Genomic DNA, 1,153,433 nt, shown 5'->3' on the forward strand with positions numbered 1-1,153,433 from the left:
TCTGACTGCTCCAGCCCAGGCTGCCCCTTTCCCTTCAAACCCTCATCCCCAAGTGCAGAGGGTGCTCACAGACCAGCATGGCTCTCAAGTTGCTTCATGTCATTTTCCAAAAGCAGAGACTGTGACTTCTTCCCTCGAGTCCCCCCACAGCATACAGAACAGGGCCCTGAGCAGGCAGAAAACTGCCTGCGGAAATAGGGATGACGCACCATGCTTCCCAGTCTCAGGCAGTTGCCAAATATTAATATTAGCTTGTCTTCCTTCACCCATCTTCCTGTTGGTGGGTCTCAGTTGTCTCACAAAGATCAGCGCCACTGCTCATTTTCTGTAAACTATTTAATAAATACTTTGTTTTACATCATGTAGCCCATGATAAAGCGACAGGAAACAAGAGCCACCAGCGTTGGTAGGATCAGAATACTTTAATAAGATATCAGTGTCAAGATACATTTCCTTATAAAGTTAAGCTCCCATATAGTAATAATGTCAGTAGGAATTCGACAATATAATAATGTTCATGAAATCATTACATTGACAGGTAAGGTTAATATGAAGCTTGGAATATTTTTCAGAGTTTTTAGTAAAACTGAAAGGGTAAAATGCCCTTAACAATGAGGCAACACACACAGGAAGTCAAACACCAGCGTTTACATGTCAGTAACCCTTCCAGTTCTGCCACCACATGTGGGGCAAAGCTGTGGTGCCAAGGTGTGACTTGGGCAGTGACTAGGTCATTTTTCTCATATAACCTAGACTTCTTTTGAAATTTGAATTTTTATTGTGTTTCTGGCAATAAGTAAGTCCATCCAGGTTTACCAAGTTCTTGGCCTGTTGTGCTTTGTTTCTAGAACCTTCTTTATTGTACCCTTGACCGGTATTTAGAAACAAAAAGATATTGTCCCTCTTACCCAGTGAGTTACAAAGTGCTCTGAGAACACTATTTTCAGTGCTTCCTACCTGTACAAGTCACTTCAAGTGACAGATAGACCTCTGGGAGGGCCTGAGGCTAGGGGCTGTCCCAGAGGTCTGCCTGCTGCTCTCCAGGGGCGCGGCGCCCTGGCCTTGCAGGGCGATCTGATGGCAGGCTGCAGAGGGGGTGGGCGATGGGGCTGGCCAGGGCCAGCCGCCCCCTTTCCACACCTCTCCATCCGGCTCATGTGCTCCCAGGTGGTAAGCTGGGAGGACGTGGACTGGATCACTATACCGTTTCCTTCATGAATTCCCATCCAAACCATCTCATGGTAGCTCTGGAAATACTCAAATGTGCCATGTAAAAGACCATTAGCCACATAGCTCAGTGCACTGGAAGGGCCAGCAACGAGACCTTGAAAATGAAAGCACTTCCCTGCTCTTAGATTCGCCCCCCTCCCTTACCCCAAGATGCACCGTCAGACCCTCTGGGCAGCAGTAATCATACATACATACAAACATGATACATATAGAACATGAGGAGGAGACTGCTCGTAATGCTCCCACTTCGGGATTCCACTTCTCGGGTGCTGTCATGCCTGAGGCACATCCCAGAAGCAAAAGGCCAACAGAGAGAGACCTGTTAGTACAGGCCCATGGGAGTTCTGTACAATTCTGCAGTGTCAGTGACACCAGGAAAAAGAAAACAGCTAGAAAAATCTTAAAGTGATTTTGTGAGCAGGATTCCATTTCCGTTTCTTAGTTTTTAGATATTACAAAGTACCCATATATATGATAAAGACTTAACCCAGATATAAATTTTCTTTTTAAAAAAATTGTTTTTGAATAATAATAATTAAAAAAGAATCCACTGGCTGTGGGGGGAACACACCAAACAGTTTAGGAAAAGCCACATTGTGCAACTTTCACAGATAACCACATCCACTGGAGTTCACCCTTCACATTTCTTTTTTCTTTTTTCCCCAGAAGTCATATCAAAGAGTCAGCTTTAAAAAAGATCGAAATTTACAGTATAGTGATTAGTTTTTAAAAAGAAAGGAGAAGGGCTTTGAGAGGGAGAGGCCACAAACCAAGCTTGGAAAGCAAAATTACTTTGTTTCTCTTTGGCAAAACAACAACAAAAACTTTTTAGTTAAATGAAGCCAAAGCTTTCCCTCTAGAACAAACACACACCAAACTTATTAGTGTGGATGGTGTGTGTGACAGACTGAGAGAGAAGCACCTATGGAGAGTATAAATTAGAAATAATTGAAGCTGGGGAAAGAAAAATCTTACAAAATTTAAGGAAAGTTTCACTGACACAGCAAAACATAGCACGTAAAACAACTGTGTATTTAAAAAATATAGTAATCTGAGGGTCTTCAGAAAAAGGCCACTACTTGGAAACCTGGGCAGGTTTGCCAGGTAAGCACATCTTGTAAAAAGTGTGTTGGTGGTGTTAGAAATACCTAGTAGCAAAAACAGACGTAGAGAGTGAAGCTGGTGGGGCGGTGTTGGCAGGGGCCTGCCCGGCGGAAGGTCCTGGCTCAGGTGGCCTGGTCCAGGGCCCTGAGGAGGTCCCCTCCTTGCAGGAGCGTGGAGCTTCCTGGTACAGGAACGTTCACCTCACAGTCATATCTGGTCAGTTCGGGCAGCAGGTAGGGCTCAAACGAGGGCCCAAGCAGCCGGCTTGCCATGCCTGAAAGAATGATTGGTACCATATTTTTTAAACCCTAAATCAACCATTCAGAAAAAGGTCTATTCCAGAAGTGGCTAGCAGGGATGAAAGGGCACACTCAGGGATCAAGGGGCATTTCCAGTTTTCATGACAAGGGCACGTATGAGGTGAAAACACTGATGCAGCGGGAGGCAAGGCCGTGCAGAGAGGGCATCTGAACCAGCTGGCCCCTGCACGCATGTGCACACACACAGGGGTCCTCTAAGTTTCAAAGGCCTGAAGGGCAGTTTCAGGACCACCAGCCTTGGCAGCCTCTACTCTGGCCCCTGCACCATTCTTCCCTAGAGCAGGACAAGGGGTGGGATAAAAGGAAAACTCTCAGCATTCAAACCCCACTTCTGGGCCACTTCTGGGAAGGGAAGGCCCAGGCATCCAGAGAACAGCCTGGAAGCCCCTCATTTCAACCCTCTAATGTGAGGTGCCCGCTTTCCCCACCCTTGACTTATGGGCAAAGCCTCATCCCTGGGGCCCTCTCCCTCCTCAGTCTCCAACCCAGAACCTTCCTGGGCCCACACCTGTCTCAGCCAGGCAGTTTTCAGTTGCAATCCCCTGTGGATGGGGCGGAGTCCCTACACTCCCACAGCAGCAAGGGAATACATGTGCACTGGCCTTTCTAATCCCCCTTCTTTTACTCAATGTCAGAAATGGGTTGACAAGAAGATGACTTCCCCCGGATTCTATAGTTCAAGGAAATGTGGGGTTCACGGCAGGCGTGATAATGCTGGCTACCATCCACTGAACACAAACGTATAACAGAACTCAACACTTGGCACGCAAACCTCTCATTTACACATGTGGCTTGCTCAGTCTTCCAGCAAGTATGAATTTAAGCCCAGGGCTATCCAGTAGCTCTAAAGCCTGAACTCTGAAACATTCAACTGAAATTTGCCCCAAACCACTAATTACATTCATGCCAAACAGCAACTTTTTCATGACGATATCTGTTTTGCAAGATGACAACAGACTAACGAGGCCCAGGGTGGAAGGCAGGTATCATGTTGTTAACCCTCCCAAGACGACAAGGTGCAGTGGGGCAACCCCTCCCTGAGCACTCCAGGCCTCCTCCCAGCAGTGCGTTCTCTGTGCATCCTTAGCCCCTGCACTCAAGGTGCCCCTGGTAGGTCAATGAGGCAGTAGACAATATATGGCAACAAGAAAAACTGAGCAAAAGACACAGGCTCGGGGTCTCTTAGGGTCTAAAGAGCCCTGGATGTCCCCTGATCATCTGTGGGTTCCTTCTAAAGGCCTGGGGACAGCTGGCCTGCCAGCCCCTGCTACAGTACTTGCAGGAAGGAGGGTTTGCCCCTCTCAAGGAACCTGCCCTTCCTGGCAGCCATCTCATGCTCATACTGCCCTGTGCTGTCCTTCTCCTGGCCCTTGCACCTCCCACACGTCAGAGCTTGGCACAGGGCCTCCAGGGCCTGTGGCCACTTACCTGACACCTTGTTAGCAAGGCTGTAGTCCTGGTACTGGGGCGTGAAACACTGTGGGGGCAGCCCACTCTTGGGGTTCTCCCGGGGGCTCACGGCGGATGGCGGCTGCTGTGGCGGCAGGTATCTCAGGGGCTGGCACAGGCCCCGCCTGGGATTTTGGGCGAACTCATCTGAAAGACCAACTCTGGAGAATGAGGGCCATGCTGGCCCAAGGGAGGGGAGAGACCATCAAGCCCCCAGCATCTCTTCCCAGATGGTGCTCAGAGCCACCAGGACCAGAGCAGCCCTCGGAGCCCAGAGCCTTCTCACAGCGGGGAAAGGAGGAAGCTGGCTCCGTGGAAGGGCGGGGTGGAGGACACCATCCTGTTCTAACAAGGCTCAGAGAGCAGGGCAGGCAGGCGGTGAGACTACAGAGGAACCAGGAGGGGCCTGAGCCAGCAGTCCTTCCTCTGCAAATGCCCGCCCCCTAGACGCCGGGAGGCCCGGGCCTGCTGCTCACCACTGGGGACGTTTGCACTCAGTGGCCTGTTGGCAAGCAAAGGACAGTTTCCGCCGCCCCAGAGGCTCTTCATTCTTTTCCACATCAAATGCGAAGCGTTGCTTCCTGGTAGATCTCCCTGGGGGTGGAAAGGCCAGATGTAGCCGGGAGAGAGCCGGAGAACCTGGTCTTTGGACTGTGCCTGGAATCGGGCTGGTGCTTGCTCTCTGAAAGGCCCCATCCCCATCCCTCCCTGCTACCCCTGGCAGGGACTCTGAGCGCCCACGGCCATGGGAGAGTTTCCCTGGCTCTCTGCTCTCCGCCCTGACCCCCTCGCCCACTGAGGCACCAGTCAGGAGATGGCTCACCCCACTCAGGTCCTGGAAGGCTTGCTCCTCATACTCCAGCTGTCGCTTCAGCTTCAGCTTATTGGAGAGCGCTACCATGGCTGGGCTCATCATGTCTGGGCCCTGAGGCCCAAAGCCCTTTGCAGACCTGCCAACCCAAAGGAGAGAGGGCTGTGGGCAAGTCTGGAGCCTCAGGCGACTTGCCTGATCTCAGGGCCCTCCCAGAATGAATACTTCTGACTGTGGTGGCTCAAAGTGCAGAGTCTCAGGAGGGGTGGTGGGCCTGCGCTGCAGCTCGCCTCCCTTACTCGGTTTCCTCCAGCTGGTGAGATGCTGACGGTTCAGGTCACTCGAACCTCCTTCTGCATGTGCCTGCCTGCCCAGCTAGGTGACATCAGTCTCAAGGAGGGTTTCTTATGCCCCATCTCTCCCCTGCCTGATCTGCCCCCCACTGAGGGTGCCCCAGGGAGGCAGAGTCCATGGGCCCTGGAGTAAGAACTCATACCCACCACAGTGCTACAGCCCAATGTGCCCCCAGCTGCTGGAGGGGGGCCTGTGGGGAGTTGCAGGGGCCAGAGGACTGCCCAGAGAAACTGCTGGGACTGGACCCTGGGCAGTCAAAAGACAGGGGGAAAGCATGGACCACTGCGTGCTTTTTTCCACCAGCGTTCCCCAGAGAACTGAGAAAAGAGTCACGCAAATAATTTTGGGGGTTCTGTGGCTCAGTGGATGAGCTCTGGATCAGAAAGATACTGTCAGAAGGGCTCTGAAGTGAGAGACAGGGGTGTTTAAGGCCCTCAACAAGCCATTTCCCTCCTTTTTCTTGTCCTTAGTCCCCTCCAGGTGTCATTCAGCCCTGATGAAAGTGTGTTCCACTCAAGGCATCACCCAGTCCAAGGGTGATTCCCCCCAAGGTTAAGCTCTCAGAGTTCAGAGAAGGGCTGAGTATCAGACCACTGTGGAGGGCAAGGAGGGGATGGGGCAGGGAGCTTTTCTGGGGCCCCAGAGAGTGCCTATCTGTCCGTGCCCTGTTTTGCACAGCCTGCTGATGCAGCCAAGGATCTCTGCCACTTACCTCTTCTTGAACATGGAGAGCCGGGGTGAGGTGACAGGGGGCCCCAGTGGTGGTGCCCCAAAGGACTCAGTGTGCTGGTCCCCAACAGGCCACTTGGTGGGCCCGAAATGTAATGGCGGATCAGGGGGCCACTGTGTGTTGGATCTGCCCCCCATGGAGGAGAGAGGGGTGCTGGCCTGGCTGCAGCACTGTGGCAGGGAGGCCTTGCTCCCGCCATCAAAGAAGATGGAGGACATGGGCCGGTGCTCGGGCTCTGTCTTCTTGCTCTGCAGCTCCTGCTGATACTTGTCCAGGAGGAAGGGGCTGTGAGAGGCCACAGGGGCCAGTGGCTGGAAGATGTTCGTCATGGCACTGAAGCAGTGCTGGGCGGTGGTCTGGGAGTTCTCCGACAAGACGCTCTCCTCTGGGCAGATGGGACTGAGCTGGAAGTCTTCACCGTCCATGGGGATATAGGGTGCCAGGGTCTCCAAGTCCAGCTCATTGAAATCCGTCTTAGCAAAGACACAGCAAAGACAAAGAAGTGGAGAGGCTGTCACCACCTCATGAAAAACTATTCCTGCCCAGCCCCTCATCCTTCCCAGCCCCTGCCAGAGTCACTCATCTCAGATGCAGCATTAACAGTGTCATTCCCCTGCTCCAACAACTCTGTTGGCTCCCTCCTGCCCACCAGAAGAAAACTCAGCCTCATCCACCTAGTGCGCAAGGTCATCTAGCACGTGATACTAGCCTTTCCATGTGGTTCGTCCCCATGCTGGCCTGTACCACTGATGATCTCCATGCTCTGCCCTGTCATCACACTGGGGTTAGCGGCCTCCACCCCCTGAAATGCTATTTAATCTACCTGTCCGAACCCTACAATCTCTCCTGTAGCCCCAACAAGCCCTACCTCTTCCCCAAAGCCATCCCTGCCTGCTACAGCCCACAGTGGCTCCACAAAAGCCAAGGAGAGCTTTGTCCTCCTATCAGCACAGGCGTAAGCATGCCTAAGTGCCCAGGTATATCTGTGGACTGACTGTGGAGCCACGGCTGGCCCCACTGATAGAGGGCTTCCATTCCAAGCAGCAGGTACTGGCGGCCACCCCTTAGGTCCCCAGCATCAGGACAGGCACTGCAGGGGGTGCTCACAAGCAGACACAGAAAACAGTTTCTACCTTCAGAGAATGATACCCCACTGGGGGGATGAAGCTTAGTAATGATTATAACTATAGGAAATGGCTGAAGAGCAGAAGCAGACAGTTATGACCAAGTAGTAAGCAACAAATCCTATAGGAGTTCAGAGGAGAGAAAGGAGATCTGAGAGGAAAGGGAAGAACTAGGGAAAGTTCTGCAGGAACTCAGGCCAGCCAGGAAAAGATACAAGCTAAAGATACAAGCTAAAGACGCAAGCTGAGGAGCAAGGCAGAAAGTCAGAGGAATAACCCAGTCTAAGACAAATGGGGATTAATGATTTTCCTCTGGATTTTGTAAAACATGCACCCATCCATCCAACTCATCCCTGTTTATAGAGCTTTTGCAAGAACAGTTGGCTTTATGAAATAAATGCATTCCAAGAAAGTTGTGTGTAAATGAAAATTTGTCAGTCAGATTCCATTTTTTAAATGCATTTAAGATGACATATGTATTTTGGAATCCAGAGACAAATGTATTTGTGAAGGGAGTAATCGTTCCCTATGCTTATAAATGTCTTATCAATCTGGATATGATTTTTAAGTGCAGGGCTTCTTAAAGAAAGGTTCAGCTGCAGTTCAGGTTTTCATGAGCACTAAGCAAACTGTCCCAGTAAGTAGCTGTAATGAAGCTGAGAGTTGAAAAATGGAAGAGCTGGATTTGACGTGGGTGAAGCAGAGGGCAGAAGGGGGAGGGGACCAATGCCTTGGCCAAGCATCCCCACTTGTCTCTGTAACAAAAGGACTAGGCTGCAAGAATGGATGTGAGCCTGCACCACCCACCAGCTGGTGGGCATGGTGTACCACCCCGATCTTCCCCAGGGCCGCCTACCTGGGTGCTGCACTGGCCCTTGGCCTCCGTATCCATTGTAAAGAGCTTCTCAATCACTTCAATCTTCAGATTGTCATCCAGAGATGTGTAATAGTCTTCAGGGCTGCTGGGCTGAGGACCAGGGAGGAGGGTGACCAAGTTAAGAGTCTGGTACTGGTCTCCCCAGAAGGTGGAAGGAGAAATACATTCCTGGACCCACAGATTCAACTCTATTCCTCCACATTTATAGAAGAATTACTTCCTATGAGCTGTGTGAATTAGGTCAGTTCATCGACCTCTCTGACCCTCAGTCCCCTCATCATAAAACAAGCCTGTCTTGTGGCCAGCAGGGCCCTGGAAGCCATATAGCTCCATAACATGGCAGAACAGTTTCTGTCCTGCACAGCAGCTAAGCTACAGGCTCAAAGCTTTGTGCGACTCAACCCCCGTCTTCAAGGAACTCATCACTTAGGGGAGGGTGGGGATGGATACTAACAGCAAACATCTGGAGCACCTGTCAGATGAGTGTCATGGCCACACTAGGGGCCTTCAGGATAACTTGAGGGGGAGCCAGGCAATATTTCTGCTGGGCTGTGCCAGGAGAAGCCTGCCCTCTCTGTCCTCACCCCAAGGTGGAGGGCTCACCGTGGAGCAGCTGCTGTTGCTGGTGGCACTGGGGGTGCTGCTCCCGGGGGCAGCGGCCTGGCGCACGGTGAAGGCAGGCAGGCTCCCGGCCTCACTCTGAGCACCGTGGCTCCTCAACTCTCTGGCCCACGGCTGGCTTGGGGGCAGGATGGCCTTGCCAAAGGCTGAGGACTCCTCGAAGTTCTGGCTCCCTGTGGAGACAGTGGCCTGGCTGGTTAACACCCCCACCCACTGGGTTCAGCCCCAGGGCAGAGAAAGCACAAGATCTCAGAGGGTCTGAAAGTGCACTGAAGCTTGCCTTGGCAAAGGGGCCTCTGACTGGGGTACAGTCAACATACAGTCTCCCCTTAAAGGGAACACCCTCCCGCAGCACTCAGTTTTCAGAGCCTGCAGGGATTAGGAGCTGTCCTTCCTTGAAGACCAGTCTGGAAGGTGGCTGAGGAGGGTATGGGTGGAGCCCTGGGCAATGTGCCTCAGTATGCCACAGAGCAGGGCTGCTGCAGGCTTCTAGGCCAAGGGCCTCTTGACCTTTGATTCTCTGAAGCTGCAGCTCTCACATGGCCTCTCAACACTTCTCAAGGGGATGAGACAGCCCAGGCCAAGCACAGGGAGGCGTAGCTAGTCCTCAAGCTGAGGGAGGATGATGGTGGGTCATAACCTGGGGAGCTGCAGGCTTCACATCAAGGGTACTTCCAGCACAGGAGAAAAGGGGCCGGAAACTCTGGCTGGGGCCATAAGGGCTCACTCCCACGGGACAGGAGAGTATCGTGAAGAAGTAGTAGATATGGGGCTGAATCCTGGGCCTGAATCTTTTCTCCATCCATGTTCCTGGAATTATTTCCCCTAACATTACTTCAGCCTACCCCTCCCCATAACAAGCAATCTGTCCTTCAAGGCTCAGACAAAGGTCTGCCATCTCTGTGAGAACGTGCCATTGGTATTGGAGCCTATCTTCTGCAGCCCCCCAGCCCCGCCCTCATATCAGACTCCTGTAGCAGAGAGTCAGTCCCCGGGAGTGGGCCCTCCACAATGGCCCCTCGTTTCAGCGCTTCACCAGGTCAGAAATACGACAGATGATCTTACTCTGTGGCAGGAACATGTGTTATTCTTCTGGGCCCGGCAGAGTCCAGCCATGAACAAATGACTAGCGAGACTGAGGGAAGGAGCAGCGGTAGATCTGGTCAAGGAAAACTGTAGCCAGGCAGGCCTGTTACCTTAAGAACCTTGGCTCAGCCAGAAAGGGTTGGAAGAAGCCTCAGGCCAGCTCAGCAGCACCCACCGAAATCCAGGGCGATGATGGCGTCTCCCGCGGTGGGCGCCAGCTGCGTCAGCTCCTCAGGCTCCTCCTTCAGCTTGGCGAACAGGAAGTCACTCTGATCAGGGGCCGCCGCCTTGCCTCTGTTGTCGAAGACGCTGCTCAGGGCCTTCAGGTGGGGCTTGAACAGGGATTCCGTCTGGTCCATGGAGAACACCACGTCGTTCTTCTCGATCTCACTGACGGGACAAGAGAGCCCTTCAGAACGACCCCATTTTCTGGCGACATCCTTTAGCTCCCCCAGACACACGGAAACCCTGACAGCCGAGCCTCTCAGCCACAAGCATGGATACAGACACTGTGCGTTGACATAAAGAACCACACAATGGAAGTTTGGCGTCATGGAGGTAGTGACACCAAAGTGCCCTGGAAGCGTGTATCTGTCTTGGATGCTGACTTACTATGGTGCAATGGGCTGCGTGGGGCACAAGGTTTGAGGGCTTTGTTTTTGTTTGCTTCACCCTAGCAATGACTTTCTCCAGCTTTCTTCCCAGGTGCCACCGAATGAGGGTGTTACATCTTCTCCTGGAAAGCACAAGGGATTCTTTTCCCATTTTCCCCATTCAGAAAATACTTATTATTCAACTGTGTTCCTTCTGCCTCCCCACATGGTCAGAGGCATGACACAGGTGACAGGCAAGGGGAAAAGGGCAGGCAAGCACTGTAAAGGGGAAATCCCAAGCCTCTCTCGGTTCCTGAGCATCCAAAAGTCCTCTGGGTCAGAAGGATTAGCACTGCAAAGAGCCCACCCATGTGGGGCCCAGTACCGAAGGGCCTGGCACTCCCTGGACCAGCTGTCCCCAGGCTGGGGTGCTCAGGCACTGCACACGCCCACGCCAGCGGCCCTCGCACACTCACCTCAGGACATAGTTCACACACATGATGCACTGGGGCTGCAGGTTGCGAGGGTTGTAGATGACCGTCCCCTGGGTCTCCAGCCACACATAGCCCCCGTGCTTGGCAAGCATTCGGTACTGGCTGCTCACCACCTGGCCCTTGGTGCACACTAAGGGAGGGAAAAGAGAGCCTGAGGTCAGGGAGGTGGGAGAGCACGGGGGCTGGGGAGCAAGACCCCCCGGGGAGGACAGGCAGTCTGCGGGGAAACAGTGGGGGCCTGGCTCCCAGATGGCGGGGCCTAGGAAAGTCAGCAGGAAGGGCACTTAAAGATCACTTCATCCAACTCTTCACTTCAAATACAGGAAAAGGAGGCCCAGAGGAGTTCAACGACTTGTCCAAGGCTGGCTGGTGAGGAGTGGCCCATGGCCAAGTCCCTGTTAAGCCAGCAGAACCAAGAGCAGCACCTGTCCTACCTCCCCTGGGTTCGGTGAGGACAACTCCCGCCCCACAGTCACAGGTACTGGCTAGGTCCAAAAGTGCACCCTGGGTAAGGGGGAGCCTCCTCCTCACCCTCCAGGTGCTGCGGTCCTTGCAAGCAGCATGGAGAAAGCATGGGCAGCCCTTTGTAGATACCCACCAATACTCTGCTGTGAATAAAACTTGTTTTTAAAAAACTGACATCCTTAATGTTTCTAGGTCATCTATGAGGCCTGCCACCTTTAGGGCCACATACGGTTTGTGACCTGTAATAAAGGCAGAGGCAAACCACCCCGCCCCCCAGCTGGGGCAGAGAAAAGGCTGGGCCCCCAGCAGCCCGTACACAGCCTCCTCAAAGCCTTGATACGCCCTTCACGCAACTTCTACAGCTGCCAGGAGGGCTACCTGCTTTTCTCTTTTAATACACTCTTAATACTTCTTTTCTCTTCCAGATTGTTCTCAAATGTTCCTTTAACATTTGTTTTACTGTATAAAGGCATTGGGAAGGGGGGTTCCCACATCCCAGATGTCCTCTTCCGCAGTCCAGGGTGCTTCATCTGCTCCCATTAAAAAGGAATTAAATCCCTTTAAATTCATGTTAGATTTTTCTGATATTTTTCTGCACTACCCATTTACATTCATTCCTTAGGAATTCATTCTTCATAATCCCAGCTCAGAAGCCGTCAAATCACTGAGAGTTGAAGAGGCATGGTGGGAGGGTTATGAAATCAGCCTAGTACAGGGGTTTGGGGGCGAAGAACAATCCCTCTTGGTTTTGGTTTCCTCATCTGCAAAAAGAGGTGTTGATCATTGTAATTATCATTATTAGCTACCCAGTACACCACAGCTGTTTGCACTGAGGACCAAATCTGCTTGCCTGGCTTATCAGATACAAAAATATTAACTGAATGTCACCGGCAAATGCTGTAGAGGAAAAGCCACCTCTTCCCCAAGTCACTACCATGAATAGTGCCCAGGCCCTGTCATGTGTACAGAGCATGTCTGTAGGTAATGTGAGGGACCCTTCGGGGGGAACATTAGAACTCTGTAAATAGACCCCCTGGTATGTTTGGGGGCTACCGCTCCAGTCACCACCCCTGCATGGATGAGGAAGGCAGCTTGCTTCCCTCAAATCTGCTTCTGATCCTTTACATTTATGTTTTCTTGGCCCATTTTTCCCTGGGCAAGAATTTAACAAGCACTTCCTAGGTGCAGGAAATACTGGAATTTACATGTGGTAGTGCTCTGCAGTGCTCAAAACTGTCTCAAGGTGAATGCAGCCCTGCAAAGCCATTAGAACAGTGACGGGTACACAAACGTCAGTAAGGATTAGGGTCACCACCTCATGTAATCCACAGACACCTGGAGGTATCTAACAGTGGTCCTGTTTCACAGCTGAAGAAACTGAGGTTTAGAATTATTGAGTGGTTTGCTGAAAGACTCCTTCAGAGGAAATAGCAGACAGGATTATAGTCCCGATGAAAGACTCTTAATCCAAGCTTTTTGGCTTGATTTTCACTTTAAAAAATCAACTTTAGTGAGGTTTAATTCACTTTCAATAAAAAATGCACCTGTTTTAAGTTCAATGTGTTTTGACAAATGCACATACCTTGTAACACCACAAAATATAAAACTTTCCCATTACCTCCCTGCCCCCACCATCAAATTCTTTATGCCTCTTGACAGTCAATCTCTATTCCTACCCTTGGCCCCAGACAACCACTGATCTGTTTTCTATCAGTGTATGTTGAAGTGGTCTTTTCTCCATTTGTGTATAAGTGGAATCCTACAACAGTGTGTACTCTTTTGTGTCTGGCCTCTTTTCACTCAGCATATTTATCAAATTCCTCACAGTGTAGCAGACATTCATGGTTTGTTCCTTTTTGTTGCTGAGTAGTATTTCATTGTATGGCTGGACTATAATTAGTTATTCACCTGCCACGGATGTTTGAGTTGTTCTCAGTTTTTGGTTATTATGAACAAAGTTGCTGTAAACATTTGAGCACATATCTTTGGATGGACATATATTGTGGGTACAGATTATATACCTGTAAGTCTATTCCTTCATAAGAAGCTACCACATTATTTTCCAGTGGTGTATCATTCCAATCTTTTTAACAAAATCCTGGGCTGTAGGGAGGATAGATACAATCTTCTTTTAACATGACTAAACTAACGCCAGAGGGATTATGACCTGTGTGACATCACACTGTGCAGTGACACAGTGCTAGATGGCAGTCTGGCGGCTCCTAGTACAGCACTGCCTCACACCACCTCCCAGCTGCTACTCACTGGGACGCCTGTCTTTGCTATTGCTGGTGTCCTAAACCGTCACAGACTCCTTGGCCAAGAACTTCTGTCCTCCCCAATCTCCCTTTATCTGCCCCACTGAAGCTTCCTTGTTGCAGTAAAATGATTCTTGCACAATTTCAAGGGCCTGGAGTTAACTTATTTAGATGGATCTTAATGCAGACAAAATTCAGGGCTCTTATTCTTTTTGATTAAACAGTGCAGGGAGCAAAGGTCTGAACCACATTTCTAGTGATTACAGGCAAGGGCCTGCTCTGTCAGTAGAATATAATTACACTCACTTTCTAACCATCTGCTCATTAATGCCAGCCTTGGTGAGGAGCCTGCTACTTGGTAGATACGCTTTTTATGGCCTTTAATCTTGTTTTCCTAAAAGCACATAATGTCCTCACACAACAAAGAGAAACCAACTCTCCCCCTCAACTACTACCCTCTGAGAATAACAATGTATAAATTACTAATCCATTTGGAAATGATGGCTTTCAATTATCTAAATCTGGTTTGAGGACAGAGCTTCCCCAGTAATTTCAACAGTAAACCTTCTCAGGCTAAACGACATATGTGTGGAAATTCGGGACACTGATGTCTAAACCTGGACCAGCCTCAAACTTGGGCTCCAATTATTCTACAGCATGAGTCTGTGGTGCAACCTTATTGCACAAACCCAGTGACAGAGAGAGAAAAGACAGGGAGACCCAGAGGCAGAGACAGAAATAGATATTTCTGTTTTAGGTGGCCTTTACCCAGTTTCTAACCCATGTAGGCTTCCTTTTGCTGGATTCGGACTTGCTGGCTGGTATGGGCCTCTGCTCTCTAAGCAACTTAATTCACCTCCATCAGGGGAAGAAGGGAGCCTGTGATTTCTGTTTGGGTTGTGAATTACCTATAAGTGTGCCTAATGCTTAAATATATGGATTCAACAAAAAGCACCATATCTTCTCTGAAGTCAGCAGAAAACTGACACATTTTTATGCCGGCTCTTTATGAAGGATTAAAAATTTTCGAAGGGGGGCAAACGTTTTTATATGCCTAGTGAATAGTCATTTTTGCTCCTTTTGGCAGTCATTTCCTCCGCTTTGTCACCCCAGAAGATACAGTACAATACTGTCCACCAAGAATTCCCAGAAACTTCTACTATTCTCCCCTGCTTCGACTCCACACTCTGCTGAGAATAAAAGCTGGACTTCCCCCCATGTTACATCCAAGGGAAGGCAGGTCCAGAGAGCCAGGCCCTGGGGAATCAGTGAGTTGGCTGAGCCAGAGCCCAGGTCCCTGTGTCCCAGTGCCAGAATGACTTTGGAAGCAGGACCCGCCACAGCCCAGAAGAGCATGAAGGCTAGAACCACAGACTACAGTTCCAAATACTAGCCACATCCATGGGCACACAAGAGTACATCTACCTACCTCCCTCCCCCATCCCTGAGAATGGGGCTGAATCTAGGTCGTTTGCATATTTATGTTTTTTTTGCCAGACACCACAGTCAGAAACTTCACTGAGATATCATAAAGGGCCCTGTTGCACTGTTAGATCAAACCCAAAGACCATGAGGAAGGAGCAGAGAGACCAGTTAGAAAGAGAAGATCTCACTGCATGTAAGAGAATACTAACTGTGGCCATAGATCGTTGCGGTTGCTTGTCTGTTAGCTGCTCTGAACTTCAGCTGTCCTAACCTTGGATAAGATGAATGGCTTAGGAACAATAGACAAATAGCTATGATTCCATTTTCTTCATTGCCATTCCAAACCACAGCTAATCCTGATGGCGAAGACCAGCAGGGCCACTGGGAAACGTCCCAGACTTTACCCATTTTTGGTTCATCTATAATTTTCTCAGCACTGCTGTCTGTACCACTGTGGGTACTTATTTTGAAGCATTCTTTTACAAGTATGTTTTTTGCCTTTGAGTTTAGCATTCCTTCAGTGCCTGTCCCATACTAGAGCCTGAGGCTCACTGTGTGAGCCACCTTGCTCTCCCACAGAGACCACAGCTCTCCTTTTCCCTCAGATGAGATCCCTTAGGGCAGGAAGCAGTCCTATCAATTTCTACGTCTTCCTGTGGGCCAGGCATATGGTTATAAACCTAGAGTCCTTGCACGTTGATGGGCTGAATGGATTCAAGAAAATTGTCTTGATTCATCTGCAAAAGCCTGAACTGGGAACACTGGCCAAGTGGATGCACTAGAACTACCCTGTCTAATATGGGAGCCACTAGCCAAGTATGGCTATTTAAATCTAACTAGAACTAAATGTTTAAAAATTCACTAGATGTATTTCAAGTACTGCATAGGTCATATATGGACCATGCAGATGTAGAACATTTCCAGTGCCCAAAGTTCTGTTGGACAGCCCTATTGTAGATTCCTTTCATAACTTAGGTTTCCTTTCAAGCTGCAAAGCAGTTTCCACAAGCCATCACTGGGTTGCCTAGACAGTCTCCTCCAACTAAATTCTCTTGGTCCAGTGAGCAAGCTCTTGGAGAACCACAGCCAATCTCAACACATCTGTTACATTGGTGCTCTACTACCTTCCCCTCTATTTAGTCCAATCCTCCCCCATCCTTCAAGGTCAACTCAAGTGCCTCATCCCCTTTCCTGAACTCTCCCGGCCCTCTCTTCTCTGAACAGATGTACTTGCTTCTACAACACATACCCCAGGTTGATTACATGTTGTCTTATGTTACTCTCTATAGGGCTGGTCCACAGGGTTGTGCCTACTGTTGACTACACAAGGGTGCTCAATGGAGGTGGTCTGTAGGGACTGAGATTCAACCCACCTTCCACTCTCCAAGCTGTATGCCTTGGCATGGGTGTGTCCCCCTAGAGGAAAGGGCCCTTTTCCTAATTTGCATGAAGCTGTCATAGAGGCTGGCAGCAACCTTGGTTTTCTAACCATCCTGAGGGCATGAGTCTTGTCTGCAACACAAGATGGTGGCTCTGTGAAAGAGGTGACAGGGTCTTCTCCTATCTCACCAGTTAGGCCAGATTCCACAGCCATCCAGGAGCCACATGGGGCACTCCAGGAACTTACAGTTCTGATGACTTTTGGTCATGTTCTCTGAGTCCAGTGCATGGTAGAACTCATAGGCTGAGCGGCCAAGCAGCTCTTCCGGGTGGTAGCCAACCAGTTCTGTTATTCTGTATTTAAAAAAAAGAAAAAAGCATGTGAGGCCATATGAATGTGGACACTGGTTCAAGCAGCGAAATCCAGAAGGTATCAAACACACACTTCCAGATGAAAACACTCCAGCTTCTTAGTCATGTTTTATCCAAGCAAAAAAAAAAAAAAACCCAAACAAAACATGGTGGGCACCCCATAACTATGGATCCAACCACCACTCCTTGTCCTTCCTGACATCACGTTTGGCAAGGAGGGAAGAACACCTATTTAGAGGACTCCCCCCACTTCGCATATACACATAGCTTAGTCTTCAACAGCCATTGGAAGGGGCTCTCACACGCACTCTGCAACTCCCAATTTTTGCAGATCAGGGAGTAGAGATCCAGGGAGGGCAATGTGCTTGATGTCCACAGAGGTACCCAGGGACAGGGCAAGAATGAAAACTGGGGCTCCTGATTACTAGATCAAGTTTATTCTAGTAGAGGGTGATAGAAATGAAAAGTGAAAATTTTGTAGCCTCAGGTGGGTGGGGAAAAGCAGGTACTCAGTCTTTGTGTGTTAACACAAGGGTGAGGAGGAGCCCTGAGCTGGGAGGACCCCTAAACCTTCCATCCTCTTGGTGCTTCTCCTCAGCTCCTGCCTAGTGACCTCAGACACCTACTGGCCATCAGGTATGCTTCCCATAGGTTCTTCTACTTGTCCCTCCCATTTAAGGAGGTGCTGAGAGGAAGAAATACACAGTCATAGTCGTAGAAAAGTGTATCCTTATTACACTCCGATAAACAGGCAGCTCTGAAATGATAGGGCTTGACTGTCCTAAATGTTCCTTTCTTCATCCTGTAAGTTTTTGATGGGCATTGGGCAGAGAAAGGCAAATGGGGAAAAACCACATGAAGAACTTAACACTCTTAGGATCTTTTGCTCGATAGTGCAATCATTCAAATCATCAAGCCCTGCCTGAGAACCACCAGATCCATCACTTTCTCACATCATTCCTAATTATTATTTTTCATAATCTTTGTTATCTCCACACTTTTTTTAATGGGCTCCTTGTCTTGTTAACTTGGCTTATCACAAGTTAGCAATGATGTTATATTCTTATAATTACAAGCTCTATTTCAGAATGTGTGGTTTAGGGTATGGCCCTGTCATTTATCCATGTTGAAGATGAATAATAAGGGGAGGAAAGCATAAGCAGTGGCGCCTTGGTTTCCTGTCTCTATTCTTTCTCCCACTCCAAAGAGTTCTGTACATGACTCTCAGAATAAATCATCCTAAAATATTACTTCCATCTATCACTCCCCTCGTTAAGCATCTACAGCTTTCCTTATTATCAACCACATCAAGAGTAAATAAACTCTGCCCAACTTCGTCTCCCCAAGAATCAAGTCTCCATTTTCTAAGCAGTTTGATTTTCAACCAACCTGTAGCATGTCCTGTAGCCTCCACCCTGTCCAATCCCTCTCCTTGCAGTGCCCTACACCTGCCAAACCCATTCTTACTGCAGAACCTTGATGTTTTCTCTTCTCCCTACTTCTCCAAGTCCCAACTATTGCAGGGCCAGCTCAAGGCCTTGCTTTCTCTATGGAGCTCTAATTCCTCTAGCCCTTGCCAATGTCTCCTCATGAAGTTCTAACAGGCAAACACAATGTCACAGAGAATTATGTATTTGTTGCTCCACGTCCTAGGCTGTCAACCTCTGAACTCAGAGCCTCTTTCTCCTTTGGTCTCCCCTTTGATGAGGGCTCCAGAAACACTTCAGTAGGTGAGTGGTGGATTGATTCTCTGTTAGGACCTAAGGTGCAACCAGAGCCCTGTCTATCCTAGCACTGTTGAGGAATCTGGTCACTAATACTCTACTTTACCTCCTAGAACTTGATTAGCTGTCTCTATGCATGCTAGTGCAAGCATGTGCTTGTGCACGCATGTACACACACACAAATGCACACAGCCCTCAGCAGAACACCTCATGACATTCAATGTATCTCTCCTTTATTCTGGAAGGTGTGTCTGGTATTGATGTGGGTAGAGAAGAGGCAAGTTCTCTACCTAGATGAGACTTGGGGGTTAAAGTCTTTGTCAAATACGGGGTAGCCAAACAGGGCTGAGAAGCTTAGTCTCAGCTGATTCAGCCCAGGGGAGATTTCTCCAGCAAGATTCCAGCGCTCACTGTGCTATCCAGCTGCTACCAGGTCTGGAGGATCTGCCTCGTCACTTGGCCCTGAGCAGAGAGGTCACTGAGCTCATCAGCAACAACCATATTCCTTGGCAGCCTGACTCAGAGGCTGGTGCCCAGTGGCACCTTAGCCAAAGTGGAGACTGGGGAGAACAGAGACAGTAGCAGGGTGCTGGCCCTCCCTTTCCTGCAACCAAATAGCCTCTCTGTCAGGTCCAGTGCCTTTCAAGCTTAACCTGGGAATCAGAATTGTACTGGGGGTCCTGCTGACAATCGGCTGACCATTTACAGATTTGCCAGATAAGGTGCTTCTGTTCCTGTACAGGTCTATAGTCGTCTAGAGATCCTCAAAATTGAAGATATTCTAGGAAAGACTTGGTTGTGAGTAAATTAAATTTTCTTTCAAGATTAGAATCTTTAAATTAAAATGTTCAAAGTAAATGTTTATTATATTATCAGCCTTGTAATAAAATATTTTTTATCTAATTCATGTACCATCCATTCAATGGTACACAATGGGCATATTTTGGAAGTGGAAAAACAAACCCAGATTTCAGAAGTGCCAGTTATCTTCCCAGTAGCAGCCTTCATTTATCTTGTCAACTTAAATAAATATTTAATGTCTCCTCCTTCATTTCTTTAAACAGACTACTATAAAAACTGGGAAATACACATGCCCAAACACAATTGACGAACGTTTGAGTTGTCAAACTTCACAAAGCCAGGAAACCCCAACTTAAAGCTAATGGTCATTCGCCTCCATCAGCAGGCATGCAGACGCCAGTGGGGAGGTTAATGAACCCAGCCTGTTTATAGGGTTGGCTACTACAGCACAGAAAGGCCTTCCCCACTGATTTCCCTTGGACCCAGCGAAGCCTCTGGAGCTCAGCTGTGATAGTGCGATTTCATCTGCTCTCTCCATCAGGGGCAGGGAAACTTATTTTTTTCTTTCTAATTAAGGGCTCCTGACTCACTGGGAAAAAAAAAATCAGTTTGGGTTTACCAGTCAAGTTAAAAAGTCAACTCAGTAGGCCTGTTCTGTTTTTAGAGAAGAGGGAAATGTAAAAAGGGCTTAAGTCACCAGATTTCAGAAATGGGAATAGAGGTCTGTCTTCAATAACAAAGTAGAAGAAGAAACAGATTAAGGATAAAGTGAGGAGAGAGATGTAGACATAGATAGGCAGCTACAGGAGGTAAAGAAAGAAGGAAGGGAGAAAAAAGGAAAATGGAAAATATACAGGGAAAAACAATCATTAAATTCTCAAGTGAGTGTTACCCCAACTAAATATGTGGGTCAAACTGCTGGCCTTTTGATTTCAGAATTATATGCCCTCACAATGTAAAATGACAGTTATTGTTCTTCCATTGCTCTTTACCCTTAAAAGTATTCTGAGGCTCTTTGCAACATGGACTACCTGTGGCCAATGGCTAGGAAGAAAATTGTTCTCTTGGCTACACTGTCAGTGCCAGTGCCTTAAGAGGCAGAAGAAATCCAGCAAAAGCCTCCGATGACTTGCTCCTGGCCCAGTGACATGGCCAAGTTGCACGTTCATATGGGACACGGCAGCAAGCTCCCTGACTTGAGACTCCATTGCCTGGAGTCAAACGAGGTCTGGCTGCAGTTCTTAACCCCTGTTCCCTACACAAGTAAAGGATTTGCTTAGTAAATTAATCATGTAAACAAGATGGTTAGGGAATATTTAAGCTATTTAAAGAGGATAAAAGTTCTAAGTACTTTGTAACCACCTATTTGTTTTCCAAAGAATGCATTTGCTAATAAACCACACTTATATTAAAGTTGGCTTTCTTTCCTTCCATCCTTCTGGCAATGACCTCTCCTACGCAATGCACGATACACCTCATTTTGGTTTCTATATATGTTTATAAGCTTTGAAATTATATTTCCTTAATAATATCCTGTCTGCTCAGTAACTCAGATTTCAGTGCCTTCTGTTTGAATATATTTTCATCCAGATTTTATTTGCTCTACGCAATAGTACTTAATTTAAGCCTTGTGTTTTCCTCAAATATTACATGGCTAAGTGAAATCTATACAATCAGCTCTCGTAGTTAATGGATAATCACTTTCCATCCTGTGTGATGTATAGGTGGGGCAAATTTATATATAGGAAGATTGCCTTGGCTCAACCCTGGACTGACCCTGCTCACTGCCGCCAAATGCCAGGCCGCTTTTCATTACTTTGCAATCCACAAACAGTCAGAGGAAATTTGCCTTGAAGCTGTATCAGGAGAGAAGAAGATGGTGTACAAGGAATAATTTTTGAATTGTGAGGTCTATTAAACTTTGAAATAAATTCCACAGAGGATTTGTAGAACTGCCTTTTCCAGGAAGTATTTCAAACAGACTAGACAGGATAATACATAAGTATTTCTCACATATATATATGCTTAAACTTTGTTAGGGCTGATTTTCAGAACATCATTTGGAGGACGCACAGTTGCACAAAGAAAGCATTTAAAGTTTCTTCTAACTCAGGAATTTAAAGAACACACTATACCCTCTTATATAAGATGTATAAGAAAGACTCATGTGTATGTCTGTAAAAATATTTAGGTTGACTATATACGAAACTAAAAAACTACATGTAATATTTTAATCAACAAGATCACCTTGAATTTAAAGATGCCAACCCATCCATAAAAAAGTAAAATAATTTATTAAATGTATCTCAATGTGCAATTAAAGTATATAATCTTTTATTGTTAATTTGCCTGAAGTCAGCCTATTTTCTTCTCAGACTTCAATAGCTTTGCCTTCCAAGGTGTTTTGATGTGTGTGTGTTTTACAACTCATGACTCTTCATTGACATTCTCTTTATGATCCTCATTTACCTGTCACTATTATCATCTTTGCTATTTTCAACTTTGTTTAAGAAGAATGCATCAAATATATAAAGAACTTAAATACCTCAACACCCCAAAAACCAAAAACCGGATAAAAAAATGTGTGGAGGACCTGATCAGACACTTCTCTGAAAAAGAAATACAAATGGCCAACAGGCACATGAAAAGATGCTTCACATTGCTAATCATCAGGGAAATGCAAATTACAATCACAATGCGGTATCATGTCACACCAGTTAGAATGGCCACTATCCAAAAGACAAGAAATAACAAATGCTGGCGAGGGAGGGTATGGAGAACTAGGAATCCTCCTACACTATTGGTGGGACGGTAAATTGGTGCAGCTACTGTGGAAAGCAATATGGAGGTCCCTCTAAAAACTCAAAATAGAAATACCATTTGACCCAGTAATTCCACTTCTAGGAATTTACCTGAAGAAAACAAAATCCCTGATTTGGAAAGATATATGCATCCCTATGTTTATTGCTGCACTGTTTGCAATAGCCAAGATATGGAACCAACCTAAGTGTCTATCAGTAGGTGAATGGATAAAGAAGATGTGGTACATATACACAATGGTGTATTATTTAGCCATAAAACAAAAAGAAATCCTGTCTCTTACAACAACATGGATGGATTGTGGGCTCAAAGGCTTGCTTGTTCTCCTTACAGTCAGTGATACATGCCTTAGGAACATCTTATCTTGGCCAAGGCCAGTTCCTGCAACATAGTTATCTCCCCCATTGTGTTGTGCTGGGGAATGTTGCAGAAGGAGTTGTGCACTGAGATCAGAATGAGCCAACAGTTGTATGCATGAGATCACCGACTGTCCTTGGATGTATTTGTGTGAAATAAATATGAGAGGTGCCCTCTCAGCACCACTCTTGAGCTGGTATGCCTTGAGTCCCCTGGCTGGTCTACTCAAGTCTTTGATATCTCATCACATCGCCTCCTTTATCTGCAGGTTGGAGACGGGGAGGAGGCCGACAATGGATCTAGAGAGTATTATGCTCAGTGAAATAAGCCAGGTGGAGAAAGACAAATACCATATGATTTCATGTATTTGTGGAATATAAAAACAAAACAAACAGAAGGAATAAAACAGCATTAGACACATAGACACTGAGAAGTGACCAGTGGTTATTGAAGGGGAGGGGAGCAGGTGGTGGCGGGGAGGGGGACTGTTGAACCACTGTGATGTATATTTGACCAAAAAAAAGAGCATTATAAATTGATCCACAACATTTGAAATGCAGGCATCTTATTAAACTTGTGATATTATTATACCTTATGCTGCCTTAATCCAATGACAAAATAGGGTTGTCCTCAAATTCTTTATCTGTAAAGATTACAATGATCCTCTTTGTTAATCAGAAATTCTTACTGTAATACCTGTTTCCTCACAGTGATACTGCTTCTATCCAATTAATTTGCTTTTATAATTTATTTCTAAGATACAGAAAGACTCATAAAACTGACAAAATCACAGTGGGATTATGGTGAATTAAAAAATCCTTCTCACCCTCTGGGATGGTTTGGCTCCCTTCACAGTTAATCTCTTTCGCCACTAGGTGGCACCTACACATGAATTTAAGAACCACCCCGTTTTAAAAATCCAAACTACTTGGGAACGAGTTTTATCTTCCTTTCGTGTGATTGAATGCTCTATTTTATACCACTTACTATGGTATCATTAAGTTGATCATGTCTCAAACTCTAAATTCTTGGAGATCAGGAATCCTGTCTTTTACTTCTTTGACATAATAGTCTATGGCAAAGGGTTAGACACACAGCATATGCTCAATAAATAACCATTTATTAATTGGTTGCTCAGTATTTTAAGAAACAGTATAATGCTCTGTATCAGTCTTAAATGGAAGTGAGATTGTCAATTACACTGATAATCAGGACATTCTTCTTCTTCAACCTGGCTACTCAACTTTGTTCCCTTTTCCAGAGTGGTCAACCATATACATGTAAACATTACTGACATATAAATTTTTATAGAACCCACTTTTAAAAAATATTTAGCATGTTTCATATAATTAATACAGGACTTAATATTATCCTCTGACCCTTAATAAGAGAAGCAGGACAGAGGCATTTCGAACCATGTGCATTCCTTTGTTCAATGTCAGATATTTCAGAATAGGTTGTTTCAGGTTCAATTAATTTTGGAAACAAACCTGAGAGTTAAACACAAGGTTAGAGTCCCCTTTACTCCTTTCTGTTTCCTCTCTGTTCTCCCTTCTCGTTCTCTCCAAGACCCTTGTCTTGTTTATGCTTATGGTCTTAATACATGTAAGAAAAAGTACCAAACTGCTTCAAAAGTGATTTTGTGGATTCTAATTGCCTTATATTATCAACAGACTTTTCCTAATTTTCCTTATGGGAAAATAATCTTTGTGGGAAATCACAGTCCCTCATGTGTGTCAGATTTCATTAAATTTAGTTAATTCCCTGATTAACTGAACGGCCTTACTGCCCCCCCACTCCCCAACACCCCCACCCCTCAACACCCCCCACCTCTCCCCAACTCCCCTTCTCCCCGCCGCAACCCATTAGCTCTTATATGGAAGTGTTGATTTTGAAGCATTGATCTCAGAAGGGTTATATTAAGGAGAATATGTTAGAGTGTGTGTGTGTGTGTCCACCCTCATACAAAGAGTATAAACAAAACAAGCTACCCAAACAAAAAAAACCCAGTCTTCATCAAAGCAGTTGAGAAATAACATTTAGGGATTAAGGACTTAAAATAGTCACTTTATAAACTGTCTAAGCCATGTCAGTGCCCTTGTCAAAACTAATCTGCTAATCGGTTAAATGCAACTTCCATGTGTCACAGCATTCTATGTCTTTAAATCTCTCTGCATTCACCTCTCCAGTCGAAAGGCAAGATTTTGCTGAAAAGGCAATGTGCCCAGGAGAACTCATAAGCAATATCACTCTCACATTGAGTCACAAAGCCCTTAATCACTTCCTTCAAGTCTGTGTCAATTCTGCCTACCAGCTCTGAACCAAACGAAGCAGTCAGCACATGGTCTCACCCGTTTCTGTGCCCATTTCCTGTACAGCCAGTTAGGCACTCAATTCCTCATATTTTACCTCATATCTCCTCTTATTTTACCCAAACATTAGTTGCTTTTAGGAAATGACCTGAAACTCATTCAAAACAAGATAACGAATGAAGGGTAACTGCAAATTACTCTTTCTAAAGGAGATTTTTCTTCAATTTAACAAGAATCAACACCTTAAGCATAAAAAAATCACTTTTTTATTATCTAGAGATGACATCTTTCTAGGACAGTAGGGTTTTCCCAGTGTGTGTGTGTGTGTGTGTGTGTGTGTGTGGAGGTGACCCTAGGGATGTGCTTCATTCACAGGGGCTACCCACAGCTTTCATTGTCCACAGCCCTACAGCTGCTCCTAGGCTGTATGGCTAAGGCATTGAGAGCACCACCCAACCCCAAGGTCAGAGACATGTGTACTGTGCAGTGGGATTCTCTACATCTTCTCAGAAAACTACAGAGAGGGGTGCACATTACAAAACGGTGTCTTTTGCCCATGATGTTCATTTGAAGGCAAAGACTGCATCTGATAAATAACCTTACATGCAACATGGATTTCTCTAGTGCCTCCTTTGGGACAATTTTCATCTCTAATCATCATTATCACAGTAAACAGTATTAACAACTATAATAAATGCTGACTGTGTCAAAGTTCCAGGACAAAAGTCTGCATACATGACATTTTCTCCCTATGAGGTTAAAGTACTTCTTTCTACTTATATAACTACCCACTACCTCCAAGAGTCTTGAGTCCTGGCACCATGGTGGTCAGAACCGGGGACAGGAATGACTCAGGAGGCTGCTACAGAAGCTCTGCAACTGTGCCTGGAGTGGTGCCCAGTTCTAAGGGGCACCAGCCAACACCAGGTCACTCTAGAATCTGGGGACAGAAGCCCAGCCCAGATAGTAGGGCCCCATCCATGAAGAGCCAGATAACCTGGGATGGCCAGCAGGTGAGGGAAAGGTGCAGGCCCACGGAAGGCCGAGCAGGTGCTCTCTCCCCGGGCTGGGGCCTCCTGCTGGAGGGGGAGGCAAGGCAGTTTCTTGCCGGTGGCCCCTCCACTCTCTTCCAGGCCCCAGCCACTGCATGCCTCCAGAAGTGATCTTGGCTTCCTGAGCTTAGTGGGGAGATTTGCTCTGGGGGAAGGCCAGAACGAGGTAGAAGCAGTGACTCAAAGCCTGCCCTGAGTTACAGTGTTTGTACTTTTCAAAGTTCTTTCACAGCCATTATCTTCTCTTACAAGGACCCCATGAAACAGGCTGAGAAAGCATCATCATGTCCATTTTAGAGAAAGGGAAGCCGAGACCTCAGGGTATCCTAAGCAGAAACCCTAGAAAGGGGAGAGGGAAGAGGCTGGAGTGGTGAAGAGTCGCCACAAGAATTGTGACTCTGGGTAAAATGGCAACTCTGCAGGCCACGGAGGACGGGGCTCAGGCTGGGAGGTCTGCACGTGCTAGACTGCGGGCTGCTCTGGCGTTTACTCAAACTAGGTGGACTCGGGCCGGGTCCCTTCTCCTGGCTCTCCCTGCCCCCCCTACGGCATCTCTTCTCTTTCATCCTCCTAACCCCTCCTGCTCCCCTCACTCTCCCAATGCCAGGGCACAGAGGGAGCTGCGCTCCAGCTTTGACACCCCCTCCCACCCTTGCTGCCACGGCCTGAGCTCCTCCCCACCTGTTTCAGCCTCACCTGGAACAAGAACGGGAGCTGACACGGCTTGCACATCCAGTCGCAGTGCTCTTCAGACATCTTTCCAAAGGACACAGTTTAGGAAGAGAATGGCCACCACTGAACGTCACATACTGGATTTGAACCTAGACTGTCTTGTTCTTGATGACTACACCTCCCACAAGAGAATTTCCTCTTGGCCCTGGCTTTGGGGGTTAGGGTCTGGCTCGGCATCTTTCAGTGAAAAGCCTTCAAAACTAGGCTACGGCAGGAATGGGGGTGACCCAGGAAGATGAAAGGCTGATCTCTTTGAAGAGCTCATTCACAGAAGAGAGCAAGTGCCATGCAGTCAGGAGGCAGTTTCCAGGCCAGAACCTGAAGCTCCCAGCCGGCCTATGAACTGGGGGTGCCAGTGGAAATCTCCAGACCGTCATCTCCTGCAGAAGGAGACTGACCTGGCAATTTCCTGGGGAGCCTGAAACCTATGGAAACAATTTGTACACACCACAACAATCACAGTGACAGCAGAGTCACACACTGTAAGAGCTCTGTGGTCAGACCCTGACACTGCCATCAATAGGGAACCACCAAATATGGTCTAGGAGCCCCTCAGTTGCACTGGTGGGACTGAACAGTGACACAAGCCCACAAACTGGCACCCAGCAATACAACATCTGTGCCCCAGACCCATGCCTGTATCACAGGCACGACCACACACACACACAGGTGAGACCCAGCCCTGGTCATGGCACACACACTCGCGGGCCCCCACCTGTCGTCACAGTAGGTGAACCTCATGTCCATGCTGTGGCGGCTCAGGAAGGTCTTGCTGTCCAGGGGGATGTCCATGTGGGACGGGTGCTGGATGGGCTCACACATGATGATGAGGCAGGAGAGCAGGGGCTCCTTGTAACTGCAGACACTACTGTGAGGGGGGCAGCTGCTGTAGACCTTCACCTGGCCCGTGCAGTGCAACACCTGGGGACCAGCCATGGAGGGTCAGGTGTGGGCTGAGAGACTGAGGGGTGGGGGCACACCTAGGACTCCAACCCAGGCCTGGCATCATCCTACCTTCCAGGTGGCCGACTTGAGGTTAACAGTTCGGCCTCTGTTGGTGACTGTGCACTTCATCCTCATGAAGAAGTCCCGCTCTGTGGATATATCTTTGCTTTTCTTCCCAAAACCAGAGCCTGGATGGGGAAGAGTGGAGAGAACTGGCTGAATTTAGTTTTATGTTTATATTCAGAAGAGAGGCTCCACTGCAGGTTTTTTTTTTGGGGGGGGGGCAACATATTGTTTGTAAGGATCCCCTCTCTTAACACCCATGACCTGCCATGAATGCTGAATACCATCTTGGCATGTGGACCAATGCTTTCTCATCTCTGACTTGTTCCCCCCGCCAGGAGTGAAGCTCCTGAAGGGTAGAGGCTGTTCCATTATTTTGTTTCCCATGTACTTCGCACATGGTCAGTGCTCACTTCAGAGCAGCAAGGCAATGAGTGACTACGAGCAGTAATCTCAGCACACCTCTCCTGGGGCAGGCCCAGGTTCCCTAGAAGAAATTCCAAGGGACAGTCTGGGTGAGACTACAATTACTTTAAGGGGCTGAACCTCTTGGGTTAGAAATGTCCCTCAGACACCCCTGTCTTTTCTTCATTCCTGTCTCTCAGGAATTTGAACCCTCTGGTGCCCTATTTTCAACCTGTAATGGCTGCATTCAGAATACTGTACTGTATTCAGCTTTCTCTCTGAAGTGACATATGTCAAGGCTCAAGAGAGACCTCACATCCAAATCTCCTAGGATTTGGCAACCAAGTTCACTTTGGGGATTAATTCAACATGGAACATATTATTTCTAAGCCAGAATTTAATAAATCACCAAAGCAACAAAGCTTCTTTCCTGATAGTTTCCAAATAGCCTGCCCATTCAGAACATTTCCACTCTTTGTGAAACAGTGTGATGAACATACTGAGTGCCAGCTGAGCCCGCCTCATCCATGTCTACATTCTGCCTACTCCACAACCATTTGGAAGCTTCTACTTCTGCACTTTTAGGAGCCCTGAGTTGCCACATAAAGAGTCTGGCTACCCTGGAGACGTCATGTGGGGTGGGAGAGACTCTGAGACCCCATGGAAAGGAGGGTCCAACTGTGCCAGCATCCCAGCTGAGCCCCACCCTCCGGCCATTGGCTGCAAGGTTCCTGGAGTGGGTAAGCCATCTTGGTCATGCCACTTAGTCCATTCACCAGAATATGGAAACCCAGGTGACACTGAGTAGAGCAAAAGAACTGCTCACAGAATTGGGAAAGGAAATAAAATGATCATTTTAGCCACTATGGTTTAGGTGGTTTGTTAGAGCAATAGATAACTGCAACAGTTCCCATGAACACTTTGGCACAGACGCGTTTACTGGTTTGGGCAGCATCATTTGGCAGAGATGCTGGACTCTTAGGTTATGAAACCTTCGAGAAATGGTGTCCTAACTCAAAGGAGTGCTGTAATAGCATGCTATCAGGTACCATGAGGGGCCAGGAAGAGAGATTTCTGAGCACTAGGTCCCTGTATCTCACAGCACAGGCTCTCTGGATATTTTAGGGATGTCAGTCTTTCCTGGATCATGAGGGCCATGACCCATGAAGCCTACATTCATAGGCAAAGGGAATGCAGACCCCCTCCCCGGTGGTATAAGAAGTGAGGCAACACACAAGGAAAAATACTTTACCATTTTTGAGACTCAGGTTCTCACGGATCTCCTCATGGTCACAGGGATGAGTGAAGTCAAAGATACTGTGCCCTGTTAATTCTACCTGTTTCAAAAACAAGGTTGGGCTCCATTATGCCTAACACTGAAGAAGTCTCCAAGAGGAAGCTGAGTCACCTTGCAGTTTGAAGATAAGGAGGTGACTGAATCAGGTCTTCTCATATTCCAACCCAGTGTCAGGTCCCCAGACATATGGATATAACAGAGGATTGCGCTGATGACAGACACTTGATTCACACGGGTTGGCATGTTAGTGTAGCCAGCAGAGCCACCCACCAGGATGGCTGTCAACAATGCCAAGCCCAACGCTATGGGCTGGGGGTGGGCTCCTGAGGCTTGTAGCCTGAGCTCAGAGAGGTGCAGGGTGGGCACATGCAAGAACAGGGCACGAGGGATGTGACCAGATGGATCCCCAAATGGAAACACTCTCCCTTTTTGAAAGAGCTAGAGGAGGGCATCACCTGTGTGAGTCCCATGAACTTGCTGATGTTTTCTGACAGAAAGATCATATCACCGTCCTGGGTCACCACGGCAATGAAACCCTCCAAGGCTTTCAGATACAAGTTGTCCATCTGTTGGTCAGGCTCAGCTTCAGACTCAGTTTCAGAGCAAACTGGAAAGAAAGGAGGGTTGGATGGCATGCACGAATGTGGTGTTAAAACAGCCTGCCATGGACAGATGTCTGCTGGAGATGGCTCAAAGGCATTAAGCGGACTTTTCCAGAAAAGCACACTGCCAATCATTTAAGTGTCCACCACATGCCCAAGCAGTGGGGACTGGATGAGTAACAATAGACAGAGGACAGACACCCTGATGGGGGCTTTGCAGGCAGTACGGCTGTAGGGGCAGCAGTCAAAGATTGAGAGCCATCCTGGTAGTAGTAGAAGCAATAATTTTCACTGCTAACGTATATTGAGCAATGGCTACATAGCAGGTACTGTACTGACTGTGCTATATAATCTTTACAACATCTCTGAGGGAGGTTCTATGCTCTACTCATCTTGTGGACAACACTTAGAAAAGTTAAATTAAGTCATTTGCCAGAGGTTATAAAGTCTGTAGCTAGTGAACTCAAGCAGCTGAATCCAGAAACCACACTCCCAACTGTTTACAGGCTTTGGAGTCAAACACAGGTTCTATTCCTCTTATTAGGCTATGATTTGGGGTAAGTAACAACCTCTTTTAACATCAGTTTCCTCATCAGCTAAACAGGGATAATAATTTCCATTTCATCGAGTTCTAAGGATTAAATGATTAAATGAATAAGAAAATGCCTAAAACAGTACCAACCATTGTGAATTATTTCCCCTTTTTGATATTGTCACTACCCTCAAATTGCTTAAAGCCTAGACAGAATTATAGCAAATAGAGATGCAAGTCTAGGTAAAGACCTAAGGCAAAAGAGATGGGCACCCAAAGAGGAATGTAAACAGTAAGTGTTCGAGGGCTCAGAGGAAGAGGGATCTCTTTGGGATGGTCAGAGAAAATTGTTTCAAAGAGAGCATTTGAGGAGAAATGAAAAACAAGATTTCACAGTAAAGTGAAAGAAGAGCTTTCTGGACTGCGGGGGCTGGGCAGACGCTGGAAAACACCGAGACAGTAGAGCCTGGAGGCGGCTCCCTCCCAGGGCCTGAGAAGGGGCCCGTCTGGCTAAAGTGGAGGGCCCGTTTCCAGTCTCAGCAACTGGGCTGGTCAAGTGGGTCCAGGGTCCTGGAGAGGCGGCATCTCAGACTGCTTTGGGGAGACTGATCACACCACGGCACGCGGATCGATGTGGAGAGCCAGCAAAGCCGCGGGAGGAGGCTACTGAGGTAGAGGCAAGCAGTGGAGGTGGTTGCCAGGGGCAAGCTGGGGAAGGACTCACACCGCACCCCATCACTCTGAGCAGCCCTGGCCTGTCAAGTACACCTCTGCTATCCACAAAATGTATTCTGCTCTTGGATGGAACAAATAAAGCTCTCAGGCCCCAGGCCCTTGGTTGTTATTCTCAGACCACAGACTTCATTTCAGCCCTATTTCTAGCTCATTATTTAACTCTAAACACATGTTTGTATTCATCCAGTATGAACATCAAGCCAAGAATGCCTCACTTAATTTTCAGAACAAGGGGATTAGAGAGCAATTTGTCACTTATAAAAGTTAATATTCTCTTAACTAAAGAGAGTCTTTCAAATTGAGTCCATTTTAGGGAATGCAAAATGCAATTAGATTTATGAGCCACTTGGCAAGGGACACATGGATGCTGTGAAATGAGGTTGAAGGGCCTTTCTCTTGGGCACTGGATTTATTTGGTCCTCTTTTCTCTTTTCCCTTGAGTTTAAGCTCTGGGCTATATGCTGTTACTACTCAAGAAGAAGTCCAAATTAGGAGATTTTCCTGACAAGGGGCTTCAATGGCACCACTAGGGACCATTCCCCTTCAGGACCAGGATCAGTGACTGTGCGGGAATTGCAGATGCTGCTATTTCTGCAGAGCAACAGAGCAGGCCCATCCGGGGACAGGCCAGTGTCTGGAGCCGATAGTGGCGCTGTGCAGAGTAGTATCCTGGTGACTTGCCCTCTGTGTTACTGATGTGGTAGGACAAAATCAGAGGTCTTTCTTCTTCACACCCTGGTGCAGGCAGTTGGGCTATGAGATAGGAGACTATCTGGTAATGGCCTTATACCACACACATACCCATACTTGATCCCTGCTTAGGGTCTTCGCCAACTAAATAGGCAGCTGAACTGATGATAATGAACCAAATTTCAAGTGTGGGTGATGTCACCGCCAATGTCAGCACTACTAAAACAGAAGCTTTAGTAGAGACAGTGACTTAATTCAGCACTTCCAAAGTTGAACATAGGGGCTTGCTAAAATAAGGATTTCTGAGCTCAGGGCTACTACATAATTTGTTGGTCCCAGTGCAAAGTAAAAATGAGGGGCCTCTTGTTGAACAGTGAAGCCACATCCAGAGCCCTTTCTGAGCTCAGGGCTACTACATAATTTGTTGGTCCCAGTGCAAAGTAAAAATGAGGGGCCTCTTGTTGAACAGTGAAGCCACATCCAGAGCCCTTCTAAGTGTGGCATCCTGGGAGACTGCACAGGTCACACACTCATGAAGCTGGCTCCAGAGTTCCTGGTTCAGGAGGTCTCAGCTAGGAGCTGGGGAACCTGCCTTCCTAAGTTCCCAGGTGATGTGGATGCTGTGGGCCTAAGGACCACAGATTGAGAATCACTGTCTTAACTCACAATCCTGTGAGTGACCCTAAGCTGGGAAAATGAACCTATTTAGGCAGGTGGTGACCTATTTTGGGGATGGGTGAGGAGAGATTTTCAGCACCATTTAGATCATACCAGGTAGGTGACTACCTTCTCCAGACAGCAAAGGTCAGCCCTGGGATTGCTGGCCTTTTTTCTCTCTTCAATTTCTTTGATCTCAGTGGCAACACTGACTTCTGAAGTAATCCTAAGACAACTCTACTTGGGTTAGCTAGGCCCAGAGGAAATAGTTCTGCTTAAAATTTCCTGTTTTTAACAGTTCCAACACAGCCAAACTGGTTTCCATCTGTGCCCAGTACACTTGCTTCCAGGAGGTGGCGAAATTGGCTATAGCAGCTGGCCAGCTGGCCTCCGGGAGGGAGAGGGGTGGTCAGGGACCACGAATGGAAACAGGACATCTTGGGACCGAAGTCACAATGGCTGGAGGACCAGGAAGCCAGCAGGCTGGCCCCTGGGGACTCTGGGGTAATGGGGTCTTTTTTGTCTGTGGAACTATTTGCTTGCACAGTGCCTGCTTATCTTCCTGGGGGCTTCCGAAGGAACCTGGCTAGCTCTCTGCCAGCCTGGAGCTGAGGCTGAAAACCAAGGGCAGAGGCAGACCTTCCCTTGAGGGGCCAGGGGCTCAGGCACATCGGCCCCTGTTGACACCTGCTCTGCTTCTCCTCTGCTCTCTCACAGGAACATCACATCTTCCCTGATGCATCATTAATCTCTGACTCGGTGTCAGGCACATTCACTAGGTAGTGATTATACTCCTACTATGCATGTCCACCTTGTGCTGGGTGCAAAGCAGGAAATCAGTCAGGCCCCCCATGAACAAGCATCACCTACTATGTGCTCAGTCCCATCCTAGGGATGATCAGGGGTAGAGAGAGGTGTAAGAGCAATCCTTTTGCTCAAGGCATCTACTGACTGGTGGGGAAGACAAACTGCTGTGAGGCCACACAACAAACCAGGTGAAACCCTTGGTGCCGAATGAAAAAGAGTCCACAGTAGGTGCTTAATGAGCCCCGGGATGGGGTCTCCAAGGCACCTGGGGTTCTAGGTCTCCAACACTTGTTTCCAGGAAGGGTCTGACCCCACAGACACACAGGTCATTAAAGTCAGCGGCACTCTGCTGAGATGAAGCGCACTCAGCCTGGGGACACAACAAGATTCTTTAATGCTAAAAATAGCCCCAGTAAACAGGCTTTGATGACTCCCCACAGCCAGGATATGCGCGGGCTGAGGTTTCGGAGCACTTTTTCCGGAGCACCGCTCATTTCCTTCAGGCGGCACCACCCATGTGAGGTGGGACCCCAGGGACAGCAGGATCTGGGCGTCTGGGATGAGTGGACAGGGCAGCAGGGCAGACACTTCTGACTGGGTCTCTGAGCCCAGACCATCACAGGGTGCTGCTGCTCAGGATGCACTTTTATTCCAACGGGATCATTGTCCCTTTTTGGTTCCTACTCTGAGAGGCTCCAGGATGCTTTGCCTGTTCTTAGAATCATTCTGATGTGATGTTCCTGGTTCAGATTTGCTTGGCAGTCAGTCACCACTTAGTTATCATTGTGGAGCTTCCCTTTTAAACGGATTCCTCCCCTCCAGCTCTTCCAGGTCCATAGACTCACCACTACCCTTATCCTGGGTATGCTGATGGCAAGAGCAGTCCCAGTCAAGACACAAGGAAATTATTTTTGGACCACTTACCGATCATCATCCATACCTTAAACACCACCATTACCGGTAGTAGGCTTGGGCAACCCTCACATCTTTGGCAGAAGGCACTGTGTTATAACCTGAGTCTGCTGGTGTCCCAATGAGCCTTGAAAGCCCACCATGAGTGATTTATTCCTTTGTTATTTATATAATTTATTATCCTATCTTACCTTTCTATATTGTCCTTCCTAAGATGTAGCACAGGACTGAGGTCAGCAAATACCTGCTGATTGACTAGATTTTTTTGGTTTAAGGTGAGAGAATGATGTAAACAAGGTCAGTATCTTTAGAAGAAATTGTAAATTAGCCAGTCTCAGCCACTGATATTGTAGGATGAATCAGCTTCTCAGCTCCTCTCCAGACAAAACAGAAAAAGGCCTTGGTTTGGCGGGTGGGTTGTAGGGAGGGGTAGGACAGTAAAAAAGTAGGGGTGAAAGTCTATAAAAAGAAGTCTGAAAATTGGGCATCAGAAACCGCATCTGCCTCCACAATTTTTCCCTCGGTCCCACTCGTCCTCTATGAAAAGTTCACAGTAAAATCCTTAAAATCACTTGTCCCACATTTGAAAGTCTTCCCCTTAGTAGTAGTCTAGAGATCAGGAAATCATAATCTCTGATTAAGACTGATGTCTTCACTAAGCAAATGCCAATGAATCAATAATAAACCTGACATTTTTCTTTAGAAACCTTGCTTCTTCTCAGTCTCCAGCTGCTGTGTAAAATGAATTCGATTTCACCACATATAAGTGTGAGGAAGCCTAAAATCCACTGCAGAGTGCAGAGCCAGTGTTGCCTATTTCACTGCTCTTTGGTGCCCTCTGAGTGCAGAAGCGACTCTCATTTGGCCACAGTTTGTGGGGTTCATCTTGAAAGAGGATTTAAGACAATTGAGCAGTATTTGCACTGATGTTCCTGTCAGAGTGTTCTGTTCTCGGCCCAGTGTGGAAGCTAATATCATAAAGCTATTGTTTCAGTTTGCTTCCTGTGATATTAATCTCAATCGGCAGCCCAGACTCCCAGCCTGAATTTCTCAGTGTTGGGGTTTCCTCTCCAACATTCCCACACAGAATAGCCTACTGTGAAAATCAAAGGGAAATGTGTTACTAAGTAAAGAAGAAACTTTTCTAAAGCAAAACCTGGTCTTTTTTAGCCTTTTGAACTCTGAGGTATGCAACCAGCTATTTCCTATTAAAAAGGGAGCCAACATGGGTGCTCACCTTTGGTAGAAATGCCTCAATAATGAATCTGTGGTTTGTTTTGACTTGGAAAAGCTTGGCAACTCTGCATGTGGAGAGAAAATGCTGCAAGGTGGGCAGGAAGACAGTAAGAGTTTACACATTGAGGTTTCTCTGACATCATTTCTCCAGAAGCCTATCAATCATAAATCAATTTACTTGTTCCTAACAGCTTTTATTTCTAAGCTACAACTTATTGAGAGCCTAATATGTGTCAGGCAGGAAGGTAAGGGCTTTTGTACTCATCGTTTCAATCCTCAAACTGTATCGCAAGTTAGATACTGGTATCCCCTCTGTGTAGATGAGAAAGTAAAGCTCAAAGACTGTGAAGAGATTCCACAGTGTTGCTGAGAAGGGAGGCAGCCAAACGGAGGTCCCAAAGCAAGTCTGTCTGACCATCAATCCCACTCTCTTTCTGTTACACTGCAACCTCCTCCCCTGGGTGATGCATGTTTTGTGAGAACTGCTCCTTCAAGGACACCAGCACCAGACGGCCAAACGTAGACACTTTTTATCCTTTTCCGTCATACTTTCTCAGGACAGAGAGGACCAGAACGGACGAGCCGAGGCTCTGGTTGGTCCTTGGCCAAGCCCAGCCACAGGGCAGGAAGTTTGTGTCCACAACTTGCAACAGCTTCTGAGCAGACGTGTGATGTCTCGCTGTGGCTAATCTGGTCCTATGTCCCTGGGCGTGTCAGGCACACTGGGGGTTCGTGCCAGCACACACCCAGGGAGACATGTTTAGAGGGCCCAGCCTCTGATTCGCAGTCCTATCCAAGCCAATCTCTGAGCTACTGAGAAGGATGATCTTGTGTGGGAAGACATGGAAACCAAAGCCCAGCACCAAAAGAAAGGACAGAAGCAACTCACTGCGTGTGTGAGGACTTCCTCTGCATCCCTGCTGCTCAGGACCAACCCCCAGGGGTTTCTGTTTAATTCCGTTCCCCTGCCAAGGGAGAACCCTCCTCTTCCCCCAGCTGGCCAGCCATCTTTGCCTACCTAGGTTTGCAGAATGCTCCTCTCCTTCCCTATCTGTCTTTCCCATGGACCAGGATCCAACAGGAATTGAATTCCAGGTACAGAAACACCATCTGCTAAATGCATGACTCTGAGCAACCTTAACTTTCCTCATCATCTGTGATCATCCCAGTGATTTCTCACCTCACTGCTCATCATCTGTGAAATGAGAAAAAATGTTCTACAAGTTCAAATTCAATCAGAGAGTTATCCCAGGATTAATGTATTACTCCTTTCTGGGCTGGTGGTGGAAGGAAGCAATGACTAACCCAGAGGAATTAATGTCTGAGGGTAGAATTTGAAGTACCCCAGTAGGGAAGTTGAAGGACATTTCTGGGTATGAGCAAGGGATCTCCGTCTAGTCATTAAATGCCTATGTTATATATATGTACAGATGATCCCAACACTATCAGACACTGCCCTCACCTATCCAGGAAGATAAGCCTCTTTACAAGGAAGTGTATCTTGTGATGGTATCTCCAGGCCTTTCTTGTACTCCAGCCAATTGCTCCCTCTTTCTGTAGCATCTCTGATGGTGAACCTGCCATTGCCTCGCATGGTTTCTTTGGAAGTATTTGTAGAGCATGGTTCTGCCTTGGTTCTCTCCCTCCTGTCTGCTCCGTCCCAAGACTCTTCAGACTTGCAGTGCAGGGTTAGCCCTCCAATCCTAGGACCCACTGAGCGGTCATCCTATTTTCTGAAAGTCTTTCCCCCATATCCTTCCTGTGCTCCAGGGCTCAGAATAGCACAAGCTGGTCTGGCCTCCCCGCCTCACACTGGATTCCCCCCGCTCAGGGTTTCTTTCCCAGAATAGCCATTTCACAACAGGATGGCAGAATCCACCTGGCTCCGAGGCACCAGGCTCACTCAGGAACACAGAAAACCAAGCCCCAAAGGACCTTCTGCTGCCTTCCCACACACCTCACACTCACCACCTCGGCCACTGTCCACCTGTAGCAACATAGCCGGCTGTGGGGGCATTACCCACCACCCTGTTTCCTTACAAAGCTGACCAACTAGACAGGTCCGTCATAAAGGATCTGAAACTGGAAAACTCCTTGGGCCACCTCCTTCTGGTCAGGACTAACAGGAAATGGTTTTTTGAAGAATGTGAACTGTGAGAAAAGTAGGTTTTGTGCACTTGAGACTTGCAGAGATACCAGGGAGGGTGAGAATTAGCTGGTTCTGTGGAGAGGCTGTTACCCGCCAAGGACTCGCCAGTGCGAATGAGTGTGGCTGGGTCAGCGCGCTAGACATCATCTCAGTTAATTCTCACAGACATCCTGTGCAATAAAGATTTTTAACCCCTTTTACAGATGAGGGAACCAAGAGCAGGGACACTGAATCATCTTCTTGGCATACTGGTTAGTTAGAGGGAAAAAATGAGATGACTACACCTCTGCCCTCCTGGAGAAGGTAGCAGGAAGATAAGCTTCCTAACCATTCAGTCTGGAGCAGAGCATGGGCCTTCTGGTGAGATGGCAAGGCAGCCAGGAAGCCAGCAAGAGCTGCCCTAGCCCTCCCAGTCCTCTCTGTCATCTTCAGCTCCAGGGGCCCATGGACTTCCCTGGTCCTGACCTTGTTCCTTAGCCCATGGCTGCACTCATTCTAAAGGTCATTGCTGGAAAGGAGATGTTCAGCATGAAAGAATAAAGCACTAAGGACGATGTTTCTGTGGGTGGAAGCTGGGCCAAGCGGGAGTCCCTGGTGGGGGGGTGACCTTCCCCACAGCATCCCGACCCTCACCCAGCTGAGCCCCCAGCACGTGAGGGCACGCTGGCAAGGCTGCTGTCAGCACCAGCCTGGGGGAGTCTGCTAGTCTCACCTGAGGACAGGAGCTTGTGTGTTCTCAGGAAGCTGATAGCCAGCCGCATGATGGAGGCCTTGTCCAGGTGGGAACTGATGCTGTGAGGCAGGGGCAGCTCATGGGCCAGCTCATAGAAGACCTCGGTCTCCTTGCTCCGCCGGCACCTTGCAGCATCTCGGGACTTTTCTTTCCTCCTCTCTGAGCTACTCCTAAATTGAGAGAGAAGCGGTTAGTCCCTAAAACATCACTGTCAGCCTGTCACACCCTGGTCAAGACACCTCCAAGGCCCCCAACCCAGGGAGCAGCTAAACTCTCCCACGGAACTGATTTGGGCTCACACTAATCATCCAAGCCACTTTGAGCTTCTGCTTTGTATTGTCAGCTCTGTTCTCATGTGTGTTTTTATCTTCTCAACTTCCTGCCTCCTCCTCTGTGCCCATGGCATCCAGAACAGGGGTTTGAGCAAAGACCTGCTGATTAATCAACTGGCAATGCCTTGGACCTGGTTGTGAGTTATCTGGGACTAGGGTGAATGCACAGAGATAGAGAGGGAAGTGTGAGGAGGCCACGGCCAGTGGCTGTGCCAAAGGCTGTGGAGAACAAGATGAAAAATTGCTTCAGGTTCTCTTTCTGGACAAAATGCACTTAGGAAAAATTAAGCCTAGTTCTGGACCTTAGGTCCTATTTCGTATCAGAGAGTAAAAATCTAAAATGACATTAGAGCTCAAGAAGGAACAGAGTGTGGTGTCCCAAAGTGCACACCTGCCAAGGGTTAAAAAGGAGTGAACATAAACCTGTTTTCTCTCTAATCCTAGATCGCCAGCCTGCCTCAGGCTCATTTTCCTTTCCTTTTCAGGACAGTAGGAAAGATGACACACACCAAGGCCTGCCTCTTTCAGGGAGTCTGGATGAAATCCTGGTCTTCTGATAAAGCTCATGTGAAATGTTCAGCACAGGCCAATTTAAAAATCAGCTGGCCTGGATTGAAATTCTGTCTCCACTTGCTGGCTCTGTACACTTAAATTATTTAAACTGCTCAGCCTCAGTTTTCTCATGTGTAAAATGGTAATAATAGTACTTACCCACAGGGTTGTTGTGAGGACTGAATATGATAATTTATGCAAAATCTTTAGCACCAGACTTATCCCAACTGTAAGCAATCAATGTCAGCTAGTATTATTAACAAATCTGTCCATGAAGAGATGACCACGAGAATAAAAATGTTACAAAGGAGTGCACTATGATCCTATTTCCACGTAAGTGTATTACACATAATACATCCTACACATTATATAGGAAAAATTCTAGAACCCAAACAAAATAATAACAACTATTATTCTTGCAGCCACTGCAGACATAGTGCTTACCATGTTCCAGAGACTGCTTTAAGCACTACTACCCTAGCTTCTTCAATTCTTACAACTACCCTTGGAAGTAGTTATTATCCCTAATTTACAGATAAGGAAACAGCCCCACATAAACTAACTAATTTCACTTGCAGCCTCTGGGCAGGTAACTGGGGAATGGGGCTTTGCACCAGGAAGGTGAGCATCAGAACCCAGACACGTGTTCATAAATGACTGCCTTGCCTTCTGTACTCAAAAATGTTAGCAGTTTCAGGTCACTGAGGCTAGGACTTTTGTTTGTTCTTAGAGATTGTCTGTGTTTTTTTGTGTTTCTATAAATAACCTATATTGCTTTAATAAAGAAGTTTGTTTATTTTTTTAGAAAGTGTAGTCCATCGCTCAAGCTTCACCCAACCAGCTCCAGCTTGCTCTGCCTGTCCTCCCTTCTGTGGTTTCCCAAACCAGGGGCTGCTGCTTCTTTTGTTTGGCTTTAGAGCCTGTTATCTGGACAGAAAAATCAGTATTTTCGGGATTCATGGAATGTTGACATGCCTCTCAAACTCCTCAAGATTTGGGGCAGAGACACTGCTATGAGTTTGTGACATGGTTCATTTTAAAAAATAAAACATCCAGCTCCCTGGATGGATAAGGCCTCATATATTCAGATTGTGGAAGAATGTCCAACAACTGTTGATGGTCAGGAAGAACCTTTAGAAAAATTGTGAAATGGGTAGAATCTGTTTTTTTCTTCTAACTCTTGTTTGCTTCACTCCCTGGACTTCCAACTCTCAGAACTCTTACCCTCACAACACCCCCCCCTTCTCACCCTCTCAGAACCTGTCCTTAGGATCACTGTGCTTTTGCACCAGACCATTAGTGGTAGTTTGCATATCAGTCCCTCTCGTTTGCATTTCAGTCCTGACCTCTGATGGCGGAGCAAAAGCAGTTGTTCAAGGTTGGCAGGCATCCTGGCACAGGAAAGGAGGGCAGGAAGGAATAGGACACTACAACTGTACACATCATGCCTACCTGTTATGAGAGCCAGAATCTTTAAGATGCTGGATTCCATTCTCCAGCACCAACCCTTGTGCTCCTTGACAAAAGCATCATCAACACACGGCCAGTCACTGGGGCATCTAAAGAAGCCGTCCTGGGGTGGAAGCGACCTCCAGCACAGGCTGTGATGTAACACCAATGACTGCATGCATAGAGCTTTCCTTTGCCACTGCCCCTTCTGCACAGCGGAAGGGCAGACAAGGCAGAGAGGAAGAGCTGGGAAGGAAGAGGGCAGTGTAGAGCTGGTGCTCTGTTTGACAAGGGCATCTGAAGTTTGGGTCCTGCCGTGCTCCCTCGACCAGATGTTTACTGGCGCAGACTTTTTGTGCCTGGCACTGCACCAAGAACCTTCCATTATCACCTCATTATAATCCTCCCAGCAATATAATATGGTAGGTACTGTAAGTACAATTTACACGTGTAGAAACTGAGGCCCAGAAAGAATATGTAACTTGCCCAAGGTCACAAAACAATGCCTGTAAAAACACCTGGATAGTGTACAGTCAGTGAGCAGATACTTAGAAGTCCTGAGATACATGGGTGTCCGCTAATTCCATCCTCACAATCTATGTGTGAGATTGGCAAAATAGGTGTTGCTATCATTCCCATTCACAGATCTGGAAACTGAGGCCCAAACAGGTTAATTTACTTACCTAGGGCAATGCAGGTAGTGACCTTAGTGACAGAGCTAGGGCTAGAACTCATCTCTCCTAGGCCAATACTCTTTCCACTGCTTAACAGTCAGGAGATAGTGGCTTTAGGAAGAAATAAAGAAACAGCAACAGCTTAACATTTAGAAAAAGAAAATTGAGAGTCTTATACATCTTCTTGTTTTAAAAGTCGTGAGCTCCTTTTAGCTACCTTGGTTTTACAGCTGCACTTTGAGACTAGCGTGACTTTAATTAGAATGTCCAGTTAACCTTGACACAGCCCAGAGATATCTGTCTAATGTTGAATCTTGGAAAAACAAAAATGTGTAACCCTGCCATCATTTAATAAGCAATGCTGAGAACAAGAACAAGAATAATTAACACTAAGTGTGAAGGTAAAACCTACCTAAGGCCAAATGATGCATACGGTCTACTTCCTCGCACCGACTGATCACAGGGCAGGCCGCTTAGCAAAGAGAACAGGTGACTGGAATTTAGGAGCACTGGTCTTTTGATATACTGGCCACAAGACTACCTAGCTATGTGATTTTGGACAAGAAAACACATTCTCTGTGCCCTGATATCCTCATCTGAATGGCAGGAGAGATGTCTTCAGGATCAAATGAAGTAAGTATACAAAGGTTGGAAGTAAGCTCTCCACAAAAGAAAATCATCATGGCAGATAACAATGGTCCCATTATCTGGCAAATCTGAGCATTCATCACACCTAGACTTTGGCCACACAGCTGTTCTTCATCTCCAAATTAGTGCTCTCTCAGGGCTGGAGGTGTGTGTGTTCATCAGGCTGATCTTGACCAGTTCTTTGTGTCATGTTGCTGAACTTTCTTAGGTCAATAAGGCTCCACTTTCTAAAATACTTATACTTTATTCTGTCTCCCTAGATGCATTCTAGAATTAACTGCAATAGACAGGTATTTTTTAAACAACAATTCTAGACATGGCATAGAATTCTCTGTTTTTTTGTAAAAAAAAAAAAAAAAAAGATTATCCTAAATTTTCCAAGTTGTTAGAAAAGACTCAGAAATTTATTTCTTACTCCAAATTTCTCTCTCTACAGAGTTCTGTCTTTCTTGGTGGCCCTTCTGTGACTACAGGGTGGTCCTGCACAGTATTTTTGATACACGGAATGCACAACATAAATGTGGCCCTAGTCAACTGAGTCCTCATGCCAACCCAAAAGTGTTTACTGAGCTCCATGCTGGACCTCGTGGAACTGCGGAGTGGAGATACACAGTCTTGTTCTCAATGTGAAAGGTGCACAGTCCTTATTCTCAAGATGTGTGCAGTCTAAGTAGGGAGTCAACAACTTGAAACACCCCCACTGACCACAGATGTAAGTAAAAGCAATCACTATAATAGTGGTTAAGGTAAGAAACAAGCTGGTGTGAGGCAACAAAGTCAGGAAGGCTGCTCAGGGAGGCAGGATTTCAGCTTATACTGTAAGGACAAATAACAATACCCTTACAGTGTTTAAGGGGTCACAAACCATGTTTTCTCACATGTGCTCATTTGATTCTCACAACCACCCTTAGAGATAGGAAGTATTGTCCCCATCTACTAGATGAAGGAGGGGAGATTTAGAGATTAAGTAACTTGCAAAAAGGCATCGTCTCAAACCTAGTTCTTCTGGGTCCACGATCAAAGGTTTTTCCCCTAGCAGCAGGGAAACTGCTATTTATTGCACATCTTTGACATGCACCATGTGTGTTAGATACTTTCGCACAAATTGGATGCTTATACACACTACAAAACGAAGAGGAGGGCTAAGATTTGAAAAAGATACAGTGACATAAAGATTTCATGGATGGTGGGGGGAAACATATCCCTAAGTCACCTTGGAAAAAGACCTAGAACATTAGGATTAAGTAGTATTAAGAACCAATATCCGAGGTCAAACAGGGTGTGAGTAGGAAGAAGGGGACCCAGTGCTGTTGGCCTTAGCAGAATGCAGCCTCCATCACTGTAGGGCTGGGGTGTGGTGCGGTGTTATCAGAAGTGACTCAACAGTGTTCCATAAAAGCTGCAGGTTCAACCTGCATGTTCATATCTCTCCATGCTGCAGGTGAAGAACAAGCCATTTCTATCTTTTTTTGAAATTTCAGTATACACAAATTCATACCTATTCTACCCCAGTTGGAAACTCAAATTGTGAAACATTTGATTCCAACTAAGAGAAGCAACCACTTAAGGACTAGGCAGCCAGTCAAAAGATAAAACAAAACTGTCCAAAGCTTTAGCAGGTATATGCAACAACTCAACCAGGAAAAAAACTCTTTGTCCACATCTCATTATCTTAAAAATGTTTCCTTAACTTTTGGGCCATAGCTCCAAGCCTAGCTTAGGGATCCCTATTTATGTCAATAATCAAACCATTACTACCTCTTGGTGGAGATGATCCTAGTTTCTGACATCCGGATGAACCCAGCCCACACTGGAGCCCCAGACTGTTACCAGATGCACCACTGAGGTTCATTGTTTAACTAGCTATAATCTCCTGCCCTTTAGCATGTTCAGAACTCCTTTGCCTAATGCCACTGGGCCCTCAGAGTATTAAAATGATATACCTGTTACCCTATAAGGTTAGATGGCTTAGAAGCAGAATGGATGTCAGCAGGTTAGGGAGAGAGACTGAAGCTAATTAAGCCAGCCTGGATTAGTCTACTGGTGGGTGTTGATATTCTAAGCTGGTGCCAATTCACAGGAGGCTGTGAATGGTGGAAATGAAGGTCAAATGCAATTGGGTGGGCTTTCATGACCCTTCAGTGAGGCTGTGTGGCTGCTGCACAAGGGCTACCTAAACGGAGGAACACAACAGGTTCAGATCACAGAGATCAGGACAAACGGCTGGACAATCATGGACTAAATCAGAGAAGAACTAAAGCCTGTGCTTCTCAACCCTGGCTACTCACTGCCGTCTTTAAACAAGAGAGTCCTTAAAAAAACTGATGTGTGGTCCTGCTTCTACCCCCAGAGAATCTGACTTAATAGGTCTGGAGTTCAGCTTAGGTATCAGGGTTTTACAGCTTCCATTTGATTTTCAGATGCAGCCAGGGCTGGGCACCACTGATGTAAAGCAGTCAGCTTTAAAATAAAAGGCTTTTTTTTTCTTTTCCTTATTTTGGTGGAAGGAAAAGGAAGCGATATTTATGGAGCACTGGGTCTAAGTGCATTTCATAAACAATTTCATCTGATTCTTACTTATGCAGTGGTATTGGTTCTGCCTTTGCAGAGCAGTGGTTCTCAACTCAGCCTGTAGCAGGACCATCTGTAGGGCTTATGAAACCACAGGTTTCTGAGCCTGTGATCACATGTCTTTGGAGGACTGAAACCCAGGTCTTCTTAAAACTAACCTCACTCTTCCCCTCTACTGTGTCTACCTCCGCATTCATTATGGCCAGCAAATCTGGAGTCACCATTGTAAACAAAACAGTTATTTATGGAGCTTGAGTGACCATTGCCGCACCAGATACTATGGCTGATAGAAAAAGGGAGGTGAAAATAAGGAGCCAGACATTTGAATAGATGCCACATAAAAGGCAGTGAGCCCTCATACTTGCCATCTTGGGAGAAGGTATAAACATTATTCCAATGAAATTGCCATTGCTCTAAATATCTTGGAAGGTCTTTTAGAATTAAAGAGCTACACAAGAAAATCAGTCATAATGCTTTCTAGAACAAAACTTTATTTTAAACCTCAAACAATATTATCCTTTTAACCCACCCCTATATAGTCACCAGACTTGGCTGGAGATGGATCTTTGTTGTTTGAAAGAATGAAATGTGCCCTTCTAGATAAGGCCTTGCCACAATTGAAGGCATTCAAAAGAATAGTCTCTGGCCCTGAAGGCAATTCCAAAAGAGTGGCAAAAATGTCTTAAAAGAGGGTGACATTCTGGTGTCCAACTTCCTGGGTATATTCTGATGTTTGTCTAAAGGCAGTGTGATTAATAGGGGAATCTATTACATAGGGGAGGAAAGGCATCAGTGTTAGCCAGTCAAAATAGAAGAAATTAAATTCTCAAATTCGGGAGGAACTGGGCAGATCACACAGACTTCCACAAGGGGAAGAGCGTCAGCAAATGTCTGTCGGCACACTGCTGGCGAGGGGTGCGGGCGCTGCCCACATGAGACAGACCGATCCTACAGACCAGTATAGATGCAAAGCCCTAAAAGAAGGGGCACAAAAAAGGGGTGAGGGCTGGAGTGGCTAAAAGAGAGAATGATGTTTTCACTCACCCCTTCCCTGAGGGAAGAATCCTGGAGAGTTATCTCATACCTCAGCTTCCCAACCTCCCCTCTGCTGAGGCTGAGCCTCTGGCTTGATGACCCACTCTGATGGTCTTTGCCCCTGGAGAGTGTCTGGACTGTATTCAGAGCTGACAGTAATGTCTAGGTTTCACCCAACATGGCCCTTTAAAGCTCAGTTTTGCTTGGGGCCCACTGGAGATGCTTATCTGGTGGCCTTCTTGGCTCCGGCAGCCTCAGAGAAGACAGCAGCAGAGCTAATTACCAAGCAGCCACATGGGTACAGCCCATCTGGGGCTCCAGATAACCCAGCTTCTTACATAATCGGAGGACGTGTGCAGTCCCCTGCCCAGCTGGGAAGAGCTATGCATGTACAAGAGTAACAGTGACGAATGTCCCTCTGCTTAGCTTCACCAGCCCCAAGCCCTAGCAGGGTTCTCTTTATTCAACATATATTTCTATCATTCATTCCAGTTTATAAAGCACTCTTTAAATTAATCTGTAAATCTCACCCAGGGGGATAGAAATAGCAGGTACCATTATTCCCATTTTAAAGATGAGGAAAATTGAGGCTCAGAAAGGTAATGGAATGAGATGGAACACAAAAGCCCTGAGCTCTGAACTTTTCACATGAGCAGAGAGCCCTTTGCCAGCCAGCACTTGATATGCCACACGACTGGAAAAAGGCCTCCATTATTCATTACTGTTTCATATTCTAGCTTAACAGATCATTTCCTTCTTAAAAAAAATGCTTTGGTGGAGGTCAGACTAAAGCATACTCAGTGTAGGCAACTTTGAAGAAACAGGTATAAAAAGGATAAGCTGGGATCTCATTGGACCTAGGGCTTTTAATTAACATTTTATCACATTTTTAAGAATTTTCTAAAAATATTCATAACAACCAACAATATATTGTGAGGGTGGATCACAATGCACTATACTCTTTTTCAGTCACGTTCTCTAATTTCTAGGTGCTATCACTAACACTATGGTGACCAGCTTTCTGTGAGGTGTTGCTTTTTATTTTTTATAATGAAAGAGGACACGTATCCAGCTTGCTGCGGCTCCCCACAGCTTCCTCATGTGACGCCCCTGTGCAAGAGGAGGAGACAGATTTGACAGCATCTGCATTTTCAGGACCACAGGCGTCACTACCGACTGCAGAGCCCCTGAAGGGGAAGGACTACATGATGGGCACATGTCCCAGCCACTCTCCCTGCCCAGTCACCGGCTCTCTGAGGCTTCCTCTTTCCCTCATGCTGTCCGTTTCTGGGTTAAAACCTCCGAAGAGAGATGGCCAACAGATGCCAGTCATGTGAAGATGGCCACTCTTCTTGGTCAGCAGGATCTCGTCCCACAGCATAAAACAGGACTGTTCTTCCCATCTGCCCCGATCCCACTGTGTCTAGTGCATGGGCAGAGACTTGCTGGCATCTGTACCCACGGGAGGGGAGGAAGGCAGGCAGCCGCAGTGGACATTTGCCCGGCTGTCCATGGCTCTCTGGCCTCTGCTGCCTGCTGCTGCCCAACGCCCTACGCTGTGCTGACTCCAGCTAAGGAGTGTGCTGGCCTCAGCAGGCGGAGACACTACCGCCACTGGTCCAGCAGGAAGGAACCCGTGGAGTGCTTGTCAGTTGGTAAAGAACTCTCACCTTACTACCTCTGCTTTAATCCTGAAATAATCTCATGAGGTAGGCAGGGTATCATCCCCATTTCCTACGTGAGGAAACAGCCCCCCAGGATGTTAGTGACATGCCTAGCATCACCCGGTGATGAGGCAACACTCAAATCTATCATTTGGAACTAAATCCCATACTCTTCACTGGATCTGGGCAACCTTCCCCAAAATGCCCACAAGCTAGTTCTCTTACAGGTTCAAAAGATGTCACTGAGCTGGGTGTATTGGGGCTGAAGCCCTCTAAAGATATTGAATATGACCACTCTTGATCTGAGAGGCAACAAACAGGGCATCCTGACCACCCTCTTGCCCTAGGTCAGCCCCTTAACTGACCAACCAGGCCCACTGGGAGACTTTCCTCTACTTGGGAATATCTTTTTAAATAGTTCTTACTTTGCTAGTAGAGTCTATAGATTCAACAGGTTAAGTGTTTCCTTCTCACTAGGCTATTTTCTTTGTTTTTTTAATTTTTTAATTTATAATTGACCTACTAGTTTCACACAACATAATGACCCCATATTTGTAGGCACTGGGAAGTGATCACCACACTAAGTCTAGTTACCAACAGAATACCTAGTTACCATACTATTTTCTTTGGTGACACTGCTGGGCTTGAGGGTGTGTCCTCATACCTAGTCACAGCCAGACCTGATTTAGGGTTTTTCCTCAGGGCTTCTGTCCATCAGCAGCCTTCTACCTTTGGATCAGAAGCTTCCAACCATACAATCTGTGGTTTGGCCCAGGCCGTTCTGTGTGTGGATGCATCCTATTCCTACAACACTGCCTTCAGCTCAGAAAACTGACAAAGAAACTGCACAGCAGAATGATAAAGAAAAAATTGCCCAAGATATAAAACAGACGCCCCAGAATGAAGCAAGCCCTTCCTGGCAGTGGGGAACAGCTTACTGCCCCTTAACCCGGGGGACCTAGCTCCTCCCTGATCTCCCCCCGCCCCATGCCCTTCCTGAAGTACACATCTTCATCAACTTGGCTAAATTGTGCTCATCTTTCAGGACCTCCCACAGTCCATTTTCTCCAAGAAGGTCTCATCTGTGCTGACCTCTCGGCATTCCACTTCAGAGATTCCACACTGCACAGTCCAGTTCTGTGTTATTCTCCATTTATTTCACTTCTATAGCTTTTGTCTCCATAACTAGACCACGTGTTCTGGAGGGAAAGGACCCCATCGCCTGTTCTTTTGGTGTCCTCTACCACATACACAGTATGAAATAGAAACACTGGATAACAACTTAAATGATTTCTGTTCTGCGAATTCCTCAAACTCAGTCACACTTCCAGATCTTTCATAAGAATTCAAATCTAATTCTTAATTAGAGTAAGAGGTTTCCATCTGGGAAGAGCCACAGCACAGACACACTAAAAAATCTGTGTGTGTGTCTCTGTGTGTTCCCTATTCTCTGGACCATATTTAGGGTCTGAACTAGTACTGCTGACAGTTGCCTGTGGGGTCACACAGACCAGCACTTCTCATACTCGACTGTGTGTGCAAATCATGTGCACATGGTACCTTGTTATAATGCAGTTTCTGACTCAGTAGGTACAGGCTGGGGTCTGAGAGTCTGCATTTCTAACCTCCCTGATGATGCTGATTCTACTGGTCTGTAAATCAGTAGAATTCACACTGTGGGTTAAAGAGTACCCAGGGACACAGGAGATCTTGAGATCAAGGACACCGTGGCGATGTTAGCATCTGGCAGGGCTGGTGCTACCCTTCCAAAGTCACCTAACGTCTAACAAGCCAGGTCTCCCTGTCTGCCAGGAAGACTCATACTCCCTTGTTATATTTCCTTATGGGATTTCACTAGGCCCTGCTTTGATGTCCCTCTCCTCTCTCAAACCTTCCCCACCTCTATCAGCTCATCCTGTTTTATTTCTTAAATATCCACCCTCAGGGCCAGTTCAAACCCTGCTTCCCCCAGATGCCTCCCTGGCCACCCTGGCTCTCTTCTCCAAGGCACTTCCTGCCCACATTACTCACTGGCTCTCATTAAAGGCCTCCCTGTCTTGCTGGCTTCTCTAAGCAAATGTCCGTAAGTACCCTGGTGCCTCTGGGGGAGAGGGTACACAGACATATCATCTACTTCTGCACATCCTTCAGGGAACCTGGGTCCAGAGTAGACAAGCTGGATGAGTATTCACTAATTGATTGTAAGGACAATTCAAGTGTGACCTTTACTCTTTCATGGAGGAAAGAAAAAGTGATCTCAGCTGCCTTGGCCTGCATCCCCAGACCCAGGCCTTGCTCCTCTCCTGGGAGCTGCAGCTGGGCCCGGTTAGATTTTATTTAGTCCTCTGCAGCCACTCTTCCCTTTAGCAAAGAGTTAAAGTATTGGGAAGGCCACTTCCCACTTGGAAATCTCCATTTCCTCATGCAGCGTGAACAAGAGAACATCTATGGACAGAGGCTGAGCGAGCCAACTGTGCAGGGAGTGAACTTGCTCTGAATGGGGCTGTTCTAACACCCGCCAAGTCAAGTCATTAAGATGCCATCCCTGAGGTGCAGCCCCCAGCGTCACCTCTAGATATCCCCTTAAGCTTTGGCGCCAAAAAGGATGAATGGTGAGCACAGAGCCTAGTGAAAGTAAGCTCTTTCATGAGCAAGGGGAGAGGGGACCCCGCACTGACGTGGGGGTTGGGCTATCACTGAGGAGGCAAAAGCAGGAGTCCTCTCCCCACTCCCCCTCTTCACCACACCAAACCCAGGTTAACCCCCAGTGTACATGGAGTTGCCCAAACAACTGCTCCTCAAAAGGAAACCACGGGGCAAGGGGCAGGGAGGCGGGGTGAAAACATTAAAGAAAACATGGGCGATGCCAAAAATAATCCCTGTGTCATGAGAAAACAGAACTGGGCAGCCTCAGGGGCCAAAACTGGGTATATTCAGGAAGAAGGGGGCAGAAATCCCCCTGGCAGTGCGGTCAGACATTCTGGATGAAAAAACTTAAAAAGCCGTAACTGGAATAGACAGTGTCAGGGACAACTCTTTCCAAGTACAGAATATGATTTTAAGGATCGGCTCTCTCTTCTTCATTTCAGACACTATAATTTCAAAGAAAACATTTGTTTAGTCTTTTAATCAGGACTGCTGCTTGGTCATATGCTAATAGTGAAATATGCTAGGATCTGCCTTACTAAATCCCAACCTGATGCCAGAACTTCTGGTGCCTGGTACTTAGGGATTTCAAAACAGCAGGGGAAGTGGGGAGGCGGGACAAGGGCTCTCATGTCCCCTCCCCCAAGCCCCTTCGCTCCTCTTTAAAAAAAAGCAGCAAGCAAGCAAGAGACAAAGTCAAAATGAAAGGAGAGAGAAAGGGGCCCAGAGAGGATCTCAAAGACCCTGCCTCTCCTAGGCGTCCTTTAGGACCCCCATTTTTAGTCTGTCTATGTGGGCACATGTCCAGGGCTGTGGGTTCTGATTCATGGCCACAGTGCAAGATTTCTCCTCATTCTGCCCAATGATACTACCATGAGAAGTGAGATGCTCACGCACATTTAGGAAGCTACACTCCATTCCTTTGTTGAGAAGTCATCAAAAGCCAAGGGAAATGCCAAAAAGTCTTTCCCAAGTTATTATCATGCTGTCAAATGATAATACTGAGCAATTTGGGAAATCAGGTTGTGTTTTCTTTCTTCCAGCAATAACTTTTTCTCATCCAACAAATATTTATGAATCCCTCTTCATGTGGTGGGGCTATGAGCAATAGAATAAAACACACGACGACTGTTCCTGACCTCAGGGAGCTTGCAGAGAAGGGAATAGGCAAGTCCTGAAGGACTAGCCTGGTTGTCATAAGATGTGATGGGAGTTTGAGAGGAGAAAGTGTGCAAGGCTGGACAATACAGAGATTGCTCAGTGATGGAGGTAGAATTTGAAGGAGGTGCAGGTGTGGGAAGGCAAACGGGGGCAGGAGGAATGAGGACAAAGATACTGCTGGGAAATGAGCAGGGGTCTAGTGGTCAGGAGACAGGCTGGAGGGCAGGGTACAAAATAGGAAAAGTCAGAGTAGGGAGAATGCATTCATTCAACAAATACCATTGAGTGTCCATAAGGTGCCAAGCACAGAGGAGGGCTTTCAACAACAAAAAGACTGGGAAATAAAGTCAGAGGATCAGATAACTGCCAACTCCATTGACTAGTTAGTGGCCAAGGTGCCAGGTAGTGGGCAGTGTAGAATCCAGCCTGTCTCTCTCTTCTGCTGGCTCTGTTTTTGCCATACTAGACAGCAAGTATGAGAAACCCTCTATCTTGCCAGCAAAGGCAGAGGAAACAAGTCCCTTTGTTAGAAGCACTAAATATGGCAGCAACCCTTGGACCACCACAGGCTGGGGCCTTAGATCAGCCCATGGAGACCTCAGCAAGGCATTCCTGATGAACAGTAACTTATAAATGCTACAAACAGGACGAAAACAAACTTCACCCCATGAATGCCTCCTCTGACTCCATTGCTTTGTTTTGGCTTTTCCCAAAGACTTTAGCCTCCATCTTCAAGCTGTTTCCCCTTGCCTCACCTCCTTGACCACTGATCAAAAATATAATTCTAATCAGACCTCAGGGAGAGATGCAACTCACTGGCCTATCCCCACTTTCCCCCAAACCATTTCAGCATGTCACTCCTCTACTTAAAAATGGGAGTGACTCTCTACTACCCTCACAATGAAGTTCAAACTCGAATGCCTCTTAAATTCCCTCAGCCCTAATCTTGATATCCAACCTTAGCTCCTGCAAGCCTGCAGCCCCCTACGTGCTCCAGCAGGACTATACTCTGCACCACCCGTAACTCAGTGTCCCTGTCTACCGCGCAGTTATTTTTTTCCACCTGGTATGCAATCCTTCCTTTCTTACATTCCCAATACTGATCTCCCATCTCACCCCTGCCCTGAATATCTGGAGAGTTTATCTGTATCACTAACTGCAAGGAAGCATCCTATTATTATTCCTTATCTTAAGGGTCTTCTCTGGAGATAGAGGCCAAATGTCATACTTCTTAGGTACAACAGAGCCTGGCACTGCACCTTACCCCAACAGTAACAGCTGTGTTCAGCTCTTACACATGTGGTGTGGTGAACTGGGGAGCAGGCCCTGATCCCCCAGCTCCAGGACTAGGACTGTAGAGTTACAATGCTCTGGTGCTTTCTGAGTAGAAAGTGGGCTTGTAACCAAGAGGAATCATGGTGGCTGCATTCATCATTAGATTACCAAATACCCGACGACTCCTCACTGTCCACAGGAAACAGATTCCCGTACCCAGAGGATGTTTTCATACAGAAGTTGCTGGCTGTGCCTGCTGTCCACGTCACAAAGAGTCAGATGCCAGCCAGCTTTCACCGACACTGGTGAACAAGCCTCAACAGGGGTGGCCCCCTCCTTCCCCCTTTCCTCCCCTTCCCTCCAGATGAGACCAGGGAGGATTCTGCCTCTGATCCACCTCCTTGACACCACTAAACAATCTGTTGCCCAACAACACCCACTGCCCAAAGCCCTTACATCACATGCGTGGATGCCCTTTTTGGAGTCAGATTTCTGGCAGAAAAGATGCCAGAGGTTGGCTAGGGTTCCACCCCTTTGGAGTAACATGGGTATGAGGACAAAAAACAAAACAAAAAAACCCAGCTACTGAACACAAAGAGCCTGAGAAACAAAAAGCAAACAAATTAAAAACCCATCAACCACCCTAAAGGTCAGCAAGCAGGGTTTGAGAATGACCTGCACTATGGAATATACACTCTCCATCAGCCCAGACTCCAGTGTTTCAAGATCCATTCCCGAAACTCAATCCCACTCCCAACACACACAATAGACCAGGAATGGGTTAACAGAATCCAGCTGCTCCTCTTATCTGGCTAACCTGCTAATGGCAAATCTCTGCTACTGAGATCCTATCAGTGATTTCTGCAAATCACTTTTATGAGAGATAATGTCATTTTTACTTCATTATCCAGCCCAGTAGTCAAAGAGAAAACAGGTTGATTTTTTTTTCCCCTGGGAAATGCCAGTTCTGTCCATTAATGCTGACAGGTGACAGCAAACTGAAACTCTTGGCCACACTTTTTGAGAGACTTTTGGTCAAAAGACTGGGCAGTTTAACCCTTTGCTTCCTAGGCTGAGCAGAGCACCCCACAGCCTTTTCCCGAGCAACTCTAAAGCGAAGGTTGGTTTCTGTGTCTCTCACACTTGCTGCCTGACTGCTCAGGAAGGGACCATTGGCTATGGTGGGCGTCCTGCACATGCAGTTCTGCCCAGCAGATAAAACAGTTGTGTAACACCCAGGCAGGTGAGCACAGTGGCACTGTTAATGCTACTTTGTGGAAAGTGTAATTAACATGTGAATCAGCAGTAGGGAAAGACTTAAGCCTAGGGAAAAAATAGCCCCAAAGTCCTGAAGCCTCAGAGGCTGCGCTACCTGTGTTTGATTAAATGATTTAGAAGATTATCTGGAGTATGGGGAGCCCTGAGTGGAGGATGGCTGTGTAACTCCAGTGGTTCTCACAAGTTATTCCATCTCTGCCTGGGACACACCAAGTCCTGCTGCCAGTGTGTAGAAGGAAAAGTTCATTTCTCCAGAATCAACTAAGAAATGTTCTGTTTACTGCTTAGTTATTTCTCCTAATTATCTTAAAAGTGCCAAATGTGGCTTTGATTTCATCTAAGTGACTGCTCACCACCTTGGAAATAGTGACAAACCCATTTGTCTATTCCACAGCAGTCAGCCGCAGCCACACCTAGAAGAAAATTCTGAAGCAACTGGAGTTCTAAAAAGCCACTGCTGCTGAGGTTAAAGAGCAAATACTCCTTTACATTTTAGCATTTTTTCAAAAAATGTGGCTCTTTGGAATTTAAATCCTATCTGGTGTTCATGTTTGGTGAGCTTTAGCTTTCATTAATTCAACATTTACTGAGTGTCTACACTGTGCCGGGCACTGGGGATACAGTCGGAAAGACAGGTCCCTGCCCTCAATGAGCTGACAGCCTAGTAAGGGAGACAAACAAGCAGACAAGGGCATGTGACCAGATGGACTGCCTGGGCTTGAGGGCCCAGATACTTCCTCTGTGTCCTGGGGCAAGTAACTTAGGTTTTTCTAAACCTGTGTTCTGTAAAACAGTTACTCTAGAAGTCCCTGTCTCCTAGGGCTCTCGTGAGGAATGACTGATACATACATGCAGCATGCTTGGAACGGGGCCTGACGCATACCATGCACTCAGCAGTGTCGAAGTTCTTGCAGCAGACATCAGTAACAAGTGCCCTGGGAGCACAGAGGGTTCCATGACCAGAGGCAGGGAGAAAGGGAGTCACATAGGGGGCTTTTTCGTGAGATATAAAGACAAACAGGAGGAATTAGCCAAGACAAAGAGGTGGTGAAGAGGTCCCAAGAAGATGGAGCAGAATCCCGTATGATGAGGCCTGATAAGAGGCCCTTAGCTCAGGTTTTAGGAGCAGAGGCCTTACTAATCAGGGGTGACCTCAAGAACGATGGCTGGCACAGTCCCTCCGGAGGTGTCCCAAGGTGCCCTCAGCTAGAAGCAGAATCCTGGGTTAGCTGAACCATGGGGCAACCCTGTTGTGGCATTTCTTCTATTTTTTGCATTCCTTTTACTTTGACAATGAGATGATTGTGTGGATATTACAAGAGGTGATTATCTCCATGGGCACTGAGCCTGTTCTAGCGCAAAGACCTTGCTTTGCCAGAGCCAAGACTTCTGAGGTCACAGCTAAGTTGCCAATTCTAGAGAACCTCTGACAAACCCAACGCCACCAGGGAACTTGCTCTTTGCAGGATGGCTTCTTCTAAAAGGTAAGCTTCATTGAACAGGCGCTGGACGAGAGGTAGATGTGCGTGGGATAGCTTCAGTTCTGGGGCTATGTCCTAAACCTCTGCCATGAAGCATGAACAGTTCAGAAACGGTCATCCCAAACTTCTGGATTCCCTAAGGCCTTGCCCCCCAGATCTCGCCATCACAGGAGTGGGGAAGCTCAGAGTTTATGGGATTTTGTCACGATTAAAAGCATTAAGATGGACACTTGGAGGAAGAGTTTCAAGACAAGGGAAACAGTTCAAATATTCCTGATTCTTCTACATGTTACAGCAAACACAGGACAAGACAAACATTCTGGGACTTCACTCAGAATATGTTCAGCAGTTACACATTCTTAGCTGGATTGAAGTCATTCTGTGAATGATTCCTCTTGACTCCTATAGGTGACCTTTTTGGCTGTGAGAGAATCACTAGGCAAATGAAAATGAGTACTATTCCACATGAGGCAGGCAGAGGCTATACTTAGCCAGGGGTGTTTTTATCTTTAGGGAAGTTTTTAAAAAAATAGAAATCTTACTATTCGTATTACTTCTTAGAACTAGACACAGAGATGAGTACAGGTCAAAGAACAGATAAGGTCTCCGGAAAAAAATATTATCTTAGAGGAGGTCTCCTTTAGCTGCCAGCTTTCCCTGAGCGTCTCGGTCTCCCCTTTCCTCAGGGTAGGACAGCCAACATGTTCCTCCCCTGCCTTGCAAAGACCAGGAGAGAATGGGCTGAGTCCTAGGAAAGTAGGAGCATTCTAGAAATGGCACCTCCTGCCCTGCTGTTGCCTAGCACCCAGACGACAATCCCCAAACCAGCATCAGTAACCAACCATAGGTCTCCACTTTTGGACATGGTCTAATCACCCAGGAAGGATTTCTGGAGCTGCCCTTATTAAGGAAAAGAAATGCAATATGTAACTCGACTTTAAAAATACAGGAAGCTCTAACACTCTATCAAGTTCTTAAGGCTTTTTCTTTCCTCCATAATCCTTGGCCAAGTTCAAAGGTGAGCACTTTCCCAGAGACTCATTAGGAATAATGTTTATTTTGTACATTTGGAGGTTGCAAAGTTTGATTCCATCTTGCTTACTTGGGGAAAAAAAAAGTAACTTTTTTTATGAAAGGAAAGGCAGGGGAGGGGAGATGAAACCAGAATAAAAATTTGGAAGAGAAGAAAGGTGCTTAGAATACTGGCCTGGAAGGCAGACTTGAGTTCTGAACATTTTTCATGTCTGATTTTTCTCCGAAGGATTATAGGGCAAATCACTGCCTTTCACTCTTCTGAACCTCTATGACTCCATCTGTTCTCACTACCTTGTGGGTGCTTGTGTGCAGGTGTGTTTTGATGGCACAGATGAGATGTACCTGTGCCTCCACAGACGGTGTTATATAAATAAAATGTATTGACAGGTATTACCAGGATTTCTGGATTCTTTCCTATGAAAAAAACTCATCACAGAGCCCTACAAGGGCTTGTGGTTGGCTCATCTGAAGCCAGGATATCACGAACTGGCCTATCAAGCCAGGCCATCACTGACTGCTTGAGTGATGAGCAAGAATTCTTAGGGACTGGATGAAGCCAGGGAGTTCATTCTTGTGCCTCATCTGACATTTCCATCTCATTTCCTTCCCCCAAGATAAAGCATCAGTTCTAACTGGCCCTGCCACCTCCCATGCTTGGTTAGTTAGGAGTAGTATGTAGTAGTATGGGGGTGGGGAATGGAAGTATTTGATGTCTCTACCCATCTTACCTGACTGCTACTCATTCTTTAAGGCCCACTTAAGCCCCCAGCTCACCCCTTCCAGGAGGTGTCCCCAGTTCCCTGGCCATAATGACCCCAGTTACTGTCTACACCACTCTTCTGTGCACAGCAGTCTCTACCAAGTATTGGTAAGTCCCTTGTCACCAGTGGGTCAGGGTCATACTGGCCCAATGTGCATATCTACCTTGAGAACTATGAGATAGGCTACAGGAGAAATTTGAGGTTTTCCCAATTTTCCTCAAAACCTAAGTTTAAAACATTGCTGGGGAAAGAGGTGGGGAAACCTTAGGGAGCAGGAGAACTCATCTAAGTTAAAGAGCACTCCAGAGGTACGCAGCAAAATTAGGCTCTGGATGGGCTGTGCAGGGCTGCCTCTGTGTGCTGCCCTCTAGAGGAGGGGCTGAGGACACCACCTGGATGCCCAGGACTGTTCAAAGCTAGAGTGCAGAGCACTGAGTTTTTCCACAAGTCATTCAACAGATGACTTGTTTTGGCTGCTTTGTGACAGGCACTATGTTCTACTGGCATGATCATCCAAGAAAATATGGAATACCAGCATGAGTCTCTTCATAGTTTCAGTCCACATTATTTCTTTGGGCAAGAAGTTTTATAAACCCTGTCCCACTTAAACCCTAAATAGGTAACTGTTGTTTTACTACAGTTCAACTTCAGCTTAAACATTAAAGCAATGTTCCAAGCTTCAGAACTCTGGGATTAGGTAAACAAGTCTGAGCTTCTGTCTGCAGTCTTCATGGTTCTATATAGGGACTCATGGTTGCTATCAAATCTCCTGACTACTCTGGCTCACTCTATATACTCTATCCCTATTTTCTTCCTAACCACACCACCAAGTCTTAAATTTCTAGTATTCTCTAATTCTCCAATATGCTCCTGAATAGTAACGTCTTCTCCTCACTTAGATTATAGCTGCTTGAGAGAAGGGACCACACATTCTACTTTTTCTCTTTTCCATCATGCTCAACTCAGTATTGGGCACACAGGAGGAACTTAAATATACTCAATCACAGAATAATAGCATTTTAAAATGAACAGAATGTTCACATTTACCCAATCCAATCTAGTCCCTTTAACATACAGATGAGGAAACTGAGGCCTGTCAGTCATTAACTGACAGGAGCTTGTCAGTCACTAACTCAAGGGCAACACAGCCCCTGCTTTCTGATTTTGGAGCTAAGACCAACTTTATGAGCATTATTAACACACAGCTTCCAACACAGGTGTCATTTTGCAGTTGAGGAAACAGAGGTACAGAGTGGTTTAAGAAACTTATCCAAGCTGCCTCAGCTAATAAGCAACAGGGCCAGGACCTGTGTACAGGCTACCTGGCTCCAGGTGCTTCACTCTTACCACCACTTTATCCTGTTTTCCCCTCTAGAACCCGAGAACCACTTCCCCAGCATGGGATTTACCATCACCTGCCTTAATTGTGGTCACCTGAATGCTCGTCTTCCCCTCCAAGTCCTCCCTAGACTGTAGCTCCTATGGACAGGACCAAAGCTGTCTTATTTTCCTTTAATCCTCCAGAGTCTTCGGCCCAGTGCCTTCCCGACAGTGGACGTTTATTGAGTAAAACTCCAAGTAAATACAAATAATGCATGCTTAACTAGATAAGGCAATCAATTTCTTCCCCCTCAAATGCTGGGCAGAACTTATAATACTTGTTTTCCCCTTGGAGGAGATAGGAATCTATTAGGAGTGCAAATACCTTTGCCAAGGCCTCTCCACCCTGGCCAAACGTTACCCAACTCATACACAACCATGAAGTCACATGGGAGGTTTATCCCCCAGGCAGGTGATCCAGCCACTCCTTTCTGCAGCTTATTCATGGCTTTTATTCCCTTATTCTTTCACTCTGTTCAGAAGACTTCATCCTAGCCCACATACTTAAATCCCTCCAAGATGTTTTATTTCACATGATATTAGGCATCTGGGACTTGAAGCTAAAGTGAAAAGCAGATTCATGGCTCCCCTAGATTATCCCAGGAGCATAAATTGATGCTGTGCTGGTGGGAGGGTCAGCAATGAGTACTGGATTCAAGTGTTCTCCAAAGCAGGAACAGGAAATGGGCTCTCCCCAGAGGCAACTGACTCCTGAGGGCACCGCTCCGACCCATGTGGCACAGACTCATTTCCATTTCATGCTGAATGTCAGTCACCCTTTTCTCAAATATTCAAAATAGCATCCATGCTATTCCAAGGCTGCCCCTTAAGATGACTCACTGGGGCCCCATAATTACAGTTTTCTTTACAGGAAGTAATCACTACAGCTCAGCTATTTTCTCTCTTCAGGATTTAAATGGGGTAGAGGTGAGGAGCTTTCACTAATCTTGTATAGGCTGTTTGCTGTTTCTTTCATGTTTTGTGTCCTTGTTTTAAAAGCAAAAAAAGCCCTCACATGAATTCTGAAATCCATCAAGTTAACAAAATTTCAAGTTTTGCACCAAATTTTTCATCCATGCAGCAGCTATGGATAAATGTAAATAAAACCTATGGAAGTGAAAGTGTACATCCCAATGGAGTTTTTCTGTAACTGATGGCAAGAGCAGAGAAAATGATCCTGGAACTCATCCTCTAACACACGCCTGATGCCACTGGTCCACTGGTCAGAATTCTCCTGTTGAGCAATGGAAAGGCTGACCAGCTACTGTACAATTGCCCTCTACTGATCTAAGTCACCTGGATTCTAAGCTGAACTACCAGGAGGTCACCACCAGAATGAATCATTTTATCCTTCACCTGCTTACAGGACATTCTGACACTGAGACTATTAGGGCTTTTACCATGAAGGAAACACACCCTTGGTGCCTCTCCCAGTCCCTCAGCCCCAAGGAAACACCCACATCAGCAGAACTCTTTATACTCAGTTTTACTTGCTCCTCTCCCATCTCCAATAGATGAGGCAAAACAGCTTTCTCCCCCAAAATAACTATCTAAAAATTATCAAAGGATATTAATATTCTAATAAAACACAATAATGATTTTTAAAACCCCTTATCATCTAGGAATCTGACAGAACACATCCGGAATCACTCCCCACTGGAGAGCAACCGATCAAATATGTCAAAGGGAGCCTTCTCTCTGAGTCTAGGTAGGGAAGTGGGCTCTTCCCAGGAGGAAAAACTGGATCTTTTTTCATCCCTTCAATGTTAAGTGAGTGCAGAACATACCTAAGTATTAAACAATCTCTCTGTCAATGGGGAACTCCCAAACCAATACTATGGCTAAAGCCTGTACCCATGCTAGGCAAGACAGAAGTATGGCTTACGCAGGCTGTGAGAGACTGACTCAAGCTAAATCCATTTCCAGTGCAAAGTAGGAAAGTTAACCAGTTTTGAATTTTCATACCTTGACATTTAACAAAACAGGCTCCAAACAGAGGACTCTGCCTCTCCTGTTAACACTTTTATAAGGTGCAGTCAGTGTCTCACTTACATAGCGGCTTTTAATACACAGCCTTAAAACTTACTGTGGAGAAGCTTTGGCATCTGGGAGCTGCCCAAAGATGATCATTCTTCATTCTAACCAGTCATAGTCTTGCCCACTATGGGACATCATCGCAGCCAAAGTAGGCACAGATTATGTTATTCCTTTTCTTGGCCTCCCAATATCTACAAGCTATTCCTAAAGCATGGATGGATTTCTCAAAGCATGTACACTATTCAGTCAGGACAAGGGGCCAACAGGAAAGAACCTCTTTTTTTCCTCTACAGGCCCTGTTCAAGTTTTTAACCATTCAATAATCTGTACTTATTGATCTATTGAATTTGATCTTATGACCATGGTCAATGGCGTTAAAGGCCAACTGAGTCACCATTGTGTGTCTGCATGAGACTGACTTCCAGGTCCATAAATGGTTTCATTGAAGACTTATGCAGCATATTGGAAAGTTTCTTATCTCTAGACATACTATTGGATGATGTTTTCTTCCTCTTTTTGCCAGTTGGGCTACACAGAAAGTCTTAAAAAAAGAAGAAAGATAGCATGACTACAGGTGTGCTCATAGAAACATGGGCATTAGGAATGTGCAAAGTTGAGTTTTCTACACAAAGGAGATCTGTGAGATGGGGCTAGTCAAATACCACAAAGTCTTTACTGTCAATATCACCCACAAGGCAAAACCTAGGAAGGCCCTTCAACATAATAAATGTAAGGCCTTGGCTTAACTGTAACTGCTTCCTAGACCAGGGTTACTTTACCCCACCTCCAACATATATCTTCCCTATTGATAGATGCTCTTTTCAACCCTGGCACAGATTGACCTCAGCTCCAATCTTCTCCTCAACCCCATCATCTGTCCGATTCAGGTCTGAAATGCAAAGTCCCCCATCACTTAAAAAAATACATACATGCAAATATCCACAGACACCTACCGATTCTTTCTCATATCAGATATTACAGGGTAGATGTATATACACAAGCCTGCCTTACATGTGTGATTATGAACACTACATTGCTTCTTCTTTCCAAGGTTTTAAAGAAAGATCTATATTTTCAGATGAGTATTTATTATCTACTACATGTGGGCCTTACTAAGTACTGTGGGACACTTAAGACATATAAAAACATCATTTATCCTGCCCTTGCTTTTTGCCCTTGCCACTCACAAATAGCAAATGAGACAAGAGAGCTCCCTGTACACACAGTAGCAATATACTAAATATTCATTATTGTTGGTGAAGAAGACCAGACATTGCATGGCAGAAACATGCTGAAGACAGTGGTGGATTATTTCAGAAGACAGGAGAATCATACCTGACACATCAGTTTCCTTTAATCACTCGGGTATATAGTTTAGAAGACTCTTGATCTTTGTAAAACTGTGTTTTTGTGTCCATTAACTCCATTTGGAAAACACATAAGTCAATGTCAGAGGGACACTGTCCTCATCTATACATGGGAATAATATTCATTTCACAGGGTTGATGTAAAGTAGTGGTTCTCAAAGTGGGGTCCCCAGACCACAGCATCAGCATCAGCTGTGAACTTGTTAGAAAGGCAAATTCTCAGGCCCCAGGCCTCCTGAATAAGAAACTCTGGGGATGAGTACCAGCAATCTGAATTTTAATAATTAAGAATTTAATTTTATGTGTACCCTCCAGATGCACATAAAGTTTGGAACCCCTGTTGTAAAGACACGCATATTAAATTATAAGTCATACAGTACTTATTTTAAGGACAGAAGTCAGGTTTTTTATCTGCTACACAGTGCCTAGAAAAGTGCCAGGCTAGCAACACATGCTCAATTAATTCTAGCTTTCCCTTTGTCCAAATACAAGCTGCCAACACAAGAGCGTAGGGGGTGGAGAAAAGAAAGGACATATATGTTGTTTCAGGTGGAGAAATTAGATAGTGCGGGTGGTTCAAAGACCTCAGAAAACCCTTGGCAAGATGTCTGGGGGGCTTCCTCCCCAGGGAGAGGAAAGAGGACGGGCTCAGGCTTCTTCAGTTGATCAGGGAAGAGGGCCACAGGTCTACACATCACGCTGAAGCAGGAAGGATTATCCGGGGCAGGGCTGGCCCATGCAGCGGCACAGAAGGCTTGCCTTAGCTGAATCTTATCCAAAGAGCTGTTATTACTTCAGTTCCCAAAGCCTCTATTTTAAAATAGTCTCACCTGCTCCACAGTACACACTTTGCAAACAGGTTTACTATACTGTATATAAATCACATGGTGCCTCCCTCCCTCCCACCTCTCACTCCCAACAAGTGTCACTGCTTTCTGAGTCTCAGTTGCCTCACAGGTATAAACAACGGTCGGTGATTTCCATTTCCACACAAGCCATCATGGGTGTCATGGTGTATTTTAAAGACAAATAAACTGCTGATCATTAGGGAAATGCAAATCAGAACCAAAATGAAATACCACTTCACATCCACTAGGATGGTTTTCATTGAAAGACCAAAACAAAACAAGAAAACAACAATAAAAAATCCAGAAAATAACAAGTGATGGTGAGGATGTGGAAAAACTGAAGCCTTTGTGCATTGCTGGTAGAAATGTAAACTGGAACAGCTGCTGTGGAAGATACTTGGTGGTTCCTCAAAAAATTAAACAGACGCTCCAGAAATCCCATGTCTAGATATATGCCCAAATAAGTGAAAGCAGAGACTCAAACATATCCGTACAGCCATGTTCCTAGCAGCATTATTCACAATAGCCAAAGGCGGAAACAACCCAAATGTCCATTATGAAAGAAAAAACAAAATTTGGTAAATCCATAAAATAGAATGTCATTCAGCCTTAAAAATGAAATTCTGACACAGGGTACAGCATAGATGCACCTTGAAAACATTATGTTAAGTGAAAGAAGCCAGTCACAAGACAAATACTGCATGATTCCACTTCTGAGGTACTGAAAGTAGTCCAAGTCACAGAGAAAATAGAATGGTGGTTCCTAGGTGCTGGGCGAGGGAGGAAATGTAGAGTCACTATTTAATGGATATAGACTTTACAGTTTTGGAAGATGAAAAAGGTCTGGAGATAAATGTGATGGCTGCACAACAATGAGAATGTACTTTATGTCCCTGAATGGTACACTTGAAAATGGTGAAGATGGTAAATTTTATGTTATAGATATTTTACCACAATAAAAAAAGATCTACCACCTTCACCCCACCACTGCCAGTGAAGGAAAAGACACCACAATACAAATCTTCTACAGAACTTCTAAACTCTCAATACAAAATAAATGTCTTGAATAAAAAGGGCTCCAAAACCTCTCCATGCTTGAAATCTAAAATGATAATGGCAGCTACACCCTTCAAACAGTATTTCTAGTTTACTTCGGCTTGCTATGTTTCAAGGTATCTGATGTGAAAAAGAGACATTGAGCTAAAATGGAGATTTAGCTTTGGCTCTCCTGTGTGTTCACTCGGTGGCTTAAAAATCCCCATCCTTCCCTTTAAAGAGGGTTTGCTTCAACCTTTCCATTAGCCTACAAACTACTATTAAAAAAGCCATTTATCAGATTAACACTGAGTACTGCAAAAGTCATCTGCAAGCGGCATGCACTTTTCCACGTAGGGGTTGCCATGCCAACAGCTGCCCATGTTCGTTGTACAGAAGTATCAATTTTAACAAAGTCCTGTTTCATAATTCTGAGTACCAATTTAGTCTTGTTCCTCCCAACTTCCCAATTGTGCACACATGGCAAAGACCCCACCAAGAACAGGAGCAATTACAAAATCAACTTGCTAAATATTTACATACTGAAAATGTAAAGAAGGTAAATATTATATTATTTCTTCCTATCCCCATCCTAATTCCTCAGAAGTACAGTCAAGGAATTTGATGTAATAAACAGTCTGGCCAATAATTCTAGAAAAAGGAGTCCTGAGTGAATAAAATGAAGGAGAGACAATAACTATATAAATGGTTTTAATAGATTATTTGCTTGGAGGGCAGACAACTAACTATAAATGAATTGGGGTAAAATACTTAGATTCTATTGACACCAAATTTTGTTGCAAATTTTTGTTTTAAACAAAGCCTAAGAGCTTTTAAATAAATGCATTTAAACTGACTAAGCATTATCATGCTTTTTGATATACAAGCCTGAAACAGCTCTAGGAAACAATTTGTCTTGACTCAAGAGTAAACTTAACAAGCAATTTCCAACTACAATCAGCCTCATACTAAAACTGACTAAATAAAATAGCTAATACAGTTTAAAAATGATTCAAAGAAAACAAATGCTATAAACACCCAGCTCCTAGATAAACAGGAGTCATCTTTATGTTGAAGTTTACTGTAAATCTATGTCTCACTTCTAACCACGATCAGCAATGGAAGAGAAACAGCTCATCACAACCCTTAAAAGGACATAGCTTTTGGGGATGGGATAGAAATATTGTTTTGACAGCATCTATTTCAGCTAAAAAAAAATTGTTTTGAGTCTTCTAACAAATCTGAATGATACTATATATGTATTGAAGTTTTCAATATCATGAATACACTGCTGTGTAAACAAAACTGGTATCTTTAAAAGATATGGATCATGCCACTTCAAAGGGCAATAACCAATTAAAATTTCAAATAGAACTTATTTGAAATATTGGACACAGATTGGGCACTGAAGAAAAATCCGTTCCCCCAGCTAATGGCTCCTTGCTTAAAGCAGACACAGGGGCTACCCCGGGAGAACATTTTACCCAAAGTGAAAGCTGGCTGCACCCTGACAGAACTCAGTGCCCCAGCCTCCTCTATGGGATCATGTGAATTATTCTAAGCCTAGAGAAAGGCCTACAAAACCTTTTAATTTGTAGTTATTTCTGGGACACCAGAGCCAACACACTGGTAAGGAATAGAACAGATGCTGCTTTTCAGGTTTGAGAATAATCTTTGGACTGGTTATAGCTTGTTTTCTGAGCCTGGACATGTCAATGAATAGGGATTGCTTGCATTATATAATACATCTATAAGTGGAACTTAATACTCCGTTTATTAAATCTATGTGCTGTGATAACAAGAGACAATTCTGATAGACTGTTGTATAGAAAATGTATTTTTCACAACAGCATATTATAACATTCTGTAATTACATATCCATATTTATTATAGAGAAGAAAGTATGTTCACCAAAGTGTTAACAGTGGCTATCTCTGGGTAGTGGATTTTGGTGATTTTTAGTTTTATCTCAATGCCTTTTTGCACTATGACTTTTTACAGGGACCATGTATACTTGTTATAATCAAAAGAAAACTACTAAGCTACTCAAAACAAAATTTTACAGGAGACAACTTATGGGGACTGGTGTCTCCTTGCGAAAGACACTTTTGCAGTCTCCCTAACTATTCTCATGCTAAACTCTTTGGCCAAGCAATCAGGGGAGCCCTGTCCCTCCTGCTCATGACCCACAGGGCCGAGAGCAGCCTGGGTGACGTCTGTACATCCCTGTCCTCCCTCCACGTCCTGCTTTCAGCCAGCCGAGTCAGTGAGCTGCCCCCGCACTGGGGGCAGCCATTCAAGAAGCAAGGAAATATTATGCAAGAGCACAGGAAGTCAGAGGAGACAGGATTCTGGGCAGGCCTGGCAAGGAGTCTGTGTGAACTCCAGTAAAAAAGCGGACTTTGCTCAGCAGGGCCAAAGCCAACCAAAAGCCTTCCCAGGGCAGCAAGGGAGAACTGTCCACCTCAGGTCTCTGGCCAGTAGGCATCCATCCAGAACTTGATGTACCTGATGAAAGGCAGATAAACCCAAATCCCAATATTTCTACTTAATTGGCCCAAGTTCAAGGTGACTCCCCAACATTCACACACTGTGACTCACCTCTGTCCCACAGTGCACTCCCCCTCCCCCAACACATGACTCCATTCAGTTATTTCCAAGCCAGTTGCTGTAAAGGCCACCAGCTTTCTCAGTCCTTTTTCTTTTTTCCTCAGACTGGAAGACCCAGTACTTTCAGGTAGCTTAGGTCACTTTCCTGTATCTACCCTGAGCATTTCAGATATGTTCATGTGTAACACAGACACATGTATATATGAATATAGTAGTAATAACACCCCTTTTGCAGCAGTTTCTATTTTCCAAACCCCAGTCCAATTGGCAGGGCAGAGATAATAGCAGCCATGTGAAAGATGTGGAAACAGGCTCAGAGGGAGCCCATGACAGGCTGCAGCATGACAATGTGAGAGTGTTGGGTGCCAGGTCTCCTAGTTAAGGGCACTCTCACCTCTCCAGCAGTCCGCCTCTTTCTTCCCCAGCATTAGGAGACAGACACTGCCCCTCCTGAAAATGCTGCTGCTCCCTTTTGTAGAACCAGTGGGCAGTGCACACTCTATTGCCCCTCAGCCTGCCTCCTCATGAAGGGTGGTCCCTCTGCTGTTATGCAAGCGGACCCTGCCCCTTCACTCTGGCATCACGCTGTCCCCAGCAGTGATCGCCAGGTTTCTGCCCCTCTCCACTTTAACAGAACCTCCCCTTGGAGAGGGGGCAGTTGCAGGGGAATTGGAGGGCCTTTCTCCCAGTCCTCACTAATCACCTTTAGCCTCACCTTTTTCCTTCCCAAAAGGAAGCACCTAGAAGCAGGGGTCAGGACCAGGCTCCACCTGGACTTCTCATAATGGAATTGGAATCCTAGAAGGGATCTTTAAGTCTATTTTTTCTGGTTTTCACCTACTTGGCCATTTTAAGATGGAGAAACTGAGGCCAGAGGTCACTAGGCTGGTTAGCACTCCTCTTTCCACCACGCCATCAAATTCCACTAGACGTACACACTGGACAATTCCCAAGCAGAAAGGGCCTGGGTATGAGTGGTAGGATAGACGGGCCTGGGCAGAAATGGAGCTGAGGTCTTAGCACCCCCAATCCCCTGTGCTTCTATCAGGAGCAGGCAGTGGCATTTCAACACAAAAAACCAGCCCTGTAGGGAATAACACCCACCCAGTCACTGCCCCTGGCCTGATAATCGCTAATTGTGGCAAGGACCGACAGTGGTGCTCTCCTGGGACTCTGTTGTGCATTTCCAGACGCCACCAACACACAATGGCCCCTACTCTACTGGTGTAAACATTGCCAAATAAGACAAACAATAACATCACCACAACAGAAAAATCAGGTGCTCAGAGAGAGAGCACTGGTCAGCAGAAAGAGGCTGGGGTTGGGGCCTGGGGTTTATTAACATGGGCTCTTCCACTTCCTGGCTTTGCCATCACACTTCTGTGCCTCAATTGTTTCATCTTTGTGGTAAGAATGTCAACTACTTTAATCTCCATCATGAGCTCTGGGCGAAAAAAGGAAGCACTGAACAAAAGTAAGGAATGATAATGCAGAGTTGAGGATAAAGAGCTAGCAAGCCTGGATTATTTCACTTCAAGTATTTAAGGAGCACCTAATATGTGCCTGACACGGCCCCAAACACTAAGGATATGGCCATGAGCAAGTCAGCATGGTCCCGGCCCTCGAGGTGCTTAAAAATCAGAGGGGAGTGACAGATAATATGCAAGCAAATGATAGCATGTGGGAAGTGTATTTTAAAAGAAAAAGAAGGAGACAGGGATGGAGGGATGAAGGTTAACTGACGAGATGGGGAGAGACTTCCCTGAGGCGGTGACATTTAAACTGAGACCTAAGGCCCAAGTCAGCTGGCTGGCCTCGGGCAGGGCTGAGTAGTGGAAGCTCAGGCACAGTGGGTGTCAGGGAGGCTGCCCATGATGGATCTGAGGCCAGAGCTGAGCGTCCTGCCAGGTCTCATGGTCACTACGTGGCAAAGGCTCTTCACACCCAAGGCCTCTTCCAAATTCCAGTAACACCAGGAGGCCAGCCTATCTTCTAGGCATTGGTATGCCCCTCATTTCTAGATCTCCCAGTAACCTGTCTGACCTTCTAAAGACCCTTAGGTTCAGGCATTTTAGTCCCTTTGGGAGCCCATAAGTAGGCCTTCATTGTAAGGCACAAAGCAGCAAGTGGGACCTGAGCAGTGTGGTGAGATACAGCCCCTTACATCTATAGTTTTGGGGGTGTTAAACCAGAAGGCAAATTCCCACTCCAGATGGCAGCTGGCATGGACCATCCATCTCCACAGGTGAGGCGAGCACAGGCCAGGCATGGAAAGGGCACACTGAGGTCAGACCATTTCTCAGGGATCTTGGAAGGCTCCTTGGTCTCTTGGTGTTATCAGATATCCTTGCAACTCAGAGTATGGGAAAAATATAACTCATAACCTGAAATCACTATTGGCACAAGCCCATAATCCTGAAAAGCCTCAGTGGGGCCTGGGGGAGGATTAAGGCCCAAGAGCGAGTGTCTCCTTTTATATGCTTCTGAAACCCTTCCAGTCAAATCCTCCAACAGGCAATGACATGCTGAAAGATTATATTGCTGCACTTGTTAATGGTGTCTTAACGGTCTGCACTTCATACTTTTCAAAAATCTTTCTCATGAGATAATGGTTGCAAAAATAATTTTTCAAGTGTAATATGTTTTTTAAAGTGCATAGTTTTATTAAAACTGTAACTCATTTCAATCTCATAATAGTACTTTTAGAAAGCAGTGTGTCCAATCCTATTTAGGAATGGCAAACATGCAGATAGGTTAAATTACTTGTTTAAGACCACACAAGTCAGAAAAATATCTAGGACTGTCTTTTATACTCTTAGAGACTTTTGAGAGCTCCTCCGAACCTCATGTGGGGGCCAGCTTTGACAGGGATACAAAAAAGGTGAAGGTGGCCTGGGAGCATTTATAATCTGTTTGGCAAAACAAATGCTAAGAAATATGGAACTCTTGTGGTCATCCCTGAAACTAATTTTGGAGACAAAGGAATTCAAGTGGGTGAAAGTTTGTCCCTTTCCAAAATAAACATGTACTCAGCCTTGGCCCAAAGACCTAACCTGAGGAGAATTCAGCTGTCATCATTACCCTTGTAATATGTGGATCCATACAAGGAGCTACAGGTGGCCTAGAATCACAAGGCTTCTGTTGATCTACATACAGAAAGTGGTTTCAAATGTGGTCAAAGGAATGGCTCAGCAAAGAAGGTGTCAATGTTCTCATTTATCTCAGACTCTTTTCTGCCTGTGTTCCCTGCCACCAGGATTTCCCAAAGCCCAAAGCTGGTCAGCAGCTGTGATGAACACAGCACCACAAAGTGTGCCCAGGTTCCTGCCCCCTCACTGACCTAGGTGGGGAAAATAGTTTGCTAGGAGTTCAGCTGAGGCAAAGTTGGAACTCTTCAAAAGTAACTTTTACTTTGGAAAGGAAGAGGAAAAAAACAAAACAAAATAGGAAGAGACATAGTAAGATTGCCAATTTCATACTCTAGCAGTAGAGTCACAGATTAACTAGTTATGACACCTTTCTTTTCCTCCCTGAATCCTACCTAGAGCTGTGGGAAGGTAGATGCTAGACTCAAATGTCTACCTCTGGCTAGATTTGAATAAACACCACTTTCCAGCCTGTGGAGTTTCTTAAGACATCCCAAGGCAGCTTTCCCAAGAGCCCACGGCTCCAGACAGCCTCATGGCTGGGCTGGCTGCACTGGGCTCTGTAGCTCTCTGTTGCTTAAAGGCCTGCATGAGAAAGGCTCCTTCCAGCTGGCTGCAGAGGTTCCTCCCTGGGTTCAGGCCCAACGTTCAGCACTATGCACAGAGTAGGTACCTAAATGATTACTGAGCACACACACTGATGAATAAAGCAATCCCAAACTGGGAAGCAGTTCCTCAGTTCTACAACTGTTTAATGATTACTGGGTGGATAGAAAAGGAATAAGAGATGAGACATGCAGTTGTCATGATGAGATTAAATTCCAAGCCAAGAACAGTGAGCAGCTACAGCCTCCCTCTAAGTATCACTGAACAGGACATGCTAACGTGACTTGCCTGGCCTCTGCTGGTCCCTGGCATGGGATCCTCTCCAGTGATTTAGGATCTCTAGCCAAGACCCTAATCACATGTGTCCAGCCATGACCTCAAGTGCTTCTAAATACCTCCAGAAGAAAGATTATACCTGTTAGGAGAGGGAAAATGCTCTGGTTGCCCAATCCAGGTGACTTCAGAAAGATGGCTCCTTTACTTTCTCTTCTGGCAGCATCTGACCAAGAACATCAGTGCTCAGGCTTTAGGCAATGGTGTAGCCACAAAACAGAAAGGAGAAGGTTAAGACACAGCTCAGCTACCCTGCTCCGCACAATGAGCAGGACTACAATGAGCAGTTACTGGTAGAGACCAACAGAAGGGTGGTCAGACTTGCACTGGGTTGCCTGTCTCTCCTTACAAATAGTGGAGTGTTGAAGGGACGGTCCCATCTCTCTACAGTGATCAGACTCAAAAACTGAAACCAGGAATTAGAAAGCAAGAAGGGGTAGAATGAAAGCCTTTATCACATCAGCAGAGGGAGACTTTACCATCAGAATGAGAACACAGGATGAGGGTCGTTGCTCCTTTCCTCAGAGCTGGAAGGAAGCTATTACAGAATATGGTAAGCTGTCCTTTCCAGCTCCCATTCTGCACACAGGGAAGCATTTATTGCCCTGAGTGGTGGTACAGTCCAAAAAGAAATACAGTCCAAACTGATTGGGGCACATTTGCAGATGACTAATTTCCTAAGGGATACAGGGAGACATTTTTTGCCTTTTAGGTCATTCTTATGGTTGACTGCCATGGCCTCCTCCAACCACCCCTTGGTGCTCACACTGGAGCCAGGCTCCTGGTTGGAAGATAATGGTGATACCCTGAGCAGCATCCTCGTTCACTAGTTCCCAGGAGAGGCATGCATTGCTCCCGTGGCCCCAAGGCAGCCAAAAGGTTCCATCACAATGTAACTCAGGGAGAACTGTCCCTAAACTTCCCAACAGCATCCCAGGCTCAGTCCTCATCTCCCAGAGCTCTGGACTCAGCTCTGGAAGGAGCCAGCTCACCAGTCCTGGCCTGCATATCCTGCTAATTCCTGCCTCTTCATTTGACTCAAGCTGTTCACCCCAGCTGGAATGCCCCATACCTACCTGTCTATCCAAATTTTGCTTAATCTTCAAGACCTAAATCTTAATGCTTTTCCATTAATCTTCTTTCTAATCTATGCTGATCATCTCCTAATTCTTCAAAGAATGGGAGATTCACTCTCAATTACTGCCAACCTTCCAATGTTTGCTCAATGTTACCTGAACTAGTTTTGACTAGCTAACAAGGTAGCAAAATCTTAAAGCTGGGCCCAGGGCCTACACTGACATAAATACTTGCAATGCTTTAAACAAATAATTTTAAGCATTCCTTAACTCTCCAACAAGACTCTATGCCCCTGCAAGGGCAGGGTCCATCTGATGCCTCTTTGTAACCTCACTGCGTGGCATGGTACCTGAATTTGGCAGGTAGCCTATGCAGGTGTACACACGATGATGATGCCAATAGGCCCACAAACCTCACAAAGGCATGGCAGGTGACCAAGGAAGATGGGTAAGGTGATCTGAGCAAAAGTTTCTTCCTGTGCTTCTAACCCTCTGCACCAAGCTCCCAAAGTTGCTGATAAAGGGTAGAATTACTGAGTTTGCAAATAATTACTGGGCACTTAAATGTGGGTTGTCCATTTTGAGTGCTATGGGAAGAAAGAACAAAAAAAGATAACTGGGTCCCGCCTCTTGAAGAGCTTACCCCCTAAGTGATTATCAGGAACAGATACACATATACCACCATGCCCGCAAAAGCAAGTTGTAAAAGTATCATACAAAAAATAAAATATAGACTGAAGACCATATCGATACAGGGGTAACCAGTGTGCTGCTAATCAGGGAAGGGTCCCAGGGAAGATGATTTCTCAGCTGAGACCCGACTTTTTTAACTTTGAGATTAATCTGGGGTACTTTGTTGTTTGGTACTTGCCTTGATATATCAGGCATTCTTGAAGTTCAGCATTGACATAATACTAGCCTGTTTGCATTTGATGTAAATCATATGTCAACAAGACCTAACTAGGTTTTCCCTTATTTTTTCCCCCTTTTCTTTCTTTTTAAAAGAAAATGAGTACAGGGCTGAAATCTACATGAATGATAAAAGCAGATCCTAAGAGGTAGGATTTCCAGGTGACTCAAGGACATCAACAAAGCAATTCTATGATTTTTTTTAAGTTAAATATGATTTTAGGGACTTAAAATGTGCAAGGTATTACAGGGCACATAGAAAATCAGACATCCTTGCTGTTGAGCAAATGCAATTTTATTGGAAAGACAGAACACATAAAATGTCATTAGATAACAAGGAAATATTACCAGACAGGCTCTTTGGCAAACACAATGAAGAGCCAGAAAGGACTCAAGGGGGAGGTCCCAGTGTGAGAACCACTACAGAAGGTTTTGCAGAAGTTAGAAAACTTGAGCTCACATGGAATAAAGGGGGAATACCTGAGGAGAAAGACAAGAGAGGAGCATCCAAGATGGGGGGACTAGGGTAGGGAGAGGTGAGAATGAGTCCTGTGACGTGGGGCAGAGGGAGGAGGTGTGCATATCTGGAGTTCAGGAGGCATGCTGGGGATGGAGCAGGGGGTGACAGAGCGGGGGCAGGGTCTCTTACTGTCAGTGAGATGAACTCCCACTGTGTTGCTAGCTGCCCTTGGGAAGAAAAATGGACCAAGGATTCATGCCTTCATTCAGACCCTGAGCGTGCCAGGCTAATAATCCTTGGAGATTGTTAAGAGAAACATTCAAATCCACAAAATAAACCCTTTCTCACCCTGAAGACTGTGCCCTGAGAACATGAGAGCCCTGCCTAAAACAGGGGCAGTATCACCACCATGCAAACCTCTTCTGAGAGGCTAGGAAAGCTATTTTGGCAGCCAGGATGCCTCTCGGCCAGTCAGATAGCAGGGAAATGCACCAGGCACTGATTTCCATGGAATCCCAGAAGACTCTGGAGAATGGGGTGGGCTGGACAGTGGGCTACAATTTCCCCTGACTGTTTGACCACACCCCACAGGAGGGGCACATCAGCTAAGCCAGGACATGCACAGTGAAGGCAAGGAAACCAAAAAAATGAGAAAGGCCTGGCTCCCGTGCCCCATCCACCACTAATTCCCCTAAATCATGTATAGCATAAAAAACAGACTCCTGCTGCATGGTGATATGGTTACATTTATAGAAACTCCCTTGTCACCAGCGAAATGTGACCTTCATACTGTTCTTATCTTAATATCTGGGTAAACATTTGTTGTGCAAGCACACAAATAAAGGTTCTAAAGGTGAAATGCAGTGTGTCCAGTGACACCATGCTACTCCAAACTTGAGCACAAGAGAGCCGTCTTGGCTCTGCAGATGACTTCTCTCTCCTCTTACCCTGGGCCCCAAAATTAGCTTCCTCAGCCTCAGCCAGTGCTGAAGTGAATGCTGACATTCTAAAATAGCATCTGAGAACTTTTGGAAACATAAGAAAGAAATACAAGGGTACAATGGTTTACAGGCAGTGAAGAAAGCAATTTCACTGGTGTGTTTTCAAATCAAATATGTAGGAAATGAGTATTATCAGAATTTATTCTGGAATCTTTATAAAGTGAATGATATTTTTTCTAGCTCCCTGAATCCCCACATGGCAGATTTTATACATCCTGATTTACTCTATTAAGTACAATTGTTTTCATTTAGAAAAACATTGTAGAAATCATATGTTCATAAAAGAGTATTTATCAAGTGTCCTGTGTTTTAACTAGAAATTTTACTTTACTAACTTGTACCATCCTATTACTTTGAGAATGCTCTGTAAAAACATTCTGTGCCCATTGGCACAAGAACAGACCCACAGACCAGTGGAACAGAATAGAGAGCCCAGATATTAACACAAACATATATGGTCAATTAATATACGACAAAGGAGCCATGGACATACAATGGGGAAATGACAGTCTCTTCAACAGATGGTGCTGGCAAAACTGGACAGCTACATGTAAGAGAATGAAACTGGATCATTGTCTAACCCCATACACAAAAGTAAATTCAAAATGGATCAAAGACCTGAATGTAAGTCATGAAACCATAAAACTCTTAGAAAAAAACATAGGCAAAAATCTCTCAGACATAACAATGAGCAACTTCTTAATGAATGTATCTCTCCGGGCAAGGGAAACAAAAGCAAAAATGAACAAGTGGGACTATAGCAAACTGAAAAGCTTCTGTACAGCAAAGGACACCATCAGTAGAACAAAAAGGCATCCTACAGTATGGGAGAATATATTCATAAATGACAGATCCGATAAAGGGTTGACATCCAAAATATATAAAGAGCTCACCCACCTCAACAAACAAAAAGCAAATAATCCAATTAAAAAATGGTCAGAGGAGCTGAACAGACACTTCTCCAAAGAAGAAATTCAGATGGCCAACAGACACATGAAAAGATGCTCCATCCACATCGCTAGTCATCAGAGAAATGCAAATTAAAACCACAATGAGATATCACCTCACACCTGTAAGGATCGCCACCATCCAAAAGACAAAGAACAACAAATGTTGGCGAGGTTGTGGAGAAAGGGGAACCCTCCTACACTGCTGGTGGGAATGTAAATTAGTTCAACCATTATGGAAAGCAGTATGGATGTTCCTCAAAATGCTCAAAATAGAAATACCATTTGACCCAGGAATCCCGTTCCTAGGAATTTACCCTAAGAATGCAGCAGCCCAGTTTGAAAAAGACAGATGCACCCCTGTGTTTATCGCAGCACTATTTACAATAGCCAAGAAATGGAAGCAACCTAAGTGTCCATCAGTAGATGAATGGATAAAGAAGATGTGGTACATATACACAATGGAATATTATTCAGCCATAAGAAGAAAACAAATCCTACCATTTGCAACAACATGGATGGAGCTAGAGGGTATTATGCTCAGTGAAATAAGCCAGGTAGAGAAAGACAAGTACCAAATGATTTCACTCATATGTGGAGCATAAGAACAAAGCAAAAACTGAAGGAGCAAAACAGCAGCAGAAACACAGAACCCAGAACCCAAGAATAGACTAACAGTTACCAAAGGGAAAGGGACTGGGGAGGATGGGTGGGAAGGGAGGGATAAGGAGAGGAAGGGAAGAAAGGGGGCATTACAATTAACATGTATAATGTGGGGGAGGGCACGGGGAGGGCTGTGCAACACAGAAAAGACAAGTAGTGATTCTACAGCATCTTACTATGTTGATGGACAGTGACTGTAATGGCGTATGTGGGGGGCACTTGGTGATGGGGGGAGTCTAGTAAACATAATGTTCCTCACATAATTGTAGATTAATGATACCAAAATAAAAAAAATAATAAAATAAAATTAAAAAAAAACATTCTGTGCCCCATTTCCCCATATATTTGATGGCCTAGGATTTTCAAAACTTTGAAGTTCCAGAGAATGGATCCTAAGCACCCCCTCACAAGCATATTTTTCTGTTGTTTCCACATGGAATAAACAGAGCCAACCAAGCAACTGATTTTTGTGTGTTTAAAAGCACTCTTTCCTGCAACTGTGCATGACGTATTTTTCCAGGACAATCTTTCTCAATAATCCAAAGTGCTTCAGCAACCGGAAATCGTAAAGGTAGGAAGGAGGCCTGTAAATATTTGCTGTAATTACTCATTAGTAATGAGACTAGTTAGCACTTAAGTTTGAGTCACCGTCTTTGTGCTCTTGGCTCTTCACTACCTTGAAATAGGAGCACGAGGGGATAAGGGCCTCAGCTCACCATGGACACCTGGGTCCACTTACAGATGGCAGGGTTTGTGTCTTTCAGGGACTCAATTTCTCAAAAATAAAATTAGGATAATGTGTTACTCCTCTTTTCCCCAGTCTCCTACCCAAAGGCAGTCAGGACAAGTCTTCTACAAAATGGTAACAATATGAACATTTTTTATCAAGAATAAAATATGTGTATTTGTTAATATGAATACAACATCAAGAGACAGAGAGACAGCACTGTCTGGATAGACAGGGATTTAAATGATTACTAGAAAAAACCAGATACTTTAGTTGATGTATTTTAAAGGATTTATAAAATGCTCTTGAACTATCTCAGACTGAGCCCAGTACATCCTCTCACAGGAAACTAATGACTCTCCATAGTCACAGGCTGAAGAGCAGGGAGCCTCAAACTGAAAATGAGACCAAGAGTCAACTAAAGCTGTTACAGGGTTGATTAACTTCTAAAAAGACATTTTATAATATTGGCTGCATTTTAATAGCATTTTATAATATTAATATATAAAAATGGCACTTTATAATATTGGCTGCATCTTCAGCGGGCAGCCAGTACAGCAATGAGGGTTACCTCCAGCACCATAATCATGAGTGTTAGCTTAATGGAGCCCTTCTCCCAATTGTGTGTTTTATTACACAGTATAAGCCAATGAAATCATGAATCTGTTTTGATTCCTAGCACTACCCTCTGAGGTTTGCGTTTTTTCACTGGAGGATGCCATGGAAAAGGGGTGTAGGGTATCACTGGAGGAATAGAAGAGAGTTCTTAGTAGTCCACTTACATGGCTTTGCAAATTGGGAAAAATGCCAGATGGTCACATGGCAAATATATATTTTTTAATAGAGTTGCTTTCCTTACTGACAAACCACTCTTTGTGAAATATCTTTCCATGTGAAAAAAGGAACTGCTACCCAAAGTCATTATCTTGCATGGAAGTTACTTGTAACATTCAAACTGAAGAATTTTTCCAAGTTAACCGGGGTAATGTGCCTCCTGCAAACATGTGAAGTTTCTGGCAGTCATGCTCTATAATAAGAGTTTTGCTGATGTACAGGTGGCCCCTGGAAATAGCCTAAGGCAGTCAAGCAAACCAGTACTTCTTGAGAAATTAGGGGGGAAAAAGGCCACTTTGAAGTAGATGACATTCTGGTCTTTTCTGCATCTGTCTCCTTGGCTCCAGAGATCTCAAAGTGCCCTACCACTCTTGTTGACTTTATACTTGCGGACCAGTTCGGTGGTTTTCAATAGCATGACTAGACAACTGACAACAAATTATACCCAATCTCTACTTGGAAATAACAGATGCTGAGAGTGGCACATACCCATGCATGGCTACCACACCTACCGTGACATGCAACTGCCAATATGGCTTGCTTTTCTGTTACATGTGTTGGTGCAATTATGTTTTATAACATGGGGAAAACTCAAGAAGCCTTTCTAGGTTCACAGTGCAGAGGCCAGTGATGTGATGGCTATAAAGGCTTGGGCTCATCAGAAAAAGGGCTCTGTGAAAATGCAACATATTATTACTGCAACAATCATAGTTATTCTTTACTCCCCATCCATCCCTTCTGTCCTGTGCTTGCAATTTCAAAAGATCAAAAGAGCCAAAGGAAGTCTTATGCATCTTGATTTGGAGATGGTTCTCCAGAAACCACAAAGACTTCTAACAGGCTCTTCTGCACTATGGAGTCCAAAGGCTAAAGTAATTATTGAAGTCTTGCCACCAGTTAAGGGTGGGAGGTGGAACACTTTTAACTTATTTGGGGCAATAGAGAATCACCTCCTATCAAAGCTGAGGAAAATCTATGAAAAATGAGAATTTCCAAGATTTCCAAGTCCACTTGTCCGATCTTCAATCTCTCTGTCTGTGTGTGAGGTTCAACACAAGTGATGAGTCACAAAAGAGAAAAGTAATTATAATAAGTATAAACACAACAACAAAAGCAATTATCATTTATAGAGTACTTACCACGAGTCAGGCATGGTACTAAGTACTTTATAGATATCTTAGGGAAGGTAAGGAGGTATGGAGCATTGGTTAAGAGTATAGACTGGAGACACTTTGTTCAGTTCAAATCCCAGCCCCACCCACACTACCTATTTGACCTTTGGACTTCTGGCAGCTCACCTTCCGTACTTAAGCTTTCCCATCAGTGAAATGGGGATACTAACAGGGCTTAGCTCACAGAGCTGTGCTGAGGATTAAGAGTCCATCCATTGAAAGTTCTGAGGACAGTGCCTGCAAAATAAGACTAAGTGTTTCGGTCTTTTGTTTTATCCTTCTAAATATATGACTTCTATTAAGGACACACACACACTCTTAGTGCATAAAAGGACCTCCAAATAATTGAGGATGATAGAATATATGAGGATTAATTTTCTTGGCCATTTAAAACATTAACAAAATGAATCACACCAGAAGTAACCCTGTGCAGGGCACTTGGCTCCCCTTCCTTTCATTATGAAGGGCAGATGTATAGCTGGGTAGACAGGCCACTTAGGTACCAGTGAGGTTAGGCTGCACCACAGAATGTGTACTAGATGCACACACCAACCTCCTCTCTCCATGTCTAAGACTTGGAGAGACACTGGCAGTGAAATGTAGGAACTGTCTGGGACCTAAACAGAAAGATCTTGAAGTGTAAGGAAGTCATAGAATCAGACATCTAAAAGCAAAGACTTGCCTTTTCCAGATCATAGAACGTTTGAAAGCCCATTGAGAGCTGCACAGACTTCCCTCAGAAAACAAATGCTTATATACACAATACCTTGAACCCAGTTTCAGAGGCTCACAGACTACCTGCTGAAGCCCAGGTTAAGAAGCTCCCTCTCTCTTCTTGGCCTTCTTGGTGTCATAGCTGTCTCCACTGTTATCCTCAGTGGGATCAAAAGCTCTGTTCCTACCACTCTTGGGGCCATACTAGATGCCTCCCTCCATGCCCCTCATTCAAAGCAAGTGTATAAAGAACAGCAGTCAACGGTGTGGGCCTTTCTGTCTGTGGTTTGCCAGTGCACAAAGGAATACCCTTAAAACCTCTGTTTTTTCTTTACTCTACCTCCAATGACTACCCCATCTGATCTTCCCTCAGTAGGTCTTTATGCTGGTGGTCAGCACCTACCCTGTGTGATGCCAGGGAAAACTGAGCCAACCCTCTCACCCTGAAACACACGCAAGACTTTTCAATAATTGGGTGTGCTTGTATGTATGATTACTACCCGAAATGCTACTAAGAGCTTCTTATCTTCAGTTCCAAAAGACGAATCCCAACAGAAAAGTCACATGGAAGTGGCCAGATACCTGTATTTTTAGTTAAACTTCCTGTGTGTCTTTTTTTCCCCCGCCATTCAAACTAAGTAACCTGAAGACAAGGACCACATCCCATATTTCTTAGTCTCCTCTTTAGCATTTTATCCAGAGTAGGAGGTGTTCAATACACAATTGTTACCTTATTGACTTACATCACAGTGTGAACAGAAGAACTTGTTTCCATCACCAGAACACACAGCATGGTGTGGGGAGGGTGGCGGTAAAGGGTCTGGAGATCCTTGACCAAACACTGCTAACTTTATAATACTGGCAAATGTCCAACCTGTTATGAACTGTCAGTGAGAGTCAGTACTAAAAGCAAAATTGAGGATTCATTAGGTTGAAATGAAAATGAAAACCCATGTTGGTTTGCAATGGAACTGAGGAAAATACAAGAAAACAACTACTACTGGACAGATTTCCTGATAAGTGGAAAAGCCTAAATCTTGACATAATTAATGACAGCAAATACTTTCAAGTATTTTGGGCTAAAATCCTGCAGTACTAAAAAATCTAATTGGTTCCTTCTACTTGTAACTGTTTTATACAATAATTCCTAGAAAGTTGAGGACCACCCTACACACACACACACACACACACACTGACTGATTTACATTCTAAGTGAATTGAACAGTTTTAGTCTCCCAGTTTTCACTCTTAGTGAAAATGCCAATGCACTCAGGAGAGGAATCAATCTAGTAGCTGCTTGAATGTCTTTGCTGACAGGGAGTTCTCGACTTCACAGAGCAGTCTGAGCCAACAGGGAATGGTTCTTGCACTGGTTTTGTTTAATGAGGTCCACATGTAAGTAATTTCTTTTTTCTAAGTGAAATAAAGGGAGAGCACTGAACCAATGAACTTAAACATCCAAAAGTTTATAGACATTGGAACCAGCATCAACTCTGTTTCCTTTTTTTGCAAAAAGCAAACAGAATCATTCCTGCTGCAGCCTGAAGTCTTTCATAATTATCTAGAAAAGCAAATCTCCTTTTTACAAGATTCGGTGATTTGGTGGAGGTGTGTGGGGAGGGCACTGTAAACCTTCAGAGATCATCCTCACTCTATAGAGACATTTTGTCAATAGGAAAATACATATTCAATTGCAAATAATGAACCAGGGTTCTGATTCTTACCAGCACTGACTTCCTTTCTGACTGAAAAAGTCATTTAATCTCTCTGGGCCTCAGTTTCCTTCTCTAGAAAGAGAAACATTTGACTAGATGATTTCCATGGTCCCTTTTAAAATAATTGGTAGGCTCCCCATCAGCAACAATGAAAAGCCCAATGCTATAGCATTATATTGAACTTTATGAAAGCTGTATAAATTTTAGATACCTGAATGTATAATGTGTTACATCAATTCCTTATCATTTCTGAGTTCTGGTAATGCACTGAAAACAGATATCAAATATTAAAGGAATATTTAATACACTTAAATAAAGAAAAACTGTTCAGCAATATTTTCCCCCTTAGAACTGGAAAAAAGTGGACTTTGATTTTATTCTGGCAGAGGAACAAATAAGTACAGGGGGAGGAGGAGATAGTTTGAAAACTTCTGGTCCAGCTGTCTCTAACTCCCCTCCCACCACTGGCCCCTGCACTAATATAAGCATTAGGAAAGGTGCCCTGAACTGGATCTAGCTTTGCAAATGGACTCTGATCCCTGATTATCCAAGGATCTCATTTATATTTACCAGAATCACTCTCCAATCCCCAGGCACCTAAGAACTTCCAGACTATTTTCTCTCCCAGGGAAATAACCCATGCATTGTTTTATCAGGAGGCGAGTCACCCACTTTCTAGCTCTTCATAGAATCAGATACCTTGATTAATGAGACCTCCACTTCACTGCTGATAGATGAGTGCAGAGAGGTAAGTGAATGTAGTACTATTACTGACCTTCTATGATACCACTGGGAATACCCACTACTACCAAAAGAGTGCATTTTGATGCCCTCTATCAAGGCCAGCCAGCCAATGTTTAGAAAGCAAACTCTATTATTAATCATTAACATATTCACCTAGGTATGAACGTTTTGGAACAAAAGAATCCTGCCCACTTCTTGAAGGGTTGTTGTTAGAAAGTTCATGGCAAATGTTCCCTGCATCCTGAATTTTGGGATAGAAATGGCTCTGCTGAACCAGAAAAAGAACAACTTTTGAGAACAAATGCAGAATCATCATCTGAGGCCCCACTCAGCAGGCGTCACACTGAACTTGTTTGATTCTCAGGGACAGCTAAGGACTGCCACTTACATGAACACACCAACTTTGAATGTTCATATATTTTAATACGTCTTGGTTCCTCAAGAAGCATACAGTCAACAAACTGCCAGACACAAAAATAAGTAAGTCTCAAAACAGTTAAATCAACAGGAATTGGAAAGCCCGTCGTGGGTCTCTGGATGGTCAGGGACATACTGTTCGCCCTGCCAGTCTGCTGCACAAAAATCAAGGCGAGTTGCACAATGCAAACTCTGCTGGTGCAGCCTCAGCTCGTGCCGCAACAGCTCCATAGGGGTCTCACCAGCAATCCCCAAAATGGTTATATCTCGCGAATAATTTGGAGACTGATTACCTTTTTTCCTGCTCCTATTCTTGGTCCCTCTATATCTAACGAAGGAGACACTACAGCCCAGCGTATCGAAATAATTTGTCCCCTACCCTTAAGTTTCTTTTGATGATGAATATACATAATAGCACAAGACCCGGCTGGGCCGTGCGGCGAAACTGACACTTCACACATCTGTCAAGATTATCAATGGGTCCCACCTCCGTGATTGTGACATTCACTGACAGGCATCATGGTTGTAAAATATACAATAAATTTCCTCGCTGGCTCCGGAGCCCAAAGTGCGCTCAGACTATAACTTTCCTTTCTGATTATTCAGTCATTATTATTGGCATTATGCGGCAGACTATATTGGTTTTACACAATGCGTTACAATGTTAAAGTTTTTTCCCTGCTTCAACGCCCTCAAAAGACACAGGACCCCACCGCTACTCCGAAGCCCCCGGGGACGCGCCAGTTGCCCTCTCAGGGGCCAGGCTGGTTGGACCAAGGCTCCCTCATCAGTCTCAGGCCTGGGGCCGCCACAGTAACAAGGGAGGGGGGGAGCTGCGGCCGGGACCAGGGAGCCGGGCTCGGTCTATCCCCGCGGCGATCCGGGAGCGAAGGGCCCGGGTGCCCGGCCAGAATGGGCGCGATTCGCTCAGGTTTATCAAATCTTTATCGGTGCCGGGAGGTGGGAACCGCCGCTTCGACCACAGGATAGACGGTTCCTGGCTCTGGTCCCGCAGTGGAAGTCGGAACAAGAGCAAATCAACTGAGCCTCCGAGCTCTCCGGGCCTGTCAATCCATCCCCGCGCTACTGCCGGAAACCCAGCAGCTGCCGACTCGACGTGCGGCTCGGGCGGTTCAGCCGGCCGCGCGTTAGATTCCAATGCTCCGCAACCCAGCCCCGCCAAGCCGCTCCGAGCGCGGGCTCAAAGCCCCAACCCACTGAGTGGAGACAGGAGTCGGGGGCCAGGAGACGAGCGGCGCGCAATCGCGGGAAGAGAGACCGTGTCTACGTCTGCACCGCCGCGCCGGGCGTTCTCGTCCGAGCTGGGAGCGGGCCAGGCCGGCAGCGGCCGGGAGGGGGCGGGAGGGCAGTGAGAGTTGGCCAAAGTTGCCTCACACCCAGTGCTGACAAGCTCGCAAGGGCATGCGGGCAGATCGTGTCTGCCCTTCTCTGTGCTCTTGGGAGACAGACACCGAGACCAGCCGGCGGTACCCAGTGCCAGTATTCACTTTCTGCACACCGGACACCTGCCCCGAGAGGCAACCCGGCCCACTACCTATTCTCCCGCAGAAACGGTGCAGGATCAGGAAGGTGGTTTCTCCAGGCTTCAGTGGGAGCTGGAGACGCGGAATGGGACCCTTTACTGAGTCTTGTCCCTTCCTCGGCAGCGCATCCCAGTGCTGCGCTCTGCCTCCAACCCTCTGCCAATTTGGGGCGCAGCATGGGCAAAGCAACTCATTTGGAAGGGCCTGAGGGGTCCCAAGGAAAATAGTCGAGTAGGTGTTGCCCTACCCTTGAAGCCTGAGAAAGTCGAAGATGACTTGAGTTCGAAACAGAAACCTCTCAACGTGCTGGCCGCGGGAGTTTGGTCTGACAGGACCGGGGAGGAGGTCGGGGGTCGGAAGGTACCGCAGGAGCACCTCGGACCTCTAGGGCCATCATCCTTGCCCTCCTGGCCTAGCTGCATGGCGCAGATTCGCGATTCCTTCGGGCCACAGAACGCACCATTACGAAGCCGCAGATCCGCGTCCCCGGGGCACCTGCTCTCCCTCTCAAAACTCTCCAAACCGATTTCGGGTCTCAAAGACCTCTCCGCACTCCTCTCCCAGCTGCTCTGGGTCATTCCAGCCCCACACAGCCCCGCCATCCCCTCAGACCATCTCTCCCTAGCCGGCTCGGACGTCCGTTTACCTTTTCTTCTCCTTGTCCGCTGTCATTGTCTCTGTGGCCCTTTGAGACGCCGAGCACCTGTGCTCCCAGGCCGGCGGGGGCTGCGGCCGCTGCCTTCTCTGTGGCCTTGGCCCACTCCCCGAGGCCAGGGCAGGGGTTAAAGATCCTAAATGCTCTCAGGTCCTGAGCGCCCCGGACACTCAGGTGGAAGTTCGCGGGCGGCTGGCTAGGTGCGGGGGAGGTGGGTGGAGAAAGGTGACTGGGAGGAACCTACACGCGGAGGCGGGGTCCGGGGAAGGAGTGGGAGGAGGCTGTCAACGCGAAAAGAGGGCAGCAAGAAGGGAACCGACGTTCCTTTTTCCCTCGAAAAGGAGTAACTTTCTGGGTTACCAAAAAGAAAAAAAGAAGTGGCTCGAACAACGGGAGTTGCAAGAGTCGGGAGCCAGGCGGGCGCGACCGCTGAGATGACCATACAGTCTCAGGACACTGCCGAGGATTGTACGGCCGCCTCAGAAGAGCTGGGGTGAGAGCGCGACGGACGCTGGAGCTGAGCTGCTGGCTGTTCCCGAATGTCCGGCTCCCGGGGCTGCCAACCCACTTTAAAAACTCCGGCGGCAGGCTAAGAGGGGGTGGAACAAGGGGCGCGGGGGGGGGGGGGCGGGCACGCGCCGGCAGGCCCCGCCCCCGCCCGCGCCGCGCGCGCGGGCTGCCCACTGCGTCCCGGCCAATGGGGAGGCGCGGCCGCAGCCTCTGCCCTGACCCCGGCCCGCCCCCTGCTCCCGCGCTCCGCCGCGGCCCGCCCGCCCTGCGGCCTCCGCAGTTGTGGAAGTTGTTTGTAAGGTCGGCGGGACGGCATGGGGGGTCTCCGCGCCGGGGAAGCACAGCTTCTGTGGCACCAATCGGCCGCGACAAGTCGGTCTGCGGGAAGAAATGCCCCTCAGTGCTGGTGTCCCGCACCTCCGCAGTGCTCTTGGGACGCGGGCAGGACCGCGAGCGCCGAGGGGCCGGCGCATCGCTGGCCCTCCCCTCAGTGCCGCGTTCCCGCGTCCCTCGCCCTGCTGCGTGGCCCTTCGGGCTGAATGGGGATAATTACGAAGGCCCCAGTGACCGCGCTCTGGGGATGGGCGATGTGCTTGTTTTCAGCAGAACGCAGCTGACTTTGCGGTCTGGAAGGAGATGCAGGGAGACCAATCATCCTCTCCTGTCAAGGAGAAACGGTGCAGTGAAATTGAGATAGGGTTTCACCTGCTCTTCCTTTCCTTCAACTGGCACATCGGTGGCTTGTGGGACTGTTGGGCAATAAGGCCTTGGCGGGATGCGGGAGAGGAGGGCTGCCTGTCCCGCCGCACCCTGCATCCAACAACTGGCCACCACCGCATGCGTCCGGGCCAGTTCAGAACTGGACAAATCAGTCTGGCTTCCTAGTGTGATCCTGGGATGAGAGTGGACAGCATGTCCTCAAATCACAGGATCTCAGGCCTGCCCTCCGTATCTCCAGCGTCCTATTGAAGCCCTAGGAACGTAAAGGCTGCAGGTGTTGGGTGTGAGGAGATGGCAGATCCAAGGCGCAGGCCGGTAGGGCTCCGGATTTTCCGGCTGTGCTTTAAACGCGCGGGCCTGAGTGCCTTTGCCCTGCCTGTGCTGAGCTGCTCTCCCAAGAACCCCACAGCATTCCCTACCTACATTAGGTTGATCCAGGAGGGACAGACATCTCAGGAAGGGACAGGGAAGACTTCTAATCTTTGAAGCTTTGAGAATGGCCCAACAGTTTCCCAAGTGTGAGTTGAAGAGAAAGCAAGGGGATCTAAACTGGTCAGGCAACTGGTCTGCCAAGGAGCTGGAAACCTTGCTGCACCCTTAGCCTCACCATATTCTACAATAAAATAACCTATATTAAAATATGTATGTCATAAGTACATGAAAATAATCTGTGTAATGAACTTACAGGGCTTTATGCTAAGTGAAATAAGTCAGTTATCAAAGGACAAATACTGTATGATTCCACTCATGAAGTATCTAATTCATAGAAACCAAGTAGAAAGGTGGTTGCCAGGGAGTGGGGGATGGGGTAGGAATTAGTGTCTAATGGGAACAGAGTTAAAATTTTTCAAGATGGCAAAGTTCTACAACTCTTGCACAAAATGTGAATATAGTTAACACTACTGAACGGTAAATTTAAAAATGGGTAAGGCGATAAATTTAATGCACTTGTACCACAATACAAAAATAAATAAGAAAAAATCTACTTAAGTGAAATTTGGGGAGATACAGGTTTGTGTTGCCACCAAATTACAAAATAAACATGTATTTTTCCCTTGCATAGGGTTAGAGGGGTGAGGATACTTTTCAGAAGTCCTTTGGAAGGCACTGGAAAGCAGAATAGGGAGGGGGGATATATCTGCAAAGAACTGGGGAACCAGGCATGTTTTCTCATTTTCCTAGAGCCAACTGAGCACTGTCCACACGGACTTTGAAATCAGACATCACTACTGACAGTCAAGGGGTTCAAAGAAAGATTGCAAATCTCTCAAGGGAGCCATTTCTTGAGGCTGGTGAATTTCAACAGTGGGATGATTTCTCCAGCCAGCTGATCCTAGTGAACACATTTACTTATCTTAATGAGCATATTGGTAAAACACAAGTTCTCCCTTAATCAGCAGAAGCTTACTTACCTCACTTGGCCCTGGAGTGGGAGAAGAAACAGGTACTTGGGCAGCTTCCCGGTGCCTGAAGCCATTCACTGCCAGAACAAGGAGAAAGCTTTTGAGTCCTGGGCCGTGTGTACCAGTCACAAAGCAACATCTCCAACCCACACAGAACATTTCAGCAGAGTTGAGCTATGAAGTTAGCTGTTCAGATGCTTAAAAAAGAAAAGAAAGAGGAAAAGTAAATGGTCTCTCAAGAACACATCAACCATATTAAATGACTCCTCCATGGCCAGCCTGCCCAACTTTCTAACTTGGAATTTTGCCCTCTAAGTGAAAGGTCCCCGAGCTAAGATAAACAACTGGACAGATTTTGTGGAGATCCTGGTGAGTAACTTTGAAAAGTCTAGGATTTGGGCAGTGTCTAAGATTCACCAAAAGCCCTATATAATTCCCAGAAGGATTGGACTACAGCCCTACTTAGAACAGAGCCAAGGCTCCCAATGACCTCTTAAGATTTCTCCCAGGATTCAGTTCAAAAACCCTTGTAGGAAGGAGCTGACAGAGTAAACCAGACTCAGGCTTGTGGCTAGCGTGTCTCATTTTACTTTTTTTTTTAAAGCCATGGAGAACTAAAGGTGAAAAGCTTTTTAAAAAGATGATGGCGGGGAGAGATGGATCCCAGCATTTAGGAGTTTCTAGACACACTGATGTTTTGGCCACAGAGGGCAGCAGAGGGCATGGCTGAGCAAGAAGCTCCCAAGCTCCTTTAAATGAGAGCAATTGCACATCTCCCAGCCAATCTCTCTACCTGGCCCCCAACTTTAAATGGGACAAAGGTTGGGCCAGGAGAACACCCATTTGTTTTAACAAGGAACAAGACTGGGTCTCTACCTTCCTCTCTCCTGTGTAGAGCATACTTTTAGGAGGATGGGAGAGAGAGAGAAAGAGTTAACCCCCACCCAATCTGGACTGTCATTGATTTAGAGACTAGTGTCTTTGCTCATGAATTATCTTGTTCATCATTATGTCATTCCACAATGACATTCACTGGTCCATGGCCACCGTGCTATGCTGCTTCAGGGAGAATGAAAGGCATCAAACTGGTGGAAGAGAGAGCCAGTGGTTCCCTTCCTTTCAGGAGATGTGCACATCCAGATGTGCACACACTGCATTTCCCAGATTATGAGGTACACATTTATTCACTTTTTAAGGCTTTGGAAATCAATAAGCATCTTTTAATGTAGTTATGATTCCTTTCCCCCCCCAAACTATTTTTAAATTGACATACAATTTATATACTCTTAAAATTGTTTAAATATAAAAATTAAGAGCAAATTCATATAGTCTCAATAATAGATGTAAGAGTTTGGTGGAAGTGGGTGGGAGGGTGGAGAGAGTGAGTGGAAAAGGAGAAATGGCTAGAGTCCCGGCCGTGTCCACAGCTCCGATCCAGAGAAGCCTCCTAGGCTGGCCTCCCTGCCAGGCTGGTGGGTACAGCCTCTAGGGTGGTAAAAATCACACCTGTGTTGGAGCAATGGTCTTGAGGAAGGCTGTGCCAACCCCTGCTCATAAAGAAAGACATAACAGAAGTGAAGGTGCTATGTCAGTAGCAGTGGTGACCATACCTCCACCTCCTGTGGCGAGCAATTCATAATGTGTATAACCATCAAATCACTATGGTGAACACCTGCAACCAATATACTATTGTGTATCAACTCTATCTCAATTAAAAAAAGAAAAGAAAAATAAATAGTAAAAATTATGACACTGGGCCACAAGCAGCACTGCCCTGAAGCCTGAATGACTCAGAACAACACAAAGTGGGGTTCAGAAACACCCTCCCCATTCTGATAGTGCGGCTTTGGCCTGTAACAGGGTGCTAAAAAAAGAAAACTTTTGTAGCTCAGGTTTCAGCAGAGGTCCCAAGACAGTAAGGGCCAGCTACCCACACTGCCAAAACACAGTACTGGAGAAAGAGCTTTCTGACCATGGTTTGCATGGGTTGTGCAGGGGAGTGCATGGGTTGATACAGACAAGGACTAGAAGTTGGATATCTAGGGTAGAGCTGCCAATGCCATGGAATTTTCCCTCCCCATACTCCTTATCTCTGTCTCCAAGTCCAGTGACTGGGGCTTCCTGGAGACCATGCAGAGGGGTCCATACCTGTTCCCTGGAGCTTGAGGGACACAGGAGACTGCCTGTGGGGAAGAGGCTGGCTGAAGTGGCTGCTGCAGCCAGGTGGAGGGCGGGTTTGAAAGTCACTCCTTCTCACCTATGTCATAACAACAGTGCATGCCACATGTTGGAAGCTGACTCAAGGGGGAGATTAGTGTGCAGGAGGCAGGTAAGAGAGTGTTAGTGAGCTTAGCACCAGTGGGAGAAGAGGGAAGGAAACAGGATCAGGCAGGGGAAAAGTGAAGCCTCAACAAAGAAGGCAGCCTCAACAAAAGCCTCATCCAAACCCCCAGGGGTTCTGCAGCTAGAATTGCCCTTCCGAGTTGTCCCAAAGCAGGGTGATGGGGCCAGGCCTTTCTCCCTCTGCACTGATCAGTCTCTGGTGCTGGCTGCTCTAGGGACAGGGGTGTGACCTTTGGTACCAGCACCTGTGGGAATATGTCCTTCATTTCTGAATGGGGATCTGAGCAGTGACCACCAAGTCCAACACAGTACATGAAGTTTACAGACCAGAGGGGGGAATGCACAGGAGGAATACCCAACTAAGGAATCCTGTCCAAATGCACTTCTTCAAGGAGATCTCAGCAGAAAAGGTGGAGGTGCTGCTGGAGGCAGAAGCTGAAGGAAGTCACTTCTGAAGCCATGAGGGCTGTGGTTGGAGGGGACCATCAAGGGAACAGCCGAGGAATCCACAGATACCAAAGAGCACAACTGCTGCTGTAGTCTTAGGACCCTCAGTGCCTAACAGGGCACCTGGCATAAAATGGACCCTCAATAAAAGCTAAGCGAATGAATATATGACATATTAAAGAATGAACAAATGAATATATTGGTCAGGAGTCTAAGTTGCAAGCAACAGACACCATCTTTCCTTCTGTCTGCACAGGCTTCCAGGCAGAGTTGGGAGGACAGAGCTTTAATTTGGGATGAAGCTTGGAGTTTTCATTATTACACTGGACTTGGACTTCTATTTAGTATGAGCGAAGGAATTTCTATGTTTACCTTTTAGGAGTAATTAGAAAAGACTTGGGACCTAAAGGAGGCTGTTTTCAAAGCAGGAGCTAAACAATCCATCAAATGGACACTTAAAGGTTTAAAGGAGGAAAAGAATAATGCTGCCTTCTAATTGTACTGTACAAATCCCACTTACTCAACCTATTTCAGGGGTCTATGGGACCTGTGAGGCTGTGCATGTAGATGATGTCAGAGGCCACAGTAATACTGGTGACTCATTGGAAGGGACTCAAGGGGTGACCCAGAAGAAAAAGCAGGCCTTGGGGGCAGTGGCAAGTGGCAGAACACTGACCCAGTTGTGACAGCGGCCTTCCCCGTGGAAATCACAGGAAGTGCTGTAGAAGGCGAGGAAGAAAATTGTAGCTACCAACAGTACTTGTGGAAAATACTCCAAGAACTCCCAGAAATAAGTGATGAAGAGACTGCAAGAGATGGGGGGACATCTTGCAGTAAGAGTCAGCCAAATGGGGGCAAACAGCCAAATGCACAACATTTTTACATTTTGCATTATACATTTTCTTAATTCATTCATAGTAATGGCCATTTTTCTTTCTTCTTAGTGCCTCAGCATCTTTCTATATCTGGGGAGTTTCTGATTCATATTATGAAGCAAGGCCTGCCTTTCACTATAGAAAGTAAAACTGTCAGATACTCTCAGCCTCTCTGGAACCTTAGATTTGAACATATAATTTAAGTTATTTGAATCAGACACATTTATTTAGACTGAATCTGGTGATTTGGAGAAGCAGGCACCTTGCAAAGTGGGTGCCCTTTGGTGACTGCATCTTGGTGCTAGCAGTCCTGGCATCAGCCTCCAGAGGCATAAATTGGTGGGTTGACCATACAAACTACAGTCATCTGCAGGAGTGACTGTGGTGTCCTCATGGTTCCAATTGGGGGCTTCATTCCTGGTGGTGAACCTCTGAGCCTGGCTCTTCAGCACCAACCCCCTGGCCTCTGGCCAGAGATTTTGTGAGATACCAGAACCTTTTTAATCAATCATGTTTCATATTAGCTAGAGATAATTTCTGTTACCTGCAGCTAAGAATCTTGGCTGATACATTCATTCACTCATTCATTCATGTACATTATTTACTTGATCAGCAGATGCTGAATGCTCACTATATTCCAGACACCCTGCAAGGCACTGGTGTTACCAAGATCAATGAGACATGCTCCATTCCCCAAGGAGCTCACAGTCTAATAAGAGGTCCTTGAACAATTAATTTTCTATTTCTGGGCCTCAGTTTCCTTTTCTTTAAAGTGAGAGGGCTGGATCTTTAGACCTGGCATTTGAATAGTCTATGCATCATTGAATTAAGTGGTGGTCTCTACCCCACTGGCCTAGGCTGGCAGAGCAGTGAGGCCATCTACAGATTGCTTGCCACCAAACCATAAACTGTGTCTTCAGGGTTTCCATTTCCCATATGGTAAACTAACCACTCTGGGCATATGGCCTGCATAGGTGCTCTGCTAAAGTTTGACTTGGCAGGCGTTGGTCTCCAGCATTTTCTTGCCTCGTCTTCTCTTGATCTCATCATTCGGAATGGTTTTGGCAGCCTGAAACCGTCCTTGTGGCAGATAACTGAGTGCCTAGCAATGTCTGAAGGGAGTTTTGGCACAAAGAGAAGATCATAGTCCTGTCTGGACCACTCCCCAGGTTTAAATCTCAGATTTAAACTAATAGAGGTGAAAAGGAATATGAGAGGGAAAGGCCTCACAACCTCAGATACAGCTTTCCCCCAAGTCGTCATCATGTCTTCCCAACAATACCCCTGCAGATTCAGATTGGTCAGAGACAGCAAGAGGGGCTGAGGCTTCGGACTGAAGTTAATTGAAAAGGACGGTTCCATGGCATTTAGGGGGTCTGGACACCGCAGGAGTTTGATTTTTTTAAACTTACTAATATACAAAGAATGAGGAAAAAATTTTGTTCCTTTATGATGCCCATGGCTGCGTGAAGGCCTTTTCTTGTGGCATCATTCTGAGCATTAAAAGGGAGTGTGTCAGGGGCAACTTCTAAAGCACACATTCACATACCCCCAAAATGCACTTGCACTTCCGCATACATACATGAACATGTAGCTCTCCAGGTGCCAAGCCAAGAAGGAAGTTCCCAAATAAATGTCATTCATTTAAAACATTTCATTTCTCTAAAGTGCATTTCTTGGACCTCTGTGTCCATCAGTAGATGAATGGATAAAGAAGATGTGATACATATAGACAATGGAATACTATTCAGCCATAAGAAAGAAACAAATCCTACCATTTGCAGCAACATGGATGGAGCTTGAGGGTATTATGCTCAGTGTAATAAGCCAGGCAGAGAAAGACAAATGCCAAGTGATTTCCCTCATTTGTGGAGTATAACAATGAAGCAAAACTGAAGGAACAAAATAGTAGCAGATTCAGAGACTCCAGGAATGAACTAGTGGTTACCAAAGGGGAGGGGTGGGGGAGGGGAGAAGGGGATTGAGGGGTATTATGTTTAGTACACATGGTGTGGGGGATCACGGGGAAAACAGTGTAGCAGAGAGGGCACATAGTGGATCTGTGGCATCTTGCTGCACTGATGGACAGTGACTCCATTGGGGCATGGGTGGGGACTTGATAATTTGGGTAAATGTAGTAACCACATTGTTTTTTCATGTGAAACCTTCGTAAGAGTGTATATCAATCATACCTTAATAAAAACTTTAAAAAATAAAGTGCATTACTCTGTCTTTGCCCTTTGTAGAACACCAGGGATGCAATGCTGAGAATGTGCATGTAAATACATAAGATTTTAGACTTCAGGGATTTTTCTCTTGGTCTCCCTCAGAAGGTTGTGGTTCCTGGTGCATGATTGTTGGAGATGCAAACCTGTTGTAACCAACATGCTCAATGAACTACCCCAATGGAAGAAGGAGGCACAGACATTTCAAAGCCGTTTAGACAATGGGTCTTGGCATGCCCTATCTTAACTGTTAATTTTGTATCATTGCAGATTAGCTCTACTAATATTCAAACATAGGCTAAATTAAAGAGGATCCTGATCATATATTAATTTATGGTAGAGAGATACTTTCTACCCAAAAACACACCTGGGATAAAGTTTTGAGTAGATGACTTCAAGTCAGAGAGTCCAGAGTTCATTGTGCTTGAGAGCATTACAATGCGAAGCCATAATTAAGGCCATAATTAGAAGTGCTGGAAAGGCCCACAGACAATTCCACACTAAACTTTACCTGTGAAGACTAGAAAGTATGTTTTAAAAGTAATAAAACAATAGCCTTTACAAAATGTAACTTTCCAAATTCCTTCTTCAAATTCTGTTGCACTTGCAGCATCATTCCCTTTGACTGTGTGTATTCTCATCTTTAATTAATTTCAGTAATTTGTTCTTCCATTCTTCAGCATTTATTGAGTGTCCAACTCATACCCATCAATGTGGTTGAAACTCAGCTTAGAAAGATGAATAAAACACAGCTCTACCCTACTGTTGGAGACAAACTTGTAAACAGATAAAATAACTCACCTACCAAGTTAAAACCCTGTTCTGGGAGTTCAGAATGGGGAATGATTCTGTCTGCCTGGTTAGGGATGAGGCATGTTAGGGAAAGAGTCCAGAAAAGGTGACACTTTCGCTGGATCTGGAAGGGTGAGTAGGAGCTTGCTCATCAGACAAATGGCACTTAACAACTCTCAAAGTAAAGGACATCCAGAAGCACACAAAAGACCTTTCAAGGAGGCTGAGATATCACTGTCCATCTGAGATTGCCAGCCATGACTGGCTTGTATGGCACTTGGAACACCTGACTTAGTGCCTGATGGGGCCTGTTGAGGATGACAGTGGCACCTGTGCTGATAAGGAATGGGATGTGACCCTCATCTTTTAGCTGTGACATTTCAGCTTTCCCACCATGGGCTTGTTCCCATAATTGAGGTGACCGCCCTGGCAGTAATGACAACAATGTACAGTGGTATTTCTCTACAAACTCTAGGAGCGCCTGTGGAATGAAACGTGGAAATCCTTGACCTGTGCAGCACTTGGCTCAGGTTATCAGGTACGTTTTTCCAATCCTTTGTGAGAATAGTTTATCTTTCCTGTTCAGCCCAATTTTTAAAAAACCTTCGTGCTCTCTTCATACTGAAATTTTGCACACTAGGCATTAGCATCAGAGAAAATTTCCTGTGGGTTCTAGCATCTCCTGAATACATCTAATCTAAGCAAGGAGCTAATTATTACAATCCTGAAGTTGGAAGGGATACTGATCTGTATATGTGGCTTTGGGAGTGTAGAGTGTGGCCATGGAGGCCATAACATCTTGGGGATGTTCAGTAGAGTCAAAGGCAAATCAAAGTCTTGCCACAGTCCAGCTCAGGCATTATTTAGGGGAAAACAGCATGGAGGAGGGCCCTGGAGCTGTGAGGAGTGGACCAAGAGAAAGTCCTGGAGCCCTGCAAGTTTCTGCTACATTTCTTGCTAGGGCAATCCCACCCCCCACCTGCTCCCTGTGCCTGTTCCTTCTCTTCTTTTTTTCCTCTCTACTTCCCCATTCCTCTCTCTCAGTGAATGTCTTTTTTTCTTCAGAAGTTTCTACTGAGTTTGAGGGTTTCAGTGACCAGACTATTCCCAACTATGATGATCACAGAGATAAGAAGGCCATTTCCCTTCATCTCTGCATAAGAGAGAGCAGAATTGAGGCCCCTCTGCAGGCCTGGCTGGACTGTTCGTGAGAAACTGGAGGGAGAGACGTGCCGGAGGTTATACGCCAGCTTCTGTGGCTTTAGGCCACTCAGGCCAGGGCTGAAGAACCCAGCAGTGCTATGCGAGGCCCTGGGGGTGCAGTGGGGTGGGCGTGAACACAACAAATGCTGGAGAGGTATGGCAGGGAGAACTGAGAGAAGGCATCAGGAACACAGAGATCTCATTTCCCAGTTTTTCCTACATTTATTTTTCTTCCAAATTCAAGGAAAGATGAAGTTCATGAGACATGGAATGGGAAAAGTCTGAAGCTCTGTGTAACTACAAAGGCTTGATCTGACTGAAGTGGTCCGTGGGAGCTCAGGTTTTCTAGGCTGGGATGCAGATAGAAGAAGAGACAGTTTAAACACTGCTCTTTTCTCCTCTGGGCCCAGGAGTCTGTGTAGAGGAGGGTGCTGCAGACCCAATGGGATGGGGCTTGGAATCCAAAGCCTGGAATCCGGGTCCTGGTCTCCACTTGCTAGGTGCCCACCGACTCATTCAGCACCTCTGAGTCCCAGTCTCCTCCCTAACTGCAGAATGGGAACACTGATAGTTCCTACCTCGAAGACTTGGGAATGGGTCAGATGCCATACTATGCTCAGAAGTACCTTATAAACTATAATACAAATGTAGCTCTTAAAATCCTATTAATATCATAGTGTTTCTTACACTATTATGGATTTCAAAGAGAGAGCATTAGCAAGATAAAATAGTCTCCAAATGGACTAAAAAAACTAAATTCATCCACTTCAAAACTTAGTGTATGGGATTACTTTAAATCAGTTTATATTACATTTAAGGGCATTTTTTAAAAGAGTCATGAAAAACCCCTAATTTTGCCATTGCTAAATTAACCTACTTCTGGAAGGGTTAATTTTCCACTTTGTCCCCTCCCCACCCACTGGTGTAGGGCTGTTCAGGTGACCTTCCTTCCCTTCTTCCTGAGCAGATGGGTAGGGACAAGGTAAGTCTCTGGTTACATTTTTAGAACAGTGTTGAGAAAGGGAAGGAGGCAGGCAGGAAGGCCCACCTGACAGGAAGGACAGGTTTTTCTGGCTTCCTTCTTGTCTATGGTCTTGAGGCAGGCCAAGCAGCTGAGCCCCACACCCCATCACCCTGTCACCCCAGAAGAGCTATCAGCCCAGCCCTACACAATAGAGGGCACTACACTGGCACCAAACAGCCATTCCAAGAAAACATGTCCTTCCCACTGATTTTCCCCAGGTATCTCCCCCTACAGAAAGAATCCCTTCTCTTAGCTCAGTTGCTGCATCTGGCCCTGGGCAGCCTGTCACTCATCCAGTCACTGGCTAGGAGCTGGCAATACCAAGAAGATGGCTCTGTAGGGGAAATGGACAATGACGTCAGGGTCTGTGCCTGGGTCACCTGGGCATGCCTGAAGTGCAGATGTGGGGCTGTGCTTGGCACTCTCAATGGCCTTGTCCTGGCCGTTATTCTCTATGTTCCAGAGGAATCCAGGACCCTGAGTCCCAGGCATCAGGAAGGGAAGCAGTCAGGCCCTCTGGCTTCCCCTGCTGGCAGCTGAGCCCATGGCATCGCCTTTCCATCCATCTGCATCCATTCCCCATGCCTCACCCTTAGCCCTAGTCATTTTCTTCCTTAGTGGTTGGCACTGCCCCCCCACCCCCACCCCTTGGCATAGACACGACCACATCTTGCTCTTGAATTATTCTTAGATCTACATATATCCTGCCTCTCCTGCCAGACCTCTCACCCAGGCCCTTAGTTAATATTTGCTGGCTGATTTATTATTTGTCTTTTGATGGACTAGATAACAAAGTAGCATCAAGAGGTCTAACCTTGTCTTCAATCATCTCTGGCCTGAGGGGTTCCCAGGATATCTACAGCACTGGCCTTCATGGATAAAATGATGGGAAGGTACACTGAATGCTTTAGGACTGTAAGTCGGAGGACAGGGGCACACAAGGCCTTGGAATCAGGCTAACCTGGGCCCACTCCTAGCTCTGTAACTCATCTGATAGCCTTGGACAAGTCCATTACCCTTTCTGAATATCAGTCTCCTCGTTTGTAAAATAAGGATGACAATACCTATTGGGAGGGATGCTGTGAGGTTTAAGTGAGCTCTCATGCATTTACAGTGCTTAGGACAAAAGTCATCTGGTATCACCCAAAGTGGATGTGCAGATGGAATCTGGCTTTTGTTTGTTTGCGTTTGCTTTGTGCACGTGTCTATTAAAACAAAATGCCTTTCCACTGGAATCTGGCCTGCAGGACCAGGGCTGGGCACAGTGTGACATATCCTGGAGGAGCATTAAAAACCTTCTTGATGTGTCACAGGCTAGCTTTCCCAATCCACTCAGCAGTTCCCTCAGCAGCAGTGATAAAATTACTAACACTCCAACACCTCCCCAGGGGTTTCTGTTGATCCCACAGACCCCTGTGAAGAAGGCAGGCCAAGGTTTTTATCCTTGTTCTCCTAAGAGGCAATCGCTTTGGAGATGTAAAGCAACTCAAGAGTGGGGCCACCTTGAAGCTGGTCTTCAGTCCCAGGTGGTGCTCTCATTCCCTTGCACAGGAGGATGACCACTGGCTGGCTGTGACCAGTGACATCCAATTAAAAGCTGTCTGATCAGGTCATGGCCTAGGAATGGAGGGAAAGAATCTGGCTGGCAGTGGGGCTACTCATTTGAGTTTGGCTTTATTAACCAAATTACCTAACTAGCCCCTGTGCAAGTGAAGTCTCAAAAGCCACAATGTTCACAGAGGAAGTTAACTCAAGTTTTGTCATACAGAACCCACTTGATCAACTGAATTTAGTGAGTGCCTAATATACTGAAAAGGTTAAGAAGATATCATAGTGTGTGCTTTTGTATGGCCCTTTGTTCTTTAAAAGTAACTTTTAATGTTAAAGTGTCCATACCACCCAAAGCAATCTACAGATTCAATACAATCCCTATCAAAATACCAATGGCATTTTTCACAGAACTAAAATAAATAATTCTAAAATTTGTATGGAACCACAAAAGACCCTGAATAGCAAAAGCAATCTTGAGAAAGAACAAAGTTGGTGGTATCACAGTCCCAGATTTCCAACTATACCATAGAGCTATAGTAATCAAAACTGCATACTACTGGCACAAAAACAGACACATAGGTCAACAGAACCGAAGAGAGAGCCTAGAAATAAACACGTGTTTTGGTGGCCAGTTAATCTATGACAAATGGGGGCAAGAATACATAATGCAGAGAAAACAGTCTCTTCAATAAATGTTGTTGGGAAAACTGGACAGCTACGTGCAAAAGAATAAAACTGGACCACTTTCTTACACCATATATTTTTAAAAAAATTAAAAAAGGATTAAAGAACTAAATGTAACCTGAAGCCATCAAACTTATGAAAAGAAATAAAGGCAGTAAACTCTTAGACATCTATCTTAGCAATATTTTTCTGGGTCTATCTCCTTAGGCAAGAGCAACACAAGCAAAAATAAACAAATGGGACTACATCAAACTAAAAAGCTTTTGCACAGAGAAGGAAACCATCAACAAAACCAAAAGGCAACCTACTGAATGGGACAAGATATTTGCAAACAATATATCCAATAAAGGGTTAATATCCAATTATATAAAGAACTCCTACAACACCATAAATATAAACAATCCAATTTAAAAATGGGCAGAGGATCTGATTAAAGATTTTTCCAGAGAAGGCATACAGGTAGCCCACAAGTATATGAAAAGACGCTCAACATCACTAATCATTAGGGAAATGCACATCAAAACCACAGTGAGGTATCACTCACGGCTGTCAGAATGGCTCTTGTCAAAAGGACAAGAAATAACAAGTGTTGACAAGGATGTGGAGAAAAAGGAAACATGGTGCACACCTGATGGGAATGTAAACTGGTGCAGTTACTATGGAAAGCAGTATGGAGGTTCCTCAAAGACTAAAAACAGAAATACCATATGATCCAGCAATTCTACTTCTGGGCATATACCTGAAGGAAATGAAAACACTAATTCAAAAAGATAATATGCACCTCTATAGTCACTGCAGCATTATTTACAATAGCCAAGATACAGATATCATGCTAAGTGAAATAAGTCAGACAGAAAAAAATACTTATACGTGAAATCTAAAAAACAAAATAAAGGAACAAATAAAACAAAACAAAGACAGACTCATAAATACAGAGAACAAACTGGTGGTTACCAGAGGGGAAGGGTTTGGGGAGGGTGAGTGAAATAGGTGAAGGGGATTAAGAGGTACAAGCTTCCAGGTATAAAGTACATAAATCACAAGGATATAAAGTACAACATAAGGAATATAATTAATAATATGATAATAACTTTGTAGGGTTACAGATGGTAACTCCACTTATCATGGTGAGCATTTCATACTGTATATAAATGTCCAATCACTATGTTATACACCTGAAACTAATATTATATTGTATGCCAACTATACTTCAATTAAAAAAATTAAGTGGCCTCCTTAAAAGCTAAAAGAAAACAAAGGTTGTTAAATGTCTGTCTCTGCATCTAAATGTCAGTCTCTCACTAGTTGCCGCAGTGTCTCTTTGACACAAATAGCACAGATTTTACTACTGGCATTTTACAGACAGATAACAAAGAGGAGAGCCTAAATGACGCACCAAGGATCACACACAGCATGTTGAGGAATCCAGGGCACTTATCTCTTATCTTTCATTGTTCTTTTTTGTTTGGTTTTCTCTTGTCACTACTCTAAGTTTTTCTCCAGAGAGCAGTCAGTCATCTTTTAAATCTCAAGTGAAACCATGTCACTCCCTTGTTTACATCCTCCAATGGCTTCCATTAGAAGTGAAATGCAGTCCAGGTGTCTTGCCTGCTGCAGCTCCCCCAAGCTCCTCTTCTGTGCACCTCTCGTGCTGTGCTGCCTTCATTCTGCCAGCCTCCTGGCCTTAGCTTATGCTGCCCCTTCTTCCCCTGGGTCCCCACAGCCTGCCTTGTTCTCAGCGATCACAGGGTCTTCCAAGACTTCCAGACCATTCTGACCTGCTGGCCTGTTGCTCTCTGGAATTTTGTTTGTTTTTCTGTCTCCCACCATCAGAACGTGAGCTTGGTGGGGTTGGGGACTTCCTTGTTCACGCGGCATCCCCAGTACCTAGAATAGTACCTAGCACTTAACAGGTAATTAATAAAGTTTTTTTTTGAATGAATAGATATTACACTGCATTGATAAGAGAAAGAGAAAAAGTCCCAGGAGTGAGCCATTATTGCTGATGGGAAACAATGTGCCTAATGTACATGAGAAGCTGTGGAGAGGGATGGCAGGAGCCCTGCTGGATCCGCCCATCACCTGCCCTAATCTAACGTTCCCCGAGCCCATCTTCTCTCGTCCCATGGGTCTAACCAACAAACCAAATCCAGCAAGAACTCCAGGTGGGCTCTGACTCCACACTGTGCCTTCACCCCAGGCCTAAATGGTAGAGCTAACATCTCCAACTTTAACTCTGCCCCTAATCACTACCTGAACTTGCTACTCTAGTCTCACTGGCAATCTCACAACCACACTCCCCTTTGCTCAGTGCGCAATCAGAGACCCAGGAACCAGCAGAGCCCACTCGCATGCCAATTCGGCTATAACTAGCCCTAACTAATTTGGCCTCAGTTCCATTCAGCAGACACTGACATAGGTGTGGACTAAAATCCGAGAACCCAAAGCTGGAAAAGACCTTAGAGATCATCTCATTTCTTCTCTTTCTGAATAATATTACAATTAATAGATGCTATCACTTATTTTCTATTTGTTCCATTCGTTCTTTGTTCTTTCTTCTTGCTCTCTTTTGGATCAGTTGTGTATTACTTAGGATTTCTTTTTAACTCCTCTATTGGTTTTTTTAGCTAAACCTTTCTGTTTTATTTTTTAAGTCTTTGTTCTAAGAGTTACAGTATGCATACTTATCACAGTCTATCTTGAATTTGCATATGAGAACTTAAGTCAGTATAATTCCCCTTTCCACCCCCCACCCTTTGTTCTACTGTTTTCATGTATTTCTTGAGTATGCTATAAGCCCCAGGATACATTATTGTTATCACTTTAGACAACTGTCTTTTAAAGAAATCAATAACTGAATGACTGTTCTCTCAAGTTACCCATATAATTATAATTTCCTGTGCTCTTCATTCTTTCCTGTAGACCAAGCCTCCATTTGCTATGATTTTCCTTCCACCTATAGAACTTCTCAGTTCCCTTCCCATCTCTACAGACATTAGAGCCTCTCATCCCCACTTCTACAAAGACTCCAAACCGCACATTTCCACCCATTTCTCATAGTGCAGTAAACTGCCAAGATAGAATTTTAAGCATTTCCAAACTCCCTAAGGATGGGCCCGAATGGAGCCACAAGAGAAGAGAGGGCAAATAACAAGGGGCCCCTCTCTCCCCTTCCTCCTTCCTTCACCACCTCCCCCCCCACCTCTATCCTCACTCACCCAGACGCTGGCATCTGTCTGACCCTAGAATGCAAGATTAAACTACTACATATATTTACTGTTTTCACATCTGTTCCTTCCTGGGGAGGAGGAGGGGAGCAGAAAGCCTGCCAGCAGTCGTCTGGCCCCCTGCAGCCACCCACAGGCATTCACGGAGCCCCATCTCAGCGCAGGGGAGAAGGCAGAGGTGGAGGAGGCTGCCTGGGAGTCTAGTTGGGAGGCCATGTACACCCATTCTAAGGAAATCAGCAATCCAGTCTTCTCCCTTTTTCCTCCTCCCTCTTCCTCACCTTTCTTTCCCTGCTGATTAGTAAGGCTTGGAAAGGTGGGCTGGGATAAATATAACTGGGTAAGAAAACATGATTAAACAAGTCCTCAGATTCTGGACTCTGCTGAGGATATTGCCTCCAAGGCCCTTCCATCCCTAAATATCAGTGCAAGAGATGAAGAGGGGTCCTCAAAGCCTTGAGAACCTACGGGTGACGACAAACCAGAAGTTGTGCTCCTGCATACAGCTTTGGGCAGGATAGGGGCATATGCTGGAGGCAGCCCTCTGAAGGATTATGAAAGGATGAGGAACGTTAGGAGCATGTCCCTAAGCTTTGCGGCAAAGACTGGAAAGATGCGCAGCTGGCACAGGTCAGGCCCCTTCCTGGCTCCCGAGTCCCCCAGCACTTTGTTCCTCCTCCTTCTCTGTAAGTATCTCCAACCTGTCCAACAGCTGACTTCTACTCATCCTACGGCACATACTCAAGTTCTACCACTAAGGCTTCCACAGATACTACTATCATTTCCTCTCATCATCTTCTTTTTCTGATCAACAGTTCTAGAGCCAGTATGACCTGGATTCAAATCCCAGCTAGACCACTTGTCAGTTGCATAACCTTGGATAATTGAGTCTTGGTTTACTCATCTGTAAAAATGCAGATATTGTCTTCTTTATTTGGAAAAATGTTCAAGAATATGATAAACATAAGATTAATATCCTTAAAATATAAAGACTTTATCTAAAACAGGAAGCACACCAGGAGAAAAACAGTAAGTGGGTAGGTGTCATGAACAGATAATTCCAAAAATGTAGCTCATAAACATTTCAAAACACACTTTACATCATTAATAATAAGTGAACATTTTAAAAATGAAGCACATTTTGCTTATGAAAAGCTACTATAGTTTTGATCTATACTAGCTTAATAATCTACAGTAGCTTTAATAATCAGCATTACAAGGGTATGGTAAAATGGACAATCTCTGGTTATTAGGAACGTTCTTTGGAACACACTTTGGCAGCATGACCCACAACTTTGACAATGCTTGTATACTCTGACCTAGTAATTTCACTTCTAGGAATCTGTTTGAAGAATATAATCAGAGATAAGTTCAAAGATTAATATTCACAGATGTTCAGATATTCATAACAGAGATATTAATAGGAAATTTTTGGATACAAAAATCTAAATGGCCATGAGTAAAAGAATGTTTAAATTTGTATGATGCATCCTCAAAGTGGAATTGCACACCTATTAAAAATATTTTCAAAGATAATTAATAATATAATGTTTATAATACAATGCTTGCTGATAAGCAGGAGATAGCATTGTGTGAACTGTGTAATACCAATTTTATGTTGCTCTACTTATTTGCATTTATATATATATTGGAAAAAAGACTGAGGAATAAATACCCCAAAATGTTAATAATAGTAATTTGAAAGATTATGGATGATGTTATTTTCTTTTTTTATGTGTTCTAAATTTTTCACAATAGACAACTATTTACTTTTAAAATCAGAAAATAAAACTATTTAAAATCATGGCTTATACTGTTTGACACAGTAATCCCTTTTCCTCAAATCTATTCTAAAAAAATAATCAGAAAGATGTTGGTACAAAGATGTTACTGAATCATTGTTTATAATTTCAAAAGATAGAAAAACAGATGTCTAGCAGTTGGAGAACAGTTAAGAAACTAGTTGTATATCCACATAATGGGGCACTGTGAAGGCACTACAGATACATACATTTTTAGAAATTTTTAATGATATGAAAATATTTTTGTTATAAAGATCAATTAAAAAAGAAAATTGCATACAATGTTATATCATATATGCTTAAAATGCATTTTAAAACAAGAAAATATACTTAGAAATCCTAATAATGCTTACATGTTTGTCATGAGATTATAGTGATTTTTCTTTACTTCCTTGCACTTGCATATTATTTTCATATACCATGTCTATAATGAACACTAATTACTTTATGACCAGAAAAGAAAAGAAAAAAAAAAACAGGAAAAGGAACAATGGAGAAAGGGTGTGAGAGGAAATACACTGTGTTAGGAATGCAGCTGACAATTATCTCAAAAGATGGTTGGAAAGATTAGATGAGGTAACAGATGTGAATGTGACTAGCACAACTCACAGCACACAATAGGTGCTCAATAAATGAAAGTTCATCCCTTCCTCTCCCTCTGTCCCTACCCCCATCTTTCCGGTTCTGAACACTGTCCACCATAGGCTCTGTCCCGCTCAGCCCACTCTCCAACGAGTGATGTTGGTCTTCCCTTTGGGTCTGTCAGCCCAAGAGAACTGAGTTGGCTCCCTCCCACCACTCCTTCTTCTTGCCAAGGCAGTGGCAGAAGCCCCAGGCGGCCTTTCTCATCAGGGACAGAGCAACAGGGATGACACCTGCTTCCCTCCACTCAGACAAGCCATGCCTGAGGTTTCTTCTCAGGGATGAAATCTAGGAAGCTACAGTTTGCATAAAGTGAAGTGAGAGGTTAGCTTCCTTGTAAATGGATAGTTCTTTCCTCCTATTTCTACCCACTGGCAGCACACTTAGGCAGCAAGGCATGGCAGTCACTGTGACTGAATGGCTCCAAGGAAGGTTCCGTGCCAACCATTACTCCCTTGCTAATAACTGGCATTCCACCATTCAAGCTAAATGATAATTCAGTACTGCTCTTTCCAGGCACCTCTTGCAATGCAGGTTCCCGATGGAGGGCAAACACTAAGTCTCTGATCCCTCTGTGTGCATATATGTATCAGCTCTTCTTTGGAAGGCATGTGTGTGATAATCCCAGCACATGGCAGCTGAGCAGGAAACTTCTGAGGATGGGCATATCTGGAGATGGGGGCCTGGAATCTCTTCACCAGCAAACCCATACTGAGTCTCCCCATGAGCCAGGCACTCTTATATCACGGAAGATGCACACTGATAAAGGCAAGGTCTGGTCTGTAAGTCTCTTACTCCATGAGTGGAGAATCAAACTTGTGAAAAATGGCAGCAAAAACACATGGTCAGAATAGAACTGCAGGACCAAAGGAACCTTAAAAGTTTGCAAGGTTGATGGTCTAATTGGTATTAAATGGCTGTAATAGGGAATAAGCATAAATGATCCGGGGCTCAGAGATGGGTTGACCAAGGACTGTGTGGGAAGGCTTTGTACACAGAAGGGTTTGATAGGACTGGTGGGGGTGCAGCACAGGAAGGGCTCCCAGGATGGATGAAGTGCAGAGCTGGGGCAACAACTGAGGGGCAGTGAGTAGACTGTTGGAAGGAGGTTGGTGACAGGGAGGACTAAGAAAAAGTGCACAGAGGGAGTTAGCATCAATTTTCAGAGCACCCAGGACACCAGGTTTGGGTGCTCAGACTTTGTGCTTTGACATTGAGAGTGGTCACCTCTCTGAGCCAAGAGGTGACTTGGAAAACAGCAGTTTCTGAAGATGATTCTAGCATTGGCAGGAGAGGGTAGGAACTGAGAGGGGGTGGAGACAAGGCAGTGAGCCAGAAGACGTTCCCAGACGTCCAAATGTAAAAGTGGGCTGTGGATTAGGACTGTGAGCCTGGGAATGGCGAGACAAGGTCAGGGACTTTCAAGGAAAGACTGGGCAGGCCTGCGGGGGCTGCGTGGTGGCTGGCCAGCCAGCCCACTGTACTCTTTGTAAGTGCTGCTGCCCAAGAGTGCTCAGAGTTCCTTGGGGAGGGGAGAGGAAGCACATTCCAAGGTTTCCAGGAGATGTGTGATCAGCTGCAGACCGGCATCCAGGGCAGGGATGGAGTCAGGGAGAGCGGCAGCCTCTCCTCTTCTCTCAGGCAACAATGTCCCTTGAGCTAGCCATTCTCTGTGGTTAAATTGAAGGTCTTTCTCCCTACCAGTGTTGCACCCACAGGAAATCCCCATTCTGGGAACCTACAGCTATGAACAGACGAGTCAACACACAATTGCAATGTAGCCAGATGCTTGCCAGGCAGGGTCTGTGCAGGGCATCATGCAAGCAGAAGATGGGGCTGGATCATTCAGGGCAATTTAAAAAAAGGCTGCGTGGAGAAGATGATGTTGAAAAGAATCTTAAAGGAAAAGTATGGGCTTGTCAGGTGGACATGGATAGGAGGAAAGTGTACGGCATTCCCAGAGATGCCACGTCCAAGCACAGAGGCAGCATTTGCACCTGGGGAACCACAAGTCACAGGTCAAGCTGCAGAGTATGCTTGGTGCAAGAACAAAGGTCTGGGAAATGGGACTGGAGAGAGAACAAGGTCCAGATCATGAGGATGCCCAAGGTGTATAAACGTTACTCTGCAGGTTATGGGAGGCACTGGAGCACAGATGTCGCTACTCACTGTTAGCCCTGCCTCAGGGCGATTTTTCCCTGGGCTGAGCTCTGAGAGTCCAGTGAGGACTCCCTGAGGAAGAAAACCAACTCTGCATCACTCATAGTGGGCCACGCAGGCTCCCGCTCCAGGGCTTTGCTTCCTCCACCTAGAGCGCTCTTCCCCCAGAGCTGTTGGGCAGCTCCCTCTGCCTCCCCATTACTGATACCCTCCCACTCCTCTTTCTGTCTTTTCAAAGCACTCATCTTCCCCTGTATAATACACTTACTCCTTGTCTTACTCTTCATTGTCTGCCCCTCTGCTAGAATGCAAGCTCCAGGGGACAAGGCTTTCCGTTATTTTGCTGCCTGGCTGATCCCCATCACCTAGAACAGTGCCTGGTACATTCGGAGGCTCAATAACCGTGTGGGGAACGAATGAATGAAAGAAGGCAGAATCAGTAATTCCAGAGCCCAGCACAGAGCCTGGCAGTAAAAAGTGCTGAAATGATTAGGGAAAGGAAGGAAGCAACGGGCCAAGAAGTAAGCACACCTGGCTTTCCACTGCAAACCCCACGGCCTGGTTTGGACCCCTGCGTGGAGCCGCCCCTCACCTCTGCCCAGCGGGGCATCTGGCACGGCCTGAGGCGAACGTGCCACTCGGGAGAATGCGGCGCTTCCTCGAGGGGGCCGCCCTGCCAGGCGGCCCAGCCCGCGTCCCGGAAACGCCTCCCCAGCGCCGGCCGGTGCCGCTCTCGCGCGCGCACAATGGCTCGCAGGAAGGCCGCGCGGTCGCGGAAGCCTGGGCGGGGTCTTCTCGGAAGCAGCCCTGCCTGCCTCGTCCAGCCCAGAGAAGGAGAGAGAACGTGGGGTCTTCGGATCCGCTGGTGCGACCGTGGCCGGGGGGCTCCCCCTCCGCTGCGCGACAGCCCCGTCCCGGCCCCCAGAGCTCCCCGAAAGGGGGTCCCCAGCCCTGAAAATATCATGGTGTCCAGGTCCTCATTTGTAATTTTGGAATGACAGAATTTTTATTTAGATAAACACAAAGCTACATGAACGGAAATGTAAGAATAAGATTGAGACATGAATACAAGGGCACTCAGATCTGAAATGTTTGTTTCTTACAAAATGATTGAAGGCAAACGTGTAAAAAAGCTTAAATTCTAGGTGGTCAAACTGTGGATGATGGTTGTATTCTTTTTGCCTTACTTTAGCTTTGTCTCAAGATTAAAAATAAACAGAAGGAAGAGTGACAAGATTCATATTTTCTTTTCCATGAAGACTACTTGGAGGTTGGCTGAATTAATGAATGTCCTGGTTTCCAGTGGTGGTGCTTCACTGTTTAACCAGTTGGGAGACGCAGGCACCCTGAGAGTTTTGTGCGCAGAAGAGATTTGCAGAGGGTCAGGGTGTGGGTAGCGTTGGGGGTGGGAGGCAGAGACACTGTGTAGGTGTCTCTCTCAAGCCTCACCACACAGCCAGTTCCCACATAAAGGGCAGGCCTACTTCCTTGGCTTCCTGTATGTTTTAGTTTCTCCCTCTGAGCTAGACCTCAATTGCTGCCACATGAATTAGAGGGTGGAGTTGTTGGCTGAACAGAAAAGGGCACAGGAGAGGTGGTCTCTGGCAGAAGGTCTCTCAGCCAATGGCACCTCCTGGAAACTCAGGGCTATCTGTCAGTGCAATCTCCAAGGAGGGGGATTTGTAAGGATGCTCATGAATCATAAGATACAGTGAAACCCAGCACCCCAAAATAGCACCCTCCCCATCTCAGAAAGCTCATGAAAATTTTGCAGAGTCCTGTTTATCCATAATCCAAAGACAGTACAAACCATAGTTGTTTCTTGCTTTTGTAGGAGACAGGGAGAAATCTTTTTTCTCTTTTATAGTGTTCTAGGCATCTCATAGGGTCTCAGAAGGTTTGTATAAACTCAACCCCGTCTCTATAACTTCCATAAAATCAATGACTCTCTGCTAGGGTCTCAGTTCAGGCTGCTATACCACAATACCATAGACTGGGTGACTTAAACAGCAGTCATTTCTCTCTCACAGTTCTGGAGGCTAGGAAGTCTAAGATTCAGGTGCTGGCTGATTTGGTTCTTGTTGAGGACCTGCTTTCTGGCTTGCAGACAGCCACCTTGTCATTTCATGGCAGAATGAAGAAGCTCTGGTGTCTTCCTCTTTTTATAAGGACACTAATCCTACCATTGAGACTCCACCCCATGACCTCATCTAAACCTAAGTACCTACTCAAGGTCCCACCTCCTATTGCCATCACCCTGAAAATTAGGGCTTCAACACATGAATCTGGGGGACACAAACATCTGTCCATAACAGGTTAGGAGCTAACCCTCATGGGTGACATGAATACCCCCTCTGGCTGATGTATATACACAGTTTCCCTTTGAATTTCCCCAGTAGCAGGAAGCTACCTACCTCCATCCATTGGACACCATTCTGCTTTCTGGAGTATATTAGAATTGTCTGGCCTCTACCCACAAGCTATCCCTTCCCATATCTGTAGACTGAATACTCCTTTCTCTATGCTAAGTCCCTGGCTCCTCCCATAGGTCTCCCACACTCTGATCGAACAGGTCTGTGCAATGTGAATGATGTTTCAAAGAGTACTTTTAAATCCCAAAAGATTGATAACTGCCAGCTAGGGATTAACTGAGCTATAAATCACCCAGAGGACCTGGTCAGCTGGATCATAGGGTTGGTTAAAAATAGGGTGACCTCCTAAATTGTTTAATTGTGGGCCCACATGAGGCTCAGAAATATCAGAACTTCCTTACGTGAACATTCATCCAATCACTGCTCTATGGAAGTGTCAACTCCTTGGGGCAATGGGAAGTTAAGAAATCTTCCTCAGTTAATCCAAAAAATAGACAGTTTAGCCTGACCTAAAACCCTTAAAATACATGTTTTATTTTCATTCAGACAGCCCTCCTCATGCCCCCTTGCAGGGGCTGGTACAGAATTCAGCCATAGCAAATGTCTGCTGTGAACAGGAGATGTTGGCCAATAGTCCTCATCTCCGGGGAATCTTGCCAGAGCAGAGAGGGGCACCGGGTGGAGGCTGTAGTCACAAAGGAAGGATGGATGCCAGGGGGTCCTGACTTTCCTCCTGAGATGCTTCATCATCCTTCCTGCCTCACCCAGAATCTGCTCCAGCTCCCTGGTGGCTCCTCATTCTCTCTCTCCCCCACTGCCCACCCCTAGAGATCTCCTTCAGGGATTTCCTTCAGTAGGCTGTGGGCACCGTGAGGGAGAGCCTGAGCCAGGAGCCACCGTTTTGAATCTGGGTTGCCTGCTGACTCATTTTGACTCTGAATAATTACACTGGGCTGGGCATAGTGTCTAATTCAACACTCTGCAGCTCTTGGGACCCAGCCAGGCATCCATACATGTCAGGAGGCCTTAGGGAGATAGAGCAACAGCAAACGGATTTAGAGACCTAAACAGCTACACCTGGAACTGGGATGCCAGGCCCTGGGCACTCAGCTTACCATATGCCTCCAGGGCACAAGACAGTTCTTGAAAATGCCTCTGTGGTTTCTTTCTGGGCCTGCTGGCTCTTGAGGGAGTCAATATATATAACACTTGTGTTTTCTCCACCCAGGCACAGAAATACACAGTCAGCAGATAGAGGTAAAAATGTCAGCTCTATTTCCTGACAGGACCCTGCTCCCCTCTCAAATTCCACTCAGTTAACTCAGCTTCCTTCTGTGGGGAGGGGTAATGGGCAGAGCAAGCAGCAAGGAAGATACAAAGAATTCTCTCCTCATGGAAGCCACAAGAGTGGGAAGAAGGTGTCTACGGGCCCATCAAGTAATTTATTTCTAAAGAAAGAAAGTTGAGATGTGGGGTAAAGAATTTGGTTAGGAATTGGTTGGGGAAGTTGGGAAGGACTCATTGAGGGGGTTCCTTAAATCTCTTAGGTGGGGCAGGGAAGAAGCCCCAACTCAAATCTGCAACACTGTGTGGGCATCCACCTGAGACAGGCACCATGCCAGGGGCTGTGTCTACAGTGAGCAGGGCAAGATCCGCCTTCTACATTCCCCAGGAGTCTGCTCACATTGTGCTCTGGACTTGAGCAATGAGTGAAATGCAGAAAGAGCAGAGAGAGGAGAGAGCAGTGTTTCTCCAGGGAGACATTCTGAAGAAGGTGGGCAGATAAAGGGTAGCCCTAAAGGGGAGGAAAGGTATGGAAGCATAAAGTGAAGCTTAAATGACAAACTGTCCAGAAGCAGGGGACTGTGCTAGTTCAGCCAACGCTTCAAATGCCAAGCTGTAACTGCAGGGGTGTTTAAAGCAATGATCCCTCAGGAAGAGAACAACAATGCCACACAATTCCAAGCCAGCCAGTTTGCGTCAGCCAGCACCTCGGCACCGGCCACGCTGCTACCCGCAGCACTGTACCCTGCTCGCGTGGCGCTCTTCCTGGTTTTCTGAGATGATCTCCCCAGGCATCTTGCAGAAGCTCTGGGAGCCTCTGGTCAGCCTCCACAGAACCTAAGTCATCTTCCCAACCTCTCTGTAAAACTGTTCCACATACATGACCTGGAAACCAAATGGCAAGTCAGGTACAAAGAAGTTTCTCAATGTATTAGTGATCCCTCTGGAATATTAGAATTGTCTGTCATTTTGGGCAACAAATGCTTTCTTCCCAGAGAAAGGACCAACCTTTTCCAGCTTTTCTCAGTTACAACTGTCCCATTTCCAGACTGTGACTGACCAGATCCCCCAGGTTCTGATGAACAGCTCTGGGCTGCCACTGTACCCAGGCAAACCAGGGTGCTGGCTTTCATACCCAGTACATGCTTCTGCCAAGCCCTGAAAAGCCATTATCCTTACCAGCACTCATTGGCCAACTGTGGTCCACCCTGATTTAATAAGATGTTAATGCCTAACAATAACAAGGGATTCATTTAAGCAAATAGAGAAGCCTGAGCTTGGGTACTGGGTGTGACGATTGATTTGCCTCCTTTGGGGTCAGACCTGGGTCCTGGGAGGCCACAGAGTTGGTGCAAGGAGTTGTGTCAAGACCAGCTTCTTAGGGGAGGTGTGCCAGAGACTGTTCACAGAGCCAGGAATCAGTGCTTTCATCTGCTGAGGGATTTGTCTAGTAGAGTAAGTCTAAAGCTAGACATGAAGAGATTTCAGCCAGGAGCTGTGTGGGATAGGGCCAGAGGCCTGATCTTCCCACGTCTCAGTTTGTTCTTCTGGCCTTTGGGCAGGATGATACCTCTGGAAGATGTCATGCAAATGAAATATAATCATATAGCCACATTGTCAACTCTTAGCAGGGAGTAATGGGTGCTAATCTTTCCTTGCATCTTCTATGGTACTTATCAGAGTATTCAGCTCTTAGAAGCCATTGAGCAAAACAACTATTTGTTGAACAAATGAATGAATCTGTTTCCTCCCTGCCAGAAATCCCCCGTCTCAAAAGGGAAGCAAATTTTGGGTGAGTCACAAATATTACAATTGTTGTATCCAAGACTCTCTATTTCCATATTGTCTATAGTTCTAGGAATTTGCTGAGAAATATCAGCACAGTAAGGCTTTGCTTTCTAAAGAAACAATGCTCCTGAAAAGTTGGGTGTAAATCAGATTTTTAAAAACAATTTAGTATTTTAAATGCACAATGGGAACTGGACTATTTTTAAAACAGAATGCTGTGAATTTATATAAAAAGCAAGTAATTTGTTAAATTAGTGTGAAGTGAAATTCAGCTAAGTCACAGAAGTTAAGCGCACTCAGAGATACCCATTCACTGTACCCTCCCACATCTTTCTTTATCTTCTGCTAAGGGACCAACCTCAAAGATTACATTATATTATTCAAAAAGAAAAAAGAAAACTCACTAGGGCTATTGTCCTTAAGGATGCAAATAAGTGATAGGGATTCTCTTAATCTTCCAGGATTGCAGCCACTGATTCCCAGTAGGGGCAAAGGGGAAAATAGGCTGGTTCAGCTGGCTGATTAGCTTCTGGGAAGCCAATGAGTCACACAGCGGCCCCGTGGGCAGCCCACACGTGTTCCTCATCAACGGACATTGAGTTGGCTCCCAGAAGGAGCAGGTTGGGACCCTCACAGCTATCAGGGAAGACCTGGAGTGTGGGAGTGGAATAGGAAATAATAGTCATGGAAAGGACCAACCCACACCTCTAAACCGCAGACAAAATCCCCTAACTGGACTTTGAGGCCTCCCCGACAGGAGGTAGAGGCATTGAGCATTCTTTCAGTGGGGCAGAGTATGTGGGTGGAGGTGGGGTTGGAGTTCTCTCCAGCCCCCAAATTTCTCCCCCAGGGGTAAGTGAAGTGTTGGGTGGTCAGGTCAGTGTGGTGGGCTACATTTCTGTTCCCCAAGGTCAGTACTTTCCCTACAGGAGGACTAGAATTTCCCATCTATTTTAAGTCATGCTGGATCAGTCAAGATGTTTTAGACAAAGAAATGTGAGCAGAAGTGACCTGGGTCATTTCCAGGCAAAGGCTGCAAGAGCCAGCCCCCACAGTCACCACTGGGTTCCTGATTGTGGCCGTGGCATCACCCTGGGCCCAGAGGGACTGTGATCCAGAGAAGAGCCCCAGCTGACCTTCAGGTAGATATGCAGAATGAGCGAGAAATCAACTGCTGATGTTTTAAACCACAGAGATGTGGGGATTGTTTTGCATCACAACACAACTTTGCCTTTACAGATGGGTTTGTGCATAAATACAGGCAGGGTAAGCATAGATCCTGTAGAAAGAACCAAGGAACATGCATAACCTGGCCATCACACACCCTTGGGGGATGGAGAAAGAAGACAGAATAGGGCGTGCAGCTCCCAGATTACCCCTGAGCTCTGAGTAACCAGGCCTCAGAGATCTGAGGGCAGACTTCTCTCTCACTGGGAGATTAAGATAACCTTCAATGAAATCTTGTTAATAGATTCCCCCAAGTAAGCAGAATTTTCCTTTCTGCACTCTGACCTTTCCAGTCTCCTGTCGATCCCTATCTGTGGATTAAGCATGAACTAATACCTAGTGCTGTGGTTCTGCCTTGAAAAACAAGCTGTGCTGGAGACCCAGATCACAGGAAGCCTTGTTGGGAAGAAAAGCCTAACCTGCAAGAGAGATGTAGAAGCAAGAGAGCACAGAGCCTATGACAAACTCTGCAATCCTTGTTTTTAATTGTGGTAAAATAATGTAACAGAAAACTTACCCACCCACTTTTAAGTGTACAGTTCAGTGGCATTAATACAGTCACACTGTTGTGCAACCATGACTACCATCCATTTCCAGAACTCTTGTCATCTGCATAACTGAAACTCCACCCATTAAACACTAACTCCCCATCCCACTCCCTCCAGCTCCTGGCGATGCCATTCTACTTTCTGTAGAATCTGACTGCTCTAGGGATCTGCAGTACTTTTGATCATGCTGAAGGGCAGTGACATCCAAATCTTTTAAAACACGAGCTCCCATCAGCTAAGTTTGCACACATACCACCCATGTATCTAATTATTAATACAGTGTTGTCACTGTCCAATGCCTCATGTGTATTTTAAAACATACAGAGAGCAGTAAAGCTTTCATACCTTTTTTTTAAAAAACTTTCTGTTTTGAAAAATACATTAGACTTACAGAGAAGTTGCAAAAACAGCACAGGCAGTTCCCATCCACTCTTCTCCCAGTTTTCTCTAATGTTAGTATCTTACATAATCACAGGACAGTTATCAAAACCAAGTAGCATGGGTATAATACTAAGCAAACTACAGACTTTATTTGGATTTTCACTAATCCAACATACATTATATACACCAACACACCTTTTCTGTCCTGGGATCTCATCCAGAATCTCACACTACATTTAGCTATCCTGGGGCCTCTGTCTCCTGGTCCAACGGGCGATAGTTTCTGTCTTTCCTTGTCTTTCATGACTGTGACACTTAATAGAGTTTCCCTCAGTTTGGATCTATATGAGGTTTTCTGATGTTTAGGTGGTGGTTCTACATTTTTGGCAAGAATACCACAGAGCCAATATGCTCTTCTCAGTGCCTCCCTTGTGTCCCTGTGTCTCAATGCTGGTGATGTTGACTTCGATCACTTAGCTATGTGGTGTCTGCTGGGTCGTCAAGCTCCAATTTTTCCCTTTGTAAATGATCAGTTTCTCTGGAGGGATACTTGGAGCTTATGCAAATATCCACTTTCTCCTTGAACTTCTGCCCATTGAATTCCAGCATCTGTGTGGATCTTGCCTGCAACAATTATGTCTGTGGTGTACTAACAGTGATTCTTCCATTACCTTCATTCTTTCTATATTTATTAGTTGTAATTCTGAAAGAGGGAGCTGTTTCTTTCACTCCCATTTATTTGTTCAATTATTTATCCATATCAGTATGAATTCATGAATAGCTATGTGGTTATAATCTAAGGTGATTATTATTACTATTATTTATTCTATTCCTCAAACTGCTCTAGCTTTGGCTGCTGGGAGCCCCTTCGGGTTGGCTCCTGCACCCTTCTAACACGCTCACAGCCTTTCCAAAGCATTTCCTTCCTCTTTGCTTCTGCAAGGCGCTTCAGGCTCATCCTGCACATTCTCTGCCTCAGGCCTGGAATCAACAACTTCTCTAAAGAGACCTGGTTCTTCTTATTGGAAAATGATGTTTATAAACCAAGATCTAGGTGCTCTGTGTGTTCATTGCTACTGGAGTATCATTATTTAGGCCCTCTCCACAGACGGAGACAGAAAATTCATGTATGTATACTAATACATTAATACTCCTGTTTCTGTATTTCTGTAGCCATATATTTATGTATTTTAAAAAAAGGAATGTCCATCAACAAATGAAAGGATAAGCTAATGTGGTATATAAATACAGTGGAATATTATTCAGCCTTTAAAAAAAGGATGCAATTCTGACACATGCTTCCACATGGACGAAACTAAAAAGCATTAAGCTAAGTGAAACAGGCAAGACACAGAAGGACAATTATGGGTATGTTTCCACTTACATGAGGTGCCTAGAACAGGAACATACATAGAGACAGAAAGTAGATAGAGGTTAACAGGGACTGACAGGAGGGGGGATGGGAATTATTATTTCATGGTTACAGGGTTTCTATTGGGGATGAAGAAAAAGTTCTGGAAATGAAGAGCGGAGATAGGTGCACAACATTATGAATGTATTAATGGCACTGAATTTTACACTGAAAAATGGTTAAAATGGTAAATGTTATGTATATTGTACCACAAAAACAAACAAGCCTGCATTCACCCTGATACCTCTGAATTCAACTCAACACTGCACAGTTCATTCCAGCCTTCCCCATTCCTCATCTGTAACTTCTTTCTCTGCCTCTGAAAAACCAAGCTCTCCTTATATTTTGTATTATATTACATTATATCTTTTAAATTATATTTACTTATTTGTTTGACCCAAGTATATCCATTTTCAGAATTGCTAATGCATACCCCTGTGAGAAACAAATGCACAAACCACATTACTTGGTTATAGTACATTTCTTCTTTAGCTTTACAATATCCAATCAAAATACTGCTTTCCAAAATTATGTAGATTAGTTCATTTTTTTCTCCACTCCTTTAGCATGGTATTCATTTGCAATACAGTTAAGTTCATTTTTGACTATATATATTCTATTTTGAGTTTACTCCACATCCTACTTATTTTTTCTTAATTTATATACTGTATAATTCATGTTCTCTAGCACTCAGTTCTATGGGTTTTGAAAAATGCACAGAGTGGTATATTCATTGCCTCAAATACTTGATTCAAAACAGCTCCATCACTCCCACCTTCCCTTATGCTGACTCTGTCATCAACTCCTCCCAGCCTCTGGCAGCCACTGATCCGCTCTCTGGCCCTATTATTTTGCCTTTTCTGGAATGTCATATGAACAGAATCTTACAATCATATAATAAGGCCTCCTGGCTTGGCCTCCTTTCATTTAGAAAATACATTTAAGATGCATCTATGGTGTTTGAATCCATACTTTGTTCCCTTGTACTGCAGAGTAGTATTCCTTCCATTTTATGCATGTGCCATAGTTTGTTCCTTCACTAGCTGAAGGACATCTGGGTTGCTTCCCATTTGGGGCAATAATGAATAGAGCTGCTCCAAGCATCTACACACAGGTTTTTGTGTGAACATAAGTATTTCTTTCTCTTAAATAAATACCTAGGAGTAGGAATCCTGGATCGTATAGTAAGCTTATGTTTAACTTTGTATGAGACTGACAAAATATTTTACAAGTGGCTGTGCTATTTGCATTCCCACCAGAAATATATGAGCATTCTAATTGCTCAAATTCATACCAGCACTTGGTGTTATCAAGGTTATGGGTATTTGTGTTTTTGTTTTGTTTTTATTCTAATGTGCATGTGGTGGTATCTCATTATGATTTCAGTTTGCATGTCCCTAAGGACTGATGTTGAGAATCTTTTATTTATACATTCTTTAAGATGAAAACTGATCATGAGTAAATCCTCCATTTATTTTCTATCTTTACCCTAGTAGATAAATTGCTGGTGCTTTGGAGGCCATTTCTGTAAGAGATGAGGAGGGAGAGTGCAGCCTTGGCAGCCAGTGGGTAGGGTGGGTGGGGTGGGGTGGGAGGTGATGGTGGTAAACAGGCCCTTAAGCCATGAGGAATATCTGGCCAGAGAGAGACCAGCCCTGTGCATTCTGAATCCCAGCTTCTGGGATCCTTACTTAAAAGCCTTTCAAGTAAACAAGACAACAATAAGCCTGAGGAGCAGAATCATGTTGTTACCAATTCCTGCCTGATTTTCACAACGAACTCCCATCTCTAAGGTGCTTGTACATTTCACACTCATAATCTCCTTTAATCATCACCCTTTGAAAGAGCAATTGAGATTATTTTTGCTTTATAAATAAGGAAACTGGCTTGGAGACATTAAGTAACTTGGCTAAGGTTACCTAGCCATGAGCAGCAGAACAAGGACTCATGTCTGGATCAGGTCATTCAAGATGGTGGGCTTTTGCCATTATCTCTACCTGATGAAAGGCAGGGGAGTGCTAGTGTTTCCACAACTCAATTAATCCTGGCTTCATTTTCACAAACAGATATATCCATGTATTCTATGAATATTTACTGAGTCTCTACTAAGTGTAGGCAAACCACTTCTAGGTTAGATGGGGAGTTCAAAGATTAATAGGACAGAGTTTTGCCCTGATGGACCTACCCAAACACATAAAATATAAATTCAATAACTTTCATATTTATGTCTTTGGCCTGGACCACTTCCCAAAATTGCACTCTCATAGCCAACTGCCTGCCAGACTTCTCCACCAGGGTGTCTAATAGACATCTCAGACTCAAAATGTCAAAAGCCAGATGCCTGCTCTTCCCCAACCCCCACCAGACTTTCTTGGCTTCTGCCTCACTTAATGGTAACCCTACCCATCTAGCTGCTCAGTCCTAAAGCCTTAGAGTCATGCCCAACTTCATTCTTTCTTTTATATCCATGTTTAGTTCATCAGCAAGACCTGTGGGTTTTGCTTTGGAACAGATCCAGAAGCTGACCACATCTCAACAGCTACAACACAACCATATCAACTTTGGTCCAAAGTGCTGCCATCTCTCCCCAGGTCTCCTGCAGTCTCTCTTCACCACAAGTGACCCTGGTAACATGGAATCAGATCATTGTCACTCCCCCATTAAAAAAAATAAATGCCAGCATTCTTACAATGGCCTCTGGGGTCCTGCATGCTGTGGTCTCTGTGGCGCCCTGACCCCACGTCCTCCTAACCACCCCCCTCCACTGTGGCCACCTTGGCCCTGCCATTCCTGCTGGCCCTCTCATGCTCTGGGGGCTTGGCACGGACAACCTTGGCAGGACCTTTGCCTGGACCACTCTTTCTCCAGATCACCCTGTGGCTCTCTCAGCCTCCTCAGGGCTTCCTCAAACCCATCCTCGGTAAGGGTCCCCGACCCACTCCCACCCTCCACTCACGCACGTTCCCTGTTCCCCTTCCCTACCTTGTACTTCTCCACAGTACTATCACCATCTGACATACATTATGAATATAGGATGCTTTGTTTCTTTATTTATGTGTCTGCGTCTTCCCACTAGAATGTAAGCCGAATGAGGCTTGAATGGGGTAAAAAAAAAGGATCAGATGAACTTGGAGTGGGAAAGATGTTTCCTGGTGAAGAAAAAATTACAGCACATTCCCCAAATAGTAAATCAGTAGGTTTTCAGTCTTTCTTAATATTTTTCAAAACCTTCCTATGTATTACCTTATTCTCTCATGGCAACATCCCTGTGAAGTAGGCAAGACAGGGACAATTATCACCGATCAATCGATGAGGCATATGAAGCCTCAAATGGGTCAAGTGCCTCACCCAACTATGTAGGGTGAGTCAGTGGTAAAGCTGAGATCAGAACTGGGGTTTTCTTGCTCCTCCAAGTGTCAAGGACATTATCCTATTATGATGATGTCATGTGAGGCATGTATGTATATGTGGCTCCTAATTAGATTCATTTTAGCCAATTAGGTGTCATAATCTTCTATGAGGACATGAAATATTGCTCTTGCCCCAGCCAGCTTTCATCTGTGATTGGTTGGCCAAGACGCTGGTCACTATGGTGATGGGTTGGCCCCAGTAGCCCATAGGCTTCCAAGTGAAATATTTTGTTAGGAGTAGTCATCGTGGATGTTGGTGTGCTTGAGATTCCTAGAATGTTAGTTGGGTGCCTGCTGTCAAAGCTGTGTTTCAGCAAACATCTTTCTCTGGAAATAACAAAGGCAGAAGCCAAAGTTCTCTTCTCCTGGAAGCCCTTCATTTGGTGAGGACGGAGCCCTGGGGGGGTCTCTGGTCTGAAGGAGAAGGCTCAGCCCCATCCTCAGTGAGCCATCTGTCTGGGAGGAGCGCCATGGTCCTGTTGTTAGGGGCCTCTTGGTTTGCTTGGCTTTCTAAGGCCTTGTGTCCAGAACTCTCTCCTTCCCCGTTTGGAGCAAAGTGTGCAAATTCTCCATCCTCAAGGCTTTCCTGGCCAGTGCCCCTGAGGGTAAGAGCTTACACATGCATCCTTGGAGTGAGAGTGACTTCTTAAAGCAGAAGCAGACCACTTGGTAGTACCAATTGCTGCCCTGTTGAAAATATGGGCTCAGTATGGCCAGATTTGATAGTTTTCCAAGAGATACTAGAAATTAGATTTTTTGTGTGTGAGATTCTTCAATGTTTAATCATTGGCTCAACATTTTTGAACACTGTAAAGTTAAGTAGTACATTTCTATGGGCTACATTTATTTTTTCCCCCATCTTTATTATGTAGAAAAATTTCAAATCCAGGGAAAGTTGAAAGAAGAGTCACATGAATATCTATATTCCAACTTCACCTCGACCCACCTATTGTTAGCATCTTACCACATTTGCTTTATTTATCTCTCCTAACATACACAGACACACACACACTTTCTTTTTTTTTTGCTAAATGTGTGATAGCAAGTTGCAAACATCATAATCTCTCATGCATAAATACTTTAGCATGTATCTCCTAAGAACAGGATATATTCTTATATTACCACAATAGGGTTGTTGTATTCAAGAAACTAAACATATCCTCATCACAAGAATAAAAAAAATGTTTTGTATCTTTTTTTGTACCATATCATTTCATAATATAAACAAATATTGAATCACTCTGTTGTACACTTGAAACTATATAATGGTGCATGTCAATTACACTTCAATTAAATAAATAAAAATAAACATGATTCAATATCATCTAACCTACAGTCCATATGCAGACTCCCCCAACAATTATGAGAATTTCCTTTGTGTCTCTCTTCTTTTTTTTAGTCCATAATCTAATCTGAACTCACACACATCTTTAGCATCCTTTAGTCTTCAACAGGTTCTCTGTCCTCTTTGTATATCATGACATTGGCAGTTTAGAAGAACCCCAGGACAGCTGGAGATTGTCTCTGGATTGATCTATGTAGCCTTATGAGTAGGCCAGACATTTTTGGCAAGAATACCATATAGATGATGTGTCCTTCTCAGTACATCGCATCTGGAGGCACATGGTCTAAGTTTATTCCATTATTGCTAATGCCAAGCTTGACCACTTAGGTAAGGTGGATTCCTCTAGCTTTCTCCATTGTAAAGTTACTCTTTTCCCTCTGTAACTAACAAGTAATCTGTAAAGTGATATTTTTGTTTATATATGGAGGTTTATTTCACACTTTTGCAGGTATTTTTGGAAGGCAAAAAGAGACAATGGCGCAGCAGCAGCCAGATGCTTGCTTTCTTAACACTGATCTGAGGCCAACGGCACTGGAAACCGGGGGCCTCTGCAGGCCTCCAGGGCCGACGGTGTGTGAGCCATTGGAAATGAGGACTGTACTTTCCACAAAGAGCAGAGCACTGTCAGTCCAAGACACCTGCGAGCCAGCATGGACATAAACCTGAGGGCAACAGCACTGGCAGGACTCCAGCTGCTCTTGCTCACTGGGCCTCCATTTCCTCATCTATGGAGTATGTGACATTATTTCCAAAAGTCCACAGCCACTGTAATGTTTTTATTTTTAAAATTATTAAGCATCTATCATGGGTCATGAGTTTTCCTGTATTGTATCTCACTGAAGTTGCCAAGAACTCGGCCTGTACACGTGAGGATTCTGAAGAGGGCTATGTAACCTTCGTAGCCACGAGCTCATCAGTAGGTACATCAGGGTTTGAATCATGGTATTTCCCAAGTACAAGAATAGTGTGCTTTAATCCACAGAGAAAGCAGATCAGTGGTTGCAGGGGTGGAGGGTGGGGGTAAGGGGAATAGAGAGTGGGTGTGTAATGGGTGCAGGGTTTCCTTCTGGGATGATGACAGTGTTCTGGAACCAGATAGCGGTGATGATTGCACAGCACTGTGCATGTACCAAAAGGCACTGAATCGTACTTCATGTGGGTTTCAATGACAAGTTTATGTTATGTGAATTTAGCCTCAATGATAGAAGAAAAAACAATAAGAACATAAAAGTGTGCTTTTCTCTATACCATGTTGACTTTCTGGTCAAAGATTAAAAGTTAATCAGAAATGTGTGCAGATCTGTAGACGGATGCTAGTCTCATTATTCTTCATTAAGATGATGACTTGGAAATAACCTAAATATCCAACAATAGGAAATTAGTTAAATAAATTGTGAGATAGCCAATAAGGAAATGTTATGGAGCCATTCCAAATTATGTTTTAAAAGAAGTTTCAGTGACATAGAAATATGCTCATGATAAAATGTTAAAGGAAAAAGAACAGGATGCAACACTATATATGATTATATACAGTGTATGTGTGTGTGCTTAAAAGAGAGGTCTATATGGAAATATGCCAAACTGTTAACATTGCATGTCTCTGGAGTGTGAGGTTATGGATGATTTGTTTTCTTCTCTATACTTCTTTGCATATTCCAAGTTTTATCTAGGAAGCATTTGTTACTATAAGAACTTAAAAAAAAGTACAGTAAAAGTTATTAAAACAAATTTAGCAAAGTTTTCCCTGTACTCTCTCTGGCTCTGGGCATAGTTCCCAGGACCTCTCCTCTCCCCTGCACCCTGCCCAGATAAATAACAAGGAGATAAATATTCCAAAAGGTCCTGATCTCAGATGCTGCCCAGTTCCAGCAGCAAATTAAAGGGCCACTGCCCTGCTTACAGGCCCAGAGCTGGTTACGGTCCCGCAATGCCCTATTTTTATGGTTGGAAGCCCAAGAGCACCTTTCAGGAATCTAGATGAGCCTAATGGAAGCAGTGATTCACCACCTGGGTGGAGTATAAAGGGGGTAGATGCAGAAGACCCCCACGGCTCCTCATGTTCAGGGCAGGGGAGGTCCTGTCCAAAGGCTAACTAACACATGACTGTTATCAGTCATTGCCACCTCGGGGTGATGGAGCTTGTCAGTTTCTTGAGAAGAGAAGGAGTCACATACCCCCCAAAATTATAAAATCCAAGTTAAATTTCTTTAGCTCCTTGGACATTACTCTGAGAAGTGACTTTTATAAACATGCAAAATTAGCAAGAACTGAGGTCATTTTAGGGGCAGGGACTCTCAGCCCTGGCTGCCTAAACAAACAGCTGGGAAACTTTTTAAAAAGACCAAAGCCCAGCAGCACCCCCAGAGATTCTGATATGACTGGTCTCAGGTGGGATCCAATCATCGGTATTTTCTTAGCTTCCACCTAAGATTCCAGCCAAGGTTGAAAAGCTCTGGATTTATGTATCTTCTTCCAACAGCCCTTTGCTTTTAAAAATAAAGTAATTTTAATTGCTGCTAATAAAAGCATTCATAAGCACTTGACAATGAGTCAGCTTCTCTTTTCTGAGGAACAATTTAGGATGGAAAAAAAAGAAAAAGAAAATTCTATCTTATACTTGGGCATCATCAGGATTTATAGCCTTAGACCCCATCATTCTGCTGTTAGGAAGAGCGTGAAAGGAAATGATCAGAGATGCAAAGAAAAACATTTCTCTGAAGATGTTTTTTCTATAAAGATGTTCTTTATAAAATAAAAAATTTTGAGACAATATTTTCATCTGTTGTTTCTCATTCCCTGAAACCTCGTGCACGTTGAGGTTGGCCAAGAGAACAAGCAGGTAAATAATTTTAAACACAATCCTGAATTTTTAGACTGGGCATGAGGATGGTTCTATACCTCTCTGTATGACTTAGGTCCTTCTGTTGAAAGTAGAAGAGATATGTTTAGGTTTTAAAAAAATAAACCTAACAGGAAACAACCTCAAATATAACTAAACAGCCAAATCTCAGGGAGCCTGAACTATCAGTTGGAAAATATTTTTTGTTTAGGATACAACACAGTTGCAATGACATGGTTATTTAGCCATCCTCTTAGCAATAGAGGCTGAAGCTCCTTCTGCCCAACTGCATCATTACAGGGACGGGGCCCCTCTCTGTCCTCTGTGCTGACTTTCTGAGCCTTTCCAAGGCAGATTTTAGTAAGGAATTACATTGGTTCTAAACATTTTCTAACTCATTAACTGAACAAATATTTATTAAATGTGTACTGTGTACCAGGATCTTTCTAGGCACCTTTTTAACAGCCATCTTAGGTATACAGAAAAATTGATTACAAATTACAGAGTTCCTACAGATCCTCTTCTCCCAAGTTTCCTCTCTTATTTACATCTTATATTAGTGTGGTACATTTGTTACAACTGATGAGCCAATATTGATACTTTATTATTAACTAAAGTCCACAGTTTATAGTAGGGCTCACTCTTCCCATTGTATATCCTATGGGTTTTGACATATGTAAAACAAGTGATCTATGTTGACGTTATTAAAGGATCACTCTGGCTGCTGTGAGGGGAGGATAGGGACTGGAGATGGGATGGAGCGAGGAAAGCAGTGGGAGGCTGTTGAGGTCTCTAGGTGACAGGAGGTGATGCAGGCCATGCTGGTGGTACCAAGCGGCCAGGTAACGCTGACAAGAGTTGCTGATGGATCACATGTAGAGAATGGTAGACAGAGAAGGACCAAGGATGACCGTAGGCATTTAGGTTGAGAAATTGGAAGCATAAAGTTGCTAAGCTAGGGAGATCCTGGGGAGCAGCAGGTGGGACAAGCCAAGAGTTTGGTTTTCAACATATTTGGTTTGAGATCCAAGTGGACATTTTGGATGGGAATTCAATATATGTGTTTCCTTTAGAGGAAAAGTGTGGACTGAAACACACATTTGGGATTGTCAGGATATTCATGGTTGAATATGGGACTGAATGTGCTCAATTAGGGAATGACTATGGATGGCGAAGAGAAGTGCTGAGGACTGAACTCCAGGATCCTTCAGCATTCAAAGATCAAGAAAATGAAGTGGATCCTGCAAAAGAGATCATGCAGGAATAGCCAGTGAAGCTGGAGAAGAATCAAGAAAGAGGAGTCTTGAGAGGCAGAGCCAAGATGGCGGCGTGAGTAGAGCAGCGGAAATCTCCTCCCAAAACCACATATATCTATGAAAATATAACAAAGACAACTCTTCCTAGAATAGAGACCAGAGGACACAGGACAACATCCAGACCACATCCACACCTGCAAGAACCCAGTGCCTCGTAAAGGGGGAGAGGAAGGCCACAAACCAACAAGAAGGGAAGTTCTTCCAGCCGTCACTCGTTCCAGCTCTGTAAACTATTTCTATCACCATGAAAAGGCAAAATTACAGGCAAACCAAGATCACAGAGGCAACACCAGAGAAGGAGACAGACCTAACCAGTCTTCCTGAAAAAGAATTCAAAATAAAAATCGTAAACATGCTGATGGAGATGCAGAGAAAAATGCAAGAGCAATTGGATGAAGTCCGGAGGGAGATCACAGATGCCAGGAAGGAGATTACAGAAGTGAAACAAACCCTGGAAGGATTTATAAGCAGAATGGATAAGATGCAAGAGGCCATTGAAGGAATAGAAACCAGAGAACAGGAACGTATAGAAGCTGACATAGAGAGAAATAAAAGGATCTCCAGGAACAAAACAATATTAAGAGAACTGTGTGACCAATCCAAAAGGAACAATATCCGTATTATAGGAGTACCAGAAGAAGAAGAGAGAGGAAAAGGGATAGAAAGTGTCTTTGAAGAAATAATTGCTGAAAACTTCCCCAAACTGGGGGAGGAAATAATCCAACAGACCACGGAAATACACAGAACCTCCAACAGAAAGGATCCAAGGAGGATAACACCAAGACACATAATAATTAAAATGGCAAAGATCAAGGACAAGGAAAGAGTGTTAAAGGCAGCTAGAGAGAAAAAGGTCACCTATAAAGGAAAACCCATCAGGCTTCATCAGACTTCTCGACAGAAACCCTACAGGCCAGAAGAGAATGGCATGATATATTTAATACAATGAAACAGAAGGGCTTTGAACCAAGGATACTGTATCCAGCATGACTATCATTTAAATATGATGGCGGGATTAAACAATTCCCAGACAAGCAAAAGCTGAGGGAATTTGCTTCCCACAAACCACCTCTACAGGGCATCTTACAGGGACTGCTCTAGATGGGAGCACTCCTAGAAAGAGCACAGAACAAAACACCCAACATATGAAGAATGGAGGAGGAGGAATAAGAAGGGAGAGAAGAAAAGAATCTCCAGACAGTGTATATAACAGCTCAATAAGCGAGCTAAGTTAGGCAGTAAGATACTAAAGAGGCTAACCTTGAACCTTTGGTAACCACGAATTTAAAGCCTGCAATGGCAATAAGTACATATCTCTCAATAGTCACCCTAAATGTTAATGGACTTAATGCACCAATCAAAAGACACAGAGTAATAGAATGGATAAAAAAGCAAGACCCATCTATATGCTGCTTACAAGAAACTCACCTCAAACCCAAAGACATGCACAGACTAAAAGTCAAGGGATGGAAAAACATATTTCAGGCAAACAACAGCAAGAAGAAAGCAGGGGTTGCAGTACTAATAACAGACAAAATAGACTTCAAAACAAAGAAAGCAACAAGAGATAAAGAAGGACACTACATAATGATAAAGGGCTCAGTCCAACAAGAGGATATAACCATTCTAAATATATATGCACCCAACACAGGAGCACCAGCATATGTGAAACAAATACTAACAGAACTAAAGGGGGAAATAGACTGCAATGCATTCATTTTAGGAGACTTCAACACACCACTCACCGCAAAGGATAGATCCACTGGGCAGAAAATAAGTAAGGACACAGAGGCACTGAACAACACAGTAGAACAGATGGACCTAATAGACATCTATTAGGTCTACATCCAAAAGCAACAGGATATACATTCTTCTCAAGTGCACATGGAACATTCTCCAGAATAGAGCACATACTAACCCACAAAAAGAGCCTCAGTAAATTCCAAAATATTGAAATTCTACCAACCAATTTTTCAGACCACAAAGGTATAAAACTAGAAATAAATTCTACAAAGAAAACAAAAAGGCTCACAAACACATGGAGGCTTAACAACATGCTCCTAAATAATCAATGGTTCAACGAACAAGTCAAAATAGAGATCAAGGAATATATAGAAACAAACGACAACAACAACACAAAGCCCCAACTTCTGTGGGAAGCAGCGAAAGCAGTCTTAAGAGGAAAGTATATAGCGATCCAGGCACACTTGAAGAAGGAAGAACAATCCCAAATGAATAGTCTAACATCACAATTATCGAAACTGGAAAAAGAAGAACAAATGAAGCCTAAAGTCAGCAGAAGGAGGGACATAATAAAGATCAGAGAAGAAATAAACAAAATTGAGAAGAATAAAACAATAGAAAAATCAACCAAGAGCTGGTTCTTTGAGAAAATAAACAAAATAGATAGGCCTCTAGCCAAACTTATTAAGAGAAAAAGAGAATCAACACAAATCAACAGAATCAGAAATGAGAATGGAAAAATCATGACAGACTCCACAGAAATACAAAGAATTATTAAAGACTACTATGAAAACCTATATGCCAACAGCTGGAAAACCTAGAAGAAATGGACAACTTCCTAGAAAAATACAACCTTCCAAGACTGACCAAGGAAGAAACACAAAAGTTAAACAAACCAATTACGAGGAAAGAAATTGAAACGGTAATCAAAAAACTACCTAAGAACAAAACCCCTGGGCCAGACGGATTTACCTTGGAATTTTATCAGACACACAGAGAAGACATAATACCCATTCTCCTTAAAGTTTTCCGAAAAATAGAAGAGGAGGGAATACTCCCAAACTCATTCTATGAAGCCAACATCACCCTAATACCAAAACCAGGCAAAGACCCCACCAAAAAAAATTACAGACCAATATCCCTGATGAATGTAGATGCAAAAATACTCAATAAAATATTAGCAAACCGAATTCAACAGTATATCAAAAGGATCATACACCATGACCAAGAGGGATTCACCCCAGGGATGCAAGGATGGTACAACATTCGAAAATCCATCAACATCATCCACCACATCAACAAAAAAGAAAGACAAAAACCACATGATCATCTCCATAGATGCTGAAAAAGCATTTGACAAAGTTCAACATCCATTCATGATAAAAACTCTCAGCAAAATGGGAATAGAGGGCAACTACCTCAACATAATAAAGGCCATCTATGATAAACCACAGCCAACATTATACTGAACAGCGAGAAGCTGAAAGCTTTTCCTCTGAGATTGGGAACTAGACAGGGATGCCCACTCTCCTCACTGTTATTTAACATAGTACTGGAGGTCCTAGCCATGGCAATCAGACAAAACAAAGAAATACAAGGAATCCAGATTGGTAAAGAAGAAGTTAAACTGTCACTATTTGCAGATGATGTGGTATTGTACATAAAAAACCCTAAAGACTCCACTCCAAAACTACTAGAACTGATATCGGAATACAGCAAAGTTGCAGGATACAAAATTAACACACAGAAATCTGCAGCTTTCCTATACACTAACAATGAACCAATAGAAAGAGAAATCAGGAAAACAATTCCATTCACAATTGCATCAAAAAGAATAAAATACCTAGGAATAAACCTAACCAAAGAAGTGAAAGGCCTATACTCTGGAAACTACAAGTCACTCTTAAGAGAAATTAAAGGGGACACTAACAAATGGAAACTCATCCCATGCTCCTGGCTAGGAAGAATTAATATCATCAAAATGGCCATCCTGCCCAAAGCAATATACAGATTTGATGCAATCCCTATCAAATTACCAGCAACATTCTTCAATGAACTGGAACAAATAATTCAAAAATTCATATGGAAACACCAAAGACCCCGAATAGCCAAAGCAATCCTGAGAAAGAAGAATAAAGTAGGGGGGATCTCACTCCCCAACTTCAAGCTCTACTACAAAGCCATAGTAATCAAGACAATTTGGTACTGGCACAAGAACAGAGCCACAGACCTGTGGAACAGATTAGAGACTCCAGACATTAACCCAAACATTTATGGTCAATTAATATTTGATAAAGGAGCCATGGACATACAATGGCGAAATGACAGTCTCTTCAACAGATGGTGCTGGCAAAACTGGAAGCTACATGTAGGAGAATGAAACTGGATCACTGTCTAACCCCATACACAAAAGTAAATTCAAAATGGATCAAAGACCTGAATGTAAGTCATGAAACCATAAAACTCTTAGAAAAAAACATAGGCAAAAACCTTTTAGACATAAACATGAGTGACCTCTTCTTGAACATATCTCCCTGGGCAAGGAAAACAACAGCAAAAATGAACAAGTGGGACTATATTAAGCTGAAAACTTCTGAAAAGCAAAAGACACCATCAATAGAACAAAAAGGAACCCTACAGTATGGGAGAATATATTTGAAAATGACAGATCCGATAAAGGCTTGACGTCCAAAATATATAAAGAGCTCACCCACCTCAACAAACAAAAAACAAACAATCCACTTAAAAAATGGGCAGAGGAACTGAACAGACAGTTCTCCAAAAAAGAAATACAGATGGCCAACAGACACATGGAAAGATGCTCCACATCGCTAATTATCAGAGAAATGCAAATTAAAACTACAATGAGATATCATCTCACACCAGTAAGGATAGCTACCATCCAAAAGACAAACAACAACAAATGTTGGCGAGGCTGTGGAGAAAGGGGAACCCTCCTACACTGCTGGTGGGAATGTAAATTAGTTCAACCATTGTGGAAAGCAGTATGGAGGTTCCTCAAAATGCTCAAAATAAACTTACCATTTGACCCAGGAATTCCACTCCTAGGAATTTACCCTAAGAATGCAGCACTCAAGTTTGAAACAGACAGATGCAGCCCTATGTTTATCGCAGCACTATTTACAATAGCCAAGAATTGGAAGCAACCTAAGTGTCCATCAGTAGATGAATGGCTAAAGAAGATGTGGTACATATACACAATGGAATATTACTCAGCCATAAGAAGGAAACAAATCCTACCATTTGCAACAACATGGATGGAGCTAGAGGGTATTATGCTCAGTGAAATAAGCCAAGTGGAGAAAGAGAAACCAAATGATTTCACTCATCTGTGGAGTATAAGGACAAAGGAAAAACTGAAGGAACAAAACAGCAGCAGAATCACAGAACCCAAGAATGGACTAACAGCAGTTCCTGTGTGGTGACCTCCAGTAAGTTCTTCACAATGGTATAAAGGGCATATCAAAGTGTGGGCAAAGGGTGTTTGTGTTTATACAGAGGATCAAAGCCTAATTTGGCTACCCAGAAAACGAAATAAGATACAATATGAAGAAGAAGTTCCAACATCAACATACCCTGGAAGAGTCATGCCATAAGATGATCATCAAAAAACGTCAACAAAGATCCTGGCGCTGCTGCAGTTGTAGCTGCATTCATCCCACTGGTTCCTGGACTTGCCATTGGAATGAAGAAGGAGATACCTAAGCTGGCCTGTGCATACAGTAAAACAACAAATTTGACTGGATCTATACTGTTGGAACTCAACCAAGAATTAGGAGAAGTGCAAGTTGCAGCGCTCCAAAATCTTGAGACTACAGACTATCTACTGTTAAAAGAACATAAGGGATGTGAACAGTTCCCAGGAATGTGTTGTTTTAAATAGTCTGATTTTTCTCAAACTATTCAAATTCAGTTAGACAATATCCATCATATCATAGATAAGTTTTCACAAATGCTTAGGGTGCCTAACTGGTTTTCTTGGTTTCACTGGAGATGGCTGGTAATTATAGGTCTTCTTTGGTTATGTAACTGTATTCCTATTATGTTAATGTGTGTGCACAATTTAATTAGTAGTTTAAAACCTATACATGCTTAAGTTACTCTACAAGAAGATATGTCAAAGAAATAATCAATCTTCCCATGTTTTCTTCCGTCTGCTACTTCTATAGCTTTTCTTCTTCCTTCCTAATTACAACCCTTAAATAGAATTCGTGCCTCATATCAAATTTACCAAGTATCATAATTCTTCCAAGTGGTAAAGACACCTCAAGACAAATGCTGGGCATAGAAGCTACAGGGCATAAATATGCAAAGAAATAAAAAGCTAACCATTTCAAACAATAAGGCTTCTCTCTCACTTACCAACTTTACATCTCCCTGTATGGCCCCGGAAGATGACTGGTTAGCCAGAGACGGGTAAGATTCCTCAAGGGAGGAACAACCTAAGACAGGCACAGTCGCAGGGGGGCCATCAGGTGAGAAATTGGGGATCAACAGAGGTGAGGCTTAGAACCTCACCCCCCCTGTTTTGAGAGAAATCTTCTGCATCCGTGGATGTTTTGTTGCCCTTGTCTAGCTTGGATTAATACTTAGCCTATAGGCACACACCTGATCATCTACATTTGCCCTCTTACAGCACTAAACTATGTTTTCTACCTTTATCTTGCATCTACCTACGGCTTCAGCATTTTATTAAAAAAATAATAATAATAATAATAATAAGGGAGAAATGTGGGATTCACATATAAATCAAGTATAAAAATCAAATGAATATTCATATCTGACCTGATTGTTTATAGTTCATAATGCGTGATCAAAAACGAAAGTTTCTGTGATGACTGCCCTTGTACTGTTCACCATGTAAGAACTTATTCACTATGTAAGAATTTGTTCACCATGTAAGAACTTGTTCATTGTGCTTCAGAAGATTGGAGACTGATGAGAATTAGGCTTGGGGTGGATTAATGATTGTGCATTGAATTCTCTGTACAGAATTTTATTGTTGTTAACTGTTAACAATCATTTGATCAATAAATATGAGAGATGCCCTCTCAAAAAAAAAAAAAAAAAAGAGGAGTCTTGGACATCAAAAGAAGAAATACTTCAAGGAAGAGAGAATGATCAACTGTGTCAAACAGCTGCTGAGATGTGGAGGAAGATGAAGATGATGACTGATGACCAATTTCGCAAGATGATGGCCATGGATGGCTCCTTCAGGAGTGGAAGGATGGGAGCAGAAGTCTAGCTGGAATGAACTTAAGAAATAAGGCAAGGAGAAGAGATTCTCCTCTCAAGACACAGTCAGTTTAGACAACTTTCAAGGGGTTTTGAAATAAAGGGAAGCTGAAGAAGGAGGCCATGGCTATACAGGTTTGTGGGTGGCAGGAAGGATTTAAAGGTGGGGATGGACCCACATGCATTGTGGATCACCCAGATAGAGTCCAGTGGAGCACAGCCCTTTCAGGGAGGGGACAGAGATTTCAGACATGCTATCTTGCCAGCCATACTGATTTCCCCCAAGAGAAAAGGCAGCTGCTCTACTCTGGATGAAATCTGGCCTCTGGTGTTACCTCCAACCTCCTTTCCTTTCTGGACCTCTCCAGCTGGCTCCCAAGCCTCTGGCAACACAGGACCTGCTCTCTGCTCTGAAACCCTCCTGCCCCAGCTAAAAGCAGCTGCTTTTTCTCTTGGGGGAAATCAACACTTAGAAGAGAATGGCTAAGAAAGGGCACACTTTCGGAGGGCATTTCAGGTAGCTCCCATGGGCTCTTTGGGGGCAGAGGGCCTTCACTGTAGCTCAGATACTCTGTCCCCATGCCTTCTTTCCAGCTACCCCCTCAGCCTTCATTAGCTCTCTGTCTCTGAGTTCTCAATCTTCCCCTGACACACCTGCCATCAACTAACTGAGTCACTCGGAAAATGTGAGAAACCACTTGATGAAGAATGGCCCTGGGGAAGTGGACAGGTAAAAGGCTTTAAATAAGTGATTTCATCTCATGCTTAATTTAATAAGAATTATGCCCAGTGTATTTCCACTAGCATGGAAGACAGACAGCAGATAAGTGGATGAGGTGAGCAAGCTGTCAGCTCTGGAGCATATAATCCCTATAAGCCTGCATTTCCCTCTCTGGAAGAAAATGAAGCCATGCCTGGGAAGGTGGCTCTCTGCCTTGCCCTGTGGAGAGGAGAAAGAACTAGGAATAGGGTCAACCTGATGTCAGTTCCAGCTCTGTGTGACCTTAAGTAAATTACCTAGCTTCTCTGAGTTGCATCCAAGGAATTGGGGGGTGACAACTACTTAATTTTATTTCACATGTATATATTCCAGGCACTGTGCTAAATGCTGGGGACACTCAGTAAGGACCAATATGTCAGGGACACCATAGACACCATAGGCTGAGGTGAAATGGCAAGAAGAATGCAGTGATGGGGCAAGAGCCAGTTCACAGAGGGGCTGGTCAACCTTTACCATCGAGAGCAAAGCAATGCTGCTGGTATTGATGACGCTGTGGTCAGCAATCCTGGAAAAGCAGAATCCTGCCCTGCTTATCATTTCTTCTTTCTTCTCTCAGCCCAGAAAGTTCCCAGTGGAAGAAACAGGAGCCAGACAGGAATCAAAATTACACTGATTGGCTGCACAAGTGCAGATCTTGAACAAGCTGGTTGAAGCAGGATGCTTACACTCTAAACTGAGTAAGACTTCCTACTTCCCCCAGGCCAAAATCTGAAGTTTGTAAGCTCACCAACTTTTGCCAGGGGCTTTGTGGAGAAAGTCAAGGAGGAAATCAAGGAGAGAGTGGAGTACTATGGCCGGGTTTGTAGAATAAGATACAGCCTAATTTACTGAATCAACTCTGCCCTCCAGATCTCCAGCTGGACAGCGAGCGGTGAAAGACAAGTGGATGCATGTGACCTGTTAATGCACAGTATTTCTGCCCCCTTCTCTATGGGGGCCATTCTCAACTTTAAGCCTTCAGGTTGGTAACCTTGCTGGTGGAGAGCTAAAGAGCCAGTGAAGGAGCAGAGGTGATAATAAGTGAGCTTTCCCCTAAAGGAGTCAAGTTAAGAATCCGGAAAGCCAGGGGGAAACCAGGGATGCTCTTCAGCCAGCTGAGTGACAAAGTAAGATTTGCATATTTAAGGAGCATAGTGTTGGCTTTCTTCCTCTAAGGTCAACCCAGGAGGCACTGTGAGATAGAGAACTGTGGGAACCCCTTGAGATAACAGCAACTGTTTTGCTGTGTGTGGTGGTGACTTTGGCCTGGGGCTTCAAGCTCTCCAGCATGGAGTGCTCCCCGGGAGGCTCCATCAGAAAGAGAACTAGCCACCATCCTCCAGCTCCTCCGCCTTGGGCTCCTTGACTCACAGTGCCTCAGAGGTGAAACAAGGGCAGTCCAGGAGCCCTGGGCTCAAGAGGAGATGAGAAAACCATGTAGGGACCAACTGGACTCCTTTCCTACCCCATCTCCTTCCAACCCCCAGGGCTGGTTAATTCCATTCTGAGTGTCTCTTCCTAATGCACTTCTCTGTCTGGGGTGTTGGGGGGAGGTAGAGGACCACACCTGACCTGAGAGTCATTTTGTAGGGTGTGTGGTGTTTTATGGGGTGGGGATAGAGCTGTGTTCTGACTTTAATGGATCCTGGGACCCTTCCTTCATAAAATATGTAAAAAAAATATTTTGTGACTGTATTAATATAAAGATTAATATAATCCAGGCAAGATTCATCATTATTACATTCATTGTTTCTTGTTACATTAAAATAAATTAGAAATAACACATATCTGTGGGCTTTTAAAAGCATAATGGACCCTACGCATGGTGCCTGCTGTGGCTGATGGATAGGAAACTGGTTTTTTTGGTGCCTGAGGCTCTCCGCACTGCCAAAGTTTATTCAATGGCCATCCCTTGAGCCTTCTGGAATCTTCCTGGATTAGGGTCTGGCCCATCCCCTTTAATCATTGTCTGACACAGTAGCCCAAACTCCTAGGAAAAAATGTGCCCCAGCCAAAATAGCCAGCCATTTAAAGAGCTCCTAAAAACGTCACCAAGTAGGAATATTAGTTACGAACATATAATAAAGTAAAGGACACAAGAGATGGTTAAATAGCAGGATGGTTCCATTGAGAAATGAAGTTATAAACCAGAAGATGAAATTGAAAAAAAAAACCCAAACAGGAAAAGGAGAGAGAGAGAAATATGCAAAGGAAGTTAGAGGAGATAGGGATTTTCGAGGTGGAAATGCTAATATCTGGATTAGAAGTTATCAGAGAGAGAGAGAAATAAAAAGAGAGAAGAGAAAACATAAAATAATAGAGATGTATTTCCTGAAATTAAAAAATAAAAAAAGAAGAAGAGCTAAGCAACCTCAGATTGACAGGACCCACATGGGGCCAAAGAAGAAAAAAATGGAAAGGCTCACACTTATCCATAGAGCAGGGAAAGTGAAGACCACTGAAGACAACAAAACTAAAAACCTAGAAAGTTCACCAAGCTGCCTGAATAGAAAATCAATACTCAAAAGTCAGTTGCATTTCTATAGTCAAATAACTAGAAAATGCAATTTAAAGAAGGTGTCACTTATAATAGCATTGAAGAATATCAAATACTCAGGAATAAATCTAGCAAAAGATATTGAAGACCAAGGAAATGGTATTAAGATATATTTAAAAAGCACAAATAAGTGGAAAAATACTATAGTTGTGCCCAGGAAAGCTGATTGTCATAAGGATGTCAATTCTTCCCAGTCTGACCTATGGATTAAATGTAATTTCACTAAAAGTCCAACAGGATATTTTTCTGGAACCCGAGCAAAGCAAATCTAAAATTTATTTGGAAAATAATAGGGCCAAGAATAGTCAGGGTATTTCTGAAGAAAATGATCGGGAAGGGACTTACCTTTCTGTATATCAGGACCTATTTTGAAGCTATCAGCTGCAGTAGAGCTGTGCAGTTGAGGGATAGACAGGATGACCTATGCAACAGAACAGAGAGCTCAGAAACAGATTCAAGCAGCCTGGGACTCTGCTATGTGACAGACGTCATGCATTCAACCAATGGGGAAAGAGGATTAGTCAATGAATGAAGTTGGGAGAAATGGTTACCCAAGTTGGAATAGATTAAATCAGATCCCTTCTTCATAACTACATGTAGATTATGGATTTAAATGCCAAAAACAAAACTTTAATGTGCCCAGCAGAAAATATATGTGAATATCTTTTGTACCTTAGGGTAGGGAAGAATATCTTAAAACACAAAAAACATTGGCTAAAATACAAAAGATAAATACCCTTGATTGTATTAAAATTATGAATTGTTGTTTTTTAAGAGACAACCTAAAGGGAGTAAAAAGACAAATTATACATTGAGGAAGAGATTTGCAATATATAAAACTGATAAGGATTAGTATCAAGAATATATTCATAGATGTAACAACAACCATTTAAAATAAGAAGATGGGTCCAATCAACCCAACAGGAAGACATAAACAAGGATTTCACAGAAAGGAAGCACAGGTGGCCAATAAACAATCGAAGAGATGCTCAACATCACTGTTGAACACAATTGAGACAAGAAAAACACAAATCAAGACCATAATGAAATACCATTTTACACCATGCATTTGGCAAAATTCCCTAAAATCTAGTGGGATCAGGTTTTGGAATATGTGCCTCCATAGCCACACAGTCTCTTGCACATTGCCAGTGGAAATATGCATTGGTAGACCATTTAAAAAAAAACAGTCTTGCCTTATTTCCTAAAGTTGAAAATAAACGTAACCTCTGCCCCAGATTTTCACTCACTCACATGTACTCAGGAAACATGTGCAAAAATATTCATAGCAGCACTATTCACAACAGCCTAAACCTGGAATCAATCCAAGGTCCATCTACAGAGAGTGGAAGACTATAATATGGTATATTCTCACGAAGAGGTTAAATTAAACTAACTTCAGTGATAGACAACAACATGAATAAAACTCAGCAGTACAGTATCAAGTGAAAAAGTAAGTACCCTCAAATTATATGCAGCATGATATCATTTTTATAAAGTTACAAATGGGTAAAAATTTTTAAATAACATTTAGGAATTAAGTATAATAAGACTCTTAAAGAGGAGTATTAGGAAATAAAGAATGCAGGAATCAGGATTATTATTATCTAATGTGGGGAGAAGGAAGGACAGGTTAGTTGTAAGGAGTGACCATATCATTGGAGGTAAATTCATAGAGACAGAAATAGATCAGTGGGTGCCAGGGAGTTAGGGTAGGAGGAGGGGAGTGACTGTTAATGTGTACAGAATTTCTTTTTAGGGTGATGAACATGTTCTGAAATTAAGTAGTGATGATAGTTGCACAACTTTGTAAAGATGTAAAGTTCACTGAATTGTATACTTTAAAAGGTGAATATTATATGGGAATTATATTGCAATTAAAAACAGGAAAAAACCTTGTTATGAAAACTACAGTAATTAACATTGTGTGTATTGGTTTTAAGGATATGAATAAATCAATGGTATAGTACAGAGTCCAGAAATCAGTCCAGATAAGTGGCCAATTGGTTTTCCACAAAAGTGGAAAAAGGATAGTCTTTTCAACAGATGCTAGAAACACTGGATATAGGTATACAAAACAAAAAACAAAAACAGAGCGCTGACCCATACCTTGATCCATATAATAAAATTAAGTGGATCATAGACCTAAATGTAAAATGAAGTTATTATAAAAGTTCAAGAAAAAAACATAGGAAAATCTTTATGATCTTCAATTCAGTTAGGCAAAGATTTCTTAGCTACACACTAAAAACATGATCTCTTTTATTTAAAAAGTGATTTGAAAAAATAGGCAGGGAGACAAATTGGACTTCATTGAAATTAAGAACTTCTTTTTAAAAGACATTGAAGAGGATGAAAAGGCAAGCCTCAGACTAGGAGAAAATATTTGCAAATCATATTTCTGATACAGAACTTTATCTAGAATATAGGCAGAACTCTAAAAACTCAGAAGTAAACAAACAACCCAATGAAAAATGGGCAAAAATTTCAACAGACACTCTACCGAAGACAATATATGAATGGCAAATAAGCACATGGAAAGATGCTAAACTTTATTAGTCATTAGTGAAATGCAAATTAAAACCACAATGACATGCCACTACTTATTTTAGAACACCTACAATTAAAAAGACTGAGCATATCAAGTATCATGATGGGGAACAACTAACTCTCACAACTGCTGGTGGGAACTATAAAATAGTACAACCACTTTGCAAGAGATCAGCAGTTTCCTTAAAAGTTACATACCCTCGCATGTAACTTAGTCATTCCACAGTTAGGTATTTGCCCAAGAGAAATGAAATCAGATGTGCACAAAGACTTATACTTGAATGTTAATAGCAGCTCTATTGGTAATAGCCCCAAACTGGAAACAATGCAAATGTCTATCAACAGGTGAATGGAGAAACAAATTGTAATATAACCCTATAATTCACTACTACCCAGCAATAAAAAGAGATGAGCTATCTATACATATGGCAACACAGATGAATCTCAAAATAATTAGCTGAAAGAATCCCACAAAAAGTATGTACTGTATGACTTCATTTATATAATATTGTAGAAGAAAAGAACTGTTTTACAGTGGAAGGAAGCACATCAGTACTTGCCTGGGGATGGAGGTAAGGAAGAGATTACAAAAGGGCACAAGGAAATTTTGGGGGTGATGGATGCTCATTAGCTTGATTGCAGTGATGGCTCCATGGGTGTAAACACAGTTCAAGACTTACTGAACTGTGCACTTTATATGTGTGTGGTTTATCACGTATCATTATACATCAGTAAAGCGGATCCAGATATTAGCCTGTATTAGTAAGGAAGCTGGATGATGGGCACATGGGGTTCATTATACTATTCTCTCTGCTTTTGTATATGTTTGAAATTTTCCATTAGAAAGAAGAAAATGTCTGTAACTGTGATGGTTTTTAAATAATTCCACAGATTCTTTGATAATCCTCTCTTCCACAGGTAAACTCTATTCCCCTCCCCTTAAGCGTGGCTGTACCTAGTGACTGGATTCACGTGAACAGAAACAGTGGAAGTGATGGTGTGTGACGGTGAGAGTGGGTCGTCAACGACAGAGCTGCTCCCCCCTTGCTCTGTCCTCCTAGGATAGCAGGCACCATGTCGTGTGGATGCTCCAGTGGCACACGTGGCTGGGAACTGAGGCCTCAGGCCAGTGCAGAATGGAGGCGTCCCGCCAGCAGTCATGGTGGTGAACTTAGAAGTGAACACTCCAGCCCAGTTAAGCCTGCAGGTAACAGTGTGACCTTATGAAGGACCAGAGCCAGAACCACCCAGTCAAGCCACTCCAGTAATGGTGTGATAATAAATGCCTGTTCTTTAAAGCCACTCTATCTTGGCCTAGTTTATTAGGCAGCAATAAGTAATATACCAACATAAAAAAAAATCAAAAGACAGGAAGAAAAATGACCCATATGAGACACGATTAGACATCTTAACCAAGTCAGAAGTTCCATTCAAGCATCAGCTTTTACAATGTCTCCTGGCTACCCCAGACCTCACTGGTCCCGCCCCTGCCCCTCTGATGGGCTGCTGCAGCCCCCGCTGTCTGGCCTGTACAGTCAGGCCATACTGCTCTGGGCTGTACCAGGGCACTATCTTGTCTCCCCAGGGCCAGGCTTTGTGTTTCCAGGGAGGCCTGAGGACTCCAAAGGCCATCCCCTGCTTCTCTCCCATGGGTAAAACTGCAATATTTTCCGAATCTCTCTGGTCTTAGTCCATCTCCATATCAATAGCTGTTTACAAGGGGAGGGTGGAGAGGTGAGCGGCACCCAGTGGGGAGAGAAATGGGAGAGAAACAGGTGAGAATGGCGGCCAGCCAGGGAAGAGAGGCACAGAGCCAGGCTTCCAAATAAAGCATGTGACACAGGGCAAAGCTCATAGGAATAAATACTTTTTGATAATAGAAGTCAGGGAATCTGAATAGTACCATTCTCCATCTCATTCAATTTAGGGAGGGGCAGGTGTTTCTCTTGAGTGTACTACCTCACTCCGAGGAATGATGAAACCAAAAGTAAACCTTCCAAGGTAAGAATTTTCATCTGACTTGCAGAGGAAATGGGCCCGCAGAGAAGTCAAGTAACTATTCCAAGTTTGCACCTCTAGAAGGTGGCCGCATCGGTATTGGACATCAAGTGCATGCGGAGTGGGTGCTGGTGTGCTCACAGGGAGTCCATGCCAGGTCACTGTCAAGCGAGGTTGAACCCAAGAGTTATGGAGACATGTGTGCGTTACCATCGCCCTGATGGTGTTGCTCTTCTTTGCCAAGGATAATCTTCCCGGTGCTCTGAGCCTCTCCCTGGTGAACTGCCACCCCCACTTCCTCTCTCAGTGCTGCCTTCCCAGAGCCCTCTGACCTGCTGGTGTCCAGCACTGCTTTCTGAGTCGATTACCCATGAAGTCATGTAAGCAGACTAGGGGCATGTTGGAGAATTCAGAGACCTCTGGGCCTCGCAGGTGCGAGTACTCTGATGTCAGCTGAGCTAAGTTCCTGGCCCAGCCCCTGTGGCTGCTCTCAGGCACCTCCCAGGCGGCTCCCAGACCCAAACCATGCAGCCTGGCTACCCTCAGGGGTCAGCTCCCCCTGGGCCAAGCCTCTGTAGGAACAGGATTTCTGAACATACTGGAAGGACCACATAGTTCTGCACTCTTCACTCCTTCCCACTTCCTCCCCATGCAGGCCTGTGGAGCGGAAGGCCCCGGGTGGTCGGTCAGAGGTGGAGAGTGGGCTAGAACACAGTCTCCAGAGTGGGGGAGAGCCGTGCTCTCTATCCCTGTCCTCAGGGCTGCAGAAACCCTGGGACAGCCAGGCCAGGGGGCCATAGCTGCCCAGCGCTCATTGTCCCAACCAAGAAACTCTCCTAGAAGAGACACTGCTCCTCATGCTCACTGTGTGTCTGAGGCCACACAAGCTGCCGCCATGGCCCTGTGGCCAGGACAGAGGCCGGGAGGCAGCCGCAGGTAGGGGGATCATTCACCGTCATCATATTACCTTGTAGGCATGAAGAGCTGGGGAACCAGAGAGGAAAAAGACAGTACCTACCCTCAGAACCTAGTCAGGGAGGAAGGCGCAATGCTACAAAAGACATACTTTTCAGACTATGGCTGGGGGCACAAGTTCAGATGGCCGTTGTATATACCAGGATGTTGAGAGCTCAGAGCAGGGTTATGGACGAAGGAGCCTGGGGGCAGGCTCAGCTGAGTTTGATCCCATGGTCTCAGTCAGGTGGACGGCAGTGTGCCCTTGGGAAGTTCCTGGACATTCCTGAACCTTGGTTTTCTTGTCTCAAAACCTGGGATGCTAAAAATGCCCATTCTATCACATAATTATTAGAATTCAGTGAGATTATGTGTATAACACATGCATACGCACCAAGGTCCACAGCGTGTGCAATCATGTTTCCACGGTGCTGGAGCTCGTGAGCGCTCCATGGCAGGTACATGCCACTGTTATTTACAGCCAAGGTGGTCCTCAGTCCTGAAGGGTGGGGCAACATGCCATGAGAGTAGCAGCCCGAGCAAAGGTGCAGAGGCAAGATGCGACAAGAGTTCAGGAGGGGTGAGGGATCTGGCTGGGGTCTCTCAGAGATTCCCAGGTAGAGGGACCTTGGCCCTCTGTATAATGGCCCTGGCCTTTTCCCTGTTCCATGATGTTGCCAGAGGTGCCCAGTCTTTTTCCCAGAGTAGAATAAAGCAGAAGCAGAGATTAGGAGGAGAGGTGGGCCCAGGGCTGTTCTGCTCACTCTTGCAGCCCAGCAATGCCCTGCCATGCTGAGGACAGACTTTGCTGTGTGGACTCCAGGTGGGGAACATGAACAATTAAGGAAGTAGAGAAAGCCACCCCAGAAGGAGCAGGGTAGTGAGTTGTAACTCCTGGGGGAAAATAAGCTCGCAGCCCAGGGCAAATTACCTTTGAAGCCAAAATCAGTCAAAGGGAGAAATAAAGTGGGAGAAACCCATTTATTGCCTGCAAACAGTCGTCCACTTTGGCTCACCTGTATCTGTCACACCCTGGCTGTGAAAAGGGAATCCACCAAACCTCTCTGGTCCAGATATACCCTTGTTCCTTCACCCTTGTAATCACCTATTGATATGGAGATGGACTATTTCTCTCAAACCCTTAGAAACACTTATTAATATGGAGATGCACTAAGAACAGGCGAGAGATTCTAGAAATATTGCAGTTTAACCCATGTGAGGTAATGGCCTTCAGTGCTGTGGCCACACATACATACAGGCTGATGCCCACAAATAGGCAGGTACTGCTCCTACCTCACATGGGTATGGAGGAACCCGGAGACAGTGACACGTGCATGGAGGGATACACTGACATCACACAGTCACACAAGCTGACAGACACAGGCAGTGCAGAGATGCACAGACACACCCACAGCTCAAGTTCTCCGTCCAACAGTAGGTGAGAGTCTTCTTGGGCTGCTGTCTTGAGATGTGCATTTGTTCAATGCACAAGGGAGGCTAGCTTAGCCAAGGGAGGTCAGTGGGACTGAAGTCCAGCCCCACTGCCACTTCCCAAATTGTGGACCTTAAGTTGGGGCTGTGTCTGGCAGGAGGGAAAGGCCCTTTTTTCTCTGTGCAAAAGCCTCATTTATTCACCAAGCCATTAACTCATGGGACTACATTCACAATAGGGGTGCCTTTTTCTAATCTGCACAGATGCCCAACGGGCTAGAGATGGCCCTGCATTTGCCTTGTTCAAGGCTCAATCCCCGGCGCCTAGTACTATGCCTGGCATATAGCAGATGCTCAATAGATAATTGTTGAATGAATTAAAGGTACAGAGGGTAGATGCAAGTGCACACACAGAGGCACACACAACACACACAGACATACAAGCAAAATCCTCATAGAAGCAGGAACAGAGGAGCTTCATAGGGAAGCAGGGCAGAGCTTGATGCTTCAGAGAAGGAGGGGAGGGCTTTCAGGGAGTGGGATAGAGGGACAGCAGGACAAAAGGCACAGAGGGGGCTCTGAGTCCAAAGTCCAAGAGGCTGTGGGGAGGGGAAGGAGTGGGAATCACTCTTGTGTGTGTCATACTTTACAGTTTGCAAATGACTTTCCCAGCTCACTTAACATCTGAGAGCATAAGGCTCAGAGGGGAAGAGACAAGCCCAAAGTCACATGGCTGGGAAGGGGCAGTCTCTCTCTCCTGTGCCCAGTGAGAGTAGATGATTGTGCTAGAGAGGTCTGTGTGTGCCTGCTGTGGAGGACCTTGAATGCCGAGCTGAGACATTCACATTGAAGAATGGGTGGTTTGAAAGCCCTATGGATACCCACTCACCCTATACAACACAATCATTATGCATCCAGAAGCCTGGAGACTTAAGATGCCCTGTTGCCATTTAACAGACACAATAAACTCGGACCACTTTATAAAAAACAGATGCTCCATGACATGAACATATCAAAGACACAGAGATTCACAGGACCCCATGTGGTAGGACACACATGCAGAGATGCCCAGAGCACCACTCTGTTGAACAGCACCTCTCCTGCAACCGCAGAGCGCACCTGCACTCGCACACTATAGCACAGACACACTCATGTGCAAAACAACTGGGGGCCCTGTGGTTTGGGCATGGGGTAGAGAGGCAAGCTTCCTGTCCTTCCATCTCACACATTGTCACAGAGGAATCCATGCGAAGCTCATATTGTCAACAAGCTGGACCCTTGGCCCTGAGCTCCTTTAAGTGAGTCTAAGCCCTTCTCTGCATCACAGTGTATCTCAAACATCCTTGGGCTGAACTTCAGCTTCTGCTTTGCCAAGTCCTTTCCTGTCTCGGAATCTGAGCCCCTAAGCACCTCTGGGAGGCAGTAACATTTTCTGCATCAGCAGAAGAGGAAGGTGGGACTTGGCCCAGCCAAAGTCAAGCGGTGAGCTAGCAGGCCTCTATCCTCACACTAAACTCCGACAGCAAGGCATTTTGCCCAAGGGACTCGGCCAGACTCTCTGCTCCCCTATCTCCCCACACCCTCCCTTGACAAGCCTTACAGAAATGCCACAAGGATGTGGGAGCAACGTCTGTGCTGGGTGGAGGGTTCCCAGGAGAAAAGAGACAGACACGGGGGCCCTGTGGGAGCTGAGCTCTAGACCCCTCTCATACTGCTTGTCTATTCTCTGTCTCGAGAAGCCCTAGGACTTAGGACTGGGAGGGGACTGTAATGACCAGCCCGCTCCCCCTCCGCCCTGTGGCCTCTGCAGTTTGGGGTGCGGAAAGCTGATTAGCACTTTTGTATACATCATGGTTTGCATAAGGCTGGGGATGAGCTGGGCGTTGGCTCTACTACAGCAGGCAAGACTGAAATCAGACGTGAAGAAGGACTTTTTGTCTCTAAAGCTGAAATGCAATAATGTGTGGGTCCAAAGAAAAGCAACAGCTATGATTCTGAAATTCAGCAGGACAGACCACCCCAGGGTGCCAGGCCTGTGGGGTGTCATGCAATTCTATGGCTCTCAAAACTTATTGATAGAAGTGATAACAATTCACATTACACATCTTTGTTTACAAACTATAGTCAGCTACAGTTCATTTTGTCAATTAATATATTCATATGGGAGGAAGAATGGTATGGTGGGTCAAGAGTATGAGCCTAGAGTGTCTGCCTACAGTCAAATATTAACTCTATGATGTTCTGTTTGGCTTGGGGCCAGTCTTTCAATTCCTCTGAGCTCCAATTTTCTCATTTGTAGAATGGGTATAAGTAATAGCACCTGCCCCTTGACTCAAGAGTTGAAGGAAATTGTTAGCAGCATGCCTGGCACCAAAGAGTTCAGTAAATGTTAACTATTTGCATTATTTAATTAGTTGATTGATGCCTTGCTTCTGTCTATATTGGCTACAAATTTGGCTTTAATCCTCCCAGCTGCATGGGTGGGGTCCCCCCACACTCCGTGTAAGGCTAAGGAACCTGCGACTGAAGGGTCGAGTGCCTTCCCCATCACACCACAGCAACCCAGAAGCCTCCCCCAGGTCCTCTGGCCATAGGCACTGGGTTCTCTCCCTGTACAGGGTGTGGGTCCCACGGTCTTGGCAGGCAGCGCCCAGAGCAGGTCTGGAGTAGGGATGCCTGGAGGGAGGGTGGGTGGAGGTGAGGGCCCCTTAGCTTCAGAACTCAGTGTCACTTGGCACAGACACTGGTGATGTCCCCTCCGATGCAGATTGAAGAGTTTTTATACCTAAAAGCTGATCTATGGTAATATAAATCAGTGGCTGAAAGGGGTGGGGGCTGAATGGAAAGGGGCATGAGGGAACTCCTGGCAAGATGAGTATATTCTAAAATTTGAATGGCACTTGCACCCAAATTGTTAAAAATGACTGATATGTACATTTTGTTGGATGTTAGTTATTCAAATACTATCAAGTTTTGATTTGATTATATCAACTATATAAAGAAAGAAGCTCAAGCCTGCCTCTGGGGGTTCTTTGAGCTCAGTAAGGGGCTTATCTCCCTCTCAAATCTCTTCGTGGCAGCCCCCGGGGGATACAGGGACCCCCAGGTAGAGGCTTCATCCGCATCTGCTGTCAGGAGTGTGGACCCTCACCCACACAAACACACATGCACACACGCTCACCTATACACTTAAACCCACATGTGGGAAAGTGACAGGGGCCTGGCAGGGGAGTGCTGGGAACTAGCAGCTGAGCTCCCAAGGTGTGCTCCCAGCTTCTGAGCCCCACAGAGCTGGGCACTGCCAAGGGCACCAGAAGAAAGGGGGTGGGGGCTAGGGGCAAAAGAGAACATGCCCTGAGCTGCAGCTGGAGTGAACTGGCTGTCACCCCAATTTCACTGCCCACCCTGGCCATTTTCCGGGCCTCCCTGCCCTGGGAGCCCTCCAGAAACCCTGCTGGGTTGAATCGCCTCTCTGTCTAGGACCAGGGCATTCATCCACGAACTGAGATGTTGGAGCTGAGTCAGAAGACAGAGAAAGCTTCAAGGACGTGAGGGAGAGCACGCTGGAACCGCCCATGCCTCGCACCCCATCCAGGCCCCCCTGCACTTAGTCAGGAGCTCGGCCCAGAGCCTGTGACCGCACAGGTCCTGGGTGGCCCCGGCTGCGCCCTCACAGGCCACCTGCTGGGATAGCGGGAGGGGTCCTGGATCTGGCTGAGGAGCTGCTGCTGGATGCAGGGTGAGATGGAGGGGTTCTTTAAGTTCTCAGGGTTTTAAATTCTGCACTTGGTGTTTAAAAAATTTTATAAGATGCATCTAAGAGAAAAGAAGTAATTTTGGGATTATTTGTTGTGTGGGTTTATCCAGATCATTTATTCATTTATTTAACCAACACAGTATTAACTGGAAGCTTATTCTATGGGATACTTGGTATTGGGCACTTGGACTATATACAAAGATGGATAATATTGTCTCCATCTTCACAGTGTTTACAATGCAGTTAGGGAGACAGACGGGTACAATTCACAGTAATAAAAGAAAGAAATCAGTGCTAAAAAGACATTATAAGCAACTAGCAGTAAGGGCCCAATGCAGGGGTTTGGAGCAGGCCTCCTGGGAGGGGCAGGAAGGGAGGAGCCGTGTGGATCTGAGCCATGGAAGATGAGCGCTCCTGGTGAGAGGAACAGCATAAGCAAAGCTGAGGAAGGCTGGAGGAGCACCATGGGCTCCCTGATGGCTGAACCTCTGGAGATGGTGGGTGGGGATCTGGCAGGTGAATGGGGCAGTAGGCCAGGCCTTGGAAGGCCCACCAGTCTATCCGGGGATGGGGAGACCAGTTCATCTTCTGACCCTACCTCCCTGCTGTCAGTTATTTGGATCAAGCTGGGCACCTGCTCCAAGTCCTGTCCATGAGGTAGTCTGGCAACATCTCTCTGCCTAAGGAACATGGGGAATAATTGGGTCAATAGATCCTTTCTCTGGGGGTGCGGGACAGGAGGGATTGAATTAAAGATAGAAAAAGAGAGGCAGTTGGCTTGTGGTGAGGGTAGAAGGAAAAAGGCAGAGAGAGAAGCGTGGCGGGGTGTCATTCTGTGACAAGCAGAGCTCAAGAGCTGAGGAGGTAATGAGGTAACCCAGGTCCCTAAACTGAGACCCTGCTGTCCACCTTGGTCTTCCTGGATGGCTCTCCCTGACTTTTACCAAAAGTCTAGCCACATAGTTGAGCTTCCATTGCCTCATGTCCCCGACACCTCACTTGCCCCAGCCACCCTTGCTACAGGAGACAACCTGATCTTTACAACTAAGTTCATAATGAGATGAGCACCTTGAAGGGCAGGCTGAGAAGCTGGAGTTCTAATTTATGGGCAGTGGGGCACCTGGAAGGTTTTTGAGCTGTTTAGAAAGACCCTCTGGCAGCAGTATGGAGAATGGGATAGAGCAGAACAAGAGAGGAGGAAGGGTCAGCGTCAGGAGCTCTCCCTGGCCCCAGCAGAAAGGACGCAAAGTGGACCTGGGCAGTGAAGGTGGGGCTGAGCCCCATGGATGGACTTCTGTGACCTTGAGGAGGCAGCACAGACCAGACTGGGGATAGGTAGATGGGGAATCTGGGGTGAGACAAAATAGTCAAAGACTCCTAGGGGCAGAAACCACAAGGAAGTTTGGGAGAGAGAATGGACTGAGTTTGGGACCTTATAATACATTCAGGCAGACTCAGGAGGGAGCTCTGGGTCGGGACGTAGAAAAATGCCAGGGACGACAAATGGTCCCAACCGCAAAGCACAACCAAGCTCTCAGGTGGGCCGAGATGAAGCCATAGGTGAGTGACACTCTGCAACTCTGTCCCTCCTCTTGGATCCAGATAAGGAGGTTCCAAAGGGCTGAGGCACAAAGATATCCAAGTGCCACTGAGGTGACCCAACAAAAAATGGGCAAGAGACCAGAATAGGAGCTCCACAAAAGAGGACACCCAGAATGCCAGTAAACATGTGAAAGGTGTCACATGCCCACCTCTATGGGGCCCAGAACCCTTAAGTCTGGTGACAGCCCAATTAACATAAGTCTCAATATTTCAGTTATAATTTGAGTAAGCAAACTACTAAGCAAAATATATTCTGCCCTCCTAACTCTGCAAATACACATTCACAATGACATGAAAGGCTAGGTTCAAATTTAGCTTTCTGATTCCTGGAATTCCACACCTGAAGGTGGTGATTTGGGTAGAGCAGGACCACCCCCAGCAACATCCTATACTGCAGAGGACCCCCCAAGCCTGTGTGTCCCAAGTCTGCCAGCATCTAGCAAATTTCTGCCCCATGGCCACCTTTGAGACTACAGACAATGCATGTGCATGCTATAGCCCACTAGGAAAACAGACTTGGAGAAGTGGCCTGTGCAGACACTGGAACCTGGTTTGGGGATATTTGGGTGAGGAATTCCACAGTTCTAATTACCAGCTTCATCCCTAATTGAATAACTTAACCTCTATCAGCCTGTTCGGTCACTGTAAAGACTCAGCAAACCTCCTCTACTAGGTTGTTATGGGGTAAGAACATTATGTAACTCTATATCCCCATTCAAATGTTAGTCCAATAAATTTAACAGTGCTGGGCTGGGCACTAACTTGACAGCTTGGTGTGGGCTTAAGGGTGTCACCAGGCAGAGTGACAAGCTGAGGGGGGCTAGGCTCCAGCTGAACACCCCCTGCAGCCCCACTGGGGAAGGAGAGAAGGCAGCTAACTGGCACCAGCCCCAGCCCCGGGGCCCAGGTGGGCAGGCGCCTTGGCTGGTCTGGTCCCCCTCTGGCCCCAGGGTGACCGATGGCTCTGGCTAGGAGGTCTGGCTGGGCCTGGAGCTCTGGCACTGGCCCTGAGTTGGGTAACAGGATTCTGGCCCCCATAGCATATCTGCCAACTGGGCTTGCTTGCAACTTGGGAAGGGTGGTGTGTGTGCCAGAAGCAGGGAGACCTATTTTTGCTCCAGCCACAGGCCAACAGCTGAAAAGAAAGTCAAATTAGGATGACTGTTTTTTCTTGGCATTTAAAGAGTGCAACTTGCCTACTTTTCAGTAGAAGGGATTGAAGAATCTCTTCAGAAAAAACGAAACCTACATGTGTGTAGGTGTGCCATGAGGCTGGCAAAGTGGGAGTCAGAGTAAGGATTGAGGGCAGAAAGAGAAGAAGTGAGGAAAAGAGGAGGGAGGAGAGGGACGAGAGGCAGGGAGGAAGGAAAATGGAAGGAGGAAGAGGAAAGCAGTGCAGAGCACAGGGATGCATCAGGGTGCACCTGAGAGGAAGAGAGACAGAGAAAGAAAAGATTGAGTGGGTTTTGAGAATGTGGTGAAGGTCATGGGGTGATGGTCATTTGAGGGTTCACCCATCATGGGTAACCACTGTTCAAGGTCTTCAGTTACTGCTCTGTGAGCCCACAGAGGGTCCGTTCTCAGTGACCTAATCCAAGCAGCCAGACCAGAGGAAGCTATTCTGGGCCACCCCATGTTGTCTCAAGCCAAGGGGGCACATTCCCTTGCAGTGTCCCTGTCATTTCCCAGAAGAGTTAACCTGGAGCAGACCCTGCTAGGCAGTGCTAGCCTACCTGTGGCCAGGACAATCAGAGGAGAGGTATCTCCTTCCAAATAGCTTTCCAGAGCAGCAGGGTCCTAGGTCCAGCCAGGGCAGGCCTGACACCCAGGTCCAGTGGGCAGGTGCTGCCCAAGATGAGATTTGAGAAGTGCCAGGGAGTCAGTCCTACCCCAAAATATCTCCCCGACTGCCTGGCAAGGCTCTGACCTCCACCTCAAGGTAACAGCCTCAGCTGAGGCTAGGCGTTAGGAAGCCTAGTGGGGTTTCCTGGAAAAGCTTTCCAAAGCCTGATTTCCCATATTAAATGAGGTTCAGGTCCTGCCCAGTTCCCAGGATTGCTGTGGGAGCCAGCCTGACAATGGTATGCAAGGTTATGGCCTGTGTTTGAATCTGGCCCTGCTTCTAACTAGCCAGGTGATTCAGGCCCTGTTTCCTCACCTGTAATATGAGAAGAAATACGGTTGTTGTGACAATGAAGAAAAGCAGTATTTGTAATCATCTAACACCAGTTCATGGCCAGCAGAAAGTATTTAGGTACTTTCCCCTTATGTAAGCTGTGAAACGAAGACATTATTATGATTCCTTTGCATGTAGCGACCCATATCACTTTCCAGACCCAAATGCATATATTCCTGGAGAAATACATCTAACCAGTTGTTAATATCTTTTCACAAATATTTTCTAATAGGACAGGCAGCTGACAGCCTTCAACACACAGCACAGGACAGTTTGATAAAGTCTGTAAGAAACTTGTCCAAGGTTGGGCACTGCCTGGGTTCCACCACACCAACAGTCAGTTCTCCAACCTGCAAATTCTAACATGTTCTTTAAGACCAACCCAAATGTCACCTTTTCAGTAATGCCTTCCCAACCAGAGTTACTCCTCTGCATCCCACCACTCTTGATACTTGTTCTGTTGCATTTCTCACATTTTACTGCAATTATTGGTTGCCTCCCCTACCAAACTGAATTCTTTGAGGGCAAAGACTGCATCTTGTTCCACTCTGGCCACTAGCTGCTGGCGTAGTGCCTGGTCCAGAAAGGCACTCAAGGTTTATTCAATAAATACTCAGGCTTGCCTCTCCCCAGGGGAAACCAGACAACAGAAATGCTTAACCTCTTTATCAAAATAAAAGCCCTTTCATTTGCAGGCTTTACAGATTGCCAGTTCATAGACCCTTTACTTCATTTACTCCTCAAATGGTCCCACGGGTGGATAGGAAAGGTTCTGTGCCCCATATAAGAGCTGAGAAAAGGAAATAAAAAACGCTACAGGATTTACTCAAGGTCATCCAGCTAGCAAAGAGCTGAGCCAGGACTGGCACCCAGGTCTCCTGAATTCTAGTCCAGGATAAATCTGCTGAGGTCTTATTGGGTCAGGAAACTCTAGGCCAGCTGGGGAAAGAAAGAGGGATATTATTTTCTAGGTATTTTTAAGCTAAAGAATTATGTGCTTTTTAAAGGAAGCTTGTTTAGAAAAAAAACCCCAATAGGTCAAACAGCTAAAAGCAGAATGTTATTTGAATTTCTTTTCTAAGTTCACATTATTAATTTAATTAAGTCAATGAATGAGAACAACAAAGCTGTTACAAACCAAACCACACAAAAATGTAAACTCAAGATTAAGCATGACCTCTGCGGCCAGGAGAGCTTCATTGTCAAATTAACTTTTGTATTTTGTTTTGAATCATAATCACTGCTTAATTCTACAGCTTACATCAGGGAAAGTAGCTCAGGACTTTCAGTGGCATCAGTAGGTGCCAGAGCATTTCCAATACTACCTTTTTCGTTTGTCACACAAATAGACTGCTAGAAACTTTTTTTTTTTTTAACTCATTTTGTCATCTCTTCAATATGAGCACGCAGAGCAGCCTCTCTTCCTGGTCAGAGTGTTCCGTGTTCTATAGGCTGCATGTTTGGGTCTGTCTCCGCCCCACCAATTCATATGTTAAAACCTAATCCCAAATGTGATGGCGTTTGGAGGTGGGGCTTTGGCGAGGTGATTAGGTCATATGGGTGGAAATTTAATGCATAGGATTAGTGCCCTTATAGAAGAGACCCCAGAGAGTTCACCCCTTTTGCCATGTGAGGACCCAGAGGAGGGCAGCCTGTGAACCAGGAAGCTGGCCCTCACAGATCTACATCTGCCAGTGCCTTGGATCTTGCACTTCTCAGCCTCCAGATCTATGAAAATCAATTTCTGATGTTTATAAGCTATCCAGTCTATGGGATAATGTTATAGCAGCCCAAATAGACTAAGATACCATAAGAAGGATCATTATTTGTTTAGCTAGTCCTATACTGAGAGACATTTGTGTTACTTCTAATGAATGCCTTAGAACACAGAATGCATACTTGGGCAGTATAGCCATAGGATAAAATCCCAGAAGAGGGGTTCTCATTCAAAGAGCAGGTACATTATATGTTTTCATAGGTATTTCGAAGTTGATCTTCAATGAAGTCTGCCCCAAGTTACACTCTCACCTACCTGGTAATCTGCCCCTGACTTTGCCAATGATGAATATAACATTTTAAAATTCTGCCAATATGCTACAAAAATTGACATGACATTGCTTTAATTTGCATTTCCTTAATTATGAATGAGATGGAGCATTTCTTCATGTTTCTGTTGATATTTTTCCCTCTGTAATGTCTATTCATATTCTTTGCCTATTTTTCTCTTGGTTTTATCTTTTCTCCCTTTTTGACTGATTTATCTCTTTGAAGATTAAGGGGGTGTCCACCCTCCACTATCAACCAAGAATCCTATATCCAGCAAAACTGTCCTTCAAAAGTGATGGAGAAATCAAGGCATTCCCAGATTTAAAAAAGCTGAGAGAGTTCAGCAACAACCTGAGGAACCACCTTGTAGGCAATGGCTCTTCTGGCACAAGAAGGATGCAGAGTGTGCAGGGGCTGAACTCAGTGACCTCCCCTTCAACAGGCATGCTGTGCGGAAGCTGTCACTGACTTCCTGGAGTCATGCTCTTGGCTGTACAAGATTGGAGGAAGTACCCCTGGTGCCTTCTGCAACTTCATGCCTTGTGATCCATCTTCTGTAACCTCCAGTGGGAGCTGTATGGATGGGGACCTAGGTGCAGGTCCCTCAGAACCAGCCTTTCAAGACTTCTTATACATTAAGGCTCTTATACCCTTAGATGAGCCTGATTCTATGTGTAATAAAATGTGCGAAACATTTTGTACCCTAAGTGGCCCTGAGCCCCATCTGCAGACCAGCACCTAAGTACCCCTATTCAAAAAAAATTTTTTTTTCAAAGGTTTTCTGTCTCTTTATTGATACTTCCATTTTGTCTATACATGATTTTCTTGTCCATTTCATTTTTAACATACTCCTTTGCTTCCTTAAATTCCTTTCAGTTGCTTTAAAATCTTTATCATCAGGGCTTTTTCAGGGACATTTTCTGTTGACTTTAATTTTTTTCCTTTGAAAGGGCCATACTTTCCTAATTTCTGGTATGCTTTGTGATCTTTTGTTGTTTTTGTTGAAAACTGGACATTTGGATCTAATAATGTGATACCTCTGGAAGTCAGGTTCTCCCTCTTCTCTAGTGTTTGCTGTTTTTTAAAATTGTTATTGTAGTCTGTCTCCATGCCACACATGTAAGATTAAGGTTTTCTCAAGTCTTTTCTGAGCCTTTTCCTAGGCATGCATGGTTACTTCCTCACTTTTTCCACATATGGAGAATTTATTTGAAAATATCATCTATTTGAATACCCTAATCTTTAATATCTGGCTCCCAAGAGTGGAAAAAGAGAAAATTAAAAGGAAGGGGAAAAAAGGATGCTAGCCCTTTAATCCCCCAGGAAGTCACAACAGTGGCCACCTGCCTTTTTGTCTGCACCACTGTGATCAGAGGCAGCAGTCAGCTATCAGAGCACAGACTCCTTATTTGAAGAGGACAGGGTCCTTTTTGTCTGTCCTGGTTACCACAAACTTCATGCAAGCTATTCCTGCTGTATGTGCTCAGCTGGGACTGGGGCTGGGGCCATGGGGCTGGAAATGGGGCTGGGAGTGGGGCTGGGCGTGGGGCTGGGGTCATGGGGCTGGGAGTGGGTTTGGGTAGCTGCAACAGTATTAAAAAGCAGAACTTGACTGATTACTCTTTAAACCTTTCCCTAGAAGTTGCAGGCCTTCAATAGACTCCAGAGTTCCAAAACAGATTTTGTCAGTGCATTTGTGATGTAGGTAGGGAGAAAGATTCCTGGTGCTTTCTACTTTGCCATCTTTTCAGAATCCTCTCTACTTAAGTCTTATTTTGTACATTTACATAAATATAGTTGAAAGACACCAGTTATACGAGGCTTATTAGGAGAATAAGCACCTCTACTCTGATACCCTCCACTAACTGCTGCTCCTCAGAAGAAACCAGTTTCAACAACTTTAGCTAATTCATTTGGTATTTACTTCCACATCTCTAAGGAAAATGCTGCTATTTATTGAGTTTTCAGTTCTAGATATTGTCAATCAATTTCCCACTATAGAAAACGAAGATTTAGCTCTTTCAGCTTCTGGCCTTCCCCATCATTCACCTGCATACTTTTCATTCCTCTGTCTTCCCAGTACAGTTATATAATAATATAGTTAGCCCACTATTCTGTGTTAACAATTTTTGTGACCTTGTAAATGCCAGTTCCAGCTGAGACATATAGTAAACTCTGATTTTAACCTTTCCTACACAGTGTTTTGTTTTCTCTAGGATTTAATACTTGTTTTATTTTCCCATTATCTTACTTTTTGATGAACTCATCACTAGCTCAACTTTAAACTCTCTTCCAGTTGGTAAATCTCTCAATGCATCCAAACACATTAGGTGTTCTATCAATTTAATCTTCTCATGGAACAATCTCCTCAGTCTTCTGACCTGTTCACGTCCCTTCTCTTTGCCCTCTGCATGTGGCACACGGCTGCCACCCTTGGAATTTCTCTCTCCATTATTTTGGGGATTTCCTTCTACTCTTCCTTGTATTGAATCCCTTGTTTCCTGGATCTTCTGTTTTCTTAGAATTTCTGAGAAAGGGTGTGTGGGAGACATTTTTTAAACTTGAATATCTAAAAGTGACTCTATTCTACACTAAAACTTGATTGATGATTTATCTTGGGTATAAAATTCTATGTTTAAAATATTTTTTTTATTGTACTTTCAAAGACACTGCTTCATTATACTCTGTCTTACAAACGAGCCTTTGAGCATTATGATGTCATTCTGATTCTGAATGCTTGTAGGTGACATATTTTTTCTTCCCTCCCAGAATCTTGATATTTTCTTTGACTTTCAGTGTTCTGAAATATCATGGCATGCACTGGAGAGCATCTACTTTAATCCATGTGCTAGAAACTTGAAGAGTCCTTTAATCTGGAATCTCATGAATTCATCTAGGCAATTCTCTTCTCATAGTCCCGTATTTTTGCCCCTTTCCAGTGATCCCCTTCTCCTAGAACTCATGCTAGCACAGTCTCCTCCATACTGAAAGGGGGCGACCTGTGCAGCCAGGTGGATGCTGTAGAAGCGATGATGGATACTATCCAAAGCTGATCATACAAACCGTCTCAGCCTTTCCCTTGGTCTACTGGAGCACTCACTTTGGGAAAGCCAGCTGTCATCTCAGGAAGACACTCAAGCCACCCTGTAAAGAGGCTCACATGGTGAATAACTGAGACCGCCCATCAATAAAGAACATAAATTTGATAGTCATATGAGTGAGCCACCTTGGAAGCAGATTCTACAGCTATATTCAAGCCTTAGGAAAACTGCAGCTCTGGCCAATGTCCAGCTGAACCTCATTAGAAACCCAGAGCCAGAACCCTTCCGCTAAGTCCCTGCTGACCTCGTGGCCACATTACCTAGGTAGTCCTCATTAATGGGAGAGAAGTTTGAAGAGTTTCTCTATACTAAACATCTGTTGTTTTACTTGCTCAGCACTTCTTCTTCTGGCAAAAGAATCTCTCTTCTCTGGAGAATCATCTGTGTGGGTTGAACAGGACTTGCCCCCTCTCCTGACCCCAGCTCAAAGGATAAGCCGTCCTGTCAATGAGACTCATCATCAGGACTTTGCTAGAACTATCACACTCAGTCCACAGAAGGTAAAAACCTGGAGCTGCTGGTGGCCATCCCGTACTTAATGGAGGGAGACTGCTTGAGAATGAAGTCAACAGAACAAAGCAGAGCAGCGGAGAGGTACTGTCTTGCTGACGCTGCTGGAGTTTGGAATTTAGCCATTACTAATGTTAATATCACCCCTTGAACTTCCCAGATACCTGAACCAAAATGTTTTTGATTTTTTTTTTTTAAAAAAAGGAGACCTGTACCTTTGTGGGACTGGGTCTACCTCTTTCCTGCCTCTCTTGTTAAGTGCTTTTATCATAACAAGATGTTTAACACATACTTTTCTGCAGCTAATGAGATTACTATATGAGTGTTGGCTTAAATTATTAACACGGTGGATTGGTGTGGTAAGGTTAATCATTGATTCTTAACCAGGCACAATTTTTCAGGGCACATTTGGCAATGTCTGGAGACATTTTTGCTTGTCACAAATGGTAGTGGTGGTGCTACAAGTATCTAGTGACAACAGGCCAGTGATGTCCCCAAACATCCTAAGTGAACAGGATAGTCCCTCACAACAGAGAATTAGCCAGCCCTGAATGTCAGTAGTGCCTGGGTTGAGAAACTCTGTGTTAGACCAATCTCACATCACTAGTATAACCTGACTGGCTTGATGTGTCTCTTTTAAAGAGATGGATTCTCTTTAAATGGCTGGATTCAGTTTGCTTTTACTTTGTGCAGGACTCTTGCATCTGTGTTTCTTGAGTGAGATGGGCCTATATTTTTCTTTTCAAACTATATTTGTCTATTTTGATATCAAGATTTTGTTAGTCTCATAAAATAAAGGGGGGACATATATTCTTTTCCTGTTTTTTAGAAGTTTGTATAACAATTGCAATTATTTGTTTCTTGGATGTTAGGTAGAACACATCATTTACATGTGGCTGGTGGCAAGATTGTAAACTGCTGATTCAATTTATTTTACGCCTATCTGATTGTTCAGGATTTCTATTTTACTTGTGACAACTTAAGTAAGTTTTGTTTTTCTAGGAATTTGTTTCATATAATTTTCAAGTGTATTGACAAAATTTTCACAATAACACTTTACTATCATAATAATGTCTATAGAATATGTAATGATCTGTCTTTTAAAATTTATAATGTTATGTATGCTTTCTTTTATTCTCAATTGATAGAGCTAGAGATTTACCAACTTTTTTAGTCTTTCCAAAGAACCACTTTTAATTTTTAATTCCTCTGTTTTGCATGTTTTCTATTTCATTAATTCCTGCTCCAATATTTCTTCTTTCTTCTTTCTTCTTGTATTGGCTTATTTTGTTGTTCATTTTCTAATTTCTTGAGATGGGTGATCTATTTCTCTTGTCTGTTCTTTAAGTTTTCACTCTCTTGTTCATGCACCTATTTTTGATTGAAGTCTGGTAGGCTATATGAAAAAATTATTTTCAGGAATAGTTTTACACCTAGAATGATGATACCTTCCTCAGCAATGGACTTTTGCCTGCCAGTTTCCTACACGTTTCCTCCTGTTTAGGACTACCTTGATCCAAATTAAAGACTTGAGATACCCTAGACCTCCGGATAATAGGAGGAAGGGTTGCAAGTTGGTGCCAGACTGATTTATTCCTGGTTTATCTCACCCTGAAGATACAGTGAGGAGTGTTTTGATCAGAGTTAAAAAGCTCTTGGCTCTGACTTTTGTCCCCTTCCCCTGGCTCCACAAGGCAGCTAGGAACTCAGGTCAGCTTCACAACTGTTCACCCAGGTTTATTATCTCACAGTAAATGTGGTTTAAAGTGGCTTCGCTTAACTCTCTCGGTTCTTCTTGTCTCTCAGTCATTCCTCAGCATTTGGCAAGTTGTGATGCTTGTAAGACTATTCTTAAAAATAGTATGTCATGCTTCTTTAGATGTTCTCAGCAAAAGGGTAAATTGGAGTTACCTAGTCCCCCATTATCAGAAGTGACCTCACATTATATAATATTTCATGTCTTTTGATTTGTGAGCATTGTGAATGCCTCTGTTATTTAAAGTAAATTGTTTTTTTAAAACAGAGATTATGACTTCCAGTTTCTGGTTCCACATGTAAGGAATTTGGAAGTTGCTATAATCCTAACAAGGAAAAAGTTGAAAAGTCAACCCTTCTTGGGTCCATCGAGTAGTGAGGACACAAACGGCTGCCCACGAGACTTGAGAGACAGACAGGTAAACACAGGAAGTCTCTGCTTACTGGAGTGGAGATTCATGAATAGAAACCACAATGAGAACAAATGCCAAGGGAACAAACCTCAACTGTGACTGACAAATTTCTGGAGGCTCAGTGCAGACAAGTTTGAGAGTTCAGAAATTCAGGGCATTCAGCCATATGGTGATCCTACACTTTTGTAAATTTTACCTCCAGGAGCCCCACCAGGTTTTCCTAGTAAGTGTGAGAGAAAAATAATATAGATCAGAAATCCTAATATACATGAAGAAAGGAAGAGCACTGAAGAAGGAGTAAGTGAGGGGAAGGAGGAAGTAGGACTATTTGTTATAATATGGTGCTCATGCTGTGTGTGAAGCAGTTAGTGTCATTTAAAAGGGGACCTAGATTAGTTGCAAATGTATATTGCAAACTCTAGGACAGCCACTAAAAAACAAGCCAACAAACAAAAAGTATACGCTAAGAAAGGAGAGAAAATGGAATAATATGAAATGCTCAATTAAAACCACAAAAGGCAAAGAATGAGTGGGAGACAAAAATAGGGCCAAGAACAAAGAAGACAGTAAGAAATATGGTAAATATTAATTAAACTAGGTCAATAATCACTTTGAATGTCAATCTAAATGCACCAATTAAAAGACAGGTTGACAGAATGAATAAAAATTCAAGACCCAGCTATATGTTGTCAGCAAGAAATCCATTTTAAATACAAAGACACATATAGATTAAAAATAAATGGATGGAGGAAAAAAATACCATGCTAACACTAATCAAAAGAAAGCAGGAATAGCCATATTAAGTTCAGATCTAGCAGACTTCAAGAATCAAGAAAACATATCAGAGATAAAGAAGCGCATAATGATGAAAGAGTCAGCTCCCCAAGAAGGCATGGCAATCCTTAATCTGTATGCCCCTAGCAACACAGCATCAAACTATGTAAGGCAAAATTAACAGAACAGCAAAGAGAAATGGATGAACCCACTAACAGAGCTGGAGGTTTTGACACCCCTCTGTCAGAAATGGACAGACACAGCAGGCAGAAAATCAGTAAGGATATAGTTGAACTCAACAACACCACCAGTCAACTGGATATAATAGACATCTGTAGACAGCAGAATATACATCCCTCTCAAGCTGACATTGAACATTCACTAAGACAGACCATGTTCAGCACCATAAAACACAACCTAACAAATGAAAAAAAAAAAAGAAATCATGTACTGTTTGCTCTCAAACCACAATGGAACTAAACTAGAAATTGACAATACAAGGATAACAGGAAAATCCCCAAATACATAGAGATTAAACAACACTTTTTAAAATAACACATGGGTCAAAAATTCAAATCAAGAGAAACTTTAAAATATTTTGAACGAAACTAAAATGAAAACACAACTATCAAAATTTGTAGGATGCAGTGAAAGCATTGCTTAAAGAGAAATTTATAGTATTGAATGAATATATTAGAAAATATGTAAAGAATGCTAAAAAAATTGAAAACTAGAATGAAATGAATACATTTCTAGAACAATATAAATGGCAATGACTGATTCATGAAGAAAAATTTAAAAACAAATAAACCAATGAACCTAAAAGGAGGTGAATCAGTAACCAAAGCTTCCTTCTCTCAGAGGATACAGATGGTTTTGCATGGATGCTTTGTTTGAGAGAATAGAAAAATATACAAATTGTTTCAGACAATAGAAAGTGAAGCTATCCAGCTTATTTTACAAAGTACATTAGTCAGATTTTGCTGTGATAATGCCATGCAACAAGTTAACACCTCAAATCCCAGTGATTTATAACAACAAACAATTATTTCTGGCTCAGTTGTCTATGGATCACTATATCCCATACAGTTACATCAGTCAGTATAGAAAACATATTTAACAAAAATCAACACTCACTCATGATAAAACAAACCTGACCTCATACAAACTGATACTAGAAAGTAACAGGAAAGAATGTAAGCAAATAACATTGCTTTCAAAGACTTATAGCAATTGTTATACTTGATGTTGAAGCTATAGATTTCCCATTAAAACCAGGATCAGATTAAGAAAATTCCCTCTAATGGCTCTTATGCAAATCATCCTGGTTGTCCTTACCATGGTAGGTAATGAGGCGGGAAGATAAAGAGTTCTTTGACTGATCACTTTTATTTTCCCCCGTGAAGCATAAGGTAAAGTCATCAGGGAAAAGTGGTGGGATGGGAAGGAGCTGTCTGAGATTTGGCGAAAGGGGAAGGTTTTAAGTAATCATAGCTAGAAGGGGAGAGCGAACTTGTTCGGGACCCATCCAGGGACTGCCAGAAGAGTTAAATGTTCACTGTGTTCTGTACTTGTGAACTTAAGGGGAAACCTTAAGTTAGTTTGTAAACCTTGAGTTAGTTTGTAATTTTTCTCGAACAATATTTAGCTGCTCATGGGTAGGCATAGCAAAATTATTGGATTTGACCAAGTTTGGGATTTTGCCAGATGATAATGCTAAGTCCTGGGGAAGCTGAGTGTGCTTGAAGGTAGTAATTAAAATGAGGATGGAATCTAAAGCAGACCAAGAGAACTGCAAAGACGGATGTGAAGACAAAAGGATGACAGATGGTGAGAAAGTGACGGGCTCAGCGGACTGGAATCGCAGTGAAGCCGAGGGCTCCCTGATGCGATACAAGGCAAAGTCACTTTTGGTGAGTAGGCTAGAAGGCTGCGGTAAGGGAGTGAGAGCCTTGTGGTTGAGTATGAGGTGCTGCAGTGCCTGGTGTCCAACAGGCATGGGTGAGCACAGGGGTGACGGTGGCTGGATTGCAGTAAAAGAAGGTTAGAGCTGGAGGCAAGGAGGGCAGGGAACTGGGAGTCAGGGTGTTCTTTGCAGTGGATACGATACATGGTTGTTAAAGTCTCTTCAAATGAGTCAGGAATGAGAAACAGTGAGCTGAGAACTTGTCTTCAGTGAATTCAGAGGGGAAGAGCTGGCAGGCAGTAGAGAGACAGCAGTTACAGATGGTATGGTGAGATGGATTCTATGTCACAGGAGCTGGGATTTTGAAGGAAGGAATAAAAGGGCTTGGAATATCAGGGGAGGGCAAGGAGAACACCTACCCCAGCTCTAGACCCATGGAAACGTGCTTCTACTTGCGGGCTCAGGGGACAGGCAGATCTGTGAGGGCCTGAAGGTTGGGGGCCCAGGAGAGATTGTTTAAGGTGGGTTTAAGGTTAGGAAGGCCCATGGGAGGGCTTGCAAAGGGGGGAGTAGCAGGGGATTGGATGAAAATGGGCCCAGGAATGATCAGGGCAGGAAGACCTCGAGGACTCTGGTGACGGCTAAAGTACACAGGGATTAGTATCTTGGGAAAAAGAGAAAAAAATTTTAACTACTATCTTGAGTAGTTGGCTTCTGGGTCTGGGGGCCTGGGATGATGAGGGCTTTATCAATTCAAATGAAGACAGATGCTGGAAGTTGAGCTGGTTGGGAGGAGGTTCCCTCAGTGAGTCCTGAGGGAAGTTTCCTGAGGGGGCAGCAGGGGAGGCAGGACACTCCCTGGGGGAGAGCGTTGGTCGCAGGCCCCCAGGGTGCATGGTGCCTCCTCAGGCTGCATGGTGCCTCCTCAGGCTGCAGTGGCTTCAGAGGGCAGCAGCCTCAGGGACAAAGGTGTCTGGGGAGGCTGCGTTTAAGGTGCTGGGCAGAGATCAAGTCCAGAGTTGGTTTAACCAGCAAGTGGTGTCCTGCCCTCTCATCCCTGTTTATAAACAGCAGATTCCAGGAATGCTGCTTGCTTGGGCTGGGCCCAGCGGAGCAATCCTGGCTGGTCTCATGAATGCTTGGTTAGTTTCATGGAGACCCTTCAGGCCAATGCTGGGGAGGAAAGACCCTACAAAATGGTGGATGCTGACCCCGCCCTAGGTCCTGAACACAGGCTGAGAGGCTCTGCATACATACTGCCCTGAGGTACTTCAGTATTGCCACAGCCCTGTGAGGGGCTGCCCTGGGACATCTCTCCTCTCCCAGCACAACCCTGTGAGGTAGGGGTGGGTGTCTCTACTTTGCCAATGCATGAAACTTGCCCAGTGGCAGATGCTTTAGGCTCAGAATCAGTGCTCTTTGCACTGAATCTCCCTGCCTCGCATTCAAGTATTTATGGGGCACCCACCACGGCAGTCACCCAGAGCCACCCTGTCCACAGGAGGACAGTCTTACAGACGACCTTTAAAACATCCCACTCTCAGATCTGACTTCATACGCTGCGGGGTGGAGCCCAAGAGTCCACAGTTTTACTTGAACAATATTTGGAAATGGCCATGCTAGTTCCCGTTTGTGTGGGGGCCCTCTTGAGCCACCAGCAGGTGATGGAAAGTGGTTTCTCTTTCTAGGCAGGCAAGAGAAGTCGAGTGGTCTAGCTTTGATGGCTTGCAGCTGGGCTCAAGGCCTAACTGAAGGTTCCCTGCAAACCTACTACCCCCCATCTCCTCTAGGGTGCCTGAGTCAGAGAAAGATTTGTTCCTTTGGGTTAGGTTTTATCTCCAGCTAAAATGCAAATCCTCCGGAGGAGGCGGCAGTGGGTAGAGGACATCAGTTCTTTGGTAATTTGAATATGGGTGAGTTCATCTTATCAGTGCACTGGGAGAGTAAACAAGGAGAATAAATCCTTAGTGGAAAAACAATGCGATTGTGGTAGGTCACAGCCCAGGCCAGTGACAGTAAGACAACCAGACTGAGACCTGCGCTCTGGGAGCATCTAGAGGGGAAATGGGGAGAAAAGGGGTATAGGTTCAGAGCCCAGGACACTGCCCGGGGGGAGCAGGTCTGGGGAAGGCGAGCAGGCACGGTGCGGAGTGGTGGGGCAGCGGGTGTGCTGGAGCACACAAGAAATCCAGAGGGTTGGCTCAACCACTGGACTGGCTACTAGGACAGGTGGTGGAGAGGGGGCATTATGGACAAAGCTCTCCCCATGGCCTGAGAGTGCCAGGGAAGGTGTCTGGAGTCCCAGAAGCCTTTTGATGGCAACTTGAAAGAAGAATCTGATGCAGTGGAGTGTGGCTGAGAAATGAAGGGCATGAGCAGAGGGGCCCGTTGGGCTGGGCCCAGCGGAGCAATCCTGGCTGGTCTCATGAATGCTTGGTTAGTTTCATGGAGACCCCTCAGGCCAATGCTGGGGAGGAAAGACCCTACAAAATGGTGGATGCTGACCCTGCCCTCATGAAGGGCATGAGCAGAGGGACAGCAAGGGCGTGGGCACGAGGCTGTGCAGAGGACCCTCCACTGGGGCAGCAGGCTGACCACAGGGGTGTGGGGCCTGGCTGGACCAAGCTGCCGTTGAGCTCTGGCCGCTGGCTGAATTCTTTGCTGGCTGTGGTCCCTTCAGCAGCTCCAGCGGTGGCAGAAAAGCGAGCTGAGGGCGGACTGATAGGGTACTGCCCTACAAACCTGGGGCACTGCCCCAGCCAGGCCCCCTGACCTCTGGGGAAATCTGCCCAGAAGCGTGCAGGGAAGGAAAAATGTTCCATTCTAACCCTCTAGGTTCTGTGGCTGGTCAAAGAACCAAATGGACCTAAAGCAGATTAACAGGAGGGAAAAACCAATTTAAATTACAGACGTATGTATGCACAGGACCTCCACAAAGAGAGGAGACTCAAAAGGCGGCCAGTGTCTTGAGGCTTATATATCATCCTGAGTTAAGAAGGCAAAGGACAGGGGCCTTCTGCGGGGAGGAGGCAACTCCAGGGAAGGCGTGAGGAGGAGACATAAGGAGACAAAGTGTGTGACCCTAGGAGGGAAACAGTTCTGTAGGCTGCAGCCCCCTTCTCAGCTCTGAGAGGGAGACACCTTTACAAATGGAGATTTCCTTTACAAATGTGTACTTCCCTACAAAAGCGGAATTCCTGCTGTTTTCAGAGCTTCTCCAGTGCCCACAGTTTCTCTATATAACCAGCTCAAAATGAGCCTTTTGCCCAAGAGGCATTTTGGTGTGGTGTGTTCTGCTCCCTTGCAGGCCTCTTTCTCTCCCACTGCTGCTCACACTGAACATCTGCAAATTAAACTTTCGAAAGACTCATTCCACTTATGAAAAGAGGAGGTTTTCCCTGTGCTCAATTCTTGGGAGCCTTTAACTGCAACCAAGGCCCCAGCCTGCTCTGGCAGGATTTCTTCCTCTCAGAGGTGGCTGGGGACCACAGTGCCTCTCTGGGCAAAATAAAAAGGCTGATTAAAGAATTACAACCTTAACAAAAAAAAATAGAAAAAGAAAAAAAAGGCCAAGAACAACAGGAAGCTGAGCAGGAAGTTCCCATAGAAGATGGAAATATTTGAGACTCATGCTGAGAGCAGAAGCTGAGGGCAGAGGGGATTTCAGGGACACACAGCCCTGGCAGCCCTGGTCTGTCCCACCCAACCCCCCGGTGCTGCTTCCTTTGGCAGGATGCCCCTGACCTGTTGGCCAGCCCTGCCCACTCCCAGGGGTTCCAGGCACACCTGTGCACAAACAGGCACATGCACACATATGTACACACACATCTTTCACACATGCTTGCCCAGATACGCCCATGCATGCATATACACACATATGCTAATGCCAACTGATATGTGTATGTGGTGAACCTATTTATACACATAGATGCAGAAAGGGCACATACTCAAAGGCATTTCGTGTATAAAACTACAACGAAAGTGAAAGTGAGACCATAGGCCCTTCCTCTCACTTGCTGTATTTGACCACCTCTTTCCCAGGCATCCAGGCCTCTGATGAGGTTTGGTGGCTGGGAGGCTTCCAACATGCATGTCCCCCACCTCCATCCCTACCCAGAGCAGCCCTCCTTGGGCAGTACCTAATTCTATCTTTCTAGATCTGTAGTTCTCAAGCTTTTTGATCTCAGGATCCTTTATTCTCTTAAAATATCATGGGGACCCCAAAAAGCATTTATTTATGTGGGTTATATCTATCAATATGGTGGCACTGTTTTCAGTTTTTTAAGATCTCTTTAATGTGCAGCTCAATAGAGGACACCTGGATTCTTACATGTGCTTCTGCAATAATTCTCTTTCCATGTGTTTTGGCTGAAGTATACAAAGAAAATCCAGCATCACAGAGATATGCAGTTGGAAAACAGGGACATCATGGCAGGCCAGCCTCGGGCAGCCTCTACAATGTCCCCCAGTGACCCCACCTTCTGATCTTCATGCCCTTGTAAAATTCCCTCTTGGGTGTGGGCTGGACCTGGTGATTTGCTTCTAAGGAAAACACACAGCAAAAGTGATGGGATGTCACTCTGAAGATGAGTCACAAAGACGGTGGCTTCCACCGAGCAGGCTCTCCCTTGCTCTGAGGGAAGTCAGCTGCCATCCTGCAAACTGTACTGTGGGGAATCCTCCCTGGCAAGGAACCACGGACGGGGTCTGGCCAATATCGAGCAGGGAGCTGAGGCCCTCAGTGATGAACCGCATCCTGCCAGCAACTGCGGCTGTGAGTTTGGAAGCAGATCCTGCCCTTGTGGAGATGTCCTGTGAGACTGCTGCCTGTGGGAGACCGGAGAGGCCTCCAGCTCAGCCCCCCTGGAGTCCTGACTTACTGTGATGTGCTATGAGGGATAAATGTTTGCTGTCTCAAGCTGCTAAATTTGGGGGGTAATGAAATGTGCAGCAATAGATTACACCCCATGGAAGATCTTGGAGGTCCCAGGAGTCCTGAGACCTCTCTTTGCTAACCACTACTCTAGATCTGCCTCTGTTCAGCTGCGGTGTGAAGTTCGCAGTCGGTATCTGCTCGTCTTTCAGGGTGCTATTCTCTCAGCTGATATGGGGAAGAGAGCAGGGAAAGGAAGTAGGTCCTGCACAGGCGACCAGCAACAGGTAATGTGCAGGTGAGGAGCTGGGCAGTGCCTGCACATGAACTTGCTCCTGCCTGATAGTGGCCTTCCAAGCAGTGTGCAGCTAACAAGGGATCAGCAAAGTCACTAGGTTAATGATGGCAGAGTAAGGGCAGGTTTCTAGGTAGTCCATGCCCTCCACAGCCAACCCACACTCTCAGCACCCCATCCCTGGGCTCCCTGGGAGACAAACTGTAAACAGTGTGGGGCCTTGGGTGGTCTTAATCACAAATTATCCTATTTCCTCTACCTTTGGGTCAATACATAGAGAGTGAGAATCTGACTCAGTGAAAAGTCTTCTGTCTGAATTACCCCATGTTCATGCAGGTCCATTCAAATGTCTGCCTCCAAAGTTTCTGAACTGCTGGTGGCACAGATCTTTGTACAATTGGAAAAGCTGAGAACCAATGGTATCTAGGGCTCCTCTGTCTGTGGTGGAACCAGAAAACCAAGGTTCAAAGGAGGAGGGATTCCTTAAACTCTGGTCTGCCATGAAGATGTGATAGTGCCTGATCTCTTACATCCTCCCAATCCTGATGATGATGCCTCATATCCTAGACCACTTCAGGCTTTCTCCACTGGCAAGTGTATGTGTGATTGAGAATCAGAGCCCCAGAGACCATCTGGGCACATCATCCCATTGCAGAGGGATACACGACAACCCCGGTCCAAGAAGTGATGTGACCAGTTCAAGGTCACCCAGCAAGTTGGAGAGAGTGACAGCATCAGGCTTTTGGATAAGCCCCCCACCCCCTACCCCAACCCCAATCTGATTAGAGCATCGTGTGTGGGGGCCTACCTCCTCCCCCAAGCTGTAGGGTCTGTGCAGGCTGTGCTGGGCTCACAGCACTTGGCACTCAGTAGAAGCTCAATGAATATAAATGGAGGAGGAGGAGGCTGACAAGCATTCAAGTTTGGTCTGTGGTCAAGCTTAGGAAGCTAAGCTGTGGTTAGTATTAAAGGTTAGTTTCTGACAAGGTCAAGGTTAGAGGGTCGGTCAGGATGGGGAAGTCAACCATAGGAAGGGGCTAGGAAGTCAGGCTTTGCTGGGGGTCAGCCAATCTCTGAAGGAGTTTAGAGGTCAGTTTGACAGGGATAAGAGGTCAGCCTTTGGCTGCAGTATTTGCTCCCTGCAAAGCTAATTGGCCTCTCTGGTACTTCATGTAGCCTCCCTGCTATCCCAAGGGCTCTGCCTAGTCCAGAACGTCCTGAGCAGGGAATGAAGTCAGCTTGTAAGTGGTAGCAAGAGTCACACTCTCTGGGCTGGGGGTTGGGGTGACCTTGCCTCCAGGGCTGTCCCCAGCAGCTGGCCTGGGATGTAGACCCTGCATGAAGGGGCAGTGATTAAAAGACTTCAGACCCTTGGAGGCATTTCCTGTTTTCCAGTGAGTTGAAAACTCAGTTTCCTGCTTAGAAGAGTCCATAGGGATGGATTCTTTTTTTGGTGGTGGGAGGGCTGTCTGAGGCTAGAGGATGCAGGCTTTGCCAGGCTTGAGGACCAGCCCACAAGGCTCATCTGGGAGGTGGCACAAGGTGAAGGGTGGGAAAGGAGAGGAAGAGTCCCCAGATGCCTCTGCCCATTTCCTGGCTGAGCCTTAGCTCACCCTGACAGCCTTTAGAGAGAGCAGCCCAAGTCTAATTCTGTCAAACAACTGGATCATTTCACATGGAGAAGGAATTTCTCTGGAAAGAGAAAGCAAAAAGCATGTAGGATCTGTGTTGGGACAGCAACCAGGAGCCCGGTGGCAGAAGCCAGGTCTTTGTTGCCAGGGGGATGCAGTTTCAAATCACAGGCTTGAGTCCTGGATCTGCCAGAGGCTGGCTGTGTGACTGGGACAATTTCCTGAGCTTCAAGGCCTTCATTTCTCAAACAGGGGCCCCACTGACCACCTCCCAGGTGGAACAGTGCCTCGCTGGCCCCTGGTAGGCACACAGGAGGCTAGCCTCTTTCCCTCCAACTGAGCACAGGGGTACCTGGACAGGAAAATAGCCACACACCTGTCCCCACAGCAATCTCATCATCTCCTTCGCTGCCAAAAGACACTCCCAGCTGTGTCGGCGGCTCCCCTGCCCCGCCTCCCCTCCTTCCTGGGCTCCAGCAACTCATGGCACTCTTGGCTTTCTCACACTGCCTCACGACCGGCCGTTTGGGGGGACAGGCTTTCCTGCTCAGCCCCACCCGCCTTGCCTTCGGCTGCTTTTATCCTCCTCATGCCAGACTGTGTGCTCCTCTCCCCCTGCCGTGGATCACCCAGGATCCGCATATTAAACACCCCTGTGCACAGCTGGGATGGCTGGAGAGGAAAGCAGGGCCATTTAGGGAGGAGATTAGCATGGACCATGACATTCGAGGAGGTATTGGCCAGGACAAGACTGTGTGACCCCATCCCCTGGTGGGGTTAACTCAGCTGGCCTCGGCTAAGTGGCTAAGCAAGGGAGGATGGGGAGGGGCCATCCAGCCCAGCCCTCGCTCTGATTTCATCTGTCTCTCATGTCACCACGCTCGTCTCTTAGTGAACAATGCCCACTAGTACGGGCCCTTGGGTGTGGACCCTCTTAGAGCAGCTGAAATCGCTGGAGGCAGAGTCACCTGACTAACATCATCTAGGCCAGGGACATCGCCAGGCAGCAAGCGGCCTCACACCGCCTGCTACCTACTCCTCCCTCCCGTCTCTCTCCTCCTTCATTCTGCCCTCCTCTCTCCTTCCTGCTCTTGAAATTCAAACCTGGTCTTCCAGGTGGTCATTAAGGTATCTTTGCCAAGAGATGGGGCTAGAACACATTTTATTTAACAGTAGCTTGATTTCTAACTTAAAAAATACATAGCCATACAGTCTGGACCTCCATTTGCATTCTTGCTTCACACGTTGGGGCGGCCTGGGTCTTCTAACACATTATATAATTCACATGATGGTCTTACTTACTGCTGTTGTCTGTCAACACCCCACCCCCATGCCCTGTAAGTTCTGTAAGCACGTAGCTTTTTTGTTTTTGTTTACTAATGTCCAGGTGAATATATGTCCAGGTACATAGTAGGAACTCAGAACATTTGTGAAATAAATGAGTGAATGAATAGTTCTATGTCCTCTGTCCTGTGTGTAAATATTTTCTGTCCTGTCCAAATAGACCTAAATTATCATTGGGTCTGAGAGTTTGGGCAATTTAGTTTTCTTATCTAGAGAATGGGCATAAGAACATGACAGTTTCATGGAGTTGTAAGAACTAAATACATTATATAATCTCTGAGAGTCAGTTTCTTCACTATAAGATGGGGATAATTAGAGTATTTACTTCATGTGATTTTTGTGGGGTTTAAGTAGATTGCTTATGTGAGGTGCTTAGCGCAGTGCCTGGAACAAGGAGGATAATGATAAATGATTAAAAACTAAAGAAGGAAGCATGAATGGTGGGATTCTGCAGTTGGTGCCAGGAAGGAGCCTGTGCAGAGCCTCACAAAGCAGCACCTGGGTGGTTGCCTGCTCCAGTGAGCAGAAGGCCTGAGAAGCGGAGACATTTGGAATTGTTTACTTGGCATTTGGGTCCCAAAGCCAGGGCTGACCTGCTCTCAACCATCAGGCAGCATATACCTGCTCGATGGGGAAGCGCAGGTCAAGAAGCCTGCATTCTCCCACCATTCACGAGGACAAGGCTGCCTTTACTAAAGGGCTGGGCTGGGCACTCTTGGAGACTGTCCCACCTGCAAAGACCAGCAGCCTGCTGTGAAGGATTCCCATGACCTTGACAATCTCACGTTGCACAGTGTTGGAGGCTACAGCAGTGCTGCCCTGGAAAGCAGGCCTCCCTCCCTGCTGCCCTTCCAGGGCACGGGAAGCTGAGTGGCCACCCAGAAGCCCTTCTGCCCTTTGCCTACCCTCATCCTCCTCATCCTTTAGTGCCTCTCACCACTGCCTCCTCCAGGAAGCCCCTGGATAATGCAAACCTGACCCCTGTGGACTTTCCTGGTGTCATTGGCAAGGTTTCTGTGTCCTTCTTGTCTGCCTTATGCTGCTCTTCCAACAGGCTAGATCACTTGGGCTGAAGTACTTTAAAGTAAAAAACAGACTTAATAATGTGGCTTCAATGCCTTCTTCCCACTCTCTGCCACTGTAAGCACCATGACAACACAAGCCTTGTGGTCCAGTAATTTTATTGCATGGGGATCTTGAGGCGCCCGGTAACCCAAGCTCTGGACTACTCAGATACAAGGCAACAGAGAAGGTGCAGACTCCCCATCGATTCCTTCTGCAAGAAATCTGTTAGACTTGCTGTTTTTCAGTTCAGGGGCACAGCCACATAGACAGGCTTTCCTGAAGCAGCTCAGAAGCCTCCTAACCCCAGCCAGGCCCAGTGGCCATGGCTTCCCTGGAGCAGGCCTGATGATGGTGGCTTTCTCTCCTGGAATGTGGTTGGGGGTGGGGAGAGAGGTTCCATACTGGGGATGCTGATGCTTCAATGTGACCTGTGGAGCATACAGATTTGGGAGGATGAGTTCCCTCACTTCCAGAACTTCAGACCTATCTCTTCTGGGCCATTAGGCAAGAAAGGTATAGACTGGTCATAATGTCATTCAGTGGAATGCTTGGAGATGTCTTCTGACTTTACTGAACAGTTCTTTGGTTTCTCCTGATTTTTATTTAAATTAATTGGCAAGAAGCTTGCTTCTCCTTGGGAAAACATTTACTTAGAAATAATTGCCTGAATCAGAGAGGAAAATATATGATAAATACAACCTTGTTCTTGGGGTGGGTCTGGAGGTCCATGCATGTCATCTCCAGGTAGGCAGGCGATGGTGCTGAGAGGGGTAAGCTGAGAGGAGGGTACTTTCAGGATGATGAGGGCAGAGGGCTTATGGAAGTGATTTTGAAGGCTGAAATGGTGACTAACAGGTTAGGCCATCCCCTCACCTTAGGATGACAAGCAGTAAATTGTAGTCACTTCTGTAACTCTTGAGGAATAGGGAGTTTGGCTAATTGACATTTCTGGTGTACTCAGGAGTGTTCTTGAAAACTGTGTTGGATAAAGAAGAGGAGAAGCCTTGCAGAACCAGTGCAACATGAGTGGCAGAAAGGAGTCCCACAGTGAAGGAGGAACCTGGACAGAGTAGAAGTCACCGTGGTGGTCAGGAATACCAGCTGCACAGGGAAGGTGGGCGTGAGCTAAGCACAGAGACTCAGTGGCCAGTCTGTGCTCCAGACCCAGCCTGCAAGGGGTTCCCATCCTAGGAGTTTCTTGGACTCCAAAGGCCTGAAGTCTGAGGGGCAGGTGAGAAACTGAGTCCTCAAGAGGGCTTGAATGGGCACTGGCTGCAAGAAGATTCAGTGTTTGCTCCTCTAGCCAGACAAAAACAAAGGTGCTGCCTGCTCTGCTTGCCTGTCTCCCCGCACTTGAAAGCAGACAGGACAGTTTCACTCAATGGCAACACAGCCCAGAGCCACATCCCATCTGCTCAGCCCTCTTCTTCCCTTTGGTGGTGGTCCCAGGAGCACAGAGGTGAGGCTGTAGGGGGCAAATACTGCTATTTGCCTCCTTTGTGCATCTTCAAAGAACATGGGGAGAGTTGACGCCATGCCTAGGGCTTGGAATTTGTAATCTCTAATGTACAAAAGGCAAAGAGCTTCATCAATGCCACCATGCCATTCACAAAGGAGACAAAAATGCTCGCTGGGATTGAGAACTAAGATTTAACATCATTGTATTTATTAGGTTCTGAAACAATACACATTCACATCCTTTTGAATACAGTACATTTGGCACAATAATGTTTACAATGAAATAACACTAATAAATGGCAAGAGATTAAAATTACATCCGGAAAGGGAAAAATAAAATGTACAAATGAAGCATCACAATACAAAAAGCCCCCCAAAAACAAAACCAACAACAAAAACCCTAAAATTGAATATATTTTATTTAGCCAGAATTATTTTGCACATAATTTAAAAAGAGGTAATTTTTTTAGCCTTTTTATTTTTTATTATTTATTTTTTTATTAAAGCAAGAATGCATTGTTTCCACCTTTGGAGGAAAAAAATTATGTTTCCACTTCACAAAGTCCATAATGAGGGAACACAGGAGAACAGCTATCCTTCATATATTTTTTTTGGCAATTTTTTTTTTTTGCACTCTTTTTCTCTAACAGGGAAAAAAAAAAAGAGCTAGGAAGATTAGAAAGAATCCACAGAAATGTAATGGTATGTCTGCTTCCAAACTCTTGTGAAAACTGAAATGAAACAATGGCTACTCAAGGAACACCTGGCCTTTTTTCTCTACTACAGGGGATTTGAATTGGCCTGTGTGAAAACCTGGGCAGCTCCAGCCAGGCTTTGGGTGCTGCATGGTGGTATCTCTGGCCAGCTGAGCCCCTAATTTACTGCCTAGAGCTTAGAGCTGCTGGGTGGAATGTAGTATTATTTGACTTTGCAGCAAAAGTGCAGGTGGTCCTGTAGGAAGGAACCAACCCCTGTGGACATGGGGATACCACCACAGCCTTGGACAAGGCCAGGGGGCACTGCAGTTAGAGCCTTTGCTTGGCTGTTCCAAGTTTATCCTGGGGAAGGAAGCAGAGGAGAAGCAGAGAGCAGTAGTGATGCATGAGTGTCGTGGGCAGGACTGTCGTGTCTTCTTAAAAAATGAGATGATGCCACCATGAAGATGTCTCTGTGCTTGTACTCGACTTTAGAAGAGTCTCTCCCCAGTATGTCAAGTTACCGAAGATGAATTAAATAAATCTACTGTTTTTCAGCACTTCACTGGTATGCCAAACACACAAATTGATACAGCATAATATTTGAAATGATCGATCATAAGAATGGATAGTAATTGCACCTGAGTTTTTAAAAAGGAAAAACAAAAATGAACTGACTGTTATCATTAGTAACAAGGCTATAACCAGCCGGATGCAAATATGGACACCACCTCTCTGTGGGCTTGAGCTAGTCGCTGTCCAAGCTTTGAAACCACTATCAAAAACATTCCTTTCTCTTCCCCATCTCTATCAGGGCATAATAGAGCACAGGAGAACTATATGTGAGATTTAATATAGCTTAATATTTGTTTACATCTTTTAAGATAAACCAAAATCAAAATGAAATAAACAATACAAAGGACCCCTCCTCAAAAAAAAAAAAAAAAAAGAAAGAAACACATCCTATCTCTTGGTAACTTGAACCAATACACTTACAGAGTATTGCACCTGGACATTATTATAATTATTCTTTCATAGACTAAAGTTTTATAATATGCCTGAACATGCAGCAGTTGATACCTCTAAAGTCAATGAATTAATTCCACAGGCCTTGCAGCAAACACTATATACAAAAATCCCAAATGTACAAAAGGCAAAAAGCTTCATTAGTGCCACTTTGCCAGTCACAAGTATATATATTTAGGGGCAGCTGGGAAATCCACGTGCAACAGCTGGAATGGATTCCATTCCCTGCTAAATCAGCTCAGTAAAATAGGGATTCAAATGACCTCCAGGAAACATATACACAAAGCCACAGAGAACCCTTGGAAATCAAAGAATGTAACACTGTCAGCGTATCTACAGGAGGTAACATCACGTCCATTAAATAGTGTCCCCATGAGTTGTGCTGCTTGTCACACAGAAACAAAACTCCCAGTCATCTTGCTACACTGTCAGTTTTCAAGCAAGTTGCTCTTCAGTCTCTTGATACCCTCTGTATAACCCATGTTTAGCCTTATTCTGCTTGTTCCAAAAGCAGATCTTTCATATTTAACTTTACATGTTTAATGTTTAAAAACCACAACACAGTAGTACTACCATTGTGTAGAAGTGCGCAAAAATTAACACACTGCTGCAGGAAATAAATAGTTAATGCTGGGAGTTTAGGGCCAAACTGGAAAGAGAACTTGGGAGTGGAGTTTTGCTAGAACCCCAGGGTCATGGCCATCAATGCGTGGCCTGTGTTCAGGCAGACCTTTTACATTGCGGGGCACTGCTTGCTTCCCTCCCCCAGGTCCTACAGCCCCCACGCCACTACAGCACTCACAGCAGCCACCGTGGACAAGTGGTTTCACACTGTGTATTAGCCCTTTAATATCTACCTGTATTAATACTGGAATTCTTTTCTTTTGGCCAATTAGAAAGCAAATCTGATTATATAGTTTTCAAATGTTAATAGAGTTCAAAGTCAAATTCCATTTTCTACAAAATTTCTTAACGAGATACATGCTTATACAACTTTGGCATGCCCCAAAGCTAAAACCAAAGCAAGGAAGAATCAGCCATTCCGGAGCAAACCAACACAGGTAGCCAACTGTGCACCTCTCCATCTCTCTCCTCTGCAGGTACACCCCGAGGGCATCCACCCTCATGCTGAAGAATCACCAATTTCTTCTCCTGGACAGAAGGGCAGAGGATGGCAGGCGGAGGACTGGAGGGCTGACTAGTGAGGGCTGACTAGTGAGAGCTGTTGGGACTCTCCATTCAGAAGCAGAGCCAGAGCCTTCCTGTTTCCTTCCGTTGTTGGGTCCAGTGAGAGAAGTGAAGTGGCTTCATGGCTGGGGCCCTCAAGGAGCAGAACAGGCTTTTTCCAACAGGGCCGTGTGTCCTGCTAGCTGCCGACCCATGGCGATTCTGCATTACTGGTGAGACAAGAACTGAGAGTGCCTTCTGGTCCTCAGGTGGGAGCAGGGAGGAGCCGGCCTGGGGTGGGGGATGCAATAAATAGAGGGTGGACAAGGCGTTGGGCTCTGGGGAGGAGAGGCAGTGCCGGCCGTCAGCCCCTGGCAATAGGCACCCCTTCCTGCAGCATCACCGAACTCCACCTGCAGCCACTTCTCAGGGCATCAGGTCTTCACCAAAGTAGGAGAAGCCTTTGAATTCCTCCTGGTTGATCTGCTTCACAATGGCTTCATCTACGAGTGTGAGTACCGGCTCCTCCCGGGTAAAGTCTTGGTCAAAGTTGTTGACATCTCTTTTGGTTTTCTGTGAGAAGAAAAGAGAAAGCACTGACTCCAGGCTGACCTTCCTCCCCAGAGCCCCCACAGGGAGTGGGCACTGTGCTGACCAGCCTCTTGCCAAAGCAGGCCTCTAGCTACTGAGAGCAGACACGAGCTGTTCCAATGAGGTAACGATGGATGGCCCCAGGACCAGGAGGTGACAGAGCACTTGGAGAAGAATGAGTCCAGGTGAAAAGGAAGAAGAGGTGAAAGGGATGATGGAAAAGCAGGGAAGTGGGATTCCCACAGACTGTGCTGGGGGGTGGAGGTGTGTGCATATGCATGCGTGTGTACGTGTGGGAGGGTGGGATGCAGCACTCCCGGCTGACTCCCCTTCCGGCACCTGCCCTAACCTTCTGGCTCCAGTGAGATCTCCCTCCCTGAGACCCAGGGAACAAACCTGAACCCCTTTCCCACTAAGAACCCAGTGGTCTTTCTTCCCTGTAGGTAGACCCCATAACTTTGCCATGTCTGCTCCATATGACACCCTCCCTATAAGCAGGAGTATGGGTAGGAGGGCAGGACCGTTATCTGGAAGCCTGCCTTGATCCCTACCTGTACTCACCATGAATGCTATTTTGTGCTCCCACATTACTGCTATTATTACATTCAACATGCTGACTTGCAAAGAAATGTTTATGCTTTTGTCTCTACCAATAGCTCCTTAAAGGCAGGGACCTTATTCAATCTGGGTCCCTAGCAATAAGCATCTTCTGAATGAATGAACATGGGAGAAAATCCACCACTGACTCCCCAGCTCAGAAGAACCTACACCCAAGTGTGGGCTCAAGTTTCCAAGAAGGGGCTTATGGTTCACTGGGGTAGAAGGCAACAATCAAACAAATCCTAGGTTTGGGAGAAAGTCAGGAAGTGTGCATAATGCTCTCTGATTTTAGGGGCTTCTGGTTGAGGAGGGAGCCAGTATTCCTGTCTAGAACACACTGCAGTGGTTAGAAAAACTTCCATGGAGAAGTTGGGCTTGACTGGGACTTGAAGAATGAGTTATAATCATGTTGGTAGAGAAGGAGGAAGTCACCTGGGCAGGGAGAAAGATGGGACAGAGGTGGCGGGCAAGAACATGAGAGATGTATACGCAGGCTAATGGGCTCTCCAAGATGCCTGACAGAGTCCAGCACGGGGATGACAGGGGTAAGGGTGGAGGCTGACTGCGGAGGACTGCATACCCGGCCCCCTCCTCCACCAGGCACAGCACAATGCCGAGAAGTCTGAAAGAGCTCTTACAATACTTTTTCAGACACTGCTTAACTGATGTTCCCCAGGAACAGTGACTTGGATGATGGAGTAAGTCATGTGGGAAGATCATTATTATGTGTAGGAAGACTAACATTAATATATGCTATATTCTAGGGAAACCATTAACCTAAAAGATGTTAATAAGTAGTCTATGAAAAAGGTGGTTCTCAGACAAAGGTTTATTTTGTACCCTGCTCTTGGAGATTTGCCATGTACATTGGCAAATTAAAGACTCCAAGATGTCCTGGCGTCAAGAAACCTGGTTCCCTTTGTTTAGGTTAGCCTTCTTCAAACTTGACGTAACACTTTTTTTTCCCCTTTTTTTGAATAGCTTCTTAACATCTTTCCCCAGAGGAGAGTTCTGTAGAACGTGGTTTGGGAAGTGCTGCTTTACAGTTTACAAAGCACCTTCACACGCATTTGCCCATTTGATCCTTGGAACAAGCAGGTATTATTAACCTGATTTTACAGGTGAGGAAACTGGCCCAAAGAAGTGTGGTGATTTGAAAGCAGAGCCAGACTCAAATCCAGGTCTCAGCATGATGCTTCTGATGGTGTGGGATGTCTGGAGAGCTGGGCACCACAGAGAGGGGAAGACATAGCAAGGGTCGACGAGAAGACACGTCAGTACAGCTGCTAGGCTGAAATAAAGCCAGCAAGGCCAGTGTGGTGGAGCAGGGCTGGGGGCTGGGGAGAGTGGGTAATGTGGACTGGGTGAGCTTGGCAGGGGAATCTGGTTTCAAAGTGTCTTGGCCTGAGAGCAGAATCAGATGGATGGCACAGAGTGGGAATGAGCTGATCTTTCCAGTCCTTCTGTCCCTCACTCCTGCTTGACATCTTCTCTCTGGGCTTGAGCAGCATAGTTTAGTAGGTCTCAGAGACCTTGGATGGGAAACAGAAGGAGTCACAGAAAACCCCAGGGATGGAAGAAGGGCCTGCAGCTGAAGGATGTGTGGGTTGCCCTTGAGCAGGGTAAGCAGAGGGCTGACCCCCAAGCCGGCTCCAGTGTGTGCTGAGCAAGGAAAAGGGGGGTCCTTCATGGCCTGGGGCTTCAGAGAGGAACCACAAAGCCCATCTCCGTAGTGACACACGCTGGATGGAGGCCATTGAGGGGAAAGGCATGGTGCCGCCTCTTCTGAAGAGCTCTATCAGACGAGGGACGGGCCGCTTTGATTGAGGAATGGCTGCAGAGTACGGCTGGCTGTGCTGAGTGCGATGAGTTCAGGAGGGTTGGGGCAGAGAGGAATGACTTGGGGAGCACAGAGTATCATCCCAGAAGGCAACCAAGGGACATCCTCAATGGGGGTGGGGAGCGAAGGGGACCAGTGGGGAGGGGGCGTAGCTGGGTGAAGAAGAGAGGCAAGGAATAGGGCAGGAGGAAAACTCAATTTGCAACATCCAAGGATGGGCCATGCCCGGGTCTCCTGCATTTCCAGGGGCAGGACCACTTCCTTCCCCCCTCTCACTGGTCACTAGTGAGGAGCATGTGTAAAGAACCTTAGGAAATCTATAAGTGTTCTGATTTTGGCTCTGCCTGTCTACCTGCTTGTCTGTGCTTCAACTTTCAGTCATTAGTGCCCATTAGTCATGGAAACTGGTTTCATTTCCTGAGGTCAGCTGAGCATAGTGATGGAGCTAGATTTCACAGGATGTCCGAATTTCATGGCTTGCTGATGTGTACCAGGGAACCAGGCTCAGTCAACACAGACAGGGATGTCTTCCCAGAGCACCTCTGGCTCCACTGTGGGTTAGCCTGGGGAGCCATCTAGCTCAGCTCTGGGCTTTCCTGGGGTCCCAGAATCACTGGTGGCACCTGAGAATGACATTCCTCAAGAGCTCTATAGAAAAACACACTTGACTCACCCACTCCCTTACACAACCTGGCCTAGTCCCTATTTTCCTTGGAGACATTTTAGGTGCATATTAGTTATTCATTTACAATTCAAATCACCAACATTCCCACTATGTATAATTCCTGACTATATGCAATTCCTGACTATTTAACCTTAGGGATTTAGGAAGTTTTCCAAATCAAATACCTCTGGGACACATCATCTCCTATTCACAGCATGTAGATAGCGCACCATCCTCACATTTGAAGAGGTTCAGGGATTATATATTCTTGACTCACTGATTTTGAAGAGCTGCTGCTGGCCTCAGAGCAGGTGCAAGACTCAACTCCAGCATCCCAATGGGCAAACTCCCAGAGATTCTCCCTGCTTACCTGATCCTTGGTCATCCTATATGCCTCTCCTAAAGTTTAAATGCCAGACTCCTAACCCACACCGAATGACCTGAGAGGTGACACTGAGACACTAACTGTCTCATCTTTGGATCATCTCTTTTCCATGAAGCCCTCCTCACATCCTTTGGCCTCCCCTTAAGGAAGGCTACACGGAGTAGCATAAAGAGCACTGGCTGACATTTCATCCTGTCCCTTCCTAGTTAAATGACATTGTGTGAAGTTACTCTTTGAGCCTTGGTCTTTCCATCTGTAAAACAGGAGTGGTAACAGGCACCCTACAGATTGCCTTGAGGAGTGAGATGCCAGATGTACTTAAGTGCAGACCTGACATATAATGGGCACTCAATGAGTATGAGGTCCTGCCCTGCCTCCAAGTGCACTGTGGGCATGCATCATGCACAGCTTGGCTGTGTTACCCACCACCATCTATGTAACCTGTTCATCAATGCCAAGAGCATCCTGAAGGCAGGGACTGAGACTCATACGTCTCTGCATGCCTCCAAATTCTGAATGAGTGCTGAGCTGGAGCCTTTCTGGACATCCTAGGCTTCCTCTAGCAACTAAGAATCTCTAACAGCACCTTGCTGCTCTTGGGCAAAGTGCCAAGTTCTGACACTCGCCCACTTGGAAGGACCTCTGGGATCTTGTCCCTGCTGACGTGGCCAGCTTCACCTCCCAAACCCTGCTGAACCATGAAGTCCTCTGGACTCACTGGCCTCCTGCCTCCAAGACTTTGCATAGCTAATCCTCTGCCTGGAACACCCACTCCTGCTTCCCTCCGTGCCTTCTGTCCCATGTCTTCCTCACTGAGCTGGCTCCACTCACCTTTCCAGTCTTGGCTTAGACGCCCTTCCTTCAGGAAGCCTCCCTTATCCCTCCAAGCCTCTCATGGGTGCCCCATAGTCTGTCCTAACTCTTATCACAGCATTTATCACACTGGATGTCCTACTATCCACTCATCTGTGAACTCCTTGGGGACTGGAACTTGACTGAACTCACCATTCCATCCCATCCTAGCAAAATGCCTGGTACATAGTGAGTGCTCCATAAATATCTGCTGGAAAAATGAATGAACATACTGCTCTTGTGGCTACGTTATTTGAAGCCAGTAAAGTGACCTGGGTTCAGGACCAGGGGCAGCTGTCATGCCAGAGAGGTTTTTCATCTGGGGAAGCACAGGCAGAGTGGGGAGAAGGCTGAGGGCTGACTCACACAGGGCCCGGAGCCAGGCAGCCCAACCCAGCAGCCCCACAGGGCCCTGAGAAACTGGCAGGCATGGGCCTAGTTAATGGGTTTCCTCTCCCAGCAGCCATCAAGTTGGGGCACTAGGGTTCCTTGACTGCTGGTATAGGATGGAAACAGAAACAGGCTTAACCAGAGTTTGGGAAAATTGCATCAAGACAGATGGGCTAAGGGGTGTTTAGGGATTTGGTGGGTATGTCCCTAACCCTTGTGGTTGATGTTAAGAGGAAATGACATTCCTATTCCCTTTGGCATTCTTTCCAAAATAAGGTCTTGGATTTCAGAGGTCTGGCGCTAACCTTGCAGTGGGGGAGTAAGACAGCATTTATGGAAACAGAGTTATAGGTCACTCCAGATCCTTCTGGGAAATTGCATCTGAGGAGCAAAGCCAGTGGGCCTGCCTTATAGATTACCCAATACTGCTGAGGGCTGGGGGCTCAGCAGGCTGTGGTGGTGTTTGGACCCCAGTGTGGACACAGGCAGAGGAGCCTGCATACTTGCTTCCTGTCTGGCTGGCACAATTCTTCCCTAGCCCTTACTGTGCTGAAGTCATAAACACAAGCCTTTAGAGAGCCAGTTATTTCTGTTTCTGTCTTCCCCTAATTACAGATCAACACATGACTTTGTTCTAAAGCATAGAGAAAACTCCCTGATATTATAGGTGGGGCCCCAGGGTTGGTTTTCACAAAGCCACCTTGCTCATCCCTGCCCACCCCTTCATCTCTGCTTGGAGTGCCAGCAGAAGCATAGGTAGCAGAGTGGCCACAACCCAGGGTTCCTCTGCCCCAGGGATGCGACAGGAATGGGGGAGACACGCCATCTCCATATGGTCTCCAAAATGCCAGCTTCCTTCTATGTCCCATGTCAGGTTCCAACATCTCTTGTCTTCCCTGACACCAGTCTCACCCCATCCCACCCTCCTCCATCCCCACAGCACTTATTGGATCACACATCTGGCCCCTTCTCTAGCATTTTATGTGCATCATATTCTTCTCTCATAACCTGCCAGATAGCTCCTGCAAGCAGGGTATGTATGGCAGGGTTTAATATACATTTGCTCAAAATAATTTTATTTACTGAACCAGTCAAACCCAAAATTCTCCTAAGCTTTGAAATGTCAGTATTCTTATCTATGTTCTATGTACCTCTCTTAAATATTCTAAAAGAAAAAGTAAGAAACTTAAATAATTAGACTGCTTGCCCAAAATCATTTAACTGGAGCATTATACCCACACATTCTAATTATCAGAGTATACACGAGTATGTTTATACACATATGCGTACATGTGAAGTTAAATGAAATACAGAGTGTATAACTGTGTAGTGTGTTGCCTGGCAAAAATGTGGATTGGAACAGAATTCAAGTTAACTATCATTTACCTAGATATTTCTCTAAACATAATCCCCAATCCCTTTCCCTGCCTTTGATTTTGTTAACCAAAAACTGGCCATATTTTTGGATTTTCTTTATAGAAAAAAGAGCAAAACATACAGAAGTTGGCTGGCACTGGGCTGTCCATGGAACATTCTATAGCACTTATCTTGTCCCAAGCCACTGAGGGCTCCCTACTTTTCATCCAGCTGCTCCTTCAAATGTGGTGGTCAGAGCTGACTGTTCGATCCCTGACTCTGGTCTGAACAATGCCATGTGCAGGGGCAGGATCCTCTACTTGGTGGGAACTCTTAAATTAAACTGATGTCTAAGATACTATCAATGCTTTATCATTTCTTAAATAGCTGTGATAAATTATTGGTGTTCTTAGTTTTATGAATCCAATTTAACTCTGGTATGGGTTGAGTTGTCTCTCCTGCAAAAGATGTATTGAAATCTTAACCCCTAGTACCACAGAATTGACCTTATTTGGAAGTAAGGTCTTTGCAGATGTAATCAAATTAAGATCAAGTCAGTAGGGTGGGCCCTAATCCACTACGGCTGGTGTCCTTCTGACAGGGAGAAATGCTGACTCGGAGACATGTGCACGGGGAAGGCTGTGTGGAGAGACACAGGGAGTTGGCCATGTGGAGAACAGGGCGATGCCGCCACAAGCCAACAGGCACCTGGGGCTACCAGGAGCTGAAGGAGGCACAAGAGGGTTCTTCCCCTGCAGGTTTTAGATGGAGCACGACCCTGCGGACAGCGAGATGGAAGACTTCTTGGCTCCAGAACTGGGAGACGATACATTTCTGTGGTTCCAGACCACCCAGTCGGTGGTCCTTTGTTATGACAGCCCTAAGGAACCGATATAAATCCCAATATTCCGAAACTGATTTTTAGAATCCAACTGTAACCCTTTACATTTAAGCTTGATTTCTTATTTTGGTATTTATTTCTAGACTGTCAAAATCACCATAAATTACAATTCTGTAATTTACCCCTCTGCATCTCAGTTTATTTACCAAGAAAGTGGGGATAACAAATACACCTAGCCTGCCAAGGGTTGTGTGAGAACATATACATCAAGCTTATGCAAACTCTAAAGTACTATGGGAATGTCGTTTTATGTCTTTTTGTCATCCTGAAATTTGATTGGCATGCCTGCCACCTCTCTATCAAGATGTGTATAAAAGTATTATGTAAGGCAGGGTTGGGCTCAGAGTCCTTAGACCTGCCCTCTACAAACAGTCCTCTTGCAAAGCTGACACCCAGCCCCACCAGCACACTTTAGGGGTGTGGTTGTTAAATTCATTGTGAATTGACCAGCCATGGTCACTTTTTTCATCTTATTCAGGAGGATGATATCAGAGACTTTCAATGGCTTTCCTGGAATAAAGACACACAATGCCTGCAGTGTTGCTCTGGTCTATGGGTCTAGAAATTAAGTTCATTGGCTCTGAGTGATGACCATTTTCCCTTAAGTGTCCACAAACTATCTCTACATCAACACTTCTAGAAACTTGCATTAATAACATTGCTTTCAAAGTATCTTGAATCCATATTTTTCCTATTTCAAATACTGGGGAGACTGCCCACTTCCCATCATTTGGTATCACTGCTCTGTTCTGTCAAATCTGAATTACCAAATAGTGGGCATGGAAGATTTTTCATTAACCTGAGATATAATTCATCGGGGCCTAGAGCAGAGGCTGCACCCTGGAATCACCAGGGAATATTAATAATGAGGCTGGTCCCGCCCCAGAGATTCAGTGAAATTGTTTCAGGACCCGGCTTGGACATGAGAGTGTTATAGTTCCCCAGGTAAGCTTTAATGAATGAGATTCATTAATTCACCTCTCTTGAGTTTCAGTTCACTCTTAGTGGTTACTGTCCTCGTCTGTGTATACTTTGAAGATATTTCCTTTTGGGGAAAATAAGTTAGAGGCAAAATAACATCCTTGCTTTTTGTCATTGTTTAACACAGTGGTTCTTCATCCTGCCTGTGCATCAGAAAAGAACATGCGTGTATATGGACACTGGGCCTCACCCCACCCTCATGAATTGGCACATCAGGGTGGGGCCCAGACCTCTGTATTTTTTGAAGCTCCATGAGTGATTCCAATGTGCAGCCTGGCTGAGTCTCTCTGAGTAAAGGGGCAGTGGGTCGCTGTCTTCCTTCTTTTCCTAGTAGCTTCAAGAGGCTTTTTTTGCTGTGGAAAAGCCTGTTCAGAAAGAGCCTAAGGCTGTTCTGGATTTAGTTTCCTCTTAAGTTCACACTGGATATCGGCATTCCTTCTCAATGTCACGCTCTTTCTTACCTATTTTATACTGGTCTTTATAAAATCAGGGCACCTGAGAGCCCGCCGGCGAACCACGTCTCTGAAGATGGCGCCCTCCGAGAGGGAGTGCGGCTTAGCGGGTCGGCATGGATTCTCCGCGGCCACACTGCCTGGATGCCAGTCCTGGTTCTCTCAATCTTTGTGGCCTTGGGCAAATCAGGCTGCCTCTCGGTGCCTCAGTTTCCTCATCTGTAATGGGGATATCGGTAGTCTTTCCCATGTATATCTGTTCTAAGGGCTAAATGCAATGTTGCATTTACGGGGTGAGAACAGTAAGTGGCCTAGAGTAAATGGAAGGTATTGGTACTACTTCTTCCTCAATACTTTCCACAACTCTACGGCTAGAACAAGCAGCACTGTCTTTGGGATACTCCTTGGGAGAGGTCTCTTCCTGATCTCAGTTCACAGAATCATCGCTGTTTCACCCGGGCAACTTGTGCACCTCCATCTCTCTGCACCCTCTGTCTCGGCCTCATGAGGCTTCTCGCAAAGGCTAACACTCAAATGTGCGACCCCCTCCCCCCAAAGGGATGGCCCAGATTTTTTTTTTGCCTTCCTTCTCTTGTTTTTCTTTCCTCATTTTCAAACATTATGTTTACGGCATGTACTTTATATATGCTGGTAGGTTATCTTTAAACTTCCTGGGATAAAGCTGGAGAAGGAAAACAAAAAGGAAGAAAAACTAATTCTGCTTTTAGCACTGTGATGATCACACTGCCTTTTCTCTACAGTGAGTCCTGTGTGTGCTGGGATGCCACAGGGAGCTGTAGAGACTGGGACAAACTGGGCAATGCTTGCCTCCCTGGCTGCTGCTGCCCTCAGGAACACAGACCCAGGGTCTGCAGGTGTTCTGGAATTCTAAGAAATGCTCCAGATGATTTTCATGTTAGATCTCTTAATTTTTAAATATTGCCAACTAATTTTAAAAAATTGTTTTTAATGGTAGCCTGGCTGAATGGCTTGCATAATCCTCCAGTTTGTGACCCTTATTTAGTAAAATTGCTTCTACCTTTTATGGGAGAAGAAAAATCAAGACCCATTTGCTTTTCAAGCACAAATGATTAGCTTCATGACATTTAAAAATGGGAAGCACTTGGTCCCTGGCCATTCCCTGATCCGAAGAAGAGGGTCCAGGCAGTGCGGCGGCTGGCCTCCGGGACTGAAGGGGAGACACCCAGGCTTCAGGTGGTGGTCTCAAATGCCCCCTCTCCTATCATCTGATCCACTGCCTACTGTCTAAGCTGCTTTTGAGGGAAAGCTGCCTCACTCCTGAGGTGGTCAGTTTACAGAAATTATTTTAAAAATGGACCAAGTCCCTCAGCCCATCAGGCATTCTGTACAAACAACCACATCTGAATTCTGTCAAATCAGCTGTTTGAAGAAATTCAAGTATTTCCCCTCTCTCCTCGTCCCCTCCTGTTTGCTAGACTATAAACAAATAGATGCTTTTACAAATTCCACTTGAAGAGCTTTTGGTAACTGTCATTAGCTAATACCACCTTCTCCCTCACACCCAGCAAATACTTCAGTGATTCAAGGAGTTGAGCCAGCGGCCTACGGGGTCCACAGAGTCAGCCTCCTGGACTCACTACAGAGGAGGGTGGGTGTCCCATTACAAAGGCGTTGTTACCGAATTTTGAACACTTGTTACTATGCTTTTTAAACAAACTTCAGCGCAACTACCCAAAGGCTCATTTGGAAGACAGTGCCAGTTTAGAACCCTTCTGAAGCCTGGAAGGAGAACTCAAAACCCAAATGCCTGGTATCCCTGCTCCCACAGAATCAGGCAACACAGTCCTTCCTGTCCCTGGTGAAGTGGGGAGCTTGTCAAGGTGATTTTCAAGGCCACTACAACCTCTAAATTCTGTGGCTCCATCATTTTAAGTAGAAGTAAAGTATTTCAAGCAAGCTTTCTTGACTTGGGTTCCCACTCTTAGAGCAGTGGTGGCACATTTTCTGTGGAGGTCCAGATACCACATGTCTCAGGCTTTATGGGCCATACAGTCTCTGTTAAAACCACACTACTCCACCACTGTGGCTCAAAAGCAGCCATAGACAAGACGTGCATGAATGTGCATGGCTGTGTTCTGGTAAAACTTTATTTATGGACGCTGTCATTTGAACTTCCTACAATGTTCATGTGTCATGAAACACTCTTCTTCAACCACTTAAGAGAAATGTAAAAACCATTCTTAGTTCAAGGGCTACATGAAAAGAGGCAGTGGGCTGGATTTGGCCTGTGGGTCACCCCTGTGCTATAGAAAAGACACCAGGGTTTCTGTGAACCTTGTAAAGCATAGCACAGCATGTAGTGTGTATGGGCACATTTGATTTTCCTCGAAAGAGTTCACTGTATCAGATTCTTGAAGGGTGTTGACTTCACTGCTAAGTTAAGAACCAGAGATTTAACTGTTCCCCTCAGACAAAGCAGGGTAATTCTCTTTGAGGAATCCACATGGAGGAAAAAGCCCTGAGAAGCATTCTCAGGACCTGAAATGTGCCCTTTTGCTCAAGTCCCTTGGATCACGGAGGTCCCCAGTGTGAGGCGTTCCCTCTGGCCTATTTGGTGCTTGCTGGAAAGGCTGAAGTGAAGGCTGCAGTTGGGAAAAGTCTGCCGGATATAGATTGTGCATCTAAGGCTCTGTCCAGAGGGGTCTTTTAAAACCAGGTGATGCCATTTGTCTTGAAGCTTTAGCTCCACAGACACAGAATTTTTCTTCATTCCTCTTAGGGAAGGCTTTTCAGGGAGTTCAGGATGGTGCTTACAGCTGCTTTCTCAAAGCCTCCCAGCCCAGCACCCTCCCAGTCCTGCCCATGTCCACACATATGAACACCACGGATTGTGACTATTCGACTCTAAAATTTGGCCACAAAGGTATAAAGCATACATTCCAGCCAAGAGTTATTTCAGACCACTTGGTTATGGATGAGTCCTCACCATCTGCATGGTGCACACTGGCCCTTGATGACATTCCACTTGGAATTTATAAACAGCCCTGAGGTGTCTCTAAGTGCCTCGTGAATCGAGGCTCCGCAGGCAGTGAGGCAGGCAGCATCCCAGGGCGAGCCCGGCCACTGTGCCTTCCATCACTGCCATTGCCCAGGGCACAGCCTGGCCTTGCTGGCTCCTGGTTAATTAAAAGGGCCCTGTTGGGCCCCAGGGGATGGCAGAGAGCAGCTTTTCTCACACAGTGGAGCCCACGACCCCCCAAGATCAGATACGAGAGTAGAGGGTCCAATTCCCTCTCAAATGCTGCACAGGTGCTCTGAGACCATGCCTGAGGCTGCCAGGCCTCCTGACGCTCAGGAGAAGAGTCTGGCACTGCTATGTGGGTTAGGAAGTGCCTTTTCCTGGGGAACCTTTCTCAATCCAGGCAGGCCCTCGTCCTAGACCTTGACTGCCCCATGGCTCTCTTTCCTAGCACTCCTGGTGACTGAGGCTAAATAATAACTTACTGAGTATGTGTCTGGTCTTTCTAGTATCTGCACAGTGCTTGGCACAGCCTGTTTCTCCAAAAGGAAACATCTTCAAAAAGCATGGACTGAGGCTTCCCCAGGTGCCAGGCACTGTACGAACAGCCTCACCTGTCTGATTCACTCAACCTTACACCCTTCCTGCGGGGAGCCAAGGGCTGCCACAGCCCCCAGCATGAAGACTAGGATGCCTTCCCGAAGTGCCGCCAGCAAGAGGTGGAGCCATGACTGAATTCAGCTTACCCTGACCCCTGGCCCAAGTCCCTGGCATGTGCCGTCCTGCCTCCTGCAGGGAGGCATCCATGCATTCATATGTGCAAAGGGCTGAAGCTCTGAGCCCAACACAGGCTACCAGGCTAATGGCTTCTGCCAGGATCATAGTTGCTATGTTACAAACAAATTAACAAGCAAACAAAAATCTACATCCTGCTCTGTATGGGTGCTTACAACGCAAGAGGCCACCAGCCAGACTATGACTTTGTGGGTCATTTCTTAGATGTCAGGGGTGAAGAGGGGCATAGCCCTTTGAAAGTTTTATTATGATCAACCATAAGAAATACATTATATATGATCTAGTGCATATCACCTCATTCTACCACCCCAAGAAAAGATTCAGCCAGCTATGCCTTACCTTTATGTGATACATTCTGTGGTCTAGTCTAATATGCTACTTTGTTCTCTTCTCCCCTGTCCTATTCTTTATTAATTCTTTTTCTACACCTGACCCACTAAATTGGTTTTACAACCCCTTCCTGGGTAGGCCCTGAGGTAGGGTAAAGGGCATGCAGTTGGGTTGTCTGGAACCAAATGTGTAAAAAAACACACTATGGACATCCAGGAATAAAAAGCCTCAGGAGGAGACAGCCTGGCCTGCCATAGCTTGCCTGAGACCTGAGCTCCGGAGCAGGGCTCTGCGGAGCGCTGCCCCCACGCAGAGGGACATGCAGCAGCAGGTGCCCTCCCTGGTGGTGAGGCAGGAGCCTGCCTCTCCAGCTGAACGTGGGTAGGCACCCAGTGGCAAACCTGGTCCTCTCTGCTTTCATTTGTCATCTACTTTTCAAAGCAGCGTCATTGTTGACAGCTGTTGTGATTAGCTGCCCCAAAGAAGAAACTTTCCAATCTCATTTGGGCAAAAGCCCTGTTCCTCCACTCACCAATTTTCTTCTCTTATTTATGAAAAAGTTCTTGATAGTGATCAGTTCTTTAGGTGTGGGATTTACTACTGTTCTGCCTGCCGGCTTTAAAACAGGAACTGTAAACACTCTAATATATGCCTCTCAAGTCAAGATGAGGTCACCAACATTCTCTTACCATTCAACAATTTCAGGCTTCCTAACATAGGATCTTATAACCCCGAATTCCCAGGAATAAACTGGAATAGAGCTTGGGCCATAAGAAGTGAGAAGAGAATTTAGAGATAGAGCTGAGAGAAAAACTAGATTTACAGAATTCATTCAGTCATTCCATAAATATATACTGAACACCTACTATGTGCCAAGGTTTGTTGCTAAGGATATAACTGTGAACCAAAGAGATAAAAAACCTTTCCCTTAACACATTAACCAGACCTTGCCAATTACTGATGCTGGGTGCTGGACACATGGGGATTCTACTTCTCCCTCTACTTTTGTACGTTTGAAATTTTCCATAATAAAAAGTTAAAAATGTAACTCTCAAATCTCAAACACATGATGCCGAGTGAAAGAAGCCAGACATAAGAGTACATGCTACCTGGCTCCATATACATGAAGCTTTGGAAAAGACAGATTTACTCTCCAGTGACAGAAAGCAGAGCTGGGACTGCCTGGGGCAAAGGGCACCTGGGAACCATTTGGGGACAGAGATGTTCTATATATTCATTGTGCTGGTGGTTACATGGGAGTAACCATTAAAATGTACACTTTAAATGAGTATATTTTATTCTGTGTAAGTTTTAATATAATCAAGTTATTTAAAAAACCCTCTAATCACTGACTTCATAGAGCATATTTATATGGAGTAGCTGGGGCTGGAAATCTTAGGGATGATGTAAGTCCCTCATTTTACAGGAAAGGAGCAGAGAAATTCAGTGACTTTCTCAGGGTCTTACAGACACTAACAGCTCTGTTAACAGGAACCAGTACCCAGCTCTGCCCAGCGTTTTCCTCTTAGCTCACTGTCTGCAATGCAGGGTGGGGGGCTACTTTCTGGAATCCCATGTTTTAGGATGACTGCATTCTGAATCACTCGACGGAAGACCCACATCCCAGGCACTTGGGTACCTGTCGCCTGAATCTGCCCTGCTTCCCCAGGAAGACCACAAATCCTGCTGTTTCCAGACTCTAGCTGAGATGTCAACTGCTGAGTGGGGGAGGGAGTCTGGCTGGAGCCCCAAGTCAAGGTGTGGTTTATTTCATAAGTCATCTCAGTTGATAAGCCCCACTCCGGGGTTATCTTTTCATCTCCCTACTTAGGGCAAGTTTCATACTTCACAGTCCCAGCCATTTTCAGCCCTCTCCCACACCTGAATTACTCCACTGACATCCAAGGTCTTTGCTCCAAGAGTAGAGGTAGTCCCAGAGGGGAGTAGCCAGAAAAACAGGGAGGGTTGGAGGGCTGCAGGCATATAAGCCAGGCCTTCTCATTTTTAAGAGACTAAGGTTGATGTGGAATCTTAATGAAGCTTCACAACCTAATGTGTGTTTGTCAAATCTCTGAATTCTAGAATAATGTCTGAGTGTCAAGTTTAGGCCAATCCAATTCTGTTCCCACCCCTTGCTCCAGCACAAACAATGAGGAAGGAGTAAACAGGGCACCAATTCCTCCAGATGCAAAGCTAGGTTTTCAATTGCTTCTTTTCTCAGTGACAGACATACCCTTAGAGACTCAAGGTCCTGGACTTGGAGGTTGCTGTGGGCAGGGGAACCTTGCCAGTTTGCAAAATTTCCCTTGGTGCTGGCACCCTTCCAAGAGCAAATGCCAGCTTAAGGGCCGGACGACCGAGCCCCTCTGTGGGGAAAGTCTGAGGTTCTTTCTCCTTTTACTTTGATGCACATTATTCAACTTCTGAGCTCTACCCTTCTCCTCCTGGGCTGAGCTCCTGGGTGGGCTGCCAGACCACCCGTTAGCCTTCTCTGCAGAGATGGGCAGGTGGCCCCACCTGGACAGGACCTTCTGCAAAACCGTGGGTGGGAAGGGGTCCCCCCGAGGCCCTGCCTCCCGGCCTGTGTGAGGAGGGCCTCTTTATTCCATCTCTCCCCCTCTGCCCTCTAACCTTGGGAAGCAAACCTTAAGACTGTCTTCTCAAAGCCTGCGTTCCACCCTATGGCCTAGTATTCCTGAAGTGTTTCATGTTACAGGGTCTCCTTCTGCCATCTAAACATCTCAAGATGGTGAAGTTAAGGAGATGCTCAGGAATTCTTTTTCTTTTATGTCAGCCTTCCCCTCCAGGGCCTCCCAAATGGCACAAAGTACATGCTCAATAAATACCTGATGTTGAAAAGAGCTGATCGGTATCCTGCCTCTGCCTTTCCCCTTCCGTGCCTTTCCCCAGGTAGCTGTCTCTTCCTAACCCTTCTGGCTTTCTCTGCCAAGGCCCTGCCCCTCCAGGGTACCTTCCCTGGGTACTCTGGCTCTTCCTTCCTTCAATCACATAGGGCCTCATGCTCCCAGGTAGCTTGTGTGGGGGGCAGGGAGATTAAATTTAATGTGCCCTCATTTCACGAACTCATAAGGGTAAATCTCAACCTAACAGCTATTAGGTCATAAATGAAAGCTCCGGGGCTTATAGAAATGCCCGGCCCAGGGCTCCATTTCTCTCCTGGTGTTGGGGTGGGGAAACCAGAGTGGTGTGTAGGCCAGCACTCCAGCCCCAGGCCGCAGGTGTGCTCAGAATGTTGGGATGGAGAAACCTCAGAGACCACGGAAACTGTGCAGCTTAGAGACCCAGGAGCTGAGCTGGCTGTGCTGGCAGAGTAGCCCCTCACCTCATGATGGGCCACTGAGCCACACACAGCTGTGCTTGGCATGCTGCCAAGAATGAAGGCAGGGAACAGGAAAGTGGTGGGCAAGCTCCCAGAATAAAGGGGGCAGATGAGGTGGGAACTCAGGGCAGCCCAAGGGGCACAAGAGCTGGGAATGCTGGCATCTGGGGTAAGTCCATTGCATGTGGCATCTCCCTTCTCCCAGTGGCCCCCAGCTCGGCTCAGGTGCTGTGCCAGCCTTCGGCCATAGAAGGCCATCCGGCTGAGTCTGAATTGTGTCCTCTGCCAGGCTACAGATGCCCTTCTGCTCTGTAGTGGTTGCTGCCCTGGTTGCATTTTCCCTCATCTAAGCTCTGGCCTCTGCACCCCTTCAGAATGGGGTTTTGTCCAGTGCAGCCTCCCTTGGCTGAGACCCCTTGGTCTCCATCACTGTCAGCGTCAGCAGGCCTGGCACTCACTGTGTATCAAGGACTGCCCTAATCCTCCACAGAACCAGTTTGTTTTCTCACTCCTTACAGCAATCCAGTGTGCTACCCCCACTCTCTAGGTCAGCAGACCGAGGCACAGAGAGATGAATGTCCCAGTATCTACCAGCCCTGATTGGAACCTGGCTGCATTGCACAGCCCAGCCTCCAAACATCACACCATCTCCTGCAATCCTTAATTCTTGATTCCTGGAGTCTTGGGATGAGAGGAAGAAGGGCATTAACAGATTGGGTGGGGAGTGCTAAATGGAGAGAGAGGAATTCAAATTTAGTGAGAGTCTACAGTGTACAAAGCATTTGGGCTTGTTATCTAACCCTGTTAATAACTCTATGAGTGGGTTCCCTCATCCCCATTTTACAGATAAGGAGGTTGCAGCTCAAGGAGTCCAGAGGTCTGGGAGTGAAGTGAATTCCCAGGTTCACCTGGCTGTCCTGTAACTGCAATTTCATTCGGACCCAAGTCTTTCTGAGGTCAAAGCCAGTACCCTGTCCACTATACCATACCACTACCTGAACCAACTGTCAAAAACAGGTTCCTGGCCTTTTCCAGCACCCTCCAGCCCTAGGCCAGCATCCTGGTTGAGGAACCCTGTAGCCTGTGGAGGCTAACGGCTCTCACTGGCAGGACACAGCGCAGGCTGATATCCTCACTGACACCTGCAGGAACTGGCGAGGGCCCGTTCCTGCTGTCTGGTGGGGGTGAGGACTTGGCTTCTGTCTTCATAATCCACGCTAGCGGGCGTGGTCTCTGAGCAGGTGCTCTGGCTTTAGGGGAAGGGGCTGCCTGCTCAGTAGGGCTCCTCCTTAGGCCGCTAAGTTGGTGAGGGTGTGAGGGTCTCAAGCCCACTTCCCCGTTTTCTCTCAGCACGGCCCAGTCATGCAGGAGCATGCAGGAAAGGCCTCCCTTGCGGGGCCCGCCATGCAGTGTGGATGGCTAGATGGAAACGCATCATGAGGTTGAAGGGGCCTCCATGTCACCAGGCCTGAGGGCTCACCTACCTGGAGAGACTCCCCACTCTGGAGGCCTTACCTTAAAGAGGGACATTCACACTGAAGCAAACTTGAAAAGAGAGAACACGTACACAAAGAGAAGTTTACTTGGCTGGCATTTCCCTCATTGCTTTTGGCTTTCACTGAGGATAGCTAGGTTTCTGGGGAGGCAGATCTTTCCCTCCTCCTCTGGCCTCCCCCTATTCCAGCACTGAAGTCCTGGGAGCCATAATCTTAGAGCCTAATGCCTTTTGGGGGAAGGGAAGAGAATCAGGAAGGAAGCTAGGAGTGAGAAAAATACCCCCAAGATCTGCAAGGTCACATGATGCTCTTCAACCACACCAAACATGTCACTTCTGCCCTCTATGGTCTCAAAAGAAGGCAAGCCCACCAGTAACACAAAAGCTAAATGTGCTACATTTCTTGGAACTAGATGATGCTACCATCTTGGAACCAAATCTCCAGTGGGACAGACCAATGAATTCTAGGCTTGGAGATTTTGTTTCCCAGCATCAAATGCCTTAGCTCCAGCCTTGCTGGCTTTTCTATTCCCCCATCCCCTCACTGCTAGGGTGCCCTTGCTCCGAAGCAAGACACCTCCAGAAAAATGATTGAGAACATGGTGGCACAAAGTCTTTGTTCTGGTGTTGATGGCGCATTGTTTGTGCAAAATAGTTGAATATGTGGCTGGATGGAGGGTGGACAGGAGTGTAGAAGGGAAAGCAAAGGAGGGAGAATGTATAAGATAGCTGGGAGGACGAATGAGAGGAACCTCTCCATGCTGAAGCCCAGGCCACTGAAGCATGTCCTGGCGTGGGGGTCAGTGCAGAGGGGCATAAGCCTGATGGCACGAAACCCAGTGGGGCTAATGACAGCTGGGGAGGCAAGGCAGGGGTCAGACAGGGAGGCTGAGGCACGAGGGAGCAGAAATGTCAGCTTAGCAAACATCTCAAGAAGGCAAAGGCCTGGAGGGGACAGCAGCCGACTGAGGTATGTTATGGAACCTGACCAAAGGCCAAATTCCAGCTGCAAATCTGGACAGTCTCCTTGGGGATATCTGCAGAGGCAAGAGGCTTCCTGCAGAGCGGCTGGAAATCAGGCCTGGGAGCTGTGCTTCTGCCTTATCATCAGCCGCTGTTGGGGTGATCCAGGGACCCTGGCCTCCAGCTGAGCCAGCCTGAGCAGAACAAGCAGGTCCTACATGGGAGGGGCTCCACCAGTGCTGGGGTGTGGGGACTGTCAGGAGCGCTGCAAAACATGCCACTATGTCTCACATGACCTCACCCAGCCTTACCTCTAGCACCTACCACTAGACAAAATCAATTTCTTCCTGAATCAGACAGGAAGGGCGCTCCCAGGGGCCTCAGATCCACTAGGGCCAGCTGAGGAGCAAGGCAGTAGCTATTCAGCAAGTTTCTGGGGACTGGTGGCATTCTTGGGTGATGTCAACAGGGCATGGGCACAGAGCACGTGGAGCCAGCCCAAGACAGAGGAGACCTGGAGTTCCCTCACGGGTCACGGGCCCCTGGCTGAAGGCTCTGGGGATCTCCAACCTGACGAGATCAGGGAATTCTGCGCATCTGGTTTCCTTGCCTGCTGAAACACATGCCCCGTGTCTTCCTGAGGCCACAAGCAAATTACAAAGCTGGTGGTGTTTGTTCACAGACTTGTCCCCTCCCTTTTCACAGTGGCTTTCCTTTAACTCAGAGTCTGCCCCTAGTATCCAAGAACCTCACACTGTCCCTGGCTGCTTGTGACCCAGTATCCTGCCCGCTTCTTTCCCAAGTCAGGCTCTAAACCAGCTTTCCTTCTTCGCTCTGCCAAAAACTTTCTTTCTCAGCTCTCCTTGGAGGGCATCTGATGCATCCTCAAGTTATGAGACACCTTAAGCACAAGGACAGCCTCACTTCTGGCATCTGAGGCAGGCTCCTGCACCCCCAGGGTTGACCCAGAGCTGGTTAGATGTGGGTGATGGCTTATAGAAACCTTGTGTGAGTTTTCACATTGATCCCGCAAGGCTTTCAGAGATGAGAAATACAGTATGTTCATCATTGCGGTGGGCTTTAATTCAGCTTAAAGTTAATACCTGCTATATACAAAGCCCACAGATGACTTAGGGTGGTGCTGTTAATATTATTCAGAAAAGAGCTTTCAACTTAGGAACCGGCTAACTAGACATAGATTACTCTTTTCTTTACCAGTTCTGATATTTCTCTGGAGGGACATCCTTAATCTCAAGGATATACATGTGATCAGACATTTAAATAACTTGAATGTCTTTAAAGACCTGTACTGAGAACTCTTTTAAGGATCAGCATTATTCTGCTCAAAATGTGACCAGAAACACCACTTGCACAATGTAAGTTTCCCTTTTTATCCTTCGTTCAGATGTTCTAATTCTCTTCTCCAAGATGAATTCAAAGCAACAGAATAAACACCCTTTTCCCTGACCCCCAACAGTGTCAAGGAGAACTCCGGAGGTCTCTGCAGGTGAGTGGGAACACACACAGATGATTTCCACGGCAGTGGTGTACTCAGTCTTTAGGAACGCTAAGACAGTTATGGAATTGGTGGGAGCTCCTGGACGGCCCATGCCCTCTTTGCCATCCTCTCAGGGGGTGTTGAGGCCCCCAGAAGCCTACCTGAGGCCCTCAGTGGAAAGCAGACAGAGTCCTGTCTTCCAGCCCCAGGCTGGGGGCTCCTGAGGAGAGAAGCACAGGTCTCTGGTGCTGTAGGTGGAAGTGGGGTCCCACCTGAGCCCCAAGTGGGCCTGACTCCCTGACCCAGGGACCTACCTGTGCTGGCTCCCCGGGGCCCCTGCCACCCCTGTCTACAGGAGCACCTGCTCTCCCAGATGGGGACAGCTTCCCAGTGACCCTGCCTGTCTGGGCTGGGCAAGGCCTTCACACTCGTGGATGGTGTCAGGTGCTCGGCTTCCTAATGTATTCTTCACTCTTTCCTGCTTCCTGTGTGCCTGGGACTTCCCCATCCCTCAGGCCCACAGAAACCTCACACCTGTTTTTATGCCCTTTTACCCCTGGGGAAGCCAGATATTGCTCAAAGTATAACTCCTATCAGGTCTGCACTTTCATCTGACTCCGAGTTCAGAGTGATGGTTGAAGCCCCAGTGAGGAATGCCCAGTATTACTGAGGCTCTGGGAAGGGCTTTTGAAAACCAGAGCTTCTCAGACTCCTGCAATCTCAGAGCACTCTCCTCTGCAGGATTTGAGCAATGTTCTGCCATCTATTCTAACCCAGTGAGAGACTCTTCTCTGTGAATCCATTCTTAAAAACTTTGCTGTGCCTTTTTTCATAAAAGATCTTTCAGAACTCCTTGCTTCCCTGCGGCCTCTAAGCAAAGAATGCTGCCTGCCGCTGCCCCACCCTGGGCCCCTATTCCCTTCACTTCCCTTGCCGACGGTCCCCCTGGGGCTTGCCCTGTCCTCTCTGCCCTGCACCTTGCTCCAGCGCTCCACTCGCTTAGCTTTATGTCATTCTGCTGACCTGAGTCTAGGCAGAAATTTAAGTCATTTTGCAGATTTACACCGGCCACTCAGTCCCTGCTCTTGTCCTGGGTTCCCGGTTGTTGGGTCTGGATTCTTTACTTAGCGCTACTTCCCAATTTTCTTTGGGTTCATTAATTTCAATTAAATCTCAAATAAAGATCTGAGTCTTCAGTTTCTCTTCCGATCCCTGGCCTTTGGTTTCCTGCTTCCCCTTACTCTGTCTGCGGCTGGTAATCTTGTCCTTCAAGACCACCTGCAGAGGCCCTGGCTGGGGGCAGGGGGCCATCTTTGGGCAGGCTGGCATGCGCAGTAGCCCTGTCCGAAGCCACAGCACAGGCTTGGTACCGCAGGCCCCAGAGCCGGGGGCAATGGGCAGGAGTGGAGGGAAGGGAACAAAGAAAGAGATGAACTGACAGCTGCCTGTTCCAAGCTGTGTGCTGGCCGGCACACATCATGAAAACCAAAGGAGGAAGCAAACGAGGAATGGTAACAGGATTGAGTTTCCCGGGATGCTCACCCCGCCATGCTCTAGTCTGGCTGAGGCCGGGGCCATACCCTTCAGCTGAGTTACCCCACGACCTGGAGCACTTCTGAGAATCCCAGCACTATTAATAATTGCTCCCCAGAAGACCTCCTGGGATACAATGGAATTCCTCTCTGATGAGTCACAAGTACAGGAGGGTCTTTTCTGTACTTGGAAGTAAGGGAGAAGGGGTTACCTGCCAGAATACAGGGTGACTGAGGGCTGACTGGATGACCTCAGGGCTTCTTTACCCAGTATCCCAACCTCACTACTCTGGGGCTCCTGCCCAGTAAATTTCTGTATTATACATTCCCTTTCATGCCCAGTAAGCTAGCCACCAGGTTACCCAAACTTTCAGTCCAAATGATTGCCTCATTCTGTCTAAATGATTAGCCCTCATTCTGGGCTAAAAGCCAACAGAATTAAGATATTTCCCCCTGCACACATGCATGTACACCCACACCCACGCTCACTCTAATTTGAGGGCACTGCTGACCCTCCTCCCATCCAGCGGAGGCCATTGCCAGGACATGGTCTTTGCTTTCTGAGTCAAGCCCGGACTTGACAGTTTGATTCCTCTTTCCAACCTATGAGCTTTAAACACCCTTTATTGCAGCCCCTCTGCCTGGCATCACCACAACAGGCCTAAGGACCTGGAAGGGAGTGTGTGCTGAGGCTGGAGAGAGGTCAGAAGGGGGAACAGGGCGGAGGAGGAAGAGGAGACCTCAGACCTGCCTGAGAAAAGGCCCTGGTGGCCCCACAGGACAGTCCTCCTCAAATGTCACTCAGTCTCGACTCCTACCCTGTGCTAGTTCCATGTAAGGACTATGAGGATTATTTGGTTAATATTTTTCTTTAAACTGACTTATTTAGAAAATGAATCTGTTTATACAGAAACATTCTATCTCTACCACAAAGGGAAAACTAGTATCATGTGTCATTTTTGATCAAAATAAAATGAATAAATCTCTATTAATAATATTCTTCTGTATCCCATATAAGTCACCACCTTGGTTATGGCTGTGTGTTATGCATGCTCAGGAGTGAACTCTTAGAGCCTAAGGGAGTGGCTTGACTACCTCCTGCCCGTGTCACTTGGCTATAAAATGTGCCCAGACCACTGTTTCTGTGCATGGGGACCTGGGCCAGACCCACAGTGTGCAATCAGCTCTGGGCTCTACTTACAATTCGAGGTTTGAAGGGAGGCTTGATCTTCTTCTGCTCCAGGAGCACCCAGTCGATCTCCTTGAAGAAAGGGTGCTGCTTGATGGCGTCCTCGCCGTTCTGGGCTGCCACACAGCCCAGGCGCTTGTTGGGGTTCTTGGTCATGAACTGTGGGGATGAGGACATAGACACAATTAGTGACACGCCTGGCAGGCACAGTCTGTGAGGGAGACACAAGTCATCCAAGGCCACATCTTTGGTAGCACCTCCCAAGCTGGTTTTCTGCACTTTTAGGGTCTTTGCTCCTCAGGGACTCCTTAACTCTTACACAGACCTTACTATATGCCAGCCACCACTCTGAGCATAGCATATGTGTATTAATTCATTTCATCCAAATGCAACCCTCTGAGGTACTATTATTATCCCTATTTTATACGTGAGTTTGTTGAGGTGTGCACAGAGAGGTTAATTAACTTGACTAAGGTCAAACAGCCAGCAAGGTACCAAGTTGGGATTAGGAACTGAGGCTCTTTCTAACTTCCTGATTCCCCCTCAGATTCTCAAGTCTTCTCATCATGGAGACTGAGGTCTGATAAGCTCACTCAAGGTAAGGGGAGAGGACCAGATACTCATGTAAAGATAAATTATTAAAGGCACCTTCTGCCCCTTTCCTTTTCCTGGACCTGGGCCTGCCCATTTTCAAAAAATCTGAATTTGTAATCTCTAGCACAAAATACCCATGTAGATCAAAAGATAAAAGACAAGAAAAAGAAAGGCCTATTGCTTCACTTGTCTGTAAAAATCACATTGATGTGTTTTATATTTCTTGGCTGGTATCTTGTGACCCCAAACTTATCCCTATTAAATGATTCATTCCTGATTGCAAACACTAATATGATAGAGCAGATGTAAATCAGTATAACCTTGGGAAAAATCAGGGCCGGCAGGTGGGAATATTTCTGATGAACACCCAAACTAAAAGAATAAAAGTAGGAGTGTGTGTGTGTGTGTGTGTGTGTGTGTGTGTGTGTGTGTGTATGCATGTATGTTAGAGATAGCGTTAATTTCACAGGACAAAGGCTGAGAATCTGTATTTAAACAAAGGAATTTAAAAGAACAAACTATAATCCAAAGGAATAAATCTACACTGATAGAACTTCAGGCTTCATAGCAAAGGAGATTCCCTGAGGCCGGGACAGCCCCCTACCATTCTTTGCCTGGTGTTCCTGAACCAAAGCACACAGATCTGGCCTACATACTACTGGAGGGGACGAGCCACAGAGGAAAGAATTAAGGGGTGCTGCGAAGACACAAGGTAGGGATGGTACCAATACACTTCATCTTTTTGACCTAAAAGTTGGCAGAGGCCACCCCTGCTTAAACCCTTAATTCCTATCACCCACTAGATGAAGTCCATACCCCTTAGTTTTGGTACAAAGAAACTTCTCAGTCTGAACCTGGACTACCTACCTGGCCTTCTGTGTCCTTCAATTCCCCTGGTCAAGTGCCCCTCTCTAGTTTCTATGAGTCCTCTAAGAACCAGTCAAAATATGGTCCTCCTGCACCCCCCCTCAGGTGAATACCTGGGACCTCATGTTTCTTGTCTATTTAAATTATAATTTGTCTAAACATCTCTTTCCTTTGGTGAATTCTATGATACAGGAATCAGTCTTATTTTCTCAGCACCTGGCTGGGGGCCTGGCTCCTGCAGTGCACTTGGTCCCCTGAAATGATTGAATAGCGGGGCTGAAGGCTGGGTGTCAGGGTACCGTGCGGAGGATGAGAGGCAGCAGGACCGCCACCTACTGCTACACAGGTTGTGCACTGCATGATCCCATTATGCAAGCAGCCTCCCTAGAGTTCTGCACCACGTTTAGGTAGCCACCAGCTCTTAGAGGCACAGCTCAGTGGCCAGAACCATGGAAAACCTGGCCTGGCCCTAGAATCAAGGGACACTTGAGGAAGTGAAGTGTTCCAAGGCTAACGGAGTAGAAGCCTCCTCCTCGCTTCCTGTCTTCCCGCTCTGGGAGGGGAAGTGCCCAGGCTGTGGGTAAACATACAGACTTTAAGGTCTCAGGAAGCTGCCCCCAAACCAGAGGCACTTTGCACAGGGAAGATGCCTTCTGTCAGAGACTTCACGTTACCAACCAGCTGACAGGCATGACCTCCAGCTTCTGAATCTCTGAAGGCCACAGTTTCCTGTCCTCTGTGCTGACACTGGACTGGATAAGCCCGTGGAGGGGGGAGCTGTGCACTGCAGGGTGTTTGGCAGCCTCCCTGGGCTCCGCCCACATGATGTCAGGAGTACCCCCCGCCCCCACTTCCAAGTTGTGGCAACTAAAAATATCTCCAGACATTGCCAAAAAGAAATGTTTCCTGAGGGAGGGGTGTGGGACAAAATCGCCCCTAGATGGGAACCACTGCTCTGGATCTTCCACAATCAAAGGTCCCAGCTGGGGTGCCAGTGGGGGGCTCAAAGGAAAGCATGTTGGGCTGGCGTCCAGGGCCTGGGGCGAGTGACCAGCTCTGCTGTATTGTGTCCTGGCTGCCTGGGGTGCTTCAAGTTCTTCCTTAGCTGACACCTGGCATGGGGCCGGGCACATCCTAGATGCTCAATAAACACATACTGAAGAAATGAATGAGTGACTGAACATACTCTGTTTGCTTCCTTCCCCACTCTTATTCCAACTGTAACTACATAGAGATGCACTTTTTATTTGTTGCCCACCTTCTGCTGGACTGCAGTCTTCACAAGGTGGGGACATGGCTGTTATATTTACCAATATTCACTTAGCACTCAGCACAAATAGTACTGGCAACAGTAAATACTAGTTAATTGAATTAATGGATGGGAGGGAGGGAGAGAAAGGCAAACAGATTAGCAAGGGAGGGCAGGGATGTGATGGGGAAGGAAAGAAGGATAGAGGAAGAAAGGACAGAACTGCAGAGAACAGTGACCTGTTCTGGGGGGGCATTTCCCAAACCACAGCATGTGGGCTCCTGGACACCTGTAAAATGACTGTAGGTCTTTCACCATTTTCATAGGATGATTTATGTTAATTAATTATGGCAAGAGATCCTGATTTTCCATTTATGATAGTAATATAAAATTTCTTTGTAAAATATATATACTGATTGAAAGAACAAGAAAAGTAAATCATGGTAGAGAGGGTACTTGGATAAGGCAAATTTTGCAAACATGGCATGCCAACTGCCAAGCTTTGGAGCATTCTGATGGGTGAAAGAAGCTGGGACGGGAAGGTAGGGTGCCTGGATGGTCACCCTGGTCCTGCCTCAACGTAGCGGTGTGACCCTTCTCAGGTAAACTGGCCTGCTTACCTTCCCTGCCCCTCAGCTTCCACAGCATTCCAAGAGGTGTAGGGAACTTTGCTAACCTGCCTCAGTTCAGGTGCCATACACTGTATTATAAATGGCTGTGTGGAGCAAGTAGGAAGCATTTCACATGTGAGGGCTTATTTGTAGGGACAGGGACAGTCTCTGTCTTAGACGTCTGAGTCAAGCATGGCTGCACTTCATTTCTGATTAGCTCTCTAGCCACAGTGATACTGTCCCAGACACAGGTGCACGCACTCGCCCCTCTCTCCCCTCCTCTTTTTCTCACTTTGCAGGACCCAAAGGGAGACAGGCCACCGGTGGCAGATAAGGAAGGAGTGTCAGCAGCAGGGGCAATCCCAGGGCAGCCTGGGTGGGTCCTGCCCCCTCTGAACCCCAGCAGGACACAGATGTGTGCAGAGCTCCCACAAGGAAACACAACATGCTGTCCCTTTCCCACAGAAAAGCAATTTGTCCCACGCCCCATTCTCTTGGCAGCAGCCCTTGAACTGGGCCTGAATGCCATGCGATGACCACTGTAAGTCCTCCCATTCAGTGTGGGCAGAGGTGGGACAGAGAGGCAGGGAGAGACTGGGAGAAAGGAGTGGGGCAGGGACAGGAGCGAGAGGGACTGTGTGAGAAGGAAGCAAGTGATGGTGGGAAGGCTGGGGGAGCAGAAATGTGGCTGAGGGGTGGTGACTCACCGCCTTCAGGATGCTGACGGCCTCCTTGCTGAGCCAGACTGGGTAGAGCACGTCATCATGGAGGATGGACTCAAACAGGTCGTCCTCATTGTCGGCTTCGAAGGGGGGCTGCCCAGCCATCATCTCATACATCAGCACCCCCAGGGCCCACCAGTCCACTGAGGGGCCGTACTCCAACTCCTGCAGGATCTGTTCGGGACACAACAATGTCAAGGCTCACCCACGCCCTGCCTAAGGCCCCAGCTGGGCCACGGGGGCCCTTGGGAAGCACCGCTTCGTTTCCAGCTTGCTCCTCCATAGAGCCTGTGTCACATATTTAGATTCCAAATGAGCAAATTCAGCGAAAATTGAGTTTGGAAGGCACTATGTTGGGGGCCAACTATGAACTCTCCAAAGTCAACACGTCTGGTCTGTCCTCCAGTGGGAACAAATGGCTGTTTGTTTGAGAACCAGATGAAGCTCCTGACTTGCATTTACAGCCATGTTAAGAAAAAAAAATGCCTATTTTTGACCCTAAAATCAGGGTCAGAACAGCAAGTTGCAGACTGAGAGAGACACAGCCAGGCTGTGAGTGACTGAATGCAGCAAATTCAGGTCCACCTCATACTCAGCCCAGGTCTCACTGGGTGAAAAGGTGAGCAGAATCTCAGTCTTCTTTAATTAGTGACAATATTGAATTTACCTGAACCCTGTGCTCTTGGACAAGAAACTATATTTAATAAATGCCCCCAACCTTTTGTGTTCTACCCACGAAATACCCCATTGCCAATGTTTCTCATGACTCCCATAAAACTCGCTGGGCAGCCCCTCATTTGCCTGCCTCTATAAAGCCACAGGCCCCCTTCTTTCTACCTGAAGCATTCCTCACTAATGGAACATTTTCCCTATTGTAATAGCCCAAATGAAATCATCTCCTGATTACCTGGTGCATTTTGTCTTTGACAATGGTCGCTTATTTATGTCTTCTTTCTGTTTTTTTCCTCTGCCCAAATGTGCAGAGTCAAATTCATTTAGGTTAAACGCAAGCACACAATATGCTGCCAACAAATACTCTATGCCGTCAGCTTGCTGCAGAATGATGTGTGAGGACTGCTGTTTCACAAAATGAATCATCCCAGTATATGGGAGGACTTCTACCTAAAGTCAAGAAGCTGTAGAACCTTTTGAAAAGTAAGCAATTGTCCCTTTCCTAATTGTTCTGGGGCACAGGCCATGTGTTAGGTAGAAGAGATAGATGACCAACCAGAATATTTCCATTCCATCCCCAGTTTGGTGCTAAATTTTCTGGGTGATCTTGGGCCAGTCACTTGACTTCCTTGTTTATTAAGTGAGGTTCAAATTCCCAGCTCAACTTTACAAGTAAGTTAAAGTGGAAGATTTTGAAAACATACTGCAAAATACAAAGCTCTGTATAATTGGAAGGTGGTATTAAATCCCAGTTTTCTTCTATCAGGTTTGGTCTCCATGTATACATAGTATATAGCAAGTCAATGATGTATGTTTGGTTCAGTGTAGAAACAAATGCTGATCTGTCCCCACTGCTAAGAAAGGGATTATGAAGGGATGTTCCTATCCAACAATTATTTTCTCCTCTTATCAGAGCAGGATTTGGCATGGTGCTACCCAGAAACAGGAGGGTGGATGAGATGACCTCTCCAGTTGCTGTCATGTTTTATAATTCTATAAAGAATTCCAAAAAGGGAAGGGTGTACAACAGAAGCATGGCTGGAGTGCATGTCCCTAAAGAGGCTGTACTTCCAGGACTCCCCACAAGGCAGCAAAGGCCATGCCTCATCATTCCAGCTTGCGGGACACCGCAGGCAGGGAACTTCTCTGGTAACTTGTCCCAGAACAGGTGAACTGGAGGACCTGGGCTTTCTGAGGTCTACTCAAAACACCCTTCTACAGAATACAGATGGCTTGGGATTAAATAAAAGACTCAGGGAGAAGCATTTTGAAAACAGTAAAAACACACATTTTTGGAATCTTTCAAGTTTAGAATGAAAAGGAATGCAAGCAAATGTGGCTGGCCCTAACATATTTGGGGCTGTGATCTGTTCAGTGAGTACCTTTGGTCTCTTACCCAGGAGGCAGCATGTGGCATCAGGAAGGTCAGAGCTCTAGACTCCACTGTCCTGAGGAGCCAGGAACGCTGCTCTGTTGTAAAGCCAAAGCCAGCACCTCCACCAGCCGTGGAAGATCCAGCACCCCAGCCTGGCTCACCAGGGTACTGCCCTTCAAGGTCATGTTATCACGCATGACCTCTAGAAAGCTTTCTGGACTTCCCCAGCCTTTCTCTTATCCACTGACATTCTAAGACCCTTGCCTGTCCCTATGATCTGCTGGCACTTTCCACATACTACTGTGATCTTAGTTGCTTTTTCACAATCAGCTCTCTCTCCCCAGGGCATCCATAAGTCACCAGAGGGTAGGGGCTCTGGCATTCTTCTGACTCTCGGGAGTCTGGCTGCCTCACGTGCCCACTCTGTGTGCCTACTGGGTGTGCCACCTTCTCTCCTGGGCTCCTGGGACTCTTGGTGCCAAAGTGGCCACCCTCCAGTGTCCAGGAGGTAGCACAGCTGGGTTCTGTGCTGGCACAGTGTGGTGGGAAGGTGGCCTCCAGGTGGCCTGTGTGTGCTCAGACAAGCTGGCCCTGCCGAAACCACAGAGTGGCCCTGCCCACCCTTCCCCAGGCCCACTCCAGAGCCTTCCCGTCTTGGGTGGCATCTTTTATAAAATTCCTTTTAGGCTTTGCCCTAATTGTCTCTTCCTAATCAGCTTGTCAGTGATGGAGCTGGTGAGAAAGTTTCACACGCCATGGGAGGGCACCTGGCATGGCAGCCAACCCGACTGGGTCAGGGCTGGGGCAGAACAGAAGGGCAGGCATTACCCAGGGCTGGCCACAATGTCCCGGGAGTGGGCACTGGGTGGAGAAAGGAAAGGGGGTGCCACAGGGGTTAGCCAAGGGCACACGGTGGGAAGAGAAGCCCTGGGGCAGAGCCAGTGATTTGGTATGTGTCTCTGGTTTCGGGGTTAGCCAAGCACTTTACAACCCCTCCTATTTGAATAGAGGCTTATGCTTTCTGAAGCATTTCCATGCTCTAATCTCATTAGATTCTCAAAACAGCTTGATGAGGTGGGGCAGGAATTGTTCCCATTTGAAAGATGAGGAACCTGAGGATCAAAATTGCTTGGCAACTTGATCAAGGTCACATGTGGGCACTGGTTAAATCTGGCCTGGAATCGCAGCTCTCGGGACTGTGTGTTCCCACCCCCTTGGCACAAACTGCATCGATAAGGATAATGATGGAGTCACCATTTATTTATTGAGGCTTACTGTGGGCCAGGCACGACGCTAAGGGCTGGAGAGGAATAATTTCCTTTCCTCTTCCCAGGAGCCCATGATAAAGGCAGCAATACCTTTACAGCTGTAATTTACCTACAGTAAGACCAGGGGCTGTTTGCCATTTCTCGGGCAGTAGTGATGCTACGTGGCAGGCACAAGGTGGAATGCGAAGGAAGAGTGTGCCTCACTATAAACACACCAGAGCTGTTCACTGTGAGTCTTGTCAATGGATTGCCTTTTGAGAAAATGATGTGGGAGTTTTGTTCATAATAAACAGAATATTTGGCTTGGGCTGTGTCCTCAACCACTACACTGGTCTGTCCACCCTTTGACTCTGGCATTCACTCACAGAGGGACTGGAACCAAGCATTTGGATGATAAAGAATGAATGAGGAAGACAGTGAAAAAGCAGGTCCCAATCGAAAGCCCAGTGTTCCTGCTAAGGGAACACACTCATAGAGATAGACTTACATCTCTACTCTTCAGATATCTTAGAAGATAAAGGTTCTAAAGAGAAGTTACGTATTACTTAGTATCCTCACTTCTGTGATTCTCCGTAGGCTTCCCCATGTCTCCCCTGGTCTGTGAAAACTCTCAACTGGCCATCCCTTACTCTGCCTTCTGATCCACTGATCCACCCTGTGGCCTGTCTTCCTGGGACAGGTCTGCTGATGACATTCCTCCTCTGGGAAACCCTTAGTCGATCCATAGATCCTACAGGATAAAAGCCACTTTCCTTGGTCCCTTTTCCTAATCTTACTCATTACTAGGAGTAATGAGATAACAATCCTGTGTTCTAGCTACACTAGTTCCTTTTCCAGAAAAAGGCCAAGAGCGTGCTCATCCCTTTGTCTTTGCTCATGCTGGAGTGCTACAAGTTCTCATTCATTTATTCATTCAACAAAGTGTTACTAAGAGCCTGATTTGTGTGTTGGATCCTGGGAGTACTGAGATTAGAAACACAGGCCCTGTCCTGAAGAACTCAGGGCCCAGGGATACTGAACCTCCGTGCCTGCCCCACCCCCACTCCAGTCCTCCCTGTTGTTCTCACGAATGCTCCCCACCCCTACGGAAGGAAGTCCCACTTACTCTTTACAACTGGATTCATCTACCAGGTGCTCCAAGAAGCCTTTCCTGATATCTGAAGACACCATCCTGTGTCGCATACCTATTTATTCTGCTTAATTAGTTGTTTGCTTATCTGTTACTCCCTCTAGACCAAAAGTTCTGTTAGGAGAGTGGGAAGTGTCTTAGTCAATTCTTTATCTCCACACTGCTTTGTGTCTAACAGATGCTCAAACAATGTCCCCCAAAAGGAAATGAAATATAGGGGTAGGCTATGTCTGCAATCTGAATCATATCACACAAGGTATCTCTCAGTTTGGGTGAGACTGACCTGGAGAAACTCAAAGCGAACTAACACTTTATGATGAGCAAGACATCTAAACAACTTTCATGAAAGGCCACCCACCGGTGAGGCTCACAGTGACCATGTCTAATCTCCGTTCATAGTGAGGCAGTCACCATCCTCTTCCTGCTCGACCCTGAGTGCCCGCTATGTAGAATCATCACTGCAGCAGAAGTGACGAGCAAGTCCTCGTTTTACTGTAGGCCAACGACTGCTGATGAAGCTAATGGCCGTCCTTATCAGGGTGCACCTTTATTCTGGCCACCAAGAAGTGAAACAATGATACAAAGCAACAAATTTTTCTTGGGCTTGGTTTTATTAGTAATTCTGGAGTGGGATGAGAGTGTAATGTTCAGTGAGGACCTGCCTAGCTTTGGGGAATGGCCTGTTATTCTCTGTTCACCAACTATCTCCCCTATCACTACTACCTCCTTATGGAGAAATCAGCAAGCCTTTTACCTTCCCGTTTCCCTGGAATCCATCCTGGCTTTCCAGAGCCTTCCCCTAGCACCACTAGATGACTCCAGTGCGTGGAGATGGGCCCCCACTTTTGCCCTGGCAGGAGGAGGAGGTGGCCCTTTGCACAGGTCTTACCTCGGGAGCGATATAGTCAGGAGTCCCGCAGAAAGTGGTGGTCGTCACTCCATTCAGAATCCCTTCCTTGCACATTCCAAAGTCAGCCAGCTTGCAGTGACCTTCTGCATCCAGAAGGATGTTATCCAGTTTCAAATCCCTGCAAGGGCCAAAACCACATGGTTAATGCTCCAATCATCCCAACATGGGCTTCTTCTGTTGAAGAAAGGCATGTCTTCGAGGAGGCCTGAGCTTCTGCCAACCACCCTCAATCTAGGGCTCTCACCCCTGCTGGCCAATCCCAAAAGGGGCCCCTCCATGTTCCCCAACATGAGGGACGAGCTTCTGTAGCCCCAGCAATATCTCAAGACTGCTGCAGCTTAATAGGTCAAAGTCAGTAGCTATTTAATGAAGCCCTGCTATGTATTGAAATTAGTGTTATTTAGACTTTGATTATGAGAGAAGGAAGTGACTTATCCCCCTTCCTTTGTGCATTAAGCATGGGAACCAGCTGAAGGGACAAGACTAAGATATATTAATATCAATGAATCAGATAAAACCATGTAAGAATCAGGTGCTTCTTTACAGGGCACTGTGTTTCATGGGGGAGACCACTGAAGGCTAGAGAAGACAGGGAGGGCCTCCAGAAAACAGTGACTCTCAAGAAAATCTTGGAGATGGTAAAGGTAGGAGAGAGGGGAAGGCCGAGATAGTAGAAGCAAAAGGCAGTGAGGAGATCAGAGAACTGGATCCCAGGTGAATGATGAGGCAAGACAAGTATGTTGAAACCAGCCATGAAGAGCCTAGAATGCCAGGAAAAGGGGTTTGAAATTCACACTGAGAGTGATGCAGGCCCTGCTGGCAAGAGCACCACAGATGTGCAAGATCAATCTTCTAGGGACAAGCAGGCCGAGTTGGGGAAGGGCCTGGGGCAGGAAGGGGGACTCACTGGTTGCAACAGCCAGGACCTAAGGGCCCAGGAGGTGCTGTGCAGTGAGTGAGGGCCACCTGGGCATGCCAGCTCTAACCAGCGCAGCTCCCTGGCCACCTGTGAACAGCCTGGGATTCCATGTAAGATCTTGTATTAAAACCTGGGGTTCCGGGTAAGAATGCCTCTACCAACTGACTCTGCAAACCTCAGACCTGTCCTATTAAAGGACCCAGACTGTCAGATGGGGGATCCCATCCTGAGGCTCCCTTAGTAGCCACTCTGGGGTGAAGGGACTTGCAAAGAAGGCTCCTTCCCCTGCACACAAAGCAAGAGGAGGCTTTCTCACAAGCCTGCTGGTGTCTGGACTTGAACTCCAGCCACCATCAGGAATCTAGGCCTAAGTGCAAAGGTGGGGCAGGAAGCACTCACAGGGCCTGCCTGCCTTATACCCATGGCCCCATTTCTGCTTACAGCTGGGACTTTTTTAGAAAAGAGAAAACACATAAAATGTGCTGCTCTAAGCAAATGCTCATGAACTACAGAAAGAACAGTGAGCCCAACCAAGCCAAGTCACTTGGGACTGGGGCTCCCTGACCCTCCACCTGGTCACTGTGTGTGGTCAAGGCTCAACTCCAGCTGGGGTGGAAGAGCAGTGAGGACAATGCTAATTTGGGCTCAGGAGGCCTGGGTTTTAATCCCTACTGTGGCATGGCCCTGCTGAAGTCATCCTGCCCGTGTGTAACCTTATCTGTCAAATTGGGATGATACATTCCTGCTTGTTTAAAGGGTTAACGAGCTAAAATGTATGATGAAAGCAGCAGGACTTTAATACTGTTACACCCACTTTCTTCATAAGGAAACTGAGTTCAGGGAGCCAGATGTCCTGTCTGGCCACCTGCAAAGTTTGGCGTCACTGAGAGGTAGACCTGTGGGCCATGCTAAGTTTTGCCCCTTCAATGCTTCTTAATCTACATGGTATAGACTTTCCAAGTCCCCCACCCCCACCCACACAGTGATCTTCATTGCAACACTCATTGTAATAAAACAATGACTATGACCTGTGAAAAGCACCACTGTGGTCTACAAACCACATTCATGTTCTAAACAACACAGAGTTAGGAAGAGTGTGCTGTGCTTACTGTGGCAGAAATAAGTAAATGGAAGTTGGAAGAAGGTAAGCGATTTCTGTGAGGTGACAAGGGCGATGCTGACACGAGGGTCTGCACTCGGGCCTCCTGCTCCACAGCTGGGGTTGCCTCTTGTGTAGCTGCTCTACCTTCCTGCTCTGCGTTTGTGGACTTCTTTCAACACCAGCCCCAACTCCAACTTCATAAAGGACCCACGTACCACCCCTCCCAGCACTCTTTTACAGCCTTTGCATGTCATAGGAAGACATGTTCTAATGTGTATGAAAGGAATAGATTTGGAAGATTCCAAGTCAGCCTCAACCTTACCCTCGCTCTGAAAATTGCAACCAGCATTTCTGGCACTTCAGGTCAGCCTTTCCTCTGCTCAGGGTTCCTACATAGGCAAGAGAAGGTGCAAAGTCTTATTTCTCCCCATCTCCTGCTCTTTTTGCCTGCCTTTGCCTTGGCCCAGATGCACACCATCCCTTTGCTCTCTTCCTCCAATTCTCCCTGGGCGAAGAAGCCACTCATGTAGCAGGCCCAGGGTGGCCCCCGGGCCAAGCATGTTTCATAGGCAGTACACAGGCAGCTCCCATCTGCTACTGTGAACGGAGGCCCCAGGGCAAAACACATCTCCTGCCATCCTGCCACTCATGACTGAAATCTCGTCAACAGTCATTTCCTCCAATTCCCTCTCCACTGTCTATTTCTCCAAAACGCTAACTCCTCACATGAAACCAAGGCCCATGGAAGAGAGAGTGACTTAACGTTCCTTTTCTTTGTGTAGGAAAAATTAGTACTGCTTGAAAGATCCCCGGTGGGGAGATGCAGGGGGATGGGGTGGCCAAGAAAGGCTGCTAATAGGACTTTATTCCTCTGGGGGTTTTCAGTTCCACTAAAAAAGAAAAATATTGATACTGCTGGTACCAAACCTGTCTGAGTTCCTAAGTGGGATTTCAGTGGATGTGAGAGCTTGGGGAAGCCCAGCACCGTGCTTGTTCAGGCAGAGAAAAAGGAGAGAGCAAAGGTCCGTTTCTACAAGGGCACAGGGGACGGAGGCTGCTGGAAGATGGTAGCCCAGAAAGGCCGCTTGCTGCGTAGCCACGGAGGGCTGTGGCCCTCGTGTCCCCTCCCTTCTCCTCACCAGCATTGCTGCCCCAGGAGCCCTAAGCTTCTGCTTCCAGTTCCTGCCCCACGGTTCTCCCACCTGCTGGCTTTGAGTGCTGCCTATTCACCAGGGGCCTCCAAAGCCTCTGTGAGAAGGAGGGTAAGGAACAGTTGTTTCTCAGCTTTGCCTGCCCTGAGACCCAGCTTGCAAGGCAGAGTGAATGGGCTTTTCTCATCCTTGAGAGTTTCCATGACGCCTGGGCCATGGCCAGGCACATAGTAGGTATTCATCAACTTGTGAACGGACAGATTTGTGAAGAGGGACTTCTGACAAGATATTAATCTCTACCTGCTCAATCCTCAAATAAAAGGCCAGGGCATTTTTGAGGACTGGGGACATTTTTAAAGCTGTGGATCATTTTGTTAATAGTGGGAAAAAAAATTTAGCAAAATCCTTTTCCCTATGTGAGAGTCAATGTGATTAGCCTCTACTTACTAATCTATGAATAGTTTCATTCAATTTTTTTCAAAGGTAATGCTTTCATGAGTTCATAAAACCCAAAGTATAAAAAGGCACAGAGTAAATATTCTTCCTCCTGCATTTGTTCCCCTTGCTGCCTCTTTTCCCTACAGGCAATTTGCTTTTTATTTATTCTTTGCATACCTCTTGGTCACACTTTTTATGTAAGTAGGAAAATGTGAAAACATATTTACCTCTCCTCTTTCAACTGAGAGTTTACTACATGCCCTCTTTTGCACTTTACCTTTCCCACTGCACATATATTGGAGATCTTTCTGTTTGGGCACATAAAGAGCCACCTAATTATTTTTTATGGTTGCAAATACTCCACATATTTATGGGGGAACATTTAGAATGCTTCAAATACTGAGCTATTACAAACAGTGCCACTGTGAATAAGCTTATACATATGACATCTTGCACACATATGAAGGTAACCAGACATATTTCCTAGAAGTTTTGACTCAGATAAAACAAGAATGTGGATTTCACTGAATGTTGCTAAACTGCCCTCCTTAAAGGTTGAATGAGTCACACTTCCCTCCGCAGTATATGACAGTCCTGTTTGCCAGCCTGGTATGTTATCAAGTGTCTGACAGTCTGATGGGTGAAAACAGTATCACAGTATATTCTTAAGTTTCTCTCTAAGTTTGAGCCTTCTCTCATATATTTAAGTGATTGGCATTTTTTTTTCCCTGTGAACTGTTCCCATTTTTCTTTTGTGGTGCTTTTTACTGATTTTTTAGGAAACAAATTTAGTGTGGCATAAGAATTATAAAAACTCATCCCAGTTTATTGTTTGACTTTTGACATTGCTGATGGTAGCTTTATCATGCTAACATTATACATTTTATGTAACTGATGTTTTATTTTATCATTTTTGGATTTTATGTCTCAATCGGAAAGGCTTTACCCATTTTGAAGTTATAAAAGCATTCTCCTAAGCTTTCTCCTAGTACTTTTATGCTTTCACTTTATAAACGTTAAGTCTTTGATGTATTTGGAATTTGTCCTGATAAAAGGTATGAAGTATAGACCCTCTTTGTTTCCAGACATCTGGTAAGTTGTCCCAATCCCACATGTTGAATAATGCCTTGTTGACTGAAATGAGGTAGTCTTGCTGCTTGTCCCAATATCCATCCTTACTTTCTTGCTTAGTAAGAGAATTTTTTTCTTTTTAAGCCATGCACACGGTGATGCAGCTATAAACTAGATTTCAAAGCCTTCCTTAGTGCTGGGTGTGGGTATAAGGCTGAATTCTAGCCAATCTGATGTGTGGAGATTTCCTTTTCCTCACTGACTAAAATACAACCTTTATCAAATACTGGTACTAGATCCCACATATATTGGGATGTATTTCTGTACTCTTCATGCTACAACATTGAGCTATACTGCACTTTTAAAATTATTCTAGGTTTATAATATGTTTTAACATTCAGTAAGTCTGGTCCCCTCCTCTTCCGTTTTCAAGATTTCCTGGCTACTCGCGCTTGTTTATTTTTCCATATGAACTTTAGAATCATCCGTCTAGTTAAAAAAAAAAATTCTGGTGATGTTTTTATTGGGAACATGTTTAAAGTTATAAATTAACTCAGGAAGAACTGATATTTTTATGATGTTGAGTCTTCCTATTTAGTTGTATTGTTTGCCTTTCCATTTGTTCAAGTCTTGTCTGTGTCCTTTAGGAGCATTTTAAAATGGTCTCCTATAGATTTTGTATGTTTCCTGTTACATTTTTTTGGAACATGATGTTTGTCCCAATACCCATTCTCCCTTTCTTCCTTAGTAAAAGAATGTTGATTTTTCTGTTTTTGTATAAGCTATGAACACAGTGATGAAGCTATAAACTGGAATTCAAAGCCTCCCTTAGAGCTGGGTGTGGGTATGTGACTGAGTTCTAGTCAATCAGATATGTGCAGAAGTCTCCTTAAAGGAAGGAGCCTTACTTACTCTTCTTTCTCTTTCCTTCCTCTATCCTATTGCTTATGAGATATAATGCGTGGAGTCCTAGCAGCCACCTTCAACCATAAAGGACCACACCCCAGGAGTGGTCGCTGGACTGCCCCCTTCCAGATAACATTCATATAAATAAGACAAACTTATCTTATTTACACCACTGTTGTCTGGGTTCTGTATGTTAATTGCAACTACATTCACTTCTTAATAATCTAAGTTTTGATTTTATATTTTAAGTTCCCACTGTAACTGGGATCTTTTCTTCCATTACATCTTCTACCTGATTGCATATGGACATACAAGCAATTGATTTCTGCTCACCATTCTACGCCCTGCCACTATACTGATTGCTCTTTATTTTTGCAAAGGAGTTTTCTATGATTCTCTGAATTTCCCAGATTATCTGTAGTCATTGATCATTTTGACCTCCTCTTTTTTAGCATTTATATTTCTAACTTATTTCTTTTGTCTGATTGTGTTGGCTAGAACCTGGAGAACAATGTTTAATAATGGAGAAGGTGAGCATGTGGTAGTCCCTGATTTCAGGGATTCCCCAGGCAGAGGGCCTTTATCACAGCCCTTGCCACCTGGCACCTTGATGGTAGGCTACCTTACTGAATTAGGCTGAGAAATAGTGAGAACTTCCGTGGAACCTCCCTTCCTCCCCCAGCTTCCAGAGGGCCAAATGGGCTGTGAGGAAGAGGGCAAGGAACAGATCTGGCAATGTCTCTCTAGTCCAGGGCTTCTCAACCTCAGCTCATTGGAGCTGGACATTTGTGCCAGGATACTTTTCTGCTGTGGTGCTTTGTTTAGGGACCATCTTATGCATTGCAGGACATTTAGTAGCAGCCCTGGTTTCTACACTTTAGGCACTATTAACAACTATGTCCACGCTCCAGCTGACAACCAAAAATGACCCTATACATTACCAGACATCTCCTGCAGGGCCTCTGGTGGACAACTATTGCTTTAAGTCTTAAGCAGTGATCAAGGTTCTAAGGTGGTTTTCCAAGATCATTAAGTCAAGTATTTGGAAGCAATTCCCTGGCTATCAGGAAAGGGTGCATTTGCCTGGGGTGTCCTCCCCTATTTTATCCTGGGAAACAGGAATCCTAGCCTTACCAACCCTTCTGAACTTTGCTTTCATCAACTTACCTTTTTAAACAAATGAGGAAATGGAGCCTAGAAAAGGTAAGTTACTTGCTTAAGGTTGCGTGGCTGGTAAGAGGCAGCACTGGGCTAACTCCACATGACTGCCCAGGACCACATTTTAGATCGAAAGTAAGACCTATAAACTGGAAATCTCGATCTGCTGATTGGACCCAAGTTCCTTTGGGCTGGAAGGACCCAGATCCCCTTGGGCTGGGAAAGGAAGGTTTCGTTGTAAGACAGGGAATGCAGAGGCTAAGAGGTCACAGTCACTGACAGGGAAGGACTGATTTAGAGGCAGGATGGTATAACCAAGGCTCTCTTGGGGAGGGAGCACACTTCTCTTCCAGAAACTCAAAGACATCAAGAAAGGAAATTCCCTAAGCAATGTACCTTTTTTGTTGTTGTTGAAGTCTATAAAACCTGTCTGACGGGGGAAAACCCTACCAACTAGTTTCAGGAAGGAAAAAGAAAAAGCTTATCTTTTATAACCAACTGTGCTACTTTATAGGGTGGCCAAAGGGAAAGGGATCTGTGAGTAAAAGCAAAGATCCCTCAAATGAGTTTGCTGTGAAGTGGAGAAGAAACAGTCGAAAGCTAAGGGAGAAGTGATAGGTAGAGGTAGCATCAGGGACGTGGGCTGGTGATAGGGTGAGATCAGTAGTAGGTCAAATTATACTTTTAACAGAAGTATACTCATGACAAGAAACCAACTATTGCTATCTCTAGAAATGTGTCCACAGCAATCTGAAATACATATTTTGGCTTCTAAAGAATAGCCTCCCTCACCCCCATGGCTATTCACGTGTCTAATGGCTCTTGTGTAAGCAGTTGTCAGTGCCTCTGTGTTGTGATCTGAGATGCTGGCTGGGTCCCCTGACTTTTCTTTTCCTGAGGAAGTGAGGTGGTTCTGAAACTGAATCCTAAGCTTTGCTGCTTACTACCTGGATGATGTTGGAGTGATCCAAAATATTTTTGGGACTCAGTTCCCTTATCTGCAAAACAGGGATAATATTGCCACAAATGAAAAATGTAACCAGTGTGATAGCTCTAGTACAGTGCCTGATACATGGTAGTTACTCTGGAAATTCTGCCCTCCCCAGGCATCTCTAACAGGATATTTCCTAAAATACCCACGCCCTGTGAGGAAGGTCTGTCACTAGATTCCTGACAACTCTTATTACTTATTACCTCTGACTGTGTATAAGCCATGGAGACAGACACTATGGAATGAAATATAGGAAACATATACACAAATGTAACATCTGAGAGACAGTGATGAATGATACTTAAATGAGAGAGACAGAGACTGAAACTTTCAGTTCAGCCCAGTGAGAAAAATCACTGGTTCCTTTCTCCAAGTTTGGGGAATGACAGAGTCTGGGAACACACGTGACTCGGGGGAGAAAATAAAGTGCAGGGGTGGGGGAGGGGTGGGGGAGGTAGGGAGCCAGGGCCGGGCTGCACAGGTGTTACTCATCAGGATTAGGGGCAGCTTCCAGACCCTTATTAGCAAGTCAGGACCTGGGATGGCCAGGCTGCGAGCAGGGCGGTCTGCGGCCGCTGCCGGGCCAGCAGCTTCCATCTGTCCCTGTGCTCCGCAGCTCCCCGGGGCTGTCACGCACCTTCTCGTTCTTACTCTCCACAACAGCCCTGAGCACTGGGTATCATCATCCCCAGCTTATAAAGAACTTGGGGGCACACGGCTCATGAGGAGAGCTGGAACCTCAACTGCAGAAGTTGGATGGAGTCCTGCTTGCCTCCCACAACACCTCAGCCATCTCATCTGAAAGTTCATCCTTTCCCAAGTCTAAAATTGTATTTTCCCTATTTGACAGATTCCCCAAGAATAAGGGCCAGAAAACTCTTCTCCTGTAAACCACACAGTATTTAGCAAAGGGTTGGCATACATGGGACCCTTCACATGTAAGAAAAAATTGAAAACCGTTTTTTTTTGCTTGACTTGAAAACTCACCCTAAAGGAAGTGACCCATACACTCCTGTCTGCCTCGGCCAGGCTCCGCGCTTTGAGTGCCCTCCCCTCCCTGGTACTCGCGCCTCTGGCATGCTGATTCCACAAAGCTCAGGCCTGAGTGCCACACACATGACAGCAAATTCTTCCATTTACTTGATGATAAGAGATTAGAAAGATTACTTCTTGGGATGCCAAGTATTTGGATCACCAGAAAACAGGCCCCAGGGGGAGGTTATGAAGAAACTCTGCTTGTTTCTGGACAAATAGTAGAGACTTACACATGATTGTGCTTTATCAGATAGGAATACAGGTGCTTCTGACAGACATTGCCAAACACCTCCATATAATCCAACGATATATGCAAGAGAAAGACAACTGTCCTCCTCAGTAGAGTCAGCATTGTGGTAAATGTGGACTGGCTGGTGCCCTTCCAGCTTCCCTGTGGCAGCCACCTCCCAGTGGCCCCAGGAATGCCAAGCCACTCAAATGCCACCCGATGGCATGTGGGGAGCTTAGGAAAGTGCACTTGTGCCTCTCCATTAAATAGAAAAGCATAATTTTCTTCAAAGCCCAGGTAAATGATTTAAAATGTCTCCACTGCAGTGCTGATACCTGAGTTAACGGTAGTATTTCCCCTGGGTCAGTCTACAAGGAAATCTTTCTCCAAGTCTTCTTAGAGGAAAAGCCTAACTTAGGAAGAAAATAGTAACTACCTTTTTTTTTCAAATGCTTTTGTGTGCTAGGCTCAGTGCTAAGTCTTTTATATGCATTTTCTTACTTACTCTTACAATAGTCTATGAATCTGGTAGGACTGTTATCTCCATTTTAAAGATGAGGAAGAAGGGGCTGTGGGGTTATTTACGTGGCCTGGAACAGACACACATGGTGAGTGACAGAGCTGTTTCTGAGATCAACTCCAATGCTCTTGATCACTTTACTGTGTTGCTTGAAGAGGGGAAAAAAAATTGTAGCTACACTCTTGTCCTTTTATGGGACTGAGAACACAGCTGTTGTTGGTGGTTGTTTCTGATGTATGGCAATATGGTTATAAGATGTAATTGATAAGTCAAACAATGCTATTTTGACCAAGCAGATGACCTCTTCTCTGTAAAAAGCAGACGTTCAGCTACTACACGGAAAGCTGGAAACCAGAGGTGTGAAACAGCATCCCTGTTCACAGCCAAAATAAATGGCCCAGGGCTGTACCTGGGCATTAAGACTTGGAATCACCACAGAATAACTTATCTGATTGTATGACTGTCCAATTACTTTTTTTAAATCCACAGTAATGAAAGCAAATTCTTCTCCTTAATACTCATGGACAATATCCTGACCTCCACTGATGGGAAACAGGCCTTGACTTGTGTCTCCAGCAAGTGGCGTGGGCTGCTTGAACCATCACATGAACACTTACACTTAGTCCCCCCATTCCTCTACAGGCTCTCAATCAACTTGCTCTTCAAAATGGCTATTTTTGACTACAAAATAGTTCAGTGTACAGACTGGGGCCAAGAACGGTGGTGACCTCAAACCAGTTACTGTCCTCAAATATGAAATGGGGCTGCTAGATGAGTTAATCTCTCCCCAAGGATCCTTCTTGTCTAAGACCCTGGGAGGGGAAGGCAGCCAGAGCCCATGAAGCCTGAATTTGCAATCTTGGTGGCTGCACAGCAAATATCTCCCTCTCCACTTGGGAGAAAACCCCTGCCAGCAGGTGTTTTTATATAAAATATAATCAGACAATGTTCTCCTCCTGCTTGCATTCTTTAATAGCGCCCCAAGAACATGCTTCCTAGTGTGACATGAGAGGCCCTCTGTGGTCTCCACAAGCCTATTAGCCTCATCCCTCACCCCAGCCCCTCACAATCCCAACCCGCAGTCTGTGGACCTTTGGGTAACTCGCAGATGTGTGAAGCTGTCTCCTGCCTCAATGTCCTGGCACAGGCCCCACTATGAGCATCTGTCTTCCACAAGGGACCACTCCGTGAGGGCAGGGCCTGGGAATACCCCCAGTGCCTGAGGCGTCCTCGCTTCTCAGTACCACTTGGTCAAATGGATGAAGGAATGAGTAAAGGGGTGAGTTTGTGGATGATGGCCTCAGGTAGCCAGATGACCCAAAACACATTTTCATATAACATATGAAACGTATTATTAAAAACAAGGCCAAAACCATCAAAGGCAGCTAAATCTGATGTTCTCTAGAACCTTCCAAAACATATTCACATTATACTCAGGAAGATCCCCTTTGCTAACCAGCAGCTTCCAAGGCAGTCAGAGTGGAACCTGAGCATCCTACACTGGCTCTGGGGCCGGCCCTCCTCTCCCCATAGTTTGGTGCCACCTCCCCCTCTGTGTAGCCACAAGGATCTCCAATAGCTACTCAAGCTCACTAAGCACTTTCCTGCCTTGAGACCCTTGCCGCACAGCTGTTACCTCTCCCTGGAGGACAGACTCCTTGTCATTCAGGTCCCTGCCTTGATCCTCTTTCCTCAATGAGGCCTCTCTTGGCCACCCTCTCTGAAGTAGCCTGCTACCTCCTACCCCCACTTACTTTAATCTCAGTCACCTTGTTCATTTCTTTCCCAGTGACAATCACAACTTGTAAGTACTTTCTTTCCCTGAGAATATGGTTTCCCTCACATGAGTTCCATGAGAACAGGGACTGCAGCTTCGGGTTCTCGGCTTGGTCCCCCAAGCACAGTGAAGCACCTAGCACCCAATATCCATTGAGTGTCTGAATAAGATACCGGGCAGGATCTGTACTAAGTCCATTTTAAAGGTATTCCAGTTAATGGCATGATTACAACTCCCGATCCATCCATTGCCTACCTGGTCCTACTATGTAATAATATTCTCCAATATTGACTGAGTTGGCCCTCTGAGTCTGCTTTTGTGCTAGGCCTTGAGGTACTGAGAGGGATGACACAGTCCTCAAGGGCTCTCAGGGAGGGGTTTGAAGGGAGAGGTGGACACGAGGCCAGAATCCCTGGATGGCAAGTTCAACACCAGAGGGACACACAGGACACCATGGCTGCCCTTAGAAGGCGAGGGCTGCTAGCCTTGCCTTTTTCTGGGCCCAGCGATTTGCAGCTCGAAATCCAGCCAGCATTCTGTCATTGCAGAAAGGGCTACTCTAGCTACAGGGCCAAGAGTAATCTTTCCGGGGGTGGGCCTGGAGCTGACAGAAGTGGACTACAGAGCCCTATGCAGGGCCCAGAATTCCAGGACAGGATGGCCAGAAAACCACTCTTCAGGCTCCTTTGTCAGGACAAGAAGCTGCCGAAACTAGTGAGTGTAGGTCTTCCATGTCCAGCCACACAAGGATCCGCGTGCTAGGAGAGTGGTCAGCACCTCGTAGGTCACCCCGACCCAGATAAAGAGCTGAGGAAACACAAATGTAACTCTGCACAAGTAGAGGGGGGATGTAAGGAAAGCACGTCTTCTTGCAAAGTGGGGGTCACCCAAGTTACTTGGAGGATATCACAGGCCTCAAACAAGGCCAGGAAGCTGAAAATGGACTGACCTCTGAAGAGACAGAAAACAGATTTTATTATTCTCAAAAAAAAGAAGTCTTATATTTGTATTTGTTTAATTTGGCGATAGAAGGTATTTGCTTTAAGACCGTGTGGTACTTTTCAGCTGATCAGAGATGTGGATGTGCGAGCATGTGAGCATGTGTGTGTACGCGTGCGTGGCGCTGAGGAAGGGTATAGGCTGTGTTCACGCCCACGCGTGTCTTTGTGGGCTGAGGCCTAGGGCTGCTGGATGAGTAGAACGCACAGTCCAGGAAGGTGACGCAGGTTAAGAAGACCCTTCTTTTTCATCAGGAAGGATACAATCTGGCAGAGTTTAACACAGCAAAGATAATTAGAGCTAATGACAGCCTCCATTTCTCCTCTTGATGTATGTACATTTACTGGGCACCTACTCTGTGCCAGGTGGGTCCAGATTTTGGAGTGAGGGGAGGGGTCTACCAGTAGTGTACCAACAGTATGCGCACATGTTGTGTCTAAGGAGCCCTGGAGATACCTAACTGGACATGCTGACTGGTGGTGATATATAAAGGCTTGGGTTGGAGAAAAGAGTGTGGCTGGCATCTCCTGAGAGGAGGAAATAGTGTGAGAAGAGGACTAGAACTCATCTGTGAGCAAGCCCAACATTCAATGGGCAGGACTGGCAATGGAACAGCCAGACTGGAAACTCAGGAGACTGGGATGTCCAGGAAGCCTGAGGAGAGAATCTCAGCCAAAGGGCATGATCAGTCACGGGCATGCTGCGGAGGGCTCTCAAGTCGGAGATTCAGCAGCTCAGAGACCTTTGTATCCAACTGAGGCTCAGGGAGATAGAGTCACTTCCTTTATTTATATTTATCGGTATTTTCTCTTTATGCTTTGAGATTCCTATTTGCAAATAATAAAAAACTGTATTTTTCAAGAAAAGACTTTCCAGATCCATAGAGGTACTATGAGCCAGACTCAGCCCAGTGAACAGTATTAGTAAAGAAAAGAACTGTAAACTTCAAACCCACCAATGAAAAAGAAGGAATGGGTTTCCAGAATCCCACTCAGGAAAAAAAGAAAAGCAACAGCTCTGCAAGTCAGTGGCTCCGGGAGATGCGCCCCTGGCAAGACAGTATCTGTCTCCATGCAGAAGAACCTCCATTCCAGTCTCCAGCCAAGGACCTGGTGGCTTCTCCTCCTCCTCCTCTGGGTTAGCAGGATCACTGTACTCCAGCCCAATAGCAGTTCACTGTCCGGGCCCCTCTCTCTCCTCTCCACTAGGCCAGTTGCCTTTGGGCTGCTCTCCCTGGTACTGCCTACCTACTGCTCCATCTGAGGCAGTGACTGTACGCTGAGTATTTCTTTACTTCCTTCTTATTAAAAACCACCTTCACCCAAACTCGGAGCCCTTATGAATTACTTACAAATCTGCTCAATGTCATTGAGCTAAGTTGAGCACTTACAGCCTGATAACGCCACTTACCCCAAGGACCCCGCATAGTTTGATCAGAAGGCTCTGGAGAGTCAGTGGAGGCGACTGTGCACAGGACAGTCTTCCACATCACTTCTCAAACCTGGGATGGAGGGGTCCTAGATCGCCCCCAAGGCCCTCCAAGTGGCCACTGCCTTACTCCTGCCTCTGAGTCCAGCCACTTCCTTTTCTTTTAAAACCCTACAGCCATTCTTGGAGAAGGCTTTGTATATTTTTGTCATTCAGCTAAAATTCAGGGTGCTGCTCATTCCCTGACTTGACTGGCAATGATCAGCTGAATTTATCCTCATGCTAGAGCAGGTTGTTTGGCCATAAACGTGGATGAAATGTAGTAAATGATGTTCAATGGGAGGGAGGTACTTTAAAAAGGTTGACCCATCTCTGCCTTGGGAAAAAGTGATACCCAGCTTTTAACAAAGTCTCTCTCATTATAGTCAAGGTCATAGAAGTATACTGAGGGCACAGGAATACACACAGAGCAGGGAGGACCCTCAGATGTAGCATAAGTAGCTTTGCTATCCTTGAGCTACCCTGAGGGTCCATGACAGGTAGCAACTTCTACCGGTACAGTGTACATATTTTGTTTTTTAGTGAAACCAGTGAGTGGTATATATACACAAGAAAGTACATATGTGATAAAACATGTACTGATCAGTCTTCTGATCAATCTATGAAATACATGTAACAAATATTTAGTATAATTATTTGTATATGTATATTTATATTTTATATATGTATATATAGTATATAGTATGTGTACATACAGTGTATGTTTTACATAAAATCAATAGGAGTTTAAGTGATTTTTAGGATTATATTTGGTGTTGTTAGGTCTATTTCTAATTTTGCAATTTGTTTTTATCCACTGGTTTTTGCTAACAGAACTGGAAACAACATTTACTCTTGAAGTCTCAGGAGTGTACAAATGAAAAATCTGTCATCATATCGGGCTAAAAAAAATCACTATTTTCATGCACTAACAGCCCCAAATAGAGTTTAATTAAATAAACGCAAGTTTCCTAATCTGTTGATGACTGTCAAGCAGCTTTTATTGCCAGAGATTAGCTGTTAAGATATGTATACCCGCAACTATACCTGCTCTTTTCTGAAACATAAATGTTCTGCTTTAATGGAAAATCACTGCAGGGCATAAGTATAAACTATAAAACAATTAAAATCATAAATTCAAATGGCAATGACTCCCAGTGAGTCTTACAACATCAACGAAGCAGCTGCTGACCTGGAAAGCTCCGCCCTGGGACTTGCAGGTGAGCTGGAAGGAATGGGGGCAAGGGGCAGGCACAGGGGCTTCCCATTGGTGGCCTCCTGCAAGAACCCAAGGCTGGCTGGAGTCCCCATGGTATGGTCAACCCCGGGGCTCAGGAGATTCCAGGGCAGAGGCTGCCCATAGGTTTCTAAGCCAGCTTACTTCTCTTTCACAGAAAAAGCCATAGCCATTCATTCATGCATTTAAATATTTACTGAGCAACTACTGTGTGACGTGTACTGTACTTGGCATGGAGGAAACAAACTCCCTGCCCTTGTGGAGTTTACATTCTAGTGAAGAAAGAGACAATCAGTTAATACATAACAATAAGTAAGATGTTAAAGAATGAAAATGTTATGAACATTTAGGCTGGAATTAACTCTGGCCCATGCTCTTGTTTCTTTTTCTATTAAGCAACAAGTATTTATTGAGCACCTTCTAAGTGCTCTGGACTTTCAAGAAACAGAATCCGAAGACTTGACTTCTGCCATCCACAGGTAAAATGAGGAGAAAACTGAAAAGCATTTGGTGAGTATTTACAGTGCAGCTCACATGGTCTCACTTAATTCTCCCATAAACCCTCTTCAACAGGCACTACCATTGCTCTCATCTTATAAGTAACAAAACTGAGACAGACCCAGGGTGACCACCTTGCCCAGATGCCCACTGGCAGTACAGGATGGGGACCCCATTTGCATGCACACAGCAAGCTCCTAACCATGCCCTCCACATGGGGCTTAAGTGGCTAGTGGGGACAAGTGGCACTGAAGGGGCTCCCAAGCAGGTGTAGGCTCCTCAAAGGAGCCATGTCTGCCACACCACCCATATTCTCCCCAGGCCCACACTGCCTGCACCAGGGCCAGGAGAGGTCAGCAAGTACTGACTGTCTGGTCATTCCTCAGTGGTCTCACTTCAGAATCACCCAAGTTTCCAGCCCAGGAGGTCTCTGGCTGTGTGGTCATCCAGCCCTGACTTCTAAATAACATTTCATTGGCTTTTTGATGTTATTTTTAACAGTTCAGAGATCTGGGATGTCTCGGCCCTTGGAAAACTGGTTAATGTTCAAGGAAAGAAGGATTAGGGGACGTTTACCAAAACAGAGACTCTCCAAGATGTCATCTACATGTTAGTAAAGCAGGGAGGCCTCAGAAAGAGCAGGAGACTATGATGTCCCATGAACTGAGACTGAAGATTATTCTGGTTCTGACTTGGTGTTAATGACAGGTGAATGCAGTGACTTAACCTCACTGAGCCTCAGGTTCCTCACCTATACAATGTGGATAACAATACTCATTTCAAAAGCTTATTATGATGCTTAAACAAGATAGCATATAAAGAATTAATCACAGCTCCTGACACAGAGTAGGTGCTTGACAAAACTAGTTCTGATTCACCTTCATGAGCAATTTTTGAACTTGATCAATCAAACCACCAGCTTCTTACTCTTCATTCACCTACAAAAAATGACTGCCACATAAATAGAGTTGAACGGTTTTTTTCTGGCCACATTGCAAGTGAGACCCTAAGGGATCAATACAATGGCCAACATCAGCCACCACCAGAGGGGAGGCCAGAACAAGGAACTCCAAACAGGAGCTGTAGAACTTGTGGCTGTCCCTTGTCACTGAGATTTTATTTTTTTGTTTTCCACTGGGGCTGACTTTGTCATGGGTCGGGGCTACCTCAGTGTGTGAGCTGTGGAAGGACATGGGGCACCAAGTCTTGGCCATTTTGCTTCATCTGTGACTTCTGAGGCAGAGGCCCAAGGGTGAAGGGATGGTGAGCTGATCGGGCTGTGGTTTCTCATGGTTGCATCTACGGGACATGACTGTGTTCAGCCTCCTCAGTCCCTGCCCATTTATCTGTTGATTTTCCAAGTTGCCCACTCTAGCTGTGACCCGCACCCTCTCTGCCCAGCAAACTCCTTTTCTGAGTTGGCCAGAGCTATGCTTACTACTAAGACCCGTGACTGCACCCCCAGTCTCAGGCCTGTCTAAAAACCTCTGCTCATCAGTGGTAGCAGACTGCCTGTAAAGACAACCCCTGAAAATATTAAAGGCTTAACACACTTGGAACTATCTCAGGAGCCAGGCCAATGTATTCTGAGACTGGAGAGGCCCTGCTGGTCACCATACATTCACAAGTACTTGCTGCTCCCCTCCTATGTGTGCAGCACCAGTTAAGAGCAGAGACTAATACTGTGAGGAGCAGTCAAGGGCAGCAGAATGGGCAAGAAGACCATTGCCTAGAAAGCTAGGCAAACACTCGTTACTCTGTGTACACTAACACGGCCCACAAATATCCAGGAGCTGAGAGGTGAGGATCGGGTGCTGGTTTAGGGCTCTTTTTAAAATAAAGAGTCTATACAACTGTTTCTACTCCCAACTTCAAAATAAGAGAATACATTAAGCATATTATTAAAACCTGGGAAAATCACTGTGAGGGACACTATATTAAAAGGATTCTAAGAAACCAGGGGTTTAGCACTATGCAAAGAAAGTATCAATGATGAATTGTTCAAGGATAAGGATCAACAATTCTGAACTGAACAAACCTGGAAACTAACTAAAGAATCGAAACTGAAGCAGCAGAGCAAACCCGGAAGGCCCAAATCTGTAGGCTTTTGGCCCTGAAGTCTTTCTCTTCCTGTACTTTGCCCTTCAACTCCTAGGCTAAGGGCCTGGGGTTTAAAATAGCACAAGCTGACACTAATTTTTAAAGGTCAACAATAATACCCGTATTTCAAAGGGGTTTATCTAGGATGAATCTATAAGTGCTGGGCCTTGAGAAAGCCACACATTAGAGAGGTGTGTCTTCACTACCCGTAGCCTTTCTTCTTCTTGCCTTGCCTCTCCTCAGAGAGCTCTTCCCGGTCTCTCCCACCGGCCCCAGGCAAGACCACGGCAGCACTACACATCCCAGGGGGGCCGCTCTAGGGAAGAGGGAAGGGAATTCCCACTTGCCCAGTGCCTACCGCAGACCCGGCTCTGTGCTGGGGTCTGTGGGAGAGGCCCAAGAACTCTAAGCATTTCCAATGGGAAAAATACTTTCAATCTTACATTAAAATGGGAAACATATTTAAATACTAGCAAACGTCAAATAAAATGTACACATATGAAGTGTTCACTTTAAGGCTTTTGCAGAAAAGCTTCTCTCTCGCTGAGCCCTCTTTCCCCTCTCTGCTGGCCAGCCCCCATGTCGTGGGGGCTTCCCCGGCCCTCCCCCAGGAGGCTCGGTGCCCCTCCTAAGGGGTTCCAAGGCACCCAGACCTCCCCTGCCTCAGAATTTCTGAAAAGGGAATGTAAATGCCTACTCAGCTGTCTGTTTATCTCACAAGGTATGAAGAAGAGATCCCCACTTTATCCCCATAAGACCTCACATAGTGCTGGGGATGTTAAACTTAGTATCTGGTGGCTAAGAATGAACACAGTCACTAAGAGGAGACCCAGAGAGGTCTCTGTGGGCTGAAGGGGGTCAGCTTCCAAGATAGCAGACTGCTTAAATTACTTACTAAAGAAAGATCCACTAAATAATGTATTTGGAAACACAGTGTTGCCTATACCACAGCTTGGACAGCAGGCGGATAAAACAATATTGCCTAAAGCCATCCTACATGAACCAACTTGTTAGGTTATTAGTACCCTGGCTTGGCAACCCCAAACTTGTTGCTTATATCTGCTGTGCTGTTTGCACAGATTAACTCGCCTTAAATAATTTTTAATCATTTTAAACATGTATAACCTGATTTTGATTCATAGTCCATTTTGCTATGGCAGTAATCATGTGTGGAATGGACTTTGATTATCATGCTTATTTAATCCTCATGTGAATTAGGAATGATTCACTGTTGTAGGCTGAACATTTGTTTTTCTCAGAGGATCCTTACTTATTATGTACCTACTAAGTGTCTCTGCGCTGTTGATGTTTTTAAATTTATTTAAATTTATGTTAATAAATTAATGTTAATGCATTTATTGGCACATGTCAGTTTAGGAGAAGAATTATCCTAAGATACTAAAGAGTGGAAAAATTCCATCATTTAGTTGTATTTGGCTAGATGAAGTCAATGACTAATTCATTTCCCTCCTGATGATGTATAGTTCACCCTATCCAGGAAATTTAACTTTCCTTCCCCCTTCCCTCCTGTAAACCCTGCATCATAATAGCCAATCTCTGCTCCAATATACAAACTTCAGAAAAGGTACCTCTGTCCCAGATAAACTGATTCCCATAAACTTTAACTCTTATTTTAAGCCCAGTCATTAACTAAAATGTCCCCCCAAAGTTGCTACTGTGTTTTCTCATTAACTGGTTCCACAGAACTTTCCAGAGGAGCACAGTGTATGAGAAGCCAAAAATCCTCTTTGTTAACCACATAATGGGGACCATGCCTGGTTTTCCTTCCTTTCAAAATCTGGGTTGTTGAGTTGTGCAGAATACATGAATTATAGTACTGACCACCAATTGATTTTCCCAAATACTCTTTCCAAAGTCTTTTTTTTTTTTTTTTACTAATACTTAGGTAAATGTAAGAGCAAATCAATTTAATTCCAATTTTCTAAAATTTATTTACATATATATGACTAAAGCAAGGCAATGAAGAAAAACTTGAGAGACTGCTACAGAGAGAAAGTATTGGCTAATTAGTGGCTGAAGTAGGTAACACAACATTGCAAGTAATTACCAAATGGTCTTACTTGTGCCACAGTGAGATAGTCCAAGTGAGATATCCCTTTTTCAAGAAAAGATTTAACTATGTGTATAAAGCTCAAGACTCACCATATTTGCCAATTAGGTGGAGGCTGCTAGTAGAGAAATATTTTTAATTGTTCAGGGCCACCTGACATGTAAATATGCAACATAACCATCCTTCCCATTCATGACATTATACAAAGATCTTTGCCAGATGTAGTGGAAGATGAGAGAGCTTTACAATGTGTTCCCAGTCCTTTAGGACTTTGTAATGTGTCCAAGTTAGATCAGGGAGTAAAGTGTTGGGTACAAAGAATATGATCTCTTTCCTCTACCCAGAAGCCCTAATACCAATGCAGAGCCATGGATTTACATGGTCATTTTTTAATATAAGTTGGGATCTCCAATTGGAGAGTGAAAATAGAGTTACAGGGCAGTATAAAGGATCCTGATCAAATAAGGTTCATAGTGGAGGAGGTACGTGATTATATTATGATCAGATTAGACTGAATTATTCTTTAAAAGACAATTCTCTCTAGATGGTTGTCTATTCATATTCCTTACGATGCCTCAGAAGGCAAAAACACCATTATAATTAGAAATGAGAATAGTGTTCATTGCTTGACACTAACATCTCCTCATACAAGCGAACATTTTAAAAGCACTTTTCAAACTAGCGTGGTGTGGTGAAGTTGTCCGCCCCTGCCCGCTACATGAGCTCAGCAGTGCCTTTGGCCTGCCTCCTCCTCAAATCCTGGTGCACCTCATAAACACTTGTCTCTTTATTCATTGTTGGCAACTTGAATTTCTTTATGCTTAAAAGGCACTAATCCCTAATACCAAACACCCAAGGGGGTGGAAGAAGGAATAAGATACAATATAACATAAAAACCAATACATTTCTTTTTGATCTGTTTGATACAAAACAGAATTCTTAAGAATTCTAAGAGTAAGCAGGTGAAATCATTAATTCCCCCAGTAAGATTTCTTGCTTGAGGATAGTGCTTTTGACTCCCTCCCCAACTCTTTAATCATTACCTCACTGAATCTTACTTCAGTCTCACTACTTCCCAGTAACTGTCCCACAATTGGAGGTAATAGTTTAAGACATTAAAGTGTGTGACTTGCTTATCTTTTTACTCTGAGTTTCCTTTAAACACTAAGTAGGCAAGAAAAAGTGGCGGGGGAGGCTCAAGGGTTTTCCTTTGTAAGGCTTTCCCTTTCCTTACATTTGCACATTTTTGCTAGTGAACTTGAGAAACTTTCTTCTTAAATACACATTCCAGAGGTTTCAGAAATCATGACCATTGGGCTGTAAATATTGCCACAATGACCAATGACAAAGTGGTCTGGTAAAGTTTTCTAGAAATCTTCTAAAGCTTTACTAGGGAGGACTGAACTCTGTTTTATATGAAAGCAAACCTGGCTCTGCCAGGAGTCTTCTAAATATAAAGGATGCAAACATTTGCTAACACGATGCCAAAGAAAACAGACTATGGTGTTAGAGCCAGGTTCCCGCACTGCAACACCCACTTCCTGGCTCTGGGACCTTTTTGCTTCATGTCACAACTTAAAGTCTCAGTTTCTTCATCTGTAAAATGGGACAATACTATCTACCACTTAGGCTGTGTTCTCAAGAGTTAGGTTAGCCAACGTATAGAAAACACTTACTGCCAGACACAATTTAACCCCTCAAGAATAATTCTTACTCTCTAATAGTTTTCTTAGTGAGGACCTTTACTTATCAACCCAGACTCAGTTGAGGTTAGAGGGCACAGTAAGGGCTATTGAGGGCATTTTGCCACTACCAAAGTTCTAAAGAGACCTCAGTGTGTGAAACCTACCTGTGGCTGCTGCTCAAGGGGAGAGGGTGCTACTGATTGGAGGGATGTCAGAGGGCCTGCTGAGGTGCTAGAAATAGTCCGGATCTCCATCTGAGTCACACAGGTGCACATTCATGTAAAAATCTGTTAACAGCTAAGAATTGTGTACTTTACTATGAGACTACTATACATCAATAAGAAAAAAGAAATAAAAAGAAAGGAAGGGAGGGGGGAAAGGAGGGGGAAAAAAGGAAAAGAGTGGAGATATAAATTATGTTCCCCTCGATCTGCTTTGTCCCTTTTAAGTTATCCAAAAGCCCAGTTCAGGTGAGGCTTGGTCAGTGAGTGAGCTGACTGGTCAGAAATAATCATGCTGTCTTTTCTCCATAATCAAATCTTCACTCCTGTACAGAGGCATCCATAGGCATCATTTCTGGTGTACATTTGGGTGTACGAAGCCAGGAGGGTATGCGTTCAGAGACAGCACATTGGTCTGTTTTTAAACCAAATGTGCCTATTGACGTGATGAATGCCTAGTGTTATATGATCTCTGTACAGAAACTGGTGAACCCGACCGTCACCTGGGTGAATATCCCATCAACAAACTGGTCACCATTTCCTACCATCCCCTAACAAGCACCGCACTAGGCTAGGCCCTGTAAGTTCCCTGTGGGCACCTGTGTCATCTCAGAGCCCACGGGGTTGTGCTGCAGAGACCCTGCTGGCAGGTACTTGCACGTGCCCACCACTGGTGTCACCAAGTCAGAGTGCGAAGGCACTGGGCACCCTCGTGTCAGAGGGAAGCCTACCAGGAGAGTCCTCAGTGTGCAGGGCGGAGCCCATCTCAGGGCATGAGAAGGTACCTCCTCAGACAAATTGCATGCTATAAAACACTCAAGGCAGTCTGGTCCTAAGGGGCCATAAACAATACAATGTCTACTTTATGATGGAAGTACTGAGGTGGAATTGACAACTGTGAAAATTGTCGACACAGGTAGGTAATTTTCATGGGATCCTTTTAATCCCAAGAATACCACACCATGACTGGAATAAACCTCCCCATAAAAGATATCAGTGGGTGGGGTGACACTGAGGTACTCTGGTTAGATGGAGTTACAATGGTAAATGACTTTTCAAAAAAAAAATGTGTTAGAAAGAAGCAGTTTCAATGTGGGAGTGGATCCCAGCAGTTCAAAAGCATAAGGCCACATATCCACGCTCCTGACACAGGCAGCAGGATGTCCAGCAGCTCCCTGGGCCTCCACCCACTAGATGCCAGCATCAGAACCCCTGCCTCTCAAGTTGTGACGACCGCACACATCTCCAGACATTGCCGAGTGTCTCCTGGGAGCAAAATCACTGCCAGTTAAGAACCACTGTGCTAGAGGAACATCAAGAACCAGCCAGTCCAATGTCATCAGAGAGGTGAAGAAACTGGCCAATCAGTGTGCTGAACCTGAGCTCAGTCCTCATCCCCCAAGAGCGCCACTGCTTAAGAACCAAGTTCTAGTGTTTGGTTCCTCAGCTCCATGCTGGAGAATGAGTTTCCGAAGTCTGCTGTCCAGAATAACAACACATCCTGGAGCCTTAGAAACAAAGGGGCCTCAAGGCTCTACAGAGAGAGTGAAGCATCTCCCAGTTGGTGCTTGAGGGACACCTGCAAACTCCCAGGGACCCATCAACTGAGAGCCAGGAGAATCCACAAATTCCCAGGCGGCTTTTTAAAAGGCACATTGTAACTACATACTTCAAGTGTTTCATTCAAATTCCAGCAATAGGAATTGAGAATCCTAAAGTCAAAATTAAGACATGCTAAATGAACTGCACCAACAGGCTGGGGGTGGGGGGGTTCTTGCTAGCTCTCTCTGCTGCTGGCACATCGGGAGTCTCTTGATTCACTGGTTCAAAAGGTCTCGCTGCAGAAGCGTCCTCACTTGCTAAGAGATGACAGTTTCTGGGAAAATTGCTGGAAAGAGTATCACCTCTCCTAGCACTAATGTCAACCACACTGTAAAATGAGGCATTTTGCTAAAAACTAAATTCATCCTGTTCAGCCTAGACAGATTAGAATTGGAGGAGTTCAAAAAACATGAACTCCCAGGGCAATAAACCATATTTAGAACCATTTGAATGTATTTTATACTTACAGGAATTTTATTATGATAAGAATTTGAATGTCTTCTTTGCCCCTCCCCCATCCTTTATTTATAAAGATTAAGTGATGTCATTTTGCTAGTGTAAAGAATGCCCTAAAAAGAACTAATTGGCCAAGTTATTTCTACCACTTAGGAAAGAAAAAAGGGCAAAAAGAAAGCCAAACCTACCAAACCCTGTTTTTTTTCTCCCCTTCACAAAAATAACAGAAGGAAAGCTGCTACTGTAATCAGCAGTGATTACAGGCATTTCCTGTGTTTTTATATCAAGCTGGCTGTTTTTTTCCATTACATACCCAGTGAACTTCAGTTAGGTCAAGACTAGAGAAAAACAGGACTAATTATGCCTCCAAACCCACCAATCTGCCTACTTAGTGCTGCTGATTTTATGGTGTTGACGCTATGGTTTCAAGGAGCCATTCTCTGTCCTCCTCCAGGAACCAAATCCCTGAACATCTTCCCCCAGACCTCCTTATCCCATTTAGTTTTCAGCATCCCGAGAAGGAACTTTTGTCCCACTTGTTCCAGGCTGAGATTCAATCAGGTTGTTCAAACGAGAGGGTCTTGGGTTAAATACTACGTTCCCAGGAATCCTCAGGCACCCAGGCTCTCTGGGGTCAGTGCTTCAGGCCTACCTTTGGATAGGTCGTGCCTGAACCTCCCGGTCCTACGGCCACTCTTGCTTTACCCCCAGGTCCTATTGCTTTACCCCCAAGAAGGGCAAGAAGGTCTTCCTTATGCTTTACCTTCCATCTCTTTGGATTTGATTAAAGTTCGCTGCTTTCTGCTTTGTCTTCTGTGGTTCCAAGAGAGAGTTAGGAACCTTCTAATTGAAGCCAATTATGAGGCAGTGGTAATCAAATAGGCTCATCTCTGAATTTCTTTTTTGTTACATCGAGGCTTCCCATGAAGGGCGTACACTGCTGTGTCTCTGCCTTTTTTCCCCCTAATTTTTAATATCTTGCTTATAACACACCCAGGTTTCTGCAGTCAACAGAGTGGTTTCACAGCTGCCAGTGTCTATTCTCTTTCATACCTTCTCAAACGCTGTGAAAACCTTCTTTCCCAATTTGAGATCATTACACAATAGTGACAAGATCTCTGCCACCTTGGGCAGTTTTTCTTTCTCCAGCCTATCCTACAACTACCCAAGTGCCCACTCTCCTTTGTTTGCGGAACCTGAGGTAGCTTTTCTTCTCAGTGATGCCTCTCATGCCCAAGTTAAACAAATTACTTCATCTTGACGAGGCCACAGAGGAGTCTTTCCAGTTGACAATTCCACGAAACTGTCCCGAGGACATTTTCCTCTATATAGGGTTACTTGACTCTCTGACAGTTTATTCTTCAATTATCCATGCTGCTTAACATTTTTTCTTATTGTTCCTATTAATTCCTTGATGTAATACTCCACTCATAGACTATTACAGCCGGGGTGGACCTTTGCGGTAAATAAATGCCATGCTGGAATAGTTTTACAGGATTGAGGATTAGAAACGTTTTCTTAGCCCTTCTGCAGTTACCTCAAATGACCCCATTCTTCAAATACAGGTATACTTTCAAGTCAAAACCTGACATCTTTAGCTTCAACCTTACAACCAACAGACTAATATTTAGTGATAACCTACCACAAACCTGTCTCCACATTAAGATATTATAAGGGAATAATAGCAATAAATAATTACTAAGCCCTGCCTATGTGTTTTTCAAGTATTACCTCATTTAATATTCATAATGATCACATGAGCCAGGTATTATTATTATCCCAGGTTTTTACATGAGGAAACGGAAGCTCAGAAAGGAAAAAGAACTGGCTGGCATGCAGGGCCAGGAGCCCAGCCATCCCAGGTGCAATCGCTCAGCCAGGCTGCTGCACGCTGGGGTCTCTGAAGTCCTGTGGAAAGCACTGGGGCCGCTGCTTCTGCCCACTTGATTTCGGAACCTCATGTTGAATTTCTTCTAGAATCCATCATTTCAAAGTCACTCAGAAAAATCGGCGTTTTTCCATTATAGGTGCACATTATTTTTGCCACAAAACGATTTTCAGAAATCAGCTTTACCTTAAAGGAGGACTACTAAACACAACAGAGACTATTCAAAAAAAAAATACTACAGAGTGTTAAAATATTCTAAGTAAAAGCAGTAATTTCCCTGAGAATAAAGCCTCCCAGAAGCACTCTTTTAAAGGACATGACAACACTTATTTGGATGTGTAAACTCTGGCATGTTTGCTTGAAAACAAAGCAAAACAAAACTGAATCATTCTAGTTCCTATGGCAGAACTGAGAAATTCCCAGCCTCTGATACCCTCACGTGTTTTTTGGAAGAGCTCATTTGACAGAGTTCTATACTACTTTCGCTAGATAATTTTACCCCTACTTTCCTTCAAACATTAAATTGGGTTCTTGACTATTCAAGATAAAATCCTGTCTTATGTTCCTTCTTCTATGAAATCTGACCTATAATTTTCTTCACTGTTAGCTTCCCCTTAAGCAATAGCTAGAAAAATCACTACTAATTCTGTAGATTCTCAAGTGAAATGTTCTGCTATCTAGCTGGTTTTCCCCTCTCCAAACCTAACCACTGAATTACATTTTCATCTGCTACTTCTTCTTTTTCCCCTAATTTCAGCATAGGATGTTTTTAATGTTTTAGAGGACTGATAAATTTATGGACCATAAACTGGGTGAGTAAGCACATGAAAACTGTGGGTCAGTATTGTTACCAGCTCTGATCAAAGCCCATCAATTAGAAGGACCACTTGGTTTTGCTTAAGGGTAGACAGGGGAAGGAATACATACTCAGGATAACCCAGCCTTCTTATTTCATACTGTCAACAGTACCAGCAGCTCTCTAATCTCCTTTCTCCCCCTTTTCTTCATCATCTTATTTTATTTGAAACTAGGATGAAAGCATTCAGGTTACAGTTACTGAACTGCTTATTATTCAGCCATGGGGATGTTTCAGATTAAATCCTGAGCTGTACCTGTGGGTTGCAGTTGTAAAGCAGCTCCTTCCTACATGTGCACACTACTGAGAAGTTCTGAAAGACAACTCATTTGACGTTGTCCACCTGCAGAAGTGTGCCCACCTGCCAAACAAGGATATCGTCCCTGAAGTAGGCTTACCTCAGTCACAGGTCCATGCTGGGCACCTTAGAGGATCTGAGAGGAGGAGATGTCAGAGTGTCTGACCAAGGGCTAATAATTTAGTTGGGGAGACAAGACTAACAAAAGTGAAACATCTTGAGACTGAGCAAGCACAACATCCCTACCCACACTCTGAAATCCCATAAGCCACTGGGTAAATACTCATTCACCTTTTGGGGAAATCTCACCCTGATCTTCCTGCCTCTGTAACATTATAAAGCAGTATCTTTCCCCTGTAACTTCACGCCTTTGGTTCCGAATAGTAAGGAATTTTGTTTGTCTTATTGAAAAGGAAAACGAAGAAGAGTCATGTGCAAAGATAAAATAAAAGGTAAATGATGGGAAAACTCTCTCTGAGTTGTGTTCCCCAGGGTACCCTCTGCAACGGGGTGCTTATTACAGAGGGGAAAGGAGCCCATGTCTGATTCCACGCAGGTTCTAATTATAGCTTTTGCATCTTGCTTCCATCAAAAACATGATTTGTAATTCATACACAGACACAAAAAGAACTTTGAAGCTTTGAAGCAAATACTGATGTACATACAGATAGCTCCAGATCTGATCTCATGCACGCAAAGATGTCTCTCATCAATGACCAGATACTGTGTTGTATGCACACAAATACACTCTTAGAAATTAAAGGGTCCTCACTGGAGAATGCTGTGGCATTTCAGAGAAGCAGGGCTTCTGAGTTCTTTACACCCCTCAGCTTGTTCTTCTAGCCATGTGTGTGGCAGCTCAAATTTCTTGACAAGACAGACTGGGTGGACATTTGTCACTGGAGATTTGGGTTTCAAGAGATGTGCATTTCTTTGTGTAAAAAATGTTAGATTTTCAGACTCTCACCAATAACAATCACCTGCATTACCTCATAGGAACCTGGAGAGGATGGGAAGCAGTGTCTGAGAACAGGCTGTATCTGTGGGAAACTTGCAAGGTTAGGCAGCAAGAGTTTAAGGTGACGGGCTGAGCTTAGCACCTTCACTCTGCTTTGGATAGTTGATTACTTGTGAACTAATACTTCCCTACCACTTTATCCAAACATAACCTTTCAGTGCGTAGAACTAAGGTGTAAGCTCCACTGTGGTCAAGGAGGGGCATTAGGTGAAAAATTCTCCAGGAGTATGACTCATGTGCAGTGACTCTCAGGACAGGCTGGAAGCCTTTGTGGAACTGTCCCTGCATTTCCTCAGCAGTACAGACTGGATTTCCTGGGATCTTGTAGAAGACATTATCTTAGGAAAAGGAGTCCCTAAATATATATTATTAAGGCCCCAAATCTTTCTTTCTCCAAATCCTGCCTTTTTCTTGGCTTAATTAATCTAGATAATTGCTCTTAGTTCACGATATTTTCCGAATTCACGTCAGTGTATTATAGAATTATCACTGAATCATAAAGCACAGCATAGGGCCTCTCTTCAAGGAAAAGGTTTTAGATTCCTCTAGAAAACCAACTATGTTGGCCAGGTGATGCCCAGCCACTGAAGGACTGTAGCCTTGACTCAGAAAAATCATGAACAAAGCCCTCTGACCACAAAAAATGAAGACACAGAGATTTCCCCTTTGGCAGGCCTATCTCACACGTTAGTTTTATGCTGTTCGACATACCACCAACACTGTGGAACAGAGCCAAGCACTACAGGATTCTTCTGTGAATGTACTTCTGCTCATCTGAGTTCAAAGGCCAACCTGGTAGTTTAATTTTAAAAATGTGTCTGGGGAATGAAGAGAGAGAGAGAGAGTGATTCATTCCCATTAACCCAGAAGATTCAGGAAGACAAAAATTTAACAGAAAAATAAATAAGGAAGTAAAAGAAAATGAATAACTTGTAGTACCTAGAATATTCTTGAGGCAAAAACCACAGAGATCAGAGATGAAGCACAGTCACCTTTCTGCAGTCCCCTAACAGCCAGGACTGAGAGGAGCACACAGCTGTGTTCCACCAGGACTCACTGCTTTACAATGAACGTGAGAAAGGTGGTTACTGTCATATTTCTCCCATTGCCTGCATCAGTCGGGAATCTCTTTTTTGGCTAGAGCTAGCCCTATCCGGGGCTGAGTGGGAATCCCTCATATGAGGCATGCTTGGAAGTAGCCCCACCTCTTTTCCCTACTGCCAAGTTTATCAGGAGAGATTCGAACTTGTGGTTCAAGTCATTTCCCCTGCTAATTTTTAAATCCTTCTATGCACCTTCTGCCTTCACTGAGTCTAATGTAGAGTTTCCAGCTCAAAAAGGGAGACTGAGGCACAGGGAACATCTTAGAGGAAGCAATATAATAACTGATGATAATAGTATCTATGATTAGGCACCTACTAGGTCCTGGCCATACTCTATGAGGAAGGTGTTATTAGAAACAGTTTATAGATAACTGAGACACAGAGGTTAAAAAATTCCCTAAGGTCATACATCTGTAAGTGAAAAGTCTGGAATTCAAACATGGGGCTGTCTGATCTCAGGGTTCTGTATTTAACTGTGAACTACAGAACAAACAGACCAAGAGAATACTTGGAGGAAGTGACCACACACACACACACACTCAGTCCAGAACTGTGTTCCTATGTATTTTAGGGTAATTATTCTCAACTGTGATGCAGTGACGGAACTGGGGCATCTAGATGCGCTGGGAAGTCCATGAGGTAATTGGGTAGTAGTAATACAATCATTACTATAATGGGTAATAGCTGCTGCTCACTACCACACCAAATACAGGGGAGCCTTGAACAAGGTGGGGATGAGTGGCACCAACGCCCTGTACAGTTGAAAATTCATGCACAATGTTGGCTCCCCAAAAACTTACCGAATAGCCTACGGTTGATTAGAAACTTTATTGTTAACACAGACAGGTGATCAACATATTTTGTATGTTATATGCATTATACACTGTATTCTTAGAATAAAGTAAGTTAAAGAAAACGTTTTTTTCAACTTGTCAAAAATCTTCAAAAAATTTTCTAACATATTTATCGAAAAAAAATCCCTATGTCAGTGAACCCACGCTATTCAAGTGTCGGCGGCGCTGTGCCGAGCGCTTCGATGCGTGGTCCCACTCAAGCTCCACGGACTTCCTGTGAGGGGGACTATGACCATGCTTCAAAGATTCCAGAACAAACTTTTTACTTTCACATTTTAACAGTTTTGAAGATGTACCTTACAACTGCAATTGGCAATTTTTCATTTTAGTATGAAAGCAAAAAAAAAAATGGGGTAAGGAAACAAAGGACAAATGCATAAATAGAAAAGTTACCAAAATGGTAGATATTAATCCAACTATATCAATGTGAATGGTCTAAATACACCAATTAAAAGAAAAATATAATCAGAATGGACTGAAAAACAATAACAAGATCCAACTATACATTGTCTATAAGAAACCCACTTAAAGTGTAAAGATTCAGATGGATTAGAAGTAAAAGAATGGAGAAAGAAATGCCACGCTGACACTAATCAAAAGAAAGCTGGATTACCTGTAGTAATTTCAGACAAAGCAGACTTCACAATAAGGAAAATGATCAGGGATAAAGAGGCACAGTATATAATGGCAAAGGGGTCAATTTTTCAAGATGACCTAAAATCCTCAACAGGTATGCACCTAATTAACAACAGAGGGTCAAAATAGAGGCAAAAACTGATAGAAAACTCAAAACCACAGTGGGATACACATCACATCTGCTTGGATATATGATACAAAAGACAGACATAATTAAGCGTTGGTGATGATGTGCAGAAATTTGAACTATCATATGTTGCTGGTGGGACTATAAAATAGTACAGACACTTTGGAAAGCAGTTTGACAGGTATTCAAAAAAGTAAGTATAGTTCCCATTTGACCCAACAGTTCACTCCTAGGTATATAAACAAGGTAGATGAAAACATATGCCCAAAGGCTTGTAAAGTAATATTTATAACAGTAGATGGACAACACAGGCACATCAACAGATGAATGAATTAAAAAAATGTCCTTACAAGGAAACATTATTCAGCCATAAGAAGGAACAAAGTTCTGATACATGCTACACCATGGATGAACCTTGAAAATATGTTAAGTGAAAGAAGTGAGTCACAAACCACACATGGTATGACCCCATTTATATGAAATGTCCAGAATTGGCAAATCTATAGAGATAGGAAGGAGACAAGTGATTGATTGCCTAGGGCTGGGGGTGACGAGGTGGGAGGTTTGGGAGATGATGGTTAAAAAGAATGGAGTTTCTTTTTGGGGAGTTTCCAAAGTGATTGTTGTGAGGTTGCACAACTGTGTGAATACATTAAAAACCATTGATTTGAACACTTTCAGAGGGTGAATTTTACTTGAACTATCTCTCTATAAAGTTGTTGGAAAAAAGAGTATTGTACTCAAAGGAGAAATGGAAAAATGCTGTCTTTCAGTGATAACCGGGAAATCAGTGAGGGTCGAGTTGACCTGATCAGCACTGCTAACTTAACCTATAAATTCATTTTACAGTGGTGTACTAGCAAATGTTTGACAACAGCTCCCCGAGGGAACAAACCTTGATCTGCGACCTTTGCTGATTCCCATGGTTTAAATCCTCTCACCATGACTGATCTCAAGCAACCAAAAGGTGTCACTGATCACAGGACTGGAAAGAGGTGCGCACAATCAGCTCCCCCTTTGGTGTTCTGTAGCCGGCTCGTACCAGCTCACAAACCAGATGGTTAAATTTTCAGGAATTTTGTTAAATATGGGTAGCTTGAAAGTGTCCTCAGGGGGAATATTTACATGGAAATCAGTTACAAATCAGGTTTTTCTGTTTGTTCTGAACCAGTTCACCAGCACATGCTATCAAGAAACAAACCCAACTCTAGTTCTGCCTGTGTCTCCAAGACACTGAATGACCTTGGACAAATCACACAACCTCTCTGAATTTGTTTAACCACCTATAAAATAAGGAATTGGAGTAGCTGACCTACAAGTTTTCTTCTACCTCTGAAATTCTATTAAATAGTAGGCCCCTTCCCCACAGTTGCCACATGTATATAATTCAATCTAAGACCCTGTGTGTACTTACTTTATTTTTTACTGTAATTCTATGGCTCAGGATGGGGTCTCTGTCCTCACTTCATGCCACGCTGCTCACCAAGCCTCTCTTTGTGCTCTGAGTCCTAGCCATGTAGAAGTTCTTTAGACCCACAGTCCCATCTGGCATCCCCCACTCCATGCCTTCACACATCCTGTTTCTACTCCTTGGCACACCCTCCCACATCCTCTTATTCTGGCCAACTCCTATGCTCCGCATAGGGCCTCTCTGGGAGTGGTCACTTCCCCCAGAAAGCCTTCCTTGATTTTCTCCAACTAGATAAGGTATCTCTGCTCTGTGAGTCCCTGGCATCCTATCCTTTCTCTATCATCATCCTTACCAGGTTTTATTGTTATTGCGTATTTTATTGTCTGGCATCTCCATCCAAACATAAGTGTTAAGAGGGCCAACAATGTGCATCTTCCTTTTCCTAGCATCTCAACGGCTTACACTTGACACATCAGGGGGCTTAACTATCATTGTTGACTGAATAAATCAACTATACATTGTCTATAAGAAACCCACTTAAAGTGTAAAGATTCAGATGGATTAGAAGTAAAAGAATGGAGAAAGAAATGCCACGCTGACACTAATCAAAAGAAAGCTGGATTACCTGTAGTAATTTCAGACAAAGCAGACTTCACATATATTCACAATAAATGAATGTCTGCTTAAACAATTGGCTGTCTGAACAACAGAATTTTTCTTGGTTGCTCCTCAAGAAAAGGTACAAACCCAAACAGAAATCCCCTTTGGATGAATGATTTTACATAAGCAGATTTTCAATGAGGGAGGAAATTCATCTGAGAGATGCCCACTTCTGAGAGGGCTTTGACCCACTGTGAGATTCTTAATCCCAATAGGACTATGATTTCCTAAGCAAGTAGCCCTGCTCCTTGGCCAGTTCTTGCCCATATGATGGGTTTTGCCCTCTAGAGGGAGCTCTGCTCACCATAGGGATTGGCACCTAACTGGGCAGTATTTTGAAAAACTATTGAGCCTTGAAAAACTATTCATTTTGATTAAGAGGGAAAACTGTGAATACATTAGATGGGGGAACCCACAGACAGTGATCTGATACTCAGAGAGCAGAGCATGGGACCACCTGCCACTGAAGTCTCATGTTCCAAGAATCACGAGAATTGTGGGCCAGGGCCTCTAAGTCCTGCCAACAGGCACCAGGCAGTCTTGCTAGTTGGATTCAGTTTCTTCCAGTGCCTCACCAAGGTCATTGGAGATGCCCTTTACAGAGATTCACTTTCAGATTCTGTCCAAGGCATTCTCAGACCAACACTCTCAGAATCACAAAGCTAGATTTTCCAGTCAAGCTGTCATGCAGCGAACTGAGGTCCAGAGAGAAGTAATTTGCTTACAGGTGAGGCAGAGCTTTGTTAGAGTGCTGGCCTCTGATTCCTCGCTCTATGCTCTTTCCACTACAGAACTTCATCAGCCAGACGTTGTAAAGAATAAAAAGACCCATGGAATGGGGTGGAGTATACAGAAAGGAGATCCCAGGGAAATGTTCATCCAGCAAGAAGTCCATCCGAAAATGCATCCTGTGGCCAAATATGTTTAGAAAATTCCCCCACCACCCTAGAGATGTTTTCTTTATACATTTGAGTAGGTTGGTTAAGAAATCAAAGGTTGTTGGGTAAAACCATACCATTAGCATAACCCCTGGAAGCTCTGTAAGATCTTTCAGCTAAGAATAGTTACAATACAACGTGAGAAATGCTATAGTATAATGTAGCCAATGCAATCCCAACAGGTCACGATGGGACTAACTTTGCTTGAAAGGGCCGGGGGAAATGAGCTGGAGCTGAATCTTAAAGGATGAAAAGGGGTGGGCGGGGGGAAGGTATGGTGCCCTAGGGAAAGGCAGGCATTCTTAACCAAAGGGAGCAGTCGTGCTGTGGCTGTTGATATTCAGGATCTAGGTAATAAACACACTGTGTGTGGCTGTGTGACTGAAGATTGTAAGTTAGGCTCAAGGGAAGATTTAAGGAGGAGCTTGGCAAGAGAAGCACTGGGAAAAGGGAGTACAAAGAGACGTGTGTGCAAATCCAGGATGAAGCTAGAGAGTGGGTTTAGCTTGTGGATGGCTTCGGGTTAGGAACAGAAGAGTCTAGACATTATCCTGAGATAACAGAGATACTGCAGGCTTCTGAGCAAGAAAGTGCTCCAACTCTTTGTTTTATGACAATTAATCTGCAGGGATGATCAGCCTGTTACCCAATGACCAAAGACGCAATGCCACTAAGTGTCACCCCTATAGCTTCCATGCACTAAGGTTCCCAGCCCTCCCACCCTGCAGCCTGAGTCATCTTGGGCTCAGCCAGCTCCCACAGCTCAGACATTCACACAGACTCTGCTTACCACATGGCAAAGCTGCCCATTGTTTGTTAAAACAATTCCCATCTTTAGCAGTTCAATCACTAGCTAAAGGCATTGAAGAAACAAAACCATATGACTAAACCTAGGAGAATTCAGGTTCTACTGCTGAGCACATTGCAGTAATACATGTTTCAAGATTTTGACTTTTTATAGAATAACACATAGATAGACAAAAGATAAAAGCTAATATAGATACTGAATCCCCCTTTGTAAGGCAGTCCCAACTCCTCCAACTAGCGGTGGGAAGACAGTAACCTGACAAGGTGTTTTGATCAGTTTGCCAAATAGCAGGATACATTCAGTGTGAAGTTTTCAAGACAGACTAAGTGAATCTTATTAACTGTCCATTCAGCCACTTGTGAAATAGAATAATGATGACAGTAATAACAACAGCTAACATTTAGTGAGTCTTACTCTACAAGACACAATCGGAATTACTTTACATGTATTAACATGTATTTAGTTCTCACAGTATCTCTTCGAGGGGGCTGATACCACATTTGACAGATGAGAAACTGAAGTGTAGCAAAATATGTTCTTTGCCCAAGATCATGTATCTAGTGAGCAGTGGAGACAGAGTTTGAGCCCAGGGCTCCTTAACCACTGTGCTGGGTTCTCGGTGAGTTCTATGGCAGGCATCAGGGGAGACACAAAAGTAGATGACATGGTCACTGCTAATTTTTTCTTTGAACACACACTACTAGCTGAAACACTCAAACAAATTTAATCAGGAATTTCCCTCTGCTTCCAAACTTCCTGTTTGCTCTGAACTTCCAATGTCAATGGGAGTCAGAATTCTACTTCTGATCTGGTCAGCAGTAACGTGGCTGCCTCAGAGGAATGTAAACTTGGCTTTCATCCCAACCAGCTCCGTCTCCACGCTGTCCTTCTCCCTCCCCCTTGTCATGTCACAGTGACTTCACCCCATATTGTCATCAGCAGGTAACACTGCAAAAGAACAGTTTTGGGTAATGATGATCCTATGTTCAAGTAAACCTGGACACACAAAGAAGTACTCCTGAAAATCCCGTAATATTTAGCACTCCTTTATCAGGAGGACAAGCCCTTCAATGACACAACATGGTAGAAGGACAGAATAACTTCATTACCAAAATGCACGTTTCTAAAGTCACCTTGTTTGCTGAAGCAGGTCCCATAGCGACTGGGGGTAGAGAGTTCATAAAGATGGGGAGATGCAAAGGGAGCCCAAAAGGGAGGCTGAGGCACCAAGTCAGACTCGGCAGCTGTCCCATGGAAGCCCATCTGTCAGCTGCTCCAGCCCACAGGATCCTGCCATGTGCATTTATCAGTACTTACAATTCTGCCCCAGGATGCCCAAGTACTCACAGTATTGGAATATCAACAGGGAAAGGCTCCTTTCTCTGATATACTGCCTGGCTCTGAGATCTGGGCCCTGCCCTAGATGGGCCTTAGCCTGTGTGGAGGAATTGGCCTCACATACCTACCACCCTGAGCCCCCCAGACAGGGCTATTACTACCTAGTCATCACTGCTGCTGTGTCTACACCTTCCCGGGCCTCACTGGGCCCCAAACAACTTCCAAAGGCCTGCCTATGTCCATTAGCTTATTTAATTCTTTCAATTTATGTGGCTACTACAGGCTTGGACACCTTACTTTGTTATGTTTATTACCAGCTTCATTTTACAGATGAAACTGTAAAGAGAGATTAGATCATTTGCTCAGCGCCACACAGTTAATAAGTAGCAATGCTGGGACTTGAACCTGGGTCCTCAGTATTAGTTCACTAGGGCTGCCATAACAAAGTTTGTTACATAAATCACTGGGTGATTTAAATGACAGAAATTTATTTGCTCATAGTTCTGGAGGCTGGAAGTCCCAGATCAAGGTGCTGGCAGGGCTGGTTTCTTTCCTTCTGGTGTCTCTCTCTTTGACTTGTAAATGGTTCTTCTCCTAGTACATGGTCTCCCTTCAGTACATCTCTGTGTCCTAATCTCTTTTTTATTTTTTTATTAAGGTATCACTGATACACACTCTTATGAAGGTTTCACATGAAAAATATTGTAGTTACTACATTCACCCATATTATCAGTTCCCCCCATACCCCACTGAAGTCACTGTCCATCAGTGTAGTAAAATGCCACAGAGTCACTACTTGTTTTCTCTGTGCTACATTGTTTTCCCCATGATCCCCCCTACACCATGTGTGCCAATCATAATATCCCTCAATCCCCTTCTCCCTCTCTCCCCACCCACCCTCGCCAACCACTTCCCTTTGGTAACCTCTAGTCCCTTCTTGGAGTCTGTGAGTCTGTTGCTGTTTTTTTCCTTCAGTTTTGCTTTGTTGTTATACTCCACAGATGAGTGAAATCATTTGGTACTTGTCTTTCTCTGCCTGGCTTATTTCACTGAGCATAATACCCTCTAGCTCCATCCATGTTGTTACAAATGGTAGGATTTGTTTTCTTCTTATGACTGAATAATACTCCACCTAATCTCTTCTTATAAGGACACCAGTCATATGAGATTAGGACCATCTATATGACTTTGTTTTACCTTTTACTTCTTTAAAGACCCTACCTCCAAATACAGCCACATTCTAAGGTTTTAGGGATTAGGACTTGAGCATAGGAATTTGGAGGGGACACAATTCAATCCACAACATCCTCTGATTCCATAGCTCTATGCTCCCCATTCATCTTACCAATATTTATGAAGTTCCTAGGTGCCAGGGATGGTACTTGGCACTTCTGAAAATGTTTTTTGGTGTAATTCTCAAAACAATCTAGAGAGGTTTGTGTTCTAATTCCCATGGTACAATGAGGAAACTGCATTTCAAATAGTTTAAGTATTCTTCCCAGGGAAAACACAACAAAGATGAGGCAGAGTCAGGATTCAGCCCCAATTCTCTGCCTCCAAACTCAGTGCCATCTCCAAGATACAACTTTGCTTCCCATGCAAAACCAAGCTGGTAGGGGCAGGACAGGGAGCTGTGACTGTGGCACCAGTGGGGTGGGATCTGGCAGGCTCTCCTTCCTTGAAAAAATCATAAGTCCCATGGATAGCAGCAGTATCTACTACATGGGGGTGTTGTGATGAAGTAAGATAAATAGGTGCAAAGTGCTCAGAATAGTAGCTGGTTTGTAAAAAGGCTAAATGAGTGTCCTGGTATCATTCTTGCCATTGTTTCCACTGCTGTGATGATTATTTTTGTTATTGTTATTATTATTATTATTGACTTCTGATAAAGAGGGGAGCTTGAATACCCAGTTATTTCTCTCCCCTTCCCAAGACTATGCACAAAGGACTAAATACACAAAGATGGAGAGAACAAAAGAAGAAATACAGCAACACAGTTTGGAAGCTGGAAAGCAAAGGGATAAGTGGTAAATGACTTGATAGAGTGGAGAAAGAATTGAATCCAGAACCAGCCATGGGTGAAGTCAAGAACAATCAAATTTATACTGCTGATTTTTCTACCTGCTGCTCTACCAAAGCTCAGGAATTTATAGTAACAGTTACCTCTGGAGATGGGGATGATGTGGAGAGAGCTAAAACAAGGATATCTGGCTGGAATATAATTATAAGCTCAGATTCTTTTCTTTACTCTGTGCAGACCCTTCCCTGCCTCCAGAGGTTTCTCCCCTGGGGAAGAACAGAGGGGCCTACAGATCCACCTAGGGTTGAACAAGTAGACAAGGCAGGTACAAGGGAACAGAACTGTCAACAGGAATTAAATGAACACAAGTATTCTAGGTGTGGGGCCCTCCAACTCTCTTCCATCTCTCGGTTCCTATGGTACTGGCTTCCCAGCCTGTTCTCTTAAGGCAGGACACTGGGGGAGTTTTCCCAGGGTACTCTTGCACTCCAAGAGGAATGGTCTAAAAAATATTGATAGTCAGAGGCTCCCCAACTAAGTGGCCAACCATGTTAGTCTACAATGAAGCCCAAATTGACTAATCCAACAACCAAATGACAGTTCCAGAAAGAGTAAATAGAGGAGAAGAATTCATGAAAGAAAGAAGTAAGACATTTTACAGAATTGAAGGACATGATGTTATAAATTGAAAAGATTTATCTAGGGCCCAATGCAACGGATAAAAATAGGCCTTAATAACATCATGTTATTAAGTAATTACCAAGCTTCCAGAAAAAAAGAAATAGGTGCAAAGGATCAAGAATCAAAATAGTTTCAAACTTCTTAATAGCAACACTGGGACTTAGAAGGCAATGGAATAATACCTTCCAATTTTAAATGAAAATGTTTTTCAATCTAGAATTCTCTACCCAGCCAGCTTATTAATCAAGTTTGAAAGTAAAATAAAGATGATTTTAGATATAAAAGAAAAGTCTCAAAAATGTACTTCCCATACTTTTTCTCAGAAAACTGCTGGGGGTGCTTCACCACATCAAAGGGGTATATTGAGAAAGAGGAGACAAAGGATACAAAACAGGAGCTTTCACGGAGCAGGGAGGCAAGAGGAAGCACTGGCAGAACAGTGCGGAGATCTCAGGATGACGCTGTACGGCAGCCAGAGGGCAAGCCAACCACGCAGCCCGGAGCAGCTTAGGAGCCTCTGGGTGGAATTTATCCAAGGATATGAAGTGGACAGACCACCTGCTGCACCTGAATGTCCCAAAGGGAGATGTGGACAATTTGTAGAGGGTTTGTGTTGAATTAACTGTATAGAAAAACAAGTGATGATTATCATCTCCAGAGAAAACAAACAGAATGTGTAGGAAAGGAAAAGTAAGTTTATAGCTTATCATATGGCTCAGTTCCCAACAGTATTTTACAGCCATAATAATGTATAAAATGCATATTCATTTAACCAAGATTACAGTAAACTACTAGGAGAATATGAGATTGGGAAGGATGTGTGGATGTGGTGTGGTGGTGACTGGGTAGTGGGTGGGACAGAGAACTCAATTCTCACTTCTATAGTGGAAAGTCACTGGATACTGCCTAAGATAAAGTTTTTAAAAAGTAACAATAAAAGCATGCTAGTTGAAATACAGAGGTCTATACCAAAGTGTCAGCTAAAAGAACTGAAAGTGGTGGTGATGTGTGGAAAGGAAAATCGCGGGAGAGGGGGGCACTAAATAACTTTTATTTCTTCAAACACTTTATATAACAGCTTGGCTCTTTAGCTATTTGTGGATCTTTGATTAAAAGAACATCTAAGCTTTATAACAACTCATTGTGTAAACTTGGGTGGGTTACTTGCCAGTTTTGGTTTCTGAGTTCTGCATCTATAAAATGGAGTTGGGTGAGATGATCTCGGCGGCCCTCCTTGGTCTGCAGAATTCACACTTGATTCCTGCGGTGGTAGCTGATATCCTCCCATCACACACTCAGCCCTTAGAGCCTTAGGAGTTTTGTATAAAGTTATTTTCTAATGGGTGGGGGAATTCTGACAGCTGAGAACACTCACTGGGGAGAAAGATCCCCAAGTGTCCCAAATGATTTTCTAGAGGCCAGGTCCTAGAAGACTGGGAAAGAAAAAGGAAGAGATCACCCCAGTTCTTCCTCCTCACCTCCTCTATATTAACAGTAGATAGATTGAAAATGTATTCAAAGAAGATAAGACTGAATATCAGACCTCCCACTTACTAACACACAGGCTTTGACTAGAGAGCAGTCATCCAGCCACGAAAAGCTAATTATGCCAATGGCAGGAGATTATTCCAGGGATCGAGGCAGGCTACCATTTTCAAATAAGGCACATGCTTTTCTCTTTTGACTAGCAGGAAGGCAAAACTACAATTTACATCACAACTGGTGTGCATTTCTCAGGGAGGCTTGGAGAGCACAGCAAGAGACCTCAGTAGTCTCCAGCTTTTTCAGGAGAAATCTCACCTAGGCCCTTTGTTTTGGGCTTTCTCCCCAGTCCTGAAGAGGACAAAACATTTAAGACTCAGGTTGATTAAGTGCTCTGAAGTTTTGACTAAATCTTTGTTCTCTGCTCTTAATTCTTATTTGACTTTTTATAAATGACCATCAACAAGGAAAGCCTTTTCTAAGTACCTCTTGAGTACAGAGTGACCTAGACTGTGTCAAAGCAGAAAAACACTTCTATCTCCTCTCATCCCCCTACTGCCCCCCAATTCTGGTTCCAGGCACCCAGGGCAGACTGACTCTCGGTGAGTGACGCCGATGGCTCACAAAAGATTGAAAATCTTGGAGAAGTAAAGGAGCGGGAGAGCTTTGTAACTTACACTTCCTCCTCTGCTGGCTAAAGACCAAATTTCAGTGCTCAAAGTGACAAACGTTAACCATTAATGATACTTTACATGAATAAAATGCCTTGTCATTTCCCACTGGCTTTCCTATCCTTCACCTCCACTTCTGCCAAATGACTTCCAGCCATCATTCTCAACTCCCTCATGAAGGAGACAAGGCAGGTATTGTCTGAACTTTTCAAATGGGAGCCAGTCACCAGGAGGTTCAGTAACTTGCTCAGCATTTCCCAAAGGATTCTCTAGAAACTGCTTAACTGTTCTACCCTCGGTAGCTATGAGGCTAGTGAAAGGAAACTGATTTTATACCTTCTTTTGCTGTTTAAATTTTTATTTTTCCTCTACTACTTTTGTAATTTAAAAAAAAGAATTCAATTTAAGAACCAAGGAAGGAAGGAAGGAAGGAAGGGAGGGAGGGAGGGGGGAAGGAAGAAGGAATTCATTCTTCTAATATGGTTCCAGGAATACCTTTTGGACCCTGAGCTGGATAAAAGTTTTCCAAAGTTCTTTCAATACATCTTAATAAAAATCAATCCAAAATGTGGTAAGATTAGTTAAAGACTCACTGTGTGGCAGGCACTATTCAAAATTACTTAGATACATTAAATCATTAAGTCCTTGCAACCTCATGAGATAGCTACAACTATTCTCCCCACTTTAGAGATGAGGGCACTGAGGCAGTAGTGTCATGACACTGGGCCAGAGTGGCAGAACCCACATTCATCACCGCCCTCTGCTGCACAGCTCCTGGCTTCTGGACTGTGAGGGAACAAGAACATACATTCCTGTTTGCGGAGCCTCTGCTCTCTTCCCAGGGCCCCGGCTGCCCTCTCTGTCTGAGGCTGATCACACAATCTCTCTCCTGTTGCATGGACAGAGGAGTGCTCTCTGAGAGTCAGCTGCTGCTCATGAGCAGCTCAGAGAAAAACGGAGAAGCACTGAGCATGATGTAGAGGAGAAAATTCTCTGACTCAACCTTAGAAAGAAGGCCCACCCTTCAAAACCTCCGGTTCTCACAATGTGTGCCAGCATGTAAGGGAGGGGAAAGAGATTGTTAAAAGCCACTGTAGGAAGAGTGGACACGCAGGGAGCTAAAGCCTTCTGCCACAGCACACAGACCCGTCCTGGGAATGCTGGGCAGGGCACACAGAGACAGAGCCTGTGCTGCCTGGTGTGGGGATGCTGAACCAGAGGAGGACTGAGGAACGAGGGCAGGCCTGACAGCTCAGGCTCCCCTTAAGCATGAGCCACCAGCCAGAGAAATGACTCCTTCCCGTGGTCCCTGAGCAGTGGACAACTAGCTGCTACTTACTCTGTGTATAAATTCCAGTAGGAAGGCTGGATAATTCAATCTCTACTTCAGTGATGAGGTTCTCCCTCCCAAATTTGATCTTGCCAATCTCCCAAATAAACCCCCACATTGCACAAAATATGGTCTCCATGTGGGCTTCATAATAGCCAGAAGCAAACAGGCAAGGACACATGTCCACAGCCTTTACAGCCAGCTGCTGACTGACTACCCCGTATAGCCCTTCTGCTAGCAGCTTAATGGGACACAGAGATCACATGGTCCTCATTAATCCATAAAATGAGAGATATGAAAGAATGGGGGCCTTTTGGGGTCAAGGGAAAAAACTGTGTGTCATAAGTTAGGAATGCTTCCAAGAGATGTTCAAGTTCAGACCTATAAGGTAGCAACTCACTGGGCTGGGAGACTCTGGCGCATCAGAGTAGAAAAATAAATACCGAGCGAGCATTCCCCACAAGCAGGGTACTGCCTTAGGCCAACTAGGTAGCGCTCAGGTATGGCCTTCTCAATGACAAAATAGGTATCATAAATAAAAATATGGGAGTGGCAGAGGGAAGCTGCTAAATGTCTGGTACAGAGAGATGCTAGTCATTCAGGAAAGGCACCATCCCCTCGACAGGCTGGGTGGTTGGGGAAGGCCTCACAGAGAAGGCCACTTGACACAACCCTTAAAGCAAAGAGAATTTTTCTAGACCTATGCTCTCCAAATCACTTTAAAATTGCTTTAAAAAGTAGAGATCCCTGAATCCCACCCCAGATCTACTGAATCTAAGAATGTTATCCTGGAAGCACTATTCTTTAAAAAAAATTACTGTTATGGCAAATTTAAAACATACATTAAAGAAGACAGAACAGTGACCCCCAGCATCAGCAATCATCAACTCACGGCCACTCTTTCCTCCCCTATAGCCTTATCTCTTTCTCTCCTCCAGTATTAGGGAACCTACATAGTTTTTAAACCAGAGACTCTGAGGCAGTGAGACCATGGGTGCCAACTGAGGACTACTCACTGATCAAGACGCAGATTAGGAGCAAGGGAGTTTCGGGACAGTGGGGACAAAGGCTCAGGGCAATGAAAGAAAATGGTATTGGGGGAAAATAGCAAATTATCTGGAGTACCTAGAGGGTGGGAGACACAGGAGAATGGCGATAAGGTTCAAACGGTCATTGGGGCAACCAGGGCCCTCTCAGCACATGTGGTATCTCTGTGAGAAACGCAAAAAGCATCTCCACTGGGTAGGAAAAGCCAGCCATGCACACAGAGTGGGTCAGGATGCCATCTGCCCTCCAGCCTGTGCCCTTCACTCCCCGGCCACCGTGCTGCACCTCCGAGCTGAGCACAGCAAACCCCAGAGGAAGGGCAGGAGGGAGCTTGCAGGCCAGCAAAGGGGACTATCTTATAGGGGCTGAAGGATGCTAAGAAGGGAAGGAAGCATGTGACAATCAGCCCATGCTCTGAAATAATACTGGGCAGCAGTGGAGGGCAAGGGGGTTAGACAGGAGGGCAGAAACCGAGAGGCAGTGAGTGAGTCAGGCCAGTACACTTCTGCAAACTAGCCAGGGAAAAAGGAAGAAGGCCTTGAAGGGCAGGACTTGGCAGTGAGGTCTGATAGAGAGAGAGAGAGATCTTGTTTGGGGTTCTGGGGAGAACTGGACACTGGATACAGCGATGTGGGTGTCGCTGGCAGCCAAGAGTCAGCTGAAGGCACACAAATGTTCAGATTGCTCAGTGAGAGTGCTTAGAGTAAGAATGCAGAGGGACGAAGGACCTGGGAAAACCAGCATTTAAAGAATGGGGATGAAGGGAGAGGGAGCGAGGGGAGGTATTAGAGAAATTGACAAGAAATGGTCAGGGAGATGGGAGGGAAGGAGAGAGTATGACTCATAGAATTAAAAGAACAAAAGTGTTCACAGGTGTGGTGAGAGGAAAGCATCTATTTAGAGAAATAGAAAGGAGAAGCAAATTGGAAATGTAAGGGAAAGTCAAGTTTCGGAGCACGTGGGATGACTAGGCAGTCTGGACTCAGACTTGCATGAGCTCATGGTGCACAGCACAGGCTTTTTGGTCAGCCAGGAAGTCTTCCGAGGTTGGACACTTGGCAGGTACGGCCTTAGGCAAATCATGTGGCAGTCTCTGCATTCCTGCCAGTACCTGCGATGGTTACACCCACTCCAACAGGGGTGGTATGGGGATGACATCTCAGAGAATGACAGTTCTCCTTCTTGTCACTGGCACCTAACAATGCCCTGCCTTGTGTTGGGGTGATCTTTTTTCATATCTAACTCCTGTATCTCTAATTAGCTCGTAAGCAGCTTTGGGGTCAGAGATTAAGTTTTTAAACTCTTTGAAGTCAATGGTCATCTGTTAACTATTTACTATGTGCAAGGCAAGAAGAGCATGTAAAATAGGAAGATTGAAGGGTTAAAAAAGAAGAAATGTCCCTTAAGAGAGTTTGTAACATACTGAAGGATCCCCATGGATGGCTAACCCTAATGCAAAAGAAGAGTGGTAGGCACTGCAATAGTCTCAAATCACCATTCATCCCCAAATTGCAAATGAGTGTGGAGGATGGAGACACTCACTCTGGTGGGTGGGACCAGGCTTTACGCAGGCAGGCAGCATTGAGTGAGGCTTCTGGGCTCAACAGAGAAAGTGGAGAGGAGGGCATAAGCACAGGGAAGTTGGGAATTGACAGGTGAGTTTGAGGAAAGCTAAGAACCATGGTGGGTTCAAAATAAGGCACTGTGGGAAGTGAGGAGAGAAAGGTGTATTGGGTCCTGGTGGACACAACCTTAGGCGACCCCCAGTGAGTTAAGCTCTGCTATAACCCTATAATCCCCTCCCCATGAATATGGTGGAATCTGTGACTTACCTCCAACGAAAAGAATGTGGAAAAGGGGATGTGACATCACTATTGTGATTGTGATGTTTCAGGGCAAAGGGATTTTGCAGATAAAATTAACGTCCCTAATCATTTGATTTTGAGTTAAAGGGGAGATTGTCTTGGATTGGCCAGATTTCATCAAGTGATCCCTTTAAAGGTGGGGGGGTGTTCATATGTTCACTGGCATCAGAGACTCAAAGCAGGAAAGACTTTCTCTCCTGCTGCGTTGAAGAAGCAAGTCACATGAGTTTGACAGCTGCAAGGAAATAATTCTGCCCACAATCACATGAGCTTGAAAGAAGACTCCCCATTTCAGAGAAGAATGCAGGCTGGCTGACACCTCAATTACAGCAGAGACCCTGAGCAGAAGGCCCAGGTACTCCTAACCCACGGAAACTATGAGGTAATAAATGGGTGTTGTAAGCCGCTAAGTGCAATAGGACAAATGCATGGCCATGAATAGCTGGCTAAAAGGTATGAGCTTTATTGTGCAGACCACAGGAGCAAGAGACTATTTTTGAGCAGAAAGACACATAACTTTAGGAAGCTAAGAGATGTCAGTAGGAAGGGAAGCCTAGGGTGGGGGGCAGTTAGAACCCCTTGAAGGTCATTTAGTCAGGGGACTGTTCCCAGAAGCAGGTCAGTAAAGTTCAGGTGAGTGACTAAGTGCTGGCTTTAACCAAGTCAGCTATTCTTCTACCTAATCAACTGAAAAAAAAAAAAAAAAGAGGACGCAAAAATCAAGTAAAGAAATTGACAGTCATTGAAAAAACCTTAAGGAACTTTAGTGTCCTTGTTGCTAATTATAAATATTTACTCCTTCCAGAATTCCTGACCTCACAGAAAAGTCTGCGTAAATAGTTCTGTTCCCTTACTGGAAAATCTGCGTGTGTGTGTGTGTGTGTGTGTGTGTGTGTGTGTTCATTCTATGTTTTCTTGGAAGGGGGACAGGGCAGTAATAAGGGACTGGATGATCTGCAAAGAGTCACTTCCTGTTGGATATTGTCTAGTTCCTTTCCTTTCCTCCTCCCCAAATCATAAACCCTGAGACCCCCAGGCAACTCCTCCTTCCCTGATTCTATCTGCTGGAGACAACGAGGCCAAACAAACTCAGGAAGTGGCAAGAGGCTGGGAAGGGGAGGAAGTTCATGGCACAGGAGGAAAAAGTAAAGAGAATGGCCTGATGGTAAAGGAAGAGGGCGGGACAGAGAGAAGTGAAGTCGCCCCAAGGTCGCTCGGCGCCAAGTCTTTAAAATGTTGTGCTTGGGCTTTCAATCAAAACTGGCACAAACAGTGGGTCAGATCTCCTGGGGCCACTCAAATGTTAACATTCACAGTGATAAACAGCCCCCAGAAAAGTCCTCTGTGGGCAAATTGGAACAAACAACTAAGCTAACATGGGTTGCTAAGAGACCGACTGGGCAGGAGCCAGCGCTGGTTCAGTGTCTGGAGAACTCCCCACTGTTTCACTTCCGGGGAAGAGGAGAAGAGCTACCTGTAGATGACCCCATGCTGGTGGAGGAACATGAGCGCTGACGTAACCTCTGCAGCGTAGAACCGGGAACGAGGCTCGTCGAATTTTCGGGAGCGCTGAATCTGGAACATGAGGTCTCCACCATTTACATACTCCATGACAAAAAAGAGGCGGTCCTGAAAGGGGAGGAGAATATGTCACTGAGCTAATGAGAGAAGATGAGTAAGTGCAGCACATGAATTAGGGTATAAGGCATTATTCTAAAACCTCTTTCACTCTTACTTTTACAGATGTTAGCTTAGTCGTGTGGAAGAAGCCCAAAATTGACAGAGAAGAGACCTGGGTCTTTGATTTGTCACCACCTGCAAGCAGTCTCTGTTCCTTCGGAGGCTCCAGTTAACTTTATACCTGGTGGGTTAAATAGCGACTTGCCCAAAGATATTCATGTCCTAATCGCTTAACATGTCAATGTTATGTCAGATGGCAAAAAGGGACTTCCCAGATGTGGTGAGTGAAGGATCTTGAGATGGGGAGATTATCCTGAACCACTGGGTGGGCGCTAAATGCAGTCACAAGTGCCCTTGTTAGAGGGAAATGGGAAGATTTGAGAAGGTCATGTGCCCTTGGAGGCAGAGACTGCAGTGAGGTAGCCACAAGCCAAAGAACGTGGTGGCCACCGGCAGCTGGAGAAAGCACAGAAGGGCTCTCCCCTAGGGCCTCTGGATGGAGCACTGCTCAGCTGACACTTTGATTGTTTGATTTGGGCCCAGTGACACTGGTTTCACACTTGTGGCCTCCAGGAGTATGAGAGAGTATTTTCCTAATGTTTTAAGCCACCAAGTTTGTGGTAATCTGTTAAGGCAGTCCTAGGGAACTCATACAAAGCCATGCGGACTAATGAGGTTGTGAGGGCCCTTTGCTGTGAGGGCCACTTTTCACTTTGGAGGATGTGCCTTCTGGGAATCTCCCCTTAGCATGCTTCCTATGGATTCTTTCCTCAAGGCAGCATTCAGAAGGGCCAATGGCCACACTATCAGAGCAGGGCCTTCTCATCTGCAATCCATGATACTGATGATACTCTCTTCTGTCGTTTCTTGACTACTGTTTTCTAAGCCCACAGAGTGTGGGGTGCTGTGTTAGGCAGGATGCAAAGAATTACAAGCCAGCACTGTCCTTGTGGTGGGCATATGATCTGGGGGCAGAGATGGGAAATGGGCAGAATGATGAAAACAAAAAAGAAGCAAAGTACCTTAAAGACATTGGATACTAACGGGGTTAGGAGAAAGGGGAACACTTGGATCAGAGTGGGGGGAGAGGCTGGAGGAGTCTGGGTGGGGCTAGGCCCTGAGAGGATGAGAGGGTGGGGGGAGGAATGAACCAATGTGGAGATGTGGGAACAGAATGAGGATGCTCAGGGACCGGTACACTGACCAAATCAGTTGTGGGAGGAGGATTCATGGGCAAAGGGGAACAGTGACGTTTGCAAGGCCAGAGTAGCACAGTACATTCTGAACACAGAGATAAAATCTAAGTGAAGATCCCAGGAGGATGGTAGCATACTGTTTTCAATCAAAATTAGTAGACTCATTTCCATTAAGACTAGGAAAAACCACAATTCATAAGGCAGTTCCGACAGCATACCTACTTTATTATTGGCATCTCTTTGCAAATAAGTCCATTGTTAAGAATTGGTACAAAGTCAGATTGCTTTCTCTTTCTCCACAATCTCCAGAATTATTCAAGCTTTACTGGTATTCACAAAGGGCCTGTGGTATAGCTTCTTTCCACTTATCTTGTGCTTCCCCTTCAAGCCTTGCCTTGCCTTCTCCCCATAGTACAATTTTGTTCTTAAAAGTGAAAAGGCTTCTTTGCCAACTATTCATTTTATCATCCATTCCCCCCTTCAAATTTTCATTTCAAAATCCAATGCTCAGGCTGGCCCCAGCCCAATGAAACCAAAATTTCTGAGGGTGTGACTCAGGCATCAGTAGTTTTCAAAGCTCCCCATGTGATTCTAATGTGCAAGGCAGGGTTGAGAAACACTCTTCCATCTGGTTTCTGCCAAGGTGTTTTACATCTGTGACGTATATGGACTATAAGTTATTTGAATTTTCCTTTTTTTCAAGGATCCCCCAGGAACCCTGGTTGTCAGATTTGTGTATCAGAATCACATGGAGGCTTGTGAGAACATGAATTCCTGCTCCCTGCCTCCTGTTCCCTCCAGGGTTTCTGATTCAGAAGATCTAGGGTAGAGCCAGAGACTTTGCATCTCTAACAAGTTCCCAAGTGGTGGTGACGCTGCCTGTCTGCAGAGCCCCTCTGAGAACCACTGCCCTCGAGCACTCCGGGCGAGCCTTTCACATGGCAAGGATGTCTGTATCATGCATTCAGCACTGTCCTAATCTAGCTGAACCTAATCACACTATCACAAATAGCTGCTACAATGTCATTCCATGGCCACCAACTTGGACTTGAGCTTCAGCAACAATAGAGTATTTCCTTGGCTGTGTTTGAAAGAATCCAAATATCTAAAGAGGAAAAGCCTCCCCTCTCCACTCCCCTTCCTGGTTATTTTGTATTCTCCCAAAACTAGACACACAGCATTTAAGGACAGGGGCTGTGGAATGAAGTGGTGGAGCTCCCACCAGATTTTACTTCTTGGCGGTGTGAACTCAGGCAGATGACTTCATCTCTCTGTGCTTAGTTTTCTCAGCTATAAAAATGAAGATAATAATAGAACCTGCCTTACAGACTTCTTAGGATTAAATTATATGTTAAAATGCCTGTCTCATAATCAGTGCTCCATAACATTGTCTATTACTATTGTTACTGACAGTATTGTGGCTATTATTATTATTACCAAGTTTTCATTTTTCCTGTCCTTTCAGCAGCATTTTTCCCAGACTGGTTCCTCTTCCAACAAAAACTTGTTTCCCTCAGCTTTCAGGCTGGGTCTTTCTCTGTTTCTGGCAGGGTATTTTTTTTTTTTTTTTTTTGCCTCCTCTTAAAGTCTCTTCTCCCCAGCCTTTAGAGGTCAGAATGCCACAGGCTGGTTTCTAGGCCCTCCCCCTTCCTTACTCTGCACTCGCGGAGTGATCTCATCCACACCCGGGGTTTAATGACTCACAAATGTCTACTTGCATCCCAGGCCTCTCCTCCAAGCTGCAAACCCATTTACCCAACTGCATTTCTGACATCCCTCTAGGCATCTCAAAGGCACTCAAACCCAGTATGTTCACAAGTGACTTCATAATCTTGCCCCAGTAAACGGGTCCTTATCCAGAGTGCTTGTCTCAGGGCAGAGCTCAACCATTCAGTCAACTGTGCAAGTCAGAAACCTGAAAGTCATTATGAATACCTCCCTCTCCGCCATCCATCACATCCATCGCCAAGGCCTGTTGCCTTTACTACTGTATCTCTGTACTTAATATTCTTGGACCTGTTACATTTGTCTACTTTTTATTTTTGCTACTTCATGGCCACTATTCTGGCCTAAGCAATTATCATCTTTTGTCTAGATTCTTACAAGTGCCTTCTTACCAATACTCTCACCCTGACCCCAGCCCCTCACCCAATGCTGATCCCTCTATAGGCAGAGTTATTCTGATGACAGCCCATCTTTCCTCCTCTCATTCTATTAATTCTTTTAAAGGTTTCCCATTACTCTTAGAATAAAGAGAAAACTCAATATGCCTTATGGCCTATATGGCCTATCTCTTTTTCTGATCATCTCTCTTCCACTGTCCCAACAGCAAATTCTCTCCTGTCACAGGGCCTTTGCTCATGCTGGTCCCTCTGCTGGTAATGTTGTCCCTCTCCCTTCACCTGGATAATCAATCCCTCCTCACCCTTCAGATTTCAGTGCAGCCATCTTTTCTTCTAGGAAGCTGTCCCTGACTTCTCTGACGAGGTCAAATCCCCCTCTTGGGTGCTAAGTGCTCCACTGTAACACTCAGCAGAGTGGAGGATTTATTTGTATAACTGATTTAAGGCCTTCCCCCCCACTAGTCCATATGCTTCAAGAGGACAGGAACTGTTAGTAATTCTGCCTTGTTTGCAGGAAATTAGTCCAACCCAGAAGAAATGCTACTATAATTTCCTTTAAAAATAATCATCATGCAGGTAGAAGAACTAAAAACAGGGCAATAAGAGAGGAATAGAACCAAAGAGTGCTCTGATATTGTGTCTGCAAATTCTTCTTGCTTAGGGAGCTAAAGATAAGTCAGCCTGCTGCAGCGAGCCTCCATCCTGTGCAGTCCAGAGATGAGTGCCCACTCTACCCATCTCACCCTCAGAGGGTCTGCCTGTATCAGCACCCAGTGTTCACTTACAGCTTTGAGCAGTTCTTTTGTCCTGTGGACAGATGTCTTCACCTCCCAGTGAGATGCTCAGCTACTTGAGGAATATACCCTGTTCTTCCTAGCAACCTCCATCGCCACTAACTCTGAGCTCTGTAGCTAAGGAGGCACTCAATAAAAACCTACTCATCCCATATCCACTCTGTGTGAGCATCACGAGGGAGGGATTTTTGTCAGTTAATTCCTTACTGTATCCCCAGTAACTAAAAGTGAGCCTGGCACACAGTGGTTTCCTAGCACATCGTTGTCAAATGCGTGAGTTCTTGGATATCCACCATGGACAAGGCTCTAGCTGATGGAAATTCAATAGTATAACAGAGTTGGTTTCCCTGTGTTACTTCTATTTGTTAACCTCACCTTGAGTTATTCTAACTTAAGCCCATTTTGAACTCAGTTTTAACCTGATTTCTACTCAATACAACTCAGTGTGCACAGCCCCAAAGAAAGCATAATCAACTCTTTTTACAAAGGCAGGCCCTTTTTTAAAGCAAGGTAAGTTTTTCGCTCTCCCCCGCCTCCATTCAGTGAGTTTGGATTGTTTATGACCTCTACACCTAACACATTTAAGAAGCATGTTTTGATGTAGAGTGAGAACCTCAAGTCATTCTGGGAACTCCTTAATTACATAAACTGAAATCAAAAGAAAGCTGGCAAACCCAGCGGCTACTCATTAATCCCCTCTTGGCATCAGTAGAAAACAAAACAAAAAACCAACTTCCTGGTAAAGTAAGCAAATATGTTTTCTGAGGTCATCAAAGATTTTAAAAGCCTTATTCCTCCTTCTCCTCCCTTAATCTCACCTAAAAAGTTATGGTCTCATGACAGCAAGTAAAATAATAAAATTAGTAAAGAGATTATATGTCATGGCCATTTAGGGTAAGAATAGTTAATAAGGACCTACAAGCCGGAAGGGCCACACCATGTGTTTGAGATCCCCACTGGGCTCCATTTTCCCAGAGCACTAACGCTCCCTGCCTTTGAAGGGAAGACTAGGCCTGCCCTGTTCACCCTTCAAGATGTGACGGATAGCCAGGGGCTTCCTCTGCTGCACGGCATGGCCTGCTAGTTGGGTTTGTTTAGACACACATTCTCCATCTTTTGTTAGCTGTTTATATATGCAAAGATTCTATCGCTTTAGAGTCAATTTCACATGCATGTCCAACAAAAGACTGGACTCAGAACGGCCGGCCTTTGATGTACCCAAGACAGGATGAACGATTTCTCCAATGTACCATTGCAGCGGATCACGGGTCCTCACTTCACACTCTGCATCATCTCCTTTTCCCCTCCACGTCTGCACCACTTAATCTGTCAATTCACCAGGTCTTTCCTGAGTGCCCTGGGTAGATGCGTGGGGGATATGGAAGATGATATAAGCCATGCTTTTGATTTATGGAAACTAGGAATTGAACACAGGAAACCATAGAAAGCATCACAAAATGTTCTATATTATTATGTGCTCAAGTCTCCTTATTAAATCAGATTGTGAAACCTATGTATCTAGATCATTATCTTCTTAGCTTCCCTAGAGAATAAACTGCCTGTCATCCAGGTCTTAGCACTTATATAAGATTATAAGAAAATGGTAAGAAAATCCTTTCTGTATTTTATTCTCCATAATGCAACTGGTGTTGATAGAACTGGCCATTGCTATAGGAACTGGTTGAGGGAGTCTGAATTAGGGTTAGGAGGTGAGGAAGAGAAGGCCTGGCAGTTAAAAGCATAAATGACCACTGCATGTGGGGGTGAGGGGGGTGTGAAGGGGCCAGTGAAAAAGCTGACGGTCACAGGAAACAGCGCCCGCAAACCCTGGATTCAGGGCGCAAGGGGGCAGACTGGGTGCTGGTGGGCCAGAGGAGGCAGTTCGGAACACAGGTGGCAAGGAAAGAGCCCTAGACATCTTTTGAGTTGTAAAATGGCACACTTAAAGCAGAACTGCTCTGGAAGCAGAGTTCTCAAAGGGCTGGAAGAAGGAGACTGAAGTCACTCCATCCTTTTCCTATTTCCACTATCCCAAATGCTTCATTATCTTTGGAAAAGAAGAAAGCGGCAACCCTCCCTTCCTCTCCGTCACGCTTCCTAGGGAGAACCAAAGGAAAGGGTCAACTGCTTTGGGACAGTTTGCCAAATCAATCTTATTTTGCCACACAGAAAGCACCCCCGTTACCAGGACAGCCTGGAACAGTCAACAGTGAGTGGGACCCCCCGGGCTCTTGAGCCGGAACACGCGCGGTGAGAACCCTGGGCACAGCCTTCTGTGGTCGCTGTCACAGGCTGACCAACTACCTGTTGTTGAAAGGGGACATGTAGTTAATAAAAATAGAGGATCTTTCTCCTTCCTGGAGATTTACCTGTCAATTAATAGGGAAGGACAGTGTCATTTGAGTAATGACTAGGATTAGTGATGTGTATTTTCCTATGTAGTAACAATAACAATCATCACCCCCGTAATGTTTAAAAAAATCATTTTCACACATTTTCAGCCCGTCTCCTCATAGGTCTTCTCCTCTTTTCAACTCATTGTTCAAGGCTTCTTTACTCAATTGTAATGACCTTGCCGTGGTCTTCCCCAAAGTCACATTCATCTCAGCCGAGTCCCTCCGGCAGTGGCCGACTCTATTAACACCAATGGTAGTATGGAAAATATAGAATGGCTTTTCACAATGGCTGTTTCTTACATTAATCTTTGATAAGCCATAGAGGGTAGGGTCCACCCTACTTTGCGTAAAAGAGGAGTTGCTCATTTTCTTGTGGGAAAGCCTTCCCATAATCAGAACTGGCCAAATAGTAAGAAATTCACATGACAGTCTATTGGTTGAAAAGGTATAAACTTCATTTATGTGCATTTGATATTTGCTTCTAACTGCTTAAAATTATGATTATTTGACTTACACAGGATGCCCCAAGTTTAAAGTGACCTAAAACTGTACCAAACCAACTCACCCAAAAAACGAGAGCTGCCTTCAGTCTAGGAACAATGTCAAGTTACTGCCAACCTGCCCCATGTATTTCATCTGTGTGTAAAACGGGCAAGGGGAAGAGTTTTGGTTCAATACATCAGAGAACACTTCCTTTTTATAGGAGCCATCAGAATCTTTGGAGAAAGAAGTTTCTATCCTGTGATATAACAGTACCTGTGGAACTGTTACATCTCAGAATGCTGCCCATGAGAGTGATCTACCATGAATAAAGCCGCATCTCGAGTTAAGCAGGAACAATGGCTTGTCATTAGTTTCCTTTCTGAAAATGATAAAATCAAGACACTTTGGATGGGGAACATGGCCATAAAAAGTGCAGTGGTGTGGGTTTGCTGGGACTCCTTTTACTCCACGGCATCATCAGAGCGTCAGTGCCTGTACCTCAGTGTCACCTAGAGCATCGCTTCCTCCTGGTTTCACCCACCGGCTGCTTTTTCCACTGAATGCCACCCCTGGGGTATGGCATCAGACTACCACTCTCTGTCCCTAGCTGTTGACCCAGACTCCAAGAAAGCAGCAAGGTGTCAGGAATCCAACCCCTCAACTCTTTGCCCATCTCAGCAACCTGGTCATCTTGCAGAGATTTCATGCTCTGTGATGTACCCATTGTCCACCTAGAATTTGGTCTGCCCTTTAGGGCAAGGTAGCAACATAGACCAAGTCTGTCTTAGATGATACCAGAGATAGTTTAAACAGAAAGAAAATATCGGTCGCTCATTGGAGGCCACTGTCACCAGTAGTCTGCTGTTTGAAGCTTAAGTTAAGGACCTATGGAATGTTCCTTGTTAAGTGTTTTTAAGCATAGAAATAAAAGTATTCTTGTTTTAATCCCATTTCCCCAACCCAGCCATGGCATATATGACAGTCTTGTCCTTTTCTAACTAACACTCCTTCCATGAACTCAGGCTGTTCATCCCAATCCTGTGTGTGATTGCTTCAAATTCTGATTGTTTCCCATGCACACGCCTGCTGTGTTCCAGCAGGACACAATGCTCAATAGCTGGGGCTCAGGACATCCCTTTCTTGTGTGTCCCACCTCATCCAGCTTAGTGCGTGGGTAGCTCAGAAAAGAACTAGACGAGTCTCTCTGGTCTCCAGCTCAGATGCTAGAGATCCCCCGCACAGAACTGAAGTAGCCATGAGGCCACTCCTCTGATTCTAGAACCTCAGATGTCACCTCATTGTTTCCTGTGTCCAACACAAAAAGAAGTACCTACAGAGGTCAAACTTGAGGCCTGAATTCCAGGAGGCTCAGGCACCTACTGGTGTTGTAAATGGAGCCCATGGTCTTGGGGTAGATCACTCACTCCTTGAACAACGTTATTGCTGTTACCTCTACTGTTCTTGCTATTTGTTCTTTGTTTTTTGTTTCTTTGCTTGCTTAATTCTATTTAGAAAAAAATCCTGCACACCAATCACAGATTAGAATGTGACCCACCTTGATATTAAAATGACCAGTCTATTCAGTGAAAAGCAATCAAGGATACTTTTTTCAATCTTGTGTATATAAAACAACTGACCAGTTAATTGGAGCTGTTCACTTTACAATCGGCTGTCACCATCACAATAGTTCCTCTTTTCTTTTCTTTCCAAAGAATATGCAAAGTTCTTGTGACAGTTTTAAAGATAAGCAAATACCAGGTAGCTGAGCCTAAACAGAGAAGATACATCAACATTTCCCTTTAATTGTGGGAAGGAAACATTAAACCTGTTTAGATAGAAACACAGCTGACCCTTGAACAAGGCAGGGGTTAGGGACATCTACACCCTGCATAGTTGATAATCTGAGTAAAACTTTTGACTCCTCAGAGCTTAACTACTAAAGCCTACTGTTGACAAGGAGCCTTATGGATAACATAAATAGTTAATTAACACATATTTGGTATGTTAGATGTATCACATACTGTATGTTTACTATAAAATAAGCTAGAGAAATTTTTTTTCAAATTGTTGCAAATCTCCAATAACTTTCCAATATATTTATTGAAAAAAAAATCTGCGTATAAGTGGACCCATGCAATTCAAATCCATGTCGTTCAAGTGTCCATGTTGTTTAGGTTGATCACACCATACAGAGATGAAAGAAAAGCTCTGCCCCCTCACACCCCTCGGGTGACCCTGGAGAGCAGCTGGAGTTGATCCTATGTACAAGGAACAATGATGTGGTGAGAGAATCTGTTTAGACCAGATAATACGCACACACTGTGGTCTATGTAGCAATTACCTGGTATTCAATAAAACTTTATTTCTCCAGTTGGAATACTGGAAGCCATATCTCTTTGACTCACTAGGAACAGGGACATGGTGGATAAGTTAAGTCAATGATGATTTCCCTTTCTGCTCTGCTCCAGTTTTCCTGTCTACACCAGTCTGGACCCTTAGTTTTTCTCACAACACTTTTTAGTAGAAGCAGGGCACCGAAGGCAACAGTTCCTGTAGCTCCTCTTGGACTCTGCTGGTCAGACCACATGGTCAGAGGGGTGTCTGACTCTGGGCATCGTATGTGACACTGAGAAACTAAAGTTTGTCCCAAGGAAGGTAAACAGAAGGTGAGGAGAAGCTGGGACCTACAGGGAGCAGCTGAAGGAAGTGGCAGCAGTCAGCCTCAATAAATTCACTTAGAGGATGCCGACAAGTCTGAACTGAATGAATGAATGAATGAACAAAGGAATTAGCTCTCAAACAAAGGCACAAACTGAAGAGGAAGTCTTAGAACATCTGGAGGGTTGCCATGTTGGTCATTACTAGAAGGAGTGACCCATTGGTGAATTCAGTCTGTGTTACTGCAGAGGGCCCAGCTAAGACCGACAGGTAGAAGACACAGTGAGGCCTCTAAGAAAGACTTCTGAGAACTCCAACCCTCTGTCTGACATTAGAACCTGCTCCTTTGTTCTGCAGTGATTTTCTTCCAGCCTGAAGATGCTAGCCTTGGCTAGATAATCATTTTGCAGGGCTTTTAACAGAAACCTTTGTTCACTGAGGGAATGGACCAGATGAGCTGGCCGGGCAGCAGAGTCCCTTGGGAACACACAGATTTCCAGGCCTCTCCATCAGAGCTTCTAACTCTGGAGGAGCCCTGGGAATGTTCTTTTAGTTTTAAATTCCCCAGGCAGCTCTTAATGATCAGTGAGTTTTGGGAACCACTGGACCAGGCAACAGCTGTGGTGCATACTAACATGAAGATTTGGGGATTCTATTGCATTTTGTTCTGCATCTTTAATGAGAATTTCATGTGTTGGTAAATCCAACTAGAGTGTAAGTTCTTGGACCAGTGGTTTCTAGCCTTCTCCACCTCAGCACTCTGATGGATAAGGTGCACACTCATGAACACCATGACTTTCCACAATAGGAGGTCTCTCCTGGAGTGACCGGGGCCATGTTTCCTGCACCTGCCTGTGTCCCCAAAATTCTTAATACCATGCTGGGCTCATCTAAGCCATTTGAACAATACCATAATAAAGCATTTACTGGGCAGCTGAAACCATGCTCTATCATGTGTTTGTAACTGTAGGGTCATACAAAATCAAATCAGGGGCCTGAAATTCCCACCCATGGCTAGAGAGCTATGATTTCACTATGTGATTGCATCTCTGTCTTTTTCTTGCTATCAAACCCACTTGGCTTGACTTTTAGTCATACAGTCACACTGCTGGATACATATGCATGGCTGCCCCAGAACCAAATAAACCACTCCATGATGCAGGAAAGTTGGACTGACATCTCTACTGTGCTAAACACCTTTCATGTTCTGACGCCTTTCGTATAGCCAAAATGAAAATGTGCTTATCTGGGCAAAACTAGCAACTTGGAAATAACACACTACTGTGGATACACAACCTGATCCTGTGGATTCTGAACACTCGATCACATTGTTTTAGATCTTAACTGGCATGGCTGGTGACCAGGATGCTGAAGAGGATTTCCATACCACTTCACTAATACTTTCATTTGATGATAGCTAGAGCGTGAAAGGATTTTTGATTATTAAATTCTTTGATCTTCATATTTTGCCCCAGTTTACTCTGAATGCCGAGCGGTGTTGCGAGGTAAACAAATAGTTGGTGTAATACCAAAGGATCCTCTCCAAGGAACTGTTTAATCACAGTTGTGCTACTTGAAGAAGGTGCTAGATTCCGATATATATTGTTTCTTAGAAGTGTATAAGCACAGACTCCAGTCAACACTATGCAGTCTGTATTAAGCAGGCATAGGTGCTTGTAGAAGCAGAACAAAACCAGCCTGTATTTAATCCTTCACAAACCTTTTGTTCTTAAGGACCTGGAAAGGTGGTGATATAAAGAGAGCATGTCAGTTTCAGGACTGAGTTGCAGCTCTCATACAGACTGAGGGCTGACAATTCGGATAAGTGGCTGGTTTCTCTAAATGTAGAAATCCATTATCTAAACAGATTTGTCAATGCCATGAATGAGAAACAAGACTTGGGAGCTTGAGAACCTCAACTGAAACAGTGCATGCCTTGACTGTAGGCAATCCCTGTTTGTGGCACTCTGTTAGAGGTTGTTTTTAAATGTTCTGATAGGTTTCTCCATCCACATCCTCACTGTAGTGGTCCAAAATCAGCCTCTGGAGCCAGACTGCCTGCTTTTGAATCCTCACTCAGTTACTTCTTGGCTGTGTGAACTTGGACAAAGAGGTGTTGGTTTCTCCATCTGTAAAATCAAGATTCAGTAGTAGTAGCTACTACTATTTCATGGAAAACTAAAACAGATTATCCTTATTTTAGGTGCCTGACCCAAAAACACTGCTTAGGAAAATATTAGTTCTAATTTTCCATTCACAGGTCTTCATTTGGTGGCAGCATATGGTTCGGTGATGGACAAATTTCAAATCAGTCAATTAGTTTGTTTTTAGAGAGGGCTTTCGAGAAGGCTACAATCCTGTTGGAGGAATGAGAAACTCCAGTGAAATGGGAGTTAAACCCACAGGATGGTATTTCATTATTTGTGGAGGAGAGGTGAAGAACTGATGAAAGCAGCCCCTGAAGGGCTGGGACTCACAGTGGGAGGGCAGCAAGATGAGGAGGGCCTGGGTGTTCCAGGCGTGGGGAGCCGTGCAGGCATAGAGGTAGGGGTGTGCTTGGTATGCTTCAGGAACAGTGAGGAGACCTAGCTGTTTGAAGCAAGCCATCTCCATCTCTGCCTTTTTGTTTTTCTTAGAAAATTGTAATCTAAGGCTAATGTGAGGACACAATTAACAAGTAGAGACTAATAATGGCTGTCATTTGTTGAGCACCTACTAGATGCACAGCATGAGCAACTTCTCCACTGATGGAAGAACCTTGAACACAGGTGTTAATATGTGCATTTTCTGCAAAGAAACAGAAACTCAGAAAAATTAGTTTATCTGCCCAAGGTTACAGAGCTAGTAAGTAGTCCTGCTTGAATATGAACCCAGGTCTGTTTGTCCCAAATCCAGGGCCCTTTCCACCACCAGGAGTCATCCTCAGCATCATTCAATAAGGCCGGCAACAGAGCTCACATTTTGTACATCAAAAATAAAGGTGCCTGGGATTAGGTTCAAGACTGTGTGTTCATGTCTTCACATTAAGCCTCTGCTCGGGCTACACTTTAGGGGTGGTCTTGAATCTCTAGAACACAAACTCTGCTGCTTTTTGAAGGATCTGTTCCTCTCTCTGGGACACTTAGCCCTCACCAGAGTCAACCTAGAGTCTAGGTGAACAGAGTGTCATGTCTTTTTATACAGTGATCTGCTTTCTGGCAAACTCACCACCTGGACCAGTGCTGTGAATCTGTTAAGGGGAAAAAAGTACTCTGAGTTGGGGAGGAAAACACTGGTGCCAGGACCCATGTGATCCATGATAACAGAAGCTAACACCACTCTCAAGTCCATGGGCCAAGGATCACTTTGTGACACTACAGGCAAAATTAAGGTTAGGATTTTAAATGTAAGAAAAATCCATTCTTTCTAGCTTATTAGAGCAATAAGGTGAGAAATAAAGGTAAAGGTGACTGCTAGAATTAACCCCAAAATTGCTAATCTGGGGCTACAAAGTAGGAGCAGGAGTCCTAACTTCTTATAAGCCTTGAAGGCATTATTTTACCAAAGTCACCAAGTAAAACTAAAATAATATTCAAAATTCTGTTTACCAAGACTTAAAAATATGTACTTATTTTACTATTATAATATTACAATGCTATTATAATATATTACAATAGTAATGTTATTGGTATTAATAATTATATGATGATAGTGTTTGGAAAATTTTCCCATCAAAAAGGTTTATCTGTTTATAAGAGCCCATATTAGCTTTCTAATATGGAATTTGGGTTTCCCGATAAATGCCCAAAATATGAACTGACTCAAAATAGTGGGAACTGATTTTTTAAATGGTTGGAAAATATAAGAATTTATGTTTTAAACTATAAGGCACCAATAGATATTTGCTATTGCTTTTATGTTTTGCAAAGCAAAAATATCCCTACTTATAGCAATATACCATGCATGCATACCGCACCATTACCCAGACAAAAACCACACTCAGCCTGCAGAAACCAGTTCAAAGAACAGTTAACATGACTGGCAATTTGGAGCTACTTCACCTTTCAGGTGGTGAGCAGCAGGTAGGTGAGAACTGTAACTGAGAACACTGAAGACCCTTCTACTTAAAGGGCAGTTTCCCAATGCCCTGGCTTGTTAGCTCACTAAAGAACATGTCACTTCTCCACTCAAGAGCCTTCAAAGGGTCTCTACTGTCACTTGGAACAAAGCCCAAATTATCAGTAGTAGTGCTTTTCAAATTTTAGCATGCATACAAATCAAGTGGGTACTTTCTTAAACACACAGATTCCTGGACCTCATGCCCAGAAATTCTTAGCCTGTAAATGTATGTTAGGACCTAAGAACATTTCTAACGAACTCTCAGGTGATGCAATACTGCTAGTCTAGGGATCACCCTGAGTAGTTCAGGTTAGAACCTCTCCCAGTCTGTGTTAATCTAAATTTCAACTTATCTCACCAGTTCTACTTGAGTTGGTTTCTTTTTCTATTGCAACTACTCTTTGCTCCCAGTCACTTCTAAACCATCCGGGCAGCTCTGCTCCAAGTCCCTCCTCTCCACATGTCAAACGGGCATATTTTGCAATGAAGACAGCAGTTAGAGAGTGCTGCTTCTTATGAATTCAAAGCAGTTCTTAAACTGCCCATGCCATGATTAATCATATCCTGTACATTAAACCTTATACCACTGGCTTGAATTGTGGAGGCAGAGGGGGGTTACTTAACTGTTACTTTTCTACCCTACTTTTTCAACTGGACATTCTCGTCTTTGACAGCAGGAATTATACCTTGCATTTTATAGTCAGTCAATAAATAATGACTGATTAATTAGACTTGTTGATCAATTTTTTAATATAATTTTGATTCTGCTCAGCTAAGACTCTGAATTACTAAGATGGGTGAGTGCTGTTACTCTAGATATCCCAATTCAACACTGTTTTATGGTCTTGGTTGCCAGAGCTGTCCCTGAGGTCTCTTTCTGAATTCTTTTTTGGGACCTGACAGAGCAGGCATGCTAATAAGTTAAATGGCTGATTAGTTAAGCCACTCAATCAAATAGATTGCTTCTCTCATCTTGGTTACAGCCCAGCTAAGGTTTACATGCATTCACAATCCTTCTTTTAAGAATTCCACAGAGGGAATCTACCCACCAATATTGTAAAGTCAAGCAAACCAGCAAAAACACAAAAGATTTTCCAACTGCCTTCTGACTAATTCCTTGCTCCATGAAATAATCAGTGAACTGGTGAGGAAACCCTGCCTTCAACCACAGTATTATGTAAAAAATGAGACTCTCTTGCAATACTGACCTACATAAAATCCAGTGCCAGGAAGCTCTAAACAAATGCCTGGAAAGGGGGTATATTTCCAGATTCACATGACTTTTACTGTTCTTCTCCTTTGCGTCAGACTCTTAGTTTGCCGTAGTAGAGCTAAGTAACTATTAGGAAGTGAACTAGCTTCATAAGGATGTGCAATCTTGCAACTCTGGGCTCCCAGGCTTTGCTAAAGTAACTGAAAGTTTGGCGCAGGCATTTCACAAATGCCAATCAACCTTTGGCAGATATTTCTTGAGCATCTACCAGATGCAAAGAAGTATGCCTCCAACGTGTAAACTGCTTTTTCTCCGTCTTTCTCTCAGAACTCCAATACATATCTGCCCTTGAAATTACACTTGGTGTTTCATGTTTTACCATGTAGGCTGGGCATAAATCTGAATACGCACTGAATATGCAGAAGAGATGTGCAAGACCACAGGAGAGCACAAAGCTCACGGCAGTAGGCTGACAGCTACACCCTAAGCCCCACCTCCCAGGCACTGTGACCTGGCTCTCGGAGGCCACCTCCGCTGTTTCTCAGGGTTTTAAACCAACGTTCCAATTCCATTCTTCTCCCATGAAATCAAACTTTTGAACCAAATTATTTTGATAGATAGGGACTCACTATATAGTATACTCCATCCATTTGGCATTTGTTCAAACATGGTACTGATATCTTCATAAAGAAATGCATTGCTTGGGAAATTAATAGCTAATTCAAATACACAAAAACTTGTAACTAATATAAGAACACAGATTTTTAAGCACACTGACAGCATCGAACTATTTTGCAGATGAGCTAACTGAAGTACCCTTATCATTTGCTGTCATGGAAGGTTCTGAGGAATCTTCAACAATTGGTTAGCAGTTTCAATTCCTACGTATGCACAGAAGTAATATAATATTTTTGAACATGTATTATGTGAGATTTACCACCAATTCTAATTGCCCAAATTAGTTGTCTTTTGCTGTATAATCTCTATTTGGGTAAGATAAAACTCTGTCAACTTGGTTAAACAAAAGCATCTACAAAAAATAATTAGCAAGAGCTCCACCAACCTGAAGACAGACCTCACCACAGAACTAACTCTTCTCCTCCTCTCTGTGAAGCCCTCAACAAAGTTCCCACGTACTTACAACCCAAGGTCAGCCAGTGACAACAGTTGCCTGTAGCCTAAGAGCACAACTAGAAACTTCTGCCCTGCTCTGTTCACCCAAGTGGAAAATTTACGAGAGCTACAGACCAAGCAGTTCACATACTATGCCCTGAGCACTAGAAATAACTGATTTTCACAATTTATTGGAACAAAATGTACGGGATAATAGAAAGTTGTTAAATGAGTATAAGTCTAGAATTCTAATTAGAGCAGATGATTCTCTGCCCCCTTTTGCCAGAGACTGGAAAATCAAAATAAGACCTACAGCCTTAGCTAATTCAACCTCTGCTCATCTGTTTCCATTCATAAATTTTGGGGAAAAGAAAGGGAAGGAAAGCAAGATCTAAATAAAGATGGGTGAGTCTTATTACTTCAACATTTCCTTTGGGATGACTTTAGCCAACCCAGCACTCAAATGGGTGTGTTTGCAGAAACAGTGGGGAAACAAAATGTAGGACAGGAAGTTTATAAATGCTTCCCCTTCACCTGATATTGCACAGGGCTATCTCATCTCCCCAAAGACCCCTGGAGCCCCTTACCACTTCCATGTCCTTCCTCCAGGTCACAGCCTGCTGCTCCTATATTCTCTCAAGGGAAATGCCAACATTAAAAATGGTAGCTGAGCTATTGGCGCAACCCTTTTGGAGGGTCTGTGAAATAGTAATCTCTGGAGGGCTGCTACTGGATCTTTGAATGGATTGGTGGGTTGGTGGGGAGCGAGCAATAGTCTCAGAAGTCATACTTAAGATGAATTAAAGAAGAGCATTCCACCAGCACCATATGCAAAAGGCAAGGGTGCCTTAGCTCCCAGGAGACAATGCCCTTAGCTAAAGCATGAATCAACTGGTCTGTTCCATTTTCTAAAGTTGCACAAACACTTACCCGGAATCAGCATCATGACTCAAAGCACCTGTGATCATTCATAGTCTGGAAATATAATACAGATATTTCAGATACTTTTCCAATTGAAAAATACTGAAATTTTCTTTTTTGCATATGTGTCTGATCACTAGTGACATGAGATCTTGATCATTAAGATAAAGCAAAGCCCTGTCAGCAGCTTAATTCAATTCTAGAATAGGAAGGTAAAAGGGATTTTGCTAAAATCTGAAAAGTAATTTCTCCAAATTTAGCTACCACAGATTGTCTGAACTGTGAGCCTCACATACAAATAATATTTGGCTATTCAGACGGGAGGAACAACAAAGCATTTACTAAAATGGCTGTTCTTTTCCTGACTGGGAAGCTTAATTTACAGATGATAAGATGGAAGGTATGTTGGTGAAATTAAAGAAAGTCTTTGCATGAAATGAGGTCTGCTTTCACTTGTTGGGAAATAGACTGTTTCAAGAATATATTAGAAACTATGACAAACCCAAACCACGGTTTCTCATTGAGATTCTTGGAGGAGTCGCGTAGCTCACCTGAAGACATGTTATACTCCCTGACCCCGGGAAACACTAAACAGCATTCTTTCAAGGTACAGGTCTTGAGCAGTTGATTCCCCCTTTTCTCTTCCCTTAATAATATGCTTTTAGATTTAAATAAACAGGAGTTACATCAACCCCCACTCCTTTATCTGTCTAAATAAAAGAAGCTTAGAGAATTATTAGCATGTACTCTGTGGTCCTAGCTCCAAAGTGTGAGAGAACTTAAATATTCTGAATGGTCAAGAATGTACAAGAGACAAATAACTTAAGAGCATGGTCTTGCAAGTTAGAAAGCCAACACTTTGTTCTTCATATTCTGGTTAAAAATGAAGAGCAATATTTGGAGAAAGCTTAAACTCACTGTCAGAAGCAAGAGCCCCCTGTGCATCCTCCATTTGCCCATCTCTTCGATCACATGCAAATGGAGATAAACTGCACAGGCCCTGGACTTAGACAAAGAGAGACAAGTTAGCATAAACTTGCAAAATTCAATAATACTAAGGATCCCAGAGACAGCACAAGAGAATTGGAAAAATTTCTGTAAGTATTAACTTTGCCTCCTATAGTAGTTTATCATGCTACCAGTTCTAAGCCGACGAGGCACTTTCCAATTCCCACAGTTTGTACTGTCACCCAAATCAGAGTATAACCAGCCTTAGAAAACTTTTCCTCATATCTCCCTAATTCTTCTTTCTATCTTATCTAGAAAAGATAGCATTCAGTAAGACTCTGCTTCTGGTACAGGCTGCTGATGATAATCTAAATCCCTTGGGCTACAGTTTAAGCATTTGTTGCCAAGACTGACCTTCCCATTATCATCTAATACTATTTTTTCTAAAGAAACCATCAGTGCAGGGAAGTCTTAATTAATTGGGGGTTGCCAATTATCAATATAAAGAAATACATCGTCAACTGAAATTCATGTGAACTTCATCTGTAAATATATGTAGATGATTTTTGGGTGTCAAAGGAATAAGACTAAAGGCAGTTAACTCTTCTTATATATAGCAAAAATTACCAAATGGAGGATTTGAGGACTAAAACCTCATGATAGTCAACAATTCTTGGGGCTCAGAGAGGAACTAGTATTCTTTCAAGTCATCAAAAATGAATCTTTCACTTTCTTCCCAGGTTATTTATTATCTTCCTATCTTAGAAGAGTTTGATAGGAACATGCTACTCCAGTTTGGACAGAAGAGGCATCACTAGTAAGGCTAATCATAGCAGAAAGCCTGGGGATGAGGCCGTGTCTGGCCAAATGCCATGTAGATTCTTCCTTGCCCTTTAAAGATGTTCACAATCCCAGAATTCTCTGCTCTGGGAGCATGTTTGACTTCCATTTTCAAATGCAGGGGAAAACAAACAAACTTGGGCTGCTTCACATAGCCTCAGATAGCTTTTTCCAAAGATGGGCTTCATTCCTCATCAGGTGGGTTTTTGAGGGCTCAGACCAGAGAAACTGTCTGGGAGTCTGTTCAAAAGTCCAGAACAATTCAGAAATTATTTCAGCTGTTCTCATTTTAGAAGTAAAACAAAAACACCAAGTAGGAACAAACAAACACATGTTTCTGTGTATCTATTTTTAAAAGAAAAGCACAGCTCTACTCCTGACTTTCTGGTTCAATTTTTTCCCTGCTTAACTGCAGGATCTTGCTCATAAAAAAAGTATGGGGCAATGGTAGAAATGGAGGCAATCTCAACATTTCTTCTCCTAGAGTATCACAAATTCACTCACGTAGATAAGCCTAAAGCATTTTAGGTCTTCAATCTGCTTTGTCTGGCCCTGCATCAGTCAAATATAATAACCAGCTGCTATTTCGTCAATATCCCCTGGTCCAATACTGATTGACCTGCTCAACTGTACCTCTCCAGCTATTAACCCCCTCTAGTGGCAAAAGTATGTACTGCAAGCTACTAGGCAACTGGACGAAAGAGGAAAAAAAATGATCCGCTTTTCCCCACTCTGCTTTCTGATGTAATTTCCAAGAATACGTTTAGTAAAATGAGAGACATGCTTGAAGAGTTGGGTGCTATTTTTTTATATGTAGGAAAACCTACATTAATAAGCTGAGTTTTTATCCTTCAACTCCTAGTTAAAAGAATATGTGAACAGGGAGATGGGATGGTCAATCCAAAATAAAGAAATCAGTATCGTACAGAACTTTAGCCACCATTCTGCCCAACTTTCCTATTTACCTTTACCCCATAGTTTGTATCCACTCCCTAGTTCTCAGGGATAGTTTTAGAATCACAGCAGGACTTTCTTGGCATGCTGGGCTTCTCATGGATTCCTAAGGGGAAGCCTTGCATGAAGAGGCTGACTAGATTGGGCCCAACACATCTGCCCAGGAAATACCCACAGGGACCACCTGTGGCCAAAACACACAAACGAGTCCAAGCACTGGGATAGATTTTGCTCCAGAAAGTCTAAAACACTATCCTCAGCAAGGGGGAATGCAATGTCTATCTTACCCATTTTCATGTCACCAGCATCTAACACAGAGCTTTATCCCTAGCAGGAGAGCAAGAAATATTTAGTTTCTGCATGAATGGCAAGATGCTGAAAGGGTGCTCAGGAAAACAAGCGTGATGCTAATCTCCAGAAAGCTCTGATCACTGGTCCTGATTTCCCCCCAACAACAAAAAGAGGCAATTTAAAATACTACTCTAGGAATCACAGATGCCAAAGACAGGAGGTGCACTGGAGGCCAGCCACCAATCAGTGAACTCCCAGCTCACTTAAATAAAAGGGGGTCCCCTTTTATAATTCTATAGAGTGAGCTGCTTCTACAGGTTTCATTTTAAGGAAGAATTCCATTACTATAAAAAGCCTGAAACAACTGGTCTAGGACACTAGCTTCAGTGGAATAACAATGAACTAGAGAGAACAATGCTAATTACAGGAAAAAATTAGAATAAATAGGACACAAAGGAAAAAAAGTAAAACCTGTAAGAGTGACAGGACTATACACAGTATCCTTTGAGTCACTGGGATGGACACACAGATGCAGACACCATCAATGTGAGTATCTTAGAAGCATACAGATGGCTCCTGGAGCCCTGTTCCCACTGGCCCACTGTAGCTCAGTAGCACTGGAGAGACAGGGTGCTTTGTGCAGCTAATACGAGGGGATACTGTTTGCCTTCTCTGGTCCTTGGTTCCCTCTTGGTGTGTATGTGGGCCGCCCAGGGGAAGCAGAACTCTGAGACTCAACCTTCTGCTGCTTTGCCCCCGCAAAGTCTCACTCACAACAAGTATCACAAAACCTTGGATAGGTGTCTAGGTGTCTTCTCTTGAGTGGTGCCGGTTCTTAGACTGCCCAGGCAGTGCTCATGGAAGGGAAGGGCTCTCTGAGCTTGTATGTGGTGACTATATGTGAACTTGCTTGCTCAGTCACTCAGTTTGTTAACGTCAGTTCTGAGAAGCTGAACATGCATTCCTAACTTGAAATAGTATGTTCTCTAGAGAAAACAGAGAGAGCAAAACTAGCCTTGTCCCAACATTTAATAGTACACAATGCAAAGCAAAAATATGCTCTAATGTCTTTAATACAGAATAATTCCTATTCAATTAATTCAATGCCTACTTTTTCTTTAATCCTTTGAAGTTTTTAATTTTGTTTGGTTTTCCTTTTTACAGTATATGTGGTAATAGTGCAAACACATGACCTTGAGCACAAAGCAGTAAGGAAATGTCAAATTAGCAATAAGAAATGCACTTGTTGGCTAATCTCTAAAATGTTCAACGTCTTTTGAACTTCAGGTAATTTAAAAAATAATTCTGTCTTAAATGAGCACATAACAAGTAGCGAGCAGACGGCCCAACCAGACACTGGCTTTTGGGAACATTAAGCTGCAGAGACAAAGTAGGGAATAACCAAAATGATGGAATGCTTCTCGTATTTACTTGGAAACATTAGCAGTCACTAATCCCTATAAAAGCAAGACGAACCCCAATGATCTCAAGGATGAATTTTTCTGAATCAGTTTCTGAGTCACTTGCTCTGTAAAGACTTGACCCATCACTTACAGCAGCCCTGCATATTTAGAGAAGCTGAGTGACAGGGACCATTCTGGCTGATATAATGATGTATGTGCTGAGGCCACTGTGCCCAAGAAGTTGCAGAAGAGAATCTCACTGGCCAAAGGAAACAAAGTGCAAGCAAATAGGCATTAATACTATGTTATATCACTCAAAAGCGTCATTTTAAGTAATAAAGGATTATTCAGTGTGATGAGCCCATGGCGTTTGGTGAACCTTTTGGAACATCTAGAAAACTGGGAGCATCTGGGTGCGTCCCACTTTGGTGGGAGCCAACCCTCCTCCTACCAGCTGACAAGAGGACTGTGTCCTGCAGTAACATCTTTACCACAATTTTCTGCTTGGAAGCAGCAATCATCTCCCCTTCTCCACTGCCTATTGTCTCTGAGCTAGGTTTATGGGACTTAAAATTCAGACCCTCTAGTTTCCTCAGTTGAAGTTTGATTTGATCAAAAATATTTAGCACCCTGAACAATGAGCCAGTTCCTTTGGAAACATTTCATCCCATCCCCAGCCAATCCTATTCCAACTTGCCAGAGGCTGTATGGATGGTGTGGCCAGCAGACCTCCTCTTGTCCTGACCTGCTATAGGCCACTAACCAGGACATTGATGTCTATCAGGAAAGAAAGCTAAAGTCACCTGCTCCCTGCAGAAGCTGCAAACTCCAGCATTCCCTCCAGCTTTGTCTAGCATATGTATCAGCTGCAGCAGTCCCCTTACCTCACAGGAACTAATCTGCATGCTCTCTGTGGTTCCTTCCAGCTAAAACTGTAAAGTGCTGAGAAAGGCATGTATTCACCCACTATTTTGCTGCTGCAAACTGACAAGTGAGGGCAAAGAGAGCTAGAGGAAAGGGAACTGGGTTAGAAGGTAACTCCTGAGGTCTGAATCTAAAGTTTGCATTTCATCTGTCAATCGGCTGGAGAGTGGCCTTAGGCCTCGTCTGTGTTTCGGCTAGTGTAAGAGATGTCCCTGTGAATAACTCAAATAGAGTTATTTACACTCAGGTCTTTTCACAAGTGGTTGCTCTTATGATCCTCCCAACAGTTGGCCAAGGAAACTGCATGGCTATATACAAATCCCCACTTTTGTGGAGGGACAAACTGAACTCCTGAATGCTTGAGTAAAAGACCCAAACCCGAACAAAACAAAAACAGAAGGTCTCAGAGTTGAGTTGTCCAGCAAAATAAAAAAAGAATTTGAAAAAAAGGATCTTTCTTTTCTTATGCTGTCTCACTCTTTCCAATACTTTATATCAATAACTTTATAAACTATGTTTTAAAGAGTCCTACATTGGGAGGAATTGGCCAGGAAGAAGACTGTTTTCCAAATTGCTACAAAACTATTTCTCATTCTCTTGAAACTGGGCTTCTGTGGCAGAAGTGATGCAGTGTGGCTGTGGCGGTTATGCAGCTCTGCCATTGTTCACTGGAATATTATCTCTTGAAATTTTTAGCCACCATGCCTGCCCCGAGGCCACCATGCTAAGAGGAAGCCCAAAGCAGCCTGTGTAGCTGCCCCATAAGATGCTCTGAGACTCCAGGGAGAGAGAGAAGGCCAGCCAGCCCCCAGCTGCCCCAGCCCCTACCACCCGCCTGCAGAGCCAGAATGAAGCGGCCACGCCTCCAGGTTCCGAGGTGATCTCTCTGGCAGTGGTGGTGACCAAAGCAGCTCCAAGTCCCGCCTTTCAGTCACAGCGAAGCGCTTTCATCTGAGTTTTGTCATTAATATTAGAACCATGAATTTCACCACTGAAAGAAAAAGTTTGAAAGCTATCTTTAAGAGTGGCAGAAGGTAATTTCAGCCCTGCCACTACCCACTGGAAGGATGGCGTGATAAGGACAAAACTTAAGACCAGGTGTGGCTAGAATCCAGTAGTTATTTTTGGTCATAATGCATAAAGGACTTGATGAATAGCAGTTCAGGAGGAAATGATCTAAAATCTGGAAACACCTAAATTCACTAATTGCTGCCAATTTTTGTCTTAATACAATACCTTTTGAGAAAGGAAAGAAGAGAGGATTTGGAGAAAGTACCATACAATTGCTCTGGGTAACTCATATGCAATGAACAGCTTTAGCAGAAGGCCTCATGAATGAATGAATGATTAACAAATTAATCCCATCTCACAGTCACTGTGTGCTCGGCCCACAAGTGGGCATGCTCAGGTGAGTAGGAGTTACTGAGCTCAGCCCTGGCTTCTGCCTTTGGGGACAGACATTTGAAGATAAAACACACCGAGAAGCATGAGATTTAAGTGGTGGGCCTGAAAGTCATGAGATGTAGTGAAAGAACAGGTTAGAGAACCAATAGTGAAGAAGATTAAGACAGAAGCAGCCACTGCTTCCACAGATGTGACAACAAACAGCTGTTAAGCTCCAACTACTGTGGCTTGCCTGACACCCTCCTCATCACAGCCTGTGGCCACTTGATGGACAAGGGAACTAAGGCTGAAGGTTACAGAATGTGCTTGTGGCAAAGCCAGGATTCAAACACAGGAAATCAAACTGCTGAGTCCTGCTCTTAATTACAAAGAACTGGTATGCAAAAATTAGGCTTACTGAGCATTGTGTCAGAGGGCAGACCCAGGACTGAGAATGGAAGTCCAAGCAAGGCCAATGTCAACAGGTTCAAAAGGGAGGAGAATTTTCTCACTAGTAGGGATATCAGGTAACTGACAGCTACAAGGTAGTGAGCTTCCTATGGCAGAAAATGTACAAGCAAAAGCTACATAAAGAGTTTCTGAAGCACTTGAGCTCTGATGGAGAGACTGAACCAGAGGATGTCTAAGGGCAGCCTTGAACCCTGTGATTCTGTGCATGGTTGAAACTGCAGAGATTCTAAATTTGGACAGGAGTTACCCTAAGGATTTAAGATTTTTCATTCTTCTGTAATTCTTCTCTACCTAAAACCTTACCTATGTGGGATGTGCACTCTCAGTGGGCAGAGGCTGGGTAAATATGTGATGTAATGGAAAAACACTAGATGAAGTGACGTGGGACTTTCTGTACAATCTTGACCAATTACTTCATGCCCTTGGACTCAGTTTCCTCAATTATCAAATGCAAGTGACAGGAGGCAGTCCCAGGAGTGGGGAGCAGTCACAGCCACGCTGCCTGGATTTGTATCCCAGCTCTGCATCTTACTAGCTCCAAGTCACAAAAATCACTTTTGCCTCAGTGTCCTCATCTATAAAGTAGGAGTGATAACAGTACCCACCTCCTAGGGCTGGTGTGAGACGTCAGCGAGTCTGTGAGCTGTAATGTGCTGGAGCACAGCCTGGCGCCCAGCAGCACGAGGTGTTAGTCAAATGAAGATGATGGTGACTCTATTCCTCTCTCACCAGGGGGTTGTGAGAGTGAAAAAAGGAGCTACACATAGAAGCAAGAAAGATGAAGAATTTGCAATAAGAGGTAGCTGCCTTAAATTAAAAAGTAAGTTCCTTTATAACATAGTAAGGCCCCTTATTAAATTCGAAGTTCTTAGGCTACAAATGATGAGTAGAGTCCAGACAGTGAAAGAATGCTGTGTCCTCCTCAGAGCAGGGCTTCTCACCACATTTGCACTGCTTTTCTCCTCTCACATTCAGTGCTTTCTTTGAAAAACCACTCAAGTTTTTGACAAGAAGATGATGTCAGACTCCTGCTCTTGCTGGTGCCCCAGCCTTTGACATGCTTATCCTTGAAACGTCATAGGAAGTTGTATGACAAGCTTTTGAACAGTTAGGCTTCTAATCCACTCTGAGTTAGTATCAGATATGGGAGGAGGGTCTAAATGTCCCAGCGCCGTTCGTTGGAAAGACCATCCTTTCCCCTCTGAGTGGTCTTCACTCTTGTTGAAAACCAGCTGGCCAGAAATGGCAGGCGTTATTTCTGAACTCTCGACTGTTTCATTGATCTGTATGCTCATCCCTATACTAGTACCTGTTTTGATTACTGTACTTTATCAGAAATTAGGAAATCAGAAAGTGTGCATCCTCCAACTTTGTTCTCTTTCAAGACTCCTTTGGCTATTCTGAGTCCTTTTGATTTCCACATGAGTTTTAAGATCAGACCAACAATGTCAGCAAAGCAGCCTGCTGGGATTTGACTCTGTAGGCCCCTGTAGACCAAACTGGGGAGAAATGCCATTTTAATAACATGGAGGCTTCTAATTCATAAATGTGGGCTGTTCCTCCATTTATTTAGATCTTCCTTAATTTCGCTCAGCAATGTTTTGTATTTTTTAGTATGTAAGTCTTCCGCTCCTTTTGTTAAATTTATTCCTAAGCATTCAATTCTGATGTCCTTGTGAATGGAAGTGTTTTCTTAGTGTCATGTTGGATTGTTCAGTGCTAGTATATTGAAATACGGTTGGTTTTTATAGCTTGATCTTGCATCTTGTGGCCTTCCTCTACTCTTTTTATTAGTCCTAGTAGTTTGTGTGTGTTCATCAAAATTTTCCACATACAACATCATGTTGTCTGAACACAGTGACTTTCTAAAGAGGCCCAAACCTTAGTTATACTCTATCAGAGGCAACAGGAGACCACGTGAAAGAGACACAGCCTTAGATTGCATGGCTTTTCCCCTCTCTTCCCATGCACTGGAAACCAACCCTGAGTATCTCTCACTTTATTTCAGTGAAGCCTTAAAAAATATATACAGAAAACAATGCTTGCAAGTGGCCAAGCACCAAGGAGATAGGACAACCCCTAAGAAGATGATATGCAGCGTGACTTCCAAGTGGGTGCCAGATCCGGAAATAAGCTTCCAGGTTCCCCAGAAGAGATCAGAGGCACCTTACAATCCACAGCTGGTGAGAAGAAAGGCAAATACACAGCCTCACTCGGGATGGGCTGTGCCACAGGCTCTGTAACTTCTCTGAGCCTCCATTTCTTCATCTGTAAAGGTGAGATAAAGACGCCCGCCCTGCTCAAGGTCTCCCAGCCTTTACAGTCAGGCTCAGAGAGGAAGTGACAGCACATGCACAGTACACTGAGGTATGGGGACAGCTCCTTGCCACCAGGAACCACTAGCCCAGGGCCCCACCTCCCTAGGCTGCCCCAGGGCTGTCCCCAGGGCTGACGGGAGCCACATCACAGCATCCCTGTGACCCCTCATGACCTTCCCCTGATTGGGAAGGTCAGATCTGGGAATCAAATGACACGAGCTGAAGGTGGTAAGAATTTTAGTACCAAAGAGAATTTATGATCAGCTCAGTTCTTGTGGGAGTGCCTGAAATCACCTCGGTACTTAAATTTGTGGGCTGCCTGGGAGAGCAGCATCCAACTTGACATGATGCTCACATTGTCCTCACCCATCCTCTCCCTTTGCACACAGGATGGAAATGTGGGGAGCAGGGGAGAGGAGGATCATGGAGAGTCAGAGGATCTCAGAATATGACATAAGAGGCACTTCTGCCCATTGTGGGCATCTAGAAAAATTGTTTGTTTTTTCCTAGAAAAGAGTGCTGCTTTGACAAGAAGGAAGAGAAATGGGAGAAGACATATCCAAAATGTGCCAGCCTGACCCCAAATTGCTCCTTGGACATGGCTACAAAAAATATATATATACATGTATATACATCTACCAAGTCATGTTCTTTCCAAGCCATAGTGGCAGTGCCTGAAATGGCCCCCAGTTACCTCTGGAGCCTAATCAGGGGCCAGTGCTGGGGGAGCGGCAGGGAGGGGGAAACAAAACCTTTGTCCCTTACCAACCTCCAAGGTCACACCTAAGATTTTATAATCCATTCAGCTCACAAGGGAGGGGCAAGGAGCGAGGAGGTGGGGAAGGCAGGAAAGGGAACCAGAAGAGTAGAAGTAATGTTTTCTCTTCACTGCAACCCATATGGTCGAAAGCCATTAAACTCTGAGGTGATTACAGAAATTAGACACCTTCTAAGGAGCGGAACACCGGAGCCTAGGTGTGCCCCAGGACAGGCATGCAGGGACGGCTCGGCAAATAAACACAGCTTCTCACGGCTTGAGGATTAGAAGGAAGACTGTTGACTTAAATTTCATCAACTCCACAGTCACAAAGGGCTCATAAGAAATTACCAGTGCCACAGTCTTGGTGGCAGTGCTCCTGTTAAGCTTTCCTGCTCTGACCCTTTTCTTGTGAAAGGTAAACAGGATTTCAGGGAAGTGACTTCACAGATTTGGGGATGTGCATCCCAGGCCATGAGCTCATCTAAGCTGCCGTGTGAACAAGAGGGCAGCTGAGTGAGCAACAGGAGGCCGTGGAGGAAACGCCGAACCTCCAAGACCTCAAGTGCTCCGAGTTCCTTCACCCGTCAGGGCTCAGAGTTTACCCTCCAGCCTGTAGCACTGTTGCCCAGAGTGAGGCGCCTTCCGGGTGCTCAGGGGCCTGCACTGGGCTGGATTCGGTGGACAGCAGGGCCTATTTTTGCCCCAGGGAATTAAAGTCATGCTGGGGAAATACACATCATAGAACATAAACGGTATGTTCTCAAGAGCTAAGCAGATATGAAGCATGAGGAATTGGACAGGGGGAGAGCAAAGAGGGGAGATAAGATGGGCTTCCTAGAGCAGGTGGGCCTTATGAGACTCACAGTAGAAGAGGGGAGGGGAGGTCCCTCAACCCTTGGTGACCTACATGGAAGCAAGCGAGAGTACTGCCCCACAGCTATGAGGAAACGAAAAGGTATTTTCTGCAGCAGGTATAAAACTTGCTGATGTTTCCCCCTGACCAGAGAACTTCTTGGGAAGAATTCAGGCTTAAACCAACTTGGCTCCTCAAGGCCTGGACTCTGGTCTGAGCTTACAGTTAATTGCAAAATGTGTATGTACAGGGCTTTGCACCAATCTAATGCATGCTGTCCCATCTCACCCTATCTCAGACCACTTTAAGTCAATAGAGGCTTAAAGGATCTGTAGGCCTGAGATAGGCCTGAGAGAGGGCTGGGCTGTGTACATTGTGAGGACTGGAAAGAAACCAGGGCAGCTTGAATCCAGGGGTAAGGGCTTCCATCAGACTCCAAGCCCACTCCCCAACTAGTGAATGTTTGGGAAGCTTCTAAGCAGAAACCTTGAGGCCCCCGGAGACCACTAAATAGGGCAAGGGATGGGGTGAGCAAAATTCCAGGTAGGATGGGCATGGACAGACAATCCTGCCCCACACTCAGTTCAGAAGGGGAAAAAGGGCCCTGTCTTGTCCTCCTGCCCTTCCAACCCTGACTATAAAGTCAACTCTTCTCTATTAGGGCACTCTAACAAAGGCTTTGGGAGTATAGACTGCAGGGAATAGTCAACTAAACTACTCCTAAAACCTCTACTGAGTTCCTTCTATAAAGGTCAGACATGAGGCGTCACTGGAGTCATGTGACCAGCCCCAACTAGTACATGCTGGGATTCCTGCCATGTGGCGGTGTGCAAGGGGAGAGTGTGTTCTTCCTGGGAAGGAGAAGGGAAAGGGCAAGAGTCACACTGAGTTGGGTTTCACAGGGTAAGTGGACGTTCCCAAGGTGGAAAAGGCTCTGAGTTTTCTGACCAGATCCTTTTGTATTCAAAGCTCAAGGCATTTCCCACCCAGAGGTAAAGCTAACCTGTCAGACATTGGTTTCCTTCACTGCCACCAAACCCCCATGCCGAGCAGATCATTTCCAGCTATTACCTGCCTCTCCCTAGAGAAAGGCCAAGTGTTAGGAACAAAAGGTATCAGGACAACTGGACAGATCTTTACCCTGGGCAGACCTTCCCTGCCCTTCTGGGCTGGGAGAAGGTCCTTGCTCAAAAAGCCATCTGTTTGGTGGAAGGTGCTGGCAGAGGGGTGCTGGTGGGACACTAAATGCGGTGAATCCCACTTGGGTCACTTTAGGAGGTAAGGAATCCCTGGAAGTGGGAAACTGATAGGGGAATACATGGTAGGACTTTTCATTTTATTAATATATAGGGCTTTCCAAAATGCTGCTTTTTATGCCTCAGGACACCTCTATGAATGGAATAGGCAAGGCGTGTGACAACATGTCACAGATGAAGGAACTGAGGTGCAAAGGGATCATTTAGCTGCCCTAAAGTCCTCAAACTAGTCAGGAACATAATTCTCCTGGCTTCCCCACATGCCCCTAAGCAAGTCACTAACCTTACTGTGGTGGGCAAGGGGGCTTATCTGTGGTGTTCTGGCCCACTGTGCAAAAGTATATGAATTGAGTTAAAAGGCACTGATCTTATGACTATTGATAACAGCATGTATGTTGGTCTTCCAATTTTCAAAGCACTTTTTACATTTAATGAATTACCCAGCTGGTCTTGGTGAAACCAAAAGAGAACTGCGTTTTAAAATCAAGTTCAATTTTCCAAGATTTGCTCGTTATTTGACAGAAAGTTTCCTGTATGCAGGCTGAAGATCAGCAATCAAAGTAGAAATGCCATGATAGTTTTCTTTGTTTTTTTTTCAGGCCAAGATATCCTCTCTTAAAATTTTTTCCCCTAAGTTTTTGCTTTGAGTCATTTAGCACTCTCACTCAAAAATAAATGAGTTAATTCATTAAGTAAATAAGAGTGGGGAGAAAGGGAATGGCTTTGATCTGAACAAGTGAAACTGACACTGTCCAGTGTGTCCTGATCCACTTCAGTGTTTTTTTATGTACAGCTTCTCAAACACGGAACATCTAAGATGTGATTGCTGGCCCGAGCTTCACGGTGATCTCTGACTCAGCAGGTTACCTGGGGAGCCAATTGAAGCCTCCTTGTACTGCTGCGCAAGCTGGCACAGCCTGCCGGGTGGGCAGAGGGCAGGAGGACCTCCCAGAACAACGCTTTCCCCAACATGTGCTTTGCCTTTTTCTTGCTCTAGCCATGTCCCCCCTGCTAAGAGGGCACCTGCTTCACCGGGTATCAGTTGTATTTATCAACTGCTATGAGACCTTGTTAAGTGCAAGTCTCTGGGTTCCCTTGGCCAACTGGAGATGAGATTTCTGTACGCTTTTTCCAGTAAGTTTTCAGAAAACAGCTGGATAAAGAGTTATCTTTATGTTATAAAGACAGGCACAGCTCAGTGAGAGCCCTTGGCCATGGGCTCACCTGGCCCAGCCTCCTCTTAAACATGGGATAGAAACATGGCTGGGAAGACTGGGTCTCCAAGAAAAAAAAAAATGCCCCGGGATTTCTCCCTCAAATGGTTCTCAGATATCAGACACACCTCTCCTAAGAAGAATTCACTTGAGGAGAAAGAAGAGAAAAAATGGCCCTTCCATGCTGAATTGAGGGGAGTGTGGAGAGCTCAGTGTCAGGCCCACTGCAAGCTTTTTAAGAGCTGCTTGCTAACCGGCAGATGAAAATGGAACTAGGGCTGTTACAACAACATTACCTTATTGGTAGAAATAAACAGAGTGTGGATCTCTTCTGGAATCCCATCCAAGTCCTTGTTGATAAGATGGTATTTTCAAGAGGATTCCCAAAGGGGTCTTACCCAAGGTGTGGGCCCTAAGGGCAGTGCTATACATTTTTGTTGCTGTAGATAAACAGCTGACTTTTTCCCTCCCTTTTGAATTTTCAACCAGTTATGCAATGTAAAAACTCAACCAAGAAGAAGAACCCTAAATTAAGTCATCCTAAATTTTTTGTAATTGTAAAAGAATACACCTTACATGTTTAAGCTTTTCCATCTTTCAGTATGATACGTATATCAAAGAAATCCTAAAGCTGAGATTCTCAAACTTGAACGTGGAGCAGAATCCCCTGGAAGGCTTGTTAACATCACCTGGGAATCAGCCCAGAGGTTCTGCTTCTGCAGGTGATTTTGGTGTGAGCCACTCTGAGAAAGACTGCCCTGTGGAGCCAGGTGTTCCCACATATAGCCAAGAAAAATCAGCTCTGGCCCTAGACATGGGACAAGGCCCAGAGCCCACCCTGCAGGGCTGGAGAATGCCAAGCCAGGCTGACGCCCGGAGACTGGCTGCTCAGCCAAACTCTGAGCAGCCATTTTGCCCAAAACAAAGGAGGGCAGCTGCTCCCACCCCTTTAGGAAGCAGGTCTGTCCCAGGGCCCTCACCCCAGGACTTCTACCAGGAGTGAATCCCAGCAAGCTATGGCATTGTGAGTGGGGGCACTGATCTCTCCAGGGAAAGGGGAGGCATTTCATCCACCACTGGAAGCCATCTTCCCGTGACAGAGCTGAGGATGTCCTCTGTGACTCAGGCCTCCTTCCAGGTGTTGTCAGCCCTCCAGGGATGCTATTTTGGTTTCTCACCTGCTGAGTTAGTTCCCTCTGCCAGGACCCAACACTGCAGGTCAACACCTACAGTCTCATATACCCGACTTTCTAGAGTAGAGTGGACGTCCTGGATACTCCAGAGGAAGAAGGGAGAAGGAATGAAATGCCATGCACACCCTACTCCTCAGAACCTGTGAAGTACCTCCAGTATTACTAGCCTAAGCATCTCTGCAAACCAGTGCATGCAGTGATAGCCTGTGTTAGGCAGGAGTGAGGACTAAGTCAGCATTGAAGCAAAACTGTATATGTCAAGGAGTGTGATCAGACTTGAACACCCCTGAAATCAGTTTTTTAACTATAGCACATGGTGATGAAACCATAAATATGTATGTGTGGACACATATATGGGCAACTTATTCACACATATGAGGGTAGACAATATGGGAGCAAACTCATATTTCTGAATGCATACATGTATATATACATAGAAGTAACTAAAATGAAGTTTCCCAATATAACTGTTATCTTTATTGCATGTAGAAAATATGGGTGCACCCTACTATTTTCTAGGCTATTCTATTCCATTAAAGAAAAAATGCCCATGGAGACCCACTAAATGAATTTCAATGATCTACTAGTGAAATATGGCATGAAGTTTGACAATATAGGATACATGGTTTTGTGTGTACTATTCTATAAAATAAAATGGGAGTACAAATATATAACATAGACAATAAGTCAGTACACTATAGAATTATAAGGTACAAGTACATGCTTTAACATCACTAGACTCACACTCAGCATACCATGAAGCCCTCTCCCTGGCTGGAGAGGCCGGGAGGAGCTGAGACCCCCGAGTGCTGAGCAGGTCCATGGCATGCTTTCCATAATTTATTTGCCAACCAGCTAAAATAAAGTTAACAGGGTAAATGAAATCTTTCTGTGTGTTGACCAGACAGCGTCCCTATTGCTGTCAAGAGTGGTTGGGAGTTTAGGTTTCCATAGGACTCTGCACTGAAAATGTTTAACGAATACAAACCTTATGCTGAGCAACAGCATACTAATCAGCAACCCTGTCATCTCAAGAGCTTAAAGATAATGTTCTGAGTACTGGCACAGAAATGGGGCCACATCACTGCTAAATACAACTGTATTTATTATACAGAACATCTCCAGTCAAAATATAAGCTGTCACACTTGAATGAATGCCCCCCAAAGCACCATGTAAGCTCAGCTGAGGCCACTGATGGCCTCCTCTGAGACCTGACAACAGGTTGGGACAGTGGATGATGCATGGAAGAACTGAGAGCCATTGGCCTGATTATTCTGCAAGGAAAGACACTTGAACCACTACAGGAGAATGACAAGACCATTCCGGGTTGCCATATGCCTGTTAGTGTACATAAATATGGGCCACTACTCAGTCAGAGATGGCATTCGGGACTCACTGATGGATTCACACTTGCTCCTCCAGTCAGCAATCGGGTGGACCAAACATTCCCACTTTGCACTATGTCATCCAAGGAGGCAGCCTTTTTTCCACAGTGTGATCTATGGCCCTCCACCACCTGGATCCAAAGTTACCTCCCCAAACTCTTTTTCTTCCCCCAGCTCTGGTCTGTGAGTGTTCTCACCACCCTCCCTAACCCTGCCCCTATCCACTACTCCACCCTTACCGCTCTCTCTGCCTTTAAGACTTTATGCTCAGCCCCTGGTCTATGGTGTTCACCCCACCTGCTCATCTCTAAGAATTCAAGCACTGCCATTCCGCCTCCTTGACGAATGCCTTCCCTATCCTAGACCAGGTTTCATCAATATCTCCTTTCTCTAATAAATCATGCTATATGATGGGGACTCAAAGTGCCCTTTAGTTATTTCATGTGGCTAAATTTCCCTTGCCAAATATGAATTTAAGTGCCTTAAAGATGAAGTCCAGATGTTCTCTCTCCATTCATTCATTCAACAAATAGTTACCAAATAGTTAAACCACTAAGCACCAAGTTAGCCTTCTCTTATATTTTGAGTCTCTAGGCCAGCGTTTTATAGTCTCCCATCTCCACTTACTGTATTGGGTTGAATTTAATGTGCAAAATTGGTGACCAAGATTAGAAGTGCACTTTGGCCTCAGATCCAAGGTGGCTGGCATGAAGTCCTAGCAAGGAAAGAGCTCGTGATGTCATCCATCACTGTCACGTGCAGGACACTCAAGGTAGCAGGTCCAGACACTTAATGACCCTTCCTACATGGGAAGGATTCCCCCTTCGCAATTCCACATCTGCTGCACCTGCGTCTGCATCGTGGTTGCCACAAGAACAGAAGTGACCCATGTATAAAAAGCCATTATTTCCCTTACAAAAACACCCTACTTGATAAGAGCTTTAATGATTCACAGACACTGAAACAGAAATGCCTTTCTGATTCCTTGCATCTGGAGTTCCATAATGGAGATACCAGGGAATGGTTGGAAGCAATAGAACTTCTCTCTCACCTTACTTTCTCTGATGAATCTTCCCCGTTGCCTAGATCCTTCCCCGTGCCCCCCACCTGCAGCACATCCTCACCACCGAGACGCACAACCAAGGACTCTTCATTTTTTACTGAGAATTAAGCTTGCTGCATGTTTCCTATAGGCAACAACAGCTTTCAGACCCATGTATTTCTAGTAGGGGTGTGCTGTGTAACTGCCCTTCCAGTTAAAAATTTTTAACGGAATATATGTAAAAAAGATATCAACTGGGCATTTCTGATGTTACTTTTAAAAGAACCAAGTTGGAATTATTACCACATGTATGACTCTTACCCTTCACTGTTGGACTGAAAGTTGTTTTTCTTGCCATATAAGCATGTCTATAAGGAGTCCAAACAAGCTCTGGGTTATATAACATATTTTGCATTTTTGGGGGCTATAATTAGAGTGATAAGATTATGGCAATGATCCTAGAACAGATTAAGGACATAATTGTGATGAAAGAGGGCTGTGGGTCAGTAAAAGTACAGATCTGAAACTGTTTTATTTAATGTGATTTTGGCATAAGGAGCAGGAATAATCCCGTATTTACAGAACACCTTTCAAAAACTGTTTTTCTGAAGGCCCTACAAAATTTTCCCACTTCTAATGTTTAATTTGGATAGGAAGTTGCCTCATGAGTTTAGAATAAAGTTATTAAACCAAGAGGGTCTCTCAGGAAACCACTGCAATTTTAAAAGGGCTTGAAAAGGCAGGAACTACAGAGGTCAATATAATTTCTGAAACTTTACTATGTTCTTCTCCTCCCATTAAAAATGCTACACACAAAACAACTGTGTTGGTATAGTGATGTCTACAAATCAAAATGCTGACCAGTCAGTGTCTATGAACAGGGATGTCCGTGGAGAAGCCCTCAGTCAGCGTGGAGTAGCCATACTGGTTACCCTGGGAGAAGGAGGACTCAAGCGGGGCTTTGGGGAGTGAGGCCCAGCCCCCTGCCTCTGGTATTTTATAAGATGGTTAGGAGGCTCCCACTGAGAAGCCTGGGGGAGATTTCCTCTCCCATTGGTTACTTACCAGTATACTGCTCAGGGCTCATGCCACTGGTTGACATTAAACAGAAGGACCAGAAAGAAGACACACTATGGGCTTTCAAGGGGGAGCTTTGGTCCTGGTTTTCCAGAGGCAAAGAGAAAAGAACCACAGGCCTATGCCAGTCTGGCCATTCTACTCTATGGTTAGACCTTATTTAAATTTGGAACAGAATCTTGGACTCTAACCTCTCCTGTTTACATGTTTGTTTTCCCTTCTTACCAATGTTGCTTTTGAAAATCTCCAATTGATCTAGGCAGTAAACAAATGGGAAAAACTTTTTCCTCCCTTCAAGAATAAAAAGGGGGCAATGTTATTTCTGGGGGACTAGTACATTGGGGAAAACAGTGACCAGCAGGGGAAACTCTCAGAGACAGAATGTAGGTCAGCAGTGCAAGTGACTGCCCTTCTCAGCCAGGGGAATCAATGAGATTCCCACACTACAAAGACCAGCAGGCACCAGCCCTCAATAAACTGCTAACTTATCAATTCTGACTTTTCTTCCTCACAATAACCTAATTTTTCAATAATGTTAATATTAAATGGATGGTATTTCCAGTACTCAACTTTTGAAGTTTAGCTATAACTCACATACTAAAAAAAGCAACTAAAAATAAAAATAGGAGTTTCTGGAAAGGAGACTGCCATACCACATTATATTACAACCTGTGATTAGAGGACATACATTTTGATAACTAAAAAATCAACCACAGATAAGAAAAGCTCATAAAATATCATTAGTGTAGAAAGTAAGAGTACTCTGAGCTATAATGTTAAAAAGGAGACTGGCTTTTGAAAAATCAAATAGCTGGCAGCACACTACAGTTTTAGGGGGAAACCCTCCAACTTGGAAAATTTTACATTTAACTAAACAATGTAATTATAAACTGATTTATACTCTGCCATGATGTATATGGAAAGGTATTCACTTCAGTACTATGCTGTTCATTCTACATTAGGCAAAAAGCTTTTATTTGTAACTTGGCAGTTAGCTTAGTAAACCAAAGTCACCGGCTTTATGGTTACTCTGGCCAATACCTGTGAAGCCCCTCCAAGACTATGTGCTGAGATTTCGATAGTTTCTGCAAATGCTGCAACTTTCTGCACTGTAAATTATTCTCTCTTTCTTCTAGAAGGCAGCATGAGTATGACCTGAGTTCAGACAGGTGAAGGGAGAAGTAAGCGTATGTGATTTTCTCTCTTTAGAACCCAGTGTGTTCCCAAGAGGGTATATGTACTCTCCCTGTGAGTGTACATGATTTAATGAAAGCCTGAGCATCAGTTAATGCTTAGAAGGAAAGACTAACAAACTGATCCCTCCATGGAAAACATTTTGTTTTGTTTTAATATTGCTTTAAAATTCTTACTCAGGACATGGATGTACCTGGTATTCTATGATCAAGGGCAATTATTTGTTTGTTTAGGAACTGTGGCTTAATTACTGGTACCAGTATAAGAAACCCTTGAGACCATGTCCTTGCCATGAACTTGAAAACCTGAGGGACACAGACCTACTTATGAAATGAATACCTCATGTCATTTACCCTTAACAGAAATGATTTTCAAAATATGGATATGACAGTTAAACCGGACGATTTATTCTGAATACTGGAAATATAAACAGTACCCTAATTAACTTGCAAAGTTCTCATTCCTGGTACATATGGCAGCTTTCGCTGTGACCTAGATATAGGGTGAAGTCTGAATGATATTTAAAATTGAGATTAGTCAGTTTGCAAGTATTCAGGAAATCAGCAACTTTCAGAGCGCAAGGGTTACAATTAATGGGAGGTAGTGAAGTTTTACTAAGTCTTTATCACTGTCTTCCTAGACTGTTACTAGTGCTATTGCTAATTCTGTCATAAATAGATCTCCTTCACTAAGTTTTATGCAGTTCTTTCTAGGATCACTCTAGAATTCTAAACTCTAACCTGGAAGACTTAGAAGCAGATCCTCTCATTTCTTCAAGATTGTTAGCAATTTACAATAAAAGAGGTCTCATGGTGTGGGACTCTCACCACTTTCTGTAAAATATACAAGTCCTAAGTCGGTGGTTCTCAACACATTCCCAGAACCCTCCGCAGGTCCCACTCACAGCGGTGCAGCTGTAACTGAACTAGGGCGAGGCCAGAAGGGGGTATGTTTTTAAAGTGGCCCAGGTGATTCTAGCCTGAAGCCAGAGGAGATAACATGGTTCTTAGGCAGTCAAAGCACATTGCCATCTGTCTCCCCTCCAGTTACTCTTGTATATAACTGGACTCCAGTCTAATTGTGTTCACCCTTCACAATCCCCATTTCCACTCATCTCCTCTTGTACATGGAAACCTCTCCCTGGAATGGCCAGAGCTCTCCAATTCTTTCAGCTACAATTCTAATCATCCTTCAAGGCCTAGTTCAGTTCAATTTAGTTAACATTCCCTGGGTGCCCACAGTGAACCAGACACTGTGTGAGCCAAACAAAAAGCATAGGACCTGCCTTCAGGGGCCTGCCAGCATGGTTGAAAAGTCAAAATTTTCTGAGATATAAACCCAAATCAAATGTCCTGCCTTCAGTAAGCAAAAACGGCAATTCCAGAAACAGCGTAGGCCTGAAAGTATGGCAGCCCAGAAATACAACCACAATCAACTCAAGTAGATGATGAATAGATCTGAGATGCTGTGGAGACCTACAAAGGGCCCCAATGGGAGTAGATAAGGTGGGACCCCAAACACTGTCTTCTTGGATCAGTGGCAAACATGAGCCATAGAGGAAAGTAGCAAGCAGAGAGTTGGGTCTAATTGAGGGGACCTCCCCTCAATGTTATTTGTCATCCTGAACTATTTCTCAAATAAACAATAAGAATACAGGCCAAAGCAGGCTTCTCGAAGAAGATGACAGAGCCGATCCAGAGATCCAACTTAGACCCTGGGAGCAAAGTTATTATTGCTGTTGTTATAATAACATGAACTAATAATGCAGCCAGAAAAACATGGTCAATAGAGATAAAAGGGACAGCCTAGGTCAAGGTTTACTTACCAACAATTTTTTGACACATCAGTTGGAGACCTGAAGCTCTGATGAGTCAAGTGCAATTATGAAAAGAAAATGGTGGCAGCATTGATGACTGGTTTCCAGGCTTCCTGGAACTGCTACTCTCACAGAGGGAATGTGTGAGAGGCACAGAGGAACTGGGTAAGAGGTAGGAGAGTGAGAGGCAGTAAACTTGAAGAGAATAGTAATAAAAATCAGAGCAAATTATGTGTGTCACATAGTTTACTAAACACTTCACATTACATTCACTTATTTAGTCTTTGGAATTAACCTTATTGCTGTTATCTTCATTTTGCAGATGAAAGGACTAAGCACAGAGTTGTTAAGTAGCTTGACCAAAATCACACAGCTAGTTAAAACAGAGGTGGGATTTAAACAAGAGCTGTGATGGTACCACCACACTAAGCTGCATTTTAGCAGTAGATATGATGACTAAGGTACAAATAAATCACACTTGAAAGAAATTTCCTGAATATGTATGCAAAGCCAGGAAATGTGCTGGCACTTCAGATGTTGATGGTTAAGATCTACTGCCCAACATAAGACATTCAAAGGTGCTAGAGCAGAAAGTACAAAAATTCAAAGTAAATCAGCATTAAAAAGAACCCTAAATAAATCATCTATGTCTGTCATTCTACTCTTTCGAGTTGGTAGAGCAGCTCTGTTTATCATCAATAAAGTATAGCTAAGCCTGGAAGTTTGATGTAATGGAACAAGAACGTTAGTCACAAGGAAATCTCTAGAAAAAGACATCTGGGAGGGAGGTCGTTACCTCTATGCCTTTATTTCATCTTCCCAGATATTTCACACCCTATCACCAAGGACAGTCGCAAATGCTGGGGAACACTTGGGAGGTAGGAGCATCTGTGGGTCAAAGCATTTTTCCAGCCTCTTCTGAAGCCAGTTCATTATAAGTTGACACATCATTTGGGAGCTCACAGGAGTTTGAACTTTTGGCCTGCAAGATATCCTGCCCATTGGTAAGTAAACATGCGGTGGGGACAAACAGTTTTTATACAACTCTTCATTGTGCAAATGATAAGATCTGGGAAAACTTTTTTTTTCCTAGTTTAGATTTCTTTATTCAAATACCTCTTGTCAGAAATTCCCCATCCATTTTGCCAAGACCCGACATTCGCTCCCTTGTCTGGGAACTTCAATAGTTTTGGCATTTGCTACCAGTGTGTTTTTGTAAAAGAATTTTAAATGCTATGCAGCCTCTTGAATTTTTTTTCTCAAAATTAAATTAAGAGTATAATTGGCTTATAAATAAGATAAATATAGAAGAGAGACCTCCAGCTAGTCAGTGCCACACCCAACTGCTCTTCTTGATTTTCCAGCTGATGCCAGATAGGAAAGAAGGAAGCTGGCATTAGTAAGTCACCGTGCTAGGTACTTCCACATACATGGTCACGTCCAAACCTTTAAACAACTAGGGGAGATGGTCATTATTACCCTAACCCAGTTTTTCCCATCTTTACTGAGATAGAACTGACACATAACATTGCAGATACAACATGTTTGACACATTTATATATTGCAAAATGATTACCACCATAGTGTTAGCTAATAGCTGCCCCATTTATTTGCCCCATAGATGAGAAAACTAAGGCTCACAGAGTTTCAATCATTTCCCCAAAGTCAACCAGCACCAGTAACAGAGGTCACACATGTGTCTGGCTTGGAAGTCAGTGATCACTTCCTCTATGCCAGAGCTCAGCTCAGCTGCCATCTTTAAGACTTTCCTTCCAACTCCCAGAGACCTCCTGATACTCCCTGTAATCTGACCGTAACCCAGACCAGTTTCTGTAGGCTGAAGGGTGGCCTGTGAAGGAACAATAGCCCCACAACATCCTGCCCACAGAAGTAAGGTTTGGGAGTTGTGGTCGTTTCCTTCAAAAGTATTATTACTGGGCTGAATAATGGCTTGGGTATTTTCTCCCTCTTTTGAAAATGGCAAGCAAAACAATCCTCAGCTATAGTGTTACCAACCTGGGGTGTAAGCATTAGTCCGGAGGACATTCAAACTCCTCCAGAGTATTTATGTAACAATGCATCTCTAAACCAAATGGCATTAGCCGGTAATCCCTTTTTGCCATGTCATATGGCAACAGTGCCTCCCTGCTTTTCCCACACAGGGGTGACTGCTAAGGGAAGGAAAGAGGTGAGCAAGTCCAGGGTTTGCTTCCAGATAAGCCTGACTTGGAACTGAGAATCCTTATCTTCAGCTCTTGCATGCCTTTTTAGCCCAGAAACTGAGCAACACTTCTCAAAAGAATAGCTGCCCATCCCCTGCCTGTGGGATTCCAGTGGTTCCAGAAAGACAGAAAGAGAATTCCTGAAGACCTCAGAGATTTATGTCTGGGAAAGATGTCTGTGGGTGGGAAGGGACCCTGGCAGAGCAACAGTCACCACTGGAAGGGATACTGGAAAGTCTGAGTCAGCAATGGCAGGGTTGAACCCGAGGCAGGGTGACGGGCCTGGGCCTGGGCAAGGTTTAGAAAGCCGGCATCTCGGCTGGCCTGGAACAAGCTGCCTGCTTGGTGGAACAGGGCATGGGACAGCCAGGTTTCCACGGATTGTTCACAACGTTCTCATCTGCCAGCCAAGGCCCTCTAAGCACAGCTCTCACCTCTGTGTCCAGCTTCATCCTCCATTAGGCCCCTCTACAAACTCTCCTTGGGGCGTCCTTCACGGTTCTCCGGCCAAGAACACCCCCAGCTCCCACCTGACTGTACTGTCCTTCCTTTTGACAGTCAAGCCCCAGCCCTCGCACACTGTCTTCCATGACCACCTCCAGTCCAGAAAACAAGTTCTTTTCTCCAAGTGTTTTATAACTGTCTGTGCCTCTTAGTGTGCTCACCACATCCTGCCTTGGCTAGTTACCTAAGTTTTTATCATGTTCTTTCTTTTCTAGGATGGTCAGGTGACTGCCCACTCTGCCTCGGAGATCATCTCCTCCCACCTTCCCTTTAGCTCACTTTGCCGCACCCATGCTGGCCTCCTCACTGCTCCTCAGAAATGCCAGGCACACTCCTGCCCCAGGGCCTTTGCACCAGCTGCTTCTGCTGTCTGTTACACTCCTCCCCCAGGTAAATGGCTCACTCTACTCCTTTACTTCCTTAATGGCCCTGCTCAAATGTTACGTAATTTATCAGGGAGGCTTCTGTGACTATCCCAGATTACAACAAACAAAAATATCAACACCTACCTTCCCTTGCTTTCTTGGTCTTATTTCTTTCATTACCTTACATCAAAGGTTTTTAGATCTGCTTATTGCCCTTCTTCCTCTACTTAAATATAAGTTCTATAAAGGCAGGATTTCCAGCTGTTTCATTTACTGTTGGATCCCCAACACTTAGGACAATGCCTTGCATGTAGTAGACACATGATAAACAGGGGTTGAATGAATGAATATCTCTATGTTATTATAGCCCCTCTGCCTTGCACAATGCTAGGCCATACATGTGATGTATGTGTGTGTGTTTCTTACATACATAAGGTATATGTCATATATATATATATATATATATATATATACACACACCCCTATATATATGTGTATACATACATGTATATATACCACATCTCATAAATGCTCAACAGATACTTGTTATAAATGACAGTATTATTCTACCCTTGGGCTCAGACTCTTATTGGTCTATGCATTTCATCTGCTCCCTCCCCAAAGCTGGGAGGGCATCCCTTGCTCTGAAGGGAAGTATGGGGGCTGGGGTTGGAGCAGGCAGAGACTATAAAGGACAGTGTCCCACTGTCACTCTATTTCCAAACCTTACAATCTCCCAGCCAGGCTGAGTCCATGCTCACAAGACAGCTGTAGAGTTACCCATTTGACATCTGGCTCTAGGATGAATCCCTGGCTAGGAGCTCTAGGAAGTCAAGGGAAAATTTTTCAAGTTAGTTTGCCTCTGCCTGAAGGAAGCCTCAATGAGAGGCACGGTCTAGTCATACAAAGCCCTGGCTCGGTGCTTCCTGCCCACACAGGAGATCTGGCCCTCGCTCTCTGTGAGAAAGGAGCTCTGGCGCTCAGGGCCATAGGGAGTTTTGGGCTTTCAGCTCAGCTTCAATTCTCATGTTTCTACAGAAGAACCAAAGGAACCCTGAAGTGGGGTCTCATGTGAGACATGGGCAGGCCTGCTGGTGTGTGGGGACCCATCACAGCTGGCCAATGGAGGCTATGAACAATCTCTGCTCGTAAGCCTAGAGATCAAGGTCATCCTGATTTTGCTGAAGCACAGAGAAGGAGACCCTGTCTGAAGCAAGAGGCTAGGTGAGACCTTCTGCTGCAGAAGGACAGCTCATGGGTGGCTTCTGAGAATGGACTCTCTGGGTAAAACCCAGCTTCATGGCCCCCCTCCCAGAACCAAGATCTGCAGAGACCGTGCAGATTTGCACAAGGTGGGGCTACCGGGTAGTCCCTCCAAAGCACAGGTGGCATGTGCCCACGCACCAGCAGTCTCCAAATTTACAAACCTCACGACACATCAGCAGGAAGGAGTTAAGTCTCTGATATCTGACTGGCACTGTGCTGGAATAATGCCTCTCATCTTCCTAAACCCCCTCCAAGGTAGCGCAGAGCAGTAAACTTGCCAAAGGACCCCAGAGGGTTAGGCAGCAGAGCCTACACTGGAATCCTGGTCTGGGTCTGCTTCTCAGAAGCCCAGAGTGCTCCCAGGACCATGCAGGGTGAAGGTTACAGAAATCAGGCTACTTCTGCACCCCTCCAGATGTGGGAGGGAGCTCTGTGGAAAGGAAGCTGTGATTCTGTTACTTCTTCAGTTTTGATGGATAGGTGGCCAAAAATCTATAGACAATGTTTTCAAAATTAAGAGTTTGGTTGGGAGATCCTCTGATGAAGGGAGAACATAATACCAAGTATGCAGGTAGAGGCACACGGCCGCCTCCTTAAGAGAGTTGCGGCAAAGCCCTGGTAACGGCCATCATTTACTGAATGTTTACTATGCACTCGGGGCTGCTCTCAGGGCCTCACTCAAGTTACATCATTTAATCCTCATGACACCTCTATGACATAGGAATTCATATCTCCATTTTTCAAGTGAAGAAACTGTGGCACAGAGAAGTTAAGAAACTTGTTCAAGGTCATTTAGCTCCTAAGGAACAGGGCAGTCTGACTCCAGAGTCCAAACTCTTAACGTCCACGGAGGCTGCCGGACACCCTGAAATACAGAGGACCTCTGCAGTGGTCTGGGCTCTGCCCACCCTGGGAAGTTCACTCAGGCAGCACGGGTTTCCCCGTCTCTGAAAGCAGAAGCTGGATAGGTGACCTCTAAGGTTACTATTTTGATATACACTGACTGACTGGAATTCTTTGCTTCTCCTGAGCTCCTCCAGAGGCAACAAAAATGGGCGAGTCGCCGTCTCTGCTCTCAAGGAGCCCACATCTCGGAGGGATACATTCCAGTCATAGAATCGGAGGCGCCGTCTCCAGAGGACCCTCCCAGGCTGTCTCAGGAAGCCGAACGCCTCCGTGGCTCCTCCAGCTCTCTGGGTCAGGACCCAGCTTATTATCCACCTTCCTGATTCATCTGTGAGCACTAGCCTCTACCAGCCTCCTTGCTGCGGCTCATGCCATTTCCTAAACCCACCCAACATTCCTAAGGACAGCAGATCATCCGAAGGACCAGTCTTAAGGACCAGCAGAAGCCCCGATTCCCTAAGTCCTTCAAGACACAGGCATTTCCTCTTTTCCCAAGCACCTCTATCACTTACTGTGTGGCCCATAGCATTTTACACATTATTACTTACTGGCATATGTGTCTCTACTTATTTTGTATGTTTCAGCCTTGTTTCCCAGATATGGCTTATACTTTCCCCACAGCAAGTAACACAAAGCTACACACATAGAAGAACTCAAAGCCTATCTGTGGGTTCCATCAAGGTTGTCTCTTCACCAAGAAGGGGTTCTAAATTGGCCCACCTTGACTCAAGTCTACTCCTCTCAATGGAGAGCCATGTAACTCTGGGAAGGTTACTTGATTTTTCCAAGCTTCAGCTTCTTCAGATGTAAAATGGAAATGATGATAGCACCTTCCTCACAGAACTGTTGTGAGGCTTAAATTTAAAAATGCATAAAAATACTTGGCATAGTGCTTGATGACAGTGAAAGCTCAACATGAGCTGTGTTCATGACTATGGTAGATGGTCTCCAAAGATGGCCCCATCAACTCCACCCTCCCCTGATGGGCATGCTCCTACCCTCGATAGGTGGAGTTGGTTCCCCTCCCCTTGAACCTGGGCTGGCCTGCGGCTTGCTTTGGACAAGAGAAAGCACAGAAGTGATTTCCACCGTGCTCCTTCTGGGACTAACTCTGGAACGTCTGGCAGCTTCTGCTTTTGTGCTCTCTGGGCAACCAGCCACCATGCTGGTGTAAAGCTTATGCTCAGCCACCAAAGGATAAGGCCCCATGTGGAGGGCACCACACGAAGGGGTGAAGGTTCCTGGTACCTTCCAGCTGAGCCCAACTACCAGCTGAATGCAGCTGAAAGAGGGAAGCCTGCTGACATCGCAGGTAGAAGAAAACCACCTAGCCCAGTTACCTGGGAACCTCCAGGTAAGGAACAGAACCTACAGAATAACGTAAAATAATTTACTGCTGTTCTAAGCCACTAGGTTTTGAGTTGGTTTGTCACATAGTCATGGAGAGCCGAATCAATCAACACGTCTATGGTAATTCTTGTGATTAGGTAGATTGACCTCAATCAGTTAAGTACACAAATAAAGGACAAGTATTTTTATCCACAGTGATCCTAAGAGCCAAAGCAGATGAAAGAGAAAAAAAGTCTGAGTACTACCTACTTCCTTACCTAGAGGCTTTATAGTCTGGTTTGGTGGGAAGTAGTATCACAGACATAAGCATGGCATAAAGAAGGAGAGGGCACACAGCACCACGAAGCAGCAAAGGCTTAGGAGGATAAAAAGAATACTCTTGTTTAGGAAGATTAGATGGGTGCAGACCTCACAGCTATTTGTAAAGAAAGACATTGTAGATGGATCTTTGAAGTTTGACGGACGGAAATGAGATTTTTTACAGAGCGAGAGCCATAAAATGATTCCAAGAACCTTAGTCATCACATACAAACTTTTCATGTGTGGGGCACCAGGTGCACCTTGGCTGGGGGTCAGAAGGCCTGCACAAGAAACCCAATTCCAACTCATATCACTGAGAATTTCAAGAACACCCCACTTGTTTTCTTATCCATTTAAAGGAGGTGATAGTCCCCTAAGACCCACCTGAGGATCACTTAGAAGTTAAGAGTTTTGAAAATCCGAAACACTGTTTACAAGCAACATTGAGGTATAATACTGACCACAGTCTATGGTGCCCCACGACACCCTTATTTCAGAGCATAAGCTCTAGAAGCCCAGAGTGCTGTGTGCCTTCTCCATCACGGTCTGGGCTAAATCCTTACCTGCTACTGTCTGTTCCAGGTTCATTTACACCAGATTTCAGGAAGCCTAGGCCAATGCCCTCTGAGCCTATGACTTTCTCAACACTGAAGCATATGCCTTCAGGCTGGTCAAGTATCAAGCTCACGGCTACCCCACACTGGTGGCCACTCATCAGAAATTCCCCTTTTCCCTTTGGAGTCATCTGTGCAAATTCTGCAGTCCTCCACACTCGGCTGCAGCCACACCTCCCGTGCCCAGGGGCCCTGACTCTCCTGCTCTGGTGGAACCTGCCCAGCTCCAGCATCTGGTTCTGCCAAATCCTGTACTGCCCCTGCCATTTCATACACATGCTTCTTAAGGATAAGGCTCAGTGTTGGAATCTTTCGCAAATCCCAGCAAGCCTAGGACAGGGCCGAGGGCAATCACTTGCTGATTGATTTTAAAGCCAGCTCTTTCCAATGACAGGTGGGTAGGTCACCATTGGGCTGTGTTTCTCAGTGTTGTCAGCAAACACCTTGCACTAAAAAAAATACTAATTCCCAGCCCTACTGAATCTAAATCTCCATGAGCAGGACCTACAATAATTTTCCATTTAATCAGCTCCTTTGGGAGATGCAAATAGTGAGAACCCTGCCATAAGGGATGATACAATAACCAACTTAGAAGTTCTGTCAGAAGGTGATCGGGAGACAGGGTGTAGGCTCTGTCCTGTCTCTGTCTCTGTGGAAACCAATGAAACCTCCCACTTCGGTGGGACTTCCCACCACCATGCCTAGTGAAAAAGATGAGGAGCAATGGCTACCTGACCCCTCAAATGTCAATGTGGTGATGGGCTGTTATTCCTGTAGATGAAAATGATAAGCTTAAGTCCCTTAATGTTAGGTTCCCCTTTTCTCCTCTCTAATCCTCCCAGAAATGACTGATATTTGTAAAGACTACATGTTGATTTCTTGCCATTGCATCATGAATGAGGCCATCTGATCCATGCTTCTACACCATTCTCACTGATTACAGATGAGAAGGGGCTTTTCTCTTCCAACTGGATGGCTCTAGTTCTATGAAAGAAACCTTGACCTTGAGAAGCAGCACGGATGATAGCTACTTCATTTTCCATACTTTCCTGTTTCCAGTACATGATGAATTCTTGGCAAAGACTTCCTTTCTCATAGCCGAAATCACTGTTAGCCCACAGATGTGGAAGTCTGAGCTGGGAAACATGAAATTTCATTAATTTCCAAAAAGCACACACCTTGGAAACATTACCCATGACTAATCAGAGTCACTCTTAATGAGGAAATTATGGAGAGGATTAAAATGCTCCATCCCTTTCTCAGCCTCCTGATTAGGAACTTCTAGGGTTACAGGGCTTTTCATAAATCACTGCTTGCTTAACCAATTTGACTCTGAGCATTAACACACCATCACTGCCTCAGTATTTTTCAGCCTAGCCAATAAAAACTCCCAAGTCATCTGGAACTTTCTCTGATAACTGTGATGCATGAATAATACATGGTACCCATGACCAAATGCTACTACTGGAGGTAAGCATAGAGGAAGGTTCTGGAAAGCTCAGGGTGAGGAGGTGGCCTGCCATCATGAGGGCAAGTCCTGCCAGCAAACCCATGCCCATTTGAAGAGAGGGATGGTAATTTTCTCAGGCAGAAGCCAGGCGCCAGAGTTCACTCCATAGGAAAGGCTGCCTTCTCTCCCCACTGTCCTCCAAAATGAATGCTGCCAGGAGACCAGCCAAAATGGGTGTGGAAGGATCTCATCTGAGTCCTTGATCTTCATAGATCATGGGCCCTTGAACAATTCCTGTCACTGATTTGTGCCTGTCTCCTTGTCGAACAGAGGAAAATATAACACTACCACCCTGTCTACCCCACAGGTTCTGTGAAGACAAAGGTGATACTATGCAAAGGCCTCTGAAAAGCAGTTTGTTGTATGTGTGCCACCTGCCAGGCCCTGTGCTAAAGGTCATATATGTTATCACTGAGTTCTGACAGCAGTTCTTTGAGGATAGCATTAGTACTTGTACTTTGTAGAGGTAAAAACTAAGGTTCATGGGCTGGCAGTTAAAGAAAAAAAACAAAAGACAAAATAATAGGTTTCTGAAACTCAAACGCTTGTTCAAAATGAGACTCGGCTCCTGAGGAGCTGTGAGACAAGTTTGTCTAAGCTGAGGGGAAGTTAAAAAAAAGTTTGGATCCTCTCCCGTGCTAATTGCAACTAATTAGTGGGCGCTGTGAGAAGCAGGGTGCTAGAGTCAAGATTCCACAGCCAGGTAGTGCAAGAGGGAGGATGATGAGTTAGCTGCAAGACAATAGCCATTCAATCAGCTGATTTTATCCCCAAAGTGATTCCTGCTGGGTGTGATCATGCTTGCTTTCACTACCTTCACACCACTACAGCAGGAAGCATTTACTGAGGACTCACTCTGGGTAAGTGGGCTTTGTCTGCACACACACACACACACACACACACACACACACACACACACACACACACACACACACACACACACACACACACACACACACACACACACAAATGCACACACGCTTGAGAAAGGCCCCCAGTTGTGAGAAGTTTGTGTTGGCCTGTGGACACTTACAGGTGTTCTGAGGAGGTAAGATGTTTGTGCATACAAATCTAAGAGCTAGTCACGCTGTATACACTGGGTGTCAAGTAAGCAGAGTAATACATGCTAAAGGGGTTCAGATGAACTGAAGGGTCCATGGAAGAGGACGCACATGAGCAGGTGTGTGTCTGGATAGGGAAGTGGGGCTGGGTCATCCTAGGCAGAGGAACAGGCAATATGGCAGAAATTTGCACAGTGGTGTCCAGAGACTGAGGAGGGCAGGCAGACATCTGATGAAGGACATTTCATTTTATAGGCTGTGGGCAGCAGTCAGTCTCAAAATAGCATGGCAAAGTATGCAAGCTCTTCTGGTCTATTTGTAAAACTCCTTCCACAAATAAAAATCAAGATGGCTAATCCCACTATAACCACACAAAATAGTATTTAAGGGAAGTCTATTTAATATGCACCCCTACTACCATCATCCACAAGGAGGCTGTTTAAAAACAGGATGCTGCAACATGCAATGAATGATGTATACAGGATAAGTGCAAGACACACACCCCAGAGAAGTGCCATCATAAAAGGAAACACAAAATAAAAACTATTTTCAGGGAGAAGCAGATTACACAATGGATAACAAGATGACTAGGACCCCAGAGTTTGTGGGGCAGGAAGACAGAGACTGTCCTGCATCATGAACAAACAGGAGAAACAAGTGGTGGGTTGGGAGAGGAAAAGGTCAAAGTTGTTTAAGTGGTAATTCCTCTTTGCTGGGGCTGTCTTGCCAATGGGTTTCAGGCCTGGGCAAGTTCACTATAGATTCAATGTGACCAAAGGAATGACAGTAGAACATTCTTGGGATGAAAGGGTTATACCCAACTTTATTTACACGGTGACAGGTCAATCACTAAAATCCTGTTCACTCAGAGCGAATCTGTAGGCAGCAAGCCGGTCTCTGCCTCTGGGCCTCTCTGCCCACACAGCTGTCCTCTGGGGCTCTGTCCTCAGCACTGCCACCACTCCAGCCTCTACTCTGCTCTCCTGCAGTCTTGCAGCTGTGCCACCATGTTGCCCAGAGCACTGGGCAGAGTTCTTTATATAGGGTCAATAACAATGTATTGCCCACAGGTGTGCAGTGAACTAGCCGACCAGGGCCAGGTGAGAATCCTGGCCCCAGGAACCTTCACTTTATCCACAGGGGCACAGTTACAGTTTGTATAGGAAAGTGTTGCTACACCAGCAGCCCTGGGAGACAGTGACCTCAGCCATCCTAAAGGCAGCAGATCCACATCTCACACACACCCCAATCTCCTTTGGAAGATGTGGTGTGGGAGGGGAAGGACAGAACTCCAGAATCTCCAGGGTCAGTGCAGGGGTGGGATGCCCATGGGCATCTTTGAGGGTGCCATCTAGTTTCCCCCACTCTCCAAGCCCTGCAGCCCCTTAGGGGGTCTGGGATGACAAGAAAAGCTTAAGTCTGACTAGGCAACTAGGGAGACCCTCCAAAGAGCCCTAGCATAGGTTTAATAGATGTGGACATTACACAGGGAGGTTTACAGCTGGGATGCTGGTGAGCAAATGAGCTGGCTTTCTGGCAGGTCTGCCGTGTTTCGGAGCATGTCCTTATCGAGAAGGTTCTCCCGGACCATCTTTTCCATGTGCAAGGGGGATGCCTAGAATATTGTGAATGCTCTTAGATGACCAAGACAGAAGTGGACATGTTCCCCTCCAGGCTGTGAGGACCACAAAGAGCTGTCAGCTGGGTCACCCCACTCTGGAACCGAGTGGTTTTGCAAGTGAGGACTTTTCACCACTCCTTGATGAGAAGTAGCTTAACTTTCCAATGGGTTTACAGAATCTTCTAGCCATGTTTTGTGGGCAGATTCCTCCTTACATCATGGTGAGGGCATTGAGAAGAAAGCACAGTGTGGGAAACATTTACTCAAATACATAGCTTGGGAAGGTGGTCATTACCCACAGAGCCTTCTGATGAAAGAACCCCAGCAAATCCCCCTAAAGATCACTTCCTCCACTTACATTTTTAAAAAAAGAGAGCGAGCTGGAAGAGTTTGATATTTTCTTGCAGTTTCCTTTTTCCTGACTCTCTCTGTACAGGATGATGTAGTTGTTTACTTTAAGGCTCAGGAATCAGCCAGCATTGTATGAAAAGCTTTCCCACAAAAAAACCCATAATAAGACAAACTCCTTTCCATGATGTTTAAGCAATTAGCAACACATGAACAGGCTTGCTCTTGCTCTACGATCTATCTGCTCCTTCCTCCTGCCTCAGAAGCCACCCACCCTAGGATATGCGGACATAGGGAGGACTTCTCACTTTATGGGGGTGGGGTGGGAAGGGGCTGGTGTGAGTGGGGGAGTGAAGGAGTGGGGGACAACCAACAAAATGAGATCTCCTTTGGTCCCATCTCCAAGCTACTTTCATGGCTCCTTCTGCTGTTTAAGCTCGCCTGAACGAACCTCAGTATGCTTCTCTGTAAAATGGCGGTGGTGGTGGGTGGGTGGTGGGGGGAGTGGGGAAAGTGGTGATAAAACTGTCAGAAGTGCAGTAACAGCCTAACAGTAACTGTAAGCCTGTTAGCATATTATCCGAGGCAGCAGAGTGGAATGGTGAGCACAAGGACAAAGGTGTGGAGACTGCCTGGGTTCAAGTCCCAGTTCTATCACTTACTAGCTGTGCAATATTGGAGAAGGCATTCTACCTCTCCACGTCTCAGGAGACCGAGCTCACGAGGCCCTTGCAAGGGTTATATTAATCAGTACCTGTAAAGAGCTTTGAAAATGACTGGTACATAGTAAGTGCTGTAAAAATGACAGCTGCTATTATTTTTGGCTTATAGAAACCATTCTATAAATGTTTGCTTTTGGCGATGGCAGCAAAGAAAGCTACCTTCCACTGGTGGCAGGCGTGGGGGAGGGTGCCCCAGGAAAGGGCATGTCCCCCACACAGGGTATGTCAGAATCTGGAAGGAGCATGTATGTATACAGCTTAGCATACAGTTAATTTATAACTTTGTAGGTGGGAAATGGAAAGATGTCTATGTTTTCATAGTATCAATTGCCAAATGCAATGTTTGACTACATCTTCTTGGCTATAAAACATGGTTTAAAAAATGTTAAGTAACACCAACATTGTGGAAACTAGGAAAGATGTCTCCCCTAATCAGAGCTGTGTGCTGAAAGGTGAGGCTGGGCTGGGTGACTCCTTAAGAATTCTCAACCTTTGAAAGGGAGGCTGCAGGATGGGCTGGGGGTGGTCCAGCATTCCACCTAGGATAACCCTTAGACTTCAGCCCCATCCTGGCCTTGGGCTTGGGAAGGAGAGGGGGGCTATGCTTTATCCTTCCAGCTAAACAGACCATGTGACCATTTGCCACACTTCCTGTCCTTGAGACAGACCTCACTGCCAAAGACAACAGGAAAGACTTTAGTGGCAAAAAAAGATGATATGCAGACACTGTCCTCAAGTTCAGTTTTTACTACAGTGAGAATATTTTTTGAAGGGATATCATTTAAAATGCTGATAGGTATGGTAGTTTGGATACTTTCATGATCTTGTTCTCTCCCCCTTTATTATAAAACATACTTACACAAGATATATAATATCCATACATATTAAAGAATAATCAAATAAAACAAACTCCCTTTTAGCCAGCACACATCTTGACAAGCAGACAAGAGCTGCTGGCCCTCAGGAGCTCCTTTAAGCCTCTGCACCCTCTCCCCACCTGCTAGCCCAGGGTACGGGTGACCGCTGTGGGGATTTCTCTGGTAATCACCACCTTGTTTTGTGTATGGTTTCATCACCTATGTATTTACCTCTAACCTCTAACATTGTTTGGTTTCTCCTGTGTGGGGACTTTATATAAATGTAGTCATACTCCATGTGTCTTCCGGGGACCTGCATCTTTTGCCTGGGTATCCTCTCCTCTTTCATCACCTGCTCTTATGGCTCAGTTCTTAAGGAGTCTTACGCTCTTCTAAAAGTGCGTTAAAAAACGTCCTTCAAACATTCTCCCTAAAACATCATGGCACCACAACTGAACTGCTCTGTTCTGTTCCCTTGGTTGCAAACTGTCTTACACATTTGGGTAAGTGGCATCAGTTTCTCACCTTTTCAATTCAAATATCACTTCCTTATATCAAAGTGACATTTTTGGTAGAGGTAAAGATCAAAGAAATGTGCTCAAACCTTTCAGTGATACCGTCTTCCAAAAGGAGATCTTTTCTCCCAGCACAATATTCTTCACATTTCGTGAAGTCTTTTACGTTTTTTTCCTGTTTTGTCCAACTGTTACACTTCCCTTTATCGTGTTTGCTCCTTACCTATGAAGTCTAAATGTTCCTTTTCGTGGAATTGGGATTTTAAGCTTCATGTCTTTACCATAGCCTTTGAACAATCTGAAGATTTCTATGAAGTCCTCTAACTTTGTATCTTCCCTCCTAAAAAAATGCCTGTTTGGATCAAATGGGCTTTTTATTCTCATAACCCTGCAAACTGTACCATTTCTTACAGAGGAGAAAGGGACATCTGAATGTGTGTATTTTATGCTAAATTTAGTGTCTTCAAGATTCAGGAATTAACAAGTAGCTCAAAGGGCTAACCAGAATCTACCCTTCTAGGGATCGAGATGAACTAAGAATCACACCAGTTTTGAGTGGAAGCATCTATCATTTTAAGATTTGGGGAGGACCCAGTTCCTGCCTGTGGCATACACAGGACATTGGCTTCCTGTGTTTATCCAGTGCCCAGGACACCGGACTCTCTTCAGTTCCCGGGCTATGGCTGATTCCAGAATAATGTGGTTTAAGCTGCAGAAGATCAACACTGGGCAAGGCAGCTGGATGGGAGGATCTGAATTACATAAACATCTAGCTCTGACTCAGACAGGATCTGTTCCCTTTCACACAATGACCTGACGGCACGGCACCAACCCCTCTGCTTGAATGGGCTCTCACCACTGTGTTCCTAAAAGACAGATGGGACCCCCACTTCTTGCTGCTGTGACAAAGTCCTTCATGTGCTAGAGGAGAGTGTCTCTCCGATTTGTATGAGTATGCCTACTGATCTCCCTTCCTTGTCTAAGATAATTTCTGCATAACTCAGTTTTGCACAGAATAACATTTAATTTTCTGGTTCACCTATGCTAGTCTTACCTTGCTAGGTAAAACTATAAATTCCTTGGACAAGAACTGTGTCTTTCTCTATCCTTGGCATACCTGGTCCTAAACTGAAGACATACCAGGTATCGAAAAAATACTGGGTATTTAGTGTATATGAAAACAGAAATGATGATGGTATGTATTCCCATGCACCTCACCTTCCCTGGTACTGCTCCTCCATTGCAAAGCCTCGGGTTTCATTACTCTGCCTAATACCTCTATAAATCAGTCACTCCATCTGGTGACCCAAATGGAGCTTGCCAACTCAAGATGTTTTCTGGTGAATATTTTGTATAAACATTGTATAAAAGGAATTGGCTTTGTGTAAGGTGAACAATCACACCTAAATGTATTATTTTTTAAAGTCAGATTTTTTTCAAATCTTTTCTAGTGGACCTACTACTCCTTTGTGAAGTTCACTTCCAGTTTATGAACATCAAGAAAAACTTGTCACATCTCTAATAAATTCTCCCAGAGCTACAAAACTCTGAGTGAATTAAGACTATGGAAGTATTTAACATTAATGGCAATTGTGTTCCATTTGGTTGCAGTATTTTTGTGCTAGACTGGTGAATCTAGAAAGCCTTCATGAATTAGGAATTGATAAAGAGGTCGGATTTAATTTATGAGCTGAAACATAAACAAAATGGGTGTGGATTGGGTGAATGGTGGAAGAAACATTGAGAACAAAGGTACCCTTTTCGCCAAGCACTCCCTCCTCAGACTCCTAATGTACAGCACCTTCCCTGATCCTTTTGGAGGATGGGAAGGCCCCAAACTCCATGGCCACTCATATTTCTCACAAGCCGGGGCCAGGTAATGAGCTTAGCTCCCTAACAACCTGTACACAAGTGTTTTGATAAAATGGATTGCATATTGCTGATGAATCCCAAGTGAACGTCGTACAGACCCAACAAAGGAGTCAATTTGTACCTCCTGCCACACGACAGGTTGACTGAGAGAATCCTTTTTGCCTGTGAGCCCTGCTTGCATTCTCCCTGGAATGTCATGATAAAAACCAAATGCTTGGATGGGGACACAAGTGAATGTTTCAACTTCCCACTGCCTCTGCAAAAAAAGTTCTAGTAGGAAGAGGATCTGGTTTTTCTTCCATTGCTTTCCCAATTCAGAGTGCCTAAGATACTACTCCCCAAGAGTTATTCCAGGGTGCCCTGAGCAACATACACAAATAGTCACCCCATGATAAATCAACCAACTGCTATTTAATTTACACTTGGGTCTCCTGGAAGTTTGGTTAGTGCTCATCAAACCTCAGAAGCTTGATCTCCCTTGGGCATTCAGACAAAATGAAGTTTTTGGAAGCTGACTAACTGGGTTTGAATTTTGGCTCTGCCACTTTGAGATAACAGTCCTGCCTCAGAGGGTTGAAGATTAAATAATTTACATTAACAATAATACAGTGTTCATGTAAAATGCTTTAAACTGAACCCAATATATAAGTACTATATAAATCTTTGTTATTATTGAGCCAAGGACAACCTTGAAATGTTCGGTAATGACAAGCCCACCTAGATGACACCCCTCTCTCTCTCTCTCAGTCTTACTACAACAGCAGCCTGAGACAAACCACCACAGAGGCAGTTTTGTCCAAGATGTTCTTTACTGGAACCAGTAACCTTTTTTTTCCACACTGGGGGCCCAGCTCCAATTACGTAAACCCTGCCCACCTCAGTGACAGGAAGGAGAAGGAAGGAGGGGGCGGGGCAGCAAGAATCCCCTGGAATCCTGTGGAAGCCATGCAGGAGCCAGACATGCCGTCACACTTGTGCTGGCCCCAGTTCAGGCTATGAATTGGCTGGTCAAGAGGGTGATCCACCTAACTCCTGGGGACACACACCAAATATGTGTTCCTCACATTAACTAGCTATGGTTCTCAATTTATTATATTTCACCGTTAAGAAACAAAAATGATATAACAAAGCATTCATCTGTTGGGCAGAGACTTTTTCTTGGAGAAGGGATGGCTCTCATTCATCTCTTGCTTGATACCCTCCTGATGAACATGTGAAATGACTAGATGGGTTAAGACAATGGGCCATAGCTGTAGTTAAGAATAATCTGGGATCAGGTTAGGGGATTGGCAATACGTATTTTCTCTTTATGTAGCTAGTGTGTCTGGGGGTCAAATCTACCAATAATGGCTTCTCAGTGCTGTTTCACAAACAGTTGGCCAACTGATCAAAAGTGGTCATCATTATAGGCAAATAAAGATGGCAAAGCTCTCATTCCAGCTTGGGATCTATCTTTGTAGAGTATATTGAAACTGTTAACCAGTAAGACAGAAGCTAAAATTTATTGTGCCTGCTGTGTGCTAGAAACTGTGCTGTGCTTTAATGAGATAGCTGTGATACTTCCTGGCAGATTTTTTGACGTAGGACCATTAGTCATTGAAAGTGTGTTGAATTTGGACTCTTGATGTAGAATGGCAGCCTTGTGATCACAGAAGCTTTGATGGAGGTAGGAGCATTTACTAAATTGAGCTTCGAAAAGGAACACTAACCGGCAGTAAAGTTCATTGATTTTACCATTGTTCTTCTCTCACTCACACATTAATAACAAGTGAGTCTCTAATGGGCCCATGCGCAGTTCCCAGGCAGTTGCATTTTCACAGATCTTTGGAATCAGATTCAGGAATCTTATAGATAGATCAGGTTGTCTAACTCCCCTCTTTGTCCTCCCCTATTCTTTATCATTAGCAAGGAAATCAACACCCAGAGAAATATCTCAGTGCAAGCATCAGTGGCAGAAGCCATAGCTAGTACCAGAGTTTCCTGACTCATGAAGCCCTCTTTCCTATATCCTGTGTCCCCTACAAATCAAGAGGGCACAAATAAACACAAATAGCCAAATGGAACACACCCACCACCTGGCAAGATATTCAAAGCCAAAGCACTAAGGGCCAGCAGGGTTATCTGAAAAAAAAAAATTCAGGTTATGTGAGGAAAGCCCATTGCTTAAGCTGAGTAATCTCAATAGACTGGGCAGAACCTTCTCTACAAAGTGCCCCAGGTGCAGAACAACATCAGTCCACCCTCAAAATTCAACATGAATCTAAAAATAGACACTTAAAAGAAAGGCAAATTCTTAACTCCAACAGATGGTGTTGGGGGGAGAGGAGAGGTCTGACGTCAACCAAGGAGGAAACTGGCTTTGTTTGGTGAACAGATTAGATGACTTGGACCTCTGGTTTTGGATTTCAAAATGAATCTTTTTATTTAAATTGGATCATTATGCACCCATTGAACTGTGAGCAACTGACACTTTAGAAGTGTGTAGGTCACTTAACCCAACTGGCAGCAAGCTAAGTTCTTATTTCTCATCAGCCCAGGGTTACACAATCGATTATTTTCTAGAGTATTGATGGGGTACTCTAGTTTCGTCATAAGCAGGCCGGCCTTCCCAGATGCAGAGAGCAAGTCTCCCTTGAGAAGTTCTTCCCCACTGCCTCTGGACTTGTGGGTAATTGAAATAACCTTCCCACCGGTATCTCTACTTTTTTTTCTTTTTAATCCATACGATACAGAGCTGTCACATTGCACTTTCTAAGTCACCACTTCCTATAATATCTTCAAGGAATCCTTTACTTCCAGAATAAGTGCAAACACCTGGCCTGGCATTGTAATAACTCCACAACTTAGCCAGAATCTCCTTATGGAGCTTTCTCACGCCCTCTCAGTGTGAGCCTGCTGTTCCAGCAAGACATGTCATTACTCTCGTAAATTAGGGGTCTATTCCTGCAAACTCCTCTTTTCCTGAAACTTGTTGTGCCCGGCTCCTCACCCTTCACCCAGTGACTCCCCGGAGGGCACATTCCTCATCCACCCCTTCTACAGCAGCCCTTCTCTCCCACAGGAGGCGGGGTAGGGATCAATGGTCTGAAACTCAGCTCCACCACTTGGCTATCTGTGTGACCCCTGCCCAGTGGCTAATCTCTCTGGCTCTTAGTTTCCTCATCTGCCCAAAGAAATGACAACAATACCTATACCCTACGGGACTTGTGTAAGATTTATTAAACAAGTTCTTGCACAAGGTTTGCCACATACTAGATGCTCATTAAGCTAAGTCTCTCCTTCCTCCTTATCACATATTCTTTACCCTAGTTACTCTTTGATGTATATCATCTCTCCTTGAACGTAAGAGTCCCAGGCCCTGTTATCTCTCAAGGATACCTACTAAGATGCTGGCACAGAGCAGATTCTCATGATCAACTGTTTGCCAATGGAGCAGTAGAATGTCCTGGTCACTTACTCTCTCTATGGTGGAAAACCATAGAGAGAGCCAAAGTGGTTTAAACACATGCTTTTAGGAATTGTTTCTTGAAGGCCCTTCTACTAATGATCTAGCCAAATTAGAGACAGCACTCACAGAGAGTATGAGAAATATAAGTTCTGAATCTGCTGCCAAAAATTCCCTCTCTAACAGTATCTCAGGAACATGCCCATTTTAACAATGGAAGGATATTCTTAATGGAGCCCTGCCTGCCTATATACATCAGATTACATATGGGTAGGTGAAAATCAACCAGATTTATTCCAAACTCTCAGCAGTAGCTCAGTGGTCTTCAACTTTTTTGTTTTGGATAGGTGAAATCCTTTCTTCAAATGGTATTTTCCTTGGAATCCTAACATGTGAACCTGTTGAAAGTGGGGCTGCTCTGAATGGAGTAGAAGAGGAGCATGAGGGTCCTCTTGCCACAGCCTATACAGGGTCTGTGTGTGCAGATGTGAGCACACACAGCAGCTCCAAGGGCAGCTCCATAAAACCTGTTTTGAAAGCTACAGCCTAGAAGAATAAGCAAATAGTTTTGGAGAATGGGCAATTATATTCCTTATTAGGGAAAAGATACCTACTAGATGAACATATATACATACATACATTAATGTCAAGAGAATTTAAATCTACTATATGTCAATGTCAAACATTATTTATAAGTTGTACTCAAGTATATGTTATAGAAAGAGAACTATAAATAGGAGGAGGTGATTCTATTGCAGAGAGGAAAACGCCATCCCTGGGAGTGCACTCTGGTTCACATAACTGCTAACATCAGCTCCACAGGAAGCCAAGCACTTACTGGCAACCCAGCAACCCCCAAATGCAGGATCTCTCTGTAGGAGGCCCTCAGATATTATAGAAACCTTGGAAATAATTTGGTTGAAGAACATGTAGTGACAGCTGAAACAGTTACACTGTATCACTTGGTGAAACAGTTTATCAGAGTATGATAACAATTTTATAAATATGATGTATGAACAAATATTTTTAAACTAGAAATATACACATCAAAATGATAGTAGCAGTAATTAGGAACATGCTATTTCTTTTGTCCTTTTCTGAATTTTTCCAATTTTGTACAATTAACAAGTGTTCTTTGTGACAAAAAAAATTAAATATTGTTTTTTTAAAAGTCAAAGCCAACAATTTCTGAAGGAAAACAAAGCAGTGAGTTCTGGGCACCAGATAGAGGCCAGAGCTTTCAAACTGTGGTGCAATTAATATGTTCCTAGGAGGCTTCAAGTTCCAAAAGGTCAGGAAATGTAAACACTTTGCTCACCACTAAATCACTAAATCCATTGGCAGGTAGCATGGTGCCCTAGGATGCCCATGGCACAGTACACAACAGGTGCTCAATAAGTGATAGCTGAGAGGACATATATGAGGGCCTCATCCTACTGCAGCCCATTTTGGATATATAGACAGTCCTCAACTTACGATGGTTCAACTAATGATTTTTCAACTTTACCATGATTTGAAAGTGATAAACATTCAGTAGAAGCCATATTAAACTTCTGAATTTTGATCTTTTTCTGGGCTTGCCATATATGGCATGATACTCTCCCCTGATGTTGGGCAGCAGCGTCAAGTTGAGGTTCCCAGTCAGCCATGCAATCATGGAGGTAAACAACTGATGTACTTACAACCCTTCTAGACCCATACAACAGTTCTGTTTTCCATTTTTAGTGCAGTATTCAAAGTATGTCCCCTTTCTCTCCCTTCTCTCTTGTACTTTTAGAAAACAGAAATGTTTCTAGAAACAGGTTGACAGATCCCTCTATTCTCAGACTCATGGACATTAATTTTTTAAAATTCCAATCTCACTGAGTACAAGCCAAACAGAACTGTCATCCTCAGACCCTTTCTCACGTGTGTGATAGCAAACGGGGACTGCGGAAAGAGGCTTTGGAGGTAAGGGTATTTGAAGTACAGAATTTAGGCAGGAGGGAGGAGCTGAAGTTAGGGGAACAAAGGCTGTCAGGAAATCTTGATTCCAATCTGGGTTCTGTTACAGACAAGTTGTAAGACGTCGCTGGGCCTCAGTTTTCCCATCCGTGAAAGGGACTGGCCATGCTTGTCTCATGCGGACATCATGAGGAACAAGAGTGATGGCTGACACAGTGAAGGCATTTTTAAAAGCAACCGTCCTATTCAAATGCCAGGTTTCCTTAGAGGCAGAGAAGTTACATGAAGCAGCAGCACTGCAGGTGAAGAGCCAATACACATACTTCCCCGCGCTGGGGGCACGTGAGCATTAATTAACTCTACAACCTTCATTTCCTCATGCAGGATGAATCCTGTTCATGCTTCAAGACCTGGGTCAGGTCTTCCTCCTCTGTGAAGCTTTGCACAATGATTATGAAAACCATGATCTCCTCTCTCTGATTGGCTGGGGCACCCCTAGCCTGTCTGCACAGAGCACCCCACCTCCCTTAACCTCCACCAGCTCTCCACAGGCCTCAGGCAACCCCTCCTTGAGAGAACAGAACTTATCCCCCACCTCTTCTGACAGAGGGCCTTGGCATAAAAGTCTCGGTACACCCTGCAGTGATTTGCATAGGTCCTCACTAAAGATGACTTCCTCGAATGACTAAAAGAAATGGCATTGTTGTCCAGCCCTCTATCAGGCAAGGATGGTCTTCAGAAGTAAGGAGTTAAGAGTTTGCTTAAGTTTATCTAATCACATTGACAACTGATTCTACCAATGCTAAGCCTGTACCCTCTCATTGGACCTCACTTCACTGAAATCTGTTAAAAATTACTGAGGCTACCTCAGTTTGAAATTTTGTATTGGCAAGCATATTGATTCCCAGGTGGCTGCCCATCCCACAGACCAACTCATGGTGCTGGACACATTACTCTATTCCTGTGAGGCACTCCCCAGACCCAGTCAAACCCACCAGCCCCTTCTGCATCCTGCTGCCTCGGTGTGTTGTAGTAGGAAAGAGACCCATACTTCCCTCAGTCGCTTCCTTGGCTCTTAGATTTAATCTGACATTGTCAACTCTTTTAAAAAGAAGTCTACCAATGGCCCTATTTTTCACTTGGTTTTTTGCTTTCATGTTTGCTGTTCTTCAGAGTTAACAGTCAAAATAAGCATCAGATTTCTTTGAAACTATTTTTGCCTACTTTGCTAAGACTCCTTGACAGTTCTTACCCCATACTCACAGATTATTAAAACTCATTTGAAAAATGTCTCCAGTTGCTTTTTATGGACTTTTCCATTCTGTATTTCCCCCAGGACAGCAGGGGGTAGGCTGGCCAAGGGAGATTCTCTAGTTCTCTGTCTGTTTCCTTCATCGCAGCTCATGTAGGCAAAGCCCTCTTGGAGCTGGCTTCCCAGGCTGGGTGGGAAATGCCGAAGGGTGAGGAGGGGGATGATTAGGTAGACAGTAATATCTTTAAAGGGGAAGCATCATGGATGAAATTATTCAGGACAGGTTTTATAGGGTCCAGTTGGAAGGGATTATTTCACAATGGGATCATACCAGAATCTAAAAATGTCTGGGAATTTTCATTTCCTATAATTACCAAAAACAAACCTACATTAAACGGGTTTCTTATCCCCAGCCTTCTGCGTATGAGTGGGAAGCCAGAAGAGGCAAACCTGAAGTCACTCCTTGCTATAAGCCCTAACAGTGACCTAGCTCATAACTCTTAGAGCCTCTCAAGGTTTATCTAGCCCAGTGAAGGAGGCTTACAGTATTACCATCCTCTTTCTAATAATCTGCATTTAATCTTGCAGAGGCAGGAATTTCCCTTTCTTTTCCAAATACTCTCCATTTCTTCTTCTCCTTCTTTGCTGTTGTTCAGTCATTGTCATCTCCTTGAAAGAAACAGGACACAGAAAGAGTTGGGAGTTCAGCCATTTCTTTGCCCTTCTCTCTTTCAAACACTACCCATGCTTCAAGGTCCAGGTCAGGTTCCACTTCTTCCAGGAAGCCTTTCCAACTGCCTTCTGCAGAACTCCACATGTATCACCTACAGGGCTCCATCAGAAGAGCTGTCATGCTGTAGACTATCACTCTTTGCATGTCTATCTCCCCACCAGACAGGAATCTCCATGAGTTCAGGGTTGGTATGTTTTGAGCTTTACAGCCGCAGAATCTAGCAGTGTCTAAAATATAATATATGCTCAATAAATACTTAAACTTTTACTAAAATAATTATAGGCCATACCTTTTTTTTTAAGCCAGGAAACAATCATTGTGTCTGTGTGTAAAAATATTACACTGCTGACAATAATTTAACGCCATCCATTTAAAAATCATCTGGCAGTTTTAAATTTGAAAATTTTAGTTTCTCAACAGATGATGCAATTTCTATAATTCCTTCTGGCTCTGTCGGACTTACTGAGCATAATCCCTTTATGAAATGAAAATTATGTCCAGGGTTTTTAGTTGTAGGAGAGAGAAACTGAGAGGAATAGGATCATTCCATCTTGTCTGGAGTCAGAAGTCCTTACCCCTTTTGATACCATACATTTGATAGTTAATTAAGCATAGTTTTGCAGCTTTTTCTAGTTAGCTCGGGTTACTCTAGAAACCCACAGAGCATGCAACATAACAAACTCAGGTCAAACACACTGGTTTGAATTTGACTGAAATTAAAGTTACTGGCTTAATATATCGGCCTGTCTGCCTTATCTCCCTACCACTGGAAAGCTGTTTAATCCCGTGGAGAATGTTCAGAGTACACGAGCCAAGAGCAGGTAGGTATGGTACAGAAAAGGCCAGATCACTTTTTAATTGTAACTTGGTCATTCAGTGGGTAGTAGTGACCATTCTAACTTGTGACCTGACCTCATAATGACGCCAATGGGTTTACACAATCATCGCCATTGGTCACCATACCAGACATGGTACCTGCACCTCCCACTCATCAAAGACCCTCAGGCAGCCTGTGCAGTGTGTGGCCTGAAGCGATATGCAATCTATCAAGAGGTTCTCAAAGGAATGTTTCCATAGGGGCTGTTTTTTCTTAACACTACAAAATAAAGGCCCACCTAAAAATAATTAAACTTCACTTAATATTACTGCTGTCCTATGTGTCATAATTAAACAAGAATGAAAGAAATCTCAGCAGCATTGCAGTCAGGTCTTAGCGTTCCTGAATTATGTATTAGGGTCTTAGTCGAAACAACGTTCAGGGTGGCTCAGAGGAAGTCTCCTTTTCAGAAAACATGAAAGCAAAGCAGGACTGAACTATGGCTGTGGAACCTAGCTCCCATTCCCACCCAAATGCTGTCTTGATCCTCCCTACTCTTCAAAGCCTGGCTTGAGCTCCTTCCCCACTCCAGACCCTGAAGAGCACCCTGTTTGCTAAGTCGTCTTGGTTTGAACACACCCACTACACATTGCTGTTGGCTGCTCTGTTTGCTTATGGAAATGGGTATAACTTCCCCATCCCTGACTGAGGAAACCCCTCCACTTGAGACTCACCTTCCTTTTTGCTGATAACCCCATACCCAGTGTCTACCTCAAAGTCAGGAGAATAACCTGTAAAACTATGACTACTGATTCTCATAGAAAAGGTCAGTTTTCTAAAAGTTAAGTTGGGGGTTTATGAAATGATTCTTAATAAGATTCCTTTCATTAGTAATCTAAGGTCCTTAGTGAGGTTAAAATATGATTCACTTAAAAAAAAGTACTGATGAACATACATCTGTTGTGTAAAGTGAGGGATGTCATATTCTACTGAGTACGGCACGGCAGAGGCAGAGCAAAGTTGCTCTTGTAACTGTGGCTACCTGACACTGGCCTGAGAAAAGAGTCAGCAAATCTCTGAACTACAGAGGAAAGTCCTTCTGTCCCCAGCCTCACCCTTCAGCTACCCAGACCCCCATCTCCATGTCAGTTTGGTTACTGTTCTGCCGTAAAGGAAACCCTTGGTGTCATTCAACACCATTTTGTGCTCTCAAACTGCCACACAATAAGGAGCCTCAGCCTGGATGTTCTGCAGTGCACGGAGGAGAACACTCATTCCCACCCCCTTACTCATTCACCAAGAGGTGTCGGAAAGCTGACCATCCACTGTGGCTTCCCAAGGGCACTTGACCTCTTGGCAATGCCCGAGACCACCTCAGACAGTGGGAGAGATGGCCAGGGGAGGGGACGGGGAGACAGACTCCCTCACTAGGGGACAATGTGTTGCATCGGGCAAAACCGAGTAACACAGTGACGTTGGAGCAAGGCCCCACTGGGCTGGGATCCCAGAGACCGGATGCCAAGGCCAACTTGGCCAATTCAGGGTATCTGTGGGCAAAAGAATTCAATGTCCCTGAAATCTGATTTTCTCACTGGTACAAAAGAGAAAATCTGAAAAAAAATCTTCCAAACCTGATTCTGATGGTGAACACCTACCAGGTGTGAGGCCCTGTGATGGGCACCAGAGAGGATAAAGACATGTAGGATACATTTCTCATTAATCTCTAATTACGCTAAAGTAGAAAAAAGAAAGTTGACTGCATGACTGATCTGTTTCACGTAGGGCTCCGTGTGTGTACATGTACAGGGACGTGCACAGACCCACAAATACTAGGCACCATATAACGCACATCCAAAGCAAGGATAGGTAAAAAGTTCTGTACTTGTTCAGAAAGGGATGCCCAGATTTTTAAAAGATATTTCTTATTCTCTTGAGAGATTAGGGGGATAGGAAAAACGCCATTAGATCAGTGTTTCTCAATCAGTGTGGAAAATGTGGTGGTAGGGGTGGAACTTGGAATCAAGTAATTGGGAAATAGTAGATTAAATAAAGATTACCCCCCTCCCCCAAGGCAGGTATCCTCAGGGACATTAATAAGCAAACTTGCTGAGATACTCTACAAGAGGTCAAGACTGCAGTGTCCCAAGCTATGGGCCACAGAGTCCTTTGAGTTTCTCATGTGATGAGGGTTCTGAGAAAAATACTCCATAAGAAACAGTGCACCAAAGAGACTGTAAATTCCCTAAGGCCAAGGACTGGGGTTTGCTCACCACTGTATCTCAAGCACCTGGCACAACACTGGGCATGTGGGAAGAATTCAATAGAATATAATAAAAATGTGCTGAATGACCGAATAAGTAATTATTCAATTCAAACTGGAATGAGCCAACACTGCCAATGACATGGGGATGGGAGTGTGCCCTGGAGCAGGGACTCACCTCTCCACGGTGGCACCTTCACTGTCTGGGCTCCAGATGGCACAGGGAGGAGTGGTAGGTGAGGTTTCCTTTACCTTCCTCAGAAGCTAAGGGCTACAAACCCTAAGGCATCCTACAAGACTTAGTCATTTTTCTTCCCAAAAAGAGGTACTATGCGCTTCATGAAGAATGCTGACGTTTCTCTTTACAAAGAGTAAGTAAAAAATCAATTATGACACTGATAATAGATTAGACAGCACAACATAGTTACAGTTATCTTTGTTTGTTTACTGACATCTTCTGGTTCCCAGGCTCCCATATGGTAAATTTAAAATACCACCTCATTTCTAAGCCACTATGGCGTTTTTAAGGACTGGTTCACATCCTTTACCTCACATGACATTATACAAGTTGGAAATGGTCAGCGTGGCCTTTTCTTTTTCATTTGACCTGAAGGCACCAGAGAACTTGAGTGATTTGCCTAATGATACCAGCGAGAAACAGAGCAAGACTAACCATGCCTGTTGGTTTTTCCTAGGAGCAAACACTGGGTTTAGTCACTTGGCTTTGTCCAGCTCTATTTGCAAAGAGTTCTACTGCTCTCATACCCCTTCACAAGCACAATCTTGAATGGAAAACTCCATGCCCTTAAAAAAGCGGATTCTGTCAAATATGCCCTTGATCTTTTCAAGGGTAAAATCCATTTCACTTTACAAGGTCTGTGAGAAGAGAACGTAGAGGGTCTATAATTGATCTTTTCATCTGACAGTCAAGATACCAGTGTCCTTTGGTGCTACCCCCACAAGACGGAGGTCCACCAGCTTTTCCCCAACATACCTTGGTCTGGAAGCAGCAGTACAGTTGGGTAAGATATGGGTGTTTCCGGGCCAAAGCCAAAATCCTCTTCTCTGTCATGGTGCAGTCTACATCATCGTCCTGAAGGATGACATCCTTCTTTAGGACCTTCACAGCATATACCTCATCTTTGCCTTTCAGCTCTGCCAACATGACCTGCAGTCAACCCAAACCACCACCATCAGTCTCCACATGTATGGAATCAAAACAAGACACACAAATCAATACTGAATGCTTTAAGAAAAATTTTTTGAACTTTAAATACTTTAACAGCATTAAAAAATGTTTAGAAAAACTACCCATCCTAATATACCTACTACAATTTACTTATTTGTTTGTAATTCTAGCATGGGTGCATGCAAGGAGAAGTTCAATGCACATATGTTAAATAATTATTCACATGTTCATATACCTTTGTCATACTTGCAATTATAGCACAGCAAATGTATTAACTGAACATTATTTCATAAGCATTTATCTACATGGTCTCCATCATTATTACGGCTGCTGATACCGAACTCAAGTGAACATATTACAGTTTATTGAATCACTTAAATTAGACACTTGTTATATTTAATCAAGTATTATATAATAGTATCTGAGTATTTCTGTACATACAATCTTTTTTCTTTTGGATCATACCCTTAAGATGGAAAGACTTAGTAGAAGATTATAAATTAAATATTTTGCACATTTCGGCCACTAACAATATAGAAGTGCTTTAGTTTCATGGCAATATATCAACATTGGCTGTTTCACTCAAAAAGTTTTGTTTCTCATGTAATAGGTGTTAAATATTACCTCAATGATTTTTTAAGTTGTAGTGAAACTTCAATATTTGTTTTCTAACTGTGTTTGTGTGTGAATTGTCAGTTTTATGTCTTTTCCTATATTATTTTCTTATGAATTTGTATGAGCTTGATATATAAAGATATAAACCTTTCACTTGCTACAAAGGTTTTTTTAAGCCTGTGTTAATGATTTTTTTGTTGCTTTACTTTTTACCGAACAGTATCATTTTTCTTGATGTGGCTGAAACTTACTTGCCTTTATAGTTTCTTCTGCAGCTTAAAAGCTGGGAATGTGATTTCTTCTCCAGAGACAATTAACAGTTCAATTTTTTCAAAGTTTTCCTACCATTTGGTATTTCTGCACTCATTTCTCTATAAAATGTGACAAGTTTTTCTCCTTTTAAATAACTAACTCCTGAGTATAATATTCCAGCATAAGTAGTCAGAGTTGAAGAGCAGTAGCTCAGAAGCTTATGGAGAGAATTCAGGATGTTAACCTGAAGACCTTCCAGTATATACATATCATGAAAACTCTATTAAACTGACTTAAACTTTCGCTGAGATTATTCCTAAGAATCTAAATGCTTTAGAGTCATCAAACTTCCCATCATGCCTACACCACATGGAAACCTAGAAACTCTGCCTGCTCATTTCCCTTGAATCTTGCTCAAAATTAAACCTGCTCACATTCCAGAGTCATACCTAGGCCAGAGGACTGGGCTCTGTTTCTTATGTAGCCAGTCTCTAAAGAATGTGATTGCTTCAGCTTTTGCCATGTAAGTAAATTCCAGTTACCTTCCTGCCATGATAGACAATCGGCCTAAAATCAGGGCAGGTGAGAAAGGCAGGGGACAAGGTCCCATGCCTCGGGGGCTTTACAGAGCCATTCCCTTCAGAGATCACTGGAGAGGCTCTGCAGCTCAGCAAGGTCACTGACCCACAGGCTGCTGCTTTATTTAAGAGTCCAGGACATGTGAGGGCATGTGACCCCTGGGAGCTGCCAGAGACAAGTGTTCGGCCCCAGAACAGGCCTCTCTGCTCTGGGAGGTCCTAGGAAAACTACTCCCAGGCACAGGTTTGCAAAGAGCAAGAGAATAATCAGGGATCTCAGCTGAAATGTTAACCATCTCCTTAGGCTCTCTGCCCTTCCATTTTCTTTCTATAATTATTATTCTTCAGTCTCCCTGGCCATCCAATGTGGCTGCTCACCTCGAATGCTTCACTGAGCACACTCTGCATACACCCTCGCACTACTGCATTCATCTCAGGGGGGTGGACAGAGAAAATGGCACAAGGGCAGAGGGACCCTGAGGTACGTGAGACAATGATTTTCATTCTCTTGCCACTTATAGAGGATAAACAAAACATTCACGAAGTTCACTAAGGCAGAGAGATTCTGGAGTTCATTTTCAAAATCTTTGCAATGAATTAAAACCAGAATTTCAGATGGATCTCTGAAGAGAGGAAGAAGTACACTGTTACTATTAGTGATAATGGAATGCCAAGCACACATAAAGCAATCTAAACTTTTAAAAGGGCTTTTTCACCCACCATCTTGCTTGATTCCTGTCCTCATTTGACAAATATGCAAAACTGAATCCCAGAGATTAAATGACCAAAGTCCCATGGCTAATTAGCAGCAGACCCAGGTCCTATCTCCTGGCCTCAGGACATTTCCACTCACAAGGAAGGAAAACGTTAACAAGACCAGGCTGAAATGTTCATCACTTAATCTTAGATCAAACAGATGGAGCGATGCTATGGGGCAGAGAAAATCAGCACCCTACCGGCGCGCCACAGACCTTGCCAAAGCTGCCTTTGCCCAACACCTTGATGAAGTTGAACTCATCCAGGCCCAAGCGCTTGGCCTGGCCTTGCCGGACTTCGCCGTTCTCGCCAGGGCTCGCCAGCTGGCCATCACTGGATGATGCAGCCCTGTGCTCTTCCCCTCGGTTGTCAAATGACAAGGCTTTCCGGATGTTGTTTTCAAGTTCTTTTAGTTCTAGGGCCAAGGGTGATAAGATGTTGCATTAGTGCACACCTCATGAGCCCCTCCTCTAATGGGAGTAGTTAATACTCAAATGTCCATCCATGAGCTCTCAACCCTCTTTCTGGTTCTTCATAAGAACAGATCGAGCCTGGCATTCCTTTGTATGTTCCTTCATCTGCTCTACACACTTTCACTGGCACCTAATGCATAGCAGGGCCTCAGTATGCAAGGCAGACACAGTCCCCACCAACCAACCCCTCCAGATGACACCGGGACCAGGTCACCTCCCGAAAGCCCCCTTCAGTGAGCAGCCTATTCCTTACAGGTATAATGCAGACATCCTGGCCTTCTCCAGGACTTGCAGACTCCCAAAAGCAATAGGTATTCAAATTTCCTTTGAAGTTTAAAATGACTTAATGAGAATTGCCATCACAGTAATCACTGATGACATAATTATTTCAACAGCTATTCCCAGGAAGCCTAAAGGACATCACTTGGCCTTGTTGCTGGGTTTATTCTAAATTCCTGTCTCACACAAGGCTACTTAACAGAATGAGCAATGGGCTTATCATTAACTAAAGAATTGCTTCCTAAGAGTGACATGCAGCAAATTTATCTCAGATGGGGCAGGGGCTCCTCAGTACAATTTCACAACTATGGGACAGTCTTGTGCCCCTCCAGAGTATGTGACCTGAACTACCCGGGGTGATAATGCTAGATGATCTTGTGACCTTCTCTATTTGAGGAAGCTTTATTGTTAGCTATTCATTCACCAAGACACACACTCCTCAGCGCAGAAATGGGCATCTTAAGTATAATCCGATTTTAAAAGATGCTCATGAATCACTGGGATTACAGAAGAGGAACACCACCTATTGCCCTTGGAAGTCACAATCAGGTATGAGCGATCAGGTGCTGTGACATAAAGGCATCTTCAACTGCTTTTCAGGACTGAGGCGCATGAGAGCTCGTGTAGGGCATCTGCAGAGCTCCCTTTCATCTGGAGTTTGGCTCCTCTGAGATGTGTCGGACAGGGGGAAAACTTGAGTCTGAGTCCACAGGTATTCCCCTGCCAACTCAGCAGTTTTCTATTACTTGCTTTTAAGTGTAACTTTGAGTCTCAGCATACAGCTAAAAGTCTCAGTTTCCAAGGTAAGTTATTAAATGGGTTTTGGAAGACAGAACTTAGGTGTTCAGGGATACCAAAGTTTGAAGAAAACGTCTATGCATTCCTGGAATGGAGGAAAGGAAAACTAGATCTTATTTATTCTGTAACAATGGTGTGTCTTGCTGAGAGGGTTTTTGCATCCACGTACACTCGCATCACTGCTGTGTAATACTGGTACTAGACTGACCAGGGACAAAAAGAGACAGGGTGTCCTGCCAATACCAGACAGTACATTGGGCAGAAGCTGGGCCTAGAAACCACGGCCATCTCACTCTTACTTGGGGTCTCTTTACCATATGACCCTGTCTCCTTGAAGTTCTCAAAGGAGGTCTCAATCCTAAAAGGGACATATGGAAATACCCACACTGGTCCAGGATAATACCTACTGGTCTGGAGGCCCCAGAGTACCATCAAATTACTTTTGAATGGATCAAATCTCTTTTGGAATGAAGCAAAGTATGAAAATGCAGAGAGTTACTCAGAGCAGCAAGAAGAGGGGCTCAGACCAATTATTTAGTGACCTCAGGGTTGGCACCCTCCCCTGAAGCTGTTCTCTTTGTTCCTGGGTAAGTAAAGCTGGGTTTGCTGACCTCCGGGGAAGGTTTGATGGCACAGATTCTGAAAGTGGGGTCCTAAAGCCAGGAGAGGCATGGTCTTCAGACTTTAACTCTCTGATCTTCCACTTCCCACCCAGTACACGGGACAGTAATGCAAACCCTGCATACCGCTGATGTGAGCATAATATCAGGATAACAAATACAAACGGGGCTACAGAAAATCAAGGTACTATTGTTCTGTAGTGATGGTTATTCCTGATGTGCAGATACATACATCCCTTCCAGGGGATGTCTGGTTCTGGCCAGCAGAGGGCAAGGTTTTAAGTGTGTTAGCCTCACATCAGCCTCAGTTTTCCTAGATGCTTGTACAATTTAGAAATGTCACATTACTTTAAGTATTCCCATGGGGAAGGAGGTGACATCTTGGGCTGGGCTTTAGGAAGGAATAGGGTCTAGAGCTGGTTCCCTCCCCCACTTCTCTCAGTCTCCATCTTCACCTCCCTATCCCTACCCACTCCCCATCAGGAGGGAGACACACTCCCACCCCCTGACTCTTGCCCCAATCTTAGGTTCTAGGTGTGATGATCAGAGTCAGGAAGGGGGCCAAACCCAACTCAACCGAGTGGTGCTGACGGGTCTGGGAGCAGACGCCGGGGCAGAGGGAGGACGGGCTGTACCCTCACCCTGTGCTGCACCTGGAACCATGGAGAGAGGCAAGGGAAAGGTGAACCATCACATCACATGCTCTTTCTTTTACCCCAGCCTAGAAGGGACTTAAGGCAGGCAAGGCCAAATAGTGCCTCACCCTCAAGAAAGCCTTGTAGAGTAAAAGAACAGCTAATGAGTCAACAGGGAAAGGGTGTCTGAAGACCTTCCAGGGCCGTTGGCTCTTTCAGCTAACAAGGTCATTCCCGGGTGGAGAGGCCTCAAGCTCCTTGGTCCTTCCAGCGACAGAGCTCAGAGGTACAAGCAAATCTGAGGGTCTCACCCTGGTCACAAGGGGAGGTGGGTGCCGACTTGGATCGATCTTCCTCAGATGGTGAGCTTCCAGAAGCAGGCTGTGGGGACTCAGCACCAGCCATGAGCTAGAGAAAGGGAAAGAGGGGAAAGAAGCATCAGAGGGAGATGGTGAGTGTCTGTGAGGTCAGAAATATCAGCACGCTATGCAAAAGGCCAAAGGGCATCCTTGGGGCACAGTCCCACTCACAGAACTCATATTCTGAAAGCACAGACTCAAGGTGCCATTAGACAATTCAAGGGAGAAAACAAGAAACTTCAATTTGCTCAATTTTTATTCTATCCAAATATAACTGACCTTTTAAAACAAAGTTCAACCTCACCCCCTCCTAAAATCCTCTCTTGCCTTTGCAAGCAATGCAAGTTACCTCATCCAAAGCAATCTGACACTTGTTGACTTTAACACCTATGTGGCATTTATTCATTATCTTGTTCAGCTTTATTTACGTAATAATATCTGTGTGTGTATATTATGTGGGGCGCTCTACTCAGGTAGACTATAGGTTCTTTGAAGGTAAGACTCTATCCAGTATTTGTATTGCTCCTGGTGACCTGCACAAAATGATACACATAATTGAAGCTCAGATATTTTTAGATGTATTGATATTTGTTGGCAAATTTTAATAGAACACCCCCAGTGAAGTCTCCTTCCTGGCATAAAGGCAGGCATATCCGTTTTAAGTTCCTGTCAAAGTCACAAGCTCTTCTGCTTACATCTGCTCGTAATCTTACCAGCTGCATGCACACAACCTTTCTGAACAATGGACTACATGCAAGGGGTGACGTGAAGGGAAGTGAAGCCCAGTAAGCCCAACACTACTGTAAAGAAGTGCTGTTAGCCTCTGACTGAGGGCACCTCTCCCCCACCCTCCCACACAGTTGGAATGGCTACACGGCTCCCTTTATTTTCCCTTCAGGAATTGCATCAGGAGCACTGTAGCAATAAAAATATCAGGACTCAAGTCCCTTAGTCTTTTACTCTGCCATCCCTGAATTCTCTGTGTTGGCTTCTTACTACTGGGCTCCCCCAAATCCAAGAGAGACTGATGATGTCTGGCTACTGGCATTATAGCTCATGTAAATATGGGGAAGAAGGCAAATAGTTTTCTTTTAAATGTTTCATAACAACTAATATTCTGTCTCAGTTCACTTCTAGCAAGGAAAAAACCCATGTTTCCTGAAAAGAGCTCTCTGTATAGCTCATGTGTGTCCAACATTGTCATCACAGGGTATTTGCTTAATCCATCTCTTCAGTGGGACCCTAGTATTTCTAGGTGCTGACATTCTGCTTGCAATTGCAATGCCTTGTCAATATGTGAAGCCCTGTTTCCTGCAGTAGGATCTGCAGAGCTAGAAGAGCCCCCAGAAGCCCAATCTCACAGCTAACCAGGGAGAAGAGAATTTTTTCCTCCAATGCTTATAAAACAGCTTTGTTTATTGGGAAGGTAGACAAGGAGAAATTTAAGATGGAAACAATCAAACTTCCCTGTTCAAGGGAAAAGTCTCTTCTGAGAAGCACCAGGGGAATGGTATGGGCAGCTTCTAAAATGAGAAGAGAAATGCAGAGCCCTTCAGAGATATTTCAGGGCAAGATTAAGGGAGAACATTTAGGAGTCAAGATTGGAAAAGCACCCAGGTTGGAAAAGCTTGAGAATGCCTGATACTGGGCAATGAGGGCCACTGCCCACTCCCCCACCTTTCACCAGGACATCTTGCTTAGTTAACATGATTCTCATTTTCTCATAACTTACTTTTTCAAAGACCTCTTACATTTTCTAGGCTGGGAGCCAAAGCTAAGAAAAGCCTTCAAACAAAATGCAATGGATGCCTGTAGCTTTGTTTACATCTATGGGCCCTAACTTACCAAAAAAACATTTTAACAAATGGATCTCTTCCTACTAACATTCTGCATGTCACACAAATAGAGATGGGGCTTTGGTCTCCAAAGAAAGGCCCAGATGTTTCATGTTGTGGGGGCACTGACAATATTCCTTGGTCAGCTGAGGGCCAGCACTATCACAAATTTTCTTGGCTTGCTCTCTAGAAAAGAATGTGCTTTCTGCACTTCATCCATGTACCCTCATTATAGTTATACCAGGGACAAAGTTCAAACACTGACATTGCTTTCATGCCAGTTCTAGGAGCAGATAAGTCATTTCCTTGTCTGGAGCTGTCCTTTTCTAGAGGGAATTCCATAGTCCTTGTCTCAAAGTTTATGTTCCCCTGAGAAACATGATCCTTGAGGCCTGCTTTGTTTTTCCATTACTTCTGGGACTGAAAGGAGACTTAAATGTTACCTGCCTGGCCACTGTTGGTTTTATTTTTTCCTTGAAACACATGCTATTTTTAAGAGTACAGTGTATCAAGCCCAGCAATCATACAATCTCATTCTAGAAGACTCTCAGGAAGCCAGCAGAGAGATGCTGGCCCACAAAGAGCTCCAGAAATACCCCCGAATAACCGGGTACCTTTTTCCTCCTCTGGCCGCTGTTGGTGATTTTGTCCGGAGTGACGCCTAGGTCGGCCAGCACTCTGGCGATTCCTCTGGCGTCCACTCCGCAGTTGGGAGCCACATTGGTCTCGCAGCGTCGGTGAACGTTCATCTTGCAGACTGTAAGGAGACATGGAGAAGAGACTTCCAAATGTTCACAGACTGAAACATGACCTTAGTTTTTTCTGATTGCAAAAGTAATACATGTTCATTTGACAGAATTTGGAAAATGCAGAAAGACAAAAAGAGAAAAATAAAAATCGCCTATCATCCCATCACACAAAACTAAACTCATCCATCAAACCACCATACAGAGATAACCACTGTTTACAGATAAATATCACATTATATCTCCTTTCAGGGAGCAGAACACTGACTGTAGAAGAAGTTGATTGGTTTATCTGAAGAAAGTTCACTTGGATTCCGAACCCAAATGGGTCACATATATACCCATCTCATTACTCTGCTAAAATGTGGGAATATTGTGAGAGTAATGTCCACAGTAGAGCATATCAAGATACGCATCTGAAAATGAGGAGATTGAATGAGGTGACCTCCAAAGCCCTTTTCAAATCTAAAATCCAATTTCAAAGGAACAGAATCCATCCCTGAATGTCTTTGTTTTGTGCATATCACTCAGTTGTCCTTGGTGTAGAACATCAAAGGTAAAAACAAACTGTTCTGGTTTCTAGTCCAGCATGTAAGGAGCATGGAAGTTGTCACTCAGCCCTAACAAGTACAAAGCTGAACAAAGTAAAAAACCAATAACTCTTCTGAGATTTCCCAGAGAAATAAGGTCACAGGGTAAACTGCTGCCCCCAGAACGGGGGAGACAGATGGGAACCGCAGTGAATCAGAGCATACTGGAGCAGAAATCCCCAGCAGCGACCTCTGCGGGACCCCAAACCTGAACTGAATTGGCAAATCGCTGGAATCTCAAAGACAAGTTCAAGAGTCAAAATAGGGGGCTCCCACCCCACTTCTGTGAGTTTTAATTCTAGGAGATGGACCAGGTTTTACTGTAGAAAAATTCCCTTATGTTACTGGCATGGGTGGAGGACCATTTTGAAATATACCAGAGCACTCTGTTCTTAACAAGGACCACTCTCAGGAGAAATTATTTTATCAGAGCCTGAACTATATAGTTTTATCAGATCCTAACTGACCTGGGGGAAGGAAAATACCCAACCCCAGCTCCCTCTAGCTTTCCATTTGGGAGAAGGGAAATACCTAATTTCAGCCCACTTTAGCCATCCTGTTCCAGCTAAGCAGTGAGGAAGAAGCCCTGAGAAAAATAAAGCTCCTAGTTCAGAAGCATAGTGTCACTAAAGACTGAGATCACAGGGCTACAGAATGCTTCCTCTCCCTCTTACCACCCCATTCCTGAAGGCCTAATTACTGCAGTTATTTTTATCTAGTATATTATGTTCAGCTATCAAGAAAAAATGACAAGGCATACTGAAAGACAAAACACAGTTGGAAGAGATGGAGTGAGCATCAGAACAAGACTGGACACAGCAGGGATGTTGGAATTATCAAACAAGGAATTTAAAACAACTATGATTAATATGCTAAGGGTTCTAATCAATAAAGTAGACAGCATGTAAGAACAGATGGGCAATGTAAGCAGAGAGATAGAAACTCTAAGGAAGAATCAAAAGGAACTGCTAGAGGTCAAAAACACTGCTACAGAATGAAGAATGCCATCGATGGGCCCATTAGAAGAATAGAGATAGCTGAGGAAATAGTCTAAGGATATGACAATAGAAACTTCCAAAACAGAAAAAAAAAAAAGGACTGAAAAAGAGGTACCAAAATCTAAGAAATATGAGAATTACACAAAAAGTGTAACATACGTTTAATAGTAATACCAAAAAGGGAAGAAAGACAGAAATGAACAGAAGAAATATTGGAAGAAAAAAATGACTGAAAATGTCCTCAATTAATGTCAGATGCCAAACCACAGATCCAGAAAGCTCAGAGAACAAGGAGTATGGCAAATGAAACAAACAAACAAAACAACCACCACAAAACAAACAAAAACAAATTACACCTAGGCATGTCATATACAAACTGCAAAAAAAATCAAAGATAAAGAAAAATAATCTTAAAAGATGCCAGAATCTTCCCTACAGAAGAGCAAAGAAAAGATCTACCAGCAAATCTGACTTCTATTAAAAAAGCATTGTAGCAAGAGGGTGGACTTTTAGAAAAAAAAACCCAGCAATGTAGAATTTTTTACCCTGTGAAATTACCCTTCAAAAGTGAAAGAAAAATCAAAACTTTTTCAGACAAACAAAAATTGAGACAATTTATGCCAGAAGATCTGCCTCACAAGAAATGTTAAAAAAAAAAGTTCTTTTCAGAGAGAACGAAAATTGTATCAGTCAGAAACTCAGGTCTATATAAAGAAGGGAAGAGCACTAAAGAAGGAGTAAGTGATGTAACCTAGAAACTTTTATTTTTCTTATTTTTAATTCATCTATGGCAAAGTTAAAACTTTTATATTTCTTATTTTTAATTCATCTAACAGGTAACAACCTTTCAAAATAATAACAATGTATTTGATTATGTTGGTTTATATATGTAATATATAAAAATATATATGCTTAATATACATGAAATTAATGATAGCAATGACACAAAGAGTGGTAGAGAGGAATTAGCTCTCTAATATTACCTCTGAAGTATTAGAATGTTATTTGAAAGGGACTTGGATTAGTTGTAGATGTATATTGCAAACTCTAGGGCAGCCACTAAAATAAATAGAAAAAGATGAATTGGTATGCTAAGAGAAAATGGGAACACATAAAATGTTCAATTAAAACCACAAAAGGCAGAAAAAGAGTGAAAGATAAAATAGGAACAAAGAACAAGGGCATCACTGGAAAACAGTAGCAAAAATGGTAGTTATTAACCCAACTACATCAATAATCACTTTAAATACCAATGGTCTAAATATACCAAATAGAACATAGAGATTATTAGAGTGAATCAAAAAATAAGACCCAACTACATGTCATTTAAAGAAACCCGTATTAAGTATAAGACACATATAGATTAAAATTAAAGGTATGGAGAGAGACATACCATGCTAACACTAACTAAAAGAAGAAGAAAGGAGTAGCTACATTAATTTCAGACAGAGCAGACCAAAGCAAGGAGTTATCAGGGACAGCAAAGGGCATTACATAATGATAAAGGGGTCAACTGCTTGAGAGACATGAAAATCCTTAATGTCTTTGTGCCAACAATAGAGCATCAAAATATATGAGGCAAAAACAGAACCACGAGGACAAACAGATGAATCTACTATTACAGGTGGAAACTTTAATGCCCTCCTATCAGAAATGGACACATCCAGAAGGCAGAAAATTAGTAAGGACATAGTTGAAGTCAACATCATCAGCAATCAACTGGTTATAATTAATTATTTATCTACTGACTACTTCATCCAACAACAGCAGAAATCGTATTCTTCTCAAGTTCACATGGAACATTTTCCACAATAGAACACATTCTTAACAAATTTAAGAGAAAAGAAGTCATACAATGTCTGCTATCAGACCATGGTAGAATTATATTAGGAATCAATAACAGAAAGATAGTTGCAAAATCCCCCATGACTTAGAAACTAATGCACAGCTAAAAAACACACAGGTCAAAGAAATCTCAAGAGAGATTTAAAAATATTTTGACTTCACTGAAAATGAAAATACAACCTATCATAACTAGCAGGTACAGCAAAAACATCCTTGAAAGACACAATCTTCCAGAACTTACACAAAAATGAACACTATTAGCAATCCCTACCTATTATTGATAATTTTTCAAAAAAAGATAGCATCAGGTACAGATGGGTTCACTGGCAAATTGTACCAAACATTTAAGGAAGAAATTATACCAACTCTATGCAATATCTTCTAGGAGATAGAAACAGAGGGAACATTTCCCAACTCATTTTATGAGGCCAGCATCACCCTAATAACAAAACCAACAAAGACATTACAAGAAAAAAACAACTAGAGCCCAATATCTCTCAGAAGTATCAATATAAAAAAGTCCTCAATAAAATACTAGTAAATTGTATCCAGCAATCCATACAAGCAATATGTGTCATGACCAAATGGGATTTATTTTAGGTATGCAAGGCTAGTTTAATATTTGAAAATCCATTAATGTAATCCATCACATTAACAGGCTAAAGAAGAAAACTCACACAATCCTATTAACAGGTGCAGAAAAAGCATTTGACAAAATCCAATACCCATTCATGATAAATTCTCTCAGCAATGAGAAAATAGAGGGGAACTTCCTCAACTTGGTAAAGAACATCTGCAAAAATCCTACAACATCATACTTAACTGATGAGAAGCCAAAAGCTTTCTAATTATAGGAATGGGGATGTCCCCACACCACCTCCTTCTCAATATTGTATTAAAAGTACTAGTTAATGATATAAGAAAAGGAGATAAGAGGTGTACTGACTGGAATGGAAGAAATTAAACTGTCTTTGTTCACAGATGATATGATTGTCTGCATACAAAATCCAAAAGGACTGACAAAAAACTTCTGGAGCTAATACGTGATTAGAGCAAAGCTGAATACAAGGCTAATATAAAAAAGTCAATCACTTTTATATATATATCAGCAATAATCAAGTGGGATTTGAATTAAAAAATGATCTTTTATACCTAAAAATTAATATACTTAGGTATAAATCTAACAAGATATGTACAAGGTATTTATGAGGAAAATTATAAAACTTTGACGAAAGAAGTAGTAAAGAACTAAATAAATGGAGAAAGTTTCCATTTCATAGGTAGGAAGTTTCAGTGTTGTCAGGATGTCAGTTCTTCCCAATGTGATCTATAGATTCAATGCATTCTCAATCAAAATCCCAGAAAGCTATTTTGTGGATGTTGACAAACTGAATTTTAAGTTTATACAGAAAGGCAAAGACCCAGAGTAGCTAACCCATTATTGAAGAACAGCAAAGTTCAGAGCACAGAGGGCTTTTAGGGCAGAGCAACTATTCTGTATAAAACATTTGTTCAAACTCATGGAAGAGTATTACACCAAGAGTGAAACCAGTAAACAGAGTGACAATGAAGTGTCAATGTTGGTTCACTGATTCTGACAAATGTACCGCTCTGGTGGGGATGCTGATGATGGGGGAGACTCTGTGTGGGGAAGTGGGTATATGGGAAATCTCTGTACCTGCCCCTCAGTTTTGCTGTGAACCTAAAACTGTCCTAAAAATTAAAGTCTATTTTTAAACACACACACACACACACACACACACACACACACACACACTCTCTCTCTCTCTCTCTCTCTCTCTCTCTCTCTCTTTCTGGAATGAAACCAGGCAGGATGGTCAGACCTCCTGCTGTCCTGGCAACAGCCTGGTCACTGTCCTGGAAGAGGAGACAGTACAGATCCCCCCAACCCAGGCCTGGAGAGTTCAACAGAGCTCTGGAACTGAAGATAGCCGCAGAACAAAGGTGGGGTGTGGGGTGGGGGAAGCTGGTGGGAAAGGCACCTGCTCAAACAATATAAACAAGCAGGAAAGCCCCGCCCCAGCTGGCTGTGGTGCTGCCTCCGCTGAGTCATTACCAGCAACCCCTGGAAGTCCACAGGCCCACCATGCACTCCAGGCAGCAGCATGCTCTGAATTCTCTGTCCGCCCCTCTTAGCAAGAGCTCCTCACTGACACTCAGTGTGCCTTGCTGACTCCTGCCCGCCAGCCCCATGAGAGCTCTCTTCTGCCTCTTCATGAGGGGACAGAAAGGACAAGAATGAAGCAACCCCAATTTAGAGAATTTCTTAGCAAGAGCAGCTTGTTTACATAACTTAGCCACTGGCGCCCTCTGGTGTTGAAATGCTGTACCTGTTCTTCTGAACAAAACAATTAGCTTCGCAGGACCGCAAAATAGATAGGGTCTTCGAGGACTTCTGTTTTTTGTTTTTGTTTTTATTTTTAAAAACTCTCTTATTTCCCTGGCAGGGCTGTGTAGTTGTCTTAATATGTAAAAATAAAATCCTAATATCATTATCAGTTCAAATAGACAACATGAGCTAGTAACTTTGAAAGTGTTTTGAAAGTCTGGAAATAGAGCAAAGCCTCCTGAGGAAGGGGAGCTTGAGCTAATTCATGCAGTCACAGTGGGGTTCCGGGAGGCTGGGGTGACACCCAGAGGCTACAGACCAAGAAAGGAAATGGATGTGCCAGCCAAAACCAAAACCAAAAGAACCCGAGGTTTGTTCACATTAACCTGGGCCAAGAAACCACCCAAATTCCCAGCCTTAGCCAACGTCCCACCCCATCACAACTGTGTGCACGAAGGCAAGGGCCATTAGCCCTGGACTGCCCATCCACGCTAGCCCAGGCTGTCTCCTACTGCTCATCTGCAGTGGTTTCACTTGGTGATCTGTGTTGGGAAGAAACAGAGCAGCCTTGCTGGGGTTTTTTAAAAAGGAGACTCATTATCCCACTGTTACCCAGCTATTCATCACATATTTCTTGAGCTCCTACTGTGTGTGTGCTGGGTGGTGCTGCAGCAATCTTACTTTCGACAGACAGTCTCAGGCATGCTGAACCTCATTTTCTGTCATCCATTCTACCATTCTTCGGGGAGATTTTATTTCCATGTTACCACCCTGTTCACAGCTAAGATTAAAGCTAGGATTAGATGTGGGTCAGGCTGTTGGGAGCTCTTCCAAAGCAAGCAGGCGACCTGAGAACAATGGCCAAGCCATGCCTGAGGAGATAGGCAGGCCTGTGTGTCCCGCAGAAATGTCTTTAGGTGAGGGTGATTTGGCCCTTGAGCAGGAGCCAGGCAATGGCTTGATTTCATAAGTCGGCCACGCCATGCTCAGAGACAGAGAACAAACAACTGTGAATAGGAAATTGTGTAACTGTGTGATGCAAGTTGGCAGCGGTGGGAGAGCGGCAGACTGTAGAGTCCAGGGAGAAAGATAAGAAAGGGAGGAGAGGGGTAGCCCCTTGGGGGTCACGCCAGGCACCGAATGCCACCCACTAGAGATGTGGGGATCTTGATTACATTGGAACATCATTCAAAGCTTTCCAGAGACTAGGATTGGTCACTGTCTGCTATCCTCAGATGAAAGCTCTGCATCTTCTACCCTCCTTCCACACATGATAGGGAGCACTGGTCAGGGTTCCCAGGCATTTCCAGGTACTACTGCAAAGGGTTCAGAGTCAACCAGAAAGACTCCATGGTGTTTCAGTGTTGAGCACAGAACTGCTTCTTCCTTCCCTGGCCTGCAGTTATAATGGTTACCTACCTAAAATGCTTTCCCTTTGTCCTCCTTTCCAGGTCCTTCACCCTCAAAAGTATAGCTCAAGCCCTATCCCCGCACCCATCCCCCAAAGTCTATCCTGACCATCCAAGCCCTGAAGATTTCTCTTGCCCATGAATTGCTCCCACCTATTTCTGACTCACTGCTTGAATTACTATTATTTAGTTTGTTATGTTTAATGTACAGTGCACATTTCTAGAAGGCTAATGTAATGCTTTATCTCCAAGTTCTCCATGATGTCCTGCACAAATGAGGATGTCATGCTTTTAGTGTATTCTAACCCTATGGATGGAACTTAGGCAACATAAATGACTACTCTTAGACTAGACCCCCAAGAGATAATAGGTGACTAAAAACCTAAACTCCCTACCCAAACATTCTCTGGTCATGCAAAATTAAACTGCAAGGCAAAAGAAAGTACAACAGTCAGTTAACATGAATTTATTTAAAAGTAAACAACAAACAAAAGTCCCTTATATAATTCCCTCCTTATGTGATTCAACCACACACAAAAAACAGAGCTTAGTTACTATTGGATTTCTAGAGGCGTTTCCTCCACAACTATTCATACATATGCATGAAGATGCATGTATGAGGATGTCTGCAGCAGCATAAAATAGTAAGAACACAGAAACAAGTAAATGTCCATAAAGAGGGTAATCTTTAAATAATGTATGGAATGGCCATAATGTGAAATAAGCAGCCATTTAAAAGAATGAAGTAGACCCATATACACTTAGAAATACTCCAAGATATATTGCAGGAAAAGCGAATTATATAACAATGCATATGGGATTTAATTAACAATTTTTATTGAGTGTTAATGTGTCAGGCACCATTCTAGGTGCTGGAGAAATAGCACAGAGCAAAACAAACAAAAACCCTCTGCCTTCATGGGCCTTATATTCTGAAAGAAATAAATATAATACATAAGTAGTTTTAGAATATTAGCAGGGGATAAGCACTACAGAGAAAAAGCAAGCAGAAGTGATGTAAGGTGAGAGATAAGAGGTTCAGTTTTGAAAAGGGTGCTCAGAGTAGACCTCACAGAGAAGTGATCACATTTGTGTGTGTAGGGGTGGTGCGTGGGTGTGGAGGGGGGCAGCTTTGAAGTGATCTCTACCTCCTAGTATTCATGTCCTGATGTAATTCCGTCATACTGAGTATGGGCTGGACATAGTATTCTGTTCCAAAGAACAAAAAATGTCAGAAGTGATGGGAAATCATTTTTGAGATCAGGTTACAAAAGACTGGCTTCTGTTTTGAGCATCCTTTCTTGCTTGCTTGCTCTGAAGGAAGCCAGCTGCCATGGTGTGAGCTGCCCTATGGAGAAGCCCATGTAGCAAGAAACTGATGTCTCCAGTGAGAAGCCAGCAAGGACCTGCAGTTGCCAACAGCTACATGAATGTGCTTGTAAGGAATACTCTTCCAGGTGAGTCTTCAGATGAGACCATAGCCCCAGTTGATGGCTTGACTGTAAGCTCATGAGAGACCCTGAGTCAGAAGTACTCAGCTGAGCTCACGCAGACTTATGACCCATAGAAAGATAACAAATATTGGTTGTTTTAAGCCACTAGGTTTTGGGATAATTTGTTATGCAGCAAGAGATATCTAATACAGAGAGCTGGAGTGTGTGTGTGTGTGTGTGTGTGTGTGTGTGTGTGTGTGTGTGCACATGCACATGCACATGCACACATATCCATGGAGGAAAAGTATACAAGAAGGCCTGAAAGGATGCATAGCAAACTGTTAGTAGCAGTTAAGTCTGGAGATGGAAGTAGAAAGAGAACAAAAAGAAGGAGTCTAATATTTTATACATATATATGTATATGCACACACACACACTCTTAAGTCTTGATGAAATCTTTTACAGTGAGAATTATTTACATATCACTTACAATCTTTTTTTTCTAAACATATAAATGAAACTTGAAGTTATGACAAAGAGACTAGTTGTTATGAAAATAGTAAAGGACTAACATTTTCAGAAATGAGAAAAAAACCCTTTTTTATGTATTTAGTGCTTTCTAAATACCCTAAACCCTATTAAAGAGGAAAGGAAGGAAAGAAGGTGGAAAGCAAAGGGGCAGGGAGGGAGACCTTCCCTTCTCTCAATCTTTATGGCTCCCCACTCCATGAGGAATGCTGCTAAGATCACTGTGCTCTTTATTTTCATCACATTTCTCAGAGGGCAGGAGGGCATTTGGAATTAAATGGAAGCCCAGGGTCACCAAACCAGGGTGACCTCCCTATAATTGTCCAGCCAGGCAGTAATGGAACCAAGACCAGAACAGCAACCCGAACTCCTAACCTGTGTTCTCCACAGGCCACAACATCCTAAGGGGTTTGTCCTCAAACAAAATGACCATTCTTCATTACTTCCTGGAGAGTTGAGTGACATTCTGCCCCTTAGTCCCTGAAAGCAAAGATGGGATCTCAGAGAGAGGCAGGAGGCAGAAAGGGCCCTCTTAGGAACCTCCAGGCCAGACCCTTCCCAGTGCGCCCTCGCCCCCACCTGGGCACAGAGCTGCAATCAGAGCAGACCAGCAGGCGCAGGGGGCCGGCCCACGTGGGGATGAGAAAAAGAAACTGGGTTTCTGCAGGTCTCTGCAGGGCAGGCTGGGAGCTGTGTAAAGAGATCTGGCTTTCTGTTAAATTGCCCCTTGGTGCCTGATGACTTGAGGGCAACTGTGCTGGAGATGCGTGGGACCAAGGGCAGAAGAGAAATGAGGGACGGGCCAAAGGGCAGGTGAAAACCCCAGATCTTCTTTAGAGAAGGAAAATAAATAAAAAGCTACACTATCTTTCCCTCAGGCAGGGGTAGCATGGGGAGGCACTGACTCCATGGGTCAATGGAAAAATGAAACACAGGTGCAAAATAGTCCTAGAGAGGTTACACTATGCAGGTGAAGGTCAGGTGGGGGAAGCTGCACAGCTAAAGTGAAGAGCAAAAAGGATTCAAATGCCTCAGAGACTTAGTGATGCTGATATTTGGACATTTGAAGCTAGTTTCTGGACCTCTAGCTGTGGATGAAGCGCTCAGACACACACCTGAGTCTGGAGAGAGAGACTTTATGGTACTTAAATTATAAGACAAAAGACAGGAATGAAATAGTGTGCCTACCCACTTAGTGCAGGTGTTTTTCTGCCCTTGACTAAGGAACTCAGTCACCCAGCACCCGTCCGTGAGCATCCCCCTCCTGTCTGGAGCCTCAGGGCTGTGGGCAGGGGGACGGCAGCCCAGAGGACATAGATGGGCCGCTCCAGCTCCTGGGAGCCCTGTGGGAGTTGTCCATCTCCAGCTCTCTGTTCCCCACTAGCACAGTGGGGTTAATTGTGTTCCCCCTGCCTGGCTAACAGAGCAACAAGCCCTGGAAGAGTACATACCTAATACTTGAACCTATGTGACTGGGACAATTTGAAAGGGAGAGTGACAAAGACAGTTTTCTGCATCCTTCCCTGTAGACCCAAGCTCTCAAAGAAACCTGTTTTGCTGAAAATATCTGACCCTATTCCCAGGAGTGAGAAGGGCAACAAAGCAGATGCTACAGCGCAGCAGGCCAAATGGCTGGGTTCCTCCATGGCCAGGGGGCAGGGCTCCAGCCCAGGAGGCTATGTCAGCACTGTCCAGCCAAGGGGCAAACCTTGCAGAGGCACCAGCAGAGCGTGTGGAGCACAGACCAGAGTCGGGTGCCGGAGCCAGGCCACCTGGGTTTAATGCCACCTCCAGGGGAACATGCTCTGGGACCCTAGCAGGTCACTAAGTCTCGATTCCTTTTCCTTGGTAATCACAGCAGCAGAACCAGGCTTAGCCCCAGGCCCCTTCCCTGACCCGTGCTGGCCTTTTCGGGCCATCACCCTCTCCACAGAGTAAGCGGTCTGCAGGGACAAAAAGACTTGAGGTTGAGGAAGGATCAAAAGTAAACAGGGGGGATTTGGGAGCAGTAAAACCATTCTGTATGACACTGTAAGGGTGGATTTATGTCACACATTTGTCAGAATGTCCAACACCAGAAGTGGTCCTCATGTAGATTACAGATCTTAGGTGGTAAGTAAGTGTTACTGTAGGTACGGTGATTGTAACAAATGTACCGCTCGGATAAAATATCAGTATTTATGAGATGGAAGGAATCATTTAGATTCCTTAGGTAGACCAATAATTAGTATATTCACTAAAAACCAGATATGGCCTCATTACAGTCCCATCCAAAGCAGGCTCTATGCTTCCCGGCAACCCCAATCAACTTTCCCAAAGTGCATCACTCCTCTGCTAAAAACATCCGAGATTCTGGCTCCATTTCCTTCTTCCTTTTCCATTGTTGTAATGTCACTAATGGTCAAAAAGGGTTTCAGGCAGGCCCTTTCCTTTCATAGTTGTGTGCTAGACTACTACTGAAAAGGGTGACTGAACGCCTGAGCAGCTCATGCAGGCATGCCAACAGGCAGCACGGCGCCTCCTCCTGCCCCAGGTCAGGGCGTCCTCAGTCCCCCAACGGCTACACCAAGCTTCACCACCGTCCTCAGGCTTCCCACAGCCCCGCTGCTCACCTCCACTTTATAGAAGATCTCCTATTTAGGACAACGTGGGGATTCTCACTGCCGTGCTTCAAGGCTTCAGAACATGAATGATCATTTTGTCCCCTCCTCCTCCTGGATTCCGTGTCGCTGACACAGAAGGCTGCACCCAGGCCTGGTTTTGAGGCCTTCCCTCCATCTGGGAGGAGGGATATTCATCTTTCCCCACAAGCCCCCCTCCTCCGTCCCTGTTGCATCAATGGCTCCCCTCTCTTCTAGCTCATTAATCTCTTCTTTTCCACTATCTTTTTTCTGATTATATAAAACATTCTGGAAATACTTCAGCCTCCATTCTCACTTCAGCCCCTCTGCTCTTGGGCTTAGATTCCCACTGTCCTGGTGAGACAGCTCCTGCCAAGGTCACTAGTGACCTCCTCATCCTTAAATCCAAGCCCATGTTCCACTTCTTACCTTAAATAACCTCTTGGAAGTATCTGGTATCACCCATCACTTCCTCTTTAATTTTTAAAAAACCCTCTGTACTCTTCTGACTCCCAGGATGCCATTCTGTGTTAGCTCCCCTCCTGCCTCTCAGGCCCTTCCCTCCCACTGCCTTTGCGGGCTTACCCTCGGAGGCTGCCGACTTTGCTCCCCGAGCCCCACGGTGTCATCATCTCCTTCATACTCAAGGTACTTTTCCTGTGGGTGGCACATACTTTACAGCTTTAACTAATCTCTCTTCATACTCAAGGTACTTCTCCTGCGGGTGGCACCTACTTTACAGTTTTAACTACTACTTAGACATTGACAAATCCCAACTCTAAATGCAGCCCAGACCTTCCCCCTGAATTTCAGTGAGAATGCCCAACAGTGGGCAGCTCCGTGTGGATTTCCCAGAGGCACCTCAAAGTGTCCCCAGCTCAGCTACACACCCCGCCGCCAGCCCTGTCGTCCCTCCTGGATTCCCTATCACAGTGCATCACCACTACCCTCGGCTGGATCTGGCCACTACCACTGGTAAATTACTCCTCAATCTCTCTCAGGTTACTCTCCTCTTTATCCCCAGGATAATCATCACGGCTCACTGGGATGCCCTCAGTGACCAATTTGTTCATGGCCTCAGTTCTCCTTACACTTTACCTCTTCTTATAATTTTCACACAGTGAGAATTTATTGATAATGCATTTGGTACAAAGACTAGAGCACTGTTTTTGTAATGTCCACACACTATTCCTGCCCAGTGATGCCTGGTTGTCTAACTCTGCACAGATGGACTAACTTATGACCCAAGATATCCAGTCAGACGCCCAGAGTATGTCCGACATCCCCATACTAAGTGCTCCTACCCCCGTCACTTGGTGTGCACCCCTGAGCAGAAGACATTCACAAGCAGGACAGCACGAAAGAGGAGTCAAGCTGCAAACTCTTCCTGCTAGTAAGCTGTGTGCCGGGACCAAGCTGGTCTCTGAGCCTCAGCTTCCTCACTGGGCACACAGGGATATCCCCTGCAGGCCTATGAAGGATCATTAAGATGTCATGTGATGAAGTTCTAGCTTGGCTCCTTCCAAGGGTAAGCACTAAACCACGGATTATGACACAAAAATATCTATTACTTATTTCAGGGCCTAATTCCAAAAATATTTCTTCCCTTCAGCTCCAATGTATCTTTTCCTTAACTTATTTCTATACTTTAATCAATTCATCTTGTCTGCCTAGATAGTTAACTATCTTAAAAGGTGGAATTGTACCTCCACCCTGCCATTCCCCTTCTGGAGTCCCCTTGGAGAACAGACAAAGTTTTAAGAAGAGGAGACAAAGGGGCGTGCAGGTGCTGGGGGGTGAGGGCAGCGCACAGGGCGCCTTACCTTTGCACTGCAAGCCCTGCCGCAGGAGGCCCCAGAGCAAGGACCCGCAGTGGTCGCAGAAGGTGGGCACCTTGTAGTTGTGGATGCCAAACTTGTGGGGCATGTTGACGCTGAACCGCTGGGAGCCCACCTGCAGGGATGGCAAAACACAGGGTCACCACCAAGCTCCTTTGCAGCCTGGAGTGCTCATTTTGGGTCTGCTACAGAACTTCTTTCCCAGAAGGCATGGTCTCTGTCGGTAGCAGGCCTTAGCATGGCTCTGAAAGCTGCCCGGAGAAACAAGGTAGAGAGAGAAAACCCTCCTGTCCTTGGGCCTTTACCCCGAAGCCCTTTCCCATTCTCTGTGGCTCTGTTTGATTTTGAGAGCCCAGATCTGCTCCCCGCTGAGTCCCTCCAGGACTTTACGTCTCCAACTTGAACCGTGCATGGCACTCAACCTGTACCTGGCACTTCACCATGAATGAGATGTCACTGTGCACTTTCAATGCTACTTTGTGCCTGGAAGCCTCGCCAAGACAGAGTCTTTCGGCAGTGGACGCAGGATTCTACACGCACCCTGAAAACCCAGCACAGTGTGGAAACTGTAAGTCATCAGTTAGAACCAACATTAATCACAGTGAAGACTTCTAACACAGAGCTGTGACCACTAAGGGTGCTAAGGTTCGGTGCTGGCCCTGGGCCAGCACTGCTACCACAGCTACACCTCACCACCACCCTGCAGGGTAGGCGCCACTGGGAGCCTGAGTTTACAGGTGGAGAAGTTAAGGTGCCCTGAGATCAGGAAACATGCCTGGTAAGTAGATGAGAGGCAGATTCAGGATCTGATGCCCATGAGTTGGAATTCAGAGCCCAGACCTTTTAACCACTATGCTGCCAATTACTGATTCATTAAAAAAAGTAAAGAGAAGGTGGCAAGACTGGTGGAGAAAGGAGGGAGAAGAAGAACCAGGTATCTGATCTGGAGGCCTGGGTCTGCCCCAAACCCCCTGTGAGGTCTCAGGCAGTCTGCTGACTAACTGACACTTCCGATTCCTTCTCTGGCAAATGAGGACAGTACCCAGCCCACCCAACGTCACAGGATTGCTGGGGTGGATGAGACTCCTGGGGTGGAAGAAGCAAGAAGCATTAAATGTTCCACAGAAGCAATGGACCGTCGGCATGGTCTACCTTCCTGGGCTCCCTCCAGAGCTACTGTCCATCTCTGGTGCAGCAGCTGTACTGGCCAGGCTCCTCTCAGAATGGGCAGGGCACCATCCCCTGACAGCCCTGTGGCCTGGGGAGAAAGTCACCTGTGCTACCCCGGGAAGCAGGAACTGCAAAGTATGCAGCGGAGAAGCTGTCCTGGGCTCACGGCTAACTGGCGAGTGAAAGGCTCCAGGGCAGGACCGAGAAGTGGGGGTGAGAGCGGAATGTGGACGGGACACAAGCACAGAGGCATGCCTGGGTGCGGGCTTCTGCTCAAGGTCACTCAACTTTGTAACAGGTTTCCTATCACCCCGCAACAAGGAACGGCTGATCCGTCCACTGGAAGGGAATTTTACTGACTCCTGCATGGGCTGTCAATTAAGCTCCTACCCCAGTCCAAGATTCCCAGACTTATGGAAAACAATTGTGTGCACCCCTTCTTATATTAATGGCTTAGATGTGTCTATATGTGAATATAGTCAGGTCAATTCTCTATCTACCTGCTCACCCTGAAGGACATAGGAGATCATTGTGCCCACTCCATTTCTGCAAATGCTGAAGACATGGCTGACCTAAACTGAGAATAGAGTAGTGGTATTCCTGGAAGAGCTTTAAGGGATATGGACGGCAGACAAAGGTGAAGGGGTGGGAAAGTGTCCCAGGCGCCCAGGAGGTTCTGTGTGCGGCAGGGAGACCTGTGTGACCCTCAGCTGCACCCACTAAGGACTCTAAGTTATCAGAGAATGGTGGGAGAAGGGTGAGCAATGTAAAAGGATGCCACAGAAATCAGACAGACTGCATGACAGACACCAGGGCCATGTGCATGCAGGGGCACCCAGCACTCTAACCAAGGAAGGCTTAGAAACAGAGGAGTGAGTTACACCAACCCAGAGGACACAGGGAGGAAGAAATATTGGAAGATTAAAAGAGGAAGGGAGGGGGACCCAGAGAGCATTCCTTGGTCACCACCCCAAGAGGAGCGGGGAGGGCTGTACATCCTAAGCACTCAAACACACACGCAAGACAGGGAGAGCCCATCGGCCAGGTGCTCGTGGCACAAGGGTTTCAAGGAGCCTGTTGACAAAGCACCTTTTAATAGGAAGACATCAGAAATGTGGTATTTAGAGCTGTGTGTTGGGGGTGTTTATGTATGTATGATGTATATGTGCACATACATCATACTGCAGGCGGTTACACAAAAAAAGGAATTCAAACACTGGTCTCCAGCAGTGCTGTACCCAGCAGAGGGCATGTCCAGTGCCCAGATGGCTCAGGGGGACACCAGCACTAAAGCAGACTGGCCTTGACAAGCACAGGATGGGCAATCATTCTGCCGAGCTAAGAAACCTGAAGTCCCCCTCTCCAGTCCTTGGCAATTTTCCCTGGGGACACATGCCAAGTTTGGGAACACACCTCCCTGGTGACTTCTTCTCACTGCTCAATATGCCAGGAAAGACAAAAGAATTAGGTCACAGTTTAAGCTGGGTTATGGGTATTTCAAATCTCAAGCCTCTAACCTGCATGACGTGAACTCATATGGAACTTTTCCCTCCAAAGAAATATGAAACAGCTTTAGAAACCTGCAGAGATCACAGAGGGCAGGAGTCATGTATTCCTGTTTCCGTGGGACCTGGTGCAATATCTGACACGGGAAGTGCCGACAAACACTCAATGGAATGTTCACAGGAAGGAATAAAGACAGACAGCAAGCAAGCCATCTTTCTTTCATTTGCCTGTAAAAGTAATGACAGTAACAGTATACCCTGGTTATGATCCTAGGCCAGCAGTCACGAGACCCAGGTGGTGATGACCTGCCACTTGAACCATGACAGGAGAACCCTGCAAACCCCTCTGGTGGTCGGGCTCTCTGCCCTTCAGCATCATGGAAGGTTCAGTCTGAGCTTTGTGGTTTGCTGCTTTCCCAAGATGATATGAAAGCAAAAGGATATAAAATATGGGAAATGCTTTGAATGCCAAGATGCCATTTGGTTGATTTCTAAGAAGTAGAAGGCCTCTGTGTGTCACTCCTTTTGGAAGCCAAATTATAAATCCACTTCATTAGAAATCCACCCAGGGCCTCTCTCTTTGAGCCCCAATTCTAATGGCCTATGATTGTACAGTATTTATTTCACTGAGAATTAAAAACATGCCTTTGAAATCAACTACCATGAACACTGGTAACACTGACACTCACATTCACACCATTCCCCAACCACTCAGTTAGGAGAAACCTAGCTTCACTGTTAATTTTCTTGCTTCCTTACCCCTAGCAAGTTCCTTAATAGTCAATCTGACAATAGTTTGTAAGATTAAGAGACAACATAGTGCAGGAGTCAAGGGCTTAGACCCTGGAACAGACTACCTGGGTTTCAGTGGGGCTTTTTCGCATACTAGCTGTGAGATTTGGGGCAAGTTAATGTGACCTCTCTGTGCTTCTGTGCCCCATGTTGTAAAGGAAGATGATAACAACATCAATCTCACTGAAGTTTTTATGGGATTAAATAATATATGCTAAAGTGCTTAATAATGGCAGCTATTATTATTATTATTGTGGTTATTTCCTCCTCCTGTTTCTTGGGTTTTCCAATTCCACCCCATTACCCCATCACCTCATTAAGAGAAGGTGCCCGCTTGTGTGTGTGTCCCTCACTGTTTATGAGCTGTGTGGAGCCACTGACATGTCAGTTAGCCACTTCACTGTTCCAATGAGATAATAACATAAAAGAATTCACATTTTCCTTGCTGGCTTTAGCTCTGGGATCACTCAGCTCCTGGCATAATATCCACAGACAAAACACTGACTTTGAGCCATGCTCACTCGGTAGATGGTGCTTCCTGCCGGAAGGTCATGGACAACTCCCTCCATTTTTGATCAACACAATGAAGAAAGCAATGGCGTCGGACAGAGATAAGGTTTTTCTTACAGACGCAGAGGAGGTAGTGGAGGGTGGGAATGCCCATGAAGAATGTCAACGTTATAAATATTTACCTCGTCAGGAGTTTCCTGTTTCTTTAATCCAGCACACTTCGTAATTATGAGCTCATGGCATCGCTTGTGGACAACGCAAGTGCAAACTGCAAACAGCAAAAAATGGGAAGGCTGAGCAACAGGTTGGGGAAGAAAGGTTCCACGCCAAGATTTAATCAGGCCTCAGTGGCAGCAGGAGGGTAGCTCACTGGGTCTCAATGTACCAACCACCCTCATCGAAGCCCTTTATGCAGTTATTTCAAAGCACTTTGCCATCAGAGCCATTAGGGTTTCCTAAATGATCTGGAGAAGGAACCATTTATACCCAAAGGGCATCAGCAGTTTTCTCTAGTTCCAGGAATACTGATCAATTTTCTTGCTTCTATATGCCAAGGTCAGAGAACAACTTCTCTTCCATGAAGCGATGTCTATGAAAGGAGGTGCAGCCACCTTGTGCTTGGCTCAGGACCATAGGGTTGGTGGGAGCGACAGGGAGGACCGCAGCAGAGCAGCGGGGGTTTTGTGGCACAGAAGCTCTTAAGCTTTTCGATCTGGTTGTGCCTTACATGCCGAACTAAAGAATTTCCATTTACTATCTCCAAAAGAAGTGGCCGAAGGCTCTGTCTTTAGTGTCATGGGGCAATATGGGCAGTAGGTGGCTGAAGAGGTGAGTAACTGTTTGCACACATGCTATCCCAAGGACTCAGCAATGTTCAAGAGCGCCTACCCCAGTTCCCCCAGGGGTGAGACCAACGTTACCCATGGGCTGGGTGAAGAGATGGAATGGCCCCCCAGTTCTAGCCACAGAGAAATCTTGACATGACCACATCACATTCCAACCTCCAATTCTCCAATTAATTGAAAACAAACTTTAATAACTTCAAGTGAGTTCTAAATGTTTAAGAGCTAATGATTCTGCAGTAGAGATAAAAAAGAGTCAGCAGGACCATCGATGATAGTGAATAAAGCAAGCAGGCAAGAGAGCTTCTTTGGGGAGCAAGAGAGTTAGGGAGCTGACAGATGCACAGAAGTGCTCAGTGCACACTAGGACCCTCAAAGGGCCTCTGTGTGAGGTGTCATGTCCCCCAGGAAAGATGAAAGTGCTGCATGCCCCAGCCGCACAGAAAGGCTGAGACCCCCAGGACACCTGCAGACAGGGGCTTCCCACAAGGGCTCTCTGCTTCTGAGAGGAACCTAAGCATGCAAATGATACGGAGCCTCTAACTGTGATCGATCCCAGCCCACGCCTACGAGTATTAGTGATCTGGATTCTGGATTGGCCCATGGGTTCCTGAAGATTTAGTTCATGCAATACCTCTTACCTTGACATTGGTATCCCTGCTTTCCTATGACACCCCTGAAAAGAAGAATACAACCCTTTAAGAAAGTGAATTTTAGGTTAAAAATTTTTAAACAAAGCCACCCCATTCTGACTGCCATGCACAATACACTGAGCACATTGGAGTCCACCTAGCAGCGTGACTTCACTCCCAACACAGGGTGCCTTAAAATGACTCCTCCAGAAGGCAACAGAGGGCAGCCTCAGCATTTGGAATGGTGCAAGATTTGGTCAGCGTCAGGGCTTGGTTTCCTAAACAAACAGCCATTCCAGTGGGGCCAGTAGTGTTCTGGAAAGCTACAAAGACTCCGCTTGCTCTTGGCAGCCCTCGATTAATCCAATGTGCCCTTCCTTGTGGATAACCGTGGAGGAGGGCTGCAGAAGGCAGGCACACGCCCTGGACATTCCAGAAGCAGTCATGGGTTAGACATCAATCTGTGACCAGCACTAGGGGTTCAATCTACCCTTTGGGTGAAGGTCAACACTAGAGGTCCTTCCACGGCAGGATTAGGGTCAACATAGGCACAAGATGATAGAACCCACCCGACCTGAGCCCTGTCCTCAGTACACCAACACCCAGTCAGGGAGCCCCTGCAATTCTGAGCCCAGGAACTGGAGGAGCCTGACATCATTCAGGTGCACCTCAGGAAACTTGGAACTCAGTGGTATTTACCATGGAGGAGACCTAAATCTGTAAGACTTAGCTTTCAGAGCTCCCTCTCCCAAACATGCAATTCATGACCAAAATACAGAAAATGGAGGTCAGAGGGCACAGTCGGCCCTTGGAATGAGATGTGTCTGTGGGTGGGAGTGGGTGTTATTTCTGCCTTAAAGTGCCCCTCCAATCTCCAGGGCCAGTGCTCCTTATCTTCCTCTACCTGTCAAAAAGGCCTACTATCTACCTATCTATACTGAAATCCTAGCCATCATGAAAGAAATGCCATTTCCTCCAGGAAGCCTTCCCTGAATACTCCAGCCAATGCTGCTCTTTCACTCTTTTGAAATCTGAGCATCCTAGCACCCCCAGTGTTATAACAGTTAAGAACTGCTTTGTATTACATATATTGGCAATCAAGTATTTTTTTTAACTTTATTAACGAAAAATTCAAATGTATACAAAAACAAAGAAATTAATATAACAGAACCGTATGTACCTGTTACCAGTTCCAACAATGATCAATACATGGCTGGTCTCATTTGGTCTCTACCCCTAGACACTCTCCTATCCTTCCAGATTATTTTTAAACAAGTCCTAGACAACATTTGTAAATAATTCAGTTTGTCTTTCTAAAAAAATGGATTCTTAAAAAAAAACAACAAACAACACCATTATTGGTTACAAAATCTTAACTCTTTAATATATGATCCTAAGAATAAAGTCACCAGGAACTATAGTTTCTTCTTTCCATTTATACCCCCAAGCACCAAGTACTCAGCCTTCCAGAAAAGTCTTCTGCAATTAAATAAAACACACAGCACTTTTTAAATAAAGTCTCTAATCTCCCGCACGCACCCCTGACTTCTCGCTCTAGGGAAGGCATAATAACCAGAGGTTCCTGGGAGAAAGGGCCTTACCAGATGAAATCTCTGCAGTGGGAGCAGTAGGTGGGCTGCCGAAGGTAGGTGGCCATGAACTTGTGGCCGTTGACCTGGTGGACCCTGCGCCTGACGGCCCCCTGCCGCTTCCTGGGCCGCATGCGCTCCCTGAACACACGCTCCTCATTGTCTTTAGGGGCTGGGGAAGGACAAGAGCAGAGAAGAAAACAGTCTGGGTTAGCGCACCTTGATAGTTGACCTCCTGTGGGAGAGCTACTCCATCCCGAGTGCTTGGAGGTAAGAGGGGTGCGGAGGCAGCCTCTGCTGGCACAGGGACACTGGGGTCTCCAGCCAGAAAGCATGACACAGGTGGGAAGGCCCAGACCGGGTCTTTTCCTGTCCTGTGCCAGCAGCACCCTTAAAATCCATCTGAATCCCAGTTCTGCCCCGGGGAGGTGGCTTGATTCCTCCCCATACCAGCTGCACATTGCAAGGATGTAGGGTCAAAAGGCTCAAGGTTCAAATCTTACTGCAAACTCCCAAGCAGTGTGACACCTTTGACAGCCAGTGTTTCCTCACCCTGAGCTCTGAGGGAGTCGCCCTCTGTGACAGGACGTAACAGTGCTGACCCCACAGGGCACTGTGCCTCCCTCTGCATCCAGCTGCCTGGCTCAGAAAAGTAGAAGCCTATAAATCTGACTTGTCTTCCTTCTCCCTCTTATCTAGACCAGGACAACAAAGAGCCTTTTCACAAAAGTCAAAAGGAGCCTTTATCTATAGGTCAAAAAGAGACAGAAATAGAGCACTGTGAAAGCAGTTTCTAGAGGGCTCAAGACCCACCGCCATGGACTTTAAGACCCTACTGGAGACAAAGGACTTTTTTCATTTCTTCCTTCCTTCCACCTCAGAGGTCGCTCCAAACAAGAATGCCCTGCAAGGGGGCTAAGCAGATGGCAGCAACAATGACCGTGATGATTGTTACGGGCTAAATGTATCCAACCCCCCGCCATCCCACTACCCGCTGAATTCCTATGTTGAAGCGCCAACCCCAGGGTGATGGTATCTGAAGGTGGTGCCTTTGGGAGGTAATTGGGTTTAGATGCGGCCAGGAGGGTAGAGCTTCCATGATGGTTAGTGCCCTTAAAGAACAGGAAGAGACCACACTCTCTCTCCACCATCTGAGGACACAACAACAAGGCGACTATAAGCCATGGATGGCCCTCACCCAACCATGCTGGCACCCTCATCTCAGATGCTCAGCCTACAGAACTGTAAGAAATACATTTCTGCTGTTTAAGCAACTAAAATTGGTATAGTGTTTTATTACGGGAGCCCAAGTGGACTAACATAATAACGATAATGGCTAACGTCTATTGAGGGCTTCCTCTGTGGCAGGTTCTCACTGAATCCCTTCTTGCAGGGTACCAACAGTATCTCTGTTCTACAGGTGTGCAAACGGAGGAATAAAGAGTTTAAGTAAGCCATTCCCGTGAACACAGCTATTAAGCGGTAGACCCCACGTTCCAACCCAGAGAGTCGGGAAGAAGCTGATTCTCCCGTCCACACACTGCTCTGTGGGACAGCCCGCCCTCTCCACAGCAAGACGCCAAAGATCCCACCTGAGTGGCTCCTTGGGGGAAGAGCTGAGTTGCCTGTGGCTCCTAAGGACAGGGGAGACAGGCTCCTAGGAGCAGTGCAGGCCCTGGAAGGTCACCTGCAGTGGCACAGCTTAAAAATACACCCCAAATTATCCCTTACATCTGACGTCCACGACAAAATCTTACAGGAAGATGAGAGTTGTTTAATAGTGTGCAAGTACACACACACACATACACAGAAATATGGCAATCGTAATCACTCAATTGTGTAACTGTAGGTGTTTTTCATTGCGTTCCATACTTTTCACTATATTTAGAATACTCTACCATTCTAATAAAAGCAGGAAGAAATGTGGTAATTTAAGAAACAAATCTATTCAGTAGCCCTTATTTGATACAAACCTGATTTACAAAAATCCAAATCAGAAACCCCAGCCCTGGGCAGCCGGGGCCAAAGGATGGGGATTCTCTTTGTAAAAGGCATCCTTCCAATTTCCCTCCCAGAAGGATCAGCCATGGAATATACTTAAACAGAAAGCCAGCCTCCTAATGCACTTAAGATGGATTTGATTTACAAATCCCTCAAATTTACTAGTCATTTTGTTCCTGGAAAGTGTATTTTCAGTTAAAATGGTGATGACTCCAACCCAGTTTTCTCAGGGGAGCACCGTAATGGGGTTACAGTCATCCCTGAGGGCCTCTTTTCCTTTTTACAGAAATGACCAGCAACCAGACTGAATATTCTAAACTGAGTTTACACTGATTTAATAGGTTAATTAAACAACCAGTTAATTTAACTAGATTTACTTTGAAAGATCTCTTGGTGGGGTGCACTGATACCTGGAGAGATTGCCTGAAGTTGAGGCAGGTGAGGTGAGGAGAGGGCCTTGGGGGCAGGTTAGACAGAAGCCAAAGGTAACTGCTGCTAAGTCTGGGTCTGATTGGACTTTCCCAAAGGATACTGCAACTCCTGCCCCAAGGACATCTGCACCGCCTTTTAACTCAGATTCTGTGTCAAAAGATTAGCCAACAGAGGCTATGGGAGAAGAACACCATAGGTCAGTGCCATGCTCCAATGAGCTCCCCCCATGCCACCATGTGCAAAGGACAAGCAATAGGAGGAAGCGGGGAGGGCCCTTGGCTGGTGAAAACACCCCCAATCTACATTTCTTGGGACAGAGGAGCCAAGGGTTCCACCAGAGTGTCTTCGTGCCTGCCACCCCCACATAGAGAAGGAATAGCCTAGGTCATGTGAGGAGGGGAACCTCAGGCCTCCTCAGCCCCAGAGAGAACCTCTCTGCTGGGGCCTGGAGCCACTAGAAACTGATCCCTTCACCATTTCCCACCACTGTGAAGCATCTCTATTAAACTGGGGGCATGGGTAATGCACTGTGTGTTATAAATGTATCTATGTGTGTATAATATCCTAATATATATTAAATATAATTTATATTATATACACACATAACTTAGTATGTTAACATATTTTTCATGAAAATATAGCATATTACAATAATAATATATAATTAATACAATTATATTAACATTTTGATAATATACATGATATAAACACTTAGAGTTTTGTTGAACCATTTGAAAGTTGCAAATATTCTGACACTTCACTTTAAATATTGTAGCCTTTATCTCCTAAGAACAAAGACATTCTCCTACATAACCACAGTATCAGAGTCAAGAACTTGAACACTGATATAACACTGATATATAGTTCATATTCCAATGTCTCCAATTTCCCCCAAATGCCCTTTACAGTTGTTTAAACATTTTTAACCCATGAACTAATGAGAGCTCAAACACTGCATTTGGTTGCCCCCATCTCTCTCTCTAGTCTCCTTAATCTGGAACAGTTTTCTTGACTTTTTTACTTTTTATGATACATTTATGAAGAGTCTAGGATGATGTCTTATGGGGTATTTCACAATCTGGATTTCTTTCCTTCCAATTACTTTCCTATTAAATGGCAAGAATACCACAGAGGTCTATCTATCAACAAATCCAAATATATCCAGCAAGACCCCTACAGACAACTGTTGAATGACATGAATGCAATATGTACAGGAGAAATAGAGTATTCAATATTCACTCTTATTAGGAATTTTTAAAATGCAAAGTAGAACTGTCTGGCATACCACTGACCTACCATCTAACAGCTAATAAAGAAACCAATGGATTTTTAAATGGTATTACCCACCACTGGGAAGGCTGCTCTGAAACTGACTGATTCATGCCTTTCTAGAGGCAATGGAACATATCATTTTCAGAAAGTAGTACAGCAACACATAGCAAACACCACAAAGAGATTCCCATCCTTTGCTTGGGAATTCCTCAGGAATTAACTCTAAGCCAATAATTGAATAGAAACCAAGAGCTTTATACTTATAACTTATAGATGTTCCCCATTATTTCTCTGTATTGGCTGAGAAGTAACTTGATTGTCTAACATCAGGAGAATAGTCTGATGAATTATATTACATCTATAGCAATTTAACGAAGGTAGGAAAAACTAATAGGAACATGGGGAAATGTGAAAACAGAATGCATATGAGGTGCTATTATAAATACATGACGTATTATTACATAGACATGAGATAAATAAGCAACTTATAAATATCCTCTAATACCATGAGGTGGTATTATTCTCAACTTGCAAAGAATTCAGCGCTCCAAGGGGTCAAATAACTAATTTGCTGAAGGTCACACAGATGACAAACAGTAAATGTCAGCTCAGGAATTCCCAACTGGGCTATCCATCCACACCCTCCAAGGATGGCAGAACAGCCTGGGACCCACTTGTGCCAACTGTGTGTGTCAGTACAGAGGTCTCCTTCTGGCTTGCTGCCCACCCACCTCTCCACACATCCACCCCTGCTCTTACCTAGACTTAGAAAAGCTAAAGGGGACTGATTAATTCATGGTACACCCACATAATGGAATTTAATGTAGTGGTTTAAAAAAGAGGATATAGTAAGTCCACCAAGAAACAATAAATAGAAGAAGAAAACAAACAAAAGTATACTGTCTGGGCACAGTCGCAGGGGGGTCATCAGGTGAGAAATTGGGGATCAACAGAGGTGAGGCTTAGAACCTCACCCCCCATTCTGAGAGAAATCTTCTGCATACGTGGATGTTTTATTGCCCTTGTCTAGCTTGGATTAACACATAGCCTACAGGCACACACCTGATCATCTACATTTGCTCTCTTACAACACTAAACTATGTTTTCTACCTTTATCTTGTATCTACCTACCACTTCAGCATTTTATTAAAATAATAATAATAATAAAGAGAGAAATGTGGTATCCACATATAAATCAAGTATAAAAATCAAATGAGTATTCATATTTGAACTGACTGTTTATAGTTCATAATGCATGAGCAAAACCGAAGGTTTCTGTGATGGCTGCCCTTGTACTGTTCACCATGTAAGAACTTATTCACTATGTAAGAATTTGTTCTCCATGTAAGAACTTGTTTGTTATGCCTCAGAAGATTGGAAACTGACGAAAATTAGGCTTGGGGTGGATTAATGATTGTGCATTGAGCTTTGACTCCCCTATACAGAATTTTATTGTTGTTAACAACCATTTGATCAATAAATATGAGAGATGCCCTCACAAAAAAAAAAAAAAAAGTATACACTTCCAATGGTAAAATAATAAGTAACCGGGATGTAATGAATATAGTCAAGATATTGTAACAGCTTGGTATGGTGATAGCTGGTACCTAGAATTGTCATGTATATAAATGTTGAATCACTATGTTGTACACCTGAAACTAATGTAATGTAATACTGCGTGTCAACTACCCTTCAATAAAAAAATAATTATCTAAAAAAAAAAAAAAGTATACTGTCTGTAGTTGTAGAAAATGAGAAAGACGAAAGGATAAGTACACTAAAACGACATAAGCAGAAATACACACTGAAAATTTCTGAGGGGTATAAAATAAACCATTCATCCAAAATGTTTATTGTGTGGACACTGGATGCTAGGCACTGTTCTGGGCACAGATTCTTGCCATAAAGGATAGAACACGGCCACTCTGTCAATTACTGTTCTCAGATATTCTGACTTGGTCCTTAATAGACAGAGCTTCACCAACAAAGCAAGAATTTGAGACAACAGCGGTTATGATGGGCGGACTGTTCCTGGCGGAAGCTAGATGGAATCTTTCTCACTTAGTCTCTGAGGAAGGTTACTTTATTTTCCCTCTCAAAATTCTCTGGTTTGACTTTATGGACTTACTGGCAAAAAATCCAACATCAATGGAAGGAAAACACAACAAAAAACCAAAAGTGCTGAAAATGAAGAATTGGTGCTTTTTGTTTTTTATTCGCCATGAGAAAAACAGGTTATAATATTTTCAAGTGAAATAAATGCTCAATGACAGTGAGTTTTAAATATTAAGTAAATATTTATGTGATGCCAAAGAATATGTTCTACATATTGTACTCACACAATAAAGAAAATTTCTGTTGAAAACAGGAAAAAGGAAACAGCAATTAATTCCCTGAAAGAGATTATTCTAGGCTATCTATATCTTCCCAGAGAGTTACACACGTGAATCCAAAACGTCTGAGAGCAGAGGCTTGGAATTGCCTGCATGTCTTATTCCGTCTGGACTCTTATCAGAAGAGCACTGGTAGCATTTCAAGATTAGCATCTCAGATTTAATATAAACCATTTTCTTCTTTCTCTTCTTCACTTTCTGAGTGATTTGTGTTCATGGCAGAGCTTATGCTCTGTTTATTAAAACAAAATTTAAGCTAGTTTGTGCTTTGTAGGAAAAAAACATGAAGAAATTGGACACTGTGGGTAGGGGAAGGAGCACTAGTGTAAACCAAGGTCAAACTCAGTGATGGCCAGACAATGGGGTGGTCACTGAGGGACAGTGCCCCAGGGAGAAGGGGGGGCCCAAACCCCAAACCCAGCACCCTGTGTTCTGATGCAAAGCACACGTGAACACAGAGGACCTCTGGAGAACACTGCCTGAACTTGAGCCGAAGTCCACTTTTCCTCCTGCCCATCTGCGTTCATTCATTCACGCATTCATTCCTTCCTCTTCCATCCATTCAAAACTAGATACTGGAGTCAAGCTGGAATTTCACTGCATGCTTCTGGCACTCAGGAAAGTTACTACCTGCCAGGAGGAAACCACAGAGCAAGAACCATCCAGGCAGACATGCTAAAAGCTCAAAGGGCATTCCCAGCGGGGGAAATTCACCAAGCAGGGCACCAGCCTAGGGTGGGGCTGGAGACCCCGCCGGTACTAGTGATAGTCTGTGATCCCTATCACAGGAAACTGAGCTGTTGCTGAATTCTTGGGCACCTGAGCCCTCTGGAGCTCATGCCCATGAGGTCAGGTTCTGCCCACTGTTCATGTTTCAAAAATGTTGTATTAAGAAATGTCTATGAGAGAATAGTGGCAGAAGACTAAGGAGGGAGCCTATCCGTTCCCAGCTGCTAGCTGGTGGCTGTGGGAAGGGTCAACACCAAGCCAAGGCTGACACTGCTCCCCTTCAACCACACAACAAGCTATTATTAATGCCACCAGCACCCCAGCCAAAAAAATTATGGGTTATTTGTTGAGAAACCTGCACCCATCAGTAGTGTTGATATCAGTCATGGTACATCAAACAGTCATCAGCAGGCAGCGTTCAGAAAAGCGCAGGCAGAAAGAGCTGAAAACTATACACCGGCCCAGATGCCCGACCCCCTCACCGCCCACCTCATCCTGGGCTCCACAGAGCTTCTCAAAATTAAGTGCCTGCACCATTTCCCGAAATACCACAATGAACTAACTTTGTTTTCCCCCAGGCTGTTTCTTTGCTAAGGCATTCTTGAGCTCTGGCTAATATCTTAAGTTAAAATTAAAAAGAAAAATCATGGCCTCTCCAAAAAGACCTGGAGCCTTGAGCAGGGTTCCCATGAAGCTGAGCAAGGGTGGTATGAAGCCACCAGGGAAAGTGGGAAGATAAAAAGAAGACAATAAAAGGCACTGAAAGAATGGTTAAGATGAAGGAAATGGACAAAAAGATAAAAAGAAGCAAAGATAATTATGGTAACTGGTACCAGACTAGTAACTGGGTAAATGAACCCTCCAGTTTCCCAGGAAGCAGGTGGATTCGTCCTAAGTCACACGATCCACTCTCCACAGCCCTTCGGTGCACACTGACCAAGACGTGAGCCTGCCTTCCTTGCACGCTCCCTCCTAGTAACCCAGGCCTGGTTTCCAGGACAGGGCGCTGCGGGGAGAGTGACCTTCCTTAGGAAACTTAACGTAGAGGAACAAGCCCCAAACCTTTTTACAGAAACAGCTGAAATAGTCATAGTGTCTACAAAACTTATGTCTTTTCCCTTCACTAGAAAAACCTGCTTAAACTTTTTTTTTCAAGTTTTAAGTTCCTGAAATTGACCAAAACTGCATATAGAGGGAGGGATGAGAAGGTCAAAAGCAATAATGCTTTTATTATTAACAGAAAGCATCCCATAATCCAACCCATGCTCCACCTTTCAAGGCTTACAGGCTAACCTTTGTCTGTCTGTCTCACACACACACACACAGTATGCCTCACCCCCACTCCCTGCTGCAGGCACCTCTCCCAGGCCAGGGGACACTGCAGTCTAGAAAACCTAATGAATTCCTAGTTATTGCATCTTAGGGCCTTTGAAACTCCTATCTCCTCCTGAGCCGTTTTCCATAGTGATATGAGAATGTTGGGGAAAGGGCAGCCACTAGGTAAGGAGAAAACTGTTTCTAACAGCTCTGCAAAACAATGGAGACCTCTGCTACATTTAGGGCCGTACATCTACATAAGCTTCCATACAGAAAAAATGAAAATTGCCAAGAGGAAAAACCTTTTTTTACCCTCCATTCAATGAACCTAAGAAAATATTCTGAGGCCACAGATGTATAAGGGAGAACCAGTTAGCCTAGATATTAGTGCTAATGGAGCGTAAGTGGAGCTCAAATGCCCCAAATAAGTAAGCTATTTTTGTCCAGAGGGAAATATTACTGGCCACAGGTGGTGCCTTAAATCCCAGCAAACTTCTTGCAGGTATATATTCCTGGTCACTGAGGTGCTGGGGAGGAAGTAGTTATGGCTCAACATGCCCTAACCTCTCTCCTAAAAACACAACTCCCATCCTATACATTACTGAATCAGGGCAGCCCAAGAGTTGGGCCTTTACTTATAAGAGGTGGCACTTTCCTAACTCTGAAAACTGGGCCCTGCATCCAGGGCAGTTACCTGCTGGCCTTTTCACTAGGTTTTGGCTTAAGCAGTAACTGGGACTAGGCAGCAAGGGTCAAGGTGAAGCTAAGGCCTACTGAATGATCTTAAGAGTCAAGAATCCCTAGCAATGGATTAGTACTACCTCTGGACAAAGCACATGTCTGCCCCATCTCTCAAGTGCTAGGGAGTCTAACTATCCCTGATAGGTTGTGAGAGGCCTATGAGGAGAGAACTGAAATCCACCTAGATGAAGAAGGTAAAAAGATTTCAGTTTCTGGGAGAAAAAAGAAAGGTTAAATAGGAGGTATGGTGACAAATCTCCAGGATGACCCCCAGTGATCCCTGCCTCCTGGTAGTCACACCCTTGTGCAGGCCCCTCCTACAAGGAATACAGATGGTCTGCTGAGTTGGGAATCAAAAAGATTTTGCAGAAATGACAGTGTGAATTCTGAAGCTAGGTCATAAATATATTGCAGCTTCCACATTGCTCTCTTGGATCACTCACTCCAGAGAGAGCCAGCTGCCATGTCATAGGGACACTCAAGCAGCCCTAAGGAGGGGTCCAACTGGTGGGAAATTGAGACCTCCTGCCAACAGTCAACACTAACTCACAAGCCATGTGCATCAGCCATGTTGGAATTGTATTCTCCAGCCCCAACTGAGTCTCCAGTAGCCCACAGCCCTGGCCAGCATCCCGACTGTGACCTCATGGGAGACCATGGGCGAGAACCATCTGGCTGCAGCTGCTCCAGCATTCCCACAAAACATATGAGATAATACATATTCATTGTCTTAAGCTGCTAAATTTGGGGAATTTGTTACACAGCAGTAGATATCTAATTCAAGAGGTAATGGATAAACCAAGGAGGAGAGATGTACGGTGAACATTGGAAGGAAAAGATTTTAACTGTGAGAATTGTTCATTTACTCAATCAATGTTTATTGCATGCCTCTTAGACACTAGCCACCATGCCTGTACTTTGTATTACACATTTATCCTGCCTACAGGGGGAAAGAGCAGAAGAATAATGGATTAGTACTACCCCTAGACAAAGCACATGTCTGCCCCATCTATGAAGTGCTAGGGAGTCAAACTATCCCTGATAGGTCGTGAGAGGCCTATGACAGGACAGATTATATTAGAATCACTATCACATGGATGGCAGAGCCTATGTAAAAGTGAGTGGGCTGACCCAGATCCTAAGAGCTGGGAAATCAGAGATCCTAGTGTCCTAAAAACCAAAGGGTCCTCACTGCTTTCAGCTTCACTGCTCTGGCTTTATCCTTTAGGCCTGAGGCTTTAAGCCCTATGAAAACATAGATTCCCTGGAAGGGCTATTATGGGTTTAGCATGGATGAATTTCAGATCTTTTCTGGAGAGATGGTACTGGGAGGTAGGAGATAAATCCTGGAAATTTTATAGTCAAAGGCTGATAGGAACTTAGCATATCTAAAGCAGAAGACAAAATCCATTTAAAAAATACAATAAAAGTAATAGGGAATTGAGGAGCTAAGATGGCGGCATGAGTAGGGCAGCAGCAATTTCCTCCCAAAACCATATATTTTTTTGAAAATACAACAAATACAACTACTCCTAAAAGAGAGGCCAGAAGATATAGTACAACAGCCAGGCTACGCCTACATCTACAAGAACTCAGCACCTCACAAAGGGGGTAAGATACAAGCTGCAGCCCAGTGGGACCTAAGAGTGCCCCCCACCCCAGCTCACCAGTGCGAGGAGAGGAGTCAGAGCAGGGAGGGAGTGGAAGCACAGGACTGTTAAATAACCAGCCCTAGTAATCTGCACTGGGAGTGCAGACACACAGTGCATGGTGTGCTGGAGATTGGGGAAATGGAAAAGTAAAATCCCTGCAACCGGCTCCCCTGGGACAAAAAAAAAAAAGCGATTGCTTTTTGAAATTCTTAAAGGGACAGGGGCCTCACAGTTGGATGGAATCGTCCCAGTACACTCAGCCCAGCAGGCTGGGAATCCTGAGGAACTTCAGGCGCCTCAGCCCCCTGGATGGCAACGCAGCCCTGAAGCCCTTCACGGCAATAAACAGCCTGCCATTCATTCCCCTGGCTGGCGCAGCCCTGCCACAGTGGCCGAGCAGCCTGAGAGCAGCCGAGCCTACAGCAGCCACCCAGAATTTCCTCCCAGTGCACAGCCACCCAGACCAGACATAGAGGCCACCACTGGTGCGCAGCTGCCTGGTGCAGGCAGAGGAAGCCGGGGCAAGGCACGGTGGAAGGGCACCATTCTCTCAGGAGAGCACTCCTGGCATGCCTGCCACTCCTCGCAAAGCTCTGGGCTGCCCCGACCACAGTGGCTCAGGGGATTAACCCAGACGCTGCTCCCAGTGTGCAGGAAACCGACACAGGCAGTGGAGAAGGGCAAGGCGACCAGCAAGCGGGAAGGGACTTTGTTCTCCCAGCTGATACATGTGCCACCTGCCTGCAACTACCTCTTTTGCCATGAAAAGGCAGAAGAAATTGGTTCAGTCCAGAATTACCCAGACAGCCCCAGAGAGAGGGCCTGGGGAGATAGATATAACCAATCTTCCTGAAAAAGAATTCAAAACAAAGGTCATAACCATGCTGATGGACATGCAGAGAAATATGCAAGAGCTAAGGGATCAAGTCAGGAGGGAGAATACAGAAATAAAACAATCTCTGGAAGGACTTAAGAGCAGAATGGATGAGGTGCAAGAGACCGTTAATGGAACAGAAATCAGAGAACAGGAATACAGAGAAGCTGAGGCAGAGAGAGATAAAAATATCTCCAGGAATGAAAGAATATTAAGAGAACTGTGTGACCAATCCAAACAGAACAATATTCGCATTATAGGGTTGCCAGAAGAAGAAGAGGGAGAAAAGGGATAGAAAGTGTCTTTGAAGAAATAAGTGCTGAAAACTCCCCAAAATTGGGGGAGGAAATAGTCTCTCAGACCATGGAAGCCCACAGATCTCCCAACAGAAGGGACCCACAGAGGAAAACACCAAAACATATAATATAAAAATGGCAAAGATCAAAGCCAAGGTCAAAGTATTAAAGGCAGCCAAAGAGAGAAAAAAGGTCACCTACAAAGGAAAACCTATCAGGCTATCATCAGACTTCTCAACAGAAACCTTACAGGCCAGAGGAGAATGACATAATATATTTAATTCAATGAAACAGAAGGGCCTTGAACAAAGAATACTGTATCCAGCACGATTATCATTTAAATATGAAGGAGGGATTAAACAATTCCCAGATAAGCAAAAGTTGAGGGAATTTGCCTCCCACAAACCACCTGTACAGGATATCTTAAAGGGACTGCTCTAGATGGAAGCACTCCTAAGGCTAAATAGATGTCACCAGAGAAAATAAAATCACACATAAGAAAGCAGACCAACCAAATACTAACTAAAGGGAAAAAATAAAATCAGTTATTCACAAAAGCAGTCAAAGGAAACACAAAAGAGTACAGAATAAAACACCTAACATATAAAGAATGGAGGAGGAGAAATCAGAAGGGAGTGAAATAAAGAATCATCAGACTACGTTTATAATAGCTTAATAAGTGAGTTAAGTTAGACAGTTAGATAGTAAAGAAGCTACCCTTGAACCTTTGGTAACCACAAACCTAAAGCCTGCAATGGCAGTAAGTACATATCTTTCAATAACCACCCTAAATGTAAATGGACTGAATGCACCAATCAAAAGACACAGAGTAATAGAATGGATAAAAACAAAGATCCATCTATATGCTGCTTACAAGAGACTCACCTCAAATCCAAAGACATGCACAGACTTAAAGTCAAGGGATGGAAAAAGATATTTCACGCAAATAATAGGGAGAAAAAAGTAGGTGTTGCAGTACTGGTATCAGACAAAATAGATGTCAAAACAAAGAAAGGAACAAGAGAAAAAGGACATTACATAATGATAAAGGGGTCAGTCCAACAAGAGGATATAACCATTATAAATATATATACACCCAATACAGAAGCACCAACACATCTGAAACAAATACTAACAGAATTAAAGGAGGAACTAGAATGCAATGCATTTGTTCAAGGAGACTTCAACATACCACTCACTCCAAAGGACAGATTCACCTGACAGAAAATAAGTAAGGACACAGCGGCACTAAACAACACACTAGAACAGATGGACCTAATAGACATCTATAGAACTCTACACCCAAAAGCAGCAGGATACACATTCTTCTCAAGTGCACATGGAACATTCTCCAGAATAGACCACATACTAGGCCACAAAAAGAGCCTCAGTAAATTCAAAAAGATTGAAATTCTACCAACCAACTTCTCAGACAACAAAGGTATAAAACTAGAAATAAATTGTACAAAGAAAACAAAAAGGCTCACAAACACATGGAGGCTTAACAACATGCTCCTAAATAATCAATGGATCAATGACCAAATTAAAATAGAGATCAAGCAATATATGGAGACAAATGACAACAACAGCACAAAGCCCCAACTTCTGCGGGATGCAGCGAAGGCAACTCTAAGAGGAAACTATATAGCAATCCAGGTCTATTTAAAGAAGGAAGAACAATCCCAAGTGAACAGTCTAAAGTCACAATTATTGAAACTGGAAAAAGAAGAACAAATGAGGCCCAAAGTCAGCAAAAGGAGGGACATAATTAAGATCAGAGAAGAAATAAATAAAATTGAGAAGAATAAAACAATAGAAAAAAATCAATGAAACCAAGAGCTGGTTCTTTGAGAAAATAAACAAAATAGATAAGCCCCTAGCCAGACTTATTAAGAGAAAAAGAGAATCTACACACATCAACAGAATCAGAAATGAGAATGGAAAAATCACAATGATCCCACAGAAATACAAAGAATTATTAGAGAATACTATGAGAATCTGTATGCTAACAAGCTGGAAAACCTAGAAGAAATGGACAACTTTCTAGAAAAACACAACCTTCCAAGACTGACCAAGGAAAAAACAGAAAATCTAAACAGACCAATTACCAGCAATGAAATTGAAGTGGTAATCAAAAAATTACCCAAGAACAAAACCCCTGGGCCAGATCAATTCACCACTGAACTTTATCAGACATATAGAGAAGACATAATACCCATTCTCCTTAAAGTTTTCCAAAAAAAAAGAAAGAGGAGGGAATACTCCCAAACTCATTCTATGAAGCCAGCATCACTCTAATAACAAAACCAGGCAAAGACCCCACCAAAAAAGAAAATTACAGACCAATATCCCTGATGAACATAGATGCAAAAATACTCAACAAAATATTAGCAAACCAAATTTAAAAATATATCAAGAGGATCATACACCTTGATCAAGTGGGATTCATCTCAGGGATGCAAGGATGGTACAACATTTGAAAATCCATCAACATCATCCACCACATCAACAAAAAGAAGGACAAAAACCACATGATCACCTCCATAGACACTGAAAAAGCATTCGACAAAATTCAACATCCATTCATGATAAAAACTCTCAACAAAATGGGTATAGAGGGCAAGTACCTCAAGAGAATAAAGGCCATATATGATAAACCCACAGCCAACATCATACTTATCAGCAAGAAGCTGAAAGCTTTTCCTCTAAGATTGGGAACAAGACAGGGATGCCCACTCTCCCCACTGTTATTCAACATAGTACTGGAGGTTCTAGCCATGGCAATCAGGAAAAACAAAGAAATACAAGGCATCCAGATCGGTAAAGAAGAAGTCCAACTGTCACTATTTGCAGATGACATGATATTTCACATGAAAAACCCTAAAGATTCCACTCCAAAACTACTAGAACTAATATCTGAATTCAGCAAAGTTGGAGGATACAAAATCAATACACAGAAATCTGTTGCATTCCTATACACTAACAATGAACAAGCAGAAAGAGAAATTAGGAAAACAATTCCATTCACAAAGAATAAAATGCCTAGGAATAAACCTAACCAAGGAAGTGAAAGACCTATACCCTGAAAACTACAAGACACTCTTCAGAGAAATTAAAGAGGACACTAACAAATGGAAACTCTTCCCACGCTCTTGGCTAGGAAGAATTAATATCATCAAAATGGCCATCCTGCCTAAAGCAATCTACAGATTCCATGCAATCCCTATCAAAATACCAACAGCAATCTTCAACAAACTGAAACAAATAGTTTTAAAATTCATATGGAACCACAAAAGACCCTGAATAGCCAAAGCAATCCTGAGAAGGAAGAATAAAGCAGGCAGGATCTCACTTCCCAACTTCAAGCTCTACTACAAAGCCACAGTAATTAAGACAATTTGGTACTAGCACAAGAAGAGACCCACAGACCAGTGGAACAGAATAGAGAGTCCAGATATTAACCCAAACATATATGGTCAATTAATATATGATAAAGGAGCCATGGACATACAATAGGGAAGTGACAGCTTCTTCAACAGCTGGTGTTGGCAAAACTGGACAGCTACATGTAAGAGAATGAAACTGGATCATTGTCTAACCCCATACACAAAAGTAAATTCAAAATGGATCAAAGACCTGAATGTAAGTCATGAAACCGTAAAACTCATAGAAAAAAACATAGGCAAAAATCTCTTGGACATAAACACGAGCAACTTCTTCATGAACATATCTCCCTGGGCAAGGGAAACAAAAGCAGAAATGAACAAGTGGGACTATATCAAGCTGAAAAGATTCTGTACAGCAAAGGACACCACCAATAGAACAAAAAGGCATCCTACAGTATGGGAGAATATATTCATAAATGACAGATCCAATAAAGGGTTGACATCCAAAATATATAAAGAGCTCATGCACCTCAACAAACAAAAAGCAAATAATCCAATTAAAAAATGGGCAAAGGAGCTGAACAGTTCTCCAAAGAAGAAATTCAGATGGCCAACAGACACATGAAAAGATGCTCCACATCAGTAGTCATCACCGAAATGCAAATTAAAACCACAATGAGATATCACCTTACACCAGTAAGGATCGCCACCATCCAAAAGACAAACAACAACAAATGTCGGCGAGGTTGTGGAGAAAGGGGAACCCTCCTACACTGCTGGTGGGAATGTAAATTAGTTCAACCATTGTGGAAAGAAGTATGGAGGTTCCTCAAAAAACTAAAAATAGAAATACCATTTGGCCTGGGAATTCCACTCCTAGGGATTTACCCTAAGAATGCAGCAGCCCAGTTTGAAAAAGACATATCCACCCCTATATTTATCGCAGCACTATGTACAATAGCCAAGGTATGGAAGCAACCTAGGTGTCCATCAGTAGATGAATGGATAAAGAAGATGTGGTACATATACACAATGGAATATTATTCAGCCATAAGAAGAAAACAAATCTTACCATTTGCAACAACGTGGACGGAGCTAGAGGGTATTATGCCCAGTGAAATAAGCCAGGCGGAGAAAGACAAGTATCAAATGATTTCACTCATCTCTGGAGTATAAGAACAAAGAGAAAACTGAAGGAGCAAAACAGCAGTAGAATCACAGAACCCAAGAATGGACTAACAGTTACTAAAGGGAAAGGGACTGGGGAGGACGGGAGGGAAGAGAGGGATGAGGGGGTGGGAGGAAGAAAGGGGACATTAAGATTAGCATGTATAATGTGGGGGGGGTCTTGGGGAGGGCTGTACAACACAGAGATGACAAGTAGTGATTCTACAGCATCTTACTATGCTGATGGACAGTGACTGTAATGGAGTATGTGGGGGGAACTAGGTGATGAGGGAAGTGTATTAAACATAATGTTCCTCATGTAATTGTAGATTAATGATACCAAAAAAAAAGTAATAGACACCATTTACTGTATTATAACTTTTCAAAAGTACCCTACGAGAGTATTACTATCTCAACTATACAAATGAAGAAACTAGGGCTAAGAAAATCTAAGTGACTCACCCAAAGGTGCATCATTGTTAAGTAGCAGAGCCTGATTTGTACCAAGTTCTGTCTGGCTCCAAAGTTTATGGTTTCCCCACCATACCACACACATTAAAGATTGTGGGATGGGCATTTGCCTCCTTTTTCATCTTGTAAAGAAACCAGAAATAACAAGAAATTTCAAGCATGCTTGAATAGGTGGTTTATGGATATTTAAAACAATGAACTTTCCTTCTCAAATGCTATAAATGAAATATTAGTAGCAGATTGGAAGGGGAAAAGCCAGTTTCCTTTTGGTGAGTATAGGGCTTGATGAGAAGTTCTGAAGGTTGTTTTGGAAACCAGACTGCTGGCAAAGTAACAGAAAAGGGAAACTCACAGAGACAACTCACTTTCACACCACAACACACACACCAGGGGGCACAAGAGGGTGACAGAGGACCAGAGACCATCTGTACTGGTTCCAGCCTTTTCATCAGAGTTCTGAAAAGCAGGGGCCATGTGTGAGGTGTGATGCAGGAGCAAATACACTCATCATATAGGCAACAACCTCCTGAAACAAAAAGTTTGTGTCTATCTCAATCTAGCAAGGAAGAAAGTTTCAGACCAAAGTGTTCCCCAAACCTGACCCAAAGCCATCTTATGTCTGGCCGGAATACACGGCTATTGGGAGAAGTCTATTTTTTTTTTGCCAGGTTCATCTCCTTCTTAATCTTGAGACTACAAAGATGGAAGTTTAGTACTGTTTTGTTTTAGTAGACATTATCATCTTTTTCCAAACAGAGCAGTTAACAAAGGCCCAGATCAAATCTATTACTGGACAATCAGAAGAGGTTAAGATTGTGTGTGTGTGTGTGTGTGTGTGTGTGTGAGAGAGAGAGAGAGAGAGAGAGAGAGAGAGAGAGAGAGAGAGAGAGAAGGGAGAAGGGGGAGAGGGGGGGAGAGAGAGGTAGGAGAACTGAAATTAAGAATAAGATGTGACGTATCTTTTTTTCTTTCAAACCCTCTTCCCGGGAAGAACAGCCTGCAGGGCTGAGGAAGGCCTCCTTCCTTTACTCTGGGGCTACCTCTTACTGCACAACTGCTGGACATGGGAGTAACAAGGCAACAATTCTCCTCTTGCACTTGGGAAGTTTGGGGCTTTTTGAAAGCTTGCACAATATTCTTTCCTCCTATTTGCAGTTCAAGGGAAATCCAGTTGATTTCTGGGGTGGATGACCTGAAACTTGACAAGCCGTTAACAAGAAGAACTTCCAGTTGATGCTCAACCTATCAACCTGAAATGTACCTCCATCAGACCCCAGGTATGGCTCTCTATGAAGCTGATGTCTCTCTTGAAAACCTTTGTAGATATCAGAAATGGCCCCTCATTCCTTAAGCGATAATTTTATTTCCTGTTGGAATGTTATGATTAAAGGGAGTTCAGAAAAATCTTTTAAAGGCCCAAAGGGAAAAAGGGTCCTCTCTTTCAAACAAAGTTTACGTCTAATTTGTTTGTCAAATCTTAATTAGAACACAGTAGGCCTTAGATTAAGTCTATTAACATAATTCCATCACCATTTTCTTCTAAGTGACCTAAATTCTGAGGTCTTCATTGCCTTAACCTAGTGATTCCCAAACTTCAGCACATATTGGAATTACTTGGAGGGTTTGTTGAAACCCTCATCCCCAGGGTTTCTAATTCAACAGGTTTGGTGAAGGTTGAGAATTTCATTCTAACAAGTTCCTAGGTGATGCTCATGTTGCTGACTATGTGATAATGACCACATTTTGAGAACTGTCTAGACCACACAGCCAGCATAACTGAAACATCCAAAAGGGATACACTTATTTATTCAAAAGTAATAGGGCCTTGCTTAGATGTACGAAACTGGAGAGACCATCACTCCCACCATTTCAGATAGGTCAGTGGAACAAAGACGAGCCCAGAAATTAGTCTATACATATATGTTCAACTGACTTTCAATGAAGGTGGAGAGGCAAGTCAAGGGAGAAATTAGTTTTTCCAACAAATGGTGTGGGAACAACTGAATAGCCACATGCAAAAAAAAAAAAAAAGCAGATATCCATACCTTGCACCTGTACAAAAATAAACTCAAAATAGATAATACACAAAAATGTAAAACTTAAAACTATAAAACATCTAGAGGAAAACAGGAGAAAATCTTTGTGACCTTGGGATTAGGTAAAGACTAATTAGATATGAAACCAAAAGCACAACTCATAAAAGATTGATAACTCAAACTTTGTCAAAATAACTTGTTATTCAAAAAACATTGTTAAGAAAATGAAAAGCAAGTTCTCATATGGGAAAAAACATTTGCAAATTACATATCTGGTAAAGCACTTAAGTCAAGAATATATAAAGAATTCTCAAAAGTCATGAATAAAGAAACAGCCCAATTTTTAAAAAATGGGCTGAAGATTTGAAAGATACCTCACCAAAAAAGACACATGAATAGAGGTAAAGCACATGAGAAAATGCTGAACAATAGTTTCAGGAAAACAAAAATTAAAACCACAGTGAAACCACTACACACCTGTTCCAATGACTAACAATAACAACAACAAGAACAAAATAAAACTTGAAAATATCAATTGGTGGTAATGCAAAGTAATGGCAATTTTCCTATATTGCTGGTGGGAAAATAAAAGTTTTGTCCTTTTGGAAAAAAGTTTGCAGTTTCTTATAAAATCAGACACACACTTACTATACACAATTCAGCAAACTTATTCCTGAGTATTTACTCAAATGAAATGAAAAGTTGTATTCATACAAAAATCTATATGCAAATATCTATAGCTTTATTTGCAATCATCAAAAACTGGAAACAATATAAATGCCCTTCAACTGTGGAATGGATAAACAGGTTGGTATCCATCCATATGTTGGAATCTAGTCAGTAACAAGAAAGAACAAATTACTGATACAATTGTGGGTAAAACTGCAATATTTCCAGAATCTTTTACCTAGTCTTAGTGCATCTCCATGTCAATAGGTGTTTCCAAGGGGTGGAGAGAAGTAGTCCATATACAGATCAGTAGGTAATTACAAGAGGGAGAGAGGGTATATCTGGACCTGAGAGGTTCGGTGGGGTCCCTTTCTGCAGCCAGGTTGTGAGTAACACAGGTGAGCAGAAGTGGATGACTGCCTGTAAGCAATAAATGGGTTTCTCCCACTTTATTTCTCCTTTTGACTAATTTCAGCTTCAAAGGTAATTTGCCCTCAGGCTGGGAACATATTTGCCCCCCCGAGTTACAGCTGGTGTAGTTGGCAGGTTCTCTGAACCTGAAATCTGTCTTCTTGGGTGCAGCCCTTGGGCAAGCTGCCCCTAGAGATGGGGTGCGGGGAGATACCCAGAAACGTCCCTGTGGATGGTGGGGAGGCCCCAGTGACTGATGCAGTGGGAGGGTGATGACTCATCCTTGACTCTGGCAGCAGTGGAGAGTGCAGCTTCACTCAGGAGCCCCCTATCTGTGGGGCTTCCACTTGGGGAGCTTCTAGTGGGGAATTGGTCTAGGATAAAGCACCTCCTAGATGGGTGGGCCCTTCACTTGGGGAAGTGTGAAGACACTGGAAGCTGTGGGATTAGCCCTGAGAAGCCCTGAGTGGTCATGTAGCAGCTGGGATTGTATTTCTCAAGATAATGGAAAGGGTTATCGAGGAGAGAGACTTTAGCAAGGGAGAGACACACTTAGCGTTGCTTGAAGGAGCTGGGCGATGACCTATGGGATGCCCTTAAGAAAGAGAGACAGTTACTGAGAAGACAGGTCACACTCCTGGAAGATACATTAGCAGCAGTGAGGGAGGAGGCAGCAGGAGAATCCACGGTGCAGGAGGCCATTTGGGAAGGGGAGGAAAGAGTAGTGCCTTCAGCCCCAGAGATGGCAGAGGAGATGTCAGGGGAGGATGAGGGGCTGGGGCTGAGGGATGAACTGTTGTTGAGGCCACCGCCCGAGGCACCAGCTCCTCCCATATTAAAGGTCTGCCCAGTTGTAATTAAGAAAGTAAAAATGCAACAAACACGGGCTCCTCAGGGGGAGGAGCCGCCCCCTCCCCAGGTTGTGGAGCACTCCATGCTCCGCCCCTATACGCAGGATGAGCTGGTGAACGTGAGTGTTCAGTTTTGGCAGAAGCTGTCAGAACCTCTGCCTACATGGCTTTTGTGTCTCTGGAATATAGGGGTGGAAAACATTGTTATGAAGGGTTCTGAAATCGGTAAACTGGCTTACCTGATGACTCACCCTTCTCTCCAGCAGCAGTTGCAAAGTGTCCATCATACCTCAGGGAATCAGATGCTTCTGGATTGACTGACAGCAGCCATCAGAGCAGTTTGGCCTAATCAAGGTGATTTAGCATGCTTACCCACTAGCTGGAAAATGTATGCAGAGCTCCAGCAGTTGTTACAGTAGCTGGGCATGAAAAATATCATCTATAATATGGACCCCCAGGGCCCTGAAGAAGAGTTGTTCACAAAAGGAATGAGAAATCTGGTGCTCCACACAGGTCCTCCACCTCACTTTGGGTCCCAAGTGACTATTCTCCCCCACCCACATAGGGTAACCCATAAGTGCAGCTACTCGAACTTTAGCAGATCTGAGGGAGGTTGAAACGATACAAGCATGGAAGGAAGTATGGGCTACAACTGAAAGGAGAGGTACAAAGGGCCCTGTGAAGGTCTGAAGGATACAGATGTGGGTTGATTGGATAAAGGTGGGGTAGTAAAAGAAAAACTTGATAGGAAGCCCAATAGAATCTTGTTAGAACTGTGGCACCAACTAAAGCCAGAGCAACAGTTCTAGCCACTGAGGTCTAGGATATGGAAACCAGAGGAAAACAAAACCTTATGTCCAGCCTGTGCCCCTGCAAGACTTCCTGGGTGACAGTACTCAGGCTCCACCTGGGCCCTCACCCCCACAGGAGGACAATGAAGTGTTGAGGTCTGAGGGGAGGGGAGGCAAGGCCTCCACTTTGGGGGACATGGTGGGGACCAGAGGCCACATGTAGAATTAGTAGTTCATTGGTCCCCTGTGAATGTACAATCTGTCCTGGTACAGGTGGAGGTGGTCACAGGAGCTAAATGTTCTGATTTATGGCAACCCTGAGTGTTTTCCTGGGACCCCTCCTGTGACAGATGGCTATGGGGGTAAGGCAATTAGAGCAAATAAAGCCCAAATCCTATTGGAGATGGGGCATTTACCCGCAAAGGAGTATACTGTATACATTTCTCCCATCCCTGAATATATTTTGGGAGTCAATATCCTGCAGGACCTGGGGTTACAGACCACTGCAGGTGAGTTCAGAGTGAGAATACATGTGATAAAGGCAGTTCAGAGGCAACATGTTAAGCACCTGCTTGTAGCTCTGCCTGAACCTCAGCAGGTGACAAATACTAAGCAGTATAAATTGCCTGAGGGACACAAGGAAGTTGGAGAAACTTTACAGGAGTTGGAGAAGGTGGGCATCATAAAGCCCACTCATAGTCCTTTTAATTCCCCAGTGTGGCCAGTGAAAAGCTAGACAGCTCCTGGCATATGACCATGGACTACAGGGGACTGAATAAAGTCACACCCCCTTTGCATGCTGCTGTCCCCTCTATAGCAGTAATTGTGGACACTCTCAGTCATGAACTAGGGATGTATCATTGTGTTATGGACCTTGCTAATGCTTTCTTCTCTATTGACATACAAAGGAAAGTCAGGAACAGTTTGCCTTCACATGGGAAGGCTGGCAGTGGACATTCACTATCCTTCCACAGGGATACCTCCACAGTCTCATCATTTGTCATGGACTTCAGGCCAAGGACTTGGCCACATGGAAGAAACCGCAAATGGCGCGGCTGTATCACTACACTGACGATATGCTCACATCTGATTCTCTTGCAGATTTAGAAGGGGCAGTTCCTAGACTACTGCAACATCTACAGGAGAAAGGATGGGCTGTGAACAGCACCAAGGTTCAGGGACCTGGTTTGTCAGTAAAGTTCTTGGGGGTTGTCTGGTCAGGTAAAACTAAAGTTATCCCAGAAGCAGTCATAGACAAGGTCCAGGCTTTCCCTACCCCTACCACTGTGGCAGTCTTATAAGAGTTTTTGGGTATTTTGGGCTACTGGAGAGTACTTATCCCATGCTTGGCACAAATTATAAAGCCTGTATACCAGTTGGCATGAAAGGGCATCAGGTGGGACTGGGATTAAACATGGCAGCTACTTTTACTGCTGCTAAGCGAGCAGTCAAGGCTGTAAAGGCCTTGAGTGTAATGGACTCATCAAGGCCCTGTGAGCTAGATGTTCATGTAAATGAAGATGGTTATAGATGGGGCCTTTGGCAGTGACTTGAACAGGAGCCCCAACCTATTGGATTCTGGTCACAACTATGGAAAGGAGCAGAGGTCCGGTACACCTTGACAGAGAAGCAACTGGCTGCTGTATACCATGCCTTGCTGGCTACAGAGCCCATCACCAGAACTGCTCTGACCAAGGTAATAGCCACCTATCCCATCACAAGGTGGCTATGAAACTGGGCCCAAAGGCCACAGAGTAGTGTGGCACAGACACCTACACTGGCCAAATGGGGTGTATATTTACAGCAGTGTAGACCCACTCTACTAGCCCCTTAAGCAGAGAACACCAATGCTTATTGGGGCCAGTGATGTATACCAGTGGAAAGCAGGAAGAACTTGCCTTTGAGCCATTGGTAGCTAAGAGTCCTTATCAGGAGGGAAAAGCCCCTACACCTGAAGATGCTTGGTATACAGATGGCTCCAGTTGTGGGCAGCTCCCGAAGTGGAGGACTGTGGCTTTCCATCCTAAGACTGAGAAAATATGGATGGAAGATGGAGAGGGGAAGAGCAGTCAGTGCGCTGAGTTGTGGGAAAGGAAGTATAGCTCATGATCACCCAGGACCCCTCCCCTGTAGTTGTCTGTACTGACAGCTGGGCTGTCTATCAGGACTTGATCCTGTGGCTACCAACATGGTACCATACCAACTGGATGGTTGGTCACTGGGCCCTTTGAGGGCATGAGTTGTGGCAAGACCTATGAGCCTCTGGTCATACTAAGACAGTTACCATATATCGTATGATTGGCCATTGGCCTTTGGCATCCCCAGGGAATGATGAAGCAGACACACTGGCACAGGTGGGCTGGCTAGAAGGAAAGCCTGCCTCTGATGTGACCCAATGGTTACATCAGCATTTGTTGCACATGGGGCAAAAGACAATGTGGGCTGTAGCCTGTAGGTGGGGCTTGTGATTGACCTTTGAAGAAGTCAGCTGAGCCTGGAAGGAGTACCTTGTGCATTAAGAGGGACTTATGCTGAGTCCTGCAGCAACATGGGATGATAGTAAAGGGCCTGATACCTCTTGTCAGGTGGCAGAGAGACTATATTGGGCCTTTGCCCATATCAGAAGGATATCGGTATGCCATGACTTATGTGGACATGGCTACTGGACTGTTGGTTGCTTTTTCTGCACGTCATGCAGATCAGCAAATGACCAAAAGGAGCCTAGAGCATCTCTTTGAAGCCTATGGCTGGCTGCAGGTGACTGAGAGCAATCAAGGCACCCACTTTACTGGACATGCATTACAAGAATGGGTGCAGCAATTAGGAATAAAGTAGAGGTTTCATGTACTATATAACCCTACAGGAGCAGGCATGATAGAGAGATACAATGGTTTGCTGAAGTCTGGCCTGAAGTTAGACACTAAAAGTCTACGAGGCTAGTCAGTTTGCTTATGGACAGTGCAACGGCGTTTGAATAAGAAGCCCTGAGAAGGAGCACTGAGACCTGCGGACAGGCTAACACACATTGCTGCCTTTCCTATACAACTGGATGTGCAAACCAAAGAGGAATTATTGAAGCCAGAATATGGCCAGCAGAGCAACATCCTGCTGCCAGCCCCGACTGCATTAAACCCTGGTGACTCTGTTGAGTAGACCTGGCCCTGGACATTTTGACACATGGACCACTGATCGCTGGTACTTCTGGCACCTTGGGGAAAAGGCCTGGAAGCTGGCTTCCTGTGTGTTCCTGGAGTAACAGCAGAATGGACCCCAAAGATCACAGTAGTGTACCCAAAATGTCCAGCAGGTAAGAGCATCTTACAGGGAAGTTTTATTTTATCTTGATGGCCAGTGCATGTACCTTCCGTAGCTCTACATACTAACCCACCTGTAACTCCCATAGGGAGGAGGGTGAAGGTCTGGTATACAAGACCAGGACAAGATCCCATTCCTGCCACTGTCCTATCCAAGGACCACTCTCTTGCATGCATCCTACCTGATGGACAACATTTGCCTATGCTGGTGTCATTAAAACATGTATCTTATCTCCCTTTAGGTTATTTTCTTCTACAGTCCCTGTGGCCTGGACCTGCCCCATGGCTGCAGCTGCCACGTGGTAATTGCTCTGAGCTCCCTACCCATTCAGCTACTGGTGTCTGTGGAATGGGTGAGCTATGGACTTAATCTGCATAGGACTTTGAACGTAGCTGAATTCTATAGCTTGAGGATTATCATGATTTTATTGCTGTTGTTATTGTATGTTATTAGTCTGATTACAGTGCTCCAGTTTTCTTGCACAGGGGTCACTGTGGAAGATGGGGAGTGAGTAGATAGTAGGGTGAGATTTCTGGAGGGGTGGGCTGTAGGTTTTTTGCAATATTTCCAGAATCTCTTGCCTGGCCTTAGTGTATCTCCCTATCAATAGATGTTTCCAAGGAGTGGAGAGAAGTAGTTCATCTCTGTATCAATAGATTACAGGGGGGAGGGAGGGCATATCTGGACCAGAGAGGTGGCTGGGGTCCCTTTTTGCAGCCAGGTCACAAGTGACATGGGTGAGCAGAAGTGGATGACTGCTTGTAGGCAATGAACAGATTTCTCCCATTTTATTTCTCCCTTTGACTGATTTTGGCTTCAAAGGTAATTTTCCCCAGGTGGGGAACACATTTCCCCGCTGGAGTTACAGCAATCAACATGGGAGGAGCTCAAACACATCCTTGCTCATGAAAGCCAAATTTTCCAAGGATTACATGCTCCTGAGTCCATCCAAATGACATTCTTGAACAGGCAAAACTACTGGCCCTGTAAAGGGATCAGTGGTTGCCAGGAGCTGGGGGTAGGCAAAGGATCCGAGTGTAAAAGGGAAAAATAATGGGAGAATTTGGGGACGTGAAGGAACTATTCTGTATTTTAGTCATGGTAGTAGCTACACAGCTGTATACATTTGTCAAAACTGGCAGAAATGTATACTAAATGAGTCAGTTTCACTTTATATAAATATTACTTTTGTCCCTTTTAAAAAATATGTTAAGGTAAATAGGGAGAACCTACTATATCCTCAGCCCTGTGTCAACAGTTGCTGAAGACACAAAGGATGGCCCTAAGGACAGTTTAGGAGCAACATCTGCCTGAAGCACTTGACACGACCTACAACTGAGAATGGAGGGAACGCTGGGGTACCTGGTATAAACATCTACCCTCAATCCAAAGGCTTTGAGGTTTTCCAGCCTCTCTCATGCTCTCACCTCCCTAGCCTGATCGGTGTCCTGACTGCCCCTCCCTAAGTCCTGTTCATTCCTTCCTCCATCAGCCCTCCTGCCCAGCACTCGGCTCTTTCTCCCCTCTCCTAATCTAAATCATTGCCATCCTTTAAGATCTAAATCTTCTGTGAAACCTTTCTTTACCAGACCAATTCACAGGAATCTCCTCTTTGAACTGTCATAGTATTTGTAGTCTTTACTATTCAATTTGGTAACCATTCATTAAACATTCAATTACTTTCTGGGTGCTTGCTGTAGTATTCATGTTTCCTCAGCTTACTGTTAGTTACTGTAGGAAAAGATGCCCTGAAGATTTCTTTTGTGTCCTTCTCCCCAACCTCACCCCCAACACCCCCACTGCCTAGTTCTAATCATCATTAATTGAATAAAATAGCACCAGAGTGCCAACAACATAGGTAAGAGAAGAAATGGGATATTGAACACATTGCAGTTTGTCCACTTACAGCTCAAAATCTTTATGAATTTTTTTCCTTACATACAAGGTGATTAAAATGCCCTAAAATAAAAGCCATTTCTGGTTCTAACCAATGTAAGAATCCCTAAAGGAACCGCAATAGTGCAGTAAACACACACATTTCTTGACATATCATTGTTTCCATGCATTAGATTCTTTTCATGATAGCACAATGAAATGAGGGCTGGGTTGGGTTATTCCCCTCCCTCTTTTTTTAAAAAACAATTATCAAACAAATTCTATACTTTGGTCTTTCAGAAGTCTTTGGTCAAGCAACTTGAGTTAATATGCATCCTTTATAGATGTTTTCTATCTTCATGCATGCTATGTTTAAACTAGATATGTCCACTTTTAGCTTATAGATGTTTTCTATCTTTATAGATGTTTTCTGTCTTCATGCATGCTATGTTTTAACTAGATAGGCCAAGCTAATTAGTCTTTTAATCCCACAGAACTGCTAAGCAAGAAGAACATCCTGCTGGGTTACTGCCACCACATTCCAAGGCTCCTATTACATTTCCTTATTTGTCCTTTGGTTATTTATTTATTTATTTTTTTGTAGATAATTATTTTTTATTGAAGGGTAGTTGACACACAGTATTACATTACATTAGTTTCAGGTGTACAACATAGTGATTCAACATTTATATACATGATAATTCTAGGTACCAGCTGTCACCATACCAAGCTGTTACAATATCTTGACTATATTCATTACATCCCGGTTACTTATTACTTTACCATTGGAAGTGTGTACTTTTTTTTTTTTGTGAGGGCATCTCTCATATTTATTGATCAAATGGTTGTTAACAACAATAAAATTCTGTATAGGGGAGTCAATGCTCAATGCACAATCATTAATCCACCCCAAGCCTAATTTTCGTCAGTCTCCAATCTTCTGAAGCATAACAAACAAGTTCTTACATGGAGAACAAATTCTTACATAGTGAATAAGTTCTTACATGGTGAACAGTACAAGGGCAGCCATCACAGAAACCTTCGGTTTTGCTCATGCATTATGAACTATAAACAGTCAGTTCAAATATGAATACTCATTTGATTTTTATACTTGATTTATATGTGGACACATTTCTCTCTTTATTATTATTATTTTTAATAAAATGCTGAAGTGGTAGGTAGATACAAGATAAAGGTAGAAAACATAGTTTAGTGTTGTAAGAGAGCAAATGTAGATGATCAGGTGTGTGCCTGTAGACTATGTGTTAATCCAAGCTAGACAAGGGCAATAAAACATCCACGTATGCAGAAGATTTCTCTCAGAACAGGGGGGGTGAGGTTCTAAGCCTCACCTCTGTTGATCCCCAATTTCTCACCTGATGACCCCCCTGCGACTGTGCCTGTCTTAGGTTGTTCCTCCCTTGAGGAATCTTACCCGTCTCTGGCTAACCAGTCATCTTCCGGGGCCATACAGAGAAATGTAAAGTTTGTCCTTTGGTTATTTTACAGTTAAGGTATAAATGGAAAATACAGTATTGATATGGAATTATTTTGTTCTCTGGGAAATTGTTTTCTTTAGAAATTTTCTAACCAGTATTCAAACTCTTTTGACTCTGTTGAAGCTTTAAATAAGGGAACCATCAACTCTCGTTTGGTGGGGATATACAGACCCCCTTCAATAGTATCAGGAACACACATGTGGGAATGAGTTTGAGAACTGTTTTCTTGCCTGCCCAGAATCACTGGGGCTCCATAAAGGCCCTGCACACCCTGAAAGCCCCCTTCAAAGTGAGAGGGGGGCACTAAAAAGGTTTGGGAAGTTGGAGATTATTTTCCAAGTTGACAGTTTTGCCAAAGAACATCCTTTCTAGTTATAGTCTAAAGGTGTGAGTTTAGGTATTATCCCCAGGCAGACAAAATAAAACAGACATGCAAATGCTACTGTAGCAGTGACTAAACAAAACCACTAGTCGGTTCTCAACTTTAACCTGCATCAGAATCCCCTGGAAATTTGTTGAAGTACAGGATGCTGGGTCCCCCTGAGTTCCTAGTCAGTAGGCCTGTGAATGTGCTGCTAATGTTGCTAGGCCAACAACTGACTGCACTTTAATACTCCCTACTTCCTTGGACTATTGATGTTCCCCAGGACCACCAGAATTATCTAGGAGAAGAACTACTGGGTCAGCTGGGGAAGCATCTCCTGAGAGCAGGTGACCAAGACCAGGGAAGGAGACTGGCAGTCAAGGGAACACAGAACAAACGGCTGTGTGATGGACATGTAGGTACAAAAGGGAGAGGGGCCCCCCTTACCAGGTGGACACTCAAATCCCCATCATCTCCAGAGCACTGCTATGCCAAGAATTAAGCCCAGCAGTTGCAGGGACTGACAGAGGGACTGTTGGGACAGCATTTTATGCCGAGGCTGAGGGCTGGCCACCCTTTCCTCCCCTCAGCAGTTCACCTCTCCTGTGGTCATTTGGGGTTTGCACAACACTGGGAGCTGAGAAGTCCTGGTCTATGATGAGCTTCTCCGTGTGTTCTCCCAGGGACAGACCCTGGTGCCTTTCTCCCTGTGAAACAACGGGAGGCTTAACAGGCACAGAGGCTTTGGCCTCCATTCAGAGATTCCCATTTTAACCTGGAATTATAGTGGAGAACAACTGGTGAGCCAGATCTTGGTCCCCCATAAAAGCCTGTGAACTTACTTCCCCTCCTTTCATCTGGTGATGAGAACATTTTCAGTCAGGAGATTTGTTTTATTTCAAAACCCAGGAAAGCTACAGGAAATGGCATTTAAATATGTCTCTCTTGTTTTTCTTAATAGGCAAAGGCAGTACATAGATTGGGGAGAAGGGGTGGTACAGCTTCTATACCTTAGGAAAATAGACAGCTTTTGTGAATCCATTCACCTCTGTGGAAACGCAACCGCCTCTGTGCTTCGCCCCCATCAACAGGTAAATTAGTTTCAGCAGGTACACAAACATAATTAGAACTAATACTGCATGGCACTAGCTCTCAACCCTGACTGCACATTAGACTCACCTGGAGAATACTGACATGTGCCAGTGCCTAGAACCACCCCAGACAACAGAAACACAGTCTCTGGGGGTGGAGCCCAGGCACTGGCATGTCTTTAAAGCTCACCAGGGGATTCTAATGTGCAGCCAGTATTGGGAGGCACTGATGGAAAGGGTGCGTGGTGGTGCAATTAAGAATCAGGGGAGGCTTCTGGAGGGACAACAGTGATTAAGCCAGTGATCTGTGACTCCATAGATACCAAGGACCAAGCGACACTGAACAAATATTTGGGTTCTATATTTTTGGGGGCATAACTCAGAGTTGGGTATTCCAGGACAGGTTATTCCAAGGATAAGAGAGAAGAAGGAAAGACAGTTGGTATTCAGGGAAAGGAGGGAATAAAGGGACAGAAAGGAGATCCTATCCTAACTGAGAACAGTATGAAAAACACCCTTGACTAGAAATCTGATCATGGAGAATAAAGTCTTTATTCTGACACTAATCAGATATGTGACCCCTGAGTAAACCTTTTAGCTTACCTTGGTCTCAGCTTCCCCAAAACAACATGGATGGATGTGTGTTTTCAAGTCCTTTGTGGCTGAGATCTCCAGGTGTATTCCATCAAAATCACCTGGTGTTAAATGAACATAAGCCTGGACCCCATGGCAGTGGGGAAGGGGAAGGGGTATCAGAACGAGTACCTTCTCAATCTAAAGCAAACGCTAGTTTGAGAACTGGTTGAGGGTTATTTCAGAGCTATCAATTATTTGAGAATTTCATTATATCAACCACCAATCAGTAATGTCAAAAACAGGTAGCTGGCCTGTCCATGAAAATAGCTTTTGGGGTGAACCCAGCCTACTGTGTGAAGCAAATTCTCATACTGTTACCTATAGTCTTATTTGGCTACTGTGGCTTCTATTTCATTAGTTTATAAGCTCCCTGAAAGCCGGAACTTGAAAGCTCCTTGAAAGAGAACCTTGATGTTAATGTGGCATGGCTTAAACAAAGCACTCTCAGTGTTCCTACTTTCCCTCTAAAAGTTGTGTTCCTGGAAAACTGCATGTCAATGTAATTCCCATCTATCAAACACAATTTTAAATGTACATTAAATGCTGTGTACGGGAGCCCTGTGCTGAGTGCTTTTGAAGAGTGACTAAATTTTTGGTAATGCTAATAATTACATCTTAATTCAACCATTTGGTAAATCTAATTTTAACATAGCAATTTCAATGTAAAGTAGAGGTTGTTTTATGTTCCCTTAATTTAAACCCTTAACAAGCAGTTCTTGGGTATGTTATAATAAATTCTGCTATACCTCATGCTCCTTTAGAATACTTTCAGCAAAAGGAGGGGTATTTTATTAGCTTAAACTTCAGTGTGCTTCTGTGTGTTGAGCCACTTACATATACAGAACAGAACAGCAGCAACTGTTACAAGCCCAGGAGCTGCAGGAAGTAATGAAATGAGCATAATCACTATGCATTGAGGGCTGAGGTTCTTTTGCTCACTGTCACCTAGCTGTGTGCTCTTGGGTGAGCCCCTTTCCTCTTCTGGGCTTCAGTTTGTTTAACTGCATGATGGAAATATTGAACTACGTGACTTCTAAAGTGTTTTTCAGCTCTGGCATTCAGATTTCAGGATCCTTTGGAGAGAGTGGATCATCTGGGGTTGTGAAATTTTACAGTCCTAAAACTGCTCTATTAGTGCTTTGATCCAGCTTGGCAAAAAGTCCCAGGATGAGGTGTGGGAGAAAAAAGCTTACTGTGTTTGGCTGTGTAAGTTGTGCAATACACAAAGGCATCCAGCCTTTGCTACATTTGCCCCCAGCACAGGGCTGCATTAGGTCAGTTGGGGCCCCACTGTGTTAGGTGCTGCATGGTCTAGCCAGGCCCCGGTGATAGCAGGACCTTTAAACCTACAGAAGACAGAGCACAAATCTGTGGTTAACATCAAAATGTGGTCCCATGACAAAAGGGCTACCTTTCTGTGCCAGAGGAGGCTTGGCTTAGGTTGTGGAGATCATGTACAATAAATATTTAGTTTCAGTGAGGAAGTCAGGGTTAAGGGAAAGTTATGGAAGCCCCAAGACTTTCAAGGCAGAAGGACATGATGGTGACTGGAAACACTACTAACTGAAGTCTGTATAAAGCTGTTCCTAGACCTGGTTCCTCCCTAGAACTCTAGGTTCAAGTTGTATAGAGCAGTGGTTCTCAGACCTGGCTGCTCATTAGAGTCCCCTGGGAAGCTGGGACAACCACAGACCCCTGAACCACTCTCCAGTCCCACTGTCGTTTCAGCAAGTCCCCAGGAAATCTGGCGCAGCCAGCACATGCCTCAATAGCATTACAGTGTTTGAAGAATTCCGGTTTACAGCAAGCACCCAGGCACTGGATGAGGATTAAACTGTGGAAAGGACTGGAATATCATTCACAATCATGACCAGGGACAGATGCCAGCAGGGGAAGAGCAAGGACACTGGGGCTTTCTGTCACAGCCAAATAAACATGGTCCCAGGCAGAAAATCTGGGGCCAGCCCACTGGTAAAGATATGCTAAAGAAATGAACCGGGTAGTTTGAGGACATAAGCGGAGCCGAGTTCTCAAAGGAGTTCAAGGAACATCAATCCTCCCACTCCTCCTACAGCTGCTACTCCTCAGCCCCAAACACTTCTCGCCCTTAGCCAACAGGAGTGTGACCCACAGACAGTGGTCAGAAACTGTGCTTATCTGCATCTCACCCTCAGTATCCACCTCTCTCTGCCCTGTATGTGCTGGTGGAGATATTTTTTATTCCATTTCTTATTAGACACTTGGCCCAGGGCATCATCAAACCAGGCATCTGGTAGTCCCTGGAGAAACTGGGGCAGAGTAGAATAAACCTCAGTGATGACCTTAAAAGCTATTTATTTTCTCCTCACCCAGCCAGAGTTACCCAAGCAAATGCACTATGACATCTGTCTTGCCAATGGGTTTCAGCCCTGGGCAAGTTCACTATGGATTCAATGTGACCAAAGAAAATGACAGTAAAACATTCTTGGGGTGAAAGGGTTATACCCAACTTTATTTCCATGGTGGCAGGTCAAGCACTAAAATCCCATTCACTCAGAGCGAGTCTGCATGCAGCAAGCTGGTCTCTGCCTCTGGGCCCCTCTGCCCGCACAGGCATCCTCTGAGCTTTTCTGCCTGCACAGTCGTCCTGCACAGCCATCCTCTGAGCTTCTGTCCTTGATGCTGCCACCACTCCAGCCTCTGCTCTGCTCTCCTGCAGCCTTATAGCCCTGTCACCATGTCACCCAGACCACTGGGTGGAGCTCCTTATATAGAGTCAATAGCATTTATTAAACACAGGTGTGCAGTGAGCTAGCCAACCAGGGCCAGGTGAGAATCCTGGCCACAGGAACTCTCATTTTATCCACACTCCACCCCTCCAGGACTCTCTCCTCTCAATCTATGTGCCCTCAGTCCTCTGCAATGGTCCCTGTGTGAGGAAGCTGGAACATTGTTCTCCAGCCTCTCCAGCAAAAAGTCTTGTGGACACACAGGCCAATCTTGTTGCTGTCTCTGACCTCTGCCTCTTTGGTCTTAATGGCTTGAACTGTGCTCTGGTTTCAATTGTTGCCATAGCTCCAGTAAGATCCTATTTGACTTCCCTCTAATTTTCTTCCATCTGCTCCAGCCCATATTAAATCAACCCACATCTGGGTCCTCATAACCTTCATGGAGCCCTTTACATTCTTCTTGTGAGTAGCAGACCTTATTTCTTTCCATGTTCTCATTGCTTCAGCCTGAGTATAGGGGTGGAGCATAGAATGCTCCACGACCTGGGGAGGGGGCTGCACCTCTCCTTGGGGAACCCCCAGCTGCTGGGTCTTTATTTTCTTTAAAACCACTGGGTGTGCTCTCAGTAGAGGAGAGGTCAGTGCCCCCGGCACCACCCCTTCATCCTTCCCCAGCTCCTCCATTCCCAGGGCTGATGGCACCTTTCTCTCCCCTCCCCTGAGTGCCTCCTCTGCTATACTGCCTCTTAGCAATGCTAGCTCAGTTTTCAGCAGCTCTCTCACCTTCACCTCAATGCTTCACAGCTGGTGTTGTCATGCCACCTCTGCCTGTGCTTCCCTCAGGAGTTCGTCCTTTTCCTCCTTCAGGGCCCCTGGCAGCGCTGCTGTCTCGTTCCGTGCTGCTGAATCTTCTACCTCCTCAATGGCACCTTGCTGCCAGCGTTCTCGTGCTGCCTCCTCTTGCATCAATGCCATTTCCTTCTTCAGTGACTCAACAGCAGTTCACAGCTCATGTTCTCGTGCCACCATTTCTTGGGTCTTTTTCAGGAGCATGTCCTTCTCTTCTGTAGACTTTTTTAATACTTTGAGAAGCAACCAACCCACAGACCCCACTGCCTCATGGGCACTCTGTCTCTCAAAAGACCTACTTACTATACCAAGGGCTTCCCCTACTGCCTCAGGTGTCACCTCCACTTGCCTCCAGTCCTGGGGTGGGGCCCAGCCCTCTAGGAGGCAAGCCACCTCTGACCACATACCCACTGGGGGACAATCCACTGTCTCCCCATTCACAGGGCAGCCCGCTGAAGCACCCCTCCCATAAGGGCAGCCTGTCTTTTTCCTTGGTCAACAATGAATCCCGCCGACTATGCCAATTGTCTTGCCAATGGGTTTCAGCCCCGGGCAAGTTCACTATGGTTTCAATGTGACCAAAGAAAATGACAGTAAAACATTCTTGGGGTGAAAGGGTTATACCCAACTTTATTTCCATGGTGGCAGGTCAAGCACTAAAATCCCATTCACTCAGAGTGAGTCTGCAGGCAGCAAGCCAGTCTCTGCCTCTGGGCCCCTCTGCCTGCACACCCATCCTCTGGGCCTCTCTGTCCACAAAGCCATCCTCTGGGCCTCTCTGCCTGCACAGTCATCCCGCACAGCCATCCTCTGGGCCTCTGTCCTTGACGCTGCCACCACTCCAGCCTCTGCTCTGCTCTCCTGCAGCCTTGTAACCATGCCACCATGTCGCCCAGAACACTGGGCAGAGCTCCTTACATAGAGTCAATAGCAATGTATTACCCATACATGTGCAGTGAACTAAACAACCAGAGCCAGGTGAGAATCTTGGCCACAGGAACTCTCATTTTATCCACATCTTTACCAGCTACCCTTAAAATTAGACAGTGAGAAGAAGAAAAAACTGCTTGTAATGAGTGTAACTGAAATTCTGCCAGAAAATTGCAAGATAAAGCTTTTCATAAGAAAACATGATGATCAAATGCACTCACCTAAAAACCAGAGGTTGGCTGATGTCCATTACACAGTAATAAACTACCTGATCTATAAAGCACTGTTCTGTTTTTATGCCTATTAAAACTAAGCATTAGTTTTTGGTAAATATATTGGCTTTATTAAAAGCAAAAAAATGAGCTGAAGACAGCTTTCGCTTTTGATCAAAAATTCATTTTGCAGAAAATTACCTTTGTTATGTACCTGGGATATCAATTAGGGACATATTTTCTAAGGATTTATTTTGGGCAAGTGTTTTGCTTTAAAAGTTTAACTCAGGAAGAAATCTGAAACCTGAATAGATCTATAATTATTTTTAAAAATAAAAAATTAATTCATTTCCAATTTAAATCCCAATAGGTTTTTCATAGAATTTGAGAAGTTGATCCTAAAATTCACAGAAGAAAAATGGCCAAAAATGCACATGAGTATGCATGCACACACAACACACACATTAATAAAAAATGGAAACATGCTCTATCAGACATCAAAATTTGTTTTGCAGCAATTAAAACAATATATACTCAACTCAGGGATGGACAAACCAAAGGAAGAGAACAGATCTGAAACAAGAGGATCAACTGACCACAACATGATCGTAGGTCCACAGGTTGTCAAATTGGAATATATAAAATAAAATTAATTGGAGCAAAACTCAAAAATGTTGATTTAAAAAATAGGAAAATATTTCTGCTGTTTAGATAGGGAAAGATTTATTAAAGAATGCAAAAAGCACAAATCAAATATAATCACATACTAAAATGTGAAACTGCACATAAGACACCATAAATTATAGCAACAAACTACAGACACTGTGAGAAGATATTTGCAACACACAATAAATAGACTCAGATATAGTAGTTCAGTATATATCAAAAACTTCCACCATTAATAAGGAAAAGACAACCAGTCAATAAGAAAAATAAGCAAAGAACATGACCAGTTTCTTCTTAGGGGACATACAGTTGACTAATAGTTCTAACAGGATCCTCAACCTTATAGGTCATCAGGGGAATACAGATGAGAACAGTAATGAGATGCTACATTATTCTTACTAGTTGGCAAAATATTAAAATCTGGCCTTACTAGTGTTGGTGAGGATGTAAAGAAACAACCTTTTATATACTTCCAGTGGGGGGTGTGAACGAATAAAACTGTTGAAGAACAATCTGACAATAATTAACTAAGGCGATGGGGTACATATTGTACAAATCTAGTTGTATACTATACACGTTATATGCTATACTGTAATATACCCAGAGACATACAAAAAGATGTTCATTGGAACACTGTTTATGGCAGTAAAAAGCTGAAAACCAATGTCCACCACCAAGTGAATGGATAAAACCTGTGACACTGTCATATAAAGGATATCATCTAGGGGCTAAAATGAATGAACCAGATGTATTGTAACAACACAGACAAATCATTAAATACAAAGTTCCCTTAAAAAAGCAAGTTACAAAAGATTATGAATAGTATCATACATACAATTCATTATGGACACACATGCATATATAAAACATACACACACATGAATGGGCTAAACACCAACTTCAGCTGAATAGTTACCCCTGTGGAGAGAGGAAAAGCTGCAGTCTCTCACAAGGGGACTTCAACGGTATCCACTGGTTTATTTTTTCAACAAAGCTAATGAAACAGACCCCAAACAAATATTAATTTTTACATTTCCAAAGTAGGGGCAACTAGACTGCCACCAAGTTATTCTTGTTTTTTCACGTATGTCTGGCATATTTCCAACATTTTTAAAGACTGTGTGTCCACGTGCCAAAGAGCGTTTGTTTTGAAGGCGCCACATTAGCATACAGCAAAGACTTTACTTCTGTCCACTGAATCTGGAGATGTGCCACATGAATACACATAAGTGATTGTACAATCTCGCACAATATAACCTTAAGACAGGTGCAACTTAAAGGCTTATTGTTCCTACAGCTGTAGTTCTTAGCCAGTCTAACATCCAGATAGCTGAGATGTGAGCAGCGCCTGAATGCAGTCTAGGATGGAGAGGGGAGAGGGAGTTCCATTACTGCTCAGAGAGGTCACTGCTGACTTTACACATGTATTGTTCTGACTTCCTTCTGCTTTTAAACCATTTTTACACCTCCCAACTTTGTTGGGTAAAACAGGCTAGAAAAAGACTATCAATCTCATTGTAAGAAATCTGAGCTGTATAGTCCTACTCCAAAGAAATAATCCTAAGGAAATCTTTAGTCCTATAGAAATGCTGCCTATAGTAATTACTAGCACTGCAATAAACCTGGGAACCAGAATGTCTACTAAAGGGAAAATAATTAAGCAAATATCAAACTTACAGAATTCAAATGATCATTATAAAGACTATGTAACAAAATGAACAAGTGTTTGCTAAAAAGAGAAATGAGAAGAGTACACTGTGACTATCACTAAAACGATGTCACCAAAAAGCTGAAGATCAGAAGATAATGTAAAAACCAATATAGCCATGTCAGCGTATGTGACCTTCACCTTTTCTTTAACATTTTGAAGCATTTCCCCCCTTTTTTTAAAAATAGCTTTATTGAGATATAATTCACATACCATACAACTGACCTGTTTAAAATGTACCATCAATGATTTTTAGAGTTGTGCAACCATCTCCACAGTCAATTCTGGGACATTGTAATCACCTCAAGAAGAAACCCCTGCACCTGTTCACAGGCATCCCCCATTGCTCCCCCTCCAGCCCCTGGAAATCATCCATCTACTTCTGTCTCTATGCACTTGCCTATTCCGGACACAACATATAAACAGGATCATGCAATATGTTGCCTTTTGTGTCTGGCTTCTTTCACTTAGTATAACATTTTTAAGGTTCATCTATATTGTAGCATGTATCAGTCCTTCATTTATTTTTATTGCCAAATAATATTCCACTGACTGGGTATACCACACCTTATTTATGTGGCACTGTTTTTACAATAACAATAAATACAATATGTGCTGGAAAGAGATTTGGAGAGTTTTCAATCCCCTATTCTGACCATGAATTTTGGTGGCTGAAAGGAGATCTCAGGAGAGCTAAATATCTCATAAAGTCTAGATCTACTGGGTCATAACTGGGACTTGGTCGGTACGTAGGCCAGGCCAGACAAAAGAGGCTGGGATCCAGGGACCAGAAGTTTTTAGGGGGCAGAACTGACAATTGGTGCAGGCTGGTAGAAAGAAGGGGAAGCAAAGAGGGCTTCCTGAGCAAGGGGAGGAGGCTGGACAGGCAGGAGCTGGGAAGGAGTGCAGGGCAGAAGAGGCAGAGCCCTTACCGGTGGCCAGCGGCTGGGGGATCCGGCCACAGAAGGAGAGACCCAAGCAGAGGCTGGGGCTCCAGAGCAGGCCTAGATGCATGGAAAGCCCTGGCACACTGAACAGAAGACTAGGGTGGGCCTGTGGAGGCAGGGCAGCTCCTAAGTGCAGAAGGCCTGGTCAAGGCAGAAATAGGCTACTCAGCCTGAGTTTGAGGGGTTTGAGGCCAAAGAAGGACAAGGGGTGGCAGGGCAGAGAGGATGCTGTCCTCGGGTCCTGTAGACTGAGCCTTAAGGAGGGGTTAAGGTTACAGAAGCCCTGCAACTCAAAGGACTAGGAGGTAGGAACCAAATCAGTCATCATCACAATAACTGGCACCACTGTTGGCCGTTTGCTGTGCGCCAAGCATGGTGATAGATGGTTTAACATGTATTATCTCATTAATCCTCACAACCACTTACAAGGAAGGTGCCAGTATTACCCTAGTTTCACAGGTGAGAAAATTAAGACTTAAAGACGTTATACAATGATACAATGGAAAGCAAGAAAGCAGGCTCTGAACCCAAGTCTTACTCCAAAGCCCATGTGCACTTCTGAGGCCGGCCGTGAGTTCGCTGCACCCACATCAGACAGCAGCAGCTCCTGGAGCTGCCGGCCCTGCCAGCCAAGACGGGGCCACGTTATATCTGATGGTGTACAGGAGTTGAGACCCCGTAGAGGGCGGTGATAGCTAAGGTTTGCACAGGGGCAGCACCCTGAGCTCATCAGGAATGTGGTCACACCCACCTTTATCTGGACTTTCTTTCCAGGGAAGCCCCAAGAGGCAGGCAGGGGAGGAGTAAGCCACCCGATTGCATTGGTGATACCTGTGTTACAGCTTGGTTCCCTGACCTTGAATTCATCTCCTCCTCAGCACTCCAATGAGAACCTCTTACAACTGGCTGTTTCCCAGGGCAGCAACTGGATCTCAAAGTGCCTAAGGGGCAGTGAACCACCAGGGGGACTCTCTCATCACCGCTGACCTTCTTGAAACAAAGGTTTGAGGGCTGATGTCTTTGGGACTAGACATCTCTGCTCTCCAGCCCCTCGTCCTCCTTTGCCTCAAAAATGGACAGATGTTTCAGCCATGCCTACTCTCCCTGCAAATCACAGGAAGAGCTGAGCCAGCATGTCCCAAGGTTCTGACTTGGGTCATTTATAACCCAGTTCATTTCCATAAAATTTAAGTGGAAAATAGATTCAGGTGAAGTGAACCAGAAAACAAATGGGAAGGCAAGCAGGCCAAGTGGCCTTACTGCACAGTCACTGACTGACCAAGCGGGACTCACAGCCACAGATGATCTTACCAAGGATCCCACGGCCTGGTGCCCAGGGGTGGGCGGGGATTTAAGAGAGGTGGGACTCCTCCTGCTCCTCTGCAGAGCAGCTGTGCAAACTCTGGTCACGTTGGTTGGTATTCAACCCACAGCCTACACCCTGGGAAGGCCTCTGTCAGGTTCATAGTCAACCCTGGCTTTGCAGATGAGAGACAAGTGGTTGCTCTCGTCATTAACAAACACAAAACAACTTGTACATGCAGGGCACTGAATCCGGTCCATTTTCTGGCTCATCATCACTTCCATCCAGTGCTGGCCTCACACATAGTACAAGTGGCAGCTGAAGGCTCAGGAAAGTGGGTGGTTGGAGAGCAGTCACAAATGGAAGGACCATCCATGGAGAACGAAAGGCCACCAGGAGGCACAGCTGGGAGGGTGAGGCCAGGGACTCCACTTCACTGAGGGCCATCTCTGTATCCACAGCAAAATGATCCTGCAGGTGGGCGGAATCTACACACCCAAGGATTTACGAGTGAGGTCAGTCGAGTGATTTTATTTTTTACTGAGGATTAATTACTATAAAGTGGACTGTATAGACCTTAAGTGTACAAGTCACTGAGTTTTGACAAATGCATACACTGTGTAGCCACCATTTCAACCCGAGCTATCTTTTATATAGTGGCTCAAAGGCTTCCATGCTGAGCCTACAAGTCAGGAACACCTACTGGGGAGGCACAGACCTTTCCCTATGGAGCTGGTACCAGAGGCAATCCACAATGTGTGGAACTAAAGTGGCATCAAGAAGTCTGGAGTAAATGGAACTAGAGTGGTGCGGCATAACAGAGTCCAACCGAGCCACCAAGTGATTCAGTCTTAGAGGACTGCAGTGCCAGTGAGTCTGGGCAAGAATCTGCAGGAAATGACCCTGTGGGTTTCCACAGTAGTTGAGCATTGAAGGGACTCGTGGCACCCAGATTCCTTCCACACCTGACGTGGCCATCACCCCACTGTCTGTCTTGGAGCAAGTCAGTCAAAGTTCAGTGTCTCAGTCCCCAAGCCCGCGAAATAATGAGAAGAGGACTGAATGCTTTTCTGGGTCTTTTCTGGCAGCAGCAACTTCTACAATCGCGTGTTGATGATCCAGACAGGGCAGTTTCGCTGCGTGGTGACTCCAAATTCTCGCTTGTGTACTTAACACAGACACAGCCCCGCCTGCAGCTGCGGTGTAACCTGCAAAGCTGGGACTCTTGATAAAGATGACATCAGGAAGCAGGAGGTGTTCAAGACAGTGTAACTCAGTTTATGCCAACACAGTGTAACTTAGCTGACACATTTTTTTATATCCTGGTGTCTGGTGAGAACTTTATATTCCTGTGTCCTTCTCAAAGGCATTCAGGGTAGTGAAACTTAAAAATATTTCAAGAAAAAGAAAAGAGATCTGGAAAGAAGAAATTCTGGTCTGCATAATCGCAAAGATTTCAAATCTTTGTGGGAAAATGAGTTCTCATCTTCCATGCCTAAATTCTAACTAACCTGCAAGGCCCACTTCAAATATTAGCTCCTCCTAGGAAAAGGCTCCTGCCCCTGGCTAGAGGGGTCCATGGAGAATTCCCATGGTGCTCTACGTGGAGCCCTCTGCAGCACATACACCCTGGCTAGGGTGACCTGCACGCACTCCTACCTCCTAGCTGAGACAGTCACGCTCCCTTTCATCTGCATTCACTGCTAAGTGCTTTCTACATGCTAAGTGCAAAATCCTTTTTTAAGGGGAGGAATAAATGAGTAAGTGTTGGGCAGGTTTAGGGTACCTCGAATTACATCCTTTCACAAAGGAACTTAACTCCTACAATATTCAAAAGTAGAAAATTACCTAAAATGAGTTCTTAAGCCTTCCTGAATCTTCATTGCTGTGTCCCAGCCACAAGAATGCAACTATCCTCTTTGACTAAAATGATTTGTCAAGTCATCTACAAAACACCATACAAATTGAAAGATTATCTGAAACAAAAAATAATGAAAAGAATCCCATGTATTTGTGTAGCACTGGGAGGCAGAGAAAGCAAGGAACTGAAGCAGCCGCCCGGCAGCCAACTGAGCAGTGGGAGGTCAGGGAAGTCAGGCAACTTTCATAATGCTCCTTAGGGCATCTTCGGGACTGTTAAATGGTTTCTTATAAGCATATGAGGTTTTTATCAGTTAAATAATGTTTAATTAAAATTAAAGTTTACAGAGTTTGGCACAGATGCACTCATTTATTTACAAGCGTACAAACAATGCAATAGAATGCATCTTACTGTTGAAAAAACTGAATCTCAAGGAGACTGAGACTTGCCCAATAGTTAACTGCAGAATCAGAAAACAGTGTGCTTATGTAAAAAAGCACAGAGAAGAGAGAAATTCATATTCCATTCACATTCTAATGCTTCCTGTGAGGACCTCACACATAGGCCAACATAATTCACTAAGGACACACCCTGCGCCAGTCCCCACTCTTCCCCTCCCCAGAGATAGGACCTCACACATGCATCAATGATGCATACATGAAGTGGACAGGAGACTTGTTCATCTGCATCACCTAAATGCATTTTAGGAAGGAACTGCTGTTTATATCATTTTTTTTTCTTACCTATACAATTCAGAAGTCATCTACCAAATGATATTATCCTACCCCACATGTAAATTTTTTTCTAGGGGTCTCAGGGTATACCCAGATAAGCATTGCCTTTGGCCAGGAATAGTTCTTTTTTTTTAATTTAATTTTTTATTAAGGTTTGATTGATACACACTCTTATGAAGGTTTCACATGAAAAAACAATGTAATGACTACATTTACCCATATTATCAAGTCCCCACCCATACCCTAATGCAGTCACTGTCCATCAGTGTAGTAAGATGCCACAGAAAGGAATATTTCTTTAATTGGTGTCTGTGGAACTTAACTAGCACAATGATTCATTCTGTCAACACTTAACAGGTAGAAATTGAATCAATGATTTGTTGAATCAGCCTTAGATGAGCACAAGAAGGAAAAACTATTGGCCTTTAACACCGAGTTTCTACACTTCTCTAAGCAAGCGTGTTCACGTTCCCTGGACTACGCTAGGGGTATCATGGCTCAAGAAGTAACAAATGGAGAACAGCAATTAGGTTTGGTTTCCAAGAGCCTGCTGTCATGGCTATTTGGAAAGATGGAGCCCACTCAGCTGACCACAGCAACCTCTTGCCTGGGTCTCCTGTAGAAGAAGTAAACCTCTCCAGCAACAAGGATCTGTTGTCTCAGTGAACAACCTCCTCATAATCAGTGAATTTATAACCTCCTAGCAAGAGCCAGCCAAGAAAGGCAGTCATGTCATTATAAAATCTCAAGGCTTAAGGGGACCTTACATGTTACCTAGGTTAGTAACTTCCCATCACCTGAAATCCACCCCAGGCTCCTCTGTGTATGCTTGAACTGCCCCATGACCAGGGTTCCTCTTACTTCAGATGTTTGTTCAGTGCGTCCTCAGTCCCTCCACAGATGGCAGTGTGCTGGCTGAGCCTACCGTTCGTTCCCTCCCTCCTTTTAATTCAACTACCCATCCTTCAAGGCCCAGCTGAAGTCCTGAATCTTTCTCAAAGCCCTCCCAGTGACCTGCTCCCTCCTGGCCCCGCTTCCTCTCAACTACACAGTTATAAACACCTGTCAGTGCCTAGTTTGATGGAGGTTTGTATTACTTCCCAATCCAAACACTACGCCTAAGGCTGAAGACAATGCCTTTTCCTATCATCAACCTCATGTCACCTACTCTATAGATGACCACACATACAGTGTCTACCCAGTACTTGCTGAATGTATAGAAAATGCCTTGGCAGCTAAGCTCCAGTGTGCACCTGTCCTGTGCTGACTTCCCAAGGCTCAGCTCTCAGAATCCCAGTCCTCAGAATGAGTTAAAGCAGTCAGCAAATGGTCACTAAAGTTTCTCCAAGGGATTAACCATTCTACCGCTTCCCCTTCCATTCCCAGGAGTGTGTGCCCCTGCTCTGGGCTAACACTCAAGTCATTTGTTCTTTGGGAATAGGTGTCTATTAAGTTTTCAACCATTGTAGGTTATTAAGCAAAAGTTCATGTATGTGAGTATGTGTGGTGTGTATATAAGTAAGTGTGAGAATAGGGGAGAGTGTGGAGTATTTGTGAATGATGTAAGTGTGAATGTGAGGGGTATGCATGTGTATGTGTGATGTGCATGTGGCACATGGTTATGGTGTGTATCAATGTGTGAGCACATGCATGAGTGTGCAAATGCATGTTGTGTGTATCACATGAGTGTGCATATACAAGTGGTATACAGGTTCTGGACACAAGTAACCACCTTTGCTCTTGCTCCAACTGACATGCTCTCTGCTTTTCCCACTTTTTCCTTGGATCTATTTGCACTGACTAAGGCAGAAGTCTCCAAAATTTTTTGACTTAAATACCAGTAAAAGCTTTTTGGTATATATGTTTATTTTCTTATAAGTTATAAACATGTACTACTAGCAATCTATATATTCAGTATTAAAGCAAAATCATTTTGTTTCCTAGGTAAGAAAATACAAATGGAAGATCTACTATTTGTTTCCCATACCCCAGTAGCTCAGGCTGCCTAGCTCACACTGTGTGCAAATCCCACTTAGGAGGCCACTCCTCTAAACCACTACTGTCCCCAGTCTGGTTTCTCACCCGCCTCCTAGACACACACACACACACACACCTTCTGCTGAGGGTAGTATTGGGCTACTCAAAGCCAATGATGTCAGGTGATAGTCTGGAAATAGGGTCTGTGTTCTTTTGCACATAAAGACAACCTCCAATTTGCATTGCTGATGCCAATTTCTAGGCGCCAGTAAGTGAGGGACAAGAGAAAGAAGACAGGGAGATGCAGAGATGAGTCTAAAACATGAAGTCAACTAAGCAAGAAGACCAAGGCTAGGGGGCGGAGGCGGCATAACTATGTTTTCTGAATGTACTCAACTGGCAGTGAACCGCCAGCCTGGCATGCTGAGGGGCTGAGTTACACACACATCTCAGAATGTCAGCAGAGTCCCAAAACAGTTTACAGCAGCATTCCTTAAGAGTGTATTAGATAACTATTGCTGGAATCATTTAAGTAAAACTTTTTTAATTCACTGCATTTCTGTTAATGGTAGGGGGTTTCCAAATATTTCTTTCAAAGATTTAGTAATCTAGTCAAAGAGAGTGCCCAGATTGTACTCTACAGGAGAATATGGAATAAAATGATGAAAAAGAGCAAAAAAGCTCCAAGGCCAACCACCTGATGGTATGACCTACAGGGGAAGGAAATTGTGAACCCCAAGGACGGGGGTGCTGCTGGTTTTAGACAGGCCGGTTTCTTGTCTGTCACTACAGGGGCACTACCAAGATAAACCCTTAAGGTGTTCAATAATAACACTTCAAGCCTGTATCAGATTTCCTTCCCAAAGCACACCTATGTCCATATTTCTATTGAAGACTTACAGTGACCATGTGCATGAGGCTCAGAAAAGTACGATGGACAAAGTCTGGTTTTTTTCTTTTTGCATTTCCCATTAGAAGAAACAACTTAGAGAGTTACCATGCAGCACCTCCCCTACCCTGGCGGGGTGTGCTGGGCTGGATTTCACTGTGATGGTGGTGATGGTGGCGCAGGAATGAGGTGGGAGCCAGGGGGAATCAGCCTACTGTGCTGGATTCCTCAGTGTTGACTCAGTCACAAACCTCTGGCAGGGCAGAGTGCTGAAAGTGCTAGAGTGAGGCGCCCACCATGCCTAACTGGGTGAGAAGACGGGCCTCTGCCCTCAGGGGTTTAAAACAGACTAGGTCATGAATGGGGCCAATGTGTGTGAAATGTAAATGAGTGAGAAAGAAAAGTGGCATAATTTTCCAAGTGTATGCTGTCTCAGTTTAAGCAAACTATGAATGTGTTCCTTTCACTGGGAAAGTTGCTGAATAAGGCATGATACAGTATGTTCATGGTCAACAACCAGGAAAAGGCAATGGTTGGCCAAAAGAGAAGGGGTGCCTAAGTTAGTAAAGAATGCAAAGTGGAGGCCAGAAAAAGTCTGCTAACTGAACAAATTGCTGCTGCACAGATTGGTGGGGGTGAGAAGGCTGGGTACTCACATGCAGAAAGGGCACCAAAAGGTCAGTCATGGAAGCAAGGCGAGAAATTCTGGGAGGTTTATAGGGGAGGAAGAGAGAATATAAGTTCTGATTTGCCCAAGAGAGTCCTAGATTTTTGCCTATTTCCCCAGAGTAGTTATGAATTTAAGTGCCACCTTTCATTCTCAATTGTGTTCTTTTTTGGAAGATAAACTATGCAGAGACCCATGAGATGCACTGAATTGCCCTAGAGCTCCTCCTTCAGCCAAGCTGTCTATATTCACTTCTACATTTGCACAACTTCCCCAAGGGGCTAAAAGTCACCCCAGCAGCCTGCCCTAAGGTAGGAGAGCTCCTGTTTTCTTCTGAACAGGTGATGATAGCGTGAGGTTACAGTTGTTTCTGGGGCCACAGTGGCTCCTAAGAGTGCAAGAGGAATGTGGGGTGGGTGGGGGGCCCAGGAGAAGAGACAGCTGAGCTGTGATTTGGGGGCTTGCGGGCTCTGAGGGACATTAATGGCAAGTAAGTGGAGATCACTCTCACCATGGACATGCTAGTGAAGAGGGTGCGTGGACCTGGTCCATGAGAACTGTGTTCTGCTTGCAGATCCTGCAGTCATTTGCTAAACCTCAGATCCTTTAGCTCTAAAGTAAGGGACAATATCTGCCTTCCAGAATTAGTGACCTGTAGATGTCATCATAAAGTACAAGGAACATGATGGGAGCTCGATAATGGTAGCTGTTACTAGAATAGTGATAGATACTTAAGAGGAAGTTTCTTAAAACCAAGCCACCTAAAATGTGGAGCCCATCAGGTTTTACCCCCACCCTGTAACATCATGGCTTAAGTCCCCTCCCTCAGGCAGAGACACCAGGAAGTCACAGTGATACTCTACGGGTGACCCGGGTGGTGGGCCTAGGGACACAACTCTGGCTAAGGCACCAACAGCATCTGCTCAAACCGCAAATAGGTACTTTTATTTAAGTAAAATTATGAAACTATACACACACAAAGCACTTTAAAAGAGATTAAAAAATAAATATGGATGAAGGTTGAATCTTCTCTTCCCAAGGGGGATCTACTGGCTCATCCCCTGGGGAGCATATCTCCCCTCTCTTGGCCATTTTCCAAAGAACCCATAAAAGATGGCCCAAGCATCTGTGAGTTTCAAAATACAAGCACTGGAAGCCTGTGTCCCTACTGGGCTTGGTGCTGGAGATAGAACAGCACAGCCCGAGCAGGTGTCTGGCAAATGCCTGCTGATAGATCATAGTCTGAAAGAGTAAGGGGCAGGCACAGCCACAGCTCCTGTCTCCACCCGCTGTAACACCAGCATGCCCCTGTAAGAGGCTGCGAGTTGTTGGAAGAAGTCTCCCAGAACTGGGAGGGGGCAGACCCTACACCTGCGGAAAATCCATGGGCCACCAAAAACTATGCCTCACAACTCAAGTGTAAGAAGGCCTTAGGATGTTTAATTGTTCAGAAATAATAGCAATAAAAACTTTAAAAAGAAATAACAGCAGGAAACAGTCAAAGATTATGCAAAATGTCTACTTTCAAGATGGGTGCGGGGGTTGCCGGCTGCTGGCTGCATTCCCCGGCCTCCGTGTGAGGAAAACCTGGCTGCATTTTCTGACCGCGCCCACTGTGGCCACACGGGGGCGCGCAAGGCAACGTCTTGGCTCCGGGGCCTCCTGCCGGCTTCCTCTCGGGAGAGCAGGAAACAACGTTGGAAGGCGATGGTGAGCTGAGAATAGCTGCCGGATGATTCCTGGCTTGGACCCCTGCCGCGTGACTCAGGCTGACAGGCCTTGGGTGTTTCAAAGCTGTGTGGGTGCCGACCAGAAGGGTTTCCCCCTCACTTTCTAAGCACTTTCCCAGCACCACGCCTGGGACCCTAGTTACTGCAATTACTACATCAGGGGAGGGGGGCCCATGGGGTAGAGGAGAAATGAATTAATAAACGCAATTTACAAATAAAATAACCACCTAACTTGCCACCTTGGGAGTAAATGAATACCCACCAAAGGAGAACCTCGGGACAGCAGGCTGTGGGTGGGAACCCAGAGTACTGGTCTGTTCCAGTGTGTCAGCATGGTGTCCTTGGCATGAAAGGCATGCCTGCCTCCAGAGCCTGCCAGCTCTGCCCAGAGGATAAAGAATCTAGCCTGAGATGCAAGGCTGCAGGCTGGCACCCGAACGGTGCAGTGCTGAGCTCCTGGGGCAGAGGCTGTCCACGCACAGGCTGCAACTTCTTCACCACCACACGTACACATGTCCACGCCTAGGGGACAGACCACCAGCGCACACACCCAGCAGCACCAGCAACACAAGGTGTGGGCAACCCTGGGCTGCTGGACTCTGGGTCCACCTTAAACATCACGATGGATCCCAATGGCACTGATTCAGCAGATAAACTAGAGGGTGATTTAAGTCACCAAACACCTATCACAAAAGAATTCAACTAAGTTGGGGTTTTACTGAAGACTTTGGAAAGGAAAAAACACTTAGTTTTGTTTTTAAATAAGGAGTAGAATGCAAATTTTGAAGTATTAATATTGTTATTACTTTTTAAAGTCAGAAGCAGTTATTTCAAAGAAGTTCCTAGTTTGAGGCCAACTGGGGGAGAGGAGGGATTCATCCCCTGTCCCCTCTTACTTATGATAAGTGTGATAATGTTGGGTTAAGAGAGTCCATTAAGACAGAGGATCATGCACAAATAAGACATACACACTTAAATATTTTAACTGAGAGCATACATTCAAACTTAAAACATTTATCTGAGAATGTGTATGCACACTGCACAGTAACAAGAAGCCAAGAACTTTGTAAAGTATAGTGCCTGTTTTGTGTTCCGTGCCATCACAGATAATGAATTATCTGTGATTTCTTATTTCAATTTCTTTACAGACTTCAAGATATTTATGAATATGAATTCAGAATCTTTTACAGCTTTATTGTCTGCCACCCCACACCCCAGAATTTTATTGTTCTCTGACACAAAACTTAACAGCAATGTTATTAGCAACCCATCTTCATTGACTTTCCAACACATTCAACTTTGTTTTCAGAGAAACCTTTTCTTTTCATACTCATATTTTACTAGTTTAAATGAGACGGAATCAAAATCATGTAATTATAGTAAGAACAGCACACACAAGTAAGCGACTTTTGATAAATATACAACTAAAATGATGGGGACGGAAGTACCCAGTGTTCTAGAGAATGGGCTGCTGCACTCTAGCTGAGAGTTTTCAAGTGTGCCCCTGGAAGTTGGTCAGAGGAAATGGGAGACAGAGCTAACTTATCAAGTCTGTATAGCAGAGATGGGTTAAGAGAACACCACCTAAACTGGTGGAAATGGCTGAAAAGTCACAGACTCAGCTTTTATAGTATGGCCAAATTTGCTAGATATAATTTAGATGCACCTCTTCAGAAAAACAAATACGATGCCTAAGCAAAGATCACTGGCACCTATGTATGCTTCCATCAGTCACCTGAGCTAGTTACCACTGGCCCATGACAACAGGGTTTCACTACAGTGCAGCCCAAATCCTAAATTTACGCTGCAAGCCCAGTTTCCCTAGGATGAAAAACCACTTCCAGTTGAAGAGTCAGACATACTAGGTAAAAGATAAAACAATAAAACTTTTGGAAGAAAACACAGGTGGATATATCATGACCTTTGCATGGATGGCATTTTCTTAAATAGAACACAAAAAAAGTACTAGCCATAAAAATAAAAAAAGGATTAACTAGACTAATTAGGAACATTTACTTATCAAATATATTCTTCAGGAGTGAAAAGGCAAGCCACAGATTGGAAGAAGGTACTTGAAATACATATATTTAACAGACTCACATCTGGACTATTTAAAGATCTCCTACAAATCAGTAAGAAAGAGGCAGACAATTCAGTAGAAAAACAAAAAAAGGACTTGAGCAGGCACTTGTAAAAGAGGATATCCAAATAGCCACCAATCACAGGTGCTCAGGAGAAATATAAAGTTATCAGGCAAATGCAAATTAAAATCAGAATGATATCAAAAGATGAATGGATTAACAGAATATGGTATGTTCATAAAATGGATATTATTCAGCCTTAAAAAGAAAAATCTAGGAGATGTTAAAAAAAAGGAAATTCTGATACATGCTAAAACATAGATGATGCTTGAATATATTATATGCCAGTAAAATAAGCCACTTTGAAAAGGATAAATATTGTACAATTCTACATATATGAGGTATTTAGTCAAATTCCTTGAAAATAGAAGAAAGGGGGAAATAGTGTTTAGTGGGTACAGAATTTCAGTTTGGAAAAATGCCAAAAGTTCTGGAGACAGATGGTCATTCTTTTTACGTCACTGTGAATGGACTTACTGCCACTGAACTGTACACTTAAAAATGGTTAAATGGTATACTTGATGTTATGTATATTTTACCACAATAAAAAAAGAAAGACATTAATGAAACACATCCACCTAAATAGCTGAAAAGTGAAACAGAGATGAACAACATTCCAGGTTTGGGCAGGGTTGCGGAGCAACCAGAGCTCTCACGCTGTTGGTAGGAGTTTAAATCAGTATAGCCCTGTTGGAACAATGACAGTACCTACTAATGGTGAAAAGCTGCAACCTTATGACTCAGCAATCCTGTCCTAGGTATGCATGCAACACCGAGGCGTACATCTGTTCGTCAAAAGATGCAAACCAGAATGCTCACAGCAGCGTTATTTGTATTTCCCTTCAGTTCAAAACAAACACATGTACATCAACAGTAGAATGGATAGATTTATTTTCACAGTTCCACAGCAATAAAAATGATCAAACTATACACAACAGCATGGACGAACCTTGTAAACATAATGCTGAATGAAAGACCCCAGATACGAAAGAGTATGTACCATATGAGTCCATTTATTTGAAGATCAAAACCAAGTAAATTATTCTATGCTCTTGGAAGCCAGGATGGCAGAAGGCAGATAGTGACAGAAAGGAACCATAGAGGCCACTGGTCACACTTTTCTTCGTTTGGCTGCTGCTCAAATGGTGTACTCACTTTGAGAAAATTCAGTGTGCTGTATAATTAGGAGCTGTGCGTTTTTCTCTGTGCATATGTCACTTAAAAAAGTTGACATAAAATAACAAAGTCAGTGATGTGCAGAATTGCATATAATGATGTATTCACTTATGGAATATTCTAGACACAAGAGCATGGGGAAGTTAAGCCATAATGGAACACTGGGAAAGTGAAATAATGCATGCTGCTTCAAGTGGAGTGTAATTCACCATTAGGGAGTCGTTTAAGAGAGGGGAAAATTTAGGTTAACAAACTGATGGCACCAGAAGGTGTTGTTGGAACATTTACCACCTATGTCATTCATCTTGGTATCTAATCACATGGTGCCTTGTTTTGTTATTTAAATTTTGATGTGGATTCACCTTAACTATAAGCTCCCTGAAAGCAGGGACTGTGGTGATATTTCTCTAGTACAAATCAGAACTTAGCACAGAGCCAGGTATGTCATAAGAATCAAAGCCATCTGTTTAACAATAATATACCATAATACCAGAATTATATAACAACAATATAATAAACATGTTACCAGCTAATACAGGGACTCAGAAATATTAGAATATCTACCCAGGGATAACTTTATAATAATCAAAGAGCTTTGGCTTTGAAGCATGACAGATCCTGGGCAGGTTATATAACATCCCTGGCCTGTGCTTTGCAGCCTCAAAGTGAGGAGAACAGTGACCTCACAGGGTTGGTTTAAGGATGAAATAAATTATATGAGGTAAAGCTGAGGAAATGGGGTATCGGGGACACAGCTATGTGTCCTGCAGCACATAGGCGATATGGCAGTTATCTTCTCCCAAAGCCTGAGTACACTTCTGACCTTAAGCAAAAGCAAAGGCATCAAGAAGAATCTGGATACTTCTCCATGCTTCTTCTCAAATCCTCCTGAAGCCAGTTCCAGGGAGGGAATGCACACCATCCTTTCCTGACCTGTTACCAGGAATCCCTGTTGCAGCCACAGTTTTTTTTTTTTATGAGTCAGATATATCTTCTTTATTAATTTTGTAATTCAAATCTTGATTAAATTTCCTAACTCATGAATATCTTGATACTGCTGTTAGGGCAGGAGTTGATTATAAAAGCTTTACAAATCTAAGTATGAATATGTGCTGGATGCCACACAGAACTGTTATAAGCCTCTTCCCCAGGTCTCCCCCCATTGGGTGCCTTTCCTGTCCCTAACCCAACACCCACTGAGAGCCTCTTAGAACTGGAGGAGGCAGGTGCCGGGACCCCACAGCCCTGCTGTGATTCTCAGAGGTGAGAATCACCTGTGGGCTTGGATGGACAGTCCAGGGACAGAGATTCAGGCTGGTCTCTGACACCCTCTGCCTGAGAGATACTGGGCCATCGACTTTTTCTCTTTGGGCCTCAGTTCTCCCATCTGAAAAGTGAGGAATTAGATGCTCTTCTTCTCTCTTGCTCCTATTTACATCACTTCAGTCTTCCATTTGCAAGAAACAGACTAAAAGAACCAGCTTCAGCACAAAGGGGAATTTATTAGGAGGACAGTGGACCACCTCACGGACTCCAGGGAAGACCTGGACCCCAAGCCAAAGGAAGAGTGAAGCAGGGCTGCCCGGGACACCCCAGCGAGGTGAGATTGTAGAGTTGCCTCTTATCAGTGTGACTCAGCTCTAGGCAGCCACTAATTTTTGAGACAGAGCAAACAAACAACAGATGCATTAAGTGGATTCTACAGGGAATCAATCCTGTCGGTGAAGGTGCTGTGTTCCCAAAACACCCTGCAGCAGAGTCATTATGGAGTAACTGCAGCTGTCATGCCCTCTGCAGACCAAACACAGCGTTCAGATTGGGTGGGTGGCAAGAGCCGTCTCTGGGGCTGCATGCACTGGGGAGGGCTGCCCTGCATCAGGACCGACTCATGGCCCCCCTCTCCCCAGCGAGAGGCAGGGCAGCGCCAGGGCAGGGCTCTGAACCTGGTGAGATATACTGAGTGCCCAACATGAGCCGGCACAGTCCTGGATCCACCACTCACCAACCACGCCATTTTGGTCAGGTTTTCTGAACACCTTAGGCCTTCATCTCCTCACTTCATCTCCTCACTTCAACTCCTCCCAGGTTATGCACCAGGTCATCTCCAAATCTCTTGTCAACCCCTGTGCTTTCCAAACACTGGAGCTAATCTTCCTCTATTTCTAATTCACTCCATGACATCTTGTTCAGCTATCTTTAGATTGCTCACATTCTCACTGTGGGGTGTCACGTGCACCAGTACTCAGGGGACTGATGAGGTGGGCGGAAGTGCCATTGGACCGCCAGAGGAGACCAGCATCAGACCTGAGTGACAGCGGCAGAGTTCCTCTCGCACACTGTATTTTTCAGAAACCATAACATGTCCCCTTTGGTTTACCCATTCATTGATTCACCAAGTAAGTCACTTACTCAACAAGCAAGAACTGAGTGCTCATCTTGAACCAGGCAGTACGCTGGGCACTGGGACAGACGAAGGGTGCTCCTGCTCTACAGGAAATGCAGACTCTAAGCACGACTCGCAGTGCGCGTGGAAAGGGAAGGGCAAGCATGCTGTAGGCAGGTGGGGAAAAGCTATGAAAGATATGAAAGGAGAAGAGATCCTCACTGACAGAGTGAGGACCTGTGGGGAGCATGGGGGGAGATGGAGATGCAGCTGGAAGAGAACAGCATTCCCCTCGGTTTTAGAAGAAGCCCTAATGCTTCCAGAACATTTCCAGGGCAGAAAGAACTCTTGGATAATTGGAGTCTTCTGAGTGTTAGGTTTGGGAAGAAGTCAGCAGTGGGTGCTTCACTGGCCATCCTAACACCTGGCCACAGCACCAGACGCCGCCTCATCCTGCCTGTAAGGGGCGGTGGCTTCCCTGCATTTTTTCTGATGCTCCTGGAGGGCTGGTTTCTGCTGCCTGAATTCAGTCCCCAGGGGCGGGGAGGTGGGGGGGACTTGAACATGGTTGAAAAGCCACAAAATGGAGAGTACACACAAGAGTAAAACTGTTTATATATGGGCAGCTTCCGCTGGGAGAAACTGCTTCCCTATCACTCTCTGGTGTCTCAGACTAAGGCTTAAGCACAGTCATTTTTCGCTTTTCCATTCCAATTAGCTGCATATTTTTAGCACGTGTTATATAAGGCTCATCTGCCCAAATTCGTTGGCTTGGGGCCTTTCCTTCCTTTCATTTCACTGGCGGATTGACCCACATGGTAGGATGACAAGTCTGTAAATAGCCTGCTCGAGGAGGGGTGGACGGAAAGAGAGCTCTCGAGTTGAAGCGAGGGTTTGTATTTGGCATGCCAGAGCTAAATCCATCTCTTCTAAAAGGGGAAAGCAGAAAGAACGCACAATTCCAAACTGAACTGTAACACATTAGGAAAGGGCTGATCCACCCACGACAAGTGCGAAGACAAGAAGCACAACGCAGACAGGTGGAGGGGAGCGTCTGCAGGGGCCCCGGCTTCCACTGAGCAAGGCATGGAGGCGCCTGGCCTCAGGTATGAAGGCTCCAGGGGCTCCATCAGCTGCAGAATCATCCAATTCTGGCTGGACATGTATTATATGCACGGGTTGCAGGCCTTTCTAGGAAAAATATGTTCATTAGCCCTGTTGGTGGAAGGCAGGAAAAAGCATGAAGTGGGATTGAGAAAACCTCACCCTAGCCCCACCTCTGTCATCACTCTTGTTGTTCTATGGAAGACACTTCACCTCTCTCAGGATCACCAACCTTGTGTTAAAAATATCTACCATCACTTCTACACATAGGATTGCAGAAGGACCAAAATAGAACAATGAACGTATCTGGAAAGTACAAAATTACATTCAGATGTGATACTTTATTATTGAATCTGAACTGTGATCCATGATTACAAACCCCAAGATATGTGGAGGGCACTGGGGCTAGGCCACCTCCTCCCAGAGGTCATAAAGTGGAACAAGTTCCTCTAGAACCACAGCCTAGAAAGGCATGGAGGGCGGTGAGAGGGAACCCTAAAAGTTGCAGAGTTTAGTGCTGGGGTATCATCTTAGAGTCTAAAAGAAAATATAAAACCCAGACACCCTTCCTCAGGTCCTGAGTTCATCAAAGGTAGGTCCATGTACACTGGGATCCTTCAGCCAATCCAAGCTCTTCCTCCTCCCAGGTTATGCACCAGGCAACAGTTACCATGACAGGCACACATCTGAATGAAGTCTTGTATATCCCGAAGACTACCTGAAGTCACTATGGAAAAGTCCTTCCAGAGGTAAAGAAAAATAAAACTATGTACTTTTCTCAGCATACACCAGCAGTTGGCAATTCCACATCTACCTATTTAAAGGGAAGACAAATATTCAAATCCAACTGCAGGAGAGAATCCCGACCTCCATGAGACAGATGCACCCTCCTGATGATTTGCAGTTCCAGAGATGAAACCTATTCTCTGATGCAACCTCAGACTGAGCTGCAGAATCGAATAACATATGCCAAGCTGTACACCTCTGGACTGGCAGTTTCAGACTGGCACCCGGTATGCCTGGATCCTGGTTAGGCACTCGGGTGCTGTAGAAAGTTATAGCCACTGGCTCAGAGGAGCCTGGATTCCTGTGGCTTTACCAGGTGACCTTAAGGAAGGTACTTATTCAGCCTATGCACCAATTTTCAACTGTGTAAAATGAAAGATAATAATACCTGCTTCAGAGACATTGTGAGGATTAGATGATGCACATAAAAGTGTTCATTTTTTTAAAAGTGTGTATGAAAAGCACAGGGCCTGGCCTGTTGAGGAGAGTTGACAAATATTAACGTCCTTCCCTTCTCTAGGTTCCAACCCCAGGAAACTGCAATTAGATTTGTCAGTTCACAAATTATATCCTTATTTTTTAATCTCCCCTTTCTCTGACCACACATACACACACACACACTCACACACACACACACATTCTGACATCTTTGACTATCTTGTGTCCTACATTTCAGCCCAAACGTCTACGTTCAAATTCTGTTTCCAGAAACCCTTCCTGGTACCTCTGGCCTGCAGGAGCCTCTTTCTTTCTGAACACTTCTAGCCATGGCTGCCCATGTCACTCATTTGATACTGATAAGAAACACAGTAGTTTTTAAACAAAACACAAAAAAACCTTGCCCTACAAATTCTCTGAATCTCAGCCTCTGTCTTCCAAGTGGAAGTAACAATACCGTCTCTGTCTACCTCATGGTTTTGCTTTAGGCTCAAGTAAGCCTGGCTGCATGGAAGAGCTACGTAATCTGCCAAGACTGTGTAAGTACAAGGCCGCCTCCTCTTCCCCACCACCATCACCACTGTCACCATCGCTATCCCTACCACCTCCATAATCGTAACCGCCACCACCTCCATCCATGGCTACCACCGTCGCTCTCTCCGTCATGATCACCACCATCACCACCTCTTCCACCATCAGTGTAACACACAAAGGGGCGTTAGGATGGGGGCACTCACATGACTAGCTTCTTCCTGACTGGCTACGTAATGGAAATTTATTTGTGTCAGGCTTTTCTTTGAAGAAAGTGGTTATGTATGGCAGTTGCCCTGAAACAAGGACTGGATAACCCCTTTGCCCCACAGAGGGCCCTGGAGAAAGGAGAATTCAAAATTAGCCAGCCAAGTTTCCATGCATATCATTGCAAACCCCAGCAAATGCAGTCAGCTGCTGAGCAGCAGACTGAAAACTCATGCCTGCCAACCTTGTCATTTCTCAAAATTTCTGAGTTATTTATACTGCACAAGACTGTGAGATTCAAGTCCCCAGTTTCCTCAGATGTAGGAGAAACTGGCACAATGCTCTTCTAGAAACTCCCAACCAAAAATGGAGGGTTTTAATACTTTGCCCCACTGAACTCTCCTAAACTGACTTTACCCATCTAAATTTGCTTTAACTCCCCACTGAACCCCACCCTCAGGGTACCCCTGCATCTGGGTGAAAAATGTCTACCCATCATTCTGTCTGCTTACGGAAATGCTTTAAGTCCTTGCTCAAGTCCCACCTGTTGCTAGAAGTCAGTCTGGGTTTTCCCAGTCCACGATGATTGACAGCAGCTATCTCTCATCAGCAACACAGATCTTAGCTCTGAAGCAGCAGCAGCTCAGTCTAAGCGATCCCTGACCAGCCTCTGAGCTTATGCTCCAGTATTTTCCCTTGGCTTCATTGCTGAACTGGGTGTATCTTAGGTACACAGTAAATACTTGCTGATAAGAACTGATAAAAATGCAGGATGCTTAGAGAGGTCAGATGAAATAAGTAACAGGACAATTTGCTAGCTTATAGGGCCTGTAAGAAAGGAAAGGGGGAGACCCTTTCCCTTCAGTACAGTTATAGGTCTCAAAAACAAGAAACTGGACATCTTAAAGAACAGTCCTCAAGTCCTCGTGACCTGATATGAGGCTCCATATTTTTCTCTACCTTAAGACTTTAGCAAGCTTACCCTTGAGGAAGGGATGGTTCCCTTAAAACATCTTACCGAGCAGCGAGCCCTGGTCCTCTTCGTGTTCCTCAGTTCCCAAGAACTCTGGCTGCTCAGCCCTGACTGCCATGGGCCCTCAGGCTGCCCAGGTCCTCTGTTCTCAGAGCTGTCCGCACCCCAGCTGGCTGATGAGCCCTGGGCACCTGGAGCTCTGCTGCTTTCTGCACAGCTCCCAATCCAAGCCCTGCATTCAGCCTTGCTTCTCCCGTCAACCAAATTCTATGCAAATCTTTGCTGCAACAAGTACAGATTAAAACACTTATTTTTCTTAGCATTGTGCTTGATGCCAGTAATAAAATAATGGCATCTCCAACATTTACTGAGCACATACCATTTGCCAAGTACTCTTCCAAACACTTTATGCATTCACCCCTTTAGGTATTTCAGCAACCCTATGAGGCAGTACATGAAAATACTCACCCCTAGTATTTTCCCTGTTGAGTTCAATAATTGGCCCAAGTGCTGGGCCGTTGTAGAGCCACATGCCGTCTCAGGGAGGCTGCATACCCACCCTCTCTGCTCTCCTGCCTCTGGGAATACCCAAGTACTTGAAGAATACTTCCTTACAACTGACCCCCCAAATCAGTGTTGTCTTAGTATCTCCTCTACCTTCAGTCCTTCATTTTCCTATTCAAAAACAACTCATCTGAAGGAAAGATTCAAGCTTGGCATAAGGACTTCTTTCTTCTGGCAGCAGACACATTTGGTCTACCTCTCCCCAAACAAAAGTGTGTTTGTTTTCCTTTGTTGAAATGACCAAGAAACAAATAACTTAGCAACTAAATGGCCAGGCCAGGGATGAATACTTTATGCCACTGCCCATTTCCTACCCCCAGGAGAGGTTCCCCTGGAAGTTCCAGACAGACTCAAGTTACAGAAGGGGGAATGCGAATGGGTGGGCGGCCCCATTTATTACTGGGAATCAAGGCCTATGGCAGGAATGCTTGTGGCTCATGCTACCCCACCACCACCACCAATCTCAATTTCTCTGTATGTACAACATCTCCCAGGAGCCTAGGACACACACACAGCAAACTCAGGTGTCAGTGCAATTTATTCACACTCCTCTTCTGAAAACCTCTGATAAACCACTCTCCCCACATGGCCTGCCAGACTCAGTAACAGTAAACTCTGATCAGCACAATTTCCACACACTCCTATTACATTTCTAGCTCACTCTAACCACTTCACCTTGCTTATAAGGCTCTTCCTGCCTGAAATTTCCTCTCCCTTTCCTGCCACTCAGAGAAATCCACCCTCCTAGGACAGCCCCATCCTGGAGTCTTCCCAACCCCTTGAAGCCTGAGGGAGAGCTCCCTGCTCTGCGTTCCTACCTCACAAAACCTGTGCTTACGAAAGTCACACTTAATTATACACCATCATGCCCTGTTTCACTTGCATCTTCTCAACTAGTCTGGGGGCAGAAATCACGTGTCTTAGAGTTCTCTATCTGCCAGTGTCTAAAACAGGGCTGAGAACACAGTGACAGTGATAAACACACTTGGCTGCTTGATGGGAACTAGACATGTCCCTGGGCTCTGCTCTACTTCCAAGGCTGGTGTCAAAATGACAATTTACAGGCCAGAGTCACAGATCCTATCCATTCCTCTCAGTACCTCTTCCCCAGATCCCCAGGCTCTGCTCTGTGAGCTGCTCACGGCTTCTCGCCTGGACACGGTTTTGGGCACACAAGCACACTTGTTGTCAAAATGATTGATTAAATCCTCCCAAATTATCCAGCACTCCTATCCTCAGGTCTGAAAGCTGTCAAAACCCCGAAGAAGAGGTAAATACATCACAGTATTAGCCTGGGGGCCCAGAGATCTAAAATTTCTGCATTTTCTAGATTTCTAGTGCCATTGTCTCTCCTACAGGAACTTTCTGAAATTCCCCCGACTCGGTGAGGCCTACTCCTCCAACTATTTCCTCCCCTATATGAATAAACAGTCACCCTGAGGAAAGTTCAAAAGCACCACTTTCCTCCCTCCATTATAAGCACTAAGGCTCAATTTCTGTTTCTTTCCTTTATCGTGCTTTACAGAAGGTATGTGGTATTTTCTCCCCTCTTATATCCTAAAGAAAGAATCGCCGATCCCTGTAAACCCAGGGATATCAGAACATGATCTTTTGTGCACTTACTATTTCCAATGACTAATACGTGAAGGATGTATCCTCAGGGATTTAATATAAAATCAGAGCTGCAAGAGAAAGGTTTGGTGGTTCTTTGGTGCTCAAGCACATCCCAGCACCAGATGAGATATACACGCTCCCACTATGCAGTCTCAACTCCATGATAATCTCCAAGCAACCAAAAGCCAGCTGCTTAGCAACACAAGCTACAGGATCAGCTCCTGTGTCTCTATTAAAAAGCAGTCCCTGCGTCTTGGTAAGCACAAGCCTGTGCTGGAGGTGCGCTGGGCAGGCAGCTTCCCGACAGAGATGGGGCCACCCCACTTGGGGTGAGGCAAGCCCAGGAAGAAGAGTTTAATGAAGACAGTCAGTAGGAAGGCAGTGGGCAGCAGGTTATCCAGAAGTTAGAGGAGGAATTCAAAATAAGGCACAAGTTCCAGTTCCAGGGAGGGCAGATAACACCCTCCCAGGAGCTCTAAAGCACTTCCTGACACTTAATTTGCCTGTGTCCCTTCTCTAGACACGATGCCCCTTTGAAGGCACAAGGAGGCCTGGCTTGAGAAAGGTCTCCTAGGTGTTCAGTGGCTCAGCCAGTACTAAGAACTGGGGGCTCTAGTCCAGCTCTTTTCCACTGAACCACACTAAATACAATTGGAAAGCTAACCAATTGTTAATTGCAATTAACAATACAATTGGAATTAAACAATACAATTGGAATTAAACAATACAATTGGAACTAAATACAATTGGAAAGCTAACCAATACTAAATACAATTGGAAAGCTAACCGGCTCTGGAACCATGAAAAAAATGACTTCCCAAGCTTCATCTATGGAAGAAGAATAAGGAATACTTGCCTTCTTCACCCCAGATCAAATGAGAAAATGGGCACCTACAGGAAGTTCTGCCTTTCTGTGGAACTGTAGTACTAATACTATAACAAATCAAGATACCTGCCCTAAAAGGGAGCTGACCTGGATGGAGAGAGACAGCAATGCAGGAAACAATGTGAAATAGCCAACAGGTGCACAGCAAAGCTACAGGAAAAAGGAATCAAGAGACTGGAGTCTCTTTCCTATTGCCCAGTTTACTAACCTCATGCCTAGAAGCTGGGCAATGGGAAGTATAGGAAAAGCAATTTACACTAATTCAGAGAGGTCCTCAGGGACAGCTCCACTGTAGGAGGTCTTAATGGTCTGCATCCTGAACCAGATCTATGGATTTTAATCACCCAGCCTACAGCAATCCCCCAGAGTTGGAGACAAATACAAATAGATGTCAACAGAGAGACACTCATACCATCTCCACCCAAGATCTTTCAACTTGACCTCCCAGGGGAACATCAGCTCATTAGCAACCACATTCACACCATGAGGTACCCTAAAGAACATAAAGTCCCAAGGAGGAAGAATTCTCCTAGGCAGAAAAGGTTTTTGAAATCTCAGATCACCTGCCCATCTATAATCTCATTTGAACCTTAATCATTTTTCCTATATAAGGATACATATTGATATATATTATTTATAATTACAATTCTATCCCCACTACTAAACCAAGTATCAAAAACAATCTAGAAACCAGTTAACCACTTCCATTTATTATACATCCAAATAAGTAGAGTCCAAGGCAACAAATATGTATTGAGTCCATTCTCCAAGTCAGGAGGCCTCATACCAGGAGGAGATATCAAAATGAAGGAGACTAGGTCTCCCCTCAAAGGTCTCACAGGAGGACTATGGTCCAGTGCCATTAAAACCCCATGTTGGTTATGGGATGATACCTAGGAAAGTGATAATATTTGATCTGCACAGAGAGCCAAAAAGCAGAGAAGGAAGCTGCTCACAGCCAGAGATGATAGGCCCAGGGGCCCTGGCTACCACTGAGTAATTAACCATAGATCTGCCACTTAAAGCCTGTATGACCTCAGGCAAATGATCCAACTACTTGTGACTGAGTTTCCTAACCTAGAAAATGGGGATAATAATAGCAAATAACTCATTGGCTTGTTGTGAGGAACAAACAAGCTGATACATATGAAACATACATAAAATAGTGCTGGAACAGAGTAATGCTCAGTTAAAGGCAACAATGATCTCTTCAGCTCTCTGCAGCAGAGATGAGCTGCAAACCTGGGTGGTTACTGGCAATGCCCAACTGCAGGCATGTGCCTAGGGTGGGGGTGGAAGGAGGAGACGAGGAATAGGAGGAAGGCGGAGACAACTATTTGATTTTCAAAGAACTTTGAGGTGTAATTCCCATGCTATAGTTCACTCAGCTAAACTGTACAATTCAATGAATATTTTTTAGTATATTCACAGATAACATGCAACCATCACCAGTCAATTCTAGAACATTTCATCACCTCAGAAAGAAATCTCTTATCCTTTATCACCCGCCAACCGTCCAATTCCCAACTGCCCAGTCCCAGGCAACCACTAATCTACTTTCTGTCTCTACAGATTTCCCTACTTGACAGATTTCATGAGAGGAATCACACAACATATAGTCTTTGTATCTGTGTCTTCTACTTACATTTCAAGATTAATCATGTCACAGCATGTATCAGTACTTCACTCCTTGTTATGGCTCAACATTCCCTTGTATGAATATTTCACATTTCATTCAACAGTTGATGGACATTTGGGCTATCTCTGCTTTTTGGCTATTATGAATAGTGCTCCTATGAACATTGCAAGTTCTTGTGTGGACATTATGTTTTCATTTCTCTTGGGAATATACCTAGGAGTGGAATTGCTGGGTCATATGGTAAGTTTGTGTTTAATTATTTGAGGGACTACCAGACTGTTTTACAAAGCAGTTGTACCATTTACATTCCTATATTTGGTTAATTTGTGAATCAATGGTTAGCCTAAAGCTAAGGTCCTGGATAAGCTCTTACCTTCTAAATTTTTGCCTGCAAGGAGATGTCACTTTACCTTCCTCTATGAATTCTTAGAAACAATGTTTTTCTCCAAAGAGAAACTTGTGAGGTTGTTCAGATGCTGCCTGAACATCTAAGAGTAAAGCTGCATCCTTACCATCCATGGGGCTACTGGTGTTTGCCTTACCAGCCTTAGGGCTGCAGGAGATTGAAATGGCAGGAGGGTATCTGTACTGGTTCAGCCCACCATGCATGCAGGTGGAAACAAAGCCTAAGGAGATGCGCTGGCCAGCCCAAAGTTACTTGGCAACTGGCAGGATCAGAATGAGAGAAGCCAGTTGTTGTTCCCAAGTCCCTTCCTCTTCCACTGTGCTAGCATCTTCCCTTTACCCACTCATCCCCTTTCCATACCTAAGGGACACTGGCACCAGCACTTGCCTGAACAGTGGACGCTTCACACGCACGCGTATCTCTTTTGGAGAGGTTCTTACATTAATTTATTTCTGCTTTCCCTTGTCAGAACAGACCCCATGCATATGACAAATGCCTGCAGGTTGTTTGCTGTGTTTTTCTCCGGCCACAGAAGGTTTGGATTTTTAAACTAAAGGCTGCCTTCCTCAGCTCTTCCACAGCCTCTGTCTCCTGGCAGCCTTCCCCACCCCAGATTTTCTTGAGCTGAACAGCACAGAGCACCCCACAGATGCCGGCTCATCACAGGGAAGAGGTACAGGAGGAAAGGCATGGGCTCTCTCCCAGAGGAGGGTCCCCAGAATTTAAGCCAAACACCAGGCATGAACACACACTCCAGTGCAAAGGCAGCAAATCAGGCGAGGCTGGAGTGTAGAAGGCAAACTCCTTTACATACACTGGGTCTCCCGCAATCATCCTTGCCAAGAAATTCAGAGAGCACGTGCTTTGGAAAGGAAGAGGATCTCTGAGGCCAGGCCGGTGCTGGGCTGTCCAGCTTGGCCTGCACACACCTGGTCTTCCACAATAAGCTGACAATGTGTCTGCCTGCTTTATCTCTCCTGATGGGCTGTCTGTATAGCATAACCCCCATCGGCTGATTTCCCCTCTGTCCACCCACCTCCCTCCCCTGTCTTCCTACCCCCGGGGTTCTCTTGTTTTCAATTAAACTAAAGTGATACCAGCTGTTTCCTTATAACTGCCTGGATGTACATAAGCCTTATCAAGCCAGTACATGCTGGCTTCTGGGCTATTCTGACACACTCTCTGGGTGGCTGTCCGTCCCAGCTGTGAAACCCCAGCCATTGCCGTATCCTGCCAGCTCTCCCCAGGTGAGCACCTCCAGGCCCCTGAAGTGGCCTTTTTCCATACCCACCAGCCAGTCAGTCCTCCCCATCCAGCCCAGCCCAGCAGGGCTTCTAATCCACAGAGGCCTTCCCAGGCCTTGGAGCAGTGACGCCAGCCCCCACTGTGGGTACTACCCCTCTGGCATTCGTTCTTATCTGCCTGTGACATCTCTTAAATAGCTACCTTTTTATATTATTATCATAAACACTATAAGATTACCAAAGAATATCTGGCAAATTAAATAGGTGTGGAAGAAAAATAAAAACTCCACCATCCAAACACAACATTCTTAGTGTTCTGAAGTCGTTCCTCTCAGGAAGAGGGCTGTGTGTGTGTGTGTGTGTGTGTGTGTGTGTGTGTGTGTGTGTGTGTGTTCACATCACAGATCTTGTCTTGTTTAGCTTTTTAGTTCTGCCCCTCCTATATTTCTGTTTAAAAAACAGCAGTGACTAGTGGTTACCAAGGGGGAGGGGTTGGGACAGGTGCAGGGGAGGGGGCAGGGGGGATAAAGGGGCACAATAGTTCACAATCACAGTATAAGTTGATCATGGGGACTGTTGAACCAGTGTGATGTACATTTGAAACCAACATAAGATTGCGTATTAATGACACTTAAAAAAAAAAGCAGCAGCAGCTCCTTGAAGACAAGGACTGTTTGACAAGAAAGAGGAACAGGACTTGGGCCCTGAAAGGAGCTGAGAGACCACCTAACCTCTGCAATGTTCTGTGTAACAACCTGTCCTCCAAGCTCCTGCAAAACACAGACACACCTGTGGGACAGGCCCTGAGGACGTGCAGGTCTCCCCTCCTGTCCCCATCTCCCCAGTGTCCTCTTGCCACACTCTGCCCCCTAACAGGCTCCTGTATGCTTCACCCCACCCCACCTGCCCCCCATCGAGGACTCAAAATGGCAATAAAGCTGGCCCATGAAAGATAATCCTATAGGTGTCTTTATTTCCCAGCTGGTGGACAGACTGTTTACTATACACAACCATGAAAGCTTCAGGGATTTGGGCTGAATTTGAATCATTTGGTTTTAAAGGAACTATAGAAATCTAAAAATGATTTACATGGTGATTTCTCTTCTCCAACTGCATTTACTGTCTGAACCCTTTTCTGGTCCTTGATCCTACATGGTCTTCTATGCCATGATCTAGTGTGTGTGCTTGCACACACAGGCCTTACCAACATTAACAAGTACAGATGCATCTTGATTCTGGACCTGTTATCCTCCACAGTCCTTGCAAATTGTTAGTTGAATAGTAGAGGCTTAATGTCAAGTGTGTTGTTAATAACATTGTTTTGGCACAATGATCAGAAATCAACTAAAAATAAATGAGTCACAATTGAAAAAAAAAAAAGCAAAGCACCGTTAGAGACTAGATATAAGAGACAAAGCTAAAGCCCACCAGGCAAACTTCCCATTCAGGTGGAGAAGGAAACACGCCACTACAGCTAGCATACATGGCTTTACCTGCAATATTAAGTAAATTATGAATAGCAGGACACTTTACAATGGTACTTTACTGTATTTGGATAATGTACTCTTTTAAAAGTATAGCCTAGAAGAATGAGAGCATCTAAGATTCTTTATCTAGTTAACGAAATGTGAAAGGATGTGAAAACTGCCCAAATAAAACATTATTACTGCACTTTTGTTAAGTAGGAAATTTCCTCAATACAAACAGAAGAAAACTATTGCTGTCTACTGTCATAAGAACACTACAATCTAGATAACTCTAAAGGAAAAGTAAGTAGTGACAGAAAAGACCAACACAAAACCCACTAGATACCAGGTGAGTTCCTTCTCAGCACCGCCACCTCTTCTCACACGAGCACCCAAAGCATCCTGAGCCCCCCAAGTTCTGCCATCTTTTCCCAGGAAGTGGTAAGCTCAGATTCAGAAACCTGTCCTGCTTTTCCTGGTTGGTGACACTTCTGTTCTGAGAGGGTCCAAAAGCTCTAGAAGTCACTGTTGGGGCACAGGGGCATACCCAGGAGTCCTCTCAGGTTTCTCAAGTCTACCCACTTCTCCTGCCATTACCCCCTTGCAACCAAGGGCACACACATAACTGAGTCACACCAAAACCAGGCCGTGACCTGGCCCCACCAGCACCGCCTCTGCTGAGCTAACCAGCAAATGCAGAAAAGACCGTGTGGGTTTGGTAAAACTTTGGGGAGACTTGAAAACCTCCATCCATCCCCCTAGGAGGCTCCACTGCCTTTCCTCTGTGCTTTGTTCACTCTGCAGGCAGAAAGTCCTTGCTCCTAGAAATTTTGGGCCCCAGGGAACCTGACTCTCTAGTGATGAGGGGCTGATTCTTTAGGGTTCACTGGAGCTTTCATGAATTCTAAAATACTCATACAAAACAGCAAATTCCCAATCTTATTACTATTTAAAACTTTCTTCTTGCCAATTCATGCCATGGATCTTAAAGATGTGCTTAGAGGCTAGTACCAGATGCACTGGATGAACACTTTTCAAAATTCTATTTATTCCTAAAAACAAAAATCACGACTGGGCTGAAAGAACAGTATGCCCTACTCCTCCATTATTTTAAATGATTTTGCACAAAACCACAGGTGTAGGAAAAGGACAAAAACCTCTTCAGTCTAAAACACACTACAGTAAAATCCTTGCAGAAGGATACTTCTTTTCAGTGGCTGATAATAAGGGACAATAGAAATTTGAGGAGGGAAGCCCAAGAAAGGGTTTTCTATTGGGTCTGCATGTTTAATCCCCAAGAGCTGGGTGCTCCCGGATCGCTATGCATGGTATGCATTCCTTCCTATGTACACCAAGCCAATAAAAGCAACACTTGATTAATTTGCCATCTATGAGAGACTCTACGGACTCTTAAAAAATTCTTAATCTGATTATGGCTCATTGACTTTAACATGAAAATGAGAATAATATTTGCTGTTGAGAGTCACATACTTTCCTCCCAGTTAATGCTAAAATCAGAACTGTGTAAAGTGGGCCACTCAGTCAAGCAGCCTCACTTTACAAATGAGGAAACCAAGGCCCAAAGAGAAGCAGAACTCCTTGCTCACAGTGCTGTTTACACTGTATTTAGTGAACTGCGTTTCCTTTTGGACAAAAGAGTAGTTCAGAGATGTTAAAATAGGATGAGGAAAACTGTTGCCACCATCCAATGGAGAATGGCTTAAGACCCTGAAATTGCTTGAATTGAGAAAAGAAAAGCTGGAGGAGAAAAGAAAAGCTGCTTTTTATTCTCTGCAGGGCTGTCAGCAAGAAGGACATGACGGATTTGCTCTGTCGAGCTCCAGGGAAATGACTAAATCCTGTAAGACTGAAAGCTATGGTCAAGCAGGGTTTGGATCAGACCCCAGAAAAAGTCTCTAATGAGGCGGCACAACCCACAGGGCTTGGGCTGCACACTGTTCTGTGGGGAAGTGTGCTCACAAATTAGACTCTTCATACACATGCCTGGTGTGCACAGGGAGGGAATGCTGGCACCCAAGGCTTGATTATCACCTGCCAAGAATAATACCAAAGGGAAACTTCTTTTGGGTGGGAGTTTGAACCAGACAACACATTTTAAACATGGTTGATGGCTGGCCTCTCTGGGAATGCTTTCAAATGCAGATTACTGAAACCAATGGGTGGGAAATGGCCAAGAAATAGGTAATTTTTAAAAATTCTGATTTCAGTGATTCCATAAATAGGGGACCACTGAAATGGATCAGTAGCTCTCATACTTTTTAACCATGACCATGGTATGGAAAACATTTTTGCACAGAAACTTGGAATATTATGGAAAACATTTTTGAACAGAAACTTGAGATATTTATACAACTGAAACAGAAGTTTCACAAAACAATTGTTGTCCCTACTGCATATGATACACTTTGATATTTTCTAGCACATTCATTTTGTGTATCTATTTTTAAAGCTCCTTGAAACTCTTCAAATACATTTTACAACCAACTAATGGGCCACTTTGGAAAACACTGAATTATGTAACCTCTAAGGACCCAAAGAAACAGAAAGTGAAAATGAGAAAGAGTGTGCCCACAGGCAAAAGGAACCATAGGCTTAGCTTCTCTTGGCGGTTCACATGCGGTTTGGTTGTTTTAGGTACGGATGAGAAGGGACCAAACAGAACCTTGAAGGGGGCACTCATTCAGAAAATAAGTATCCAAAGAAGTGGTTGTTATAATTAAAAAACATCACAGGTAGGCAGTTACTGAATCCTTCAGAAGCAAAACATCTGAGCAAACCTCCATGCACATGATTTATATTTCCTTGGAGAGCTTTAAGAGGCAGCAAAGATAGACTAATCTATGCAGCTTAATTATGCTGGCAACTGATAGGGTGTTTTCTTCCTTTGCACCTGCATTACTATTTGAAGAAAATGACTGTTAATTAAAAATGCTGCAAAACTTGCTCAGACCCCATCTTATGCTGAAGGAGGCCACTGTGGCCCCAGCTCAGCAGATGGGCTTGAGGACCAGGGGACGCCCTTCCTGATGGAGTTCTTCAAGGTCAGCTGAGGACATGCAGATGTCTCCCACTACTAAGGGAAAGAAGGAAGCTGCATGCCTCTCCCACCATTTCTCAGCTTTATGTTAACCTGATAGTGCAGGTTCTCCTTACCTGAAACCTGGATCACTAAAATGCAGTATGGAGGGAAGTACAGAGGAGGTTTCTCATGCTTGACTGTGGGTGTATGTGCTTCACCTGGATTTTGATAAGATGCAGGTGCTGAAAAGGCATGGGGTGGGGTTTGAGAATCTGCATTTCTAATCAGGCCCAAGGTGATGCCCATTTTGTGGTCCCTGGACCAAACTGAGTAGCAAGAACTATGACTCTAGACTAGAGCCAGGTATATTGGCATTTAAATCCCTACTCTGCCACTTTCTATTTGCAATACCTTTGGAAAACATTTCTAATGACCTTTATTGGAGTGGAGTGAGGGTTTCTATTTGTAACAGAAATGTTTTTAAAAAGGGCAAATTATTTTACCTCTCTGTGCTCAGTCTCCTCTGTAAACAGAAAATAACTCTAACCTTAGCTGGGACCTTGAAAGCTCTCACCTCCTTCCAGCCTCCCTTGCACTTTCCCATCTGTAGGGAAAATGGTAGTTCCATGGTGAGGATCCTCATCTGATCCTAATCTACCCACTGTATACAGAGATGATGTGATACTTAGCCTACTGCACAGGCACATGCATGCATACCCATTGGCAATAAGCCATTATTGCCTGTGTTACTATAAAGAGATGCCCCAATGTTAAGAGCAGAGCCTAGAGAAGAGAGTGAGAAAGTAGGAGAGAGGAGAGCAAGGCTGGAGGTGAGAGCAGAGCCTGGAGCAGAGGCAGCACCTAGGGCAGAGGCTGAGACAGAGGCAGATGGGACTCCAGCACTTAACCTACCACTGTGAGAACAAAGTTTGGTATAAGCCCCCTTTTACCCCCAACATTCCACTGTCATTATTCAGTATAGGGAAAATGGAAGTTCTTATGGCCAGGACCCTCACCTGACCCTAATGTACTTGATGTAACTGGCCTACTGCTAGGCTAATGCTTACACACCCATTGGCAATGAGCCATTTTTGTCAGTGCTACTATATAAAGAGCTCTGTGCTGTGCTCTGCCAGGAGGCAGAGATGGAGACAGGCTTGCTGCATGCAGATTGCCCCAGAGGCAGACATGATTCCAGCACTCAACCTTCCACCATGAGAATAAGGTTTGGTATAAATCCTTTTACCCCTCATGTCCCATTGTTGTTCTTCAACCTCACCGAATACAGAATGAAATTGCCTGAGGGTAATCCCCCACAGGTGAGACAATGGTGTGGTCAGCAGGATTCGCTACAGACCTAGAAAGTGCAGCACCTAGAAGACTGCTAACATCCACAGGAGAAAGAATAGGCTGTAAACAGCAGCAAGGTTCAGGGACTGGCTTGTCAGTCAAATTCTTGGGGGTTGTCTGGTTGGGTAAGCCTAAATAAAGTCATCTCAGAAGCAGTCATAGATAAAAGTCCAGGCCTTCCTTATCCCTAAAACTGTGGCATTATTACAAGAGTTTTGGGGTCTTTTAGGCTATTGGAGAGAATTCATCCCACACTTGGCACAAATTCTGAAGCCCTTATACCATTTGGTATGAAAAGGAGTCAGGTTGCACTGGGATGAGACATGTGCATCTACTTTTACTGCTGCAAAATGGGCAGTCAAGGCTGTGCTGGCCTTGAGTGTGACAGACCCTTCAAGGCTCTCTCTGAGCTGGATGTTCATGTAACCAAAGATGGTTGTGACTGGGGTCTCTGGTAGCAGCTTGAAAAAACTCACCAACCTATTGGATTCTGGTCGCAACTCTGGAAGGGAGCAGAGATACAGTATACCTTAATGGAGGAACAGTGGGCTGCCATGTACCATAACTTGCTGGCTACAGAACCATCACAAGTATGACCCCGATATAGGTAATAACCACCTATCCAATCACAGGGTGGGTATGAGACTGGACCCAAAAGCCACAGAGTGGTGTGGCATAAATGCCTATACTGGCCAAATGGGGCACATACCTACAGCAGCATAGTGCCCTCTCTACTAGCCCCCTGAGTGAAGAACTCCAACATTCACTGGGGCCAGTGACATACACCAGTGAAATGCAAGAAGAACTTGCTTTAGAGCCATTAGTAGCAGACAGCCCTTTTTGGGAGGAAAGAACCCCTATACCTGAAGATGCACGGCACCCAGATGGCTCCAGCCATGGGCAGCCCCCGAAACTGAGGGCTATAGCTTTCCATCCTAAGACTAAGACAATACAGATGGAAGATGGTGAGGGGAAGTGTCTTGCCAATGGGTTTCAGCCCCGGGCAAGTTCGCTATGGATTCAGTGTGACCAAAGAAACTGACAGCAAAACGTTCTTTGGGGTGAAAGGGTTTATAACCCGGCTTGTTCTCTGGCGGTAGGTCAAGCACTAGCGTCTCTGCCTCTGCCCAGAGCACAGGGCCGAGCTCTCTACATAGCGCAATAATAGCTTATTGCCTACAGGTGTGGAAGCGGCAGCCCAGCAACAGGCCAGTTACATCATCAGGTGGTTTAAGTTCAGTGAGGATCCTGGCCATAGGAACCCCAACCTCCCCAAACTCCACCCCTCCAGGATTCTCACCTTACAATCTATATGCTTTCAGTCTTCCACAATGGTCCCTGTGCAAGAAAGCTGGAGCACTGTAACCAGATTCCACAAAAGCAACAGAGGATAACAACAACTTAGAGATAATAAAAATTAAGATACAGCAAGATTTTGATACAAAAATTATAATAATCCTCAAGCCAGAGGAGGTTCCTAATAACAAAAATTATAATAATCTTGAAGCCAGAGGAAGTTCCCAATCCACAAAGACTTTAGGGGCAATAGGACACATGTTTTAATGTCACCAACATAGGTAAATCTTGTCCATCAGGTAGGATGCATGCAAGAGATAGGACTGCAGCAGGAAGGGGGTCCCTTCCAGGTCTAGTATACCATACTTTTACTCCTTTCCCTGTGGGGGTTACTGAAGGGTCTATATATAGTGCTACTGGAGGTGCATGCACTGGCCACAATGATAAAACAAAACTCCCCGGTAAGATGCTCTTACCTTCTGGCCATTCAGGATATACTACTGTGACCTTTGGCGGCCACTCTGCTGTTATTCCAGGAGAGTAAACAGCTTCCAGGCTTTGCCCCCAAGGTGCCAGGAGAGCCAGCCATCGTTGGTCCATGTGTCAAAAGGTCCAGGGCCACATCCACTCAATGGAGTCTCTGGGGTTCAGTGCAGTTGGTGCTGACAGCAAGATGTTATTCTGGTGGCCGAACCTCGGCTTCAGTGATTCTTCCTTGGTTTGTACTTGCAGTTGTATAGGGGAGGCAGCCATATGTGTTAACATGTCTATGGGGCTCAGAGCTCCCTTTCAGGGTGTCTCATTCAAACGCCGTAGCACGGTCAATAAGTGGACTGACCATCCCCGCAGACTATTGGTATCTGACTTTAGTCCGGATTTTAACAAGCCATTGTGCCTCTCTATCATGCCTGCTGCGGGAGGATTGTATGGAACATGAAACTTCCACTTGATTCCCAGCTGTTGTACCCATTCTTGGAGTGTATGTCCAGTAAAATGGGTGCCCTGATCACTCTCACTCACCTGTGGTCAGCCATAGGCGGCAAAGAGACGTTCCAGGCCTCTTTTGGTCACCTGCTTGTCTGCACAACAGGTAGGAAAAGCAACCAGAAGTCCAGTAGCTGTGTCCACACAGGTCATCTCATACCGATATCCTTCTGATACAGGTAGAACCCCAATTTAGTCTATCTGCCACCTGACGAGGGGTATAGGCCCCTTAGCTATTGTTCCATGTTGCTGTGGAACTCGGTGTAAGTCCCTTTTGGAGCAGACGACACACTCCTGCTGGGCTCCACTAACTTCTTCAAAGGTCAAAGGCAAGCCCCACGGATGGGCTATAGCCCACATTGTCTTTTGCCCTGCATGCAACAAACGCTGATGTAGCCATTGGGCTACATCAGAGGCAGGCTTTCCTTCCATCTGCTCCTGCCCATGTTAAATCAACCCACATCTGGGTCCTCGTAACCTTCACAGGGCCCTGTAAATTCTTCTTGTGAGTAACAGGTCTTATTTCTTTCCGGATTATCATTGCTTCTGCCTCTCCTAAGTCTGCTACTGTACATGTCACTTCGCTTATGGGATGCCCTAAGTGAGGGGAAAGAATGGCCATTAGAGACCCAAAGAGGAATGTAGGAGCCGTTTGAAGTACTATATTTCTCATCCCAGTAGTGAAAATCTCTTCATCTGGGTTATAATTCTCTGGACTACAGATGGCATTTCTTATGCCTAGCTCTCGTAGCACCTGTTGGAGTTCAGCATATGTCTGCCATCTAACAGGAGAGGATGGCAGATCACCCAGATTGGGCCACACAGCATGAAGTGCAGCCATAAACCAATCAAGGAGGGAGTGACTCCCTAGAGTCTAATGTGCATTTTATAATTGCTGCCTCAAGGCAGGCTGCACTGTCAGGGAAGACAGCTTTCCCATCTCTGATCCTGACAGAACAATTCCATCCACCCCTAAATCCCATAGCCACCGGCTCAGCCTGAGTATAAGGGCGGACCATAGAGTGCTCCACGACCTGGGGAGGAGGCTGCTCCTCTCCTTGGGGAACTTTCAGCTGCTGGGTCTTTATTTTCTTTACAAGCACTGGGCATGCTTTCAATACAGGAGGGGCCAGTGCCTCCAGCACCACCCCTTCGTCCTTCCCTAGCTCCTCCATTTCTGGGGATGATGGCACCTTTCTCACCCATCTCCCGAGTGCCTCCTCTGCTACAACCTTTACCTTTTCTACTGTGCCTCGCAACAATGCCAGCTCAGTCTTCAGAAGGTCTATCTTCAGCTCAATGCTTTGCAGCTGATGTTCTCGCGCCACCTCCGCCTGTGCTTCCCTCAGGAGTTCGTCTTTTTCCGTGATGGCCTCTTCCTCCTTCAGAACACCTGGCAGCACTGCTGTCTCGTCTCCAATGGCACCCTGCTGCCGGCGCTCTCGTGCTGCCTCCTCCTGCATCAAGGCCATTTCCCTCCTCAGGACATCTACTGAAGTTTGCAGCTCATGTTCTCACGCCGCCATTTCTTGGGTCTCCTCTGTAGACCTTTTGAAGACTGAGAAACAGCCAACCCATAGTCCCCGTTGTGGCTTGGACGTTTTGACACACAGACCAGCAATGGCTGGCCTTTCTGGCACCTTGGGGACAAGGCTTGGAGGCCAGTCTCCAATGTATTCCTGGAGTAATGACAAAGTGGCCCCCCAAAGATCATGGTAGTGTACCCTAGACGGCTGGAATGTGAAAGCATCTTACCAGAGAGTTTTGTTGTATCTTTATGGCCAGTGTATGCACCTCCAGTAGCACTATACTTAGACCCCTCAGTAAATCCCACAGGAAGAGGGGTAAAGGTAGGGTACACTAGACCTGTATGGGAGCCCTTTCCTGCCAAGGTCCTATCACAGGACCCTTCTCTTGCATGTATCCTACCTGATAGACAAGATTTGCCTATGTTAGTGTCATTAAATCATGTCTTATCACCCTTAAGGTTAATTTCTTCTAATGTTTTTGTGGGCCGGGCACACACCCTAGCAAAAACTGCTACTCGCTGGGTGTACATGGGCCTCCCTGTCAGTACTGCTACTGGCCTCCTGTGGAAAGTATGAATCTGAGGCTGGTTTGAATACAGCTGGAATGACCACTTGGTGACAACTATCTCCTCAGCCTAGAAGGTGACTGCTATTATAATTTTGTTGTTACAAGGTTCCAGCTTTCTTGCACAGGGATCATCACGGAAGATTGATTTCTCCTGTGGAAAGTGCAAGTCATGAACTCATTTGAGTAGAACTGGTTTGAATACAGCTGGGACAACCACTTGGTGGCAGTTGATCTCCTTCTGGCTTGAGGATTCTTATCATTTTTGTTGTTATCTGTATGTTGTTATTCTCTGTTGCTGTTGTAGAATCTGGCTACAGTGCTCTAGCTTGTAGACCATCATGGAAGATTGAGGGCATGTAGATTGTGGGGTGAGAATCCTGGAGGGGTGGAGTGTAGGGAAAATGGAAGTCCCTTTGGCCAGGATCTTCCCTGACCCTAAACAACTCAATGATGTAATTAGCTAGGCTAATGCTTACACACCTGTTAGCAGTGAGCCATCATTGTCAGTGTAACTATATAAAGAGCTACACCCAGTGCTTTGCTGGGGGACAGAGACAGAGGCAGGCTTGCTGCCTGCAGAATGCCCAAGAGGCAGATGTGTCTCCAGCACTTGACCTGCCATCATGAGAATAAAGCTTGGTATAAATCCTTTGGCCCCTAACATTCCATTGTTGTCATTCGGTGTCACCAAATCCAGAGTAAACTTGCCTGGGGCTGAAACCCTCAGGCGAGACACCATCTTTCTAGTAACTAGGTGCACTCTGGTCTCTGCCCTAAACTTTTGAGACTGTTCTCCCTGAGGACACCAGGATTCAACAGGTTCTGCTACTGAGTTCTCATTTTGATTATTCTTCAACAACCAAAAATGTTAACTACTGCTTTGTTCTCAAATGCTCTTTGGTTTGGGTACCAGCGCTTAACCCCAGGTTTTCCTCCTGCTTCTCTAGTCAGTCCTCCTCCCCCTGCACTGTGGGTTCTTCTTGTTCTGCCCAACCTATGCAACTGGGATTTCTTCAGGCTGTGTTGATTGGCTTGGCTTTCTGTTAGATTCTTTCTACACACACTTCCTTGACTATCTCGATATCAGGATTCTCCAAATGTTTACAAGTCCCAAATCTAGATCTATCGCGTGGATCACTTCTCCCAGAGCCAGACCCAGAGAGACACCATGGATCCTGACACTCTGTCCCCAAGATATATCCAACTTCACATGTCCAAATAGAATTTGTCACTTCCTCTTGTATTGCCATATTCAGTCCTTGGACTTACCACCCACCTATCTTACTAGCTATGCAAGGGACTATGGTATGTACTTTCAACCTGGCTTGTATCATTATGTTTTGAATTCACATGTGGATTTATTATCTCCCTAACAATTATGTAGTAACTCCTAGTGCCCTCAAAATACCTAGCAAAATGTCATATACATATTGGTAATTTAAGTCAACAGTAAGTTATTTCAGGAACCAGAATGTGGATTATACTTTGCTACACATGCACAAAAAACTGCATCCACTAAGCTCTTGGTATTGTTAATGTTTCTACCCAGAAAGAAAAGTACAAGGCTCCATTGGGTTTGTAGGTTACAAAATCTTGGTAAATTCTGCATTGCAAAAGAGAGGGGGGAATCCTTGTTTTTCTAGTACCTGAAGAAAAGACATTCAGGTTTTGGCTGGCCAGCATTATCAGTAAAGTCCTGGAATTATCCTGGATAATAAGAGGTCCTGGGTGAGAGGTATACACTGTATTGCACTGTCACATATCTCCACATCTGGCTCCTGTCCAACAATACACAAAACACCTGCACAATAGGGACAATGTCTGCAGGCTATAGGCCTAGAAGCCCAGGGCTAGGCTCACTATATTAGAGCTGTCCAGCTGAGTGAGTAGATGGACAGGTGGACAGAAAAACTGGTCTACTGATGCTTAGGTAGATCTTTCAGCCACAGGTCCTGAAAACAGGCTGCAGAGATGAGGCCGGACCTCAAACTTCAAGCAGCTGTCAAATGAGAATCACCTAATCCCAGAAACACCAGGACCCAGTGCTCCCCTTGGTGGTTGATCAGGCCTTCTCCTTATACAAAGTGATCACAGTCTCTCTTGTCTAGCTCCCTCCTTAAGTGACTTGTGAGCACCAATTTCATACATTTCAATAACATGGCCATGTTACTGCTGTGTTCCAGTGAGGTGTGGGCTTGATCTTCATCAGGACACTCATTCTGGGCTCTGGTCGGGGTAGACTGGTTGGCCCCAGGGGGCTTCCAGGCTGCAAACATACATGCGATTCCTGAGCTAAGGAAGTCTGTATCATCATTTCCAAACCCTCCATTTCACAAACTGTTTTCCCTTCAAAGCTTTTCCTGTGAAATCTGCTCTGTATCAGAAGCTTTCAAGTTCCACCTGGCTGGAGCCAGGAGCCAAGAATGAGTCCTAGCTGTTCCTGTAGTGGTTTCTGGCAAGACTGTTTCTAGGGTGCATTTCCGAAGCCACTGCGTGCCACCTGCAAAGCCTTGTTTCTCACTGCCCCCAGGGACAGTCCTTCCAGCCTCCCAAATCATCAATGCCACTGCCAGGAGCTGTCAGACGTCTCCTCTGACAAAGGCTGGGGCCGTGAGCCCCACCCCACCCCTCCACAATCAGGGCCCTGTGGCACGTGGCAGGACTCTCCCCCACCACTTGCAGGAAGCAACAGTCCCCAGGCAAAGTGCCCCTCCTCCATCAGCTGAAGGCAGAGCAGGCCCAGGGTGATGGGGCTGATGGCTGGATGTGATTTCGTTCCTCTCTTTTCTTCTCTTGCCCTCCTTGCACCTGGAGCTCACTCAGAGGGAAGTGCCACTGACCTGCCACTGGGAACGCACAGATTCTGGGGTCTCCAATAGCTACTGACCAGCTACATGGTTCAGGCAGGACACCTACCCCTCATCTCACCTATGACACATCCCCTGCCTAACTTACAAAGTGTTGGAAAGATCCAATTAGACCATGAAAGTACTCTGGAAAATGTTTGATTTCATTACTGTTATTTTTCTTATTGCTACAAATAATAAGCCCCTGGTGAGAAGCCACTCTAGAGAGAGAAAGCCCCTGAAACACACTCACTCCCTTCAATTAGTTACCAAAAGGTTTGGGCAGTACTCTCCTGGCAACCTGGCAAACTAAGAAGTGTGCTTTTCTCTAGTGTCTTTGTCAACACCTTTGCTTGTGACCACTGGACCACACTGTCCACAGTCCTTGAAGCCAGATCACACGAAGAGACCTTTGTTAAGGAATCCTTTGGCCTGGAGGATTCCTAAAGTGTCAGAAAATGGGCTGACAGCAGCTCTGAGTAGTCATCAAATCAGTCTGTCCTGCCTGCAGTCAGGGCTTACAAAGAATATTTGAAAGCATTTTCTCATTTGGTCTCCAGGGTTTAGGGAAACGAGACCATGTGCAGCCCAGGGGCATGGCCTCCCTGGAGATGGAGAGTCACAGCTGCTTCAAGCCACATTTGGGATTTGCTGGCCCATTATCCCAAGAGCCTGCCATGCTCTGCATGCATCATGTGCACTGTGGAACAGGCAAAACTCACCGTCTCGCTCCGCAGGGACACTATGTGCCCCGCCTATTTCCTCAGTGATTTGCTTTTCCAGAAATGCTAGGGAGGGCTGTGTAATGGTGGGGCTGGGGAAGGTGTTCACAGCAAAAAGACACCACTTTTCTTCTTTGTTTTAAATAACCCCTTGCTTCCTAATGTTGACTGATAAGCATTTTCCCTGGATTCCAGTCAGAGGAAAGAAAACTCCTTTAGGCTGAAAATGTCTTGGATAAAGGCAGATACTCAGGCCTTTGCTTAAATTTGAACAGCGGAGCACAGCTGTGAGCTTCTCAGAGCAATAAGCCCAGCTTTCCAACACTGAAAATACTCACCCAGGACCAGAAGTTCCAGTTTTCCTCTTTGGGATCGGCATCACCTCTTGCCCTATTTCCCACTTCTCTTCCACACATCCACGACCCTCAGCAAGCTCCCCTAAGCACACCCTCCCCATGGGCTTCAGGCCACAGTCCTCTGCTGTGCGGGGGAATGCAGGGTGCCCCCATCCAGCGCCTCTCCAGACCACTCCCTGCTCCCTGTCCACGCGTGCAGTCCCAGCCCCGGTGCCCTGGGTTCTTGACCACACTCAGAACCTTCTCCCCTCCCCTTCTGCTACACGTCCCTTACCTGGATTAGTGGAAAGGAGAAGAGAAAGGCAACTAATGTTCACTGAGCATCTGCCTCATGCAGGACCCTGCTAGGTTCTTCAACCTATGTAATTTCAAATAATGCTCACACCCATCTCACTGAGAAAGGGCAAAGAAGTCGAGGTGCTGAGACACTAAGAAACTCACCCAAAGACCCTGAGCTGATGAGTGGCAGTTAGGATGGGAACAGCTTGCCTCTGTGAAAGGTGCCCGCAGTCTCCCTTTCTACCACACGGCCTGAGTCCCAGTGAAGCGTGGGAACAGACAGCATATTTGGGTCCATGATTGTCTCCCCTCCAAATGGCAAATCTTTCCAGGCAGAGTTCCTGTTTCAGCACTGTCTGGATTCCCCTCCCCCCACATCCCGCTTACTCCCAGCCCAGAAGGAACTCCAGAACAACCAGTGCGCATAAAATGGCCTTCAAAGGACATTTTATGGTGAGGTTCCAGTTGTGCATGGTGGCTTTTTTCTTTTTAAGCAGCAACTTAGCAGTAGCATTCCTAGAATCATTAACTACAAATGGAACTTACAAGAGATTATTCTTAGCTGTTTTGTTTGCTTTGCTTTTAAAGTACCTTGTTCCATGAGTTCAGGTGCCCTACTCACACATTCCTGGGCACCCGGCTGGAGGTGAGTTTACTGGAAAGGGCCATTTACAGAAATACTGCTGTCACTTCTACCTTGCACATAGCAAAAGTGTGATTCCGGTTCTATTTGAGGGAGAAGGCAGTAGACGATCTCCATGGCAACCCCAAGCAGCATGTGGAGTAAGGACCTAAAGAAGGTTTGCAGAAAATTAAGCTGTGGCTGGCCACGACCTGTCCCGCCCTGTCATGGGCAGTGGCCAGGAATGCCTGCCCAAAGGAAGGAGACAGGCATGGTGGCCTGGGAGGGGCACTCCAGGAGTGAGCCCGCCAAGCACTGCCCAAGTGCGCCTGTCTGCGTGGCTCTTCTCAGTGCTTCGCTGTGGAACGTGAACCTTGGAGCACAGTCTGTGCATGTGTGGGGGAGAGGGACAGAGAAACTGAGTAACTAAAGCACGTTTTCCAGCTCATATCCTTATGATTTTGTTTGCTTTATTTGCTATTTTAACACTTTTTTAAGCTTCAGAGCATTCTTAGCTATGCACTTAAGGAGTGATATGGCCAACATCATTTCAGGAATAGTCCCTAACATACAGCTACAGGCTGGCCACACCTTAAGAGTCTGCCCTGAAAGACTCACAATGTTTGGGATGAGGAAAATTAGGACCCACAGTATTGGTGTGTCTACTGAACTGTCAGCGTCAAATCTAGTAAGAATATGCACATGCATTCCAGCTCTCTCACCCACCACCCTGTGATCTTTGGCAAGCTCATAAACCAATCTGAGCCTCAGTTTCCTGAGGATAATCTTTTATCTCATAATGCATTTTGAGTAACAAATAGATAGTGATTATGAAAGTGCTTCGTAAAACATAATATTAATTCAGAAATGGAAGAGAATAGTGCTATTATCATTATACTTTTAATAAATGCAGGATTTAATGCAAAGAAGTTGCATTACTAGTGACAACAATTTAGGAAAACAGCTTTCTGTTTTTCTTCCCTAACCTTTTTCTAAGTTCAAAGGGACAGTGAAAGACAGAAGCCTTCATGCCTTGCTGGCTTCAAGGTCAAAACTCAGTCATGCATTTTTATGTGGCACAAAGAGTGGCCAATCGATTGGACACAGAAATCAGAGTGCTAAGTAGAAAGCTGCCTGAACAGATGACCGCAGGGCTCAGAGGAAGGAAGGAAGGATCTACCAGCTGTACAGCCTGCCTGCTTCCCTCTCTCCAGGGCTGTGCCCACCCTGCAGGATAATCTCTCCCTCACAGAGAAAGCACAGCAACACTGAGAGGTCCTCCACTCTGCCCCCATGGGACTCCATTAGCCCCACTCAGTCTTGTCCCCATCTGACTGGTGTTGAGACCTGTGAGCATGAGAAGGAAAGAAGAACCAGTGCCCAAGGAGAGCTCTTTATGGGAAAGACATCCAGGACACGCCAATGTGCCCTCTAGACCCTCACTGGTCAGCTCAGGTCCATCCATGAACAACAGTAAATGCAAGACTGAGGCCTGGATAGAAATGCATAGTATGTGACCCACTGGGTCAGAATCTCCATGTAACTCGATGCCCAGGTTACCCCTGAGGAATGAAAGTTTGAGCAGCTCCACTCTGCTACCCAAGAGCTAGGGGGCACTGGAGGCAAGGGGGAGGACTCCCTAGTGGTGTGTTTGGTGAACTTCTCCCAGCGGCCTTGATCTTTATGAGTCACGGCAGTCCCTGCATCCTGACTGTTTGGTAAGGGGTAGGACCACCTCCCAGGGCACACCACCTTTCAGCCAGAAGTCCACAGGCTGCATGGGCCCCTTTAGAGGACAGCTTTTGCCTCCTCTCCGCCCAGGGCAACCTATGGCCTCAGCCTTTTTAGTGCTGTGGAAAATGTGCTTCCCCAGTTCCCTAGGCCTTTATCCAAAGAACGTAAGAGGCTGGAGTGGTCACTTCCAGCCACACTTCCTTAGCACTTGGGAGCAGGCTGCATGCAGTGCCTCTGAGCCCAGCCCCGGGGCTCTTCCCTCCAGGCTGTCAGTGCTTGGCCTGCAGAGCTACCCTCCTCTCACCGCCAGGGGTCTGGCGGCCTCTTCTGCAACGGTTTCCTATCAGTGCTTAGGACTTATTTAATCATCTGTTCATCTGCTGTTATCCTGTGTCTGGGAAGTCGGTCCCCTGACCAGTGAGGAGACTGGGCCCTGGGGAGGCAGTGAGAGCCCCGCGACTGGAATGCAATTCCTTGCCCCTCTGGGGGAGGCAGACTGAGCGCTCCAGGTTCTCAGTTTCCATCCCTGCTACCTGCACTCTGGGAAAATCTCCTTGTGCTTTCCCCATCCCCAAAATGGGATGATAATCACTCTCCCCACATTAGAGACTTGTAGAGGATGAACAGAATTCAGGAAGAACTAGGAGGGAAATGGAGATTCCGTTGGAAAGGTGTTTCAGTTATAGATGCCAGGCACTGTTCTCAGCACTTTATTAATAACCCATCTAATGGGCACAGCAAGGCTATGAAATAGGTACTTCTAGTATGCCCATTTTAGAATGAGGCCTATAGATCCAGGGAGTCCAGTGGCACAGGGTTGCGGTGATGCCAGGCAGAGCTCCAGGTCTGTGCTCCATGTGGTCTTGGAGAAGAGGCCCACGGCAGACCTGGGCCGCACAGCCAAGCCTCCCACTTGCTCTAGCCTGCTGTTCCTTCCCAAGGAAAGAAGAGTCCATAAAACAGTAAAAGGCGTGAGGGCGAGCTGTGGGGAAAACACAGCATGCATGACAGGGGTCCTCACCCACCACCTCCACGTGGACAGGGCACCTGCCAAAGCCCTCCAAGAAATGGGTTCCATCCCTGGTTACATCCGGGAAAATCCAGTCTAATCCAGTCTTTTCCTAATTGGACTAGACTTTTAAGTTATAGGAAAGTTACCCCCTGAAGCTCTTCAGAAAACCCAGAAGGGCCTCAAAGACATTCTTGGCTTCTTAACTCAAATACAATCCAATACATTCAACTGTTTCCTCAATATCTAGTTGGCTTGCCTCTAATTCCTCAAAGTCACTCAACAGGGGACTGATTTATTCCTCCCTTTGCCAACTGCTAGTCCACTTAAGACCCTTTCACTCCCAGTCATATGCTCGGTGATATTTAAGGCCTGACTTTCATATCTCTAGGGCTTTCTCCTCCATTGCTGATCCCCATCACTTAACCTTTGCTCTTCAGCAATTTAACATATTAGGCTTCCCTTCTGATGGTCTTTTTTCCGTCTTTACCACACATCTCCCTGCCTTAATTTGGAGCAGACAGGGAATTGTGGGAGAGGCCCCACCTGTGCCCCTTGCTCTCACCCAGGGCTGTCCCCCAACCCCCACTCCAGGATCTCTGTACCTGGACTGAGAGGCGGAAACCCAGTGCAGCCCTTTTAGAGAAGGATGACGGGCAGATACCCTGTCAACCCTGCCCCAGCCAAGCAGAGGCTGGGACCCATCTCCAATAGGAGTTCCAGGCAGTGCTGGCTCCAGGCCTCTGCAGAGCTTGGACACTCAGGCAGGCATCTCAGAAGCTGCCGGAACTCTGACGCCTAGAGCTGCTGCCTGACAGAGGATGGGTCAGCAGCAAACAGATCATGGCCTTGGCTCCCACTGCCCCTTAACCGGGGGACATGTAGAGAAGCACATCACCCTGTCAAGGCACAAGCAGCTGCCCTTCAACCTAGAAGAGGGTAAGATCAAAGGATAATCCCAGTATCACACCAGCCAGGTCTGTTTTCAAATCAGATGACAGTATTTATAGGGAACATAGGAAACCTTTGTCCCTCCTCCCCACCTGAATTAAACTGATCTATGCACAACACTATCGTTACAAAGGGCTTGCCTGGGTTAAACTGTAGGCATTTGGACTTTGTTTTAATAAATGCGTAATTTTAAATCTTCAGAGTACCTTGGGGTCATTCTGAAGCTGGAGGGCTATAAGGGTTTAATTAACCTAATTACCTTCAACTTCCTGCCTCCAAAACCCTGTTCTAGCAACCTTGGCAGTGTCCTGGCCCTGTGGTCCCCATCCAGGCAGAGCTGCCTATGCCCTGGGAGCAGTGCAAGACTCCCAGGCTCAGCATCTCCATGCCTAGCAGTGGCCCAAATGAGGACATGCCCAGTAGTCCAGGAGCCTGAGACTCTTCAATTTATTAGCTGCCAAGCTAATTAGAATTCATATTAGATTCCAGCATGCTACCAGGTACCATGTCATGATCCATGTACAAGTAAGTAGGGGGAGGAAGAAGATTGGAGTGCTTCATTGAGCACAACACCACCTTCCAACGCCCCTGTGCACATGCACACAGACACATGCAGTCACAAGCACAGACACACATCACACTAGGGACAAACATAGCCCTTCTCCCACTGAGATTTTTGGACTTAAGACCTTAGGAAAAACTATTTCCCACTGTGAGAGCCACGCCTCATCCACTTTGTGACTCTGATCCTGAGAAAAGATCTGGTAAGAGTTCAAGTAAGGATGTATTCATGACTGGAGGGGCAAGAGCCAGTCCTCAGGGACCCCTTCAATACACATCCTGTCTTCCTATCACAGTTGCAGAGGTTCACCCCTTGCCTCTATCCTCCCCACCTGGCTGTAGCACCAGTAGAGGCTTCCGCCAAGGCTCCAACCCATCCATCCTTAGGAAGAGCCTGCAGGACCACCGTGCAGAGCTCAGTGAAAACTCTGCTCTCCTTGACTTTCAGGAAAGCACACAGGGCTCCAACATGCTGTAGCGGTGTTTCACTAGGCTGCAGGATGTTCTTAGCTGATTATTAAACTCACAGTCTACTACAGCCCAGCAACAACCAAATTTGCCCCAGTAAAATGGATTCCAATTCCCTCAGCACTAGTCTCCTAGCAATCAGCTCATCAATATACATAATGTTTAGAAGCTGTATTGATTGTGGAATCTAATGGACTCATTTATTCAGAGTTCAGCTTGACCTCTGAAATAACATTGTATCGGAGCTTTCCTCCCCTCCCACTACTAAATTTCAAACCGGGGTGTAGAGGTAGCTGGAATGTTGGAGAACAAGCCAAGAGGTTCCTGGGGCTTGGCCATAAATCAAGGATGCTCATGACCCATGGTTTTCCCCAGTCAGTGTAAAGTAGCCTGTAATACTGATGGCCCCCAGAAGCACAGAATTAACAAGGAGCTGCTGTTGCCATAGGATACAGCAAGCACCAGTGGTGTGATTAACATCCATGTCACCCAATGATCCTGTCACAATGCCTGCAGAGGCAACCTGGAGTCCCTGCCAGTGTCTGCACAATGGCCAGCTGATGCTCCGTGCCCTTGCCCTCATAAATGGCCCCCATTCCAGCTCCCCAGTGTCTCCCTGACTCCTCCTTGCACAGGGCCCACTAACTCACATTCATAGCACAGGGGCTGCATTCACCCCCCTCCTGCTGCCAGGAGCATGTTCCACACAGGGCTGGGTGAAAAGTGGACTTCTGAGGCAGAGAAGAAGGGTAGTGAGTCACTGAGAAGAGGGGGGCAGCTTGAGTGGGTGACCAAGCCACTTAGCAGGTCACAGGGAGATCTTTCTCACAAAAAGATTAATTTGATTCTTTTTTCTCCTGATGATATCCCTGAGCAGAGCCCTGTGGTAAGCCTGGCCTATTAGTAATTGTCACTAAACGTGGATAAGACATTTCACTTCTAGGCAGGGAAAGGAACACCCAGAGCCTGTAGTATACCAACTAAGTGCAACCCTCCTGTCACTTCCATCTCCAGTCAACACAAAGATACAGTAAAATGCACCTTAAAACCATTATTTTCTTAACACAGAGAAATAAAAGGCATCCAGATTGGCAAGGAACAAGTTAAACTGTCCCTGTTTGCAGATGACATGATATTGTATATAAAAAACCCTAAAGAATCCACTCCAAAACTACTAGATTTAATATCTGAATTCAGCAAAGTTGCAGGAAACAAAATTAATACACAGAAGTCTGTTGCATTCCTATACACTAATGCTGAACTAGCAGAAAGAGAAATCAGGAAAACAATTTCATTCACAATTGCATCAAGAGGAATAAAATACTAGGAATAAACCTAAAAAAGGAAGTGAAAGACCTATACTCTGAAAACTTACAAGACACTCATGAGAGAAATTAAAGAAGATACCAATAAATGGAAACACATTCCATGCTCATGGATAGGAAGAATTAATATTGTCAAAATGGTCATTCTGCCTAAAGCAATCTACAGATTCAATGCAATTCCAAAATTAGCAACAGCATTCTTCAATGAAATAGAGCAATAATTCTAAAATTCATATGGAACCACAAAAGACCCCGAATAGCCAAAGCAATCCTGAGAAGGAAGAATAAAGCAGGGGGGATTATGCTCCCCAACTTCAAGCTCTACTACAAAGCCACAGTAATCAAGACAATTTGGTACTGGCACAAGAACAGACCCATAGACCAGTGGAACAGAATAGTCCAGATATTAACCCAAGAATATATGGTCAATTAATATATGATAAAGGAGCCATGGATATACAAAGGGGAAATGACAGCCTCTTCAACAACTGGTGTTGGCAAAACTGGACAGCTACATGTAAAAGAATGAAACTGGATTATTGTCTAACCCCATACACAAAAGTAAACTCAAAATGGATCAAAGACCTGAATGTAAGTCATGAAACCATAAAACCACAGAAGAAAACATAGGCAAAAAATCTCTTGAATATAAACATGAGCAACTTTTTCCTGAATGCATCTCCTCGGGCAAGGGAAACAAAAGCAAAAATGAACAAATGGGACTACATCATGCTAAAAAGCTTCTGTACAGCAAAGGACACCATCAGCAGAACAAAAAGGCATCCTACAGTATGGGAGAATATATTTATAAACAACATATTCGACAAGGGGTTAACATCCAAAATATATAAAGAACTCACATGCCTCAACACCCAAAAAGGAAATAACCCTATTAAAAAATGGGCAGAGGATATGAAGAGACACTTCTCCAAAGAAGAAATTCAGATGGCCAACAGGCCCATAAAAAGATGCTCCACATCGCTAATTATCAGGGAAATGCAAATTAAAACCACAATATCACCTCACACCAGTTAGGATGGCCAGCATCAAAAAGACTAGGAACAACAAATGCTGGCGAGGTTGTGGAGAAAGGGGTACCCTCCTACACTGCTGGTGGGAATGTAAGCTAGTTCAACCATTGTGGAAAGCAATATGGAGGTACCTCAAAAAACTAAATATAGAAATACCATTTGGCCTGGGAATTCCACTCCTAGGAATTTACCCAAAGAAAACAAGTTCTCAGACTCAAAGACATACGTACCCCTATGTTTATCGCAGCACTATTTACAATAGCCAAGATAGGAAAGCAACCTAAGTGTCCATCAGTAGATGAATGGATAAAGAAGATGTGGTACATATACACAATGGAATATTATTCAGCCATAAGAAAGAAACAAATCCTACCATTTGCAACAACATAGATGGAGCTAGAAGGTATTATGCTCAGTGAAATAAGTCAGACAGAGAAAGACAAATACCAAATGATTTCCCTTATTTGTGGAGTATAACAATGAAGCAAAACTGAAGGAACAAAATAGCAGCAGACTTACGGACTCCAAGAAGGGACTAGTGGTTACCAAAGGGAAAGGGTGGGGGAGGCCTGGTAGGGAGGGAGGGAGAAGGGGATTGTGGGTTATCACAATAGTGTGTGTGGAGTCACGGGGAAGACAGTGTAGCTCAGAGAAGACAAATAGGGACTCTGTAGCATCTTACTACACTGATGGACAGTGACAGCAATGGGGTATGGAGGGAACCCAGTAATAAAGGTGAATATAGTAAACACATTGTTTTTCTTGTGAAACTTTCAAGAGTGTATATCGATGATACCTTAAAAAAAAAACATTGTTTTCTTTTTACATGTAAGATAATTCAATGTCCTCAATTACAAATTCCAAAATTCCAAAAATGGTGAGTGGGGTTAAACCCTATTAGGTCTTCTCTCCCCAACAAGGTTTGTCTGCAACAGACACTGGGCCCACCTCCACTGTGTTCACTGAAGGCAGGGAATTTGTAATTCTTTGGTTTCAAGACGTGTAGGTTCAGACACAACTGGCTTCTATGAAACTAAAAGCTTTTGCATTTTCAAGAGAAACTGGATATCTGTGCTTTTAGGGGTCAAGTTTTGCTTGTTTGGGATATATTCTTTTGTCTGTAAAATTGGGTGTGTCAAATAAAATACCTTCCGAACTAAGACCTCTCACGTATCAATTCTTCCAAACTGAAAACAGGAGCTGGGGAGGGAGGTTGAGGATACAGTAACCCATCTCTCAGAAGGAAGGGTCTGGGCTTTCAAGAACATGGAATATATAGGGTTATCTTGCCTTTACATTTTAAGTCACTTTCTGGTCCGTATGTCTAGGCTCCCTGCAAGCATCCTGAGAGTGGGTGCCAGATTTAGAAAATAAAAATACAACATGTCAGTTCAATTTCAATTTCAGAAAATGAATTTTTTCATGTATGTATGTCCCATGCAATATATGGGACATAGTTATACTGAAAATTGTGCAGAGTTGATCTGAAATTCAACCACAATTGCATGTCCTGTATTTTATCTGTCAACCCCAATCTTGCCAGCTCTGAATTTCACTTTCACTCATAGCCCCGGCTGCAGTGACCCAAGGCTCTGCCCCAATGGGGAGGAAGTACTGTTAATACAAAATCCTTCCCTATATTTCAAGAGAAGAAAAGGAATGACGTTAACAAAAATAGTACTTTTTTAAGCCTGTGTTACATGTCTGTTAACGTACTGAGCAGTAACTTCTGCACTAAGACAGCCCTAAGATATTTTACTCCAGGCTGGGCATTCTTAGAGAACCACTAAGGCACTAGTCTCTTTAAATGAAGTCCCTCTAAACTCCCTTCCAATCAATCCCCTAGAGCCTTCAGGCCACTGAAAAAGTGACTCTTGCTAGTGACTTGAACTAAAAAAAAAAAAAAATTATTTTGGCTAGGATTTCCCCAACTCTTTGGAAAGTTATACTCTTTGGAACTCCTGTAGGAACCTGCTGGAGAAAAAAAAAAACATGGTTCTGTGGTTGAACAAGCAGGGAACTGCAGGCTGTACATGCCCATCTGGGAACGTTACTGTGAACATCAGCGTACAAAAGGCCTGAGGAGTCTTGCAGTAAGGAAATTCTCAGCTGCTTACTCCACTGCTATCCAAACCTACTAACCACAGCACCCACTGGTCCCCACTTCCCCATCTAATACCTAGTAACCTTACAGATAACACTTTGAATATGAGAAACAGATGCATTTCTCAAACGCAATTCTTGAGTCAGTATTTCTTTCTACCCCTACTTGAGGTCTGGGGTTTTTCTGAGTTCTTCAGAAGTCTCCCTAGCCCTGCTCCCAGACCTGTTCAGTCAGTCTTCCTTCAGAAGCTCTACCTGCTCTGAGAAGCCTCCATGACCTCCTGACCTCTCCTGCCCACACTGACTTCTTCCTTGTTTCTCTGACCTTTTCTATCGCCAATTATTCCCAGCACACATTTTACACATCCTGTGCCCTCAGGACCGTAGTCCAAACATCTGATTTGAGTCTTTTGCTAATATTTTCTGATTCTTTCATTTCTATATATCTGGCTCTTCAACCAAGAAGAAGCTACTTGGAGATAAGGCTTTTCCTGCCTACTGCAGCCCCTTTGTGCAAGATGATCTGGGTATCCAGGAGGCCTTTGGTAAATACTTGTTGACAGAATTATGTCTATTTATGTACCTGTATTCCAATTTTTGCAAATTTCAGAAACAATGGATGATTTTTCTACAAAAGCCATGAGCTGGCTTCTCTCAAGCACCATGGAAGATGAATCCCAGAATTGCTTTCTGAGTCATGCACTGTTCGCCCCTCATTATCAGTCACTGCATTTCCTCCAGACACCCCAACTCTCAACCCAAATGAAGTGGAGGTGACAAAGACTTGCGAGGACCAGAGATTTTCATGGAACTGAAATAATTCCCCAGTTAGTTTATAAGTCAAAATTCCCAAGGATTGTGGGGCCTACAGCCTAAAAATTAAAATGATTTCAGTTATTCTGTCCTGGGAAATACCATTTCACTGTCCTAAGGCAAAGACAGCCATGTACTCTTACAAAAAGGAACAGATTATACAATGATCTGCTCTCAAGCTCTGAAGTCACTGTACTCTTTTATTTCATTTGTCTGGCCAGACTTCAGTGTTTTATAGACATTGTGCTATGAGCTCCATCATGAATCAAAGCCAATGCAATACAGACTTTTAACAAATCAGCTACATTCCCATAGTGTTCAGGAGGCTCTTATCTTCTATCCCTAGATTCTGAGTTAAAAAGAAAAATCTGGTCAACAACTAGGAAGTCTCTAAAATACATTATGGAAACCTAAACACATTGTACAAATCAACTGCACACACACTTATTGTCCCAGAAGCATATTTCTTTCCATCTCAAGTCAATTATTAAAAAAAAAATCTTCAAACTCTACACTCAAAGACTTCAATAAACAGCCTTGGTTTCCAAGGTGAAACTGACTGATCTTGTTCTGACCAACAACTGATAAAAAAATATCAGTAACAAACTGGTTTTTATAAATCAAGTATTTTCTAAAAGGCATAAAAGTTGTTCCAAGAAGGTCCACAGTGAACTTCACTGAAACGATTTTAAATGAAAAAAATTAAATGAAAAATATGAGAAGCAGCTAGTACATTTCCTGGGTGGAAACGCTGCCAGGTGTGAGCATTTGCTGTTTGGTAAGAAACATGTCAACTTTTCTAAACCACTAATACCTTGCTTATCCCCATCTCAATCCTCAAGCAATCAGTTAGGCATGCTCAACACAGACACTGCTGTTTTGCAAGCACAATTCACAGTAAGTTTTGGATTTTGTAGCAATTTCTTTATCTCAGTAACATCAATGAGATTTCAGGTAAAACGGAGTCCAAGTAAATTCAGTAAGGTTTGATGGAGCAAATCATTTCTCATCATTCAGAACTCAGCCCAAATGTCAACTCTTCAGAGTCCTTCCCCGGCCACCCTACTTAACACACCTCACCCCTATGCACATGAATGACATGGATCTCCAACACATTCACTACCTGATTTCAGCTTTCTCAAAGTCCTCATAGTACCTGTATTGCTTCCTCATTTGTTAAATGTTTATTGCCCTTCTCCCATCAGTAGAAAATAATCTAAAATATCCCCTTGTAGTCAGGTTCTCTGCCTAGACAGTGCTGTAGCCCAGTGCCTATATCAGGGCCTGGCAGCATAAATTTGTAAATGAATCACATCAAAAATTTTTTAATGTGGTGAAATATACATAACATGAAATTTATCATTTTAACTATTTAAGTGTACAGTTCAGTGGCATTCACATTACTGTGCAACCATCACCACCATCCATCTCCAGAACTTTTTCATCTTTCCCAACTGAACTCTGCATCCTTAAACACTAACTCCCCTTTCCCTCCTTCCCCCGCCCCTGGAAACCACCATTCTACTTTCTGCCTTTATGAATTTGACTACTATAGGTACTTCATATAAGTGGAATCATAGAAGATTTGTTTTTTAATGCCTGGCTTATTTTATTTAGCATAATGTCCTCAAGGTTCATCCATGCTGTAACATGTATCAGCATATCATTCATTTTTAAGGCTGAACAGAATTCCACTGTAAGTATATACCAAACTTTGTTAATCCATTCATCTGTCAATGGACATATGAGTTTCTTCATGTCTTTTGGCTACTGTGAATAATGCTGCTCTGAACACTGGTGTACAGATATCTGGTGAAGCCCCTTTCAGTTCTCTGGGGTATACACCCAATAGTAGAATGGCTACTGTGTATGGGAATTCTATGTTCAAACTTTGAGAGAATGAAATACTGTTTTCCATAGTGGCTGCACCATTTTATATATGGAACAGCAATGCACAAGAGTTCCAATTTCTTGTTTTGCCAATTATAGCATATCTGAAGCAACAGGTCCCACTCATGTCTATTGTGGATTAATGGATCTAATGAGAAGAAACTTTGAATAGGACTTGGTTTACCACCTAATGCACAGTCAGAGGTAATGAATTACTAAATAATTTACTTTACATGGTTCAGCCTGGACTAAGAGCACAAGGATTGTTTCTGAATATTTAGAGTAACCCCACATGATAAATGTAAGTAAAGGAAAAGAGAACCAACTGCTGGATAGCTTTCTCCCCATGTTGGTGTCAACCTTTCTAGCAATAGTCCAGCCAACAGCAAGTGGGATCTCAGGCAGGAGCTGCTTTGTGCAAAATTCTAGGCCCTGTCACTTCTGGAAGAGCATGAAAGGGCCTTTGGAAACCAAGCAGTTTGGCCATTAAGACTTGGAAGGAAGGAGGAATGGAAATTACAGCCATCTGAATGCAATTGCCTGGCTTTATCTTTGCCCAACACTCTAAGAGCCTATAAACATCAGTGGAGAAAAAAAGGTTTAATTTCCAAAGACATAAAATTTTCAGAGCTATGTGACCTCTGAGAGAATAAGGCCATCTGAGAAAACTATTTCCTGAAACTCAAATCCAGGCTGGGGAATGAGGCCACCAGCCAAGGCTCAGTCTTCCACTCAGAATGTTTTGCACATCAGCCTTTCCTGCTGGAAAGAAAAGACTGGGGCCTATTTAACTGTCTCCCTAGCCCTTAGCACAAGGCTTGACACCCTGCTAGGAATGAATATATTTTCCTGAAACAAAAATGAATGGATGACCAATCTATGAAGTGTGAGGACTTTCTGGTTCCAGAAGTGAGAGGATGTAGGCTTCCTGGTACATTCCACTCTGACTGCTATCTTTCTCATGGACTAAGCCTTAGTGTTCTATAAAGACCCAAGCCAGCATTTCTTCACAGAAGTCCCTGTAACTATCATGGCTTCATGTGAGTTCATGATCCAAATAAGCTTTCTCCCCTTCTGCCTCAGAGCCAACCCCAGGGAATACTGACCTCCTTAGAATCATCTTCCATTCTCTCTCTCTCTACCCTCCAAGTCCATTTCTATGTCCCACTCTGTGCCGTCTCCCACACCAGTGCCCCTTCCCAACAACAGCAGCCATAGTGACAAAGATAGCAAGAGCCAGCTTCCTCTATTGCTTTACAGTTTATATAGGGCTCCCAACTGCATTCATTTATTTGACCCTCAGCATAACCTGACGGGAAAACCAAAGGGAAACCTGACTTACCAAAGGTACATGAGGAATGGGTGACAGAACATCTCCAGACTCCAAAAACCCAGTTGTCTTTCTTTAGTGGCTTCCTGTTTCTTAATACCCAAGTGCCTACTAATCTCAAAACCAAAATTTTCATACTTTAGGACTGCTCTCAATTACCCACTGAGAGGAAAGATGGCTCCCACTACATCTAATCATACTAACATGTTCACGTTTGCAAATGACCTCAGGTGTTTTATAATAGCCACACATTATGTTACACTCTTCAAGAGGTGGAGCTAATTCCCCTCCCTTCTAGTGTGGGCTGGACTTAGTAACCTGCCTCTAATGAACTGATGTAGGAAGTGATGATGTGCAATTTCCAAGACCAGGTCCTAGGAGCCACTGCAGCTCCCCCCTTGCTCTCTTTCACATCACTCTCTGCGGAGGAAGCCGGATGCCATGTTAGGAGAACACTGTAGCAGCTCTATGGACAGACTCACAGAGTAAGAAACTGAGGCCTCCTGCCAACAGCCAGGTGAGAGAGTCATTTTAGAAATGTATCCAAATTAGCCCCCATCAAGCCTTCAAATGATTCTAGAACCAGCCAGAAGATTGACTACAACCTCATGAGAGTCCCTGAGCCAGAACCAACAAAGCTAATCTGCTCCTGAATTCCTGACCCACAGAAATTATGTGAGATAATAAATGGTTGCTATTTAAAGCAGCTAAGTTTTGGGGGTAATTTGTTATACAGCAATAACACAGTAATACTGTAATAATAACACTGTAATAACACTACAGTAGATAACTGTCCATGTGTGTTTTGTGTGCTTGCCTAGGTATGTGCTTAGCATAAATTGACAGAAATGGAACTGTTGGGTAAGGAAAGGTATATACTTCTTAAATGACTGTCATACTTATTGACAAATTACATCCATGGCTGGGCAAATTTATAACCTCCCAGAGGTTTATCAGGGTGCTGTCTTACCATACCCTAGCTAACAACAGTGGTTATTAAAGGCCGATTTTTAACTCCAAAAATTGTATCTCTGCTCATAAAACTTCGGGCAGACCAATGAGAAGATACCTGGGTGACTGAGGAAATGTTATTCTCAAATCACACTCTGCCCGTGCAATGTTGCCTTAGGTCTCCATCTCCTCCGAACTGACTCTGACTCCTTTCACTTCATGCCAGGTGGACCAGGAGAGGAGTAAGAGATAATCTCTGCCCCAAAAGTCACCAAATGCAGTTGTAGAAAATGTGGGACCACCTTCCGGTGCACCTCCAGACCCTTATTTGGCGGTTATCTTGGGCAAAAGCACCTTCCCCCACTGCAAAGCTCCTCAGTTGCATTATGGTCTATGACACCAGGTATTCATTCACAATTTGCCTAATAAACTTTTCTTAGATTTTTAAAATAAAATGTAAAAAAAGAAAACCATCAAATAACTTATTTCTGTCAGCACAGACCAAGATGGGCAGCCTGACCAAAAAGAAGAACCTTGATTCACTGACCCACTGACACACTGCCTTGTGGAGCAATGGCCAACTTGTATCCTGAGGAAAACTGGTGGCCTACAAGAGGTCTGAAAGTATTATGAGATACGGTCTGGGGAATGCAGGCCAAGGTTACATGGATGGATGAGTAATACAGACATAAAACAGACTTGAATACCTCTACATCTTATTGAACTCGTAGACAGTTCTCTAAATTATTTAAGTCTATGTTCAATATAATTTCAGCTATTTCAAAGGAAATGTTATGTTTAATGATATCACCAATTGATTTTTAGTGGTCATTATTTTTTTCTCATGTATGTTTGCTTTGAAAGCTGCACATGAAGCTCTGGACCATAAACAGGCCACCTCTGGTTACATATGAGCACATATATATTCATGTCAGGATTATTTCCCAACTCCGTTATTTTTTTCTATAATCCATTCAAATAAAAGCACTTGTCTACTTCACCACTCCAATAAGGGTGTATCAACTCAAAATTGCCTCATCTTGTAAGGAAAATCTGTACATTATGCTGTTAACCAAAAAAAAAAAAAAAAAGCCAATTTCTTGATTCAAATATACAAATCCAATATATAAAAAGCCAGGGAAGAATAATATAGAAAAAAAGCTGAAGGGGAAAAAGGCATTTATGTGGTCATATCACCCTTGGAGAAGGACTGGGTGATGAGATCTTCAGGACACCAGATGGAGCAAAGAGGTTCTTGGGCTTCTTCTCAACCATGACCATGTAAAGCCTTTGACTTTCAAATTTTTTCCCAGGGAGCCTGTGCAGACCACCTACATACCTGCAGGTGCCTATGCGGGGCAGATTACAGCCGTTTATCTAAGCCACAAAGATCTATGTGCGCCTGAAAGAAGGTAAGTGGCCTGGACGAGGTACCAGAGCCCAAATCTTCTCACTCTGCGCAGGGGCAACACCAAGGTTACACACACTCCCTTCGTGGGTGACAGCCCCGGCATGGGCATGTGCAGAACAGCCATCATGAAGTCCTGGGACTCCCCATGAAGTGCCTGAGGGCTTCTTTGGGGACACACATTCAGGCAGTGAGCCTTGGCTGCAGCCCGAACACCAGCTCCTCTGGAACCTGTCACCCAGGCTCCACAGCCTTCTACGTTAGTGGCTCCACCCCCCACGGCCCCACAGCACTTCTCCGGCCGAGCACACATCTCACGTTGCTGAGACAACTCCTGCTTTCCTAACACACTGGGATGGAACTATGCCCTCTTCCCCTCCGTTTCCCAGACCCTAACAGCCTAAGGACTCAGTGAAACCGACTCAGCCAAGATGGAAAAGCTGACATCATCTACCCTGCATGCCTTAAGAGTGACTTCTACCAAATGATGAATAAAACATGATCACTTTGCATAAACTCTGAAAAGCATTTTTTCCCTAACCAAACTGAAGAAGTAAAGAATGAATTAGGCTTTTCCTGGTGTCCTACAGTTACTTCTTTCAAAATCATCACATTGCTTTCCTGCCATGGTAAGCAACACCATTTATCCCCACAGTCCAGGGTCCAGCCAAGTACATCAGGGCACACGGCAGAGAGCCCGGCCTGCCCTCACTGCAAAGTAGAGGTTCTAGGGAAAGTCCCACATTCTCCATGGAAACTCCCCGAAGTCAGTCTTTCTGGCATCAAGCTCACCACGGCTGGGGAGCTGCTGTTACTTGGCGGCATGCTTTCCAGAGGAACTCACCTACAGCTTGCACTCACAGTGAAGAAACAACCAGGACAACACAAATCAAGTTGTGAAAAGGTACCTACACCATTTATCATGGAAAAAATGTCACTCATTGTCAGCAGACATTCTTCTCAGCATGTGGCCAAACCCTTAGGACTGATGTCCCAGGTAAGCACCTGCCTAGGTTCCTACGTTTACACGGGTAGAGACAGAAGCATGGATGATCTTGATGAGCTCACTTAAAATGAACAACATTTCCTACTTTAGGGGAGCGTGTTCACATACACGGCCAATCCCATCTCTGCGTCCACTCTGGGAACTGGCATTACTATCACCCCATTGCAGAGTTAGGACAACCGGCTCAGACATGCGGAGTGACTTGCAGAAATCTGTCCTTCCCGACATCCCGCCAAGCCGCCTCACCTGAGGAGATTCTTCAGTGTCTACACTCTCAAACTCCCAGACACATTTGGTCTGTTTTCCCCTTTAAGTTTGCCTTATTAATTTTTATTGTTCCCTTTATTGGACGGGTAATGGGTAACTTCTTCTCTCTTAACATGTGTCTTCCTGATAATAACCAGACAGTCATTGCTCAACTAAGTAATTAGTTCCCTTAATCTTCCTTTATCAAACAACCTGTTTCCTTAATCACTTGAATAAGACAAGTTCCAAGCTTTCCCCTGTGGTTCTGGATCTGAATGCTGGCACGCTAAAATCAGAGCTTTCAGAGACCTTCAAAACCTCTTATAACAATGGCTCTCATCACCATTAATCAACAGACATGTATTTATGTGACAGTTATTATATATCTGTCCTGTGTAGCCACCTGTATGGGATGCCCACCATGAACAAACAACCAGGACACAAATCAAGTTGTGAAAAGGTACCTACACCATTTATCCTGGAAAAAATATAACTCATTGTCAGCAGACATTCTTCTCAGCATGCGGCCAAACCCTTAGGACTAATGTCCCCAATTAGCACCTCTGCCTGCCTAGTTTCCTAAATTCCCATCTCCCCATCACCTCCGGAAACTGACATCATTAGCCATTGCAGGGTTAAGAACTGTGGGAGGGTGGCCATCTGGACAGCCTGCATAACTGATTGCCTATTGTTTTGGGGGGTATCATAAATGTTACTTTGTTAATCGGAGATACATTTGTATCCCTTTTACAAATGAGATTTAGATAGGTGAGAACCCTTCACCTGGAAGCAGAGGCCCAGGATTAGGGCCCCAGCCCCTCAGTGGCCCTGACATGCCTTGCAGCAGAGTGCTGAGTGCCCAGGGCATACATCATCCCCCCAGGAGCTTCAGCCTATCTGTGAAGCCTGGCTGATCAACAGGAAAAGAATCTACAATTCAAGTGAGTGAGTGCAGTGGGATCAGTGAGTACCTGAACAGGGTGGCCCCTGAGGGTGGAGGAGGTGGGCGCTTGGGGAAGCCCTGCACAGAATGGCCTGAGCCAGGCTGCCGTGAGGGAAGAGACTGAGCCTGAGAGACGGCCTCTCCTGTGAGGCCCCAGCACATGCCGCCTGCTGTACATCAGTCATTCACAGCCTTCCCTTCTTTGGCCCACTCTCTACAGGTTCTCTGAAGTCATAGGTCACTACTTCCTTTTGCTTCCACCAAACTGCCCAGCTGAATGCTCTCTAAGTACCCTGACCCTTCCCAACACCGTCTTCTCACTCTTCCATACATGAAATTTGCTGTGGACATGGCCTCCAGGGTACTGCGAGGGAAGCAGACAGCCCAAACCAGGGGTCCCTTTCAACACTTCTCTGAACAGCTGAACTAGGCTGATGGGAAAGTGGGCAGGAAGCCCAGCTGACTTCAGTGCCGATTTCCTGAACCGCCTGGGATGCTGCCCTTTGAGACGTCATCAGCCAACAGCAACACCAGCAGATACATTACTGACTGTTACACATTTCTCATCTCTCTCTGCAAAGAACACAATGATATGTATCTGAGATCCGTGTCAGTGCAAACTGTAAGAACCATCCTCTTGCCATCAGTGTGCCCTGGTGAATCCCCATCCTGTTAAGCAGCCAATGTGGCTCAAGAACATTGATGTTGCTGCTGTTAGCTCTGTTTACACAGACACCTGAGTCTCCAGAAAACCTTGTTGCTTGACCCTTGACCACCTCCAGAGCAACCTTTTAAACCAGGTGGGCACTCAAAGTACACCTGGGAGCATATGACCGCAGTGTCTCCATTTGGTGTACACCACAAACAGAGCAGACCCCTATCCACCAACTTCCCACACTTACCTCCTACTCAGCTTGACTGACCTCAAATTGTGACAAGGCATTTCTACCTCTGCATTTTATATTTGACTTGCCCTGTTTCTGTTTTTTCCCCCTCTTCATTCCTATGAGAAAAGAAAGCACTCAGTATCTACTGAGTTCCCATGTGTCCAGCACTGTGCTGGCACATAAGAGAACTGAGAAGACCTGTTAGCATGCTGTCCAATGAGTTCACCCATCTACATGGACACAGATATGGGACATGAAAGGGCCTGGTGAACAATGCACACAGGTACCACAGAAGCCGAAGGCAAGCAGGCACCTCCCTCTGAGGTCAGCAGAACATGAGTAGCACAGGGATTCTGTTAGGCAGAGCAGAAGGGAAGGCCTCTGGACAACAGAACTAGCTATCCATGAGCACAGCATGGAGTTGGCAAGTACAGGGTGTGCTAGGGACCTGTTTACCAGAGAGGAGGGCTTCCAGAATGTCAGGTAAGGCAGAAAATGGAAACCAGATATCAGCTGTGGAAGGCAGGGTCAATGTAGGGAGTTAGCTTTTATCTTCCAGGCAATAGCTGGACATCAAAGATTTCCCAGGCCACCAAGCTGCTCTGGTACAGACACCAGCAGCAGTGCTGCGTAGGAAGGGCTGGAGGAGGGGTGACCACAAGCAGGAAGCCTGCATGGGAGATGCTCTGGGGCACCTGCAAGGTGGCACACAGGCTCTCGCAGTTGCCATGGGAATGGAAGAACAGGAACAACAGATGAATTGGTTTCCTGCAGAAAACAAAGGGCTTGTGCCTATGCTGAGAACAACAGAGAGTAAGCAGTCCAAGATGACAGTGATGTTCAGAGTGGGTGTTTATTTTTTATTGGGTGCTTAGCATCTAAACCCCTTTTTATCTGGGGAGAATCCCATCAAATGCTTCTTGATGGAAGGCAGAGCCCCATGTCTTTTAGGGAAGTCAAAGGAGTCAGACCATCCTTTCCACCTTCCACAGGCAGCCACTTTTCAGGTGTGTGACTGACTTTCACCAATCAGACAGTCCCACCTGGGACTCTGAAACTCAAGGGATGACAAGGATATAGGGACAGTTTAGAATTCAATCTCAGAGGAGGCATCCAGCAGCGACGGCGAGAATCACGGATTGAACCTGAGAGCTTTTGTGGTATGACTTGGGCTGAGCTTCCTGTGGTCTAGGAGAGTGTGGTGTTCCAGCCACGCTCCAGCCTGGAGAGTCTTTAGTTACCCACAGCTGCCAACAAATTCCTTCAGTCAGAATCACACTAATAACAATACAAAAGCCAAGCCATGCTCTGTGCCCCTCCTCAAAGCCTTCATCCCTCAACACCCAGACCACACAGTCTCTCTGGACTTTGTGCATTTGAACAGAAAGGCTCGTTGGGCACCAAAGCTGTGTTCACTTCCATTAGCCAATGTTCCAAGGACTAAGTGGGCTGCACTAAGCTCACTTCTGTCACCTCCATCCATGCGAAAAAACCTGACCAATTCCCACACCCAGCATGTGCTGAGGACAGGGCAGGCACTCTGTCTATACCTGAAGAGACCTGAATTTCATTTACAACTTATTCCATGTAAAATCTGAAAAGCCCCTCACATGAATCAAAAGTCCTTATTGCTGCAGAGTTTAGAAAATGTTGTAAAAATATTGAGAAATATGGTAGATAAAGAATGGTTAGAGTCACTTAAAAATATATTTTTATGATAATATCTGTTTCAAAATAATCCAGGGGGAAGAGAAAATGGGCACAAGTATAGATGAAACAAGACTGGCCATGCATTAGTAGATGACTCAAGCTAGGAGCAGGTACCCGGGGATTTTCTATACTACCCTATTTTTGATAGTGAAATTTTCCACAATAAAAACTTGAAAAGATTAAGTAACATCAAAATTAAATGGCTGTCCTGAATGGAGAGAGGACTGAAACCTCTGGTGACCATGTGGTAAGTAATTGCTTGGGACAGACAGTAGACACTAAGCTCCACATTTTTAGGAAAAGCTGGGATTTAGTAATAACTTGAAATCTCCATTTATTAAAGAGTTTACAGGGTGGGGAGAGGCCCTTCAATAGGGGATCAGCACTGAGGGATTTGAGCCCATAGAGCACAGAAGGGGGAAGGGATGGTGGTATTATCCACTGTGGGGCTCACACAATGCCCACCCTCACTCTGCCCTTCACGGTAAATGCAGGAGTGGGTGACACCATGAAATACCTTTGGGTTCAGAGGAAACTGGTATCCATCCCATTAACTTCAGGTTTAGTAAATCAGAACACATAAAACTCAGGGAGTCAGAAACATGCTCAGGACTCTGTGCAGACATCACTTCCACCTCTCAGCAAACTAATTTACTCCTGTAAGGTCCATTTCCCCAGTCCTGGGAATGCTGCATATAAATCTACTTAAGGCATGTCTGACTGACTTCCTATGGGAACCTTACCCAGTGTTAAGATACAGAGGGGTACACTCCGATTTTTCAAACAGCCAGTGCCCTGTTTCAGTGCTTAAACTGAGACTTCGAAAAGGACCTGTTTGAGAATGACACACACACATGCCAGACAAACTCTTTGTTAGATAAACATTAAAGAAAGATGCACTGTAAGATGTAACTTCATCTCTGTAGGGTCTTTTCTTACTCTCTTCTGCATCATCTGATTTTTATAAGGTGCTTACTGACTACATTTTCGGCTGGTCCAACTCTCATCACTATCTCTGGAGCTTTGCCATCCTGGTTGCGAATCTTCATAAGCAGGGGTACACCTTCTGCACTCACGCATTTCATGCACTGCTCAGCTGCAGCTGTCACTCAAAGGCCTCCTGCACTCACACGTGCACCAGGCACCCTCCACACAGGACACTCTCACCAGAGACCAAGCTCCCTGCCTTGCTGCCCTTTTCTTTCCTTGAGCTTGTAAGCACAGTTCTTCCTCTACCGCCATCTGTTTCCACAGCAGATCAATATGCGTGAGATGTGGTCTACAAGTGATTAACACTTTACCACTGTAACTTCTACCAGTGATTACAAGGCTACCTCCTTAGAGGCCTGTAAGAATGATTCTCAGGCCGTCTGGACCCCTAAGAGAACCCCCTGTCCACAGTGGCTCATTTTGCCAAGCAAGGTCTCCTCCTTTATGATTGTCCTTGTAGAGCAGAATGCCATCCTCCCTTGAGGAAATCCTATCATTTCAATGATAAATACCTAATTGAGGCTACTAAAAACACCAATGTCTTGGAAATAAACTTTTTCTCCAAGGTACTTCCTGACTTCCTTTTTGAAACAGCATTTCTCACATAGGTTGGGAAATAAATACTTCTGCATCTTTTAAAAGTGGGGATTTCCTGTGGCCCGATAAGTTGGGGGAACCCTTGCATGCTGTATCCCCATCAGCAGATTCACACACAGCATTGTGAAGACACTGCAATTAAGACAGTTTTTTAACATATCGTTTCCAGTAATAGCATCCAGTGAAATTAGAGTTTTCTAGAGCGCCCCTTTGGAACGCTGTGACTAGAGTCCAACAGTCCCAAGAAGCTAAGCAAAAGCTAGAGGGCACACCTGTGGCCTTTTGCTGCCTATTATATGGGAGTCATCAACACACAGCCTCAACAAGGTTCAGACCATTCCACACTCTGGCTGTAACAGTTCTGTCCTCTTCAGCTGACTTTGGAAATACAGGTCCATTTCTACTGATCATCAACATTGGTGGAAATGAGTGACTTGTTTTCAACATACATTCTACCCTCCTCCTCATGTGCCCACCTGCCCCACAGAAGGAAAGCTAAACCACCTGGAAAGCTAAGGCCACATCTTCTGGATCTCTTACAGACAATGTTCCAGATATGAGTTAGGTTTGTCTAATCAGATGTACTTTTGTGAAATTTGGAAAGCAAAAATGAGACAGAGACCATACTTCTGCGGTTGCTGCTCTTTCCTCAGCAAGCAAAGACCAGGAGGAACCTGGTTCTTCTATGGAAGTCTTAACCAAGGTTCCAGCAGCATCCAGATGTCATCTTCGTGAGTATAAATCAGCAGGGCCAGGATACCTGTGTGCAAGTGTAGATCACAGCACTGGGGCATGGTTCCGATCGTGGGGGCCTCAAGCACAGTAGTTCCACAGTGGTTCTAGAGAGGCTGCTTCATGACTGTACCAGTCCAGTTCTTCACTGTGGCTTTTAGACATGCATTCCTGAAATCTCCACTTGAAGAACTGTGTCTTCAGAACTCCTAATAATTCTTCAAGCCATTTAATTCCCTAGAATAAATCCCTTCTCCCTAAGTTAGCTATAGTGAATTTTGCTTTCTGCAATTGAACCTTAACGAATATTTCAACTCAGACTGTGTTCCAGCAAGGATGATCTAGCCTCTCAGTCTCACCCTGATGACTGTAGGATCCCAGAGTCCCTACCTATGTTCCATCCAGGCAGGAAAACTCCTGTATGGCTGATTGCAGGCAAAATGCTGGAAAGCTGGTTTTCTGCAACCAAGCATGCATCTGGGTCAGGCCAACACAGACACCTGCTTTCCAAGCAGTCATGAAGCCCAAACTCCCTCTGGAGTAGCAACTATAAGTGAGAAGCCACCAGAGGTAGAAACCATGTAAAACTCAGGCAGCAGAGTTTATAGGAAGGAGCAATATGCCTTGTTTCTAATCTCACCCCATGTCATTTAAACTGAGTTGCAGACCCCTGTTCTGCCAAGGGACAGTGACATCATCTACCTCATAGGCAGTTAGGAAGGAAGAGATTAAACCTGAAAGGTCTTTGGGGAGAGGTGAGGGTATGGGTAAGAGTATTCTATTAAAGGATGGCATTTATTTCTATGAATTAGTATTATTATTAGCATCCAGAAATCATAACCAAGAAAAGAACCTTTGTCCATACCTTTAAAGACACTTGCAAAATCTTTAATACTCGTAAGTTTTCAGAAGATTGGCATTTAAAGACAAAGTTTTATGAAATTCATAAAAACCCAGAGGACTCAGAGTGCAGTGCTTCCTCCCTTCCGATCATAGCCAGGCAGGCACTGGAGAGGTTTTCAAAGAAATTATTTCACTTTAACAACATTCTCAAGATTCATCGCAGATTACTGTCTTCATGTCAGTTGTCTTTTTGTGTCATCCTACAAGATGGCTGGAATATTTCCTGTACCCACAGAGGTCTGGGTTTTTGTGGTGGTGGTGGTTTTTTTTTGTTTTTTTTTTTTTTTTTTAGTAAACATCACTCCTGCTTCTTCAGTTTTTGACACACTATGGCATGTGTGTTTCACTGCTAGATTTAAAACGCCTTGTCCCCTTGAAACAAATCCTCTTGACACAATCTTAAAGTGCTGCTCTAGAATAAGAGATGGCCACAGGTGGGATTCCTAGGAGGAAACAGTCTAGCAGGGAGGGAAGCAGGCAGCACCCAGGCCAAGAGGAAGCTGCTCAGAGCTCTCAGCATACAGAGAGGGAATGGATTAGGAACTGGGATAAGTGACAGCAGGGGAATCAGAGTCACCAGCACCCCGGGCTCCCTGGGCTGAGGACAGCTCTGCAGTCAACTCTCCACACATTCTAGGGCCCAGAACAGCACGTGGGACACAGGGGTCAGGGCAGGTAAGGGTTACACCTGTCAGTAAGAGGCCCAGACAGGCCTCCTGAGGAGGAGTGGGAGGCCGCTGATGCAGAGTCCTGAGGGAAGGAGCCAGGCCCTGAAGAGGAGCGGGCCCGGCATTCCTTCCACACCTCCTAACTCCTGGATTTATGTTACCAAAAAGCTTTCATTAAAACAAAACACCTAACTCCACAGGATCCTCTGAGGCTCCCTTGTGAACTTAAAATAAGATTTAGCTTTTCTTTTTGAATTGTCTTACACATAACGTCTTGGAAAATGTTAACACAAAAATCAAAGCCCCAAAACCCACAAATTTGTGGATTTTTTTTTAACCATAAGAAAAAACACTTCACGCTGCCATATGAAATCACAGGAGTTGCTTGAAGCCCAGAATATATTCACTTTAGGATGTTTCTAGTGTTTAATGAGAGAACTAAACCCCATGTGCCATCAGTGACAGGTGAAGAAATTTGGTTAGGGTGTGATTATGCCCTGCCCGAAGAGCCAGCCAGGCCAAGTGCAACCAAAGGCATATATGAATTCATATAGACACTAGCTCTTCAAAATGAAGTTATCCAGGGTTGTTTTGTGTGTAGGAAGACATTTTAAAATACACATTGCCAGCCTCGACGACCCAATAAATGGCAGCAGCTTCCTCAAGGACACTGAGGAGTTAGCTGCAACTCTAAATGTCCCAGGCAGAAGGGCTCTGAATGCAGGGACTTCTGAAGAGCGTGTGCTGTCTTCTCTAGGATCTAAAAAAGGGGAAGCTTTGTCAGGTTCCTTCCCTCCAGACACACACATCATTTTATTTGGAGGTCACATGATGTGATTAAATTTAACTGGGTGGAGCAGTGGAAAACCACAGTATTAACCACATAATTCTTTTTGAGGAGAGATTGTTTCTGCCAAGTGCGAAAGGGATAATTCTGAAATCTTTGAGTCACTGGCACCACTTTCAACATTTGTTTTACATCCAGAGGTATCAAGATAGAAGTATATCTCTGCTCACCATGGCACTACGTCTAATAACTGAAAACCCGGAAGCTACTTGGATCTTCATCACTGGGCTCTTGACGAAAAAAATTATGACCCATATAAATGAGATTGCATGTAGTTTATATACTTAGGGAAGTATATATCAGCATGTGGCCACATGTCTGGACAATTTCTGGAAAGTCACACAAGAAGTAAATATAAGTCACCACTGTAGAGTAGAACTAATAGGGAGGGGTGTCTTTCATTCTCCACTCTACACCTTCTGTCCTAATTGAATTTTTACCTTTTATATTAGAAAAACTAGCCATGAACACATTTAAAATCACTTCAAGGGCCCGCAGGCCAGGAACTCTGAAGGGCTCAGTGTCAGCGCTGCTCAGTCACCAAGAAGCTGTAAAGGTAGAAACGTTTTGCAGCTGTAAAATTCCTTACAGGTTACAAAGCATATACTGTCTCCCTTTATTCCTGTAATACTGTCACAGGTGTCAAGACAGTGAACTGCTCCCATTTTACCTACACAGAAACAGAGGCTGTGGAGGCCAGAAGTCCTACCCAGGGCCACAGGGGCTGTAATGGGGGGACCTGAACTTGAACCCAGGCCTCCTTCCTCACCACCATCCTGTCTTCATATTGTCAACTGTGGGCAGGTCACTTCTGGGTCTTGATTCACCCATCAATAAAATGGAGACCTTATCATAGGTATCCTTTCAACGAACTAGTAAATAGTATCTTTTCTATTTTACCAAACAGGAAACTGAACTCAGACAGGTCAAGTAACTTGCCCACTAACAGACAAGATTTAAAACCCAGAAGCCCTCTCATCCACTTCCTGGCTGCTGGGTCAGGCCATCTCTCCAAACTTTCCTCTCTACCTAAAACAGTGCTGGTTTCAGGCCCCCAGGTGTTCACAACAGTCTTGTTACGTCACAATTTGCAAAAACAGGTGCTCTAGAAACTGTGTGGCAGGGACGAAGGCTGAGAAGCAGTCCAGAGGGCCCCCCACGCTCACGGCATCTGCCAAAAAACACAACTCTGTGCCCCAGAAGGCCTCAAGCAGCCTCACATATTCCAAGCTGCCGTGCAGAAAGGTGGGGGTGAAAAAAAAAAAGAAAAACCCTCAGCTCTGCAGAGCACTGATAGTTAAGTAAGCAATTTCCAAGGTAAGGTTCCCAGGACATTTCCCCAGAGCCAGAGCCTGTACATCTCTCTGGGCTGCGGAGAAGGGACTATCTCGCACCTGCTCCCCTGCCTATGCCGTGACCGTGCTCCCGATTCCCACCACGGCTGTGCAGAAATGGGATGCGCCAGTCCAGCCTGCCCTTCCTTGCAACGTGGAGGGAAGGGAGAGCAACTCTGTCCTACAGAACTAACACCATCGGGGCAGGGGAGGCAGAGTGGCACTGCAGTTGTGAGGGCTCACTTTCAACACATGCACAAGAATAACTATAAATGTGTGAAAAATATAGTATAAATTTAACTCCTCCCACCTAAAAAGGCAAAACCCCACACAGATGAGTGGGAGTCAATCAGAATGACAAAGGCAGAGAGGCAGCTTGGGGCCTGGCTCCCTCAGGGCATTAGCCACTGGCCCAGCCTGGGGCAGAGGGAGGGTGCAATGGGCCTTGGGCACTCACCCCTTCACCCACACCATGGGACCAGCCAGGAGTCATCCTGGCAGGGGCCTCAGAGTCCTCTCTGGATTGCTCTGTAATTGCTCCACAGCGTCCAGTCAGTGCAAACTCAATGGCTTAATCTCTACAAAATCAAAATCCACCTCGGCTCTATGCATGGACAATCTGCTTAGGGGTAGCCCCCAGATGGCAGGGCTGAAATGCAGTGCACACACACAAAAGCTGGCTGAAGGAGTAAGAGTGAAGACCTAAAACAGCACTAAAATGTAAATTTGAATATGTGAGGACTTTTTTTTACACCACACTAAGATTTAAGGAACAGAGAGTCAAGTATTTTGGCAGCAACTGGTCAATGCTACACACTGCTTCAGAGTGTGGTTTCAGTCCAGCCCTGCCAGATGAGCGAATGACAAGCCTTTATATTTCCGAGTTGTGGCCAGCTCTATCAGCAACTTCCAAGTCACTCTGAATGGAGCCTGCTTGCCTCCACACAGGTTCAATCTGCCAGGGGCGATGACAGAAGCCAGAGCTGCCCTAGAACCAGCAGACTCACAGGTGCCACATGAAGATTTAAGAAGAAAAGTTCCGTGCAGCCCAAAGGGAAAGGCAGAATCATGAATTCGAGATCATAAGGCAGGCTCTTTCCTCTTCGTCCTTCTCCTCCATTTGTGGACAGGTCCCCAGGGTCACAGAGTCATTGAGAATTAGGCCAATTTTCTGGGTAACTCAGGAGAGAAAAATGCCCACCAAGTATAAAGGTGAGTAAAAGCATCTGAGAGAAGGCCATCAACTCCTTCTTAACCTGCAATGAGTTGCCAAACATCGTTTTTCCCCAGAGTCACTGAATGCAAGTCCCTATGACCACTTTGTATTTTTCAATCCCAGAGATTGCAGGAGGTCCCAACACCACAGAATAACTCACCCCCAGGGGTCACTGCCTCAGACCACCCTGTGATTGAGATCATCAGGGCAAGGGTGTCTCATTAACCCACATGTGCCCCATCACAGCTTCTACATGGAGGCATGCCAACAGGACAGCCTCACCCCCAAATTCAGAACCCCAAATTCATGGTTAATTACATCACCATGAAATAGGAAGGAAGAAGGTAAGATAAGTCACCAAAGAGAAGAAACAGCTACAATATAGCAAAGTTACCTCTAAACTTTTAAAAAATTTTTACTTTTTTTTTTTTTTTTTTACTTTCCACAGAAATGTTCTGACCTGACACATGAGCTTTTTGGAAATAACTCATAAACCCAATGGGAGGCAGGGAAGTGTCTCTTTGGAGGCTATAGCATAACAGTGCATAGAGCCCCACGTGCCCAGAGGTCTGCAAGCTGCCCCTGGGCCTCTGGCCTCTAGTTACCCGCACAGCAGCACGTAGCCCTGGGTAGCCTCAGAAAAGCTGCCTCCACTTCAGTCTTGCATCAGCAGAGTGTAAGATTCCACACAGACATCAGAACAGGAGGGAAGGACTGTGCTCAGATCTCTGCCTCTCACTGTGAGACCTACTTACTCCACCAGATTGGGTCTCGGGTCCCTCATCTGTAAATGCGGATGATAACAGCACCTACCAAATAGCACTGAGATGATTAAGTGAATTAATATACGTAGCATGGTTAAAATAATTCTTGGGATATAGAAAGCACTATACAAGAGTTGACTATTATTAATTATAATTAATTAATGCATTTACTGAGGACCTACTAAGCACTATGAATACTATGTCTTAAATTGCAATAATAATAGCAACTATATTCATAAATTTCTGAGTTGGATACTTAAATGTTATCTGTGTTATATATTATCAAAAAAGAGTAATGAGGCCTGGAAATTCTGTCCATTTAAAATGTGTACATCTAGGTATTCTTAAACATGTACGCCTAGATGGCAATATTTGCCTTGCCCTTTGTTTTTTGGCACCCAAAGGACAAAATTAAAACACAACATGTTCTATACATGGATTGCCTTAATTCCATGGTGCTGCTTCTTCCAACAGATTCTACTCTACAGAGCAGGAGAAGGTGGGCACATTAAGATGCCAGCTGCAGTCCCTGTAGGCAAATGTGCCCTGAAATCTTGAAAGAGTTGTTTGGAGCCTGTAATATCTAGTTCTTACTGTTCTACAAAAATGAGACAAATTGTGCTTCTTTATAAAACTGTATCCAAACCACCACAGTCCTTTCTATCTAGCTAGTACCCACATATCAACACTCTACAGCATTCATTTTTCTAGAGATCAAATATTTATTATTTATCTGCTATGATCTAGCCACTGTTTCTGGCACTGGTATACATACACTTTCTGCCCTCACATAGCCATCTAGGCAGATTTTCTAATCATAACGATAGATATAAAATTATAAATTGAGATAAATGTCATGAAGAAAAAAAGCAGGGTTATGAAACTGGGTATCAAGGAGACCTGATGAAGACTGGGCTCAGTCAGTTCTGCACTGAGTAAGTGACATCCACAGCAAGACCTTCAATCTAGATTATTTGAGCCAACTGTACCACTAAAGTAACCACTACATAAAAAGGTGCTGGATAAAATTCCTCAAAGCTTCAAAGTGTAGACAAGATAGTGGTGAAGCACTAAGGCCACTGAAGAAAAATAGGAACCCAGAGAGGCACTTTTGTCCTGAGAACATTTGCCAATCCTGGAAAATTAAAATTTAGTTTGGGAGATTTTTCAAGATTAGAAGGACAGAATTAAAAGATCAGGGACTCTTTCCTCCACATGCCAGGACCCAAAGGGGCCAAGCCTTAGCATAAGAGTGGACTGGAAATAGGGGACGGAGCCAAGATGGCGGCGTGAGTAGAGCTGCGGAAATCTCCTCCCAAAACCACATATATTTTTGAAAATACAACAAAGACAACTCTTCCTAAAAGAGTGGACTGGAAATAAACCCTTGTGTAGATTTGTAATTTGGGAGACTGTTACAGACTGAATGTTTGTTCACTACCCACCCCCACCAATTCATATACTAAATCCTAACACCCAATGTGACTGTATCTGGAGGTGGGAACTTTGGGAGGGGATTAGGTCATGACAGCCAAGCCCTCACGAATGTGATCTGTGCCCTTATAAAAGACACCATACCATCTCCTTGTTCCTTCTGTTATGTAAGGACACAGAGAGAACCAGGAAGCAGGCCCTCCACCTTGACCTTGGGCTTGGCCAGACTCCAGAACTGTGAGAAAAAAAACTTCTGTTGTTTATAAGCCACCCAGTCTACAGTGTTTTCTTATAGCAGCCCAAACAGACTAAGGCAGAAATAGCAGCCTGGACGGACTAAGACAGAGACTGCAACCCTGCATTTGGTAAGTTGGCTCTGGATACCAAGCACCTAACGGAAACAAACACTGGAGGAAGGCATCTTCCTAATAGGTCACAAGTAAAAGTGTTAGCACAAAGAACACAAAGATAACAAAGTCCACAAGGGAACAAGGTACCATGAGCAAGAACTAGTTGAAAAAAACATAATAAGGACAGAACTACAAAGTCTACAAGAATTGGAACTATAAAATTCTGCAGAACTTTTGAAAAATACCAATATGTAATTTTAAAACTCCATCAGATTCTAAGAAGGAAAACTAAAAAGCCAAAGCTAGACACATTACTATAAAAATATACACCACCAATGACAAGGAGAAAATCTTAGAAAGGAGCCTAAAGTAAGCCAAAAAACATATTACCTTCAACACAGTGACAGACTGACAGATTACTCCTCAATAACAATGCAAGATGATTGAATGACACCTTAAATGTGCTGAAAGAAAATAACATCCCACTGAGAACTCTATACCAACAACACTTATTGAAGAATAAAGGTGGTTGAAAATATCTTCAAACAAACAAAACAAGAGAGTTTACCATCAATACATTGTCATGGAAATGTAACGGAAGTTACAAACGATGTACTTTAGACAGAAGAAAAGTATCCCAAATGGTAGGTCTGAAGTATAAGAAAAAATGAAGGGCAAAGAAAGTGGTAAATATGTGGCTACACCAACATAAATATTGACTACATAAAATGATAATTATGTTTGGTGAGTTTCCTTTAATCAAATCAACAATAGCATGTAAAATGAGCATGGGGAAAATAAACGTAATTACTATTCTAAGGTCCTTGTATTATCCAGAAAGAGGGTAAAAGCCTGATTAACTTTACAGTATGTTAAGTGATCACTTCCCAGGCAATCACTAAAATCATAGAAAGAGAACCTACATTTCCCAAACTAGTAAATGAGGCAAACAAAATTAAAAACTCAGTTTTAAAAAACTCAAAAAAGGAGAGAAAAAGAAACACAGACCAGGGTACATGTAGAAAGAATAAAATGTTAGGTTTAAACTTAAATATATTAGTAATTATATTACACATAAGCAGACTAGATGCCCTAGTTAAAAGACAAAGATTGTCAGACTGGATTTTTTTTTTAATCCAGCAGTATGTTATTTACAAGAAACAGGGTAAAAAATAAGGAATGAGAAGTTGTCAACCTGGCCAAGAATAGCTTTCCAGGCAGAAGGAACAGCATCTGTAAAGACCCAGCAGTAGGAAAACAGAACTGGCAGGTCAGTGTGGTGAGATGTAGAGATTAAAGGGAAATATAGCCTGAACTGAGCTGGAAGGGGTAGGTTAGCCAGTCCACAACAGAAGCAGGCCAAAAAAGAGTCACAGAATTTATCCTAAATGGTTGAAAAGTGTTGGAAAAGACAGAGAACACACAATCCATGACTCAAATTGCAACACAACAGACTGAAGCACAAATAAAAAGAGCTAATGCTTTTAACAGCAACTTGGCCCATTTGGGAAATGATGTGGCTGGAGTCTGAGTTTTGAGGTGAGGATAAGCTGACAATGACCTGAAAAGAACCACAGGGGCAGACAGTGGAGGATTTGTATTCTGATAAAGTAATTTAGATTTATATTTTACAGAGGATGCGGGGGGACTGATGAAGGATTTTAAACTGGAGAGTAATTTGATGAGATGTGCATTTAAAACCACTCAGACAAGACTGTGAAAGATGAAAAAAGAGGGGGATTGGAAGTGAGGAGAGCAGTTAGACTGCTCTTGATTTCACAGTCACTGTCTTTTTTTTTAATCCCATACACTCTGACATACAGGGACGCACAGATTCTTATTCTCCACTCCCCAGACAGAGAGACCAAAATCTGGGGAGTGGATTGTGGTCTGTCTCAGCACCCCTAGAAGGTTATTCCCACCATTGTTACCAAACTCTTCAAAAGTTGGCTTAATTTTGAAATTCCAACATCTGCCCACTGTACTATTAATAAATGAACAGTTATTTATTTATCATTTTCTGAGGACTGGGTATCTGCCCAGCCTGGTGGGAAATACAAAAGACTCAGCACCTTTCACTAGGAAGAGGTATCACATCATTCATTTTCTAAAACATCTGTGATGGGTTTGCAGACTCACTCCAACCTCCCGGGCACTGCCAAGACCCTATTTAGACAGAAGGTCAGCTGGCATCTGCATGAACACTGAGAGGGACAGAGCTCACCCTCTTCACAAAGCAGCCAGTTTAACTGTAGGAAAACTTATCTTGAGCTTACATTTCACCCCAGGGGTCTATATTCCATTTTCCTAATTACTGAAGAACAAAATTAATCTCTCTATAAAATCACCCTTCCTCTGGGAATGATTGAAGGCTTGACACATGCGAGGCCTCCCTTCCATCAACCCTCCAGACCCCTCTCCCTGTCCCTGCAAAGCTGGGCTCTGGTGTGTCATCACTCTATAACATACAACCCCAGAACTGGTCGCCAACTGCACGAGTCTGCAATACAGTTGTGAACACTGAATTAGCAGCTTTAAATCATAGAAACTTGAGGCAATAGATGAAAATGCTAACCAAGAGAGAGATTCGATAGGTTGTGGGCATTTTATCACAAATACTGCTGACTCAACTGTGGCCTCAAATATATGACTTTCTCTATTAATGAGCTGGGAAATCTGCACCTGGTCATTCTTTCCTCCCAGACTCTGCTCTACATTTCTGCTGAGCTTCACCCGAAGTTGCTGCCTGAGGCTTATGCCTCCAATCCTTATGTCCACATCATCCACACGCTCCATCTCACAGCTCCTATGGGGACCTGTGGAGTCCAGGTGCACCTATTTGGTGTGTTCTCTCTCCCTCCCTCCCTCCCTCCCCCTCCCCCACCACCATACACACAATGTAATACATATTTCATAATTAATTCATATACTATATCTCCATATATTTCCTCCTAGTGAAGTAAGAAAAACAGTGCACTCTTACCTGCTTGAAACATAGGCCAAATAGACATCAGCTATACCCCCAAATCAAGATAGGCCAGAACGAAATAGAATGAGGCACTTAATTCCCCAATATTCCCAGATGCCATCTGTTCAGTGGCATATTCTGAAATTGCTGAGATCCAGTGCCAACAGTGAGCAGAAAGCAGGAATCCTCTCTCTCTGTAAACAGTGGAATACAGCTTGTTGGACCCATAAGCCACCAGCTGCATTTAATCACCAGGAATTTAGAACCTGAAGGCAAGGGTTATTTAAATGGCACTTTAATAAAACAGGTGGGACACCTAAGCTAGATATTTGACATATTCAGTGGCCATGCCCTGCCCTATGTTACTCTTCCAAAGACCCAAGTCAGAGGGTTAGAAGGAAGGAGACAGGGGCCCTGGAAGAGTCAGCATTTGGCAACTGGCTCAGCGGCAAGTGACAAGTTGAAAAGACAGCTCTGGGAGGCCTTGCCCAATTGTAGAGAAGGCATACTTGAGAGCTGGCAGCCCACTCTAAGCTGAGAAGTTCCTCCCTCCACAAGCAAGATAGCAGGGTAGCAGGTCGGAGGACGGTACAGGTTCAGGGCAAGCCAAAGCAATCACAGAAGCCCCTAAAGCCTCCGCCTTTCATCACCAGCTGGAACGGAGCCCTCTGGAGTTGTCAGGGGGGCAGCCTGTCCATCAACTTGGGTCCCAGCACGTTGATCACATAATCCTACAGGCAGACAAGGCACGGGAGGGACAGGGAGAAAAGGGACCACCCCAAAGGTCACAGAATGAGATGGAAGATGCGCAAGTCCAGAGTCACAATTCTAGAGAGCTGACAATCCCTTTAGCTCTAGTTCCTCTCCTAGGGTACTTTACACCACTGTTTCACCTCACCCCACCAACATACCTATGACATATGGGATACTGCCCCATTCTATAGAGAAGGAGGGGTTATGACTCAGAAAGGTTAACAGCAGCATCTGGCTATAAGATCTATCTCCCTCCAAAACTCCTATTCTTTCTTTAATAGCTCAGTGTCTCCCTCTAGACTGAAGTCAAAATACATCTCCCCCGTGAAAGGCCAAGATGACTCAGTTCTTGTGGGTTGTAGGCATTCCTTAGCACACACTGCTGGACTCAGTGACACTAAAACAGGTTGGAATCATCGGGAGAACCGCTCAAGTGAAGACTGCCACTGAGCAGAGAGTCATGGAGTCGCCAGGGAGACGGGATGGTGGAACCACAGGACTTCCAGGCACAGGGAGAAAGAAATGGAGATGCTCTGGGGACAAATAAGCTGCTGACTTCATCATGTGGCAGAAGTCATGACCTAAGTGTCAGACAACAGCAGAAGGGGCACAAGATCCTGCACTTAACATCTAACAAATTTTTACAGAGTGTTTTCCTCAGAAGGCATCATACTGGGACTGTGCTTCTCAAACTCTCTGCGGTGAAGGATCTGGGTTTCTTATTTATTTAATTTGTAACCTAATACATGGTCCTGCTATGCATGACTAACACGCGGCTCACACCAGAAGTGAGTCACCACGTGAGGTCAACACCATCCACACCGACCCACACCTTAACCAGACAAGTCTACTGCACCCGGATGCTGGAGCGATGCCAAGTTGTTATGAGTTCCTGAATGCTTCCTGTCAATTTCTCGACTTAGCATTCACCACCCACAGCAGTTCATGGACTGCACCATGCCTTGAGAAGCACTCTAGGGATTAGGTTGGGAGACTGGGGAGTGCCTGCCCCACATTAAAACATCAGAGTGCTTATGCTTAAAAGCCACCTCTTGTCCAGACAGTCCCAGTAAACACTGTCAGTTCTTTAGCTCCTGTAAAATACTATAAAGAGATATACCTGGGTAGGCCTTACCAGACCCAGGTTCTAATCCAGATTAATCCAACTGAAACAAGGTATGAGTCTGGGTATAACCCTTTACTTCTATGTGATTGAGTTTCCCTCTTGAAGATGACAGTTTGAACTAGGCAGCCACTCAGGACCCTGCCAGGTGCCAGGTGCCAGGTGCCATGCCCTTCTCCACTGAAGACCCTTCTGGCTTTCAGGTGCCATGCCTCCTCCAGACTCACAGCTCCACAGACCACCTCCATGCTCATGACTCCCCAGTTTCTATCTCCACCCTGGACCTCTCCCCTGAACACCAGAGCCCCACATCCAGCTGCCTACTTGACATCAGCTCTCAATATTTTCCAGACATCTCAAAATTAATGTGACCAAAATGGAGCTCCAAAATAGCCCCCACCCCACTCACAGATGCTCCCCTGACAGTTAATGGCAACTCCATCCTTGCAGTTGCTCAGACCAAAATCTTAGAGTCATCCTTGATTTCTCCCTTTATCTCACAACTTCCAATATATCAATAAAATTCTCAATTTCCCTGTTCAAATATATTCAAAATCCAACTATTTATTATCTCCACTACCCTGACCCAGGCAATCACCATCTCAATGCTGGCCTGACTCATGGCTGTGGCTCCTAACAGACCTCTGGTTCTGCCTCTGTCCCTCTGCTGTCCACTCACACTATAGCCATAATGATCCTGCTAAAACTCAGATCAGGCCACTCCTCTGCTCAGAACCTGCTTTCAGAGCAAAGGACAGCATCCTGTGATCTACCAAGATCTGCCTGCCTTGTGCCTCCTCATTCTCTCCGCTGCAGCCAGGCCTTGCATGCAGGACCTTTGCACTTGCTGTTTTCTTTGTCCAGAATATTCTTTCATTCCTGCGTGGCTTACTCCCTTATTTCCTTCAGGACTTTACTCAAACGTCTCCCTGTCCTCTAACCTCTCAGGGTCCCCACCCCATATAGTTCATATCCCCTTCTCCAGCTTAATTTTTTTCTCATTAGTAGTTACAATTATGTAACAAACTATTACTTATCTTGTCTGTGGTCTGTCTCTCCCACCAAAATGTAAGTGCCACAGGGCAGAGATTTTTATATGTTTTGTCCATGTTACAGCCCTAGTGTCTCTACAGTGCCTGGCACAAGGTAGGTGCTCAACACTTATAAGGAAAGGAGTTCTGTAGGTCACTGGTCCAGCTTGTCTGAGGTCCACTGGTTGCCCTTCTCCACCTGGGCACGAGACTCAGATGGTAAACACCCAGTGTCTAAGCAGACAACTCCAGCATGTGTGAGAGAAGCCTGTCTCCCGTGGAAAGGTCTGCTCCTCACCACTGACCCAGATTCCTAAGCCACAGCTGTGCACCCTCATCTCTGCAAAGGAAAATACCCCCTAGGATGGCTTTTGTAAAAACTTAATCCCATGTGATTTGCCTCTCCAGGGGCACAGGGTGGGGCCAACAAGTCCAAGCCAGCCACATGGGGGTGGAGGAGAGAGGGTCTCTTCCTATCTCTGCTGTTAAGTAAGATCCTACTTTATCATTCCACATCCAACCACTACCAACAGGACTCCCCAGAATCTTTGAAGACAAGAATCATTTGGAATATGAAAGCAACGTAAATGTCTATCAGTAGATGAATGGATAAAGAAATGGGTACATACATACAATGGAATAATACTCAGCCATAAAAAAGAATGAAATCTTGCCATTTGTGACAACATAGATGTACCTAGGTGGTGTTATCCTAAGTGAAATAAGCCAGGCAGAAAAAGATAAATACTGTATGATTTCACATATATGTGGAATCTTAAAAAAAAAAACACAAATGAACAAAACAAATGGACTCAAACACAGAGAACAGACTGGTGGTTGCCAGAGGGAAGAGGGGTGGAAGAATGGGTAAAATAGGTAAAAGGGGAAAAAATTAGTGATAAGGTCTGATATCTTGATCTTGGTGGCAGTTACATGGGTCAAAATTCATTGACTGTACACTAAGATCTGTGCATTTTACTGTATATACCTCAATAGAAAGAAGCAAACCAACCTTTAGAGGCCCCTGGAGCATTCCACTCTCTAAGAAGTCCCTTCCACAACGTCCCTGACCACAATGCCCACTGTTCACCCAAACACCTGTGGGAACACAGCATTCACTCAGCATCTTCTGGGAAGCCTACTCCTCCCAAGTGCCGCTGGGCCCCCTGGGGTTATTCTCTTCAAAGACCGAGCATCTTTGCAATCACTGAGCGCTCACTCCATACCAAGCACTTCACACACTTTACCTCATTTAATCACCACAGCCCAAGGAGAGAATTATTCTCGCCAATTCCAGATGAGGAAAGGGAGTTTCTACTCCTTCCCACCACCCCTTTCTAGCCACTCTTCTTGGGTCATGTATTACAATGTGGCATTTTACGTTATGAATATTGTAACCATTACCTGAATCTCTTTCATTCTTCTTCTAGAAACACAAGATAGCACCTTGTAGATGCATATATCCATTCAAGGCCCCAAAGATAAGGAGAAAAAAACATGGCACGCTTAGCCTAAACAACAAGAAAGAAACTAAGAAACACAATCAGATAATCAGGTCATTCTCTAGGCTGAGGAGAAACTCAAATCATGCCAACCAGCCCTGGGCATCTTCATTTCACCAAGGTTCTCTATCAATTTTTTAAATTAATAGGCTATTTTAAAGCAGTCCTAAGTTTATGGGAAAATTGATTAGGAAGTACAAAGTTCCCAAACACCCCCCGCCCCCAACAAACACAGCTTCCTCTGTTAATTACATCTTGTATTATTTCCTCTGTAATACCTTGGTGCATTTGTTAAAATTAATCAACCAATATGGATACATTAATGTCCATAGTTTACATTAGGATTCACTGTGTTGTATGTTCTGTGGATGTTGACAAATATATGACACGTGTCCATCTATACGTATGGAATAGGTTCACTGCCCTAAAAATTCCCTGTGCTCTACCTATTCATTCCTCTGACCCTCTGGAAACTGCTGATCCCAACTTATTGACAAAAAAATCCCAGAGCTAATAAGCAATTAGGGCAAGGCTGCAGAAAACAAGATTAATATACAAAAGTCAACTGCTTTCCTATATACTAGACATGAACAATTGGAATTTAAAATTAAAAACACATTAGCATCAAAAACAAAAAGATACTCAGATATAAATCTAACAAAATATGTACATGATCTAAACAAGGAAAACTACAACATTGGATGAAAGGAATGAAAGACCATCTAAATTAATTGCTATTCCTCCACTGAATTTTAAAAGCAAACTCTCCAACTCTGTTACCCTGATCTCAAACCAGACATTTAGAAATATCTTCCTTCACAATGATGGTTAACAGAAAAATCCCCTAAACAAAGGTAGCCCCACAGATACACAGCTACAAATGAAACTCTTAGGGCTTGCACTCACTGAGGGCTATAGCAGGGAAAGAGGCACCAAGACCTGGTTGCTAAATCAAATGCAAGTGAGTATTAAGTATACATATATCCCAAACATTGCGTGGAACATACCTGTACTAAAAATTTAAGTTATTGGTAGTTTAGCTACGATTTAAATTTAACTGGGTTGCCTGTATTTTCATTTGCGGTATCTGGCACCCCTGCTCCGGGGTGTCATTGTGCCTAGCCTGGAACACAGAAAAGTAACAAACCTCTTAGGTGTAGTCAGTGCTTGGCATTTTTCAAAGCCTTTTCAACTCCTCTCTCTCCAGATTTACTTCATGTCTGAGAGGAAAGCAGAACAAGTATTTCCATCCTCATTAACCAGATGAGAACAAAAACAAAAAAACAGGCACCAAGCAATGGGGCCAAGGCCACACAGGTCAGGAACACAGTCAGGGCTAAGCCTTCTTTAGTCCACCGGTTCCGTTAGCCCAGAGCGTTTAACCCTGGCTGAACCTTGCAATCACCTGGGGAGCTGCCCAAATCCCCCTAGTGCTTAGGACCCACTCCTAATGCCTGGGCATCTTTTTAAAACATTTTAATACAGCACTTTAAAGATACCTAAAAGTAGACAAGAAAGGATAGTGGGCCCCCAAGTACCCAACCACTCAGCTCCAACAATTATCAACTCATAGCCAATCTCATTTCATATTCCAGGGCTGCCTAACAGAATTTTCTGCAGTGATGAGAATGTTCCATATCTTCACTGTCCAATAGGGTAGCTGCCCGCTACGAGACTAATGAGCACTTGGAATTTGGCTAGTTCACGGAGAAACTGCATTTTCAGTTTTTAAAGACTTTTTAATTAATTTCAATTTAAATATCCACAGGTGGCTAGTGGCTACTTATTGGATATCACAGATCAATACCCTTACCTATTTCTCCCCCAGCCATGTTATTTTGAAGCAGATCCCAGATGTCTTATTATTTCACCCATGTTTCAATATCTTTTAAAGCTTTCCAGATGATCCAAATGTGAAACCACAGTCGGAGACCAATGACTAAGTCAACCAACCATTCAGTCCTGTAACACTCTATTTAATGGGAGGACAGACTTTCAGCAACTTCACAACCTTCAGAACAAGGTTCCCAGCCTTGAATGCACACCCAGTCACCTGGGGATCTAGACTTCTGCCCAGGCTCCACCCACAAAGATTCAGGTGTACGTTTGGGGATATAACTCGTTTTCCTGGTGATTCTGATGCAAGCTCAAGTTCAAATCCCCCTGCTCTGCAGTCTAGAACATAGCGTCACATCCTCCAAGCAGCAAGTAATGCTTAAAAAAACACAGCACTTCAAAAAAGAAGCTGAAGCCATCCTAGAGCCCCGACACAAATAATTATACATAAATCAAGGTATCTCTTTATGATCCATGACATAGGAAAAGTAACCAGGGGTGGTGGGGAGGAATTAAAAACAAAGAAAGCAACCTGGGGTCCTTAGAAAAGCACAGGACAAGAACTGTTCATAAAAATGTCCAAGGCATTAAAACATATCAGTTGTATTCAGTACATTCTCCTTGAAAAGGAGACCAAGTTTACATTTTAGAAATATTTCTATTACAACATTTTACATTTCTTTCAAGTGAATAATAATTGCTTAGAACAGTCTATTGTGTCAAGTATTTCATTCCTAAAAATGGGGGTAGGGGGTGGGGGCGAGCAAGAAGAAAGGTTCCACCAGGGAGGCATGGTAGGAGCCGACACCGTTCTCCAGAGCAGTTACTGCTGAAGTTTCCGAGGTCTTGAATTCTTGAAAACTGAAGCAACACTAAAGGTAAGGGAGGGGGCCTGGTGCCGAGGACGCCCTCCCTACCAGGAGAGACCCATCTCTGCTTCCCACCTCTATTCCAAGTCAGGTAGAGTGGCCAACCCATCCTTTAAGCCTCAATGAATCCTAAACGGAAAGAGCTCTTAAATAATGACATTATACACATTGACTATTATAATCCCTATTCCTACTACTAAAGCACCATTTCCTTGATGTAGCTGTGTGTAGCTGTGTGTGATTCACCTCTGCATCCCCAGAGCTGGCCAGTGAGCATTCAGTACACGAGGAAATAACGGCAGGCACTACTCCAGCTCCAGAGTCACCGTGGTGCGGTCTTCGTAACTTTTCAAGTGTTAGCTTTACCCTGGTATTGTTGTGTTTCATACAAGACTGTCTCCAGGACTAAACTTTATGCCTTTTGAGGACAAAGGTTAAGTCTTCCTATCTTTATGCCTGAAGTACCAAGGCCGTATTACATAGGCATTATGTATACACTGTATACTCAGTGGGTGGCCCTGAGACCCTCCATTTTTCCTGAAGAGTCAAGTTCTTCCTAACAAAGTAGCCAGCGCACGGACTAGGCTGAATGCTAATGAGATGTCTGGAAAGGGGGGAGCCTAATTCTGCATACCCACCTTCCAGGAATGCCAAACACACGTTAACAGGACAACTGCAAGTCCCGCTGCCGTCCCCATAACCCTGCAGCCCCTCAAACGACACGTACGGTCCCCAACTGCTTCCTTCCCCTCCAAGAGCCCCAGCAAGCCAGGGTAGGGGCGGAGTGGGGGAGCCTGTGGGCACCAGAGTGTAGGACAAAGAACCACAAAGGCTATGTTTTTCAAAATGGGTCTCAGCCAGATGCTCTGATCTGCGGCGGGAGGGTACCTGAGTTTCTAGCGCAAATGTAGCTTCTGCAGAGCTGGTAGAATCATAGTGTCCGCTGAGCTTGCAGGCCAGAAGCACGCTGCAAGATGATTTTGAGTGCACGTGTGCATACGTGTGCGTCATTATGCACGCACACGCACGCGCAGGCATGGAGCCTTGGGGACAGAACGCAGCTGACTTCAGTAAAAAGCTGCCGGCCTGAGTCCAAGCAGTACCTAAAGCCATGGGCGTTGCGCCCTGTTCATGTCGCCTGCACAGTGAGAAGGAAATAGGTTTCCCAGCACCGCATCCCTTGGGAATGGGCTTAGAGTGACTTAGAGCCCGGCTCCAGGGACGCACGCAGCCTGAAGAACCAGGCAAAGAGATCCTTGCCCCTCAGACAGCACCCTGATGCCTTCTGCAGAGTAATATCTTCCCTCCTGACAGTCTAGCTCAAGAGCAGTTGACACCATGAAACAAGACAGAGAACAACCTAAGACAGGCCTAACGCACTGCCAAATTATATGACCAGGGAGTCCTGTGGAGCTTTAGAAAGGAAGCCAAGCTGCACCACGGAGGGTCCAGGAGCCATTATGGAGGTGGTGAGACCTGGAAGCGGGAGGGAGGAGGTAGTTACATATACTAGGAGGCAGCATGAGGAATTCAGCTGAATAGATTATAAGTTCAAGGCAAAAATGTCAATGAGTTAAAAGGATATGGGGGAAAGCACAAATCCTTTCCTTCCTGCTTTTTAGAGGTAAATTTTTTACTTGTGTACATGTCTAGTGTGTGTATGTGTTTCTTTTTGCACAAATGGGATATTATATATACTATTCCAACTTACTTTTTTTACTTAAGCATTTATTTTTAACATCTTTCCCATTAATATATTAAAAAATCAAACATTAAAGTTGTAAAGATTGCTTATTATTCCGTTATATAAGGAGGTACAAAATGCCCTTAGCTATGGGCTTTTAGCTTGTTTCCAATATTTTGCTGTTTCAAACCTGGCGATTTGTCTTTGCTTTATCTGTGCCAGTTTGCTAGTGGGATAAATGTGCAAGCGGAATTTCTGGGTCAAGGGAAACCAGTTACATTCTCACCAACAGTTCAAATGGTGTTTACTGAGTACCTACCATGTGCAAGAAAGGGTTAAAGTAAGAATAAGCAGCTTTTATTTTAATGACAATGAAGTTAAATTGATCTTTGGCACCTGACCCCAAGTAGGAAGAGGCCATTTATTGAAGGACAGGTTAAGGACATTTCTATGCTATCTATACATATTTTCCATCATATGTACATATATTTTTCATGATAAATATTAAATGTGCAACCTAACACATGGCTTATAAAACTACTGCAAGAAAGATAATTACATGGCATATTTACTGTAATTATACCTCATGAATTCCTTTCACTGTCTTCAGCACAACCCAGTGTGTGATAAATCACCCTGCACTTTTTCAGAATTATCTCCCAGGGGTTGTAAGGCTTGCCTGTGGAGATCAGAAACAATTAGTCTCTAGCCTTAAGCCCACCCCCACCCATAATATCAGCCCCAGCATGAAGGAGCACTAACGTCAGGCAATAGCTCAGCTTGCTGTTTCCCAGCCAGGAAATGATTGAGTAGGAAGCACGGCTCCCCACTTGGGTTCTGATTTCCTGAAAAGCCAAATTCTCATTGCTCTGCCTACCCAGACCCTTTCTCTGCCCCCAACCCTTTTATCACAAGTGAAAGTCTCACTGCACCAGTACACGAGCCTTGGCATCAAAGATCTGTGTTACTCACTGGTTCCCAGAAAAACACTTGTCTGGGACACGGGTTAAGGAGCAGCCAAGAAGAGGTCATTGATCTCTGTCTCCAGGGCTCAGTGGCTTTGGCACAGGGAGGGGCCAAGGCTTTCCAGATGTTCCACTGAAGGGCTGGACCAGCGCCAGGGTAGCCCTGCAGATCTACAAAGGGATGCCTGTTCCCCAAGTGTGCACCATGAGAAATCAAAAGCTCTCTGAAGATAATGCTCTCCAAAGTGGGTAGGGCCTTAATAGAGACTTCAGTGGTGACTGTCCTCCTGATGTCCTCGCTCCAAGTCTGCAGCCACCTCCCAGTTCTGGGTCCCCACCTCTTCCACAATACCCCCTCCCCAGCACTCATATGCACACACATTTCCCCCAAACTACCAGCTCTAGTTTCTGTAGCAACAAAGCAAAAGCCAACAGGGTTTGAAAAGCAGCAAACTTAACAGGGACCATACAGAAAGGCAAAAAAAATAGCCTGGGAAATTCTGGTCTCACCCTAGAAATCAGCCCTCAGAGGAGTGCCAACCCAACAGGGGCCCCAGCTACACATCTAAAAACTGAGCTCAGCTCCCAAGGGCACAATTCCCTTCCTCTGACTCCACCCACCGTCTCTGGAAAGGAAAAGGCCAAAGAGAGACTGAACAATACACTGCGGAAGTTTGAAAGTTATCTGAACAGGGAGCAAATCCTAAATACAGTAACTGGATGATCACAAACAGTGATATCATGACTACTAACACCATTGGTTCAGTCAGTCATTGAACAAATATTTATTGAGCACCTACTATGTGCCATGCACTATTCCAGATTACTAGGAATGTGATGATAAACCGCTAAGATGAAATTCTTGCCCTCTTGAGCTTATATTCTAGAAGGACAGATAAGTAAACAAAAAAATAATAAAAGGCCCCAAGGGCAATAATAAAAACAGCGCAACACAATGTATTCCCAGACAGTAGTTAGGGCATAAAAATGGAGGCAGTATGATAATGTAGAGAGAAAACTAGACTTTCTACATAAGTGTATATAACACTTTACTTTCACAGTATGTCTTCATGCATATCAACCCATTTTGCCATCACTCACTGTTGCATTAGAAGGGTGGGAATGCATCAGGTATACTTATTTAATTGAGCAGGGACAGAATCCCAAACATGTGAAATGACTTGTCCAAGGTCCACAAGTTTAATTCTTTGATGTCTGTTTATCAGATGACCATAGAATGGAAATATCAGCCACATTTTAGGTGAAGAAATTTATAACAAATACAACTGTTTCTGAACCATTAGAAATAGACAAAACCACAAGAGAAAAACGCATAAAAGTAATGAGCAGATTTTTAAGGAAATATCAAAAACCTGTAGATATATGAAAAGATTCTCAATATCATTAATAATCAGAGAAATACAAATTAAAACTATAATTACATATTACCCACCATACTGGCAGAAATATAAGTGTGATAATACAAAGTATTCATGAAGATATAAAGCAACTAGAAACTGCAAACATGTCTGGTGGTAGCATCAATTAGAACAACCACTTTGGAAAACAATTTATCATTACCTATTAAAGTTGAGCATACATATGCATATTGAACCATGAGTTCCACACCTAATAAATGACCTATAGAAACCATAGAAGTAATTGTGCCCTAGAATATAGTATTGCCCCTAATAGCAAAGACTAGAAAACAACCCAGATGTCCATGAACAGAACAGATGAGTTTTTATATATTAATATAATGAAATAATATACAGCAAAAAGAATGAATGAACCTCAGCCACACACATCAGCATGCATGAATCTCAACAGTATAATGCATGAATCACAAAACAATTTACATAGGATGATACTATTTTTTGTTTCAAACTTTTATTTATTTAATTTTATGGAAATATACTTGATTTACAATATTACATTGGTTTCAGGTATGCAACATAGTGACTCGACAGTTATATACATTACTAAATGCCCACCACGATAAATGTGGTTACCATCTGTCACCATACAAAGATACCACAGTATTATTGACTATATTTCCTATGCTGTATCCCTGTAATTTGTAATTGAATGTTGTACCTCTTTATCCCCTTTACCTATTTCACCCATCCTTCCAAAGCCCCAGGAAAACCACCAGTCTGTTGTCTGTTTATGAGCCTGTTCCTGTTTTGCTTGTTTGCTCATTTGTTATTCCTTGAGATTCCACATGTAAGTGAAATCATATGTTGCCTTCCTCTGACTTACTTCCCTTAGCATAATACCCTCTAACTCCATTCATGTTGTTGCAAAGGGCAAGATTTCAAGGATGATACTATTTAAATAAAGCTAAAAAGTAGGTAAAATCAAAACTATATATTATTTAAGAAAATATACACATAGGTGGTAAACACGTAAATAAATGTAAGAAAATAACACAAAATTTAGGATTGTAGTTACTTTGGGGAAGAAAGAGTGAAGACAAGATCAGTGAAGGGTCCCAAGGGGAAGCAAAGGCACCAGACATGTTCTTTTACTTAATTTGGATCATAGAAACCTATGACCATGATATATAATACATAATTTCAAAATAAAAATAGTGGAAGGAAGGGAGAGTAAGGCTGATTCAAATTACTGTAATCCCAAAGGACAGATTGATTCAAGGAAACAAATCATAGATGGCATTTTTTCCTTAAATCAAACAAAGATATTAGCATTTGTTCATTTTCTAAGGCAAGGAAACCTGGTGAAGGCCTCTTGCAGTATAGGAAGTGAATGTTAAATCGAAAGGCCCCTGATGTGATTTATGCTTTAAAAAAATAAAAATAAAAGCAAAATAGGTCCCTCTCCAGGCAGAGCTAGGTATTTCTAGCTGGCTTGGCAGTATGGTGGCTACAAAGGCCATAATTACAGTTTGCGAGAGGTCAGGTAGCTAGGTGGACATCTGTAATTATGCAGGTGAAGTCTGAAGTCTGTCTTTCAGGCTCCAGCTGCTTTGCCAACAACCCCGGTGACCCCAAACCCACCTGGCGCAGGTAGTTCTTGACATTCACACATTTAACCTTCAAACAACATGCATGGATGCTCGGCCATCAGCTGGCAGTAACGTTTCAAGCCTGCCAAGCCACGGTGCCACCTCCACACCTTCACCATATTTACCTGGACAGCAGTCCCTCGTTAATTCATTGAGTTAATATTTCCTAAGTACCACTGTATCTTGGCACTGTCTTAGGCCATGGAGGTACTGCAGAGACCAAAACAGACAAGTCCCTACCTTCACAGAGCTTAGAGTCTAATTAAAGTGTTTGTGCAATTATTTGAATTTTATTCCCTCTTGCCCTTTTTTGTTAAATAAAAATAATGAAAAGATGAAAATACTGGCCCTTGTGATAAGATGCAACTTTTGTACTTTAGAGATCAGAGTCTACTATAACAAATAAACAAAGGACTTCTGGGGGACTGCAAGGCCCCTGCTTGGCTGGACCTTCCCAGCACTTCAGCAGGTTGACAGGCTGCCCAGATGACCAAGTGGGGAACAAAATGCTGGAAATACTACCAAAGATGGTGTCTAAACAACAAAACATAATGAGAGGGTTTTATAGTATATTTTAGTTCTCTGGGAGTGGAATCTCCCATTATAACATTTAACTCAGTTACTCAAACTTTCACTCTTTTGATCTTCAGGCACCTTTTTAGAAAGTGTCATGTGCAAAATTAGGGAACTGCCTACAAACATAGCTGTTGGTCCTTTTTACACAAGGAAGTTCAAGAAAGGCTTAGAATTTCATCTTTCTATAAGGGTTGGTCTTCTTTCTTCTGTTTTTTTTTTAGGAAGTTAGAGTAGCTATGTAATAGGCATCAAGAGCTTAACCACTATCAAGTGTGAAAGCTCTTAGGATAAAATTTCAAGCATTAGACAAAAGGTAAGTCAGTGTTGGAGGTGAGGGGTCAACCAACCGCCTTCCTGGTGCCCACCTCACATAGGCAATAAATTATTAGCCTATTTATAGCAATATGTTACCCACTGTAGTAACACCTATCTACCCAAAATCAAACCCTTTCTCAGGGCATGAGGCTAAGTAAACCCTTCTCAAAGGAACCTCGGTTTCTCCCTACTTCTCTAGCTCCCATGCAACAGCTTCCTAAGTTTGAGAACAGAATCCTTATCTCCCAGCATACGTAAACAAACATGACCAAATGGTGTTTCTCCTAAACTCAGGGGCCTTTGTGGCCCCTCTTGGTGGACCTCTTCATGGACTCACACCAATGGACCACTCTTTAAGTGAACTCCATGTGCATATCCATGTGAGATGAGAATTAAGCAGCGAACATTGATGTTACAAGAGATTTTTCCACTTAAAAGTTTACAGGGGAAGGGGCGGAAGATGGCGGCGTGAGTAGAGCAGCGGAAATCTCCTCCCAAAACAACATATATCTATGAAAATATAATAAAGACAACCCTTCCTAGAATAAAGACCAGAGGACACAGGACAATATCCAGACCACATCCGCACCTGAGAGAACCCAGCGCCTCGCGAAGGGGATAAGATACAAGCCCCGGCCCGGCGGGAGCCGAGCGCCCCTCCCCCCAGCTCCCGGCGGGAGAAGAGTAGGCAGAGCGGGAGGGAGACGGAGCCCAGGACTGCCGAACACCCAGCCCCAGCCATCCGGGCCAGAGTGCAGACACAGTACGTGCCCAGGGGGCCCTGGATGCTAGGGAAACAGAGCAGCAAGAACAGTGAGCGGGCACCGGAGGCCTGGCGCCGGAGGACATAAGAAAAGCACTGACCATTTTTTTTTTTTTTGCTTTTTTGGTGTTTTGTTTTGGTGAGCGCTTTTTGGAAGTCTTAAAGGGATAGGGACCCCAATACTAGGGAAACAGGGCAGCAAGAACAGTGAGCGGGCACTGGTGGCCTGGCGCAGGAGGACACCAGAAAAGCAAGTGCCCGTTTTTTTTTTTTTTCTGTTTTGTTTTGGCAAGCGCTTTTTGGTAGTCTTAAAGGGATAGGGACCCCAATACTAGGAAACAGGGCAGCAAGACCGGTGAGCAGAGGCCTGAGGCTGGCACCGGAGAATAAAGAAAAACGAGCGACCACCTTTTTTTTTTTAATTAAAAAAACTTTTTTTTTTTTAATTAAAAAAAAATTTTTTTTTTTTTGTGGTCGTTCTTTTGTTTTGGTGGGTGCTTTTTGGAAGTCTTAAAGGGGCAGGGCGGGACACTTAATCCAGAGGTAGGGAATCCGGGGATCTCTGGGCACCCTAACCCCTGGGCTGCAGGGAGCAGGGAGGCCCCTTATGGAGATAAATAGCCTCCCAGCTGCTCCTGCTCCAACGCGACTCCACCATTTTGGAGTAGCTGCCCGAGCCAGGCCACGCTCACAGCAACAGCGGAGATTAACTCCATAGCAGCCGGGCAGGAAGCAGAAGCCCTGTCTGCGCGCAGCTACCCAGCACAAGCCACTAGAGGTCGCTGTTCTCCCAGGAGAGGAGGGCCACAAACCAACAAGAAGGGAAGTTCTTCCAGCCATCACTCGTCCCAGCTCTGCAAACTATTCCTATCACCATGAAAAGGCAAAGCTACAGGCAGACAAAGATCACAGAGACAACACCAGAGAAGGAGACAGACCTAACCAGTCTTCCTGAAAAAGAATTCAAAATAAGAATCATAAACATGCTGACAGAGATGCAGAGAAATACGCAAGAGAAATGGGATGAAGTCCGGAGGGAGATCACAGATGCCAGAAAGGAGATCACAGAAATGAAACAAACTCTGGAAGGCTTTATAAGCAGAATGGATAGAATGCAAGAGGCCACTGATGGAATTGAAATCAGAGAACAGGAACGCATAGAAGCTGACATAGAGAGAGACAAAAGGATCTCCAGGAATGAAACAATATTAAGAGAACTGTGTGACCAATCCAAAAGGAACAATATCCATATTATAGGGGTTCCAGAAGAAGAAGAGAGTGGAAAAGAGATGGAAAGTATCTTAGATGAAATAATTGCTGAAAACTTCCCCAAACTGGGGGAGGAAATAATCAAACAGACCACGGAAATACACAGAACCCCCAACAGAAAGGATCCAAGGAGGACAACACCAACACACATAATAATTAAAATGGCAAAGATCAAGGACAAGGAAAGAGTTTTAAAGGCAGCTAGAGAGAAAAAGGTCACCTATAAAGGAAAACCCATCAGGCTAACATCAGATTTCTCGACAGAAACCCTACAGGCCAGAAGAGAATGGCATGATATATTTAATACAATGAAACAGAAGGGCCTTGAACCAAGGATACTGTATCCAGCACAACTATCATTCAAATATGACGGTGGGATTAAACAATTCCCAGACAAACAAAAGCTGAGGGAATTTGCTTTCCACAAACCACCTCTACAGGGCATCTTACAGGGACTGCTCTAGATGGGAGCACTCCTAGAAAGAGCACAGCACAAAACACCCAACATATGAAGAATCGAGGAGGAGGAACAAGAAGGGAGAGAAGAAAAGAATCTCCAGACAGTGTATATAACAGTTCAATAAGCGAGCTAAGTTAGGCAGTAAGATACTAAAGAGGCTAACCTTGAACCTTTGGTAACCACGAATTTAAAGCCTGCAATGGCAATAAGTACATATCTTTCAATAGTCACCCTAAATGTTAATGGGTTGAATGCACCAATCAAAAGACACAAAGTAACAGAATGGATAAAAAAGCAAGACCCATCTATATGCTGCTTACAAGAAACTCACCTCAAACCCAAAGACATGTACAGACTAAAAGTCAAGGGATGGAAAAACATATTCAACATGGATGGAGCTGGAGGGTATTATGCTCAGTGAAACAAGCCAAGCGGAGAAAGAGAAATACCAAATGATTTCACTTATCTGTGGAATATAAGAACAAAGGAAAAACTGAAGGAACAAAACAGCAGCAGAATCACAGAACTCTAGAATGGACTAACAGGTACCAAAGGGAAAGGAACTGGGGAGGATGGGTGGGTAGGGAGGGAGAAGGAGGGGGAGAAGTAGGGGGGTATTAAGATTAGCATGCATGGGGGGGTAGGAGAAAAGGGAGGGCTGTACAACACAGAGAAGGCAAGTAGTGATTCTACAACATTTTGCTATGCTGATGGACAGTGACTGTAAAGGGGTTTATAGGGGAGACCTGGTATAGGGAAGAGCCTAGTAAACATAATATTCGTCATGTAAGTGTAGATTAGTGATACCAAAAACAAAACAAAACAAAACAGAAAAAAACAGGGCAGTTCCTGTGTGGTAACCTCCAATGAGTTCTACACAAGGGTATAAAGGGCATATAAAAGTGTAGGCAAAGGGTCTGTTTGTGTTTATACAGAAGATCAAAGCCTAATTGGGCTACCCCGAAAATGAACTAAGATACGATATGAAAGAGAACTTCCAACATCAGCACTCTCTGGAAGACTCATGCCAGAAGATGATCATCAAAAAACCCCAACAAAGATCCACGCACTGCTACAGCTGTAGATGCATTCATCCCACCAGCTCCTGGACTTGCCGTGGGAATGAAGGAGATATCTAAGCTGGCCTGTGCATACAGTAAAACAACAAATTTGACTGGATCTATACTGTTGGAACTCAATCAAGAATTAGGAGAAGTGCAAATTGTAGTGCTCCAAAATCTTACAACTACAGACTATTTACTGTTAAAAGAACATAAGGGATGTGAACAGTCCCCAGGAATGGGTTGTTTTAATTTGTCTGATTTCTCTCAGACTGTTCAAGTTCAGTTGGACAATATCCACCATGTCATAGATAAGTTTTCACAAATGCCTAAGGTGCCTAACTGGTTTTCTTGATTTCACTGGAGATGGCTGGTAATTACAGATATACTTTGGTTATGTAACTATACTCCTATTATGTTAATGTGTGTGCTCAATTTAAGTAGTAGCTAAAAACCTATCCATGCTGAAGTTACTCTACAAGAAGATATGTCAAAGAAATAATCAATCTTCCCATGTTTTCTTCCGCCTGCTACTTCTATAGCTTTTCTTCTTCCTTCCTAATTACAACCCTTAAATAGAATTCGTGCCTCATATCAAATTTACCGAGTATCATAATTCTTCCAAGTGGTAAAGATACCTCAAGACAAATGCTGGGCATAGAAGCTACAGGGCATAAATATGCAAAGAAATAAAAAGCTAACCATTTCAAACAATAAGGCTTCTCTCTCACTTACCAACTTTACATTTCCCTGTATGGCCCCGGAAGATGACTGGTTAGCCAGAGACGGGTAAGATTCCTCAAGGGAGGAACAACCTAAGACAGGCACAGTCGCAGGGGGGTCATCAGGTGAGAAATTGGGGATCAACAGAGGTGAGGCTTAGAACCTCACCCCCCCTGTTCTGAGAGAAATCTTCTGCATACGTGGATGTTTTATTGCCCTGGTCTAGCTTGGATTAACACATAGTCTACAGGCACACACCTGTACATTTGCTCTCTTACAACACCAAACTATGTTTTCTACCTTTATCTTGTATCTACCTACCACTTCAGCATTTTATTAAAAATAATAATAATAAAGAGAGAATTGTGGTATCCACATATAAATCAAGTATAAAAACCAAATGAGTATTCATATTTGAACTGACTGTTTATAGTTCATAATGCATGAGCAAAACTGAAAGTTTCTGTGATGACTGCCCTTGTACGGTTCACTATGTAACTTATTCATTATGTAAGAATTTGTTCTCCATGTAAGAACTTGTTTGTTATGCCTCAGAAGTTTGGAGACTGACGAAAATTAGGCTTGGGGTGGATTAATGATTGTGCATTGAGCATTGACTCCCCTATACAGAATTTTATTGTCATTAACAACCATTTGATCAATAAATATGAGAGATGCCCTCACACACACAAAAAAAAGGACAGACTTCCAATGGTAAAATAAATAAGTAACCGGGATGTAATGTATAGCATAAGGAATATAGTCAAGATATTGTAACAGCTTGGTAGGGTGATAGCTGGAACCTAGAATTATGTATATAAATGTTTTATCACTGTGTTGTACACTTGAAATTAATGTAATGTAATACTGTGCGTCAACTACCCTTCAATAAAAAATAATTATTTTAAAAAAAAAAAGGAGAAATTTACTTGGATTATTGTAAAATATTTTTCTTCCTTGTTAAGTAATTTACCTTAAAGGCAAAGATTCCATGTTCAGCAAAATAGTTTCCATGCTTCATGTTGTCTTTATCATAAGGTTGTTGTATACTTAGAAAAACTGAATCTTCTCAATATTAAAAGAGCTAAGATATTTTTATATAGCTATGTAACTTTCTGTATTTGCCTTTAAAAGCTTTTATTGTCACTTTGGTTAACTATGTAACTATTGTTTCACTGTAATCTGTGATCCTAGTTAATCAAGTGTTCAAACCTTTGACATTTTTTACAAACTTCCCAAAATCAAATTCTAAATAAAGTCTTTTGACCTATAACCAACTTTGAGACTTGCCAGAGAGCCCCTGGAAAATCTTAAGAGAATTCATTCTCTCACTTTATAAAAAGAGAGGGATTAAAGTACTTAGGTTTATTTAATGTTAAATTAAATGGAAAGCATTGTCAAATAAAAAATGATACCAAATCTTCTTTAGGTTAAAAAAAAAAAAAGTTTACAGGACAGGTTCACATGATTTGGGATCTATTCAAATAGAGACTTTCCTTAGTTCTTTAGAAATAAGATCAAAGTTTTAACATTTTTATTTTTGCCAAAATTTTCAAGAAATATAACTGTTCTGTAAATAGATGCTGAGATCCAACATACTCCTTTTTCCCATTATTCATGCACTCTGTTTCTCTGCCTTTTTACACTGAGGACCTTAGATTGTTTTTCAGATAAACAATTGCCTTATTATCCTCCATTTGTATATACCTATGGAAGTTATCTGTTACAAATATTCAGATCTCACAAAAGACCACTAGAAGAAGAATCTATAATGATGTAAAATGCTCATTGGTCGCTATTAGAGGCTTTTTCTGTATAATAAACAAAGCTTAAAGTTGCCTCCTTATAACTTCTGCTCTGGTCCTAGAACTACTCTAAGGAGCTGCAGGATAAGTGCTCCCCACTTCTACTTGGCCACACTTTAAGTTCTTAAGGCACCCACCATGTCTTGCCCACTACTAAGGATCCTATGCTTTGGCCAGGAATAACTGAGTCTGGTTCCCTGGTGGTAAGCAGAAAGAGAGATGAGGATATCTCATTGACTCACATCTGTAGTCAGAAAGTATTCAGCCTGAGAAGCTGAAATCCAGAGCATCCAGTGAGTGACAGCATCTTAACGCTGCCGATGCAATCCAGTCGGGAGGCCAGAAACACCCAATAACTTGTTCGCCTTCAGTTGGCTGGTCTGTGGCAAAGCCAGCAACAGAAACCAGGCTTCTGATTTCAATAAAGGGGTTATTCCCATCACACTTCATAGTAAAGCTGCTTAATGATGTAAGGAGTCCTGTGCCCATCACTGGCAAAGCCCTGCAAGTAATCAAGGTCCCCATGACTTTGTGCCTCTATGGCAGCCAGTACCACACTAGGTTTGGGGGGTCTGGTTGCCCACAGAACCGAGAGGCCCCCCAGGTATGAGGTGGCCCTTGTTCCCAGTCTGGCTTGGTGTAGTCTGAATGACTTGATGGTGATCCAGGCACTGCCATATCATGAGGCCAGCCAGAAGCTTCATGTGCTCTGGGCCAGCCCTCAGTTCTGAGCCCACTTTACAGAAACCTCTGTCCTTGAATAGCTTGTGGCTTACTGGTGGGCAGAGCACAACCAGAACTCTAATTATAGATACAACATAAATACATGAGTACATGGTTGCACAGAAAGACACAGAGGTGTGTGGGAGCAAATGCAGTGTAGTGAACCAGCAAGTAGGCGTGGGCAGGCCAAGGTGGGAAGACTCCCAGGAGGAGGCAAACTTAAAATCAAATTCTGAAAGAGCAAAGAAGGAGTTGAATAAACAGGGAGGGAGAAGGGTATTGTAATTGGGTACTTGGTGCCTGTGGAGGCTCCCAGGTGGCCTCAATGAGCCCCTAATAAGCACCAGGCATGGTGCTTAAACATGCAGGACCCTGCCCACCAATGAAATTGATTGTACACTGGAATATGAAACAAGTGATTATCCGAAACAAAGTCAGTCCCAACACCTTGTTTATCTCAATAGTTTCCTTTTAAAGTGACACTTTTTTCCTTTTATTTCATTTAGTCATGCATTCATTTATCTGAGAAGTAAAATTATGCCCCACTGTGTACCCAGCCCCTAATCTAGAACTCCCTGAGCATTTCCCCAGCCATTAAAGGCAGGTGCGACTAGCCTGCCTCATGGGATGATCACGCAAAGGAAGTTCTAGTGAGGTCCCTGGGTAAGTTGTTTTAATTAAAGCCCCAGAAACCAGGAGAAAATTAGCACAGTGGGATCAAATTCAAGCACCACTCAATACTTAAGAGTATTTATAGAAAAGCAAATAAAAAACAAAAAAACAAAATCTCAATATCCTGGCTGGTTGCTTTTTGTTTTCTTGATATAAAATGGTTCTTGTTCTCCTAACTGAAGAACCCTAACACTATCCATTTTGACCTTCTGCAGGACTGGAAAACCAAGGCCTGAGCATGGCCCAGCCTCCCTAAGTACACCAAGTGCCTTCTTGGCCCCTGTCCTAGAAGAAAGGAGAATGTGGAGGGAAAAGATACTAAACAAAACAGGATTTGAAGTATTCTCTTTGAGATGCGCCAAATGGTTGGAAGTTGGGAAGAGGAGAAATCAGTAAATTTCTCTCTTAATTTTCAATCAACTAGAAACTGATGCCTACTTAGCATTTCAGGGGGACAATTACAGGTATAATAGTCTTTTGTTTCCCAAGTGTTGTCTGAGGGCTAGCAGCATGGGCATCTCCTGGAAGCTGGTGAGAAATGCAGCATCTCAGGCCCCACCCCAGGGCCACAGAGTCAGAATCTGCACTTTCACAGGATCCCAGGTGATTCAGTCTTAAACTCCTTAAGCCTCATTTTCCCCACATGTGAAACAGGAGTGATAAAACCTACCTGGCATATCTATTTAGGCTTAAATAAAATAATCTCTGCACAGAGATCTGGCTTAAAAAAATTGTTCTCTCCCCTTCCAGGTGCCTGGCTGTGTGCAAATTTCTCTTGGTTTTGACTCAGAACTGCAGTGGGCAGGAGCCCATAATCCCACCTGCTCCATGCACACAGGAAGCACTGAGGCCCAAGTAAAGCCATTCACTTGTTGCTGACATGCCCGAGCTTGGGAGGCCTAGAAGGCAGGGCCTTGGTCTTTCACATCTTGTTTCTCCAGCTCTTTGCATGGTGCCTAGCACACAACAGACTCTCAATATATGTCTATGCAATCAATCATAAATCAAGTAACTCACTCAGTGCGGGGCAAGAACTACACTGCAGTAGTCTAAGAAATCCTAGTCCCAATGACACTAGATGCACCTGAAAGTGAACTGCCTCTGAGTTCACTCTTCCTGACAATTCACACCTGGGTAATAGTAGAGGCCATAGGTTCCTGTTGTGAAGAGCATCGTCTCTGAGCTAAACATCACCATTATTTTCAGTGTCAAGAAACAGACAAACGTGAGTGCCTGAAAAGTAGGAATAATCCACCGGCAGCCAGCCTGCTCCCCTTAGCTGGACAGAAGTTCCCACAGCTAGTGAAGCCACTCAGTCTGTGGAGATGACTGAGCTTGTGACACACAGCAGCTGACCATAAATGCTAGAGAATGCTGCCTGGTGCTCGTAAAAACGCCGTCATGGGATAGTCACAGTCCATCTGGAGAGGCACGAGCCTCCGAGCAGCAGCAGGGTTAGGCATGCCAAGGCAAGAGGCTCCCTCAAGAGAAGGTGTCATTCACTTGTCACCCACTCTGTGGGAGTCCGGTTGCCTGGCCCGCCTGCCTATCTGTGTTAGAGCTCCCAGTTCTGCATGACAGGCACAATCTGAAGGACTCCCTAATTTCAGCATATTGACTACAAATCAGAGGTGTCTGTGGAGTGATGCAGAGCATTACTCCTGGAGTGCCCGGTCCTCAGATGTTATCCTGTGTATTCAGTGAGCCAGTTCTCTCTGAAGAGGTCTTCAGAAGCCTGTCACAGCCTCTGGCCAATAGAAAAGTCACTGTCTCTGTGTGTACGGGAAGGTTCATATTTCCACCTAATTTTATTTTTCAAAATTTCTAAGTAATTGTTTTAATAGCTCATACACATACATGGGAAAGTAAAACAAGATTATAGACCTTGACAGGGAAAGGCTCCCTCCTTTCCGAATTCACCCTTTCCCCTCCCCAGAGACAGCTGCTGTGCCCAGCATGTTACCTGTCCTTGCAGAGACAGCCTACAGACACAGGCACATCTGCCAGACTATAAGGCCTACAAAGGCAAGGATTTCTGCTTATACGGTTCACTTTTGTGACCCTGGCACTGAAAAGAGGAATTGCCCAATAGGTATATGTTGTATGAGTGAATGCATAAGTCAGATGTACTTCTGAAAAACTCAAATTCTGGTAAATCAAGTCCTAGTCTGCCTTTATTTTACCTTCTGATTGTATGCATCTTCAGTAGACAGTGACTGTTTCCTCAACCAAAGAACAAGGATAACTGTTATTTGCTGACTTTCAGGGTTGCCATGTGGAGCTGATGACAGCATGTGGAAGAGTTGGGGTTGTCACTACTGATTGCCTACTCCAGGGAGAGCCCTCAAGTAGAAGGGAGCCTCCTTGGTGGTCCTGCGGCACCCCATTCTACCAACAGCTAAAACACATGACTGTCCTTAACTAGTCCTTTGCCCACCTCCTTCCGTAAGAGTGCAGATGCAGAGCAGCGACCATGGTCATTGGCTTTACACTCCCAGGGCCTAGGATATCTTAGGTAAGCAAATGCATGATGCTTCCAATGAAGGAAACCGAGGACGAAGGAGAGACAGAATAGGTGATTCAGAGACATTCATTTTCATCTGCACCTATGCGGGCAAATGCACACACCCTCACGGGCCCCACAAGCTCACACCAAAGTTTTGTAATAAAGAAGGAGATAAAATCCCAAGTGTTATCAGCTTGGATGAGATGGTTAATGTGCTTGATTGTGAAAATGTGACTGTTTCAACAAAGCTGGGTAATAAAGACAATCAAAACTGTCAGCACTGGCCAATTTAACTGGATGAAAGAATAAAGTAATCGGTCCTGAAAGACACCTCTCTAGGTTAGAAGACTGGAAATACCCTTTCGTTTTAAGCCAGATCACAAGGATATCAACAACAGTAAATGATTAAACCCCAGGCCACTCTGACCCAGTAGCATCTGAGCTGCAAACATGAATTTCCCTAAACAATCTTCTTTATAAGACACAGAAATGATACATAGCAAGACAAATAAGACAGAATTGGAGGCCATGCCTGGAGGTATGGTGCTCACTTCTCAATAAGAATATAAGCCCACCCTTTCTGTAAGTTTGTTTCTTCAACATACCTATCCCTTCTGCAATTACGTCATTAGTAACCCAGGCACACAAGTCAGCAGGAAATACACATCTATGTTCCCACAGCACCAGAGAGGAAAGATGCTTTAGTAGTGATCCTAAAGCGCTCTGCTCTCCAAACACTCAAGATTCAATTGTTTTTCATCTGCTTATGGTTGGCATTTGGTGGTGTTAACCGTGGATGATTCATTTCAGAGGAACTGCTGTGCATCTAGAGCCTATTTGGAAGGAAATGAGGGTTTCTTGGCTTATTTCTCATCCAGTATTTTAGCATTGTCTCTGTGACATGGGGGCTGGTGCTCACTGCTTTCAAGATGACTCCTCTTATCTCATCTGGCGCAGATGGTCACTTCTAGGAACAAGCATTTATTCCATTAGGACAAAGGATGGACCAAAAATCTGAAGACTAAGGGGCCCACTCCTTGGGTCTGAGTATCAGTGGTAGTAGTTCTGCTGGGGGGGCTGTGGGGTCCACATGGCAGGATCAATGTTTAGAACACCTGGGCTTGGTTATCCAGGTAATACAAATACACTGGTTTTTTTTGGTCATACACTGAGGCTCTCCTTGTACTTCACATACTATTGAAGAATCCAACATGTCCATGCATGTTTGGGGAGCCTGCAGGGTGAGCTGGACCAGGATCTCATTGTCTACAGCACCTCACTGGAGGAAGACCTCATGGGAGGGAAACCTTTCAGCATCTTGGAGCTGGTGCCTGACTTTGAAGTCCCGTTTGGGAAGGAGATGGCTCTCTTTAACCTCTCAAGCAATGTGGAAACTGAGAGAACTTGCAAAGAGACAGAATAGGACTGTCAGGCTTGCTGCCACAACATGTGCTAGATACATTGAAGAAGAGGGACAGTTCAGAGGGGGGTAGAGCATCTACCATGGGACTCCATGAGATTGCTAAGGGAGAAAAGGGAAAGAGGACAGAGAAGATCAAAAAGGGATGCTTGTGCCTAGACTTGACCTTCTCATCACCTAAATCCATGCTTATAAAATGTGCTCTACTCAAAGTCCCAGACTTGATCTAACTTGCCTAGAACATTCCTCCTTCTTGGGAGCCAAGGTGAATGAGTGGCCTTGACCATGAAGACACATCCAGAAAGAACTACTTTCAACCTTCAAACAGCTTAATCGTTAAAGGCATTTCATTTTCTTGTTTGCATAGCATGAAAATTTCTGTCTGCAACACTGATGATTATCATCATTTAGAAGCTCCCAGAGAACACAGATTGCATCTATTTAATTTATGATGTCTATCCAGACTTAACTAAAAATAAGAGCTTCAAAAAATGTCTTTTGATAGTTATGACATGATCCTCCTCTGCTCAGAATGACTTTCCCTCTTCTTTCTTGTCTAGTCTACCTTTGCCTCTTCAACCTAAGCCCTGCCTCTTCCTTTCCTGGACTATTCCAGCCCCAATTTATTCCCCTTTGGAGACCTCCTGGTAACACCCAGTTCAGCACTCAATATGAAATTGCCTGCATTGTTCTCTAATGCTTTCATCCTGCAAGTCAGTCTTGGATTCCTAACTGCACTGCAAGCTCCTTGAAGGCAAGGCAATGTATTTTTGTGAATACCATCTCTCATTTTCCACTTCCCTCCCCACTTCCCATTCCCCAAACCCAGCATGGGCACCAAGCCTGCTGATTTGTTGAAGTGTATTGGTGACTATTGTTCATTTGAACAAACGGTTCTTTTTACCTATCTGATAACCAGAAGGCATTGGATTAAATAATGTAGAATTCTGAACAAAAAAGCTAGAATTATTATGAATTGAAGTTTCAGTGGGACTCTGGGCTCTGAGTGATGTTATCTGGATAGAAACTGCCCACTGGCTGTGGCCGAGTTTCCTGTCCTCCACCTCTCTTTCAATACTGCGGGCAGTGCTCTAATGCTGGCCGTGACACAGTCAGAAAGATTACCATCCTAATGGGATTTGAGTCCGGTCTAGCTGCAGACCAGTACTTAATTATGGATCCTCCACACAGAGAGCCTGAGAAGGAGCTGACCATTCCAGAATTGGGACCAAAGGAGTTTTCTTTTCTAAGAGAAAGGAAAAGAGATCTGCTTATTTATAAAAGGGGCTCTCTGGGTCATCTTTAGATTTGAAGCTAAGAACTTTAGCTCTATATCTCTAGGGAAAAAAAAGTGAAGAATTAAAATAGAGCAGTGGAGAGGTCTCTGCCATGTTAGAAAACTCACTATGAGGCCATGATTTAAGCAGAGCACTGGATTGTAGCCCTGGGGTCTGGATCCCACTGGCCCGTTTAACCAAGCTTTTAGCTTTGGGCCTTTCATTGGATCTCTTAACATCAACATCTCCCACCTGAAGGTAATACTGTCAGGTATGTGCTCTACACTTGTTATCATTTCAGAATGAGGCAAAGCAGGTTTGATCATGTCTGTCTGTGCAACTTGATAAAACATCCAGAAGAGAGCTGCAAAGATGAGTTAAGATTTTAAATTATCCCCTCAGAAAGGTTAAGGGATTTGATAGTTTCAGCCTGAAGAAGAGAGATTTAATAACTGTCTTCATGTACATAAAGGGCTTTTACCCAGGATCCAGAGAGAGTATGAGGCTTGCATGTTCTCAGTCCACACTGAGCAAAAAGGGCAGGCCCAGTGTCTGACAAGGAGACGTTTTGGATATTAAGGACCACACAACACAAACAAGCTATAGAATGTCCTTTTGAGAAATATTTAATTGAGGGAAAGGCGGGGAAGAAGAGAAAGACAGGAAATGGGCAAAATGATGGCAAGGTCTGAACTCTAGAGAAAGCAATCTCATAGCCCCTGCCAGACACAGATATTGTTCTATAAATTGCCTTTGTCACCTTGCTCTGTTCTTGTACCTTTTGAATATGCCATGCCCCAGATTCAGAAACCTGCCTTCAGACGGCTTCCCTGAATATCCTTCCTGCTGCTCCTTCAGGGGAACTGGGTTAAAGCTTTGCCTCAGGTCTCCAAGGCCTTTGGTATTTATTGAGCATCACCTGTACAAAGGGTGCTGAACCTGGGCACTGGTCTTATGTAATGCTCACTTACGGGTGAGAAATCTGAAGCTCTGAAATAGTAAGCACTACAGCTAGGATTTGAATCCAGGACTGATGGACTCTGAAGGCTATACTCTATCTGCTGCCAATCCCAGAGAGGAGACTGAATGCTTCATGTGGTTGCAGAAAGAATGGGAAAGAAGTGGACCCCATTTCCCATTCTTCCTTCATCCTCTGCTTCTGCAATAAGCAATCACTCCAGAACCTGATTTAAGTGCATTATTTCTGCTGTATGTGTTGCAGAAATAATTCTAATTATTTTGTTTCTTCTGCATTTTATGGGAGAAACAGATTGGTAATCCAAACATGCCAGTGAAGCCCACTTCTTGTTCTTCATATTTAGATGCTGAAGAGCTCTCCTGGGTGAACACCACACCTGGATGGGAAGCAGAAGAAGAGCCTAGAAATCACCAGTTCAGACCCTGATTGTCCCTCCTCTGGGATCCTGCAAATGGTTCATTATAATAGCATTATAAAGAAGAGAGATAATACATAAATGATGTCACAGCAAGGGAAAAAATACGAACTAATGTGTGCAGCAGGAAACAATAGTTTGTACATTTGGGGATTACATTGCTGTTTATGCTTCTGCCACCTGGGTTAATTACGCTCTCATTTAAGTATCTGGTGAGCCTGCAGTGCAGTATTTACCAGAAAGTCATATGGCTCTTACTTACAATAAATCCAAACACTAAGAGGCATGGGAGACTAGACAATCACACGGGAGCATTCCAAGAAGGTTTGCTACTTGGGATAATGTAGGTAAAGCACAATACCAGTCAAAAAGGCTCCATTTCTTCCAACCCCTTCTCCGTTCTACATCTATTGGCCAGCCCTCAGCCTTGAGCTCTGATAGCTATTCAAATTATCCCAAAGATCAAAATCCCATGACTGGAAATGGCCTTAAATGTCATCAAGCCTGACCCCTTCCAGCTGGGGTTAGGTTGCCTGGTTTAGATGAAGCACACACCAGTCAAATCTGATTATGGTGAACTGCACAGGACATGCAAGCAATGGAATTTTATTAGACAGTTAGAAATCACATTAGCTCCATCTCTAGCAGACATAAGCATCCAGGCTTTCTATAGTGTGTTAGCAAGAAAAAGAATCCTTTGGCACATCCTAGAAGAGGGGGGTGTATTCACACAGTCTCACCCCCACACCTTTCTCTGAGCAATTTGGTATTTGCATGTGTTGTAAAGTTTGTGCAATTCTATGAATATATTTTTTCCCATTGATGGGATGGAGTGTCTGAGACAGGCAAAATGAAGGGGTGCTTGATGGCAAAATAACTGAGTGGTGAAAACATCAGCTATGCCTCATTTCAACTCTCTTGTCATCCTTTCTCAGAATAGAGAGTTAAGTGATTTTATTAAAGGAAGGGACTTAGATAAGAATCTAAGGAGGTCCACAGTCTAGCTCTGATAACCGGGTTTCGCACTGGACCTTTCTCATGCAGGCTAGCTAATAAATGCTGGGGCTCCTTGTCCTCTGCTGTTCTCTTTACCCTCCAACCCTTCCAAAAACACAACCACCTCTGGACTAGGAGCCCACAAAGCCCCAGCAGCAGGACCGGGAGAACAGATGTGTAGAACACGAACAGAGCACAACCAGATTAGCCTCCAGGAAGAGATTGCTGGAAGTCCTTCCCACCATCCAGAGAAAGAACCCCCAATCCAGAAACAGGATAAAAAAAAAACAGAAATTGTCTCCTTTTCTTCAGAGTAACACATGCAAGCACTTTACAGAGTCTGGCATGTGTCAGCATTTCTGAAGTAAACTCTATTTTCTTTAGATGAAAGAGATAAAAAAAAAAAAGACTAAGAATTTAGCCCAGTGAAAATTGCTTTGACTGTTCACATGCAATACGCTGTAGAACTGAGAAGAAAAAAATCAATTGCTTCTGATTTATATATTCATTCATTTGTCCATAGATTTCCCCTGTAATGTAAAAAAAGGACATCTTCTATAATTTTTCAAATTGTTAATCTTTTCAAAGAAAATAAACAGCCCAAGCCTCTCCTTGGTTGCCCAGCATCTTGGGCATTTTATCATTTAAATGGTAAAAATACATATTTAAATAATTATCTTTCTTCATATAGATTATGCAAGGGAAAAAAAGTAATTGGTTTTGCTGAAGTATTTTTCCAGTATCAACAATCAAGAGGCCATGATAATATTTTTAAACCTGGTGAATCTGGGATAACATGCTATGTTAAAAGCTATGCAAGGCTTCACCCTTACTTGTTGCCTTATTTCTTAATTTGAGTGGAGGGTACACTGTGCTCATTTTATTATTCTTCAGGCCCTTTTGCACATTTTAAATATTTCATACTAACTCGTGCTAAATCCCCAAACCTTCTACAACAGATTCTATTTGGGGCTGTTCAGAGCTGAGGGTAAAGAAGGAAAGTTGGAAATGTCAAAATGCAATTGCAATAAAGGGCAGAAAATGTAAGAGACCAACTTTGAAAAGATGTTTAAAGTTTTAAACCTCTGCCAAATAATTGAGATCTATTAAAAGAGGACTGAATTCTATTATGAGACCCACATACACAACCCACAATCATCAAACTATTCTGAGCACCTGTTGAAGTTGGGGGATGAATTAGCCAAATGAAAATCACCAGGCACCACTGTGCAGTGCATCATTTGATGAGCATCTTTGAATCTGCTTAAGTAATCCCTCCTCCCATTACAGAACTTTAAACTAGAGCTTGTTCCTTAATGTGGGGGAAATGGTGCAGGGCTGGGACTTTGTGCTTGTAACTTCCAATATTCTGGGGAGATGCTGTAAAAGGCCCAGGTCTTCCAGGCAGGGGCTGAGGGAGCTGTATGTCTTTGTCTTTGGGCCATAGCCCCTAAATGCCATTGTTTTCTGATTGCCAAGAAGTACAAGCCTTGGTCCTTCCATCTTTCTGCTGCGAAGTTAAAGCCAACTGCTCTGTCCCCCCACGCACAGAGAAAGGAGGACAGGAGAGACGGCCTGATAACTACATTTCGGTCCTGATCGCCAGCCTCCCTAGAGCCAGAATCTGCCACCATCTCGCTGTTCCCAGGTGGACAAGGCTTTATTGTCCAGTCTTCCCTTCTACCATGACTGCTCAGTCCTCACCACCTGGCAAGCCTTTAGAGATAGTAAGTGGGCAAGGACAGGGTCAAGAGATGGGGCTGTGAGCAGAAGGGACACACAACCATCAGGGAACATCTACTCCCGTCTCATCAGCCCACGGGAGCAGCGTTCCCTCACCCCATCATTTCCATCTCAGAGCAGCGCTTTCGCATAAGAAACTGGTAAAAAGAAGTAACACTTCTATAAAAGCTCTAAAGAAACAAGATTCTGAAATTTGACACCTTGTTTCATTTCTGAATACCGTTAGGCCAACTGGTTTTACTTCCTTCCCACCACACACACACAACCCCACGCGAGCCTCAGGGGACAGGCTGCCACCCTGCTGCCCCACCGAAGCCTGCCTTGTGCACCAGCATGCAGGAACACCTGCTTTATTGGCCTCACTTGACAAGTCAAAAATCTTCCCTCTGTTTCACCAAGTTAACAGATGGCTGGTCCTTATTGATACACAGGCATAAGCATCTTCAAAATAACCTTTTGCTTTAAAGTGTGCCAGTTAATTAAATGTCACTGCAATGTGTCCCAGCCAAGGAGGGAAGGGAGAGACCAGAAGACAAAGGGTCAATGGATGACAACCACGGTCATGCTCTCCTACCTTCACCAGATGACCCTGAAAGATCGATGATCACATACACTCTTCCTTCTGGCTCCAGGTCAATCTGCAATTAAGAAAATGACAGTGACTCTGTTAGTGCATTGTGGGGGCAACTGGAGAGTTCCATAGGTGGTGTCACCCCAGGGGTTCTCAACTGGAATCATTTTCATTGCACAGGAGACATCGGATACAAGGAACGTTTTGGGGATACAAAAATACCTGGAGATGTTTTTGATTATCACACCTGGAGAGGGAGTGCGCCTCTGGCCCCTGAAGGGTGGAGGCCAGGGGTGCTGCAAGACATCCTGCAGCAGACGGGAGAGCCTCCATGACAAAGAATTACCCAGCCCAAAGTGCCAGTAATGTCAAGGCTGAGGAACCCTGGGTTATCCCATTCTAGAGATAAGGAAACAGCTTAAATTCCAGGGTAACTGGCAATGCTGAGATTCAATGCCAAGACTGTCTAAAGAAACCTGTGTTCTGTATTCCACAACTTGCTCACAGGAAAGGTAAGAAAAGTATAAGACACTATCTGAGTTCTCAAGGTGTTTACAGTCTCATGGGGGAGTTAAAACCTAGAGAACAATGCTGAACCCAGCTTAATGATGAGGGAGGGACAGGGGATAACAGAGAAAGTATCTGGGAACCTAAAATCAGTGTAGAAGAGCAGTCCAGGAAAACTTCATGAAGGCAAGAAAGGGAAGGCTCTCAAGGGGGAAGGAACAGCATAAGCAAAGGCTGGGAATGTGCATGGTGCTGTGTGAGACTGAAGGACCCCCATGCTCAGGTTGTGTGTTGGCAGATGTGTTTTGCAAACCCCAGATTCTACCAATACCACTAAATTCTTACCATCCATCTTCTCCACCCCACCCTCACTTCCTCCCTCCCCACCTCCAAATCCAGCTAAGTTACTTCTATACAGAACCAGGCTGATGAGACAAGTCAGAGAGGCTGGCCGCTTGCAGGTAACATGTCTGCAAGGTCTAAACTCTCCTTACATATACTTTTCTCCACAAGGGGGAGGAGTAACTCAGGAAACCCTGGATCACCAAGTACCCCCAGGAGCCTCTGACCGCCTCCACAATCCCATCTGTCTGTGCAGAGCTTTAATTGGCTCCTACATGCCAGGCTTGTCTCCCCAACAAGCTGTGACTATCTTAAGGGCAGGAACCACTCCCCCTCCTTTCGTTTTTCACTGTCCCCAGCAAAGAGCAGGCACACATCTAACAAGCAGTCCTTAGGAAAGGTCAGCCTAGCAATGCCTCTTCTTCCTTCAAGGTCGAGGTCAATTATTGCCTCCTCTCTGAAGCCTTCCTAGATATTCACAGACAGAATTAGTCACCCTCTCATTTGTGTCCCCGTAATGCACATACATATCTCAACCACGGCTCCTGTTAAGCTGTAATACACTGTCCACATGTCTCTCTCCTCTGCTAGACAGAGAGTATGGGAGTCATATTTGCATCAAGAGTGCTAAGCTTACTGTCTGTTAGTCAGGAGACAACAAGTCAACCTTTATGCAGGTGGGACAGGCTCTGTCTTCAGAACTCCCAGAGTCGATTCTGGGATCATTCGCCCCTTCAAGACCCCACCCCAGGAAGGCAGGCAGGCAGGTGATCTGAACCAAAGTGATATTCAAACAAGCTGGGAGGGGAAGCAGAGGTGGCTATACCATGAACACCACATGCTCCCTATGAGGTAACAAAACTCACCTTGGATGGATGTCCAGAGCTCTCCCCACGTCTCACTCCACTCACAATCCAGGTTCCCCAAGTCATTCCTGACCCCACTGTATTTCCAGGCTCAGCCTTTGGGGGTTAAGAGTGGATAAGATTTCCCTGAAAATTCCAGTTCCATCAACAGGGGCTTCAATGCCCCAGAGGTGAGCTCCCCCCCCCTCCCCGTGATATTTCAGGTACTCTGTCAGAGCAGGCAGCGAGGAGTGCAGGGAGATCTCAGGCTGCCCCATAGGGGCCACTCACAATTGAATTTGGGATCTTGAGCTTGGGGTCCAGGTGGGAATGAAATAATAGACCTGCAGCACCACAAGATGACTCCCCCGATCCTGTCTGCCCCAAGAGTCCATGATTTTAGGTTTCTGGGGTAGGACCATGTTCTCCAGCACCCTCACCAACGTATTGCCTGCCCCCTCTCTCCCACCCTCCCGCCCTGCCCCAAGCATAACCGGGCTGCAACACTGAATTACAAACGGCAAAACCAACAGTGGGCTCTACTGAACAGAGCCAAACCAGAATCTAGTCTCTGCCACAGTTCAAAAATATCAGGGGTCCCCTTGTCCTAAAGCATGGAATTTAAATAATGTGTGCTTTTTAGAGATTAGATCATTCCTATTAAACCCTGCCGGCAGAATGAAACAGTTTCTCATATCCTCCGAGTCAAAGATTTCCCACGACTGTGGACTTCGCTGGCAAAGTACAATGCTATCTGTGAAAAGCAGGGAGGGAGACAGCGAAGGAGGGAGATGGGCTGCAGCCAGCCAGATCCAAGGCAGGCAGCATTTCTCTCTGTGCAAAAGGGGAGTGAGAACTTGAGGCAAGGGGGGACAGGTCACTGACGATAAAATGTATTAGGATATTAACATTCAAGATAGGAATCAGAAACCATTTTAACACTCACTGCTGCCTCCATGCCGATGAACTGCATTTCCAAACAGAAAAATAGAAATTAAGCTATTAAACATGCCAAAAGCAACAATGAGCTTCACAGCCTGGGCAGATGGCCACAGAGTTGCTGGCTGAGCCCCTGCCAGCCAGTGAGGAGACTCTCAGAATCCATCTCCAGCAGGGTGACTTCAATGCTGATGGCTGGAGGGGTTATCAGATACAAAACTGGTGGAGTGCGGGGCCACTTCATGGCCAAATTAATTTAATCACAGATTCTGCTCACAATTACGTGGCCCAGATAATGAAGCAATATAGGTGCCCAGCCCTGCACAACCCTGCAAGCTGTCAGGCTGCATCCCCACAGGCAACTGGCACTGCATAAAAGCAGGTCTACTCCTCCTCCCAACCATTCCCAGGGTTAGTTCCAAGCTCCTTCTCCGGCACCCCAGGTTCCTCCGAATTCTCCCACATGTAACCCTATTTATCGAATCTCCCTACCTCATACCTTTCTTTGACACTCCTCCCAGCTACTAGCTCTGCTTTCTTTGACCATGATTCCCTTTCAAACTCCAGTGCTTTTGGCTATACCTCTAGCTGAGCCCCAAGCAAGGCAGTAGAACAGTGGGGAAGACAAACAGCCTTTGGAGTAAGACAGGGCTGAATCCCAGTTTTGTCCCTTACCAGCTCAGGCAATGATTTCCTCTCCCTGAGCCTCAGCCTCAGTCTCTTCATTTGTGAAATAGGTTGCTGTAAAAATTCCATGAGACACACACTCAAAGCACTTGGCACTCAGGAAGTACCCAGTACATGGCAGTTAAGAGTGAACTTACTGGCCCTGCAGACTGAAGCAAGACACAACCTTCTCTAAGCCTCAGAATGCTCCTCTGTGAAACAAAGCTAATAACAGGTCCTGTGACATTTAGGCTGTCATGATGTTAAATGAGATCATCTGTGTGAAGTGCTTACTTAGCATGGTGTCTGGCACAAAATACTCGGTAATTGTTGGTGTTACTGTTATTGAAAATCCAAGTCTTCAAATCTGCTACTTAATCCAATGTTCTTTCCACTTTATCAAGCTTTCCCTCAACAAAAAAAGGTTTTTTCTGGCCTGGAGTTGATATTATGACATGTCATTCCAGGGTATCTGATGAGTTTATGGTGTTGTAAATAAAGAAAGAACTAAGGCAAGAGTTTCATACGCAGCCTGGGAGAAACCCAGGGGCAAACAAGGTCATAGCACTGCTTATCAGAGGGTCATGTGATGCTCAGGAGAGAAGAAGAGGAGGGTGACCACATATTGTCTGAGCACCTACCACGTCTCAAACACTGTGTTGGATGCTTTACCTACATTAGTTCATTTAATCTCCTGTGAGGCTGGCAATATTCCCTACTTCTCAGATGGAAAAACTGGGGCTCAGAGAGCTTTAAGCCAGATTCCCACCCAGGGCTGCCTGGAGGGCACAGGAGAATTGACTCCCACGGAACGCCCATCTCAAGTCCTGCCTGGCTCACGAAGCCCTCTGTGACAGCCCGGTCCCAGGGTTCTCCTTCCTGCAAGCCTCTGGGGCCCCTGCAGGTTCTCTCTCCTCAGCTGCAACTGACCGGCTCCTCTGCCAGGCCCGTTTTAGGCAGGGCAATGCCTTTGACGCCCTGCCGCCCTGCCCAGAACCCTAGGGGAAGGTCTGGGCTAGACAAGAGCCCCAGTCATTTGACTTAGGAACAAGGCAATGGGGAACAAGCCCAAACTACAGAAGCCCATGAAAGAGCAATCTCTGAAAAGCAAAAAGAAGCATGGGCACTTTTTGGGGTTATTCACACAACACTTCATACACACTGTATCATTTATTCCGCACAGTAGCCTGTAAGGTAACAAGTATCATTAGTGCCATTGTGTGCATGAGAACACTGAGGTGAAGGAAGTGGCCAGAGCAGCAGAGCTGGAGTGAGCGCACAGCCGCACACCCGCAGGGGCGCCATTCACGTGCAAGTCTCTACAGCGAGGCGGCCCAGAGTACGAGGTAGCAGCAGAACCGCATCTGCGACTCCTGCCTCTCCTCTGACATTCCTCCAGCCACGCCGCAGCTGTCCTGTGGGAGCTCTGACTGCAAGGCTCGCAGCCCACAGATGATGTGGCCTGGGGCAGCCCGCGTAGGCGTTACTGCCCTGTGCCACCATGACCCACAGGTGTCTGTGTGCCTGTGTTTTGGGGGGTGACCGAGTTCGAGGCAAAGGAGATAAGAAATTCACAGACAAGCTTCCTCCTAAGCAGGGCTCAACTTTCACCAGAGACCTCTAGGCAAACCTTTCCTCAGAACAACCCACAAAGGTCTCATGCCCAAGTTGAGTTTCACTTCCCTTTTCCGTGTGTTGTCGGGCACTAGGGCCTAGAAAGAAGCAAAAGGCATGGAGTGGGTCAGAAAAAGATGAATCTAGAAAGGATGAGAAGGAGGAAGAGTGGCTTGTGCTGCCCATGTTGCACCAACTAAGTCATAGATAACAGACTGTTTCTTTTTTAGCTGGAGGTGGGCGGTGAATGAGGTAGGAGGGGGTAGAAGAGAAACCATCAAGAGAGAAGACTACGGGATTGTTGCCCAAAGTGGAAGCCCTCTGCCCAAGTCCACACCCCCTGTTTTGCTGGCCAGTTGCCCCTGGAGGCCCCAAAGGCACACCACAGGCCCCCGCAGCTCCTGGCAGGGAAGAAGCAAGCGAGACAGAGCAGACCACGCAGCAGGCATCCCCCTCCCTTCTGCTTTAGGAAAGCACAAACCCAAGAGGCTCCACAACGGGCAACTCTAGAGCAGCTGCTGGGTGCAGATTTTAAAGTTAGCAGCTCATTAAAAACTTCTCATTTGGAGAAGAGTTTGCTACTAGCCCTACTGGTAGAATACCCCATTTGAAAAGCAGAGAGTGCACATGTAATATTTTAAGGGCTCTATCCTGTTAACAGGCTTCCAGCAGCACTTAGTTCCATAAAGTAAGGGAGAGGAGGATTGTTCCTTTCTCAAAAACTTACCATGGTCATGCAAAGATATTTTGCAGGCTTTAGTGTATGTCCCTGCAGGGCACAATCCTTATCCGACCAGCATATGGGAGGGATTTAATACATATTTCTACATGTTGACTCAATGGGCCAATAGCCTGGCTTTAAACTGGATTTACACACCTGAATTATGGAGATGATTCACCTGGACAGCCATCAATGTGGACGCAAATATTCCTAGTAGTTTCATTCACAACAGCTATATTTTGGGAAGAACCCAGATGTCCAACAACAGGTTAAAGATTCAAGTGAACCATACTGCATCCGTATGAATTTTACTTAGCAATAAAGAATGAACTACTGATATATGAAATACAATGGATGCTATGGGAAAGAAGCAAACACAAAAGAGTACATACTGTGTGATTCCATTTCTATGATGTTCTAGAAAAGGCAAAACTAATCTATAGTGGCCAAAACATACAGATAATGTCTGGAGGTGGAGATTGGAACTGAATGAAAAGAGGCACACAGGACCTTTTTGTGATGATGGAAGTTTTCTGTTATCTTGTGTGGGAATGATTCATGTGAATATATGTATTTGTCAAACTGCATCAAGCCATACACTTAAAATGTATGCACTTTGTTGCATGTAAATTATACCTCAAATGAAATAGTTTTTTACAAAGGAAAAACAGAGCCATCATTTCACACAAGGATTCCTCCACAAGTTTCCTTTAAATAATAAATCATCTTCCCACCTTCAGGGCATTTAAAATTTCATATTCCCATTTTAAAAATAAAATGGTTCATTTAAAGTTTTTCAAGAGCATACCTGTCACACAATATAATGTACACCTACCTGTGTAGGCACCCACACCCATGTGTGCAAAACACACTCACAGGCACAGCCACCTTCATCTGTCTTCTGTGATCAAAATATGATAATAGCAAGAAAAACACACCCAAATGTAGGTTCCAGAGCCTGCTGAATAATTTCAATCTATCTTTGTATGTGTGTATCTCAATCTACTCCTTTGTAAAACAAGACAATTAAACCAAATGCTCTAGAATGGCTTTTAGTGACCTTAAGGACCTAAGTATCCATGAATAAGGGACTGCTAAATAAATTACAGTCCATCATTTGGTAGATTGCTATGCAAGCCCATAAAAAATAATGAAAAGATCTAAATGTACTGAAGATAGGAAACTATCTCTGGGATGTATTAGGTAGGGGCAAGGTACACTATGTTCATTATGCAGGGCTACTGTGTGAATAAAATGGGTGTGTGTGTGGGACCACAAAACAGGAAAGGGCACTAATTCTTCACTCCATGCACTTTTGAATCATTTTATTTTTAAAATTGTGTTCTTGAGTTAACTTGTTAGAAAAGTTAAATCAATATCTTTTTCACTAGCTATTTCTAACCTCCAGTCCCCCAGAGAGTAGCCTGCCTCAGTTACCAGACACATTTTAAATTAACATTCCTCAAAGTTGGTTGACGCATTGCTTTCTCATCCCCTGTAGCCAGGTCACTGGAACCAACTGAGCAGCAGCCATCAGCTTCATTGCAAAGTCCTGCTGGCTGGACTGGAGGCCTACATTACACATCCCAGCTCTCCACAGGCCACAAGTGGAGTAAACTCAACTTAGCACCTGCTTCCCCTTTTCAACAGGCTCAGAAATAGACCCAGAGCGCTGGCTCCCTCTGATGACTGAGGAGGCTAAAAACAAATAACTGTGTGTACACAAATGCTTTCCTGCATTGAGAAGACATCCAAAGGTGCCAAACTCCTATCAAGAGTATGTGATGCTTTACATTACCCAGTCACGGCATAGTTCTATACTCTTTTATGGAAATGGAAGTGTGTGACTGGGTATGCTAAGTGGAGGTAGTAAGTGCAAACAGCAGGAAGTGTAGGCACTTAACCCCAGTGTTCTGAAGTGAAAAACACCCCGCTACCAATCTGCACTTTGCATTTGGCATTTTGCTTTGCAAAGGTCTCTCTCACTGGGTATATTTGTATGTATGTGTTTTATTCTACATTTCCTATTTTTCACACTGAGCCAGTACATTGCAGTGATTGAGAATAAAGGCTCTGAAGCTAGCCTACCTGGGTTCCAACCCCAGCTTTATCTGTTACAAACTGTGTGCCCTGGCTTCAGTTTCCTCCTCTATAAACTGAGACTGGCAATAGCACCTGCCTCATAGTCTTGGGAGGAGTAAATGAAACAGGGAAGCACTTGGAGCTGTGCCTGGCACACAGCTAGCATCTTGTAAATGTAAGCTGTTGGGTCATTAAGTTATTTCCCATGCGGACCGTGAGCACCTCTGGGGCAAGGCTGGGCCCAAGGCAGATAATCATAAGGGACTCCAAGTGGAACAGAATAGACCCAGGTAGAAAAGAGGCAGGCTCAGCTGGGAGCTCGGGACTGTGAAACCAGAAAAACTATCTTCAGACCAGGAATTTTTCTCTCTGCAATATCACAACCCAACACAAACTTTCAGAGTGGCTGCTCACGAAGACACTCAGTTCCTGACTCCCCTCAAAATCTGAGACATTATAACTGTTGTGCATCCCTTTGAGCACCTCAAGCAGAGAAACTGTTTTATTTGTAATAATAATCAGAACTCTAATAAACATCCTTTCCTAGCACTTTACATGTGATGTCTGGGTAAGAGGAGCAATATCTTTACTCTTGACCATTTCAGGGATGAGAAAAGTGAGGCTTCAGGATTTAAATGACTCTTCCACATTCTCATAGCTTCAAGCAGTGTTCTCCAACTCCAGGCCCAATGCTCCTGTTACCTTAGGGGCTGGCACACTGCCCAGCAAATAGCATGGGCTCCGGAGATTATGTGGGAACAACGTGATGTGAGCTGGCCGAGGAGCTCACACTGTGCACAAGGATAGAAATGCTTCTTGGACACAACAACAGTGAAACTAAAACTCATTCCTTATCCTCCTGGAACTCAGAGTTGAAAGCACACCAAACCCACAGCAAAATAACTGGGAGGCTCAGACAACAAGACACAAAAGCACTGACTTCAGGAGATAAATGCCCTCCTGGAAATACTGCTGCATAGGGATTTTTCATTATATCAAGTCCTATTGGTCACCACTTTTCACTTTAGGGTTGGAACCATGTCCTCTGAGGAAATGAACAGTTTTATAAAATCACAGAAGCATGAAATTCAAGTCATAAGCAACTTAGAAATCACATGAATCAGATAAGCAAAAAAATACAAGTAAAATGTTAAGATTTTTTTCCCTTTCTTTTGCCTATCAAATTAGCCAAGGTTGCTTTTGGCTAAGTATTTCTATGTTGTTTGTTTATTAAAATACAAACAAATGTATGTATCATGATGTGTTCAGTTATAAAAAATAAAAAAATACATGGAAAGCAATAGTCCCCTGCCCTAATATTCCCCAGAGAGACCCAATTTTAATAATTTCTATTTGGGTTTTTCTGGTGGTCACTGTCATGTCCCTAAATAAAGTGTTTGTACCTCAATTTCCTGATTTCTTATTTTAGACATTCTTGGCTTGCTGCAGTGATAGATGAGGATTTTGTTCACTCACCACCTCACCCTGCACAAAATAATTATACATCACAATTCTCAGTTCCCTCTTTGTTATTCTCTACCACCACAAAAAAGCAATCTGGAAGGTCAGTTTCTTGTTCCATCAACTATAGATATTATCCCTTGACACTCCAAAGTCTAATTAGAGGACATTCGTGCTTCCAGCCCTCCATATTCACTGCCTGTCTCTGCTACTCTACCCCTACCTCTGTGTCTTTTGGGTTAGATTATCAGCATAGACAATGCTGACATTCTGTTCTCTAATCATAGTTGAGTTCCATGTTTTGTGTGTACATTAGTTCCAGAATCGAAAAACAAGTTAATAGTGTTTATTTGTTATAACTTTGTAAATGTTATTTGTTATAACTTTGTAAATGTTACTACATATATACTTTCTTTTCCATGGGCCCAGTGTGACAACCCATATGCCACTCAATGGAGAATATACCAGCATCATAGTCAAATGGATTCTTTTTTTTTTTTCACTCTAGCAATTGCCTTTCTCAGATCTTCAAGTTTTCCCTGGGTCCTTTTCTCTCAGGCTTTGCCCTTCTGGAGACCCCCCACTGTCCTATTCCAAATCTGGACAGACTGCCCTCTGGTCTGCTGTACAGCTATAGTACTGTGACTTTTTTTCACGGCTTTGCTGCATGCAGCGCTGTTGCTGGAATCTATCATCTAGTTTGTTCTTGGTTTGTCCCTTGTTTTTACCAATAAAGTATATTTTGATTGAAATATTGATTATGAGTATATAGAAGGCCAGCTTTCTAAGACCTTGCATGCTAGTCTACACACATGATTGACAGTGTGTCTGGATATAGAATTCTAGGTCGAAAAAAATCAGCATCTATCAGAACTCTCTTCAAACACAAACATTGCCAATGGACTCTTATTCAGCCTGATTACTGTTGGGTAGTATATGAATTTCTTTGTTTTATTTTCATCTTGTCTCACAACTGAAGTTTTGGATATTTTTTTGTTCTCAGTGTTCTGAAATTTCACAATGATATGTCTTGGGCTGTCTTTTTCTGATTCATTGTGCTGAATGAAGCTAAACTTGTGAAAGACACTTTTCTATTTGTTCTTTTCTATAGGCCTCTTCATTTGCTCTATGAAGCTCCTATTATTCAGATGTTGGATCAGTAGGATTGATCCCTGTATCTCTATTTGTTATATATGTTACATTTCTTTTATCATTTTGGTCTGTATTTGAGGATAAGTCCTTGACTTTACCTTACAACCCTTCCACTGAACTTCTATTTCTGACAATAATATGTTGAATTTCCAGAAGGGCCTTCCTATTTTCTATGGCTACTCTCTCATACATCTTTTCCCCTTTTGGGGGATGGGGGGGAGTTACAATTGCAACATATTTCTATGGATACTGAGCCATCTTTCCTAGGTTAGAGAGTGGGAGCTCACTTTTGTAGTAGGAGATCCCCACACCAGTTTTGCCAGTTGTCTGCAAACCATTATACCATTTCTTTCTAAAAGACCCTTCCAATTTTCACCCTGGGAGTCAGAATCTGGCTCTAGGTCCTTCTGCAATGAGAGTAGAGAGTACACAGTTCCACCCATAGACCTTCAGAGAGTCACACGTTTTCAGCTGCACATCTTACTTTTTCTCTGGGCTAACTACAATCTCCAGACCTGGAGTTCCATTAGGGTTACACAGCACAGCTGGCTCTATGCTAGGCTGCAGTGCCCTCTGCCATATTCTGGGCTCTGGCTCTTTAGCACCTCTGCTCTGTTCCATCAGTTGCCACCCTGCCCTTCACTTTCATTCCCAGAAATTCACTGAAACAGTTTGATGATGGCTTCTTCTGCTTAGTTGTTATAGAATTTTATCTCCAACCCCTTTTGCTTTTTCTATTACATAGATATTGAATAGGACAAAGAAACAAAACACATTTGCTCAAGACTACTTACAGAAAATCCAAAAACATATCACCTTAAATGAGATTATCTAGTGCTTGTGAGACTGGAGGAGAAAAACCATTTTACACACTGCTGATGAAGTGTAAATTGGTGCAAAATTTGTAGTGAGTAGTTTGGCATTACATATAAAATCCTTTGCCCCAGCAATTCTAATTCTGGGAATTTATCCCAAATCACACATGTGCAAAGTGATTTAAATTCAAGGATGACCATTTCAGCATTCTTAAGCATGTAAAATCAGAAACAGATTATCCAATAACAGCTAGCTATTTCAATAAATTGTGGCATATTCAAATTATTAGATATCATGCCATCATGAAAAAAAGTCTTATAGAATTATATTTAATAGAAATTTGATGGAAACATATTCAAAATATGGTATTAAGTGGAGGAAAAATGAGAATACAAATGAATATGTATTCTATGATCCAATTTTGTAAAAATAAAATGTGTATGGGTAGGTACATATACAAAGGGGGAAAAAGGGTATCTATGGGGAAGTGGAATAATGTGTGATTTTTTTCTTTTTGCATATTTATAGTTTTCTATACATTTTTCTTTTCTACTTTTCAGTATAACTTTTGTGATTAAAAAAAGAAACAATAAATCTGTTGTTACTTGAAGAACCTTACATAGCTCAATCCCCTCATTTAGAGGTAAGGAAACTGAGGCACAGTGAGGATAAGCAGTCCATTCAGGCACCTAAGTAAATTACCTACAGATGGGGGAGGGGAAGAACACAACTCTATTTTTTTTATTAAGCTATCATTGATATACACTCTTATGAAGGTTTCACATGAAAAACATTGTGGCTACCACATTTACCCATATTATCAAGTCCCCCCCATACCACATTGCAGTCACTGTCCAACAGTGTAGTAAGATGCCACAGAGTCACTACTTGTCTTCTCTGTGCTACACTGTCTTCCCTATGATCCCACCCCCACACACACCATATGTACTAATCAAAATATCCTTCAATCCGCTTCTCCCTCCTTCCCACCAGCCCTTCCCCACCCCTCCCCTTTGGTAACTGCTAGTCCCTTCTTGAAGTCTGTGAGTCTGCTGCTGTTTGGGAACACAACTCTATTATCCTGATTTTTAGTCCAGAATTCTTTAAGGTGCAAGTTTAAAATGAGATTTTAAATTTATGTATTTTTCACAAGTATAATTTCCTTGTCAAATGGTAACAGCATTACTCATCCTAATCATCAGTTAAGAGTGGTAAGTAGCCAGGCATATTCTTAGCTGGATACAGTTTGAACATACTAAGGAAAAGGTTCAATAGCTCAACCAAATAGAATGCACTAGGCTAAAAATCCTTTGCTTTGATCTCATCTCCTTCTCTTTATGATGGTGTTTCTCCATCTTGTGGGATGACACAGCCCACAATTTTATACCTATACACTGTTACCTCCAACTATCTTTCATGTAACAAACTTACATAACAACATAGACTATGTTTATAAGGCAATAAGCAAACATCTCTCCTTCAACATGACAGTACAGCACCTATCACCTAGCTATGCAGTGTCACCATCTTTGTTTCTATAGGAATTCTTTGGAATATATTCTCCCATATTTCTTCAATGTTCTATAAGGTAGGGAAAATTTTTAAAAATTAAAAATGCTATTCTAAGAAATCCAAGCAGAGGTCTCAAACTTACATAATATACAGAAAAATATAATTGATTAGGCCTATCAGAATTAGTAAAATTTTACCCAAGCTTTGTATATTAATCAGTTGACTGTTGAATTTAGAAAATACCAAATTTTAAAAACTTTAAGATTTTGCATCAAAAAGGTGAAGAAGACAAAAATAGGAAATTTGTCATAATTTCTAGTTTTCTAATAGAGCCACCTTAACATGCAATCTAATGAGTATGCATGAATGTTAGACTGGCTATTTTTCTATAAACAAGTGAATATGTAAATTTTCAGGTGCAAATTAGATATAAAACCAAGCTAGTCTCTGAATATGGGGAACTCTCCTTGTACTTTCCGGGCTTGTTTTCTACATCTTTATGAAGTCCCAGGCCTTATAAAATGAACAGGCTAGTCCAGCTGGACACACAGATTAGACACACATATGCTGAAGCCCATACCAACATCTAGATCAGAAGGAAAGATATTTCCTGAAGTACACAGCAAAGGGGCCCTAAAAATTGTCTGTTTAAGTTCTGAATGTCAGAATAGTTCCTTCATTCTTGGTTTTCTCTCCTGGATATTAGTTGCACAAACTGTGGACAAGCCTTGCATGTTACGTTATGAGACAAACTTTGTGAATTCAAATTTACTTTGTAAGGACCATCTACAATCATCAATTAATTGAGAGAGGGCAGGGCTTGAAATAGGAGAAATAAACCACTACTCAAGCAGAAAGAAAGCTCTCAACCTTTTGAAGACATCAAAGAGAACTAAAGTCTATGACTCTCAAGTCTTTCCTTGTAACAGGCAATGTTTTGTTTATTGCCCAGAGTAGATGTTACTGGAACCTAGTTTCAGTTTGTAGGTATTTTCTAACACGTTGGACCTTTTGTTGGTTTTCATTTAGAGTATTTCATATCTTAGTTACAAAGAGGCAGATTTCCAAGTTTGGGTTTGGTTGATTTATCTATAGATTTATTCAGGAAGACTTTCCTGATACTCAGAGGAGCCAGGCCTACGAGTTTCTGGGAGGATAACAGAACGTACGAGGCAGAGGGAAGACCAAGCGCAAAGGCTCAGAGGTGGGAATGGACTCGGCCTTGGCAAGAAGGAGGAGGGCGTAAGGAGCAGAGTGAGGGGAGGAGCGGCTGGAGACGGGCTCAGAGGGACAGAGTTTGCTCAGTTATTGGGCTTTGGCCCTGAGTGAGAAGGGAAACCAGAGGAGAGGATGAACAGAGCAGTGACAGGCTGTGACTTACATTTTGAAAGGATCACTCTGACTGCTGTGTGGAGAATAAACCCTGGGCACAAATGAGAAACCAGGAAGGCCACATAGGCAGCTACCTCAATAATCCAGACAAGAGAAGGGGCTCTCAAAATAATCCAGGTGAGAGAAGATGGTGGCTCATGGAGGTGATGGAAAGCGGTTGGATTCTGGATATATTTTGAAGATAGAGCCAAAAGAATTGTTGATGGATTAAATGCGACACATGAGATAAAGAAAGGGCTCAAGGATGGCATGGAGATTTGGGGCCTGAGCAAAACATGGAACTGCCCTGAGCTGAGCAGGGGAAGACTGAGTGGAGCAGGGCCGAATGGCCGGGACAGGCTCGGCTGGAGACACCTCAGACGGCCGAGGACACCGGGACACACAAACCTGAGGCTCAGGGAAAGGCCCAGGCTTGAGATCTGAATTTGACAGACACTAGTAGATAGATGGCACAGAACCACAACCCCCCCTAACCCAAAATCCTCACAACCAAATGGCTGTAAAAACTGGACATTTTTTGATGTTTGGGTTGAAATTATTTGGCAACAAATCCCAACCCAAGCTAATACAAGGCTTTTTATTACTTCTGTTTATTCCACTTGGTATGAATGTTTATATATTCACATTACAGAAATATTAAGTAGTTGGATCATGAAGGATGCCCCACAATCTGCTGGAGGTGTTAATATACAGAATGTATACTATATTGACCTTCTAGAGTCAGAAAAAAATCTGAATTTCTAAACAAATTTGGCCCAAAGGGTTTTACATAAGGGATGTGAATTGGTAGTTTGGGCCAGGAGCCTGGAGGGATAATTGATCTCAGGACCCTCCATCACACAGAGACTGAGAAGATGAGGAGGATCCTTCCCAGATGTTCAAAAAGACCTCAGTACAGAGGCCCGACCTCTACTACCCTGGGTGGAATCAACTTTGACACCCCTCCTTCATCCAAACCATCACCACCCACACAGACATGGGGCTTATAAAAGTCTTGTGTTTTGCTTTCTCTGTGTTTTCAAAAGAGGTGGCAAAAAACATCTCCAACACACACACACACACACACACACACACCCCTCACACTGTAGTTTTTTATTAAGCCTGTTATAACACTGACTTCATATACCACCGAACTAACTCCCTGCACTTTTTACAAGGTGGAGTTTGTGTGATAAGGGAAAAAAAGAAAAAATGCAGACAATTTGAAATAATGCTTGAATTTAGCATAAAGGCACCTCTTATTTCTGGGAAGCCTGTCTGCCTGCTGTTGTTGCTCTAATAGGTCAAGTGTCCTTCTCCCCACCAGCAAACACTCCAACTCCAAAATTCTGTCCAGATGCAGTAGCAGGGGGTTGCAGTGGGGCGCCCCTAGTCCCAGCCTTGCTGTGGTAAAACCCTGCAGCGAGAGGCTGGTGCCTGAGCCTTCTTGGGCTGCAGAGCCCCAGGGTCCCCACAGGGGCAGCCTCATGTTCTAAGGCAAGGCACAGAAGGGGCAAGAGGGTTTGGAAGAGAGGCCAGGAGAAGCTGGTGCTGACACAGCTGCTATCACAGAAACCATTACCCCGATGTTCATTCTGTGGATAAATGTGCTCTGAATAGGCAGGTTTGCTGAAGATAAGTATTGTAAACAGTTAAAAAAAAGCAATGAAAGGTAATCCCACTCAGAAACCCAGCCAGCCCACAAATGCACCAGGTTCACTGTGTTCCCAGGCCCTACTACCCAACTTTCTTACATCCACTTCTCTGGCCCTGGATGTACATTCTGAGGCTCAGAAAGCCTCTACATTGGCCAACATTGTTGACCCATTCAACTTCTAAGGAAGAGGTAAAAGAAAGACAAGAAATCGCTACCAGAAATCCCAGGAAATTATTCATTATAAACAGTTTAACAACACACAACAACAAAGAAAACCACCATGGAGACCTGGGTGCTGATAATTGAATACCAATGGAAAATCGGTGGCTGGTCATGGTAACTGTTAGAACTGGGTGGCTTCAACACACAGAGAAGCCCATTACACCACTTTGTCTGTTTCTGTATATGTCTGAGATTTTCCATAATGAGACCTAAAGAAGAAGAAGAGAAGGAGGGAGGACAAGGGAAGCAGGGAGGGGAGTAGTCAACTTCAACAGCCCAATTGGACCAATGCCCCATGGCCAATCCCAGGTTTTCTTAAAACTTCAACTGGAAGCAAGGTGCCTCATCCAACCCTAACCCTTCCCACCTCCTTCCCCAGCCAGTCCAACCCTGGACTCAATAGCGAGCGAGGGATGAGTAAAGCCACTCCTCGGCTGTCCCTTCTGGCCTTCAGCCTGCCCACTGTGGGGGGACACCTCAAGCCCTTTGCCCAGTCCTCCCATGCAGACACAGCAGGTGGTGGCTGCTTTGAAAGTTTTGTTCAGGATTCATGACGGTAAGTGCTTTGGAGAAAAAAGGAGATGATCACTTCATCCTTTCCTTTCTTTATTAAGATGTTTTCCCTGACTTCAAAGGCTGTCTGTTTAACTTAGATGATTAGGGAGGATTAATGGAACTAATTGTGTTAACAATATGACTGTCCTGCCTAAGCCTGCAAATTATTCCTGATTCCCTTTGATTGCCTCAAGATGACTTCACCACCTCCACACTTGGTAACCTTCCACCCAGCCATGCTCGGCTGTGCCCCTGTAGAAAGCCAGATATGCAATGTCAGCACTCTGTATGCACAAAGGCTGTGGCAGCTTCCAGAGTGTGAAATAAGGCTGCCAAGCTCGCAGCAACACCAGGGAAATGCCAGGGACCCTGTGAACATACCCTGGGAGTGCAAAGCTTGTCCATGTCAGCTGAGCCACCCTGCCATCATGCATCCCAGGAACTGTGACCCTCTGGCTGGCATCTGCTGTGCACTCCACCGGCAAAGAAACAGAATCCTCAGAATCCTGTATCCAGAGTACAGATGCCTGTGTGGTTGCCAGCAGCAGAGCTGGGCGTGCCACCAGAGGTGCACCTGGGCCCAGGGAACAACCTGGGAAATAAACAAAATGCAGCCAGAGGAATGGGTATGGAAAACCTGAAGCTCCCTGTCACAGCTGGAAGATGCCCTCCTTGGACAAACCTGCAGGTGGCATTCAAAACAAGCAGCTGGCGAGGGCTGCCACCATGGCCCACCCATAGCTTGCTTTCTGACCAGCCCCACCCCAATTTTATTGCTGTGGGTGCTCCTTCTGGAGTGCAACACACACCTGGCACCCACTTAGTCAAACATGAGAAGATCCACCACTTGCTTCTTGAAAATCAAGTTACTCTCTGATTCTTTCATTCATTACCTATTGGTGGATCACAAGTTTCCTAATTTAATGGTATCCAAAGCTTGCAATAGCATGAGAAAGTGAATTCAACAGGCCACCCACTTGATGTGAAGTATTTTCCAACAAATTCCAGTATCTTTTCACCCAGAGAGAGCTGAGGACCAGAGTTACTGCTGATAAGCCTGGTGGCCTCAAGTGAGCTGTCTGAGGCAGGGGGAGGAGGACATAATTATTGGGGTCTGCTTCTCAAGCCTGAAGAATCCCAGCCACACGAATTCACTCCAGCACATAGAGCCCCACTTGAGCCCACTTACTCCTCACCAGGTCACCTGGGGCCTGACAATGGGGAGCAACCTCAGGGGGAGCCTGGGCTCTTCCAGGACAGGTCCCCATTCACCTTCACCTCCCAGACCTAGCGTGGCACCTGGGCAACTGGGGTGGAGAGGAGATAACAGGTGTTAGTTCAAGGCAAGCAACTAAACCAGAAGACTAAACAGAAGCTTCACTTATTTGGTGTTACAATTTGTTTAGACTGTTATATATCAATCACAGGACTTCTCATAGGGGATAAGGGTAATAATTACTGTGAGTTTATGTTTTGCATAAGGAAATCATTGCCAAAACAAAAAGTTAAGGGGCAACTCCCCTGAGAGGTTAAAAAATACACACTCCTAACCAAGAGAGAAAACAGAAGTCAGCCTTATGAGAAAGATCTAACCTTTGATTATGCCACAGTCATACCTCTCGGCCCGCAGCACCCCCACCGCCACCTCAATGGCCAAGCCATCCGAGTTAACCAGGTGGAAAGCCAAGCCCAGTGTGCAATGCTCTCTCTTGCCCGGAGGTCTTACCAGGCATTCAAAGCAGGCAAAAGGAAGGAAGAGACTGTGCAGAGTTGGGGACTGCAAGCATTACCCTTCCACTTCGAACACACAGCCTCAGTTGTGCACACAGGATGGGGAGAGTTCCCAAGGGCTTGTGCCCCACAAGCCCTGACCTTACCTACTGGGGCCACCAGTGAATACAGTTTTGGCTGCTTTCTAATTTTTCCCAAGAGCCACCGCACTTCCCTCCAGAGTTGGCTCAAATTTCATTCTCTGGAAACCAGCTGCTTTTAAAATGCCATGGGCCTTCCCCAAACTACAAAACTGCTTTTCTCTCCTCTGGACACAACAGGAACATGAGCCTTCCTGTCTCTGTGTGCCTTTGTACACACACACACATTTGATATGCACAATAACTGATATATGCTGACTTTACACAGCAACTTCAGGAAAGATATATACAAAGAATGCGGAAAGAGAGAGTGCTGGACACTTGCCAGAACATTTTGCAGCCTGTCCTCCGGGCCCCCACTTGGAGCCATCTCCGGGTCCTCCCACACTCTGCCCCGCAGGTCCTGCCGGTCACTGAGGCTGTGCCTGATTTTTGGCCCACTCCCACCCCTGTACTGGCCCTCACTGAATCCAGCCGGATAGCTCCTAGGTCTTCCCTTTTCCTCCTCAAGCCTGAATCCACCTTAGACGTGGAAACCCAACTGACTGGTGCACAGCAGTCATCATCACAATGCCTCTTTGCCCAAAACTTCCCGCTGTCCACGAGTGACACTCAGTTCCTCACCATAGCAGCCCACTGCCTCTACTGTGCTCTGTGTTCCTCTCGTGCCTTATTTGCCACTGCAAATGCCCAGTGCTCCAGCCAGGCTCTCCTAGCCAACAGCCTGCCCAAGTGCTCCACCCATGCCAGTCACCAAATACGCCTTACACGGGCACCACATACACTCCCTCCTGGGGCCAGTCTGACTCCTCATGTCTCCTCCCATGGTCCCCATCTGAGCCACTCCTTGGGCACTGCGCAGGTTTTAGGTTGTCAGGAGCCCTCTACCCACCTGCATTCCTAGTCTCCAGGTGAGCACCCCAGGTAGTTCTCTGGGAGCATCACCTACTCTGTAGTCCTTTCTCACCTATCTCTTAGCCCCTAGGACCCCGTAAGGGGTCTCACACATAGAAGCTGTTCAATAAACAAGTGTGGCTTGCTTCCGCTCCAGACCCCCAGCTTCCCCCTCTTCCTCCAGCATCTGTGACTTAGGGGAGATGATTACTTCAACTTCCAAGTGTTCAGTATTGACTAACGGGACTCCAGACACAATTTTTTTTATGCTATACATTCTTTCCATCAATCAACCAGTGCCTCGCTATCATAAAAAGGTATTGCGCCCAAAGCCTAGGAGATGACCACAGGGCATAGGGGCTTGCAGGGATGATTTATCCTGGACAGGCCTTGGAAGACCTGGACACAGAGCCTCCCCCACCTCCCTTCCCTAGGCTTGGCTCCCCCAACCCTCAAGGCTCAGAGATGCTGGCTCCACGCGGTCATGTGTAAGCTGATCTGTCACCAGACCTGAACACACTCTCTGGAAAGAAAGGGCTAGAGCGAGGACCTCACAGAATTTCAGATCGTCGTCCTGGAGGAGAAGATCCCAAAGGTTTCTCATCCTACCTCTGTCACTAAGGCCCACATGACCCAGAACAATCTCTCAGGGCCTCAGTTGCCTCAACTATAAACTCCCACAGGGGCAGGGTAGAGATCTGCAACAACTGTGCATAAAATGGAGTATTTAGAATAATCAAGGACTCAACAAATGAAGAGAACAAAACTTACAGTTTGAAACTTCAATGGCATCTGGATCCTGAATCAAGACTTTAGGACAAAAGGCCCCCTGGGCACCTCACTTCCAAATAACAAAGTTAAAATCTTCAGTTTTGTAGTTCCCACTGCCACAAGTCACAACTTCTCTTGCTGCCATTTAACAGTCTTTAAAATTTAGCCCCAACTGCAATTTGCAGTCTTTCCCCCGACCCATGTCTGCTTCAGCCATGTTGCCCTCCTACTCCACCAGGCCTTTCCCATTCCTCCCTCCCTTCCTCAGCACTGTGTGTGCCTTCCAGCAAGCCCCCTCCTCACCCCCAAACCTCCAAATGAAATCTATCTAAACTTTCAGGTGTACCTCCACCTGGATCTGCCTCCTCTCCCTATACTCGGACCCCTCAAAAGCAGATCCTCCCCTCTATCCTTCCATATGCCCCAGAGATTCTCCTCTCCCCACCAGGAGCACAAGAGAAGCTGAAGCTCCATGATGTTTCCATTACATTCAGCTGGAAAACCCCACTGACAATTCAGTCCTTCAATCAAACCTCCTTAAAACATCCTCCTTTATTTTGCTGCTGAGCTCATCTCCATCCTGTGAAAGTGCTGCATCCAACTTCCATCTGCATTCCCAGACCAGTGATCACTTCCAACCCCCATTAAACTCCCTATTACTTTTCAAAGAAACAGCCACCCAGATCCCTACATTATGAGGGCACTGGGCTGTGCAATGACATGGGCCAGCCCATCTTGATGCAATTATTTCCTTGTGCTGTTGCTTCCCTGCAGTCTCACCATTGTTCTTCATTTACCCAGAGAGCTATGTCTGAAGCTTTATAGGAAAAATGAATTATGACTTGCGTTATAGTCCACACTTCCCAGTGCACTACCATGGGTTTCAAAGCCTTAGTCAGGGGCTCTCAAGGCTTCGAGGTGAACAATCTCACAAACCAACTTGCCATCTGGTGTCATCCAGACCTGGCCTCCATCCTCCCACCTCCCACATCCTATCTGTGCTATGTGCGTGCTGCCTTTCTATCACCTAGACTCTCATCCCTGGCCCAGGAATATGAAAAACCACATTCTAACAACCAGGCAGCCTGGCAGAGAGCAAACTGGAAGAAGACAATCGTCCCTGAAAGCGCTTGGAAGATTTCCAAGGTTTGGAGAAACAGAGTGGCCACTCGCCCCCATGGCTGGAACAATTGAGGACAACATGTCCTCTTGGATCCACACTAGGATCTTGACTCATAGCAGTGGTGCCCCAAAGGAAAGGCAGCATTCCAAGCCAGGTGAGTTCTTCAGACAAGAGGAAAAGCTACACCACAATGCGCAGACAGGGAACTTGGAAACCAGACTTGCTGGGGTCCAGCTCCACTTAATAGCTGAGGGACTTTGGGCAAGTCAGTTACTCCCTTCATGCCTCATTCTCACTGCACACTGGGGGGTAACAACAGTACGTGCCTCATAGAGTTGCTTTTAATTTATATAAAATGCATAGAAAATGTGCCTGACAAAGTAAATATTTATTATGATTAATATCACCAACATTGTCATCATCATCACCTCCTTTCCTTTGCTTTGTTTAAGCAGAAGAGCAAAGCCTCACACTCCTCACAGAGATCTCCCTGTCACTGGAGACTACACTGCAAATCCTTTTTCCTCCCTACCTTCTTTTTTTGCCTCTAACATTTCAAACATGAAATATCCATTCAAACTTCAACCCACCACACTGAACTCTGCTCACTTGCTTTTTCTCTTCAACAGCCTAGATTCTTGCAAGTTACTGGATACACATGGTGGCAAATTCAGGAAAGTCTACACAGGTTTTATCCCTACACATGTTTTGGAAGCACGCATGGTGAGTACTGAAGCAGGGCAAAGGAGAAAGTGAGGCATTAAAAAGATCAGAAACAGGTCTCCACCTCCTGGTATTAAAACTGTAATGGTCATTCTCCACCAAAGCCAAGGTTCTCTGAGTCTTCTGTTCTGCTGAATTCAAACTGTCAGCTCAAAGAGCAGGCCTGTGAGGGAGATAAGGCAGATGGGAAACACTGAGGATGAAAGGGGAGCAGACGGGGTGAATCCGATGGTGTGAGATGAAACCCTTTAGATGTTCTCATTTAATAACACAGTTTCTGAGACTTGCCTGCCAGAGTCCTGTCCTTCCTAAGCAAACATCTGTTATGATGACTGAGACCCAGCATAGTTTATTCTTTGCTAAAACTTCCTGTGGGGTATTGATCTCATAAATGTTATACTTGTGGCTCAGATGAAAGCCAACTTTCAAATCAAGAAGTGGGTGTGGTGTAACCAGGCTATCCATCTTCTGAAGCCAAAAAGATAGAAATCTACAAGTCACAAGATTGATTTTTGTTTACCCCTTCAATCCCAAATATTTGGAATGGACACTTTGATGTAACAAAAACATGTCCTATGAATGCCAAGAAATAAAAAAAAAAGAAGTAAAATCTCTATGTGATAGACAATAAATTTTTCCTTATGGACCAATGGATCGATTATGCAAAATGACTGAACTTCCTACTGCACAGAAAGGGAGCACGTCGCCAAATCACAAATGTATCACCTTCTTTTCTCCTGTCACACTCTAAAGACCAAACTGATCTACACTCTGCACAGCTCCAGGGTTAAAAGGAGAAATTCCAGGAAGACTGAGCCTCGTCTGATTTCTATCCCAGCTAGACCGAACCCTGCCTCTTGCTTGCCCAGGGCCCTGAGAGCAGCCTGTGAGGTGGCCCCTCTTCTTCCCACTCTCTGCAGGCAAGTAGAGCGAGCACTGCCCTCGCCTTACAACACGGGACTCCACTCCTGGCCTCTCCTTTATGAAACAAGGCACTGTCAGGCCACTCCACCTACTTGAGCTTCACTGTCAGCAGAGTTTGAGGGTTATTTGAGGATTTCAAAAGATAAAGATATTTGAAAGTTAGTACTTCGTAAATGGTAAAGCCTTACTACCCGTTAACCGTGGCACCCATTAGGAAGCTTAGCTACTGCTATTTTAACAAGGTTAGAGTGGCAACTAGTGGTGTAGAGTGCCATGCAGAGGCATGCCCCTCCTGCAGGGGCACGTCCCTATCCTTACAGAACAATCTTTTTTTTGCGCACTTTCTATGCTCGTATGGATTTTTTAGCAACACGTTTATTACAAAAGTTGGCAGTTGTAAATGTAGAAGGAACAAAATAGAAAAAAATCATCATGATCTCACTACCCAAAGATAATCTGCAACATATTCCCCCCAGTCTTTCATATCTGTTTGAGTGTGTATATGCCTGTTTATGTGTGAGTCATTATTTTTAACAAAATACAGTAGCTAACATGAACTGAATACTGATCATGTGCCAGGTCCTAGTCTAAACATTTTACATGTTTTTAATAATTTAATCATCTCAAGAACCCCTAAGTAGGTACCATTCATCCTTCATTTTATACATGAGGAAACTGAAACATGGGTGTAGTGTGGTGGGGAGGGGCCGGGGCACAGGAGCAGGGGAGCGGAAGACAGGGCAGAAGGAAGAGCAAGAGCCTTTCAAAAACACAGGCCTGGCACTTGAAAAATAATTATAATAATAAAATGGCAGGAATCTAAGAATAAAGAAAGAAATATTAATTAAAAATAAAACAAAACAAACAAGAATCAGAGATTCACAAGAAGTTCAGAGTCTGGCCAGCACTGGCTTGCTTCTAGTTGACAAAGAAAGGCAAGTACACCTCTAGGTGTGAGGGACGACAAGGTGTGAACTCTCCATCTATGTGCCTCCTCTTGCGGGAAGTACACTGGGTCTCATCCCCAAGAAAAATCACTGATCGGTTTCCTAGTACCAGAGGGCCAGGGCACCCCCAGAACTTCAAACCTCACTACAGTCCAGGGGATAGTAAACAAATACCTTCCAGCCTGATCATTTGGGGTAATTCTTAGTTGGTCTGCCACCCAGGGAAGAGGAAACGGGGCCTTCATGGCCGAATCCCGAGATCATACACTTGCTGGAGAGGGCCACACATGAAACCTCTGGAGATGCAGTGCTGGGCAACAATAGTAGTTGGAATTGTAGTAGTTACGATAAAAGTGAACAGATGAACAAATACAAATAAAGACTTTTCTTTCCAATGTTCTGCACAGACCAAGAGCAAATGGTTAAATGAGAGCCCCATCTACACCTTGCTTTAATTGCCGGATTCATAAAGGCACCATTAACACTCTTATCTCACCTGTACTTCCCAGCATTCACATCCATCAACCCAGTGCTGGCCCTGGACTGGTGGGATGGATACTATGGCTCTCATTTCTCAGCTGAGAAACTGAGACTTGAGGATGATTTACCCAAGAGCATCTAAGTGGAAAATGGCAGAGGCAGAACTAGAGCCAAGTAGTTCTCATAGTAGCGACTGCTACTCTATCTCCATGTCATTCCCCAACTACCTACACTAGTCCTTTCCCATATGCAAGATAGAGAAAGTAGTATAGTTGCTGGAATATTCTATCAATAAGACACTCTCCCTTTCATAGAGGCTGAAAACATTTAGTCATTTACAATTGCCTGAGGGATTTCAATTAGGCTGAGGTGACTGTTCGGGAAATGCTTCTGGGCACTGGGTCTTTACTGAGGTCTAATGGGAGAGGCCAGAAAGAAAAAGACGAAGCATCCAGGGTTGGAAGCTGTCAGGAGACAGTGAAATGCCCAGTAAGCAGAGGGGCCCGTGAGACGTGGTCAAGAGTCAGAATGCACACGCTGGGCTGTCTCGGGAGGCGCCCCCGCTAGGCTTTCGAGGACAAGGGAGGATTTAAAACACCCACCTGGAATCACGGCCTCTTGCCATGGTCACAGCTCAAAGAACACACTCCTTTCTTTTGAATCCAGAAGTAGCGCTTTACCAAGCACATTTCTTGCTAAATCTTATTTTTAAAAAAATCATATTCTTTACCCTGAACCACCAAAGAGAGAGAGCAAAGAGGGGGAATGTGCTGTATCAGATTTCCTGCATAATCCTCTTATGAGATTAGTGCCTTCTTAAATGGTAATGAGGTTCTGGCTTGGGAACTAAATTATACCACTGGATAATTCTCCTACAGCAGGCGGGGGGCGGGGGGCAGTGTTTGATTATATGAAACAGGGTGGGAACATGGACCTCTGGTCCCCTCTTCAATGAGAGCGGCTGGAGCCGTTTCAAACCAGGAGCATGGAGCCTTAGAGCCGAGGGAATTTAGCACCCAAACCAACACCCTTGGGGACTTATTTTAGAAGTCACACTGTCACAGCCTCCAAGCCTGGGACGTGGAATAGTGTCCCCAGGCCTTCCTGGATCTCGTCTCCTCCTAAGGGCCCATCGGGACAAGCACAGCCTGTGGCTGAGGCGCTGTGCAGTCATCCCCCACCCTGCGGAGAGTATAAAGTGCCCTGCAAGCCACTGTCCAGGGCTAGGACATTTCAGTAACTTTGCTGGACCAAATATTCGTGGCACCTAAACCACCCCCTGAATGTGCCTGAGGCCTGAAAGAATCGAGATGCCTGTCTCAAGCCCTCATGTAGCTGGGACCCCAGGAGAACTGGAGCTGCTCATTTCCTTTCAAACTGGCGGTGATGCAGGATTATCCCTCCATCCTTTTCCACATACAACTACATACTTTGTCCATGAGTTTTATTTGCCTTTGTGTTTTTGCCATGAGTGATTCCTAAAATCCCACTGGAGGAGGAGTGATCCTGGACCCCAGTGGTGGTGCCAGGAATGAAACCGGAGATCTGGACAGAGGCAGGGCTCTGACCTCCAGCTGCAGCCCGGAAACCTCTGCCTTCCACACGGGGAGAGCTTCTGCGGAGTCAGCTGACAGCCCTCTGCCACAGGGCGAGGGGCCTGGGGCCACCTGCTTACTCAGGAAATCTACCTACCTAAATCTAACATTTTCTCCAAATCAGTCTCTTGGGATAAGACGACTGGGGAGAGGGGGCTGCTTTTCTGATTATCCTGCTTACGCTGGAGACTCTGTTTCCTGATAAGGCTTAATTTATATGATTCAGGTTGGACACACAGAGACAACGGTCATTTTTGAGTTTACTGTATATGCTCATAGATACCCAGCTAAGCTCAGCTGCATTATGTCCTTAGGGTAGAAAATTGAGGCAGACATTGTGGAACACATGCTCCATGGGCCATATTAGGTGCTTTACACCATCTCATTGATTCCCAGCATACACCCTATAGGGGTATTTCCATTTTATAGAGGAAAACTGTGACAGGCCATGACTTGGACCCTGCTCTCCCCCTTTGCCCCCTAAGCTGTACTGCATGTGGCCTTGGGAGTCCCAGTCTGGGAGGCTGGGACTCTGAAGGCCTGAGTCTCTGAGCGATCTCCTGGTACCTTCCTGAGCCTCAGTTTTCTCATCTATGAAAGGGAAGGAGTGGCTCCTGAGGTCTCTTCATGTCCTCACATGTGTTTAGCAGGGAGCTGGGCACACAGTTGGAAGGAAGGGGAGTACAGAGCCAGCCCTCCTTCTCCTCTTTGCTCAAGGACAAGCCCCACTGTCATTGCACCCACATCTGCTTCACTCCAAAGAGTTGCTAGTAATCCATCTGCACCCTGCCATTAACCCTGAGAGCACCTTCCTGCTAATGCAGCCAAGGGGTCACTTTGAGGTCCCTTTTGAAAGATGACCCGTGGCTGGACAGCAAGGTCCCAGTGGAGCCCATCCCAGGACTTCAGAGGCAGCTGTGCTTCTGAACCGCCTTAGGTAAGTGCCTCAGGAAGGTGTAATGGCTTCCTGGCTGATGGTTAGCACACTAAATGAGATAATGCCAAATTCCCTGATGCTTTGCAGCCTGGAACTAGATCCAAAGGCTTATTAACTCCATCCTAGACAAGGCTCATTCCTGGGCTGCTAGTGGGGCCAGGAAACCTCAGAAATGGAATAACCATTTTTTTCTAATTGCCCTTCATGTTGTTCACAGCAAGTTAAAAACTCTCCTTAACATACTGGTTAGCTGCCAAGGCTTAATAACTCTAATATGCCCACTCAATATTGAAATATTCACCTGCTATATGACTATTTTGCTAGTGTGTGTTGTTTCACATGAGTCTTTCCACCACTTGATTGTTAAGTTCTGCAACAGCAGAGAACAACACTGTTAACACTTCTATTTCTCCTACTCCCACCACAGCTCCTACTGTGAGGCCACCTCAGTGGGCTTTAGGCCCTGCATCAGGTGTTTACAAATCAATAGAACATTTAATATCATTACCTACTAAGGTGGGTACTATTATTATCACTTCATAGCCACATGGCAGGCAGTGTTGTTTTAAGTGTTTTACATCTATTAATTCATTTAATCCTCAAAACAAGCCTATGACATTGGTACTAATATTATATCCACTGTACAGAAGAGGACACTAAAGCACAGAGAGGCTAAGTCACCAGACCAAGGTCACCCAGCAAGTGGAATGGGAAGTTAGCAGTAGTGGAGTGTGTGCTCTTCCCCATCACATGCCACTGCTGCCCTACCTACCCCCCTTGGCACAGTGCTGGACACACATCAGTGCTCTAAATACTGGTTTTACTGGGAGGCTGTTCCACAGTTCACTCTTTAGGCTTCAGGTTTCAAACAACCTTCCTGCTACCTAGGATAGAATTTTCTATACATGACCTGAGATCTATGGGTTCTTCTCTCTCAGTGGGTAGTAAGATATATAGTACAAGTATATGTAAGTGTATGTAAGATATATAGTACAAGTGTATGTAAGCCTCTTTTAACTAAGGTTCAATCTTTACCCAGAGAGGTGGAGTGACCTACCCAGAGTCACAGAGCACATCAGGGTTGAGCATGAGGCTAAAAACCCAGCTTCTTACCTTCCCAACTTAAGATGCTTACATATAGTGCTAGGCAATTTCTCTAAAGTGGGAACCTCTAGACAGGTATATATTGACATAGGTATGGGTATGGATGATATGGGTACAGATATGGACAGAGATAGATATGGACAGATACATAGAATAGGGTATACCAAGGGGGGAACAGATGTGTAGTGGCTACCATAATTTTTAAATCTTATCTAATTTTTTATTAAAATAAGTACTAATGGGGGTTCAAAAGTTGAAAAAATTAAATGTTATTATAGTGTTAAGGTTTTAAAATAGTATTAAATCTAAATGGTTCACAATTTAAGAATCACGGAAGGATATACAATAAAGACACCCTACTGTGTGTTTCTGTGCCAGGGCTCCATCTGTCTTCCCAAGCCCCCACCTCTTCCAATACCTGCACAACCTGCTGTAATAATTTTGAAACCTGACTCCTTCCCAGGCCTCAGTCCAACTCCAATTTTCCTTCAAGCCACACAAGACAGTGACTTTTATTTTATTTTATTGACAACAGATAGTACATCATACAGCTTCAGAAAGTACCAAAAACTAGTAAGGAAAAGTCAGTCTCCCTTTTTTCTTTGGCCCCCATCACCCAGAAACTGTTACTCCTTTCTCTTGTTCCTTTTAATGAGGATCTATATATCTACAAACATATTCATTCATGTTTCTTCCAACACGACAGTAGTCTGTTATACACACTCTCCTGCATGTGTTTTTCACTGAACGATCTGTCTGGGAGATCTTTCCATCAGTACTTGGACAGCTGCCTCCTTCTTTAATGACTACATAACATTCCATTGCATGGAGGTACCACCAGTACCAATGGACCTGCCCTTGCCTTTGATCATCTGCTATCAAGAACAATGGTGCAATAACCATAGATGATGGCTGAGGCAGAGGCTACTGGTTCTCCTCAATATCTGTGTTCTTGTTGTCCTATGTAGAAGAATGTTATAAAGACCACATTTTCCTAACTCCCTTTCAACTAGGTATGGCCATGTGACTAAATTCTGGTTAAAGGATGTAAGAAACGCACGTGGCAATTTTTAGGAACTTTCTTTAAGAGAAAGCAGATGGTCTCTCTTTACTTGCTTCATCTTTATCTTGTCAGGAAAAATTGTGAAATGGACAAAAATACTTACTGGTGTTCTGCTGAGAGCACACTTCTGTGTTATATCAAATTTTGGTTGTCTTTGAGCTATTTTACAACTGAGTGGCACAACACTGTCAACAGTGCCAATGAGCTCTGTTCATAACAATGCAAATTATGTCCAGTGGAGATGAAGTTGATACTGCAGTGAATATTGATCAAATTTGCATCTAATTGTGGGTTTGTTTTGCATTCTCAGTGGCCTATATGTGTGTGTGTTTAGCTCTCCTTCGAACTAGCTATAACATCTTACTGGTACCCTAGTTAATTGAGTTAAATAAAATCTTTACAATGTGTTTATTTTACATTTGTATGGCAGTCATGATTTTATGTTTTCAAAAACTTATCCTTTAATAATCCTTTTCTTCATCCTGCTGCCTGGAACATAGATAGTGCCATCCTGGACAATAAGATTGATAAAAGATATAGATATAGATGATAGATTGGAGGCTTCCCCTAGACAGAAAGATCCTGGGTCCCTGAGATTTTGGAGTGCCCCACCCACCTCGGACTTCACCCAGACATTTTTGTGCAAGAAAAACACATGGTTTATCTTGTTTAAGTCACTGTTACTCAGTTTTCTGTTACAGTCAAATATAACAATGAAATGACTTCCAAGAGAAATTTTTACAAATAGAATATGTAGTAATTTCATCTTTGTGAGTTGCAATTTCTCCTTTAGACTGTTCTTGGCAGACATCATTCATCATTAATCAATCATAGTCTATCCCCCCGGCCCCCCAGGGCCCTTATTCAAAATGCTTCTCAAGGTCCTATTCTAAGCAGTGATTAGTATCAAAAGAGTCATGAATGACATTTAATTACCATTTCTGCTACAGGGTAACAAATCAGCACAAGTTTCTCAGTTGTCCAGGTTCTAACACAAACTTATTGATTTACACCCCATCTTATTCCTAAGATTTAGATCAGCAAACTATAGGGACCTATGTGAAGGCCTGCAGAGTTTCAGGATGAGGAGGGGTCTCAGCCCTTCCCATCAGCCCAGGATGTGCGCAGCACTAAGGATGTGAAGGTCCTTCCCTTCCATGAGATCACTCAGTCTCTTACCCACGTTTAAGTCACAGAGGGAACAAGTCACCAGATAGATGAACATTACCAGGTGCTAGACTCTTGGCAGACTAGGTCTGAGTACAGTAGTGATTTAAAGACTGGCCTGGCAGTAGGTAGGGAGCAGGATATAGGAAGCAATCCTCAAGTCCTCAAGCTACAGTTCTATACATTCCAATCCTGAGTACAGTGGGAGCTGGAACAAACTGGAATCAGGAAAGCCAGCATCCCTTTCAGATCTGCTCCTAATTAGCTGTGTTACTGAGCAAGTCACTTTCCCCCATTTGAGACTCACCTAGATGATTCCCCACCCTAAAATTATATACATCTTTCTATCTACAGCAAAACACCATCTAAACAGCCCTCCAAGCATCTTCAGCTTAGCAGGGCCAGGTGCAGAGACAACTCCCCCCACCACCACCTCCAGGCTGTGGGGGCTTCCACCATGGCAGTTCCCTGGCAGCTATCTCACTGGCAGAGGAAGGGCTGGCAGGATTGGTGACTTCGATGTTTCCAGAGTGTACACAAACAGGAAGCCAGGGAGGGGTGATAATTGTTTAATCAGCTCTCCATCAACACCTGTTGAGTTTCTGCTAATGATGTGAAAAGCTGGGCATACAGGGAATAACAGTTTCTTGTGGTGGTTAGTGTTGATCGTGATGTACCATTAAAGACAGGAACGGCATTCGCCTGACAATTTTCTACAGTTCTTTCTCTTAAACCTCCAAGCCTACAAATGTTAATTAATCAAGTAGGTATATTTTGAGGGTCTACCATTGGTGCTCATAATGGTAAAACACACACTGAAGGGGAGAGAAAGAACTGGAAGGCTCATTCCTTACCAGCCAGACACCTACAACTCTAGCTTGCGGGACATGATCAACCTGTAGAGAGGTTACCTGTTGATAAAAGCAGCTGTGAGTGGATGGGACCCTAAGGGTTACTGCTGATCAGAGAGGCAGCAACTGTGGGCTGGGGTGACCAGGAGCAGTCTGGGTGAACCAAGTTCTGAGAACAGCCTTGGACAATGGGTAAGGTCCCAATTAGGTAAGGGAAAGAACATTCTAGAAGTAGGAAGTGGCACAGCAGGAAGTAAGGGTAGAAATATCCCTCATATTTTCAAAAGGGAGACCAGTCTGGCTGGAGCAGAGAGTTTATGTAGAACAACGGGGAGAGAGAAAGAAGAAACCGTGGCAGGGGGCTGGGGAAGTGGTTCTCAAACTTGAGTGTGTGCCTGGGGGCTTGTTAAAGCACAGGTTGCTGTAAACTGAAGGAACAAAACAGCAGCAGACTCACAGAACCCAAAAATGGATTAATAGTTACCAAAGGGAAAGGGACTGGGGAGGATGGGTGGGAAGGGAGGGATAAGGGGAATAAAGGGTATTATGATTAGCACACATAATGTGGTGGGGGGAGGGCACGGGGAAGATAGTATAGCACAGAAGACAAGTAGTGACTCTATAGCATCTTATCACGCTGATGGACAGTGACTATAAAGGGGTATGTGGTGGGGACTTGATAATGGGGGGAATCTAGTAACCACAATGTTGCTCATGTAATTGTGTATTAATGATACAAAAATTTTAAAAATAAAAAATTTTTAAAAGCACAAGTTGCTGGATTTCTGATTCAGGTCTGAGGTGGAGGGTCAGAATCCACATTTCCAACAAGCTCCCAGGTGATAGTGGTACAGCTGGTCCAGGGATCACCCTCGGAGAATCACTGGGCTCTCCTGGAGAGGGACATGGATGTGGGGCAGCCAGGGGCTCCTGGGCGTCTTTCCTCTAGGGAGAGATGGCACAGGATGGGTGCTCCATTTAATTTGCATGCTGGTCTTCTATATTTTACAGAGCTTCTCTGCCCCTCACTATTTCCTGATATCGTTAATATACAATTACTTGAACAACATTATGATTATTAGACTCCCCCTATTATCAAGTACCCCCCACATGCCCCATTATAGTCACTGTCCATCAGCATAGTAAGACACCACACTGTTTTTAAGAGAAATTAGTAGTCGTGATTCTGGGCCATCAAAGACCAGAAAACACTGCCTAGTGGAGATTTCATCCTCTTTAAAAATGCCAAGTGAGTGTGAGAAGCCCATGTTGGATCACTCCATTGTCACTATTTGTGAATGCTTATGTGATAGACACAGTGCTTCACACTTAACGTACATTACATTTTTAGAACAACACTGCAAGGCAAGGGTTCTCATCTCCATTTTACAGATGAGAAAATTGAAGTTGAGACAAGTTAAGTAGCTTGCTCAAGATCACATCTAACAAAGGGCAGAACCAGTATTCAAAACCAAGGTACCCAGCCTGTGCCAGGCCTGCAGCCTGAAGGCTGTCATGCTGTACCCACTCAGACTTGCAGAAAGCTCCCGGATGCTGCTTCACCCATCTTGACAGCCTCTGTGAGGGCTGCCTGCAGCGGCTTTCCAGGCAAAACGTCTGCAGGGACCCAACTTCTAAGCAAGTCTCACAGTTCTGAAGGGCAAACCCTCACCTCTCCCTCACAGGCCTCTGGGGCAGAGAACTTCCTCAGCCCTCCTGTCTGTAGGCCCTGGCACCCACGGCCTCTCCTGGTACCTCGTTTCCTCACCCACCCTCAGCTGCACTCAACCTGAAAACAACTGAGGGGAGAAGTGATTCCCAAGTAAAATAAGCCAGTCACAAAAGGACACATGCTGTATCATTCCAATTATGTGAAGTGCCTAGAGTAATCAAATTCAGAGACAGAAAGTAGAATGGTGTTTGCCGGGGCAGGGGGAGGAGGAGGAATGGGGAATTACTGTTTCATGGGTATAGGGCTTCAGTTTGGGAAAATGAAAAGCATTCTGGAGATGGATGGCAGTCACAGGTACACAACAATGTGAATGTACTTAATGTCACTGGACTGTAGTCTTAAAAAATGGCTAAGATGGTAAATTTCAGGGTATGTATTTATCACAAATTCAATAAATGACATAATGCATGCAAGTGCTTAGCATAAGCTGTCAATAAATGAAAGTTCTTTGAGGATCTTCAGTCACCATGATCTGTTCTTGTAAGACCCACTCCTGCCCCCCAGAAGTCATGGCCCAGGGAGGCAAAGGATGAGCAGTCACAAGGAAACGACTCTGTGACTGGGCATGAGCACTGATACAGGGAGGCCAAACCCAGCCAAGGGCGGATTCATCCCTAACTGTGTAATTACCCCTCACCAGGTTCTAAACACCGTAAGAGGCGCAGTGTGTAGTGGTTAAAAGCATACAGCAATGTAGCTAGAATGGGTTGGAATCCAGCTGTGTGATCTTGGACAAGTTACTTACCTTCTCTGTGCCTGTGTTTTCTCGTCTATAAAATAGAGATCATAAAAATAGTGTAACTCACAGGGTTCCCATAGAGACTGGACAAATTAAAGATCATTATAGTACCTGAAAATGACAGATATTTATGGCTTAGCTATTGTAATTATTGTGTCTTTGACTTCTTTTTTCTTCTTCTTTGCTTTCACATATCTAACCTCATTCTAGAAAAGATTTAGGCAGCAGAGCTGGAAACATACAGCAAGGGCTCAAAAAACAGTTGATGAACTTAACTGAAGAGATTTAAAAGGCTTAAAACAAAATTCTGTCCCAAAGAAACAAACAGAGAAGTCTTCTGAAACAGTCAAATATGATTTCTGGTTGGCCTTCCTGTGCTAACATGCCCTAACCTCTGATTCCTAACATCCAGACGGCAGCACAGCTGAACATTCTTCCAGGGACTTAAGTCTCTCAGGCTCCATATTTACTAGGTAGTAGGGTGGGTGGGAGAGAGAAGAGCTGTCTCTCCTCACTCAGAGAGTTGCATTGCTTTCTGAGGGGAACTGTGTTCCTTCCCCATAACGTTGGCCTCCTTGAGGAGCTGGCCAACTCCAAAGCCTGTAGTGCTTTCTGCAACAGCCTGAAGAGGACGTTTTCTCAGGGTTTGTTCCTTCAGGAGTCCTACTCATAGACTTCAGTAACTCAGTGAAGGAGAAATCATTCCTAATGAGGACAAACCCTTTCCTGATTTGTCTCACCCAGCCTAGGCCACAAGCTCTCAGCCCCGGATGACCATTAGAATGACCCACAGTTACCTCGGCACAGCATGCACAGGTCTTGGCTGCAGGATCTGGCTCAGTAGACCAGGGGTGGGGCATAGGTATTGGTAGTTTTTAAAGCTGCTCCAGATAATGCTGATGTTCAGTCAGGGTTGAGACCCACTCTGCTATATTCCCTAACAGCCCTTGGCTCTGCTGGCACTGCATTCAGTTTGCTCTTACTGGATGTAGCATCTTCATACAGCTCCCTCTCGGGTCAGGCACTGAGCATGCTAGCAGGCAAGACACTGAACTAATGCTACAGCAGTACTGATAAAGATGAATTAGCCACAGACAGCCTGGGCATCCTAGGACCCCCTATCCAGTAGGCTGAAATATATTCCTGTAAGACAGTGAATGTGAGGCTTGGCTCAAATTTGTGAACCAAGGTCCCTTTCCCAGGATGGGGTGAAGATGAGGACCTGGGAATCCTGATTTCTAGATTTGCTCATTAAAACAACATTCTCTCTGCAGAATCTCTGCAAGTTTACACAGACTGTTTTATGGATCTACCTCACCCCCAAAAGCATAATACATTGTTTAAAATTAACTAAATTTATAGTGTATACAATATTTGGCGGGGGAAGCACTCTGTTACTGAAACATTTCAGAAACAATTTACTAAACATTTATTCCATTGGTCTAAATAGAGCACAGCCCACAGTGGCTGAGCCAGCAGGCATTACTACCGAGGATGTAACAAGCCCAGGACTGTCCAAATTCAGGACATCGACAAATATTAGAGGCCAACTTACAGCTGGGGGCTAGAGAGCAATGGCCACTCTCTTAAGTCAAATGAGACAAACGGGCAAAGGGGTTCTAGCAAACTCTTCCCACTATCTCTGACGACATCAGTGGAGGGAAAACTGTAGTCCCTGGCCACCTTGCAATGCCAACCCAAGCCCAAAGGCAGCTCAAACTGTCCCTTTGGCAACGTCCCAGGGCGAACACACACTAGACACTGGACAGCTCCGGACTGGTACCAGCTCCTACAATTCCACACAGACTCAAAGCACCGCCAGCCTTCTGGTCCTGGCATTTAATTTCAAATGCCTTAATCTGCAGTGTAACATGGACACATCATCTTGTACAATTCAATCACCTGGGCATGGACTAAATCTTACTCTCTTGCATCTAAACATTCCCCTTTTTCTCCAGGGCTCAGGGTGCTTCTGTGATCCACCAGTGTTTGAGTCATTTTAAGTTTTGAATTTCTCTTTAAAATTGCTTTGGCATATCATTTAGAAATCAAGTTCCACTTTTCAAGCCATATTTCACTTTAACTTTTAAAAATACGCATCTATGTCCACGTAGCTACACTTTGTAAGACCTTTCATAAAATTAGTCTGCTGGGTTCCATGCCAGTTTGGTCACGGCTCACACAGCCGTTGAGCCTTCCTCGGTAAACAGGTGATGGGAACAGTGGCATCGCATCATACACAGGTGTTCATTGCGTTCTTGGGTCAGCAACTAACAAAGTTGAAATAATATATAAATTATCTTAGAAAATCTTAAATCCATATAGTATATATGTTATGTGTGCTTATGCTTCTGCGTCAAATGGTCTTAATTCCCATTGAAGTTTGAGAACCAGAGACCTGGATCCCTTTGAAAGGAACACAAGGTGAGGCCAAGTGCATTCACGAACCTTTTGGCTTTTGGAGATGTGTCCAATCCAGCGCTACAAGAGCGAGCAGCGTGGAGCATTCGCAAGTGCTCCAGCTTCCCTGGAGGGTTTGACCCCATTAGCTTCCAATTGTGTCTTAATACATTTTAATTTGTTTGCTGTTGTGAAGAGTAAGCCAGAAGACAGCCTCATCTTCAGTGGGAGGGAGGCTCTCAAAGGCCTTAGAATAGTTTTACTCTTTATCCCCTTCACCTAGGCACAAAAATCTCAGTCACAATATTAATTAGTCATAGGGGTAAAAATACAGCATAGAGAATATAGTCAATAGTTCTGTAACTTCTTTCTATGTTGACAGTAACTACATTAGTTGGGGTGAGCATTTAATAATGTAGATAAGGGTCAAATCAAATCAAGATGCCATATACTTGAAACCAATGTTGTAATATTGTATATCAACCATACGTCAATAAAAAATATATTTTACAAAAGCCTTACACTGTTGAGATTTTCAAAACAAACTCACATTAATTACAGTAGTTCATCTAAGACACCATCACTTTTAAGATGGACCATTATTTTACCTATTGTTAAGAAAGAAAAAATGCCAATAAATAGGGTATATACCAGACTACCTTTGTAAGATGTATCTGGAATTCACAGATGTTAAAAGGTGCAGAACTGCATCTTAGACTGAGTGAAATACATATTGCTTTTAAACCTGCACCTGAATGGTAAGTATTATTACCCACATCTTGCAGGAAAGGAAAAGAGAGATGCGAGACTGGCCCCCATCCCAGGGCTAATACAGGCAGCAAAGCTGGGACCCTGACTCAGTTTCCTGACCAGTTCTGGTCACCACCCTTAGATGCATAATGGCTTCCCTCCCTCAGACCAGGCAATTTGCCAGGGTGACTGTGAAGAGATGGCGAGGAAGGATGTCCTCTTTGGGACCTCTATGCTTCCTGTGAGCCCACAGGCCTTGCACAGACCCTTTCCGCACCAGCTCGCAAACTGCACACCATCTTCTTTTCCTCCCCCAGCACTCATCACTAAGTTCTGTGGATTCTGCCTCTCAAATACTCTCCAGCCCTCCCCCTCCATTTCAATAAACACAGCCCCAGTTCCTATCGCCTTTTGCCTGGATTCTAGAACAGCCCTCTAATTTGTTTCCCTCCACTGTCTTTTCCTCTCCAAATGCATCTCCCCAAATTCATTTCAAAGTCCAGTCTCCAACAAGGCACTAAAAATGACCCATCTTCAGCTTCAATCCTTCTGTCACTGCGAACAAAGGGGAATCCCTCAGTCTAGCAGACCAGGCCCCCAGGTGTGGCTGAGCCCTCTTTTACCACATCTCCCACACACCACTGCTCAGAGAACCCAGAGTACTCCGACCTGTCACTCACCACTCTGCTTTTGTTTGCACTGTCTTCCCCAGGGCCTGGAACGCTCCCTACCATCTGATTCTTACCCACCTTTTGACACTTGCTGAGGAATCTCTCCTGACACAGGTAGGGGATCCATTTCTTTATGGCTGCACTGGTCTCTGGGTACTGTACTATTTTCTCTTCTACCTCATATGGTGGGTTTTAATCACTGAGGATGGAGGAGAAGCAGGGGAGATGTTGAGATCATGACTCATCCTTATTCATGTGTGATGTCTAGCACAAGGCATGGTGCATGAGAGACAGTTCATGAGTATTTGCAGAAAGAAGGAAGGAAAGCAGCTTTACTAGCTATGCTCCAACTTCCTCCACCAATTTTAATAATGGAAAGCTTATTTTGTCTTGTTTCTTACTCCATAGGTGAAAACTCCCATGAAACTTAAGGCATGCACTTGATGCTTTGCCCAGCAGCCTTGCTCAGCCAGGATTGTAGATCTCCCTTGTCTCTCTCCAGTCCTTAGTCCTCCTGGGGAAAGGAGGCTGCCCTTGACCCCAAGTCCAAGGCTGCGTTCTCTCTGCTGCCAGGGCCTGTAGACAGCTACTCATTATAACGTCCCTCATTACCTGCCAGGTGCTGGGGGTCTGCTGGGGCTTTGGCTACCCCAGACCTGGCCTGGGACCATGGCAAATGATGAAGATGACATGACTGCTCTCTGGAGTGGCGGGCTTAGCATGGGGCTTTAGAGAAGTGCTCCTGTCTGTGGAATGAGATTCAGGCCAGGGATCCCCTATGTTCTCAAAGTTTACATCCCATACTTCTCCCCCTGCATGTTCTGTTCCTTCCTGTCTCTGGAAAACACCAGCCTCCACCTAACCTAGCAACCTGTGGTCAGACCATGTGGAGTTTATAGCTCTGCTTCACACCTTTGCTGTAATGTACTACCCAGTCTTGGGCAGCTTGCTGCTCCAGCACCACTTCCACCTCGCCATATCCCCTGCAGATGTATTTTCATCTATTCAGCATTATACAACCCAGAGAGCTAGGAGGAAATCCCTCCCTACTAGGACAGACTGGGGGGAATTACCCTCATGCTGACCTTCCCCTCCCAGGGTACACCGTGGCATCATTCCCAACCTAGGCTCTCCTGGCCTTGTGGATGAGAAGTCCAGATACCCAGAAGATGCTAAGGGCTTAACAACCAAAGCTAGAGCCTGATAACGTGATGTCACCTCCTGACCTTGCCTTGTGCTAGGCAGCCCTGGACCTGCAATGGGCTCTGAGTCTGGTAACTACTCCCTCCACCACCTCAGCAAGAAGAAACTAAGTCTTTCCTGTGAACAAACTAAACATTTGAGCAGTACCCATAGATCTGGGCATGAGGGGCCCTGTCCTGGGCCCTATGCTTAGAAAGCCGTGCATATCAAAACATATGGAAAGTTTAATTTAGAAAATACATAGTTGCTTCTGTTGCCAAGGAGCCAATACACAGTACAGACCCAGTGCGACCCGTGACCCTAAACACCCACTAGCACGCTAACACAACTCAGGCCTCAGGGACGCTTCTCCTCATCTCTTGTCCTAGGTCCCCAAACCAAAGACAACTCCATCCAAATGCCAATCAGCCGTGTGGCCTGTGCTGCTTTGCACAGTGGAGACAGACCCTACTTTGGCGTGTGGGCAGATCTGGGCGGTCTAAATGCTTAAGAAGCAAAGTAAGAGGTGAAGGAAATCAATTACTTTAAACAATTCTTCCTTCAAAGGTTGCATGAATGAATGCAGTTGAGCCTTGCATTAACCATGTCAGCAGTGCCAGGAAGCCACTTCCTTGCTTCTCTTTGAATATCAGTTCGTAGTTCCAGAGATATTCCTGGATTCGTGGGGCATTAGTGGTGGTTCATGGCAGCTGAGGAATATTTTGCATATTATTTTTAAATGTGTACAGACTTAGGTGTTGCTAATGGCAAGAGAAAGGTGATGCTAATTCTGAATATTGGCACCTAGACAGATTAGAATCCTAAAATTGTTAATAGCTTTACTTTTATAAAAACACTTATTAAGATTTAATTTTTCAAAAGGCAAATTAAAATTTCAGCTTTTCTTAAATATTTTCATTTAAAATTTAATATTCATCAATTATGCTGACATTTTGTGTGAATAAAGTGAAGGAAGGTTCCTGTGGCCAGGATTCTCACCGGGCCCTGGTTCCCTCGCTCACTACCATGTGTCTAAATATTGAAACATTGTAAACCAAACTAACTGTTAAATAAGATATGTTCTAGCTTCCTAGTTTGACAAATCTACCTTCACGATGACAAAGTTTACAATGTTTCAATATTTAGACACATGGTAGTGAGCGAGCCAACCAGGGCCTGGTGAGAATCCTGGCCACAGGAACCTTCCTTCACTTTATTCACACAAAATGTCAGCATAATTGATGAATATTAAATTTTAAATGAAAATATTTAAGAAAAGCTGAAATTTTAATTTGCCTTTTGAAAAATTAAATTTTTTTTTTCGTCATCGTGTAAAGCCACAGTTTTACATGATTGAAAGTCAGCACAACATTAAGTTCAGGTTGTACATTTGATGAGAATATTTTTCTTGCTAATTTTCATTGTTTTGATCAGTAATTAAGCCTTGAATTTTTTTTAAATCAAGAATTTGTAATATTCTGCTTCAGATTGTGTATAAACCATGCTCAACAGAAATCTTCCATTGTGGAAGACTGACTTGTGGGCAGTGCGTCATTGTTGACTCTCTGCCCAGTGCTCTGGGTGACACGGTGGCAGGGCTGCAAGGCTGCAGGAGAGCAGAGCAGAGGCTGGAGTGGTGGCAACGCCGAGAACAGCGACTGAGACAGCTGCGCGGGTAGAGAAGCCCAGAGGCAGAGACGGGCTTGCCGCATGCAGACTCACCCTGAGTGGACAGGATTCTAGTGACTGCCCTGCCACCATGGAAATAAAGTTGGGTATAACCCTTTCACACTGAGAACATTCTACTGTCATTTCTTTGGTCACATTGAATCCATAGTGAACCTGCCTGGGGCTGAAACCCATTGCAAGACATTTGCCTTTTAATTTCATGTGATAATTTTGAATATTTTCCAAGAAAAATAATTTTAAAAAAAACTCCAATGTAATTTTTCAATCTTGATATTTACTCCAATTTACATATTTGATTAAAATATATTAAAATTTTGTGTACTTCAACCAAAATTACATTTTATTGTATATTCTTTAGATCACAGAGAATGAACAAAGCTGATGTCATGATAGAAAATTAAGTGGAGCTGAGAAAAGAAAAAGAAATAGAAAATTGGCAATGAAGAAAAATGCTCACTTTTTAAAGACTGAAAATAATGGAAAATTTCTGTTGAGCATGATCTATACACAATCTGAAACTGAATATTATAAATTCTTGATTTAAAAAAATTCAAGGCTTAATTACTGATCAAAACAATGAAAATTGGCAAGAAAAATATTCTCATCAAATGTAAAACCTGAACTTAATGTTGTGCTGACTTTCAATCAAATAAAACTCTGGCTTTACACATTTTAAAATTTTGTCATTGTGGAAGTACATTTGTCAAACTAGGAAGTTAGAACCTATCTCATTTAACAGTTAGTTTGGTATATGATATTTCAATATTTAGACACATGGTATGAAGAGCTCCTTTAGCACCTATACCAGGTCCTGTAAATGTTGGGGACAGGCCTGTGTATGAGCCCAAGCAAAAAGCTGCATGTTTCAGTGGTAAGAGCTGGGAGTTTTAAGTTCAAATCACAGCTTTGCTGCTTATTAGTGGGAGGACTTAACTTTTGGGGGCCTCAGTTTCCACATATGTAAAATGGACATGGTAAAACCTAGCTCATATTATATGTTCCATAAAGTTATGTTCCTCTATTTTATTCAGTAACTCTACTTTTATGCTTATCTTCCCTTTACAATCTTAGTTAGCCTAATCCAAGGGAACAGTGTTTTCAGCTGTGCACTTCATTTGCACAAATGACCCTGCAGTGCTCCTTGAGATCAAGCTGGGAGACAGTACACTAAAAAGGGGATCCTGGGAACCTCATTAAACTTGGCCTTACACAGGACACCAAGGAGTTGGCTCTTGGGTTTATTCCTGAGAATTCTTCATGGGAGTATAAAATAAAATATGGGACAAGCATACCTTCCTAGTTTTGGGCATTAGTAAGCCCAGCGCACAATTTTGCTGTTTTGGCAGTTTACATTCCCCTCCAACTAAAATCCAGCTAAAGCCTAGAGCATGCTGAGGAAGCCTAGACACTCTCAACTGTCACCTTGGTAGAGTGTAGCAGCATTTACACCAAAAGCAAAAACATCAAAGGTGCTAGGTGGACTAGATTCAAAAGGATGGGGCTTGGAGCAGAAGCCCCAAAGTACAGTATAGTCCTTCTTGTGTGGAGCTCCAATGTCCATTCCTGAGCACTGCTACACCAGCACGTGGGACCTCTGAAGAGACCTGGGGCAGGGCCTGCTTAAATGCTCCCTGTCTTTATGAAGGGCTTGACCTTTTCCCAAAGCCACAGTAGTGTGACTGGTTTGCAGAGAATAAATTGAGGGGAACGATGACTTCAGCCTCCTTCACAGAAGAAGCCTATTGCAAGATTATAAAATAAGGCATGAGACATGGCCCCCAAGCTCCGGAACTTCACTTGTGAGAGTGAACAGGTGCACTAGGCATCATTTTACTGGGTGCAAGGTGTAAGCCAGGTGTGGGGAAGTTGGGGTTCCTATGGCCAGGATCCTCACTGAACTAAAACCACCTGATGATGTAACTGGCCTATTGCTAGGCTACTGCTTCCACACCGTTAGGCAATAACCTATTATTGAACTATATAGAGAGCTCAGACCAGTGCTCTGGGAGGAGGCAGAGACATTAGTGCTCGACCTACCTCTGGGAGAACAAGCCAGGTAATAAACCCTTTCACCCTAAGAATATTCTACTGTCATCTCTTTGGTCACACTGAATCCATAGTGAACTTGCCCAGAGCTAAAACCCATTGGCAAGACAATTGGCATAGTTGGCAGGGTTCATTGTTGACCAAGGAAAAAGACAGGCTGCCCTTATGGGAGGGGTGCTTCAGTGGGCTTCCCCTATGAATGGGGAGATACTAGATTGTCCCCCAGTGGGTATGTGGTCAGAGGTGGCTTGCCTCCTAGAGGGCTGGGCCCCACCCCAGGACTGGAGGCAAGTGGAGGTGACACCTGAGGCAGTACAGATAGCCCTTGGTATAGTAAGTAGGTCTTTTGAGAGACAGAGCGCCCGTGAGGCAGCGGGGACTGTGGGTTGGCTGCTTCTCACAGTATTAAAAAAGTCCACAGAAGAGAAGGACATGCTCCTGAAAAAGACCCAAGAAATGGCGGCATGAGAATTTGAGCTGTGAACTGCTGTGGATTCACTGAAGAAGGAATTGGTGTTGATACAAGAGGAGGCAGCACAAGAACACTGGCAGCGAGGTGCCATTGAAGAGGTAAAAGATTCCTTACAAAATAAGACAGCAGCACTGCCAGGTGCTCTGAAGGAGGAAAAGGCCATCAAGGAAAAAAATGAACTCCTGAGGGAAGCACAAGTGGAGGTGGCATGAGAACACCAGCTGTGAAGCATTGAGGTGAAGGTGAGAGAGCTGCTGAAGACTGAGCTGGCATTGCTGTGAGGCACTGTAGAAAAGGTAAAGGTTGTAGCAGAGGAGGCACTCAGGGGAGTGGAAAGAAAGGTGCCATCAGCCTCAGAAATGGAGGAGCTGGGGAAGGATGAAGGGGGTTGCTGGGACCACTCACCCCTCCTCTATTGAAAGCACGCCCAGTGGTTGTAAAGAAAAGAGAGACATAGCAGCAGAGGGTTCCCCAAGGAGAGGCTCAGCCCCCTCCTCAGGTCGTGGCACACTCTATGCTCCATCCCTATACGCAGGCTGAGCTGGTGGATTTGGGCTCCCAGTTTAGGCAAAAGCCCTTGGAGTCAATATCAGCTTGGGTCCTATGTCTGTGGGACTTAGGGGTGGATGGAATTGTTCTGTCTGGATCAGAGATGGGAAAGCTGGCTTCCCTGATGGTTCAGTCTGCCTTGAGGCAGCGATTACAAAATACACATCAGACCCCAGGAAATCACTCCCTCTTTGATTGGCTTATGGCTGCACTTCATGCTGTGTGACCCAATCCAGGTGATCTACCATCCTCCCCTGCTAGATGGCAGACATATGCTGAGCTCCAACAGGTGTTCGGGAGCTAGGCATAAGAAATGCCATCTGTAATCCAGAGAATCATGGCCCAGATGAAAAGCCTTTCACTGCAGGGATGAGAATACTGTGCTTCAAACAGCTCCCACATCCCTCTTTGGGTCTCTAGTGTCCATTCTTTCCCCTCACTTAGGGCAGCCCATAAATGAGATTACATGTACAGTAGCAGACTTAGGAGAGGCTGAAGCAATGAGAACATGGAAAAAATAAGGTCTGCTACTCACAAGAAGAATTTAAAGGGCCCCACGAAGGTTATGAGGACCCACATGTGGGTTCACTTAATACGGGCAGGAGCAGATGGAAGGAAATTAGATGGGAAGTCAAATAGAATCTTCCTAGGGCTATGGCAACAACTGAAGCAACAGCTCCAGCCATTAAGACCAAAGAGGCAGAGGTCAGAGACAGAGCCATAAGTCCAGCCTGTGTGTTTGCAAGACTTCCTGCTGGAGAGTGAGCCAACCTCACTCAAGCCCACACAGAAAGATGATTAGGGAACATGGTTCAACTGAGGGGGGGAGGTCGAGGTACCTGCCCTGAGGGACCAGGGGGGGACCAGAGGCCACATGTTGAAAAAGCCATCCATTGGTCCCTAGTGAACATATAATGTGTCCTGGCTCTGGTGGACACAGGGGCTGAATGTTCACAGATTCATGGTAACCCTGAGTGGTTCCCTGGGACCTCCCCTTATCATAGATGGATATGGGGGTAAGGCTGTCAGAGTGAAACAAGCCCATATCCCTTTGAGAATAGGGTGTCTACCCCCAAAGAATATACTGTGTATATCTCACCCATCACTGAGTATATTTTGGGGATTGATATCCTGCAGGATCTATGGTTGCAGACCACTGCAGGTGAGTTCACTGAAAGTATGTGTGGTGAAAGCAGTCCTGAGGGGACATGCTAGGCACTTGCCCATAGCTTTGCCTGTGCCTCGGGGGGTGACCAATACCAAATAATACAAACTTCTGGAGGGCATAAAGAAATTGGAGAAACCCTCCAGGAACCTGAAAAGGTGGGCATTAAAAAGACCACCCATAGTCCCTTCAATTCCCCAGTGTGGCCAATAAAAAAGCTGGATGGCTCCTGGCATATGACGGTGGATTCCAACCTATTGGATTCTGGTCACAACTCTGGAAAGGGGCAGAGGTACGATACACTTTGATAGAAAAACAACTGGCTGCTGTGTATCATGCCTTGTTGGCTACAGAACCCATCACTGGAATGGTCCTGATAAAGGATATAACCACCTATCCCATCTTGGGGTGGGTATGAGATTGGACCCAAAAGTAAAGGAGTGTTGTGGCACAAATGCCCACACTGGCCAAGTGGGGTGCTTACCTACAGCAGCATAGTGCCCTCTCTAGTAGCCCCTTGAGTGAAGAACTCCAACACTTATTGGGGCCAGTGACATACACTAGTAAAAAGCAGGAAGAATTTACTTTAGAACTATTAGTAGCAGAGAGTCCTTATTGGGAGGGAAGAGCCCCTATAACAAAGATGCATGGTACAAAGATGGCTCCAGCTGTAGGGAGCCCCCAAAATGGAGGGCTGTAGCTTTCCATCCTAAGACTGAGACAATATGGATAGAAGATGGTGAGGGGAAGAGCAGTCAGTGGGCAGAGTTGCAGGCTGTGTAGCTTGTGACCAGTCAGGAGCCCTCCCCTATAGTTGTCTGAACTGACAGCTGGGCTGTCTATAGGGGCTTGACCCTGTGGCTACCAACCTGGTATTATGCCAGCTGGCTAGTTCGTCATGGACCTCTTCAGGGGCAAGAATTGTGGCAAGACTTATGAGCCTGTGGTCATACTAAAACAATTACAGTATACTATGTGACAGGTCATTTGCCACTGGCATCCCCAGGAAATGATGAAGCAGATAAACTGGCCCAGATACGTTGGTTAGAAGGAAAGCCTGCCTCTGATGTAGCGCAATAGTTATATCAGTGTTTGTTGCATGTGGGGCAAAAGACAATGTGGGCTGTAGCCCATCGGTGGGGCTTGCCTTTGACCTTTGAATAAGTTAGTAGAGTCCGGCAGGAGTGTGTTGTATGCTCTAAAAGGGACTTACACCTAGTTCCACAGCAACATGGGACAATAGCTAAGGGGCCTATACCCCTCGTCCAGTGGCAGATAGACTATATTGGGCCTCTACCTGTGTCAGAAGGATATTGGTATACCATGACTTGTGTGGACACAGCTACTGGACTTCTGGTTGCTTTTCCTACACATTGTGCAGACCAGCACATAACCAAAAGAGGCCTGGAGGGTCTCTTTGCCGCCTATGGCCAACCACAGGTAACTGAGAGTGATCAGGGCACCCATTTTACTGGACATGTACTATAAGAATGGGTGCTACAGCTGGGAATCAAATGGAAGTTTCATGTGCCATACAATCCTCCCGCAGCAGGCATGATAGAGAGGCACAATGGCTTGTTAAAATCCGGACTAAAGTCAGATACCAATAGTCAGCAGTGATGGTCAGTCCACTTATGGACTGTGCCACAGCATTTGAACAAGAAACCCCAAAAGGGATCCCTGAGCCCCATAGATATGCTAATACATATTGTTGTCTCCCCTATACAACTGCAAGTACAAAACAAAGAAAAATTGTTGAAGCTGAGGTTCGGCCACCAGAATAGTATCTTGCTGCCAGCACCAACTGCACTAAACCCTGGAGACTCCATTGAGTAGACATGGCCTTGGACCTTTGGACACATGGACCAATGATGGCTGGCTCTCCTGGCACCTTGGGAGCAAGGCCTGGAAGCTGGCCTCCTGTGTATTCCTGGAATAACAGCAGAGTGGCCCCCAATGATCACAGTAATGTATCCTGAATGGCCAGAAGGTAGGAGCATCTTACCAGGAGTTTTGTTTTATCATTATGGCCAGTACATGTACCTCCAATAGCACTATATATAGACCCTTCAGTAACCCCCATGGGGAGAGGAGTAAAAGTATGGTATACTAGACCTGGACAGGACCCCTTCCTGCTACAGTCCTATGACAGGATCACTCTCTTGCATGCATCCACTTTTGGACAAGATTTGCCTATGTTGGTGTCATTAAAACATGTGTCTTATCACCCCTAAGGTCTTTGTGGATTGGGAACCTCCTCTGGCTTAAGGATTATTATAGTTTTTGTTACCTGTATCAAAATATTGTTGTATCTTAATTTTTGTTATTATCTCTAGGTTGTTGTTATCCTCTGTTGCTGTTGTGGAATCTGGTTACAGTGCTCCAGCTTTCTCGCACAGGGACTATTGTGGAAGATTGAGAGCATGTAGATTGTAAGGTGAGAATCCTGGAGAAGTGGCGTGCGGGGAGGTTGGGGTTCCTATGGCCAGGATCCTCACTGAACTTAAACCACTTGATGATGTAACTGGCCTGTTCCTAGGCTACCACTTCCACACTCACAGGCAATAAGCTATTATTGCACTATATAGAGAGTTTGGCCCAGTGCTCTGGGCAGAGGCAGAGTTGCTAGTTCTCGACCTACCACCGGAGAACAAGCCAGGTAATAAACCCTTTCACCCTAAGAACATGCTACTGTCATCTCTTTGGTCACATTGAATCCATAGCAAACTTGTCTGGGGCTGAAACCCATTGGCAAGCCACCAAGACAGTCCTGAGCAAACCAGGACATGAAGTCACTGCAGTCATGGAGAGCTGAGTAACTCGGGTAAGGACTTAGGGACTCAGGGCTCCCTCTCCCCACACCCACCCGGCTGTCTTTGGTATGGGTATGGCTCAAAGAAAACTAAGCAGTGTGGCAGAAAGAATAAGGTGAGTTGGGTCCTGAACTGCACAAGTGGCCAGCTGTATGATGTCAGCTAGAATTTGGGTGCAGTTTCTCCATATAGACAATGAGGCTAATAATACCCACTTAACCCATTACACAGAGGAGGTAATAGGCTGTCTGTGAAAATACCATACACCACACAGAAAGCATTATCCTCTTCCTCCTGACAAGTCTATTGTCTGAAATGTTTTAGAACCTCGTAGGCACATACTCTCCTGTACTGTTATTTCTCAAATAAATAGCAAATAGACCTATATTACCAAAAATGATTTTTTAACAACTTGGACACCTTTGCCTATAAAATTAAAAAGCCTCATGACCTCTGAAGTCCTTTCTTGCTCTACAATTCTTGACCTGAGCCAAGGGAAAAGAGCACAGTAACCAATAAGTTGCCCTTATTGACCAAAACATACCAGAAAATGTTCTCAGAACTTTATGTCTATTCGCTCATTTCATCTCCCCAGTTACCCAACGACGTAGATGTTGTAGTAACCCTATTTAGCAGTTGGTAAGCCGAGCCAGAAAGGTTAAGTCACCTTGCCTGGAATTAGATTGCCCAAGTCAAGGTAAAACAGTGCCTCCTCCTCTCAGACATTCAAGTTCAGTGACAATTTCAGTTTAGTAAATACTACCGAAAGATATCAATAATCGCCAGCCCATATACGTGTGGTGCTTACTATGCACCAGGCATTGTTCTCACTGCACAACATGATGTATATTAATTTACATAATGCTCATTACATCTCCAAGAAGTACAAATTATTATCACTTGTTTACACATGAGGAAATTGAGGCATAGAGAGTTAAGTAACTGCCCAAGGTCTCAGTTAGTGAAAAGAGTTCAGATTTGAATTCAGGCAACCTGGCTCTAGAGTCTCTGTTATCAACCACTAGGTTACACTAACTACATCTGGACATATGAGAACACAGAAGAGGGACAGCTAACCTGGGGCAGGCACTGGGGTGGGGATCCTGGAAAAGATGTCAAAGAATTAGCTGGGGTTAGGCCAGTAGGTCAGGGAAGGGTATTCTACGCTGAAGGAGCAGCATGGGCCAAGGCACAGAGGTGCAAAGAATAAACACATTCAAAGAAATCCAAGTAAGGCCAGAGTAAAAGGGAGACAGAGGATGGGAGAACTGCTTCGAGAAAATGAGCTGGGTTACTTTTCTATTCTTCTCTAATTTTCTGAATTCTTGAATTTTTTGTAGTAAGAAAAAATTTTAAAGCACTGTCATGTCCCAGTGGGGGATCATGCTTAAAAAGAATGTTAATCTGCAGTGGACCAATGCACAGACAGGGTCCTGTGGCAATGCCCAGCGCTGCTCTGCTTCCGGCCACCTGGGTGGGGTTGGCAGACAGGGAAGTGAGAAGGACCGAGGAGCACAGGGGCCAAGCCCCAGGAAGCCCCTGGGAGGGAATCACCCCAGGGAGCCAGTTTGTGTGGTTTTGAAGTAACTGAGCTTCAGGCCAGGCAGGGAAACCAGTGGCTAAGCAGCAAAAAACAGGCTGGGCAAACTGAAAAGCTTCAAGTTTTTAAGGTTGGAGGAAGAGCAGAGAACGGATGTGCAGCAGCAAAAGAGGTTAGAAGCCTGAGGTCAGAGGGGCCATGTGCCAAGATGCCTCAAGAATAAAATCTCCAAGTGTGAACTCTGGTCTCACAGCACACACACCCATGCCAAGGAGGACTAGAATCTGTGGGACCAGAGGGCCCAGCTGGCTCATCAGCATGGGTGCTGCAGTCTTGGAGAACTCCAGGGGGTGGGACCTGATGGGGAGGAAGAGGTGCTGGCCTCGCCTCCTCAGGAAGGTGGCAATTGGCCCCTTAACCTGGCAACAGGGTTCTCCAGACAGAGGAGGGTAGGTGGCATAGAAATTAACGAAGAGTTTTAAAAACAATAACAAACCCACAATAAAAAACAAGTCTGAATCTTTCTGCTCCTATTACCTCTGTGATCTTGAAATTTCTACTTCTTTGAGGTTCAGTTTCTTACCCTGTTAAAAGCATACTGGGGGCAGCAATAGTCTCTCCAGCATAGGGTTCCATGCAAATTCAATGAGACACTACAAGCCAGCACAGTGACCAGCACACAGCAGACGACCATACATAGTGACTATAGTTATGGCTAATATTTCAAATAATTAGAAGTGGAGAAAAATAGCACTTCAACCATTCCAAACTGGCACTGTGAGGAGCACAGGAAGTCAGAAACCCTCAGAAGGGAAAGGAGAGAGCAGAGAATGGTCGGAGATCAGTCATTTCCCTCCAGAGATGGTGCTGCTGGGCGATGTTCAGACTCTCCCTGAGATTTTCAGCAACAGTAATTCCCAGTTTCTCCCCCAGGCACTTTGAACCACAGCAAAGGTTTGCATTGGGTCTGTGCTAGAAAAATGCACGAGCAGAGAAGAATAAGCTGCTTGCTTCATTCAGGCTGGTTAACCCCTCCCTCAAAGATAAGAAACCCAACCCCGAGGGTAATTCCTTCCTGTCTGTCCTGGCAATGCACTTTACATTTTCAAAAACAAAACTCTCTCCCTGAATAATTCATTATTCAAAGGAAACGTCAGCCCAGAGTGCTCCACTCCATTTATTCTGGCATACAAGCTAATCTTGGACTGTGTGTGTGTGTGTGTGTTTCTGAAAAGGATCCGTACGAGAAACTGCTTTTTAAAACATCGATATCTGAGAAGGCAAGCAGAGAGTTTAAAAGGGTCATAATTCATAAATCAATGACGCCACCCTCCAGAGGAAGCGTTCTGCATTGACTGGGCAACAATTTCATTTACAGCTGGAGCATCTGCAGCTCCCTGGGTCTCCAGCCCGGGGTCCGGGCCTGCTGCCCCATGATAATGAGACAATGTTTCCAAAATAATCAAAATCGTATGTTCTTTGGGATTAGGGCCTTGGGATATGGCATTGCTGGGAATTTATCTACATCTGTTAGTTTCTGTTAATGTACCAATAACTGAACCAATACGAAGCAAGTAAAACGCCAGCAATCATGACTCAGCATCTTCTTTTGCCTGGCGTTTTAGCACCAGCTCCCGAGTCAGTGTGAGGAGTGTCCTTCACAGGCACTGCACAGGTTTCAGCTGAGCCCAGACCCTGGTTCTAAACATATCTGTGTGGAAATTTAAACAATTGTTGCTGCTGTTGATGGTTCCTGATGGCCTCAATCAAAGCACAGTGGTGAACGGTGATCAGGGCTGCGGAAACACAACCCCACACCTGGCACTGGCTAACTGCCCAACACGTGCTTATACAGAAGTAAAATCGAGAGAGTATCAGTAAGCCAAGGCCAGGGTTTAGAGCTGTTTTTGGATGCAAACCTCACCACTGCTAGAGGAAAACCACCTGAAGCTCAGATTGATTAGTGAGTCTCATTACAGAGAAACAAGACGCAGAACACCTGGGTGCTCTCGGCGTTTCCGGAGCACAGGGCCGGGGAAAGTCTACGCTCATTCCTTCTTCCTTTTTCCTCTCTCAGCTTGCTTCCCTCCCCCCTGAGCAGTCCAACCAAACACAGAACACACACTAGCAGAAGAAAGAACAAGCGAGAGAGAAGAGCAGAGGCCCGGGAAAGACCACGATCCAGTGGGGCTCAGAGCGGACATTTCCCGTACGACCAAATTCGGTACGCTGGAAGTATGTTTCACCACTCTCTCAGTCATCAGAGAGCCCTGTTTCAATCTATTCTGGAACAAGGAAGGGTATATAAATTAATTATACCACCTACCATTTATCAGTGCTCATGGGATAGGTACATTTACAAGCAGTATCTTGGAGGAGAAACTCTTCTTAACCCCACTTTACAAGTGAGGAAGCCTAGGCACAGAGAGGTTAAGTAAAATGCCCAAGATCGCTTGGTTAGTGAGTGGTAGAAGTGGGCCATGGACTTGGGCAGTCTGGCACGCCAGAAGCTGCATTCAGCCACCATTCTCCCCCGTGTCTTAGAGCCAGCTGAACGAGCCAACCAGAGGTGAAGAGCTTTGTGTTGAGCTTTATGTTTAGGATAGTGATGGGAAATGGCTACTGACAATAATAACACCTAACATTTGTTGAGTGCTTACTAAGGGTCAACTGAGCAATAAGCACGTTGTCATTTACAACACCCTATGGGATAAGCACCTTTATCCTCATTTTACAGATGAGGAAACTGAGTCCCAGGTTGGTCCCGTGGTAAATATATAACAGAGCCAGGATTTCCCTCCAGGGAGCTGGGGTCAGAGTCTGTGCTCTTAACTATAATTCTCTACTAGAGTATGGCTGGTGGTGAGGATCTGAGCTTCAGTAGTGTTTTAATGTCAGCAGGGGCAGACATGGGCACAGTAGCCCCCAAAAAAGGAGAGGAAAGGCTGTCTTTAAGGAACTATCTTACATAGCTATCCATAAGGCTTCTGGGGTCAAGTAAGCACTAGGATTTCAGTCAGCAGGTATTTAGTTGGGTTTCTATTAGGTTATTCAAGATCAATCAATCAGCTCAGGTCTTCAAGAAAGAGATCAAAGACAGAAAGGAGACGAGAGAAAAATAGGGAGTTACAGCAGTACAGTGTAATGTGGATCCTACTGTCCTGAGGAGATGCCTGAAAGACGGAAGGAAGACCTCCTGGGCACAGGCACAGGCTGGGGGGCTGCCCTAGGGGCTCCACTGGGCACAGGCTATGGACTGGGACCTCCATCTGCTTGGCTGTGATGTTCCTCCATCAAAAGCCTGAGAGCTGGACGTACATCTCTAGTGGCTGTTTTTCCAAGCGGTGGGTTTCATCCTGTAGTAGTAGGATCCTTTTTATCAGAACACCCAATCTCTAAAATGGACACAGGGAGCTGATGGGTGGGAATGAGGGAGCTCAGCGCAGCCTAGGCCACAGTGACCTACTTCCCCCAGCCCCATGATGAAACAAAGGCACCTCTCCAAGCCAGTTTAGAAACTTCCCCATTGTCACCCAAGTGAGCTAGCTATAAACTACAAAAGTATGCCCATGGGGGGGAATATACACAAAAGGTCTGGAGATGCTGACCTGGCCTCTACAGGAGGCTGAGATGCCTTTATAGATGTCCTGAATCAAGGACAGGACTCAGCTCTCCAGGAGTAGGGTGCCCTTTCCCCCTCCCCACCACTGTTACCACCATCTGGACCACAAAGTTATACTATCAGCTGCTTGCCTAGAGAATCAACAACCTTGAAAACATCCAAGGAAGGCACAGAAAGAGATACAAAGTATATTCACAAATGACTTTCCCAGGGCCCAGAGCTTAGTACATCCCTCCTCAAGCACGATGGCCTTCTCAGTCTGCAGAAGACCAAAAAGGGAGCAGAAAAAGCAGGGGGTTACCCAAGGTTGTAAGCACAATGGCCTGAAGGTGTGTAAATACTGGAGTGGCCCTGTGCTGCTTTGGATCCCCTGATATAATGACCATTTCCTGGAGCCCCATTTCCTCTCATTGTATTTCAGTGGAACAAAAATGTTATAGTGAGCAGCTACTCAGTCACATAGGTTATTTTAATAGATACATCCTACAAGCCTTGAAAACCTGCTCTGTGCTCTGATAACAAGGCTAAATATATCACAGACCCTGATAGAGATTTTGAGAATCTGAAACAGTGAGTTTGGAACACACGTGCATGTTTTTCCTGGCACATCCACAAGTTTTCTCACACTCTGCACCCCCGACATATTGACAAGATCCTTCTCCCCGCATCTCTGTTTAAACCACTGCTTGTATGCAACATCAGAGAATATGGTTGCATTGATTTATCTCTTTGGCATCCCTCACTCAGCTGTACATTTAATCTGGAGGCTGAAAAGGATGATGTTCTCATTTATGTGTACATGCATTTTTGCAAATACAAATGTGTATGACAGACAATACTGAAGAGCTGGTAACACAGAAGCCACCTGTCCAAGTGGCCATCACAAACCATCTATGAGCTCCTGCCAAATCTGCAATTCATGGCTGCACTCGGAATCCACTGTCATGATCAGAGATTATCTTGTGGTCTCCCAAATGTTTGATCAAACTCCTTTTCTTCATACCACACCAACATGAAGGAATGCTACCATTTGGGTATTAGATTTGTAAAACTAAATGAAAGACAAAGGTTATCATCTCCAGAAAGACACTAACATATTCAAAAAAAAAAAAATTTCGAGCCTCTCAGAAAGCAGATTTATAAACAGCAATATTGCAGGCCAAATACTCTGAAGCAGTGGTTCTCAACCCTCACTGCTCATTGGAAGCACCTGGAAGGGGTATTTTTCAAACTGTCCTCAAGTCCTCCACGGGCACACAGAAGAACCCCTGTCTTAAGGGAGCACAGGCCTTCAGCGTGGTTTTGCAAGGATCTCAATCAGTGGTTATCAGTCTTGGATGCATATTAGAATCCCAAGACTATTTTTTAAAAGATCAATGGCTAGGACTCATCCCCATAGTTCTGCCTTAATTGGTCTAGGGTGGGGCTGAGTCCTATAGTTGAATGTTGTTCGAGTATTAGCCAGTGTTGAGGACATTGGTCTAAATTGATGCACTTCTCTGATTGACTTATCCTTTGCCACAGGAAGATGGGGAACTCAGGAAATTGATCTTCATTTATTTCTTCAGATCTAAAAATCCCCTCTTTGCCTAACTCAAATAGGAAGTAAGTAAAGAAGGCACCTAAGTGAACAACTGCATTTGCTGTCACAATGCTCACATTTATCTCTTTCAGGCTGAGTGTCCCTCAGGTCCTCATGGGAGCTTGTTTCATTTCATTTCATACACTGTTGAAACATGATTGTTCATCTGGTTTCTAAACCAACAGTAGATTAGAATCAAGCAAATTAGAAGTGATAGACATGGCAGGTAGGAAAGGGGAGACAGACTGTTAGAAGCAGGTCCCCTGATTGCAGTGAGAAGTGCCCGTTAATAGGAAAGAGACAGAAAAACTGAACTAAGTAGTCGCTGCATAAAATAGCATTGAGGTCAGGGCTCTTTCACGGAAGGACTCTGGACATCAAGGTGCCACATCACCAATATCCTAAGAATAGCCCAGAGTCACATGGAACAAGTTAAATTATGTTTATTTTTAACCTGGTTATGGAAGCTGAAATGTAGGTGATGACTTCCATCAAAAATAGTAATAATAAAAAGTAAGTGCAATTAAAGGATAAATCTTTAGCTATTTGGAAATTGCAGCTGCCCAGAATGACTCATTTCCTGAGGACCCCAGGTAGCCACAGACTTCTGCAGGAGACATTTCAGCAGGGAAAGCTTCAGCTGAACCAAGAACGCCCCTCCCCTATCCGAATCAAAAGACAGTGAGGTCTGACAGCGGGGAAACGGTAATGGATGATCCTGATCTTCAGGGTTTCTAGGCATTAGGACACAGAGTGCTCTGAGCTTTTATTAAAAACCTAAGATCAGGCACAGCTAAATCCCAGAGGAATCCTTCCCAGTTGCTAGGGTCTGATTGCTCTGGTTGGGCCTCCTGTTAAATACATCTCCAACGCACAGGGCCTCCAAGCCTGCAACACTGTGCTAAAAGAACATCATCCCGTCCCACCACGCCACACATCCTACCATTCAGATACTTCTTTCAAATGCAAACCCCGGGATAGATAATACCTAAATCCCAAACACGTGGCCAATTTGTCAGGTCTCCTTTGATTATACTGTAAGGGCATTGTTTTCAAATTTTCTGCTCTCTGGATGAAATCTTTTATAGAAACCAAATATATTACAAAGACAAATTGGGACACCCCTGGTTGAAGAGCTTTTGGTAGCTGGAGTCTTGTTACCCCTCCCTTCCATCAAAGTTCCGTGAAACACCTGGTTAGAAAACCATTTGGGAAGGACCTGCCAGGCCCCCTCCCGAGACCCACCAACAGGCTCTGTCCTGCTCTGTGTGGCCTAGTGTTGATGACTAGTATGGAGCCCCAGCTGCTCTTCTTGTACAGGTGAGACTCCTCCCCATTACATTTATTCTACCAGGCTTTCTATTTGTTCCCCAAATCCATCTAGGTCCGCGAGTTGAGCTCTTACACCTGGAACCCCATTTTGATAAAGGTCCTAGGTGTGGGCTCTGTCCTAGCTCACATAAGCCAATGTCCATAAGCCAACTCCCTGCCCAGCCTACAGCCAGAGCCCAGCCTCTTCCTAGCTGGGGCAACTGCACCTCACTTCCAAATGCTCTGGGGCAGAATCTCCTAAACCCACCAGCAGGTAACATTTGCTGAGGGTCTCTGCTAACATGCAGATTCCCAAACCTGTGCAATCCTAGTTTCTGATGCAACCACCTAGGGAATCCACACGTGAACCAAAGCCTCAAGTGAGTCTTCTAATTGGGTGAATTGGAGAAACACAGGCTTCATTGTCAACAATGAGGTTCTGTACCCAGACTGCCTGGGTTTGAATCCTGGCTCTACTATGACCATGCAATTTTGTGCAAGTGACCTCAGCTGTCTGAGCCCTCAGTCTCCACATCTGTAAAGCAGGAATAACGAGAATGGCTTGCTTGCTGGGTCACTGCAGGATTCGGTGGGCTATAGGGTACACAAACCATTTAGAGACCACTGTGCACATGGTAAACACCCAGGAAGACTTGCTGCTATTTGAAATGAACTTAGACACTTGACAGGCCCCCACCTCTGGCCTCTCATGCAAACAGTCTACCTTCCTCCTTGAACCTCCAGGGCCTAAGATAACTAAGACAGTCTGTGCCCTGAAGGCTTGTTCCATCCCTGGCCCCTCTGGATTGGCCTTGTCTCACTAAGGTGAATCAGGTCGTGTGCAGATGGGACCTAAAGATAAAATGGCTGACAGAAGATAACCATGAGAGGCGACAGAGATGAGTGGGGGGTGATGGCATACCGAAACGGCAGGTGGAGACAAACTTCGCTGATGTCACAGTTTTCTAGGAAACCCATGCATGAAGTGGTTAAACTAGCAACTGTCACTTGAACAGTCTCTTCACTGTAACTCCTTAAGATTTTGAATGAATTCTACTGTGTGGCCAGACCAGGGATACACAGAGACACTGGACACGTGACCCGGACAGCCCCCACTCCCTGGAAACCAGAGGGCAAGGAGCAGCACAGGACATAAATAAGCCACCGGAGGTCTGCAAGCCATGTTCCCTGAAGGTTATTTATTTCAAACAAAGATCCCCAGCATGTGTCTATGGAGAGGAAGGCTATTTCAGCCCTCAAGCAGCGCCAAGGCAGCTTAGCTGTTCCCTTCTCCTGCAGCAGGGCACCAGATGGTACTGGGGTCACAGCACAGGTGAGTAAGGGAGAGGGTTTACGGCAACTTCGTGACACTGTCTCTGCCTAACTCCAACAGACGACACAGCCGCCCCTACCTCTGTTACCCCAAGTTGTGTGTGAGGTGGAGGGCAGAGTTCTGCTTCCCTTTGAACCACTCACATCTGCTGTTTCCTAGGCCTGCCCCATTTTCTCCAGCCCACCACAGATGCCCTAACCCTGACAGCCACTGGCTCTGTGGGGAACTGTCACCATGGGTTCAGAAAACAAAACCAAATTCAACAAGCAACGTCCAAGTGACACCAAATAAGAAGAGATCATTTTTCATCAAGACCCTTCTCCTCTTTCCCACAGGCAGACCCTGGAGTATGACCCCCATCCCACTGGTGTTTCTTCAGTGTCCACCAGGCACATAGCACATAGTTTTCACTCTCTGTGATTACAACTGATATCACTTCTCCTTAAATTGTTTTATTTTTGAAAAAAAATTACACTACTACTCAGGAAAGCTAGTATCAATGGCCATAAATAGTTATTTTTGTAATGCAATGAAAACAAAATACTATTCTTCTGAGGCCTTCTGCTTTTGTTTAAAAAGAGAGATAATAAGTAGTAGATGTTACTGCCAACCTGAGACTTTTCTTTCAAAGAAAATTAGGGCAAAAGGAAAAGGAATAACTTTATTTCTCAGGTACAGTTATACGCAGTGTGTTGCCCGATCTTAAGTGTACAGTTTGCTGAGCTTCACAAATGTACACATCTGTGTCACCAATGCCCCAGTGAAGAGAAAGAACATATCGTGACCCCAGAAACTTCTCTCTTGCCCCTTCCTGGTCAACCTCTCCCCACAACCAGAGGCAACCACCATACTGATTTCTGTCCCCGTAGGTAGTTTTTCTGTCCTTGAACTCCTATTATTGGCTCAAAGGGATGCTTTTTCATGGTTGTATAAAAGTTATCATGTGTGATACCTTTGTGTATGTTTGAAATTTTTCTTAATAAAAAGGTTTTTTGTAAGTTATGGAATGCCCTGGACATACTTTCCCTACCATCTTCAGACCCTCCAATGGAATCAGACCTACAATTTGAGGCACCCTGAACTAATGAGAGGGGAAGACACCAAACTAGGAAACCGGGTTCTGACTTTGCAGATTCCAGTATGATCCTGATTATAGCACTGATTGGCCAAATTTTCTCCCCTCCATCCCAACTAATGGGATTTATCTTTTAAGCCCTCCAAAAGGAAGCCTCCTCCTAGACTCACATTCCTTCACAAGCAGCACAACTCTTTCTCCTTCTTTGGTGGGTCCGTTCCCCTCCTCACCCACCCGGGCCCTGCATCCCCACTGCAGGCTTCTGTGCATGTTGCTCCCACGGAGGACTGCTTTCCTACCACACTACACTGTCCTTTCTCAGGATCCCATATGAGGCCAACACCTCTCCCTTCCTCTAAAACTGACTTTAGACTATACTGAGACCTCCTTGCCTTCTATTGTTACTTTTCTTTTAATATGAACACACCTTATCTCTTCAACTAGACCCTGAGCAACTTGAGGGAGAGGTCCATGGGGATGAATAGATGTATGTGACTGAAATGAAACAAAAGCTGCCTGCAGGCTGGATCCTGGCAAGGTTCAAAGTCATAGCCTTGAGGAGAAAGAGAAATGAATGGAGGTGGCAGCAGTATCTGTCATGATGGCATTTTAAATACAGACCAACACTGTTTCTGTGACTTCCCTATCCGATTCCTCGGCCCAACACTAGAAATCCAGACTTAAGCCCAGAGTAGGGCTCAAGAGTCTGAACATTTCCCAGCTCCTAGAAGACTCTAGTGCCAGTGGTTCATGGACCTCACCAAGAGAAACACCACCTGTGAAGAGAGAACAGGGTGGGATAATGAACATCCCACATCTAGGAGACCAAGGAATATGGTATTTCTGGCTGGCATTCCTGGACCCTCATTTGTGTTCTAGTTAATTATATCTCTGTCACTGTTGGAGGGATTAAACAGTAAGAACACTACCTTAATAAAACCAAAGGTGAGCATGAAGTTTTAAAAAATGCAGATAGAAGTAGATTCCCAATGAGGGAAAAGCTGAACCCCAGCAAAATAAACCACAGTTGCTGGCCTGGGACCCCGTCCTGTTTTCCTTATAGCGTTACACAGTGGTGTTTTTCTGTTCCTGGAAGGAAAACAAACAGTAAGGTAAACTTTGGGTGCAGCCTTGGGTGGGTGGGGGTGTGTGTGCACAAATGCACTTAGTGATTCAGAAAAATTTTTAAACAAAAAGACTAACCACAGGACAGCAAGCATCAGAATGCTGTAGAGGGAACTGGCATTCTTACCCCAACGAGTGAAAACCCTGAGTATTTGTCCTCTGCAGCCAGGGAACAAAGGGGGTTTTGAGATGGCTGTGTGTGAAGGAGGTGGAAGTCTTTCCAGCACTTAGAGCTTCAATTGAAAATAAACAAACAGGCAGAGCCTGCCCAAGGACCCCGGCTGCCAAGCACCAGCCTGGGAGTGCACACGGCTGCTGGGGCCAGCACACAGCTATTTCTATTTGTAATCCAATTTGGATGGGGAAGGCGCAAGAAAATAAATTGATTATCTTGAAACTGTAAGAGCAAAATTCACTGGGACAAAAAGTAATGAAATAATAAAGAGGAAGTACGTGAGTAGGTCAACTGAGGGGATGTTTCTCATGAACTGCTTCTGACCCACTCTGCTTTCTGGACTCAGACATGAGGAAACCATGGCTGATGACTTGCCAGAAATCATAGGCTAACCTGTGGGTAGAAGTCTGCTGAGTTTTATCATTTGTGTGTATGTGTGTGTACACAAATATATGCATATATATAATCAACCAAACAAACAAAAACCACTCAAGAGAATATATAACAGAGAGCTGATTATCTCTACTCAGTTTACAGCCTGTGAGGAAGGAAATGAGTAGTTCATAAAAAAAATAAAAAAACAATGATCTTTTCCAAATCTAAGGGTCAAACAAAAGCATAGATTATCGTGAAAACACTGGCCTTCTATCTTAGATCTCTCTCATCCCTCCTTCCCTAGAGGCTGGATTCAACTCTGCCTTCCCACAATTACAATGGCAACCATTTATTAAGCATGTGGTATATGCCAAGGGCTGGAGATGTACAGTCTGGAATGGCCACGCCAGTCTTCAGATATAAACTGCAAGCCCATTTTAAAGACAAGGAAACTGAGAATCATCATCTAAGTGACTTGCCCTAACACCACATTGCTGCCAAGTAGGAAGTAAAGATTTGAATCTAAGTCTGTGTGGCTTGTTTCAGGAATCACAACACTTCTATGAAAGGGTATATATACAGTCTCCAAAATCAACATAGACTCTCAGGAAGAGGGCAGTTGAGCCCATAAGTACTTACTGGGTCAGAGAAAGAAGGATGTGGACAAAAAGACAATAAGAAGAGGCCTGGTGAAGCATTGGTAGCTTAGCCAAGAAAGTACTCCTCCCTTAAGTCATCTCAGAAGAGTTTACATGGCAGATTTAATGAGTAATCTCCAATTCACAGACTGCATATATGGAGGATTTCCCTTATTATGGACTTTATCTCTGTGGGTAAGTCATAAAAATACAAAGATTCTGATAAATCTCAAACAGATATAACCAAAGACTAGGTTCAAACCTCACCTCCATTTATGACCTACTGATTCCGAGAAATGATGTAATCCATCTATGATTCTGACACTTTTTTTTTTAATGAAAGGGCTGGGGAGGGGATGGATCAGGCAGAACCTTGGACCAGGTTATCATCTGTGGTTCCCTCCAGCAAGGATGTTGATGAATCTAGTAACTAAAAAAAGGAACCCCCTGCTGTGGTACCCCAGACTCCTAGGAGCTCAGCAAATTCAATTATCAAGTTTAGTTGCTTTAATGTCATGTCAGTGTAGAGGGCCTGTATTGACTGGTGATGAGCAGCTGTGGCCCTTGGTCTTTGGTTAATAGAAAATGGTAATCAAAATTGTCTTTAAGAAACTGAATTTATTCCCATGGTAGGGGGAAGAGAGATTAATATCAAAGGTATTGAAAAACTGAGAATGAACATTTAAGAAAAATATAGCTGAAGATAGGCTTATAGGGGTGAGGTGGGAAGTAGGATTCAGAGCTAGTCATTTCATTTCTTAATTAAGTGCATCTTCCGTAGGAATTTGTGATATGATGTGTAAAGCATTTCAAGAGCACTGATGATGTCTGCACACATTGCCCAGACTCTTCTTAGCTCTAAGCTGTCCTCTTGGCTCAGTAGGGCCAACTGGATGAACTGGCTGAGAAGAGCAAAAGAAAAGCATTTTTATGGTGTGTTTTTTTTTTAAGTGGTGATAAATGGCTTATGGAAAGAAAGGAAGAAAGCCAGCACAAAACCATGATAGAAGAAAACCATAGGCTTCCCCTGTCCTGACAGCCAGCTGCTAGTCAGCTCCTGTTGGCCAGATGGTGGAGTGAGATGGTCCCAAAGGGCCCCCACAGAAGGACCTGATGCAATGAGATCCTCCCCCAGCAACTGAGCATCCTTGAAGCCAACCCTACAGAGGCTTGGGCATACCCCCTTCGTCTCTCACCTGCATGGAGAGAAAGCAAATCCAAGAGTTTCCTTGGGGAGACCAGAGAAGTGTCTCCTTTTTTCCTAAAGCCACCAGTCTTACTCTTGATCACTTCATTCCCCAGCCTAAGAAACTCCAGCCTTGTTGCCAAGAAATCAAATCTGATTTTGCTCAAGTCCCTAGAAATAATCACCTGTTTACAAGAAATATACGGACAGAAGAACAGGTTAAAAGACACCACAGGGTTACAACCAGGAAAGTCCAGAATGTGGGAACTTTTACAGGACAAATGACCAGTTTCTTCAGAAAATAAATGGCAAAAAAAAAAAAAAAAGGAAGAGAGAGTAGAAATCTATGAATGAAAAAAAGGCTTAAAAAGCATCAAACAAATGCAATATATGGACCCTATCTGAATCAAGATTCAAACACATCAGCTGTTAAAATAAGTTTATAAAACAGTTGGAAAGATTTGAAAACTGACTAGACTATTTGATGATATGAAAGAATTTGTGCTTTTTAAAATGTGATAATGGAATTGTGGCTATATTTTTTAAGTATTCTTATATTTTGAGATAGAGATACAGATATGTTTATAGGTGAAATGTACAATGTCTGGAACTTTCTTTAAAATAATCCAGTTGGAAGGAACCTATGAAGGGGGAAGGAAGTAAAACAAGATTGTTGAAGCTGGGAGAGTGGATTTATTACACTACTCTATTTTTTTTATATATTTAAAGTTTTCAACAACAAAAGATTTTTTTAAAAGCAAAAAGATGACTGCAAAATATTTTTGAGTTTTTTTACAACAAAGAAATTATATATTGAAAAATAATCCTTTCAAAAATTACTCATACTGTATATACTTGTACTAATTTATGTACATATGAATGGACACAATTATATGATTTTACAGGTATATGAAATCTTGTGGAAGTGTATACACCAAAATTTTAGCTACTAATCCTGTTTTCTGGCAGCAGATGGGACTGGAGAGAGAGACTTCTTTTTCTTACTTTATGTATTTCTGCATTGTTTCAGTTTCTCATTGAACATGTCTTACTTCTCAATTTACAAATGTAGCATGGGGGTATGCATGGTGATTTCCTGAAGCCCCCAACATAGTTTTCAAAGGCTCTGTATCCTGGACCTTCACCTATGACACCAGGCTTGGCTCCAGACCAACAAGCCATTCCTTGCCCATAGACATTCCCGTTCCTGAGCTGTTCCTTTGCCTGCATCTACCAAATATTCTTGTCCCAAGAGCCCTTCCAAACCCCAGCTCCAGATCCACCTCTTCTAACCAGGCAGTCCTGCTAGACTACCTCAGGTCACAAGGGTCTCCCCCTCTGCAAGACGGCCAGGACCTGACAATGTTCTACCATTGTGTCTGGATAGTATACTTGTAGAGGAAACAGGCTATAATCTTCATACTAACCAAAGGCCTTTGACATGGACTGGGTGCTCAATATTGTGCCAATAAACCTTGCGGAGTCATGACTTCCTCCTTTGTAAATAGGAATACAGGTGCCTACCTCATTGGATTGCTGGAAGAATTAGTCAAACGGAAATAGGTAAAAGCTCCCTATATCTGTTTCAAAGGTTCTGTCTAGTGTGCATAAAACACCCCTGCTGAAACTTACAACTAGAGGTTGTAAGAGAATGGATAGGGGATCTGAAAATCCACTTTGATCCATACACTGGGAAGAACTCTGTATTCAGAACTGCTCATTAGTTTAAATATTAATAAAATAAATAATGTATTGGGGTCAGGAGGAGGAACTCTGAAGGTCACACTCTGAACTCCCACTAGGTGGCAGTATTGTTTTCTTGCCACTATGCAAATAGAGGGGAGGGCCATCAGAAGGGGAGAATATTTTTCTAAAAAACAATTTCTGAGAAAGAAAGAACATTTCTATATTACTTTCCTCATAACACTGAGCTAGAGGTCAGTTTAAGATAATGTACCAACTTAGAAAAGCATCCAGAAATACCAATGATGAAATCGCATCGAGGATCCCTTGGTCCCTCTGCAGGGGAGAAGCAGGAATGCTGCGAGTAAATGGAGGGAGGGTGTGGAGGGATGTTGAGTGGAAGTGGGGGTACCATCTCAAAGAGGGAACTCTAGGCAGGAGTGAGAACTTACTAGAAGTCCAAACCATGACCCAGTGTTCCCCACCTGAAAAGGAACATGAATGTGACCAGTCACAATGAGTCCCCATCAGGTACTCCTAGAGTTCAAGATCTACGGACCTAAGAGGTGGGGTGGGGGTTCCTTTGGGTGGTTGGTCTCCAGAGAAAGTTGGAAGACAGAAGCCCTTCAGGTTCCACTTCCCTAAAACAATACTTTCTTCTTCATGTCCCACTGCCCAAAACCTCACACTGGCTTCCCTCTGCCTCAGCACAAAGTCTGAACTCCTCTACTCAGTGACAGAGTCATCAGCAACTGGTTTGAACTCCACCTACAGTCCTGTGGACTTCAGAGAGCATCGTCTAACCCACACTCACTCTTCCTCAGTGTTGCCAGTGAAGAAAATGAAGCCCGAAAGAAGAACTGACTTCCTCCCAAACCCAACCCATTGCTTGGGTTTTCTCGTCTGTGTTGTATTATATTACCATCTTTTCTCTCCAAAAAGACCACAGCTCTGTGAGGACAGAGAAAATGTTACAGTTCAGCAGAAATACTGCAAACCAAAGTTCTGGTAGGAGGAAGTACAGGGTAATAATAAGAAATGCAGGGGCTCTGCAGTCAGACTTGGTTCTAATCCTAACACAACCCTGAGCTGTGTGATCTTGAGGGGGTTACTTAACCTCTCTGGATATCAGTTTCCTCATCTGTAAACAAGGAATGATAACAGGACTTAACTGTATACAGCTGGTGAAGATCAAACATCAATCATGCAAAGTGCTAGAAGTGTGTCTAACACATAATAGGGACAATAGCAGCTACGTGTTCTGTCCCAGTTCTGTTGCTCCTCAGCAGAGGGGCCTGAACAAGTCACATTGTGTCTTGGGCTTCATTTTCTTCATTGGTGAAACCTAAGAAGACCAAGCATAGGAGAGGGTGGATTATATAATGTTCTCTCAAGTCCATGGTGGCTTGGAAATTCCATGCTTCCCTGGAAGGCATCTCCCACATTTCTGGCAAGACCCAGATACGTGTATGCAAGGAGATGAATTCAGGTACTGACTGCCTACTTCAAACTAGCCTTCTGTCAACACACAGCTCCAACATTACTGTCTCTGACAACCCCCACTCCTACCCCATCCCTCTTCAAGTACATTCAGTCCCACCTTCAGGCTCTCATAACTCCTTCCATTTTGTATACATACCCCAGAAGTCAACTGAGGTGAGCAAACTGAGGTTCTAGGAGCTAATATTAGTCATGTGAGAACCACAAAGCTAGTACGTGGCAGGGCAAGACTCAAACCACGGTTTGTTTGATCCTACAGGGTATTTTTTCTATACACTCATGTAGCTTATTATTTAGTACTTGATACACATAAAAGGACATGTATAACATACGTGTGAGTCACATGAGTTATGAAATGCAACAAGAAGAACTCTAATGGACCTAACATCCAACCAAGGAATTGGGATGGAGGCTTGAAGCTGCCATCCTCCCACCTTTCCTCACCCTCAAGGAGACACTACCCTGAATTTCAGTTTATTATTCTCTCGCTTATTTTCTTTTCTTAACTTCAGGTTGAAGTGGAATATATTTACAGAGAAGTGCACAAAGTGCCGGCAGCAAAGTGCCCAGTGCCCAGATCAAGAGACAGAGTAAGTATACAGCACCCAGAAGCCCCTGGTGCCCCGTCCTCTCACAAGACCCTGCCTTCTCAGTAAGTCATGCTGCTCCTCAGGCCTCCTTAGTCCTAAGAAAGTGAAAATGTTCTTATTAGGCCTTCGGGGCTCTTGGGAGGAGTGTGCTCCGAGAGTTCCGGTCCAGAAAAGAACCAGAGCCATCTACAAAAAACAGCCAGCGGGCCATGAGGCAGCCTCCAGCAGTTTCCTCCAAGGCCCTGGAATCATACTTGGGCCTCTTTAAACAGAATCCGAATACAATGGGGGAGGAGGCAGCAGGCAGAGTAGGATCATGAATGCCTCATGTGTGGCTTTGATTAGATCATCTGAATTAATAATTCTCCCAGGCAGGTCGTGAGTGAAAGCCAACAAGCTTGCAAACAGACCACCAGCTGGAAAATAACGAACTTGGTGCTGGAGTTGAGACTCCAGTCCCCTGAGGAAAAGCCAGCAAGATCATGTGCATGAGCTTCTAGGCCTGGTCAGTTCACTAGGGCGCCCAGGGCATCCTGAGGAAAGTCCTTTAACCTGCAGACTCATGGGTATTTATTCTCTTCAGTGGAAAACGGCAGCTTCTACTCCTCTCAAATCAACGGGCACTTACTGAGCGTGTGTGCGTACATGTGCCAAAGCTTGTAGGGCATTCAATTTTGATGTCTAATCCCTGACATCAAGGACAAAGCCAAATGAGTGCCTCAGATATGAGGAGAGCTGAAGTACAGTGGGCCTGATGGCCAAGAAAGAATGTTTTCCAGGTGAAGGGCTGGGATGGTGGGTTGGAACTGGTCCTTAAGCTGGGCGGAAGGAGATCCATCAGATTGTCTCTTCTCTGAAGCTTCACTATTCAACCCCATATTAGGTGCTGAATTCAGTGTCTAATTAATATGTCAGAAGGCAGAATTATAACTCTAAGACCGCAGCAGGAAGTGACGTGCAAGCCCTGCTCAGGAGCCAGTTCAGTCCTCCTGGGTTCTGCTGTGTCCCCTTCAACCTGCCCCATGGTCCATGCGGATCCAAGTCTGAGGGAGGTGAAGCAGCCTGGGCTCCTCGGTACCGAGAGCAGGAGGGACGAGAGGTGCCCTTCAACCACCACACGAATCTAAGTGAAGCCTTCCAATCCCCACAGAAACTTCCAAAGCCTTCACTTCCCTGGAACCCAGTGTTCTGAAGGTGTGCTCAATGTTCCTAATTATTCCCCTCTGAGTAGCTAACAGTGGGGCGGGTAGGCAGGGAGGGAGCAGGTTCCTGGCCCATCTGGACAGAACGGTATCGCCTTCCAGTGAGCGTGAGCCATTATAACCCAGGGCCGGGCTTGGTGTGTCCTCGCCCTTCACACTCAGAAACGATGCTACTTCTGTACAGCTAGGGTGGTGTCCCTCACCCTACGTAGAGACTGACCCTAGTTTGCCAGGTTATCCTCACTTCTCTCTCTGAATTTTTAAGAATACCCTATATGTATATAGCACTTATCAGTTCCAAAGTATCAATTAAGGAAACATCCATTGCACACAGCTCATGGATTATATTTATGTTCCTGTTTTGTGGATTTGCTTAGTAATTATATATAGTATTTCTTTACATATATATGTAGTATTTTTATGTATATATATCTTTACATATTTTATATATATATACATATATATGTATATATATAATATTTCTTATCTCCATGCGTAGAACAGGAATTCCTTGAGTGAAAAGAAGTGATTTGTCTTTCACTGTATCTTCCCTGGCCCCTAACGCGATCAGGAAAGTGAGTCCTTCTGAAGTGCATGGATGTATGCTCATCCAGAGAGGCTTTCAAACCAGTTTCATGTTGGGTCTCGATAGCATGGGACACCAGCGTGGAGGGCCTACTTGGAAGGAGCCTGTGGGAGGACGAGAACAGCAAGTTGGTCTTGGTCTAACAACCAAGCTTGTCTGGAGAGGGAAGGGCCACAGTAGTGCCTGGGCCCTGGAAATCAGCAGCCAACGTGCCCTTCGGGGAGCAGCCAAACCCTGCAGTTGCTGTTTGCAGCCTCCTGGTTCCAGGCTGGAAGCTGGGCAAGCACCAGGACCTGACTAATGGGTGGCCGTAGGGACACCATCACGGGGAAGGAGGAAAGGCAGCGGGCCAGCCCACATTAGGACCCAGATGAGGTGAGCTCAGCATTGAACCTGGCTCTCTGCTCAGCTGGCAGGAAAGTGAGTAGCAAACAGGTGTCAGGGCTCCAGCAGGAAGAGGGGAGAGGCTTTGAGGCCCCACAAACCTGAGGTTAAACCCAGCTCCGGCTCAGAGTAGCTGGGGCCTTGGGCACATCATTTATCATCTTGGAGTCTCACTTTCTTCCTGGGAAGGATGTGCAGACAGCGTGACATAGTACATATATAGTGCCTGGCACATATTTCATGCACAGAACATGTTGGTGCTCTTCTGTTTTCTACGTCCATGTTAAGTTTTGATTTATCTTCACAAACGAAATTGTTTCTTCTAATATAAAACCCATGGGAGGGTAGAGGAGTTAGAATCCTTATCTTGGGAGCAAAACACCAAGTTCTAGTCCTGAGTCCCTCATCGACCTGATATGTGACTTCATCCATTCATCAAATTTTATTGAAGTGCCTACTATGTGCCAGGCAGTCTTCTAGGTTCTTGGGATGAATCAGTGAACAGAAGAGAGGGGAAAAATCACTGTCCTTGTGGAGCCTACAGGCTAACCATAAATAACTTACATGACATTTTAGAACGTGGCACATACTCTGGACAAAAGAATAGCTAGAGCACGGTAAGGAGGGGCAGGATGGAGGAAGAGGGTGGCAGTTTTAAGTAGGGTATTCAGGGCATAGGTCACTGTGGGATCCTTGGAGCAAAGACTTGAAGGAAGAGGTTCGGATATCAGGTGCAATTCAGGCAGACAGACAAGCCAGGAAAGTGCCGGGCCTATTCGAGGAACAGTGAGAGGGCCAGTGGAATGAACTGGGAAAGAAAAATACAAAATGAAATCAGAGAGGTGGGGGAGGCGTGCAGACCAGGAAGGGCCTTGCAGGCTTCTGTAAGGATTTAGATTTTCATCCATGAAGAGGACTTTCACCTATTGTGGGATTCCAAGCAGAGGAATTATATAATCTGAAGGACACATTGGCTGGGGCAGCTGGGAGAGGCCAAGGATAGAAGCAGAGAGAGACCAGTTAGGAGGCTCCTACACTGATCCTGGCAGGAGATGGCAGGTACTCAGACTGACATGATGGAATGAAGACAGGGAGTCAGATTTGGGGTTTATTTCCTCCTTTGACCATCAATTTCCCAATCTGTGATAGTTTCAGCACCCCCATTCCATATACCAGATAGGTATGAAAATAACTGGAATGCAACAAATATATGGAATTAAAATGTCCCCAGAAACTCACTGCAGTCTGAATCAACTCTTGTTGGTGGGACAAGCAGAGGGGTCTCATTTGCCATGGGCACTGCATGAAGCATGAGGACAGAAGGTCCCCAGGGCATCCCTTCTACACGTCTGCCCCCATGCACACACACTCACATGCATACACATACACATGCTCACACACTTACAGAGTAGGAAGACAGCAACACTTTGAGTCAGACAGACTTGTCAGGAGCTTGTCTAGGACATATTTTTTACCAGGTGACCAAAAGCAACTTATTTAAAGTCCATGAGGTTTAGTTTCTAAAGAGCAAATGGAATAAAAACATGGCCAGATGGCACTTGGTGACCATGGTATGAATGAATTTGGTTAAAGTGCCCATCACAATGCCTGGCACATAGTACACTCTCAATAAATCTTATTTCCTTCCTTACTCCTAACCCTCCACCTAGGGAACCAGTCCTACCTTGGCAGGAGAAAGCTGTGGATTATCCAGAATGCAGATGAATCACATTTAAATAACTGAGAAGTGTCTACACTGCTATTGTTGTTTTATTATTCTGTTTGCCATTAATAAAAACAACTTCCCTTACCACACCCTGCTGGGGCCACTGTCACTGTGCTTCCCCAGGTTGCCAGGTACCGTGGACTTGGAGACAGCCTCAGGAACGGTGGGGGGAGGAAGCAGGGGCAGTGCTCAGAGGCCCACAGGAAAGGGTGTGTTGGCTCCAGGAGTGTGCAGCCTGGGCTGGCCCCTGCGGGTGGAGGAGCAGCTCCAGGCAGGGCAGCTTCCCTGCTTGATTCATCTGTCAGGAGGCAGGGATGGAGGTCAGACGGTCCCAGAGGCCAAGGCCTATCTGTCTTCCCGGGCTGTGGCTTCAGAACACCCCCTCGGTGGCACACCACTCTTCCCCTTGCCCTGCTCTGCAGGGTCACACCCAGATACACTGAGTCCTAACATTCAACCCTCTCCAGGTCAGATAACCAGGTGTGGGGAGGAGGGGGTACAGAGCAGCTTGGCACATGGGAAGAAGACAGGGAAGGGCAGGGAATTCAGTGAAAAGAAAGAACAAGTGGCACTCAGTCCCTGAAGCTGTGCCGAGGTGGCCTTGATTCCGCCCCTTGCTGTGTTCACAGCTCAGTGTAACATGCATTTAGAGAGACCCTCCACAGTGAAAGGGGGAAGCTACATATTGCACAGTGTGCTACTCTGCCTGGCCAGCATCAAGACACCTTCATAGAGCCTGAGAAGCAGCCCCTGAGACAGGGAGGCCTTGAAGCCTGAGAGCCGGTCATGGGCCCTGGCCACAGGGGCGGTCACCCCAATGCACCCAACCAAGGCCAGCCCTGGAATTCCCAGAATGACAAATGCCTGGCTTCTTCCAGCCCCCTGCCCCCCCAGCGAAGGCAGCACAGGTGGGTACATGAGCACTGCATGAAGCAGGTGCCATGAGCACTATATGAAGCATGAGGACAGAGGGTCCCCAGGGCATCCCTTCTACATGACTGCCCCCATGCACATGCACTCACATGCATACACATACACATGCTCACACACTTACAGAGTAGGAAGACAGCAACACTTTGAGTCAGACAGACTTGTCAGGAGCCTGCCTAGGACATTTTTTTTTACCAGGTGACCAAGAACAACTTATTTAAAGTCCATGAGGTTTAGTTTCTAAAGAGCAAATGGAATAAAAACATGGCCAGATGGCACTCGGTGACCATGGTATGAATGAATTTGGTTAAAGTGCCCATCACAATGCCTGGCACATAGCACACTCTCAATAAATCTTATTTCCTTCCTTACTCCTAACCCTCCACCTAGGGAACCAGTCCCACCCTGGCAGGTGAGTGGCAAAAGAGAGGCAGGGGGGTAACAACTGGGGAGGTGGTGTATCCTAATCATTAGCACAAGATCTTGGGAGTCAGGAAGGCTTGAATCCCAACCCTGCCTCTAGGTGCTCAGGAGTTCATGAGCTCCCAGCTGTTCATCTGCATGGGGAGGGCAATGACAGCACTTCCTTCACAGGGTGCTGTGAGACACCAGGTGAGCTGGTATCTGTACCATGCTTAGCACAAGGCCAGGCACAGTGAGTGGCGACTGCTGCCACCTTCACCACCGTCTCCACCCAAGCCACCCAGCTGGCCAGGAGCAAGCCTTACACCAGTCTCCTGCAGCCCACAGCTCCCTCACTGCCCCACCTCCTGCAGCCTCGGTGCCCCTCTCCTGGCGGCACTCCTGGTGGCAGGGACACGGCCTCTCTGGCTGGCACATCCACCAGAGGGCAGGGTCGGAGGGCTGCGGATCACAGGAGCCGAGGCCAATCGAATTGGACTCGTGTCTGTAAAAGACCCATCCTGTTGGGGGAGTCCTGCTCAGAAACCCCTCACAGGGGCTATGCAGCCAGTGCCCAGGGAAACCCAAAGGGACAGGGGAGCCAGGAGGAGGCTCCTGGGCAGGGCTCGTGCCTTCCCGGGAACAAGAATGCCCCCCCTTTCAGAAAGCCTTCCCAGATACCTCACCTGGCCACCTGCCCTCACCGCCCCTTCACCAGCTCCATTAAGCACTGAGGAAGCAGGGCACTCGCTAGGCTGTCACAGGCACCTCACGCCTCCCCTGTGCCTCGCCTCCATAAGGCAGCGAGGGGCCGCGTTCTTGGTCCTCCCTGAGGCGCCCTCCCTGATGGCATTCCCCTCTCGGAGTCTGTTCTCAGAACCCACGACTTGATCCTAAGGGGTGATGAGCACACACAGATGCTCAACTCCCATTTCTTCAGTCAACAATCTTTTGCTGTAGCTTAACTCTTCCTAACACGCTGTTCTGGTACAGGCTCTATGCTCACTGAGGGATGAGCCTGTCTCTCCTCAGTCCCAAGTGGCCCCAAAGGGCACAATACCCAGCAAAGTGACCAGAAGATGCTCAGTAAACTTTACAAAAAACTGATCAAAGTGACTGAGAAATAATGGGGCAAGTTAACAAAATCTGCATTTACTGGAAGATGTACCCACGGCCATTCCTCCTCCCTGTGACCTGGGAGGCCAAGAGAAGAACGTCCCTCACCCTTGCTAAACATCTGCCTCCCAGTCCCTCCACCTCTCTTCTCTCTTTCCCAAAACTTCCCGCAGCCCCTTCTCCCCCACTGGCTTTTACTCCCCTTGGTTTTCCTTTGCCCTCCAGTCTCACGAGGATGCACAAAAGTAGGCACCAGCACACCTGGGTGCTGATTCTCTCCATCTACTATCCAAACTCCCTGTTTAACCTGGTTGAACCAGGCACTCAATCTCACAGGGCCTCGGTTTCCCCTCTGTCAAATGGAGACAATCCCATTTCTAAAAGCCCTTGGGAGAATGAAATGAGATGAGGAGGGGTTGCCCATCCCTTCCACCCCCTTCCACCTGTCTACAGTGTGCTCCCAGGAGGGAAGGGCTACGGTTTGGCCCGCATGGCAGTGACTGAGCATGCCCGCCAGGAAGCTGGGGTTACCTCCACAGTCCCCGCTCCTTCTCCTGTCCACTCCAGCAGCCTGCGCAAAGTGTGGGACCCTAGGAAGGAAAAGGTTTCCAGCTGGGCCAGGGGGCAGAAATGGGCTGGGGCCTCTGAAGAGGAAGGGGCACAGCCCGCTGTCACGGGTGGTGGGAGACACCCCCATCCACACACACACACAGAATCACCCCAATAGAGAAACTCCACTTCCTGTGTGTCTTAGGCAAGTGCAAAACCGGAACACAAGTTCTGAGAAAAGACAAAGGAGGAGGAAGGGGAAGATGGCCAGGATTCAGTCCACGTCACAAAGGGCAGCTCTCAGAGGGAGGAAAATCCTGGGCCACAGAGCACATGCTCATTGTGCCTGAGCCTCGGAGGAGACAGCAGCTGTGGGGAGAGGTCACCCCAGGGCCGCCAGGTTCCCCGTGGCCCCCGCGGGCTGGCTGGCTGGGGAGGGAGGCGGCAGCACCCGCGAGAAGGAACCTCTCATTAGCTGTCTGTGAGGCTCTTCCCAGCCCACTGCGAACAGCATCTGCCAGGAAAAGGATCTGCTTAATGCAAACCCTGTATAAACAGATTCTGCTGCTCCTCTTTGCCTTCTTCCTGAGTCCTTCCCTTTGTCTTCCCATCAGCTTCCAGATCCTCTAGGTCATCTCCATTTTTGCCAACACAGGGCACAAAAGAACGTCAGCCTGGCGAAGTCTGAAATAACCACCCCCTTTCCTTCCCCCCCACTCTCCCTATTCACCAACAGGCCCCCCAAACACTGGGGTCCTTCATCATCACTGAATTTGGGGGTCACCTGATCCAGTCCCAGCGCACTTCAGAGCTAAAAGGACACTTAGAGAGATTAGCACAGTGGTTTCTTAAAGTCAATTTCTAATAGAGTCAAACTGGCCAGCCTAAACAATGACCAAACTTAAATATTTTCCACCCACATTAACCTAGCTCAATAATTCCTTAATGACTTCCTAAGAAAAGTGTAAAAAAAAAAAAAGTCCTTGTTTGTTTTGATTTGGTTGTTGGTCTTTTTCACCCTTGGTTAAGAATTTCATTGTCTCCACAGGGCAAGAAGCAGCTTGGATTTTTAGGAAGGAAGAAATAATCTGCTGGGGAGGGACAGGTCCTCATGTCCTACAGGTCAAAAGGAGGGTATGTGAGAGAGCTGGCACCCTGGCTGCTGGGCTTCTCTTCGCCTGTTTCATCCCCCACCTATGACGTGGAGATAACCACAACTACCACCTGCCTCAATCACAGGGTGTGTTTTTGTGGGTTTGGGAGCTGGATCGTGGCTATGCCAGCCTGGTGCTCCGGTGAAGGTATGATGTTAAAATGATATTCAGCCTGCTGGGGAAATAGTAAACCACGCTTGTGCGAGTCTCAGCAGCATTGTAGAATAGGCACCATATGTCTGACATCTCAGAATATATCTCAAATGTTACAATCTAGATGAATGCGAATACAACTCAAATACTAAAATCTACATGAATGTGGAAAGCTTGGGCAATACTGTACCTTGAAAACAGAAGAGCGACATCATGTACCTAAAATAAAAAAGCCACAGCCAGTGTTGTGTTTTCCAGACAGAGGAAGGAGGATTTCCACCTTCTCAATGCACCCGTATAGTAATTCCAGCTCGTGCCCGACTGCTCAGCACTTGACCCCAGGGAAGAGAAGAAATTCCAGGGAGCAAGAGGGCAGAAGAATACCACCCACCAGGACAGCAGTCCCTGAGAGCAGGTTGGAGCTCACCCCAGTCAATGCCTGGCATCCCCTACACAGGGACCACCGGACAGAGGCCAGGAGACCTGCCTCTGGCACAGTCACCAGTCCTTTGTGGTGGTCACACATGAGTGTTCACCTGGGCATCCAGGAATGTGGGTGTCAGTGACAGAGGGACTGAGTGGGGAGTATGCATGCGCCTGCTGCTCCCCGGCAAAAGCACGGAAGCATGGAGTTTGGAGCTGTGTACATGCTTGTGTCTGTCCCTCCTCTCAACTCCTAGAATCGTACCCAGGGTGCTGGAATTTGAGGACTCGAAGACAAATATGCATTCAGCAAAGGCCAACCATCTGCAGGTTCATCTATATCTGACTGATCTAGACCACAGGTATGACTGCAAGTAGCAAAGCGCACCAAAACACATGCACACGGCATGCAAATGTCATGCTAAAGGCTAACTGGCTCACGTCCATACAAGAGAAAATGACTTAAACTCAGGAGACAGAACCCTTCCACAATTGTGTATTCACAGGTTGAACACACTTAATGTCCCTGAGAAATAAATTACAGTCTCTGAATATGAAAAAAAATTATTTTTTCATTTTGCTGGGGCCCTAGATCCTACTCAGACACCATGTCACTCGCTCAGGGGCTACTTGCCCACAAAATGTGCATGAATGGGCACACAACACTCAGATACACACACAGAAGCCAACACACATCTATGTGCACACAGGTGTGTGTATATATACATGTATACATGCATATACATGTATACATGCATGGGTACACACACACACAAATATACTCACAGATACAGGTGTACACATACACACACACATGCCTCTGAGTCCTGCCAAAGGGGAGGCAGCATGACTGTGAAGCCATAAACCTAACAAAAGGGGTGGAAATAAAATGTCAATGAAAAATTACCCGCGAGGAGAGAGGAAGAAAAACCTCCTTGAAACAAACGCAGCTTGACTCAGTTTTTAAGGAGCAAGGTGGGCGAGAATGAAAAGACCTTCGTCAAGAGTGTACAGAGGAAGTCAGAGCAACAGTTGGGCCTTGCTGGCTCCCACACAGAACAATCCCAGCCAGACTCCAGATGATTAAAAATGAGCTAATCTGATTAGAGAATTTTAAATTTGGATTGACTGCCCAGTTCACCGATAAATAGGGACAAATAACTTAAATCTTGCCCCACAGCTCTGCTGCCAAAATTGCCCTGAATCTGCCAAACACAGTTACCAGTTTGATAGGATGACTGTGTCAGTGGCAGAACAATCAGATGTTCAATAAATATCTGTGGCTAACCCCTATCCTGGCGATGTGGACGTATAAATGTGTCCAACCCCTTCCAGGCTCCTCGTAACCTGCTGCCAAGTGGACATACATTGGGTATAAGAAACAGTAGTCAGTAAATAGGTGCAAACTTTGTGTTAAACTGTGTGGTGAAGACCATAATTGCTGTAGGTATTCAGAAAAGGGGCAGCTAACTGGAGGTGGAGGTGGGGTTTCCTTCATCTGTCATATAAAGGACAGGGGATTTGAATAAACAGAGAGAAGACAGCAAAACTGCTCACCATCCTCTCTTGCCCATCTGTTTGGTTCATTATTCAGGTGTGGCTCCAGGTAAGAAGGAAAAGAACCATCTAGTATTATCTCCCACACCCCCTGTCCCTACCTAACTCTCCCCTATCCTCTGAGTCCTCTAGCCAACTATCAGTTACTTAAGCTTTTGTGGGAGGAAAAGAGAGAGGGAAATGTGAAAGTATCTTTCGTTTCTCAACCAAATTGGATAGTGCCATGCAAGAAGGGACCCAACTAATGAAATGTGATATGGTTCTGAACGGCTCTTTCCAAAACCATCCCCAGGGGACTCACACATAGACCATGTCATTTGGAGTTAATCAGATGTCTCTGTAGGTAATTAGAGCCAGGCCAGGATAGGAGCAAGGCAAAAAGCTCTCCACAGTATGACTGTTCTTTGAGGTTCTTCCATTGTTTTGACTTTCTCCTCCTAATAAATTTGCCAGATTTCCTCAGAGGTCAGGTCCACCAATTGGAAAACATCTGGCTGAAAAAAGTGTGAATGACTTAGCCATCTCAGAGCTCCTCTGCTTGATCTCCGACATCTGCATTTGGATAATAACCATCCACGAGGCCAGTGGTTTCCCCTCTCACCAAGGCACTAGCATTGCTGCCAAGGAATAGCCCCTCTCCAGAAGGCTTCTGAGACTCCACTCTCAGAATTTTAACTCCTCTGTGTGGTAGGTATCAGGCTAAATTTTTCTCTTTGGGGTATTTCTGCATGAATCCATTACTCCCACAAATGTTTTCTATCCCTTGGCATTTCTATATTATTCACAGTTCATCACTTTAGGAAGCAAATACCTGTGACAGCTTGAAGGGTGAGAAAAGGAAGTTCTTAGCTCTGAAAATAAAGCCCTAAGTCTCCCTCCAGTAAAACAATCTGGTAAGGAATCCAATTCATGGATCCTTCTCACTGGACCCCCGTGCCAGGGTTGATGGCAAGTCCACGAAAATTCTGCTAAGAGTGAAGGCACATTCTTTGTGAGGCTGTTTCTTTGATCCTTAATAGGACCCGAGGGCCATGATTAGGGAAAAAGTAAGCCCTAGTGGTCCCAGTGTGCCAGATGATACAATTTTTCTGCATGTATAGCCTTTGATATTACACAGGCAATGCCAGAGTCATCCCGTATAAACTCTCTCTGCAACATGAACTTGGTTGATTATATTCTCTCTTTATATATAAGTGCCCTCAGAATGAGGAGAGGCAGGAAGATCCAGACTTTCACGTAAGCCTGAAAGGGCTGCTCAGATGATACCTATTTCTGACATAAACCCCTTCCCAATTTCTGAAAGTGTTTGAAATTGCCCATTAAGAGGTTGATTAAAAGAGGACATTGTTATGCATACTTTTTACTTCTTTGTTCCTTCCTTTTTTTTTTTTTTAAGTAATCACAAAGTACATCAATGTATTGAATTAGGAAGTTAGGCTAATTCCTCTCCTCCCTCCTTCCAGAAGGGGAGTATTTGAAAAAACGGTTGCCTCCATCATATTTTTGTGGTAATTATTTGTGCAGATCCCTTCAAAGTAAGAAGTATATCTCCATATACTTATACAGGTAAACATAAAGACCTAAGTAGGACAGGGACATGCCATTTTCCCAAATTTACTTACAGGAAGTCACGCTTTTTCTTTCATCCCACCATTAGGAACTTGAATGTAAAGTAGAAGAGGCACCTGTGAAGATGACTTCAGGGGCTCAAGAAATGCTATTTGCCCTAACCCAAAAATTATCCCATCCATTAGCCCATCCCAGGGTCTAAAATTCCACCATTAAGATTTATTATTGGGGGTTAAACAGTTACACCTCAAACTCTTTTTTGTCTTACTGTGATTTTTTTATCAAACTTTTCTCGCTACCTCTTCTCTACCTCTCTCTATATTTCCATTAACTCTCCAGGAATTTCTCTGATCTTATTCAAAGTAAAATAGAAGATCTGCAGGCTGGAGAAAGAGAAGAGAATGAAATCAACCCATAAGTGACCACAGGGCTGTCTCTCAGTTAATTGAGAAAGTACTAGATTGGCCTCTCATTCAAGTCTTCCTTCAGGATCAACAGAGATTTACAAAGCTCTCTGTACCAAAAAGGTAATGGAAAACTAGTGTAAGTCCTTCAGATTAATAAACAACATCCTCTTTTCCTTATCCCAGTTGATTATTTTGGCTTAAAGTTTTTGGATGAGCAGGAAACTTAATGGAATATGGAGTCTGCAGACCTGCACACTTCCACCCACTGCAGCTCAACAGTGCAAATCCCCATAAACACAGATAAACTTGGGTACCTGCCAGCAACACAAAGGAATGGCTGTGCTTGCCAGAGTCCTGAAAGAATCTCTCCCATCTCTAATATCTCTTTGAAGTTTCCTAGTTGCCTGCCGCCTGGACATACGGATATGATGGGTCACGTTGGAACCACATTTTGGACTTGCAAGTTCATTGCAGTAAGGCTCTTAGGTTTTTCTGCTCACCCACATTCACCCAGTGTAATTCCTTTTCCTAAACTTGGGATCCTTGGGCTGGAAGTGGGAGAGGGGAGGGTAGCAGGAAGAAGGAGAAATCCCCTTCTGAGCACTAATGCTCTGTGTTCTAAAAGGCAAACTCAGCCAAGAGCCCAGTGTGGGGCGAGCCCAGCCCTGGAGGCAGCCTACTGGGTGGTCTCATCTTTAGGCCTGGGGAGCGGGGGTCAATGGTCCAGAGTTCTACTTCCAGCACCATCAAAACTTCAGCCAAGATACTTGACCTCTTTTCATAAGCCTTTCCCCCCAAATGAAAGGGAGGAGGGGGAGAGGAAGGAAGGAGTAGAAGGGGATGACTGCACTCTGGAAAAAAATACTTGATATTGAATGAGGAACCTTCAAAGCAAGACCACAAAAGGTTCTGCTACACAGCATAGCGGCCCTGTGAGGAAGGAGAAGAGTTTTGAGAACGAGACCCATTTGGAGCTCATGACCCTGCAGCTTTGATGCACCAGGGAGTTCACAGGAAGCATCTCCTCAGAATTCCATCCACAGGTCAACCTGAGAACACGTCCGGGATATTTAATAGGCCTTGGCCATTAGTTGCACCTTTCAATAAACGTTGTTTCTGTTGTCCATAAACCTCTACAGAAAGCTTACACAGGCATACTCACCATGTGACTTCTTTAAAAAAGATGAAGGAAAGAAACACTGAAGAATTAAGTAGAAATTAATTAGAAGCACATGGCTAAATTTCTCTTAAAGTTATACATGGCTTAAGAGCAAATAAGGGTAAAGCATTTCCTCCATCCAGGCTGGAAGATTTGCTGAGAACAACGTCCTGGTCAATGGGTGGGTTCTGAGGGTCTGACACCTAGACCTGCCCCAGGTCAAGGCCATAGGAGTAAAGCTTGGAGATCAAGTGGGGGGAGGGGTCCACATTTTTCAGCATGTCTGCTCCTGATGAGAGATCCAAGAGAAGCCAGAGGTCCTTTTTTTTCTAAAGCATTCAAGTCAAACCATTTCATAAGACAGAAGAGCAAGATCACAAAGAATAAAGGGAGAAATTGTAAATATTTTAGGTAAATGACTTTAATGTTTATTTTTTTAATTATCATCAAATTCATCTCCAACAGAGCAGATGGCAATTTCTTGCCACTCCAAAGATAACAGTAATCCCTTACCTTTAGCCTCTGGCATGGAAATAATAATTGAATTTACTTCTAGGTAGGCTTACTAAATAAACAGCTAAATTTTTCTCAACTTTCACAGTGTACAGGAAATGGATAAAAAGAGATTTGGAGAGCTGAAGCCTGCCATCACCCACCTCTTCCACTCAGCCTCAGATCTGAATTTCCCTGTTGGGTTTCAAGGCCATAACTGTCACACTACACACATTTGAGCTGCAGACGGTGACTCACGCACACATTTTCATATATCATGTCTAAATACAACCCTGGTTAACATAAACCAGTTAGCAGACTAAGTAGTTGATTATTTAATTATTCATTAAATAGGGTCCCATTTTGGATTTTACTGTCAATCATGATCATTTCATTTCCTTGAACTAAAATCTATTGCCTTCATTTACAGGCTCTCAATAAAACAAATTTTTGAATTTCCTCAAGTTGATTAGAATGTCATCCATTTTGTATTGCACAATCTTAAGTGAGTCAATACTTTCGCCTATTGACATTCATACAAATGGGCTTTGCCTCAAAATAAGAAAATCAGCATTAAAAAGTAGATAAATTAAAGACAACTATTCTTGGTGTGGAGGCCTCTTGGTTGTAACTGAAGCACTGACGTGAGTCCACCACTCCATGCCCATAAGCATTTCTGAGACTGATGAGAATGATTTAAATAATAATCTCAAGCATTTTCTCAGAAGGGATAATACTTCATGACCTCAAAGATTTCTTCTAGCTCTTTCCAAAATATCAAGGAGGAAAAAACATTTCCAAACTTATTCTATGAAGCTAGCATTACCTTCTGACACCAAGACCAGATAAGAACATCACAAGCAAACTGAAGATCAACATCCCTGAAAAACATAGATGTAAAAACTCCCATCAAAATATTAGGAAACCAAATTCAAGAACACATTAAAAGGATTATACGTGGTGACCAGGTGGGACCTATCCCTGGGATGCAAGCATGGCTCAACATAAGCAAATCAATAAATGAAATAACTCACTCACATCAATAAAATGAAATAAAAATTACATGATCACTCAAAACATGCGGAGAAAGCATTTGACAAAATACAGTATCGATTTGTGATAAAAACCCTTAACAGATTGGGTATAGAAGGATCATACCTCAACATAATGAAGGCCATATAGGACAAAACCACAGCTAACATTATACTTGGTGGAGAAAAACTGAAAGCATTTCCTCAAAGATCAGGATCAAGACAAGGATGCCCACTCCCACCACTCCTATTCAATATAGTACTGGAAGTTCTAGCTAGAGCAATTAGGCAAGACAAAGAAACAAAAGGCATCCAGATCAGAAAGGAAGGGGTAAAACTGTTGCTATTTGCTGATGATATGATCTCACGTAAAGATTCTGTGATTTGATAATAAAAATCAGAACCAGCCTAAAACCTAAGCAAGATGGTAAGGTAGGGGAGAGGATGGGGTTAATTAAGTAAAAAGATTTCAGATGTAAGTGGAGAAATTGCAAGCATGCAGGAAAGCATCAACCAAAACAAACAATACACAAAGCTCCCTAATGTTCACTGCACTTTGAGATTCTTTCCACAAAGGTGTGTGACTTTTACCTCCACCAAGAAAGAGACCCTTGATCTGGCCTTTTCCTCACTGATTAAATGAGTAGGTTAAACTAAGTGATCTCTTAGGTCCTTTCTGACTCTAGGGCTCACTGAGTCTGGGCAGGAGGATGGCAAGAGAGGGGAGGGTAGTACGCCAGGTTGGCATCTGAAAAGCAGGACGGGGTGCCTCCAAGAGAGACTGGAGAATCAAGCGCTAGATTAGATATTACAGTATGCAAATGCTGAGACTTTCAGAGAAGAGGAGAAATCAAGGAAGGCTGAGGTTGTCTCAAAAGGACATCAGGGAGAGAGATGGGACATGGCCTAAGTACTGACATTTCTCTCACTTGGCTGTGCAGCACTAGGTCTGGGTTCAGAGGATGGGGGTGAAGAATGGTACGAAATCATTTCAGCTCCTGCCCTCTGGCATAAGCTTGGGCTCCATCTTCCATCAGACAGGTCTCTGCTATTTGGTGCTGCAAGGGCTGCTTATGTGAGGAGGAAACACCTCTCCCATCCACAGGCCCAAGCCAAAGCATATCCTTTATCTCCAGGTGCCAAAGAGGGGGCCACCTCAAAAGGCTCTTTGACTACTCTGGGCCTTACAGCCTGAGGCTCTCCCACAGTGCAAGTGGTTCCCGTTCTCATCTCACCACTAACTCATCTGCAAAATGGGCTAATACGTATCTCTTAGGTTGCCGTGTGATTAAATAAATAATACACTTCAAGCACTTAGTGAGTACTCAATAAATGGTAGGCATTATGTTAATGGAGAAACGAAGCTATCGTGTACTTTCAGGTGAGTGGGCCAGGGGACAGCTGCTCACAATCTGTCTTTTAAAATCCATCTTCTTTGCCTTCCCAGGCCAACCCTCCCAGAAGAGCCAAACACAAGAGGACAAAATTATCTCACTGAAAATACTGTCCTTCAAAAGCTTCACAGAATAAAAGAGAACGCTGGTGCTCTGAAAGGCACTTCCCTCTGAGCTGCTGAAAACCTGCATGTCTGGACTCCCAGCTCATCTCACCCTGTTCCCAGTGACAAACGTCAAATGGGAGCAAATGACAGACTGAGCAGGGACAAAGGCAGGAATTTTTTTTTTATTAAGGTACAATTGATATACACTCTTACGAAGGTTTCACATGAAAAAACAATGTGGTTACTACATTTACCCATATTATCAAGTCTCCACCCATACCCCAATGGAGTCACTGTCCATCAGTGCAGCAAGTTGCCAGAGATCCACTATGTGCCTACTCTGTGCTACACTGTTCTCCCCGTGATCCCCCACACCATGTGTACTAAACATAATACCCCTCAGTCCCCTTCTCCCTCCCTCCCCACCTGCCCTCCCACACCCCTCCCCTTTTGTAACCACTAGTTCATTCTTGGAGTCTCTGAGTCTGCTGCCATTTTGTTCCTTCAGTTTTGCTTCATTGTTATACTCCACAAATGAGGGGAATCATTTGACATTTGTCTTTCTCCGCCTGGCTTATTTCACTGAGCATAATGTCCTCCAGCTCCATTCATGTTGTTGCAAATGGTAGGATTTGTTTCTTAAGGCTGAATAGTATTCCATTGTGTATATGTACCACATCTTCTCTATCCATTCACCTACTGATGGACACTTAGGTTGCTTCCATGTCTTGGCAATTGTAAAAAGTGCTGTGATAAACATAGGGGTGCATATGTCTTTTTGAATCTGAGAAGTTGTATTCTTTGGGTATATTCCAAGGAGTGGGATTCTGGGGTCAAATGGTATTTCTATTTTTAGTTTTTTGAGGAACCTCCATATTGCTTTCCACAATGGTTGAACTAGCTTACATTCCCACCAGCAGTGTAGGAGGGTTCCCCTTTCTCCACATCCTTGTCAGCATTTGTAGTTCTCAGTCTTTTCGATGCTGGCCATCCTTACTGGTGTGAGGTAATATCTCATTGTGGTTTTAATTTGCATTTCCCTGATGATTAGTGATGTGGAGCATCTTTTCATGTGTCTGTTGGCCATCTGAATTTCTTCTTTGGAGAATTGTCTCTTCATATCCTCTGCCCATTTGTTAATCAGGTTATTTGCTTTTTGGGTGTTGAGGTGTATAAGTTTTTTATATATTTTGGATGTTAACCCCTAGTCGGATATGTCATTTACAAATATATTCTCCCATACTGTAGGATGCCCCTTTGTTTTGTTGATGATGTCCTTTGCCATACAAAAACTTTTTAGTTTGATGTAGTCCCATGAGTTCATTTTTGCTTTTGTTTCCCTTTCTCGAGGAGATGGATTCAGGAAGAAGTTGCTCGTGCTTATATTCAGGAGATGTTTGCCTATGTTGTCTTCTAAGAGTTTTATGGTTTCATGACTTACATTAAAGTCTTTAATCCATTTCAAGTTTACTTTTGTGTATGGGGTTAAACAATAATCCAGTTTCATTCTCTTGCATGTAGCTGTCCAGTTTTGCCAACACAAGCTGTTGAAGAGGCTGTCATTTCCCCATTGTATGTCCATGGCTCCTTTATCATATATTAATTGACCATGTATGGTTGGGTTTATATCAGGACTCTCTAGTCTGTTCCATTGGTCTATGGGTCTGTTTTTGTGCCAGTACCAAATTGTCCTGATTACTGTGGCTTTGTAGTAGAGCTTGAAGTTGGGGAGCATAATACCCCCTGCTTTATTCTTCCTTCTCAGGATTGCTTTGGCTATGCAAAGTCTTTTGTGGTTCCATATGAATTTTAGGACAATTTTCTCTAGTTCGTTGAAGAATGCTGTTGGTATTTTGATAGGGATTCAAAGGCAGGAATTTCAGCCAAAACCCAAGAGTTACTTAGTGGGTTACCAGGTTTCCAAAAAAAGTGGGACCAATCTGGCAACATTCCTCAGATACGTAATCTCTTCCCATACAAATAAATGCACATTGATCCTGGGATCACAAGGTAGGAAGAATCCCAAATCCTTCTGAAGTAAGAGAGCTTGACAAAATACCCTCTCCTCCTCCACTGAGGAAGTCAAATTCTTAATTTGGTTTTAAAACATTTTGATATGATAGAATGGCAATGGCACGTGGTAGCTATTCCCCTGCAGAGTGGCTAAGTGGAGCACCAACCAGGGGAGCCTCAGTGACAGGGTAGGATGGAAACATAAGCTGGGCTTGACCCTTGGTCAATCCCTGATCTGCAGTATCCCCCAGTGGGTAGCAGGAACTTGCTGGGTGGTCCTGCAGAGAATGCAGCCTTTAAAAACAAGGAGACCTGGACTCTGTTTTTATAATTCTTGGAAAGGACTAATGCGATGCAGACGGTACAGGCTGAAGCAGAAAGGGTAAGAAAGGGTGTCACTGTGGGGACAGAACATGGCAGCGTAAGGCCCAGAAGAACCTTTGAGATCAGATGGGGAAGTGCCTGTCACATACAAAAGAGCAGGGCTTGCAGGATGTCCAGGACAAGCTGGGAGCAGGAGAGAAGGGGCACAAGAGGGGAGAGGGAGAGATTCACAGCCAGGGACCAGACAGCCAAGACTTGGTCCATCAGACCCAAAAGTGAGGCCAGCTGGAATCTTCCTCGGACTAGAGGTTTAAAAGTGTATATAAATCTCCACAAGCCCCAGTCTCTCGGATAAAATGGAGATAGTAACAGCACACACTTCTGGAAGTTGTGAGGATCAGATAAATTTAATGTAGGTAAAGGTCTTGAGATAGAATAAATACTCAACAAATGACAGCTACTGATAGTAGGAGTAGTTGCCAAAGCCAACCTGCTGGCACGTAAGCTCTTCTATACTTGCCCCTATTGAGGACTTATTTTTTTAAGTCTACCCTTTGTAGACTTCAAACTGCCCCAACACTGGTCAAGAACAAGAGTAGGTGCTTTAATGCCTCAGTTAAAATAGACCAATGAACAGTGTACTAAGGGGTGCTAGTGAGAGGGACAAGACCAGCCCCTGATTCCGCAACCAAATGTGTGTTTCCGTTCATGACCCTGGCTGCCAGGACACTCAGCACCACATCTGATGCCCAGACAGGGTAATGACATGATGGAGAGTGGGAACCCAGGGAGGGGGCATCTGCATCCTTTCCCCGGTATAATCCCACCAGAGTCAAGGAGGTTTCCCCTCTGCATTTCCACTGGAAAGTCTCCATCGGGGATTTCTCCTGTCCACTCTTCTAGCAAATGATTCTAAGTTCATTTTGCATCAAGTTAGAGCCCCCAAAGCCACATAACTGGATCTCGCCAGCTCAGCCACTTGACCCAATTAATTACCTTCATTGTGTCACACCTTGTTGTTCAATCCTCCATATTTGTAAAGGCTTTTGTTGCTGATGGATCAATGTCCATTATGACCCTGTGTCCTTTGTATACACTCCTACAGGAGAAAATGATTTTCGAAAAACGTGCCAGGAAGAATTTTGCCTCCCCTTTCTGATCAAGAGAGCTCTGATATTAACCTGGTTTTCATTATGTCCTTGCTGCCAAGAAGCTCAAAACCAAATGCAGGCTCAGTCAGAGCAACTAGATGAGCCAATTTTTTCTTTCTGTGGCCTCAATTTTCTGTTTATGTTTGTTCACTTTCTTGTATAAGGTGCTTGTATCCTTAGTAGACAAAGGGAGGTTGAGAATCAAGTAAAAGCAAAACTTCTATCCTTAACATCTTCACCTTTTGACATGCTGCCTCCTCCAGGAAACCTTCCCTGACTACCCCAGGCCCCAGGGATCCTCCCTCCCACAATGCCAACAATTCCCATGGCCCCTCTCATGCAGCACTTTCAAATGCATCCTCTTCCCTAACTGGTACATAAGCCAAGAACCAAGGGCTGTGTCCTGCGCTTTTTAGTACCTCCCATAAAATCTACCCACAGCCACACGGAGGGACTAAAAGAGTACCAGGTGCCTGGTGGTTCACCCAGTGCAGAAACTGTGAGGAATTTAACCCAGGCTTTCCCCGAGGCCTTCTGCCTCCCTCCCCCCACCCCCGCAAGTGTGGGATGCCTGAGCACAGCACTCAAACCTTCAACAGTACACGGGGCCATGGCAAGGACGGTCCCTGTGAATGCTTTCAGAAGATTACTCACCCACACTGACTAGCTATTTCTGTCTTACTCCTGAGAGCATAACCGAAGCGCTTCTATACTTAAATTGAGAGAGTGTAATAACTGACATTTCAGATTAGAGCTGAGAGGAGGGCCGCCCTTAAAGAGATGGCACTAATTGCTGAACTTGAGGAACACAGGCGTCTCCCAGCCACTGCCGCCCCTGCTTCCCCAGGAGCTCAGGTGCGAGGGCAGAGGCGCCGCCTCCCAAGGGCTGGGTCGCATGGAAGCCTCACGCAGTGCCTGGCAGGCCTGGGCTCCTTCCCGGCCCTGCGCTGACACGGATAAATCACAGCCATCTGGCTGGCTCCTCTTCTGACACATGTGTCAGCTCTTCTCCCAGCCCCACGCCCCCTCAGCCTAATGTGCTCCTTATGCACAGAACCTGGTGTCAGCTCCTTTTCAAAACGGAGCAGCTCACGACATATTAAAACGACCCCACATACCACTCATTTGGCATTTACCAAGACCGCCTCGTTCTGGCACGTTTGCTTCTCTCCTGTGCCTACAGTGGGGAGTCTCAGCGCAGGGCACCAGAGGAGACAGCACAGTGCCCTACCGAGAGAGGAGAGAGTCTGGAAAGTCATATTCAAATTACCTTTAAATGACTGAGTTCACTTTGTAATTTCATACAATATGTGGGGGACAGGACATGCTTACAGTCTCTAAAAGTATGAGCTTTAAAGAAAAGAAGGGGGACAAAAACTTGTATATAAATGTTCATAGCAATATTATTCATAATAGTGCCAAAGCAGAAACAACTCAGATGTCCATCAATTGGGAACGGAAAAACAGGACATGCTAAGGCCCATACAGTGAAATAGTATTCAACCATAAAAAGGAATGGAGCTCTCTTGATACATACTACAACATGGATGGACATCAAAAACAGTATACTGAGTGAATGGAAGCATGTACAAAGGACCACCTATTGTATGATTCCATTAATATGAAATGTCCAGAATAGGCAAATCCAAAGAAACAAAAAGTAAATTAGTAGTTGCCAGGGGATGGGGGAGAGGCAATAGGGGGTGACTGCTAATAGGTATGAGGTTTCTTTCTGGAGAGATGAAGATGTTATAAAAATGGACAGAGGTGATGGTTGCACAACTCCATGAATATACTAAAAACCACTGAACTGTACACATTAAACAAGTGAATTGTATGGAGGGGAATTATATCTCACTAATGCTGCTATACTGCCTAGATCAGCAATATCTTGTGGGCAGGAAGGGGCCTCTCCTCTTAGAATCCATAGTACCAAGCACAGGCCTGAGTACAAGCAGGTGCTCAAATCCTTGCCCAGCAGGGGACTGAGTCATAAGCAGAATGAAGTGATTTCCATTTGCACACGTCAGGGCAGCCCTGTTTGCCGCAGCCACAGTTGTCCCTTCCCTCTTCCTGGAAACTCTCCCACTCCACCCCTCATTATCTTGTGAGCACTAACACTCCCCCATGGTCCTTTCATCATATCAGCCCTTGTTCAAGGCACCACACCTGCCTCCCCACAGAACCACATCACCCTCAGACTAGAAGGGCTCATCAGGTAAGCAAACTCCACAGTTTTTCAGTGAGGAGACTAAGGCCTGAAGAAGCTAAATGATTCCCCGCCAGGACATAGCTTGGTCAGTCTTCCAGGCAACAACTGTTTCTCAAACGTCTCCTGCATTCCAGGAAGTGCTCAAACTCAGAGGATATAGCAGTAAACTACAGTGTGTGCTGAAGGTGGGGGCAGTTAGCAAATAAGCAGATACACATCTGTGTCAGGTGGTAGGGGGTGAGGGGTGGCATTTTCAATTTGGTGGTCAGCAAAAGCCTCTCTGATGGGGTGGCATTCAAGCAGAGACTTGATATATGTGAGGCATGTGAGTGAGCAACCAGCTGACATCTCCAGGAAGAGAGTTCCAGACAGAGTTGGCCCAACAAGTGCAAAGGCCCTGTGGTAGGGGAGAGCTGGGAGCACTTCTTCAATAAGCTAGGAGCACTGCTTGCTCCTGATGATTCCCTGATATTGCCATTGCTTGTTTCCTGATCATCCTTGGTATTTAAGGTCCTGCCCAAATGTAGATAATAATATCAGCAATGACACTTATTAAGCACTTAGTTTTACTGAGCACCAGGCATGGTTCTGAACTTTTCATACATTAACTCTTTTAATGTTTACTGTAACCCTGTGAGGTAGGGACTATTACTATTCCCATTTTACAGATGAGAAAACTGAGGCATATAGAAGTTAGGAAATTTATCCAAAGGTTGCCCAGTTTCTCAGTGATGCAGCCTGGACATACAGCCCAGCAGTCTGGATCCATCCCCCATGCCCCTGACCACCAGCTCCTCCAGCCTCAGTTCTTGATATTAGCCCTTCTCAAACTGCACCCTCAGCCTTCCCTGCACTTCCCTCTCCCTGGTTATTCAACAGTTTATTGATTCTCTCCTTTAGGCCTTGCTTATTTGGCAACTCCCTGCTTTTAACATTCTCTTCACTCAATGAAGTCTGTTCGTGAGGCCACCCTGCCCCCACCGGAGCTTTTCCTGATCAGTCCTCAAAGGCAGTGTCTTTCGTTTTCAGCATTGATAAGCCTCCATCAAGGCTTGCCTTAATTGTGTTCAGTTTTAATAGTGGCCCTTCCTAAGCTCCTTGTCTGGTTTTTCTCCTTCCATTTCCACTGAAATGAATTAATTCTAATTAAGAGATGAGAATATAGTTAAGTTTGCAATAATGGCTTATTTAATTGAACTACATTGAATCTCTCAATCACCACTCTTATTTATTTTTAACAGCTTTATTGAGGTATTGAATACATTTAAAGAGTAAACTTTGCTAAGTTCTGACATACATATACCTGTAAAACCATCTGACATACATATACCTGTAAAACCATCACTACAATCAAGATAATGAACATTCTTCAGCCCCAAAGTTTCCTCGTACGTCTTTGTAATCTCCTCGTCCTCCCCCTTCTGCACATCCATACTGAAGCAGCCACTGTTCTCTTCCTGTCACTATCGATTTGTTTGCATTTTTCTGGCTTTTTTTACTCAACATTATTTTGAGATTCAGCCACCCATTCTTCTTTATTGCTACATAATATTCCATGGTAGGGATACACCACATTTGTTTATGCACTCATCTCTTTATGAACATTTGAGTTGTTTCCAGTGTGGGACTATTACAAATGGAGCTGCTATGAACATTCCTGTACAAGCCTTTGTACGGACATATGCTCTTATTTATTTGGGATAAATACCTAGGAGTGGAATGGCTGGATCACATGGTGGGTTTATGTTTAACTTTTTAAGAAACTCCCAAACTATTTTCCAAAGCGAATGTATAATCATCCATTTTCAAAGTATGGAACTCTGCACATTTCCATCTTCTCTGACCCACCTTAGTATTTCTTTCCCAGCTAAACCACCAGAGCCTGGAGGCAGAAGCCCCTTAATCCTCTTCTTCCTTTCTGCTTGGTGTTTGGGGACATGTTTTTTTTCCCGAAGTCTAAGAACCAAGAAAACAGAGTGGATGTCTATCTGATAAGCAAATGTTTATCTCTGTCCTAACCAGACAGCCCCATCAGTCTCACCAGGAACTGGAGTAAGCATCATATTTTAAGAATTTTGTAGCCACCCTTCCCTGTGGTCAGTCTATATAGCTCTGGGCAGCTCACTGTGTGCTTAGTAACCACCCAGAAGCCAGTGGTTCCAAACTAATTAGCTGCACGTTTTTATTACGCCCAGCAGTGGAGATTCAGTCTCCTCTGACCTTCCCAACACCCACCCTGCCCACCCTCCACCTCCTCCTCCTCCTCCTCTCCAACTTCCCCAGTTCTCCACATAACAGTCAGTTTCAACCTTCTTTAGGAGATTTCTCCTGTGGACTCCTGCACCCAGGAAGCTCCCCTTCCACTGAACTCAAAAAGTGCCATTGTCTGCACCATTTCTTTAGCACTCACAAAACAGAGCAGCCTTGTATTTCACTGGGCAACTAGATTGGAGACTGGATTAGTATATGTACACCGCAGTGCCAGGGCTAAGGAGGATGGAGAGAGAGACCAAGCATCAATGCTGCCCTCATACACCATAAAGTCTAGCTCAGGGATAAGACATGGCTACAACTGAGGTATTTCTAGACAGCCTGATAACTGCCATTAATTTGAGCTAAATGTAGTGGGGGGCTGAGGGCAGGAAAAGGTAAGGAACAGGATGTTGATAAGGGTTTCTCTGCGAAATGGCAGCCATCAGCAGCCCCGTTAGAATGAAGCCCCACATCCTGGACAGGTTAGGTGAGGTGTACTACAACATTGAGGACCATCTTTGATTTGTTTGTATACTGTGTGCTTAACCTAACTCACCGCAAAGACGCTTCCTTCCCTCCATTTCCTGGGCTGCAATTGTACTTGCTGAACATTTACTATGTGCTACACAGCAAGATGGTCCATACACTACCCCTGCGAGTCTTCCAGTCCAAAGGAGGATAAGGACAAGGCAACAGCCCTTTGACCCAGTGTGGATGCTGCCCTGACGGAGCATGCTGGGGACCCAACAGCCACACGAAGGGGGCTGCCTGGGGAGGGGGAGGCAGCACGCAGGACTGCACCGGGCTGAAATGAGGCAAGCAGCCTAGCCCTCTCCCCTCTCCTCCAGACCTTCCTTGCAGGGTCACTCATGGATCTTCCGGGCCTGGTGTGGCTGCTCCTTCACCTTGAACCAGCGGTCGAAAGCCCTCAGAAACCCCTGACAATCAGGTCTCTGTCCAGAAAAGCCCCCCCCTTCCTGGCAACCTCGTGATTCCATCCTCAGCCCAGCTTGCAGTTGGCAGCCCCTCTTAGCACGGCATTGTGGGCCATATGGCAGTGCAGCTGATGCTGCGTGACACAGGACAGCTTTGCTTTCCAATCCACGTCAGCCCTAGCCATGGGTACACTGTGGCATTTAAATTGCAGTGAGGGACCTTTGATTTCGATGGGAAAGCTAAATTAGAAGCCTGTAATATGTTTGAAACACCTACATGAAGGAGGCAGGGCTGAGAGGGGGCTGGGCACAGCCCATCAATATTTATTTATCGTACTTCTGGCAAGGAACCAGGCCGCCCAAAGGGACTCAGGTGTGTGTGCAAGCTCTAGAGCCTGGAGCACCAAAGAATATTTTCCCTCTGTAAAGCCTGGATGGAAGCTAGATTATTAACAGAGGGAGAAAGAAAAGCCCGTGGAGAATAAAACACACATCCCAGACACTGCAGAATACCCTCAAGAGTCCTCAGGGCCAAGAACTCTGTTTCCAGCCCTGGGCAACTAAGCTGCTTTATAAACATATTCTAACAGATACGTACTCCCACATGAAAGCGACTCACAGACCTAGAAGCCACACGCCTGGTCTCTCCTCTGCAGATCAAAGAAAATAGAAAAGAGCAGAAGAGCCCTCTAAGCCCCTGCGCAGTAACTGCACTCTCTCACAGACCCAAACTCAAACGTCTAGATGTATTTCATCACCTTTGGGTAGCTAGTGGCAACTATCTATCCCCAATTCACTGCAGATCCCCACCCCCAAAACAGCAAATTCAAAGAAAAAGTTACCTAACAGTCACAGGCCATGGGGACATAAATGTTTTTGCATCCTGATTCAACTGGAGAGACTTTTTTAAACAATTGGGGAAATCTGAATATAGTTTCTGTATTAGATGAAACTGAGAAATTACTATTGGATTTGTTAGTTGTGATACTGGTCTTTGTAGTTATACAAAAGATGCCTCTCTTTTTCAGAGATGCAATCTGAAATATTTGGGAAAGGAATGTTATGATGTCTAGGGTTGGCTTTAGAATTTTTCTGCAAAAAAAAAAAAATGAAGCAAAAATGTTAACTATCTAGATGATGGGTATATGGGAATTCATTGTTCTACTCTCTCTACTTTAAAGGTGGGAACATTTTTAGTAAGAAGGTTGTTTTAAAAACCCCAGGCAGGGAAGAACGCTGCAGGCACACCGCCCATGGGAGCAGACAGCCTGACCTCAACAGAGAGGGAGAAGACCTAACACACACACCAACAACTCCAACAGCCAGGGCCAACGTCCAGGGTGTCCAGAGGTCCCGAATTATAGCCAACCACAATCATGAAAAGTCATAATTGTGACTATATCAAAAAGATATTCAATTACTTTGTCGGTATACTGGAATACACGTGAATTATTTTCGTCTAAAAACACGGCCAGCAGTGTTTTAGTTTAGTTTCAGTTCAGTCCTTAAAGGGATGTAAAGTTCCAATTCTCCTTGGAGAACAATAGTTCTCAAAGTGTGGTCCCTGATTGGCAGCTTCAGGATCACCTGGGAATTTGTTAGAAATGCAAATTGTCAGGCGCCACCCCAGACCTACTGAATCAGAAACTCTCGGGTGAGGCCCAGCAACCTGTGCTCTCACGAACCATCAGGGAATTCTGGTGTTCATTAACCTGCGGCGCTGGATAACCCAGACATTTCCCTGAGCCTGTTGTCCACACAGCAGAGGTGAATCCGCGCGCGGGCTGCTCAAACTCTGCCCCACACCCACTGCCCTGCCTAGAAAGCTGGGTAAGAAACAACACAGCCTCTGTTCAACGCATGCGCTATGGGAAGCCCCATAACCCCTGAGGACCCTCCCCCTAAGTCCGTGTGCTCCAGGAAGCCCCATAAACAGCAGGCGCCCCATCTGCAGTTCAAAGGAGGCACACTCTATTAAAACGGATCATAAATGGATTACATAACCCACTGAATCCCAACTACTCGGCAAACCCCACTGACAGGGGCAGGCTGACTGGCGGCTTCTCCAGGCACACGGAGGTGGGGGAGGTACCTGGGTCAGGGTGACCTGACTGCCTGCCTGGAAGGACGTAAGGTAATATGCCTGCAGGTGCGGCGGTGGGGGTAGGGAGGGTGGGGAGGCATGACAGAAAAGCAAGTCCCTGTTTCAGTATTTAATTCATAAAATCACAGAACGTCCTAGCTGAATAATAGAGATTACTGAGACCCGTTCCCAGATTTCTAGGTGGGGGAATTTAGGCTCAGAGAAGTAAAGTGATTGTCACAACAGTCAGTGCATAAAGGAAAGAATATCCAGCTTCCCTGAGGGCCAGGGGAATTTATTCCATTAACCCTGAGGGAAGCCAGGTGGAGGCACCTCTCTGTGTCCCGGGAAGAGGGAAAGCAGTTAAGCATGGAGTTAAGAGGATAGCCCCTAAGGCCAGATTGCTTGTGTTGAAAATGCAAGTTCTCTACTTAAAAGTCTTGTGGCCTTGGATAAGTTACGTCTCTGTGCCCCAGTTTCCTAGTCTATAAAATGGGGATAATAATAACACCCACCACATGGTGGGAATAAACGAGTTAAATCAGGTGGATACTTGGCAAAGGGCTTAGCACACAACAAGCACTTACTAAATGTTAGTTATTACTTATGATATTAATTTATTCTAATGTTAGTAGTGGTAGCATCAGGGGTGGAATTACAGGAAATAGCACTTTTGTATTTTCAAAAATTGCTAAGATACGCACACTGACTCAGTAATTTTTTTAAGACTTAATTAAATTTGTCAAGTATGATTAATACTATTCTGTCTGCACAAGCTAGTGAACAGAAGCAGCCAAAGGCCCTCCTTAAGAGGTCTTTCTTTCCTTTGATCAGAGAAACAAGAGAAACTGTTTAGGAACCCATGAGTACATGAGACCAAGCAAAGATTACATACACACACGTATATGCAAATATACATGTATATGAGTGTGCATGTGTATATACATAGTCGTTGTCTTGCCAATGGATTTCAGTCCCAGGCAAGTTCACTATGGATTCAGTGAGACGGAGGAATGACAATGGAACGTTCTTGGAGCGAAAGGGTTTATTACCGGGCTTGTTTTCCTGGCGATAGGTCGAGCACTAGAACTATGTCTGCATCCAACAGACTACAGGTCTGTAACCACCCCCCTTGTCTCTGCCTCCGCCCACAGCACTGGACAGAGCTCTTTATATAGTGACTCAGTCAATAATTGCTTATTGCCTACAGGTGTGGGAGCAGTAGCCTAGCAGCAGGCCAGTTACATCATCGAGCAGTTCAGGTTCAGGTGAGAATTCTGGCCATAGGAACCCCGACTATTCCCACAGTTGTGAAGAGGAGAGAATCAAGGGTGGTGACAACAATCTGGAGGTCCCCATGGAGGAGGTGTTCCATGCAGGGGAGAGAGTAAACAAAAGCACAGACAGGGGTACAGGAATGGTACAGAAATCAGGAAGGAGCCCAAGAAGGGGCAGGCAATCTCCAGCAACAGCAGCTGAAAGCAGTTTGGGGTCAGGATGATGATGGAATCTGCCAAAGGACACATGGTTAGTTTGCAGCACTATTAGCCCCTCTTCAGTCAGACTAATGAGCCATTTACCTACCACAGGCCTGGCCAATGGAGGACACAGAATGGGAAAGTTCTGAAGTGTGGGGAAAAGGAGGGAACGGTCCAAATCACCAAATTCCCAAAGCACCAAAGGGGACCTGGCTAGGGCAGCCCCGTGAGAGGGTCACTGGGAGCTGGTGACAAGGGGACACTGAGCGCCAAGGGGGTGGTTTGGGACCCTGAACGGTTGAGCCAACCAAACTCAGCCTGTTTCACCAACTGGTCCTCACTTCAACTGACTTCTTCCTCTAATGGAAGCAGGGGTTGGGAAAAACGAAAGCAATTGCCCATTTTAATTCAATTTAATAAATAATTATGAAAATACAGGCAGGGCCCCATCTAGACACAAGCAGGAATATAAACATTAGAAGGTATGGTCCTGTTTTCAAGGGATTTGCAGTCTAGTTGGGAAAGCGGGTGTGTACAGTCTTAATATACTTAATATAGCATGTCTTACGAATGGGTTTCAGCCCCAGACAAGTTCACTGTGGATCCAATGAGACCAAACAATGACAGTAGAACGTTCTTGGGGTGAAAGGGTTATACCCAAGTTTATTCCCACGATGGCAGGTCAGTCACTAGAATCCCATCCACTCAGAGCAAGTCTGCATGCAGCAAACCGTCTCTGCCTCTGGGCCTCTCTGCCTGCACAGCCGTCCTCTGGGCCTCTGTCCTGCGCACTGCCACAACTCCAGCCTCGTCTCTGCTCTCATTGCACACACGTGTGTAGTGAGCTAGCCAACCAGGGCCAGGTGAGAATCCTGGTCACAGGAACCTTCATTTTATCCACAAGTATATCTTAATATGATATGCTATAAAGATAACCAACACATCCTGAACAATTACCGGACATCTCTGGTACACATGCTTGCTTTTTATCTCAGTTAACAGTATTATGTCCTATGTATCATCTCAGTCATGTATTCTGTCAGATAATTCCCAGAACAATCCTGTGATGTACATACTATTATGATGGATAAAAAAACTAAGGGAAAGAAATGAGCATAGCTATGCCAGACGGCGATGAGTAGGTCATTCCCACCCGAGGGAAGAGTAGGAGCAAAGTCCTGGAGGCTGGAAAGTCCAGAGGACTTTGTGAACCGAGGGGGGGTTCCAGAGCGGCGACAGCAAATGGGCTCACAAGGAATAAGATGGAAAGAGAAACCAGAAAGGAGAGAAGCAAGATGCAGAGGGCCTGAAATGCTTCAAAGCTAAAGAATCTGAACTTTCTACTCTATGTAGCAGGGAGTCAGAGAAGTTTCCTGGGATGAAGAGCGAGTGAGCAGCACTGCTCTGGTGAAACATTCAGGCTGGCTCAGAGGCAGGACGGGCCACTGAGGGGCCTCCATTCTTACCAGTGAATGATGCAGGACCTGGTCTAAGTCGTGCCATCAAGCCAAGCACGTGATACCAGCACATGCTAAGCAGTTCCCGCGTGCAAGCATTGTTCTTCATACTTCCATGCATTGCCTCATTTAATCCTCAGAATAGCCCCATGATTAGGCACTATTAGATCTCCATATTATTGGGAAAGAAAACCAAAGCAAAGCAGTGTTCAATAACTTGCCCAAGGTCAAGAACAAGGAGCTTTACATCATTTCACTTAACAGTTTTGACCAGCTCAGAGAAGTCACATATCCAGTTTGGTCTCTCTGATCCCAAAGCCATTCCTACCGTGAGACGCAGCTCCCCACAGAGCAGCAGGGCTGCAAACGGTGGTGTGGAAGCGAGAACCCATGTGGGGTAACGTTAAGAGGACAAACACAAAAGCACATATTGTACATTTCCATTTATATGAAACAGGCAGAGTCAAACCTACAGAGACAGAAAGCAGATTAACCTTGGCTGGAAGCTGGAAAAGGGAGAGATGGGGAGTGACTGCTTAATAGTTACAGGACCTCCTTGTGGGGTGATGAATACATTCTGGAGCTACACAGTGGTGACGGTTGCACAAAACTATGAATGTACCAAATGTCACTGATGGTATGTTTTATCTTATGTGCCTTTTATTATGATTTAAAAAAACCCTAACAGGACTGAACAACCCTTTGGGGGTAGGGACAAGGAATTGTGGAAGTTGATATATTATTCCCTACTCGGCACTTAAGAACCTAGAAAAATCAGCCATGCTGAAAGAACTCAGGCTGCAAATGAGTAAGGTTTCCCTTAATACAGAAAAGATGTTCTCCCAAAACAACAGCCTTATTCTTTTACATGGTTCTTAGCCCCTAAAAACACTTCTGGAAGAATGCAAAGTGTGGGCAAGAGGTAAGGCAAGGTAAGAGGCATTTACTCAACCAGTGTCTTGTCTTCGGGGAGCACATGGGCTGAAGAAGTGGTTCAGTGCAGCATTTGCAAGCAAAGACTTGAGAAACAAAGCAGAATCATGTTCAAGTCTGGGTTCCATTATCTACCAGTTGTGAGACTATGGAAAATTTACTATACTTCACTAATAATAGTACCTATACTTGTTAGCATTTTTACAAAAAATGAAGGAGACCAAATTTATAAAGTACTTAAGTGCTCATTACGTGGGTTCTAATTTTATAAGTGCTCAAATACGCAATCCCATCATATGAATGCTGTTCCATACCTAGAACGGTGGAATCCCTCTTTGAGGCTAAAGGAGCCCTCTCATAATGAGTTCCCTTAGCTCATGCCAGGCGTTCATCGGAGTGGTTGGTCTGCATCCTGTAGCAGAACCACATCCCACGAGATGCCAGTCACATGCCAGCAACACTCAGTGGTAGACATTCAATGCCAGTTAAACCACACCTGGGAAGCTAGGAAAATGCATAATCCAAAGAAGGCATTGCTCAGCTCTGGACCACACTGTACAATCTGTTTGTAGCATATTTCCTTCCTGAATATGTTTTCTTCAGCCTGACTACAAACAAGTTGGCTTTTCTGAGCACACACCCATAGTGGGTCAGGGAAGATATTTCAAAAACACATGAAAGTCCTGTTCCTTCTCTGTATATGGAGCCCAAATGCTCTGCACTACGTTTACTCAGCTTTCAAAGGTGCAACACCTCTCTTTGCTCTAGATTTGTGTTTGCTGCCCAGTCCAGCCCATGCAGTGTCTACTCCTTCAGGATGGGGCTGGCTTCCCATCTCCCACCCCTGCACAAAGCCTCGCTTGCCCAGCACACACTTCCTGTTGAATTGAATTGATTAATGCATGTAAACAGCAAAGAGAAGTCCTGAGCTAGACACAGGAGAGTGGAGATGAGAGATCTGAAAAGCCAGAGTGTCCGTCCTCCCTGTGAAGGCTGGGTAAAGGAACACCACGTTTTTGAGTCACACTGAGCTCCAAACGTGAGGAGGGATCACGTTTTGCAGACTCAGGGGTGCTGGCAATGGCCTGCTTGCCAGGCACAGGGGTTTCTTTAATGAAATCCAGAGAATGAGGGTGATGAGCAACACATGTGTGAAGTCTGCTCGCACGCTCTCACAAGCAGCCTGAAGGCACAGGACGTGAGGGGAATCCGGCAGGCTCGGCGCCACGTCCTGGTTCTGCCACTTACTAGGCTGGAGGAACTTGAGTAAATTATTTGCCTTCTCTGAGCCTCAGTTTCTTCATTGATAAAATGGAAGTGATACCGCATACCTCACAAGGTGGTTGTGAGTTTTGTATGAGATCGAGTATGGAAAATGCTTGGCATATATCCAAAGGTCAAAAAATTCTTTGAAATCACCTGCCAGCTGGCATTTCAGGACCTTCAAGTGCAGACTCCTACAACTGCAGTTATACAAACCCCTACAATACCCAGTGAACAGTTAGCAATGAGTCCCTATCAAAAGTACCTAGTTGTTGCCAATCATAATCCAATGAGGGATTAATATCCAGAATATATAAAGAACCCATACAACTCTAGAACAAAAAGGGAAACCACCTGATCAAAAATTGGGCAAAGAACTTAATAGACATTTTTCCAAAGAAGATAAAAAAATGGCCAGGATGCACCTCAATATCACAAATCATCAGAAAAATGCAAATTGTGGCTACTACCAAAAGCAACAACAAACAACAACAAATGTCTTAGTGAGGATGTGGAGAAACTAGAACACTTTGCATTTGCTGGTAGCAAAGTGGGGCAGCTACTGTGAAAAACCATATGGCGGGTCCTCCCAAAGTTAAAAATAGAGCTGCCATATTATCTAGCAATTCTGCTTCTGGGCATATACGCAAAAGAATGGAAAGCAGGGTCTTTCTGAGGTATTTGTACATCCATAGTCATGGCTGCATTATTCACAATGGCCGAAAGGTAGAAGCAGTCCATGTATCCTTCAATGGATGAATGGATAACCTCAATGAAATACATTCATACAATGGAATATTATCCAGCTTTAAAAAGGAAGGGATTTCTGACATAGGCTACAACATGGGTTTGTAGGACATTAGGCTACGTAAAATAAGCCAGCCCCAGAAAAACAAATACTGATGAAGTCATTTATATCAGGCACTTAAGGCAGTCAAAATCATAAAGACAGAAAGTATAAAGGTGGTTGCCAGGGGCTAGGGTAGGTGAGAATGAGGAATTACCACTTAATGAGTAGAGGTTCCGTTTTACAAGATGAAAGAATTATGGAGATGGATGATAGTGATGGTTACACAACAATGTGAATATATTTAATACCACTGATCGACACACTTAAAAATGGTTAAGATGGTAGGCTTTAAGTTATGTGTATTCTACCACAATCATTTTTATTAAAAAAAAAAAAAAACAGTGAAGTACACAGTTGTTTCATGCTGTGTACTGTAGGGATGAAAGAGAATGAGAAATGAATGTCCTGGCCTCAAGAAGTTACCATCTCTGAGGAAATGAGATGAACACATGCAGAGTGATGCCCAGTACAATCCAGTGTGGGTCCGTATTGGAGATATCAGAGAAGCAGGTACCCGTGGAGTTGCATAATCAGGGGGACTCTGAGCAAGGAGGTAGGAATGGAAGCCTTGAAAGGTAGTGAGAGTGTCGAAGGGCTTGGGATCAGTAAGGGCATTCCAGGCCTGAGATAAGGAGAGGGGACTTACAAGCAGGAATGTGATGCCATGTTTCTGAGACAGTGAGGAAGTCTTTCTCCTTAGAGAGAAGGAGCTTGTTGAGAAATCATTTGGATAGACGGGATAGACAGGTGTGAGGCAGTCTTCAATAAAAGCTGGGTAAATGTCCATAAGATGCTGCAGGAAAGGAGGGACACGGAATGCTCTGGGGAAGGTACATGATATCATGCTGTGCAATTATGCAGGACAATTCTCTCATTATGTCCTGGCACCATCCACAGCAGATTAAATAATATTATCTACATTTCAGTGGTATAGAAACTGAGATAGGGAGGAGAGCAACCCATCCAGTGGCACACTGCTCATTAGTTGCAGAGTGGGGAATGGATCCACTCCTCACTCCAAGCATTGAGGTATGAACTCTTCATTTTCTTATTCTTCAAATATTTATTGAGCATGGATTATGTGCTGAGTACTCACTCATCTTGACACTGATAGTAAACTCTGCAGAAGGAGCAGATTTGGGGAGAAAAAGCAGGAACTCAGGTTTGGACATCTGAAGTATGAGAAGCCTGTTACATACCCAGCATGTGGGGGTATACAAGTCTTAGAAAAAAGGTTTGGACAGAAGTAAAAATTTAGGATCCATCAGTATATAGGAGGTACTTGAAGCCAGGGCACTGGATATAGCTGGTAGCTTTCCCTACAGATCCAAATAAAAGCCGGGAGAAAGAAGAGGGCAGCGGAGGGAAAGAGACATTCTCAGAAAGGAGAGACAGGCCTACTTAGGACTGCTACCTAATTTCATTCAGTTCCAGCCTGATTTCTTCTAGTGATCACTGTGGGCACATAGTAACTGACAGGTTATTTTATGGAAGAGAAAAAACATCATAGTAGGAAGTCCACAGGCTTGTTACTTCATCTATAATGACCTCTCAGACCATCCATTTAAATTAGCACAGTGACTCAGAACTAGAGAGAACTGAGACATGGTGGAAAAGAATTAGATGCCAAACAAACTGAAATACAAAAACTGGAACTCTGATTCTCAGAAAGAACCCTGATATTGTCTGGTTTCCATGTTTCACCACTGTTCAGCCATTGGGGCATTCTACAGGGCCATGTTCCATGTTTATGGTCTCCCTGGGAGACAAACTGAGAAGGCTGGTCAGAGCCAAATAGCCATCCCCCAGGCATCCCATTAACCAAAGAAGCAGACTGGGATTATTAGTGAGATTAGAATTTATTTAATGCCATACCCACTTCCATTTGGGGACAGTTATCTGTACAGACCATAACCACAGAAAAGCAAAACCTCCATGTCTTTCAGTTTAAATGAGAAAGCTTCCTCAAAGTACAGTAAGGTCCACAGGTCAGATACCCACAGGGCAGAATGAGTGATGTGCATAGGGCAGAGGGGAAGAGAAGTTATTCAGAACAAGAATGAGAAAGGTAAACACAGCAGAGCAGATGAGGAAAGGACGCCTCCCAGGCTGAGCTCTGAGGCCCAAGCTCTGGGCCCACTGCAGGGAGAGTACAGCGAGACGCGGGGCATCTGCGTGCCGGAGCTCCCCACATCCCGGCCCCGCCACTCCCCACCACCGTCTGCTGCGGGAAGCGGGAGAAGACACAGAATGATGTGGTTTCCAGGACCTCAATAACAGACAAAGACAATTATAAGAGGTGACTAATCTTGGAGTCCCCAGAAAGTGACTCTCTTTGCCCTGCAAACCTGCCCTCTCCACCCCTCACCCCACACCCCACAACAACATCTAAAGTTCTACTCAGAGTAATTCATTCCTTGGGGTTCACCCAGAAGGCATGTCAGAATAACCTGGAGAACTTTGAAAAGTACCAATTCTAAGGCACCACATGAGCCTCACAAATCAGAACCTCCAGAATTGAAAAAATCAGGCAAGTGCATGTTTCAAACCACTTCATATGATTCTAATATAAGACCAGAACTGAAAGAAAAACATTGCCTACTTTAGGAAGTTTTTTAGAAAGCAAAATTTCAGACTCTCCACTTGATAGACAGTACTAATAACAATCACTATAACTGACTGGGAGCCTCTTACGTTCCTGACCCTGAGCTGTGTGCTTAGGTGTATTGTCTCTACTATGTCTCATATCAAACAACATGGTTGGTATTATTATCCCCATTTTCCAGATGAGAAAACTAAGCTCAGAAACATTAAACAAATTACCATAGGTTACGCACTTAGTGATGGTGCAGGATTTGAACCCAGAGCTTTCTGCTTCTTTGCCACACATCATTTACTAGATGCACTATCTAAAAAAACAATGGCTGAATTCCGTCAACTTAGCTTCCAGGAGTCAGGCCCCTTCCTGTATATTCAGGTCCCTGTATTCTTCACTACGGCCCAGTGATGAGGTCATTCTGGCACTCAGGCCATCTCTGGACAGGCTGGCTTCCTATTTTGATGGCCCAGAAGCTAAGAGAACATCTGTAGGGATCAGGACCAGAATGAAGCTCTCTGTAAAGTCTGCTAATGTGGGTGTGTTGGCTCAAACTATTTGGACGAAACAGAATCTAAGAAACCTCATGCTTGGGGCAAGGTTTTGAAAAGAAGCAAGAAGCCAGAGGCGGTGGGGGCGGTGGGTGGGGGGGATACCCACGCCCACAATACGGATGTGAGGAATAAGTAAATGTACACAGATGTAGCCAGGCAGGGCGGGATCTGAAAGATAAACCAGAGCTGGCTCAGTGGGAAGGGATGAGCTAACTGCCGACATCAGCTTCTCTTAGTTCCTTTCTCCAGAGCAACTTCAAAAGCAGAAAAGCATCAGGCTAGCCTGGAAGGCTCCTGAACCTGTCTGTGAGGGGTAGGAAATAGCAGGAGAGGAGAAAGACTTCCATCAAGCTACCCTGGGCTCACTATCCCATCTCTTGGCATTTTAACCTGACCTGTGTTAATAAGGAAAAAAAAAAAAAAGCAGGTTCAGCTGTTGTCCTCTGCTCCCTTGCATGGATAATTTAAGGCTGCCTTTTCAAGACCAGGAGGCCCTTGGCTATGTCCCCAGGCGCCAGCTGGCAGGCTCCTCCTTCTCCCAGACCCCCTCTGGCACCTAAGTCTATACCTCTTACAAGAAGGCAGGTCAGGGCCAGCTCCAACAGGTGCCTCAGAGCACACCCGGTCAAGAAAAAGGACAGTTTCCACCACCGGGGAGGAAGTGGAGGGCTCCTGGAGGCAGGACACACGAGTTATCCGCGTCTGACCAGAGCCTATCTTTCCAGCGTTGCTGGAGCAAAGGCACACGCCCAGTGCTGTCAGAGGCACAGGCCACGAGCATGGCGGGGGATTAACTGGGAGACCCTGAGCCCACGGCCTCTCTCCAAGGCCCACAGAGAGGAGTGGGTAGGAGCAGTGCGGCCCTGTTGCACTCTGGCTGCAGTGGCAGTCATCCTGGCGGCCTTCCCGGGTAATCCAGCCCAGGCTGCATTAACATCGAGCTCTGTCCTGAACCTGCCCTTCAGGACCACAGCCCGCAGCCTGTCAGCAATGCTGTCCAGCCCGGGCACAGACCCAAAATGTGCACATGCCCATCTGCTGGGCTGAGCTGGCAGGATCTCTAGCCTGATTGGTGAGCCCTGGCTGAGGACTGGGTCAGAGCAGGAAAAAAGGCCTCGTTCAACCTGGGCAATGCTGACTTGCCCCAGAGGAGCACTTCTCTCTCTCTGGTGCTGGCCCCATTCTTTTGGTGCTGTCTGCCCCAGGAGACCCTGACATTCATCCCTGGGCTCAGGACCCTGTGACACTCCCTACAACTGACTGGGTGATTCTGTGCACCGAAAAGCTGGAAAGCGTCGGCTGTATGTACACTCATAACAAACTATAAATAACCACCCTAGGAAGTGTTTCTCAGGAGCTTTACGACAATTATAGTCTCATCTCCAATCTTGTTTCCAGGGTATGTTGTTCAATCTGACTTTCCAACTTACAGAAAAAAATCCTCCAGTTGCTGAACACACAACAGTCTATCCTGACCCCCAGGCCTTACCTGTGGCTTAGCACTGGACTGCTCCCATAATCAATGATTCCTTTAGAGGCATGAATAAAAAACGATCCCATTTGGATCAGCTGAGCCCAGCTTCCTAATGCCTCAATTCCACCACCACAGTTTGCCCCATTTCAGTTTTGGCAATTGCTGTGCACCATTTTTTTTTTTTTTTGCCAGAGAGTTATTTCAGAAAAAAAAAAAATGTTTGCAGCTTACATATATTTTTAATTAGATGTTTTCAATCAGACAAATGCGATCAATACTACAACTGAAAGTACTTATTATTTCCCTGTCAGTAGAGACATTCATAGAGCAGAAGTCTACTAATACTCCAGAAACCACTGTGTAATTTGTAATTATCCAGTGTCGCCTTGGAATGCTGCACCTTTGAACAACTGTGGTTTGAGATAAGACCAGGTAGAATTAGGGTGTGGTGGGGAGAAATCAAAACATTTGGGAGTGCCGAAGTGAATAATCACACAAGGGTGAAAAAGCAAAGTGCCCAGATTGTGATGAGATGAGCCAGACATGGCTGGGGAGGAGTTTGAAGAAAAGGGAAGAAGGAGACTGACATGACAGAGAGCAAGAGACAGTCCCCTGTGGAGACTCCTGGAGCCAGGGACAGAAAGGCTGTGAGAGGTGGTCTTGCAGAGGGGAGGAAGGGGGCATCCGAGGGCGTGCTACAGAAGGCATGGGGTGCAGCGGGGAAGGACTATGGTGGGGAGCAGATAGAGGAACAAGGACTATGGGAGTAGATGCCAAGCACTATGAATGATCATACTTTCCCACTTTCTTCCCAACCTATCAGCCTCTGTCACCCCATGCTGTGCCCTAAGTCCTCTGCACCAATCCCAGCCCTCCCCATTCCCTAGGAAGCCTGGCCGCTGACTCAGCTGAGCAGTGGAGCCAGCACCCAGCACTGCTTGGTCAGAGGCAGCAGGAGGGCTGCTGACTCCCCTGGCTCAGCGAGGGCTTGTTCACTTCCCCCGGGGAAGAGAGCAATTACTGTCCAACGATGCTATCACTGTGTGGTTTCTCATACTTGATACTAGATTTCGGTGGTATCTCAAAGATGAGGTTGGGGTGCTCATTAAGATGCAAGTACCATCATCACTCACATCTGAACAGGATTTCAGATAAATGTTTGTTGTTGTTTTTATTAAAGTATAATTTATAATTTACAGAATGTAAAATTTGTCCTTTTTAGAGTGTGGTTCTGCAACTTTTGAAAAATACATATAGTCTTGTAGACATCATCACAATCAAGATATAAAGCAGTCTATTTACCTCAAAAAAATCGCCCACAACCCTTTGTAGTCAATCCCCCAACTGCACCCCACTCCTGGCATCTGTTTTCCAAACCTAGTTCTGCCTTTTCCAGAATGTCATATGCATGGGATTCTATAGTACATAGCCTTTTGAGTCTGGTTTTTTCACTTAGCAAAATACTTTGCAATATCAGGTTTGTAAAGAGGATGGGAAGAAAAAGCATTAGGAAGAGCTGGGCATCAGCTGAGTCCCCAGGCCCCAAAGGGTCCAGAAAAGGAAAGTAGAAGTCCCAAAGATATAACCTGTCACCTTTGCAAATGAGCCCCTAACCTAAAAAGGGCTCACACACAGACATAAAAAGACATTGGTTGTCCAGCAACAACTTAATTCAAAGAACATGAGTTTTGATCAGAAAACACACCTCAGTCTGTTGTGTGATCTGGGGTCACTTAGCCTTTCTGAGGGTCATAATTTCCTTCACTGTCCAGATCCAGCCAATCAGAGCACCACATCTGTGCATAGCGCTGGACTCAAGGATAGACCCTCCCAGTAACTTCCACTGAAGCTATCAGGAATGATACATTCTCTTATCAGTTTGTGGGTTCCTAAAATATTAACAGTTGAATTTACACCTGGAGCTGCTGGTGGCCATTTCTGCCACCACACGGAAAGAACTTGTCTGCCAATATGACCAGCCAGAAGATAGAAGCATGGAGGGTCAATGACAGCAACATGATGACATCATATGAGCACCCTGATCCGACTTTGTTTCTATCTGTCTCTGGACTGGTGCATGGACTAATACAATCCCTTTGTGTACTTAACAAAAATAATACATGAACAGCATCATTGCCCAGAGGTGTTGGAAGGATCATCAAATAATACCTATGATGGGGCCATGTAAACTACATAGATGTATAAGGTTAAAATCCATCTATTTAATTCATCTGTCAATGGACACTTAAGGTGCTTCCATATCTTGTACACCTGAAGCCAACATATTATTGTGTATCATCTATACTACAATTAAAAAATTCATCTATCTCAGACTCTAGAAACATGATTTTCAATCATGCACCTTTAAGAGCTATCACATCTTAATTTCCAATACCTCTAAGGCCAAAGGCAAAGTATTTGTTATGCCACGTGTAACAACCAAACCCCCAGCTGCTCAGGATCAGTCAGGCCTTCTTAGACATTCACGCTGACTCTCTCAGGATGCTCAAATCCAGCACGGTTCAGCCCTTATGGAAAGCAAGGTACAAAGCTAGGATCTGGGTGAAATAAGGGTCAAGAAGATGTAGTTTCTATCATTAAAGCAATGCAAAAAGAAAAATATTTAGCTGGGAAAATCAGAAGATACTTGAAGATATTTGAGAATGGATAGGGTTTCAAACAAAGGAGAAGAGAAGGAAGAACCTTTAGGGGAAGGAAGACAGAGGCAAGGGAAGGTAGAGAGGAAGGAAATACTCAACTTATTCAAAAGGCAGCAAATCAGCCCTTTGGCTAAGATGTAGTTTATCTTCAGGTGTAAAGGAATTAAGTCAGAAACACTGATTCAATGCTATGAAAGACTCTGGTTGCTAGGCAAGAAGTTGTTATTTAACTCTACAGCAAAGAGAAAAGCCTGAAAGATTTGCACAGGAAAGTATCATAATTAAACTGTGTTAATTATGATTTTAATGAACATAATTAAGACTATAAATCTAGTAATAATGTGTAGGCTGAACCTGGAGGTGAGAGACTGGCAGCAGGGAGGCCAGTTAGGAGGGAACTATAGCAGTCCAGGAAAAAGGTTACAGACGCCTGCACGGGGGCTGCACGAAGAAGGATTTGGGTGTGAGAGGCTGTCAGGGAACAGCAGATGGGACTTGTGAGGAGGTATTTCTCGAGGACAAGAGGGAAAGGAGGGATACCCAGGTGAAGCCATGGAGACAGAAGGATGGAAGTGGTGCTATCAACAAGAAGGGAAGCTAAGGTTTGGGAAGGATGGTACACTCATTTGTGGATTTGTTGAATTTGGAGTGCTGGGGTAGTGTGAGTTGAGAGGTCCAAGAAGCACTTGGAAACACAACCAACTTAGCAGATGGGGCAAGTCTCAGGACCTAGAGGGAGAAAAGGAAGTGCCTGGGGGCAGACCGTGTCTCCCAGCAGAGAGAGGATGGTGGGCAGTCAGCAGAGGCGCCTGCTTGGACTTGACTCTTCAACTCTGACTTTCTGCGTCTTATGGCTCCTGGGTAGAAGGGGACCCAGTAATGGCAGATGCTGGGAAGCATGGACATTTTAGGGATGAAAGAAGAGATGCCCAGGAAAGAGGCAGAAAAGAAGCCAAGAGATCAGAGGAGACCTGGTGTGACTGCTGGCAGTGGAGAGGAGGAGCCTTGGACAAATCGGCCTCCTCTTTGGGTCAGTCTCCAGCAGTGTGGATGGACACACTGCTTCCTGTCCTGCCTCTGGGCCCACTCACATGAACGGTGGACAGGTAACAGATATAGAGTGCTCCCAGGAAGAGCACGGAGTGTTCCAGGATGGGTAGGCCTTGATTCTGCCTGCTCAAGGCAGGGTAGAGAGGGGAGACAATTCCATGGGGAATGTTGGGGAGTTCCTGATTCACCTAAAATATGAGAGAAAACTCAAGCAGGCTGGCAGCCTATAAGCAAGCAAGATGTGGGCCAAAGGTAATTCACACCCGCTTGCTCTCCCACCTCCCATCAGGATCCCATTTTGAAGACAACCGCGGAGGAGGGATGCAGCTTTGGTCTCAGGTTGGAGAGGCCAGCAGAGCCACACACTTTGGGGGAGCCGTCCAGCTCCCTGTGCTCCAGGAGAGACACTGGTCGCCAGGTTTGGCCCTGACAGCATACAGGGGAGCCACACATGCCAGATGGCTGTCTACCTCCCTGTAGAAGGACTGTGCCCCTCATACCTCTGTCTTACCTGACCCCCAGTTGCTCCCATTCTCCAAGATCTGGGTTTGGGACTTAACCTCCTCAGAGAAGTCTCCCTTGACCACCCTTCACAAAGATGATCCTCCTCTCCACTGGATTTCCAGAGCACCTGTGGCTGCAGGGTCTAGTCACCTACCACGACCATCTAGTGCTCCTACTTCATCTTTCTCTCTATAAGACTTCCTGCACAGCTCCTGGAGATTACTCAGGGAGAGGGAGTAGGCAGGGCAATGGAAGGAAAGAAGTTCAGCCTTTTCTGTTCTCTAGAAACTTGACTGTGTAACAGGAGCGAGAACAGCCTCACAGATAACCACAGCACCTGGCAGAAAGTTAAAGGAGCCTTAAAGTTGATTAAGATGCAAGCTGTGTCAGAGAAGTCAGAGCTAGGGGAAGATTCCAGAGCAGGGAAACTCTGGGAAGGCTTCCTGGAGGAGGGGGTTCCTCTATCTGAATTGCCTCACAGATTTATCTGTAAGCAACTGATTTCTTCCCATGCTCCTTTGGCCCTGGCATATGGCAGCATAGAAGCAAAATGCTTTAGCAGTGTGATCTAGTTACTAAAATATGGGCCTTTATGTCACACATACCTACCTTGCAACCCTGCCATGTAATAATGGCTCAGTGACCTTGGCCAAGTGACTGATCTCTGAAAACCTTAGTTTCCCACCTATGAGACAAGAATCAAAATGTGTATGTCAAATGGAGACGGCAAGGAATAAGCAGGACAATATATGGAAGGTCTTAGCACAGCACCTTGCACACAGTAGATGTCAATTAATGTTAGCTCTTTCCCCACGCACCTGTACCCCCAGCCCAAACTCCAGAACTAAGCCTGGGTCTTTATGAGTGTCATCTCTTGTCCTTGCTTCCATGCTCCCCAGGATAAGGGGCTGGCCTGCCTTCCTCATTCATTCCCATGCACATCTCTGGACAAAATGAACAAAATGCTCATGTTCAAAGAATTATTTTCTCCTCGGTGACCCCCAGCACTTTACTTTTCTGCCACTTCCCATCTTCCCTGATCTGCTTTCCCTTCCTAGCAATCTTCTAAGAGCCAATGCTCACACAGGTACATGCCAGGCACCCCTGTAATTGCTTTAGATCTTCATCTGCAAAACAACCCTATGAGGTAGGCACCATTATTAAGCCTGTTTTACAGATGATGAAGCTGGGGTGCAGAGAGGTTTAATGACGCCTATGGTCACCAAATACGTGAGGGAGCTAAAATGCACATCCGAGCAGTCCGGATCCAAAGTCTATGCCCTTAGCCCCAAACTGTGCTGCCTCATGCATCTTACAGTTCCTTTAGATTGCTCTTAGGGACACGGTCTCTTTGACATATTTGTTCATATTGTGGTGGAATATGGAGGAGCTTCGGAGGAATGCAGGCAGCCAAAGGAGAGCCTGCAGCAAGGAGAACAACATTTAACTCAAAGACATAACCTGCTAGAGATGAGAGATACGACAGACAGCCTTGCCATAGACCCCAAACCATCCCACAGCGGTGATGGGCCATGATGGTGTTACAGTCACATCTGTCCCCATGGCTCCAAGGGGCCGACCACGTCATGGCTATTGTTTCCACCAGGAGCTGGCCTATCCTAGTGACACAGTTGGGCTCCTGGTAAGCTGACTCTGAGATGGAGATTTGCGCGCAGGAGGTTTACTGCTCACAGCCTTGTCCCCTGGGGTGGGAGTGGTGGAAACAGGAGGGGCACGGGGAGAAGCAGGGTTGTGCTGCACAGAAAGCCTCAGCCAATCCCAAGGGAGCTCTGCAGAGGCCACCACCCACTGTGGCCACAAACTGGGGGAGAGGGTGGGGCCTTTTCCCTCTCCAGCAGCTAGTCATTCTGGGGGGCTGCCCAGAGACCCTGGGCTTGAAGGCCTCCTCAGCTGAGGGCAATAGCCTGGGGCAGAGGGGACTGCTGAGATGGTGAGCGGTTGGCCAAATGAGTGCTTTAAGGCCTGTAGATGGTCCTGCACCACATCCACCACTACTCACAGGCTCAGGACTTATCTCCACACACTAAAGGCCCAAAGCGGCAGTTCTGCTGCTCCCAGGAAGGCAGGGAGCAGACAAGCCAGGCCACCTGTCTCCCCTCTGGCCTCCCTGACTCTCAGGCCACACCAGAAAGCTGGCTCTTCTATGGACATCTCCCCACTTCCAACACTCACGACACTCAACACAGGCAGCAGTATATTCCACTCGAGGAACACACTGCCTTTCTGGATTGCAGTTATTACATAAAATGAACTTCAACTGTAGAACAATTAATGTGAGAACTAATAAAGGTTAGCTTAATTATTACCAATTGCCAAGATATGGAAGCAATCTAAATGTCCATAGACAGATAAATGGATAAAGAAAATGTGGTATATACATACAGTGGAATATTACCTGGCTTAAAAAAAAAAGGTAATTCTCCCATATATATGACAACATAGATAAATCTGGAGGACACTATGCTAAGTGAAACAATCCAGATACAAAAGGACAAATTCCCTGATTCCACTTATATGAGGTTTCTCAAATGGTGAAACTCACAGAAACAGAGTAGAATGGTGGGTGGATGCCAGGGGCTGGGGGAAGAGGGAAATGGGAAGATACTGTTCAACAGATACAGATTTTCAATTATGTAAGACAAGTAAGTTCTAGAGATCTGCTATACAATGATGTGTCTATAGTTAACAATTCGGTGTCATGCATTTAAAAATCTGTTAAGAGGGTAGATTGCATGTTAAGTGTTCTTACAATTTAAGAACAAAACAAAACAAAAAGAAACCTTAAGGGAAGGGACTCAGTAAATGAAAACTCTCTAGACTGGTGTTTATTATTCTAATAATGCTCCATCTCCCCACCCCTTTGAACATCTCTCTCTTAGACCACACATTTATACATCACACCCATATAAGCCATAGAACTGCTGGTCCTAAAACATTGACTGGAAAACCACAGGGAATAGGGCTGTTCTTCCTAAGTGACACTTGGCCCAGGAGGCTGCACTGTGAAAGGTAGGCAATTTCTTCAGCAAGTGGCCTCCAACCTTAAACCACTGGAAAACACCATGTGTCAGTCATAGGCAAAGCTCACATGTCCCTCTGTTAAGTCATACCTTGCTCCCCTGACAACAGCTGTAACAACCATCCTCTTCCCTAAAAGCAAAGGAGAATGCTAACTAAACATGGGAATCAACTCGTCCTAAAACTCACCTTCCTACCAGTCCCCAGATTGTCCCCGGCAGCTAGCCCCTGTCTGAGGGTTCTTCCTGGTTCAAAAGCACCCAAGCTTCCACTATTTTCCAGGTTGTTCCTATTTCTTTCACCTCAAAATTTATTAACAGCCTCCATATGTTGTTTCACACTAGTGGGGTTTGGTTTCCTTTTGGGTAAATCCAGTGAATATCATTCTCATGGTCCATGAATGTAAATATTTATTTTTAAAACATTTTATAAATAACAACTTTTTGTCTCCCTTGATCTGTTGGGCAGACACACAAAGTTGATTTTTTTTTTAATAGAAACTGTTTCTTGAGACAAGTGTCTCTTAAGAAACAGAATAGGATCTGGGAGCCATGAAAGCTCTTGACAGTTAGAAATGTTGTGCTCTGTTAGGTCCCAAATGGCAATTCAGGCTCGGTGTCCTAAGCAACATGACAATACCCAGTGCTATTTTTCTGATGTGTGGTTTCCATTTTTCTTCCTCTTTTCTAATCCAAGGTTAACAAAGGAACTCAAAAGCATCCATTCTTGTCAGTGCTGGTGGACTATAGTTATGACCTTACATCCCTTAAAAAAATGCAAAGTATGCCCATGATCCAAAGACCTCCTCCAGAGCAATCTCTTTTTCTCATGAGGCCCCAGATGAGTCTAGAATCCTGCCTCCGGTTTAGTGGGCTCCTTAGCCATTGCCAAGTCTGCTCCCTTTGCGATGAGGTGAAGGTCCCCGCCCTTCCCCTGTAAAGGATGACTGGAGCACCCCTTGGCTCCTACTCTGGGCTGCATCAGAGGCAGCACACAGGCTGATCAATTAGACTAGCAATGTCCCTTGGAATATTTTCTGCTCAAACTTGTAAAATCAGCCCCCATGGAGGATGCAGCCCCTGGCACAGCCCTGAATCTCTAGGGCAGGTTCAGCACAGCTGCGTTCTTGAGTATGCAGATGCCTTCGGTGCTGTGTAAGAATTCACATCAGCCAGGCATCTGTGATCATAGGCCTAAAGGGTCTGAGTTATGTCCTCAGGCTACTGCTGTAGGAAGGGGAGAAGGAAAACAGAGAAGAGGATGAAGGGAGAGACAAGAATGCATCTGGTGGGGGCTACAGGTGGTGGCCCCTCCACTAGCTTGTTGCACCTCTGCACTGGCGTGCCCTACGCTGTCCATACTGAGGTCGTACATAGGCAGTAAAGGTGACAGAACTAGCCCCTGCTGAGAGGACATCTCCTTGGGCTGGGGATGGGTTCCACGGAGCCTTCGACTCACCCTCTGTCTGCTCTGTGTTGCTCAGTCTCTCCTAAGCCAGTGTAAGAAGGGACTGCGTTATGTCTTCCACTCGCTCGCTGCCTGAATTAACCTGCCAAGGACTCCTGGTATCAGTGATGCAGTATCAGCCCCGTTAAGTCCCCAGGTTGAGGGTTCAGAACCACTGAAAGGGCTCCAAAGAAAGCAGCCTGGGCTCCTGAGTCATCATGGTGGCCACGGTCAGAAGCCCACATTTCTAGCACAGGAGAGAGGGAGGCCCCAGCGGTCAGGGGAAGGGGTGGAAGTGGGGCAAGAAGGGAGAGCTGGGAGAAGAGCTAATGGGAAACACAGTGCAGCACAGCCTAATGGTCCCTGTCCTCTGAGTGGTCCTCAGCACCACTACCTATTAACATCTGACCCTAACAGCCCTACTCAACCCCTCTAACTTAAAGGAGGGATGATAATACCTTCCTCCTACAGTTGTTACAAGAAATAAATGACATGATGTGTGAAAAGCACTTAGCATGGGGCCTTAACAATGGCAGTTGTTGCTATTATTTTCTCAGATACTGAAAAAAAAAAAAACCCATGAACTGTGAAGAGACACAGACTTGGGTCAAACAACCTGGTTTTTCAGTTCCCCATTTGCAAAATGAGGGACTTTTAATAAAGGTTCCTTCTAACTTAGCTATTCTAGAAGTTTGTGACTAAGAGGTAAAGACTAAAATGGCATGTAGGTATTACAAGTGTAACATAAAATGACACCCAATAGCACATTCATCACCATCAAAGGAAGCTGCATGCACAACCAGATCGTGTGAAGAGTGTGTGTTTGAGTGTGGGAATAGTGGGGGTTGGGTGTTGGTGGGAAGGGGGTAGTTAACCGCAGCTGCCATTGCTTATACTGTTACTCTGGTTAGCTAGACCAGCCTGCAGAGAACTTTCTAGCCTTCTAGGTACCAGCAGGCAATTAGGATCTTTTCAATAAAAGTTTCCCCTAAAATCAAGAGGCAGAGATTACTCCTTGTTCTAACCCTGATTCTTTGCCCTTTGAAATCAAAACCAATAGTACCTTTAGTTAATAAAGAATAGATTCTAACCCATCACCTTACTCTCCTGATGGGCCACAAAAAGGTCTCAGAAAGGATGTGAAGTCACAATTTAAAAAATACACTTAAACAGAGAGCAAGGCATGGTGTTTACACAATATACTACCTCCCTCAGCCTAGTTTAAACCAGCGAGGGCTCCAGCCTCAACAGCACCCTTCTCAGCAACCAGAGTTCTGGTGCAGTGTGAAAATGCATGCCCCAAGTGTGGAACCAAGGAGGAGGCTGTGATGGCAAGAAAATAATGTCATCAGGGGCTCCAATGGCAGCCAGCACATCTGGGCAGGATGACAGATGTTGCATAAAGCTTAGTCAAATCCTCTAAGCTACTGGGAATGCCCTCCCTCCGGATCCAAATTCTCTTATCCTTTAGGGTGGAATTCAAAACCCCCTCCTCTAGCAGCCATGGCTGGAATACTGCACCCAACTGTTCTCTCCCAGCAGGGCTACCCACTCACAGTTACTGTCATGCATTCACTGGACATACAGAACATTCTACTGCTTGTTTTCTGTCTTCAGCGCATATGTAATTCTCATGAAAGGACTTCCAAAGGATTTTATTGTCTCTCCCTTTGAAAATCACTTTGCATTTGGCTCGCACTGAAAAAAAGAACTGGCCTAAACAGGTAAGTGAACCATTCTTAGTATACACATAATTTTCTTCTCGGGAGAAGACTGCACCATGGCCTAATAAAGATTAACTACTCCCAGGCATATGAAATTAATTTTAGTTTGGGCAAATAAGAGATGGTACTATGACATGCCTTCAGGCATACATCTTCACCTAGAAAATGTGCTCAGTGAATGGCAGGTCAATTGTGAAGAGTACTAATGCCAAATCTTAAGCTGAATAGTGCTTGAAAATAAGCCTACACATACATCCTTATGCTTGTTTCCCATGAGGAAAATGAGGCTCATAAAGGTCAAGTGGCCTGCCCAAGGTCACCCAGCCAACAAACACAAACAGCAAAGCCAGCACTGGAATCCAGTTCCAATCCACTTTCCCTCACCCTACAGCCCCTACAAGGCCCTCTATGTCAGCTGAGAAAACAGGAGGGCTGAAGCACCATGCAATACTTTCAGAGGCCAAAGGCCCCCAGGATATATCTCATTCCTTAAATCAGTAATATTTTGTATAAGAAAAATATATCCTGAGAATCAAAACTATGCAGTGGATATCCTAGCACACTGTTCAGAATCTGAAGCCAGGCAGTGGTAACTAGAGATTCTAGACTGTTTATGCTGCTTGAAAACAAAAACCAAATGCAGGATCTCCTAAAAGAAAGTAAGAATAAGCCATGTCATCACAGCATGCAGAAATTAAAAGAACATGTGTTGGAATATTAAACTCAAAACCAGTGAGCTGTCCTGAGTAGCAGAAAATCCAGTGTGCAGAAATGAATAATGAATATGACCATCAACAGGGCAAACTGGTTAGGAAAAAGGACATTGCCTTCTCAATGAACAGCCGGAAGCAGCACACACTTAACCTAGAGTGAGAAGCTCAGAAGCTCACCTGGGTTGAAAATTAACACTTGTACATTAGGCCCTGGAAGATTCCCTGGGCTCACTGCAGGCACCCTCTCTCTAATTACTACCTTGGAAACACTTGTGAACCGGATTCTGGGCTCACAGGGGCCTCTCTTCCCTCTTCCCCCATTGCATATTTTAACAGGGAGGACTCACAGCATTTTCTACCAAGAATCTCTAAGGGTGGAGACATACACAACCACAGAAGCTGCCTCTCATACTCTACTTGTTTCATACTATCAGTATGGAGAATAAGTGCTGTTAGTTTATCTTCTTACCTACCACAAGGCATCCCTGGGTTTCTATGAAGAGAGCGAGGTGCCTTTGTTACACACACAAGGTAAGATTAGAACGCCAAGTGGAAACAAGCCAGATCTGTTGCCACCACTGAATCACACCTGGTAAGTACACTTAGACTCAAGAGATGGACCACGTGATGGTTCCCAGAAGTGAAAGGATAGCATCCCACCTGCTTTCCTTCTTCCCATTTTCCAAAGGAGACTCCTCAAGACCATTACCCTAAATTCAGCAATGTCTTCTGCCTACTTTTAAGCTCTACTGGGTCATAGTGGTTCCCAAAGTATGGTCTAGAGACCTGTGGGCGTCCTTGAGACCTTTTCAGTTAGTCTGCAAAGTCAAAATTATTTTCATAATAATACTAACTCATTTTTGGTCTCTTTCACTCTCATGATCTTAGGAGTGTACAGTGGAGTTTCAAGTGACTATGGAACATGTGATATGACAACAGACTGAATGCAGAAGCAGACTGAAGAATCAGTTAACTCCTATTAAGCCAGACCTTAAAGAGATTTGTAAAACTATAAAACAATGCCATGTTTCTAAGATTGTTGTTTTGGAAAAGGTAGTTATATTTCATAAAATAGGAAAATGTTAACATGGGATGGATTTATTTTTAATTAATTTTAAAATGTATTGGCTTTAATTTTAACATGGTAAATATTGATAGATAGAGCCCACATGAAAACCTCTCTGGAGTCTTCAATAACTTAAAAATATTTAATTTAAATAATTTAAATTTTGGTCTTGAGACCCAGAAGGCTGAGAACCACTAGTTCACAAGGAAGAAAGATGCTCACATCTCATCTGAGTTTCTTAAGGAACTAAATCTGTACAACCCTTTTGCTTTCTGCCCATCAGACCCTACCTATCCTTCAGGGTCTAGTTCAAGCCCCAACTCCTCCTCCAAATCTTCTTGGTCACCCAGCCCTCCAAGGATCCACCCTCTGATCTCCCCTGACTACTAACTAGTTGTCTACCACCTAACATTTCTTCACATACTGCCCTGTGCCCTCCGCTCCATTATTGTCCTCGGTTACGTAACTCCTGTTGTTATTCAACTTTCCCCGTGGGTGTATCTTGCTTCCCCATGGCAATGTGGAACTGTGAAAATGGGTCCGAAAATGGGTCTTCACTAGAGGACTGACCTTGGGCGAGTTACAAAGCCTCAGTTTCCTCATTTCAAAAATGCAAAACAGGCAGACTTTTAACCAGCACCACCCAACTCAGTATTTTTCTGAGGACACACTGCTATTAACAATCTTGAGCATGAAGTATAGTACTGGTGTGTAGGAGGCTGATCAGTGTTCCCAAATGTGCTGCCACAACAGACAGAGATGACCTCAACTATCACCTGCCCTTATTAGGTGAATGAATGAATGATGCATGAATCAATACATAAAGTTTATGTCTCACCAGGGTCCAGTATGCCCTCCTAAGGGGACATTTGGAAATGAGTGTGGGCAAAGAGGGCTACTGGCTTTTAAGGAGCAGGAATTATTGACATTTACGGGGCAGGAACATCCTAAGACTCCATCCACGCAAATGTCACAGATTTCTATCTGAAACTGTACCTCTCAGGAGCCTAAGCTTCTCACTCATAGAAGAGGGCCACCAGTGTTTCTCCAAAGGGAGAAACTCAAAGAGATATCCAGGGCATCTTCCAATCCCCAGGGACAATGCCAGCTCCTCTAAGTAGGTGGTCATTCTCCTACCAACCAATTAGAATGATAGTGCTTCCACTTTCCTTTATCTTTACTCCCCAGAGGGGTAGAAAAGTGGCTTCTCCCAGCTTCTGGGACTTGTCTCCTTTACCTAGAGCACTTTGCTACAGTTCTTCCATCCCTCCAGCCCCTCTGCCTCATTTTCTCCCTGGCAGGCCAACCACAGCTCTATCAGAGAGACACAGAAGAATTCAGATTCAGACACAGGTGAATTCAGATTGCACTGCCTTGGACTGCAGTCTCTGGGAAGGGACTCAAGCAAATAAGCCCTGTGTGAACTCCTGAGAGGCAATCTGAGTATTTTAATTGTTTCCCAGGGAGTCACAATTTTGTTCACTCTACACTGCAAAGAAGGGAGAGAAACTTTCTTGCAAGCCATATCTACACCCTATGTGTGTTTAACAGCTACATATTATATATCACGCACATATGTTTCAGATGTACCACACCTTGAAATATTTGTGAGATAAAAACCCTGATCCTCTCTTTCAAATGCAACCCACCATCAGTTCATTCATCTATCCATTCAGTGCACGTTTCCCAAGTGCCCACTGCCCACCATTACTTTCCTAAGAGTGGGAATGAGGTGGATGAAGTGAAGACAAGTGGGTGCCCCAGCAGCTCCTTCTGAGGTCTACAGGACACCCTGGGAATATGGCTAAAGGGATGTCAGCACTTGGGCCTCCAGTGGTATCTTCCTTAAGAAAAAGCTTAAACATAAGGAATATTTGTCCTCTGAGAATCAAACTGTAAGATCAACAAAATAAGGAATCAGTGAAAATATAAGCAGTCAGTCACTTAGACTAGATCTGTCAGATTAAACACATCAACATAATCTTGAAAAAGTCAGAGACTCATGTGGGACTGGAGGGGGTGGGGTGAGAGGGGAACCAGCAGAGAGAGAGTCAAGGAAGAGGCAAGTCCCAAAGTATAGGGTGGCAGTGCCCAGCCCTGCACCACCAGCAGGTGAGGGCATCTTAATGTGGGGATGTACACTTCAGGCCTTCCCCACCTGTTGCTAATAAACCATTTTTCCAAACTTTAGACTGGCAAGTATAGTCTCAAGGGATCCTCTGTAAGTTTTAATAAATTTGGGCAACACTAAATATCAACTCTCTAGGGGAGTTATAATCCACATCAGCATATTAAACTCTCTGAAATAAAGAAGCCTGTTTTAACTTCTAACTCAATGTCTCCCAAACTCATTTGACCATAGAACCCTTTCTTTATGGAACAACCATTAATAACACTCTCAGAACCAGCATTCTTTAGAAACCCAAATTAAAATCATGAATGACTGAACTCATTTTCCTGTGTCTGATTCCAGCATTAGAGCTAGGCTTTCTGTAGAGCCTGCCTTCAGAGCCAGAAGAGGATGACGAACTGATCCTACAATCTCAGCTGGCATAACACCCAATTCTCCTTGTACCCTGATAAACTGGCAGCCTGACTCTGAACATCAATTGCAAGTACTTGGTTACCAAAGCTCTCTCAAGTGCCTAGAGCCACTCTCATGTTCTACCCTAGTGGTTCTCAACTAGGGCTGTTGGGCCTTATAGGGGACTACTTGGTAATGTCTAGAGACATTTTTAGTTGTCAGTACTGGGGCAGAGGTGTACTGGCATCTAGTGGGCAGAGGCCAGGGGTACTGCTAAACATGCAACATGCACAGGACAGCCCCCTGCCAACACAGAGTTACCCAGCCCCAAATGCCAATAGTACTGTGGGTGGGAATCCTATAAACCATGGTCTCAGTCTGCAAGGTTTGAGAATCTTGGTAAGTTCACCAAAACAGTGAATGCCACCCAGAAAGGACTGTTGGCCACCAGCTATCAGCCCCACTGCATGGAGCCCATCTCTGCTCACATGTACAAAAGAATCCTTTCCTTTAATGTCCAGGAGATGCAACCTGGGGCTGGGGCACAAAGGCCAGTCACACAGACAGTGACCCTGTGCTAATCAGTCTCCTCTGCCCTGCCCTCCACCCACTTGAGGCCATATGCAGCCATTTACACAGTCTGACTCTCATTTGCTCAAAAATTAATGACCAGCTTGTGGAAGCATAGCCAGGCCAGTGGGTAGTGGGCCCCTCAGGTGCGTCCTTACCCTCAGGAGGCCCCATCCAGGGGCAGAAGCAAGAGTGTGAATGTCAAGTGCAGGCTGCTTCGGTGGGCTGAATATTATCATCAGTATTAAAAACACAAGCCATCAGGAAAGAAACCTCAGGATCCTTTTCCTGAACTCAAGACAGAGTAAAGAACTCAGGTGGAAGGGACACATTATGCTCTGTGCACCTGTGTTTATGCACAAAACGTGAGTTATACTTTAGGGGATGCCCAGTGGAGATTTCTTTAGGCAAGCAAAACTCTCCAAAATATGTATGTATCTGTGTTTAAGTATATGTTCCCATGTGTAGATAAATAGATATAAGAAGAGAGGTGATGAAAAGTAGACGTGATTGATTGAGAGAGAGAAAGAGAGACGACAAAGTGGCTGGTATCTAAGTGCTGCTCACAGGTCCAGCCCTCCTTCGTCTGAGAGTTTCAATGAGACCGACACACAAACCACCTGGAAGCCAGAGACGCTAAGCTCTGAGCTCTGGCAGCAAATGAGAGAATTAAGCTCCTCCTTTCTCACACCAGTTACATCATATCCTCCTCCCAGCCTGTCCGGGAGGCAGTGGGAGCCCCATCCCTTCACTCGAGGACCTTGAACAGGTTGGAGCAGCAAGCCTATCACCGCAGGATTAGCCCTGACCTTTGAAAGCTGGAGAAATGACCCTTCTTCCCAAAGCTTCTAGCTCTGCTGGAGCCCCTACTAACAACTGAAGGTGGAGAAGAAATGAGTCCCCAGTGAGAAGGGAGGGAAAGAAATGGCTTGCAGGCTTTGACAGACACTTTTCAGGTTAGCAACTGAAGACAGGATTTTGACAGGTGGGACTCAGCTAAGCTTTGGACACAGAACTAGGAGGAGAGACCCCAGGCCTTTACTCATGAGTCAGGGGTGCAGGGGTGCTTTGAGGTGAGAGGCCCCAGGGGTGAGGTACAGCCGTGAGAGCACAAGGCCTTTTGTAGACTGCAGTTTGCCTTCAGCTAAGACTGCTCAGCCTGTCCCAAACCACTGGACCCCAACCTGCCCCAAAATAGGAGCAAGAGGAAATAACTGAGTCCCTAGAGAAAGGCACCTTACATGGTGAGATGGCAAGAAGGAAGAAGAACGGACCCAGCAGCAAGATGGAAGCGGGAGAAACACCAAGTTCGGAGCCACACTGAGAAGCCCCCACTCTCTGCACCTTCATTCATGAGGAACCAGTGAGAACACTTACCTCAGCACAGGAAATAAGGCACCATGGTGCACAGACTCCAGAGTCCAGCAGACCCAGGCCCAAACCCTGCTGCCTCCACTGAGAAGCTGAGTGACCTTGGGCAAAGTGGTTTAAGTCCCGAGGTGTCCAGCTCTGCAAGATGGCAATGACATGCCTTTCTCCCAGGGCTTTAAAGCCAAAGGTGGTGCAGGTAAGGCATGGGGTTCTCCGAATCCATCCACACATGGTCCTCCCCTTCCCTACTCACCCCTTCACCCCTTACCACATGCAAACTTTATTTCTGAAAGGGATTTGATTCCTTAGAATACACTAGTCTGTTTCTATGAAGACAGTAGACTAGTAATTGTGGAAAATTCCAGAAGAGCCAAGTCTTTGAGAGAGATGGCCAGAGCCCCTTGATCCTCAGAAGCTACATGACAATGAGGGTCAATGGATGGATGAAAGCAGGAGGATTTCCTCTGAGAGAAAGAGCTGAAATTGGTCTGAGAGAAAAACCAACCTATGTCTTTAAGAACTTTGATTTCCCTGAGGCTCCCAAAGTGGGTAACAATTTAAGATTCACTAGCACTTTCTGGGTGTATCAAAAGGTACTGGGTACTGAGGGGGTCAGACAGAAAGAGATGGACACTTCCCCCACCAGGAGCTTAAGCCTGGCAGAAGTGACAAGACCAATACACTGAGGAGAGTCCATGGCAAAAGATGACAAAGTACAGACCAAGGGCATTCGATGGTGCCACATACAGAGCTGCATACAGTCAGTGCTCAAGAAACATTTGTTAAATGAGTGAACAAGTTATTCATTCAATTCACAGCTTTGAGTCGCTTGCTTGCAGAAAAGCCCTACAGAGCCCAGTCTTGTTTTCTGCTATGGAACAATTCTAGCCTATTCCAGAGAAAACAACAAAGCCTGGTGGGTGGGGACCTGCAAACGCTGAGGCCAAGAGGTGAGCCACCTTGTGGTTGTGTCTGTTCAGCCCAAACACCCAGACTGAAAGGCTGCAACCTGCTTACTCACATACATGACAGCTATTAATAAGCTCAGGCCAGTGGTCAGTGCTCAGGTCTGCCTTGGTTCTGAGGGACACAGAAATTAGACTCCAGGAACACCAGGAGACTCCAGGACAGGCTCTATGGGCTCAAGGCTTCCCTGACTCAGGGAAGACATCCACTCACTAAATCTAACCATGATCCCTCCACACAGAAAGGGCAACATCTCTTTAACAGGCTTAGCAGTACTGGGCCAAGAAAATCTTTTATTAGACTACAGAAAAATGAGGCAGAATGGAAGAAAAGAAAACAAACATTGTTGTGAATTTTTCATAAAGCTGAATGCGTTTCATATAGAAAGCCATCCTTTATTCTGACATATGTCTGTCTTATTTTTTCCATCCTCTATCTTGAGCACACCAAGTTCTTTCCCACCTCAGGGCCTTTGCACATGCAGTTTCCTCTGCCTGGAACACTTTTCTCCTTTTCCATATCCAACTCTTTCTCTCCCTCTGTGTCTCCATTTAATTTTCCCTTCCACAGGCCTTTCCTGAACATGCCACCAGAAGACAAGCTTCCTCTTCTCATCTTAATCTTACTCCCTTATTTCTCTTCAGAGTTCTTTTTACAATGTGAACTCATTTGCTGGCTTTTTTGGGTCCATCCCCACCCAACTCCTAAGTCCCATTAGAGTAGGGACAGTGCTATGCTACAGCTACTATGTAGTATACTGTTTGGGGCATCCTGGCTCTCAGTAAATGCCTGTTCAATCACTGAATTAAAATGCTCTGTTTGTTTATTCAACAACTGTGACAGTAAATCTATTTTCCAAATTTTTACCTGGTAAAATTAAAAGAGCATAACTCTAAGTTGGTGCCCTCCTCTTTTTCAGTGCAGGAAAGGAAACATTGCACTGTTTCCAGAAATGCAGAAGTTTGAAAACCAATGCTTTATAGAATAAAAATCCTTTTGTGTAAATGAAGATTATTATGGGGCTCCCTCAGTTAAAACCACAGACATACTTCTGAAACAGCGACCTATAAATGGAATGTCTGCAAATCCAGATCATTTCCAGAGACTCTGTTTTTCAGAGGTGTTTATCTTCACTTCTCATTCACCAACACTAATATTACAGCTTTAGGCTTTTCTGGCTTCCCCTTTCTTTGCCAAGCTCTTTATTATGTAGGTATTAATTTTTCAACCCATAAACATTCATGGGTTCCTAATTAAAGAAATGCCAATGACTCCTTTCTTCAACTGAAGAACCATTTCTAATTGCATGAGTAACCCCTGACTGTAGACTGGACATACACTGAGTTTTCTCATAGCAGGGTTCGCTAGTACCCTGGATGGCTCCCTGTAGGCCCAGCCTTCCGATCAGTGATGCAGAAGGAGAACGCATATTCCTGCAGCTACACAGGATGTAATGAGTCTTTACAGCCATCCATTTCTCCCAGGCATTGCACAACTACGTAGGGCACAGAGAAAAACACATTAGCAGCCATCTCCAGGCTTGCACTCTCCTGTGGCTGTTCCCATGTGGCAAGATGATCCACTGCAGAAACCAAAGGCAAGATGTACGAAACAATGACGCTCTCTGTATGTCTAGAGTTCCATTCCAAACACATTCTTCATTAAGCATCCACTTGACCTTTGCAAGATGTATGGGATGAAGGAGCCTATAGATTATTTTTAGGCAGAGAACCTGAGGCCTGGGGAGGTGAGTTTGCTTACTGAAGACAGCATTGCAAGTTATCTCCACACCAGGACTAGGCTGAAAATGCAAAGGCATGAGAGCTTTGAAATCATGATGCGCATTGGAGATGTGAGGCAACAGTGCTGTAGTTCTCACAATGGTTCATTCAGTCCAAATCTCTGCGCTTTCACCATGGGCCAGATACACTTCCAGGCTCAAGGACGTAGGCATGGTAGTGAACACAAAAATAAACAACACAGGGTCCCTAGCCCTCAAGGAAAGAAAAGCATACTGGGGGAGCTGACCATCTCTTAAACAAAACCAGTACCACACGACCATACTGGGAGCCCAGAGGAGGACAGCCTGAGTGTCTGTAGGAGCAAGGAGGAGGGAGGAAGCATTTGACCTAGAACTTGAAGGAGGGCCTCAGTGGATAGAGAAGAAGCAACAGGCCATTCCAGGCAGAGGCCCCAGAGCTGTGACAGAACACAGAGGAACTGCGAATGTCAGGTGGGATCCGCCAGGACCAATTTAATTGGCCAACAGCCTCATAGGCCTCACCAAGGAGGGGGCACCTCCCCGGCAGCCATCAGCAGGATGCCTCCATAGGAGCATTAAACGGGAACAGCATGACCAGCTCTGGGTGTCAGGAGGACGGGACCAGCTGGTGGGATGGTGAGTGGTTAACAGGAGTTCCTGGGGGCACAGAAACCAGGGAAAAGAAGCTCTAATTATTCAGGCAAGTGACAGTTGGAGGTGCTAAGCAGGGGATCTCTCTTTCTCTCTCACTTAACCTTCCACCTTCAGAGTGAAATAACCGTATTTATGCTGTCTCCTTTCCTGGGCTATGATAAATGTATCAATAATAATGAAAAGATGATAAAAACATATTGAGCATTTATGTATCTTAAGTACTCAGCATTCTCTAGGCATCAGGCATTGTTCTAAGTGCCTTACGAATACTAATCCATTAAATCCTTATAATAATCCTGTGACATAAGGACGTTTGTTATCCCCAATTTACAGATGAGGAAACTGAGGCACAGAGAGGCTAAGTGACTCACACCAGGTCACGCAGGTGTACATAGGGAGCGATGATCTGCATCGAGGCAGTCTGGACCCAGCCCTTGATCTTGCTCACATCCCCCACGATGCTTGTTACATTGCAGCACCACCTCAGAGCTGTTGGTGATTACTTTGGGCCCCACAAAAATTCTATGAGGTAGGCATTCTTTTTATGCTTGTTTTTCAGATAAGGAAGCTGAGACACAGCAAGGACAGGCACTCTGCCCAAGGTCACACATCTAGGAGGTGGTGGAGTTGCAAATTCGACCCTGGTCTTTGTGGCTGTAAAGTTCATGCTCTTAACTGCTTCCCCTTTTCCCTTTATTTTAAAAGTATGAAAAATTGAAAGACGGGGCAAGGAAAGAGCAGTAACCTGGAAGGAAAGCTGAGCTCTAAGAGTGATTGACAAGCAGGTGCAGTAAGTTTTTGCCTGGCCAGATTTTCCCACCCAACATTAAACAGAGAGAAAGCAAGTTGCCCCCACACCAGCACCCCTGCTCAGCCTGCCAGGCAAGTCAGGCCCTGTCAGCCAGGCCATAAAACACCCCTGTCCCTTGGGGGTGAGGGTCTGTGGGCCTCAGTGCTGGGAACAGGGGGTGGTGAACAATGATATCTCAGTCCTTGCAGACTGATGGGTCCTGGCAAAAACAAGATGTCCATTAGTAACAGCTGTAAATCCCTGTGACAGCAGCTCCCCCGGCCCTGGGCATACTCTGGGCCATGCTGGAGCCACAATGTCCAGAGCCTTCTCCCGCCACTTTTTGGGACTGGGAGTCCTGGCCTGAGGCCTAGCCATGGAATCATTAATCTATGGACAGTCTTCATAAGGAGGAAAACATGCAGGAAATTCTACAGAAGAGAACAGAGCTAAAAAATAAAATCACCAGGGCTCAGCTGAGACAAGACCATCTAGGGCAGTGATTCTGAAGCAGGAGAGCAAAACCCACAGAAGGACATGTTAGAGGTTCTGGGGATGCACAGACTTCAAAGGAACACCTGTGTGAGGCTGCAGAGCACAGTGGTGGTCAAGGGCATGGACTCTGAAGCCAGAACCCCTGGATTCAAATCCCAGCTTGACCACTGACAAGCTGAGAGACTTCGGGCATTTTCCTTAATCTCTCTAGGCTCTTTTTCTCACCCGTCATATGAGGCTAATGACAGCACCTTACTCATCAGAGTGTCATGGGAATTAGGTTAGATAATATTACAGAAAGCTCTGAGAACAGCGCCCAACACCTAGGCAGCACTCTACGTGTGCATATTAAATAAGATAAATGGGCTTATAGGAAATAATGAAACATCTCATGTCTCACAGTGGAAGATACCACAAAATCCGGGTTCATGAAGGAGGCGGCTATGGAGGAAATGTTTCTATTTCTTTTAAAAGAATTTAGGTTTTTTTTTTAAGTTGCAAATTACTGATTTCAGTCACAGAAAAAGTCAAAGGACTATTCAACAACATGCTATGGCAGCTATATTAAGGCAGAACCAGGGCCTTGGAATCCAGGGTAGTGGGGTAGCCCAGGAATTCCAGAAACTCCGAGTTTGAAGTCTGTACTAATTCATACTCACAAATAACCAAAATCACCATATTTGGAAATTCTAAAACCATACCTGGTCCACTAAGCAGGGAAAGAATCATGCTGAGGCCAGAGAAGGGCCTCATCTAAGGTCACAGAGTTGGCCAATGTGGGGAATGAATGAGAGCCAATACCTGATGGAGCTGAGGCATCTCCCACCACTTGGGGCCTCCTGGCTGGCCTGGAAGGACCTGCTGGTACAGTGGCCCCAAGCCTTGGGTACTCCTGACCAGCACCTGCCACCAAGTTCTGGCATTCCCTAGAGGCCTCGGGCCCAATTTCCTCTTTCAGAAGTGGGGACTGGGCATCCTCACCTCCAATGCTTTCACACACAAAGGGGACCCTGCCTTGGGCACTAGTCCAGAGGAAGCAGCCCAAGAAGTCCACAGTCCCACTTGTCTCGCCCAGGCCAATTCCATGTTCCTGACTCAAGCCAACGACTCTCTCCCTGAAACTGGTATATTAGGGAAATAGATAAATCCCCAGATCTCAGTGACTCAATGCCATCAAATGATCCTATCCACACAGGAGTGGCTGTCCTCCAGGCAGGGGTCTGGAGACCCAGGCTCCTTCCCTCTTGTGACTCTGCCATCTTCACCCCCAAGATGCCCACACCCGGCTGCTTGATGCCAACGAAGAGGGAAGGCACATGGGGCATGGCCCCCAGAGGATTTCATGGGCTAGCCTGAAAGAGGCAGCTATCCCTCCCACTCACATTCTGCTGGCCAGAGTTTAACCACATGGTCACATCTATCCTTAAGGGGAGCTGAAAGGTGTAGTCCACCTTTTTGCCCAGAAAATAGAATAGACTCTGGTGGACATAATCCAAACACATCTACCATACTTGACCTTATGGCTTTGCTCTGTGGCACTGGATGGTCCTGGCCTGGAGCCCCAGTTTAAGTCAGCGACTTACTCTGCCCAGGTGGCTTTAAAAGGAATCTGATGGCCCATGATGTCCAGGCTATGACATGTAGGGAGGGGTGACAGGGACAGACTATACGAGACTGGAAACTCATTGCTGGCAAGAACTGTGCAGTGGCTCCCTGCGACATGCCCAGCACTCCTTGCACATGGCCTGTCAGAGAGCAGGTCCCTGGGCATGTTTGCTGAATGGAGAGCAGGAGAGTCAGGCGTGAATCGTGCTGCAGGAACCCCATGGTCTGACTAACTGGACCTTCGTGCCTGGGATTCCCAGCTTCGCTTTGCAGGGAGCCATCTCCCCTTCCACGCCTGGCTCTCACGTCAGCAGCAGACTCTCAACTCATCTGCGTGGGAAGGAAGCAGGAGCTGTTCCCATTTTATTTCATATTTGTCACGAACTGTTTCCCACAGACATAAGAAGCCACAGAAGAAACATTCTCCCTCCCCACTGCAGCACCTCAAAAGCAGGGACCCAGGCAAAATGTTGGTGAGAGAACGCTCTTAGCTTCAGCAGACAAAGGCCCCCCCCAAAAAGGAGCCAGCTCGGGGTCTAAAGAGCAAGAAGCAAGGATAGCTATTAGTTTGCTTTGTGACCTTGGGCAAGCGACAAATGGTCCATGTCTCCATTTCTTTCCCATCTGTCAAATGGAGATAATAAGATGGTTCTGAAGTTAGAATGAGATAATCAATGTTTAAATGGCTCTGGAAAGTGTCATGCTTTATATGGGAATATAAGGTGTTATTATCCACGCACCCTTCCTGCCTCTCTAGCAAATTCAGATGTTTGATAACAATTACCATCTTGGCTGGGGCCCCGTCTTGATGAGGAGAAGCAATGCAGTGCATTTAGGAGATGAGTGCTGAGGCACAAGCCTCAGCCAGGCACAGGCCTGGAATGTTCTGAGATACATGCTCAAACCAAGGAATATTTGCCTGGGAAATGATGAACTGTCATCCACGAGGGACTCTGCTGCATTCATCAGAAGCCGGCTCTCACACACTCAGATGTGTTATCTGTGCAACTGTGAGGAATAGTGGAAAAGTCACAGAATCCCACAGTTGGCTGGAACCCCAGTCTCTGGGGGAAATAAGCTGGTTTCCAAGTAAAAGTGGAAAACCAACTAAATTTCCCACGGACCTGTGAAAGGCAAAACAGGGTGATGTCTCTCATCATTTTCTTGGTTTGGGGACTTCAGCAAATCACTTAACCACCCGGTACCCTGGTTTCCTCCTCCTCTCAGGGGTATGGAATGGGAAAGTACTTTGGTAACTAACAGACACAGTTCAAATGAAAGGGATTTCTTACTCTCGATGATCAAATCTCTCCCCTACGACTCTGTGCTCTCAGATTCTCTCACACACGGAAGACAGGGGTTCCCATTTTCCTGCTGCTGGAACTTAATTCACGGTGGTGGGGCTGACCTGTCCTGCAACCAGCACAGAATGCTGCCTCAGGAGAGAAGACGCTGCTGGACAAGGGAGCAGAGAGAGACACCTGCAAACTGTTAATGCAAGGCAGAAGCAAGAGCAAAGATCATTCTGGATTCCAGTGTGACATCTGCCAGGCCTGAGCCCAGGTTTCCAGATACCTTTCAGGACTGCCTGACAGGTGTTGTTTCAAGTCCCCAAACACAGGATAACGCCTGAAACAAGGGCCGGGAGGGTTTAGGGAAAAGCAGGGGAAGAGGAAAATGACAAGAAACAGTGTATTTTCGAAGTCTCACTTTCTCATTACCATTACTGTGCACTTATTTCCTCTGTTGGAAGGCGAAAAAGTTTTCCATGGAGAGTCTAGGGCAATTGTGTGTAATATTTCACTCCATAGCCTCCTTTTCTTGCCAACTCTTGACAGTGGCCGCTCAGCGCTATCCACCCACCAGCCCTGTGGCATCAACTCAGAATCCTGCCCCCGCCCTGAGCTCCCACCCCTTCCCCTCCTGCTCCACTCGCCAAGCTTTCACCCGGACATGACAGTTCAGGTGAAATCCCTGCTAGAAATCTTTCTAGTCCTTGAACAATGGGAGATTCAAAGAGGACCAGAGACCACTTTATCTGTGAGCGTGATCTCCGGGACAGAACAAACAGAGACTACAAAGCCAGGCACACCGCATACATCTAACATGACCTGTCTGATGGTGCTAAAAGCCCTGCTCAGCACCCAGCCTCAGAATCATCTTCAAAAAGCCCCCAGGTCCCACCCGCCACAGCACTGGACAAACTCATGAGCCTCCGCTCCAAGACAAGACAGGCTTAATCAGGTCAGCAGCATTTGATCTGAAAATAAGTACCTCTTTTGACATTCGGTGGATTATAGGAATTATGCCTGGTAAAGCCACCTATACCACCATCATGTCCAAGGATATTCAGGGATATATAGCTGACAGGAATAATTACATGGTCAAATGCTATCAAACCCACAAAATGAAAGCAAGCCCACCCGTCACACGAGAAGCCAAGGCCTAGAGGTTGACCTGACAGTGGAAAAAAACAGACAATGCCTAAGATTTTTCCTGCCTCCCTCCATGCGTGGAGCCTGTAACCTATACTTGGGAAGGGCAGGGGATGGAATGGTTGGGGTCACACCCAGCCTCCTCCAATGGGTACATATGCTCCTGTTTTACTCACTCCTGTGTTTTCTGACAAGCTATCATTTCCAACTAAAATTTTCCACTCCTGGACTCAACCCAAAGGTGAGTTTATTTTGGAAAGTCTGAGCCAAATTTTTCTGCAACTAGGGTTTTAAGCAGGTGAAATAAAAGTTGCTGCTTCCCCTGACATAAAATTATGTCCTGAGATTACAATAGTTCAGGTCTCCTGGACACACAGAGCTGGACTCCACAGATCCAGGGCCAAAGTGTGCATTCAATGTGTTGTGAAAAGATACCTTTAAAAATGACACTGGACAAGGAACTCAAGTTTAATTCTGACATACCCAAATAGGGATGCTAGCAAGGCGCAGGCACTGTAAGCTTTAGACTTCTATAACCGCTTGACCCCTTTATCTCCTCCATGCCACATGGCTGCCCTGGGGATAAGAGGGGACCCTCCAGGCTCCCATCTGACAGATGGTGACATGGGATCAAAAGAGGGGCCGAGAATGACGTAAGGTCACATTATACGATAGCTGGTAAGGTCAAGATCACCCTCTTGACCCTTGGTCTTTCAAGGTCTTCCTTTTATAGCCTTTAATGGTAAGTACAGGCATTATGACAGAATCCTAAAATATGGCACTGAGGAATGTTATCAAAGTTCCTCAAAAACTTTGTTGTCTTTTATCTTGTTTATTCTCTTGACAAGTTAGAGGGAAGAATAAGAGATCGACATTAACTGAGCATCCACACATGCCGGATGAAGATTCAGGGATATTTCAGTCTCACAAAACTTCTACAGGACTGGTATTGTGGCCCATTTTTCAGGTAAGGTAGATAACAGATCCAGAGGTAATTGGCAGGCTTAGTATTAGGAATCAAGTGGGCCGCTGGCAAAGATCATGTCACCTCACCAGAGTGCCAGGCTCAGGGAAACACAAAGATCCCATGTCACATTTTACACAGGAAAGCCACTTTAAGTTTTGCTAACAAAAAAGCAAAGCTGAAGGCTCACCCCTCCTTTCCTGTTCCTCTCCAACCACACAGTCTCTAAGAGGGAGGGACATAGTCCACAGGCATGGAATATTCAGGGATGGGGGAAAGAATGAAAAAGGAACAATCTATGAACAAGAAGACCGGCCCCTACCTAGTAAGCCAGCAATGTCCTTCAGATATACTACACTGAGGTACATACAGATTTTTTTTTCTATATTTCATCCTAAAAATAATGAAAGAAATTAAATGCAGGTAAAAATGCTAGTCATCTCAAATACTATACACTGCACCCTGCCACAACTTCCTTGGCCTTTGTCTATGTGGATATGCATAACCATATGTCTCTGGGCCGGCACCAAGTAAATGCTCAATGAATGTTTAGTGGATGGGTAGATGGAAGGAATGATAATATTGTCAGCAGCAATGCCTCCCAATCCAGGTGGAATTTAAATCTGCATTATTCCAGTCATTTGATATTTGAACACATACTTGTCATTTTAATACTTGTAATATAAAACAAGCTATTTTAGCTTTATCTTCTGTGAGCATATGTATGAAATAATATGAATGTTTTTGTTGCAAGTGAACAGGCTGCATAGTTGAAGATACTTTTCCAAAGAATGTGACAAAAGCCCAATTACTGTCTTTTTAAAAACAAAACAAAATAAATGTTCTGAGAAAGAATCTTTACAAGAACATTTGGGACAATGTTTCTATTTAGGACAATAAAAGAAAATCCAAAGAAGAGTGGGTTCCATGTCTGTCCTTCAGGCGGGGCCTCTATCTGTCCTTTAAGCTCTGGAGGTTCCAAATGAAATGCCTCTACTCTACCCTCCAGGAGTTTCTAATCAATTTGTTTGTTTATGGGCTAGCAAATAAAACTTAGATCAAAAAGACAAGAAATAAGTGTTGGCAAGGAGGTTGAGAAAAGGGAACCCTTGTTTCTTGTTGGTGGGAATATAAATTGATGAAGCCACTGGGGAAAATAGTATGGAAATGTTGGGAGGTACCTCAAAAAATTAAAAAGAGAATTACCATATTATCCAGCAACTCCAGTTCTGGGTATTTACCCTAAGAAAACAACAACACTACTTTGAAAAGATACATACATCTATGTTCATTGCAGCATTATTTACAATAGCCAAGATATGGAAGCAACCTAAGTGTCTACTGATAGATGAATGGATAAAGAAGATGTAGCATATACACCCAATGGAATACTACTCAGCCATAAAAAAGAATAAAATCTTGCCATTTGTGACAACATGGACAGACCAAGAAGGTATACTAAGTATAATGAGTCAAAGAAAAACAAATACTGCATGGTTTCACTTATATGTGAAGTCTAAAAAAACAAAACAAATGAACAAACAGAACAAAACAGAAATAGACTCATATATACTGAGAATAAATTGTTGGTTGCCAGAGGGGAGTGAGGCAGGGGAATGTGCAAATTAGGTGAAGGGGATTAATAAGTGCAAACTTCCAGTTATAAAATAAATCAGTCATGGGGATGTAAAGTACACACCATAGAGTATATTGTCAATCATGTTGTAATAACTTCACATGGTGACAAATGGTAACTGTATTTACTTATCATGGTGAGCACTTCATAATGTATATAAATATCAAATCACTATGTTATACACCTGAAACTAATATTGTATGTCAACTATACTTCAATTTCAAAATTTTTTAAATAAATAAAACTAGGAGGAAAGGAAATGGTTCTAACTCAAGCAGAAGGAAATAATAATAGCCAACAGGAATGAAAAAAATACATAGAAGCTGAGGCCCGACACATTCTCCCTTTACTAAGGACAGCTACACTGTAAGATTTTTAGTTAGAAATAACAACTGACTTCTTGAGAAAGAAAACAACATCTCTTTCTGGGTCCACTAGGGTTTTCAGTCCTTCTCCTCTCAGTGTAAGGTCTTCAAACAGCTCCTTCTCTGGTCCTGTCTGAGGGACAACGAAGGAAAGGGAATGGGGCAAAGAGAGGCGGCCCTGCCGGGCTTCCAACAAGAGAAACTCCTCTTTGATTTACTTTATGTGCTGGGGTTCCCCTAGAGCTTTATTCAAAAAAAGAAAAGGGGAGGGGGATTCCTACTACTAAAAATAATAATAATAATTTGGATACCACTGTTGTAGAACATTGCCTAAATCTCATTCAGTAATCATTCAACAAAGATTTATGGAACCAAGTACAAAACTATGGGCTTTAAATAGCCGAGATATGGAAACAACCTAAGCATCCATTGACGGACATGGATTAAAAAGATGTGGGAGGTGTGTGTGTATGTACACTGTATATGTGGAATATTATTATAAATAATATTAGTAGATCAGAATATTACATTAGTAATAATTGAATTTTTTCAGACATAAAAACAGAAGGAAATCCAGCCATTTGTGACAACATGGCTGAACCTGGAGGACATTCTGCTAAGTGAAATAAGTGAGAAGATAAATACTAAAAGATCTAACTCGTACATGGACTCTACAAAGAGTCTTAACTCATAGAACCAGAGAGTAGAATGGTGGTTGCTGGGCACTGGTGGGTGGGGGAAATAGGGAAATACTGGTCAAAGGGTGTAAACGTGTAAACTTTCATTTCTCAGATAAGTAAGTTCTAATGTCCAGCACGGTGGTTACAGTGAATAACACTGTACTGTATACTTGATATTTATACTAAGATAATAGATCTCAAGTGTTCTCATGGCAAAAAGAAAAAACAGTAACTATGTGAGGTGATATGCTAATTAACTTGGCTGTGGTGCTCATTTCATAATGATCACAACATGTATGTGTACTACTGAGTGATCACATTGCATACCTTTAAAAATTCACTTTGTACAACATAAATATATACAATTTTTGTTGACCGTAACTCAACAAAACCAGGGAAAGGAAGACAGGAAAAAAAGAGGACTAGATCCCAGAGATCCACCTTCAGGAGGCATAAATCCCACAGCTCAGAATAGACACATCACCACTGACCAGGCACCTTCGAGATGCTGCCTCACTTGATCATCACTACCAGAACGGCAGGTAGTGCCAGGTGTGATCACCCTATCTTACAGAGGGAGCTGACGCTAAAAAATGCAACAACTTATCTAAGAGCTGGGACAAGAAGCCCAGGCCAGTGACAATAAAGCCTCCGTGCCAGCTGGTAAAATCACGCTGATCTCTGCAGCCGTGCTTCAGTGGGTAACTCCATTTCAAGTTCACCCATCTTTGTATTTACCATGTGATTTCATATTTGCTAGATGATTCCTAAATTTCAGATACTAAGGGAAGAACAAAGGAAACTATCTAAATTTATGGACATCTCTAAGTTCCCAGGCATTTTCTAAAACACCAGTGTAAAAGGTGGGCCTTTATCAGCCTGGAATTTAAATGAGAATGGGAAGCACCAACAGAAAAAATTCTGCCTTCATCTGGGGCCCTGCCTGGGTTAACCTGCCAAGTGAGCAGAACTTGCTTTCTTTGCTACGTTATCCCTCTGGGATCCCCTCTTCTGTACTTCAGGCCTTTACTGCCCTGCTCTCTCCTCTCTCTAGACCAAAACTACCCCACCATGGGATCTGGAGATCAGTCATTTACCTGGTGGTATACCTGTGGGCCACCTTCCAGGGCACCTGTGTTTTAAAGTTCTGTCCTCTGATAAAGGGCTGGAGATCTCACATGAGGTGGACTGAGGGGGACATATTTTTTTGAGCATAAGAAAGTAAAGGATTCTCTAGCATGGCTACCAATGTTATGTGTGTATATATATATATATATGGCAACCCACTTTAACCAAATACTTCCAGTTTTTCGAAAAACAAAAACAAACACAAAGCACACACACATGAAACCCAAAAAACAAAATGGAATCTGTCTGTTTTCTACCCCGTAACATAAAAACAGCTACTGTTCATGAAGCACCTATTAGGTTCCAGACCTTGTTCTAGGTGTAAATATATTCTTTAATCTTTAATTTTCCTTCCTTCCTCTCTATGTTAGTTTCCTAGGGGTACCATAACAAAAAAACACAAATTGGTGGCTTAAAGCAACAGAAATTTATTCTCTTGCAGTTCTAGAAGATAAAAGTCTGAAATCAAGGTGAGGGCGGAGTTGTGCTCCCTCCAAAGCCCCTACAAGAGGATCCTTCCTGACCTCTTCCAGCTTCTGGCAGCCCCAGGCGTTCCTTGGCTTGTGGCAGCGCGACTCCAGTCCCAGCCATCATCCTCACAGGCCATCGTTTCCCCGTGTCTGTCTGTGTCCAAAGCTCCCCTTTTGTAAGAACACCGATCACATTGGATTGGAGACCATTCTATGAGCTCACCATAAGCTGATTACATCTGCAGAGACCACCCTAATTCCAAGTAAAGCCATATTCTGAGGTCCTGGGGGTTAGGACTTCAACAGATCTTTATTGGGAGACACGATTCAACTCACAATTCAACCCGCCTATGAGAAGATGACCACAAGGTCCTACAATGTCCTGGTCACAGCACAGTTCGGTTTCATTTCCTAGATTATCCTCAGTCAAGCGGAAGCATAGATTCCAATATCTTAAAGAAATCTATCAAAGACTGGCAGTAATACAGTTCTTCCTGCTGTTCCCTCTGCTTCAACTCTCTTCTCTCCCTTACTTACCTACCTACAACTTCCCCTTTCATCTCAGCCAAGCATCCTGACCCCAAGGAGCCTGCCCTGACCTCCCAGAACAATTAACCCCCTACCCTTCAGGATCTCTGCACACCATCCATCTCTCCCTCATCACCATTGCAATTTTCTATTTGTTCTGGGATTATTTGACAGATGTCTCTCTCCACCATTAGGTTGCAAGGCCCCAAAGGGCAAGGACATCTCTGCTTTGCTCATGGCTGTATCCTCAACTGCTGGCACAGCCCCAAGCTCTCTGTAGGGGCTCAGAGCTTAGACCTCTGCTCCTTGGAAAGAAAACTCAGGTAGCCACTTCATCCTGAGTCCCAAGCTTCCTGGTTAGTTAAGTGCAGTCATAACCCTGTGCCCATGCCTTCTACCTTCACAGGCTGGGCCCAGCCAGGGCCTCCCCTACGCAGCAGCGGGCAGTCACTGAGAACCAGGGAGCCATCACCCAGGGCTACATCAGCTGCAGAGCTCCACCCCACAGCGGCCATCCCTCCTCACCATGGGAAACGACTTTCTTCACTCCCACCAGACACTGAGAGGCAACACACAAACTAGAGCTTTCCAGGGTCCTGTGAGGTGTTGCACTTCCCACCTCCCTCGTCAGCCGGCAGCGACAATACAGTCTCCTCAAAGCCACTACCTTCTGAGGATTCAATCTGATATTTTTAACATCCTACCCAACCCTGTACACCACACCCAATCAGCTTCTGAAATCCTCCAAGACCATAAAAACACGGCTGCCTCCCTTGGGATCAGCTTTAAGCAGACACTGCAGCTAAAGCAGGCTGGCCAGTGTAGAGATAAGGACAGCAGAGCCCCGGCTACTGCGATCCAGCTTCGGGGCTGGCCCCTCACGAATCACCAAGGAAAGTATCTGGCCATTTATTCACCTCTTCCCTTGGTAACTCATACTAATTCACTTGCCCCCTCACTTAGTGAACCTTTACTGAATTCTTAGAGTGTCAGCAGAACAATTGGAGACACTGGTTCTGAGAGGAGAGAAAAATAAAAGGCTCATCTTGTTCTTATATTCCAGCTTCTTAACTCTGGAGGCACACAGACAAGGAAGCAAATTATGGGAAGGCAGTGGGGTAAATGTCCCAAAAGAGGTAAGTGCAAAAGAGCTCCAGAGGGGTGACTTCTCTGGGGACTGAGGGAAGCCCCCTTTCTGTCTGCAAAGGCCTGTGAGACAGGGAGCAGGAGGGAAGGGTGCAAGGAGTGTAAGGCAGGGCTTCCCAGCAGAGAGAAAGAAAACTATGTGACGGTAACAGCAAACCACACCACTTGCCTGCTGTGTAAGGTGTCCAGTAAAAATAGAAAGAGATGAAGCTAAAAAGATAAAACTGGGGCCCGGTTTGTAAAGGGTCTTGTAATCAGCTGACAAGGTGTAACTTGTTACCACTCCCTTGACTATACACAAATTTTAACCGGATCCCAAAGGTGAATTTTTAAGTTCATGGGTATTAATTCTCAAAATCGGTGTAAGCACATATGCATCTGTATGTACTGCCTGTCGTGTCACCTCTCCACATGCATACAGACCCTAAGAAAGCCAGATGACTCTGTTCACCTGGCCGCCCTTGGTCACCCTCAGGGCTTTCTCAGACTGGCTGCCTTTGCAGATGGGTTCCTAGGATCTGTGTCCTTGTAGTCATGCCCAACTACAAGGATTTGGGTTTGAAAACTGAATCTTATCCTTGTTTCCTGCTTACATTGCTGACGTCCCTCCCCTTCTCTGCCTCTCCTTCCTCTACTGCCGTTCTCTCTTCCTTTATATATATTTTTTTCTGTGTTCGCTGCTCTTTGCAACAGCTGCTGGATTTCACATATCTGGGAAGTCCATTAACTTGCTGTTTACTTGAGCTCCACATCGTTAGCAGAGACATTGGGTAAAATCAAGCCTCTCACCCCCACCCCCACTTCCCCAGGGAGCCATAGCCCCATACCAACTCGGGGCACTCCCTCCAAACAGCCCCTTCCCTTCCCTCACACCCACAACTGGAGATTAATAAATGGAGATTTATATCAAGCCAGAGTACATTAACTTTACTAAAATAAGATTCTAAATATTCTGGTAGAAAAAGATTCCATCGAATTCACCTACCAGTAATCTGGGTACTTTAATGTAAATCTATAAAGTAGATAATCACACATAAAATCCTATTTGAACCACTTGTCCAAAAGCTTGCCCACAGAATGTGTGCCGCTCGACATGCAGACAAACATTACATTTGCATGTGGCACCCAATGGAGCACTTGTGGAAAATAAAGCCAGCATAGACTGATGTCCACTCTAATCGTAGCTGTCTGGAAATGGAAAATAAGCCTACAGGGAGATGATACCCATAGGGAGATGATACCCACTCAGAAGCTCTTTGGAAACTGGTCTCTTTTTTGTGTCAAAAGGTTGCACTCCATTCCCTCTGGCTGAAAATGAAGTGCTCAAGAGTCTTAATGTTCTCAGTTTCTTTCAATCATGTAGATAAATAAATACATGACTAAAGAATCTAGGGACAAATTCTACCTGCCTACAAGAACATCTGGGTGCTGGCTCATCAAAAAAGCTCACCAGGAATTGGGCAGTCAGCCGTGCTGCTCTGACCATTCAGTCTGGAAATGGGACCCTCCAGGAAAGGGCAGGGCTCTGAAACAGGAAGCTGCTCCCCATCAGCTCCTGGGAACAGAGGCAGGTGACAGCCTAGGGCCTCCAGGTGAAGCTGGCACCCGCAAGAAGTCACTTAAGGCCTGAGGTAACCAGGGCTAGAGCGAAACAAAGAGGCTGGAGATGCCACGTACATGGCGCCAACCAGTCCACCCCAAGCAAGGAGCAGAAACCTGTTGCACGGGGGCCTCCCACTTCTTTGCTTTTGTTGGGAATGCTGGGTGCCAGTCCACTCTGCTTCTGTTTGGTTTCCTTTGTTTTGGTGTTTGGTATTTTTTTCTTTTTGTTTTTGACAATAAAAGCCCTTATCTGTCCCAGTTAAATGAAGGAAAAAATGGGTTTTCACCCATATTTTGAAAGACCAATAGAGGGTCACAGTGGCATTAGGAGCTAGAAAGGTCAACAATGCCAGTAGGACAGGAGTTCTCTGGAGCTCCACATGAAACTCCTCAGGGCCAGAGCCAAGCAGACTGTGGGCAGCCAGACCAGCAGGGCAAGGCCAGGGGTGGCACACCTCTCCCCGCCTCCCAGGCCCTGCCAGGCACAGCACTGGCTTTGAGACCATTTCATTTCATATGGAGGCATCTTCCTGAGTTTAAACCAAAATCTACCTTCGATCTTTGGGGATAAGCCTCAGTGTCTCCATGGGAGTGAATGGAAGAGGTGGCATAAAAGGATTTGTCTTCAGCTCCATCACCCTTCTCGGCAGGTATAGAAGCCAAGGAGGAAAGAGAGATTCCGAATAAAAAGGAAGTGGGTTCATGGTTCCAGGGGGAGAACAGATCTGTGACTAGGGTGCTGTGGTCACATGATCAGTCACATGACCACACAATGCCCTGAGCAATCCCTTCCAGGTCCTCAGCTGCACAGTAAGGGTATCAAGGCTTCTACAAACTTTGTGATGAGTCTAGAAATGGAAGGAAAGGCCTGCTGCTGGACCAAGAAGCCACATGGTGGCCGGATTTCACTGTGTGGACCAATCTGACAGTCAGCATTCTCGGCTGCCTGTGAGAAGATTCTAGCTGGATGGAAAACCTGAGATCCAGGCTCTCAGGTCTCTGCTCAGCACCCCCACCCCCACCTTGGCAGCTACCTGTTGTGCCCTTTGCTTATTTCAGAAAGACCTCATTTTTTCAAAAAATATGAAAAGATGATGCCAAGTGGTCCTGGTGGGCTCTCCCCTGAGAACTGCAAGATGATGGAATATGGTGGGGAGGACAACAGCAAACCTAAGATGGGAAGGGGAGAAATCAGAGAACCAGCAGGAGAGCAAAGATACCCAAAACATGTCAGCCAAAATGGGAAATGTGAGGGCAAGGAGAGAATGGGGCGCTTCACTGCCTCCTGCCAACATTCCCACAGGGATGTGGAAAAACAAGGTGTCTCTTTTAGGCCCCAGCAAATCTATGCAAGTAACTGCAGCTGATATTTAACAGGACCCCAGAAAGCCTTTTTCATAATTTAAAAAAATTAATTATTTTAACCACTGATGTGTATAATAAACTCTTTTCAGCCTAACATTAAAATCTGTCTCTTTTCCCTGTTCCCCACCCTCTTCCCCACAAAGCCCTTGCTTCCCACAAGCATGGTACATGTTCTATTATTGTTATTTTAGGATGTCTTCAAGAAACTCTGTGACGGGCAGCTATTTTGTTAAGTGGTGGTACATTTGTCTAACACATACACCATCTCTGTACAGGAAAGGAGAGAAAACTTGGAGTGCAGTTGGCCCCTCCACCTTCCACCCGGGACTGGGCTCTCTTCTGTGGGTGGTGATGGTTTCAGAAAAACCACTGTGGCAATAGGCACAGTCCAAAGAGAAATGTTAGCAAGATCCTTAGTGGCTAAGGGCAAGAGACCAATGTTGAGAGAAAGCAAAAAGAAGAGAAAAACTGCAAAATAGGAGTATCCCCTCAAGCTTTACAATAATCTGCATTCTGCATGGCCTGGAGGAATAAACCCAGACTCTTGGAGGAAGTTTCCTGACAGAGGAAAAGAAGGGGAAAGAACTGTCCTTCCTGTGTGTGAGTTCCACAAGGGCAGGGAACACAGCCAATCAAGCTTTCATGAGGCAGTTAGTGCTTCACGGCCAAGCTGGAGTAGAAAGGAGAGGCACCTCTCTTTCCAAACACCAATTCTCCCATGTGACCCCTTCTCTAGAATTTCCAGCAGCTCCCAGGCACTCTCAGGAAAAAGTCCACAGTCTTCACCTTATATTCAAAGCCCTCCACAATCCAGGTTCTTTTTACCTGACCACAGTTCACTTCCAGACCCAATCCCCCTAGTCTGACCGGCCTTCTCATTGTCTCAGGGACACACCACATCGATTTCAGCATGTTCGGCACCACCCTGAGATGCTGCTGCTTTTCTTACCTATCTCTGCAAACTAAACCCCTTCAAAGTCCCACTCTTGTCTTCCTCAAAGCCTTCTCAACCACTCTGAACAACACTGACCTCATCTCTCTTTCTGAACCACAAAACTCGCACATATGCATTTCTCAGGGAACTCTTGTCTCCCCCACTAGTGGAGCACAGGCAGTAAGTTCCGTGTGAAGCCCCAGAAAGGCAGGAAACCCGTCGCTCTTGTATCTGTTAGCACTTAGCGTGGGGCTGGAGTGACTGATGCCTTTGAAACCCAATAAGCATAGTTGAGGCCACCCACTCCAGGCTTCCTGACCCCATGCTCACACTCCTGCCCCACTTCTTAGATCCAGATCCAAATCCAAAAAGTCAGATCTAGAGCGAGGTAGAGATGAAGAAAAACATACAGTTGGTCCTCTGGATGGCAACACAGGGAAAATACTTGTTATCGTCAGCTCAGACTCCTACTGCACTTCCGTTTCCCAGATGAGACATTTTACTTGACATTAGTTCTTCGGTCAGAGAACGCCTATCTGGGATGTCAGAGCTATCCCTTCAGTTTGTAGACAGTAGTAAAATGAAAAACCTAGACCATCTTTGGGAAGCTGTTGGAGCTGGGGTGTGAGCCTTCCTCCCCACGTCAGTAGGATACCGCAGGGGTTAGTAATCACACAATTCTCCTGTCTTCGGGGAGGGCTGTGGAGCCCACAGCAAGAGTGATCCCCATGGATTAAAACTCTGCACAAGATTCAGACTTCAGTCACACACTGACTCCCTTACACTGGTCTCAAGAGCCCCTGGAGAGTTTGTTAAACTTCTCTTCCTGCCACCAACCCCTCAGCCTGCCATCTTTTCCAGACTTCAGTTCATCAAATAATTTTACCCTCTCTCTTCTATCCTCCTGACTATTCCTTTCCTCGGGTTTCCAGCCCTTCTCTCTTTTCCCAGCCAAAAGTGGCACCTCCCCTTCTGTCCTTCCCCAGAGTGGGTCTGCCCTTACTGCCTTACTTCCACATCTCCTTCTCATGTCCCTAACATCTTGCAATTTAGATTCTGCCCCCAATCACTTCACTGAGACGGTTTTCTCACAACCATCCTCTCAGACAGATCATCACCTGTCAGGTATGACAGTTCCCTTAATTTTCATTCTTCTCGGCTAACTGCAGGCAGGATGCAGCCCTGCTGGCACATGGTACTGTCTCCTCTCGACTCTCTCTGCCCTGCCTTTCCAGCCTGCATCATCTCCTGCTCCTGTCCATCCCTCTGTATCCCCCGAGGCTTGGGCCTCTCCCTGCCTCTCTCCTGCCTCTGTCCACTCTGTCTGTAGTTCACCTCTTCCACTCCATGGTTTCAACTACCACACGGGCATTCTTGCCTCCAACCCAGACCCTTCCTCTAGAATGTGACGTTAACTTTCTAAATTCGTGCTGAGCTCCTTTATCTGGAGCTACAGTCACCTGAAATTCAACAGATTTACAAGAAAAATGTATTATCTTCTCTTTCAAATTTGCTTTCCTTCTGAGCTCCCCATACTGTCTAAAGGTGTCACCACCCTCCCACCAGAAGTTTGAGGGTCAGCTCTCCTCTGTCTCCCTCTACCCATCCCCCTGCCCCCACCCCACTCCTCATGATCTGTCCCTAGCTTCTCTTCCCACCACCAATTCCAATTCAGGCTGCTGTGAGCCACACTGGCCTCCTACAGAATCTCTCAACTGACCTCCAGTCTCAATCTCCAAACCTTCCCTCACATTCTGCCAGAAGCATCTTTCTTCCCAGGTCTAGCCAGGTGTGCTTTCATAACTTTGTTCACACTCAGCTTGAACTGCCCTTCACTGCCTACTTCTCTGTATCTAAAACCCACCATCCTTCAAGGCCACGCCAGGAAAACTCCTGCACGAGCCTTTAGCCTTTATAATTTCTCAATTCTGCATCACACCACAGACGTGTGTTTGGTGTTGGCTGAGGGGTGTGTGTGTGTGTGTGTGTGTGTGTGTGTGTGTCTGTATCCTCCCTCAGACTCTTACAGCACAGTAGTTAGGGTTCTTTTGGCTGATTTCACCATCCTTTTCCATCAGTTTCTCCCATGACCTGGAAGCTTCCTGAGGATAGGGAGAGTTATGGGTTGAATTGTGTCCCTCAAAAAGTTATGTCAAAGTCCTAAGCCCTGACACCTGGGAATGTGACCTTATTTGGAAGTAGGGCCTTTGCTGGTATAAGTGAGTTAGGATGATGTCATTAGGGTGGGCCCTCTACCCGGTGACTGGTTGTCCTTATAAGAGAAGGCAGAGAGAGGGAGGCAAGACAGCCATGTAAAGACAGAGCCAGAGCCTGCAGGTCTGCTGCCACAAGCCAAGGAACGCCTGGGGCTACCAGAAGCTGGAAGAGACAAGGAAGGATGCCCTACAGGTTTCAGGGGAAGCACGGCCTTGCCAACGCCTTGATTTCAGACTTGTAGTTTCCAGAACTTGAGAAAATAAATTTCTGTTGTAAGCCACGCAGTTTGTGGTACTTTGTTCCAGCAGCCCTAGGAAACTAGAGCAGATGGGAACCGTGTCTCATTTCCTCTTTGTGGACCCTCAGGAACCACAGTCCTTGAATCTCACTAACTTCTGGTAAATTCATGAACAATAATGAACCATGCACACCAAGGAACCTTTGCTATGAATATAGATTTTTTAAAAGTTAATCTGTTAAAAATAAGTTAATCTGTTAGACTTGAATGTACAGCTAACCCTTAAACAACAGGATAGTTAGTGGTGCCAACCCCCCATACAGTCAAAAATCTGCACATAACTTTTGACTCCCCCAAAACTTTATTACTAATAGCCTACTGTTGACCCAAAGCCTTACTAAAAACATAGTTGATTAACATGTATTTTGTATATTATATATATTATATGCTGTATCCTTACAAAAAAGAAGCTAAAGAAAAGAAAATGTTTTTTCAAATTGTCACAAATCTTCAAAAATTTTCTAATCTGTTTATTGAAAAGAATACCTGTGTATAAGTAGATCCACACAGTTCAAACCCATGTTGTCCCAGGGTCAACTGTATATTCATACTTAAACTATCATTTCCTAAGGCAGAACCAGGGATCTGCAATCAGTAGAACCTCAGATCTGTGTTTTGTCCAGAAAGAGAAAGAGACGGGCTGAGTATAAGCCACCTGTACCTCTTCACGTGGCCTTCCAATACTTTATGGAAACACTGGAGGCAACTGGCTGGGCCTGCAGGTGTTGTCAACAGGAAATCATGGCTTTCCTCTGTGCAAAGCTGTGACCATGTACTCATTAGCACAGGGCCTTGTCTCACCAAGCTGAAGACCTCAAACACCAGCCAGCAGAAATTAAATTCACCAAAAGGGGCATGGGGAGAGGAGGCTGGCAAAGACAGTGTGAGGGAGTGCATAATTACCAAGATGTCAGCGCTGACACCAAAATGCTTTCAATTCAACCAAGTGGACACTTGAACCAAAGGCCTTTCAGGAATGAACAGTCTGGGGAGAAAGTGGCTGAATTAGTCAGAGAGTGAGTTTTCCTCCTTTCTTTCTTGAACAAACACTGAAAACCAACATTTTGGGGGCATTCCAGAAAAACCTCTGAATGAAAAGAGGGGAAACACTCTGAGCCTGTGTCACTCAGTCTGTCTGTCTCAACCAGTGGGGTGACCATAAATAAAAGTCATGAGTCACAATGAAAATTCACAGCCTCTCTGGAGACACAGCAGAGGAGCCACAGGTGTGTACCCAGTCCTGTTCCTATGAGGAAATCAAATCTAGGTGAATCTATCCCCACCACAGAAATGCAAATGGTCCACTCTTCCCTGCCTAGTTGGAAAGGAGGACCACCCGGCCTGGCCACCGATGGACATAGCTCACTGGTTTCCAGAAGCCCTCCTCAGGGCTGGTTACCCTTAGATCCTCAGTCCTGAAAACCTGATGCTACCCGCTGCCCATGTACATGATTTTAATAAAACTAATACTGAGCCATAACAGAAGGATGTCCAACAGAGTGGAGGCTTTTCCATGATGACTACTTTGGAGCTTTTTGGTAAACACTAAACATAAAATTCCCTCCATGGTGGATCTTCAGTACCCCCACTTTGCTGGTGCTTCATCGGCCTCAGGGTAGGTGAGCATGGCCCATACTGCCCTTCTCAGTTACTCAGCGGAGCCAGCACCCAGGCAGTCCATGACTGCCTCTCCACTTCACCCACCCCAGCCCCCAGTAGTGTGGTCCTTTTGTCACTTAATCATTAGACACAGTGAGAAAATCCCACGTGCCCTGTCTCTCCCCAGTTCCACTCGCTCCCTTACTTCCAGCTCCCACATCATACGTCCTTAACCCTCTCTTTGAGGGGCTCTGCAACCCAAAATTATTTTAACTTTTTGAAATGAAAAGCCTCTGACCTGTATGTATAATTTTAAAAGGCAGCGAAGTCTTTCTCTCAAATCTGAATTAGCCTTTTACCAGTGACCCAGCCATCACAGGAAGAACAGTTCCCATGAAGGTAAAAGCGACAGTGCCCGAGGCCAACCCAGCCACAAATAAACGTGCTTCCTCTGCCTTCTGCCTCTGCTGACCTAAGGACTGCATCTCATTCCTCACTTTACTCTGGTCATGACTGTGGCCAAGGACTGATAATGGGTGGGCTTTCATCTCCAAAGAGGAACAGCACGTGTGATTTGTAACAACTCTTTTTTTCTTACACAGACATCTTTCTAACCAAGATGTTGAAGTCATAGAAATTTAGAACTGTAGGGAACTGAAAAGAAGATGCATGAAAATAACAAGACCCTGAACAAATTACTGAACTGTGGATTATTAAATTGTAGGGTCTTTCAGAAGAAGGAGGTAGATCAATATGAGCCTATAATAATTTCCCAAGTCATTAAGTAAGAAAAGCAAGAAGCAGGGCAGTATTATGACAATTACCCCATTCATTTTCAAAAGACACACACATGATATGCTATTGAACATTTCTGGAAGGATATGCACGGAACTAGGGAGGAGCTGGGAGTCTGGGATAAGGGGAACAGCTAACTATAATTAGTTACATATGAGCATATGAAAACAAATAGAGCATAGATGACACACTTTCATTTTTTTAAAGAGAAAGAGAGAGAGAGACCTGGATACTGGCCAATACCTTCACTTCACCAATGAGGAAATGAGGGTCTGCAGAATGGCTCGAGGATGGCTGGAGGTCCAGCCTCTGGGCCTTCAGATCAGTTCTTCCTGCTCTTCTACAGCATTTCCTTATCCATGGTCATGTTCTGGTTGCCCCAGGTTACCTGAAATCTAATCTCCGTTAAACGAGGCATTCCCTGTTTTTATTTTATTTCTATTACATACTAATTTCTATTCTTTTCATTTCTATTAAAACAAGAAATCTGAGATCTAGATATTTTTGTGATCTAGAATTCTTTTCCCAATGTGCCACATGAGTTGTGCTCAAATCACTCTCTTCACTAAAAGCAATGATTCCTAATTTATTAGATTTCTTTAACCCGGTTTTTCTTTTATGAGGTTTGCTAAAACTGAGCACACCTATGGCTCATTTCTGCCAGTAATGTTTTGTCCATTTACCCTTGTGTTCTTATGTTCTGGTCACCATAGGGCTATCTGCTTTGAACAGTGAGCTCCCCAAAAGGTCAGCAACTGATTCTCGTACATGGTTGTTGCACAACCGATGAATTGTGCCTCATACAGCCTTCAGAAGCCTTCTGATAATGACAGTCTCTTTAGCTAATGCACTTGACCCAAGACCCATAGTGCACTGCTGCAGGAGCAGTTTATAAAATAATCATAACAAATCAGTAGAGTGTATTCTTTCAATCCAGGTAGGAAGCTTTATTTGAAATCCTGTTTTACATGCCTTTTTTCTTGACTTAACCAAATGCAATAGTTGACGTGTCATATAAGTCAGGGAGATCTGAAATGCTTGGTCTCTTTCAAGAAACCCACAAAATCAACACATTCATTTGGTGGTTTAGGCATTTGCCATTAACAAAGCCCAGAATGATGCTCTATTTATTATGCATAATGTATTCTTGCAAGTTAAATTCTCTTCATTTTGCTAAATTCTATCCTTTGCTGTTCATAAATTCCTAGAATGATTAATTTATTAGGCCTTATTTTGGGGCTAAGGGGAGAGAAAATAGAAATCTAACATGGTATTTTTTAAATGACATCTTAAAGAAGAAAAGAGCTTAAAACTGAAGTTTGAATATCAAAGAATTTCAGCTTGCCTTCTTCTGCTATTTACCCATTCCTGGGTCGATATTGGCTATGACATCTTATTCTAGGGCTTTCCTACTTTTTCAATCTTAAAAAAATTCTCTACCTTCCACATATTAATTACTTGAAAATATTTCCTTCTGGCCTCCAATTGCTCAAGGACCTCCCTTAGCAATTTCCTTACCTACAATTATGCTGATGGGCTATGAAACAGGTTACATCCATTATCTGAGTCAAATTAATGTTGGTGTGAATGTAATGTCAAATCTGAGGGCTCCCCACCTACTGGGACCCAGAAAGATGGCTCCAGTGGTGCTTACCCCTTGAGGTATGCCATAAGGCAGGCGGGATGCCCCCAAGTGGTGAGGAGCACAATGACATGGCACTCCATCTCTCAGGTCTCAAAAAGAGAGCCCCCATCCATGCCCATCACACTGGCCTCCAAAGTCCTTCCAAATGCTTCCAGACCAAGCACTTAATGGCAGAGTAGAGAACTAGGCAGAAAGCATGACTGGGCTGCCTTTACCCTGGCATTTCAAAGCACAGGAAAATTACATTATAATAGGACTCTTCCTTCTTCTGAAACACCAGAATAATGTCCTAAATTTAGAGATTACCTTTCTTCTTATTTCAGGCAGCCTGGCTTGTTCCTGAGATAGTCTTATACCAGCTATTCAAGTGTCAGGAAACTAGAATCATTATTCCCACCTCACAAATGAGCAAAATGAAACATAGAGGAATGAAGACATTGAGACACTGCAATGAGTATTTTCATACTTATCTTTAAACATAAATATATATGAAGGATAACATTTCTGGAAATGGAATTATTGAGTTAATGGGCATGTACATTCTTTGTTTTGAAAAAGATTATCAAAACACCCACTAGGGAAGTCATTCCAATTTATGCTCCTATTATGCATGAACGTCTGGTTCCCTCTACCCTCAATGATATTTTTTTTTGTATTTACCATTCTAATAGTCAAAAACATGTAGCTTACTGTAGGTTGGATATCTTTGTATATATTTAAGAGTCATTTTATTTCTTTTTTCTGTCAATAATCTGTTTTTTGTCTTTCCCCATTTTTCCTTTATGTTGCTGATCTTTTATTCATTGATTAGAGCCCTTTATCAATTAAGGATTTAGTCCTTCAGCTTTTATATGTGATTCTCAGTTCATTGTCTGTTATTTCACTTTGTTTATGGTGGTCCATGAAGCTGTTAGGGACCTATGCTCTGTGAGGCCTGGGATTTTTTAATTTTTTGAAATTCAATATATCAACATTTTAATTTATGATTTCCAGGGTTTGAGTACACCTATGAAGACCATGCTACCACCAGATTTATTAAGCTTCTGTGTTTTCTTCTACTACTTTTAATATTTAAATTTTTGATCTATCTGGCATTTTAGTTGGCATAAGAAGTGAGGTATAGATCCATTTCTGTTTTTCCAGATGGCTACCCAAGTTGTCCCAAACTATTTATTGAATAATCTCTCATTTCCTTACTGATATAAAATGCCACTATTATCCAAAGACAAAGTTTCTGTATATACCAGTGTCTAGTTCTGAATTCTGTTCAGGACTCTTGATCTTTCTTTCTATTCAAGTGTCAGTATATTATATTTAAACAAATATAATACCTGGCAGAAGTAGTTCACCTTAATCATTCTCACTTATCCTTCTGAATGGAGCTTTGCCTCCATTCTATTTCTACCTGGTTGTTCTCTAAAGCAATTTTTGCATATTCATATCATGCCAAGTCACCTCAACTCTGTTTTCTTGCTGTTTACAATAAATAGTACATCAGTTAGCAGGTAAGCACATCATACGCACATGAGAACCCCACCTCTTGTTCCCACATGTACAATTTCTTTATTTCTCTTGTCCAAGTGCATCAGCTAGTACCCACAGAACAATATTTAATAAAGACAGTGGTAGTAGATCCTTACTTTGTTGGCAGCATGATTCCTAACAACCCCGTGTAATGCTGCTAGCTCTGTGTTCTGCAACCGTTAGAGGAGGAGAGAAAGGGAGAAAATCAAATTGCCAATCTTATTCTGGGTAAAACCAAAGCACATAAAGTGTGAAAAAGGAAAACTCTAGGACCCAGCACCAGCGCTCGCCCTGCTAAGGCCATCTGGGCTTCTGTTTGCCTTCCCCTCCCCTTTATTTGCCACACTTTATAGGGCCATGTGTGTGTCGTGAATGACAAATAGAAAACAAAGGACTAAGATCCCAATCTAAGAACGCCTGCATGCGATTCCATATATTATACCCACAAAATCTCCCAGACTTAAATTTTTAAATAATAATAATAACCTAAACCTGCTAAACAATGACTTGCCTCTAGGAACTATTGGATGGTTGGGGTTCTATCAATGGACAGGTAGCAACTAAGCTGCTAGCCAGGCCTTCACAGCTCTGTTACAGGCATATCTGCCACAGCAGAGAGGGCTAGTCTACAGTGTACAGGCTGTCACCTGGTCCAATCCAATGCTACCCAGTCCATGAAAACCTGAGTCACGTCTTAGCATTCTCTTTACAGGCTTTCCCATGCCACTGCACCCCACACTTTGGGAGAGACTGTTAGTTGCATACCACAACATTCATTCTCCCCTTCTTCCTTAGTAATAAACCTCCTGAAGTTCAGCTGTGCAAATGACTGCCTAGAATAAAGACTATATTTCCCAACCTTCCTTAAAATGAAAAAGTAGGTCTTTCTTTCTCACCTTTCTCCTGGAATGAATATGTGATAACTGGAGCTCTGGCAGCCATATTGAGTCATGAGAACAAGGGCCACAATCTAGGCATGATGTACTGGGAAGCTGGATGGAGCCTGGGTCCCTGACAACTTCATGAAATACTCTATCAACCCTAATCAAGACTTCTTACCCTTGAGAAAATAAAGCCTTGCATCTTTAAGCCACTGCTAATTTCACTTCAGTCTTCTTTCATTTAATTCTGGTATATACTGAGGGGAACCTTATTGATCACCATATAAGTGGCTCATGTGCCACTTGTGGGTTGTGAAATCAACTGAGCAGGCCCAATGAGTAAGCCTTACCTTCTCCTCAGCCCTGCTCCCTGAAGGCAGGGACCTCTCAGTCCTGCTTCATGTCAGGTGCCTACTCAGTGTCAGGGGACCCAGTGGACAGTCAATAAATATTTGCTAAATGAGAAATTCTGAGTGACACAAAAAACGCCAGTTAGTCTTCTGTGCTTGATATGGTGTTATCAAGAGCACAAAGGGAAAGGAAACCTGGAAATTGCTTTGTTAACTTTAATTAACTCCCTAACATTCCCTCCTGGCACAATGGTTTGAATAACAAGTTAAATCTCTTCTACTTTCAGGAAATTTATGCTTAGTGACTAGCTAGAAGTGAAGAAAAATCAGAGAATTTAAAAGAGGGCATTCATGCAAATGGGAAAATATCTTCTTTTTAATTTCATGTAATCCATGGTAACTATAAAAAGCTACTTAAACAATGCAGAATCTGATTCAGTCTCAGGTTCAGAGAAGTATCTGTTGAGCTTATTATTTATTTTCATTTTTTAATACTTTTTCCCTATTGCTCTTTCCCAATTTTTCCACACAGACAGAAATCCAGCTCTTCCCTTCAGACAAGTCTTGCTCATCCAGAAGGCAGCAGCCAGTGCTCTGTTTACACAGACTTTTTTCTCCTTGTCATCAGCACCTTCCTGATCTTTTGACCACAAAGCAAAGGGGATGTGAGGAAAAAGTCACGAAAAGATACTACCCAGTACCAAATCCAGGTGTCCTTTCTCACTCTGGATCTGGCCTCTCCTCACCTGTGACTTTTTACCTTCTCTTTCTTCTACATGGTGCCTTCTGACAGGACAGTACTAGCCACATGGATACTATTTGCAAATTACAAATGGGGTTGGGTGGGGGCACACAAGTCCCCTGCATACATGCCTTGGCCTTAGGGGCCACTCCATGTGCATATTGTAAAAGGCACCCTTTCCTCTGGCAGACCTTGCCCTGAGTCTGGGTGCCTGCTTGGCAAGAGACATCAGAGCTAGAGTTCAACTCCCACTCACCTTCCTAACTCAGTGCGCTGAAGCAGCTTGGTCTGACCCTGGAGCTCATGTGCACTTGTGGGTTGTGAAATTGATTGAGTAGGCCCAATCAACACTTTTTAAATTAAATAAATAATGGTTTATTACAATGGATCCGGTGCCTCTCATGTAGTAAGGGTAAGTATTGTTCCATTACTGCCCAGGTGTGCACCGTGTCACAAAGCAGAATGTACTTCCTACTGTGGATCTAGCTCAGGTCTTTGAAGCTCAGCTTGAAACTTGCCTGTGGTGTTCCTGAGTGCACATGAAACAGGCCTTTTCCTCCCTAGTGCCATTGCAGAACCACGCTTGCCTAATCTCATCTCCTTGTGATTTCTTCACCAGAAGCCAAGGCCTTTCAGTTCACGGAGGAGATACAGATTCAAAAGGCAAATTTCCTGTAAAAGGGAAACCAGTGACTTACAGTCACTCCGGGGTCTAAATGGCCGTTTGCCGATGTTCCTGAAGGCAAGCTTCATGAGGTGCACGAAGACCATCACGTTACTGAATGGAGAGGAAAGGAATGAGGATGCCCCTCCTAGCAACTCTGCCCAGCTCTGTCATACCTCCTCACTCACTCCCATACTCAGGCCCCCCAACACCAAGCCAATCATACTCTGAAGTTGTCTTTGGTGTTCGGGGGCAAGAAAGATTGAAACTTCTGACCAATAAGGCTTCAGGGTGTCTTGTGGATACAGCTTTGCACATTATTTATGTCCCCCAACTCCACAAATGATTGAGAACTGGCTGCAAATTTAGCTGCCCATCAATGGAAAACATGTCTAGCCAAGGGATGGGAAAACAGGCACCTGCACTAACAAAGACACTGGATCCCAGCTGAGTGTGGCTGGGAGGAGAGGGAGCACCCAAGACTGTGGATTCTTTTATTTTTTAGACTTTATTCTTTTGGCATCAGTATCCATTTCCAGCTCTAATGACTTGTTCAAGGTAAGAAGATGCCTTCTGAAACGGCCATAGATATTGCCCCCAATAAATATTTCCCCAGCTCCCAGGAAACATTCAGGCTTGATTGCATCCTGCCTCTCATTCTTTCCCATAGAATCAAAGGTACTTGAGTGCAAAGACCTTAAGCATCTTTGTCCTGCTGTATTATGTCCACAGTTGGGTTTAGAATGACTACTTCCAGGCACCTTGCTTCTCAGCTAGTTCTTTCCTTTATCTCACTTCCTGCCTGTTTCTGAGAAGGGCAAGATTTACAGCGACTGAGCCTGAAAATAGTTTTGCCTCTTTGATGATTCCAAAGGATGTCTCACCTCTCCTAATGCTACTTGGCTGACTGCTTGGAGTAAAAAAAAATAGTTACAGCCTTTGGGGGTGCTAATTAGAATCAATTAAGACTCAGCTGGCCTATCCTGGCCCTGAATTACTTTGCAGGGTTGCTCAACCCTTATGAAAATCAAAGAGTGATCAAGAGAGGAGATTTCTGCATGCGATAGGAGTATCACCTTAGTATCCTGATTCAGTCTTCCAACCAAGACTGCGCCAGCCAGTACCCCTTCAGTCAAAAAGTAAAATCATTGCTGGATCTGTCAAGAGGATAAAATGCCCTAAGTTGATGAGGTCATTATAAACTATCCTCCATTTAAAAAAAAAAAAAAGGTTAACTACATGAGGTGACTGATACGTCAATTTATTTAATAAGGGTAGTCATTTTACAATGTCTATGTATATCTAATCATCATGCTGCACATTTTAAATATATACATTTTTGTTCATTGTACCTCAATAAAACTGGGGGGAAAAACTATCCTTTGTCAAAAAATAAACAAATAAAATATGTAAAACAGTCTTCCTCTAAAGGACACAGAGTTGACAACTTTACAGCTATACATACATGACCATCAGTGGCCAGGATTTATCACATGCCGGGAGCACATCAACTCAACATGGCAGAAAACTACACTCTGAAATCATCTGTGAGCCAAAGTGCCCCCTCGCTTCCACACAAGTGTCATTTTGAAAGCTCCCACCTTGGCCCCCTAGATAGACAACTTACATGAAACCAGTGTTCCTTGAATGTTTAGAAAAAGAAGAAATCATGTTATAAAGTCCAAACTTATCAAATTGTACAGTTTGAATACACATAGTTAATTGTATATCAATAATGCCTCAATAAAACTGTTTTTAAAAAAGCAAATTCAACTAGTCCATTTATAATTGTTTGAACAATAAATACTTGTATTTTAATAAATCAAACACCCCCATCTCATAATTGAAGCAAGAATCAAGTTTGCTCCCTATGGAGAGCAGTGGGCACGAATTTAAGTGGGGAGGAAACTCCATCCACACTGCTGGGGCAGCGTAGCTGGTGGGGGAGAAACAAATGCATGCAAAGGTTACTAATAACCCAAGACAGGATGTTGTAAGTGCCAGATGAGTGACTCAGACAATACATGTTGTAGGAGTAGTGATTGCTAACTGTATTTGCTTAGGGGGACCACGCCATTCTGCTGTTTTTAATGCAGGGTATGCATTCCTCTCATAGTCCTCTGTGTTCGGATTCCCGCAGGCATTACCCATTCATGTCCACTCATGTGGCCATGGCAGTTTTGTCACCAAGAAATACCTAGCTTCTGGTAGCCCTGGCCAAAGAAGGGATAACCAAAAGAACTAGACAGACTTGGGAATATGAGAGCACAAATGAAACTGGTCAAGGAGTCAAATGGGGCATTAACCACATGTATAAACTTAAATCCAAAACAGATCCAATTGGTTTCTACTGAGATGCATAAACTTCTACCTGGGCACTCTGAAAGCTTCATGACAGGGCTTAGAGATGAACAGATAAACAGATTTATACAATAGATATGTAATACTATTTATATTTATATAAATTCAGATAAACATTATAGATAATTTTAGATAAATATATTTAGATATTTTAGATAAATAACTTTAGATAACATTTATTTTTATCTGTAATTTATTTACATTTATCTATTTACATAATAGATTTATAGATAAATATGAAGACCAGTTTCCAAATGGCAATCTAAAAAGCACCTGGCTAAAATTTAAGATCACCACATTGCCCTAGATACTCAAGCGCAATTACTTCCTGTCATGAGACCAATGAAGAGTGGCTAGCATACGAATAGGAAAAAAACACTGTCTTTCAATGACATTTATAGATTGTAATACCTAAGTTACTGAAGTTTTAAAATCTTTAACCTCTAACACAGTGCCTAGAACATACTAGGCAGTCAATAATTGTCTGTTGAAAGAAGAACAAATATGCCGTGTAAGAACATTAGAGTATCTAGACAATACTCAAATTGCTTTCTGAGCATTAGTCTGGTTTTTGTTATAAGCACCTTGAAACAATCATATCTTCTCACTTATTTTCACAAGTTGATATGTATAAGGCTGTTGCAAAGTCTCTTTAACATGCATATTGGTTAAAAGGTTTTTCTACTCTCCTGAAAATCTGTCAGCAGCATGATGCCTTGGGTTGGTATGTATGTATGCTTATATATCTGAGAGTGTGTGAGTTCTGATCTAATGGCAGAAGTGCACTGTGCTTTATCAGCCTGTCTTTATCTAACTTTTCCAGTTTGGTTCTCCATGTCCTGAGCATGTGAACAGCCCAACTTTAATGTTTAACCCTGGGCACCATAAAGCTATTGGTCAAAGGAGCAGGTTCAGCCTAAAGGCTAGGGGCGAGCAACCCTACTATATATTAGCTCATGTTTGGGATATCAGGAATATGATCCTCTTTTTCCATTCTTCTTCCAGTTGTGGGGCAGAGGCATACAGAGCCCATTCTGTCAGTCTGAACACAGCAGAATCTCCTAACTTGGAAAGAAAAATCTCATTGCTAGGCCTCCTAAGATTGCTAGAGCTCACCATTCAAACTCAACAGAGGTTTATAGCCCCAATACCAAATCACCCCTCATGATTTGTCTAGAGAGTTTTATTGTTTCTAGAACAGCCAGTGTTAAGTCTGCATATGCTAGCTTCAAACCTGTACTCTCACCCTCATCCCAACACACACCTGTTAATCTCTGATCCTTGTTCTTTGACTCTCTCTCAATAGTTAATACAATCACTTTCCAAATCCTCTATTAACACAGAGAGATGCTAAATCTCTTCCCAGATCTAACAGCATGGAATAAAAGTGCGGGAAACAGGAGGAGCCTAGATTTAGAAAACAGATTTCCCATGCCCTTTGCTCTGGAAGGATTTCACCTTTATGTCACCTAGTCCTCTGGTCAGACCTGTCAGAGCTGAGCTGAGCCAGCCCTTTCTGTCCTAGCTGGCAGGAACCCAGGTGAAGGAAAGTCGGAGAAGTCTATAGAAGTCACACAGCAAACCCACAGCAGGGCCCATGTCCACCTGCAGGCTCCAGGCTCCCTGCTCCTTGTGGCCACCAGCCCCCCACACCCCTTCTTCATATAAGTATTCCTTATGTGACCCTACTCACCCCATCTTCAACCTGACACTCAAGTTCCACTTCTCTGAGGAGCACTTCCCAACTATTACATTATAGCCTGTATAACCATGAGCTTGACCTTCTTAGATCTACAGTGCTTCCCATTTGCATCACATACTAGGCACTTATAAACAAACTTAGACTTTAGTATCTGTGCACTTTATTTTCCCAATTGGCCTGCAAACTCTGAGGGCAGAATTTTCCCTATCAAAACCACCTTTTGCACAGTAAACATGCTGTAAAAAAATGTATGAATTAATGTGAAATAAAGGTGAGGTAGGAACCTATGCCTACCCACCCCACTATAGGTCTTAGAGGGAAAAAAGCTCAGTCCAGTGGAAATGCATAAATAGGCTTCCAAGACTGTTTTTCTTTGGATCTATTATATGTGCCTATAGTTCAGTGTTTACAGCAGGAGACTGCCTATGGAAGTCCATGGGTAGATTCTATTGCAGCCACATTGCCATTTTCTGCTTGCATATTTATGAAAAATTATCCCTTCAGAATGAAATTTTCCATGACCAGCTTCTGATCCAAAATAAGGGTGTTGCTCTCTTTTTTTTTCCTTTTGGAAAATTTGAACAATATCCAGTCAGCCATGTAGAAGTTGGGCATTAGTGAAAAAAACAATGGCATGTTTTGTCTTTCAAAATCAATGTAAGCCTTTCTTTTGTGTGACCAATTAAAAACAACTAAGCTTCAAACTGAGAAATTTTTCCACTTATCTAGGCCTCATCAAGGATGAACCTTGTTGATAATGAGATAAAGGACTGAATAGAACAGAAACAGCTGAAATACGTATCTCTTCATTATATTTGCATTGTTTCCCAAATGCTCACAGATGCAGTCTGTTCCCCAGGACTCTGGAAATTTAAAGTATGCATTGTATTTGTGAGATCTCAGCATCCACTCAGGCTCAACTTAACCTCAGAGAAATGAAAAACAGTTTCCAGATAATTCCAGGATAAATTTCTAGACAGTAAATGATTTAGTTATCTTGAAAGTCCCTCCAAATATCCCTTAATATAGACTTTCTTGCCTTCTGACATCACATCTATAAAATTTCCTCACCTAATACTTGTTTTCATTCGGATTTACCCAAGTTCATTCTGTGCCCTTAAAATGAGAAAGAAGTTTAGAAATGATTGATCACCTTAACTAGCAGATGCATTTTTTATTTGGCAATAGCTGTTGCAAAACATTTGCAATCTACAGAATGTAACAACATTAGAGAAATATCTAAAACTGATCCCTCAGTAATGTTACCAAAAGTATACATCACGCTAGTACCAAATGCCAAAATAAAATAAAAATTCTTAACTTTGGTTTCTTTTTTTAATTTAAAGGAAATCTATCATGTAAAAAAAATTGCATTATGTACTTTTTTAAAACTATATTGTGTATTCTGAACACATTGGACACAGGTAAAATATTAAAATTTAAAAAAGAAAGCACAAAATTACAATATGAAGGATTCACATACACATACAACCCAAGGAAATCAAAAAGAAATAGGTGAGGAAGGTGGAAAAGCAAAGTGGGTAGAAATTCCCTTGATACAACAAAGAAACAAAACTTTCCCACAGATCAGTGGATGGATCACCAACTTGGTTGATTAGGTCCTAAAAGATTTCTCAGGCCCGTGTAAGATAAGGCTGATATTTACATTGTAGGCGCAGAGAAAAGGGCAGGAAAAACTATTGGTACGCTTTATTCACCTTTCAGCTGTCTTCATCTCTGCCCCCTTAAAACAGCCCTATCTATTCTAAAACAAAATTCCCCAGCACAGACCTAAAGTAACCATCAAGGATCCCAGCTCCTCTGGATTGCCCATCTGAGGCCAGGGTCCATATCTGCCCAGTTCGTAGTTATACCCCCAGGGCACAACTTGATGCCTGACACAGGGCAGGGGCTCCCAGTGATTTGTTGAATGAATGTTGAATGAATGAATGACCTAGAAATTAGGAAGAAAAAAGAAAAGATGGAGATGCTTGATCCCTCCCTCTTAGACAATAGCAGGGACAAGCACAGAAGAGTGGCACCTCCTTAGAATCTGGCCAGCTTTTCACTACCTCTTCGTGACAGCAACCTTTCATCACAATGGAACAACACGTGTGTCTGGTAGAGCAGGCAAAGAGCGAGGATATTTGCACTCACTGGCACCACTTCCTGGCTTTCCTTTGGTGTGTGGGTCAGAATTTATTTCACAGAGAGCCTTCCTTCTCTCAGTCCACACTCCAGGCTTGAACTAAGTTCTCCTCTTAATGTAAAAATATAATCCTTATTGATGTCACTCTGAACTGCATGTGTTAAGCGAGCAAAAGGCTTTTATGCTTTAGGAAATTATTAAAAAGTTAAATTGTTTCATTGTACTCATTTTGGTTTCTAAAGGTCTCTTTCATAGAGTAACACTTTAGTTATTGTAATGTTTGCCTCATAAGCAAACAATTATCAAAACATAGGCTGCCAGGGAACCTGCAGAGGTGATCTACGAACCTCCAATAGGGCTGAACATCCAGCAGAGAAGCAAGGCGGAGAGTGGGGAGTCCTGAGATGGTGAATGATCCCTTCCAGGGAAGCCATCTTGGGGTTCTGTGAACTTCTCATAGCCCAGAAGATCTCCCGCTCCCATAGTTTTCCCCTCACCAAAAACAGTTGGCATCCATTAACCACCAGGCAAGGAAAGCCAAGGCTGAAAGTCAACGCAGAGTGGCTAAAGCTTCTCATGCCAGAGCCTGGCACACAGGCAGTGACTTTAAGGAAAGAAGCAAAATGCTGAGATACTTACATTTCCATGACCAGAGTGTGGCCTCTCCCCACCCCCAATCCGGCCTGCAGGAAGATTCCCAGTGGATGGCTGCCTCCCACCCAGGCCCTACGTGAGCTGAAGGCGAGCTCCCCAAAGACCCCTGAAATGCCAGTGGAGCTGGCTAACAAGCAGAGGCCTGGACGCTTCTTGTGTGACCTTCAGCCCAGCCCCTCCCCAGCTTCCCCTCCTGCCAACCTGAGTTGATGAAAGATAACTGTGCCAAGTAGACTAGCATGCTGAAAAGCAGCAAGGTTGGAGGGAGCAAGGGGAACCCAAACCGGGAAATGCACCACTGAATTTCCCCAAACTACATGGACCTTAAAACTTGTCAGACCGGTTTTAAATTAGCCAATACCCAGGAGAATTTATTAAATGTAACTGTATGATTCATTTAGATTCACTCCGATTCTAAAATGAGAAATGACAGTGAAATTATTGTACTTACTTCCTCCAAAGTGGTCATAATACCCGCATTGCTCAGGAGTAAATGGTGGGATAAAAGCATGAAAGCAGAGACTTAAAAAACAGCTTCACATTTCCACCGTAGGAAGAGGAGAGCTGAGAAGAGTTGAGGGCTTGGGTTAAGATGGTAAGGGGCTCACTGGTTCTTCCTGGTCTGAGAAAACATTTTCTGGAAAGAAGACTGCTTAACATATGTCTACAAAATACCTTCTTATGCTTGGTCCTATTTTGCTTTGCAACATACAACCTTCTGGACTATTCTGTTAGTTTGCAATTTAGGATGAAGTCCAGTCCCCAGAATTTGTCTGCTTCCTCCCTGGTCAGCCAACCTCAGACACTCCCATGTCAACCCTTCTTTTCCTTCCCCAACGTTTAACCAGCATAAAATTAGAATTGGGTATATGGATGGCTGGGGTATCCTCACTGGGGCAACTGTAAATTAAGATATTGTATCTCTAACAGGGATAAGTCAAACACAAAAATCTTGCTACCAAAAGTAATCACTTCCCTCATCCACTTTCCAGACAAACAGCTCAACCACCTGCTTCACTTAGCCTTCAAGTTCATTAGCATGAGGCCCAGAATTCTTATAAACTCCTCAAGGGCACCAGGAGTTTCTACTGCCTAACTTAAAGACTCCTCTCTCTCCACTCCCTCAGGCAGTATCTCTCTTTTCAGGAAGCAATCTCTCTTTTCCATTTGGCTTTCAGTCAAGAAGCTGGAGTTTTATTTTTCCTTGGCTTCTAATCTGTGCTTTGGACAATGCCATAAAATTCCTCAGTACTTTATGGCCTCTCTTTCCTTTAAAGTGGAAAAGCACTAATCCTTCACTGAAGAGGGAGATGAGCATTTCAAATGTGACGGCATCTAGAAATATGTCCATGCAGCACAGGTGAGCTTGGTCCTGACCCACTGCTGAAGGTTTACATGACTTTGCCACACAGTTGGACCTCAGTAATAGCTTAGTCACAAGTGAGTACCTGCTTTGAAAGATTCCTCTTGACCAGAACTCATCTTCACCTGTCACTGACATCTGAGAATTCCAGAGATAGAGATGTCACCCTTTGGATGAAGGATTGCTTCCTCTACAGCTCTCTTCTAAAATGCAGCTTGTGTAATTCATTATGTATGTACACTTCAGTGTAAAGGAGTGTATCAGTCAAGGGAAGCCCAGGAACCCTGACTGGGCCCTAGGCCAGGAGCGGCTGTCAAGGGCATGAAACCTGAAATCAGTCTTTGCCTCCTTCACATTTTGCTGCAAATCAGCCCCAATGATCACAGTCATCACTTTGCAAGTAGGTTTTTCATAGTCTTTTCTAAAAAACACAAGGGAATGAAGGATTAAAATATGTCTTCACAATAGAGTTGATTGCAATAACCAAGTAACAGATGATTTCTGTAGAGAGGAACAAGAGTTAAATTGCACTTGGATAATATTCAGCCTGACTCAATTCAGGAAGCAGGAGGAACCATGGGCCTCTGGCCTCAGCCCATGTAATTCCATATCAACAATCTCAGAAACCATAACATTAGCTTTGCTACTGCTTTACAAATGTCATGGCTAAAGACAGACAAGGATAAACTACTAGAATATCATTTAGAAAATCCTGCTAATAAGGGCTCTATTTGCACCCCTATTTTTCCATAAAACCATTTGTCCAACCTCAGCTTCTCTCCCCAAAACAGTGTCGCATAACCAAATGAGTTTGAGAACACCACTACTTAACTGCCACCTGGAGAGTAATGGAAATTAGCATATTAAAGGCTCTGAGAAGTCCTGCATGAATGTTTAACTTTATTTAATCCATTGTTTCCCAAATCTACTTAATTATGGCATCCCTTTTTTGAGTGTGTATGACTTACTCTTTTATTCTGCAGAACTCATTTTGGGAAGCCTTGCTCCAATTCAAAAGGAAGGATATTGCCACTGCAATAGGCTGAATTACACAGTAAATTCATCCTTACACTCTAGAGAATTCTGGAAATGAGAGGAACAAAAAGCGGAAACTTTTTTTTTAATCATACCTCATCACAGTTTTTACCATCCCCTTGACACATAGAGGCCAATTGCTGAGAGACAGGCAAATGGTTATCTCAGCCAGACGAATTTCAACTTTTGTCAGTCCAAGGGGTGGTCTGATCAACTGCCTCAACCTCAGTCAGTAGCTAAAGAACAAATTGAAAATATAAATAAAGCAGACTCCTTACTAAAAATTCTAGACACATGGTATTGGCATTAGCTTATGACCAGTAAACTGGATGGATGGATGGTAATGGATGCTGAAGCAGGGGAGGTAAATGATAGCTGGATCCAGTGTGACAGATAAGCATATTACTAGGAATCAGTAAACCTGTTTTTTCGTATCTTCTATATCTCCACTGAATTTTTTACTTTGATCAAATCACTTAAGTTCTGAGCTCTTATATTTTTCCACCTATACACAAGGATTTAATGAATATCTGTAATTAGATGGCAGTTTTTACATTCTTTCAATTGGACAGAAAATGTTCCATGAACCTTTCCCCCACCTAATCAACCCTAAGAAAAAAAAGAAAGAAAGAAAAGGAAGGGGAGGGAAAGAGGAAGGTAGGAAGGAATTTTGATTAATTTGAATGCCTTCTAAATACAGCTTAAATGGTATAAATACATAATGGTATTAAACGTATAATAGTATTGATATCAATACCTTCTGGACCATGCCCTGGGCCTCCTGGACTCAGTGTTTTGGGGAGACTATATACCTGGGCCATGTGCATTGAATAGCCCCGTCCTAAAAAAAACAGAGTCCCGGGTATCACTCATCTGCCTCAGCCACCAATTCACCATTTAACTTCCCTGGGCTGTCTTGTCCTCAAATGTCAAATTCAGAGGGAGAACATGTATTTACTACCATACAAGACTGATGGGAGAACCAAGAGTAAAAGTATAGGTTTTTAATATACGTATTAACTTGTGCAGTCCCTTAAGGGGTGAAGTCAAACAGGTTATTTCCCAAACACCCCACATCCCTGAGAATGTGCAGGACTGCCCTGTGCCAGCTGAAAGGCAGCTACTGCTGGAGAACCCTATGAACCATAGGGCACAAACTGAGCTCTCCAACCTTGCATTTCTGAGGGTTCAACCAAAGAACCCCGATGCACCACTATCTGATACTGAATGCCACTCGCAGGGGTTTCAGGAGATGGGGGCTCTGGAGAACATAAGGTGTTTCAGTTCCTAAGGTCACTTCTGCATGTTGTTATGGAGTTGTTCACTGCAGAGTAGCTGGGCAGGTTTTCAGAACCAGTCTAACCTACCCATTCTTCAAAAGCCACCTCCTCCACAAAGCCTTTTTCAATCCTCCCCTGGGTAATCATAAATACAACTACCTTTATGGAATTGTTTGGGTGAGCAAACTGGAAGCTTACTGAGTGCAGGGAACCCAATCATACTTTCTTGTAAGTTCTCTGTTTTACTGGTAGTCATTAAAATCCTGTTGTGTTCTAAACTGATGTTTCTCAATCTTTAAAATGTTTTACTACGACCCACAATAAGAATTAAGATCATCATATAAATAATACTGATATAAATGAAACTGAAGTTTTATAAGGTAATATTTACCCTTACAGCATGCAGTGTATTCTGATCATTTCGGTACTGTTCTAGTTTCATATTTAACACTGCTGTTTGGGATTTCCTTGACTGATTTCATGACCTCGCTGGATGGGCCCTGACTCAAAGTTTGCAAAACTTGTCAAGATGTGCCCCTATTTTCTTTCCTCATGTCTATTCCCCTCAAAAGAAAAAAGATCCTGTACCAACAGTAGGTAAAAATTCTAAACGTTCTAAACTGATTTCAATTTGGAAAGGGCCCGGAGTGGAAGAAGATGGCAGAATTGGAGGTCACTGCAATGACCTTCTCCCACATACACACAGAGGAAGCAACTGCACCTCACACAACTAATTCTAAAGTTGGAAAGAGTCAAATGATGCTCACTTGCCTAAAATCCAACCCCATTAGAGAAGGCACAAGGCAGCTTTACAGTGCACGGGCATCCACAGGGCCCCCTCTTCACCATCAGAGACAAGCTGCTGTCTGGATCTTAAATAGTATTTGTGTTATATACAAATACATACACAGTGATTGGTAACTAAAAATGGGATTGATTATCTTGATTATATACATTTTGGTTTTTACAGATACCAATTGCCAAGTTGCTTTCCCAAAAAGGCTTCACTAATTTATGTTTCCACCAATAGGTCAGGGGAGGACCATTTCCTCTCCCTCTGAAACTGAGGTGATCCACCTTCCAAGTGGGCATTTCTCCTTTTTATGTTGCTGGAGGCAGGCACCAGACCTCTTCTCCAGAGCCCCCACCATCCCAGGCACAGAGCCAGGCCCCAGGGCCGAGGCAGGAGGGGCCTATGGAGGCCATTCACACGTGAGGTGTGTAAAGGGGGCTTGCCTGGCTCAGAAGCTTCCCCTGGCACAGAGACACATTCCTGATGGGCCTCATTTACTCTCCAGGCTCTCAGGAGGTGTTCTCGGTCTCCAAAACTGCAGCACAGCCCACCCACAAAGGGACAGCCACGTGACTCCACTTTCCTGCTTGTTTCTGAATCACTGTCTTATCGGTCTTCCTCCCTTTTTCCCCTTAAAATAGTTGACTTTATAGTTGTCTGTGCATAGTCATGTGATAAGTAGTGCTCACGAAAAAATTTTAAATTGCCAAAAAGGGATAAGGAAGCAAATAGAAAAGAGTCATGTTCTCTTACACATGGGGGTGGGCCTGTAAGATTCCAGTTTCCTTGAAACAAAGCCTTCAGATCAATTTTAAATCTTTAGCCCCAACAATGTGAAACAGTGCAGCAGACTGTTTGGCTAAGAAACCCAAATGCTGCTCAGTGTGATCAGGAACTTGGGGAGGTAAAATCTGAGTTCCACTCCAGTCTCTACCAGGGTGCAGCCTGTATCCTTGGTTTTCCCATCTGTACATTTTGGATGAAAATACTATCCCCCTCCTCAAATCCCAAAGATGTTCACCATTACTAATTATATGTGTGTGACATGTTTCATTTTCCAGAGGTATATTAAATGAGTCTAATGACTCAATGAAAGATAGAGTCAAGATGATTATTCCCATTTTACAGTTGAGGAAACTGAAGTTCAGAGAGGTTAAATTTCTTCCCAAGGTCACACAGCTCATTAGCGGTGCCACTGAGTTGATAAAGAATAAACAGGCAAACTGTGAGTGCAGCACTTTGTGAACATACACTGGCCTATAAATGCTTGCAAGCAGGGGGCAAATACAATCTTGGCAAACTGCAGTGATTTCCCACGTAACTCATTACAATGAGAACTACCATCTATCTAAGGCACACCCCTTAGATGAAAAGTAACCCCCAATCGTAAGCAACCTTCTGACATAGAAGCAAATCAAATGGGCTCTGACAATCTAAGTCCCCAACCACATAATTTACAATGGAATTCTAATAATAATAACAATAGCTAATATTTTTTGCATGTTTGTCACGTGACAAGCACTTTCTACATATTGTATTACTTATTCCAAACAACACAATTAGATAGACATTACTGATCTCATTTTGCAGATGAGAAATGAAGGCTCAGGGAGGTCACACAATTTGTCAGTAGGTCGCAGATTCAGTGGTGCAACCAGGGTTAGAACCTGCCTCCCACTAGTGGGAAGCCTTTGCATTTAACCATGATGCCACCTGCCATACGCAGTAGCTATGCTGCATCTTCTCTCCATTTTATTGTAAAATTTATGTGTGTGTGTGTGTGTGTGTGTGTGTGTGTGTGTGTATACATATATATATATATATATAATAGGGGAGATTGTGTATTGGGAAGAGGAGGTAGGTGGGAACTTTTTGTACTTTCTGCTCAATTTTTCTGGAAGCCCAAAACTCCTCTAAAAACAAAGATTATTAATATTTTTTTAATGCTGAAATAAAAGTAAAAGATCAAAATTCTCCCCATGTGTCAGCACCCTCCCTTACCTTTTTCTTTTTTAAAGTATACACAGATGTATGTGTGTGCAATTTTTTAAAAATACTATGTTCTTTGTCATGGAAAAAGGAGAACAACCCAGAACAAATATCTGAAGAACATCTATTATTTAGGTAAATATTATAATTTAATGTTAAAATTTATTTAACCAGTCAAACATCTATTATGCACAAGGCAATATGCCAAATGTTAACCCCAAATGGCATGAGTTTTTACTCTTAGGGACCTTTTCTGCCTCTGCAAGAGAACAGAGACAGAGAGTATCTGATCATCAGCACTGAACATCAATAATTTTAAATGGAGGACTCAAATAGTAAATGTTACCAGGATTCCAAGGGCTAAAAGAACTGTAGCCTAGAGAGTTCTAGGAATGAATGCCCAAGGAGGGGGACAGGGCTGGGTGCCTAGAGGATTCCAGGAATATGGACACTGGGAATCAGAGCACAGGGAGGACAGAAACAAGCCTCACAGAGGAGGGTCCTAGCACAGAAGATAGGGGATCCACTTAGCAGGAAATGAGGGAGGGGGAAGGGCGCAAGTTATGCAGGGCCCTGAATGTGTGGCCAGATGATGAGGCTAGACTCTACCCTATAAGCAACTGGGGTTGGAGAATATAATCACTGGACCTGAGCACCCCAAAAGGGTATTTGGTATCATTACACAACTCCTGCAAAAATCCCCTGGATTTTGGAGAACTAGATTAATAAAGATATGAAAACCAACCCTAAAGCTGTCATCATAAATTAGTACTTAGGCACCTGGAACTGAAATGAGATATTCTTTTCTAAAATGAGACAGATATTTTTTAGCCAATTAGGTGGTCATGGCTTCGCACTATATCCTCTCAGGGACTAGAGCCCTGATATTCACCGTGGGAAAATGGAGACTGTGGGTTCCTATGACCACAGGACATAACAGGCCAACAGGGTGTGCTGAGCTTCAAACGTTATGGCAGGAGGTCACGTCTGTGATTCTAGGGGTTCTTGAAAGGGGTCCTTGATCAGAAATCATGTACCCTACCTCTGGCTAAAGCTGGAATTACTTTAACAAGAGGTTAAGACTTCCATTTTAAGGTGGATGCAGGTTTTCCTCCTCTGCCCCGAGAAGGACAAAGAGATGACAAGCAGATCCTTTCCTCGGCATGTTTCATTATTGTGGTGGGAGGCCCAGGGCACCAGCTTTAGCAAATGAAAAGACAGGGCTCCCAGCTAATTCTGAATTCCAGATAAATAATGAATATTTAGTATAAGTATGTCCATGCAATATTTAGGACATACCTATAGTAAAAATGTATTTGTTGTTTATCTGAAATTCAAATTTAACTGGGCATCCTGTATTTTATCTGGCAACTCTGGGCTCAGGGTACCTGAAAGAAATAGGATGGTGACACAGAAGAGAAAAGGATACAGAAGGAGCTTGGGTGCCAAAGACAAACATTTTTATCTGCTTCAAGATACAGTGACTCTGCAAAAACACACAGTTGCTCATCAATAGGACACACAATTAATGCTTAAATACCTAAGCACTTTCCCCTACATTTATCTCATTTACTCCTAGCAACTCTGAAACCTAAGGATGACTTGTACTAATCCTTTACATAAACTAGGAAACAAAAATTTGAGGTTAAGTGAATTGTCCAAGACACAAAGCAACAACGTAGAAGAACCGGATCCCCTGCTCCTAGGTGAATTCTGTAGAGGGTTTTGAAGGAAGAAAAGGACCTAAAGTTGAAGAGAGAAGAAAAGGCAGTTTCTGAGAACTGATCCTTAAAGAAGGTCAGATGAGCAATCTGCTACATTTCATTTTTATTACTTCAATGTAAATTATTTAAAATGAAATCTTAGTGTAAAGACCAAGGGTCTTACCAGAAAATTAACAAATAAGTTTATAATTCCTTTCAAGCTTATAGTAACTTTTTCAAAAGGCTGGCTATTCTTCAACTCTTTTTACTTCTTAGCAATTCTAATATCCTGCCCAAAAATCAAAGTCCTGCTCTCCAAATGGAGCACCTTTGTGTGCTACTAATATTTGGGCTAGGACAACAGAGCAATCCGTGTGCATGGCATCAGGGGCTGGACTTCCAGAAGAGACACAGGGTAGGAAAATGAAGTCAGATGCTTTGGCCCAGAGAAATGGGACATACACCTGGACCACAGCAAAACAGGCTGTAAAGAAACCTCAAACCTCAGTTACCACATTAGGCCCACAAGCAAATGCAGGTTATGTTCAGGTCAAAATGCAACCGTCTCTGCTTTTTAAAACTGCAAGGGGAGCGATGTGTCTGGTAGGTCCATCCACTGGGACCAAAGCCAGCCCCAGGCCAGGTAATACATGTTCCCTGCACCTCTCATCCCCGGGGCCACCTAAGAAGGGCCAAGTGTGGGATTCTAGTTCTGTACACTTGAAAGTCAGCAAACCCTGAATTCTGTCACTAACTCATTTCAGGAAAGGAGAGAAGTAGGGCCTGAAATAAGTTTTGCTTGAAAGTCCTCAGTTGGTAATTACTGAACAAAATCTTCTGACAAAAGCACAACTTCACTATCTAATAATAAGCAATAAATATTAATTACAGATCGTCACCATAATAATTATCATTTATTGAGAACTTGCCAGAAGCTGGGAACTTTTACATGTTTCATCTAATATTACAGTAACTCTACAGCATAACTATTATTCCCATTTTACAGATGAAGAGATGGGTACAGATAGGCTAAATAATTTGCTCAATATCATGCAGCCAAAACTGATAAAAGTAGAATTCGGCCCAGGACTGACTGACTGCAAAGCCCACACTAATTTTTTAGATCCACAGATTTGAATAAGCCATTACTCAATGACATGAAGGATGCTACAAAGCTATTCTCAGGCCTACAAGAAATCAACAAAGAAAATTAGCTGGAAATACAGCATGGGAGATTGAAGTTAGCCCTCAGCATAGGTTTCCTGGATAACCAACAGTTCAATATATCATGAGGGATTTTGTTCAACACCTTGCTCCAAGCAAAATTCCTAGAACACAGAAAGTATTCAAAATATATTTGTTGAATGGCTGTCTGGTGAGATGGATGGATAGGTTAGCGAATGAATACATCCATTCTACCCACTGTTCTCTTCCTTTTGATAGTTTATTGTTATGTTTTGTGTGTGTGTGTGTGTGTTTTTAATGAAGTATTTATTTTTTTATTGCATTCCTACTTCACTGGTTTCTTGACTGCCCTCCTAAACCAAAATGCTAAAAACTTTCCAATATTTTTATGCTCTCCTTCCGATTTAGAGGAGCTTCCTTCCCTGACTATTCATATTCCATTTTCTACAAGGCCTGGCTCAAAATCTTACCAAGAATCCTTTGCCAACTCTTAGAACCCACATGAATCCCCCTCATCTGTGAATTCCCACAGCTCTTCAACTTTACTGTTTCATAAGAGGGTGTTAATCTTGAATCCCCACAGGGCTCACTTGAAGAAGATCCATTCCTTCTTTTTTCTAATTATACTGTTTCTCAAAATATGTCCACAAAACACTAGTTCTGTGATGCTAATAATTTTTCACAAATAAAAGCACTGTTTTGGAGAAATACGTGGTTACATACAGAGGTGTACAAATCCTTTTGCTATGGGCCATCTTGAAGTCTCTGATATACTAATGTGCATTTGACTCTGTAGTATTTCCCAACCTCTGTGAGCACAGCAACCTGAAAATATTATAAGACTCCCACTCTTTGAAAGATACTCTGGCAAACAGTAAACTACATGCTCCATCTTGGCTGGCTAATTGATGATTCTCTCAGCTGCCCAAAATGGTTTAGATAATCATCAGTCCAGAAGGTATGGAGTTGGAGTCATAGACCCTGCATTCTAGAAATTCTGCTTGTTTTTTGGCTTTTAGAATATCCTTTAAGTGGCTCACTGATGCAGAGAAAGGGCTCTATTTTTAAAACAAATATATTTTTGTGGGCCTTGAACACTAGGTAAAGAAGTAAGCTATCAAAAACGGCTCTGTGATTTTGATCACAACAATAAAGAAAAAGCTGAAGCTAGCTCTTTGTCAGGGGAGAAAAAACAGCTTCGTGGAGAACAATGAGAATAATATACAGTTAATCTTTAAACAATGCTGGGATTAGAGCTGCTGAACCCCCCCATGCAGTCAAAAATTCATATATACCTTTTGACCGCCCCCAAAACTTAACTACTAATAGCCTACTGTTACAGCCTTACTGATAACAGAAACAATTAGTAAGTATTTTGTATGCTCTATGTATATACTATATTCTTACAATGAAGTAAGCTAGAGAAAATGTTTTTTCCCAAACTGTTTCAAGTCTCCTATAAAATGTTCCAATATATTTATTGAAAAAAATCCATGTATAATTGGACCCAAACAATGTTCAAACCTATGTTGTTCAAGGATCAATTATATGATCAAGTACCAGGCTGAGCACAGTCAGGCCCAAAATGCAGAAAGCCAAGTCAGGATCATTGATCTAGACTACGCTAACTCCTGCTTTCACAGATGTGGGCTCTAAGGTCCAACACCACTGATTGACAGGAGTCACCTGACTCCCCATTCAATAAATTTCCCAGGGAAAGTAAAAAGTACTAGCAATACAGCTCTGAAGAGGTGAGGTCTAGGTGTCCCCAGGATCTGAAAGGCTTGAGCTCTCCGTAACTGTAATTTTATGTACCAGTATATTTACATTATTCCTTGATTAATATTGTGTCTCCTACTAGACTATATGGTCCATGAGAGCAGGGACCAGCTCTGGTACAGTGAATGGCATATAGGTATTCAATAAATATTTGCTAAGTGGGTGAAAGGCTGGCTGGAGAATGAACGCACCACTCTGTCCACTGCTTTGAATCTTTGGTGGGTCCCACCGTCTCTCTTTCTAGCAGCATACCTGATGAGGAGCTTCTGAGAACAGAATCTAAGTCTGATTAAAGAATGCTGCTTGTTCAAGCTTCTACAAGACAAACCCCAAAGCCTTTTATTCAACTAATAGATGAGTGCGTAGGTGAAGTGCACTTCCTGAGTGGCTTGTACTCTGCTTGGTAAGCCACTGCAGGGGATGGGGAGGGCGGCACAGGGGGCACTTGTGCTCACAAGATGGTTACATCTGGCTGGGGAAAGACAACTGACACCAACAGATGCTGTAGCCTGAAAAAAGCAAACAAATCTATTTTAAAAATAAGCAAAATAAAAGCCTATTTTTTTCCTCAATAATTATAGATTTACCCACAATGATTTTTCTAAACCTTTCTTGAACCTGATTATACTTTTAATCCAATTTACCTCTTGGGGTCATTGGCTCAACGAGTTTACTCCTTGCTGGCAAATAAAGGTGACTTCTTACAAGCTTAAAAATTACCTCTCTGAGCTTTCAAGGTGAGGTAGAGGGGACTGGGAGGGGTGGGCCAAGCGAGTCCTCATTTCTGCACTTGGATTTGATAACAGGCTTATGCTTCTCCTCTTCCTCCAGGCATGCTATTACAGAGCTCAATCATATTCCCTCTGGAATTTCCATTCTGTTTAGAGGTCGGTGAGCTACAGTGACAACAGTATGTTCCTGTCCTCTCTGTTCTTCCAGCACAGTACAGACTTTTGGTCCCTTCACATGGTTTCTGCCAGAAAACTAGATTTCAAACAGGTGCAGCTCTGCTGATTAGCATTATAATAGATTGTAATTACTTAACAAGCCCATATATACCCGGAGGAACTTGGAGAGAAATATACTGTTTTGCCAAGTGTAGCTTTTATTTATGTAAAATACTCCAGGCCTGCTCTGGAGTGCTTTTAGTCTAAGTGAAACCTCTGGAAGCTTTGTCTGCATATGCTTTAATGAGCTCAGTTGAGTTCAGGTGTTGGAACTTAAAATTTCATTTTTTGCAGCTGCCAATCACAAAGGGTTCTGTATCTAAAGCCTTTATGAGAATTTATACTTGATATTAAACTCCGCAAAGGGAGGACATGGCCTTTTTCTTCTCCCCCCACTAGAGCTCCTTGCATAGGCCCTAGGCACCCAGAGTGTACGTGATTCCTACTTTTAGAAACCTCAGACTGGACAGAGATGCTTCAGCTTGGTGCAAATTGTCATACAGAAATAATTTAGCATTCTCTCTTAAGAACATCTTCATTTTATAAAATAAAATATTCTTTTCTTCTGCCTTCTCATTTCTTTCAACTGTACAGAAAGTTTGTTTTATGAATTCACTCAACTACTTACCACACTGTCTTTCCAAGTAGATTTCACACTCCTTGGAGGGAGGAATGATACCATACACAACTTATTTAACCAAGCCCCACAATGTCATAGTGCTACACCACAGTAGGTATTAGGGGAGCACACACTTGTTTAATTAAGTTAATTAATTAATTCATTCAATAATGTGCCAGGAACTGGGTACGAAGAATAGAGCAATGAACAAAACCCCCTACACTTATAGAATCTCTGTTCTGGTGTTAGAGCTAGACAATAAAGATACACAAGAAAAAAATATAATATATAAGAGCTAAAGAGCTAAAGAGTAAAAATAAATCAGAAAAGGAGCATATAAAGTATCAAGCAGAAAGGTAAAATTTTTGATAGGACTGTCAGAAAAGGCCTTGCGAGAATGTAACATTTGAGTTAAGACATGAATAGTGTGGGCATCTTGGGAAAGAACATCCTGGAAAGACAGAATAACCAGTACAGAGCAGGAACATGGTGACTACGTTTAAGGGTGTCAAGCGGATCAATATGGCTGGGAAAGGACCAAACAAGGTGAAGAGTACGGGTCAAAGAGGTCATAACAGGAGGCCTGGCCTTGTAGATTATGATAAGGACTTGGGTTTTCACCCTGAGAGACCTAAGGGCAGAGTTACAAGCTCTGATGAAGTGGGGGCTTCAGGGAACCAGTGAGGAGGTTGTTGAAATAACCCAGGGGTGAGACAGCAGGGACTGGGGCCCAAGTGGTATTGGCAGAGGTATGGAAAGATGATCCAATTTGGAATATATGATCAAAGACAATAGAAGTTGCTGATGGTTTGGATATGAGGTGTATGAGAATGAGAGGTATCCAGAATGGCTTCTCACAGTTTTTGGCCTGGGCAACTGGAAGAACAGAGTTGCCATTCCTTAGATGGGGAAGACTATGAGAGGCTTAGACTGGGGAGGAGAAAAACCAGACATGCAGTTTTGGGCACAATTGAGCTTGAGATGCTCTTTAGACAATCAAGTGGCAATGACAAGAAGGTAGTCGTATACATGAGTTCTGAAGCTCAAGCATGGGTATGGGCTGGAATTAGGAATTGAGAATGCATTTAAATCCATGAAAACAGATGAAATTGGCACAGTAAAACCAAAACAGTAGCTCCCAAATGTCCCTATTTCCAACTACTCATATGCTTCAATAAATAATTAACTTTTGAATGCAGGGGCCACAATTCCTAAACAGACTTTCCAAAACAATCTCCTTTCAAGTACTTCTCATATTTTCAAAGAGGCATTTGTTATGTGTAACTTAATTAATCTTATTTTTAGACTATGTGAGACTTTTCATATAAATGCGTTCGCAAATCAAAGAGAAAAGTATCCTTCACTGGACCATATGTTCTGATTTAAGTAAGATTCTAGAGCTATAAATGCATACATACAACTCTACAAATACTAATAAGGTTTTTAGAATGCCCGACCCTTTGCTAAAAACTTTATACAGGTTCCCTTCTTTCTCACAACAACCCTGAGAGATAAGAACTATGTGTTCCTATTTTACAGATGAAGAAACAGGTGCAAAGAGCCTAAGCAACAGCCCCACACACCCAGAGAGCAGCAGAGCCATCCTGTAGCTAGATTCCAAGGACAGGGCCCACCAAGGCACTAGGGAACTGAAGGTCTCAAATATCTGCTAAATCTGCTGCCAGTCAAAAATACAGGGAAAGATGTATGGCCCCATAAGATGACTGGTTAGCCAGAGACGGGTAAGATTCCTCAAGGGAGGAACAACCTAAGACAAGCACAGTCGCAGGGGGGCCATCAGGAGAAAAATTGGGGACCAACAGAGGGGAGGCATAGAACCTCACCCCCTCTATTTTGAGAGAAATCTTCTGCATCTGGGGATGTTTTGTTGCCCTTGTCTAGCTTGGATTAATACTTAGTCTATAGGCACACACCTGATCATCTACATTTGCTGTCTTACAGCACTAAATTGTTTTCTACCTTTATCTTGCATCTACCTACCACTTCAGCATTTTATTTAAAAAAAATAATAATAATAATAAGGGAGAAATGTGGGATTCACATATAAATCAAGTATAAAAATCAAACGAATAATCATATCTGACTTGATTGTTTATAGTTCATGATGCGTGATCAAGACCGAAAGTTTCTGTGATATGACTGCCCTTGCACTGTTCACCATGTAAGAACTTATTCACTATGTAAGAACTTGTTCACCATGTAAGAACTTGTTCGTTATGCTTCAGAAGATTGGAGACTGTTGAGATATAGGCTTGGGGTTGATTAATGACTATGCATTGAGTCCCCTATACAGAATTTTATTGTTGTTAACAACGATTTGATCAATAAGTATGAGAGATGCCCTCTCAAAAAAAATAAATAAATAAAAAATTAAAAATAAAAAAAATTAAAAAATACAGGGAAAGAGGAACAGGACAGACAGACAAGGGCTGACTGCCCGTTAGGCCCGGGTCCCTTTACCTTCAGGGCCTCGATGCCAAGCAGCTACCCATGACAGCACTGGGGCAAGAACTAACCCTTAGGGTAGTTGTTAAATAACCACTTACGTACCCAGGGGAGCAATACTGAATTAGATGGTAAGTATTACAGGAGTCAGTGGGGAGTAGACTGAGGCTGGGAAACCTCAGCTGCTGGAGGACAATTTCAAAGTGCAGGTGCCCACAAAGGGGGCATCGACCATTCCAGTTCTTCCACACTCTTGTTTCAGACCCTTTTCCACATCAGTCCATTTCAAAGATTAAGGTTTTCAGAGATTTCTCTAAGATATCCCTACAAAAGTCCTGAAGACACAGATATGTCCTTAGGCAGTATATACCAAGGCACACTCAGGCCACCAACGGTTTGAAACTCAGCAGGGGTGAATTTAACAACACAGGTCCTCAGACTCCACCAGCACAACGGCATCTGAACTGCTAGGGGCCTTGCCTTGACCTGTGCCTGCAAGAATCTCCCCAAGGGCTTCTGGGGCCAACGGGGATTCCCAGCCCCAGAGTCTGACCTCTCCAAAAGAGGTATAAGCCTATTTTGCAGGTCAGCAGGGTGGGATAATTTTGAGAAGCCCTATCAACAGGCTATTTTGAAAGATGAAACAAACATTAGTGTCCCATTCCTTGACAAATGAGACTGAAAAGAAACATTTTGAAAACTATAAAAACTGGGCTTCTTTAGGTCCTATATAATAATCACCTCTGTAAGTAAACTTCTCTGGGGCCAGTGCCATGGTAGTTTTAGGGGACATATGATAATGTTAACTATACCAGTTAGACATTCACTGGTCCCTCGCTAAGGGACAGGCACAATCTAGGCACTTTCCACGTATTTACTCCTTTCATCCATAGAAACCCCATTTTATTATAGGTAGGCACTTCTACTACCAACCACTTTTTACAGAGGAAGAAACAGAAACACACTGTAAATAGCTCACTAAAGGTCACAAGAGTGATTGGTGCTAGAGGTGCAATTCAAACCCATGCAGCCTGGCTTCAGAGCCTGACCTTAAAGGCTCAGCTCAACCACCTCTCAAAAAACGGCTTTTTGTCATAACCATTGTATTATGAGTTCCTCTTCTACAGGATGAAGCGAGGGAGTGACACAAACCAAAGATATCTCCAGAGGCAGGGCGAGTACAAGAGGGAACACCTGTGCTTAGTGTACAGCCTAGTGAGGGCACAACAGAGCAAACTCTGGAGTGTGACAGGCCAGCCAGCTAGAATGTGTGGGCTTCATCTCCCCTCCTTACCATTCCCTGTGCTCCCCCACAATCCGTCCCAGATGCAAAAGCAGCTCCATCCAGCATTCATGCAGCCTCTGTTTCTAACATGAATCCCACTACTTCTAGATCACACATTTATGCTTATAAATCCTGCTTTCGGGAGTATAAAGGTCTACTATAAACTTTCAGGGCATCTCTATGTACAAAATTCTGATACACAAATTATCTGGAGCCCTTCCCCTGCCTGCAATTGCTATTCTAGACCAGTGTTTCTCAAAGCATGGTCTGCTCAAAATCTAGAGAATAGCTTGTTAAAAATGAAGATTCCTAACTGTTGTCCTGAACTATTGAGTAAAATACTCTGAAGCTGGTGCAAGAAGACCTATATTTTTAACATCCTCCTCAAGGGCTTCATATGCCCATTAAAGTCCGAGTAGCATTATTATCTGGTTATTGGAAAACAAGCTAGAGCAACAGTGTTTAATGGAATTCTGCTTTAAGCACAAGTGAAATCTTCCCATCTCCCTGTAATGAGCTTTCTCTAAAGCAAGCCCCTTTGTCACCACAACTGATAATGCCTCTCGTTATCTAGAGAATAATTACCTCAGCCTGGCTTTTAAACATTGCAGAACTCAAGTTTTCTAAGCTTTCTCCTACTCCACGGTTTCCAAAGTGTGGCTCCCAATTCACTAATGATTTTAAGAGGCACCTGAGATAGATTTCTTTTCTTTCTATGTTAGAGGTGGAGAGTTTATTTAAATGTGAATGAAGAAAAATTGTAACTCCAATATCCAAACCTGTAATTTCATGAATACTTAAGTGGGGCTTAAATGACAAATAAGAGATTCAATATTTACAGATTATTAAGAAAACAGTAACACAGGTGGTACTCAGATAAAAGTCTTAAATTTGGGAAACTTTATCTTGGTTGATCCTTTCCAACAGGTACTGTTTCACACTCAGTTTGTGCCTCCTTCCAGGAACCCTCCAGACTCTTCGGGCTCTCCCAACACATTCCCTTTTTGAGCTCCTTTAACATACTTCTGGTACCACTCATTAAGAATCTAATTGCTACTTAAATGTCTATTAGTCTCTAAATTAGTGTCATTTCTCTAGTGAAATGGAAGCTCCCTGAGAGTATTCCATGGTCTCTTTTACCTCTGCATTACCTAGAGTGCTAAATTTCCCTGGTTGGATCTGAGCACAAAACAGGAATTGGTGAATGCATGTGAATTCATCATGGAGTTGAATGAAATGTTCCGCAGCAGTGAGAGAAGCAGGTGTTTCATGCCCTCCACATCTGCTTACTTCAGACCAGATCTCTGAGCCACACTGAGAAAGGGATGTATATCTTTATCAGTGCCAGGTACAAATCACGGAGGCTGGAGCCAGGGAATCTCTCCCAAAGGTGTGATTCTGTGGGTGTCCCCTGGATGACAGAAATGGGAAAGGTGACCTTAGTCAGCCCAGGAGCAACTTGTCTGTTTCCAAGGAACAGTCACCTCTGCTGATGCATCCCCACCCTCAGTCTGGAGGAACCAGAGTGGCTACAGAACCCTCCAGTGAAAACAAAGCTAGATGAGCAAACAGAACCAGCTCTACTACCTGATTCATCCTGTGACTTTGTGCTTTCCATATCTTAAGATTTTTAATCTGTACAATACACTTACTATAAGGCAAAAGAGATAACAATTTTAAAAGCACTTTAAACTATCATGTACAGTAAGAATGTTAGGGACATAGCACATGAATCTGCAGGGAGAACAGACTGGGAGGCCAGGGTGCTCAGCTCTCCACCAGGCAACAGGAGGTATGGGCTCTACTTGCAACACTCCCTTTGTTTGTCATGTGACCTTGGGTCCCCACTTATGGACTCATGTCCTTGTCTGTAAAACTTATCTGCACTACATGATCTGGTCTAGGGTCAAGTCCAATGTGAATTTGAGAACCTTAGGGAATGATAACCAAGCAAGACTGCACACTCCACTGGACGTGCTCCAAAGTGGGGACAGTGCCCTGGTCCACCCAGGGTTTGGGTGGGCCCCAGCAAAACATCACCAAAGACACTCAGACACCTCTACCTCCAACCAAGACCTGTTCTGTGGGTAAAGCAGACCTGCTAGTCATCACGCCTGCACCCTGCCTCACCCTCTAACACAGCCAAAGGCCCCATCTCCTCACTACCATAGTTGGGGCTTTTTCTTCCTTTTAATGTTCTAAACCAGCAACAACTTCAAAAGCACAGGTTTCAGTGTTAAGGTTTAGCTCTGAAGTCAGTTACCCTTCAGCTCCGCCTCAGACTCACGCTGCTTTTATGAGTAAAAGGACGAAAGGCCATGTGTGGAAAGGAAATAAGTGGGAACACTGGTGGTGGGAGGGAGGCAGAGGTAAGGGGCATTGGCAAAGTGGGATGGGGTGGAATGCGAGCGTGTTCGTTGGGATTTCAAAAAGATTTGCCTGCTTCCCAAAGTGTAAGCCACAAATCTCCTAGGGTTGCACTTGGTGTGGTTTGTGGGAGCTTCCCTGTAAGCCTTGTAACCATGGTTTCAGGCGGCCTACATCACATAAAGAGAACAGGCTTTTCCTTATTTTCCCCTAAAACTCCATCTCCTAGGAAAACATACAAAGTGATATGCCAAGGTGATTCATATGCAACCTATGACCCTAGGATAACCATGAAGCTGTTTTTAGTAATGAAAAGGTGATTCCTCTATACCTTTCCATGAGGACCAGATCTCTCTCTTTTGTGTAGACCAAGTAACTTGAAAACATGTACATCCAAAACCACATCTGCACTCGTGGGAACATGTAGGAAATTTGAAAAGAGAAACCCATTTCCTAATTTAACACCTTCCCTCTAAAAATTGCTAAAGCAAGGTTGTTTCTCCCTGTTTGTCTGGGTGCTAAGGTTGAGTGCATATGGTTAGCATACATGCACAAGGCCTATTTCCAAGTCCATAATATTTTGACAATGTAACCAATTAACTCAATCTCAGAAACAGTATCTCATTGCACAGTATCTTGAAAATCAAAACAGAGACACAATATAACTCTGAGGATTCAGAGCACTGACTTCCAGTTACAAGCAAAACCCTTTTTAAAATACAGTGCTCATTCTAGACGGATGGGCAATGGATTGGGCAAAACAGGCTCGGCTTATGTTTCTGGGACCCTGGAGGGGACATTCTAGAGGAGAACACATTTTTCTCCCTGTATGTCAGAAGATGAGCTAACCACCATGCAACAGAGTAGAAACAAGCTAGCTTCCTGCCGGAGGGAAAAATAAAGCAGCTCCTCACTCAGCTACGCAAGACAAAGCCAGGACGTGCCAGAAGCCCTCAGTCTAGGGCTCCACGTGCCTCTCCAAGGACGGAGGAACCCACCCACACACAGTCACACGCAGCAAGCCCACCACGCGCCTGCAGAAGGCGCCGGGTTCTCTGCCAGCCTTTAGCACCCGCGCGGCTCAGGGCTCTTGCAGCTCTGCCAGCTTTAGCATCGCTGTCTGGAGTGGGCAAAGGGCCTTACCCTCTTTCCCAGTCTCATCTTCCATGCCCCAATACTGACTTCTCCCTAGCTACGAAATGGAGTGTGCTTCCCCAAGATAACTAAGACTTATACACACGCACACACAACCCAGATGGCAGTAAGTGCCCGCGCCCACTCCTGGTGCCAAGGCCGCGGGTCTTGCCCCAGGGACCCCACAGCCAGGCTCCTGGACGGGGAGGTGCCGACTCACCCAGTCCTCAAAGTGGCGGCTCCCATTCTGCAGCAGCTCCTCAAACTGAATGGTGCAGTTGGCCACGAAGTCGTCGTAGCCAATGGGGGCATCGTGGAATACGGCCAGCTCGATCTTGCGCCCATTGCACACATCGGTGACGAACTCGTCGTGCCAGGCCGGGCTGTTGGTCTTCTGCTTGGTGGCCGTTTGACCGATGCGCGAGTCATCCACATTGAGGGCGATGTAGGGGTCGAGAAGGAAAGTCTGCGGCCGGGGTCCCACCGCATGGCGCAGCGACCAGGCTGTGGGCTTCAAGCTCACGGCCTCGCAGATTTTGATCTTAAGAAGGCCATTGAAAACTACCATGGTCGGGGCGGGGAGTGGGGGCCGGGGTCACTCCGTCCGCCCCGAGGGCAGGAATGAAGAGCACGGCCCGGCACTCGGGGCTACGGGGACTCTTGGGTCCCCTCTCGCCCCACCCCACACTCCCTACACCTTGAAGCGTTGCGTCCTGGAGCAGACGATTCTCAGCGAGTGCATGTATTTCCTCGCCGGGTTCCTAACGGAAAACAGGGAGGGGGGGAGAGCCGGGGGATGTCCGTGTTTGGAGCAAGTCTCTCCCCCCCTACCACCAGCAACACCTCTAGAAGAGGAGACGAGCTGTCGGCTCCGCTGCAAGCCGCGGGGGTTGTCTCCCCGCCTTGCTGGCTTTCCCGGTCCGGGCTGCGGGGAAGCGGGCGCCGCGCCCGGCGCTTACCTACCTTTCCGAAACATAATCCCCGGGAAAATTTCTACTCCGGGAGGGGGAGAAGGAGGGGGCTGGGGGACGGGGCGGGGATGAGAACTGGGGGCGCAGATTTCAACCCGGATCCTCTTCGCACACTCGGCGCCTGCCTCTGACCGCGCTGGGCGGGGAATGGACCGTGGGATGTTCAGTCTATCCGGAGGGATGCATGTCGAGAGGAAATGGTCCTCTTCGGAGCCAAATTTTTAAAAATCCACAAGCCACACGGCCAGCCTGACCGCCTCCTCTTGGAAGAAGCAGCGCCGCGTCGCAGTCGGTGATCGGGGGACGCCAGGAGCCCGGAATCTCACACCCGCGCGGGCTCAGGAGTCGGGGTGGCCGCCGCTCGGGCTCGGGGCGCAGGCCGGCACCGGGCGGTGTGCAGCGCGGCGGCGGGGCCGGGACTGCGACTCGGCGCGGCCCCACCTCCCGGGCGCCGGCGCCCGCCCGCCGCGCTCCCCGCGTCCCCGCTCTCGGCAGCCGCCTGCTCGCCGCGCGCCTGCCCGCTCTCCCCCGCGGTCTCTTCTCCCTCCGTCGGTGTGCGAGCGAGTCTCCCTCCCTCTAATGCAGGAAATGCGCAAAAGACGTCAGTGTGTGTGTGTGTGTGTGTGTGTGTGTGTGTGTGTGTGTGTGTGTATGTGTGTGTGTATGTGTGTGTGTGTGTGTGTGTGTGTGTGTGTGTGTGTGTGTGTGTGCACGCGCGCGCGCGCTCCAGTGTTTGGGGAAATAGAAAGTTTTGCCTGTTGGGGGAGCAATACGGGAAAAGTGAGCCGAGGAGAGGACGACGGAGAGCGGGCGAGTCTGCCCGGGTCGCGGCGGCGGGCGGAGAGCCGAGCGGGGACCCAGTGCCGGACCCCGGGAAGTGGCGGCGTTGGGGGCGGGGGTGCGAGTGCCGCTGGCTGTCGATACCTAGTCTTTGGTCTCCACGGGGAGACGCGCGGGCCGTGCATCTCTCCAGGGATCTGCCAGCCCAGTCTTTTGGCGCCAGGGGTGGGGTAATGGCTGGGGTCGCACAGCCGGAGAACACTCAGGACCCTCCTCCAGCCCCACCCCCACTCGGGCCGAGGCGGGCGAGAGCTGCCCGCGAAGTATTGGCCCATCTGTCTGTCCCGAGACGCTCTGCTCCACGGTGTGGGGGAGGGGGGAAAAGGAGGGGCGCGCGAGGCTCAGGGTGAGTTCTTCAATATTTATTCTCTTCCGTTTCTTTGGCGGCATTCTCCGCTTTGGGGTCCGTCCTGGACTTCTCAGGCCGCGAGAACTTGTTGACAAGTGAAAGCTCAGTAGAACACCGGCTCGGATTGTGTGTTTGTATATTGCAAAGAGAGTTCATATTTACTCTGGACCCTGTCTGTGCCCTTTGAGGGGACACAGCTGTGATCAGCGCGCTGACAGCTGCCGCCAGAGCTGCGGGAAAACGGGGCGCGTCCTCCGGGGGGCGAGTGGCTGTGTCCGTGCTAATTTCCTCCGTAACCTTTAAACTCTCTGGAAGCCGCGGCAGCTGATCACGTGAGGAGAGCCCTGGACTGCTGGGGAAGAATTTCCTCCGCGGGGAGCGGGTGACGGAGGAGGCAGCCGGGCTAGGGACTGCCCCGCGCCGGGGGACGCGAACCTGGGCGGGCGGGGCCGCGAGTGCGGAGGCCGGGGGCGCGGCCCTACGCAGAGGAGAGGTCAGCTCCGCCACCTGCGAGCGCGGGGCTCTGTAAATGGAAAACGAAACCCTCGGCCCTCACCCGTGTGCCAAGCCAAGTCAGGGGGTGTTGTAGGAATCGTGTTGAGCTGAGTGTTTATGTGGCGGGTTTGGCTAGTGTAGACCAAAATTTAAAACCCACCTATCACTTTTTCACAGTGGAAAGTTTATCGTTGCCTTAAATGGCTCACAGGCTTAAGGCTTAAAAGTGAGAAAGGAGGCAGTCGCCCTGCAACAACAGGACACCAGGTGCAGCACACAGGTCACAGAAATGATCAGAAAAATCTCAGAGTGATTGTGACAGATCTTCCTACTAAGTCGCTGCTCTCCCAGAGCCTACCAGTAATTTCTCGTAGCCTGCCCTGCTGACTGGGGCAGCTGGGTTGAGAGAGTGCTAAAATGCAGTCTTAGGGACAGTTGAGATTGTTCACAAGTAAAAACTAGGATGTCAAAGTTATGCCTTACACAATCACTCCTACCAGCTAGAGGTATATTTTACAATCTGCCAGTTAGACAAAGCACAAGTGGTACATTTCACTGGTTTAAATTTTCTTTGATCATCAGAACTGTTTCCTCCTTGCTTCTTACTTCCACCATTATGTTCTTATTAAACTTTTTTCTCCTTCAAGGGGCATGTGATGGAAGGCAATTGCAAACAGGGCTTGATCTCCGGAAAACACATTTTGGAAGCAGTGACCCCTCTACAGCGAGATGAGATAATTGACAGAAAGGCAAAATTTAAGGGATGCCAATCAACTCAGTAATCCCAGTAATAGTATCTTAATGTAATATTTTTAAAAATCAAAATTGAATATCCAGGATGAACATAATATCCAAATTTTAAATAATTTCAAACATTGCATTAAATATTTTTTATTTTGCTGAATATGTTGGCACCCTTGAAATTTTGTACTCGAGATAGTGCTTCATTTGCTTCACCATAGCCCCAGCTTTGCCGGGAATTTTAGAAAGGTGAGGAGGATTGCATGACGCTAGGCATTCTTGACTATTTCAGATCTCTTATCTACTTTTTCTCTGGATAAGATTACCATGCAAACAGAGAAGTACATTAATGGAATTGGAAAACATTAGCCTAAATCCCTCCTTTTCAGTGTGTTAAACAGGAAATAGGTTCAGAATTAAGGACAGAATGAACTTGAACTTTTTGCATGATATATTCTTCCCCCCTCCCCAGGGAAGACCCACAAATACATTAAATAGGATCTATTGCCATCTCAGTGACTAAGCATTCTTAAAACCAATAACCTACAAACTCCCAACACTATTTCCTTGTGACCTGGGTAAGGTTGCAGGAAGGCAGTGACTACCTCTTGGCTGCCTGTTTGTCACACCACTGTAATAATCAGACTGCAGTTCTCAGATGCAGCCCACATCTGTGTGACCTCTCCTTTTGATTACAAGTCTTTCTGGGGAGCACAGTGGGAATAAAAGAACTGGCCAAACAAACTGTTGTTTCATATTGGATGAAAATTTTAAAATAAAAATTTTTAATAAGGAAGAATGCATGTACTCTACATACAAACATTGCTAATTGCCTGCCCTTATTACATCCTTTTTTCTTAATGAATTTCTCACCTTCCGACTCTCAAATTTGGTTGAATGAAAATATGTATTCTCCAGGGGCATCATGGAGATGCCAGATGTGAGCTGGTTTAGGGGGAAGCCCTTAAATTTACTTTAGCTGGGGAGTGGCAGGGAGGGAGTTATCTAAAATAACTCTTTGCTCCAGATTTCATTGTGAAAGGAAAAACAAGCCCTTGTAAGGGGGACAATTTAGAATGTAAAATGCCAATCAATAATTATTGCCACTTCATTCTTCTCTTGCCCCCTGCATTAAGTCCTGAAAGACAGGCCAGTGACTGGAATAGGCATTGAGTAAACACCCTTTGGATTCCAACTACAGCCTAGTTATTTTGTGATCTTTGGGAAAAGAAAGAGGAAAGAACAAAAAATATAAGAATTAAGCAAAGACAGTCAAGATAGTTCCCCTCTCCCTTTAAAATTAAGTCTCAGAGAAAAATCACTGATAGAGCAAGAGTTCCCAGGGCAGTATGTTAAGTGCTACAGTAAATGTAGAGGTGCACCAACCTCTCAGATGGCAGAGAGGAAGGAGCAACCCTTTGCCTGGGGTTGCCAGGGAAGGCACCACCAGCAGGTCCAGCTTTCCCATAGGAGTTGCTCCAGAGGCAAAGAGGAAAGGGAAAAACATTGGAGGCAAAGAGAACAGAATATGCAGAGCACAGGTAGGTAAGAGCATGGATATTTGGGTTGAGTAAGTGACCAGGTGTACGTGGCATGTGGCAGGCAGTAAAAGGTGGTAAGGTAGGTTGGTCTGGATGATTAAGGCCTTGTGAAGCCTGCAGATAAGTCTGAAGCTTTTCTTTGGGAGACATGAATAGTTCTCAAATGGGAAAGCAACACAGTCAGAGTTAATATTTTAAAAAAGCATGTGGGGAGGGATATTTTTCTCTTCCGTAGTTTCCCCCCCCCCCAAAAGACTCACCCCAAAACAGGATATTAGAGAGAGAGAAGATCCAGGCCTGAAGACTATTTATTCTCTGATCAAAAATGAAACAATCTATAGATATTGTTTAGATCAACTAAAGGAAGCAGGGAGGGGGTGTCACCAGAACCCTAGCTTAGCATGTTAATATTCATGTCCTTGCTATGATAGTTGCTGCCATTTGTAGAATGTTAATGGTTCCTGCAAAGGTCAGCTTGGTCAGGTCTGCCATACATTCCACACATGCTCCGTGGAACAGAACCCAACCACCTGGGCTATGTGATGGAATATGCAGCAGCACAATGACACAAAACCTTCCAGAGATCTGGTGGCCCTGTCCTGCCTAGCCCCAACCTGACTTCCAGCCTCGCTTCCTACCCCATCCTAGTCCCACCCATGTCTGGCTTGCCATGTCTTCTTATTTTGGCCCTATCTCTGTTCTTACCTCTGTTGCAGTGACCCAGAGACCAAGCTTCACTTACACCCTGCAAGGAGATGGAGGGATCAGAGGTAAACCCATAGAACTTAAAGGTGGATGCGGACAAGAGATGGCCTGGTGGAAGTGAAATAAGCCAGGCAGAAAAAGACAAATGCCAAGTGATTTCATATGTACGTGGAATCAAACAAAACAAAACAAATGAACAAAATGGAAACAGACTCACAGACACTGAGAAGTGACTAGTGGTTACCATGGAGGAGGGGCTGGGTTGGGTGGGTGAAATAGGTGAAGGGGCTAAAAAGGCACAAAATCTCAATCATATAAGGATTAGTCATGGGGATGAAAGTACAAGATAGAAAATATATTCAATAGTTCTGTAACATCTATGTTGACAAATAATAACTACATTACTTGGGGTGAGCACAATGTGGATAACTGGTGAATCATTATGTTGCATACTTGAAACCAATATAATATTACATACCAAATATTATATCCACTATACTTGAATTAGAAGAAAAAGAGAGAGAGAGATGACCTGGTGCCCCTCCTTCCTCAGTTCCCTTGACCCTGAGCCCCACTCTATCAGGCATCATATGGAAAATCACATCACATATGTTCTTTGGCTCTGATGCTGGGTTGCATCTTGGGGCTTTTCAATACATAAATCAATCCATGGATCTTTACTAAGTACCTGCTATGTTCAGAACACTGGGGCAGGTGCTCTACGGAGGACAAATAGATATATGGATGATTCCTACTCCAGTGGAGAAAAAAGGAAGATCAATGCAGTCATTTACCTGGCAGTATTGAATGCCATGTCATCTGGAGCACTGGGGAAACCAAGATGATGACACACAATGACCCTTTCTTTATCAAAATGGACCAGGTCATGCTGCTAAAATAGACAGTCCCCAAATCCCAAGGTCTTAAAATAACGAAGGTTCCCTCTCACACTGCTCTAAGTCCATAGGGGATTGGCTGCTCTAAATCCACAGGGGATTGGCTGGGAGCTCTGTGTCAACAGCATCCTCACTCTTGCATCCAGGTGGACAGAAACATAGCTGGGCACAGGCAGAGAGCAAAAGAACCTCTAGAGGGTCTTACTCAAGCAATGAAATAGTCCACTGGAAGTGCTAAATGTCACTTCAGTTCACTAGGTAGAACCACAAGGGGCTGGGAAGTTCTATCCATAGGGTTAAGGAGCCTAGAATACTTGGTGAATGGTAGTGAAGAATGCCATACACCCTTTCCCCAAATATCTGGTATAGAAACATAACTCAAGGTAGTATATAGTAAGTGACAGATAAATGGCACAGTCTGAAAATGCTGTAGAAATTAGAGGTAGCAAGGATCCCAGGCAGAGAGGAACTGTTTGACCCCCGATGACCCTGTGCCACTGCACACAGAAAGAAAACTTAGGGTGATGTGGAGAAGCCTGCCTAGTATCATAACCAGCAGCCACCTAAACCCGTTTCCCTTTCTCCAGCACAACTACTCTGACAAGAACTGCAGGTCCTTCTAGCAACTTCAGAACAAAGTCAGCCCTAAGGGTGCATTTGGACACAACAGAACTAAGACTAGTTGTTTTACTCTGCAGGATTTGAGAGATTGCCTGGTCTGTATTCTTTAATATGATTAAATTCCTTTATTAAATGAGGAAACTGAGACCTATAGAAGTTAATTGCCTTGCCACAAAAGGAAAAAAAAATAAATGAAAGCACAAATTAGAGGTCTAAAACCAATTCTTACACTTCTTCGTTTAAGTCTACTGTCTTTCTGCACTATCCTGCTGGAACCAATGCAGTGCCATTTAATGATAATAACTCCAGTTTAAGTCCTTGGAAACAAAATTTCTATAAATCCAAGACCCAGGTTTATTTTGATTTATTGGTTCCAAAGTTAGCTGGCCTTGGCACAGTACAATATTATTGGCTTCGAATAATTCTCAGGGACTCTGATAGAGTTCTTCCATAAGTTGTTTTGGTGACACATGTCTTTAAAACAAAAGAACTTTATTGTTGTTCAACTTCTCTCTTTTTGCATCTTCTCTCCTTACACCAATTAGATGTATTTTCAGCATATGGTTTTATGATACCTGTACCAAGGATAACAGCTGTTTCTACGGGTTCCCTGTGGACATTTTATTAGCCCAACGACTGATCTGACTGTGCAGAGTAGGTTATATATCTCTAAAACATTCTGGATATTTGGTTAATCTGTTTCTACTTCCAATTTACCTTTCAGGATCAAAGAGTTGGGGCTCCACAGCAAGGAATATTGCCTTTCATTAGGGATGACAATCACTTAGGTATAACAAATGTACAGATAGAACTGGTTAAACTCTCAGGCTCAGTTGCAACCAATAATGTGAGCAGGGAGGCAAATCCTTCTCTCCCTTAAGGCCCAGATCCTCCACGGCCCCGACCTTATTTCCCTTGCTGAAGCTATGTATCTCCTCTCTTAACTCTCCTCCAGCTTCGTCCGCATTTCCCCTATTGCCCCTACCTCTGCCTGCATTGCCGTCTACTTACTGGCACCTGTCTTGATTATGCCACGTCTCTGAAAGGTCTTTCAGTTTGGAGACACAGTATGACTCAACTCAACACTTACTCTCCAGTATTTTGAACATAGTAGGTACAATTTGGTGTTCGACAAATACTTGTCACGAGAATGGCACTTTGAAGTAAGAAGAGTGTCACAAACTTTGTTAGTCTCTCCCTTCTTTGCCCAGATGAGCGCCTAGGCGATGGTTGGCTTGCTGCACTCCACTGCAACCGGGAACTGTGGTGATGGTCACCGGGCGGCTGGGCGGCGCCGCGGCTGCACCTTCCAGCCCGGGGACCCCGCGCCCGGCTCCACGAGCCGACAGCGCCCTCTGGCGGACGTGCGCGCGCCCAGCCGAGTTACTCCCGCGGCCCCGCTGCCTCCTTTTCCATCGCCTCCTGCGGGCTCTGGCTGGGAGAGCTGGGAGCATTAGGATTACCTAACCAGCTGCGGGGGTAAGTCAAGAACCGACCACATGGCATGGGACCATTGGCTTTATCCATATGCCCGTGAACAGGGACAAATGCAGTCAGGAGCACTTGCCATTATGGAAAAAATATGCTGTCTTAAAAACAATGTTTTAAACAACCAGGCTTCTCAAAGTGAGGAATTCTGTTTCTGTGACTGCATTAAGCAAGAGGCCATCCATTTGCCAGTTAAATCCACTCTGGTTTAGGAAAAACAGAGATGGAGTCCAGATTTTGGGGAAACTAGAACTCGAAGGTAAAGGAATGTTAAGGGCCTTCAGGTGGGCCACAGGGACCCACCCTACCTTTTTCTTGATTGAAGTCTGCAGGTCAGTTCCTGGGGCTGAGGTGAGAGTTGTGAGAAATGGCCAAGGAACCCCATTGGAGAAGCCACCTCCAGAATGGAAAGTATTGGGAGAGGGAGAGGTTGGGGCCACCTCAGAGGCTGCTCCTTTCATTACAGCAGATAACTTGGTTTCCTTTTCTGAAAAAACATGGAAGCCATCAGCTAGGAACTCACTTGACTTTTGCACCTAACCCAACATTTAGGAAGGAAGAAAGGACAAGTGGAATTCCTCCATCCCACCAGGTGTCACGGAAGCAGATCCCTCCAGCTCAGGCCCCCACGTGTGTGCTGAAGCCATGACCCACACCTACTTCTCAGGGACTTTGCTGCTGGTCACCCCCTGGCTCCCCTCCTTCAGCCTCTCCATCTCTGTCATTCGTTCCCATCAGTAAGTCTCACGAGTCTTTAAAAAATATTTTACCCCCTTCCTCACTTCACATTTCTCTCCAGCTCCCTCTCAAACCTCTCCTCCTCTCTCCCTAAATTTCTTAAGAGTCAGAGATCCTCATTTTATCTATTTTCTTACTATCCACTCCCTCCTCAGCCCACTCCATGAGGCTCACTGAGACATCTTTCGTGGAGGGTATCAGTCGTATCCACCCTGTCAAGCCCGTCTGGAGGCTCTGCCTTACCTGACCACTTTCTTGGCAGCATGTGGTCCTCCCTCCTTGGAAGGCTCTTACCCTGGTTGCCATGATACCAGAGCTCTCCAAAATGTTCTTCCTGCCTCCTTCACTTCTCCTTTTCAGTTTCTTTTGTTCTCCTCTTTCTCTGCCCATCTCTTAAGTGCACCATTATTTTATGGTTACATTGCAGAATGCCAAGACAGTAATGCAGAAGTTGTCCTGATGACATTGTCAGGTGAGTGACCAGAGGTGGTATACATTTTGAAGGAAGGAGAGATCATTCTGGTGATCTTTTAGATGGGTAAGGGAAACCCCCACAGAGGAAGAGAGATGGAAATTGGGCATGGATGTGGGGGTAGGGTATCAGAGGCAGAGAGAAGAGAAACGGCATTCCTGCTGGAGGAACTTCTCACTAAACGCACAGAGGGAAGAAAATAAGATTTCCTCCAATGACTATTAAGCATCTCTTTTCTAGGCATAGCATAAAATGGAAAAGAAAGATGTGAGTCCCTAGTTTAAATTTTAGTTAACATTCCCATGAAATGACTAAATAGCTAAATAAGGTAGCATTTGGTAGAAGTATAGGTTGTAAAAAAAAGGAAGAGATCAGTATGTGCTTTCTGGAGGTAACAAGTCTTATGGGCTATACTGTTCTGTATGAATTAGGGGAGGCTAACTGCTCTAACAGATAAGCCCCCAAATGTGTAAAAGCTCAAACACAATAGATGTTTATTTCTTGTTTACCTTAGAGCATTGAGTGAGTGAATAAATCAAAGGGCTAGCTCTGCCCTTCCCAGGATTCCACAATCACTCTGGGAGTTGTTGCTAATGGAACCATCCAAAAAGAGAAAAGATATTGGAGGATGGTGGAGCATGGGAGGTGTTAATGGACCAGGATGCTGTCATCTCATTGGCTATGATTTAGTCACATGGCCACAAGGAAGGCTGGGAAACAGTCTAATTGAATGCCAGGAAGAAGAGGGGAACATGGCTTTTTGTTGAGAGGGCAGTGTCTCCCTGCTTTCTTGGTTCTTTCCCGCTTTACTGAAGATTAGGATGCTCCATTTGGGTTAAACCTCGGTGCAAATTTGATCTTGTCTCCAGTTCCTCATTCTTTCCCCATATTATGTATTTGAAAGAGCTACAAGGACTTATGTTATGAAGAGACCCAGGTACAGGTGGAGACCAAGACAGGGTGATGAAGCAGGAGAAAAAGAGGGATGTGCTGAGCATCACTGCTAAAGAAGGAAGATTCTCTTCCAACCCATCCGTTCCTGCCCATTAAAATGCCAAGTTGCCCTCCTCTTTAATGCACATGGTGGCATGGTGGGAGACACTGCCTGTTGTTTCCTGGGGTCATAGTTCATTCTCAACCCACAAGTGAACATTGTCAAGGTCATCCCTCCAGGTGACCTTAGAGATCTTGATACTGCATTGCAGAATGGGGTGAAAGTGTGGGTGAAAGTGTGGGTGATAAGTGAGTCACCAGGCAGACTTCAGATGTAATATGGGTTTATACTTTGAACTTTTGAGGGAGCTTTTATATCAATCCCTCCTTTATTATTCCTTTCTCAACTACAAGTCCAGAGCAAGTATCATTATTCCCATTTTACAGAGGGGGTAACTGACCCTCAAAGAAGGTAAGGGACTCAAGTACATGCGGGATTAGAGCCTAGAGTAGAACCTGATTCCCTGTATGGGGCTTCCTCCCCATGACCAACCTTACCCACCTTATCTGTGAGTGATCAAGGCACCAAGGGGTGGTATCTTATAATTTCCCTGGAAACTGAGCCTCCAAGGAGGCCTCATTGCCCTGCAAGGCAAAGGCTGCTGCTCCAGCTTGGGGGCTGCATGGAGACCCTGGCTCAGACTTGCAGGCCACCGCAGCCCCTCTCAGCTACTGAGCTGGCCTGGGAAGTGTGGGGCGTGAAAGGAGGAGCGCTTGCCGGGGTGCTCCCCATCAGGGTTTGGTAGGCACGGTGCTGCATGGAGGGCAACCAGAGGTATTCAGAACCTTACCTTACACACAGGAAATCAGAGATATTAGGGGGACTTTTCCTGGGGACACTGCCTTCACCCACTCTAGGTTAGGGTAGATGTCTTCTCAAGTTCTTGTCTCACTGAAGGACTTGCTTTTAAAAGCCAGTCTTTTTCCACTTCTCTCTCCTCCTTTCTCCTGTCTTTTCTTTCTCTAAACCTGTTGCACCTCAGGTTAACTTCTGACAAAGGGAGCCTTTCTGCATCATTTTATTCTTGCAAATGTAAGTATAAGCTAACCAGGAGAGCCAGGCCAGGCACAGCTGTTGCAGGCCTGTATTCTTGGAGTGCAGGAACCAAGCATGGAAGTTGTCTTGTGGGACCTGAGATTTCCTAGGGAGCTTGCAGAAAAGGCAAAGCCCTGCCTGGGACAAGATATGGTAACCTAGGGCTGTGCACTTTGGGAGGGGCCCTGGTACCTTAGAATGTAGTGAAGAAAGAGGAAAGGATGCTCCCCTCTTCACTCCCTGAAAATCATAGCAGCTCTTTTCTCTCACCTGGGTCCTGCATCCTGTTATTTCCTCTGAAAGGACCCCCCTGCTCCACCCTGTGGGGCGCAGCTTACACAGCATTTCTTCCAATAGATTCCCCTCCCACCTTGCCCCTGATCAGCCCTGAGTACATGTTTTTGTCAGTGGTGGTCTATATGGTGTTTCCCCCAAGGCAGTATTACAGCAAAGCTAATATAGCTTGCACTTTAGGACACCTCCCTTGCTCCTTCCAAAGCTCTGTTGCTAATTTTGTATTTCTAATTTGTATTCTTTTTCCTAAAGAGGGCTTTTCAAGTTGTTTAAGCTTCAGGCCATGTGAAACTGGGGTCTACCTGTGACCTTTCCCAAAACTCTGCAAACTCCCTGACTCGGACTGAGTGACAGATTCCCTGGGCTATTCCTAGATCTAGAGCACAGGCTGGGCTCTCAATAAACATTTCTGAAGTGAAAGGAAGAAAAGCTCCTTGGCTAGTGTTTAGCAGATCAGTGGTTCTCAGTAAGAATGCTCAGCACTGTCACTTGAACAATCTGGAAGGGCTGGCGTGAAATGCCTGTCACTTCAGTATAATGCAGTGTGGGATACAATCCATCTTGGAAGCTCAGGGATTTCATTCTAGGATCTTGGGCAAATTAACTGCCTATCAGGAAGCCCTGGTTTATTCAAACATATTAAGAGGTTTGTAACAACTGCCTTATAGAATAACAATGGTTATATATTACAGATAAGTCAGTACCTGGCATTGAGTAGTTCTCAGGAAATTCCTTTATATACTCACTCCCTAAGGAATATTTCATTTTTAATCCTTTTTATCTCTAGCACTATAGCTTCCCAAGGCTACCCTTGTAGACTTTTCACCAGGTGGCTCCTGGATAATGGGGCTTTGGTGTAAAGGGTCCAGACAAAGGAATTTGTCCTGGGTCCAGCACTCCACGAAAAATGGCCCTGAGACCAGGTCTGGGGTACTCTCCTATATATGGCTCCTTCCTTCAATAAGAGAGAGGACTGTAGGAAAAATCCAAGAAACTTGAATAAAAATATAAATAATAAGGGAACAAATCATGTGGCCAACCAGCTTCCCTTTGCATCAGTAGTTGAGCTTTCCTGCCTTTAATTCCAACTAGAACCCTAATTTATGTATAACCCCCACAGTAGCTATAAAGCACTAATTATTTATTGTTGCCTGACAGGGAAGGAACTGAGACTGAAATGGCTCTGAGCCACATGCAAGAGGCAGACCCAGAACTGCAGGCCAAGTCCATGCTCTTGCCACCCTGGGCATGGCCTCCTGTCCCCCTGTTCCCCTTCAGCACAGGACTGACACACACTGCTCAGTTAGTTCAAGTTCCCACTCTGACTCCCTCACTCATGGGAACGAGTGCATGTGCCGGTGCAAGGACTGACCTCACCAACGCGACATGTGTCATTTTTTTCTAACTACAATTGAGAACTGGTAAATGTTTCTCACGTTTTCCTGTGGTGACATCCACACATTCTGTGTTTGCATATGCTAGAGCTTGAAAATTCAACAGCCGAGGGGGCAGGGCATGCAGGGTGCAGGGTGGAATGGGAGGGGCATTTTACAATTTATTACAAGTTCCACTGTTCATTTATTCATATAGTAATAGCAGTAGTAACAATAACAGTAACAATAATAATAGCTAATAACTTTATTGATTGAGTACTATGTGCCAGGCATTAACTTTTGACAACTCATTATCACCAAAACAACCCAGGGAAATAAATATTGCCATGTCTCTCAACTAACACATATTTTTAAAAATCACATTTTAACATCTTATAATTCCTGATAAGAAAGTATTATGTCATACTATAAGTAATTGTTGGTCATATTTTTTTTTAACCTCTTAGTAGTACATAAAATTAGAGTGCGTTACAGATGAAGCAACTGAGGTAGGGAAAAGCTAAGCAATGTGCCCAGGGTCTCACCACTAGAAGGTAGCACAGCCTGGACTCCGACACAAGTGGAGTAGGTCCACAGCCTGTCTGTTCATTTATTTGTTTTGCAATCTTGGGCATCCTGCAAATGTCTCCCCTAATAGCCATAGGTCTGTCCATCAAGAGGCAGGCTTATGCTGACTGAACACTCTGTAAACTAGGATATGTGGTTTTTTTTTCATTCATATTGATTTTATTTTAACTTGCACATTGTAACTATGATTCTGTTCTATCACAGAAAACTCTGAATTTAGAAACTACCTGAAGAAAAATATGCCAAATTAAATCTGGCTGGGTGGGCTTGGTGTGAGAGACAAGCATCTGCAATATCTCCCAAGAGAAAAATGCACACGTGTGGTTGCTTCGTGCTTCATTTGGCCTTAAGTTACTTTCACTTTCTGGCCTCAGTTTCTCCAAATGTAAAATAAGGGGCCTGCTCTAATTCCAGCCATTAACATTTAACAACTGTTAATCACTAAGACAACCCAGTGAAATAAGTATTTTCATCTTTATGGAGCATCCTTAACATTTTAAACATTTGAGCACACATCTTCAGTATCCTCTTTTATTTTATTTACAAGGAGTAAAATGCACTTTGTGTGTGTGTACACACCTGTGAGTTTTAACACATGTATAGATTTGTACAACCACTACCCCAATTGGAATACACCCCCAAAATTCCTTCAACTTGCCATTCATACTGAAACTGCTTCCCATGCCTAACCTCTGGTAACGCTGACCAGATCTTCATCCCCATAATGTGGCCTTTCCCAGCATGTCATATAAATGGAACAGCACAAATGGAATCATACAATATGTAACCTTTTGAGACTGGTTTCTTTCACTTAGACAAATGTCTTGAGCTTCATCCATGTTGCTGAGTGTATCATTAATTTGTTTCTTTGTTATTGCTGAGTACTGATCCACTGAAGAGATGTACTATATTTTACTTAGCCATTTGTTCACTGAAGGGCAGTTAGGGTGTTACCAGTTTTTTGGTGATTATGAATAAAGCTTCTATAAACATTCATGTAGGTTTTTGTGTGAGCATGTTCTCATCATTTCTTAAGGTAAAATATCTTGGAGTGGGATTGCTGGATAATATAGCAAATACGTACTTTATTTTATAAGAAACTGCCAAACTGGTTTCAGAATGCCTACCATTTTGCATTTCTACCTGCAGTATATGAGGGTTCAAGTTGTTCCATTGCCACTACCACTTGGTATTTTCCTGGGTTTTTGTCACCACTTTTCTTTTAGTCATTCTAGTAAGTGTATAGTGGCATTTTGTTGAGATTTTAACTTGCATTTTCATGATGACTAATGATGTTGAGCATCTTTTCGTGTGTTTATCAGCCATCCCAACACATCTTCTTTGTTGAAGTGTGTATTCAAATCTTTTGCGTATTTTTAAAACTGGGTTGTTCTCTTCCTGTTGAGGTTTGAAGGTTACTTACATATTCCAGGTACAAGTCCTTTATTACATATGTGATTTCTCAGTACTTGCATCCAGTTTAAAGCTTACCTTTCAATTCTCTTGAATATCTTTTGCAGAAAAAGTTTTAATTTTGGTGAAAGCCAACTTATTTTTTTTCTTTTATGGATCAGTTCTTTATGTCATTTCTAAGGACTCTTTGTCTAACTCAAGGTCACAATCTTTTTCTCCTGTGATTTTTGAATAAAAAAATGTATATTTTTTGGTTTTGCATCTATTTGGTTTGATCCATTTGAGGTTGATTTTTTTATAAATGATATTCTGAGGTATAGTTTGAGTCATTTTTTGCATATGGATATCCAGTTGTTTCATTTGTTAAAGGATTATCCATTTTCCATTTACTTGCCTACAAACCTTTGTCAAAAATCAATTGATCAAGGAAGAACAATCCCAAATGAATAATCTAACATCACAATTATCAAAATTGGAAAAAGAGAACAAACGAGGCCTAAAGTCAGCAGAAGGAGAGATATAATAAAGATCAGAGAAGAAATAAATAAAATTGAGAAGAATAAAACAATAGAAAAAATCAATGAAACCAAGAGCTGGTTCCTTGAGAAAATAAACAAAATAGAAAAGCCTCTAGCCAGACTTATTAAGACAAAAATAGAATCAACACACATCAACAGAATCAGAAACAAGAAAGGAAAAGTCACCACGGACCCCACAGAAATACAAAGAATTGTTAGAGAATACTATGAAAACCTATATGCTAACAAGCTGGGAAACCTGTAGGGGCCGGCCTACGGCCGAGGCTGAGTCCCACTATGGCTGAACACCGCCCTTCCACTCTAGTTGACCAATGCCCTAAGGTGGCGCACGCTTCCTGGGCGCCACCCTGCCTGGTTTGGTGGCATTAGCATAAGGAAGATGCTCCTATAGGCTTGATCACCATAGGCCAGCTTCCTTTATATAAGGCATAAGCAGGAAAGAAGCACTCACTCTCTTTCCCACTCTCTCAATCTCTGTCTCCCTCTCTCCCCTCATTCTTCTTCTCATTCGCTCCCCCCGGCTGTTGCTTCTTCTCACTCACCTTCTCCCGGCCTTCCGAGCAACAATAAACAACTGAAGTGAACCAGGTCTGTGTACGTATCGCTGTCGTCACCGCAACAAGGGGCGAACGCGGTATCTGGTGCCGAAACCCGGGAGTTTTTCTCCAACCACCCAGAGGAGAAACTAGTGGACGCAGACGCCATAGAGCTTCTTACCCTGAAGCAGTACCTGTGGACCCCGTTCGGAAGGATTGCTCGGGAAGGCGCCTCAGATGAGAAGGGTGAGTGGACCAACGAGCAAAGCAAATGTAGGAGTAGGAAGGGAGATAGCAAGCGGCTGTGGTGGGGATTTCTGTTTTGTCTGTCCGTCATAGTGTTCTTTGTTGTACTGTTTTGTTTTGTCAAAAATGTTATGAAAAGTTAGGGCGCCAGTGAAAGTTCGCGGGATAGCGACGAAGCCAGGAAAGTTCGCGGGAAAGCGACGAAGCCAGGAAAGTTCGCGGGAAAGCGACGAAGCAAGGAAAGTTCGCGGTATAGCGACGAATGCAGGTTAGCGATAAGAGTTCCCTTTACCCATAAACTTAGAAGTAGCCTTTTATCCTTTAATCGCTAACATGGGATCTGAAGAGTCTCGAATTAGAGTAGAAGAGCCTTTGAGAGCACTCCTGAGGGCCAACGGAACCTCATTAAAAACAAAAACCGCAAGGGCTTTCCTCCACACGGTGGAGAAGCATGCTCCGTGGTTCCTAGATGCAGGAAGAATCACTACCCCCGTGTGGGAAAAGTTAGGCGAGGATCTGCGCAGCGCAGATCGCAGGGAGCCGCTCCCGGCTGGGACGCTCCCCATATGGGGGCTGGTTAAGAGCTGCCTAAAGGAGAATAAACCTAGTTGTAGAGAGGCCATAAGGGAGGGAGAGGAGATTCTTGAGGAAGTGAAAGAGGAAAGAGCCTCTGCGAGAGCATCTGAAAGTGGATCTACACAGGGGGGGTCCTCTGATGAGGAAGAGGACCAAGAATTATCAGGAGAAGAGTTAGAGGCTAGGGCTGCTCAGAGAGGACATCGGCCCACATTGTGCTCCTCACTGAGCCGACTGAGAATAAGCAGAGAGGAAGGAGAGACTAGCTCAGCCCCTCTTCCCAATAAGAGCAGTAAGGTAGAAGAGATTGTGCCAACCGCCCCAGATTATCCATTTTGCTCTCCAACCTATAGAGCAGAGCCACCCCTTTACCAGAGTTACTCATATTGTGGTGGCCAGGGGTGCCAAGAACAATTGGGCAAGGATAGATGGAGGGAATGGCTAACCATGGAGGGGAATGCAGTCTTCCCAGTAATAGAAGATCCAAACACCCAGCAAAGATACCATCAAGCCCTAGATTTTAAGCTTGTTAAAAGCCTAAAGGAAGCTGCCATCACCTATGGAGTGCAAGCAGCGTTCACTGTGGCCATAGTGGAGTCATTAGCCACTCAGAATCTAACACCAGATGATTGGGCTAATGTAGCCAGAGCATGCCTTACTGGAGGTCAGTACCTGCTATTCAAAACTGCGTGGGCAGAGCTTTCTCAAGACACTGCCCGGCGCAACGCTGCCGCAGGGAACAATCAGTGGAACCTAGAGATGCTAATGGGCACAGGACCTTACCTAGGACAGCATAATCAGATAAATTACCCTCCTGCTGTGTATATGCAAATAGCTACAGCAGCTGTCAAGGCCTGGAAAACACTCCAGGGCATTAGTGATTTACAGGGTCAATTATCTAAAGTACTCCAAGGACCAAATGAGCCTTATGCAGACTTCTTGGTAAAGTTAATGCAAACTGCAGGCCGTATATTTGGAGATGTTGACACAGCAATGCCCCTAGTAAAACAGTTGGCCTATGAGCAAGCAAATAAATGGTGTAAAGAGGCTATCAGGCCTTGGAAAAATAAAGATTTAAATGTGTACCTCAAAGTTTGCAGGGACATCAATGACACATTAGTGCAAGAGCAAATTGCCGCAGGGCATCTTCAAAGTTCTACTTCCCCATTTAATACACCCATATTTGTCATAAGAAAGAAGTCAGGAAAATGGAGATTGCTGCATGATTTAAGAGCTGTAAATAATCAGATGATTCTCATGGGATCAGTGCAATTAGGTTTACCATTGCCTATGGCCCTGCCAAAAGGTTGGAAATCAATTGTAATAGATATCAAAGATTGTTTCTTTTCCATCCCTCTTCATTCTGAGGACTGTAAAAAGTTTGCCTTCACTGTACCAGCCATCAACCACGATTGCCCAGATGAGCGGTATGAGTGGAAAGTGTTGCCACAAGGCATGGCAAATAGCCCTACTATGTGCCAGTTGTATGTGCATGAGGCCCTGGCAGAAGTAAGAAAAAAGTTCCCTGATGTAATTATCTATCATTATATGGATGATATTCTCTTATGTCATGAAAAGAACAGTAAAGTAGAAGAAGCCCTCTGCTTCTTGCAAGCACACTTTAAGATATGGGGTCTGGAACTAGCACCAGAGAAAATACAGGCAACTTGCACCAAACAGTATTTAGGAATTAAATTGGAAGATACTATTGCTAGGCCATTAAAAATAACCATAAGAACAGATCAATTAAAAACCCTTAATGATTTTCAAAAACTACTTGGAGATATAAATTGGGTAAGGCCATTCCTAAAGCTTACAGATGAAGAGCTCAGTCCATTATATGAGACACTGAAGGGCGATTCTGATTTATCATCTCCGCGCTCTCTCAGTAAGCAAGCCAAGGAAGCCTTGAGCCTAGTCCAATCCCGCTTGCAGCTTGCCCAGGTAGACAGAATAGACTATGGCAAATTGCTATTCCTTATAGTGATACCCAGTAATAATAGCCCAACAGGGGTACTTTGGCAGGAAGGGCCAATTCTCTGGGTATATCTGGCCCACTCTCCAGGAAAAACATTAAGATGGTATCCTCAGAGTATAGCTGATTTGATCATCAAGGGAATCAGGACAGCTATAAAAACATTTGGGATTCCCCCAAACATGATAATAACGCCTTATATTGCTGAGCAGATTGAATGTCTTACTGCATGCTGTGATGCATGGGCTGTTGCTTACACCATCACCAATGCTTCCTTTGACAACCACTACCCAAAACATCCTTGGCTACAGTTCTTCCTCTCTAATCCCGTCATCTTTCCTAAAAACACAAGATGTAATCCCATACCCAAAGCCAAGGTGGTGTTCACTGATGGGTCAAAGAATGGCATTGGGACTGTGGTCACTGGTGACCAATCTTGGACATTCAGTTTTCCAACCACTTCAGCCCAACAAACAGAGCTGTTGGCTGTAGCACAAGCCTTTACGCTTTTCTCACAGGAACCTTTTAACCTTTTAGCAGATAGTCAGTATGTAGTGACTGCTGTGTCCATCTTAGAGAATGTAAGTTATATTAGCCAGTCTTCCCCCGTTGCCAACATTTTTAGAAAGCTACAACAACTAATATGGACTCGATCAGAACCTTTCTTTATTGGACATGTAAGAGCCCACACTTCCCTCCCAGGACCCATTGCTGAGGGAAACAGACGTGCCGATGCCCTGACCCGTGAGTTTAACATCTTAGCTCTATTTGACCCTGTAGAACAAGCTGCTCAATTTCACAAACAATTCCATGTCAATGCACATACCCTTCACCTAAAATATAATATTACTAGAGACCAAGCAAGAGCCATAGTAGTCAGTTGCAAATGGTGTGTCACACTTCTACCCTCCATCTCAGAAGGAGTTAATCCAAAGGGGCTACTCCCCAATCACATTTGGCAAATGGATGTTACCCATATTCCAGAATTCGGTAAGATGAAATATGTCCATGTGTCTGTAGACACCTGCTCAGGCATCATTTTTGCCTCTTGCCATACAGGAGAAAAATCTAGAGATGTCATATCTCACTGCCTCCAGGCATTTTCGGCCTGGGGAAAGCCCAAACATTTAAAAACTGACAATGGGCCAGCATATACATCCCAATCGCTCCTCAGCTTTTTAAAAACAATGGATATCACCCACACCACGGGCATTCCCTATAACCCTCAAGGGCAAGGCGTGATAGAGCGCGCCAACCTGACCCTTAAAAATGCTCTCTATAAACAAAAAGGGGGAATAGGGGCAGACTTCAGATCCCCCAGAGACAAACTTAACATCATATTGTTCATTTTAAATTTTTTGACATTGGACAAAGATGGCCACAGTGCAGCAGAGCGGCATAATCGCCGTTCCAGGCCTAAAGACATGCCCGCAGTTATGTGGAAGGATGTATTGGAAGGATCATGGAAAGGCCCGGATCCAGTGTTAATCTGGAGCCGAGGCTCTGTTTGTGTTTTCCCACAGGACCGAAACAATCCCATCTGGGTGCCTGAACGCCTGACACGGAGAGTGGCAAGACCAGAACCGGAAGTGCGAGATGCCGATGCCACTGATGCTCATCCTGCTACTGATTCTTCAGCAGGCGATAGCGGAACACAGAGAACTATGGGGTCTGGTGAAGGCTTGGCCTATTCCACTCCCGGTGACTGAAACTGCACATACCTTTCCTGCCTTTTTCTCTACCTATAGTACACTTAATCTCCCATATCTGCCTTTCGACAGCTCTATGTGTTACTGGCATTCCTTTCATAACCTCTCTAAAGCTGCCAATCTGTCGAGGAAATTAGGCAAGATGTTATCCACCAATTGGTCCAGTGAGTTTGATGTGCTCACCACTCAGCTATGGCTAGAAATATTGAATGTTAGTCCCCAAAAGTTAGAGGCGCTGTCTGTAGCTCAGTTTGCTGAAGCCGTGCTAAATGCCACCAAAGCCTGGTCAGGCATGGGTGTTCTGTTCCATGCAATGGCAACATCGGAAAGTGCGGGCGATGGCTCTGGTGCAGGCCATGGCAGCTATAGAAGAAGGCATCTCCCCTAGGGTGTAGCACAATATGTTGGACCAGTAGTCAAAGACGGGTAAGATCAGGAGGTACGCATACCAACCTAAGACAGGGCGCAGACCTTAGCTGTCTGTTGCCTTATGACGGGTAAGGATGCTGCACCTCCCTGACAACCTAAGACAGGCATGGTCCCCGAGCCTCATTGTGCTAAAAAACAAAAAAGGGGGAGATGTAGGGGCCGGCCTACGGCCGAGGCTGAGTCCCACTATGGCTGAACACCGCCCTTCCACTCTAGTTGACCAATGCCCTAAGGTGGCGCACGCTTCCTGGGCGCCACCCTGCCTGGTTTGGTGGCATTAGCATAAGGAAGATGCTCCTATAGGCTTGATCACCATAGGCCAGCTTCCTTTATATAAGGCATAAGCAGGAAAGAAGCACTCACTCTCTTTCCCACTCTCTCAATCTCTGTCTCCCTCTCTCCCCTCATTCTTCTTCTCATTCGCTCCCCCCGGCTGTTGCTTCTTCTCACTCACCTTCTCCCGGCCTTCCGAGCAACAATAAACAACTGAAGTGAACCAGGTCTGTGTACGTATCGCTGTCGTCACCGCAACAAGGGGCGAACGCGGTAGAAACCTAGGAGAAATGGACAACTTCCTAGAAAAATACAACCTTCCAAGACTGACCAAGGAAGAAACAGAAAATCTAAACAAACCAATTACCAACAACAAAATGGAAGCGGTAATCAAAAAACTACCCAAGAACAAAACCCCTGGGCCAGATGGATTTACCTCGGAATTTTATCAGACATACAGAAAGACATAATACCCATTCTCCTTAAAGTTTTCCAAGAAATTGAAGAGGAGGGAATACTCCCAAACTCAGTCTATGAAGCCAACATCACCCTAATACCAAAACCAGGCAAAGACCCCACCAAAAAAAGAAGACTACAGACCAAAATCCCTGATGAACGTAGATGCAAAATACTCAACAAAATATTAGCAAACTGAATTCAAAAATGCATCAAAAGGATCATACACCATGACCAAGTGGGATTCATCCCAGGGATGCAAGGATGGTACAACATTCGAAAATCCATCAACATCATCCACCATATAAACAAAAAGAAGGACAAAAACCACATGATCATCTCCATAGATGCTGAAAACACATGCAACAAAATTCAACATCCATTCATGATAAAAACTCTCAACACAGTGGGTATAGAGGACAAGTACCTCAACATAATAAAGGCCATCTATGATAAACCCACAGCTAACATCATACTGAACAGCGAGAGGCTGAAAGCTTTTCCTCTGAGATCGGGAACAAGACAGGGATGCCCACTCTCCCCACTGTTATTCAACATAGTACTGGAGGTCCTAGCCATGGCAATTAGACAAAACAAAGAAATACAAGGAATCCAGATTGGTAAAGAAGAAGTCAAACTGGCACTATTTGCAGATGACATGATATTGTACATAAAAAACCCTAAAGACTCCACACCAAAACTACTAGAACTAATATCAGAATTCAGCAAAGTTGCAGGATACAAAATTAACACACAGAAATCTGTGGCTTTCCTATACACTAACAATGAACTAAAAGAAAGAGAAATCAGGAAAACAATTCCATTCACAATAGCATCAAAAAGAATAAAATACCTAGGAATAAACCTAACCAAGGAAGTGAAAGACCTATACCCTGACAACTGTAAGACACTTTTAAGAGAAATTAAAGAGGACACTAACAAATGGAAACTCATCCCATGCTCCTGGCTAGAAAGAATTAATATCATCAAAATGGCCATCCTGCCCAAAGCAATCTACAGATTCGATGCAATTCCTATCAAATTATCAACAGCATTCTTCAACGAACTGGAACAAATAGTTCTAAAATTCATATGGAACCACCAAAGACCCCCGAATAGCCAAAGCAGTCCTGAGAAGGAAGAATAAAGTGGAGGGATCTCACTCCCCAACTTCAAGCTCTACTACAAAGCCACAGTAATCAAGACAATTAATTTGGTACTGGCACAAGAACAGAGCCACAGGCCAGTGGAACAGAATAAAGACTCCAAACATTGACCCAAACATATATGGTCAATTAATATTCGATAAAGGAGCCATGGACATACAATGGGGAAATGACAGTCTCCTCAACAGATGGTGCTGGCAAAACTGGACAGCTACATGTAAGAGAATGAAACTGGATCACTGTCTAACCCCATACACAAAAGTAAATTCAAAATGGATCAAAGACCTGAATGTAAGTCATGAAACCATAAAACTCTTAGAAAAAGACATAGGCAAAAACCTCTTAGACATAAACATGAGCGACTTCTTCATGAACATATCTCCCCAGGCAAGGGAAACAAAAGCAAAAATGAACAAGTGGGACTCTATCAAGCTGAAAAGCTTCTGTACAGCAAAGGACACCATCAACAGAACAAAAAGGTACCCTACAGTATGGGAGAATATATTCATAAATGACAGATCCGATGAAGGGCTGACATCCAAAATATATAAAGAGCTCACACACCTCAACAAACAAAAAGCAAATAATCCAATTAAAAAATGGGCAGAGGAGCTGAATAGACAGTTCTCTAAAGAAGAAATTCAGATGGCCAACAGACACATGAAAAGATGCTCCACATCGCTAATCATCAGAGAAATGCAAATTAAAACCACAATGAGATATCACCTCACCCCAGTAAAGATCGGCACCATCCAAAAGACAAACAACAACAAATGTTGGCAAGGTTGTGGAGAAAGGGGAACTCTCCTACACTGCTGGTGGGAATGTAAATTAGTTCAACCATTGTGGAAATCAGTATGGAGATTTCTCAAAATGCTCTAAATAGAAATACCATTTGACCCAGGAATTCCACTTCTAGGAATTTACCCTAAGAATGCAGCACTCCAGTTTGAAAAAGACAGATGCACCCCTATGTTTATTGCAGCACTATTTACAATAGCCAAGATATGGAAGCAACCTAAGTGTCCATCAGTAGATGAATGGGTAAAGAAGATGTGGTACATATACACAATGGAATATTAGTCAGCCATAAGAAGAAAGAAAATTCTACCATTTACAACAACATGGATGGAGCTGGAGGGTATTATGCTCAGTGAAATAAGCCAGGCAGAGAGAGAGACAAGTACCAAATGATTCATATGTGAAGTATAAGAACAAAGAAACACTCACGGAACAAAACAGCAGCAGAATCACAGAACCCAAGAATGGACTACCAGTTACCAAAGGGAACGGGACCAAGGAGGATGGGTGGGAAGGGAGGGATAAGGGCAGGGAAAAAGAAAGGGGACATTATGATTAGCATGTGTAATGTATGTGGAGGCACAGGGAGGGCTGTACAACACAGAGAAGACGAGTAGGGATTCTGCAGCATCTTACTATGCTGATGGACAGTGACTGTAATGGGGTTTTGGGGGGGAACTTGGCGAAGGGGGGAGTTTAGTAAACATAATGTTCTTCATGCAATTGTAGATGAATGATACCAAAAAAAAAATCAATTGATCATGAATTGTCTACTTAAGATGTCTTGAAGTGGTGACTTTTATCTTACATGAATTTTATCTTAATAAAATAATGTATATTAAAAATCAATTGATCATATTTGTGAGGATCTATTTCTGGACACTCTTATTTTGTTCTATTGACCTCTATGTCTAAACTTTCACCAATACTACATTTTCTTTATTGCTTAACTTTAGAAAACGTCTTAAAAATGAGTAGTGTGCATTCTCTGTTTTTTTCAAAATTATTGTTATTTTAGATTCTATGCCTTTTCATATGTGTTTTAGAATCATCTTGCCTGTATCAACAAAAATACTCTGCTTAGGTTTTGATTGTTATTGCATTAAATCTATAAAATCAGTGGATCCCTGTAGGGTTGCCATGTAATATATAGGACATCCACTTTAATTTAATTTAAGATTAAAATGACCTAATGTTATAATAACATCGAAATATTGCACAGGACACAATTATATTAAAAATTATTCATTGTTTATCTGAAGTTCATTTTTATCTTGGCATCCTGTAATTTTTTCCTATATCTGGCAACTCTAGTTTGGGAAGAATTAACACTTACCTATTTGAATGTTCCAATTCACAAACACAGTATTTCTCTTTATTTATTTAAGGCTTCTTTTATTTCTTTCATCCCTGTCTTGTCATTTTTAGTATGCAGATTGTACACATTTTCTTAGATTTATACTTAAGTATCATTTATTTTGGAGCTATTATAAATAGTGTTTTTTAAAATTCAGTTTTCAATTGTTCATTGGTAGTTATAGAAGTACTATTGATTTTTGTATGTTGACATTGTGTTCTACAACCTTGCTAAACTGAATTATTAGTTTTAGGAACTCTTTTGTAGCCTCCTTTGATCTTTTATGTAAGCAATCATATCATTTACAAATAGGGACACTTCTATTTACTTCTTTTCAATAAGTATGTCTTTTATTTTATTTTTCTAGCCTTATTACACTGGCCAAGACTGCTAGTACAATGTTGAGTAGGGATCAAAAGAGTGGAAATCCTTCCCTTTTTCCTGATCTTAGGGAAGAATTAGGTTTTTAAGGATACACTTTATTAGATTAAGGATGTGTCCTCCTATTCCTAGTTTGCATAGATTTTGGTTTTGTTATGAATTTATGTTGGAATTTTTCAAATGCTTTCTCTGCATCAGTTGATACAATCATTTTTTTCCTTAGTCTGTAAATATGGTGGACTACATTGATTATTTTCAAAATGTTGAACTAGCCCTACTTCCCAGAATATATTAGATTTGGTTGTGATGTATTATTATTTCTGTATATTACTACAGCTCATTTGTTTATATTTTGCTGAGGACTTTTACATCAATATTTATGAGGTATGTCAGTCTGTAGTTTTATTTCTATTCACATTTCCTAATTTAAACATTTAGCACTAAAAGTTTTCCTCTAAGCATTGCTTCAATTTTTCCCCATAAATTCTGACATGGTGCATTTTCATTTTAATTTAGTACAAAATATCATCTAATATTCCAAAATGTTTTCTAATTTCCCTCGAGATTTCCTCTTTGATTGGTTTCAAGATTGGATGTCTGTTAATCTATTTTCAAAATCACTGATTATTTCTTCTGTCATTTCCATTCTGCAATTGATTCTCTCAAGTGTTTTTTAAATTTTTATTTATTGTGTTTTACAGTTATAAAAATTCCATTTTGTTCTTTTTCAGTGCTTCTGTTTCTCTGCTGAGACTTTTTAATCTTTCTATTTGTTTCAAGAACATTCACTCTTACTTATTGGACATGGTTAAAATAGTCCTTTAAAGTCTTTGATAATTCCAACTACTGCATCATCTAGAGATTGCCTTTGCCTTTGTTAGTTATTAAGCTATTCCTGGTTCTTTATAAATTTGGATTTGGTCAAAAAGTTTGAATTGATATTTTGAATATCATGTTATGAGTCTGTGGACTGCTGAGCTGACCTTAGGGGGACACCACAGTGGCTAGAGCTTATATGACATAGTACTGGAGAGATAAGAACTAAACAAAAGGGCTATTCTGGACATGTGAAGAGGGCCCCCTCAAGTTTTCATCAATGTACATGTTAGTGTGTATGTGGGGAAACTACCTGAGAAAGAACCACTTGAAAGGATTAGAGAGAATAGTGCCTGGTGCTAGGAATAGTGTCTTTCCCCACCAGCCAGAGTGGGAAACCTCTTGATTCACAGGGCTTTGAGTAGAGTGCCTAGAAAGATCTTGTCTTGTTAGTGGAGAATAATTTACCATAGACTGAGCACTATTCTAGCTCTGCCTAACAATTTTAAAAATAGACCAAAAAGCATCAAACTATTTCCAACTAACTTAACTGTGTCCCAGTGTAAGGCTTAAGATTACATAAGGGAAGATTCAAAAGGACATATGCACCCCTATGTTTATCACAGTACTATTTACAATAGTCAAGATATGGAAGCAACCTAAGTGTCCATCAGTAGATGAATGGATAAAGACATGGTACATATACACAATGGAATATTAGTCAGCCATAAGAAGAAAGAAAATTCTACCATTTACAACAACATGGATGGAGCTGGAGGGTATTATGCTCAGTGAAAAAGCCAGGTGGAGAAAGACAAGTACCAAATGATTTCAATCATTTGTGGAGTATAACAACAAAGCAAAACTGAAGGAACAGAACAACAGCGGACGCACAGACTCCAAGAAGGGAATAGTGGTTACCAAAGGGAAGGGGTTGGGAAGGTTGGATGAGGCGGGAGGGAGAAGGGGAATAAGGGACATTATAATTAGCACACACAATATAGGTAGGTCACAGGAAAGGCAGTACAGCATGGAGAAGACAAGTAGTGACTCTATAGCATCTTACTCTGCTGATGGACAGTGACTGCAATGGGGTGGGGGAGAATTGATAATATGAGTGAATGATGAAACCACAATGTTGCTCATGTGAAACCTTCATAAGATTGTATATCAATGATACCTTAATTTTAAAAAAAGAATATTTAAGGAAAAACAAAGATACCTATTGTGCAACAAGCTAAAATTCACAAAGTCTGAATTCCAATAAAAAATTACCAGGTATGCAAAGAAGCAAGAAAATATGTCCTATAATGAGGAGAAATATAAATCATAAAATGATTACCATAACTGCATGCATATGTTCCAAAGGTTACATGGAGACAGAGAATACTAAAGAGACCCAAATCAAATAAACTACATGTCTGAGAAGAAAAACACATTGGATGGGATGAATGGCAAATTAGACCCTGTAGAAGAAAAGGCTGAGCAAATTTGAAGACATAGCAATAGAAATGATCGAAATGAAACACACAGAGAAAAAAACTCTTTTTAATGAAAATATCATCACTGATCTGTGGAACAACTTAAAGCAGCCTGGTATAAATGTAACTGGAATCCTGGAACAAGGAAAGAGTGGGAGTGATGGAATAAATGTTTGAGTTCAACACTTCCTTCTTTTATTTTTATAATTTTAAATGTAGACAACTAATTTAAAAAGCGAAAAATTCTTGCAGGCCAGACATTTCCAGTAGGCTGCCAGTTTGAGGTCTCTGGCATAATGGCATGAGTAGGATAAAATACATCTCATATTAGACTATTGCATAATGAAGCAAAAGTTTTTATCCTAGTGTTACACTGCCCAAACTTAAGGCTCTTCTTAGTGCTGCTCAGTGAGTAGGTTGCCCAGAGCCTACTTTGTGCTTCAATGAAACATGAGTTAGACTTGAAAAGTAGGAGTAATAACAGGACAAGAACAGTCCCGAGCAGTATTTCACAGGGTGTGACTTGTATAGTATCAAATGCAAACATAAGCCCCATGAGTGCAGAACTAGTGAGAGATGGGTTCCTGGCTAACTCAAGGGCAGGGGTTGCTCTGAGAAAACTGCCACTTTGACATTTTCTCTGGAGGGAGGTTTTCCATTTACCTGTAAGTCACAGGCTCAAAATAAGTCAGATATGGGTCAAATGAATCAGATATGGCTCATTTCCCTGCAGTATCTAGACTGATTTAAATGCAGATACCTTGGTCTTTCTTCCTCTAACTGCTAACCCATTTTCAGTCATATCTGAAAAACCAATCCTTTTTTAAGGAGGCAATTAGAGCTCTGAAAAGAGCTTTTTCCTCTGGTGCTTTGAAACCTTAGTACTTTTAAAATACTGAATGGACATGCTTGGCTATTTGCCTTATGACAAGATAGCTGTCTTTTGAAAGAATATTGAAAAAAGATCCAGTTGCAATTCATTCAAATGACTTCTCCCATAGCCTCTCACATTTCAAAAGTATCATCATAGCCCATGCAAAAGTGCCAAATGCTTTTTTGCGTCTTCTGGCCAAATGCCCCCAACTAGGCATGTTCCATGTAGTGGAGCAGTGTCCATGGCAGGGATCGGTCCTAAAGCTGATGGAAAAGGGGTAGCTAGCTCATATAGAGTGGAGACACTGGTGGTTGCTTTCCAGCAACCTTCCAGCAACCCCTGCTTCCTTGTTGGGATTGTTTTGTTCTGCTGTTGATGGGACATTATGCGTTTCTCAGAGTCTAGGTCCTCCCCACTTCCCTAATCCCAGCAGTGGATTCCTCATCAATCTAAGGCTCTAAGCCAATTATGGCAAGAATAAAGCATCCTCCTTGACTATGATTAGTTTAGGAATGAGCATACAATACACACAAAGCTATACAGTGAGAGGTGGAAGTGAGGAAGTATTTGGGGGGAGCTTTTCCAGAAGAAAATGATGAAGAGAAACAGTTCTTTGGTAGTGCCTGAAATACCAATATTAGTGATTATTTTTCCATTTGAATTAATCATTGCCTTTTGTTTTAGGTTAATATAATTATAATGCAAATGCCCCTGGGAGGAGGCACACCTGGACGCACACTGTCATGAATTAGTTTGTCAGCTCTCTAAGGGGTTTAGGTGGTGTGGCAAGTTGCATGGTGCCCCTTCCCAGAAGATATGTCCACATCCTAATCTCTACAACTAATCCTTGGAACAGTAACTATTACCTTATTTGGAAAAGGGTCTCTGCAGATGAAATAAAGATAAATATTTTGAGATGAGGAGATTATCCTAGATTATCCTGGATTAAATTCAATGACAAGGTGGAAGCAGAGGGAGATTAACATAGACACAGAGCAGAAGGTGATGTGAAGACAGAGGCAGAAACTGGAGTGATGAGGTCACAAGCCAAGGAAGCCAAAGAACGCTGACGGCCCTCAGAAGCTGGAAAAAGGCAAGGAAGAATTCTCCCCTACAGGCTCTGGAGGGAATAAGGCCCTCCTGATGCCTGGATTTCAGACTTCTGGTCTCCAGAACTCTGAGAAAATAAAATCTCTGGTGCTTTCAATCTCCCAGTTTATGGTAATTTGTTGCCACAGCCAGAGGAAACTAAGATAGGTGGCATGGGGTTGCTGAGTGTTTAAAGAAAGACTCAGAATGGGAAGTCTTCCAGTCATGAAGAAGATTCATTGCCTGTGCAAGGGTCAGCCTCTCTTCAGAGTCCCAGCTTCCACCCTAAGTGGGCCACTTAGCCTGTGCCTTGCTCCGTACACAAGCACAAACTCATAACTCCTTCTAGTCACACATCTCATTCCAACTCTGGCTGCAACATTGCTTCTCACCTTGTCCATTTGTCTTTCAGATACATGCCTTTTGATACAGAAAGTCAGATGCAGCACTATGGTAGATTGTTCAGCACAAACTTTCTCATTCCTGAGGATACAACTCAGCAGGCCCTGTCTCTCTAAGAGCCTGTAAGTTTCCATAAGAAGAAGGACATACTTGGTAGATTCACTCCCCCACATTATTCTGACCAGGTAGTTGACATAGTTGGAGACTCTGGAAAAGAAGTAGGAATAGAAGTCAGGGGCAAAGGAACTAATGTTTGTTATGCAAGTGAGTACGTGAGCCTGGCTCTGTGTTTGTATTCACACATACAGTCTCATTTAGTTCTCACAGGAATCAGATGAGGTAAGTCATAGGAGCATTCCTGCTTTATATACAGGGAAACAGGGCCTCAAAGGGACATAATGTGCCCATGATCATACAAATTGTAGGTGATAGAAACAGGACTCAAGGTGGTCTATTTGGCTCCAAACCCCGTGTTTTCTACACTAGAAATTGCTGCCTCCCTGTGGAAGTTAGAAAAACTCAAGATGGAGAGCAAAGGATGAATGAGGGCAGTGCTGGATTCATGATTCTCTGTCGCTCTTTCCCCATAGGCAGCAGCAGAATATCCTCCGAGTCCCTGGAAAGGAGCAATCAACCTTCTGATGAAATGGGTCTGAGCTAGTTGTTTAAGGAAGAAATGCCACTCTGAATATGAAGTGATACCAAACTTCCATATTGCTCACTGGAAACTTGAGCTGCTCAGTTACCCTAGAACATGGATCACCCAGAAATGGAAAGATAAGAGTACTTGCCTACCTAGGACTTAAGGGGTTGTTTCAACCCAGGTCTGGAGAGTAGTACAGATGTGAGCCAAAGTCTGTTTGAAAAGTGAGGCAGGACTGTTGACTCTTCCTGCTCCGCTTCCTCTGTGCCCCAATCCACCCTTCCCAGTGGACTGCCCGCCACACACTACCCTGGGAAAGGTGTACTCACCCCGTTTGAACTGGGCCATTTAGCTTGCAGGATGGCATAACCAGAGGCAGAGCCAGAGTCCCCCTTTCCCTCCAATCCTTATAAGAAATTTCCCAGCAAGCACCAGCTAAGCTTTTAAGAGAAAAAAGTTAAGCTTGCCATAGGAATATAAGTTTTGAAATCCCCAATTAAAATTCCTGGTTATTATCACCAATTTCTCTCTTGCACCCCACCATTTGGGAATGTCATGCTTCTTTCCCACTGCCTCCTATCCCCCTTAGGACATAAATGTCCTTTTCCAGGAGAGCAAACTATCCAATTGTCTGATTTTTAAATCAAGCAACCACACACTTGTTCCTTCCATTAATAGGCTTAGTTCAAAAGAGGCAGGTAGAAGGCTATCTCTGGAAAACTGTTCTGGGAATATGCATTAAGACTGGCCTCTCCTGCACTGGTGTGTTTGCTCTAATTAGCTTTGAGGCTTACCAAAAACTCCTCTGGTCAGTGCCCAGCAGGATCTATTTACCTGAAGTTCAACTTCCCTTCTGACATTTCTCATAGAAAATAGACTGTGTCCAGGTTCTAAGTCCCTGCCTAAGCCCTGCCTAACCAGTTACAAGCTTGTGATTTGGAGTGAATCACTAAATGGCTATGAACCTCAGTGTCCTCCTCCATACAAAAGAGGTGAGTCATCTCTGCCACCTGCTCATAGCAATGATCTCAAACAAGAGAAGGTATGTGAAAGCACACTGAAAACTACTAGCTGGTGAAGATGTGAATAATATCATTGTGAAAATCCTTGCCCCACCAGGATGTTAGCTGTCACCTCATTGCTCAGCATTCAGCACTGGTGGGAGGTCCTAACTTCCAACAGTTTGTAGTCTGATGTGGCATATATCCATTTATACTAACAGTTCACCTGTGGTGCACTCTAAGTTACAACTGAGTATTCTAAAACAGGACACTGTACCATGGGGTGGGGGAACAGGAGAATGTCTTCAGAGGAGACATCCTTTGTTCCAGGAACCTAAACAGCAACATTTCTGACAATGTCATTGAGCATCAGCCGGGACCCTTCTGTTAACTCTCTTTAAGGATCCTCTTCTCATGTAGGTCAGTTAGGACTATTAGCAAACGCTTCATAAGTGAGAATTCAAACCTACCTCTACCATTTAAAAAATGTTTTTAATCAGTTTTTCTTCTTGCCTGCTGGAGTCACATAGAGAAGATCTGCCCGTTTCTTCATAGACTGTAAGATAATTGCTTTCTTTATTTCTTTTTCAGATATTTTGTTAGTATGTAGAACTGCAACTGATTTCTGATGTTTGTTTTATATCCTGCAACTTTACTGAATTTGTTGATTAGTTGTAACAGTTTTTTGGTGGAGTCTTTAGGATTTTCTATATACAAGGTCATAAATTCGCAAACAGAAACACTTTTACTTCTTTTCCGATTTGGATGCCATTTGTTTCTTTTTCTTGCCTAACTGTTCCAACTAGGAATTCCAGAGCTATGTTGAATAGGACCAGTGAGAGTGGGCACCCTTGTCTTGTTCCTAATCTTAGAGGAAAATCTTTCAGTCTTTCACCATTCAGTATGATGTTAACTGTGGGGTTGTCATATATAGCCTTTATTATGTTGAGGTACATTCCTTCTGTACCCAACTTACTGAGCTTTTATCATAATAGGAGGTTATATTTTATCAAATGCTATTTCTGCATCTATTGAGATGATTGTACGATTTTTATCTTCCATTCTATCAATGTATCATATTTATTGATTTGCATATGTTGAGCTATTCCTGCATCCCAGGGATAAATGTGTGATCTTTTTAATGGGATATTAAATTTGGTTTGCTAATATTTTGTTAAGAAGTTTGCATCTATATTGATCAGTGTTGGCCTGTATTCTTCTCTTGTAATGTTCTTATCTGGCTTTGGTATCAGGGTAATGCTGGCCTTATAAATGCTGGTCTTGAAAATGAGTTTGGAAGTGTTCTCTCCTCTTTTTGAAAGAGTTTAAGAAGGATTGGTATTAATTATTCTTTAAATGTGTGGTAGAATTCACGAGGGAAACCATCTGGGTCTAGCATTTTCTTTGTTGGGAGATTTTTGATTACTGACTCAGTCTCCTTACTCATTATTGGTCTGTTCAGATTTTCTTCTTCTTCATGACTCAATCTTGGTAGGTTGTATGTTTTAGGAATTTATCTATTTCTTCCAGGCCATCCAATTTATCAGCATATAATTCTTCATAGTAATCTCATATGATCCTATTTCTATGGTATCAGTTGCAATGTCTCTTTTTTCATTTCTGATTTTATTTATTTGAATCTTCTATCTTTTTTCTTAATTAGTCTAGCTAAAGGTTCGTCACTTTGGTTTATCTTTCCCCAAACCAGCTCTTTAAACAGCTATTCTGAATTCCTTTTCAGATAAACCACAGATCTCCATTATTGGAGTTGGTTACTAGATCACTGTAATCCTTTGATGGTGCCATGTGCCCTTGATTTTTCAGGTTCCTTGAAGTTTGGCATTGCAGTCTTTGCATTTGATGTAGCAGTCACCTCTTCCAGTCTTTACAAACTTCTCCATTGCATTCCAATTCATATCTTTTTGCTCCAATGGTGTGCTAGAACATCTCCACAGGAAACCTGAACTTCCACAAAAGTCTCTCTCATCCATGCGGTGACTGTCTGTCAATGTTTTCCAGGGCCTACCAGACCATGGTTGAAAAGGTTTGGAGCCAGTTCATGGGCCACAGCTGGGACCAAGATCCACTTACACATTATCTGATACACAAGTGGAAGAAACTCCACTCAGACTCCATGATGTTTGGTGCCAGACCCCAATGCTCCCTCAAAGGCACTTCTGTATATGGGTGGATGTCAAATTGTTGTTGTTAAGGGGTGGGGCATGATGAGGATATGCTGATGTCACATGATGGAAGATATTTTCATGCAGAACCCAGGTCCTCATTAGATTTCTCTAGTCCAGACAAAATGCTTTAAGTGCATTCCATATATGATAGGGATTCAAATCCTAGCGCCCTCTTGGTTGTCCTTCTTGAGACAGACTTAGGTTTTCCAGTATCTTGAAGTGTGTGTATTCGCCATCCATTGGCATGAAACAAATTACCCTAAAACTTGGTTGTTTAAAAGTATAAGTTATATTATCTTATGCCATTTCTGAGTGTGCAAGTCAGTAATTTTTAGTATATTTACAAGGTTTTGCAGCCATTGCTAATGTAATTCCAAAACATTTTCATTATTCTAAAAAGAATGAGTCAGGAATCAGTGAAGGCTTAGATGGGTAGTTCTGGCTCTGCATTTCTCATGAGGTCCCAGTCAAGAGTCAGTCATTTGAAGGCTGCAATCATTTAAAGGCTTGACTGGAACTTGCTGGTCTTTGGCAGGACTCAGTTCCTGGAGGCCTGACTTCTTCACTCTGTGGACCTCTCCATAGAGCTGCTTGAGTGCTCACAAAACACAGCAGCTTGCTTCCTCCAAAGGTAGTGATCAAAAAGAGAAAGCAAGAGAGAAGCCATAATATATTCTATGTCCTAATACACTATTCCTGCCTACTTATTCATTCTACAGAAGCCAGTTCCACACTCAAGAAGGGAAATTTGGTTTCACCTTTTGAAGGAAGAAGCATCGAAGAGTTTGTGGACATAATTTAAAACTATTGGTGTGATTCTCAAAGTTGGCCATGATGGTCAAGATGAAGTATAATCAGTGCAGTTTGCTCTTAAGCTATCAACTCTGATCTGGACTTTCATCTTTTCTTAATATAAGTATGGTACAGTGGTCAGGTACATAGGCTCTGGAGTCAAACTGAGTAAAAAGCCTGGCTCTTCTCTTCCTAGCTCGCTGCCCTTGGGCAACTTATTTAATCTAAGGATCCTCTTCTGCAAAACAAAGATAACAGACATGAATTGTGATAATACTGGAAATGCTTGGTTTAATTCTCAATATGCTTTCAGTCAGTGTTAATGAAACCCAAGATAGCATAATTTCTTAAGCAGTCCTTTCAGTTTGTTGATTTATTATGAGCTTGTAGCCAACTCAAAATGTTTTCTTGTTTTTACCTTATTAAAATAAACTGTATGCTCTGATTTCTCATACTAAATTTCTATAGATGCCTTTTATTAATTTTTAAGATTAAGATATAATCACATGCCATAAAATTCACCAGTTTAAAGTATACAATTCAGTGATATTTAGTTTATTCACAAGATTGTGCAACTATCACCACTATCAAATTCCAGAACATTTTTATTTCAAAAGAAATCCCATACCCATTAGCAGTCATTCCCCAGTGCTCCTATTTCTATTCCTTGCCAACTACTAATCTGCTTTTTCTAATGGATTTGCCTGTGCTATACATTTCATATAAGTGTAATCACACAATATGTGGCCTTTTGTGTCTATCTACTTTCACTTAGGATGATGTTTTCAAGGTTCATCCATATTGCAGAATGTATCAGTAGTTCTTTCATTTAAATGGCTGAATAATATTCCATTGCATGGAAATCCTACATTTTACTTACCCATTCATCAATTGATAGACAGTGGGTCATTTGATTTTTTTGGCTGTTACAAATAATGGTGCTATGAATATTCATGTACAAGTTTTTGTATGAGCGTGTATTTTCATTTCTCATGAATATATATCCAGAAGTAGAATTGCTGGGCCATATAGTAATTCTATGTTTAAGTTTTCCATGGTGGCTGCACCATTTTACATTTCCAACAGCAGTGCATGAGGGTTCTGATCTCCACATTGGAAATTATACATATATATATATTTAACAATCAAAATAAAGGGGTTAAGGTAAACTTTGACTTTCTTTTATTGATTTCAGACATTTTTTTCAGTAGCTTGAGATTGTGAATCCTGGTTCTCCCAATCTTATGTTTTTATTTGGTTTATTGATGAATATATTGTATAGCATATCAGCCTGATTGGAACTAAATGGGAACCTAATCCATACTCCATTACTCCCACAAAAATATCATGATGGATATCAAACACATGCTTATATAAACAAACTCTAGATCTTCCAAATTCTCCAGACTATAGTTACAATATATAGTTATTATTTATATAGTTATAACCAGATCATAGTTAAAACATAATTCACAGAAAGGAACTTAGGAATCTAAGGAATACATACCAAGGTCACTAGGTAGTGACAGAGACAGGACCTGAATCCAGTTTCATTTTTCAACCGGTTATGCCTGTTGTTCTTCATAGTGTCACTCATAGCATAAGTGAAGGGAACAGTCACTTGACTGTTGACAGGGAACAGACATTTAGTTTGCTGGCATAGCAAACATCTCTAGTTCTTCCCTCTATATCAGAGCCACACCCAGCTATGGCATACCATTTCTGGTGAACCAATTCTGGTTTCATCTATCACAAATATTCCTTTAAATCTTAAAAAAGAGTATGACATTTTAACTTTTTAAATGTTAATAAACCATCTTTTTAATAATGTATTTTAAAACTTGTGAACAGAAAACTTTACTAGTCTGTGTTTTCTATAACCTACATATCCCCTTTTAAAAAATCTCTTACCCCATCTTCAGTCACCTCTCTTTCACATCTCATGAAAATTTCCAAGAATGATTTTGTCACATCTGTGTTTCCTCTAGAGCTGTGGTTTGTATTTGTTCAGACCCAGAGACTTGAACTCCTGTAAAGTGCTTAGATATCATCTTTTTTTTCTTTTGTGGCACACCTGAGTCCTTCTTCATATTTGTCCTACATTTTCCAACTTGAAGATCTTTATCCTTGGAGAAGAAGAAAGCAAAATAAGGGTTATCGTGTTTTTTTCTTCAGTCATCTGCAGCTTATTCACTAATTTTTTCCAAAGAGTGTGCTATTCCTTCCTTTTTCACTGTTTGACTTAGAACATACTCATTCACAGTTCTCTCACATTAAAAAGGGGAAGAAATGCTTTAGTTGCTGATATGAAATGAGCTCCAAGAGTGAAGCAAGCATAGTAGAGGATCATAAACACAGGCTACTATCTTCTGTATAAATTCAAAAGATGAATATGTCTTATTTCACTGACTATAAAAATACACATTTTATTCACATTTTTGATGCTTCTGAATTAGAATTCATTGACCAATAGGTGGTAAATTATAGTTTAATTTGCAGGGCTGTAAAAATTTTATTTTGTAGTAGTATAATAATATACTATATACTATGTATAATACATTATGTATGGTTTATATATTAATAATATATAAACATAGTAACAGGGCATTTTGCAATCAATGGCATCCTGGGTTTGATAAAATACATTATTTCATTTGATTGCATATATGAAGAATTTTCTTGGGAGAATTTGAAAGAAACTGGTAAAATGGATTGCTCATAGGAAGAGATACTAAGTGTCTGGGAACAGGGGTGACAGAATTTCTATCACATTCCCTTTTGTATCTTTCACATTTTGAATTACATAACTATCTTAACAAATAAAACGTCTGAATAATAAATTCAAATTTAGAAAGTATATCTGGTAACAAGTCTTCTTGACACCAGTACTTTATTTGTTCAGATTTGTTCATTTTTGTATTTGTTTCCAGTAATGGCCGATGAGTACCATGAAGGGAGGACTGAGAAAATTGTGGCACTGTTCTTCACTGAGTCCAGCATACCTGAGCAGCTACCTGAGCAGACACTAGCTACACCTGACATCTTCCCTTTCTCCCAAGGACTTTGACCCTTATGAATCATCAACCAGATGTTTGTTGGTTAAAATTAAGTTCAAATATCTGTTGCTCATATCACTTCCTTTATATGTCTACTAATGACATTGTTCCATAAGGCAAGGCAAAAATAAATCAGATGTGCTTTTATTAGACTTTGACTTCTAGCAGAAACATCTCGCAAAGAAAAGAAAAACAGTTTAATTGGCACCAATGTACTTGGCAACAACTGGGATACCATGATAACTCATGCATGGTGTTTGCTAAATGAACCAGGAGGTACATGCAATGAATGACTTTTGGCAGTTATGTCATTAAAACAGCTAATTCATTCCTGCAAAAAGAATGCAAAGAGCCACATACCAGACCACTCTCCATGTTTTATATACACAAAATGTAACATAACTCTCAAGTAAGTAAAATTAATCCTAGCAATCTTGGGTGGCAAAGAACAACTGATAACCACTGCAGAGCTGAGATATCAGCCCTATTCAAATAAGAACTCAAAAAGTTTAATACAGAATAGAGGTAGAATTTTTAGGGCCAGAGATTTCAAGCTTGACAGAGATAGGATCCAAGCCAGTGCTGGTTGGGTGTGGATAAGAGCAGTTCCAGGGTGATTACCATCAATTCCTTTGGGCATATGTGGTTCCCTTTTATTGGCAGACTGGTGCACAGGGAAGCAAGCTTAAAGGTCCAGCAGTAAAATGAACAATTTTTGGTGGTTTGTGTGCTGGCGAACAGATACAATACTTTATAGAACTAGGACAGACCTATTTCATATAAATTGACTTTTAATAAGATTGATTCTTTAATATGCAACTAACATAAAACATTTCCTTGTGATGAGAACTTTTAAGATCTACTCTCATAGTAACTTTCAAATATACAATATTATAATGTTAACTACAGTCATTATGTTGTACATTACGTCACTAGAACTCTACTTCTCTTATAACTGGACGTTTTTCCTATATTATGAAGTAGTCTGGGGACATTATTTTAATATATCTTTGAATATTGCACTCTGACTTACCCAGACTCAGTCTTTCTTGGCTCCAGTTCATCCACTTTATTTACCAGGAAATTATTTAAAATACTTACAACAGTAAAGAAATATTCTGGGGTAAAAACAATAAACTGTACAGCAATAGATAACGAATACATAGGGTTTAGTCAAAGTAGGTATATAACTAATTTGCATATAGCTATTTTATTTTTTAGTTCTTGAGGTCTGTGATACATTTACTTAATTGTGCCCTGTAATTTTGGGTGAATTACTTAAGCTCCTTAAGCTTCAGTTTCATCATCTTAAAACGGGTATAAATAAATACCTATCTGCCTCAGAGTGTTATTTAAACAACAAAACAAAAAGTTTATAAAGTGCTAGCACGGTATCTTACAAATATAAAGCAATCTGTAAGTGTAAGCTATTTCCAGTTAATAAAGTATACCATAGTAGTCAGGGTGACTAGCAGGAACTATGAATATGCAGTCTACTTTTGGAGGGTATGTTTAAACTTAAGCACCATAAAACACAGTATTTACATTTTTTAAATGAAGGTATTATTGATATACACTCTTATAACGGTTTCACATGAAACAAAAATGCGGTTACTACATTTACCCATATTATCAAGTCCCCACCCATACCCCAATGCAGTCACTGTCCATCAGTGCAGCAAGTTGCCAGAGATCCACCATGTTCCTTCTCTGTGATCCCCCACACCAAGTGTACTAAACATAATACCCCTCAATCCCCTTCTCCCTCCCTCCCGACCCGCACTCCCACACCCCTTCCCTTTGGTAACCACTAGTCCCTTCTTGGAGTCTCTGAGACTGCTGCTATTTTGTTCCTTCAGTTTTGCTTTGTTGTTATATTCCACAAATGAGGGAAATCATTTGGCACTTATCTTTCTCTGCCTGGCTTATTTCACTGAGCATAATATCCTCTAGCTCATCCATATTGTTGCAAATGGTAGGATTTGTTTCTTTCTTATGACTGAATAGCATTCCATTGTCCATATGTACCACCTCTGCCTTATCCATTCATCTACTGATGGACACTTTGGTTGCCTCCATATCTTGGCTATTGTAAATAGTGGTACAATAAACATAGGGGTGCACATGTCTTTTTGAGTCTCTGAAGTTGTATTCTTTGGATAAATTCCAAGGAGTGGGATTCCTGGGTGAAATGGTATTTATTTCTATTTTTAGTTTTTTGAGCAACCTCCATATTGCTTTCCACAATGGTTGAACAAGCTTACATTCCCACCAGCAGTGTAGGAGGGTTCCCCTTTCTCTGCATCCTTGCCAGCATTTGTTGTTCTTAGTCTTTTCAATGCTGGCCATCCTTACTAGTGTGATGTGATATCTCATAGTGGTTTTAATTTGCATTTCCCTGATGATTAGTGATGCGGAGCATCTTTTCATGTGTCTGTTGGCCATCTGAATTTCTCCTTTGGAGAATTGTCTTTTCATATCCTCTGCCCATTTTTTAATCGGGTTATTTGCTTTTTGTTTGTTAAGGCATGTGAGTTCTTTATATATTTTGGCTGTTAACCCCTTGTCGGATATGTCATTTACAAATATATTCTCCCATACTGTAGGATGCCTTTTTGTTCTATTGATGGTGTCCTTTGCCTTACAGGAACTTTTTAGTTTGATGTAGTCTCATGTTTCATTTTTGCTTTTGTTTCCCTTGCTCGAGGAGATGGATTCAGGAAGAAGTTGCTCATGCTTATATTCAGGAGATCTTCCTATGTTGTCTTCTAAGAGTTTTATGGTTTCATGACTTACATTCAGGTCTTTGATCCATTTCGAGTTTACTTTTGTGTATGGGGTTAAACAATAATCCAGTTTCATTCTCTTGCATGTAGCTGTCCAGTTTTGCCAACAACAGTTGTTGAAGAGGCTGTCATTTCCCCACTGAATGTCCATGGCTCCTTTATCATACATTAATTGACTATATATGGTTGGGTTTATATCAGGGCTCTCTAGTCTGTTCCATTGGTCTATGGGTCTGTTCTTGTGCCAGTACCAAATTGTCTTGATTACTGTGGCTTTGTAGTAGAGCTTAAAGTTGGGAAGCATAATTCCCCCAGCTTTATTCTTCCTTCTCAGGATTGCTTTGGCTATTTGGGGTCTTTTTAGGTTCCCTATAAATTTTAGAATGATTTATTCTAGTTCATTGAAGAATGTTGTTGGTATATTGATAGGAATTGCTTTAGACAGGCTGGCCATTTTGACAATATTAATTCTTCCTATCCATGAGCATGGGATGTGTTTCCATTTATTGTTGTCTTCTTTAATTTCTCTCATGAGTGTCTTGTAGTTTTCAGAGTATAGGTCTTTCACTTCCTCGATTAGATTTATTCTTAGGTATTTTATTCTTTTTGATGCAACTGTGAATGGAATTGTTTTCCTGATTTCTCTTTCTGCTAGTTCATCATTAGTGTATAGGAATGCAACAGAGTTCTGTGTATTAATTTTGTATCCTGCAACTTTGCTGAATCCAGATATTAGATCTATTAGTTTTGGAGTGAATTCTTTAGGGTTTTTTAATGTACAATACCATGTCATCTGCAAACAGTGACAGTTTAACTTCTTCCCTACCAATATGAATACATTTTATTTCTTTGTGTTGTCTGATTGCCATGGCTAGGACCTCCAGTACTATGTTGAATAGAAGTGGGGAGACTGGGCATCCTTATCTTGTTCCTGATCTTAAAGGAAAAGCTTTCAGCTCCTTGCTGTTAAGTATAATGTTGGCTGTGGGTTTGTCATATATGGCCCTTGTTATGTTGAGGTAGTTGCCCTCTATACCCATTTTGTTGAGAGTTTTTATCATGAATGGATGTTGAATTTTGTCAAATGTTTTTTCAGCATCTATGGAGATGATCATGTGTCTTTTGTCCTTCTTTTTGTTGATGGGGTGGATGATGTTGATGGATTTTCAAATGTTGTACCATCCTTGCATCCCTGGAATAAATCCTACTTGATCATGTTGGATGATCTTTTTGATGTATTTTTTAATTCAGTTTGCTAATATTTTGTTGAGTATTTTTGCTTCTATGTTCATCAGGAATATTGGTCTGTAATTTTCTTTTTTTGTGGTGTTTTTACCTGGTTTTGGGATTAGAGTGATTCTGGCCTCATAGAATGAATTTGGAAGTATTCCCTCTTCTTCTACTCTTTGGAAAACTTTAAGGAGGATGCGTATTAGGTTTTCACTAAATATTTGTAAAATTCAGCAGTGACGCCATCTGGTCCAGGAGTTTTGTTCTTAGCTAGTTTTTAAATTACCAATTCAATTTCTTTGCTGGTAATTGGTCTGTTCAGATTTTCTGTTTCTTTCTGGTTCAGCCTTAGAAGGTTGTATTTTTCTAGAAAGTTGTCCATTTCTTCTAGGTTATCCAGTTTATTGGCATATAATTTTTCATAGTATTCTCTAATAATTCTTTGTATTTCTGTGGTGTCTGTAGTGATTTTTCCTTTCTCATTTCTGATTCTGTTTATGTATGTAGACTCTCTTTTTTTCTTGATAAGTCTGGCTAGGGGTTTATGTGTTTTGTTTATTTTCTCAAAGAACCAGCTCTTGCTTTCATTGATTCTTCCTTTTGCTTTATTCTTCTCAATTTTATTAATTTCTGCTCTAATCTTTATTATGTCCCTCCTTCTACTGACTTTGGGCCTCATTTGTTCTTCTTTTTCTAGTTTCGTTAAATGTGAGTTTAGAGTGTTCATATGAGATTGTTCTTCTTTCCTGAGGTAGGCCTGTATTGCAACATACTTTCCTCTTAGCACCACCTTTGTTCCATCCCACAGATTTTTACGGTGTTGAATTATTGTTGTCATTTGTTTCCACATATTGCTTGATCTCTGTTTTTATTTGGTCATTGATCCATTGGTTATTTAGGAGCATGTTGTGATGTATCCATGTGTTTGTGGTATTTTTCATTTTCTTTGCGTAATTTATTTCTAGTTTTATACCTTTGTGGTCTGAGAAACTGGTTGGTACAATTTCAACCTTTTTGAATTTACTGAGGCTCTTTTTGTGGCCTAGTTTATGATCTTTTCTTGAAAATGTTCCATGTGCACTTGAGAAGAATGTGTATTCTGCTGCTTTGGGTCTACAGTTCTGTAGATATCTTTTAGGTCCATCTGTTCTCATGTGTTGTTCAGTGCCTCTGTCTCCTTACTTATCTTCTCTCTGGTTGATCTGTCCTTCAGAGTGAGTGGAGTGTTGAAGTCTCCTAGAATGAATGCGTTGCATTCTATTTCCCCTTTTAATTCTGTTAGTATTTGTTTCACATATGTAGGTGCTCCTGTGTTGGGAGCATAGATATTTATAATGGTTATATCTTCTTACTGGATTGACCCCTTAATCATTATGTAATGTCCTTCTTTGTCTCTTGTGACTTTGTTTTGAGGTCAATTTTGTCTGATACAAGTACTGCAACTCCTGCTTTTTTCTCCCTATTATTTGCATGAAGTATTTTTTCCCATCCCTTCACTTTTAATCTGTGTACGCCTTTGGGTTTAAAGTAAGTCTTTTGTAGGCAGCATACAGATGGGTCTTGTTTTTTTATCCATTCAGTGACTCTGTGTCTTTTGACTGGTGTATTCAGTTCATATACATTTAGGGTGATTATTGACAGGTATGTACTTATTGCCATTGCAGGCTTTAGATCTGTGGTTACCAAAGGTTCAAGGTTAACTTCCTTAATATCTAAGCATCTAACTTAACTCACTTAATATGCTGTTACAAACACAATCTAAAGGTTCTTTTTTTCTCCTCCTTTTCCTTTCTCCTCCATTCTTTATATGTTAGGTATCATATTCTGTACTCCTTGTCTATCCCTTCATTGACTTTGGAGATAGTTGATTTAATTTTGCATTTGCTTAGTAATTAGCTGTTCTACTTTCTTTACTGTGGTTTTATTACCTCTGGTGACAGTTATTAAACCTTAGGAACACTTCCATCTATAGCAGTCCCTCCATAATACACTGTAGAGATGGTTTGTGGGAGGTAAATCCTCTTAGCTTTTGATTTCTGGAAATTGTTTAATCTGTTCTTCAAATTTAAGTGATAGTCTTGCCGGATAACATATTCTTGGTTCAAGGCCCTTCTACTTTATTGTATTAAATACATCATGCCACTCACTTCTGGCCTGTAAGGTTTCCCCTGAGAAGTCTGATGATAGCCTGATGGGCTTTCTTTTGTATGTGATCTTATTTGTCTCTCTGGCTACTTTTAATAGTCTGTCCTTATCCTTGATCTTTGCCATTTTAATTACTATATGTTTTGGTGTTGTCTTCCTTGGGTCCCTTGTGTTGGGAGATCTGTGGATCTCCATGGCCTGAGAGACTATCTCCTTCCCCAGATTGGGGGATTTTTCAGCAATTACCTCCTCAAAGACACTTTCTATCCCTTTCTCTCTCTCTTCTTCTTCTGGTACCTCTATAATGCAAATATTGTTCCATTTGGATTGGTCACACAGTTCTCTCAATATTCTTTCATTTTTAGAGATCCTTTTTTCTCTCTGTGCTTCAGCTTATTTGTATTGCTCTTCTGTAATTTCTATTTCATTTATCGTCTCTTCCACCATATCTAATCTGCTTTTAATACCCTCCATTGTGCTCTTCAATGACTGGATCTCTGACCAGATTTCATTCCTGAGTTCTTGAATATTTTTCTGTACCTCCATGAGCATGTTGATGATTTTTATTTTTAAATCCCTTTCAGGAAGATTCATGAGATCAATTTCAGTTGAATCTTTCTTGGGTGTTGTATTCATAATTTTACTTTGAACCACGTTTCTTTGGCATTTCATATTTGTATATGATGCCCTCTAGTGCCTAGAAGTTCTACTCTCTGGAGCTGCTCAGCCCCTGAAGCAATGTCAGGGGTTGCATGGGTGCAGTATTGGTGCCTGGGGGAAGAAAAGAGCTGTTTCCTGCTTTCCAACTGCTATGCCTGCCTCTACTGCCAGAACCAGTGGGCCGAGTACAGAAGTATAAGCCTCCATGCTTTGTGTTTGTAGTTGCTGTAGATGGGGCTTCCCTCTGGCTGACCTAATGCCAGGGTAGGCTTTGCTAGTTTGTGAGCCAGGTGGGGCTGGCCAGGAGAAAGGCGCGGTAGGCTGTGTATCACAGAGCGGGTCCTTTGAGCTGTGTAGCTAGCCAGGGAGCTGGAGCCCCTGAAGATCAATAAAGTTCCCAACCTGCTGGGCAGAGTATACCTAGACAATTTTGTTTACCTGTTCTTTCTCCTGAGCAGTAAGCTCTGTACAATCCTTGCCTATTTGGCAGACCTCTTGCTGTTAGGAAGTCTCTCAGATGGCCACCTTTTCTTTTGTCCCAGAGTAGCCCTATATGGATCCCTGCTTTCCATAAGCAGCTGGAATCCAGTCTCTCCAGGTATTCTGCCTGTCTTAGCTTTCCAACCCCCTAATCACGAGAGTACCATGAAAGCACCATGAAATGTAGGTTTGTGCTCCCAGAGTAGATCTCCAGAGTTAGGTATTCAGCAGTCCCAGGCCTCTACTCCCTCCCTGCTCTGTTTCTCTTCCTCCCCCAGTGAGCTTGGGTGGGGGAAGGGCTTGGGTCCAGCCAGGCCACGGCTTTGGTACATTACCCTGTTCCATGAGGTTTATTCTTTTATCCAGGTGTATGCAGTTTGGCGCAGTCCTCTTTCCTGTTGCTCTTTCAGGATTTGTAGTATTAATTATATTTTCATATTATATGCGGTTTTAGGAGGAAGCCTCTGTCTCACCTCTCACGCTGCCATCTTTAATCCTCTCAAAACACCGTATTTAGAAACCATACTGCTACAGCTCAGTCCCCTAAGTTTTCTAAATTAAGTGCACAGTAAGAATTAGGCCAGTCTTTCTGTAATGAAGAGAGCACCTTATCAGAATTACCTGGTGTCCTCATGTGGATGCCAACTTAAGCAAATTAAATTGGGATCTTGTAGGCTAGAGGCTAGGAATCAGCATTTAAAGGAAACTCTGTTGGTGATTCTTACATGCATTAAAATTTGAGAAATACTAGCTATTGATTTCTAGAAACACACCTGTAAATTTCAGGGATTATAGATCTAGGCCACCTAACTGACAAAAGCCCATGGCAGATATTTATGAAAGGCCCTTATATATGCAATATCTTTTTCTGCTAACCCTTTAACTTGCAGGATCTAACAGGTGTTTCTTGGTAAACTATTTGGTTTTTCTTATATTCAGATCATAGTCCAGTGTAAATGAAAAACCTTGTTATGCTATATGAAGGTATGGTTTTGTTAATTATTCACATTATTTGCTAAGGCTTATGGGTGCCACTCTCTCAGTTTTAAAGCATTCCTTCAGAATGGTAATTCATGCATTTTAAAGTCATACTTTTATCATCTTTGTGAAATTAGGTGATTTTTCTACAAAGAATGGTATCTGTCTACAGTGATGTTGGTTTCAGGAAAACTCATGTACATAAAAATGTTGGTGGTTTTGATGCCAGCTGTTAGCTAGCCTCTTGAAGGACACTTGGCTATGGTAGAGTTTTCTCTGTGGTCAGAGAAGAAATCACTTTTCTGTGTGCTGTTGTGCTGGCAGCTGCCTATGACAACTTAACAACTCTTAAAATCAAGTGTTATATTTGATAAAGGACTAGTACCCACAATACATGAAGAACTTTCATAAGAGAACAATCAAAAAGTCCAATTAAAAACTAGAAATATTTGAACAGACACTTCACTAAGAAGATACATGGATGGCAAATAAACACATTACTAATAAACATCATTAGTCATTAAGAAAATGCAAATTAAAGGTTGAGCAAGATACTCCTATATACCTATTAAATGGCAAAAACAAACAAATAAACCTGACAATATCAAGTCTCTGCAAGGATGTGGAGCAATTGAAACTCTCATGCATTGTTGGTAGGAATGTAAAATGGTATATCCACTTTGGAAAACAATTCAGTAGTTTCTTACTAAACACTCACCATATGACTCAGCATACTTTTCCTTGATATTTATTTAGCCAAGAGGAATGAAGACATATGTCCATACAAAGACTTGTACATGAATGTTCATAGCAGCATTATTAATGATAGCCAAAAAGTGGAAAAAACCTAAAGGTCAATCACCTGCTAAATGGATAAACAAACTGTGGTACAGCCACACAGTGGAATGTCAATTGGCAATAAAAAGAAACAAACTATTGATACAAGCAACAACATGGATTAATGTCAAATCCATTATATTGAGAGAAACTTTTTACATGACAATATGGAAAAGGTAAAATTATTGGGACCGAGAACAGCTGAGTGGTTGCCAGGGCTGGGTTTGGGAAAGGAGACTGCTAAAAAGGGGCAGTATTTTTAGGTGATGGGAGTGTTTCATATCTTGATTATGGTGGTGGTTAAACGACTGTATGTGTTTGTCAGATTTAAAAAATTGAGTTTTACTCTATCAATTATACTCAAAAAACCTGACTAAAAAAAAAAAGTGTACACTAATTTGGACATAGACTGATCTGCCACACAATACTTTCCTGAATTTGAATTCAGGAATTAGTTAGTGTGTGAAGCTTCTAGGATTACAATTGACTATAGGCATTTTGGATGAGTGTTTCAAGCAAGCACTTTGAAACAGGTTCAGCTTATGAAGGTGGAAGACGGACCAGAGGTGCTAGAAACAATATCTAGTTCTGATGTAAAGAATCTCTAGACATAGTTCCTTGTGGTGCTGAACAAAATAAATCTGGCCCCACAGTACTGCCTTTCATTTCTTCCCTACAACCCAACCAGCCATGCCATCATTAGGAGCCTAATGAGTCCTATGGGGTTTCTGTGCTTGGATCTCAGGCTGTTTAATGGATATTTTAGCCTTTGAGGGGGTCCCTGGACACTACTTGAGGATGAGAAATTCACTAGGAGAAAATTTTGCCATATATCTGCTCACGAATGCAACTGATTGAGTGCCTTTTAGTCAGTGAATTTGCCAGGCAGGTGATGAGTGGAACAGTGAGCCATGCAATAAATACAGTATTTCATCTATTATTCAGGCATTTTTTTGGTCTTAATCTTGCTTTTAATTGCATTCATTAAACCATACCTTGAGAATTTATAAAAAATAAGTGGGACAAAACTGCAAATTTCATTTTTTACTTAAGGATAGAAATCACATACTATTTCAAAATATGGGTCCCATAATTTTACCTCATGTATGATAAATTTAAATGTTTGTAATCCCTTTGAATGATTCCTGAATGTCTATTTCCTTGAAAAACCTACAACTGATTTCCTCAGGCTTAACTGATGCTTCCTCAAAATCTATTCAGTATTTAATCAAAAGTCAGGATTTTAATCCCTTGAATCTTTTTTCTTTTACATGTAAGACTGACAAACTTATCCTGGGTTATTAGAACAATGTCCTCAGAGTTAGACTAGCACTTTAGAATTATGCTGGGGGTCCTCACCAGACTGAAGAAAGTAACAGGACAGGCCAAGCATGGGAACCCATCTACCATCCTGGCCTACCTCACCTGATAAGAAGCCCCTTTCTCATTTGGAAAACAGAGGCACTTCCCTCTCTGTTTACCAATCTCTTTAATTTTGCAGGAAATCTCTAAGTTCCTGACTGAACTACTGAGAGAAGCTCATTGAAGGCAGTCAGTTTCACTATTTAGGAATGGAATGACAGCTGCTGACAGTGGGAAAGTGGATGGGCAGGGCTAATCTGCAGATTTATGAAATAAGACTCAGTTTCAGTTTAGGCATTCTCTAATCTGAGACAGACTCCTTTGCCTTTGCTAGGTGATTGACTCTAAGGAGGTAAATGTTTGAGTTATTAAATGGTAACCCACCTTCTGTGAGGCAGGAGCTTTAGATTACTTTTCTAGGACAAGGAAGGATTTTTCTTTATTCCAGGCACATTCTTTGGTCCAGAAGTTAGTCTACTGTTTTACTGAGTACCTATTATTTGTCAAGCATTGTTAGGTACTGTGTGGGTAGATGGAGAAGCTGGAGAAGGGGAGACCAAAATTACTGATACTCAGTTCCAAGACTTAGATCCAAGTATCTTACAATTCGGTGAGTGCAAAATACAGTGCAAACAGTTGCATCAATATTAAGAATTTTTGTTCCAGTGGAACTTATTTTGAAGTCAGTAGGGGGAATGGCCTTGCTATGTTTTCGGTAGGTAGACAGTACTTTATTTACCATATTTAGAGATTCAGTAGTTCCTAGGAATATTAAGGATTCAAAGTCTTGCATTGACCACCATAGAGGAGAAAGAAAAGATCTTTGCTTCAAGTTGGTAGTAAGTAGATGTCTTCAGGAGAACTGGGTTTAAATCTGGGATCGGCAGTTTAATAGCTGATGTGACTTTGGATGAGTTATTTAACTTCTCTATACCTTGGTCTTCTCATTTATAAAAAGAAGATAATAGCAACATCTCAATGAACTGATAAATACAAAAATACATGTAAAAGCTTTAACTTAGTGCCTGGCAAATGGTAGATGACCAATGAATATAAGTTATTACTATTATTATCTTCCTGGGGAGATAGAAGGGAAAGGATTTGAGAACATGAGCAATAATATACAAATGATACCAAACCAATGAATATCATGGGAAGAACAGTATGCTTTGGAGCAATAAAAGAACAAACCTCCAAGCAAATGCAAAACATGTTTTCACTACTCCCAAATCCTACTGCATAGTCTCAGGTGAGCATCCAGGTTATTCTAGGCTAAATCCATGAATTTCTTGGAATTCAGCATGTAAGATTCAAAGGTAAACAATAAATTGGACAAAGTCCTAGAGAAAAAAGGCAGTATTTATACTAGGGCCTGGTTTATACTAAATGATTACAAATTTCCCTTGACGCTTTTAGTAGGAGTGCCTCTCTTGCAAAATTCCAAGGGAAATGTTTTAGTCAAGGTCAAACATGGTAGTGGTCAATCCTTCCTCTAGTCCTCACTGTGTAGTGTGGCTACTACCATGCACAACCTAACCCTTGAATCCGGACTGTCTTGTATGGGTCTCTGTCTCTTGTGACTATATCTAGTTCCCAGTCTTGTTTGTAAATTCCTCGAGGGAAGGATTTAGGTCAAAAGATTTTGTAGAATATTGGTTCACTTTGACCTGTATTACCCTCTACCTTAAGCCTGCATAGCGCAATTTGATATAAAAAATACGTGAAAGATAAAAATAAATTATTATTGTTGATTTTTATGACCTGATTTTCCTTCTTCCCATAATCCTGGACTATAAAGTGTTCTCTATTATTCCTTCAGAACTAGAAATTGTGGAGCAGACTGCTGATTGTAGCAGACAGTTCCAGACCTTCTGGAACCACTGCAAAAGGCAACATAAGACTACAAATAAAGAAAGAAAAAAAACTCTAAACAATCTCAGTAAGTGAGTCTTACAGACAAAGGATCTTAGATATAGAAGAACAGACATACTAAATTTTAGGAGTCTTATTTTCCTCCCCATCACAAAAATTATCCAATATGATTTAGATTCACTTTGGGTGAATCTGCAGCAAGGCCCACTCATGGGTCATTTCAATAGCTTGCTGGGCTCTTCAGTACTCAAAGTTCGTGCAAATAAGTCATTAGCATGTTGTTTAGAGTCTTCTAAAAACAAATCCATGGCTTCTGATCTGCTGAATTCTTATCCAAACTAACAGCCTTATTTCTCTAACTTTACAATGTAATTTTTTCTTTTTTTTTGGCGGTTTCTGTGAGTTTAGAGTTTAGCGTGCTTGTAAAAAACACATCACCTAAAAATATGTTTTTCATTCCTACTGAGAACTGATTTTGAGAAAATGTATTCAAGGTAAAGGGAGAGAATTGCTGGGGAGGACTTCACAGCTTTTAAGTTTGGGTTAGTGAAAGAAAAGCGGAGTTTAGGGGATAGAAATGGGATAAGATACTTGGGGATCATCAAAATAAAAGGTAAGGGCTACTTTTGTGTTCTGTGGTAAGAGAAATAGAAATGCTGTATTTAGAGGAGGGCTCACTAGATTATTAGCACTTATAAGTCACAGCACTTCCCAAGAATATGAAAACGAAACGGGTCAGGGTTTTTCCATTTTTGTCCAACAAGGTTAGGTAACTGGGCCCTGGGTTTGCCTCAATGAATTCACTCAATTTAGGTTTGCGCGTTATCAAATTGCAGTTCCTAGCTCTTGGGGCAGACATGGGGAAGCCCGGGAAAACCTCAGTTTACCCCAATGAATGGGGTAAATACCTATTTACCCCTGATATGTATGGTGTACCTTATCAGGGAATAAAACGCAGGGGGAAGGCAGTGGCAACAGGTTCAAAGACATAAAGGCATCTGCCCAAGTGTACTGGGAAGTTCCTGAGAGAACCAGGTTTCAAATCGGTATACTTGACAGCGTACCAAGCTGCCTGAGACCAAACTAAGATAGAGATGACTCTAGGGTTAAACTCTTCTAAGGTACAGTGCACCGTCATGGGCTGTGTGAGGGCTTTTCAGAAGGGGCCAAATATGGATATTCCCGGAAGACTGGAGCAAAGCCCTTATCTCGGGGCTTAGGAAATAATAATACACGCTAAAAATACGCTGAACACACCCTTTCATGGAAGTTAACGACATTTAGAATTGACTTTAGAAAGAATAAAGCTTGTTTTCATTTTCTACTACAAACTACAAATAACGCAATGGAAAGTCACTTTTTTGACTGAAATTAAAATAGGAGAGTTAGAACAGAGTTAAGGCAGGTTAAGAGAAGGAAAGAAGACGGGGAGGCTAATCCGCGTTAGCAGCAACTCTGGCCGCCTCCACCATTCCGTAGACAGAGCTCCGCCCCCGGTCCTAGAGCCGGGCCCTACCCCGGCGCTCCCCGTGGATCCTTGCTCTTCGAGCTACCTCCGCCCAGCTTGGCTCCACCTTGTTTCAGTAGCTCAGCGCCTCGGACGCGAGTCAGGGAGAAGAGAGGCGGGACTTCCGGCGTTTGAAAAACTTCCGGCGGGAACCGGAAGACTATGTCACATGCACACGGAATCCCGGGCCTTCAGACACGCCGGGCGGGAAGGTGAGCTGAGCGACCGCCTGGGCGGTCTTCCGGCTGCTCGCGTGAGCCCGGCGCCTGGGCTCCGGTGTTTTGGGGGCAATTAAAGTTCAGAGCGTTCATTTGGGAAATAACATCACTTTTAAAAGTGAGACATTTCATTACATTTTACTGTCTGTGGTCTGTGCTTCCAACCTACACTCGGAAAACCCCTCCCATCTGCCGCGTGTGTCACCAGCCAAATTGCAGCTCTTATAGTTTAGGGCAGACATGGGAAAGTCCAGGCAAACTTAGATTGTTATGCCTCAGATCGTCGGAGATGGGGGAGGAAGCACCTTTTTCACTATCAGATCACAGCTCATCGTCTGCAGTGTGCCTGCCTTTATAGGAGGCGCTGAAACACTGTTGAGGAAAGTAATGAATGGGAACCGTCTAGGCAACCTAACTCGAGCCTCCCGCAAGACAGCACGTTATTAATATAATGTATGTGGAATGGGAAGCAAACCTAGTCTTCGTGTTTGGGGCTCTGGTTTCTAGCCCTTCCTCTGCCGCACAGCTCTTCTCTAAACCATTTCACCTCACTGGAGCTCTGGCTTCTAATTCGTGAAAGAAAATAGCGGGACTATTTGATTTCAGAGGCTCTTTCCAGCTCTTAACATTTAGTTTTTATTACTTAGCGGTCTGTACTGACATTCCAAGCACTTTTGTTGGTACACTCAGGGAAACTTACTTAAATGCCTTTTAAATAAAAGTTTTACTCTCTGCTGTACTTCAAATATTCTAGCTGTATTTTTTCTACTTTTAATTTAATGTTTGTGTGTGTGCAGTTTTCTCTGTCCCCCTGATTTTCACTCACCCTAGATGAGTAACTCCCTGGTAACATCACAGCAACCTCCAAGTTACTGATTTTGAATATGCTCATGTGCCCATAGAGATAAGACAGCTTGGAAAGAGGGAAAACCTCAGATTACTAAGAATAGGGATGTTCTTCTGTATCATTACTTTTTCAAGAAAGCAATGAGTGCCATGCGTGATGTAACCTAATAGTGATGGGAAAAATGTATATTCCTTTATAGAGATCATTTTTGTATATCTTATGTTCATTTAATAACTAGTTATAAAGCAGCTATTAAGTGCCAGATCTTTGTGATGCAGAAGTGAATAAGGCAAATACAGTTCCTTTGTTCATGGTGTTTACTACCATGAAATAAACGTGGGGGATGCAGACCATAAACAGGATAATTATAGATTGTTATCTATTACTGTATAAAGGAAGTAAGTAGGATCCTATAGTAGTATTGTATTTGGGAAACCCATTTTAGCCCTACAATAATGAGCTCTGAGAGATGAGGAGGAGCCAGCCTATCGAGGAGGAGGAATAGTGCTCCAGACAGAATGAACCTGAGGTGGAAAAGAATCATGCTTGTTACAGGGACTGAAAGAATGACTGGCTGAGGAGCTACAGCCAGGAGCAAATGTGATTTGAAAGAGGTGGGTTAGGCCTGCAGGGCGTTTTAGAAGGCTATGGTAAAAAATATGATTTGATTCTGGGTGGAGGATGGATTGGGAAGTCACTGAATGGTTTTTAGGCATTTTTCAGATGATCTTTTGGATTGATAAGTGGAGGATGTGTTGTGTGGGCAAGAGTGGGAGCAGGGAGACCAGTTAAGAGGCTATTACTGTAGTCCAGGTAAGAGATGTTGGGGACTTAAGACTCACTGGAGATCACAGAGATTTAAGATGTATTTTGGAGGAAGAATTAATGTGACTTACTAACTGGCAATGGGAGGGGAAAGAAACAAGATTTGCAAGGCTTTGGCTTAGGAAATGAAACCTTGGAGAATGGTGGATGTGTTCAGGATCTTGATTGTGGTGATATGTATACATATGTCAAAATTTAGCAGTTTGTACACCTTAAACATGTATAGTTTATTGTATGTCAGTTATAGTTCAATCAAACGATTAAAATTTTCTCAAGGTTCTATCTTAGCAAAGAACCATCCATCTTAAGAGAGATGGTGGTATCATTTACCGAGTTGGGGAAGACAGGGATAGGAACAGGTTTTAGGGCAAGGAATGGTTACCAAGAGTTCCATTGTGGATGTGTTAAATCTTAGGTAACTATAAGGGATCTACATAGATTACAGACAGGCAGTTTATTGCATAAATCTGAATCTCAGGCAGTCTTTGGGATGGAAGTATTAAGGTTGTTAATAAGTGGTGATACAGGTATTTAAACCATGGAAGTGGGTGGAATTTTGGGAGATTTAACAAATACTTTGATATTAAGGAAGGGAACATGGGAGGAGTAGAAATGGAAAGATAGTTCCCACAAAACTGGTCTTTAAACTGGAGTATGTATATCCCTGGAAGTATACCTGGTATAGGTAGTTTTTTAGAAAACATTTCTAGGTCCTTAGCTTCTGTATATACTATTCCTAAAACTGATTTGCCTGAAATTGGCCTGTGTGTTAATGCATAGTCTCCTTTTTTACCTATTTTCAAATTCATATTTTTTCTACTTGTCAGAAGACAAGTTTACATCTTATTCACCTTTCAATGGAACATTGCCTTCAGGGTGCCTAATAAAGGGGCATTTGGAAATATTTGTTTCAGGGAACTCTTCCTTAATGGTTAATCAGAATTTTATGAGCCTGGCAAGGCTGTAAAATGGTATTAAGACACTACCCCTGGTTTCTCTTCCTATTTTAAACATTGCTGTTAAGGCTGAAATGTGGAGTTAGAATTGGTGCATGATGGTCTGTATGAGAATTTCTGAGTTCATGTATGTTATAGAATTGGGTGGTGGGAGTAGGGATCTGTTTAGGTTATTTGTTGGGGAGCTTACCAACTTCAGGTTTTTATTCTTGGGCCGGTTATATTCTCCAGCGAAGAGCCTTCTCATTCTCCTCTCTGGAGGGTAAGGATCTTGCCGGCAGCTTTGTGGGAGCTTAGTGGAAGAGGACTGAGAGGGGATCTCTGTCTGAGCATTCAGTCTGTAATGTTCCCATGCCCACCATCTGCTTGGTGTCCTCCAATCTAGAGACTTTGTTTTGCCTTCTCTAGAGAATAACCATCCAGACTTTTTCCTTGGGAAGTTGCTTAAGAGCTTGAAGTGAAGTAAGACATCTAGAGCTATTCCTTTGTCTCAGACATCTTAAAGCCAACCCTTACTCCCTTCACCCTTAGTTCCAAGGTATCAGATACTGTTCCCATTGATTTTTGTGAGGATACTGCAAAATAAATTGGTTTGGTACTGAAATGCTCTCACTGCTGACTTGGGATTTTATTTTATTTTATTTTATTTTATTTTTTATTCATTTTATTATCATTAATCTACAATTACATGAAGAACATGATGGTTACTAGACTCCCCCCTTCACCAAGTCCCCCCCCCACAAGCCCCATTACAGTCACCGTCCATCAGCGTAGTAAGATGCTGTAGACTCACCAGTTGTCTTCTCTGTGTTGCACATCCCTCCCTATGCCCCCCCACATTATACATGCTAATTGTAAGGCCCCCTTTCTTTTTCCCTGCCCTTATTCCTCCCTTCTCACCCCTCCTGCCCAGTCCCTTTCCCTTTGGTAACTGTTAGTTCGTTCTTGGGTTCTGTGAGTTTGCTGCTGTTTAGTTCCTTCAGGTTTTTCCTTTGTTCTTATACTCCACAGATGAGTGAAATCATTTGATCCTTGTCTTTCTCCACCTGGCTTATTTCACTGAGCATAATACCCTCTAGCTCCATCCATGTTGTTGCAAATGGTAGGATTTGTTTTCTTCTTATGGCTGAATAATATTCCATTGTGTTATGTACCACATCTTCTTTATCCATTCGTCTACTGATGGACACTTAGGTTGCTTCCATTTCTTGGCTATTGTAAATAGTGCTGCGGTAAACATAGGGGTGCATCGGTCTTTTTCAAACTGGGCTGCTGCATTTTTAGGGTAAATTCCTAGAAGTGGAATTCCTGTGTCAAATGGTATTTCTATTTTGAGCTTTTTGAGGAACCTCCATACTGCTTTCCACAATGGTTTAACTAATTTGCATCCCACCAGCAGTGTAGGAGGGTTCCCCTTTCTCCACAACCTCGCCAACATTTGTTGTTGTTTGTCTTTTGGATGGTGGCAATCCTTACTGGTGTTAGGTGATATCTCATTGTGGTTTTAATTTGCATTTCTCTGAAGACAGGCGATGTGGAGCATCTTTTCACGTGTCTGTTGGCCATCTGAATTTCTTCTTTGGAGAACTGTCTGTTCAGCTCCTCTGCCCATTTTTTAATTGGATTATTTGCTTTTTGTTTGTTGAGGTGCGTGAGCTCTTTATATATTTTGGATGTCAACCCTTTATCGGATCTGTCATTTATGAATATATTCTCCCATACTGTAGGGTACCTTTTTGTTTTATTGATGGTGTCCTTTGCTGTACAGAAGCTTTTCAGCTTGATAGAGTCCCACTTGTTCATTTTTGATTTTGTTCCCCTTGCCCGGGGAGATATGTTCATGAAGAAGTCACTCATGTTTATTTCCAAGAGATTTTTGCCTATGTTTTTTTCTGATAGTTTTATGGTTTCATGACTTACATTCAGGTCTTTGATCCATTTTGAATTTACTTTTGTGTATGGGGTTAGACAGTGATCCAGTTTCATTCTCTTACATGTAGCTGTCCAGTTTTGCCAGCACCATCTGTTGAGGAGACTGTCATTTCCCCATTGTATGTCCATGGCTCCTTTATCGTATATTAATTGACCATATATGTTTGGGTTAATATCTGGGGTCTCTGTTCTGTTCCACTGGTCTGTGGCTCTGTTCCTGTGCCAGTACCAAACTGTCTTGATTACTGTGGCTTTGTAGTAGAGCTTGAAGTTGGGGAGCGAGATCCCTCCCACTTTATTCTTCCTTCTCAGGATTGCTTTGGCTATTCGGGGTCTTTGGTGTTTCCATGTGAATTTTTGAACTATTTGTTCTAGTTTGTTGAAGAATGTTGTTGGTATTTAGAAAGGGATTGCATCAAATCTGTAGATTGCTTGGGGCAGGATGGCCATTTTGACGATATTTATTCTTCCTAGCCATGAGCATGGGATGAGTTTCCATTTGTTAGTGTCCTCTTTAATTTCTCTTAAGAGTGTCTTATAGTTTTCAGGGTATAGGTAAGGTTTCCTTGGTAAGGTTTCACTTCCTTGGTAAGGCTTATTCCTAAGTATTTTATTCTTTTTGATGCAATTGTGAATTGAATTGTTTTCCCGATTTCTCTTTCTATTAGTTCATTGTTAGTGTATAGGAAAGCCACAGATTTCTGTGTGTTAATTTTGTATCCTGTAACTTTGCTGTATTCCGATATCAGTTCTAGTAGTTTTGGAGTGGAGTCTTTAGGGTTTTTATGAACAATATCATGTCATCTGCAAATAGTGACAGTTTAACTTCATCTTTACCAATCTGGATTCCTTGTATTTCTTTGCTTTGTCTAATTGCCATGGCTAGGACCTCCAGTACTATGTTGAATAACAGTGGGGAGAGTGGGCATTCCTGTCTTGTTCCCGATCTCAGAGGAAAAGCTTGCACTCTACAGTATGATGTTGTTGGCTGTGGGTTTATCATATACGGCCTTTATTATGTTGAGGTACTTGCCCTCTATACCCATTTTGTTGAGAGTTTTTATCCTGAATGGATGTTGAATTTTGTCAAATGCTTTTTCAGCATCTATGGAGATGATCATGTTGTTTTTGTCCTTTTGTTTATGTGGTGGATGATTTTGATGGATTTTCGAATGTTGTACCATCCTTGCATCCCTGGGATGAATCCCACTTGGTCATGGTGTATGATCCTTTTTATGTATTTTTGAATTCGGTTTGCTAATATTTTGTTGAGTATTTTTGCATCTATGTTCATCAGGGATATCGGTCTGTAATTTTCTTTTTTGATGGGGTCTTTGCCTGGTTTGGTATTAGGGTGCTGTTGGCTTCATAGACTGAGTTTGGGAGTATTCCCTCCTCTTCTATTTTTTGGAAAACTTTAAGGAGAATGGGTATTATATGTTCTCTGTATGTCTGATAAAATTCCGAGGTAAATCCATCTGGCCCGGGTTTTTTTTTCCTGGGTAGTGTTTTGATTACCACTTCAATTTCTTTGCTGGTAATTGGTTTGTTTAGATTTTCTGTTTCTTCCTTGGTCAGTCATGGAAGGTTGTATTTTTCTAGGAAGTTGTCCATTTCTTCTAGGTTTTCCAGCTTCTTAGCATATAGGTTTTCATAGTAGTCTCTAATAATTCTTTGTATTTCTGTGGGGTCCGTCGTGATGTTTCCTTTCTCGTTTCTGATTCTGTTGATGTGTGTTGATTCTCTTTTTCTCTTAATAAGTCTGGCTAGAGGTTTATCTATTTTGTTTATTTTCTCAAAGAACAAGCTCTTGGTTTCATTGATTTTGTTCTATTGTTTTATTCTTCTCAATTTTGTTTATTTCTTCTCTGATCTTTATTATGTCCCTCCTTCTGCTGACTTTAGGCCTCATTTGTTCTTCTTTTTCCAATTTTGATAATTGTGACATTAGACTATTCATTTGGGTTTGTTCTTCCTTCTTTAAATATGCCTGGATTGCTATATACTTTCCTCTTAAGACTGCTTTCGCTGCGTCCCACAGAAGTTGGGACTTTCTGTTGTTGTTATTTATTTCCATATATTGCTGTATCTCCATTTTAATTTGCTTGTTGATCCATTGACTATTTAGGAGCGTGTTAAGCCTCCATGTGTTTGTGAGCCTTTCTGCTTTCTTTGTACAATTTATTTCTAGTTTTATACCTTTGTGGTCTGAAAAGTTGGTTGGTAGGATTTCAATCTTTTTGAATTTACTGAGGCTCTTTTTGTGGCCTAGTATGTGGTCTATTCTGGAGAATGTTCCATGTGCACTTGAGAAGAATGTGTATCCTGTTGCTTTTGGGTGTAGAGTTCTATAGATGTCTATTAGGTCCATCTGTTCTAGTGTGTTGTTCAGTGCCTCTGTGTTCTTACTTATTTTCTGTCTGGTGGATCTGTCCTTTGAAGTGAATGGTGTGTTGCAGTCTCCTAAAATGAATGCATTGCATTCTGTTTCCTCCTTTAGTTCTGTTAGTATTTGTTTCACATACGCTGGTGCTCCTGTGTTGGGTGCATATATATTTAGAATGGTTATATCCTCTTGTTGGACTGAGCCCTTTATCATTATGTAATGTCCTTCTTTATCTCTTGTTACTTTCTTTGTTTTGAAGTCTTTTGTCTTATACTAGTACTGCAACACCTGCTTTTTTCTCCCTTTTGTTTGCATGAAATATCTTTTTCCATCCCTTGACTTTTAATCTGTGCATGTCTTTGGGTCTGAGGTGAGTCTTTTGTAAGCAGCATATAGATAGGTCTTGTTTTTTTATCCATTCAGTGACTCTTTGTCTTTTGATTGGTGCATTCAGTCCATTTACATTTAGGGTGATTATCGATAGGTATGTACTTATTGCCATTTCAGGCTTTAGATTTGTGGTTACTGAAGGTTCCAGGTTACTTTCCTTACTCAGAGTCTAACTTAACTCACTTAGTATGCTGTTACAAACACAATCTAAACGTTCTTTTCTATTTCTCCTCCTTCATTCTTTATATATAGGTATCATATTCTGTACTCCTTGTCTATCCCTTCATTGACATTGGAGATAGTTGATTTAATTTTGCATTTGCTTAGTAATTAGCTGTTCTACTTTCTTTTTTTTTTTTTAGATAATTATTTTTTATTGAAGGGTAGTTGACACACAGTATTACATTACATTAGTTTGAAGTGTACAACACAGTGATAAAACATTTATATACATAATTCTAGGTTCCAGCTATCACCCTACCAAGCTGTTACAATATCTTGACTATATTCCTTATGCTATACATTACATCTCGGTTACTTATTTATTTTACCATTGGAAGTCTGTCCTTTTTTTTTTTTTCTTTTGTGAGGGCATCTCTCATATTTATTGATCAAATGGTTGTTAACAACAATAAAATTCTGTATAGGGGAGTCAATGCTCAATGCACAATCATTAATCCACCCCAAGCCTAATTTTCGTCAGTCTCCAATCTTCTGAGGCATAACAAACAAGTTCTTACATGGAGAACAAATTCTTACATAATGAATAAGTTACATAGTGAACAGTACAAGGGCAGTCATCACAGAAGCTTTCGGTTTTGCTCATGCATTATGAACTCTAAACAGTCAGTTCAAATATGAATACTCATTTGGTTTTTATACTTGATTTATATGTGGATACCACATTTCTCTCTTTATTATTATTACTTTTAATAAAATGCTGAAGTGGTAGGTAGATACAAGATAAAGGTAGAAAACATAGTTTAGTGTTGTAAGAGAGCAAATGTAGATGATCAGGTGTGTGCCTGTAGACTATGTGTTAATCCAAGCTAGACAAGGGCAATAAAACATCCACGTATGCAGAAGATTTCTCTCAGAACGGGGGGGTGAGGTTCTAAGCCTCACCTCTGTTGATCCCCAATTTCTCACCTGATGACCCCCCTGCGACTGTGCCTGCCTTAGGTTGTTCCTCCCTTGAGGAATCTTACCCGTCTCTGGCTAACCAGTCATCTTCCAGGGCCATACAGGGAAATGTAAAGTTGGTAAGTGAGAGAGAAGCCTTATTGTTTGAAATGGTTAGCTTTTTATTTCTTTGCATATTTATGCCCTGTTGCTTCTATGCCCAGCATTTGTCTTGAGGTATCTTTACCACTTGGAAGAATTATGATACTCGGTAAATTTGATATGAGGCACGAATTCTATTTAAGGGTTGTAATTAGGAAGGAAGAAGAAAAGCTATAGAAGTAGCAGGCAGAAGAAAACATGGGAAGATTGATTATTTCTTTGACATATCTTCTTGTAGAGTAACTTCAGCATGTATAGGTTTTAAGCTACTACTTAAATTGCGCACACACATTAACATAATAGGAGTATAGTTACATAACCAAAGCATATCTGTAATTACCAGCCATCTCCAGTGAAACCAAGAAAACCAGTTAGGCACTTTAGGCATTTGTGAAAACTTATCTATGATATGGTGGATATTGTCCAACTGAACTTGAACAGTCTGAGAGAAATCAGACAAATTAAAACAACCCATTCCTGGGGACTGTTCACATTCCTTATGTTCTTTTAACAGTAAATAGTCTGTAGTTGTAAGATTTTGCAGCGCAACAATTTGCACTTCTCCTAATTCTTGGTTGAGTTCCAACAGTATAGATCCAGTCAAATTTGTTGTTTTACTGTATGCACAGGCTAGCTTAGATATCTCCTTCATTGCCATGGCAAGTCCAGAAACCGGTGGGATGAGTGCATCTATAGCTGTAGCAGTGTGTGGATCTTTGTTGGGGTTTTTTGATGATCATCTTCTGGCATGAGTCTTCCAGAGAGTGCTGATGTTGGAAGTTCTCTTTCATATCGTATCTTAGTTTATTTTCGGGATAGCCCAATTAGGCTTTGATCTTCTGTATAAACACAAACAGACCCTTTGCCTACACTTTTATATGCCCTTTATACCCTTGTGTAGAACTCATTAGAGGTTACCACACAGGAACTGCCCTTTTTTTGTTTTGTTTTGTTTTGTTTTTGGTATCACTAATCTACACTTACATGACGAATATTATGTTTACTAGGCTCTCCCCTATACCAGGTCTCCCCTATAAACCCCTTTACAGTCACTGTCCATCAGCATAGCAAAATGTTGTAGAATCACTACTTGCCTTCTCTGTGTTGTACAGCCCTCCCTTTTCTCCTACCCCCCCATGCATGTTAATCTTAATACCCCCCTACTTCTCCCCCCGCCCTTATCCCTCCCTACCCACCCATCCTCCCCAGTCCCTTTCCCTTTGGTACCTGTTAGTCCATTCTTGAGTTCTGTGATTCTGGTGCTGTTTTGTTCCTTCGGTTTTTCCTTTGTTCTTATATTCCACAGATAAGTGAAATCATTTGGTATTTCTCTTTCTCCGCTTGGCTTGTTTCACTGAGCATAATACCCTCCAGCTCCATCCATGTTGCTGCAAATGATTGGATTTGCCCTTTTCTTATGGCTGAGTAGTATTCCATTGTGTATATGTACCACATCTTCTTTATCCATTCATCTATCGATGGACATTTAGGTTGCTTCCAATTCTTGGCTATTGTAAATAGTGCTGCGATAAACATAGGGGTGCACTGGTCTTTCTCATACTTGATTGCTGCATTCTTAGGGTAAATTCCTAGGAGTGCAATTCCTGGGTCAAATGGTATGTCTGTTTTGAGCATTTTGATGTACCTCCATACTGCTTTCCACAATGGTTGAACAAGTTTACATTCCCACCAGCAGTGTAGGAGGGTTCCCCTTTCTCCACAGCCTCGCCAACATTTGTTGTTGTCTGTCTTTTGGATGGCAGCCATCCTTACTGGTGTGAGGTGATACCTCATTGTAGTTTTAATTTGCATTTCTCTGATAATTAGCGATGCGGAGCATCTTTTCATGTGTCTGTTGGCCATCTGTATTTCTTTTTTGGAGAACTGTGTTCAGTTCCTTTGCCCATTTTTTAATTGGGTTATTTGTTTTTTGTTTGTTGAGGCGTGTGAGCTCTTTATATATTCTGGACGTCGAGCCTTTATCGGATGTGTCATTTTCAAATATATTCTCCCACACTGTAGGGTTCCTTTTTGTTCTGTTGATGGTGTCTTTTGCTGTACAGAAGCTTTTCAGCTTAATATAGTCCCACTTATTCATTTTTGCTGTTGTTTTCCTTGCCCGGGGAGATATGTTCAAGAAGAGGTCACTCATGTTTATGTCTAAGAGGTTTTTGCCTATGTTTTCTTCCAAGAGTTTAATGGTTTCATGACTTACATTCAGGTCTTTGATCCATTTTGAGTTTACTTTTGTATATGGGGTTAGACAATGGTCCAGTTTCATTCTCCTACATGTAGCTGTCCAGTTTTGCCAGCACCATCTGTTGAAGAGACTGTCATTTCGCCATTGTATGTCCATGGCTCCTTTATGAAATATTAATTGACCATATATGTCAGGGTTAATGTCTGGATTCTCTAGTCTGTTCCATTGGTCTGTGGCTCTGCTCTTGTGCCAGTACCAAATTGTCTTGATTACTATGGCTTTATAGTAGAGCTTGAAGTTGGGGAGTGAGATCCCCCCTACTTTATTCTTCTTTCTCAGGTTTGCTTTGACTATTCGGGGTCTTTGGTGCTTCCATATGAATTTTTGAATTATTTGTTCCAGTTCATTGAAGAATGTTGCTGGTAGTTTCATAGGGATTGCATCAAATCTGTATATTGCTTTGGGCAGGATGGCCATTTTGACGATATTAATTCTTCCTAGCCACAAGCATGGGATGAGTTTCCATCTGTTAGTGTCCCCTTTAATTTCTCTTAAGAGTGACTTGTAGTTTTCAGAGTATAAGTCTTTCACTTCCTTGGTTAGGTTTATTCCTAGGTATTTCATTTTTTTTTGATGCAATTTTGAATGGAGTTGTTTTCCTGATTTCTCTTTCTGTTGGTTCATTGTTAGCGTATAGGAAAGCCACAGATTTCTGTGTGTTGATTTTGTATCCTGCAACTTTGCTGTATTCCGATATCAGTTCAAGTAGTTTTGGGGTGGAGTCTTTAGGGGTTTTAAGTACAGTATCATGTCATCTGCAAATAGTGACAGTTTAACTTCTTCTTTACCAATCTGGATTCCTTGTATTTCTTTGTTTTGTCTGATTGCCGTGGCTAGGACCTACAGTACTATGTTAAATAACTGTAGAGAGAGTGGGCATCCCTGTCTAGTTCCCGATCTCAGAGGAAATGCTTTCAGCTTCTCGCTGTTCAATATAATGTTGGCTGTGGGTTTATTATAGATGGCCTTTATTATGTTGAGGTACTTGCCCTCTATTCCCATTTTGCTGAGAGTTTTTATCATGAATGGATGTTGAACTTTGTCAAATGCTTTTTCAGCATCTATGGAGATGATCATGTGGTTTTTGTCTTTCTTTTTGTTGATGTGGTGGATGATGTTGATGGACTTTCGAATGTTGTACCATCCTTGCATCCCTGGGATGAATCCCACTTGTTCATGGTGTATGATCCTTTTGATGTATTTTTGAATTCGGTTTACTAATATTTTGTTGAGTATTTTTGCATCTACGTTCATCAGGGATATTGGTCTGTAGTTTTCTTTTTTGGTGGGGTCTTTGCCTGGTTTTTATTATTAGGGTGATGTTAGCTTCATAGAATGAGTTTGGGAGTATCCCCCCCTCCTCTATTTTTAGGAAAACTTTAAGGAGAATGGGTATTATGTCTTCCCTGTATGTCTGATAAAATTCCGAGGTAAATCCATCTGGCCCGGGGGTTTTGTTCTTTGGTAGTTTTTTGATTACCGCTTCAATTTCGGTAATTGGTCTGTTTAGATTTTCTGTTTCTTCCTGGGTCAATCTTGGAAGGTTGTATTTTTCTAGGAAGTTGTCCATTTCTCCTAGGTTTCCCAGCTTGTTAGCATATAGGTTTTCATAGTATTCTCCAATAATTCTTTGCATTTCCGTGGGGTCCGTCGTGATTTTTCCTTTCTCGTTTCTGATACTGTTGATTTGTGTTGACTCTCTTTTCTTCTTAATAAGTCTGGCTAGAGGCTTATCTATTTTGTTTATTTTCTCGAAGAACCAGCTCTTGGTTTCATTGATTTTTGCTATCGTTTTATTCTTCTCAATTTTATTTATTTCTTCTCTGATCTTTATTATGTCCCTCCTTCTGCTGACCTTAGGCCTCATGTGTTCTTCTTTTTCCAGTTTCGATAATTGTGACATTAGATTATTCATTTGGTTTTGTTCTCCCTTATTTAAATAGGCTTGGATTGCTATATATTTTCCTCTTAAGACTGCTTTTGCTGAGTCCCACAGAAGTTGGGGCTTAGTGTTGTTGTCATTTGTTTCCATATATTGCTGGATCTCCATTTTGATTTGGTCATTGATCCATTGATTATTTACGAGCGTGTTGTTAAGCCTCCATGTGTTTGTGAGCCTCTTTGCTTTCTTTGTACAGTTTATTTCTAGTTTTATGCCTTTGTGGTCTGAAAAGTTGGTTGGTAGGATTTCAATCTTTTGGAATTTTCTGAGGCTCTTTTTGTGGCCTAGTAGGTGGTCTATTCTCGAGAATATTCCTTGTGCACTTGAGAAGAATGTATATCTTGTTGCTTTTGGATGTAGAGTTCTATAGATGTCTGTTAGGTCCATCTGCTCTACTGTGTTGTTCAGTGCTTCCGTGTCCTTACTTATTTTGTGCCCAGTGGATCTATCCTTTGGGGTGAGTGGTGTGTTGAAGTCTCCTAGAATGAATGCATTGCAGTCTATTTCCCCCTTTAGTTCTGTTAGTATTTGTTTCACATATGCTGGTGCTCCTGTGTTGGGTGCATATATATTTTGAATGGTTATATCCTCTTGTTGGACTGAGCCCTTTATCATTATGTAGTGTCCTTCTTTATCTCTTGTTGCTTTCTTTGTTTTGAAGTCTATTTTGTCTGATATTAGTACTGCAACCCTTGCTTTCTTCTCGCTGTTGTTTGCTTGAAATATGTTTTTCCATCCCTTGACATTTAGTCTGTACATGTCTTTGGGTTTGAGGTGAGTTTCTTGTAAGCAGCATATAGATGGATCTTGCTTTTTTATCCATTCTTTTACTCTATGTCTTTTGATTGGTGCATTTAGCCCATTAACCTTTAGAGTGAGTATTGAAAGATATGTACTTATTGCCATTGCAGGCTTTAAATTCATTGTTACCAAAGGTTCAAGGTTAGCTTCTTTAGTATCTTACTGCCTAACTTAGCTCGCTTATTGAGCTGTTATATACCATTTCTGGAGATTCTTTTCTTCTCTCCCTTCTTATTCCTCCTCCTCGATTCTTCATATGTTGGGTGTTTTGTGCTGTGCTCTTTCTAGGAGTGCTCCCATCTAGAGCTGTCTCTGTAAGATGTTCTGTAGAGGTGGTTTGTGGGAAGCAAATTCCCTCAGCTTTTGTTTGTCTGGGAATTGTTTAATCCCACCGTCATATTTGAGTGATAGTCGTGCTGGATACAGTATCCTTGGTTCAAGGCCCTTCTGTTTCATTGTATTAAATATATCATGCCATTCTCTTCTGGCCTGTAGGTTTTCTGTCGAGAAGTCTGATGTTAGCCTGATGGGCTTTCCTTTATAGGTGACCTTTTTCTCTCTAGCTGCCTTTAAAACTCTTTCTTTGTCCTTGATCTTTGCCATTTTAATTATTATGTGTCTTGGTGTTGTCCTCCTTGGATCCTTTCTGTTGGGAGTTCTGTGTATTTCCGTGGTCTGTTCGATTATTTCCTCCCCCAGTTTGGGGAAGTTTTCAGCAATTATTTCTTCTAAGATACTTTCCATCTCTTTTCCTCTCTCTTCTTCTTCTGGAACCCCTATAATACGGATATTGTTCCTTTTGGATTGGTCACAGAGTTCTCTTAACATTGTTTCATTCCTGGAGATCCTTTTATCTCTCTCTATGTCAGCTTCTGTGAGTTCCTGTTCTCTGTTTCAGTTCCATCAGTGGCCTCTTGCATCCTATCCGTTCTGCTTATAAGGCCTTCCAGAGTTTGTTTCATTTCTGTGATCTCATTTCTGGCATCTGTGATCTCCCTCCGGACTTCATCCCATTTCTCTTGCGTATTTTTCTGCATCTCTGTCAGCATGTTTATGATTCTTATTTTGAATTATTTGTCAGGAAGACTGGTTAGGTCTGTCTCCTTCTCTGGTGTTGTCTCTGTGATCTTTGTCTGCCTGTAGCTTTGCCTTTTCATAGTGATAGGAATAGTTTACAGAGCTGGGACGAGTGACGGCTGGAAGAACTTCCCTTCTTGTTGGTTTGTGGCCCTCGTCTCCTGGGAGAACAGCGACCTCTAGTGGCTTGTGCTGGGCAGCTGCGTGCAGACAGGGTTTCTGCTTCGTGCCCGGCTGCTATGGAGTTTATCTCCACTATTGCTGTGGGCGTGGCCTGGTTCTGGCCTCTGCTCCAAAGTGGTGGAGTCGCGTTGTAGGGGGAGCAGCCTGGAGGCTATTTATCTCCGTAAGGGGCTTCCCTGCTCCCTGCAGCCCAGGGGTTAGGGTGCCCAGAGATCCCCCGATTCCGTACCTCTGGATTAAGTGTCCCGCCCTGTCCCTTTAAGACTTCCAAAAAGCACCTGCCAAAGCAAAGCAACGACCACAACAAAAAAAAAAATTTAAATAAAAAAAATAAAAAAATTTTTTTGATTGAAAAAAGAAGTTGGCCGCTTGTTTTTCTTTATTCTCCGGCGCCAGTCTCAAGCATCTGCTCACCGGTCTTGCTGCCCTGTTTCCCTAGTATTGGGGTCCCTATCCCTTTAAGACTTCCAAGAAGTGCTCGCCAAAACAAAACAGCAAAAAAAAAAAAAAAGGTCGCTTGCTTTTCTGGTGTCCTCCGGTGCCAGGCCACCGGTGCCCGCTCACTGTTCTTGCTGCCCTGTTTTTCTAGTATCTAGGGCCCTGCACTCTGGCCGGGATGGCTGGGGCTGGGTGTTCGGCAGTCCTGGGCTCCGTCTCCCTCCCGCTCTGCCTATTCTTCTCCCGCCGGGAGTTGGGGGTATGGGCGCTCAGCTCCCGCCGGGCCGGGGCTTGTATCTTACCCCCTTCATGAGGCGATGGTTTCTCTCAGGTGCGGATGTGGTCTGGATATTGTCCTGTGTCCCCTGGTCTTTATTCTAGGAAGGGTTGTCTTTGTTATATTTTCATAGATATATGTGGTTTTTGGAGGAGATTTCCGCTGCTCTACTCACGCCGCCATCTTCCGCCCCCCTGGAATATATTTTTGTACTTTATTTATTATATAATGTCTCTGGTTATTTCCCTTTATTTTTATTACAGGTGGCTTTTGAATTTGGTAAATATTTTCTAGGTGCATTAGTGATTGTTTTATTTAAATATTGTAAACTTTTATTATAAGGGAATAGGTTGTCTTGTTTCAGGAGTAACCTGGCTGCTTATTCAGTCAATCAGCATCTTTTATTTGACTGTCAACTTTGTAGATAGGCTTCTACACTGTAAGCATTTACAGAAGAGGGAAAATATTTATCTTTGAGATCTAGTTTAATAAAGAACTTTATAATTTTCTGTCTGATAAGCCAGCAAATAACACTTGCAGTACAGTTAAGCATGTAATTCTAAAAAAACTAAGAATTGTCACCCTATAGGAGCTTATGTTTTTCCAAAGATGGCCTACATTCATCAGGCTTTTGAAGCCATTGGAAGGCTCTTAGCTGCTTTTACAGTTGGCAGCCGCATGGTAGGGGAAAACAGTGTTTGGGCATGTGAACAATGCTTTTTTGGGGGTGGGTGGATGCATTTTCTAGTAGCAGAGCTGTTGGAGTTTAGCTTTGAATTTTGTAGACAAAAATAAGTGCAATCATTCAGGTGATTCAAATCATGCTGATTTCATGTTCTATTTCTCCTAGATGTCATCACTTCCAAGAAGGGCAAAAGTAAAGGTCCAGACTGTGGTATCCAGAGATGAGTTATCTCCCTTCTCTGAGCTGTAAGCATACTGATTTCATATGGGGGTGAGAGAATGGTGTCTGTCTTGAAGAGTAATGCATTCTGTCATTTACTAACTTCCTGCTTGTGTTGAAGAAGGCTGTGTCTTTTTCATTCATTCATGCAACATGTATTTATTTAAATTCATCTTGTGTCCTAGCCTCTTGTTTAGGTGTTGGTGATAAATTGTTGCACAAGGAGAAAGTACTCACCCAAATATGTAACGTAGTATTTATTCTAGAATGTAAGCTCAATGAGAGCAGGGAGTTTTTTTTATATTGCTGTAGAGCAAGGTCTCTCAGCCTGAGCACTGTTGACGAGACAATTCCTTGCTGAGGGGACAGACCTTTGCATGGCATGATGTTTAGCAGGATCCCTGGTCTTTACCTACTAAATACCAGTAGCATCACCCCCAACCCTGTCCTGGTGTGACAGTCATAAATGTCTCCAGGCATTGCCAGATGCTTGCTGTGGAGGCAGAATTGTCTCTGGTTGAGAACCTCTGCTTCAGGGCACTACAGTAGGTGGACTGAAGATTTGCTAAGTGAGTGGGGTATGTAACAAAAGGGATAGAGAGCACAGTGAGTGGATTTGGCCACGAGACAGTTTGAGTACTGTATTCAGCCCAGTTCTTCAGAGGATGCAGCAAGACATCTAAGTGAGATTTGTGAGTGCATCTTTCAAAGACCTGGGGATGTGTGTTCCAAGAAGAGAGAACAGGAAGTGCAAAGACCCTGTGGCAGGGAAGATTTTGGTGTGTTTAGGGAAAAGTAAAGACTAGAGTGGCCAGAATCCCTAAGGCAGAGAGGGATTAGAAGTGAGATTGAAATGGGTAGGATCTAATAAGCTTTGATAGGGTGTTAGGGTTTTATTTGAAGTCAGGTTGGGAAGCCATTGAAATGTTTTGGCCAGGTACGTGACAGGATCTGGATAATGTTTGTAAAAGATCATCTGGTTTCTTGATGGAGAAATAGTAGTGGAGCAAGAATGGAAGCAGGGGGATCAGTTAAAGAAATTTTTGTAGAACCCTGGGGTCCTAGAAGTGAAAGTGGTGAGAAGTGGTCTAATTTTGGGATATACTTTGAAGATAGAGTAGACCAGATATGCTGATGGATTAGATTTTGGGTGTGAAGGAAAGAGGAATTTGGGGAAAACTGGAAGAGAATCATGTGGTCAGGTTTTTGCCTTCTGACAGAACTTAAACCATTCAAAAAGCCAGAGATCCTTGTTGACTAGTTTCAGTGGAGGAGGTGGTTGTCCTTCCCACCAGTACTGGCCTTTTCTATTTGGGTAGAAGTAGAATTAACTGGGTTGGCATGAGTGTTATATTCGTCTAGCAGAGTTCACATAGCTGTTTTTTCTCTGCTGTTATTGTGAGTTTGATTCTTAGATTGTTAGAAAAGTAGTTCTGCTGCTCCTGATCCAGTCTAATAGGAAATAAATCCATTCTGTAAAAGGAGAAAAATGGGTTAATTAAAGCAGGGGAAGGGTCTTGTGTTGGCTTTTTATGTAATTTAGAGTGTTTCCTAGAGCCCTTTCTCATTCCTTACACTGGTTTGAGTAACTTAATATAATTAAAAGAATTTGATTAGCACTTAGGGAATTATATAAGTACTTTTCAGTGTTAAAATGGAAAACCTCATAATGACTCTGTGACTTGACCCAGGAAATTAAAGTGATTCTGTGTGTCTTCGAGTGTATGTATAGTGTATTTGTCTGTAAGGTCAGAGGTAGATGGAAAAACCTGTGATTGATAGTGTATTTGGGTATTTTTACTTTGGTCCCTGATCAACTTTCTTGTTTCAATTTTTAGTATCTGTTCATAGCCTGTGTTCACATCACTCCATTTTATTTATAAATAAATAAATAGAAAGATAGATAAATAACAGTTGTCTTTCTTTAAATTTATTTATTTATTTATTTTTATTAAGGTATCATTGATATACAATTTTATGAAGGTTTCACATGAGCAACACTGTGGTTACTACATTCACCCATACTGTCAAGTCCCCTCTTCACATACCACTGCAGTCACTGTCTATCAGCATAGTAAGATGCTTTAGGGTCACTACTTGTCTTCTCTGTGCTATATTGCCTTTCCCGTGACCCACACACACACCATGTGTGCCAATCATAATGCCCCTCAATCCCCTTCTCCCTCCCTCCCTACCCACCCTTCCCACACCCTTCCCTTTGGTAACTTCTAGTCCCTTCCTGGAGACTGTGAGTTTGTTGCTGTTTTGTTCCTTCAGTTTTGCTTTGTTGTTATACTCCACAAATGAGTGAAATCATTTGGTACTTGTCTTTCTCCACCTGGCTCATTTCACTGAGCATAATACTCTCCAGCTCCATCCATGTTGTTGGAAATGGTAGGATTTGTTTTCTTCTTATGGCTGAATAATATTCCGTTGTGTATGTGTACCACATCTTCTTTATCCATTCATCTGCTGATGGACAGTTAGGTTCCTTCCACATCTTGGCTGATGTAAATAGTGCTGTGGTAAACAGGAGTACATATCTCTTTTAAAATCTGTGATCTTGTTTTCTTTGGGTAAATACCTAGGAGTGGAATTCCTGGGTCAAATGGTATTTCTATTCTCAGTTTTTTGAGGAACCTCCATACTGCTTTCCACAATGGTTGAACTAATGTACATTCCCACCAACAGTGTAGAAGGGTTCCCCTTTCTCCACATCCTCTCCAGCATTTCTTGTTCGTAGTCTTTTGGATGTTGGCCATCCTAACTGGTGTGAGGTGATATCTCATTGTGGTTTTAATTTGCATTTCCCTAATGATTAGTGATGTGCAGGATCTTTTCATATGCCTGTTGTCCATCTGAATTTCTTCTTTGGAAAAGTATCTGTTCAGATCCTCCATCCATTTTTTAATTGGGTTATTTGCTTTTTGGATGTTGAGGTGTGTGAGTTCTTTATATATTTTGGATGTTAACCCCTTGTCAGATATGTTGTTTATGAATATATTCTCCCATACTGTGGGATGCCTTTTTGTTCTGCTGATGGTGTCCTTTGCTGTTTTTAGTTTGATGTAGTCCCATTTGTTCATTTTTGCTTTTGTTTCCCTTGACTGAGGAGATGTGTTCAGGAAAAAGTTGCTCATGTTTCTATTCAAGAAAGTTTTGCCTATGTTTTCTTCTATGAGTTTTATGGTTTCCTGATTTACATTCAGGTCTTTGATCCATTTCAAGTTTACTTTTGTGTTTGGAGTTAGACAGAAATCCAGTTTCATTCTCTTACATGTAGCTGTCCAGTTTTGCCAACACCAGTTGAAGAGGCTGTCATTTCCCCATTGTATATCCATGGCTCCTTTATCATATATTAATTGGCCATGTATATGTGGGTTTGTATCTGGGCTCTCAATTCTACTCCATTGATCTATTGGTCTGTTCTTGTGCCAGTACCAAGTTGTTTTGATTACTGTAGCTTTGTAGTAGAGCTTGAAGTTGGGAAGTGTAATCCCCCCAGCTTTATTCTTCCTTCTCAGGATTGCTTTGGCTATTTGGGGTCATTTGTGATTCCATGTGAATTTTAGAACTATTTGTTCTAGTATGTTGAAGAATGCTGTTGGTATTTTGACAGGGATTGGATTGAATCTGTAGATTGCTTTAGGCAGGATGGCCATTTTGACAATATTAATTCTTCCTATCCATGAGCACAGAATATATTTCCCTTTATTGGTGTCTTCTTTAATTTCTCTCATGACCGTCTTGTAGTTTTCAGAGTATAGGTCTTTCACCTCCTTGGTTAGGTTTATTCTTAGGTGTTTTATTCTTTTTGATGCAGTTGTAAATGGAATTGTTTTCCTGATTTCTCCTTCTGTTAGTTCGTTAGTATACAGGAATGCAACAGATGTCTGTGTATTAATTTCGTATCCTGCAACTTTGCTGAATTCAGTTATTAGTTCTAGCAGTTTTCAGTCCATTTTATATTAAACACCTCCTACCTTATTCTTTTTCCAAGAAACATGTATCTCTTTTTTGCCTTTAACATATGGCTTCATTTTTCTTTGGAATTTTTCTGTCAATTTACTCCTAGATCATCTGCCTCTGAAGAAGATGACAAGGAAGACAGTGCCTGGGAGCCCCAAAAGAAAGTCCCCAGAAGCCGTAAGCAGGCTGTGCCCAAGGAAGCCAAACCAAAGAGGGTGCCACAGGTGAAGAAGAACACCTTACAGATCAGCGGTGACTCAGAAGGCGTGGCTGTGAAGGAGGAGCTGGTAGGTGGTTTTGCTGGGCAGAGGGAATGCTATTGACTTCCTAGTGTGTGATGCTCCTTCTTCCTTACATGGAGTAGGACAAAGCAGGTAAATGACAAAAACTTTAGGGCAATGGTGTCTTCTGCCATAGCTCTTAATAGTATTCACCAACAGATTCACTGTGTTGGAGAAGAAGGAATATTTATCAACTGGTATATATATATATATATATGTTTTAACATAAGCAAACAATACCACAGCAATCTGGATTAAAAAAAAACAATAATGAATTATGTTATATTTCTTCACAAAAAAAGTTTTGCATTTCAGAAGCATTCACTGTGGTATTCCTTTAAATAACAGCTTCCCTAGTACACTTTAAATAATACTCTTCTAATATGCAGTGGATACCTGACTTTCCAGGGACGCATTTATTGTGTACAGTAGTGGATGTTTTGTTATATCTTGCTGTGCCCATGAATAGGGCTTTTGAATCAATCTTGGCCTATTATCTGCTACCTCTCTTTCACCACCTTTCCATGCAAGCTTTTCATTGAACACACTTTTAGTGGGTGCATGGGCTCTACCTGTAGCTGCAAAAGTTTTGTCTTCTATCTTATTGGTGGAATTAAGAGTTTTTTTTTCACAGGTGCACTTAAAAGTAGCTAGATTGCCTCACCCAGGAAGTATTGCTTAGTTGCATGGTTTTTTTTTACTGGGGTCACAAACTTTGAGAATCTGATGTAAGTTATGAGCCCTCTCCTTAGTAAAGTGAGTAAAATGTACGTGCTTAAGTTTAAAAGTATAACTCAAGAGCGTACAGCTTAAGAACCCCTGTTATGGTGACTTCTTGATCCTTCCAGTAATGCTTTGTATATGTATATTTTTTTAAAGGAAAAAGAATTTAAATTAAAAAGTCTCTCAATTAAGAGACATTCTGGGGAGTTTTTAGAATATCTTCCAAAAATGCCAAATTTCACATGTTCCATAGCTCAGTGAAAGCACACAGAGCATGTTAGAAGATTTCATTTCATTGGGTTTGTCACTTAACCGCTGTAACCACCACTGAACAAAATAACTGAAAACCCTATTTTGGATGAAGCTAGAATTGATAGACCCCTGATAATTTAAAAATATGTTTTAGCAAACATGGTAGACAAAAGTCATCATTCAGTCTCTTCCTCTCCATGTTACTGGTATTTGACAACCCGCAGGCCACTGCCGTTTGTTCATTGAAGACTTCGTCTCCAGCTTCATATTCCTCTCTGCCATCTTGTGTCATTATTCTTAATGATTCCCCCCCTCCACTTGGGTGAGCCATCTAATGCCCTGTGTTCTTGGTTCTTTGACCTTCTCATTTCCGGTGACTTTTCTTCTTTGCCTTTACCACCCCTCTCATGATGTCAACCCGAATCTTGTCATCAACAGAAACTGCTACCGCTGACATTTCCTTCTACCATACTGCTTTTGTACCACCATCTCATCACTTTCTATGCTGTCAGCTCACTTCCTCAGGTGCCTTCACTGCCACAATTTTGCAACCTGTCACAACTTCTCATCAGGAGCTCTCAACCTGAGAAACTTGAAAAATACCAGTGCTTGGGCCTCTTTTCCAGATGACTTAAATCTGGAAAGAATTCTGGGGGTGGGCCTGGGCATCAGTGGTATTATTTTCTGAAAGCTCCTCAGGTGATTTATACATGCAGGCAGGGTTGAGAACCACTACCTAATCCTTGCACTCTAAGTGCTCACTGTATTTTTGGTGTAAGTTTGAAGTCTGAGATTATGAATATAAAGGAAAATTGAATTTTGACTGAAATTTAGTCTGGGAGTTGTTCTTTTTTGTTGGAGTTTATGCCATCTGCATCACTTAAGTAACTGAAAAGTGGCTAGCTTGTGGAATAGTAAACTCCATATGGGCAGGGTCTGAATCTTATTCATTGTTCTAGTGCCAAAATTGAGTCCCAGGTATCATTGCTTCACACCTGAGCTGTCACTTGGGTGGGAAGGTGGGTGGGTTGTGGTGCAGAGTAGCCCCTAGACACCTGTGTGGACAGCTGTGTAGACTCTCACTAAAAAAAAATGCCTGACACTACCCTGCTGTCATGCTGTGTTTTCTGTTCTCTTTCTGTATAAATTTGTATCAGGTGTTTGTAGCCTGTTGAGTTTTTTTTTTAAATTAAGGTATCATTGATATACAATCTTATGAAGGTTTCTTAAGAGCAGCATTGTGGTTACTACATTCATCTATATTATCAAGCCCCTCCCCCACCCCATTGCAGTCACTGTCCATCAGTATAGGAAGGTGCTATAGTCACTACTTGTCTTCTCTGTGCTATACTGCCTTCCCTGTGCCCCCTACATTATGTGTGTGCATCATAATACCCCTTAATCCTCTTCTCCCTCCCTCCCCACCCACCCTCCCCTCCCCCTTTCCCTTTAGTAACCTCTTAGCCTGTTGAGTTTTATAAGCACATGAGTGTTACACTTCTTCCCATAAAGGGTTGGCTTCTGATTGCAAGTTTCAAATCTTATTTTTTTCCTGATATGTGTCTATCCTTTACTTATTTTAAAAATTAAATTCTTTATTTCTAGGTAATTGTAGGTTTACATGCAGTTGTAAAAAATAATACAGAGAGATACCATGTACGCTTTATCCAATTTCTGCTAATGGTAACATCTTGAAAAACTATAATAAAATATAACAACTAGGAGTTCGACATTAACAAAATACACTGATCTTAGATTTCTCCAGTTTTATCTGTATTCACTTAAATGTCTTTATGTATACATTTAGCTCTGTGTAATTTTTTCACTTGTAGGTATGTGTGTCCTTCACACAGAACAGTTCCAGTACCACAAGAATCCTTGCTATTACCCACCCACCTCCATTCTGATTTCCCCACTGCCACTCCCCCATATATGACCCCCAGTAATCCCTAATATTTGCAGGAGTGTTACGTAAATATAATCATACAGTATCTAACTTCTTGACATTGGCTTTTTTCCCCTCCACTCAACATAATTTCCTCGAAATTCTTCTGAGTTATTGTGTGTATTAATAATTTGTTTTTTATTGTTGAATTCCAGGGCAATTGGTTTTTATCTTCTAATTCTTATGTGTTCTCTTTGTGGTTTTACAGAATAGCTCTGTGGCTATTGCTGATGTTGATTTGGAAGACAGAAAAGATAAATTGGATACTGTGCAGACTCTAAAAACAACAAAGGCAAAACGGAAAAATTCAGGTCAGTCATCTTCAGCTCCAAGGACCAAAAAGCTGAAAGCTGATGAAGAAAGCAACAAAGCCAGCAGCTTAGAGCGTGGAGGTAATTGTGCAGAGACACCGTCCACAAGCACCATGTGGGAAAGTGCATGCAAGAAGGAGGAGAGTGAAGGCAACTTTACATTTGGTCAGTCCCCTGTAAAGAAAATGAAGACTGAAGCATGTCCTCAGGGCCAGCCTGTCAGATGTCTGGCGAATGCCAACAATATTAAAGAGGAGGTGGAAATGAATTGGGACATAGTACAGGTGTGTGCAGCCTTTTTCAGACACTTCAGTTCATTCGATTCCTTTCTTTTGACTAGGGTAGGGGTGGCACTGGCCAAGGAAAGGGGTGGAGTTTTCAATTCTCTTTCCAGTTTGCCAGTGATGCCTGGAGGCTTTGGCCACTGGTTCCTTTCCTGGGTATGCTGTTTTGTATTATAGCTTATCGTCATTACCAGGCTTCAGCTAAGAGCTGACCTACGGTAAGGTAGGTCTCTGCCATGGTGTTTTAGTGAACATGCTCTGTATAGACATTGCACCAACAGGTTGGGCCCCTGTAAGTTCATTAAGTGTTTGCTTTGAACTTTGACTGTATTTTCTCTAAAAGCAGTGCAAGTGATTAGGTCACTGGCTGTCAGTACAAGTATTTAATTCATAGTGTGATGTGATATATTATGAACAAGGCCTAATAGTTTCTTAAAGGAAAATGCTATCTGAATTCCAACTTGAGCTGCCAAAGTTGTATCTTTTCCTACAGGGGATATCAGATTTCTTCCAGTTTCTTTTGCTGGCTCTGGGGATGGTAGAGAAGACCCAAAGAGTTACTCTTAAACAGTGGTTCTCAACCTTTTGTCTGCACCAACACACTCAGGGAATATTTCAGATTTAATTATAGCAGTGCCTCCAAGGGTGGAGGGGGGTGAACTCCCTCCCTGTTGTCTGACCCACGGTGGTTCTGCTGTGCACTCTTTCCCCTGCTGTAGAGCCCAGGACCTCTGCTGGATCTTAATGCCACTTCTCAGTCTGGGACTGCCTGTGTATTGCCTTTCTCTTCAGAGGAACCCATTTCTGCTGCTTCTCTCTCTGAGTCCTTATTTTCTCTTGGTGGACCAGGTTTCTTTGCTTCTTTACAGAAAAAATTTATGTAGAGTGAAAGATGACAACTCCCCAATTCATTTGCTATTAGTTTTAGCTTGGGAGGAGGGAAAACTGTGTGGTAAGAACAGGTGCCCAGCTGCCAGAGGGTGAGAGGCAGCAGTGCAGAGAGTGGTAAAAGCAGCACTTATAAACTGGGAGCAGCATGTCCATTGTGTTTGTGAATATCAAGTGGAAGCAAATTACCTCATTTTAAGGTCCTGGAATTGTTTTACGGCCTTTGGCCATAGCATTAGTGTATATGGGTATTTGTCTTTCCTTTCAATTCCAAGCATTTTTTCCTCCTCCTCCTCCTTATTGGGAGTGATTTTTGACAGCTCAAATAAGCCTATTCTGGGAATCTGACATTCCTTCCTTGTGAGCTGGGAGAAGTGGCTGTTACAGCTGCCACCTTTACTGAGCACCCTGAGGACAACTAGTAAGCTTAGCATTTTCTAGCTGGGTCTAGGGAAATTGCCTGGGAAACTTTAGGTGTGATTCACATGTTTGGGTTTTTTCATTTAACCAGGTGCAGTCATCCTTGTATAGCCTTGAGTTACATTTACAGACAATTCTTGGGGTATCTGTGTATTTCCTTTCCTATATTTTTAAATTCTCCCCTAAACAGGAGAGAGAATAATTTTATCTTAGCATTGTATTCCTGCTTCCAAACCATTGAGAACAGTGGCAGGTGTTAGGGGACGTGGGCCTAAGAAGAGCAAGTCAACAATGCCAAGCCAGAGAGTCAGAAGGCTTCAAATATGTGAATGAGACCAGATTCAATGAAATGCTGAAAAGTACCTCATTAGTAAGGCATGGTCAGTGGGAATTAATTGTGTAGAAATTATTAATTATTACTAATTGAACATGTGAGAAATGTCATTTGTATTTCCTGCATTTTGTGTGCTATTTCCCATGGATCTTGCCCAACATGACACCTTCATCCTCTGTTTTTTCCATTTAAGGTATGTTTCTCAACCTTGAAAAGTCTGCTGCTTTTTCAGGAACATCACTCTCTTGTTTAGAGGGGGAAAACTACATTTCCAATACTTAATTTTTTATAGACTTTACATATAAGCATGCTTTGTGTCTATATCCTAATCAGGAATATCTCACTGGGTCCCTTGATAGAAGCAGTCTACTCTTCAGCTCTTTCCCCCGAACTACAAATGTGTGGTTGCCATCAGAAACTAGTTTTTGTTAAAGTGTATTATTTCATTATACAAATACTTGTGACTTGTATAAGAATTTGAAGAGGTGAGTAGCTACAAGCAGTTTTTGAGAAAACTAAATGCTCCAAAGTGGTGGTGGCTCGTATATAGTCTCTTCCTTTTGAGGTGGGTGTGCTAGGGAAGTGGAGCAGCCATATGGAATGTTTCAGTAAATTTTGCTAAATTAAGGAGGAAGAGCAAGGAAAAATCTCTTTATTAGCCATTTTCCCCATTCTTGCAAGAGGTGATCTGGGATTATATGGGTAAAGATGACAATGGGATGACAAACTTGGGGAAAGAAGTGGGACAGGAAGGAGGTGAGAGTCTCTGAAATGGCTTTCTTACTGCAGATCTGCACATAAGCACATATTGTCCATTCGGTTAACCTGTTTATTCCAGGAGGGATTTAAGTAAAAGAAATTGTATTGGCCCTTTTTGTTTCTATAATTTAGCTGTTAGTATTTTACACCATAACATAAGCCCTGTATGTATGGTATTAGTAATGACAACGTTAACAACGATTAACAATTAGCAAGTGAATGCCTCTTTTTAAGGCTTGGAGGTGAAAAAAATCTTGAGACTGCCTTCCTATTTACTTTTATTACAATCCACCATTTAACTCTAAAAATTATTAAAATAAAAAGTGTGAATAAATTAAAAACTGTATTAGTTCTTTGCCTTACTCCTACCCGTCCCTTAAGTTTGATCTCTACTTTGAACTCTTAGTTACTTCTTTGTTGTTTGCTTCATTTTTCTAGAAATCTGAGCCCTACCCCATAATTTCTGATTCAGTGGATCTGGGATGAAGCTCCAGAATTTGCATTTCTAACAAGTTCTCAGATGATGCTTATGCTGCTGCATTGGGGACTATACATTGTGAACCACTATTCTTGTCCACAGATCTCACTGATTTGTAGAATGTCAAGGGGATTTACAGGCGGTGAGGGCAGGGGTGGACTCAACAGCGGAAACCAACTAATGAGCAGATGATTCATTGTGTGGCTTAATATTGAGTATAGGATGAAGTTCATAGAATTCACTATGTAGTTCATGCACCTTTCCATTTTTCACTTCATCTTAACACCCCTTGTACATTTTAGCATTTCTTGTACATCTCTTCCTGGAATTCCTGCCCCATTTGGCTGCCTGGAGATACATTCATTCTCCTGTTGCTTTTTCCATTGCTGCAGAAATAGATGTTTCTACCTCCCCTTAAAACATTAAAATAATCTATATATGCATCTGTCAGAGTACAGAGCACACTGTATTTTAACTGTTTTCTTGTTCTTCTTTCTAGCTTGTAAATTCCCTGGGAAGAGAGAGTTGGTTTTTTACATTTTGATTATCACTGGTTTGGTATGGTTATTGGTGTATGATATGAGCTAAAAAGAATGTTTGACTAAATTTAGAAAAAGAAAAATTAGATGATTTGGGGGCTCAAAAGTAGACTGCTTATATGTAGTTTTATTATCCTTAATTTCAAGAAGCAAATTTGCATGAGCAGCAAAACAAACTCCCTTACTACATATGATGCTTCTGGATTTGTTAGGACCTGGTATGATCCAGCTGTGAGTCTGACTTTAGCTGTCTTGGGCCCCTTCAGGTAGCAGTAGCTGAGCTGGTTTGGCAGTGGGGTCACTCTGGGTCACTCTGCCAATGATCCAGTTCTGACACGATGAGCGTGTTGGTTTCTCACGTCTGTCTTTCTCATGTTTTCATTTCTCATGTCTGTCTTTCAGAATCTGGCCTGTTAAGGACCAACTGAAATGCTACTTCTGCAGCAAGCCTTCTTTGATTACCCAAAGGAGATCTTTCTCTTATCTGAAAACGTTATACTACTTATTCCCTGGCACATTTTTACTTGTACTTATTTCATTAACATTTTACTGAAGTGGATGAGATTATTTACTCCTTGAAGACAGTGAAGTTTGGCACCAAGCTTAGGAAGAGGTTTAAAAACTGTGCTACAGTGGTTGGACTTCTGCCAGAAGGTAGATAAGAGTCATTGGAACTTATATTCAAAAGAAGAAAAAGAGAAAAAATAAGGAACTTATTATATCTGTGTCTTAGAGATATAATCAGTAGTAATGCAGAGAGGTTGCATATAAGGCATAGAGAACAAAAATTGCTCTGTGGTTCAGATAAAAGATAATAGCACAAAAGGAGCTTGAGGGGAAGGAACAGACAATTTTAGAAGTTCAGTTTCCTTCCTTGGTGACAGATTAGATGGGCATGATAGAGAACACACTGTGATACTGAGGACATTGATTAGAATGCTGTTGGTGCAGCAGGAGAAAACCCATCTTGAACTAGCTTAAGCAAAAAAGATTTATTGACCTATGTGACAGGAAAGTTTAATTAGTGCACTCACATGGTGTTTCTGTGATTATCTTAGCACTACTATCCTCAGCTGCAAATATTCTACATGTACAAACTGTATTTCTCCAGTTGTGGAGGAAATTACACCTGGGTCCAGGGTTCCACCCCAAATCTCGAGGTTCGTGATGACTGGACTACTCTCTGGGCACATTCTAGCTGTTGTTAATTCTAAATCAACTGGTTACTGAATAGAATAAAATGCTGTGGAGTTAGATTGAGGTCAAGTGTTCTCAAACCGTATAGGTGCTACATAATGAGAAGGTGGTTTTGGAGGAGATAACCACAAAATCACCAAGGTTTCTGTGATAGATGGTATTGACTGGAATAGGAAATCGGAAGAGAGTTGAGGTATGGGGTTGTTATGTGACTGAGGGAGAAAATGCTGAGTTTGACTTTGTAGGAGTCAGGGAAGATATCTGAAGCATTTCTGAATGAGTGAGCAGCCTCAAGAAACAGCCTCTGAAAAGGGAAACAACTGAACTTGTTCTAGCAACTGAGCGTAAGCCACTGGAGTTGGCTTCTAATGAGAAGAGTGGATGAGATAATGTGGCAAGAGAGGCCAATGTTTTTTGGGTCATGGTAAGGCATTTGGATTCTAAATGCAGTGGGAAATCTTGAAAGGTTTTGACTAGTCACAGTGACAAGATCAATCAAATGACATAATCCGGTATACATTTTGGAAGATAATTCTTACTGCTTTACGGAGATTGAATAGACAGAATTGGAGTGGATGCAGGAAGAATAGTTAAAGGCTATTGCATCAATGCCACCTTGAACTAGACTGAGGTGCAGAAGAAGAGGAGCAGTAATAGACTAAAGGGATGTTTTGCAATTAGAGTTGATTGGTTCTTATGATGGAGTGGGTTTAAGAGTTAAAGGAGACAAGAATTAAAGGCTTAGTTTTCTGGCTGAATTACTGTTTAAAAGGACATAATAAGGGGAAAATTGGAGGAAGAATAAGTTTGAGAAGAAAATCACTTTGCAAATGTAGAGTTTGAGATGCCGATTAGGTTTTCAAGAGAATATGTGAGGTAATTGGCTACTTGAGTTTAGAGCTCATGAAGAAGAGAGCCAGGGCTGGAGAAAAGATGACATTGGTATTAATCCATCAGAATAGGTGGTAAGATGTGGGCCTGAAGATTTAAGATGCCCTCAGGAATGCGAGTGTTCTTGATAGTCGCTGGTGTTCAACCATTTAGTTTTCAAATTCAATCTACTTTACATAATGACTTGATTTTGTTAATTGGTTGATTATGATTGTTTTTAGTAATTTTTCTGTTTTTTTTCCTTCCATTTTGGCAGATCTTGGGTGTCAACAATTGAAATAATAATAAAACTTATGCCTTTTGTGCTTTGAAAAATCTGCTTAGGTTTTGAGAACAACTGCTGAAATTGCATTTCATTCTTTCTCTTTACCAGGTTGACTTCTCTAAACTTTTCTGTTCACATGTGCATTTTGTTGAACCCTGTAAACTTTAAAAAAATACAAATTATTTTGAATATGTAGTATATATGCATGACACAAAATTCAAAAGATACAAAAAGGTCTTCCTGTCTTAACTCTCAACAAACCAACTACTTTTCCTAAAGGTTAGCCATGTTCCCAGATCTTGTGAATAATTCCATATTTGTTCGTATAAGGGGAGTTGAATGGTGTTCTACTCTATGGTCAGATCATAATTTATTTACCAGTTCCCCATTTTAGACTTAGGTTCTTACTGACTTACTATATGAGAAGAGATCTTCAAAAAATATCGCTACAAATAATGTCATTTCCAGAGGTATGAATATATCAGAATAAACTCCTGGGAGTGGAATTGTCTAGTCAAAGAATTTTTGCAATGGAAATTTTGATAGATATTGCCAAATTGTTCTTCTTCCAGAGGTTACACCATTTGCTTTCCCACTAGCAGTGATTGAAAATGCTTTTTCCTGTCACTCATGGCAGCGCTGTGAGTTACCAATGAATTGATCTTTGTTGCTAGTCTGAGAGATGAAAAAGATATACCTCACTGAGCCCTGTAGAATTTGCATGGTACAGAGTGGTTTCAATTAGATTTTATTGAACTAGTGAAGTGACTATTTTGTGATTTTCAACACATATATGTATTTATATAGTTCTCTTTTCTTTTTTAAACCACAGCAAGTAGTTTCTAAGTCACCGGAGAACATTATTTGGTGCTCTATTTTAAACCATACATTACAATACTGATGTTTAATTTTCAGGATTTAAAATCACTTTAGTATCCTTAATTTGCAGGTATTATCTGAGAGAACTAATATTGAACTTTGGGTTTGTGCCAACATTATTCGTCTCTTTAATGATGATAACACAATTCCCTTCATTATACGTTATCGAAAAGAGCTTATTAATAACCTTGATGCTGATGCCTTGAGAGAAGTTCGACAGACCCTAGAAGAGCTACGGTAAGAAACCTGGAAAAAGATGAGCCTAGTATAAGGAGGAGAGGGTGTATAGGCGGATGAGGAGGAGTGAGGAAGTGAATGACAATATATTTTAATAGTTCCAATGTTTTGTTTTCTTAAATTGTGATCTGGTTATAGTCGCCCTCTGACAGAGGAAGTCAGCTCCATTTTACTTACTTAAGGGGTGTGCAGAGTCCCTCTGCTGGTGTGTTTATACATAGCTTGGACATATCTGGGCAAAAAGGTGGTTTGCATTAAAAGTGTGTGCCTGAGAGTTTGACTATCATCTTCTCTCATAAAAATGATTTTGCATAATGGCAAAATTAGGATTACCAGCAGGAAGCTCAGAAAAATAAAATTTTAGTCTAAATCTTCAATTGCTTATGTAAAGTCATCCCCCTTAATATTATAAAATCTCTGAATGAGTTCTTTGGCAATATAGAGTTTGGTAGGAAATATGTATATTTCATTTTTCTATTCTTTTGAAGGGCATGGTAATTTAATATTAGTGAATTATAAGTTTTGTGTATATATAGAATGGAAAACACCTTTAAAAAATTTATTCCTCTGAACTTACTGTAATAACTCAGAAATAACATGTAAAGACTATAAGATGCTATAATTATATTACTCATAGCATTTATTAAAACACCTCACCATTCATGCATTTATTGCATGTCTTCTACATGCCAGGTGCTGTATTGTTAATGTGTGGGTTCTTAAAGTCTACAAGAAGAATCTGATTAAAACTGGATGTACTTTTACCATCACACTATTCTAAAAATACTAAGGGTTATTTTTTATAATAAGTCTAATAAGCTTCCTGTGATTTGGGGGGAGCTTGTATCTCACTAACATTTCTATTCCTTTTGTTGAAGTTCTTTTTGTGCCAGGGGGATTAAAATACCAATATGTGGAGAGTTATATTTCATTGAGAGGCAAAATCAATTAGCCAACCTAGAAGTATAGATGACTAGTTAATCAAGTGGTCTCAGATTCAGAGTTTCCAAGGCTAGGCTAGTGTAATCCAAGCACCAAGGAATGCGAACTGGACTTCATTTAGTCCTGCCTAAGAGGCAGCCTCTGCTCATCTTCAGCAGATTACTAACATGCAGTGCTGTCATCTCAGTTGGCTAGATAATCTTGTTGAAAAGAAGCTGTTAATCTGAGTTTTTATGCAAAAATTTCTGGGCCAAACTAAACTATCTACAGACCACATCTAGAATGACTGCAGTTTGCAAATTCTAAAGTAGGCTTTTTTCTCTTTGGTTAAAGGCAAAGTAATAAAGAGGGTTCTGGAATTTGAAATTGGTGGAAGTATTACAAATAAGAATATTTTACTTAAAAAAATTAAAGGTATTCTAACAATATTCAGTTGTGTGGGGGGAAGTAGAAGCTCTATGTCAAGATTACTATTAATTTTTTCTATAAAAACATTTTTGCTGCAAAAGAGTTAATTCTCTGAATATTTATTAATAGAGGAATACATTGAATCTTAGTAGAGGAATATTTCTCCAAGAAACTAGGAGCATTGACTGGGGCTTATAAGATCTGTTTATATCCTACAGAGGTTTCTTTTTGGTAATGAAATATGGTCTCTATTTTTTCTTAGGCTCAGCATTTTCTGTAAGTAGAGCATTAGTTTTCAGTCTGTTAATTGTTAGCCATAAATGAGTGGTGAAACTAATTTAATAGATCATTACCACTTTAACAAAAATGAAATAGAGAATAGAAAATATAAGAATGCAGTGTATGTGGTAAAGGTAAATATTGTTTCATGAAACTGTTTATCAGATATTTATATAACATATATTTATAGTATATGCTTATGTAACTATTAGATGTGAAACTGTATATATATATATATATATGTAAATATATACTGGGTTGCAAGGAAACATATATTTCTTACTGAGGGTCGCTGTTGAAAAAGTGAGTTAGAGTATGATTATGGTAGGAAGAAAATCTTCCTGTGTTTTCTCTAAAGATGCCTCCCCTCTTCCTTATATGTAGGCCACTGTGACACTGGCCTTTTGTCAAAATGACCCTGGTGGGTTTCAGCCCCTGAAAACAGTCTTAGGCTGCCAGGAATGTAAAAGACACACAAGTGGTAACTTAAGGGTTGCATATGCTTTCTCTTTTATTTATAATCTTCTGCCTCAGTTTTTCTTTCAGAAGTACATTAAATCTTTTCCATGAGCCATTTTTAATCATGTTATCATCTCTCTAACTTTAGTCCATCAATTCAGCAATACCATTATTAAGGTGATCCTAAAAATAATACAGGTAATGAAATAGGATGAGGAGCATAAAATATAATAGGATTGTGTATTCACAGTGAAAAATCATTGTAAAGTGGTGCAGCAACTGTGCCCTTGCTTCTACCTATGCATGAATCCCTGTACATTGACTCCTGGAATCAGCTTTTCTCTATGGAATCCTGGTTCTTTCTAGTGGAGAATGGTATTTAGAAACCAATTGTAGGTACTAAGTGTGCTAATCCTGACTAGTGATACACAGTAGTGACGAACACATCTTGCACCCATAACGTGGTTTCTGTGTACTGTTTGTCTGAGTCCAGGGCTGGGCAGGGGAAGTAAAAGATGAGCCTGAGATCTCTTTTGCCAGAGAATAAGGAACTGCTCCAAGAATGATGGGGATATGCCCAAAGGACATAGAAACTAGCTTGACAGGGTTACCTGTGCCAAATTTGGGACAATTTGAGCATCAAAATAAGTGTTAGTAGTGGATTACAAACTACCGAAAATAAGGAACCATGAGTCAATGGTGATATAAATAAATCAGTGAATAAATTGAAGTTTAATGAGGAATGGAATAACTAAATAGTTGCAAATTACCCCGCCACAAAATACTTCACTGTGAAGGGAATAAAGAGCACCTGTATTATGGAGAAACCCACTGACACTACCAGATGATCACAGTTGGTTAGTAATGCTACAAATGCAAATCATTTGCCGCTTATCACTAATAGAATGCAGTGATAAGAACATGGAATCACTTCTCTAATACTCTTGCCAAAGATGAACCATCTAATTCAAATTGTGAGGAAACAACAGAACAGTTCAAACATACTGCAAGATAACTAGCCTGTGACATTCTAAAGTATCAAGGTTTTGAAAATCAAGGACAGACAAATACATTAGCTTTAAGGTGACTATAGACATATGTCAATTACATATAACCCATTCTTAACTGAATTCACTATCAAGAACATTATTGGAACAGTTAGTGAAACATAAATGAAGTGTGTGGATTAAACTGAAGTAATGTATCAGTATTAGTTACCTGATTTTGATTATTATATTATTATGTAAAAGACTGTTCTTGTTATAGAAAATGTGCATGGAAGTATTTGAGGGTGATGATAATTTCTCATATGGTTTAGAGGGGGGGAAAACTTTTTACCTTCCCTTCAACTTTTCTGTAAGTTTGAGATAGCTTCAAAAAGAAAGTTCTGACATGTAGATCTTGTATATTACAACAGTTTTTATTTTTCAGGGTTGTTGCAAAGAAGGTTCATAATACAATCCAAAAAATTAAGAAGGAGGGGAAAATGTCTGAGTGCTTGTTAAAAGCCTTGCTGAACTGCAAAACTTTTGAAGAGCTAGAACATGTGGTAAGGAACCCTTTTTATCTTTTAATGTAATAACTACCTGAGTAGATTATGATCTGGGTCTTTTTAGAGTTAAAGAAGACCTGGAAGTAAAAAGCTAAAAGTCCTCACTCAGCCACTGTTACTTAATTCAACAAAATATTTATTCTTTATTCAATAAATATTTACCAAGTGCTTTTTTGTGCTAGGCACTTGGGCTTACCAAAGTGAATAATACATAGTCCTTGTCTTCAAGGAATTCCTAGTTGAGTCGGGGGAAAAGGAGAATAGGTTATAGAAGTGTGAAGCTTAAGGGAGAGGGCTAAGCTGGAAACTTAGTTGTGAGGTCTTCAGCATGTAGTTGGTAATTGAAATCATGAGAATGGAAGATTTCACCCAAGGATAGTTTGTGGGGTAACCAGGTCAGGGTAGACCACTGAGAAACACTGACTTTTGAGGCATGGGTAGAGGAAGGGAGAGCCTAACAAGGAGACATGGAAAGACTAGTCAGAAGTATGAGGAGAATCAGGAGAAGATGATACCATGGAAGAGATAGGAGGGGAGAGAATCTTAATAGAAGGAGGCAGTGATCAATAGTTAAGTAATTAAATGTAGCAGGAAGGTTTGGCAAGATAGAGACAGAAAAAAAATGAATATTTGGTAATTAAGGGGTCATTGTGGATCTTTGTGATACCACTTTCAGCAAGGTGTGTGGGAAGAGAACCAAATAGTGGCAGGTTGAGGAGTGAATGTGGATTAAGAAGTAGAAGCATTGTGTGTGGACAGCATTTAAAGGAGCTTGCTTGAGTTGAGAGAGAACCTTTTAGTTCTTGCAGCCTAGGCAGTGATATTTTAAGGTGAGTCAATCCAACCAAATAACTAATTTTAAGCATATAGAAGTGTAAAGAATCACATAAGGAACAACCACCTACATACAGCTAGTATTCTTTTGTTAGTATTAATTTGTCTCTGAAGGAAAAGCATAGGGTTGAGAAAAGGATGTTTTTAGTATTCCCACTGTGTCTTCTAATTTTGTGTCCTACTTTTAACTTTTGCTTTTTAAAACTGAGTGATTTGGTGTGTTTCTGACTTTTTATCCTAGTCAGCTCCATATAAAACGGGGAGCAAAGGCACCAAAGCCCAGAGAGCAAAGCAGTTGGGATTAGAAGGAGCAGCCAGGACACTGCTTGAGAATCCAGGGGTGCTCAATCTGGCATCTTACATTAGACCCAATGTAAAAGGTACCAGCTTTATTAAAGAAATCATCTTGTTTCTTCTTTTTTTTAATTTGAAAATTTATGTTAAAATTATTTCATTAACTAATGACTGTACAAAAAAATTATAGCATATAAAGAATAAAGAGTTCTAATAAGACAAATCCTGATTTTCCACCTGCTAAGCCATCCCGCTTTCCTCTTTTGATCAAGTGCCTGTTCTAATCTTTTGCCCATTGTCCTGTTTTGTTGTTTTCTCTTTTTCTTATTAATTTAGAAGTATTTTTAAGATAGTTTTTTTCAGTTATATGTGTTACAAATCTTTTCTTCCATTTGGCAACTTTTCACTTTCTTTACACTGTCTCTTGGTAAATAGAAGGTCTTAGTTTTATTGCAGTTATATAATTACTCTTCTCAATTTTGCTAATCTTTTAAGATAGTGGCTTTTTTTTTTTAAAGAAACCCCATCACATCCCAAGGTTATGAAGATTCTCCTATATTATCCTTTAAAACTTTTATTTCTAAAAATTTAATTATAAAACATATCTACTCTTCAAAAAGAATTTCAACAATTCTGACATACATGAAGTATAAAGTGAAGTCCTACTTCTGCTCTTTTGTTCTCTGTTCCTTTTTTTTGGAAGTGTATTTTCCTATCCTTATGTGTATATGTATGTGCAGGAGAGAGGATGAGAGAGGAAAGGTGTAAGAGTTATTTTTAAGAAAAGCCCAAGGAAACTGACAACTAATGCATGTCAGGATATGTTGGTTTTATTTTCAAAATGAGCCTTAGAATGATCGCTTTTTGAGTAAGAGTGGCTTTTCTCAGGAGTGCTGTGATAGGACTGAATGAGGAGATTGGTGAATTAGTGATTCCTACTGTCCTAGTTCCTTTTGGCTCTCTGTTGGTTCTTAAGGTTGAAGATGTAAGTGTCTGCAGGGGGCAGTCTTTGATAACAAAAAATTCACAGTGTGTACTAAACTGTAGAGACTCATAGCATACTGTAACTCATGTTTGTGTTGGATAATCCAGCAAATGTGAATCTGCAATTAAAAAATTGAGTATGTGTGTCTGTAAAAATGTAAAAACCTATTCATATACAAATATACACATCTTAATATCTGTTTTGAAAAGGACAGTAATAAAAAGAAAGAGCAAGTATTTGAATTAGGGATGGGTTGAAATGAGTAAAATTTAAGTTTATTTAATTTTTAATGTGTATTTTTAGTTGTATTTTCAAATGATTGCAACTTTATTATTTTAATAGTAACTGAGACTGTATAGCCAAGCATTAAGGTTAGCCACAGTGGGAACTATCAGTGCCCAGTGATGGTATGTTTTATTAGAATCAAATGTTAGAACTTTTAGAATGTTAGACACATAAAGGTTTGTTGTCTCTTTTAATTTTTCTCTTACAGTTGATTTCCTTCTTCTGCTCCTCTTCTCTGGTACAAAGTTCCTTAGTTTGCACACATACTGAGTTCCTATGGGGTAGGCTTGATAGCCATATCTCTTCTGATTATCATATATGATTATGCTCATGGGCTTCATGATGATGAACACTTGATGATATTTCTGGTAATGGGGATAGGTCAGGGCCTAGCACAGTTACAGTAGTACTGGCACACATATCAGCACTTTCTCTTTGCTTTACTTCCTTTTTCTTTCACTTTGATCATATGTGTAGAAGATTTATAATTAATTCCAAACAAGCTAGATACTGCTTTTAAAGTTTGCTTGGAGTGTGTTACCCCTTCTCTCTGTCCCCACATTCTTACACCACACATGTACTTATGATCACTCTCAACTCTATTACTGTTTTTCTAAAGTATTTTCATCATTCCCATCATTTCTCAAAGAAACATTTAAGAAACAAGATATTTCAGTGTTTTTTTCCCCCCAGTGGAAGATACTTCTTACTTGCCAGAGACAAACAAGAGTTTTGTCTGAATCACAAATACATACTATGCCACAAATGGACTACGCCTTAGAAGATCCAGCCTATCCCTGTGTTGTATACAATGAGGAGTAGCTGATTTCTCTGTTGTATGTGAGAAGAAGTGACCCTAGTTCAGATGAGGTGAAAAGAAATGTTGGCCTTTCAGTTTTTGTTACGGTTGTGGAAGTTTGCAGAATCTAGCTAGAAAGCTTTTACTACAGGGTAAGAATGTGATTTTCTGGATCTGTGGACCGTGTTTTCTCTTAATTTCACTGAGGTGCTAAACTTTTTAAATTTTGTAGCCCCAGTGATTAATACTGGGGCAAAGAAATTCCCCCAGTGATCAATACTTGTGCTTTTACAAAACACACAAGACTCCTTTCCAATCCTTTTTCTCCCTGGTTGGACTGAGAGTGGGTATGTAATTTGGACAAGTTTCCCAACTGACTCTGATAATTTCTACCTCCTATTGAGAACCACTGTTTCTAGAAATAGTTCCAGACACCTGTCTAGCAGTGTTTTTTAAAAATTTTAATGAGTTTTAGAATTATCTGGGATACTTATAAAATAGTAAAATCCCACAGTCCAGGAATCTAAATTTTTAACAAGTGCCTAGTGTAATTTATTTTCAGATCCTTAGACTGCTTTACAACCCATTGCTGTAGAACTCCAGCATAATTTTAATTACGTATGGTTCATTAATTGCATAAGCTTTACAAATTGCATTCCTCCAAAATGACAGGGGCTTTCAAAGGCCCTTCTGTTCATTCTCATTAATGGTTCTCTTGTAGGTTCCATCTTTACTACTGACTTATCACCCTGGTGTTATCATAAAACTTTGTGTAATGATACTGTGAGGTGCTCTGGGACTCCAGGAATTAGTGCATTGTGAATGGTTTTATTAGTTGAAGACCGATCTAGGGAGATAGCTAACACAAGAGCAGACTTTTATTGATTGCTTACTATGTACCAGAACTCATTCTAAGTCCTCTCCATGTGCAGCCTTCTACCTCCTGAAGGTAATTTGTTCCTAAAAATTCCCTTAGAGGGAAATTCTCTTAAAATGTAGACCAATTCTTGTTAATTTCAGTGGCCAAATTTCTTTAAGTTTCTTTAAAATAAATATAGTTACTTCAGTAGCTAAGACTAGTTAACATGACAACCTAACAAGGCATTTTCTCTTTATTAATAACTCCATAAGTTTGTCCTGTTCTTTTTTGTCTTTTGTACCTATTACTTGTTAAAACTTTACTCTCAGAAAAACATATTTATGATATTCTGTGCTTGTGTAATTCAAGCTTTAATGAAAGAAAAAAAAGCTTTCATGGAAATAGAACAATAGAACAGTAAAGGCAAAAGAAATGAAAGAAAGCAAGGCAAATGATCTCTCTCAGTGTATAGGTTGATATCATAGGGGCCATAATGTATCAGACTCAACGGCTGTAAATTAGCAAACTGAAAGCACTTAGAGAGAACTTAATGCACCATTTGGTAGACAAGTCAAGTTATGAAGATGAACAACCGCATAATGGCTCTTCTTTTGTGCTCATGGGATTTGAGAAATTCAAATGGGTCATGAAAATGTGAATAAATGCCCCATAAGCCAAATAGGAATATTAATACAATTACTTGTAAAGGAGAATATTTGTTCTGGAATGAAACTGTGTACCTTGGGATTTGGCTCTAGTAATATATATTTCCCATAACACATTGACTCTTTGTAAATACTTCATGAAGTAGGTATTACTACTACCCCATTTTCTCGGGAAATTGAGGCACAGAGAGGTCAAGTAATTTGCCTTGGGTCACACATTTGGTAAGTGATTAGACCAGGAGCTGCATTTTTCACCACAAGGCTATATTATATAGTATTTGAAGGTCCTGTATTACTGCTTTTGGAGACTTGTTTTTGTTGCAGAGGGAAGCTGTTGTTGCTATACTTTTCTGTCTTAGTTTTGTCAATTTAAGGTTTTATTTTGACTGGAATAAATATATTGTTACTTAATTATAGACTTAAAAAACCAATCTGTAGTTCTTGCTTTTGTTTTCCTTCTTACCCTTTTCCTAAAGGGCTTTCAACACTCCAGGATATTGAAACAGGGGTGCAGCACATTTTAGCAGACATGATTGCTAAAGACAAAGACACGCTTGACTTCATTCGGAAATTGTGAGTAACTCTTTCATAGAGTTCTCTGCTTTATGGACTCATGCTGTTAAGGGTTGCATGCTGAGTACTAACACCAATGTTTATTAAAAACTTTATTTTCAGACTTCTTTATAGTAGCAGAGCTTTTTCTCCAAACAATAGAACCCTAATATTTAAAACAGATAAAAGTAAAGTTGCTTTAATTGAATTCTGGTCAGGGATCTTGAACTCTGTCTGCTCATCTTCCTTACACTGAAGTACCTCAGTGGAGGGTTTTGAGGAACACAGTTTAAAAAACACTGCATTACATACGTAATATATGCTGTAGAAAGATTCATATTCATTTAGAGTGGGTGACATTGTTTTTTCAACATATTGTGATATGTGTGCTGAATTTTATTATATTTCATTTCTAGTGTTTACCAGTGATTGGCTTACCTTGAAAATGTTTAAAGTGAGGTCTGGATAAAAGTGCTGACCTCAAAATGAATTTTAGCTGATGGGGAGAGCAGCTTATCCATGGTATCACAGTCCTGACTTATAAGAGATTAAAACCTTTGACCTAGACCCTACTTAGACTTATGGATCTTATGCCTCATTGCAAAAAAAAAATACTATTTAAAAATAAAACGCTATGTTTATGTACTCTGTCCTCCTTTTTTCTGCTGCGTATGAGAAAAGAAGACAGGGTTTTACCATAGGTCTGCTCTTCTTATTTCTCCACATCTCTTGCTGTGCGAGCTGTGCAGAGGAGAGGAGAGGTGGAGATGAACCAGCTCACTATTATTACTTGTCAGAGTTTCTTAAGAGAAACTGTTAAGGAGAGAGAGACAACTTTGCTGTTTACTCAGTGGCCCTAGCAGGAATGAGTTGAAGTAGAATTGCCCAGGTTTTTAAATGTGTTTTAAATGTAATTATACTGCTGAAATTTGGTTCAGTTTTATAAATTTTCTTTGAAAGTTGTCCTGATAAATTCTTCTGTTTCCCTTCTTTTTAGCTTGCAGTTGGCTCTCACTGCCTACCTCAGTGGGTAGAAAAGGATGATACTGAGATCAGAGTTATTGATCTGATTCCTGTAGATAGTTTTGGTCTCCTGCATAGCTGCAGATGGTATCTAACTCATGAAAGTATTTTATGGGAGAATTAGGTTGATACATAAATAGATCTGGAGAACCTATGCTAGCATGAATATGTAAAGAGTCTTCTTTTGATGGTTCAGTAACATTTTTATAGTTGGGCATCATTAAAAAAAATTTCATTTGGTAATGATATAATTTTTTGCTAATCTTATTTCCATATAATGTGTTTCTTTACTAAACCACATATTAACGACTACTTGTTTTTGGATATTTGTGTATCTGAACAGGTGCCAAAATAGATATATTTGTATACAGTCATCTCTGGCAAAGGTATCCTCAAAAAAAGTAAATGAGAAAGATGTTGATAAGTTTCAGCTTTACCAGAACTTTTCATGCAATATTAGAAACATTCAACATCATCAGGTAAGGAAACTGCTTATGCATGCTGATTGTAGTAATAATGGTAAAACATTGGATTTGTGTACTTTATTTAAGAAGGAATTAAGGAATTTTAAGTCCACTATTTTCTGTTTTTCTTATAATATATATTTTAAAAATATTATCAGAGCCCCCCCATTTCACAAATGGGGAACTCAAGACTTAGAGAACTTAGTAAGCAACACTGAGGATTTTTAGCAGAGCTGACAATGTATCTGAGATACTTCAGAAATCTTTCTTACTAGACTTTGCTTCCCAGTATGCTTGATTTGAGCTCAATCCTGGATCTTTTCCATGTAAAATACAAATTAGAGATACATGATTTAGAATAAAGCGTGAGAGATCTCAGTTATATAAATCAGTCATTAAATATGTCTTTTAATTTCATTCTTCAGTTTACTAATTTTTTTCTTTGTAGTCATAGGTTATATCTGCATTGTGGAATGGGACTTTTAAGTCATGTTGGGGAAAAAAGGCAGTTACAAACTAAAAATACAATAATACTGGCTTTTGTATTTACCTAGGTATCTTCCTTTACCAGTGTTCTTCTTCATTTCTTTGTATGCTTTGGAGTGTTTTTGAATGTCTAGTGTCTTTATTTCAACCTGAAGGACATCTGGTAACATTTTATGTAGGGCAGGTCTACTGGTGACAAACTCCCTCAGTTTTTGTTTATCTGGAATGCCTTAATTTGTCCTTATTTTTAAAAATTTCTTTTTAAATGAGTAAAATACATGTATATATTTAATTTACAAAACTTTACCCTCTTATCCATTTTTAAGTGTATAGTTCAGTAGTGTTAAGTACATTCACACTGTTGTACAACCAATCTCCAGAACTTTTTTGACTTGAAAAGCATATAGATATGTTGGATATAGAATTATTAGTTGATAGCTGTTGATGAAGAATCAGTTTTAATTGTACTGAGTCCTTGCACATGAAGAATTCTTTTCTTACTTCATTCAAGATTCTCTGTCTTTGGCTTTTGACACTTTGATTATATGTCTCACTCTGGATCTCTTAGTTTATCCTTCATGAAGTTCATTGTGTTTTGTGGATGTGTAGATGTTTTTCATCAAAGCTGGGAAATTTTTGGCCATTATTTCTTCAGATACTCTTCTCCCCTTTCCTCTCCTGGTCTTCCATACGTATGTTGGTATGCTTGCTAGTGTCCCACAGGTCCCTTAAGTTCATTAATTTCTTTCCTTTCTCTTTTATTTTCTTAGTGTGTACTCTCAATTGGCTTATCTTCAAGTTTGTTGAATCTTTCTTCTGCTTGCTCATATTAACTACTGATCCTGAATTTTCATTTCAGTCATTGTACTTTTTAGCTCCAGAATTTTTATTTAGTTCCTTTTTATAATTCCCAACTTTTTATTAATATTCTTACTTATTGAGACAACATTCTCCTTGTTTTCTTTGGGTCTTTTTCCATTATTTCCTTTAACTCTGAGCATATTTAAGTCAGTTGACTTAAAGTGTGTCTGTTAAGGCTAATGTCTGAGCTTCCTCAGGGACAGTTTCTACTGATTTCTCATTTTCCTATAAATGGGCCATATTTTCTTGTACCTTTTGATGCCTTGTAATTTTTTTGTGAAATCTTGACGTTTTGAATATTACAAGTCAACAACACTGAAATCAAATTTCTCTACTCTTCCCATTTGTTATTGCTGCTGTTGTGAGTTTTTGTTGTTTGTTTAGTAACTCCTAAATTCAGTTAAGTCAAGTCTGTATTCTTTGTCATGTTTGGCCATTGAAGTCTGTTTTACCAGCTTAGTGGATAGCTAGTTTTTTGGCAGAGATTTCCTTAATACCTGGAGCCAAAACAAAACAAACTTCCCCAGTCCTTGTAGTTTGGCTCTGTGTTGGGTACTCCTTCAGTGCTAGTGAGGTTTACAATTCTGCCTTAGCCTTCACTTCTTCCTCTTTGCATGGAGTCCAAAGGTCAGTCAGAGGTGAAAGCTTGAAGTCATTTCAGGTATTTTCAGATCACGTGTCTAGTCCCAAGCATGCTTATGGCCTCCTAGATTCCCTAATATACCCCTCAGGTATCTCATTTCTAGCTTCTATCTTCCCACGTTTTCTTGTCTGTCTGTTGGTTATCCTGAATATAATCCCTTGCTCCCAACTGTTACCTCTTATTGCTCAAGACTGTGGCTAATTCATTCTCCATTAAATACTTTTAATAAATGCCATCCAGGAAATGGCTTCTGTCCTGGGGAAGCTATGAGGTGGGCAGAACAAAGGCAAGCCCTTGAGCCATTCCCTCAGGGAGTCACCAGACAGATCAAAACATACAATTACAATTTTTTTAGAATAAGGTTCACATTGCTCCCTCTGGTATTCACAACCTACAGCAGGAATGTGTGCTGTTTTCTTCACAGCAGCTTCTGAGCTGCAGAGTTGAGGATGGTAAGTGGGTAAGATAATAGTGCCCTTTTACCAAAATTCTGCAGCTTCTTTCTTCTTTAAGTATCCTGGTGTTGTAGGTTTTTTATTAAATTTTAGAGTTCTGAGAAAGTTGATTATGACAGTTTTGGCCAGTTTTATATACTTTTGTAAATGGATGAAGTTTTAGAGTTCCTTTACTCCACCATTTTGGATGTCATACCTAACAGCCTCCTTAAAGTTTAGTATGTATTCCCCTCGTTATATTCCAAAACCAGAATGTGGCTTTAACATTATAAAGTGGTCTTTATCTTGTTTAGTGCTTTTTAGCTTGAAGTCGTTTTTGGTATTAGGGTTACTATGTGTTTTCTTAATGGAAATGGATTGTACCCTTGTTTTAATATTAGCCCCTCAGTTATGCAATGTGCTTGCCCTTGGTTCTTTTGCCAAGATTTTCCAGTCTTTTTTTCAGTGAGTGAAGCTTGTTCTCTAGTGTAGTATGGAGTTGGCAAAGTTTTTCTGTAAAGGACCAGAGAGTAATATTTTAGACTGTGTGAGCCAGATGGCTTTTGTTTCAACTACACAACTGCCATTATAGAATGAAAAAGTAATAGATAACGTACAAATAATTGAGTATGGTTGTGTAATGAAATTTTATTTATGAAAACAGACATTAAACTGGATTCGACCCATGAAACATAGTTTGCTGACCCCTGCTCTGTGTATTTCTCAAGAATGGTATGTGTACAGTATTGTGTGAGTTCTGACACAGTCACAGTTGTTTTCTATTGCCTTGATACATGAAGGCCAGTTTGGTTCAGTATATTTCTATTTTTGCACTTTGGTTCTTAAGCTTCTTAAATATGTCGTTCTACTTTTGCCTTTCTTTGTTGTTTTTGAGAAATCAGATGCCAATCTAATTCTTTGTTTCCTACAAATACAGAAGATCTGGGTCCTGTGTTACTTTATTTATTTTCTTTATTGGTTTCATAGGAAAATGTGAGGTAGTTTTGGAATCCGGAGACTGTCAGTGTTCTCCTAATCTCGAAGTCCTGAATAAATCATTTTTAAAATTAATTTTTCCTTCTTAATCTGCATTTTAATTTTGATAATGAGAAAGACTAGAATGTATTACCTTTCATAGGATACTTAATTTTCATCATTAAAAATGTAATTTTTGAAAGTTACGATACAGACATGAACAAATTTGTTTTTGGTGTAAGATAACATGAGGAGTCATCAGTTATCCACAGGTATTTCTTGAACACTTATTATATATTGGTTCCTACTTAGGGTACAGAGGTGACATGGTCCCTGCTCTTAAAGATTTGAAGTGTTCCACTATTACATCTAAAGTTACCAGTTTTAATTTTGTGCACACTGTATTTATCACACTGGGTGAAGTGAATACTTCTGATAACTGGAAAAAATGTTAGAACGGTGAAATTTTACTTGCCTAGTTATAGTCTACTGATATAGCCCAGTAAAAAAGAATTTTTAACCAGTGACTAAGTATACTAAAATTCATTTTTCAGAAAAGATTTTGGTGTTGTATTTTGTTTGCCTTTATGTTGATTTAATTTTATTGCAGCTTTGGAAAAATGTGAATACTTCCATTCTGTTAAAACCTAGCCTTTCTAACATCTGCTTGAAAGCATTTTAATTGATGTTCCAAGGACAAGTGGCATTCTGAGTTAGTTTGTGATTGAATATAAATTTATGATTGATACAGCCTTCTAAATATGACAGTAATCAGGCCTGAGAAACTAAAGCATTTTGAGAATGTCAATTTTGGAAAACAGACTCGTTTTTTAAGAACTTTCTAGTTTTTGGAGGCTGGAATGATGATATGCTAGCTCACAAAGCTGGCTTCCCAATCTCTGTAGTGCTGAGGCCTCATGTCCCTAACTCTGAACGCTGCTTTTCAGCCTCCACATAGATAGATCAGCATACAGTATCCCAGAAGTGAAGGAAAATGATGAAAGACAGTGACAGTGATAAAGGAAAAAACATTACTTGAAACTCCTCCAAGTACTGTAGGAAAGCTGTTACAGCTGTCTCTTAAGTTAATTCTTCCAGCAGCATCTTGTGTTCTTTCTTCTCCAAATTGGTGTGCTGCTTTCCAACACATGAATTTGTAACTTATTCACATGCTTCAGTTCCTTTTCTTTTTGTGGCTTCTTTCACTGGTGTCCCATTTTTTATCTCTTCACTACCTATTTTACATTCAATGCTGTCATCTGCAGTAATTCTACTTTACCCTCTATTCAGAATACTTTTAATTTCAGCTTTTACCCTGGCGTCTGTTAATTTTGTTACTCCACTCCCTTCTCTACTACGGTTCCTTCTATGTCAGGATTTTTTGTAAGTTTGAACCATGACTTCACTAGGTATGGTGAATAAAGAGCAAAAACCCCTTAAGAATATATTTTGATATAATAGCGTACTTACATAAATCAGAATTCAACATCTCTTTTCCCCTACATAGTTGTACTCTGCATGAATGGATTTACTACAAATGAGTTCACTAATGAACATTTATTTACTGTTCAGTGGTGTTCTCAGTATTTTTGACAGCTGGTAAGATATTGAGGGCCACGTCTGGCCCAAATGAAAATTTATTTTGTATTATAAATTTATTTTTAAGTGATTATTTCATTTCTACCAGTGTTCACTTTAGAAATTTCTCAAATATATTACAAAAAGAAAATAGTGCTGTATAATGTTTTAAATTTAGGATTTGTCCTGTTTTTAACATTTTACCTTAAAATAGCTTTAAAATTCATACAAATTGGTTACAAAAGATATATGCTTTTACTTTCATTAAACTTTTTTGATATGAAAAACTGAGAACTTTTCAGATTAGAATCATTTTCTGGTAAGTATTAAGTTAAATTATGTTAAGCTTGTTTCAACACAGGTAAGAAGTCTAAGTCTTTGTTAAATATTGTAGTGAAAATATGCTCAAATTGTTAAAATATCAGTTTGCATCCTGTAAGGGGAGAGTTTAATTTATTAATACACCATTCACTAGGCTTTATTGGAGGAAGAAGGCCATATGAATTACTAAAAAATCTGAATACATATTAAAGTGATACACACAGTTTTAAACTACACTACCAAATACTATTAAATAGAGGCTGTTGGTGAGCTTGATTACTAGGTTAGTTTGTGCTAATAACTTAACATTTCAATATCTCAGTGTTTGGTATTATAGAGTGTTTTAACAAAGGAGTACTTCTATTTTATAACAGCTTTATTGAAATATAATTCATGTAACTTACCCATTTGTACTGTATAGTTCAGTGGTTTTTGTAAGATAAATTCTAGCCGAAATAAGCAGGCAAAGAGAGACAACAAAGGGCCAGGTAATTTATTTAAATACCCCTGGGTGAGGTTCTGTGGCCTTCTTGTCACAGGCCAGAGAAGTCACACCTGGTTGGGGAGGTGGGGGGCTTATAAGGGATTAGGAGGGGGAGGAGTGGGCAAGCTATCTTAGGGGGTGTGGAGAGGTATGATTGGCTAAAGGTGACATAATAGACAACTAGAAACTTTTTTTCCTTCAAAGAGGAAAGAGGCTGACATCCGGGTCTTAGTTGGCACATCAGGATGGAATTCAGGGAGAGCTGTCTCCTTTCCATATACAGCATGGACTTTGGGGTCTGGTCTGTTCTCCCCCTATGGCATCTCTCTGTTCTGTTTGCATGTCCTTGTTTTTCCTCTCTCCAGCCTAACATTCCAGCCTTTTGGTCATAATGGGTGACAACTCAATCTGGCTACTTCCGGCTGACAAGGGGTGTCGTGGGGGTTTGAGGCTGGTATTAGGCCGAAGGAGGGGGTTCAGTGGGAGGAGGTGCGTAATGGTGAAGTAACATCTGGTTGGTGGCAACTCGGGTCATCTGGGTTAGCTGCTGTTGGAGGAATCTGAGGACACAAGGGGCAACTAAGAGTAAACTATAAACTGTTATTAAGGGGCCCAGTAAGGGCATTAGCCAGGCTATTATGGGGGACTGGAATTCTGGATCGAGTTTACATCTCAATGACTAGTATTAGGATTTAGTATAGATAAGACTGCATTATTGTAACAATACTTTTCTCTAAAATCACCCTTATTTTTATTAGAAGTAGCCAGATTAAGAAAATAATTAACAGTTGGCTTGATTATTTGCACAAGTGCAGCAAGAAGAGCAATTGATTACATAGGCTCTTTTAAATATGCTTTGCTGGAACTTTTTGTAAGGAATTTCAGATTGAACGTTTAAAGGCCTCTCTAGGCCAGAAAGCCAAGTAAGACTTGCCCTCAGGTTGTGCTTGCAGTACCTGTACATTTGGGTGAATTCTTCTCTTCTCTGAGGTTCCCAAAACATTCTTGAGGTTCTTGCATCTGCCAGGCAGTGACTTTCTTTACTCACTTGGTAAGGCTGCTGGGAACTCTGTAAGCAAGGTACTAGGCCAGTTCTTTTAAGGGGCTTTGTTGGCTTTATGAAGTCAATCTTAATTCTTTAAAGCTGTCTGTTCATATCTGAGTTTACACACGTGTCTCTCAGGTATGACGTTCCAGTCAAAGCCTTGGTAATACAACCAGTGATTTTAATTGGTTCTCTTACAAGGAAAGCAGATTCTTATTGAACTTGTGCAAATAAATATACTGCCATGAAATATAAAAATAGTTACTGAGAGTTTTTAAATTCTGGAGGGATCAGGTAGAGAGAAAGATAAAGTTTCAATTCTGCTTATAAAGGCAGTCATTTACTAAACTGTTGTCAGCTTAAGAGAAAAAGCTTAAAACACTTTATCAACAACATTTGAAACAAAAAGCACAAAATCATCTTCTTTAGTTTACTTAATCTTATGTAACTAATACTTGTTCTGCTGTAATCTAGTTTTTTACTAGCTTAAGAGTAATAAGACAGTGACTATAAATAATAAAAGACTTACAAATGACAATGGTTAAAGATCTGATGAGAGCTTACTGTAAGACAGTTGACATAAGGAAATTCTGATATTTCTGTAACACAAAACATTCAGTAACAAAGTTTAGCATTATTCTTTTTGACAGTGCTTTCTAGGTAATTAAGCAGGTAATTATATATCAGATAAATAAGCTAAATTAACCAAATTCTTTCTCCAATGAGAAAAAGTCTTTCTGACATGTTCCAGGGGCCCTCTGGAAAATATCAGAGTTAACTAGAGGTAAAAGCACTTTTTTGAATCTGATTTTAGGAAGTTGTTAAAAGTTTTAAGGCACTTGCTTAAATAGGATTATAGGTTGCTATGAAGCAACACTTATCTAATTAACTAGAGTGACAACAAAGTACTTCAAAGGCAAATAAAGAAGGTTACATAGTTGTTATCAAAGTTTAGCTTTTAGTCTTTTTAATATTAAGATCTCATTTTCTTAAAGACTCTGACAACTCACTGAGACTTTAAGCATAAGAAACTGCTTTGATAAAACAATTAGAAGAACTTTCTGCAATCTTTCAATATTAAGAGCAGACTAACAGTTAAGAAAACGTCTTTTTAACTGAAAACAAAATTCTAATTTTGCTGTGTACTTGATACTGAGCCTCATTTGCTTTAATTTTATATAGCATGACCATATTAAATTATTCTACAAACTCTTTACAACTTTCTTTTTACATTTAGATCTCTCTTCCTAAATAAACAGCTGTACTTTAGAACAAAGTTACTTTCTTTTATCAAGAGTATTTTTTGGCATGCAGAAATGTTTTTCTTACTACTTTAAGTAGTTTTGATTAGAACTTAAAACTATTACTTTAACTTTCAGTGAACACTGAAAAATAGGCTACTGTAAACTGTTACACTAGCATTTTTCAGATTGATACGTTTATGAATGTATATTATCATTTTTGGAAATGTGCTTTATAGCACAATTTTTTATTAGGCACAAAATATGTCTACATAACTTAGCAAACTTTAAGAATTTTGGTTACTACAAAAATTCTCAGGCTGTTTGCATATATATATATATATACTGTTATACATTAATACAGTATTATTATTAAGATATTTATTTGCTAGGCTTGTTTACTTATTTTTAGCAACTATGCTAGATTACTTACAAAACTTTTACTGAATGTTAGACAAAGCCAAGCCTTTAAGCATTTTATTCTTACAAGATTTAGCAGATAACATTGACTTAAATGACCTTAGGTCAACTTAGGCAGCTGATAAGAACAAGGAAATGCCTGCCTCAGCTAAACTCAAATTAGCATTAATGCTTAACATTTTTTACTAGATTCTCTAGAATGCCCAATCCTCACAAGCGCTTGTTTTTAAATAAAATATTTTTCATCTGTACACCTAGACACACAAACGTACAAACTGAGATACAACAACTACAGTCAGCAACACTTTTTTCGCAAAAACATATACACAGATAGACAAACCGATACAAAGACTTGAGTCACTGATATCCAATGCCCTCTCTCTTCTCAGCTTCTTGTCTGTGGCTTCTGGAACTAGAGGGTGGGAGGGGCATGTTCTGGTAGGGGAAGAGGGCGGTGAAGGTGGAAGGAGAGGGGGAGGGGGTGGTGCAGCCACTGGAAGAGGAGAGCAGGACAACTGGCATGGTTGAGAATGCTGGACTTTAAGATGAAGGTGACACGTGTGAAGACAAAGGACTTAAAGATGGTGGTTGAGGGAGGGGGAGGGGATTGCAAGCTGAGGGAGGTGGGCGACTGAGGTTTTCTGGTGGATCTGAAAAGGAAGGACTGAGCAGAGTAAGAGGCTGACAATCTTTAACTGGAGATTGGGCCAGGAGAACCTGAGTCATAGAACACTTAACATAAAGGTCTTGACAGGAGTGCAATGTCCAAAAAGCCTGCACATACGGGATTTCATTCTACTTTCCGCTCTGGTGGCAATAATTAGTTAAATCGGTGAGGAGGCTAAAATCAAAAGTTCCCTCAGGGGGCCAGCGAGATTGATTGTCCAAGGGATACTGAGGCCCGGCCTCAGAGCAAAGGAAGACTAACTTCTGTTTGCGAACTTCCTGGGACAAATATAGAGTAGCCAGATTAGAAATGAGACACCACAGTGGGGTCTGAGCCTCTGCTTTCATGGGCTGGTTCCCTATGTCTGCCCTACTTCCTAAAAAAAAATCCCGCTGAGAGGAGTGCCCAGCGTCCCAAGTGCACCAAATCAGGGGAGACGGCTTGGGAGCCTGGGTGAGGGACGTCTCCCCCACCGCAGGGCCAGGGGCGAGTATCCTGGATACTTGCAACTGATGGGCTGAATACCTAAGACCTGGATGGAGCTATGATTTTGGACGGACCAGGTGAAATGGAGTTAGGAAGGGAAGCAGACCGGGGGAAACTGAGGGACTCACCAGAAAATAATCTACGCAGCAGAGAGCAGGCTGAGGTCCTGGGTCGGGGAATGAGGGGGCGGGGCCGCCGGTGGCCGGTCGGGCCGCGCTCATGCTCCTTCCCAGGTTTCAGCACCATAAGTAAGATAAATTCTAGCTGAAATAAGCAGGCAAAGAGAGACAACAAAGGGCCAGGTAATTTATTTAAATACCCCTGGGTGAGGTTCTGTGGCCTTCTTGTCACAGGCCAGAGAAGTCACACCTGGTTGGGGAGGTGGGGGGCTTATAAGGGATTAAGAGGGGGAGGAGTGGGCAAGCTATCTTAGGGGGTGTGGAGAGGTATGATTGGCTAAAGGTGACATAATAGACAACTAGAAACTTTTTTTCTTTCCAAGAGGAAAGAGGCTGACATCCGGGTCTTAGTTGGCACATCAGGATGGAATTCAGGGAGAGCTGTCCCCTTTCCATATACAGCATGGACTTTGGGGTCTGGTCTGTTCTCCCCCTATGGCATCTCTCTGTTCTGTTTGCATGTCCTTGTTTTTCCTCTCTCCAGCCTAACAGTTTTTAGTATATTCACAGAGTTGTACAATCATTTTTAGAATATTTTCATCACCTCAACAAGAAACCATGTACCCTTTTGCAGCCATTCCCATTTTCCTCCATTTTGCAACCAACTCCCTGTCCCAAGCCTTAGGTAATGAACTTACTATCTGTATAGATTTGTCTATTGTGGACATTTCATATAACAGAATCATACAATATGTGGTCTTTTCCATCTGGCTTCTTTTACTTAGCATAATGTTTTTAAGGTTCATCCATGTTGTAGTATATATCAGTGTTCCATTCCTGTTTTGTTTTGTTTTTTGCCAAATAATATTCAAGTCTATGGAGACAACATTTTATTGATCCTTTCATTAGTTGGTGAACATTTTTGAGTTGTTCCCACTTGTTGGCTATTATGAGTAACATTCCTGGACATAGGTTTTCATTTCTCTTTGTCTTAAGTATAAGACTGGAATTTCTGGGTTATATGTTAACTCTAGGTTTAACCTTTTGAGGAAATGGCATATTGTTTTCCAAAGTGGCTACATCATTTTACATTCCCACCAGCAGTTTCTGAGGGTTCCATTTCTCTACATCCTCACCAATACTTACTGTCTGTCTTTTTGATTATAGTGATCTTAGGAAGTATGAAGTGGTTTATCATTGTGGTTTTGATTTGCATTTCTCTAATGACTAATGGTATTAAGCATCTTTTCATGTACTTATTGAACATTTCTATATCATTTTTGAATAAATCTCTTGAAATCTTTTGCACATTTTTAATTAGGTTTTGTCTTACTGTTATAAGAAGTATTCATGTGTTATGGACATAAGTCCTTTATGCAATGTATCATTTGCAAAACTTTTCTTTCATGCTGTTTTTATTTTTTCACTTTCTTGGTGGTATCATTTGAGGTATAAAAATTATAATTTTATTTAAGTCCAATTTATTTACTTTTTCTTTTGTTGATTATGTATATGAGGTTATATCTAAGGCCTTACCTAAGTCAAGGTCATGAAGATTTTCTTCTAAGAGTTTTATAGCTTTAGTTCTTATATTAAGGTCTATGACCAGTCTGAGTTAATTTTTGTGTATGGTGTGAATAATGGGTCCAACTTCATTCTTTTGTATTTGGCTATCCAGTTGTCCCAGCATCACTTGTTGAAAAGACTGTATTTTTCCCTATTGAATTGTCTTGGCACCCTTGTTGAAAGTGAACTAGACTAGAGATGCATAGATGTATGGATTTATTTCTGGACTTGCAGTTCTATTCCATTGGTCTATAGGTCTAGCATTATGCCAGTCCCACACTGTCTTGACTACTGTAGCTTTGTAGTAAGTTTTAAAATTAGAAAATACAGTCTTCCAGCTTTGTTCCTCTTCTTTCAAGATTGACTTGGCTATTCTGGGTCCCTTGAATTTCAATATGAATCTTAGAATTAGTTTGTCAATTTCTGCAAAGAAGCTTGCTAGGATTTGATAAACTTTGCATTGAACTGTAAATCAATTTGGGGAGTATTGCCATCTTAGCAATATTAAGCCTTCTGGTCTATGAGCAGGAGCTATTTTTCTATTATTGAGGTCGTCTTTAATTTCTTCTATCAATGTTTTGTAGTTTTCAAAGTATAAGTTTTGTGTTTCTTTTGTTAAGTTTATTCCTAAATATCATTCGTTTTGGTCCTATGGTAAATGAAATTTAAAAAATTTTATTTTCAGAATGCCTATTTTCAGGGTATAGAAATTGATTATCCTACAACCTTGCTAAACTCTTTCGTAGTTCTAATAGTTTTATAGTGGACTTCTTAGGATTTTCTATATACAAGTTCATATTATCTTCAAATAGAGATAGTTTTACTTCTTTCTTTTCAATCTAGATGCATTTTACTCCTTTTTCTTGCCTAATTTCCCTGGTTAGAGCCTCCAGGACAGTGTTGAATAGAAGTGGCAGGAAGTGACACCCTTTTAATCTTAGAGGGAAAGTATCCAGTTTTTAATCCTTAAATATGATGTTACCTGTGGGATTATTGTACATGCCCATTATCATGTTGAAGAAGTTGCCTTCTCTTCCTAGTTTGTTGAGTGTTTTTATCATGAATGACTGCTAGAAATTTGTCAAATTATTTCTGCATCAGTAGAGATAATCATGGAAATTTTGTTTTTTCTTCAAATGCTATCATGTATTATGTTCATTTATTTTTTTGGATGTTAAAACAACCTTACATCCGTAGAATAAATCTCTTTCGATCCTGTTGTATAATCCCTTTTATATATTTCTGGGTTTTGTTTACTAGTATTTTGTGAAGATTTTACATCTATTTTTGTAAAAGGTAATGGTCTGTAATTTTTTTCTTGCTGTGTTCTTTTCTGGTTTTGGTATCTGGATAAGTAGAGTTAGGAAGTTTTTTCTTCTATTATATCTTTTGGAAGAGTTTGTGAAAGAATTGGTACTCTTATTTAAATGTTTGGTAGAATTCAGCACTGAAGTTACCTGAATCTGGAGATTTCCTTGTGGAAAAATTTTAAATTACTAATTCAGGCTCTTATAGATTGTTTCAAGTTTTCTATTTATGATTGTGTTTTTGTAGTTTATGTGCCTTTTTAGGAATGAGTCCATTTTATTTCTATAACTTCCATAGTAATGGCCCCTCTTTCATTCCTGATTTTGGTAATTGGAATGTTTCTACTTTTTTTCTTGAAAAAAAATGAAAGTTTTCTCAATTTTTAAAAATATTTTGGAAGAAACAACTTCTGGTTTTGCTGATATTTTCTACTGCCTTTCCATTCCGTATCTTATTAAATTTCCCTCTGTTCTTTATTTTTTCTTTACTTCTGCTTGCTTTGGGTTTGTTTGCTCTTGTTTAAGAAGCGTTCTTAATGTGTTTTGAAACAATTCCTTTTTTAGTATATTAATTAAGAGCATGGTCAGCTTGATTTGAGTTAAAATTCCTCCTTTGCTACTTGCTAGCTTTGTAATTTGAGACAAGTTATTCTTAGAAAAATTATTATATAAAATGATGACGACAATATATATATCACTGGTGGCTTGGATGATTAAATGGCATAATGTGTTTAAAGTGCTTAAGTGGGTCTGATAATTAGTGTTCAGTAAATAGTAACAATTACTAGTTATTGAATATTCCACTTAGGAATTTGCATATTTATATTTATCATAGCCATTTCTTTTCACAAACATAAAAAATACATCCTTCTAAGTCCTGATGAGCAAAAATTTTCAATTAGTAGAATCTGAAATGAAATTTTATATCACCAGTCTCTATATGAATGTCATAGGCTTTGTACCTGTATTATATTTTTTTAAAAACTTGAAAAAAGTATACAAAAGTGACAGTTTTTAAATACATTTTTGGTAAAAAAATTGATATAGTACTAGGCTGGATAACCACCTGATTTGTTTTATATTTATTGCCTGATTAAATTGATAATTTATGTATTTGTGAATCATCAGTCTTTGGCATATATGTTTGCACTTAGATTCTGGCAATTAACCGTGGAGAAAATCTGAAGATATTGACAGTCAAGGTCAACATTTCTGATGGAGTGAAGAATGAATTCTGTAGGTGGTGCATCCAAAACAGGTCTGTTTTTAGATTTTTACAGAATTTCTTTTCTGTCATTTCTAAAATACCATTGAAAGCTATGTATATTGATATGGAAAGAAGTCCATTATGTAAAAGTAAAAATAATGACAGACAATAGATACAGTATTCTTTTTACATTAAAAGAGGATATATGTTGTATATTTTAAATAGGAAATATTTGGGAGGCTACCTAAGAATTATTAATAGTGGTTATTTCTGGGGAGAGGGACTTTTACTTTTCTATACCATTTGAATCTTGTATTTATAAAGAACGTGTTTTCTTTTATGAGATGATTAGTGAATGAGAATGTGCTACATATAACATATCTGAAACGTTTTGTTCATTAAGGGTAATTGAAATAAAAATTTATCAGCTAGTATAATATAGATCTCTAAACACACTCTATGTAGTTTACCTAACATATTTTGCACATTAAGGATGATTGAAAAGAAACAGACATTAAATTTATTGGGTATTTCAGAGAAAATTTTTGTTGGAATTCTCTATTGAAACCATCTGGGCCTGGAGATTTCTTTTTTTGGAACCTTTTAAATTACAAATTTGGGTTCTTTGTTGAGTTTTAGTAATTGTGGTTTTGAGAAATTGGGTCCCTTTTTTTTTTTTTTGCTGAGTTTATGAACTTAAGGTTGTTTGTAGTGTTTCCTTATTACATTTTAATAGCTTTAGATATGAGGTGCTATCCATTATTTTATTCCTTAATAATTTGTAGCTTCAGTTTGTGTTTTTTCAATCTTGCTAGAGATTTGTCAATTTTATTTTTTGAAGAACCAGATTTTTTCATCATCAACTCTCTATATTTTCTTATTTTCAGTTTCACTGATTTCTGCTCTTTTATTCATTAATTTTTTCATTCTGGTGGATATGGGTATATTTTGCTTTTCTTTTTCCTGTTTCTGTCGATACGAACTTAGATTATTCATTGGAAACTTTTTTTTAATATAAGCACTTAGTGTTATTAATCTCCCTTCAGCACTGCTTTAGCTGTGTCCTACATATTTTGATATATTGTGTTTTCATCTTTATTCAGTTTTGTGTATTTTTTTTTTTGGTATCATTAGTCTACAATTGCATGAAGAACATGATGGTTACTAGACTCCCCCCATCATCAAGTCCCCACCACATATCCCATTACAGTCGCTGTCCATCAGCATAGTAAGATGCTGTAGAATCACTACTTGTCTTCTTTGTGTTGTCCAGCCCTCCCTGTGTCCCCCACTACATTATGTCTCCTAATAGTAATGCCCCTTTTTCCCCCTTGTCCCTCCCTTCCCACCCATCCTCCCCAGTCCCTTTCCCTTTGGTAACTGTTAGTCCATTCTTGGGTTCTGTGAGTCTGCTGCTGTTTTGTTCCTTCAGTTTTCTTCTTTGTTCTTATACTCCACATATGAGTGAAATGATTTGATACTTGTCTTTTTCCGCCTGGCTTATTTCACTGAGCATGATACCGTCTAGCTCCGTCCAAGTTGTTGCAAATGATAGGATTTGTTTTCTTGTTATGGCTGAGTAATATTCAATTGTGTATATGTACCACATCTTCTTTATTCATTCATCTACTGATGGACATTTAGGTTGCTTCCATTTCTTGGCTATTGTAAATAGTGCTACGATAAACATAGGGGTGCATTTGTCTTTTTCAAACTGGGCTGCTGCATTCTTAGGGTAAATTCCTAGGAGTGGAATTCCTGTGTCACATGGCATTTCTATTTTGAGTTTTTTAAGGAACCTCCATACTGCTTTCCACAATGGTTGAACTAATTTACATTCTCCCGAGCAGTGTAGGAGGGTTCCCCTTTCTCCACATCCTCACCAAAATTTGTTGTTGTTTGTCTTTTGGATGTTGGCCATCCTAACTGGTGTGAGGTGATATCTCACTGTGGTTTTAATTTGAATTTCTGTGATGATTAGCGATGTGGAGCATCTTTTCATGTGCCTGTTGGCCCTCTGAATTTCTTCTTTGGAGAACTGTCTGTTCAGCTTCTCTGCCCATTTTTTAATTGGATTATTTGCTTTTGTTCATTGAGGTGCATGAGCTCTTTTATATTTTGGAAGTCAACCCTTTATCAAATATGTCATTTATGAATGTATTCTCCCATACTGTAGGATGTTTTTTTGTTCTATTGATGGTGTCCTTTGCTGTACAGAAGCTTTTCAGCTTGATATAGTCCCCCTTGCTCATTTTTGCTTTTGTTTTCCTTGCCCGGGGAGATATGTTCATGAAGAAGTCGCTCATGTTTATGTCCAAGAGATTTTGCCTATGTTTTTTCCTAAGAGTTTTATGGTTTCGTGGCTTACATTCAGGTCTTTGATCCATTTTGAATTTACTTTTGTGCATGGGTTTAGACAATGATCCAGTTTCATTCTCTTACATGTAGCTGTCCAGTTTTGCCAACACCAGCTGTTGAAGAGGCTGTCATTTCCCCATTGTATATCCATGGCTCCTTTATCATATATTAATTGACCGTATATGTTTGGGTTAATATCCGGACTCTCTTCTGTTCCACTGGTCTGCGGGTCTGTTCTGTGCCAGTACCAAATTGTCTTGATTACTGTGGCTTTGTAGTAGAGCTTGAAGTTGGGGAGCGAGATCCCCCCTGCTTTATTCTTCCTTCTTGGGATTGCTTTGGCTTTTCGGGGTCTTTGGTGGTTTCATGTGAATTTTTGAACTCTTTGTTCCAATTCGTTGAAGAATGCTGTTGGTAATTTGATAGGGATTGCATTGAATCTGTAGATTGCTTTAGGCAGGATGGCTATTTTGACAATATTAATTCTTCCTAGCCAAAAGCATGGGATGAGTTTTCATTTGTCAGTGTCCTGTTTAATTTCTCTTAAAAGTGTCTTGTAGTTTTCAGGGTATAGGTCTTTCACTTCCATGGCTAGGTTTATTCCTAGGTATTTTATTCTTTTTGATGCTATTGTGAATGGAATTGTTTTCCTGATTTCTCTTTCTGCTAGCTCATCATTAGTGTATAAGAAAGCAACAGATTTCTGTATAGTAATTTTATATCCTGCAACTTTGCTGTATTCAGGATATTAGTTCTAGTAGTTTTAGAGTGGAGTCTTTAAGGTTTTTTATGTACAATATCATGTCATCTGCAAATAGTGACAGTTTGACTTCTTCTTTACCAATCTGGATGCCTTGTATTTATTTGTTTTGTCTAATTGCCGTGGCTAGGACTTCCAGTACTATGTTGAATAGCAGTGGGGAGAGTGGGCATCCCTGTCTTGTTCCTGATCTTAGGTGAAAAGCTTTCAGCTTCTTGCTGTTCAGTATGATGTTGGCTGTGGGTTTGTCATATATGGCCTTTATTATATTGAGGTACTTGCCCTCTATACCCATTTTGTTGAGAGTTTTTATCATGAATGGGTGTTGAATTTTGTCAAATGCTTTTTTAGCATGTATGGAGATAATCATGTGGTTTTTATCCATCTTTTTGCTGATGTGGTGGATAATGTTGATGGATTTTCGAATGTTGTACCGTCCTTGCATCCTTGAGATGAATCCAACTTGATCATGGTGTGTGATCCTCTTGATGTATTTTTGAATTTGGTTTGCTAATGTTTTGTTGAGTATTTTTGCATCTATGTTCAGCAGGGATATTGGTCTGTAATTTTCTTTATTGATGGAGTCTTTGCCTGGTTTTGATATTAGAGTGATGCTGGCTTCATAGAACAAGATTGGAAGTGTTCCTCCTCCTCCAGTTTTTGGAAAACTTTAAAGAGAATGGGTATTATGTCTTCTCTATATGTCTGATAAAATTCAGCGGTGAATCCATCTAGGGGGTTTTGTTCTTGGGTAGTTTTTTGATTACTGATTCAATTTTGTTGCTGGTAATTGGTTTGTTTAGATTTTCTGTTTCTTCCTTGGTCAGTTTTGGAAGGGTATATTTTTCTAGGAAGTTCTCCATTTCCTCTAGGTTTTCCAGCTTTTTAGCATATGTATTTTCATAGTATTCTCTAATATTTCTTTGTATTTTTTGTGGGGTCCATCGTGATTTTTCCTTTCTCATTTCTGATTCTGTTCATGTGTGTAGATTCTCTTTTTCTCTTAATAAGTCTGGCTATAGATTTATCTATTTTGTTTATTTTCTCAAAGAACCAGCTTTTGGTTTCATTGATTTTTTTCTATTGTTTTATTCTTCTCAATTTTATTTATTACTTCTCTGATCTTTATTATGTCCCTCCTTCTGCTGACTTTGGGCCTCATTTGTTCTCCTTTTTCCAGTTTCAATAATTGTGACTTCAGACTATTTATTTGGGATTGTTCTTCCTTCTTTAAATAGGCCTGGATTGCTATATACTTTCTTCTTAGAACTGCCTTTGCTGCGTCCCACAGAGGTTGGGGCTTTGTGCTGTTGTTGTCTTTTGTCTCCATATATTGCTTGATCTGTTTTTATTTGGTCATCGATTCATTGATTATTTAGCAGCATGTTGGAAGCCTCTGTGTGTTTGTGAGCCTTTTTGTTTTCTTTGTACAATTTATTTCTAGTTTTATACGTTTGTGGTCTGAGAAGTTGGTTGGTAGAATTTCAATCTTTTTGAATTTACTGAAGTTCTTTTTGTAGCTTAGTATGTGGTCTATTCTGGAAAATGTTCCATGTGCACTTGAGAAGAATGTGTATCCTGCTTCCTTTGGGTGTAGACTTCTTTAGATGTCTGTTAGATCCATTTGTTCTAATGTGTTGTTCAGTGCCTCTGTGGCCTTACTTATTTTCTGTCTGTTTGATCTGTCTTTTGGAGTGAGTGGTGTGTTGAAGTCTCCTAAAATGAATGCATTGCATTGTATTTCCTCCTTTAGTTCTGTTAGTATTTGTTTCACATATGCTTGTGCTCCTGTGTTGGATACATATATATTTATAATGGCTATATCCTCTTATTGGACTGACCCCTTTATCATTGTGTAATGTCCTTCTTTATCTTTTACTTTCTTTGTTTTGAAGTCTATTTTGTTTGATACAAGTACTGCAACACGTGCTTTTTTCTCCCTATTGTTTGCATGAAATATCTTTTTCCATCCCTTCAATTTTAGTCTGTGTATATCTTTGGGTTTGAGGTGAGTCTCTTGTAAGTAGCATATAGATGGGTCTTGCTTTTTTATTCAATCTTTTATGCTGTGTCTTTTGATTGATGCATTCAGTCCATTTACATTTAGGGTGATTATCAATAAATATGTACTTATTGTCACTGCAGGCTTTGGATTTGTGTTTACCAAGGGTTCAAGAGTAGTTTCTTCACTACCTAACCATCTAATTTAACTGTCTTATTAAGCTATTATAAACACAGTCTTATGATTCTTTATTTCTCTCCCTTCTTATTTTTCCTCCTCCATTCTTTATATGTTAGGTGTTTTATTCTCTTTTCTTTTGTTTTTTGTTTGATTGCTTTTATTAATAGTTGATTTTATTTTTTGCCTTTAGTTAGTATTTGGTTGGTCTTCTTTCTTTGCTGTGATTTTATTTTCCCTGGTGACATCTATTTAGCCTTAGCAGTACTTCCATGTAGAGCAGTCCCGTTAAAATATCCTGTAGAGGTGGTTTGTGGGAGGCAAATTCCCTCAACTTTTCCTTGTATGGAAATTATTTAATCCCTCCTTCAAATTTAAATGATAATCTTGCTGGATACAGTATTTTGGTTCAAGGCCCTTCTGTTTCTTTTCATTAAATATATCATGCCATTCTCTTCTGGCCTGTAAGGTTTCTGTTGAGAAGTCTGATGATAGCCTGATGGGTTTTCCTTTGTAGGTGACATTTTTTTTCTCTCTGTCCACCTTTAATACTCTTTGTCTTTGATCTTTGCCATTCTAATTATTATGTGTCTTGGTGTTGTCCTCCTTTCGTCCCTTGTGTTGGGAGATCTGTGGGCATTTATGGTCTGAGAGACATAGCTCCTTCCCCAACTTGGGGAAGCTTTTTCAGCAATTATTTCTTTAAAGACACTTTCTATCCCTTTTTTCTCTCTCTTCTTCTGCTACCCCTATAATGCGAATATTGTTCTGTTTGGATTGGTCAAACATTTCTCTTAATATTTTTTTCATTCCTAGAGATCTTTTTATCTCTCTCTGCCTCAGCTTCTCTGCATTCCTGTTCTCTGATTTCTCTTCCATTAACAGTCTCTTGCACCTCATCCAGTCTGCTCTTACGACCTTGTATCCATTGGTTCATTTCTGTTATCTTCCTCCGGACTTCAACTCTTAGCTCTTGCATATTTCTCTGCAGGTCCATCAGTATGGCTATGACTTTTATTTTAAATTCTTTTTCAGGAAGATTGGTTATATCTATCTCCCCAGGCCCTCTTTCTGAAGTTTTCTGAGTGATTTTTGACTGAACCAGATTCATCTGCCTTTTCATGGTGATAGAAGTGGTTGCAGGCAGGTGGCGCATGTGTCAGCTCAGAGAACAAAGTTCCTTCCTGCTTCTTGGTCGCCTTGCCCTTCTCCGCTGCCTGTGCCGTCTACACACACACCGGGAACAGTCTTTAGGATAATTTTCTGAGCTGCCGTGTGCAGGGTGGCCCTCAGGATAGCCTAGCACACTGCAGGGGTTCGCAGACACACTGGGTGTGTTCTCCTGTGAGAATGGTGCCCATTCGTGCCTGCTGGGCCTTGTTCTGTCTTTCACTGCCTGTGTTGTCTACCCGCACACTGGGAGCAGTCTCTGGGATAATCTCCTGAGCTTCCATGGGCCGGGCAGCCCTCGGGATAGCCTAGCACATTGTGGGTGGTCACAGATGCACCAGGTGTATTCTCCTGTGAAAATGGCGCCCCTTCGTGCGTTCCGGACATTCTTCCACCTTCTGCTGCCTGTGCCAGTTACCCGCATTACTGGGAGCGGTCTCTGGGATAATCTCGTGAGCTGCTGTGGGTAGGGCGGCCCTTGAGATAGCCTAGTGCACTGAGGGTAGTGTCAGACATGCCGGGTGTGTTCTTGTGTGAGAACAGTGCCCCTTCGTGCCTTCTGGACCTTGCTCTGGCTTCTTCTGTCTGTCCCATTTAGCTGCACGCTGGGAGGAGACTCTGTGTGGTTGCTATGGGCGGGGCTGTTCTCCGGCTACTCTGCAGCTGTGGTGGGTTAGCCAGTTTGGTTGCAGCACCGGCTGGGGGGAATGAATGACAGCCTGCTTATCACCCTGAGGAGCTTCGGGTCTGCTTTACCCCCCATGAGGTTAGGGGCCCTGAATTTCCTCAAGATTCCCAGCCTGCTGGGCTGAGTGTGCTGGGATGATTTTGTCCAGCGGTTGGGCCCTTGTCCCTTTAAGACTTTTAAAAAGCACCCGCTTTTCTTTTGTCCCAGGGGAGCCGGCTGTGGGGACCTGCTCACAGTCTCTGTCTCGGATTTTACTTTTCTGTTTCTCTAATATCCAGTTCACCATGCAATGTGTGTCTATGCTCCCAGTGCAGATTACTAGGGCTGGTTATTTAGCAGTCCTATGCTTCCACTCCCGCCCCACTCTGATTCTTTTCCTTCCCATCCCCACTGGTGAGCTGGGGTGGGGAGAGTGCTCAGGTCCCGCTGGGTCACGGCTTTGTATCTTACCCTTTTTGTGAGATGCTGAGTTCTCGCATATGTAGATGTAGCCTTGCTATTGTACTGTATCTTCTGGTCTCTCTTTTAGGAATAGTTGTATTTGTTCTATTTTCAAAAATATATACGGTTTTGGGAGGAGATTTCCACCACCCTACTCCTACCGCCATCTTGAGCCCCCTCAGTTCTGTGTATTTTTTAAATCTGTGAGACTTCCTCTTTGACCCATGGATTACTTACAAGTGTGTTGTTTAATTTCTAAGTGTTTGGAGATTTTCTTGGTTTCTTTCTGTTAGTTGTTTCTGGTTTGAATCCATTATGGTCAGAGAACATACTCTTCTATGATATAAATTATTTTAAATTTGTCGAGGTTTGTTTTATGACTCAGGATATGGTCTGTTTTGATAAATGTTACATGAGCACTTGAAAAAGCAATTGAATTCTGCAGTTGTTGGGTTTAGTGTTCTGTATAGATCAGATCCTGTTGTTTGTGTTCAGATCCTCAATATCGTTGCACAGCCTTATTTTACATAGTTATGGCCCACTGTAAACACTTAGTATTATCATAGATGCTTACAGGTTCTAATGAGATGGTCATGAGCAGGTGTTCTCAGGGATTTGGTGATTGAAGACAGCATCTGAGAAGGGGGTTTTAATATTTTAAGGTATTGGCTGTTGATAGGACAAATCCTGCCTATTCACATACTTTGTTTGGATTTTTATATAATCCTGGCCCAGAGTGTTTTAGATAACTTTGAGTAAGTTGCCAATATTTGAAAATTTTAGAAATTTCTGAACATAAAATGCATGGTACTGACTTTTTCTGAAAAACAGATAATTTGGCACCACTGGTCCTGCATTCTGGTATGAAAATAACTCACTGGAGCTGAGTATACCCCTTAGAGTGCAGCATGTAGTCGGCTTTGTGACAGCCTTCACCACCCCATGTCATCTCCCCAGTGGTTCTCAGTTGGGAGCAGTCCTGCTTCCTTTCCATTCCTACCCCTGCAAGAAGGCACTTGAAAATATATGGGGGCATTTTTAATGGTTGTCAAATGAATGACTGGGCCTGGCTAGTAGCATTTTCTTTTCTTTTTTCTTTTTTAAGCTAACTTTTTGTGCCAATGCACAGGACAGTCCTGTAAAGTGAATTTTTCTGTCCCCAAATGTCTGTCACATCATTTTGAGAAAATGCTAATAAAATGGTGAAGTGGTGTTTTTTTTTCATGTGGTAGATTTAAGGGAAACTACTCATTTCTCTTTTAAATGTGGGAAAATGAAAGCTAGATGATGAGAGTTCTATTCTTACCTATAGCTAAGAAACAAGAGGAGTATAAGTAATTCTTTGCTAAAGTGGAAAACATTTCTTTTATGTGAGCAAAAGCATGTGTTTTTCAAAAACATACAGTATAGGCCATGGGTCTTGTTCAGTTGTTTATGGTCCTTTCCTGGGCCCTGTAAGTATTTGAATTTGTGACCCTTGCCTTGCTTTGTGTACCTCATTGTGCAGCATGTGTTTTGTACTGTGGAATTCAGTGAAAGTGGGGTCCTTCTTAGTTTTGTTCAGAGGTGTTTACTGAGTTAGGTGAAGAATCAGGTTTTAAGGTAATAATCCTTTAAGGCAAATCCATTGTATTTACTTTAAGTTTTGATATAGTGAGGTCTGTGACTTTACTGTACTAGCTTAGGTACCTTCATGTGCCATGTCCTAAGTGAATAGATCTTAGAAAGTCAGTGAAGGGATAAAAATTGGTGTGAAGTAAGCAACAAAAGGGAATTTGTACAATATAGGAAATGAGTATAGCTGGTATCTTTCAGAGCTGGGTCTGGTGGTCTAAAAATAATTGTGAATGGCTATAATTGAGGATATAAATTAAGTCTTCAAGTATAAAATAGACCCACAGCCCTCTGTTCCAGGGAGTAGAGCAGGGAGAAGGGAGCTGAGTACTTACATCAATGGAGGATCTTGAGGTTTCAGAAAGACTATTGGGGCTTCCAGAGAGCTTGGAATGTTAAGGATTTTTGTTTTTTACTGTAAGCATTGGGGAAACCTTGGTTTGTCCTTAAAGGGAATGAACCCCAGTAGATATCAGGTACATACATTAAAAATGTCACTCCATTAGGGCCTTCCTGCCTCTAAGGACTCTCTTCCCCGCATATTGTCCCATGACCCGGGGCTATGTGCTAGGAGCCTCCTAGATGGCTCAGTTCCACAGCCTGGTGTATAAGGTCCTTAAAGATTTGGCCACTGCCGTGGTTTCTGGCCTCATCTACTCCCCACCTGATCCCACCGCCTTGTGCCCTAGCTGTACGAATCTACCTGTAGTTATTTGTACTTACCATGCTCCTCCATGTCTCTAAACTTTTAAATATGCTGTGTTTTCTTCCCAGAATGCTTTTATTCCTTTGTCTTCATCGATAAAGCACAATTCATTTTTTTAAAACCTATGTCAGGTGTTTCTTCTGGGATATCTTTTTTTTTTTTGAGAGGTCATCTCTCATATTTATTGATCAAATGGTTGTTAACAACAATAAAATTCTGTATAGGGGACTCAATGCACAATCATTAATCAACCCCAAGCCTAATTCTCAACAGTCTCCAATCTTCTGAAGCATAACGAACAAGTTCTTACATGGTGAACAAGTTCTTACATAGTGAATAAGTTCTTACATGGTGAACAGTGCAAGGGCAGCCATCACAGAAACTTTCGGTTTTGATCATGCATCATGAACTATAAACAATCAAGTCAGATATGATTATTCATTTGATTTTTATACTTGATTTATATGTGAATCTCACATTTCACCCTAATTATTTATTTATTTATTTATTTAAATGAAATGCTGAAGTGGTAGGTAGATGCAAGATAATGGTAGAAAACATAATTTAGTGCTGTAAGAGGGCAAATGTAGATGATCAGGTGTGTGCCTATAGACTAAGTATTAATCCAAGCTAGACAAGGGCAACAAAACATGGGATATCTTTCTTGACATTGGGTCCCCCAAATTAATAGTAATAGTAACAATAACAGCAGTAATAGTAAGTGTGTCTAATTCACATCTGCTTTTCCCTACCTATCATGCACTCAGGTAAAAGTGACAATGAGGAGCAATAGGGATTTTAGTGGCGGGAAGGATGCATGTCCTGCGAATAAGCACTTCGATTCAAATTTAAAAACAAACAAAACTGTATTCTACTCAAAAAATACCCTTGTGTGGAATAGATTCAATTCATTGTTATTGTGAAAGTTGGATGTATCATGTTATAAATACTTACATGTTTGTTGTCTGAAATTTAGCTGATTTCCTAGCTGAGATAAGTAGGAGAGATGACAGTGTTCCACAGATATATTAATTAATGGTTTAGTTGTTAATGGTTTCTATTCAGGAGCCCTTGAAGGGCAAGGGCAGAGATTCTATAGATGGATGAAGACACAGAAGGGGTAGGGCTGAACTTGTCCTTTTTAGCTTGCATTTCCCTCCTACTGTTCTTTCTCCAGGGTCCACTAACAATTGGTTCTCTGATGTTTATATTTGTCAGTATGTTGAAAATAAACAGCCTGGTAGAGCAGTACAACCTAAGGAATAGAGTGAGTTCTACTCAAGAATGGCAAGAGGCAAGGATTTAAATAGCGTTTTTCCTTTGCGCAATCTACTTTAACACTCAGGAAGAGATAAAGAAATAGGCAGAGAAAGATACATGTGTGTCTTACTTTGGCTGCCATAGCAGAATACCATAGACCAGGTGACTCAAACAACAGAAATCTATTTTCTCGCAGTTCTGGAGACTGTGAAGTTCAAGATGAAGATTCAGGGTGATTTGGTTCCTGGTGAAGAGTCCTCTTCTCAGCTTGCAGACAGCTGCCTTCTCACCATGTCCTCACCTGCCTGGCTTGGGGCTGGAGGGAGGGAGAGAAAGCAAGAATGCACATGAGAGGTCTCTCTGATATTGCTTCTTATAAGTAAAAGTAGGAACTCCAGATGTCATAGTAATAATTTCCAGATATCACAGTTGCTCCTCACAGATTGTGTTTCTTTGGCTTCAATAAAGTTTTCCCCCCTTTTCTGTTCCACTTCTCTCCCCATTCCAGGAGCCCTTTCATGGTCTTATTGGTACAGTTTTAGTATAGGCTTCTTTATTTTGCAGGTGGAGACCACGTAGCTTTGCAAGACCAGAGTTAATGAAGATCTTACACAATTCACTGGATGATTCCTTCAAACGTCTTATTTATCCTCTCCTATGTAGAGAGTTCAGGTATGCTTCTTGTCTTATTTAGTTTTGTTTATTGTTTATTATTCTGTATGGTAATACGGCCATTAAAGCACATAGTAAATGTTGTTGATCCATTAACCACTCCAAAGAATTGAGTCAGGATCACAAAGTCTGAAATTGAAGCCTAGATTTCAATCTGTAGATGTGTTCACATGTATAAATCACAAAACATAGTGCTTAATTATGATACACTTTTCAAATTAAGACCACTTAATTTGTACCCCTTCCAATTCTGCAATACCAGTCTTGAGATTTGGCTTTGGAGAAACAGACTAAGAAGTTAATAGAGAAGTTAGTTGGAAGCAGTTTTTGAAGGTAAGAGAGCCAAAAGAGACATAAGGAAATCACTGGAGCACATGATGAATTTAGTTGCTATGAAGAGAGAGTGCTAATATATATGTTCTAAATTCCAAATGGTAGTTTGGCTAAATGATTATATAGCAATGATGAGCACATGTTGGGAGATGATTAAAGTGACCACCTAAGTGGACTAGCAGAAGAACTAAGAGTTACAAAGGAGAACTGCAAGAGAGGTCAAAGTACAGAATTGTTTTTATGGGAGGAGATGGAAAGAAATGTCAGGAGGCAAAAACCCTCTTTCCTGCTTCTCTCTAGTCTTTTGTGTTGGTGGTCAGTCTTTCAAAACTCCAGCCTTTCCCTTTTTCTTCTCATTTATAGATTTCAGTAAGCTGGGTGCTTTTTCTTATTTATGGATTTCAGTAAGGGTTACCTGGGAACTATAGATTTCTAGCCATCTCTTAACCTCACTAGCATTTATAGAAGCCTTTATAATGTTTGTTTTTCTTTTACTAGTCTTGACCATTTACTTTGGAGCTGTTTAGATCAGGGAATGAGGAGGTATATTAAAAAGGGTACACAGTTCTTTTGTGTAGCTTTTTATCCAAGTCATTCATTCTCTTGATTCATCCTTTATAGCCCAGACATTCCTTAAAAATACTATTTCTTTTGGAATCCTATTGCATTTCAAGTCTCTGTTAAGTAACATCTCTTACTTTTTGAATGCTGGGGCATAAAATTTAAACATAAGGGATTCTTATTCTTAATAAAGGAAACTATCTCAAAATTTCATTTCCTTTTGTGTATTTTTCCTTTATCATGTTTTCTGCTGTTGCATATAATGTTAGTGTTGCTTTTGACTTTTTGCATGTATTGATTTATATAGCTTTGCTACATATAGAATAATTTCATTGATATTTAATGTGAGTACTTTTGTGTGGGCTTGTTTAACATATAATCTTTCTCTGACTTCCATTAGCAGTGGGCAAACAAGAGCACTTTCCTTCTTTTTTTCTAAAATGCCTGGGGTTAAAAAGTTATATCTTATTTTAGTCCATAGGTTGGTTTGCAGCCATTGTCTAAAGATGTTTCTTTTGATAGAAATACTTGTAATTACTTGAACAGCAGCTGAGGGGGAAAACTCCTAACTGATTTTTAAAAAAAGAAAATTGCTTAATTCCCTAATTAAAAAGAAGTTTGTCCTAATATAGAAAAATAGAAAAAAAAAACCAGTGAAATACAAAGGAAAAAAACACATGATTTCATTACCTAGAGTTAACCATGGGTAAAATACTTTTCTCCATGTGTATATACTAAAAGAAATTATATAGACTATATTATTTTGCAGCCTTTTTATTCAGTTGACTATATATGAATGATGTGTAGTCTACTTCTGTATTTCTGTGATAGTTGTGATCATTCATCCATACTGCTGTTTTTTATTCCTACCACTTTCTCACTCCTACATTATCTTACATTATCAACCAAGTGCTATCTATTTTACCATCTTTTATTATATCTTGAATTTTGCCTTCTCTTGATCTTCAAGGTTACTGGCTTAGTTCAAGATATCATCATTGCTTGTTTGCATTAGTGTTAGGGACGTGGATGATCTTTGTTTAGTATTTTCCAATATTGCATATTTCACATTGCTATCCTAAAATCCCATCTGATTATTTCATGCTCTTCTACTTAAAATCCTTCAGTGAGTCTTCTCTGTCTCTAGAATTAAATCCAAGCTCTTTAGTCCTTTGTGATCTGGCTTCTTCTTGGCTGTTCAGCCTTGTATGTTGTTATTTCTTTTCATTTTAGCACATGAAATTACTTGCTTTTTCTATAATGGGACAAGCACTTTAACATAATGCTTCCTTTGCGTGGATCCTTTTCTCTATGCCCTCCATCTACTCTCCCTGTCTTTGCTTAATTCAATTACTTAATCTTGATTCACCTGAGAAGACATTTCTTAGAAATTTTTCCTAATTTAATTACCCCTCCCATGTGTCCCATTAGCATAGCACTTACTGTTTTATAGTTGTCTATTTTCCTATTTCTTCAACTGTATAATGGTCTTTAGGGCAGGGATCTTATCTTTTCAGCTTTTTATCTCTCACACTGGTCATGGTACTGACAACAAATGCTGCCTTGGTAAATAAACTTGAAATTAAGATATAGAAATAAATATCTGTAATGATACTTTTCATGTTACTTGGCTGAATGCAGGAAGAATGAGAATGAAATGTTATAGAAGATGAGAGAAAAGCCTTAAGAAACTGAATTAAGCCAGAAAAACTAATTAGCTATGCAAGCCTTTAGATATGTAGATAATTCTCTCAACACTGATACAAAGTGTACTTTGAATTGTTTTTGTGCTCTCAATTCTCTTCTGGCTGTGCATGAATGTTTTTACCTCCTATAATAGAGAAGATACACTTTTTATAAATTCTTGTGAATTTCAGGAAATAATAGGTTAAGAACTATTGTTAAGTAGATGAATGGTGTAAAACTTAGTTTCCAAATGTTTTTAAGTCCATTATAAACATCTATTTTTGTCCTAGAAGAAGTTCTAAAATTAGACTTTTAATTACTCTCTGGATAAAACTGGGAAGTTCCATACATGAGACATGGTTCTAGACTGGTTTTTAATATCTGTGGTCATGTCAGATCACTGTGAGAACTACAAGATGGGGAGTAAGTGTGGGGAATGGAAGGGAGTGAGAGGATAACCCTGAGACAAGTATAGGTGAAGGCGTAAAAGTAAGTTGTGGTGGAGGAGCCTGCTTACGATTTGATAATTTATCACTCTCATTTTGTGTTTATATTTTTATCAGCTGATCAACTTTAATTTGACATTTCATTTGATATCCAAATCTTTATATACTGTCTCTCCCATATACACAGATAGGTATAGATTTTGTATATAAAGAGTACAGATGGGAAAGCAATGTAGGTATAACATACTTACCAGGTTTGCTTCAGAATTGTTTGTGGTACCATATGTTGCTTAAGTTAGCAAAATAGACTCAATATGATTTTGTAAATGATTTTTATCTTAAGTTATTTTGTAATAATAAATACTTCTGTAAGGAATAACTGTATAAAATGAATTCTGTTCTTTTTCTGGAAGAAAATCTGGGTGAATGAAGACTAATACTTTCTCTTTTTTTTCTTCTTTCCTATTTTTAAAGAGCCAAACTAACATCAGATGCAGAGAAGGAATCAGTAATGATGTTTGGACGGAACCTTCGCCAGCTCCTTTTAACAAGCCCTGTTCCAGGGCGCACCTTGATGGGAGTGGATCCTGGTTACAAACATGGTTGCAAATTAGCTATAATTTCTCCTACCAGTAAGCATGACTTTCAGCTTTTCATATAAAAGTTCTTTGATTGGCCTTAAGTGTCACTTCATGTATTTAATGATGATTTGGAAATAATGTTAATTTTCAAGGCTTAGAAAATGATTTTCTCACATACAAAGATATGGGAACCAGAGACTCAAGCTGCATATTTGTCTTATTTGTTGATCAAACCTCTCAACATATTGCCATCATTTATGCCCTTCCCTTGGTCACAATGGAGATATTGAGGATTAACTAGGTTCAAACTTTAATAACTTTATCTCCCATTAATTTTATTTGTGATACATTTCAATTCTGTGCATATTTTAAATACCACAGGACATTTTTGTTTTGTCCAGTCAGTATTTTTTTTTCCCATTTACTATCTACCCTTCTTACTGCTCTTCATTTCTTTCTACATTTCTGTGTTTCCATTTGAGATGATTTTCTTTCTGCCTGAAACTTTAGGCTGTTAGTTTTAATGTGGGTCAGCTGGTGACAAATTGTGTCAGTTTTTGTCTGCAAAGGGTCCTGATTTGTCTTTATTTTTTAAAGAATATTTTGGCTGGGTATAGAATTCAAGATTGGCTGTTACTTTTAGTACTCTAAAGGTATCATTCCATTTTGTTTCGTTTTGTTCCTGACTACTGGGGTTTCTGTTGAGAAGTCAACTAAAAATTTTATTATTGCTCCTTTGAAGGTAATACCTTTCTTTCTCTAGGTGCTAAGATTTTTTTCTTTGTGGTTTTCAGGGTTTTTCTCATAATGTGCTGCTTAGCATTATGTGTATGTGGTGGGGGTTTTTTTGGTGTGAGTTTCACTTGGAGTTTATAGGACTTCTTTCATTTTTTTCTGGAATTCCAATTACATGTATATTAGACTTGTCAAGTTTCTTTTTCTTCTATTTTCCATTATTTTATTTACTACTGATTGTCTTTCAATTAATTAATTCTCTATTTTCTTATGTCTCATCTGCTATTAAATCCATTCACTGAGTACTTCAAGTTACTATGTTTTTAAGTTTTGGAATTTCCTTTTGATATTTATGAAAGATAGATTACAGCTATGTAGTGAACTTCATCCTTTAAATTTTTAAAAATCTTTTAAATTTTTCATACTTTTACCTTTTATTGCTCTTAAGGCATTTATTATTTATTTGTTGTTGTTCTTTTAGTTTGGTTTTTCATTTCTGAAATAACTTTTTCTTTCATATTTAATTCATTCCTGAGTTCTCTTATTTCATTTCTGAGGTTTTCTAATTCTGATTTTTGTTAATCTCATTATGTATGTATGTGTGTGTGTGTGTGTGTGTGTGTATTTTTTTTTTTTTTTGGTAACTTCTTACATATTAGATTATGGTTTTTCTCTTTTTGTGGATACACCTTTCTTTAAGAGCATCATACTGGTCTTCTTAAGATTTTTGGTTTTAAAAAAATAATCATTCTGTATGGAATTTGACTATAATCCTTTTTTGTTGCTTAGTTCGACATAAAATTGGTTTTCCTTAACTTTTAGGATAGAAGGCTGGATTAAGAAGGTTGTCTAACTGTATATCTCTAGAACTATCACCTCTATTTTTTTCCAAATTATTAGTGGGGGGAAAAAAACCCTCTGTATTTGTGGATAGAGAGATAGTCTCATACTTTCTGTAATTTGCTTCCCTGTTGCTTTCCTTCCTTTTCATGGACATTTTTTTCCTTTGCCCGTATTATCCTTACCTTGCTCAGTATGGTGTGATTCCAGTTTCTTCTCAGTGTGGAGTTTTGTCTTGAAAGGGATGTTCTACTGTTAGTTTAAACAGTTCATGGAGATCACTGTTTTCCAAATCTTTCTGAACTGTTGGACAAACTTAGTACTGACCTATACATTAGAGTATGCAAAAGTCTTCCCCAGTTTAAGCCCTGGGTCTCAAACAGACCTGTTGTGATTTCCAGGGAAGTACCTTTTGATATTTTTAGAATTCCTCCATTTTTAGGTCCATGAGAAAATCCATTGCTTCTCTCTGCTTGCTCCCACAGAAGTTCTGAAGTTCTGATGCATGTTGGTCTTGATAATTGTCAGGGCATTTATCTACTTGATCCTCTTTTGCGTTTGTTGGGGACACTTTGTTATTGATAGAGGCATGGGTTTTTGGTTTTTGCTGTCCAAATTTCTCTTTTTATGTTGTGCATTTTTACAATAAATGGGAAATATATTTTATTACTGTGTTTTCCTGCATCTGTTGTGACATATGTATTTGCTTATAATATCATTTGTATTGCTGTAGGGTAATTTTTTTTTTACACCTTTATATGCATACACACACACACACATGTATATATGTATCTGCAGTCTGTTTTATTAAGACTTTTCCAAGAAAGTATCCTTTTCATTGTGTAATCTAAATTAACATAAAGTCTGTAATAGTCTCTCTGTATTTTTAATCTGTGCTGAATCTCTAGTTATATCCTCTTTTAATGTCTAATATAATTTATTTGTGTCTTTCTTTTTCCTCATTGATAGTACTAAAAATATATGGTTTAATCAAGTGATTTTTCACTTTAAACTTCTTGATCCTCTCTATTTTTTTCTATTTTATTAATTTCTGCTTTTAACTTTATTATTTTCTTCCCTCCACTTTCTTAGAGCTTATTCTTTGTTCTTCTCTTCCTAAGTTGGTCACTTAGCTGATTATTCCTATCTTTAAGATCATTACTCTGAAATTTTTTTTTTTTTATTTATTTTTATTTTTTTTTATTTTTTATTTTTTTTTAGATAATTATTTTTTATTGAAGGGTAGTTGACACACAGTATTACATTACATTAGTTTCAGGTGTACAACACAGTGATTCAACATTTATATACATGATAATTCTAAGTACCAGCTATCACCATACCAAGTTGTTACAATATTTTGACTATATTCCTTATGCTATACATTACATCCCGGTTACTTATTTATTTTACAATTGGAAGTGTGTACTTTTTCTTGGTTGTTGTTGTTAAGGCATCTCTCATATTTATTGATCAAATGGTTGTTAACAACAATAAAATTCTGTATAGGGGAGTCAATGCTCAATGCACAATCATTAATCCACCCCAAGCCTAATTTTCGTCAGTCTCCAATCTTCTGAAGCATAACAAACAAGTTCTTACATGGAGAACAAATTCTTACATAGTGAATAAGTTACATGGTGAACAGTACAAGGGCAGTCATCACAGAAACTTTTGGTTTTGCTCATGCATTGTGAACTATAAACAGTCAGTTCAAATATGAATACACATTTGATTTTTATACTTGATTTATATGTGGATACCACATTTCTCTCTTTATTATTTTTAATAAGATGCTGAAGTGGTAGGTAGATACAACATAAAGGTAGAAAACAGAGTTTAGTGTTGTAAGAGAGCAAATGTAGATGATCAGGTGTGTGCCTGTAGACTATGTGTTAATCCAAGCTAGACAAGGGCAATAAAACATCCACGTATGCAGAAGATTTCTCTCAGAACAGGGAGGGTGAGGTTCTAAGCCTCACCTCTGTTGATCCCCAATTTCTCACCTGATGACCCCCCTGCGACTGTGCCTGTCTTAGGTTGTTCCTCCCTTGAGGAATCTTACCCGTCTCTGGCTAACCAGTCATCTTCCGGGGCCATACAGGGAAATGTTAAGTTGGTAAGTGAGAGAGAAGCCTTATTGTTTGAAATGGTTAGCTTTTTATTTCTTTGCATATTTATGCCCTGTGGCTTCTATGCCCAGCATTTGTCTTGAGGTGTCTTTACCACTTGGAGGAGTTATGATACTCGGTAAATTTGATATGAGGCACGAATTCTATTTAAGAATTCGTTGTAATTAGGAAGGAAGAAGAAAAGCTATAGAAGTAGCAGGAGGGAGAAAACATGGGAAGATTGATTATTTCTTTGACATATCTTCTTGTAGAGTAACTTCAGCATGTATAGATTTTAAGCTACTACTTAAATTGCGCACACACATTAACATAATAGGAGTATAGTTACATAACCAAAGCATATCTGTAATTACCAGCCATCTCCAGTGAAACCAAGAAAACCAGTTAGGCACCCTAGGCATTTGTGAAAACTTATCAATGATATGATGGTTATTATCTAACTGAATTTGAATAGTTTGAGAAAAATCAGACAAATTAAAACAACCCATTCCTGGGCACTGTTCACATCCCATATGTTCTTTTAACAGTAAATAGTCTGTAGTTGTAAGATTTTGGAGCGCTACAATTTGCACTTCTCCTAATTCTTGGTTGAGTTCCAACAGTATAGATCCAGTCAAATTTGTTGTTTTACTGTATGCACAGGCCAGCTTAGATATCTCCTTCATTCCCATGGCAAGTCCAGGAGCTGGTGGGATGAGTGCATCTACAGCTGTAGCAGTGCGTGGATTTTGTTGGGGTTTTTTGATGATCATCTTCTGGCATGAGTCTTCCCGAGAGTGCTGATGTTGGAAGTTCTCTTTCATATCGTATCTTAGTTCATTTTCCGGGTAGCCAAATTAGGCTTTGATCCTCTGTATAAACACAAACAGACCCTTTGCCTACACTTTTATATGTCCTTTATATCATTGTGTAGAACTCATTAGAGGTCACCACATAGGAACTGCATTTTTTTTTTTTTAATCATTAATCTACACTTACATGACGAATACTTTGTTTACTAGGCTCTCCCCTATACCAGGTCCCCCCTATATACTCCTTTACAGTCACTGTCCATCAGCGTAGCAACCTGTTGTAGAATCACTACTTGTCTTCTCTGTGTTGTACAGCCCTCCCCTTTCTCCCACCCCGCTATGGATGCTAATCTTAATACCCCCCTTCTTCTCCCCCCCTTATCCCTCCCTACCCACCCATCCTCCCCAGTCCCTTTCCCTTTGGTACCTGTTAGTCCATTCTTGAGTTCTGTGATTCTGCTGCTGTTTTGTTCCTTCAGTTTTTCCTTTGTTCTTATATTCCACAGAGGAGTGAAATCATTTGGTATTTCTCTTTCTCTGCTTGGCTTGTTTCACTGAGCAAAATACCCTCCAGCTCCATCCATGTTGCTGCAAATGGTTGGATTTGCCCTTTTCTTATGGCTGAGTAGTATTCCATTGTGTATATGTACCACATCTTCTTTATCCATTCATCTATCGATGGACATTTCGGTTGCTTCCAATTCTTGGCTATTGTAAATAGTGCTGCGATAAACAAAGGGGTGCACTGATCTTTCTCATACTTGATTGCTGCATTCTTAGGGTAAATTCCTAGGAGTGCAATTCCTGGGTCAAATGGTAAGTCTGTTTTGAGCATTTTGATGTACCTCCATACTGCTTTCCACAATGGTTGAACAAGTTTACATTCCCACCAGCAGTGTAGGAGGGTTCCCCTTTCTCCACAGCCTCGCCAACATTTGTTGTTGTTTGTCTTTTGGATGGCAGCCATCCTTACTGGTGTGAGGTGATACCTCATTGTAGTTTTAATTTGCATTTCTCTGATAATTAGCGATGTGGAGCATCTTTTCATGTGTCTGTTGGCCAGCTGTATTTCTTTTTTGGAGAACTCTCTGTTCAGTTCCTCTGCCCATTTTTTAATTGGGTTATTTGTTTTTTGTTTGTTGAGGCGTGTGAGCTCTTTATATATTCTGGACGTCAAGCCTTTATCGGATGTGTCATTTTCAAAGATATTCTCCCATACTGTAGGGTTTCTTTTTGTTCTATTGATGGTGTCTTTTGCTGTACAGAAGCTTTTCAGCTTAATGTAGTCCCACTTGTTCATTTTTGCTGTTGTTTTCCTTGCCCGGGGAGATATGTTCAAGAAGAGGTCACTCATGTTTATGTCTAAGAGGTTTGTGCCTATGTTTTCTTCCAAGAGTTTAATGGTTTCATGACTTACATTCAGGTCTTTGATCCATTTTGAGTTTACTTTTGTATATGGGGTTAGACGATGGTCCAGTTTCATTCTCCTACATGTAGCTGTCCAGTTTTGCCAGCACCATCTGTTGAAGAGACTGTCATTTCGCCATTGTATGTCCATGGCTCCTTTATCAAATATTAATTGACCATATACGTCTGAGTTAATGTCTGGATTGTCTAGTCTGTTCCATTGGTCTGTGGCTCTGTTCTTGTGCCAGTACCAAATTGTCTTGATTACTATGGCTTTATAATAGAGCTTGAAGTTGGGGAGTGAGATCCCCCCTACTTTATTCTTCTTTCTCAGGATTGCTTTGGCTATTCGGGGTCTTTGGTGCTTCCATATGAATTTTTGAATTATTTGTTCCAGTTCATTGAAGAATGTTGCTGGTAGTTTCATAGGGATTGCATCAAATCTGTATATTGCTTTGGGCAGGATGGCCATTTTGACGATATTAATTCTTCCTAGCCATGAGCATGGGATGCGTTTCCATCTGTTAGTGTCCCCTTTAATTTCTTTTAAGAGTGACTTGTAGTTTTCAGAATATAAGTCTTTCACTTCTTTGGTTAGGTTTATTCCTAGGTATTTTATTTTTTTTGATGCAATTGTGAATGGAGTTGTTTTCCTGATTTCTCTTTCTGTTGGTTCATTGTTGGTATATAGGAAAGCCACAGATTTCTGTGTGTTGATTTTGTATCCTGCAACTTTGCTGTATTCCGATATCAGTTCTAGTAGTTCTGGGGTGGAGTCTTTAGGGTTTTTTATGTACAGTATCATGTCATCTGCAAATAGTGACAGTTTGACTTCTTCTTTGCCAATCTGGATTCCTTGTATTTTTTTGTTTTGTCTGATTGCCGTGGCTAGGACCTCCAGTACTATGTTAAATAACAGTGGGGAGAGTGGGCATCCCTGTCTAGTTCCCGATCTCAGCGGAAATGCTTTCAGCTTCTCGCTATTCAATATAATGTTGGCTGTGGGTTTTTCATAGATGGCCTTTATTATGTTGAGGTACTTGCCCTCTATTCCCATTTTGCTGAGAGTTTTTATCATGAATGGATGTTGAACTTTGTCAAATGCTTTTTCAGCATCTATGGAGATGATCATGTGGTTTTTGTCTTTCTTTTTGTTGATGTGGTGGATGATATTGATGGACTTTCGAATGTTGTGCCATCCTTGCATCCCTGGGATGAATCCCACTTGGTCATGGTGTACGATGGTTTTGATGTATTTTTGAATTCGGTTTGCTAAAATTTTGTTGAGTATTTTTGCGTCTACGTTCATCAGGGATATTGGTCTGTAGTTTTCTTTTTTGGTGGTGTCTTTGCCTGGTTTTGGTATTAGGGTGATGTTAGCTTCATAGAATGAGTTTGGGAGTGTCCCCTCCTCTTCTATTTCTTGGAAAACTTTAAGGAGAATGGGTATTATGTCTTCCCTGTATTTCTGATAAAATTCCGAGGTAAATCCATCTGGCCCGGGGGTTTTGTTCTTTGGTAGTTTTTTGATTACCGCTTCAATTTCGTTGCTGGTAATTGGTCTGTTTAGATTTTCTGTTTCTTTTTGGGTCAGTCTTGGAAGGTTGTATTTTTCTAGGAAGTTGTCCATTTCTCCTAGGTTTCCCAGCTTGTTAGCATATACGTTTTCATAGTAGTCTCTAATAATTCTTTGTATTTCTGCGGGATCTGTTGTGATTTTTTCCTTTCTCATTTCTGATACTGTTGATTTGTGTTGACTCTCTTTTCCTCTTAATAAGTCTGGCTAGAGGCTTATCTATTTTGTTTATTTTCTCGAAGAACCAGCTCTTGGTTTCATTGATTTTTGCTATTGTTTTATTCTTCTCAATTTTATTTATTTCTTCTCTGATCTTTATTATGTCCCTCCTTCTGCTGACCTTAGGCCTCATTTGTTCTTCTTTTTCCAATTTCAATAGTTGTGACATTAGACCGTTCATTTGGGATTGCTCTTCCTTTTTTAAATATGCTTGGAGTGCTATATACTTTCCTCTTAAGACTGCTTTTGCTGCGTCCCACAGAAATTGGGGCTTAGTGTTGTTGTTATCATTTGTTTCCATATATTGCTGGATCTCCATTTTGATTTGGTCATTGATCCATTGATTATTTAGGAGCGTGTTGTTTAGCCTCCATGTGTTTGTGAGCCTTTTTGCTTTCTTTGAACAGTTTATTTCTAGTTTAATGCCTTTGTGGTCTGAAAAGTTGGTTGGTAGGATTTCAGTCTTTTGGAATTTACTGAGGCTCTTTTTGTGTCCTAGTATGTGGTCTATTCTGGAGAATGTTCCATGTGCACTTGAGAAGAACGTGTATCCTGTTGCTTTTGGATGTAGAGTTCTGTAGATGTCTATTAGGTCCATCTGTTCTAGTGTGTTGTTCAGTGCCTCTGTGTCCTTACTTATTTTCTGTCTGGTGGATCTATCCTTTGGAGTGAGTGGTGTGTTGAAGTCTCCTAGAATGCATGCATTGCATTCTATTTCCTCCTTTAGTTCTGTTAATATTTGTTTCAGGTATGTTGGTGCTCCTGTATTGGGTGCATATATATTTATAATGGTTATATCCTCTTGATGGACTGAGCCCTTTATCATTATGTAATGTCCTTCTTTGTCTTTTGTTACTTTCTTTATTTTGAAGTCTGTTTTGTCTGATACCAGAATTGCAACACCTGCTTTCTTCTCTCTGTTGTTTGCTTGAAATATCTTTTTCCATCCCTTGACTTTAAGTCTGTGCGCGTCTTTGGGTTTGAGGTGAGTCTCTTGTAAGCAGCATATGGATGGATCTTGCTTTTTTATCCATTCTATTACTCTGTGTCTTTTGATTGGTGCATTCAGTCCATTTACATTTAGGGTGATTATTGAAAGGTATGAATTTATTGCCATTGCAGGCTTTAAGTCTGTGGTTACCAAAGGTTTAGGGTTATCTTCTTTACTGTCTTACTGTCTAACTTAACTCGCTTGTTGAGCTATTATAAACACAATCTGATGATTCTTTATTTCTCTCCCTTCTTATTCCTCCTCCTCCCTTCTTCATATGTTGGGTGTTATTTTCTGTGCTCTTTTTAGGAGTGCTCCCATCTAGAGCAGACCCTGTAAGATGCCCTGTAGAGGTGGTTTGTGGGAGGCAAATTCCCTCAACTTTTGCTTGTCTGGGAATTGTTTAATCCCTCCTTCATATTTAAATGATATTCGTGCTGGATATAGTAGTCTTGGTTCGAGGCCCTTCTGTTTCATTGCATTAAGTATATCATGCCATTCTCTTCTTGCCTGTAGGGTTTCTGTTGAGAAGTCTGATGATAGCCTGATGGGTTTTCCTTTGTAGGTAACCTTTTTTTTCTCTCTGGCTGCTTGTAATACTTTGTCCTTGTCTTTGATCTTTGCCATTTTTATTATTATGTGTCTTGGTGTTGCCCTCCTTGGATCCCTTGTCATGGGAGTTCTGTGTACCTCTGTGGTCTGAGAGGCCATTTCTTCCCCTAGTTTGGGAAAATTTTCAGCAATTATTTCTTCAAAGACATTTTCTATCCCCTTTTCTCTCTCTACTTCTTCTGGAATGCCTATGATTCTTATATTATTCCTTTTAGATTGATCACTCAGCTCTCTTAAAATTCTTTCATTCCTGGAGATCCTTTTATCTCTCTCTGCATCAGCTTCTCTGCGTTCCTGTTCTCTGTTTTCTAGTCCATTAATGGTCTCTTGCATCTCGTCCATTCTGTTTTGAAGTCCTTCCAGAGCTTGTTTTATTTCTGAATTCTCCTTCCTTAGTTCTTGCATATTTCTCTGCAAGTCCATCAGCATGGTTATGACTTTTGTTTTGAATTCTTTTTCAGGTAGACTGGCTAAATCTATCTCCCCAGATTCCTTCTCAGGGGAAGATGTAGCAGATGCTGAAGCTGTCTGGGTTAGTCTTGTCTGGATCATATTTGTTTGCCTTTTCATGTTGACAGGTGCTACTGACTGTCAGCTGGGAGGGCCAAAATTTTCACTTACTACTGGCCTTTCTTTACTGGGGCAACTGCGACCCCTAGTGGCTTGTGTTGGGTAATTGCGTGTAGAGTGGGTCTTTGTGTCTTGCCTGGCCGGGAGGGAGAAATTTCCCTTTCTGTGGGCGGAATTTGTCTCAGGCTGCTTCTCTGCTTTCGCAGCGCCCGGTGGGGTGATGGATGGGGGGGCTGCTTGACTGTTTGCCTCCGTGAGGGGTCTCAGAGCTGTTGCCCAGGGGGTTAGTGCACCCGGTTTTCCCTGTGATTTCCAGCTGCTGTACTGTGACCTGGGTTGTTTCCGTCAAGCTGTTAAGTCCCTGTCCCTTTAAGACTTTCAAAAAGCCCCCGCTTTTCTTTGTCACAGGGGCATCAGCTTCAGCACCTGCTCAGAGGTCTTACTCCCTGTTCCCCCAGTATCCAGGGCCCCCTGGGCATGTACTGTGTCTGCGCTGTGGCCCGGATGGCTGGGGCTGGGTGTTTGGCAGTCCTGGGCTCCGTCTCCCTCCCGCTCTGCCTATTGTTCTCCCGCCGGGAGCTGGGGGAAGGGGCACTCGGGTCCCGCCCGGCCGGGGCTTGTATCTTACCCCTTTCACCAGTCGCTGGGTTCTCGCTGGTGTAGCTGCAGTCTGGCCACTGTCCTGCGTCTTCTGGTCTCTCTTTTAGGGCTAGTTGTGTTTGTTGTATTTTCAAAAGTATATATGTTTTTGGGAGGAGATTCCCACTGTCCTACTCACGCCGCCATGTTGGCTCCGCCTCCTGAAATTTTAAAATACATTTTTGCAACATTGTCCTACATACAGTAAATATTAAGTGAATGTTAGCTTTTACTGTTATATTGATACTAGGTGTTACTGAAAGCCATTTTGCTTTTAGGAATTATGGCATATTTTCTAATTAATAGTGGTTTTGTGAAGCAAAATAGAGTCTTTGTAACTTTGAAAGTAACAAAATTTCAGAGTGTTTAGGAAGAATCTGATTTAGTGAATGTGAATGATTCACACTGCATTTTGAAAGACAAGTCAGTTCCCTTTTCTCTTTCAACTTGCTTAATTAAAGCATTGGTATATGATTTGCAATTTCTTACATAATAATGGCTTATTTTTTCCATTTTTTTCTAAGGTCAGATACTTCATACTGACGTGGTTTACTTGCATTGTGGACAAGGCTTCCGAGAAGCAGAGAAAATAAAGAGGCTTTTGCTGAACTTCAAGTATGAAAATAAGTAACCTTTTGAATGCTTCAGAGGCTCAGCCCAACAGAGATGCCTTTGAAGCCCCTAATTTGGAGGGAGGGATTGAGGGAAGTGCCTTGGTGAGAGAAAAGGAACCATGTAAAACAATGCTGGGGCAAATTGCTGGAGAACTCTACATTTGGAGACTGCAGAGGAATGCAGTTCCCTTCCTTTGCCACCTTCACTAAACAAGGGAGGTAGTATGAGCAAAAGTGAGCATTTAATTCTTTTATTTGGGCTTGCTTGCTTTCTCTCCCTAACTCTTCCCTCCCTCCCTTCCTCCCTCTTTTCTCTTTATTTTTTTTTAATGGATCTGAGGAATGGATCTTAGAATGCTTCAGACTTACCCATGTCTAAATTTGGTTCCTTTCAGATGAAGAAAGTTGACTGTTCTTAAGATTGTGTGACAGTAAAATATTTACCCACTGCCTCCTAAACCAATACAGGGGCACGGCGTCTTTGATTCTACATAAGTCTGTCTATCCCTTGTGAAACAGCGGAGAGGTTGCTTGGATATATGAGAGAATAAGAGCGTTGTATAATAGTATTTGTGCATTCTGTACATTTTCTCCTGATTGGTTTAGAAGCATGTCTTGAGCTCATCCAGTTTCTCATCCTCTTTCTTCCTTGAAGCTGCAGTACAGTGGTGATTGGAAATGGAACTGCCTGCCGGGAAACAGAAGCTTACTTTGCTGACCTGATAATGAAAAATTACTTTGCGCCACTGGATGTTGTTTACTGGTAAGGATGTTAGCAATGTTTATTTTCTTTGAGTATTTTCTTTGGAAGTAACTCCAGTTCCTCTGTGATGAATTTTCCCTTCTTTTTAAGATATTCATCTTGTTTACCCCCAAACCACCTCTTGCTGTTCACAAGAGCTTTGCAGAACAAAGTCTTCTCTTGAGAAGTTTGAGTTTCAGTGTCCTGAAACCTCTCTCATAAACATCAGGGCTTACTTGGTTTCATGAGATTTTCCAGGCTCTGTATTGTGTGAGGGCTCTTGTTAACTACTGAGGAGTAAGTAAGACTGTGCATAACTTAGCCTTTTTCTCCTAAAGTTTTGATGCCTATAAATAATATTGGCTTTCAGAACTGCGAGCTAAGATAAGTATTACAAATAAAAAGCACCTCTAGTATTCCTTATTTGTCTCTTCATCACAAGCTTTCATTTTATATAGACATATAGTTAACTGCTGACTAGCTTTGGGTTAGCATGGTCCATTTTCTAGTCCTGTCCCTACACCTATAGTAGTTCTGCTTTCATTCACCCTTGTTTCCTTACTTTCCCTTTGGACTTCAAATAGCCATGTTTAGCTCTTCCAAACTACAGTAGAATATTAAATCCTAAAGGGTTTAGTTCTAGGAAAGAAGGTAATTATAATGGCTGATACCTAAATAAGAGCCCAAAGAGCCATCTCTTTTTTCAAGAGATGATTTTCAAGAAATCAAATAACTAAGTATAGTCAACTGATGAGTAATGTGACTGGCAGAATCAACAAAGCAAAATAGAACACAAAACCTAACACAGGAAGAATTCTAGTATTCATGTAAATAGGCTGAAAGAGAGGGGCCTTGTATTTAGTGTAGTGTTCCCTGTACCAAGAGTATAATCAAGATGTCAGGAAAACAAACTCAGTAACCAAAGGGAATTAAAAGGTCAGGGACAAACTGTAAGTGCTGTGAGACCATGGTTCAGGAAACAACCAGATTGCAAAGTCCATCTCAGCTGTTTTACTCTCCCTTTTCTTGTTCAAGTTGGTTTGGAAAATACTGTGCATCTTTCCTATTCTGGGAAGTGTACACATGCACCCCATCCTTTTGGGAAGCTAATACAAGGACCATAGCTAATTCAGTTTATTTCAGGCAACTTCTCTGATTTGTTTTTAACTTGTTCAATTAATTTGATATAAATATCTTGAGATAAATGTTTTATAATCTTTCTCCCATTTCTTTCCATGCCAATAAATGGACTTTACAAAATCATTTAAAATTACTACAGATAAACTCCTATATTTTAGTCTTTCCTGTTGTTTGACAGATGGCTTCTTCTAATTGTTACCATTATCAGCAAGGCTGTAGTATCTATCTTTGTGCTTAGGTCTTTGCATGACCTTTATTTCTACATAATACATTCCAAGAAGTGGAGTACCAGTTTAAGGATGTACCTTACTACTGCTCCTAAATGGAAAGATGTTTAATTGCCAAATCCAATCTGTTAGTGAGATTATTGCCACACTACATTTCTCCCTCTTCTCAGTATGTTGGCTAATTTGGGATTCTCTTATTTAAAAACATTTGTATCACTAGTTCATATAAAAATCCAGATGAAAAGGAAGAAAATAAAGCATTTTTCTAAATGGTGAAATATACCAAAATGTACCAAAGAATATAGAATCCATATATAGTTTGAAGAAGAGTAAAAAGGCAACATACTTGTTTGCTGCTTAATTAAGCAGGTGCCTTTTTCAGGCTTTTCCTTGGAGTGCCTCTAGCCCATGTAATCACTGTTTTGAATTGTATGAATTATTACTTGTTTGAGAGAGTTAATTCTAAAGCTGAATATTTTTAGGGCTTTGAAATACATTACCATGCTCTGTTCCAGAATGTGCCAGTTTATACCCCCACTTGCAGTGTCTCCACTCCCCTTTCTCTGGGACCTTGGGTACTAGTTTTAATTTCATAGTTGAAATCCCAGCATCACTGGTTATTAACTAATTATGTGACCTTGCGCAAATCCTTAACATCTCTGTATTTCAGTTTCATCATCCATGAAAGGAGATAACAATAGTATCCATCTTACAGAATTTTCATGTTGGTTAAATGAGTTTATATATATAAAGTGCTTAGAAGAGCATGTGGCATACATATTATTAATGAAACCAGTACATTTTTTTGAAATTCTGTTTATTTTATTTTTATTATTATTATTTGTTTTTATTTTGGTATCATTAATCTATAATTACATGAAGAACATTATGTTTACTAGGGTCCCCCTTCACCAAGTCCCCCCTACAAACCCCATTACAGTCACTGTCCATCAGTGTAGTAAGGTGTTGTAGAATCACTACTTGTCTTCTCTGTGTTGCACAGCCCTCCCCATGCCCCCCACCCCAGATTATACGTGCTAATCGTAATACCCCCTTTCTTTTTTCCCACCCTTTTCCCTCCCTTCTCTCCCATCCTCCCCAGTCCCTTTCCCTTTGGTAACTCTTAGTCCATTCTTGGGTTCTGTGATTCTGCTGCCAAAACCAATACATTTTTATATGTTGGCTATTTCTGGATTTTTTTGTGTCTGTATGTGTGGCTTGTTTGTGTCCTTTGCTCATTTTTTTTTTCCCTGTTGGGGGTTTTCATCTTGTTCACACTGATTTGTATAAGTCTTTATATATTAATTATTGAACCAATTGTCATGATTTTTGCAAATTATACAAGTAGTTTTCCCCATTTTGTGTTTGTAACTCAAGCTTTATTTCACATAGAATTCAAAATTTTTATTTTCTCAGGTGTACTTTTTCTATGTGGTTTTGAGTTTTGTACTATGCTTATTTTAGTCTAGAATATTAAAAAGTATTGTGCTAGTTTTTGGAAAATGTGAGTCTCTCATATGTCCAAGAATGTCAAGTTGTTTTTTTTTTTTTTTAATGCAATCTCTCTCAAGTTTTTATTTCCCTAACTTTAAGTCTTCTAACTTTTCTTTGTGAAGCCACAAAAATCTCATTATCCTCTCAGTTACTTATGGGGTTACTTTGAAATTTTATTCTCTGAATCAAAAATTAAGCAGAGAACATGAATCTCCTTAGATATAGAACAGAAGGCTGTTAATTAGCCTGAGAGTAGTTTGAAAAAGAATGGATACCAATTTTTCCCATTCTTTCTTAAGGCCTTTATTTGCCAACTACAGTATTTTGTAAACAGTGGTGTCCCTGATTTCTTTCCTTCCTTTTTCTTCCCTCCTCTCCTGTCCTCTTCCCTTTCTCTCCTTCCCGATTTTTCTCCTCCCCCCCATCTTTTTCTTCCTAATTCTTTTGTTTGGTTGTATCATATTTTAGTCATCTCCTGTTGTTTGATAACTGAGTTTTTTCCAAGCTTTGATGTATCTTAAGTTTTAAACCTACTGGTACAGACTTACAACCATATTTTCAATATTTATTTGCAGGTATGTTTAGCTTGGTATTTGTAATAAGCTGAGAAGAAAGGGAATTTCTGCTTTCATATATATCATTGACAGTTTCATCTGAGTATTGATATGTTAATAAGAAATAAAATACCAAATTGTTTATTGTTCCTTTTTGCTATTAGGTAGCATTTTCTACTGCCTTTTAAATTTACACTGCTTATAGTTTATTGAGATTCTTGAATTTATAGGGTGCTATCTTTTAGTTCTTCAAAATCTCAGCCATTACATTTTAAATATTACCTCTGTCTCATTCTTTCTCTCTGCTCTCCTTCTGAAATTCTAATTATGTAAATCAGCCTTGTCACTCTATCCTCCATGCCTTTTAACCTCTCTCTTTTCATTTTCCATCTCTTGTTTCTCTTGAGGCTTTGAGGTTGATTTCTTCAGGTCTTTCTTCCAGTTCACTAGCTTTTTCTTTAGCTGTCAGGCCCATCGACTGAATTTTTTTATTTCAGTTAGATATTTTTACCTGTGGAAGTCCTTTTTGTTTTTCAGCTTTATTGAGAGATAATTGACATGTAATAAACTGTGCACATACTTAAAGTTTTCAATTTTATAAGTTTAAGTTTAGACATATGTATACTTCCATGAAACTATCACAATCAAGATAATGAACATACCCAGTAACCACCCAAATTTCATTTCTTTGTAATCCAGCCTTCCCTTCCTGCCCACTCCTCCAGGCAACCTCTGATTTACTTTCTGTAGTTATGGATTAGTTTACATTTTCTAAACTTGAATGTAATTGGAATCATACAGTAGATATTCTTTTGCTAACTTCTTTCACTCAGCATAATTATTTTGAGATTCAGTCCATGATGTTGCATAGGCTTATAATTTATTCTTTTTATTACTGAGTAGTATTCCATTGTATGGCTAAATCACACTTATTTTATCATTTATTTCTTGACGAACATTTGGATTATGGCACATTTTTGGCTATTACAAATAAAGCTGCATGTCTTTTGTGTGGACATATGCTTTCATTTCTTTGAAACATGGTAGGTATATGTTTAACTTAGGAAACTGCCAAACTGTTTTCCAAGGTGATTGTACTATTTTATATTCCTACCAACAGTGTATCAGAATTCCACTTTCTCCATGTCTTCATCAGTCTGCTTGGTATGGTCAGTTTTTTAAATTGAGGTATCCTGTGCATGTATAGTGATACCACATTGTGGTTTTAATCTACCTTCCCTAGTGATTAATGATGTTAAGCATCTTCATTTGCTTATTTGCCATCTATTTCGATCATCTTTCCATTTGAAAAAATTGGATTGTTTTTCTTCCTGTTAGTGAATAAGAATATTTTGTATGTATCCTAAATACAAGCTCTTTATCAGGTACAGGTTTTGTGAACATTTTCTCACAGTCCATAGCTTGCCTTTTTATTTTTTAAACATGGTCTTTTGAAAAGCAAACATTTTTAATTTGATGAAGCCTAATTTATCAAATTTTTTTTTTTGTATAGTTCTTGCTTTTTGTGTCCTGTTGAAGTAATGTTTGGAAAAACTAAGCTCACTTTGATGTCCTCTGTTTTGTTTTCTACTTTTAACTCTTATTTGGGTCTTTAATGTATTTAAAGTTAATTTTTATGTACGGTACATTCTCTTTTTTTTTTTTTTTTTGCATCTGTCTGTGGATTATTCCAGCATCATTTGTTGAAAGATTTTTATTTCCGCAGTGAATTGCTTTGGCATCTTTGTTGAAAATAAACTAGCCATGTACATGTGGATCCATTTCTGGAGTCTCTGCTGCTTAATTGATATATATGTCTTTACACTAATCTGTGTGCTGATTTGTATATCTTAATTAGTCATGAAGTTATATAAGTCCTTCAATTTTGTTTTTCTATTTCAAAATAGTTTTGGATATTCTAGTTCCCTTGTACTTCTACATAAATTGTAGATTCAGCTTTCCAATTTCTACAAATGGGCCTGCTAGGATTTTGATTGGGATTAAGTTGACTCTAGTTTAATTTGTGGAGAATTGACATCCACCCATTTAATTTTGAATTTCAGTCATATTTTTTATTTCTAGAAACTGTATTTTTCAGATCTTCTTGATCATTCTTATAGTTGTTTGTTGTTCCTAAATATATTTTCAAACCTATCTTTTATTTTCCTAACCCTATTAATTAAGCATTGTTATTTTACAGTCTGTGTGATAATTCTAGTTATTTAAAATCCTTGCAAGTCTATTTCTGCTCTCTGTTTGTTACTGCTCATTCTGCTTTGTGGTGCTTTGTTTCCTTTTTTGTTCAGTTAATTTTTATTGAAAACTCCTTGTTTTCATGAAACTTTATCTGTGGGAAATCACTGAGGCTTGAATTGATTGTGAGTCACTTCAAAGAGGATTTGCATTTGCTTATGCCAGGTTCCTGTAGACACTACCAGTTTAGGATAATGTAAATTAAATTCTCTGGGCTTGAGTTTTTTTCCAGCCACCCAGGTAGTGTGAATTTAGGCTGCTACCTACAGAGATGGCTTATGGTTCCATATTCTCATCAGAGATTCTTCCTATGACAAGGTTGGAGATAGTCCATTTTCACTGCAAAATCCTGGGGATGGGGCATAGTAGGATATAGTGAGTTTAGTTCTCTTTGACTCATATATTGGAGGTTTAACCCTTTGGGATATCAGCTTTATGTGTGTGAGGGTAGTTGGGAGAATATTTTATTAACATCCATCTTTGGTGGACCCTGGGTTTTGTGTTCTAGTCCTCTAGTTCTATAAAGCTCTGTGGCTATGAAGATAAACAATAAAATTCACTGGTTCAGCAAATGCCCTTGGGTGAAGGTTAGTTTCAGAAAATCAAGGTTCCCACGCCTCCTTCATTTTTTTCAGCTTGAATCTTTCTTGCCAGCTCACTTCTTAAATAAAAAGAAGTGTTATATCTGTGGTTTTCAATAAAACATGTTAATCCAAGTAGCTAATCTTCTATATTACTGGCAAACAAGGCTTTTCTATTTTTAATCTCCTACTTTACATTTAAAATTTGGTGTTTTCAGACATTAAAGACATAAACCATAGGGGAAAATTAGAAGATGGTCATTTTTAATCATTTAAATCCAAACTTTTGATTAAAAGTTTCCTCTGGGTGTGAATGTCTGTCATTACATGTGCATGACATTGTTCTCTGGCAATTAATTTTTTTGAAGCATGCTCAAAAGGGATTTTGAAAAATAGAGGAAAATATAAAGAGGAAAATAAAAAATTTGTAATCTCACCCCTCAGAATGGTATTAATATTTTTATATATTTTATTCTAGTTATTTTACTTAAGTATTCATTCAATAAGTATTTATCACATGTAAATGTTTAACTGAATGAGATAGAGTTAGTAAGATACAAGAAGAAAACAACTTCTTATTTACTATTCCTCTCCTTATTCAACTAATGTTTGGGTAGTTCTTTTCATCTGTGGTTGGAATAATGGACAAGTCTCAGCCTCTTCTGTCCTTAGTCGTTAGAACAGTGTCATTTCAGCTATTGAGATCTTTTTTCTAGTGCAATAATCAAAGCTGCAAACGATATAAGTCAAATTCTGTGTCAGGTTTGCTTCATGCTAGAAGACACACTGTGGTAGTTTGCAGGGGGCATGGCTAGCTTCCCCTCTCTTCCCTTGTTATTTGTCTCTTCCACCCCAACTCACTAGCTGAATTTTTTGATCCCTCCAAGTCTTGTCTTCAGAGTTGAGGATAGGGAAAAGGAGCCTTACAAAGTGAAGGCAGTTGGTGGTCTAAGAATAGGACGTTCTGGGTCATCCAAATACAGTTGCTGATTCTTCCATGGGTGTTTTCAATGGAATTATTGTTTTTGTTTTCTGAGATTCCCCCCACCCCCAGAATCCTTGAACTGCCATTCCTGTGACTCAGCAGATGTCTTCTCTGGCTGTCAGGTTATGTACGACTCTCCTCCTCCAGACCTGGGTTTCAGTCAGGTCGCTGCTGGCTGGGTCACTTTGCCACTCAGTTCTCTTGGACAGAATCTCTTCAAAGCTACCCCACACTTCCTCCTGCAGGCCTATTTTGTTCATACATCCTTGCCAACTCTCAAAGGGGAATCAGCACCTTATCCTTAGTATAGCTTCTCCCCTTTTTTATTCTTTCTCTCCTTTGCAGGGGGCATGGCTAGCTTCCTCTCTCTTCCCTTGTTATTTGTCTCTTCCACCCCAACTCTGTTCTCTTTCTTATGTCATGCTTTCCTGTTGCTTCCAGAGAGGCCACTCACCCTTGGCATGGGATGAGTGGGATGCTCTTCCATACGAGATGCTGGGGCAGCAGAAGCAGTGCCCAGCATTCCAACAGTCTTCTTAAAGAAATTTAAGAATCTCTTCAATTCTTTAATTCACCCCTGTCCCTCTCCTCAACCACTCCTGTTTTATAGGGTGAAGTTGGGTTGTTGCTAATATTGGCAAAACAGGCTTTTGGGACTTCTGCCAAAACAAAAGCATCCCATTATATGTGCTTTCATATAATCAGCAAAGTATTGGTAGCACACACACTATATGGCAGGCACATTACTATGTGCTGGGAGTAAGAGCAGTGAGCAAGACAAAGGACCTGACTTCTTATGCTTTTATTCTAGTAGGAAAAACAGACAAAAAGGTAACTCTGTGTGTGTGTGTGTGTGTGTGTGTGTGTGTGTGTGTGTGTGTGTGTGTTATATCTACTGTGTCAATTAGTGATAAGTTCTATATAGAGAGAATTAAAAGCAAGGTAAGAAGATAGAATAAGAAATGCAATTTTTAGGTAGATAAAGATATATTCTTATTAGTGATAGGAGTTCTTCTTGTGTAGTATAACATATGAAGTACATTTTAAGCAACCTACCCATGCTGAGGTAAAGTATAATGAATTTATGCCCTCATTTATCTGTATCATCCAAATTCATGTCTTCATTATCCTAATTTTTCCATGTCATAGGAGTTCTCTGGGGCCCTGTTTTTCAAATTGTAGGTTGCAACCCGTTTGTAGAAGGTGAAATCAATGTAGTGGGACCCAACCAACATTAAAAAAAAATTAAACTAGAAAAGAATAGAAAATAGAGTGTATCTCATATATAAGACTAAGTATTGTTTCATGAATATTCAGTTTGGTTACATACATGTATTGTGTGCTAGGTTGTGTTGTAAGTGTATTTCTTATTGTTGGTGATGATCAGAAAAGTTTGAGAAATTTTGCTGTATGAAATCCCATATTTGAACTCTTAAAAACAGAAAGTTAAGAGAGAAGATTGCCGGAGTCCTTAATGAGAAGTTGGGAAGCTGTTAGAAATATAATTCAGATTGCCTTATAAAATTGCAAAAGATCTTAAGGAAAGAAAATAGGGCAACAGTTCTTAGAACGCATTGGGATATGTGAGCTGGACTAATGCGCTCTACCAGTAAAATTACAAATCCTTTCCAGATTCTCTGGAAAAAGTTAAATTAATAGATAGAATTTCTTCAATTAACATTCCTCATGTCAAAGAAAATTTTCCAAACACTTTATTAACATATGAGAAAGTTTTATTGTAATGTTATTGCCAGAGAAAAGTCTTTTAGGAGGCCAAATCAGAGATGCACTCTTGGTGACAAGATTCTATAGAAAAAGAGAATGTCAGATAATTACATTAGAAAAGAAAAGAGTTTGGGTGATTCGCTTGCTACGTCTGTACCTATTAAAGTATATCAGAAAATTGCTTAAGCATTCAATCAGGAATGCTTATTTTTCTTTAGAAGACTATGAATTATGTTATACAAGAAAGGTTCTTTGCCAAACCAAGTTTGGATCAATTTTTATATTACTCTTAAACACTTTTCTTAATTTTTTGGTGTCTGCTAGTATCTAGTATTTGACTAAGCCCTTGCATATTTAATCATTGTTTAAAATGCCATCATGTTCTGAATAGAGCACATTGACTTCCAGGAGCTTTGCCATCAGAAAAGATTGAAAACTAAAAGTAAATCAGTTTGTATGTAGTGGCTGTGAACTTTTGGTCAAGTGTGGGTTTTACAAGGGCAAATACAAAGTTGAAAAAAGTTTAACCAAGAGTGTGTAAACGAAAAGTCACTGATCTGCCAAAAAGACCTGAATCCCTCCCTTACCTACTTTCCCCCAAGTGCTGAGTATAGCATAAAGGCTTGTACTAGCTTAGGCAAGAGAGAAAAGACACCTCACTGCTTGTAGATAATGTCATCATTCTAATCAGTGGCTAACAGAAAGTGGAGTGCTTAAGTTCTCTTTTGATTTGTGAGATAGAATGACTTCGAGGCTCAAAAGAGAATAAGCATCAACAAAAGAAAACAGGAATGTAAAACAGGTTATTAGTAATAGAACTGGTTCTAGTTTTATTTTCTGGCCAAGATGGAACATTTTCTGGAGTTCTGGGTGGATGCATGAATACAATTTTGGTACCACTGTTGGTAATTGTTGAGAAATTGTGGGTGCTTGGAGATGGGCAAATATTATTTTGAGGTTCCTAAGGGGAAATAAGGTAAGGTATGCAAATAGCTACTGAGTGTGATCTTGAGCAGGCAAGCTTATTGTTCAATTATAAAAGGATGGTTTATGAGCACTTAGAAAAGGACAGTATAAATTGCACACAATTGGAAGAAATAACCATTTTTTTGACTGGTGCATTTCTTATAAATAAAACATTTTGGTCTTAACCCATTTCATTTTCTGTTAGGGAAACTAGGCAGGTAGACATAGCTCGATCTCAGCCCAACTTTTGATAGTCTCCTCATGACCCTTATGGAGAAACTAGAGAAATAGAAATTTGGTTATGTGGTTCCCAAAAGGCTATGGATTAGCTAATGGATTGATGTCCAATGTGAGGTCTGTAGTAACATGCCACAGACACTGTGTTATTAACATTTTAATAAGTAATTTAGTCAAGGTTTTCAGCAATCCTTTTCAAGTGTTCAGACATTGAGGTTATTAGAATCAAGGTCAGAAAAGTTTTTGAAATACTTCAGTTTATTTAACCTAATCTAACAAGATGAACTATAATAGGGATAAATGACTTTAGTGATGCTAAAAGGAATTTCTGGTAGAGATTTTGGTGAGATGATTTCTAAAGTTTCCTTGAAATCTGACCATTTAAGATTCTGTCTTATTATGTGCAATTCTCCCATGTCCTAAATACCGGGACTTGTTCCTTTTGTTGTTGTTTAAGTAAATTTACTTTTGAACAAATTGATAAGCTTAGCTATACAACTTAAGGTGTATCTAGCTATGTTAAGCTCTTAATATTGTGAAGATAAAATTATTTTATATGGAGGAAAAGTTGTTGTGGTTGCTGTTATTTACTTTTGACTAGTGCAATAATTTCCATTTTTCATGTGGAATGTAAAATCAAGTTTATAGTGATGATGCAGGCCACAAATTAGCCTTGAAGCTTTGGACAGTCTAAATTGGTTTTTGGATATAGTTTCATTACTATGCTTAATGAGAAGCTACGGTGATATAACAGTATTTGTCTCACTTCTTTCTACAGTGATGGCTTGAGAAAATGTGCTGTGATACTGTAGGATTTTGTTGCCTTTCACCTATTGATAATCCTTTCTCCATTTCTGTGACTATTATAAGCACTAGACTCTTATTTATGAAGCTTCCTTTCTGGAATATTTAGGACATTAAGTAAATTTAAAAATTGTTGTACAACCAATAGAATTTATGTTCATTTTGTTGCATCAACCAGAATATTTTTGAAAATACACATTGAAGTAGACCATTTCAGTGAGGTATGTTGGAAAGGAGGCATAAGGAATGAATAATTATGGGGTACGTGTGTGTTTGGTTTTAAGATACTCTTTGGATTCAGATTCAGTTTGACAATTTTGATCAAAATAAAGTATGTTTTACCAGTTTTGTAACCCATGTGTTTCTGTATATCCTTAAGTCCAATTTAAGTATCTGCAGGAGTTACCCCAACCCCTCCTCTGCTTAACTATAGCCCTTGCAGATCTTTGTTTATTGACTTAGATTAGAACTGGCCTAGAGCCCAGTGTTGGTCATTTTTCCTCTTAAGGTTTTTGGTTACAAATCTGCTTTTGTTGCCAGATCCAATAAAGATTCTTGATTGTTTTTGTTAGTTTTATTACAAGTTCTTGCCAAAGATACAATATATTATAACCAAAACAGATGTTCTGTTTAGACAAGTGTATTTCTATAACAGAACTTAGAATGTAAATTAAACAACAATATGTTCAGCCTTAATATAACAGTTGATGAACTTTGGGATTTTTATGAGTGCTTTTGATAACCTTTAGAAACAGAAGGAACAACATATTATTTTGATCAATTGTTTTACATTTTTTCTCTATCTCATTTTGTGTATGTATAGTGTTAACAATCCTAGGTCCTCCTCCAAACTAACATTTTACTGTGATCTTGAAAGTAGAGTGGAGTAGTTTACCATTTTCATATATACATAATTCTGTTATTTCTTAAATTGCATCAGTAAATAGTGTTTTCTGTTACAGAGACATCAGTTGAGTAGAGAAGAATAATTTTTAAGATTCTAATGCTTGTAAATAATTAGATGAAATAATTATATGTAGACCTTTCCATAAGTAGTATACCTGATTAAGTTAGGAACCACATTATAGGGTTGCAGTGTAGATAAATCTCTTGGGACTTCAAGTAACCATCTCTGTGATTAGGACCCAGAACGGTCTTGATTTATACCGAATTATGTGTTTCAGTGAACACAGATGAGTAGTGAATACAAAATGAATATATATTATATAATTTTATTTCTTTTTTGACCATTATTTCTACAATAAGTTAGATGTGTAAGAGATATAAGACTGTATCATCATCAAATTACTATTGGAATGAGCTTTACCTTGAGATCATTAACTCTATGGCCTATTCTGATACATATTTTCTTATTTTCTGACATTAAACAGCTTGTTTGTTTTCCCTCATCTTTGAGCAACACTTGAAAAATGTATTCAGTTGATTATTTGGGAACATTTAAGGTTTTTTTTTTAGAACTCTTTGGGTTGTATAGAATCACTATGCTGCTGTCTCTCATTTCAGTTGCATTGGAAGAATACAAAATTGCTAGAATTCTTTGTTGTTGAGATCCTTTTCATTCAGCTACATAGGATGTAAAGTTCTGGGGCCAGAAATTGATACTTGCAAATAATAGTTTTTGAATCCACCTTATTTGTGTTATATATATATATGTGTATATATATATATATATATACACATATATATATACACATATATGTATTTTATTTTTTTGAGGGAGGGACCTTTTGATTCAAATGTATATTATGTGGCTAAATCTTTTTATTATGCTCTCCTAACTTTCTGAAATACCACTTTCAAGTTCCTTACATCCAGACATTTCTAAGGTTACAACCAGCTTAATTCCCATTACTTTTCTGCTTCATAGCACTTGCATTTTGAAGGGACCCTAACATTTGGGTTCACATTATGATAATTAGGTTTCAGGGCCATGGGGGGATTAAAGATGTCTCAGGTCTAGTGGCAGAATAAAGTTCAGAAGCACTTGTAAAACTTGCCTGATTGGTGGGTGGAGGTGCTTTTATTTATTCACCACTCATGCAGCATTAATCCGTATTTCATCAGGTACCTACAGTGCTGTAATTCTAGATGTGACCCTGGGACTTGATTTACTTCAGCTCCGTTTTCTTTATTAATGTGCCATGAAAGAGGTACATGAAAGATAGCCAACATCAAAGTACCTTTTAAAGTAAAATGGTTGGTAGGAGTTCCCTGGTACTTAACACTGTCTGTCAAATGTTTCAGCTGGATTGCATCCTTTTACAAGCTATTGCTCGATGCACTAAACAAAATTTAAAGCAGTTATTTCAAGTCTTGGTGGGGGGGTATGGTGGTGGCAGCATTGGTGGCGGTGGTTGGGTGGCAATAGTTAGCCAGAGAACAGAGTAAATGAGAAACTAAGAACATGTTTTTTCAACTATGCTCCTTCCAAAGTGTTTGTATATGTGTGTGTGTGTGTTTGTTTTTCTTTGGGGTGTGGAGTCTTTAGTCCAGTGTGTTGCTTATGATTAGAGCGAGGAGTTACTCTTCTTGGCTACAGGAAGATTGAAGAGGGTGGCCAAAGAAAAGTCATCAGACCTCTGTGAAAGAATAAAAGCAATGCCAGTATCTTACTCAGAAAATGTTTAGCTAGTTTAACTTCACAGACTGTTTATTCTTAACTGAGCCACCTGAGAAGAAGCTTTTAGACATAGCAGTGTGGGGGAACTGAGTCTTAAGAAGAACAAAGGCAACAGGACTCAGAGAAAGTTTGCGATATGTATCATGGAATATTTATTTTCCTGTGAACACATTTTAGAGGCTATTGTCTCTGTTTTACAATGAATATATGGGGGTAGAACTGTTGTAGAACAGTTTTGAAGCTGATTCTTTCTTTGTTTCATAAATATTTCCTGGATGTTTCTCCCTACTTAAGAAAAAGTATTTGAAAGAATTTTGCTATTTAGATAATCTTAAGGATTGTCTGATCTGTTCCTATCATCTTTACCATAGAACTATTTAATCTAAATAGTGAAAAATAGAAATCACAGAATGTTTTAGAAAATGAACCTTCTTGCTTTCAAATTTATACTTTATTTTCAACTTATTAATGTAGCTTCACCTGTAGAAGTCTTTTCAAATCTATTGTAATAAAAAATTCAGTATTTGTTTTAAATATATTGGTATAGTGTTAAAATGCTTCAAATATAGCATATCTCTAGATATTCTGTAATTTTGTTTACACTTAGCTGCTTAACTTTTTATTCATATATGGCAGGAAAGTAAAATGTGGTCTTGGTGATTTATTGAACTAAAGTCTTTGGCCTGTAAAGTATAAGAAACCAACGCTACAGCTGACGCAGAGGAGTTTGGTAATGGCCGTTTCTTTTCAAGGAAGCATATATTTGAGACAGATTAGCTGTCAATGTCAATTGAACTACAGAGGTCTCCTGAAGGGAGATGGCTTAGCATATGTAGGGAGTGAGCGGTATATGCAATTTATTTGGCATTTGAGTCTGTGATTAAGGAAGGGATTGGGAGAAATATCTTTGTTGATATAGGAAATGCAGAACTGTTGATATAGGAAATGCAGAACTTCTTGCTGCCATTTTCATTTGCAATATATTGCTAACCCCTGGGATTAGGAAGAGTGACCTCTGGGATTGAGAGAGATGGATATTAGGAAATAGGTAGTATACTGAAGGCTGCAAGATGTATATCTTTCCATTCATGATACATATTTCTTAAACCCCCAGTTACCAGGTGTCTTCTTTTGCATATATGTTCCTTTTATATATTGATAAGACTCATAATCATAGGGAATTGGTCGACAATAAAGCGTGATACTGCCTAAAAAGTCAAGATTTTATTTTGCAAGCATTTTAGCTTTCTGAGACACAGAGTTACGGAGTCCTTTGGTTGAGTCACATAGACTCATGCTTTGAATTTTTTTTTTTAAGATTCTAAGGTTTTGTGTATTCTGTCTAATTAGGACCACCGAAGTTAAGGCACATGAATTGACCCTGATATATAAGTTAGTTTAATGTTTGATTGATAAGGATCAACATAGCCAAGGACTGTAAGTGGTATTTATCAGTTACTCAATAGTAGGTAATTTGAGTTTGCAAATGAGTCACCAGCTAAGCAGTTGATACCATGTTTTTGATTGATTCTCATGTTGACTCAGTTACCCCATTTACCTAAAATTCCTACTATTCTTCAAAACATCTTAGTTTTTTCTTTCAGCATAATGATTTTCATGAATCTGGGACTACCTAGGACCACAAGAAGTATGAATGACTGCTCTCCTAACTCCCAACAGGTTTGAATTCAGATACTTTCATGGTTTAAATCATGAAGTTGCTGTCTTTGACACTGTCAGAGTCTACTTGATATTTTAAGTTACACCTAATGATATACTGGGGATGTCTCTGGCTCAGAATTCAGGTGTTAGTGTAGTCAAATGCTAAAATGAGGGAAATAGATGCAAAAAAATCTCTGTAATGTTTTCATTGTATAACAAGAAATACTTCGAGGATGTTCATTTCTATTCAAACCATATGCTGTAATTTCTAGGTTTCAGTAATTCCCTTTTCTTCCAGGTCCTCAGCTTATTTTGAATTAAAATTCACTGGTTATTTAAGAGGAACACAGATACCTATTGTCTTTCTTATCTTCACTCCTTTGTTAGGGGGCCCTTACCTCTCAAGTCCTTTGGGAGTCTCCATATATGATTCTAAATATGAAATGCTACTTTTAGGTGGTTTAGAACTTGGTGGGAAAAGTAATAATTAAAATTTCTATGAAAAAATCTGTATTTTTTCCATTTGAATACAATTTTATTGGGTACAGAAAGACTGGAAGGATGTTAGAGATCCCTGCTCAAATTTTCAGATTTAGGATTTTATATTTTTCTCATTCATGGTTTTGGCAGGTATGGAAAGTGGGTAAAGAATTCTGATCTAAAAGTACCCCCAGTGACATGTTGGGCTTTTAAAGTATCTCAGATCTTTCGTATTTGACTTGTCTACTGTTATTTCCTTACTGCTTTTTTTTTTTTTTTTGGTCTGCTTCTGGCCACTTTTCCTTAGAAGGACAGCTTTGTATTAAGTGAATAAATGTAAAATGTATCCATTTTGTTGAATTTAGCATCTTGAAGGAAAGTTTGTCTCTAAAACCTAGTTGTATGCACAACATCATTTTTTTGTTATTACATATAAATTAAATATTCCATTTAATATTTGGTCCAGTTCAACTAGACTTTCAGTTTCGTGTGCTGATGTTTCTCTCACCCTTTTGAATAATCTTGTACTTCCAGTAACCATTCTTTCAATGCCTCCTTGCACCTCTTCTTTGCTCTTAAACTTAGTGCTCCAAATATAATAATTTTTTCATTCCCTTTGTCTTTTCAATACATCTTCTTTCTCTTGATAATTTCTACATATACTTATGGGGCTTTGTCTTTTGCATCTGTGGACTTAAATCTGCCTCTTTATTTTTAACTTCTCTCTAGCGATCTGAACCTTAATTTCAATGGCTTGCTGCCAGTCCCCTGAGTATCTTTCTTGTGCCACAGATTCAACCAAGTTTAACTCCTTGCTTTAGCTCCCAAACTTATTTTTCTTCATGTGTTTTTGGTCTTTTGTAAGTCCTTCTGTTAGTGGGCTAGCAGCTCCCTTGGGCACAAAACTAATAATCTTTGATTTCTTACTCTACTACATACTCCATTCAAACTGCCATCAAGTCCTGTTGATTCTCCTTCTGGAATGTTTCTCCTATTTCTTTCCTTCCTTCAGTGTCTCCTGTTTGTCAGTCTTCTTCATTTAAGAGTTTAAGCCTTTCGTGAGCTTTCCATAAACTACTTTTCCAGTATAATCTTTATACTCCCTCCTCAACCCAAAACATGGCATTCATCATTCAAGTATTTGTAATCCAAGTCTGCATAGTTTTCTTTACCTTATACCATTGATGCCATTCATTAAGGAATAATACAAGAATAAATGGTGTAATACATTTAAAAATACTTAGAATAGTCCTTGGCTCATAAAATGCAATCAATAAATGTTAGCTGCTACCGTTTTTATTAGAACTTCTAAATGTTTAATAATGTACTCTTTTCTTCTCTTTGAATACCCTTTCCTCATCCTTTGCCTATCAGAGTCTTAACTACACTTCAGGACCAGTCTCAGGTGCCACATTCTCCATGAAACTCTCTTAGGTGGAATTAATCTTTGTGGTTGGAATTAACCTTGCTTTCCTCTGTGTTCTCATAACACTTTGCATGTACTTCTGTGATACTGGAAATACAATGTCCTTTATTAAAAGAATCTAGTTGTGTAATTGTTATTTGGAAATTTGTTTTATTGCTAGGGATTGTTGTTATCCCTTTAGAAGAGTACCTTGTTCAGTATTTTGCCCATTGGTACCCAAACATTTGAACAGATTTAAAAATAATTAATCCCTTGCCTCACCTGCACATATATGTGTGGACAGTATGTGTTTATATTCATATACAGACAAAATACTTCTGTGCATGAGGCACTTCCATAAGGGCTATGAAGGACACAAAAAAATAAAAGGTATGCTTTCCAGATTAAAACCCAATGTTATCTATGCATTAAAAATGATTTTTAAAAATACCATACAACCCAGTTTATCTTTAACTTTACCCAGATGCTGCTTTTCCTCCTCCAGCCCTAATCAAGTCAGTAACTCAGCTCACCTTGAAAGCAAAACAAGTAGCCTTGACTGATAGGCTCCCAAACCAAAAAACTATTGAAAGGATCAAAACAGTAAATTTCTTATGTTAACTCCACAAAATAGTCTGGAAAACTGATAAGAAACTTAGTGTCCCTTTAAAAATAAACACTTAGAGACCATCTGGTGGATCCACCTCCCTAACTCTTGGTCTCTCAACTGCCTATAAATCCCCTAGACAACGCACCACCATGGACTCTCTTGTCCCCTCCTGGCGTAAGCCAGGAGCTCTGTTCTTTCACTTTATCTCTAAATAAAAGCCTGTACCTTGCTCTCCTAAAAAAAATAAATGAATAAATAAATAAATACCATACAAACAAAAGAGAAAATGTAATTTAAACAGTAATAATTAAATGACATGTGTCTTAACCAGTTTAAACATTGAACGCCCCTGTCTGTTCCTCCTCCTTTCCATCTCCTTCTCCCCTTCCAGAGATATTCACTCCCTGAACTCAGTAATTCCCTTCCTATTTTGCATGATGGCTCCTTTATGTAAATAGAATCCTACTACATGTGTTCTTCTGTAAGTAGCTTTTTTTTAAAACTCAGTGTTTTTTTATAGACTCACTCATTTACATATATATAAACTCATTCATTTATATATGTATATATGCACACACACACACATATATATACACACACACACATATAAAAACTATGACTCATTAGTGTTCAGTGTTACATGACATAGTTTTACAATATTTTATATTATACAGCATTTGGGTTGCAACAACCAATTTTGCTTGTTATTTTTGGAGTCTCAACTCATTTGTTTAAATAGTAGCTTTATTGAGAGATTAAGTCACATACCATACAGTTCATCCATTTGAAGTGCATAGTTCAGTGGTTTTTAGTATATTTACAGATATGTGCAACAATTACCACTGTCAATTTTAAGACGTTTCATCATCTCAGAAGAAACTTTGTGCCCTTTAGCTTTCACTCCCTACTTCTACCTTCCCCCAACCCTAAGCAACCACTAATACACATTTTATAGATATCCTTGTTCTGAACATTTCACATGAATGGAATCATACTATATTGTGGTCTTTTGTTACTGTCTTCTTTCACTTAGCATGTTTTCAAGGTTCATCTGTGTTGTAGCGTGCACCAGAACTTTATTCCTTTTTATGGTTGAATAATATTCCATAGGATGGATATACTACAGTTTATCAGATCATCAATTTATGGATATTTGGGTTATTTCCACTCTTTGGCTCTTATGAATAATGTTCCTATAAACATTCATGTTCAAGTTTTTGTGTCGACATATGTATTCATTTCTCCTGGATATATACTTCGGAGTGGAATTACTGTGGTAACTCTGTTTAATTGCTCAAAGAACTGCAGGCTGTTTTCTGAAGTATTGGCACCGTTTTATGTCCCCACCTGCAGTTATGAGAGTTCTGGCTTTTCCAAATCCTCACACTTGCTATTCAGTTTTTTGATTGTAGACATCCTAGTGGGTATGAAGCGATATTTCCTTGTGGTTCCTATTTGCATTTCTTTGATGACTAATGAAGCCCAGTACCTTTTCGTATGCTTACTGGCCATTTGTAATATTCCTTGGGTAAATATCAATTCAGATTGCTTGCTTATTTTTTCTTTAGATTGTCTCTATTATTGAGTTGTACAAGATTTTTATAAGTCCTTGATTGGATGGATGATTTGCAAGTACTTTCTCCCATTGTGCGGGTTTCCTTTTGACTTGCTTGATCACTTCTGAAACACAAAAAGTTTTAAATTTTGATGAAGTCCAGTTTATCTGCTTCTGTTGCTCATGCTTTTGGAGTCATATATAAGAATCTTTTGCCAAATCCAAGGTCATGAAGATTTACTCCTGTTTTCTTCTAAGAATACTATAATTTTAGCTTTTATTCAGGTCTGTGAGCCATTTTGAATTAATTTTCACATATGGTATGAGGGTTAAATTTCATTCCTCTTCATGTGTCTGTTCAATTGTACCAGCAACAGTTGTTGGAAAAACTATTCTTTCCCCATTTGGATGATCTTGGCACCCTGGCTGAAACCAGTTAACCAAAGTGGTGTAAGTTTATCTGTGGACACTCATTTCTATTCCAGTAATCTATCTATATATATATATATATCTGTTCTTGGTGCCACTTGCCACACTGACTTGATTATCATTGATTTATAGTAAATTTTGAAATCAGAAAGTGTGTCTTCCACTTTGTTCTTCATTTTCAAGTTTGTTTTGGCGATTTAGAATCCCTTGCAATTCCATACAAATTTTAGAATCACCTTGTCAATTTCTGCAAAGAATTCAGCTGAGATTCTGATAGGAATAATATTTTATGAGTAAGTCGTTTGGGGATTATTGCCATTTTAATAATAAGTCTTCCAATTCATGAACATATGATGTCTTTGCATCTAGGTATTTAATTTCTTTCAAAAATGCTTTGTAGCTTTTAGAGTATAAGTTTTATGGTTTTTAAGAATTTATTGCTAAGTATTCCATTCTTCTTTATGCTGTTGTAGATGAAATTTTATTTCATTTTTGGGTTGTTCATTTCAAGTGTATAGAAATATAATTGATTGTTGTAATTAATCTTATATCTTACAATCTTGCTGAACATGTTAAGTCCTTCTAAAATTCCTTAGGATGTTCTATATATAAGATCATGTCATCTGTGAATAGAGATAATTTTACTTCTGCCTTTCCAACCTGGATATATTTTATTTTATTTTAATTATTTACTTATTTCCTAATTGCTTTGGCCAGAACCTTCAATACGATGTTGAATAGAAGTGAATGAATAGAATCCTTGTTGTTGATCTTAGGGAAAAGCTTTCAGTCTTTCACCACTATTATGTTAGCTGTGAGTTTTTTACAATACCCTTAATCTGGTTAAAGAAGTTCCCTCCTTCTATTTTTTATTTTAATTTTAATTGAAATATAGCTGGCATACAATATTAGTTTCAAGTATGCATCATAGTGATTCTATAATTATATACATTACAAAATTCTCATGGTAAGTGTACACTAATTCTCAATTTTTTAGGGTTTTTATCATGAAAGGATGTTAGATTTTGTCAAGTGCTTTTTCTATGTCTGCTGAGGCTATATGATTTTTGGGGTTTATTCTGTCAATATGATGTATTACATTAATTGATTTTTGTATGTTGAACTAACCTTGCATTCTTCAGGTAAGTCTTACTTGGTCATGGTGTATAATTATTTTATATGTTGCTCAATTTTTTGCTGAGAATTTTGCTGAGAATTTTTGTATCCATATTCATAAGAGATACTGGTCTGTAGTTTTCTTTTGCTCTGTTGGTCTGATTTTGATATCAGTAATACTGGCCTCCTAGAATGAGTTGGGAAGGGTTCCTCCTGTGTTTTGGAGGAGTTTATGAGGAATTGGTATTAAATTGGTTTTTTTGTTTTATTTTCTTTTTTGGTAGAATTCAGTGGTGAAGCCACCTGGGCCTGGTTTTTCTTTGTAGGTAGATTTTTGATTACTAATTCAATATCTTCATTTGTTACAGGTCTATTCAGATAGTTTACTCTTTTTTTCCCCCAGTGTCTTGCTGGAAGATTAAATTTCAGATTTGAGGGCTTTCTTCTTTTTTTAATATAGGCATTTACAGCTATAGTTTTTCCTCTAAGTTCCTTTAGGTGTATCCCATTTCTTTAGTTATTTTCAGTAGTTTGCATCTTTTCAGAAATGTGTCCATTTCATCTAAGTTATCTGATTTATTAGTATACAATATCTCTTATTATTCCTTTATAATCATTTTTATTTTTGTAAAGTCAGTAGTAATGTCCTCTTTCCATTTCTGATTTTAGTAATTTAAGTCTTTGTTTCTTCATCAGTCTAGCTAAAGGTTTGTCAATTTTGTGGATATTTTCTAAGAGCCAACTTCCCAATTTCATTGAGTTTCTCTGTTGTTTTTCTCCTCTCTCTTTCATCAATTTATGTTCTAATCTTTATTATTTCCTTCCTTCTGCTTGTTTTAGGTTTACTCTTTTTCCCCAGTGTCTTAGCTGGAAGATTAAATTTTAGATTTGAGGGCTTTCTTCTTTTTTAATATAGGCATTTACAGCTATAATTTTTCCTTTAAGTTCCTTTAGGTGTATCCCATAATGTTTGATATGTTATGTCTTTATTGTCATTGAGAGTATTTTCTTGTTTCCTTTGACCCATTAGTTATTTAGGAGTGTTGTGTTCAATTTCCATATGCAGTTGACCCTTGAACAACATGGGTTTGAATTATGCCAGTCCACTTATATGCAGATCTCTTTTCAAATTTTCCAAAATTCTAAAAAAAACATTTTCTTTCCTCTAGCTTACTTTATTGTAAGAATACAATATGCAATACATATAACATACAAAATATGTGTTAATCAACTATTTATGTTATCAGTAAGGCTTCCAATCAACAACAATATTAGTAAGGCTTCCAGTCAACTAATAAGAGTATTAGTAGTTATGTTTTGGGGGTGTCAAAAGTTATATCTGGATTTTCAACCCTGGGGGTTCAGCATCTCTAACCCCTTCATTGTTCAGGGATCAACTATATTTGTGAATTTCCCAAATTTCTTTCTGGTTTCTAATTTCATTCCGCTGTTGTTGTATAACAGATTTAGTATTGTTTCCATCCTTTTAGCTTTTATTTATTTATCACTAGCATTACTTTTGTTTTACTGTGGCAAAGTATACATGTTACCATTTTAACCAAGCATAAGAGTACAATTCAGTAGCATTAAATAAATTAACAGTATTGTATAGCAATCACTATTATCTATAACCTACCAAAACTTTATACCCATTACATAACAATTTACCCTAGCACCTTTTTTCCCCCAACCCTTAGTAATATTTATTCCTTTTTTGTCTCTACGAATTTGCTTGTTCTAGGAACCTTAGGTAAGTGGAATCATGCAATATTTGTCCTTCTCTGTCTGGCTTCTTTAATTTAGAATGCTGTTTTCAGGGTCCATCCATGTTTTATCAAAATTTCATTCCTTTTTATGGCTGAAAAGTTTTTTATTTGTATGTATATACCACATCTTTTAATCATTCATTGTTGATGAACTCTTGGATTGTTTTCATCTTTTGCCTCTTGTGCTGCCATGGCCACTGGGGTACAAATATTTGTTTGAGTCCCTGCTTTCAATTCCTTATGGTAGTTTTATGTTTAACTTTTGAGAAACTGTCAAAATGGTTCCCACAGAGGCTGCAACATTATACATTTTTATCAGTAATGCAGGAGGGTTCTAATTTCTAATTCTCCACATCCTTGCTAACATTTATTATTTTTTCTTTTTTTTGACTGTTGCCATCCTAGTAGGTATTAAGTGGTTTTTATTTTTATTTCCATAATGACAAATGATGTTGAGAATCTTTGCATGTGCATATTGGCTATTTGTATCTTGTCTTTGGAGAAATGTCTGTTTAGGTCCTTTACTCGTTTATGAATTGGGCTGTCTGTAAATGTTATTGAATTGTAGGAGTTTCTTTATACCTTCCGGAACTGGCACTCTCTTCTGCTGCTTCTCTAGCTCTCTGCAGCTTTTGTATCTTGGTGGTGCATGTGGAGATCTTGTAGCTATCAGATGTCAAAAGCAAATGCTCTTTGGCAGTGGGAATAGGTGTGAATCTACTTTCTCACAAGTATCCTGGGCTAGAGGTGTATCTCTTCCAGATGCTCTTCAATTAAACCAATTTCATAGCTTGAGCAGATATACTCATGTAGGCCTGGACCTGACTTGGCCCAGCAACAGCAAGAAGTACTGATCACCAGGACGTGGAACCTGCTGCTGTCTCTGCACAGTCTGCTGAAGACTGCTGCTTGGGCCCTCCTTAACTGACGTATGGAAATACTTTCTTTTGACTAGTAATTGCCTGGGATGTAATTTTCCATTATTTTACTTTCATCCTTTCTGTGTCTTATGTTAAACATGAAGTGTAACTTTATAAGGATTGTCGCAAGGATTAAATGATTTAATGCATGAAAAAGAATGTTCCATGCTATATAGCAGAGGCAAATTTCACCCCTCTGAAGGAAAATCTGGACACCAATAATTTTTTAGAGTTAAAATTCCAGGGAAAATGAATACCCAAAAAAAAAAAAAAATCATATATGTCCTGAGTCAGCAGAAGTAACAGAATTTTCTTTGAACCAGCAAAAATTCAATTTTGGGAATTATCACATGAAGAATGTAGTGTACATATGTTGACTGTATTTAAGGAAATAAAAGAGAATATGATAGTTGGGGTGAGCACAATGAAAACTGTGCTTAATCAAAGATAACCTTGTAAACTATCTACCTGGCCACCTGAAGCCTTGGACGCAACAAGCCAGACGAACTTTCTGTTTCTTTTTTGCTTTGGTGAAGGTTTTCCTTTTCCCTGGGCTAATGGAGGCCAAAGATTTGTTGGAAGGGGATGGGTGTGAGGTGAGGTGGTGATAAGGGCAAAGGGGTGCGTGCCCATGTTGCTTAATTGAGAACCCATAAGTATGGAGTTTGCTAAGGACTATAAAGTTATTCCCTTTGTCTCTCCCAAATAATTGATATTTTTTGCTTACCTATATTTAAGGAAACTAAACATTTTGTTTTCATTTTCAGTGAAAATGAAACTGGGATCCTTTAACTAGGATCTAGCTATTCCTTACCTTGTTTTTCAGCCTTGTTCATTTTCAGGAGCTCACTTTGAGAAAGCCATAGAGAAAGCCCAAATATGCTATTTCTCTCTGAGCAAAATGAGATTTAAATAAAATTTTTAGTTGTACAAACTGAAAAATGTACATGTTTTGACAGTTTGTAAGTTGGCTTATTAATGTAAGCAAAGTAATCAAATCAGATATTTGTGTTTAACGAGGTTTAGTTGCTTACATAAAGCTGTGTCCTTTATATAGAAAAATTTCAGGTCATTATTCTATTATCTGTCGTTTTGCAAACTATTCCTTTATAGTCTGTGGAAAACAAAGATGGTTTCTGGGTTGATTCTTAAGAAAGCCCTAGACATGTAAAAATGTAAAGTGGACGCTCCACGCCCTGAGAGCCATGGCAGCGGTAGGGGGCGCTGCTGCCACCAGGCCCGCGGGTGGAATAATAGCATCTTTGGGAGAAAGGAAATCGGCTTTCTTTCCTGAAAGTGGTGAATGTACAGTGGATAACTGCGTGGGAGGAACAACAATCAGATGACCACCTTCTACGTTCTGTGCTAGCAAACGGAATCAGTTATAAGAGTCCATGTTGATCTTGGAAGCAGAAGCATTTTAAAAAGTTAAGTTCCCACAAAGAACAAGAACTTTACCATCTCCTTTTTGATCTCAAGACTGGGGAGACAGTAGATGTCACAGAGACAGCAAAACTTGAAGAACATGTGGAAAATCAAACAAGTGATCCTACAAACACTTACATGAGACCTGCTGAAACTGTTGAAGAAGAAAACAAAAATGGTAATGGGAAACTGAAGAGCTTATTCAATGGGTTGCGAAAGGGCACCAAAAAGTACCCAGACTACATCCAAATTGCTGTGCCCACTGACTCGAGGAACAAATTTCCCCTAGAGTGGTGGAAAACAGGCATTGCCTTCATGTATACTCTCTTTAACTTCGTCCTGACAACTGTCATGACCACGGTTGTACACGAGAGGGTCCCTCCCAAGGAGCTCAGCCCTCCACTCCCAGACAATTTTTATTACATTGGGTGAAATGGGCATTTTCTGTATCAGAAATAAATGGGATTACATTAGTTGGATTATGGATCACCCAGTGGCTATTTCTGAAATACAAGTGAATAGTGGGGCGCAGATTCTTTTTTATCATTGGGACTTTATACCTGTGTCACTGTATTACAATGTATGTCACTACTCTCCCTGTGCCAGGAATTCATTTCCAGTGCCCTCCAAAGCTCAATGGAGACTCCCAGGCAAAAGTACAATGGATTCTACTGTTGATTTCTGGTCGTGGATTGTCCATAACTGGATCACATATCCTGTGTGGAGACTTCCTGTTCAGTGGTCACACAGTTGTGTGGACAATTACTTGTTCATCAAAGAATATTCGCCTTGTCACTTGGTGGTATTTAATCTGCTGGCTGCTTAGTGGAATCATCTGCATTCTTGTAGCACATAAACACTATACTGTTGATGTGATCATTCCTTATTATATCACAACACGGCTGTTCTGGTGGTACCATTCAATGGCCAATGAAAAGAACTTGAAGTTCTCTTTACAGACTAATTTCTTGTCTCCAGCATGGTGGTTCCCCATCTTTTATTTTTTTTGAAAAAAATGTACAAGCGTCAATTCCTTGCTGCTTCTGCTGGCCATTCTCCTGGCCTCCTGGCTGCTTTAAATCATCATTCAAAAAATATTCATGGATTCAGAAGATCGGTGAAGGTAATGAGAAATATACCTGAGGGGCAAATCAAAGGCACGAGCTCTTATACCAGAAGAGTTAACGCTGTAACCAAAGGTATAGTTTTGTGTTTTTATTTAAGGAGAACTGACTGGTAAATGATTAAAAAGATGAATGAAGTATTACCCTTGGACTGTTTTTTTTAATTCATCCCGAGAAAGGTGTATTCTGCAGCTCTTCATTCATTGGTGACAAGCCCCCAAATTGGGATTTTACTAATGAACTTGTTAAAAAGGTGCCAAAGAAAATATTACTGTTTTCCTTGTTCTTCACTAAAGCCCTCCACAGAATTTTTTCAGGATTTTTTTTTTTTTCCTCTGGGGTCAGAAGAATTTGTTAATGTTTTAAATAAAGTATCTGGAAATAACAAAAAAAAATATAAAGTGGAAGATTACTGCCTACCTCATCCTCAGCTGTGGTTTCCAAACAAGGTGCTATGGATTAAGGAAGAGAGAGGCATGACCCAGGGCTTTGAGGCTGCTGCCAGACCCACCATTCTTTCTACCATTTTCCACTCCACTCGCAAACAACTGGGTTGACAAGTGCTACCAACCTAGTTTGGAAATTAACATGCAACACTGTTCTGTTCGTTCTGCTCAAAATAATCTCATAGAGCAGTGCTCAAGTAAATTGGAAGATGTTGTGGATGTTTACTTAAACATTCAGTAGATTCTTTGAAGAGGCAGTATTGCATAGAACAGTCAGGAGGAGAAATAAGTATCAGAATGGGTGGTGAGGGGCTTGTGGTGGTGGAGTCACTGCCTCTTCAGTAGGTGGTATGTGTAGTGGTGAATCTAAGAGCACAGGCTACAGTCATACAGTCCTGGGGTTTAACCTCAGGCCTGCTCCCTCTGGGGTCAGAAGAATTTGTTAATGTTTTAGTTTTTTAGTTTTTTGAGGAACCTCCATCTTGCTTTCACTATGGTTGGTTTCTTAATCTCTTTGAGCTTCAGTTTTCTAATTAGTGAAATGAGAATAATGATAATATCTGCCTCTCAGGAATATGAATATTAATGGTATATCTGTAGTCTGTTGAAGACAGTACGTAGTTCAAAACAGTGGTGAAGAATATGGGCTCTTGAGTCGGACTATCTGTGTTCGTACTGTAACTCTGACACTAACTAGTTGTATAAACTTGGGCAAATTAACCTAACGTTTCTGTACCTCGGGTTCCTCAGCTCTTATGTGGGATAATAGTTGTTGTGAAGATAAAATAAATTAATACTTATATAACACAACAGTATCTGACCCTTTAAGTGCTAATACTTAGTAGCTAATAATAAGTCTTCTTTCATGCTGAAATGGTTTCACACTTTATGTCTAGTAGGATATAATTTCATCTACCCTGTCTTGTTCTCAGATTCTCAGTGTATTTGCTATTCTTGAGCTTAAAGCACTATTAGTTTCCAAATATCTCAGTCATATGTTTTCTCAGGAGATACAGAAATTCTTTTTTAAAATTAAAGAGTGACATCCATGATAAAAAGACTGAATAGGGTATTTGATAAAGAATATGGTCTATTGGATTTTCATGATCTAAGACAGACGTGGCATTTTTGGTTGAAAATGCTTTTAAAATTGTTAGTGCTATAAAACTTGAAGGTATAAGGAAATTGTTAATAATTTTAAAAGTGCTTTAAATGAGAATTGGAACACAATGAAAAAGCACTTATTCCAGAGAGACTGTGATGAAAATAGATATTTCCTCTGGAAACCCTGACTCAGACTGTTCATTGGTCTCCATAATGATGGAGCCAGAAGGTCTCAGACATTCCAACATCCCCATTCCATCATATCCTTGCTGAGAAGGGTCCAAAGTGTGTATTTGTTTTCATTCCAGTCATGGGTTATGTAGGCATGTAAGAAACTGTTTTTCTGCCTGATTTTATCTTGTAAGCTAGCTAAACTAAGTCTTAGTTAAATCATCCCATAGTTAAAGTAATCTTTTTCCTTTTCTTTCATAATTGAGTTGCTAAACTGTATATCTCACATTTGTTTTTTGTTGAGATTCATACTCATTTACTTGTGAAGTTATGTTTGTATATTTAGTACTGCTGGTCATCACTCGTGAAATTATATTTGTATTAGTACTGCTGGTTATTGCTTGTGAAGTTACATTTATGTTTAGTACTGCTGGTTATCCAAGATGCTACCTCATCACAACAAACTTTTCCTGCTTATATGCTTTGTCAATAGGTAACTACTTTGTAGAAAGAAAGAGAGTGAGAGAGAGAGGAGAGAGAGAAAGAGAAAGAGAAAGAGAGAAAGAGAAAGAGAAAGAGAAGGGAAGAAGGGGAGGAAGGGAAAAAAGGAAGGTTACTCCAGTCAAACATCAAGAAACTTACCTTCATATATCGACTTTAGGAGTTTTACTTGGGAAGTATTTTTATTTTATAGTAAATTACTTTGCATTATAATATGTATTTCTAACTTAAATCATGATGTACTTTTCTTAAGTAGATTTTAATAAATTCTTCAATTCGGACTTTTTTGTAATACTATCCTATGGGCTTACTACGCCCTATTCTTGTTTATTTCTCATAGTAACCCCCTGGTTGTAAGTATTTGCATTTTACAGGTGAGGAAACTGAAATGCAGGCTGATATAGATTAAAGACTTAATGGAAGGGGGGTACTCAAGTCTAGGTTATCTAATCTTAAATCTCATGCTATTTCCAGCACATATTTTTTCACCTCTCTATTGCTTAAATATGGGTAGGTGGTTCCAGGAAGTTTGACCTAAGGGAATACATGTGCCTATTTTTAACACTCTTACTTTACCTTTTACCTTCCATTGTTTATGTGGAGATGGTAGAGACAATAGCAAAAAACTTCTGAACAAGACTGAATTTATATTCAGATTAATCTATTTTCATCTGTTTTTTAGCAATAAGGAATTTTTCTATATCATAATACAGTATTGGAGTTAGAATGTCCTCAAAGATCTAGTCCAACTCCTCATGCTCCAGAAGGGACCTGAGACTCAGTGATCAAGCCAGCCAGTTTTTGTTCTTTGTGGACCCTAAAACTCTTTCAAATAGTTTTTTTTTTATTAAGGTAGTGAAATGCAACATTTCTTTTGAGTTTTCCTTTAAACCTAAGTGTTTTGAAAGTTGAATGTTTTAGAATTCAGCATGAACTAAATTTGTCTCAATGCTGAGTTGAAACTAAATACTTCATTAAGTGACCAGTTTTTTTTAAGAGAGCATTCTGAAGGAGTGGAATTTTCAGAGGGTAATCTAATTCTCATTTAGGTGACTAGGCTACATACTAGTCAGATGTTCTCATCAGTACCGTGACAGTTTTTGAACTTGAAATCTCAGCCACTGTCGAGAAATAATTACTGAGCTAGTTTGCCTTTGGCCTAACATAGTTTTATATGTTGAAGAATGTAGAGGCAGAAGGAGAAGATCTTGCCACCACTTCTGATGTGCTGTAAGGTGGGTATGACAAAGATGGATTAACAGAGAAAAGCAAACACATATATTTAATATTTTATGTGACATGAGAATATTCCTAAGGAAATGAAGACCCAAAGAAACTGTTAGGCCTGAGGTTTTTTTATACTAGGTATGATGAAGAGTGGAAAGTTAATGGGAAAACATGATAGGACAGAAAGGAGCTAACCGTGGGAAACTGAGGGAAATTTAGCCAGGCTAGAGTGCATTCTTCCCAGCATTCCTAGGATACTCCTTCCTCAGAGTACAGGGAGGATGCCTTTCACACAAGACTCCTGTGACCTGCTTCAGGGGAGAAGGGGATCATAAAGTTCTTCCTGTACCTGCCATTTCTCAGATCCTTCAGCTTAAAATAACTACACTGTCAAAGTGGCATGTTTTGGGGTGACACACCCTGATTCCCTATACTTTCTGATTTTCCTCTCCTTTAGCTGAGGGGATATGCTCCAAGGCTGATTTGTGAGTGGTGGTTGAATTCTTGTTTGGTTTTTCTCAGCATAAGGTTTTTACCTCATTCCACTTCCCTTAGGAACATCAAGTAAATTAGGTTAAAGGGGACAGACCTCTCTTTACTCTGACAGTAAAACATGGGGATCCATGTTTCCATGGTCAACATAGACATGATACAGGCTTAAAGTAAAGTATTGTTCATTTATGCAAATTCTAACCACAAAATCACAAGTTAAAAGCTCATAATGGAAGGGGAGGTCAATTGTTTTACCAATCAATTCTTTGTACTATAAAAATTTCACTTTGTCGATCCTTCAGCTAGTGGATTCTCTTGTTGCATTTAAAATGGAATTTGACTTATAAAAATTCAGGATAAGAGCAATTTTCATGAATCCACCTACACATAAAGCCAAATCACTGTCTTTTTGTTCAAAGCTCCAGTTGGTTGTCATTTGGAAATAGTAGAGACTTCAATATATGCTCTTGGCATAAATGCCTAAATTTGATGTGCCAGAAAGTTGTGTTATTCTTTGAAATTTAAAAATATCTCTTCAACCGAGAAGTATCATTTCTTATGTTGATAAGATTGTCCTTTGTAGATCCAAGTTTTCTTTACATTGGGGTATATGATATTCTTCATGAATAGATCAATATTTCAAATAGTTTTTTTTTTTATTAAGGTAGTGAAATGCAACATCTCTTTTGAGTTTTCCTTTAAACCTAAGTGTTTTGAAAGTTGAATGTTTTAGAATTCAGCATGAACTAAATTTGTCTCAATGTTGAGTTGAAACTAAATACTTCATTAAGTGGCCAGTTTTTTTAAGAGAGCATTCTGAAGGAGTGGAATTTTCAGAGGGTAATCTAATTCTCATTTAGGTGACTAGGCTATATACTAGTCAGATGTTCTCATCAGTACCATGAAAGTTTCTAAGTCCAGAATTGTGGTGAGCAGGAGAGCTTTGGAAGTTAAGTATGCCTAGGTCAAACAGATGCATGTAAACTAAGGAAGTAGTCTAAGTAGAAAACTTGGGGAAATGAGAGTCGATTACATGATTTTTTTTTCCTTTCTTTAAACAGCTTTCAGGTTTAGAAGCGTACTTAGAAAAACAATGTTTTAACCATGAAAACCCCTTTATTAAGACTCCTATCTTGACGAAAGCTTATGGGTCTGTGTGTTACTTTGCATAAGAGGTGGATAGTAGTGGTGGGGGAGGAGAGAAAGGATTCAAGTATTTCAGCTGCTTTGCAGGATAAGGAAAAGCAAAGAAAATAGGCATGCTGTGTTTCTCAAAAGGCCCTTGTGTGGGTTTTCAGCTTGAAAGGGGATTAGCATTGGAAGTCTGTGATCATGTCAAACATTTGTAATTGAAGGTGGCTGTTGAAAATGATTCTTAACATAACTGGATTCTAGCAGTCTTGTTGGTGATGAGGTAAGTGGAGTGAATAGGAAATGATCTGTTTGTCATCACTTGAGCCACAAAACAGAAACTTAGTATCTGGGAATGGAGACTTTAAAAAGCAACAATATTGGAAAATACTTGATACTTCAGATCAAAGATGCTTTTTGTGAGAAGTGCAGAAGGAATATATACATAGGAATATACACTACTGAATTTTTACTTTTGACATTGTCTCTTGGCCATAGTTAGAATCAAACCTTTTGATTACTTTAGTAGTCACAAGTAATATAATGATTTTTGCCAAATGTTCAGCCTAGATAAGGTAACTTAAGTACATGCCTCATGTAAACTGTCTTATTCTGTGAGCCTGTTTGTCCTGTTGCTTGTATTTCTGTCCTTTGAAGTCATTTTAGAACTTTTGGGGGAAGTTACAGAAAAACAATAGCCCTTTCTGGTAGATGAACATAACTCGTGTCTGTGGGTAAATTAGAAATGTCCTTTATATAAGTTCATCTGGACTTTCAGGTGAAAAAGAGGATGATTGACTGCCAAAGAACACCTATTACATCTGCACACTTAGCTGCTCGTGAATGAGCATTCCTACAGGGCACTCTCTGAGTTATATGCAGCTTTTGGAAAACAAAGTGAACAGGAAATGTTTCTCTTAGGGGATTTTATTTGCTCATCCAAGGCAACAGAGAAACATTAAGTGATTTGTGGTGGATTTTATTTTCCTGAAACACCTTCTACAACCTGATATTCAGTCAGTTACTGTGCTAGGGGAATGGGTGCTCTGACCTTGTCAAAAGAGGATTTCACTTGACTTTGATTTGTTAGTTCACAATACTCATGTATATCTGTACCTCTAACCATGGCTTTTTATAACTAATCCTAGGCAGTCATTCACTATGAAAACACTTGTGTTTCTCTTTTTCCTTTGTATTTGTTCATTTGAAAAGGAATTGCAGCCTGCATGTGATTATAGCTATCAGTAGCACTTAATCTAACTGCTTAGGTGAAACTTCTCTTTTTGGATGCTGCTAATTTCAGATATCAATAGGAAAAGACATTTTTTCCCCATTAAAAGGTCTGATTTTACTAATTGGTTTGGGCTGGATTCCTTAGGGACAGCATTTGATAGAATAATTTTTGACATTTTAATTTGACAAGAAAAAATTCAGGGTAACAACTTAGACATGTGCCTGAAGTGAAGTCTTCTCTTGCAATGATTGTGATATTCAGTGCAGGGAATGCCTTTGAACATCTGCAGCACTTTGTAAATCCTGTGTTCCATTAAATATGATAGTTTGAGCTTTTTGGCAGGTGTTTTCATAGGAGCCTCACCTGAAATACTCTTACACACTTAAAAGACTTTTTCCCCATAGATATTAAGATGTGAGGGCTAATACAGAAATTCTAATGTTAGTGACAAAAACACTGTTTTCCATAAGGACAATAAATTCAGGTGTAAAATGTGTAAATTTTATGCCTCTTTATTCTTTATATCTGCATCTTTCTTACTCAGAAGTATTACTTGCTTTAAAAATCTGTCCCTCAGCATTTAAAAATGGTGAGGTAAACTAACTTCAGATCGAAGTTATTTTTTGTGTGGTTGTGTATCTCTATATAACATTTTAAAATTTGAAGTTAGAGCTTGAAGCAAATATAGAATCTATATTCACACATACAAAAGCATGCATGCTAATTTATTTCTGAAAAATTATCTTAAAAACCTGCATTTCTTTAAGTATATGGAGGACCATTTAAAGGGACAAATGGAAATAGAAATGGGTGTTTGAAAAATACCTACTGACAGAGCCTGGTTTCTAAGCCTGGGAATTAGGTTGGAGGAAAAGAAAAAATGATTTTTAGTTTCTTTGTGTGTGTGTGTGTGTTTCTAATATGCGAGGTTTTGTTTTTTAACCACTAGATAAGGTTAGAAATGGATACTGTCAAACTTGCTCACATTGGTAGTGATTTATTCCAGGTGAGGAAAATGCATTCATTTTACTACCAGTATATCTCCCTGAGGTTAGGGTGGGTAGATACTTGGGGGAAGTAAACTGTTGAGGGTGGATTGGTTAACATTCTGTTACTTCTTTTTAAGCAATTGTTAGTTTGTATCCTACATATTTTAGTGAAGAAAAATATTTTAATGGATTCACCAGTTATATATGTATGTGTGCTCTGTCGCTCTCTCCTGAAAACGTTTATCTGCTTCCCTTCCCTCCCTCCCTTTCTCTTTTCTTTTTTCCTTTTAAATTTAAATATGTGAACATGTTTAAATGCAGGGAAAATGTTATCATTTTCCATATTACTGTATAAGAATGTGACTATCAGTAACTTTTGTTTCATGGAGACTTAAGATTTAAATCATTTTTGTATCTATTTTTAGTAAAAATATTTATTACATTTAGCAGTGCACTGTTTATAATTGCCCATAAAGAAGAAACCCCACTATTCAGTTTTCCCCTAAGATTAAAAAAGTCAAAGTTACATTAACATGCACATTTGGGTTTGTAGTCTAATATCTTTTTTGTTTTTTTAATTTTCCAATGAAGATAATACTGGAATGGGACACAAGCTGTGTGATGTGCTACATTAATGTCAATTTAGATATTTCAATTTTACTTAAAATTCTTCTAAATGAGTTAGGAAACTTTAAATTAACAGGAAAAATTCATTCGATACCTTCACAATAAAATATTTTCAAAACAACACTAAACATTTAAAATTTACTTGGGAACAGAGACTTCATATTTAAAAAAACTTTTAAATATGACTTCATAAACAAGACTTCATATTTAAAACAAACTTAAAAGTTCTTTCAACCATTGTGCACAGTTACTGTTGAAGGTTGACTGCCAGCACTAGGAAATCAGGAAGTCTGTAGTTTAAATTCTTCAGGATCAGATTATATCTCAGATTTTCTTTACACATGGCATTAAGTACATATTAAGGGACAGCTATGATTTTCTTTTCTTTGGGAATCTCAAGAACACAAATTTAGTTTCTAATTTGTTTTTAATTTTCAAAAAGAGTTTATGCCTTTAAGTTGTATTGTGCCTAAATATCTGAACAACCTTCTAACTTAATTTAGCATATTGTGTTTAAAAAATTATATACATGTCTACTGGCCACGTTTTAAGAGTTTGGGACAGGAAAGTTTATGAAGAAATGGGGACATGTCTTTACCTTTAGGTAAGATTAGACCATGAGGTTATGTTTACTCTTGTGTTAGTTTTAGGGTCCTTTCCTCCCCTGTTTATGATACTGTCTTAGCATTAAGGCTTGTTGAGGTAAAATAAAATAGTTGGGCCAAAAATAACCCCAAGATAAGATTTAAAATTCTCAGGGATACCAAAGAGATATTAGAAGATTATTGAGCTCTGAAGGGAGAATTGACTACATGTGGATTTATTTTAAGTTTTAGAGAATGTTCAGAGATTTTATAATAAGCATAGTCTTTGGTGTTTTGGCTTAATCAAAGAGGTTGCAGTGAGTGTCACTAGCCAAGCAGCTTTTAAGGGCCCTAGTTTGTACTCTTGTTTTTTGTGGAGCGAAAAAACTGATGACTATTGGTATGACTCTTACAGTGACATTGAAATTATGAGATATCTATCTGGTTTGTCCTATTCTGTTTGTCTTTTAGTTGAAATATGTACCAAATCGATTCCAGGGTAAAACTTGTCCATTTCATGTGTCTATTTATCATTTGCATGATTTTGAGCAGTAAACAAACATTCCTTGACAAAAGTATCACATTTTGTTTTTACCAACTCTCATCTTTACTCCAAACATGAATGCAAATTGGTTTTTACCCATGTTAATAAAAAAACAAATCCCTCTATTTCAGTGGGTAAAGCAGAAAAACATGAGATGTGTAAAGTCTGGAATCAATTAAGTTGGCAAAGTGTATAGGAAAAAAAGACAGCAGACATGGAAAATAATCCTATCAAAATAACTTGTATAGAAATGGAAACTTGCAGACTAAATGGTGAACAAGAAAATAACTTAGAAAATTTTACTTTTGTTTCATATTTATTTTATTTTTTTATTTTAAAATTGTATTTCATTTGATACTCATTATAGAATATATATATGTGACAATGCTCTTAGTCCTTATGTAATATGGGACTGTTTTTTATCTTTTCCATGCTGTGTATGTTAATTGGCATTAGAATAAATCTGAAAATATGATGAGAAATTACTTGAGCAAATCTACAGAGTTGAAGAACAGTACTTACTGGTTACTTAGAAGGTAAAACAAGATAATGTAGACTCCAGTGAATTGTTTTAGTGTAAACATAAGCATAGTGTATGATAAATAAATTTCGATGGTGTAGCCACAGGAAATAAAAATGTGATGGAGAAAGAAACTGATTTCTTTGCAAGAGAATTAGAGGATTAGGCTTGTTCTGGATGCTTCCTCATGTTGACACTGTTTTATTTTGAAATATTCCAAACTTGAATCCAAATGAAGTCCTGGCTCTTGTTTGTGCTTTGTCTTTTGAGGTATGGGAGGAAAATCAGGTGTTTTGAAGTATCGATCTTTGGCCCAGTGATCCTTCTGTATATTCCAATGGAGTATAAAAACATAAGTGATACTGAATTTTCTTTTCCATAAATAGCTTATATCATTAATCAGGTAGTGCTCATCTTAGTGAATCCTAGTTTGTTCAGTTTCTGATGTATCAAACTGGATGAATACTCCTCCCTAAACAAATAACTTACTTTTGTGCTTCTCCAGCATCTCCTGCTTTGAATATTCCTTAGAAGTCATTACTGTTTCTTATACTCAGATCTGAGGAGAAATAAAGTAGATCATTGTGCCAATTAGTAACCTCTGGAAAGAAAAATGCCTACAGATTGACCTTCACAAAAAACTTTAAAAAAGCTCCAAAGCTTTTTTATTACTGGGAAAACCTGTAAAGATGACTGGGAGGAGAGGAGTTAGCAGAGGGTAGGTACTAAACAGGACAAAGTCTTGTCTAACAGTCCAGAGACCAGTTTTTTCTTCTTCAGTCTTCGTTTAAGATGACCTTAGTCTAATTTTATTTAACTCTGGTTTTCTTACCTCACAGGTAAAATGATGAGGATGCTTAGGATCTTGACTTCCTTTTAGTTTGAGTTAGTAGCTCTTAAGGTACTTTCAGAAAGCTGTAAGTATTATGCAAATGTAAGAAATTCATATTATTTATTTTAGAATAATTAATTGAAAATGACCTTGAGAAAATAATATCCACTTGTAGACTAAGCAAAGGATTCTAAGGCCATTGTTTTCTCTGCATGGAAGGAGCTAGCTTGACCAAATTATCAGACAGTCTGGATATGAACAGGTGCCATTGCACTCAGCTATTTTCCCTTTTGTGAGAGCCTTGAGTTGAATGTTTCTCTGGGCAGTTAATCCTTGGCACCATAGCTTTATTCTGATAGTGGCATCTGGCACTAGATTGAGATAACTGACTGTGAGGTTTGCTCTTCTCGGAATGTGCTCTCTAGGCACATTCTGAGATGTGTGGCTCTGATATGACCACGTGCTCCTGCTGCCTTTCCTGTCTTCTAACCCCATATGGGAGGCTGAGGCATTCTGACACCTGCCATTTGGAAACTTTACTTGCTGAAAAATGTCAAGATTTTCAGATGAGATGAAGACAAATATAACTGATCATTTTCCCCTTTTTCAGGAGTAGGCAGAGGGTATTTATTTATAGATGAATGAGTTGCTGAAGTGGTATAGTTCTGTTAGTTTTAAGATTTACACACAGTTTTGTGTAGGAGATTCGGGTGTGTTTATGTGTTCTTATAAATTGCAGATTTTTTTGAAAATGGGCTTCTATTATGATTATATTGCCATATGTATGCACACATTAATGACTGTCAAATCTTAGATGGTCTGGAGTAAGACCTCCTGTTTGAGGTCTTTGCTGCTTCCTTTTCCCTTTTTCATCCTTGAGCCATCTTAGTGTTCTTAGACCGAGCACTGATTGGTAAATAAAAGAAGTGCCGACCTGATGAGTTTGTTCCTCCTAGTACTTGGTATCTGATGGAAGAAAGGAGTTGAACTCTAGTATAAAAGGAAGACGTAAAAAACTATTATTATTTTGTTTAATCTTATCTTTCAATTTATGGATAAATTATAATTGACTGTATGCCATTGAGTAAATTGTTTCTTCTATTTCTCATATCTTGTTCATTATCTTGGCTCTCAAGTCCAGTAACATCACAGAGATGGTGGTAGCCTAATTTGATATAATTTGGAAAAGAGAAATTCTTATTTTGAATTGCAAAAAATGTAAAGAAATTTGATGAGATGATGCCCTAATAGTTATGTTATTGGGAGCCAGATCATGTTGAGAGACCATGGATCACATGTGAAACTATATACTCTGGCATCTCTTTGGACAGATTCTTCTTCAGTGGCTTTATGTGGTTTGGTAGAAAAGGGTGAATGAATATTGGCCAACAGACTAGTTCCTTGTAGTGTATTTTATAAAGACTAGTAGAAATATAAAATCCATCTCCAGCAATTAGAAGGCAATGAGAACTAATGCCTTTTGTGTTATCAACAGGATCCGTGAATTGGAACATAAATATTTGAAAACATTTTACAGCGGAAGACTGGTAGTTCTTCAGTAAACAAAGCTTCTTGCTTCAGATCCTAGGTTGACTTGAGTTAAATAAAGAAGGATTCTTATAAACTTAACTGGGTTGTTCATCTTTTAACTGACTCCTTCCTGTTGTTAGTTTTCTGTAGAGTCATAGAATATGTGCTTCAGGTCATGGTTATAGAAATAGTATTTTATCAGTTTCTTTACCTTATGATTTACTTTTTGGATGTGGATAATCATCAAGGAATAACACATAGTACTTTGGGTTTCACCTTAGAAATGAATTGTTTCTACCCGAATCAAACATATCCTATATGTTCTTGAAGTATGTTTCATACATTTGCAAGTTACAGTCCTAAACAAGAGTTAAAGTTTAGCTGCCAACTTTGGGTCCTCTTAATTTAAGATAAAAAAGATTTTTGACGAAGGAAGGGCTATACTGGTATGTGAATTATTTTAAAAGGCTCATTCATAAGTGAAGAAGACTAACAAAATTAGACAAAAATATAATGATAACATCAAATGTATCTTTCAGGTATTATGCTCTTTCTCTATAATCTCTACCATGATGCACTATTTCTCTTTGTTCCCATTAATTTGTGAAGTAGACATATTTCTTATATCTTTAAGCATGGTGTCAAAAGCCATAGGACTGACCCAGTGATTTTGAAAACACTGGATCACAAGTCTGTGTTCTTTAGTGCTAGCACTCCACTGTTTCCAGGTGATAGCTTAGGCCCATTTACAGCTAAATTATTCATTTTGTAATGTATTAAAGCCAGTTAGTTTGCAAGTTCCCTTTTCTCTGCCTCCTAAAAAAGGCTAGATATATTTAGGATGGTAGCTATGACGGGCTTTGCTTAAAACAAAACAAAATAAAAGCAGATACTGTAAGTGACACAGTTTGCTTGTGCACATAGGAAACCACTAAGATTTCACATTTTTTCAAGGATTTGGTACTTCCTTTGAACTTTTGAAGCTTTAGAAGAGTGGTTCTCAAGATTAAAAACTGTTGTGTTTCAAAAGACAAGTAAAAGAATGGAAGGATGAGACAAAAATTGGGAGAAAATATTTCCAAGTCATATATCTGATAGAGGACTTGTATTTATAATACATAAAGAACATCTATTACTCAATGACAAAGAGACAAACAGGCCAATTAAAAATGGGCAAAGGATTTGAATAGGTATTTCACTAAAGGAAATTAGGAAAGGCCAATAAATACATGGGCTGCATATTCAACATCATCCTAGTGATTAAAGAAATACAAATGAAACTATAAGTAAAACCACTCATAACCACTAGAACAGCTATAGTCAAAAAGGAAGACAGTAGCAAGGAAAACCAGTATTGTTAAGGAAATGTACAAACTGGAGCTCTCATTCATTACCCCTAGGCAGTTTCTTGAAAAATTAAACAAATTTATATCTCAGCACTTAAAATTCTGGGCATCTCCCCAAGAAAAATGAAATGTATGTCCACATAAAGTCTTGTATACAAATGTTTACTGCAGCATTATTCATAATTCTAGAAAATTGGAACCAAACCAAAAATCTATCAGCTGGTAAATAGATAAATGTAATGTGTTATCTCTAGAACAATGGAATACTATTCAGCAGTAAAAAGAACGTACGGATGCTACAACATGGGTGAATCTTTAAACATTATGCTAAGCGAAAAAGCCCAACACAGAAGACCACATATTTATGACTTCATTTATATGAAATATCTAGAAAGGTGACTATAGAGACAGAAAGTAGATTAGTGCACACCTGGGGTTGGATGTGCAAACAAAAACTGCACAAGGGCACAAAGGGTCTTTTTGGGATGGAAATGTTCTGAAACTAGATTTTGGTGGTGATTGTACAAACATTTACTAAAAGTCACTGAATTATGCACTTAAGATGGATGCACTTTATACAGTATAAATAGTACCTCAATGAAACCTTAAAAAGTGTGGTTCCAGGGCCATCAGCATCAGTGTCACTAGTGAATTTCTTAAAATTTTTGGCCGTAGGGAAGCAGAAACTCCAGGGGTGGGGCCCAGCAATCTGTGTTTTGCATTCTGGCAGATTCTGGTACGGGATCAGGTTTGAGAACCACTGCTCTAGAATCAAGGGAAGCTAAATGGAGATGTGGGTAGTTTTGGGGTACAGTTGATGTACATTCAGTGTATCCTATTCCCTGTAGCTATAAGAAAGGTTTGAATTAGGACTGTTGTAGTAGAGTTAAAGAAAATTATAGGGTAATGGGAGTGAAAATAAACTTTCATATTCTTGATATGTCCCCATGAGAAGCTCTTTGATTGTGGTGTTTGTCTACCACATGTTAGTAAATTCTTGTGTTCTTTTAGGCTTGCTGTTACTTAACAAACATAACATAAACAGGTTCATTTGCCATAACGACGATGAAAGTTTAGATCCTTGAAAGGAATCATTTCTCCTAAATATTTACACAGTGTAATATAGCAGAGTCAGAAATGTGTAGTGACCCCCCCACCCAAATAAAGATCTGAGTGTAGATAAAATTGTAAATGGAGTAGCCGGCTGAACTGAACAACTCAGTTTCTCCCTCCATCTGTTCAATATATTTTTTAAAAACCATGATTAGAAAAGGGGTTGATCTAGAGTAGTTGTCTTAATGCATGGCATGTGCTTTCAGTTGTGCCCTTCTCCCCTGCCATTATTTGGGTGGCCAAAAGAAATTCTAGAGGTAGAGGCTGTTCTAGAATACAGTGTGGTATTCCAAACTGAAAGCTGTTAGTTGGTGAATTTTTTTAGATGAAGTTGTAGATATGGTCTCCCTTAACTTCAGAGTTAATGACTTCAACTGAGATATAAATTCACTAAAGATGAAAGTAGAGGTTGTGGGGGTTGGGGAGAAGTCAGAGCGGAATACAACAAATGTGAGAAGGGTGGAAAGGAGGAGTGGTTTTCATAAAGGTATGAAAACTGATGTGTGTCATTTATTAGTGGAGCTCATTGAGAATATCAACAGTAATATTTACAAGAATATTAGAAAATGTAGCACAAACCATTGCTATTTCCAAAATTTATTCATTTGTGGGTAAAAAAATTGGGCTACTACTTGCTGGCAGAGCATATCTCGGATCTGCCAATCTCTTCTTAATTATTATTTTACTCCTTTTAGTTTCCCTTTAGTTTCCCTTTGCTTCTCTCCTTTTTATTTGTTTGGTAGATGTTTTAAGCACTCCCAAGCTTGTTATAGGTCCTCTGTGTGATTACTATACTGTTGCTAGACTTGTTCTCTTTGGAAAATCATCATCTTTTGAGATAGCTTAAAAATTTTTTTGTACTATGTAATTGGAATTGCTTCTAACTGGTCTTCCACCAGATGGTGCTAGTGTTACATACCTAAAGGTAAACTCATTTGGTGCTGTTGAAATCTTGCAAACTGTGTACTTTCTTTTTCTGCTTGTGTTTTTCTCACACATACTACTTTACTGGTATACTACTATGTCACCTCACATCTTTTATAATACTGAACTGATTTTGCTGTGATGATCACGAAGGATAACTTGGGAGGTAAATTTAGAGGCCAAGGACTAAGTAAAACTTAAGGATATATAATATATATTTTCTTGTAAGAGATTTCATCATTCATTTGCTTCTTATCTGACCTGTGTGTACAAATTGAGAACTTACTCTTTTCTGCTAAGCCACCTTTCTTTTATGTTGCAGCAATATCATAAAATATTGTTTGAGATCTCCTTAGAAGCCAAGTTCAGAAGTTACTAACAAGTGATTTGTTTACCTAGATTTAAGTTCAAAATAACTTCAGTAACTTTAAAAGGAATTTTTGGTAAAATAAAAAAAAAAAGGTTGATCATTATGCAATATCAGATTTCCTGGACAATTAACAATTATTTTAAACTTAAATTGTAAACTTTCTTTCTTTACAAATAATTATAGTATTACAGAAAAATGTAAAGAAACAAAAATGGCAATTAAAGGAATAACTCATTATGTACTACTAACATTTTAGTATATAATTTTTTGTATATATACCTATATTTTAAAATATCAAGTTGGCCTCATAGAATAATTTTGTAACCAGTTTTTTCACTTATATTTTACAACAGTAATTTTTAATGATAGTATGGTTTTCCATTCAGTGAACTCTAATGATAGGCATTTCGGTTTTCAGTGTCTTTCAGTCAGAGCTATGCTATGATGAATAGTACTTGTAAACTTTTTGTGTATTTTTAAATTTCCTTCATATAAATTCTTAAAAATGTAACAGCTGGTTCAAAAAGAATGCATATTTTTGTGACTTTCGATATATAAACTCAAATTGCCATCCAAAAGAGTTCTGTAGTTTAAACATATTTAATAGTTTATGATTTTGCTTATTTCCTTGCATCCTTTATCATCACCAGTTTACCTTAGTTTTTAAAGTGACTAATATTGCTCCTTCGAGACTCCCTGATAGGACAATTCACGATTCATCACTAAGTACAGGAATTTAAAATTGCTTCAATGTTCTCTTAGAAATATGCCTTATCCTTTAAACATTTAACCCTATAGGTCCTTCTGTTCATGGTCATTTGTTTTTTGGTCTTGTCTCCTGTCCCTAAAATACAAATAGCTGCCTTTCATACTTCAGAACAGGTTATCTCATGTGCAGAGCAAAGAATTACGATCTGTGTTGGTTAACTTGGTTAGCACTTTCAAGTACTTGTTGAGGAACTTAGTTCAAGTCATTTACTCGCTCCATATAAATGTTTCTCAGTCTGAAAATTTGGAAGAATGATTTTTAGATAAATTACTTTTAAAACTTTTGTGAAATGAGCTGGCATTTAGCCTAGTAGCTATTTGCTACATATTTTTTGGTGGGCAGAAGGAAGGAAGAAAAGAAAGCTATTAGATACTGATAAGGCTTGGGAATTCTAGTATACTTCTGTAAAGAATTAAAAACATCAGTTTTTATTAGTTTAGGCAATATATTCTGGCTGGTTTTTGATATCTTACTAAATAACTGTAGTCTCATTTAAGTAGATTACCTTTGAATTGAATTCCCCTATTAACATAAGGCAGTACGTAATTTATTTTAAAATAAGAAATAAACAAAAAAGTTATTTTCATATTTGGGAAATGGGGAGAAGGAAGATGTCATATAACCTTGTAAGTGAATGTGAAAACTATTAGCTCAATAATTTAAAAGAAGTTAGTTACCTATCTCATGAAAAGAATTCCCTCACCCCAGTATTGCATTTTGGTAAAAGAAGTCGTTATTTTCTTCTTGTCAGAATGAATAGTCGCTATAAGAAAACTACTTGCAAAGCTCATTTTAAAAGATTCATTAATATACAATCTGTCTTGGTAGAAGAGACTTATAAACTCTGGCGATATAAATTCTATAGTTTAAACATATTTTTAAAAATTATATTGAGCAGATGATACTGATTAATTGATCAGATTTATGTAACTCATTGACTTTTACTCGCAATAACAAAGTTAATGTTTTTTTAATTTAGAGAGCTTTATTAGGATTTTTAAAATTAATAGTAAATACATCTACACTGTGGACACTTCACTTTCCTTTTAGGTTATGAGTGTGTGGTTTATATTTTTTAAATAAAAATAACTAGGAAGACCCTAAAATCATGCTGAATTAGATTAAATGTTTTTAAAAACTACCAATTTAATTCTAGATAATTAGCACATTAACATATATATATCTGGTAAAATGTAAGTCCAATGTAAGCTTCTATAATGTACTTTCATATTTAGAGCTTGAGATTCCATATGTATATATTTACATGTTTGTCCGAACTAGCAATTTGATGGGGCTTCAGAGTACATAATAATCTTAGAAAGTTAGTTCAGTTATAACTGTGTCAGTTAAATTCCCCCAAATAAGAAATTCTGCTCAGAGTGTCCTATCTGCCTTATGGAAAGATAAGTAATCAAACTGCTAAGATTATGAGCCCAGTTTGTTTACACCTGAGAGACATTTGTTTTGTGAAATATAATACTAAATCATTAGCTATATGGATTTTGTGCAAAGTTCATTTTTGCTTTTCTCAAAATATATAGTTTTCTAATAGTTTCTAATTGGGAAACTTCCCAGTCAACAGAAAGTGGCTTATGAAATCTAGCATAACTTCTGCTGAATGTCTATCCTTGAATGCCAAATAGGAAAGGAAAAAAGAGGGGAGGGGGGACACTCTAACTCTTGTTCTTAGCAACTTCTCTTGGAAAGAATTACCAGCACTCCCAGCTTGATTTGTCTCATTTAATTCTTGCCACATATACTTCTTAGAGCCTTGTATGTTTTATATTGAAGTAATCAGTGTTGAGGTTTTTCTGTTCATTTAGATTATTTAAGCATTCTGATCTGTGCTTACTTAGTACTGAACTGTTTATTAGACCCTGTTTATTAGATGCTGTTAATAACTAAAGCACATAAAATTTACTACATTTTGTATTGACTTAATATTAATGTTAATCTAAAATCTTTGGGTGCAGTGTGTCACATCTGTTTTGTATTCCTCTGTTTAAAAGAAGTGGCAGTATGGTATTTGGAGGAATATTTATTATCTGAGTGTTTTTCTTTGCAACAGTTTCCCTCAGTCTATTGAGAATTATAACTTCAAGAGACAGTGAATCACCCAGAAAATTCTCAGGTACCTGACTGCTAAAAGGTCACAGTTAATTGGAATTTTTATTTACCATTTAAGTTCCTTTTGCTCAATAGTGATAATTTTAGCGGCTTCTAGTAATAATAGAAAATAAATTTCTGGTGAGGTTTTAAAAACTATCCTTTCCTTCACTTTGTGTATACTCTGGTATTTTAGGAAAAACTTTGTTAGACTGAGTGTTGACTTGTATTTGAAACCAAGTTTTTCCATGGCTGGTGGCTGAATATTCTTATCCTGTGGTGGTGTTTCTTAACCTTTTTTGGGGTCATGGGTTTCTTTAAGTAATTAATGAAAACTGTAATCCCTTTTCCAAGAAAAAAATTGCAAAAACATAAATATTTTGTATACAGTTTTAATTAATCCTGCCTTTCCCTTCCCAAAAGTCCAAGGGCCCCAGGTTAGGAAGTACCATCACTTCTGGTATGTTGGTTTTGACATCATATTATGCTACACTAAGACCTTTCTTCATTTCAAGCTTTCTTTGACATTACATTTTCTCATTGATCATTATATACTATAAGATAAGCATAATCTAAATCTTATTTTGGAGAAAAAACACAACTAGCTTTTAATTTTAAAGTCATTCTCTGAATTTATAGAATACATTTGACTTTCTATATGCTTTAGAGTCTACCTTAGTACATTCAAAAAAAAAAAACTTACTTTACCTTTTGATCGAGAATGAAGACAACAAAAGAGAACTGAGTGCCAGTGGATCTGTTGTTTAAGAAAGTGGTTCCTCCTTAAAAAGATGTTGCATTTGTTGTTTAGCACAAAAATATGGGTTTTCATTTTCTTTCTTTTTTGGTACTAGTGTCTTATTAAAGTTAAGAGTCTTCATTTTAATGAGAGGTTGTGAAGTATTCAGAAGTTATTTGTGTTTGTGCTGATTAAGAACTCAGATCTGATTATCAAGCAGGTTGGGTCCAAACCCAGCTCTGCTGCTTGCCAGCCATGAGTGTGGGCATATTACTTGCTTATTTGTTAAAAAAAAAAAAAAAGCCCCCAAAAGGGATCAAATGAGATAGTCTGTAAAGTGCTTGGTTTTTTTATATGCACTCAGTTACCTCTTACTGTATCATGATAATGGTGTTGATGAGAAATAGGATAAGCAGCCTTGCTGTTCACTTGCTGAGTGTTTATTTTTCCTGTTATGAAATTTAGGATAGTAGATCTTGATTGCAAAAAAAAAAACCAAAAAACGAATCCTCACATTTCCCCCAAAAAATCTCAAGGTTTGGTGGCTTATAGTTGTCAAAAAATTCAACCAAGAGTTCTCCAAGGACAGGGAGTAGCAAACTGAATTTTTCACATTTTTCTTACTGGTTTTCTACTGTTAACTGGGGCAATATGTTAAAAGTTATCCACCAAACTTGTCTCATAATTGAAGTTAATATTGAGGAGCAGAGAAAGAGAAAGATTTCTAAGAATGGATTTAAAATTAAGTACTAACATGTTTCTACTTTTGAATCTTGACACCTAGAGGGTTACATGGCAGGGAGCCATAAGTATGTTTAATACTAAGGGCAGATGATGCTTCTTTGCAGATTATGTCATAAAGAAGATCTCTAATTTTGAAATGGTTAATAAACTGTACAAATGTCAATTACTGTACAAATGTCAGCTGTAAGAGAGTGTTTCCATTGTGGTTTGTAAAGTATTTGGAGCCAAAAAAGAAAGAAAGGATGTTATGTGTGATGATTTGATTAAATAAATGATGAAATGAAGTGGGTTAATGCCTGTCCGAAGTGAAAGGATTCAAGTTTACTGAAAGGATGATTTCAAAGCCTCTTGAAGAGGAGTGGGATATTATCCTGGCTGATCCCTTTCCTTTTCACATTGATGGTTGTTCCATTGTAACCAGCTAATAATATTGGCAATACTCATGGCAATGGTTTTGTATATATCCATATATATACCTGTCCACACACGTCTATGTGCTTTAGAATGATTAATTCAGGTAGGAGTCATAAATATCAGTCAGTAATGGATTATAAACATAAGAGAAGCTAAGTATATCCCCAAAATTTTGAAGTTCGCACCATGAGAGAGTACAGTTGTGTTTATCTATTAACTTTCTCTTTATGGCTGAATGAATTAATTGTGGATTTAAACCTGTGTATTTCCTATGTGAGGAAAATAAGCATTGCTTAATCTCTTTATATTTATGAAAAAATGGCATAGTTATCATTGGAATATAAAGAGAGCACGTTGTCCTGCTTTTCTATTTTTTGTAATACCTAGTCCGACTCATTCATTTTCTTTGACCAGGCAGAAAGTTTGGAAAATGATATTCCCCTTTTCTTTCCTCTCAGTATCGTCAGTGAAGCAGGAGCATCAATATACAGTGTCAGCCCTGAAGCTAACAAAGAGATGCCAGGGCTGGACCCTAATTTGAGGAGCGCAGGTAAGAAACTATGAGCCATCACAAAAGCATATGATTTTGATATTTTGGACTCCTTATTTGTAGCAAGAAAAAAATGTAAATATCCAAGAAAATTTAAAAGATGTATTACATGCACAAGAATTAGCATGTTAGAAAGTACTTGATTGAAATAATAACTGAAATTTTGGAAAAGAAGAGGAAGAATACTGTTTTTAAAGAACACTGCAGAGTATTCTAGAATACAGTGAAAAATTAACCCAAAACATTTTTAGTAAAATTAAGTGCTAGAGAGTTAATAAAAATAATAAAATACTCTAAGATCTCTTAGTATTACAAAATACTATTATAGCTTTTTGTTGGCAAAAAGTAATATAGCAACATAAATATATATTTACAGTGGAATGTATAAACATGCTCAGACTTTCAGTTCATTGCTAAATATTTGTCAGGTGAATAGTTCCTATTGTCTTAATAAGGGTTGTCATTAGTTCATTGTTTAAAACAGCCCACTTTCATTTTAGTAAGTTACTTTGATTTCAGTGGTATAGAATAGTTAAAGTTTTGTGTGTGAAGAAATTAAGATACTTTAATATATCTGGTGAAAGTAATTGGTATCATAAGCAAAATATTAGATCTGCTCAGAGTATTTTTCTGTGTAATAGGTGAATATTTAGACTTCTTTCTCAGAAATGAACTTTTTATTTAATTTTTTTTTTCCTTAAATAGTCTCATCAAGTTTCATTGGCAGTTCTTGAAGTCTAGACCTGGAGCTATATATTTGAAATTTCTTACATTGATTTAAAGCTAAAAACTTCTTTATTACATCTAAAAGAGCTTGTGGTATTTTCAATGGTTTATTCTGTGGCACAGTTCTTTCTAAAATGACCATCTTCTCACACTCAGATCCCCACTCAAAATCTTGTTTCTTCTCTGAAGAAGCTTGGTGTGGTCTCTGTCCCCTTGCCTTGTGCTCTTGTAATAACAATAGAAATAATAATAGAGGAATAGATAATAGTAATCCTGGTGGGAACTGCTAATACTAATCTCTTTTAAACACATAATATATGAGAAACATTGTGGTAAATGCACTAACAGGATTATCTTATTTCATCTTCACGATTCCCCTATGAGACATTTGTTATTCCTACTTTACAGGTGAGGAAACCAAGGCTTAAAGGGGCCACATAGCCTATTAGGTGTACATATAATATTTGTATACTTACCTTCTATAATAAAAGGATACTTTTCTTTATAAAAAATAAAATTGAGAGCCTCCCAAATTGACACTGAAAGGTAAACTTCCAACAGGGCATTTGAAAAAAATACTGTCTAGGAGGTGGCAATCCCTCAGCCCTCAGCTTGAGGGACAGCTGTTTCCTCATCACCTTTGGCCCATGTAGGTATATAACTGTCACAGTGTTATAGATGAGACAAGATTATAATATTCCAACAAGACTGTGATGGTAGGAGATAAAAAGGTGATTCATTATATGGTCCTATGGTGCTACAGCATGGGTAAACCTTGATAACATGCTAAGTGAAAGTCACATATTGGATGACTATGTTTATATGAAATGACCAGAATAGGCAAATCTGAAGACAGAAAGTTGATTGTTAGTTGCCAGGGATTGGGGCAAGGGGAGAATGGAGAGGGACTGCTTAATGGGTATTGGGCTTTCTTTCAGAGTGAGTGTTGAAAATGTTTTAGAATTTGATAGAGGTGATGGCTTGCACAACTTTGTAAATACCACTGAATTGTATACTTTAAAATGCCTAGTTTTATGTTGTGTGAATTTCTTATCAATAAAAAGTCCGGAACAGTTAGACCTCCCTTTCCGTACAGATGAGTAACTGTCCTTCTTCCTCCTTTGTAGGAGACTGGACACTTGTTCTCTGGAGAGGTTAAACAGAAGGTCTTTACACTAGAGAACACAGGTTATAAATGAGAGTAGGAATACCTACTGGAAAAAAACAGGGATTAAGTAATTATTTACATGCCACGGTAGAGTCCTTAAAGAGGACTAAATCTTCCATGCAAGAGATTAGGGGATCTTGACCAACACAAGAGAAAACATGTTAAGAAACTGAGACCAGAGGTTCCACAAAGAAGTGGCCAATTATCTGGCAGTGAAGCCCAGTTACTGAACCTCATCTTTCAGCAAAGCAGTTACCGTCAGCTTTTTAGTAGCCTGCCCTAGTAGAGAGTTAAGGGGCATGTAAGGAGAATCATACTGTTAAGACAGATGCCAAAATACACATGGGGAGGGGAGGTTGGGAACGCTACTCAGAGGAAACAGACTATACAGAAATAAGAAGAATTAAAAAAAGGTGTGATATCCTTGAAGAAATAAAAGATCATTTCATTCATTTAAAGGTGTATTTACATAAAGTAAAATTCACCCTTTTAAGTAAACCATCTATGAATTTTGAAAAACTTAAACTAGTTGGGTAACTACAACCACCACAGTCAAGACATAGGGTATTTTTATCAGATCAGCTTCTTGTTTAAAAATGTAGTTATTAATCAGAGGATCAAGATAATTAAAGAAAACTAATCTATTTTAATAAGATTTCTGGTGAAAACATTTACAATATGGAGTTCAATGAAAAAAGTACAGAGAAGTTTTGCTTATCTTCCTCTGTACTTTGATGGCAAGGGGAAGGAGAAAATGAGATGGGTATCGGACTTCAAGAATTTCCACTTTGGTGGAAATTCTTAGATACCAGAATAAGGCAGATTTTTTAAATAGCACAATTTAGTGGATTTTTAAGCAATAAGTTTATTTGCTCCACAAGCTTTAAGATTCTAGATAATTTAGTAGAACAAAAGACCAAAATCCACAGAACCCTTTTTATCCATCATATATATGATGTTATGAATGAGGGACAATTTTGCCTACAAGGCTACTGCATATGGCTGTGTTGGTTGTACCTGTATAGCCTCCTTGATTGTATGGTGTGGCTCCGGTTGCTTACCTTTTAGGGTGATAGTCTTCATTCAATCTGTGCTCCCCTTTCCTTTTTGAGTGTTAATCTAACATTTTTTTGCCTCTAACATTTAATTTTTTCTTTCAATAGCACTTAGAATTGCCTGCCTTTACACATTGAGTTACATTACCATTTAACAGATTACCATATATTAAAAATGAAATGACTCTGTACTTTTATTCTCTTTTTATTGGTCTATCTAGTTTGCCAGAATGCAAGACTGTATGTTACTATGACTTGATGGCTTGTAATATGACTTGTTTTAGTCATTTTTTTAATTGCACTTTTCTTATGCATTTTTTTCCATATAAATTTTAGAGCTATTTAGTTAATATTTTTTAAACTCTATAGAATATAAAGTGAAATTCTCTTAAATTGGTTCCTTCATCTAAGTTCTGCACATTTTACTTTTATTAGTCACAGACCACCACCCCCCACACACACACCCGAGTGAGTGGATTGTACACACACACACACACACACACACACACACACACACACACACACACACACACACACACACACACACACACACACCCGAGTGAGTGGATTGTCCTCCATGATACATTCTTATTGGTTGTTGATGGCATATGGTAGGGCATCAAGTTTTGTATGGGTGTCTTGAAACCAACCAACTGATCAAAATCTTGTTAGTTCTGATATTTTTTCAGTTGACTTGTTTGGGTTTTCTAGGTAAACAATCATCAACTGCAAATAATAATAATAATCTAGTTTCTGTCTAACTTCAGTAATTGTACATTCTTTCTTTCTTGTCCAATTACATTGACTAGAATATCCTGAACAATGGTGAATAGCAGCAGTGATAATACTTACCCTTTTAAACTGTATAAGTTAGTGTTTTATACTATACTTAGAGTTGTACAACCACCTAAAATACCAATTGTTGGACTTTTTCACCACTCCAGATAGAAACCCCACACGCTGGTTAGGAATCAGTCTCCCTTGCTTTGTCCCCCCTAACCTCTGGCAAACACTGATCTACTTTCTGTCTATATGGATTGCCTGTTTTATATAAATGGAATCATTACAATGTGTGGTCTCTTGTGACTGGCTTCTTTCACTTTACATAATGCTTTCAAGGTTCATTCATGCTGTAGCCTATGTCAGCACTTCATTCCTTTTAATTGCCAAATAATTTTCCACTGTGTGGGTATACCACATTTTGTTCATCCATTCATCTGTTGATGTACATTTGGGTTGTTTTCACTTTCTTTGGCTATTGTGAATAATGCCTCTGTGAACATTCATGTACAATGTTTTATGTGGACATGTGTTTTCATTTTTCTTGAAGATATATCTACAAGTAAAAATTGGGGGACATATGGTAATTCTATGTTAGATATTTTCCAGAAGGCTTTTTTACATCTATTATTATGCTTTCCTCACCATTGATTCTCTGCCTCCTTCACTATTTCCCCCTCTTTTTAAAATCTATCTCAGAGTGTGACTGTGCCCTAAGTTTTGGGCCCTGACTCTTCCTCTCCATTCTCTTTATCAGCAACCTGTTACACTCCCTTGGCCTGAACTGCCTATCTCTTACTTTCAGGGATCTGTTATCAGCTTGATCATTCTCAGCCTACAGGTCTGCATGCATTATTACTGTCTACCAAGTAACTCCTTTCTTGATGATACTGCCAACAGGAAACAACACCATCTTCTCTCCCATTTCTTCCTTGCTTGGGTTTTTATGCTAGAGTGAACAGCATTTGGAAGGGAAATACCAATTCTAGAAATATTACTATGTTGAGGTTGTTTATTGGGGACAATAACTCCAGATGTTCTTGGGACTTATTGTAGAATTAATTTGTCACCTAGAAACCATCATTTCCTAGTAAACTGTCATTTCCAGTCAATTGTTGTCACATTTAGCAATATTAGGATGAATGGAGGAGACACTGGCAGTGAATCAGTTAGATTGAAAAGAGGTAGAAAATACTTAGTGTATTTCTGAAATTTTAAATATGGGAATCTACCCACACTTGCCAAATTATACAACTAATCCAACCAGTTTCTAAGTTTAGGTTTTCATATTGTGGGTTTTCTACAGGGGTAGTTTGAGATGTACTTATTATTGATATCCTTTTATTGAATTTCTAATACTGCCTTCCTGTAGTGACTGTTCTGATATGTATATCCTCAATTAGGTTTACTGGGGTGGATTGTATTTTTTAATCTGAAAGTATTTTGGCAATGTATATACATGTTTGAAAATCCTTCCTTTTCTAATATATATTTAAAGACTAAAGAAATAATATTTGCCTTTAGAGACTATCAGGTGTTTCTCTGGTGGCATTTATTTTCAGTGTGTAATTATAAATGTGATCATTGGAGGAAAGCATTTGTCCTATAATTGCAATGCTTACACCAATTAACTTTCGTGAGATTTGATAAGAAAAGTGTATGTGAAGGCCTTGGAATCCTCATCTCTTCTGTGGGAGAAATAGGCAGATGGCGTGACACCAGGCTCTTGTTCTCTAACCCGGCTTTGCAAGCTGCGGTAGTCACTGTTTGTTAGAAGTAACAATCAAAGATATAGAAAAGACTCGCATGACCATGGGTGAACTTGATGTTCACAATAGATCTTATCTCTGTTGAGAAATAGTACAAATCAATGACTGGAGAATCTGATAGTCACTTTCAGGAGATGACTTCTGTTGCAAGACCTTGAACAATTTAACATGAAAACAGAAATGGGATTTCCTGTGATGGCCTTAATGTTTTCACTTAATTTATATTTCATCCAACCTTCTATATAAGTAGGTGACATTGACTAGGTTTCATGTATTTAGAAAATGAAAGCTGTTCATATGTAAGGACCCAATGTAACTATGCTACTTGGAAAAAATAAAAGAGCTGCCTTTAGAAGTATCTTTAATATTCACATTAAATTTTCTTTCTCTAGATCTTAAAGCTAAATTAGATAGGAAATTTTGTTAATATTTAGTTTTAAAAAAGGTGGTAATAAATCATGATCAAGTAAAATCATTACACAAATACAGGAATGTTTGAATCTAACTCAAGTTCTTGAACATGGATCGTGATGGTCAAAAAAGGGATGTGACTTGGACTGTATGTGTGTTAGGAGACAAAGAGCTGAGACTCAGATTACTTCACAGGGTAATCCTGCAGTTGTACTTAAGGCAATACAAGTATATTCACTACCACCGACCTGATCTCTATTTGCAATAAGATATGATTCCATCATTTACTTATCATTGTCAAGATCTAGTCCTAATTAGCATGTTTCATGTATGAATGTATGTCATATTTATTATAATGCAGGATTATTAAAAAGTGAAACATCTTCTCCTATATTTTAAAGTGTGAGGTGCCCTACTATGCTGTATTTAAAGAATAAACAAGTAATTGTGTAAGTATAAGAACTAAGTGTTTTATTTGTGTTCCCAAATATATAACCCTTTCAATCTGTTTGTGTTCAGGAATGCCTGAGAATTCTGGTAACATAATTAATCCTGAAATTTTGCATTTTTTTTCAAGGCAACCTTGAAACTTAGTTAAATTATTGGTGTCTTTGTTGGGGGATGAAAAGGGATGAAATTAAATACTTGCATTAAGAGGTACTAACATAAGTAATTATCTGAATACTGCTTTTCACATTAAGCTATACTTGTTTTCTGCTTCTGTTTTTTCAGTTTCCATAGCAAGGCGTGTACAAGATCCATTAGCTGAGCTGGTAAAAATTGAACCGAAGCACATTGGAGTTGGCATGTATCAGGTAGAGCAATGTGGACCACTTAATTTATGAAATCCATCGACAGAGCAGTATTCAAACTTGGCAGAGTAATTAAGTGTCAATGGGAATAGATTTCCATTTTTAAAAGTTATACAGTTTGTGGGAAGGTATTTAGGAATTATATTATTAGGAAAGGAGGGAATTTTTTTTTTTGTTTGTTTGTTTTTTTGGTTTTGATCAAGGCAGAATTGACTGAAATCAGATTTAAGTATCGTTGAAACATTAGACCAGCCTAGTAACTGTCTGGAGAGTGTCCCCTTTTATTATTATTAGAAAAATGAAGAGACCTTATGAAGCAAGGGTGAAATATGTTGGCTCTTTGTGTAAATCAGTATGCTCTATTGATCTTTATTGATCTTCCAGGAAGAAGCTTTTCGTACCTACTGTGCCTTTTTTTTTCCCCCATTTTCTGCTTATGTATGATTATTAGTTTCTGGTCTTACCCAGTATGAACTAAAGCCTTTCAGTTGTTTTTACTGTGCAGTAGTAATAGTGGTTTAAGTGCTTGCTGCTGTTGTTACATATCTTCAGTTCTTGAGGTTGTGTGTGTTTTTTTGGGCAATTGAGGAAAACACTGAAACTTGACAAAGTGAATCCATGGTAGTTGTTCATCTGAAGTTACCTTCAGAAACCTCTAGTTAAACCCTTTTCCTCTTTGATGAAAAGTATTCTTAAACCTGAAAGAGAATATTACCCTCTGTATAATTTTCATGGGATTTGAGGTTGAGGTACTACATTTTTTCCCAAAGAAACATTAAATTAGATCTTGGAATATGTGTCCACCAGACATGGAAGAGATCTTAGAAATCATGCAACCCTACCCCTGCATTTGACAGAAAAAGAAGCTGTGTCCTAGAGTAGAGTTTTTACCCAGGATCATTCAGTGGCAAAGCCTGGACTAACCTGTCATATATTAAGGCTTAACTGGTGGTTATTCCATTTTATAGTAATTTAGACTAAGTGACATCTAGGCCTTTAAGTGGACTTGTTCATTTGGGAAGAATAGTTGCTGAAGTGACTGGTCTAGCTAGAGATAGTCAGAAATGGCTAGTATTTGAAGAGTACAACTACAGCAGTTTTGTGATTTAGGCATTATAGTTAAGAGGAATTGTAGCTATATTAATTGAAGATGAACTCACTGATGTAAGGTATTGGAATAAAGAAAAGGGAAAGTGAAATTATAGAATCCAGGCAGGCTAATAAGCTATTGGCAGTAAAGAGGTCTTTAAGTATCTAGCCTCCAGATTCTAAAGAGATGGCATTTAATGTCACAGTTTTAAATTCATTCCAACAGCAGTGAGAAGTAATAGAAGACTTTTAAGCAAAGCAATGATATGATCTGGTTTGTATGTTTCAACAATGGCTCTGGCTAATATTGGGAGAATGATTTAAACGGCAAAGGGGAAGCAATAAGACAAATTAGAGGCTATTACACTAGCCCAGGTGAGAGATAATGAATGATGGCAGTTTAGACAAAGTTAATAGCAGTTAAAATGGAAAAAGGTTAAATCTATTTTATAGGAACTACTTGGTGATAACTGATGGAAAGGGAGTTGTGAAGAATTTGCTCCAAGGGTGCTGGTACGTGGATGATGCGTGACTAGTGTACGTTTGGTGGGGATAAATTCAGTGATTCAGATTTGGACATACTAAATTTGAGGTGCTTGTAAGAAATCCAGGAAAAGATGTCAAATAGAAGTTGGATATACAAGTCTGAGATTTATGGATATAACCATATTAACATTGGAGTGCAGACTATTTAGGAGTTAATGACATGCAGAAAGTGATCAAGATGGTAGGTTGAACTCACAATACTCTTTTGGGGTTTTTTTTGAGATACATAAATAAAATGCACAAAACTTAGCATACAGCTAATTGTTATTGCAAGTGGCAAGATTTCATTCTTCTTTATGGATGATTAATACTCTATTTTGTATGTGTGTATTTATCAGTAGACATTTAGGTTGTTTATATATTTTGACTTTTAAAAATGTGTGATTTTTTAATTAACAGGAGTGCAGGTGTGATTAACAGAGGAGTGCATGTATCTTTTCAAATTAATGATTTTATTTTCTTCAGGTAAATTCTTAGAAGTGGAATTGCAGGGTTGTATTGTATTTCTATTTTTCTTTTTTTTTTTTTAAGAAACCTCCATACTGCTTTCCCCAGTGGCTGCACCAATTTGCAGTCCCATCAGCAGTGGACGAGGGTGCCTTTTTTCCAGATCCTCATCAACACTTGTTATTTGTTGTCTTTCTTCAAAGCTGAAATTCTTCATAAACTACTCCCTGTAGTGTAATTAAAGTCCAACAAGCATTATATAGTATATGCTATGTATAATCGTGCATTAATGGTTTAGCCCATGCATATAAGCAGGCACATTATATTATTAAAGTACATAGGACATATTATGTTTAATCGTGCATTAATGGTTTAGCCCATGCATATAAGCAGGTACATTATATTATTACAGTACATAGGACATATTATGTTGACATTAGCCATCTGACTGCTGTGCGGTGATATCTCATTATACTTTGGATTTGCATTTCCCTGATGATTAGTGATGTTGCACATCTTTTCATGTGTCTGTTGGACACTTGTATGTTTCTTTGGGAAAATGTTCAGTCCTCTGCCTATTTTTAGTCAGAAGGTTTTTTTCGTTTTTTGTTGTTGTTGAGCTGTGCAAGTCCTTTATATATATATATATTGGATATTAGCACCTTAACAGATAAATCATTTGCAAATATATTCTCCCACAGAGTAGGCTGCCTTTTCATTTTGTTGATGGTTTCCATTACTGTGGAGAAACATTTTAGTTTGATGTAGTCCCACTTGTTTATTTTGCTTTTGATACCCTTGCCCGGGGGGACATTATCTGTCCCCAAATTTCTGATGTTGATATCCAAAAGTTGATTGCCTGTATCTTTTCTTCTAGGAGTTTTATGTTTTCAGATCTTACATTTAGGTCTTTAATCCATTTTGAGTTTATTTTTGTGTATGGTGTAAGATAATGTCCCAGGTTCATTCTTTTGCCTGTAGCTGTCCAGTTGTCACAACACCATTTATAGAAAAGACTATGTTTTCTCCACTGCATATCCTTGCCTTCTTTGTCATATTCTAATTGACCATATAGGTGTAGGTTTATTTCTGGGCTCTCTCTAATCTGTTCCCTTGGTCTGTGTATCTGTTCTTGTGCCAGTACCATACTATACTACTGTAACTTTGTAGTACAGTTTGAAATCAGGGAGCATGATACCTCCAGCTTTGTTCCACTTTCTCAAAACTGCTGTAGTGGTTTGAGGTCTTTTGTGGCTCCACACAAATTTTAGGACTGTTTGAGCTAGTTCAGTGAAAAATGCCATTGGTATTTTGATAGGGATTAATTGACTCTGTAGCTTGCTTTGGGCAGTATGGCCATTTTAACAGTACTGATTCTTCCTATTCATGAGCATGGAGTAGCTTTCCATTTATTTGTATCTTCTTCGGTTTCTTTCATCAGTGTCTTAAAGTTTTCAGAGTACGGGTCTCTGACCTCCTTGGTTAGATTTATTCCTAGTATTTTATTCTTTCTGATGCAATTGTAAATGGGGTTGGTTTCTTAATTTCTCTTTCTGTTAGTTCATTGTTTGCATGTAGAAATGCAATAGATTTCTGAACATTGCTTTGAATCCTGTGACTTAACTGAATTCATTTATTAATTATAGTAGCTTTTTGGTGGAGTCTTTTACATCTTCTGTGCAGTGTCACGTTGTCTGCAAATCGTGACAATTATACTTTCTCCTTACCAACTTGGATGCCGTTCCTTTCTTTTTCTTGTCTGATTGCTGTAGGTAGGACTACAAGTATTCTGTGTTGAATAAAAGTGGTGAGAGTGGGCATCCTTGTCTTGTTCCTGATCTTAAAGGAAAAGCTTTTAGCTTCTTGGCATTGAGTCTGATGTTAGCTGTGGGTTTGTCGTATGTGGCCTTTATTATGTTGAGGTATGTTCCTCTGTACCCGCTTTGTTGAGAGTTTTTATCATGAATGGATGCTGAGTTTTTTCAGATGCTTTTTGGCATCTGTTGAGATGACCATATTGTTTTTATCCTTCCTTTTGTTAATGTGGTGTATCACATTGATTGATCTGAAGATGTCAAACCATCTTTGCATCCTTGAGATAACTTCCACTTGATTGTGGTGAATGTTCTTTTTAATGTGTTTTTGAATTTGGTTTACTAATATTTTGTTGAGGATTCCCTATGATCATCAGGGATATTGGTCTGTAATTTTATTTTTTGTGGTGTCTTTGTCTGGTTTTGATATCAAGGTGATGCTGGCCTTGTACCATGAATTTGGAAGCTTCCTTTCCTTTTTAGTTATTTGAAATAGTTTGAGAAGGATAGGTATTAGCTAACTCTTCTTTAAATATAGTTGAGCTCATGATATTCTTTCACTAAACTACCACCAATGTGGACATATCCACAGCTCCAAATTTGATAAAATGGCAGGAAAGTTGTATATATATATATCTATACCTATATAAACATGCACTTATATTAATAAATTGATAAAATGGCCTGGGATAACAAGAAAGGGTCTCATGAGTGGATGGAAAGTTCAGGAATTCCTGAAAGATATTAAGCATAAGAAATCACGTCCATGGAAGAATAAAACCTGGTGAGAGCCACAGTTAAAAATATATAGATCAGTTGTGTTCTCAAACCAGAGTTATATTCAAGTAATAGGGGAGCCTGTAGTATTAGATAAGGAGGTGCATATGGGGTGGTGAGTCCTGTCATGATTCCCCTCCCTCAGTATATTGTAAATGCAAGCTAAAAGACTGGCTATGGTCCAGAGGCCAGAGAGGCTGGGAGGTCCCCAAGTAGCCTTTGATTGTTAGGAAGTTTACACAGCTTCATATTGGGAAAACAAACTCCTGACATGTATGTGACAGCTGGCGTCATATCCCACATTTCCTACATTATCACTGGAAGCAAATGATGGTAAACAGAAAAAGCATACATTGACAAATAGGGACTCTTACTACCAAGAATCACTAAACATTTAAGTAAAACCTATGTTAGAAAAATGAGGTACCAAATTCAATAAGCAAAAAAAATAGCAGGGAAACAATTAATAGGTAACAGACTTTGAAATAAATAAAATTAATATTCACAGAGAGATAAGAAGTTATTGCATTTATAAACAAAAATAGGATAGAATGAAATTAAACAATCTTAGAATTTAAAAAGATGCTTGTCAAGATAAAGAATATAAATGGGCTAAATAGAGCAGACACAGCTAAAAGCAAATTAATGAATTGGAAGACTGCAGTATTCAACTGAAAAAGGTGGATGGTGTGAACAAAAAGTTATGTTACGTAGAGGACATTCTAAAGCTTCAATATTCATCTAATAGAAGATTCAAATAAAGAGAATGGGCGGGGATTTATAATCACAGAAATAATAGGAATTTCTCCAAGCTGAAGACAGAGAAGTCTTTTAAAAATTAGGGCAAGTACTGAATGAAAGAGTAACAAAGGACCTATACCCATATGCCTTCAAATAAAATTTCAGAATGCTAGTGACCACAAAGAGGAATTGATTAAAAGCTTCCAGAGAGCAAATGTAGTTTATCTACGGTGAAAGGAAACAGTCTTACATCAGTTCTATTATTGGTAAAAATAAGTGGCAAAAGATAGAAGTGCAGTTGTTTTGAATTTGTGGAAATGTTTTATTTTAAACCAATAATTACCTATTCAGGTAAGTTAATGTGACAGGAAAATAAAAACATTTTTGGACCTGCAGTGATTTACCTTCACAGCTTCTTCTTTGAAAGAATTATTTATGGAAGTACTCCTGATCCAAAAAGGGGCAGGGGCCCAAAAAGGGAAAGACATGTCTTAAGGAAAAGAAACAGTAGTGGAGAGCTTGATAGTACATAAAAACAAAAATTGTGTAGTTGAATCTCATAGTTTTTTTATCTATAATGTTAGTTTTTAAATATAACAGTTCGTATGAGATCAGCTCAACATGGAAGGGCAGAAGAAGTATAAGGATTCTTTTTTCAGGAAAAAGTTTCAGATATAGCTAATAACTCTATACTTTGTTAAAAACATGTATTATGTGTTACATATGATATAAACATAATATATAAAATACATATTTAAATATATGAATAACCACAAATAGAGTATTTAATATAAAATCATGAGTAAAAAACAAAAAGTTTGTCATTCCCACCAAAGACAGAGGAAGAAAAATAAGAATGTGTAATAAATGAATAAAATATACAATGACAGGAATGAGTATAGGTATTAGGTACAAGTGAATGGGTTAAATTCCCCTGTTAATTGAATCTCTGACTTTTCAAAATTAAATATAGCTTTAAGCTGTATATGTGCAAGTGATAGTTATAAAGAAAAGTCAACTTAGATATTACAAATTATTGGAGATAAAATATTTCACATGAATGAAAAAAATAAGCCATTTAAGTGTTATTATCAGATGAAATGGAATTTTTAAGGCAAAATGCATTAAATAGGTCAAAGAGGGATATTTCACATTAATAACAAATACAGTCACCCAAGAAGAAGTAATTGCCCTAAACATTCTACCTTATCTAACAACATAGCTTCAAAAAATATGCAGCATTAAAAACTTCTAAAAAGTAGAGCAAGAGACAAAGTCATGTTTTTTGTAGGATTCTTAGACCACAGTTTTATGTTTTTAAAATAGTAACACATTTTAAAAACAGCTTTATTGAGTTGTAATCACATACCATTCCATATATATATATACACATAGATAAATATACCCACTTAATATGTACAAGACAATGAATTTAGTACATTCATAGGGTTGTGAGACTGTGATCACTAAGTTTTTAACATTTTCATTGGCCCCCAAAAGAAACCCCATATCTATTTGCAGTCACTTTCTATTGCCTCCTCATCCCTACCCCTAGGCAACTATTAATCTCTTTTTCTGTTTCTGTAGGTTTGTCTGTTCTGGGTATTTCCTATAAATGGAATCATATAAAATGTGGCCATTTGTGACTGGCTTTTCACTTAGCATAATGTTTTCAAGGTTCATACATGCTGTAGATAAACTTCATTTGTTTTTAGGGGTGAATAGTATTCCATTTACCGCTAAACTATACATTGTGGGTATGTACCACGTTTTGTTTATCCATTCATTGGTTGATGCAAATTTGGGTTATCTCCCCTTTTAGTTATTATGCATAATTCCACTCTGAACATTTGTGTACACATATTTATGATGTATGTTTTCATTTCTCTTGGATATACCTACAGCTGGGTTTGTTAGGTCATTTAACACATAAATTTAAAGCCAGGTGATGAACTAAGGAAATAATTTGCCACATATGCACATATGATAACTACTTATTTTATTATTAAGGTTCTGGTGTTGATTTTTATGCATGTATTGGTTTTTTTAAAACATTTACATAAAATTATATAGAGAGTCTCTACATACCACTTAACCATTGATGAAATATAAATGTCTGTCTTCATCAAAAAAAACCCACACTAATGAGGGGACATTATTTCAACCTAACAGTTGAGTAAAGTAATAAAATGATAAATATCTGTGCAAGTGAGAAGGATACAGTAAAATGAGCATTCATATGTACTGCTGATGGAAGTGTAAATTGTTATTTCTAGAAAATAGTCAATAAATATCAAAATGAAATTTTTGAAAATATATCTCTTGACCTGTTAGTTTTCCCTTCAGGGATCTCTTTCAAGGCAGTATTAAGAAGCACTGATAAGATTTATATAAGTTTGCTATTAAAGCAAAATATTGGAAGCAATTGCATTAGGAGAATAGTATGTCTGTCAGTTGAAATTTTACACACTCATTAAAAATCCAGGTTTAATGACATGAGACATTGCTCTTGACATATATTTTTAAATTACAATAAAGTTGATACAGAATAAAAACAATTTGTGTTTTTAAAATATAGATATGCATTTACCATGAAGAAAATACCTGGCCAGTAACTGTGTGATTAGGAATTTTTATTTTCTACTTTTGCTTTTCAAACTTTCCATAGTGAGTATCTATTAGAAAAAATGTGTTGTAATATATACCCATTTCCATAGCCTAGCTAATGGGCCAGTTAACACATTTCCAGTATAACCACAGTGGGACTGAATTTCTTTTCTTAGTGGGAACCTCCAAATGCTTTTGATATAGATTTAATACTTATATTTGTTCTGGTTTAAAATATGAGTAGCTGGACAAACTTTGCTGATTTTAAAAATGAAAGCTATTCAAAAAAAGAATGTTAAATAGATGAAATAATAGAAGCATAATATTATTTCAATAGAAATTAAAATCCTCTTGGTTTAATAACTAAAATGCTACAAGCAGCACTCCAATCCTTGTCATAGAAAATGAGCAGAACTGATTTTAAAAACACGTGCCTGTCATATTTTCTGGAGAGAGAGGCAGCCAGTGTGGTTGAATGACAGCATATCCCTATCTGACCCCTAAAGACTTTGCTGGAAAGTGGCTTGGTTTCACTCCCAAGAAAACACTCCAGGGTGAGAAGGATGATGCAGGGCTGGCTCTGCTGAGTTCCGTGAAACACGGGGAGTGGTGGTTTAGCTTGGCCTTGTCATATCCTGAGAGCACAACTTAAGTAAGTTTGGATTTACTTGCTGTTTATGTCTTCTTTGGACCGTGTTTTAGATACTTTTATGTTGCTCATTAACACCTCTATTTGTTAATGAGCATGCACAGTAAAGTTGGAAAGACAGAACAGTCTTCCTCCTTTTGTGCCTATTAGATCATTTGATGTTAGAGAATGAAATGGTTTTCCAAAATGAGTTGTGGAACCCTTAGTGGATTTTCTACATCCAGGCCATCTTTATTCCTCATGATTATGGATAATGAGGAGGCTCTGTAAAAGGAAAATCATCTTCCTAGTTGATATTTTTCATGGTAAAACCTCAAAGGTGGGAATTTGTATTTTATTTCTCCACACCTTTTGTGGGATCGGTTCTGCATAAAAACAAAAAACAACTCTTCATTGGTGACATTATTCTGTTAAAAACTGTTTTATAGGTAACATGTAGAGATTATGAAATGCAGTTTTAATTTAGTTCTGTAACAGATAGTAAGTTTCCTTATCTGTCTTATTTTGTTTGCCCAAATCCTTTTAAGCACTTTAAACCCTTAATTATTTGTTATTGTGGAGTAAGACAGAGAAAAGAGTTTGCCTCGTAGATGTTCACTTTAATAACTTTTGCCTGGGTCTTTGCCCCCTCTACTAAAGCAATATTTTGAAATAGATCAAACGTAAAGATGAAACAGAGTAAATAGTTCTAAAAGTCAGGCATTATTCACGTAGATGAGTTCCTTGCCAAAATGTTTTACAGTCTTCTCTGTTAACTGTAAGTCCCAGGATACAGGCTATATCTGAGGCTCTGCTTTACTGAGTATTATGAATGAAATTCATACATAGTCTTGCAATTCAGGTGTTTCGTTCATTTGTGACCATAACTGAACTGTTTCTGTAACGGAACAAAAACAAATAATTGACTCTGACTGGGAGCATGAACTAAACTCATGTTTGAGGATTTGCTAATTAGTCCTTAAACTTAAAAGTTTAAAATTTTCTGTTCTGGGTATTTTTTTTCACTTCAAGATGAATTGTGCTTCCTATGTTGAAGTATTAACTTAAGTTTTCTCAGGTTCTTAGAAATCACCAACAATGGAATAAGCCATGTATTACACGCACACCCCAATGTAACACCATTACTTATCTTTAAAAGAAATGTGAAATGGTAGTATGATTTGAAGAGCCTTTTTTATCAGTAATACCTTAAATTATTAACAGTGAAATATCTAATTTCCTTTATGTTTTGTTTGCTTACTCTTTGTATGTCATTGACCTTGGACAGTGAAACCAGATCAATTTCAGTTGCTACTCAAGTTCACCTTCTAGTTTTCATATATCAGCACAAAGTGTTAGAATTTCTAAAACTTTAAGGTTTTCAGAGTGGTTAAAACTAGTCATTATCATACATGATTGAAAGAAAAATTATCTTGGATTACATTAAAGTACTACCATAAAGGAAATATTAATAAATTTTACTGCAGTGGAATTTAAAATTTCTCTGAATCAGAAAAGAATATACAGAATATCCAGACAGGGAGAGGGTATTTGCAACACATACAACCTGTAAGGGTTCCAGAATATATAAAGGTCTACAAATCAAGAGAAAGAAAGACAATTCAACAAAAAAATAGGCAAGGGATATGAACAGATAATTGACAGAGAGAAGACACAAAAAACAATAAAGATATGAAAGAAATTACCACTTTCACTAGTAATCAAGGAAATGAAAACTAAAACCACTATGGGAAATATTTTCAGGTTGTCAAAATTATTGTGACCCATTGAATCAGGGTCTAATTTTAATGAAATTTCCAAGTATTTTGAATGCATATTATAGTATACATAATACATGAGGAAAATCAGGACCTATCAATATGGGAGGGATAAGAGACTGAGGAAGCAGAAATCAATACTGTAAAATGCTGCAAAGATAAAAGGAGGATAAGAACTGAAAATGTGTCTTTGATGTTTAATAAAGAAAAAGTTTTGATGGTGACCATAACAAGAATAATTTCATTGGAGTGGTGGAGGCAGAAGTCAAATAGAAATAAATTGAGAACTGAATAAAAGGTGAGTGTTTAGAGACAAGTGTATGTAAACCTTTAAAGAAGATAGTTTTTTTAAGGAGGTTAGGATTTTTTTATAGCTGAATAATAATCCATTGCATATATGTACCACATCTCCTTTGTCCATTCACCTTTGATTGCTTCCATATCTTACCTATTGTAAATAATGCTGTGATAAACAAGGGTGCATATATCTTTCAAATTAATTTTGTTTTCTTTGGGTAAATTCTCAGAGGTGAAATTGCATGGTCATAGGGTATTTCTAATTTTAGTTGTTTGAAAAACCTCCGTACTGCTTTCTCCAGTGGGTACACCAATTTGCAATCCCACCAGCAGTGGATGAGGGTACCCTTTTCTCCACATCCTTGTCAACACTTGTTATTTGTTGTCTTGTTCACATTAGCCATCTGACTGCTGTGCGGTGATATCTCATTATACTTTGGATTTGCATTTCCCTGATGATTAGTGATGTTGCACATCTTTTCATGTGTCTGTTGGACACTTGTATGTTTCTTTGGGAAAATGTTCAGTCCTCTGCCTATTTTTAGTCAGAAGGTTTTTTTCGTTTTTTGTTGTTGTTGAGCTGTGCAAGTCCTTTATATATATATATATTGGATATTAGCACCTTAACAGATAAATCATTTGCAAATATATTCTCCCACAGAGTAGGCTGCCTTTTCATTTTGTTGATGGTTTCCATTACTGTGGAGAAACATTTTAGTTTGATGTAGTCCCACTTGTTTATTTTGCTTTTGATACCCTTGCCCGGGGGGACATTATCTGTCCCCAAATTTCTGATGTTGATATCCAAAAGTTGATTGCCTGTATCTTTTCTTCTAGGAGTTTTATGTTTTCAGATCTTACATTTAGGTCTTTAATCCATTTTGAGTTTATTTTTGTGTATGGTGTAAGATAATGTCCCAGGTTCATTCTTTTGCCTGTAGCTGTCCAGTTGTCACAACACCATTTATAGAAAAGACTATGTTTTCTCCACTGCATATCCTTGCCTTCTTTGTCATATTCTAATTGACCATATAGGTGTAGGTTTATTTCTGGGCTCTCTCTAATCTGTTCCCTTGGTCTGTGTATCTGTTCTTGTGCCAGTACCATACTATACTACTGTAACTTTGTAGTACAGTTTGAAATCAGGGAGCATGATACCTCCAGCTTTGTTCCACTTTCTCAAAACTGCTGTAGTGGTTTGAGGTCTTTTGTGGCTCCACACAAATTTTAGGACTGTTTGAGCTAGTTCAGTGAAAAATGCCATTGGTATTTTGATAGGGATTAATTGACTCTGTAGCTTGCTTTGGGCAGTATGGCCATTTTAACAGTACTGATTCTTCCTATTCATGAGCATGGAGTAGCTTTCCATTTATTTGTATCTTCTTCGGTTTCTTTCATCAGTGTCTTACAGTTTTCAGAGTACCGGTCTCTGACCTCCTTGGTTAGATTTATTCCTAGTATTTTATTCTTTCTGATGCAATTGTAAATGGGGTTGGTTTCTTAATTTCTCTTTCTGTTAGTTCATTGTTTGCATGTAGAAATGCAATAGATTTCTGAACATTGCTTTGAATCCTGTGACTTAACTGAATTCATTTATTAATTATAGTAGCTTTTTGGTGGAGTCTTTTACATCTTCTGTGCAGTGTCACGTTGTCTGCAAATCGTGACAATTATACTTTCTCCTTACCAACTTGGATGCCGTTCCTTTCTTTTTCTTGTCTGATTGCTGTAGGTAGGACTACAAGTATTCTGTGTTGAATAAAAGTGGTGAGAGTGGGCATCCTTGTCTTGTTCCTGATCTTAAAGGAAAAGCTTTTAGCTTCTTGGCATTGAGTCTGATGTTAGCTGTGGGTTTGTCGTATGTGGCCTTTATTATGTTGAGGTATGTTCCTCTGTACCCGCTTTGTTGAGAGTTTTTATCATGAATGGATGCTGAGTTTTTTCAGATGCTTTTTGGCATCTGTTGAGATGACCATATTGTTTTTATCCTTCCTTTTGTTAATGTGGTGTATCACACTGATTGATCTGAAGATGTCAAACCATCTTTGCATCCTTGGGATAACTTCCACTTGATTGTGGTGAATGTTCTTTTTAATGTGTTTTTGAATTTGGTTTACTAATATTTTGTTGAGGATTCCCTATGATCATCAGGGATATTGGTCTGTAATTTTATTTTTTGTGGTGTCTTTGTCTGGTTTTGATATCAAGGTGATGCTGGCCTTGTACCATGTATTTGGAAGTTCCCCTTCCTCTTCAGTGTTTTTGAATAGTTTGAGTATAATTGTTTTATGGTATTTGAAATCTGTTGTGACCACTATAAAATTTGTATCCTCTCTTTTAAAATTTTTTCAGGTAAACCTGAAATGTCAGTTGCTAGTATTTTTTTTAATGAATCTCTTTTCAGGGAAAATGTTTGTTGAGATTTTAGGAGTAGGGAACATTAGAATAGCTGTGCTGAGTAGTTGGTGTGGGAATGATTTCTGACAGAAGATTGCTATTGAGAAAAGAACTAGCATTCTTTAGCACTATGCTTTCATTCTTTTCTTACCCTCTGAAGTGCATATTTCTATTTTCTATGGAAATAATTCTTACAGGGACAGAGCATAGGTAGCACTTACGTAGGCATATTCTTTGATTGTGACTAAATCCCTGTATCTAAGAAACTGTAGCTAATATACTTTAATAGCTTTTATCAAAGAAAAATCTGTGTTGCTATGGGATTCATTGGAGTAGAATCTTGCCTTTATAGTGAATTATCTTAAATGTAAATGTAGGGAAGTTCTTAATTTTATCTTTGTTTGCCATAGATCCCTAATAAAGTTCTTAGTGTAGTAGTTAGGTCTGATATTAGTTGTGTGTGGATGGAGAGTCTTTAGACTAAAGATAGTAGAATCAGGTTATTCCAAAAATATTTTGCTGAATATTTGTATATAATTTGTATATAATTATGTGTAGATAACTATTTAGCATAGTAAGAGTCCTCAACCTGTGAAAAAAACTATCTGTGTAATATAATAATGTTCATACTAGAAAGAATTATTGAAAACCCAAATATATGATCATGCTTCATAATTATAGCAACTGAGAATAGAAATAAAACATCTAACTAGCAGGAGAGTCCCTTCTGAGAAAGTAAAAACTGTATTCTGAATATCTGTTCAGGAATGTTGATTAACTCACTCCTTATATATATATGTGTGTGTATATATATATAGACATGTATGTGTGTGTGTATGTGTGTGTATTGGAGATGCGTATGTAAGAATAACAGTCTTTACAAATAACAAGTCAATTTAATTGTAAGATTATATTACATGTTAAAGGGGAAAGCATCATTATTATCATAGTGACAGTATGCATTAAATGCATGATCCTGTAGAAAGGACTGTGAGGTTTATAGATTTAGTAAGAAGGGAGCCCTGCCTGCAAAGTGATTATAATGTGCAGAGACTGGAAAACTGGCCTCCTTAAATTATGGTGTAAATTCACTCATGGCACATTTCTCACCAAATCTATCTTATGCTATGGACAATTATGTAAGAGTGTCTTTCCAGTGATCATGGAAAGGAATTCTAAGGGGAAAAATCTGTATAGAGGAAAAATTAGAAATAAAAAAGTATATAAAATTATGTGGAGGAAAAAATATGTAAAAGAGTAATATTTTTTTCTGGGTTATTCTCAATAATTTTAAATATTATAGGTAAAAAAAGAATTTGCCTAGATTTGTATAGAATGAAGACTCTCAGTTCCACAGAAACAAATACATGTGTTGTTTTTCTTTTTGAACAACTAACATTAGAAGATACCTTTTGGATTTGGGTGAGATAATAGGCTAGTTGGCTGCCTTCTTTGTGCACTGTTATCTCTGGTGATATATTTTCTTTAATAATCGAGCTCAGGCTACCCGAGCTGTTTATTGTACAGTATTATTTTTTAAAGTGTATTTTCTTTTCAAATGTATAATTGAAGGGGAAAATTTTCTTCTGATATATATAAGGCTTTGGTTTCATTATTTGGAATAAATGGGGCCAGAGGTTCTGAGTGCAGTTAGATTTTGTTGGTGGGGGGTGTGCATGCAAAGACTTTTTGAGGCACGATGTGCAAGTGAGTGTTTTTAAATCTCAGAGGTGTGATTATGTCATAACAGCCATAACCTCTGGGCTTGCTTTATTACTTTTATTAAAACAAATCTGTATGGGGGTGCTATGTATATTTTGGTGATGAAGGAAATGAGGTGGTTAATTTATTATGTGAACAGCACTTTCAACTAACCACAGTGTGATTCACTGAGAGAACGGTGGAAAAGCCTAGCTCTGTAGAAATGACTGCTTTTTGATTTGTGGACCTTAACTTTCAACACTAGAGCATGAAGTTTATCTATAAAATGGTTCCTTTTTTTTTCCTGTGATGTTTTTGTCCAATTTTAAACCTGAGATTTTTTCCTTCATTTTATTTTGAGCATTTACTGAATATGAATGATCTAACAGTCCTTGCCAGCAAGTTAAAGGAAAAAAAGTGGGATGGGGGCAGGGAATCCATGTGTTAGGGCATTAGGAAAGTGAATAGCATCTGTTTGGTTTCCAAGCAGCTCACATATACCTCCAAGGAGGATGCCACAAAATAATATGCTAAACCCTCAACCAATAATGAGAGCTACCTGGTATCAGATATGAGTTAAGGAAAAATGAGACATCTTTTGTTTCCCTTTTTAGTATGCTTTTATAACAGATACTATAATGAAAAAGAAAATCAATCTCATGCAAAATAGTATGTGACAAATGATTGTTTGGAAGTGGGGTTGATTATGGGAGTAGGTAAAGATATTATGCCACATAGAAGTATATATACTATAGGATGGAATCAAAGGAAGACCCATCTGTCTAATGAGCTTGCAGGATATAAAGCACCTATATACTCATGAACAGCCATTGCAAGACCAAGAAAATGTTGTATTTTCTGGAGTTGTGCCATATCCAGCATCATTAGATGATGTGAAACTGCCTAGAGAGAGTGGAAAATAGGTCATCTTCCTGTTGCTGAAAGACCCCTTCATTTTCCAGATTTGTGAAGTACCATTTATGAACAAAGACTTAGAAATCAATAAGGCATTTAATTGGTAAGAATTCATTGAAATGTTTTATATCTGTAACATTGCAAGGCTCCATGAAAGTAAAGATGGTAATTTTATATTCTATCTCTCCTCTTTTCTCACCCCATTTCTCTTCAGAGTCCTAAATTTGCTCTAAAAATTATGTCATTTCCTCATAGTACTTCCCCAGAGAGTTGGCAAAGGCTAGGAGAAACATTTGTGTAGTTTAAAGACAGAGTGTAGAGAAGGGAGGTCCAGGTCTGTGGTTATGTAAAGAGGGTGGCCTGGGAGGGGGCACTGGCATGTCTGGCTAGGTTGCTACTCAGTCATCAGAGCAGTCAGTCCTGGTGAGAATTTGTCCACTTTGAGGGTGCTTCAGACACAGTGATTAGTAATGATCATCAACAAACCTAGACTGTGGTAGAAATGTAATTTTAAAAGGGAATTGCATTACAGGCAAAACTTTATTTTAATGGCACTGGTTGGGTCTCTCAAACTCTCAGGTATTGTCACTAGTAGCATGAAACTATATCTTAGACATTCCAAAAGACATTATGGTTAGCACCATATAAGCTAGTATTTGATTTGTTCAAAGTGGATTTGTCTTCGTAATGGTTTGGTTACTTTTTAAAACATTGAGATCCTAAAATTATTCTTGGGAATTGGCTTCAAAAAGTCTGTTACTCCTCCTTCCTGTCCTAAATGCCCAATCTATATCAATGTAGAACATAACAGTTATTTTGAAAGCATGGATAATGGAAAAGCCTTAATTCTAAGTATGCCTTCCACTCTTCTCTGCCTTCAACATTTTCTCCTGCTGTGTCCTCTTTTTTCTTGATATTTTTTAAATTAAAGTATAGTTGATATAAAATACTATATTGGTTTCAATATACAACATAGTGATTTGACACTAAAGCCTGAATTATTAAATCCTCACACTATCTTGTGTAATGACTGTTAACATACAAAGATGTTATAGAACTATTAACTGTATTCTTTATGCTGTACTTTGATCCCTGTTTATGTTTATATTTATATTATGACTAATTTATATTATAATTGAGATTTTATGCCTCTTTATCCTCTTCACCTGTTTCATTCACCCACATCCAGCCTGTTTCCCATGGTAACCCACTAGTTACTTCTCAGCCTGTGAGTCTATGCTGTTTTGTTCATTTTGTTTTGTTTTGTCTTTAGATTCCATGTGTACATGAAATCATATGGTATTTGTCTTTCTCTGCCTGGGTTATTTCACTTAGCGTAAAACCCTCTAGATCCATCCATGTTGTCCCAAATGGCAGGATTTCTTTCTTTTTTATGGCTGAATAATATTCCATTATATATGTCTACCACATTTTCTTTATCCATTAATCTTGGTTGCTTCCATATTTGCTTCCATATCTTGGCTATTGTAAATAATGTGACAGTGAACATAGGGGTGCATATATATTTTTGTATCAAGGATTTTGTTCTTTTCAGTTAAATTCCTAGAAGTGGAATTACTGGGTCAGTGTGGTATTTCTATTTTTTAGGTTTTTGAAGAACCTCCCATACTGCTTTCTATAGTGTCTGCACCAGTTTACATTCCCACCAACAGTGTAGAGCATACCCTTTTCTCCACATCCTCACCAACACTTGTTATTTCTTGTCTTTTGAATAGTGGCCATTCTGACTGGTGTGAAGTGATACCTCATTGTGGTTTCGATTTGTACTTCCCTGATAATTAGCAACGTGGAGCATCTCTTCATGTGCCTGTTCACCATCTGTATGTCTTCTTTGGAAAAATGTCTATTCGGGTCCTTTGCCCAGTTTTTAACTGGGTTATTTGGGGGTTTTTTCGGTGTTGAATAGTATGAGTTTTTTAAATAGTTTGGATTAACCCCTTATCAGATAAATCATTTGCAAATATTTTCTCCCTTACTGTAGGTTGACTTTTTGTGTGTTTTTTTTTATGGTTTCCTTTGCTGTATAGAAGCTTTTTAGTTTGATGTAGTCCCACTTGTTTATTTTTGCTTTTGTTTCCCTTGCCCGGAGAGACATTTCCATAAAAAAATTACTCATGCTTGTGTCTTCTTGCTTATGTGCCTCTGTCAACATATCCTTTCCAACCTCCTATGAGCTGCTTTTTGAAGAGGTAGTTTGTTCCCTTTTCCCTTACTCAGGGCCCCTCCCTTCATACGGTGTTAAATACAACCAGGCTTTTAAAAAAGTGATTCTACGTTCGTTTACAATTTAAAACCTACTCAGATATGTGTTGATAAATTTAAGCAACTTTATGAGTTGTTGAAAATACAAACTTATGGACATGCTCCCAGAGTAGCATTAATTGAACAGAGACCCAGGGATTAGATATGGAAAATACCCAGCCCAGTCTGCTAGATGGTAAGAGCATGATTTTAAATAAAGCAGAACATTGTATTGAGAGAGAGAAATACCTTCTGTGGAGAAATCCTGCGTTTAGATTTGCAAAGGAAATTGGATTCTGGATTAAAATATTCAGTTAGTCATACAAGGGGCACATAACTATGCTCATTGACATATGCCCCTTATTGAAGTTGGGTAGTTAATAATTTAGGATGTGTGTAATCAAAATTTCCCCAAGAGGTAGAACTCCTCTTGGGCAAGGAATCTGCCTTAAATTGAAATGGCATCAACAGTCTCACCAGCCCCCTCCTCATTTCGTGTGGTTCAGTGGAAAGACCCCGGGGCCCCAAAGGAGCTATGGGTTTACCTTGTTTAGCTACATTTGCTGTGTGAGCTTGAGAAAGTAATTTTACTTCTTAGTGCCTTGTTGGTGAATAATGTTATCTAAATGCTTTCTGAGAGAGTATTAAAAGGAAATAATACATATATTTTTTAAAAGACTTGAAAGTGCCAGAAGGTGCAGATGTGAAAGTGATTTTATTTCATGATGGGGTCATCAAATAACATTCCATTGATGTTGGTGGCTTGTTTTTTAAACTTTTGGTGTTCAGGTTGTATTTATTCTAATTCATTTGCTAAGCTTATCAAGTATTCCTAGAATCATTTAATTTTAAGTTTTACAAGGGACCTTAGAGGTCATTTGGCTCACTCTGGCAGGTATAAGCATGTTCATTCCCTTCTGCTAGAAGGGAGGATGGAAGAAGCTGTAGGGAAAGCTTCCAGAACAAAGGATCAGAGTGGCAGCCCTGCTGCGGTCATGATCCAGGAATGAGGAAACAGGCCCGCTGCCTGAGCTGCCTCTTAAAAATAGTAATGACAGGACGTGTTGCACAAGGAAGACAGGCATTTGAAATTGAATTGGAAAGTACACTTTAACCTTCTGTTAGTTATTACCTACAGACTTTTGTTGTAAGTCTATAGTGCTTTACTTGTGATCCTTGTGTATCCGATTCTTCGGTTGTGGTTCACATCTAATGTTTCAGTTAACTCAGTGTTTTGGAGGGGGTGGGGGAGAGGGTGGAATAGTTAAAAACAAACAACAGCAACAGAAACAAAGTCCTCAGTTTGCTGGGATGCAGACCTGGTTATGGGTTGTCAATAAGAAACAGCTGTTTGTTGACAGCCTGCCTTGCCTCTTCCATAATCAAACTGTTTCTCATCATATAATTACCAACTCTTTATTATGTGAGGCTTGTTGTGGATTTATAGTTGGTTATATAACATTAGCCAAAACGTCATAATTTAGATAAAAAATTAGTGATTGCCCTGTAGTTGTTCTACTGAAATATGAATGTGGGTTGTAATAAAAGTGAGATGTCTGAAGAGACTTCTGAAATTCACTTCAGACCTAGGGGAATGTAGAGGGTGCTTTTTTGTGTATTTTCTAGGGAGGGAGTAATTGTGTGACTTTCCGTGTCTTGTAGACCTATTGACCACTGGGAAGGAAGGTGTTCTGTGTTCTTTTCCCGAAGGTAGTCGGCAGCACTGGTGTGTGGGCAGCGGGACTGATTCCGTTCTCATCCGAAAGGACATGGTTTTGTGCTTTTGTTCTTTCGTTCTTTCTTTTTTCCCCCCCCTGTCTTCTTAAAACCAGTGCCAAGAATGAAAGGAAACAGTCAAGTTTAAATTCTCTGAGAGCCCCAGGTGATGTTTCAGCCTCCTGGGCAGCTTCACTAGCTGAATAAAGGCTAAATGTGCCTCCTACCCTGAAGAGAATCTATCTAGGACATTTTATAAACAGACCCCTCTTCTATCTCAATTATACTGAGTGATCCATTTTGAAATAAGAGTTACCCTGTGTTTCAGGAAAACAAACCACAAAGGTGAGTTTTCTATTGCTTCATTTAGTTTTACTCTTCAAAATAGAGCAAAAAATGTTTTCTAATCATGGTCACAGTTTCTGTTGGAATGGAACAGTGTCTGTTCTTAACTTTTTCACAGGGCAGAGTTACTTAAAAAAAAAATCCCTTTAAACACTAAGGTGCCACAAATTTGTATATTCATAAACTCCAAAGTAGTCTCACAACTTCACCTTCCTTTCGGAGGTTTAAAATTATAATGGAATTTAGAATATTTTTAGTAATTTTTTCTCTTTAATCTCAAAGACATTACATAAATTAATAATTTCTCTCTAAATATATATTTTAAAAGATACAGTAATATGGAAGTAGAAAGTGCCTTTTTGTGATCAAAGATGTGATTAGGAATGGGAATACTTTAAAATTTGTAAAGAAGTAAAATTTTGAGAAAGTGTATTTTGTATACAAATAGTTTTTATTTTCCATTATTTGCATGTGTTCATCTATACCTTTCATGAAGTTCACATGCACTTTTTTTCTAAAAGCGTAAGTCATAGAAATATCCTAGAATATAATAGAAATGTCAGCAGGAATTTGACAATGATTTCACCTCATGGGTAGTGGCAGTCAGTAGTTAGGGTTATCACCAGAATATGAAATGTTCAAATTTGGTGTGTTTTCTTTAATACTACATATAGCTACTTTAAACTAATTACAATTAGCATCAGGGCAAGATCTTTAATTCTTTATCTTAAGACATGAGGTATACCCTGAAGTTGGAATCTAAAATTGAAAGATCATGTCTGGCTTAATTGGAACAGGTAGAAAGTAATAAAGGTGTGTATTTTCGTATGTCCAGCTGTGCATGTATTCTTAGGGCAAAATCTGCTGTCTTAGTTGGTACTCAGGTGCATAATTCAGTCAAATGAATCACAGATGATCCATTTGAGAAGGACTCTACTATTTGGGTGTTGAGAAGAGAATTTAGTTGTAATTTTAAGAACTTCATACCCAAATCATTTAATGGCATATTCAATTTTAGCTACTCCAAATCTATGTGAACAAAATTCATTGTTACAAATAAAATATGTGCAAATATTTACTCCATCTACCTTTTTTTTGGCGGCAGGGAGATTAGGAGAATGTCAAACAATGCAGGACATTGTTACAGCTTTCTATTTTGTTTCTTTGTGTTAGAAGTTTCTATTTAGAGAAGCTTTCTCAAAAACTATGTTAAAAATCCATTATAGAACCATTAAAAATACTGTTTTATTATCCAGTGATTAATATCCATGACCTTTATTTCTGGATCAGCTTCATAAATATGTACATTTTTCTATGTCAGTCATTGTCTAGAATTTCATTTTTGTTCTGCTTTCCATTACATACCATGAATTATATGAAATTAATTTAATCGCTACTACAAACAGAAATTAAATGTGCCCTAATCCACAGTTACGTTGTTTGCTTTTACAACTGTAAGTCATAAGTAATTAATTTTCCAGGGAAAATTAATTCACTTACCATTCCCAGTAGCATCATATGTTGACATAGGGTTATACATAGTTTAATATTTTTCTTCAGCATGCTGACCTCAACTTTAGAAGACCTTAAATAAGAACAAATTAAAATTATTTCAACTGTATATAATTTGGAGTTATTTAAAATTTAAGTGTTGTTGCTATCATCTAGGTGATGACTTTAAAATTATATTCAAACCTTACAAAAATCTCTATTAGTATATTAATAAGTCTGAAACAATGTATTTTAAAAGTTGTTCATATGACAATAGCTGTTAATATTTTCTATTCTTCAATTCTGAGTAAACAGTTTCTAGCACAACCGTCTGCAGCAGTAGCATGGAGAGTTAACTTAATTGATAGGAAAGCAAAGGAGGTAACTTACTGACTGGATGTTTGGCCAACTAGGATAGCATGTCTGATTCCTATAGAGCTAATTTTCCAATATCCAACCTCAGTCAGTGCAATAATTTCCATCAAGATGATCTTAAAACATAGAATATGAGAGATACTTTAAACCCCTAAATATTTTTTATTATATTGATTGCCCATCTCGAATTCTTTCATCCTCTCCTGTTTAATACTTTTTTCCCCTTGCTTTCCAGAAAAGCTAATGTAAGGAAAGGAAAATGAAATAAGCAAAAAGTCTTTCAGTTTGAAGTTAGCTTTCCCCTCACTGCTTCTTATATTCTGGGAACTCAGAAAATATGAGCAAACCAAATTTAGCTTTTCTTTTGCCTTTGCCAGAAGGTTATTTTGTAAGATGATATTTTTTTCTAGTTCATAGAACTCTATAAAACATATAGTGTTTATTACTTTATTTATATTTATTTAAGTCACTAAGGTGAAACTCTAGTGATGGTGGCAATGTTACACTTTTAACAAGTGGGAGCTTATTTTATAAATGTGCCTTTGTGGCCACAGCTTTCAGAAATGCAGGGGGTTAGCAGTGAAATGGTCTTTATGCCTTTTGGAAAGAGAAATCGTTGTTTAATGCCAGTGTAAAAAAGTTCTACGAGAATACAAAATCACCATTGTTATCTTTTGTTACTATTCATTGTTATACATAGTGTTTTTTGATGTGTACTCACCGGATTGAAACTGCATCAGGGAGAAGTGTTTTACTTGCTACTTCTTTCATAAGGAGGGTGACAGAGGAATCCCCTTCCCTGTGCTCCACAGGGTTTCTCTGAGTGGCCTTCAGAATTATAATAACTTTCTTTTTAATCATCAACAGACAAAATGAAAAAATTACGTGTGTCAAGCCATGTACATTTATGCTCTGACCCAAATATAGTTTGCTGGACAGTCCCATTTAAGGGAAAATAGTCTTTCAAAAATAGTTTGTGTAGGCATCCCAGGCAATGATTATCCTAAAGAGTTTATCCTCAAATCCATCACCATGTACGTCCATATGATTACATATACATATGATAATTCTTCATGCTTTCTTACAGTTTTTTTAAATGCCTCTGCCTTCTTCCTGAAATGAACACAACAGGTTTGGCTTATCCTTGTTTTGAGGTAGAAAATAAATGTGTGCTTATAGAAATTTGCTGATATCAATCTGTATTTTATTTCACAATATAGTCTCAAAAATTAAATGAGAAGAATTTGTCGTGTTCCTTATTGCCTTTATTTTGTGTCAAAATGAGTATCTTTTAAAGAAACATTTAACTTTATAGTGAGCTAAGAAGCATTAGAGGGGTTTTATGTGTGGTATGTATACAAAGAAGCATTAGAAGAGTAGAGAAAAGGAGTGCTGAATTTATTCAAAGCTGGCAAATGCACATTTTATGTTAAAATATATATAAATTATGAATTCAAGGAAATTTGAGTAGCAAAATGTTTTATTTTCCATGATTATTTGTTGATTCCGATTAGCATAGAAATGACAAGACTTTGTGGTAGAAATATGAATGTTCTTTTTAAAAATTGTAAAATGAGATAGTACAAAGTTTATAATTTGCTGAGTAAGAATTGTGATACACATTAAAAACTGTGCTATTTGTGACAAACAATTACATATGTGCCACGAGGATTCTGAGGAAATTTGAGCAGACTCTGGCTTGAGTTTGGTCAATAAGATTTTATTTTAATTCAGTAAGCAGAGTGTAAATAATGATAGTTATTCCTGAATAGCTCTCTATAAAGGATGGTAAAAGTGGGTTTGTAGACTGCTGATACCTGTTAGAGAATAATATTGATGTTTTATAACATGTCATTATTCAGTAGAGTCCTTTGCAATGCCACTAGGTAGGAAAGTAAATTTGTACCTATAAAAAGATACAACCATCAGTTTGCATTCTGTGCACTGCTTTTTCAAAAGATTTTAAATTTAAATGAGTTTTTGTACTTCTATTCACAAAGGTAATAATTAAATTGAAGTATATATGGAAAGGTAAAGCAACATTTTACCATCACTTGAGATTGACAGAACTGTCCCAGCTCATTCAAAGTGAGTCATGCTCCCAATCATCCCATACGAGCTTCATCTTACACATTGACAATGGGATAAATTGAGTTACATTTTTGCTTTTACTAGAAACTCAAATCAAATCACAGTCAAGGCAGGGATTACTGCATTGGAATATCCTGCTTTTATGCCTCTGTTAGGTGCACACATTAAGCTTTGGCTATAGCAAGCAGCTCACCTAAATACTGCACTTTCCTTTTGTAGCACCATGCATAGTTATGGGTCATCTTCAGTCTGATTGAGAAGAACCCTGCTTCAAAAGGCTGTGCGTATATATAAGAGTATGAAATAATTTAATGGTCCTCTTTTGATGGGTTTAAATGAACTAGAGATTTATGTTAATTGCAGTGGGTGGATTTCCTCATTCATCCTATTAAACTTGATAATCAGAAGATGAAAGTGGGCAGGAGAAACTTAAAATAATGCCCTGTCTCCAAATTGTTATTTCATGTTTGTATGTTAATCCTGAGCACTTTTTTCTCCAGTATATATAATAGAGGAATCATTCTTGAGTTGTGATTTTTATCAGATTGCAAAAACTCAAAAAATCTTATAGTAAATATTGCTACTACATTTAAGTTTATCAATTTTAGAAAGCACATAGAAACTACCTACTTTTTTTGTTTAAATGTACCAAATTTATAGGAATCCTCAAAACATTATTGTTTTAACTTTTTCCCCTCCATTTATGTAAGCTGAATGAAGTTAAAATTAACTGGTGACTCCTCCCCTGGAGTGATTAAAAGAAATGTATTGTATTGTTGTGTTTGCTAATAACAAACTTGGATTTATTTTGAAGTTACTGTATATTCTATATGTTATAATATGGAAAGCAAGACTGTACTAGCTTGTAAGAGCTTAATTCTAGAGAGGCCACCAAAGAGTCTGTCATGATTGACAAGCATTCTAGTGGAGTCTTTCTTTTCTCTGTCTCTCTTTTTTTCTATAGCAGTGTTGAAGTCAGTCAAAGTATATATACAAAGCTGAGTGAATACCAGTTTCCCCAGTACAGGGGCTATTTTTTCAGGAAGTCTAACTCAAACCAGATGTTTTGCCTAGACCCAGCATTTGTTGCTGCCAAGCATCTCATCAGAGGTCAGAGTTCTGGGCTCCAGGCCCTGCTAGAATTCTTTCACAAATTGCTATTCGGTGAGGTTTTAATCCTAATGGAAAGAATAATGTGCTTGTAAAATCTGCAGTTATTACAAACACAGTATACATATTGTGGACTTCAAATACCTACATATTTCATTCTCATAAACAGGGAATGCAGATGAATGCCTTGTGTGATAGCTTTAGACATTCTAACTAAAATCTAGTATACAGTTTATACCACATTAACCATTTGCATTTGTAATACCCCAATAAAAGTTACTGTAATCTTTGGGTGACAACTGGTAACCAACTCATGCACATACACACACACACATACACAAACACACACTTTTTTTTAGCAAGCTCTACAACCTCATACAGCTGTTTGAACACAAGAATTAAAAGTGTTTGGAACTAAATATTGGATATTTCCCTAGAAAGATCTATGAATGCTATAGTACTAAGTGAGAAGTTCTTAAGGTAAAGCAAAGGACATCATTGTGCCAAGGCTTAACTGCCCCACATTTGAAAACACATATATTAAAATTGAATTTATTTACTCAAATTAGGGTTAAGAGTATTTTTCTTTGTAATGGAGAATGTGATTGGTGTATATAGCTGAATATGAGTGTGGCTCTTTTGAAAAGTTCAAAGGAGATTGATTAGTGAGATTTATTATATCTCTGCTTACTTAATTTTATATACAAATATTATTAGATGCTTATTTGAAGGTTTTGATTATAAGCCCAAGAGAAATTCAAAGGTAGAGAAAGATGTGTGAAGCTAGAAATTCACAGTTTATGCCAGAGATATGTTCATTAGACCATGCCTACCAAAATTAAATAAATCTGCATTTGGTTTAGATGTGTGTTAATTTTTGTGTCAACCAAAGTACAAATTTCTGAAAATGAGAGAAATTGAACTTTTAAAAAAAATTTAAAAAGACAAATTCTTATCTGAATTATCCCATACCATATGAAAGCACTTTTTGGGTTGAACAGTTTGTAGCATGTATTTGGGAGTGGGAGTCTAATTTCTAAATACCACTTTTTTTTTCCATATCTAAGTGACAACAGTATGAGGTATATAAATATATAAGCAAGGCTTAAAGAGGTTCTTTAAATCTTCCAAGTGAATAAAAATTGGTTAACAGTGAAAGCCCAGAAAATTCTAATAGAATTTAATATGAAATTGTTTATTTCTCATTATCTGATCACAGTATCAGACTGTGCCTTTTAAACAAGTTTTGATTTTATCTTTCATTTCTACAAAAGAAAATCAACATTGATACCATTTCTACAGCACAGACAATTGCATTAGTGTTAAGACGAGTCATCATTTCTATGGACTTAAATTCTATTAGCTGCCAACAAATGAAAAAAGAAGATTTACTAAGATATACAAAGAAAATGTTTGGAAGATATTTGTGTTGTATCATTTTCTTCAAGTTGTGGAACAATTTTAAAAGCTATTCTCTGATTCATCTTTGTGCTATTTTATGCCTCTGGAGATCTAGCATGGTTGCAGATCTTCTGCAGTCTTAATTTTCTGCTGAGCATTTCCCTGAGTAAGTCCCATCTCCTTTTCAAATGAACTTTCATAATATATCATATTTACTACTCCTATTTAGTTTCATTTTATTATAACATTGCTTACAAGGGACTTTTTCTTGGAAGAAAAGTGCAGTATTAATGCTCAGTATTTGAATTAGCTTTGACATTCTGAAAAGTGAAATAATTTCTTTTCACTTGTTCCTAAACTATAATTGGTAAATACTCCCTCCCCCTCCACCGTAAAGTCTGGTGATACCATCATCAGTTTCTGTAAAAAGGTTGAAAATAAATGTCAAAACTTGAGGCTACATTTCATTTTGTATGGCCTAATGATTCAAGTGCAATTAAAAGAATAGTCTAATACTGTGATCAGTTAATGAGAAACAAACAATTTCATATTAATGAGTTCCCATTTGCCAATAATTCTGTCATTTGTAACTTGAATCAGTCATCACCCCTGCAAATAGCCCTTTCAAAGATATTATTTGCAATTTTGTCTTCTGTTTTCTGTCCTTGATGTTGTGAAAATGGCCGTCTACTGTTACAGGAATGAAAAGAGATCCCGTTCAAACATCTTTTGTGTTTCCACTTTCAGTGAAAAATGTTTTTCAAACCTGCAGCTGGTTATTTCTGCAGGAGTTCCCACTTATGCTCAGATTTGATTGACATTTTGAAATGGCAGCTTTTCATGAAAAGCTGTTAACTTGTAGAATTCAGTTATGGTACTAAGACAGACTGACTTTGTTCTGTGGCTGGGACCTGTCCAAACTAAATAGAACCCTGCATCTGAATTTAATAGTGCTACTCAGCCAAGATAGGGCATTTCTGCTTTTTTTTTTTTTCCTTGCAAAACTGATGCTTCTTATGTGTTCTAAAACTAACTTGATGGATATTCATCCCAACATCTTTCTGTTCTGTAATTATTTTAATTGACATTATAGTGATTCTCTTGTTCCCTCCCTTAAACATCTAATTGGCTAGGACAGTGCTTCATTTTAAGATATGATGCTCATTGAGAAGAACTTACTTCACAATTAGTTACAGAGCACAGAAAATTTAGGAATATTGTAATTGTTTTCTTCCAGTATAAAGGATCTAAAATATTTGGACATATGTTACTAGTAGGACGTATATATATATATATTCATTAGGTGAAAATATTTTGAAAAACATTTTGCATATGTTACTATACAAATATACTTTATTAAGCCATTCACTTACTCTGCAATTATATTATACCATCAGTTTCAAGAGCAATCTGCTGTAAACCATGAGAATCACAAAGTACCTGATCCCTGTCCTTATAGAACTTTGAATTCAGTAGCTTCTTGTACTTAACTGACAGTTAGTCCTTCACAATGCACTAATGTATAACGTTATCTAGTGATAATGATGTTTCATTTTTCAAATGCCTAGCTGTTCTTGTATTTGATTTCCATGTAACAGTCTCATGAGATGAATAAGAAAATTTAGTATCCTAGGCCTGTTTTTTTTTGTTTTGTTTTGTTTTTTTCTGGTCCCATGCTATCTGTTGAGAAATGTAAATCTCTGGTTTCATTTCCAGATTTGGGAGCACTGTTTATTGCATTATGTGAGGCTATTAACTCTGAGATACATACGTGATACCTGGTTTCTTGTGTTTTAAAACAGAGAGCTGGGTCACATCATCACTGTAGAACCTGATCGCCTTTATGAAGCCCCTATCTCTCCTTCTCAGCTCACATCCCTGCAGGTTTAATTGAAATAGTTGACTCAGGATGATTTTACAGTTTTTATTAACTAGAGCTGGCATGTTACCATTGCTTTACTCTTAGGTAGATAGACTGCACATTCTATAGCATGTCTACGAGAGTGTGAGCTAGTGCTGCATAGTATGCCTTCTGAGAATGTTGATGTATGATACAGTGTTGTAATGGAGGGTTTCAGAAAAAAATTAATTACAATCCATTATTAGTAAAAATACAATTTTGAAGTCATAGTGGCATTAATTACAGAAGCAAAATCACTTTTTACATAAAAGTTGAAATTTAGTTCCCCATTTTGATGATGTATGAGGAACAATTTTGGAATCTTAATTTGACATATGTGTTAGGAATACCCATAGACCTAGATAGTTGGTGAACAGGTAGTCAAAAAGTCATTCTTCTGTCCTTCTGGGGGAATGTCAACTGATGCACCTATTTCAGTATATCAGAGACTTGAAATGTCCTTTTTTGTTTTGACCAATTAATTCCTTTTTGGGGATTAGTCCTAAGGAAGACGGTTAATTTTTAAGTTATATGCATAAGTATATTCATACCGTGTTATTTGTAATAATTGAAAACTGAGAGAGCAAAGGAAAATGTTCAGTAGAAAAAAAGGTAAACTAAAATACGTCCATATAATTGAATGATCTCCAATCATTTAATATTAGGTTCCCAAAGAATCTTAAATAAAATGTTCAAATTTTCAGTCAAAAATCTGGATTCATATTTGTAGTAGAGAAGAGAAGTATGACTAGAAATATGTGAAGGAAAAATCTCCGAAAGTTAAGATGAGTTGCCCCCAAGTGATAAGATTGTGTATATCATTTTCTTCTCCTTTATGCAACTGTGTATTTTTCTAATTTGCTGTAATTAAAATGTATAGCTTTTATACTCTGGGAGGAAAACAGATTTATTAAATGACAAACCTAGAAGAAATAGTGATGCATTAGGATCTAGGAATCCTGTTTTCTAATTTCTTTAAGGGCACTTTGAGGGCTTTTGAATAATGGTCCTATTTCAGGAGGTAGAATGGGCTGTGTTCCACCAGCAGATGATTTTGCTTGGCTAGCACTGGAAATTTAAAGTAATTTAAATTTGAATGCCTTTGGGAGAAGGCACAACCTCTCCAGTGTACCACCAGCCCCTACCCATCTCCGTCTTACTCCTAGCCTGATTAATATATTAGTGTGACCTCATGTGCCACTGATACGCAAATGTTCTATTTGTATAGCTTTGTATTCTAATGCTGTATACTTCTTTCAGTAGAATGATTCATTCCAGCTTTTGGGTTTTGGGTGTTTTTTTGCTTACCTAGCAGATGATAATGACAGTGGTGGTAATGATGTTGATCATAGCAGTTAGCATTTGTTGAGCCCTTATTTTGTGCCAGGCTTATAGTAAAACTCAGATCAAATGTAATTTAATTTTCACAATTCTGTAAGGCTAGGCATGTGCAATCCACCCACCCTTTTTACTGATGAAACAACTGAAGCTCAAAGTGGTTAAAAATTTGTTAATAGTAGAACCAAGATTTGAAGCTAAGTCTACTTGGATTCAGTCTGTACTCTTAATAGTTTTAAGTTGTATGCATACTGATTATACTTTAGCTGATTAGACCTTATCACTAAAAGCCTTTAATCATGCTGCTTATGTTATTGGAGTGAGGACTTGGTAACAGTTGCCATTCTTTATTAATGTCACAAATGAAAGGAGAAAAGGTTTTTGGTATTATTTTGTATACTTTTATTAAGCAGTAAACTGTTATCTCATATTTAGTTTATAAATATACATAGTGTGTTAAGATATAGAGAGGAAATACTGCTATTTACCATGGAAGCTTGGTATAAATATTCTCTGTACTAAGGAATAGTATACCTATGTCTTACATAAAACTATGTTGACTTCAAATGTGTAATTCTGATATATTCAGTTCCTGCTGCATAATGTGTTCAGAAACATTACATAACCCCACAATAACTATCTAAGTGTATATAAAAAATAAAGCTTTCCAGTAAATACTTTAATATACAACTTTCATAATTCTATATACCTAATCCCTGTTATCTCACATATATATGTTTTATTTTACCATTTGGTTTTCTTTTGGAAAAAGAGGCTAATTTAGGGTATTCTGATTAAAGGGAGAAAATTGGTTTCTATATGGGACAAAAACATATGCTTCCAAAATTTATAATAATCTCATGAGGGTTAAGGCACTTAACGGTGGTATCAGATTCCTGTTTTGGAAACATGACGTACTATTTTTAAATTATTTGCAAGTGATGGGAAAAGGAAGAAAATCACAGAAGTAATCTCTGCTTTAAACTCTTAGGGAAAAGGGTGTTCACTGAGCAAATATAAAACATTTATTACACTAGCACTTTTTATTGCTATAACTTTTTCTAGTAGTACATGGGAAGTTAAAAAAGGAGAAAAAGCACTAAATGAAATCCTACCACTGATGGATAACTGTTTGGAGGTGTGTAGAGGTAGCAGTCCTGAGTTCATATGTGTCAAAAAGGTATCTTACTGTTACAGTTGAATAATAGTTTCACTGGGTATAGAATTTTAGGTTGAAAATAGTTCTTCAGAGATTTTATTGCATCCATTTTATTATCTTCATCATCTACTGTCTTTTATCATACTGCTAGTGATCTGATTCTCATTCCTTTAAGGCTGACCTGTTTTTTACATCTCTGAAAGTTGTTTTGCATCGTCTCTTATATGCCTAGGTGCTTGCCTTTTTCCTTTCTTTAGACTGGGCCGTTCTTGTATCTTTATAATGTAAAGATGTCCTTCGGTTCTGGAAAAATATTTGTGCTGTGTATTTGATTTCTTGTCCTGTGTTCTCTAACTCCACTAAAGTAGGTTTGGGACCTCTTATGTGGACCCTCTGTGTCTCTCTTTTTAGAAATTAATTCCTAAATATTGCTCTCTTGATCTCTAATTCCCTTTATATGGTATTATGATCTTATTTTATGATTCATATTTTTATCTACATTTTCTTTAATTTTCCTGAGAATACAAGCCAGAGGGCTTTCCCCTCTATCTCTGTTTCTACTGCTTTTTTGCTTGTTTTGTTTTTCTGTTTTTTTATATTGATGTCCTCTAGGATGGAGACTTTTTTGGTTTCTTAGAAGAGCTTTGGTGATCCCTTCATGTCTAAGAAAACGATGATACAAAGCTGAATTAGAGCTTTACTATATGTAGATAGAGTTTGTTTCATTAGCAGGCTTTGCTTTATGGTGACCTCTTGAGGACAGGTCGCTATTCTTAAACTGGGGAATATCTACTAGGTAATGTCTTACATGCCACATTTCAGAAGACTTTTTCCCTGGGGCCTTTTCAGTTTCCTTAGTGAAGAATCCTACAATTTTTTCTTCTTTGGTGAGGGAAAGTAGAATATTTGGCTGGATAGGTGGAATAAATATTTTGGATGCTGCTTGTGGTGAATTTGGAGGTGTGCAGGGTTGTGTAGTTTCCCTTTAAAATTCATGTCTACCTGGAATCCCTGAATGTGACCTTATTTGGAAATAGGGTCTTTGTAGATATAATTAGTTATGATAGGGTCATACTGGCTTAGGGCGGGCCCTCATCCAATGACTGGTGTCTTTATAAGAGAAAACACAGACACAGAGGAAGAACATCATGTGAAGACTGGACAGAGATTGGACCACTGTAGCTGCAGGCTACAATACCAAGGACTGTGGGCAACACCAGAAACTAGAGAAGAGGCCCGGAACAGATTCTCCCTCAGAGCCTCCTAAGGGAACCAACTGCCAGCATCTTAATTTTGGACTTCTAGGCTCTACAACTGTGCAAGACTACATTTATGTTGTTTCAGGCTACTCAGTTTGTGGAATTTGTTGTAGCAACCTTAAGAAACTAAAACAGGGGCGTGCAGCAGACTAACCTGAAGGACCTGACGAACACACTCACCAGGCCTTTTGAATAGCATCTATTGCCTCCTTGCTTTTTTCATCTGGGGCCTATACAAAGAATTTCAAAGGGCCAGACCTCAGGCTTGAGAAAAGGATTTCCAATCCTTAGGCCTTGAGGTTTTAGGTTTAAAGATTAGGGAAGTATCAGCCCCTCCCCTGGTATAAGTAGGGGCTAGAAAGATTCAATTGTGGTAGGGTGTGGCAGAGTTTTTTTATCTCCACTCCTGTTCTTCTATGCAGCATTTCTGGTCGGGGGCAACCAGTCCATCCCTACCATAAGAGGACTGTGGTCTCAGGACTTGCAGTTCCAATATTAAGGGTGTTAGGAAGTAGCGACCTGATTCACCACTCAATTTCTGTCATGATCAGTCATTTTAAGCACTGGGCTACTTTTCCATGGCATGCCGTACTGAAGGCCATCCCCTTGTGTGAAGCCAGGCTGCCAGGAGTCAGTCTTTGGCTTGTTAACTCCCACCTCTCTCAGAAGGCAGCTATTTTACAGTCTGACTTTGAATTAATGCCCTAGTTCTTATCCAGTAGGGTCTCTGGCATACCCCAGGCCAGAGCCTCTCTAGAGGTCCCGCCTGACTCGTGGACTACCTCCTCAGCTAGTCCCGTGCATGAATGTGACAGCCTGCACCTACCCCTCATGACTTTCCGTTCTCAAAACACCTAATACTAAGGCCTTGAGGAAAATATGCTCCTAGCCTTTGAACTTTTTCTAGTAGCAGCTACATCATAGAGGCTTAGGCAAAGGAAAAAGCTCTGGCCTTCTTTTAAACTATCTTACCATTTTTATTATACTTGGTGGAAAAAAGTTGTAGAACTCAAGCCTTTAAATCCATTCCCTGTTAAGATGGAAAAGTATCCTAGGTGAGTTATCAGTAGTTGAAAAGTATGTCTGACTTTTAGTAATAGCCATTATTAAAACAAGCACGGGCCTGTTGTGGATTTAAGTCACTGAAAACGTGGTTTTCTATGCTGTCCATGCATTGGTTTCTAAATGTGTTCCTAACATTTCCATGGCTTGACAACCACTAATTCTTTTTCTACCTTTTCTTTACTTCTGGGAAGGTATTGCTTCAGTAGATTTTACATTGTAGAGTGACACTCACCTCATTATGACCCCTAACCTATGCAGTAAATCCTCTGAAATTAATTTTGGTTCTTTCTGATCTGTGCCCCCATATGACTCCTCCCAAGGTTTCATTATTAGACTTTGACAGCCTTTTAAATTTGTAAGTGCCACAAATTTGTCACTAGAGATGAATGGGTAAAAAGAAAATTCCTTGCAGTAGAGGATATGGGTAAAATATTTCAAGTGACAGATCTGCATCAATAACATTAATGTTTATAGGGTGATGAAAACCATGTAAATCTTAAGCCAGAATCTTGGTTCAGCTGAGTCCCAGAAATTTTGACCCCAGAAGCCAAGGCACATTCCATTTATTCCAACAAACTTTTTTTTTTCAAGTCCTTTCCAACTGTCTGAAAGACAGTTGTCACTCTTGAATGCCTGAAACTTTAAATGCTTTTTCTACTTCAATATTAGTTAAAAGCAATGGAAACACTGTCTACAATTCCCAAGATGACTTTTGTCTTGCCTTGACCTCCTAAAATGGAGAGCAGATTTGACAACGTTGTTTCACCCTCTGTTCTTCATGTTCATCATCTGGCAAGGCTTCTGAGAAATTTGCATCACTCTTTTCTTTCTGTGCTGTCATGACAGAAGGTTGCCTTCACCAAGCCCTGAGCAGTCACATGGTCAGAGGCTTTCCTTGTGAGGAAATGACACCAGAGGAGTTCCCCCCAGTGGATTCTGATTCTGGTGCAGAAGAGCATTAGTGTTTGGGGGACTGAGAAGTACATTCAGAGGAAATCTAGAAAAAAAATAACTGAAATTATCCTAAAGATAATGCCAATTAGCATGTCTATTAATATTTTTTAACTTAAAGAGGAGTATAAATAACTTTAAGCCTTTATAGTATGGTCTTTTGTCCATTTGCATAGTGTTTGATTTTTTTCTGGAAAAACATTAACAGAAAATGATTTATTAAAAATTAAGCTGTTACAAAGTTTCCCTGGAAAATTAAAAGTAGCTCTTCAAAAAAAGAGAAAAGGAAGGAGAGAAAAATACCAGGATAAAAAATTACCACCATCTCACCTCCACTCCAAGCCTGTGCAGGTTTCCCTGTCTGAACATGCACTTTACCAAAGTCACTTGGAAGCAATACCATACAATGTAGTAAGCATGATGATTTTACTTTGGAAATTTCATGTTACACAAAGCATTACTGTATTACAAGTTAATGTGAGGACAAGTTTTTTGAATTGGGCAACTACATCATATCATTCTAAGTCAGTAATAATAAGTCAGTTCGTTAGTATTTACAAAGTGCTTCATAGGGATAGAATGAGATTGTTCTTTCCCACTTACAACTAATGAGAGTAAGGCAGCAGGCTGACATTTTTAATTGCTTAGTCTTTCTCACTGCCTTTCATTCATTTGTATATATTTCCCAAGGTTAGGATAGCATGGGCTCTGCAGTCCAGCTGCCTCAGTCCAAATTTTGGCTCCACTATTTACCAGCCTGGTGACTTTGGGCAGGTTACCAGGTTTCTTGTCATCATCATCATCATCATTGCTAGTGTAGAATAGTAGAGCATTAACACTTAAAAGGTGTTTAAGAATGTAGCAAACCCAACGTTCTTATTTTCTAAAGAAACTGAATGCTAGAAAATCCACTACTTTTAGTTATAACTAGAACAGTTGATCTTTTAACTTTTAACTTCTGTGTCTTTTTTACTACAACAGTTCCCAGACTTCTGATTTCATGGACTAGTAAAATAATTTTTTAAAAATGTGTAGTCTTGGTAGCCAGTCTCCAACACAGTCCATGATAATCCCTGCCTGTTGGTATTAACACCGTGGTGTAGTACCTTCCCACATTGTTTGTAACCAGTAGAATGTGGCAGAAGTAATGCTGTGTCACTTTGAGATTAAGTTATAAAAGACACTGTGGTTCCGTCTTGGATGCTTTCGTTCACTTAGATTACTCACTGTGGGGGAAGCCAACTTTCATGTCACAAGCAGCCTTAGGAGAGATCTGTATGGAGAGGAACTGAGGCTCAGCATATGAGGAACTTGGCCTTCTGCCAACAGTAATGTGAACGAGCCATCTTGGAACGGATCCTTCAACCCACTCAGGTCTTGAGATGATTTCTGCCCCAGCTGAGATCTTGACTACTACCACAGGGGAGACCTTCATGATAGCCAGAACCACCTTGCTAAGCTGCTCCTGGATTCCTGACCTTCAGAAGCTGTGTGAGATAATAAATGTTCGTTGTTTTAAGCTGTTAGATTTGGGGGTAATTTGGTACACAGCAGTGGATAACTAATGTAGCAGAGTTAGGGAGAACTGATATATTTCCCAATTTTTTCCTTGTCACAGACTAGGAAAGAGAAAGAACTACTTTTTAGCACCAAAATAGTAGTACCAAATCACAATGTTGTAATTATATAGTAAAGGATAGTTTAAATTGAATACATTTACCTTGTTGAAAACCTTTCACGTTCTTCTTGTTTTAATTTTGCTGTTGACCACTGAAAACTTTGTCATGGACTGACATTTGGGAACCATTGTACTTTATCATACTGTACTTCAGTTAGTAATTTTCAATTTTGCCTTCTTTTGTGTCCTCAGGTGTTTGGTGAATAAAGGAAATTTTGTTATCTTTTGAAATGCTGCTTTAGAAAAATCAAACTGAGGAAACTCAAGTTGTATTTTTTTTTCATGGTAGAAGGTACAATAACACATAAAAACTATCCTAACTCTAATTACTCTACCCAGTTTTCTCTGTATTTAGATTTTCTCACCTGTGAACTAAAGGGTGTATTAATATATGACTTCTTATAAGCCTTTCCAGTTCTAAAATTTTGAGATTCCAATAGATGACCTTTGGACATCATTCTTTTCTCCTGTATTTTTTGTCAACAAAAGGGAGGTGACAATCAAAGTCTTTGCTTTTTCCATTTTTAAAAATGCAGTTGTTGAAAATCAAAATTAAAACCTCATGAGAACTAATATAGTTACCCAGAAGGAGAAAGAGGGAAAACCAGTGGTGGAAAGGACATACTCCTTTTTCTTCTGACTCTAACATGTGCATACTTATAATAACCTTCACACTTAAAACTCCTAACCCCCATACTTACGGTTCTGCCACTGCAAAGAAACCAACCAGGAATAGAAATGTCTCAAAATAGTCAAGTTCCCTTTTGAGAAAGAAATGAATCTGTCATTTATAGCTGAGCTGGTTAGTGGCAAATCATAATTATTTTCAATGGATCAAATAAAATGCTGTAATTGATCCTTCTTCATGACTGAAGGATAGAAAAATTAGAGGGAAAGGGAACAGGAGAAACTAAATTATAGCTTCATAGTAGAGAAGACTAGTGCACTGTCAAAGCAAGTTTCCATGTATTTCCTTAAAAAAAATCTCCTATCCTTTTTGTTGTTGTTATTTTATAGATAACTGTTACCATTTACATAAGGTTTGTAATAAGAACAGCAAGATACAGAATTTTAAAAGCGTATCTATTTTGTCAATATTTTTAGTCATGGTAAGCCTTATGAATAAATAGAAAATACTATCTTGTAAACAAAAAAAATGTGTTCCTGATTATTACAAAACTTTACCTTAAAAAATAAAATATGTAAAGTCAATGGGTTTTCTTGCAACCCCAGCAAGAGAGCTGGAATGTGCATTGCTAGATCAAGTAATTATACTTATGAGAAACAGAGAGCCATAGTGTTTAACCACTTGAGCTCAAGAGATAGACCATTTGCTTTCAACTACATGCTTGCAGCCTGACCTTGGGCAACTTAGATAACCTCTTCGTGCCTGTTTCCTCTTTGGTAAAATGGATGTAATAATGTAATGATAATAACAACAAAAGGGTTGTGAGGCTGAATTAAGTTAGCATTATAAAATTCTTGATAACCTGGTAGCACCCAATATAAATATTTTCTGGTGTTATTACTATAAAGTGTATTTTCTTGTACAGGTATTTTGAAGAACTTTGAAGGATGAGTATAGTATCTCTGCAATACTTTCTATTTTGCCTCTTTGTCACAATAACAACTATGGCAATGATAACCAAATTTTGAATTCTCACTTGAAAATTCAGCCCTGTTACAGACGTTTAATTATGGAGCCCCATCACTAAAGATTAAGCACTGCGTCCAATGAAACTTACTATATATACATAAAAGATACTCTGGAAGCAGCACTCCTTATAAAACAAGTAGGTAATTATCATCTCCCTTTTTTTAAATGCATTTCAGAATTACTTTCCTATAGCAACTGCAAAAGAAAGAATTCTTTTTTCTTAAACATTTTTGTAGCTATTAATAATATACACATTATTACTTCTGTCCCTTCTGTCCCTTGATGCTGCTGGATCCTCTCCCTATGCTCTGCCTCCCTCCCAAGGCTTTAGAAGTTTAGTCTGTCCCTCTTATTTGCACAACGGACAGTTCATACTTAGGATGCTTCACCACAGATCTTTCTCCTGAACTCGAAATCCATATATCCACCTACCAACCTGACCCTTCAATTTGGAAGCCTAATAGACTTCTCAAACTTAATGTGTATAGAAAAGAACTCTTGACTTCCCTCTGCTAACCTCCCTGCCTCCCCCAAATTTAGTGAAAACCGACAAACTTTCTCTCCCATCTTTCCCTGTTTCTATTGATGGCATCACCATCTACCCAATTAGTAAAGGTACAAACCTATTCTCTTAAAAAATTTACATTTATTAAGCTCCTTGATTCTTCCTTTTGCTTCAGCATCCCCCAGTATTAACTCCATCGACCTCTTTCCACCCCAAGCACCTGACTCTAGACAACCATCATCTCATCTTGGCATACTGAAAAAGGTTCTTACCAGACTCCCTGCTTCCACTTTTGTCTTTTTTCAATCCATTTTGTGCATTTTTGATAATTATGTCAGATTCTGTCTCTATCCCCATTGTAGTTAGAATAAAATTCAAACTCCTTGCCATGGGAAGTATAAGATCCTCTTCTACTCCAGCCTTATTTCTGACCACTTTTATGCTTTCCATTACGTCCTGGCCACACTGCCCCCCACTTCACTTTCATGAACACTAGCTCATTCCCACCTCAGGGCCTTTGCACATATTTTTTCAGCCTAGAATGTTTTCTCTGGCTTTTTGCATGGGTGTCTCCTTCTAATACTTTGTTTTAATGTATTTTTTCAAAGAATCACTTCCCAGTCACCCAAGTTACCACTTCTTACTCCTTTGATTATCATGTTACTCTATTTATTTCCTTTGTAACATTATTAAAAGTTATAATTTTATTTATTTAATTATACCTTGTCTGTTTGCTGCTATACTCCCATCAATTAGAACAAGGCTAGGCCCAATGCAGACACTTGGTTAATACTTATAACATTTATCACATGAATGAATGAATTCTTGTCAGCATTAGAAAGTTCATTTTTTATTTGCTTGCTTTTGTGTCTGTTCAAGGCACTTCCAAGCTCATTTAGGTTGTTGGCAGAATTCATTTCCTGGCTGTATGACTGAAGACCTCAGTTTTTCACTAGCTGCTGACTGGAGACCTGCTCTGAGGTCCTAGAGGCCACCCACAGTTCCTTGCCGCATGGGCTTCCTCAGTATGGCTGCTTACTTCATGAAGAAAGTAGAAGAATCACCTTTCCTCTATATTGTAACTTAGTCACAGCAGTGACATCCCACCACGTTTGTCACAGTCCACTGCTCTGTAGCAAATCTTAGGTCTTGCTCACACTCAAGGTGAAGGGGCTATACAAGGAGTGAACACCAAGAGGTGGATATCACTGGGGGTCACTCAGGGTTTTTCTGCCACAGGTATTAATGATAGTGTCAGTTTCCCTAAGTGTGACCTTGGTCAATATGACTTTTAAAGAGAGAGTAAGGCTTACTACCTCTTCCATTGGAATGAAGGACTTTGTTTACCTCTGAAATTTTCTATTCACAACCACAGATAGTTATTGCAAACCTACTCTTAGGAACCAAAGACACTCCCACCTCAGAGATCAGGAAAGACGTTTTTTTTAAATCAATGTATAAAAGGGAAACACAAAAAGAAGGCAGCTAAACTGTCTTCCCCCCTGCCATTTCTTTTCAATATCAGAAAATGCTTTCATGCTAAAATGGAAGTAAGTTACTAATTCACTTGAAAACCCAAATTTACTTAACATAAACTGTCAGTTCTAAACTGAGATTTTGCTCTACAGATTATTCCGTTTGGTGGTTTGAGAAATGAATATGATGTATTATTTGTGCTTTGGTACTGTTTACATGACTGATCCTATAAGGTCCAGTGTTTTCTTCTTATGCCCTAGACTTTCTTGGTAAAGAGAAGTTAGGAGCATCTGTATCCCTCTTCTAAGTTCTAGAATTCTCTGATTTGTATTTTCTTTAGCTCTGTGGCCTAACCCTGGTCCATGGCCCAGTACTCTATGGATCAAATGGGTTTGATTTTGCCCAGTTCTGCCATCACCCATAGAGATATTTTGAGAAAATGAGTCATTATACTGCATTGGGCCTAAAAGTAAGGATTATGTCAAATGAAACATTTTCATATCAAAAAGTATTTTTTCCCCCAAACCCATTAGTTGTGTCAAGGTATACATCTGTATCAAGGTATGGTCTTTGACCTTTCTGGTAGAGGTACCTAAATTAGTTTCTGATCGTGGTCATTATGAGATTGTCTATGGTAAAATGAAGTTGCGTGCATGTCTCACAAGTCTTGACCTAGGTTCTGGCAAACATGGACTTTCTCCCCAAGGGTTTCTTTGCATTCTGGGTCCAAATCTCCCACCTTCTTTGGTCTCCTTTTATTGTGCAAAAGGATGCTTTACTTTGGCCCATATTCAAAGTGACAAAAGTTTAATTCAGTTCCCAGGAAAAAGAAGGACAAGCTTTTCTAATTAGAAGTATCAGAGATTAGTCTATGACTAAGGTCTGAGTTAGCAGGAACTCTTTATTTACCTAGAAACCTACCAGAAACTGTTTGCCAGAGGATTTGGTGGCTCAGAGTGAGAGTGCCTGTGGCCATGGTCAGTCTTAGCATGTTATATTAGGGCATCTAGGATTTCATTTAGAAATTTTACCCTCTGAGCTTGCTGTTGATTAATGCCTGCTAACAAAGGTTTTTCTATAATATGAATTTAGATTTTAATACTTTAATGTCCTCAAGCAATTTCATGTCACTATTATGTCCTTTTATTTTAAGATAACTCTTTTTCTTGAACCAGAATCCCGCCTTCAGCCAAAAGATTGCAGAAGCATAGCTGCTAGAAATTTGCCCCTGGTTGTTCCTTCTTTTATCCAATTAAGTTGTAATTTGTTGAATCTGTACCATGGGCTAAGAAGCCTGGTGTTAGAAAGTTCAAATACAGAGAAAAGTCAAAGTGGCCAGCAAATGATACTCAGCTAAACCAGTACTCAAGGAAGTGCTAATTAAAAGAGTGGTAGGGTTGAGCACCTACTGTGTGCCAGGATACAGCCATGAACAAAGCATCAATATTTACTTTATACACAACAAACCTGTGTACAGCAGATGATAAGTACTATGGATAAAAATAAAATAGGAAATAGGGATAAGAGTGGTGTGGGGGAAAGTTTTGGAGCTCATTCTTTGCTCCCACTGGTGAAGAAGGCTAGGTGTGGAGTGATCATTTCAGATCCTGCACAGCTTTGGCTACAGTCATGTGGTAACAGCGGACAGTCAAACAAAAGGGCACCTTACCTTTCCATATTAGCACTCCAACCCCTTGGAGACACATTAATGTGGATCCTGAGGCTGGCAGTGTCAGGGAAAAATCTGATGTGCATATTGGAAAAAATGTATTGTCCATAATATTAATGGACTGGAAGTCAATTCATATCTGGTTGCACGTGTGGTCACATATGCATATGTATATCACATATGTATGTGAGTTTGGGGAAGAAGTATCTTTAGATCTTACTACTAGAAATATTAACAAGTAGCCTAGTTCCTACAATTTGGAGAAGGAAAAGACTTTTTTTTTATTTGCATTAGTACCTCCTTTATTCTGTAACCTTTGCCTCTCCCCCAAACAATTTAAGCCCAAGGCTGTCAAAATTTCTGTGCTTAAGAATCTCTCGTCTCTCTCTTGCTCTCGCGCTCTCTCTCACTGTCTCTCTCTTACCACATACACATGCATGTACACACACACACACATTTCAGATGAGATTTTCTACATATTGTTTTACTTTTAATTTACTAGAAGGGAAATTTCTCTTTTGTGGCTGAATCTTTGCACCCTAAATTTTTCTAAAGTCCACTTTTATAACTAAGCTATAAATCTCTAAAAATAGAGATTTACAGTGGAAATGTCAACTCCTTTGTATTGTGTCAGGTCACAATGTCTAACTAATTGGTATGCATTTATTGGTGCATATGTCATAAGCCAGGATTATATTTTAGCCCAGGCCCTATATATGACCACGCATGGGGCAGATAGGTGTGGTCCAGTTCAGATGTGTTAATGTTTTCCTTTATTTATGGTAAATCAGTGGTGTGAGGCATTGGTTTGGAAAAGTATGTGGGCAAGGCAAACATTAAGGATTTATGGACCTTAGCCACTATTGCCCCTATCTTTCCAACACCATGTATCGGCCTTTATCCACTAGGGGACATAAGAGCACCTACTTAGAAGACAGAAGGAAAGCCAGACAAGATTAAATTTTAAAACACTGGGCTGTTAGGATAACATATGAAGAGACTGATTTTTTAGCTTCATGATTCATGAAGAAGTTACACATTTTGTTTAAATTTTAATCATCATGGGAGACTTCTAAAGGCAGAATCAGTATCCTATGTTAATTATCACTTAGGGATGAAAACCAAACAAACAGCTAAGATAAGTTTGTGCCATCTAAATGTATGCTCTTTTTCATTAAGTAAGTTCCCATGTGATCTTCTGAACCTATGCCTAGAATGATTCTGCCTTTGAAAGTTACGGTATATAGAAGGGAATTACCTTTTAGGTTCAGGAGGTGAGACATCTGGAGAGGACATCTATCCAAAAATTTCAAAGAACAAAAAACAAACCAGGAGTAGTCTGTATCATATAACCCAGCTACCTGCTCTAAAGCTGTGAATCCTGAGAGAGACTTATAATTAAGGGCATCACTGTTCCCTCCTCACATGATTATCTGACTTAATGGTTCAGAAACCTAGATTGGATTTTTGTTTATAGTTGTTGGTTTTTTTTAGGTATAATCTACATATGGAAAAGGGCAAAGTGATAAGAGTACAGTGAGTTGAAAAATGCATAACCTACATCTATCAAAATGTAGAACATTTCTGTCATCCCAGAAAGTTTACTCCTACCCCTTGTCAGACATAGAGCACACTGTTCCGATTTGTTCACCACATATTAGTTTTGTCTGTTATAGAATTTTACATAAATGAAACTACACAATGTGTACTCCATTGCACCCAAGTTTTTCCAGTCAGCCAACCATCTGTAAGATTCACCCATGTTTTTGTATGTATTAGTAGTTCTTTTTTTGTTGCAGAGTAGTGTTCCATTATATGTACATGTCACATTTTAAAATCTGTTCTCCTATTGATGGACACCTGAGCTCTTCCTCATTTTTGACTATTAATGAATAAAACTTATATAAGCATTCTTGTACATGATTTGGATGGGCATATTATAAAGTATTCCTTTAGGTAAACACTTAGCAGTTAAATTGCTAGTGTCTTGAAGTTCTATAATTAGACAATACACATGTTCTCTGGTAATACTCCTTGCATTAAAGTTTTTCTTGTCTGATATTAATACAGTCACCCTACTCCTTGCAGTCTTAATGTTTCATGTTACATCTTTTTCCATCCTTCCACTTCCAACCTGGTTGTTTCTTTATATTTACTACGTGTCTCTTGTGGACAACATATAGTTTATATGTTCATTGACAATCTTTGCCTTTTCATGAAAACATCTACTTCATCAGCATTTAGTGTGTTAATACAGTTAAACTAAGGTCTACAATTTTGCTATTTGTTTTTGTTAGATGTCCTGTCTGCTTTTCTATCTTCTGTTCTTACTTTTCTACCTTATTTTGGCAGAAAATCAAATAATTTTTAGATTTCCATTTTAATTCTTCTATTGACTTTTACCTTTACTTCCTTGCATTTTTGTAGTGGTTACTCTAGGTATTACAATTTATATTCTTTTATCTTTTCTCAGGCTACGTAGAGTTAATATTACACCACCTCACTGCCATCCATTTTTTGTGTGATTATTTTCATATATATTAATCCCAAAGTACAGTGCTCTAATTTTCACTTTAAATGGTCATGTCTTTTAAGTAATATTAAAATACACACAGAAGTATATTTTTATCCACATATTCACCATTTGGTGTCCAGTTTACTTTAGCCTGAAGAATTCCCTTTAATATTTTTTCTGATACAAATCTGCTGGCAATGAGTTTTCATTTACCTAAAAATGCCTCTTTTTTCCTTCATCTTTGAAAGATATAGAATTTTGGGTCAACAGGTTTTTTGGTTTTATTTTTGTTTTGTTTTTGTATTTTATTTATTTTTTTATTTTTTTAGATAATTTTTATTGAAGGGTAGTTGACGCACAGTATTACATTACATTAGTTTCAAGTGTACAACACGGTGATAAAACATTTATATACATAATTCTAGGTTCCAGCTATCACCCTACCAAGCTGTTACAGTATCTTGACTATATTCCTTATGCTATACATTACATCCCGGTTACTTATTTGTTTTACCATTGGAAGTCTGTCCTTTTTTTTTTTTTTTTTTTTTTTTTTTTGTGAGGGCATCTCTCATATTTATTGATCAAATGATTGTTAACAACAATAAAATTCTGTATAGGGGAGTCAATGCTCAATGCACAATCATTAATCCACCCCAAGCCTAATTTTCGTCAGTCTCCAATCTTCTGAGGCATAACAAACAAGTTCTTACATGGAGAACAAATTCTTACATAATGAATAAGTTACATAGTGAACAGTACAAGGGCAGTCATCACAGAAGCTTTCGGTTTTGCTCATGCATTATGAACTATAAACAGTTCAAATATGAATACTCATTTGGTTTTTATACTTGATTTATATGTGGATACCACATTTCTCTCTTTATTATTATTATTTTTAATAAAATGCTGGAGTGGTAGGTAGATACAAGATAAAGGTAGAAAACATAGTTTAGTGTTGTAAGAGAGCAAATGTAGATGATCAGGTGTGTGCCGGTAGACTATGTGTTAATCCAAGCTAGACAAGGGCAATAAAACATCCACGTATGCAGAAGATTTCTCTCAGAACGGGGGGGTGAGGTTCTAAGCCTCACCTCTGTTGATCCCCAATTTCTCACCTGATGACCCCCCTGCGACTGTGCCTGTCTTAGGTTGTTCCTCCCTTGAGGAATCTTACCCGTCTCTGGCTAACCAGTCATCTTCCGGGGCCATACAGGGAAATGTAAAGTTGGTAAGTGAGAGAGAAGCCTTATTGTTTGAAATGGTTAGCTTTTTATTTCTTTGCATATTTATGCCCTGTAGCTTCTATGCCCAGCATTTGTCTTGAGGTATCTTTACCACTTGGAAGAATTATGATACTCGGTAAATATGAGGCACGAATTCTATTTAAGGGTTGTAATTAGGAAGGAAGAAGAAAAGCTATAGAAGTAGCAGGTGGCAGAAAACATGGGAAGATTGATTATTTCTTTGACATATCTTCTTGTAGAGTAACTTCAGCATGTATAGGTTTTAAGCTACTACTTAAATTGCGCACACACATTAACATAATAGGAGTATAGTTACATAACCAAAGCATATCTGTAATTACCAGCCATCTCCAGTGAAACCAAGAAAACCAGTTAGGCACCTTAGGCATTTGTGAAAACTTATCTATGATATGGTGGATATTGTCCAACTGAACTTGAACAGTCTGAGAGAAATCAGACAAATTAAAACAACCCATTCCTGGGGAATCTTCACATCCCTTATGTTCTTTTAACAGTAAATAGTCTGTAGTTGTAAGATTTTGGAGCGCTAAAATTTGCAGTTCTCCTAATTCTTGGTTGAGTTCCAACAGTATAGATCCAGTCAAATTTGTTGTTTTACTGTATGCACAGGCCAGCTTAGATATCTCCTTCATTCCCATGGCAAGTCCAGGAGCTGGTGGGATGAGTGCATCTACAGCTGTAGCAGTGTGTGGATCTTTGTTGGGGTTTTTTGATGATCATCTTCTGGCATGAGTCTTCCAGAGAGTGCTGATGTTGGAAGTTCTCTTTCATATCGTATCTTAGTTTATTTTCGGGATAGCCCAATTAGGCTTTGATCTTCTGTATAAACACAAACAGACCCTTTGCCTACACTTTTATATGCCCTTTATACCCTTGTGTAGAACTCATTGGAGGTTACCACACAGGAACTGCCCTTTTTTTGTTTTGTTTTGTTTTGTTTTTGGTATCACTAATCTACACTTACATGACGAATATTATGTTTACTAGGCTCTCCCCTATACCAGGTCTCCCCTATAAACCCCTTTACAGTCACTGTCCATCAGCATAGCAAAATGTTGTAGAATCACTACTTGCCTTCTCTGTGTTGTACAGCCCTCCCTTTTCTCCTACCCCCCCATGCATGTTTATCTTAATACCCCCCTACTTCTCCCCCCGCCCTTATCCCTCCCTACCCACCCATCCTCCCCAGTCCCTTTCCCTTTGGTACCTGTTAGTCCATTCTTGAGTTCTGTGATTCTGCTGCTGTTTTGTTCCTTCGGTTTTTCCTTTGTTCTTATATTCCACAGATAAGTGAAATCATTTGGTATTTCTCTTTCTCCGCTTGGCTTGTTTCACTGAGCATAATACCCTCCAGCTCCATCCATGTTGCTGCAAATGATTGGATTTTCCCCTTTTCTTATGGCTGAGTAATATTCCATTGTGTATATGTACCACATCTTCTTTATCCATTCATCTATCAATGGACATTTAGGTTGCTTCCAATTCTTGGCTATTGTAAATAGTGCTGCGATAAACATAGGGGTGCACTGATCTTTCTCATACTTGATTGCTGCATTCTTAGGGTAAATTCCTAGGAGTGCAATTCCTGGGTCAAATGGTATGTCTGTTTTGAGCATTTTGATGTACCTCCATACTGCTTTCCACAATGGTTGAACAAGTTTACATTCCCACCAGCAGTGTAGGAAGGTTCCCCTTTCTCCACAGCCTCGCCAACATTTGTTGTTGTTTGTGTTTTGGGTGGCAGCCATCCTTACTGGTGTGAGGTGATACCTCATTGTAGTTTTAATTTGCATTTCTCTGATAATTAGCGATGTGGAGCATCTTTTCATGTGTCTGTTGGCCATCTGTATTTCTTTTTTGGAGAACTGTCTGTTCAGTTCCTCTGCCCATTTTTTAATTGGGTTATTTGTTTTTTGTTTGTTGAGGCGTGTGAGCTCTTTATATATTCTGGACGTCAAGCCTTTATCGGATGTGTCATTTTCAAATATATTCTCCCATACTGTAGGGATCCTTTTTGTTCTATTGATGGTGTCTTTTGCTGTACAGAAGCTTTTCAGCTTAATATAGTCCCACTTACTCATTTTTGCTGTTGTTTTCCTTGCCCGGTGAGATATGTTCAAGAAGAGGTCACTCATGTTTATGTCTAAGAGGTTTTTGCCTATGTTTTCTTCCAAGAGTTTAATGGTTTCATGACTTACATTCAGGTCTTTGATCCATTTTGAGTTTACTTTTGTATATGGGGTTAGACAATGGTCCAGTTTCATTCTCCTACATGTAGCTGTCCAGTTTTGCCAGCACCACCTGTTGAAGAGACTGTCATTTCGCCATTGTATGTCCATGGCTCCTTTATCAAATATTAATTGACCAAATATGTCTGGGTTAATATCTGGATTCTCTAGTCTGTTCCATTGGTCTGTGGCTCTGCTCTTGTGCCAGTACCAAATTGTCTTGATTACTATGGCTTTATAGTAGAGCTTGAAGTTGGGGAGTGAGATGCCCCCTACTTTATTCTTCTTTCTCAGGATTGCTTTGGCTATTCGGGGTCTTTGGTGTTTCCATATGAATTTTTGAATTATTTGTTCCAGTTCATTGAAGAATGTTGCTGGTAGTTTCATAGGGATTGCATCAAATCTGTATATTGCTTTGGGCAGGATGGCCATTTTGACGATATTAATTCTTCCTAGCCACGAGCATGGGATGAGTTTCCATCTGTTAGTGTCCCCTTTAATTTCTCTTAAGAGTGACTTGTAGTTTTCAGAGTATAAGTCTTCCACTTCTTTGGTTAGGTTTATTCCTAGGTATTTTATTTTTTTTTGATGCAGTTGTGAATGGAGTTGTTTTCCTGATTTCTTTTTCTGTTGGTTCATTGTTAGTATGTAGGAAAGCCACAGATTTCTGTGTGTTGATTTTGTATCCTGCAACTTTGCTGTATTCCGATATCAGTTCTAGTAGTTTTGGGGTGGAGTCTTTAGGGTTTTTTATGTACAGTATCATGTCATCTGCAAATAGTGACAGTTTAACTTCTTCTTTACCAATCTGGATTCCTTCTATTTCTTTATTTTGTCTGATTGCCGTGGCTAGGACCTCCAGTACTATGTTAAATAACAGTGGAGAGAGTGGACATCCCTGTCTAGTTCCCGATCTCAGAGGAAATGCTTTCAGCTTCTCGCTGTTCAATATAATGTTGGCTGTGGGTTTATTATAGATGGCCTTTATTATGTTGAGGTACTTGCCCTCTATTCCCATTTTGCTGAGAGTTTTTATCATGAATGGATGTTGAACTTTGTCAAATGCTTTTTCAGCATCTATGGAGATGATCATGTGGTTTTTGTCTTTCTTTTTGTTAATGTGGTGGATGATGTAGGTGGACTTTCGAATGTTGTACCATCGTTGCATCCCTGGGATGAATCCCACTTGGTCATGGTGTATGATCCTTTGGATGTATTTTTGAATTCGGTTTGCTAATATTTTGTTGAGTATTTTTGCGTCTACGTTCATCAGGGATATTGGTCTGTAGTTTTCTTTTTTGGTGGGGTCTTTGCCTGGTTTTGGTATTAGGGTGATGTTAGCTTCATAGAATGTGTTTGGGAGTATCCCCCCCTCCTCTATTTTTTGGAAAACTTTAAGGAGAATGGGTATTATGTCTTCCCTGTATGTCTGATAAAATTCCGAGGTAAATCCATCTGGCCCAGGGGTTTTGTTCTTTGGTAGTTTTTTGATTACCACTTCAATTTCGTTGCTGGTAATTGGTCTGTTTAGATTTTCTGTTTCTTCCTGGGTCAATCTTGGAAGGTTGTATTTTTCTAGGAAGTTGTCCATTTCTCCTAGGTTTCCCAGCTTGTTAGCATATAGGTTTTCATAGTATTATCTAATAATTCTTTGTATTTCTGTGGGGTCCATCGTAATTTTTCCTTTCTCGTTTCTGATACTGTTGATTTGTGTTGACTCTCTTTTCTTCTTAATAAGTCTGGCTAGAAGCTTATCTATTTTGTTTATTTTCTCGAAGAACCAGCTCTTGGTTTCATTGATTTTTGCTATTGTTTTATTCTTCTCAATTTTATTTATTTCTTCTCTGATCTTTATCATGTCCCTCCTTCTGCTGACTTTAGGCCTCATCTGTTCTTCTTTTTCCAATTTTGATAATTGTGACATTAGACCATTCATTTGGGATTGCTCTTCCTTTTTCAGATATGCTTGGATTGCTATATACTTTCCTCTTAAGACTGCTTTTGATGTGTCCCACAGAAGTTGGGGCTTAGTGTTGTTGTTGTCATTTGTTTCCATATATTGCTGGAACTCCATTTTGATTTGGTCATTGATCCTTTGATTATTTAGGAGCGTGTTGTTAAGCCTCCATGTGTTTGTGAGCCTTTTTGCTTTCTTTGTACAGTTTATTTCTAGTTTTATGCCTTTGTGGTCTGAAAAGTTGGTTGGTAGGATTTCAATCTTTTGGAATTTTCTGAGGCTCTTTTTGTGGCCTAGTATGTGGTCTATTCTGGAGAATGTTCCATGTGCACTTGAGAAGAATGTATATCCTGTTGCTTTTGGATGTAGAGTTCTATAGATGTCTATTAGGTCCATCTGCTCTACTGTGTTGTTCAGTGCTTCCGTGTCCTTACTTATTTTCTGCCCAGTGGATCTATCCTTTGGGGTGAGTGGTGTGTTGAAGTCTCCTAGAATGAATGCATTGCAGTCTATATCCCCCTTTAGTTCTGTTAGTATTTGTTTCACATATGCTGGTGCTCCCGTGTTGGGTGCATATATATTTAGAATGGTTATATCCTCTTGTTTGACCGAGCCCTTTATCATTATGTAGTGTCCTTCTCTATCTCTTGTTACTTTCTTTGTTTTGAAGTCTATTTTGTCTGATATTAGTACTGCAACCCCTGCTTTCTTCTCACTGTTGTTTGCTTGAAATATGTTTTTCCATCCCTTGACTTTTAGTCTGTACATGTCTTTGGGTTTGAGGTGAGTTTCTTGTAAGCAGCATATAGATGGGTCTTGCTTTTTTATCCATTCTGTTACTCTGTGTCTTTTGATTGGTGCATTCAACCCATTAACATTTAGGGTGACTATTGAAAGATATGTACTTATTGCCATTGCAGGCTTTAAATTCGTGGTTACCAAAGGTTCAAGGTTAGCCTCTTTAGTATCTTACTGCCTAACTTAGCTCGCTTATTGAGCTGTTATATATACACTGTATGGAGATTCTTTTCTTCTCTCCCTTCTTGTTCCTCCTCTTCGATTTTTCATATGTTGGGTGTTTTGTGCTGTGCTCTTTCTAGGAGTGCTCCCATCTAGAGCAGTCCCTGTAAGATGTTCTGTAGAGGTGGTTTGTGGAAAGCAAATTCCCTCAGCTTTTGTTTGTCTGGGAATTGTTTAATCCCACCGTCATATTTGAGTGATAGTCGTGCTGGATACAGTATCCTTGGTTCAAGGCCCTTCTGTTTCATTGTATTAAATATATCATGCCATTCTCTTCTGGCCTGTAGGGTTTCTGTTGAGAAATCTGATGTTAGCCTGATGGGTTTCCCTTTATAGGTGACCCTTTTCTCTCTAGCTGCCTTTAACACTCTTCCCTTGTCCTTGATCTTTGCCATTTTAATTATTATGTGTCTTGGTGTTGTCCTTCTTGGATCCTTTCTGTTGGGGGTTCTGTGTATTTCCGTGGTCTGTTCGATTATTTCCTCCCCCAGTTTGGGGAAGTTTTCAGCAATTATTTCTTCCAAGATACTTTCCATCTCTTTTCCTCTCTCTTCTTCTTCTGGGACCCCTATAATACGGATATTGTTCCTTTTGGATTGGTCACGCAGTTCTCTTAATATTGTTTCGTTCCTGGAGATCCTTTTGTCTCTCTCTATGTCAGCTTCTATGCGTTCCTGTTCTCTGATTTCAATTCCATCAATGGCCTCTTGCATTCTATCCATTCTGCTTATAAACCCTTCCAGAGTTTGTTTCATTTCTGCGATCTCCTTTCTGGCATCTGTGATCTCCCTCTGGACTTCATCCCATTTCTCTTGCGTATTTCTCTGCATCTCTGTCAGCATGTTTATGATTCTTATTTTGAATTATTTGTCAGGAAGACTGGTTAGGTCTGTCTCCTTCTCTGGTGTTGTCTCTGTGATCTTTGTCTGCCTGTAACTTTGCCTTTTCATGGTGATAGGAATAGTTTGCAGAGCTGGGACGAGTGACGGCTGGAAGGACTTCCTTTCTTGTTGGTTTGTGGCCTCCTCTCCTGGGAGAACAGCGGCCTCTAGTGGCTTGTGCTGCGCAGCTGCACGCAGACAGGGTTTGTGCTTCCTGCCCGGCTGCTACGGAGTTAATCTCCGCTGTTGCTGTGGGCGTGGCCTGGCTCGGGCAGCTACTCCAAAGTGGTGGAGTCGCGTTGGAGCGGGAGCGGCTGGGAGGCTATTTATCTCCGTAAGGGGCCTCCCTGCTCCCTGCAGCCCAGGGGTTAGGGTGCCCAGAGATCCCGGATTCCCTACCTCTGGATTAAGTGACCCGCCCTGCCCCTTTAAGACTTCCAAAAAGCACCCGCGAAAATAAAACAACGACCACCCAAAAAAAAAAAAAAAATGTTTAAATTAAAAAAATTTTTTTAATTAAAAAGAAAAGGTGGTCGCTCGTTTTTCTTTATTCTGCAGTGCCAGCCTCGGGCCTCTGCTCACCGGTCTTGCTGCCCTGTTTCCCTAGTATTGGGGTCCCTATCCCTTTAAGACTTCCAAAAAGCTCTTGCCAAAACCGAACAGCAAAAAAGCAAAAAAAAAAAAAAAAAAAAATGTTAGTGCGCTTTTCTTATGTCCTCCAACACCCGGCCTCCAGTGCCCGCTCACTGTTCTTGCTGCCCTGTTTCCCTAGTATTGGGGTCCCTGTCCCTTTAAGACTTCCAAAAAGCTCTCGCCAAAACAGAACAGCAAAAAAGCAAAAAAAAAAAAATGTTAGCGCGCTTTTCTTATGTCCTCCAACACCCGGCCTCCAGTGCCCGCTCACTGTTCTTGCTGCCCTGTTTCCCTAGTATCCAGGGCCCCCTGGGCACGCACTGTGTCTGCACTCTGGCCCGGATGGCTGGGGCTGGGTGTTCGGCAGTCCTGGGCTCCGTCTCCCTCCCGCTCTGCCTATTCTTCTCCGGCCTGGAGTTGGGAACATGGGCGCTCAGCTCCCGCTGGGCCGGGGCTTGTATCTTACCCCCTTCTCGAGGCGCTGGGTTCTCTCAGGTGCGGATGTGGTCTGGATATTGTCCTGTGTCCTCTGGTCTTTATTCTAGGAAGGGTTGTCTTTGTTATATTTTCATAGATATCTGTGGTTTTGGGAGGAGATTTCCGCTGCTCTACTCACGCTGCCATCTTCCACCCCTCCTGTTTTTGTATTTTAATGTAGCACTTTAAAGTTGTCATTACTTTGTCTCCTGGCCTCTGTTGTTTTCTGATAAGTTAACCATTTCTCATGTTGTTGTTCCTCCATATCCATATTACAGTATATATATATGTAATACATACTTTCTTTCTGCCAGTTTTCATGATTGTCTCTTTATCTTTGTTTTCCAGCAGTTGACTATAATATTCGTAGGTGTGGTATCTTTGTATTTATCCTTCTTTGAGTTCATTGACCTTTTTGGATCTATGCATTACATTTTTTCAAAAAATTTAGGATATTTTGGTAGTTACTTCTTCAAATATTTAGTTACCCTATTCTCTCTTCTCCAGTTACACATATTTAGATATTTTGGTATTGACCAACAGGTCATTAACGTTCTTCTTTTTTTTTATCCTCTTTTATCTGTTCTTCAGATAAGATAATTTTTGTTGATTTCTATTCATGTTCATAGACTCTTTCTTCTGCTTATGTCCAATCTGCTGTTAAACCTGTCCTGTAAAATTTTTTTGTCAGGTTCTGTATTCTCAGGTCTGGAGTAAACTTTTGGTAATTTATTATAATTCCCATTTCTCTGCTGCCATTTCCCATTTGTTCATTTATGACCATATTTTCTTTTAAGCCCTGATTCTGTATTGAAGTTCATGTCTACTGTTTCCAGTATCTGGGTTATCCTAGGTTGGTTCCTATTAACTGATGATTCTCTGTCCCCACTTTGTTATGGGTCATATTTGCCTGATGCTTTGTATGTTTAGTTATTTTTAATTGCATGGTGGACATGTGGATGTTATGTTGTTGAGACTGCAAATTTTGTTTTCTTTTAAAGAATGTTGAATTTTGTTCTGGCAATCCGTTAATTTACTATGAGAACAGATTGAATCTTGTAAGTGTTGTTTTTTTCTTTAAAATAAACTTTAAGCTTTTTTTAAGCTTTATATTTAGAACAATTTTTAGGTTCACAACAAAATTGAGTGGAAAGGCGGAGGGCCCTTATGCCTCTTACCTCACATATGCACAATCTCCCCCACTATCAATATCCTCCACAGAAGTGATACACTTGTTAGAATCAGTGAACATACATTGCAACATCATTATCACTCAGACTCCATAGTTTATATAAACTCACAGTTTATATTAAGGGTTTCTCTTGGTGTTGTACATTCTGTGGGTTTTGACAAATGTAAAATGACAAATCCACCATTATAATGTCATACAGAGCAGTTTTACTATCCTAAATATCTTCTGTTCCTCTGATTCCCTAAAAATCTGCTGATTCCTTCCTTCCTTCCTTCTAGCCTCTGGCAACCACTGATTTTTTTTATTGTCATCATAATTTTATCTTTTCTAGAATGTGATGAGTTGGGCTCATACAGTATGCAGCCTTTTTAGATTGGTTTCTTTCACATAGTAATATGCATAGGGTTCCTCCATATCTTTTCATGCTTGAATAGTACATTTCTTTTTAGCACTAAATAATTCCATTGCTTGGATGTACCACAGTTTATTTACCCATTTACCTACTGAATAACATCTTAGTCACTTCCAGGTTTTAGTAATTATGTATAAAGCTGTTTCTGTCTTCTGGAAGAGACTACAGGGAATTGATATAACTTCTTCCTTAAATGTTTAGTAGAATACACCTGTTAACCCATCTGGACAAAGTTTACTTATAAACTTTGTAAGGTTGGGTGTAGAGTAGCCCTCATTCTAGGACTAGAAAGCTTACCACTTATAAGGTCTGGCCTCTGGGGAATCAGTGGAATACCTGGGTGTTCAGCAAAATCTCCCCACTGTGGCTGGTAGGGTATCCTTGTCTCCCAGCTCTGTGCAATATCAGGAATCTATGTACAGCCTAAAACTCACAGGCAACTATTTCTGCCTGTTACAGAGTCTTGTCCTGGCTCCTTGAGTGTATTTAGCTAAATACTTTAGCTAAATACTTGCATGGTCTCATTCAAGTTTCTGGAGTTTTGCTGTTCAAAGCTCCATTCTCTCTGTTTTCCTACTCCTAAATTCCAGTCACTTTAGCAGTCCTGAACTCCAGTTTCTGCTTTACCAGCTCAGTAAGACTGTTGTGTTTTGCTTGTACCACCTCCTTGTACCACAGTCTGCAAAGTGTCCTCCGAGGTTGTGGGCAACTGTGGGCTCATCTTACGTAGTTCCCCTCTCTGTGGAATCATAATCCTACACTGCCTGTTATCTAACATCTAAAACTAATTTCCAAATACGTTTGCCTAGTTTTTTAGTTTATGGTAGGGAAAATACTCTAGTACCTATTTTTCCATCATAGCTAAAAGTAGAAGTCTTGTTTGTTTTTTTTCAGAAATGTCTTTGACTAGGTTTAAGGTCACATATGTAGGCCAAGACTCCATAAGGCCTAGCACAGAAAAGTTGCTGGAACTTTGTGAGCTGAATGGTGATTCCAGAGGTCATACACTGCCCTGGAAACAAGGAGTACTGGCCATCCAGAGTGGGGAGACATCACTGAACAACTGTGGGTACTCCTGTGAGACCCTCAGAAGAGCCATGTCTTAGGAATGGGGCTATTCTAGCCCTGGAGTCATAGTGGAAGGTTGGGTTTTAAAAATTAGTTTCCATTTGTCTTGTGCAGAACAAAAAAGATAGTCATTGTCCCAGGAATCTTTCTGTCAAATTGGCTTGAATAAGTTGATTTATGTTAAATAGTATAAGTTAATACAAACTGGGTGCCTTAATACTGAGGTGGTAATAAAGGAGTCTTTGGCATACTTTCTATGTGCTTCATTATAGGAGGAGGATTTACAAAGAGAATTTCCTTCTGTTGTTACATTTTCTCCTCTTATGATCACTGGCCATACTTTAATCTGTTTCCAGATCTGGAAAAATCCCTCTAGCGCTGAAAGACTAATGCCCTTTGCCATCTTAATCCCAGAACTCTATAAGCACAATGAGTTGTTCACTGTGTAGTTTATTCACTTAAAGAATAAAAATGTTCTGCTAATGTTAAAAGTACTTGTTTTTAAAAAGAATGTGCTAATGAAGAAATATATTTTAAGAAAGTATTTGTCCTGACACATGTAAAAATGTATGATCCAGTAGAGCTGGAATACATAGGTTTTTAAATGGGTCAATACATTGTTTCTATGGTGCTGAATGTTGTCTCAGTCTTTGAAGGGAGTATATAAAGACCTGTTGTATAGTGGATTTGAAGAACTGGAGAAGGAGCTACTCTTAAGCACACATATTCTGTTTTCTCAAATGTTTTCCATTCTATCATCTTCTGTCTTTCATGGGTCATTCAACACACACTCCCCAGATGACTTCTTTAAACTGTCACATTTCAATCAAAGAAAAGTAGATGTGAGACAAGGAAATACCCTTGCTTTATTTGAAATTGGCTAGACCCTCCCATAAAACTTCTGAGCATCTTTAATTTCTAACTGCTTTTTGTACTTTGGCACTAATAAGAGACAGGAAGGGACATGAATGAGCATTGCTAAAGAAAAATACTCAAAAATATTGCATCAGAAAACCACTGGGAAATAAACTTAAAATTTAATATGGTATAAGCAAAGTGAAATTTTGTTGCTATAGAAGCTATAGTCCACAATGTTTCATCTGGAAGGACTTTTTAAAAATAATTGAGATAATTTTAGTGCTTCAGGACAGAAAAAAAGCAGCTTGGATCAGCAATTCCTCAGAAGTTTGTGGTAGAGTAATAATAAAAATGTGGATTCTGACCTCAAAAAAGCTGACTAGCATAATTGACTGCTTATATTCCTTTTAAAAAATCTCATAAATTTTAGGTAAAAAATATAATGGCCCAAACAATTTTTCCTTGAATTCAAAACAGAGTATTTATACTATTTATTCAGAGTTAGGTAACTTTTAAAAAACAGCAATTCATTTTTCCTGGAATTTAGTCCTTGACAATTAGCACAGTCAGTGTTGGGGTCCCCTTGCCCCTTATACTAATGCCTGTCAGTGGCATGATGTATCACGTCTCGGCTTTCAGCAAATACAGATTGAGCTTCTCACAGACATAGGATTCACATACTTTTTCCTGTACTTTCAACACCTAGCACAACTAGCACAGTGTTTGGAACATAACAGTTGCTTAGAAACTGTTTTAGAATGACAAAATCATAAAGCAACGTGCTTCTGCTTTAATGTCAAAGACATTATTGTGGGAACAAGATGAAACTTTGTTCAATATTCCCTCCCTTAAACATATACAATTTTTACTTTTAGAAGAGAGTGTTAACTCTAGTACTTTCTAAGCACAAAGTTGGGGAAGAATGTGGGCAAATACCAGGATTATCAATGACAGCAGTCCTTGCAGACATTTTTCTTCGATAAGACTAGCTGCTGGAGGGAATAAAAAATAATTTCAACTCTAGTATCTTGGATCTCTTTTCTTACAGGGCTTTTTGGTAAAATAACTGATTACCTTATGCTTTTTAATGACTTCATAATAGTTAATGTTGTGACTGTTCCATACTATATTGGTATCAGTCCCTTTTGGGTGAATTTTTAGGTTATATATACACATTAACACATACATATCTTTGCACATGTGTCTTGCTCTTTCCTTAGAATCCATTCTTATATAGGAAGATGCATGAAATCATATACATATTTTGTACAGTTGATGTGAGGATTAAATTAGATACTATTATAAAATGTTATAACAATTCCTGACCTTATAAAAATAAGAAAAATCTTAAGAGTGCTTGGTAGTATGGTTATTGTTAGTAGTTCTTATTGTCTCAGTCTTCCCACTAGACTTTGAGCCCTTAGATAAGATGACTGCTGCAGGTAGAAAAATATCAGAGATCCTAACTCCAGGTGGCTTGAACAGTAAGGAAGTTTATTGTACTTTGTTAAACAATAAGGAAATTTCTTTAGTAGAAGCTTAAGTGGGTGGTGAGTCCAGAATTGGTTAACACAGGATCTCAAGTGTGTCATGAAGAACCAGAATGTGTGCCAGGTGCCATCCTCAGTGAGTCAGCTTTCTCTTCAAGTTAGTCTCAATCACATGATACAGTGCTTACCCTGGGTTCAGGAGCCATACTTGAAATGAAAAGAAGAAAAGACCAGCTCTTCATAAGGGTCTATATTTAAGAGCAGTGAAGTCTTTTTCTGAAGCCCCCAGCAGATTTATCTTACATTTCATTTGTCATAATTGAATAAATGGGATGGGACCACCATGATTGGCTCAGATCACTATTTTCCATACCTTTTGATCATTACATACAGTAGGAAATGTTTTGTGCCATGACCAAAACACCCATCTCACATGTATTTGTGTAATATATGTATATGTCTCTCTATACAATTGAATATAATAATTCAAAATAAAAACATCTCAAAATAATGCTTACCTTTCCTACCTAGGATAAAATTAAATTTTATTGTATTTATATTTAAATATAAGGGTTTTTTAACTCTCAAATACAAAAATTAGGGAAGATTTAATTTAATGTATAGGTATATGGTGTTAATGAATTTGTTCCAGTCCAGAACACATGAAGACAATGAGCAGATATGGTAAAATGTTAAACCTCTTCTTTTAAATTTGATTGAGTCAAGATTGAAAACACTTTTTCACACAAATAGATCATTGTGAGCATAAGTTGATCTTTAGTAATAATTGTTATAGGCAAAGTCATCATTAAGTTCTAGGATACACAGTACATGAACAACAGGAGTTGGGAAGCCATCTTGAAAGCTGCCCAGTATAAAGTATCTTCAGAGTATAAAAAGATAACCAAATATAATATTTGATCCCGGAATAATTCTGGACTGAGAAGGAAATGCTGTAAAGTACAATTGGGACAACTGATGAAATTTGAGTATGGGCTGTGTATTAGATAATATTGCATTGATGATAACTTTCCTGAATTTAATTATCCTACAGTGTTGTGTATGACAATGTCTTTGTTATTTGGAAATACACATTGAAGTATTTATGTGAGGGTAGGCTGTAAGGAAATTCTTTGTACTACTCTTGTTGAGTTTCTTCTAAATTTGAGATTATTTCAAAATTAAAAGTTTAAAAATGCCAAGAGAAATTGTTTTTCAAATGAAAAAAAATGTGTCTGGTTCTTTTTTCACATATATTGAATGCATAATATGTATGTCATGTTTAGTCCTTTTAATATGCTGTTGGATTTGGTTTACTAGTACTTTTTTTGAGGAGTTTTGCACCTATATTCATAAAGAATATGGGTCTGTGGTGTTCTTTTCTGGTATTATCTTTGTTTGGCTTTGATATCAGGGTACTGCTGGTCTCATGGAATGAGTTAGGAAGTATTCCCTCCTCTATTTTCTGGAATAGTTTGAGGAGGATTCTTGTTAATTCTTTAAATGTTTGGTATAATCAATCAGTGATCTGTCTGGACCTAGACCTTTGTTTGTTTGGGAGAATTTTGTTTACTAATTGACTCTCTTGTTATACACAGGTCTTTTCAGATTTTCTTCTTGAGTCAGTTTGGCAACTTCTGTGTTTCTAGGAATTTGCCTGATTTATATTCCTTTGCAGTTTATCTAGTTTAATTTTTATTGAACAGTCGTACATTTTTACATTGTGATATGTCTGATTCAGTTTTATGTGAAATTAAACCATGCAAAATAAATCCTCCATAAAACTGCCTTGCCTTGCATATCTGACCTAAGTTGCATTTATCATGATTATGTTTTGAGCAGTCCAGTTACTTCACATCCTTACTAGTACTTGGTATTTCCATCTTTTTAATTTTAGTCATTGTGATAGAGATGTTCCAAGTGTTTCTGTTTGCTTTTTAATTTTGAAGGTTTTAAACTGTTGTCTGCAAGAACATGTTAACAACAATACACTGGTAGGAGTGGGGAGGGGGATGTTTGTCATTTTTATTGAGTTTTATGTATTTGTAAAATCTTTTCTTAAATCAAGTTTATTTTAAAGTCTTATAATTATGTTTTTCAATTTAAAATGTGACTCAAGTCAAAGATCGCTAATTGGAGTCAACATTTTCTCTCAGTTATGTTACTATTAATACTTAAGGTCTGTTGTGCTTTGCTTCATTATTCTTTTTTTTCTTCACAGTTTAAATCATTCACTCTAAGGACAACTTGTACTTACTCGTTAAAATATTACAACTGCTGATAATTTGAAAAATGCTATATTCACTAACATCCTTTCTGAAAAATACACAAAGCTTGTGACTAAACTTGGTTGAAAGAATCATCATTTTGCCAGTAGATGATAAACTTCTCATACTTTCTTTTTGATGAATTGCTTCATAACTCTATAAAAAGTAAACTTAAACCTCTCCATCAATTAGTGGTCAAAGTTACCATCATTTATCAGCAGATCAAATGAGATACCTGTGAACAAAACACACGTTCCTAGCCAATGTATGTATTCCTGTCATATGATAGTCTCAGGTGGCTGCATTATTTATTGCACTGTTCATTCCATGTTAAGGATATGTGTGACATGCTCAATATGGTCTATATAATTCTTTCTGGATTTTTTTATACTGATGGCAAGCCACCAAATTAACTTTATGACCTACTGAGATCACAACCCTCAGTTTGAAAACCACTAGTTTTAAGCAGTCATTATCATCTGCTGGAGGTGGAGCCAGCTTCCCCAAAGCATACAGCCTGACAGAAGTTGGGAGATTTATGAAACAAAATCAGGCTTCTGTTTGGAAGGAGGAAAAGGGGGCAAACCAAATTTGTCTGTTATAGCAACTGCTATTCATTTAGATTTCCTAAGCATCTGCTGTGCTTTGAATTATGTGGAGTTGTTTGCCTTTATCCTGATGGCTCCCAACTAATACTCTTTCCTATTTGTTTATAGTTTTATCTCTTTCCTCAGATCTGTTTTCCTTGTTGCTATTATTGTGCTTGTCTCTACATTGTCATCCATCTCCTACACTCTTTTTTTAAAGTCGTCTTTTAATTTTGTTTCTTATCCACTTAGTAGTGAAAAGACTATCCAGCTTCTTAAAAGCTGTGGCTCAAGAGTAATGTAATTCTCTGCAAGGTTTTAAGATTTCTCTTTATGATCTATTTCATGATTATGTTTACTTACTAGATTTTAAAAATTACATCTATAATTTTTAGCCATGGCTTGGGTAGTTACCAACAAGGTTTTCTCTGGAATACAAAAGTACTCCACACTAGTCTTCCAGAACAAAAACTTCTACTGTTATTAAATGATAATAGTGTAATCACAATAACTGGACACTCTATTTACTATATTGTTTTCCTTAAGAGCTTAAGTTTATCAAGCCTATCCTTGTTTCCTTGAGACATGAGGAGAAGAGAAGGATGCTGACCCACAATTTCCTATCTGGGAACAAGTAGAGGCTCTTTAATTTTAGAATGATGAATAACATCAAGTGTATTATGAAGCATTCATTGTGGTAATGTGGCTTCAATTAGCCCAAAAATATTTACTTTCACATACTATATTATGCGAACTCTAAGAGGCATGTTTTCTCACATTGTATCATCTCTGAAATCAGAATGCATCTTGTAATTAATGGTGTCCTACAGTTGCTGTTGGCCCTGTGGCAAATCAGGGTGTAGTGTCTGCATATATTTGATTGTCAATCCTGGAGACATGACTGACCTGCAAACCTTTCACTGTTCTAGTTAGTAAACCATTGAACAGCAAAACATTTAAGGACCTTTAAAGGAAAGAATAATTTTATTGCTGTCCAAAATCTTCTCTCTTGATACTTTCTGTTAAGTTTAAGCTTATAGAATGAGCAATGAAGCTTGGAAAAAATTCCCAGAAACTATAGAGTATTGTTCTTTTAAGAAATGCTGTATTACCTAGGCCCTTGATAGCATGAAAGACAATACTGCATGGAAAACTTGGACATCTGTGCCTGAGTAACAAAGCGATTAAGAAGAGTTGAATGTTGAATGTGAGGAAATTTTAGTAATACCTGAACCAACTTTGATTGCTTGTGTTTTCCTATTTATGTATATATATATATATATGATTTTAAAACTTTCTAAATAATTCTAAAAGAGCTCTTCAATATTTAAAAAATTAAAAATTCAAAGCAATAAGGAATCATTATATTATGGTTTAATTGGCAGTATGTGTTCTTTCACAGTGGTACATAATATGATGCTTCTTATAAGCAGTAGTGTCTTTAGTTTGAAACATGAAACATGGGAGTGGATATTAACATCAAACTAAATTGAATATTGGTATACTGCTGCCTATTATAATTTAACATTTCTCTTCAGAAGAACTAAGGGACAGAGTACATATGCAAGTGAAGTTAACACTACAAGGCAGTGTTTAAAGGATAGAGACCAATATGTGTCAAAAAAAAAAAAAAAGACCAGTATGTGTCTAGTATGCCTCTGGAACCGGTAGCAATAGCTTTACCTGGGAGCTTCTTAGAGTGCACATTCTCAAGCCTCACCCCGACCTGCTGAATTAAAAACTCTGAATGTGGGGCCCGCAACCTGTTATTTCAACAAGCCCTGCAGATGATTTGATTGCAGACTAAAATTTGAGAACCACTGCTCTGGCAGAATTTTGTGGAAGGGAAAAATACTGGTACTGTATATTCCAATCAAGTGTATAAGTGATTTAGAGAGTAAGAAAACACAGATTCTTTAAGTTCAGATGTCATCTGCTAACAGTGTGATTAAGAGAAATGAAGAAATTTACTGTGCTGTGTCTCAGTCTCTCCTAGTATATAGGCAAAGTAATGGAATAGTCTAAAAACTGCATGTCACTTTTGATTGATATTTGATCTTTGTCTTTTTAGCATGATGTATCTCAGACTTTACTCAAGGCAACACTGGACAGTGTTGTAGAAGAATGTGTCAGCTTTGTGGGAGTGGATATTAACATCTGTTCAGAAGTTTTGTTAAGGTGAGACAAGAAGTCTGTGGCTGAAGATCATAGAATCTTGAGTTTAACTGTCAATCCAGTTCAAATTCAGGTAGAACACATGTATGAAGTATAGTCACATTGTCAAGTATAGAAAATCTATGAGTTCATACATTGCTTTAGGTAAACAGAAGAGAAGACATCATTTAAGAAAAGAATTGCAACAATTTGCATTATCATTTTTAATATTGAAAAGTGAAGAGCGTATGGTAACCATTGAGTGCATTAGTGTTGCTAATAGAATTTAAATAAGGTTAACGTTGGAAAGTGCTTTTTTCCACCATGTGAAGGTAGATATTTTTACTAGTTCAGTCTCTTGCATGCATCTGTCAAAGCTGGCAGTAACCAAAAGGTAAATTCTGAGGGTTCTAGGTATGGTTTACCACATTTTTACCTTGATTCCACAAGTTATATATCACAATGTCCATCGTACTCTAGCACATCTTATATACTTTTATCTTTTTTTCCTGTGGTTATAGAAGAGCTGCTTTTTTGTTCATAGTCTTGCATTTATTATACAAGTCTGCTGATTCAGCATGAAATTCAGGGCCTTGGGAAAAGATCAGGACCTTTTTGCTTTGAAACTATTATAGCAGAAAATGTTACTTACATTTTGAGGAGTTGCTTTTCTAACATAGCTACAAACATTCCATAATTCCGTCCATGGAATTCTATAATAGAATTAAGATTCTCTTAAATAATAAGCTTTTACTTAGCACCAAGCAAACTAATGATATAGTTCTTACAGTTTTATACTAACCATATAAATGGATAGGTACCTTTCTATAGTTCATGTCTCGACAGTAACAGAACAGGCTAATAAAAAATACAGGATAGTACAACACACATGTAATGATTGTAACTTCTGCTGCTAACTCACTTGTAAGCTTAACAGAAATAGGCAGAATTATTACTTCATTCAGAAATAGAATGTAACTAGTGTAAAAATACTGTGGGGAACAGTTCTTTTTCTTGTACTAGTAGTAACCAGTTTTCCAGCGTCTTTTATGACAGGTACTGGTTTTGTCATTATTTTGCATTCTGTTGTCCTTCTTGCCTCTTGGCAACTCTTTCCCCTTTGTCTTTTTTACTTAACTACCTTTTTAATTAACTTAAAGGCATATGACAATGTAATTACGGTTTTTTATGATGCATATATTTTATATCTTTGCTTTTTCAGATGAGATCTTCTCTTTGATTTTTCTTAGGACATTATATCTGCCACATTACTCATTTTGTTTATATTTTTAGGCATATTGCAGGACTCAATGCCAACCGAGCCAAAAATATTATTGAATGGCGAGAGAAAAATGGGCCCTTTATCAATCGAGAACAGCTGAAGAAAGTGAAAGGGCTGGGTCCAAAATCCTTCCAACAGTGTGCTGGCTTCATCAGAATCAACCAGGATTATATTCGAACATTTTGCAGGTGATTACTAAGGTGTACACTTTTGGGTCCTTATCAGCTTTGTATTGTAGTGTTACCCATCCTACTCACTGGCATAAGGCCTAGGTGTCCATCTGTTCATTCCTTGATTCGATACATGTTGACTGTCTAATCTGTACTAGGCACTGGGAATACAGCAGTGAACAAAATCAGCACATTCCTTGTTCTCATGTAGTTAAACTTAAATGTGTGAGACGGACAATAAATAGTAAAGTAAATCGTTTCAGCTATAATAAGTTATAAAAAGTAAAACAGAGAGATGTGATGTTGTCTTGGGGAGCAGTACAACTGCTTTATATGAGTTATTCATTGAAAAGTTACTTGAGCCAAGTTTTGAACAAAATGAAGGACCCAGGCACAAAGGGGTTGCAAGGAAAGCATTCCAGGTTGAGCAAATAGTCTGTATGCAAGGTCCTAACTCAAGACCAACTCTGGTGTATTCAGGAAATGAAAATAAGGCCAGTGTGATTGAAGTATCACATGTGGGAAGGACTGGTACAATGTGACAGTGAAGCCTTCACAATGGCCACTTCATATGCACAGCTGTTCCCCTAGGTGTAGTTGGACTTGCCCACTCTCTCTTCACTGAAAACTGACCAGAACATTATCAATTGTGTAAATTAAGAGCTAAAGTATTGCTTTCTAATCCTAGTAGTAGTGCAAAAGCAAAGAAATTGGGTAAATGTCTTAGCATTTTGTAATCATGAAATAATAGCTGTTTATTTATTTGCTACTTTGGGACTACCTGGCTCATTCATACATTTTTCTCTTTTCTTTGGTCAAATTATAATAAAGGTAATATGGAAAAATGATCTTTATTCTGGAAAAGACCCATTAAGGGAAAATCAGCCCCCCTAGATATAGAATACATTATAAAGCTATAGTAATGAAGTAGTTTGGTTTTTATGTAGTAATAGATAGATTAGTCTGAAATCCACTGAAACATAGACAGAATTTGGTTTATGATAAGAGTCAATTAGTGAGGACAATTGATTAATTATCCAATGATTGGCCTTATGACAACTGCTAGGAATTTGGTACGTGTGGGGGAAGCTGTAGTTCCACCTCATACCTTATATCCAGATAAATTCCAGATGGATTGTAAACTGAAGTGGAAAAAGTGAAACTGTAAAAGCACTAGAAGAAAACATGGGTAAATTTTACAGGACATTAGAGTGGTTAAAGTTCTAAGAAGACCACAAAATCCAGTAGCCAGACATGAAAAAAACAGGATAAAATAATCCCATGTTTCTTAGTTTATATGTTTTTTCAACATTTGGTTAGAAAATTCAAACAGTATAAAAAAGAAAAAATGAAAGGGTACCTCAACCTCTCACTTCAAAATAGTCTCATATATTCCTTCCTAAAAGTAAATTTTTATCAGCTTGTGTGTATTATTTTAAAAGGCATATGGAAGGGATCATGCTGCATGCACAAGTTCTGAAAATTGCTTTGTTTCAGTAATGTGTCTTGGAGCTTTTTCCAAAGATTGCATATCAATTTATATCATTCTTTATAATAGTATTTAACTTAAGTGTGCCGTAATTTAATCTATTCAGTGCCCTTTTTGATCAACATTTGGTTTGTTTTAGAGTCTTTAGTTTTTCAACTGATAATGAAGCACTTGAAGATTCATGACTTAAATCTTCTTGATAGAGCATACTTTACTCATACTGGGCTATTGCTGTCTCATTGAATGTTTTTGCTTTGAAATATATTTTGTTTGCTAACTGTGTCACTAAGTTTGCTTTTCAGAATATGCTTGGTATTTTTTATTTTCAAACTTTCTGTGGCATTTAATTTTTTATTTGATTTTTATAAACAAATAGATTTCATGATTTTGCTTAATCTTAATATATTCATATTTATTACATTTATTGATTATTTGGACTTAATTTTCCAACTGTTGTGTTTGCACTTTATTGTGCTTTTATAATTCTTCTCCTTTCATGCTGTTTGTTGGGTTTATCAGTTAACAAGTTTTCTCCTTGTTTTCCCATCTCATCCTTATCTCCCCTTGGTCATTTATCTTACTTCTTCTGGTGATTATCCTTAAATTTGATTTGGGCTGACCTCTGGAGTGTCCGTATCTGTGTCCTCCTGGAAGAAACTACAACCTTAGATCTCTTCCCACCCAGCCTTCCTCCTTTCAACTCTATGTCCCTTGATGGGATGACCTGGGATTTTAGTTTCCAACTGTCCTTTACATGTATTTTTTTTTACATTATTCATAAGCAATTATTTAACTTAGTAAATTGTTATTGTTTCTATGCTCATCACTGTCTCTTGTAGCCAGATTATCATTTTTCTTGAATTCATTGTTTCTGCTGGAGTATATCCTTAAGAATAAATTCTTTTCAGAGAAGATATATGGGTTGTACTTCAGTCTTTAAGTGTCTGAAAATTAATTTGCCCTCATATTTTTGAATGCTAGTTTGGCTTTGCATATTATTCTAGGTTCAAAATCATTTTCATTCAGAACTTTCAAGATATTATTCCAAGTTTCCACACAGTATGTCAAATCTGAGTCTTTTTCCATTCTTCTATTTTTTTTTAAATTTTTTATTAAGGTATTATTGATATACACTCTTATGAAGGTTTCACATGGAAAAACAATGTGGTTACTACATTTACCCATATTATCAAGTCCCCATCCATACCCAAATGCAGTCACTGTCCATCAGTGTAGTAAGATACCACAGATTCACTATTTGCTTTCTCTGTGCTACACTGTTTTCCCGGTGACCCCCCACACCATGTATATGAAACTTAATGCTCCTCAAACCCATCTCCCTCCCTCCCCACCCACCCTACCACATCCCTCTCCTTTGGTAACCAGTAGTCCCTTCTTGGAGTCTGTGAGTCTGTTACTATTTTGTTCCTTCAGTTTTGCTTCTTTGTTATACTCCACAAATGAGGGAAATCATTTGGCACTTGTCTTTCTCCACCTGGCTTCTTTCACTGAGCATAATATCTTCCAGCTCCAGCCATGTTGTTGCAAATGGTAGGATTTGTTTCTTTCTTATGGCTGAATAGTATTCTATTGTGTATATGTACCACATCATCTTTATCCATTCTTCTACTGATGGACACTTAGATTGCTTCCATATCTTGGCTACTGTAAATAGTGCTGCGATAAACATAGGGGTGCATATGTCTTTTTGAGTCTGGGTAAATTCCAAGGAATGGGATTCCTGGATCAAACGGTATTTCTATTTTTAGTTTTTTGAGAAACTTCCATATTGCTTTCCACAATGGTTGAACTAGCTTACATTCCCACCAACAGTTAGGAGGTTTCCCCTTTCTCTGAATCCTCATCTATTTTTAGTTTTTTGAGAAACTTCCATATTGCTTTCCACAATGGTTGAACTAGCTTACATTCCCACCAACAGTTAGGAGGTTTCCCCTTTCTCTGAATCCTCATCAGCATTTGTTGTTCTTAGTCTTTTCGAAGCTGGCCATCCTAACTGGTGTGAGGTGATATCTCATTGTGGTTTTAATTAGCATTTCCCTGATGATTAGTGATGTGGAGCATTTTTTCATGTGTCTGTTGGCCATCTGAATTTCTTCTTTGGAGAATTGTATCTTCATATTCTCTGCCCATTTTTTAATTGGGTTATTTGCTTTTTGGGTGTTGAGGCATGTGAGTTCTTTATATATTTTGGGTGTTAACCCCTTGTCAGATATGTCATTTACAAATATATTCTCCCATACTGTAGGATGCCTTTTTGTTCTGTTGATGGTGTCCTTTGCCATACAGAGACTTTTTAGTTTGATGTAGTCCCATGTGTTCATTTTTGTTTTTGTTTCCCTTGCTCGAGAAGATGGGTTCAGGAAGAAGTTGCTCATGCTTATATTCAGGAGATGTTTGCTTATGTTGTCTTCTAAGAGTTTTATGGTTTCATGACTTACATTCAGGTCTTTGATCCATTTCAAGTTTACTTTTGTGTATGGGGTTAAACAATAATCCAGTTTCATCCTCTTGCATGTAGCTGTCCAGTTTTGCCAACACCAGCTGTTGAAGAGGCTGTCATTTCCCCATTGTTTTTCCATGGCTCCTTTATTGTATATCAATTGGCCATATATGGTTGGGTTTATATCAGGGCTCTCTAGTCTGTTCCATTGGTCTATGGGTCTGTTCTTGTGCCAGAACCAAATTGTCTTGATTACTGTGGCTTTATAGTAGAGCTTGAAGTTGGGGAGCATAATCCCCCCAGCTTTATTCTTCCTTCTCAGGATTGCTTTGGCTATTTGGGGTCTTTTGTGGTTCCATATGAATTTTTTTTGTTGTTATTATCATTAATCTACAATTACATGAAGAACATTATGTTTACTAGGGTCCCCCCGTCACCAAGTCCCCACCACAAACCCCATTACAGTCACTGTCCATCAGCCTAGTAAGATGTGTAGAATCACTACTTTTCTTCTCTATGTTGCACAGCCCTCCCCATTCACCCCCCACAACATTATACATGCTAATTGTAATAGCCCCTTTCTTCTCCATATGAATTTTAGAATGATTTTCTCTAGTTTGTTGAAGAATGCTGTTGGTATTTTGATAGGGTTTGCCTTGAATCTGTAGATTGCTTTAGGCAGAATGGCCATTTTGACAATACTAATTCTTCCTATCCATGAGCACAGGATGTGTTTCCATTTATTGGTATCTTCTTTAATTTCTCTCATGAGTGTCTTGTAGTTTTCAGAGTATAGTTCTTTCACTTTCTTGGTTAGGTTTATTCCTAGGTATTTTATTCTTTTTGATGCAATTGTGAATGGAATTGTTTTCCTGATTTCTCTTTCTGCTAGTTCATTGTTAGTGTATAGGAATGCAACAGATTTCTGTGTATTAGTTTTGTGTCCTGCAACTTTGCTGAATTCATATATTAGATCTAGTAGTTTTTGGAATGGATTCTTTAGGGTTTTTTATATACAGTATCATGTCATCTGCTCCATTCATTCTATTTTTAACTCAGTAGTTTTTCTTAATTTGAGAATTTGTATTTTTCTTCAGCTCTGGGAAATCTCCTCCTCTTTCTCTTTATTTCTCTCCATTTTTCTCTGTTCTCTCCTAGAATGTCAGTTATATAAGATGAATCAGTTAGGAATGTTTTTGGCTTTAATTAACAAAACCCTGTTAACAGTGTTTAAACAGATAAGTAGTAATTTTTATGAAGTGAATGGTCAGAATCTGGTTGTACATATTTGTATGGCAGAGAAATAAGCACATTTTTTGAAGACTTTTTTCTCTTCTACCCAACTTTACCTCCCTCCCGCTCTGTTTTAAATGATTACAGTAGTCAGCAAACAGAATCTGCAGGCCGGATTGAGGGAGTTGCTGTGACATCTTCAGCAGGTGTTGAGGTCACAAATGAGAAGCAGGGCAAGAAAAAGAGCAAAACTGCAGCAAATGTTGTACTGAAGCCAAATCCTTTGGATCAAACTTGTATTCACCCGGAATCATATGACATCGCGATGAGGTAAGTCTGAGGCCTATGTGAGAATTCTCCATGTCCAGAATGAGTTCTCTACAGCAAATGGCTTTTGTTTTGGCATAATGCAGACTTTAAAAATATGACCATGTTTAACATGACAACATTTTTCAGAAGTTCCGCATTGCTGAGTTATGTGGCACATTATTTTATTTCAGTGAGGAATGAAACCATTACTCCTGGAGCAGTGTCAAGCTAATAAACCCTGGTACTAATGGTGAAGTGTGTGTAATGGAAATTGCATGGCACTCTCCTCTTGTTTGTTTTGGAAATTAACAAGACACAAATGACTAGCACCTGGCTTAAAGCTTGTGCTTATCTAAAGATGAAGCTCTTTAGAAAGTAAACAGCCAACTCTCAGATTTCTTAAGAAATATTGCTGTGCTTGGTTATTAGAGTCCAAGAAATGATGTACTTTTAATGAGCATACATAAACACAGAATGGGGGAGGTTTTGGAGTACAAGGGAAAATTTAATGTAAGGTATTAAAAGAAAAAAACTTTAATACCACATTTGATTAGTTCAGAAAATTTTAATTAGGTCAAAAACTATAACTTGCTGCATAACAAAATATTTTAAGGCTTTAGTGAGTTAAATGATAGTTGGTATAAAAATAATATTTTAACTTTCATTGAATCTAATGTGAAATTTTTTTAACTTGTTTTAAAATAATTTGTATTTGATTATTTTAATAAATGTAATTTGTTTCCTTTTAAAAACATTTAAAATTCTAAAGACTACATAGCACATTATAGAAAACTTAGAAATTAGAAAAAAAGAAGCAAAAAAATATTTTGTCAATATCAGAATAAAGGTACCTGTTTTTCTCCCAATATTTCATTATGAAAAAGTTTAAATGTACAGAAAAGTTGAAAAAAAATTTTTACAGTGCATACCTATATACTCACAACTAGATTTTATCATTAAGATTTTACTCTGCTTGTTTTTCCACTTATCTATTCATTTGTTCATCAGTCCCTTTTTTGTAAATGTATTTCAAAGAAAATTGTAGGCATCAATAAGCTTTCAAGTAATACTTCAGCATACATATCATTAGATTTCTATCATTCTTAACAGTTTTTTTTAGGTGAAATTCACATACAATTGAATTTTCTGTATATTAGCTGAATTTTGGCAAAAAAAAAACAACTTATATCTGTGTAACCCAAACCCCTATCAAGATAAAAAAACATTGTCAGCATTGTTCCATTGTACCTCTTCCCAGACAATCCCTGCTCCAGCCTCCTAGAGTTAACCAAGTGTTAGCTTTAAGATTGAGCTTGTCAGTTCCTGTTAAAAAACAAAACAAAACTTGATGGGATTATGATTGGAATTACAGTGAATCTGTAGGTGAATGTAGGAATATTTGTCTTTGTAATATTTATTGAGTCTCTTGATCATGAATTTATTTTTCCATTTATTTAGTAGTTCTCTGATTTCTTTCAACAGTGCTTTTAGTTTCCAGTGACAGGTCTTACGTGTGTTTTATTAAATGTGTTTTATGTTTTTCAACACTGTTATAAGTGGAACTTTAAAATTCATTGCCAATATGTAAAAATACAATTGAATTTTATAATAACTTTGTATCCTGCAGCCTTGCTAATTTCACTTATTATTTCTGCTAGGTATTTGTAGATTTTTAAAGTTTTCCTATGTAAACAATTACCGGCAAATTATCTTTTATTTGTTTTTCTTGTCTATTGCAATGGCCAGAACCTTCAAATTGCATTGAAGAGGAGTGGTGAGAGTGTGTATCCTCATCCTGTTCTCAGTATTAGCACATGATTCTCATTTTTTTAATACAAAAAAAAATTGTAGTCTTATACTGATAGTATTTTCAGTGTTTGTTGTTTAAGAAGATGCATATGCACATGGATTTATAGACTGCTGGCAGCAACTGATGTCTTCGTGGGTACTAAATTAGCATTTTGTTATATGCAAACCAGTGTCTTTTTTTAATGTACATTTTTTTGTTTGTTTCCATAATGTAGTTCTAATATGGCATACAAGTTTTTTAATTTGCTTCCTAATATACCACAAACATTTTGTTTCTGCATATACCTTTTTTAAAAGGTTAAATAATATTCTATCACATGATTGAACCATAATTTAGTAATCATAATACTAGTAGTGGTTCCTAGTGATTCCTAGAAGTGGAATTACTCTGCCAAAGGGTTTGAAAGTTTATGTGGCTCTTGATTTACATTGCCAGGTAACATACTGATTTATAATGCCACCAGCAATGTTCAAAGCTGAGAAATTTGAATTTCTTCTGTCAGATAGGACTTTTCTGCCAATTTCAAATGGGCCAGTTTCTGCATGTGGAGCATAAAAGCCCTAACAGTGACTTCACCCCTCTCTATGCTTCCTTTGGGAGTTAGCCTTGTTTCTCAGAAGCAGGGTATTGTGGGCTATTTCAGGGGAAATTTCTTCTACATGAAGTTCAACTCCTGGCCCTTAAAATGTGGAGACAAGGCTGGTAATTTATGTAATTAAGCTTACCATCCCCATTATCTACTTTGGAAATATGATAGTCATTTCTGGCTTTCAGGTATACTTAGTATAGTCATCACTCAGTGTAGGTAGTTCATACTTTGCTGTAGTGTGTTACCTGTGTCTTCCCAGGAAGAAAAGTCCATTAAGGATATGCTTAGATCAATATTGGTTTGACTTCCACTTCCATAAAGGTAAATTTCATTGTAGTAAATTTCATGTTTTGTTATATCAGAAAACCAGTAGGACCATAAACAGCTTTAAAACCACCCTACCATAATGTCACTCCCGGAAATACAACAAAATGTGAAGGCATTAAGTCTTTTTACTCTTATATTTATGGTGGCCTCACATTCATATTTTAGAAAATTGAAATAATGATATCTTGTAACCTAAATTAGTCATTTAATGGTTTAAAAATCCATTTTTCTTTTTCTTACTATTTTTATTATTTGTATTTCTTTTTAAAATTCTTATTTACATGTAGAGAATCTGTTAAACAGAGTGCTTTCTTGTGTCGGCTGAAATTTTCTGTAGTTTACTGTTTATATCTGCTTATAATGCTATCATGTTTTTGAAACATGAATATTTAAATTTTACAAAGTCAACCTATTATTCTTTTTCTTGCTTTTATACAAACTAGCCTTAAGATACTTAAGATAAGTTCAATGTTACCTATATTTTTTTCATATTCTTTATGGCCTCATTTTTACTCTATGAATTTTATTCTTGATGATTGTATTCATCACTTGGAATATACAAAACACTGTGGTAGGTCCTGAAGAATATACAAATGAATAAAGGTGATCTGTGTTCTCAAGGAGCCTAGCAAAATAGAGAGGCTAAAGCATACTCACAAGGAACCATAACAGAGGTCAATAATTGGTAACTGAACTTTGTGAAGCACAAAAGTTGTTTAGAGGTAAAAGAGCTCTTATCCAGATAGGGGTATCTCAAAAGGTTTCATACAGAGGGTGACACTTGGGCTAGGTCTTTAAGGATATCAACTAATAGAAAGAAAAGAGATGTTTAAAGGGTTGGAGACAGGAAAATACGACTCAGGTCAGGTTTGGGGAGTAGTAAATAGTCCAATAAAAACCATTCATTAAGGGCTTCTTTATTACCAGGCACTGGTAAGAAGAATCTTCATCTAATATAAACCTCACAGCAATCTTATGAGGTTGGTACTATTATTAATCCCACTTCTTTACGTGTTCAGAGTCTCAGGTGGGTGAAGTAAATTGCCCAATATAATTCAGCTGGTGGAACCAAGATTTGATTTCAGATTTGAGACACTCCAAAGCCTGAGCCATTAACTAGGTCACAATTAAAGAACTAGTTTGGAGCCATATTTAAATGTAGTCATAATGGTCTTTTCAGATTAAGGGTATTATACCCTTAAAGATAGTATGTGTTCAGTACTGAACAGTAACAAGGCCTGTGTTAATGTGCTTCTTAAGTAAAAAGAGAGAAAGGAAGGAGGGAGGAAGGGAGGAAGAGAGAAAGGAAAGAAAGAAAGAGAAGGCAACAAGTATCTGAGATGGAATGGAATATGCTAGATTTTAGTGTCATTTTCTGTCAGCATATGGCTGAAATTAGACTCTGCCTTTCCTCTGGAGGAAACATTACCTCCTCCATTAAAGGAAACTTTGCCTTTTTATTTTATTAAGGGATCTGTAGGAAATGGATTCTTCACATGGCGTGTGTAGAATTTTATGCTCTTCTGATACAGATATGATGTTTCCTGAATATTGCCCTAAAAAGAATTCCCTTCCCTTGTTTTTTAGAGTGAGGCATGTGCTTTTCAAAATAGGCAGTTTGATAGTGACCACATTTGGTATATTCTCATTTATGAGAGGGGTGTAGAGTAGGAGTAGCATATTCATCTTAGAAAATGATGCTCTCTCCCCACACTCCTCACAGGTTGCTGCTGAGGACTCTTGACCTTGGCATTCTTTTGGTCTCTCTGTGTCCTAGTTGCCTCACCTCTAAAAGTGAGGGTCAGGGAGCAGGGAGTGACAGCTAAACGAATGAGGTCTTTCAGCTTTACACAGTTGGATGACTGTCTCCTGTATCTTTAATGTCTGCACCCCATGCTCCTTTTGTTTTGGCCGGCAGGCTCACTGTTGCTGTGTTGCCCTGTTCCCTACTCTCTGAAAGTGCAACAGCCACCTTTTGTCCTTCTTCTTAGAACTTCTTCTATCTCATTGCCCCTTCTTTTCATTGCCTACTTCTGAGAAGAGTGATCTGCCTCTAATTCTTGTTTATGTTCTCCTAGTCTCTCTACAGATTGCTTCTATCCTTATCACACTGGTGAAATTACTCTCTCAACTAATGACCTTGATTATCAAAACCAGTGGCCTCTTTTCATCCTTAAACCCACTTACCTATTCCATCAACTTACCTTGTTCTATGATTTTTGTTATCACATTCTAACTTCTCAACTTTTCTTTCTCCTCTGGCCCTCTAAATGTATGTATTTTTCAAGTTTTCTTTAACTTACCCACCTTCTCCTCTTATAATATATACTTCTTGGATGAGTGCATACACTCATGTGATACCTTTTTCTCCCGCCTTGACAGATAATTCTAGTCCTCCATTTCAGCATCTCTAGTCCAGGCCTTTCTCTGAAGCTCTGGCTTGCCCTTTCCATTTGCCTTTGGGAGATTTTCTCATGAACATCTTAGCAACTCAAACTCAGTATTTCAGAACTGAAACTTGTATCCTCCTTTCTCTCTCCCTTTAAACTCCCTCCCCTTCTCCCATCATTCCTCTTCACCAGCCCCACACAAACACAAGACAGACAAATAAACAAAAAGGCTTAGTCTTCCTTTCTTGTCCCATAATGAATGATTAATAGCACAATTATCTTTCCATTAACTGAGCTAGAATTGACAAGAGTTATTCATTTATTCATTAACTGTATACCTTCTGAGTACCTGTTGTATTCCAGGCACTGTTCTGCAATCTTGGAATACATTTAAAGATCTATGTCTTCTTCAAGGAGACAGACAATATACAACCATAATACATAAATCATATGATATGATAAATGTGACAAGTGTTATGAGGAAAAGAAAGTAGAGTAATGAGGATCAAGATTACCTTGGTTACGGGCAAGGGCTTGCAAACTTAAGTAGGGTAGTCAAGATAGGCCTGGTTAACAAGGTGACATTGGAGCAAAGTCTTGATGGAGGTGAAGGAGTTACCTGTGCAGGTACCTGGGGGAAGAGTGTCCCAAGACAAGGAACCATACAGTGTAAAGGCCCTAAAGTGGCATGTTCAAGGAACAGCAGGGAGGTCAGTGTAGATAGAACAGAGTGAGCAAGGGAGAGGAAAATAGATCAGGTAAAAGGGCATTGGGTGGCTATTATAGGGATTTGATCTTAATTCTGAGTGAACTTGGGAACCATAGCAGGGTTTTATGCTGAAGATTGGCATGCTCTGATTTACATATTAAAAGGATCCTGTTGTCCTCTGTGTTTAGACTAATAGTCTTAAGAGACTTGGATGGTCAAATAGAAAGAATAACGTAGTAGAATCTTGTGGTTAAAGTCAAGCTAGTAGAATCTTGTGGTTAAAGTCAAGCTGTGATCCTTTCCAATTGTCCTTGTCCCTGCAAAGTAAATAGTGCATGTGAAAATTTCATCCCAGCTTTACTAAGCTAGTGGCAATTAAATCTGAGGTTAGTTTATAGTTGTAGGCTGTAAGCTCCAGCAGGGCAGGCATCGTATTATCTAGCTTACCACTCTTTCCCCAGCACCTAACGCAGACTGATACAGGAACATTTGTTTAATTCAAGAATAAATGCAGAAGTAAAGAGTGAAGATGACTGCATAGAAGAACACTGAGGAAAAGGAACTACTCAGGAACTGGCAGTTTTAACAGAGATATATGAAATGTCTAACTTCATTTCAATCCAGATATGTTTTCTATAGCCTAAACTGACCGATGTCAGTGCAGTTGTGTGAGTAAAACTGTGGATAGAACATCTGCCTCATCCTTTCTGCCATATCTGCCTCATCCTTTCTGCCATTGCTGATTACCCCACGTGTTGAAGAAGTGCTTCTTACAGAATCCCTTGTGGACTGAGGGGATTTTAGGACCTCCTCAAATTGAATCCCATGACTTCACAGAGTATTGTGTCCAAAGCCCAGGTCTTCTTAGATTTAACAGACTAGAAAACAGAGACAGACAAATGAAAGAGGCTTACTTATCATTTGCCATTATCATCCAGAAGTTGTCAGTGTCCCCATGTGTGAGTGATTTCATTGTGTTGAGTATTGTGAGCCATGAGTAAAATTGCTGCTATATTATGAGCAGAATGAAGTCCAGAAACAGCCTGCTGAGGAGTTACCACTCCTCCATGCCTTCTCTGTTTTTCTTCTACCATTTTGGTTGGTCAAGAGAGCCAAAGGCAAGTATCTTATTTCCCCCTTTTTTTGGAATAAGGTGCAGGAGGTAGTGCTATAAGCTGCAGATTAAGCTGATTTGTACATGTCACAGTGAGACCTGGCACTCTTCCAAAGAATCTGCTGCAGTGAGAATTTGATTCACTCCAGATAGTCACGCTTGAAAGTTTTATGTTCATGATTTAACTTGAAATGTGCCAGGAAATTTAATGTCAAGACTGTCACTCAGCACTCATTTTGATAAAGCATTAGCTAGTATTTAATTGTTATTTCCATTCTGGCTACTAGGGATAAATTTTAAAAGGCTAATTTCTAGAAATGATTTATAGTCTATATAGCTGATTTGTATCAACATCAGCATTATTACTATTTTTAGTAGTAATTTCCTTTATTATTACTGATGTACCAATTTCTGACCCTTACAGTCAATGTTGAAAAGTATGTTTTCAGAGAATAAACAACCGTCAATTTAGAATTCATATCTTGGACAGGAGTAGTCACATACCCTGACAAAATATTTACTTAGGGAAGGGGGATCTTATGTACAAAAGCCAAGCAATATTTATTCTTAATTTAAGAAAAACTTGTGTTGAGTTTTGAAGACCAGAAGTTAGTTAAAGGCTACAAATTTCCAGTTATAGATAAAATGTTAAGTTGAAAATAGTTAAGATGAAAAAGTTCTGGGGATCTAATGTACAGCATGGTGATTATAGCTAATAATATTGTATTTTTATATACTTCAGAGTTGGTGAGTAAATTTTATTAAATGTTCTCAGCACAAAAAGAAATGGTAATTATGTGACCTAATGGATGTGTTAACTAAGCAATGGTGGTAATCATTTTGCAGTATATATGAGTCAAATCAACATGTTGTACACTTTAAGCTTATACAACATTATATGTCAGTTATATGTCATTAAAGCTGGGGGGAAAGGTAGAATTAACCCAACAGATACAAAAAGATAACTTGATGAGGTAAATGGATGAATGGATCCCAACTGGTGCCCTTGGTCTCAAAGCAGTTGGGGGTGGGGAGAGCCCTTTAGCGGTCCAGCGCTGCTCTGCTCTTTGCCATGGAGCTATAAAATAAGTCAAGCCAGGTAGTGACTAGTGGCCCATACTGAAAACATTAATGAGTGAGCACATCTCAGTTTCTATTTCTTCCCAATTCCTGTTCAAGGATTTATCTGACCTCTTCTGAGCTGAACTCTCTGACCTCTTCTTTTAGAATTGCTTTCAGAGGTTTTATCACATTTTCCCCAACCTTAGCTTTCTGCCCAGCAAAGCAAGAAGTCTTCTAGCTAATAAGTAGCTGAATGCAGAGAGTTTAGGTTGTTTTTGTTAAAAAAAAAAAACAAAACAAACAGCAGCAGTAGAGCAGTGACAGTCACAGATTTGATATTCATAATTTCTACTGAGCAACCCAAAGGCCCGTGACTTGTGGTGATTTGTAATTTTTGGAGGGGTAAAGCACTTAGCCAGCTGGGGCTGCCTAGCACACCTCCCACATTCTAAAATTCACCACAGCTTTATTCTGCATTTGCATGCCAGCTAACTTCTGCAATGATAAAAACATGTTTCTCTGTGGGAAACTTGCCTGAAAAGAAACTCAACTACAAATGCTATACAATAAATGAAGATTAGGTAAACAGACCTAAGAAATTATTTGTAAATTTGAAAGATCTTACATTTTTCTGCACTTGCCTCACAAAAGTTGGCAGCATTCAGACGTGAAAATTAAGGCAGAATCATTGCTGGCTTTTGGTAAGTGATGCCTTAAGATGTATATCATATAGCTATCCCACATTATTCTGTTGAGCTACAGTTAGGCAATATTATGTTGCCTTTTTATAAAGAGAAATAGCATCATAAAAGAGAGGCCAAACCTAAAATATAAAGATGATAAATGAGCAGATTACTAAACTTGATTTTTGTTGTTGTCAGTAGTTAAAGCCCAAACATCTTACTGTAATTTCCAGGAAGTGACATTCATCATGTTTTCAAAAGTGCTTTCACAAAGCAAAAAATGATGAAAGAGAATGTATCCACTAGAGAACCAGGTGATCAGGCTGTGGGGTTCTTAGGAATTGATTGTCATATCTAATGTCTTATACACCATTACAACACATACCCCACATGAAGTTTCGGGCAGTGCTGGTAGAGGAAGCTAGGAAGTTGAAGAGTCTAAGGTGGTTTGTAACTCTCCCCTAGCTTGATTTGGAGACAGTACAGTGCTAGGTTCAAATCGTGGATTCAAATCATACCTATTTGACTTGGGAAAATTATCTAAGTAACCTGTACCTCAGTTTTCTTGTCTGTCAAACAAGGGTAATAGTACCTATCTCATGGGATTTCATGAGTTAATATATATAGAGTTCTTAGCACCTGAAACAAAACAGAATAAGCTATTGTTGCTATAATTATTATTGCTGTTATTTTTGGTAGGATTGAGAAGGGACTGTCAAGCTGAGCCTTGAAAGGGAAGGGTTGGGTAGGGAGTGGGGAGATGGTTTACAATGCTTGGTATCCCAGGAAAAAATTGTTTTACCATGTGGTCCAGATATAATTTATTATTACCTTCTACATAAGTGGAGCAGTCTGTTAGTACCCAATGAAGGAAGAATGACAGGGGTTGCAGGCCAGCCATAAAGTTGTTCTTGCTTCAGTCTCTTCGATCCAAAGTGTTTGTCCTTCCTTTCTCTTTTGTTTGGGTTTAGATCATTCTGCCTGGAGCCTGAAACCCTGCAGGGTATTGATTTAGTCTCCAGTTATCTCCCTTCTCCTCTTCCTGTCCCCAGTCCAGCTATGGATTTTAATCTTAGCCTGTCTTCTGACCCTGTGACTTATATGCAAATTACTTCAACCCCAACTGCCCACTCTTTAAATGGAATAAAAATGGCTCTGCCCATACAGAAGACAACCAGGAGATTTACGGAAATAGCAGATGTTAAGCATTTCCAAATTTCTTGAAAGGAAGATTCCTTGACGGGACAGAATGCATAGTAAAAAGGCTGTTTCCCAAGGAAGAAAGTCCTTTACCCTAATATGTGGTCTTTATCTCCTAGTAGTGGTAGAGCTGTTTAATTTCATTTCTGTCGTTGCTAGCCTGTGTGTTTTTGAGTACTGCTTTCCTATTTGCACTCCTCTTTCAAATATTCACAGGCACTAATCCACGTTATGGCTTTACAGCCAGTAAATTAAATTATATAAATTCTAAACACAGTGTTTTTGAGCTGTAGAGTGTCTGCAGCCTTTGAAACCACTAACTTAATTTTGTCCAACTCTTATTGAGTAACTCAAAAAGAGCCAAACTTTCTCCTTTTGAATTTGGTTTAAGAAGTAATAATAAATTGCTCCCAGGCAGTGGCCCTGGGTGCCAAATTTTATCTGGGATCTAACTCTTGTCTGCGTTGAATATCCCCCAAAATAAAGGGGTAAGAAGTGCTAATTAAGAGGTGATATGACAACTCTTACCTTAGCTACAACCTTGTTGTCTCAGCTGTGTGTCTTTGGGCAGGTCACTTAATCTGAGTTTTGATTCCCTTATCTGCAAACATATCCACAACAAACTTTTGAGAAAGTTAAATGAAATCATCTTCATTGAGCATTTCCAAGTATCAGTTTATCTACGTGTAAAATCCTACCTCTAAAAGAGCAGATGAAGTAGATTATTGCCACATGATGTCATCACTTAAAATTAGACTATACGCCCATTCAAGGCAAAGGCTCTTATCATCTTTCATGGAGTCTTCCACAAGTAAATACATAGTGAAGAAAGATACATTATTCTAAATTATTATTCCCTTTTGTTAGAATATAGTTGATATATTGATTTCAGATGTACAACATAGTGATTTGATAATTACATACCTTACTAAATGCTCGCCATGGTAAGTATAGTTACCCCTCTTGCCATACAAAGGTATTACAATATTATTGCTTATATTCTGTATGTTGTACTTCCATTCCTATGACTAATTTATTTTATAATTTGAAGTATATACCTCTGGCATCAGCATTTTTCACATTCCCTTGAAAAGTCTTGATTTTAGTAAATCTTAATCATTTGAGAAGGGGGTATGTATGTGTCTAAAACAGCCAGGCTCAATGGAAAGAGAATGATCAAGCTGAGTCATATTGGATTATTGGAATTTCTTTTTGGTTCTTTGTTTGGGGGATGTGGGTGGGATTGATGTTTTAAAAAATATAATAAAACCAATTTTCCTTTGTCACTTGTAAATTGATTTCTAAAGCAATTCCTAAAACAGAATTTTAGAAATCTTTAGAACACTGATCATGTTTCAATATATGCCTTCCCATTTTCATATATACATATTCATTTGGATGTATATGTATATGCATTTGGGTTTTTTATTACGGTCTTAATTACATTATAATTGCACATATATCATGCCTAGCAAGGGGTTCTGAAATAGGCAAAAGCTGCATGTAAATCAATGCTACTTATTCTTCATGACATTAGTTATTATTTCACCAACCAGAGATATTTTGTTTGTTGTAACTATATGAGCAGTGTCTTCAACTATTTCTAAAAAGAAAATCATCCTAAACCTTAAATGTTTAGATTTCTTTGTAAGCACATTCTGTCATTTTTTTGGTAAAGTTAATTCCCTGTACTAAATTGCTAAAATAAAATAAAACAGCTTTTGAAGGATATGTTCTCCTACATACAATTAATCCAACATGCATGGAGTATCCATTTTCTATGTATGTATAAGACTTTTGAAAAAGAAGGAAACATTTATAGTAAGTTCTTCAGAGGTTAGAAGCAGCTAACAGACTGATGCTTATAGACCAAGTCTTTTGGAAGACACACTGCATTCCTTAATCTATGACAGCTTCTCCTTTTCAGTTCTTGTATTTCCTGCCACTCATAGATGCAGGGGGTGCTCTAAAGACACTCCAAATGGTACCAAGCCAATGATGCTGAAAATGCCCCTGCTGCTGCCCAGATTGTTGCTTACTATTTAAAACTGTACTCTAAATTCAGTCTGTAAGGGCTTTCAGGACAATCCCATTCCCTTTTCTGAAATGGTTACATTTTTTAACATTTACCTGCCTTATGTTAAGTTTTTAAAAACCAGTCAACTATGTTTCTGTGAAAAATTACTTGCTATAACTTCCTGTGGTTGATTATATGGGAAAAAAAAAAGCCATTTCAATATTATTTCACTTACCTACCAGGTTCTGCAGTACAGTCTGTTGTTCTGTGGGCCTTCCCATAAATGCAGTCTACTTGAATTTACTTGTACACCAGCAAATATTTTTAAAGATTCTGGCCCAGTTCAGTGTCTCAGTTTTAACAAAGAGGTTTGCAAGTTTGAAAAGATTCTTTGATGATGCTTAAAGTGCAACTCACATTGCTGCTCCTTTGAGTTGACTGCTGAAACAGCAGTTGTGGTTAATTAAGCTGGCACTCCTTTAAGCCAAATTAAATGTCTGCTGCTATGTGCTCACCTGTGTCAACTCCGCTCCCTGTAGACAGTGCAAAGGCAGTAGTGGGTTTTTCTCCTTTGCACGTTGGAATTTGTATTTACTCTTTAAGATTAAAAAAAGTAGATTTTTTTTTAATGCAGAGAATTGGTGGTATTTAGTGTAGCAAATACTCAACTCTACCGCCTAAGAAAGCCAGGTTTTCTCTTAGACCATAAGCTCTCTCTTAAAATCATTGAATGTCTACTTATACAAACTATGGCCTGCTTGATCTGTACCTACTTATTTCTAAAATGACTGTGCTCTTGCATTTAATGTTTTGTTTATTGATGTAATTTAAAACTGAGTAAAACTAATGGATAAAAATAAACAAGTACAAAAGTCTCTTTTAAAAGTGCTGAGAGTGGAGAGACAACCAGGAGTACTTTGCCTCTACAGCCTGGTCTTTGTGGCGTTAGGAGTCCTGTGTGATTGGCCTACAAAGCACTGCTAATATTAAGTTGTTTATAAAGTGACAGAGTTGCATCACCATGGTTCTTCTGTGCTCTGTGGGGTGTCGTGTTGCTTTAATGTAATGAACGCGCCCTGGGCTCCTAAATTTTTTTCTCCATGCTGGAAATGATTACATAAAGCTGAATGGCAATATCTTGAGGTCTTATGAATCTTGAGAATTTCTCATTCTTAAGGAAAAATCGTACCAAGACTTTTCTTATTCTTTGAGGGAAATAATAACCTTGCAGTTTTAACAAGTTTCTGTTGAAAAGAGCAATGATTTTAGGTCATATAGCATTCTGTTTGAAAACAAGCATTTTCTCTGCTGTAAGGTCTGTATTTTAACTTTGTGCAGATGTGTGCTAAAAGAACATGATGTGCTTATTTGTTGCATTTATGCTACTTTCTTACTTTAAGTAAGATGGATGAAATTACATATTAAATAAAAACAGCAGCTCAGACAGCAGTCCTCAGCAAACTGAAAAAGCCTCCCAGAGACAATGGAGAAAATGAGACTATGACTTTCATAACTCATTGACTTTTGAAAGAATTGTCTACTTAAATGCATTTATGTAATATTTTCTCTACCAGACTTATTAGTGTTAACCCATCTAAGGTTTAAAACTAAACTGCCATTAAATTATGTTGGTGAAATATTACCAAAAGTATTGTCTTTTATATCTTGACCAAATATAGCACTTTAAAAATTTTGATGTAACTGCAAGTTATAAACAGACACACGCTGGTGTGTATGATCTGAAACTCCAGTTAGTGCAAATCACTGTTTGGCCTTGGGCAAATTATTTAACCTTCCTAAACCCCAGTTTTCCTTTTCAGTATGCTATAATACCCGCCTTTTAAGATTATTGTCAAGATTAAATGAAAACATCTATCAAGTACTAACATAATACCTGGCACATACTTACCATTACCTGTTCACAGTACCTATTCACTTATGTCCATAAAGTACAATGTATTTTTATATGGTACTTTTGAGGAAGAAAGTAGCTTGTATAGAAGTATTAGTTCTCATCCTTAATTCTAAAATCAAACTTTGTATTGGTATTACCACACTCAACTTTAGAGTGAATATTCAGAATGTATACAACAAATTTTTCTTAGGCCATGGAAAGAGCACATGTTTATTGAGTGGCATCTGAGAGTAAAATTGTTTCTTTTCATTTACAGTTGAATAATTTGAAGCCCAATATGGGAAAGGTCAATCTGAATGCTATTCCCAGTTTATTTAAGGTCACTCACTCCTCCTGTTTGCCTTTTTCCTTTTTCTGCAACCCTGTTGTAACTTTTAGAAAGTTTTCAAAATAAAAGAGCATTTGACTTTGTTCTATAATCATTTAAAAAATAGGATTGATCAATATAAGGCATTAGCTAGGAGCACAATTTGGTGCTTTTTTATTGATTTCAGTTACCAGTGCCCTCAGGCTTATGTGTATGAGAATGAAAATGATATATGAAATATGTGCCCAGGTTAAACAGACCAATTTTCTTACATCTGTAAGAAAATTCTATAAACAGAATTCTTTATATGGAAGTGACTTTGGTAGCAGTTAGTACACACACACACAAACAGCCTTAAGACTCCAAGTGGCCTCCTGAGCCAGTATTTTTGTTACTGAGGCCAAGACTTGTACAGTACTTTGGAAATTTTCTACCATTTAGTCACTTTTATTCATTATAAACTGCTATTCAAGGTTATACGTTTACATCCTATGAATATACTTTTTTGGCATTTTAACAGTTGATTGTAAGCCAGAATCTTGGGGATTTGAAAGATGTTCTGCTAATTAGCCAGTTGCCGACCAGTCAAGCCAAGAGGGTAAATACCAGGGAAGCCTGCTCAGCAGGGCATGTATTATTTAGAAGGTTGTGCAAGGAAGTTGGCTGCGGGCAGAGGTTGTCATGTGTCATCTGCCCTGTCAGTCAGAGCTTCAGCAGCTGTTCCCTTTCACCAGGGCCCTTACATGCTACTGCCCATCCATCAGCACTAACAGATACCGGCTGCCTCCCTGGTGGGCTGGGGAAGCCAGAGACACAGACTTAGAGTGTGTTATCTCGCTAGCCACCATTTCAGATGGAAAACTTTCCAAAAAGGGAGACCAAGCACCAGTTCCTTGGTCTTTCATTAGCCCAGTAACCAAAATACTTTATCAAGAGAATTAGTTGGCTTTTGGAGAAACTGATTTTGGCCAAAAATATGGCTCTGAGAATGTAGGAGGATTACACATTTGAATCCAAAGAGATGCCCCAGTTAAATGAGAGATGAGAGAGACTTCTCCACCAAATAACCAGATTATTTATCAGATTGTCACCAAATAGGCCTTTTCTGGCTAAACGCAACAGCGCCACAACAAGGCCTTTTATGATCACACCACAACTCACCAAATGGGATACATCCCATTTCTGATTGTAGACAAGCCTCCAGCGGTTTCCTTTTTCCCTGCTTGTATTCCAGAGACATCCTCAGAGGAAAGGATTTGAGGGCATTAGTATCACTATCTATCTGATTACTGTGTTGACATTTTTAAAGTGCCATTAATCATAGGAAATGGAACTTAATGATGTAGAAAAATACCCAGCCAGGGAATATGAAGAAAGTAAGCTACAGTCCAATATTCAGGTGAAATTAAAGGGAAGTGCCTTAACCCTTTAACTGTTTTTGTCTTAATTAACTTAATATTGAACAACAAAGCTGAGTAATAATTGAGAGGCAAGAGAAATGGTAAACATAGCAAAGAGAAATTGAGGAAGGCAGATATTTTTATTTTGTAAATATTGTACCTATATAATGTATAAAGCATATAAAAACAATATTCCTCTTAAGATTATATCATTGAGGTCTTGCTTGTATTGCTTCCATTTTGGAAAAAAATTCCTTTTTCCTATTTAATATTCCCTGCCATATTTTTTCTGTTGACTCTGAATACTTAAAATACTTCATATAATTTAGTCCATGTGGGGTTTGACTATTGATGAAATTTGAAAATTATTAAGCTGATAGTATGCTTGCTTGCATAGGTATAACCTTATCATGGGTACACAAAAGTGAAAAAGCAATAATAGGAATAGAATATCATGAATAGAGTAACTCATTTGCCAAAAGCTAGCAATGCTTGTTGGATATTTTTTGGGATTTTGGTATCATGAGTTCATTTTTTTTCCTATTAGCTGATGTAAGTTCAAGTAAGTTTTCCTAACAGAAATGTTAGGAAACGAGGTAAATATAGGTACTGTTTAGAAAAAATACATGACATCAAACTCTAATGAACATTACATTGTAAAATGTTTCTGATGCTGATCCTGAGAAGGTGCTTCATTGGCAAATAGCCCAAGAACCTAAATCCATCCCCTCTCTCTTCTTTTCCAAGAGAGATCATCTATTAGAGCATGGAGCAAATACTAGATTTTCAACAAAGACTAACTGATATCTGGATCTGAAATGAATGTGTTTTAGGGTGGCCTGTGTAAAGATAAGTAATAATAAGTAATATTGATAAGTGTTGGGCTTTTTTCCCCCCTGCAGATTTTTATCACTCATTGAAGAGACACTGTGTGAGATTGGAAAGCCCGAAATGGAACAAAAAATAAACTCATTCCTTGAAAAGGAAGGGATAGAGAAAATTGCAGAAGGATTGCAAACAACAGTGCACACTTTACAGGTCATCATAGATGGTCTCAACCAACCTGAAAGCTTTGACTTCCGAACAGGTAAACAATTGAACTTGAATGACAGCCCCTTTCATTTGCACAGCTCACATTACCTGCTGTGACCTTGACAACAATCCTATGCCATAGGCAAAACGGATATCCTGTTGAGAGAGTGTGGTGATCTTCCTCACAGTCACTGCAGTTAGTGTACCCACCCAAAGCTAGAAGGCCCTTCCTAGACTCCTCATCCCATGCTTCTTTTCCATTACACAAGACTAAATGCATCAGACATTTGCAGCTATGTGCACAGAGGTGTACATTTTTCATAATCCTTTGGTAAGCTGTTTTTATCACTTAAGAGACCAAAGTCCAAGGTAAAGAAAGTATTCAGTTCACAGACTAAAAAGTGAATCTTCTTCCCAAATTATAGCCTTCCAAGTTCCTGGATTCTCTTGTCAATGAATGCATTGAACAAATAAGATAGTATCTCTCTGTTGATTTTCCTTCTAATTAAAAGTGCTCTCAGCTTTCAGCACAGGTATATGGTGAGGGAAGTATAACAGCCATAGTTGTTGAGAGCAGTGACCCGATGAGAAAGAATTAAGGTATCGAATGACCTACTTCCCCAGGAAATTCTAACAGGAATCCCTGAGACTTAAATGAATCCACGCTTGTCTCATAACCAGTTTAATGATACCATGCATAGGACTCGGCTCTTTTCATTCTGGGTTAGGCTCTGTTGAGGTGGTTAGACCTGCTTCTTTGAAAAGGTCTAAGGGAATTTAAAAACATACCCAGCAAGCTCACTGTACTATTCCCTCAGCTTTTCTGTAACTTTAAAATTAAAGTTTTTTAAAAAGAAAAATAAAATGAAACATACAGTAAGACCTAAGCCAAAACTGCAGGAGTCAAAGCCTTCAGGTGATCAATCCAGAGTGAATGTGTCAGTAGACATATTCTCCATTTGGAGGCCTGGTATCCTTGTATGAGAATTCCATGGGTGTTATTTAGCAGGAATAATAAGTAGAGCAGTGGTTCTTCAACAGGGTGGGATTTGAGGGTGGTATGCCTAGGACCACAGCATTAGAAGGTTGGCATATATGCTGTTACTGCAGGTATCCTATACTGAATTTTATTGTCCATCTTTGTTTTTATGTCTTGGTGTGGCTTTCATTATTCCAGTTACACTGTAGACTCAGTACAAAGATCAACACGCAGATTATATATAGCTCAATTAAACAACCAACAGCTAAGTGGAGGGCCTCCCCTGGTAATGCCCCTAGTTGATCAGAAACACAGATGAACCTGGGCTGTGAACTGAGCTTACCAGTTCCTGCAGTGTTTATCAGTGTGATCAGTATAACAAGTGGTATTTCAAATAAGTCTCTTGAACAGACTTTGAAACTGACCTTTGCCCTAGGGTAAGTCACAATTTTCAGGATGTCTGAGAACTTTTGTTTTAATACAAACCATCCCCAAAGGGGAAGGCAGGCAGTCATACTTTTGAAGAGGCAGATAGTATTTTGGATGTTTCAACGTGATAGTATTTACATTACATCTCTTTTCTTCATTTTCTCATTGAGTAGTTCCTTTCTTGATGCCTCATTCTTTCCTCATACTCATGTCTCCTGTTTTCTCAGTGACATAATCAACTTCATTTTATTAACACTCTGGTTGCTAGTTTCCATAATTGGGTTCATCAGAAGCACCCTGGTGATGGGAGACTGAATATGTGTAGTCTTGGCAATCAAAGTGTTAAAGTTTGCCTGGTACAGGGTGGATTTTCTGATTTCTCAGTGGCCCAGGCTGTCTTCAGGAACATGTTAAGTAGTTCCCGACTGATTTTCCATGCAAAATTAAACTAAGCAGCTGATCAGGAATCTTAGCAACTGGACTTCTGCAAGAAAAAAGTGGGGAGGTGGGGGAAGAGTTTTCAAGCATTAAAACAATGGCTGTGGGGCCTCCGAGACCATCCAACCTCTGACCCTGATAACGACTTAGTTTCACTTTGCTTTGATACAGTCCTTGCCCAGTGTAATATTACCGTAGGTTTCTGGCTTTTGGAATTCACTGCTTCATCATCAGGTGAAACTCTACAGAATCAATTCCAGTTTTAGCATATTCCTTTTTTATGAGGAAAATAAAATTTGAGACTTAAAGAGGGTTTTAGTTTTGTTTTAAGGAAAAAGTTGAATTTTTTAAACATCTTAATTTCAGTATGGTTGGACTGGGGGAGGGAAATGAAGAGGTGACCAGTTGTTAGTACAAATGTAAAGGATAGCTTTAACAACTAATCAGGATAAAGCCAACAGCTGTAGAGGAAAAAGAAATGGAATGGGTGGAGGGGAAAATGAAGTCTTAGTAAAAGGAGATCCAAGCATAGAATGTGTTCTTTGTTATTAGAATCAACATTCAATAATCCTAGGAAAGGGGGCCAAGAAGAGCATGGAAAAATGGAATCCACAGTTAATCCAAAAGCTCCATTTAAACTGTTCTAATCTTCTCCCTCATAAAATTTTTGTTGTTGTTTTTGTTTTAACTAAAGCCATATTGACTCCTTGGCATGCTTTATGCCCACTTTTGGGGGAATAGTGTTAATGCACAGAGAAATGTACACTGGGGCAAACGGGAAAAGAGGGCTGGCTGTAAGGAGCTTGAAAACAAAAATCTCTGCACGTTCATCTTTATATCTGTAGCACCCTGGAGAGTGCCTGGCCAGGCGATAACCCTAAGAGCTAGTGAGTGAATTGAAAGAGGGGAAAGAAGATTACATATTAGCTGATCTGGGTTTCTGAGCCATAGGGAATCAAGAATCCATAGGTTTTGATTGGATAAATATATTCAAAATGGGTAGAAATTGATTCCTGAGGGGAAGTGAGAGATGGGAACATTTGTATTTCATCCATATTTGATCAAATGTTGCTGTATTTTTCACCACCTTAAACAGTTTTAGAATCCAGACACTGGGGATAAAATTCTGTTTTTTTAGACCGAAGACCATCTTCTGTCTCCGTGGGCCTTATTTTCTTAGTGTTAGTGATTTAAGTTTATATATTCATTGAACAAAGATATTTATTCATCATCTCAAAGAAGAAAATAAGACTCTCTACTCTTCTGAGGGCTTATGTTGTAGTGCTAATATATTGACATTGTTAGCAAGATAGACCTTAAGAAGATAGTGAGTAAATTTTTTTGAACTGTTTCTTCTGTGTGAATGCCGTTTCTCCAACTAGGATGCATTTTCTTTAAATGCAGGCCTGTCTTCAGCTCCTTTTGTGCCCCCCCCCCAAGTATCTGGGTACATAACTGATACTTAGTAAATATTTATGCACTAATTTGTGTGTTTAAGAAGTACAGTACCTATTATTCACACTAATTGTCTTTTTTCCTCTTTGCTTGTAGATTTTGATAAACCTGATTTTAAGAGAAGCATAGTCTGCTTGGAAGACCTGCAGGTTGGGACAGTTCTTACAGGCAAAGTTGAGAATGCCACTCTGTTTGGAATTTTTGTAGATATAGGAGTGGGAAGATCAGGGCTGATTCCCATCCGAAATGTAACAGAAGCAAAACTTTCTAAAACCAAGAAGAGGAGGAGCCTTGGACTGGGTCCTGGAGAAAGAGTAGAAGTCCAAGTACTCAACATCGACATCCCCCGATCTAGGATTACTCTGGATCTCATTCGGGTGTTGTAAGTGCCCCACTGAATGCCAAACACGATTTTATTTCCTCCTTTCTACAGATTGGTAAGAATAAGTCAGATGTTTATGAATTCTGGATAGCAGGTGAGAAGAAATTGACTTAATATCAGAAGTCTTTTCCAAACACTTTTCTTATTTTTCCTTCTGAATAAATAGAAAACTAATCGTTTGATTTCTTTCCTTTAAAGAAAACAACTAACAGGCATCCTTATGCAGCTTTATGTAGTAATGATTTTCTGACCAAAATTTTATTTTATTTTTTTGTAATTCCTATTTGAGTCCTTTTGAATTTTGTATAATAGATTGTTTCAATTCTGCTTGCCAGTTAGCCTTGCTGGACTTGTATGGAAATGTCTTCTTGATTTGACTTATACAGTGTTTCTTGACATGGTAGTGCTGGCAGTGTTTAATCCTCCCTTTTTATAGATTTTAAAAATCAGGCCTTTGGACCTAATTCATGATCTTGCAAAACAAACCAGAAATACACCAATAAAATCAATTCTGATGTGTTTGTAACTACTAATTGAATAGCTTAAATGTTTCTCAGAAGGATATGTGTATCGATCCCTACAATAAAGCTGTGTGGCTAGTGACCTTGGTTTTGCTATGTTGATTCAGTGAGTGATCTAGAAGTCAATCCTGATGAAAGAGGATGTGGCACGTATTCATGCGAATTGTATATAAGCCAACTGTGCCTTTCAGGAAGAAGGAAGCCCCTGGAAATCTGAAGAGTGACATTCTGTTTGACTTAGTTTCTCACAAGAGGGTATACTCTTTCTTAAGCATCAGGATTAAACTTCAAATGGGAATAGAAATGGACTTCCTAAAGATTGAATATAGATCAGGTGTAAAGGGGCAGAAAAACAAGTAGATAAAGCAAGTGACTTTCAACTCTATTCAGCAGGTGATGCTAAGTATTAGCATGACCATTCAGGGTCAAAATTATTTAAATACAACCCACACTGGGCTGGTATCTTGTCCATTCTGGCTGCTGTAGTTAATTTGCCTACTGGAATCACTTGTGTGACTGAATGAATACCTGATTTTCTCCATGTGTAATGAGTGGAGACAGACAATCCTGCTTGTTTTCCTGGGACAGTCTGGTAACCACTCACTGTCCTAGTGTAATTTTTAATAGTGCCTCTTTTTATTCCAAAGTGCTCCATTTTGGATACTAAATCATATGATCACCTTGATAGTAACAGTCCCTTATAAGTGGTAAATCAGTGTTTCTTGACAGTCTGCGTAGTGGTTTATTATCTTCAAAATATTCAGCCTGCCAACTGGTGTATAGAGATCTTTTTAGTGCAGTAAGTTCCTTAAAAGTTATATAACATTTAAGTCCTATTTACATGACGATTTCATTTCTGACATAGTTTTTCTCTCTTTCTTTGGTCTTCACCTGACAGTGGATCTTAATGTTAAGTTGCTCTTCCTACACACTCCTCCTAGTGTTTTTCCTGGTTCATAATCTGTGGATCAGTGATGAGTAATATGAGCCTAAAGCCTTATTCTGAAGCCTGCGATGTCATTTCAAACAAATGCTTTTTTTTAACTGAGGTATAATTGGCATATAACATTATATTAGTTTCAGGTATATAACATATGATTCGATATTTGTATGTTTGGAAAAATAATCACCACAATAAATCTAGTTAACATCCATCTCCATACATAGTCAAACAAATGCTTTTTGGTCAGAGGCCTTCTCCCTGGGCACTCTGAAGACAGAAACCAGAGCAACCAACAGAGTGTGAAGCAACTCTGTTAGCCTGATAGCCAAGCTTTTGTGGACACAAGGAGGATTTGATACTGCACTAGATTGTATGGTCTGTCCTATCCAGCCAAAATGTGGTGGAGGCTCTATGAGGCCTAGACTAGGAGAAGAAGGGCAAACATCATTCGTCTTGTAACCCCAGTATGTAGAAGGTGCTGGTGGTCAGTATGTTCAACTAATCTAGTCCCTGTTCTGCCAACAATCCACAATGTGCCTTTGAGCTGGTATTTTTACTTCCCCAGGCTTCCTTTTTCTCAAGTTTAAAATGAGGAGGAGGATAAAGCATTCATTCTTCCAGAATTTATTGGCAGCCTTCTGTGTGCCAGGCATTGTGCTAGGCATTGGCCATAAAATTATGATAGAGAAATAGACATCATCCCTTCCTTTATGGAGCTTAGAATTTATTGAGGGAAAAAGAATCAATAGTCAAAGAATCATATAAAAATAGAAAAATACAACCATGGTCAGAGATCTAATGGTAACAGCATATAATAGATGGATTGACTACTAGGTCAGAAAAGTCAGAAAATGTTTCAATGGGGTTTGACTGAGATGTGAAAGATGACCAGAAGTTAACTAGGACAAATGTTCTGTTGAACCTTAGCAAAAGTTGCCTCTGATAAATGTGGGGTGCAAACCTTATTGGAGTTGGAGGAGTTAGAGAGTGGGAGGAGTTAGATTGGAAATAGCAAATATAAGCAATTTTTTCAGGGAGCTTAGCTGTAAAGGAAGAAAAGAAATAACACAGTGGCTGAAAGGGGAAAACGGTGTCCAGGGAGAGTTTCTGTATTTTTTTAAGACAGAAAAAGTAATATAATGTGGAAATAATCCAGGAAAATTTGATACAGAAGACAAAGGTGAATTACCAGAATAATATCCTTGAGTGGATGAGATCAGATGGAATCTAGTGCACAAGTGATTGCTCTGATAGGAATACAAAAAGTTCACTCATATTAACAAAAGAGAAGATTGAAAATATGGGCCCAGATAAAGGTATGAAGATAGGGTATGGTGATGGGAACTCATGAAAATTCTCTTTGGGTTGCCTCTGTTTTTCTCACTGAAATGAGAAGGAAGGTCATCATCTGAGACTGAAGATCAGATAATAAAGAGACCTGGAGATTTGAGAAGAAAGAAAAAGGTAAGAAAAGGAAGAGAGAATGAAGAGTCCAGGGAAATATAGTATAATTTCCAGGCAGTGTTAGTGCTCCACTCCCAGGTTAGTGGTTATTTGAATGTAGGATCAGTCAGTGTGGTTATATATTTTTCTTCAGCCACAGCAGCTGTGTGGGTACAGATGGAGGTAGATCTAATCAGGTTTGGGAGTTTGATAGAATCAAGTGAGTACAATAGAAAGAAGGGCAAGGAAGTTGAGGGCATGTGGACAAAGAAATGATTGAGTCTAGAATTTAAGCCCAAAAGAAAGTATAAGGGTTAAGACTGTAAAGGGAGAGTGAGGGCACTGAAAAAGTATAGGATTAGTGGATTATAGGTCCTGATACAGTTGGAAGGGTTTAGAATGGGAATAATAGAGGACACCATGGGTGGAAAAGAGTGGTTGTCAACAGTGGGATGCTTAACTTTGAAATTATGGTTTTGGGGTTGCAGTTTTGGGTAATTACGAAGGGTAAGGAATGAGCTTGGTAATAAGTAGCAGAGGTAGGGATAAAATCAACACAAAAGAGGGAGTCAAGGAACTAAGAATTCAGGAAGGATTGTTTATGTGGATAACGGCTTTAAGAGGCTGTTGCAATAATGCAGGCATAAAAATAATGATGGCTTAGATCAGAATGTTAGTGGTTGAACTGGTGAGAAGTGGTGGGATTCTGAATGTAGTTGAAAGGAGAAGGTAGAGCCAAACAGAATTTCCTGTGTATCACCAGTGGAATGAGTAGAGATAGAGTAGAGAAAAGATCCAAGGACTGAGTTGTTGAAAATCCCAGATACTCAGCTACAAATTATTTGAACATCTCTGTAAGGGCAGGAAGTTTGTCTTATTATGACAGGGCCTGCTTCGGAACCTATTCAGAATTCCCCTTTTCTTCCTTACTTACAATTCTGATTTGGGAGGAGAAATAATGTGACTGAGAGACTTGGATGTGGCCGTGTGATATAGTTCTGGTCAGTAAGTGTAGGCAGAAGTCATGGTGGGGATTCTGGGGAGGCTAGAAAGGATAAGGAGGTCAGGCTCAGCCATCATGCTTTTCTTATCCTTTGCCTTTGCCCTTGTTCCTGCTTGGAATGCAGATGGGATGCTGGTGGTGCTGGAGGTCAGTGCCAAGCCCTCAATAGCCGCTGCTGAACAACAAGGTAGGAAGCTTCTGCATCCCTCTTGGCATGTGGAGTCATTGAACAGCCCTGAACTGCCTACTCTGAACTTCACATTATGTGGGAAAAAAAAAAAAAAAGAAAAAGCTTCATTCTTTAAGCTCTTAGCAGGCAGGGGGAGGTTTACAGAGAAGTGTATTCTCTAATACTCATTTGTGTTGTGCCCTACCATATCCTCTGTACACAGAAAAATGCCTCACGTATAATAGGTACTCAACAAATGTTGATTGATTGGATGAATAAATATCTAATAAAAGAGTTCAGTGAATGATTGAATATAAAGTAAGTGTTAAAAAAAGCTAGTTTTCCTTAATCATGTTAGACAATATGATGGAATAAATTGTTCCTACTTATTATAAAACACTATAAAATAACTGGAAGTCATTTAATAAATACATCATCAATATGAAGAAAAATTACAAAACTTTGCTATTGAATATAAAATAAAAGCAAAATACATTAAGCCATACTATGTTCCCGGATTGGAAGACATGATATTGTAGAAGATCAGTCCTCCAAAAAGTATATATATATTTACTTTTGCCAAAATTCCAATCATCATTCCAGTCAGCTTTGCTTTTTTTTGTATGTTTATTTAAACTTAGTTAAAAGTTAAATTTATTTGGAAGAGTATGTAAAATCAATACCTTTAAAGAATAATTGGGTTGAATGGGGGGGGAATTTGTCCTACCAGATATAAAAGTATACTCAAAAGCTGCCATCATTTAAGCAGTATGATACTAGCACAGGAATAAGCTAACAGAAGAGTGGAATAAACAAAGAATTCAAAATCAATGGGAATTTATTATGTGTTAAAATTGGCATTTCAGATTAGAGCAAAGTCACATTACCACATGCATATAAAAATCCAGTTGCATTAAACATAAGTAAAATGTTAAAAGAACTACAAGCAAGCATAAAAGGGCCTTGAGAAGTGATCAGATTGCAAAAAAAAATAGAGGAACTATGGACCTATAGACCTAAAGTTCCAATTCAGAAGGCATTCTGCTGGTCACCTACTCTAAGACCCTGTGTGCCAGGTGCTGGGGGCAAAAGGTGAACATGGTATCTTTTGAGGATGTCTGTAGCCTAGAGAAATTGAAATTTAAGCTGCAGCAAAGAAAATTTTAATTATCATGGGCATTTTAGAGTTAAACCTAGCCACTGTCTACTTCAGAATATGGTATCATCTCATCTCATTTGAAGCCACAATACATTTGGAATACTTGGTTCTGGATTAATGGAGTGCTTATGTTGAGGTGTCTGTATATCTAACCCTGACCTCGAAGTTAGCACTTGTGTTAAAATTGGAGATAGAAAGAAGGCACAGGATGGAAAGACAAAAAATGTATGTAGTCAATCTTTTCATTTTTGGCTTCCTGCCTAAAATCAGTCATAATGAGTTGGATTTAAATAACAGCTCATGGAGAACTGAATGACTGGGCTCATTGCCAAAGTAGTCTGTTCCACAGGAAGAAAGATACAGATTTCTCCCCACTTACTCATTTTATATGGTGAGGACGATTTGGTGTGTGAAAGCAGGGTTTATTATTTAGGGGGAGAGTGGGATAAGCAGACTCTGGTCCTGTCAGAACTAAAAATTACCTTTTCAGAAATCAATTTTAAAACCATCCCCAGAAAAGATTTGCTGTTCTCTTACCTCATATCAAGAATCTAAGGATTATAATACCCACTCCCAAATATTTTTAAGGAGAAAAGTATAACCTCGAAAAAAGGAGGTATATTTTTAATCTAAACACTACAGGGAAAGCTCTCAGATACCAGACAAGTCTGAAATGTTATGCAGCCGAATCCTAGCAGAAAAATCAAAAGTTGAAGATAAAATGGTGAAGAGAGATGGAGTGAGGGAGAGAGCAATGTAGTAGGCCATGTTGTTTTGTCTAAAATTTTGACAGTCTTGTTTCATCCAAGCAAGGAAACCAAATATGAGTCTCCAGATTTCCTGCAGTATATTGCAAAAGCAGTCAACTAACAGTTAGATGAAACCCTGCTACTTTCCTAGCTTCCCTTCCGAAAAACTTTCCACCTCCGTAGAGTCATGCCCGCAGTAACTAGGGAAATTTTCCCCAGGGGAACAAGCCTTTGAATGCCTTTCTCCAGTCCCAGTGACTAGTTCTTTGACCCTTTGACATTTGCCTACCTGCTTCCTAGGTTTAAGTCTCTTGGAAGTGAAGGAGAAAGTGGCACCAATGAATGTCATTAGTTTTTTCAAATTCTTCCCTTGATAGTGTTAAGATGATTCCATGAAGCTAAAATTCAAAATCCCAGTTGAGTCAAATTTGATATAATTTGCTACATTGGTAACCAAAACAACAGAATTTCTAGTAATATACACTCACCTGTAGTAGCACCCATAAGAAACACCTGAAGTTATTTTTGGTCATTTTCTTATAACTTTATTATTTTCTCCTGATTGAAAAGGTGATACATAAATTGTGAAAAATGCAAATATGGTAAAAAAAAAAGTTGGAAAACAAAAGTCCCCTGTAATTTGAGATATAGCCACCTTTTATAGTTTATGTATACCCTCAGTCCTTTTTCTGTGTTTACTTACCTTCCTTCATATAAAATGATTTTAACAAGTCAAGATCAGATTATTTATATTGTTCTACTTTTTCTCTTTATAATATAACATGTACATCTTTCTATATCAGTACCTGTGAATCTACCTTGGTATGTTTCATCATACGTGTGTAAACCACTGTAAACTATTGCAATAAATGCCATGGTACATTGTTCTACTGGTGTTGCTCTATCAAAGCATATGCACATTTAAATATTAATAGCTATTATGAAAAACCCCACACAGAACCACACCATGAAACTTGTGTTTCAGCTGTGCACATCTATGTATTTGTGTTGGTATTAGGTTAAAATGCAAACTTACTGTCAAACTTGAGTTGGGTAAGTGTGAAAACTGAGGTTGGCACAGTAATGAAAAACAATTTGGTACTGTCACAAGAACAGACTCAGGTCAATGGAACAGAATAGAGAGCTCAGATAAAAACCCACACATATATGGCCAATTAATATATGATAAAGGAGCCATAGATATACAATGGGGAATGACAGCCTCTTCAACAGCTGGTGTTGACAAAACTGGACAGCTACATGTAAGAGAATGGAACTGGATCATTGTCTAACCCCATACACAAAAGTAAACTCAAAATGGATCAAAGACCTGAATGTAAGTCATGAAACCATAAAACTCTTAGAAGACAACATAGGCAAAAATCTCCTGAATATAAACATGAGCTACTTCTTCCTGAATGCATCTCCTCGGGCAAGGGAAACAAAAGCAAAAATGAACAAATGGGACTACATCATGCTAAAAAACTTCTGTACAGCAAAGGACACCATCAGCAGAACAAAAAGACATCCTACAGTGTGGGATAATATATTTGTAAGTGACATATCTGACAAGGGGTTAACATCCAAAATATATAAAAAAACTCACCGCAACACCCAAAAAGCAAATAACCCGATTAACAAATGGGTGGAGGATATGAACAGACACTTCTCCAAAGAAGAAATTCAGATGGCCAACAGGCACATGAAAAGATCTCCACGTTGCTAATTATCAAGGAAATGCAAATTAAAACCATAATGAGATATCACCTCATACCACTTAGGATGGCCAACATCCAAACGACAAGAAACAACAAATGCTGGGGAGGATGCAGAGAAAGAGGAACCCTCCTACACGGTGGAAATGTAAATTAGTTCAACCATTGTGGGAAGCAATGTGGAGGTTCCTCAAAAAACTAAAAATAGAAATACCATTAGACCCAGTAATTTCACTCCTAGGAATTTACCCAAAGAAAACAGGATCCCAGATTAAAAACGACATATGTACCCCTTTGTTTACTGTAGCACTATTTATAATAGCCAAGAAATGGAAGCAACCTAAGTGTCCATCAGTAGATGAAAGGATAAAGAAGATGTGATACATATACACAATGGAATATTATTTAGCCATTAAAAGACAAATCCTACCATTTGCAACAACAGGAATGGAGCTAGAGTGTATCACGCTCAATGAAATAAGCCAGGCGGAGAAAGACAGGTGCCAAATGACTTCACTCATTTGTGGAGTAAAACAACAAAACAAAACTGAAGGAACAAAAAAGCAGCAGACTCACAGACTTTAAGAAGGAACTAGCAGTTACCAAAGGGGAGAGGTTGGAGAGGGAGGGAGAAGGGGATCTGAGGGGCATTATAATTAGCACTCACAATATAGGTAGGTCACGGGGAAGCCAGTATAGCACAGAGAAGACAAGTAATGACTGTATCATCTTACTGTGCTGATGAACAGTGATTGCAATTGGGTGGGCGAGGGTACTTGATAACATGGGTGAATGTTGAAACCACAATGTTGCTCATGTGAAACTTCTATAAGATTGTGTATCAATCATACCTTAATTTTTAAAAATAAGAAAACCGAGGCTGGCAGACACTTTCTCTATGAAGGAGTCCTTTCTGTGCTTCAAAGTCAGCATGTTCCCCCTCATGGCAGAGCCTTTGCAGGCGTCATGTCGCTCCTTTTGCCTGAAACAGCCTCTCCTTGCTCTCATCTCCACCCCTTGATCAGGTCTCAGTGATTGGATCTCGCCCCAGACGGCATTCTCAGAAAAGTCTTACTGAACTCCCAGACTAAATCAAGTGCACTTTCAGAGCCTCTCCTTGTACCATGTAACTTTCCTTCACTTCTTGCACAGTTTATGACTATACATTTATGTATATGATAACAGCATTTAATTAATGTCTTTGCAGATTGGAAACTCCGTGAGGACAACATGAATACTTGCCACTTACGGTAATTTGGAAGTTTATTCATTCCTTTGATTTAGACTCCATCTTCCCCAGGCCTGCGTTGTCCACAGTTTTACCTGGATTCCTCCAGATACAGTGTTTGGCTTTGGTCTCCACTCAGGTTGTCTAGAAAACAACCACGATAAAAAGCTTTCTTATTCATCACCAGGTTGTCTTTGAAGAAGCTATATGGAATGATGGTGGCTCAGACAGTGGAAGGATGGAACAAAGGTAAGAAAGAGAAGTTTATCTGCTGTCTCCTTCCTAACTCTTGTTTCTCACTGGTGAAAATTCACTCTAGCAGGCATTGATCCCCCTATACTTCAGGTTTTATTACTTGGCATCAGTGGGCAACTGCTTAAGGAAGTGGGTCCAGTTGGGTAGAGCCTTGTGTTGGAGCTACTTCAGATCCACTACAACAGCTATGATAGAGGCCACACTCAGTTCTGGACCTCCCACCCACTCCCCCAGTAAATAAATGGCAGTGACTGCAAGTGCAGCCAGGCTCCTGTGGAGCTTCTGACTGAGGATGGAGTTGGGGGGTGCAATGAGGGTCAGGGAATCAGAGCCTCATAAACAGGTCCAGTACAGCCCTGGAACATTCAAATTGTTCTTTCCAACGAACTTAGTTATGTGATCCACCAGCTCATGAAACATTCTCCCCTTTCCCCCCAGTTATCCCTTGCTCCTATTCTATACTTGTGAAACTCAACTCTAACTGGGGCTACCCAGCCAGCTCTCAGGCAAGCCAGCTCCAGAACCTGACCTTCCTTGGTGTCACAATTTATGGCAGCATTGGCTAACCTATGTGCTAAAAAACCTCTATTTCCTCATGGTTTACAGGGCTCCCTTAGATTACTCCCCTCCTGCCTAGACCTCTGAAACACTGAGCAGAGGCTGCACATCCATTAAGGAAAGAAAATTAGAAATTCAGCGCAGTGGGGAGATCTTTCTGCCTCATAGGGAGTTTGGCTCCTGTGCAATTGATACTAGAAGCTGTTGGAGTTGAAAATGGACATGAGTCAGAGGCCAAGAAAACTAAAACTGACTATTAATTGGCCCTTAACCTATCACATCTTTCAAAGAGGAAAACATATCCTCTGTGCCCCACCCCATCCCCAAGATAAAAATATCAAAAACCCTAGGAGAGGACATGCAAAACCAGACTGTATGCCTAATTTGACAAAGGGTTACTTAAAAATAATTTGCTCAAAGCAAAGTGCAGACAAAAAGAGTTCCTTTGGGCTTTAGCCAGCTCTTCATTAATACAGTCTGCTGGCCCCAGTGAATACAACCAGGACCAAAGAAAATAGTCTGTAATCAAAAATTTGCCTCTAGAAACTACTTTGTTCTAGTTCTTGTTTGGGTTTTGGTTTTGATAACAGCTTCACTGAGATATAACTCACCGTTTAAAGAGTACAAATCAATAATTTTGAGTATATTCACAGAGTTCTGCAACCATTACCACAGTAAATTTCAGAAAATTTTATTACCCCCAAGAAGAAACCCTGTACCCATTAGCATTTGCTTCACATCTTCTACCTTAGGTAACCACTAATCTGCTTTCTCTCTGTTTGCCTCTTGGATAGTTCATATAAATGGAATAATACAATATGTGGTCTTTTGTGACCGATTTCTTTCACAAGCCATTATGAATGCGTAATGTTTTCAAAGTTCATCCATGTTGTAGCAGATATCAGTACTTCATTTTATTGCTGAATAATATTCTACTTTATTGCTGTACCACATTTTTTTATCCATTTAATCAGTTGATGGACATTTGTATTGTTTTCTATTTTGTGGCTATTATGAATTATTCTACCATGAATATTCATTATAAGTTTTAGTGTAGGCATGTTTTAATTTCTCTTGGGTAGCTAGAGTGTATCATGCTCAGTGAAATAAGCCAGGTGGGAAGGAATTGCTGGGCCAAATGGAACCTCTGTGTGTTCAACTGTTTGAAGAACTGCCAGACTATTTCCCAAAGTGGCTGCACCATTTACATTCTCACCAGCAATATATGAGGGTTACATTTTATCTACATCCTCATTAACACTTGCTATATATCTGTATTTTTTATTATAGCCATCTTAGTGGGTGTGAAGTGGCTTCATAATGTGGTTTTAATTTGTATTTCCCCCATGGATGACAATATCGGGCATCTTTTCTTTACAAATGGCTTGTTGACCATTTGTAAATCTTCTTTAAAGAAATGTCTATTCAGACTCTGACTACTTTTTAATCACATCCATTTTCTACATTGTATATATACTTTTTATACTCTGATACACCCCTTATCAGTATATAATTTATAAAAACTTTCTCCCATTCTGTGTGGATTTTTGATATCATTAATGTACAATTACATGAGCAACCTTATGGTTACTAGACTGCCACCATTATCAAGACCCCACCACATACCCCATTACAGTCACCGTCCATCAGCATAGTAAGATGCTATAGAATCACTACTTGTCTTCTCTGTATTATACTGCCTTCCCCGTGCTCCCCTGCTACATTGTGTGTGCTAATTGTAATGCCCCTTTCCCCCCCTTATCCCTCCCTTCCCATCCATCCTCCCCAGTCCCTTTCCCTTTGGTAACTGTTAGTACATTCTTGGGTTCTGTGAGTCTGCTGCTGTTTTGTTCCTTCAGTTTTTTCTTTATTCTTATACTCCACAGATGAGTGGAATAATTTGATACTTGTCTTTCTCTACCTCACTTATTTCACTGAGCATAAATACCCTCTAGTTCCATCCAAGTTGTTGCAAATGGTACAATTTGTCTTCTTCTCATGGCTGAATAATATTCCATTGTGTATATGTACTACCTCTTCTTTATCCATTCATCTACTGATGGACACTTAGGTTGCTTCCATTTCTTGGCTATTGTAAATAGTGCTGCGATAAACATAAGGGTGCATAGGTCTTTTTGAATCACGGATCTTGTTTGTTTTGGATAAATTCCTAGGAGTGGAATTCCCGGATCAAATGGTATTTCTATTTTTAGTTTTTTGAGGAACCTCCATACTGCTTTCCACAATAGTTGAACTAGTTTATATTCCCACCAGCAGTGTAGGAGGGTTCCCTTTCTCCACATCCTCGCCAACATTTGTTGTTTGTCTTTTGGATGGTGGCCATCCTAACTGGTGTGAAGTGATATCTCATTGTGGTTTTAATTTGCATTTCTCTGATGATTAGCGATGTGGAGAATCTTTTCATGTGCCTGTTGGCCATCTGAATTTCTGCTTTGGAAAAGTATCTGTTCAGATCCCCCACCCATTTTTTAATTGAATTATTTGCTTTTTGCTTGTTGAGGTGCGTGAGCTCTTTATGTATTTTGGGTGTCAACCCCTTATCAGATATGTCACTTATGAATATATTCTCCCATACTGTAGAGTGTCTTTTTGTTCTACTGATGGTGTCCTTTGCTGTACAGAAGCTTTTTGGTTTGACATAGTCCCTCTTATTCATTTTTGCTTTTGTTTCCCTTGCCCAGGGAGATATGTTCATGAAGAAGTTGTTTCTGTTTATGTCCAAGAGATTTTTGCCTAGTTTGTCTTCTAAGAGTTTTATGGTTTCATGACTTACATTCAGTTCTTTGATCCATTTTGAGTTTACTTTTGTGTATGGTGTTAGACAATAATCCAGTTTCATTCTCTTACATGTAGCTGTCCAGTTTTGTCAACACCAGCTGTTGAAGAGGCTGTCATTTCCTCATTGTATATCCATGGCTCCTTTATTGTATATCAATTGACCATATATGGTTGGGTTTATATCAGGGCTCTCTAATCTGTTCCATTGGTCTTTGGGTCTGTTCTTGTGCCAGTACCAAATTGTCTTGATTATTGTGGCTTTGTAGTAGAGCTTGAAGTTGGGAAGCGAGGTCCCCCCTGCTTTATTTTTCCTTCTCAGGATATCTTTGGCTATTTGGGGTCTTTTGTGGCTCCATATGAATTTTAGAACGATTTTCTCTAGTTTGTTGAAGAATGCTGTTGGTATTTTGATAGAGATTGCTTTGAATCTGTAGATTGCTTTAGGCAGAATGGCCATATTAATTCTTCCTACCCAAGAGCATGGGGTGAATTTCCATTTATTTGTGTCATCTTTAATTTCTCTTCAGAGTATCTTGTAGTTTTCAGAATATAGGTTTTTCACTTCCTTGGTTAGGTTTATTCCTAGGTATTTTATTCTTTTTGATGCAGTTTTGAATGGAATTGTTTTCCTGATCTCTCTTTCTGCCAGTTCATCGTTAGTGTATAGGAATGCAACAGATTTCTGTGTATTAATTTTGTATCCTGCAACTTTGCTGAATTCAGATATTAGTTCTAGTAGTTTTGGAGTGGATTCTTTAGGGTTTTTTATGTACAATATCATGCCATCTGCAAACAGTAACAGTTTGACTTATTCCTTACCAATCTGGATGCCTTTTATTTCTTTGTGTTGTCTGATTGCCTTGGCTAGGAACTCCAGTACTATGTTGAATAAGAGCAGGGAGAGTGAGCATCCTTGTCTTGTTCCCGATCTTAGGGAAAAGCTTTCAGCTTATCACTGTTAAGTATAATGTTGGCTGTGGGTTTGTCATATATGGCCTTTATTATGTTGAGGTACTTGCCCTCTATGCCCATTTTATTGAGAGTTTTTATCATGAATGGATGTTGAATTTTGTCAAATGCTTTTTCAGCATCTGCGGAGATGATCATGTGGTTTTTGTCCTTCTTTTTGTTGATGTGGTGGATGATGTCAATGGATTTTTGAATGTTGTCCGATCCTTGCTTCCTTGAGATGAATCCCACTTGGTCATGGTGTATGATCCTCTTGATGTATTTTTGAATTCAGTTTGCTAATATTTTGTTGAGTATTTTTGCATCTATATTTTCATCAGGGATATTGGTCTGTACTTTTCTTTTTTCATGGGGTCTTTGCCTGGTTTTGGTATTAGAGTGATGCTTGCTTCATAGAATGAGTTTGGGAGCATTTTGTCCTCTCCTATTTCTTTGAAAACTTTAAGGAGAATGCATATTATGTCTTCTCTAAATGTCTGATAAAATTCAGTGGTGAATCCATCTGGTTCAGGCATTTTGTTCTTTGGTAGTTTTTTGATTACCGATTCAATTTCATTCTGGTAATTGGTCTGATTAGGTTTTCTGTTTCTTCCTGGGTCAGTCTGGGAAGATTGTATTTTCCTCGGAAGTTGTCTATTTCTTCTTGGTTATCCCATTTGTTAACATATAGATTTTCATAGTATTCTCTCATAATTCTCTGTATTTCTGTGGGATCCGTCGTGATTTTTCCTTTCTCATTTCTGATTCTGTTGATGTGTGTAAACTCTCTTTTTCTCTTAATAAGTCTGGCTAGGGGTTTATCTATTTTGTTTGTTTTCTCAAAGAACCAGCTCTTGGTTTCATTGGTTTTTTTCTATTGTTTTATTCTTGTTAATTTTATTTATTTCTTCTCTGATCTTTATTATATCCTTCTTTCTGCTGACTTTATGCCTCATTTGTTCTTCTTTTTCCCGTTTCAATAATTGTGACTTTAGACTATTCATTTGGGATTGTTCTTCCTTCTTTAAATAGGCCTGGATTGCTGTATACTTTCTTTTTAGAAGGACCTTTGCTGTGTTCCACAGAAGTTGTGGCATTGTGCTTTTGTTGTCATTTGTCTCCATATGCTGCTTGATCTCGGTTTTAATTTGGTCATTGATCCATTGATTATTTAGGAGCATGTTGATAAGCCTCCATGTGTCTGTGAGCCTTTTTATTTTCTTTGAACAGTTTATTTCTAGTTTTAGACCTTTGTGGTCTGAGAAGTTGGTTGGTAGAATTTCAAACTTTTAAAATTTACTGAGGCTCTTTTTGTGGCCTAGTAAGTGGTCTATTCTGGAAAATGTTCCATGTGCACTTGAGAAGAATGTGTATTCTGCTGCTTTTGGGTATAGAGTTCTGTAGATGTCTGTTAGGTCCATGTGTTCTAGTGTGGTGTTGTGTGTTGTTTTTTTTTTTACTTTCTTCATAGTATCCTATGAAGAACAAAAGTTTTAATTGTTGTGATGTCCAATGTATGTATTTTTTTCTTTTGCTGCTTGTGCTTTTGGTTTCATATTTAAGAAACCATTGCCTAATCCAAGGTTTTAAAGATTTACATCTATGTTTTCTTCTAAGAGTTTAATAATTTGAGCTCTTACATTTAGGTCTTTGACACATTTGAATTAATTTGTAAATGTAATTAAATTAGGTAGAGCTCCAATTGATTGTTGTGAATGTGAATATCCAGTTATCCTAGCATGATTTGTTGAAAAGACAGTTCTTTCCCCACTTAATTATTTTAGCATCCTTGTCAATAATCAACTGACCATAGACATCTAGGTAAATTCTATCCCATTGATCTTTATGTCTCTGCCTATGCCCGTACTATGCAGTCTTGAAAACTGTAGCTTTGTAATAATTTTGAAATTGTATTGTGTTAGTCTTCCAACTCTGTTCTTTTTCAGGATTGTTTTGACTAACCTGGATCTCTTGCATTTGCATATGGATGTTAGGAAGAGTTTATCAATTTCTTCAAAGAAGCCTGGTGAGATTTTGATAGGAATTGCATTGGATTTATAGATATATTTGGGGAATATTGCCATCTTAGTAATATTAAATCTTACAATCCATGGACATGGTATGTCTTTCCCTTTATTTAGGGTTTTGATTTCTTTCAAATGTTGTTTCAATGTTTTGTTGTTTTCTGAGTTGAAGTTTTGTACTTCTCTTGTTAAATTTATTTGTAAGTATTTTATTCTTTTTGGTACAATTGTAAATGGAATTGTTTTCTTATATTGACTTTTCTGATTGTTTGCTGCAAGTGTGTAGAAATACAATTGAATTTTTTATATTGATTTGTATCCTACAACCTTGTTAAACTCATTTATTTTAACAGGTTTTCCAATTATTAATTTGTGGATTCCTTAGGATTTTCCATATATAAGATCATACCATCTGTGAGTAGAGATAGTTTGACTTCTTTCTTTCCATTCTGAATTCCTCTTATCTAATTTTGTTCCATAATTGTTCTAACTAGAATCTCCAATACAGTGTTGAATAGAAGCGGTGAGAGTGGACATTTTTGTCTTGTTCCTGATCTTAAGGAGAAAGTATTCTGTCTCTCAAAATTAAGTATGTTTCAGCTGTGGGTTTTTTTGTACATACCCTTTATCAAGTTGAGGAAGTTTCCTTCTATTTTTAGTGTTTTTATCATGAAGGGGTACTGAATTTTCTTTTTCTGCATCTATTGAGATGATCATGTCACTTTTGTTCTTTATTAATATGGTGTATTATATTAACTAATTTTTGAATGTTAAACCAATTTTGCATTCCTGGTCTTGATATATATTATGGATTGAATTGTGTCCCTCCAAAATACATATGTTGAAGTCCCCAGTACCTCAGAAAGTGACCTTCTTTGCAAATGGGATCAGTGAAGATATAATTAGTTAAAATGAGTTCATACTGAATTAAGGTAACCCTAATGTCTGATGTTCTTATAAAATATAGAAACTTGGACATAGACAAGCCCACAGGGAGAATGTCATGTGGAGATTGGGGTTACACTGCCACAAACTGAGCAACTACCAGACGTAGGAGAGAGGGCTAGAACAGATTCTTCCTTGGTACCCCCAGAGGAAACCAACCGTGCCAACACGTTGATCTCAGACTTGTAGCCTCCAAAACTGTAAGACAATAGATTTTTGTTGTTTAAGCCACAAATTTTTGTTCTTTATGCCAGTTTGTGGCATTTTGTTACAACAGCCCTAGTAAACATGCAGTGTGTTGTTCTGTTTATATATTAGTATATTTAGTTTCATAGTATTTTATTGAGGATTTTTCCATCAGTATTCATAACAGATGTTGATCTAGTTTTATTTGCTTCTGGTATCTTTGTCTGGAGTTATTTTCTTAGTGTTTCTCTAGACTTCCCAGATAAGATGGTAACTATCAGAACTTACCTCAGATTTTTAGTTACTTATTCCCAGGGGGACATAGAAACATTACTCTTACAGGTAAGTCCTTTCCCTCTCCCCATTTTGTGCTTACTGTTCTTATGTTATATCATATCATATATCATATTGCTGTTACATCTATATATGTTACAAACCCAACAATTCATTAGTGTAATTATATAATTTTATGTCTATGAAAGAAGCTGATGAAGGAAAGGAAGAATAGAGTTTGTTGTATTAAACCATCATTCCTGGTTCTCTTCATTTGTACCTTATTTTTTCAAAGCAAAGAGGATTCCTGAAGACTTTTGGTAGGGGAAAGGGGATAGCAGGCATTTATGGATGTGCAGTGATGATATTTGAGGACAGTTGGTCTGGCAGACATGTGTAAATGCACTGGGGTGGTATGAGGGAGAGAAATCAGGAAGGTAAGTTAGGTACTTGCAGCAGTCAAGGTACATATTCATAGAAGTGTGGGTTTGGCTTGGTTTTGGCATCATTGCTTTCTCTTCTGCCTCTGGAGCTGTGAATGTCTGGGTGTGAGTAGGCACTGACTCGGAGTCAGGCATGGAAAGGTACACTCATTCTGATTTATGGATGAACTGAGGTCAATCCAAGGATGAGCCCAGGATGGAAAAGATGCCTGATCTGGTGACTTGAGGGGGCTCAGGAGAGATTTTCCCATGACAAGCCTCTGTGAAGAACATGATGCCTAGCAAATAAGCCCATTTCAGGCCATGGTGATAAAAGTAAATTGCCACACAGTTGTGTGTGAATGCAAGGGAGGAGGGGGGAAGGAGGAGAAGGAGAGATTCTTCTCCATGCACGTGTCCCTGCAGCTGTCAGGGATGAGGTTACAGACCATGGAAGAGAATGCAGAATTCCCCTTCCCTTTCCCAGGGCAGATGACCTTTCAGAAATTAAACAAATCGATTCTGTGTCCTCAGAGGAAGCATGTTAGACTGCCCTGATTCAATGGGCTCTATTGTTTTAGGTGAAGCCAGGTGATCCAATTCATCACTGATATCCTCGCTAGGAAGTTTTGTCTGTGAATTTTCCTCTGGAATAATTTTGTAATATCTAGATTAGATATGCCAGTGCACACAGTTGTTTTTCTTTAAAACAAAAATTAAAGCGCATTCTGCTCTGAGTGTAGAGACAACATTGGTGCTATAGATCATGCATAGTACTTATTCTAGTACAAGCAAGAGGTACTAAGGCCTGAATAAGATAGTAGTAATAAAATTAACTTGCAAATTGCTGGTAGAAGCAATCAAGGGCAGCAAAAAACAATAGTAACAGTTTATTTTTGGAAGTTTAAAAATACTTCTAAATAACCCATCAAGCAAAGGGGAAATCAAAGTAAAAATTAGAAAATACTTAGAATTAAGAAAACAAAGAACAAAAAAAAAACTTTTCAAAAATAATAAAAGTGCTTTGCCCCACTGATTTCATACTACCAGAGTGATCTCAATACCCTCAAGCTGAGAATATTGTTTAAAATGACTGTGTGCCCTTTGGCATCTGCAGAAATGAATGCAAGTCTTCTCTGAACTCTGAAGGAGAATGCTCTCAGAAAAGTCCAAGTATGTATCATTGGATAAAATTTAAAAGTGAACAAACAAAATAAATAAGCTACTATGGGAAGAGACGGCATGAAAAAACAGCCGTATGAGACCTGCAAAACTTTCACATACTGGAATTATTAGACACAGATTAGAAAATAAATATATTTAATATACCTAAGTGAAAGAAGAGATTAAGCACATAATCATTTGAATGAGGAGAAAGAATATTTTTTAAACGATCGAGTAGTTCTGATAAGAGAAACTAAATCAGTGTTTGAAAATGAAAATGATAATTGGAATTTTTTGCCATATAGAAAATAAAAATTTTTATAAAGTCAAATACGTCATTTCTGTTACCTTTATGTTTATTTTTTTCTTTTAAGTATTTAATCTATTTGGAATTTATTTCAGGGAAAGCAAAAGAGAGAATCCAATTTCATATTTTCCATATGGCTACCGTCTTATCCTAATACTCTATTAAATATATCATTTTGCCCTGCTGATTTGAAATGCCACCTTTATCAGAACCTAATCCCAATACTTAACTTGTATCTATATTTGAGATCTCTTCTGTTTTGTAGCTCATTCTGTTCATATGCCTGTACCAAATTGTTTTAATTACTGTAATGTTTACAATGCTTTTCAGTATCTCGTTTGGTTAGTCTCCCTTCGGTACTCTTGTTTAACTTTCAAAATAATGGTGTTGGTATTTTACTTGAGAAAATTTGATTTCTATATTCATTTAGAGAGGTTTGATGTCATATTCCATCATTTCTTTATCTAAGAATATGCCTTAATTTTTATTCAAGCCTTTTTAAATGACCTTTCATAGTATTTCCAAGTTTTCTTCATGTGAATCTTGCACATTTCTTACCTTTTTTTCCTAGGTTTACTATCTTATTTCTTGTTATTAAAAATTGTATATTTTCTGTTATATTTTCTAGATGATTGTTTATTGTTCTTGTATCAAAGAACCATTGATAGTGTTTTAATTTTGTTCTCAGCCACCTTACCAAATTATCTTACTCTTGGTAATAATGATTTTTTTAAGTTGATTTTCCTGGACTTGCTGCAATAATATCATTTCATCCGCAAATAATAATGCTTTTTTTCCTTTCCTTTCTGATTTTACACATCTTTCCTTTTTCTTCTCTAAAGACTTTTGCTACTATTGGCCAGACCACGTTAATATTAATAATAATGCACATGCTTGTTTTGTTTCTGATCTTAATGGGACTTAATGTTTCACTGTATAGTTTCTGGCCTTTAGTATATTTTTCATGTTAAGAAACTGTTCATCATTTACTATTTTATTGATAGATGTTTTTAAATCAGAAGGGATATCAGACGTTATTAGATGCCTTTTCAGCATCTACAAGAATGTCAATGTAGTGTTTCTCTCTTGATATATGTCTAAGTTATATTATAATAATAGATTTTGTAATATTGAGCCATCTATGCATTTTTGGTATGAGTATTGCTTGATCATGATATATATTTGATTAATGTGTTACTAGAGTATATGGGCTAACATTTTATTTACAGTGTTTAGGGATTGGGCTGTGTCAGTGTAATGCTGAATCAATCAAAACATTTTGGAAACTTTCCTTTTACTACTCTATAACCATTTAAATAATATTAGAGTTACATGTTCCTTAACATTTGGTAGAATTCACCTGTAAAATCCTCTGAAAATTTATCTATTTATATTTTCTTCTTTTTCTAGGCTTAGTTTAAATAATTTATATTTCCCTAACAATTATATATCATATGTTTTCATAAAGCTAAACAATGGTATTCTCTTATAATTTGTTTAATTTCCTAAGCATCTATGCTGATTTCTCCATACTTTTTTCATATTTATATATATTCTCTTCCTTTTTTTATTTATATTGTTTGACTAGCTTTGCTAAATTTTTACCTTTTTATTTTTCTTTTAAAACATGCCTAGGTTATAGCTGTCCTCTTTTCTAATTCTTTAATTGCTGCTTTTAACTTTGCTAGTATCTCCTTTCTTTTGTACTTAAAAGTATTGTGGTGTTTTTTTTCTAACATTGAATTGGACACTTAATTCTTTTCGTTCTCCATGTGTCTTTCAATTGATAGAAATATTTTTCAGTATTTTTTTCAAGGAAGATTTCTAGGAACTGTATGCTTTCAATATTTCTATGTTTGAAATCATCTGAATGTTGCCTTTTGCTTGAACTATATGTTGGCTGGAAATAAAATTCATGGGTCATAGTATCCCCGAGAATTTTGAACAGTGAATTTTTGTAATGTTGAGTGTTGCTGTAAAGCAGTATGAAGTGGACTGATTTCTATCTCTTCCCCTTGAGGTGATTTGATTTTTCTGTCTGAAAGATCTTATCTTTGAAGTCCAGTAACTTTATTAGGGTGTGTTCCAGTGCTGATTAATCTTTGATAGTTCTTCCTGGCAGATGGTGTGTGCCTATTTAAGTCTATAGATTCAAGTATCTTATTTTAGAATTTTCTTGAATTAAATAGTTTGAATACTTTTTGTGTACTTGGTTGTTCTGTTTTCTTGTCTTCTGAAGGCATAGTTGAACATTAATCCTTCTTTATCTTCCATGTATATGATTTTTTTCCCTACACCTTTAAAATTATTTTTTTCTTTTTGATTTAAAAAAATTTTACTCTGCTCAGTTTTCTTAACCCTCCATTTCTTTAGCTTGTTTTCAACAATATCTATTCTTTCTGCTCTGTTTCTGTATGTCATTACTTTTTTCTTCTACATCGTCCCTGTGCTCAGTCATGTCAATTTTATTTTATCCTATGTTGTCTTATTATTTCTTCTTTTTATTTGGTCTCCACAACACGCTTTTTTTAAAGGTATTATTGATATATACTCTTATGAAGGTTTCACATGAAAAAACGATGTGGTTAATACATTCACCCATGTTATTGTGTCCCCCCCATACCCCATTACAGTCACTGCCCATCAGTGTAGTAAGGTGCCACAGAGTCACTTAGCCTTCTCTGTGCGGCACTGTCTTCCCCATGATCCCCTCCACACCATGTGTGTCAATCATAATACCCCTCAGTCCCCTTCTGGCTCCCTACCCACCCACCCTCCCATACCCCTCCCCTTTGGTAACCACTAATCCCTTCTTGGAGTCTGTGAGTCTGTTACTGTTTTGTTCCTTCAGTTTTGCTTCTTTGTTATACTCCACAAATGAGGGAAATCATTTGGTTCTTGTCTTTCTCTGCCTGGCTTATTTCACTGAGCATAATATCCTCCATCTCCATCCATGTCATTGCAAATGACAGGATTTGTTTCTTTCTTATGGCTGAATAGTATTCCATTGTGTATATGTACCACATCTTCTTTATCCATTCATCTACTGATGGACACTTAGGTTGCTTCCATATCTTAGCTATTCTGAATAGGGTTCCATAAACATAGGGGTGTATATGTCTTTTTGAATCTGAGAAATTATATCTTTTGGGTAAATTCCTAGGAGTGGAATTCTGGGTCAAATGGTATTTGTATTTTTAGTTTTTTGAGGAACCTCCATATTGCTTTCCACAGTGGTTGAACTAGCTTACATTCCCACCAGCAATGTAGGAGGGTTCCCCTTTCCCCACATCATTGCCAGCATTTGTTGTTCTTCGTCTTTTTGATACTGGCCATCCTAACTGGTGTGAGGTGATACCTCATTGTGGTTTTTATTTGCATTCATCATTTCTTCTTTTAATCCTCTTACCTGTGCTTTGAACTCTTGATTCACGGAGGCCTCTTTTTCACTAAGTTCTTTGAATCTGTAAGAAGTAACTTGCTCACAATCTTCAGCTATTCCATAATAAATTTTCTGACACATGCTGGATTTGTTTTCTTATCTCTTTGCCTTTTTTTCCTGCAGTGATTTTGTCTCCTGATTCTTTTTTAAAAAACATTTATTGAAATATAATTTACATGTAATATAATTTACCCACCTAAAGTATACAATTCATATTTTTAAAAATATTCATAAGGTCATGAAACCATTCCCAATTCCCTTTTTGATTATTCTCACTTTTGAATGCAGAGTCCTTTTTGAACCACTTATATGGGGAAAGAAAATGTGAGAGTGATGTTAGAGGCTTTGAACAACCTCTGGGTTCACAGGTCCTTCTAACTCACAATAAAGCTGTACATATATAAGGCCTAGCAGAGTATATTGTGAGTGCAAATTCAGACTTTACAAAATATTAATTGAATAGAATTGGTAGCATCAGTGCCACCCATTAATCTTAGTTTCTCTACTCAAAACTTTTTCTTGCAGGAATATCCTCTCTTGCAGTTTCAAAAGGGAGTCACAAAGAATTCTAGAGCCAGTTGGTAATCCTCAGCCTTTTTTTTTGAACAAGGAAGTTGCTTTTGCTCGTTGGGGTACTACGAGCTTGGAAAACTGCTTTGTTGAATGTGCCTGAGATCTGCAGCCATGGGTATCATCTCCTGGCATCTTTCCTCTGGGCTAGTGCACTGTGCTTGGCAGCCCTTCTTTATACTACTAAGGTTCAGGTTATAAGTGTTGCCTAATTTTCTCCTAGATGGAGTTTTTACCCCATTTTAATTCTTGTTTCTGACTGGTTTTAGAATGCAGATGTGGTCTGTATTAGTTCCAGCTGCTATAACAAAAATAACATAAACTATGTAGCTTATGAACAATAGAAATTTATTCTCACAGTCTGAAGGCTGGAAGTCTGGATCACAGTTGGGTTCTGGGGAGGGCCCTCTTCTGGGTTACAGACTGCCAGCTTCTCATTGGGTCCTTACAAGAGGATGGGAGAGGAAGCAAGCTCTCTCCTGACTCTTACAAGGGCACTAATCGCATTTGTGAAGGCACCACTCTCATCCAATCTAATACCTCCCAAAGGCCCCACTCTTAATAGTGTCCTATTGGAGAATAGGGTTTCAAAACCCGAATTTTGGAGGGACACAAACATTCAGTCCATAACAGTCAGAGATTTCTTTATTTTACCATCTTAAAATGTGAGACTGATACTTTTTGTATTAATTTAATTCTTCCCTCAAACTTTAGTATGTTTAAAACCTCTATTTCTTGGCCAACTTTAGACTGTATATATTTTGACTTACCACTTTGTAAAGTAAGAAAATAAACATCTGCAGTTCCTTCTCCCTTCTTTCTCTATTTTTCTTTTCCCTATTTACTATGCTGCCCTGCAACATCTGGGAGCATTCCATTATTTTTATAGCATTGAGATTTAAGGCATTTATATTTTTTTGTCTGTAAGGTATAGAAATAAAATTCATGACAGTAGCACAAGAAACAAAAAGAAAGTAAAAGAAATTAAAGTGTTCTATTTCCTAGCATTGGGGAAAATACAAATTTATGTTAGATTCTATCAAATCAAGATGCATGTTGTCATCTCTAGGGAACCTTGAAAAGAATCATAAAGTAATATATAATGAGCAAACTAATCAAAAGGGAAATGGAATGATAAAGTGTTTGATTAATTTTCTTTTCTTTTAAAATGCAAGAAAGAAGAGTGAAAGGAAGCATAGTACAGATCGGACAAGTAGAAAACAAATAGCAAGATGGTAGGTATATGTCCTAATACATCAATAATTTTTTTTAATATAACTATTTTCATTAAAAAGCAAAGGTTATCCTGGATGCAGTATTTTAATGAAACAAAAACAAGGGCTGTAGAAGAGTTTACAGGAAAAAGCAGAGTGGATCTGCTGCCTGCATTTTACAGAACATCTTACTGTGTTTCAGATTGAGGGACACCTCCTGAAGGGCTTAAGACCTTATCTTTTGTGCACAGTAGCAAGAGGGAAGCATAGACTGATGGCAGAATTTCCCGAGATGTAATTTGGTTTTGAGTAACCAAAGGAAATGGACTAGACAAAGAATCACACATTTAAGTCCAGCAACATGTGCATGTGCTGCCAATAAATGTTTAACAACTGGCTCTTCAAGTGAGGTTCCAGCATGGATGCTTTTGGTACTTCTGTTTACATTAACAAGTCAGATGAAGGTGAAACAATGAAGATGTGTTGAAACTTCACTCATTCACTAATTGTCAGTGGCATGTGTGACTTCTTTGCTGTATTGGATAATAGTTTTTGAATACTGGAAGAATAGTTATGTTTTTTCTTTTCTTTCTTTTGTTATTCACACTCCAATGGCTATAGACATGACGTATTTTTAAGTTTCATCTGTATTATTAACATTTTCTTCATCACTTTTTAAAATCTAGGCCAGGGCTTTTAGTCTACAAACTACAACCCAAGAGCCACATTAAGATGACTTCACATAACTCTGAAAAGATCAATTCAGATCTAAATATCACAGTGTTTTGATGTGCACCTAAATACATGACTAAGTTCTTTTTAGTAGTCAAATATTGTATATCATTTCTTTTTTCCACGAACTTCTATTTCCTTTCTACTTTTTTCATGTAATTTTATCCCAGTGCAATATAATTATACTAAAACGTTTTTATTGGTTGTCCTATCTTGTTTCTCTGCAACAAAAATCATATACAAATTTAAATTTAATTTGTTTTAATTTTCTATATCCATAAATCTTGTAAATATTAATTTTTCCTCTGATGAAGTTTCTGTAATTATTAGCAATATACAATTAAAATAAATGTTATGAATTTGATAAATAATGATTAAACTTTAAAAGTAAAAGTTTATTAGATAATTCTTAATTATATTGGATGAGGCATTTCTTGGTTAGTTCATATAGCCACAGGTAAACATTTTAGTATGACATTCTCAGAATGAAAGAGGCTTAGTATCAATTCTAGTCCTCATTTTAGTTTTTATAGATGTAAGAGCTGGGAACCCTTGTTAACATAAGCAACTAGATAGAGGTTTTGTTTTCTAAAATGTCAATCAAAACTTGAAAGTCCTTTTAAGCTATATGCCAAAATCATGTAATGATCATCAAAAATTATTTCTAATGATCTGTAACTGGTAACTTTACTAGATTGTCCCTCAATTTTGTTGAAACCCAGGAATTAGAAGGTGCCCAACTTGCAAAACCATTTTTCTAGTCTTTAAAACCATTCAATTTCTCAGTTTCTGATAATTTTGACTGAAAAAAGCCTAAGACTTAACAAATTACTATTGATTATTCTTGGAGACTTAAAAAAAGAACAATGTAAAATTGGAAATTGTGCAACCTTATGAACAAGGTGTAATCATGCTGAATTTCAGTTTGCTAAGAAATCCTGAAATGTCTTTAAAAAGCAAGACAGGTGGACAGAGTTGGATACATGATAGTTGTTATATAGAGATAAGTTAGTAATTTACTTAATGTTTGAAAAGGAGCGTGTTTCTAATTATATGTTTGATATTATTAAAAACACATCAAAATCTGAGAGGGAGAAATTATCCCTAATTAAGTAAAGATAGTTTTATAAAGTTCAGGCTATTATGCTCTAGTTTATGTTTTGGGAACATTTAACCCTACACCTGTACAGAGGTAGATTTAGATGTTCTATTTTATTAATAGGGTTTATTTTTTTAGATCAGTTTTAGGTTCACAGCAAAACTGAGCAGCAAGTACAGAGTTCTCATATACCTCCTGCCCTGACACATGCAGAGCCTCCCCCATTACTGACTCCTCCACCAGAGCGGTACATTTGTTACAATGGATGAACCTTCCCTGACACATCATTATCACCCCAAGTCCATAGCTCACATTAGGGTTCACTCTTGGTGGTGTACTTTATATGAGTTTGGACAAATGTATAATGTCATATATACACTATTATGTACTTTCACTGCCCAAAATACTCTATGTGCCTTGCCAGTTCATCTTTCCCTCTCCTCTAAACCCTGGTAACCACTGATCTTTTTACTGTCGCTATAGTTTTACTTATTTCAGAATGTGATGGAATTGGAATGATACAGTGTACAGCCTATCCAGGTTGGCTTCTCTTACTTAGTAACATGCATTTAAGTTTCCCCCTAGTCTTTTCATGGCTTGATCATTTCTTTTTAGTTCTGAGTAATATTCCATCATTTGGATGTACCAGTTTATTCATTCACTTAGTGAAAAACATCTCACTTGCTTCCAAGTTTTGGCAGTTGTGAATGTTTGCTATAAATATCCATGTGCAGGTTTTTGTGTGGACGTAAGTGTTCAACTCCTTTAGGTAAATACTAAGGAGCAGGATTGCTATATTGCTTGGTAAGACATGTTTAGTTCTATAAGAAACTGCCAAACTGCCTTGCAAAGTGGTTGTACCATTTTGCGGTCCTACCATCAATGAAGGAGAGGTCCTGTTGCTCTACATCCTGCCCAGCATTTGATGTTGTCAGTGTTCTGGATTCTGGCCATTCTAGCAGGTGTGCAGTGGTAGCTCATTGTTGTAATATGCATTTCCCTGATGATATTTGATGTGGAACATCTTTTTGTATGCTTATTTGACATCCGTTTATCTTCTTTGGTGAGGTGTGTGTTAAGGTCTTTGACCCATTTTAAAAATTATGTTGTTTTCTTATTGTTGAGTTTTAACTGTTGTTTATTTCAGATAGTAGTCCTTTATCAGGTCTTTTGCAAGTATTTTCTCCCCAAATGTGACTTGTCTTTTCATTCTCTTGACAGATGTTCTGTTTTTAAGAATACAATTTAAACTACTATGTGGAAAGTAATAACAAAAGGAAAGTGGGGGAGTTACAAAAGCTTATCAATGTTGCTATATGTATGATTTACAGTAGACTCTATAATATATTCTTATTATAATAGTATATAGTATAGTATTATAGTGTAATAGGAATATAAATATATGTAATAATTTAAATCTAATAGCTACATAGTGAAAAAGAACAATTGATCAGCAAGCAATTGACTAGTAACAGTGAGGAGACAGACATACACCCAGACAAAATATAAGTATTAGTTGTGTATTTTTTGTTTTGTTTTTTTTGTTTTTTATTTTGATTAATAAGAACATGCACTTTAGTCACTTAAGACTAGGAAACTACAGTAAAATAAACTGGTAGCAAGCATTGAATATATTTAATTATAAAACAGAACTAAAATGTGGGTTTTTTAATTATAAAAGAATGTAAATATGTAAAGAAGATATTGTGAAAAAGGAATAAAGCAATGAAAGTGGGGAGGAAAAGGGATGAAGACACGATGTTAGTGTAAATATAACAAAATCTTTAAAAGCTGGAAGGTCACAAGATACCACTTAATGATAGAAGTATAAATATCTTTTTGTAATGATATTTTAAAAGTAAATTTTTATGGGAGTAAAACATACATATAGAAAAATACAAAAAAAATAAGTGTACATTCTGTTGAATTTCACAAAGGGAACACAGGATTATACCCATATTAAAAGGACTCAGATTAAGAATTGATTATTGGCACTCAGAGGCCTCCTCTGCCTCCTTATAGTCACTCAAGGGCACCCACTATACTAATTTCTAACTGAATATATTAGTTTTGTCCATTGTATGTTGTGTAATAGGATTCATATACTATAATGTGTCTGGTTTCTTGTGTTCAGTATTATGTTTTTGAGATTCATGTCGTTGCATGTACCAATAATCCATTCATTATCACATATATAGAGTACTCAATGAATATATCATAATTTATTTATCCACTTAACTGTTGATGGGCACGTGGATGGGTTTTAGTAGGAGGCTGTTATTTTGCTATGAACATTCTTGCACATGTCTTTTTTGGTGAATATATGACTGCCTTTCTGTTGGGAATAATTATTTGAGGGGAAAAATAAAATCTATTAATTTAATATTTGCAAAACTGTTATCCTTGTCATATAACATGTAAACTCTATTGATTTAGCCAAAAATTAAACATAACTATAAAAACAAAAGGGGAGAGAGGAAATAGGTAGGTTTGAGAGAGCTGTAGCTTTATCTCGTAACATAAGAAATCAATAGATAATGTGTAATATAGATAAATGAGGAATGTATTATAAAATATTATATTACAATGTTTAATATAATATTTAATACTTTTATATGTAAAGCCAAATTTAAATATTTTCCTATTCAAAAACAAAACTATTTTAAAATAATTCATGTAAGGGAAGTTAACATGCTCACAGGTTTTTTTACTTCAAAAATTGAAGTAATAGGATATTGTTTAAATAGATAAAGGTTAAAAGAATTTGCCAAAATAATTAAAAGTAGTTATCTTAGTGGGGTGGGGAAGACTCTTTTTTGCTCTAAGTCTTGTAATTTTATCCAACTTTTCTCTAAGTGCCCTGTACTATTTGATTTGTTACCATGTGCATATATTATTTTAATAAAATTAAGGGTTTCTTTTGGTTTGATTTCATTTAGCAGGACAGCCAGAAATAACTTAGCTCAAAATAAAAGTAACTGTGAATCATATAAACATATCTAACCAAACCTGAACTAAACATAACCCCAACGAATTTCCCTTTAACCAGATCCCAAAAGTGCCCACCACAACATGAAGGCTGTCTGACACTTAACTGAGTGAGTCAGAGAGGAAAGTTGGAATGAAAAGAGACAGTGATTTTTACCTACAGTTCAATATCTTCTCCAAACTTTTTTTTAAAAAAAGATCATATAAACATAATACTAGAGGCCCTGCCAGGGTCCTGGGAAGAGAGGTACAGTGAGCACCTGGAGCCTATGCTTCATGATAAACCTGCTCCTGGAGCAAAGCGGAGAGACTAAAAGGCCCAGATGCAAGCCCAGTTCTGCCTTTTAGGAATTTTGATGTCAAGTACTTACTCAACTTCTCTGTGCCTCAGTTTCCCAGTCTGTAAAGTGCTGATAATAAAACCTCACAGTGTTGTGCTGGGATGCTAATGAGGTCATGATGAAACCATCTTAATGAAAATACCAACTAGCTTCAAAGTTAAAAGCAGTTGTCCTGAACCCCATAGAGAATGCTGGGATCCTCATATCTATGACACAGTATTAATTTAGGAACCTCTGGTTATTGTGGGGTATGTCCTGAAGTAGCTCTGATCCAAATTATCCTAGAGAGGAAAATACAAAATTCCTAATTAAAGCTATTTTTTTTTATCTTTGACAAACATATTGAGCCAGGCAGAGTACTGGAGAATTGTGTTCCAAAGTCAGGCCCACCCGGTAAACAATGTTCTAGGTGTCTCCCTCAAACACAGTGAAAGGAGCAAGTTCTGACCAGGATCTTATTTTTCCTCCTCATCATCATCTCTAGGAGTTAGAAAGAAGAGCAGACCTTTCCACAGCTGGCTTCTTAGAAAAGGCTGTTCATTAGCAATGCTATGGAAAATTCAGTTATAGGAAAGAGGGTAAAAATCAAAGATTCTGTACCTTCCATTTGGAATCCCTGCAGCAGTTTTCCCAGGCTTAAACCATTTTGCTTACCACTTCTATAAACCACTTTGTCATTGCTATTATCTGTTTCGGGCTCTATAATTTCAGAGTGTGGATTATATCTTTTTTATTGATTCATGTCAACAAACATTCACTGAGTCTCGACATCATACATAATTTTGTGATTGTGCTAGGAAAAGGAACAAGAAAGGTGATTAACACATTTCCTGCTGTTCTGAAGGAGCTGAAAATCTGGTTGCCTAGCCTTTCCAATGCTAGGAATTTACCCTACAGATAATACACATAAAAGCTCACCGAGGTGTGTTACAGGCACATGCAGTGCGACATGGTGATGTGAAACACGCGGTTAGCGGGGGGAGGTGGGGCGAGACAATGTACAGGACTGGTTAAATTAATTAAATTAATTAATAAAGATCACCATGCAGTGAAATACTCTATCAGCCTTTCTTAACCAGGTTTCTCATCCAAACCCCAGAAAACAGAAAATGATTTGAGTGACTCTATTTTCTCAATTCTCCCAAGGATTGTACACAACTAGTATCATTCTAGATGCAGAGCGGGGGAGTTAAATCGTGGCATACATTGTGGCCTTAGGACATCAGGGCTTAATTCTTTCATGGGAACCAAATTAATAACGAAGAACCTGCAAGATGCAATATAAAGGGAGAAAAGATATAAAGTCAGAAAAGCAAGTTGGACACCAAAGTGCATAGTTAATCTCTTTGTGTAAAAAGGATATCTGTGCGCAGTTAGGTGAACAGAGGTGGGCCACTGGACCCCGTCTGCAGTGTTGAGATGGGCCAAAGTTACTGGGAGTCCAGCTGATGCAGACAGAGGCCAGAGGCAATCCTCTGACCTTGGCACAAGGCAGCGCTGGCCTTTGTTTCCTCAGGCCCTTTTCTATCTCTTAGATGGAGCCCCACTAATTTGTCAGTTTGAGGATGGATTTAGTGTAGGTTCCACAGGAATTAAATCAGAAAAATAAGTCTGAGAGGATTTCCATTTGGTTCTGACTCCTGTTCCACATGGCCCCTGCCCCACATGGCCCCTGCCCCATCAGCCTTCCTCTGGGATTGTGTTTCGGGCTGTTCCTGTGCATTTACAAATAGAACCAGGCTGCTCTGGGCACACTTCTGAGGTGACGCCTGGAGCCTCGCTTGCTTGGGCCAGAGACTGATATGGTGTGTGCACTCCTGGACCAATACAGCTCTTTGATCTATTTCCGAAGGGGGTTTTTTGCCTCCTGCTTAAAGTGATTGATTAAGTTAGGAACTCTTTTAGGAATTCTCTTCACTCATGCCTCCTCACCAGCTCCCAGTGAGCATTGCCAAATTTTACTATCCTTTTATGATACAGATTGTTCTGTTCCAAGTGAGTAAATGGAAACTGTAATCTTAAATATGCAACCAGTTACCTCGTCCTTTACCTTGGAATTCCTGTTTTGCATTTGGTATGGCATGGGCACCTCCCAACCCATCCTCGGTCACGTTTCTCACAAGGTTTCAGCCTTGTGGGTGGGGAACAGCTTTGTTCCAGAGCTTTCCTCCCTTGTGCAGCCCCCCTTCCCATTTTGGTTTGAAAGTCACTGGGGAATCAGGGTGATACCATTTGTTTTAAGACAAGCCAGTGCACACGTGTGTAGACTTTTAAAGACCGTGGAATGTACATGGACTCATGCAACGTTCTTTAGGCCCCAGCTGCAGAAGGGGACCTTGGATCAGTGGGTACTGGTGGGTGGAATAGAGATCCAGGGTATCCCAAAAAGCACCACCTTTCCCTTCATTGCAGACCTGATTTAACTGCTGCAACCAAGCCCAGTGTTTGCTTATAAAAACTGGGGTTATACTTTCCGTCTTGTGTGAGTGGTGAGGAAGACCAGTGAATGAAAGTATAAGCACATTCCCGTAAGTCCTCCTTCCACCCCCTACACCTTGCAGTATCTTTCCCTAAGTGGTGCATCCTATGACGTGAAACTGGCCCTCAAGTGAAATGGCACTCTCTGGAGATCTTTCTTCCTTTCCGTGGCCTTCACAGCTCCTGGTGACCGCCTCACGCCATACCAAGCCTTACCTTCAGTTTCTCTGGACCTCTGGTGAAGTCTTATTTAAATGTTCCAGTCTGGTCTCAGCTTTCTGCTCTGAGAAATTAGAGCTGGGCTGAAAGCAGTAATGATTTAGAGGTCTTAAGAGGGGCAGGAAGTCCAGCTACACCTCCCCACGACATCCCTTTCCAGCCATGCGTGATTTGGGTTTTGCTTTATTAAGGAAGCTAGAGGTTCTCTTAATGTTGATGCTATCCTGTCATCAACCCTAGTGTTTTTCTTTCTTTTGGGGACTACCTTTTCCCCACAAAGAAACCCAGTTGTTCTTTGTTATTAATTACTTCATGAGAGTTACTATGCATGTGATAATGAGGATAATAATGTTGCATTTGCTCATAGATTCTTTATCCATTCACTAATGTACTCAATCAACAGATATTCATCAAGCACCTTTAATGCAGTAGGCACAGTTTGGGTGCTGGGGATGTAACAGTAAAAACAAGGGATACAACTCCTACCCTTATGGGTCCTAGGTGAGGGAGATGTCAACAATGACCACAGAATACAGTTGCAGGCACTCAGTGTGAAGACTAATGAAGCAGGAAAGGAGAAAGAGAGTGATGAGGATGTGGGAGTCAGGGGCTGCAGACAGGATAGATGATCTTTGGAAGGTGACATTCAAGTGGCGCCTAGAGCAAAATGAGGCAGGGAACAATACAAAGTTCCAGGAGAGGAATACCACGGAGGTGGTGAGGCCAGTGATATGATGAGTTCCAGGAACAACAACAAGCTCCATCTGACTGGAGCCTATGGATGGCTGGGTAGGAAATGACACAGCGAGGAGGGTGTTGGAATTCATGGTAAAGATACTGGATCTAAGTTTAGTCATAAAGGAGAGCCAGGAGAGGGTTTTGAGTAGTGGACTAACTTGGTTTGATGAATGACTTAAAAACATCACTATGACACTGTGTGGAGAACAGAGAGTAGGGGGCAAGACTGAAGCAAGAAGCCAGCTAGATGGCTGCAGCAATACAGGCGAGAAATACTGGCCGGTTTGTGAACTGTCATTGTGGTCAAGGTGGTGCAAGTGATCAAATTCAAGGTATCTTTTGAAGACAGAGCCAATAGAATTTGCTGAGGGATTGCAGGTGGGGTGTGAGGGAAAGTGAGAGCTCAAAAGTGACTGCTAGGTTTTGGGCCTGAGCAGCTGAATGAACAGTCATGCTATTTACTGAGAAGGGGAGAGGTGGGGGCAGAGCTGGTTTGGATGTGTGAATTTTGAGATACTTATCAGATATCCAAGTATCTGGACCTCAGGAAGAGCTTGAGTCTAGAGATGTAAATCTATATAGGCATCATCAGCACATCAATAATATAAGGGCCATGGGCCTGGATGGAGTCACTCAGGGAGAGAGTGCAGATGGAGAAGAGAAGAGGCCGTGGGGTACTCCAACACATATACATTTGGAGGAGGATAAAGAGACACTCCTGAGCTCACCCTTCCCAATTGAGCAGTCTTGTGGAAGTCTCCACCTAGTTTCCTGGGTCTTCCAGTCCAGAACCAAGTCTTCTATATTGGTGGCTCAGGCTCCTGTCCCACAGTAACCCTGGGGATCCCAAGGACCTGGCCTAGGTCCTTGTGGCCTCCTCCTTCTCTAGGAAGGAGCTCTAGATCCAAAGCAGCTATTTGGCCTCCTTTGCAAGCAGGAAGCCTGCGTCTGTACTTAGAACCAGCAAACTGATGGCTCCAGCCCCCCTTGTAATGCTGTCATTCCATTTTGTGTCTGAACCAGAGTTGATTGTTTTACTTCAGAGGGAGGGTGTGAAAATGTTGTAACTCTTAAATTTTATCTGAAATACTATGTGTTTGGGCATATAGGGCAGACCATCTAGGAGTCAAGGGAAATTGACATTCTGCCTGGGCACCAACATTTTGATTTTCAAGAGCTTGTTTTCTCTATGGTTCAACCTCACCCCTTGAATCTGTCCAACAGCTGGTTATCCCTGAGTCACTCACTCACATAATATTTATTGACAGATAATTATAAACATTTACAAAATACAGAAGAAGTTGTGCTGCCTTCCAGAAGCTTAAAGTCAAGCCAGGCAGCTGAAACCCACAAAGATAACATGAAGCATGGCATCAGAGTGTATCTTCCTGTGTGGATGTGCTCTGGCATAATGCTTAACACCTGGAAGATTCTCAACAAACGTGAAGACAAGCCCACTGGGATTTGTCCTTGCCCAATGGCATCTACCAACCACAAATGTCACAAGATTTAGAGAGAAGGAGATGAGCAAGGGCTGGTGTGCTTGGAGAAAGTGGAGGGAGATATAGGCAGAAGCTGCAAGGTGAGGGCTGATGCTGAGAGGGGTTGCTTTGGGCCAGTGGAGGACAGAAAGGCAGTACTGCAGGTGAGCAAATGGGAGACCAAGCCCTGCTCAGGCTGGGTGGGACGAGCTGGGTGGAAGGTAGGTGCATTTGGGGAGCAGCACCAGGTAGGCTATGGCGGTCCTTAAGGTCAATTTAGGGCCTGGAGGGGAGGATGTTGCCTGCCACGGTTTTGCTTTACTGAGGGTTGTAACTCAGAGGGATAAGAACTTATGATTTCCTTCAAGGTGGAGCAAGAAGAGTTCTGATGTCTGAGAGGTCTTAGTGGGGCAACAGACTGGAAAGGGAAAACAGGTGGGAGAGACACTGTCCTCTTGGGGCCACATGCAGTACCCAGGACACTCACTGGTATAAGCCAAGCCCCATGGCCCTAAGCTGGTGATTCCTCCAAAGCAAAGCAAGCTACCAAGACAGCTGCCTCGATGCACTATTATGAGCAGTCATGGGAAATTCACCAGTACTATTAATTGCAAATATCCCCTTTCTTTAGCAAAAATGCTCTAGACTACAACTTAAAAGGTATTTCTGCTCACATTCTAATTCTCACACGTCTGCTGTATTTGTATTCCCACCTGACAGAAGAGACCCACAGAACAGCCCCAGCCAGGCCTGCTAATTTGTAAGGTCACAGCAGTATGTGTCCAGGGGCAGTGAAGGACCCACTGGGGGTGTTCTTGACAGTCCATGCCCCAACACCAGATGGTCCCTACTCTAATCGGTCTGTCAGAGTGGAAGACACAACAGTGAGGGAGGGAAGTTTGATAAATTAGAGGGCTGGCACCCAAATGGGAAGGAGAGGGAAGGGGAATTGCTGGGTTTCTAACGTGTCCGTAGTCAGCATGAACCTGCATTGCTCAGCAGACTGGGGCTGGTGTTCCAATCATGCAAAAGTCTGGATGGTGCCAGGCTCTGTCCTTTAGACTCGGCCCCTGTGTCTAGCAGGCTGCTGATGCTGTCAAGGGGCAGACACAGATGTCCATGGTGCCCGGTGGAGGATGGCACCATGGGTGTTTTGGCCATGGGGCAGAACAGGGACCTGGGCATCAAGAGGAAATTGCCCTTCCATAGCCAATAAACCCATCCCAACGCTACAAGGGCCTGGGCTCCTGATTGTTTTATTTCCTACCTCACAAAAACAAAATCCCAATTTAAAACAAATGCTCAGTTTACCAAACAGGAAAGGAAAACAGTAGATGATAAGGAAACAAAACAAAAAAGAACATGCTCTGAGCCAACTTTGTTCTAGTATCATCATATTTTGTCTTCCAAACGAAGCATCTTTACACATAAATCTATTTTTGTATATTTTGACTGATTGCTGGCAGGATAGACATAAATATTTCTGGAAATGGACATGGCATAAACATACCATTAGCAAGGCTGCAACTTTGTGTGTGTGTGTGTGTGTGTGTGTGGTTTGAAAAGATGTTTATGGTGAGTTCAATCAACAGACCCTCCTCATCTCTCTCTGATCAAGAGTCTTTAAGGACTTGGGAGCATCAGGCCTGGAGAAGAGAGACAGGAAAGTTTCTGGGAGCTTGAGGAACATTCCAGACTATAAGCATTAATTACATTAGAAACCCACCATCTGTACACTTGCTCCTAACCCTTCTGATTATCTTTCTTAATTTTTAAATGTATGAAGTGTGTTTAGTTGTCCCCCATGACACTGATGTTGCTTTAGAAATTCCAGCTGTTGCAAAGCTCTTCTTAATGACATTACTGGGCAACTTAGCCACTGTGGGGGGAAAGGCATTTGTGACCTCACACTCCAGCAGAGCCCAGGCCTGTAAAATACACATAAATAGGCAATTGTGACTTTTTCTTTTCCTTTTAAAAAAAAATGAGACCTAGTCACGCTGAGGCCATGCTCCAGCCCAGGAGGACTGAGTGTAAAGATGTTAGCAGCTGAGTTGAGATGGCAGGGCTCTCACGTCTGGGATATATTGCTTTGTCTAACGAGGAGCCCCAGCAGGCTTCCAATTGTAGTCTCTCTGCAGACCCTCCCAGCTGCACGGGCTGATTGACAGACTGTGGGCAGATGTAGTGCCAGACTCTAATAAAGAGAGGGCCTTGGGAAAATATAAGGCAATTATTGATGGGCAGCAATCCACTAATCAGACAATTTCAAAATTAATCCCATATTCCCTTACTGTATTAGCTTTCTTTCTTGTTTGTATTTATATAGCAAATTCATGACTTCAGTGAAAATTCTTCCCTCCAGCCCAATTATATCTCTCTGAGGGCATTAAATTAAAAAACAAGAGATATTGAAAGTGGCTTGCAATTAGTTTCTTTAGTTAAAGGTGCTGCATGCACTTAGCGACAGTGGAGTTCATAACAGGATGCATAATAATAAAAGTAAACACTCATATTTTTTTCCTCACATTGACAGGGTTATGGGCTGATAAGAATAATGTGCCTGGCATTACTCTGGACCAGTGATAATGGGTTAAATCATTGTGATTTGATTTTGGAGCTGATTAGATTTGCATAAAATCCTACTCAAGTGTCTTGATCGAAGTATCTCAAGATACTCTACACTCCTTTGCCATGATTCATCCTTGTGGCCTCCTCCAACTTCCCTGTGCCTTGTTAAGAATGTAGATTTTTCACAATAAAGTCATTCAGAGAAAACGTGGCCAGTTTTTATTACAGGCTTCACATGCAGGTTTACTTTCCAAGGAGTGATATGAGACTTTGAAATATACACTAAGAAGTTTCAAGTATTTTGCCATTTCCTATTGTGGAAGTCAATCTCTCTATTACTATTTCCACCCTCATTTCATCTCCCTTCTCCACCACTCCCCCCATTTTCTTTTTGACCGGAAACAGATGGAATTCTCCTTTTTATCCTCTGTAAAAATTGCTTCTGCAGAATGCTTCCTGATTGCATAACTTCACCACCTAACAGAGGAAAGTCGATTGTCAGCACAATTTGGAGGATTTACACAGCCAGAACCTCCTGTTGGGGTCCCGGAGATGGAGGCTGCCCAGGCCTGCCTACTGCCCCAGTCTTTCTCCCCACTCCCATCCCAGCTCAGCTGTGTTGAAGTCTTATGTGGAGACTTACATGAACTCTCACGTCAGGCCCCTGCACCGGTCCTGTCCATTGACAGGAGGGATCAGAGCAGCTCTGGTCCAACAGCCTTGAGTATCATCTGATGCTTTTCTCATTCTGACCCTGGCCCCAGGTCCAGCAACTGACCTTGTTGCAAATTTGGAACTCCTCAGTATTCATGCCACTCCTCCTCCCCATGCCTGGAATGATGCTCGTAATCAATCATCAAACTCTTTTCTGGAAGTAGCCTTAGAATCTTTTCTTAGAATCTAAATGAATCAGCGGTTCAGGCATCCAATCAGCAGGTAAGAAGAAAAGGCTGGATATGAAGCTGGGAAGAGTGAGGAGAACTTTCCCTTGCAGATTGCTGGGATGGGGAGTGAGAGAAAGGGAGGAAAGGGCAACCACGGAATGGAGCAGAGAATATGCAGAGCGGAGAGGGAATCCTGAGGAATCCCTCCTGCCTGGAACCAGAATCTTGTTCAACATGGTACCCTTGGACTCAGTACCAATCATTCAGCGCTGGCCTGCAACCTGGCCAGAATCAAGCCCCTTACCCAGACCCAGACTGCGGCTCAGTTCTCTATGCTTGGGTCCCTGTATGGATGGCCTTTCCAGAACACAGGTCTCCTTAAGACTAGGGCCCTGATCCTGAAGCCAGGCCACTTGCTATAAAACTTCCCTAGAGCTGACTGACTGCCTGGCTCTTGGGATATCATTATTCCTGGATGTTTATGTCTGAACTGATAGGGAGATCTTCCTTGGGACCCTTCCCTGTTGGACTGACTCCTTGAGATGGTTGCTGCTATTTGTTTCCGGCCCAGTAGATGTCACATTCTGCTGTTACACCTCCTCCCAGAACCTGCTATACCCTGGCTGATGGGTCTGCTTCCAGGTCCCCACTGAGATGTAATAATGGGAGGATGAGGAGGAGACAACTCCACCCCATACTGAAGTTTTCTATGCAAGGCTAACTTATGGACGGGAAGTTCAAGAAGTATCTCAGAGGAAATACAAAATAATGAGTTTTTTCTTCTCTGAAAGAATTGTAAGATAAAAAGAGCAAAATGACTAGGACAGTTTAAAGCTTCAAATCATGTGTCATGTAAGAAACACAAAAAGAGAAGACTCAAGTAGGTGATGAGGATACAATAGGTGGCTTAAAATATTGGGAGGCTGCCATGGGGAAGAATGAGCAAAGTGTTTCTGAATGGCCCTGAGAGGTGGAGTGAGGTCAGTGCAGGGACATCCACGGGAAGTCAGGTTTTGACTTTATCTAAGGAAATCATTTCTTAAAGTCAGATATTTCTAAAAATAGGGTTGCCCAATAGTGACAGCCCTGTCACTGTGGGTGTTCAGGTAGAGGCTGTTTGGTTTCACATGGAAGTGTTAGTGACTTCAAGGTCACTTTTAGCCTTAAGAAGAAATGATTTGGTGTGACTACAGAAGAAAGTGATAAAGCCATTATCTTTGCACCTATTGAATCTGACCAGTTCTGAAAGGAGTCAGCTTCTATTCCAATTTAACAAGAGGATCAAATGAAGAAGAGAGCTTTGGGATTTCGTAACCTTTCTCCAACATCTCATAGTTAGTTTTTGTTCAAAAGTTTATATTCCATCAGTTCTATTATGAGTCAACCTTCAACTTGGTTACTAAAGACTTTCTTGGTCACCCACAGAACTACATCTGAGGCCCACGAGCAGGTGTTTTTCCTTTTAATGGCTTTTCCATATGGACATTTTCTACCATGGAGACTTACATGAACTCTCATACTAGGTCCCTGCTCAAGAAGTTCCAATGGCTCCCCACTTCCTGCTCGACTGGCCTCCCTCCTTAGCCTGGTGCCCACAGCCTTTTAAATCTGATTCTGGTCTACTTGTCTAGCTTGATCTCTGCCCCTTTTGCCTCAGGCAGGCTGGGCTCCTGAGGATTCCCTCCTCCACACACTCTGCATAGTCTTCACCCTCCATTCCTTGGTTGCTCCTTCCTCCCTTTCGCTCACTCCCCACACCAGCAATCTGGAATGGCTCTCCTTACTCTTCCGGCTTCTTCACATCCAGTCGTTTCTCTCGACCTGCTGGTTGGATGCCCAAACCCCTGATTCATCTCCATGTAAAAATCCTCTGAGATGAACAAGAAGCTCTATTCCAAATGAAGTGAGACTTACACGCAGCATAAAGACAGAAACAACTGAACGGGGTCTCCCTTACTGCCCCTTGTTGACTGGAGGTGCTTGTGGGTGTCAAAAGCAGTGGGGCAATAGGGGGAGCACCTGGCAGCTGGATAAGTGGCTTGTGCCACAGACAGACTCTTCACCTGCTGAAAGAGGAATTGGGTGACCTGTTTCGCAGCTCTATCTGGTTTGCACTGTGGAGCCCCAGAACTGATAGAATCAGGAACACTGCCCATGTGGATGAGGTGGAGGGCTGAAGTCATAGGTTAGTCAGGACTCTGTTTGGAAGTGGCTCACCATTGTAAAGATTTGGAAGCACTGTTGGTCAAATTGCATATCATGAGTAGGGAAAATAGAGGGTGTTAGAGTTTGAAGGCTGGAGTTCCAGTGCCAACTCTTGCACTTATTAGCCGGGTGAGCTTTTGCCAAGTTGTTCCCTATTTCTTAATTTCAGTTTCCACATCTGCATAATAGTGATGATAATACCAGCCTTCATGGTAAGGATCAAATTGGAAAGTGATTCACAAATTGGAAAGTGTTAGAAAAAGTTGTATATTGTAGAAGCTTCACCTTGAGAACAGTCATTGGTTCTGGTCCCAGATGCTAAGGCGGTGGAGGCAGCCACCTGCAGGGCATGTGCATATGGGTGCAGGGGAAGTGAGTACGAGACATACACCACTGGGGCCTAATGCTATCTTTGTGGAGTGTTTTAATTGAAATGTAGTACACATAATATATAATTCACTCTTTTAAAGCATACAATTCAAGGTCTTTAGTAGACTGACTATGATGTGCAACCATCATCACTGTAATTCCAGAATATTTCCAGCACCCCAACGAGAAACCCTGCACCCCATTAGCAGTCACTCCCAATACCCCACAGCTGTGTGAGGGGAGCTGGGTAACCATAGCAACCACTACTTTCTGTCCCTATGGAGTTCTGTATTCTGAATTCTTTCCTGTACATCGAATCCTGTAATATAGAGCTTTTTGTACCTGGCTTCTTTCACTTAGCATAAAGTTTGTAAATTTCATCCATGTTGTAGCATGTATTAAATTTCATTCCTTTCTAAGGTTCAATAATATTCCTTTGGATGGATACACCTCATTTTGTTTTTCCATTCACTAGGTTATTAGATATTTGGGTGGTTTCCACTTTTTGGCTATTGTGAATAATGCTACTATGAACACAAGTATCAGGTACACAAGTCATGTTTGAGTCCCTGTTTTCAGTTCTTTTGGGTATATACCTAAGAGTGGAATTGCTGAATCATATGGTAACTTCATGTTAAAGTTTTTGAGGAACATGCCAAACTGCCGTGCTGGGGACCATGCGCACCAGCAGGGTATGAGGGCTCTCATTTCTCGGTATCTTTGCCAACACCTGATTTTTTTTTTTCTTTTTTTCTTTTTTTTCCTTGTGGTCATGCTAGTGAGTATGAAGTGATATCTCATTATGGTTTTGATTTTCATCTCCCCAGTGAGGGAGCCCAATACATTCTTAACAGGATTGAACAGTCTATGAAATGAGAGCTTGAAAGCTGCCCAAGAGACCCTGCGATAGAAGTAGGGGCTCTGAGGGTTAGTTGTCACATCCACCTTCTCCTGCCACCATCTCTGCCCCCAGTAGCCACTGCTAAAGGCACTTCTGTGGGCCAAAGACTGTGCAAGAGGCTCTAAAGGTAACTGTCCTATAAATTAGGAGTTCTTATTGTCCCATTTTATAGTTAAGGAAACCAAGTCTTAGAGATGTTAAACAATTTGTCCAAAGTCATACAGCTGAGTGGTGAGGCTGCTAGGATCTAATTCCAGGTCTGCCAGACGCCAAAGCAAAGTTCTTAACCATAAGGCCATAGTGACTCCTGCTAAAGAAGGAAGCATCACACAGACTCTCCGCTCTCAAAATTCAGCAAATACTTCCAGAGTGCCCACTGTGTGCCAACCCTGTGCTCGTCTCTACAGCCACAATCAAAGCTGCTCCGGGGGACAGCTTACAGTCTGGAGGATTTTCTTGGCCAGTGATTTTTGTAGAGTGGAGAAATTAGTTTTATAATTTTTATTTGATTTAGGCCTCAAGTTGTTAACACCTCCAGTGCAGAGGCTGGGGAGAAGGTTGTCTATAAATATTAGCTCCCAAAGTAAAAATGACTCTTTCATCTCAGCAGACCTAATTAAGCTGTTGATTAGAGGGGGATCAACACCTCCGTGTGTAACAAAAGACACTCTGCCAGTGGGAGGTTTTGTCAGGGCAATTTCTCCTGTAATTTAGAACAGTTGGGAGGACAGAACCCAGGCAATGCAGGGTGTCAAAAGGGACAGGTCTTACTTCACATGCTCTCCCACCACACACACATAGCCTCAGAGAGACTGGAAACCCTGCAGCCTGGCCACCTGGGAGGCATTTGATGTCTCTCTAATAGACCTACAGGCTTCAAGCAATAGACAAATTTACCGACAGAATCAGCACAGTTTACAGGACACAAATGGAGCCTGGCAGCTCTGGAATGTCTGATGTGTTTAGAGGACTCCAGCCAGCTTGGGACATGAGCAGCAGGCATGGCTCTGTTCTTCCTGGTGGGGTGACCAGAGAAGCCATCCCAGGCTTCCCCTTCCTGTCCCTCCAGGGACACTGGCTGTCCCCACAGGGCATGCAGATGTGGCAGCCCTTTCATGGGAGTAGTTGTGAGAAACTAACTTAAATCTCCATCGCAGAGAATAAGCTTTTCCTGTGGGGATCCAGGGAGTCTACCACTGTGCTGTGTCGTGGGTGAGAATGAGAAGCATCTTTTTGCAGGAAAGCCTGGGCCCCCAGGTGTGATCTGTCTGGTCAGCCAACAGCTAGGATTTGCCAGCCTCCATCCTGTCCATCCCAAGGCCACTCAACAGCGATGCACGAAAGTGAGGGAGTCACCACTTCACTGAATGAGCCTCCCTGGACTCACCAGCAAATGACCACCAGCCAGCCAAGAGAGCAGTGGTAGTATGTGTATGTGCAGGGAGAGGTGGACAACTTTTCTCTGGGGGAAATAGAGAAGGCCACTCTGAACTCACAATAATAATGGTGGACATTCATGGAGAGCAGGCACTGTTCTAAGCACTTTTACATATATTCACTTAATTTTCATAGCAACCCCATGAAGTAAGTATCACTAAACCCCAATTTGCAAATCAATAGACTGAGACACATAAAGATGAAGGAAGTTGCCCAAGGACACACAGCCGAGAAGTGGGCACAGACCGCCTCCAGAGCCTGTGTCCCTAACCACAGTTACAGCCTGTCTGCAGCTTGTCATGAGTCTGGGCATTTTCCAGCAACAGGAGTGTCCCACGTGAATCTAATTCCCTTCATCTACTTGTTAGTGTACTCAGGATGATGTGAGAGGGAAGGTCGCTAAGTGGTAGAATTCTCATAAAAGAAAGGGTAGAAGGGAATGGATAAATTCATCCATCCTGTCAATAGATTTTTGTTGAGCAACTACTCTATGCCAGTTATGGTGTTCTGAGATAATGGAGCAAAACAAATCAACCTTTGTTAAAAAAAAAAAAGTTTTAAAAAATTGCATGTTGTGATCAGTCCCATGGAGGTAGCAAAGGGGACAGAGATAGAGGATGATGGGGCTGGAAGGAGAAACCAGTGCTAGCGAGGGTGCCAGGGCAGGTCTCTTGGCGACTAGCAATAGTCCTGTGAGGAGCAGCAATGGGGAGGGCCTTCCAGGGCCGCTGGTATTGTAGGCACTGAGGCAGGAAAGGCTTGGTACATCAAGTATCCGGTGCAGCCAAAGAGCTGTGAGCTGAGGGGAAGGGCTGTGTGGTGTGGCCAGAGCCGAGGCAGGGGCCGCCCACGGGGAGATGAGACCTGGATTTGGTTCTAAGAGCAGTACAAGCCCACTGAAGGGTTGGAATTAAGAGAATGCGGCCTCTGCGAGGAGAGTGGATTGGAGGGGGCAGAGAGGGGCAGGTGAAACCAGTGAAGAAGCGCCACAGCCATGTCAAGGGGCTGAAAAAGAGTGGGTGGCCTGGGAGCAGCAAAAAGGAGGGAGAGGAGGGAGCCAAGAGCTACTGAAGGTGGGCCGCCCCTGAACGAGGTGTTGTCCCTCTCAAAGGGCGACATCTCTGGGGTTGATGCCGGATGTCCTGGAGGTGGCCTGCAGCTACCAGTAACAGCAAACGCCTTCAAGGCAAGAGGGGTTTGCAAGCCTTTTTCTCAGAGAGGAAAATGCAGGAAAAGTCATGCTCCTCTGGGATACCAGAAGGGAGGGTGGTGTTCGCTTCAGTAAGGCCGGATCTCTGGTGCCTGTGGGAGAAGAGGACGTGGGAATCTGCACAGGACGTGACCAGAGGCCCAGGAAGGTGCCATTCACTCACAGACACGCTTGGAGCCCTGACCTCACTGTGGGCTCTTGGAAGACTTCATGGAGGAGGTGAGCTGGAAGGTTGCATGGGGCTCTACAGGTGGGGATAGACCAAGCCTGTGCTGCCTTCCAGAGCCCAGGAGACAGTTCAGTGTGGCTGTAGCCTAATGGCTAGGAAGGAAGAACATGAGCCTGGAGGCCACACTGTCCAGGGTCACCCCTCCCATATAACTGGGGAGGGTGTCTCAGCCTGGCCTGTTGAAGTGTCAGCTCCGTACCACCCTTGACCATAGGCCCAGGGCAGAGAACTGTGTGGCCCACTCCCCATGGCCTGCCCAAGTGGCCACTCTGTGCACTGCACATCCAGGAAGAGAGGCAGTCACATCGGATCTAAATGTTAATAAAAACGAAATCCCTGAGCAGTCACTGAAATTAGCCTGGGTATGATTGAAATGCCAAGGCAGGTCTTGTTATTTTTATGAGGCTGTGAATAATATAAGTATCCAATTGATAAAATGTTATTAAAGCTGACAGCCCTTAAGTGATCTAAGTGGTAAATATTGAAATGAGGTCTCTGCCACACCGTACCCGGGGGCCTGCGGCAGTAATAAGCATTGAACAATGATTCCCTGGCTCTGGGGAGCTGCAGAGCTTGGGGGAGCAAAAGTGCTCTTCCTAAATAATTACACCGGGATTCTGGGGATGGATCGCAGATCCTTGTAGTGGTTTGTTAAAGTCCAAAGGAGCAGGCTTCAGGCACGGCCGCTGTGGGGCCATCCTTCCCCCAACCAGGGTGGGAGGGAGCAGGGAGGGGCTGGCTGCACTCCCCCTTGGCCCCCCGAGGAGAAAGCAGAATATTTCAGCCTTTATTTATAATATAAACAGACTGGTGCAGCCTGAGGGCAGCGAATAGTTGATGAGCAGTGGGGCTGCCACGTGGGTTAGAGATTTTATTATCACTGCCTAGGAAAAAAAAGACACACTATGGAGAGAAATTTAAAATGCACTACCTTCTTGATAATCAGATGTTTAAAGATGTGGCAGGGAGCATTTTCTTTTCCCTGTTCTTGGAAAAAGGAACCAAAGGCTCTCTAAAAGCCATTATTTATTCCATCATTAGCTAACAGCCAGCTGTACTGGAGTGGTCCTGGCCTCTGAATTTGGCCAGGTGAGGGGTGAGACTGTTCTCAGTCCCTTCTAGGGCCTTGGAAGGAGGACATTCCTTTGGTGGTCAGGAGGGTCCCAGTGCCACGCACCTACTCCAATCCCCGTCAGGTGCTGGGGGGTCTCTGGAGAGGGAAATGGGGAGGAAGGCATGGCTGCAGACTGGCGGAACTGGTGGAGCCTCTTCCTCTCCTCAGTTACTTCCAAGAGCAGGACAGCTACTGAGACACCATGAGGCTTCATACTGCTGGCTCGGCACTGGTAGAAGGAGAGAGCAGACGAGGCGCCGGTGGAAGAAGGCTCTTCAGAGATCAAGGAGGTGGAGAGGCTGACCTATGAAAGGCAGAGCAGGCAAAGGCGGGGAGGTGGGGCTGCGGAGAGAGCCCTCCCTGTGTGGCCCTTCCAGTGACAGAGGGCCGCACACGTGACCGAGTCAGACTTTGGTCCTGGCCTGGTTGTGTCAAGAGCCTGCAAAGGCCTGTCTGGGAATTCAACTGGCCTGCGAGGGAAGGAGTAGCAAGGGGTCTGGAGAAAGGCCTGAGGCCCTTCTGGTCCTAGGAGACCTGTTAGACGTGGTGGTGGTGCCTGTGTGTCAGGATTTGGGGCAGATGGGGAGATTCGCTTTAATCCATCCCTTTTACGGCCAGGACATTCACATGGAGAGTCTGGGGCCTTTATACTGAAAAAACGTGCCCTCCTGGTGCAGTGCAGAGGAGCCTGCCCGGGTTTGTGCTGTCTGGGGCGGCTTCAGGCTACACCTTCTTCCACATCCTTCCAGAAGCTGGAGTGCAGACACTAGAACCCACTGTGCTCATCACAGTCCTCTAGGCTTCTAGGTGAGAAACAGCAGAAAGCATAATGGTACAATAATGGATTACATAATGATTTCACTTAAAAAGTTATTTACTTTTTCAGAATCTATTTAATAGACAAGGAAGCTGAGGCTCAAAGAATTTAAGCAATACGTCCTAGCAACCCAGCTACGTAGAGTCTGACCAAAAACCAACACTGCTGACTCTTGGCCCAAAGGGGGAAAACATTTTAAAATTGAAACTCTGCTCCCCAGTCCCAATTTCACCTTTTGTTTCCAACAGCTGCTGCTTTTGTAGCCCCTTCAGGGTCTCCCAAGGGGTGGGCTCTCTCAAGCTAGCCTGTGTGCTGACTCGGCTTTCTGCAAAGCCTTGGAGGAGGGCCCTGTTAAGCCGGCAGCCAGCCGTCTCCTGCCCAGCTCAGACCATGGGCTCTGCACTCGGTCTGGCCCTGCTCCTTCTCTGTCCTCAGTGTGCTGCTTACGGCCTTCATTTCCACCTTCTGTAAAGATAGAAACTGCTTTTCTCCCACCCTCTGGCTTTCCAACTCCAAGCAATGAAACATCATATGTATTAATCAGCAACAACATCTCCTTGCATCTGCCTGGGTTTTTCATACTCATCATCACACTTAAGTTTGCTACAACCCTGGGAGTAGAGGGGGCAGGTTTCCCCATGTTGCAGTTGGGGAAACAGGTTTAGAGGAAGAGATGTGAACTCAGCCTAGCTCTCCAAAGTCTCTTATTGTCAAAACATCCTGTCTACCATGACTCACTTTTGGTCGGTGCTGCAGGGAGTAAAAGGTGGCCTGCAGGTCTTAATTAAGTAGGCAGCAGACCCCAGAAGACAAGCTTCTTTCTAGGACAGACGAGCCTTCTGGTTTGGATAAGCTACTGGAGTGGGGTGTGCCTTACCAGATATGGGATATTTTTTAGGAACAGATGCAAGAGCTCTTGGGAGCAGGCAGTGGTTTTGAGTCTAGCTGACAAAGAGGGACCAGTGGACAAATACATTCATTAAAGAATATTTGAACTTCCAAAAGCTTCAAGCAGCCCACTGTGTGTCTTGACACTTCTTTGGGCCTCTGTAAACAGCAGATCAATTGAGCATCAGGCTTGTTTTCATAGCTGTCCTGCACACTGGGAGTATTAGATGAAGCAAAGCTTTTATTTAGTTCCTGACAGGTAATTAAATTTGCCTCTGCCTTGGTTTGTGATCCAGCCTAGGAGCCCGGAGCAGCATTCTGAGTGGCTACAGCTATTTGCTGGAATATTACAACTTAATTTCACCTCTCAAGTTGCACATAGAGATCTTGATTCAGTGGAAAGTTTGACTCGGCCTTGGAGCTCCAGGTTGAAGATTTCATTTTTTCCAACAGGAATTTGTTCTCTTTCTCAAACATGTGAAGCCTCATTTCCACATTTTTTCCAGAGTGACATACTGTGGGAACAACTGAAAGTCAGAATAAAGCAAAACAGCAATGGGTAGCAGGAAGGAATCCAATGCCTTCCAAAAGACCAGTTTCTTTGGGAACCAGAATCTATTTCAGCCACAGATAGAAGTTCTGGGTTCCACGTTCATCACAAATTCCGGGAAGAGCTACTGTGGTTCTGAGAGTTTGTATGAAGAAATTGTTGGACTGGGACATGGAGGAGGAAGCCGGTAGACTCGGCTTCCCCAGTGCCTCAGGTGCGTGTGCTCCCTGCGCACCTGCAGAGAAGGAGAGCAGCAGAGACTTGTTCTAGAGATGAGTGCAAGAGACGTTACCACTTCAGGCACGAGCTTCCCCGCGCGTTCCTCCTCTGAGCTCTGATGGGGCAGGTTCCAGGAGCTCCTTAGGGTTTTCCTCTTCTGCTTGATGGCCTGCACTTTCATGGTTACATATCAAGGTGTTTTTCTTTATCCTGATCTGTACTCAGTGACAATTTTCCATCTGGGGAGTGTATCTCTTCAATTTTGGGAAATTCCCAGCATCATATCTTGGAATGTTGCTTCTATGATTTCTTCTATTCTTTTCTTATGGCACTTTTTTTGAATATATGTTTGAGCCTGTCAATCCTGCCTCCAAGTCTCTTAGCTGTGTAAATATATATAATATTTAATATATATATTTAGTATATATTAATACATTAATATATACATAAAATAAAATATTCATACATTAAATATAACATTTCAATTGTAATATAATTATATTAAATTTAATATTTATTTTATATATATATATAATTTATTTTACTCTATGCTGCATTCTGAGCAAATACCTTTGTACTATTCCCAATTCATTACTTCAGTCTTTAACTGTATCCCATGTAGAATTTTTTTCTATTACAATTTTTATTTCATCAACTATATTTTTATTTCTAAAATGTTAGTTTTTTTATATTTTTATATCTGCCTCTTCTTAATTTATTTCTTTTTTATATATTTAAAAATATATAATTGCTATTTCTTCTTTACCTCCTGTGCCTAAACCTACATATTCTAATTTTGTATTCAGACTTTTCTATTATTTTCATTTCATTTGGAGGAAGTTCATTTCCTGATTGCTGATTTTTCAGGCTGTTTATCTGAGGGTTCATTTTCCTCACATGTCTGAAATGTTTGCAGGCTCATCTGGAATGGAGTTTTGTTTAGTAATTTTGCAAAGGTCCCAACATCGTGTCCCAGGAATCCTGTCTAGACCAAGACCTGGTGTTTATGGCTCAGGTCTCCTGTCCTGAGCCAGTGGGCAGCTGGGCCCAGGCCCTCTGCTAAGGCTGCACTGTTTCACCCTGCCCCTCTAGATGCCCAGAGCTGTAAGTAACAATCAACTATTTTCCACTTTCATTTCATGGGCAGGGAAGCCCCATTCTAACCCCTGGCTTCAGATGTTTCTGGATCCACCTTTGTGCCTCTGTGGGTCATTTTTAGACCCTGCTATCCTGCAAGAGCCAAGCTGCCACCTGTGTGCCAGCTTGTCTTTCTTTTTGGTATTAGGTCCTCGGTAGTACTTATCTGCTTTTGAGCAATCAGAACAATGAACTTTCTCATCTCATATTTTATCTAATATTGCTATGATTTGGAGTGCAGGAAGGCCTCCAAGCATAAAATAATTCATGCCATGCTGATGGGAAGGTCTGGGGCATGGTGTTGAGCCTTTGTAAGGAGCTACAGAGGGAAGGTAGCCATTTCCCTGCCCCTCCAATAACTTCTGGGACATGCTGTCTGTTTGCCAAGGAGATCTCGAAAATGTAACTAAATGCTTGGTTTGAAGGATGGAAGACAGGTATGTGGCTAAAATACAGAAGCAGAATCATAGAAACCTCATCATTAAAAGGCGTATTAAAAATCTTCAATCCCTTATTTCATAATTCTAGCTCTAACATCACAGACAGGGATTGCCCACACTGCATTTGAACACCTCCAGTGATGAGGAACCACTGCCCAGCAAGGCAGCCTTTTGTATCTCTGCATGACTGTGTCCTTCCCTCTACAGCCTGAAATCTATCTCCCTTTAGCTTCTTTCCAGTGGGTTTCATCCATTCCAGGGAACCAAGTTGAAATGTTCAATAACTCTTACATAGGTAAGTGCTCAATAACTACCATCTACAGTTAACTCTAAACGCCATCAGCCCAGTCCGGCTCCCTGGGCACTGCTTGCCCCATTGTTTCACAGCTTGCTCCCAGGCATGATGTGGTTTGGCAGTCTGGTCCTGCTGCCTGGAGCTTTCTGTGCTGTAGTAATACCAATATTGTGTTTCCCAGAACAGAAATGGGGCCCACTGCAGCACTCCCTCCTGCCCACACAATGGCGTGTGCTCCTTGCCCACAGAGGGAAAGAAAGGCTCCTGGAACCATGGGAAGAGGCATTGCAATCTTTCTTTCCCCAAACCAGGGCAGGTGGGGGGTCCTGGGGCTTCAGAAAGCATCCCCTTGGGAGCAATTTGAGCTTATAGTTCTGGGGCCAGAGCAGGGACTGAGAGGAGGTGACCTGACATTGCATATGGAAGTAACAGTGTCTCCAGAACCATGAGTTCCAAACTCAGGTCTGAGCTGGACTAGAGTGGGTCATGGAGAACTACTGCGAGGAGTGAGTTTGGACTTGAGGCTGAACCAATATGGGATTTTCCTGGTCCAGCCCTCTGTTCCAGAGAAGAAGTACTAAATTCCAGGCTATTAACCAATTGGAGAAGCTCATATGACTTGAAGTACCATGCCCCTATCATGTTTGGTTCACATAACCGTAGTCAGAAAGTTCTGAGGATCTGGAGTCAGAAGTCCTGGGTTTAAATCCTAGTTTGTCTGATCACTTGCTATGTGACCTTGGTATGTCTTGCAACCTCTCTGATTATTTTTCCTTTTCAAGCCCTAATTCCTTACCTGTAACATGGGGCTAATATATACCTGCTACATTCTGCAGGGTTGTCCTGAGAATAAATTATCTCACATTTGAAAAGTGCTTGGTATAGTACCAGGCCCATCACTGATAGACACGCATTAAACATTCTTTGCTCTTGGTTCCCTTTCAGTTTCTTCATCTGTACTGATAATGATTTCACATGATTGTCAGGGTCAGATGACATCATCCGTAAATCAGAAAGTAGTATACAATGTTCATCATCATGATTATTATTTGGAGAGGGATATATTAAGTGGTCCTGGTAGGGACCAGAGATACTGGCTGTGCTATCTTTCCACCCCAATGTGGGGCCAAAGTCAATGCCTTCCTCCAGAGGCTAGCAAGGGAGATACATCCCAGCCAGTATCAGAGTCCTGGAAGAAAGAGAGGCAGCTTCAGTGCTTCTCCAAGTGGACAGACCTGGTTATGAGTTCTTTAGTTCATACATTTATTCAGAACATATCTACCGAGTACCTCTGAAATATTGTGTGAGGCAAGTCTCATATGGGCCTTGTGGCAAAGTCTTTGGGATACTGAGAGAGTATATTCACCCTAGAAGTCAGCAAATGTGGGTGAGTGTTGAAGTCACATAGATCTGGTCGATCACCAGACTATGATCTAGGGAGAAGACATTTCCCCTTTAATGCTTGAAGGTTAGAGGGAAGGACAGGAGAAGGAAAGGAAGAAAGAAAAGGAAGAAAGGAGGAAATGGCCATATTAGAAAGTCTCAAATTCTTCAAGTATTGATGTGTTCTCACAGAGTTAGATAGAGCATGACTGGCTGTCAGGGCCAGTGAAAATCTAAACATCTCAAAGCCAGGACCCCTGAGGATGGTAAGGGCCTGGCAGGCCTGTGGGCATGGGATCCCGCAATAGTAGGGCTCTATTTGGTGGTGCCAGTCCGTGATTCCCCACAGGCAAAAGGGTCCTGATGCTTTGCCACTTCTCCAGGGCTGAAGCTCTGGGACTGCTTATTGCATTTGCAGATATGCAAGCGAATGTATGTGCTTCACAAATGGAATGAACGACTTGTGTTTCTGATTGATGGGCCATCAGCTGCACAGCTGTTGGGCAGTGATTGATTTTCCAACCCAGCTGCTCCAGCTGTGCCACAGATGCTTCTTGTCTGAAGTCAGAGGGCTGGTGGTGTGAGCCATGGAGAAGATCCTAACTGGAGTGATCCCTGAGAAATCGGCCATTGTCATGGCTAACAGTCATTAACTTGGGGCTTTGCTGGGGGGCGTCCAACCACAAGCCGCCCTTGCTAGTTGCCATTCCCACTTGGATAGGTGCCATTTTAAAACTCAAAAAAACGTGGGTGGGGCCATGCTGAAGTTTACTCTTGCACAGTTTGCTGAACCAAAACTGTTTTTAAAATATCTTGTTTTAAAATTCAAAATTAACACATGCTCATTTTAAAGGTCTTAAAATATAGAGAGAGGTAAAAAGAAAGTCAACCACATTCCCCCTGTCTGTAGATAACCAGGGTTAATATTTCAATGTATTTTATTTTGGTTATTTTATTCTGTGGAAGTGTCCCACACACACACACACACACACACACACACACACACACACACACACACAAACACTTTTTCAAAGTTGGGAACATACTTTAAACAGAATTTTGTCATGCTTTTTATCTTTATGTTATAAATGGGAACAAACATACACCTTTAAATTAAAAATAAAATTCCTGAATAAGCAAATGGTGTAAGCTTGACTGTAGCTGGAGAGAGAACTGTTAACAGCATCTTGGGATGGGGATGAGACCAAGGCAGATACTCAGGAGACCTGGTTTACAGAACTTTTTTGCCCTGGCATTACCTCCACTGGGTGCCTAATCTATAAAATGGTGACATTAATATCTTCCTCACTTATCTCAAGGGGTTGTGAAGTGCCATACTGTACAAGCACATTGGAATCAAGCAACTAATAAAGGGAAAGTATCATTATTACTTAAGGAAAACTTTCCAAGCATATCAGTTGTGCCCATTTGTATAGAGTCTGATTCATTAGAAAGACCTTATTTCATTAGAGCAGATCAATGGACAGACACATCTAAGGCCCTCATCTGGGTTTTTACTGCACAGGTAACATGAGGATAAGAGTACCTTTCTTGCCTGCAAGTAGGGCTTGGACCAGGTGTTCCCTGAAGGTGTCATTGAGCTCCAATATCTGTCACTGGGTATCCTTAAAAGGTTCACTGCTCTCCAAATCCTCCCCGCTCTGATCCACAGAAGAGTGACTTTCCAGCCTCATTCTCTCACTTGCCTGTTTAGAACATTGCACTGTGGGCGGGGCAGACCAGTTCAAGCTCTCAGGTTCGCTTGAGGCCTTGAAGGATGGTTGGCTGCACACACAGGGCATGCCTCCTCAGGGATGCTGCCTGGGTAAGGCAATGGAGCAGCCTCTCTGGCCACTCTCCCTCCTGCCCAGAAGGACCCTGTCCTGCCCTCCACCCCATTCTACCCCACCCCCCAGGATAGTTCAATTGACTATTTCTGTGGTCAGTGAACTTAACACAGGTATCTTACCTCAGGCTAGGACTGAGCCCAGTTCTTTATAGCAGAGCTATATGGGAATTCTGGTGGCCTTAACTATGACCAAAACTTTAGTGTCATAATCTGAAGAGACACCAAAAAATCATGGTTGGGGCTTATTGAGTTCTTAAGCTTTTTTATTCCAGGAGAGGAAATGAAACTCCCAGGAGCTCCCTCTTGAGTGTCTGAGTTCTGGGCCACTCCATGTAGACTGATGTTTACTTAATAAAACCTTCACAACTAGAGTGAGGGTTCCCAATCTTGCCTGCACATTAAAATCACCTGAGGTTCCACCCCAGTTAGACTGGAACCTCTGGGGGTAGAACCCAGGCAGTGGTTTCAAAGTGCCTCAGATGACATGCTGCCGATACTGAGAAGCATTGATGAGAATGGGATGACTTCAGAGAGTGCAGCCCCATGCCCTCGTTTCCAAAGTGACAAGACTGAGGAGGTGAAGCACCATGTCCATTTGAGGCCACAGTTAGATGGAGGCAGATCCCGTCTGGCACTTAGACCTCTGGAGCATTCTGCTCTGGGTATGGGCTGATGAGTGACTTCTATGCACACAGTGGCAGCTGAGAAACCAACGTGCAAGCTTCTTCTAGTAAACCTTTAGTTGTACAAAGAAGAGACCATCCTGGTGTTTTCTTTACTTCCTGGTGCTGTGGCTGAGTAGAGTGTCACCAGTGACCCTGGGAAGGGGCCACCACTTGGCAGACACTTAGAGGAGATACAGGGAGGAGCAAAGCAGGCCCTGCTGACCTGCAGGTCGGGGAAGCTGGACAGCAAAGAAGCTGGGGGCAAGAGCACCCTCTCCCAGCTGCTGCTCCTCCTGCTGTGGTGGTGAGATGCTCCCAGGCTTCCCCAGATGCCCTTTTCTCAATTGCAATAGAATGCCCCCCTTTGCGTAATCTTAGGTTAACAACATGTTTTCAGAACTTTCCCTTCTGGTCCTCACAGTGTGCTAGAGGGAGCAGGAGGCTGCGTTTTACAGACGGTCACTAATGCTGAGAAGCTTCACAGCCCTTACCACGGGGGAAGAACATCTCAAAGCCCACCTCCACCTGTCCTCTAGGATTTTCTGTCAGTTTCCATGGGGGACCCTATGTGAGCCCAGAGACGAGTCCGTTGGGTTCAGACTCCAGGCACAATTCGCCCCCCTTCCTGCCCTGCTTCTGGCCAGATGGCCCTGCCCCTGAGCCCCACCCTCTGCAGTGTCAGGGCTGAGGGCCACTCCCTGCGTGGCCCAGGATGCTGAAGCCCCCACTCCCGCTCACATCAGTGCTACGGTGACGTACAGCTCACCTGAGCCGCTGGACCGGCTGAAAGAGGTCTGTTCGGCCCAAGTCTTAAATGTTTTCTACCCAGCGTCTTCGGACCCCGCTAGCCGTCGGTCTTAGACGTTAGGTTGTTCCTCCCACCCCTGGCCCTTTGCTAGGCTCCGCACCCACCTTGACCCCGAGAGCCTGCGTGACTGACTGGAGTCAATGCCATTTTGCGGGTCAGTGTGGGAGAGCGGTGTGGCCGGGGAGGGGCGTGGCCTTGCCAACAGCTGCCGGCCCCTGACCCCGGTCACACAGGTGAGGACACCGCGGCTGCACGCACGTAGCCGGTGAGCCTCCGCCTCCGGAAGCCAGGTCGGTGCCGCGGCGGGAGGGTCTCCGGCCGAGCGCCGCGTGCGGAGCTAGCGGGAGGCGCTGGGTAAGCGCGGGGCGGGCGCTGCAGGCCGCTTCCTCCTAGCGCGCGCGCAGGTGCGGGGCTCCGGCCGCCACTCGGGGCCCCGCGCTGTTAACAAAGGCCCCGCGCCCCGGCGGCCTCCCGGAGGCCGGCGCCCTTTGAAGCGCACAGCCGGTATTATTTAATGTGATGGAACACTGCAACTCGACCCATCAGAGACATAAATTTCCAGGTGTTTTAAATTTGTTTTCCCGTCAGAATGGTAAATGGCGGGTAGTAAAACTCGTCATCGGGTCGTGGCTGTGGGCGCAGAGCGGGCGGAGGCCGCGCTCCGGCTGCTCTCAGGTGGGCTGGCCGCCCCCGCAGCCCAGGGTCCCTCAGAGCCCGGCCCAAGCCCGTGGGGTCTCCGGGGCTGAGTCTCTGAAGCCAGGAGAGGGATTCCATGCCAGGGCTGGGCCGGGACCTGGGCCCTGAGTTTGCAGAAAGGTGCCTCTGCCCACGAGGGTCTTTCGCGCAGACATCTGTGTAGAGAAATCCAAAGCCCCTCAACCCCAGATTAATTAGGGCGCGAGGGCCTGTAACACCTATAACGAGGTTTCTGTTGCCCTTGCCAAGTTCAATTATGGGTGCATCTGCTTTCTGATTTTTCCAAGATGGTTTGATTGTTATAAAAAAAAAAATAACCAAACTACAAAAGAACAGACTGAACAGTAGCTTTTTGCAGAGGGCAAGAGATTCTGCTGGCTTTTTCCAGACCCTTGCTTTTTGAGATGTGTCAGAATTCATTGGGTGTATGCTGAGGATAGATATTACTCTGAGTAATTCTGGAGAAATTTGACCCTTCATCCCACTCCCTTCACCCTTTTCCCTTCAAAGTAATAAAGAATGTCTACTTTTTATGAGGCGGGTTCTCCTGCCTACTACCCAGAAACCTACTGTGATCTGTCACTTTGAATGGAGAAATCATTTGACATTTATTTCCCAAACAGGAAGCACTGGCTCAGAGAAGGTGGAAGCCCCAGAAATGAGTCCAGTTTAGGAGATGAAAGTAGGGAAGGTGGTTGTTCTTTACTAAAGTGATTATCATTCTCTACTTGCTTAAGGGCAGGACCTTAGCCAGGGATAACTTAGGATCTGGAGGAAGACAAAACCCCTAATGACACAGTTATATGTGCTCTCTGCAGAGTACCTTCTGTTGGTCCAGGATCACATGTGTGCATGTGTGAGTGTACATGTGCATATGTGTGAATTAGCGGGGGGGACTGGAGCCAAGGAGAGGATGCAAGCCTGGCTTACGGTTGGCTTGTTCTCAGAGAATTTATATGCTAGTTACTAACTGAAGTGCATAGTTCACAAAGCTGTGTATGAAAGATGCCAACAGAACAGAGGAGAGATAATCATTGGGACTGAGTCATTCAAAAGCCAGAGCTGGGACAAATCATTTTGTGCTTACGTGGTGGTTTGGGGCGGCTCTCTGGAGGAGCTTGGCATTTGGGCTGGGGCTAGGAAAAGGCAGAGGGAAGAATGAGTGTGAGCTGAGTGAGCAGAAAGGAAACGCACAGATGTGGGGTAGTGTGGGAGGAGTGGGAAGGATTGTGTCCTAAAAACCAAATCCAGGTGGGGTGGAGCAGGGCACCAGGTGTCCTCAGAGGTCTGCTAGTCCCCCTGTGCTGTTGTGTTCTTAGCCCAGAGTTTCTTCCTGATGACCTCCTCCCAAATGCAGGAGGGTGCTTCCAGGTCAAATTCTGGAAACAGGAAACAGTGATTAGCAAATCAATCAATTTAGGTCCAGTGAGCCATTGGATTACAAAGAGCAGTTCTGTGTTAACTGAAGACAGACCTTGGCCCCTGTAGAGTGTTTGGATGCTTCAAGAAGGCCAACCTGGATAGCATACCTAAAACATGTGCAGGTCCTACCTATGTGTGAAATTCCAGCAACCCAGCTCTACTGATGACAGAAATGACAGTAATAAACCTTGGAGGCCACAAGTCAAACAAATAATTTGGTTGACAAATAGGAGTATAAACAACGTCTTGCTTAATGAATTTCCTAATAGTTCTCTGTTTATTGACATTGGCTTAGCTTGGTCATTAGGCCTGACATTGCCCATATATGTTGAATGGGATAATATCTTCTGTTCATTCTAAGACTGCTTTGTAGCTTTTTTTTTGGATGTTTTCTGTCTCTCAGACCTGTTTCCCTGACTGGACCATAAGCCCCTAGCTCTGAGAACAGAGCTTATGCTTATGAGGTAGGAGTAAGATCACGGGGCTTCCTGTGAGTGGTAAACAGAAAAAAGAGAGCAATGACAACAGCCTCCAATTAAGCGGCCTCGTAAGCCCTCAGCACTGGTTGGGAACTAGGTTCTAGCGCCCTCTCACTGTAACTTTTTTGGCTTTTTAACCAGTTGCTTAACACTACTCTGTTTTGATTTCCCCATCTTTTGAAGTAGGGAATTATTCTAGCAGGATCCTCCTGGTGTTACAGGCGTTGGAAAGAGAGCACAGAACGAGGCAGTAGGTGAGAAAGCACACTAAATGGAGTGGAGGTGTCCCATGTGAGAGAGCTTCCCTGTGCTTGTCTTGGCCGTGACTTAGACTGCTTCTGACAGCGCTTACCTCATTCAAGTGTGTTTGGGGACCTCAGCCACTGCCTCTGTTGGCCAGAACCCGAGACAGGGTTGTCTTGGGAAGATGCCAGTGTGTCTACGGTAATCCCTGGCCAGTGGATGCCTGGAGCCACTGTCCTTGCCCACGGTATGGGCCCTGTAGTCCTGGGCCAACATTCCAGCCCAGGGTGATTCTGGCTGCAGCTTTAGCAACTTGGTGAAAAGCAGAGGCAGGAGGAGTTGAAGCTGTAAATGCCAGCTGTATTTTTATTGGTCGTCTGCAACTTCAAAGGTTTCCCTGCTTTAAAAGAGGCACAAGCAGGTATCCAGTCTGCTCTCCAAACTCCTGGCCTTGTTGCCTTATTGATTTTCAATGTGGCTTGACTCCCAGGTGGGCAGACTTCAAAAACGGTCTGTACTTTTCTGCTGTCATGTTTCCATCCCTGTTAGTTTCCATCTCCAGCAAGACTCTGGATGTGTTTGAGGGCAGCTTTTCCTTTTTCAGTTTTCTCTCAATAATTTTCTTCTGGACAGGATTTCAGACGGCCAGGGTCACTTCTGCTGGAGTTGTCTCACACTGTGCCGAGCTGGACCAGCTGCCGGCAAGTGTGAGGGAAAAGATACAGTTCTTTCCCTTAAGGAGCTCCTTGCTTTTCGTTTCAGTGTATCCTAAGTGTGACCACTATGGAAGGTGTGGCTCGTGGTGCAAGGTGGCACTGGCGACTCGATGTGACCTCCCAGGTTAGCACTTCAGAGCTGATATTGAGCAAGCTTTTGTTGTGCTGTTGTGCACTCAGCCCCGGGGACTAAAACATTCATTAAATGCCTACTACAGGCCAGTCCCTGAGCTTCACTGATTTTCCTGGCAGCTTTATTTAAATTTCACGGAAACTGTATATTACTCTGGGAAGCAAGTTGTTCTTAGCCTCTCTTAATAAATGAGTAAGCTGGTTTTCCAGGGGTTTCAGAAGTTGCCTGGACTCACTTAGCAAGCAGAAGGCAGAGTAGGATCTGGCTCCTGGGCTGCTTTTGCTGCCACCCCATGCTTGGCTGGGTGTGTCCCTGTGTGTCCATGTGTATTATGGGAAGAACACTGGAAGCTTGTCATCTCGCTGGCAGATAAACTTACTCATGTGGATGAGTTTATGAGTGGTGGTAATAATAATAATAATAGCAAACACTTCCATAGCACCTAACAGGTGCCAGGGACTGGTCAGATGTTCCACCAATGTTAACTAATCGCTAAGAAGAAATGGAGGCACAGAGAGGTTGGGTAACTCTCCCAAGGCAACACACCTGGGAAATGTCAGAGTTGAGATTCAAATCCACAGTGTGTCTTAAATACTTAATTGAATTTCAGGACTGCCGGAGAGGGGTGCCAGCTGTGTGGACTGAGCAGTACCTTCCACTGAGAGATTTTCTACCTGCTCCCCCATACTTGACCTATCCTAAGCCACCAAAGAATGGTGAGGTGGGCAGCCAAGACTTTGTGTCAACTGCCTTGATAGGTGAGTCACAGAGATGTCAAGTGGGTGCCCAGGGTTATCCAGACCCAGTCCAGCTTCCCATCTTGCTGCGGTAGAGGGTTTTTATAGGAAAAAAAGTTGGAATGTTGAATAGTGTCTTGCCTGGAAACAGGGGCATGCAAATCCATGAGCACATCTCCTAAACAAGCAGTTCCTCCCCATCACAGAGTAAACTGGGAAAGTGACTTTTGTGACTAGAGAGAGGCAGGGCAAGCTGGGAAGAGGCTGGGTCCAGGTCCCAGGGAGTTCCCTGGTGCCCTAGGCCCAAGGCCTTCTGCTGTGCAGCCTGCTGGCTCAGCCCTGCAGGAGGAGAGGCCTTTGAAGTCGCAGACCACCAATAAAATTGCAGCTGGCACCAGAAGCTCACAAGGCTCCAGGCGTGAGATTTTACACCACTAAGGGGCTGAGCCAGCATTGACAGTGTTGGAATGTGCCCTGGACTCCCCTTTTGTTTGCAGGAGCTACCAGGGTGCCTCCCTCCCTGGCCACCCTGTCACCCAATCAATCAAGGCGGCAGCAAAGGCCCATTAGACACAACAGGGAAGCAAGAGGAGGAGCAGCTTGCAGTTGAGGTGTGGGCCTTAGACTGATGCACACACAGCCAACAGCCACAGTGCCAGCAGGCTGCGATCCCAGGCTGGCTGTGGGGGCACAGGTAAAGTGACAGTGGCCAGACAGTAAGGCCAGGGGATGGAGAAAGCCGAGGCAGTGGAGTGGTCACAGGGCAACTTCCTTAGTGTCCGGACGAACAAGCGTGCTGGCTAGAATAAAGGGCCACTCTCCTTCTCCCCTCTCTTCCTCCTCCCTCTTCCCCTGTCCTCTTCCTTTTCACAGTGGCCTTTAAACTGCTAGTTTTGTCAGGCCCTGTGCTGGAAGTGACCCCATTTCTCCTCTTAAGAAGCTCAAAGTTTTTGAGCTGTTCGAGAGAGGCTTGAGATAGGACTTTACATCAGGACTTGGGGGAAGAAGGCAAAAAGAAAGGTCGTTCTCACTCATGCCCAGAGTTTTCTAGTGCCCTGCCCTCTTCGTCTTGGGAAGCAGCTGTTAATTTAACCCTTCTGAGGTGTTTGGTGATGAGTGGGTTAACTCCCCTCAAGGATGGTGAACAGGAGGGGTCCCAGGGATTGGGCTGAGTAGGGAGACCATTGTCTGGAAGCTGTATCAAGGAAGAGGAGCCAAAGTAGACACCACACATTCTTAGGAAATGGGCAAAGGGCTGAGTAGAGGAGGCTCGAGGAGGAGTGGCGAGGAGCTGGAATGGGTGGGTGGCTGGGGCCTTCACTACAGCATTCCCCCAGGCCATTGGCGGCTGCCCCACTTGGGCATAAGTGCTAAAACGGGAAACTGGTTAGCCCAGAGGAGCAGAAACCTTATGGCAGACTGTAGAATCTGCAGGGGGCAAGAGCAGGGAGAGACTTGAAGAGCAGGGAGCATTTTTGGTGTCCTTGCACTCAGATCCCACTCCATGGGCGTCTTGCCCATCTGCCTCCCCACGCCCACCCACCTTGGTCTTCCAGAAAGGACATGCCCTGACCAGGGAGATGCCATTGCTAAGGGACCTCTGAGTAATTGGCATTGGCTTCGCCCACCTTTCCAAGCTGCTGTCAGCACTGTGACCTAATTGTCTTGAAAAACAAACTCTTCCCTGCAGCTGGGTGAATGAAATGTGAGAGGGCCAGCACCAGTGAAGGGAGGGTGGCATGAAGGAGATCAGATGCACAAACATAGCTGGCACATCTCCCACCAGGGTTTGATGTCAGGCCTGACTCACCATGGGGCGAGACGTCCTGTCTGGGGCCATGGGGAGAACACCATCGCTCTTGTCAGTCACTAGGGAAATGGGGAGTGGGAAACACTTTTCTACTTTACCCTAAGTTTTGAGCTATACTCACCATCAAATCAGCCTTAGACATTTCTCTGGACTCTAATGAGGAAATGAGGAATTTCCTACCTATTGTGTGCAGATGCCTTAATACATGAGAAGATATGATGAATCCAGCAAAGCCCATGTCCACTTTTTGCTAATTGTTGAAAAAGACATTAAAATGTGGAGAAAATCTCTCTCTAGGAAAATTGAACAGGAAATGATTTAGTGTGATCAATATGAGAATAGATTGGCATTTTAAAAAAGAAGTCTATAGAATGTACACAGCCAAGTAAGGCTTGTCCCCTTCAAAGTTGTCACCTAGGCAGGCCAGCATTCATTGGGATGTACATGCTTGGCTACATACCCTGCCTTGTTCCAAAAAGAAGCTGAGGTAGACCAGTCAGTGAGGACTCCCAATTGCTGAGTGACCCTTGTTGTACAGGGCAAAACATCTGATTGCACTGTGCCTCATTTGGGAAGACAGAGCACATGCTGCCTGAGGGTGTAGCAAGAGAAGAAATGGTGAGAAAGTTTCAAAAGTTCACTGTGTTGGGTTGCATCTTGTTGCTTTTACTAAATCTCATAAGGGTGAGGTGAAAGCAGCCTAGCTTTAGTTGGTCTTCAAGGATAGATGGAAGAGAAAGTGGCTTTGCTAAGGTGCTGCTCTGCTGTCTGCAGCCTGAAATCTAAATTGACTGACAGTTCAGTAATTGGGAGCCTTGCTGGTTTGCAAAAGTGTGATATAGTGATTTATAGTAAGAAATAGGTATTTCCTGGTGCAGAACTCCTAAAACCTTGGAATTTCCTAAGTGCTGAAAACGCAGAGGTGTCTTTTGTTATGTTAATGAGTGACTTTTAGAATGCCTCGCAGTCACCCAAGGGGAAACAACCAGATGACTGAAGGGTTGAACTCTCTGTCCTACCACCCCCCACCTCCTGGGCATGGGAGAGGAGATTGAATTGATGGCCAAAGGCCAGTGATTTAATCAGTCGTGCCTATGTAGTGAAGCTTCCATAAAACCCCCAAAGGACAAAGTTTGAAGAGCTTCTGGGTTGTTGACTTCCTGAGACTTGGGGAGAGTGGTATGCTTGGAGACGGGCATGGAAGCCCCATGCCCTTTCTCTGTACCTTGCTCTGTGCCTTTCTTCATCTGGCTGTTGATTTGTATCCTTTAATGTCCTTTGTAATAAACTGGGAAGCTAGTGCGTAAACTGGTTTCCTGAGTTCTGTGAGCTCCTCTCACAAATAATCAGACCCAAGGAGAGGGTTGTGGGAATCTCTGATTTTAGCCAGTCAGTCAGCGAATTCCTTGGATGTGTGAAAAAAACCCTGAAGCACATTGAGACTGGTGATCAGAATCATTAAAAAGCCAGTCACTCTGTGCCTCAAACTGAAGCAGAGGATAAGCGGCACTTGAGAAGCCATAGACTTGGCAGAGGCTGAGGGAGTCTTCTACCGCACAGCGGAGGTGAGCCTGCTGGGGAGGGAGGTGCGAGACATTGCCTCCCCAGCTAAGCTAGTTGTTTCAGGTTGGCCGCAAGACAGTTGCCATTAAACCGAGAGCACTGGCAAAGCCTGGAAATCTACTAGTGTAGCCTTCAAAATTATGAAGAGGCAAGAACTTTAATGGTCATTTCTTGCATATGGGATGGCCGGAAGCAAAAGTATTTCAAAAGCAGTTGAAGAAATTATTTTACAAAAAAAACCATAATCCTGGCCTTCAAAAGTGTGTTCAATCCTTAAAACCACTCCTGGACACCCAGTCCTGCTCTAGAAGGAAGGAGCCTGGAAAACCCAGGAAGTCCTCTGAAGGTCCACATTTGCCAGTGACCACACAGGTGTGGCCACGAAGGGCAGTGGCCCAGCGAGTCCTCTCCCAGAAACAGAGCAGGGCTTCCCCCAGCAGAATTACCTTGAGGAGGAAGATTTTGGAAGCAAAAGTCCTGTGTTAAAAGTAATACATACTAATGGCAGGTAGCCTGAAAAACCAAGGTAAATATCTCCCCATGCCAACCTCCCTCCAACCCTGCAAGCAACCTGTTGTTCTGTCACATTTTAAGATTTTGGTGTGAGCCAGGCTTTTTTCTATGAGCATCTAATTATCCATTTACTTGTTTATATGTTTATTTGCTATGCAATTGGATTATGTTGTATTTGCTGTTTCATATTCTGCTTTTTAAACTTAGCACTGTATTATAAATATCATGTATTTTTAAAAAATATTCTTCTCAAATATGATTTCTAATGGCTGCATAATATTCCACTGCACAGATGTCATAAAGTCAGACATTCAGACTACTATTTTTCCAGTCTTAGGATGAATTCCTTCTCATGGAGATACTGGACTGCAGGATACAGACATTTTTACAACTTGCTACAAGTACGTATCTTGATCTAGCATGGTTTTTACTAGTTTACACTTCCTCCAGCAGTCTTTGCATATGCCCATTTTTCCACCCCCTCTACCACACTGCCTGTCACTCATTTTCTTCTTGGGAGTGATGAGGTCTCAGATCAGCACAGCTTCTGTGCAGTGGAGCTGTTGCATGAATATATACATATTTTTTACCTTGGCTCTGGCCACCCTGAAAGACGGTGTACTTCTTCGTATTCACACTGAAGAGTTTCCTCTGATTATCTCCTTGCTGAGCTGAACAGAAGCCTGCAGGTAACCATGAATGTGACATCTCTAACCTTGTATCTAGTCATCCAGGATGACCTCATGGGTCCCTGTACCTTCTGCAGAAATCCTAACTGTTTCCTCAGGGCAAATACCCAGAAAAAAGGAATGCCCACACGTCTAAGCACACATGGAAGCAGGAATTATGCAGCCACAAATCCCTAAGCTTAGAGAGAACAGAGGTAGTACCTTTCCTCATAAATAGAGGTCTCCTCCACAACTGCCAGTTGCTCTTCTCCAGACTGGAGCCTGCTATTATCACCAGTAGAGATTTCTGATAACTAAAGTAGTCCTTGTTCTTTGTGGATATTTAAAAAAAGAAAATGTAAAGAAGAAAATTAAAGCCATGCATGACCTCCAGAAAAAACCAACACTGTTGACATGTTGGTGTATACATTTCCAGAATTTTCTCCTCTACATATGTTTTTCTCAGTACTGAAATCATATGTGTGCAACTTGCTTTAAATATTATTATAAAGCATTCAAAGTTACTAAAATATGTCATAAACATTTATAATGGCTGTATAATATTTAAACATGGGGTGTTCTAGAATTTCTTTGCATATTCCCCTATTGTTGCACATTTAGGTGTTCCCAGTTTTTTTTATAACAGAATCTGTAATGCTTCTTAAACATCCTTGTGCATAAAGCTTATTTTGGATTATTTTTCTGTAATCAAGTCCCATATGTGGAACTGTATGTGTTTCCAAAGAAAAGATGTATGCCTATAGCAATATGGAGGAATATTACTTGGGGAAGGCCATCTGGCTCCTGGTCAGTTCCCGCCGGAGTAAAATTAAGAATTAGTCAAATAAGCAAATGTGTGGGTCACTATGGCAGGTTGAATAAGGGACCCCAAAGATGTCCATGATGTGTTTCCTGCACCTGTGACTATGTTACCTCACATGGTAAAAGGGAGTTTGCAGATGTGATTTGGTTAAGAATTTTGAGATGGGAGGCTGTCCTGATTATCTGGCTGGGACAATGTAATCATAAAGGCCCTTAAAAGGAGAAGAGGGGAGGTCAGAGTTACAGAAGGAGATGTATGACAGCAGCAGAGGTCAGGAAGATAGAAAGAGAGATTTGAAGATGCTCTACTGTTGGCGTTAGGGACAGTGGAGAAGACCATGAAGCCGAAGAATGCAAGTGGCTTCTCAAAGCTTGGAAAGGCAAGAGAAAGATTCTCTCTTAGAGCCTCCAGGAGGGACCAGTCCTGCCAATGCCTGGGTTTTAACCCAGTGAGACTGATTTTGGGCTTCTGACCTCTGGAACTGTAAAATAATAAATTTGTAGTTTTTAAGCTACCAAGTTTGTGGTAATTTGTTACAGCAGCAATAGGAAATTAATACAATAACCAACATATTATAAGAGCTCAAATGTCACTGAAATAAATGAAAAATGTAGTATGGGTCACATTTCCATACTCAGTCTTCAAATATCAGTGTTTAACAAAGTTTACTTCTCACCCACCTATCCTTTTGATTGCGAAGCAAATGTCGTCCATGTAACAGTTCAGGGATCCAAGAGGGCCATATGTCTAAAACACATGGACCCCTCTGTCACTGAGGCAGAGGAAGAGAAAAGGAAAACCATGCACAGGTTTTTTTCTGCTTCAGGCTGGGAGTCACTTCTCACAGCCCCCAACCAGCCATCACATGCCTCTGTCCAGCCCTAAGGGACTTGGAAGGTACACTTCCTACTCACAGGAAGGGAATGAGGACTGACGATTAGTAGACACTAGTAACGTTTACCACAAAGTGCATGCGAGAGGCATGAAAACAGAGTCTCTACTGCTCTGACCCCACATCTATCAAGTGCTTTGATGACTCCAATTTGCAAGTTGCATGGTGTAAATTCTGGGTCTCCTGATGCATCCAGAGACTAGCTGGTGGACAGTTGCCTCAAGACAGCAGCCAAAGTCAGCTGAAATTCTTGACACTTAATCATGCCTGGAGTAGTGCTGTTCTCAGAAAATGAGTGATTTATTTTATTATCTAAAACTTAAACATTTTAATATACCTCCCAAGAAGTTACCTGGTTCAGAAAACTGCAGAAGAGCCATGGAGCACCCTCTCTGGGAGGACACATGTGGGGAACCAACCTGCCACCCACTAGATTCCAAAGGATTTACCAGAAGAAAAGGAAAAGCCAGGACCAAATGGCATTTAAATCATATTTTGAAGATGAGTTTGCAATCCTATCCATGGAGGTTATCTCAGACTCCAGTGAATATAAAGAACTAATGCTACCATTAAAGAATGGGAAAGGGGAAACTGGAAAACGGAAGACTGCTCCAAATGCACCTAAGTGTTATGGCACATTCAGTGTCTGAAACCACATTTTGTATTATTTTAAATAACTTTTATTAATGCAAACATGTTAAATATTTGTTATTGTTAGAAAATAAGTTTCTTCTTTATTATTCTAAGTAAGGGTTAAATATTTTTACAACACTGCATTTGAAAGGCCTGAATCATCTCTCTGAAGCAACACGCTTGTTCTCTTTGACCCAGGTCTCTGCTGGGTGGCATTCACTTGGCAAATTTGTTGGAGTTGGGACTAGTCCTCAGCCTTGCCTGCTATGAATGGACTCTTCTCATAGGCAGAACTCATATTAACCAAACGCACACCGGCTGCTGTATAAACCGGAAGACCAGGTTAGTTCACAACGAACACTTGGGTTTAAGCTGCTGAGGTCTTCTGGCTCACACATTCTTTCCCTGCTGGCAAATTATAGGAAGTCAGGCTGGACTGAGAAGGTTATTTCACAATTTGAGATCACTTAAGGCACTAGAGCAATAGATTTCAAACTTGGCTACACATAGGAGTCATTTAGAGACCTTAAAAAAATCTCAGTGTCTAGGCTATACCCCCAAGTCAATTAAATCTGAGCCCCTTGGGATAGAGTGCAGGCATCAGTAACTTTCACTCATTGATAGTTGAGTACTTAGGTCGGAGAGCCTGTGTGATGACAGGGATGGGTCTCAAGAAGCGGAAATGTTCCTGCTTCACATCCCTAGGCAGTGCCTGGTGGGGAGGACCAGTGCTGCCTCTTGCCTCTCCCTGTCCTGTGTTCCCAGGGATAACTCAGCCCCTTTCCCACTCTCAGCCGGCCCTGTGGTGATTCTGTCTTTCAAGGACCTTCAGTCTGCTTCTTGAAGGGTTTAACACTCAAGGAACAAGTTTAGGTTTCTAATCCCCAAGGAAAGAGACAGACCAGAGGTAGTTTTCCCATCTTCTGAGATATTTAAAGATGTATTTGTAACAGTAATAAAAACACAAATCATCATGCCTTCCACGTGCACAGTGACTTGAGCATCCTCAAATGCCTTCTGTTTCACTGGCTCCTTTGAATTTTCCTAGTAGCCCTGTGGCCAGGCCAGGAAGGTGTTATTCCATATTCAGTTTCAAGACCTGCATTCCCTGTTGCCTGCAACTATTTTGACCCAGTGGCTCCATCAGTGCCTTATAGTGAACATCTCTGAAAAATCCTGTCTGACCCTGCCCACTTCCCATAGCCCTGTGTTCTCCGTTCATCGCAGCATCATGTTGCTGAGGGTCCACTGTTGAAACCTTGACATCCTTGTTGGATTTCACACTTTCCTTGACCTCACGTCCAGTCAGCTCCTTCATCCTGCTGCTTCTAGCTTTGATAGGTCTCGGATCTCAGCCTCCTCGTCTCTCTGCCTTTCTCACTGCCATCTGCCTTCTCCCTTCTCCCCTGAATAATTGGAGCTACTTCCAAATGGATCGTCCCCCTCCACCCCGGCAGCTGAATGAACACCCTGAGTGTAGCTCTCATTGGTCCCTCCCCTGCTCAGAGCCCTCCAGCAGCAGCCTGCCACCTGAAGAATTTATGCCAGACTCCTGAGTGACATTTTGAGATCTTTTGCCGTGACTCCAATCTACCTCTCCAGTTCATCTCCTCCTCTGTATCTTACATGGCAGCCATGCTGGACCCTAGACATGCTTCAGGCATGTCCGAGGCTTCTTCATCTTTGGACATTTAATGTCACTGTATTGATGGGAAGACTCCCTCTCACCTTTGGCCTGTTGAAGTCTGGCCTGTTTTAAGGTTTTCCCAAATGTCCTTCTTCATAAGGCCTTCTCAGCTTGCCTCTTGGAAGTGGACTCTTCCAGGCATTCTTTAGTCCTTTCAAATTATCTTGAAGTTTTAACAAATTTGCCTTGCCTTGTGGTTATTTATATAAGAAGTCTTACCTTGCACACTAAACTACAAATCCCTTGAGGGCAAGGAAGGCAAACCCCTCGTGGTCTTCATCCCGCAGGCACCAAGAGAGTCTAGTGGAATCCTTATACAGTGTGCCAGCTCAATACGCATTTGCTGAATTGAGCTGGTTCCCCATCTGGCATGCAGGCAGATTGAGAGTCAGAGAAATGAAATAGCTTGCATCAGGTTGGAAACTATGCTCACAGTCCCAACTCACAATGCAATCTTTCTTTCCATGACTCTAAGATGGACCAGAAATCCAGAAGTCCCATTTGGCCACCCAACAAATATTCATTAGGTGTTGACTATGTGTCCAGCATTGGGTGGCATTCACTTGGCAAATTTGTTGGGGAGTTGGGACTAGTCCTCAGCCTTGCCTGCTGTGAATGGACTCTTCTCATAGGCAGAACTCATATTAGCCAAACGCACACCGGCTGCTGTATAAACTGGAAGACCAGGTTAGTTCACAACGAACACTTGGGTTTAAGCTGCTGAGGTCTTCTGGCCTGCTGAGGTCTTTAAGCCTGAACACATGGTAAATAAGTGCTGGAGGGGAGGAGTGAAGAGTGCTAGGACAGCACGGAAAGGGGGGGTCTGCTGGGAAAACTTTCCTGCGGCACTGCTGACTAAAACAGCCAGTTGAAGAGGACCAAGAAAAGAGTGGCTTTCAGGCAAAGAGAACAGAATATTTAAAGGCCCTGGGGCAGGAAGTAGCACAGACTGAAAGAAGACCAGGAGACTGAAGCACAGAGAGGGACTGAGACATTGGCAAGAAAAAAGCTGGTTGGGGAAGGGTGTCTGATGGCAGAGAGACTTACAGGCCATTTATAGGATGGGCTGTGGTGGGAAGTGGGATATGGAGAAATGGAGGAAGGAGATTGGGGGTAGATCACTGAAGCCATCAGACAAGAGAGGATGGAGCACAGAGTACAGAGGACACAGTGGGACAGAGGAAAGCAGGCGGACAACCACACCCAATCCTGCTCGTGATGCTCACGCACCATGAGCCCAGGCTGGCAAAGTGCAGTAGTATTTAATGCCTTTCCAGACACTGGTGTGGGCAGACTGGGTAGAGAAGCCGAGTGGAAAGAGCCCTGGGTAGCACCTGGAGGTCTGGCAAAGCCCCCAATTCCTCCACATACTTCTGTGTGGTCTGGGCAGGGCCTGGAGCCACTTTGGTTTTCCTTTTGAGCCATATGGTGAAATTGGTTTAGTGACACCAGTAAAACCCTTTAGATTCCCTAACAGAACAGAACTCTGACTATCCTCCAGAGAATGACTATTATTTACACTCTTTTAGTTATTATTTTCCCCTGATAAGATCTGTGTATAAAAGAAAATGCTAAAAAACAATAATAAAAACCGATTGGCAGCTCTAGGAATTTGTCATTGCAAGCTGGCCATGGCAAGGTAGACAAACCCTTGCTGTTCAAAAAAAAAAAAAAAAAATGCATCTAGCACTCATTGGATTAAGTGTAGAAAAGCAAATGTGTTCAAATCTTAAACACATCATAATTTTAAGCATCCACAAGTGTTTAAAAAGTGTTAGCTGCTATGAGCACATACATCCATTTACTAGTTCAACATCATAACCTGTTTCTTTTCTAAACACATGGGCAGGAGAACAGAAGACGGTTAACATGTTAAACACACTGACATGTTTACAATGTGTTGCAAGGAGGTGTTTAACTTTTTGTGCTCCAAAGCTAAACACTTTGGAATTAGAGGGTTGCCTAATTCCATCTCCAGTTAGTATGGCTATCACCTAGCAGTCCCCTTGGCTTTGGGAAGAGGCATCTTGGAAAACGTAGACAATCTAAGGATAACCTGGATTTCATGAAGAGCAGGACAGGGTTCTTGGGTATAGAAGAAAAGTGTGTTTCTGAAAGCAAATCATAAAAGGAATTAGTTCTGAATTCATGAGCTGCTGGACCAGCATATGCTCGGGGTTAGCACTGACCAGTTTCTTCTCTCAGGTGTTCATTTTATCCTCCTGGTGGGAGTTTTAAAGGAGGCCCCAGATACAGGCTAGCTGGGATACCTTGTTCTCTGTGCCGCACTGGTTCAAACTTTCATAGAGAACACATAGAGAAGCTATGTATTGGAGAGAGAGAGAGACAGAGGGAAGAAGGAGAAAGGAATAAAGGGAGAATATTGTTTCCTGTGATGACAAATCACCATGTACTTGGTGCTAAAATAACATAAATAAATGTATTATCTTACAGTTCTAGAGGTCAGAAGTCCTAAATGGGTCTTTTGGGGCTAAAATCAAGCATCTGTAGGGCTGTGTTCCTTCTCGAGGGTTTTTGCCTTCTTCCAGCTTCTAGAAGCTACCTGAATTCCTTGACTTGTGGCTCCCCTTTGTCTTCAAGGCCAGCAGTGGGCAGTGGAGACTTTCTTGGACTGTGTCACATTGACTCTGCCTCTCTTGTCTCCCTCGTTCACTTACAAGGACCTTCGTGATTGCTTTGGGCTTTCTTGGATAATCTCGGACGACCTTCTTAGTTTAAAGTCAGCTGATTAGTAACCTTAATTCCCCCTTGCCATGTAACAGCATTCACAGGTTCTGGGGATTAGGAGGTAGACATGTGTGAGAGCCCTTATTCTGCCTACCTCAGCATACTGTAGAAAGAATCAACAGGAGGGAGGGAGGGAGAGAGAAGGGGAAAAGAGGAGAAAAGGAATTACGTGAAATTGAAATTGTATTTAGCCTGGGGTTAGAGTGCATCTCAGACCAGCACCAGATGTTGGTCTGGGAGTGTGAGCCACAGGGCAGGGGCTGGAATTTGATGACTATGGTTTCAAGGGTCCAGGTGCCACCCTCTTAAAAGCCATGTATAAGGTACCATATGGGCTAAAACTGCTGTAATAAAAGGACCCTCAAATACAGCTGCTTCAACAAGAGAGAAGGTTCTTTCTTCTTCATGATAATAGTGGAGGTAGGCAGTCCAGGGATGTTATGGTGGCTCTACCATCCTCAAGCGTCTGCTTTGTTTCTGGGCCCAAGGACATTGCTCCAGTTTTCTTCAACTTGCAGCCTTGGGGGAAGACGGAAAGGATCAGAGGACTGTGTGCACATCCTTGTAAGGGCATGATGTAGAATAGAATCTAAACCTTAACGCTGCTGACATTTGGAGCCAGGTGGGTGTTGTGGGTGTATTTTGTGCATGTAGGATGTTCAGCAGCACCCCTGGCCCCTACCCACTAGAAGCCAGTGGGACCCCACAGCTGTGATGGCCAAAAGTGTCTCGGGGGTAGAGTCACTCCTGGTTAGGAATTGCTGATCTAGAAAAAGCACATCTTATTTCTGGTGTTATCCTACAGCCTAGAACTTAGTTACATGGTCATAGCAAGCTGGGTAGTCATATATCCATCTAAAACTTGGGAGTTCTTTTATAAAGAAAGAAAAGAATGAATGTTTGGGGACACAAAGTAGTCTTTGCATCCATTTCAGGCACCTGGAGTGCAAATTACTGAAGTCCCATTCCATATCTGATACTGGGCCAGAATGCACAAGCGGAGGGAAGAGACTAACAGTGATCACCAGTTGGAGGAATTTCTGGGGTCATCTGGCACCCCCCGGGCAGGACTGCCTGAGGGAACTGGGCCATGCTGGGAGTCAAGGGCTTGCCGTTCTTAGGCCATGCCCTGTGCGAAGTGGCTTGACTGGTGAAGGCTCTGGCCTGGATGCTTTCACTTACAGCCTCTTCTTCCCTCCTCAGGGGAATCAGGTAAGTTTGGGGACTCACTGGGCTGGGTCCATATATGACAGTGGGTTTAAAAGACACACAGAACTGGGTTCCAGTTATGTTTCTGCCATTTATTAGCCATGTGACTCCTTAGCACCTTAGTTTTTCTCATCCATTAAATTAGGACACTACCATCTCCTGCACTGAAGGAGGTCATTGGGGGGATTTAAATTAGATAATGTGTAAAAAAGACTTAATACCACCCCCAGGATTTTAAAAGCACTTGGTAGATGGTAATCATTTATTCCGTTACTCCTGAGATATTCACTGAATGCCTAGTGTAAGTAAGGCTCTGTGCTGATGTCTCCTGCTGGGAACATGAACATGGCAGTAAGCAAATTAGATGAGATTCCTATCTTCTCAGTAGTTATATTGTGGTAGCTACTACCATTGTTATTATTATTGTCATCATGATTCTGGAAACAGGCCTACAGATTGTCTGCTAGTGTTGGGTGAGGCTGAGCTGACAAACTCTGGGTCTGAGTGTGTAGGAGTGAGGCTGGTTGGTGTTGTGGGGTGCAAGGTCCAGACTGTGTTTAATGGGGCTGGCCGGGTGGGGAAGAGTGGAGTGCTGACTAATGGTCTTGGTCATATAAGCCAGGAATCAAGGTTCAGAAATCCCTGGGAATTCACAGGGACATAACTGAGCTGGCGCTGACACCCCAGGACTAACAGATATGGCAGGGAAAGGTCAGCCATAAGAAGGGAAGCAGGAGGGCAAGGACAGACAGCTGCACAGTAGAGCTACTTGAGCTCAATTGGAGAAGCTGAGAGAGCTGGCTGAGGTCAGAGGTGACTGCTAGGGCCATTCCTGCTGAGGCCGGGCTTGCCAATAATGCAGGAAGGGCTGTGTCTTTGAGGTGAATGGGGTGCCCTGTGATAGCCTAAGGGCAAGTTTAGTACAAATAGGATAGACCTTTGCCTCCCTGTCCCACTGCCAACCGCTATACTATATCACACCTCTTCGCTAGTTTGGGAGGCAGGTCACCCCATTAAATCCTCAGGGAGTCACTGGGTTAATTATGGCTCCCGGGTAGTGAGTCTCAGACATTTTCCATCCACAGCTCACTCTTGGCAAAGTAAAGGACCTCACATGTTCTTACTTAGTAAAATGGAAACCCTTCTTTCTAGAATGCAACTTCAGTTCCATAGTTAGTCATTGAGTTACTCCTTTGCCTCTCTTTCATTGTACTCTTGACAAAACCACAGTGAAGGTTAGATCCAACCCTTCATCTACTCCATGCCTGTTTTGGGAAAAAATACAACTATGCTGACTGGTCTCACTTTATATTCATGCCCACGGTTTTCAATGAGGCCTTCAACTGCTGCCAGGTCGTTGTCCTCCACTCTCTTAGCTCACTTGCCCTCCCACTGCCCTAGATGACAGATTTAAACTGTCTCTACTCTCTCCAGACCCCTGTCGCCTCACTCCAGGAAGATCTTGTTTCCCTCTCCACCACAAAGTTGAAGTAATCAGAAGAGAACGTCCACAGAACCCTACCACATCTCCCCACTCGCCACCATCTGCCCTCTTGCCCTCTGGTTCTATAGCCAAAACTTGATGAACTTTCCACGTGCCTCTCTAGAGCCAGCCTCCCAGCCTGAGTACCGGATCCCATCCCCTCTCCAGCCACACTGCCCACTTCTCTCCTCCGTCTTCAGTTGTTCATTCTCTCCTGAAGCATTTCCATTAGCATGCAAGTATGTGATCACCTTTCCTCAGAAAAACCTTCTCTTGAGCTCAATTCTCCTGCAACTTTTTGTTTGCTCCCCATTTGCTGCAAAACTTCTCCAGAAAGTTGTCTGTATTCACTATCTCCATTTTTCCCCTCCTATTCTCTCTCTTTCTCATCAACTTTCTTGAGCTATCTTTGACATATAAAAGTTATTTATATTTAGGGTAGACAGCTTGATGTTTTCATATATATATACATAGTGAAAAGATCACCATAGTCAAGCTCAATAACTTACTCATCTCCTCTACATAGTTGCCATTGTGTGTGTGTGTGTGTGTGTGTGTGTGTGTGTGTGTGTGCTGAGATTTAAGATCTATCCTCTTAGCACATTTCAGGCATACAGCACAGTACTTTTAAGTATCATTATTATGCTGTATGTTAGGCATGCACAATCCATTCATTTCATGTACCTGAAATGTTGTACCCTTTGACCAAGGTTTCATTTCCCCCTCACTTTCCTCCACCCCCTTGCGCCTGGCAACCACAATTCTACTCTCTGCTTATATGAGTTTGACTATTTTAGATTCCATGTGTAAACGAGAGCATGCAGTATTTGTCTTTATGTACCTAGCTTATTTCACTTAGCATATTTTCCTCCAGGTTCATCTATGTTATCACAAATGGGAGGATTTCCTTTTTTTTTAAAGGCTGTCTATTCCATTGTGTGAATGTGTGCATGTGTGTGTGTATGTATCACATTTTCTTTATCATTTGTCCTTCAATGGATATTTAGGTTGTTTCCATATTTTTACTACTGTGAATAGTGCTGTCATAAATATGTGAGTATAGATAGCTCTTTGAGATACTGATCTCATTTCCTTTGGATATATACCCCGGAGTGGAATTGCTGCATCAATTGTGGTCCTATTTTTAATTTTTAAAGGAGCCTTCATACTGTTTTCCAAAGAGGATGCCTCAATTAACATTTACCAACAGTGCCTAAGGTTCTCTTTTCTCTACATCCTCACCAAAACTTTTTATATTTTGTCTTTTTTGTGACAACCATTGCAACAAGCATGAGGTGATACTTCACTGTGGTTTTGATTTGCATTTCCCTGATGGTTAGTGATGTTGAGTACCTTTTCATGTACTTGTTGGTCATTTGTCTTCTGAGAAATGTCTATTCAGGTCCTTTGCCCATTTTTAAATCTTTTTTTAAAACTTCGTGTTATAGGAGTTCCTTATATGTTTTAGATATTAACCCCTTGTCAGATGTATGACTTGCAGATATTTCCTCCTATTCCATAGGATGCCTTTGGACTGTTGATTGTTTCCTTTGCCGTGCAGAAGCTTTTTAGTTTGACATAGTTCCATTTGTCTATTTTTGCTTTTGTTGTTTGTGATGTTGGTGTTATAACCAAAAAATTGTTGCCAAGATTGATGTCAAGAAGCTTTCCCCTTATGTTTTTTTCTGATAGTTTTACAGTTTCAGGTCATATTTAAGTCTTTAATCCATTTTGAATTAATTTTTGTATATAGTATGAGATACTGATCCAGTTTTAGTCTTCTGCATGGGAACATCCAGTTCTTCCAGCACCATTTATTGAAGAGACTGTCCTTTCCCCATTGTGTGTTCTTAGTACCCTTATCAAAGATCACTTGACCGCAGATATGTGGATTCTTCCCATTCTCTCTTAAACCTACTGCAATCAGCCTATTGCCCCCAGTACTTAACAGACTTCTGTTGCCAATCTTCATATTGCTGGGCCCAGTGGTCAAGTCTCAGTCTTAACCACTCAGGAGATCAGCTGCATTTGACACAAGTTGTTTACTATTTCCTCCTTGGCATCTATTTTTCACTTGACTTCCAGAACAGGACATTCTCTTTGCTTTCTTCCTGTCTCACAAGTTGTTCTCCTTTGTTGGTTCCTCCTCAGCAACTTGATCTTTTAGGGTTGATATGCCCCAGAGCTTAGTCCTTGGTTCTCTTCTCATCTTTATTTGCATTAGTTCTTTTGGTGATCTCACTTAACCTCATGGCTTTCCTTATCAAATATCACTGATGCTGCCCCAATTTAAGTTTATACCTCCAGCCTTCATATCTCTGCTTGGATGTCTACCTGGATGATATCTCAAGCTCAGCATGCTCTCCTGCCTCCTGCCCCCTCTCCTCGTAAACCTGCTCCACCCACAGCCATCTCCATCACACTTGATAGCAACCCCATCCTTCCAATTACTTAGGCCCACCATCTCCATGGCTACTGTCCTGATTGGAGGTCTCTATCATCTCTCATTTGGATTGCTGTAAGGGCCTCCTAACTTTCACCTTTTCCCTGTGCAGTCTATTTTCAAAATAGCAGCTAGAGGGAGTCCTTTGAAATTAAAATCATGTCGTTCTGTTTATGAAAACCTTTTAATAGTTCTCCATTTCCCTAAGGTCCTACAGGATCTGCCAGTCTATCTTAACTCTGCCTCTCTGAATTCACCTCATATTACTCTTCTTTACTCTACTCCAGCCTACCGACTGCAAGGCAGTTCCTCAGACATGCCAAGCATGCTCCACTTTACACACTGTACTGTCCCTTCACTCTCCTGGAATGCTTCTTCCCCAAATAGCCACGTGACCTACTCCCACATCTCCTCAAATCTTTGCTCAGATGTCACCATCCCAGTGAGACGTACTGTGACTCCTGTATACATTACAAACTCCCTCTACTCAAATATCACCCTTCTTTGCCCTGTTTTACTTGCTTTATTTCCATAGTAATCACTTTTTGACATACTACAAAATGACTTAGTTTTTAATGTTTTTGTTTGTAAGTCTCCTCCTGATAGACTATGAGTTCCATGAAAGCAGAGTCTGTTGGTACTTTGTTCACTGATGAATCCCAAGGGCCTAGAACAATGGCTGGCCCATGTATATAACTGGATAGTAAGTGCACAGTAAATATTTGTTGGATGAATGCACAGAAAAACTGTTCCTGTTACAGGAGACCTCCATGAAGGATGTCTGCCATCCATGCATCTGTCTATCTGTCTGTCCACCTATCACATCTGTCCATCCATGTTAATCATTCAAGAAGTGTGGTTCAGGCACCTGGTTATTTTTTTTACCCTATGCTTTGGGCTATGGGAAAATGATGTCTGCCCTAAAAGAACTTCTACTCAAATTAGGGGGAAAAGCCCAGACACAAGAATCGTGAAATGGAACTTACCCCTTGTTATCCGAACCAGAATTGCATAGATATTATTACTCTGGAGAGCTGGCAACAGAGGTGGTAGCACAATATTTATGATCTGATTTGAGGGTCTACAGATCAAAGAGTCTTTGAGGACCCCACATACTATATGCTCTGGAGACAACAAGAATCTGCTCCCCAGGGGTGGGGGAGAGGGGAAACTGCCTGCGACAGCCTTGGGAGCTGCGGCCTGACCTGGGAGCCCTGTGCCAACAGAGGAGCTGTTGCCTCTGTGCTGTATCTGGCTTTCTCCGGGAGCTAGGGAGAGCTTAGTCCCTGGAATAGCAGCGACAGCCACTGCCCTGTCCAGGAAGCTGCCCCTCCCTGAAGGGTGGGGTCCTTTGCACTTGTTGGGGAAGCTAGGATCCCCAGTAGCAGCAGTGACAAAAGACAGCTGAGAGGCCAGGCTCTGGGTGTCCTCAACTGGGGGTCCTTCTCCCTCCTGACTGAACCAGCCTAAGGAAGAAAAATAGTCCTAATCTTACACCCCAAACCAAACAGCTCACAGCTGGCCAGCTCACCAAATCAAATAAGCCAGGTCTCCTGTGATCCTCAGAACCCTAACCAGCAACACTCAGCCCTTCTTGCTCCTCTGTTCTGTTGCCCAACAAAGGCTTGTGGGGAGGGAATGTGGTGAAACATACAAACACATCTGGAGGTGTTGCTGCAGCTCAGAGAAGAATGCACTGGAAGGGGACTCTAGGAAGGAGGCAGCTTGGAAAATTTACACACACCCACATGCACACTTTGAAGCCATGCTGGCTTCTGGTGGCAGGGCGGTGAGGCAGGGAGTAGCTTGCCCAATTTTGTACTTCTCTGCCCAGAGTTCTGAGTGTACCTCATACCATGCAGCTGTTTACACTTGGACAAGAACTTAATCCTCCTGGCATGCACTAGAGGTGAAATCACTCAGACAATATTCATTTTGCTGATGGGGCCGGTTCCATTGTCCTAACTTTTAGCATCCTCCTGTTTCAGAAACTTATTCTCCAGGCCTCTAGGTGAATCCTAGCTTCCTTGCCAAATGCCATTTCAAACTTAACAATTTTGATACAAATGATTTATATTTATTGTAAAAAACTCAAACAAATTAAAAGAAGAAAACTCTGATCACTCATAATTTCCGGCCCCCTCCAGAAATAACTACATTTGGGCACACATTGGCTGGACGTCCCTAGGCACATACATAGGCATGTGGTCAGGTAATGTACCGTGCTATTATTAATCAGTGGGCTCTCCCCTACTCCCGCATTCCAAGCCCCTGCACTTCTAGCCTGGTGAGTTCCTGTTAGAGAGGGAAGCAGAAGCTGTCCCTCTTTCTGTTTTCCAGGAAAGCCCAAATTCCCTCAATCCACATACCATAGCAGGCGTGCATGGGGTTTGGGAGAGGGAACAAGGTAGTGTCCACCCCTGGTCAGGGATGGAGGGAACCCGACCTGTTCTGGTAGTCCTTAAAGAGGGAGTAGGGTGCTTGAGGGAAACGATGGCCTGCAGGGGACAGGTCAAAGGCACCGAGCTCCCAGCCTTGCTGAAAAGCACCACCCATCTCAGCCTCGTTCCTGCAAGCACCTGTGGGTTTGACCATGAGGATGTCAGTGATGCCACAGGGATGGGAAGCCAGAGGCCAGCCTCTGTTTTCTGGGCACCACCTGGGTGTGCTGGTTTCTTTTGTAGTGCTGCATAGGGAGGAAACCCCAGCAGTGCCCAAGAGCAAATTTCCTGCCAACACAGCAGGGTAAGACTTGGAGTCAGATTTGAGTGATTTAAATAAAATAATGACATGTGATACTTCATGCATATCTGAACTTGTGGAGTGTGATTCATACATGCTGCATGTACATACTTTTAACAAAAATGGGGCCATCCTGTTCTGTTACCTGCTTATTTCACTCAGCACTGTATGACAACTATCCTTGTGCATTCACATGCACTTGCCATTATTTGTAATGGTCACAGCACATTCCATCATAAGAATGTATCACAGTTTACTCAACCAGACCATCTAAATACTTCCTAACCCATTTCTCTTCAAGACCCAAATCTCCAAAGGGCTGGAAGAGGGGAGAGTCTTCATTTTCCTGTTGCCCTCAGGAGAACTGGGGTAGCTCCTCAGATTTTGATTTTTCAGGGCCTGATGCCCAAGAATGACTGGCAGCAATTGGAAAGTATCACACCCAGTAATAGCAGTAATTAACATTTACACAGCACTCTGGGCCAGGCCTGTTCTAAGCACTTTACACATGTCTCACTTAATCTTTACAACCACCGTATAAGGCAGTACTATTTTTAGCCCCATTTTATAGATGGGGAAATCAAGGCTGAGCGAGAGAGGAAGTAGCTTGGGGAAGGCACACAGAGCAGCTGTGGTGGGATTTGAACCCAGCAGTCTGGCACAAGAGTAATGATTTCAGCCACCACACTAGTCTGCTTGGCTAGGGAGAACACAAAAGAAGGTTTTTTGACCTTTTTCCCTAAGTTTTGGCAGATTATATTTTGAGGCTTGCATTTTTTTTTTTTTCAAACCAAGAAAATCATTTCTAGTTTTCCTCTAAAGAGTTCTAGAGCCCAAACCCCTTGGGGCAGTCATTCCTGGGCAGGCCCCTGCTGACTGAGCGATAGACACAGGTCAGTATTTTGAGCTGCTCCTGGATGGTGTGGCCTGGTGCTTCTCCATCCAGCCTTCCCAGGATCAAACTGACAAGGACTTCCCACTGCTTGCAAAGGGTGACCCTGACAGCCTTATTCACCCTGTATCAATATACTTTTGTGTAGGAGCTGAAGATTTACTGGGCTGAATCCAGCAGTTCTAGCTCAGGGGTCCATGGGGGCTATGTATTGCCCAGCTGTGTATGGTTACCCTGGGTGTACACCAGAGTCACTGAGCTGCTTTTGCAAAATGCAGATGCCTTGGGTCCAAACCTATAAAAGGAACTGCTGGGGGTAGGCCTGGGCTTGTGCCTTTTGGAAATGTTCCCCAGTGAACCTGATGCCCATCCCTGGCCAAAGGCTCCTGGAGCTCTGACTGCCTTTAGCTCTAGGTTCTCTCTGCCCCTAACACCACTGTATGAAGCGTTTCTCACCCATCTTGGGGATGTTTGATGGGAAGGTTGACACTGTGCAGGTGATGACTCCCCAGAGCGTGTTGTCTGAAACCTGGAGTTGAGCCCCTTCCTGCTGGGATCCAGGGACTGGGCATGATTAATGCCAAGGCTCCCATGATTGTGAACAGTCCCATAAATGCTACTAATCATCTTTGCCCCCATAAACAGATGGAGAAACTACTCAAATGGAACCATTTTGTAAACTTGCATTTGAAAAATCAAAGACTTTGACCACTCTCAAGTTCAAGAGACCATTTTTTTTTGTTTTATTTTGTTTTCCCTGCCTCTTCTCCATTTTCCTTAAAGGAGAATCAGAAGAAAACAACAACAAAAAGCAAGAATGCAATTTCTTCCTCCGAAAGAGAGTTGAGTCCTGTTCAACATCCATGCTATTTGAATAGCACAGCATGGCCTGACAAATCTTACCCATCTAGCAGGTGCCTGCTGCCCTGTGGGGGTGCCTGGTCACTCTGAGTTTCAGCCTCTTCTAATAGCTAGTCTCATTCCCCACCTCTGTCTTTGTACCACAAGTAGATTGGTGAACACCATTCACTCAGACACACTGTGGGCAGAAATCTTTACTAGGTTCTGTGTGGAGGTGCAGAAAGATGGAAGGAAATTTCGATACAAACTGATGAATATGCATCTGTGGTTCTTGTTAACCATAAGAATGTAGGGTGGCCCACAAATCCCCCAACCCTTTAACTTACGGTAAAAAAATTAGAGGAATGCCCCAGGTTATTAGACCATCTGCACTGTGTTTAAGATAGGAACTAAAATCCATTAGAACTCACATAACCTCATGTGCTGTCCTTCAAAGCAGACCCCTGGACAGCCTTATGTTTATTCCCAGGAGGCTGCTATTGCTTATTCTGAGACAGCTCTTGTTCTGCGGAGCCCAGGAGCCTAGCCCTAGAGTCAAGGTAAGAGGGACTCCTCTGCCCCAAAGTGTTTCCTCTGCATGGACTCACATCACAGTACAGTTTGGTCCTGTCTTCTTGCTTAATTCTGGTGGGGGGATTTGGGGCCATGCAGCCTCAGACTTTAACATTCAGACACTGGGACCCTGCAGAAACTAATCTGAGGTGCCCGCCTAGCTACTCCACCTCAGCTCTATACCAGCCTTTGCCCCTCAACCCCCTGACCCCCTAGGAAGCTGCTTCTCCATCACCTGCCCAGGTCTAGGAGTTGGGGGTACATCATACTAACCAGGCAGATGGAAGGCCCTCCTCCCCACCTTTTTCCCATCTCCATGCTCACGGAAGAGCTGGCCATGGCTTGGTAGCCTTGAGTATAACCTGGTGAAAGGCTTGGAGAGAGGGAGATGGTAAAGCTGTGCTGCCATGCTGCAGGGGGGCTAGATGCTCTTAAAACACCTATTTGTGGAATTGTTCTCATGCTTCCTGTTTCTGAACTTGACCTCTGAGTTTGGGACCTATGGGTTAAGATTTGAAGAAGAGACCTTCTGGTGTCCCTGAAATAGCTGAGGCAATGTCTCTTCTTGGTCCTTGTCTGTCAGATTCCAGGAAGCTCTACATGGCAAACAGTATGCAGTCAGCAGGTGGAACCTGGTGGTCCCCTGGTGCACTCCCTGGTCATTCAGGTAAGGACACTAGGAGCAGGGAGGGGTGCTGAAGTTCCTAAGGCCCCTTAACTGGAGGGGAACAGTGCGAGGACAAGGACACAGGTCTTCAAGTCCTCAGATCCTTGGTTAGTCAAACAGAGCAATGCCGCATGTGTGCCTAGGAATGCAAGTGTGGCTAGAACGCCCCTCCACCTCACCCCAGGGGCCAGCCTCCCCTGGGGGAGGTCACACTCTTATCATGCTATATCACAAATATAGCTGCCTGTGTGCTCTTTGGATTTCTATGCATGACACATAATGGAATCCTCTTGCCTGATAGCATGTTCACAGGGTCACCCACCCAGAAGTGTGGTGTGTTAGAGACTCCTTAAGATCAAAAAAGCTATGCTTTCCCAAAGCATGATTCCTTGGAAGTGGATTTTCAGCACCCAAAATACAAATCTATTGAATTGCTAAAAACATTTATTTGCCAGATTGGATTCTAGAACAGGAAAATGCAATAGTGGGAAAACTGGTGAAATCCAAATAAAATATGGACTTAAGTTAATAGTAACACACCAATGTTAGTTTCTGAGCTTTAACAAATGAACTCTGGTTAGATAAGATGTTACTAGGAGGAGAAACTGAATGAAGAGGATCTTCACACTGTCTTTGCAACTTCTAGAAATCTAAAATTGTTCTAAAGTAAGAAGTTTATTTTTAAAAAATCATTTGCAGAATTCCTCAGCTCTGGCTGCCTAGTCTTCTGCCTAAATCTGGCCTCCTTTTTTTCTCTCCTCCCTTTGTTTCCCAAGAAAAGAGAAGGTGACATTATTCTGCTGCAGTGGCATTTTCTCCTTATGACTTGCTCCAATGAGGAGTTAGGTAGACCTCCCTGGAGACAGAGGGAGAGTCTATACCCATCACCAAAATGATATGAGTCCAAGGGGTGCAATGGGTGGAAGCCCACGGGGGGGCCTGAGGTTTGGGATACAGGATGGAGCCCATTTCAAAGGAAGACTTAAGGGTCTTCTTTCCACACTGTGGCAGATGGGACAGAGGCAGGCTGTTGGGACGAGGTACATCCTCCCAGGGTCTGTCCAACCTGTATCCCAGACAGAAAAGGACCCCTGAAGCTCATCACTGGTTGTGAGCAGTGCTTGTGATGGTCAAAGACCTTTTAGGAGATAAAAAGGAAAAAACTGGAAACCAGGAAAATGCGAATAAAAAGAAGGAACAGTTTTGGAGGAGAGAGAGAGGAAGTCAGAGGGGTGGAGAAGAAGGGGAAGGGAGGAGGAGGAAGGAGAAGAAAGAAAAGAGGAGAAAAAGCTGACAGAGCTTGGTGGGTTATTGGAAGGCTGAGAGCTGCTATCTCTGGGATCAGATCGCCCCGTCTTTCCCTCTCCCCACTGCCTTTCACCTCCGGCTTCTTCCTGTCTCGGGGGCAGTTAATAATGGTGGGGATGCCAGGGATTGTGACAGGCAGCTGTGCTGCAGCTGAGCTGGGCGCGGCCAGGGAGCAAGCGAGCAGCGCAGCAGGCGGGGCTGCCCTCTAGCTCAGTTAGAGGTGCTCTGACATGGTTAGGGCTGAGTGGTCTCCATAGCTGCTCCAGGAGGTCAGGTCACATGCTTCTCAGGAGAGGGTGCAGCTACCCCGGGCCGGGCAGCAGTGTGAGGGGACACAGCACACACCTCCTCTGTGCCAGGAACTGTGCTGGGCACTGGGGATACAGCAGACAAAGTGGAAGAGTTCCAACCTGCAGCATCCTGGGGCTGTGGTTCTCACATGTCGGTCCTGGACCAGCAGCATCAATCAGCCTCACCTGGGAACCTGTGAGAACTGAGGGTGTGGCCCAGTGTTCTGTGACTCAGCCACATCTTAGGAGGTTCATAGGTGCACTAATGTTTGAGAAGTCCTGTCTAGACACCATTCCTGGCATGGAGGGGATGCTCTGTACAGCAGTGGGCAACTGTGGTACCAGTGGCAATAAGTAGGACTCTGTGGTCTGGTCCCCGTTCCCTCTACCTCCTTACTGGCTGCAGGCCCATAGGCCCAAGATTGCACATGAAAGGTAACCGGCAATGGAAGAGCCAGAGCTCTTGAGGCAGCGTAAGGATGATAATGCTAATAATAGGAATTGCAGCAGCTGATGTGAGCACTTGCTATGTGTCAGCCACTGCTTGAGGGGCTGCGCGGGGAACTTAACCCCCACAATCCTGAAGTGGGTGCTGCTACGATCACTTCCGTTTAACTGATGAGGAAACAGAGGCTTCAAGGGTATGCAGCAGGAGGGTTGTAGACAGGGTTGTGTTGAATGGGTAGATGGAGATGGTTGGCCTTGGGCACCATGGCAACAGGAGGACAGCCCTGGGATGAGTCGAATGCAGGTAATGGTAGAGATAGAAAAGCTGAAAGCCCTGGGAGGGTTTCCTGCCTCCCCTTGATTTCCCAGAAGGTCTCTGGGCATCAGGCATTGCCCAAAGCCTTCCATCTTAAATGTGGGGGTGTCGTTTCCCTCCTTCACTTGGTCTAAATGGCCATGGGAGCCTTGGAGGTAGAGTTCTCTCTGAGGATTGGTGCGTAGAAAGCGAGGACATCTGAGGTGGGTCTGCCCTGGGTCCCAGAGCCTCCCCAATCCCCAGTAACCAAGGACTGCTCTTCTCCACCACCCCTCACAGGCAGGTGGGGACCCTGCCCACCTGACTGGCTAGACTTTAATTCTTGGGGGCGGGACATGGGTGTGAGAGGGCTCAGTTTGTTCCCTGTCCTGCCTCAGCCTCGGAGTGGCTGAAGACAAGGCCAGTTCCTACAGTCTCCCACTGCTTGGATTCAGCCTGAGCACTGAAGCTGCAGCCCTGCTCACTGCCTGCCCTTGCCCAGGCTGCCCAGAGCTCTCCAGTGATATGTGACAAGTGTAAGCTCTGTGGCCCTCACAGCTTTTCTGAGGCTGACCCTGCTCCCTTGAGGGTCTCCACTGGGATAACAGAGTGGGGTGTGTCCTTAAATACAACTTGGCTTGCAAGTTTCAGAGTAGAGTATTTTGGAGGGAAGGGAGGAATAATTTTAAAGTAAATGACAGAGGCAGGAGGTACCTGCTTGCTCAATGAGACATCTCCAGGGTGTGCCTAATAAGCTCCCAGTGAAATGTTGGCCTGAATGAGCAGCAAGCGCCCTGCCGCAAAGCTGGGAATGCCCCACTAGCCAAGCCCTCCTGGTTGCCCCATAGGGTGAGTGTGGTAAGAGGTGGAGTGCATAGCCACAGAGTGGAGAGGTAAAGACAGTCTCACTGCCTGGAGGAAGAGGGTCTGGCTGAGCCTGGAGAATTGGAGACTGGCAGGGGTTCCAATAGATTAATCCCTGGAGGGAATGCTTTCCAGGCACCACATCACATGGGAAATAAGTGTAGGGAAAAATGGACATGGAGAATGAGGGAGCTGCCCCAACGCTCCCAGCCTCCTGAGCCCTACTGGGGCACCCCCAAGTGGTCTCAGGCTGCAGCAGGCACCCACAGGGTCATTGACTACGGCAGGGGAAACACCTGCCCTTGGCCCGTGCCAGGATTTTTATGTCACCTTCACTGCTTCGTGCTTATCTCATTTACGATTATAGTAGAGATTCTTGGCAGCTGCCATTAAATCCCAGCAGAGGCTTTAATGTCCCTCATATATCCCGAATGTGTCACTGCACATTTAAGCATTTCTTTCACCTGCAGTAAAAGATAAGAAAAATGTAACTTCAATAGAAATGCCTGTGAGGTCAGTAAAGAATATAAGCACTCACTCTTCCAACGCTTGAAGTAGGGGTATGCACACACACACACACACACACACACACACACACACGTGCACACACAGAAAGAGCATGGACTGAAGTGCTCAGGGGCCTGAGGATATCAGGCTGTGGGCATGTAGCCATTCTCATGCATTGGAAAGTAAGGCCGCTCGTGTTATGGCTGGCCTGGCTAGGGCTTCCTCAGGGTTATCCTCCGAGGCACATCATAGTGATGTGTTCACTTCCTCACCTCTCTTGGGTTAGTTAGTATTTTTCCTTGGCTCCCACTGTTGAGATGACATGCAGAGGCCCTGACATCATGTTACTGTCACCTTCCTGCTGGGGCCATGAGCAGGGCCTCAAGCTCAGGCCTACCTGGATGTGGGGGCTCACCCTGCTGCAACTCAGGACCTCTGGACAAGCAGCACAGCATTAGGCCACTTCTTCTGAGGTTCCTGTCAGTCCCCAGGGCCTCAGTGTCTGCCCTGCTCCCCTCTCTGGGGGCCTGGTTCATTGGGTGGTAGAAGCCAGGCTCTGGGCTCCCCACCATTGTATTCCTACCTGACAGACTTGTGCTCTTGGGGGGTCCATATTCCTGCTTTACCTGACCAGCCTCTCCTATGCTGGCTCCATGGCTGCCTGGATCTCCTCAGGGGTTCAGCAGCCTGCCAAGTCATGCTGGGTGCCTGTGTCTGGACCTCCCGGTGGCCCTCATTCCAGATCTCCATTCCCCTGCCTTGCTGCTTGCCCTGCTCTGCTAACCTGGCCTGTTCTCCTGGGCCCCAGTATGGTCTTCTCATGGCCTACAGAGGCCTCCTGTTTGCAGACACCCCTGTACTAAGGCACGCTGCCAAGCAATCCATTTAGGAATTGATGCATCATCAATCAGCAGACCTTTGTTGAGCACTTACAGTGTAGCTGACCCTGAAGGTGGTGGATATAGGATCTACTCCCAAGACATGCTCTCCTGCTCTCAAAGCATTAAGTGTAGTCAAGTCCAGTGGCTCTCATCACACGGCAGGTACTGGTTGCGTGCAGTTCCTGGGGCCTAAGAGTCTCATGTTAGCCCCAAGAGGAACTAACCACAGAGCCCTTAGTAAGAAATTCTGAAGCATTGTGCTGCCTGTACAACAAGCCAAGGCCTGTACAAGTTCAGGTGAAATAAAACATTTCCACATGCCATTCAGGTTTCCAGGGTACATTAATAACTACCCAACCTCAGCTGCCCAGAAGCCATGCAGAAGTCCATCCAGAGCCTTGCCAAGTCTGGAATGTAGGAGGCCCTTTTGAATTGAGGCTGTGAGCTCAGAGCCACTGCAGCCTGTACCTGCTGTGTACACAGCACACCCGGAGGATTCCCACCAAGTCAGCTGGGGCACCTGGAGGCAGGGGCTCCACAGAGCAGAGAAGTGCTCACCTGCATGCTGCAGAGAGGGTAGCAGATGCCTGGGGCTTGGCAGCTTGGCCGTGCCCTCACTTTCCTCCCCACAGCCCTGGGAACAGGCCTCGGCCATGGTGAAAACCATGGTTCCCTTCCCCCCTGAGTGCAGGGCCCTCTCTTATACACCAGGGCTTTATGAGACTCGGTGAAAACGGGGAGCATGTCCCTAGACAGGGCCAAGGGCAGCACTGGGCGATCCCACACAGCACAGCAGCTTGAAGGGCCTGGGCTTCCTGGAGAACTTGAAGCCCCAGCTCCCCGACACTACAGAGGGGGGTGAGAATGGGCAGCAAGTTCTCATGAACAGCCTCTGTCGCACATGCCTGGCCATCCCACTGAAATCTGGGTCAACCAGAACATCACCTACAAGCGCTGGAAGTCTGGACCTGCCACAGCCTTCCAGTTTCCAAATAGGTGGTACCCAAGGTGAAGTCTCCTAAGGGCCTGCATAAAATTAAAAGTGGGCCAGGCATGAGGTCTCAAAACTAGTCAGCCGCTCTAAACTCACGTGTAGGGAACCCTTAGACAGGTGCTGAGGCCCATCCCCTGGGACATTTGGTGAACCTGGTTATTTAAGTTCTGGCCAGAAGACATTATAGAGAGAGGTGTCTCAGAGATAAGGGGTATCTAGCTTGGAGTAGGAATTGCTCCCTGGGGCTCTTGGGGTCCAAGCCAGGCCCTATAGAATTGGTGACACTGGGCAAGGGACCTAATGCCCCCTTAGGAGGTTCTGAGACTCCCAGGTCTGAATTCAGAGTATGGCTGGCTTTACTGAGCAGTTCCCACAATGCTGTACTGGAGGCCCAGGGGACACCTGTGTACATCCTGAGTCTCTCTCCTGTTTCACATATGTCCTTTTGTGGATGCCCACTATCACACTGTGGGCAAGGCACCCATAGCCCCATGGAAATTTGAGCAAGTCAGGGTAACAGGAATGGCCCTGTGGTAAAGAAAGTAAAGAAGACAAGTACAGCAGCAAAAGAAAAACCCTCCTCCCCTTTCCACCAAACCATGCCTGGGCTGTTGACCCATGAGGCTCTGTGACTGTGAGAGGCTTCTTGGGAAGCCAGGGGGCCGGACCTAGGGACACCCTCTAGACCATGGGACATGGAGTCCTCTGCAGTTATGCCCAGGCTTCCTGACTTGGTAGATATGAGGGACCAAATCTTTGGTGCATAGGACTCTTTCTAGTGGAGCTCTGTGTGGGTGGAAAGTGGTGTTTTGTTTGTTCTGAAGTCTGCTGTCCTCCCTGTTGGGAGCTCCCATTCCTCAGAGGCCCATCTGGCTTCCCTGTCCTTGCTGAGCCTGCTCACAGTCATCCTTGTTAGTGCAAGAGCTGCTGGAGATCAGGAATTCTTAATCAGCACCTGCTGCAGCGTCCTGTCTGGAGCCCCAGGTTAACCGGCCTCCCTGTGCTTGGTTTCTGAGCAGCCCAAATGACGCATTCTTGGGGAGAGCATGTAGCAAGGGGAAACCCACTGACTGGCAGTGCATGGAGCCCTGGTGGGTCAGCCTTTGAAGTTATTTTCTTTTGGCTTATTTTTATTTTTAATAGGACATAGGTGAATGCTAGATGTGGAGAGAAGGGATAAGAAATCCAGGCACCAGCCTTCCAAAAAACATCTCTTTTGAAGACCTCTGACCTTTTTCTATTTTCCATGCCACCAAGCAATTCTGACACTATCTACTTAAAGATAGAGTCAGATCCCAAGGTTAAGGGCTCAGTCCTACAAGACGGCATGTCCCCCACCATCCACTTCAGATGCTAGTCAGAAGTCCAGGTTGTCACCTATACTTCCGGCCAACCAGCTATAGATCAGAGTTTCTCATGACCTATTCCTCCAGTTCGATTAATTTGCTAGAGCAGCTCACAGAACTCAGAGAAACATTTTACTTACTAGGTTACTAGTTCATTATAAAACGACATAACTCGCGAACAGCCAGTGGAAGAGATGCGCAGAGCAAGGTATGTGGGAAGGGGCAAGGAGCTTCCACGCCCTCTCCGGGTGCACCAGTCTGCCAGCACCTCCTTGTGTTCACCAATGCAATGCTGTCTGAAGCCGATCCTTTCGGATTTTCACTGAGGCTTCATAATTTTACAGTGACCGATTAAATCATTGGCCATTGTGTTTGAACTCAATCTCCTGCTCCACTCCCTTCTCCCTTCCCTGGAGAGGCAGGTATTGAAAGTTCCAGCCCTCTAATCACATGGTAGGTTTCCTTGACAACCAGGCCCCATCCTTAGGTTACCTAGGACTTTCCAAAAGTTTCTTGTTAGCATAACAAAAGACACCTTCATAGTTCTCATCACTTAGAAAATTCCAAAAGTTTTATAAGCTCTGTGCCAGGACAGGGATAAAGACCAAATATGTATTTCTTATTATAAATCACAATATCACAAGACCCTTAAATGTAAATCCCTTCATCTTTCAGTCAACCAATCAGCAGGTCTCTGTTGAACAATTAGTCTGTGCTAAGATTTGTGCTAGAGCTTTAAGAGGAGATAGAGATAAAAAGCAGCACAGTGGGAGATTAAAGATAAAGTCTTTGAGAAAACAGCTGCAGGACCAGGCGGTATAGGCAAAGTGCCCCCGTAAGTGGTACTTGGCAGTAACTTAGTTGCCATTAAGACACTGGGAGAGTGGGGAAAACAGAGCTTTATAATTCCCAGCTGCTGAACTATGTGGAAGGGAAAGAGTCAGAAATCCTTGGTGATGCCTGCTCTCTGCCCCTTAATTGCCATGTGGCTCCAGTAAGGGCGCTAAACCTCCGCAAGTCCAAGCTGGTGTGAAGAATGGATGTGGTGGCATTTGCCCTGCCTACCTTCTGGGGTGCTTGTGCAGACCCAGTGAGATTAGACATGGAGGTGAAGCATCCCAGAGAGGTAAGGAGTTAGGATTAACATTGATGCTGAAAAAGCTTGGCTCCGGGAGCCTTGGAGAGCCACGAGAGAGGGACAGTCATCACAGTGTCACATGTCCTTAGAGACTGAAGTTTTCTTGGATCTCTGCTCTCCCTGCCTGGAAGGTGTCTCCCTCCTTTCTCTGCCTATAATGTCCTCTTATCCTCTAAGACCGTGGTCAGACCTCACTGCCCCAGACTGATGCCCCTTATTTGGGGCCCCATAATGTGCCACCTGTGTCGTTCTGCCTTGTGGTCAGTCTACTGCTTGTGTGAATCCCTCCATTGGAATAGGATTCACTAGGAGGTAGGACATATTTATTCATCTCTGAATCCGGGGTCACCCATCAGGTACCCATTTGTGGATTCAAGATAATTTATGATGACCTCATTTGTACCCGGAGACTGTGCAGAGAAGAGGTTCTAGAGTCTCAGGCCTAAACAGGCACAGCCCTTCTCAGGTCTCTTGCTGTCCACTGAGTAAGGATTTGGAGGCTGTTTCTGATTTGGAAATTGCAGTCAGAGTGTTTTTCAAGCCGTTTTCCAAAGTCAACATTCCCAAGCAGAACTGGAGTGGAGAGGAAACAATGCCCCTGGACCTTGAAAAAAAAGGATCAGTGTGGTTCCATTATTTAATTAGGCTGAAGAATGCTCACAGGCTGTCCTGAAGAAGAAGTGTGGGGAGGGTGGGGGGCCCAGAGAAGAGGAATGCTGCATGTTTCTGGGCCATCCTCCAGATCTAGAGAAGGAGCCTGGGTGAGAGGGAGAACAAGGGGTATAAGATCACGGTCTGCACCTCAGAGATGCCACTCATCGTATGAGGTTAGTCCTAAATTCAGGGCCTCAGTTTCTCATCTGCCAAATGTGAATATGTCATTACTTTCCAGAATTATTGTTTGACTCAATTTAGGCAATCTTCATAAAAAAAAAGCTTTGAAAAGCTCTAAAAACCCCACTGTGATCTAATGGTAAATATCTGGGTCATTCATGGGCTGTGTGATCTTGGTTAAGACCCAGACTTTCCTGGACCTCAGATTCTTCAGTTGAAAAAACTTAGCTGTTGGGTTGGATTGTTCTGAAGGTTACTTGGAATTCTAAATGCTTATGTTTGCTCTTCTAATCCGCAAAGGCTGGAAGAGACATACACAATTAGTTTACATTTCAAAACACTGGTGGGCCAGCATTTGTATAGTAATAAATTACTGCCATTGTTAGCCAATAATTGAACTTTCATAAATTGTTGAGTAATCTTCTTACTCTTATATTTATTGACATTTTGTTTGGTTCTTGTATTATCACTGACTTTGTGCATGTATGTCTGGTGGTCCATCTAGACTAAAACTATCTAATAGACATGATATAAGACACATAGACAATTTTAAATTTTCTAGTATCCATATTAAAAGAAGTAAAAAGAAACAAATTAATTTTAATAATATATTTTATTTAACCCAATATACCAAAATAGTATCATTTTGACATGCATTCAATATAAACATTTTTTATATTCCTTTTTTTGTATTATACACACTCCCTGGTGTGTATTTTATACTTACAGTCTGTGTCAATTTTCATTAGTCACATTTCAAGTGCTCAGTGGGCACATGTGGCTAGTTGCTTCCACATTAGACAGTGCAGGTCTAGATTATACACTGTCTAAAGGCAGGGATTGCATTTTTGTGGTATTTGAAAAACAACATTAGAGTTTGAAAACCCTCCCTGATACATCATCTCCTTTGATCCTTACTGTTGTTTGGTGAAGTTGATGCAGACAGCTATTAGTGTCATTTTATAGATAAGGAAATTGAGGCTTTGGAGAGATCAAGTACTTGCTCAAAGCCATAGCACAGGTAGTTACACAGCTGGGATTTGAATCCAGATATTCTGGTTCCAAGTGTAGAGGGAATTTTAACAGAGCAGCTACTGTCATTCATTTGTCCATTTACTCGTCAGTTCACTCATTTGCTGATCCGGGTGAACACCCTGTGCCTGTGCCAACTGACAATTACCAGGCATTATCTGCCTCCATTTTAAAGAGATGGAGATGGTTTCTTGTTATGTCCTCCTTTCTCCCTCCCTCTCCTCCTCCCTCCCTTCCTGGTTTGGGAGAAGGATGAGGTCGGAGGAGGATTCTAGCCTTGTTGTCAGCATCTGCATCTTTTTATCTGCAAGCCTGCTTTCAGCATGTCCGGTGACCCAGGGCTGGGCACATTCCTGTACTTTAGGCTGTGTTTTGCCTCGTGTGTTATCTCCTGATTCCATAAGTCCTCAGTCCAGCTCCTCTTCCCTCCTTGGTCTGTATCCCTGAGCAGAGTCTAGAGATGGTTATCATACATACTCTCCATTAGACCTGATGTCAGCCAAACTAAACACGGTTCTCTCTCTCATGATGGTCTCGGCTCACTGTTTTGAAGGATTTACATTCCTGACAAGGATTCTCATTCTGGAAGCCTCAGTCCTTCCTGCTGCAAGAAAAGGTTGGTCTGTGCCACTTGGAGGGAAGCCTGAAGTCCTTGCAAAGCCCTTGACTTCAGGCTACTCATCAGAGGTGTTGGGTGGTGGCTCTAGAAAATTAGTGAGCTGGACCCAGTCTTTAGGGCAGATGAAGGATGCTGTTGGCAGAGTCAGAAGCCGTCATCAAGTGTTGGTGTTCACTTGAAAATCCCTGGCTAGGAGGAGGGAGAAAGGGGCAGACTTAAGACTCCTGAGCTAAAGTAGGTAATACCATAGTCAGGGCCCTGGGCAGGAGCTGAACCTTAAAAAGAAAGGGCCCCTCTACTGGCAGGGACCACAACCCATGTTCTGTGCACTTCCCTTTAGTGTGTGGGTATATAAGAAATCACTGAATCCTTGGGATGATGGAATCTTAGAGGTCAACCGTTCTAATCACCTACCTAAAAGCCAACATGGCCCCAACAGTGGGTTCAACCTAGCGCTCCTTGGAGGTGTCTTAGGAGTAGGTTGTCCCATGCAATATTTGAAACATAATTATACTAAAAGATTATTTGTTGTTTATGTGAAATTTTAACAGGGTGTCTCGTACTTAATTTGCTAGACTTGACAACCCTATTTAGGGGCTCTGCCAAGAAAGTAACAGGTGGCTCAGGGAGTAGGGATTTGCACCACCCACCCACCATTTTAATAAGACCAGCTCTGCTTTGATCTATTGGTGGTAGTTAAAACAAACCAACAAAACAAATCCCTCCCCCTCTGAGGTCTGTGGTCAGGGAAGAATCCTAGGCATCATAGGAAGAGATTTGGGCAGAGTGCCATTAGTTGCCAAGGTTTTTAACTCTCCCCAAATGGGTCAAAGCCATCTTAAAGGAAGAATATAAATCTCTTCTGAAGACCAACCAGGGTGTTTTGCTGCTGTTTTGTTTTCTTGAGGAATTGATCCTCAGGATGGTGAATTATGGTTGAGGAGACAGCAGCTGCACCCAAGAAAGGCCTGCAAGTTGTTGGAAGGCATTAAGACCAGAGTGTACCCTCCCTCGCTTCAGGTAGCAGCAGACACTGGGCTGGGGTAAGGTAGCACGACAGTCTCAGGAAGCTGCTGGAGTCTGTGCAGTTTGCAAGATGTGGGGAGGGACTTCAGGTTTAGGAACTGATACTTGAATGGGGAGGGGAGGGCTGGCAGGGGAAAGGATGGAGATGGTTAGGGCTCCTAACCCCTGAGGGGGAGAGGGTTAGAGGGAATAAGGGGAGGAGAGGAGAGTCAGGGGGTGAAGATGCATCCTTGTCACCCCCTTTCTGTAAACGCAGTCTTCACACTCACCAACACTCTTTCTGATAACAGCCATCCCAGTGGGTGTGAGGCAGTATCTCACTGTGGCTTTGATTTGTGTTTCCCTAATAATTAATGATGTTGGAACATCTTTTCAAGTGCTTATTAGGCATTTGTATATCTTCTTTGGAAAAATGTCTATTCAGGCTCTTTGTCCATCTTTAAAACTGGGTTGTTTGTTTTGGTTGTTGAGTTGTTGGAATTCTTTATATACCCAGAACAGGATATTAACCCCTTATCAGATATGTGATTTGCAAAATTTTTCCTCCCATTCTGTGGGCTGCCTTTTCACTCTGTTGGTTATGTCCTTTGATGCACAGAAGTTTCTCATGTTGAAGGAATAAAAAACTTTTCTACATGACTATGAATTGGTGAGGAAGTCAGGATTAGTTGTCTGGAGAAGGAAGCATGAGACCCAGAATGGAGGTACCAGCCAGGGCCTTTTAGTTTCCTGGAAACACCAGCATTTTGGGAGAGCTTCAGCATTTGGCGCTATGGAGTTTGGAGGGGAAGTTGCTACCTACAGAGCATGGGCCTTTCTCCTTGGGGCTCAGGCTTGCAGACTGGGTACTGGGCACAGAAGGGTCAGCCACAGTTTGAGGGCCAGAATATAGCAGTTCTTCCAGTTACAGTAGCAGCTTCTTGGAGCAGCCAAAAGACCTGGATTCCTTAGTGTAATCCATTTTCCCTATGGGGTAGGGGTGCTGGTGTCAGGGATGGAAAAAGACAAACCTCCATTCTATGTCCCTAGGTTGACTGTCCTTAGAGTTAGACCTGCCTTAGGCTGGGCTCTCAGTGGTAGGTCCTTTCTAAGGCTGTCTGCAGTTGAGAGGAACTCTGGGAAGATCCAGAGCTAGTATCTTGTCTGGGGCTGGAAGTGTAGGCTTCCAAGGGCAAGGGTATGACCTGGTCATTATAAGTTGCCAGCAGATAGGGGGGATCTGACCAAAGATGCCCAGGGACTGAGCACCCTGGCCTGGCCAAGGAGCACCGTGAAAGGCCCAAGTGACTGCTCTCCTCCTCAGGGGTGTGCTTTAGGGTGGAACTCTCAATCCAGCTTGGACAGCAGGTTCTTGTCTCTCTCCATGAGCAGGTGAGAATGGTCTTCACCACGGGCCCAGCCAGTTTTTGGGAGAGGGAAGAGAAGAGGCCCCTGTTCCTGTGTCAGCTGGGCCATAGTTAGAGACAGAAGGGACACTGGATACTAACAAAATTGGCACCATTTCCAATGGATTATCTTCAAGTGTGTGTCCCTTTTTATTTGGAGGAGAGGGGAGTGCTGTAGGGGGAATGGCAGAGGGGGAACCTTCTAGCCCAGCTACAGTTTCTCCTCTGGTCTTGAGCTATTAGTTCTGTTCTGGCTGCAACTTAGATTCCCTTCTCATTAAAATAAATGCCCTGAAGTTCATTCTGTCCTTAAAAACAGTTCAGAGACTGTCCGTGTTACGTGAGATGGCCCTTGGTGGCTCCTGCCCCATCCCCTCCTGCTATCAAAGTATTCATTCCAGATGCAGAGCCCTGAGTGGAGTTCACATAAATGCAGTTTTCTCCATCTTGACACATTACCACACAGTTTATCGGTCCTTATAGACTGACCACTAAGCTGCCTGGCTGTCCACCCCAAAATATGGTGCTGCCTTTGGGGAAGATTCTGACCCCTGACTACCTGGAAGATGAGCCCTGACAGGGTCTTCTGAGTAGGAGATTCCAGCCTCATCTGTGTGGTGGTGGATAGGCTGCACATCTCCCTCTGTTAGAAGTGAAGTTGGTTAGGAGGCAGGCAGAGAGCATCCAGCCGGACAGCGGGAGCTCTCCCCTGGGGGAGCCGGTGAGCCTGCTATAGGGAATGGAGAGGAGGTCACTTTGCAGTGGGCCTTGAAGCCTGGGGATTTGGCTCCATGAAGAAAATAGGGGAGTTGTTCCAGGGCAGAGAAGTTCTTTGTGATTGGGAATAGCTTTGGGGTGGGAAGGTGGTGGAAGACAGGCTGGCAAGGCCCAGACTGTAGAGAGCCTTGAATGTCATGCTGAGTGTGGACCTGACGCTGAGATTTTAAGCAATCGCTGGCTGTTGATGGCCCCTACCAGATTCACCTAGCAATGCAGAAAAGCAGCATTCCATACTTTCCTATCCTGTGTCCTTCTCACTCAAAGCTCCTCAGCAACCTGCAAAATCTCTTCTGTCTTGGGATGGGAAAGGCTCTGGCATCACCCATGTTCTTTGGGAATCCAGATGTTCTCCCTGCTGGGAAGGAGCTTATTTTTTAAAAATCCAATAGTTTGTAATGAGATGCAGTTTTGTCAGGAAAGCAGTTCGTGTCTGCTAATTTCTTTGCACACAATTGCTTTCAAGAGTGAATTCCAGGTTCCAGGCAATATCCCATGAACATACCAAAAGATGGCCTTCTCCTTATGCATTTACTTTTAAACAGGTTCAGACTTTAGCCTTTAAGTCGTGAAGGATTCCAAAGTACAAACTCCTTCCTTGCTGTAGATGTGAGAGCTTATATGTGAAATTCCATGACTGGGTTAGAATCCAGTTTATGTCAATAGACTGGTTGGCGCTGCTCCCAGCAAACTCTGCCGCTGTGCCAGGGTGAGAGGCCAGTGAGAAAACCCTCGTGCTTCCTGATAATCCATGCTGTTTGGAATGGAGGATGAGAAGTAGTTACAGTGGAACAAAATGGGGACAACTAACGGAGGCTGTCCGGGCAAGCCCAGCCCAACTATGTGGGGAGGGGAGGGGAATGGAGGGGAGAAGGGCGGGGTGCAGGCCAAGGATAGGCGAGGCACGGAGAAACAATGCTAGGGCGCCGTGTACCTTGAAGGCAGGGGAAGTGTAAGGGGACAGAGGACTTATTCCAAAGTGAGGAAGCCAGGGACCTGAAAAGGAGCCCCAGAAGTGCTAAAATTTTTGGTTACCCAAAATTCTGATTAACCCAATCCTACATCAGGAAGGAGGGCTGCCTTGCCCCTAGGCCCCAGAACTTGTACATTATTAGCCTTCCCTGTGTTATGGGGTGTATAGGTTAGTCAAAGAATACACCTGTAAGCATAGTAGGACTTTGCTGGGAGATTTGTTCTCAGTTAACTGACTTATGGGGCACAGAGAACTGTAATGGGGGCTCCCTGGTATGTCAGAGTCAGGAAGGCTCTCCTTGGAACATGATGTAGGCTTAGGAAGGTAGTTTCTTCAGGCACTAACTTCAAGCATCCAATGATTCCTGTTAGTAAAATTATTGAACAAGGAAATTCTCAGATATATCCAAAGATTTATTTTCAAGATATTTACTGTCCATATTCATAGCAGCATTATTAACAACAGCTAAAAGATGGAAGCAACCCAAGTGTCCATCACTGTATTGACAGATAAGCAAAATGTTACATGTGGTATATACACACAATGGACTATTTATTCAGCCTTTAAAAGGAAGGAAATCATGTCACACACTACAATATGGATGAACATTGAGGATATTATGCTAAGTGAAATAAGCCAAAGGACAGATATTAAATGATTCCATTTCTATGAGGTTCCTAGTATAGTTAATTTCATAGAGGTGCAAAGTAGAATAGGTGGCCAGTGGCTGAAGGGAGAGAGGAATGGGGAGTTAGTGTTCAATGGGGACAGAGTTTCAGTTTTACAAGATGAAAAGAGTTATGGAGATGGTTGTACAACATTATGAATATATTTAACACCACTGAACTCTACACTTAAAATGATCAAGAGGGTAAATTTTATGTTATGTATATTTTATCACAATAAAAAAATACACACAAAAAGTTTATCTTCAAATGACTCACCCCTGTCCAGATGTGAGAGTCTCTGAGCCAGAAGAACAGATATTCTTACAGTGACTCCCTGGGTCCCTTGAAGGTTCTTCAGGTGTAAAGATGGAACAATTCTTAAATAAGAGGCAGTGGAAAAATTAGATTCTATTTATGAAAAAAACCATGTAGAGAGAAGTTTTCAGGTCTGTGCTATGCCTTTTGTGAGTTTGAAGCCCACTTAAGCAGAAAATTTCCATTGGACTGGAGGTTTTCCAACTTTCCTTCATGTGGAATGGTGACAATGGCTGAAGAGGGAGTTAGCATTTCTCAGGAGAATTTGCTCTCAGGAGTTCCCCTCCACATGCGAGTGTGATGTAGGTTGAACCCAGGTAAGTCAGTGCTCTGATAGAAGTCTGGGGTTCACATCCCTCTCTGCCCCTTACCAACTGAGGAATCTTGGAGACATGATTTAACCTTTCTGAGCCTCAGGCTCTTCATCTCTAATGAGGGAATGTATCAGGTAGCTTTTATTGATAACAAACTACCTGATAACATGGCGGCTTGAGACAACAACCACGTAATATGTCCTGTGATTCTCTGGGTTAGCTGGGCTGCAGGTCTGAGCTGGTTGTGTGGGGGCTGGATGGTCTAGGATGGCCTCACTCCTTTGTCTCGTGGACTCAGCTGGGTCTTGCCTGACAGGGTCTTTCATCCTCCAGGAGGGTAGCCTGTGCTTGTAGTAATAATAAAATGGTTCAGAGCTGCTAGAGAGGCCAAGCCTGAGGTACAAGCACTTCTCAAGCCTCTTACGTAGCGTTTGCTACTGTAGCTCCAGGAGGAGAGGGTTCCCCTGTCTGGGCAGATTCACTATGAATTTGCTGAGACTAATAACAATGGAACGTTGGGAGGAAAAAGGGGCTCATACCACAGTTTAGTCTCATAACGACTCCTATCTGCCTGTCTCTGGGCCCAACTCCATCCTCTGCCCCAGGCACTGCTGCTGCTGGCGGCTCCATCTCTGCTCCCTTGTGCTCCCCTCTGCCCTTCTCTCTTAGCTCTCTGCTTCCTATCATGGGCCTCCCTGGCTTCCCCCTCTGCTTCCTGCACCAAGTGGAGCTCTGTGGGCGGGCCTCTGTGGTGACTGGCAGATATCCCAACCAATATTACATCGTGTTGCTTGTTTGTCTCCTCTCCACCCAGCCTGCCAGGCAGATACTTCTGTGCCTGACAGTTTGTTCAGGGTGACTCTTCTTAAAGCAGTCTTGGGTGGTAAACAGCTCACTGCCAGTGGGTATGCAAGCAGGCTAAGCATTACCTCAGTGGGCGATATTAAGATCAGGTGAGAATCCTGGCCGTAAAATTTCCCTTTTCCCTACAGCTAGTGTCCCATTGGCCAAAGCAAGAAGATGGTCAACACCAGGTTCAAAAGATGGAGAACCAGACTTCACCTGTTTATGGTTTAGGGTGCAGGGTACAGCTTATTTTTGCAATCTACCATGAAGGATAATAGCAATAGCCATCTCAGTGGGTTATTGTGAGGCTTATGTGAGATAATGCATAGGATTAAAGCTCTTGGCATGGTCCTGGCACATAGTAGGCCTTCCATGAATGCAAGTTTCCTTTCCTCTTCCAGCTCCTTCTTGATTAAAAACATGTCCTTATGAAAGACATGACAGATCTGGTGACTCTAATTCGATTCTCTTTCAGAACACGTGGAAATTGAAGCCATGTGGGACTTAACAGGAGATCAAATAGTGTTTTAAACATGGCTGGGCAGCAGCCTTGTGGCCAGAGCCTGGAGCAGCCCCTGTGATGGGGCCTACCCTGCCTGGAGCTCTGGGCCCCTCTGCTTCCAGCCTGCTGCAGGTTGGTCTTTTTTTCATTACAAATTGCTCATAAGCACACACATCCCCAGATGCCTGCTTAAAAGCTGGTATTAAAGTTGTGTAATGGTGGCATGAGCCTTGTTATGATTAGGGCAGCAGTAAGCTGTTCCCCAGAGCTTGGGGCTCTAGTGGGAAAAGTCCTGGAAAGTTGCACACACTCCTCAGTACAGTCTGACCACCCCACGTTCCCCAGTAAGGCTGGAGGGAAGAAGATACTGGGCTGTACAATCTGATGGTGAAGTTATCATGGGAATAAGAATTAGTGGGAGACAGAGACCTGAGAAGTGAAACCCCAAGGGACAGAAAAGCATTTGAGATCTGCAGAGGACTCTGCTGATGAGTGTTTTCTGAGGCAGGTCCCACAGTAGTTGGCACCTAGAAAATACTATGCCCTGCACCTGGGTGGCACCTCACGGGGGACCAGCCTTCTTGTTCTCATAGCCCAGTGAACTTGGCAGGCACATTAGCACCATTTTACAAAGATAGACACTGAGGTTTCAAAACCCTGAGTTGTCATTCCATTTCCCAGGAAAGCACTTTCCTCTGCAGTTGGTGGCCCCTCCTGCTCCCTGACCTTGAACCAGCAGTATTCACCAATGATGAGTGTGCTGGTGAAACATTAATTAATGACCTCTGGAATATACACTATTTAACAAGTATGAGTATGTGTTGTGTGTGTGATTATATATTAGATAGTAAATCTCACCCTTGGCCTCTTGCCATTATAGCATCCATAGTTCTTATGGTTAATGCAAATCTTGTGATGAATACTGAGCTTAATGGAAAGGAGAAGCTGCCTGCCCCTAACAGCTTACTCAGTGCTGGCTTACCCTGACATTCTCCCAGTAGAGACCTCAGCTGGGACCCAACATTACAGTGAATGCTATGTCCCCAGGGATGGAGTTGCCATTCTAATGGGTGTTACTCTCTAGTCAGCCAGATGGTTGTGGTGTTGGCTTATGGCAGTGTTTCCAAAGCTTGTGTGGACATGTGATCACATGGGGCCATAGATCATACCCTGTCTCCCATACCCCCAGATTCTGAAACAGTCAGTTTGCCATGGGGCTTTGGGCTCCATGCACTCAGCAAGCTGTCCAGGGGACTCCCTCCTTTGACAATTTTAGTTTGAAAAAAGTTATTCAGTTTTTTGCTTTTGTTCTCCAAGATGAAAACCACTGATTTACTGTATACCTCAAGATTCTGTTGTAGAACTCATGTGAGAAATTGTTTTAAGGTCTCACAGGAATATCTGTGATTCACCTGAGGAATGGTTTGTTTTTTACTTTAGTGACACTATGTAACTGACAGTATTATCCTCCCAGCTGTGGCATCTGGGAGGCCCAGAGCCAAATTTATAATTTTCCCTCAGCAAAGATTTTATTAGCAACCAGGATTCATCTTATTTTGCTACCCTTGTTTCTCAGTTGTTTGTTACAATATATATGATATATATAAATCTTACATGAACTTCCATAAGCTTCTACAGATCCTATTTGGAATGAGGTGGGGTGGACGTAAATAAAGATAAATCTAGGGAAATAATTTCATAGAACCCTCAGCTCAGAGTTTCAGCTTGTAGGAACTATAGGAGCTCAGAGAGAGGAAAGTATAGCTTCCTCAAGTGACCCTGAGCTACAGAGTCGGGGAAATGATGTTCTGGGGACATGAGACAGAGAGAGGCAGGTGGAGAGGGAACCCAGGCCTCCTCATGCCAGGCAAGTTCTAGTTCGGAAGCACTGCCCTGTGGACTGGGCATGCCTCCAGCAGGGCAGAGTCCCTTTTTGCCCAGAAACAGCTTTCTTAGCACCTGGGACATTCAACAGAAGGGAGTTAATTCCTTGGGGTCTGATAACTCTTCAATGTTCAGCACCTCCATGAAAGCGCACATATCCCTGAGAGGGGAGCAAGCCTTAGGTGTCCCAGCTAGTTCCAGGGGGATCTCTGGAGGAGCTGCGGAGCTAAATTCCCAGGGAATTGAGTGAGTCAGGCCGCTCCAATGCCTGAGGGATCAAGCTGGCAGGGCTGTGAGTGTGCCCAGGGGGGAGGAAGCACAAACTGTGGCTTTTCCCCAGGCCCCTTGGCCCCACGTGGGCCTCCTGCAGTCTAAGGCTGTGATAAGGGAAGATGATGGGAAAGATGGAAAAAAGGCCTATTTAGCAGCTTTGCCAAAGGCTGACCTGGCACAGTCCCCAGGTACTTCAGTGTGCCCTTGAGAAGGATTCTGCCTGCTTGGTTTCCAGTTCTGCGCCTGCCCCATGGAGGCAGAGAGAGCCACCATGCCCACATGAGCCGCTCACCCCCTCAGGGGGAGGCTCTAAGGAAGTGCCCAAGAGCAAGAACAATGAACCATGGAGGGAAAGTTCAGAGCAAGAACTCAAGCACAGTGAAACCTCCCCCAGTTGCAGTACCAGCTCTTGTTACCTCTCTAGCCTCTGGCTTAAAGAGCCCATGGCTGCAGGGACTTGAGCCTTCTGGTCTCAGTGTCCCTGGTGGCAGCCGGCCCTGCCTGGCCCTTCACAAGGGTGTGCATGTGTCTGAGTGTGAGTGTGAGGCCTGGTGGGCATGAAGAGGCCTGCCGACATCTATTACATGGAGAGACATCTGTTTTCTGCAGAATATCTACAGTATCAGATGTTTTACTGCAATGAACCTATTTTTTTTTAATAAAATGAAAATGAGACATGGAAATCAAGGTAACCACATTTTAAATGTTTATGGAAGATAAAGGTTTAACGACAAGTCTTTCATCAAATGGAGGATAGTAGAAAAAAGTTCAGGGAGTGCCCTTTGCCTGTCCTCGCCCTTCGCCCTTGGGTGAAACCTCACAGGGTCTCACCTCATATGGTGCAGGGCCCTCAGGCAGCTGGAAATATTTAGCAATGTGTCTAAATGTTGTTGCACAGCAGCCTCACCATCAGGCCTGTCCAGCCACGACTGTTGGGAGGAAGCTTTGCTCAAATGAAAAGCCCAGACGCAAGTGTGACTGGCAGATGGCTCCCCAGGGTGTGCTGCAGCAGGAGGCGCGAGGCCTCCCGTCTGGTTCCTGAGCTGTGAGGGTGTGAGCAGAGGGTGGCAGGAGGGCCCAGCCCACTTGCCCCTTTGTTCCTGGTTTCCTGAGTTCCTGGGGAGCTGGATCAGAGTGGGAAGTCAGAGGAGGGAGGGTTTGAGCCTCTCGCTGAAGGTGCTGTGGCCAGCTGTCCTCTAAGATACCCACCACTTGTGCCTTGTTGAAAAACCAAGTCCTACCGTCATTCCCACTCACTGCCAGTGGATAAAATGAAGCGTTTTCTCTGCAGTTACCCAGTCATGAGGACAGAAAATAATCTTGCCTATTTCAAGAATTCTTCCTCCCAAGGGCTAATGCACACTGATGTTTTATCCCACTTTCTCAGCAGAAAGCTATTCCATGTTATAGATGAGAAAAAGGGTGGCGGTGGGTGTCCAAAACCTCCTGGCACAGTTCTGATGTTGCCTGGTACACAAGCAAAGAGAAGGACTGAATCTTCCCGATGGAGTTGAGAGGAGAGGGGAACTCATGATGGGCTCCCCCACCCCACCCGCAGCACCCTCTCCTCTCCCCTCTGCAGATCTTGAGCCAGTCTCTCCTCTTTGGATCTGAAGTGCCTTTTCCATTTCAGAGCAATCCCCCATCTCCCAGGCCCATCACAGGGATGTATCTCTCTCCCCATCAGCCTCCATGTCCCCTGAAGCACATAAAGTGTAGGATGGAGTGAGGGATCAAGTTGAATTATGTGACCTGCAGTTTACAGTGGGGGCCCCCGGGACATCCGATCTAGTGTCTGAGCTCAGTTACCACGGCTCTGGCCTTTCCTGAAAGGGGAGTAGTTCTTGAGGGAGAGGATGCTGAGGGTGGAGGGGGAAGGCCAAGAGGGCTGTGAGCTCCATGTGGCAGCTGGTCCCGGGCACTTGGGCACACTTTAGGTCTCCATGGTCTCAGCACTGTTCAAATCCCTGAACAGTTCCAGGGTGAGGGGCGGGGAGGGCGGTGGGAATGAAGTGAGATGGAGCCCATTGGGGACTGCATTAGTATGACAGTGAACTTGGTTTAGGGACAAGAGGGATCCTCCTCCCCACCAGCCCTAACCCAAGCCACATTCATCTTGCTGAGTTAGCAGGAACTAAAATGTGAAAAAGTCTTCAACTGGGCCAGTGAAACCAAAGGTATTTCCTAGACTCACAAGCCTCTTATACTATCAAATAAACTGGAGGATTCTGCTTGGCCCCTGAGCTCAGGCTTTATTAGTGCTGCCACAGCCCAGCTCTTTGGCAAAGACTCACCCACAGGACAATGTTGTTTTCTTAGGCAGAGGATGTAGGAATGTTTTCAAAACCTCAAGATGTGCCACTCTGGCCAGGGTCCTTTCCAAGAGACTGTGCAGCCTGAGACTCTGATGCACGGAGCCCCAGGGGGTGTTAGGCCAACATGGAGATTTCTGCAACCAGGTATTAGAAGAAGCCCACAAGCTTAGAACCAGGACCACCACAGGGTCTCAATAAATATTTCTTGAATGAATAACTTTGAATTGGAATCAAGAGACCCAGACCCTTGTTCTGGTTCTGTCATTTGCTGTTTTAAATAAAACATGGAATTTTTAAGCCTCAGTTTCCCTTCCAGTAAAAGGCCCTGCAAATGCCTGTCCTGAACACCTCTGATGGCTGCATGAGTATCAAATAAGAGAGCAGGTGTGAAAGTGTGTTATGTCCTGCATCTTCAGACAGGCACCCATATTACCGTGTTCCTTTTGTTCTCAGAGGCGCCCCTTGATAACCAACCATGAACCTTGCTCACAAAGGCACCAGCCCTCCTCAGACTGGCTTCCAGCCCAGCCAGGGACCACTCTCCAGGTTAGCTCCTCTCTAAGTTTTCTCCAACAATGTGGTGTAGCACAGCCTTCATGTGAGCCTTTCTACTGCTCTGACAAGTGTGTGTATGTGTGTGTGTGTGTGTGTGTGTGTGTGTGTGTGTGTGTGTGTGTGTGTGTGTAGTGTGTGCGTGTGCAGTGTGTGTTAATGTGAGGTGTGTGTGGGTGAATGAAGAAGTGGTGGGTATGGGAATTTGGGTACTGGAATTGGGCTTTGGGGAAGGTGAGGTCTGGGGGTGCCTGGGCAGACTGAAGTTACAAATGGTCAAATGTGGGCTTGGCCTATCCTGTGGTCACCCAGCCAGTGAGCAGCCAAGCCAGGGCCCCAACCCAAGCCCTCTAAATGCAGAGTGGCCACTCTCCCTGTGCCTCATGAAAGTCCTCCACTGCCTTGGGCTCCTGCTCACCACTGTACCCTGACACAGCTATGGAGGATCCAGTGCAGGTTAAACACAGCTTGATTTTTGCAGGCTGCCAAGCTGTGGTGAATGCCTAATCTGGGGAGATCTCTGATTCCTTGACTCAGAAATTAGCATGTAAGTGCAGAAACCTAAGAGCTAACCAGAGACAAGGTCTCTAATATACCTAATAAGGCTTAATTGCTTCTATTTGTAATCTGAAATGACCTGGCTAAGTGACTGGGGCTGGGGCTGAGGCCAGGGCCCCTTCTTTCTTTAATATATGTTTGCTACCGGCTGCCGGGGGAGCCTTCCTGTCTGTATTATTAATATGATATAGGCCTCTGGTTTCCAGTATCATGTCTTTGGAATTTCTGTCTCAGACCCTGTGCAAATGAACATAATCCCCTGGCAGGAAAGGCGTTTCAGCGTCCTGGCATCAGGCTTGCAGCCTCTGGGTTTCACGTGAGGAATGCCAGATGCATCGATCTTGGCCTTCTCTGTCAGCATCTCCGCAGGGGAGGAATCACCCACCATCCCCCACCGTGAGGGTCTGATTTAAATCCAAACAAAGGGGAAGGGAGCCTTGCTCTAGCTGGAAGGGAGGAGGCTGCTGGCTCATGAGGACTGTTATCCAGTGACTCTTCCAAGACAGTGGATACAGAACAACTTTCTAAATATCTCAGGGTAACTAGAGAGGGTTGGGATGGGGTCTCACAGCCCATCTTCCAAGTTTTTGATGAACAGTACATCTTTTTACTCTTTAAATTAGACTGTGCTGTGCTTCCCACTTCCCCAAATCATTTCAGCCAGGTCATTTCAGATTACAAATAGAAGCAGTTAAGCCATATTGGGTATATGAGAGACTTTGTCTCTGGTTAGCTCTTAGATTTGTGCACTTACATGCTAATTTCTGAGTCAAGGAATCAGAGATCTCCCCAGATTAGGCATCCACCACAACTTGGCAGCCTGCAAAAATCAGAATAACTGTCAGATATCCTAAGGAAAGCAGACAAGGCTGCTTCCAGCCAGAGGAAGCTACTGGGCCAGGGGGTCTGATTGCTCCAGTGGCTGAGAGGATATATATCTTACTCCATTTGTAACCTCTCAGGGGCCTGCCAAGGTGCGCCATCTGGCTGGTTTGGAAGCTCTGGTCAGGATACATGGCCTCACTAAAGGCTATCAGGTGGCCTGGTCATTCATTTATTTTACATTCACCCCCAAACATTATTGAGCAACTCTCTGTGTCAGGCATCATGCTAAGTGCTGGGAACACTGGGATGCACAAAAGCAGTTACATATTCCTGATCTCATGGAATTGACGGTGTAACTGAGGGAGACAGACATACAAGGAAGTGATTCTGTCACTGACTAGCTAAGTGACCTTGGACAAGTCACATATCCTCTCTGAACTTTACTTTGTTCATCTGTCAACTGTCAAATGAGAATAAAAAGTGTGTACCTTAGGGGGTTGTTGTGAGATGAAAAGAGGTCATATTTATTTAACAGCCTGGCTCAGTGACTGGCTGGTAGGGAGCACTTAATGAGTGGAGAAGCACTTGATACACAATAAAAGGCAGCTGGTACAGGGTCATTAGATTATTATTGCCCATCTCTTACTCTGCATCACCTGATAAATATTTTAGAGTGGTTTCTCAATAAGGGGTCTTCAAACAGTTGCATAGAACCATTTGGCTGGGGTGGAAGGGAGAAATCTTCTGCTAAATGTACTGATTGTCCTTTCCTATTCCTAGAACATTCTAGGGAAGTAGACAAGGCTGCTGGCAGCTAAAGGCTACTGGTTCAAGGGTTCTGAGCTAGTGTAGGCTTTTAGTGTGGGGGAATGTGTATTTTTTTCCCTGAGCTTTCCAGGTGTTTTAGATGCAGAGCAGGTTTGAGAAACACTGGTGTGGTGGACAGTTTTGGGAGTGACTTTCCCAGCTCCATCCTATAGCCACAATTAGAATTCCATATTGAAAATTAACAATAAGGAACAAGAGATTGCATTCTTGGCTAGACTTTTGAACAAAGGGGAAATATCAATTTAAGATCAGCAAAGAGGCTTTTTTCCACTATAGGGACTGAGTTAGCAGAGAGACAAGTATGAAGTCGTTCAGAGAGGAAGAGTGTCCCCTGGCTCCCTGATGAGCATCCTTTTTCTTACTGCAGCCCCTTCCTTAGGCTCAGCTGCTCTGCACTCAGGTTCTGTGAGACCTATGCTTGTATTCTTAAGTTAGTGTGAATTGGTTTCTGTTTCTGCAACTACAACAGTTCCTCTTAATAAAAGAAGGGGAACCTACTTATTTTATTATGAAGAAATTGAGAGGGTTTAGAGGATGAGGTAATTGAACCAGGGGTCCAGAATTTATTTAGTTATGTTCGGGGCATTAAATCCATATCATCTCTAAAGGGGCACAAAAATTCTCAATCATAAAATAATTTTGTTATGGGGATAGTAGTACAGATTGGAGAATATAGCCAATGATTCTATAACATCTTCCTATGTTAACAGATAGTAACTGTACTAGTGGGGGTGGGGATTTAATAATATGGGGAACTTTTGAACCACTGTGTTGTATACCTAAAACTAATGTAAGATTGTAAAAGAACAATATCACAGAAAGAAGAAAAAAAGGAGGCTGTTCTAGAATCAAAAGACTAATAAGATGTAATAGGAAAATAAAGTGCTTGATCCTCAATTGGATACTGTCTCTTTTAAAAAAATGACTACCCATAAAAGTTTGGGAACAGTTAAAATTTTTGAATAAAATTAAATATTAAGTAATTTAAAAACCATATCATCTCAAACTAATTTTTAGCAGAGTGTCTCAACCCTGGACCTGACGCTTTTATGATATGCTACTTATGCTTGAGGAATGGAGTGTTTTCTCATCTTCACCCAGTTCTGCAACCTGAAATGATAAGGATGACAATACCTTACATTAGTATAATACCTTACAGTTTACAAAACCCAGGTCTCATTTGTAGAATACTGCAAACACAATTATTTAACCTGTTTATTCTCTGCATCTGCTGTGTTCTGAGCATTGAGCTATGTGCCATTTAAAATGGTTTCTTAGTTCACAAAGGGATCCCACTAGAAACTTCACGATCAGCATTTCCCCCCTGTGTGGATGACAGCACTAAAGAAAATGGAATTGAATTAAGAGAGAAGGTAGCTCTAAGCAGCAATGGAGAAAGAAGAAATGTGTGATAGGGCTGAGGGGGTGGGATTCTGTGCCAGAAATCTTCAAGAACAGAAGTGATACAATCAAGATATTTGCTTGTCTGATGAGAGTAGCTAAAGCTCTGACTCTCGAATTCTTCCCCAGCCCTAGGCTTTTATGTTTCCAAATGGTGAAGTCATCAGTGAGCACATGGCCCCAACACACTGTCTCCAAGTGACCAGTTTACACTGCAGTGGCCAACTTTGGTTCCTGTCTCACTGAAGCTGTTTCCTCATCAATAAAGTGTGGTTGATAACACTGCTAGGGTATGAGGATCTCCAGAAAAATAGAACCAACTATATTTTAAGAAATTGGCTCACATGGTTGTAGAGGTTCAAGTCCAAAAGCTGTAGAATAGGCCAACAGGCTGGTGACCCAGGGGAGAGCTGCAGTCCATGTCCAAAGACAGTCTGCTGGAACAATTCCTTCTTGCTCAGGAGAGGTCAGTCTTTGTTCTAATAAGGGCTTTGGCTGAATGGATGAGGCCCACCCACAGTATGGAAGGTAATCTACTCACAGTCCACTGATTTTATGTTAATCTCATCCAATAAACACATTCACAGAAACATCCAGAATAGTATTTAAGCAAACATCTGGGCACCATGGCCCAGACAGGTTGACACAAAAAAATTAACCATCATAGCTGGTCTCATAGGACAGGCCTGAATACTTGGTTAGTCAGGAAATGTGAGAAGCACTTCATAAATAGTAAACTGCTAAGAGAAGGGAGGGGTCAGCAAGGTCCTCCCCCTACTGCCAAGTGAGAGAGTCCTGGTGGGCGGAGGGTTAAGGAGCCCTGCCTCCACTGCCCTTGCACCTGCTTGTCACTGCCCCCTCCCGACCCTCAGGTGAGGAGGGACCAGAGAAGGGCCTGAAGTTGCCTGACACCAGATACTTCCTTCCTGCCTGGATTAGAGTCAGACTGTCAATATCATGTCAGTGTTTACCAAATTAACAAATGGACTTCCAAGTTAAACACCGGGCAATTTGTGAGATGGATTTTTCTTAAATGTGACTGGGCTCAGGGGATTGCTCACAGGTGATGGGCTGTTTGCCTTTTTTGGACTCCTGGCCTTTAACATCATGTCACTTTAAATACTTCTCATGGAAAACTGCCTCTTTGCCATTTCTTATTCTCCACAGAGAGCCCTAGGCAAGCATTTCTGTGCACAGCTGGAGCCCTGCCTTGCTGTGGGGCAAACTTCTTTCTTCTGGGCCCAACAGAGACAAATCTCTGGTCAGTGGCTCCAAAATGGAAAATAAAATGTGTTGAAACCCTTCCCTCCCCAACAGGAATTTCTACCCACAGAGTAGGGCCACGCAGGGCAGAACAGGCTTCTAGGCAGTCATTGTAGTCTGCTAATGAGTGACACAGAAAGCAGAGGTTTCTCTGTGAGGTGGGCACAACACCAGCGTTGGTCTGGGTGTTCCTTTTGCGTCTCAATTTTGGCATCTTATTCACAGCAAAACACGCAGTGATGTGACTGCATCCTAGCCCGGCATTTGGGAGGCTGCCTCCATGGGTCAAGGCTGCTCTGCCCAAGGGATGCACTGACTTAACTGCCTCTCAAGGATGGGAGGCACCCTGGCCCAAGGAAGTGGGCTGCCTGGAGAAGTGGGCCTTGGGGTAGACAAAGTGATGAATGTCTTTTGTGTATTTTCTTACTGAGCTTCGTTTTGGAGCCTATTAATTTTTAAATGCTATTTATTTTGGAAGGATGTTAAAAGGAACCAAAGGAGCAGGTTTCAACACCTTGACCACGTGCTGTCCAGAGGTTGTTTCTGTAAGGCAGCAAAGCAGCGGAAAAGTGAAAGACTTAGGTCAATTATTTTTCTTTCCTTGGCTTACTGGACAGCATAGAGCTGGTTTAACTGAATTGACCAGTTGTTTGATGAACCAATCAATCAGCAAATATTTGTTCTGTGAGGCTTATGAGCAAGGCACTCACTGTTTGATTAAATTGTTTGATGAAACAGAACAAATAGACTGTCTTCTAGTCCCCTTGTAGACACAGTCAGAGCTGTGTGCACCTAATTACTCAACTACCTCTAATTACAGATACACGCTCAAACTGAACTCTTTTACTGAACTAAAAGTTAATCCTGGAAATCTGGTAATGCAATTACTATGCTTGTTTCAACAAGTCAGAGAGAGAGAGAGAGAGGGAGGGAGGGAGGGAGAGAGAGAGAAAGAATATGAATATGCCCCATTTATACAGCCCCACAATGAGGCAGAGTTACAAAATGACTTTTATATCCAAGGAAAAATGAAGGTCTCTAATTGAGCATGATTTGGTGTCCAAGATCTAGCTTTGAAAAGGAGCTGAAACCAACTTTCCTAAGTGGCATTTAACATACTCCCATGGTTTTAGTTTTTTCATTAGCTTACTTTTTAATTGATGTTACAACTCAAAGTCAGGACCATATTTCAAGAATGAGGGAAGAATGAAAACACTCAGCAAATACACAAAACAACCAAAAACTCTAAACCACAACAGTGAAAAAACATGTCTTTTCTTCTAAACATCATCCTAGTATGAGCAAACTGATCTGTCAGATAATGCCTGTCATATCCACATATTTTATAATCCAATATGTTCAGGCAAGAATTTTGGCACAATTTGCCAACAGCAATCCTGAACTTTTCTTGACACTTTGAAAAGCACGTAATATTTTGGCAGTTGGGGGTGGGTGGATTTGGGGGATGCCTTATCCCTTTCATTCAGCCTCTAAGAGTCCTTTGGAGTAAGCATCACCCAATAACCCCAGCAGGGGACCTGCCTTGAGCTCCGACAGGGGCTATTACTACAGCCCTCTCCTGTGGCCTCTCCCTGGCTTGTGAATCAGGAAGCGTTTCACATCTAACCCTCTCTCAGGGATGACCTCACCTGGATACCTTCTAATTAGTTCAATTCTTGGAATCAGAGAGTTCTGCAGGACTATGTAGACAATCTAATTCAGAGGTTCTCAGTCTTGGCTACACATTGGAGTCACCCAGAATGCTTTAAACAATGACACAAACTGATGTCCAGTCCTACCCAACATTATTCAAGCAAAAGCCCTGGGGAAGGCCCAGGCTACTGAGACTTTTTCTAAGTTGCCAGGTGACTCTCATGTGATGCCAGGGTTGAGAACCACAGTCTAACCTCCCATTTTCCAGATGAGGAGACCGAAGCCCCAAGAGGAAGGTGACTGCCAGAGTCATAACCGGGATTCGTACCCAGGCATAGGTCAGCTTGGTTTGCTAGGTGGTTCTTGAACACCCGCAGAGTGCTCAGTCCTGCCCTGGGCAGGATGGACCCCGAGGGGACCCTGAGGCCTGCTCTCTGCCCTCAGGAGCATACAGCCTCTGGAGGGTGGTAGCAGAACTAGTGGATGAAGCTGTCAGATGAACACTATAAACAATATACAGTCACGAGTGGAATTCATAACATCAAATGCCAAGTCCAAGCTACAGTGTCCTGGAAGAGATGCCAGCAACACTGTTGAAGGAGAGGGAGACATTAGTGGGATCAAGAAGCCACAGGCAGAGCTCAGGAAGGGGAGATATGGCCAGTGAGGGGAGGAGAGGACATTTTCCAGGGGGAAGAGCTCGGGAGACAACTTGGAGGTTGGAACGAGTGATGTGCAGGTCACATGCTTTGGTGGCCTTTGCTGCAGAGAATCTAGGACTTGAGGGAAGCATGTGGGATAGGAGGAGGGATTCAGGGCTGAAAAGCTGGTTCTGCCAACCAGGGAAACCCACAGCAGGTGAGTTAAAGGGCTGCCTGCCCCACATGGAGGAACATCACTGAAGGTTAAATCTGAAACGTAGAAGGGACTCAGCTTGCAAGTATCTTTGGTGAGAAACCCTGTTCTGATTGGTTGGTGCCCAAGTCATACCAATAGTTGGAAATTTTGAAGATCTCCCCTGTATCACATCCTTAGCCATGTGGTGCCAGGTCCCTTGGGAGCGTGACCTTGAGCTATGTATTTTGGGAGGTCCTGTGCTACTGCGGGGAGGTGTTCATGAGGGAGGGGAGTATTCAGGCACAGGTGGGTGAAGGGAGGCTTTGAGTCAATGCTAATAAAAGCACCATGTTTTCAAATAGTCACCCATGGTCCCCGCTGGCATCCACACCAGCTGATGGCCCATGAGAGTGGGGGGGGCCTCTCCTCCTCTGAACACATCTTCCCACTGAGGTTCCTCTTCTCTCGTCTTCTTTTCCCCTCAACCTCTAATGTGGTTGTCTGCTTCCTCCCTTGATTCAGTGGATCAAACCTGTCTGTACTGTGCTTTGTGTAAGAATAGGCCCAGAGGGCAGGGTCTTAGGGCCACCATCCTGGGCTAAGAAGTAGCTTTTGGGCGGGGATGGAAGGTGGGGTTTCCGTACCAGATGTCCCTTCCTTCAGAGTCTTTTCGCTCAGAATCCCTTAAGGGCCCACAGGAAGGCAGACTTTCCTCTTGGGTCCACTCTTGAACTATGCTGCTCCTTTCACATCACCTGATTGCTGTCCCATCCATTTGCTTTCTAGGTGGGTGCAGCTACTAAGAAACCACTTCCATTCCACAGAACTCAGTTCTACCACAGCACTGTGTATGCTTTGGAGATCCTTGGGGATCCTTGTCCTTCAAGCCCACTCCAGGAATCCTTCCTGGATTCCATTTTGCCTAATTTGATTTTCAGAGTGAAACAGCTTAAAATTCCCACCTACCAAAACGTGGAGGGGAATAAACTAAAGATGACCTGGCCATCTTGAATTTGTCTTTATAAGAAAGGTTTTCTCTTTATTTGATCATGTTCCTTGTGCTTTATCCCTGGCAGTACATAGCTGCAAGAGTCACCTGAGATCACTTGATCCAACCCCTTAATTTTGTAGTCAGTGTAGATGAATGGCTAAGAAGAAGGGTCTGGTATCATATTCAATGGGTTTAAATCTTGGTCCCACCACTTTGAAGTTGCATGACCTCAGACACATCACTTAATCTCTTTGAGCTGTTATAATAATAGTCCTTGTTTCGTTGAGTGGTAGCATAATTAAAGAAGATAATCCATATAAAGTGCTTAGAATAGAGACTGACATATAAATATTATTGTTATTATTGATATAAATGAATAACTTGAGACATGGACATATTATGCAGTTGCTGGAAACTGGATACTAAGAACTATTTTGTAGCTTGTCATGTTAGTTAGCTGGCTCTTAAACTTTTCACCAAAGCATCCCTAATGTCAAAGAAGAGGAGAATTATAAACACAAGGGGTCTAGGGGCTTAGCTCCATTCCATAAGAGTTAAATGGACTTCTGTGTTATCTTTTAAAATGCATGCAAATTTTGCATTTTTATTTCATAAAGTATCTATGTTTACTCTAACATAGAAATAGTGGCTTCCCTCAAATTCTTTATGAAATCAACTCTTGTAAATGTAAGTCATTCTTATTCATCGTATGGTGAGCATTATCTAAGAGTGTGTAACTCCAGTTTGAGGGACAGGAAGTTAGTATATGGTGCATCTTAAACAGTCAGTGACTGTTACCACAAAGAATGGGACTTCAGATCCCTTACAGAAAGTAAGAGACAGAAAGTTACACATTAACAGCACCTCCTCCCTGGGAGGGAGGCGAGGCAAGCTGTGTGAGATGATGATAGCTTCATCCCTGAAACCTGGCAGCTTTTTGTTCTCAGCAGACCCAGAGGCCCCTCTCTGTGACTTTCTGGGCTCCAGACTGGGGGTTCTGGTCCCGCCGTGCCCCAGGGAGGCCACAATCTGAAAGATGTAGCATGACTTGGTGCCTCGAGGCAGGTTGTGTGCTGAAACAGGCGAGACAGACTGTCAGCGTGGAAACCATGCGGTGACAGCTTCCTTCACCCTCCAGACCCGTCAGCGCACAGGGGAACTGACAGGGCTCAACTAATAAGGTAAACAAAGGCTTTAGAGCATGGAGAGGAATGCTGGAATTCTTTCTTTAATGTTTCCCTATTCACAACATGTCACAGAGTTAACGCCTGGCCCGGCAGAGCTCACAGTTACTGGCTTGTAAGATCTCCCAAGGGTAGTGAAGGGAGAGGCTGGAAGCTCCAAGTTAGAGCAGCTCTCTCATCCCTGGGCTGGGCATCTGGCTGCTCCCTTGGGAAGCCCTCGGTTCCTGAGGTGGCATGTTTGACGATAAAGTCCAGACTCTAGCCAAGTGCTCGAGGCCTGGTCACGGCCACTGTCCACGTTTCTGGCTCCTACCTCAGTGCCCCTAACACTCACTGTTCTCATCCTGGAAGCTCCCGTCCAGTTCTCCTCGTTGGTCTAGCTTCCAGGAAAAGCCACCTCAGCTTTGCCTTCTCGGAGGTCTAGCCAGTGTGCATGCTCTCATGGGCTGTAGAAAAGCTGCCAGATCAAATCCCATCCTACTTTGGGTGTCCCTGCCTCCCGGGCCTCTTCCCTGGCCACCCACCCACACGCCCCCTTGAAGGGCAGAACCCCTTTGCCGGGATAGGATGGCAGTAATACAGTATTTCTGTGCCATTACTTGAAAAGACAAATGGCCTGCTAACTTTTTAGGATGTAATTTAAAAGCCATTTGTCTAGTGGTAGTAACTGGAAATGGACTTCTGCTGCAGGCCAGCGTGGCTTCCTCCAGGAGCGAGAGGTTGGCTAATGGTGACCAGTTGGCTGTGGCTGTTTTCAAACTTACCCACCGTTTCCCTGGAAGGCTCAGAAAGGGGGGAAAATGGCATGTTGAGGGGACTGTGAGGTCACAGAGGGCTTTGGAGAGAGGCAGACACCTGTCTCTGGGGCCACACAGCTGCTCTTGTTTGTCTTACATACTGAGAGGACCAGGAATAAAAGTAGGTTCAGAGGGCTCATGAGGGTTTTAACAGCCAAGTCTTGCCAATCAGAACCCTTGAAATCTGGAAAGCGTGGGCTTTGTCGTTTTCCTCTTTGGTGCACCTCAGAAGTAACTTCTCTCAGACAACCATGGCTTTTTCCTGTAGACAACAAAGCTTTTGTTTTAACCATTCACTCAGGATAGACAGTTTTCAAGAATATATTATCTGTGCCTCTTCTTCAACAGAATTGTTGCAGGGACGTTAAGAGTTCATTGATGACACAGGGCCATTATTTTGAATGTCAGTTTTAAAGACTTTGTCTTCTCTTTGCTTTTCTTTTGTTTATTGTATCCTATTTGACAATTACATCACCTCGTCTACCTTGGAATTTGATATACGTTTACTTGGTATTTAGTGAGAAAAAAATGATGGAAAAAATCCCAAATGGTAAAACAAATGATGATGTATTCACTTAATGGGTTGCTCTATGACCTTTGAAAAGGATGTAAATAACTACTGATGTAGAAATTAGAATATTGGAAAGAAGTTTGTGCTATATCACTAAGTGATGTAATAGGCTAGCTGAACAGTGTGTGCGTTAGGATGGCCCCTATACCTAGGGAGTCCTGATGAGCTCTGGTTCCAGACTTTTCATCACCTGTGAATGAAGACACCAAACTACTTAGCTTCAGGTGAAAGTTCTATGCATTCAGTTAAAGGATTCCAGGCAAAAGAAGCAAAATGTACTGATTGCCTACCATGTGTCAGAGCTATTTTAGGAGCTTTCATATGCTACTTATTAATCCTGATAATCATGCTCTGAGGTGATTTTGTGCAATAGGCCAGGAGCTTAAAGCTAAGAGTTTTGTAGCTTGCTCAGATTCGCACAGTTGAAAGACAGTGGAGCTAAGGTTTGAATATCAATGTACCTGACTCTAAAGCCCATGTTCCTGCTCTACTGTACCAGTTATCTCCTGCCTCAGTGATGCTGCCGGATGCATGACAAGCCACCACGAAAGCCCAGTGGCATGCAACAATGAGTGCATATTGCTTGTCCCTCTGGGGTCAGCTGGGAGTTGGCCAGCTATTTCTGCCGTTCACTCACGTTGTCTGATGGTTGACTGGCCATTGGGTGATCTAGATCAGCCTTGTCTGGGACAACTGGGTGATTCAGTTCTGCTCCACATGCTTTTGTCCTTCAGCAGGCTAGCCTGGGCATATTGCTGTGGCATGGCACAGCTGGAAGGGAGCAAGAGGGATCACCCAGGCTCCCAAGGCCAGGCTGGGAACTGGCACATGGTCATCGCTTTTGGCCGAACTAAGTTACCTGACTGAACCCAGAGTCAAGAGGTGGGGAAATATACTCCTCTGCTTGTAACGAAGGAACTGCAAAATCCTGTTGCAGAGGGTGTGGCTAGAGGGAAGAGTGACAAACTGGGGCCATTAAAGCAATCAGCAGCATAAAACAAGCTCTGCGTTTGAGCACGAGCAGGTGTTCTAAGGGCTTCACCTGGACATTCCACCTAACTTTTCTGAAGTTTTGGATAAAGTATGTATGTGGGTGGGGTGGGGACGGGGAAGTTGGGGTAGGAGGAGAGGAGGGACACAGTTAAATGTTTTAGCCAAACAATGTAATTCCATATTACATTATTGGCTATAATGAGGGGAAATTGTTCCATCTTTACATTCTATGTAGCATGGGGTATATATACTCTGGGACTATTAAGGGAAGGAGAGGGGTTTCTTGTTGTGTGTTTTTTTCCTCCCTACCCTAAATGGACCCAAACTCACGACCCAGAAAGAAAACAGACAGAAGAACTATTTCCACAGCATTTCCATGGCTGTCAGCAGGTAATATGTTATTGCTGCTAGTGTTTCTGGCTGCCAGGCTCTGCTTCTCAGATGCCACATATGAGCAAGAGGCTAAAGAACATGCATCTTGTGAAGAGTACAATGCATGAGCTTTGTGAAAGCTATTCTTTCCACTTCCCAGTGTATATCATGATAGCTCTGTGTGCTTGAGATTCATGCAAACCTTTCCTTCTGGTGACTGCTCTCATGTAAATAAAATTGCAGAAGGAAAGGTAGCTCAATTAAAAGAGCAGTTGTTACACATTTTAGGAACATTTGCTTGAATACAGTCAACCATGTGGGTTATAAGTGATGGTTCTTCTCTATTTGGTAAGTGGGACAACAAAATTTCTACCTGTCAGTTTCTGCTAACCTCATTCAAGCCCTAAATGAACATGAAAATATCAAAGCAATATTTCAAAGAAAGAAGTCTATAATGCAGACTTTTCACTGAGGTGGTTTGATTTTTCTGATCAGGATTTCATTGATTGTGCTGATTCACCCTCAGTCGGAAGGATGACTGAGATTCCCTGGACTCTGCCTCATGCTGGTTCTGGCTCAGCCTGCCTGCTTGTCTGGGAGCCCTGCTCCCCTAGGACTGAAAGGTGAGCACAAAGCTTCAGCTCCCTCTTCTTTGCCTCTGGGCAACTCGTTCCTGCTCTTACTTCCTTTCTCTGGAATGGCTTCTTCCATTGGTCTCTGACTTGGACCCTGCCATCTAGAAGTACCAGTCCCCCAGCCTGCTAGGAGTTCTGGCAGGGAGTGGATTAGGGCCTGAAACAAACTGTACCAGACAACTGACTCTCACTTTCCTCCAGAAACTTAACAAAAATGATCATAGCAATTGGCACGGCTAGAAATGACCTACTGGACCCCTCTTCCTTGAGTTCTGTGTCTTGCTTATTGTTCTGGGATTCATAGCCCACTGCATGAATGAGTGCTCTTTGGGACCGTGTGTTCATTTGCATAACATGTTTCTCAGGTGCATGTAAGTTATACATGAGTTTGTGTTAATCATTTGAAATTTAATTAGACCATAGAGTTTTCTCTTACTTTTCAATATTCCCCCTCTCTCCCACTAGAGCTCATGCAACCCTTCAGAAGCAATTCTAGTCTCTTTTCCTGGCACTGTGGTTGTCCTGAGTTTCTGCTTTCATGGTGGGGGGCACTCAGAAGCCCAGACAGATTGGGGAGTCTTGTCTGAGGTAACTTAATGGCTGGTAGAGAATCTGCGAATAAGCCCCAGGATCCCGGTCCCTTCCTCTTTCCTCACCCTTCTTTTCCGGGCTTGGTAGCTTCTCTCTGACAGGAAAGCTAAGTGAGGAGGTGTCCAGGCCATCCCTAACTAGCTCTGAGAGCCTTTCCCAGAATTCCATTAAGCAAGAGCTCTTTATTGACTAATGTCCAATGATTATTTCCCTTCACCGATTAGAATTCTCAAAAGCTAAGGATTCTTTCTCACTCACATGGAAGTATGAGGTGAAGAACTACAGAGGACAGCAGCCTAAGTAGTTCTCATCAGGGCTTCCCCCTGCGGGAGTCCTGTCCCCCCTGTTCCCCACATGATGACCTGAGCACAAGGCAAGTTCAGGTCCCACAGGTGCGCAGATCCCACTCTCCTAAATGAGGGGGAAAAGTGATGAGAACCGATACCCCTGCTCCCGAAAACAGGAAGCAGCCTGGACAGATGGACTTGATATGGAGCTATCAGACCGCTGCCCCTCACACTGGGACCTTTATCACTGCTAGTCATCAGCACTCCTGGCAAGCTCATGAATAATGCATTTCCCAGTGATTTCCTTCCTTATTTGCTAGCTTGGGGCAATATTGATTTAAAAAAAAAAGAAGTCTACATAGCTGGGCTGTGTTGTGGTAACATTTATTTTAAATGACTGGGAGACAGAGCACACATGTGTTTATCTCTGCATATGTGTGTTGGTGTCTGTTGCCTGTGGATGAAGACATTTGTTAAAGGAGGCACCACGGTTATTCGGTAATGTTTTTCAAATCAAAGTTTGGTACAGATTGGAGCCCGGAGTCAGGTTGAAACAGCTATGTGGAGTGGTAGTTGTGGTGGACCAGGAAGACAAGGCAGAGCAGACCGGGAGGAGGTGGGGGGGCCCTGGGAGGAGGTAGTCAGGGAAACTGCGCTGTTGAGTTAGCAGTAGGGTCTCTTAATCAGTTGAGGGCTGTCTGTCTGCATCCCTGCCTTGGATGCGGATAACCTCCTGGCCGCACCAGTCTCCATATTCAAGGAGCAACTGTAATGGTGACATGTGGGTAATGCTCTTGCAAAGGGCCTGAAACAATGAGACTACTTAAGTGCTAACCAGTGTTGGGGACTGTGAGGCTGAGCTTGGAGAGAGAAGAGGTCCCATGGGGCTGGGGCACTGGAAGTCCCTGTGGAGAGCTCTGTCCTGCCGAAGCTGCCAGGACTGGCCGCGTGCCGGCGAGTAGCTGCCATCTTCACCTGCTTACGGCTCCCGGCTTGGAGCCTCTGTTTACTTCATTTATGATTCTCATGAACTGACAGAGAGAAGCACATACTTGGAATTGCTGTGCTGATGGCAGGCCTGGTGCCGTCAGCCTGCTCACCCACCCGCCACCTCAGGCAAGCCAGAAGCACGCTCCAATTTGACAGGCTGTCGTGGCCTCCCACTTAATTATATTGTCACACAAGCTTTCAGGGATTCCAAGAAGAGAGCCCTCCTCAGGGAAATTTAATTCTTTTCCCAAACCATTCACTGGCTCCACTAAGCCCTCCTCTCACCACACCAGTCTTTCCCTCAAAAAGCTCAAGAGAAAGAAAGTTCAGCAAGTGCCAGATGCTTACCTGGTGTTGAAAGATGGTCTAACAGGAGGAGGCGGAGGCCCCTTCAGTAATCCTCCCTCCCACCTCTCTCTCCCAGGCACTCAAGGCTCCTGTCTTTCTCTCCTGGGGCAGGCGATGGCGGGCGGGGTGGGTGTGGGTATGTGGCAAAGCCAGTCACTGCAGTCCTGGAGAGCCGGAGCTCTTGTGGAGGCTCAGAGGGGTGGAGGGTGCCGTGCAGCTGGTCGGGTGAGGTCCAGGCCTCCAAGTCTCTCCTCTCCACTGACTCAACACTCCAACATGCTAATAATCAGGACCAAAAATACTCATCCTTGAGGCCCCCGACTACTTCAAAGGTATTTTCACATATAGCATATCATGTGAGCTGCCCAAAAAGTCTAAAAGGCTCCCCCAAATCCTTCATTCATCTGCCTTACCTAGCATTAATTTAAGCTCTCTCCTCTTTCCTTCAATCCTAAACTTGGGATAAAAAGACGGCTCCATCCATACTGCTTCATGACTTTCATACAACCTTCCTTCTACAATGACTGGAGTGGCCCTCTTTAAGGTAACCAGTAATGTTCAGGTCCAATCCTGGGCCCTTTTCTGAGTACTTATTGGCTGTGCAGCATTTTTTCCTGTTACCAGCTTCCAAATCCCCCTCCCAACCCTCCCAGTGCACCCCCACCATGTTATAAGCAGATAACGTGGTTAATGCAAAGAAACACATCTCCAATGGTGTTGTTGCAGGCATCAGATGCAAATAGTACTTTGGGTCAGACAATAGTGCTAAAGGTTCCGTCAACTCTATTTAGACAACCACTGACTTGGCCCACATACAGAGGTGGCACATGCTAGTGACACTGGGGAGCTGCACAACAGTCTCATTCACTTCCATTTCTTTGGTCTCCAGATAGTCTTGGAGGCCTCGGCACTCTGTGTCTTGGACTTCTAGTCCCCCCATTTGCTGAGAAGTAAAAACCTAAGAGTTCACGCCCTCCTCCCCTACCTCACTGAGTCAGAGGCTTGAAGCTGCAGCCCCTCTCAGGCTCAGTGTTTGCTTTCCCTCACCTGAAAGGAAGAAGCTGGAAGGAAAGGCTCATTTCCTCTGCAGGGTGTGGAGAGCGGGAGCATGCACCAGACGATGCTCGTTTATTTGAAATTGTTCCATGGCACAAGGCCCTCTAATCGATCATCCTTTGCAAATGTCAATGGAAGAAGTATGAGTTCCGTATATATAAAGCCAGAAAAATGGGGGCTTGTCCCCCACCTCCCAGGTGTGTATTTATGCACTGATGAATGACCCCATAGTGGGTTTGTTATAGAAAAAGTCCGTGCCAAAGGCAGGAACCTTGCATCTGGAAATACAGTCTGACAATTAAGCCTCTGAGCCTGGAGCCCACTGCTCCATGTTTCCTGGCTGTGACTATCACATCCTTAAAGTTGGGGTGAACCCAAGAGTTTTGGAATCTGGGTCCTTATTGTTTCTGTGGTCTTGTTTCTCTAAGATTGCTTTTTGTTCGGTTTTGGTTTTGTTTGTTGTTAGTACTGGGAGTGGAGCTTTAAAAATCATGAAAGCCAATTAAAAATTAGTGCGGGAGAATAACACTCTTACTCCAGTCTTGTCCTGATAGGACAGTCATGAAGAATAAGGAGTTAATGTTTGGAAGACCCTTTGAAGTGACAGACTTGAGGTGCCCAGATTGGACGGAGCCTCGGCCCTCCCCTGCTCCAGCTTTGGTTCATACCTGTACCAGAATGTGACCCCCAGCTCCCTGCCCTTCTCCCCTCCAAACCAGCCTCTCCTTTCCCGCCCTCTAAACAATGGCACACTTTGTTTTAAAAGGACAGTGAAATAGGAATCGCACTTCCCAAGTAACATTTACAAAAAGGGACAGGAGTAAAAAAATTAGGACTGGCTAAGTCAAAAATAGGATGTCCTGCTTGGGCTCTTTGCAGGTCTTTCTCCTTTCAAAGCATATCCCCAAATGAGGTCTGAGTGGAGTAATGTCTGATTAATGGGTGTCTTGTGTTTTATGTGCTGTGGAAAAGAACAGCTGTGTGAAAGGGTTAAAAATGAGCTCTTGGTCAAGAGCCCCAGGCAACAGGCACACTCAGTTTCAGTCGGGAAGAAAGACAAGTGTTTGGTTAGTAACTGGATATGCTGGAGCTGGGTTTTGGCTTCCGGTCCCTCTGCAGGTTGAGTCGGGATGGCCCAGTTCTCAACGTTATTTGGAGGTGGAATTGAGGCAGGCGGCCCTGGAAGGCAGGACCTGGAAGGCAGGACCTGGGAGGTGCTACCCACCCCTTAGGAAATTTAGGCCCAGGGCAGGCTGGGGACTTGACCCAGGTCATTCTAGTTAGTGGCATAGCCAAGACAAGAGTGGAAAGTTTCACTTCCAGTCCCAGAGTCCTTTCTGGAAATTACTAGGGTGTATAGAATGTGGATTGAGTCAGACACAGATTCAGAGCTGGCTCAGCCTCTGCTTGGCTCGGTTACCTCCTGTTTCTCCATCCAACCCCTCATCTGTGATATGGGGTTCAAAAATAGCTGTTTGTCTGAGTTTTTGGTTTTAAATGAGATGGTACATAGAAAGACCAGAAATTAACACACTCAAAAGACATCCGTTCTTCGGCTAACAGGAATTCTCCCAGGCTTGGGACTGGCCGTGCAAATGGAATAGGCTCTTCTGAATCAGTTAGGATGTAAATAAAGCCTCTGAAAACCAAATGTCATTCTCTGAGCACCTTAGTGGAGGAGCCCCACATCAAAGGAAAAGGCAAATGGGATGGGGAGAATAAAAGAGCCTTTTCTGACCAAAAGGAACTTACCCCAGAGAAGAGCTGACTTAACGGTGCCCCAAACTGGCCTGTGAAGTTAGAGAGGGCTACAGATTAGACAGCCAGGAGGAAATAATGCTTTTCTTGTCTTGGCTGTGGGGGCAGAAGGAGAACAACAGCTGGCAGGCATATGCAGCCTGTTAGGGGCACACTCCCATCAGACAGTCGGAAATCCTGCCTGGTACTGGCAGGGCCAGAGCAGCCACTATGGAGCAGGCGGCCTGGGGGTGTCGGGGAACCAGAGTATCACTGCCAAGGCTCCAGGCCCATATCCCCCCATGGCTGCCGGAGCAGGGGCCTCTCTCCCCAGCCACTAGCCCCTAAGGCCCTTCCTCTTCCCAGGAGGTGTCGGATCCAGTGATGCTATCGACAGAAACACGGAGGAAGTCTGGGGTTTATTTTGTATCGACTTCAAAATGCCTATGGATCGCCTCCTCCTCTGCAGGGCCCGGACGGGTAATCTGGCCCCCTCTGCAGCCCAGTCTCCTTCTCAGCCAGGGTAGACAGCAAGCAGCCTTCTTCTTCTCCCTCCAATTTTTCCCTTGGTTTTCCTTTAATAGCCAGGGGATCAAACATCTGAGAAGGGGACCAGGCTGCCTGCCGTCCCCTCTTGGACCCTCAGCCTCTGAGCTGTTGGGCCATGTGACAAGATGCCCAGCATTAGCATCTGCTAATTAATCTGCAGACTGGCTCCCTGTTGGCCTGTAGCTTTTTACAAACCTGAATTAAACAAAGTGTTTATGTGACAGATATGTTGGGGGGGTGGTTTCAGATATAATCACCATCAATCTGGCTGCAGCCAAAATAAATTATGTGAAAAGTAAAACAAACTATTGCACAGACAAAGTAGGCCTTAGGGGTCTCCAGCAATAATCTGTGTTTTCTTATTTAGCTGTGTCTAATATTTCTGCTCTTTTCAGTGTAGATAGGATCTCTGCACACATGGCGCTCTTGTTGCAGCTGATGGGGTGGACACAAGCTCCCTCTCCCTGAGTGGAGGGAGAAGGGAAGGGATGTTGCATATTTACATTTAAATTCTTGGTTCAAATAAACCAGCTCTGGCTGGGCACAGGGCAGGATGAGAGATGGGTGGGAACAACCCACTGTAGGATGGAGGGTGCACTCCGTCTCCCTCCTTCCAACCTTCCTGGGTTGGGGCCGTGGTAGAAAAGCCAGAGACCCTGGACGCTTCCAGAGAGGGCCTGGGTTAGGAGCCCTGCAGTGTGCCTGTGTGGTATGCAGGCTTTCTGAGTCCTCTGTCCTTCAGGTATTTCAGCACTCCTCTGAGGAAACTGAAACCCGTAGTTACAATTCGCCAGCCCTCTAACAGTGATGTTGGGCTTTGACCCTGTCTCTGAAAACCCATGCCGTTGCTCTCCACGCCTCACTAAATAAAGAGGGACCAACCTTGGCCATTCTCTCTGGGAAGAAGTCTTTGGGTGCCTGTGTCAGCCCTGCCTGGCCTCCCTGCTCTGCACTCCTCCCTTCTGTGCAGCTAGGGCTACTCCACTCCCCTCTTCTTTCCCCTCTGCTCCTGTGGCTCAGTTTGTCCCCAGTTCCCAAACCAGGCCTGGAGGAAGAGAGGAGAGGCTGAGTGTCTCCAGACTAGCAGCTGCCTGTCCTCCCATCTGGTAACTGAGCACAGCTCTAACCTGCTACCCGAGCTCCAGCTCCTTTCCCTCCTGGACCAACCTAGGATGCCGGAGCCCCCCAACAGCAAAGACTCCAGCTTGCTGCCTACAGGTGTCTGGGTGCTTGAGGCCAACTCTCCAGCTCACCTGTGCCTGGGCTTGACAAATCTGCTGAGATTGAGCAACTTTGCGGAAACCCCTCCTCTCTAACAACCCCCTGGCCCACTGCTTAGCACTTGCCTGGGCCTGGCTCTAGAAAAAGCCACGCGTGTTGAATTCAGTGCCTGTCCATCTGCTCTGAATCCCTGTCCTGACTTCTATACTACAAGACTGGTGAGTCTGGTGCCACATTCTCTCCCTTTCTCAATGTCTAGAATTGCTGTATGTAGCACTCTTGGTGCTTATTCCTTAATGATCCTTAGATGTGAGAACTCTGAAAGTCTACCATGAGGGATGCTTTTTCCTGTTGTTGTTATTCTGTTCCTCTTCACAAGGACCCTATCTTGAGTAAAAACTCTCACACCCAGAAAGGGAAGACATTAGATCAGTAATTCAGGCCACAGATGTTCCTTCTCCCCTTGACAAAAGAAACAGGACAGATTCCTGCTCCTTGACAACACTGTACACCAGAAAGTCAGTTAAATCACAGTTAAGCTTATGTACAGTTGGCTAGAACAGAAAGAAAACCTCTGTGCAAAAGAAAGGAATGCTTGTGACTTTTCAAACCCATTCATTCATTCATTCATTCAGTAACATTTATTGAGATCTACTGTGCACCAGATACTATTCTAAACCATTGGGCTACATCAGTGAACTAAAAATCTCTGCCTTCCTGGATTTTAATTTTACCAGGTGTAAGCAGATGATAAATAGTAATCATAAACAGTAAGAAATGTACATAGCATGATAGAAGGCAAAAAATGCCAATGAATAAAATGACAAGGTAAGAGTGATTAGAAGTTCTGGAATGAGGACTGAGTTATATGTCCACATCAGGGGTTTGAGGCAGGTCTTACAGTGAAGGTGATGTCTGAACATAGACTTGAGGGAGGCAAGAAAGTGAGCCATGAGAGTATCTGGGGAAGGGTGTTCCAGCAGATGAAACAGCCAGTGCAAAGACCCTGAGGCCACTGTGTCTGGTACGTTTAAGGAACAGTGAGAAGGCCAGAGCGGCCAGAGTGAAATGAGTAAGGGGGAAGTAGAAGGAAGTGAGGTAGGTGAGATAACAGGGACCAGATTGTGGAATCTGGTCCATAAAGACTTGGGCTCTTTTCTCTCCCTACTTGAGTAGATTCATAAAGGCCAGTCTCTCTCATTAGTCAAGCTAGATATTCAAGAAATCCAACAAATAATTCTTGAATTTGGGTGCCAAGTCCTGAGGCATGCTCATCGATAAGGCAGTCTCTGCCTTCAGAGGTTTGAATCCCAGTGGTTGCGGCTGCATGGTGCAGAGGAAAGAGCACTGGACTGTAGGTTAGGATAACTGGATTATAGTCCTGCCTTTCTATGTAAGCTTGGTCACTCGCCAAACCTCAGCTTCCTGTCACTAGAGATAATTAACTATGCCCTGGTCACCTGTCAGATGCTAAGGTGATCAAATGAATTAAGGAATATAAAGACTCTTTGAAAACTGAAGAGCCCTCTATAAAAGAGACGAGAGTTAGGGAATCAAGTTAACATGGTCATTGTCCTATGTCCCTTTCCTTAGGCCCAGTAGACTCGGTCTGTGTTGCAATCTTGGCCATACCCACTGCTCTCTCCATGACCTCATTGGCACCACTTTTCCTGGTGAGACCCACCACTTGCCATTCATTCAAGTTGGTACAAATATCCAGCATGAAAAGTACATCCAGGGGTGCCTGCTTTGCAAAGGAAATTTACCCATTCTCTATTTCATGCTTCCTTGATCAGATAAATCTGCATTTGGTGCTAACTTTTAAGTCAAATATGCACGACTCCAACCAACAATAACAAAAACAACCCACAGGTTGCTGAGCGTGGCGAGCTTTCAAAATGCATTCAGACAGTGTGAGGATATTAATAGGGAGACACGTATCTCATTTCAGCCTACAAAGCAGATCCCACAGTGGGACATGGAAATGCTGGACCCTTCAAGATTAGCTTCAAGTGCAGAGAGGAACTTGTCCGGAATACAGACATGCCTGAGGCTGTGTCCCAGACGCTGAGCTTCCAGCTCTAATGGCACTGTCTGTCAACTCAGCTCTGTTTTGAATGAAACTGGACATTCAGTGATGGCCAAAAACAGCAGTTAACTAAAATGAAGCTACATGTAGACAGTGATGGAGGTGGAGAAAGATAGAGCTGTACAGGCCCTTCAGAAATCATCTTGAATGCTTTTCCTTTAATTCACAGGTAAGGACACCAAGGCCTCAGGCCATACCATGACTGCTGTGATGACAAGACTAATGTCATTTTCACTAGGGGTGCATTTGCCATCTCTGGAGCCTAGTATTCTGAATGTCCTTAGGTGTCCTTTTTGTGTGACCGTGGCCCTCTGGATACAGGACTAGCCCAATGGACACGTGGGCACTTCCAGGTCCAGTGATGGGAATGGACCATAGTGGTCACAGTGGAAAGGACACTGGATAAAGAGTCCAAAGACCTGATCTGAGGCCTGGCTCTAGACTTATTTACTGGAAAACACTTACCTCTCTGTCTCTTTTCTCAACTGCAAAATGTGAAGTGTAACTAAGAGAATGTGTTTTAAAGGACTCCAAAAACTGAAACTGTTCATGGAGGTTTTTATGACCATTGTTTTCTATCCCTCTTTTCCAGATTCCAACATGTCATCTGTGAGGACATGGTTCTCAAAATTACAGGTGAGTCTCTGAACAGGGCATTGGTGAAGCTGGCTGTCCCAAATGGATGCCTGGCCTTCCAGGTCACAGTACACAGGACTCTTTGCCATCAGTATCCACCCATCACACCCCCAACAACCTCAACAGCCTTCCTGTTAGTGCTCAGATTTGTCCTCAGGTTTGCAAATATCCCTCCTTCACCTGCAGAACCCCTCTTATCCTTTAAGATGGTAGTATCACTACTTCAAAACGACCATTCCCAGCTGCCCCAGACAAATTAGTTGCTATCTTCTCTATGTGGTGGTGGTGAGAATGAACCCCAGGGCCAGGCCATGTCAGTTTAACTCAGCTCCACCACCTCCTGGGCGCTTGCCTTGGACATGTTATTTAGCCTTTCTGTCTCAGCTTTCTCTCTTACAAAATGGGGATAAAGAAAGAATCCAGATCATAGGGTCATTCTGAGAAGTAAGTGAGTTAGTTTAAGTGGAAGCATTTTGAGCAATGTCTGGGTCACAGTAAGTGCTGCATAAATATGTTCTGCTTATTCTTCTCTTGATAACTTAGAATGAAAATAACTTCACATGGAGAAGTAATTTGAATGTATGAGATAGGAAAGTGTTTTTTAAGTGTGTTATAGACTTATTTTAAACCAGTTAACTTACGTTCCAAAGTAACTATGATTTAATGTTGGTAGTATAGCAAAGTACAGTGACTAGTTTCCATTGTATATTTAAAAGCCATATGTTCACAAGCTTAAATCTGGCTATCAGAATTTAAGCCATTCTTGAAATATATGAATAATAACAGATGTTAGTTTTATTATTAGAGAGCTTAATATATCATGTGCAATACAATAGACTACATATCTGCCTCCCCTTCTTAGACTATTAGAGCCAGAATGGTGTCCTGTATTTTTCTGTTTTCTCAGTGCCTAACACCATGTCAAGAACATATTAAGTGCTCAATAAACACTTGTTGTACAGATTATTGGGCATAGTCTATGTGGTTCTGTCTGTGACATCATTCCTATATTTTTTCCAGTCAACTTCATAGGACAAGCAATCTGCAACTATACTCTTCATATAAAACTTCTTGTAGTTTAAAAAATACCCTAAGTCTCATTTTTGTTTAATGAAAGAAAATTGTCTGGGAATTTTAACCAGTAGAACTACAATGTGAAAACAAGTGAGACTCAATTGGTGATAAGTCTTGGAGTTGTGGTCCCAGCTAATGGTTTTCAATAACAGAGTACAAGGCTGGGTTCTATCTGAAGAGTAATTAAAATAAGAAGAGATTCTCCCCAAAATCTTTGGCAAGTGTGCATAACCTCTAGAAGGACACAGACAAGCCTTTAAGGATATGAAGCATGGAGCAGCATGGAGGGGAGGTCACAGTGGGGTTGGGATTGTAATTTCCTGGAAAAAGTGGATTTTAAACCACTGGTTTGACTTCCTGCTCTTAATCTCATTGTTATGTGCAATATTCTGAAATTGACACCGAGAGACTACCTATCTGCCAATTTGGGTTTAGGGTGAGAGTACTGGGGGGAAACAACTACCTTCCCATTGTATTCTTAATTTCCTGTGTCCAATTATATTCTTAAATACAACAAAATACCATTCCTACAAGGATTGTAGGGTTAAAATTCAACCACATTATCTCTTTCTGATAGTTAACTGGTAAAGATAATAATCTAGTAAATGACCATATCTGAAAATATTTAGACATTAGTTAAGGCAGTAATGTGAATATAATGTATGTGTACTTGTGGTTATAGTAATATTTAAATGATTTAAATTAGGAATGGATAATCAGGAAAATCAACATACTCTCTTCACCTGTTTTGTAATATGACTTTCAGAACAGTAGACACATCATAGGATCCATGGGGAGAGCCAAGTAAGGGATATGGTACATTGTCTGCAAAGATAGCTGCCAACAATTCCTCCCCTCCATGGATGCATGTATGGAGTCTGTTTCTCCTCTCCTTGAGCCTGGGCTGGTCTTGTGACTTTCTTTGGCCAACTGAATTGTGCAGAAACAATGCTGTGTCTGTTGTAAGTCTTGTATGAGGCCCTTAAGAGGCCTGATAGCTTCCACTTTTACTCTCTTAGAGCCTTGAGCCACCATATAAGGATGTCTGACTAGCCTGCTGGAGAGGGGACCCAGCCACCCTCACGCCAGTCCAGCCTCTCCAACCAGGACATAGACATAGGAAGGTGATGCCATTTTGGATCCTCCAGCCCTAATTAAGAACCTCCCCATTAACACCACTTGGAAAACAGATAAGCTGTCTCCTGCAGACCCTGTCCAAATCACACCACTGTGAGCAGGTGTTGTCTCAGAATGGTTGGATCTGAAATGCTTTGTTACAGCAATACATACCTAAAACAGGGAATAGCACCAACCTACATCTGTGTCTGAGAGCTCTTCCTGTGTGCTCTCCTCTTTGCATTAGGACCAGCTGGGGGAAATCTTGAGTGCCTCTCTTTCCTCATTGCTCATGGCAGATATGATGCGACTGTCATTCCCATTCAGCCCAGATACTAGCCTAAACCTCTACAGAGCTCTGGACAACGACTAGGCCATTGATGTAGGTTTTTGAACTAAAACGATTTGCCATTCTAGGATGAGTCATCATGTTCCAGGATCTCTGTCAATGAAAGGAAGCGGGGAGTGGTGTACCCTAGTAATCTATTAGCACCTCCTAGAACCATGGAATATTAAAAGATGAAAGAACTTTCACCTATCCGAGGGGTTCTGAACCCTGGCTGCAGATGAAAATTACCCCCTGCTGCTTTAATAATTGAACTGATATCTGGGCCTCATCCGCAGTGGATTCCAATTCACTTGGGCCTCAGCATTTTTAAATATGCATATTCCTTAGTAGTAAAGAAATTTGATTTCACAAGTTGGGACCTGAAGGGGCAGATCACAGCTGGCTGAGCCCTATTTAGAAACTCTTTTTGAGGGTTAAGGGGCTGACAATCTAAGGACTCTGAGCACTAGAAAGTAGGGGGAGCTTTCCTAAAGGGAAAACAAAGGTTCATGAGAGGGAAAGAGAGGGAAGGGCACACACTCTGGAGAGCCAGCTACCAGGTCAGACGATAGACGGACATCTCTTCCTTTCTGTCAGAAAAAGCCAGCAGTTAATTCATAAGAGCAGGTTTGGATATATGGTTACAGATGTGAATGGAAGGTACAGTCCATGTTGCAAGGTTTTTCCTGTGGAGAATTTCTTAAACTTCAGACCTCATTGTCAAAAAGAACTGACACAAAGTACGAAGCACACGAGAGATGTGTTGACACAATAGGGTCAGAAAAGTTCAAGGCGCCTTCTCTCTTGGCAAGTTTGGCAGGAATGCTAAAATACAAGGGGACTGGGGAACATGACAGTAAAATTTTAAGGCTTCATTTTTTGGTAAAATATGACTTGCTGTCAGGTATATGAGTTGGTGGCTTTGAAGCAAATATGTAATAAATCTAACCTCTACTGAAATCTGAAAAGCTTTTCTGCATATAAATAAAACCATGAGTGTGATAAAATTGCTTTTGATCACCTCACATGAAAGGTGTTAGGAATTTTCAGACTGTTATTATAATTATAATGCTGTGGATGAAAAAAATCTTACTTGCACATCTCTCCTCCTGCCCCATCTTAAAAGGCATTTCTGGAGAAAAGCACATTCACCCACTTCAGTATTGTTTTGATCCTAACTTTGTAGTTTGAAGAAAAGTTTCAGCTTTTAGTGACAGCAGGAAAATTGTCTTGTAGGAAACCCTACAAACTATGAATGACATTGGAATTTGCAAAAATGAATCAAGTTTCTTCTCAGAGCCTCAGCTGAAACACGACTTCTAAAGAGCTCCTTGTTGTCAGGAAAGGAGTTTCCTTACTTTGTTTCCTTCTTTTTCTGAATCTGCTTCTTGATCTCCTGTCTATAGGGGTCATGGTGGAGAATACTCTTTGCCTGACTTACACTTTCTACGGGTCTTTTAATAATCACTTTTGTATTCGCTTTATATACTAATCATAGTTTTACTCCATAATCATGGGCTAAAAAATGGGAGAGGGACCATTACTCAAACGAAGACCTCCATCTGTTCACGGTGTGACGCCGGCCGCCCTGTCAATCATCCTGGCCCCATCCGCCTGCTCTCATTCATCCCATGCTCTGTCAAGATTTCATAGTCAGAAGTCTGACCTGTGTATGCCACTGCTCCACTCAACATATTTAAGGGATTCCCTTTTGCTTACAGAATAAAGCCCAAACCCCATGCCTGGTCTCTAAGACCCCTATAATCTGGTCCAGCGTTATCTCTGGCACTCACCTCACTTGAAATCTCGGGTCCAGCCTTGCTGCTTGACTTTCTCCTGCTCCTCTTTGTGGCACCTTGACTGCCATCCTGCCAGAAATACCTTCCTCTTTCTGATAGAATTTCTGCAAGGTCCACATCACTTCCTCCTCCACTAAGCTTTCCCCAGTTATCCATCCAATTCCCTCAAACTTTAATGTGAATTGCATAATATTTAGCATACTCTGACTTATACTTTCATTTCCTTTTTTTGTGTGTGCCTCATTTTCCTTTTTAGATGGTAAGATTTCATTCACTTATTTAACAAATATTTATTGTGGACTAACTGTGTGTGAAGTTCTGGGCTCCATGTAGGAAGGCTGTAGTGAAAAAGACAGACATGGTCCCTGCCCTGCAGAGCTTGCAGTCTAATGAGGAGGACTATTATGACAGTGTGACAAGTGCTGTTTTGGGGACAGTGCTGGGTGACATGGGAAAACACAAGAGGGCCACTTAACCACACTCGGGGGCAGAGAGGCCTCCTTGAAAAAGTGGTGCTCTAAGTGACACTTAGAAGACGAGTAGGAGTTAGCTAAGCAAAGATGTTGGGGAAGACTGTGTCAGCAGCAAGAATGGCACACATAAATCATGGACACCAGAAGAAGTTAAAGATCAGCACAGAGGAAGTGGGAAACGATGGTGAGAACATTACAGGAGGTAAGCAGAGGCCTAGCCCTGAGCCTGTGTTCAAGAATGGATGCTTTATAAGTATTACGTTCTTTGGGATAGCTTCCCCATAAGAAACAAGACCAGCAGTAGAGATTTTTGCCTTTCTCAAAAAATGTGAAGTCCAGAGATAGGTGATTCCTGGATTGATTCGTTCCGTGGTTCAGTCATGTCAGGGCTTCGAGTCACATCTCCGGAGGTCCTTGGTTTTCCTTTCATGGTCACAGGGTGGCATCCACAGCTTCCAACAGCACATCCTCGTGTGGCAGAAAAATCGGCAGGGTGGAAGGGGGTTAAGTTCTCTTCCACATCCCTCTTTTTTATCATGTGGGAAAATCTTTCCCAGACTCCTCCCTGAAGTCTTTATTATTATTGTATGGACTGATCACATGCCTGCTTTTAAACCACTCACTGGCAAAGGGGGAATCAGATTTCCATGATTAGCTTAAACCAAACATGATTCATATTCTAAGACTGGAGGAAGGCCCAATCGTCCCTAAAGACATTGTCACCCAAAACTTGATTGGTATTGGGATTTTCTTTTAGCAAGGAAGAAAGAAGAGATTACTGTTAAGGGAGACAACCAATAGTGTCTCCCACATAGTATCTCCTGAATATACTGACTCAAACCCCTATACCAAAGGCCTAGTAGAGGAAGGAGAGGAAGAAACATGCTCATTTCCAGTTTTAAAACCTATTTGCATCAGTTTTCACTGTCACATACAAGATATCTGGCTTTCACCAAAACATATAGGAAATGTACAAAAAAGCAAGGGAGAAAAAAAACCACTGTCAAGAGACAAAGTAATCAACAAAATTAGACTCAGATATAACACAGGTGTTGGAATTGCCAGCCCCAGGTTTTAAAGTAACTGTGGTTTTTGTGTTGAAGGTTCTAATGGAACAGATGGACTATGCACAATAGCAGATGGGTAATGTTAGTAGAGAGATGGAAATGATCAGAAAGAATCAAATGGAAATTCTAGAAATGAAGGACACAGTACCAGAGTTGAAGAACACTTTCAATGGCCTCATTAGTAAACCTGATACAGCCAAGGAAAGAATCATTTAACATGAAGATCTAACCTCACAAAATTACCTAAAGTGAAGCACACACTCATGAGTGAAAAAAGAAAGGAAAACAGAACAGAGCATCAAAGCCTCTGGGACAATATCAGCTAGTCTAACATACATGTAAATTACAATTCCAGGAAGAGAAGAGAGCAAAGGTGGAAGAAATGCTTAAAGAAGTAATGGTTGAGAATTTTCTAAAGTTAATTATAACCACTATCTACAGATCTAAAAAGCTCAGAAAACACCAAACAGAGTAAATACAAAAGCAAAACAATGTAAAATAACCTGGACATATCATGTTCAAAGCACTGAAAGCCAAGGATAAAGAGAAAAACTTGAAGGCAATGAAAAAAGATATTACGTGCAGAGGAACAAAGATAAAAATTATGCAAGCTTCTTGTCAGAAACTGTGTAAGCCAGACAAATAATGGAGTGATATCATTAAAGGGCTGTGGAGGAAAAATCCTCTGTCAACCAGTATTTTATCTCACCCAGTGAAAATTTCTTTCAGAAATGAGGGGAAAAATACAGACTTTCTCAGACAAACAAAAGTATTGTCAACTACAGGTAAAAAATGGAAATGATATTGCACTATTATTTCATCTATTACTAGTGAGCAGTGAAGTTGAACTTTTTAAAATATTTAGTATTGATTTGTAGTTTCTCTTATATGATTTGCCATTTCATATTTTTCACCCATTTTTCTATGGACTATTTTTTCTTTTTCTTGTAGGAGTTCCTTATGTATCATTCCTTCGTTATATATGTAGCAAATGTCCCTTTATAATCTGTCACTTTTCTTTTAGTATGTTTATGGTGACTTTTGTTGACAGAATTTTACAATTTGATAAAATTGAATCTAATCACTTTTTCCTCTAGAGTTTTACATAGGCTTTCCTTCCATCAAGTTCTTATAAGATTTTCTTCTAAGGTTTTATAATTTTATGTATTGCTTAGGTCTTTAATCCTTCTGGAACTTAAACTTTTGAATAGTGAAACATAGTGATATAAGTTAATTTATCTCAAATGGTCAGTAAGTAGCTCCAATATCATTCTTTGAATAGTCAGCCTATCCTTTCCCTATTGATTTGAAATGCCACATTTATCTTATAATACATTCCCATATATTCACGGCTCAGTTGTTAGATTCCCATGTATGTCCTATTGCACTATTTGGTACTGATGTCACAATGTTTTATTTCCCGTAGCTTTATGTTGATTTGATACTGTGACAGGCAATAGCCAGGTTTGTCCTGCTTAGCTCCCCCAGTAGATAAATGACACGCCTGCCTGAAATTTTGAAAAAGGAATTCTAAAAGAGAGCACATGCTTTTCCACATTTCTGAAGTAATCTAGCAGATAATGGGCCCTAGTATGAGGAGTGGTAATAGCCAGGCATCAAACACAGCCTATCACATTGTCTTCGGGCAACTAAGCATATCTGATACCTCGTTATTATCATTTAATCGGTCTTTAGTGCACCAATGTGGTATTTTAACAATATAACAAGAAATTGAAACTGATAATAGATCTGGATAATGTGGCTTACCAAAAGTGGTTTTGTAAAACCATTCTGGAGTTTTGAAGTGTCGTGATTGGGGACCTGTAGGCTCCAGATAACACTGTTCAGGACTTTCCACCACCTGGCAGTTTCTTCCTGTCAAGTTGACCATGGCCAGCACTCAAGCCTGTCTCTCCTGATAGAATTAAGGTAAACCCAAAATCTGTGCTCCTCTAGCTCTCCTTGATGCAATCTCTTATCTTTTAAGGTCATTGCAATTACATGCAATTCATCTGCTGTGTATGTGCCTGAGTGTGCTTTCTTACTCATCTTCAAGCCTGGCCTCTATTCAGAAATTTAGAACAGCATGCTTTTTGGAGACTTCTTTTTCAAAATTGCCTTGGGCATTCTTTTTCTCTTCTAGAAGAATTTCAGAATCAGTTTGTAAGTTCTTTGAAAAACCCCATTGGGAATTTGATTGTGATTTCACTGAATTTATAGATTAATTTGGGGGGAACCACCATCTTTATGATGCCAGGCCTTTCTTACCAGATACATGAACATTTTCTCCATCTATTTGGGCTTTCTTTTATGTACATTTGTAAATAAAATTATATCTTTTTTTTCATTTAGATCTTAAACATTTTCATTTTAAGTTTATTCTTGGGTATTTTTTAGTTTGTGGGTTTTGTAAGATCTTTTTTCATTACATTTCATAATAGTTATTGTAGGATAGAGGCAAGCTGTTGTTTTCATATGTTAATATTGTGGTTGGCCTCCTAACTGAACTCTGTGAATTATGACAGTTTACTTCATATTTTTTATATTTTCTAGATACACAATTATGTTTGTCTGCAAAAACTGACAAGTTTTGTTTCTTCCTTTCAAATCTTTATGTAATTTCTTTTCCTTGTCATTTAATTGGCTAGGACACCCCAGTGAATGTGAAGTAGTTGTAGGGATCCTTATCTTATTCCTAACATCAATAGGAATAATTCTCTTATTTCATCATTATGTATGATATTTGCTGTTGGTTTCTGGTTGACATTCTTTATCAGGAAAAGAAAATTTTCTTCTATTTCCAACTTGATAAGAGTTTCTTGGGAATGAATATTAAATGTCATGAAATAATTTCTCTACTTCTGTTGACATAATCATGTAATTTTTCTCTTCTAGTCTATTAATTTAACAATATTTTGAAATGATGAACCAACATTGCATCTGAGGGATTAAATGCTATTTGATTTTTTCCAATTGTGGTAATAACATTTTTAGTTTGCTTTATAAATACTTAAATAGGGCAGACAATCTTTGGTTTGCCTGCAAACTGACTGATTCAAAGGTCTCCCCTGACTCCATTGTGCTATCATTTTTGTCTCTGGTGATTGAGTTTGTGGTCATTCTCTCCTAAAGTTTTACAGATTATTTAGGGGAAACTAAGAATATCTGGGACATCTCATTAACTTTTAAAAGTTGGCATCACAGAGGACAACCTGAGCATACCAACTTGGGACTGGTGTCTGTCAGAAACACAACCCTACATCTGAGGTGGGCTGAGGGTTGGTGAAGGGGTGACCCATGACCCATGGTAGCATTGTGTGCAGTAAGGAAACATGGATAAGTACAAACAATTATATAGAGCAGAGAGGATATATGTCCTTGGAGTCCGTCAAAACAAAATCCAGGACACAAATAGGAGGCTAACGTCCTTTCAATTTCTACAACAACCTGAGGCAGATTTCTGGTGACGTTAATGAAGCTTAAGCTTCAGGGCCTCTCATTTAAAAGGGCCCCTTCCAAGGTCCTGCTCCTAGTTTTATATTTGTAATTTTGTATTCTTTTCCTTAAAGAGAGACCCCAGGTTGTATAAGCCTTAGACCCCACAAAACCTGGGTTCATCCCTAATGACAATCCCAAGTATGGCTTTGCATACCAGCCGCCAAGCCCAGACCCAGAGCTCTGAAAGCCCTCTCTGGCAACCCTGATAATTCTCTCAGTTTAGCAATTAGAACGGGTGGCAGATTAAATTACCCTGTTGCTTCCCAGCTGGGCTTAGAGAACTGTGGCTTGACATCTTAGCCAGTGGGTGTCACATGGAGCAAGTGCTCAGCTATCTCACACTTTTCTCTCTGTGGGGGCACATGACCAAATTCATTATTAACGCCGAGCTGATCTGGTTACCTTGATTGACACTAAGTGATTTCAGTCTGGGCTATATTTGTCTTCATGGGGAAAATGCCTGCTGCAGAGCAGAAAAGGTTATTTCCCTCTTCAAATACATGTGGGCCTGTCCCTGTAGAGTCACGTACCCTGACATCAGAACTGGACCCACGGGCTTTGGAGGACAGCAAACGATGTCATGGGCAAAAAATGGTGTCGGCTTGTTTTTTCCTTTATCTGAACTCTGATGGAGAAGTAGTTTGTTGAGAATTTGCAAGTCTTTCAGATGAGGAAGGGGATGAATTAGTAGTAGCTGTAGTTACTTTGCATTCACAAAAGATAGTTCCTGGTCTCTCTCTGTTACTGTTAAGCTTAGTTAAAAAAATTTGGTTTTTAATCTTTTAGGGCTTTGTCATCTAATTAATGAGACTAATAAATCATTAGCCTGCTATTGAGTAAAAATTTAACCTCTTAGAATAAAATATTCCTTAATACAACATGTTTTTTTGTTTATAGAATCAAAAAGGAAAATACTACCTACAAGAAACTCCATTCTTAATGCTGATACCCTCTCCCATAGTTGCTGAGCATATAAGACAAGTCTATGAATGACCTGATGTTATGTTTACAGTGCTATGCTATTATGTTAATTCTAAATGCATGTCAGAAATATATTAAACCCAGTAACACAGGTAAAACTCAGATACTACTAGTCCGTAAACTTCAATTAGGAAATTTAAATTGGATTGTAGGGGAAATTTTAGCCTAGTTTTCAAATAGAGTTATAGTGGCTTGAAGTGAACTATTGCCTTACCTCATAGGATTTAGTTATTTTGGATGAAGTAAAAGTTAATGAGTTTAACAAGCAATTGTGTTGAGAGATGGATCCTCAGGACTTGGGAATAAAAAAAGAAGCATTAAAAAGAAGCAACTCTATTTTGTCATTGCTCTTGTTATATAGTACTTGTGTCTGATTCTCTCTTTACTGTCAGACCTCTTGTAGGGTCCATAACTGGTGGGTTTGGGGGCAGAGAGCAATAGAGCTCGTTTAAGTGATGACCTGCCTGTAGAAATAGTTCTTTTACCAGACGCATTCAGGGAGGGAGGAGGGAGAGCTACTGTTTAGCTTCAAATCACAAAGTCGTAACTACTGAATCTGCCCCTCCCCTCTTGGATCTCTGCCTTCTCTCCAGGGGTGATTACAATGAGATGGGCTGGCTGCCATTAGACAGGGAAATAGGAGGGAGTGTCCTCTGACCTAAGGAAAATATCTCATGCAAACACGGTTCCTTTAATATAGAGAGGTGTGTAAAAATGCATGTAAACAAGCATTTTTTAATTTGAACATTAAATTTTATTGGTACAGAGCATGTGTTTTGTTATACTGGTGACTAATGCCATTTAAAAATGAGATTTGGAAATTCCATTCTGCTTATGTAAGGAGATAAAGAGCATTTGGAACATTAATCTGGTGCTAACCCCTGTAATAATAGCTGATTAGCAACAAGACAACTTGAGGTTCCAAAAGTGTTTTCTGCAGAGCCCTCTATTAAGTGTAAAAAGTTTTGGATTTTGGTCTTTATTTTTATCCAAATGGTTTTTGTTTGAGAAACCTCTGTAAGTAAACTTCAGAAATCATCAATTTGCGAATATTGGTGTGCAAAAATATTTACTTGCATGTAGATATCCTATTTCCCTGTACAATGGGGTAAGTAGGTAAGTATTTCTTCAAATACATCTAGTTAAAAGTAAATTTATCTATGAGAGATAGAGGATGAAAAATCCAGGAATGAGTTAATAAACATACTGAAGGTTACTTACTACCAAAGAAAAAAATGATCTCCATGCTGATTGTCTTAGGAAGTCTTGGTTATGGCCGTAGTCATGGTTCACATTTTGTAGAAAAGTGCTTTTCAGACTTCAAATGAATTCCTGGATGTTGTTGGCCATTACAGTGAAAATGATGATGATGGTCACATTTATGGAAGTATGCTTCTTCACAGAAATAACAGGAAAGGTCAGAGGGAAACAAAGATACTTTGAACAAAGAAAAAAATTATTAAAATAATGAATGTGGTTGAAAACAAGTGTTTTCTCAAACTGGTGATTTTCTTGAATTTGAAGTGTATAGACAGACGAATCCCTGGTCCCATTTACCTGGAGTTAAAGGGGTCATTCAGGGAAACCTTGGTTTACCCCAGTTGTCCCTTATTTCTGAGCTGAAGTGTTTACAGGCCTGATCTGTGTTCTTTCTGAAACAAAGTGAAACACCCTTGATCTATTGTGCAGTGGGAAGCTCATGAGCTTTGAAAGTTGACAGCCCAAGTTTGACTCTGGGTTCTGCAACTTACTGTGTAACTGAGCATTTTTGCCTCAGTTTCCTCATGTGTAAATGGGGAAAATGATAGTTTCTTTTTCTGATATTATAAGGATTAAATGAGAATACATGGAAACCACCTAGCACAGAGCAGATACCTGCTAAATGTTCATCCTCGTGCCTCCACACCCCTTTCCTGTTCAGATAAATCTAAACTTTCTGGAGGCTGAGAGCACTTGGCAGTTCTCATTAACTTACAAAAGATTTTCCAGGATATTTTTGTGTTTCTGGATTGTCAGGTCATATCGGTGGTGTTTTGATTTTGACATGGCCCTGGAAAGGAGTTCCATGTACCCAGTCACTCTCACCTTTGCTTCAAAGGAATGTCGTGTTACTGGTTGTGTTCATGAAGCATGGTGGACCCAAAGGAAATTTACTGGAGGAAGGTTGTTTTCAGAGGCGAGGAATTCCCTGATCCCCACAAAGGCTTCCTTTTCCACCTGAACGCTGGGTGGGCTCTGGCTCTACCAGGCAGTGTAAGAAACAGCAATCAGTGGACCCAAGAAGGGACCTGAGCCTGGTCAAATTCAAGGTCATTCACTAATTCAACAAATGGTTTCTGAGCACCTTTTCCCCAAAGAATAATAGGTTTTGCCAGTATTCCAAAGCAACCACACCAAAGGACTCACTGTTTATATCAAAGTATTGATCTGGGGATCTGCGGATGGAGTTCTGAGAGTAGGTGAATCCCCTGAAACTTTGTGCCAAAGAGTACGTGCATGTGCGTGTCTGTGCACTTCTGGGAAGAAGATCCAGAACTTTAATAAGCTTCTCAGAAAGTTAGGAACTACTTGCTAGATGAGACTAAATATTCTTCCTGTACTCAGATGGAGCCTGTAGGAGTCTTGGCTCCAGAATCCCTCTTGCAACTCCAGATAGATAAGATATCATGACTGAGGGTGTGCTCACTGCTCCCCAGAAGCCCATGCCCAGCGACTGAGCACTGAGTAGTAATTGCTGGACTTCCTTCCAACCATTGCTCCCTGGACCATCACCCAGTCACAGGCTGGCCTGCACTTGGCTGAAGATAAATCATTTCCAGCCATCTAGAACTAAGCCACGTTCTTGGCTCAAGTTACCGAAAGATCATTGAGTTTGGCTGTGGAGGGTGGTGGTCTGGGCTATGCTTGACCTCTGCTCTCTTACTGAGACGTAGATGCCTGGCTGCAAGATCATGTTTCCCTCCCTCATGAATGTGCCCTCACGGTGCCTGGCACCCTGCAGGTGCTCTGCTCACATTTGTGGAGTTGAAGTGAAGAGGGGCTGATAGTCCTTGCCCAAGGTGAGAAGGGGAAATCAGACCACATAAATAACCATAATGTGAGATAGAAAGGCATCCTTTCCGTGAGAGAATTGCAGTTCAGGGGCTCAGGGGCTGCAGAGCAGAGGAAAACAGGCAATCTTCCACTCAGGGCTAGTTCAGTTGATGGGGAATCAGAGAAGCCTTTTTTCAAGGAAGGGCCTTAGAGGTGGAGCTTGAAAGAATGCTTGGAGGTAGACATGGGGATATGCAAACAAAGGGCATTTAAGAGAAGGGAGTGGCTTGGGCAGAGCACAGGGCAGGGAGGTGCTGGACAAAGTAAGCAAGCCAGTTAGGCTGGAGCTGAGGGGGCCCAGAAGGGAATGGCCAAACCACCAAAAGTCGGTGGGTGCTCAGTGCTCTGCGCCCTCCTCATCCAGGACTAAGTGATGGGCCTGGCTCTCCTCCTTGGCCAGGCTACTGAGCAGTGACTGGGTCCAGATCCTGTGGGTTTTGGGCTGAGACCCTAGCCCAGGGCCACCCTGCAAAGCTCAGTGCCGTGCCGGGTTATGCTCTCTAAACATCCTGGTGTCAGTGATGGTGGCCCTATCTAGTGGTTCGTGGAGCTCACACAGATCACTGTTCAAGGCAGGCAGGGGCAGATCTAGAATTACTGAGGCAGCTGATACTCTTTCCCAGGGCATCACATTTCAGCTTATAATGTCGTCATTTATAAGCCCTGTTCATCTCATCTAATGAAATGAAATGGGGCAGTGTTACTGGATTTGAAATAGGATTTTTTTTCTCTCCTTTCACTCCACCCCTCTCACTTTCCTCCCTCAAATTGCAACTTATCTGTCTCCAGCTCATCTCCAGCATTTTCAATGTTACTATTCCTCATCACAAAGAGAGTATTCCAGAAGGCAATAAACACTGGAATTGTTGCTGAGTAACCCCCATGAGAATGAAATCTCATTTAAAAGCTAGTTTCAATATCTCACTTCCTCCAGGCAGCCTTCCTGATTACCTTACCCAAAGACTTTGATTCCCTTACAGTGGCCTTGCTATATATATAGGTGGTTCTCTCCTGTTGTAGCTGGTCCTAAAGGAACACTGTGACCCTTTCAGGCCCTAGATCCTTTAAAGCATCAGTTCTTTTGAATTAGGAACAATAAGAAAAAAAGTGAGAGAAGAAAGTGCATCTTTTAACATGAGGACAAGAGAGGGAGAGTTCTGATGTGCCCTCCCTGCCTCTGATGGACTTTCTCCTCTATCAGCCTGGGGGCTTCAGTTCTCCCTTTCTTTCTCTCCAGATTGCTTACTTGGGGGCTTGCTAGGGGAAGGGTGAGGTGTGAAGTGAATAGAAGGTGGGTGGTATCCAGCCCCAGGCCCTCAGCCCGCTTCCCTATAGGAAGCCAAGCATTGCTGATCAGGGCAGAGGATACCAGAGGGGTTTGTGGCCTGAAAGTCCTGGGGACCCTTTGTCTGTGCAGGCACAGTCTCTAAGGCAAGGAGTGGGACTTCTCTCTGCTTGGCTCTTGGAGAATGGTGGGCTTAGGACAGCGCCTGTGATGCATGCAGTGTACGCTGGGTTCTCCCACTGCCAATGCCTGCCTCCTCCTGGGTCCTGTACTCAGTCAGACCCCACCAATCCCAGGGCCTCCCTGTCCATACTCTCCTGACTAGGAGAGGAAGGTTATTCTAGAAAAGGGGAAGGGCCAAGCCAAGTCTGAGGGGCAGCATGAGCCCATTGACAGCTAAACATTTGCATCACAAATTAAAATAGTAATTGCAAAGGGTGCAATTTCTGATGGATTAAAAATTTGACAGTTATAAAACTGTAACATTACTCTTTTAAGTGTATCTAGTGAAATATAAATACTATAGCAATTTGATACCATCATGTTTGCAATATACACTAACAAACTGTTCTTTACCATCAGAAATCTTATATTGTTTCAATTTCTTCTTGAATCTGCATTTGCATCCCACTTCCCCCATAGAATTTTATCCTAATACATTTTTATGTTTATCATACTTTGCAATAAGAATGTGTGTATATATTAAAATTAACTTTAAAAATCTCATGTAATCATAAGCTCCAAGTGTTTAAAAAAAGTTTCTATACTATTTATTAAATTAATTTTTATTAAAGAATTGATCAAAATACCATAAAAATAATACAAATTTTACTAAATATTTAACAAAAATACAATGTTATTGAAAATAAATTTCTTAATGACATGGGAAGTCTTTTATGTTTGTTTATTTCTGGATGAATATTACTTATTGTTAGAATGAGAAAGGTAGTTTTAACTCTACTTCTGGTTTTCCTTTCTGGTGGATATGTATGCAGAGAAAGTGTGTTCACAAAAAATATGATGGAAATAGAAAGAGTTCTGTTATACCAATGACATGCAATTCTCTGAACTCCTTCCCAGTTATGTACCAAAATCACATGGTGATCTGGCATCAAAAATTATTTTTAATGATCTATCAGCTGATAATCCAATGAGGTCCTCCATCAGTTAAGCTGACTGCAAAGAATTGAGAATCAACTAACTGGGAAAATGTATCCTTAATCATTGTACGCATTCACAGTTTCTCCCTTTCTAGGAAGTATATCCAAAAGGCTCTACTATGACTTAAGGAATGACTGTTAAATATATGCTGCACTTTTTCACCTAAAAGCACATTATTTAACCTGATATGCTCTGAAAGGGTTAGAAAAATAAAAATACTGTTAATTTTAATATATTTAGCTAATATAAAGTCTTTTAAATAAAAGTTCACGTTTTACACACAGATACACACATACACACTCTTGGAGCTGCAGACTTTGCTCATTCAACTTATGGATTTTGTCTACCATCTAACTTAATAAAGCCAAAACTCACTGGCCAAATCGGTCTGACTCTGTCAGAAAAAGTCACACTTCATTTTTTCATTCAAATAAACATGTCGACAAGCATCTCACGAGTTCTATTTCTAGTAGAGTGAAACAAAGCACAGAAGCTTGCTGTAAGTTTGTCACCAGTGGGAAATAAGGTGCCACCACATTTAATATTTCTTCCAGGCACTCTTTTTGTATTGCTTTTAGGGGACTCTCCCCCAGAAAGGATGCATCCTTTGACAGTAGTCAGGGAATGACAGAGTTGAGATTGTTCAATTAAAAATATCTTAAATTGCCCCTTGGAATAGCCATGTGTGATCTGAAGGAATTCATACTCTTTTACTTACTTCTACCCTTTCCCATCTCTTTCTTCTGTGTGTATGCTCTGTGTGATTGGGAATATGGGCAACCAACGTGTTACTATTAAATTAGGAACACGTGCCTCTTCAACAACTGGTGTTGGCAAAACTGGACAGCTACATGTAAGAGAATGAAACTGGATTGTTGTTTAACTCCATACACAAAAGTAAACTTGAAATGGATCAAAGACCTGAATGTAAGTCATGAAACCATAAAACTCATAGAAGAAAACATAGGCAAAAATCTCTTGACTATAAACATGAACAACTTTTTCCTGAACACATCTTGGGCAAGGGAAACAAAAGCAAAAATGAGCAAATGGAACTACATCAAACTAAAAATCTTCTGTACAGCAAAGAACACCATTAGCAGAACAAAAAGGCATCCTACAGTATGGAAGAATATATTCATAAATGACATATCCAATAAGGGGTTAACATTCAAAATATATAAAGAGCTCACATTCCTCAACACCCAAAAAGAAAATAATCTGATTTAAGAAAATGGACAGAGGATATGAACAGACACTTCTCCAAAGAAGAAATTCAGATGGCCAACAGGCACATGAAAAGATGCTCCACATCACTAATCATCAGGGAATGCAAATTAAAACTACAATGAGATATCACCTCACACCATTAGGATGGCTAACATTCAAAAGACAAGAACAACAAATGCTGGTGAGGATGCAGAGAAAGAGGAACCCTCCTACACTGCTGGTGGGAATGTAAATTAGTTCAACCATTGTGGAAAGCAATATGGAGGGATTCCTCAAAAAACTAAAACTAGAAATGCCATTAGACCCTGGAATTCCACTCCTAGGAATTTACCCAAAGTAAACAAGATGGACAGTGACTGCAATGGGGTATGTGGGTGGGGGGGACTTGATAATATGGGTGAATGTTGTCACCACAATGTTGCTCATGTGAAATCTTCCTAAGGTTGTATATCAATAATACCTTAATAAAAAAATTATGAACATGTTATATGATTTATATTCTCTTAAAAAAGTCATTTACATTACATATTTTGGAACTATATAATAATTATTTAAACTTACTTGTGTATTTAAATAACTTTAATGCCTACCAACATGCCTTTATATTATGACCTTCCAATTCTTTAGCTCATTTTACTTCACCTCTCCATTGGTTGGAATTATCCTGGGTGTCCTTGTAAGAAGAGGCGAAGACACAGAGACATGCACAGGGGAGGCCAAGTGAAGATGGAGGCAGAGGTTGGAGTCATCCTGGCCCAAGTCAGGGATCAGTTGGGACCACCAGAAACTGGAAGAGGCAAGGAAGGATTCTTCTCCAGAGCCTTTGAAGCAAGTGTGGCTCTGCTGACATGTTGATTTTGGACTTCTAATCTCCAGAACTGTGAGAGAATAAATTTCTGTTGTTTTGAGCCACTCACTTTGTGATAGCAGCCCTGGGAAACTAATATATTCTGGAATGCAGGAATCCTTTCAATTTATAAACATTTTTTTAGGTCAGTACTTTGATTATTCTAGTTTCTTCAGGTCATCTATAATTTATAAGTATGATTTTGTTATTTATCTTTCATATCTGTATATTCTCTCTCCTGTTTGAATGTCCTTGTTTTTTCCCTCTGCATTCTGAAAGAACTTCCTGAGTGTCGGGGAAACTTGTGAAAGACAGAAAGGGGCAAAGGACCTCCAGGCACCCTTTTGGTGGAATGTTGAGTGTTGTATAGGGTTACTGGATCCAATTAGGCCCTGAATCTTTCATTATTTCTTTTTTCTAGGTTATATTACAATCCTGTAATATGCACAATGCTGGTAGTAATGCAAAAGATTCTTGCTTGCGTAAATGGGGAAAGAGAAAAGGAAACCAGTGAGGCAAAAGGCAGGTCTGAGCTCCTGTGGAGATGAAGAGTTCCTCTAAAGAGTGTTCACAGAATCCTACTTTTTCTCCAAACAGCCACTTCTTTGAGGACTGGCCCCATGCCTAGTGGAATTCCTAATTTTTCTCCAGCATCATGATTGTCACTCTTAAATGATTCACGGTGTTTTAGTGTGGCTTAAGTATTTACCAAGGTGTGCAAGATGAAATAAATGGTTCCTGGAATTTTGATCTTTTAATCATTGCTCCAGACTGGTTCTGGGAACTGAGAGGCACCATCTGTGAAAGGCTTTTGGAGGTGGGAAGAAGAGTGGGTGGGGCTGTCAGGGAGAAGAATATGTCCCCAGATCTGTTAGAGCAGTCTAGACCACCATCCCTCCAAGCTGAGCAGCCACTTTGAGGAGAAAACCATTTTGTGGTGACTTCACCAAACTAGATATTTTAACTTCATTTCCAGGTCCGTTCTTGCCATTTCTTTCAGGTTTTTTTTTTTTTTTTTGGCTGTTGTAACAGGAAAATCTGTTCCCTTTTCAAACAAACAGCACCAAAAAAGAACAGGAGAAAGTTCTCACTAAGAGCCTCACCTCTAAGCTTCCAGAAAAGAAGCTGCTTCTTCCATTCGCAGGCCTCTGGCTTGGTCCTCTTGTAGCCTGGGAAACGGAGGAAGGAAGAGGGACCTTATTCTCAGGCGCATGTTGCTATCAAGTTCTATCTTCTTCGTAAAGTCCTCCTGGCCACCAGCCTACTGTCCTCTCTTTGTCCCCTCTAAACTCCTGCCTCACTCACTCTTTCATCCATTTTTATATTTAATTCTGGACATGGGTGAATTATATGAATAATAACATTTTCCAGTATAGAATTCTTGTTTTTCCAGCTATAAACTCCTTAATAACAAGGACTTTCCTCTGGCTTCCCTTCTGTTCACCACATTTCTTAGCATGAGGCCAGACTCATGGTAGGAGTTTAGTAATTTCTTGAGTTGACCTGATATCAAGCCATCGTCTAACCACTGGGGTAAAGAACACTATACTCTGAGCTCTCCTGGTACCTTGCAATAACATCACAGAGAATTATACCAGTCCCCCAGCGTGTTACCTCCAAAACTCCCATGCAGGGGCCTAGTACTAGGGAATCAACCCATTCCCTGTAGGCATTGCTATTTGGCCTTCCTATGTCAGCCCATCTGCAGAACCTTTCATGGGTCTTGGCCATCCTGGGTTAGGATCTATTTTCCCCAGTTCCCTCTGTCCCTCTCTTCTCGAGTGAAGGCTTCCTTGTTGTTCTCTGACCATCCCTCTGATGTCCCTCTGATGTCCCTCCTTCTCTCATGCCTTCTCTGTATTTTGGAGAAAACACATCTTAACAAACTTTGCCAAGTGTCTTCTTTCCCTTTCCTTCAAAGAACTCTTTCAAATCTTCCCTTTCCCAGAAGAAAGAAAAGGAAATTTTCCTTTTCTTCTTGTGAAAATTATTCTGCTCTCATTCTACAAATCCCCACAGAGTGAACATCATACTTAATGGTAAAAGACTGAATGCAATGCCCTAAAATTCAAAATAAGAAAATGCTATCTACTCTCATCACTTCTATACAACATTTTACTGGAGGTTCTAGCTAGAGAAATTAGACAAGAGAAGAAATAAAAGTCATCAAGATTGGAAAGGAAGAAATAAAACTATCTCTATTTGCAATGACATGATTTATATATAGGACATCCAAAATAATCCACAAAAAATCAATTAGCTCTAATAAATGAGTTCTGCAAAGTTGTAGGATACATGACCAATATACAAAAGTCAATTGTATTTCTATACTGTAAAAATGAATAAACTGAAAATGAAATTAAGAAAACAATTCCACTTACAAGAGCATCAAAAAAATAAAATAGGGTTAAGTCTGACAGTGCAAAATTTATACTCTGAAAGCTATAAAATATTGATGAAAAGAATTAAAGATGATCTAAATAAATGGAAAGACATCCCATGCTCACAGATTAAAAGACACAGTAGTGCTAAGGTGAGAATACTCCCCAAATGGATCTACAGATTCAACATAATCCCCATCAAAACCCCAGCTGACTTTATTGTAGAAATTGACAATGTGAGCCTAAAATTCATACAAAAATGTGAGTGACCCAGATTAGCTAAAATAATCTTGATAATGAAGAACAAAGTTGGAAGACTGTCATATTTCAAAACTTACCACAAAACTATAGTAATCAAGACAGTATAGTTCTCGTATATGGATCAACCTATAAATCAATAGAATAGAATTCAGAGTCTAGAAATAAACTCAACTTTTGGTCAACTGATGTTTGACATAGCTTCCAGAACAATTAAATTGGGGAAGTAATGGTTTTTTAAGTGTTGTTGGCACAACTGGATATCCACCTGTGTAGGAATGATGTTGAACCCCTGCCTAACACCACATAGAAAATTTATTCAAAATGGGATCAAAATAAAAAACCTTTTTCTTCAAAGGATACCATCAAGAAAGTGAAAAGACAAATCACAGGATGAATGGGAGAAAATTTTCACATATCATCTATCTGATAAGGCACTTGTATCTAAAATATATAAAAACCTCTTATACTCAATAATAAAAAGGCAAATAACCCACTTTAACACAGGCAAAGGATCTGAATTGACATTTCTCCAAAGAAGATACACAAATAATGAATAAGCACATGAAAATATGTTCAACATCATTAGCTATTAGGAAATACAAATCAAAACCACAATGAGATACCATTTCACATGCTTTAGGACAAGCTTAATAAAAAACACAGATAACAAGTGCTGGCAAGGATGTGGAGAAATCACACCCACATGCACTACTGGTGGAAATTTAAAAATGGTACAGCTGGTTTGGAAGATATCCTGGCAGTTCCTCAAATGGTTAAACATAGAGTGAACTATATGATCCAACAGTTCCACTCCTGGATATCTATTTGAGAAATGAAAACATATATCTACACAAAACTTTCTATGTAAATGTTCACAGCAGCATTATTCATAATAGTCAAAAAGTGGAACATGAACCCAAATGTTCATCAGCTGACAAATCAATAAATAAAATGTACTCTATTCATACAATGGAATATCAATTAGCAATAAAAAGAAATGAAGTACTGATACATGCTACAACGTGGATGGACCTTGAAAACATTATTCTAAGTGAAAAAAGCCAGACACAGAGCACCAGTGTATGATTCTATTTATGTGAAACTCCAGAATAGGTACATCTAGAGAGACACAGAAAGTCAATTAAGAGTTGCCTAGGACTAGCAGGGTAGAGGGAGGAGAGTTTGGCAGGTGATTGATAAGAGGTGTACAGATTTTTGGAGGGTTATGGAAATATGCTAAAATTGATTGTGCTGACATATGCACGGCTTGGAATATACTAGAAGTCATTGAATTATATACTGTAAATGGGAGAATTATAAAGCATGTGAATTGTATCTCCATAAAGCTGTTTAAAATTGTGCATGGGGAAATTAGGGATCATTTTTGGATCTAAAGTGCATGAGTGTGTTGTGAGAAGGGTGGTCCTAGCATTGGCATAATAGGATGACAAGGGTGGGGAAGTAAAGAGGTCCCAGCTCAGAGAAAGGAGAAGGGCACTAAATGCCAAGTCAAAAAAAAAAAAATAGGACAATGGTTGCAAATCGCTTTTGTCTTAGGTCCTATCCCTGGCCAGTGGGTAGTGGCTACCTGCTGCCTTGCATTGAGGAATCTGAGGCTGAGTCTGGTCTCAGGGAGAAAGGTGCCACTATTGCCTACTAATGGCTACCTGCGTGATAATGACAGCAAATACTTATTGAATAGGACCTTTGTGCTAAGCACTGTCCTAAGTACTTTATGTGCTTCCTCCTGTTTAATTCTCTTCAATATGTTATGGTATTCACAATCACTGTCTCTGAAGTGTAAAGGAGGAATGTTTAGCCACAGCTGGCTCGGAGTCACATGGCTGGTTAGTGGCAGTCAGGAGTCAGACCCCCAAGTTTGGCACACCAGCGTCCTCTGGGGACTCTGAGCCATGGCATCTCTCCCCAGAGCCTGGCAGCCTGGGCTTGAATTCCGCCAGAGAGGCGAGGTCACCCTTCCTGGACAAGATTGAAAGGGTATTTGGGGCAACTTGGAGGCTTTAAAATCTTTCCTCCACCCTATTCCTGAGGTCCGGAATCCCCACAGAGTTCACTTCCTGGGTGTGTGTTGGCTGTTCAGGGTCCCCTGAGAGGAGCCACAGCTCATAGTGGACATTGCTGGAGGTTCAGGCTCCGGCTGGGTGCCAGGGCTTTGGGGACAGAATGCCAGGGAAATGTCTGGCGGGGGGCGGGGTAGAGAAAGCAAGTTGTGAGACACAGGCAAAAACATCCAGCCACACGAGGCACAGCCTCTGGCATCTGGTGATTTATCTGAGCCCTCCCTCCAGCGTGAGGAGTTTCTAAGATGTGAGCTTCGGGGCTAGGCTAACGCGCCGTGGGAGGCTCCAACTGGACATAAGGCTGGTGGCCTGGATGTAGGTGTGATTGGCTTTCCTGGGTAACCTGAATGCAAAATGCCATGTGCTTAAGCGCCAGTGGGCAGTCCTTTAAAAGGCAAAGGTAACTGGCTGTGCTGACTGCGCTCACATAGGAGATCAGCCGAGACTGGGATAAACTTGTAACAAGGCCTGGCATCCCCTTGGGGTTGCCTGTGCAGCCTCCCTGAGGTTCTTCTGGGGACAATCACAGCCAGTTGCCCTTGGCCCTGGAAGGACCCCCAGTGTGGGTGTGCGAGAGCTTCTTGCTCAGGGACACTTTTGTAGAGATCTGAGCCTCTCTGTCTCAGCACAGAATGAGTCTTGACAGGCTCTGAGCCCATCCACTGCCCTAAATCCCAGCAGGCTGTCCTACTGTGCAGGGGCTGGACAGGGAGATGTCCTGAGCAGACATAGGCAGAGGTAGTGATGGCAGTGGAGGGGATGAAGCAGAAGGTGTTGGTTGGCTGTAAAACAGGGAAAAACATAACAAATATAGGGAGAGATGTGAGAGCATACAAATATGGAATTTGTGGAACCTGCCAAGCACAGGTGGGGTGTGGATGGCCCCACACCCTGGTTCGTCTCGACTTGTTCCTCACCTTCTCAGATTTCTGCCTACCCTCTCTCCCAGTTTGCTCTCAGCATTACTGGGTTTACATTTCAGCTCTGCCACTTACCACTTGTGGGTCTTTGTGGGAATTTACTGTCCGAGTCTCTGCTTCCTTGCCTATAAAATAGGTGGGATGACACTGTAGCCTACCTCACAGGGTTGTTGTAAAGGTAAAACAATGGGATGCATAAAGCACCTGGTCCAGTAGAGGCATAGTAGGTGCCCAATAAATGGTATCTATCTGATTATAGTTTTAAAATGTTTTTAACAACACAAAATTTGCCATCTTTAAAAAACTACTATTAAGTGTACATTCAATGGCATTAAGCTCATTTCTAATGTTGAGGAATCATCTCCACTATCCATTTATAGAACTTTTTCATCATCCTAAATAGAAACTCTACCCATTAGGCAGTGATTCCCCATTTTCCCCTCCCCATTAGTCTAGTCTCTGTCTCTGTGAATTTGTCTCTTCTATATATTTCATGCAGGTGGAATCACACAATGTTTGTCTTTTTGAGTCTGGTTTGCTTCACTTAATGTTGTCGAGGTTCATCCTGTTGCAGCAGGTGTCAGAGCTCCATCCCCTCTCCGGCTCCCTGGCATGGAGATACCACATGGTGTTACCATTTATCTGCTGATGGACGTTTGGCTATTGTGCCTATTACAGAATGATAGTCACTCACTGTGAAGAAGCAGTTGAGTGGGGGGGGCTGGAGCACAGGCACACTGCCTGAAGCCCTTCCTTTTACTTATCACCCCAGGCTAGGGGTAGCCTTAACCTCTTGGTGCTTTAGTGTCCACATCTGTGAAACAGGGAAACTGGGCTCTTTTGCTCAGGCTCCTGTGAGCAGCAGATGAGCCCACACATGTAAAGTAGCTGCCGCAGTTTCTGGCATGTGGTGGACATTCTATAAGGCGGCCATTATCATGGTGCTGGCAGTTTGTGTCCTTACCAAGGTACTGCACATGACGCCTGCCTGGGTGGACAGAGTTTTCTCACCTCTGAGAACTGGTGCTTCAAGATGGAGAATTGCAAAACTGGAAAGTGCTAGAGGGGAAGAAGACTTTGCAGACTACCTGCTCAAACCTCCTCCTTCACCGGTGGGGAAACTGAAGCCCAGAAAAGGTGGGGATGTGGCCAGAGTGACAAAGGTGGAGCTTCTTTCTCTCTCACCTCAATCTGTGCTGAGACAGAGAGAGGCTCAGATCCCTACAAAAGGTGGCCCTGAGCAAGGAGCCCCCGCATGCCCACACCAGGGGTCCTTCCAGGGCCAAGGGTGACTGGCTCTGATGGTCCCCAGAAGAACCTGCTCCCAGAAGAACCTGGACCTGGCCTTGACTCCAAGCCTGGCCTCAGCAGCTCCCCTCCAGGGTTGGGTCCACCTCTGTGGATACGTCTCCTCTTCAAAGGTCATACCAGTTGTGGGGGCTGCTTTGCCTGGCAATATTCTGCTCCAATTTAGGGGCTCAGGACCCTTTGACCTCAGCTCAGACACAAGACCAGTTCTTTGTTGCCCTCTGAACACCACCTGCCCCTTCTCTTACCCACTTCTGCCTCACTGGTGGGGGAACAGGGCAGGAGGGAGGGTGTTAAGAGGCTTTCCTGAGCGGGTCTTTTCTGGCAGGGCCAGGGAGTAGGCAGGGAGGTAACCCAGACCAGGCCCGCCCAGGGGCGGCAAGACACTGGTTGTTTGGGGATTAGGTACCTGCACCGGGAACACATCTGTTGTTCAGCTGCTTCTGTTCTCTTTGTTCATGTCGCTGATGTTCTGTGAGGTTATTTTTAGAGAATTCCAGCCTGTCTGACTTTGTAAAGAGGGACAGAAGGGGGTGCAGCCCACACCTGGGCAGGAGAACAAGGCAGACAGGATGACTAGGTGGCAGTGAGAACAAAAGAGGTTGCTACTGAGGACGAAGTCCCGGAGGAGGGACAGGGACCAGCTGCCAAGCTGTCCCCTCCCCTTCTTCCGGGGCTCTTAGATTCTTTGGTGAAATAATTTTTTGTTTGTTTATTCAAAGATTAAATCCACCCCCACACACCCTTTAAGGAATTAGCCTAACATGGGGATGTTCTGCCAGCCTGGGTGAGGTGGGGGTGCTCACAGCTCCTGCGTGCTGAGCGCTGGGAAGGGATGACCAGGAGGGAAGGGTCCGGGAGAGCCAGCGTCACTTGGGCGGCTGCAGGGAGGAGAGGGAGTGCGTGGCAGGAGGCACCCTGTGAGCAGAGGACTCGAGGGCGTTGGCAAATTTTGTAAATCCAGCACTTAGGACTCCGGTGTACATCTTTGCTATTTGCTTGTTTCTATTTGCTATTCTGTTGTTTTCTCCTCTTTTATCCTTCCCGGTGTGCTAGTCATCACTGCATGGAAGATTTTTTGCCTCAGAGACCTTGAAGTGCTGGTGGCATAGACTGGACAGCTGTGACCTAGCCCCTTCCTCACCCCCAACCCTCCCTCAAGAGAGATTCATGTGGGATTGGGCCCAGGAGGCAAGCGCTGGATTCCAGCTGAGGCGCCGGGGTTGGTCTGAGTGGGCACTCGGGGAGAAGCTTCACTGGGACAGGCGATCGCTCACCTCTGCAGTCCATACCTGAAAACAAACACCTGGTGATGGGGCAGAGGGACGGGGGAAGGCTCCTGCCCCTGATCCAGCCGCTGAAAGTGAGAAGCTTACAATAGCAAGAAGGCCTGAAATGCACTGTGTGGTAATGAAGCCATCTGGCACGGGCCGCTGGGGAAGGAGGCCACATCCGGCCTGCCGGGCCGTACTGTGCCAGTGTGGGTGCGGCCCGTCAGTGTCAATAGCACATTCCCAGCTACCCCCTGGAGAAGGAGGCCGGGAGGGGCTCTAATCCCCAGGCCACAAGGCATGCCTGGTCTCACCTTCCAGAGGGAGGGAGAACGTCCAAGGCCATCTCCTTCTGGGCCCAGGTCTGTGCAGGCTCAGCCTTCCCCAAGATGAAGTCCTTGGGAGCCGCACCCTGGACTTTTTATTAGCTGGTGGTTTTGAGAACGCTGTGGGCTCCTGAATGCTCATGGTAATAGCAGCCATCCCTTACACGGCACTTAACCAAGTGCCAGGCACAGCTCGAGAGGTTTTGTCTAAACTGTCTTGTTGAATCATCATAACAACCCTACAAGATAGGAATTGTTTCCATTTTACAGATGGGGAGACTGAGGCCTGGCAAGCAGGAGGAGCTGGGGTTCACACACACAGCAGTCTGGCCCCAGAGCAGAGCCCTTCACTGCTGGGTACCCCCTGTCGCTCCATAGCACAAACCAGAGTGGAGATTGGGCCTTAACTGTCCACTGAGAGACTGAACGTCCTGGAGATGTGGCCTGTGGGTTTGTAGTTGGCACAGGTGACCGCATGCATATCAGCTAACTTAGAGCAGGCAGGGTCTTGTCCAACTCCATCCCCACCTGAGGTTAGTGCAGCCAAGACCTGGAAAAGTTGTCTGGGTTCACACAGCTAGAAAATGATGAAACAAGGATCATATCCGAAGTTTCTGACAGTACGTTTCTGTTGTTCTACATTATCCTTCTTTCTCTAGGATAATAAGACTGTGTCCCTCCCCCTGGTACCTCCCACCCTGTCTACCAAGCCTCAACAGTGGAAGGCAGGGATGGTGGGTGGCAGTTATCTGCTGGAGATTTCCTGTGGGGCAGGGGGCCATGTTGACTTGATCAGTTCCTGCCCTGGGTCTGTCACTGGCAGGCACCCTCCATCCCGGTAGAGGATTGAGGAGAACTGGACTTTCCAGTTCATGCTTCCCTGGCCCTCCTCCCCCTTAGCTGAGGGCTGGTTGGTGTCCCTGGGGACCTTTTGCCCTAAGCACCAGTTTAGGCAGGGCTTGCCACGGCCTTGCCCAGAGCTCAGCTCGGGTTGCCTTGGGATTAAGTCCCCAGCCAGGTCCCAAAGAGGAGACGAGCCTCGGACTGGGTCACCTGCAGACACGCAGGGTCTTTGCCTGGTAATCACTGCAGGGAATGGCAAAGGCTTTGGATGAAGTGTCCAAACTGGTTTAACACCCTTTAGTATTTCTCTTGTTTTGTGGATTTATTTCATTCACCTGTTAAGGACCTGCCCTGTCTTAATCTCTATTCCCAAGGAATGAAAGGCCAATAAGTTTTTTTGTTTGTTTTGTTTATTTAAGGGCTGAACTGTCTCCTGTGTTGGGCTCAGCTGGTCTTGCCACTGGACCCCTAGCCCATAGCCTCAGGTAGGCAGTCTGCAGCTCTAGAATCATTTGGATCAAGATCCAAAGTACATTTTAGCTGTTAGAATGAGGCCTACACTTCAGTTTATGTGTGATTACAAGAGCTTGGGACAATTTATCGCTTCGAAAGATGCCTGACCCCATGTGCCTAAAGACCCTAAATGGTGCCAGTAGTTATAAGGTGGTATCCCTTCCTCAATCAACGTTTTCTTTTTTTTTTAACATTAGTAACTTATTTTTTTAATTTATTTGCTCATATGATAAACACATAACATGAACTCTAACTTCTTAGCAAGATTTTAAGTGTACAGTAACTGTATGTACAATATTATACAGCAGACCCTAGAACTTTTTCGACTTGCATGACTGAAACTCTATAGCCATTAAACAGCAATTCCCCACTGTCCCCACCTCAAGGCCTGACAACTACCATTCTACTTTCTTCTAAGAGTTTGACTTTACATATCCCATGTAAATGGAATCATGCAATATTTGTCCTTCTGTGACTGGCTTATTTCACTTAGCATAATATCCCCAAGGTTCATCCTTGTCATAACATATCACAGGATTTCCTTCACTTTTAAGGTGAAATAATGTTCCATTCCATATATATATATATATATATATACCACACTTTCTTTATCCATTCATTGGGTTACATGCATTTAGGTTGTTTCTGGCTGTGGTGAATCGTGCGTCCATGAACATGGTAGAGCTAATACTTTGAGATCCTGATTTCAATTATTTTGGATAAATACCCAGAAGTGGGATTGCTGGATCATATGATATTTCTATTTTTAATTTTTTGAGGCACCTCCACTGTTTTCTACAGTGGCTATACTAACAGAGGGCAAGGGTTCTAATTTCTCCACATTTTTGCCAGCACTTGTTATTTTCTGCTTTTTTTGTTCTTGTTCTTATTGTTTTTGCTAATGGCCATCCTAACAAGTGTGATATCTCACTGTGGTTTTCATTTTCTTTTCACTAATAATTAGTAATGTTGAGCATCTTTTCATATGCCTGTTAGCCATTTGTATGTCTTTGGAAAAATATCTGTCCATTTCCTGTACCCATTTTTTAATAGGTTTATTTCGAGTTTTTGTTGTCACTGAGTTGTAGGAGATCCTTATATATTGTGGAGATCAACCCCTTGTCAGATGTATGGTTTACAAAAATTTTCTCCCATTCCATAAGTTGCCTTTCACTCTGTTGATTGTTTCCTTTGCTGAGCAGTTTTTTAGTGTGCTGTGGTTCCACTTGTCAATTTTTGCTTCTGATGCCTGTACTTTTGGACTCAAATTCAAGAAATCATTGCTAAGATCAATGTCATGAAGTTTTCTCCCCTATATTTTTTTCTATAAACTTTTATAGTTTCAGGTCTTACATTAACTCTTTAATCATTTGAGCTGATTTTTATATATGATATAAGATGAGGATCAAGTTTAACTCTTTTGCATGCAGATATGCAGTTTTCCCAACACCATTTGTTAAAGAGACTATCCTTTCCCCATTGTGCATTCTTGGCACCTTTGTAGAAGATCCTTTGACCATACATGTGTGCACTTATTTCTGAGTTCTCTAGTCTGTCTTATTGGTCTGTATGTCTGTCCTTATACCAGTATCATACTATTTTGATTCCTGAAGCTTTGCAATATACTTTAAAGTCAGGAAGTGTGGTGCCTCCATCTGTGTTCTTTCTCAATATTAATTTGGCTATTAGGGTTCTTTGTGGATCCATATGAATTTGAGGATTATTTTTTCTGTTTCTGCAAAAAATGCCACTGGGATTTTGATAGCAATTGCATTGACTTTATAGATAGCCTTGGGTAGTATGGACATTTTAAAACAGTATTAAGTTTTCCAATCCATGAATATGAGGTGTCTTTCCATTTTTGTGTGTCTTAATTTCTTTCAGCAATGTTTTGTAGTTTTCAGTGTGCAATTCTTTAACTTTATTTCTAAGTATTCTATTGTAAATGGAATTGTTTTCTTAATTTCCTTTCAGTCTGTTTGTTGTTAGGATATAAAAATGCAACTGGGGGAGTGATACCAGAAAGATGGCAGAGTAGGAAGCCTACATTCTCCTTCCTGACAAACACACTGATTCAGCAACAATTCATGGACAAATTCGCATTGTGAGAAAGGGGGTACAGAAACTAATTGAAATGCTCCTGTATTCCTCAGACTCACTGAAACAGAAGGGGAGATTCAGGACCCCCTTCACCAGAATTCTGCCCCTGGCACAGTGCCATACAATTAGGAAGAGAACCCCAAGTGCCCAGCTTCTCCAGGAAAGGGAAAGAGTTTTCATATGCAATTGAACTTTTTATCAACCTATAATAAACTGTTATAAGATATTTTAAGTAAGTGCAAATGTAACCACCAAAAAAAAGAAATACCTATAGAAGTTACACAAAAGAAAAATAGAAAGGAATCAAAGTATATCAATGTAAGAAAAAAATCAACAAAAGAGAAAAGAAGACAGTAAGAAAGAGAAACTAAGTAGAAGACTAACAGAAAACATTTTACAGGATGGCAATAGTAAATCCTGCCCTATCAGTAATAACTTTAAATATAAAGTTCCAACCAATACAGTGGCCAACTATTGGATTTAAAAAAACAAAACAAAATTACATGTTGTCTACAAGACTCTGACTTTAGATTCAAGGACATATGTAACTGATAGTAACAGGGTGGAAAAAGATATTCCATGTGTATGGCAGCCAAAAGAGAGCATGGGTGGCTATACTTACATCAGACAACATAGACTTTAAGTAAAAAGTTGTCGTAAGAGACAAAGGATGTTATGTAACGATAAAAGAATCCACCAGGAAGACATAACAATTATAAATATATATGTACCCAACATCAGAGCATCTAAATGTACAAAGCAAAACTGACTGAATTAAAGGGAGAAATAGATAACAATACAAATAGTAGGAGAATTCAATACCCCATTTTAAATAATGGATAGATCATCTAGACAGAAGATCAATAAGGAAACAGGAGACTTGAATGACAACAAAGACCAAATGGACCTCACCCACATACATAGAAAATTTTACCTAACAGCAGAAGAAAACATTCTTCTCAATGGGCACACAGAACATTCACCAGGATAGATTATATGTTAGCTCTCAAACCAAATCTTAATAAATTTAAGAAATCATACCAAGTATCTTTTCTGACCACAGTGGGATAGAACTAGATAGCAATAGCAGAAGGAAAACTAGAAAATTCACAAACATGGAAGTTAAACAACACACTCTTGAACAACCACTGAGTTAAAGAAATCAAAAAGGGAATCAGAAAATACCTTAGGACAAAGAAAAATACAACATACAAAAACTTATGAGATGTGACAAAAGCAATACTAAGAGGAAGTTTATTTTGATAAATGTCTACATGAAAAAGTAGAAAGACTTCAAATAAACAATCTAGCTTTACACCTCAAGGAGCTAGAAAAAGAAGACTAAATTAAGCCCAAAGTTAGCAGAAGGAAGGAAATAACAAAAATCAGAGCAGAAATGAAGGAGAGACCAGAAAAACAATAGAAAAGATCAATGAAAATATGTGTTGGTTTTTTTTGAGAGATGAACAAAATTGACAAACCCTTAGTTAGACTAAGGAAAAAAAGAATACTTAAATAAGTAAAATCAGAAATGAAAGCAGAGATATTATAACTGATTCCATAGAAATAAAAGGGACCCTAAGAGACTACTATTAATAATTATATACCAACAAACTGGATAACCTAGAAAAAATGGATAAATTCCTAGAAACATACAACCTTTCCAAGACCAAATCATAAAGAAATGGAAAGTCTCAACAGACCAATTACTAGTATGGAGATTGAATCAGCAACCAACATTCTTCCAACAAAGAAAATGCCAGCACCAAAATGTTTCACTGGTGAATTCCACAAAACATTTAAAGACAAATTAACACCATCCTTCCCAAACTCATCCAAAAAATTAAAAGGGAGGGAACACTTTCAAACTCATTTTATGAGGGCTGCATTACTGTAATACCAGAGATACCATACGCAAAAACAACAGGCTAATCTCCTTGATGAATAGAAATGCAAAAATCCTCAAAAAACAGTAGCAAACAAATCCAACAGCACATTAAAAGGATTATACACCTTGACCAAGGGGGATTTATCCCTGGATACAAGAATGGTTCACAATATGAAAATCAATTATGTGATATAGCACATTAGCAGAAGAACAAAAATCACATGATTTTTAATCAAGCAATTATTATATAGACAGTACCAGGAAACAAGTATCCTTGTTTCCTGCCATGGAGGAGTTTATAATCTGAAAAAAAGGTAAAATGTACATCTATGAGAAGTTCAATATCAGTAAGAGAAATGTTTCAGTGCAATACAAGAAGGCAGTACTTGACTCCTTGCCAAATGAAGGATACAGAAATAGTTTCTACATGAAAGCAGCTCAGAGAGTAGCCAATATATAGGAAGACTTACTCCCAATAAATGACCTCAACAAAAGGATACTAACATGGACGATACTTTCCCACCTCATCAGCCAGGAACCATAGGTTGGGTTACAGATCAGAGCAACACATTTCTCCCTCCTTCCCCCAACTGTAAGATTGTTTCAGGGATGGACCTGTGGCCCAATCACAGCCAAGAGACACATGCAGCATCTTTTGGGGATATTAGGAGAGGAAAAAGTTCTCTTTTTCACTAGGTTTAAATCTGGAGTTGATTTTGCAATACAGACCTCTTGCTGGCAAAAGTATAGAGTCTGGCTGAGAGCAGTGCCAAAAGAGAGGAAGCAAGACCAAGAGATGGTACCAGGGGCTAGTAACTTCATGTGAGACCCTGAATCAAGCCATGCCTGAAGACAGACCTATCTCCTGGACTTTTTGACTGTGTAATCAATACATTTGCTTTCTTCTTGTATGAACTTGGGTTGATTTTCTTGAAACAGAAAGCATTTTGTTTCAATGTGGGTTTGAACTAGATCTGAGTGAATAGAGGTGAATGAAGAGTCGTTTGAACTAGGTGCGTTGATGAGAATCTTGGTGGACAGTGTGTAAAATACCCTGCAAGAGAACACATGATTCCATTTTTCTGTGCATTTATCTGTTTGGACAAATCCAGTGGGATTGCTGGGGAGTGGCCTGTAATAGAAGGACAAAGTAGAGAGAGAGAGGGAGCTCTAAAAATAATAGAATGACAACAACAAATGCTTACTGAACACTTACTACATGCTAGGCACTACGCTAGGCATTTTTTCCCATTTAATCTTTCAACAGCCATGAGTTATTATCTCTTTATTTTACAGATGAGGAAACTGAGGCACAAAAAATATGTCCAAAGGGACCCAATTAATAAGTGCCAAAGCTGGGATTTTTAACCTGAAAACCCAACCTGACTTGATCATACATTTTTAACCTGCCCTCTTCTGCCTCGACAGTGTGGCCTCTGCCTTGGGGCCGCCAAGAGCCAGCATGGTTGTGGGGGAGAAGAAGTCATGATAGAACAAAGAATTCAAGTCATTTTCCCCAGAACTGATCCTCATTTGACTGTTTGTTCCTTTTTGCTCGTTTTTTTTTTTTTTGCAGATAATTATTTTTTATTGAAGGGTAGTTGACACACAGTATTACATTACATTAGTTTCAGGTGTACAACACAGTGATTCAACATTTATATACATGATAATTCTAGGTACCAGCTATCACCATACCAAGTTGTTACAATATTTTGACTATATTCCTTATGCTATACATCACATCCTGGTTACTTATTTATTTTACAATTGGAAGTGTGTACTTTTTTTCTTTTTTTCTTTATTATTATTTTTTGTGAGGGCATCTCTCATATTTATTGATCAAATGGTTGTTAACAACAATAAAATTCTGTATAGGGGAGTCAGTGCTCAATGCACAATCATTAATCCACCCCAAGCCTAATTTTCATCAGTCTCCAATCTTCTGAAGCATAACGAACAAGTTCTTACATGGAGAACAAATTCTTACATAGTGAATAAGTTACATGGTGAACAGTGCAAGGGCAGTCATCACAGAAGCTTTCGGTTTTGTTCATGCATTATGAACTATACACAGTTCAAATATGAATATTCATTTGATTTTTATACTTGATTTACATGTGGATACCACATTTCTCTCTTTATTATTATTATTTTTAATAAAATGCTGAAGTGGTAGGTAGATACAAGATAAAGGTAGAAAACATAGTTTAGTGTTGTAAGAGAGCAAGTGTAGATGATCAGGTGTGTGCCTGTAGACTATGTGTTAATCCAAGCTAGACAAGGGCAATAAAACATCCACGTATGCAGAAGATTTCTCTCAGAACAGGGGGAGTGAGGTTCTAAGCCTCACCTCTGTTGATCCCCAATTTCTCACCTGATGGCCCCCCTGCGACTGTGCCTGTCTTAGGTTGTTCCTCCCTTGAGGAATCTTACCCGTCTCTGGCTAACCAGTCATCTTCTGGGACCATACAGGGAAATGTAAAGTTGGTAAGTGAGAGAGAAGCCTTATTGTTTGAAAAGGTTAGCTTTTTACTTCTTTGCATATTTATGCCCTGTGGCTTCTATGCCCAGCATTTGTCTTGAGGTATCTTTACCACTTGGAAGAATTATGATACTCAGTAAATTTGATATGAGGCACGAATTCTATTTAAGGGTTGCAATTAGGAAGGAAGAAGAAAAGCTATAGGAGTAGCAGGCGGAAGAAAACATGGGAAGATTGATTATTTCTTTGACATATCTTCTTGTAGAGTAACTTCAGCATGTATAGGTTTTAAACTACTAATTAAATTGCGCACACACATTAACATAGTAGGAGTACAGTTACATAATCAAAGCATACCTGTAATTACCAGCCATCTCCAGTGAAACCAAGAAAACCAGTTAGGCACCTTAGGCATTTGTGAAAACTTATCTATGATATGGTGGATATTGTCCAACTGAACTTGAACAGTCTGAGAGAAATCAGACAAATTAAAACAACCCATTCCTGGAGACTGTTCACATCCCATATGTTCTTTTAACAGTAAATAGTCTGTATTTGTAAGATTTTGGAGCGCTACAATTTGCACTTCTCCTAATTCTTGGTTGAGTTCCAACAGTATAGATCCAGTCAAATTTGTTGTTTTACTGTATGCACAGGCCAGCTTAGATATCTCCTTCCTCATTCCCATGGCAAGTCCAGGAGCTGGTGGGATGAGTGCATCTACACCTGTAGCAGTGTGTGGATCTTTGTTGGGGTTTTTTGATGATCATCTTCTGGCATGAGTCTTCCAGAGAGTGCTGATGTTGGAAGTTCTCTTTCATATCGTATCTTAGTTCATTTTCGGGGTAGCCCAATTAGGCTTTGATCTTCTGTATAGACGCAAACAGACCCTTTGCCTACACTTTTATATGCCCTTTATACCCTTGTGTAGAACTCATTGGGGGTCACCACACAGGAACTGCCCCCCTTTTTTTTTTTTTTTTTGGTATCACTAATCTACACTTACATGACGAATATTATGTTTACTAGGCTCTCCCCTATACCAGGTCTCCCCTATAAACCCCTTTACAGTCACTGTCCATCAGCATAGCAAAATGTTGTAGAATCACTACTTGCCTTCTCTGTGTTGTACAGCCCTCCCTTTTCTCCTACCCCCCCATGCATGTTTATCTTAATACCCCCCTACTTCTCCCCCCGCCCTTATCCCTCCCTACCCACCCATCCTCCCCAGTCCCTTTCCCTTTGGCACCTGTTAGTCCATTCTTGAGTTCTGTGATTCTGCTGCTGTTTTGTTCCTTCAGTTTTTCCTTTGTACTTATATTCCACAGATGAGTGAAATCATTTGGTATTTCTCTTTCTCCGCTTGGCTTGTTTCACTGAGCATAATACCCTCCAGCTCCATCCATGTTGCTGCAAATGGTAGGATTTGCCCTTTTCTTATGGCTGAGTAGTATTCCATTGTGTATATGTACCACATCTTCTTTATCCATTCATCTATCGAGGGACATTTAGGTTACTTCCAATTCTTGGCTATTGTAAATAGTGCTGCGATAAACATAGGGGTGCATTGGTTTTTCTCAAACTTGATTGCTGCATTCTTAGGGTAAATTCGTAGGAGTGCATTTCCTGGGTCAAATGGTAAGTCTGTTTTGAGCATTTTGATGTACCTCCATACTGCTTTCCACAATGGTTGCACTAACTTACATTCCCACCAGCAGTGTAGGAGGGTTCCCCTTTCTCCACAGCCTCACCAACATTTGTTGTTGTTTGTCTTTCGGATGGCAGCCATCCTTACTGGTGTGAGGTGATACCTCATTGTAGTTTTAATTTGCATTTCTCTGATAATTAGCGATGTGGAGCATCTTTTCATGTGTCTGTTGGCCATCTGTATTTCTTTTTTGGAGAACTGTTTGTTCAGTTCCTCTGCCCATTTTTTAATTGGGTTATTTGTTTTTTGTTTGTTGAGGCATGTGAGCTCTTTATATATTCTGGACATCAAGCCTTTATAGGATCTGTCATTTTCAAATATATTCTCCCATACCGTGGGGTTCCTTTTTTTTCTATTGATGGTGTCTTTTGCTGTACAGAAGCTTTTCAGCTTAATATAGTCCCACTTGTTCATTTTTGCTGTTGTTTTCCTTGCCTGGGGAGATATGTTCAAGAAGAGGTCACTCATGTTTATGTCTAAGAGGTTTTTGCTTATGTTTTCTTCCAAGAATTTAATGGTTTCATGACTTACATTCAGGTCTTTGATCCATTTTGAGTTTACTTTTGTATATGGGGTTAGACAATGGTCCAGTTTCATTCTCCTACATGTAGCTGTCCAGTTTTGCCAGCTCCATCTGTTGAAGAGACTGTCATTTCACCATTGTATGTCCATGGCTCCTTTATCAAATATTAATTGACCATATATGTCTGGATTAATGTCTGGATTCTCTAGTCTGTTCCATTGGTCTGTGGCTCTGTTCTTGTGCCAGTACCAAATTGTCTTGATTAATATGGCTTTATAGTAGAGCTTGAAGTTGGGGAGTGAGATCCCCCCTACTTTATTCTTCTTTCTCAGGATTGCTTTGGCTATTCGGGGTTTTTGGTGTTTCCATATGAATTTTTAAATTATTTGTTCTAGCTCATTGAAGAATGTTGCTGGTAGTTTCATAGGGATTGCATCAAATCTGTATATTGCTTTGGGCAGGATGGCCATTTTGATGATATTAATTATTCCTAGCCACGAGCATGGGATGAGTTTCCATCTGTTAGTGTCCCCTTTAATTTCTCTTAAGAGTGACTTGTAGTTTTCAGAGTATAAGTCTTTCACTTCTTTGGTTAGGTTTATTCCTAGGTTTTTTTTTTTTGATGCAATTGTGAATGGAGTTGTTTTCCTGATTTCTCTTTCTGTTGGTTCATTGTTAGTGTATAGGAAAGCCACAGATTTCTGTGTGTTGATTTTGTATCCTGCAACTTTGCTGTATTCCGATATCAGTTCTAGTAGTTTTGGGGTGGAGTCTTTAGGGTTTTTTATGTACAGTATCATGTCATCTGCAAATAGTGACAGTTTAACTTCTTCTTTACCAATCTGGATTCCTTGTATTTTTTTGTTTTGTTTGATTGCCATGGCTAGGACCTCCAGTAATATGTTAAATAACAGTGGGGAGAGTGGGCATCCCTGTGTAGTTCCCGATCTCAGAGGAAATGCTTTCAGCTTCTCGCTGTTCAATATAATGTTGGCTGTGGGTTTATCATAGATGGCCTTTATTATGTTGAGGTACTTGCCCTCTATTCCCATTTTGCTGAGAGTTTTTATCATGAATGTATGTTGAACTTTGTCAAATGCTTTTTCACCATCTATGGAGATTATCATGTGGTTTTTGTCTTTCTTTTTGTTGATGTGGTGGATGATGTTGATGGACTTTCGAATGTTGTACCATCCTTGCATCCCTGGGATGAATCCCATTTGGTCATGGTGTATGATCCTTTTGATGTATTTTTGAATTCAGTTTGCTAATATTTTGTTGAGTATTTTTGCATCTACGTTCATCAGGGATATTGGTCTGTAGTTTTCTTTTTTGGTGGGGTCTTTGCCTGGTTTTGGTATTAGGGTGATGTTAGCTTCACAGAATGAGTTTGGGAGTATCCCCTCCTCCTCTATTTTTTGGAAAACTTTAAGGAGAATGGGTATTATGTCTTCCCTGTATGTCTGATAAAATTCCGAGGTAAATTCATCTGGCCCGGGGGTTTTGTTCTTTGGTAGTTTTTTGATTCCTGCTTCAATTTTGTTGCTGGTAATTGGTCTGTTTAGATTTTCTGTTTCTTTCTAGGTCAGTCTTGGAAGGTTGTATTTTTCTAGGAAGTTGTCCATTTCTCCTAGGTTTCCCAGCTTGTTAGCATATAGGTTTTCATAGTACTCTCTAATAATTCTTTGTATTTCTGTGGGGTCCGTCGTGATTTTTCCTTTCTCGTTTCTGATACTGTTGATTTGTGTTGACTCTCTTTTCCTCTTAATAACTCTGGCTAGAGGCTTATCTATTTTGTTTATTTTCTTGAAGAACCAGCTCTTGGTTTCATTGATTTTTGCTATTGTTTTATTCTTCTCAATTTTATTTATTTCTTCTCTGATCTTTATTATGTCCCTCCTTCTGCTGACCTTAGGCCTCATCTGTTCTTCTTTTTCCAATTTCAATTTCAATAATTGTGACATTAGACTATTCATTTGGGATTGCTCTTCCTTTTTTTAAATATGCTTGGATTGCTATATACTTTCCTCTTAAGACTGCTTTTGCTGTGTCCCACAGAAGTTGGGGCTTAGTGTTGTTGTTGTCATTTGTTTCCATATATTGCTGGATCTCCATTTTGATTTGGTCATTGATCCATTGATTATTTAGGAGCGTGTTGTTAAGCCTCCATGTGTTTGTGAGCCTCTTTGCTTTCTTTGTACAGTTTATTTCTAGTTTTATGCCTTTGTGGTCTGAAAAGTTGGTTGGTAGGATTTCAATCTTTTGGAATTTTCTGAGGCTCTTTTTGTGGCCTAGTATGTGGTCTATTCTGGAGAATGTTCCATGTGCACTTGAGAAGAATGTATATCCTGTTGCTTGTGGATGTAGAGTTCTATAGATGTCTATTAGGTCCATCTGCTCTACTGTGTTGTTCAGTGCTTCCGTGTCCTTACTTATTTTGTGCCCAGTGGATCTATCCTTTGGGGTGAGTGGTGTGTTGAAGTCTCCTAGAATGAATGCATTGCAGTCTATATCCCCCTTTAGTTCTGTTAGTATTTGTTTCACATATGCTGGTGCTCCTGTGTTGGGTGCATATATATTTAGAATGGTTATATCGTCTTGTTTGACTGAGCCCTTTATCATTATGTAGTGTCCTTCTTTATCTCTTGTTACTTTCTTTGTTTTGAAGTCTATTTTGTCTGATATTAGTACTTCAACCCCTGCTTTCTTCTCACTGTTGTTTGCTTGAAATATGTTTTTCCATCCCTTGACATTTAGTCTGTACATGTCTTTGGGTTTGAGGTGAGTTTCTTGTAAGCAGCATATAGATGGGTCTTGCTTTTTTATCCATTCTATTACTCTGTGTCTTTTGATTGGTGCATTCAACCCATTAACATTTAGGGTGACTATTGAAAGATATGTACTTATTGCCATTGCAGGCTTTAAATTCGTGGTTACCAAAGGTTCAAGGTTAGTCTCTTTAGGATCTTACTGCCTAACTTAGCTCGCTTATTGAGGTGTTATATACACTGTCTGGAGATTCTTTTCTTCTCTCCCTTCTTATTCCTCCTCCTCGATTCTTCATATGTTGGGTGTTTTGTGCTGTGCTCTTTCTAGGAGTGCTCCCATCTAGAGCAGTCCCTGTAAGATGTTCTGTAGAGGTGGCTTGTGGGAAGCAAATTCCCTCAGCTTTTGTTTGTCTGGGAATTGTTTAATCCCACCGTCATATTTGAATGATAGTCGTGCTGGATACAGTATCCTTGGTTCAAGGCCCTTCTGTTTCATTGTATTAAATATATCATGCCATTCTCTTCTGGCCTGTAGGGTTTCTGTCGAGAAGTCTGATGTTAGCCTGATGGGCTTTCCTTTATAGGTGACCTTTTTCTCTCTAGCTGCCTTTAAAACTCTTTCCTTGTCCTTGATCTTTGCCATTTTAATTATTATGTGTCTTGGTGTTGTCCTCCTTGGATCCTTTCTGTTGGGGGTTCTGTGTATTTCCGTGGTCTGTTCGATTATTTCCTCCCCCAGTTTGGGGAAGTTTTCAGCAATTATTTCTTCCAAGATACTTTCCATCCCTTTTCCTCTCTCTTCTTCTTCTGGTACCCCTATAATATGGATATTGTTCCTTTTGGATTGGTCACACAGTTCTCTTAATATTGTTTCATTCCTGTAGATCCTTTTATCTCTCTCTATGTCCGCTTCTATGCGTTCCTGTTCTCTGATTTCAATTCCATCAATGGCCTCTTGCATCCTATCCATTCTGCTTATAAACCCTTCCAGAGTTTGTTTCATTTCTGTAATCTCCTTTCTGGCATCTGTGATCTCCCTCCGGACTTCATCCCATATCTCTTGCGTATTTCTCTGCATCTCTGTCAGCATGTTTATGATTTTTATTTTGAATTCTTTGTCAGGAAGACTGGTTAGGTCTGTCTCCTTCTCTGTTGTTGTCTCTGTGATCTTTGTTTGCCTGTAGCTTTGCCTTTTCATGGTGATAGGAATAGTTTGCAGAGCTGGAACGAGTGACGGCTGGAAGAACTTCCCTTCTTGTTGGTTTGTGGCCCTCCTCTCCTGGGAGAACAGCGACCTCTAGTGGCTTGTGCTGGGCAGCTGCGGGCAGACAGGGTTTCTGCTTCCTGCGGGGCTGCTATGGAGTTAATCTCTGCTGTTGCTGTGAGCGTGGCCTGGTTCGGGCAGCTGCTCCAAAATGGTGGAGTCGCGTTGGAGCAGGAGCGGCTGGGAGGCTATTTATCTCCATAAGGGAGCCTCCCTGCTCCCTGCAGCCCAGGGGATTAGGGTGCCCAGAGATCCCTGGATTCCCTACCTCTGGATTAAGTGTCCCACCCTGCCCCTTTAAGACTTCCAAAAAGCACCCACCAAAACAAAACGACCACAAAAAAAAATAATAAATAAATAAATAAATAATGGCCACTAGTTTTTCTTTATTCTCCGGCGCCACCCTCAGGCATCTGCTCACCGGTCTTGCTGCCCTGTTTCCCTAGTATTGGGGTCCCTATCCCTTTAAGACTTCCAAAAAGCGCTCGCCAAAACAAAACAGCAAAAAAAAAAAAATTTGGCCGCTCACTTTTCTTATGTCCTCCGGCACCAGGCCACTGGTACCCTCTCACCATTCTTGCTGCCCTGTTTCCCTAGTATCCAGGGCCCCGCACATGCACTGTGTCTGCGCTCTGGTCCAGATGGCTGGGGCTGGGTGTTCAACGGTCCTGGGCTCCGTCTCCCTCCCGCTCTGCCTGCTCTTCTCCCGCCGGGAGCTGGGGGGAGGGGCGCTCGGCTCCCGCGGGGCCGGGGCTTGTATCTTACCCCCTTCGCGAGGCGCTGGGTTCTCTCAGGTGTGGATGTGGTCTGGATGTTGTCCTGTGTCCTCTGGTCTTTATTCTAGGAAGAGTTGTCTTTGTTATATTTTCATAGATATATGTAGTTTTGGGAGGAGATTTCTGCTGCTCTACTCACGCTGCCATCTTGGCTCCTCCCGCTCATTTTGTTTTTAAAGTTTGTTGTTGGACAAATTCTGAAACTCTGGCCCCCAAGCCCTCAATTAGCAACCATCCCTGGGACCAGTGGCTGACTCCAGGCAGTTGCTCCTGGTCTGGCCTAACCATCTCCTGGGCTGGCTGGACATACTTGGAAGGGAGCGGGCCCTCTGGACCAGCGCCCTGCTGGCCCCCACCTGCTCCCTCCTCCTCCTTGTCTCTTTCCTTCCGGCCCTGTATCTCCCTCCCTTGGATCACCTCAAGAAAAGGAAAGAAAAAATGTTTTTTAAAAAGAAGTTTAATGAAATCAAACACTTGTATTTCTAGCTATTGACACTGGATTTGTACTTCTCCAGCCCAGCCATTTGGGGCAAGTCTTTAACCGCCTCTCTTCGCCCGACGGTCTAATGCAAACAGACCATAAAAAAAATAAACTTTCCCCCAAGTATTATCTTAGGCCTCATTTTATCATGCTTCCTTGAGCTGTCTCTGTAAAAGAGAAGAAAAAAGAATGTGGGTTTTCGTTTGTGTGGGTCTGTAGAGGGTCTGATCACCTGTTCTCCCTGATGTGGTCTACCTTTCAGAGTGTTAATTGTCAGTCCTATTTCCGTTTAGGATACACTCTGGCCCTCCTCATCAAATCTCCAGTTCTTATTCATTTACCTATAAAATGGGCTGCTAGCACCTGTCTACAAGGTTGCTGTAAAACAGGTAACAAACATAAGAACCTGCGGTAGTCAGAAAACAAGGCAGATATAAGAGGGGATGGAAGGCTCTTATATAACCAGAGAGAAAATGGCCCCTACCCAAAAGTAGTCCCATTCAGCTTCAAACAAACAAATAAAATCCCAAGAAACAAAACACTGTTACTGGCCAAAACAAAATATAATCACAAGCTGGGTTTGGGTTTGGGGCTACCACTTTTCAACCCCAAAGGGATTTGGACAGAATATTTGAGAGAAGTGGCTTAAAATCCATGTACCTCTAAGATGTGTGATGCCCACGGTGTATCTTCTAAGGGGGAAGAAAACAAGGACTTTCTTTCCTTGAAGGTGGACTCTGATTGGGTGGGGAGATGGGGAGAAAAACTGAGGATGCACAGGGCCTCGGGTGAACTCCTAAGGGGTGAAAGGCATAATGAGGGAAGGCTGGGATGACCCGGGCTCTATTGCCCTTTATGACAGTTTTGCCAAATTCAGACCTTGACATACCTGGATGTGACAGAACTTTGAGCTCTGCAAAAAAGTCAAGCATTTACCCTGATTTTCTTGTTTGAACCATACCACAAGTAACCAACTAGTAGAAGAAGGGAATTTCTGAATTGAAATTTCACCATTCTGAAGCTGTAGATAAATTAATGTTTCTAGGCTGAATCTTGCAATTGAACACCAATGACTGTTCATAATACAAAGAATTATTTTGTGTTATGTACCTTTCAGTGAACATATGCACCACCACCTATTAACTTGTTTGCCAGAAATAATCAAACACAAATTTGATCAACCTTTAGATCCAAATAGCAATTTAAGAGGAACCTCAAGGGTCAGAGGAACACACAGACAGTGCCAAGGAATGCAAGCCACAAAGTCTAAACTGTGGGAAACTCTACAAATGACCCCCTTTTTTTACCTTCAAATTTTATTTTATTTGGAAACTATAAAAATTCATTATTTTAATATTTAAAGACTAGGCTATTATAGTAAACATACATCAATATTATACATATTTGGAAATTAAATATAAAATCAACACAACATCTGTAAAAATTCATGCAATACACTTCTAAGTTCAAAGACTGGGCAGTCACATCCATCAGATTTCCCCTGGAAGTGGGTGAACCATGCAGGGAGGTCATCCACAGGGTACACAGTGGGACTGATTTTCATTAAAAGAGGTCCATTTAGAAGCTGGCTGTCCTGGTGACAGTTTGTCTCTACGGTGGCTCTGACTCTCTGCAGTCACTGTAAAGACTCAGGGACTTCCTCACTGCCCAGCTGCCCTTCCAAAGGAACCTTACCAGCTCAGTGCCCAGAGTTGGGGGCTGACAGCAAGGTGCCGTAGGTCTCCATCTGCCCCACTGCCCAGTAGTGCTCTGCTATTACAAAGAGCAGCCCATCAGGGTAAGTGCTCCAGCCATCTTGGTTTCATCTTTCCCTCCTTCTGCCAAACAGTTAAAACACTTTATTCTACAAACACATCACAAGCAAATCCAATCTTGCAACTGCTCTGACCTGAAGCCTGCCGCGAGGCAGAGAATGGCAAGAATGCACTGGATCGGTGTTACTGTGGTGTTTGAAGGAAAGGCCCAGGGCTTGGCTGTAGCATCAGATAAGGGAGGGAAACCTGGATTTTTAAAGACCCAAGACAGCAATGCTGTGTCACCAGCTCTCTTTCTCACAGTAACAGTGGGATCATAATCGTGGTTTGGAGAAGGCACCTCACACAGTTCTCCATTCTGTCAAGTAGTCTCAGCTGCTGTCCTAAATTGCTGCCCTATTAAGAATTTCCAGATTATTGATGGTTGTTTTCTATTTCTGAATTAAAATTCAAACATTGTTTTTCCTCCTTCATTTTATGTGTTCAGGTCAAAGCCTCGGGCTCTCTTTGGTGGAATGAAATGTCCCAACCTGGCTGTAGTCAGGATGAAAATGTCTGTGGGACTTCTGGCTGGGTGCTGGTTAAGAGGAGAGTCCAGCTAGAGAGGCTCTAAAACCCCAGAGGAGCTGTGGGCTGACCACCTGCAGGTGTGGCCGTGTGTGCATTTGTCCAGACTGCAAGTCTCCCTCCCTGGCCTTGCTTTATACAATCTGGATTCACATTATGTTCCTGTCCCTCAGGCTCAGCCCAGGCCTTTCCACAAAGCCTTCCACAAGCCCTGCCAAGCCACAGTGACTTGTCCCTGTTCACACAGCAGATGGACTGGGTACAATATGACCTGGGATTCAGCCATATGCTCCTATTGCTTAGCTGTGAGCCTCTCCTTATGAAGATGGAGAGCCTGCTGAAGGCAAGGACAGTTTTCTCAGCACTGGGCTGAGTATAAAGTATAGGTAAATGAAATATAATTGCACCAATTAAAAGATGGATCAGCCAAGACCCTTCCTCCAAGGATGCCCATCTATTATAAAAAGCAAGATGGAAAACATATTAACTGGTTTCTTCTCAAAAAGAAAGCAAAGAGCAAACAGTGCATCTCATGGGAAGAAGGAAAGTGTGGCTGGAAGAGACCTTCAGGGGCTCTTCAATAGGTGGTTGCTACCCTTTTTTTCTAAGGGGTTTGCAAGTTTGAACCAGAGCCAAACTGGTCAGGAAGACAGAAGGGAGACTGGGATATTTTTCCCCTTTACCAGGCAAACCTGGCATGGCCTCTAAATACATGTGCCCAAATGTGTTTGAAGGGCACTCACAGGTCCCTGGCCTGGCAGCTAGCTGTACTACAAACAGTATATTCTTGATTCAGTGATTTTCAAATAAATCAATGCACAAGGGAAATTGAGCTGAACTACTCAAGCTTTTTCTCCCAGGAGGAAATGATCTTAAGGCATCATTCATGTTGAACTCTCTCTGGGTTGAGAGGGAAGAGAGTAACTGCTTCTGGAGTTCATGTTCTCTAGCCTGTCTGGTTGCAGTGGGGTCTATGAACACTTGGAAGCTTGTTAGAAATGCAGAATCTTGGCCCCCACCCCAGACCTACTGAATCCAAGTCTCAACTATAAAGAGCTTTGAATACACACTCTATAGAACCCAGAGAAAATAATTTAATAGTCTAAGCCTGGGGTTTGGAACTGCAAATAAATCTCTCATGTGAATAATAGCATCTCAAACCAATTCTCAAGCATTGAGTCTTTACTGAAATCCAAGTGCCTAGTCCCGAGTTAGTCACTGCAGGAAAGAGGCAGGGGCAGGTCCAGGGAGTAAGGGCTCACACTTAGGGATTTCAGCCCCAAACCCTGCCACCCCTCCCTGTGCAAGCCCCAGCTGAGGGGTGGGCTCATGCCTAATGGAATTCTGTATAGCACTGGCCCTATGGTGACACAGTCACATGGATGGCCCTTGTTTTCAGCAAGATCAAATCATTAAGATTGAGCTAACAAATCTTCAGGAAAGAGAGCCCCATTCTAACCTCCATCATAACATTTTTCTTTTACGATGAAGCATTGCTGAGTTTGTTGAAAGTTCATTTGGTGTTGCTAAAGCTCAGGCACTCAGGCCTCCCCCAGGTCCAGGACAGGGGATTGGGGGGTTTTAGGGGTACAGTCCTGGCCTTTTAGCCCAGAGGCACAGCTGTGTGACTGAGGTCTATGCTCCCTGCCTTGGTTCTTGAGGATGGAGTTGCTTTAGAATACTGTGCATGAAACTGTAGATTCTGGAGCAGACCGCCTTGAGTTCATTTCCAGGCTCTGCCATTTGCTAGTTATGTGACCTGGTATAAGCCTCAGTTTTCTAACTATTAATAAAGTGATACTTTACTTCCTGCTTAATTTGGATGAAATCCAATTTATCCCCTTTTTTCCTTTTATGGATTGTGTTTCTGATGTTGTATCTAAGAAATCTTTGCCAAGGTCATAAAAATTTTCTCCTGTTTTCTTCTAGACGTATAATCTAAGGTTTTATATTTAGGTCAACAATCCATTTTTAGTTTTGAATATGCTATAAGGTATGGAGGTAAAGAGAGGTTCTTCTCTTTTCCTTTTCTGTTTTTCTTTTTTTCTTTTTGACATATGGGTGTATAATTTTTCTAGTACCACTTGTTGAAAGGACCATCCTTTGCCCCCTGAACTGCCTTTGCAATTAACTTAAAAAAAAACCTCCAATATATTTGTGGGTCTATTTTTTAACATGTTATTCTGATCTATATGTATGTCCTTTGGCCGATACTATACTGTCTTGATTTCAATAGATTTATGACAAGCCTTAAAACCAGGTAGTAGAAACTCTAGGCTTGTTCTTCTTCATAAAAAAGTCTTGAAGGGATATTATGACTAGCACACATAATATAGGGAGGAGCATGGGGAAGGCAGTATAGCACAGAGAAGACAAGTAGTGACTCTATAGCATCTTACTACACTGATGGACAGTGACTGTAATGGGGTATGTGGTGGGGACTTGATAATAGGGGGGAATGTAGTAACCACAATGTTGCTCATGTGAAACCTTCATAAGATTGTACATCAATAATATCTTAATAACAAAAAATTCTTGACAACCCTAGGTTGGTTCTGTTTCCATAAAGACTTCATAATTGACTCATTAACTGCTATCAAAAAAGCATACTGGAATTTTGTATTGAATCTATAGATAAATTTGGAGAGAACTGACATCTTCACAACCTGGATTCTCTTAATCTATGAACACAGTATTTTTCTTCATATATTTATGTATTTAAATTCTCTCAGCAATATTTTGTAGTTTTCAGTGTATAGGTCTTGCACATCTTTTGTTAAGCTTATTCCTAAGCATTTTTTGTCACTCTTGTAAATTAACCTTTTTTACTTCATTTTCAAATTGTTTGCTGCAATCCTATAATACAATTAATTTTTTTGTATTTTAACTTTGTAACATGTGACCTTGCTAAATTCATTTATTAATTCCAATAATAGTTTTATAGATTCCTTAGAACTTTCTACATAAGAAATCTTGCCATCTGCAAATACAGGCAGTTTTAATTCTGCTTTCTTTCTGATCTCCAAAATTTTTCTTTCTTTTTCTTCCCTTATTGCAATGGCTAGGACCACCAGTACAATGTTGAATAAAAGTGGTGAAAGCAGACATCTTTGCCTTGTTTCCAAACTTACTAGGAAAGTCTTCAATATTTCATCATCAAGAATATTCTTTATTGGGGTAGTTCCTTTCTATCCCTAGATTGCTGAGAGTTTTTATCATACATACATGTTAAATTTTGTCAGTTGCTTTCTCTGCATCTGTCAAAATGATTGTATGGTTTTTCCTTCTCTTTCTATTAATGTGGTGTGTTATGTTGATTGATTTTTAAATATTAAATCAATTTTGCATTTCTAGAGTAAATCCTTGTTGGTCATGATGTATATTCTTTTTTATATATTGTTGGGTTTAATCTAATATTTTATTAAGAATTTTACATCTATGTTTATAAGGGATATTGGCCTCTTTTTTACATGTGCTTGTCAGTTTTTGGTGTTAGAGTTTTGCTGGTACCATAAAATAAGTTGGGGAAATATACCCTTCCTCCTCTAATTTTTGAAAGAATCTGAGTTTTTTGAAAGAGTTTGAAAGACTTTGGTGTTACTTTTTCTTTGAACATTTGATAGAATTTACCAGCAAAATGATCTGTGCCTAGAATTCAGGTTTTCTTTTTCATCTTGTACAAATATTAGTGATTTTTATTTTTAAAGAATTTTTTCATTTCAACTATTTCATAGAAATTGCTGGTATAAGGTTCTTCACAATACTCTTATATTCTCTTTTTATTATTTTAATGTCTGCAAGATCTCTGGTAATAATCTCTCTTATACTCCTGATATTGATAACTTGTGTTTTCTTCAACAGTCTAACAAAATTGATCAATTTTTTTTGTTCTTTACAAAAAACAACTTAGGGGGTTGCTAATTTTCTTTATTGCTTGCTATTTCTTATTATATTACATGTATTTCTGCTCTCGTATTTATTATCTTATTTGTCATTTGATTTACTTTAGGCTCAAAGTGGAATCTTAAATCACTGATTTTAGACCTTTCTTCTTTTCTAATAAAAGCATTTAAAGCCATAAAATTCCCTCTAAGCACTGCTTTAGCTGCATCCTCCAAATTTTGTTGTATTTCTGTTCTCACCTAAGTTTTACATATTTTCTAGTTCCTCTGTGATTTCTTCTTTTACTTATTGGTTGTTTGGAAGTATATGTTTAATTTCCTAATATTTGAGGTTTTCCTAGGTATCTTATTTTTGTTGATTCCTAATTTAAATACATTGTAATTAGAAGATATATAGTCCTATTATTTCAATCCTTTTTATTTTATTAGGGCTTTGGGTAAGCTATCCAGCTCTCTTGTTCTCTGGGCATACTCAGGTATGCACTCTGCAGGGCTGCGATTTCCACATTCCCCAGAAGTCTACTGCAGAGGCAAGCTCATTTCACCTTCCCCAGAATGCTTTTGAAGAGTTTTCTTGTTCCAACTGCTTTGCCAACCCAGCTCCTAGGAGAGGAAATCTATTCTGTTTCCTAGGAGTTTACTTCTTATTCCAGAAGACGGCAAGAATAAGAGAATTCTTGAATAATCCATCGAGTTGTTTTAGTTCAAAAAGTACTGTGTTTCTAAAACTAGGATACATTTTTGAAACTCTTCTGCCTGAAATCCAGGCTGGGAAGCATCATGTAATTAGAAAACACACACTTAACAAGAGTTGGAAGCCAACAGGAACACCTTGATCCATCCCAAGCACTGGACAGAGGGACATAAGCAGAAGCACCTGGTGTTGGTGTGTGCTTTTATTGTGTGAGATGTGATGTTCAGAAAGTCTACAGCACGTATCCCAAGTAGAAATTCTTTCAGTACAGCACATTAGCCGATCTGGTTCTCTCCTCCCACCATCCCCCTTCCTGCCTTGTTCTTTCTTATACACACTTAAGGAATAAGAGCCTCTCTCCTTGGCTGGGTCAAAGTCGGGCATCACCTTCTAGATGCCCTCAGGGAATGTTTGTTGTGTTTTGTATTTTCTCTGCTGGGTGCATTTGTGCTAACAAGATGGAGTCCCACTCTGCTCTGGAGTTTTCTTGGTTTACGGGGATCAATTCAGACACCAGCTCTCCCCAATTGCTAAAATAGGACACAAATGCCACCCCCTCTCCACTTCTGCATCCTGTCTTCTTCTGCCCACCTTTCTCCTCCCTAAACAACTGATTGTCTAAAATCTATAGTAAACGGTTTGCTACCTGGAGGGGTGAGTTTCTCTATTTGTGGATGTGTTTTTCCTACCTCAGGTTCCCTGGGTCTTTGGCATGGGGAGCGCATGTCAGGAACAGAGCAGAGCATCTGGGTCAGAGGCAGAGCTGCTTGTCCAGGCCAGGCAGCGGGTATAATTTCCAAGTGGTCTGGATAGCACAGCTGCTCAGGCTTCCCTCCTGGCAGGTCTCAGCAGTTTGGATAATGATGTGCATGGTCCCCAAGAGCATCAGTAGTGGTCCTGCAAGCGGCAGCAGAGGTCTGGGGGTCCTTGTGAAACAGGCCAGTGCCTCCTCCTGAGGTCTCAGCCTGGGAAACGAGACACAGGCAACATCACGACTCTGTCAGTGTCACAAGGGTCTGTTGCTTAGTTACAAGGGCATCAGCTTAGTTACTAGAGCTAAAATGGAATTTTCAGTAGAAGAGCCCCCTCTGTGCCTATGTGCCTCCTGCTCCCCACTTCCCACCAAATGATGACTCCCTGAAATTTTAGAGATTCATATTCTCAATAGGGAAATTAAAAAATAAAAAAGATAATTCCTTTCCAGATTCTTCCTCTGAGTAGACTGCATGAGGAGATGTCTGTGAGAAATTGTGGGTAGCTATCTCAGACGGAAAGAAAAAAGTACTTTAAATTGACAAATCAGTCCAAACCACTAAGGTTGTAACTCTTTTTTTCCCTTTCCAGCAGAATAGTAAAACAGACACATTATTGGCAGCTCATTAGTGCTAAGGAGAGGCCGTCTCCGGCATGACATCAGCCCACCACTTGACTCAAATCTATTATTTCACCAGAGAGCCTTGTGCTGCTGACTTTCTAACGGTATAGAAGACCCACACTGGGGACAGGGAGAGAAGGCATAAATAAGACACAGATTGGAGACTTTTTGATGTGTTTAGCACATTTCTGTAACTTCCTTTAATTAATACCACAGACCTGCGTTCTTCTACCATTAGGAGAACAAAAGACAAGCCTAAAATGAGGGGTGGAGGGTGGAGGGGGACCCATTCAATAAAAAGTTCTGTTCTCCTATTTAGCATTTTTAACTCAAATGCTGCAAAGGGGGGTGGGGCGCAAAAATGGGAAATGAAGAATGAATACCACAGCTGAGTAACTTTAGATATAAAAAGTCCCTTCATTAAATCAGTTGTTTTTTAATTCATAATTGAACTTAAAGAGCAACCTATAGGCAGCTGTTTCTAATATTGAGTCCCCACCACACATGAAAGACGCATTTATTCTTACAGCAGCCTCCCTACCCTTGGGTGTTATCAGCTGAACATGTTTTGAACCTACCTAATGCATTTGAGGTAGCTTGGGTTTATTTTTCTTTCAATAAAATAAATGGTTTTGTAATTAAATTTCTGCACTGCCTGTGCTTAATGGTTACATTGACAAGTGCTAATGTATGGCAAGAGAATGAGTTTGAAATGAAACATGCTGTTTTCAAATCTGCAAGCAATTTTGCAGTGGGGCAATCAAACCCTTCCTGCCAGCGAAACCTTTTCATTAATCTGCTCGCCGTGCCCTGCCCCACTCGGCTGCCTGGGCGAGGACACTTTTTAGTTCCCCCTTTACCCACCCTCCCCTTTGCTTTTTTTCAGACACACACGTGCGCACGCACGCACACCCACACACACATACACAAATATCATGAAGCAAGCCGTTGTTTGAAACCATTTTGTGGTCTCTGGCAGGCGGACGGTGGAAATTCGCTGACTTTACACCGTGAAATGTTGCAGCTGTCTCCTCTGAAGGGACTGGCTGCCTCAACGTTTAAATCCCTGGCAGCCAGTCAACAAGAAAATCTGTCCTTCTGTTTTCCCTTTTTTTAACTTTTCCCTTTAGCTAAATTTATTTTTGAATAAATCTTCTCATAGAAAATAGAGAATAGAGAACAGCTATTACATATCTGGACTCGGTCTGTGCAAACCACTTCAAGCCATGGCAAAAGAGGCGACCTTCCAGCCTTGTGCTACAAGCTTACAAAGAAGGCTCATGAATGGAAACCTGGATGGCAGGCTGTGGCCTTTACTGGCTCCACTCCTGCCCACTGCCCAGGGAGGGGAGCCCACAGCTCTTGCTCAGCCTGCACAGGTACAGGCAGTGGACATACAAACTTTGGCCGGGTCCCTTCCCTGGAAGGCCATGTTTCATCTGACCACTAGAGGGATAACTTCCCAGGGCAACGGGTGCTCCGGAGTCTGCTAGGGTCCTCATCAGAGGCCAAGAAGGGTATACAGGGCCCACAAGCAGATTGGCAAATGGGGAGATGGAGAGCCATGAGGTCTCTGACTCAGTGCCTGCCCACAGGTGTGCAACACAGCATTTTCTCTCCAGGCTCTGGGAGAGGAGCCAGGGGCTGCTGGCACTAATGCTGACTCACCCGTCAAGCCCATTGGAATTACAAGCTGTCCTACTCCAGCATGGCTTTCTCTTGTTTAGGGGAAGGGCTTCTGTGTGGTCCCAGCCTCCCTGGATTTACTGCAGTGGCACTTGCAGAGGAGACGGCTGCTTGAGAGACGTCAGGAACAGGACGAAAGAGCTTACATCTCAGAACACCCCCCTCCTCCCCGACCCACCGCTCCTTTCCTAGGGTCTGAATTGCCTCTGATAGGGGACATACCTTTCATTTCTTAAGAGGATTGACTGCAGAAGTCCCTGGAAAGGAGACATAGGGACTTAGCTCTCCACTACAGCATAAATGACGGACGAGGCAAAGCCTGTCAGGGGAGGGAGAAAGCAGCAGCTGGGGTTAACCAGTATGTGACAGCAGGACAGGAGCTCTTGGGAGGTGGAGAGGGCAGAGCAGGAGGGGAAAGTGGTATCCCAGCCAGCACACACCTTCAGTGGCCCTATGAAGAAGTAGAAAGTTCCTTGATTGAGCGACTGCTGGTATACTTATGGGAGAGGTAAAGACTTAATCTTATTTAGGGTAAAGGGGCAGAGGAGAGGCCTGTATCCCAGAAGGAAGAACGAAAAGAGTGAAAGTGAAGCTGGAGGGCTACTCACTGAGCTTTGGCTGAGTCTGAGCTGGGATTCTGATGAAACTCACACACGAACACAGTAAGAGCTCTGTCGTTACCACTCAGCCTAACTAAAGTGATTACGCTTATGACTCCCACACAACAGGGGGACATGTTGGTCATTCACTCACTTGTGCATCCAGTGAACAGTAAGTTCTCACTACGTGCAGGCTGTGTTGCCAGGTCTTTCAGCGTACAGGTATAACAAAGACGCGGTCTGCCCTCTCAAGGATAAGGAAAGTGCTCTAATGGAGATACAAACAAAATGTTATGTGACTTCAGAGGAGGAAGCAGTAATCTGTGCCAAGAGGAATAAGAGAAACCTTCATGGAAGAGATGAACCTTAAATATGAGTGGGATTTCAAGAGGTGAATGATGTCTGCAGGTAAGGAACCAGCATACATGTGAAGGGAACCAGCATGACATGGTGTGAAAGTAAAAGCTGTATCTGGAGAATAGCAAGTTGTCCCAAATGAAGGAGGATAAGGGAGGTGCCCACGGCCGGGGGATGTATGTGTGTGGGTGTTGGTGGGAGTGGGAAGGGGGGAAATGGAATTGAAGTTAGGATGAGGTCTTATCAAGAGCCATGCTCAGCAGGCTATAGAAGCCACGTTTTGTTTTGCAAGCCACAGCCACCCCTTAAAGGTGTTGGAGCCCTGAGGATGAGGGTGAATAAGTGAGGGAGTGGTGATATGACCCCATCTGTGTAGTCATAAAAGACCCTGTGAGCCATACAGGGAGGGTGGGTTGAGGGCAAGACAGGCTGTCTCAGTAGCCCAGGTCAGAGAGGAGGAGGACGGGCAAGGCAAGAGCCATGTTCCTGGAGAGAGAGGATGGATGCTGGGGACCCTGCCAAGGGCGGCTCAGTCGTTTGCTATCTGCAGGGTGCCTGCGAAGATGCTCCTGGCTATGACAGAGACAGGGAGCTCCAAGAGGAAGTGGTGTGGGGGGAGGGAGAGAGGAAACCACAAGTTCCAACTGGATTTGTGGAATCGGAATCCCTGGCAGTGGCTTTCATGAGACAGTATCCAGGGGACAGTAAAGGGAGAAATGGACCAAAACAGGAGAAGAGCAGACCCTGAGGGACATCTGTGTTGAGAGGTGCCAATGCAACAGACAAGAGCAACAGCAGGGGAAGTAGGAGGTGAGCCAAAACTAAAGGGGAGGAGAGTTGCCAGAGGAAGAACTGGCGCATATTTCAGATGCTTCAAGGAGGCCCCAGAAGGGGAAGCGATGAGGTGGTTGGATTAGCAATAAAGAGGATAATGATTTTCTCTAGGAGGATAGCTTAAGGAAAGAGAAAGTTGAGCTGGAATTCACAAGTAGAGGCAGCAAGAGTGGATTTGAGGAAGTTTCACAGCATGAGTGAAAGGAACATTTTCTTGGGCGATGGACTCTTGAACAACATTCGGTAAGGAACTGCTAAGTAGGGAGAGATTGAAAATGTACCCAAAGGGAGACTCTAGTGGTGCATGATCATGGGAGAGGCAGGAAGGGGGGAAGGAGTTACCTTGGAGAGCAGCAGGAAGAGGGGGTGATGGGCCAGAGCATGTGGAGATAACGGCAAGGGCGATGGATGAGGCTGCTGGCATTTGGGGAAGAAACCAATGAGATCACATGCTAAGAGTAGCGGGTGGGAATGGAGGGGCTGGTAAGAGTGTGAGGGGAGGGCTTGGAAATGGGAGGCAGGCAGGAAATGGGATGGGAAGTCAAGCAGGAATGGAAAAGAGGGCATTGAGCAGCACAGAGAACCAAGCTGAAGACGGGAAGCCAGCCCTGCGGCAGCCCAGTCTGCACAGCAGAGACGTGAGCGCCCGCTGTTCCTGGCAGGCCGGATGCAGGAGCAGAAGCAGAGGACGTGTGGTGGGAACACTTCAGCGAGGGATGGCACCACCGCTGCAGTGGGAAGCCGGAGGCAAGGACTGCAGAGGCCAGCCAGGGAGAATTTGACAGCAGGAAGTCTTCTAGTTGACATGTATGAGCTTGACCTCAAAGACTGGCACAATCTTGTCTTGGGCTGAAATTCAGAGACCCACTTTGAAAGAGTTTTAAATAAAAAATAGGTACCACTGCCAGAGGTTAGAAAACGAACTCCCATGGCAGCTTTTCCTTCTCCCTCCCGGGCTTTCCCGTGCTGTGCGATCCAGGCAGGTCACTTAGACGTTTTACATCATTACTCTTAAGAGCCTACCTCCAGGGCATAGTTCATTGATTTACTAGCTTCCTGGAATAAAGGTGCTATTTAAATAAAGGTAACCTTGCTAAAGAAGAGGTTTGATTCTACAAAATTCTATAGTTCTTGCCCTCTTGTTACAGTAATAAAACAAAAACAAACAAGCAAAACCAGCTTCTTGGAAACCTCACTGGTCTTCTGACTTGCTTTTAATGTTCAATGGGGTGGTCAAATCTAAATTCTGCCCAGCTCAGTCTGGGAAAGTAAACCCTGTCGCAGACAGGCCTTCACCTTGTACATGGATGGAGGATCCTGGCATTGGTTCCAGTCATCTCAGTGCTGACTCTTCTGTCAGAGGTGTCATCCTAGAGCCTCAAACAGAGGAAACAAAGAGATGGAAGAGCTAAAGCTCACCGTCCAGGGTCAGAAAGCCTCAAACTGGGGACGAGCCCAGAGGAGAGGGCGCAATGCATGTTGCCTACTGTCCACATGACCCCTCTTTCTGATAAGGAGGAGCGATTCCCTGGGACCTGTCTCCTGTGCCCCCTTTTTGCATCCCCATGCCCTTCTCCAAAGCCCTAAGAAGACTTTTAAAGCCACTATTTCTCTTCTGTTAACTGTTAACTGCCGCTAGCAGGCCAGAGTGGGCTAAAGGAAGTCAGAGCCCACAGAAGGCCTCCACAGTGTTGGCACCCCAGGTTCTGTCTGGCCTAGAACTTCATGACTGCTGAGACACCCACCAACGGTTTGGGGCAGCGACTATGAGGAGCCTCTGCACATTCTCAAAAGGCAGAGCAGCATGGATTCAGCATCCAGGAAACAGCTTTCATTGTATGTCCCAATTCTCTTTACATTTTGTATGTGGCCACATCTAGGAAGAGTGAAGTTCATAAATTGACCTACCACTGTCTAAAATGTACACATATTTCTCTCCCAAAGGAGCCGCATTACCAACTTGAATTTGATGACCCACCAAAGAGAAGAAGTAGATGATTATGACTGAGTTTACGATGTACTAAACCTTTGCTGAGTGTTCACTTCTGGTAATTGTTTCACATCATACCATTATTTAGGAAGCATTACCCCCTTTTTACAGGTGAGGAGCTGGGATTGAATCATCTGGAGTAAAGCCTAAGCCTGTTCTCTGGATTTCGTCTTGCTGCCAAGTGCACGATACTGTTATATGCGGGCTTATAGCAACCTCTGTCTTTCCAAATTAAATAGAGAGTCCTCCTATTCTGATGCCCCATGTTGGTTTCTGTGTGGGAGAGGGCTAGACATATAAATGTGTTGGTTGGAAACCAATAAATCTTTCATCAGGTATTCCTTGAGACCTGTGATGAGCTCAGCAAGCCGAGAGATCCTGTGTGCAAGGACACAGCTACCTGCTCTGAAACATAGTAAAACGTGTACAGTTGACTTGCCTTCCTTGCAGCCAGGACCCAGAGGCCTGAGTTGTCATTTCAAGACACAGAACAAACATCATGAGATAGCACTAAGCTTCGCTGAGCGCTGAGGGACCCCCACTACAGCACCATCCTATACCCCTGAGTCCCAAAGGCATCTTCTTCAGGCCTTCTTCAGGGTGGCGAACGTGTCAGGGAGAGGGAGGCATTGTTATCTCCAACAGACTGTACCTTGCTTTGCTTCCTTGATATCTGGAGGAAGGCAGCTAACATGGGAGGAGAAAAATGGGAGTGTTCTGATAAGAGGCAAGTTAACTCAGCACACTGAGGCAGCCCACACTTTAGGGAGCAGAACTGATTGAATATCATGATTCGTCCTCCCCTCAGCTTTCAGCCTTCATTGACACCTCTAGGAAGGAAGTTGCATGAGGAAGGAAGGGGGAAAGGACAGAGGCAAGGACAATTCACACAGTGAGAAGGTGCCTGACCTGGGGTGGGGGAGGTGCGACCTGACGCTGTCTGCTGAGAGACGCAGGGAAGGCCAGGTGCTTTGGGGCCGAAATACTCATTATGAGAACTTTCTTAATGACTGTAAGTCCTGAGGGAGGCATGTGAGAAATGCCTGGCGCCAGCCATGTTTGCGCGGGGCCTCCCATCCAGATGGAAAATGTGTGGGGAGTGAGGTAGGAGAGCAGAAGAAACTGTGTGGCCTCTGAAGGTGACTGATGTCCTTGGGCCTGCAAATCTAGCTCCTATGGGATCAGGTTTTACTGGATCAAGATGTGAAGATTAGTGACTTTCAGCTGAGAAAGACCCCCAGTTCCTGGATTCTGGGACAAAGTTCCTTTGTGGTTCTTCGAAAAGTTCATTTGTGTTCTCCACCTCCAGACCTTTGCTCACAACTGTTCTTTCTCCTTTCCACGTGTTTACATCCTACTAGGCCAACTCAGACTATCATGAAGGCCTCTTCCTTGATGGGCCATCATCTCTGATGCCCTAACCTCCATCTCCTGACCTGCTGACCTGCCGTAGTTCCCAATGATGTGGTTTGTGAATCTCCAACAGGGGAATGTGCTTTCAGTAGGAATGGTCATCTTCTTGGAGACCCAGTGTTACTCAGAGATTCTGAGGGAACAAGTTTATAACATTTACTCTATTACAGCATTTTATGGAGTAAAGTATAAAATAGGCAAGAAAGTTTAAATTAAAACTGAGCCTTTAAAAGCATGTTGTGCAGGTGGGGGGCCACTCTGGGTCACACCCAACTGAATACCTGCTTTCTTTCCTCTTCACTGGGGAACTCCAGCAGAAAAGTTGAGAAGTAGGCAGTGTGGTGTCAGGAGATATTGAAGGGACTCCTCTTCACAGAGGCTAGGCAATGGGGAGGTGAAGACTTGCTGGTTCTGAGAAAATGGAAATGTTTTCATCAAACTGCAGTTTAAAAATTACAACAGCTAATGCTATGTATCATGCTCTTCCTGCGTGTCAGGCACTGTCCTAGTTGTATTACACACACCATTTCAGTCAATCCGGAGCCAATGAGGTAAATATCACTCTCACTTTACAGCCGATGAAAGCCACCTTGAGGTAAAGTCACCTGATCTAAGTCAAACAGCTAGTAAGATCAAGGCCCAGGACACCATCCAGGTCTACCAGGCTCTTCCTGATTATGCTCTGCTGCTGTGGGTGTATTGAGGAAGAGACATGCTGCTGTACCCCCACATCTCAACCCAGGCCCTCCCTAACATTCTGTGATTCTTGTCTTGGCCCCAAATGTTGACCTCCACTGTTACAGACCCCAGTTCCAGTGGGGAGCTCAGTTTGTCCTACTGGTTCCTCTGCATCCTGGGGCTCCTGGGCCAGGTATGTGAGGGCCTCACCCCCTGTACCAATATCTAGAAGGTCTCCCATAGGGCCCCAGCTTGACTTATCCAACCAGAGATGAAGTGGCTGATTTGGTCCATCCCTTTCCAACTTTGGGAATTCCCAAGTCTGATCTGAGTATTGGGAAGTAGGAGGTAAGGATCAGCTTTGAGGGCAGCCAGGGGAAGGCTGATCACTAACCCACTCTGCACATGGAGAACTAAGGAAGAGGACCAGGCCAAGGCTGGAGCCCCTTTGCTGGGCAGCTCATCTTCAAGAACTTTTCCATCCATTAACTGTCCTGTTTGGTATTTTTCATTGCAGTCGCAGTGAGGAGCCCTGGTTATTTCTAATCACACACACCACAGCCATTGCCTTCATTTAGTCGTACAGCATATGATGATGTGTCTAACCCAGCAAAATGTGTGGCTGCTGGGGGAGCATGGGGAGCTTCATTTTCTCCCCTTTTTCAGTCTTTCTTTTCCCTGGCACTTCCCTGCACAAGGAGGGGGTTTTGACACCCCCTACACACTTTTCCACACTGTTCAGATTTGCCCCATCTCCCCAAAGGCCCATCTAACTTTACATTGCACAAATTTACGTCCCAGGGACATGCCAAATCTGTCAAGTCCTAACGTTTTCCTTGGCAGGAACCATACTACCCCACTGAAATGGGTCGGGTGATCCATCAAGCTTGGTGCCTCTTCTCCGGGAGCCCAGCACAGCCGCTGGGGCTTTGCTGACACCCTTCCCAGGCTCCGCGGGCTCTGGCACGCCCTGCATCCCGGCTCTTCCAAGCCTGCTGGCTTCCTGGAGCATCAGCTGACTGCAGCGCCTCCCAGGCCCAGGGCCTGCAGGAATATCAAGTTTCAAGCTTTATCTTCATCACCTCCGCCCAGCTCACCTGGAGCCACATGACTTCACTGTTACCTCCTCGCTGCCCCTTCTGGGGACACCCATCTTTCAGGTCTGAGGGGCAAGTTCATTCATTCCCTCAACCAGTATTTGCACAGAGTATCTGTACAACTCTGTTCATTGTCTTGGCACTTAACAATGAACTGAGCAGTGAACGAAAAAGCTTAGCCCTCATGGCCCTTACATTCTAACTTATCTAAAAAACTCTTAAAATGAAGTTGTTAAGAATTTATTATGCACCTTCTCCCAGGATGCCTGCCTCTTGAAACAGCAGAAATATTGTTTAACCCCAAAAAGGAACGGAGTACCGATGTGGAATTTTTAGTATGTATGGGGGTGATATTTGGGCTGAGAAACCTCTTTGGTCCCCTGGAACAGGGAGTGGCAGGCTTCAGCCTGTGGGCAGCCACCGACTGTTTTATATGGCCCATGCACTCAGAATGCTGTTTATGTTTTTAAAAGGCTGAAAAAACATCAATAGAAGAGTAATGTTTTGTTACATGTGAACATTATATGACATTCACATTTCAGTGTCCAAAAGTTTCACTGGAATACAGCCACGCCCATTCATTTGCACATTTTCCATGGCTGCTCGTGCTGTAACTGTACAGTTCAGGAGTGGTGAAAGAGACTGCACGCGGCCCCCAAAGCCTAAAACATTCACTATCTGGCCCTTTACAGAAAGCCTGCTGACCACTGCTCTAGAATCATATGGTGGAAACAGCTGTTTACTTTCCAAGTGCATAGAGCTCGTCCAGTAAGGCAAGTGGGAAACCCTTTCACAATCTGCCTGTGGAAAAGCATCATAAAGTGGACTTCATGTTGGAGATGTCCCTGACATCTGTTTTCTCTTCAGCACACACAGAAACAAGCCCTCCTGGGACATATCCAACAAATTCAAGACTTTCCTGGCAGAATCTCCAATGTTATTTGCCGAGTTGAGCAAACCTTCACCTTGGGAGCTTCTAGGTTCCTTAGTGGGGGGGCTCATCCATCTTGTCAGCTGCAAATTTAAATAATAGTAGTTAGGCCTGTATAAAGTATACAGCACTAACAGAGGAAATGGATTCAGATCTCCACTCTGCCACCGAATGAGCTGTGTGGTATTAGGCAAATCATTTTACCTATAGAAAGAAACTTCAATTCTCTCATCTGTGAAATGGCTGGTGTTCAAAGGGCTTCAAAGGACTGTTAAGAGAAACAAATTCGATCATACATGTGGATGTGCTTTGTAAACTGGGTGGGGAGAAATTACTAGTTGGATTCTCATACTGCATTCTTGCCTGTCTGTGGAGATCCAATCAGAGAGCCAAGTTGAGAAAGACCTAGAACAGGGTTTTCCTTGACCTCAGTCAGTGTCTCTGCCTGTTCTCGGCTCCATCTCTACCCCTTCACCCCACATTCCACCTGCTCTGTCGAGTCAGTTTTGGGGATTCTCAACCACTTGAGGGGCATAGGCTAACAACCAAATGACAACTAGAGCAACTCCCCCTGGTTCTTCCCACAGGGGTATGTCTTCAGCTTGGAGAACACCATAGCTGCCCTCCATCAAACTGCCCCAACCCCTTACAGTGTGTGATGGAACTACCAGCCACAGCCCCTGGACATACTTGCTTATTCCCCCTAGTCTGGATCCCATTCAAGACCAGTGGGTTTATTTTCCTCTTTGTACCCCTGATAACATTAGACAAACTTCAGAGTTGGAGAAAGGGTGAAATGTGCAGAGAGGAATGATATTTAAAAATTAAACTCTTCTTCCCTCACTGGACTATAAGCATCTCAGGGGCAGAGACTGTTTCTGTCCCACCGCTCCCTATTGTGTCTTCAGCATCTACATGATGCCTGGCAAGTGGTAGGGGCTCAATAAACATTCTTTGAATGAATGAATGAATGGTATCTTAGGATTTAGTGACAAGACCTTGGGTCATTCTATTAATAACTTTTATGAATTTGTATTTATCCCTTTTATGAGAAACAGAGCATTCTATACACAATAGATGCCTAATACAGGTCAGTGGATGGTGACAGCAAGGAATGTGAGGTTCAAAAGTCAGCCTCCAAAATCTCAAAGCCAAATGAACAGAACAAGACATGTGAATAAGGTCTAAGTATGATAGTATCTTTAAAAAAAAAATGTTTTCAGGAGGGCAAGTATCTTGTACTTCTTATTTTGTTCATGGAATTAGCCACCATAAAATAATAATGACTTGGAACTTTACCTGTGACCTGGGAAGTTTGGGGTGGGGTGTCTGTTTCACTGATTGCATCTCCTGAGAAAATCCTCATACTGGGAAAAAAATACTCTGACAGTGATACACAAAGGCTGGGACTTAACAACTACCATTCTCAACGTTTAGGGGAAAGAAGTTTTAATTATGGGCCAAAGAACAGATGTTAAATCCCCAGCCTTCCTTCTGCCGTTTGCTGTTTGTCGTGAGTGACCCAGGAGCCCATCCACCCTGGCACCAATTCTCCTGGGAAGCATCAGTGTGTGGCCAGACGTCCATGCCAATGGATGGACCCACGTGAGGACAGCTGGAAGGCTGAGCCTCTGGCTTCCGTCAGCTCCAGCCTTCTTTGCTTCTTCAGTTTCTTTTTCCCTTCCCCCACATCCTTCCTCCAACTCCTTCATCCTCCCATCTGAGCTGGATTTTCACAGTACATGTGGACTCCTTAGCACTGGCTCATCAAAGACAGAGGGAGGGCTGCAGAAACACCTCTGTCAGGGCCCACATTTTGTCCATGCCACTAACGGATAGTGGGAATTCTAAGAAGGGAGAGGGCCACCTCCTGGACAGCACTGGAAAGAGGCGAGTGGCTTTCTTGGTCTTTCCACTTGGTGCCCCAGGAGAGAATCCTCCAGCCGTCCTGATTTGCTCTTCCCAGGTTTTTTGGCTGTCTCAAGTCATTTCCACCAGCGGACCTGATCTCTCATCTCCCTTACTATTCTGAACTAAGCACAGATAATTCCCTTTCTCCTTTATTAAGCCAAGATAGTGCTGGGAACTTATATAAGGAACTTTACTAAAAATCTAAGGAAAAATTCAATTCCTTGGAATAAAGTTTCCTAACCCTGGTGGACTTCATTAGGGTGTTCCCTCTCCTTTCTTATTTAACTCAGTTTCTAGACCAGCCATGCAGAGCTCTAACCTGAGAGGCACATGTTAAGCTTTAGTAGATAAGGCAGATTTCCAAAAAGGCTATACCGCTCTGCACCTCCATCAGCAGTGCAGGAGGGTTCCATTGCTCAACATGCTGGTCCACCTTTGTTAACACCAGCCTTTTGAATTTCAGTCATTTTGGTGGATGTGTATTAGTATCAAGTTGTGGTTTTAATGAGCATTTCCCTGAAGAATAATAATGTCAAGCACCTTTCCTTAGACTGCTTGGCCATCTTGCTATCCTCTTTTGTAAAGTGCTTTACAAGTCTCTGGCACATTTTTAACTGGATACAAGACCTTTGTCAGATAGACCTATTGTAAAAATCATATGCCAGTCTGTAGCTTGCCCTGGCACTCTCTTCATGTTCATGTAGCCCGATGAAATCTTTGTGTAATATAAAACCATGGAGTTAGCAGGACTGAATGTACAGTAGGGCTAACTGCTTTTACTTGATTGCATTTCCAAATCACTTTTCAGAAAATCAATAATATTTATAATGCAACACCACAGAAGGTGCCCTTGAATCCCTCTCAATCAATACCCTCCTGCAAAAGTAAATTCTATCCTGACCTGTGTCACCATAGATTTGTTTTGCCTGTTCTATCCTTCACAGAAATGGAATCATACAGTGTGTACTCTTTTGTGTCTGGTTTCTTTTACTCTACATTATGTCAATGAGACTCATGCACTTTGTGCTTAGCAACAGTATGTTCTTTTTCATGGTTATATGATATCCTATTGTAGAAACACACTGCAATTTGGGATGTTTTCAGGTTGGTGCTGTAATGCATAAAGTTGATATATATTGATATAAATTTATATTATGTTTATGTTTATAAACATGTAGAATAAATAAGGCTGTATTCTACTATGTCTTTTGATGGACAAATGCAACTGTGGGCCTACAGCTAGGAATGAAGTTGCTGTGTTTTAGGGTATGAACTGGTGCTTTGCTTTAGCAGATACTACAAAGTTTTCCAAAGTGGTACCACGTACATTCCCACCCTCAGTGTGTGAGAATTTCAGTTGTTCCATGTCCTACCCAACATTTGATATTGTCGGTTTGGAGGGGTTTTTTTGCCTTTCTGCAACATTTGTATCTCAATGAAGTTTTAATTTTCATTTTCCTGATGATTAATGACACTGAGCATTCTTTTCATATGCTTGGTGGCCCTTTGGATATCCTTTTTTGTGAAGAGTCTTTTGAGTCTTTTGAACATTCATAAACTTTGGTTTGTGTTTTTCCTATTGATTTATAAGAATTCTTTATATAGTCTAGATAAGAATCCTTTGTCAGATAGACATGTTGCGAATTTTTTCTCACAGTCTGTGGTTTGCCATTTTATTCTCTCAAGGTTGTCTTTTGAGGAATGGAAGTTCTTACTTTGACTGAAGTTCAAATTAACAATTGTTCTTTGCCTTCAGGAAGACACTCTGCTTTGGGCTCTCTTTCTGCACTTTGTTCCCAGACTGCAGGCTCTTCTGTCCTGATCTGCAAATCTCTCCCCTCCCCTTCCTGCAGATCCCTTCTGCTCCACTGGCTTGCTGTAGATTCCCTGGGTGAAGGCTGAAGCTGTTATTTCTTTTTGGGGAAGCAAAAGTGTTCTCTTTTTCTGACTCACACCTGAACTTACTTCCTCTGTGGCCACAGGTCTTGAAGGCTGGAACTATGTCACCCTTCTGGGGATCTCCCTGCCCGCCCCATCAGCAGCCAGGACTTTTTCTGTAGGTAGTTCCTCATTTCACATTCCAGTCCTGGCCTTACCCCAGGCTCGTGCACTGAGCAGAGGTGATTCACTCATCCTTATCAAGTCCTTCCTGGTTCTGGTTACACCTGCTACTCTGATATGTGATCTCTGACACTTCCTTCAGTGCCCTCTCAGCAAGGGTCACTTCTCTAGATCTCCACTCTACTGGATTACAATATGAACTTACTTTTCATCTCAGGACCAAGATCTACTATCACAGGCTTAATGTTTAAACTCCAAATTTGGGCCACAATCCAATCGAACTCTCTTCAAATGGCTATGACCATCTCATTGCATAACCCTGAAGTGTTACTGGGACTGCCCCTTTTGCTCCTTCTAAAGGGGTTCTTCACTTGGAAGTGAAGTGATTTGGAAATGCAGTCAAGAGCAGAAGTCCATAAACTTGGATGTGAAAAAATTATACCTTCATTTCTACAAGCCTCTACTTGAAAATTAGCATTTCCTTTCATTATGAATATAGACAACAAACTAGAGCAATAGTAGTGGCTGTGACTTTGTCACCAACAGAAGGCACAGATTATTTGCATATCACATTATAGTTTTGATGATAGTGTGAATTAACACATACTTATCACCATTTCAGTATTACAGAAGTTATTAAACTCACCACTAGATCTTGCATTTAATGGGTTAACAAAGAAGCAAATATAGTGCTGGCTCACAAATACGTTTCTTAAAAATATTCTGATGACTTTATTTCAATATAAAGTAGGCATTTAAAAACATTATTTGAGAAGCAGTCGATAGGCTCTACAAAACTGCCAAAAAGGTCCCAGGCATGAAAAAGACTCTTCATCGACTCCTTGTCAACAAGAGAACCCTTAAACCCACAGCAATTTAAAGTCACGCAGTGATGGTCACTGATGAACTGGCAGCTCTGCTTCTGGGGAGCATGGTGGTGAAAGTCTGCTCCGTCTTTATGAACGTGTCCCTTTGGCATAGGGGTGGGGCTGGAGGATCTCCAGGGGCCCACCATGTGGCTCCAGTTTTCTCCGGATTCTGGCATTCTGAAAGAACAGGGCATCTCTTCTGCAGGTCAGAGGAAATGGGTAGCTATCCAGCTAAATAGATTTCATGCTTGACTGCAGGGGAATAGCCCAAATGATGATCTGTTTGGGAGAGTAAATTAAAGAGGTAAGTGGGCATGCTGGTTTTATTTGGTTTCACTTTTGCTGGTGTCATTGCTCCCCTAAGCATTTCAAAGGAAGAATTTAGGTGGTCAGGTTCCTTTTCCCAGCATCACTATCTTCTCCATTTCCCAACTCAAATTCTAGCTAGATCCTACTCCTCAGATGGCACTGATCTTGGATTAGCGTGAAGGGAAGACTTCCCAGGATCCCTTCTCTCTCCAGGCCAATCGAAACATGACTGTTTCTTTTCTCACAACTCCCAACACTGAGTCTTGATTTCACTCACTCCTCCCACCCCTATTTCTCCTAATTGCCATCCCTCCCAGCATTTCTTGGACCAAATACTTATGAAGAATTGTCTGCCCTTCCTAGAAGAAATGCTTCTATGTTTATCCTCATTTGATGTTGAATAAAATATAAAATGGAAGAGGCTTGGTACCAGCACAAATGAGTTCCAATTCCTTGGCTCATGCCATGATGAACCAGTGAGATTCCCAGGTCCTAAAAATTGGAGACATATGCTTCCTATTTCGATCTAAATTTCCTTAACCAGTGTGTTTCTCTTTGACTCTTCCCACCCCAGTCCTTCACCATCCACCTACCCCAATGCATTCTAACCTTCCATCATATCGTACAAGCCACTGGAATAGTGAGTTGAGGTGATTGTAAGTCAGGTGGGACACTTCCATTGACACTTTAAGAAAGGTGTTGACGTGACTACATTCAACTCCTCCCCCTCCCTGCTCTCATTAAGCGCACTTATTATAAATGTTTGAATGTGTTATTTTCAAAGAAAAGAGACTGTAGCTGATTCTGTGCATGACATTCTTCCAAGGTGCTGTAAGTTCTCTATAAAAAGCTAAGCTGTCATCTGTTCTTATCAGGACCACTAGCCAGATTGCTGAAGTTGACGGAGTTTTATTAGTTCTGTTTTTGCAATAGTCTGTCTTACTATGGAGACAGATGGGGGAACTCTGCCTTCACACTGGCTTTGTTTTATAGTTCTTAGATGTGTAACACAAATGAATGGTTTTGAGCTATCGCCAACCTGTAGTGATGGGTGTCAGTTTCTTGGACATTACTCGGAAATCTGTGACCCTGAGCAGTGTTGTAATGATTCAAAGGCAAGCTGTCTTGGAACAAGCGCTGGACTCTGTGAGTCACAATTGGAACTCAGTGATACAGTTCTGACCCTTCTTCTTATGTGTGGCCTTGGATAGGTCCTTTACTGTTTTTGGATCCCAGTTTACTCATCTATAAAAAGAGAGAGGAGGCCTGGATGAGCTCTAAATCCCTTCCAGCTCTGTCATTTTATTATTCTAACAAATGAATCACTAAAAAAGTCACAAAAACATCCCAATTACCACAATCAAGAAAAATAACTGTGATTCTGTTTTATATGGTGTTAAAGATTCCCTTTTGCCTTTTGAGTCTCTTAATGACTCAATATGTGTATCCTGAAACTCTACTAGATTCCTGTAAATGATTTTTTAAAACTGATCTTGGGCCAGTATGAAATCCTGTGTCTTATTATCCAAGTCATAGATTCTGAGTTGTAAGAAGGCCTATTTTAAATGGTATGTTTTTCTTGCAGCAATTGTTAAGTGGTCAGATTTTACGATATTTTAACATTCATTGCTTTTCATTATCTAAACACTCTTGCATATAATCCAGTGAGTGTGTGAGGTTAATAAGTAGAATGGAATTCATTCTGGGCTTAATTTCATCTACTAGCTCTAGCACAAGGCCTCTCATGTCTGTTCCTTCCTTCCCATCATGGTCGAAGCAAAGAGCCTTACCAGACCTCAGACACTGCTCGAGGCCTTCAATCTCCATGACTTTGGGGAAGGAAAGAATGATGCTCTGTGTCTTAGGTTTAACAACTTTAAAAACACCCTTAGGTTTAACAACTGTAGGTGCAGTGACATTTCATCTGAAAAGGAATCTATTCATTGTCACCAGTATTTTTTGAGTGGTTAAAATACCTTCTGCATTTTTTACTTTTCAAACATAGAATTTTCCCGCCTGTCTAACACTCATAAGTCCTGATCATGTTTTAATGTATTACATCTGTTTATTTGATTTTATGGTGCTCCTGGAAAGAATAGTGGGGAGAGAGGGCGTCTGAGTGCACAATGATATCTCACAGTCCAACTACAGCTCAGGCAAAAGGCAACCCTGTTCAGGCTGTTGCTGAACACTGTGCTTTGCCTACTTAGGATTTTGGGATCCCACAGATGAATTCTTGGAAGGCTGTGTCTTTTCGTCAAGTTATTCTCCCATTGAACAAGGCTCTCTCTCTCCTACCTTCTCATTGCTGGCTCCAGCACCACCATTCCCTCCTAAGTACACACTAACACTTGGACTTGGCCTGTATTTTCCAAAACATATACTTAAAGTTTCATTTACTGACTGCTTTGCTACACTCAAAATGGCCCAGCATTTTGTCGATGAAAGAGTGTAAATCATGCCTTCCGTGGGATACAGTAGGATGTGATGTTTAGAGAAAGGAAAATATGCTTCCTTATAGAAGCACCAGGCACTAAACCAGCTGGATGGGAGAGAAAACTTTCAGTCATTCATCCTGATGTTTTGTCTACGTATTACTAAACATCTGGAATCTTGGTGACAGACTGAATTTTTCACTTCACATCCAGATGTTTTTATATTATGCTAAGACAACTTAAAGAAGTCAGCTATAGTTTTAAGAATTTAAATAGGAAAAGCATAAAAACTATACAAATTTCATTTAAGACTTGAAATAGAAAAGATGAAGGCAAGAAAAGCAAACATTATGTAATATGCTAGTTTTTTTTTAAAGCCACGCATTTTGCAACTAGAAGAATTTAAAAAATTGTGAAGAAATATCCCCAGAAATACTGTCAGTCCCTAAAAATACAATGATTTAGACTGTTGTTCAAGAGTTGAAATGCTCAGATTCTTCAAATTCAGGTAAGATTTGGACAGTTAAAAATAAATCATTCTCAAAAACAGTTGCTTAACAGCTTAAGAAATCGGAGTTTCATTTCAAGGGACTGTCTGAATACATTTACTCCCTGCACACAAGTGAGAAAGTGTGATCAATAGGTTATCAAGGCTCTGACAGGATCTTCAAGGAGACTTTTCAGACCTTTTAAAGATGCATTTTTGAGAAATGCTTTTAATGATTCAAAATAGAAGTTAAGATGCCATCCACTGGAGCCACCTTGAACATTTATCACAAGAACATAAGCAGAAAGGAATGTTAAATGTTCTGCAACACCCTCATTTGAAAAAACAAAAGATTTTGTGTTTTGTATTTCTCCCATTCTCTCTCACATTAAATGAAGTTGGGTCTAACACTTGTTGGAAGACATGTTCAGAACATATTTCTTGTATTCGAAGATACAGCATTTAAACTGGCTCTCGATTGCCAACAGGCTATGTGGGCATTTCTGTGCCGTGAAAATTCCAATATACTTTTCGTTATTTCCACAAAGGCACATAGGGTGTCTCCATGACACACAGCAGTATTATTGAACTAAACTGGCCTGGTGCAGTATGTTTGCTGACTCAGCACATGTTTTCTCTTTTCCAGATTACTAAAACAACTTTCCTCTGGGGTAAAGTCTTCACAGAAAGCAAAGGGGAACGGAAATACAGAGGGGCCTTCTTTTCACCCTTAATTACACCAAGTCCAAAGGCAAATACAAAATCAGACCCAACTTCCCCAGGTTTATAGAAGAAAGGCTATTCCTTGCCTCTCCCCTATCCCTGAGCCTGTGGGAGTCACATTAACTTGGAACACAGCTTGTATTTCACCCATGAATTTACACCAGGCCTCTTCCCTTGGGACTCTGATGCAGGTTGCCCCCCTGCCTTTTTTTTAATGCTTTGTGTACAGTATTTTAAGCAAGGCAGGTCAATCTCGGTTTTGTGGACTTGGCACCAGCAAACATTTCCTAAACTGTGCACTGGGGAAGCTGCATATCCCGGATATTGCATAGACACGTGTAGGACCTGGGGTGACCTGGGTTTACAGCACTGGTCCACCTCTGCCTGAGTCAGCGCTGTAGTCTTCAGAGATTTAGGGTTGTGTGTACACTTGGACCACAAGGTATATGCTGAACGGCAGTGGCAGGTTCATATACACATGGAACGTACTCTAAATTCGGTTCTCTGTTCCCTTACACCCTGCAATTTTGGTGCAGTGGAAATTGTTGGAATAGTGGAACGGGGTCAGGAAGAATACTCCCCAAAGCCCCTCACCTCCCCCGCTTTTAGTCCCCATGACCGGCTCGCTAATCAATGCAAATGTCGCAGAAGGCCAGGCCCGCAATTGGCATTCCAGAGAGCACGGACCACCAGCCGAGCTTTAAATAAGTGCAGATGTGATAGGCACGAGACCAAGAAGAGAGCCGCCTCTCTGCCCCGCACCTCCCTCCGGGCGCAGGCTGGTGCACACCGCCTCGGGCTTTGGCTGTTTGCGCAGAGCGCCCGCGGCGCGAATGTCGGGGAGGATTGGGGTGCGCCCCGAGCGGCTGCAGAGCGAAGGGAGGTCCCCGAGTTTGAGGGCAGCGGGAATGGTGTGAGCCCCGTCATCCATAACTTCCCTGGCCTGGCTGCTTTTTGCCTGAAGTGGCTGCAGAGCCACCCATCTTCACTGCCAGCCCGACTTCCCAGGGCCCGACCGCCGGGCCTTACTGCGGAAATGCGGAACCCGGCTGGCCGGGACCTCCGGGGAGGTTTCGCTCTTCCACCGCAGGCCCGCACGCTCAGGATGCGCTCCGGGCCTGACGCGCCGGCGATACCGGAGAGCCTGGATCTTCTCCCCTGCTTACTCCGGCCCCACGCGGAAAAATTCACCTTCCCCGTCCCAATCCCAAGCCCGGAGGCTCGGCGCCAGAACCCGGAGCTGGCGCCGAGACGAAAGCGATGTCAGAGGCGCCCCGGCCAGCGGGCCGCAGTGTGCGGTCCAGGGAGTGCGGCCGGAGGCGGAGGGAAAGGTCAGTCCCGGGTTAGTCCCCAAGCCCGGTAAGGTTGAGCGGCGCGGCGCTGGGGCGACCTGCGGCTGGGAGCCCAAGGCGCGGGGCAGCCCCATCTCCGCAAACCGCCCGCAGAAGCCGCGACCCTCAGGCTCCGCGTCTAAAGGGCTTGGGGGAACGCGGAGAGGAGGGAAGAAACGGAGCCACGCGCGTTCTTCGGTGTTTAGTCTCCCGGGGCCCGATTCCGAATTTATTCATAACCATCCCCTCAACTCTCCTGTCTCGGGGCGACTCCGCCAACCCCGTCCGGTCCCGGGGCTCACAGCCCGCCCCGCCACCCTCGCCTGCGGTGTCGCCCTCGGGCCCCTGAGTCCGCGCCTGTCTCCACGGGTATCGCTCTCGCGGCCCGGGAGGGCCGGCGGAGGTCGGAGCTGCACACCACTTGGCGGCGGCCCCCTCCGCCCGCAACGGGGTGCCCTGGCCGGGCCTCCACACCGCCCCCGCCCCTCCACACCGCTCCCACCCCCACGGGCCCCGTGCATTCCCGTCTCTCTGGGCCCCAGTCGCGCCGGACCCCGCGCCCCGCCGCTGCGGGAACAGCTTCTCCTCCTGCAGGCGGGAGGGGCCGCCCGCAGCGCAGGGTGCCAGGCCTTCTCCAGCGAGCAGCCCGGGCGCCAAGCCGACCGCGCCGGGCCATGCCACCAGCCTACAGCGTATCGGAGACACCCGTGCAGCACCTACTCTGCCCGCGCCCCGGCCCCTCTGGACATCCTCCCGCGGGCTGCACACGCTCGCCAGGCCCCTCAGAGGCCGCCCGCCGGAGGGCCGCGGCTGGAAGCGTCACCCCGCGCCCTGCGCCGCTGGGCGTCCCTCCCTCCCGAGCCGGCGCGGCGCGAAGGGCCGCAGGCCGAAACCACGGGCACCAGCGGCCTCCCTACCCTCCGCGCTCCGGCCAGGCCGCGCCGAGAGCCACGTGAGCCCAACGGGCACCGCAGCCGCCCGGGTACCAGCTGCCCTCGGCTCCTGAAACAGCTCCGCGCCGCCGCCCGGGGTGCGCGCAGCCGCCGCCGCCGCCGCCAGTCCGCCGCGCCTGCTGCAGCCGCCCGCCGGCACCTGCGCCTTCTTTTCCCGCTTGCCTTTCCATCCGCGTGTAGAAATGCCACCGACTTGAAAATTTTCTTTTCAGAGACATGCACGGAAAAGACGAGAGGGATACGACAATCCGAGTTTCGAGGCACGGAAACGCGAACTGACCTAAAGCGACCTTGCTTGGAGCAGAGACTCATTTACCGAGCCGGAGAGACAGCAGCAATGGGGGTGCGGAGAGGATAGTTGTTCTTAAAAGAGTGATAAGCAGCTTCAAATTACATCGACAAACTATCCAAACCCTGAATTTCTTTCTGTGGACCTGTCCCAATTGAAATGCCGATTGTAAGCAAAAACAGAAACCTGAATTTATTGATGCAAGTCCTGTTTAAAAAGGTCAACAGGAGTACGAGACACAAGACAACTAAATTGCCAGGTGATGCGATCAACAGACGATACTTTTTGGAGACGTTCTAATGAGTTTTCTATTTTCTTTAAAGTGCAAAATGTATTAAAAAGCTTTCTCTACAGCTAACAATCCCAAATAGTGTGGTTACTTTCCTAATGCAAAACTTCTTGGTGATGTATCACCTAAAACAGTTTTCCCAAGGTCTCCGATTGTGTAATGTAAACAGCAGAACACACCCAGACTAAAGAACTGTTAAGCCCCCTTATGTAAATACCCAATTCCATCATTCAAAATAGTTGTTGGTTTGTATAGTACATCTAAATCACAGAGGCAAACTTAGCTACCCTTTCATGAATAATATCCCAGCTTTCTTCCCACCTCAAAGAAGACAAACTGCAATGTCAGATTTTGTTCTTTAGAGGGAATAAATCGTCCTGTTCATTTGCCCAAGGTGCTCTGAAATGAGATGTGCTAAACATTCATATAAGGATATTTTGGAAAATAGCGCAGGTGTGGGCTGACTTAAACTACTTGCTTGTGTTTTTCTCAAAGGTCAAATGTAGGATCTGAGGCAGAGAGAATAAGACTTCCTGACATGAGTTAAAATGCCCCTGTGCCCTTAGATTGAAGAGATAGTACAAACCTGGTAAGGCATTTTTGGCTGATGCATTCTGAAAAATGATGTGCCTATCGGCATGCATGTCATCAATCAAAAATTATTTAATATTTGCATTCAATTAAGCAAATGACTCCACCATTTTGAGAATTTCACAAATCAGCAATTAATAAAATGATTAGTAAAATCTTTCACACTTTCTCACTCTTAATGGTCAACTATGGAGCAGAACTTTAACTCGTGGGGATATTTAATAGTTTGGGAGTTTGTGGTGCAGTTAAAAATGGAGTATAAGAATTTCGCAGTTAAATTTTCTAAACTAGTAGAAAATACTAACAGAATTATTCAGGTTTTTTTTTAAATCAGTTCAGAATAAAAACTAAACTTAGGAAACAAATCAGAACAGCCTTAACATCTGAAGATTTTATATATAAAATAATTTAGTGGCCTTAAAAAAAAATCTCTGCTTAAAAAATGGACTATATTAAGATACATTTTTTTTGTCTATGTAACTAGAATTCCATGCATACCAACAAAAGTAACTAACATCTATGTTGGCTATGTCGCCTAAGTATCAATAATTTTAATTCCCTGAATAAAACTGACCTCAATAAATTGACTCATAGGGTATAAAGCTACTGGGGAAACTCTTTATGTACTATTATGCAGATCATAGTAGTTTTTAAGTCAGGTAATAATTAGACATATAAATTTTCTGAGTTGAAGGAGAGACTGTAAAGCTATCATGTGTAATTTTCTAACCATCTTTTAATATGAGATAAGTTATAGTATATAAATATCTTTGGAACCTGTTTTAGTATAAGGAAATTATTTTCTTTGCTGTCAGAGATGCCCATGAGGGCAAGTTTTTCTTATATTTGAAAGCTGTTAAATTTGAAGATTAAACATGAAGTTTCAAGCTATTTCTCAGAAATGTTCTCAGACTATTTGGTGGTATTTCACTTCTGAGAAATACATTAAAAAATAAAATGTTATAGTGGCATTACTATTGAATTTTCATAACTAATAATTTGGGCATAGAACAGGAAATATGTGCAAATAAAAACTGAAGACAGATCCAGGTGATGAAGGACATTAAAAATTATGGTTGGCAGAAAAACAATCTGTTTTACCAACAATTTTTGGAGTATTTTCTCTCTAAAGGGCTGCCTTTTACAATGATGAAACTGCTCAGGGAGTTGTTTGTTCACCAGCCTCACATATTTGCAGCTGTGTGTATGTGTTGTGTATATATATATTTTGTGTGTGTGTGTGTGTTTGTCTCCACCTTTGCAGGGCAAAGAAATAAAGGAAGAATGAAAATCTTGAGCTACTCTGATACACATAAAGACTTGCAGTTTATTAATCGGAGAATTCAGCTTATCCTCCCCGCTCTTCATCTGAAATTAATTAAGTGTGTAGAATTACAAGGTGGGTGTATCCGAGACAGCAGGCCCTGCTTGGACTAATCAAAAGGGCACATGTTGAATGAGCACAATTTAGTTAAGGTTAATCCAGTGAAGATGATACCTCCCTGGTCTTAATTACTCTAGGTGACAGATTGTGGAATGGGAAAGTAGGAAGGAAGGGAAATTCCGTCTTACTGAATACCAGAGTTTTCTAATTTAATTTAGCTCTCTGTTTTCATAGAAGCAAACAGTTTCCATTCAGAGTACAGGACCACACTCACTGGGTTTATGTTTAAGGTGGGTAAAATGAAAAAAGTAAGTGCATGTGTATATTTAGGAAAAATAAATGGAAAACAAATATGAAGGTTCCAGAGGTGTTGGTGATAATATGTCTTTCATTATAGACATGTCTGTTCAGAATTTTATTATAGCTCAGTGGAATCTTTGCGATTTCTGCTGAGTGTTGGTACTTTGTGAACTTCTGAATGCCGAGGCTGGTCAGTGTGCTCAAATAAATAGAGACACTTCTGTGCCTACAAGATTTCATTAATGAAATGAATGCATATGTATTATTAAAAATAATAGTTTAAAATATTAGTACACAACTAACCACCATGGATGAATTGCACAAACGTTATGTTGAGCAGAAGCAGCAGGCACAAGAATAAGTTTATGATTCCATTTACAGAAAGCTCAAAAGCAGACAGTGTGGATCTATAGTGTTACAAGTCAGGAGAGTGGTGACCCTTGGGGGAGACAGAACAAGAGGGGCTTCTGGGGGTGCTAATAATATTCTGTTTCTCAAGCTGGGTGCTGGTTACACAGGTGGCCCACTTTATGAAAATTCATTGAGCTTATGAATTTGTGAACTTAAGGCTGGTGCATTTTTCTGTATATACATTTTATTTCAATAAAACACTTACAAAATGAAAATGAATAAGAAAAAAATACTGAGAGGTAAGGGAATGGGATTTGGGGACAATACCTTTTTAAAACACAGAGGCATGAGGTGTGAGGTCTTCATGTGTTCATTTTGCCATCACATTCTGCACAACCACAAACTTAGATGATTCCTCAGGATCCGGACTTCACCAGATAACTGGATCTTTCTTGTTTCTTTTGCATATATTAAGCCCAAGTCTGATTAAAGTATTTAAGAATCTTATTCTTTTTTGCTTTTTAAGGTGCAGCCCCTCCCCACCAAAAAAAAAGCCCATTTCTCCTTGAGCGTGCATTAAAAAATCATCAGATGATTTCCTTGTTTTTGGTTTTATGATATATTTTCTGCTCGAGAGGGGGTATCTGTTTCTGATTTATTAGCATTTGATCCCTTAGTTTCCTGCCATTGATCAAGCCTAATACTTAGCTCAGCTGATGAGTTCTATATGAAAGCTGATATTTCAGGAAGACAGAAGGTTGAACCCATTTTTAATATTTTTCCCCTTCATATCTTTCAGAGCTTGACATACACAGGAGACACCTAGCAAAACCCAAAACTATATTTATTTTTCACTACGTCTCCCTGGTATAAAACTTTTTGGAAGTAAAACGTATTTATCAATAGAAGAGATGTTTGTCTAGTGTCATCCACATCCTGTCAACTGTATATACATTTACACCCTCTCACCAAAACATGCCTTCACCCCACTGCTGACCGGCTGTCCGCCATTCAATCTCCAGTGAAGTCACGGTGAGTAAGGTCAACTCCTTGGAAACATCTGTATTTGATCAGTTTGCACAAAAGAGGGGCCTTCCTAATGCTGGACTTGCCTGAAGTCTGCTACGACAGTAGTTGATTCACCATCGCTGCCCTAGCCTCTCACAGGAAACCTTTATTGCCTTTCCTCTGAGACTATACAATGCTCAGACTAAACCCTGCTCTAATGCGCCAACGGGCATTTGCAGTTCCACACCTTCCAAACTGGCAGCACACTGGGGAAGAATTTCCTTTCTTCGGGTGGAAAGATGTTGTTCTAGTTATTGCAAAAGCTAGGACGATTTGTGTTCCTTTATCCATTTCGGTACTGGGAAGGAGAAACAAAGGGAATCTGATCAGAAAGACATCAATGTTTTGACGGTATTGCAACCATTCTTGGCCCTGAGAGGATCAGTTCTGTGCTCCCAGGTACTCGCAGGTCCGGGATTAGCATTAGCCTCTGCATGTGTGTCTGTGTTTTCTTCCTGTTCTTTTCTTTTCTCTTTCTTTTTCCCCTGACTATATTTTCAGCATCGTATCATCAATGTGTAATCCTAACTGAAAATCAAAAGACAACTCTAGAGCCTCTTTTTCTTTAAAGCAAAAAAAAAAAACTTTTAGGATAGTCTGATAGCTCTAGATGGTATTTCAATAGGCAGAATATACATTTTATTTGCCTCAACAGAATGACAACTTAAATGCAAGAGAAAAATTGCTGAAAAGTCCAGTATAAACTTTTAAATTAAACATCAATGTGAAGACAGCATTAGAGAAATTTCATTAAAATTTGGGGCATTAAATTCACTCTCCTGGTAGAGCATTTAGAGAAATCTCACATCAAGTGTTAATGAAATTTGTTTACCACACTTTAAAAATACATGAATCTGATGGCCCTTCGTTTACAATGAGGGTGGAGCAACAGGCTGAAGGGACTGGTTAATTAGTTCTGTTTTCACTGAAGGACTTCTGAGCATAATAGGCACAAGCAAGAGGCAAGAGACGCACCAGACAGTCCCTGTCTTTGGGAGCCAGAGAACAAGACACAAATACATGAAAGTGTAAAGATCAACAACAATGACAAAAAACAGAAGTCTTGGTCGCCATTAAGTGATCTAGCTACAAACCTACAGATCATCCACCCTTTGCTCATGTGAAGCACATCAAAACTGGTTCTTGGTTTCAGGCTGAAGCCTCTGTTTGTGCTCCTGTCTCAGATTTGCTTCCCCATCACCCCATCATTGGTGGGGTCAGGCAGACCTGCATTATAATCCCAGCTCTTCTGGAACCCAGGGCAAATTACTGAACCTCTCCGTGTCTCAGGTTCGTCACCTGTAAATAACAGTACTGCCTCCTGGGACAGGCCCATAAATGAGGCAGTGCCTGCTGCAGATGCCGCGTTCTGTGCGACCAGCTATGGCTGGTATTCATATGCCTGCTGTTCCCCATCCCTCCCCCATCAGCCAGTGGTGTTGCATTTAATACCCACCAATTCCGTATGGATAAAAAAGTATTGCATGAAATACTTCAGTAAATTGCTTTCTAAATGCTCACTGCTTTCAAGTCTACTGGCACTCCCAAATACAACCCGGTTCAGCAGGGATGGGAATTTAGGGTGATTCATATCACTATGTTTTCCCCTAAGTGCAAAATTACACACTGCACAAATAAAGGAACAGCTTATTCCACCACAAGAGGATTAACTTTTAAAGGTCTTGCAATATGTGTAGAAATCCTTCTTGGCACCAAGGCCAGTGCTTGGTCCCAAATGTCAATATTCTGGAAAACCTGACCTTGCATAGTTTTCACTGGCTTTATGCAAATGACTCAAATGCTTTTTCTCATCTCAGTCTCATCTCCCACATCAGGCAGCTTTCTTACTCATCTCTGCTTCTGAGAAAGTCACCTGACAGCCAAAGGGCCCATCGTCTTCTTTCTGTGGTGATCTTCCTCCTCAGGCACGGCCTCCCTGTAGGGCTCTTCTAGTCCCATGCCTTGCGGGCCTGCCTCTGGCTCTTCAAGACACCTGGCGTCTCCGGCGCTGCCTCTGGCCACTTGGCCCTCAGCAGCGCTCCTCTCTGTGCAGCCCAGACTACTCCTTCTGCGTCCCCTCTTGGCCATCCTGGCCCTTCTCCTGCCTTAGCCTCAATTCCCACTGTCTTTGGAAGACACCATGGCTTTCCCCTTTAGGGCTGTTAGTGTGTACAGTTTCTCTATCTGCTCTGTGCCCAGAGGCTGGAGGGAAAAGGTGCCATGTACCAGACCCTGAGGGTTATTTATGAATGAGTACCTGGCTCTGCAAACTCTCCCTCTTCATGCCAGCCCCTGCCATGCCTGTTTCACTTTTCTATTGCTTGGATAACATCCCTCGAAAACATTATTGCTTAAGACATTGATTTATTATGTCGCATGACTCTGTGGCCTCGCTGGGGGTAGCCAGGCAGTTCTGCTCTGTATAGGCTCGCCTGGGGTCGCTGGTGTGGCTGCCTTCAGCTCCTGGATGGGCTGGGCTGGCAGGTCACGGAGAGCTTCCCACCTATGCCTGGTGCCTGGGGGCTTCTCCAAGTGGCGTTCCTCCTGTCGGACTTCCTCCCAGCCCAGTGGTTTTAGGATGGCCAAACTTTGTACATGGCTGCTGGCTTCTAAGAGGGCTGAAGCAGAAGCAGCCTTAAGAAGGCCTGCATTCGGGAGTTCTACAACGTCAGCTCCCCAACATGCTGTTCTTCAGCAACTCACAAGGCCAGCCGGATGAAACAGACCTCTTAATGGGGGAGGGAGTGTGAGCAGAAGAGGGCTTCATGGCAGCCGTCTCTGAGGACTGTGGGCCCCGTCTCCTCCCCACTGCATGGCTGGTGTGCAAGCTGCTGGAGGGTCGAAAACAACAGCAGCCGGCAAACAGACCCCAGAGCCCCACCAATCCCTGTGCCAGGTGTTAGAATTTCCCATCTGAGCAACTGTGATAAATGCCGGCGGCTCTGCGCGCTCTGACTCCTCACCACACACCTTCGGTCACTGCTGTTTCTCAGGTGTGAGTCCTTTTTCCCCTCTAATTAGACCAAAAGCTCCCAGGGGTAGGGACCACCTGTTCTTCTCTCATATGCCTAACTGTACCTTGAGGCAGGCTAAGAGGCACCGAAGAAGTTGGATTTGTGTAAGATTGCATGAATTTGCATTTTTGGAGAACTAACCAGAGGTCTAGTGTTACAGCAGTGAGCAAAGCCCCCACACCCCAGAGCTCACAATATTACTGAATAATAATAAGGATGAAAACAATCGTATCCACTGTGTATTAAGCATCTCCCTCTCTGCCACATATAGTACCTGTTGCTTCATGTACATTATGTCCTTAATTATCCCAACAACTCTATGAAGAGAAGCTATTGTCCCCTTTTACAGAAGAAGAAACTGAGGCTCTAAGGAGATTATCTAATCTTCCCCAGGCCAGAGTGTGTATCAGTGACAGAACCATGATCCAAATCTGAGACTATGTGGCTCTAAGGTGGGGACACAACCTCAACTCTGTTACTATCTAGCTGTCAAAATGCCAATTCTCTATGCACAGTTTGCAGTTATCCCAAGAACATCACATTACCAAAACCAGAAAACAAACCAAGCCAGGCATGCACAGCAGGGACCAGGGGTGGGGGGACGGGGAGCAGCAGGTGGGGGCAGGGGGCATGCACATGTGCACCTGTGCAGGAGAAGGCAGTGGATGTTGGAAGAGCTAACAAGGCTGGTGTTGTAAAGCAATGGTTCTGAAAGTGGTTCTGAGCCAAAACTATTTTTGTAACTAGCCTCTCATAAGTGCTTAGACATTATTTACCCTTTTCATTCTCATTCTCTTACAAGTGTACACAGGCTTTTTCCACAGGCTATATGTGTGTTATCTCAACAGACTGCATGCAGAAGCATACACAAGAATGAAACAAACTTCCAAAAATCAGATATTAAAAAGAGTTTCAAAAATGCTGAACAATGCCAGGCTTCCCACTAGGTTTGTTGTTTCTGAATCTGTTAGTTTTCATAAAAATGTTATACTAATATATAAGGGATTTATTATTGCTATTTTTAAATGAATTGATAAACAAGTATTTTTAAATGTTCAGTTTTCATTGCTACTATGGAAACTATTGGTAGATAAAATTCATATATATAAAAGCTTATGGGAGTACTCAAATAGTTTTTAAGAGCATGAAAAAGAGTTTGAGAACCACTGCTGTTATGTGCTACAACTGGAGGGAAAAAGTTGGGGACACTTAGCTCATAGGAGCAGCTAAAGGTATATGTCCTTTCCCCAAGTGGTGGTAAGCATTTTCAAAGATCTGAAGGAGGTGAAATGAGATGCTCTGGGGACTGTGTGGGGGGGACCACCAAGAACCCACTGAGAGTGAGAGTCAAGCAGGATTTTCTCTCTCTTCCCCACCCCCAAGGAGAAGGTCCAAGAGTGAGGCTTGCTTTGCTCATTGCAGATTATGGCAGCAGTTATTTGTGCAGGGATAGAAACTCTTATTTGTTCTGGAGAGCTAGTACTCTAGAAAACACTCTCAGGTGATGAGCACGGCTCTGATGTCTAAGGACATTGGGTCAGGGCTGACCTGCAGATACCCAAAATCAACACGTAGATTTGGTTTGGAAAAGAAAACCAGGCAAAGCAACACTGCTCATCAGCCTGGTTCTCCAGAAGAGGCTGACTCCGAGCCCAGCCCCCCACTTCCCACCCCTCACCTGGCCCAGATCTCTGGGTAAGGACTGGAAAAACAGGGGCTGTGAGCTGAAGCTGCAAGGGGGGGAAATCCATTGCTTGACCATTGCTGAACTCCCTGTCTTTATCTCCGGCATCCTGAATTTGGGGTAGACAGTCCCACTGAGCAACTTGATCAGCCCCAAATTGCACATTTGGTCTTCCTCAAACTTCGTCACAGTTGTGAAGATGCCAAGAGTGATGTGAACAAAACATGCACACAGGAGGCCTGGTCTGCACAGCCCAGCCTCACCATGTGACCTGCAGTCAGGTTCGAGGAGCCCCTGACTGCTGATGGGCAGCATGGAACCAGCCCTGGGCCACCCAGTGAGGTTGGCTGGAGAGCTGTCAGCTATGAAGCAGCTCATCCCTCAAAGTGGGATTCCAGGCCCAGGACAAACTGGAATAAGGTGAGTCCAGGGGAAAAGGATTAGAGCCTTCGCCCATGAGGACAAATCATTGCTTTCTGTAGGAAATAGGTACACAGCTTTCTTTCCTGTTCCCACCACAAGCGTTGCTTTCTTCTCTCTGCTCCAATTCTCTTCTTCTTCATCTCCCACTCCTGCTTTCCAACACCATTTCTTCCTCATACACCCCCCCTTCCTTTTCTCTGCTTTGCTCCTGGAATCTATGGAATGACTTTGCCCTGCTGGAGACCCAAAAGGGAGGTGCTGCTGAGCTTGTGTCCTAATATAGAAGACAACGGGGGGACCTGGGAGAAAGGGGGAGACAGAATCAGAGTCAGCAAAGTTCCTTCAGTTTCAGAAAATAAGAAGCATGTGACTCCTGTTGTGCAGATTTTCTTTAATTTGATTAGGATAATGATGCTATCTTTATGCAACCCCAACCATAGAGATGAATGTATCTGAATATTTAGTGTCATACCAACCACATATTGAGTTGTTGACAGTGCTTGTCCAGAAGGCTTTTAAAACTACAAAGTAATGCATCTCTAATGGTGGAATCCCAGGCACTGAGGCAGACCAATGTGAATGATACTCGGGGTAGACGAGCTATTGCAGCTGCTCTCCAGTTTCACTAAATGGGCAGCCATCTAGTCCAATTATGTAAAAGGCAGCCTATGTCAATTTTCATCTGAATGCACTTGCTTGTAAACTAAAATGACTTCTGGTGAGTTACTCTCTCCAACCAAGAGTTATAGGGTCTTAAGGTTTACAGAAGTAATCCAGTTTTTCAAAATTGAACATTGCTATAGCAAAAGGTTAACTCTTAAGCCCCTCAGGCCCTACCCATGAGGTGTCTGGGTGCCTTGGCTCCATGAGCAGAGGGATATAGCAGCATTCATTCATTCATTCATTTATTCATATAACAAATACTTAATAAGGGAGAGGAAGGAAGAAAGGCAGTGAGGAACAGAGTCCAGGCTCCCCAGGGGATGGGGGTGGGGGTGGTACCAGCCTCACAGCTGGGGCTGAGCCTCCTGGCCATCAGGACCAGCTTTCCAACCACAGGCAGTCTTTGAGAGGGGCTCTGTCCCAGAGCAAAGGCTTAACCCCCAGAGAGCGAGGAGGAGGAGGGGAGGAGGGGAGTCTGTGGGCCCAACAGTGCCAGCTTTTCACTTAGAATGGTACCTCCACCAACATCTCCCCTCCCTGGCGTTGCCTTCCAGAGCTGGGGGAAAAAAGAGTCCTCGTAGGCTCTTTGCATGAGCATGACTATTTCCCTCTTGAGCAGGTCAAGTGGGAGCTGTTTGCTCTGAGGTCTGCTTGGAAGGGAGTCAGAAAGACTCTCCCTGCTCTCCCACCAGCCTCTCTCTGGTGCTGGCCTCTTCTTCTGGTGTAAGTGCCAGGTCCTAAAATACAAATCCCACTGGGATCGAGTAACAGATCGAGTCTGAGCAGCCCCTCCCCCAGCAGGGCAGTGCTGAGAAAGCAGTTGCTGGTAAAGGAAGGGAACCTGATATTTAAATAGGAAGACTTGGATTCAAATCCTACTTCTTCGTTACATGATCGGGGGCAGGTCCCTTAACCTGTCTGAGAGAGAGGTATTTGCTTCCTTCGTCACTGGTGAAGCTGAGAGAATAATATCACAGGTTGGTGTGGGGGTTAGGAGAGTATTTATTAAATATGTTTTTCAGGTGTAGAGCACAATAGTATCAATTATTCCTACTCAATTTTGTCAGATCGTTTTGTGAGTGACAGCTGGGAGGAAGCCTATAAGAGACCTGGGGAAGGGCGGGGAGAGAGCCCCACCAGCAGGATGTTGTCTGAGGCAAGCGTGTTGAACGAGCAGGGCTGGGCACTTGCAGGGCACAAGACGGTTGTATGGAAATAGGGAAGGGTCTTGAGGGGGGGACAAGGGGGTGCAGAAGAAAAGCAGGAAAGATGCTCAGCCAATCTGGTGATTTGTATGAGACTGGGGCTTGGCCTCCGTTGCTAAAACAGATCATGAAGGATCCTTGAGAAGCCATGTGCAGAGGCCCGGGGCTGGGTCTCTGGGGCCAGGGACAGCTCAGCAAAGGGAAAGGGAAGGTATGGGACTCTCCAGCTTCCAGGCTAGGATGACTTTTGGAGAAAAGCCTGGGGTTTCCTCACTGCTGTTGTCCAGGCTGGTGTAAGGGTCTTGCCTGTACCTCACTGTGGGCCAGCAAACTCTCCAGGCCTTGCTTTGGGGTCAGAGGGTAGTGGACAGTAGATGCTCAGCCTGACATTTGGAACGTGTACTTTGCCCACCTACTGGTAACCTACAGACCAGAGTGAAGGGAGCCACAGAACCCTCATGTAGCTCACAATAGATTAATAAATCACTTCTAACAGAGACCAATCTTCTGATTCTAAGACCTTGACTATCCTAGCTTATCTGGACTTCTGAGGCATTCGGGGTTTTACCCAGGGAAACACATCCGGCTGTGTGGAGAAGAGGGAGGACTCGTGCCAATCAGTTTAAATTAACTTTAGACTGCTTCTTACAATGGGAGCCCTAGGGGTCCCAGCCATGCTAATGCAGCCGGAGGCTGGAAGGGCAAATCCCCCCCAAACACCAGCACCGCCACAGTAACCGCTCTCAGAGCCTGCTCCTGGCCTCCAGGCTCTTACCACATTGTAAACTATACATTTGCAAATCTCACAGCTAATCCGCAGCACAGCCTGCGTGCAATCTAATATGGGTCTGAGAGCCCGGGAGGCACCCTCCTGGCATAGGCAGACCCTGTCTTAAGCCTCACACTGAAAAGTACAACCGGTTAGCCAGACTGCAAAATATGTAGCTTGAAGTCCGCTTGCCATGAGAACCACATCTCTGGAATTTCCTGGCTTTGGGAGGGGTGGCATTCAATTTCTAACCTTTGCTTTATGTTGGTGGAGCTCTTGCATTTTATTCCCCAGGTCTTTCTGTGTTGGGCAGGGAGATGAGGGGGCAGGGAGAAAGGAATGAAAGAATGTCAGTAGGAAAACCAGAGCCTAAGGCTGCAGAGAGCCCAGTGTGGAGCCCCTTCCGGCCTGGGCACAGTGGCCCAGGACCGCAGCAATCAGCGGCCGTCCCAGGGCCCCTTCTGGCTCCTTCCCACTCACACATAACTACGGGTTTTCCCACAGCCTGATAACTGCAGCAAAGTGAGAAGAGCTATCCTGTCAGGGCAAGAACACTGGACTTGGGGTCAAAAAACCTCATTTCCAGCCCTGCGTTTACTGCTTGCTCACTTAGGGACCCTGGGAAAATCTACCTTTCTGAGTTTCAGCTTTGTAAATGGGGCTAACATACCTCACAGAGCTTGTGGGGGTTGGATAAAGTAAGTGGGGGAAGGGAGGGCACCCAGAAGCCTATGTAGGAGCTCTTTGAAATATCTGAGTTCAGAAATGTTTCCTCTGCAGCTTTGCACTGCAACAAATAAAATACCCAATAAAATACCCAAGGAGCAGCTACTGTGTGCTGGCTGCCTTGCTTGGCCAAGAGAGTAAGGAAGGCCACTGTGAATGTATAGTGCTGAGGACAAGCCACTCCCACCTCCCAAAGATGTGTGACATGATGAGGCATCTCTGCTGAGCATCAGCAAATACTGAAAAGAACTCGGAAGCGAGCGGAATGAGCATTAGCTAAGAGATGATCGATTCTTTCAGAGAGAAAAAGAGGCCTTTAGAAGGCTTCATCCTGTTCCCTCTGGCGTCCTGGGAGTATTTCTTGCCCCAGAAAAGTCTAGCCAAATGTGCCCAAGTTTGAACAGTCATAAGATCCTTAATCTAAGTGGGCCTAAACAATTGGAGTTTAGAAATGTCCATATTAAGTGGCTTCCCGGAAACGGGGTGTCTTTAGCCTGACAATTTTGTCTTTTATGCCCCAAGTCTATTGGCCCTGACACCATGCGGGGTTGCGGTGGGGGGGGTCAAGTTACTGGCTGGGATGCATTGTCTCTAGAATTTTATCCTACTGGATGTGCATCATTTAAAAAAAATCATTGAATGTCATCATATGATTCAATTTCTTGGCTCCGGCCTAAAAAAGCCTGAGATCTCCTCTGAGGGAATTTCTTGTTGATAGCTGAGACCTTCAAACTGGAACCAAGCCACACATCCCGTCTCCCCTGCAGTCCTGGGGTTCAAGCTGCAGCCACAAGGGAGGACTTGAGTTACAACTTAAAGAGCGCAGATGACATTTAAAAAATAGCCACACATTACTGTCACTGCCTGAAAAACTTCTCCAGGCATTTCCCTATGCGAATATTATGCGACAAGGACCCCATCCTACAGAGTTACTTCCAACCAACTTTTGAAGGTCACACTAAGCTGGAGGTTTAATGAAACTGTATTAACATATATTAAAAATAGTGTGGGAGCATGGTGCCTACAAGCTTGAAGTGGGATTTCTGTAGAGAACTCAGTTACTAGCTATTAAAGCAGAATCAGGGATAAA

At 42.7% G+C, this 1,153,433-nt stretch overlaps 3 protein-coding genes, 3 long non-coding RNA genes and 1 pseudogene across 10 annotated transcripts; 5 read left to right on the plus strand and 2 right to left on the minus strand.

Moving 5' to 3' along the window:
• Positions 1-407: 407 nt before the first annotated feature.
• On the minus strand, positions 408-84,247 carry EPAS1 (endothelial PAS domain protein 1). 2 transcript variants are annotated; one of them, XM_036925851.2, is made up of 17 exons: positions 83,748-84,247; positions 41,271-41,372; positions 38,234-38,424; positions 29,657-29,808; positions 29,157-29,241; positions 27,506-27,624; positions 27,207-27,412; positions 16,569-16,675; positions 10,776-10,923; positions 9,882-10,096; positions 8,603-8,793; positions 7,979-8,089; positions 5,981-6,471; positions 4,927-5,053; positions 4,580-4,697; positions 4,083-4,250; positions 408-2,608 (listed from the first exon to the last, which is right to left on the minus strand). In XM_036925851.2, exons 3-17 carry the CDS (start codon positions 38,280-38,282, stop codon positions 2,457-2,459), a joined length of 2,439 nt encoding a protein of 812 aa, XP_036781746.2. In that variant the 5' UTR covers positions 38,283-38,424; positions 41,271-41,372; positions 83,748-84,247; the 3' UTR covers positions 408-2,456. The 2 variants fall into 2 exon arrangements, with proteins under 2 accessions (XP_036781746.2, XP_036781745.2); XM_036925850.2 differs by lacking the exon at positions 41,271-41,372.
• An 85,179-nt stretch (positions 84,248-169,426) lies between these two features.
• Positions 169,427-666,560, minus strand: PRKCE (protein kinase C epsilon). Of its 3 annotated transcripts, XM_036925882.2 has the most exons (16): positions 665,158-666,560; positions 488,451-488,514; positions 345,626-345,785; positions 344,034-344,068; positions 342,733-342,818; positions 338,559-338,688; positions 324,830-324,972; positions 322,333-322,429; positions 319,432-319,631; positions 316,821-316,994; positions 250,819-250,973; positions 204,660-204,798; positions 199,312-199,500; positions 195,296-195,442; positions 190,122-190,151; positions 172,590-172,701 (listed from the first exon to the last, which is right to left on the minus strand). In XM_036925882.2, the coding sequence occupies exons 1-15, from the start codon at positions 665,503-665,505 to the stop codon at positions 190,137-190,139; spliced, it is 2,082 nt and encodes a 693-aa protein (XP_036781777.1). In that variant the 5' UTR covers positions 665,506-666,560; the 3' UTR covers positions 172,590-172,701; positions 190,122-190,136. The 3 variants fall into 3 exon arrangements, with proteins under 3 accessions (XP_036781776.1, XP_036781778.1, XP_036781777.1); XM_036925881.2 differs by lacking the exon at positions 190,122-190,151 and having other exon boundaries at positions 169,427-172,701; positions 665,158-666,558; XM_036925883.2 differs by lacking the exons at positions 190,122-190,151; positions 665,158-666,560 and adding an exon at positions 491,756-491,821 and having other exon boundaries at positions 169,427-172,701.
• Positions 249,496-258,471, plus strand: LOC130682597 (uncharacterized). The gene is made up of 3 exons (XR_008995853.1): positions 249,496-249,726; positions 251,088-251,208; positions 258,237-258,471. It is a non-coding gene; the product is annotated as an uncharacterized LOC130682597 (long non-coding RNA).
• Positions 666,561-671,602: 5,042 nt separating the features above from the next.
• LOC118932505 (uncharacterized) lies at positions 671,603-678,129 on the plus strand. Its single transcript, XR_005032809.2, has 4 exons — positions 671,603-673,995; positions 674,141-674,321; positions 674,750-674,794; positions 675,699-678,129. It is a non-coding gene; the product is annotated as an uncharacterized LOC118932505 (long non-coding RNA).
• Positions 678,130-717,268: 39,139 nt separating this feature from the next.
• On the plus strand, positions 717,269-943,871 carry SRBD1 (S1 RNA binding domain 1). Of its 2 annotated transcripts, none has more exons than XM_057497248.1 (21): positions 717,269-717,344; positions 733,799-733,878; positions 737,928-738,108; positions 741,231-741,617; positions 748,338-748,504; positions 752,024-752,141; positions 753,220-753,358; positions 757,342-757,438; positions 758,784-758,919; positions 772,692-772,795; positions 784,485-784,592; positions 788,093-788,250; positions 799,236-799,326; positions 799,981-800,088; positions 847,082-847,173; positions 853,815-853,897; positions 916,004-916,110; positions 917,380-917,556; positions 922,872-923,051; positions 939,456-939,640; positions 942,983-943,871. In XM_057497248.1, exons 2-21 carry the CDS (start codon positions 733,799-733,801, stop codon positions 943,270-943,272), a joined length of 2,988 nt encoding a protein of 995 aa, XP_057353231.1. In that variant the 5' UTR covers positions 717,269-717,344; the 3' UTR covers positions 943,273-943,871. The 2 variants fall into 2 exon arrangements, with proteins under 2 accessions (XP_057353231.1, XP_057353230.1); XM_057497247.1 differs by having other exon boundaries at positions 717,270-717,344; positions 922,869-923,051.
• LOC130682596 (phosphatidylcholine:ceramide cholinephosphotransferase 2-like) lies at positions 823,715-828,413 on the plus strand (annotated as a pseudogene).
• Positions 943,872-1,058,242: 114,371 nt separating the features above from the next.
• LOC118932357 (uncharacterized) lies at positions 1,058,243-1,080,147 on the plus strand. The gene is made up of 4 exons (XR_008995854.1): positions 1,058,243-1,058,338; positions 1,059,118-1,059,245; positions 1,068,718-1,068,761; positions 1,079,014-1,080,147. It is a non-coding gene; the product is annotated as an uncharacterized LOC118932357 (long non-coding RNA).
• Positions 1,080,148-1,153,433: the final 73,286 nt, after the last annotated feature.

Source organism: Manis pentadactyla, chromosome 2, assembly GCF_030020395.1.
Source record: "Manis pentadactyla isolate mManPen7 chromosome 2, mManPen7.hap1, whole genome shotgun sequence".
In the NCBI taxonomy this organism is placed as follows: Eukaryota; Metazoa; Chordata; class Mammalia; order Pholidota; family Manidae; genus Manis; species Manis pentadactyla.

What these genes read in the sequence shown, in the direction of transcription:
- EPAS1 (XM_036925850.2), bottom strand. Translation starts at nt 83,773, where the DNA reads ATGACAGCGGACAAGGAGAAGAAAAG. An exon ending in GACCAAAAGTCATCAGAACT is followed by an intron (nt 10,924 to 16,568) that starts GTAAGTTCCTGG and finishes TCCCTCCCTTAG; the next exon opens with TGTGCACCAAGGGCCAGGTG. An exon ending in CCTTGCTAACAAGGTGTCAG is followed by an intron (nt 2,609 to 4,082) that starts GTAAGTGGCCAC and finishes TCATTCTTTCAG; the next exon opens with GCATGGCAAGCCGGCTGCTT.
- PRKCE (XM_036925881.2), bottom strand. Translation starts at nt 665,505, where the DNA reads ATGGTAGTTTTCAATGGCCTTCTTAAGATCAAAATCTGCGAGGCCGTG. An exon ending in GCAGGGATACCAATGTCAAG is followed by an intron (nt 342,819 to 344,033) that starts GTAAGAGGTATT and finishes TGCTGTTTGCAG; the next exon opens with TTTGCACTTGCGTTGTCCAC. An exon ending in GCGGCCAGAGGAGGAAAAAG is followed by an intron (nt 322,430 to 324,829) that starts GTACCCGGTTAT and finishes CCCTTTCTCTAG; the next exon opens with CTCATGGCTGGTGCTGAGTC.
- SRBD1 (XM_057497247.1), top strand. Translation starts at nt 733,799, where the DNA reads ATGTCATCACTTCCAAGAAGGGCAAAAGTAAAGGTCCAGACTGTGGTA. An exon ending in AGGCTTTTGCTGAACTTCAA is followed by an intron (nt 799,327 to 799,980) that starts GTATGAAAATAA and finishes TCTTCCTTGAAG; the next exon opens with CTGCAGTACAGTGGTGATTG. An exon ending in TGTTCAGAAGTTTTGTTAAG is followed by an intron (nt 916,111 to 917,379) that starts GTGAGACAAGAA and finishes TTATATTTTTAG; the next exon opens with GCATATTGCAGGACTCAATG.